The following is a 1,153,433-nucleotide window of genomic DNA, read 5'->3' as shown; positions in this document are numbered from 1 at the left end:
CCCAAAAACACGAAATTGGTATAAAACTTTGGGGTCAAATAACCGTGGAGGACGCCTTACCCCAAAACCTACTCATTCGTACATGTTTACCGATTGGGAAAATATTTACAAATAACCGTGGAGGACGCCCTACCTCCAAATCCACTTAAACGTACACGTTTAATGATTGGGACAATATTGGTATCAAATGAAGGGTATTTAAGAGAATAGTCAAAGTTGATATAAAAATTTTACCCAAGTGTGGGGGCGCCCGACCCACCGCCAAAAATACATGTTTACTGATTGGGGCAATTTGGGTATAAAATGAAAGGTAATTGGAAGTAGAATACGAGACTTATATAAAAGTTGGGTTAAGTCCCAGGGGGGCCGCCCAACCCCATAAAATACCTCTTCAGTTGAGTTGCCAACGAGCAAATTTGTTATAGAAATTTCCATTTCTGTATGGAATGGCATATTTTCTTACAATTTACTTAGTAGCTGAACGTTGAAAACACTGACATCGAATGAAACTGACAAAAAAAGTCCAACTTCATACTTCATATTTTGCAAATTGCAAATTTTGCCCATGAACATTCCACTAAGGAACAGGGGCAAACTTCTCACATATCAATGAGTGCAGTCCCAGTGCGACACCTCTTTGGAGAGAATTTTTACATGGCATAATACCTCACAAATGTTGCCAGCATTAGGAGGGGAAACCCACCGCGGAAATTTTTTTCTGATAGTCTCGCCAGGATTCGAACCCAGGCGTTCAGCGTCATAGGCGGACATGCTAACCTCTGCGCTACGGTGGCCTCCTATACTAATTTTTATTTCATGATTTTATCTTCTGGCAACGCAACCATAGTCGAATTGCCATCCACAATCGAGTTGCCATCTTAATCTACATGTGCGCACGATGATTGTCTATAAAGTCTCTCTTGCATTATAAAACACTAAAGGAAGACTGTTCTATAACTATGATGTTTTATTCAGATAAAAGTAAAATTAAATCAAATCCTCTAATAAATTGCACTTAAGAATTCAGACAAAAATTGATTACCTTCATTTGAAATGTTTTTCATTAAATTCTAATATTTTTGGTTTTGTGATGCAAATTTCTTGGTTTAAAATCAATTTTGTTTGTTATTCATTTCTTTCTTCTTCGGCTAGACAGTCATTTGTAAAAGGTTAAAATTTAACATAAAATTCCATGTGCCGATTGGTTTAAATATGTAGAAGAAGATTGATTCAATAGAGCAAAAACTGGTTGCCACTTTCGTTGAAAACAGAGATTTTGAATTATTCATACAATTTAAGATTACGTCTTGAAACCAAATAAAAAAAAAGAAAATGATGGCGATTCCATGCCCTACATTACTGCATAGTATATATAGCACAATCGGGTTATATGAGTAAAAATAAATCGATATCGATTCTGTAGAACGGAATCTCTATTTTTTTCTGCCCTTTTAGTATAATCGGTTGAATCACAAGCAATGTATACTTGATCACAACGAAATCAACTATGCAACCCTGTGGGTAACAACTCTGAAATTTGAATATTCCATCAGCTAGACTAGTGACTTTACCTTGCCTAGGCACCAATGTTCTAAGATTTATACAACATAGCATGATGGAATTAAGAAGGTTGGGACACTTGCCCAACAACAACGAAATCAACGATACAACCCTGTGGCCATGGTGGCGCAAATTCCCGCTTGGCTGTCAAATTTCTGGACACTTCCTCATTGACATTTTAGTTTTTATTTGCATTATCAAAAGATTTATGATTAAAATCGTGTAATTAATAAATTAAAACAATTAAAATGTGAAAAAATGTTAAAGTCCACACCAAGCATTTGACGTTCTAGTGGGATTTGGAAACAACTTTGGAGTTGAACAATTCCATCAGCTGGCCAAGTGACCTAACCTTCTTTAGTAAACCCCGCAATCATGACCAGTGTTGCCACTCAAGAAAATTATTTCCTACCAATATTTAAAAAAAAATCCTATCAAACCCGACCAAAACCTACTACCAAATGTTCTACAAGCCAAAAATGCGGTATATGTTTCTGTACACATCATCAAGGAGTTGGCTATTATACCCTACACCATAGGATGGGGGTATTGTAATTTCGTCATTCTGTTTGTAACACCTCGAAATATGCGTCTTAGACCATATATAGTATATATATTCTTGATCGTCATGACATTTTAAGTCGATCTAGCCATGTCCGTCTATCGAAAGCACGCTAACTTTCGAAGGTGAAAAGTTAGGCGCTTGAAATTTTGCGCAAATACTTTTTATTAGTGTAGGTTGGTTGGGATTGTAAATGGGGGTAAACAGCTGAGTAAAATTTTTCACGCGAAGTGCACTATCTGTCAACGAGTTTTGGTTGTGTGTGTTATATTGTAGTTAAGAACTATAACACAAGCAACGAAAAATGGCGAAAACTATTGTAGTAACACACTCATAATCAGAGATGCACTAGTCACAGATTTAGACAGATGGTGAACTCAATAATTTGTTGTTGGGCAACTGCCACTACCTGTAAATGAATATTTGTTGCCTGCAATATAGCGCTTAATGGGGAGTTTACATCGCACATCATTATGGTACTCATCGTTTGTACGTGTTGATTACAGCTTTTGCCAAAAACGGTACATTGACTTTTTTTATATTTTATTTTCCACACTTTTCTTCTATTTTTTAAACTTTGAACTTTTCTTGTTTAAAGGCCAATAACCGAAAAAATCAAATGATTTAAATTTTTTTAGCCATTTTTTAGTCACGCATCATGATGTGCCATGTAAACTTCCCATGAAGAAAACAAAAACCTACTCCGATGGCAGCATCTGCAAATATTTTTATAATGTCTGTCAATGTATGTTTCTAAAGTCCATCTTAATGTTTTTATTAACATCTATGCTTGCATAAAATTCTAATTTGAATTACCTTTTCCTCTGTTTGTATTGATTTAATCATTCAAAAGTTTAATTTCATTAAAAATCGGATATCAAGTTTTTATGGGAACAAAAACTATCACATTATATTCAAGTTTCCAGGGCTTACCAAATCTCCTAAAATCTTGATTTTAATTTTCTTTTATTTTTTGTGCAAAACTGGTGTGATTTTAAGAGCTTTATGTATGTCAACGTTTTGAACATGTGTTTTATAAATGAGATAAGTTAACACTAAAGCGTTTGACATTTATTGACTTTTTCCCATCACAACAAGTTTTCTGAGTTGTTCGGTCAATGGGTTTTTGGAATGAAATCATGAGATGTGTCATAAATATATTAAGCACTAAAATTTATAACTAAGTATAAGTTTAGATGTAGGAAGGTTTGTTCTAAAATGAAAAACATTTTTAAGTAAGATATTGTTGTTGTTGTGGCCACATACTTGCACGAGAGAGTAGCAATTCTTAGCAAGTTCCCTTTGGGGTAGAGCTGGCAAACTATCGATAATCGCAACATATATAGAAGCAATATCAATCCACAGACTAAATAAAAACAAGATTAAAAAAGTCAGTTGGATATCATGGAAGAAATCATTGTACAAAAGGTTTGCCTAATCTAATGAAAATTGCGCCCTCTATAGGCGCAATGCATCATAAAGGATACAGTTAGTGTCGCATCGCTTATTATTGTTTAATTTTGAAAAAATCAACTTTTCCGTTAGAAAAATATCAATCGATATTCAGTCAAAAAATGATCAGACTTGAACAAAAAAATATTCAGACTTGAACCAACATAGGGGTATGGACTGAAAGAGGCCTAGGCAATATGTGAAGAACACAGATTATATAATATAGAGTTTTAGGGATTTTCTTCTGAATTTTTAGGGTGCACAACATACAATCCGATTACTGTTTTAGGTGTAGGACCGAAAGATCCAGGGCAAAGGTATGCCTTATCCCGGACTCTTGTTCTTTTTATACCCTCCATCATAGGATGGGGGTATACTAACTTCCCCATTTCATTTGTAACACATCGAAATATTGGTCTAATGACATTTTATGTCAATCTAGCCATGTCCGTCCGTCCGTCTGTCTGGGGAAAGCACGCTTACTTTCGAAGTAGTAAAGCTGGTCGCTTCAAATTTTGCACAAAAATTTTCTATTAGTGTAGATCGGTTGGGATTGTAAATGGACCATATCGGTCCATGTTCTGATATAGATTCCATATAAATCGATCTCCCGATTTTACTTCTTGAGCCCCTAAGGATGGCAATTTATATCCGCTTTGGATTATCCAGATCGGTAGCCGCCACATAGACTGATCTCTCGATTTAAGGTTTTGGGTGCATAGAAGGTGCAATTATTGTCCGATTTCGCCGAAATTTGGGACATTGAGTTATGATAGGTTCTTCGCCATCCTTCTTCAATTTGGCTCAGATCGGTCCATATTTGGATATAGTTGCCATATAGACCGATCTCTCGATTTAAGGTTTTGAACCCTTAATAAGTGAATTTATTGTCCGATGTCGCCGAAATTTGGGACTGTGAGTTAAGTTAAGCCCCTCGACATATTTGTACAATTGGCCTAGATCGATCAATATTTGCATATAGCTGCCATATAGACCGATCTCTCGATTTAAGGTCTTGGGCCAATTTCGCAGTAATTTGGAACAGGGAGTTGTGTCAAGCCCTTCGACATACCTCTTCAATTTGGCCCAGATCTGTTCAGATATTGATATAGCTGCCATTTAGACTGATCTCTCGAATTAAAGTCTTGGCCCCATAAAAAGCGCATTTATCATCCGATTTCGCTGAAATTTTACACAGTGACTTATGTTAGTCTTTTCGACATCCGTGTCGTATATGCTTTAAATCGGTCTATATTTGGATAAAAGACTAATGTTTTGTTCTAAAAAGTGAACAATGACTTGACCGGTCCAAATCGGACCATATTTCGATATAGCTGCTTTGGGGGCATACATTATGCATTTTTTACAGGATTATGACAAAAGGTCGTTTACATATATGCCCAAGGTTGTGGGTCCCATGACCTCTTTTAGTATCGCTGCAAACTCTTGGTAAAAAAGGCACAGAAAAAGAAAAGATAACCCAACGCCTCGATCTTCCGTACTTCTTCTGCAAGTTTCGAGATATTTTTTTAAATTTAACTATTCACCTATGATATCTCCCTTCCATTGTCAAATATTGAAAATCCCCATGGCCTTGTTTTTCATTTTGCTATTCGAATCCCAAAAGAAAAAACAAATCATTTATTTTTTCTTACTACCACAATTGGTCATTAGGGTTATAAGCTTCTTTTGAAACGGAGTGTAGTTGTTTTTGCGATAATATTTTTTGCCATATTGCTTATTTTTTGTGATGGTATACCGTAGTTAAAAAAAAACAAACATTATTAACTAACAAACTTTGACTTGCACTTACTTATAATAAATTCACTCAAGAAAACATTATTTATTTATTTATTTGTGGCTTTATTTTGTTTTTGCTGACCCCAATGCAATTAACCTACTTGTCCAACTAACTTAAAAAAAACAACAAAATAACCATTATTTCTTAAAAACAAAAACAGCAACAAAACAAAAATATAAACACTTGACAAACTTCAATCAATTCTGTTTTTATTATTTTTGTACTCTTACGTAGTCTGTCTTATTGCATGCAATCCCTTCGTAGTGCCTGCCTTTAGAAAATATGCATCTATGCATCTTTTTTTGTAAGACCACCTTCATAAACCACAAATGTAAGATTTTGAATTATTGCGAATTGAGTAGTCTGTCTGCCTCCTCACAAATTTGTCCATGCACCCATCATGCATTGTGTCCTCAGCAGATTTTAAATGATTATTAAGCTCTGGTTCGATATGATGTGCTGTTGGTGAACAAAAACTTAGACATCGCCATTGGCTGTCATGATAATAAGTTTTTTTTTCTGTTTTTGTTTTATACCCTCGACTGCCGTGTCAAATACATGACCTCAAAGTAGCCGAAAATAAAGTGTTATTATCATGGGCTCTGCTGGGCCGTCAAACCCCTATTCCATGCATCCATATATGCACGTATGCCTGATGTCTGGATAATAATAGTTAATAAGCCATAGGACATTGTTGATGTGTGTTAAACGTGATGTCTATAGAAATCACGAATACTTGAAACAACAAATTGAAGAAGAAAAAAAATCAAAACTTTGTTACTTCCTTAATGTAAGAAATAAGTAAAAATGTGCTTAATTCGGACGGGTTGATACATAAATGCCATGGGTTTTGTTAGCGATTTACAGGCCGATTTTCATGGGAGCTATGTGTATCCAAATATGAACCCACATGGATCAATCTTCAATGGTCTATGGTCAATACTTCAATAAGAATCATCTTTGCAGTATTTAATTAGGCGGACGGACATGGCTAGGTTGTAGAGTTAGTTTGCAATTAGACGGAAGGACATTGCCATTTTTTCCTTTGTGATACCACAGGAGGCCAACGTGGTGCAAAGGTTAGCATGTCCACTGAGCGTCGGGGTTGGAATCCTTAAAGGAATGTTCATGGGCAAATTTGCCATACCAAAGTAACAAGAAAAGAATATACCCTCCGCCAGGTGAGACAAGCCCTTCCAAAAAATGAGAGCCTTAAGTGGAACTTCTTCTGCCAGGTAGTAAGAAAACCACACCCGTATATGTTTAACTAGCATATTCCCGGTCGCTTTGCTGCCCCCGATGGTATACCCAATATCAAGGTGTAACTGTATCGCAATTTTAAGAGCTTAAGCTCAATCCGTAAATAAAGTACCATTTTTGTACGTTTTAGTACCTAAATGTACAAATTTCAAAAAAATCTTCTAGTCATCCGGTACATGATGCCTGGATGTAACTGTTTTCCTAATTTCAGAGCTGAAGGTCAATTCCTAAAGAATGTAACATTTTGAACGTTTTAGTAACTAAATGTACAAATTTCATAAAAAAAAATCTTCCAATCTTCCCGGTGCATAGGGCCACGGATGTAACTGTATCCCAAACTTCAGCTATGTACAGTTTCGTATCAAAAAATCTTCTGCCAAGATGTACTTGCATCCCAAATTTCAGAACTGTACCTCAGTCTGAAAAGAAAGTACAATTTTGTACGGTTTAGTACCAAAATGTACAAATAACCAAAAAAAACTTGTAGTCGCCTGATACATACTGCCAAGATGTATCTGTGTCCCAAATTTCAGAGCTAAATGTATAAAGAAAGTACCTAATAGTACCAATTAAAGTACTTAAGAGCGTTTTCTTCTACTCCTGGTAAGTTTTCACCATTTCGTATTTGGTACAACTTATCGTACTTATGTCTACGATCTACGATCATACCAAATTACAACATTTAACCCGACTCCATTCACTGTAAAAGTAAATAAGCTATTTCGTACTATTTAGTACTTTTTGGTACCAAAATGTACGATTTGTGAAAAATTACATAGTCAGCCTTATTGAGCTCGTTGAACTAGAGCTCTGAAATTAAAAATGTAGGTTCAACAAGGCTGACTAAGTGATTTTTTCACAAATCGCACATTTGGTACGACAAAGTACTAAATAGTACGAAATAGCTTATTAAATTTTACAGTAACTCGAGCTCTGAAATTTAACATGTAGGTTCAACTAGGCTGATTGCTTTTTTCACAAATCGTACATTTTGGTACTAAACATACGCTTTTCCCGTTTCCAGTACCATTTCCCATAATTTTTCTATCTTTCCCCTTTATTTAGCAACAACAATCATTTATGCCAAATTTCAAAGTTCCAGCTCTACCCGTGTATTTCGGTACTTCTTGGTATTTTTAGTACCTAAATATCCAAAAACTCATTTTATCTCCCAATTTATGTTGCCTTAGTGTACCTAAGTACCAAAACTCAAATCTCTAGCTTAATTAACAAAAAAGGTACCAAAAACTATCAATTGTACCAATATTTCTCCCACTTCTGGTACGATTTTGGGAAATTTTTGTCACCAAGTCTTAGTTTTTCGAAAGGTTAATTAGAGCCCAAAATCTTGGCTTGGCAAGCATTCACCATTTCGTACTTTTGGTACTTTTTAGTACCTAAACGTACGAATATCATAAAATCCCGTCTTATCATGCACCTACGACCCAAGACCCACATTCGTTCCAAGTTTCATGATTCTAGATTTAGCTATTTGGACTGGGCGTGACTGATCAACAGTCTTTCAGCCATGCAACTCTTCTATAAAGAGTAATTTTTTAGCAATTATCTTCTTGCCAACACTGGTTTAAAAAGATTACGCACGTTACGTGTTTTGTTTCGCTGTCAAACATCTTCAATTTGGTCTATAATTTAACCATGAATCGTCTTGCAAACGAATTGAATTATTGAATTTTATTATCAAAATGCCTGCTCTGTTAAGAAAGTTCATCGCGCGCTTATTCCATAGAGCGACGAAGCTCATGTTTGGCTCAATGGGTTCTTAAATAAGAAGAATTATCGATTTTGGAGTGAAGATCAGCCAGAAGCATTGCAAGAGCTATCAATGCATTCAGAAAACGTCACAGTTTGGTGCGGTTTATGGGCTGGTGGCTTCATTGGACCGTACTTCTTCAAAGTTGATGCCCATCGTAACGTAACTGTGAATGGTGAGCGCTACCTTGAGACGATATCCTACTTTTTTTTTCCCAAAATACAAGAGCTTGACTGGCATGACATGTGGTTTCAACAAGACGGTTCCATGTCACACAGAACGCGGAGCAATGGACTTATTGAGAGGCGAGTTCGGTGGATATTTTATTTCACGCTCGAGAACGGTCAACTGGCCGCCTAGGTCGTGCAATTTAACGCCTTTAGACTGTTTCTTGTGGGGTTATGTTAAAGCTCGTGTCTATACAGACAAGCCCGCTTCAATTGACGCAATAGAAGACAACATGGAGGCATTTATTCGTGAGATACCGGAAAGAATATGCCAAAATTGAACTAAGCGGATGGATCATTTGAGGCGCAGTCACGGTCAACATTTACATGGAATAATTTTCAAGCAATAAATTATATGACTATCGATTTAAATAAAGATTTCGTGCATTTTTTTAAATTATATGTTTTTTGTTTGAAAAACTTTCCTATAGCCATTAAAAAATCACTCTTTATATATAGGTTTTCTCTTCATTGATAACTGTGAGACCTACTTCTGCAGAAATCAGACGACTTGTCATTATGAACGCAATGAGTATAATTCGGCTCTAGCCAATGATAGTAAAGCGACAGACCCCCTTAAATAGGAGCGTTCACAGCCCACAAATTTTGGGACCATCTGTCATCTTTGGCCCTTTAAGCCTTATGTCGAAGAATTCGTTTGCATGAGGCATACCCACAGTTCCCCTGGTATATGTCAGTACACCAGATGGTGTCATCCTCAGTATGGCTGTGATGAAGGGACAAGCCATATCTCTATATATGACTGACTGATTGCTGACTCACTTACTGGTTAACGCCTAGCCCAAACGGCTTAAGCCAGAATCATGAAATTTCGCATGAATGTTGGTCATAGGCACGGAATAACCCATATTTTTAAGAAATTCGTACAATTAGCTATTAAAACAATACAAAAAGAAAATGGCTAAATCCAGCAAATTATTGTTGCTTCTTACTTAATTAAGCACCAGTTATTTGTATGAATGAATGCAATGGCCTATTATGAGAGCAGTCAAAAGGTAAGAGTGTGAGAACAGTTAGATTGAGAGAGGGATTGAGTATGAGCAGATCATAATTACTGCAATGGTGTTGAATATGGAAGATGAGAGTAGGGGAGGTATTAAATATGCTAGAGATAGAATAGGCTTTGCCATGGCGGTGTTGTGGAAGAAGAAGGATTAAATCAAATTGTTGTTGCTTTGAATTTTTATGCTAATTTTTCCTAGAAATCTTCCATTTAAATGCAAGTCTCGTGTAACCTATAAAAACTGCTTATTTGTTAATCTGTTAGGCCTAAAGTGTATGCCCGTCCATGAACTTTTTTTTTAAGGAAGATTTATTCAGGGATAAACGTCGTTAAACGTCTTCCGCGGTCTATACATGCATACAGTTGGCGTCAAAATATAGTGTATAAAGAAATTGTTTCAATAGAGTTTTTATTTCAGCTTATTATTTCAGTTATTTTAGTTCTCTACTTTAAGCTAAAATTAACAACTTTGAACACTTGTTTACGCACACATAAATAAATGCTTTTGTTTACCTTATTTTAACGCTCACTGTATTCGTCGCACATGTGCAAAATCACTGCCAAAAGTTTGTTTTTTGGGCTTGTGTTTCAAATTTTTAATTACAACCATTTAAAAGGTGTTACTTGATATTTAAGATTACCAAGATGATAATGTTGGCTATCTATCGTTCATCTTCGTACCATGTATCAATTTGGGTTTTTTTTTTCATACGCCGAACTTGACTTCCTTGTGACTTAAACAACGTAGAAAAAAAACAAAACATGGTAAAACACATGAAACTCACAGGCACATACATCTACATATACATGTGTATGTACACTCAACTAAACACTTACTCTCTACAGCCGTCTATTGTCAGTAGGAGTCATGACAGTCATGCTATCGATGCCCAATGCAAAACAGAATTTATTGACACGAGTCATTGACTTTTAACCATGTTTAAAAGATTCCACAACTATACTATACAAGATAAAATCACGATTTTTCACAATTTTCATGTCTTTTTTAATGAAGACTGAAATTAAAAATTTGAAAATTGAAATTCTAGTTAATCGAAGCCCATTTTAGACTCTAATATGTATTTACAAAATTCACCTTGAAATTTAATTAGAGGACAATTTGCAACTTTATAAATAGAATGGCTTATGCCTTTTCTATTATTTAGAAATGTTTATTTTGTTTATTATTTATTTAAAAATGTTAATTTTGTTTTTTTAGGTATAGCTCTTGTTGTTGAGAGCATGCTCTTATATAAACTCATCGGGGAATTCCTTTAGAAATTATTCACTCAAAATTACGTCTTAATTAAATTGTTAAGATATTACTTTTTTGTTTGTTTAAGAATGTTATCGAATTTCTTATTGCAAAGCGATAAATATATTTGTTTTTACGAAATTAATTACATATCCAGTAGCAAAAATTTATTCATAAAAAGTTAAAAATATAATGGTGGTAATGTTTGTTTTTATACCCACTACCGTAGGATAGGGGGTATATTCATTTAGTCATTCCGTTTACAACACATCGAAATATCAATTTCCGACCCGACAAAGTATATCGTTGAAAAATTCTAAGACGATTTAACGCTGTCCCTGAGTCGGTCCGTCTGTCCGTCCGTCTGTTGCAATGACTCTAGAGCCTTCAAAAATTGAGATATTGAGCTGCAATTTGGCACAGATACGTCTTTTTGATGCACTCTGGTTAAGTTTTTGAACGGGCCAAATCGGACCATATTTGGATATAGCTGCTATATAGACCGATTTTCCGATAAAGGGTCTAATGCCCATAAAAACTTTATTTTTCATCCGATTTTGCTGAAATTTGAAACAGTGAGTAGTTTATGGTTCAGATCGGACTATATTAAGTTATAGCTACCATATAGACGGATCTCCCGATAAAGGGTCTGAAGACCATAAAAGCTGGGTTATTTTAAGCCTCCCGACATCTGACGTAAATATGGTTCAGATCGGACTATATTTAGATATAGATGTCATATAGACCGATCTCCCGATAAAGGGTCTGAAGGCCATAAAAGCTTTATTTATTACCCGATTTCCCTGAAATTTAAAACAGTGAGTAGTTTTAGGCCTTCTAACATAGGACCCAAGGGTCTGAAGACCATAAAAGCTGGGTTATTTTAAGCCTCCCGACATCTGACGTAAATATGGTTCAGATCGGACTATATTTAGATATAGCTGCCATATAGACCGATCTGCCGATAAAGGGTCTAAGGCCTCCTAACATAGGATCCAAAGCTTTATTTTTTAACCGATTTCGGTGAAATTTGGAACATTGAGTTATTTTTAGCCTCCTGACACCCGACCTAAATATGGTTCAGATCGGACTATATTGAGATATAGCTGCCGTATAACCAATCTGCCGATAAGGGGTCTGAAGCCAATAAATGCTTTATTTATTACCCGATTTCGCTGAAATTTAACACAGTGAGTTTTTCTGAACTCACGATATCCGACCTTAATATGGTTCAGATCGGTTTATAATTGGATATATCTGTCAAAAAGACCAATATTTTGTTCTACAAAATTGAATAGTGACATATATATTAGACCACTCAATGTCCGTGCCGTATTTGGGTGCTAAAGTTATCCAATTTTCACCAAATTGTGATAAGATAGTGTCTACATATATACCCGAGGTGGTGGGTATTCAAAGTTCGGCCCGGCCGAACTTAATGCCTTTTTACTTGTTTTTTTTTTTAGATGTTTAACATTAATCATATTGCTGCTTCATGGAAATTGTTTTCGTTTTTGAGAGATAAAAGCAGAAAAAAAAACTTTTTGGGAATTTTTACGTTATTGAAATTAGCTGTTTTGCAAGTTTGCAATATTGCCATGGGCATTGCACACATACCATATTTAATTATATTGTACAGCTGTAGTTGATATAAGTGCTTGGATCATCATTGAAAACCCGTGCCGTCTAATAGTCAAGTATCAAATCATATTTGTTATTGACTCATTCATTGTCATTGAAATGTTAGGTTATCGATAACGATAACGATTAAAGCCTAATGGCTAAGGCAATTTTGTAGTCTTAAAATTTAAATGTAGAATGTGAAAAGGCTTAAAAACGTAGTTAAATCTCGTGCATAAGTTTAAGTTTGTTTTACAAATATTCCATTAACCTTCGCAGGTCCAAAGATTTTTATGTACGTTGTAGTGCAAAACCCACATGGGTGGGTCAACTACATAATTTGAAGGAAACTGCCATATTAATCCCAACAATTGAAGAAAACCAAAAAAAAATCACATCTGCTCCAACAACTTCTCCCTTGAGCAGGCTCATGTAAAAGTTCGGCCGGCTGAATCTTGGGAACCCACCACCAAGGATTCTGCTAAATATTTATACAAAATAAATTTAGTTGAAGGGCATAATCTTATTCTACATACCAAACAAAGCAAAAATGTAAGCATCTAGGAACCAAACAATAATAATAGAGAGATTAGTTTACATGGGAGCTATATTGGGTTATAGACTGAATTGGGCCGTATTTGGCATATCAGGTTATAGACCGATTTAGACCGTACTAGGCCAGTTGTTGAACAGAACAGAACACAACAAAATAAAACAAAACACACCAATGCAAAATTTCAGCGAAATCGGACAAACATTGCGGCTTCCAGAGGCTCAAGAAGTCAAATCAGAGATCGGTTTATATGGGAGCTATATCAGGTTACAGACCGATTTGGACTTTACTTAATACAGTTGTTGGAAGTCATAACAGAACACCAAATGCAAATTGTCAGCCAAATCTGACAAAAATTGCGGCTTCCAGGGGCTCCGAAGATCGGTTTATATGGAAGCTTTAACAGGTTATAGACCGATTTGAACCTTACGTGGCACAGTTATTAAAAGTCATAACAGAACACTACATGCAAAATTTCAGCCAAATCGGACAAAAATTGCGGCTTGTAAGAGCTCAAGAAGTCAAGTCGGGAAATCGGTTTATATAGGAGCTATACCAGGTTATAGACCGATTTGTACCGTACTTGACACAGTTATTGGAGGTCATAACAGAACACCGCATACAAAATTTCAGCCAAATCGGATAATAATTGCGATCTCTATGGGCTCAAGAAGTCAAAATCTGAAATAGGTTTATTTGGCAACTATATCAGGCTATAGACCGATTTGAACCATACTTAACACAGTTAGTAGAAATCATAACAAAACACCTCGCGCAAAATTTCAGCCAAAGTCAAGTTTCAAAAAGTCAAGATCCTAGATCGGTTTATATGGCAGCTATATCAAAACATGGATCGATATGGCCCATTTACAATCCCAACCGATCTACACTAATAAGAAGAATTTATGAAAAATTGCAAGCAACCAACTTTACTCCCTCGAAAGTTGGCGTGCTTTCGACAGACGGACGGACGTTTCTAGATCGACTTAAAATGTCATGACGATCAAGAATATATATAATTTATGGGGTCTTAGATGCATATTTCGAGGTGTAACAAACGGAATGACGAAATTAGTATACCCCCTATTTATTTACTATTGTTTTATCTTTTATTAACTTTTTTAAAACTTATTTAACGCCCCTCGTACCTTTTTAATAGTCTTCTACATAATCTCATCAGTTTGTTATAATTTGTTTACGTTTTGGGGTTTTTCCTTATTTGGCTCTAAGAAATAGGACGACAAATTTGCCATATAAGAAATTAATATTTTCATCGATTAGCATGAATTCTAAACGAAGTAAAGAGTATTTATGTATATATGACCATGTTTATGGTTAGGTGGCAACAAAATTTTATTATTCTACTTGGATTTTCGGCTGAAAAAATAATTAATTCAATTTTTTTTTTTTCAAGAAATGAGCAAAAAATATTAAGTTCAGACAAACCGAACTTTGATTGCTTAACACCATAGATATTGCTAAAAATTAGTTGGGATAATATGTAGATTATTTTGAAGAGGTGGTATCGGAGAATTTATAAAGAAATCTTCTAGGCACTCAGGAAGTCAAATCAAGGATGGAGTTTTTATGGGGCCGTGTCTAGATATGAGCCTATCCCATCGTGCGTTGCTTAAAATTTTGCCAATTTTTATGTTTCTCAAAAAGTTTTAAGCCCAATTCCAAAATTTCAAAGAGTTATCTCTAACTCGAGACGGGCCATACTCTAGATGGGGCCTGGATCTACAGGAGCATGATTAGACCAATGGTTACTCACGTCTCATGTTGTATTGGCATAGACACACAGATTAAGTGTAAGGCAGCCACTGCGGCTATGAGACATGGATAGAGGATAGGATATTACCTCGCGGTATAATCGAGGGGACGATAGATAACCTGGAAGGAATGTAAGAGGTTTTCAATCGGATACCTAAGATAACACTTTTGGCCGAGTGCAAAGCACTGCTGCCAGCGGTACAGTCTTGGATTGACGGAACCCTGGTATTGCCGTCTGGAATATCATGTTACATAGATGGATTAAAGCTAGAGAACAAAGTGAGATCCCAGGGACTGAGATCTATTTTAGGCTGCAGGCGGAGATCCGGGCGCTCATGGAATGCTTGAGGAGATGTGGTGTTAACGCGAGGACGTCAAGTGTAAATATCTTTACGAACAGAAAGCTGGCTATAAGGGCAATAACAACCAGGACGGTAAGGTCACGAACAGTCTTGGAGTGTAAAAAGGAGATTAAGGCCTTTTTACGATCCGTATTATTTGAGTGCCGGGCCATAGTGCCGGAGTAAGGGGAATTGAAAAAGCAAACGAATTAACCCGAAGGCTTTAGGGTCGACGCAGTCCGAAGTAAGGACTTCGGCTACGAACGCGCATTTAACACTGTGGAACAGCGAAACGGTCTGAAGGACGACGAAAATCTTATGGAGAAACCCCGATTGTGAGAAGACGAGGCTATCACTGAAAGGAATTAAGCAGGAGGTCAGTATAGCTTTCGGTACAGGACACAAAGGATTACGGGCTGACTTATGCAAAATCGGACCGACAAGTGATAGCACCGATAACATTAAAGCATTTCCTTTGTCATTGCCGTGCTTTCGAGGCTAACAGACATCGACTCTTAGTTGGGGACACAATACCAGACATTAGCCAACTTAAGGCGTAGTATGGAAAATAATTAAGAATTCTATAAGTGGCACGGAATTCCTAACTAAATTTTATCGAGGTGACTTTTTAGTAATCAGAGCGCACAACAAGCCGATTACTGGCTTAGGTGTATGTCCATAGTGGCATGGGGGTGACTAATATCTGCACCCTTTTTTCAGCCTAACTTATCTCTAGCCGCTCTCAAACGGCAAATTGTTTACTAGTTTTTTTCAATTCTATCCCACTGTGTGTTGCCAACATTAAGAGGGAACAAGTAAGAGCGTGCTAAGTTCGACGGGACTGAATATTATATACCCTATACCATGGATTGCATTTGTCGAGTTCTTTGCGCGGTATCACTTTTAAGGCAAACAAAGAATTATGAATAAGAACTGTTATGCTATTGGAGCTATTTATATCAAGTTAGAATGCTGATCATTGTAGAAGACATTGTGTAATATTTTAGTTATTCGGATAAGAATTGCGCCTTGTAGGGTCTTAAGAAGCAAAATCGGTAGATCGGTTTATATGGGAGCTGTATGAAGCTATAGATCGTTTCAGACCATATTGGACACGTATGTTGAAGGTCATGGGAGATGCCGTTGTACAAAATGTCTGCCAAATCGGATACGAATTGCGCCCTCTAGAGGCTCAAGAAGTCAAAATCTCAGATCGGTTCATATGGCAGCTATATCAGGTTATGTACCGATTTGCGCCATATCTAGAACAAATATTGGATGTCATAACAAAACATCCCATGCAAAATTTCAGCCAAATCGGATGAGAATTGCGCCATCCAGAGGCTCAAGAAGTCAAGATCCAAGATCGGTTTATATGACACCTATACCAGGTTATGAACCGTTTTGAATCATACTTAGCACAGTTTTTTGAAGTGATACCAAAACACTGCGTGCAAAATTACAACCAAATCAGATAAGAATTGCGCCTCCTAGAAGCTGAAGAAGTCAAGACCCCAGATCGCCATAGTTTTACCCGTTCAAGCACAAGACAATCAAAATATATATATACAAATCGATATTTCGAGATGTTACAAACAAAACTACGAGTTTTATGTGCTCTCCATATGGTTGGGGGCAACACCAAACCTCTTGTCAGCCATGAAACACTTGTAATTGTCAAAGACTTAACAACTTGTGCTAGAATGCTGTTAATGAAATATCTTCTGCCAATGCAACTGCCAGCATTAAAGAACTAATAGACGCTTTTAATGACATAGTGGCAGAGGTCTATGAAAATTAAAACTAATAAATTAACCACAAATTTTGGGCCGCAAAAGTTCAGATGAACAAAATTATGAACGAAATGCATTAACTTATTGCAACTGCAAATAACGTTTGTTTTCATTTTCATTATTGGTGAACAGCAGTAGTGAAAATGATACTTTTTATAAGTTACTTATCAGAGACAAAGTATGGCGTTACTAAGTTTTATAATGGCCATGACAATTTAATACGTTAAGCAGCCATTAGACGATGAGACATGTCATATGTGAAGATCTTTAAACTTGGTTAAAAACAGCAACTATGAAAGTTGTACACATCGTGTGATACGTAAAAAAAAATTAATATGAAAAATAGATTTTGGAATAAATATCCATCTTTTTCGGTTAAATGGTGCTTTTATTTCATCGAACATACATGTATATAAAAAAATACAATACATATGAGAATACATGCCGATTATAGCACGCTCTATTCGTATTCGACGTACATATGACAAGTCTTATGAATACAGAAAGTGATAGCTCATATGACATGTCTTATCGTCTAAAGGCAGCTTTAGTTTACTTCTAAAATTGTTGCTTTATAATTACCAAGGTACATCTACTAGGTAGTGTGAGTAGTTCAACAATGAAAACCACATAAATTTTGCCTCATAAAACTACCTTGCAGAGTTGCGTAATATTCTTATGTTTTGTTAATATAAATTCTTAAGGTTTTCCAAAGGTTTTTTATGTTACGTTACATTTGGTTATTTTTTGTTACGTATGATGAGGTTTTCGTTTCTTTGCATTGCGTTATGTTACGTTACATTTTCGTTGCATTACATTTCGTAACGTTTCTTTCTTTTTGCATTTATTTTTACACTTTATCAAAGTCCCTACCAGAAATCACTAATAGAAGGTTAGGTCACTTGCGAAATCATAAAGTGAATAGGCCCCATTAAGGATGTCAAATCTACCATTTGAAAATGTCATCAAATAGGAGAAAATGTAAACAAAAAATGAATGTAAAAAATGAAATCCTCAATGCCAAATACTGCCAAAAATTAAAAAAAATTGTGAGTCAGCTGATTGCTTGACTTAACCCTATACAGTGAATCTCTAGCAAGGCGGATTTAAAAAGGTGGTCTCACGCGATCAGCTGTAAACATTCGGCCAGTTTTGACGGTATGAAGATGTCAGATTTTTGTTTGCATTCTTTTTGTTGTTATCTACTTTCTCGCATATTCTCTGCTCATATACGCAAACGTATACACACACAAATTTCTTAGTGTTTGTCGGCAAAACGTCGATCAGCTTGATGACAAGATGGCGGATTGCACCATATGATGTGTAGGTGTTGTACAAATTAGACCACCATTTATTGTTTTGCCATGAGCCTCTACTAACAATCCAACATTCTTAAAATTGTATTAAGTTTCAACTAAATATCTTTCTTTCTAAGTTCATTCCAAGCCGCTACGTGTTGTTATGTTTTATAACGTTTTCCACTGTCTTTTACTGAACATTTTTTTAAAATTCTTGCCAACATCCAATATTATAAAAATTCAATTTGAAATAAGCCATCTTCTCGTTTAAAACTCTATTACACGGCATGTAGTTGTCTTAGGACATGTCAAATTTAGCACATGTTGAGTTGTACATGTCGTGTGATACAAATAAAACTAACATACGAAAATTAAAATACGAAATTTCAAAATAGCACATGTAATTTTCTTCGATTAGTGAGTGCTCTAGTCCTTCTGACAAAAACATAAAGAAATCATCTGTTTTTATTGTAAGTCGAATGAAATCAACCCCAAATTAAATTGTTTTCACAAACTTATGATTTAACCAGCATTTGCCCAAATTTTTAGGTTATGTCAAATATGGTGTTATAGCAAAAATAATGAATCGCATGTAAATTGACAATTTTGACAAACATTTACATGTAAATACAAAAAGTGACATGTCATAAGACGTCTACATGCCGTGTAATGGCGCCTTTAGTAAATTCCTTTGTTTTACGTTTCGTTACGTTTTTTCCGTTTATAACTTTGCACTTTTTCAAAATCCCTGTTAACACGCCAATAGTCTATAAATTGAATTTAATTTGAATTAAGTCTCCTTCTCGTTTAGTTAATTAAAACAAAACACATCACCTTCACAAGAAATGACTCATTTGCCGATTCATTGATATGCCAATCTTTAAAAAATTCAGTTAGCAGTTCTGTCACCTTTCTAGATGGCTTATAGTAATAGCATTAACTTTTGTTTTGCGCAAAATAAAAACTGGTATGTACTTAAAATTTAAAACAATTCTGAGCAAATGATGTGCGATGAGAAGAAAAAAAAAACGCATAATAACAACTTATCTGAACAAGTGTGTTAATCAAACGCTTATTGTGACATTTCAAAGCCATGCCACATTGTTTATGAGAAAACGGAAAATATTAATCTGGGGAGGTAAGGTAATTTAAACAAATGCAAATCACAATATACTATATGTGGATGGATAAGTCATTTATTTTTTTTTTAATTACATTCTGTTTGTTCAATAAATTGCCATAAATATTTTAAGCATCTTATTTAGGAAGAGCGATAAGTGGATTTTAAATCGCTGCTAATGTTTGTATACGTTTTTTATGGATATTGTAAAATCATAAAAATGTAAATGAATACAAAAAAAAAAAAAAATAATGATGAGATGTGCCTTGTAAGCAAAAAACAGGTGGATTAGAGTTGGAAGAAAAAATACCAGAATATTATCGATATTTAAAAATATAATAAGGTTTGTTTCGTCACCACATTAAATTAGAATAAGATCTTAAAGAGGACATAACTGAAAGCTCATTTGTCAACGACAGATGTTACAGATATGAACATATGGTTAGTACCGTTAGTTTTAAATAAGAAATTTAGATCCACTCTTGGGCCGCCCTAATTCTTTTTCAGACTTCTTCAGTGAAGTGTCCTGAATCAAAAAAGATAAATATCAGCTGCACAAACTTGCACCAATTCAATATATTGGATTATTTTGTAAAAAAATTGATTTTCCGGCCCCTTTTGGAAAACATGTTTAAAAACTCCTTTAAATTGAGATTCTGGCATATCAAAATATTCTACAAAAATGTTCTTCTATAGTTCCCTGAAAAACTTACTTCATAAAAAATGCATTACGGCAGGCTTGGCATCTGTGGATCTAAAAAGACGGGTCAGCAGAGGAACACCTAAAGGAGGTGTAGGAGGTAGCCATTACCAATATAGTATTGTCTCTGAAATAAAAAGGCGTAAAAGTGGTCGCGTATGCTGATGACGTGGCAATTGCGGTTTGGGGAAAGTTTCCCAGCACTCTAAGAGATATACTTCAGGAAGCTCTACGTGCAACAGCAAAGTGGTCTAGGTATAAATCCGTGCAAGACAAAAGTAGTTCTTTTCAGCAGAAGATACAATTTGCCTACAGTGCAACCTGTCTCCTTGGGAGGAGAGAATTTTCCATTTACAGAAAGCGTAAAATACCTGGGTGTGTTGCTGGGCAGGAAATGGAACTTCAAATCCAACATTTTGGAAAGAGCAATAATGGCAACTCTTCTCTCCCTATACACCTGCAAGAGAGCCATTGGCAAAAGTTGGGTGTTGAGACCGCGTGTCATGCATTGGGTATATATTGCAGTTGTCATATCTATAATGCTATATGGTGTTGTGGTCTGGTAGACGGCGCTTCAAAACTACACCTACTGCTCAATGCATAACCGGCTCCAAAGGATGGCTTGTTGGTACATTGCAGCCGCATTGCGGACGACACTGAATTTAATGCTACATCTTATGCCTCTGGACATTGTGACTACCCAAATTTCAGCGATCACTGCCGTGAGGCTAAAGGAGCTTTCTCTTTGGTCATGTGGCGGCTACGGACACTGTGTTATCTTTGATACAATGTCCGATGTTCTAGGCAGAGTGAATTACACCCTACCTGAGCAGCTTTTTAATAAAAAGTACTGTACCACTATTCCTGGTAGAACCGATTGGAACTACGATATCCCTGGTAACAGAAGTTACACAGACTTCTATATGCATGGTTCCAAACTAAACGACCAGGTGGGCTTTGGGGTGTACTCTAAAGATCCACAACTGGTCATATTGAAAAGGTTACCCGACCACTGCAGTGTGTATCAAGCGGAGATCCTTGCAATTAAGAAAGTGGTGGAATGGCTTAGATATAATGTCATTACGACGATTGGCATAAATATCTTCTCAGACAGCCATTAAATCTCTGGAGAACGTATGTCTGAACACAAAAACCGCCCTCGACTGTCGCAGATCTCTCAACAAGATGGCTGTTCAAAATTCACCTGTTTTGGGTGCCGGGCCACAGAGATTTCCTAGGGAATTGTGAAGCGGACGAGCTTGCGAGACTAGGAACTACCCTACACATTCCAGGGATACTGAAATCTGTGGGTATGCCTCTAGCAATATGTAAGCTAAGTTTTCAGGACCAGGTCCGATGGACAACGAATGATAGATGCTCACAAATAGGGGGCTGTGAGCATTGCAAAAGCTATGTGACCTCTGGATGGTTCAACGGTAGGAACTAGAAGGAATCTCCCTTCTTCTGTTTCTGTGGTATAACAATGGACGAAAACGTCTAAGTGAGTTGGCAGACTGCCACTTAAACCTAACCCTAAATACACCAAAACCCAAACCTTAACATAAACACTGGAAATAAGTAAAACGGAAACAGAATTCATAGATAAAGTCTTGAGTTAAAGTAAACGCCTTCTATAGGCTTAAGAACTCATATAAAGAGATTGGCTTATATGGGAGCTATATCAGCTTATATACCAATTTGGACCATACTTCGCGGAGTTTTTGGGAATCATAGCAGAATGCATTGTGGAGTCTCAAGAAATTAAATCGGAAGATCGGTTTATGTGGGAGCTATATCAGGTTATATACTATTTTTGACCAACGAATACACTGAGAGGCAACACTGTGGGACATACATTCGCCGATTAGAGGGATGTTTCCCTAGCACTCTATAAGAAAGGGAAGTGGCTGGGGTAATGCGTCTACAACAGGCGGAAATGTGTCTAAAAAAAGTTCTTTTCAGCGGGATATGCAAGGTATCAACAGTGGCAGCTGTCTCCTTGAAAGTTGAAAATGTTTAATTCACTTAAGGCGCAAAATACCTGTTTGTGTAGCGCCACAGACACCAAGGAATGCATTTTTATATCAGCTTATTACTCTGCTTCTAAATACCTTTTATTTGATATCCATATCAAAAAAAGAGAAAAAAACGTTAGGCGATTGTTGATAATAGTATAAGCCGCAAACCTTGATGCGAATATCCGCAAGCATTTAGTGGAATTTTACTTTTATATAATTTTGTAATTAAATTTGTTTTTTATCCTCTGTTTCTTTATTTTGCTCCATTCCATTTTTGTTTTTATTTTTTGTATTTTTAAAATTTATTTTTTATTTATTTTATATTATTTTTTTATTGTAACTTCCTATCTTTTTCTCTCTATGTCCCTCTCCACCCCTTCTTTCCTGTCTCATCCTCACCAACCCACATCTCCCTATCCCCCTACTCACCCCCTCAAAATCACACCTTTGGCCGAGTTTAGGTGTGGGGAGGTCGTCAATACCCTTCCCCTGTTTCCTCATAGCCCTCCCTCTTTAATATGCGCCTCCTTATTATCTTTTTCAAGAACAAAAACAATTCGACAACACCTCCGTTTTTTTTTGTCGAGTAGAGTTGGGAGGTTTGTCTTCAATGTTAATTCGTGATTAATTAAAGATTTTTGTCATGCCTTTGAAGTTTATGCTAAATTGTTCTATACTGTTAAGCTTATATTTACTATGAGTTTTATAAATACCCAAATAAATTATTTATGAGAAAAGAAGGAATGCAACTGACAATACATTCGGAGAAGAAAAAGCTTTATTAACCCTATAAAGATCTGGCAAACTAAGACTAGCGCTCTCTTTATTTGTTCTCTGTATTTCTCCCCTAAATGTGTTAATATTTTGTCTCTAACAAACACTCTGTGATATCTCTCCTAATATCAGAAATACTCTCAGTCACAGGTTTAGCTCTTACTCTTTTGTGTGCGTGTATATGTGTGTTCTTCCGTAGCAAGCACATAATTTGTATCAACCACACCCACTCCATTCAATTTCAGACTCACTTGTAACAGCATTTCCCGTAGATTTACAGCCGCCCATCAATGAGGCAACAGTGGTGAGCGCCGATGATAAGAAAGCTCTCGATAGCTATGGCAATCCGATTGAATCATTGAAGCCCATTGAGACACCAGACGGCCGCAAAGTGATAAGTGCCCAAGGTCTGCAATTCGAAATACCCAATTACGCTTCGGGCATAACAGAATTAAAGAAGCCTTTCGATGATTTACTGCCACCATTTGTTGGTGAGTTTAGCAATGATTTAAAAAAAATAAAATCTAATTTAACTGAGGGACAAGACGACGACGACAAGGACAAGGACAAAGGTGACGCTGACGCTGTTACTGACGAAGACTTGAACAATAGCCAGGACAAAGATGAAGATGTCAAAGATCATGCCTCCACCAATTCAGCTATTTTTAAGAAACCACTCAATTGGGCAGCTGGACATAATGATCCCGTTGTTGTTGGTGTCTCCAGTGATTTGTTAAGGATTGAAAGACATCCCCGACCCATAACGAACACAAATATGCACGTTGCGCCTCAACTGAACACGAACTTAGACATTGGCACCTTCACAACAAATCTGCCCCCACAACATGTAACCCATGTACCATCAAAGGCAGCGTCTGGTCAACAAAGAAATACAATCATATCATCGGCACCATCAGCATCAACTTTACCTTTATTATCATCATCGTCATCCTCATTTGCATCTTTCGAAGAATCATCCTTTTCAGCCTCTTCTATACATAATCACTTAGCCCTTATTAATAAGCCCAGTCTCTCTAGTAAGTCTCTGCTTTCAGCCCACTTTACTCCTCCCCTAAGTAATGGTAATTTCAACTACCCCAATGTACCCACTGATGTTTCCATTATTAATCGTATAGCCTCTAAATATCAAAATCCCCTTCCCACCCTAGATCCCATTGCCGTTGCCGTTCCCAATGATAGTTCGGAATCGTTGACAACTGTAGAAGGACCCTCCGCCGCCTCCTCTTCGTCGAACACCGCCACAGAGGTGGACGTGGAGAATGTTCAGTTGGTGCAAATACCCACGGAAAGCTCCACAAATTCCATTAAAGGCTTGCCCCAATACATAGTCGACTTGAATGATCCAGATATTGGTGGTCCCGTCGAGTACATGCCTGCCGATGACAGGCGTTTGAGTGTTATTGCCTGGGATCTGCTGCCTCCTCTTGATGTCGATCCGGCCGACACGAATAATGAGGCGAACAAACGAAAATCCTTCGTGGCACTTTCAGCTAGTCAGCAGCATGTGGGCTCGGCCTCTGAGCATCACCACTTCCAAACTAGTCAAAATGCATTTGGACACAGTCATCATCAAACAGAGAGCGAGGGAAGTACGACTCCCAGAACGACTACGGTCAAGACTACAACAACACCGCGTACCACAACGACGACGACCCAGCGTACCACCACAACGCCACGTACCACTACGACCACTACTCAGCGCACCACCACGACTCCACGTACAACTACAACCAGGAGAACCACTACTACTACCATAAGAACCACCACTACACCAAAACCTGATCCCTCGACATTCTTTAAATTGGAAGGAGGTGATTCATATACCCTGCCTTCCTGGTTGGCTGATATCGATGACCCAGATCTAGATGTGGCAGTCACCTATGTGATACCCGAGGATATCAATCAATACAATCATTCAATAGCAACTGACATTCTACCCCCCCTGGAGCCATACACAGACCTTAATGTTTTAAATTTGACTCCTCCTACAGCCAATAAACCCAGTACGACGTCTACAACAACAACGACAACAACCACTGCTAGACCTACTACCACCACCACCACGACAACAAGAAGACCTACTACCACAAGATATACTACAGCAAGAACAACAACATTGCGACCAACTTCCCAGGCCCACTGGGTTAGGGCAAGGCCTACAACTGCAACATCTACTGCCCGACCCATTTCCAGTTCATTCAATAATCAAATCACCTCCTCCTTCTCAAGTCAGACATTTAATTCACCATCCACCTCCACCACCTACAGCACTACAACATCTCCGGGAAATTATAATGCACAACGCACTCGTACCACTCCCACCACTCCCACCACTAGCACAACGACGACAACGACAACAACAACAACTCAAAAGCCAAAAACCACTTTAAATCCCTATAATCGTCCTTCTACTTCCTCCGTCTCCAATACAGACAAAATCAGCAGCGAAGAGGTTACAGCAGCTGACATACAGAAATCGTCAAATCCTTTCCTAGGGTCCCATAATCCGCAACCATTCTCTAAGCCAGGTACCACAACCAGGAAAACTACAACTACCACAACGACCACCACAACAACTCCTTCACCCAAAGAAGTGAATCCATTTGAGCCCACCATTCCACCATGGTTGGCCCAGTTTGATTATGCCGATGTGGGCCCCGGCGTTCCCTTTGTCTATAATCCCGATGAAGATGAATTACCGGTGGAGGATGACATTCAACCTCCCTCAAAGATCAATGGCGATGCTGCGGATGCCACCAAAACCTCAGCAGCCACCTCGTCGTCCACCTCAAACTCCCCTTCTCACTCCCAGAATTCTGATCAAACAAGTTTCTCAAATAAATTCTCTTCTACTGCTACTTCTCTAACTTCTGCTTCTTCTATCCCATCCAAAGTAACAATTCCACTACCATCCATTGAAATTAGTCAGGACGATAACACGTTGACGCAACCGCAAAATGTGTTCGCATCACCACCGACTGCTTCAGCGGAGGCCATTGACGTTAGTAAAAAGACCTCATCAACTTTTAACGCCCATTTTCCAGCACGTTTTGAGCCCTCATCCGAGGCAGTGGAAAATACCAACAAAATTCCATTGGCAGCAGATCGTGAATCATTCCCTCCATTCAACACGGCCACAAGCAGCAGCAGCAGCAGCGGCAGCAACACTGGATCAGCTGGATCACTACCCACAAAGACGACTTTCAGCAAAAGTGAAGATGGCAAAGTTATAACGAATAATATTTTCCTAAGTGCCGGAGGTTCGACAACCCAGAGTTCAATAACAAAACCATTTGGAACAACGTCCTTTGGAAATTCGGCGGCAAAAGGTAAGATTTTAGTTCAATACGGCAATGAAAATTTTAAATTTTCAAAAAAAATTTCGCTCTCAAGCTGAGAAGACGAGTACTCTGTTTATAGTGAGAGAAATGATAAAAAAAATTAATATGGCAACACTTGAAATCATCGCCAGCGTCATTTTTGAATGTTTATTGGTTTAATTGGTTCGTTTTTCTTCATTTATTTGCGAAAAAATAAATTAAATGGAGAAAACAATAGGTGCAGATAAAAAACATCTTTTGGAATGGAAACAAAAACATTTGATTGCTGTTAAATTTCGCTCGCGGAACAATTAAAAATTTCAGCGACTATTCCGAAAGCAGAATAGAATACCAACCCTTATCCTGCTGCCTTTTGAATTAAGGGCAGTATGTAACCCTACCATAAGAAATGCATTGACATATCCTAAGCGAAATTTTCGTTACCGATACCATTACCGAAATTTTCGCAGGTACGCACCTCAAATTTTCGATATTTGTAATAATAAATATCGATGTTATTGATACTAACGTTGATTTCCCATCACCCATATTTCAAACGAAAATGAGAGATCGATTTTTATAGAAGCCATACCAATGCACAGACCGAATAAAACCAAAATTTTATAAAGTAAGTTGGAAGTCATGAGAGAGATCATTCTACAAAATTTTAGCCTAATCGGATGAAATGTTCGCCCTATTTGGGCGCAATGTATCTTATAGGATGTCGTATATCTTATTTTTGTTTGAAAAAAAAAATTACATTTATCGATAGGAAAAATATCAATCGATATTTAGAAAAAATATATGATATCGATAGTATCGATATTTTGGCAGCTCTAGCATATTGCTCTTAAAAAAAACACACACACACTACCTATACTGTTGCCAAATATTGGCTCAGACGTATTTTCGTTACCAACACTAACGAATAAAGCCATATGAATACTTAGCACAATTGTTGCAAAAGTGCTGCCAAATCGGATAAGAATTGAGCCCTCTAAAAGCTGACGAAGTCAAGACCCATGATCGGTTTATATGGCAGCTATATCAGGTTATGTACCGATTTGCGCCATACTAAGCACATTTTTTGGAAGACATAACAAAACACCTCGTGCAAATGTTCAGCCAAATCGGATGAGAGTTGCGCCCTCTAGCTGATCAATAAATCCAGATTCAAGATCGGTTTATATGGCAGCTATACCAGGTTTGCAGTCAACAGCAATTTTAAAATTTATACCAAGTTTATAGTATTTAAATTTTACTTTGTCAATTTTTTATTTTGTTTTAACTGCAAAAAAACACACACTGAGTCATAATTTTTGGTGATAAAACTACCCATTTCATAATTGATCACTTCTTCTCTTTTTTCAGATGGCTTTACTGGCATTGGTAGTACCACAACAAGTTTCACCAAAGCCGGAAATAGTTTCAATCAATTCACTACCTCCTCAGCGGCCTCTGGTTTTGTGACAGCCTCAACAGCAGCCAACAGTAGTGGAACTAAATATACCGGCAACTTTGGAGGACCCCCCGGTGTATTGGCGCCAAATGGTGTGCCCAAACCTTCGGGCTTTGTTGCAGCCTCTTCATCCACATCCACCAAGAGTTACAATACATCGCCCACCAGTCGACCAGGGTCTGGCAGTACCGCTGCCTTTGGCAACACCAAATTTACAGGCAGCTTTGGAGGACCACCGGGTGTCTTAAGGCCATATGACAATGTCAAAACTGTTTGAAAATAGAAAGACAAGCATCATTTACACACAATCCCCTCCCTGCTCCACTCACTTCCTAGTTTAAGTAAATTATTTATATAAAAAACAAAAATCGAAATTTAAAATGCTGTTACTTTGAAAACGATTTATAATTTCTTGGAAAAAAAAAACAAAATCATTGCTCAAAAATACTCTGAACAAAATATTCGAAATAATTAATAATTTATTTTCATTTCCTGCAATGCCGTGCATACTCGCTGTTCTTCGGCTGCTACCAATTATGCAAATGTGTGTCCTTCCCTGCTCAAGGAACAAGAAGGGAATAGTAATAAAATGGAAACACATACACCCACATCAATGTTACACTACACACACACCAACACTCACACACATTCAAATCATTTATTATTGTATAGATTGTATGTAAATGTTAATGGCTTTATTTTTTTTTTTTTTTGGTATATTATTAAATAAATTGATAGTGAACGAAAAGAAACACACACATACCCAACTGAATTTATATGCCTTTGGTGATGTCTCCAAGGCATGTCTGGAGGCTCAGTGGGCAAAACAGACATGCAGTTTATTGTTGACATTCATTATGACTTGATCACAGTTAAGTTAATTTTGGCCAACATGCAAACCCCAAACCCCTCTAAAATCGACAACACATACAGGCATTGTTACACTGTGCTACAAGGGGATATTGGGTAATAACATCCAACTCACCCTTGACATATACAAATCGAATGTGTAAATACATGTAAATACGAGTATAAGTAAGTATGCAGTATAAGATGTACAGCATAGTTATCGATATCAAGCGATTACAGCCTATTAACAATAACGGGACAATAACCTAGAATTGATAAAACAACATCAAAATCCATGTTGTCTATTGTGATAACTACAAAATTCGTGTCGTCAAAATTGCCAACATCGTAGTCAATGCTATGAAATCAAAAATCATTGTTCAAAGATTGTCTTTAAGAACTATTTGTATGCTACTGTTGTTAATATTTTGCCTTATTGACATGGTCTTGTTTCGAAATAAAAAACTTGTTGATTTGTTTAGTTGGCAATACAGTTTGTTCGCGTGACTTATAAAAAGTACACTCAAAAAATAAACTTTCAAAAAATAAATAAAAAAATAATTAAGAACAAAAAGGAATAAAATAAAAACCAGTAAAGAAGGGCAAAAGTCGGGCGGTGCCGACTGTACAATACCCTACACCTACCCTATAAGTACAATGTGGGAGCTATATCCAATTTTGAACCAATTTTGACGGCGGATGTTTTTAAATGGGTTATTAAACAATGCCTATCAAATTTCGAGCAAATACGTTCACACTGTAATAACTACGGTTGACAAATGACAACACTATTGCAAATTACCTAGAATCTGAGGAACACATATATGGGAGCTATATCGAATTCTGAACCGATTTCGAGCAAACTTCTCAGATAATGTGGTAGTGGTCGAGGAAAGCGTTGTGCAAATTTTTTGCAAGATCGGTCCAACAATGCGCTTGCAGTGGGTATTGTATTGAAAATCGGGCGAGTTTTAGCCGTGTTCGAACGTAGTGCCTCGTCTTCTAGAGAAGGTACGCATGGCTGGCAGCTCTTAATTTTTTTTTAAATCATAGCCATCATAGATTCATAGCCCACAAAATAAATTCTTAGTATTCGAAAGTTTTTTTTCGAGTGTATTTCTAATATACTTGTGTAAGTATGTTGACAATAGGAACATGCAATTTGCCAGACCTGCCTACCTTTAATTTGCGACTTAGTTGAGTTGAGTTGCAGGTCGTTCTCCGCCCGCCACAAATCAATTTCAATAAAATATTCCAAATTTGTTAAATTGGCGCAAAATTACGAAAATATGTTTTATTTGTATATTGTCAATACAACAAATTGGAAAATTGTGTTTATTATGGACATATTAATTTAACATACCACAGTTGTGGATGGAAGATACAGACTTGAGAACGCAGTAAGCACTAAAATGGGATTTCTCATTTAGTTTATGACTCCCATTAGAATGTCAAAGACAAAATTTTGACAAATTTTTATTACGATGGAAAATTTTGTTGAATATGGATTTTAATGGAAACAAGTAAAGGGGTGCTAAGTTCGGCCGGGCTGAATCTTATCCAACATGGATCGCATTTCAAATTCTCTAAATGACATTTTCAAATAGAAAAACACCAGTCATAGAAAAACACCACCTCCAAAATTTCAGCAAATCGAGTAATAACTGCGCCCTCCAGTGGCTCAAAAAAAAACTGGGAGAACGGTTTATATGGCAGCTATATCAGGTTATATATCGATTTAAATTATACTTGAAACAGTTGTTGGAAGTCATACCAAAAAACACCGTGCAAAATTTCAGCCAAATAGGATAAGAATTGCGCCCATTAGAAGCTGAAGAAGTCAAGACCCAAGATCGGTTTTATATAGCACCTATATCAAAACATGGACCGATTTGGCCCATTTACAATCCCAACCGACCTACACTAATAAGAAGTATTTGTGCAAAATTTCAAGCGCCTAGCTTTACTCCTTCGAAAGTAAGCGTGTTTTCGACAGACAGACGGACGGACAGACAGACGAACGGACATGGCTAGATTGACTTATGGGGTCTTAGACGATATAAGTATACCCCCATCCTATGGTGGAGGGTATAAAAATAATCGAGATAGGATAGATAACACTGTGAAACAATTTCAATGCATGATCTGGTGCTGAAAGTATCAGGTCAGTAGAGCCAAATACCAAAAGGTTTTTTAGTTCTCATGCCAAATTTTTCTGGGATCCAGGGCAAAAATACCAAAATCGCTGGTACGTTTGTATGGGACCTACACCTACAGTTGGACGGATGTGGACCATGTTCGGCACAGTTGCAGATGTGTCTAAAAAAACATGCACGTGCTACTGGGACCTCAAAGTTTTGAAAATCTCAATTTTTTGGTTGTTTGGCGACTTAAAGGACTTTGACGAACCATATCTGAAACGGCTTAAGCTATTTATTTGCCCGTGTCACACATCAAATTAAAGGTCAATCTCTTTTTAACATTTTATGTTATGTTTAATAACGAAGAATTTAAATAGTACTGAATTCGAGATAATCAAGCTGATAGTCAGTCTGTCGTTTTTATACCCTACACCACTACTGTGGTACAGGGTATTATAACTTAGTGCATTTGTTTGTAACACAAGAGAAATAGACCCATTGATAAGTATACCGAACGACTCAGAATCTCTTTCTGATTCGATTTTGCTACAACTGTCTGTCTGTCCGTCTGTCTATCCGTCTTTCTATGTTAATTTGTGTACAAAGTACAGGTCACAATTTTCATCCGATTGTCTTAAAATTTTGTACAGGCATGTTTTTTGGCCTACAGGCGAAGCCTATTGACCGATTTGCAGTAATAATGCAATAAAATGGTCATTTGTTAACCGAAACTCTCGAAATTTGGCAGGAAGGATTTAGGTCTGTGTGATGAAGGGTTGCCACCCTGCCAGGATTTAAACTGTAGCAGAAAAATTTCCAAACCACTATAACTTAAAAGCCAATAAATGGATTTAAAAACTCCTAAAGAGTTTTTTGTGTAAAATTTTCTAAATTTTCAAACTATGTATCACAAAGTTTTAGAAAAAAATTCCCATAAAATATATTTAAAAAAAAATTTTAACCTTCAACATTTTATGCCCACTTCTTTTCAATTATGCTTCAAAATGTTCTTTATTTCATCACCTTTGTACCCTACAAAGGAAATTTTGGGACAGCCATATTTGTAAGAGATACAAATTAATTAATCTGGTCACCCCAACTCTTTCAATGTTCGTTGGATTGTAATAACATCGTTATTTGCCTACCGATTCTCAGGAAATTTTGAACGAGGGATTTTCTTATGACTCCCCACATAGGTGGTAAATTTCATAAAAATCGGTTCAGATTTGGTCATTTTGGTCATTTTACAACTGATTCTCACGAAATTTTGCACTAGCGATTCTCTTATGACTCCCGTTTTTACTTGTGAATTTCAAAGAAATCGATCCAGATTTGGATATAGCTCCCACATGATAGAGTACATATAAGATTCGCTCAAGCCGAACTTCAAAAGCTTTTGCATTTAAAATCCATGTAGGATATTTTGTACATTGCCGTCACAATCTCCAGTTTAATGTACAAAACTTGTGATCACATCACTCCATCTCTTATAAAGTTCTCTACCACCTACAGAGACAATTACTTTTAGACAAAAATGTAAAATACCAGTACTGGTCCGTATTAGCCTTAAAAATAATTTTTGGATACAAAAAAATGACATCATTCAATTTGAATGCTTAATAATCGTTTGTTAGTTACTCATTGGCCGTTGTTAGCAATTTAAAAAATTTCGGGAATACTCACACATGTCCGCCCACTATAGAATTTATTGCTAAAACTACCATATGTAGGACGTTGCCAATGATTTTGTTAATCAAACAAATTGTCTGTCTACCTGCCATAATATCAATAAATAACGATTTTTGTTTGTTAAATATCAAATGCGAATTCTGCATGACATTTGTTTATAAGGTTAAACTTCATGAAACAACAATAACAAAAAAAAAAAACAACCAATAAAACTCAAACATGTTATCAACCAATTTATTTGAGCTCATAAAAATGATACCAAACAAATTAGTAACAATGCTACATGAACACAACAAAATTTGTATGTAATGTGTTTGCATACACATTATTTACATATAAAGCAAAAAAAAACACTATATGAGCACGCAAGTATTTTATGTGGTTAATTGTGGTGTTCGATGTGATGTCCTTAGAACAAAATTGGAAAACAAATGTTTCAAATTAAAAAATTGCTGAAAAATAAGACAATTAATACAAAAAAACTCAGTAAGGAAAGGCAAAAGTCGGGCGGCGCCGACTGTATAATACCCTACACCTACCCTATAGGCACTAAGTGGGAGCTATATCTAATTCTGAACCACTTCGATGGGGCTCAACGGATGTTTTCAGATGGGTTGTTAAACAATCCGTATCAAATTTCGAGAAAATATGTTCAAACTGTAATAACTATGGTTAACAAATGAGCACATATTTGCAATATTTCTCAAAATCGGACGGACATATATATGGCAGCTATATCCAAATCTGAACCGATTTCTATGAAATTCACCAATAGTACTAAGAATCATAAGGAAATACTTTGTTTTTGTGTTTTTGATGACCAATGTGAATATTTAATGTTTTTTTGTTTTGTTGATGGGCTTTTTTGGTCAGGTTGAGGATTTTTTAAATAAAACAAATCGTTTTCATTTTTTCTCTCGACGTTTCGTTGGTTATTTTTTCCAACTTCATCAGGACAGAGTTTATTGAAGTTCCTGTTTAAAGTATTCTTGTATAAAGTATATGTTTTGTATTGCTTAGTTTTTTCATTTAGACTTACGATTAATTTTACATCTTCGTTGAATTACTTATATTACTATAAAAACTGGACACCACGACACAGAAAATATAATAATATAAATAATTGCACTTTGAGGGAAGTATATAAAGTCTAAACTTATTACTAATATCACAGAACAGTCGTTTTCAAGTTATTGCAATGGAATACTGCAGCTTAGTGTTGTCTTTGTCTTCTTTGGTGTTTATCGACTCTTTAAGTCTTTGTTGAATCCGTAGGCTCTCTAATGTGTATCGCTTGTTCTCTATTTTCTCACTGTCAAGTACTCTTACTGTCTTAAAGTTTGCCGCATGTCCGCTCTCTTTTATATGTTGTGCTAGTGCTGTCGATTGTCTCCCTTTTCTTATGTCGGCTTCGTGCTCAGCCAACCTAGTGCCTAGTGTGCGTCTGGTGGTTCCCACATATTTTTTGTTGCATTTTTCTTGTTGATCTCCATCACACGTAATTTCGTATACGACGTTGCTTAGTTTGAGTTTGTCTGTTTTGGTTGTTGTTCCTTTTTTCTTGAATATTTGGTTTAGAGTTTTGTTTGATTTATATGCTGTTGTTGAGTTTTCGTCAAGTATGATATTTCCCAAAGATGCGCGGTCGGTAAGCTTAGGGATGTACGGTACACTGTAAAATTTTTTCGTCGTTGATGCTTTTTCTTCATGGGGTCGTTTGGATCCGTTGGTGACGTCGCGAATTAAATTATTTATTAATGCCATTGGATAATTGTTCTGTTTTAAAATTTGTTGTATTTTATTTATGTTGTCTGCTTTGAAACGTTCATCGCTTAACAGTAGAACTTTGTGGATGAAGTTCTTGGCCGTATTAATTTTCGTGCTGTGTGGTTGCGTAGAGTTATAATTAATCATTCTTCCCGATGCTGTTGGTTTCGCGTACCAGTTTGTTATTAACGTATTTCCATTTCTTATTATCTTCATATCCAGGAACGGTAACTCTGCACGAGTTTCCTTTTCTATCGTAAATTTTAATTTGTTGTGATACGCGTTCATTAATTTCATTATCGTTGTTTCATCTTTTTTGTTTATCACCGCGAACAGGTCGTCTACATACTTCACTATAAATTTTACCGTTATGTTCATACTCTGCAGTTCGTCCATTACGTCGTCCAAAAGGGTGTCAAGTACAATATCCGCAATCGTTGGTGAGAGTGGGTTCCCCATTGGCATACCATAAGTTTGTTGGTAAAGTTTTCCAGCATACGTGAAGTAATTGTTATCTTTCAGGCAGAAATTGAGAATTTTGAGGAATGTCTGTCTTGGAATGGTGGTATTAACCCGAAGTGTATCCCATTTATCCATAATTTTCTTAATGGCTAGATATATCGGTATGTTAGTAAATAACGATACCACGTCGAAGGAGACGATAATGTCATCTTTATCCAAAGTGATAGATCCGAGTTGTTGTTTCAGTTCTAGAGAGTTTTTAACATTGTATTCCGTCGAAATTATAGTTTTTAGTATGTTTCCAATGTGTTTCGAAAGAGCATAGCAGGGGACGTTCATTGACGAAGATATAGGCCGGAGGGGAGTGCCATCCTTATGAATTTTCGGCAGTCCGTATAGTTCTGGCGATTGCGGTGAAATGCTGTCTAATTTAGTTTTTTCCCATTTTGTTATATGTTTACTTTTGAATAGTTCCATGATAATTTTATTGTTAACTTTTTGGAGTTTCTCCGTAGGATCCACGTCGATTGGTCTATAGGTTGTTTTATCCGCAAGTAATTGGTTCATCTTCTGGTGATATTCCTTCTTTGACATGACTACTGTTTTGTTCCCCTTGTCTGCAGTTGTGACCATAATCGTGTCTCTGTTTGCATCAATTATCTCCTTTGTTTCTTCATAGATTCCTAATATGAATTTCTCTCTGTCATCATTTCTCATGCTTCGCTTAAAATTCGTAATTCTATTAGCTATTTTGGACCTAGCTGTTTCTTTCTCCCGGACGTCATCTATATTCTGCACCCACTGTTCAATGTCCGCGATAAGTGGAACTGGTGCAAAATTGTCTTTGTTGACTGGGAGTGCAAATTTTGACCCCATAGATAGTAGCCATTTACACTCTGTCGGAAATGTTACTTCTGTTTTATTGACAAACCAATTGTCATTGAACCGTAGATTATGTTTCGAGAATTTATCCGATCTTATTTTATTTAATTTCGCTGAGTGTATTTCCTTTGTCCTAGTTTTTATATTCTTATATCTATCCCATTGTAAATATCCCATTGGAAATACTTCCTGCCAAATTTCGAGAGAAGCGCTTAACAAATGAGCAATTATTTGCAATATTTCTCAAAATCGGACGAACATATATATGGGAGCTATATCTAAATCTGAACCGATTTTGAGCAAACTTCTGAAATATGTTGGTAGTCCTCAAGGAAAGCGTTGGGCAAAATTTTGGTAAGATTGGTGAATAAATACGCTTGCAATGGCTCTAGAAGTGAAAATCGGGCGATATACATATATGGCAGCTATATCTAAATCTGAACCGATTTCTATGAAATTCACCAGTACTACTAGGAGTCATAAGAAAAACCTTTCTACCAAATTTCGAGAGATTCGGTTAACAAATGAGCACTTTATTGCAATATTTCTCAAAAACGGACGAACATATATAGGGGGTCTATATCCAAATCTGAACCGATTTCTATAAAGTACACCAGTTATACTAGGAGTTAAGAGAAAAATCCTTCCTGCCAAATTTCGAAAGATTCGGTTTACAAATGAACACTTTATTACAATATTTCTCAAAATCGGACGAACATATATGTGGGAGCTACATTCAAATCTGAAACGATTTCGACCAAACTCTATAGATATTGTGATAGTCGTCGCGGAAAGCGTTGTGCACAATTTTGGCAAGATTGGTCCATAAATACGCTTGCAGGGGGTTTAGAAGTGAAAATCGGGAGATAAACATATATGGCAGCTATATCTAAATCTGAACCGATTTCTATGAAATTCACCAATAATACTAGGAGTCAAGAAAAAATCCTTGCCAAAAAATTCTTGCCAAATTTCGAGAGAATAGGTTAAGTTAGGTTGAAAAGAGGGTGCAGATATTAATCCGCCCCATGACACTATGGGCATACACCTAAGCCAGTAATGGGATGGTTGTGCGCCCTAAAAACTATAAAGTAACCTCTAAAAAGAAAATTTTAAGTAAGGAATTCCGTGCTACTTACAAAATCCTTAATTGTTTTCAATACTACTCCCCTAAGTTGGTTCATGTCTGGTATTGTGTCCCCACCTAAGTGCAGGTATCTGTTAGACGCGTAAGCCGGGCAATGACAAAGGAAATGCTCCAACGTCTCATCATCTTCCCCGCATGCCCTAGACATGCTATCACTTGTCGCTCCAATTTTACATAAGCTCGTAGTCCTATGTGTCCCATTATGATACCAATAGCTACACTGACCTCCTGACGAGTTCAACTTCTAAACTATGAAAATCTATCACAGATTTATAGCATTTGAATAGTAGACTAACGGCCGTAGGCCAATGTTATAAGAAATATCAATATGCTATTCTTATTTTTTTTATCTTTTTACTTAACTTTACTGACCTCCTTCTTGCTTACTTTCAGTAAGAGCCTCGTCTTCTCACGATAGGATTTTCGCCGTCCTACCGACCGTTTCGCTGTTCCACAATGTTGTATGCACATTCGTCGCCCACTTCCTTAACTCGGACTGCATCGACCCGAAAGGCTTCGGGTTAACCAAGTTTATTGAGGGCAGTCCTCTGGCCATCACCGCCAAATCGTCTGCCTTTACATTCCCCCTTACTCCGTTATGGCCCGGCAGCCAAACGATGCGGATTTTGCCATCCTCAGAGAAGGCGTTAATCTCCTTCTTACACTGCAAGACTGTTCGACTATACGACCGGAAACCTCTTCCCTTCCCTTCCAGGTTTCCTATCGTCGCCCCGAATAAACCCCTTTGGTATGAGCCGCTCCCATCCTCAATCCATTCTCCCATCGCTTTAAGTCTCACAGCCGCAGTGGCTGCCCCACACTTAATCTGTATGTCAATGGGTCAGATATCTAGAATAGTCTTCAGTGCCCTAGTGGGCGTGGTCCTCATCGCTCCGCCTATGCCAAGACAACATGTTCTCTGAACCTGTTATATGGTCCTTATGTTGCACTTTTTCTCCATAGCAGTCCACCAAACTACTGAGGCGTAAGTAAGTATTGGTCACATTCACATAATCACATTCCTCCGAGGACTATCCTCGGATTTAGACCCCATTTCGAGCCTACATAGTGTCCAACATCTGTGAGCCTTCTCAGTACGCTCCTGAATGTGACACTTCCAATTCAGTTTCTTGTCCAAGATCATACCTAAGTATTTGACCTTGTCAGATGTCGAAATCGTCTTATTGAGGAAACGTGATGCTTTAAATTGGTCCACCTTCGTCTTCCTCGTGAACAGGCATATTTCAGTCTTCTCTGGGTTAACATTGAGACCTCTGGGTCTAGCCCAGTCATATGCCATATTCAAGACCCTTTCGGACCTTCAGCATAGCTCGTTCGGATCCTTACCCCTTAGAAGTAGTACAACATCGCAGACGAGTTCAAACCCACCTCAGTCAGCATCCATGGCGATAAAATGCCCCCTTGTGGCGTGCCTTGTGCCACCTTCTTCCTTATAATGTAAGTTCTTAATACATTAAAAAAAAAGGAACCTTCGAACGCATTCCATTATAATGGAATCTTGCTAATATCTTATTCCTGCTTTATAATGCTTATGCGTTATGCTCTATTTAAAATTGCCTTCATATGTTTTCAGGTCATTATTTTAGCCTGGAAACTAATGATCCTGCCTATGTATTTATTTAATTATTTAACGTATGTACGCAAGGGGTTGTTTTGAAGTTGGATATTTGCTTAAATGGCATATTAATTAAGGTCTATTTACATTAATCAAAGCCACAAAACAAACCAACGTTCAAGGAAACCAACGAACAAACGACATTCTTAGGCGCTTTTTTAAATTGCATGTCGTCGTACTTAAACTCCCCCATACTTTTTCTTACTCCTTTGAATTTAGCCTACCTAAAGAAAAAACGCAAACATTTACGAAACTGTCGAATAATCGAAAACAACAAAAAAAAAAAACTTAAAAAGCTAGAACAACGTTTTAGTTGCACATTGAAAGGCAAACATGAAGGTTGTTGGTTTCTGTTTGTAACTGGTATGACAAACAACGGATACGGATACGTCTAAGGAAACGGAAACGGATACAAGTGAAAAATCTAGAAATATTTTACACATAATATTAAAAAAAAACTAACACACAATGCCGCGTAAAAAACCTAAAGAGGATACAATCGAAGAAATCGAACAAAACATCAAATTATTTTGTGACCAGTCAAAAAATCACATGAAATCTAGAGAATATGAAAAGGCATTGGTGGGCTACAATCAGGTAAAGCCAAATGTGAATATTTTCCAAAGAAAAAAATCTCAAAGCTGAAATTGAATATGTATGTAGAATGATTTAAGCTATAGAAAATTACGATTCGAAAGATGCCGAAGTTTAATTCACCAGTAAGTGTATCAGTGAGATGTATTCGGCATATAAAGAAAAGAATTATATTACAAAGAAAAAATAAAAAAAAATGTTATTTAATGACAGCTAAAATGTAAACTAAAAGAATAATTATGAACAAAAATTAAAAAAAAAAAACAGTAAGGAAAGGCAAAAGTCGGGCGGAGCCGACTATATAATACCCCACACCAACCCTACAATTATAAATTCGGGCAATAGATATATGTATATCAGAGCTATATCTAAATCTGACCGAATTTTTTCAAACAGATCGTTTGAAAATTGTTGTTACTACGGCCACATAAGTGCAAATCCGGCAATAAATATATATAGGAGCTTTATCCAAATCTTAACCGATATTGACGAAATCTTGCAGATAGGTTAAGCTTAGTAACAAAACCACCTGTGCCAAATTTTGTGCATATCGGTTGAAAATTGTAGTAACTATGGCCATTAAAGTGCAAATCGGGCGATACATATATATGACAGCTATATCCAAATCTGAGCCGATTTTGATGAAATCTTGCAGATATTTTAATATCGGTAACAAAATCATCCATGCCAAATTTTGTGCAGATCGGTTGAAAATTGTATCTACTACGGCCATTTAAGTGAAAATCGGGCGATACATATATATGGGAGCTATATCTAAATCTGAACCGATTTTTATGAAATCTTGCGTATGTATTAAGATCGGTAACAAAATCATCGATGTCAAAGTTTGTGCAGATCGGTTGAAAATTGTAGTTACTACGGCCATTAAAGTGCAAATCGGGCGATACATATATATGACAGCTATATCTAAAGCTGAACCGATTTTTATGAAATCTTGCAGATATTTTAACATCGGTAACAAAATCATCCATACCAAATTTTATGCAGATCGGTTGAAAATTGTAGTAACTACGGCTTTTAAAGTGCAAATCGGGCGATACATATATATGACAGCTGTATCTAAAACTGAACCGATTTTAATGAAATCCTGCAGATATGTTAAAATCAGTAACAAAACAGTCCGGGCCAAATTTTGTGCAGATCGGTTGAAAATTGTTGTTACTATGCCCATTAAAGTGCAAATCGGGCGATACATATATATGGGAGCTATATCTAAATCTGAACCGATTGATGAAACCCTCCACATATATTAAAATCAGCAAGAAAACAATCCGTGCCAAATTGTGTGCAGATCGGTTGCAAATTGTAGTTATTACAGCCATTTAAGCGCAAATCGGGCGATATATATGGGAGCTATATATAGCGAGCGTCCTTGGGCCACAAAAGTGATTTGTACAAAATTTCGTGATGATTGGACAAAAACGAAGTTCTTTGAAAGACTTTGTCAATATATATATGAGCAAGATTAAGTTATTGGAAGATGTGGACCGTACTTGTCATTGCTGTTAGAAGTCATAGAAAAGTACCACTTCCAAAATTTCAGACTAATCGAGTAAAAATTGAGTCCTCCAATTGCTCAGAGTGTCAAATTGGGGATAGGTTTATATGACAGCTATATCAGGTTAGCAACCGATTTAGACCATACTTGGCACAGTTGTTGGAAGTCATACCAAAATGACCTATGCAAAATTTCAAGATCGGTTTTTATAGGAGCTTTAGCAGGTTGTAGACCGATTTGGACCGTACTAAGCACAGTTGTTTAATAACATAACAAAACACTACATGCTCAATTTAAGCTAAATCGGACAAAAATTGCGGCTTGTAATGGCTCAAGAATGGCTCAATCGGGAGATCGGTTTATATGGGAGCTATCTCCGGTTATAGACCCATACTAGACACAAGTTGTTGAAAGTCATAACAGACTAACTATGTGCAAAATTTCAGCAAAATCGTACGAAAATTGCGGCTTGTAAGGTCTCATGAAGTCAAATCGGAAGATCGGTTTGTATTGGAGCTATATCTAAATCTGAACCGATATGATCCATTTGCAATTCCCAACGACCGACATCGATATTCAGTATCTGTGCAAAATTTCAAGCGGCTAGCTTTACGCGTTCGACCTCTGTCGTGATTTCGACAGAAAGACGGACGGACATGGCTCGATCGACTTAAAATATCATGACGATCAAGAATATATATACTTTATGGGGTCTTAGACAAATATTTCGATGTGCTACAAACGGAATGACTAGATTAGTATACCCCCATCCTATGGTGGTAGGTATAAAAATGATTGAAATTTTCAAGTAGTTTTTTAATTGATCTAATTTTTTTAGCTGAAGTTGGCAAAAATTTCTTTCAAGACTGCAATTGAATCAAACTCGTATTCAATTAAAATTAAAAAATTATTGAATTAATGAATTGTTTAATTGCAAACGATTTTATTTTCAAATAAATTTTTAATTGAACATTTTTTACGATTTTTTTATCTTTGTAGACCGTTACATACTGTCTGATAGCACTTTAAGTAATAATGTTGTACAAACTGTAGTGTTCGTGTTATCGCCTGTTATTGCATAAAATCGATACATTTTAGGGAGACTATATATCAACATAATTTAAGAACATTTTCTCCGTATCAGTTTATTTGAACGACAAATCTGTTTGTGCGAAACTCCTTTTATTTTGTTTAAAAAACGTTTAATGCAGCCTAGACATGAACCACAAAAATAGCAATAGATGTCACCACAGTCACTATTTGACTTGCATGAAAGGTAAATATATTCGCATGCAAATTAAATACAAATATTCCCATCAATATTTCATTAACGCCTGACCCGCGATTTCCCAGTCCGATTTTAATAAAGTTTCATTTATTCAATGTTTAAAGCATTTATATTGACGTAGTAATCTTAAATTATTTTTAACAAAAATTTTTAAAAAATAAGTAAAATTGTTTAAAAATTTGAAAAAAAAAATCGGTAAGAAATTTTCTTTTTATTTAATAAGCCACTGTATTTCAACAAAAACAAATGTTTCTCAATATTTTATGAGCATTTTGCGAGGAAAAGAGCATTTTAATGTATAGGCTTAGCGTCATAAATTTATTTTTTTTTTTTTTTATATAGAAGCCATCAAATGCAACATGACCCTTAAACGATTTCAAGAAATCGCACTCCTATGAATTTTGAGAAAATTGTTTGATTTTTTATACCTACCACCATAGGATGGGGGTATACTAATCTAGTCATTCCGTTTGTAACACATCGAAATATTGATCTAGGACCCCATAAAGTATATATATTCTTGATCGTCTCGAAATTCGAACTAGCCATGTCCGTGCGAACGCGTAGAGCTAGCCGCTTGAAATTTTGCACAGATTTCAGTAACAAATCGGTGGTTCAGTAACAAATCGGTGGCGTAAGATCAGGAACTGAAGGAAATGCCGCTCTACGAACTGAGTAAACACGTCTCCTCAGATAAAGAAACTCTGCCCTACGGGAATTGGGGAAGGTCCCAAACCTGTCACGGGATAGGTCCCCAGGTGATAGGGACCGGTCCCAGTTCTCGCCCCCCTACAAACCCTTTTATAAGGGTAAGAAAAATCACTCCTGCTAAATTTCGAGAGAATCGGTTAATATATGACCATTTTATTGCGTTATTACTGAAAATCGGACGAACATATATATGGGAGCTATATCCAAATCTGAACCGATTTTTTTCCAATTTCAATAGGCTTCGTCTCTAGGTCGAAAAACATGCCCGTACCAAATTTAAAGAAGATCGGATGAAAATTGCGACCTGTAGTTTGTACACAAGTTAACATGAACAGACAGACGGACTGTCTGTCTGTCCGTAAGACGCCAGGTCCATATTTACGCATTGCATTTTATAACAAAAGTTGTTTAGAGCGGTTTGCATTGCAGCTGCAATGAAATGGGCAGCTAATACATATGCAGGTGTCATGTGTTTTATTATTATCAATATCATCATCAATATAAACATTTGCGTAGCCAGGCAACCTTTGTAGTTCAATTTTTTTTCGCTATCATAGGATTCACCAATCAATTTTTTCTCCTGTGACGTGAAGCGAAAGGGCACAAAATGTCGAATGTGCTTAAAGATTTTCTGGACATTGATAAACAACAGGAACTTTTACAAAGTTTTACTCGTTTGGGAGCCACTGAAGATGAGCTCAACGATGAACAAGCCCCACAAAAAAAGGGCTCTCGCAGACATATACCATCTTCACCAAAGTCCAAATCTGCTGCTGGTGAACGTAGAAAATCTGTCAAGTTTGAAGACACTGATGCTCCAGTGGCAGGAAAAGGGCGAAATCGCATAAGTATAGAAGCTGAACTAAGAGCAGCACGTAAACGCATCGAAGAGCTTAGCAAAAAGAAGAAGGTCAAAGAAAATTTTGTGGACTTCTATACGGATAAGGATAGAGCTGCGGCCGTATCCGCTGGATTTTTCGACATAAAGCAAAGTTTGCAAATCAAGCAAAAGCAGGATCGCAATGAGGCCTTGTCGATACCTGAAGAAGGAGACATTAGTTCAATAATTGCATTGGGTTTGAAGGAAATTAAAAATGCCAATCCAGAAAATGCCATTATTTTCTTTACAAAGGTTGGGGGTTGAAACAAATTATATATGACATATTATTAAAACAATATGTTAATGTTAATGTGATATTAGTTTGTTTTTTGATTTTTGTTATTTAATTATTTATGAATTTTCTACTTCATTCTATCATTTCAGGCTTTGGAACTTAATAACACTGATATTAACGCTCTGGTTTCTCGTAGTAAATGCTATTTGCTTTTGGGAGAAGCCTCTAAGGCTTTGGTGGACGCAAATCTGGCCTTGACAGAAGATAAAAACAACATACGAGCCATCTATCAAAAGGCCGAATCTCTTTACTATTTAGGACAATTCGAGCAAAGCCTTATGTACTTCCATAGAGGCGCCAGGGCCAGACCGGAATTGAACTCATTTCGTTTGGGCGTGCAAAAAACACAAGAGGCTATTGAGAATACCATAGGAGTTAAAAATAAAACTGGCACTTCAACGGCTCCAACTAAAAACAAAGCGAAAAAGTCGGGCGACAATACACCCAAGTCACATCCAAACAGTTCTCGACCACATAGGTCAAGGCCGACGAAAAGTGAAATGGAGCGTAGAAATGCCCGTAAACTCTTGGGCGAATTGTGTGTGGACAAGGAATATTTGGAGAATTTACTAAAGCATCCCGATTTGATACGAGCCGATACAAACACTGAAAATATCTCAACCTTTGCCAAGGAGGCAGTGGAATTTCTTAATAAGCGACAGGAGTTCTGGCGACAACAACGTCCCTGCAATGCCTTACCAAATCACAAAAATCTTCCCATGGATGCAATGCCGCGCTGGTTTTAAAATGAACAATCAGGGGCAATTGCTCATTTATTCTGAGGATAACCAAGACCCAGCAATGACATCATTAAAATCTTTCTCTGGATATCAGAGTTATAGCATTTTTTTTATTGTTTTTATTCTTTTTTTTCTATTGTTTTATTTTTATTTAAATAGTAATAATAATTATTATTGTTGTTATATAATTTTTAAGTTGTACATATTGATAATTAGCATTAACATTCATTACATATGTATGTATGTATGTGTTTTATTATGTGTGGGTGTTTATGACTTGCCGTCATAGTATCTTTAGTTGTTTGCGGCTTAGCTGGCCGGCTCTATTATCTGTTACAACATATTCCTACCACTTTGTTCATTTTTATTATATATTTATATAGGCTCGTATAAGTTTCTTGTTATAATTCTTTTCACTTAATTTTATTTTGTTTAAATAAATAGTTTATGTGTGTGTGTGTGTATGTGTGAAGTTTTCTTTTTTTCTCTACATATAACAGACAACTTTGAAATTCAAAAATCAAACATTAACGATTTAGTTTCATTTTTAGTGTTTTTGTATTTGTTTTACTCGACAATCCGATATTAGATAATAGGTGTCTCTAGTTGATAGGTGTTTACACATTTATTACATACATATATATATTCAATATTTTAATATTGCAAACGTTACTCTTCATCTCTTTACTATTCGGGAAAGGAATTCACTTTGCAAAGACTACAAATCACAGAATTAGGACTTTTTTTGAATTATTGTTACTGTTGCCAACTCTAGGAAAAATAATTTTGCCAAATTATTTATAAATTATAAATTTTTATAAATTTATTATTTTTATTCTATAAAAAAAAACAAATTGGAATATTTGCAACAGGTTTGAACTTCCTGGGCAACATTTGAAAATGAAGCTGTTGGCAAACGCAGAATGAGAAGAAACTTCGGTATAAAGATCCAGTGGAGAAACAAAATTGCAAATTTTTTGCCCATGAACATTCCACTAACGAACAGGGGCAAACTTCTCCCATATCAATGTGTGCAGTCCGATTCAAGTTTAAGCTCAATGATAAGGGGCCTCCTTTTTATGGCCGAGTCCGAACGGCGTGCCGCAGTGCGACACCACTTTGGAGAGAAGTTTTACATGGCATAGTACCTCACAAATGTTGGAGAGGAAAACCACCGCTAAAAATTTTTTCTGATGGTCTCGCCAGGATTCGAACCCAGGCGTTCAGCGTCATAGGCGGACATGCTAACCTCTGCGCTACGGTGGCCTCCAATCCAGTGGAGAAACGCGTCTCAAAATAAGATTTCAAAAATTGAAGAAAGAGTGCAAAGAATCAAAACAATTGGAAATCTATCAAGTTCTGAGTTCGGCTATGGACTAGCAAAGTAACTATAGAGCCCTGAAGTCGCTAATTCAAGGGAACTCTCGCCGAGGAGTATCTGCCTTCAATCACATGGCAGCCGGTTGTACGTACCGGATTGACACGATGGAGTTCTTCATTGACAAAGGCTGCCGCCTCAGTGTATAATGCACTCCTACAACAACAACAACAACTTCCCTTACACTAGCCTTATTACATGACATAATTACCATTAACCATTTGACTATAAAGCCGCCTTCGATACTCCTTTACGTTCAAAGGTATTTCAAGCCATGCAAAATTAATAAGACTCTGCAGGATGACACTTGCCGATACGCGTTCCTCAGTAAGAAAAGGAAAGAATCTCTACGAACCATCTAATACCAAACGAGGTTTCAGACAAGGAGACAGCCTATCGAGTGATCTCTTTAATATGTGAATAGATATGGCACACTTATCACAAGAGAACACATGCTACTCGCCTTTGCCAACGACATCGAAGTAGTAACTACAGCCTTTGAAAGAATCGAAAGAGAGGCAGTGAAAATGGGTCTGGCAGTAAATGGAGATAAGACGAAATGGATGCTTTCAACTCCCAAAAAGCCTTGCAACCGAGAAGATAAAGACGATGGAGAAAGTTGGGAACCACAGCGTTGAGACAGTCAGAAACGAATGACACCAGTTACACTATACTAGACACTGATGCTATCCGTGCTGTTATATGGTTCTAAAGCATGGGTACTTGTGAAAGCAGATGAGGCAGTGCTTGGAGTATTTGAGAGAGAAATTCTTCGTAAAATATATGGACCAGTTTGCGATAATGGAGAATATAGGCGACTTATGAACCGCGAGCTGTATGACAACGATAGCATAGTTACACGCATCAAAATACCACAGCTGTGTTGGCTAGATTATGTTGTCAGAATGGATAAGGTAGCTCCAGTCTTTTGAAGGCAAACACGGTGGTACACGCAAACCGCAAACACGCAAAAGCCCGATGGAAAGATCAAGTGGTGGGAAACACCTCGAAACTTGGGGTCAGAGATTTTAGAATGAGCGCAGAAGATCTAGGCGCTTAGAACGCTATTCTATGTTCGGCTAGTGGAACAAATATTCTGTCATAGCCAATTAAAGTAAAGTAAAGTAATTACCATTAATTCTCGCGGAGTGCACTATCTGTCAACGAGTTTTGGTTGTGTGTGTGTGCGTTATAGTTAAGAACCATACCGCACACAAACAACGAAAAATGATGCGAATTAGCTGTGTTCGGGAGCTCAAAAATTATGCCATTTGTGCCAATTTGCACAAATTTTTACTGGAAGTCGTTTGCGTACTTTATTCGCCAGCAGAAGAGAGCGCGAGCGAGTGCAAATGTTGACAGTTAGAAAATAGAGAACCTGCAAAGTACTATTGGGAATTTTTTGCTAGCAGATATTTGCAACTTTGAAAAGCAGCCGTTACATGAGAATACAAAAGCTAACGGCAAAATGGATCAAAAATGCAGAGGTAAGTGAAAAATATAAAAATAGTTTATTGGTAATTATTAAATTTCATTAATTTTTATTTACTTTTAATGAAGATTCATGGCAGCAGCTACTGTTCAGGCACAGAAAACTCGACAAATGGTAGTTTTTAGTATGAAATAATTCATCTTTTCTAAATGAAGTAATTTTTTAAAATGAATTTTTACCTCAAGTCGGTTGTTCTAAATTAGAAAGTAAGTGCAAAATTTGCGGAATTATTTGGAAAATCTTAAAAAAAATTCTCATCGGAGAGCTACGATGAAACCAGCACCGTTCCTTTGAATTCGTTAAGGGGGGAAGATGCTGCCATGGTATTTATTGGGTCTAGCTGGGTTACGCACAGTGGGATAGGAAAAAATTAGTTCAAATTAGTCTGCCAGTTGCGAACGGATACAGATATCTTCACTGATAACATAGTGTCCGTAGCCGTCACATAACCAAATAGAAATCTCCCTTAGCCTCACATCAGTGGTCGCAGTAATTTGTCTAGCCACAATATCCAGAAGCATTAGGTGGTTAGTCCAAGGTTTCTTTATCAGCACACCAAGTGCTGCCGACAAGGGACTTGAGAATGTTGTTTCTACTTTTGTGTACGGTGATGGCATGTAAAGCAGTTGTAGTACTATGCAGCTTTCGAAATGCACGACGAATGGAAATTATCCAACGGATCGGAAGGAGTATTTTTTTGGATCTCTGATCAATATTTCGATGTGTTACAAACGTAATGAAGAAATTAGTAAACCCCCTATCCTATGGTGGAGGGTATAACACTCAAAAGAAACTGTAAATAATTCATTTTATTTCTTGTCGTTAAAGTAAACACCAAAAAATTTTTCGACGATTTTATATTTGTTATCGAAAACAGCTGAATGCCAAATTTGTTGACTTTTCTGTTATCAATTTTGAACTAAACGATTTTCGTTAAAACTGTTTAGAGAAATCCACTACAGGAATTGCTAACCCCCGTTTCACGCGCATGTATGGCTACAAAAAACAACAACAACAACATAACATGTTCTTTAACTAAACCTTACCCTAACGTAGAATGGAATGTGGAATCTTACTCTTTATGGAATGTTGCATTAAAAAAAATAAATAAAAGGATAAAAAAAGTTTTAGTACGTTTTAAAAGTAAGTAAAGTAACCATTGCATAGTAAAGTGAAATGACATTGTGGAACAGCGAAACTGCGGTAGGACGGCGAAAATCCTATGGGGGGATCCAGGTGGTGAGAAGACGAGGCTATTACAGAAAGAACTACGAGCTCACTTATGTGAAATCGGTGCCGCAAGTGATAGCGTGTTTAATAGCAATTTAAAAAAAAAGTGATAGCATGTGTGGGACATGCGGGGAAGATTATGAGACGTTGGGGCATTTCCTTTGTCATTGCCTGGCTTTCGCGACTAACAGATACCGAAACTTAGGTGGGGACACAATACCAGACATGAACCAACTTAGGGGAGTGGTATGGAAAACAATTAAGGATTTTGTAAGTCGCACGGAATTCCGAACTTAAAATTTTCTTTTAGAGGTTACTTTATAGTTTTTAGAGCGCACAACAGGCCGATTGCTGGCTTAGGTGTATGTCCATAGTGGCATGGGGTGGAGTAATATCTGCACCCTCTTTTCAGCCTAACCTAACCTATAGTGAACTGATGTGATATTTAGCTTTGCCTTTAGAATATCTAAAAGACCCCACATGGAATGACTGTGAGCAACACACGGGTTGGAACTCTGAAATCCGATTTGTGTGGTATTCATCGTCATCTCGAGCAGCTCAGCTGGTTCAAGTTTAAGCTCAATGATAAGGGGCCTCCTTTTTATAGCGGAGTTCGAACGGTGTGCCGCAGTGCGACACCTCTTTTGAGGAGAAGTTTTTACATGGCATAGTACCTCGCAAATGTCGCCAGCATAGGAGGGTATAACCACCGCTGAAAATTTGATGATGGTCTCGCTAGGATTCGAACCCAGGCGTTCAGCGTCATAGGCGGACATGTTCACCTTCAAAAAGTAGCACGAAACTTAAAATTTTCCTTTTGGAGGTTACTTTTAAGTTTTTAGAGAGCACAACAAGCCAATTACCAATAAATCATCTCACGTTAAATTTGGAAAGATGGGACCAAAATTGTGGCTTCTACAGCCTTAAAAGGCCATAATTTATACAAAATTTTATAACAACCGGACAACAAATGCGACCTTGAACACAAGTATACTTGGATAGACAGACAGATAGATGGACATAGGTAAATCGAATCAGGAAGTGATTCTAAGCCGATTGTTCTACTTATCTATGAAACTAATTCACAAAGTTATAATACCCTGTATCATACTGGGGGTGTAGGGTATAAAAATGTCGTTGATGTATTTTGAAATTATTATTCTTCGGAATTTTCTTAAGAAATTGTATGGTTTGTTTAGCCAATTTTGTTAAAATTTCGTTTCTTCATTTTCATTGTCATTTATTTTTGTTATGTCTACACAACAAGAAATACTCTTATAAATGACAAATGTTGGCTTTACAGTGCAACGACAATATACAATACTTCAATGCAATTCCTGCTTCACTTCCTATGAAAAAAGTTTTTGACTACAAAAGCCTCAATCATTAGTATATATTGGACTAAGGATGAAAACAAAATTTGCCTTTTCTACATTTTGCAACCTCAAATCACGTTGGCCTCACAAAAGCGCATTAAATGAGAAATTCTTACAATAAAATATACCAGTTGGCGTATACGTAACGCGTACTGTTATACCGAAAGTATACGTTACAGTGTACAATAACAATAGTAAGTAAAGTCGTTCGCAATTTTTGGACAATGCCACAATAGGTGGCCAACCGTATATAACTCATCCCCACAAATCAAATGTAAGTCCGTCATGTGTCCGTTTCTGATGTCAATGTCCTGGCATTGCAATAAGTGCGGTAGCTGGGAGAGATCCCCTGAACATGGTGAATAGCACAAACTTTTTCTTTCGGGGGACATCAAGCCCATTGGCCAATCTTGCCACTCACCATAATGACAAAGTCATACAAAACCCCTCTAGTTAAAATCTTCCTTTTTGAGCCCCTTGCTAGTTGTACGCTATTGGTTGCTATCTGCCGCTATAATAACCTTGTGAAAACTATGCCTTCTTGATGGTTTTGGGGGTTAGCCTTTAAAGCTAATGGAACTTATGTACATTTTTAAATTTGTTTTTTTTTTTGCTTGACACTTAAAAATTAATAAACTTCTTGCTCTGATTGGTCGAACCAAATTTGAAATGTCACGGCGAATAGAATTTTATTCGCCTTGCTTACAAATTTTGACATATCAATTTCCCAAAAAAGATGCTTTGTTGTAGCAATTCGCCGATGCGGCTACCTTATTGAATACGCCTTGTATTTAACAAACATTTTTGCATTAAATGTCATACCTTAATGTTGACTTTTTCTTTAATAAAACAAAAAAGATTTAAAATATTTCAGTAGGTCTTTGCAAAGCCAGCACCAAATTGTCATCTTGGTGCTGATAAAGTCAGTACGATTTTGATTGCACACATAGGCCGAATTACTAACTTGAGTTATCTCTTAGTTGGTGATTGCCCATTAAAAACGAACATTTTTGGGCAATTAGTTTAAGCTTTTGTTTTTATCCACAACAAAGGTAATTGATACTTTTTGATTAAACAATTGGGGTCCACATACATATGTACATAAGACATGCCATGTATATTGCTATATATGTATGTGATTTCTTTTTGTTTTCTTTTTGTTTTGCAACTTCATTAAAATCATCAAAATTTTTATTCCTCTTGGACATTTGACTAGTTAGTGTTATATTATGTTACGAGATATTTAATACTTTAGCATTTTCTTTTATGCATAAGTGTTTTTAATCTTGTTTTTGTTTTTATAATATGAAAACTTATGCTGATATATATGTATAAGTTACTGCATTTTTTCCATAGTTTTTGGAAATATGTTGTTTCAATATTACTGCAGCTATAACAAAAATGTGTGTGTGTGTTTCTGTGTGTAGTAGTGTGGCATCATGATGATTGCAATTATCGGTTGTGTCTTTTAAGCGTATTGAGTACGAGTTAGTATCCAGTATCTTTGCACTATAACGTTTTATTTTTGTGTTTCATAATGTTAATAACGCATAATAATAGTAATAATAAGTGGTTTTTGTTGTTGTTTTGTATGGTGATATTTAGGATATAATTAAATAAATAATTTAAGTATGAGGTATTGTGTGTGGAGATTTCTCCTTATGCTTGCGCCATTAAAAGAGGGGTGTATGTATGATTAACGTACACAATACCCAAATTAGACAAAGTTTTTTAGCAGTTTTATCAAAAGAAAATAGGGCTACACTAAATGTTTCAGCTCGTGCGGAATGTTGATTTTGGAGACCATTGTTTTAAATTTGTTCATCTTTATAAAGGGTGATTTTTTTGAGGTTAGGATTTTCATGCATTAGTATTTGACAGATCACGTGAGATTTCAGACATGGTGTCAAAGAGAAAGATGCTCAGTATGCTTTGACATTTCATCATGAATAGACTTACTAACGAGCAACGCTTGCAAATCATTGAATTTTATTACCAAAATCAGTGTTCGGTTCGAAATGTGTTCATTCACCGTTCAGCGATGAGGCTCATTTCTGGTTGAATGGCTACGTAAATAAGCAAAATTGCCGCATTTGGAGTGAAGAGCAACCAGAAGCCGTTCAAGAACTGCCCATGCATCCCGAAAAATGCACTGTTTGGTGTGGTTTGTACGCTGGTGGAATCATTGGACCGTATTTTTTCAAAGATGCTGTTGGACGCAACGTTACGGTGAATGAACACATTTCGAACCGAACACTGATTTTGGTAATAAAATTCAATGATTTGCAAGCGTTGCTTGTTAGTAAGTCTATTCATGATGAAATGTCAAAGCATACTGAGCATCTTTCTCTTTGACACCATGTCTGAAATCCCACGTGATCTGTCAAATACTAATGCATGAAAATCCTAACCTCAAAAAAATCACCCTTTATATATATGTGTGTATGTATATATAATATTTCAATAATATTTGACTACTTACTTAAGTTGTACTATTTGCTAAGTACAATCAATTCAATTGTTATTTGGTCTATTCGGCAAGGGAGGTGCACCACCGGTGCGATTTGGTATGGGTGGTGGGCCGCGCCTTATTGGTATTGGAGGCGGGCCCATGGGTGGCGCATTGGGGGGCAATGCAGGCGTTACCCGTCGTGCGGGACTTTCGTTAACACTATCATTGGGAACGGGTGGAAAAGGTGGTGGCGGATGTCTGGGAGCTGGTATGTCATCCTGTATTTCCTCATAGATGTTTGAGTCGTTGTAGGCAGAAGTGTCTTGCACATCCACCGATGACTGCTTGGACTGGCGTGATGGCGTAGAGGCTGGCGTCACGTTTTTACTTTGCGTTTGGCGTGGTGGTGTTGGAGGTAGCGAACTTGCTGCTGAACCCGAGCCCACTGGCGACACCTTGCCCGATGATGTGTGTAGCGGAGAGTTTTGTTCTGTGGGCGATTGAGATTTCGATGACGAGGGTGTATCAAAGCCACTGGCCGAATTGACGGGCACAGGTCGCAGCGGTGGCGGCAATTGGGCTGGCTGTGGGGGCATTGGTGGTTTTACCTTGGGCTGCAACATTTCCGGTACCACACTTATAACGCCAGCATGAGGTAAATGTCGTGGAGAGTTCTTTGGCGACATGGGAATTGGTGGCCTGGCGGGAGCAGGACGTGCAGGGGGTTGTTTGGGTCTTTGGGGTACTTCCGGTGTGGCGTTTAATAACTGGGCTTGCTCTTTTGGATTAGCACACAGCGGTATGGTGTTGGTTGTGCATAACTCTATTTCACTATTTACGTTTTTATTCCAATTGGGCGATTTTAATTCGAATTTTAATTGCAAGCCACATATATTGGTTTCGCCCATGGCCACAGCATTTAGAGCCGATTCTCCATCTCGGAAGGTAACCCACATGGTATCCTCTACATAACGCACCAAAGTTACTTCCCCCAGTTTGGATAGTTCTTGAATCAGTGATGACATCACATTTTCATCATAAATAGTAGGGCCATCTTCATCGGCCGAGGGTTCGTGTACATGTACAACAATGGTAGAGTCAGGTGGTCCCAGATCCTTGATAACCTGTTCAAATACATCCCGTCTACGTTGCTGATTAATGGAAATAACTTCGGCATCGATTATAGCAATAACTGGCCTATGATCACTTTGTTTTAGTTCAGATCGCCCATAATGAATTAACTTCCCTGGATTCCAATCGGCTGCCGTCTGATCACATTCCGCCAAGGCTTTGCGCCTACGCCACAGCACACGATCTGTCCAGGCGGGAGCCCTTTGTTTTTCGGACGTATCGTAATCATCACTAAATACATCATATTTGTATGTGGGATCAAATGTTATTTCTCCCTCAAGAAAATCGGTAAAAACATTTCCTGCTTCCTGCTCTTTGAGTAGTTGATCGTTTTCTAAGGCTAAAGCCAAATCACCATTACGTATGGCCTCCTTTAGTTCCTCCTTGTCCATGTCAATGCGATAGTTAAAGTCACCACACCAAAATACCCAATCGTGAGATTTTAGAGTACGTCCCATGGGAAACGATAATTTCCGTGTTATTTCGGCATAGTCAGCGTTACGTTCAGCGACCTAAAACCGAAACCGAAAATCTTAGGTTATGTAATAAGGACAATCGGCAAGTAATAAGGACAAGTGGCATAGAAAAGTACTCAAAAGAAAGAATTCTTTAACAGATAAATTATCTGATTCATGTATCTGTTATGCCATGCAACGACATTTGGAACTGTTGGAATGATTTTTTCGCGAACCATTCACAAAGAAAAGATTTCTTCATTGACTGAAGGCGACCCACACAGCCTTTACAAGTCTAATATACTTACAATAATCGTCAGTTTGAGTTAGGGGATATCCTTCTTCGTAGGCTTTAAGCTATTTTTTAATAAAAAAAAACAAAACTATTTTACTTACCTGCGATTGCCCGGCAGCAAAATGAGCGCATACGAAGCACATTGATGTTCCGTGGAATACAAAGCGAATCGCACATGCACCTTTATTGCCAGTTGCACCACCCAAACCGGTCTTTACACAATCAATAGCAACATCTCGTACAAAGGAAGCATGTTCAGGACGTATGTAAATGTATAGGCAAACACCAACTAATTGTTGATAGGTAAGGAGAACATAATCGTTATCTCTTGATATGGTCTTTTGCAGCTCATCAGCCCAAAGTTTCGAATTTTCCGTACTAGCGGCCATAATATTACTCGCATTTAGATCGACTATTTCTTCAAAGCCAATTGCAAAGATGTCTACCGGAGCATTCTCCGAAGGATTATTGACATCGACCAAATCCTTTGAACGAGCCAAAGCATGACAGTCCAACAACCAATCGGATAAAGTGTCTTTGAAGACAATACTGCGGAAATGTTTGCCACCATTTACATTGTATGTTCCAACCGCAACGCGCACTGTCATAGGTTTGACGTATTCATTGTATCTTTTACACATTTCTCGCAAGACAGTTGTTGGAGCATGCAGCATATTCGAAGGTAACAATATTCTTGCTCGATCAGCCAACTCCGAGTTGAGAGTTGAGCCCACCAGTAAAATATCAATGGCTTCCTGCAAATAAGATGCCAATTTTCGTTTATAAACTCAAAAGCTATGTTCAATGTGGTCTCACCTGTTTCGAACTATCAAGCAAATTGTTTTGTATAGTGCGAGAGACTGATCGGGCGCCATCCATCAATTTTGATCCACCTTGTATGGCCCCCGTTCCGGCATAGATTTTACTAACTTCATTGCCATTGTTAATCCACATCTGCTTGAATATTTCATCGAATCGAGTTAAATTTTGTTTTTTCTCTCCCAAACCCAAGGCCTCAATTTGTATATTTAACGTGTCTAGGCCAAGGAACGTTTGAACACAATTTGTACGATCCAAGCAATCTAAGCAGTTTGTACGTATAACGCCAAATTGCTCACGAAGCACTTGACCGGAAGAAGCATAGAAAATACCAAAGTTTATACCAGCTGCTGTGATGCGGTCTTTGAGCTTAGATAGGGCGCCAAAGTTACCCCCACGACATTCTTGATGATAGTCAAAAATGATGTGTGGCACATCCTTGTGTGCAGACATGCCATGGTGCCGCTGAAATTCATTGCTAAGCATAGCTTCGCCCTCCTTACTGCCCACCGTCGAAGTTCCCAAAAGATTGATAATTGCCTGATAACCGTATCTTTGTTTCATCATACTCATATGTCGATCAAAGGCAGCAGCAGAAGTTTCAAAACCTCTGGAAAATTTTACTTTGTGCGAACCAACTTGTACACCTGGCTGCTCCCAAAAAAGTGGAACAGAGCCACGTGTTTGGACGAAACTGGTTACATCATTGTCTACGTAAATCACTTGCTCCGTTTCGACAAAGTTCGCCACGTGACCTTCATCGTTTGTGCCTTAAATTATTATGGTATAATAGAAGGTAAAAGATTGTTAATTCAAAAAAGAAAAGTAAATAAAAAAACAGATAAGAATTTTGCAGTTCCGCCCCATGTGATTTAATCAGATTAGGTTAATTGGAATGCCAAGCTCGAAGCCAAGGGTTAATTTGAGGTTTTTGTTTTGTAATCAAATCGGCCCTTGGACTCGATTTTTAAGTCTGATCCAAAAAAATAAAAATTAATTTTGCCCATCCAACTGCCAATGAGGAGAAACTTCCGGCATTTCAGTGAGTGCAAGTTTGAGCTAAAGGAAAATACCCCTTCTTTTTAAAGCTATTTGTACAGTTACAAGTTCTAAAACTGCAAAAAGCTTGCGATATATCACCTCATTAGTGAATTTTGGTCCACTGTGATAAAACACTTAAATTTTTAGCGACCGACCATAATTTTCTTGTTATACTAACTTACCTCTTACATTAAAACGTGTTCCTGCTCGTTCACAGCTCAAACGCGATATTATAGCCGCCCTAGCTTGCTTAGCACCGATGTACACGGTTCTCACTTCCACCGATCCACACATAACTTTCAAAAGCCATGACTGACAATCAATGCCGAATCGTAGCATATGAATATGCATCATGCGATTCCAAAAGAAACGATTATCAGTTTCAGACGTCTGGAATCGCCTTTGAGCACACAGTGTTATATCGAATTTATTCATGCTTGTAGACGTCTGATTCGTGTGGGCAAAGTAAAATGTTCCCGAATTGAGCAGCTTTCGAACTTCAGAAATTTTATCCTCATTCGGTGCAGCATTTTGCAAAGACACAAACTGTGTCTGTTGTATGCGGAAGACCTCCACATCGCCTATCTTGCCCATCGAAACACAGCCAGTGACCAGCACCAGGAACAATACCGTACTTTCTCCAGCATTTAGTTGAAGAACACCCAAACAACCGTACGCATCGCATACTTTGGTATAATTTTTGCGAATTATCTCAGTTTCCTGTTGCGATAATAGTGCAACGGCATTTGACTCCAGGAGAATGCTGTCGTTTTTATGGCGACATTCCACCAGTACACTATGTGGGGATGGGGGCAAGGATTTTTCCAAAACCTTTATTATTTTTGACATAGCCATAGCCGGGCCGGTATGTGATTTTTACTTATGTGACAAAAAGCTTTCTCCTTCTATTCGTCTGCATTCAATCAAAAATACATCGTATGTGATCTATGCAATACGATTTATGATTGACATAACATTCAAGGCTTGCAAAAATCGATAACTTTTCGTTGCAGCTTCCAATGCCTGTGCCTACTTCTAATTTCTTTCTCTTGTTGCACCAATCTGCAAATGAATTGTGTATTATAGGTGTGAATAATTTACACGATATAATTGAGCTATTGACAAAAAGTTCAAAAAAATCCTTATTTTTTAAGACTGACTGACCTTTGCTGATAAAAACGCAGTTTGCAAATTTACAATATATACACCCACTTTATTCTGCAGATATTTTCCACAAACGATCTAAGACACGTTCTATTGCAGTTTAAATTCTTCTTATTCACAGTTCCTACAGCAATGTTTTTATCAATAAAAATTATTTTAATTCTTCTTATTCTTTGAATTTATCAATTTATCATCTGTATGTATTTATATCCTATAGCCGCAACAGAGTCTGAAGCCGAGGCCATTAAGTTGAGTAAGGCGTCATGGCCGAAATTATTAACGGCGTCGATTTTGCTCTTTCAAAATTTGCGAATTGATATTCTGCAAAACAACAACAAAAATCTAATTTGATTGGCATATAACGTAATTCCAAAGAAGAAGAAGAAGTAACATCGAAATACATTTGGATTTACAATATATCTCTTTGAAAATCGTTAATCAAAGTAATAAATTTGACTTGTGTTTGCATACGTTAACATTACGTTGAGCCGACCAAATCAGCGGCGGCTAATCAACTTCCGCTCGGATTATACTGTACCGTTGTATAAATGGTTTCCATCTACAGCTGTTCGGCTGCAGTAAGTGCAGCAATTTTTGCGACTTTTGGCTGTTAAAGATATGAAAGATAACCGCAAATTTCGCTTTGCTATCAAAAAAAGAATGCAAATCTTGTTTTTGGCAGCTAAATCAAAATTACTGTATAAAACATTGAAAATGTATAGACCAAGTGCCGAAATACCGCATGCGAGATCGAGTGCGCTTTCTCATCGAATGACATTTCTTCGAGTATTTCAGGGATGTAATAAAACTTTTATACACATTTTAACGTCATATTTTATACGTATGATGATCATTTTAAACATTCACGTTTTTGATTTCACAAATTCTCGTTCAACGGTTCAACTCGTTCACGTATGCGGTATTTCGTTCCCAATGGCTAACTCAATTTATCTAAAAAAGTTATATTTGAAGAAAATTCAAGTATTTGCAAGTGATGTACATAAGTTTTTATGTATGCATGAAAATTTCAAGAATATATGTAGACCATAGAAGATTATTTCAAACGAAATAGTTAATATAATGTATATGTGATTGATATATATATATATATTGAAAAATAAAATTAAATAGTGTTCCCACAAACCAATATTCATATGAAAAATAAATCAATATTCTAATTATTAAATGTCTTCATAACATAACAAAAAATTCTTTAGTTTTTATGGTAATCCATCAATCTTTTTGAAAAGGAGGACTGCCGTAGAGCCGACGTTTCTTAAGGGTAGATTTAAGTGGAGTTGCTGAAAATATAAAACACAATTTTTAATTTATATTTGCATTTATGATGCCACACAAGTCACTGTACCATATAGTGAATAGATTGAATCCTTATTGTTATGGTTTGGGGTCTCTTTGATGGTGGAACCCATATGTTTGTTTTCTTTGTTGTCGCCTTGAGCTACATACTGGGACCAGAATACATTTGGTATTTTGAGCAAATTCAACATTACTGTATATTGTGTGTAAACCTCAGTAAATATAGCGTGCTGATCTGGATCTGGGGAAGAGTATCCCACTATCGTTGGACCAAATACTCTAGCTATATTATCTAGGGGCATTAATACCTCCCTACATTCAGCAATACGTTGAAAGTGCATAACCAGAAAGGCAAGAGTATCGCGGTTTGGTTGTGGCATTGCATCTATTGCTTTATACAGGTCCTTTTGTATGTTCTCCTCTGATGGGTTTTGTACAGCGTTACAAAAATCTTTCCACAAATTTGTGGGTATTAACGGTTCTCTCAGAGAACGAAGAAAATCTTTTATGCAACCACATAAGACGTGAACATCTATATTAGCCAAATGGGGAGTCGACTTTCCTCGGAGGAAACGTTCTTTCAAGGCTTTCACTTCTCTTTCGGATCCTGAGACACGGTAAATACCCACTTCATTTAGGCCACGAGCTTCAATTTCATTGACGCAGTGTACAATTAAGGCAGGAATCATGGGAGACACGGACGGGGCGTAATCAGCAATATGTCCCATTAGCCCCTTAATGGTAGGAGTACCTGTGGATGGCACACATGTTACAGTAACAGAAGGTCGACAATCGGTGTGACATCTAATGGGACAGTCCCGACAACGTAGACCTACTGAACCAAAACGTATTCTAAAAGGAAAAAAATATCTGTTTGAGAAAATTCGATAAAGTGTATTCATAGACTTACTTTCTTTGGCAGTGCACACATGTTTCTCCTCTTATAAATGTTTTGCTTACAAAGTTATGGGCGCGCTTTAGTGTACCCGCCGATTTTAAATGTTGAGTCATTGGCGAATCTGTATTTAAACCACCAACGGTGTTCATTCCCTGCAAATTGTGTTGTTTTAATGGGGATTTACGGGGTGTTGATGATCCAATTTCAATATCCTCCTTGTGTACATCAACGGGAACTGTTTCAATAGTGGATTCAGCACGTATAGCTCCCACACCATCTTGAGGAATTGACACTTTTGTGGTTGCGCATATACGCTCATTGCCATTTATCAAATCAATGTTGTGGTGGTTTCGTTGGCTTCCAGTCTTACTACGTCTCGTGGAACGTCTAACTGGTTGTTGTGCGGCTGGAGGTGTATTCACATTTTCATCTGATAAAAGAGTTCTTTTATTGCCAAATGCAGCGCCGTTATTTGCATTGGACTGCCTGTTTTTGTGCCAACTACGTTGCGGACGGTCCTCCAGAAAATCATCCTCAGATTGGGTTATAGAAAGATCGGAGAGAAAACTACCAGTCGAATTGATTTCGTTACCATACTTGTCCTCCAAATTGCGGTTCACTGATTTCCTCTTTCTGGGCAAAGTGTGCAAGAAGCCCAATTTATCTCTTGTTTCATTCTTAAGATTGTTTTCATGCTGCAGAAGATCAGCCACAGCAACCAACTTTCTTTCCAACTGGTCTCTGTCATGCTCTGCTTCTTTACGAGCTTTACTCTCCATCTCAAGCAAGCGCCGGGCATGAAATAACTTTGTCTCCAAATCAGCCATTGACTGCAAAGAAGCATCTAGTTCTTTTTGTATCCTCTGTGCCTCCTGGGCTCTTGAAATACACTCGATTTGCATCTTCTTTTGCAACTGCAATACTTTAAGGAGCTCTTCTTCGGCTGAACCATCTGTCAAAACCTGTATGCAGCGACGCAGGTCATCAAATGTGGCCAGTAATGACAAATTTGATGCACTCATATTTAACTAAGAAGCAAAATAAATCAAAAATTTTAATCATAAAATACGAAGTAATAAGTATGACATATATGTCACAGAAATGCAAACATGGCAGTGATATGATATGAGGCCATTTATTTTAGGACACATGGGCACATATAAAATGTGTTTTTCTAGGACATCTAACTTACCACACAAATTGCTTTTATCTTTTAAAATATGATCTATCCTTTTGTTGTTTTGTATTATAGATTTGCAAAGGAAACTCCCTTTGAAGACTATTGCTTTTATTTTTAATATTTTTTTATAATTTTAAAACTTTCCCATCTGCAAAAGGACAAAAAACCAAGCGTACTCTCGTGTATATGGGCTTGTGCCGACAACATTCTTCTGTGTTGTTGCTACTTTCGGGGTTTTTTTCATAGACTCGCGCCTATAACGGTTTTCTTTGCGGTTTTTTTTTTCTGCAATAGAGATTTTTCTTTGCTACCTGGTGGAATTTTTCTTTTTTTTTTTTTTTTTGGATTTCATTGGTGGTTTTTTCCCACTGGTTTTTTTATCGCGCGTCTACCATTTTTGCTGTAGGCGAGGATGGGTGATCGTGAGGATCCGCCCGTGGTTCCGCCTGATAGGGGCAGAACGAAGATATCCCTGGGTACCAGGGATAGAAGTCGGAGCAACAGCAGGAATAAAAAGATTCGGATGGAGGAATCTTCATCGTTAGAAAACCAGGTGAAACAGAATGCGGTCATATCACAAAACCCTGTAAACTCCCAGAATGAGGCTTCTAATGCGGTCTTGATGTATGATGCTGATCATAAGGGCCCGTATGTGGTTTATGTGGACAAGATCAATGAAGGAGACAACAGAAGTCCGATGAACACGATTTCCTTATCTCGGTTGATGGATAAAATGAATATCGTTGGTTTGATTGAAGTAAATAAAATTGGTTTTGGTCGAGCTAAGTTAGTATGCAGAAATGCTTTTTCTGCGAACAGACTAGTGTCGGATGAGCGGCTCCCAAAAGCGGGTTATCAGCCAAGAATATTACCACATTTTGTGTCGAAGATAGGCATAATTTTTGGAGTACCAACGGATATATCAGAGGAAGAATTATGCAGAAAGATAACATCAGAGAAGACGATTCTGAAAATTAATAGAGTTATGCGAACTGAAAAAGGTGAGAAATTTCCAACAATGAGAATCAAGATATTGTTCAAGGGTGTTGAAATACCAAAATCAGTTAACTTCTATCAATATTCAAAACGAGAAGTCAAACACTACATTTCTTTTGGTCAATGCTACAGATGCTATAGATTCAATCATTTTGCTCAGCATTGCAAGCAAAAGGAGGAGAATTGTAAGAAATGTTTTCATCGTCATAATGAGGAGGAACAATGTGCGCAAGAGCTGAAGTGCAACAACTGTGCAGGTGAACATGTGCCTACTGAAAGATCATGCCCTGCAAGAGAAAAGGCGTATCAAATCAAAAGAACTATGACAATAGAAAATCTGTCATACAGTGAGGCCAGAGTGAAGTATGCAGCTGTATTCTCCAATCGTTTTAGTGTGCTCAGTGAGGATATGGACAGGGAATTTCCAGATGTCAACATGAACAGAAGAAAGAAGGCAGTAAGGAGTGAAGGGGTTATAAATAATACCGCTGAATCTGCGAGACACATACACTCAGTTAGTTCCTTTGCAAAGGTTGCAAAGGTTAATGAGAACAGAGTGCGTGAGGGGGCAAATGCCTTACGAACTCAGCAGGAGCATCAGCAGGCGCTAAATGGCGAGGCCAGTTATGTGGCGCCAAATGGAGTAGCTCTTTTGCCTACTTTCGGCAAGGTATCAGAATATGAGAAGGCGTTAAGCGATATGTCGTCACAACTGGCGAATTTTGCACGGATTGGTGTCAGTGGTATAAGTAATGATCAGCGACTAATTTTGGAGGACTTACGTCAGAAGATTAACAGTCAAATGGTTAACATGGATATATACAGATTAAGGGCAAATTCTGACAGAATTGTGCCTAGTGGTATTTAGAAGAGTAATTTTTTATGAAGATACTTCAGTACAATGTACAAAGCATTAATAATAAGGAGAATAAGGACGTAATGGAACTGTTTTTTGAGAGACACAACATTGATGTAGCACTATTATCCGAGACATGGGTCAAGGACAATTCGACGACCAATATTTGTAACTACAATTTCGTGTGCAGGAATAGGGCTGACGGCCACGGAGGAGTTGGAATATATTTGAGGCGGAACATCAAATTTTGTTTAATTGGCTTTGATGGCGATTGTGAGGTGGTGGGAGTTACAACTCTTAATTTACGGCAGAATATTAATCTAGTAACCGTCTACATTCCGCCAAACTGCGGAACGAGAGACTTCAAGCGAATTGTGACATCAGTTTTTGGTACTATAAGTGGGCTCAAGAATCCGACACTTTTAACGGGCGATTTCAATGCGAAAGCTGTTTTGTGGGGTAATTCCCATACGGATAGGAATGGTGAGACTTTAAAAGGTATCATGCATACAAATGATTTTATTTGCCTGAATAATGGGGAGCCGACCTTCATGCTAAATGAGTCGGTTTGTTCTGCGATCGATGTCAGCTTTATTAATATCAACGCGTATAACACTGTTTGGAGTACCAGGAAGGAAAAAATAACGGGTAGCAATCATATTCCAATAATAATTGAAGTATTTGATCGTCATAATGTTCCGAAGAAAACGCACCGAATATGTCGGAAAAAAATTTTAAGTGGTTTGGCACAAATGAAGGTTGGAAGCAATCTAAATGAATTTGAGCAAAACATTTCTGGTGTCATAAGTAACAGCACAATTATCATCAATGCGGATAATAGATTCAAACCCAAAAGCTGGTGGGACAGTGAAACGGAGAAACTCTACAGGCTAAGGACGGCAGCTAGACTTAAGTACTTCAACTCCAGATCATATGATGAATGTGTCGCTCTAGGGGAAATTGAGAGGAAGCTTCATAGTCACATTGGAAAACGGAAGAGGGCGTGCTTCGGCAAGTTTCTAGAGGAGGTCAACAATGAAAGTTCACCAAAGGAGATGTGGTCGAAAATCAGAAATGTAAAAAAATATGGCAGACCGAAATCTATTAACAACGTTTGGAGTGAGGAGCAGAAAGAGGAATATCTCAACATCATATCTCAAACATTGAATACAAGTAGCAATCAGCCAGTTGTGGTGTTGGGCAGAACATCTGATATAAGGCCAGAATTCAGGTTTGCTAATTTCATGGAATTTTTGAAAGGAAGGGACCCTCGGTCATCTGGAGGACCTGACAGAATAACATATGATATGATAATAAATTTAAACCCTGAGGAGAAGAAAAAGTTTTTTGATACTCTGTGTGATGCTTGGAAAAGTGGGATATTTCCTGATAGTTGGAGAAATGTACGGATTTGTCCAGTTCCCAAGAAAGACAAAGATCTAACAAATATTCGGAACTATAGGCCTATAGCGTTAATGTCAGTCCCTCAGAAAATTCTGGAAGGTTTGCTAAAGCCGATCGTACGGGACCATGTTGAAGGCAATGGCGTAATTCCATCGAGGTCATATGCCTATAGGTCTGGTCGATCTACATCGCACTGTATCAATGATTTGCTGAATTCGATAGACGCTCTAAAGAGATCTGGCAGGCATGTAATGGGAGCATGTATTGACATTGAAAAAGCATATGACAATATCAATTTGACGAAGCTCACATTTAAACTATATTCCATTGGACTAAATTCACAAATAGTGTTATGGATTCATGAGGGTCTGCGTGAGAGGAGACTTAAACTTGGGAGAAGCATAGTGACAATAAATAATGGTTTAGCGCAAGGCAGCAGCCTCAGCCCTACGCTGTTCAACGTTTATACTGCCCGGCTACACGACACTGCTTCTGACAATTGCCAAGTGTTTCAATTCGCAGACGATTTTTTTATTTTATGTTGTCATAGAGACTTTGCGACTGCGAGAAATATACTAGAGAATAAAATCTGTGAATTTCAATCGAGATGTGCAGAAATTGACCTCAACTTCAATAAATCAAAGGTGAATGTTTTTCATTTTAACCGGAGACCTAGGCAACTTACCATAAAAATTGAAGGCGAGACGCTGACAGAGTCAAACTCAATAAGATATCTTGGTGTGGTGATCTCTTCAAACAGTACATGCAAGGAACACATCGATAACACAATTGGAGCAATAGATCGAAATTGCAATTTCTTACGCATTTTAAGTGGATGTAAGTTTGGTGTCAGTCCTAAGAAAGCTTTGACGTTCTATAAGGCATTTGCAAGGTCCAAGGCTGAGTATGGTGCGGCTGCCTTGGCAAATTTGACGAAGAGATCTGAATTAAGGCTCAAAGGCTGTCTCAACTTATTCTTACGAAAATCGTTGGGGTTGATTCGTTCAACACCCTTGCCTATATTATACAGTCTGGCTGCTGAGCTGCCTCCTGCATATAGATTTCAACTGATAACAGCAAAAGAAATTGCGAAATCCTTTGCTTATAATTTACCTGTGGCTGAAACATTGTTGAACAATAATAATTTGAAGACAAGCTATTATAAAGTGTTCTCGAAGTTTAGAACGATTCTTTCGGACATTGAACCCACCAGAATCAGCAGGCTACATTCGGAAAAACTATTCCTTTTCCATGATTTTTTCAAGGGCGCAGCGAGGAAAAAATCGGAGGCTAGTGCTATCATCATCAAGCAACTCATGGCGGAAAAACTTCAACAGCTGAAATCAGAGAATTTTGAAGTCTTTTTTACTGATGGATCAGTAATAAATGGTCTAACTGGAGCAGCTTTTGTGCATATTGATTCGGACACAGTTCAGTCCTATAATGTAAACAAACAGCTAACGTCGATGTCGGCAGAAGTGCTTGCTTTTATTCAAGTGGCTCGTTTTGCTGGAAATAATAACATGAGTAAGGTGGCCATATTAACTGATAGCCAAAGTGGGATTATGGCACTGCAAAGTTCTAATCATAGGAATTTCCTGATAGATGAATTCATAAATCTGATTGTCTTTGCTACGAGAGTTGAAATTCATTTCATACCTGGCCATGCTGGAATTCGCCATAACGAAATAGTGGATCAAGCAGCAAGAGATGTTACAAATGGTGGCAAATTGAGAATACGATGGCCGATTAAGGATGCTGTAGCGAGGATAAGCGATATTTTATGGAGTGAATGGTCGGAGGAGTACAATGATTTGGCAAGTAGAAGCAGCTCTCACTATTTCCGTTTATTCCCTAACCCCAGTAAGAAGACGTGGTTCAATTCCTGTGAAGAGAGTCCTCAAGATCAGAAGACTATAAACAGAATTCTAAGTAATCATTGTTTCTGTAGCAGTACCTTGGCGAAAATGCATGTGACTCCAGAGGCCAACTGTGACGTTTGTGATTTGGAGGAAACAGCTTCTCATATACTCTTTCAATGTGGCAAATACGCACTAACGAGGGCAAGATATCCTTGTTTGCAGAATATGGACACGGTGGAGGAATTTGTAAATGTCCATGGACTTGACAAGGTGTTCGAGCTAACCAGGTTTCTTAGTGAAGTGGATGTACAGCTCTGAAAAATGGGATTATTGACATAGTAGGCTTTGCCTACACAATTGGTGGTGGCGTTTTGGTTCCCCGATTGAGAGTGAATCTGGCCAAATAATTCCACTCATAAGGGTGGCAACATAAAGAAATAAAAAAAAAAAAAAAAAAAAAACCAAGCGTACACAAGAACGCGGTTGAAAATTAAAACTTGAAGACAGAGATGTTCATTGAGCAGGGTTGTATTAGATATTAGCAAATGAAATTTAATTTCGTTCCACACTGCGTTTCTGCTATAGTTTGATTAGTGATGTAGTTCTCACGTAACGCAATAATCATGTTAATATATATTTTTGATAATAACTATATGAATTGAAGTTTATTGCTAATCTATTTTAACTTTAAAAAAAGTTAACCGAAGCAGGTATTTGCTTGTTGTAAAACAGCTTAATTATCTTTTTTTTTAGTTTCTCCACTTAAATTGAATTAATTGAGTTACGTTGGCCACTAATTGGTAGTTGAACCACTGCTTACAAAATCAATGTACTTTCTCAGTATTGGCTATGGCTTTAACAAAAACTTACCTTTGCAACATCCCAATAATGAAATTAAATTTATTTGTAGATTTGTCCTTTCCTCTGCTGGAAACTCGACCAACCTTCAAAAAGACTTTACGTATTGTATTGCCATACGTAGGATAGCCACCACTTATGCGATATTTATATTGCAATTACGTTTGACTTAACCAGAACCACACAGCTTAAGGTGCCATTAGACGATAAGACATTCGACATACATAAGACAAGTCTTATGAATGCTGAAAGTGACAGCTCAGATGACATGTCTTATCGTCTAATGGCAGCTTAAAATTGGAAAATAGGTAGATTTTTCGACTTTTCGTTATCTTTTGAATGTGATAAAGCTGACTTTATAGGCTGGTTGACTTCTTTGGCTCGTCCAAAAGTCGACCTTTCCTCTTTTATAGACCTAAAATAGACGAGTTTGTTTTTGATGGGAGAAGAAAGCTGTGGGGTGAATGGGGATGACATGTTTTTCCCGCTTTTCACCACACACCTTTCCACCTCTCATTAACAAACTGGAACAAGTAGAAGAAGAAGAAACCCAAACCGAACTACAAAGAATAAAAACCAAAATTAGAAAAAAAATTAAAACACAAAAAAAATAAACTGGCTCTACTGAACAGTGTCATCCACATAGTACTGAGCCGACCTCGATTGAAAAACATTTCAGTTTTCATCGGCTTTAACAAAATCATTCAGTTTTCATCGGCTTTGACAAAAACATTTAGTTTTCATCGGCTTTGACAAAAACTAACTTACTTTTGCAACATCCCAATAATAATAAAACCAATAGATATAATTTTTTAATTTTTATCGTATTAATAAAATATGGAATTTGTTCCTGTGGTCGAAGAGGAAGGGGATGAGCCAATTGAATTGCCCACGGAAAATGATAAAAATTTACTTTTATCTACTTTGCAAGCACAATTTCCTGGTGCATCTGGTCTAAAATACATAAACGAAGAAAACAAATGCTATCGTGGAATCCGTTTAAATGATGGAAAGTTATATCCACCCAGTGAAAATGGTTGGTCAGCACACATTTATCATTGTGTTTTTCCAAAAGGTAACCAAAGCGCACTTTAATATTTACTTATACGTATTAGGTAGATGAGCACATGATGATTTTTCTTTTTGTATTAGAGAACAAAAGGAAAAGTGATGACCAGTTGGAGAACTCCACAGCCAAAACCAAACGAATGGAGTCAAGGGCACGTTGCACAGATCTAATTGTATTGGGATTGCCATGGAAAACAACAGAGGAAAGTTTACGTGCTTATTTTGAAACTTTTGGAGAGGTACTGATGGCACAAATAAAGAAAGATGTACATTCCGGACAGTCAAAAGGATTTGGGTTTGTACGATTTGGATCTTACGATGTGCAAGCACGTGTTTTATCTAATCGTCACTCGATAGACGGCCGGTGGTGTGAAGTGAAAGTACCCAATTCGAAGGTATATACATAGAATAACATATTACCATTCCACTGTTCGTTGAGGCACGCTTATGTTTCATTTTAGGGAGCTCCCAATCAAATACCCTGTAAAGTATTTGTAGGAAGATGCACAGAGGACATAACTGCAGAAGATCTAAAGGATTATTTCTCAAGATTTGGTGAAGTTACTGATGTATTTATTCCTAGACCATTCAGAGCATTTAGTTTTGTAACTTTTCTTGATCCCGAAGTTGCTTCATCGTTGTGCGGGGAGGATCATATTGTTAAGGGTAATTAAGTGGTGAAAATTATTGCAATGACTTATTGTAATAAGTAAATAAATTTTTAGATTTATTTATATAAACAATATTAAATTTTTTCTCACTTTTCAGGAGTTTCTTTACACGTCTCAAGTGCAGCTCCCAAGTATGAACACCATCGTAGTTACCACAACACAAATCCGAGAAACACACACCACAATAACAGCAATGAAAATAGCCAAAGCGGCTTGTTTAAAACGAAGGGAGGACCACCCGCAAGCAATAGTGGAAATAACTTTTTCAGCAATCCGCCTGCCAACGATGGATCAGGTATGTTGGTAGGAAGCAGTACAGGTGGGCCTGTAAGTCGCGAAAACTCTTATCAGCGAGGAGGACATAGGGGAAATTATATGATGACACAAAGTCCCAGCAACAGTAGCAACACCAGCTGCCAAAATCGACCTCTGGACATGCCAAACTTGCAAACGCTGGGTATTAACCCTCAAGGTCCCTCACAAAATATGGGAATGGGACTTAATTTAAATTCCTTACCTATGAACACAGCCATATTAGCTGCTGCACTTAATCAATTCGGTCTATTGGGCAATCAACTTCAAAATCAGGAGCAGGTAAGATACACACAATAGGTTTAAATATTTAAAATATGCTTTGAAAATGTTCTTTTCTCTAGGGTGGCAACTTTCTTTCCTGGATGGCTCATTCAAGCAGTGCTAACAATATGCTCGCAAATAATCCAAACAGGGGGCCAACAAACACCAATGGTGGAAATACCACAAATCCAACAACAGAAGCAACTAATTGTAATAATTTTGTTCAAGTAAATTTCTAAAGCATTGTGTTTGAAACTATTTTCATTTTTTTCTTTCATTCAGAATCTTAATCCCCAGGCTAATAATCCGAAATACGGCATGTGGTCGCCTTCCAAATGACTCGAACAATGACATTTCATCATATTTCATAGCATAAAGCTTCCTGTGTCGATCTGATTAGCCACCTATGTATACAGCGTGAGGAACACATTTTGTGGAGCCAAAACTTAACTGAATAAACACTTAAATTTTAAGAGAAAATTCTAATCTTAATGTATCACACACAACCATATTTATAATCCTATTCGTAGCTGATTATAAAATCCATATAAGCTATACCCTTTTTCAAGCGATATTTGCACCCATTAAGGCAATTGATTTGTGCTATATTTTAAACAATATAACGTTAAATCTTAAAATACAATAAATATTTATAAACGTCTACTATAAGTATATGTTTTGCGATTTTATTCGGATAGGAAAAGTGTAACTTGTGACTTGCTGGGTAATTTTCACCACCACACAGTAAAGGCTTTAAGAGAGGGAACAGAAAAATCGTCTTGGTACAGTTTCATCCACAAAACATAACACTAAAAATTGTAGCAATATTTTATATGAAGATAGGTAGTCAACTCTAAACAGCACATAAGTTTTTGTTGTTGTTGTTGTTGTAACTACATTTTCATAAGGAGTTGACGATCCTCTTCAAGCTCCAGTAGGTGAGCAAGCTCGTTCCGGTCCAAAGGACCGATCGTCGCGGGAACAGAGTTGCCAATGGTTATTTAAAGGCGCCAATAACTCGCCTTGTCATATCGAGCATCACAGGCACTCAGTATTTGTGCAAGATCCCGTGCCACCCGACCTCTCACTGAGACTTTTCGCTCGATACCGCTGATTGTCCGCGACTGCCGTTGCAGCTACTCCGTATGGAGCATTCCACTATCCGCAACCTCGTAACAGCACTGGACACCACACAGATCGGAGCTCAAAGTTCCAGCTTGTGTGGTTCACCCAGTTATCCCGTGCCGGGCAGCAGCTTAGCCCCATCCATTGGCAGCCGGTTGTACGTACCGGATTGACCCGATGAATTCCTTCATCGGCAAGGGCTACCGCCTCAGTGTACAACAACATCAGCAGCTTAATTAAAAAACATTTGGCATACCACATGTATGTATCATAACCGGCCGAGGTAGGTGGAGGCAGCGATCCCCGTCCAGTTACATAGGTGAGCAAATTTGTTCCGGTCTTGGGAGCGATCACCGCAAGAACATTACGGCCATTGATGAGTTGGTGCCGCCCGGCAACCGACTCCCTACCCGATACCGCTGATTGTCCGCGACCGCATTCCCAGCTATTCTGTATGCGGAGCATTTTACTATCCACAACCTGTACATGAGCCCGCAACTCGCATTTGAGCTTCTCGTGATGGAGATCAACATCACACAAATCGGAGCTCAGATCCAACCCATGTGGTGCTCAAGTCGTTGTTGTAACAGTGTGTAGTACATTAAGGTGGCAGCCCTTGCCGATGAAGGATTCCATCGGGTCAATCCGCATTGTGGACACCGGAGTAAGCAAGACGCCGTGAGGCAAACTGCAGACCTTATGGAGAGGCAGCCTTCAGATGCCAAGCATAGACCAACTAAACGGAGTGCAAAGTTCTTAATGCTTAGGACCAACGTACCAATCATCTATAGCGTTTCCCCAGCGATCGGGTGCATGTACCAGAGCGGCCTTGCTCCACAAAAGGAAGCTTACCAAGGATTGCTCCCCACATGCAAGTATGTGGCTAAAACAACATCAATTATCTATTTACAAGCACGGGGAATTTTGAATATAACTCCAGAATCACTAAGGATTGCTCCTTTAGAGGGGAACTGTAGCTGGACGGGGTCAGAATATACAAAAAAACAAAACTCTGTATATTTACAGCGATCGTGGCTATAACAACATCAACAACTGTGAGGGTAATATAATTTTTTTTTACAGAGGGTTCGCTAATTGGTGGTCCATTCAAAATTGGTTATAAAAATAAATCGGTGAAGGGCTTAAACTAAAGTATGACTGCTGAAAAGAAGTCTTTCTGCTGTTTCTAAATCTGAAGAGGATAAATACGATAAGTCTCCATGTTGTTTTTTAATAGAATGTTTGTTTTACATATTTGATTTAGCGTATTTACAGTACGATCACATTTTAATGTACTTGGCCGTTCAGACAGCCGAGTTGGTATAATGCTCGGTTTATTAATGCGGTTTTGTGGCTTTGGTCTGCCACTACAGTATCAAAAAAACTGTTGTAATACACAGGACTAATGTCACACAAGCGTAGTGGATCCAGAAGACCGAATTATTGAGAAATCTTAAAATATTTTTCAATAGTGTTTAATGATAATACAATATTCACGTCATTGATGGAAGACTAATTTCATTCTTATGGGCTTGTTTATGGTTCCAATTTTCATTTTTCTTTCAAGCATAATTCGTTATCACGTAAACAAAGTAAATACTATACAACCTTTCGACGCAAGTAAACCCAAGCAGCTATGTACAACTTTAGAGTATTTATAACTATTTGAGTATTTTTGTCATATCGGCATTCAATTTGTGGAGAATGTTTAAAAATTATTTAGAGAAAGGGTGAACACATACAATCAGGTACGATTTTTTGTAAAATTTTATTTCCATTGTTTATATTACGAGGTGTTGTGTGCAATACAAACTAATTTACGGCTAAGAATATGTCACTTATTTCTTGCTGTTAAGAATGATACCATCGTATTTCTGTTGGAACCATTTCATGGCATCTTCTTTTGTCAAACGATGGGGAAAACCAACTGTGCCAGATTTGCGTTTTCTGTGGGCAACGTTGTATCCTAAAATGAGTAAAAGAGAAGATCAATGTAGAATGAAACTGAAACAAAGCGAGCACTGAGACTTTTATCTATTTTCTGTTGTGGAATAAGTACCGTGTGTTTCAAACATAATTTCATTTAACACATTAAGCACCTTTTCTTTAATATTTGCACATTGACTGAGCGCTTTCAAATTTAAAATTCCACAAAAATGTGCAATGCATTAAAAGCACCTAATTAAGTGCAATGTTTTTGGAATCTGCCTTTGATGCATCAATATTTACCTGGGCGGCCGAGGACAACGTAGAAATCCAAACCGTAAATACCGATTGATGGATCGTATTTGATGCCCAAATCGATGTGTTCTTGAATACCGAAACCAAAGTTTCCGGTTGCAGAGAAGTTCTCACGTCTCAACTCGTATTCACGAACTTTAAGACCCTTTTCTAAGATTTCTTCAGCTTTTGCACCGCGAACTGTGCAGTGCACGGCAATCTTTTCATTACGACGAATACCGAATGAACGCACGGTATAACGAGCCTTGGAGAAAACTGGTTGCTGGCCAGTCAATTGTTCAAGCACCTAAAATTTTATTTTATTAATAAACAACAATCAATTTACTTTCACTAATTATTACCTTTGCGGCACGGGTCAATCTATCACCAGATTCACCAACACAAATATTTAAGCACAACTTTCTGATGTGCAAATCCCGCATGGGGTTCTTGGCGGGATCTCTCTTGATCTTCTTTCCACTTTCTTTAGTAGCGGCCTATATAAATACAAGAATAAATTCACATTTATAAAATTATGCATTTTTAGAAGTATTCAATAAATAAAAGAATAACACGCACCGTCATATTGAACTCGGAAAAGGAAAAGAAAGAAAATCTTCAACACGCCAGTTACTGTTCAGTGTAGCTGTCAAAATACCAATTACTCTTCAGTGGATCTGTCATATTCTCTCAACGAGTTACCAGATTTTGTTATTCTTCGGTTCATTTCAAGAAGGATTTAAAAAGGTGGTCTCACGCGAACCGCTGTTAACAGCCGGCCAGGCTTGACGGTATAAAGATGACAGATTTTTGTTTGAATTCTGTTTTTTGTTATCTTCTCTCTCTTGCTCATGTACGCACACGTATACGAACAGGCACACAATTTTATTTGTGTGTGTTAGCAAAACTTCGATCAGCTTGATGGCGGATTGTACGATTTGTGGTTGTTTTATACATGAGACCACTTTTTGTTGTTTCGCCATGTTGAGTGACAAAGGAATTTGATTAAGATGCTATCACACGTATGCATTGTGACATGTATATTCAAAAATGGCCACTCTGAAAGTTGTACACATCGTGTGATACATAATAAGAGGTGGCGTTCCGGCACGCGATAATTATGAGCATTCACATAGGCTGGAACTTTGAGCTCCAATCTATGTGGTGTTCTTTGTTATCACGAGAAGTTTAGCTGGGAGCTCCGGGCGCGACCACAGGTCGCCGATAATGGAATGCTCCATACGGATTAGCTGCAATTGCAGTCGCAGACAATTAGCAGTATCGAATAGAGAGTCTCAGTGAGAGACCGGGTGTCACCGGCTCTTGATTAAATACTGAGTGCCAATAATGCTCAATACGACAAGGCGAATTATTGGGGCCTTTAAATAACCAATGGCTACCATTTTCCCGCGGCGATCGGGATGAGGATCGCCACCTTCATATAAATGCGTCAGTGTTGTGTGCGCGATTCCGACAGTGGGCAGACCCCTTAGGGTATTGTTTTACCTTATTGTGAATAACTTTGGCACACGATAATTACCAGGTAGTGTACCGTAAACAGCTGAGTACAATTTTTTTCCCCCAACTGCACTATGTGTCAACGAGTTTTGGTTGTGTGTGTGTATTATAGTTAAGAACCATAACACACACAAACAACGAAAAATTGCGCGAACTAGTAACATACACAAAATCAGAGTTTTACTATCACTGATTGTGACAGATAGTGTACTCATGGGCTGCCATTATTAATACACACCAAATGGTGTGTATTAATAATAATGTTGGGGTTCCAACCGGAATGTAAATTGCAAATCAACGTAGTTGGCGGCAATTTTCGATTGTGCATATATATTAATTGCCTATTGACCAAGCGTTGTAAAAGAAACAGGAAAGTGATTTCATTGCTTGTTGCACGGCAAATAATACAATACCTTTAAAATCAAATAACTTTTTTTTATCACTTTTTAATTGTACTTTTGTTCACTTTATTTTGTTTGTTTTGAATTGAATTTGTTGTTACTATTGACGATAAATATTACAATACAATCGATCGACAAATTTATTTATTTCGTGACACACTCAAACGAATACGTAACGTATTCACATAAACGATTGCGTAACGTAAAGTATTCACGTAAGCGTGCACTTTTTAAGAAAAAAATCATAATAAACGAATACGTAACGTAAAGTATTCACGTAAAGTACTCACCCTTGGAAGCAGATGGTTATTATTTTCTCACTTTGCAGTGAATACATAGGAAATAGAAAGAAGTGAGTAAAATCATCGCCATAAAATCCTATAGAATTTTTATTATTTTCTCATAGAAAAACAAACTTACCGAAAGAAACATCTAATGGCGGTCTATCTGCAATTTGCAATCAAAAAAGCTATGCTGGTGTCAACTCCATCCATTCAATAATTCTACTCGCTCCTGTCTCTGCTCTCATAAAGATAAATGTTTATCAAAAGAAAAGAAAAGTGAAGAGGTTAGAGAAAAAGTGAAATGAAATAAAAGAATTAGAATGAAATGCGCTAAATTAACGAATCAATCCCTCGTACGCATTTAGAAAAAATTAACAACATACATATATATGTATATCTATATGTATACATGCATATATATATATATATATATATTTAAATGAAGAAAAAAGACATCACAAGTTGTGTCTATTTTGTGTGTTTTGTGGTACGACGTTTTTTAACATTTTCCAAATTCCATCAAATGGTTTGGTTGTACATAAAAAAACAGAGACACCAGGAAGCTGCTGTTAGCAGAATTGGTTAACGATACATCCGAAAAATCAGCCATACGCAAATTTTTACACCCCTCGAATATGACAGTGTATAGAGTGTATGTATTTAGTATAAATACAAAACACAGGCGCGTAGGCAGAGAGATCAGTATTCGCGTATTCACAAATTTTATTTTTCCATTCCACACACTCTTTATGGAATTAATAATGAAGCTGTCCATCCATACACCATAATAATCATCGACAGAATTTGGAAAAGGAAAAAAATTCACTCGGAGAATGCTGACTCCCAAAGTTACCTGCCCATTGTTGGATTTGTGGGATTAAATATCTACAAGGCAACAATTTGCAGAGAGGGGGTGGTGCGGGTGAGGTGCTCTCTGTTACGAGCTAAGCAAAAGAAGTGTCTACAAGTATTTGAGTTTTTTTTTCTTCTAATTGATGAGCAACAAAGTTTGTTAAATTTGATGCACAAGAACAGTAGTAGTATATAAAGTTGGATCGAAAAAGTGTATGACATACAGCCTCGTTTAGCTATGCGACAACATACAGCGTGAATTTTTCATAATATGGTGCGAATTGAGCTACCATGGGTTGGTCGGTCGTTTGGTTCCCCGTTATTATGTTTATTGGGTCCTACATATACGTCCATATGTATGTATACATATCTTATATAGTATTTATGTATGTATGGGCGGTCGTCTATGGACGATTGAATGGATTGAATGGATGTATGTTCCCTAATGTTTTCTATTTTTGTTAGTCAGATTCGGCGAATAAGTCACCACTATGGCCGCCCAATAATATCGAAAATATTATCTTTTTATGAGCATTCTTTATTTATGATAATGCAAACGCACACACACACCAACACACAGGACTTATATGGTCAAGGGAATAATGAATTGAAGAAGACACACTAAGTGTAACAAATAGCAACCTGTTACAGCATCACAATGTCAATCGAGATTTATATATATATAGGTATAAGAAATCAGTTAATAATTTCTATAAAAATACGAAAAAGTGAAAATATTGAACTAGATAAATGGTAATTTAGCACAAGAAAATCCTCCCAACAGCGAAAAGGAGCAATTTGCAATAGAATGTAGTCCTTGGAGCATTAATCGATTTAGATTGTCCCATTATGCAAAGACGAAAGGTTCATTAAGGGAATCTAGTTCGTTGTAAATTCAGCCTGATTGCAGATTGCCACTATACAATAACTTAAGTTTCTAGTACACTGTGATAGGTACAATTTTGTTGTTCTTGTAGCAGTGTTTTTCACATTTAGTTACATTTATAGCGACACACCTGCGGATTTGGTGAGAACTATAAATTTCACAATTTCTGCAAATCAAATGACACAAATAGTAAATGGAAAATATCTTGTATATGGTCTATACTTTAAATTAATCCAACAAAACATATATTTCTGTAATCTCGACTTAAAAAGTTATTTGGGCCATCGTAGCGCAGAGGTCAGGACGTCCGCCTATGATGCTGAACGGCTGGATTCGATTCGGCGAGAACATCAGACAAATTTTCAGCGGTGTTTATTCCCACCTAAAGCTGGCGACATTTGTGATGAACTATACCATTTGAAAAGTGCCATGTAAAAACTTCTCCAGAAATAGGTGTCGCACTGCGGCACGCCGTTCGGACGGACATGCAGAGGTCAGCATGTCCGCCTATGATGCTGAACGTCTGGATTCGACTTCTGGCGAGAACACAATTTTGTGTCATAACGGGACACATAGGACAACAAGCTCACTTATGCAAAATCGGTGCGGCAAGTGATAGCATGTGTAGGGCATGTGGGAAAGATGATGAGACTTGAGCATTTCCTATGTCATTGCCCGGCTAACAGAGACTGGTACTTAGGTGGGGACACGATACCATAAATGAACCAACTTAGGGGAGTGGTATGATAAATAATTTTCAAAAATCTCTTTCGAGGTTACCTTTTAGTTTTTAGAGCGCACAACAAGGCTTAGGTGTATATCCATAGTTGCATGGGGGATAAATATCTATACCCTCTTTTCAACCTAACTTATACGTATCGTGATTCATATGAAACCCTGGATCAATGTAGAAATAGAACCATTCGCGTAACTAAACCTTGCATGGGAGTTGTATTTAAAAAATCGCATTTAAACCACAAACGACCAACGTTAATAAGAAGTATTCACAGAAAATTTCGAGCGTGCGGTACGGTGAACACACCTACATAGAGGTACAATGTAATGTCGATCAAGAATATTTATTCTTTATAGGGTCTTATTTCGAGATGTTACTAACGGAACAAGAAGTTAGTATGCTTTCATTCTATAGTAGAAGTTATAAAATTAATAAACTTCTATAAAACGTAATTTAAAAATGATAAATCATAAATTAAATTGAATTAAGGTCTATATTATACAAGCTAATCTTATTGATTTTTTTCGTAAAAGAAACCAGGAATTCACGCTGAAATAAGATGTTTATATAAACTTGTTTTGTAGCAATCCACAAAAATGGATCCATAAATTCGGTCTTAAGGAGTCACTCGATTCATTATTTTGATACAAATATCACAAAAATACTACATTTCCAAAAAAATTCATATCGTTTTTGTTTGCTTTTTTTCAGATATTATAACATAGCACAAATTCAATTGCACAAATCTAATCATCTGTACCTAAAGCTCTTGAAAGACATACCAAAAGGCGGAGAAAACGAGAGAAGAAGAAAACTACAAATAATATAATACAACTTCCCATCTTATATATACAATTATATGCCTATATAATTATACAACAAAGTTTTGAATGTTATAAGAGAAACACACAACATTTCCACGCTGGCTTATTAAAAGCAATATTTGAGAAAACAATCTAAGTCAGAGCTTATTTAGACTGGCTCAAAACGAAGAAAACGGGGGCGCTGAGTCTCCCGACGGCACACAAGAAGGACGGGAAGCGTGTTGGTGGATTCCTTGGTCTGCAATGGGCTGCTTTGGTTCACCCAGTTCGAAACAATCGGATATAAATTCTGAAGATACAAGAAGCCAAAAGCGTCGCAGTGATGCCATTTCCAAGCAACTTCAAAAGGACAAACAGCTCTATAGAGCAACCCATAGGCTTCTATTGCTAGGAGCTGGTGAATCCGGTAAATCAACTATTGTCAAGCAGATGCGTATATTGCATGTGGATGGATTTTCAGAGCAAGAGAAAAAACAGAAAATTGATGACATTAAAAAGAATATACGTGATGCAATATTGGTATGTATTTTTTTTTATTTATAACGTATATTTTAGAATAATTTGAAACAATACATTTTACATTCCCTTAATCGGCTTGGGTCGGAGGTAGTCGATCAAACTAAAAAAAATTTGGTTTAAATCTGCTCACTAATAATGGTCATATTGTGAGTAGTTAAGCTATATAAAACTACTCTATAAAAAGTTTCGATCTGCGGTGTGTTGTAGTATTCGGACTGAGTTTTTGAAAAAAAAAAGTTTTTTTTTTCATTGAGCTCAACTTGAATTGGCATTCATTCACTTTTCCTACAGCAGCCGGGGCTACGTATCGAATTTTCATCTGGATTTTAATGGATGTTACAAAAATGTAAAGTTCTAATCAGTTCTACACATGTTGTAAACAGTAAGCATAAATGGGCCTCCAAAAAGGCGCTCAAACTGAAAAGGAGTACTATTAAATACACGAATTCTCTGGTCCTGAAGGCACAGAAGACGTGGTTATACCTGGACAGTCAGGCGGACCTGGAGATTTCTGATTCGTACCAGGTGAGTTCAAGACTGGTTAGAGTTCAAGACTTGTTCCCCGCCACCAACTTGTGGCGGGGAACAAGGCGGAGCCAGGACGAGGTAGCCTGGAATAGATCACTGATAAGTTGTGGAATCAGTTAACCATCGCTTTGCTTTTTGGTAAGTGTACGCTTTCTACGATTACCTCACGAATGAGGCACTGGTTGGTACTGTGGCCTGCACATTGAAGAATGTCCTGTAGCCTAGTATTTCGCGAAACAAGACAACGCTTATCCTGTAGATGAAGAAGCATGACTTCGGACGGCTGATAGGAGTCCTAACCAATGACTCAAACAATTTACCTGCAAAGGTGGTACAAAAACTATAAAAAATGGTCAAGTTTTGTGCGAAAAGGAGTAAAAAGGCCTAGCATTGATTTTTTGAAAACTTTGTAAATAGGTGTACAAATTTAACGAACGAATCGTGGCTTAGCATTAGTAATATTTTTGAAATAAGTAAAATCCAAGAAGATCACAAATAGGGATCATATAATAGAGAATCACCATCAAATATTTTCGTGTTGATCGTCCAGATGTTGATTTTTTTGACGCGCCAGAACGCGTAGTTCAATAATCTCAGAAAAATGTTCAGCAGTGGTTTAAATCTCATTAGTAATGTATCCAGCCATTTAAGAAGTTTTCCGAAGAGGTATCGTTAAGTGGTCCCTGATCTTTGGGTTTAAACTTTAATCGGACTTTACTCATTGATATGAGTAAAGTCCTACACTTTAATGGAATGTTTGTGAGGAAATTTATGACAATGCTCCTGGCGAGAAAAAGCCACTGCAAACTAGAAATACAAAAAGCGTACACTTTTTCATAGGGTACAGTGTGTTACCTTTTCGGTTTTTTTCAATTGCAATTCACAAAATTGTGCTGTGTACTAGTTAAGCGTTCTTGGATGATTCAACATACCTAAAGAATTGTTGTTCACTGTTACATACTTACAACCTTGCACTGATTGGGATGGGGCTAGATTGTGGTAGCAGTAAGACCTTTAAACTCGGTTCTGAAAAGGGTCTTCAGATATAATATAGTTTCTAATATTAAGAATGCCTGTTTACAAAATAGGTTGCCTCTCTAACTAACCTAATCTACTATTATTGCAAATTTTAGTAGAAATTTGACTAGGAAGTTATACCTTATAATTGTGAGCAGAGGGACACCACAGGATTGTGGATGATGGCTATCGATGGAATTTCTAATAAAAAGGACTGCCTTAGCCAAATTATATGATGTGTGACTTTTGTAACACCAACACATAGTAATGCTATGCTATACCTAGACCAGCGATTACTACTGTATTTGATGGTCAAATAAATTGTTTAACTCACAAACGTTCGATCGTGACCAGTCTTAGCGTTTTTGGTAGGTTTCTACCAAAATTGGAAGGTTTTTTCTCTTGGTAGGTTTGTATGCTGAACTCAATGAACCCGTATAAGTTCAAAATGTTACATCGAGTGACGAGTCCATATGACAGCTACATTCAAACACCCTTCAATCTGGATCATACTCGACACGGATTTTGAAGGGTCTAATACAGTTTGGACGGATATATGAGGAGTTGCATGTAAATTTGCCCATGAACATTCCATTAAGGAACAGGGACAAACTTCTCACATATCCATGAGTACTATCCGATTCAAGTTTAAGCTCAATGATAAGGAGTTTCCCTTTTATAGCCGAGTTCGAACGGTGTACCGCAGTGCGTCTCCGACTCTTTGAAAAGAAGTTTTTATGTGGCATAGTAGCCCACAAAAGCTTTAGGAGGGGATAACTCCTGAACATTTTTCTGATGTTCTCGCCAAGATTCGAATCCAGAAGTTCCAGCGCCGCAGGCGGACATGCTTACCTCTGCGCTACGGTAGCCTCAAGGAGGAGAGGTATGATCCGACATTTACTGTAATTGGTTTGGGTGTCAAGGGTAAAACACAATTCACTGTTCCAAATTTCCTAAATTTTAGGTAAAAAAACAATAAGTATAAATACAAATACGGATCGATTTGGTGCATATTCGGTATGGTCAGGGATCCAATGAAAATTTTAGCGAAATGGGGTGGTAAATCTCCAATTTATGGGGCCAAGACAATAAATCGTGAGATAGCTTTATTAAAATTCTAAACTGTTGTCGACGGCTTTAATATGATTCACTCCATTATTTCAAGTGCAATAGGAGGCGGTCGTTCTCCAAGGACCACATTCACCCTGTCGATGTTCACTGCCTCTGCTACCGTGTCTGCATGAATATTGTCTAGACCCGCTTGATATGTGGAGTGGCAACACTGATCGTGACTTGTCTTAAAATCGAGTAAAGGAAAGCATACTTTCTATTGTTTTTTATGGTTATATTTTGATGCGGATAGTATCAACAAGTAAAACCGTGCTAAATTTAGCCATGGATTCCGATAAAAATTTACCATTGTTAACTCAGTTTGTATTTGAATTATTTTGTCATCAATCAAATCAGATATTGATTGTGGCTTATAGTGGCCCAAATCCGGGGATCAGTTTACATGGGGGCTATATCAATTTATGGACCGACTCGGACCATACTTGGTATATATGTTGTAACTCATAACAGAAGTCCTTGTGCCAAATTTCAGCCAAATCGGAATTAAAAGCTTCTACAAATGCAAATTTTGCTCATGAACATTTCACTAAGGAACAGGGGCAAACTTCTCACATATCAATGAGTGCAGTCTGATTCAACTTTAGAGGAGTCCGAACGGCGTGTCGCAGTGCGCCACCTCTGTGGAAAGAAGTTTTACATGGCATAGTACCTCAAAAATTTTGCCAGCATTACGAGGGAAAACCAGCACTGAAAATTTTGTCTGATGGTCTCGCCAGGATTTGAACCCAGGCGTTCAACCTTTGCGCTACGGTGGCCTACTGTATGTCTGATTTATTTCGTAATATTGTACCTGGAAGGAAAATCACAAAACTATCTTTGTTATGTAAAGATAAAGCTCTATCTCGGCAGTAGCGGACCAGACTGCTCCCCATGCACTCCTTGTTGAAGTCACTAGCCCCAGATGTCATTGTATTCATTGGAATAGTACCACTATTACAAAAAAAAGGTGTTCAATGATGCAAATCTACACTTTAAATATCGAATTTTAGGAAAATCGCTAAAAATCCTTGCCAACAATATGAAGCCTACAGTTATTGACCAACCACCGTGGTTGGTGGTGGGTCAATATTATTATGGAGTTCATTTTCTGTCTCTGGACTTGGTTATTCCATTCAAATGACGGTACTACGAATTACTTTACTTTACTTTGACAAAACATTTGTCCCATTAGTCGAACATCGGGTTTTTGGTCGTCCCGGTTTTCGTTTACCATAGTGATTGCCTTCAAGACTTTTTTTGCTGGAACTTCTTCAACCATTCTGATAACATGACCTAGCCAACGCAACCTTTGTATTTTGATACGTGTTACTATGCTATCGTCGTATTACAGCTCGTGATTCATACGACGCCGATATTCTCCATTATCATAAAATGGACCGTATATTTTAAGAAGAATCTTTCTCCCAAACAGTCCAAGCACTGACTTGTCTGCTTTCACAAGTACCCATGCATCGGAACCATATAACAACACGGGTAGTAGCAGTGTTGTTGTTGTAGCAGTGTGTTATACACTGAGGCCGCATCCCTTGCCCATAAAGAACTCCATCAGGGTCAATCCGGTACGTACAACCGGCTCCCATTGTATAGTGTCAGTGTCTTGTATAGTATAATCTTCGTTTGTCGAGAGGTGGCCTTGTTTTTAAACTGTCTACTTAATCCAAAGTAGGATCTGTTTGCCAGTATTATTTTTCGCTTTATTTTAAAACTGGTGTCAATCTTTTCGGTTACGGCGGTGCCTAGGTAGAAAAAGAAGCTGATTATCTCAAAGTTGTGGTTCCCAACTTTCTCCATTTCCTTTATCTGATCGGGTGTACAAAGCGTTTTGGAAGTTAATACCATCCATTTCGTCTTACGTCCATTTTCTGCCAGACCCATTTTCATTGATTCTGTTTCGATTCTTTCAACGGCTGCAGTTACTACTTCCGGTGACCGACCTATGATGTCGATGTCGTCGGCATAGACGAATAGCATGTCAAGCAAGCTTTATTTATTCACATCTGCATCTCGTATAATCTTCTCCAGCAGGATATTAAAGAGATCATAAGTGTCATCCTGCTGAGTCTTAGTAATTTTGCAGGGATACCAAACTCAGACATGGCTTGAAATACCTCTGAACATATAGGACTATCGATAGCGGCTTTGTAGTTATCAAGGAGATTGTAGGTGTTGATTTGTCCTTCTCGGGTTTTTTCCAGGAATTGGCTCAGATTGAATATCTGGTCTATGGTGGATTTACTAGGTCTGAAGCCGCATTGATAGGGTTCAATTATCTCATTGAATTTATATTTTAATCTTTCACACAGTGCGCTCGAGAGTATCTTGTATGAGAGAGAATGAGACTTATTCCTCTGTATGTTGCACATTCTCCTTTCATGTGTACGGGACATAGTATGCTGAGGTTCCAATCATCGGGTATGCATACTTCTAGCCAGATCGCGCAGACAAGCTGATGTATACGCCTTATCAGCGTGTCGCCTCCGGTATTAAATAGTTCATCGGGTATCCCGTCGGCTCCTGCTGCCTTGTTGTTATTCAGTCGGGTCTACATGGATCTCATTCTGTGTAGAGAGGTAAACATTCTATACCATCATCAGGGATTGGTTCTGCTGTATTCTTTTCGCCGCCATCGTCGGACACTAGCAGCTGGGTAAAATGTTCCTTCCATATCCTTAGCACACTATTTCGGCACTCTAGGTTGCACCATGGGTTTTTTTTGGGGAGACTTCTTGTACCCAAGTACAGATTTTGCGGCATTTTCCATGGAGTGGGCAATGGTTTGCCACTGTGCCGTTTTATCATCGGGACAAGGAGTGCTTTAATCAAGCAGTTGGGTCAGTTGAGAGGAGTATGCCGTTACCATCTGTTGTGTTTGCACATTTTCAATGTCCAACGGCACCACTAATCATTGAGATAAAACTTGAATCAAGCAGCACTCATTAATATGTGAGAATTTTACCACTGTCCCGTTAATGGAGTGTTCATGGCCAAACTTGCATTTGGATTATAAATCAGACTTAATCCTTAACATTTTGAAAGAAAGTTTGCTATTATGTAAAAAGAAGCTTCTTCTTGGTGAAGATTTTTTTTGTATCATGATTATGATCTGAAACATAAGGTCATGCTTGATATATAATTGTCCGCATGTTATGGATACACCAGCCGAAAGTCCAGACATAAATCCTATAGAGAATTGATGGAGCTATCTCGATAGAAAAATCCGGCATAACTTTATCTTTTTTAACTTTAATCGAATGAATATGTTGAGTTTGTATGCCTTTTAATTATGTGTATAGACACCAGTTTGCAAAAATACTGTATTTCTGTAATGATCAAGGATTAGTTTTCTTTCTATAAAATCCATAATAATTTCTGATACTTATAATGTAAGCCTGTGACACAAAGGGAATCGAAAATTTCGCTTAGCATATGTCAATGCATTTCTTAAGAAAACGAAAATTTCAATAGAGCTGTGTACTGAACTAATGGCAACTTTTGTCAATAGATGGCGATAATTGTGTTTAAGCAAAATGAAAACAAATAATAATAATGGCTGTAAGGAAAATTTCAAAAAAAAATTTTTCTTATTTCATAATATGTGGAAACATTTTCTTAGTGCTAAACATGTTTTTTTTATATTACTTGACGTGCAAAATGTTTGCTCCGAAACTTACTCACCTATCCTACTTTTCATTAGGTTTCATAGGCTGCTCCACGTCCCACATATGTATTGGGTTGCCCAAAAAGTAATTGCGGATTTTTTAAAAGAAAGTAAATGCATTTTTAACAAAACTTAGAATGAACTTTAATCAAATATACTTTTTTTACACTTTTTTTCTAAAGCAAGCTAAAAGTTACAGCTGATAACTGACAGAAGAAAGAATGCAATTATAGAGTCACAAGCTGTGAAACAATTTGTCAACGCCGACTATATGAAAAATCCGCAATTACTTTTTGGGCAACCCAATATATGCCTTTAACGCCAAAGAGACGCATACTGGACTTAAAGTCCAGAAGATTTGCAATAGTTCTGCCAGCGTCTGTGTCTCTGGGTATACACTTCTTGTGATCGCCCAACTTCAAAGTTGGCGAAATTTAACTTAGGCTGCCATATATCATATGTACCACACTGTTATCGATAAAAACGAGATATGTGGCAAATTTCATGTTAATCAGTTCAAATTTGTATACATATCATTTAAAAAGTATTCAAATATCATTTTTATACCCTCGTCATTCTGTTTGTAACTCCTCGAAATATTCGTCTAAGACCCCATAAAGTATACATATTCTTGATCCACATGACATTTTAAGTCGATTTAGCCAAGTCCGTCCGTCCGTCTGTCTGTCGAAAGCACGCAATCCAATTTGGCTGAAATTTTGAACAACGGCTTCTCCCATAACCTACAGAGTACGTGTGAAATGCGGTCCGAATCGGTCTATAGCCTGATACAGCACACATATAAACCGATCTCCCTATTTTACTTCTTGAGCCTTTAGAGGGCGCAATTCCTATCCGATTTGACTGAAATTTGGCATGAAGTGTTTTATTATGACTTCCAACATTTGTACTAAGTATGGTTCAAATCGGTCCATAACCTGATATAGCTGTCATATAAACCGATCTGGGATATTGACTTCTTGAGCCTCTAGAAGGCGCAATTATTATCCGATTTGGCTGAAATTTTGTACAACATACGTGTCAAATATGGTCTGAATCGGTCTATAGCCTTAAACAGCATCGACCTATAGCCTGAAACAGCACAACAGAGATACCGGGAAAAGATGTCGACAAATTTGATCCACGTTGGAGGGTATGTAAGATGCGGCGCGGCCGAGCTTAGCGCGATCCAAAATTCACCTGTTCTGAGTGCCGGCGACTGTGCTATCCCAGAGCAGATGAGCTTGCGAGACTAGGAACTATCTTGCACATTTCAGTGGAACTGGAATCTGTACCTCTAGCTACATATAAGCTTAAGTCTTCAGGACTTGCCTTTCGGCCGAAAGGCAACGAATGCCAGATGGTTACAAAGTGGGGGGTTTGAACACCTCAATCGCAATGTTCCAATTTTGCAAAAAAAATTAACCTTGCCAATAGTATCGATGGGAAAGATATCAATCATTATTCAGACAAAAATCGATATTTTGCCAGCTACTGCTTTTCAGTCGTTGTGATCGTAAAACATGTAGACAGACTGAAGATTGCAAGTACCGACTTCTGCAGAAGCTGTAAGGGCGTCGAGAAAGAAGAGACTATTGCTGTGTGGAGGCCACCGTAGGGCAAAGGTTAGAATGTTCGCCTATGACGCTGAGCACCTCGTTTCGAATCCGAGAACATCTGCTGTAGTTTTACCCTACTAATGCTGGCGACATTTACGAGGCACTATGCCACTTGAAAAAAAAAAATATTGGGTTGCCCCAAAAAGTAATTGGGGATTTTTCATATAGTCGGCGTTGACAAATTTTTTTAACAGCTTGTGACTCTGTAATTGCATTCTTTCTTCTGTCAGTTATCAGCTGTTACTTTTAGCTTGCTTTAGAAAAAAAGTGTAAAAAAAGTATATTTGATTAAAGTTCATTCTTTATTAAAAATGCATTTACTTTCTTTTAAAAAGTCCGCAATTACTTTGCGGGCAACCCAATAGTATGACAGCCATGTTAAAACTTTTCCCCAAAAGAGATTTCGCTTTTCGGCACGCCGTTCAGACTGCGCCTCCTTATCATTGAGCATAAACTTGAATAGGACAGCACTCATTCATATGTGAGAAGTTTGCCCGCGTTCCTTAATGGAATGTTCATGGCCAAAAATTTGCATTTTCTGTGTATGTGTGTCCCGCACTGGCAGTCAGAAGGAGTTCCTCTTAAAGTTCTCATTTCTTGGAGAACTTGTTTGGATTAGTCAGGGCAGCGGAGTCCAGCCCTCGATTCGGAGTACTAAGCCGGAGACGGGGCAAGCGTGCTTAACTCCGACTCCGGCTGAATGGTCCGTCTCCGACCTCAAAAACTCGACTCTGGTCGAATCCGCAGCCCTGTGTTTAACGGATGTGAACATTCGCAAGCGATCTGGATGGTTCAAAGGTAGAAACTAGACGAAAACGTCTAAGTGAGTCTGATACAAACTGCCACTTAAACCTAAACTAAGTATAACTTATATTCTTTTGCACCTTGGCGGGTTTTCTTGTCATGTTCTTGGCAAATTTTCAATTTTACTTTGTAGCGCATAAATAAATTTATCTTCGATGTCGTTTACACTATATATAGTTGTACAATATTAATTTATTAGTGACCATTTATATAATATAAATTTAGCTTATAACGCCATGTTTTATTTTGTTATTTATTTTTGCAGACTATTACTGGTGCAATGAGCACACTCAATCCACCTATACCTTTGGAGAAAAAGGAAAATGACATTAGAGTTGAATACATTCAGGACTATGCTTCAAGTGAGTAAAGCGTTTCAACGAAATACATTTAAATTATAAAAAAAATAGCTTACTTTAACCCCTTTTTTTGTATATGACAGGTCCTGATTTTAACTATCCTCCAGAATTTTACGAGCACACAGAAGAATTGTGGAAGGATAGGGGTGTATTGGCGACTTATGAGAGATCAAATGAATATCAATTAATTGATTGTGCAAAGTAGTGAGTATTGTTTTATTCATACCATTTTGATGTTGTCTTCCAACTAATATGTTATAATGTTTTTTGAAACGCAGCTTTTTGGATCGAGTAAGCATAATAAAACAACATAACTATACACCTAATGAACAAGACATTTTGCGGTGTCGTGTACTAACTTCTGGTATTTTTGAAACAAGATTTCAAGTTGACAAAGTCAATTTTCAGTAAGTTGAAAATGTTTAAACAATCGATACATATGAAATGAAATGAATTTTTAATTGACATACTTGCTTTGCAGCATGTTTGATGTGGGAGGCCAAAGGGACGAACGTCGAAAGTGGATACAATGCTTTAATGACGTTACTGCAATTATATTCGTAACCGCATGTTCTAGCTATAATATGGTTTTACGTGAGGATCCAACACAAAATCGATTACGCGAATCCTTGGAATTATTCAAAAGCATTTGGAACAATAGGTACGTTAGTGGTTATCTCCAGACATTGTCAGCTGTTTATTTATCGCATCTATTTCTGCAGATGGTTGCGTACAATATCTGTAATTCTATTTCTGAACAAACAAGATTTGTTAGCAGAAAAAATTAAAGCCGGTAAAAGTAAGCTTTCGGAATATTTTGCCGAGTTCAATAAATATCAAACACCAAGTAAGGAAGCATTGTGATTGCGTATGGGTCGTATATTCGTTAATGTGAAGTACGTTGTATTTTAGGTGATGCAATAATCGAGTCTGGAGACGATCCTGAAGTTATAAGGGCTAAGTATTTCATACGTGATGAGTTTTTGGTAATGAATTCAACTCATTTTATATCTAATCCATATTCTAATTGGTTTATGCATTTTAGCGTATATCTACTGCTAGTGGTGATGGGAAACATTATTGCTATCCCCATTTTACATGTGCTGTAGATACCGAAAATATCAAACGAGTATTTAATGATTGTCGAGATATAATTCAAAGAATGCACCTTCGTCAGTATGAATTGTTATAGGTTTATTCAACAAAAAATCACTTAATAAAGTAATGTGCAAATAATACAACTAACCAAAATCCATTACTACCTTTTATTCAATATAACCAACAGATGGACGGATCCATTGATGGATGATCAAAACTCTTGCATATGGAATGTGTAATTAGTTTATTTAAGTGAAAAAAAAAAATAATTTAAAATACTCTCGTATTTTGTTAATATAAAAAATAGATATATATAAATAAGAGATTCGCCGTAGACAACAGACTTGAGTAGTATTCCAAAAAAAAGTAAGGAATAGTTTAAGTGAGCCATCTAGCTCTAGATACTTTACTAAACAGACTTCTTCTTCTCATACACAATTATAAAATTATTTGCTCTTTTTTGGCTTAGTATATTGGAAGCACTGTAAATGTTCGTTAGATATTTGGTATAGCCCACAATTTTGCTGTTTTATCAGCCGATGTTGTTAGAATTGAGAAATCCCTTGGATGCCATCTAGCTGAAATAACTTTGTCATTATGTTCCCCCACTACAACTGAAGGCAGAGATAATGTTAAATTTCCTTGTAAATCGGTAAGAACAATTTTATTGTCGTAGCCGCAGGTCAGCAAATAATAGGCAGATGGTGAAAATCTTATAGACCTACAAAAAAAAAAAATTCAAAAATGTAATGTTTGTATAGCAATTTGCATAAATAATACATATATACCGTATATCCGCAGAATGCGGTTGGAAGCACTGGATTTGTCGATTACGCCGAATATCATGCAGAACGCAGGCATCTTCATGACCTGATACTAACAATCTTCCAGTGGGATCAACACAAACCGATGTAACTGGAGAACCGACAGGGTCATAATAACTAGATGGTAGGACAGTGCTTATAGACTCCTGAACACGTATATCCCAGAATCGTACAGATTTATCCTGAAGCAAGGGAAAAATGTATTATAAAATAAATAATTTGTCAATTTAAAATTTTTTTTTTTAGTTGGTATCAACTCCCCCAAATCCCCTTGCACTCTAGCAGATAAAGATAATAGAGATAGTTGAGAACTACAACTTTGAGATAGTCAGCATTTTTAATACACCTCGGCACCGCCGCGAACGAAACAAATGACAACAGTATTAAAATAAAACAAAGAAAAATATTAGCTACCAGATGCAACTTTGGATTAGTCAACAGTTCAGTAGCAGGTAGTACTTGGAGTGTTTGAGAGAAAATCCTTTGCAAAATATATTGAGCAGTCTGCCCTTGGCCCTTCCATTACGTTCGGCTAGTGGAAGGAATTTTTTGTAATAGTCATCAAAATTAAAGTAATTTCTATTATATTTGTTAGTGACCACTGTTGTTCTATAATCTCTTACGTGATTCTTGCGACTTGTTAGGGTCAATATATTTCAAAGTGCAAACAAAACAAGTCGAGAAAAGGATGAAATAAACTTGTTTTATTTGCATTTGGAAATATATTGACCCTTACAACCCGCAAGAATCACGTAAGAGATAAAAGTAATTAGACTGATAAGGCCTGGTTCTGCTCTCGTAAACATACCGTAAATGTAGGAAAACGTGTCAGCAGTTTTTGTTTTGCTTTATGAAAACACATGCAAACGATTTCCGAACGTCTGTCGACCGTAAACGGAAAGTAGAATTCAGTAAAACAGATTTTTACGTTCCGTTTCCGTGCCAGGTGATAAAACTTGAAGTTTGAAGAAAGACGAACGAGCTTAAAGAGAATCGCTACCTTCACATACAAATGTGGCTACAACATCATCATCAACAACTGATTTCGAAAACTGTAAATCCCTTTCCAGAATTTATTTTGCTTCTATCGTTATGCAATTTAGGGAGAGCAATGTGCTCTCCCTGAAATGTTGTGTGTGTCGCAGAATAGTCCCAATGCAGTCCCTGTCTAATGAAACCTTCTTCAGTCTGCCCATCGCATCCATAGTGTCCAGAAGGGAATCTTGGCCGTTTTCTGTCTCCCCGTGCGGCTCAGAGCGGTGACTGTCCCATCACCCATCTCCTCGTTGTTAAATGCCCTCTCAATATCCTAGAAGGCCTATATGGAACATAAATGCAATAATAAAATACCTTTACGGACCCCCGGCACGGGATTGCTGTGAGCACTACACAGGCGTGAGCATTAAGCTCCGATTTGTGTGGTGTTTATTGCTGTCACGAGAAGTTTAGCTGCGAGTTACCGCAGGTTGCGGATAGTCGAATGCTCAATACGAAGTAGCTGCAACGGCAGTCGCGGACACTCAGCGGTATCGAGCGGAGAGTCTCTGTGAGAGGCCTGGTGGCACCGGCTCTTGCAAAAATACTGAGTGCCTATGATGCTCGATATAACAAGGCGCTTTATTGGCTCCTTCAAATAACCAATGGCCACCAGGTTCCCACGGCGATCGGTCCTTTGGAGCGGAACGAGTTTGCCCACCTACAGAAACTTGACGAGGATCGCTACCTCTATATGATAAAGTGGCTACAACAACAAACACAAGGTTTACGGACCAATCCCGGTACGTGATAGCTGTAAGCACCACACAGGTTGAAACATTGAGGTCCGATCTGTGTGGTGTTCATTGCTGTCACGAGAAGCTTAGCTGCGAGCTACCGAGCGCGTCCACAGGTTGCGGATAACAGCAATCCCGGTACGTGATAGCTGTAAGCACCACACAGATTGGAACATTGAGTCCGATCTGTGTGGTGTTCATTGCTGCCACGAGAAGCTTAGCTGCGAGCTTCCGAGCGCGTCCACAGATTGCGGATAGTGGAATGCTCCATACGGAGTAGCTGCAACGGCAGTCGCGGACACTCAACGGTATCGAGCGGAGAGTCTCAATGAGAAGCCGGGCGGCACCGGCTTTTGCACAAATACTGAGTGCCTATGATGCTTGATATGACAAGTCGGGTTATTGGCACATTTAAATAATCAATGGCCACCGGGTTCCCGCGGCGATCGGTCCTTTGGACCGGAACGAGTTTGTTATCTACAGGAGCATGACTAGGATCGCCACTTTCACATGCAAATGTGGTTACAACAACATGACAGCCGGTTGTGCGTACCGGATTGACCCGTTGAATTCATTCATCGGCAAGGTTGTCGACTCAGTGTACAACATACTGCTACAACAACAACAACGTTTACGAACTACAAAGATATGAAAGTATCTCTTCGCTTTCAAAAAATCTGGATGGTATAGCTTTTGAAGATCTATTGGGTTGCCCAAAAAGTAATTGCGGATTATTTAAAAGAAAGTAAATGCATTTTTAATAAAACTTAGAATAAACTTTAATTAATTATACTTTTTTTACACTTTTTTTCTAAAGCAAGCTTAAAGTAACAGCTGATAACTGACAGAAGAAAGAATGCAATTACAGAGTCACAAGCTGTGAAAAAATTTGTCAACGCCGACTATATGAAAAATCCGCAATTACTTTTTGGGCAACCCAATACTTAATATTAAAACAATTTTAACGACACATAAACTAGTGTACAACAGAGCTCCCGAAAATCTCCACAATAATCTTACAGTTGGTAGATCTAGCCGAAGATTCGCAATCGTGCCCATACGCCAACATCTCCAGATATCTGAATGGTAATTTTTCTACAACGATATTCGTTGCCTCCCCATATTCAATTTATTGGCAGCGCAGATAATTTTAGAAAGCTTTTTATGATTACTAAAAATATTTTCCTTATGATTTTTATTTGAGGTATTATATTCAATATTAACAATTTTATTTAATTTTATTTGATTTCTATTAATGTTTACTGATTTAATTTTTTTTTTTCATTGATTTCTTTTTTTTTTTTTTCTTTATTATTTCTCTTTTTAATGTCCACATTTTAATTTTTACAAATTATTAGATTCCATTGCAGGATATTGTCCGGCTATAGATCATTTCGTTCAATGCCTTCTATTCCAAGAATTGCACAGCAAATAACTTTCAAAAGTTAGGCAAAATGTGTGATGCTGCTAAAAGTCATTTGACTGGCTACCCATATTGCGATTTCTGATTCGCCTAGAACCGTCATCAGCGGAATTTGTCAAATGGATCATGGTGCTTTATTTAACAACTCGACTAGAGTAGGTTGTAAAGCACACATCTGAATTTTGACAAGTTGTTACAAAGACGACTTGATTCACAAGCGCAATAGAAAACAAGTAAAATCTTACTTGAAATCCAACCTATCCAACAATGCCAATAGCATTAAACGAACACAATTTTGCCGAACTTATTTGTTCTCTGCACCGATGTCAGCCATCGGCTGATGCTGCCAGCGCTGTTTTGTGCGCACGACGTGTCTTTCGTTTGGTTTGTCTCAATTTTTAGATATTTTGTTTTTATAATTTTAATTTAATTTTTTTATAGCTTATTATTATTTTATTTTTATAATTTGTACCAAATACCATTAACATCCTATTACTACCACTAAAATCCATTTACTATAATTATAAGTTTTAATAAAAAAAATATTCTTCTTACTAATGTTTAATTTTTTTTGTATAAATCTATCGTCCGATTTAACTTTGCATAGCCATAATTCTCCTCTGATTTGGATAAAATTGCATGTGAGTTTGGTTTTGGAACGACCAATAACCTGTTATAGCTTTAGTCAAAAGGTATTGTGATTTGTTTTTTATGACATTGCTTTAATGTTTCTTCGACTAAAGATGAATCAATTTTCTTGAAATTTTAAAACAATGTACACGGAAATAAGAACATAATTTTTTGAGATCCTAGGCATATCCCATTATCTTAATTTTCAAAAAAAAGCATATCTCATAGACTGGTACACCGATTTATGCAAAATTGCAATCTTTTGAGTCAGTTGTAGATTGCAACCCATCTTCATCTGCGTTGCCAACGGTAAAATCTGTAGAAATGTAGAAATTTCCGTTTTTATATTGAATTGTAAACTTTTTACAATTTAGAAGAATAAACTGATAAATATTGTCGACTTGTACTGATTTCTATTTCATGGCATTACAACTATAGTTGAGTTGCAATTCATAATCGATCTATTTTGGTAACCCAAAAGCATGAATTTATTAATTAAGCTGGGGTTAGACCCCACCCAAACGGACATGTTGACTGATTGGAACAAAATGGGTATCAAATGATAGGTATTTGTGAATAGAGTATGTGAATATTGGACCTACAACAGGTGTCTGTGGAGCCGTCTTACCCCAAAAAAGGCCAAACGGACATATTTCAATCCCAATTTCCCTCAAGAAACCCCTAATGGCCCCTAAAGACCGATTGGTACAATAAAGGACCATAAAGGTATTTGAAAATTAATCGAAGTAATTTTGTTTGTTTTTTTTTCTGTCAGGAAAGCGAATATCATTTTTTCATAATTCGTCCGAGACGCACTTATAAATTTTTTTTTGCTACGGAAAAGTATAGCCAGAGTATACCGTACACCAACCATGGTGAGCGAAATTATTTTCTCAGCTTGTGTAATATATTAAACAAATGTTGGCGAATAAGTTATAATCTTGTATATTAAAATTTATTTGTGTTTGTCTGTTTGTGTGTTCCTTATAGACTCAAAAACGGCTGAACCGATTTTCTGCATTTACATTTTTTGATATCTGTGAGTAAAACACGAATGTGATATCAATTTTCAAGAAAGTGTCTATGGGACCACCCTACCCCCATAACACCACCCGAATAGGACGTATTTGTGGACCATAGCAATATGGTGCTCAAATAAGACTTATTTTTGAGATGAACACGAATCCCACATATATTTTCGAGGCCATGCCACTGAGTGGCCACCCCATCCCTAAAAACTCCCCCCAAACTGGACATGTTTGCCGTCTAGGGAAATATGGAGCTCAAATGAAAGGTATTTGGAAGTAGACCACGAATCTGATATCAACATTCGGGACCAACTGTCTAAAAGATGTCCCACCACCATAACAACCACCAAATAGGACGTATTTAAGTCTTCAATACATTGGAGATCGATATTGATAGTTTTTAGGGCCCATACCCCTAACCCGAAAGGTATTTGAGATTAGAAAACGAATTTGATATGCAATTTTGAGGTCAATGGCAATATTGGGACCAAAAAAAAATGATTTTTGAGAGTAGAGCAGGATGCTGATATATTTTCAGGGCTAAGTGCTTGGCGGACTACCCCAAAAAAACACCCTTAAATCGGACATATTTATCTAACATGTCAATGTAGGGCTCAAATAAAAGGTATTGGGGAAGTAGAGCACGAAATTGATACCCACTTTCGGTACCAATTATTTACTGACCATCGCAATATGGGACACTAATAAAGGTATTTAGGAGTAGAATACGAATCTGATATCCAAATATAGAATCATATATAAAGGGCACCTTTCCTTTCCCAAAACACCCCCCAAAGAGTACAAATTTACCAACTATGGCAATATGTGGCTCCAATGAAAAGTATTTTAGATTAGAAAACGAATTTGATGACCAAATTTGAGGTCAAGTGTTTAGGGAACGCCTCATCCCGTAAACCAATGACAATATAGGGTTTAAATAAATGGTATTTGAGGTTAGAGCACGATACTTTTTTTCAGGGCTAAGTATCTGGGGGACCATCATGAGAATATCGTGCGAAAATAAAGTCTTTCTAGAATGGCATTAAATCCTCCGAGCGAATTCGTGGTCCAATAAAGATCATATAGAATTCAGATAAAGGCACTTCTATTCTTATACTGTTAGTCAAGCGATATGCGAATACTATTTTCGTTATATGGTATTTCACTAAAAACTCTTTAATTGTCGAAAATAAATATTCAAAGGATAATTTTGTTCCATATAAAGTAAAAGAAGGCGCAGCAGAGCGGGCCCGGTTCAGCTAGTTCAATATAATATAATGCAAGGCTTCACTTTGATTTTGAATGCACCGAATTATGTTTACATACCTGTGAGCCCGTTACAAACATGTTATTTTCCCAGCTGTATACCGAAAATATGTGACCAGTGTGACCCGTATAAGCATGAACAGGAGTTGTGGAAATCCCACAGTCACTTACATACTAAAAAAACAAAACAATTATACTGCAAAAAATACTTTATATGCATACATTCTATTATACTTACTACTTTGCAATCCCCGGCACCTCCGCTGACAAGGAATTTCCTCTCTATGTCATTTAGAAAGCACAAGTCTCGGACAGTACCATCATGAAATTGTAGCTCTATTTCTCGACCCTCTAGTTGTTTTTCTTCGCTATTATACCTAATTATTTTAATGGTTTTATCATTAGAACCAGTTGCAATAAATTCTCCATCCTTGGACCACGATAGGCAGTAAATTGATCCCTTATGATGCTTTGTACGCTTAAAAATTACACTTGATTGGAATGACTGGGTTTTGCTGAGGAGAGTACAAACTTTAGGCATTATTTTTATCAGCATTAAAGTAAAATGATACCTTGTATTACTATTTTGCTGAGGGTACAAACATATCCTCAAAGTCTTTGAGTTAGAACCAACAGCATATAGGGTTCCATCTGGATGGAATTCTGCACAACGAATAGCCTGTACGTCATTTAGTGTGTTTATTGGAATAAAACACAATGATTTTTTATTATTTGTCTATAAATGGAAAAATTTTTGGCAAAGAAAACTAGTTATGGATATTTGTTGCAAATAGAACAAGATTTTAAAATAAAAAAAACCTACTTTAAGGTGGTATAAAAGTGGTATCTAAATATTATGTCAAACTCTAATTAATATATGTTCACTTAGTCCGAATCAAAGAGAGCTGTGTTCATAGCAACTGAAACATAATTACATAGATTCGGATGTTCTCGCCAGGATTCGAACCCAGACGTTCAGCGTCATAGGCGGACACGTCAACCTTCGCGCTACGTTGGCCTCCGTGAGAGTAAATAAGTTTAGTTTACATCAAAAATATTTTTAGAATATCACATTATTCGTATGTACCTCTTATCAAACAATGAAGTATGTTTATAACTGCAACAGGTTGTTTATACATTTAGACTTTGAATTATTTATTCATTTCTTCCAATTCTCATTATCAGAACTTTGAAATTACACCGTTGCGATATACTCTGAATTTAATTTTTATTTCAGCACATTAAGAACACTAGGATATTTACCTTTTGTTTCGCAACAAAACTTATTAATTATTGGTCAGAAATAATTGGTTATATATTATTAAGCACGAAAACAACATATATTTAAAAAAATACTAATGAATGAATTCAGAAAGTTATATTCAATAATAACCCAAACATGCATTTCCAAGTCCGTTCCCAATATATTGTAAAGGTACAAAAAAAACCTAATTACTTGAGTTATACATTTCACTGTGTCATGTGGCATGTTAGTGTTGATCCCATTGCCTATTGTGGCAAGCCATCAATATTTACCTCCATGTTTTCATACGAATATTTGTTAGAAAACATAACAAAATGTCTGCTAACGGTTTTTTATGGATTTAAATAATGTAATACTTTTTATAACGTGTTAACATGTTGTTATTAATCTTTACAGTTTTTGAAAGTTGCTATCTAGTATCTAGCTAACTCTAATATCCAGCTAGCTTTTCGATACAATTTGTAGAAAGTAGCTAGAGTTGCCTACATCTATGGCGGCCCATGGTACAATTAAAAGGTAAAGTCAGTTGCTTAACAAGAACTACATAAACCCCGTTTACACTGCCTTTAAAATTCGGATTTAATGAGCAGTGTAAACGGGGTTTTAGCTGTGCAACCTTGGTACAATTAGAAGCAAGGCGGATTTAGCAAGTTGCCCAACAACAACAAAATTCACTATCTGTCAAAATCAGTGATTTGTGCAACTCTGATTTTGAGTATGTTACTAGCCCGCGCCATTTTCGTTGTTTGTGTATGTCACGGTTCTTAACATTAATACACACACGCAACCAAAACTTGTTGACTGATAGAGCACTTCGCGAGAAAAATTGTACTCAGCTGGTTACGGTACACTACCATGGCGAAACAATTAAAGGGGATCTCATTTGTACAACAACCACAAATCATATGGATCAATCCGTCAAGTTGTCATCAAGCTGATCGACGTTTTGCTACACGCACAAAGAAATTCGTGTGCGTGTGTGTATACATGAGAAGAGAAAATACGAGAAAGAGGATAACAAAAAAGAGAATTTAAACAAAAATTTCTCATCTTAATACCGTTAAACCTGGCCGGCTGTTAACAGCTGTTCACGTGAGGCCATCTTTTTAAATACGCCCTGGTACACTACCTGGTAGTTATGTCATGCTATAAACGTGTATATTTCACAAACTTTTTCAACACAATTGAGCGTAATTTCGTAATAAATTGCAAATTAATTTTCTATTTACGAAGGAACAAAAAGGGGAATTTGTTAAAATGCTGCATTCGACAGGCAAACTTGCATGAATCCCACAAAAGTAATTCGGGGATGCAACAACCACAAATCATATGGTGCGATCCTCCATCTTGCCATCAAGCTGATCCACGTTTTGCCAACACACGCAAAGAAATGTGTGTACGTGCGTGTATACGTGTGTGTACATGAGCAGAGAATATGCGAGAAAGAAGATAACAACAACAAAAATGCAAACAAAAATCTGACATTTTAATACCGCCAAACCTGGCCAGCTGTTAACAGCTGTTTGCGTGAAACCACCTTTGCCGTTCAAGGTAGCTTCTTTGGGGGTACATTTTTGTTGTTGTGCTAATGACTCTACCGCCTAATTGTACCAAGGCCCCAAAATTTAAAAAATTTTCAACTTTGACGCTTAAAAATGAGTGTCATTCAGTGCTGCCACATGTAGATAGTGTTTTTAGTCGTCAAAGTTAAATATTGTTTAAATATTTGCGTGTTGATTTATTGGATTATGTTTGCAGAGTTGCATTTTTCAACACGACGCTGCTCAACGCGTTCATTCTGCTTTAGCCTTTATGTTTTGTTTTTGCTCTTTAAATCCGGATTTAATGGTCCTATTATCTGTTTCTCCTTTATAAAATCAGCTGACGTGAGCCTTAAATTCGGAATTAATGAGCAGTGTAAACAGGGTTTTATGGTTTTATTATTTTTTTTCGCAAATAAATAAAATGACAGAAGAAAAATAAAAACCATTAAAACCAAATAAAACTAAAAAGATGCCATGGTAAACTTTGCCACTAAAATTTCCTTTCGCCATATTCCTCATTATAAACAGAGTACTGCTTTTTTGCCTTTTTCTCCAGCTTTTTGCCGATGTGTTTTTAAGGAGTTTGACAGCATTCTGCCTAAAAAGCTGAACAGAATACTCAGCTTTAATGGAAGTTTTAAATTTGAAAATTGTGCGGGAAATGTTGAACATATTTCGGCCAATTACTTCATAAAAACGCTTGAAAGCGCAACTTTAAAATCAACTCTTATTTAAAGCTGATGTACTTGGTACTTTATTTCAATATGATGTTATCAATGAAAATGTAATGTTTTCTAAATTCTAAAAGCAACAATTGCAAATAATTGAGTTTTTTGTTTAAAAAAGACATATATTGAAGTAAAATCACTGCTAATAATATTCTGAAAAATAAGCAACTGTGAACAACAATGCAAAATATAGTACTAAATACGTCTGTAAATTCGACCCCATTTCTGCAAAAAGCGATGGGCGTTGCTCATGTGGTGAAATATCGGTGTGGTGAAATGTCGGTGAAAATCTAAGCCGATACTAAATTATCGCCGTCAGAAATTTCTTGCAGTACATAATGTTGTTTGTCCTTATAGCCGACAAATTATATTGCAGGTTTTTGGAATAACCCAAAAACAGAAATTAATGTTTACTTTCGTTAGCAAAGAAAAGGGCAGGCTAGTATTTCGATGAGTACAATTTAGAACGTATTACTTAAACAAGAAGGATTGCCAAATGGATTGCAAAAGATATTTTAAAAACTATAAAAGTTAATGGGACAAAGTTGGCACGGATCTGACTTGATCACCACCATCGCTATCACTAGAATCTGAGCTGAGAGCTACAGGAATCGTTCACAGGTTGCAGATTGTGGAATGCTTCGCACACGGAGCAGGCGCAATTGCAGCCGGGGACAATTAGCGATATCGAGTGGAAATTCTTTGAGAGGCCGGGCGGCACCGACTCTTGCTTACATGCTGAGTGCCTATGATAGTCGATATAATATGGCTAGTATCCAATCCTCAAAACGTCAGTTTCGCATTTCGATCGATTCTATGGACCGAAACGAGCTTGCTCACCAACATACCCCACACAAAAATGTGGCTAAAACAACAAAGCCATAAGGTCATTGAAAAATGTTTGAGATTTTTGCCTCTGGATTCAGGAGATATTTGTTAAAATTATTTTTTTTTTCGAAATCATTGGGTTTAAATACATTCTGGTGATAAAAAATTCATAAAATTGCTTCATATAGACGAAATTTTGTGCTTTAGCGCCTTTTGCACTAATGGAAAAGTAATATACGTGTTTACTATAAATTAATTTTGAGCCTATTTTATATAGTACTAAAATAAAAAGGGAGTTTTCTAACTATATTAGAAAAATGCGAAATTTTACAATTCGATGCATCGTTTCATTACCACTGGCGGCGTATTAGCCGCACCACTTTGCCAATGCCAAGTTTTGCACCCACGGCTTTGTTTTTCGTCATCACGAATGAAAAAGAGTATGGTGAAGATGGCGTGGTGTAAAATGAGATAGCTATACTTTTTATAATTTGTCGAAGGCGTTGCTGGGGTTATAAAAGCAAAACGCGTCGTGTTCTTTATTTCAGAAAGTGTTTGACAGTTCGCCATTGTGGTTGTTGTGCGTAAGAAAGTTTGCATTTTGTAATAAAGTAAATTAAACCAAATATTAAACATGAGGGAAATTGTACACATTCAAGCCGGTCAATGCGGAAACCAAATCGGAGCCAAGGTATGTACAACATGAACATAGAGAAAAGAAATTTTTTTTTTGCCAAAAGTGAAAGGCTTTATAATAGCCGGCCGCTAGATGATGATTTTCTCTTAATTTTCACGTAGTTTGTGGATAGCAAAGCATCTTGTCGCCATTTTGTATAACACTATCTGATTTTTTTTCTTTGCTAATGCCGCTATTTTTATATGAAGTGGTGACGCCGCTGTGCAAAACTTGTTTTTCTTTTTCATTTCTCCAAATTGGCCGGTATCTTAAAATATTTTCTAGTATTAAAGTTTTAAAGGTGGGGACCGTAGACAAGAAAAGAGAGAAAACAGAACACGTCTGCCAAGTACAGTTGTAGCGAAAACCAAATTCAATTCGCATTCTTTTAAAGAGCATTTTATGTATTTTATATTTTGCAAAAGGTCCTCAGTCTGTTAAGCGAATTAATATTCGACTATCATAGAAGTATGAATCATTCAAGTCTTCTTGATAAGAAGGGATTGAGGCAAAGAACTTTTGTGTGTGCTAATGTTTTTCCATATATTTTTGGTGTACATAAAGCTGCAAGAAAGTTTGTGTGTTTGTGCGTAGTAATAGGCCGACTTTGGGTGCGGTTTATTGATTACAACTGTAAATGGTGAGGGGTAGGTTATTGGGATAAGGCCGAACATCACATCTGCGCTGGAATGCGAAAATGTATACATAAGTATGCACTTAGTATAGAAAAATATATATAGTACATAGTCCGTCCCAACGATGTACATAGATACATGCACATCATGGATACCTATCTTTAAATTAGTGGCAAAAGAAGTTGATATCATTTTCGAAAAGCCACAATTAGTAATGGGGTAAAAATAGTTTTCTATGAATATTGTATTTAGGTCTACTAAAAACAGTCAGCTAAGCAGTCAAGTCCCAGTTTAAATGTGTTATTATTTGTTCTATTCTTTCTCTGCCTCTCCGCATTAAGTGATGACATCATTTTGCATAACATGGTTACTGATAATTTCGCAATTCGAGTGGTCTAAGTCAAAAAGACAATTACAGCTAGATTGAAGAAAATTTGATCTAATTGAATTGATTGATACAGAAACAGATAAATCTTTCGTAGTATTAAAATGTGGACGAGTCAATGGTTGTAGAGATAGACAAACATTTACATGAGACGGCCATATGGTGTGGTGATCTCAGACGACCTTTTTCAGCTCAGACTCTACCTCCGCAAAACAATTGTTAATTGCTTACGGTTGAATGAATAGCGCATCTAGATTTATTTGTTAAAGCTTTCATTATTTGGTATGTGTGACAGTGTGTGTAAGTCAGTTGATATTGGTGGTATGTCAAAAAAATTAATAAAAACTCCTACGTATGATGTCGTCGCGTACACATCTGTCGTGTTATGTTTTCATTGTTTGCTTATTGTTACCGTCTTAAATTGTTGTTGCTTTCAATGACTACACCAGCCAAACAACCAACCAACCAACCTACATAAATTGATTGGTTGGTTGACTGCATTGCGCTGTCTCTCCATATATGGTAGCAAAAAAGGTGATGTCAGCAGCCACACACAAAAGTTGTTTGTTGAAGTTGCTTTGCTTTTCGCATTGAATAATTCTTAGTAAGTGGGCATTTGGGAAAATTCATACTTCATACCGCTTATAACGGTGAGGGTATGTGTGTGTAGGCTGGGTTAAGTCTTTCAGTACACAAGAAAAATCGATAGAATACACGAAAAAGAAAAATCCTTGTGAGTTAGTGAGTCATTGTTGCGCGAATGACAACAGTTGCCATGTTGATGATGGGTTTCGGGCCACCCCTCCTTAAAGGACGAAAATTGATGACTCATCTTGTTGTATATACGAACGAATGAATAGGTGTGTACTGCCTTGTTTTAAATATAAACGTATATTTATATAGACATTAGGACCTAAATTTATATATATATATATGTATATAAGGACTAGTATATTTGTACTTTACCAAATATATAATTTAATTTTTCTCTCTTTTTTCTTTTTACAGTTTTGGGAAATTATCTCCGACGAACATGGTATTGATGCCACTGGTGCCTATCATGGCGACAGTGATTTGCAATTGGAACGCATCAATGTTTACTATAATGAGGCATCGGGTGGCAAATATGTTCCCCGTGCCGTTTTAGTCGATTTAGAACCCGGTACTATGGATTCAGTCCGTTCAGGACCTTTCGGACAAATTTTCAGACCAGATAACTTTGTATTTGGTCAATCGGGTGCCGGTAATAACTGGGCTAAAGGTCATTACACAGAAGGAGCAGAGTTGGTCGACTCTGTGTTAGATGTTGTAAGGAAAGAGGCCGAGTCATGCGATTGCTTACAAGGTTTCCAACTGACACATTCTTTGGGCGGTGGTACTGGCTCCGGCATGGGTACCTTGCTCATTTCAAAAATCCGCGAAGAATACCCCGACAGAATCATGAACACATACTCCGTTGTACCTTCCCCCAAAGTATCTGACACAGTTGTAGAACCCTACAATGCCACATTGTCTGTGCATCAGTTGGTTGAAAATACAGATGAAACATACTGCATTGACAATGAGGCCCTCTATGACATCTGTTTCCGCACCCTTAAACTCACCACACCCACATATGGCGATTTGAACCATTTGGTATCGCTGACCATGTCTGGCGTTACAACATGTCTGCGTTTCCCCGGCCAATTGAATGCTGATCTTCGTAAATTGGCTGTCAACATGGTTCCCTTCCCCCGTCTTCACTTTTTCATGCCTGGTTTTGCTCCTCTTACCTCCAGAGGATCGCAACAATACCGTGCTCTTACAGTCCCTGAACTCACACAACAAATGTTCGACGCCAAGAACATGATGGCTGCTTGTGATCCTCGCCATGGACGTTACTTGACAGTGGCCGCTATTTTCCGTGGTCGCATGTCAATGAAGGAAGTCGACGAACAAATGCTTAACATCCAAAACAAGAACAGCTCATACTTCGTTGAATGGATTCCCAACAATGTGAAGACAGCCGTATGTGACATCCCACCCAGAGGTTTGAAAATGTCTGCTACATTCATTGGTAACTCGACCGCCATCCAAGAACTGTTCAAGCGTATCTCGGAACAATTCACTGCTATGTTCCGCAGAAAAGCTTTCTTGCATTGGTACACTGGTGAGGGTATGGACGAAATGGAATTCACGGAAGCCGAAAGCAACATGAACGACTTGGTCTCTGAATACCAACAATACCAAGAAGCTACTGCTGACGAAGATGCAGAATTTGAAGAAGAACAAGAGGCTGAAGTTGAAGAAAACTAAATTAATAATTACAAAACCAATCAACAACCAACATCTAAGCAAGAAAAGTTTCGAAAAAAAGTAACAATAAAAAAAAATAATGTTCTAATCTAAATATTTCTTTTTTGTCGACTTTGGGTGTTGTTAAATTTTAGGTCATACTGTTTTTCAGAAAGATTGTTATTGAAAAAGAAAAAAATAAATATCTTGTTAATCTGGACCTGTGACGATAAAGGGGATTTTAAAATATTTTAACCTGACATTGATCCTTCGCCTACTGAATTGCAAATGTGTAATGGAAATCGCAAGCAAGCAATGAGTTGCCAACGGGCAAAATCGTTATAGAAATGTCAATTTCTGCATTGCTCAACTCAAAACACTGATATCGCATAAAACTGACGAACATTTTCAACTTCATACCAATTTTTATTTCTTCTGGTAACGCAGCTATAGTCGAGTTGTGAACCATAATCGACCCCCCAAATTTTGACAATTTCATTTATGATGTCATTAATTTATTTTTTGTTTGAAGTTCATGGATGTTGTCCTCTGAAATCAAACAACTATTATTCGCTTAGCTGTTAATTTCTAAAAAAAATTGAATTCGTATTTAATTTTTATTTGGTGCTATGTTTAAGATTTATGTAACATTAATCTCCAGGCAACCCAACAAGCACGTAAAACTCATGATCAATTGGTCGATTATGGATATGGAGCTGTGATTCGTCATATTCATTACATCTAAAATTTGAAATCAAAGTATGGGTTATTGAACTTCTTACGAACTTAACAAATTTAAAGTAAAAAAGGAAATGTAGCCTCCTGCAAAACAACAGTAAAGCCAATAGAACTTGATTGAATTTTATTTAGCAGCCATTTCCGCTACTAAATATGTTTAGCATCATCAAATGTTAATTTCGTCATTAATAATCTAGTTTTTTTATGGCATCATATTTCAACAAGATGTTTTGTTTTTATAAGCATTAAGAGGGTGAATCAAAACTTTTAAAGGTGAGATGTTTGTAAGCTTACATTTTTTGGCATACTATTTAAAGCAATGGCGGGCAAATACACCCACACTGTTGCACATATTTATATATGTGTACATACACAAGAACATAGCCTTGCTTGGAAACATTGCGCAACAATGATTTAAAGCCACATAGGTGCACTTCTTGATATCGTAGCAAAACAAGGTCACTATGGTCCAGTGTACAACAACAAGTATGTTGCCGCAGGTGTAGTTGCGACTGAATTTGGGGACAATTTGTAGCATCGAGTCGATCGGCTCTTGCTTAAATACTGGGTGCCTATGACGCTCGATATGAGGAGAATTATTGGGGACTTTAAATAACCAATGGCCATCACGTTCCCTCAGCAATCCCATGGCAGCCGGTTGTGCGTACCGGATTTGACCGATGGAGTCTTTCATTGGCAATGGCGGGCAACAACGTTCCCGGGGCAATCGGTCCTGTGGACCGTAACGAGCTTACTCACCTCTAGTATGCAAATATGTCGTTACTACAACAACACTATCTAGTTGTGGCTATTGACGCTAATGTCACAACAGTTCCGACATAACAATAAATTCCAAAGAGGACAATGATACATACACCCGCAATATGATATTATCTTGCTAAAATTAGTGAGGGGACAGAAAACAACAACAACGCTTCCAATGTTTTTAGGAAGGGTGTACTAGAAAAGGTTATGGATGAAAATGGGAATATGAATGTCATGAATTATGAGGCGACCTCTGCCAAAGTAATATTTATTGTGGTTATTGTCTTCGCTACATATATAGTCGAACGCCTACACCTATTCTACATATATTTTCACATAAAGGAATTTTTATTCGCTCTTCGCATTTTCTTAAGAAAAAATATTGACGAGCATCACATTCGCTTTTCGGTAATAGAATCTGATTTACGGAAAAAACGGCTCCAATGTGTTTGGAAGGGCTACGCAAAAGAAAACCCCCTTTAAAAAAAGGGTTTTTTTCTTTTGCTTTCTATTCTAAATAGAAGCACACCTCTCTAATTAATGGGACAGTTCATAAAGCTTTGGTCAGCTTTGAAATCACAATCTAGGTAGCCCGCCCAATGTGTTTGGAAGGGCTACGCAAAGAAAAACCCCTTTGAAAAAAGGGTTTTTTCTTTTGCTTTCTATTCTAAATAGAAGCAACATTAACGTCTATTGATTTCAGCTGGACAAAGTAATCCAACAATAAAATGAAACAACTAAAATAAAAAAATTAATACATGAATTTGAGTACGGTCCACACACTCACTTTTGTTTGTATACATGCACGTAAACAGCTGATAAATTGGTTAGTGCCATACTAATTTTTATATGTAAAGAATCCTAACCTTGTGAAACCACCAAAAGGACGATTTTCGGAAATTATTCCCCAAAAAAACGTTGTACCAGTCTTAAGAAACAACAAATATACCAAATTGGTAGAATATTTAAATAAATCTATTTGAAGAAATCAAATAAAAAAATAGAACTCGAAGTTCCTTGTAAACTCCCCATTACAATAACCACGCATAATGAGTTGCCATGTAAACTCCCCATTACAATGACCACGCTTCATGACGTGCCATGTAAACTCTCCATTACAATGACCACGCAACTTGATGTGCCATGTGAACTCTCCATCACTATTACCATGCATGATGATCTGGCATGTAAAGTCCCCATAGTATTCCCCAAACAGCTGTACTATCTACTTTCAATATTTATAATTTATTCCCTAATTTTCGTGTAAATTAATTAAATTAAATGTGGGTGATTCGGTTTTAAAGCTAATTAGTAATGAATTCAATCGATTGTGTCAGTGTATTGCCAGGTGAGAATCCCACGAACGAAATATATAATTGTATTGCCAATTACGTTCTAACAATGCATCGAATTTCTTTAATCTTACCTTAGCTTTACTATTTGATCAGATCAATTTGCAATTTGGCCATATTATTTCAAAGAACACTCACGCAGCACAAAACCGTAGTTGAATATACCTGAATGTAGTAAATTACATTTTTCCTTGTTAGTTGCTGGCTTGATGATCATTATGATCGTCAAAAAGAAAATATAATGATAATTTATATATTCTCCGTGTTCTACAAACACATAGTTATTTATATCTGTAGATTTAGTCGTAGTTTTGTTTGGTTAAACAAATATTTTTTTAATTGCTGCTGTTAAATGCCAATTGCAGATGACGGAGAAGGAAGAAAAGGGATCAAAGGGAACTGTCTTAACAATATTGTATATTGCCTTGAGAAATATCAAATAACAATATTAGCTTCAGAGTATGGTATAGGGAATCTTGACTTAATTCAGGTAACTTATGTTCTCCTTTATTTGATTTGAAATAAAAACACTACCGAATTCGATTGAATACGTTTCAAGTGCTAAAGCAAGTCATTATTATATTAATATACACATGTATGTGTGTATGCCTGCAGTGTAAATGTACGAACATACATACATACACACATTCCGCTTCATTGCTTTAATTGATTGAGGTCACCTTATTGAACATTGTCAAATGTATTGATAACTAGAGTTGGTAGAATTCTTTATTGCTCTATTTATTGGACTTTGTTTTTAAGATGTGTGAAATACTTCATCTTTATGGGAAATTTATTCATTTGCAATTGATAATGTTTTTTAATGTGTTTTCAATTAAGTGACTCAGGGCGCATTGCATGGTCATGTGTATGTTTCACTGTGCAAACAAACAAACAACAGATGGCACCGAATTAATAAGTCTCTAAAATACGAAAATCCTTCTTTGTTACAGATATCATCGCATATTGTGTGACTTTGTCATTTTTCAAAGGACACGTCTATTATACAAAAGAAAAATCGCCGCAATCTTAACTTGCTGTTTATCGTAGAACTAACTGTCTGTTGTCATCATGATTGGTCCCAGCAGTAAAATCAGTAAGATATTGGTAGGACTACTGATAGTCTTGATCATTTTCTACATATATATGGATGTCCAGTTGTACCTGCGTATACAGAATTACCCTCTAGAACGAAATTATCACTTTAACACAACCACCGATATACCTCAGCGTGAGACGTATGAATCACAAACATGGCTGGGGTGCGAACTTAATCCACTGTGCCATGTAACGGTGAAAGCGATTCTTTTAGATCACACGAATCATTACATCTTTGCACCATTAGCAACCGTCTTTGACAATGTTATTGGATTTTCGAGGTCCTCATTTATAACAGCCAATATGATATCATTTTTCCATGTGGGTGTGGCATGTGTAGCTGGTAAATTGGTGTCGTCAGACAGTTTGGGTTATAGACGTCTGGGTGTGGTTCTGTTCCAGTTTCGAACCTTCCTCGATGACTTGGATGGTCACGTAGCCCGGGTCAAAAAAAATATAAGAGGAGAACGTTCCGAAGTGGGAACGACGGGCTACTATGTGGACGGGCTTTGCGATGGCTTAGGGTGCATTGCATTGATACTGGGCATATTTTTCTACTTGAAAAACAATCCTCCACGCCGCGGCTATCTTCAATTGCCAATGGTCGATACACGGGTGACTGATGCCCCAGCGAAGACTAAGTTGAAGCCCACCACACGAAAAGTAGCAAAGAAAGTAATTAGTTTTACTGGTCAGCTGCTGCTTAGCTCCACAGCATGGAATCGTTACATAGCTGTCTATCAAAATATGTTGGAGCGCAATGACGTTACACCCGCCCAAATGTCCTACCAGCAAATCGTCTTCAAATCAACATGGTTCTTTTGTGTGGCGTGGCTGTGGCGCATTGTGAATGTACACTCACTAATTCATTGTGTCTTGTTGAGTATATTTTGCGACAAATTATGGGAATTCCTTAAAGCCATACAGTACAGTGGCTATGTTATACTGCTTGTATGTATTTGCATTACCGAAATGCATCTGCTAGAGGCGCATAATTTTATATATAATACGATGGGAAGCAGTAATATAACATCATTCTGATAATACCTTTTTTACTTCTTTTTTTTCTTTACTATTCATGTTTCTTATTAATTGATGTGTTATAAAAAATATATGTATGTGTAATATAAAATTATCTGGGGAAAAAAATAAGCTTCCAGAACAGTAAATTGGTCAAAATGTGTTCTTTTTTTCGGGAGGAATGAAAAAAACGTCGACCATTGTAGTGTATAGGTAAGAATATCAATCCTATCGCGTCACTAAAGTAAAAATGTAAAAGTATTTTAAATTTGAAACGTGCCACGTTTAAAATTTTACAAAAAGAACAAATTCTAGCCTAGCCATTTTAAACTATAATATCTATAATATATCATGTCTGCTTATCGTATCGAATAATGACTTAAAATTCCATCTAGAGTATATCATTAAATCATTGTTCTAGTTACCGTTACCGGCTTTTTCCACTCTTTTTTTATTGTTTCATCAAATGTCATTAACATTGAAGGGTCATTCGTCAATGCTTGTTAGCCTTGTTATTGTGCATCTATTTAATGATGCTGGAATTCGGTGGTGTTTTTGTTTGTTTTGTTTTCATTGAGATTGCATTTTTATATAAACCTGTATGTTTTAACTAGTATTTGGAAGAACTTGGTTGGAATTCCAAGGGAGTTATTGCTCTTGTAGAATCACATAATCATTCTTTTGCATCAGTTGCCGAAAAATACTGCTTTGGTAAAAATACAGTGGAAGGTAGCTTCAATGTTGTTGTAAGTTGTAATTTATGATCTTGTTTTTGCCGATTGTCACTTGTGTTTAATTTTTGCAGAGTTTGACGGAGGAGTATCTACTTAAAGATCTATTGAGCGACCCTTTACTTACAAACATCGGTATCATCATAATGAATGAGGCTCAGAAACGAAATGTACTGACGGATACCATATTAGCAGTGGTTAAAAAAATTGTCAAAAAAAGGTCTACGCTTAAATTGCTTCTGGTGTCAACCTCGAATGAAGCTCAATTTTTCGCTGATTATTTTGATAATCACAAGGAAAAGGGAAAAGGCGTTAAAAGTGTTATTGTGTCCTTTGAAGATAGCTTTGATTCGAAGAAAAATAACCAACAGGATGTTTTATATCTTGAAACACCTTGTGCCGATTACGTCAAGAAGACCATTCAGACAATAATAAGCATACATATGAAAAAACCCATTGATGGCGACATAATTGCGTATATGGCAGAGGAGGACGATATAAACGATGCAATGCAGTTGTTGAAGAATATCATAGCTACAGAAGACCTAACAAACTTGAATTATTTTAAGATATCTCAAATGAAAAACGATCGACAAACTGTCTTCATTCCAACTGCTAAAGGAAAGAGGAACGTAATCTTCACTATTGAATTATTACAAAAGTCTGTTACACAAGATCGCATCAACTATGGTAAATTTAGGGTATGTGTTTGAAGATGTCCGAATGTTAAATATCCCTTTTTTCAGTCATCGATTGCGGTTTTATGTGTATAAAATGGTATGACCCTGCCCTCAACAGAGACCTCCGACTACTTGTGCCAGCTTGCAAGTATACATCTACTTTACGCGCTAAATGGGGTAATAAGTTTCGCATGGCTAAAGTATTCCGCCTATATACCAAAGATAACTACCCTTCATTACCGGACAGAACGGTTGTAGAGATGCGTAGGACTCAGCTATGCTTCGTAGTCTTATATCTGAAGGCTCTAGCTGTGGAGAACATACTTCGCTTCGATTTTCCATCTCCTCCACCGGCAAAAAATATGTTTGCTTCTTTGGAAACATTATATGTTTTAGGTAGAAGTTATTTGCACTTGAAATTTGTTGGCCAAACATAAACAATTTTTCGTTTTTTTTTAAGGTGCCATTAACGAAAGTGGAAATCTTACAAACCCTTTGGGTTATTTCCTATCTGAGTCACCATTTTCGCCAAACTTAAGTAGATGTTTATTTAATTCCTCAGAATTCGCATGCTCCGGAGAAATGTTGACTATTGTCTGCATGCTGCAGGTTGAACCAGTTTTTATAGTTACCAACAATAACATGGCAGATCGTCATAAACAAATAGCCAAACGTTCTTTTGAAGCAGCGGAAGGAGATTTAATAACGCTGCTTAATATCTATAATGCATTTGTTGAAAACGCCAAAAGCAAAGATTTCTGTCGTAAATACTACTTAAACTACAACCATATCTTGCGAGCTCACAGGCTCAGGGAACATCTTGCCGCCAGTCTGTTAAATAAATATAATATAAGACTAAATTCAAATAAATCGACGACTGAAAATATCCTACGTTGTGTAACTTCGGGATATTTTATGAACATTGCTTATTTACATCATACCGGAAGTTATAGGACATTAAGATGTGGATCAGACGTGTACATTGATCGCGATTCTTCTGTATACACACTGCCACAACCAAAATATTTGACTTATTGTGAACTGTATGATAAGGCAAAAATATTTATGCGCAACATAAGTGTCATCAGTGAGGATTGGTTGGATGAGCTAGCCCCGCATTATTATAAAAGAACGTCTAAGTAAAATTTTATTTTATTTGCATTATGTAATTCGAAGCCTTATGATGCCGATATGAACAAATCACATGAAACTACTCTTATGTTTGAAAAATAAAATTTTAAAAATGAATAAACTAAAAATCAATACACTGAAAAAAACCTCGATCTTCTGTGGTCCTTGTATAATATATGACACCAAGTTTCGAGGTGTCTCCCACCACTTTCCATCGGGCTTTTGATCGTCCCGGTTTGCGTGCACCACCGCTATCGCCTTCAAAAGACTTCTTTGCTAGAGTTCCTTCATTCTTTCTGACAACATGACCTAGCCAACGCAACCGTTGTATTTTGATGTGATTCATACGACGCCTTTATTCTCAATTAACGCAAACTGGTCCATATATTTTACGAAAAACTTTCTCTCAAACACTCCAAGCACTACCTCGTCTGCTTTCACAATCCATGCGTCGGAACCATATAACAATACGGGCCTTATATAGTGTAATCTTCCTCTGTCGAGAGGTGGCCTTGATTTTAAACTGCCTACTTAATCCAAAGTAGCATGTGTTTGCTAGTATTATTCTCCGCTTTATTTCAAAACTGGTGTCATTCGTTTCGAGGTAGATCAAGTTGCTGCCTATCTCAAAGTTGTGGTTCCCAATTTTCTCCATTTTCTTTATCTGATCGGTTGTACAAGGCGTTTTGGGACTGATCACTGATTCTCTTTCGATTCATTTAAAGGCTGCAGTTACTATTTCCGGTGACCGATCTATTATGTCGTTGGCATAGGCGAGTAGCATGTATTTCTTGTGATTAGTGCGCCATATCTATTCGCATCTGCATCTCGTATAATCTTCTTCAGCAGAATATTAAAGAGATAAAACGATAAGCTGTCTCCTTGTCTGAAACACCCTTGGTATTGAATGGTCCGGAGAGATGTTTCCTATTCTTCCTGAGGAACGTGTATCAGCAAGTGTCATCATGCACAGTCTTATTAATTTGCAGGTATACCAAACTCAGACATGGCTTGAAATACCTTTGAACCTATAGGGCTGCCGAAAACGGCGTTGTAGTCAACAAATTGATTGTAGGTGTTGATTTGTACTTCTAAGGTCTTTTCCATTATTTGGCGCAAGGCGAATGTCTGGTCTATGGCGGATTTACCAGATCTAATGCCGCTTTGATAGGGCTCAATTATCTCATTGGTTTTAGGTGTTTTACTTTTTCACACAGTATGCGCGAAGGTATCTTTTTTACGCGATGGGGAGGAGACATTCCTCTGTATGTTGCACATTCCGTCTTGGCTGCTTTCTTGTGTACGGGACATAGTATGCTGAGATTCCAATCATCGGGTATGCGTTATTCTAGTCAGATCGCGCAGACAAGCTGATGCATACTCCTTATTAGCGTGCCGCCTCCGGTCTTAAAAAGTTCAGCGGGCAACCCGACGGCTCCTGCTGCATTGTTGTTTTTCAGTCGGCTCACAGCTACTTGAACCTCATTCTGACTAGGAGGTAAACATTCTATACCATCATCAGGGATTAGTTCTGCTGTCTTTGCTGCAACAATCTAAGTTTGCTCCACGGATCGTACATCTAACACGCTGCATGGATGCCTCCCATCTATTACAACATGATCAATTTGGTTTCTTATATTTTGATCGGGTGACAACCATGTGTCCGTGTGAATGTTTCGACGTTGAAATCTGGTGCTGCTAACTACCATGTTCTTTGCCGCGGTGAAATATATTTGCCTCAATCCATTATGGGAAGTTTCTTCGTGTAGGCAAGTTTTTCCGACTGTTCCCTTTCCTATTTTTGCATTAAAATCTCCCAGTACCATTTTAACATCATGAGCGGGGCAGCGGTCGTATTCTATCCTTGGTTTGCTCGCCCTTGCCTTCTGATGATGTTGAAGCATTTGGCTTTTATGCGAATTGTGGCTGCCTCTCATCCACCGGAGTAAAGCTGAAGACAAGGTGTTTCAGTTTTCGACTCACCACAACTCCACAGCCAAATTCATTATTCGTGTTATGACAGCTATATTATAGTTTGTCACCATTTGGTGTTGCTGTGACCCCATTCCCGGTCCATCGCACTTCCTGTAAGGTGGTAATTTCTGCCTTGTACTTCGCCAATACATCCGCCAGTGCGTATACTGCACATTCTCTATAAAGAGTCCGGACATTCCAGGTGCAGATCCTCAATTCATGTTTTTTTCCTTAGCGTGGGTCATCAACGTTAGAGGTCCGTTTTTTTCTATTCTTTTGTTTCTCAGAGAAATTGTAATTTCACGAAGGCGGGTAACTGGCCTTGTGCCCCGGATGGGTTTTGAGGGATCGCACATGTATCCCTGGATGTCACGAGCCGCTTGCTCCAAGATCCGAAGCTCGACTTCAGCCGCACCTAACCTGGGAACAGACGCTGATGTTGGCATTGATTATTTAAAGGCGCCAATAATTCACCTTGTCGTCTCGACCCGCATGACCCGCGGCCGCATTTGCAGTTACTCCGCATAAAAACGAAGTTTTCCACTATCCGCAATCTGATGTATTGTAGATCTACCTTAAGGCTTCTGTGCGGTGGATATCTATCCATAGGATGTTGATTTGGATGGTCTCAGAGATAACAGCCCAAAAGGTATTGCTTAGACAGCATGTAGTTATGTCTTCTCACTGGTAGGATCTTTGTCTCCTGATGGAGGTGGTCCACATGAGAACAGAGGAGAGAGCCCGTCGCAATTCGGAGGCATTCTGACAAATCTGAATAGTATTCCACTGCGTGTCACCAAGCTGACGAGACCACACTGGCGCTGCATAACTTACCACAGACCGGCCAATTGCTTTGTACGTGGAAAACAAGGTTTCTTTGTCTGTGCACCAAGCGCTGCCAGCAAGTGACTTAAGGACCTTGTTTCTACTTTTGACTTTATCGCAAATTGCTGTGGCATGTGGGGAGAATGTGTAAGAGCTGTCAAATTTGACGCCGAGTAATTTGGGACATTTGATGTGTAGAGCTGCAATAAATCCAGTTTTGAAACCTTTCACGGGATAGCTGTGAGCACCACACAGGCTGGAACTTTGAGGTTCGATCTGTGTGGTTTTCATTGCTGCCTCGAGAAGCTTAGCTGCGAGCTACCGGGCGCGTCCACGGCAAGGGGATAGTGGAATGCTCAATACGGGGTAGCTGCAACGGCAGTAACGGACAATCAGATGTATCGAGCGGAGAGTCCCAGTGAGAGTCACAACTACTGAGTGCCTATGATGCTCGATATTATGGGCGTTTTTAATAAACAATGGTCAACTTGTTCCTGCGGCGATCGGTCCTTTGGACCGGAAAATGTGGCTACAACACCGGTTTTGAAATTTAGACACACACTACCGGAATAATTTTCAATAAAATGTATGAGTTTTTGTTTTTAGAATTAATGGGTGTTTTATTAAATGCAATGGTAATGATTTTGTTTTATTAATTATACGGTGTTCTTTGTAGGTGTCAACTCGTTCAACTATTGAAAATGTACCGTACATTGTCGTATATTATGCAATAAATTGTGTGTTTAATAAAATTTGACAAATATTTTTTCTTCTTGCTGATGTTTCTCTTTTTTACTTTGAAAGCGTTTTTCTTTGTTATATTCTATATATGCCATATGTGCGCACTTTTAAAGTAAAAATGTTTATATACATAATATGTGATGTTCTATTAGTTAGGCGGATTCCGAGGATTTTCGCTGCTTGGTATATACATTGACATAGGTACTGCGGAATTATAAGCAGAAGGCCGTTGGTATGTTTCCTCTACACCGTTCATGGTGAATTCGTCCACCTAGAAATTGGAGAGGTAATGTATAAAGTTCAGAAAGTAGTTAGTGGACAGGATGTATTATAATAAAATACCATTTGTCGGAGCATTTGTGGATCTTGGCAAGATCTTTGTTGGGACTGGTGTGACTGTTGCGAATGTTGCTCATCTTTATTTCTGCCCGAATTAGTTGTGCCCCTCTGTATTGTTCGATCTTCATAGCGTGTTCGTCCTTGAGAAGCCATGGGTCGGTTCAATGTACTATTTGAATTGTTAGGGGAATGTGCAGAAGCACTATGCGAGTCGATAAATTTTGTAAGGAAATCCTGTTCCTTCCAACCATGTTTTTTGTAGACATCGCGCAGTTCATGGTGCTGCCACATTGTGAATAAAACCTGACTAGCAAATTTATTTACACAAGATGTGTATTTCTGCCGCTGATTTGTAATATTCATTAGACGTTCAACGCCGCCAGCATCTAAAAGCGACCTGGAGAATTCGGCGTTCTTTTTAATGACTTCATTAATTGTGGCCAGTACTGCTGTAATAGTGTCGTCGGAGGTATTTTGATCGTGGGGATTACCTGAAGGCAATTTTTGTACTAAGTCGCGCATAGCGTACTTTCCAATCAGCTCCTTATTCCGTTGATCGATGGCCAAATTCCTTAAGGCTGTGGCAACGGCACATACTACACGATCTACTTCCATTCGTAACAGCTCGACTAAAATAGGCAAACCCTTTTCCTTTCGAACAGCAGCCCTTATATCTATGCTAGGCTGCCAGTAGCAAGCCGAAAGATTTTGAATTGCACCTGCTGCCGCTTCAAGAGTTTCTGGGTTTGAGCAACTTTGCAATAAAGCTAAGTAATATTGCACTACTTCCGGTTGCCATAAATGTTCATAGCCCTTAAGGGGACCTCGGTTAGTTTGGTCGCTATTGCTCTTTGACGAGCCAGATTGAACTACACCATCTAATTGTTCACTCTGTGCTTGGGCTTTCTTCTTTTTACTTGTGCCAAAGCAACCCAGATTTTCACCTGAAACGTTATTCGTATTATCAAAACTATGAGATAATGTTCAATTAAACTGGTTTTATTTTCCCTTACCCTTACTCGAAGATAGCGCTCTGGTAGGGACTGATAATGGTTGTTTGTCGTAATTGGGATCTTCAACTTCTTGACAACGATATGACAGATTGCGTAAGATACAAACACAGTTTTCGACTGTCTTATTGCTAATGTTATTTTTTTCAATGGCATGGCGCACAACATACAACAGACATTCAACCAAATGGTCGCAATTCCGTAATTGAGTGCGTGCATATTCACCAGCAGAGCTAACGTTACGTAAAACTCCGGATGCGTTGCGGAATACTGTAGAAAAACATGTTTCACCGGGACAAGCAGGATCCCAGCCGGAATGTGGATGTATAATGTTACTGACGACCGCCGATAAGCATTCGTCTATGATAAAACGCTTAATATCTTCGCAGGAAGACATATTCCAAAGAACTCCGGTAACTGAGGAGAAAACAAAATATATGTGCTATTTAGACGAAAATCATGCAGTGTTTCAACTGAAATGCAAAAATGTGCAGAAGCACTCAAGCTCTTATTCAAACATTTGCGAATGAAAAGAAATACTTTTTAAATAATAATTTTCTCCCAAGCCTTACTACAAATTGGAATATATATATGTACCTAGTTCCCTAACTTCAGACTCTTGTGTGCGACACAATAAATTGACCAAAGCTGCCAAACCTCCAGCGTTTTTTATCTCTCGTTTATTTTCGTCGTTTTGTCTACCATAGGACAGATTTCGCAATGCACCGCATGCGTTCCTGCAAAACAACAAATCATCTTTATTAAGCTGCTTTTCATTAGGCACATTCACTCACTTATAGATTTCAGGTGCTTCATATGAAAGTAATCTTATCAGTGGAGGAATGCCGCCCAAGATACGGGTTCGTTGTTTGATTGGGTCATCCATATAGCACAAATGTTGCAAGTATGCTGCAGCATTCGCCTTTATTGCATTGTTTGGATTGTTTAAAAAGCTTATAACTTCAGAGAGATTCGGATCCCGCCATCGCATTGTCGAACATATGTCACTGCATGATCCATCAACTATTTCATCCTTTCCACCATTGCGCATATGCTGAGATACAATGCCAAATGAGCTAATTGTAAGCTGAGACATTTTGTTCTGAAAGTCATGTGCCTCATCAAAACCAGACTGAGGAAGTCCAATCCCGCCAGCAACTTCGGCCCCATTGCGATTATCGTCGAACATTGGTGGCCTTGTAACGTATGCATTTGTTTTGGCACTCACCGAAGGCATAACATAGTTAGCTTCGGAAACATAACCATAAGCAACGGGCGCATCTTCTCCATATTGGGATTCTGCAGGGAATGGCATAACAGGATTCATTCCATATTCTGCCATTTCTTCATACTGAGAGGGTTGTAGATAACGCAGATTCGGTGGCATAATTCCTCCCTGGTCAGCCTGCATCCCCGCAGAACTATTTAGTTCCTGTACAGAACTTGTCAAATTGCTCTGAGAGCCTATTATTTTTGCCGAACTGTGATCTGTCCTGTATGAGCATTGAGAACCCATTCGGCCTACACCTATCCCAGCTGCAGACTTTGTCGTTGCATATAGAGAAGCGTTGGGATATACTGTTGTATATTGGCCATATTCTTGTAGAGCTGCATTTTGAGCTTCAAAATCGGCTTCATCATTTAAGCATACTGAAGGCTCCATGCTATGTGGAAATATTTTCACAGATTTCTATTCCGGATTCTTCAGTACGATAAAGACGTTTTATCCTGTAATTGAGAAAGAAATACACATGCATTTGTATTTTAATTCCATTCCTAATTTTTATATGGATACGTACATGTAATTCACTAAATCTTTGCCATTAAACGTCGAAATTCTGAAAACATTTACAAAACAAATTACAATATTGAATGAATAAATTTTACATTTCTATCGCCATGTTTTTCACAAGCCAATACTAAAGCTATGGGATGTTCCAAAAAATTAAAGACCACTTGGTATTATTTTCTAAAAATTTCAAAATTTGGGTGTAAACCGTCAACGTTACGGGAAGATAGGAAACAAGGACCGTGAGCAAATTCGTGCATAGTATATACGCGTATTCGTTGTACATTATTGATTTTTTCAAAGGCCGAGCATTTCATACGTACATTCATACGTACATACATACTCGAATTCTTGTTATACATATGATGGATGCGGCGGCGGCTCTTATCTGAATTGCCGAGAAACAAAAAACCAAGTTAAAAAAATTATTACAATGCAATGACCCCGATTAAGCAATGTGGAGAAGACGGTTAAATTGTAAAACTAGCCAAATTATTTTTATTAATGTTATGGATTTACAACTTTCTCTAGCAAACTATTGTTTTGACCGCACCTGTATTTTTTTAGAATAACACATACATATTCGTTAAAGGGTAGATATCGAAACGAAGAATTTATTAAATGTCCAAGATAGGAATACCTCTGTCACTACTGTATGTATTTTTAAATGCGTATTTCGCCCATTTTATTCATGTTTAACTATGAGGCGATATTTCACTTTTTCCAATGCCTTTTCAATTTTATTTAATTTCAACTTTTAATACGAGCTGTAGAGAGAAAGAGAGAATCGAGAATAGAAATTAATCGATTGCATGTGATAACAACCAATAACCCTTATCGACTGATGGGATTTATCGACACTTTGTGACAAAGTTTGCCAACCGCAAAAATCATGAGAGCAGGTTTATGGCATTTGGCAACAGTCACAGTGTTTGACAAAAAATAGTTGCTGTTCAATTTTAATACATCACGATTTATAGTTCATTATGGCTCTTTTAGACGGAACATCTTGATCGTACTCACCGTGTCAATTAATGATTAAACATTTCTTTGTAAATGGTAATCGATAGACACTATTAAAAATAGAAAAAAATCAAATGATTTTGATTTTTCTGCCACGACTGAAGGTTATGTGTACATGTGACGCATACACCTTTGTTTTCACCAATACTATTACAATGACCATACATCAGATCCAAGGCGGATTGAAAAAGGTGGTTTCACGCAAACAGCTGTTAACAGCAAGCCAGGTTTGACGGTATTCAGATGACAGATTTTGTTTACATTCTCTTTGATGTTATCTTCTTTCTCGCATAGTTTCTGCTCATGTACGCACACGTATACACACAGGCACATAAATCTGTTTGCGTAGGTTGGCAAAACGACGTTCAGCTTGATGGCGGATTGCACCATTTGATTTGTGGTTGTTGAACAAATGAGACCACCTTTAATTGTTTTGTCATGGGATTGAGTAAGCAGTTTAGAAACAAAGCCACCTCGACAGACGAAGATCATACTATACAAGACACTGATACTACTCGTGTTTTTATATGGTTCCGAGGCATGCGTACTTGTGAAAGCAGATGAGGCAGGGTTTGAGAGAAATATTCATCGTAAAATTTATAAACCAGATTGCATTGATGAAGAGTATCGGTGTCATGTGAACCACGAACGGTATAAGCTGTATGACGACGTTAGCATAGTTAAATGTATCAAATTACAACTGTTGCGTTGGTTAGGTCATGCACAACAACAAGAAACTACCCCCAACGAAACTACCTTGAGTGGCAAATGCCGTATATTGAAATGTCAAAGTGGTTTTATATAATGCACTTATAAGGTGAAGTCATGCGAATAGCTGACTACAATGTTTTATGTTTGTTTTGATTTTGCAATAAATCTAAATGTCAAATGCTTGTTAATACAGATATGCTTTTTTCTAAGCAAATAAAACTTTGTTTTATTTGATCCAATATTCCACATATAAGCTACAAAACAGGTTTAAAATGATGAAAATACAACTTTAAAACACATTTGAATAAGATAAATTGTATTTATTCTCAAAACCACTTTGACATTTACATTCACGGCATTTGCCAATCAAGGTAGTTTCGTTAGGGGTAGATTTTTTGTGCTGATGACACTACCTCTTAATTGTACCATGGACAATACATCTTAATTATACCACGGTCTGTGCTCTATAGAAGCAACATTAATTAGTCGACTTTTTTTTACTTCAAAGTCGACTATTCGATTGTTTTATTCACTAAAAGTCGACTTCGACTCTGAGAAATTTATATTCTGAATAGAAAATAAAAATATAGTGGAGAACTCATTTTGCAATTAAGAGAGGATAAACTAAGAATTTTTATCTTCAATTGATATTTAAGTATGCATGGGTATGATATTTTGCTATTTTGATGAAAAGTGGTGCGTATAATTTTCATTACAATGTGATTAAATTTTAGGTATTAGCTTCGTGGATTGGCATTGGTGAATAGTGAATACAGCTGAAAATATAATGGATGTCAATGTGCAAGGTTTAGAAGATAACAACGTGAGGCAAACTCAAGACATTTCTAGTTTCCCCGAACAACAGGATTTACCACCCATAAACCAACATACAAAAACTGCCACCAACAGTCCGTGCGAGGAGGAGGCAGCATCATTTCCGAAAACAGAAAGTAGTCCCATGGCCCTGGAAGGAGATATTGAAAATTTGGGCAACTCTAACGGCCCATCCACAACAACCACATCTCCCAACTCAAAAATTCAACAGCAAGTCCCCATGAACAAAGTGAACACCAATGTATCCTTACCCAAATCTGTTAGAGATGAGAAAGACATTAAGAAAGAAGAAAATACAATGTCACCTCAAAATGTTTCCCCCATGAGCAAAAATGATGAAAATGGAAACGACGATGCACAGGAACGTTCCAAGAGTGTCGGTTCAGCACCAACAGGAGGCCCAACAAATATTACTCCGAACCTAGATGGAGTTAGCACCAATATGGGAATGAGTCCCAATTCAAATTCAGATGTTTTTAATTCTAATTCAAATATTCAAAACTTACCCAGAAATTTGAATCCTTTTAATGGAAACAACTCTAAATTTAATTTTCCTGTGCAAGGTGAGAGCCAAGGTCCAATGAATCCCGCTAATAGTGGTGGTGGCGGCGAATTTATGCAGCAACAAAATCACGTCTTCGTCTTTTCTACACAACTTGCCAACAAAAGTGCCGAGGCAGTAATTAGTGGTCAATTTCCGACTATCATAGCATATCATTGCATGCAACCATCTACCAAGTTGTTTTTGGAAGACTTTTTAAAAAATCCAACAAAAACGTCAAAGCAGCAAAGGCAATATTCAATGAATATAATGAATTTAATGCAATCAGGTGGGCTAAATCGTGGTGGAGCACAGCAATTCTGGTTAAATGATTGCAATAATTCGAACAAAATGGCACAAAGGCCCGCACTGCGAAATGCTGGTATAAATAAGAATGCAACGGGATGGGACCAATCAACTGGATTAGATAATAAGGTGACTGGGTCTGTAAATGCATTGGAAGGATTCGACACACATCAAATGTGTGGTATTAAGGATGATGATAAATCAAATGTTCCCTCTTTACAAGGAGTGAAAGTTCCAGATGAAAATCTTACTCCCCAACAACGTCAGCATCGAGAGGAGCAATTGGCTAAGCTGAAGAAAATGAATAAGTTTCTGTTTCCTGAAAATGAAGGCCATGATTTGCATCCATCACTGGCCAATAGCAGTTCAGTACCAAGCGAAGCCTCAACAAGTAGCTTGCCTGTCTCTGCGGATTCGCTACATACTGCAGGTCAGGAGAATAATGCTGCAGGAAATGCTGGAAAATATATAACGGCTAACCAAGGTGGTATTGACAGTGTACCGCATTTGGGCGATGACGCCAATACTGGCGAATCATCAAATATTGGTGTCATGCAGACCCATAAACAACAGGGATGTATTGGTAAAATTGATACAAATATTAAGTCAATAAACTCTAGAAGCCGAGGAGATGAGCAAATTAATACAAGTATTGAAGGTAACCAAGATATGACGTCTTCCTTTAACCTTAACAATTGTCCTCAAACAGAAGCGGATGCGCTAGCCCGTGGTTCATCGAATGTGACCATGCCCCAAGAGGAATGGGCTAAGTTTCAGAATAGCCCATTCGGAGATAATTTCAAATTCAAAGACACAAAATCTCTTAATAACCCTGGTATTTTGATGGATAATTCCATTCCTGGTCAACAGAACTCATCTTTATCTCGTTCACTTTCTATAGGTGTTTCTGGATTCGGAATGCAAACTTGTCCTAATTCTGGACCAAGTCCAACAAATCGCAATAACAACGGTCCCCCTCCTCCATACCATCAAACTCAGCGCTCTGCTTCAGTTCCGATATCAACACAATCACCAACTCACTCAAATGCTAATAACGTTAACACAGATATGGGTCTTTCTCCGCATGCATCCCGACCACCTTTCGGCATATCTTCTACACCTCCGAATGTTGAAGGCTCAAGTTCTGCTCCACCTGTGAATAATCCCTCGAATACATCTACAACGCCTTTTGGAGGAAACGTAAAAAACATTTATTCACGGGATGGTCCAAATCTTGCCAACCCGACTCAGATGTACAATTCTCACAATGCGGCGAATCTTGGTAATATGGCAGCAAATTCAGCATCACACTCTCTTGCACACATGTCGCACAATGAAATGGATTCAATGAATCCTTGCCACAAATTGAAAAGAAACAGCCCACAGAAAAGCAAGAGTCCTCTAATCAACGAAATGCAAGCTAATGCTGGCATGGAATCGAAGTATACAAATTTTGGATTAAACTATCCCAATTGCGGGATGCCCCCAGTGAACGCTCAAAATATGAGACAAAATATGCAAATGCCACCACAATTCTGTCGTAGAGTTGACAATATACCATTAAATCCCAACTGCAATCGTGTTAATCAAAGTAAAGCTGTTAGCAATTTTGATCCTATTGCTTCTTTAGCCCAAATGTCTCAGCAGTTGACGGGCAGTGCCATGGGGTTAAGTACAATAGGCGGAGGGGGTAATAACCCCTCACTTATGGACGTTAACACAGGGGAGATGATGGGAGGACCATCCTCTAGTAGAGCAAATGATCATCCCTTGGACCATTGCAACCAAATGCCTAACAATAATATGGGATTAGGCGGTTTAGGCGTTCGTCCAGGCCAATTTCCTTCGGAAATGAATGGTATGGATCCAATGGACCAACGCATGTTAAATGGAAAACTGGGATTACCGCCGGGACATTTTAATCACAATACATTAACAGGAGTCGGACTACGAGACTCAAGCATTAGCGGCAATGATATGATGTCTTCAAATCGAGCGATGATGGCTTCCAATCGCCGCATGCCCAATAACTTCGATAATTTTAATATGTCCTCCAATGTTCATATTAGGGCTAGCGCACCTAATACAATTCAATACATGCCGGCTAGATCACAAAATATGAATAATATGCGTGTACCGCCAAATATGGAATTTTTTCAGCGTTATCCGCACGGAAATATGGGACCAACAAATTCATCCGGTCATATCAATAGCGATTTAGCAAACCCCAATATGATGAATTTATTCGGAAATTGTGGACCCAATAGAGGTGGTGGAGGATTCGATCAAAATGATTTAGGTGTGGAAAACAATCTTATACCTAACGATGCATTCATGAATGTACCATAAGATCAAATTTCAGTACAATTTTATCATCACTAAAATGTCTGCTTGATGTGACTACTGGTAAAAACTGATGTGGTGCCATTAAAAAATGATTTGCCTTCTTCTTTACAAAAAAAAGGATCGTGGTCATGGCAATAGGTCAGAGGTTAGTGCGAAAATAATTGATTTGTCAAATTTTTAGATACTACGTTACGAATGATATTAATATATTGGTTTGAAACATAGTACATATATCTTTATTTGGATATATACCTACATATATGTGTTATAAATTTGCCTAAAATATATCGTTGCTGGCCTATCAAGCCCAAATACGTGTTAAAAGTCTAATTTTCGAACTCAATTTTCTTGTTTTATGTTATAAAACCATAAACAAAATCTGGATAGAATTTTTTCCAAAAGTACAACAAACATCGAAAAACAATTTTTTTTTTTGTTTTTAAAAAAATAATTTCCTTTGGTTACAAGCAATCTTCTACTAGATGAGTAAAAATTACCACTAACCGTACATTGAAACCACAAAACAATGGCGGTATATTTTTAATTTAAGATTATGCCCATATTTTTGCAAAATAATAAGAATACTAATTACATTAATTATAGATAGTCTAAAGAGAGATTTTGTATTCGTTTTTTTCTTTTTTTGGTACACAATGATTACAAAAAAATTAAAATTTATTGTTCATCGAAACCTTGAGTTGGAGTTTTAGAACAAATGATTACGTGGATATCTGAACATCCGAAGCCACGAAGTGAAGTGAGTGTGGAAATAAGAATTTTTCCCACGAGAACCAGCGTAGTGTATATTTATATTTATCTACATATATTTTTTGTCTGTTCAAAGGTTAAAAGAAAATATGACATAAAAAAATAGTTTATAATTATAATTAAGTTTTTTTTTCATTCGGCATTTATTTAATTCATGTATTGTCAGTTCTAGGCAGATCCATCTAACTATCTGACATCCATTTCTTGAAAAAAATTCCACATCTTTCACGATGTGTAAAATTTAGCCGAACTTCTGAAGTAATAGACAGCTAAAAGTTAGAGCAATAGGCATCTGCCGGAAACTTGATGATATTATAGATTGGTTATGTACATATATAATTATAAAATATTTATAATAATCGAAAAGAATACAGTTGTAATAATTCTAATAATATTGGTAATACTGTATATTATATATTGAGATCTATTCGAAATTGTATTACAATAAGTTTGTTTCAATTTATATATCAGTAATAAAAATAGAATAATAGTTTAAACACGTTTTTAAATATTGAGAACTAAGCTAAAAGGTTTGCGGCATATCAAGCAGGTCTAGACAACATTCATGCAGACATGGTAGCAGATGCAGTAAATGGTTACCGGGTAAATGTAGTCCTTGGAGAACGACCGCCTCCCATTTCACCTGAAGAAATTGACCTCCCCCGGCAAACCAGAGTAGTTCTGGTTCAATTACGTTCCGGCAGATGCAGCAGCCTCAACACCTACAGAGCAAGGATTGATGCCGACGTGCACGATGTATGTCCCTATTGTAACCAGGGACCGCACGATACACGTCACCTGTTTAACTGCCCAGCCAGACCTACTCGACTCAGACCCAGATCCCTGTGGACACACTTCATCTTAGTCGCAGAGTTCCTGGGTCTTGACACTCAACACAACACTCGACTCGACACAACAAACTGCTACAACAACAAACTAAATTTATTGTTGTTTGCAAACTTTTCACATATCCATGAGTGCTGTCCGATTCAAGTTTTTTTAAGATCAATGATAAGCGACCTCATTTTTATAGCCGAGCCCGAACAGCGTGCCGCAATGCGACACCTCTTTGGGGTGAAGTTTGTCCTGGTACAGGAGTAGTAAAAACAACCCATCGTCGCATACTTATCGACAGGATTAACGATATTTGGCGGTAAGTGCTATTCTGTATTCAAATTTTTTCAAAATTTGTCGGTATGAGTAACAACCGAAAATCATTGGTAAATATTGGGTGCCCAAAAAGTAATTGGGGATTTTTTAAAAGAAAGTAAATGCATTTTTAATAAAACTTAGAATGAACTTTAATCAAATATACTTTTTTTACACTTTTTTTTCTAAAGAATGCTAAAAGTTACAGCTGATAACTGACAGAAGAAAGAATGCAATTACAGAGTCACAAGCTGTGAAAAAATTTGTCAACGCCGACTATATGAAAAATCCGCAATTACTTTTTGGGCAACCCAATATTAGTTTTTTTTACATTTCTTATTTTTATTGAACTTTGAAATACAGAATAATAATAATAATAATTAACGATTAATTCAACGGATTTTTTTTGTTAATTAACAATGTCGGTTCGACAAAGAAAACATTAAGAGAATAGCACCACTGATATTATTCATTAAAATCCCATTTAATTTCATTCCAAATTTTTACCTTTAAAAGCTTCTTCAAATATTTTTTCAGAGTATACTTTAAAAAGTAATGGATGATGGAATGTTGTTTTTGTTGTTGTAGCCACATTTTCATATGGAGGTGGCGATCCTCGTAAAGCTCCTGTGGGTGAGCAAGCTCGTTACGGTCCAAAACACTGATCGCCGCGGAACAGGGTGGCCGGTGGTTATTTAAAGGCGCCAATAACTCACCTTGTCATATCGTGCATCATAGGAACTCAGTATTTGTGCAAGAGCCGGTGCCGCCCGACCTCTCACTGAGACTCTCCGCTCCATATCTCTGATTGTCCGCGACTGCCGTTGCAGCTACTCCGTATGGAGCATTCTACTATACGCAACCTGTGGACGTGCCCGGTTGCTCACAGCTAAGCTTCTCGTGACAACAATGAACGCCACACAGATCGGACCAGCCTGTGTGGTGCCCACAGCTATCACGCACGGAAAAGGAAAAAGGAATGATCAGCAGAAGAAGTATGCATTCTTCTTATTTTGTAAATGTGTACGATACACGTTACTATATATCAAGGCGTATTTATCAGGTGGCCGCATCAACCCAGTTCAATTAATTTTTGAATTTGCCTTACAAAATATAAACTTCAAAATAAATTTTTGTGGTTACTGCTGTTATGATCCTTAAACTCAGATTATATGATGGCACACGTCTAACAATCTTAATCGCTATAAGCTTAAGTCGCCCCAATATCCAAGAGCTTCAAAAAGTCATACAAAACTCCTCTAATTAAAATCATCCTTTTTGAGCCCTTTGCTAATTATTCTGCAGCATTCAACATCATCTTCACTTGGTAGCAGCTTTCTACCGCTACAATAACCTTGTGAAAATTATGCCTTCTTGATGGTCTTGTTCCTTTGGAGGTAATGGGAGTTTTGTAAATTTTTTTAAATTTGTTAGGCAAATTTTAAGTTAGGAATTCCGTGCTACTTACAAAATCCTTAATTGTTTTCAATACCACTCCCCCAAGTTGGTTCATGTCTGGTATTGTGTTTCCTCCTAAGTGCCGGTATCTGTTAGACGCGAAAGCCGGGCAATGACAAAGGAAATGCTCCAATCTCATAATCTTCTCCGCATGCCCTACACATGCTATCACTTGCCGCACCGATTTTACACAAGTGAGCTCGTAGTCCTATGTGTCCCGTTATGATACCAATAGCTATACTGACCTTCTTCTTACTTCCTTTCAGTAATAGCCTCATCTTCTCACGATCTGGATCCCCCATAGGATTTTCGCCGTCCTACCGATCGTTTTCCTGTTCCCCAATGTTGCATGCACTCCCTTAACTCGCCTACTCCCTTAACTCGGACTGCGTCGACCCGAAAGGCTTCGGGGTAACCAAGTTTATTGACGGCAGTCCTCTTGCCTTCACCGCCAAATCGTCTGCCCTACCATTTCCCCCTACTCCGTTATAGCCCGGCACCCAAACGATGCGGATTTTGCCATCCTCAGAGAAGGCGTTAATCTCCTTCTTACACTACAAGACTGTTCGTGACCTTACCGTCCTGGTTGTTATTGCCATTATGGCAATTTTACTGTCGGTAAAGATGTTCACACTAAACGTCCTCTCGTTAGCAAAAAATCCATCATATCAATCTGCCAAGCTATAAATTGCAGAGTAATACTTTTAAGATCCAGGAGATAAGAAGCAAAATGCATCGTAACTATTCACATGTTTTGGAGTAACTGAAACAGGCTGAATACTTCTATTTCAATATAAGCTATACAGGTGTCTGACTATATATGCCGTAGGAATAATCGCCTTGAACTTGGTGTGGCCTTGTATGTTTCCCCAAATATTATACATAAGGTTATTTGTAAAAGTAATACATTTTTGCCCCGGTTCCTTAGAGGAACGCTCATGGGTGACTTCAACAACTTGTTTGATGTATCTATGAGCTTTTTTGGTGTGGCCTTGTATGCTTCCCCAAATATTATACATAAGGTTATTTGTAAAAGTAATACATTTTTGCCCCGTATGGAGCATTCACACGCTCATGGGTGACTTCAACAACTTGTTTGATGTATCTATGAGCTTTAAAGTGAGAAAGATGGGTCAATCCCATGGCAGCCGGTTGTATGTACCGGATTGACCCGATGAATTCCTTCATCGGCAAGGGCTGCCGCCTCAGTGTACCACACACTGCTACTACAACAACAACAAAGATGAGTGATAGATTTAATCTTAGCATTGTACACCATTCTATTCCTACCCATTACGATGTTGCACACAGTTCGACTTCCCTGTTAGATTTATTTTTAATATTTTGTAAACATATGTTAAGAATTTACAACCAGTTCTCATATTCTGGTTTATCTGATCATGGATTTATTTTTCTGTCCTTGACTATAAAGGTGTTAGTCTTTCGTCCTTGGATGAAATTGTAAGCCAATGTTATTCAAATGGTTTATATTTTTTTATCTAATAATGATATTCAATTTCTTGTACTTAACTGTAATCTTCGTCAAAGACATTCCATTGTCGCTGTTAGAAGAATTGTTTTCATTTGTTGCGGTTGTCTATTATGGCTAATTGGTTTAAATCTCCAGAGATACTGTACTACGTTTCACTAAGAGATAGATATTGCCTTTAAGACGTATCTTCGGGAAGGAAAGGAATGTAACAGGAGAAAGTTGCAGGTTTCGAAAGCGACTAGTTCACAAAAATCTCTTTGTTGTGCGAAGTCTTCAAAGGAAAAAACAAGGAAATTGTTTTTTCCTTTTACGTTTCAGTTGTTTTTAATTTAAAATATTTTAGATGCAAACTATTATATGAAATGATTTGCATATTAAATTTTTTTTTGTACTGTAGATTCTTTTAAGTAATATCGTAATTATATAGGTCTTCTATGGGCCTGTTACTGAAATATTGAAATAAATAAAGCATAATTGAATTCTAGATTTACGAGAGAGAGAGTAAATTTGACGTGAAACATCTCATACAATTTCTTCGTGTTACTTTTCGATTTCAAACGACTACGATTTCGATTTTTACGAAAATCGAAAATCGACATTTAGTTTCCAACCACAATCTGTAGGAAGAGTGGTTTAATCGTAGCATTGTAAAATATGGTTAAAAAAATAAGGAGCCACCTGGGTTTTTATAGAACACAGAGGACAAGCAAATCTTAAAATGTTGGAGGCTAGATTTTGAAGAAGGAATTCCCATCATATTGGTCACGGCGGCGGCCTTATTAATGCGTTTCATAAAGTAAGATTGATTTTGCTTAAGTCATATCAATTATTATATCTAAATGGCGTGATGTATTACAATTGCAGTTGGAATTTGGTGTCATGGAATTAAATAGACAAGATTCTAGATGTAATTCACGGGGTCGACATGGGATGGACATGCCTAATAAATTTACGGACCAATTTGATGGATCTACAATTAAGTCTGCACATAGTCCTTGTGAAGATGAATCCATTCAAAATGTACAGAAAGCGGAATGTGCTGGCAATGTACGGGAAGTTGATACTGATAGCGCTCCTTCGGGAAGTCTTGCATCACCAAATTCGAAAAAAGCTTTATCAAAGCAGGTTTCTTTGGGTAAAATTAGGCCTAATGCATGTTCCATCAAATCTGAAAGGGATGAACAAGAGATTAAAAAAGAAGATGCATCACTATCACCGATATCACCGTCGGGATTTGTTTCTGGTTCTGGATCTATCATCAATCAATCTAACTGTGGCAATAATGACAATAGCGGCCACATAGCACCAAATAAAATAAACTCACCTCTGTCAAACGATAAGAACACTCAACTGGAGGAACGTCCCAAAAGCGCCAGTCAAGACAGCTGTGGTATATTGGCCAATGCAAGTATTAGTCCTAAGTCCCAGGATTCGTTTATTTCCAACATTGCAAAAAACTTAAACGCATTTAATGGAAACATAACAAAGTTTTCAAAACAAGGTGAGAATCATGGCATGTTTTCGAGTGGAAGCGGTGTAGCAACAGAATATTTGCAGCAACAAAATCATGTTTTCGTGTTTTCTACTCAACTTGCCAACAAAAGCGCCGAAGCAGTGATTACTGGACAGTACCCCACAATCATTGCGTATCATTGTATGCAACCTTCCACCAAGTTGTTTTTAGAGGACTTTTTGAAAAATCCGGCAAAGGCGTCTAAGATTCAGAAACAGTATTCCATGAATATAATGAATTTTATGCACTCGGGATCATCTAGCAGTTCTGTTGCTCAACAGTCATATTGGATTAACGACTCCAATAAATTATCTCACAGATCCGCTTTACGAAATGTGGTTAATAAAACGAACCAAGGCTGGGATGGAGCATTGGAACAAGGGTGTTCTACACAAAATCCAATGGAAAATTTGAACAACTCTGAAAATTATGATAACAAATCTGGACCTTGTGATATTAAAGTGGAAGATAAGACAAATGTACCATCATTGCAAGGAGTAAAGGTTCCCGATGAGAATCTTACTCCTCAACAACGCCAGCATCGGGAAGAGCAGTTAGCAAAACTTAAGAAAATGAACAAATTTCTTTTCCCAGAAAACGACGGCAGCGAATTCCAAACTGGTCAAGGTAGTAATCTAGTACATCATCCATCTGAATCTATTTCTGCAGCAAATTGCTCAGATCAAAGCAAAATGTTTCCACCGGCCATGCGCAATGCTTTGGGAAATTCGGGAAAGTGTCAAGGAAATTCAAGTATTGAGGGAGCGCCCGGTTTGGCTACTGATTTGATGGTGACAGGAGGAGGATGTATTCAAAAAATTAGTAATTCAAATATGACTAAGTCAAGAGGCTCAAGCGATATGAACAGCGAAACGATTAGCTCAATAATTGAAAATAATACTGAAATAGGCCAATCGTTTAATATGGATAACTGTTCATCGTCAGAAACAGAAAACGTTAGCAGAGCGATGAACATAAATATGACCCAAGAGGAATGGGTTAAATTTGAGAGTAACCCTTTTCAGGATAACTTCAAAAATAGACTGCTAAATTCAGGTCAACATCCTGGTACAGTAGGCAACAATTCAATGAATTGCCAACAAAATTCTCCCATATCCCGTTCCCTATCTATGGGAGGTTCAGGTTATAGTATGCCCCCAAAATCGAGCGCAGGGCCCAGCCCAAATAGCCGTAATAACAGTGGACCGCCACCACCGTACAACCAAACTCAACGTTCTGCTTCAGTTCCAATAGCTACAGAATCTCCCACAAATGTGAATACAAATACAGATATTTCACTGCCTTCACCACAAGGGCCACGGGTATCATTTGGTTCACTAACTCCACCTAATACGGAGGTTGTAAATTCATCGGCTACTATCACACATCCAACACACTCAACACCAACAGTTCTAAGTGGAATTTCAAGTGGTACGAATATAAACAGTTTAATGCATAACATGAACTCGAATACTTTACCACACTTGTCACCCAGAGAAATAGATTGCAAAACTTCTAGTCCTCATAAATATAAGGGTCCTCTAATAAATGATATGCCGGACAACATTTGCATGGATCAAAAATATAGCAACTTTGGTTTGAATTATTCTGCATGTGGCTTGCCGCCAATTGGTCGACAAAATATTCAACAAATGACTTCACAATTTTGTCGACGCATCGACAATATACCATTAAACCCAAACTGTAACCGCATTGGCCAAAATAAGAATACGAGTGGTTTTGATCCTATTTCATCTCTAGCTCAGATGTCTCAGCAGTTGACAGGTTGCGGCATGGGGTTAAACTCAATCGGAGGTGGAGGAGGTAGTCTTGTGGATAGCGGAGAGTTAATGTCGCATACAAGCCGAGCATCTGACCATTCAATTGATCATTGTAATCAAATGTCGAACGCAAATCATGTTGGAATGGTTGGGCCACCGGGAAGTCGATCAAATCAATTTCCATCAGATATAAACAATATGCTGTGTGGTGATTCTGGCCCAATTGATCAACGCATGTTAAATGGAGGGAAAATGTGCTTACCTAACATGCCGGGAAACTACAATGCTAATTCAATGGGAGGAGTAGGCTGTAATGACATTATTTCAGGAAATAGGCCGCTGAATCGTCGTATGTTGCCGTCTAACTTCGACAATTTCAACATATCTCCCAACATACATGTAAAAATGAATGCACCAAATACAATTCAGTACATGCCAGCGAGATCACAAAACATCAACAATATGCGAGTGCATCCTGGCATTGAGTTTTTCCAACGTTATTCTAATCCTCAAATTATGGGAAATATTAACACTGGTCATGGACTCAACGAAATGCCGAACTCTAACATGATAAATATGTTCGGAAATTGCAATCAAATTCCGCCAACAGGTATTGGTGGATTTGAAACACCAAACGATTTAGATTTAGAAGCAAATCTAATGCCTAACGACGATTACATGAACGCTCGCTGAGAAGAGCACATTTTAATATGGGTAAACCCAACAACGATTTTAAGTATTACTTTCCATTCTATAAGCATTTACAAATGTGAATAAACGACTTTTATAAAAAAATAGATGGAAAGCTTATTTCAAGATATACATAGTATATACATACATACATAAATATATATATCTCATGCAACAATAATGCCATTTAAGTATCGATTCATCGTATTCAGGGGATTGTGAGTTTTTATAAATCTACACTCAAGGCACCGCTTTCGATGAATCAAACATACAAAATTAACACATTTTTGATGAATAAATATATAAAATAAAAAAAAAAAACAAAAAGGCAAAGAGGAAAAAGTTTCATAAACCTCTCAAAACGTAATATAGGGAAATTTTTTAAATTATGTTCATATTTATTTAAAAATTATTTAAGATATAACAAAAACATTTTATGTATGTAAATGCATACAAATAACTCATTCTAAATGAAAGTAGTATTATTATTAATAAAATGATTTTTTTTATAAATCCTTTTCTGTTCTATTATGAATGATTAAAGTGTTTCATTTTATTTAGCTTCGATTTTAAGTCTTGTGTTAACAAGGGAATCGTAGTATATGGGTATGACCATATGAAATGAAGAAGTGGCGTAGAATCTATTCGACTCTGGTGACAATGGGTTTACTTTTTATTGCGTTTATTCATGATATGTAGAATACAAAATGAGACAACAGGTGGCTCACTCCTCACTGTGTTTTATACAAAATGTTGACTGCTGCGTGTTTAACAAAAATTATAAAAGTATACAAACCGTTTTTATTATTATATTTTATACATACATTAAATAATTACAATAGTACTTTTTTAGTCTGTAGCATCTGAATGTGATACATAGATTGGATTGCTTGGAGATGACTCCACATATGACCAAAAACATATTGGAAATAAAGAACTTAGGTTGGGTTAAGGTTTCCGTTGCTGCGATTGCTGTATTATTTCTTTCCCCTCCGAATCTTAGCGACTTTTATTCCATTTAGAACTCCCAAACGTAACCTAAGAGAAAATGCTCTTGGCAACAGCAGCAGCTCCCAAAAATATTGTTCATCTTTCATAGTAATGGATCGCTGTGTAAGGACATCTATTGAATTATACTTATATTCGATTAAAATTGAAAATGATTGTAGGCATGATTATGATAAATGCCTTTCCTCTTAATTCCGCATCCAGAACTGCTTAATACCACAATTTGCTCCTCATATCTTTTACATCCAGCGCAATAGGCAATGTCTTCGCAAGCCGTCACAGAATTTATGCCTGAACAAGCTGCCATCATCGAAAGTATGCCCTTTGTATTGGATCAATTGCATTGGCTGACGGATTGGCTCTGTCATATGGTTCCAAATTTCGTTAAACGACGGTCTTTTTTAACCCCTTATGGCACAACTTGTTTGCTTGTTACATCGGGATGCGTTATATATCATATTATTATATTATATATTGTATTATTATATTATATATTGTATTATTATATTATATTGTGTGTTTGCGCCTCACCTAAATAAAAGGTAAATTAATTCGTTTCATCAATTTTATCCGACTCATAAAAGTGGAAATAATTACATTTTCCCGATCCCAAAGTCGAAAAACCTAAAAACCATCTTCAAAAAAGTTCGAAAACTTGAAAAATTGACTATTTAAATAATTGTTAAATACCTACAGCAAGTGTGGAAGTGTATGTTTTACGAGGACAGAGATGTACACAGTAGTACTCACTAGAGATGTGCGAGTGAGTCGTGTCACGCCCGAGTCCACTGGTTCGCGACCGCGATTAAATACAAATTTTCCATGTGTGAACATAAATGAGATTATGCTCACGACATACGTGAGAAAATTACAGCTCACGAAAAACTCACTACATACGGTTGAAAAAACATTTTTCCGCTATTTATTTAAATAAAACAGATGCTTTTCACAAACCGAATCTGTTCGATGCTACAATTTACTGATGCTTACGACATCCAAAAATTTTTAGGTACACCACCATATTGCCAACAGCTCCAGAAAAAAGGAACAAACATATATGTGCTTATGCAAGGGTGATCATTCAAATTCGTTTTTTAAAAAAACCGAATGATTCAATTAAAAAAATGTTTTTTGCTTGCCTGAAAAATATTTTTTAGCCGTAATTCCCGATTATGTCGACTCGTAATTTTTTCGTAAGTCGTGATTTGCGTCGTAAGTTCTTACTCAAGATCACGCGATTGTATTTGGAACTCGCTGACGAAACACATGCCTCACGCGTGGCCTGACTCACGACTCATTTGCACACCCAAACAGCTGTGATACATACGACTTCGATTACCATCCGATTTTCAAAAATTATCTATCGATTATCTTTCTTAAACGATTTTTAAGAAGCAGCTGACAGTATTATAAATAAAAATAAATGGAAGTTCGGAAAGAGTTTTTAAATTTAGGTGTAGATTTATTGAAAAATGGAACATTCAGGGCCATCAGATTTTGAACGAAAATACGATATACTAGACGTTGCAACTCCAAGGCATACGATATTATCTGGACGTTATAAAAGGTTAGTTCATATGTATGATACCTCTATTTTTTTTGTTGAACCATACGTATATTAACGCCAGCATTGCACTATAATATTCCATATTTATATATATGTATGTACATATTTATTTCTTATTTTAAGGAGTTTTGCTTATTACACGTTGAGGGAACGCTTGCCGGTTATATTAACAAACATTATTGATAGCTTAACAAAAGAGAAGGATGAAATTGCTGAAAAATATGAAGGAGAGGTGGGTATTAAGCAAGTCAATTGGCCTATGAATGTTAATTAATTCTTATTTCTTTTTACTAAAAGAAAACTCGCGAAGAAATTAAGACTGTTGTGGGCCATATTTCAAAATTAAAATATCAACTGCAAACTGACAAACCATTCGAGAAATTCTTGGGAATTGGTAAATTTTGTTATGAGTTATGAGATAAACTTGAAAGTCACTGGTGTTTCTTTTATTAGAGCAAGACAAGGAGATGTGGAACATTTTCCTAGAAGCTTTGCCAGCTAAATGCGCTTCGTTTTTCCAATCGGCCTGGCTCTACTCAGAGTGCTACATGTACAGGAGGGTTTTTTCTTTTTTTGAAAATACAGAAACACTTAGACACCATGATTATTTTTTTAAACAAAAGTGCAAAGCGCTAGAAATAAATGCAGTTTTAAATTTAGGTAAAAGTTTGCGAAGCACTGAACGAGACTCGAAAACATTTTCAAGTCTTTTAAAGGTATGCAAGGAAACATTTTTGCTTAAGATCATTCAAAAAAATATATTTAATTGCAGGTTAATTTATGGGGAAATAAATGCGACCTCTCCATAATTATTCCTACTATCTGCGACCCGAATGACAATGTTTTTGAACATTGTAGCACATTAGACGATCACGTGTTGGTTGATGACTCAAGCAGGATTTGGAAATGTTTGGATTCGGCAGACCAATCAAAATGTATTACAGTGGACTTTGTATTGGACAATGCTGGATTCGAATTTTACACTGACCTCATTTTAGCCGATTATTTGTTGAGCAAGAAATTGGCACATAAAATCCGATTTCATACAAAGCCAATGCCTTGGTTTGTTTCAGATGTGACACCTGTGGACTTCCACCACACCTTTGAGTATTTAGAGAAACACAGTTCAAGTCACTTAAGTGTACAGGGACGCAAATGGAAGCAGTATTTGGCAGATGGATTCTTCGAAATGGCTGCTGTAAATTATTTTTGGTCAAGCCCATACGAATACTATAAGTAATATTTGTTATATTGCAATGAATAGGCTTACTTATTTTTGGCTGATGTCTTTTCCTTTTAGAATGCGTGAAGTGGATATGGACTTATATAATTATCTTGCTCAAGCTCAACTTGTTATATTCAAGGGAGATCTAAATTATCGAAAATTGTTAGGCGATAAGAATTGGGATCCCACAGAAGACTTCTTGATTTGTTTGAGAGGTTTTCAACCGACTAACATTTGTACATTGCGCACAGTTAAAGCTGATTTGATATGTGGCTTGGAACACGGTAAAGCTGAGGATCTATTCCGGCAGAACCCGAAATGGATGGAGACCGGAGAGTATGGTGTTATACAATTTATGGAAGGTTCTAAATGGAGGTTCTAAAAGACAGATAACAACAAAGCAATAGCTAACAGCAGTATCCACAATGAATTTTCACAACAGAATATTAAATTTTACCTTTTCACATTTTTTTTTTGTAAATAAACATGATGTCTAAGAATATCCAAAATTAAATGGAGCTGGTAAATTCTTGCTTGTATATGGAATAATCAAGTGTGGGAGACGACTGGAAACGTGGTGGCAGAAATGTTGGAGAGCTCTTCTACGTTCGGCTAGTGGAAAAATTGTTCTGCCATAGCCAATTAAGGTATGAAATATGTAAAAAATTAAAAACATGTATCTCAAAAATTTGATTCAATATGAATAACCACATTTATGGATGCCACGTAAATTCTCATAGTAATAACTTTTTGTAATGTTACTACGTAACAATTGTTGTTCGCAAACTTCAACTGTTCCTAAGAAATCCTTATTAGGAGACATTTAAACTAGTTTCTACTAAATTCTTCAAAAATTTATAATTTATTATACTTTTGTAGCTTCAATATAAAAACTTTTGGATGTATTTCTTAAATACTTGAATTTGGTAATAAAGTTAATAAATTTGTGCTTGTTTTCAATGATTTCTTTAAAAATTTATTTAAGGAATTTTAGGCTAGGTTAGATTAGTTTTAATTGGCAGTCACTTTGACGTGAATGTGAATTTATAAATAAAAAAAGCATGGTTACATTGCTTTTGTTGTGCTTATCGTCCTCTGATTCTGTAAAGGACAATAACTTTATGCTTATTCGCAAAGAAATGATAGATAAAAGTGGCCCAATGTCATTGTCGAATAAAGCGTAGATAAATAATATAAATAAAGCTTTTATATTATTAAAAACAAATGCATGTTATTAAGATTTACCGGATAGCTGACAAACGACCACATTTTTTATGTGAAAAAAAAGTCCGTTAGATTCGCATGTGGCAAATTGGACAGTCACTCTGTGGACCAAATGACATTCGGAACATGATTTTTTTTTGCCATTCTTGGCAAGGTAATTTTCAAGGTCGAAAACGCTGTAACACCCTAATTTTTTCGAATTTCGAACATCCAAAAGCATTCGGCAATTCGAAACACGTAGAGGAATAGTTAACAAAACAGCATTTCTAAAAATGTTCACTCTTTCACAGTTTTTTCTTTAAAAAACAAGCCCAAAATCGCATAATTGGTATCCTAAAAATCCCAAATAAAATCTATTGAGGTCGAAAGCGCTGTAACTCTTTAATTTTTTCGAATTTGGAAAATCCAAAACCATTTGGCGATTCGAAATTCGTAGAGGAATCGTTAACAAAACAGCATTTCTAAAAATTTTCACTTTTGATTTTTTTTTTTGCATTTTTTGAGCAAAAATTTTCAATTTTTGTATTTAGAAAACTGATAGCTCAATACTATGATTTTTTGTATTATTTTTAACAATTTTTTGTTGCTAAAAGAAGAAATTACAAGATTATCGTATACGGAAAACGAAATAAGCGCTATGTCGTCAGCCCGGAGTCTATTCTGAGATTTCAAACACTCCGCCACGCACTTCAATCTCACTGTGTTCAAACCCAATGTCTTGAGGGCCGCCACACCGTCCAAATAAATCCGGTGTAGCTGTAATCAGCTACCGTTATGAAACAGAACTCTGCCCGGAAGAACTTCCACTTGTTCGGCAGTCTCACCGACATACCGAAGTTTTAAGTTACGTGGTATACCCCGATCTGTTCCCTGGCGCCATCTTGGAGCCATATGTGAAGACCTTCCAAAGACGGGAGTCTAAAAACCTGTAACTTATATTTCCGAGTGAAAAGGATCATCTCTATCATTAATTTTGTTGTAGCCCATCTCGACAGCGACCTTTCCATTATGTCGATGGTCTTCCACAGAAATTTGTTCGTATCAGTAGTATGACGTCGTCCGCATATGCAATAATTCTCACGCCATCCCTGTTGAGATCCAGCAGGATTTCGTTTTCCACAGGATCGGCGAGAAAACACCTCCCTGAGGCGTTCCTATTATCGCCCGCTTTCACACGACACTATCTCCAAAGTCCACGTCGGTAGGGCTGAAGCATAGCATACAGTCAGTCCACAGGGAGAAACTAGGGTGGATCACCGTGCGGCTTAGGGCAGTGACTGTCGACCCATCTCCCCGTTATTAAATGCCCTCTCAATATTCAGGAAGGCCGCCATCGCGCACTCCTTCAGTTAGAGAGCTGTCTCGACTTTTCGCATCACTGCGTGGAAGGTCGTATTTTCGACCTACCCTTGAGGTTTGCGTGAAGTTCTCCGACGTCAGACCCTCCCTCAACTTCAAATTTTTTTTTTTTTTGCCGCTTAAGATTTAACAGAGAGAGCATAACCAGGCCTTTAGTTGAATGTTTACAAAAAGAAAATCCCCCTATCTTGGGGTTACTTTACAATGTAAACTTTTAAAAATGCCAACACAGGTTTCTTCTACTTTTGGCTCCTCCCTCAGTCATTTTCGAAAAAAAAATTATAATAATAATAATTTTGTTCCACAGTGCACTAAAATATTTTGCCTGTCTTCCAACAACATTTAGCGCTCATAATGTTTGGGCGGGAGAAAAATTCTCATTAAAACAAAAGTCATCGCACATAACATTGGACGCCACTATACACTAGTGTATGACCTACTTTAGGAAAATTCGCATGTGAGAGAGGGAAAATCGATGGTGTGCAATTTTTGCATTTCTCCTTCTCTTTATCATATCTTGACATTTATCTGGTCCCTTGTTGCCAATAACATTTGTGAATTTTCTTTAAGCATAAAAAATAAGTCTTCATACAAAAAATATAAATAAATAAAAATATTTAGTTTACATAGACAAGTATTGAAATTGTTTAAATTATAGATTTGCTGTGTAAAACTAACTACAGAAAAAACGAGCTCACTTAACCAAATATTGATATGGTATGAAAATTATGCAAAACAAAGATGGAAAATTTTTTTCTTCGTTTTTATTCTTTAATTACCACAGACCAAGGTTGTTGAAAAAACGACAGATGACAATAACTGCACTAAATATACGCCGCTACAGGCTATCGATGAGTTTGATCTAAAGCATGGAATTCTTGATTCAACAACTCCCAAAGAAACTTACTTGAGTGGCCGTTATAAGAGAAGTTTTGCCTATTACACATTTCGCTATCGTTTGCCTAATACCTTGAGTTCTCTGCTAAAATCTCTGCAACAGGAATTGAATGTCCACATTTATTCTAAGGTATGAATATATTCGATTTTTATGCCGCACATTGGGATGTGTTGGAAACTAAGATTTTACGTAACACAAAGTTTAAGACTGCCTGTGAGTTAAAGTGCTTTTTTATGTCCAATTAACCCAACAACGTCTGAACTGCGATTCCTTTGGCCGATTTAGAAACTATTTATTGAAGTGGCATTTATTTTAATAAAAAGAAATATTTTTGTTGGGGATACTTGTTTAATTTAAAAACATTAAGAATACTAAAAGCAATATTAATACTTTTTTTCGTAACCCATTAACGCCGGCCCTCCATTCCATAGCCCGATTTTTATGAAATTGTAGACGTAGAAGTTTATTTAAAATTTTTTTTTTAATTTTTTAATAAAAACTAAGAAATGACAAACAAATTTATAAAAAAGAAAATATTTTATGATTTCTTTTCTAATTTTTATACCCTCCACCATAGGATGGGGGTATACTTATTTCGTCATTCCGTTTGTAATACCTCGTAATATACGTCTAAGACCCCATAAATGGAGATGGGCGATGGGTTAATACCCAAAAGGTATTTACCCGGTAAATTGCGTAAATTGGGTAAATACCCGGGTAGTTACCCATTTATACCCAAAAGCTGGGTATTTATAATTTTGCAGATATCTTGGGTATTAAAACATTTTGCAAAAAAATGTTGATAATTTCGTATTCTTTGTATATAAACCTGATCTGATTTCATAAAATCGGATTTTAGTCATATAAAGCCGCTACATAGACCGATCTCCAGACTTTAAGTCTTAAGGCAATAAATTGGTAATTTTTCATCCAATTTCAATAAAATTTGGCACAGTGAGTTCTGGTAGACCCCTACCCATTTCAGTTCGGACTATATTTGCATATAGCTGCCTTATAGATCGAACGCCCGATCGCCCGGTATTGAGGTCATAAAAGATCCATTTACTACCGGAATTCGATGAAATTTGCCACAGTGTGTTCTGGTAGACCCCTACCCATTATTGTCAAATGTGGTCCAGATCGGACCATATTTGGATATAGCTTCCATATAGACCGATCTCCCGATATAGTGCAATGAGCCAATAAAAGGAGCATTTTTCATCCTATTTCGATGAAATTTGGCACAGCGAGTTTTGGTACCCCTCTTAACCTTTGTTGAATACCGTCCCGATCGGACCATATTTAAATATAACTGCCTTATAGACCCAAGGAGATTTTTTTAATGTTCTTATATAAAAAAAAAATTGTAGTCTCAATGGTATGTTGGAAATAAAAATATTTAATTACCTACTTATGCATTGAAAGTAATTTTTAAACATTCCTAAATAATTCGAAAACTTACCTTTACAAAATATACTTACAGGATGAAATTGTTCGTGTTTTGGAATGTGTAACCAAATTGAAGAATCAGCTGGAAAACGATGCTCAACTCGAAAAATTTCAACAGAATGGTATGAGGAATACCAAACAGCTATTTGAAATGTATTCTTCCTTGAATCTTTTTGTTTTTAGAATCCGACAGCGATTTATGGAATAATTTTCTATCCAGTTTGCCATCTGGTGCCTCATTCTTTAAGACATGTTGGATATATGCCGAGTGTTATTTGTATAGAAAGATTTATTCCTTCTTTGAAGCTTCCACGGATGACTTGAGGGACTATGATTATTTTGCTCCACAAAAGATAAATGCATTGCAAATTTCCGACAATGCTATGGAAGAAGTGCTGCTTAGCATAAAAAGTGTAAACAATTGCGATACCCTTTCACATATGCTGAAGGTAGGATCCTTAAATTTTTGCTTTTGTTTATTCACCTACAAAAAAACATTTGTATTATTATAAAAAGCTTAACCTTTGGGGTAATAAATGCGATTTATCCATTAGTTCCGGCCAGGAAATAAAACCCCTCGATAATCTGCATAAACAAATCGATTGTCTAAATGACAATATCTTAATAGACAACAGCGCACAAATATGGGATTGCCTGAATAAGCCTGGCGCAAGTAAATCAGTGGATTTTATATGTGACAATGCTGGCTTTGAATTATTTACCGACTTACTGTTGGCCCAGTATTTAATTGAAAATAAATTGGCCGATGAAGTTCGTTTTCATGTTAAGGCGATGCCTTGGTTTGTCTCCGACACAACTTACAACGATATAAAGTACACTTTAAAGTACTTGGAAGATCACAAATCTGAGGTGTTAAACAAATTTGGTAGGCAATGCTCAAAGAACTTCAACGAAAACAGATTTAAATTGTGCCCACCGCTGGAGAAGGAGTATTTTTGGACAACACCATTCGAATTTTATAGGTGAGGCAAACACACACATACAGAAAAGTATACATACCATACCCAAAGGGCGTATTAAAAACCAGTTAGGACTATATAATACCCTACACCCCACCTAGTCTACGTACTACATTTAATATATATATAAAATGATTTTTTGACGGTAGGCCAAAAATTGTGGATTTCTACAGACTTAAAAGATCATATCGGATAAAAAATATATATGGGAGCAATAGTTAAATCTGTGCCGATTTTGATGAAATTTTGCACAAGTTTTTATTGCAGTAGTTTTTATTGTGCTAGAGCTAGATATTTTCTAAGGCAGGTCTATTCTTGGGTATTTTTTTGTCGTTAATGCGAACCTGCATACACGGAGCAAAATTCAGCTCTGACTTTATGACCAAATGTCACCGCCGATGTGCCAGTTCCTGCACCCAACAACTACCACAATTTTCAAAAAAACTTTGGTTTCTTTACTAATTTCAAGTAACAAGAATTTTGGCAATTTTCAATTTTGAAAACATATGGAGTGGCTTATGAAATTCTGAGCACGTATTGAGACGTGAAATAAAACGTCTAATATAAAGATCGGGCCAAAATTGTGGCTGCTACTGCCTTAAAACTCCATTTTGGACAAGTGATATATATGGAAGCTATATATCTATATATCTAATTCTAGGACCATTTTGGGGAAATTTTGAACACATATTAAGACGTCAAAAAACACCTCATGCCAAATTTTGTAAGATTGAAACAAAAATTAGGCTTCTACAGCTTTAAAAGTCCATATCAGATGAAAGATATATAGGGGAGCTTGTTCGAAAGCTGAGTCGATTTTCACAAAATTTTGCTTACATATGGGAACGTCAAAAAAAAAAAACACCCCATGCTAAATTTTGTAAAGATCGGACCGAAATTGAGGCTTCTACAGCCTTAAAAGGTCTTATCGGATGAAAAATATATATGGGAGCTATATCTAAATCTGAACCGATTTTGTTCAGAATCAATAGCGTTCGTCCTTGGGTCAAAGAAGTGACATGTGCAAAATTGCATGACAATCGGACATTAAATGCGACCTGTACCTTGGATCACAAGAATACATGGACATACAGACAGACGGACATAGCTAAATTGAGTCAGGAAGTGATTCTAAGCCTATCGGTTTACTTATCAAAAGGTCTAGCTCTTCTCCTTCTGAGCTTTGCAAATAAAAACACAAATTTGTAATAGCCTGTACCATAGTGGTGGTGTAGGGTATAACAAACGAAATCGATGTATGTATATAAAGCTTTCTTCATATTTGACCAATGTGATTACATTTTTTTCATACTTTTTTTTTTGGTAAAATATTTTTGTAGCTCCAATTTTATCATTTACGCGGAGTATATAGACTTTTCTGTACCATAATTACCCTACCAATCATTACTTTCACTCTTTTTCTATGCCTTTGCTTTAGAATGCAAGAAGTAAGTCCATCCTTGTATGCTCAATTGTGCTCATCGTCGTTGATAATATTCAAAGGGGATTTGAACTATCGCAAGCTCTTAGGTGATTTTAATTGGGAAACAACAAATGATTTTTCTAGTTGTTTGCGAGGCTTTCAGCCATCCAACTTGTGCGCTCTACGCACTATCAAAGGTCCTGTAATATGTGGCCTGAAATCGGGTCAAGCGGAACAATTGTTTCTGAAAAAGATGGACTGGATGTTCACGGGAGACTATGCAGTTATACAATTTGCTGGCAAGAATTCAGAGCATAGCATTAGCTAAATTAAAGTAAATACTATATATTTTTTTTAATAAATGTATATTTTCTTGTTGTTGTTATATGTGTATTTTTGTATTTTTGTGTTTTTTTTTCTTATTTTCTTTTTGTATTGATTCTACCATAATTTGTTAACTTTCTAGAACAATTGTGTTATTGATTTTATCGATTTTTTTTTTTTTTTGTTATTTTATGGGTCGATTATGGATTGCAACCCAACTTCGGTTGAGTTGCCAACGGCCAAATTTTTTAAAGAAATTAGTAGCTATTAGTAGCTTCAAACTGATATTGAATGAAACTGAGAAAAATGTCAAAAAAATTTACTATTTTTATTTCATGGTTTTATCTCCTGGCAACTCAACTATAGTTGCGCGACAATCCATAATCGACCCCTTATTCTATTATAATTATGTTGTTTTAAAATAAGTGTTTGACGCTTAATAAATATGTGCGACTTATCCAAAAAATTTTTTTTTTAATTTATCGAGTGAAATTTCCCCACAATTATAAGTCTTTATAAGTATATATGAATGAGCCTGCCTCTTTATTGTTCAAAAAAACGAATATCAGAAGGAAAAACTCCTCCTCATAGAATGCGAATTTAGGTGAGTGTCAACTCTCACAAAAATCCATAAAAAACAAAGAAAACCAAACTGAGATACAGCGGAATAAAATAAATAAAAACATCGTTGTTGATGCTAAACATTTTAAACGTGAATTAATTAATAAAAACACAAATTAGTACTATTAACTGAAAAAAAAAACAATTGGGTTTTTATTAACCATTAAGTTCGGTCGGGCCGAACTTTGGATACCCACGTCACAATCCGGTGAAAATTGGATTACTTAAGCACCCAAATTCGGCACGGACATCTAATGTATTCAAGTCTCTCTTCAATTTTGTAGAACAAAATATTGGTCTTTTGGCAGCTATATCCAAATATAAACCGATCTGAACCATATTAAGGTCGGATATCAGGAGGCCCAGAACAACTCACTGTTTCAAATTTCAACGAAATCGGATAATAAATAAAGCTTTTATGGGCTTCAGTCTACTTATCGGCAGATCGGTCTATATGGCAGCTATATCCAAATATAAACCGATCTGAACCATATTAAGGTCGGATATCAGGAGGCTCAGAACAACTCACTGTTTCAAATTTCAGCGAAATCGGGTAATAAATAAAACTTTTACTGACTTAAGATCCCTTATCGTAAAATCGGCCTATATGACAGCTGTATCTAAATATGATCGGTCTATATCTAAATATATCGGGTATCGTCGGGAAGCCTTAAACTACTCACTGTTTCAAATTTCGGATAAAAAATAAAAATGAAATCGGATAACAAAAAAAACATTAGACACTTTATCGGCAGATCGGTCTATATAGCAGCTATATCCAAATATGGTCCGATTTGGCACGTTCAAGAACTTAACCAGCGTGCATCAAAAATACGTATCTGTGCCAAATTTCAGCTCTAAATCGTCTTAGAATTTTACGACTATCCGAAATATATATACTTTGTATGGTCGGAAATTGATATTTCGATGTGTTGCAAACGGAATGATTAAATAAATATACCCCCTATACTACGGTGGTGAGTATAAAATATGGACATCTATTGTAACTCGATTTGAAATTGGTAAGTATACAAGTATTTAAAATACCGTAAATAGTCAAGAAGAACAAGTGTTTTAAACAAAGGAAGGATTATAAATTATTTAGTGTAAAGATCGGAGAAACAGCTATGTAGAGTGTATGAAAAGAATATTGTTAATAACCATAGCTGAAAACTTTTTAAGTACCTTTTATAAAAACCCATTTAGCGGTTTCGCTTCTGGGATTTGGTAAGGCACTTATGTATAGCGTTTGATAAGTTCTGCGGATGATTGCTTTCTTATGAACTCAATTATACTGGACATGGATGTTGAAGTGAGAACGGGAGATCACTTTCCAAATTAAATCCAATTCTGTAAAGAATTTTCCTAATGTTTTCCAAGTCAAATAGAAAGATCGATTTGCATCATACTTGTCATCGCTGTTGAAGGTAATCACAAAACAATTCATGTAAAATTTCTAAAACTGTTAAGAATTGATCCTAGAAGGAGCTCTAGAAATCAAATAGGGAGTTCGGTTTATATGTCCCTACATAAGGCTATGAATTGATTTGGATCATACTTAGTACGAGTGTTGACAATTATAATATGCAACATTATAAGAAGTGTTTTTGCAAATCTTGGACCGGATAACTTTATACGTTCAAATGATAGTGCGCTTTTGTCATGGCGATCTATAAAATATATGCTTAATAGGAACTTAGATGCTGGCGTTATGTGTTACATTTCTGGCGTTATGCGTTCGATTACCAACAACGAATAACGAATTAAGTATCCCTCCTGCTATACAAATCGACAGCTACCAACCATTTGTGGATAAGCAATCCCATGACAGCCCGTTGTATGTACCGGATTGGCCCGATGGAGTATTTCATCGGTAAGGGCTGCCGCCTCAGTGTACAACACACAGCTACAACAACAACAACATTTATGGATCAGAATAGAGCTTAAGATAGCCTCACACTATCAAAGGTATTTCCAGCCATGGCTGCGTTGACGGATCATCTGTTAGTTAAGATTATATTTCGTGATATCCTGCTGCAAATAGAACAGTTAGTTTTTAAAAGAAATTGCATAATATACAACAAGGTTAGGTTGGGTTAAAGTGGCAGTCTTACATCAGATGGAGATGTTTTCATTCATTGCAATACCACAAGAACCTAAAGTGGAACTCCTTCTGCCTGCCAGTGCGGGACACACACATACACAGCAGATGCTCTATAATCTCCTCTTCGTCCTTGCAGCTTAAGTCTACCAGCATGTTTTCCTATCAGTTTCTGACCTGTCATGACGGACACAAGTGAAATTGAACGGAGTATGGGCAATATGGTACTCAAAGTAAAAATAGAATACGAATATGACAAAAAAGGACAAACTGCACCCCAAGTGCTGGAAAAGGGGTCTTTTATTTAATTTCGAGTTAACAAAACTTTTAAAAAGATGTTAAGTTTCTTTGGATACCCACCATCTCGGGTATATATCTAAACCACCTTTCGACATAATACGGTGAAAAATGCATAATTTATGCCCCCATAGCAGCTATATCGAAATATGGTTCCATTTGGACCAAATTCGGTACGGACATTGAACAATTTTTTGTAACAGAATATTGGTCTTTTTGTTAGCTATATCCAAATATAGACCGATCTGAACCATATACGACACGAATGTCGACAAGCCTAACATAAGTCACTGTGTCAAATTTCAGCGAACTCGGGTTATAAATAGACCCAAGATCTTATATCGGCGGATCGGTCTATGTGGCACCTATATCCAAATCTGGACCGATCTTGGCCAAATTGAAGAAGGAAGTCGGGTGGCCTAACTTAATTCACTGTCCCAAATTTCAGCAAAATCGGATAATAAATATGGATTTTATGGGCCTAAGACCTTAAATCGGCGGATCGGTCTATATGGCGGCTATATCAAGATATAGTCCGATACAGCCCATCTTCGAACTTAACCTGCTTATGGAAAAAAAAAAGATTCTGTGTAAAGTTTCAGCTCAATATCTCTATTTTTAAAGACTGTAGCGTGATTTCAACAGACAGACGGAATGACAAAATGAATACATCCCCATCCTTCGGTGATGGGTATAAAAAATCATTCGCCTACGGAGCTATTTAAACAAGAACAATTTTTCGCATGTGGTACTATTTTCAAAAAAAAAAAAAAAAAAAAATAAAATAAAAATCGCCTGCTGCGCTATTTTCAAAATCATCAATTTTTTCTAAAAAATCGAGCAAATATCACCTTCACGCCATAATCCCTTGGCAACGCCAACGACAGCAGGCACGCCGTTCGGACTCGGCATAAAAAAGTCCCCTTATCATTGAGCTTAAACTTTAATCGGACTGCACTCATTGGTATGAAAGAAACATCCTCTGTTCCTTAATGGAATGTTCATGGGAAATTTAGTAATAGTAGGGCAAAGACCCATTAGTGGGCCCTGGTCCGAACCCTAAAGAAAAATCGTATTCGTTATCCTGGGGTCATTTTAAGGTGGTGTGTAAAAAATTTGATTTTTTGCCAATTTCGCCGTAAATTGAACTTTTGCCAAATAAAGATATTAAAATTAAATTTGTAACCAAAATATATGTTATAGATCGATTATGGTTTGCAACCAACTTCAGTTGGGTTGCCAACGGGCAAATTTGTTATAGAAATGTTAATTTCTGCATTGAATTGTATAGTTTTTTACAATTTAATTAGTAGCTGAACGTTCAAAACAATGATATCGAATGAAACTGACACAAAGTTTCCACTTTATACTAATTTTTATTTCTTCTGGCAACGCAACTATGGTTGGGTTGCCATCCATAATCGACCCCTTACATTCATATAACGGTGAAAGAAATTTGTTTAGTTTGCTCTACTTTGGCATAGAATTCAAGTACCGATATGTGTACACACTTGCATCAATTATTGCATTCTACGCTGCTGCAACGTTGCTGACGTTTAACAGAGATATGTGTACTTTAGAACTACATTGTGTTTGTTCCTTTGATTCATTGGAATATTTGTATAGCGTGTACCAAATTACTGGACAAATTTACCGAATATATAAAAAATTATCGTCACAAAAAAATCCGAAATGATGGAACCAGTGAACTCATACCTTGCAACTTTATTGCCAAAATTGAATTTGTAAGAAGCGGCAGGATTGAATGTGCCTACGAAAAAAAAACAAAACAGAAAAAAGTATAAAAATAATTTTTACATAGTTGCCATCATTTAAAATTTTAATTGACGACATGTTGTACAATAAATCTTCTTCAAAATTTATTGCATTGTTACAACTACATAGAACGTATATTTACATAAATATTATTTGTTTGTTATATATAAAGATAAAAAATAAACCAAGACCACAACTTTGCACTTTGCTGCATTAATTTAGAAAGTTAAATATCTAAAAATCGTTTATAAAGATTTTAACTAATATCACTTGAATAAAAATATTTCATTATTTTATATGTGTGTGATTGATTGATTGATTGATATTGTTTTTGTTTTTATTTTTATTTTCTCTGCACAACATTCCCTAAATCTTAATTAATCTTCTAAAACTCGCAATATGAATATGTAAATTGGCTGGTATTGCTTCTGTATTGAGCGCAAATGAAGTGCATATTTTGAAATAGTTTTTATACTATATATATATATTTTTTTTTGTTGTTATTTTTTCACCAATAGTGTTTATTTATATACAATATATTTTATTGACACATACATACATACTTTGTATGCACATTCGTACGGGGATGATTGTTAATTGATTATTTGAATCGGCGCTATAGTTTGTCATAATACACATATATATATATTTTTTTTTTGTTTTGTTTTGTTATTGTAGTCAATGCTATTTTATGTTCAAAATTCTGGTCTCAATTTGTTCGTCGCTTGATTCTATCATCACACATTTTGACATTTAACAAAACGATATAAAAACGAAAAAAAACTATTATTCCACAGCAAATCCACATGTCTCCTCCACAGCTTGTGTGAGTTTATCGTATAACAATTGATAACTGTCATATGGTGGCAAATCGATGCGATTGAAACATGTGTGGGCTTTAGGAAGATTTTGTGTTGGTACATCTGCTGTTAGATGAATAGTAAACAGCCTTGGACCAACCGCTCCTGTTGATCCCTGTAGCGCACGGAAACCTTGTAGAGGCACTCTCGAAGAACCAGTGACAAATTGTAAAAGTCTAGCACGCATTTCAGATGAATAAGATTCGACAACCTTTTGGAAAGAAAATTTGAAAATAAAAAAAAAAAACATTTTATTATAAATATTGTATACATACTATGGTATAATATATAATTGACAATTGTAATGATATAGATTTATTTATGGTCTATTGATTTATAACACAAAATTTATTTAAACTTCCATTGTTATGGTAACAAATTTAAGGTCGTACGTAAATTCGTGTCTCATACAGCAGGCACTTATGGCTAAATGGTTTAATAGATCGAATTCCAAGTAAAAACCGAGCCTTGGCTAACCCTAACCTAGCCAACCCATGGTTAACCGCCACCTAAGATTCACTTACTTACACAAACCAGTCATAAAAATTGGTTCATAAGTAAAACAGTTTCATCAATTCGAGTTGGAGAATAAATAAAGCCTTTAGGAGTCCTAAAAAGTATAATTAAGCTATGGATCTTCTTTCTTGTTGGTTTATAAAGGTGATCAAGAAGTAAAATCGGAGGAGCTGTTACTTTCCGGGCTAAATGTTAGATGGATGTAGGAGGGCGTAAGTGTACTTGCCAAATTTCAGGCGAATTAGAATTGAAGCTTCTAGGGGTGTAGGAAGTAAAATCAGACCATATTTGGTGAGGGGGTTAAATCAAAAGAATGCTTCATATTCTTCGAACTCAAAAATTTAGGTCGTAGGCTCGATGTATAAGGGAATTGAGTCGTATTCGTATAGTTAGAGGAACGAGTGAACAAAGTCCAATAAGAAAAACTACAAAACAGTAGCAAAGCAGGCAACGCCTGTTGCAAACGGTCGCATTATTATAAATTTTTTGTTTGTGTTTTGTTTCCCATTTAGACTAGTAAGTTAAATAAAAAAAATAGAAAAACAGTGATGTCAATAGTTTAAAAATAAATTTAATTTGTTGTAGATCATATCTTGAAAATGCATTTTATTGAAATGCGAAATAGCGATGCATAAACAATAAAGAAAAGAGAAAAACCAGAAAGACCTCCAACTTGAATTAAAACCAACAATATTGAATAAATATGGTCGAGTTAAAAATAATCAACATGTTAAGAAGGTTATTTTAAATAATACAACTAATTTTCCTATAAACATTCCATTAAGGAATAGGGGATACTTCTCTCACATCAATGAGGGCAGTCCGATTAAAGTTAAGCTCAATGATAAGACACCTCTTTTTTTATTCCGAGTCCGAACGGCGTTCCGTATAGTGACACTACTTGGCAGAAAAGTTTTAACATGGCAGATTACCTCACAAATGTAGCCAGCATTACTATGGGGTAACTTTACTTTATTTTAATTGGCTATGACAGAACATTTTTATTCCACTAGCCGAATGTAGAATAGCGTTCCAAGCGCCTCGATCTCATTCTGCGCTCATTCCAAAATCTCTGACACCAAGTTTCGAGGTGTCTCCCACCACTTGATCTTTCCAACGGGCTTTTGTTTGCGTGTACAACCGTGTTTGCCTTCAAAAGACTTCTTTGCTGGAACTTCTGACAACATGACCTAGCTAACGCAGCCGTTGTATTTTGAAACATGTAACTATGCTATCGTCGTTATACAGCTCATACCGCTCGTGGTTCATACGACGCCCATATTCTCCATTAACGTAAACTGGTCCATATATTTTACGAAGAATCTTTCTCTTAAATACTCCAAGCACTGCCTCATCTGCTTTCATGCCTTAGAACCATATAACAACACGGGTAGTGCGAGTATCTTGTATAGTGTAATCTTCGTCTGTCGAGAGGTGGCCTTGTTTCTAAACTGCTTACTTAATCCAAAGTAGAATTTTTTTACCAGTATTATTTTTCGCTTTATCTAAAGTTTCTAAATATCTCAAAATTTAGGTTCCCAACTTTCTCCATTTTCTTTATCTGCTCGGTTGTACAAGGCGTTTTGGGAGTTGAAACCATCCATTTCGTCTTATCTCCATTTACTATCCCTGCGCCACGTTGGCCTCATAATACATTTCAGTTAAATCGGGCAAATTTCTATTCCTGGGACCAGGGGGCCTAATTGTTGTTAACGGCGCCGGAGATCGACTTTTCTAGTTATTATACCACCATAATATGGTGGTGGAAATTAAGTACAGTGGTTCATGGTTTAAATTAATTGACGGAATGTCTTTTTCAAGGAGTCATAATAGGGTGAAGTCTGTTATTCGCACACATAAAGTTATATATATTCCAGACATCTGTGCATGTAAGATTTTTATCTATGCCTGTAGGGTATCTGTAGGACCTACATTCACGTCCAATGTTAGCCCCTGAACCTTCTAGGGTCTCTAAATTTAGCATAATTATTAGAAACCATTTCCACATTCATTATGTCAAGTTTCGCGTAGATATTCATATCGGTTCAAATCTTATAGAATATCTGGTTTATGTTATATGTTAATGTCGTTGCGTTCAACACCATGACTTGGCAATTTTTGCTGATGATTTTCCGTTACTGACTACATTACTATACATTAATAGGAGATGCATCCCAAATTTTGATTATGACATTGATCGAATATGTAAGTAGGTTCGTTGCAATAACTGGACAATTAACATTGGCAAAACTAAATGTATTGTATTGGGTTGCCCAAAAAGTAATTGCGGATTTTGCATATAGTCAGCTTTGACAAATTTTTTCACAGCTTGTGACTCTGTAATTGCGTTCTTTCTTCTGTCAGTTATCAGCTGTTACTTTTAGCTTGCTTTAGAAAAAAAAGTGTAAAAAAAGTATATTTGATTGAATTTCATTCTAAGTTTTATTAAAAATGCATTTACTTTATTTTTAAAAATCCGCAATTACTTTTTGGCCAACCCAATACTTAATGATTCTCGACGTGCTAACTCGCCTCAAAATATTATAGTCCAGAATAAAGTTGTAACTTTAACAGATTGCATCTTTAGGCTTCGAAATTCATTCAAATGTCCTCTTAACATTGCCCATAGCGCATAACTGTTTCAAATGATTCCTTACCCTTATAAATCTATTCAGCCTAAACGTCATTTTACCAACCCAAATTAAATATACATTGGCTCATTAAAAGTTTTTGCCTCACATGCTATACAGTGTCGCAGTCTATACAGTACATGTTGTACATGGCAGTATGTTTTTTCCATAACCGTAAGGGATCAATAAATTTTTCATTCTAATGGCTATTATTTTTTCCATATATTTTATGAAGGAAGAAATTCGATTTTAAACAATTGTCAGGTCTTCATAAAATTTTGTTTTTGTTAAAAGTGACCAAAAATCCAAAGAAAATAAATAAATGTACTTGCATTCCAAAGAACTTGGTTAATACTAACCTGCCAAAACCAAATAACTTGTGTTGTTTCCGGCGTACAATGTTTCAGCCTGGTATTATTGCGCCAATCATTAACATCTATACTCGATATACCACCGATAACCAATTCCAGTTCGCGTTCATCAAATGGACGTAATAAATGACTGGGTATCAATTCGCAAAAGCCTAGAAATAAAAAAACAAAAAACCATAGGGTGAAAAAATGTTGCGGTACGCCATATGCCATTTCATTTTTCACCTTTCTGCAATGCCAAGAACTGCTGTTCAATGCCACGCATAAATCTATAGTTTACATAAAGTTTCACATATTCCCGTTTATTTTCCTCGGTGACAGCTATCGATGCTCCCGAGGGCTTAAGCTCGTGCACAACCAGTGCTCCGAAGCTGTTGTTTTCAACGCTAAATGTCGATTCGATGACATTGGTAATGTTGTTCTCACTGGAAGGAAAAAAAATTAACAATTTTTGAATGTTGTTACAAAGACGAACACTTTGTTCGATAATAACTTACAGCATCCACGTTAAACTTCGGTGCAATTCGGGGTCGACTCCTTCAATATCACTGAGTGTTATTGGCTTGTTTAGCAATTGCTTATAGAATGGTGTGGTAAAACCTCCATCTAAGCAGTGGCCATGAAACACTGCTATGCCTAATGTTCGACCAACAAAGTGAAAATATGACAAATGATCAGGATTAACGCCAGAGTCGGGGTTAATCTGCAGGGTGTAATGATCATCCCGGCTGTATTGAAACAAACCGTATTGCGGATTGAGCATTTCTCGTGACAATAAGTGTAGCCACTCGCGGGCAACACCGCCGTAATCGAGGCCTTCTTCGCCTTTGAATTTCACCATTAAACGCTTGCGCATATCCTTTGGGCGCATTTTCATGATCAGTCTGTAACTCTCTTCAAATATCTCGCTGCGAGATACTTCCAATCGGCAGTGACCTGATTGAGGTTGCAATGCCTGCAACTCAGTGCGCAGTGCTCTTAATTTTCCCACAAGGTCTCTACGATATTTTGGTAGCAAATCGGCACCTTCCAGCAAACCTTGTGGCAAGTCTGCTGGAACCGCCCGTCCCTCGGGAATTCGCAGTGGCGTTGTGCTATTCGTAGTGGTACTTCCCACAACGGTCGCGGCAAGCGGATGAGAAGATGCAGGTGATAAATGTTGTATAATACTGCCATTGCCGGCTCCTCCTCCGTTCATGTTCCCACTGATAGGAGATGAATTATTTCCTGAATTGCCAGAACTACTGTTGCCTGAAGTACTAGCGGAATTTCCCGCTGGGACTACCCCACGTCTTATTAGTTGCAAAATGTTGCCATTTAAACGAGGGTCCGTGAATTGTGTTGTACGGTTATTGTGATCTACAAAGTAAACACGACCGGACGCAGTCTTTCGCTGTTCCCAACCGCTTGGCAATGGTCCTATCGAATCTAGTGTCAAATTGTCTGCGTGGAAATCCCGAGGAATCCGAGGGTCATGCCACGTTGAAACGGCCGTGGGTATGTAGTAGAAATAAACTTGGCCTTGCTGTGTAATTCGCATTTCATAGCCGTGCGGTAAGTCCATAAACGGTCTAGCAGCTTGATTTGCACTAGCTGCAGCAACGCCAGAATATCTCAGTCCACCGTTGTTTGATCGTGTACTTCTTGAGCCGCGCCTACGAGAAGAATCCTCGGCATTCCGCGATGATCTCCTTTGTGAGCGTTGAGAGCCCACATTACTTGTAGACGTCGATGATGATGTTGTTGGTGTGTTTTGGGAACGAGAATCTCCTCCTCCTCCTCGGGGCGAGTCTGCACACACCCTTTCTCTATGATTGTTTATGAGATTTGTGGAGGCATTTGGTGGTGTTACAACCGTAGCTGTTGTTGTAGTATTGCTCGACGAACTATTGGCATTTGGACTTTGCACACTATTTGCAATTCCATTGCCGGCGTTGCCATTTGTAATTTGACTTGAGCGGGTCGGGTTTTGTTGTTGCTGGTCACCTTCATTTGCATTCCAACTTGTTGGTTGTGCATGTGACATTCCAGCTGATTGTGGTTGAGCAGCCTGCGGACTGCCGCCACATGATGAATTACCATTCGTTAGATTTTGGGCAGTTTGATTCTGTTGAACTCGCTGGGGCGTTGTTGTATTGGCAGACTCTACATTACCATGGCCATTTGTAAGTATGGTTGGAGCTGGAGTTCCATGCTTTGGTTGTTTTCCGTGACTATCTTTTAGAGATTGATTGTGGCGGGGCGTTTGAGGGCCAGAACTGGACGCTGATTGCTCTGTGCTTTGATCCATTGAGTTTGTGTTTGCCCCTGCCGCATTCGATGTTGCCGAACTAGAGATTTGGGGTTGGCGGTTAGTTTTCCTGTTGTTTGGTGTCATGGATGTGGAAGCAGGTGTGGCTTCTGGAGCATCATTTGGGGCGGGGCTGCAATTCTCTTTGCCAATATTTGTTATGGAATTCGCAACAGAAGGCATTGAAAGTATCTCCGTTGAATGACGTCGTTCGTCGTTTTCTCTCCCATTACGGTTATTATGACCATTTAGCAAATTGGTGCATGTAGTTGAGCGTGTTGGACCTGAAGGATGATGTGTCGCACCACCATTTTGAGTTGTCGAGCGATGGTGTGCGGGCATTTGTTGATGCGAAGTTGATTGTTTACCGGGACGATCCCACTGTGTGGTCTTTGTCGTATGGTTAACATAATAAACTCTACCATTCCCAGTTCTACGCTCTTCCCACCCATCTGGTAAACTATCCTCTGATGAGTCGTCCTCCGACGGACCACGAACGTCTCCACCAGGGCCAACTATAGCCAAGGGATTACCACTACATGGACCATCCTTCGAAAGAAAGGCAATAATTATTTGTCCGCGGACCATTTCATCGTCATCCGTTGAAAATTTGACTAAATCCAAACGTTGGACTATGGAAGAATAATAAATTAGAATCACAAAAAAAATATTAAGAACAACTTGAAACCTACATCCAGCTCCTTTTAAACGTTGTATTGCATCAGATGATATTCGCACACAGCCCAAAAATCCGCTACCTTTGTGGATTTTTCTTTGATTCCAAACCGTTATAGTAATGGAATCGTTTCGACCCAAAAACAAATCGTAGTGTGCATTCCATTTTGGATCCAATGTTGACTTACTTATATCCGTTGAATACACTTGCCCAGTACCATCAACTTGAACTTTTGCAAAGGGATCGGGATGGCCTAAAAATAAATGCATACAAACTTGCATTAACAAAAGTTTAGAAATCTAAAATTTCTATTTTCTCAATTTTCCAATTTAAAAGAGTCTTATTAACTACAATGTGATGATTTGTGACTTTATTGATTGGACGACAAAAGATTTATATATACCCAATAAACAAAAAGCTTTTCCATAAATCACATATGTAGTTTATTGTTGAGAGGTGACTCAAGCTGATTTCACCAAAAGAACCGATATTGCTGCTTAAATAAAGGATTGTTTCAATGGTAACACATTTGGTAAGGATCTTTTACTCGTACTGAGGTATTCTTCGCCCGCTGATTGTCTTGCGTACAGTTCAAGAATTATTAATTTGTGTTTTACGTTCTGAAGTCGAGGTTGTTTATTCCTGCAGCCTTGCGAAATATCCTTTTGTGTGTCTATTTTATTCTATTTTCAAAGATAATTCATGTATGAACCCTTCATTCTAACAGCAGTATTCATTTTCATGATAAAATCAGCTCCACTCCCTCCCTTAAGAGCGACAAAATAATTTAAAAGACATTCATTTATTGCCATGCGTTTGTAGGGTCTTTTACAACTAACTGTCACAAATTCTAAACTGATCGGTTTAAAAATACTCCCTATCAAGTCTTAAGATTAACATAAGGGAGATCGATTGGCACCGAAGATCGCTTAAAAATTGAGCCTTTTATAGTTAAGAAACTTAATTTGTTTGATCGATGTGATGTATTGAAGTAAATATAACAAGACTGAAGAGCGTAAAAAATTTTCCAACATCAATGAGAGGATAACCATCGTCGAAAATTGTTTTTGGATATTGGAAAGAATGGTCCTTCAAATACAAAATTTCAATAAAAAAATTTCTTATATTTTATTTTATATATGTTGGGAGGGAATTTGGTACATAGTATTATAACTTTGTAAATGTGTTTTATGTGCTCGCCAGGGTTCGAACCGAGAAGTTCAGCATCATGGCGGACGTGCTAAACTCTGTGTTACGGTACACAGTATAACGACCGTGTCCAAAAATTGCAAAAGTAATTATATTCAGGTCGCATTTTGACAAAGACCATTCCAATTACGGAAAATGTGAAATTAGGTTTCAATAGATCCAGTAGTTTTATCTAGGGGTTCAAATCCAATCATTTTTGGCAGTGGCTTTTTTCCTTGTTTAATGACGAAATTTAAAAGCTGCACCTGTTCTCATAAATTTCAATATTTAGAGTAACCGTCGGTATAAAAGCGAACCAGTTAGTTATTTGAGGATGTTAATAGTGTGGCAGTATGGGCGATTCATCATCCTTTTCATCCTTAGTAAGTATGGAAAAGTCAGTACTATAAGTCTTTTCTCAGTACTTTTTGGACCCTAGGAGTAGTGTAGAACGTAGTACGACCGTTTTATTGGGTTGCCCAAAAAGTAATTGCGGATTTTTTAAAAGAAAGTAAATGCATTTTTAATAAAACTTAGAATGAACTTTAAACAAATATATTTTTTTACACTTTTTTCTAAAGCAAGCTAAAAGTAACAGCTGACAACTGACAGAAGAAAGAATGCAATTACAGAGTCACAAGCTGTGAAAAAAATTTGTCAACGCCGACTATATGAAAAATCCGCAATTACTTTTTGGTCAACCCAATAGAATCTTTTTGAATATAAATATTGATGATATCGTATTTACCGTGACCCAAATCTGAAGTACTAAATAAGATGAACTCGTGGAAGTGAATCCCAATTTAAGCGAATCAGGAAAAAAATAATGTATATAAACCTGTAAAAGTATCGGACTGCATTTGCCTGCGACAACAAAAGTTACTAATCTTTTTAAGTCCACCACCAAAGGATGGGATTGGAAAACTGTCATACAAGGTGGTAATTAGAGCTGGCAAAATATCGATGGCACTATCGATACAATATATATTTAATTTTTTGACTGAATATCGATTGATATTTTTCCTGAATACTATCGCAAAAATTAAATTGTTATCAAAACTTAACAAAAATAAGAAATCTGACACTGATTGTATCCTTAAAGACACATTGTGCCTATAGAGGACAAAATTTTTATCCGATTAGACTAACTTTTTCCACAATGATTTTTCTCATGACTTCCAACTGACTTTATTAACCTTTGTTTTATTTGGTCTGTGCATTGATAATGCTTCTTCATAAATCGATCTCCTGATTTTTATAGGTGATTAGGAAATTAACGATAGTATCGATACTATCGATATTTATTATTAAAACTATCGAAAATATCGAATATTGCGATAATCGATAGTTTGCCAGCTCTAGTAGTAATTCGATTTGACTTCTTGATATTGCTTCTATAAAAATCGATCTTCTGATTTTAGCTTCTATTTTCGTTTGAAATATGTATGTATGTATGTATGTATGTGTTTATTTGAGGCTTATTCTTTTTCGATTACATTTGAATACATTTATCGATAACTTAACATATATTTAGAACTATTATTGTCTCGTTCTAACACACGATGAGTACAGGTACTTGGCTACATGCTTAACAATGTGAAGAGTATATGAATGGAATACAAAACAAAATGTCAAAAATAAAAAAAGGCTTGCTCACGGCCTTTACTATTGCTAACAGAGCTTAAGAGAGTCTGTTAAAAAAAAATAAATACTTAGAACTAAATAACATATAAATCGAGATAACAATTTCTGTTAAAGGCAATAACAAACAGAGGGTAATGGATGAACCAATTAATGAATGAATGTCAAAATGTAAATATCACAGATTTGTAGATGTATTGGTATAAACTAACGAACGTTCATACTATAGAAGGCAGAATGCTAACATGTTTTGATTTCTTATTTCTTTTGTTAACTTGATTTGTGCTATGCACGTTGTTATTTTTTTTTTGGAAAGCAATAGTATTGCTTGTTAAAAAAAGTGTTAATATTAAAAAAAATAAATAAATAAATTGGTAAAATTTTATACAAAACAAAAAAAAGGATAAAGTGTATAAGTGTATATCATCCTCTATGTGATCCAGGTGTGGATTTTTTGTAAAATTCTGGTGTACTGTGACGGGCTGATTCGTTGTCATCAACTTGGGTAATTATGGCAACAGGAGAAAGATAGGCTGAATCAGCCCATGATGAAGTTTCTTGCAATTCATATATTTCTTTTACTAGGTCATTTTCGTGGGTGGCCAGGCGTCCGACAAATAATTTCTGGAGCTTGAGCGCGTATGTGCATAAAGGTTCAATGCCGGATATATCATAAATGTAAGTATTAGAGTATTTTTTGGTGCGACTTTGGTAATGTCTGTTTACACATTTCCTTAGAATTCTACGTTCGTAAATTTCCAATTCTTTGGCTACTGTCGGGGAGATAGTGAACCATATTGGAAAACCGTAAGTCAACACGGGTCTGATAGCAACCTTATAAAGCAATAATTTCGTAGCCTGAGGTAAATGCTTGCTATTCAATATATAAGAAAATGAACCTAATATCTTTTTCGTTTTTTGTAATGTTGCTCGAGCGTGGGAATTAAACTTCAACATCTTGTCGAATGTGATGCCGAGGTACTTGACGCTTTGTTCTATCGGAATATTGACTCCATCCAATGTAAGTTCCAATGTCTTGCTTTGAGGTACAACAAATTTCGGGCATTTACCAGATGGATTCCTGATGCAGATGGCCCGGGATTTGGCTGCGTTAATCTTTATGCCCCATGTTTTGTAATAATCATTTATGACGCTGAGGTGTCGTGCAGCTTTAGCCAGGGCAATTTCTGGAGAAACATCATGGGCATAAATAAGGCAATCATCTGCGTATAGAATGGCCTGGGAGTATTGTGTTGTATGTGGAAAGTCGGAAAGGAAGATATTGAAGAGATGGGGCGCAAGGACGCTTCCTTGAGGCACCCCACTGTTGACGAAGCCAAAGGATGATGCTGTGCCCCGAATATCGACACAAAATCTACGGTTGGCGAAGAAATTTGACATCAATTTAATCAGGTAAGGGTCCATATCTACATCGATTAATTTATACAGTATTCCGAGGTGGCAAACGGAATCAAATGCCTTCTCGATGTCCAGGGATATTGCAACTGTACAAGTTTGATTCCGCAGATTTACAATAATGTCATTTTGGAATTTTAAGAGTGCATGTTGCGTGGAGTGCCCTCTCTTAAAACCAAACTGATAATTCGTAACGGGTTCAATGATAAATCCATTTTCAATTTTGTCTTTCAGAACATGTTCAAATATTTTTCCAATGTTTGACAACAATGAGATCGGACGAAAATCAGACGGGGTTTTTGCATCGGCTTTCTTTTTTATTGGGATAATTTTTGCAACTTTCCACTCAGATGGAAAGTACCCGTTGTTGATGCAGTGGTTGAATATAAAGGTGAGTAATTTCAAGGCAGAATTGGGAAACCTTTTTATTAAAAAATTGGATATACCATCCAGACCGCTAGATTTTTTGTTGTTTATAGATTCAATAATGGCCTTGATTTTTGCAGGGTTGGTAAAATGAAGATCGTCATGGTTATGAAGGGCGTTGAGATCGAGATCAAAGTTGAAGATATGGCGTGGAATGACATCGACACAGTTTGATACTTTTGGTAGTAAGTCATCAACAGGATTTGTAGGCAAACGTTGACAGAATGTATCAGAGTAGAACTCTTGGAATTGTTGGGCGATGTCTAAGCTATTGGTAATGGTGTTATTGTTGCGGACTAGTTGTTGGCAAAAAGGCGCCTTAGTTTTACCAGTAATTTGATAAATTTTTCTAAATGCGGAAGGACCAGGTTTAATATCTTGTAACTTCTTATTAAACCTTTGAGCCTCTTCAATGTTGACAGACTCCTTAATAATAATTTTCAGCAGTTGTATCTGTTTTGATAAAACGTTGTACTCACTGTTTGTTCTGTTTCCAATTCGATGGAAGATCTTTTTTAGCTCCTTTTGCCACAAATGTTTAATTTTGTAAAGCTTCTTGGTTTTTTCCGAGAGAGGGAACTTTTCGCCATTGACTGAGATCTGTTTACTATGAGAATTGTGGATTGTTGTAAATGATGTATTAAAATTGTTTATCAAATCATCTATTTCATAATTTTCTAGGTTTGATGGCGAAGATGGCAGTAGTCGGCATGAAGCATCGTTGATATCCTGGATGAACTCGGCCCAGTTCGTGTCTTTATAAGATGTATAGGTGCGTGGAATTCTCATTAGCAATTCCGGGTGATCTACACGAAGAGACAGTTTGATGGGGAAGTGGTCCGAGAAGGACGGCAAGGTTGATATTTCGAAATTTGGGACATTTCGATTTAAAAGATGTGGGCTAACGAGGAAATGGTCTAAATATGATAGACCATTCGGATATGATGGGGATGAGTCACAGATTCGGACAACATCTAGACTGTTATCCTCAAGCCAATTGCGCAATATTTTACCGTTTGAGTTTTCAAGGTGGTCACCCCAAACTGGGCTCTTTGAGTTTAAATCTCCACCAAGAATGAATCCATCGAAGCTCTTACAAAGTTGGATTAATTTGGAAAGGTCTGCCTCCAACTTTTGTGCCGGATAATTACATTGGACGTAGAGAGATCCAATTAAAAATTTGTTGTTGTTTGAAAACTCTATCTGGACAAGGGAAACATGTATGCCAACATCATTTAAAAAGACTCGATCATACCCAATCTGGTTCCTGATGACAACGGCGACTCCAAGAGGTGAGTTGTCACATATAAAGTTATATCGATCCAATTTAATCTTCTTATTTCTTTTTAGGTGGCATTCCTGTATGAAGCCGATATCAATTCTGTTGAGGTGCAGTGTGTCCTTAAGATCTATTTGACGACTGATGTCAGTGAGGGATCTTACGTTGAAGGTTAGAAATCTCAAGAACCTATGGTCCATAACTAACTCTTATTTTATTTAGGAGGCGCAAAAACTCTGCTTTGGCCTCGACCTTGGTCATGTTCGCATACTCAGAGAGAAATATATTCACCTCCTGTTCCAGTGTCAACTCTTCGGGCTCCAAAAAAAGGGAAGCCAGTTTCAAAAACTGGTCTATTGCTGGCGGCTTTTGTTGCTGTGCTCCAGGTTGCGCTGAATGCTGGTGAAAAAGGTTCGAGAAAGTCTGCCCTGGGGTTATTGCGGACATACCGACAGCTCTGTTAACATTGGCCTTTGCGAGAGATCTCTCCTCGATGGCCTTTGAAATCCTTTGCCTACGAGCAACAGCATATTTCTTAAATGTTGGACATCCACGCCAGTTTGCCGGATGACCTGCCTCACTACAATTATTACAATAGGGTTCTGAAGAATCCTCTTTTCTCCTTTGACACTCGCCTGGGCCATGATTCTGGTCACATTTAACGCATTTGTACGCAGAATTGCAGTTCCGCGAAACGTGACCCCACCGTTGACACCTATGGCACTGAATTTCCGAGTCCTTCTTCTTCGGCCTCTCCCATGTAATAATTTGGTTTTGTAGCCCTTTGATATTAGCAATATCAGAGAGTGCTTTTCCTGGCAGTAATGAAACTAAGAAAAGACCAGTGTTAGTATTTCTTTGTGTTCTAAACCTCGACACACTTGCCACCGTATCTGGGACAATTTCATCTAATTCAGCCTTTATCTCTTCAATTCCAGTGTCTGCAATGAGACCTCTCAGTACAAATGATGGTTGTTTAAGTTCTTTCGGTGTAAATGAATATGAATGAACTCCCTTTTCACGCAATATCGCCATCATTGAGGAGTGGACGGAAGAATCAGCAAAAAAAATCTTACTTTTATTTTTATTGATATTCTTTACCTTAAAAGAAAATGTCGGAATTGTTTTCCTTAAGGAGTCGACGAGAGTTTTAATATTTACATTAAAAAGGAAGATAGGTGGACACCATTTTGGCTTTTGTCCGCTGTTGTTGTCATTGTTGTTATTATTGCCCTTATCGGCTTGGGCGGGTTGAGTTGCAGTAGTAGAGGCGGCAGAAAAATCAACTTGGGTAAGAACCCCAAGAATGCCAAATGGGTTATCATCAGTTTGTTTATGTTTCTTAAGCCTCTCACTAAGATCCGGAATGTCTACATCATTTAAACCCAGGGCGGATTCATGACGGTGTCTTTTGTTGTTGTTTATTTGTGCACTCTCTTTATTGTTGGATTCGGCCATCAAATTTCTCTGGGAAGTTGATGCTTCTACCTCAGCGACATCGAAGTCCATGTCAGGTGGACTGAAGCCAGGCATCTTTATGCAAAAATTGCAGCTTAGATGCCTGTTTCAAAGTCAAAATTATAAGAATTCTATGAATTGCAATTATTTCTTTTTTTCCGCGATAAAAAAAACACTTCTAGTTGAGCTCAGTGTTGCCAGCCGTCCGTTTGAAATATAGGTGATTAGGAAATTAACGATAACATCGATCTATCGATACTTATTATAAAAACTATCGAAAATATCGAATGTCGCGATTATCGATAGTTTGGTAGCTCTAGTGGTAATTCCATTGGGTTGCCCAAAAAGTAATTGCGGATTTTTCACATAGTCGGCGTTGACAAATTTTTTCACAGCTTGTGACTCTGTAATTGCATTCTTTCTTCTGTCAGTTATCAGCTGTTACTTTTAGCTTGCTTTAGAAAAAAAGTGTAAAAAAAGTATATTTGATTAAAGTTCATTCTAAGTTTTATTAAAAATGCATTTACTTTCTTTTAAAAAATCCGCAATTACTTTTTGGGCAATCCAATATTTGACTTCTTGATTCACTAGAAGCCTCAACTTCTGTCCGATTTGGCAGAAATTTTGCACGAAGTGTTTTGTTATTTTCTGAATTAAATTGCCAGTAGAATAGAGCGGGAGAGTTTGTAGGAGTGGGCAACATTTTGAAAGTTTGGTAATTGAGAGCTTACAAATTTCTACTAGAGGTTTTTCCAAGCATAAATTTGCAGCACCGAACAGCTGTTTAATGAAAAACAGCTGTTTTATTAAAACAAATAGCAAAGGCTTTGCTTACTCTTCCGCAAATTTATACTGGAAAAGTCGACGAACCGACATTGTTTTTCAGTGTCCACATTATTGGAGATGGTTGGAAGTGAGAGATAGAAATAAGGCATATGCGACGTTAGCGCTTAAAGAAATCATTGAATATATAATAAAAAGAAATATGGGTAAAAGGGAAATGAAAAAACCCAACTCTTTTTATGTTAAATTACCCACAAATTTGAATGTACGATCGAGATATCGATTAGAAAAGTTTAAGCGAGCTCTAAAAGATATACGCAAGCACGACACGATAGTATTCATAAACCAAGATAACACTAATTATTAAATCCTGTTTTATTGGCCCAATCATCTGATTTCCCTTTGAAAAAACCGGCTGAACAGAGTCTTAAATCCGGTTTTATTGAGCAGTGTAAACGCTGTTAAAGATTAAAGACTATACGCAAGTATGAAACGTTTATATTCATATACCACGATTTCACTAATCATTAAAACTTATCTTATTGGCTCAATCATCTGATTTCCCTTTGAAAAATCGGCTGAAAAGAGCCTTAAAACCGGTTTTATTGAGCAGTGTAAACGCTGTTAAAGATTAAAGGCTTTACGCAATTATGACACGATTAGATTCATAAACCACGATTTCACTAATCATCTGATTTCGCATTGAAAAATAATCTGAAGAAAGACTTAAATCCGGTTTTATTGAGCAGTGTAAACGCTGTTAAAGATTAAAGGCTATACGCAAGTATGACACGATTGGATTCATGATCCACGATTACACTAATCACTAAAACCTGTTTTATTGGCTCAATCATACCATTTCCCTTTGAAAAATCGGCTGAAGGGAGCCTTAAATCCGGTTTTATTGAGCAGTGTAAACGCTGTTAAATATTGCATGGTAAGAGGAGTTTAAATAATTTCTGTTCCAAATTTCGGAGTGATTTTTCCCTCACGCTCACGAGAAAAAAAAGCACAACTTTTTTATATCGACTGTGATGCCTGACCATAATACGGTCCTGCAGGCGGAGATCCGGGCGATCACGGTCGAAGTGGTGTGGTGCTAACGCGAGGACGTCGAGTGTGAACATCTTTACCGACAGTAAAATTGCGATAAGGGCAATAACAACCAGGACGGTAGGGTCACGAACTGTCTTGCAGTGTAAGAATGAGAAAAACGCCTTATCTGAGGATGGCAAAATCCGCATCGTTTGGGAGTAAGGGGGAATGAAAGTGCAGACGATTTGGCGATGAAGTCCAGGGGAAGCAGTCCGAGTTAAGGGAGTGGGCGGAGAATGCGCATGCAACATTTTGGAACAGCGAAACGGTCGGTAGGACGGCGAAAAGCCTATGGAGAGATTCAGATCGTGAGTAGACGAGGCTATTATAGAAAGGAGGTAAGAAGCAGGTCAGTATAGCTATTGGTATCATAACGGGACATATAGAACTACGAGCTCAATTATGTAAAATCGGTGCGGTAAAGCAATTAAGGATTGTGTAAGTAGCACGGAATTCCGAACTTTAAATTTTCTTCTAAGAGTTTACTTTATAGTTTTTAGAGCGCACAACAAGCCGATTACTGGCTTAGGTGTATGTCCATAGTGGCATGGGGCGGATTTATAACTGCACCCTCTTTTCAACCTAACTTAACCATCTCGTGGTTCGTGATGTCTCACGAGTCGTGATTAGCGTTTTGAGTCGTGTTTCATGCTCACGCACGAAGAATTTTAATTCAATCACGATCGCGCGTGACACGACTATTCACGTACACACCTCTACTTTATGGTATTCACAAGTTTATGAAAAATAGCACGACATCTTCTAACTATTGCCTATGTTGTTTTCATTTCTACTTATGTAAAAAGAGTTCGCACGCACCAAAAGAGCGTAAGCTGTTGATCGAAAAAGAACGGAGCACAACTTTTGCCCATGCCTGGTATATGCCATGTTTACATGGCATAGCAGCCATGTAAAAACTTCTCACCAAAAATACATCGCACTGTGGCACATCATTCGCACTCGTTTATAAAAATAGGCCACATTTCAATGAGCTTGACTTGAATCAGACATTTGTTGTTGTTGTTGTAGCCACATTTTCATGTGGATGAGGCGATCCTCGTCAATCCCCGTAGGTGAGCAAGCTCGCTCTGGTCCAAAGAACCGACCGCCGCAGGAACAATGTGGCCATAGGGCCATTCACTGAAACATACATGCAAAGCTTGGTCTAAATCAGTTCCCGCTGGATTTGAATGTATCAAATGACAATATGTAATTGTTTCTTTGCAAATTACATTTGAATCTGTTTCTTTTCGATACACAAAGTAGTGAGTCAAGTAGTAAAAGGGTCGAATCGACCTGCTGCGAAACATTTGTTCTACCTGTTTTTTGGGATAATGGAACAATTTCATAAACAGATTACCGTTACCCTTAGAAATGCGAGTAAATGGAGCAATATGATCTCCGCTTATTACACTGTTATCTGTCAGCAATGGCTAACTTTAAAACTAGGGTTAGCATAGCTCGATTGGTGGCAGAATAGGTCAAATACCCAAACAACTAGTATTGTTCCACTACAAAAGCGGCCAACTCCATGTTAAATACGCCACTCAAACACATTGGAAGTAAACAGATGTGTAACTAGTACTGCTTACTTCATGATTTAAGCAATTCTAATACAAAAATTAGTTCCCTTCACCACCGGGTTTATAAGGGGATATTAACCTAACTTAGCAAAACCAATGATTTTTCAACTGTTAGCTACCGATGACATGACTTTTTTGGAATATACTACACTCACCTAAAGATTGATCTCTAGATTTTTTTTATTAATCACACTTCTTCTATTCAGAAATAAATCGCCCTTCATAAATTAACAATAGATTACCGCAATTACTCAAATCTAATTTAAGAAAAAAACGAAAATGTGATTTGTAACCGACAGCGTCACACAAAATAAAAATTAAACTTGCTAAATGCGTGTTGTGCTTTGCACTATTGATATGTAAAAGTAGAACAGTGCCGTTAATATATTTATACAAAAATATATTATAAAAATCGTATGAGTAATAAGCAGTGTGATGTTAAACCATGTCCTCGGTATATTGCAAATTTTCCCATCAACATTACATTTAGGGACAGGGGCAAACTTCTCACATATCAATATGTGCTGGCCGATTCAAATTTAAGCTCTGTGATAAGGGCCTCCTTTGTATAGCCGAGTCCAAACCGACTCCTTTCAATTGTTGTTTGACGCCCAGTTCGTTAGACATTTATATACATGTACAAATATTTTAAGCGCAGTGACTTTCGCTGCTATTTTGCTCATATAACTGAGTACTATTTCTGCGGTATTCTGAGTACTATTTCGAGGGAAACGACTACATATTGGGTTGCCCAAAAAGTAATTGCGGATTTTTTTTAAAAGAAAGTAAATGCATTTTTAATAAAACTTAGAATGAACTTTAATCAAATATACTTTTTTTACACTTTTTTTCTAAAGCAAGCTAAAAGTAACATCTGATAACTGACAGAAGAAAGAATGCAATTACAGAGTCACAAGCTGTGAAAAAATTTGTCAACGCCGGCTATATGAAAAATCCGCAATTACTTTTTGGGCAACCCAATAATATCTTGTCATATAGTCGGTGGCTTTTCAAGTTTGCCATATGCCATTTTTGACTATTCGAGTTATAGCTGCTTTTTAAGGTTTTCTATCATGTTCTACCAGAACTGTGGCTAGGGTTTCTACTAAAGTTCCTAAGACTTCCCATCACACATCGATTCCCTAGTCATTTTTTCTCAAAACAAATAAACAATCGACGTTACATGTATGTATCTTCCAAGAAATTCCTATTCGGTGGTAAAGTACCGTCTTAAAAATTTCCCCTTAGTGCAAAACAATGCTGCATCTTATCAGTAATCTCTGTCATGGGAATCCCAATCAACTGAACTTGATAAAGACATTCTATACATCTTTTACACTATAAAAAGCCTTAAGCACATAGGATGTGTATCAGTCGTCGTCTCACCATCCACATAGCCTAAATAATACTAAAATAATACACTCTTCACATCATCTACTGAAATGTTCGGAAAAAGTTTTATTATTCTCTTTGCCATTGTTATATATACATTAACAAATTTGGGCATATCGGAAGCTTATATTGATCGCAGACCAAATACTGGATATCAGAGGCCACTGCCCATACCAACAACGCCGCCATTTAATCCTCATGCTAGAACATGGTAGATTGAAAAACATCTTCCTGCTGCATATATTTAAGCTTTTCGATTTATTCAAAGTTTGCCTCAATAAATTTTATTAGTTAATTAATGTTTGCAATGGCTCATCTGGATAGATGAAAAATAATCAGAAGATTGCTCTACTGGCATAAATGGATGATTGTACATGAACTTAACAACAGTGTGACCCTTTTACAATTATTAAAACCAATAAAGAATTATTCTAATTTAAATCTGCGTTTGCGTAAAAAGTATTCGAAACGATATTTACTTAAAAATGTTTTTCGTTCGCATGAAAATAATGGGGGCATACAACAAGCGTCATTCGTTTTGTATGATTCAAAAAAATTGATCATATCCTATCCATAATTTGCTATACTCTATAAATACTTAGACAAAACACTTTGTATACAATTAGACACATACGAATATGTATGCAGGTAAGTGTTTAAATGAATATAAGTTCGTTTCCACTATTTAACTACTATTAACGATTTAATCCTACTTTTATCTTTAACAGTTCAGAATATAATACCAAATATAGTTGAAAATACCCAACAAAACAACAATAAAATGACAAAAAAAAACTAAAAGTACGGTCAGGCCGAAGTGTATATACACTTCACCGTGAATCGAATTTGACACGTTGTCAAATGACTTATTTAAATATATAGGAAGTACATCTACAGACACTTGTCATGACTATCAGAAGTCGTGGAAAGTAGAACGTTTTACATTTCACCCAAATAATTGTGCCCTCTAGAGGCTAAAGAAATCAAATCGGGCATTTGCTTTATATGGGCGCTATTTCAGTTTATAGAACTATACGGATCATGCTTGGCACGTTTGTTGGAAGCCATATCAAATATTTACGTTGAAAATTTCAGCCAAATCGGGTTGTAATTGGACCTTCTAGAGGTTCTAGAAGTCAATACATGCATAATAGGCTTGCAATGTAAATAAATAAAACAACCAGTAAAAGCGTGCTATGTTTGGCCGGGCCGAATCTGGGAACCCACCACCATGGATTCTGCTAAAAATTTATACAAAATAAATTTAGTTAAAGGGCATAATTTTATTCTACATACCATATTTCTGTCAAACCAGCAAAAATGAAAGCTTGTAGGAAACGAACAAGGATGACCGAGAGACCGGTTTGCATGGGAACAATATCAGGTTATTATTGGCACAGTTATTGAAAGTCATAACAGAACACCGCATGCAAAATTTCAGCCAAATCGCGGCTTGTAAGGGCTCAAGAAGTCAAATCGGGAGGCCGGTTTATATGGGAGCTATATCAGGTTATAGGCCGGTTCGAATCGTACTTGACAAAGTTGTTGAAAGTCATAACTGAACACCAAATGAAAAATTTCAGCCAACTCAGATGAAAATTGCGGCTTGTAAGGGCTCAAGAAGTCAATCGGGAGGCCGTTTTATATGGGAGCTATATCAGGTTATAGGCCGATTTGCACCGTATTTGGCACAGTCGTTGGAAGTCATAACAGGACACTACGTAATCAATTTCAGCCGAATCGGGCAAATATTGTGGCTTCCAAGGGCTTAAGAAGTCAAATTGATAGATCGGATTACATGGGAGCTATATCAGGTTATAGACCGATTCGGACCGTACATGCCGCAGTTGTTGGAAATCATAACAAAACACAAACTTCTCACATATCAATGAGTGCTGTCCGATTCAGGTTTAAGCTCAATGATAAGGGGCCTCCTTTTTATAGCCGAGTCAGAACGGCGTGCCGCAGCCTCTTTGGGTAGAAATGTTTACATGGAGGGGATAACCACCGCTGAAAATATTTTTCTGTTCTCGCCACGATTCGAACCCAACCGTTCATAGGCGGACATGCTAACCTCTTCGCTACGTTGGACTCCGGTGAGAAGTTTGCCCCTGTTCCTAAATGGAATGTTCATGGGCAAATTTGCATTTGACGTATTACGACGTGGCAAAAAAAATCGTAGGAAATACACAGAAAAAAATATAAATCGGATTAATCACGAAATTAATTAATGTTCATAATTATAATACCCTCCCCCATAGGATGACGGTATAATAATCTAGTCATTCCGTTTGTAACACCTCGAAATATTGATCTTGATCGTCTCGAGATTTTGAGTCGAGCTAGCCATGTCCGTTCATCCCTCTGTGACTCCGTCTGTGGTAACCACGACAGCGGTCGAACGGGTGAAGCTATTGTAGATACCTGAAATTTCGCACACATACTTCCTTTTGACGTAGGTCGGGGATGGTGAATGGGCCATATCGGTTCAGATTAGAATATATCGCCCATATAAACCCATCCATCCATATGAATGCAGTTCCCGTTTGATTTGGCTGGAATTTAGCCACATTGCATGTGGAGGTAGCGATCCTCGTCAAACTCCAAAAGATGAGTAAGCTCGTTTATAGGACCGTTCCCTGCAGAAACGTGATGACCATTGGTTATTTAAAGGCGCCAATAACTCGCCTTGGCATATAGAGCATATAGGCACTCAGAATTCAAGCAAGGGCCTGTACTTGCCAGCTTCTCACTGAGACGCTCTACTTGATACCGCTGATTGTCCGCGATTGCTGTTGCAGCTACTCCGTATACTAAGCATCCCACTATCTGCAACTTGTGGACGCGCCCGGTAGCTCTTAGCTGAACTTCACGTGTTAACTATGACCATCACACAGATCGGAGCTTAAAGTTCCAACCTGATATAGCTCCCATATAAACCGATGCCCTGAAAAAACTTCTCGAGCCCCTGGAATGCGCAAATCTTATTCGATTTGTTTGAAATTTTGCACTGACCTCCAATATGTGTGCCAAGTACGGTCTGAACCGGTTTTTAACCTGATATAACTTCAATATTAACCGGCATGGATAAGCAATACACAGACTGGAACATTGAGTTCCGAGGAGCTTAGCTGCAAGCTATCATGCGCGTCTACGCGTTGCGGACAGTGGAATGTTCCATAGGAAGTAGCTGCAACTGCAGTGAGAAACCGGGCGGCACGGGGTCTTGCATAAAAGTAGTAGTAGTTTTTGAGTAGTTTTTAATTCCTAATTTATTTTTTAAGAGAATTATATGTACTATAAATTATTTTTGGTAATATTAGTTAAGTTTATGAGATTAACTATTTTTGAGTCGTATTTAATTCCTGATTTATTTTTAAGAAAACTTTAATGAATTGTTAATTTTGTAGTGTTTTAGTCATATTTGGTCTAATGACTTGACTAATAAATGAGCAAATTAAATCAAAAATTAAATTAAAATTAAAAACTAAGTGCTTAGGATGCTTGATATGACAAGGCGGCTTATTGGAGCCTTTAAATAACCAATTGGCCACCCTGTTCCCGAGACGATCGGTCCGGAACGAGCTTGCTTACCTACAAGAGCTTGACGACGAAGGCCACTTCCTCATGCAAATGTGGCTACAACACCAACCATACCGGCGGCTGACACAATATAACTATGAGCACCACACAGGTTGGTACTTTAAGCTCCGAACTAAATGGTGTTCATAGTTATCATGAGAAGCTCAGCTAAGAGCGTCCACAGGTTGCGGATAGTGGAATGCTCCATTCGAAATAGCTGCAGCAGTATCAACCAAGTGGTGAATCTCAGTCCCGGCACGGTATGGCTTTGAGCACCACACGGGTTGGAACTCCAAGCTCCGATTTGTGTGGTCTCCATCTTCATCACGAGCTCAGCTTAAAGTTACCGGCCGCATCCACAGGTTGCGGATAATGGGATGCTACGTATAAGAAGTACATGCAATTGCAGGCAATCAGCGATATCAAGTTGAGGCTCAATGGGAGGACGGGCGGCACCGGTTCTTGCTTAAATACTGATTGCCTATGATACTCGAGATAACTACGCTAGTTATTGGCGGCTCTAAATAATCAATGGCCATAAAGTTCCCCCGGTGATCGATCCTATGGTCTGTAACAAGCTTTCCCACCTATGGAGCTTGGCGAGGATAGCTACATTCAAATACAAATATGTGGCTACAAAAACAACAATAACTATGGCCAGGGCCTACAGTTATGTTGTGTTTCAACAGTAATATAAATGTTGAGGCATTTCATTTATTGACAAATATTTATGCACATGCATATGTATGTGTTTTTCTAAACAATTAAGAACGTATCTTTTTCGTACACAAATCCTCATTGACATATATTGATTGAAGTAAACATACAAAAAATAATAATATATGTAACTATTTGCTTATACTTACGAAATAAATCCTTCCGAACCAAATTTCTTGCACACAATACTGCAAAATAAAGAAAATTATTTGGTTTAGATGTATGAAGTAACTAGATTGTTATAATTTTTAAAATATTCTTTTAACAATTCTTATTCAACTTACTTGTTATACGAATTTTGTGTGCTCCATTGCGACGTGGATATTCCAACTTATTCATAATTTAATAACGAAGAATAATACAATTATGCACAAAACTAATAAGATTTAATGTAGATGTAACTTAAAGCATATTTATAGACGTTGATGATCTTTATGTAGTTACAGACATTTTCATAGCTAATTTTTTTTTTGTTCTGATTTGTCGCCTCTATATTCTAGATACCCGTTCAGAAACTGGAATTAAAATTTCGCAAAAAAGATAGCCATATATAAAATGCAATAAAAACAATTTTTCCACAGCAGTAAGGCAAAATTACAAATCGCATATGGGTACATTACAAATAATTTAAATAACGTAAAATTCTGGAGAGGTTAGCAGGTCCGCCTAGGTTTTAATTCTGGCGAGTCGATCAGAAAAACATTTTCAGCGCTACTTTTCCCCTCTTAATGCTGGCAACATTTGCGAGGTACTATGCTATGTAAAAACTTCTCTCGTTCGGACTCGGCCATCAAAAGGAGGCCCATTATCATTGAGCTCAAAACTTGAATGGGGCTGCACTCATTGAATTGTGAGAAGTTTGCCCCTGGCGATCCTGCTAATCTCTGTCATACGGTGACCTCCCAGATTAAGGTCCTTAACCTGTCTGTTTACAATCTTATAGCTCCAGATGTCTGGAAATGGAAAAAAGTCTGAATTCATGAAAGCTTCAAGAATCCCTTCATGGCTCTTGACCTATCGCAGCTATTCGATACGGTGAGAAGCCACGCTTTTCGCCGAACATCGCCAGGACGTCTATTCATTTTTGTTTGAAACGTTGGATATAAAATAATTTTGTGTGGTCGCCAGCGGTAAGCGGTAATTTAAGGACAAGGCTACGTAGAGTGAAACTTGAAACTGGGAATTTCATAAGGTATGGTGATATCCTCGAAACTTTTGAACCTCAATCTATTCTTTATTCCACTCTCTCCAAACGCCAATCAAATTATTTTCTTGTCTGCATACGTTCCATGAAAAAGATGTGCTGAGTTTCCTTTTTTTCAAAAACACTGAAAACTTTACTTGGTATGCAAATGTTGACTGGTATAAATCTTTTTTAGAAGCTTCCTTTTTACCAAAAATAAAAGAGTAAACACCTCTAAAACTAAATTGTGCGTAAATAAATGTAAAAGTAAATTACCATATACCAAACGAAACAAGCCATTTTCAATGCAGACTATTAAAGCATGAGTAATTAATTGCATGAGTACCTGTATTAAAAATGGAAACTCCGCTCTATTCTGAACTAGCTGGATAATTTTTCAAAGGCAATATACATATATATATATATATGGAAGCATAAATCTAAACTACATATATTTTTGATCCTTTTTGTAGCTCAAAGCACAATACTTTATCAAATCCAGATGTCCACTACTATACTTTAGTTACCACCAATCTTCTGATTAGGGAAAATTGTTAGGGAATAATTTGCATTTTTCCAAAGTGAATAGTTTAGGCTGCTATGATCCTAATAATAGTTAAATTGCGAAACATAAAGCTTATACATTTTTGCCTTACGCTATTGTCGTACGCTGTACACAATTACACTTCTAGCTCTTCACTTGCAACACACACATTTATTTTTCAATTGCAAACAAATTCACGCCTTAATTTCCGAAATTCCACACCCTCTATTTTAATGCATGGGCAGTCAACATTTTTGGCTGTCTAAAATCTAAATGCCTAAGTAGAAACTTGACATAATTTTCTGGACGAAAATTCTAACAATTGAGTATGAAAAGGGGTTTTATTTTTATGTCTCGTTCCAGACCACCACCACGACGATTTTCGATTTTCTTTCTATACGTCTTGTCCCGAGAAACCGACAATATATAATATTGATCTATACGCATAAACGAGCTTTACACATGATATGTAATGTCTTGGTACGTCGGAAATATATTTTTCACAATCAAACTATCAATTTATTAAAACATTAAAACTATAAAAGTTAATAAATTTAATATGCGTTCAACACCAAAACTTCCGCCATATTGGAAAAAACTGACAACTTCAAATTGCGTTGCCAAACAGGGATGTTGACACAAGGTTCACTAATAGAAGGTTACATAAAATTGCGAAAAACAGAAAGTGGAAAAACGCCATAAACATTGAGGTAGTCAAAAAGTATAGGTTAATGCAGGATCAGGATACATTTATAAGGTGAGGTCATGCGAACAGCTGAGTACAATTTGGTTTATTTTTGTTTTGATTTTGCAGTAAATCTAAATGTCAAAGGTTTGCGGATGTTAACCGCTGTTCGTGTGAGACCACATTTATAAATTCGCCTTGGCAATTGTCACTCAAGGTAGTTAAGTTGGGGGTCGATGTCGGATTTACTAGTAGACGATGTCGGATTCACAAGTAGAAGGTTAGGTCACTGTTGTTGGAAAACCCTTTACAATCTAGACAAATTTATACAAGTTAAAGTTATGGAATTTTCCAATTCCACAGCTGTATTCAAATCCTACTAGAACATCAAATGCCTTGTTTGGATTTTAAACTTTTTTTTACATTTTGTATCCTTTTTTACATTTCAATTGGTTTAATTTATAATTAACTTGCTTATAAACATAAATCTTTTGATCCACAAATTTGACAGCCTAGTGGGAATTTGCTCCATTATCTTCACAGGGTTGTATAGTTGGTTTCGTTGTTGTTGGGCTAGTGACTTTACCTTCTTTATTCTACCAAGCATAGTTATTGTTCGCAGTTGGCAACGTTCTCGTATACGTATGCATGCGAACTTCCTTTCAACCTGCAGCTGTGATATTTGCGCCAAATAGGTAAATTTGGCATTCATCCAAAAAATATGCCTTCGATTATCATTGAAATCAATAGTAAACAAATATGTGGCGACGAAAAATCAAATCTTAATATGCACTTCTTGCCTGCACAAATAAAAGGTGATGGAGACGCTAATGTGGATTCATATTTCAACGTTTACACGCGTCAAGAACAAGGAGTCCTTACTAATTCCTTACGCGGATATCCGCTACAGGGTAAAACAAAAAGTGTGCCCACTAATTATAAAGGTAGGTAGTTAGACTCAACTCTGGAGTTTATTGCGAAATTGCTTAATATTCTATATTTGTAGCTTTAGTGTTGCAGGAAACGCAAAAGCCCTTAGATGAGGAAGCAGATCGTGTTCTCCGTATCAAAGGATCATTTAACGAATTTACGTATTGGAACTATGATAAAATTCCTTCTGCATCTGATGGATATAACCAGGCCATGCAATTGTTGGACATTGTTGGAGCCGTAAGATAACTGCATTTTGAATGTTTGCGCACTTGAATCACTGACCTTTTTTTTCAGTTATCAACAACAATTACCGAACAAGATGTTCTTAAGGAAATTGAGACCAAGAAGAGTTCTTCAAAATAGTATTATTTATATGTCGAATTTTATGAAATAAATTATATTAATTTTTAAAATTATAAGATGGTTATAATTAGCATGTGTGTTTTTTCGACACAATGTAAATAGTTACAGTCCGCATGCGTCTCGAGTTTAATAGAGATTGGAATCAGTGACAATTAGGCTTAGCGCATGTTCTATTACCCATAATGGACCATTCTCGTTAGATGTTGGATTTTAGATATTCGAATTCTAAAGTTATGGCTTGCTGAGATTTTACACTTAGAGTGCAGTCTAATAGTTACTCTTTGGTAGGTCACTGCTGTAGCTGTTGTTGCTAGTTTGCTCCTTTAAAATGTTGGAGAGGGAGCCGGTTGTTATTTGGTTTTGCGTTTTGCCTAAACGGAACAAAACTGTTTATGCGTAGTTGAGAAGTAAACCACCGGAAGCCTTATAATTTTTCTATCATTTGCTTTTGACCTGGTTATTTCCATATGTTTGCTAAATAACAACTCAATTACGGGTTAGCTTCCGTACTCGACCCTAGTTTCCTTCATTTTAGTTTTTCTAAATTCTCCGAGCTTAGCAACTTGCGTTTGGTGCTTCAAGAGTGAGTGATCTGGTTGTACTTAATTGCCTGGTTGTTGTTGTAGTAGTGTGTTGTGTTCTATCTTTCAGCTGCTTGATTCTGTTTAGTATCCAGATCCAGGAACTCTACGACTAAGATGGGGTGCGTCCAGAGGGATCTGGGTCTGAGAAGAGTGGGTCTGGCTGGGCAGTTAAACAGGTGTCGTGTAGTCCCTGGTCACAATCGGGACTAACATCCTGCACGTGAGCATCAATCATTGCTGTTAAAATTGAGGCGGCTGCATCACCCGAATCGTAATTGAACCAGCATTACTCTGGTTTGCACGTTGGCATTGAGACGGCTGCATTTGACGGATCGTAATTGAGCCAGAACTATTCTGGTTTGTCGGGGTGGGTCAATTTCTTCTGGTGCAAGGGGAGGCGGTCGTTCTCCACATTCACCCGGTAGCTATTCACCGCATCTACTACCGTGTCTGCTTGAATGTAGTCTAGGCCCGCCAGATATTCTGCTTGATCCAGAGTTTCTCTCTTGTAGCAATGGACCTCACGCTCTAGATCAGTGATGGGTACACTACCACTATTGAAAAGACAGACCAAACTGTGTTTGTGTGAGTACATCAAACATTAACTAAATGAAAAAGCTTTGAAATAGACTCAGCCGTACGAAGCATCACGCATCATCATTTGTTTGTTTTACCTATGTTCGCGAGCATAGGTATTTATGTGCGGTTGTGTTTTTGCCCACCTACGCCCTAAATCATGTATATGTATCTTAAGGCTTCGTGAACTGCCTGGTCAGACCAAAATGTGACTACAACTTCGGTATTGGTGGCGGTGGTTGTCCAAAAACTGAATTCACGAAAGGGCTTCAAAGTTCACCCCTGACCGGTGGGTGGGTCAAATTAGGGCCAAAAAACACAGCGAAGCCCATACCGAGAAGTTAGAAAAAGGGGTTCAGTCTGTACGATTTTTTTTGTACATCCAAGTTGTGTAACATAAGCGTAGAAATTTAGTCCTGGGCCCAATTCTCGCATCCACAATCGACTTATTATGATCGAAACTGAATTCACGCAGGGGCTTCATAGTTCACCCCTGACCCCTATGTTATTGGGACCGTGACTTAATCATTATGGCAATACCATGTGAGCAGGATTTCTAAAGTTTTTTTAAACCTGCTATAGATCAAGAGCAACGGTCAGTAGTGGGTGAATCAAATTGTTAGGGCCAAAAAACACAGCACTTTTGCGGAATCCATGCCAAGAGGATTAGAAAAAGAAGTTCTGCCCGTACGATTTTTTTTTGTACATCCAAGTTCTGTAACATCAGCGTAGAAATTTAGTATGGGGCCCAATTCTCGCTTCCACAATCGACTTTTACGATCGAGTTTCGCATTTTTTGGAGTATGGGATCCGTTATCAATTTTTTTGCCAGGGTCAATTTGCCTATGGTAAATAATAAAAAAATAGACCAAAAATAGAAGTATTAATTTTATTAAATAAAACAACAACTATAATATATTAACATTTTTGGTCCCTTAATTTGGACAAAATTAATTTTTTGCTTAAAAAAACACATTTTTTTAAGGATACGAACGAGCTTTGCAGAAGGGCCGAAAGGGCCTTGCAAGGCATACGACTGGGCTACACCCAGAGGTCTCAATGTTAACCCAGAGAAGACTGAAATATGCCTGTTCACGAGGAAGTCGAAGGTGGGCCAATTTAACGCACCAAGTTACCTCAATAAGACGATTTCTATATCTGACAAGGTCAAATACTTAGGTGTGATCTTGGACAGGAAACTGAATTGGAAGTGTCACATTCAGGAGCGTACTGAGAAGGCTCACAGATTTTGGGCACTATGTAGACGGGCCGTAGGCTCGAAATTGGGCCTGAATCCGAGGATAGTCCACTGGCTCTACAGGAGCGTGATTAGACCAATACTTACCTACGCCTCAGTAGTTTGGTGGACTGCTATGGAGAAAATGTGCAACATAAGGACCATACAACAGGTTCAGAGAACATTTTTTCTTGGCATAGGCGGAGCGATGAGGACCACGCCCACTAAGGCACTGGAGGCTATTCTGGAGGTCCGACCCATTGACATACAGATTAAGTATGAGGCAGCCACTGCAGCTATGAGATCAAGGCGATGGGAGAATGGATTCAGGATGGGAGCAGCTCATACCATCGCGGTATAATCGAGGCGACGATAGGAAACCTAGAATGAAGGGAAGAGGTTTCCGATCGGATACCTGAGATGAACCTTGAAGTGGAGTGCGAGGCACTGCTACCATTGCCATCTGAAAGATCATGTTACTCGGATGGATCAAAGCTAGAGGACTGAGTGGGCCTGGGGGTTTACATTGAGAACCGGATATCCAGACGGATATCCGGGCGGTCACGGAATGCGTGAAGTGGTGTGGTGCTAACGCGAGGACGTCGAGTGTGAACATCTTTACCGACAGTAAAATTGCCATAAGAGTAACAACAACCAGGACGGTAAGGTCACGAACAGTCTTGCAGTGTAAGAGGGAGATTAACGCCTTCTCTGAGGATGGCAAAATCAGCATCGTTTGGGTGCCGGGCCATAACGGAGTAGGGGACTGCCGTCAATAAGCTTGGTTAACCCGAAGCCTTTCGGGTCGACGCAGTCCGAGTTAAGGGTGTAGGCGACGAATGCGCATGCAACATTGTGGAACAGCAAAACGATCGGTAGGACGGCGAAAATATTATGGGGGGATACAGATCGTGAGAAGATGAGGCTATTACTGAAAGGAAGCTATTGGTATCATAACGGGACACATAGGACTACGAGCTCACTTATGTAAAATTGGGGCGGCAAGTGATAGCATGTGTAGGGCATGCGGGGAAGATGGTAAGACGTTGGAGCATTTCCTGTGTCATTGCCCGGCTTTCGCGTCTAACAGATACCGGCACTTAGATGGGGACACAATACCATACATGAACCATCTTAGGGGAGTGGTATTCAAAACAATTAAGGATTTTGTGAGTAGCACGGAATTCCTAACTTAAAATTTTCTTTTTAGAGGTTACTTTATAGTTTAGGTGTATGTCCATAGTGGCATGGGGCGGATTAATATCTGCACCCTCTTTTCAACCTAACCTAACTATCGTGATGTCAGGCGAATTCAGAACTGGGTGTTATTTTTGTATGCCATAATCTTCATTCATGGACAAATCTCTTCTGCACATTCCTTGATTTTTTTTTAGCAAAAACTTACCTTCCTCTAATAATAGATTTTTGTTGTTGATAAAAACACGATTAAATGCTGTGTTTTGTGTGTTTGTTTGTTTGTTTTGTTGCTTTCCTTTTATTTTGGGTTCTCTTGAAATAGAATGATTCGAAAACTATTTTGTGGAAATATGAAGGTAATAATAATCTCCAATATTGTTATTATTATTATTATATACTCATTATCCTTTTAGGTAGTCTATTTCCCTTAAGCCTTCCGTTTGGTTTTTGTTGCTATTAAGGTTTACAGTTATATAGTTGGGTTGGTTGTTGTGATAACATAGTACTCTTGTTTTTTTTTTCTTGTTATTTAGGCAAAAACTATTGTTGTTTTTCATTTCAGATATTTTACATTTTCAATGTAAAATATTTCATCTGTGTAGTAGTTGGGAGTCGGAATAACTCCTTTAGGGGAAATTGTGTTTGGTTTTTTCTTTTTCTTTCTTTTGTAAGTTTGTTTTATTAGTTTGTACTTAATTAATTTGCATTTTCATAGTGTATTTTATTGATTTGGTTTTTATATAATTTTGATACTTTTTATTTGTACTTAATTATGTATGATTTTTTTTTTTTTTGCTTGTTTTTGTTAGTTATTTGTGTCATAGCAACTCCTGCACAAAAATCATTTTGTCCTAAGAATTTTGTTGTTGTTGTTGTTCTTTTTATACATCGTATCATTATTTTTATTATTATTTTTGTTATTTACTTTTAAGTATTTTTCCCAATAGCTTTTAGAGTTCACAGTACATGTGTGTGTGTCTGTGTATGTGTGTGTACATATGCATTCATACATATATTTTCGAAAAAAAAATTATAGTATCTTCTTTCTTCTTTTTTTTTTTTGTTTTGTTTTGTTTTATTGTAACAACCTTTTTAACTTAGTTTTCTATAGATTTTTTAATATCCACAATTTAACAGAAATAGTAAATCAAATGTCTTTAACAATATAACAAACGCAAAATGAAACCAAAAAGAAATGTTGAATTAATTTGAAAATGTTTTTACATAGTGTAATAATAAAAATGTTCACTTTTTCCACATTTTGAATGGATATATTTCGTTTTGCTTTTATATTCCTTCTTTTTTTTCTTTTGTTCTTTAATATCCTTTAAATTTTGTTTTTAAACAAATGTTTTAAGCCTTTACTGCCTTTTGTTGTGTTAAATTATGAAATTATGATTTTGTTTTTTTTTGTTTTTTTTTTTGTTAAGATTTCATATATTAATAAATATTAGTTTGGTTTTGTTTTGTTTTGTTTTTATTCAATCCAAATAACTTACAATACATATCATTGTTTATGGTTTATATTTGATGTTGGTATTTGTTTACAATTAAAGTTTAGAGTGTGATTTGTTTGATTACCGTGAGATTTTCAAAGGTTTAGTATGGGTTGGTTGGTGGTTAGTTTACAGTTTTTCGAATTCACAAATGTCAGTAATTATTGTGTGGTACGTTCATTTTGATTTTGATTTCAGAATAATTTGTATACTTTGAGCCCTAAAGTAAACAAATTATTCGTATATAAAAAATAAGAGTTTTTTTTTTTACAAAAAAGAAGACAAAAATATTTTTTTTTAACAATTAGTGGACAAATGTGAATACTGTGAATGTTTTAAAGTTTAATTTGAAAATTGTCATGGCAATCATCTCACTTTAGGTTAGTTAATATCAATATTTTGTTGATTTTGTTTTTGTTTTGTTTTTAGCACATGTAACATGTATATATTTATGTATGTATATAAAAATATTTAGAGTAGAAATAAACAAATAATTAACTGTATAAAAAATCACATAATTATCTTTAATCGCAAGGGAAGAAAAACTATTGAAACATATGTGAAAGGGGGCTAGGGTGGGAGAGAGAGGCGAAAAAGTGCATCCAACATTTTATGCAAATTAGGGAATTAGTAGTAGTAGTAGTAGTGTGCACGAAACTTGTGCTGCATTTTGCCATTGCCAACTCAGCTGGTTGGTTGGGTGTTGGAAATTTGCTGCCGAGACACTGTTTTGAGTATTTTTCAAGGAAATTGAAATATTTGTTTTCTCATGCACAACCCGTGCAATATAAGCAATTCACTTCAAGCTTCACTTCATTGAAATGTCGCTCGTGGTGTTGGTAGGTTGTAGGTTTTGCTTTCAAACATGAATTATTATAGGAAATAAATTAAAATTAATAATACTGTTTTTATTCAGTTTTCCTTCTCTTCTTTTAGTTGTTTCTCTTCTGTGCTTGTGTGTGTGTGTGTGCGTGTTGCTGGCGTTTCAGATAAAACAATTTAAATCATATTTTAATGCTTCTGATTTTCTTTAGGACAAATTAAATTTGTTTGCAAAAAAATCGGCATTTTGTGTGCGTGTGTTTTTGTATGTTGGTTGATTTTTAATAGTAATACAGGTACTTCTTTGAAGTATTGTGTAAAAATAATATAGTTCATTATATGTACAAATAACTAAAAAAAAAGGATAACTAAAACATACATAACTTAAAACAATAAATACTACAAATGCTGTTCTGAATAAGACATGACGCATCAATTAACACAACTTGCTGAGAACTCAGTGAATATAGTTTCGAGCTGCTCAACCGCAAGTCTATATATATATCGACTAGTACATCTTAAGATATAACAAAGATTAAATGAACAAATAAGTAAGTATGTAGTATGTAGTATGTTGCTGGTTGGTTACCTTCTCATGACGTTTGATTATATCCGATTATGCACTATGTACGCTTGTCTATTATTCTTTTGAAAACTATGAATTTCACTTGCTTACGGTCAATAGTAAACTTTGCCATAATCATTTGTTTGTGCTTTAATATGTTGTTCTGTTGAAGGTTTATGATGATGCTTGATGCATTCGTAATGGTTTGTTTGCTGCTTTTGACGCTGCTGCCTACTGCTGTCAAAATTGTAATATGAAGTAGAGGAATATGGATCATCGTAGCTTTGCTTTTGTTGACTAAAAGTAAATTTATTGTTTTGTAATTCAGCCTCCCAATGTCAGACCTGCGGTTTATGTTTCCCACCGCAAATTCCACACGATATGCCAATTAGATGACATACTCTTAATGGTGGATAGCACCACAAGCAGGGCACTAATAGCGACAATAAGGTTAATCCGATCCACCTGAAAGCATATCACGATGAAAATTAATAACTTGCTCTTACAAAGATGACACATGGTCGATTGCAATTACCGTTTAGTGCAGCCATTCTCACCATTGCATTCACACGGATGCTGGGGCGTTTCTCCCTCGGAGTCCTTCATAAAATGGTAAAGCATACAACGCGCACAACCAATACCAGATATACACTCAAAGCCGGAACGGAAACAATCCGGTGCAAATTCACAAGCACCACGACGATTCCATTCATCACTGTAGAGTTCTTGGCAATAGCGACATCTCATTCTCATTTGATTATGTGATGATTTCTGCATCTTGTGTTTGAGAATATCAATGTCAGGATCCTTGATAAGAACATTTGAAATGGGCGAAGACTGAGATACGAGACAGTGCGAGGCTTCGATCGCGTTAAGTTTCTTCAGTGTTGTTATTGAGTCACAGCGCGTTAGAACTTGTGCTGCAACGGGTTGATCTACCACAGGATAATTGTAGTCATGAACCTTGAAAAAGAAAAATTTAGAAATGCAAAAATACGCTTTTAGTCGTTAAGATTCCGCATACCGCTGTTAATGTTACATAAGAGTAATTCTCGCTAGGAGCTATAGCTGGTGATGTCTCAACAGTTGCTGTTGTAGTTGTCGTTGTAGTAGCGGTGGTGGCCGAAACATTCTTTTGAGCTGTTGCAATAGAAGTGACTGGTTGTTGATTAGTTTGCAAACATGAGTTTTCACCCGATATGTAATGAATTTTGGCAATTTCTTTGTCATTCTTTTCTGGTGTTCCTTCGTTAAATCGTTCCCCGCGATCAGTAAAGCTGGCTGTAATCAAAACAATAGAAAAGTTATATCTTCTTTAGAACAACAGCAGCACTTACATTGGCTATTTTCACTCCCTTCTGGACTTGATTGCCCTTTCTGCTTATTGTCCAAAGATTCGCATGGTAAGTCCAAAGTCTGCAACATAAATATACAAATCGTGAGATTTTGCGCTTGCTTTTCTGTTAATTAAAAATAAAACTAACCATAAAAACATCATCTTCTCCAACAGAATCATATTTGGTCAATGGGGGACAAATAATGGAAGGATTTGATTTAGCCATGCCATCTATGAGTTCATTGTATGCACGTAGAACACCTTTGTCGAAAGCCCTGGCATCGGCCGCTGCCTGAAAAGTTAGACCGTTCCTCTGTTTACCAGCGCGCCAGTGATGAAAAGTTGGCATGACTTTGTAATATTTCAAGTCACGGTTTATAACACAGCTTAGAATGACCTATATGCCAAGTGAGATATCAACATAATAGAACATATGCAATATCACTACATGATTTGATATACTTACACTTTGATCCGAAATTCTCTGCCCGTAAATGATATATTCATGTCCAGTAGCCCCAGGGGATAGCCTGGCACGTTTACGAATTGAAACGTTGGCCAGACCACCCCCTGCCAATGGTAACCAACCTTCGGTACTTTCGTCTCTAGTCATTACCTGCGCTCTTACTGTTACTAGAAAATCGCTGTATTATTGAGGGAAAATAATTGCAATGACATTACTTATTTGAAATAGTTCCCACAAAAAAATAAAATATATATTGTTTTATAATACGGTTATAAAAAGAGAAAAATCTTAATCTATGCAATATTCGTTAAAAAATGCAGCTCATTTTATATTGAAACAAACCCAGTGGCTATTTGTTACAAATTTACTCTCAGGACCATCCTATTGCGTTTTTGGATAGCTCCCCAACGTTACTCATGTATGTATGACGGACTACAAGGACAATTGCCACAGCAAATACCAACTTATTCTTTTGGAACCCATATGATTTTTAAAAAATACTAATTGTTTTGATTTGTTTGGCCTGAAATAAGTAATGATGTCCATTCATTATTTCTCATTTAATATAATTTTTTATAACATTTATTTCCTTTCATTTATAACGAAGTACAATCAGCTGATTAGTGAGTTTTTTTTTGTCGAGCTCAATACCCTAGTTCCCCGAGTTATGAATGAATACAAATTGTTCTCTTTGTTGCCTCGCTCTCTTTGCCGCTTGCATTATTATCTTCGGCAAAGCGCATACACACAGATATACGAATACATGTATCTATCTATTCATGATGCTCCGTCTTCTTCGTTTTTGTTACAACAAAACTCTTAAAATATATATTTTAAATAAATGAATGACTGCCTTACTGACTTACCTTTCATGTCCTCCTTCTGTCATGATTTGTAATCAGGAAGCTAATATAGAAGCGTATGGTGTCGGTGGTCAATTTCACCATGTTTAACAAATTCAGACATGCAGAATAGCACAAACTTTGTTCGACACCACTGACCACTGTTGCTATTGTTGTATGTTTGGGGCTTTTATGGGTATCTCTGGTGTGAATAGATGTGTTAAGATAAATGTCTGCAAGTTTTTCCTTTCTGCTGGATAGTATTTATGTAATTTTCCGTATTTAATTTGATTCTGGATTTACAGCATCACCTAATGGTCCATACACATATATGTTAGTATTTTCTTATTTACATAATTATTGCGGTATATGATGTTATCTAGGAAACTAAAGGTGCTCAGTACTGCTTGAAATTAAAAATTATACGAATTTGGGCGATTTTCTTCATTTATTGCCGAACAGAGTTGCCAGAAATGTATATTTTTAACAAAATTGCAATTTACAAATTCCCAGATTTTGATTTATAATTTATAAGCAAACGAGACGATAAATTTTAACTCTTATTTTTTCGACGTAAATAATATTTGCACACATTACAAATGGTAAATTGCATTTTTTTTGAGCCAAGATTTTCAAAGAAAAACTTTAATTTTTTTTTTACTTCTTTGATGTAACTTTAATAACAATGACTTTCCGGTATTCCCGTTTTGTGAAAGCTCAATATGGCAACTCTGTAATTTTACTTTGCTTTTTCTATTTTATGTACATGCCAACTTTTCAATTTAACCAACTCCCATAGAAAAGAAAATATATATTTTTTATCATTTCTTTCGTATATTCTCTAGTTTCTTGTGCTTTTGTCAATGTTTTATTAATGCAACTATTTTTTCTCTTTCGCAAACCACAGACAACACTTTTAGATATTTGTGTATAACAATCAAGCATACACATACCACCACATGCATATGTTTCATTATCCACTTAGTATATTTACATTTCACTATTGCACTCTTTTTTGTCTATGCAAAATTTTTATAATTAATCAACTTCTGTATCATTTGTTCATTTCTTTTTCACATTAAACTATCAACAAACGTATATTTAATTATTTAATGTTCGTAACACAATTTTATTCGTAATTAAGGTGTGTATTTATTGACTTATCAATAAGAGTAAAAAAATGAATTGTGATGTGAAAAAACCAAAAAGCGTCTGTCGTCTGTCTCGCGCAATGAACGAAGGCGATATATCATCAGAAAATCGAAAACGCAAAAAATCGAACGTAGTACTAACCTTTAACTTAAAAATCCCCATAATTTTCTTACCTCAACGTGTGAACTACCCTTATCCCGAGAATAGACAAATCGCCAGGCTTATACTACGTGATTTAAATTTTGAGCGCATATAATTCATTAGATATTTCTAATATATCGATTTAATAATTATATTTATCGTTCATCTGAAATATCATAATCAAAATAAACAATAATAACAAGTAAGAAGTGTGCAAGTACAAGTTTAACAAATGGAATTAAAAATGGGCGCAAAATATATGGTATCGTTTGTAATCTTGCAAACAGTGAAAAATTTCCATTATTTAATATAAAAAAGCAATAGTGAGGTAATATATTGTACTCTAGAGCTTGACCAAATGATGATCCGCTATTTAGCCATCAAGCTGATCGACGTTTTGCCAGCACACACAAAGAAATGTGTGTGCGTGTGTGTATACGTGTGCGTACAGAGCAGAGAATATGCCGGAAAGAAGATAACAACAAAGAGAATGCAAACAAAAAGCTGACATCTTAATACCGTCAAACCTGGCCGGCTGTTGACAGCTGTTTGCGTGAGATCACCTTTTTAAATCCGCCTTGATAGTAAAAGTGCATTGATTTGCAACTTGCATTTCATAGAACATATGTGTAGAGTTGAGAAAAAGATTCCTACGGCAATTGCAAATTTACTTGTGGAAGGTTACACTCCAAACAGATAAATAATTAAAATTTACTCTTACTTACTTTTTTAAATAATACAATACAAATCAGCAAACAAATTTGCTGATTTCATTCAGTAGGACATTCCCTCAATACTTATTGTAAAATTTTAATTAAATTGTTATTTTATCATTGTTATTTTCGTAATGTTGTAAAAGAAAGTGGAATGCTACTCTTACATTCTTACATTCTTATTTTTTTCAAGAGTTTTTGCTGAGTTCGGGGCAAGTATATTCATTTACAGGTAGTGGCAGTTATCCAAAGGCTCAATTTTAACCGCACGAGCCGACGAAAACAACGGCGGCGCGGCTGAAATAAGAATTGCTCTGAGGGCGCTCCGTCGTCTGACGACTATAAGGCTTCAAATACTGGTTTCGCCGTTTTCAATTTATTTATAATAATCGATTTCAGATTAATCGATTAATTGAATTCTTATTATCGGGTTTGTTTCAGTTTCTACTTTTGCTTTGCAAAAATACATAATAAATAATATATATGTACTATAAAATTATTATCGTTTCATTGTACATAACGTCTGCATAGTTTTTTTTTGGTTAAATGTGATAGGCGTTGTTATGCCAGGCATCGACAACAAGTGTTGCTATTTAGGAAAAAGTTTTCTTGAGTTAAATCAGTGCTACCAATATACACATCAAATATATAAAAAATAACAGTTTATTCGTTTGAGAACTTGCAAATTTTTATAGAAAAAGGAAATAATAATTGTATAATAACGGATAATAGTGGTTGAATCATTATTTTTCTGTGGAGATCCTTGAGTAGCTTTAATAGTGTATGGATTGCAATGCTTTTGATGAATACATGGAAATTGTAAGTAGTGGAATATACATATGTAACTTTTCTTTTCATTGAATGATTTCTAATAAGTTCATGTATTTTTGATATTTTCTTTTTTTAACCGGCTTGTTGATTGGGAAGTATTATTGGGAAAAATTCACTTTATAGGGCGCACCCCCGATTTTTCTCATTTTTGTTAATTGTGGTACAACAGTGGCAACAGGCCAAAGACTGTTGGGATTTGAAACCATGACCCCTTATAAGTTTTATTGTTGTAGCGTAGTACGCGGAGGTAGCGATATCGTCAAGATCCATAGATGACCAAGCTTGCTTCAGACCGGTTACAACGGGAATATTATGGCCATTGGTTATTGAAAGGCGCCAATAACTCGCCTTATCGTATCGACTATCACAGGCAATAATTAAACAATAACAACCTGTTCCGGCCGGACTCTCACTGTCACTTTTAAGCTTTTCCGTATACGGAGCATTCCGGGTCTTCCGCATACGGAGCATTCCGGCTAATCCTATCGAATGTATATACATGATCGCCGTCTACAATTTTTTTGCGATAGCTTTCTTACTTTGGAGCAACTATTGTTGTTCACTTAAATATTTGCTTTCATACTTTCAAATGTTCCATGCGAAACGAGCTTACATAAGTGGTGAAAACGGTAAACTGTTTTTTTGTATGTAAGCTTGAAATTAAACTTTAAATGAGAATGCATCTTTCTATTTTACTTCTCAAATAACTTGTATAAACGAATAAATTATACCATTGTCAATCTACTGATGGATTAATTAATTTAAGCCTTTTTATACCCACCACCGTAGAATAGGGTTTATATTCATTTAGTCATTCCATTTGCAACAAATCTACTGCCCATAAATGCTTTATTTTTTATCCGATTTCGCTGAAATTTGAAACAGTGAGTAGTTTTAGGTCTTCCAACATAGGTACCCAATATGGGTCAGATTGGACTATTTTTAGATATAGCCGTCATATAGACCGATCTGCCGATAAAGGGTCTGAAGCCCATAAAAGCTTTATTTTTTATCCGATTTCGCTGAATTTTAAAACAATGAGTAGTTTTAGGCCTCCCGACATCTCAGCTAAAAAAGGATTAAATCGGACTATATTAAGATATAACTGCCATGTAGACCGATCTACCAATAAAGGGTCTGAAGCCCAAAAAATCATTATTTTTTAACCGATTTCTCTAAAATTTGCATTAGAGTATTTTCACGCCTCCCAACATAGGACCCAAATATGGTTCAGATCGGACTATATTCAGATATAGCTGCCGTATAAACCGATCTGCCGATAAAGGGTCTGAAGCCCATAAAATCTTTATTTATTATCTGATTTCGCTGATAGTTGAAACAGTGGGTTGTTTTGAACCTCCTGATATACGAGCTTAATATGGTTTAGATCGGACAGTATTTAGATATAGCTGTCATAAAGACCGATATGCCGACTAAGGGTCCGAAGCTGATAAATATTTAATTATTTATATTATATTTTGTTGAAATTTGAAATACAAAATTAAATAGTGACTTATATTTATTAGACCAATCAATGTCCCTGCCGAATTTGGGTGCATAAGTTATCCAATTTCACCGGATTGCGACGAAAGGGGGTTTACATATATACCCAAGGTGGTGGGCATCCAAAGTTCGTTGTTTTTACTCTTTCCGACATCTTTAGACCCTATGGTTAAATTTACTGCAAAGTTTCATATAAATATATATAGGCCACCATAGCGCAGAGGTTGGCATATGCCTCTATTACGCTGAACGCCTGGTTTCGAATCCTGGGGAGAATAGGGCTTTAAAATTACAAGATTTAGAAAATAAAATAAATAAAATTCGCGGTTGGGACTCGGCTTTAAAAAGGAAGTACCTTATCATTGATCTTAAACTTGAGTCGGACAGAACTAAGAATTTGAGAAGTTTGCCCCTGTTCCTTAAGGAATTTTCATGGGTAACATTTTTATATAAAATTGGCTTAATATGCTGTAAAAAGCTCGGTTTTGTAAATTTGCATTACTTGTATCGTTTCTTTGAGACTTTAGCGTTAAAATTTATAGCCTGTTTGTCGATGTCGAACGGTTGCTTTTCATTCGTCTGGGCTCATTTTTCTGATCTATATTCGTCTATACAGAGGGTTTTTAATATCTATTTTGAGAAGTTATTAGCTCCTGTGACTTTGATGAATCTCGTTATACATCGAAGTTCTTCCTTTTTGCGCGAAAAATTAGTTTCGAGATAGACAGGTTATAAGACTTAGATCTTTTTAAAAACCGTTCTTATTGGATTCGCTCCTATATCAAACAAAACTTTTGATCAAAAAATTTCCTAAATTTATACTATGGATTGCCTACGGTTGTTGTAGCACCATTTACATGTGGAGCTAGCGATCCTCGTCAAGCTTCTATGGTGAGCAAGTTCGTCCCGGTCCATATGACCGCTCGCCTCGGCAACGTAATGTTAAGGGACAAATAACTCGCGTTGTGAAATTGAGCATCATAGTCACTTAGTTTTTAAGCAAGAGCCCATGCCGCCCGGTCTCGCACTTAGACTCTTCAACCAATGTTTGTCGCTGTTCCACTATCCGTAACCTGTAGATGCGCCCGGTAGATGGTACCAACATATAGGCTACATTCCAATTGGTTAAATATATTAACATGGATGCTCGTTTTCTTAACAATTTTTTTTTTTTTTTTTTAAATTTCTGCCAAAAACTATTTCATTAAGTGTTTTGGATTCATCTTCTCTAATAACATTACACCAATTATTATTTATTTATAAAAGGATTTATTTTTCTAATTTTTAAGCCACTGAAAAATTGTGGAATGATTTTTTCATGGACTGCATGAAAATTGCAGATACAAATTCTTTAAAAAAGGATGGTTAACTTAATGAAAATAACTAAAGTACAGACGACAACGTACGGATTTCACGACAGAAGGTTGACAGTGGTAGCATCACTGATGATGACGTCGGCAAATAAATATTAATGAACATTTTTTGTCATTACGGGAAGGTTATCCGAACAATTGGATGAATGTGTAGTTAGAGTTAAGCTATGATTTAAGAGCGGTTGTATTTTCCCCAGATGTGTAGCATAAAAACGGAAGCAATGAACAAAAGAGACATCACCAAAACAGGAACGGGACCTCTGTGTGCGAAAAATAGAAATTAGTTCACGCCCTGGTAAATGATTCTTCTAAACTTACACTTTAATGCCAGGGGAGTCATCTGTGTAGAAGCGCCACATACCACCGGCTCCGGCACCACCAGCGGCTCGGCTTCTGGGAGCGGTAGTACTGCTACTTGCTGTTTTACGTTGTTTCAGATTGCTACCTCCAGCTCCACCACTTCGTGGTGCAGGTGATGATAATTTACTGGGTGAGCGGGTACCGCTTCCTACTGAAGTAGAACTAGCTGGAGCAGGCTGTAAAAATTGAACCTTTAATATCTTAATTCACAATTTAAAACAAATTCAAATATTACCATTGTATATTGATTTTACTTTAGAAGACCACGAGCGAAACAAGTGAAAATCTACTTTCGAAATGTACAAACAAAAATGAGATGTGGACGTATGAAATGTCAGCTCTCGTTATATCCGTTCGTTGCGACTTGCCACGTAGTGATGACACTCATTGTTGACACATGGCTCAGTGAAATTGAAAAATGACAGACACAAGCAGTAAGCTTGTTCCGTTCGCAAACGAGGATTTGTTGTACAACATGAACAAGTTTGAATTATAAGGCGTTCTGATCAAAGCTGTTCATCTATTGCTGTGTTTAATTTTAGTTCAAATCAAATCAAGCAAATAACAATCTATCGTTGCTTTTTATCTGTTGTCGTATGATATCGATATTTTGGCAAACGTGTCCTTTTGCCCTTACAAATTATAAAGGAAAAGCGAGTCGTTTTCAGAGCATTATAAAGGGAAAACGAGTCGTTTGCTCAAAACATCTGAACATGGTATAAAGGGGGAACAACTCGTTAACCCAAAACAGAGTTCAATAGCTGTCAAACTAGTGTTTGGTGCAACTTTGATTTTGAGTATGTTACTAGTTTCCATGATATAATTACCAGGTAGTGTACCGTAAACAGCTAAGTACAATTTTTTCTCACGAAGTGCAGTAACTGTCAACGACTTTTGGTTATGTGTCATGGTGAAACAATTAAAAGGTGGTCTCATTTGTACAACAACCACAAATCATATGGTGCAATCCGCCATCTTGTCATCAAGCTGATCGACGTGTTGCCAACACGGACAAAGAAAATTGTGTGCGTGTGTATACGTGTGCATAAATGAACAGATAAAGAAGATAAAAACAAAGAGAATGCAAACAAAAATCTGACATCATCCCCAACAATAAAATATTGAGTGCACTATCTGTCAAACTCAGTGATTAGTTCAACTCTGATTTTGTGTATGTTACCAGTTTCAAAAAACTCACAACCAAAACTCGTTGGCGGATAGAGCACTTCGTGAGAAAAAAATGTACTCAGCTGTTTACGGTACACTATCTGGTAATTATGACATGGTTTTCTCAAATATGATGACCATTGTACACTTATAGAATGCAGCGTCACTTACCCAACAACAATAAAATCAAAGATACATCCCTGTGGGGATGGGGGTAGAAATTTTCACTCTTCTGTACGCTGCCAAATTGACATTCTAGTTTTTATTTGCATTACTACGTGTAGTAACCAAAAAATTCAAAAATGCTTTTGTTTCATTTAAAAAAAAGTATAATACGTATGAGAATACATGCCGATTAGAGGTCGTTGTATGCGTTTTCGACGTACTTAAGACAAGTCTTATGAATACAGAAAGTGACAGCTCATATGACATGTCTTATCGTGTAATGGCAGCTTAAGTGAATACTGATGATGACATTTTCAAATTTGACATCATTTATGATGTTCATGGGGCCTATGCACTTTATGTTTTCGCATGTGACCTAAAACCCCGTTTACACAGCTTTTTAAATCCGGATTTAATGGCTCGATCATCTTATTCCTTTTATAATATCAGCTGACGAGAGCCTTAAATCCGAATTTAATTATGTTTGTATCGAGTGCGTTGAAGCCTAGTACTGAGTTCGAATTTTCGCCCAAAGTGGAGAAGATGTTTGAAATTTGGCGTCGAATCATAGACTAGTTGTCCATAGTCTCTTAAATATCTAAGTATGATTAGTTTAAAAAACTAAAACTAATTTCGTCATTCCGTTTGTAACACCACGAAATATGCGTCTAAGACCCCATAAAGTATATATATTCTTGATCGTTATGAAATTTTAAGTCGATCTAGCCATGTCCGTCCGTCTGTCGAAAGCACGCTTACTCTCGAAGGAGTAAAGCTAGGCGCTTGAAAGTTTGCACAAATACTTCTTATTATTGTAGGTCAGTTGGAATTGTAAATGGGTCAAATCGGTCCATGTTTTGATAAAACTGCCATATAAACCGGTTTTGCGTCTTGACTTCTTGAGCTTCTATAGATCGCAATTCTTATCCGATTTGACCGAAATTTTGCACATGGTATGTTGGTATCACTTCCGACAACTGTGCCAGGTATGGTTAAAATCAGTTCATAACCTGACGTAGCTGCCATATAAACCGACCTTGGATCTTGACTTCTAGAGGGCGCAATTCTTACCCGATTTGGCATCAAGTTTTCTGGTATGACTCCCAACAACTGTGCCAAGCATAGTCTAAATCAGTCCATAACCTGATATAGCCGCCATATAAACCGATTTCTCGATTAGACTTCTTGAGCCTCTTGAGGGCCCAGTTCCTCTCCGATTTGGCTGAAATTTTGCACGTGGTGTTTTGGTACCACTTTCGACAACTGTGCCAGGTTTGGTCTAAATCGGTCGATGGCCTGATATGGCTGCCGTACGACTTCTTGAGCTTCTAGAGGAGGCAAGTCTATTCCGATTTGGCCGAAATTTTGCATGAAGTGGTTTATTTTGATTTCCAACAACAGTGTCGAGTATTGTCTAAATCAGACCATATCAAGATATAGGCGCCATATAAATCGATCTCCCAATTAGACTTTTCGTAGTTTTAGGGTCCGCAATTCTTATGCAACATGGTTGAATTTTTGCATATGTCGCTCTGGTATGACTTCCAACAAGGGTTCAAAGTTTGATCTAAATCGGTATATAACCTGATATAACTGTCATATAAAACGATCTCCCAGTTTGACTTTTTGAGCCTCTGGGGCGCAATTATTACGCGATTTACCTGAGATTTTGGAGGTGGTGTATTTCCATGACTGGTGTTTTTCTATTTTAAAAATTCATTGAATGAACTTGTTCTTTTAAAAAGAAGTCATTCAAAGAACTTGACCATTGTATTTAATTCAATTTCCTCAAAAGTATAAAAAATCTCTGAAGACGTGTTTGAAAGAAAAACAAATTTTTTTGCTTAGATTTGTAGACTTGAAATAATTTTTTTTATTTACTACTGAATAAAACGCAATTAAATTGTTAAGACATTCTATATAAATTTCACAAAAGTAATGAGAAATCCAACATAAATTTATAATAAATACCCCGTTTTAAATGTTTAAATTTATATAGTAAGTATGTAATACGAATAAATGTTGCATATGTTGTTTGTTCATATGCTGGATATATAATTATTTTTTGTTTTGCATAATTTTGATTTAATATATAACTAAAAATATTTGCCAATGCGTATATTATAAATTATAAAGTTTTTTTTTTTTTGTTACGAAATAATATTTTTTTCCGCTTATAGGAAAATGCTGAAAATTTCTAAGGTAAGCAGTTTGGAGTAATAAGAGAAATAAGCAAAATTATTTTTGTTGTTGTTGCAATTGTAGTATAAGTTGCATAAATGTGGTTAAGAGAAAGAAATTATATACTAGTCTCATACTTGATAATCATATTATTAAGAAAGATTCGCTTGGTTTGCATTGCAAGGAGAACATTATATAAGTAAATAAAGTAGATGCTCGGAGTTTAGTTGGGAACTCCACATACGATTTAATCATTCTTTAATGGAGGCTTTTCTGATGTTTCAGTTGCTGCGGAGCATATGGGTTTTTTTTCATCAATTGATTGTCAATTTGTTGACATATTGCCAATGTCATCATTGATGGTCAAAACTTGTTGAATAAAGTCTTGATCCATTACAGCTTCGGCCAATGATATCAACAGCTTGGACAGTTCCTTAATGGGCATATTCAATTGGGGAGCCATGTTCTCCAAATGTTGGTAAACATTTTCTGGTATCTATAGGAGAGGGCAAGATATACTCAAATTAGTGCTAAAGCTTCATTGAGTAAAGGGAAATAGTCAGTCGACGATGACCACTTACCTTGTTCGGGTGCTTGAAGATATTGAACATAAACTTGGCTTTTACCCTTTGCTCAGAATTTGAACCTTCGTAGAATAGTGTGAAATGGGCTTCATTGGTGTTGGGGACCAACGGTAAATATATACCAGCATATACCCGTCCTTTGGCATCACGCGATAGCAAAGATCTAAAATTGTATACCAAGTTTCGACGCACTGTCACATCAATGGCTGTTACATAGGGCTGTTCAACATAGACCAATGAAGATTTGTAATTGGTTTCATCTCCTCGAATTTCGCGTTCCTTCCACTCCACATACTTGGGACTATATTTGCTGTAACTGTAGCAGTAATCGCGTTGGATATGTGCTTCTTTTGATTGTGTAAACCATCCTTAAAGTAAAAAAATAATTCCTTATTAAAGATACAATAATGGCTTATAAGGCATTTCCATTACCTGTGTTAGGATAGTTTTGGTCCTTCATTATGGTAACACAACGTCCAACATGATATCCCGGATCTAAAATCAGAAAGCCTTCCCGTCCACTAATGCTTATTTTCATGGCCACCATTGCGTGCTCTTTCTCTACGTTGGCATGGGGAGAATTGAGGCCTCCCACTTCTTCGGCAGTCTCAATGTATTCCGCTAGAGAAGCCACTTGTTCTTCGCACGATACTATGTATAGATAGTGTTGCAGCACTGGGAACAATTCCACTATGCGAGCCATTATCTCCATGGCCAGTGATACGCACATGTGATGGCGACGATTAATGGGTATGTCATAGAATTGGTAAAATGATTTTAGATCCGAGCGACGAGTTCGCTTGAAGGCTTCATAGAATGCATTAAATAGATGAATAGTGTCGTAGTGGGTCTCCTCTAACATGCGTTGCAGCTTCGTTTCGATAATAGCAATCAAATCTTCATACTGCCAAACGGAATCGAAGTGTAGGATACCTTTGGGGGAGTCGTCGTCCTGAGCACTAGCCCAATCCGGAAGGGGCAGCGGATGGCCCAGAGGCCAAACCCCATTGGTTTGATTGAAAGCTTCAAAATTATAGCCATCTCTGCCTTGCCACATCTCGGGCGAACCTGCGGAGGATGGTGGCCGCGACGATCCATTAGTTGCGGATGACGTCGTCTCTTTCTCATATGTGGTCCACCACCATTTGTGATGTTGCTCCTCCAACAGTTTGTTGATGCTAATGCATCGTTCCGACGATGGATTTGATGTCAAATTGCATGGTGGTTCATTTCCAATGCATGTATACTCATGGCCGTAGTCATCGTCATCATCATCATCATCGGTTGAGTCATTGTTTTGTCTATGACCGTTACTGCATGGTAGTGCAGTTCCATTTTTGTTGGGTTTATCTTGATCAGTATCGATGGCTGTAGTCAATCCAGTCCGTATCGATCCCGCCGATAACCCGGGGTTGCCGGCGGCGGCGCCGGCATGTCGAACCAAGGCTTCGGCGAGTCAACTAGGCCATTCGGCCCCCCAACGTCCAACCGTTGGCACATAGCCCCGTTCGCAATCATTAAGTGATGATGTGTCTAGATTAATTTTGCCTGTTAGCGTGTTAATTGATGTAATTGAATTGGTCGGAGCAGTGCCGTTGGCAGCTGCAGTGCCGTTAATAAAATGCAGACTATTCCGGCCCTGTGCTTTTTTCACCAGGCCCGGCTCGTCTCCAAAACTCGATGGTTGTTTAAAATTCTCTGCAATAAATACATTTCTCAATTAGTTAATGTGTAAATGCCAAAAGTTTTAAGTGAAAAGGTAGGATTGGCATGCTTAAGAAGTCAAACCTAAGCCAAACGAATTTTATGACAAAGTTTGTGGCTACTTTACTCAATAGTGTATGGCATAAATAAGGGTAATGTCCTTGAGTCTTTAAATTGGAAATAAAATTTTATGACAGAATGGTAATTTTTAATAATGCGTCTTTCTCATTTCATTCTAAGGAGTGACCTGGGAGAACATCAAATACCTGCCGTTGGACTCAAGTAAAAGAAGAGTCTATAATATAGACTGCAAAAAAGGTTATTGTTTACCTTTGCCGGTACAAAGTAAGAAGAGCAGGTTTGGTATTCACTTTCAACCACAAAAAGTTTGCGTTTTTTGACCTCAATGACTCATTCAGAAGATCTGGTTGGTAATTTAATTTCTAATCCACTTTTATTTCTTATACCTATCGCTCGCTCTCATATAAACTTTTAGAGCCTATAAATAAATCCATTATAAACTGTTTGAAGTGCTGTAAATTTTAAGCACAATCGATGGTGGTGGGTACCCAAGATTCTCGGCTACTGTGCGACACCAGCACTTGATCTTACTTCTTGAGGGTATTTATGTTGTATTTTTGTCATGTTTTAAAGGTGGTTCAAAAAAAGAAACAGCAAAATAAAATCCCCGATTTTTTTCGCATTATAGTAACTTGTTTTCTTTTCAAATATCAATGCTTGTCTTTTAAATCTAATAAACAAATATTAAATTTAAATTTAAGAAACGCTCTTATTTTTATGGAAAAACGAGTTTAAAGGAAAACTAGATGCCATTTTTATATAAGAAGAATCTTGCAAAAATGAACTGGCTTGGTTTTAATTAATTCATGTTATTGCGGGTGCACTGTTTATAGCAAACGGAAAACAATAAGGCCTAATGTGCAAAAAAAAAAAAAAAAAACAATGCGATCATGTATATCGTCTTTGTTTTGAATCTAGCCAGATATGATCAAGTGTTGGTAAAACCCACCCCCCTAATGCGAACGGGTGGCCAGTGGTTTTCACTCAAGAGCAAATGTTATCATTTGATACACTATTGAGACTTTTTGGCCGGATACATTAATTGCTATTGCAATTGCAAAAAGTTAAAACTCATAAAATCCAAATGAGCACAAAATACTGATAAGATTATAGTGTGTATGCGTTTGTGTGTGTATGTGTGTATTGCCATAGAAACAATAGTGGCTACATATTGCTTGTGTAACAACTGTGTACAAAAAAATAGACGGACCTCGATCTACGTATCTCTAGCCCTTGTCAAGATAGCGTACAGAAAAAAATTGAACCTTGTGACGCATTAAGAATTTTATGCCAATACAAAGGACGTAGCCAACGTGAAAGTCATACCTATTAATATGCATGCATGTACATATGTAGCTACGTACATATTTATTAATGTTTGTTTTAATTAATAACACTTACCCATACAACGGCGAAAGCCCCAATATCCAATTATCGTCTTTTCCTTGAATTGCTAAACACGAAAATTGTAATGTATTCTCTCCAATATTTGGTGATGAGTGTGTGCGTAACAAAGTTCCGAAATGATTCAACAATAGTCACTCGCTATTTTTTCTGAACTGTTGTTGTCTTTCTTTTAAGCAAGCAGCTGACTTGCTTCAATTGTTTTTTTGTATTTGTTTCTCTGGAAATTTTCGATGAGTTATCTCGAGGATGCTCTATACTTTTTGGGGAGGTTTTGTTTTGCCTGCTTATTTCAGGTCCGTTAGCCTTTGTATTGGCGAATTTATCGACATCGAAATGGTTATTTTTTAATCACTTGCACGATTTTCAGAAAAAAAGAGTACAATCGTATGATCGATCAAAGTGCACTAAGAGGGGGTTACACTTGTACCACTTTCTCTAATTCTAGTCGCAGCAGTTTTTGTTGTAGTTAAACCGTTGTAGTTTAAGCAAGAGCCAAACTAAGACTGAGGGTCTCGTTCACATGCAGAGGCCTTAAGATGCTTTTGTATATATAGGCAAAAATCCGCTCAAATCACTTGTGTTTTTGTTTTTTGGTTTTGAAAAAATTCTCCCAGCAAAGTGTTTTGTTTTGCTAATCTCTTTGCATGGAAACACGCGATAGAAAATTTTTACAATAATTTTTCTTTTATTTTTGATATTTTTGTTTACGTTGGAAGGTGAGCAAGAGAGAGAGAGAGAACGCGCGCGTGGTGCTGGGGAAATAGAGCGTTTGCGATCACTAATCACGTTTGCCGCCACGTCCGGTGAATGTTATGTTATTATTTTGAGCGCGGAAAGGGCAGACAAACACTGTTTAGCTGTTAGTTTAAGATTAGGATTGATGTGGGCAAGATAGTCTTTCAGTTGTTGTTGGTTTTCCCTTCTTTTAATATTTTTAATGCGTAATTAAATTTTAAATCACTCAATGTTTGTTTATTATCGCGAACAAAGGCTTGTGTGTTTTGGGATTTTATTAAACAAAAAATATATTTTTTTTGTCTATGTGTTGGGTAGGTGCCTAAGACTAGAGAATTAATTCACTTCACCACTAGATGTGTGTTGGAAAATTTCGATGGATTTTTTTATGTTTAAATAACCCACTTTGGGCTTTCTTTATTAAAAAAGGGCCTTCCTCTACAAACGCACTGTTCGCACTCGAACTCTGTAAATATAGTTAATAGGTAAAGAAAGTGAAAAAATTAGTATAACAGGAAATGATTCTTGTTATTTTCTACATTCACATTTCATGTACTATATAGAATATTTTTAATACAAATATGGGAAAATAATGTAGTCTATTTATTCAATTTTAAAACATTTTTGCGTCTTATTTTAAATGAAAGACGCTTTTGTAAAATGTTCTTAGGCCTATGCATAGGGCAAGGAACACGAAGGGTGTATGGATATTAGGCTGTATTGTTTTGGAACGCTAGAAAAACCATAGTACATTTTTGGAAACAAACAAGTAAATTCAACATATATATACCCTGGAAAAAATTTCTATCGTACGAGTCATTAAATCTGCACTTGGGGAAGTGGGAAAACCATTTCAGGCGATATAACTTTTTAGTCTAATTAGTATCTCGGTATGGGAGAAAACGTGTCACTTGGCGATATATCCCAACGAAAGACTAAAAAGGGACTACAAAAAGTTTAAAATTCGATTAAGTGGTTCATTAAAAAAAGAGTTATTCTCTTTTTTGCAAGTTTTTTCAGCTGTTAGGGCGAAGTTCATTTTTCATTTGTTTCTCTTTCGAGACGAGCTGAATGATCTTAAGCTGCCATTACACGATCAAACATATCATATGTAATATCATAGACACATGTCTATACAAAAAAGTACAATACATAAAAGAATACATGACGATTAGAAGGCGCTATATTCGTATATGATGTACATGAGACAAGTCTTATGAATACAGAAAATGACAGCTCATATGACATGTCTGATCGTATAGTAGAAGCTTTAATGATAGAATATTTTTTGCATAGATTCAAACCCGACTGGGATTTGAACAGCCAACCTCCCGATTGCGAGGCGTATGTTCTCCCTAAATACTACACGCCTTATTTGATTTCAGAAGTCTAAGTAAACATACATTCACTAATGTGTAGGGATTTTTGAGTTGAAGTCACAAGCAACAACAAAAAATCTATTTTTGGATTTGTACCAATAAAGGCTCTTTTACACGGCATGTAGTTGTCTTATGCAAAAATGCAAATTTTGCCCATGACCATTCCACTAAGGACCAGGGGCAAACTTCTCACATATCAATGAGTGCAGTCCGATTCAAGTTTAAGCTCAATGATAATGTGCTTCCTTTTTATAGCCGAGTCCGAACGGCGTGCCGCATTGCGACACCTCTTTGGAGAGCAGTTTTGAAGCGTTAGCAGTTAGCGTCCAAAACAGCAATAAAAAATCAATCTTTAAATTAATGCCAATAACAGTAGATTATGAGTTACTTTCCCATAGTAATGTATTTTGTTGTTTTAATTCATGAAATCTCTACAAACTATCATTGAAAGGACCCAAAAAGTGACAATTCTGTTTGGAGGGTATGTAGGTATATTAAGGAGCAGTGTAATTGTATATAAGCAAACAGTTGGTCCGTTTAGCTAACCTTGACCCCAAAGAGGAGATAAGGTGACCCAAGTCGTTACTTCCAGATAAGGTTAACAATGGGTTGGGAAGTGCGCCGAACACGGATCAAATTGGCATGTCAGATTCATATTCATATAAGTTTTATTCTGCACCGATCATTCTGCGTGTTGGCTCAACAGAGTTTTTGGGTTGGGATTTCCATGTCCTTGGCACCACGTTTTGTTTCAAAATGCATACTCTACTCACAAATATCTTTCTTTTGAGTCCCATGTGGTCATTATTGGTATATATATATTGCCAGCTCCTTCATAAACTTGAAGAGGTCTATAGCTTTGTATCCAGAAATGATGGATAATATTTAGTGCTAAAATTGGTACTAGTGAGTAAAATCGGTTTCAAGAAAAAAATTATTTAAACATAGATAAGTTGGTCCACCATTGTTGTTAAATGTTCCTTAGTTATTAAGCATTTGTTACTTAATTATTGTTATTACACCCTAATGAGTAGCCTTGAATGTGGCATACAAGTAAAGTACGTCATTATAAATTTGCTAAATTGAACTTTTAAAGTTTGTGCAGGCGTATTGGGTACTTTTTCCTACGTTCCTCGTGGAAGGCTTTGAGCACTAAGTTTAGCTACTTAGCTAAATGTTTAAATAACACACTTTTTATTTTCTACATCCACATTTCATGTACTATATGGAATATCTTAAATAACAAATATGGGAAAATAATGTAGTCTATTTATAACATTTCAAAACATGTTAGCGTCTTATTATACCCTCCACCATAGGATGGTGGGTATACTAATTTCGTCATTCCATTTGTAACACCTTGAAATATGCGTCTAAGACCCCATAAAGTCGATCTAGCCATGTCCATCCGTCCGTCCTTCTGTCGAAAGCACGCAAACTTTCGAAGGAGTAAAGCTAGACGCTTGAAATTTTGCACAAACATATCTTATTAGTGTAGTTCGGTTGGGATTGTATATGGACCAAATGGGTTCATGTTTTGATATAGCTACCATATAAACTGATCTTGGATCATGACTTCTTAAGCCACTAGAGGGCGCAATTTTTATCCGATTTGGCTGGAATTTCGCATCAAGTGTTGTGTTATGACTTCGAAAACGGCTGCTATATAAACCGATCTTAGGTCTTGACTTCTTGAGCATCTAGAAAGCGCAATTCTTATCCGATTAGGCTGAAAATCTCCACGTGATACTTTGGTGTCACTTCCAACAACTGTGCTACGTAAGGTTTAAATCGGTTCATAACCTGATATATCTGCCATATAATCCGATCCTGGATCTTGACTTCTTAAGCTGGATCTTGACTTCTTATCCGATTTGGCTGAAATTTTGCATTAAGTGTTTTGTTATGACTTCCAACCTGTGCTAAATAGGGTTCAAACCGGTCCATAACCTGACAAAGCTGCCATATAAATCGATCTCGGATCATGACTTCTTAAGCCACTAGATGGTACAATTTTTATGCCATTTGGCTGAAATTTTGCATGAAGTTTAGTGTTATGACTTCGAAAAACTGTGCTAAGTATGGTTTAAATCGGTACATAACCTGATATGGCTGCCATATAAACCGATCTGGGGTCTTGACTTCTTAAGCCTCTAGAGGTCGCAATTCTTATCCGATTTTGTTGAAATTTTGTATATCGGCTTTTCCCATGACCTTCAACAAACATGTTCAATATGGTCTTAATCGATCTGTAGCCTGATAAAGCTCCCAACCGATCTCTAGATTATGCTTCTTGAGCCCGTATAAGACGCAATTCTAATCCGAATGGACTGAAATATTACACATTGACTTCCAATATGGTCTTCAACATTCAATTCACTTATGGTCCGAATAGGCATTACAATTCTTATCCGTTTGGTTTTGGTTTGCCTAAAACGAAATACCGCGCAAAGAACTTGACAAATACGATCCATGGTGAAGGGTATATAAGTTTCGGTCCGGCCGAACATAGCACGCTCTTACTTGTTTTTCAATTAAAAACACTTTTGAAAAATGTTCTTAGGCTTATGCATAGGATAAGGTTCATGAAGGACAGTATTGAGTGTTTTCTAAGCAGTTCTACGGGTTCTGACCTTCGTCACTGACCTCGGGCCGGAATTTGAGACCGATTCGGATTCCGACTTCGACTTCGCAGCCATTTTATAACCCTGGACAATGATCCTTCGTCAGAACGAAAACGCGCGATGGCTATTATTATTGTAAACAAAATAACGATGGCTTTCCAGGGTTAAGGTCGCTGTATCTGGTATTTGTATGCGGCTTGAAACAATTTTTTATTCCTTTCTGTGTAAAGATGTTTGAATATATTTTTACTATCTCTAGTTTATTTTTATTAGCACTCACAACAAATATGTTCTAGTTATTTTGAAATCAATCATTATCAAAATGGGCCCGAAATAATTTTTAATCAGTTCTTATGTCATTATTAATGTCAAGATAATTTTTGTTTAGGTAAAAAAAAACCTAGGAAATTTGTTGTGACATAAATTGCAAAAAACGAAATCTATACTTTCCTGCCTGTAATGGCAAACATAAAGTTTTAATTTTACTATTTCGAGGTAGGCTATTGTGACAGCCAGAACATTTGCCAGCATGTTTCCAATCGAACAGTATGACAGATGAGATAATATTGATGATTCTGTTCTAGCCAACTATCAAAAATCGATTGACCGCTTCAAGCTTAGGTTGCGCCATGTAATTCTGAAATCTTCATATTTAATCGAAGTTTTAAAGGCCATCTGCCATAAGTTTACCTTCGGGCCTTATTTCCAAGCCTGCAGGTAACTAAAGCCATCTGTACATCTTCTCTTATAAAGGGTGATTTTTTTGAGGTTAGGATTTTCATGCATTAGTATTTGACAGATCACGTGGGATTTCAGACATGGTGTCAAAGAGAAAGATGCTCAGTATGCTTTGACATTTCATCATGAATAGACTTACTAACGAGCAACGCTTGCAAATCATTGAATTTTATTACCAAAATCAGTGTTCGGTTCGAAATGTGTTCAAATTTTGACAAATTTTGTTCAGCGATGAGGCTCATTTCTGGTTGAATGGCTACGTAAATAAGCAAAATTGCCGCATTTGGAGTGAAGAGCAACCAGAAGCCGTTCAAGAACTGCCCATGCATCCCGAAAAATGCACTGTTTGGTGTGGTTTGTACGCTGGTGGAATCATTGGACCGTATTTTTTCAAAGATGCTGTTGGACGCAACGTTACGGTGAATGAACACATTTCGAACCGAACACTGATTTTGGTAATAAAATTCAATGATTTGCAAGCGTTGCTCGTTAGTAAGTCTATTCATGATGAAATGTCAAAGCATACTGAGCATCTTTCTCTTTGACACCATGTCTGAAATCCCACGTGATCTGTCAAATACTAATGCATGAAAATCCTAACCTCAAAAAAATCACCCTTTACATCATGTTTATTATACAAGGTGTAGCGTACTAAGAATTCAGTCGACTAGTTTTCGACATTGAATTGTTATATTGACTCCATGTGCCATTACAATTAAATAATTGATAAACAAATGATCCTCGAAGTGAATAGTCGACTTTGGATTCAATGGCAATGTAATATTTTACTCACACATTCTCATATTTATTGGACTTAGATTTAGTCAAATAATCTAAAGTTGATTTTTCAAATATAAAGGAAATTGTAAAAAAACACAAAGAGGAAATGTATTGTTACACACAACAAAAAAATATATATGTATATATAATAAAATATATATCATGAGTTGTAAATAAATAGTCAATTTCAATTATTGGCTTAATTGCAATTTCAAATTAATGTACCCATAGCTAAGGCTGGCTTAAATCGTTTTAAACCCAAAAAACACCATGAATATAAATGCGCTTCGAATGTGTATGTGTGTGTGTGTGTTTGTGTGTACTAATGTATGCACACCATATGATATTGAAAACAAAGCAACGATCCTATTTCAAAGTGATTATTTTGCGGTTACAAAATTAACGGAAATAATTGATATTGGCTGGCTGCACAACGGTTGTCAATTATCTCTGAGGCATATTATTTAAATAATTTTCTTTGCTTGTGATCTAGAAATAGGTTTTTACGTCGTTTAAAATTTTTCATGTTTGTAAAACATTTGTCTCGTACCAACAGAGATGCACATACGAGTATGTATGTATATATGTATATGCCTACGTCGGAGTATGCACATACTTACACACTTGTATAAATATACATATAAATGTTTGCTGCAAATTTCTTGTCAGAAGCCAAAAATATTTTTACGTAGTTTGCTTATCTGTTTGTTGGCCAGTTTTCTCTTTTTCTTTTTAATAAACAATACCTACTATGTATTTATCTTTGCTGTTGAATGTTTTTGATAAAAACAAATAATATGAGCAACTTATCTAAGAATCGCTTAAGGAGTGCAGACATATCTGCACGCTATCTTAATGATATTTTTGCCATAAATGATTTCGAAGTTAAAGTTGAAAAGTTATTAGCATTATAAAAATGCTCTATATTGCTAAGATTTTCTTTCCATTTATTGAGAGAGGATAACAATATGTGGCCATCATTTGATTTGTAATGCAAGCAAACGAAAGTTAAGTTTGACCGTGGCGAATCTTGTTTAACCTGCGCCATAAATTGTTTTTGTTAAGTTTACTGGTCGAAATATGTCGCATCGCATATATTCACACCATGCTTAGCACAAATGTTTGAAGTCGTAAGAGGAAAACATCAGAAATTGTATCAGGAGAAGGATTTGTATGGTTGCTATAATAAGATATGGGCCAATTAAGACCATACTTGGTCCTGATGTTCGAAAGTTAGTGTGTTTTCGAGGGATAGATGGATGGCTAGATCGGGATTGAAAGTAAAGACTACAGATGATTTTCCATTTAGGTAACCTTCATGTCTATGAGACTTGATATGGTAGAAGAATGAATTGAAAATGTCGGTAGGCCACACCATCGTAAAACATCCGAGGCAACGTTTGGGAAATGGGCGGCAATAGGAATACAACGTTCATGTCGTGGACACAGAATGGAATTTAGGGGAAGCTAAGACAAATGTACAAAAGGAAAACATGCTGATTTTCTAAAGGTTAATAGGTGTTGATTTCTGCTAAACTAGTGAGATGTCGAGGAAGTAATAGAACATGCGTTTTGGGTTTGTTCCACTATAGCAAACAGAAGAAGTTTCACTTAATCTATAGGAAATAAATGACCAATGCCGCGACTCAACGGCAGTTGCGTTGCCAGTAGATAAAACCGTAATAAAAACACGTAAAAGCGTGCTAAGCTTGGCCGGGCCGAATCTTATATACCTTCCACCATGGATCGCATTTGTCGAGCTCTTTACCCGGTGTCTCTTTCTAGGCAAACAAAGGAAAGGAAAGGATAATCTTTGTTCAGTGCAGTCAATATCAGTGTTTTTTGGACATTAAGCTAATAAGTAAATCGTTAAAAAGTGTGCAATTCGAAACAGAAATGGAAATTTTTATTACAAATTTGCCCGGATGGAAGAATGAAAAGTGGGTATATCTATTGCCCAACAATCGTTTCAACGTTTTCCCCTTAGGTTAGGGTTAGGTTGAAAAGTGGGTGCGGATTTTAATCCGCCCCATGCCTTAAGACAGTAATCGGCTTGTTGCGCGCTATAAATACTAAAAAGGTAACCTCGAAGAAATAAAATGTTAGTCTAATCGGACAAAATTTGCGCCCTCTATAGGCGCTATGTATCTTAAAGGATACATTCAGTGTCGGATTACTTATTTTTGTTTAGTTTTGCAAAAAAAAGAACTTTTCCGATAGTATCCATTGGAAAAATATTAATTGATATTCAGTCAAAAAACTAAATATCGATAGTGCCATCTATATTTTGCCAGCTCTACTGTATGGATACTGTATTGAAAACAGTTGAAGTCAAGTTGTTAAAATGAAGTATTTTTCTCCACATAAACGAAGCTCGTAACAGAAAGATTTTTAATCGACACAATTTGATTGCAAGTGCTGCCAAAGCAAGCAGCAAACATCGAAACTTCAATGGAATTTTGGAGTTAGAAGGTTGAATGGAATTTACTTAACGCATTAAAGTTAATCAATAGTTAGATGATAGATATTTAACTATTGGGTTGCCCAAAAAGTAATTGCGGATTTTTTAAAAGAAAGTAAATGCATTTTTAATAAAGCTTAGAATGAACTTTAATCAAATATACTTTTTTTACACCTTTTTTCTAAAGCAAGCTAAAAGTAACAGCTAATAACTGCCAGAAGAAAGAATGCAATTACAGAGTCACAAGCTGTGAAAAAATTTGTCAACGCCGACTATATGAAAAATCCGCAATTACTTTTTGGGCAACCCAATAAATACTCTATGCATGAATTTAATATTCGCTTCATTTTTCTCAGTGTTCTTAGAAACATTTCAGTCAGTGGTCATACACGTGACTAGTATTATTTTGTGTTATAGTAAAGTATAACAAGAAAAAAAATGGAGAAAATAATAACATATGTTGGCAAAAATTGAGTTGAAATTGATGGGTGGTGATAAAAGCCTGGACTATTTAAAAGAGCGGAAGAGAAATTGCATTTGCGCATTACAGGACGCATTATACGACTCTCTAACCGCTTGTACACAAAGATTGATTTGTTCCATACTTCTTATTGTACTAACACCACAGTGTGTGAAAAATCGATATTTAGATAAATTGCAATTACCTTTCACTTCTTTGTTTGTTATTTTATTGTTTGATTTGTTCGGAGTTTTTATATGTTTTGGAAAATTACAGCTTGTTGTTCCAATTATAGGAACCGTTGTAATAAAATAAAATTAATATTAAATTTTTAACACACATATTTCTTAACAAGTCCATGGTCGCTGACTTAGAATTTTTCACTTTGTTGATGGTAGTAGACAATGGTCAGATATCTTCTCTTTTCCATCAAAATTTCCTTTATTACGAAACACCTTAGTTTTTATTTTTTGATTGTTGTTTGAAAATAACACTAAACACGCTAATAAACTTAATTAATTTGAAATAAAAGTTTTGCCGGAACACAAAAACGACACAAAAAATATTTATAAAGAGTTTTTGGAATTATTTTATTAATCAGAATTTTCATCCGTTGGTAGTCTTGTTTTGTTCTACTGTCGTCGGAGCTCAATGTAAAGTGAATTTTGGTTTCTCTGGTTCTAAGTATTGAACAAAGACAACACGTCCGCCAGACAACGGCGTTGGTCGTGTCGTCTGGGTGGTTGAAAGAAGGAAACTAATGAACAATGTTTTCTCCAAAATGATTTAAATTTTCACAAAGGGAAACCTTTAGAAGCCATTTCTCTCAAAAGGCAAATGAGAGAGAAGAGAGACTATAAAGTATGTTGCGACTGGGAATGCATGAGTAACATACATATCCATACCAACATTAAGTGACCAGTTTCATGTACCACGTTCGCGTTGGTACTAAATTTCAAATATTGTTGAAATAACTGCTAATTTGTACATTTTTGTAATTTGAATATCCTTTCATATACATGGAGCGGCCTATCTAGCCTTATGCAACTTTAAAATGGGTCTTTCAGATGTGGTCACTTGAACGCCTTGTGCGTTACGGATGTTCCGCTAGATTTGACCGAACATGATTATAAATAAGGGAGCATTGAAAAACGGTTGTTGTTTGCATTTCTTCGTTTGCATGCTCGAAAGTTCCATGCGACATTTCTTTGTTTCAAGAAAAGCAAATGAAATTTTGTTGTGCTATACTTAAAGTGGACAAATATGGTGAAAACTACAGAGCATAGACGAAGAAAATCAAGTTACAATACTGAAATATCATTTTGTAGATAAATTATATATACATAGATAAAGAATTTGAACTTCGCACATAGACTGGTTGGTGGCGCTTGTGTGCCGCAAGCAGAATTCTGCTCTCAATGGCATGCAGTTTGCATCGTTTGCAATTCTAATTATCCATTATTTCCTTTCCCGTGAAGGAAACTATGGCGTAATGCACGTATGTAGGCCTTCGGGAGTCTTCGCTTCCAATGTGTGTACATTTCTGTTATTTTGCTTTAAATTTGATTTTTTAATTTTTTCGGCAGATCTGCTTGCTTTGAAGTAAAATAAAATAATTACCGACTGCTATAAGCTTGACATTTGCTGTCACATTTTGAAAGCACAAAAATGTCTCTGTAATTTCAATCCTCTTTGATCATAGTATAGACAATCCCATGGCAGCTGCGTGTGCATACCGGATTGACTCGATGGAGACATTTATCGATAAGGGTTGGCAACTCAGTTTACAATACACTCCTACTTAAGCACATCATAGTATGGAACAGCATGGCAGACGGTTGTACGTACCGGATTGACCCAATGGAGCTCTCCCAAGATATATTCATTAACAGGTGGTGGCATTTGCCCAATAACAAAATATTAAGTGCACTATCTGTCAAAATCAGTGATTAGTGCAGCTCTGATTTTGTGTATGTTACTAGTTTGCGCTATTTTTCGTTGTTTGAGTATGGTTCTTAACTATAATACACACACACACACAACCAAAACTCGTTGACAGATAGTTCACTTCGCGAGAAAGAATTGTATTCAGCTGTTTACGGTACACTACCTGGTAGTTATGTCACGAGTTCTGCATCGGCAAGGGATGCCGCCCAGGGGTACAACACACTGCTACAACACCATAGAACAGCGATATTCAAAAACACACACTTTTTGCATAAATAATGTTGTTGTAGCCATTGGCATGTGGAGGTAGAGATTCTCGTCAAGCTCATACAGTTCCATAAGACCGATTGCTGCGGGAACGTTATGACCTTTGGCGATTTAAAGGCGCTGTAGGTAGCGATCCCCGTCAAGCTCACACAGTTCCATAAGACCGATTTCTGCGGGGACTTTATGACTATTGGCTATTTAAAGGCGCTAATAACTCGCCTTTTCATATCGAGTATCATCATGGAGCATTCCATGATGAGGATGAACTTTTCATCTTCAAGATAACTCAGTTTGATCCTGTCAGATTTCGCAAGTATCCATACAATTTTGTCTCTTAGCTTAGTTGGCTGCTATAGACATTTGGATCCTTCCGCCGAACTTAGAAATGTTTTCCAATAGCTTCTATCTTCACCAATTTCTAACCCTTCACTAATTTCTGACACCTGTGTGATACGATGCCGTTCTCCACTTTATCTATTATCGGAATTTTGCACCTCCTGTTCTGATGTTCATAATCGAATGACATTTGCAACTTTATTCATTCTAACAGCATGATATTGTTGTTGTTGCAGCAGTGTATTATACACTGAGGCGGCAGCGCTGCCGATAAAGAACTCCATCGGGTCAATCTGGTACGTACAACGGGCTGCCATGGAATTGGCATGATATAGTCCATGCAATCGTTGTATTTCGATAAATATGCCAGCGTTGTAATAGATAGACATACAACAACACGGTAGTATAGTGTCTTGTATGTAAATGTAAATTAGCCCTTGAACATTCCATTAGAGGGTAAACTTCACATATATCAATGAGTGCTGTCCGATCCAAGTTTAAGCTCAATTATAAGGGGACTCCTTTTATAGCCGAGTCCGAACGGCGTGCCGCAGTGCGACACCTCTTATGGGGAGAAGTTTTTACATGGCTACCATACCATGTTTTCAAATGGCATAGCATAAGAGGGGGAGCAATAACTTGTATAGGGTATTTCTTGTATATAGTAAAGTAGAATTTTTTGTTTCATATTGTTTTCGTTTACTGCATCGAAGAGCTAGATACAATTACTATCGTGTCATGGGCATAGCAGTCAGGTCCGGTACTGCCGAGAGAGAGCTATACAACGCGTACATGTACATACGTGTGTCCCAATTAATGGCCAAGGTTACAACCTCGCCAAAGTGAGTTACTATCTGGTTCTAGGAGACTATAATGTGCATCACATTTCATGGCATTCTCCTATAGGTAACGACCAGCGTGGCCTTGGCAGAGCAGATTGGAGGCTCAACGTTTTTCACGGTGGATGAGAATGCCCCACTAGGATTACGAAGAGGTACAGCAGCTCGCCAGACACTTCCATTGCATCCTCTGATCTCCTGAGTGATGTATCCTGGCAAGCCGTCATCTCTTTGGGGTCACACCATCTCCCCATAATTCTCACCATCGACCGACCACCCGACTTCATAACCTTTAATCGCCGGATGTTTATCAATCAGAAAAAGGCCGATTGGGCTGGCTTCAGAGAATATACCAATCGCCGCTTCAGCGAACTGGCCTCCGAGCCGACGGACAGCCATTACAATTTACTGTGGGCGAAGTTACGAATGTTATCCGTGGCGCCAAATGATTCAAGGCGTTGGGCCCCGACGGAATCTCTACATTGATGTTGAAGAATCTGGATTTACCTGGAGTTGAGTACCTTACAACTGTCCTCAACCCGTCTTTGAACACTTTTATAGTTTCCGATACCACATGAGAACTAAGGAGACAGCCCATCGCAGTTCGGAGGGCGGCATTCTGATAGATCTGAATATTATTCCACTGTATCACAAAGTTGACGAGACCACACAGGCGCTGCATAACTAACCACAGACCGGCCAATTTCTCCATCGACCATCACAGTCAGCTCAGTATTCACCTCACGCGTACTTGTAGTGAACAATGTGGCTGAAGATTTGGTGGCAGATATTGGTGACTTAGATTTTAAACTCTCACACAGTACGCTCGAAAATATAGCGTATGTGTTCGCAAGGAGACTTATTGCTCTGTTAGTTAGCACATAATATCCGAAGTTCCAATCTTTGGTTATTTCTCTTTCTATATAACGGCGACGAGTTAATGCAGATGATCTCATCAGCGTCTCGCCTCTGGTCTTAAATATTTCAATTGGCAATCCATCGTTCTCCGCGGTCTTGTTGTTTTTTAGCCGGGTAACTGCATACTCTGTCATTCTACAAAATCTGTAGGATAGAGAAGAAACCCTATCAAAACATTTAAATGATCATAGCCCAAAGCCTTTTGCAATACCTTTAACTCAAAAAGGGCATATTAAAAACCGAAGCGTGATGCAATCGTCAATTTGTTGACTATATTTTACACTTAATGCATTTAAGGACTATTTTTAATTTCTGGAATTTTGATTTTTAAATCAGATTAGGCAAGAGTGACATACAGCACTTCAAGCTTGCTTAGGTCACAAAACGTTGTTTAAAATATCATGAGAAACTTTTATCACATCAAAGGAGTGGTGATTGTTTTGTACTTGACATAGTGTTAAGAGTCATGACTTTTGTATCTGAAATCTAAATACTCACAAATGTCACTTGCCTTTGTGACAAGATAAGTACCGCTTGAAAATAATTGTGCTATTGACTCATGTAGGAACCTAAAAATGTCTTGGGGATCTAATGTTGTTGTTGTTGTGGATCTAATGTTGTTATATGGCTGCAATGCCATTTTTTTAATGGTATAGTACCTCACAAATGTTGCCAGAATTAAGAGGGGAAAACCATTGCTGAAAATTTTTTTTCTGATATTCTTGTCAGGATTCGAAGCTGGCGTTCAGCGTCATATGCGAACATGCTAACCTCTTTGCTAATGTGGCCTCCATAGCGCAGAGGTACGCGGTTAAATGCTTCAAAATAATTTTAAAATGTTGACATGTTTCTAAAAACTTTCTTTGTAGTGTTCGCCAAATTGTTAAATCGTCCATAGTTCAACTTGTTATGTGTTCATTACCCTAAATTATGGCACAGTGTATTAAAAGTTTTTGTTTGTAATGGCCAAGGAGAACAAAAGTTACATAGCCTTTCCGCCCATAACCTCTAGGTTTGAATCTCAACAAGAACATTAGAAACTCGTTTTAGTAGAGGTTATCCCCTCTAAAATGCAGTTGACATTTGTGAGGCCTTCAGCTATGTAAAATTTCTTTGCGAAGAGTTTGCGCTAAGTGACACGTCATTCAGTCTCAGCTATAAAAGAAGTATCCTATTACAAATCTTAATATAAACATATCTCCAGGTCCTCTCTATCCTCTAGCTTTGATCCATTTGAACTGAGTCCTTGGTTTTGTAAAACAGAACGTTGATGTAAAATAAACTAGATTTTAGAAATTTAATTTTCTGTTTCTTTTGTGTAAAATTAACCTGAAGATAAATGATAACACTATTCAATTTCTTTATTGTATATAATATCAAATAGTTTTATACTTTATATGGGTTAAAAACAAGAGCTAAGGATTTATAAATTCTTTTCTACTTAATTTAGCTTTGCTTAAACTATATAGGGACGATATCATTTTTTTTAATATAACACTTAAGAATAAAAAGAAAACAATTTTTGAACAATAAAAACACTAAAAAACAATTTTTAATCGCAATAACAAAAATAAACTTTATTCTCCAAAATTTAGGGATGCCAGTAAAACAGTCTATTGATAAGCCAAAAATTTATATGCACACCTAATAATTTTTCAAGTCAACGCCGCCTATCAGAAATAAAATCTCGATGTGGGCTACGCTTATACTTTCGTTATAAATAAAATAGGCATTACTTTTTATTAAAGAATATGATATGTGTAAAACATTATTAATTTGTATTTGTAACGATGAATGTTTAATATCTAAATTTGCTATATATGTATGTATGTTTAGAACCGTTGTTTGCGCCGTTACTTTATGGCCTGTACTGTCCCCCGCCACATAAATATTGTGACGGCGTTTGTAATGTCATTCTTATTCGACTGTGGAGTTGTTCTGGTGTCGTGGATTTTAATTGATAGTGGCATATCAGAATTTTATATTTCGAGCAACTTTTATTTGTCCAGCACTATTGGGATTCCCCTGAAAATATTTGTGTTTGCTTCTCTCAATTGTTCGTGTAATCTATAGAAAAAGTTGAAGATTTTTGTGTAAGTTGCATCTGCATTGTGAAAGTTACAATTGGCAATTTTTTTTTTTTGGGGAAAGTGGAATGGAATTTTGCTAAACACAGGCGTATATACATGCATTCTCCTACATACTATAGTAGGCCAACAACATTCATACATGTTTCATTTGTATTTGCAGTAAAGGCAGAATTAGATAAGTCTGGAGGCTGCAGCCAGTATTTTGTAAGTATAAATATTCAATTAATATGTAATAAGTTTTTGTTTAATATGAAATAATCTGCTGTTCAAATTGATTAAGTATTTGCATTCTTATTGGGATGAACAACGTACGTACACACGACCATCGGCCGAGGTTATCGGATGAAATCGATAACTGCATTGCTGCGGCTGATTTCATTTGTTTTCATTGGCGCAATAGCTTTGTTCACGTAAAGTTTTGCAGAAAATGAAAACAAACCTTTCTTTTTCTGCAATTTAGAAGTCGAGAGTTATTCATATAAGCATAATTTTCAAGAAGCATAAATATAAAATAAAATATAGTCTTAAATTATTGCTCGAATTTTCACATAATACATCATGCTTACAAGATAAAATATAAAAAGTAGCTGTGAAAATTTTTTTCCAAGAATATACCACCAAGGAAAATCGGTAAAGGTGGAGTTACATAGCTCGCGCAGCACTTATGCGTGCATGTCAGAAAAAATAAAATAGATTGGTTTTGTATTGTGTGAGTTACGTAACAACCAAAAAGATAAGATTTGAATATGCTTACTGTTCAAAATTGTTTTGCAGTCCGTAAATTAGAGAATTTTTTTTATTAAAATCGTATTAAACCACGTGATTGCCAATCAACGTTGGAAATGAAAAATAAGCTGGTGTTTATAAATTCGTGCACAGCAAAAGACGCATGGTATGTAACTCAACCTAAAGAGCGTATGAGGGCGCATCTGATTGCTTAAGCCCGCATAAGTGCTTCGTGGGGTATGTTATTCAACCTTAAGAATTCTCTTATGACAAGATTCTAGTTTTGGCTCAAGGAATCCATCAAGGAAAGCGTTCTAATCGTATTTAACGTAAATAAGGAAAGTCTTCTGGATGCAAAAAGTGACAAATCATATAAATCATATCTCTTGTAGGGGCATCTTAAAAATGCATCATTATTGAAACATATTTGGTTGTGGCCGGCCCACTTCAGGATGTAGTTAAAGGATGAGGTCATGCGAACAGTCGAGTACAATATTTTTATTTTTGATTTTGTAGTAAATATAAATATCAAATGCTGGCTTCATAACCTTTAAGAGTTAGATTTACTACATCTGTGACTTTTAGCAATATTTAAAAGAAAGGTAATGATAAGTACTATTGTTGCCCCGATGTACATCTTATATAAACCTATGTCAAAATATGAATTCCTTAGCCTCTATAGCGTAAATTTATTAAGATTTGAAGGAAAGCTTTCCACATGGTGTTTGTTATGACTTGCAATAACATATAGTCCCTAATCTGATAGAGCTCCATTATAAACCAACTTCCAATTAGTTTTTTTTTTTGCTTCTAGAAGGCGCAATTATTATCCGATTTCTCTGAAACTTTGCCCTTCGTCTAGTTTATGTTCCAGCACTCTTCATAAAATGTTCTAGCTCCAAATCAATCTCCTAAATAAACTTATTAATTCCATAGAGGGCGCAATTCTTCTTTAAATGGATCTGAAAACTGATATAACTCCTCATATACTTTCTGAATTCAGTTCCAATTTAAAACAAAATGTTCATTACACCATATCGCTGGATCAAATCCTACGGTTTTTTTTGCAATACTAGTACTCTGCACATAAAATATTCCAAGTGTAAATAAAGGACTCGTGTTCTTCTTTGCCCATATTCGGCACAATTTTTACAGGTTTGTTAAAAGGGGGTTTTGAGGCCCCGAGCCCTGCCGAAACCAACTTTTAGGTTTATGAATATGGGCAACTGAATGTTGTGGTTTAATGCAAATTTGCCTATGAACATTCCATTGAAGAACTGGGGCAAAGTTTTCACATACAGTGATATGTGCTGCCCGATTCTAATTTAAGTTTTATGATGAGGGACCTATTGTTGATAGGCGATGCCGAACGGCGTGCCGCAGCTATTCGGGGAGAAGATTTTTATCGTACCTCACAAATATCGCCTGCATTAGGAGGGCATAACCACCACTGAAAATTTCTTATCTCGTCATTATTTGAACTTAAGCGTTCAGCGTCATAGGCGGAGATGCAGATGTTCGCTGCGGTGGCCTCTTTGGTTGTTGCTTATTGTTGTTGAAATTCATTTATATTGCAATAATCCGAACTTCGCGTAACTGTAAACGTCGGATAACTGAAACAAATTTCCTGTATTTTGTTATTTTCAATTCAGAGGATTCTAATGTACTACTGTGGGAAAAATAAGTAGATCTTTTTAAAAGACAATGGATTGCTGCAACCCAACGTTATTTGAAGTAGTTTAAGTTCAACGTGAATTGCTATGCGTCTTGAAGGCTATTCCGGAAATTGACTTAAACAACTATTATTTACAATTTTTGTTTGTTTCTCTTTCGAGACGGCCTGAATGATCGGAGATTGCAAATTGGCCATTAATTGGCCACTACAGAAAATTTATTCCTCTATGTGAACGTAGAACAATTATTACCACAATTGGAAAAAACCTTGGCATAAATGTTTTGCGGCCTGGAGGGATTGCTTTGAGGGGAAAGAACTGAATTTGCTAGAATAAAGAATTTAAAAATATGAGTTACTATTTTTTGTCACAGTAGTATAGCAACATTAAACAGAACCTTTTCGTGAAACACACAAAAATATAGTCTATATGTGAGTTTTGGTGTAGAGGTGGCAATCCTCGTCAAGCTCTATAGGTAAGCAAGATCGTTGTGGTCCCATCGCTTCGGGAATGTTATGCCCTTTTGTTATTTAAAGGCACTAATAACACACCTTGTAATCCAGTATCATAGGTACTTAGTATTTATGTAAGAGCCGGTACCACCCCCCCTTTCATTAAAACTGTCCACTCCCTATCGGTGAGCAAGATCGTTATGGTCTCATCGCTTCGGGAAAGTGGTGGCCATTGGTTATTTAAAGGCACCAATGACACACCTTCTAATCCAGTATCATAGGCACTCAGTATTTATGTAAGAGCCGGTACCACCCAATAAAACTGTCCACTCCCTATAGGTGAGCAAGATCGTTATGGTTCCATCGCTTCGGGAAAGCACACCTTATAGTCCGGCTCTTACATAAATACTGAGTTCCATTGAGCACTCATTCCATAGAGCATTTCATTAAAACTTTCCACTCCCTACTACCGAATGTCCACGACTGCAATTGTCACAACCTGATATTTCTCAGTTGAGCTTCTTAAGATATCGATGAACACCACACAAATCGAAGTTCAGAATTCCATCCCATGTGGTTCTTATAGTTATTCCTTGCCGCGATACATGAGCTTGTCGTGTATACGATTTTTGGTTAAACATTTTTGTTGTATTGAGTTGCCGATGGAGAAATTATTGTATTTTTCCCGATATGCGAAAACTCGATAACTATCTGTATGAGACTATAACTTGCACCCTATAGACTAAAATAAAATAGGCCCACAGCAATTGCCTTTGAAGTTTTAAGTTACTTCCCTCAACATCTTCAGAAAGCAATGTTATGACTTAATTTTTTTCTGATTTTTTCCAGCTTCTATCACATTGGATTAAAAATGGTACTTAAGCTCAAAATATTTTATGGAGATTTCTTTAAGCGAAAACTTGGGTTCATTTGGTTGAAGGATTTCAAAAATTGTAAATTTTTATTGAAAGCCTTAAAAAAATTTTTGGTTTTCACTTCTTTTAATTATTTTTGTTTTGTTTTAATTTTCTTGTTACTTTTTAAATTAGTTGATGTATGCCTCTTCATTGGTGGCTAAAAAACAGTCTCCAGTTTTGCATAAATAATTTTTATTTGTTTTATTGCACCAAATTTTAGGTTTTAAGTTTTCTCATTAACCACCTTTTTTTTGTTTTTCTTTTGTTTACTTTCATTTAGTGCAATGTCTAGCAACTCCAATGCAAAGCAACAGGAATTGAAGCATATCGCTTCAATTGTTCGCGCATTAATCACATCCACCAAGCCACCGTGTTATCTAAGAAATATTTTACGCGAATATAATGAAGTAGAGAGCAAACAGCTGCCTTATAAGAGTCTCGGATATAAAACAGCACAAGAACTCTTAGAAGATACGGGAGAATTTCACTTTAACGGCAATCGCGGCGGAGGAGATGTAAGTTGTATTTGTTATTGTGGTTGTTTTATATTAGAGAAGAGGAGAATTCCAAAAAACGAACACATTCTCTCTGCGGCAATGATGAATGATTTCTTTAACGCATACCCACATCGCACACATTAAAAATAAAGAGGAGGGGTTGTTGAGCGCAGTTTGTCTCAGCATTCCATTCACGTCTTTTTTTTATTCGTCATATATAAAGATTTTAAAAATTTGTTCGTCTTTGTTCCCCCGTATCCAAATTGAGAATGCAATTTGTTTATGCCTTCATTTTCATCTTTCATTTTCGCCTTCATATAAATAGATTTTTAAATATGTATGTGGTATATGCATAGATATTTCTATACATACATACATACACACATATGTGTGTTTCAATGTTAATGTTTATTTTCATATCGTTGGGCAATTCGTGCGAGGAAGAAAATGTATGAGAAGTGTTTTTGTTTTCATTTTCGTTCAATCACTCAGTCATTCACTCAGTTGTTCGAGCATAGACTTTTCTTCTCTTCTCGTCAGTGATTATTAACTTTTTCCTTTTACTTTTATTTTTGTTGTTGCGGAAAACAAAGGTTATAATCGCCGCAAAACCCAGTGTAAAAACTGCTCATATCACTTCTATGGTAAGAGGCCAGAAAGCCAGCAAGTCTACACGAATTGCCCCAGTAAAAGCTGTAAAACAACCCCCTCGAATGCTATCGAATCGTACAAACGGTTTCGGATTTGGCAGTGGCGCTGGTGATCGCAACAATAACAGCAGTAACAATTTCAACAGCTACAATAATCGCAGCAACAATACTCCAACTGCACATCAGCATCAACAACAACAACAACAACAACTTCAACGTCAGCGATCAATGGGTAGTAATAGCCAGCAAATGGATTTGCGGGATATGCTCAATTCGAAGAAAAATCAAAGAATTCAGCAGCCCCAGTATCAGACGAATAGCGAGCAATCGAAATTACAATCGCGAATTGTTCAAAATGAAAATCAGGCACAACAACAACAACAAAGTGGTCCGAGAGCTATATTGGGCGCAGCTAAACCTTCCGGACCGAAAGAGGTTCAAAATCAAACAGCGGATATGGAAATAAAAAATAGAAACACACCTCCTAAGGCACAACAGCCGCTGTCGCAAAATTCTACAGCAACAACAACAACAAATACAACGAGGCGAACACTACAAGTTGTGATTGATTCAACAAACCAAAAACCAAATATAAACCAAAGTAACCACCAGCAGCAACAATCACAGGCAGCGCCAATGGCAAGATCAACAAAGCCCTTGGTTGTTTATCAACCAAATGCTACTGCTAATCACCATCCAACTAGTAATTTAGCTTCCAGGCTGCAACAGAACCAGCAACCAACATTGCCGCAGCCGCAGCAACAAGCGCAACATAAGCAACAACAACAACCAGTAAATGCTCACCAAGTAGTGCAGCCAGGTGATGCAATGAAATCCGGCACGACGGGCATTCAAAGTAGACTTAAAGTTGTTGCCCCGGAATTTACACCAAACCAGGTAGGATTAAACAAAAATTTTATTTCTATTAGCATTCTAGCAGAAAGCCGTAGAGATTACTAACGATTTGAGAAAACTCAGCGCGGGACTATTTGTCGCTTGGTTTTTTGCAGTTTTTTTTCTTTGCATTTCACATAAAGCCTAGTACTGAGTTCATTTCCACCAAAGTTGTTTATTAATTGCTATATATCCAGCATTCTATTGGAGCAACATAAAAAATGAAACAGCAACACACAATCAAGACAACAGAATTGAGGCAAAGTTGTTTGTAACCCAGTTCGTAAAGGCTCTATCACACTACATGTTCTTGTCTTTGGCATGCCACTTTTTAAGCCTAGTACTGACTTCATTCACGGCGAAAATGCCTATTAAATTATTGCGCAATCCGTCGGACCCTTTTTCTTTGTCAGAACACAAACAACAACACACAACAACGACAACAGCATTGATTCGGTCCATTTCGTGAGCATTTAATTACATTTGCAATTAAAATTGTGCGATGCAGCGACATGTCGCTACTGTTTTGCTCATAGAACTAAGTACCACTTCTGTGGAATGTCGCTGTGTTCCTTTCAGCCTAGTATTGACTTCAATCGCAGCGAAAATGCCTAATTAATTATAGCGAAATTCAACAGCCTCTGTTCTTCGCCAGAACACAAATAAAAATCAATCAGCATTGAAGCAGATTGGTGCCCATTTCCTGAACATTTATTTACATTTGCAATTAATTGAAGTGAAATTTATACTGACGCAGCGACATGACGCTACTATTGGGTTGCCCAAAAAGTAATTGCGGATTTTTTAAAAGAAAGTAAATGCATTTTTAATGAAACTTAGAATGAACTTTAATCAAATTTACTTTTTTTACACTTTTTTTTCTAAAGCAAGCTAAAAGTAACAGCTGATAACTGACAGAAGAAAGAATGCAATTACAGAGTCACAAGCTGCGAAAAAATTTGTCAACGCCGACTATATAAAAAATCCGCAATTACTTTTTGGGCAATCCAATATTTTGCTTAATCCCATGGCAGTCGGTTGTACGTACCGTATTGACCCGATGGAGTTCTTCGTCGGTAAGGGATGTCGCCACACTGCTATAACAACAACTATTTTGCTCAAGAACTCAGTACCATTTTAGCGAAATGTGTTGTTCGGGCGAAAAGTCAAAGTCAGTACTAGGATTCGGGCAAAATTGTCTATTAATTGATTGCGAAATATGCATAATTCTTTTGGACGAAATAACCAAAAAAAAAAAATTCAAACAACTACATACAACAGAATTCAAATTTGTAGTGGTGCAGCGACATTTCCTTCGCTTCAATTAATTGCCAATCTAGTTAAATGCCCACGAAATGGGCACCAATCAAAACTGTTTCAAAGATGTTGTCTTTGTTGTGTGTTGTTGTTCGATTTTTTTGTGCTCTGGCAAAGAATATAGTCCGTCGGATTTCGCAACAATTTAATAGGCATTTTCAATGCGAATGAAGTCCCTTTTGGATTTAATTATTTACATTTGCAATTAATAAAAACGAAATTTGTATTGACGCAGCGACATGTCGTTGCTATTTTGCTCATAGAACTCAGTACCACTTCTGCGGAATGTCGTTGTGTTCTTTTCAGCTTAGTATTGTGTTCATTCGAAAATGCCATTCAGCGAAAATGCCTTTTAAATGATTGCAAAATCCGACGGACTCTATTCTTTGCTAGAACATAAACCAAAATCAAAAACAACACAATAAAGACATCAACATTGAAGCAGAGTTTATTGATTCCCATTTCGTAAGCAATTAATTACAAATTAAATGAATCGAAATTTGTACGGAATGTGTTCACATTTTCTTTCTCACCATTTTTTTTAAAGCCTAGTACTGTATTTGCACCGAAAATGCCTATTAAACTATTGCGAAAGCGATGGACTCTTTTCAAACAACAAAGAAAACAGCATTGAACATACAACAGTTATTACATTGGCAATTAATTGAAGCGAAATTTGTATTGCCGCAGCGACATGTCGCTACCATTTTGCTCATAGAACTCTGTACCACTTCTACGGAGTGTGTTCGCATTTTCTTTATTACCATTTTTTTTATAATGCGTTTTGACAGTTGTTCAGGCGTAAAGTCAAAGTCAGTAATAGGCTTAATGCGTTTTGACAGTTATTCGGGCGAAAAGTCGAACTCAGTACTATGGTTTTCACGTAAAACAGTAAGGGGAATCCCAAGAAAGGTTTGTCATTTTCATTGTTCTAACATTTTTGTTCATTAGCTTAAAGTTCGAAAGTGTTACGTCATATTTTAATGGTGTTTTATAGCCATATAGCCGAATAATCGCAAAATAATACTGAACCTCTAGAGATAAAGATGTTCAAAAAGATGGACGGATAATTACGTAGAGTAGTTGTGTTTAATAAAGTTTTCAAAACCAGATTTATTTTAAGCTGCACCATGGCAAAACGTCAGGGATCGAGTTTCTATGAGGCTATATTTGTTTATGAATTTTTATGGATCATATTTGGTTTTGGCGTTAGAGAGCCAGAGCGCTAGACTTTTTCAAAAATGGACAGTCATTACAGTGTTAGGTCTAAAAAAGTTTCCGCTTCCATTAAAAATTAATTGAAACAACTCACTGCCTAGATTACTAACATTTGTTCTTTTTATACCCACCACAATAGGATGGGGGTAAACTAATCTAGTCATTCTGTTTGTAACACCTCGAAGTATTCGTCTAAAACTCCATAAAGTATATTTATTCTTGATCGTCACGACGTTCTGAGTCGATTTAGCCAATCCGTCCGTCTGACGAAATCACGAATTTTGCACAGGTACATAATATTGATGTAGGCCATTGGGGATTGCAAATGGGCCACATCGGTTCAGATTTAGATATAGCTCCCATATAAATCGATCTCCCTATTTGACTTCCTGAGCCCTTACAAGCCACAATTTTGTCTGATTTGGGTGAAATTTTGCATGTAGTGTTCTGTTATGACTTCTAACACCTGTGCCCAGTACGGTCCAAATCGGTCTATAACCTGATATAGCTTCCATATAAACTGATCTCCCGATTTGACTTCTTTAGCCCGATTGGGCTAAAATTTTGTGCAATGATTTCTCTCATGATTTACAAACTGACTATCAAATTTGGCTTTATTCGGCCCGCTAATTGATACTGCTTTTATATAAATCGATCTCCTGATTTTTTCTTCTCATTTTCCTTTGAAAAATAGGTGATAGGAAATTAGCGATAGTATCGATAGTATTTTCTGGCGTTGCATAATAACTGCTTAAATTTATTTTCTTTCAGCACAAACCCTCATTTCAGCATTATAACCCCAAACTCGATGCTATTTCTGCTCTCATTCAGTATTGCCGTTCTAAGAACTATTCTGCACCTCGTTTTAATAGCATGAAAGGTAAATTTTCAAATAGAACCTATTCATGCTGTGTCCATGTCAATGATGTCATATACTCAACGTATCCTCACGAATATGAGACTGAATATCAGGCCAAGGAGGCATGTGCTAATACAGCTTTGGCCAAACTCAAAATGCAAGAGAAGAAACGTCCTATGCCACCCTGCTCATTTTCTGGCACCAAATTATTGGATAAGCTGTACACAGAGTTGTTGAAACATCCCCATGGTATATTTGCCAAGAATCTGCCAGAATGGTTTGAAACAACATTTGAGCAGTCATTACCTGAAGATTGGTGGATCATGATACAAGAATCTAGCCTATTTACTACAGAGACTGGACTTAGTAAAGTCATAATATTTGCAAATAAGGATGCCGATAGAGGTAAGTGGTAATTTTTAATATTCATCTGTTCTTGTTTTACCTTAAATGTTTTTTTGTTTTGCATTGCATAGATCTCACACCTCTGGATGACAAGACAAAAGTCATACAAATCGATCCCATATGTCTGCCCTGGTCGGAAGATTATTGGTCTATTTTAGTGACGCATTGTGCCTCCACCGTTGAAATATGGGGACGCCTCTTCGGTGCTGAGTATTCAGTGCGCTTTACTGCCTTAATGAATGACATCAATGTCTATATGGCAAACAAAAAAGAGCGCCCCGTCTCCATAACACGCAAGAATATATATCTGGTCTTTCAAGACGATTGCTGGAACAGAGTTCGAGTGGAAGAACTGGATAAATCGAAAGGTTCTGCTTTGTGTTTCTTCATAGATTTCGGAGATGCCGATTGGCAGCCTGTTGATAAGTTAATGATTTGTGAAAGTCACTTTCTCAAATTGCCCGCCCAAGCTGTGCCATTTTGTTTGTATGGCCTAGAGGACTTTGAGGGCAATCCCAAAGCCCGCACATGTTTGGAAGACCTATTTGCCAACAAGTCCGTTGTTGGCAAGATATTTACCAAAGAATCTGAATTTTACGACACAAATTCAAAGTTTCATGGTAAAGTTCAGGTTGTTCTCTTTGATACATCCACCGCAGAGGATGTCAATCTTAACCAAGAGATTTCCAACATGATATGCCATCAATCATTGACGCCAGAAATCAATCCAACAACGGTTAACAACATTTTTGTGACACATATAGGTGACAATGGTGATATCTTTGTGCAAGTCAAGAGCGCTGAACTGAAGTATATACAAGTAAGTGGTTGTATTGTCTGTGTTCAAAGTGAAGCAGTAGCATGTGCACGAAATTTGTTTTTTTTTTTACTATTTACAGAGTTTGTTACAACAAACAGTGGAAACACGTTTTAAACGAGATCAGCACAAAGTTACTTTTGAAGATCTTAAACGTTCCACTATGTTTCTTATATGTGATGATGAAGATGCCAACGATGTTAAGTGGTATCGTGGTGCGTTGGCCGATGCCAAAAATCTCAAACCAGACAGTGATAAATTCCCCATGTATTTCGTTGACCAGGGCATAACGAAAACGACTGATATCTCAAAAATATTCCTCTTGGAAAGTTTAAGCTTGGCCTTAAGCAAATTTCCCGAGCAAGCCATAAAAGTTCGTATGCATAATATACCCGATATAACAAAAGACATAGTGGGACGCATACGTGGACTATTGCCTAAAGATTGTGAAGCTTTGGTAAGCTGTAAAGAAATGTCCATGTGGGCCTTCAATTAAACAAGAAGTGTTTTTGTTTTTTTAATTTTGTTTAGGCAAAAATGGTAGTGGCCGGACCTGTGCCACTTGTAACAATACACACACGTTTAGAGGGCCCTGGTATATTGGTTACCATTAACGATGTAATACGCAATGAACACGAACTTATGGGGTAAGGCCTTTGATGAAGTTGAATAACACATTTGATTTGAATAAGTGAATATCTCAATGTGTTTATTGCAGATGTTCAGATTTGTTACCAGGAGCCTCTGGTGGGGCAGACAATAACAGAGACTCTTCGAAATTCGCTTTAGATTTTTCGAAAACCACACAAAACAATGCCAACGCCATGGGCAATTTGTCTTCTCCATCTACTCCCACGTCGAATGCATTCATTGATATCACACAACCATTGTTGACCACAATGCCTGGATCACCACAGAAAGTAAGTGATTTGCCGAAATTGTGCAATTACAGCGCTATACCTGCCATAGGCGATTATTTCGAAGTGCGCATAACCATGTCGGCAAATCCTTCTAATTTCATTGTAAGTGCCCATTGAGGTGTTGCTGTTAAAATCCCTTTTTAATTGGTGTTGCTTTTTACTTGAATAGATTCAACCTTATAAGGATTATCCTAATCTAAGGACGCTAATGAAAGAGCTACAAGTTTTCTGTGAGAACAGTGATGAATTCATTCCAACCGATATGGTAGACATTGGAGAAGCCTATGCAGCTAAAAATGCCGATGGATTCTTTCACAGGTAAGACGTCATATGATTTTATTTATTTTAGCTAAACAGTCTTGGGCGGAAAATTTGGCTAATGTAACAAAAACAAACAGATTGCAACTTTAGATGAAAAAAACATTTAAAGCAATCCTGTACCACAATTTATGATAGAATATGATCGCGGTGCTTCAAAATAGGGTTATAAGATCCTCACAGGTGTCAAATCGTGGATGTATGCATGGAAGTCATAACAAAACACGTCAACTAAAATTTCAGCCAAATCGAATAAGAATTGCGCCACCTAGTGTCTAAAGAATTCAAGATCCAAGATCGGTTTATATGTCAGCTATATTAGATTATGAACCGATTTGAACTATACTTTTCACAGTTATTGGAAGTCATAACAAAATTCGTCATACAAAATTTCAGCCAAGAATTGCACCCTCTAGTGGCTCAAGAAGTCAAGACCCCAGTTGGGTTTTTATGACAGCTATATCAGTTTTTAAACCTATTTCAGTCATACTTAGAATAGTTGTTGAAAACCATGGAAAATTTCAGCCAAATCGGATAATAATTGCGCTCAAGAAGTCATGAGCCAACATCGGTTATTTTGGCAGCTATATCAAAGAATAAACCGATATGGTCCATTTACAATCCCACCCGACCTACTCTAATAAGAAGTATTTATGCAAAATCAGCCAAATCGGATAAGAATTACGCCCTCTAATGGTTCAAGAAGTTAACATCCAAGATCGGTTTATATGACAGCTATATCAGATTATGGACTGATTTGAACTATACTTTTCACATTTATTGGAAGTCATAACAAAACTCATCATGGAAATTTTCAGCCAAACCGGATAAGAATTGCACCCTCTAGAGGCCGAAGAAATAAAGATCTCAGATGCGTTTATATGACGCTATATTAGGTTATAAACCGATTTCAACCATACCTAGAACAGTTGTTGAAAACCATAACAAAACACCTCATGCAAATTTTTAGTCAAATCGGATAAGAATTGTGCCCTCTAGTGGCTTAAGAAGTCATGACCCAAGATAGCAGCTATATCAAAAAATGAACCGGGCCATATCGGTTAATTTTTTACAATCCCAACCGACCTACACTAATAAGAAGTATTTGTCCAAAATTTCAAGCGGCTTAATTTACTTCTTCGAAAGTTAGCGTGCTTTCGATAGACAGCCGGACGGACATGGCTAGATTGACTTAAAATGTCATGACGATCAAAACTATATACACTTTATGTGGTCTTAGACGAATATTTCCAGAAGTTGAAAACGGAATGACGAAATTAGTTTACCCCCATCATATGGTGGAGGTTATAAAAACGTACTGCCACATTATTTACATTCCAAACAAACCAACTGACTCACTTTTATACCCACCGTTACTCCAAATATTAAAATTTATGAAATCAAATGTAGCTTTCAATTTTCTTCATTAAACAAGAAAAAGGCATTGCAAAAGAAAAAAATGGATTTGAGCCGTTATATACACAAAACTACTTGACATATTCAAACCAAAACTCACATTTACAATAATTGAAATGTTCTCTATCAGATGGCATACACAATTTTTCATTCCGACTATGTTGAATTTAGCCATTTTTGTGTACGCTTGTGACACTGTGCACTGGCTCTTGCATAAATACTGCGTTTCTGCGTCTGCTTAGTAAGGTTCTGGCTTCTACACTAGAAAGTAAGAGCTTTTGGTCGTTCGTGAAAAGGGTAATGGGTAGTTATTCATCTATTCCAAATCTTGTTAAGGATGATCGAACGTTCACCGACCGGGTTGATAAGGCTAACCTGTTGGCTGATACTTTTGCAGGGAACTCTTACCTGCCGGATAGCAATCAACCACTCCCCTCAATGGCGTCATGCTCCAGGGTTCTTGAGAATCCCCGGGCCCGGATGGCATATCAACACTTGTCTTACGCAGGTGTTCTTCGGCGCCTGCTTGTCCATTATGCAATCTTTTCAACCTTGCCTACCGTGCGGGAGTCTTCCCGGCGCGTTGGAAGTGAGACAAACAATCCTGCGATTTATCGGCCAATTGCAATACCCTCCGCTCTCTCCTATCGCCAACGCAATGCACTGCATTCATAGGGGACATCCCCTGCGTGTTAGTTGTTAGAAAAGATAATGGCCACCCTGTTCCTTCGGCGATCGGTTCTTTTGACCGGAACAAGCTTGCTCATACACAGGAACTTGACTAGGATCGCCACCTCCACACGAAAATGTGGCTACAACAACAACATTAACAAATAGCAAATGCTTTTATTATGGTTTAGAAATTCAAATATATTTTTTTTTAGTTTGGTTCAATGGCAAAAATTCTTTCAACATTTAAACAGCGCCCAGGACAGAGACATACATATTTTCTATGCCTTATATTTTCCAATAATTTCGATTTTCAGAGTTACAGCCGTCAAAAAATACGGTGACATGATTCACGTACGTTTTTGCGACTTTGGTGATAGCGCCACTTTAGACAGCAGCCAATTAAAAATATTGCCCCTGAAATTCCGTCAATTACCCAAAATGGCTGTTCCAGCTAAGCTTTATGGTAAGTGCTTGTGTTACCCAAATGCTGTTTCTAGTATTTAACGACTCTCTCTCTCCCCTCTCTGTTCGTGTTTTTTTTTTTTTTTTTTGCGTTACTAAGGCATTAAAGCTGTCAACGCTGAATGGACATTGGATGACTGTTTATTCTTCCGTAAATTAACTGTTGGCCAAACATTTGTGTCGGTCATTAAGAACATTAAATACGACAAAGACAACTCGCTTCTCTCACCCATACTCGAACTGGAACTTATTGACGTCACCACCGACGAAGATGTATACGTTCATCAACTCCTGCTCGATGAGGAGCGAGCAATTAAAGAAAATTAATTTTAATTTCAATTTAATTCTACACTAACTGCTAGTTCACAAATGAACGCCATTTTTTATACGACGCCTTAGTCTATCGATTTACTATTACGTGTTGATCGCGTACCAGACGATTTTCTTAATTCTTCAATTTGGAAAACTTTACGAAAAATTTCATCACATTCCGAGTTAATGTTCATTTAAATTCTTTCATTTCAAAATGTTTATCATACAATTTGTTTTTGTTTTTTTTATAACACATAGGCATATAGGTTATTTAATTTTATTAAATTGTCTTGTTTTTATTTAAACGAAAAGAATTATATCGATACTATTTTAAATTAACTCCCAACTCAGTTTTTTTTCATTATTATTATTATTATAATAATAATCACCCATTTGTTAATAAAATATTTATGTACGAATACATAATTTCGCAAAAAAAAACAAAAAACAACAAAAAAAGAGAATTATAGACATGAATAGACACTAATGTTATTGGAAAAACATGTACTCTAAAATATGCAACAAATATAAACATAACATTTCATAATAAAACCAAAAACACCCTACTTAAAAAGTAAACTTATCAAAGTCTTTCAACCATTTTTTATTCCTGCCAAACAAGTCAGAGTCAAACCTAGCTCAAATCAAGTGGTCTACATAATGACAACTGGCACGGTCTTACTATGAGCACCACAAAGATTGGAACTTTGAGCTCTGACCCTTTGGTGTTTCTGAGAAACTCAGCATAAAGCTACCGGTCGTCCATAGGTTGCGGACAATGTCACAGACAATCATCGCTATTGAATGGAGAGTCTCAGTGAGAGGCCGGCTTGAATACTGAGTCCCTATGATACTCAATATGACAAGGCGACTTATTTGGCGCCTTTAAATAACCAATGGCCATAGCTTTCACGAGGCCATCGAGCCTATGGAACAAGCTTGAGAATCAGTAAATCGAATCTAGAAATCTCTGAGTTGGTCAACGAACATAAACGGAATTTATGGCCATAACAATTGAAGCATTGTTATTAAAGTGTCGGCCTTAGTAGGTTTCCATTGTACAATGCTACCCACCAACCGAACCCGATGACGACGAAACAAATGATCAATTCTATTCCCAACTTAACTCAGTGACACGCTCTCTAGCAAAAGGAGACAGTCAACTTGTTATGGGAGATTTTATTGCCAAGGTGGGCAATAACAACAATAGTCTACAATCAATCATGGGAATGCAGGGACTTGGCGATAACAGGAAAGACAATGGCGACAGATTGGTTAATTTCTGCGCAAGAAACCGGCTCTTTATTGGAGGCACAAATTCCCCCCCTAAAAATATGCACAAATATACACGGGAATCAGCAGATGGAAGCAACCGCAGCAATCAAATCGACCACGAACTTATCAACAAAATCTTTTTTGGTTCGCTGATGGATGTGAAAACTAGATGAGGAGCCGACATCGATATCGAATAGTCAATCCTTTGGAAGCCGGGTGTACGTACCGGATTGACCCGATGGATTCTTTCCGCCTCCGTGTACAACACACTGCTACAACAACAACAGCATGCTTTTAGGGGCCACTCTACGTCTACACCCAGCCGTAGTGAAAATGACTCAAACAAAAAGCACAAAGTCCAACCTCTTAAACCTAAAAGAACCCGAATACAAGGCGCATACGGAGAAGCTGCAAAATAACACCCATACATGGGCCGACATAACAGCAGCATGTACGGAGAAGGCCACCTCTATCATATCCATTGCTTGACGATCCCAACATAGCGCCTCCGCCTCGCTGGTCAAGCTCCTTGTTCGCGCGCTTCTTGCATTTTACGACGAGGCTCAATGACAAAGTCCCGCCCGTGATATTAAAATCGTTGTGGAAGATTTTAATGAGAAGATCTTTGGTCCAACAGTCGGAAAGTTTAGCCTCCACAAAATAACGTCCGGTAATGGGTTGAGGCTGATAGATTTCGCTGCGGCAAAAAACATGGTGGTTAGTTGCACCAGATTTCAACATCAAAACATTCACAAAGCCACATGGCTGCCACCCGATCAAAACACGAGGAATCCGGCACGGGATAGCTGTGACTCCGGATATTCTACCAAAGAATTAAACATCAAACCGATGGCTTTGGTGCAGAAGGAAATCTGGTAACTGACACAGATAGCATGCTGAGAATATGGAAAACACATTTTACTCAACTGCTAGTATCCGACGTTGGCGGCGAAGTGGATACCACAGAACCAATCCCAGATGATGGTATAGAATGTTTACCTCCTAGTCAGAATGAAGTCCAAGTAGCAGTGACCCGACTGAAGAACGACAAAGCAGCAGGCGCCGACGGGTTACCCGCTGAATATTTAAGACCGGAGGCGACACGCTGGTAAGGCGTATGCATCAGCTTGTCTGCGCGATCTGGCTAGAAGAATGCATACCCAATGATTGGAACCTCAGCATACTATGTCCCGTACGAAAGAAATTAGACAAGACGGAATGTGCCAACTACAGAGGAACAAGTCTCCTCCCCATCGCATACACGATACTCTCGAGCGTATTGTGTGAAAAATTAAAACCTAAACCCAATGAGATAATTGGGCCCTATCCATGCCGCTTTAGACCTGGTTAATCAATTCTAGACCAGACATTCACACAGCGCTAAATCCTGGAAGATCCTAGAAGGACAAATCAGCACCTACCATCTCTTTGTTGATTACAAAGCCGCTTTTGATACCTCTTTACGTTCAAAGGTACTTCGAGCCATGTCTGAGTTTGGTATCCCTGCTCAGAGTATTTGAGTGAAAGATTCTTCGTAAAATATATTGACCAGTTTGCGTTAATGGAGAATATAGGCAACGTAAGAACCACGAGCTGTATGACGACGATAGCATAGTTACGCGTTTCAAAATACAACGGCTGCGTTGGCTAGTTCATGTTGTCAGAATGGAAGTCGTTTTTAAGGCAAACACGGTGGTACACGCAAACCGGGACGACCAAAAGCCCGATGGAAAGATCAAGTGGTGCGAGACACCTCGAAATTTGGTGTCATATTGGGTTGCCCAAAAAGTAATTGCGGATTTTTTAAAAGAAAGTAAATGCATTTTTAATGAAACTTAAAATGAACTTTAATCGAATATACTTTTTTTACACTTTTTTTCTAAAGCAAGCTAAAAGTAACAGCTGATAACTGACAGAAGAAAGAATGCAATTACAGAGTCACAAGCTGTGAAAAATTTTGTCAACGTCGACTATATGAAAAATCCGCAATTACTTTTTGGGCAACCCAATAGTTTGTAGAAGCAGCGCAGAAGATCGAGGCGCTTGGAAGGCTATTTTGAGTTCGGCTAATGGGACAAACGTTCTGTCGTAGCTAATTAAAGTAAATGAAAAGTGATTGTTGTTGTAAAATTGCAAATTTTGCCCATGAACATTCCACTAGGGAACAGGGGCAAACTTCTCACATATCAATGAGTGCAGTACGATTCAAGTTTAAGCTCAATGATAGGGGACCTCCTTTTTATAGCCGAGTCCGAACGGGGTGCCGCATTGCGACACCTCTTTTACATGGCATAGTACCTCACAAATGTTGCCAGCATTAGGAGGGGAAACCATCGCTGAAAATTTTTTCTGATGGTCTCGCCGGGATTCTAACCCTGCGCTACGGTGGCCTCCTTGTTGTGGCAGTGTGTTTTGTGTGGCAATTAGGCGGCAGCCCTTGCCGATAAAGAACTCCATCGGGTCAATCCGACACGAACAACCGTCTGCCATGGTATTGATATATATTTTGCCATAAGGTTATGGCAAATGGCATTTACTATTGGTTTGCCCAAAAAGTAATTGCGGATTTTTTAAAAAAAATTAAATGCATTTTTAATAAAACTTAGAATGAACTTTAATCAAATATATAATTGTCATTTTGTTCGATAACCTTTTGCCATCTTCCTGGCAAATTTAATATTCCACGCTCATAGAACTTCTGGCCTTTATCTGCAAAAAACTGAACCAAGTGCGATTTTATAGCCTCATCATTGCCGAAAGTTTTACCATTTAAGGAGTTCTGCAAAGATCGAAATTAAAGGTAGTCTGATGGTGCAAGGTCAGGGCTATATGGTGGATGCATCAAAAGTTCCCAGCCAAGCTCACTCAGTTTTTGGCGAGTGACCAAAAATATGTGCGGTCTAGAGTTGTCCTGGTGGAATATGACACCTTTACAATTGACCAATTCTGGTCGCTTCTCCTTGATGGCTGTATTCAATTTGTCCAATTGTTGACAGTAAACATCCGAATTAATCGTTTGGTTCCTTGGAAGCAGCTCAAAATATACCACACCCTTCCAATCCCACCAAACAGACAGCATAACCTTCTTTTGGTGGATATCAGCCTTTGAAGTGGGTTGAGCTGGTTCACCATGCTTGGACCATGATCGTTTTCGACTAACGTTGTTGTAAAAAATCCATTTTTCATCTCCAGTTATGATTCGTTTTAAAAACGGATCGAATTCATTGCGTTTAAGGTGCATATCACAAGCGTTGATTCTCCGGTTTGTTAAATGAATTTCTTTCAATACATGTGGTACCCATATTAAAATTGACGCCAAACAAACAAATGTAAACAACATTTCGCGCAAAATTTTTTCTAAAGCAAGCTAAAAGTAACAGCTGATAACTGACAGAAGAAAGAATGCAATTACAGAGTCACAAGCTGTTGAAAAAATTTGTCAACGCCGACTATATTACCGACAATTACTTTTTGGGCAACCCATATATAGCAAGGTAATGCTTTAACATTCATTACCTTACATAAGTTATACTTACTTTATAAGTTTTAAGTGGGAAGAAAGATGAAACAAAGTGGTAATTTAAATATATTTCAAATATAGATATATATTTTTATTCTTTTCTTTCGTTTTGTTTGTTTGTTTTTGTTTTTGGGTTTGTTTTTTTTTTTTTTTTAATATAGACTCATCATATAATATGTATGTATATAATAATAATAATATTCTTGTTTATCTGCTTGTTCTTGTTTTTTATCTGCATGTTTCTTTTTATACAACTTACTTTGTATTTATAATAATTAATAAGTTGTTTTTGGGGTTTTTTTTGTTTTGTTTTTAGAAATGTCTTTGTTTTTTTTTTTTACTTTTTCATTTTAAGGAAATCTTTAAGGTTTTTTCTTCTGTTCTTTGGGGTTTTGTTTTATTTTTTTGTGAAAATTTATAGAGTTTTAAATTCTAGAGTAAATTTTAAATGTACCAGTTTTGTTTTGTTTTATAAATTGGAGTAATTTTTGTTTTTCTGTTATTTTTCTTTTATAGTTTAAATATAAAAACATTGTTATACTATAGAGTTCTAGTTCTATATATATATATATATGGGTGTATATATATATATAGATGCATATATATCGTTCTCTGTTCCATAATACCATCATTATTCCTTAATCTGTATCTTCCTGCTACTTTACACAAACCTTATCTGTTTTGTTGTTGTTTTTGTTTGTTGTTTTAAACGTGCACCATTTCAATTACAAATTACATTTAACATACATAAATTTTCAATATTTCATATGATGGGGGGCCTTGTGTTTAGACTAAATTTTTTTTAGTTTTAAACTCTAACAATCTCTTTATTTCTCTCTCACAACATTCAAAAAAAAAAATATATAAATATATATATAAAATAAATACAAATATGTCGTTCTGTTGGTTTTTGTTATACAAAATTGTTTACATGGCCAAAGAAAAACAAAAAAAAAAAAAAAACAACACAGACTGGCTATATGGCACCCATCGCCGATCGATAACAGCTTAAGTTATACCCGCAATGTCATGGGTGGGGTTTAAACCCATACCCACTTCTTCAAGCTAACCTCAACAATTTTATATATAACCACCGGTATTCACTAAACTTAATGTAGCTTTGAAATATTGGGTTGCCCAAAAAGTCATTGCGGATTTTTCATATATATTCGGCGTTGACTCTGTAATTGCATTCTTTCTTCTGTCAGTTATCAGCTGTTACTTTAAGCTTGCTTTAGAAATAAAGTGTAAAAAATATATCTGATTAAAGTTCATTCTAAGTTTTATTAAAAATGCATTTACTTTCTTTTAAAAAATCCGCAATTACTTTTTGGGCAACCCAATAGGTTTATTTCATAGATTTCCTTTATAGAACTGTGAAATAAACCTATTTTAAGGCTTCATTTAATTTTGTGAATACTACCGAACAAGTATATTAATTTTGAATTAGAGTCAAACCACATCTTGTATTCATTCGCCAAGGATCTGAGCAGCCGACGCCTTTGAAAAGTAGTAAAAGACTATGCCAAAATCGATCCGGCAATAAGCTTTGATAAAATCAAGTTTTTAGAATCAGTTATCGATACGCCAACAAAATTTCAACCAACGCTAAAGAACGAACCAAAACAAAACAGTGAGATTCGTGACGAGGAATCACTAAAGGACAAACTGAAGAACAAGCCGAAAAACACAGAACGACAAGCCCACACCCACCACAGTGGGTACCTTTTATCCGCTTCGCTTTCACTCCGGCAAAAATTTTTCCGCTTCGGCAATTTTTTTTCGCGCCGCTCCGCTCCCGCTCCTTTACAATTAAATTGACTATTTTTCACAGCTTCATAGATCAAGAGATATACATATCATTTTTGCCCTTACGATTACAACATCAAGCTATATTTAACTTCTTTTATATATATTCTTTGATCGCCGTCTATATCGGCCTATATCTTTATAAAGTCCCCATATAAACCAATCTCCCGAATTGACTTCTTGAGCCTCTAGAGGGCGCGATTATCATCCGATTTGGCTAAAATTTTGCAAATATGTTTCTTTCATGACCAATCGGTTCATAACCGTATACAGCTTCCATATAAACCGATCTCCCGATTGTATTGCCTGAGTCTCTTGAGGTCTCTTATACGTTTTGGCTGAAAATTTGGATAAGTTCTCCTACGACCTCCAATTGCAGTCCATAAACTGATAAAACTCACATACAATCCGTACTTAAGATTTTACTTCCTAAGCCTCTAGAGGGCGCAGTTGATTGATCCTTTTTAGTTTCTGCCTTTAAGAGAAACCGTGCAAGAACCTGATAAATGCAATCAATGGTGGATGGCATACAAAATTCGGCCCGACCCAACTTATCACGCTTTGACTTCTTTTGACTTTGAGATGAAACCTTTTAAAATTGGTAGAAATCGCTTTCGTTTTCGATAATGATTTAATGAAAGTTCACCCTAGAGTTATCTCGTCTTATTAATCTTATTTATACCCACCACCATAGGACGGGGGTTTACTAATATAGTTATTCCGTTTGCAAAACCTCGAAATATTGATCTACGATCCCATTAAGTATTGGGTTGCCCAAAAAGTAATTGCGGATTTTTCATATAGTCGGCGTTGACAAATTTTTTCACAGCTTGTGACTCTGTAATTGCATTCTTTCTTCTGTCAGTTATCAGATATTACTTTTAGCTTGCTTTAGAAAAAAGTGTAAAAAAAGTATATCTGATTAAAGTTCATTTTAAGTTTTATTAAAAATGCATTTACTTTCTTTTAAAAAATCCGCAATTACTTTTTGGGCAACCCAATATATATATTCTTGATCGTCTCGACATTCTGAGTCGATCTAGCCATGCCTGACCCTTTGTGTGTCGAAATCGCGATAGCGGTAGAACGCGTAAAGCTAGCCGCCTGAAATTTTGCAAAGATAATAAATAAAGATGTAGGTCTTTGGGGATTGCAAATGGTCCAAATCGGTTCAGATATGGATATAGCTCCCATATAAACCGATCTCCCGATTTGATTTCTACAGCTCCTGGAAGTCGCAACTGTTGTCCGATTTGGTTGAGATTTTTCATGTAGTGTTCTGTTTTGGCTTGCAACAACTGTGCAAAGTACGGTCCAAATCGGTCAAGAACCTGATATAGCTCCCATATAAATCGATCTTCCGATTTGACTTCTTGAGCCCCTGGAAGCCTCAGTTTTCATTCGATTTGGCTAAAATTTGGCATGTGGTGTTCTGTTATGACTTCAAACATATGTGCCAAGTAGGGTTCAAATCGGTCTATAATCTGATATAGCTCCCATTTGAACCGATCTCCAGATTTGACTTCTTGAGCCCTTAGAATCCGAAATTTTTGTCCGATTGGCCTCGGCCAATTTTTATTGAAATAGGTTCAGATTTGGATATAGTTCCCCCTATAGTTTTCAAACTACAGCTCAATAATTCAACTTCAGATAATATCTTTATATGGAAGCTATATCTAAATCTGATCCGATTTTAATAAAAATTGGCAGCGGCTTTCAGATGGGTAATACAAAATTCCATACCGAATTTAATGCATATCCGTCCAAAATTATTGTAAATACGTTGTTTTAAGTGTAAATCGGGCGAATTATATATATATATACATGGGAGCTATATCTAAATCCGAACCGATTTTTTCCAAAATTGATAACGTTAGTTTTTGGGCTTAGAAAGTGATATGTGCAAATTTTCTTGATAATTGGATAATAAATGTCATCCTTAATTACAAAAAACAACAGACTGACTATCACCACAAGGGTAACCTTGCACGTTTTTAGGGACATTCGTTTCATTATCTCGAATTCAGTACTACTAACGTTCTTCGATATTGAACATAATCACTCAAATCAACGGAATTTGATTTGGACAAAGTGCCGGTGCCCCCCTCCCAGCCTCAAAACTCCATCTAAACGGTTCATAAATACCAACCATGGCAGTATGGGGCTCAAATTAAAGGCCAATTCCATGGGCAAATGGCTTTAGCCGTTTCAGAGATATGGGTCACCGAATTCCCCAAAGTCGCCAAATAGCCAAAAAAATTGAGATTTTCAAAACTTTGAGGCCACAGTACCACGTGTTAACATCTTCCAATTGTGCTCAAATTTTGGGAATTTTAAAATCTAACAAAATGAAACATTGTAGGTGGGTGCCGCCAAAAAGAAAAATTAAAACCACCGTAGTGTACATGTGACGATACACCCTTATTTTCACCAATACTATTACAATGACCACGCATCATGATGTACCATGTAAACTGGCCATTACTTGTTTTTATTTTTTTTTTTTAGTTTTCTTCTCGGCAGAGCTGCTGGCTTTGAAAAACATAAAATAATGAACAATACATTAAACAATGACCTCGCATCATGATGTATCATGTAAACTGGCCATTACAAAGCTGCTTGCTTTGAAGAAAAATAAAATATTGAACGACATCTATAAGCTTAACATTGCTGTAAATTTTTGAGAGAATTATATTCCTCTTATAATTCTATCCTCTTTGGCTTAGCATTCTGAAATGATCCAAGATTTCTGACATTTTATAACTTTTTTTTGTATAAACCAATTTGTGTTGTTTTTCTTTTCAAATAGCCATGTATGGAATTGAAGCGCAGTTAATTTTACTGCAATTAAAAAATACTTTTTTTCTTACTAAGTAAAACTGAGCACCTTTCTTTTAGGTTCTTCTTATCATATATATCCTTGCCTTAGCCATATCTAACTTAACTAAAATTCTCATTCATAGGCTGTTTTTTTTTTATTAAATTTCATTCGTATCAAAATTTTTTGGGGTATCATTTCCTTTTTTATATGTTCATTTTTATTTTTTTGTTTTATAATAAGCATTTTTATTTCAGCATTGAATTATTTACATTGAAAAACTGAAAAAAGAAATTTGTATTTAAAAGAAAACTTTACAGTTAATATAAACTACTATATGTTGCTGGGCATTGTGATGTATGCCTTATAGTAGTTATATTACAACAAATATATAGCATATGTAGTTATTATTAGGGATTTTGTTTATAAGTAGACTCCCGAGGGGATCTCTGCCCAGAAGATTGGTTGGTTGGTTGCTTGCAGATAACTAACCATATTTGCCTGAAGACATGCGCAGAATTTTTGTTTTATTTATAACATTTCTTGATGGTTTTTTTTTGTTTCTTTTCATATTGCTATACGTGTTTTGCAAAGAGTTTCCGGTACATTTTTTGTTGTGGTTTAAATATTTTTTTTTGTTTGGTAATTATTTTTTTTTTGTTTGAACGTCCAATCAGGTATCGGTTATTTCTCAAAAGAAAACCTATTTGTGTTTTTCTTTAATTTTTGTAGGGATTTTTTTTTTATGAAGAAGAGAGCTTTAGCCTTTGGTTTTGCGTTTTCCTCTGCCTCTTATGTTACATTTGTTTTGTTTTTCATCATTGATAGCAGCCATTACATTAATGTCGTTATTATTATTCTTGTTATATATTTTATAATTTGTTTTTTTTTTCATTAAGTTTTAAACAAAGAAAAGTGAAAAAAGAATAACGTTTTCGCATTTAATGGCAGTGTTTATCCATATTTTTATAACCTTTTTCTTGTTTTTAATAAATATTTTAAAACTTTATTTGAAGTTTTCTTTTTTTTCTATTTTTGTTTTTTTTTTTCAAAGTTATTTCGTGTAAGATCGTATTTTGAGGTTTACTATTTTCCATTTTCTCGAGTTTTTTTAAATATTTTTGTATGTTTGTTATATGTAATTGGTAAAAGTTCTATTACGGATTGTTGTAAGTTCTCTACGTTACGTTAGATTTACACTGTTGTTATTCATAATTGTATATATTTTTTTGTATCAGAAAAAAAAGAGACAAAATTATTTCTATTTTATTTGTTTTTTAAAGTTTTGTGGTTTTTAAGTTCCCCTCAAGAAAAAAATTACGTATTTTTTTTATAGATTTACTTATGGATTCAACATTGTCTAATCTTGAAGCATACTTTACTGACAATGTGATTGTTTTTCCTTTGAAAAATAATTTTTCTATTGTTTGAAATAAAACGGAGGGTTTGAAAACAAAATGCTTTTTGTTAATATTTTTTTTTTTTTGGTTTACCAATTTTTATAGTCTGGTTTCCCAATAAAATAAGTGTGCGTTTTTCCTTCACCATTTTAAATAGAATTCTAACTAAAGATCGTTATTAAGTACGTGTTTCACAATGCAAATCAGTATTTTTTCACGATTACTTCTTTTTTGGATAATAAACTTTTAAACAAAAGTATGATAATTGAATTCAGTAGAACGTTTCCTCATTATTTGTGAAGCAATGTTATTAAAATAGTTATGTTGTAAACAAGAATCGATTTTCCTTATGAAACACGAACTTAGTACCAACCTTAACACAAAACAAAAATCCTCAATTTTTTATCTGTATGGAAAAATTTGTTTTCACTTTAATGTTAGTATGGATAATAATGCTTTATTGGCAGTGTAGTGAAGTGCATATGAAAATAAAGCCACAAAAAAGAAGAGAGAACTTGTGAGCCATGAATAAGCAGCAAAGGTGTGTGTCATTACTCTATCCTTAATATAAAAAATATATATCAATCACTTGCAACATTTTTATAAAAGTTCTGAAAATGTTTCTCCCTACATAACAGTTGATTTTTGATTTCAATAAAAAATAAAAAAAAATACAATATTTTTAAAGTAATCAATTGCAAGATTACTTTCAATAAACCGGATATTTCTTAAAAACGGGGTTTGTCCTTGCAAATGCAAATTTACCCATGAACATTCCATTTAGCGACAGCTCTGTGGGAAGAAGTTTTTACATGGCAAAGTGCCTCACAAATGTCGCCAGCATGACGATAGGGATAACCTCCGCTGAAAAATTTTCTGATGTTTCTGCCAGGATTCGAACCCAGGCGTTCAGCGTCATAGGCGGACATGTTAACCTCTGCGCTACGGTGGCCTAAATAAACCTTAGAGTTCATCTAAATAAATAAACCTTAGGATGAAAGTCGAACAGCATATCATTTTGATACCCTCCACCATAGGATGGGGGGTATACTAATTTCGTCATTCCGTTTGTAACACCTAGAAATATGCGTCTAAGACCCCTAAAGTATATATATTCTTGATCGTCATGACATTTTAAGTCAATCTAGTCATGTCTGTCCGTCCGTCTGTCGAAAGCATTCTAACTTTCGAAGGTGTAAAGCTAGGAGCTTCAAATTTTACACAAATACTTCTTATTAGTGTAGGTCAGTTGGGATAGTAAATGGGAAAAATCGGTTCATGTTTTTATATAGCTGCTATATAAACCGATTTTGGGTCATAATTTCTTGAGCCACTAGAGGGCGCAATTTGGTTGAAATTTTGCATGAAGTTTTCTGGTATGGCTCCCAACAACTATGCCAAGTATAGTCTAAATCAGTCCATAACGTGATATAGCCGCCATATAAACCGATCTCCCAATTAGACTTCTTAAGCTTCTAGAGGGCACAATTCTTATTCAATTTGGTTGAAATTTTGCATATGTCGTTTTGGCATGACCTCCAACAAAGAGCCAAGTATGGTTTAAATCTATTGATAATCTGATGTAGCTGCCATATAAGCCGATCTCCCGATTAAACTTCTTGAGCTTTTAGAGGGCGCAATTCTTATCCAATTTGGTTGAAATTTTGCATATGTCGCTTTGGTATGACCTCCAACAAAGTGCCAAGTATGGTCTAAATCGGTTGATAATCTGATGTAGCCCAGATTAGATTTCTTGAGCTTGTAGGGGGCGCAATTCTCATCCAATTTGGTGGAAATTTTCCATATGTTAATTTGGCATGACTTTTAAAAACAGTGCCAAGTATGGTCTAAATCAGTCTATAACCTGATATAGCTGCCATATAAACCGGTCTCCAGATTAGACTTACTGAGCTTCTAGAGGGCGCATTTCTTATCCAATTTGGTTGACATTTTGCCTATATAGTTAGGAATGACTTCCAACAACAGTTCCAAGTACGGTATAAATCGATTGATAATTTGATGCAGCTGCCATATAAACCGATCTCCCAATTTGACACTATGAGCCGCTGGAGGGCGCAGACATACTAATCTCTGCGCTACGGTTTGCATTGTATAGTACTTAAATAAAACATCAGTTATTGCTTAGAAAAATCTCGAAGACAGCTCATAAACACGGATGCCAACTTAGTGCTTTTCGCATTAGATTTGGTGCTTTTTAGGTCACCAAAACCCCGAAAAAGTAACACTTAGTGCAAAAAGAAAGAAAAGCACTAAGTGGACGCTTTTTGCGTTTTCAGCTAGTGCTTTTTACCCCATTTTGAAGATTTTAGTTTTTGTTGTCACGCTGAGAAGCTTTTCCATGTTGCTTAGAAAAATCTCGAAGACAGCTCATAAACACGGATGCCAACTTAGTGCTTTTCGCATTAGACTTGGTGTTTTTAGGTCACCAAAACCCCGAAAAAGTAACACTTAGAGCCACAAAAAACGTAGTAAGTGGACGCTTTTTGCGCTTTCAGTTAGTGCTTTTTACCATTTTTGAAAATTTTAGTTTTTGCTGTCATGGAAGTTTGAAGAAGTTTGTTCATATTCCTTAGAGAAATGTTCATGGGCAAAATTTGCAAATTTGCTGTCATGCTCTGAAACAGTTTCTTCCCTCTATAGGAATAGAGAAAAGTTTCTTATATTCCTTTATCAATGAATAATGTCCGATCAAAGTTATAGGCCAATGATCGGGGATCATTTCTTGCCGAATCCGAACGGCATGCTGCTTAACCACATCTCTCAGTCTTAAAATGCTGATAACACCACAAATGTGGCCAGCATTTCCCCGTAGAAATGTCTTATAATGCTATAACACCACAAATGTGGTCAGCATTTATGAGAGAAACACCATCACGGAAAACTTTTGCTGAGGCTCTACCCGTGATTTGAATATTGGCTTTTATGGGTTAACCAAATCAACATCAATTCGATGGCGACGCGCCATAATCGTGCATCATTTCGTATATCCGTTGTGATTTTGCAATTGCAAAGTTAAAATTAGGCACTTTTTTGTAAAATTTTCCAAAAAAACAAAAGTTAGTGCCATTTTTCTCTTTTTAAAATTTTTGTTACGCGTTTTGGTGGTAAATTGTTGGCATCACTGCTCAAAAGTCCACATTTTACTTCATGAAGGGTAAAGCAAAAAACAGGTAAAAAATATTTTAAACATTGTACTCACCTTAAAGCTGAATATTCTGTTCAGCTTTTCAGGAGGAATGCTGTCAAACTCCATATAAAAAAACGTCGGCGAAATTTTGGCTAAAAATAGGCGGAAAAGTAGTAATCTGCTTATAGCGGGGAAATGGCAAAAAAACTATCATAGTGGCAACACTTGAAACTATTGCGGGCATCATTGTTGCTTGTATTATTGGTTTCAGTGGTTTGATTTTCTTTATTTATTTGCGAAAAAGTATAAAAAATAGAGAAAATAATAAGGGCTGATAAAGAAACGTGTTTTGGTAGGAAACAAAAACATTTGATTACTGTCAAATTTCGCTCGCGAAACAATTAAAAATTTCAGCGGCTATTCCGAAAGCAGAATAGAATACCAACCCTAAGAGTTAAGGCTTGAATTGTTAAAAAGCTGCCTAACAAAGATGAGTTGTATACGAAATTCACAGAAGATCAGAAGATGTTTTTGAAGCGTACACAGAAATGATAAAATTTCTCAAGTACATAGCATTTTAAAATATTTAGCCAACTCTGTGAAAATTTATTTAAAACAAAACCCCATTTCTTCAGATTGATTGGAATAAGTTAAGGAGTAAAATAGCAAACAAGACCACACAGAACTTAAATATACATACTATTCTTTTAATTTATGTGCCATTCAACTGACTAACAAAAATTCCAAACAACTTAAAATATAAAGCAGGCATCTAATGTTGAAATGCATATGGTAGTGTTTTTTCGTGTAGTCGAGAATGGAGTAACAAACTTAGAAAACAAAAAAAAAAAGAAAAGAAAACACATGGATGGTAATTATTTTTTCATGTAATTATTTTTTTTACTTTGTATATTTGCATTCAGTTTTTCTTTAGGTAAAATAATATTCACACGAGTTTTGTTGCTTGTATTTTGTTTTTCTTTCTCTCTGATATTAAATTAAAAATAAAAGGGTAATAAAACAATAAAACGTAAATTCTAAATAATTAAATCGAAAATAAAAATCATATACATAATTTAGTTAATTATGTATAGTAAGTGGTATCATCGTTATAATCATAATAGTACAATAGTAATGATAATAGTAATCATAATAATATAATAAAACTTGAAAAACGGATCTTAAAAAAGCTGCTTATATAGGTTTCACTTTTGAGTTTTTGTTTTGTTTTTTTTTTTTTTCTATTTCATGTATACATAATTGTGTTTTTATTTCATGAGTTTTATAATTTTTACCAATTATATTTGCTCCATGTATAGTAACAACAAAATCATCATAATTGCATACACAAATGAAAATAATTACTATTGTATTTTTTTTTTATAAACTTAACAATGTTTATCGGAAAAAGACAAATAAGAAAAAACCAACTGTATTAAGTTTTTATCATACCCATTTTTATGCCATGTCAAAAAGCGTCGGATTTTTGGGGTGAAAAAGAAAATTTAGTTTTGTTACTTTTTTATTAAAAAAAATCCTTTGTTTTTTCAGTTTAAATTTATTGCATTTATTGGTATATTGTAATATGCCAAAATATTGATTAATTTTATAGAAATTATCGAATTGAATTATTAGCCATGTTTTATATTCGTTCTATCCCGTGCAAGTCAGACGTAATGAACAGATTTCCAGTGCAAAGTTGTAATCAATGTTGCCACTGAAGAAAATAATTTCCTACCAAAATTTAAGAAAAATCCTACCAAATCCAACCAAGACATAGCAAAAGTTCTACAAGCCAAAAATGCTGTATATGTTTCTATACACCCCACTGAAGATATGGTCATTTTGCCATTCTATTGGCAACACATTAAATTTTACATTTTCAAACATACAAAGTGTATATACTAGATCGTCGTTCTATTTATAGACGATATAGGCAAGTCCGTCCGTCCGTTTATTGAAAGTAGAAAGATGGCCTATATTTTGATAAAGTACCATTTATAACGAAGAAATCTTGAGATCATTTAAGTCGTATATATTTTTGCACCGATTAAAGGCTTTTTTCAAAAATACGCTTTTACTACCCATTTTAGCCGTTACCGTAAGTTGTATACGCCCCTCAACATCTGAGTATGTACCGGATCTGAACATATTTGTATGCAGCTGCCACTTGGCCCTACTTTCCAATTGAAGGCATTGAACAAATAAATTTTGAACGCACAAAAGCCGCATTTCTAAGCCAGAACTTACGAAACTTGAAAGAGATTCCTTAACAGTCGTACCTATTACTGTCATTATTAGAACTTACGCCTATTAGGAAATTTTGAAGCAGTGAGACGCGATGTAACAGTATTTGGCCCCTCAAAATCCATTTTTTTATTCTTCAATCTTATGGTATACACACACAGATATAAATAATTTTGGAAAACAACAACTTTTATCAAAAAACGACGACAAAATTTGTTAATTTTCCAGCAACAATTTATTTTAAATATCAACGACCCAAAGTAAAAATTTATTGTTGCAAAGCACTTTTGCAAGTCAACATATAAAAACAATAATATGTGCATAAGCAAGACAAAAACCGTTTAACCAGCCACTACATGTGCTTTCGGTGTGGTGGTGCTTTTATTTTCTTTGTTCGGCTAGCGCTGCTTGTCTCGTTCGTTTACTGCTTTACTCTCGGTCACTCTCTCTACTATTACTCGAAAATCCAATTTTATTAATTTTGCCACGGCGTGATTTGAGAACTCATGATTTCATGTTCGGTAGTTTTGCACGCATCCTCTAGCCTACCGACATTGCTTTATTCATGATAAAATAACTCATTAAGCATTATTACACAGTAATAAATGTCTCAATAAAATTCAATTTAAAAAAATATAAGAACCAATTTTAAAAAAATTTTCTAAAATTAGTCTAAAGAAAAAATAAATCATTTTTGACCGGCGGGTTTATTGCTCCGACTAGAACAAGTTTTTCCATTGTATGAGGGTTGCCTTTTATATTTCGGAATAGTACAACCCTTGTATTGCAATCTGCCTACTGACAGCTCTATCGTAAAGCTTGACATTTTTGAGGTTATACGTACTCTGAACGTTTTGACATAAGAGCGCTATTTTTGTTGTTTACAGTAACTTCAAAGATTCATCTCACTCAAAAAATTAAATTAAATCGTGAACATTTTCGTGAGATTGTTTTTTAAACTTTAGACGAGGCTTAACTCAACAACAGTGCATCGATGAATTCAATTCATTTTTTGGCGATGAAGCTTCAACAAGGACCAGTGTTTATCAATGGTATGGTGAATTCTACCGAGGTCGTAGTTCATTTCAAGACGAATTTCGTGATATTGCAAGATCGTCATGTGAACTATCGTGAGATTGAGACAACCTTAGGCATTAGTGTACGTTCATACGTTCAGTATAGCATGACCATTTGACCGTCAAAAAAATTTGTTCGGGTTGTTTGCTCAAAAAAAGGCTCATGTCGATTGGTCTAAAGAAATGCTCCAAAATTAGGAAATAACTGCATTTTTTAGCTCTCCAATTATCGATTTGATGAGTCATCCGCCTTATAGTCCTGACCAGTGTTGCCACTCAAGAGATTTATTATCTACCAAACCCGACCAAAACCTACCAAATTTTCTACTATATGTTATATGAATTTATACCCACCACCGAAGAATTGGTCTTTTGACATTCCATTTGGAATACAACACATTACACATTTTCAAGGCTACAGAGTACCAGATCGTCCTTATTCATAAAGGATATTGACATTTACGTCTGTCTGTTGGTTGAATTCATTCTACACCCTTCAATTTAAAGATGGCCGATAACTTGGTATAGCACCCTCTATGCCGATCTCCCTATAAGAAATCTTAAATTCATAAAGTCGTATTTTTGCCCAGATTTTAATGAGCAACAGTGCCGAGTTTGGATAAAGCGATCTACCGATTCAAGTGTTGGAATCCAGAAATGCGCTTTTACTTCCCATTTTCGTCGTTACAGCGAGATGCGTGCATCCCTCAACTTTTAAGTATAGATAAGATTTAACCATATTTGTATGAATCTGCCACATACCACTGTTTTCTGATTGAACGCACAAAAGCCGCATTTCCTCTCCAGGATTTTTGAAGTATGGAAGATATCCCTTAACACTCGTACCAGTGGTCAATAACAAAACTTACGCTCTTTTTCTTGAAATTTGAAGCAATGATACTTGTAAAACCCTTGGCCCCTCGTTATCCTTGGCTTAATTCTGCACTTTTAACGAATACATAGAAACGACACGAAGTGAATTAATTTTAAGTCATCCCCGGCGATTTTTTTGATAATTAACTTGGTATTTATATGTTGGAAAAACCTACTAAAAATTGAGGTCGGCCTACCAAACTACCAAGTGGATAAAAACCTACCAATTTTGGTAGGAACCTACTATAGACGGCAACACTGGTCCTGGCACCAAATGACTTCTTTTTATTCCCGTACGTAAAAAATAGAATCGAAGGTCAACGTTTTTCGACAACTGAAGAAGCGGTTGATACGTTCAGAATGCATGTTTTGGAGATACCTCAATCAGAGTCGGAAAACTGCTTCGGCAATTGGTTCAAGCGCATGCAAAAGTGGATAGATCTTAATGGGGAATATTGTAAAAAACAATAAAGCGATTTTCAATGATTAATATTTGTTTTTGTGTTCTCTAATTCTGAAATATAAAAGGCAACCCTCGTACATATTTTTTAAATGATATGCGTCTAACAACCTCAATCGCTATCAGCTTCACTCAGAGAACATAGGTTCATTGTGTTGTCCCCGAAGAAGATTCAAAAAAGCGAAGATAAGGAGCCAACATGCATGACAATAATGGCGGCCAGACGGGCTGGAGAAGTTCCCTGCAATCTGCCCACTGTAGTCAAGAATGGCGAAATGACTATGTGCCTGGAAATAATTTAGACAGGCAAAAAGTTGTTCTTTTAGCCAAAAACCTGCGCAATTTCAGAGCATTGCTAGGTGCTCAATCGTCTATTACTCCCCCACATCCCCAAAAATCAAAAAAAAAAATCAAAAATAAGTCCGCCAAGGCTTCAGCGCGACGTCAAAGTCCTGAAATTGCATTAGCTTGTAGTGAAAGCGGTAGCTCCACCATATCTAGAAGTGGTCCCTTGAACACACCTAGTTACCTCATAGTGGTGCATAGCACCATCTTTATCTTTCGGGGGTTTACGTTGAGCCCATAAGCCAATCTTGGCAGCACTCTGAACGGCCATACACCAAGTTTAAAACGTCTTCCTCGTAACCAACAAAATTTAACCCCTTCGTTTTCAAATGACCGAATAGTAATACAAATGTCAAAAAAAGAATCTGCGCAAAGTCTCAGCACAATATCTGCATTTTTAAAGACTGTACTGTCATCAGACTGATGCACGGACGGACATGGCTAGATCGTCTTAGATTTTTACGCTGATCCAGAATATATATACTTTATAGGGTCGGAAATAGATATTTCGGAATTAAAAAATGAATATACCCATGAATATATAAAAACGGCGCTTGCAAGTAAAGCCTATTACTGACTTCATTCGCACCGAAAATGCCAATTAAATTTTTCAAAAATTCGAAGGACAACGCACAACAACAGCATTGGAGCAGAGTTCTTTGGTGCCCATTTCAATTGAAGCGAAGTTTATACTGACGCAGCGACATGTGTTCGCACTCACTTCGTGACCATTTTTTAATGCTTTTTAAAAGTTGTTCGGCCGAAAAGTCGAAGTCAGTACTTGACTTATAGATCTTAGTACCACAGTTTTCACTGAAGTGAGTGGAGGCCCTTACAACATAGCTATAGAGAAATTTATCTGAAAAATTTCTGAAACTTATGAGTCTAAATCAAATACCCAATCAAACTGTCAAGAGTAAGCGTTCAGTCGTTTTACATTCATTTCATATGGAAATCTCATGCCACTGGCATGTTGTTTCACATATAATATGTATGTGAACAAATTGACGCCGACTCTTAACTCTTTGATTGGGTTTAGACTCTGAATATCAGATTTATTTCGTCGTTGTTCAATCAACTGTAAGTTGTCGCCGTATGTTTACGACAGCCATTTACACACACGACCTAGACCGCTAACTTTTTTCCCTTTTGGCTCTCCAACGTTCGCCAATTTTCTGAAAATCAGCTGTTTTCAATGAATTGGTGAACGAATCGAGTGACAAAAAAAGGAAGTAGTCTAAGCCGACAGTTATTATTATTGACCAAAAGTTGTACGTTTTATGTCTAATGTCGGGAGAATAAAGGCTGCAAGTTACTATCACTACAACGGCTGTCAGGACGTCAGAGAAGTAGAGGTGGCAAAATATCGTCTGCATATCGATTGATATTTGTCTGCATATCGATTGATATTTTTTCTATCGATACTACCGGAAAAGTTAAATGTTTTGCTAAATTGAAAAAATAAGCAATCCGACACTGAGTGTATGCTTTAAGAAATATTGCGTCTATAGAGGGCGCAATTTCATGAGTTGTACATTTCATTTTCGTTTGAAATATACGTAATGGAAAATTAACGATAGTATTTCGATACTATCGATACTTATTTTATTAGAAATTATTTTTTCGCTATACTATTCTTAGAATAGAAAGCATTCAACAATGGTCTAGAACCGGACAAAATCCTGCAATGGAATCTCATTAAGATTTTTAGACCGAAAAAAGAAAGCACAAACATACAAATATCGAATGTTGCGATTATCGATAGTTTGCCAGCTCTACAGAGAAGCGAAGACTATGGAGCATTTGTTGTCAACGCACTAACAAACCATTCACTCACTTTAGGTTCATGTCCGATTCAGATTATTCGGCATATAGAGTTAAGCATTTAAATGGAAATATTTGTTTAGATTAGGCAACACAACATTCAAGTTTTTGCTGTACTAAATTAAAAATGAATTAAAAAAAAATAATCCAAATGGAGTAATCATTTTCCCTAGTCTTTAAAATATATACAATTTTCAATTTTCACCCTAAAAATTGCTGGCATTAGTTAACACGGTCTGATTTCGGGGGCCAGGGTTGCTCTTGTTAGAAAAACTTCTGATCTTTGTTAAAAAAAGTAACCTTTTTATTTATTTTACAATAAACATATTTTTTCTGCATTGTTTGCATGTGTGTTTGTTGGTTGGTATGTTTTTGTGTATGTGTAGTATATTATATATGGTGTGTTTGTGTGTATTTTACTCTTCATGCTTAATATACAGTTGGGGGAGGGGGTTGGTTTGTTTAGTTTTTCTAAATCTTTAAAATATACGAGAAGGAGAAATCATTTTTTTTCGACTTAAATTATTAATATTCGTATGTTTTTTGCTGTTGTTATTGTTATTATTTCATAATAATAATAATTGTAATTAGTTATCAATAATTTGTTTAAAGGGATGTATTTTCAATTATTTTTTATACAATTTCATATTATTTATTTAAAAAAAAAAAACAATTGCACAATTTCGAAATCTTGAAATAATTTATTTCACTTATAAAAGAAAGCAAATTATTATAATAATAATATTAATTAGACTTAAAACGAAAAAATATGTATATATATATATGTATATATTAATAAAATTAGCAAAACAAAAGCTTACAGAGGGAAATTGTTCTAAACAATTTGTTTAAAATAAAATTATTTAGAAAAAAATATATAAATTTATGTTAAAAAATTTCGTGTAAATTATTTATAAAAAAAACTATGGATTTTTTGTAAAATTTTTATGCATTTTTTTATAAAAAATAAGGCCATGCTTGGAAAAAATGTTGTTTTTGAAAAAGTAAATTGCCAAAAGAAATGCCAAAATTATTTTGGTCTTATAGAGATATTATTGAAATAAAACAAAAATGTTGTATAACATAAACTAAATATACATGCTTATTTATATATATATATATATGTATGTATATATAAAAAAAAAATAATTTACATACTTAAAACAAAAGGTCAAAGTCTTTTCTTCCAAAAAATATAAATTTCAATGAATTTTTCGATTTGCTTTTGTGTTTTTTTATCTTCGTGTTGTTCCTCTCTCTTAATAGTATACAACTAATGAAAGCATAATGTGTTTTTGTTTGTTTTTAATTTAAAATCATAATCATTAAATATGTTTGTTGTATGTAACTTACTATCACTTTTTATTTAATTTTCTTTTCTTGTTTTTTACTTCCATATATAAAAAAAAAAATTACATGTTTTGAATTGCCGCCAAAAATATGTTTGAAGTTTGCTTTTGTTTTCTTTAGATTCTTTCTTTCCTGCATTCTTGCATTTATTCATTACGTTTTTTTGTATCTTTTTGCAAATATATATAAAATTTATAAAATTTTCAAGGGAGGGAATTCTAAAAAATGAATATACTTTTGTTGTTGTTTTGTTTTTGTCCATTTCATGGTTTCTTATTGTGTAACTCGTAGATCTAAAAATGTGAGAAATCAGTCCAAGTTGTTTTTTTCGTATTTATCAATAATAAAAAATAAAAAAATATTATTTATACATTTATATATATATATATTAATAATAATAATTATTAATCATATTTATAACATTATTGTAGTATATAATAGTAGTTGATGTTTAGTTATAATTTTTTGTTTTGTTTTTCTTTAGCTAAAAATCTTAAGAAACATAAAAAAGATAAGCCAAAAAAGTGAAAGAATGTGTATTTTATGCTTAATATTTTCTTTTTTTTTAATTTATTTTTCTTTTGTTTGTTTTCGCTTATTCATCAGTTAAATTTTCACTTTTTTATATATATAAATTTCTTTGTGTGTGTATGTGTGTGGGGGGATTTTTAACTGGATTTGTTTTTTCTTTTTTCAATATCTGTAGGGGTTTCTTTGTTCATTAAGGATTTTTTGGATTGGGAAGTTAGGGGGCTCTGTGCTCATCATCAGGTAGGACTAGGCGAGGTTGCTGTGTCAAGAGAGAGAGTTAGAGAGTGAGGGGGCGATTTTGTAAACAAAGTTTATTTGTTTGTCCAAGTGTATATATGCATGTTGTATGTATGTATGTATATATATATATACTGAAAGTATACATTTTGAATATTTTTTTGATTTTTTTCTTTTTTTGTTTGTTTGGTTTAAATACATTATTGAAGTTTTTAACATTATCATTTATCATTCCTCGTTCATCGTAAATACTATGGTACATACATATATTTGTAATAATAATAAACACATTTTGTTTAACAATCTTTACTCTCAGTTTGTTTTTTGTAAGGTGTTTTCTAGGTTTTCTTTGAAAAAAAATGTTTTTGTTTACTCCTTTTTTTTATTATATAAAATCGTCCTTTTCGGGTTAGGGTTTAAAAGTAATAGGAAAAAATTGAAAAAAAAAAGATTTATAGTTTAAACATCATCGCTTTGTCTTTAAAGGACATACAAGTGGCTTATAAGGTGATAACATGCAATGACATTGCATTTTATGTTGCACTGTTCATAAGATAAAGCAACAATTATTAAATTTACATTAAATCAGGGAAAATCAGGCAATTTATATATCGAATAAATCGATCGAATTTTTAAGGACATTGATAATGTGTTGTTATCGATAACATATTTGTCAATAATTATATAATTATCGGTAACATACCAATAAAATAACTAACGGTAACATACCAATAATATAATTATCGATAACACATCGATAATATAATTAACGGATTACATACCGATAGTATAAGGGTCGATAACGTACCGATATTATTTTCGATAACATATATATATATAAAATAATTAACTATAACATTCCGATAGTATAATAGTCAATAATATACCGGTAATATGATTTTCGATAACATATATATAATATAATTATCGATTGCATATCAATAATATTATTATCCATAGCATATTTATCGATTGCATATCAATAATATTATTATCCATAGAATATTTATCGATAACATTCGAAACAAAACATCGCCAATATATAGACTTTGTGGTAGAGCTGACAAAATATCGATGGCACTATCGATATTTTATTTTTTGTCTAAATATCGATTGAAATTTTTTTTCTATCGATACTATTGGCAAAATTAAACATTTTGCAGAATTAAACAGTCATGTATTTAGGTCTATATTATTGGCGTATAAAATCCATTGAATTTTTAAGGACATGGATAACGTGTTATCGATAATATATCGATACATAACGACAAAATAACTATCGGTAATATACCGATAGTATAATTATCGGTAACACACCCATAAAATAACTATCAATAATTATCTATAACACACCGATAGTATAATTATCCATAACATATCGATAATATGGTTTTCGATAACATATATATAAATCAATAATATTATTATCCATAACAAACTTTTTGTCAAACTATGGACTTTGTGATAGAGCTAACAAGATATTGATGACACCATCGATACTATCGATATTTTATTTTTTTTTTGTCTGAATATCGATTGATAATTTTTCTATCGATACTATTGGCAAAGTTAAATTTTTTGCAACATTAAACAAAAATTGCCGATCTGACACTGAATGTATCCTTTAAGATACATTACGCCTATAGAGGGCGCAATTTTCATCTGGTTAGGTTAAAAACTTTTACAATCCTGACTTCAACAGACTTTTTCAATTTTGTTTTATTCGGTTTGTGCATTGATATTGCTTCTATATAAATCGATCTGCTGAGTTTTACTTTTCATTTTCGTTTGGTTATTTGAAATATTTATTATAAGAAATATCGGAAATATCGAATGTTGCGATTATCGATAGTTTGCCAGCTCTCCTTTGTGGAATCGGAGATGAATATTCGAATAAATCTCCCGAAAAAATTACTATAACTCCCGTCCTGTAGTAGTGAGCGTGAACAATTTAAAATAATTTTCTATAAAATTTAGTTTTAAAAATTTTTTCTCTTAATTTTGAAACCTTAAAAAGTTTTTGCTCCAAATATATATTGGGGGCCACCGTAGTGCAGAGGTTAGCATGTCCACCTATGACGCTGAACGCCTGGATTCGAGACTATCAGAAAAAATATTCAGCGGTAGTTTTCCCCTCCTAATGCTGGAAACATTTGTGAGGTACTATGCCACGTCAAACATTTCTCCAAAGAAGTGTCGCACTGCGGCACGCCTTCTGACTCGGCTATGACATGATGACAGACGATAACATGTACAATTTACTATGAATATATATTGTTTAGCTATTGATTGATATCGATGTTATGATAACCATCAAAACTTTGTTTGAAAATCTATGACTTCCACTGGATAGTGCTTGCATAAAACAGTGTAATTGTAGATATTCGCAACATAAACATCCAAAAGTTGTCTTTAAAAATTATCAAATTATTAGAAAATTTGCCGCACTTGTATGACCCTTAAAATTCACCAAAGCGATCAGCAAAAGTTTTCAAAATAAAATGTTACCTTATCAAAATGAAAAGAACCCCTTAAACAAAGTGTATGTGTGGAACTGATGAACCAGAGACATGGTCAAAATCAATAAAAAAACAACAAAAAGAAAAAAAAACAACATTAGATGTTTAGAACATCTAGTGTTGCAATTCATGATCGGCAAATGCAACGGCTGCAGCGGTTTCCAGTAGTACAACACCCTCATCGTCATCCTCGATTATCAGCTATTGCTATGCGCTGCTATCGGTTTGACCCGTCAGCGTCAGACTCATGTCGGTGCCAAAGTCGCCGCCACCATTGGGCGTGCTGGAAGCTGCTGTGGTAGGTGATGTCGATGAGGTGGCCAGTGACGTATTGATGGAGGATGATGAGGTGGCGGCTACCTGTTGTATTGCTGTGGCTATGCCCGATGTGGAGGCCAACACTTCCTGGGCGGCCTTCTCCGCCTGTGTGGCCTGTATGTGCGACTGCACCGAGGGTGGAATGGCATGAACGTCCCAAATCTCTTCGAGGAATTTTGGCAGTTTGCGATTCTTCAGCTTGAGCGAGAAGCACATTTCTGCATTCTGATTGCCCAAGGTTCGCAGTTCGGTCAATATGGATAGCAGCTTGGCAAAGAATACGAGACTCATGGGATCGCCGCAATGGCGATTAAGTATGTAAATGCGGAGTGTATCGATGTAGTAACTTTGTATCGCTTCGACTAGTTCGGCTTCTTCGAGTCCCGGCCGATCGGAGAAGATCACAATGGCAGTGAGTAAAGCATATTCGACATTGTCCACCTTCATGGAGTACATTTGTCGACAGAAATGCAGCAAGTCCTCAATATTATCAGCCATGCCGGCCATTTTGTACGAGTCACGGGTGTACGATCGATTATTGGCAAAGAATATCGAGTCTGTATTGTGATCGTAGCGACGTGCCATTCGCAACATCATAACTTCGGATGAGCAGGCCTAAGGGACAAAAAATGAGATACAAATTTTATGTAAGCACTTACAGCTGCCAGTGATTTGCATGGGGCACAGAAACTTACCTTTAACAGAGTAATTTGATCTTCTTGTGGTATTTTGGTAAACGCTGGCAAACCCTTGGCAAATTCCACAATTAATTGTACTGTGAGTATAGTGATTTCAGTTATATGACGAAAACTCACATCCGTTTGGCTTTCATTTTCATCGGGTGAACTCTGTAAGTGAAGGAAATGAGTATGGCAAACCAACAAAAACCAAAGATATATAACAAAAACTTAATAAAATAAGTGATAACAATAAAATGGTATTAAGCAACCATGGACGCGACGCACACTATTGCACATTACTTTTGCATAGCGCGGGTTAAGTTCTTTAGCTTTTGGGAAATAATGTGTGCGTGTGTCCTTTGCTGATACAGACGCTAACATCGTTTAATGCAATTCGTCTTAGAACTTTTTACGATTTTTAACCGTTTTCGAATTTCCCCCATATTTTCTTCATTTTATTTTGGAGTTTTTTTTTCTTTCTTTAATGTAACTTTCAGCATTGCAACTCACCATTATACGTTTGAGATCTTCCTCGGATGGCTGCTCATAGCCATCTTGATACCATATTAATTTATAAATAACTGCCAATTGATTGTACGTTAGAGGAGGTATATTTCGAGCCTGACATTTTGTCAATATATCTTCAGGTAACAGCTGCAATTAACCAAGTAAACAAAATTAAAGGCATTATCACATTGAGGAGCAGCGATGGCCAAAACCTACCGGACATGTGGGATGTGTGGGAGGTTCACAAGACATCAGATCAAGAAGTATCTCCTTTTTGACACCATCCGTGGCACACACATTCGTCTGCAGTTTATCCTTTTGCTTTTGGGCCTTCTTCTCGAGCCTCTTCATTGCACACTGGTTCTCGGGGACAACACATTCGGGCCGCATGCCCACCGCCAGGCACTTCTTCAGCCGACACTCCTGACACTTGCGCCGCATGTACATGTCCATTTCGCACGCATGTCCAAATTTACAACAATAAACGGCATTTTTGGTAACACTCCGTCGAAAGAAGCCCTTGCAGCCTTCACAGGTAAGCGCGTTATAATGATAGCCTGACGCCCGATCGCCACACACCAGGCATAGTTCCTCTTGTAAACGGGGCGCAGGACCTTTTTTGATTTTCTTAACATCACTGGCATCGCTGGTGGAAAAGCCATTGAGACTACTCGAAGGTGACAAATCATCACGTCCTGCAAGAGTCAAATAGAGAAATACAACCAGGTAAGTACTATAAACAAAATATTTTTAAAGTTTATTCCTAATTTAAAAAATAGTTTTTGTTGGAAATTCATTTCATTTATAACAGCAAAAAAGAATCAACAAATATTTTTTACAACGAAACAACAATTGTTATTGGTATTTTTTATTTTTAACCCACCATTTTAATCTCAGACTATAACTACCCATAAATACCCATTGGCCTCAAATTTTTTTTCTAATCTCAAATACCTTTCATTTAAAGCCCTTATTGGAAAAGTCAGCAAATATGTCCCGTTTGGGGTATGGGCCCTAAAAACTATCAATATCGAACTCCACTCTCTGTAGGGCCCAAATTGTCATGGTGAGCCAATACGTCCTATTTGGGGGTTGTAATGGGGGTGGGTATAGGCGGCGGACACCGAAATAATATCATCATCGTGCTAGAACGCGATTTTGTTGAAGCCCCATAATGTCAAGCATTTTGAAGGTGGCTATCAAGATATTCAGGGCTATAAAATATAATCATACTTCAAAGCTACCATTTGGGAAACCACATTTTTAAAGATCCGCGGGTTCTCTTGTGTCTATTCCAATTTGAGTGTAAAAAGTGTACTCTATTACCAAAGACTTTTCATTGCTTTTCTATTCTGGGTACTCATGTATTGTTTGTAATTAGAGGGAGGGGGATTGCCCTCTGACAAATTTTTGAGTACAATACATTCTCTGTCGTCCTACATGACAGTTTGTTGTTGTTTTTACTGGGAGGAGAGGGTCGGACCCACTGACGCTAAGAACCAAAAAACAATTTATTTGAGTCCTTTTTTCTCGTGATCTACATGCCCTGCTGAACTGCAGGACATGACCGAGATACTTGAATCCTTATATCAATATTAGAATCAAACTCTACTGGCATAGACCTCTCATGATGGTCTAATATGCCCCCTTGGTAATTACGCCCAATTTTTAATATTCGATAACCATATTCGTACTCTACTCTCGAATATCTTTCATTGGAGTCCCATATGGTCCCGATCGGTCCACTTTTGTTTTTGGGCTGTACTTTTGATGCGGTTTTGGGCTTGGGGTGGCGCCTTATATATTTGGATTTTTGACATCATGCTCGTATTCTACTCTCAAATACTTTTCAGTAGAGTCCCATATTGTCCGATCGGTCCACCTAATTCGTACTCTACTCTTAAATACCTTTTATTTGATACCCATATTGTCCCAATCGGTAAACAAGTCCGTTCGGGTGGGTTTTGGGATGGGGCGTCCCCCCAGGTTATTTGACCCCAACATTTTTTACCAATTTTGTGTTTTTGGGGTACCATAAGGTGGTATGCAAAATTTCGCTTCAATCGGTGCACCCATCACCGAGATCTGGCGATTTTGAAAAATGTGGTAAGGGGAAGGGTCCGTTCCCCTTCAGATATCAAAATATGTAGTACCCTTTATTCACTGGGGGCTCAAACTCTACCATCTGTGAAAATTTCATGAAATTGGGTTCAGCCGTTTTTAGTCTATACAGAACAGACAAACAAACAAACAAAGCGCAACAATTTCCTTTTTATAAATAGATTTTGCCAAAAAAAAATTATTATGGACATTTTTTAAAAATTTTCTTTTTGTAGAAAATTTTATCAAAATATTTTTTACAGAATATTAACTTTGTTTTTTGCAAAATTTAGCAAAACAAAGATTTTTATGGAATATGTAGACAATTTTCATTGAAATTTGATTGTCGAAGACATTATTAATTACACAAAAAATTTATATTCCCTGAAAATTTTGTAGAAATTCTTATTTTTTAAGAAAAAATTTTAGTATTTTAAAAAGTTTTGAGAATAATTTTATTTTCGCAAATTGTATTTCCAAAGTTTGTTAGAATTTAGAGGGCAACAATATCGACTAAGATACAACATTTTTCTAAGATTTCTTTACATTGAGAGTGTATAAGGCAAATATGTATCTGCACTTCCTTTTCTCCAGCGTTTTGATTTAAATATTCGAAGGTTTTTTTTTAATGAAATTAGAATTTCAAATAATGTGGGATCTATATATTTCTTTATTTATTTGTTGTTGTTTTTTTTTTTTGCATCAACCTACAAAGGAAAATATACAACGAATGACGTCGAAATTATGCGATTGGATTTTAAACCCTGCCTGCCTACGATTTAAAGAATTTTTTTGAATAAATATTTTATCTAAAGTCTGTTTGTGGTTTTGTGTGTTTGCCACAAATATCTTCTATAGTCGTTAAAATATGCACATTAATTGATCATCGACAACGAAAAAAGACTCTGGTGTCTTATATTCTTCTGAAAACTTGAATATCGAATATAATAACAAAGAACTTTTGAAAAAGACTTAAAAAGTTGCCCCCTTTCTCTTGAGAAAATAATACTATTTTTGGAAATTTTGAAATACAATTTTAGGTAAAAATGTTAGCGAAATCGAAACAAAGTTTTTGCATTGAATATACATGCAGACACATTTCTTTAAAAAAATACAATTCATATAAGAACACATGGCGATTAGAGTGCGCTCTACTCGTATTAGACGTACATACAGTCACAGCACATATAGTGTAATATCACCTTTAAGTGTCATTTAGACGTTTTTACTTAGACCAAACAAACAACCAGTAAATTTCATGTTAAACACTTACTTATTGTACATACACACTATACTCTACATATTACAAAATAGAACGGAACACAAGGGCTCGGTCATGGATTGTGGCTGGTGTTGCCATATGGCAACACAAAAGCACATTCAGTTTTCTAACGGTAAAATGGCAACAGATCTCTCACTATGGTGTAAAGCTGTAGGCTTTTTGCATGCGTGAGAAATTGCATCGTGTTTACAAGTTGTTTGTTAATTTAAAAACTTTTATGTCAAAATAAAACAAAAAAAAAAACATGGTCTTAAAATGTTAAAAGGTGTCCCTCGAACAAAATTGAGTTAAATATATAAATTTTTTCAGCGATTTTACCTTTATTTAACACCTCGGTTAGTGATGGAATACTTTTTCAGTTAAATGATTGCCATGCCTGTCAAACAAGATGTTTATCAAAATTTTCTAAACTGCAATCATTTTCCCGATTTTTTGACATGCGTGACATGCGATTAAGAATTCCTTTAAGATGTCAATGCTCAAATAAGTCGAAGTAAAAACAAAACAATTGCTGGATAACCCACCCTGTAGTAGAAACGTACATAAATATTTTTTACTCTCATATTTGGGAAAATCATACTTTTCATTGAACTTCAGTATGTGAAATAATAAAAGTCGCACAAAAAACACCAGGGAATATACATTAATTTGTATGTAAATAAATATCTATGTATGTAAGTATGTATGTATGTATGTATTTAGCTCATTGACAAGTTGATGTAGCTACCATATGCACTTGAACTGCATTCACACCATCTCTTAATATATGTACATACATACCTATGTATGAATTAGTAGTTTTCTATACAGCATATGTTTGCTTGAAATTATGTACAGATCAGATATGAGCATGAGCATGAGCAAAAGCAAGAGCATTTAGTGTGTTTTCTATTGTGTGCGTGAGTGTGTGATGGAGAGTGTTTATCATCGGTGGTTGCAAATGTCAGTCAGTTAGTCATGTTGCCACCCTCTTAAAATTCTTAACAAAATTATAGCCACCCATAACCAACAACAAGATGTAAAGCAGTGTATTCTGTTTAGATGTCACGCGGAATTCTGTCAAAGTCGTCTTAAAGGGCCCTCTTCAAATTCAGATGTGTTCTTTGCAAACTACTCTAGTTGGGTTAGTATGCAAAGCACCGTAAAAAAATCCAAAAAGGGTTCCTATGGCTTATGGTCATATCAATTCGAATCATCTTCAAATAATAACAAAACGATCATGCAGCTTTACACTACAATGTCAAGCCGGTGCAATTTTTGTAGTTAAGGCTCTATTACACGGTATGTTGGTATCTTATGACATGTCAAAATTAGCACATGTCGTGCGAAACAAATGAAACTAACATATGAAAATCACTTTACAAAACAGCACATGTAATTTTTTGGTTTAGAGCGTGTTCTATTCCTTCTGACAAAACATAAAGAAATCAGCTGCTCTTGTCATTCGAATGATAGCAAATCCAAATTAAATTTGTGTCCACAAATTCTTGAATTAACCACCTTTCTAACAACTTTAACAATTTTTACGCATAAAAAACAAACAAAACAAATAAAAAAATCAAATTTGCTCACACTTTTAGGTTATGTCATACGAAAATAACATACAGGTGTGATAGTGAAATTGATGAATCGTGTGTTAATTGACAATTTTGACAAACATTTTAAATTACATTGTGAATTCAAAATGTGATATATCATAAGACAACTACATGCCTTGTAAAGCGGCTTTAGAAAACTCCAAATACTATAAAAGCTTTCTAGTTTACATATGGCAATTTCAGTTAGATTAGAAAAACATAAACAAACTCACACAATTTACAAGACCACATTTATTTCAGAAACCTAGAATGCATTTGCAAAAGTCCATTAGGGATAATTTTTGAACGCGTAGATGTCATTGTATTCATTGGGATGGAACCACTTTCACATAATCTATAAAAAGTACAATGTATAAGCGGATTAATTTAATCATAAAATATATATTTATTTAAGGGCTCACAGATGAAAAATTATATTTACATATCAATTTTAGGAAAATCGCTCAATAAGTTTGGGTCCATTTTGACCAACGACACCTGTTGACCACTACTTGTAACTGACATATAATTGAAAGATAGGGCCTATTTTTACGAACGACATCGGGCATCCAAAAGGCGCAATTGAAATACTTTATATTTACTTATTGTAGGTCTTTGTTTATTCGGAAAAAAAGTAAGATGGCAACTCCGATCCCTAAGCCAAAGCTCGTAGGGTCTTTGCTGTTTGGATTATATTCTTGTAAATTGTAAACCGTGATAATGCATATGAACATGGATATATGTGCATGCATACACATGTATGTCTATTTGTTATACACATATAACATATGTATATGCATATATGTAAGTTTGTTAGGTATATGTGCCATTTTGCTATTGCTCTAGCAGCCATATGCCCTTCACCTCTGTTGCACTTAGGTGTTTGTTATTCATTTTTTGTTTGCCCTCGCTCGCATGCTCGCTCTCTCTCTCTCTATTTCCCTTGGTCCCCCACGCCTCCCTTTTGTCTATCTCTGTATTTTATTTGCCCTTTGTGTATATTTTTTTATATTTCCTACTTAGCTGTTAAACTTTGTGCAAACAAGAGTATGCTGCATGTTTTGTTGTTGTGCGAAAATGCACGTGCAAGCTCAGAGTCAGTCAGTCAGTGTTGGCACTGGTTGGGTGCCATGAAAAGTTTATTGACGTACACTTTTGCCTCCAAAGTAGGTAGGTAGTATATGGCTATGTACATGAATGTCAGTCAGTCAGCCTGTTTGTAGCGATATGCTACTACATACCTATCTATCTTTCTGTGTACATATCTATGCATGAAAGTATGTATGTTGGTATGTATGTACATACAACAGACGACCGAAAGACCAACAAACCCACCGAACGAATGTCAGCAGCAGCTAACAGCAACAACCAAACACTTTTGAAAACGAACTCGCTCTGCATTTCCTCTCTCCGAAACCACTTCTACGTGCCTCTCTCTCTCTCCCTACCTCTCAAAAAATCCGTGTGGTGCATCCTATTGAAGAAGAAAAGTTCAGTTGCAAAAAAGCGAAAAAAATGAAAACGTGAAAAAGTGGAAAAACTTGGCTTAAGCACGTTTTCCATTTTCTTATATACAATAGGTGTATGTGTGCATGACTAGCAGCATGATTTGCCTGCTTGCTTGGTTAGTTAGTTGGATGGATGGATAGATGGCCATAATACCACTTTCCATTCCATGACTTACAATGCAGAAAATGAAAAACCCAAGCAACCGCCATTAAACAAAAAAAAAAAACTAAACACACCATACAACAAATGGGGAAAAAAGAAGAAAATTGCAGCTACAACTACAACAAGCAACTATAATGGAAAGCGCACAGTGAATGAGAAGGAGCATTGGCAAAACAACAGCGCCAACTGCAAATTGGTGGTGATGGCGTCGATGGCAATGACGATGCCATACAGCACAACTTTGCGCCACGTTGCATTATTTCACATTTTCATTTATGATAATGTGGTGGGTTAATGGAGCGGCGACCAAGGCGGTACCCCCAACCCTGGGGGCCAGCTATACAAAACAATAACAACAAGAACTAAAAATGGGCTGGTGTTGGGAATGCCATAGAAAAAGTAAGGAAGAGCGAGAGAGAGAGGGAGAACACACCAAATAAGCTGTTGGAACATTCATCTTCTAAACCACCACACAAAATCTCTTAGACCATGTGTCATGTATGCCAAGCGATTTCGCCGGTTTGGCCACATGGGCTCATAAATAATGCTTAAATGTAAGTACTGAGCTATTTTACCTTACAAGCTACCAACTGAAGTTTACAATACAACACACACACACACACACACACACACACACACAAAGACTCTGCTTACTCGCTTAGCATAGCATTTAAAGATTTTTCTCTCACCTTAACAATTTCACACTCGCTGCAATGAAGTTGGGTGGGTTTTAGTTTTCCTTTTCGCTCTGCTAGCGAGAAATCCCCAAGTCTAAGATGCGGTGGTGATTGGTGGTGGCAAGTCGAGTGTATATTCATGTGTGCAACATTATAGCCACAATGCACCACAACAACTTTCTCTTTGCAACACAAACCGATATTGTTTAACAAACAACAACAAGAACAACATCAGCACTAACAACTGTCTTGACTGCTTCAAATAAAAAAAACCACAACAAGGCAAAGCTGTTGGAAAGAAGAAATCAAGTTTTTCCTTTTTAAGTTTTCTTGCAAGCATTTGAGTTGTTGTTGCTGCTTCTGCCGCTGCCACAAATAACCAATAATCAGCAACAGTATATCACCTCTACGTCTAAAGATGGGCCCACAAAAAAAAAAACAAGCAATGGACATGTCTTGTGATGACTGTTAATATTGATGATCTTGACATTTTTCTCAGTGAATTGTCATTTGACAAGTTTTCAAATCCATCAACCTGGATTCTGCTGAATGTTAACACAAATTAGCTCAATTGATATGTGGATTATTTTGAATAAAGCAAATCGTCTTATTAAACTTTACAGAAAAATCCTTTAAATCAGTGTTGGGGACATGAGCTCCTGTACATGTACACAAATATGTGATATAGTGTGTGTGTATTTGTCCGCCAGTGCTTTAAATGAATAACGGAAAGAAGATGTATATGGATATCGATAACATATGATATCGATTTCAATAAAATAATTTTTTTTATTTATTAATCGGTGTTTTTTGTGGGAGAGTAAACTTGTGCTTCATATATGAAATTGCAGCAAAATCTGTTAAAAGTTGAGGTTTCTAGGGGTTTTAGAATTCAAATTAGAAGATCCGTTTATATGCATAGCTAGGTGTGTCTATTTATTTATCTCTCTAAACCGTTTTTGGTGCAGGGGTTGAATTTATATACCAACTTTGTGTGCCAAATTTCATCCCAAACAGAGAAATATTGAAGCTTCTTGGAAATTTAATAAGTCAAATTTGAGCACCGATTTTGGTTAGAACTTTAGAATAAGTCATTCACTTTGTAGCACCCCTTAATTTCGATCTGCGGCGTAATAAAATTTTTATATTTTAAATTGTTGTTGACGTTTCTTGTCGATGTCATGGATATATCTGCCCATGTTCTTTCCTTTTTTTATTACTATTGTTATTTATATTTCTTTTATAGCTGTTGCTTTTGTTGCTATTATTTTGTTCATGATTGTTTGGTATATTCTTTTGCCTGTTAGCTAAACCTGAAAAGAGTTTCACTTGTGAGTTGTTAAATTGCTTGCAACACGTTCGCAACTACTGATCTCATGCCCCCTTAAGTTCATAAAAACAACTCGACACATACTTGTTTATATGTATGTTCATACATACACACATATGTGTGTTTTCCCCTTTGAATAGACCCTTTTTATGTTGGCTTCCACAACATTTTTGCCAACATTCATGTTTTTTTTATCCAAAGGTGGCAATGTAAACCTCGTCCTAGTCTGCTATGGGGGACTGGTCTGCTGCGGCTTGCCTCCACATCATGCCTGCATAATTTCACAGAGTTACCTATTTTTCTTTGGTCTCTTGTATTAGATTTTCATTCGTGTTATTTTTTTAATGAATGTCAAATCAAGTCAATAACAAGGTTTTGAGAGAAACTTGAACAACGAGCAAACACAACATAAAGGCATGGACTTGGCATGGAATGGGAAGGGAGGTGGTGGTATGTATTATTTCTAGTAGGTAGGCATATAATGCAAAAGCTATAACACATATTTATTTAACTGCTGGTGGTATAGAAAAATATTTCCACATTTTTAATACAAAAGTCAAAGTGGGTTTATTGTTGGTTTTCTGTTCTTTTTTTGCTTCTTCTTTAGAATATGGGGTACTTGTTGTTCTATGTTAAAAGTAGATACAAGGCAATTTTATGTTTCCCAAAGAGTTGATTTTATTGTAGTTTTCTTGCCATGAGTTAGTTGAGTGTTGGCATATGCAAAAACTTGCATGTATCCCTCACGCCTTCCTCGTTACAAACAACGCATCAAAAGAGACAAAATTTGCATTCGCATTTTAGAGGAAAAGAATTAAAAACAAAATTTTTGGAATTTAAAATTGGTTTATTAAAGAAAAAAACAGTAAAGAAAAGCAAAAGTCGGACGGGGCCGACTGTACACCTGTCCTATAAATACAAAGTGGAAGATATATCTAATTCGGAAACAATTGCGACCTGTAGTTTTTACACAAGCTAACATAGACAGTCGGACAGATAAACGAACATAGCTAAATCGAATCAGAAAGTGATTCTGAGTCGAAGGGCATACTTTTCAATGGGTCTATATCTCTTCCTTCTTCCTATAGAAATGAAATTTTTACAAAATTTCCCACAAAAACGAAATTTTGACAAAATTTTCTATAGAAATGAAATTTTGGCAAAATTTCCTATATAAATGAAATTTTTACAAAAATCTTACATATAAAAATTAATTTGTGCTTATTTGTTGGTTTGTTTGTTTTGTTGTTCCGTATAGACTTAAAAACGGCTAAACCGATTTCCTCAGATGGTGCATAATGATCCCGTGGTGAAAATGGGGTACAAAATTTTTTGATATCTGAAGGGGGAGCGGACCCTCCCCCTATTATTAATTTTCAGAAACGCCTGATCTCGGATGAGGGTGGTGAGATTTAAGCGAAATTTTATATGCTTTTTTTTGTAATCTAAATTCAAAATTTTCTATTCCAATTTCGGTACCCCATGTACCTGGGGGGAACGCCCCACCCTAAAACTCACCAAATATATTCATAGACCAATCACGACAATATGGGACTCAAATGAAAGGTATTTGAGAGTGGAAAACGAATCTGATATTCAAATATGGAGTCAAGTGACCGCCTTACCTCCAAATTTCCCCTATATCGGACATATTTACTGACCATGGCAATACGGAGCTTAAATAAAGGTATTTGGGAGTAGAGCACGAAATTGATATCCACTTTCGGGACAAGGTTTCTGGGGGTCCTCCCCTTCCCCAAAACACCCCCCAAACAGGACTTATTTCCTGACCATGGCAAAATGGGGCTCAAATAAAAGGTATTTGAAAGTAAAAAACGAATCTTGTATCCAATTATGGGACTGTGTATTTCGTGGGTCACACCACCCCAAAAAAAACTTAAATCGGACATACGACCATGGCAATATGCAACTTAAATGCAAGGTCTTTGGGTGTAGAGCGCGAATGGAACTTTTACTGACCATTGCAATGTGGGGTTTACTAAGAGGTATTTGAGTCTAAAAAGATCCACAGGAATATTGGAATAGAAATTTCAAAATTTAGAGTACACCTCTCCAATATAGCATTATCGGTCACAGCGGAGCCGGCAGGGCTCAGCTAGTTTGCTATAAAAATGAAATTTTGACAAAATTTCCTATAGAAATGAAATGTAGACAAAACTTCTATCGAAATAAAAGTTTGATAAAATTTCCCATAAAAATGAAATTTTATAAAATTTTCCATTAATTAAAAAAAAAAAATTCCTATAGAAAAGATTTTGCCGAAATTTCCTACAGAAACGTAAAGCTAAAAATTAAATTTCACTCTATGCACCTTAAGAAAGATAATTTTTTACAATTTTTTAAAATTTTTCTTAAATGATTCTGTTTTGTATAACAATGCTTGTTTACAACTCAAATTTCCCTAAAAGTACACCATATATAAATAGCAACGACTAATTGTAGGTAATTTTTATTTTCACATATCAAGCTTAAAGAGCTCCCTAATATATGCTATAAATAAATTTGTTTCTAAACGCCTACATGTAGGCATTATTTGTTTAAAAACATTTTTCCAGGATTTGCCTGTAAGGCTCAATTTCACATATCAAAATAATGGGGTGATGCTAAAAATACTCCAAGTTCTTAAAGGATTTTTATTTTAAATTTAAGCTATAATCCTGCTATTTGTAATGGAATTCTTTATGCTATTTACTTTACTCGATGCAGTGGTGATGGTCGTAAAAAGAGGGTATGCATGTGTGGCTGTGTGCATGTGAGTGTGTATGTGTGTTTGAGTTTTTGTTCATGTGCTTGGCACTCGCCTTGAGTTGTCACTGAAATAAGCACCCCTTTTTCTGTTGTTTTCAGGCTTAAGATGAATGAATCTCAATAATGAATGGGCAAGGGTATGGACATGGGTGGTTGTGGTGTGACTGTGTGTGAGAGATTTGCATTCAAATGTCCTTTGCATATAGCTCGTTGGTGTTGGCATTGTTAGGCCTTAGCATGTATGTGTGGGGTTTTTAAATGTGCGAGTGAGCCTAGGTTAACATTTCCTACTTTTTGCATTGGAATAGAACGCATGCGCACTCTTGGCTTCTTGGCATACCCCAACAAATCAATATTTTTATTATTGCAAATACACCAACAATCATACAACGTCGCCGCCGCCGATGCCATGCTCTTTTCAGGCAGAGGAAAGAAATGCAAAAAAACCAAGCAAGCACACAAACAGAGCTACAAAAACAGCCATATAGGCGGCTTAAAAACTCCATTCCATTGCACATAAATATAGACATGGAGACAATAAATATGTAAATGCCTGCTTGCCTGCCTACATAGCAGCCATACATACTCGCATATGCATATGTACATATATGCAAAATAAAGACAACTAGCTGGTCACCAACAACAGACAAATAAATTATCCCCAAGTACATATGGGACCAAAGACATTGAATTTTTTAAAGTACACTCTACAACATTTGATGAAAACGTTAAAGGAAATTACATAAACCTTTTGGTTACTGTTTTCTGTTAATCCTTTGCTAGAAATCTTTTTTTTTTTTTGGTTATTGCTTTCTTTGGAAATTTTTGACATTTGCAGATTTTAATCAACTTTTGTTTCACCCCATAAAAGTTTTGCAAACTACCAAAACTAGTACATAAAGATTAAAATTTGAATTATGAAAGCAATTGATTTATCAACTTTCTCATTTACAGTCAAGTAAGCAAGGGAATGCGTGAGCGAGCAAGTGAATGGACAAGTGTCCCATCCATTCATTACATCCTCCACACCTACAACCCAGCTTAGACCCAAGAGACTTGCTTATGGTGTTGATAATGATGATGTTTACCTTCGAAAATCCCCCACCTTTGAATGGCATAACAAATTTCATTTCTAAGCGGCTGTCAAAATACTTTTTTTTTTCAATTTCATTCAAAAGTATGTCAAGAAGTGAATTTTGCAATGGCAAATTGAACATCTTATTTCGCTTAACAACAATTTATTAGGGTTGTAAATATTTTGATTTTTTTCACTAGAAAACCGTTAGACAATAAAATTTCATTTAAAGGTCAGCAGAGACTGAATGTTTTCGTTAAGGCCACAATAATCAAACAGAATTGATCGTATCTAAAATATCAGAAATTTAATTAGATAGATATGAAATTTAGACAAAGTTTCGTATAAAAATGATTTATTGAAAAAATTTATATAATAATGAAATTGAGACAAAATTTCCTTAAACAATGAAATTTTGGCAAATTTTCCTATAGAAATTTAGTTTTTAAAAAATTAAAATTTTCTATAAAAATTAAAACTTTGACAATATTTTCTATAAAATAAAATTTGCACTAGGTTAGGTTAGGTTGAAAAGAGTATAAGTTCACTAAATCGTATATATAATAATAAAAATGAGGTTGTGTTTGTTTGTTCCGTATAGACTCAAAAACGGCTGAACCAATTACACAGATTGTGTAGGTTGGTCTGGAAGGAAACATAGGGTATAAAATTTTTTGATTTCCGAAGGGGGGGCGGACCCTCCCCTTAGAGCCAAAAACACCACCCAAAATCAATAGGGGACCGATCGGAGCAATATGGGTATCAAATGCAAGGTATTGGAGATTAGAATACTACGTCCCAAATTCGCATACTAACCAATCATGACTATATGGGTTTGTTTGTTTGTACCGTAGAATCCAAAACGGCTGAACCGATTTCCTTAAAATGTTCACAGATTGTGAAGGTTTTTCTGGAAGGATCGACATCTAAAAATTATGTATTTAGATATCGAATGATGGCAGACCATCCCCCTATCCCAAAAACGCCACTCAAAACAAAAAGTGGGCCGATAGGCACAATATGGGTATCTAAACAGATGAACGTCCATGTGATTACAAATATGGCATAAAAAATTAGGTCCAAGTAATGGGAAGTCGTCCCACCCCTAAATACCTCAAAATAGGCATATTAGCCGACCACGGCTATATGGAACTCATATGAAAGGTATTTGGGGGTAGAATACGAATATGATATTATTACGAATATTCTATTATATGATATAAACTCAATGATAAGGGACCTTTTTTTAAAGCCGAGTTCGAACGGCGTCCCACAGTGCGACACCTCTTTGCGGAAAATTTTTTAAATGACCTTGCATGGCATTTTACCTCGCAAATGTCGCCTACATTAAGAGGGGATAAACACCGCTTTTTCGGATGTTCTCGCCAGGATTCGAACGCGTTCAGCGTCATAGGCTACAATGGCACGAATTCGATATCCGCATTCAGGGCGAAGTGTTCCCACCCTGAAAAGATTTTAGAGAGTTAATGAAGCCGCTGCGGAGCGGGCCCAGTTTCTTATAAAAATAAAATTTTCTCCACCATTGAAAGGCATGCCAAAATTTCCTCAAAAAAAAAATTCCTTTAAAAAAAATTTCCTATAAAAATTAAATTTTTAAAAAGTTTCCTATAGAAATGACATTTTGACAAAATTTCTTGAAGAATTGAAAGAAATTTTGACAAAATTTCCTATAAAAATTAAATTTTGACAAAATTTCCTATAAAAATTAAATTTTGACAAAATTTCCTATAAAAATTAAATTTTGACAAAATTTCCTATAAAAATTAAATTTTGACAAAATTTCCTATAAAAGTGAAATTTAGACTAAATTTCCTATAAAAATGAAAATTTTAAAAAGTTATCTATATATATGTTTATATTAGTATAACAATATCCTATAAAATCAAATCTTGCCAAAATTTCCTTTAAAAATTCAATTTTGAAAAAAATTTCTATAGAAATCACTTTTGACATAATTTCCTATAAAAATTAAGTATTGACAAAATTTCACATAAAAATTAAATTTTGACAAAATTTTATATAAAAATTAAATTTTCAAAAAATTTCCTAAAAAAATTAAATTTTAAAAAGTTTTATATTAAATTAATTTTTTCCTAAACAAATTAATTTTGACAAAATTTCCTATAAAAATGAAATTTTTACACAATTTCCTATAAATTTCGTCAAACTTTCCTATAAAAATAAAATTTTGACAAATTTTGGTATAAAAATGAAATTTCGACAAAATTTCCTATAAAAATGAAATTTTGACAAAATTTCCTATAGAAATGAAATTTTGACGAAATTTCCTATAAAAATTATTTTTTTTTTACAAAATTTCCAAAAGAAATGGAATTGTGACAAAATTGCTCCTACAGAAATTGAAATCAAATAAGGCTGAATTTATAATTCCAGCTCTCACACCATATATTGTCCATAAGACTTTAAAAAATGAAATTTGATATCGCCCATCAATTCTGTTGATTTCTTTTCATTGTAGCTTCTTGTTTATTTTTCAAACAATGTATTTTCTAGAATTAAAACATTAACCCATCATTTGTTTAGTGTAGTTTTTTTTTTTAATTTGCATCCAATGGAAAAAGTTTTTGAATAGAACTCCCCTATACACCAACTCTCTACTGTTTGTTTCAAATTAAATGCAAAAAGTTTAAGTTAAATTGAAGTATTATTCAATGTATTGTATTTGTATAATGGGATTGATTATACAATAACAGAAGAAGGAAAAAAAACAAAGAAGAAGATCAATACAACACAATTTGCATGTGGTAACCCCATGGATGTATATGAGTGTATGTGTGTGTTAGTCCCATTGTTCTTAAAAAGAATAAAATTTGTTTCTTCTCTCAATTCCATTTTGCAAGTCCATGTTTTCTCGTCTTTGGTTACACCACAAAGCGAGAATTTAAAACTTATTTTCAAGGTTTTAATCCAGTACGTGAGACAACAAAACCAACAAACACACGCAGAAATCTATATGAATGCGGACAAAGTAAAATGAAGAAAGTAAATGGGCCGCATATGATATATGGGCAAACGATTTTTTTTTCTAAAATAAATTAATGTTTATGCTAAAAAATGCAAAACTTTTCAAACACTCAACAACTACTGTAGCATAAGGTGTAGTACATAACTAAGCCCATTTGTTTGTAACCTGATTGAACAAAAAAAGAAAGCAAAGTTATAGTAGATTTTCTAAACTATTTTCAATAAACCTTAGCGGTTGAATTTACTAATCCTTTTTCGATTTTTTTTAAATAATACCTAATTTTTTAAATTTAAATTTAAATTTTTCTCAAATTTTTTTAACTGCCTCGCAATACTTTTACGGCGTCTGTTGTTTTTTTGTAATATTGTTAAGTTAATTTATGCACCAGCGAGATAGATGGACTGGCGGAAGTTTAATGTTTCCAGCGTATTAAAGTTCTCACATTTTTTTGCACTCAAGAAAAAAAGCTAATTGAAGGAGTATATCAAAGTAATGTCAGTAAGTTTGGGAATGTATTACAAATAACTTCTCGAAGTTAAAGAAAACCAAATTGCATTTGCAAATCTGTGAGTGTAAGACAAGATATTCATTAAAAATTCAATAAAACATTGCATACTTCTAGGGCTTAATAATCTAACTTCAATAAAATCATTAAATGTATACGGTATACTTTATATATATTTAAAATTAATATGGTATACTTTTAGGGGCTAACTTTTTTTGATAAAATTTTATTGCATACTTAGGTAGTCGATAAAATTAGTAAATCCACAACATTTAAAAACACGTAAAAACGTGCTAAGATCGACCGGACCGAATCTTTGAAACCCACCCATCATGGATTTTTTAAAAATTAATACAAAATAATTTTTTTATTTACTATTTTTTTATTTTTATATTAATAAAGGCATAATTTTACTCTACATAACAAATTTCAGCCAGACCCGAATAAAATAAAGCATTCAAAAGCCAAACAAGAATAATCGAGAGATCGGTTTATAACTGAGCTTTATTAGGTTATTGGCCGGTCTGGATAGCACTTGACACAGTTGTTGAAAGTGGTAACAGAACACTACGTGCAAAATTAAAGTCAAATCGGTTAACTAATTTTTTAGGGGGCTGAAGACATGAAATCGGCAGAGGGGTTAATATATGAGTTCTATCAGATCATAGCCCGATTTGCACTACGCTCAAATTTTAGCTCAATCGGCTAACAATTGCGGCTTGTAGGCGCTCTAGAAGCAAAAAACCAATTTATATGGGAGCTTTATCCAAATCTCAATCGATTTGGTCCATTTCGACCTACATCAATGAGTAGTATCTGTGAAAAAAAATCCTAAGCAAGCGAGACCATTTTTGTACCCACCACCGAAGTATGGGGATATATTCATTTTCTCATTCTCTTTGCATTTTTCGAGTTTTTTCAAAGTTTTAGTGAACTTAAACAAAAAAAAAAGTTTTAAAAGAAAACACAAACGAAAGCCAACCATAATAATCACAAAGGTTGACGGCCTTATTCACAAAACTTTGAAATATGTTTATTTGGCGGATTTCCTTTATAGAACTGTTAAGTAATATTTTTTCAAACCTACCCTAAGTTTTGTGAAAAAGGCCGTTAGTCTCTTTAAACAAAATTTCCTTAAAAGAGCCTAAAAGTATGCACCAACATTACCATACAGCTTAATTTTGCTTAAATCGCAAATTTGCCCATGAACATATTCCATTAAGGAAAAGGGGGGGATACTTCTCTCATATCATTAGGGACCTCCTTTTTATTGCTCAGTACGAACTACTTTCCATAGAGCGACACCTCTTAGTAGAGAATTTTACTCTGGTGATTACCTAAGGTAAATATCTCACAACTGTTGCCAACACTTGCAGGGTTTAACCGCTGAAAATTTTGTCTAATGTTCTCGCCGGGATTTAAACCAAGGCGTTCAGCCTCAAGGGGGACATGCTAGCCTCTGAATTACGTTGCCTTGTGTTAAAGAATTCTCCATTACTATTTTTCGAGTGTTTATCGAGTCTTAGCCTCAACTTAGAAGAAAAAAAAAGAGTTCTAAAAGAAAACACAAACGAAAGTCAACCATAATAGCCACAAAGGTTAAGTCTCTCATACAACAAGTCCACACATATGTTGTCGCCAACGTCACCATCGCTGATGTCTTATTGCCTTTTTGGGCTGGTGCGGAACGACTATAACGCTCACTGGGCGTTCTTGTGATGTTTGCTATTGTTGTTGCTAAAGTTTATCTTGTTGGAAATCATTTGCTGTAGTTGTATTGTACGTATTGTTATTATTATGTTATATTCTCATGTTTTCTTTTTTGTTGTGTGTTTTCTTATGATATTCTGCTTCCTGGTAGTTATTGTAGTTAGTAAAGGCTGATAGGTAGGTAGATAGGTTTGGTAATAAATACTATCTTTTGAGACTGACGACTACAGCTGGGGAAAGAGCAACTCGGATGAATGGAAGCCGGCAGACAGACAGACAGGCTGCCATATCAGTAGGTCTGTCTGTCAGACAACGCATGTACGGCGACTACAACTATCAAACTGAGTTACGTAGTCGTTTTTGGTTTTTTTTTTAACTTGGAACTTGCCAAACTTTATAATGGCCCAGAGAATGGTGGTGTGATGATGGTGTTTGGGCTCGGAGCCTAAAAATATTAGCATTTGTTTTGCCCAATAGTTTTGTTTAGCTGTGCTCTACCACTGCGAGTACCACCATCATCATCATCAGTTTTCTTCGACTTATTTAATTGGCCTACCTATTCTGATATTTCAACTTGGCTTTATCATGTTTTCCTTTATGATTATCATCAATACAGCTGTTTGTATATTGTCAGACTTTTTTTCGGTGTTTGCAAAATTTTCAATTCTGCTTGTTAGCTGGCAGTTCTTAAAGTACCCAATAGCCAACAACTACTAGTGAGTTAAGTTGAAGGGCTCACACGGCCACCCAATCAAGATTAGTACCAATTCTGGGTTTAATGATCCTAAGTGAGACCTGGTTACTTCCAAAACCCATTGAAATTGCCATTTAATTACTCTGGGAGATATATTCTCCTATCAATAAAAAATCGACTTTACAAGTCTAGACCGATTAGGACCATACCTTTGGTAGTTGTTGAGACTCTTAACAGATGTCATCATGCATAATTTCGTTCAAATCAGGTAATAATTGCGACCTCTGGAGGTACGAGTAGTTAAATCAGGAGATCGTTTTATATGGGAGCTATATAAAGTTATAGATCGGTTTATATGGGAGCTATATCAAGTATAGACCGATTTGGACCATACTCTATGTTAACTTTAGCCATTTGTATCCAACGAATACACCAAGAGGCAACATTGTGCGCCGTTCGGTCTCGACTGTTAGGCTTCAACTTGAACCGGACAGCGACATGTGAAAAGATTGCCTCTGTTCCTTTATGGTATGAATAAAATATCGCAGCTGTATCGGCCAGTGTTAATGATCAATTATGGATTCGTCGCCGTTCGCAGCAATTGGGCCTCTGTTATTCTACAACGTGGACAATTTTGCGGAAGGATTTAAGTGTGAAGTTTCTCAAAATACAGCTGGTGCAAGAATTGAAGACGAACGACCTGCCGCAATGCAAAATTTTCGGTGAATGGGCTCTTGGAAGTTGAAGATCCACTTTTTTATCGAAAAATTTTGTTCAGCGACGAAGCTCATTTATGGCTCAATGGGTATGTAAATAAACAGAATTGTCAAATTTGTAGTGAATATCAGCCAGAAGCATTGCAAGAGCCATGCATCCAGAAAAAGTCATAGTTTAGTAAGGTTTATGGGCTAGTGTCATCATTGGACCGTACTTCTTCAAAGATGATCCGAATGATGAGCGCTACCGTGAGATAATATCCAACTTTTTTTGCCCAAAATGCAAGAGCTTAATTTGCATAACATGTGGTTTCAACAAGTTGGTGCCACATGCCACACAGCATCCGTAACAATGGACTTATTGAGAGGCGAGTTCGGTGAATATTTTATTTCACATTCGGGACCAGTCAATTGGCCGCCTAGGCGCCTTTAGACTATTTTCTGTGGGTCTATGTTAAAGCTCATGTCTGCGCAAATAAGCCCGCTTCAAATGGCGCATTGGAAGACAACAATGAAGGATTTATTCTTTAGATACCGAAATGTTGGAAAGAGTATGCCAAAATTGGACTAAGGAAATGGACCATTTGAGGCGCAGTCTGATTAACATTTGCTTCAAACATTATATAATATGGACAGTACTATCGATTCAAATAAAAATTTCATGACTTTTTTTTTTGAATTTTATGCGTTTTTTGTTGGAAAACTTTCCTATAGCTCTTAAAAATCACCGTTTATTATTTTATTTTAAAATGAGTAGTTTTGCAAATAAATACTGCACTGGTCCCAAGTAATGCAAAAGGTAGTCAATTAGTTACCTTTCAGTCCATTATAAATTTTTCCTTTTATTGGACATATTTTTAGGTTTCATTAACCTTTGGGATACTGGGATATTAGGATATTTCATTCGCTATTGCTGTTCTAAACCAGTCTGACTTCTTAAGAGTCGATCATCTAATCAAGACTAGTACCAATACTTGTACTGAAGGCCTGTCTAGTCATGCATAAGCGATACTGAAAGTCTGTATTAGAGTGCTAAAAAGTGTCTATTAAGCCTTGAAGTTGTTAAGCAAGCATTGTATCAAGTCTGAACATCAAGCAGAGGTTACCTGCCTTTTACCTTTAAACTGAGAAAATTTGCAAATCTAGATATGGCTAAAGCTCTGGCCCCAAGTAATGCTAAAGGGCATCAATTGGTTACCTGTCAGTCTTTAACAATTATGGCAATTTCTATGGCTAGGGCCATAATCCAAATAATGAAATATGGTTACAATCGAATTATTGTTAGTAAAAATCTAGAATTATCGTTCATTTCCTTGGGGGTGTTTTGTCCCAAAAAAAAGTGTGTTGTTCTATGTCTTCACCTTATGGCCAAGTGGGTAGAGAAGCAACCCCTTAAAACCCAGCTCCAACTACTATTTTGAAAGTCTGTGTTCTTTGGTGGGGAGGGGAGATCTTCATTGTGCCATCACTTTTTAGCCCAGTCATGGTAATTAAACTTCTTCTTTCTTATTTTCGTTGGCCTCACAAATATAATCTCGACTTGATGGTGGTTCTTTGGGGGATCTTATGGTGGGTTATATGGTGGCATTGCTTTGCGAGTGGTGTTCAAGTGTTAGTGTTTGTTGAAGCCTTATTAAATGTTATGATTAATTATGGAGTTTTGTTGTTTTTTTTGTTTTAATTTTTTTCTTGTTCATGTTTATTTTTTCTCCTCTATTCTGTGAGATTGCTCGAAAGTACCTACCATACCTTTCTGGCTTAGCTTTGGCTCGTCGAGTAAGTTGTTTTGTAAGATTTGAAGAATGAAAAATTAAATTAATGTTTTGTTTTCCCCACTCACAGTTCTTGTGATGTATGTTTTCGGATTATGGCTTTGTTATAATGATGAACATAATAATTTAGAATTTTTTTTTGGTGGTAGCTTTGCCAGGCCAAAGTTAACGCTTAAGCCAAAGAAGCTAAATAATGTCATGCCTAATTAAGGTGATGTCATCAAATTTAAGCATTACACGAAATTCTCTTTATTATTATTAACAAAAAAAAAAAAACACCAAGTTATACGGGCCTTATTATCATTTTTTTTTTTAGTTTTTGAATTAAAATTCAATGAGATCATATTTAATAAAGTTTAATTCAAGCGTAATGCTATGGGTGAAATGTGTGATGGGCATTAATTCTGAGAAATTGTAAAATTTGGATTTAAAAACTTTTTTGAAATTGTTCGAATTATTTTTATTTTGCTTTAAATTTACCAAATTAATTTTATTTTTATTTATTAAATTTTTATTTTTACTATATTTTATTTTAATTTTATATTTGACTAGCTGGCCCGGTGTGCTTTTCATGGCATGGTCCAAATTTGAAAATTGCACATGTCATGCAAGGTAAGCTCTTGCATTTTGGGCAAAAAAAAAGTTGGATATCATCTTACGGTAGCATCATCTTACGCATCATCTTTGAAGAAGTACGGTCCAATGATGCCTCCAGCCCATAAACCGGACCCAACTGTGACTTTTTCTAGATGCATTGGTAGCTCTCGCAATGCAAAATCGACAATTTTGCTTATTTACGTACCCGTTGAGCCAAAAATGAGCTTTGTCGTAAAATGGAAAAAGCGCGCAATGAACTTTCTTAAAAGAGCACGCATTTTGATAATGCAATTCAATCATTTGCAAGCGTTATTCGTTCGTAAGACGATAAACTGTAGACCAAACTGAAGATCTTTGACAGGGAAATAAAACAGTTAAGTGTTTTAGTTACGTTAAGGTACGTGAGCTGTTTAAACTAGTGTTGCCAAAAAGATTATACAATAGTTAAAAAATCACCCTTTATTTTATAACCATTTAGCGCAGGAAAATGGATTTGAATGCTTTTAACATAAAATCCTACCTTTTGTCAAAATGAGTAGGCTTATCGGCTTAGATTTATTTTTTATATAGAGAAACCATAAAATGCAACAAGACCTTGAAACGTTTTCTAGAAATCTAACTCCTAAGAATTTTAAATATAGCTGCGCTTTTTTTTAATTCTTGTGCACTTTGTTGGACCACTTTCTATTTATCGCTCTCTTCCATTTGGATTTCTTTTATATTCTTTATTTTTAATGGCTGGGGAGCCAAATATTAGGTAAATATAATAAAGTACCTCATTATGTTAAGAAATGAATTTAATTATCTGTTATACTCAGGTTACTGAAATGTTTGTATGTAATTATTTTATGGGCCTTATTGGCTTTATATTACATATTTGGTTAATAAATGAAAATGAAATGAAAATGAAATGAATTATTAAAAAAAAAAATTTTTTTCACTTTTTGGGATATAAAAAATTCTCGACTTTCGTCAAGTCAATTTTCCCCTAAAACAAGACCTTATATGAAGGAGAAACATGTTTTTAACAAGTTTCATTCGTCTACTTTACGCCAATCCAAATTTCATTAGAGCTAGAATTTCCTTCCTCGAGCTAGAATATTTCTAAGACAGCTCTCTTCTGTGGTGTTTTTCTAACCTTTCGTCGTTAATGGGTTAATGTTTTTTTTGGTTGTTTTTATTATTTTTATACCCTCCACCATAGGATGGACGTATACTAATTTCGTCTTTCCGTTTGTAAATCATCGAAATATTGATCTGAGGCCCAACGAAGAACGATTGAGCATAAACTTGAATCGGACTGCACTCATTGATATGAGAAATTTGCGCCTGTTCTTTAGTGGAATGTTCATAGGCAAAATTTGCATTTACTTCTTATAAGTGCAGGTTGATTGGGATTGTAAATGGGCGAGATCGGTCCATGTTTTGGTATAGCTGCTATGTAGACCGATATCGGTTCTTGACTTCTTGAGCCTCTAGAGGGCGCAAATCTTATCCGATTTGGCTGACATTTTGCACCAAGTGTTTTATTTTGAGTTTCAACAACTCTGCCAAGTATAGTCCAAATCGGTTCATAACCTGTTATAGCTCCTATATAAACTGATCTCGGATCTTGATTTCTTGAGCCGCTGAAGGCTCAATTTTTATACGATTTGGCTGAATTTTTTTTTTTTAATTTTTTGATTTGACCATCAACAATTGTGTCAAGTATGGTGTAAATCGGTTCATAACCTTATGTATTGGGTTGCCCAAAAAGGAATTGCGGATTTTTTAAAAGAAAGTAAATGCATTTTTAATAAAACTTAGAATGAACTTTAATCAAATATACTTTTTTTCCAAAGCAAGCTAAAAGTAAGAGCAGATAACTGACAGAAGAAAGAATGCAATTACAGAGTCACAAGCTGTGAAAAAATTTGTCAACGCCGACTATATGAAACTGGACTGGACAATTGGTTTATAGCTTGGTATAGCTGAAATACCATAGCAAATCTTATCCATTAATCTTTTGTATGTCTGTAAAGAGATATGGGCCAAAGAACTGGACATATGCGATCCATGGAGGGTATATAAGATTTGGCCCGGCCGAATTTAGAAACTTTTACTTTTAGTTGTTTATATTAATCTAATTAATTTTACTTGTTTATATTAATTTGGCTTACTTTAATCTTTTTGTTCCGTTTTGTTCAGCTTTTTGTTATTCTTTTTAATATTTTATATTTATTTTATTTTATTAAATTTTGTTTTATTTAATTTTAATTTAATTAGTTCTTTTTTTATTTTATTTTAATAAAGGCCATCGTAGTGCAGAGGTTAGCATGTCCGCCTGTAACGTTGAATGCCTGTGTGCAAATCCTGCCGGGAACATAAGAAACAAATTTTCAACGTTGGTTAGCCCCTTCTAATGCTGGCGTCATTTGCGAGGTACTATGTCATCAAAAACCTCTCCTCAAAAAGGCCTTGCACTGCGGTAAGCCGTTCGGACTCGGCTATAAATAGGAAGTCTCTTATCAATGAGCTTAAAAAATCTTAAATCTATTACCTGTTTCTTAATAGAATGTGCCTGGGAAAATATGCAATTTGCAATTCTTATATTTTTTTTATTTTATATATGTTTTGTTTTGTTTTTTTTTGTCTTGTCTTGTTTTGTTTTGTTTTGTTTTGTTTTGTTTTGTTTTGTTTTGTTTTGTTTTGTTTTGTTTTGTTTTGTTTTGTTTTGTTTTGTTTTGTTTTGTTTTGTTTTGTTTTGTTTTGTTTTGTTTTGTTTTGTTTTGTTTCGTTTTGTTTTGTTTTGTTTTGTTTTGTTTTGTTTTGTTTTGTTTTGTTTTGTTTTGTTTTGTTTTGTTTTGTTTTGTTTTGTTTTGTTTTGTTTTGTTTTGTTTTGTTTTGTTTTGTTTTGTTTTGTTTTGTTTTGTTTTGTTTTGTTTTGTTTTGTTTTGTTTTGTTTTGTTTTGTTTTGTTTTGTTTTGTTTTGTTTTGTTTTGTTTTGTTTTGTTTTGTTTTGTTTTGTTTTGTTTTGTTTTGTTTTGTTTTGTTTTGTTTTGTTTTGTTTTGTTTTGTTTTGTTTTGTTTTGTTTTGTTTTGTTTTGTTTTGTTTTGTTTTGTTTTGTTTTGTTTTGTTTTGTTTTGTTTTGTTTTGTTTTGTTTTGTTTTGTTTTGTTTTGTTTTGTTTTGTTTTGTTTTGTTTTGTTTTGTTTTATTTTATTTTATTTTACTTTATTTTATTTTATTTTACTTTATTTTACTTTATTTTATATTATTTTATTTTATTATATTGTATCTTACTTTTATTTTATTTATGTTAATTTATTGTATTTTGTTTTATCTCTCGTTTTTCATAAATTTTTATTATAATCCATCTAGCATCACCCGTTTGTTTCAAATAAACGTCATTTTATCTCCTTTTTATTGATATACAGCGGTCAAAAAAAGCATTCATCATTAGCAAAATTGATAATAAATTCACTTATTTTGGGTAATTGAAGAAAATTTAAAGTAAACAAATAATGCAGTTTTATGCAATAGTTTATTTTTCGTAATATGTTTTAAAATAAATTCAAAAAATAAATTTAATTAGCGCAAAAAATGCAATTTTATATAATAACACCAAAAACAGAACAAAAAAAGTATTCATCATTGATGTGCTATCATCAAAGTCAAATTCAAATATTATTTGGGAATCCCCCTTTTCTGTTTTATTTAGTAAAGGAGGCTTTGCCCTTGACAGCAAATATTTAATTTCATTGAAAATATAGTTTTTGTCAAAATGGGTCGTAAGCAAAACGAGGTTTCTGATGAGGTAAAAGTTTTGATAAAAAAACACCACAGGAATGGTTTAACTCAAAAAACTATCAGTGAAATATTAAATAGACCACGATCTACTATACAATCCATCATCAGAAAGTGGACAGAAACGAAAACTGTTGACAATAAACCAAGATCTGGTCGACCAAATGCACTTTCAGCTGGAGATGTGCGTTGGCTAGTGCGGCAAGTTCAGAAAACTCCGAAGACAAATGCGACCATTCTTCGTAAAAACACTATGGAATATTTAGGGAAGGAAGTTACTACACAAACAATTCGAAATACACTCAAAAGGCATAGTTACAGAGGAAGAACTGCACGTAAGAAGCCCTTTATAAATAAAATAAACCGAGTGAAAAGGCTAAACTTCGCAAAAATGTATGTAAAACAGCCCGAATCATTTTGGAAAACAGTCATTTTTGCAGACGAGAGCAAGTTTAATCTTTTTGGGTGCGATGGAAAGGTCATAGTGTACAGAAAACCAAATACAGAGCTTGAAGAACGAAACACAGTTGCTACTGTAAAACATGGTGTAGGTGGTTTAATGGTTTGGGGGTGTATGGCGGCTTCAGGAGCGGGAAATCTTGAAATTATTAATGGAGTAATGGATCATAAGTATTACATTGACATTTTAAAGAGGAATTTAAAAGATAGTGCTGTAAAACTTGGGCTTGGTAATAACTTTCAATATTATCAAGATAATGACCCCAAACATTCTGCTTTAAATACCAAGATGTGGATGCTGTATAACTGCCCCAAAGTCATTAAAACTCCTCCTCAAAGTCCCGACTTGAACCCAATTGAACATCTTTGGGAACATCTCGAACGCAAATTGAGAACGCGCAATTTTTCGAGCAAGAGTCAAATGCAACAGGTGATAATGGAGGAATGGACTAATATAGACCAAAATATAACCGCTAAATTAGTCCAATCGATGTCAAACCGTTTAAAAGAAGTTATAAGACGCGGTGGTCGAATAACAAAGTATTAATTTTTTTAAATTATGTTATTTATTTTTTTGTTTTTTTGCAATGATGAATACTTTTTTTGTTTAATTTTTTGTGTTCAGCTGTAAAATGGCCCTTTTTGTTCCAATAAATACTATTTTTTTCTTTAAAAACAATGAAATTCTGTACATATATATCACACAAGCACTACTGCATCATTAGTTTAATATGTTTTTATTCCAATTGTCTTTTGTAGACTTATTAAAAAAAAACATTGAATGATGAATACTTTTTTTGACCGCTGTACCTTTTTTGGATCCACTCCATATAAGAAAAATACAGTATCACCCTTAATCCAGTTGAAACCGTTATATATTTATGGATTTTAACATAAAATCATAGTATTTCCTGGTTCCGGTTCCAAATCAATAAACAAAAAAACAAAAAATGTGCATAAATAAAGTCATCACATATTTGCAAATGATTTTCAAAATATTCATTGATGATTTACTGACAAAACGCATTGACAAGCGAGCAAGCGAGAGTAAGAGAGAGCGAGAGAGATAGAGAATAAGAGAATGATTTATTTGTCACTTCTTAATAAGCTCAGCATAGGCAAAACAAATCCTTCAAAACTCAAGTCATAGGTAATATTTCATTCACAACATTGCCCGAAAAACATCTTTAAAAGGAAGTTGTTAACCTTGAGTCAATGCCATGGTGGCGGCGTCGTAGTGACGTAGTGACGCAGTAAGTTTGCCGTTTTGCATTCAAAGATGCTTGTCTGCCCACATAAGTAGGTCGAGTAGTAGTAGTAGTCTCCAACTAAGCAACAACAATATTGTAACACAGACCTGAACAACATGTTGTTGTTGGTGTTTGTTAAGACTAAAAGTTTAGTGGGTCCTCCTCCCTGCTCGTTTTTTTTTGTTTTTGCATAAAATCAGTTCTAGATAAATAATTTATTGCATTAAACCAATTTAGATGTGTGGTTTTTGTATTTTTTCTAAATTTATGTTAATATATGCATATATGCAAACATATATAGATAGCCATCATTATTCATAGGCGACTACAAAAACAAGAGACATTATTTGATTCTTGCCAATTTTGCTAGCCAAACAGGTTGATATTTTGGTTTTTCTTATATTGTTTCTGTTTCTTAATTTTTATTACTGTTTTTTCTTTCTTGTTTTGTTTTTTTTTCTCTGTTGAAGTTTTGGTTCTGGTTTTTTAATTTCCGCAAATTTTACATAATTTTGCATGTTTCTCTGACCAGTTAGTTTTAGTTAAGCAAAGTCTAAAGCAATTCCATCTTCTTTGTCTTGGCTAACCTTCGTGCAATTTTGCGAAAACGCAAAAGCAGTACAAAAAATACCCCAAAACAAAGTTCATGAACTCGAGAGATTTCTTTAACGATTTTGAAGCTTTTTTGATTTGGAAACAAAGTGGAAAAAGATGAGAAAAATTAACAGAATACTGGTTACCAAGTTTGGCATAGAACAGATGTAAAGATAGCGGGTTTCATCACACATCTCAGCTCAATTTACCAATTGGGCTATGTATGGTAACTTCGTTTCGGCATATTTCATGGCTGTTGATAAATGAAATGGAAATAAAAGTAGCCAAACAGAATTTTCAAGTTCAGGGATATTTGGGGTTGTTGCATTTATGTGCATGTGCAAACAAAAACTTGATAACGAACACAATGGGGGGAATTCTATGTGACCTAAATTGTGTATCGGTTTTTTGTGATTTGAGGAATGCTATTCCATAAAATCGCTGCCATATATGAATAATTTATATATTCTTAATTTTATTTTCTAAATTAAGAGTTTGACGTTGAAGCCATAAAAGTAAGAGACTCTTGTTTCTTTTCAACTAAAGCTATGGGATCATTAAACAAAAAAAAAAAACACAGAAGACACAATTTTCTCTTAAAAAATTTATATATTTTTTTTATTACAAAATTTTAATTGAATTATTTTTTTACCGAAGATAAAATGTGAATAAAATTTTTTTGGAAACTAAATTTTAATGAAATTTTCTCTGAAGACAAAAAAATATAAAAAATAAAAAAAATATGATTTCTAAAGACAAAATTTCCATGAAATTTTCTCTAAAGACAAAATTTCCATGAAATTTTCTCTAAAGAGAAAATTGCCATGAAATTTTCTCTAAAGACAAAATTTCCATGAAATTTTCTCTAAAGACAAAATTTCCATGAAATTTTCTCTAAAGACAAAATTTCCATGAAATTTTCTCTAAAGACAAAATTTCCATGAAATTTTCTCTAAAGACAAAATTTCCATGAAATTTTCTCTAAAGACAAAATTTCCATGAAATTTTCTCTAAAGACAAAATTTCCATAAAATGTTCTCTAAAGACAAAATTTCCATGAAATTTTCTCCAAAGACAAAATTTCCATGAAATTTTCTCCAAAGACAAAATTTCCATGAAATTTTTTCTAAAGACAAAATTTCCATGAAATTTTTTCTAAAGACAAAATTTCCATAAAATGTTCTCTAAAGACAAAATTTCCATGAAATTTTCTCTAAAGACAAAATTTCCATGAAATTTTCTCCAAAGACAAAATTTTCATGAAATTTTCTCTAAAGAGAAAATTGCCATGAAATTTTCTCTAAAGACAAAATTGCCATGAAATTTTCTCTAAAGACATAATTTCCATGAAATTGTCTCTAAAGACAAAATTTCCATGAAATTTTCTCTAAAGACAAAATTTCCATGAAATTTTCTCTAAAGACAAAATTTCCATGAGATTTTCTCTAAAGACAAAATTTCCATGAAATTTTCTCTAAAGACAAAATTTCCATGAAATTGTCTCTAAAGACAAAATTGTCGTAAAATTTTCTCTAATAACAAAATATCCATGCAATTTTGTCTTTAAAACCAATTTTGCCTCTTTTTAGGGACTTTTGTAAATATTTAGCATAAGGTTATTTGTAATGATTTTTGTATGTCGTGTTCTATTGTGAAAAAACAAACTTCAAATCGTTCATATAACAATGTTGTCTTTAAGTTTTGGCCAAAACAACAGTACATATTCCTTAGTCATCGCCCTTTAAACTAAGCTTTTTTTGTATATTCACATTTTTTTCCGTTTTTATTTGTTAACAATTTTTTATTGTCAAATTTCATTGACAAATGAATAATTTGAAGAAAAGACACACGGACATGGGCAAATACTCGCACATACTGATATAAAAAAAAGTAAATAAAAAATATTGCCTCTTGTCTCGGCTAAAAACGCCCAACCTATGTTTAAACAAATAGTTGTCTGTTTTTTCGATTTTTTTCTTAATTTAAGAAACCACTACGTACGATCTGCCATGAATACAGAAACAAAAATTAAAAAAAGGCAAAAACAATAACAATAACAACGCACTTTTAAACAATGCAAAATGAATTGATTTTTTCCGTTTATTTCTTGTCTGTTGATAGTTTTTTTCTCTCCTTTTTTTTGCAAGTACATACTTGAAAAACCGACACAAGAGGCTGGCTCAGTGGCATATTGGCGTACAAGTAGAAAGACCTAGACCTACCTTTTCAGAGTGCTGTTTTATTTCGTTTGGTGGTTTTTTGTTTTTGATTTTTTTTTCGGGTATGGTAACCTTGTAAAAATAAAATAAACAAGTACCTACAACAGCAAATGGCATGACTTATAAATTTTTATTTAAATTCAGTTAAAGGCAAACTTGCCCCAGGCCAAACACATAAAATTTAGGTGTTTTACGATAACTATCAGTGTTGCTGTGCTCGTCCCTGAGGATCTGTTATTAAATCAAATTTTATTATTCCTATATTAAAATTTTGTAAAACCGATAACCATTCTTATACTCATATGTGTGACAAAATATGCCTTGCTCGTGCCTTCGCCCACTCGGGCGTATGCTTAATGGATTGTGTTTTCATAAATCACTCATACTCCAGGAGGTCCCATTAAAAGGAAACAACATCTAATCTATCAAAATTGCGTATATTTTTGTGCTTGCACAGCATGACCCCATAGCTTATTTAGCAATCACTCGCTCGCTCCCTCCTCCTCCTCCTCCTTCTCCTCTACATCATCACCCCAATGACAACAATAAAAGAAGAATAGTTTTTGGCCGGAAATTGAAAAATCTTTGTCCTTAAAAACATTAAAGCTTTAGCCGCTTGCCTATTGCTGGCTTATGATTAATGTTTGGCGTTAATTAGCAAAAATGCTACTTAAAAGTAATTTGGTGGTAAACAGTAAACCGAAGATGATTGAAGGCTAGGCTAGCTGAATGAATGGAATTTTTGAGGGAAAATGAAAACAAAATTTCCTTTCAGTACCAAATACAATTAAAAAAAAATAAATAAAAAAAATAAATTAAAATAAAAAAATATGGGACTCAAATGAAAGGTATTCGGCTGTAGATTACGAATATGGTCAGTAAGTTCGAATAGGCTTTACAATTTATTGATAACGGAGGGGGGCCTACCCTCCACCGTTACCCCAAAACACCACTCAAAATCAAAAGTGGGCCGATAAGGACAATATGGGTGTCAAACGAAACGTATGCGGGAGTAGATAACGAATCTGGCATACAAATTCAAGTCGAAGTATAGCCATACATTAGCCAATCACGGATATATGGGACTCGGTTTGTTTGTTCCGTATGGACTGAAAAGGGGCAGAACCGATTTTCTCGAAATTTTCGCATATTGTGTAGGTTGGTCTGGTAGCAAACATAGGCTATATAATTTTTCGGTATGGGAACGGGGACGGACCCTCCCCCTTATGCCAAAAACACAACCGAAAATCAAAAGTGAACCAATCGGGACAATATGGGTATCAAATGAAAGGTCTTGGAGAGTAGAATACGAATATGGTATTAAAATTTGAGTCTAAGTACCCGTTTGGACGCCTCAACCCCAAAACTCCCCCAAATAGGCTAATAGGACGTTCGTTTCAATATGGGGCTTAAATGAAATGTATTCGGGATTAGATTTCGAATCTGGCATACAAAATCATTTTGAAGTATAGGGGGTGACACCAACCCTCAAAAACGCCATTAGACCCATTATGACTACATGATACTTGGCTGAACCGCTTTTCTTTGTTGTTTGTCTGGAAGAAAAAAATATCGGGTGGAGGCGGACCCTCCTCCTTACCCCAAAAACGCCACCCCTATCCGAAAGTGGTCCGAGGGGCACAATTAGGGTATCAAATGAAAGGTATTGGAGACCAGAAAACGAATATGGTATTAAAATTTGGGTCAAGTACCCAGGGGGCCCGCCCCAAAACTTCTCTAAACAGATATATTCGAAATTCGAATAATGCTATTTTGAGCTTGTTTTTCTAAAGGAAAAACATAGGAGTTGCACTAAACCGAATTTTTTGCCATAATCTTCAACACTGTATACTCAACTCGAAAAATTTTTTCGCATCAAAAATTGAAAATTTTCATAAGGGGTTAGTTAGCCTTGCCAAAAAAATGGAAAAAAATATAAAATGTGAAATTTCAAGTAATTCTGTTTACATTACGAATCATCTTCGAATTTCGAACTGCGGAATGCTAGAAAATGATCGAAAATCGAAAAAATGAAGGAGTTACAGCGTTTTTGACCTTAAAAACGACCTTGAATTTTTACACCCAAAAAAATTTGGTTTTTGGGATGGTTTTCATAGCAACCTTTACAGTATAGATATATGCAGCACCTCCGCGGAAAGGGATTTTTGTCACAAATCTAACGGTGTCTGAAAGATAATGAAGTTCGCAAAACTGAAGAAGTTAGAGCAGTAGCAAACTCATGTTGGTTTTTTTGAATTTTTGGATATCATTAAAGCAATACTCTTAGAGTTTTTAAGGAAAAAGAAGATAGTATTGCTTCAAATAGCACCATTGCGGAAAGAGACTTCCTTCAAGAATAGAACGGTGTGCTCAGAATTTTGAAATTCGCAAAACTAAGGATGTTACAGCAATTTCAAACTCAAGTTGATTTTTGTAGCATTTTTCAAATATCAATTATGTGATTTTGAGCTTGTTTCTTGAAGAAAAAAACATAGGAGTTGCATTTAACCGAATTTCTTGCCATAATCTTCAATACTGTATACTCAACTCGAAAAATTTTTTCGCATCAAAAATTGAAAATTTTCATAAGGGGTTAGCCTTGCCAAAAAAATGCAAAAAAAAATAAAATGTGAAATTTCAACTAGTTCTGTTTACTTTACAAATCGACTTCGAATTTCGAACTGCGGAATGCTGGAAAATTTACGAAAATCGAAAAAATGAAGGAGTTACAGCGTTTTTGGTCTTGAAAACGACCTTGAATTTTTACACCCAAAAAATTTGGTTTTTGCGATGGTTTTCATAGCAACCTTTACAGTATAGATATATGCAGCACCTCCGCGGAAAGGGATTTTTGTCACAAATCTAACGGTGTCTGAAAGATAATGAAGTTCGCAAAACTGAAGAAGTTAGAGCAGTAGCAAACTCATGTTGGTTTTTTTGAATTTTTGGACATCAAATTTGCGATTTTAAAGCAAAACTCTTAAAGTTTTTAAGGAAAAGGAAGAGAGTATTGCTTCATCCAGCACCATTACGGAAAGAGATTTTCTTCACGAATCCAAAAGTGTCCTCAGAATTTTGAAGTTCGCAAAACTAAGGATGTTACAGCAATTTCAAACTCATGTTGACTTTTTTTTTGATTTTTCGGAAAATTATTATGCGATTTTGAGCTTGTTTCTTGAAGGAAAAACATAGGAGTTTCACAAAACCGATTTTTTTGCCATAATCTTCAATACTGTATACTCAACTCGAAAAATTTTTTTCCATCAAAAATTTAAAATTTTCATAAGGGGTTAGCCTTGCCAAAAAAATGCAAAAAAAAAAATAAAATGTGAAATTTCAACTAGTTCTGTTTACTTTACAAATCGACTTCGAATTTCGAACTGCGGAATGCTAGAAAATTTATGAAATTCGAAAAAATGAAGGAGTTACAGCGTTTTTGGGCTTGAAAACGACCTTGAATTTTTACACCCTAAAAAAATTGGTTTTTGCAATGTTTTTCATAGAAAACTTTAAGGTATTGCTTCATCTAGCATCATTAAGAAAAGAGATTTTCTTCACGAATCCAACGGCGTACGAAAAATTGTAAAGTTCACAAAACTGGGGAAGTTACAGCTATTGCAAACTCATGTTGGTTTTTTTGAATTTTTTGGGTATGAATTATGCGATATTGAAGCAATACTCGTAAAGTTTTCAAGGAAATAGAAGAGAGTATTGCTTCGTCCAGCACCATTACGAAAGAAATTTTCTTCACGAATACAACGGTTTGCTCAGAATTTTGAAGTTCGCAAATTTAAGGATGTTACAGCAATTTCAAACTCACGTTGACTTTTTTTTGATTTTTCGGAAAATAATTATGCGATTTTGAGCTTGTTCCTTGAAAGAAAAACGTAGGAGTTGTACTAATGTACGATTTTAAAGCAATATTCTTCACGTTTACAAGGAAAAAGAAGAGAGTATTGCATCATCCAGCACCATTAGGAAAAGAGATTTTCTTCACGAATCCAACGGTGTGCTCAGAATTTTGAAGCTCGCAAAACTAAGGATGTTACAGCAATTCCAAACGCACCTTGAGTTTTTTTGCGTTTTCGGATATTGATTAACCGATTTTGAACTTGTTTCTTGAAGGAAAAACATAGGAGTTGCACTAAACCGAATTTTTTGCCATAATCTTCAACACTGTATACTCAACTCGAAAAATTTTTTCGCATCAAAAATTGAAAATTTTCATAAGGGGTTAGCCTTGCCAAAAAAAAATGCAAAAAAATAAAATGTGAAATTTCAAGTAATTCAGTTTACTTTACGAATCGTCTTCGAATTTCGAACTGCGGAATACTCAAAAATTTTCGAAATTCGAAAAAATAAAGGAGTTACATCGTATTTCACTTTGAAAACGACCTTGAATTTTTACGCCCAAAATAAATTGGTTTTTGCTATATTTTTCACAGCAACCTTTACAGTATCGCTTGATGCAGCACCATTACGGAAACGGATTTTCTTCATGAATCCAATGGTGTCTGAAAAATTGTAAAGTTTGCAAAACTAAGGAAGTTACAGCAATTGCAAACTCACATTGGTATATTTGAATTTTTGTATATCAATTATGCGATTTTGAAGCAATACTCTAAAGTTTTCAAGGAAATAGGAATGAGTATTGCTTCGTCCGGCACCATTACGGAAAGGGATTTTCTTGACGAATCCAACGGTGTCCTCAGAATTTTGAAATTCGCAAAACTAAAGATGTTACAGCAATTTCAAACTCACCTTGATTTTTTTAACCATTTTTCGGATATTGATTATGCGATTTTGAGCTTGTTTCTTGAAGGAAAAACATAGGAGTTGCACTAAACCGAATTTTTTGCCATAATCTTCAATACTGTATACTCAACTCGAAAAATTTTTTCGCATCAAAAATTGAAAATTTTCATAAGGGGTTAGCCTTGCCAAAAAAAATGCAAAAAAAATAAAATGTGAAATTTCAAGTAATTCTGTTTATTGTGCGAATCGTCTTAGAATTTTGAACTGCGGAATGCTTAAAAATTTTCGAAATACTAAAAAATGAAGGAGTTACAGCGTTTTTGGGCTTGAAAACGACCTTGAATTTTTACACCCAAAAAAAAATTGGTTTTTGCGATGGTTTTCACAGAAAACTTCAAGGTATTGCTTCATCTAGCACCATTGCGGAAAGAGATTTTCTTCATGAATCCAATGGTGTCTGAAAAATTGTAAAGTTCGCAAAACTGGGGAATTTACAGCTATTGCACTCATGTTGGTTTTTTTTGAATTTTTGGATATCAATTGTGCGATTTTAAAGCAATATTCTTCACGTTTACAAGGAAAAAGAAGAGAGTATTGCATCATCCAGCACCATTAGGAAAAGAGATTTTCTTCACGAATCCAACGGTGTGCTCAGAATTTTGAAGCTCGCAAAACTAAGGATGTTACAGCAATTCCAAACGCACCTTGAGTTTTTTTGCGTTTTCGGATATTGATTCTGCGATTTTGAACTTGTTTCTTGAAGGAAAAACATAGGAGTTGCACTAAACCGATTTTTTGCCATAATCTTCAACACTGCATACTCAACTCGAAAAATTTTTTCGCATCAAAAATTGAAAATTTTCATAAGGGGTTAGCCTTGCCAAAAAAATGGAAAAAAAATAAAATGTGAAATTTCAAGTAATTCTGTTTACATTACGAATCATCTTCGAATTTCGAACTGCGGAATGCTAGAAAATGATCGAAAATCGAAAAAATGAAGGAGTTACAGCGTTTTTGGGCTTGAAAACTACCTTGAATTTTTACACCCAAAAAAATTTGGTTTTTGGGATGTTTTTCATAGCAACCTTTACAGTATCGCTATATGCAGCAGCTGTGCGGAAAGGGATTTTTGTCACAAATCCAACGGTGTCTGAAAAATAATGAAGTTCGCAAAACTGAAGAACTTAGAGCAGTAGCAAACTCATGTTGGTTTTTGTTGAATTTTTGGATATCATTAAAGCAATACTCTTAGAGTTTTTAAGGAAAAAGAAGATAGTATTGCTTCATATATGCTTCACACCATTGCGGAAAGAGATTTCCTTCAAGAATCCAACGGTGTGCTCAGAATTTTGAAATTCGCAAAACTTAGGATGTTACAGCAATTTCAAACTCAAGTTGATTTTTGTAGCATTTTTCAAATATCAATTATGTGATTTTGAGCTTGTTTCTTAAAGAAAAAAACATAGGGGTTGCACTAAACCGAATTTCTAGCCATAATCTTTAATACTGTATACTCAACTCGAAAAATTTTTTCGCATCAAAAATTGAAAATTTTCATAAGGGGTTAGCCTTGCCAAAAAAAATGCAAAAAAAATAAAATGTGAAATTTCAAGTAATTCAGTTTACTTTACGAATCGTCTTCGAATTTCGAACTGCGGAATGCTTAAAAATTTTCGAAATTCAAAAAAATGAAGGAGTTACAGCGTTTTTGGGCTTGAAAACGACCTTGAATTTTTACACCCAAAAAAATTTGGTTTTAGGGATATTTTTCACAGAAAACTTTAAGGTATTTCTATATGCAGCACCTCTTCGGAAAGGGATTTTTGTCACGAATCCAACGGTGTCTGAAAAATTGTAAAGTTCGCAAAACTAGGGAATTTACAGCTATTGCACTCATGTTGGTTTTTTTGAATTTTTTGGGTATGAATTATGCCATATTGAAGCAATACTCTAAAGTTTTCAAAGAAATAAAAGAGAGTATTGCTTCGTCCAGCACCATTACGGAAAGAGATTTTCTTCACGAATACAACGGTGTGCTCAGTTCTTTTGAAGTTCGCAAATCTAAGGATGTTACAGCAATTTCAAACTCACATTGACTTTTTTTGGATTTTTCGGATAATAATTATGCGATTTTGAGCTAGTTTCTTGAAGGGAAAGCATAGGAGTTGCATCAAATCGAATTTCTAGCAATAATCTTCAATACTGTATACTCAACTCGAAAAATTTTTTCGCATCAAAAATTGAAAATTTTCATAAGGGGTTAGCCTTTGCTAAAAAATGCAAAAAAAATAAAATGTGAAATTTCAAGTAATTCTGTTTATTGTGCGAATCGTCTTCGAATTTCGAACTGCGGAATGCTTAAAATTTTTCGAAATACTAAAAAATGAAGGAGTTACAGCGTTTTTGGGCTTGAAAGCGACCTTGAAATTTAACACCTAAAAAAATTGGTTTTTGCGAAAACTTTACAGAATTGCTTCATCTAGCACCATACGGAAAGGGATTTTCTTCTTCACGAATCCAACGGTGTCCGAAAATTGTCAAGTTCGCAAAGCTGAGGAAGTTACAGCAATTGACGAGGAAGCATACTGTCACTTAATTTCTGACATTGATTTTTAATCTTACGATAGACGAGTCTAATTTTCCGATGTACTTAAGCTGCACAAGATAACGCCTATTCCGAAATGTTCAAATATGCAGTTAATTCAGAGCTATAGGCCTATAACTGCACTTTTCACCGTTAGTAAGGTTATTGAAAGAATAATCTTTTGGCAGCTGACTGATTATCTTGAGGAAAATGGTATACTATTTGAGCGTCAGTTTGGTTTTAAAAATGGATCTGGGACGAACGAATGTGTAGTCAATCTTATTGATAGCATATATGATGGATTGGATAGAGGCTATAGGGGGTTAGCGGGTGTGTTCTTTGATCGTACTAAGGCATTTGATTTAGCTGATCATGATGTCCTTCTGCGGAAACTTAAGGTCATTGGACTCACAGCCAACACGCTTTTATTGTTTAAAGGCTAATTGGCGAATAGAAGGCAATTTGTTCAAGTTGAAGATGATATTAGCGACAGATGTCCGGTTTTATGCGGTGTGCCACAGGGTAGAGTACTAGGGCCATTGTTGTTTAAGATTTATATAAATGACTTAAAGGATATTAAGTTTTTTGCCAAATTATTTTTATTTGCAGATGACATTTGTCTCATATACAATTACGATTACACAAGGATATTGCAAACTCAAATAGAGTATGACGCATCTATTCTCTGTGAATACTTAAGGCTCAATAAACTTGAAGAAAACTAGGCTTGTGCGATTAAGACCCCATGCTTCAAGGAATGATGAAGTTATTACTGTATATATACAATAGATGGCCATCATATGACTGAGTCAGCGGGAGTAAAATATCTTGGAATGCATTTGAGCCAGAACTTATTGTGGGAAGAACACATTTTTAAATTCGGTCCAGGATTGCATCTGGAATAGGAGTTTTATATAAATTCAAGAACAAGCTCAGCTCTGATCTAAAAATGATGCTTTATCAGTTGATATATGCAGCAAAAGATGCAACAGCCCTTAGATATTTACAATCGGCTCAAAATACAGCATAGAAAATTCTTTTTAACCTACCGCGAAAATATTGTACTTCTGATATTTTTAAAAATTATGCTATTAATGTACTTCCAATTAAACTTTAGAATAATTATATTAAGTTACCATTGTAAATTTTTATGTATAAATTGGAGATATAATTTGTTTTTAACCAGCTTGCCTCTATAAAGCCTTTTAGGCGATGAAGTAAAATTTAATTAATGTATATATATTTTAAATGAAAATAAAGGAAAAAATAAAAAAAATAAAAATCTTGGTTTTCTTGTTTCTTGATGGAAAAACATAGGAGTTGCACTAAACCGAATTTTTTACCATAATCTTCAATACTGTATACTCAACTCGAAAAATTTTTTCGCATCAAAAACTGAAAATTTTCATAAGGGGTTAGCCTTGCCAAAAAAATGCAAAAAAAAATAAAATGTGAAATTTCAACTAGTTCTGTTTACTTTACAAATCGACTTCGAATTTCGAACTGCGGAATGCTAGAAAATTTATGAAATTCGAAAAAATGAAGGAGTTACAGCGTTTTTGGGCTTGAAAACGACCTTGAATTTTTACACCCAAAAAAATTTGGTTTTTGCAGTGTTTTGCACAGCAACCTTGTCAGTATCGCTTGATGCAGCACCATTATGGAAAGGGATTTTCGTCACGAATCCAACGGTGTCCTAGAAATTGTGAAGTTCGCAAAACTGAAGAATTCACAGTAAATGCAAACTCACATTGGTTATTTTGAATTTTTTGGATAGGAATAATGCGATTTTGAAGCAATACTCAAACGTTTTACGGAAAGAAATTTTCTTCACGAATCCAATGGTGTGCTCAGAATTTTGAAGTTCGCAAAACTAAAGATGTTACAGCAATTTCAAACTCACGTTGACTTTTTTTTGGATCTTCCGGATATTGATTAGACGATTTTGAGCTTGTTTTTTGAAGGAAAAACATAGGAGTTGCACTATACCGAATCTCTTGCCATAATCTTCAATACTGTATACTCAACTCGAAAAATTTTTTCGCATCAATAATTGAAAATTTTCATAAGGGGTTAGCCTTTGCTAAAAAATGCAAAAAAAAATAAAATGTGAAATTTCAAGTAATTCTGTTTATTGTGCGAATCGTTTTCGAACTGCGGAATGCTTAAAAATTTTCGAAATTCAAAAAAATGAAGGAGTTACAGCGTTTTTGACCTTAAAAACGACCTTGAATTTTTACACCCAAAAAATTTGGTTATTGCGATGATTTTCATAGCAACCTTTACAGTATCGCTATATGCAGCACCTTCACGGAAAGGGATTTTTGTCACAAATCCAACGGTGTCCGAAAGATAATGAAGTTAGCAATGCTGAAGAAGTTAGAGCAGTAACAAACTCATGTTGATTTTTTAGAATTTTTGGACATCGAATTTGCGATTTTAAAGCAAAACTCCTAAAGTTTTTAAGGAAAAAGAAGAGAGTATTTCTTCATCCAGCACCATTACGGAAAGAGATTTTCTTCACGAATCCAACGGTGTCTTCAGAATTTTGAAATTCGCAAAACTAAAGATGTTACAGCAATTTCAAACTCACCTTGATTTTTTTAACCATTTTTCGGATATTAACTATGCGATTTTGAGCTTGTTTCTTGAAGGAAAAACATAGGAGTTGTACTAAACCGATTTTTTTGCCACAATCTTCAATACTGTATACTCAACTCGAAAAATTTTTTCGCATCAAAAATTGAAAATTTTCATAAGGGGTTAGCCTTGCCAAAAAAAAATGCAAAAAAAATAAAATGTGAAATTTCAAGTAATTCGGTTTATTGTGCGAATCGTCTTCGAATTTCGAACTGCGGAATGCTTAGAAATTTTCGAAATTCAAAAAAATGAAGGAGTTACAGCGTTTTTGGGCTTGAAAACGACCTTGAATTTTTACACCCAAAAAAAAAATTGGTTTTTGCAATGTTTTTTACAGAAAACTTTAAGGTATTGTTTCATCTAGCACCATTGCGGAAAGAGATTTTCTTCATGAATCCAATGGTGTCTGAAAATTGTGAAGTTCGCAAAACTGAGGAAGTTACAGCAGTTTCAAACTCACGTTGATTTTTTTTTAATTTTCCGGATATTGATTAGGCGATTTTGAACTTGTTTCTTGAAGGAAAAACATAGGAGTTGCACTAAACCGAATTTTTTGCCGTAATCTTCAATACTGTATACTCAACTCGAAAAATTTTTTCGCATCAAAAATTGAAAATTTTCATAAGGGGTTAGCCTTGCCAAAAAAATGCAAAAAAAAATAAAATGTGAAATTTCAAGTAATTCTGTATACTGTGCGAATCGTCTTAGAATTTTGAACTGCGGAATACTTAAAAATTTTCGAAATACTAAAAAATGAAGGAGTTACAGCGTTTTTGGGCTTGGAAACGACCTTGAATTTTTACACCCAAAAAAAATTGGTTTTTGCGATGGTTTTCACAGAAAACTTCATGGTATTGCTTCATCTAGCACCATTGCGGAAAGAGATTTTCTTCATGAATCCAATGGTGTCTGAAAAATTGTAAAGTTCGCAAAACTGAGAAATTTACAGCCATTGCACTCATGTTGGTTTTTTTTTGAATTTTTGGATATCAATTATGCAATTTTAAAGCAATATTCTTCAAGTTTACAAGGAAAAAGAAGAGAGTATTGCATCATCCAGCACCATTAGGAAAAGAGATTTTCTTCACGAATCCAACGGTGTGCTCAGAATTTTGAAGCTCGCAAAACTAAGGATGTTACAGCAATTTCAAACGCACCTTGAGTTTTTTTGCGTTTTCGGATATTGATTATGCGATTTTGAACTTGTTTCTTGAAGGAAAAACATAGGAGTTGCACTATACCGAATCTCTTGCCATAATCTTCAATACTGTATACTCAACTCGAAAAATTTTTTCGCATCAAAAATTGAAAATTTTCATAAGGGGTTAGCCTTGCCAAAAAAAAATGCAAAAAAAATAAAATGTGAAATTTCAAGTAATTCGGTTTATTGTGCGAATCGTCTTCGAATTTCGAACTGCGGAATGCTGGAAAATTTTCGAAATTCGAGATAATAAAGGAGTTACAGGGTTATTGGGCTTGAAAGGATTTTGGATTTTTCGCCCAAAATAAATTGGATTTTTCTATGTTTTTCACAGAAAACTTTACAGTATTGCTTCATCTATCACCACTACGGAAAGAGATTTTCCTCATGAATCCAACGGTGTCTGAAAAATTGTAAAGTTCGCAAAACTGAGGAAGTTACAGCTATTGCAAGCTCACGTTGGTTATTTTGAATTTTGGATAGGAATAATGCGATTTTGAACCAATACTCAAACGTTTTCATAGAAATAGAAGAGAGTATTGCTTCGTCCAGCACCATTACGGAAAGAGATTTTCTTCACGAATCCAATGGTGTCCTCAGAATTTTGAAATTCGCAAAACTAACGATGTTACAGAAATTTCAAACGCACCTCCATTTTTATAGCATTTTCCGGATATTAATTATGCGATTTTGAGCTTATTTTTTGAAGGAAAAACATAGGAGTTGCACTAAACCGAATTTTTTGCCATAATCTTCAACACTGTATACTCAACTCGAAAAATTTTTTCGCATCAAAAATTGAAAATTTTCATAAGGGGTTAGTTAGCCTTGCCAAAAAAATGCAAAAAAAAATAAAATGTGAAATTTCAACTAGTTCTGTTTACTTTACAAATCGACTTCGAATTTCGAACTGCGGAATGCTAGAAAATTTATGAAATTTGAAAAAATGAAGGAGTTACAGCGTTTTTGGGCTTGAAAACGACCTTGAATTTTTACACCCAAAAAAAATTAGTTTTTGCAGTGTTGCACAGCAACCTTGTCAGTATCGCTTGATGCAGCACCATTATGGAAAGGGATTTTCGTCACGAATCCAACGGTGTCCGAGAAATTGTGAAGTTCGCAAAACTGATGAATTCACAGTAAATGCAAACTCACATTGGTTATTTTGAATTTTTTGGATAGGAATAATGCGATTTTGAAGCAATACTCAAACGTTTTACTGAAAGAAATTTTCTTTACGAATCCAATGGTGTGCTCAGAATTTTGAAGCTCGCAAAACTAAGGATGTTACAGCAATTTCAAACTCACGTTGACTTTTTTTTTAATTTTCCGGATATTGATTAAGTGATTTTGAGATTGTTTTTTGAAGGAAAAACATAGGAGTTGCACTAAACCGAATTTTTTGCCATAATCTTCAACACTGTATACTCTACTCGAAAAATTTTTTCGCATCAAAAATTGACAATTTTCATAAGGGGTTAGCCTTGCCAAAAAAATGCAAAAAAAATAAAATGTGAAATTTCAAGTAATTCTGTTTATTGTGCGAATCGTCTTCGAATTTCGAATTTCGAACTGCGGAATGCTTAAAAATTTTCGTAATTCGAAAAAATAAAGGAGTTACATCGTATTTGACCTTGAAAACGACCTTGAATTTTTACGCCCAAAATAAATTGGTTTTTGCTATATTTTTCACAGCAACCTTTACAGTATCGCTTGATGCAGCACCATTACGGAAACGGATTTTCGTCACGAATCCAACGGTGTCCGAAAGATAATGAAGTTAGCAAAACTGAGGAATTCACAGTAAATGCAAACTCACTTTGGTTTATTTGAATTTTTGTATATCAATTATGCGATTTTGAAGCAATACTCGTAGAGTTTTGAAGGAAATAGAAGAGAGTATTGCTTAATACAGCACCATCACGGAAAGAGATTTTCTTCACGAATACAACGGTGTGCTCAGAATTTTGAAGTTCGCAAATCTAAGGATGTTACAGCAATTTCAAACTCACGTTGACTTTTTTTTTGGATTGTTCGGATAATAATTATGCGATTTTGAGCTCGTTTCTTGAAGTAAAAACATAGAAGTTGTACTAAACCGAGTTTTTTTTGCCATAATCTTCAATACTGTATACTCAACTCGAAAAATTTTTTCGCATCAAAAATTGAAAATTTTCATAAAATCATAAAATCCTTGCCAAAAAAAATGCAAAAAAAATAAAATGTGAAATTTCAAGTAATTCTGTTTACATTACGAATCGTCTTCGAATTTCGAACTGCGGAATGCTAGAAAATTTATGAAATTCGAAAAAATGAAGGAGTTACAGCGTTTTTGGGCTTGAAAACGACCTTGAATTTTTACACCCAAAAAAATTTGGTTTTTGCAGTGTTTTGCACAGCAACCTTGTCAGTATCGCTTGATGCAGCACCATTATGGAAAGGGATTTTCGTCACGAATCCAACGGTGTCCTAGAAATTGTGAAGTTCGCAAAACTGAAGAATTCACAGTAAATGCAAACTCACATTGGTTATTTTGAATTTTTTGGATAGGAATAATGCGATTTTGAAGCAATACTCAAACGTTTTACGGAAAGAAATTTTCTTCACGAATCCAATGGTGTGCTCAGAATTTTGAAGTTCGCAAAACTAAAGATGTTACAGCAATTTCAAACTCACGTTGACTTTTTTTTGGATCTTCCGGATATTGATTAGACGATTTTGAGCTTGTTTTTTGAAGGAAAAACATAGGAGTTGCACTATACCGAATCTCTTGCCATAATCTTCAATACTGTATACTCAACTCGAAAAATTTTTTCGCATCAATAATTGAAAATTTTCATAAGGGGTTAGCCTTTGCTAAAAAATGCAAAAAAAAATAAAATGTGAAATTTCAAGTAATTCTGTTTATTGTGCGAATCGTTTTCGAACTGCGGAATGCTTAAAAATTTTCGAAATTCAAAAAAATGAAGGAGTTACAGCGTTTTTGACCTTAAAAACGACCTTGAATTTTTACACCCAAAAAATTTGGTTATTGCGATGATTTTCATAGCAACCTTTACAGTATCGCTATATGCAGCACCTTCACGGAAAGGGATTTTTGTCACAAATCCAACGGTGTCCGAAAGATAATGAAGTTAGCAATGCTGAAGAAGTTAGAGCAGTAACAAACTCATGTTGATTTTTTAGAATTTTTGGACATCGAATTTGCGATTTTAAAGCAAAACTCCTAAAGTTTTTAAGGAAAAAGAAGAGAGTATTTCTTCATCCAGCACCATTACGGAAAGAGATTTTCTTCATGAATCCAACGGTGTCTTCAGAATTTTGAAATTCGCAAAACTAAAGATGTTACAGCAATTTCAAACTCACCTTGATTTTTTTAACCATTTTTCGGATATTAACTATGCGATTTTGAGCTTGTTTCTTGAAGGAAAAACATAGGAGTTGTACTAAACCGATTTTTTTGCCACAATCTTCAATACTGTATACTCAACTCGAAAAATTTTTTCGCATCAAAAATTGAAAATTTTCATAAGGGGTTAGCCTTGCCAAAAAAAAATGCAAAAAAAATAAAATGTGAAATTTCAAGTAATTCGGTTTATTGTGCGAATCGTCTTCGAATTTCGAACTGCGGAATACTTAAAAATTTTCGAAATACTAAAAAATGAAGGAGTTACAGCGTTTTTGGGCTTGGAAACGACCTTGAATTTTTACACCCAAAAAAAATTGGTTTTTGCGATGGTTTTCACAGAAAACTTCATGGTATTGCTTCATCTAGCACCATTGCGGAAAGAGATTTTCTTCATGAATCCAATGGTGTCTGAAAAATTGTAAAGTTCGCAAAACTGAGAAATTTACAGCCATTGCACTCATGTTGGTTTTTTTTTTGAATTTTTGGATATCAATTATGCAATTTTAAAGCAATATTCTTCAAGTTTACAAGGAAAAAGAAGAGAGTATTGCATCATCCAGCACCATTAGGAAAAGAGATTTTCTTCACGAATCCAACGGTGTGCTCAGAATTTTGAAGCTCGCAAAACTAAGGATGTTACAGCAATTTCAAACGCACCTTGAGTTTTTTTGCGTTTTCGGATATTGATTATGCGATTTTGAACTTGTTTCTTGAAGGAAAAACATAGGAGTTGCACTATACCGAATCTCTTGCCATAATCTTCAATACTGTATACTCAACTCGAAAAATTTTTTCGCATCAAAAATTGAAAATTTTCATAAGGGGTTAGCCTTGCCAAAAAAAAATGCAAAAAAAATAAAATGTGAAATTTCAAGTAATTCGGTTTATTGTGCGAATCGTCTTCGAATTTCGAACTGCGGAATGCTGGAAAATTTTCGAAATTCGAGATAATAAAGGAGTTACAGGGTTATTGGGCTTGAAAGGATTTTGGATTTTTCGCCCAAAATAAATTGGATTTTTCTATGTTTTTCACAGAAAACTTTACAGTATTGCTTCATCTATCACCACTACGGAAAGAGATTTTCCTCATGAATCCAACGGTGTCTGAAAAATTGTAAAGTTCGCAAAACTGAGGAAGTTACAGCTATTGCAAGCTCACGTTGGTTATTTTGAATTTTGGATAGGAATAATGCGATTTTGAACCAATACTCAAACGTTTTCATAGAAATAGAAGAGAGTATTGCTTCGTCCAGCACCATTACGGAAAGAGATTTTTTTCTCGAATCCAATGGTGTCCTCAGAATTGTGAAATTCGCAAAACTAACGATGTTACAGAAATTTCAAACGCACCTCCATTTTTATAGCATTTTCCGGATATTAATTATGCGATTTTGAGCTTATTTTTTGAAGGAAAAACATAGGAGTTGGACTAAACCGAATTTTTTGCCATAATCTTCAACACTGTATACTCAACTCGAAAAATTTTTTCGCATCAAAAATTGAAAATTTTCATAAGGGGTTAGTAGCCTTGCCAAAAAAATGCAAAAAAAAATAAAATGTGAAATTTCAACTAGTTCTGTTTACTTTACAAATCGACTTCGAATTTCGAACTGCGGAAAGCTAGAAAATTTATGAAATTCGAAAAAATGAAGGAGTTACAGCGTTTTTGGGCTTGAAAACGACCTTGAATTTTTACGCCAAAAAAGATTTGGTTTTTGCGATGTTTTTCATAGAAAACTTTACATTATTGGTTCATCTAGCACCACTACGGAAAGAGATTTTTCTCACGAATCCAACGGTGTCTGCAAAATTGTAAAGTTTGCAAAACTAAGGAAGTTACAGCAATTGCAAACTCACGTTGGTTATTTTGAATTTTGGATAGGAATAATGCGATTTTGAAGCAATACTCAAACGTTTTCGTAGAAATAGAAGGGAGTATTGCTTCGTCCAGCACCATTACGGAAAGAGATTTTTTTCACGAATCCAATGGTGTCCTCAGAATTTTGAAATTCGCAAAACTAACGATGTTACAGAAATTTCAAACTAACCTTGATTTTTTTAACCATTTTTCGGATATTAATTATGCGAATTTGAGCTTATTTTTTGAAGGAAAAACATAGGAGTTGCACTTAACCGAATTTTTTGCCGTAATCTTCAATACTGTATACTCAACTCGAAAAATTTTTTCGCACCAAAAATTGAAAATTTTCATAAGGGGTTAGCCTTGCCAAAAAAATGCAAAAAAAATAAAATGTGAAATTTCAAGTATTTCTGTTTACTTTACGAATCATCTTCGGATTTCAAACTGCGGAATGCTTAAAAATTTTCGAAATTCAAAAAAATGAAGGAGTTACAGCGTTTTTGGGCTTGAAAACGACCTTGAATTTTTACACCCAAAAAAATTGATTTTTGCGATGTTTTTCATAGCAACCTTTACAATATCGCTATATGTAGCACCTCTTCGGAAAGGGATTTTTGTCACGAATCCAACGGTGTCTGAAAAATTATGAAGTTCGCAAAACTGAGGTTCGAAAACTGATTTAGATGTAGCTCCCATATAACTGTTCGTTAGATTTTTGGTAATTTGCATGTTGACATATATCAACCGTATTTATCACAGTTTGAACATATTTGCTCGAAATTTGGATTGTTTAATAACTTATGCGAAAAGATCCGCCGAGATCCATTAAAATTGGTTCAGAATTAGATACAGCTCCCACTTTGTACCTAAAGTGTAGGTGTAGGGTATTATAAAGTCGGCACCGCCCGACGTTTGCCTTTCTCTACTAGTTTTAAATAAAACTAAGATTTTATAATTTTATAATTTTTTTATGTTTTTATTTTTATAATTCTTCTTTTTAATTTGTTTATTTTTATATTTTGTAAAATTGATTTCTATATAATAGTTTTTATTGCTAAATTTTCTAAATACTATGTATATGATATTTCATCAAAATCGGATAATGAAATCGCGAACAGACTCAATAATAATCGATCTGCTCCACCTCCACCTCTTCCTCTTTCTGTTTTATTTTACTGCAATAACTCCGACATAGCCAATAGTGCAATAATCTAGCTCTCTTTTCTTCTCCCTCTCACTCTCTCTCTCTTTCTTCGTTTTATTTTACTGCAATAACTCTGACATTGCCAATAGTGCAATTATCCAGCTCTTTTTCCTTCTCACTCTCTCTCTCTCTCTCTCTATTTTAGTTTATTCCAATAAAACACAAAATATGTGCATTGGCAATATTTTAAAATCGTATCATAATAGGCATATTGGTAGCATTGGTAAACCCCACATTTTCTCCATTTTATTTCGCCCTTATAACCTTTAAAATTCGCCAGCTTCAAGTAATAAAAACAAAAGGGCCTAGAACGTCATTCTCCACCGTTCACCACATTTTCCTCCACAGTACTCAATACTGAATCTCTCACACATCTAATGGTTGTCTCTCATACTCTCAGTTATATACTACTGCAAAGAGTATAGAAATAACAGAGGAATTTAATTTCTCTCAAAATTTCATAGCAAATGTAAAGCTTTTAGGGGTCGTTAATTACTTTATTTTTCTTCAAAGCAAGCAGCTCTGACGAAAAAAATCAAATTTACAACAAAAAGAAAGAAAGATACTTATATTGGAAGCTAAGACTGCCGAAATCCTATATACGTGCATTAAGCCATATTGACTGACTGATTGCTGACTGACTGACTGATTATCGACCAGCCCAAACGGCTGAAGCTAGAATCATGAAATTTTGCACGAAGGGCTAAGGTTGGATTTGGTGATATTCGTACGTTTAGGTACTAAAAAGTACCAAAAAGTACGAAATGGTACATATTTACCCTGCGCGAACGGAACGGGCTAGAATTATGTTCTTGGGCTCAAATGAAAGAGCGTCTTGAAAAAATTTTGGAAAATCGTACTGGAAGTGGGAGATTCAATACTTTAATACCACAATTGGCACTATTTGCTACTTTCTTTGTTAATTGAACTAGAGCTCTGAATTTTGGAACTTCTCTACACTATGGCAGACTTTCTTGGGTAATTATAAGAGTTTTTAGAAATTTTTACATTTAGGTACTAAAAAAAGTACCAAAAAGGTACGAAATGGGTGAACTTTGCACAGAGCGGATGGATAGAGATGGAATTTTTATATTTGCCTTAAACAACTGGTGCAAAAGGATGAGGGTGAAAGGAAAAAAATGGAATGTAGTTACAACTAAGAAATAAATGATGGATGACTATATGATCTATTCAAAATTTGTACTATTTTGTAGTATTTGTTGAGGTGGATCTTGAGGTCTGAAATTTGGCATGTGGGTACAACTAAGAAGGAAATATTGGGTGTCTAAATGATCTATTCACCATTCGCACTTTTTTTTACGAAAATTGGTACCATTTGGTACTTTCTGTTCAGATGGAGCTAGAGGTCCGAAATTTGGGATTTAGGTACAACTAAGAAATAAATGATGGAACCAGTACCAAAATTGGTACCATTTTGTACCTTCTGTTCAGATGGATCTTGAGGTCGGAAATTTGCAAATGAGTACAACTAAAAAATAAATATTGGGTGGCTGAATGAATTATTCACCATTTGCACATTTTTACCAAAATTGGTACCATGTTCTTAGATAAATCTCGTGTATCTATATTCACAAGCGCCATCAATCAGTCTATGTGCGAACTTCAAATTCCTTATTTACATATAATTTCAGTGCTATTCACAAAACTTAATGTGGATTTGAGAAAGGTTTGTTTGACAGATTTCGTTCATAGAACTGTCAAATAAACCTATTTTAAGGCTTAATTCACAAAACTTAATTTGTGAATACGGCCTTTTATCTATAACTATTATTCTAATATGACATTGCCTACACACAGGATTCACTAATAGAAGGTTAGGTCACATGTAAAAACATAAAGTGGATAGGCCCCATAAACATCATTAAGGATGTCAAATCCGACGATTGAAAATGTCATCATATAGGAGAAAACGTAAACAAAGAATGAATGTAAAAAGAGAACAAGTTGACATCCTCAATGCCAAGTACTGTCAAATATTAAAAAAAAAGTATATCGGCTGATCGCTTGGCTTAACCTTATTCAGTGAATCCTGGCCTACACACAAATAACTGAACAACACATGGGTCCTTTCCACTTAAGAAATGGTTTGTTTGAAATAAACATTTCAGTAAAAAATTATTAAACTTGTTGATTTAGTTGCAAGAGTTTTTTGTGGTTTGTTAGGGTTAGTTATACTTTTATTATAATTTTTAAATTTTTTTAATTTATAGTTCTGTATATATAAACTATTGTTTATTAACGCATCTATGCGATACAATAAATAATAAATTTTTATTCTGTCTTAATTACCTTGTAAAATGTTGCTGACTTTTTGTAGACATTTATATAAGATGAACTTTTTTATGGATTTTTCAATATTTTACTTTAATGAACTTATTACAGAGGTGTTAACTGTTATGGTAAACAATGTTCACAAAAAATTAATAAGTAATTAAAATATCTGTATTTTGTTTGTTTGACCTAGATGTTTATTTTGCAAGTGCTAATGACGAGATCATACAAAAAGTCTACATTTATGATTTAATACCTTTGGATTAATTTCACGAATTTTAATCTATTTGTTAGATGAATCAATGACAATACTTAAGAATTTTGAATATTATTTTATAGAAGTAATCAAAATATAGATACGACTAACAGGGTGGTCAATGCAAAATTTAAGCCACCATTGGGTGAGTTAGAAACATTGCCTCTAAATAGTCAAGTTGAGGCAAATTTTGCGCAATATCTATAGCACACAAGGAGTAAGAGTCTAAACCCAACCAAAGAGTCAAGAGTCAAAGTCGCTAGCGGTGAAACCAAATAAGAAAGTCAGAATCTGGAGTCAAATTTGAGGGATGAAAGAGAAATAACGAGACTGGTGGTAAAGATGTTATTTAATTATTAAAGTTTTTAAGCTCTTGAATAACTTCGAAGCACACGAAAATGCATTTAAACTATATTGCAATTTTATCAATTAAAAAAATTTGCATATTTTTTTTATAAATTTAACACAAATAAACAGTTTGCTCCAGTTTATTAATGGAATGTTCATGGGCAAATTTGCATTTGCACAAAACATCTGCAATTTTGTAAACATGTTAATGTAAGGTTACCATATTTGAAATTCTCCGAAAATTGTTGGCAACGTAACTAATTTTCATGAAAATGTGGCAACATTTTCAGAGAGAGAAATGTGCTGAGAGAAGAGAACTTTGAGAGCAATGCTGCCAAAATAGAATAGATTGTATTTCAGCATCATGAAGCTAAACTCTCACTCCAGCCGCGGCGGTTTTTTGCTTTCCCATATAAGAAAAACATGTAAAAACAACTTGACGCTGCCTCTTGACTCTTTGATTGGGTTTAGACTCTAACAATGATCGCGCTCGGACAATTCACTAAACGCTTTATGGGTTACAAATAGGGTTGCCTATTAAAAGTTGATACATGGACCACACTTTACAAAAGTAGTATGGTTGCTATGGAATTATTCGCAAAATATTTTTCAAAAATATGAAAAAAAAAAACATTAAGCAAACTTAGAAATAGTAATTAATGAATGTGGGCTTAATTATTGACAATGATTTTTATTGAGAAAATAATGTTATTTAATTTTTTACAAATAAAAACTCTTTCATGTTGATTTCCTTAAGACTTCATTAAAAATAAATTTTCTCTAGACAACGAAGACATTTTAATCCAGCCATTCAAAAATAAGTCCTTTTCATTAGACTAACTTAGATACATGGGAAAGCCAGCTGGCATTTACATAAGCTGGTGGCAATGGTCCCTTTAGGCATATTGAAGAAAAACAAGTCTTTGCACAAAAACACGTGTTGTTTGAAATCCCTATTTCAATTAGAGCCTTTTAAAATTTAATTTATTTTTCTTTCTTTTAGGCTGCCCCTTATCCCTCCATATTCCCCCAGTGCTGTTCGATGTATATTTCATTCTCATTTTCTATGACTAGTGTGGATAGTTCGAGTAGGGTAAAATATTGTAAAAACAAACAAATGTCCCATGTCCGAGCAGAAAGTATAAAAAATTACTTTCATTTATGCTTTTGCTTTGCGTCTCCATAAATATGCATGAATTCATTTTATTTTGTTTTTTGGTATATTTTTCTTTCTTTCTTTCTTTGCAAACAAATTTGGACTTGAAATAATACCACCAACCATCCACCTAGAAGGGAGCCTTCCCGCTATTGCTGTTGCCATTCCATTTCCCTCGCCACCAAACACACAAAGCACGCACATTAACCCAATGAGGGTCATAGAAATAAGTGTCAACTGTTGTATTATGCCTGTCTAATTGAATTCACCGCGGGGGGTGTGGGTATTGAACGACAATCATTAACTTTCGCTAAGCAAAGGCAAAGGCAAAAAAAAAAAAAAAAACAAAATAATTGTACTTTACGATTCGGGACTTGTGGCATTATTTGGTTGGGCTTTTTCTTGGTATATACCAAAGTGGTTAACATAGCATGAGGTCCAATTGCCAAATAGTAAAGGGGGGCTTCTACGAAAATAATTTTGTAACACTGAACGAAAAAGTAAGTAAGAACAAGTAACAGCTTGCAAAGTTCGGCCGAGCCGAATCTTGGGAACCCACCAACCATGGATTCAGCTAAAAATGTATACAAAATAAATTTAGTTGAAGGGCATAATTTTATACTGCATACAAAACCAATATTTTTGCCAAAAACAAAATTTTTTGTCAAAATTCGATTTCTATAAAAAATTTCGTCTATATTTTATTTCCATAGAAGTCTTGTCACAATTTTATTTGTTTAGAAAAGTTTGTCAAAATTTTAGTTCTTAGAAAATGTTGTTAATACAAATTTTTTTTTCTATAGATAATTATCATATTTTTCATCTGTTTGAGTTATTAACAGCCGGTCGTCCATGCGAATCAATTTCTGGTTCATTGTTTTCAAGTCAAGCTTAATGACCAAGCGAATGCAACACCCAAATGAGAGATTGTTAAATGAGTCTTGAAGAAAAGAAATTGCCAGTTCCTCAGACAAAGCAGGACACATGTCACCCCACATGGACGCGTTTCGATAATTGGGTTTCTTTATCTCGTCGGCACCATTGTGAACTATGTCCGTCCGTCCGACTGATCTACAGTTCACAGCCTGTGGTTTGCAGTACATATAGTTGAGATTATAAGCACAAATCCTATGTGAAATCTCAACTACTACTACCAGACTGTTCACTGTAAGCTATTTTACTGAGCAATATCGCTTCAAATAAACTTCAACTCCCTTCTAGGGCCTTTGCATTCATTTTATTCCTTTTTCAACATGGCAAGCGCCGCCTGTCGACGTCAACATGACACATGTGGTGGATTATGGACACATGTGGTGGATTTTGTTTTGGAGACGAGCTTTTCGTCTTCCATTTAGAAACAACAACATTTAAAGCTGTTTTCTAAGTTCCCCGTGCTTAGGGTGTTTAATCATCTTTTTCATCTGTTTCCGCTCATGCGAATCAATTTCTGTTTTATTGTTTTTCAAGTCGAGCTTAATGACCAAGCGAATGCAACACCATCTCTAACTATCTGTCCATTGGGTGTTGCATTCGCTAAGTCATTAGGCTCGACTTGAAAAAATGTCAAAATTGTCAAAATTCTATTTCCATACCACATGTTGGCAAAAATTTATTTGTGTAGAAAATTTTGTCAAATTTCCAGAAAATTTCTTCAAAATTGATGATGATGATTGATTGATTTTCTTTTATTTTTTTCAATTTTCCTTTGAGTGTATTTGGCTACATTTCGTCAGAGAAATTTTGTAAAAAATAGACCGCCTGTTACATTTTATTCATATTATTTTGAATAATTCAAACCAACGGCATTTTTAGATGGCCTTCGCTAAACAAAACGCACAAAAAATGATCGCAAAAAAACTGTTTTGAATATAGAAATTGTGAACAATTTTTCTTATGGTTATTGGATGTTGTTGTTCTTTTTTTTATTTGCTTTAACTTAAAATTTCAATATGCTTTTCAAAAAACACATTATGGACTGGTATTGAATGATGATCATTTTGTTGGGTGTCGGTAATGATGGTGGTGGGCCTAAATGCCAAAAAAAAGCACATAGAAGAAGGCAACGAAAAAAAATCAACTCAATACAAATTGTTGGAATACGATATTTTTAGCATTGAAATATGATTATTTGGAGGTTTCAATTGTTTAGCGAGTCGGTATGGATTATTTCAAACAAAAAGACATAAAAGAAACAAAAAGAGCATGGCTGTTGGTGGTCTATGCTAGGCATTGCTTTGGAAAAAACCAAAAAAAAAAAACAACTTAACAAAAAATCAAATCAAATATTATTGTGTCGTACTTAAATAAATGATAGGTGGTCGTGGTGTTTTTTTGGCGGTCTGTATGAAACACCAATGACCATAATAACAACCACTAGGTATGCCATAGTCACTACTATCACCATCATCATCATCATCATCATCCTTATAGCCGGCATTGTCATTATGACAACAACAAAAAAATAATGAAATATAATAATGCATTAATTATTGAAAATTATTTCAAGTACACTTTGTTGTTTTTTTGCCTGTTTTTTTGACAATAAATTCGTATATTTTCAAGTACACCATACATTGATTGTAGTTAGACAATACCTTCCCTGTGGTACTATAGAGCCGCCACTGCCGCCGTTTTTTACATTTTTCGTGCAAAAATAACAATGAAAAATAATACAAAACAAAATAAACACACAAATACAAAATTAACAAAAAACGAGACAAAAAAAAAGCAATACTAAGTACTTGAATTTGAAACAAAAACAAGACAACAAATAACAACAATAATGACAATAAAACAACAATTTTTAAATCCCCTACCATCACCACCACCACCACCATGGGCAACAAGAACAACAACCAACATTGTTAAAGCCACCACCTTGAATACTAAATAGACAAAAAAGTCTCACAAAAAAAAATCAAGACACGATACGCTTTATGTTTTGAAGTTCAGCTCAGACATTTAATTAGTTTTTAATACTTTTTTCTACTTTTGGAAACTCTAAGGGGTCTACATTTTGATTATTTTTGTTTCATTAAGCCACTTGATATCTGGAGTATTCAAGAGATTTTTTGCATGGGTTCTTTACCCATTAAAAAAAAATAAATAAAATTTAAATACTAAAAACAAAAAAAAAAACGATACAAAATATTACAAATATAGAACAGATATTAAATTAAAAAAAAAAACAAAATAAAATATCAAAAAAAAAATTAAGAAATTTAATATTAAAAAAAAATTTAGTTAAATTCAATTGAAATGAATAAATAATTAATTATAAGAAGTAAATAATTGAATAACAAATAAATAATATTCGTTAAAAATTATCATTCAGTTTATAAATATAATTCAAACCTATAAAAACAAAAAAAAAATTAGAAGCATGCTAAGTTTTGCCGGGCCGAATCTTGGGAACCCACCACCATGGATTCTGCAAAAATATTATACAAAATAGATTTAGTTGTAGGGCATAATTTTATTCTACATACCAAACTTCTAGCAACAATTAAGGCTTCTAGGAACTGAACAAGGATGATCGAGAGACTGGTTAACATGGGAGCTATATCAGGTTACAGACTGATTTTTGCGGTATTTGGCACAGTTGTTGCAAGTCGCAACAGAACACCACAGGCATTTCAGCCCAATCGGACAAAAATTGTGGCTTCCAGGGGCTTAAGAAGTCAAATTGGGAGATCGGTTTATATGGGAGCTATATCGCCCTTTAGCGGCTAAAGAAGTCAATATCCGGGATCGGTTTATACGGAAGCTACATCAGATTTTTAACCGATTTAGACTATACTTAGCACAGTTTTTAGAAGTTATAACAAAACACCACATGCAAAATTTCAGACAAATTGGATAATAATTGCGCCCTCTAGCGGCTAAAGAAGTCAAGATCCGGGATCGTTTTATACGGAAGCTATATCCACACGTGAACAGATTTGGGCCATTTACAATCCCAACCGACCTAAATCAATAAGCAGTATTGATGCAAAACTTCAGGCGCCTAGCTTTATTGCTTCGAAAGTTAGCGGTCTTTCGACAGACGAACGGACGGATGATCAAGAATATACACTTAATGGGGTTATATTTTTTATTAATCGATAAAACGATTAATCGTTTAATATGTCTAATACCGTACTTTTTTTGAGATTTCATCCTTTAAATATTTCTCTTATAGGTATGTCGATTTGAATTGGAAATAGCTAAATTGTAAATAGCTAAGCTAAAAATTCTCATCCCAATCGAATGACATTTTGCCCAATAAGGGCCCAAATGATCGAAAAAATTCTGACAAATACATACGTTTTAAATCTTTTTTTATTTTCAAAACGATTAGTCGATTTACCATTCTAAATTATTCGATTATTTTTTTATTTAAAAATATTTCATTTTCAATTGTTCGATTATTTAAAAAGTCACGATTAAACGAATAACTATTTATAGAGTGTACACCTTAGTAAATACCGCACAAGTTTCGCCAACACTACAAGGGGATCAACACCACTGGAAATTTTTTCTGATGTTTTCGCCAGGATTTGAACTCAGACGTTTAGCGTCTAAGACGGCCATGCTAGCCTCTGACCGTCGATGACCCCGGTCTCGATATTAAATGCTAAAAAACGCCAACTTGTGAAGTGGAAAAACTAGCATTTTCTAAGCAACTTGTTATTAAAAATCCCAAAAGGTAGAAAACTGCTCTGCAAGGCTAAACTCACCTCGACTTCGTTTGCTTCGACTTAAACATACCTTACTATAATGTCACCTTATCTATGTTCAATCTCACCCCAGCTTGAAGTTTGCGTAGGCTATAAACCTTGTTTGGTAAACAAAAAACAACCCACATGTTGAATGAGAGAATTAATATGAGATAAATCCTCAAAAGGTAGAAAATTGCTCTGCAAGTCAAGCCAAATTCACCTCGACTTCGTTTTCTGGGACTTAAACATACCAATCTCACCTTATCTATGTTCAATCTCACCTCAGCATGCAGTTTGCGTAGGCTATGAGCCTTGTTAGGCAAACAAAACACAAGCCACACGTTGAATACCCACTCATGCAAAGAGCATCCTCTCAATAGAGTTCTTATGCAAGATTCTATGTTTTTCTCAAGTATGGGGAGAGAAATTCTGAAACCGCTGGTATGAAGAGCAAACGGTAATATTTAGCGTTTCTCTTTCTCTGCTTATACTCTAAATATTGAGAGACTTTATGTGACATATTGTGAGTCTCTCTAAAGTAGGAAGAATGTAGTTTTTGACTGGGTGAATGGAAAAGCTTTCGATAACCGATTAAAATTAATAATAGCAAAAACTCGTTCTCAATTATATTGAGAGGCTTGACCTCAAAGCGACCGATTCTGAGTGATCAAACAAAAGAATAATAACCAGTGATGACAACAATTTACCAACAAAAGGCGTAATGAAATATGCAAAAAAGGTAAAAAAGAGTAAAATTTTATGTAAAAAAGAGTAAAAAAGCACTAACTTCGTTTTTTTGGCAAATTTTTCAAATTGGTGCATAATATTAAGGAAAATCTGCTATTGTGGCTTAATGCTAAGCTTTTTTATTATTCATGGCATAAGTAAAAAATCAGAAAATCAGTACGAGTGAACCAATTGACAAAAAATAATGGGATGTTTGTTTTTTAATGGTCCAGCTGTTGATTTGGTTGACCCATCAGAACGTCGAGGTTCAAATCAAGGGTGGAATCCCAAAAAAAAAGTTCAGAGGAAATTTCCCCCCTTTTAATTTTGGCGTCATTTGCGATGCATTCAGCCATATGAGACTTTTCTTCGAAGAGGTGCCTTTATGCGCGCTTCGTTCGGACTCGGTAAAAAGTCGTTGCTGATTCTTAAGCTAAAACTTTAATCGGACTTCACTCATTGATTTCAGTGAAGTACATACTCCTTATTAGAATGTGGGAAAATTTATGTTAAATGAATTAGGATAGTAAATGCTCTCCGTGACAAAAAGCGACAGCAATAAACTAAAACTTAAAAAAAAATTAAAAAGCAATAATTAGAAATGCAAAAAGCTTCCGCCTAGTGGTTTTTCTCTTTTGGCACTAGATGGTACCTTTTTGCGTTTTTGGTAATCTAAAAAGCAGCAAATCTTTTACGAAAAGCTCTAAGTTGGCATCCCTGATAATAACATGTGATTCTGTCGATCTTTAGTTTAGCCAGGGTACCGAACAATTTATTTTTGGTCATTTAAGTTTGAATTTGATTTCTAAACCGTCTAACATAGAATGGGGAGTAAAGCTTCATCATTTCATTTATAACATCCCAAGATATGTACGACAATTGAAAGTACCCAAACTTGTAAAGTTCCTTACTACTGCAACCTCTTGCTGGTGAGTATAAAAAATCGGCATCTAATTGTTAGCTTCTAGAAACCCCTTAATTCGTTATAATACAAATTTGATTGGACTGTGTGCAACAAAAAAGGTTTTGAATAGTTTATTAATGTGGGTGTTAAATTTTGTTCAAGGATTTTTTCAAAGGCTACAATATGGTGGCAATTTAATTTTAATCACTAATGGCATGTTTTTTGGAGCTCCCTTATTTGTTTTTTTTTTTTGAAATTGTGTTGGTGACTAGAGGTGTTGGTTTCGGTTTTATATATAAAATGGAATTTTATTTTTCGTTGGCATTTATTTACGTTTATGGGCATTTATTTTTGCAAACTCATACAATTTCGTTAGACTTTCGAAAAACGAAAAAAAATACATTATCCAATTTTTGCTGGCTCTCGGCCGTTGTGTGGTATGGTGTTGAGTTTTGTTTTATTTCTGTTCTGTTTCTTTGTTTGGTGTATAATTTTTGCCTGGCTTTAATTTCAAATGCGGGCAGCAAAATGTTGTATTTTTGTTAATTTATTCCCCCCCCATTTTTTTTCATGTGTTACAATTTTGTTGTGTGCTTTTTTTCTCTATTGCAGTTAAGTTGTCCGTCTTGCTTAGAATTCTTTTGGTTTTCATGTTCTTGGCACATGTGTTGATAACCTTGACTTAACTTTAGGAGCAATGAACGTTTTGGCAAAAATGTTTTTATTATTAAAATTAGTTGAGGAAACAAAACAGCCTAACGAGTGAAGAGTGAAAAAACTCACACACACACACGCAAAGAGCCTCAACACTAGCTAACTACGAATGCGAAATACGTAAAGTGTGTATGTGGCCAACTAACAATTGGCCAAAATACACAAACGCTCAAATTGTTGTGGTACGTGTTGGACTTTGTTTTTTTTTTTTGTTTTTTCTTTTTGGCGGTCTCCGTAGAAAATGATAATCACCGCCGAATTATATTCCCAAGTAAAAACCAAAAAAAAAAAAAAAATAAAATAAAAATAAAAAATTGTGCGTATTTTATTTTTGTAAGCCCGCTTTTAGCCGGCAATGTCATGCCGTCATTCGACGGACCGGAAAGCGAAAAACACAATGGAAATGACGGCGGCTATAATGATGATCATCATCATGATGTGATGCCCCTCTTTCTCATATGGTCTAGCAGTTTTGTTGTTGTTGTTGCTGATGGTGTTGTTATGGTTCAACAGTAACAACACCACGTGAGGGTTTAAAACAAGATAAATGCCACCATCACCACCACTACAACAACAAGAAGCAAAGAAAAAACAACACTAAAGAAAAAATTATAATTAACCCGTGGTACTTGGTGCGTATAAAGACAACACATGCAAACACACACATACACACATGCGTTGTCTGTTCTCTTTATTGCGTTGTGAATGATATCAAAATAAAGTTTGTTTCTTGAATCTTTCGTTTTTTTTTGCTTTCATTCGTATCATAGGCTTACAATTTAAAGCTACCCTGCCATCTTTAATGGTTGGCAGGGAATGGAAAATAGTAGAGTTCAACTTTAATGTAATGTCCAAAGTCTTTGTTGGATTGGGGGGAAAATGAGATGAGAAAAGCACTTTAATAAAGTTAAGCGTTTAAGTTAGAAAAGCATGCAAACTAAGAAATTAACCTAACTGTTTGCCATTTTCTGATTATAGTGATTTCAATTAGATAGCTGTCAGAAGGCTAATAGAAATATTTCGTTTATATACAATTATTTTTTTAAATTATAAGATTGTGAATTTAATAAATTAAATCATGTAATACAGGCAAGTCGGCAAACAAGTAACACAGTTGGGGACTGAAGAGGAAATGAGATGAATGGTTTATATGGAGGCCATCTGTGCTTATGGTCCCACCCACCTGGGTCGTATTAAATCTGACTAATGGAATTCGTGGTGACGGCATCGGGTATTAATATATCATCTGCAAATTAAACCTCATCTTACCAACAGTCTAGCTGGTAAGACCATAAGTTCTTACTGGTAAAAAAAAAACAAACATTAATGCAGTGAGAGCATTAATAAAAGGCGACCGAGTTACTCTAGATTTATGAGAGACTTGGAGCAACAGATTACGAGTCTCTCATAAAAAAGCAGTGTAACTGTTAGGAGAACTATCGGGCTATCGATTAAATTTTTATTAGGAGCCTAAAGTGAGAGTAGGCTTATATAAACTCCAAAGAGACTTGGTGTGTTGGAAGGCCTGGTGTGATCTATTGTGAGTCTCTTGCAAATAAGGAGAAATTTATTCTTAACAGGCAAAGAAAAACGCAACTATTCATCGATCAAAATAAATAAAGGGTGTTTCTCCCGATCTCTTGCTAATCTCTCACTTGATTTCCCAGCCCATAAGTTTCTACTGACAAAAACACTTACACATGCATTGGGATGAATGTGAGATGATGATGTTTCGCCTTAAGGGCGGTATGCACCTCAAACAAAATTTTCGTTGCCATAAGAAATGCATTGATATATCCCAAGTGAAATTTTTGGTTTGCTTTTAGTTATCAAGTGACATTGAAAACATAGAAAATTATTTTTTCTTTTGGTTTCATTGCAAGAAAACTATTGCTTTGATCATTTTTTGAGCCACGTATTGATTTTTTTTTTGCAAAATAACGTTTATTTTTGTTAAATAGATACTTTATCGGCAAAAAGTGTGGCAGATTGGCCAAACATGCATAGTTTTTTTGCACCATGTGTTTACTGCCGAAAATTTCACTTGAGGCGATCCGAATATCCGAATTTTACATGTTATGACGGAATGTCCTACTGAATGAAATCAGCGATTTTTTTGCTTTAAAATCTTTTACCAACAAAAGGTAATCGGCGAAAAATATCGCAAAAGGCTAACGTAGTACCACCCTTTACAGCAAAATCGGGTAAAAAATGAGGGTGCTATAGGCTTAAGACCCTAAATTGGCAGATCGTTCTATTTGACAGCTATATCCAAATATACCATATTAAGGTCGGTTGTCGGGAGGCTCAAAAGAAACTCACTGTTTCAAATTTTAGCGAAATCGGGTAATAAATAAAGCTTTTTTGGGCTTCAGACCCTTTATCGGAATAACGGCCTATATGACAGCTATATCTAAATATAATCCGATCTTAACCATATGTGGGTGGGATGTTGGGAAGCCTAAAACAACTAACTTTATTGGCAGATCGGTCTATATGACAGCTATATCTAAATATAGTCCGATCTGAACCATATTTATGCCATATTTCGGGAGGTCTAGAACTACTCACTGTTTCAAATTCCAGCGAAATTGGATAAAAAATAAATCTTTTAAGGGCTCCAGACTCTTTATCGGCAGATCGATCTATATAGCAGCTACATTCAAATATGGTCCCGTTCAAGAACTTAACCAGCGTGCATCAAAAAGACGCATCTGTGCGAAATTTCAGCTCAATATCTCAATTTTTGAAGGCTGTAGAGTGATTACAACTGACGGACAGACAGACACACGAACATCGTTAAATGTTATTGTGCTATTTTATAGGGTCGGAAAATGACGATCCGAAATATTTATACTTCTTGGGGTTGGAAATTGATATTTCGATGTGTTGCAAACAGAGTGACTAAATGAATATACCCCCAAAATAATATATATACCTTTTTCCAAAGATTTTTTTTTTTAATGAGACTTATTCTATGTCATTCAATTATATTCTGTTTTCCATTTAGAAAAACAGTTGATTTGGGATGAACATTAATTATGTATTTTCTTATTGAAGAAGAATATTTGCAGTTTAAGAACGCTAATTTCAAAGCGATCATAATTTATAAAAATACGTGTTCAAATTTCATTTGATACAAAAGAGCACTCCATCACGTATGCGGTAATTTCGCCCCAAGCTGTTAGCGGTCATAAGGACATTTAGGCGTATGATATATCCACACTTATACTCTAAACGAAATATGTTTCACATTTTAGAACATTTCTAACACTGTGAGTAACAACAACAAAATTTAAAGTAGATACATGACTCACTCTTACAATGCAAGCATTTCTTTATTTTAGGCGATCTATCGTCTGTTCTTGATTTCGCCAGATCTAAAAACAGTCAAGTCCTCTCTCAGTCCAGCACTCCCTGTTGTCAGCCCATAAGTTTTACGTGTTTGGAATTGAATTTCATATTGGCATGAATTTGCATCAAAAAAGAAAAAAAAAGTAATACTGAAATTGGGTCGTGTCGTTGCGAGAAAATGTGAAAAATATTACACGAATACCAATTGTTAATTGTTGTGGTGTATTTAGAAGAAGAAAAAAAAACCAAACAACAAACGCAGAAGCAAGAAATGGAAATCACCTAAGATATTGGGAGGATATAAGTGAATAAACACAAGCCTTAATACAAGACTGCCACCGCCAACGCCACCTACAAGAAGCACACAAACACAAATACCCCTTATGTATGTATGTTGTTTGAGTAACGGTCTTGAAATTATGAAAGTTTTTTTTTAGCCTAGCCTTCTGCTTCCCCATCTCTTTAAATTAAGTGAAATACAATTCACAGTAGTTTGGCCATGGAGTAGTAATGCCGCTACTGTGCCTTTTGTTGTTGTTGTTGTTGTTGTCGAATTTGTATATTTTTTCTCTTATTTCGTTGTTGTTTTTTTTGTATTTTTTTTTCTGTGGCAGTATTGATTGCACAATGACCCCATTTCTTTTTGGGCACGAGTTAATGTAAATGTTTACTTTGACTACACATCTAGATATATGTACATGTGAGTGTGTTTGTATGTCCACATCATGTATGTGAGCTTATGTGATTCTGTGCACGAGTGCGGTTAAAAAGCCTACATCTAGAGACTTTGTGCATTATCTTTTCTCTTCTCTCACCCCCATAAACAAAATAAACAAAAGACCTTAAGAAAGCCCCCTCAACAATTAGTGGGGAATTGTGTTGTGCGTTCTACATCTAGAAGATCAGGGTGAAGATGAATTTAACTTTCATGAGAGAAACCAGTGGTGTGTTGAGTGAGAAAGACCAGTGTTGCCATAAACAAATAATGATTTTAGATTAAAATAAGATGTGTTTAAGCAAATAAGTAACTTTAGAGGTTCAAGAAACTATATTGCGAAAGCTTGAGAACTATGTGAAGGTCTTAGATAAACTCTAAAAAATAAATAAAAAAAAGTATATAAAATTAAAATAATAAATAATAAAAAAATTCCCTGAGGAGTTTATTGGGTTTCATTTAAACAAAAAGAAATTTATAAAAACATTGTTTTATGGGTTTTCTCATTTGACGACCGATTGACCGCAGTAGTACCACAAAGCTCTGTCCTTTCTCCCTCTCTTTTTCTTAATTACATTGACGATCTACTGGGTCTGATTTCGAATCCGATCTACTCGTTCGCGGATGACAGCAACCTCTGTCATTCATAGGCCGAGTCTTTGAGAGATTGAAGGCAGGGAGCGGATTATGGATGCAACACTCTGTCAGGATTTGCTGGCCATTTCTGAGTGGGGTCGAATGAACAGAGAAGATTTTAATATCTATCGACGGTGTAGATATCAAACAGCCAGAGACTCTTAATGTTCTGGGCATGAAGATGCAATGTGATTTCCGTTGGTCAAAACATGTATTGGAAGTGTCGATGGAAGCATTTAAGTGCTTGGACTTTCTTAAGTAATATTTCACTCCCTCTGATCTTAATATCTACACTACGTACATCAGGCCGAAGATGCAATATAACTCGCATAAAATCATCCTTGGAGCTGCTTGACCATGTCCAGATAAGAGTTGGCAAACTATCGATAATCGCAACATTCGATATTTTCAGTAGTTTTAATAATAAATATCGATAGTATCGGTACTATCGTTAATTTTCCATCACCTATATTTCAAACCAAAATCAGGAGATCGATTTATATAGTAGCAATATCATTGCACAGACCAAATAAAACCAAGATTAATAAATTCAGTTGGAAGTCATGCGAGAAATCATTGTACAAAATGTTAGCCTCATCGGATGAAAATTGCGCCCTCTATTGGCGCAATGTATCATAAAATACATTTAGTGTCGAATGGATTATTTTTGTTAAATTTTGCAAAAAAAATTAACTTTCCCATAGTATCCATCGGAAAAATATCAATCGATATCTATAGTATCGATAGTGCTATCGATATTTTGTCAGCTCTAGTCCAGAGGCGGGCGTTGGTGTTGATTGGAGATGGTAGGGTATCCACCACTATTGTTTCCCTTGAACATCGTCGAAATGTGGGTTGTGTATTCCATGGTGTATCAGAAATCAGTCGGAAATCAGTCTTCTGATTCCTGAGTTAAGGTTGTTTGTCAGAAATTGTAATCGATCGGACCATGCACTAACGAGAGAATTCTTTTTTTCCGAGGACGTTTGGTATATGGAATCGATTTCCGGCAAATGTCTTTCCCGCTACTTACAACATCCAGAAATTCAAAGCAAATGTCAATAAACACTACTCCCCCTTTCACCCATCCTATCCTTAACTATCCTGTTCAACGCAATGCACTGCATATATCGGGGAAATCCCCTGCGTGTTGGCCGATTCGAAAAAAAAATATTCGCTTGAGTATTCCATTATTGTCTCTTCCAGCATAGGAAAAGGTATACTAATCTCCCTAGAGGCTGGTTGGGAATCGCAATTCCCCTTCCACAAGCATCTTTAGGCCACAGCAAGAAGGTGTAAAGCCAGCTGCTCGAAATTTTGCATTGCAAATTTTGTCCATGAATATTCCACTAATAAACAGGGCCAAACTTTTCACTTATCAATGAGTGCAGTCCTATTCAAGTTTAAGCTCAATGATAAGGGGCCTCCTAGCCCCTAGTCCGAACGGCGTGCCGCAGCGTCACCCCTTTGGATAGAAGTTTTTACATGGCATAGTACCTCACAAATTTTGCCAGCATTAGGAGGGGAAAACCCAGCTGAAAATTTTTTTCGATTCGAACCCAGGCGTTCAGCGTCAAAGGCGAACATGCTAACCTCTGCGCTATCGTGCCCTCCTTGAAATTTTGCATAGATACTTCTAATTAATGTAGGTCATTGGGAATTGAAAATGGGCCCTATCGATTGGTCCTAAGACTAGACTTCGTGGACCCCTAGCAGTCACAATAATTATTCGATTTGCTTAAAATTTTGGATTTTGTGTTTTTTCATGACTTCCAACATCTGCGGTTGGAATGGTAAAAATTGTTCTATAACCTGATACAGCTCCTATATAAAGCTATATCCTCATTTTGACACCCTGGAAACCAAAGAATTGTTTAGCACCTAGTGTTCTAATGCGACTTCCAACTACCGTGGTACGTATGATCCAAATCGATCAATAACCTGATATAGCTCCCATATAAACTTCTCTCTCGACTATTCTTCAAGAAGCTTAAATTTTTGGCTGATTTGGTGTTGGGTCATCAAATTTCGGCCAGGCCGAACTAAGCATGTTTTTAATTGTTTATTTTTTTTAATTTATTATATTTTTTTATATTTTATGTGTTTTTTTTATTATATGTTTTTTAATTTATTTTATTTTTTCTCGCATAACTTGTAAATTTTTATAATAGTTTGGCCTAAAAAGAATATAAACAACAGAACCAACAACCTACAAATACTAATAATAAACAAAAACCAAACCGCTGCAACCCATTTTGATAGCCTCTTTTAAGCAGCCATAGCCTCGTCATCGAGAAATCATCGTAGTATTGAGTACACCGCCCACCCCATTCTCACTACCACTATCGTTTTCATATTTCTCCCTCCCACCCACGTTGCTGAGTATAACAGAGAGCCCCCCGCCCAAAATACTAGCATTTTAAATTTCAATGCCCTCATTTACCTATCGACCGAAAAAGACTGATTGACATACATTGCCGTGCACCCCAACCATTTAATGAAGAGTTATACGGGGCAGAGTTCTTTCTACCTTTCTACTACGTAATAAAGCCCATACATAGCAAACGGTCGCTCACAAATTGCTAGCTAACCTCTGCTCTCCCCCGTTACTGATAGTTCACAAACTCACATAATGAGTACACACGATCTCTCACCGTTGCCTTTTTGATATTTTTAGAACATTTGTGACGTTTGTTTAGATAACAGCGTGGCACACTCTAACCTAAATACGACCGGGCAACAGCGCTTGAAATTAGAACATTTCCAATTTGATTGTGGATCACATCAATAGCAACAATAACAATAAAAGGTGCATTCTAGCAACCTCTGCTGGCTGCGCTGTTACTCTGACACTCTGTTATCAGTTCAAATACTAGTTGACTTTGTATATACATTGTTTGGAATTATTTGAAGAAAGGCAACAAAAAAAAAAATATTCCAAAACGAAAATGAAAACTTAGCAATAACAATTGGCCCTGGATTACAGCCAAGCAAAAATGTCAATACAAATGGGGTTCGAAAAGAGAACTTAAAATAAACTCAAGTAAAAAAATGGTATGTTTGGCAGGGCCAAATCTTGGGAACCACCATCAACCCTGTAAAATATGTACTCAATTTAATTGAAGAGTATAGTTGTACTTTACGTATCAAATTTCTGCCAAACCAGATACAAATTCAGGTTACCGGTTTATATGGGACATATATCAGGATATACACCGATTTGCAAAAAAAAAACTAACCATGGATTTTGGATTGGTCATAAACTGCAAAATGTGCAAAATTTCAATCATAGCGGATTATGATTGCGACTTTCAGGGGCTCACGATGACAAATCGGGAGATAGGTTTGACAAGAACTTGGCATGGTTATTGGAAGCCATATCAAAACCCTAAGTGCAAAATTTCAACCAAATTGAATTACAATTGCAGCTTCCGGGGCCTCAAGATGTCAAATGGGGAGTTTGGTTTATACTGGAGTTATATCAGGTTATACACCGATTTGGACCGTACTTTGCAAGTACTTGGCTAGGTTATTGGAAGCCATATCAAAACCCTAGTTGCAAATTTTAAAAAATCGGATTACAATTGCGGCTTCCAGGGGCTCAAAATGTCAAATCGGGAGATCGGTTTATACAGTAGTCATAGAGATATAGGAGATCGTTTAATATGGGAGCTTATATATTGATTATAGTGATTTTGACTATATTTACAACAATAGTATGAAGTCGTTGCTGAACACTATGTTCAGTCGGACAATAAATGCAGCTTCTAGAGGCTCAAGAAGTCAAGTCGAAGAACCATTTTAAACTAAATTTCCCATGAACATTCTATTAAGTAACAGGGAATACAGGGAAAAGGGGCCTACACACACAATTTCTGCTTATTCCTATTGGTTTTTATTTGCGAAAACCCCACCAGGTGTACTGAAAACATCGTGTCCCTCAAAATCGAACGTTGTTTCTTCAGTAAACAATACCTTTTCCAGTTTTCTCCAAAATCCTTTGTTTTTTAGTATTTTATGTAAGTTAAAGCTGCTTTTTTTTTTTTTTTGAGGACTAATAAATGCAGCGAAAGCCAATCTCTTCGTAAAAACTGTGATCCAAAGACTTTAAAACTGATTCAAAGCATCTGTTAGTGATTGGAAGGGTAGACGGGTTTTTTATGTGTGATGCAGACACATTTTCCAGCAATCTCTCAGTATAATTATCGATTTTTGACGTTGTGAAAGTTTCGATGTTCACCCAGGACTATCTTGTACTATAATTTAAAACCCGCATTAAAAATTTTCAAAAACATTTACGGATTTCCCTATTTTTTTGCAATCATTATATCTCAAAGCCATTTGATATTGTAAAAGCTTGGTAAAAATTCATATTTTACCAATTATCACATTTATTGATCGTAAACGAATCAAAAATAATGTGTTTCTTTTTGTCTATGTTCACAAAAATTGCATGCCCCATTTCTAAAATGAACCAAACTCGTTTTCCAGAAATTAAAAATATTTTAGTTATTTTTATTGAAAAACGTGAAAATTTTAAATTAAAATTTGGTAAATAATTAAATGTCTATAAATAATAAAAAATATTAAATTAATTCCTAAAATTTTTACTTTTTTCGTTATGTGTTTGAGTGAACCTATATTTATTTCGCGCACTGTAACTTTATTCGTTCGACCGCTATTGTGATTTTGACAAACGGATGGTAAAGAAAATCAAAAAAAAAAAATAAAAATTACTGTATACCATCGCAGATCAATTATACTTATACGCTAATTAAGTATATGCCCTATCCCATGGTGGGGGGTATAATAAAAGAAAAACTGAGAAGGCATATTGTAACAGCTGTTTAGAGATTAATGTGTATTCACAATAGAGTGTTATCAATCACAAAGGATTAGTGGTTGGAATGTTTAAACACTGCATTTTAGGTGAAACTCTATTTTTATATCATTTGGCTTTCATTATGTTTTTTTTTTAATTTGTCATTTTTTTAATGTCAACTAAGCCTTTTCCTTGAGTGCTGCCAATACGTGAGGAAGATCATTTCTTAAATATTTCACTATAGATGAGTGAATGTTTGATTCACTGCTCACTTTTTTGTATATTTCATATATTGTTGTTATTATTAATAATAAAGTCTACATTCGCTCTCTCTCTCTCTCTCACACACTGCAGCATGCAGACTCTCACTCTCCTTCCAAGTGTAGAATTCAAATAAGAGAGTTCATTTAGTATGAGATTACCCAATAGAAACTCTCCAAAACATCCACCCCCCCTTAACCTCACCTACCAAAACACACAAACAATAAAATACCGCTAAATCACCCCCACCTAACCCCCCCATTGAATTGCTCATTCAAACATATCTACGATAACATGGTGTCCTACTTTTTGTTTTTGTATAAAACAAATGTGAAAAAATTGTTTCGTTTTTAGAATTAGAAAAAATAGAAGAAAAAAAAATAATAATCTCTAATTTGAATTGGAGAAGTATGTGCGTATAGACAAACATTTCGTTTTTTTTCAATTATGTAAATATTTTTTTTTTCTAATGAGAAAAGAAATGGTCTGCACACACCTTCTGTCTTTGAAGTTAAATATTTTGGCTGCAGGGGTGTTGAAGCACTGTAGACAAGTTTTTTCATAGATTTTGCCAAGCAAGATTTTTCTATGTGTTTTGAAAATACAAAAATTTGATTATTGCTTGACTTTTCACATGTGGACAGGAACTAAGATTAAGAGGGGTAGAGTATTTTCATGGCTAATTTAATGGATTTTTCCCAATGATATAAACTAAATGAGGGTATACCATCGGATTGGATTTTTTATGACTCAAAATCATTGATGTAGAACGGCATGATATAAGCGATTACAGGTGTTTGACCTAAATAAAATATAAAATGCGAGAGTTTAACTATCTTTTTAGGTTATGACATTGGACTTTCAAATTTGAAAATAAATCTTAGACCTCTTATCTTATAAATTATTGAGGAGAGTTTTTTTTTTGTGGGGGGGGGGGGGCTTTTACTAAAGGAGAGTGTTGTGACATACATTAAATAAAACACTCTTAACGTTTAACCACTGGTATATTAGGGGTAGTTTAGGTCAGGTTGAAAGGAGGGTCGGGATATTAATCCGTCCCATGCCACTATGGACATACACCTAAGCCAGTTATCGGCCTATAGTGCGCTCTAAAAACTAAAAAGTAACCTCGAAATAGATTTAACCGTTGAGTGGAGAGGATGTGTTTCATTTCGCTCCTAGGATAAAAAAAATCTATCTCGTAATAAGAACCTATTACGAAAAATTTTAAAGCCTTTCAGGAGTAGGATCAAAATGGACTCCAAAGACCCAACAGCTACGGTAGTGGCATCAGACCGTAGCATGTTACGAAAAATTTTAAAGCCTTTCAGGAGTAGGATCAAAATGGACTCCAAAGACCCAACAGCTACGGTAGTGGCATCAGACCGTAGCATGTTGTTCTCTCCTCCTATAGGTGTGGATGCCTTGGCACCTGTAGTAGAGGGTGATGCTTCAAGCGCACAGCCAATCGTCAGGCTAACAAAAGAGGAAGAGACGGATAAAGCAGAGGGATGTAGAGTTCGTCCCCAGCTATTAAGTAAAGATGGTGTTTCCGATTCAGATTCATACAGCGACAGTGCCTACGAAATAGTCATCGCAGCCGAATCGAGAGATGAGGATAGCGAGATGACGGCAGAAGTGAGCGATGGCTTAGCTAAGCTTACAAGCAAGCCGAGAATGCGATCCTGTGCACGACGAAAGAGACAGAGGAGTGTGTACCGGCAGCGCAATCGAGCGAAAGCGCAGGATGCTGGAAGGGATAGAACTGCCATTCCAGGCACTTGTACGGAAGCTGTAAAGATAATCAGATCTAACGAAGGCATAACACTGCCAAAACGCTGAAGTAGAAAAAGAGCTCCCCGCTTTCAAGTACTCTGGGAAGACTAAGCCAGCCTCCCCGCAATGAAGACTTCAAAATAAAATTTTAAATTAGGAATTCCGTGCTGCTTACAAAATCCTTAATTGTTTCTCATAAAACTCCCCTAAGTTGGTTTATGCCTGGTATTGGGTCACCGCCTAAGTACCGGTATCTTTAAGCCGCGAAAGCCGGCCAGTGACATTAGAATTAGGGGTATACAAACTGAAAATATCGCTTTCGGAGTACTTTTGGAATACTCCAGTCTATTTAAAATTCTTTCAAGAGATCTCGAAATACATATTTAATTAAATTAAAGCTGCCTACATCCATACATGACTAAATTATGTATTCAATAATAGAGAGAGAGAGAGAGAAAGTCTCTCAGCTGGAGTTGTCAATACAGAGGCATTGTTGCTAACGGTATAACGGCATTTCTTGCAATATGTCATCGTGTGGTTTTCGCAAATTAGTGTGACCAATCAAAGAAATACATCTATTGTGAATGGCAGAAAAAAATCAAAACAGTTATTTATCTTTCTTTATAAATTAAAGTTATTTTTTAGACTCTTTACCATAATATTAATTTCGGATCCGTGCATACCAATTTCGTCATTACGTTTGTAAAACATCCAAATATTGTTCTTAGACCCAACAATGTCGATTTAGCCATGTCCACCCCTCTGTCTGTCGAAAGCACGCCAGCTTTCGAAGAAGTTAGGCTAGGCGCTTAACTGTTTGCACAACTAATTTCTATTTGTGAAGGTCGGTTGGGATTTAAAATGGGCCATATCGATTTGATATGTCTGCCATATAAATCGTTTTCGGATCTTGACTTCTTCAGCCTCTAGAAGACCCAAATACCACCCAATTTGACTGAAATTTTGCACCTATAGTTCTGCTATGACTTCTGCTATTAACAATCATAACCGACCTACACTAAAAGAAGTATTTCTAGGCTTACTCACTCGAAAGTTTGCATGCTATCGACAGATGGACGGACGGACAGATGGACTGACATGGCCAAATCGACTTTGTAGGGTCTCAACTCAATATTTTGATTTACAAAGGGAATGACGAAATTTGTATCCCATCTTGTTCCCAAAATCTATCTATATATCCATAGTTCAAGGGATAAAAAAACCTTATAATCACCAATGGATGTAGGCAAAAGCAGCAGCAGTGCACAAGTACCCCAAGTTATACCAAGTACCAATGTAGATACCCACTCGTTCACTTGTATCCTCGTTTTTTTGTATAACTATATAGTATATATACAAGTTGAATTGCTGGGTATGAACATGCATACATATGTATAAATGTGAGTACAAACGCACGAGAGTGTATTTAAGCGAGAAAACTAGGTCTAGGTCTAGCTATTCCCTGGCAATTTAGTGAGTGTTGGTCACCCACCATTATCGTTGTTGTGCTTGTTGTTGTTGTTTTTATCGATAAGTCATTAAACAACTTTCAATGTCTATATAACATGTGAATGTGTGCTTGAGAGTGTGGGTATATACTACATACACCTTGGTTTTATTGTTTAAACAATAAAATGAAAGTGTCAAAAATATGTAAAATAAATAAAACAAAAAAAAATTTAAACGAAACCCCCAAAACACACAAATTTTTATTTACTTATTGAGTTGTTTTCGCGTTGGTGTTTTTTTCGTTTTTAATTTTTGTTTTATGAGGGACATTGTTCTTTTTTTTTGTTTTGCTTACCATCAAATTTTGTACTATATTGCGGTTTTAATTCATTTTTGCTTATTGTACCTTTTTAGTATTATCCATTGTTTTTTTTCGATTTATTTGTTTATAAGAAAAAAACGTAGATTGCCACACATACCTGTAAAGACAAGACAAGAGAAGAGAGACGTTTAAAATGGGGAGAGTAAATAAATGATATGATAATGAAATTATCTACAAAGTAAAATTTTTCTACACAAAGTAGGGCGATTGATTTACTGCATTATGAAGTAATTAAATACATTTTGTTTTCATTTCATGGCGTCGTATGCAGTTTTTCAAAATATACACATAAAAGGTATACCATTATTTAGAGGCCATTTAGTATTTCACCTAATGCTCTATTGTGAATTGTGACTGAACAGCTGTTCTGGCATTGTGACCATTGTATGGCCTAATAATTATTGATAGTCTCAAGAGAATGCAGCTTGTGAGTTAAAATTGTCAAATAACATAGAAAATAGAACACTACACTTAAGCAATTTTATATAAGGAGGTGGTGAATCTATAAAATTCATAATTGTAAGTCCAAAATACCTTGATTTAAGCGACATTAATTTTAACAGTTGTTAAGCACATCATGAAATTATCTATTGTGAATTGCTGTGGGTGAGCTGTTTTACCATTGTGACCTGTGACAGCCTTAAGAGAGAATAGTTTGAGATTTAGCATTTTGAATTAAAACACAAAACGGGAGCACTACGTTTCACCAATTTGAAACAACTGTAGTGGTGACTATAAACAAGGCCTATATTTCAATTATTACCCACAACTCTTTTTCTTAAGCGTCATGACGCGTCATTTGCTAGCCATACTTATAATACATAAATGTCTCATTGTGAATTGTTTCCGAGCAGCTATTGTACTTGTGGTCATTCCTTTGATTTAGCAAAGCACTTAAAAACGTGCTAAGTTGGGCCGGGCCGAGTCTTGGCAACCCATCACCATGGATTTTGCTAAAAATTTAAACAAATGAACTTAGTTGAAGGCCATAAGTGTACTTTACGAAAAAAATGTTAAATCAGCCAAAAATTTAAGCTTCATGTGGCCGTAGAAGACTAACCGGAAGATTTGTTGATATGAAAGCTATATCAGGCTATAGCCCTATGGCTGTTGGAAGTCATAACAAAACACTGTGTGCAAAATTTCAAGCAAATCGGACAAAAATTGAGGCTTTCAGGTAATCAAGTTGTCAAACCGGGAGAATGGTTTTTATGGGTGCTATATCAGGTTATACACCGATTTGGATCGTAATGACACAGAGCCTCAAGAAATCAAATCGGGAGATCGGATTATATGGGTGCTATATCAGGTTCTTGACCGAATTTGGACCGTACTTGTCACAATTGTTGGAAGTCATAACGAAACACTACATGCAAAACTTCAGCCACAGTGGATGAAAATTGAGGCTTCCTAGAGCTCAAGAAGTCAAATCGGGAGATCGGTCTATATGAGAGCTATTTCTAAATCTGAACCGATATGGCCCATTTGCAATCCCCAACGACCTACATCAATATTAAGTATCTGTGCAAAATTTCAAGCGGCGTTCGATTGATATCGTGATTTCGACAAACGGACGGACATGGCTAGATCGACTCAGGATGTCGAGATGATCAAGAGTATATAAACTTTATGGGGTCTCAGATCAATATTTCGAGGTGTTACAAACGGAATGACTAGATTAGTATACCCCCATTCTATGGTGGTGGGTATACAAATTTGTAGTGATTAAAAAAAGGTTAATTTAACATTAATAACACTCAAACATTCACTTAACCAGCATAAGAGCTTATAATCCAGCTGTTCAAAATATCACAAAATGTAATATTGTGAATTGTGTCTTGATGGTGGTGAGTGTAAAAATTCATAATGTCACAACATATTCCATTGTGAATTGTTTCGGCAAAACTGTTGTGCCATAATGACCACTACATGAAATTACAATAATATACAGTCAAAAGAAATATCAGTTTGATAATGGGAATTGTCAATTTGAACAAAAAATGAAAGCATTACACTTTATCAATGTGGTGGTGAGTATTAAAATGCCTAAGTACATTGAATTTCCAACAACACTTTAGCTTATGCGACATTCGCTTAAACATCATCTGCTTTATCTAAAATGCAGGGGCCGAATTACCGCATACGTGATCAAGTGTGCCTCGAATCATTTATAGACATTTTCATGTAAAAATTTTTACAAATTATGATCGATTTAAACATTTGCAATCTGAAATTTCAAAAATCATCGTTCCAGAAGAAATGCATAATTCACAATAGAGTTTTTCAAGGATTTTTCTTTTACGTATGTGGTAATTCGACCCCCTGCTGTTCAAAATAGCACGTAATCCTCTATTGTGAATTGTTTCTAAGCAGTTGTTATACTTGTGTAGTAACAAAAAAGCAAGCAAACACATAGTTGGTAGAATTAATTGATAAACAAGTAAGAATAGGTTAAAGTAGAGCAAAGCCGACCTTTTAGGAAAATTCACTTTATAGGACGCACCCCCAATTTTTTCATTCCTTGCACCATCATATAACAACATATGCACTAAGTTATGAAATTAATTTTTAAAGTTAGTGAATTTCCTAGTGGAAAAACTCAATGACTACAACATTTTCCTCTGTCGTTAACACTTTTTAAAACAAATCTATTGACAACAGTTTTCCTTATATGTAGAGCTAAGAACTACAACAGACATGTTGTAATTAGTGTGAGATTATCTCTATCAATCGGCTAGGCCGATTTGATATGGGTGTAGTCATAGTATCGTCACCATAATCATCAACTGCATTACAAATGCAAAGCATGTCTCTCTAATGGCTATACATTTAAGTGTATATGTATATCTATATACATATATGGTAAATTGTGTTTGTTTATAAAAGGGAGTGGAAATAACCTAGAACGAAAGAGAAATGTACAATAAAACCCTATTAATCCAAGAAAACAGGCATGTGCTTGTCACCAAGGCATTAAAAAGGATTTCTAGCAAACAATGATGATGACGCTAAATATTGTCAATAAAAAATTCTATAACAATCTGCAACACAGGCAAAGCTTACAAAATTTCCTTTGACCCTCCATATAACACTGCCTGAGAGTTTGGGTGATAGTCTCTTCCCCTAAACAAACAACTGGGAAAATATTGAGTAAATTCCCTAAATCCCATACCACCCACATTTACAATTTACACTTTGTAACAACTGGCCACGATGCTATGGCGTAATTCAAGAGTAAAAATGCGCGAGAGTGATTGCCGCAGTGGGTTGGAGAGAGAGAGGGAGAGTGTTTGCTTTGGCACTTTGTACATGCACTTGCATTGTTTTTATTCATCTAATACTTAGTGGGTATTTGTTTTTGTTTGTAGGTGAGTGAATGGTGCTAGGTGATGATGATTCAAGCATTTACTTTGTCAGAACGGGGCAAATACAAAAACAAATAAATACCAGCAAAAAAATCAGCGGGCAGCACAAATCAACAATAGTGCAGCGCACCACTATTAGCACACGTTTTATGGGTTAATGACACAAACAAAAGCAAATTAAATAATAATAACAACAAATCTCTTTTAGAATTGTAAACTAACTAAAAGAAAATAAAAATTTTAGAATATAATAGAAGAAAAAACAAAGCAAACACATTACATGTTGTTGTGGTACACTTTGTAAATGCTAGCATGAAATAAAATAGTTTTTCACCTCACACCTCCTATATTGCCCGCCCAGCACAAAATGCATTTGTTGTTGTTTTCTAGCTGCGTTCTGTTAACGGTTAGTGTATGAGTTTTTTCTTTTTCCTCTCGCCTTATTACTATTCCACAAATTCTCAGAATGTATGATGACATATGCATTCACATATACCCACCCATACGGCTTCATATAAAGCTCACACCAATAAATGACCATGCACACGAGACAAGCTAAAAAATATCGGCAAAGCCATGGGCTGAGGCAGTAGCTGCTTAGTTTGCGTGTGTTGTTGTAGCTGTAATTTATTTATAAGACGAGCGGCCGCATTTAGTTCAAGTGCACGTGTGGATTTTAATTGGTAGCAGAAGAAAATAAGTTAAACAATTTCTATAAATAATTTTATCCATAGGGGGAAAAAACGCAGCAGCACCACTACAGCAGCATGGTATTCATTTTATTCATTCACAATAACAACACTGCTGCAGCAGATGACAAATAACGATTTAATTGAAATTTCGATGACAGTGCTGTGCTCTGCTCAGCTCTGCTGTACCCATTCGTTGCTGTGAGCAAAAACAAACAAGAAATGCATGGGAATTCATGTGTTGTGCCACTAAAGGTCAGTAAACTTATAGTAAGGGTAAATAAATAAGACGAAATGAGAGAGAAAAAACAAAAAAGCAAAATAAAACAAACAAAACAAACAAAACACAAAACAATTGCAAATTAAAGCAAATTTAATTTAAATGTTAATAATGTAAATGAACTAAAAAAATTAATTATTTAAGTTTAATTAAAACACAATGACATGCTGGAAAGTAAAAACTAAATTAAAAACCTTTCGAACTAAAATAAACAAATTGAAAACAATACAACATTCAGAGGTCTAGGTAAATTTTAATATAGTCATCGCCATGAACAAGCGTTTAAAAAAAAACTTTGTTGGACATGTGGCAAATAAAAACAAAACAAAAGAAAAAACAAATGTTTTAAAAAAACCAAATATGTACACTTTAACACTTATCACAATAGCAGAAAAGGAAAAAAAATTAAAAAGACAAAAAAGAAAGGTGTAAATCTTAGCGCTTAAAATTTTGCATAAATACATGCTATTAGAGTGAGTTGGGATTACAAATGAGTCATATCGGTCCATGTTTTGATGTAGCTGCCATATTAACCAATCTCGGATCTTGACTTATTGAACCTTTAGAGAGCGCAATTCTCATAAGATTTTGCTGAAACTTTGCATGAGGTGTTTTATTTTGACTTCCAGTAACTGGGCCAAGAATGGTTCAAATCGCTTCATAATCTGTTATAGCTGCCACAAAAAACCATCTCGGACCTTGACTCCTTGAGCCTCTAGAGGGCGCAATTCTTACTGATTTGGCTGAAATTTTGCACAAGGTATTTTGAATTGGCTCTCAATAACTGTGCCAAGTATATTCCATATCGGTTAATAACCTGATATAGCTGCCACAAAAACCCATCTCGAACGTTGACTTCTTGAGGCTCTAGAGGACGCAATTCTTACCTGATTTGGCTAAAATTTTGCATGAGGTGCTTTGTTTTGACTTCCAACAACTGTGCCAAGAATGGCTCAAATCGGTTCATAACCTGATATAGCTGCCATATAAACCCATATTTGTTCTTGAGCCTCTAGAGGCCACAGTTTTTATCCGATTTGGCTCAAATTTTTCACAAGTGTGTTTTGATTGACTTTCAACAAATGTGCCTATTATGTTCCAAATCAATTTATAAACTCATATGGCCGCCATATAAAACAATCTTTTGATTTGACTTCTTGAACCTCTAGAATACCCAACTACCATCCGATTTAGTTGAAATTTTGGACGTAAAGTGTTGCTATGCGTTCTGACAGCCATGCCAAGTATGGTCACAATAGGTTTCTAGCCTGATATAGCTCCCATATAAACCCATTGCCCGATTTGACTGCTTGAGCCTATAGGGGCGCAATTATTTGTTTGAAATTTTAAACGTGGTAATTTTCTATGACTACTAATATTCATGACAATTACGTTCCATTTGTATAAGTAGATGAATCTCCTAGTTATTTGAAAAAGTCATTCGAAGAACGTGGCAAATGCGATTCATGGTGGAGTATACAGCGGTCAAAAAAAGTATTCATCATTAGCAAAATTGATAATAAATTCACTTATTTTGGGTAATTGAAGAAAATTTAAAGTAAACAAATAATGCAGTTTTATGCAATAGTTTATTTTTCGTAATATGTTTTAAAATAAATTCAAAAAATAATTTTAATTAGCGCAAAAAATGCAATTTTATATAATAACACCAAAAACAGAACAAAAAAAGTATTCATCATTGATGTGCTATCATCAAAGTCAAATTCAAATATTATTTGGGAATCCCCCTTTTCTGTTTTATTTAGTAAAGGAGGCTTTGCCCTTGACAGCAAATATTTAATTTCATTGAAAATATAGTTTTTGTCAAAATGGGTCGTAAGCAAAACGAGGTTTCTGATGAGGTAAAAGTTTTGATAATAAAACACCACAGGAATGGTTTAACTCAAAAAACTATCAGTGAAATATTAAATAGACCACGATCTACTATACAATCCATCATCAGAAAGTGGACAGAAACGAAAACTGTTGACAATAAACCAAGATCTGGTCGACCAAAAGCACTTTCAGTTGGAGATGTGCGTTGGCTAGTGCGGCAAGTTCAGAAAACTCCGAAGACAAATGCGACCATTCTTCGTAAAAACACTATGGAATATTTAGGGAAGGAAGTTACTACAAAAACAATTCGAAATACACTCAAAAGGCATAGTTACAGAGGAAGAACTGCACGTAAGAAGCCCTTTATAAATAAAATAAACCGAGTGAAAAGGCTAAACTTCGCAAAAATGTATGTAAAACAGCCCGAATCATTTTGGAAAACAGTCATTTTTTCAGACGAGAGCAAGTTTAATCTTTTTGGGTGCGATGGAAAGGTCATAGTGTACAGAAAACCAAATACAGAGCTTGAAGAACGAAACACAGTTGCTACTGTAAAACATGGTGGAGGTGGTTTAATGGTTTGGGGGTGTATGGCGGCTTCAGGAGCGGGAAATCTTGAAATTATTAATTGAGTAATGGATCATAAGTATTACATTGACATTTTAAAGAGGAATTTAAAAGATAGTGCTGTAAAACTTGGGCTTGGTAATAACTTTCAATATTATCAAGATAATGACCCCAAACATTCTGCTTTAAATACCAAGATGTGGATGCTGTATAACTGCCCCAAAGTCATTAAAACTCCTCCTCAAAGTCCCGACTTGAACCCAATTGAACATCTTTGGGAACATCTCGAACGCAAATTGAGAACGCGCAATTTTTCGAGCAAGAGTCAAATGCAACAGGTGATAATGGAGGAATGGACTAATATAGACCAAAATATAACCGCTAAATTAGTCCAATCGATGTCAACCCGTTTAAAAGAAGTTATAAGACGCGGTGGTCGAATAACAAAGTATTAATTTTTTTAAATTATGTTATTTATTTTTTTGTTTTTTTGCAATGATGAATACTTTTTTTGTTTAATTTTTTGTGTTCAGCTGTAAAATGGCCCTTTTTGTTCCAATAAATACTATTTTTTTCTTTAAAAACAATGAAATTGTGTACATATATATCACACAAGCACTACTGCATCATTAGTTTAATATGTTTTTATTCCAATTGTCTTTTGTAGACTTATTAAAAAAAAAACATTGAATGATGAATACTTTTTTTGACCGCTGTATAAGAATGGGTCAGGCCGAACATAACGCGTTTTTAATTGTTTCTCTTCAAATTTTACACCAGGAGTCGTATTAACGCATACTTGAACGAGTAAAATCGTTCGAAATCTCTCTATTGTGAATTATGTATCTTTCAATTGAATGGGAATTTTTGAATTTTAAGAACGCAAATGTTTAAATCGGTCTTATCTATAAGGAGTATATACAATTGGGCCCGGCCGAACTTAACGCGCTTTTAATTGTTTCTCTTCAAATTTCACACCAGGGGCCAAATTACCGCTCCAAATTTATCTATTGTGAATTATGTATCTTTTTATTGAATGGGAATTTTAAGCACGCGAATGCTTAAATCGATCATTATTTATAAGAAGTTTGACAAAAAATTATATACAGGTGGCATAACATCCATGAAATACGAGTTGAAATTACGATACGAAAGCGCACTCGATCACGTATGCCGTAATTCGGCCCCAGTATTACAATCCGTTTTGATTTTAAACTGTATGGGAGCTTTTCAATAACATAACATATTCAATTGAGTTAACAAAAGATGTGAAAGTTCATTTTCACCCTTGCTCCCCATTAAATCCTAACTCACCACTAAGTTTTCTTAATAAACACCACCACAAGCATAGTTTTTATGGGTTCATAATCTTTATAGCCTTCATATAATGCGATCTCACATTTGAACTTACTAAGATTATTGAAGACCCATCCTTAAAAATCCAATCAGATCCTAAAAAGGACTGTGTATCCGACACTCATTGGCGTACACGATCAACAAAGTTCAATATTCTTGTGTAGTCTCCTTGAAAACTTATCACTAAATTAACTACCACATACATACTCGTAAATGTATGAACTAGGGCCGAATTATCGCATGCGTAATCGAGTGTGATTTCGTATGGAATGAAACTTCATCTAGTATTTAATGGATGTTACAACACTTTTATAAACATTTTAATGTAAAATTTTTTACGAATTATGATCGATTTAAACATTTGCTATCTTCAATTTGGAAAATGTTCGTTCAAGAAATTCATAATTCACAATAGAGAGATTTCGACCGATATTTCTCGTTCATGTATGTGGTAATCCGGCTCCTGTTCTTTTTCATATTGCCGCTGTCGTATAAAAAATTGTTTGCAGTTTAAAATTGCAATAAGTTTGGACCATACTTATAGCAATTTTAAAATGTGTCTGATATAGCTCTCATATACACCAATTTGATATCTTGAGCCCCTGGAAGCCCAAATTGTTAAACGATTTAGTTGAAATTTTGTACATAGTGTTTTGTAATAAATTCCAGCAACCGTGCTAAGTATTGACGTAATCGGTCTATAACCGATTGCCGGATTTGGCAGAAATTGGATATGTAGAAATTTTTAGCAGAATCCATGATGGTGGGTTCCTAAAATTCGGTCCGGCCCAACTTGGCATGTTTTTACTTTTTTATTTATTCATTATTATTTTTTTATTTCAGTACCTATAAACTTCTTCACAAAGAGGAGTAGCATTCCGGCATGTCGTCCGAACTCCCTCATAAAAAGGAGACACCTTATCATAGAGCTGAAATTTGATTCGGACAGCACTCATTGATATGTAAGAAGTTTGCTCCTGTTTCTGAACAAATATGCATTTTAATAATTTCTAAACAATTAAAATTTATTTACTAACCACTTGGATCATATTTTTTTCAGATGCACACTTTTTCTTTTATTTTGTTCCACAAATTCTAACTTCTTGACATATTTCTTACATCGAAGTAGCTAACGGCATTTTTCACCGTAATATATTAAATGCCTCACTCTCTCTCTCTCTCTGTTGCTCTCTTACGCTTCACCATCTGCAGAGATACCCTCAAAAACACTCTCCCAACACTTTCACCTTAAACGTGATTTCTTTGCAAGACAAAATTCTGGCTTCTTGTAAAACAAAAACAACAATAATAATTACAAAGTCAACATTTAACATACAGACAACATCATACCTACAAATGAAAAAGAAACGGGTTTCCCGATTAAACAGTCAAAGAAAGAAACAACTACAGCTGAGAGATAGTTGTTGGTTGGCATTTTTGTAGAAATTCTTAAAATCAGCCTCCTCTTCCAGACTCACCACATACAACCTACTCAACATCGATATGGTTTGCCGGTATATATTTATTGTTGTTGTTGCTATAGCTTTTCTGTGGCTATATGTACATACATATACCACAATTGGAAGGGGGAGGGGGCTCAGCCAACAACTTTCATTCACATTTCTTTTGCGCATTACTCTCACTAGGCTGTGTTTGCGCACACAACTCATATTTCACGCGTTGTTGGCTTAAAAAGCAGCAACAACAAAAACAAAAACCAAAACACATTCTTGTCTAATGCCTAGTAAAGCCTTATAATGAGAAAGAAAGAGAGAGCGAGAGGTAGGGGAGCTAGGCTGCCTCACCTATTGAGCTGGGGCTGGTGGTGTTTACAAGTTTGATTTGCTATTGTAAACTCACTTTCTTCTCCTTTTACTGCTTCTTCTAGTTAAACTGTGACCATGACCATTTTTTTTACTTGCTCTTACTTTATGGTGTTGTGTTTAAACTTAAAAAAAATGTTTATAGATAGGCAGCAAGTAGGCAGGGTAACTGCTTGGTTGCATGTTGTTGCATGTTCATAGTAGATGTGTATACTTTCCTTCTTAGATTCATTTCACTAGGCCTTATAAGAGTAAAAGGAGTTAAACCTGAACAACAACGATAATAGCCAGCATTGCCATTTAAGTAACTGAGATCTTGGTGGAGTCTGCGTTTATGCACATACCTACATACATATGTCATATTGGGTTTCATTTAAATGGCCAACATTCTCTTTTTTTAACCAAAACCTCAAGCAAGAGCCCCACCATTCGCCACTATTCAATAGCACAAAGTAAGCGAGACGAACTTCTCTAGCAACAGAGCGACCGACCACACATATCAGTTCATTTCTTTTTGATTGTTTATGCGGTCTGTAGACCAATCTGTCTGTCCGTTCATACGTCAGCCCCTCTGACACTACCTTTTCTCAATGCGGTTGCTGTAACTGTGTTTTTGTGTTGCCATTATTGTTGTTGTTGCTGCTTGTGTTTACTACCACTAGTTTCTTTTTCTTCTTCTGAGTATTGTGGGTTAAACGTGTTGGATTTTGTTTTGTTTTTTCCCATCTTTTTTTGTTAAACACACGGAGAAAGTTAATAATTTCTTTAACTTCTCTTTGCTGGCTTTAGCCTCGGTGTAAAGCAGGGGAATGTCCATAGTGCCATACAACAAAACACCCAAACAAACAAAAGCAAAAACTAATTTGAAATATTCTTGCGTGTCTGAACTTGCGTTACTTTATGGTGACAAAATTCACAAAAATAAATTGAACTATCATGCCTTGAATGAGCAGAATGCTTGATGTAATCCCAAAACCTCGTCAAATAAATGTTAAACCTGATTATAAATAACTAAAGCGTGCTAAGTCGAATCTTGTATACCCTCCACCGAGGATCGCATTTCCTAGCACGGTATCTCTTTTTTGACATACAAACCATAATGGATAAGAATTGCTATGCTATTGGAGTTATGGATCGATTCGGGATCGATAGGGGCTCAAGAAATAAAATCGGGAAATCGGTTTATTTTGGAGCTATATTAGGCTATGGAGAATGTATGAACAATGTCTAGTGAGGAAACACTAAAACTACTCTTAGATACACATTACCCGGGAAAATCTCCAACGGACAATGTGGCGCCAGGAAACGTTGTCACTGGTATGCATTCGTCGGAGGTTATTAGGGAAACTGTGTGAATCCTTTGGGCGATAAGAAATTTCGACTCTTTTAAGTCGCCAGGCCCTCAGGATGTATCACCGGTTGAATTACAAGCTGTAGGAGGCCACCGTAGCGCAGAGGTTAGCATGTCCGCCTATGACGCTGAACGCCAAATCCTGGCGAGACCATCATAAAATTTTCAGCGGTGGTTATCCCCTCCTAATACTGGCGACATTTGTGAGGTACTATGCCATGTAAAAACTTCTCCTCAAAAGAAGTGTCGCACTGCGACACGCCGTTCGGTCTAAAGAAGTTACCGCTAATGCTAACTCACGTTAGTTTTTTTTGAATTTTTCGGATATGAATAATGCGATTTTGAAGCAATACTCTAAAGTTTTCAAGGAAACAGGAAAGAGCATTGTTTCGTCCTGCACCATTACGGAAAGAGATTTTCTTCACGAATCCAATGGTGTGCTCAGAATTGAGAAGTTCGCAAAACTAAGCATGTTGCAGCAATTTCAAACTCACGTTGATTTTTTTGCCTTATTCGGATATTGATAATGCGATTTTGAGCTTGTTTTTTGTAGGAAAAACATAGGAATTGCAATAAACCGAATTTTTTTCCATAATCTTCAATACTGTACGCTTAACTCAAAAAAATTTTTTGCGTTAAAAATTGAACATTTTCATAAGGTATAAAAAATGCAAAAAAATATAATGTGAAATTTCAAGTAATTCTGTTTACTTTACGAATCGCCTTCGAATATCGAACTGCGGAATGCTAGAAAATTTTCCAAATTCGAAAAAATGAAGGAGTTACAGTGTTGTTGGCCTTGAAAACGACTTTGAATTTTTACGCCCAAAAAAAATTGGTTTTTGATTTGTATTGCTAGATGTAGCACCTCTACGGAAAGGGACTTTTGTCACGAATCCAATGGTATCTGAGAAATTGTAATGTTCGTTGTGAACTGACGAAGTTACAGCAAGTTCACTTGCTAACTCACGTTTTCAAGTCTAATCTAGACTTGAAGAGGTCTACCGCTTTGCTGCCATTGGTTAGAACAAACGTCTCAGTAATTGTGTCCGTCATTACAGGTCACTGTCTAATCGGAAAACATGCTGACAGACTGTAGGTTGCCAGCAACGACTTTTGCAGAAGCTGTGAGGACATCGAAGAAGAAGAGACTACGGGATACACACACATCCCGTACTGACAGTCGGAAGGAGTTACACTTTAGGTTCTCATTTCTTTAAGAACCTGTCTTTTCGCAAGTTGTTGTGCTTTTTAAAGCGATCTGGATGGTTCAACGGCAAGAACTAGAAGGCATCTTCCTTCTTCTGTTCCTGTGATATCATAATGGACGAAAACGTCTAAGTGAGTCTGATGGGAGATTGCCACTTAAACCTAACCTAGCCATGACACGCGGTCTAAACGCCCAACTTTTGCCAATGGCTCTCTTGCAGGTGTATCTTGTTGAAATTAGTCGTTAGGGATTGCCTTATCGGCTCAGATTTGGGCCTTTACCGTTTCGATTTGGATATAAACCGATCCTCCGATTTGACTTCTGCAGCCTCTAGAAGCAGGCGTTGTTTTCCGATATGGGTCAAATTTTCCAACATTCATGATAAGTATTTTATGAATCGGCCTATAATCTAATATAGATTTCACATCCCGATTTGCCTTCTACGGCCCCTAGAAGCCTTCTACGGCACCAAAAATAAAATTTCAAGAAAAATCTTAATACTTCTTTTTGCTACGCTTGACCACGTTGAATTGCTCTCAAACATATGCAAAGCCTTATTTATAATCTCTCAATCGTTTAGTTTTCTATACATTTTGTTTACTCTTCTCTATGAAACTCCCCCACCCCCAATTAATTCTACATTATAGCTTTAGCTATTTTATTGTTGTTCTTTAAGTATTTAAATATGCACCCCTATGAAATTCATGAACAATAAATAAAGACAGCGAACAAAAGCCGGTCATAGTTAGGCCACCCTGCCGCCCCTCCCCCCAACTCATTCTAGAAATTTGTAAAGCTAGGCTGGGCTGCTAGCTGCAGCTTTTAGTTTGCAGTCTTTAGTATTTAGTTTAAATTCCATTTATAAATGTTTGTTTGAGTATGTATGTATGTATGAGTACTATTATAGTGTACACATAGAATGATGAGGCCAGTGGTGGTTGTGTGGTGGTGGTGGTTTATAATTTATCACTCCACCCGTATGCAATGGCAACCAAGACCACATTGATGCAGAACAGTGGCAGATTGTCTTGCATGCCTGCATGCATGCATACATACATACACATGCAAGTATAATGACATAATAATAACAATAATAAAATGCAAAAAAATTTAAAATAAAATGCAAAGAAGAAAAAATACTGCAACTGCAACTAAAAAAGTTCTTGGGGTAGGTTTGGTGTTTTCCACACAAACACACACACAACAACTCACGTGGCTGCTCTTTGTGATAGCACTGTTGCTAGTGGTGGTGCGGACAACGGCAACGATGCAATTGTTTTGTAATTGCATTGTAGTAACATCATCTTGACAAACATGACAACAACCAGCAACTGCAGCAACAGCAAAGAGTAAGAGAGAGAGAGAGAGAGCGAGAGAGAACTAGAGCCAGCATGAAAAAAACACAACTTAGTGAACCGTAACGACATCAAGACAACACTACAAGGAGAAGAAAAATGAAAAATAAAAACAAAAAACAACAACTAAACTACAAACCATCCTCAACATTAAATTCAATTGTAAATGTTGTAGTTGTGCTTGCTTTTCTTGGTCTCTGGCATCCGATATTTTTGCAAGTTCATGTGTGCTCGGTTTAAAATGCAATTTACCCGCATACATTCACAACTATTTAAGTTGTCATGCATGTGCAAGTTTATACAAATGCATGAGAGTGCAATGACTACAACAACAACAAAGCCAAACAGCCATCTACTGCGTTGCACTTCCCCACCAAAGGGGTTGTTAATGCGGCATGAGGAGTTTGGTGGGGGGCGGAGGAGATCTCTCACGAGTGTGCTTATAGAGTAAAATAGTTCGTCCACCCCTGGCCATGTGTATTTGGCAGCTTTTGCTAAATATTTGTTGTAAGGTGGCCTGCTGGCTGGCTGGCTACTCATCATGTTGCTGAACATGGTGATGATGATATTGCAGCACAACTAAACCAATGCGAACATTTTTGCCTTGGTCAACAAGACTTGGGTTCAATTTTGTTTTTTTTACACATTTAGTGCACGATTTGCCTTGTGTGCTGTTGACATTTGAATTTCTTTTCATTTCGGGTCTTTAGCTGCAGCACACTTTTGCCTTTGTGGCCTAAAAGTTTCAACTATTTGTGGCTATTTAGACCTGTGGTGAAAATAGGATTGCCGTTAAATGCTTTCTCAACCTGGATGTCTTAAATATTAGAAAAATTATATAAATTAAAAAAAAAATATATAAAATAAAATGAAATTGAAATAAAATAAAATAAAAAAAAATTAATAAAACGAAATTATATAAAATAAAATAATATTAAGTAAAACAAAATAAAATAAAACAGAATAAAATAAAATAAAACAAATTAAAATAAAATAATCAAAAATAAAATTAAAAAAATATAAAAAAAAATAAAATAAAAAAAAAATAAAATAGTCTAAAATAAAATAAAATAAAATATAACAAAATAAAATAAAATAAAAAAATTATTATTTTATTAAAATTAAAATATTCGACCATTTACAAAGAGTCGTTCATTCGTTTATAGTTATTCAAAGCAAACAGCTCTGCCGAAAAAATTAAAAAAAAAATCAAATATATAGCATAAAAAAACAAAAAAAGAAAGTTAAGACTGTCGAAGCCCTATATAAGCCTTAGTTTCCTTCACAGGAAAGGAAATAACGGCGCAAACAGCATGACATTGAGAGCAGAATTCTGCATGCGGCATGTTCTAAGGTTAGGTTGAAAAAAGGGTGCGGATATTAAACCGCCCCATGCCACTATGGATTTACATCTAAGCCAATAATCGGCTTGTTATTCGCTCTAAATAATAAAAAGTAACCCCCAAAAGAAAAATTTTACGTTAGGAATTCCGTGCTACTTACAAAATCCTAAATTGTTTTCCATACCACTTTCCAAAGTTGGTTCATGCCTGGTTTTATGTAACGACCAAAGTACCCTCGTCTGTTAGCCGCGAAAGCCGACATCGGAAATGACATTGGAAATGCTCCAACGTCTTATAATCTTTTCCACATGCTGCACCGATTTTGCATAAGTGAGCCCGTAGTCCTATGTGTCACGTTATGATACCAAAAGCTAACTTGCTTCACTAATAGCCTCGTCCTCTCACGATCCGGATCACCCCATAGGATTTTCGCCGTCCTACCGACTGTTTCTCTTTTCCACAGTATTACATGTCCACGCCCTTAAATCGAACTCCGTCGACCCGAAAGGCTTCGGGTTAACCAAGTTTTTTTTGACTGCAGTCCTCTGGCCTTCACTGCCAAATCGTCTGCCCTTTCATTCCCCCTTACTCCACTATATCCCGGCAGCTAAACAATGCGGATTGTGCCATTCTCAAAGAAAGCGTTAGTCTCCTTCTTACACTCCAAGACTGTTCGTGGCCTTACTTTCCTGGTTGCTATTGTCATTATGGCCATTTTACTATCCGTAAAGATGATCACACTCGACGTCCTCGCGATACTACCATACCACCTTACGCATTCCGTGATCGCCCAGATCTCCGTCTGCAGGGCCCCCAGGTCCACTCTGATCTCTGGCTTTGATCCATTCATGTAACATATTCTTACAGATGGCAATACTGAGGTCCGTCAGTCCAAGACTGTGCCGCTAGCAGCAGTGCCTCGCACTCGACCTCAAGTATCGTCTCAGGTATCCGACATGTTTTTAGATAACTTTCATTTAGCAATATACACTAGCGCCACCATTCAGTCTATGTGCAAAATGCAAATTTTGCCCATGAACATTCCACTAAGGAACAGGGGCAAACATCTCACATATCAATGAGTGCAGCCCGCTTCAAGTTTTAAGCTCAATGATAAGGGGCCTCCTTTTTATAGCCGTGGAGAGAAGTTTTACATGGCATAGTACCTCACAAATGTTGCCAGCATTAGGAGGGGAAAGCCACCGCTGAAAATTTTTTCTGATGGTCTCGCCAGGATTCGAACCTAGGCGTTCAGCGTCATAAGCGGACATGCTAACCTCTGCGCTACGGTGACCTCCAATCAGTCTATGTGAGAAATTCAAATTCTTTATCTATATATAATTTATCTATGCATTTGCACTGCGTAGTATATCTTTTCTTAATTTTTTTGTTTTTATTTTAGGAATAAAAAAAAATAACAAATTATTAAAAAAAAATAATTTAATTTGAATATCCATGACATAAATTTATACCTTAAGTTTCAAATAGTGGACCTATAGCTAAGGCTTTTGTATTTAAACGTACACATCAGCAAATGCAATAATACGCCAAAACGGTTTCCAAAAATCTCAATTCCATGAATTTTTAGACAAATTTTTGTTTGCTTTTCAGCTCTATTTTTGGGTGTTTTCTACCGATAGCTGCAAACAAATTTTGTTCAGCCTTAAAGAAAAACCTCAGGGTTGCTTATGGAAATATATGGCAACTCTAGCTATAAGTGTCTGTGCCAAGTGCGAAAAAGTGTCCTTCATGCAATGCTGCTTGCAAAAAAAAAACCAAACCATGCAATGACTTTGACCGCTTGAATCGTTTGTACGCAGAGGACAACAGAGTTTTGTGTGCATGGTTTCTTTTTTTGGTGGCTCTTCTTTCGATTTGTTGTTTTTTTTTTTGTAAGCACCAACGAATGCACTTCGTGACAAAGCTATTTTTTCGGCTGATGCATTTCATTTTTATTAATATCGGCAGCAACAGCAGGAGCAGCATAACAGTGCACACACAAACACACACACACACACACTAAAAACAGCATTTTATTGATGGCTGCATTGGCATTTAACTGATGGCAGACAAACGACCAACCGCCACAGCACTCTAGTTGTGTGTTGCTTTCTCTCACTAATGGGGCCGGGTGTTATGGTCTCTCTCTCTCTCTCTCTTACAATTTTCTGCAGAAGAAGAGGCCCAGAGAGCGTAAAAGAGCGAGAATATCATTGAATTTTGAATTTAGGTTACGAGTGTAATATTTGACCTAACGTAACGTAAGTGCATCATTGTGCAGAGGACAAGGTGAAACAACAGCACCAACAACACAAAAAAAACACACGAAAAAGTGTCAAAAAATACCGCCATAATAATAATAATAAAAATTGAATTGAAACTACACAGGGCAGTTGAGTTGTATTTTTGTTTTCTTAATGCTCTTCATGAAGTGATAAACATGTGAACATTATTTAAACGAGAAATTATTCCGAAAAATTCGAGAAGAAAAATAAACAATGCTTGGGGGCTGCTGCTGCAGCAGTGCAACAAACTGAGAACTAAAACCCAACAATAACTGCTACGAATCATGTTTGACCCTGTCCTAAATTTTACATACAAATACTCGTAAGTACTCAATAAGTATGTACATATGTATGTGCGTTTGTATGACGATGAAAAGTAGTTACTTGCGTAGCTGCTGCATTCATGTGACATAGAATGTCTGATTGCTGGCGATGTCAGTAGATATGTAGTATGTATGTTAATAGCTTTTTTTCTCACTCTCTCACAGTTTCAGAATCTGGGTAAAGTGCATTTGTGCATCAGGCCAAGGACTAGCTCAAGGTTAGCTGTTAAAATAAAATACTAGACAAAGTCTGGGTAAAGGTTATTAAAATACCAACATAACCTTGGAAGCTGGGTTTTTAAGGCATCGTTTGGTGAATTCTCTCAACGAGAGTTATAAAATATGGGTTGGAGGTTACAAATAAAATATAGATATTGTTCTCTCAAAGTAAAAGTTGCATTTGGGATCATGACCATAAGGAAAAGGTGTGGGGACAAACATAATATGCAAAATTTCAGCCAAACCGAATAACAATTGTGCCCCGTAGAGCTATAAAAAGTCAAATCGGGAGATTGCTTTATATTTCTATATAATAATTTATTAAATTTTTTTAATAAACCACCTACCAATTGGCTCTGCTTCATTGGAATATCTCTTATTGCCATAATTTATTTTTATTTACTTTTAAATATTTTTTCCACTCCCTCTGTTTGGATGCTTTCGCTCACACTTACCTGACGATATTGAATTCACCGATTCCGAACGTGGTGCATGATGCATCATATTATTGCCATTGTTGATATGATGATGCTGCAGGCCATTACTTAGGCTATGAATGCCATTGTGATTCATTTGCATGGTATGACCATTCTGCAGCGACTGGTGGATAGCTGCCGACAGCTGATGTTGTGTTAAACCTGTAGCTCCCACTGGACCAACACCGCCTCCTCCCCCGCCACCGCCGCCACCACCTCCCCCACCACCACCATTACCATTCATAAGGTGATTGGGATTACTGTGATGGCTGGCATGATTGTGACCATTCAAATTTGTCATGCCCGGCACCACACCACCATTTGCGGAGACCATATTTGAATTGTGACCATTCGTATAATTCTGCGTTGAACTATTCGAATTGGAATTGGGTAAAGCGGGTAGGGGTATTATAGTGGTTTGGGCTGGCAATGTGGAGCAACCCTGCAAGGAGGTTATAACACTGTGCTGATTATAATTGGGGGCTGAATCGTTGCACATCCATAACTCTGCATCGTTATAGACAGGCGAGTCCAGTGATGAGGGTGACATATTGAGTTCTGTTGATAAAACCAGGCCGTTGGATGATGATGTTACTTCGGAGGAGGATTCTTCGAGCATTCTTAGGGCGGTGAAACCACCATTATTAGACCAACGTCGTTTCATCATTTGGAAGGCGAAATTGTGTAAAATTTCTGGCAACGCGTTCTGAAGCGATAACGCAGCAGGACGTTGTTGTTTATTAAAGCTGGAGAAGTAGGGAAATTTAAATAATATAAAAAAAATCCAAAGAGATATACAACTCTAGGCAAACAGATACACATACATACGTTGAAAGCTCAATGATTTAAGAAAACTGCATCATAATTTATACACCAATGAAAGTAGAATGTTTTTACTATTGTGAATATTTTGTAAAGCGCCATCTTGCGACCGGTGGAATATAAAATTAGCAAAACACGTGCGGGCATAGAAGCCAAATAATTTTTATTAGGATTTGTCCACATAATTTTCTAAATTATTGGTTTAAAGATAATTTTTCCATTCACAATAGATGTACTTCTGCAGGTGGCCACACTAATTGTGAAAAATATATATTGGCAATCCTGAAGACAGATGTTTTACACTTGCCAGGGGTAGAATTACCGCATACGTGAATGAACAAAAATCGCTCGAAATATCTCTATTGTGAATTATGTATCCCTTAATTGAACGGGAATTTTTAAAATTAAAACACGCGAATGTTTAAATAGAGCATTGTTTTTGAAAACTTGGACATAAAATTTGATATGCAAGTGGTATAAATACGGGATGATCGAAAGCTCACTCGATCACGATGTCATTTCCATACTACTTTTGCTGCACTACACTATATGGTACTAAAAAAAACAGGGCTAATATACTCATTGCTCATTAAGACTACAATATAGCCTTCAGTCAATATGAGCGATATCAATCGTTAGTAAAAATATCAATCGATATTCAGAAAAAAATATCGATAATATCGATAGTGCCATGGATATTTTGCCAGCTCTATTGAGGACTGACAGCTAAGTTCTTGTGTTGCAGTCAAAGTGTATGATATCGCTCATGCTCTCATACAGTTTGACTGCAACACAAGAACTTAGCTGTCAGTCCTCAATAGAGCTGGCAAAATATCGATGGCACTATCGATATTATCGATATTTTTTTTTTAATATCGATTGATACTTTTCCTAACGATGTTATCGTCAAAGTTAAATTTTTTGCAAAATTTGGACAAAAATAAGCGATTCGACACTGTATATATCCTATTCAGTGTCGAATCGCGCCCATAGATGGCGCAATTTTCATCCCATTGGATTAAAATTTTGCTCAATGATTTGTCTTATGAATTCCAACCGACTTTATTTAATTTGGTTTTTTCGGTCTGTGCATTCATATTGCTTCTATAAAAATCCATCACCGATTATCGATAGTTTATTTTTGTTATGATTTATTTTATATTTTGTTTTTGTCTGTTAAATTGTGCAAGCTCTCGAACGAATAGAGTTAGCCGCTCGAAATTTTGCACAAATACTTCTCATTGGCGTAGGTCGATTGGGACTGCAAATGGGCTGAATCGGTTCATGTTTAGATACAGCTCCCATATAAACCGTTCACCGGACTATATTTTTTTGCCTCTAGAGGGCGCTTTTCTTATCCGATTGAGCTGAAGTTTTCCACGACAACTTCTCTTATAACCGCCACCATCCGTACCACCTATGATTCGAATCAGTCCACAACCTTGTGTAGCTGCCGTATAAACCGATGTCGCGATTTGACTTCTTGAACTAATAGAGGGCGCAATTCTTAACCTATTAAGCTGAAATTTTGCACGACTTTTTTAGGACCGCCACCATCTGTGCCAGCTATGATAAGAATCAGTCCATAACCTTATGTAGCTGCCATATAAACCGCGCAATTCTTAAACCTCTATGTCAAGTATGATTCGAATCGGTCCATAGCCTGATATAGCTCCCATACATATCGAAGTCGCGACTTGGTTTCTTGAGCCTCTAGAGGGCGCAATTCTTATCTGATTGAGCTAAAATTTTGCACGACGTCTTCTTTTATGACCGCCTTTATCATGAAACAAATCGGTCCATAAACTGACATAGCTCCCACATAAGCCGAACTCCTAAATGTACTACTTGGGCCTCTAGAGGTCATAATTCTGGTCAGATTGGTGTGACATTTTGCACGATAAGTTCTTTTATGGCCTCCAATATCTATTTTAAGTACGATCCCAAACGGCGCATAACAGAAAATGGAGATCCCATAGAAACTGTTCTCCCGATTTAAGATCTTGAGCACCTACAGAAAGTAATTTTTATCCAAATATATTTAGTTTTTAATTTTTGATTTTTTTTTAATTATTGAATATATTTTAATCATTTGATATATTTAAATATTGTACTGGGGTCGGCCCGCTTCAAATGCCAAGGAATACATTTTTATGTCAGATTTGTACTCTACTTTTAAATATCTTTTATTTGATACCCATATAGACCAAAGCCGTAAAAGTGTCCGATTGGGTGGTGTTTTTGGGGGTGGGGAATCCCCCTGTTACTTAGGGTGACATTTTAATGCCATTTGATACCCATATTGTCGCAATCGATTATTATTTTTTAACTTTATTTTTAATTTTTTTTTATCAGTTTTTTTGAATTGTTTTTATATTTATTAATTTTTTATATTTAAAATAAATATGTAAACCAGTGTTTTCTTCATCACATCTTCTGTTCTTTCTTTTATTTCATTTTTTTTTTATTTTATTTTGTTTTTAGTTTATAAGGAAATAAGCCATATTTCAAACGAATTGTTTTTTGCTGCTTTTCGTAAATCAAGCCAACGTTTTAAAAATAAAATCTCAAAAAAAATTCCACTTTGTCTTGGCTCAATCGATTTTGTTTTTTTGTTTTGTGTCTTCAAAATGATGATTAAGCTAAACTTTTTCTAAACGACAAAAAAAAATCGAAATAAAAAAACTGCGACAAAACAGAATATCAGAATGTTGGGGTTTTTTCGCTCGTTTCAGTGTATAGAAATGGTTGGGGACGAACAGCAACAACAACAACAAAAATAAGTTAGTAATACGCCAATGGTGGTAATAAAAAAAAAAGAATATGAGAAGAATATGGGGAGAATATGAGAAACCGGTCCTAAAAGTCAAACAGGTTGAGTGGCGATCGGCTGATTGGAAGACTGAAAGACGGTGTTTTTATTTTGGCCATAACCAACACACACACACGTGAAATAACCCATACATACTAGTGTTGTCGCCGCCAGGGGTCGCACAAATTGTTTAAAGCGCGATTTCTTGGTCTCGAATTCTTTTGTGTATAACTTGAAGTAGAAGCAATAAAAAAGGAAGGGGGGAAAACAAGAAATCAAAGCTCAAATATCAACAGAAATTCAAGTACAAAATAAAAACACACAACAAGTTGTTAAAAAAAACGATCACACAAACACAGACACACAATAACTTTGATACACCTGAAGCTCTTGAGAAAGAAATTCATATGAAAATGAAAAAAAAAAAACACCAAACAAGCTAGGCATACCAACAGTCAGTCAGTCACTCAGTCAGTTATGCCTTCAACTAATCACCCCAACATACACTGACAGAAACTAAGTCACGCACCTAATGAAAGAGAAATTTCCTAAGACAAGAAATGATAAGAGAGAGAGAGAGAGAACGAGAGAAAGAAAGGCAAAAAAATCGAAAACATTCTAAGCATCTTTTTTTTGCAAATATCCAAAACACCAATACCACAACCACCATCATCAACATATCACCAACAACAACGTAATATTGTCAAATCAAATTATGGCTTAAATTGACTTGACTAATAATCAACAACAATGTTGTTAGCTAGATTGGCTATGAAATGATGAAATACTCCGATATGTAAGACAGTATGTAAATGTGATTACCCAAATAGCAATGTGTAGTGAGACTTATTGAAGCAGAGCAGAGCAGACAAGCACATTTTTTTGTTTTATTGTCAGACAATGACAAAGGGGGGAGAGGGCTAAGCAATGACAGAGATGAGATGATGGGAGATGATTGGCAAAGCCATGTTATTGTCATTCAAGAGGCAATCATGTCAGCAGCAGCAGAGCAGTATCTGTCTACCAAACTTCTAATGAAACAAAAAATCAAAGATTTTGTCAATATTGTAGGGAGATGTAATTGTGATAGCATATGTTTGTGTCAAGAATACTTAAGTTTGTTTTTTTTTTTTTTGTAAAAAGGTAAACCTTTTCACAAAGGCTTTGTATAGAGATTTATATGATATTAAAAAAAGAAGATAATAAAAAAAAATCATAATTAAAATTTGGAAATAAAAATGGTATAATAAATGGTATACAAAGGAAGAAACAGTCTGGTATGCTGAGATTATAGAAATTAGTCTAATGGCAATATATTACAGGTACAAGAGGTCATATTTGGATATCATATGAGAAGTCCTTATGAAAAATTAGGTTATATTGAGAAAATAATTGAATCCAGCATTTGTTAAAGAAGTCCGAAAGGAAGATCGGTTTACCGGCACGATGGGAAAGCATTACAGAACTTAAAATTAAATATTTCAGGCTTCAAAAAGAATTTTTCTGTCAGGTTATAGACTGTTGGAGACCATATTTAGCAAAGATGGTGGAACTCAATATGAAAAAATTTTAGAATTATATACTCCAGAGTATCAAGAATACAAAATGGAAATGGGTTTCTATAAAAGCTACATCAGGTTGCGAACTGCAAGTGAACAAATCATGCAAAACTTCAGCAAATGCTGAACTCTCTAGATTCTCAAAAACTCAAATCGGAAGATGGGTTTGAGAGTCATATCTGGTTATAGACCGATTCGCACCATATTTCCCACAGATATTGGAAGCCATCATAGTATTCAATGTGCAAAATGTTAGAAAAAACGGATACTATTTAGGGCTATCAGATGCTCAAGAAGCCTAGTCGGGATATCGGTTACTATGGGAGCTATACCGGTTTCATCTTTGCTCGCGGCTCTGCTCTGCGTTCACTATGTTATACACAAGCTTATTTGCATTGACTTATATGTGACCATCTTTATCGCAATGAGAATCTTCATCGCACTGACAATCTCAACTCGGCTTTTTGCGCTTACTCTGTTCGCACCCCTATTCAGACCATTCTAGGCATCGTTCACTATGTTATACACAAGCATATTGGCATTTACTTGTATGTGACCAGTTTTATCACACTGACAATCTCGGCTCGGCTTTTAGCGCGCACTCTGCTAGGCCTAGCTTTTGGAACTGTTTTCTAGCACTCAATCGCCTTTGCTCTCTGCTCTATTCGGCGTTCACTATGTTATACACAAACACATTGGCATTTACTTGTATGAGACCAGTTTTATCGCACTGACAATCTCGGCTCGGCTTTTAGCGCGCACTCTGCTCGCACCTCTATTCAGACCATGCTAGGCATATATTTTGGAATCTAAAACAGCATAGCAAATGCAAAATTTCAGCCAATATTTGAGTTTTTCCAAATTCTCTGGAAACCAATTCTGGAGTTCGGTCTAGAGGGAGCTAGATCAGGTATATGGGCCATACTTGGCACATGTTGGATGTCACAACGGAACATCACAAGTAAAATTTCAGCCAAATACGATTACGCGTACATTGGGATATGAACCCATGCGTACCATACTTTGATGTTGAATATCAGAACAAAACAACATATGGAAAATTTCAACCAAATCCTTTAAAAATGTAGTACTCTAGAAGCTAAATTGGGAGATGGTTTACATGGGAGCTACATTAGGATATAGGCCTATGCGGGCCATACTTGGCTTAGATGTTAAAAGTCATAATAGAATACCACATATAAAATTTCCGAATCCGTTAATATAGGGTTTTTTTCAGGGACTCTACAAAAGCAGACCTGTAGGCACAGAAAACGAAGCCAGATTTTTTGCAGCTCTTTTGACATTTTTCTTCAGTAAGACTTGCAAAGGTCAGTATAGCTTTTGGTATCATAGAAGACACATAGGACTGCAAGCTCACTTCTGCAAAATCGGTGCGGCAAGTGATAGCATGAGACATGGCTGGCATACCAAATGTTATAGTACCTCACAAATGTCGCCAGCATTAGAAGGGGGCAACCACCGCTAATAATCTTTTTCTGATGTTCTCGTCAGGATTCGAACCCAGGCTTTCAGCGTGACCTCCGAATTGGTGGCTGAAAATTGGAATCAGCATCGAACGTACTTTTACAGAACTAAAGAATTTCATTGATATCCACAATCTTTTTTGTTTTATTTAAAAAAAAAAAAACTTTCCTAGCGCACTTATTAACAACTCTAGAGGCTCAAGAAGTCAATTCGAGATATCGGTATAAAGGTTAGATCAGGGTATTGGACGGTTGAGGCCATAATTTTGAAACAGATGTTGGATGTCTTTGCAGAACACCATATGCAAAATTTCAGTCAAATCGTTTAAAAAGTGCTACCTCTAGCCTGTTTAAAAAGTCAATATGAATGAAAAATTGATATGGCAACTATGGCAACATATGGAATAATTTGGTCCATTCACAATCACAATTGAGCTACACTAATTGCAAGTATTTGCGCTATGTTTGAGACCACCGGTGCCTTTTCTCGTTTGAAACTTAGAGTGCCTTTGAGAATTGGAACTTTTATTGATGTTACATTTCACATAAATTAACCCTTAGACCTATAGTCATAAACCATAATCCTTACCCATATTCAAAAATTCCAGAATGTTTTCATACGTCATTGTGACAAAACCAGCGTAAGGCAGCGATTCGGCCACAAAAGCCCAAGAGAGATATATAAAATTTAAACAAGTTTTTTATTTCAGCTTGTTGTCTTTCAAATCACGTCAAGTCAGTCAGGTTGTGTTCATTTTGTTCTGCTACATAGCCCTCTCAGACTCAGAACTCACACGCACAAAGCTTAGCATTTGTATTTAGACCTGTTTAGTTGAAGAAAAGTAAAGAATAGCCACAGCAACAACAACAATACAACAACAACAACAACAAAAAACCAAACACACAATAGCAAGTCTGGCAGTAAAATCCAAAGGTAGCAATAAATAAATTCAATTGTACCAGCAGCAACAGCAGCAGTAATAGAAATCTCAGCCCCAGTCTCTCAACTCAGTCAGCCTGGCTGTCAAGGCAGCTCTGGTATAACAACTTTAGAAATAATAACACACACATATGCACATTGGCTGTTTTCATGGAGTGTGTGTGTGTGTTGTGTGCTGTTCATCCATAATGAGCATGAGTGAGACTGGGTTAAACGACGATGAAATGATGTTCAAGACAAAGATTCAGAACATTTCAAGCCCTAACAACAAGACGGAAAGCTATTGAGGAAAAAACAGGAATTTCTGTTAACCTTCAATCATTTGAGAAAACAAATGCATAATCAATCAAGTTGGTATCCTGGCCCTTTTGTATCCACCTCTTGTTTTTTTTTTTCAGAAATTTCAAAACAAATTGTGAAAACCTACATATACCTAATAAATTCCGAGAATCAATTTATTCTAACAACAAGAGTAATAATTACTCCCAAGCTGCAAATATTTATGTTAAATATCGTCTCCTTGACTGGTGGTGTTATGGTGGTTAAATGTTATTTTTGTATAGAAAGAAGTTCCTTTGAGTTTTGATCGAAGGAAATCAATCATATCGCATCAAGGTCAACAAAATAACAATACACGTATGTGGATAATTGATTCAATATGATTTCATAAATACTTTATGTTAAAAGTAAGCTGATCATATTAATCAAATCTAATCAATTAAGGCATTAGATTACCTTCATTTTTTGAAATGAAGATTTCGCAACACTTTTTTTCGATGAAGATGATTGGGGTCCCAAGATATTTGCCAATTTAGTTTGCTAATAAGCTTGTCTGTGAAAGGTCTTAACATACAGAAGACTAGGAGAAATATTTTCAGCTTACAAGTATGGAAAATGGGGAAGAATTTTATCTCTAGACAGTTAAAAAATCATATACATAGAAAATCAAGCAAGGTGTAGGGGTTCTTCCTTATTTCCATGCTGTTGACAACAGTATTTTACAGCAAAAATGTCTGTTCAAATAACCAAACAGCAGAATATAAGTTTCAGATGTATGTGTCTTCGATAAGCAAAGTGTTCAACCCATTAAAGCCTGCACCCTGATTCATTTGTCTGTTTTTGATAAAAGTTTAAAAAATATTAAGCATTTAAAATATTTATTTACACGTAAAATATATTTTAATTTAATTTGCTTGTATTTTCTTTAATTCATTTCTCAAGATTTTTGAAAAAAAAAAATTTTAAGAAATTTTCTTTTGAAAAATTTTTTTTTGGCAAATTTTTTTTGTCAAAACTTTTGTTTTATTGTTTTCTTTATTTTTTTTTTTTTGTTTAATTTTCCTTATGGAATGGCGTTCAGCTGGGACCAATGGTTTTTGATTTTATTTTTATTTGAAATAAAAAAGCAAATTAAAATCTCTTTAAAATGTTTAGGCAAAATGTGGTGTCGTAAAATGTATTGAGCAGGCTACAGTGATGGCGGTTTCCACCTTGCCAGTGGCCCCTTCGGACTGCTTTGATTTAAAGAGTTTACATGCTTCCATATGAAGGCCACCGTAATGCAGGGATTTAGCCTATGGCGCTGAAACAGTGCGACACCTCTTTGGAAAGACGTTTTACATGGCATTGTACCTCACAAATGTTAGGAGGGGAAAACCACCTCTGAAAGTCTTTTCTGATGGTCTCGCCAGGTTTCGAACCCAGGCGTTCAGCGTCATAGGCGGACATGCTAGCCTCTGAGCTACGGTGGCCTCATTTTTTTTGCATTTGAAATGCTGGCAACATTTGTGAGGTACTATTCCATGTAAAACTTCTCTCCAAAGAGGTGTAGCTATAAAAGGGAAGTACCTTATCATTGAGCTTAAACTTGAATCGAACTGCGCTCATCGATATGTGAGAAGTTTGCCCCTGTTGGAATCTTCATGGGCAAAATTTATATGCCAGCTATATCATGTTATAAACCGATTTAAAACAGTTGTTGAAAGCCATAACAACCAACTTCATGCAAAATTTCAGCCAAATCAGATGAAAATTGCGCTCTCTATTGGCTCAAGATGTCAAGATCCAAGATTGGTACATATGGCAGCTATAACAGGTTATTAACCGATTCAAACCATATTTTGCACAGCTGTTGAAGGTCATAACAAAACACTTCAAGCAAAATTTCAGCCAAATCGGATGAGCATTGCGCCCTCTAGTGGCTCAAAAAGTCAAGACCCAAGTTCGTTTTATATGGCAGCTATATCAGATTATGAACCGATTTGAACCATACTTAGCACAGTTGTTGGAAATGATACCAAAACACTACATGCTAAATTTCAGCCAAATCGGGTTAGAATTGCGCTCAAGAAGTAAAGACCCAAAATCGGTTTATGTGACAGCTATATCAAAACAAGGATCGATTTGGCTAATTTTATGCTACAATATTTTATTATACCCTCCAACATAGGATAGGGGAAGACTAATTTCGTAACTCGGTAAAAAACTCATCGACATAGTGTTGCGAAACCCAACAAAGTATATAAAATCTTGATCATCTTAACATTCCAAAATTCGATTAGCCAAATCCGTCCGTCTATCCATCCACTTGCCTTTCCATTTCTTTGTCTGTCTGTTGGAAGCACGCTAACTTTCGAAAGAGCAGATTGGTTGGGAATATAAATGGACCAAATCCGATCTCCCGGTTTGACTTTTTGAGCCCCTAATTATTATTCGATTTGGCTGACATTTTACGCCCGACATTTTTCAATGACTCACAATTGTGAAAAGTGTGGTTCAAATCGGTCTATAAACTGATGTACTCGTACGTATTGCTGCCATATAAACCGAACTATCGATGTGATAGCCCTAAATTGTCTTATGGAAATAACAAATATTCAAATTTAGCTTTAAACATCGGTGTTGGACGATATATAAGATTCGCCCAGGTGAACCTTTAATCCCCTTACTTGTTATTCTTTAATTGGCTATTTTAATAGTTTTTTTTTTAAATTATTTAGCTTAGTTCATTTTATTTTGTTTTAGTTTAATAGTGGGTTGCCCAAAAAGTAATTGCGGATTTTTCATATAGTCGGCGTTGACATATTTTTTCACAGCTTGTGATTCTGTAATTGCATTCTTTCTTCTGTCAGTTATCAGCTGTTACTTTTAGCTTGCTTTAGAAAAAAAGTATAAAAAAAGTATATTTGATTAAAGTTCATTCTAAGTTTTATTGAAAATGCATTTACTTTCTTTTAAAAAATCCGCAATTACTTTTTGGGCAACCTAATATATTAAATTTTGTTTAATTTAAATATATTGTTTCCTGTTTTTTTTGTTCTTGCTTTTAAAGCTCCATATTGTCTCCATGATTCTATATTTTTTTCTGTTGAAGAAGGATAACTGATATCTAAAATCAAAGGCCTTTGACTCGCAAAACCGCAAAGCACCGTCAATAACAAGAACAATAATAATAATTCACATTACAAATTCATAAATTCACATTAAATATCAATGAAGAGGATCATATTTTCAGCAACTTATCCTAAAACAAGGTATATACGAATGAACAACGGTAATATCTTGTGATTGCCAACGCTATTGTAAATGCCAACACCATTGTAAATAGAGTTGTGATTGCCAACACTATTGTAAATGCCAACACTATTGTAAATGCCAACACTATTGTGAATGGCATATATCATTGCAATACCAGCTGTTAGCAGAGATGACATTCTTTCGCTGTTTTTTTTCTCTTTTTTTACATTGTACAGAATAAAGACAAAAAGTTAGAGTTTTATTTTCTCTCTGGGGCAGAGATCAAAAAAGTAGAAGCAGACTTTGTACATAAAAGTCTATGGAAACTTTAATTGAATCTTTGGCATCTGAAGTTGCTGGTGACAGTGTCGCGACATTTCTACTTCAACTGATTTTTTTCGAAAAAAATACAAGAAAAAACTGAATGGATTATGAAAGAGAGGAAAAAAAAGATAAAGATAGTACGGGTCGAATCGATATACATTCTGGTACATATATGACTCCCATAGACATACATATTTACATCAATATTCCGATTCGAATCCTAGACCAAATATAGGTTATAATACTTAAAGCCTCCCTTTTTACAACTTTTGTCTTTGAATCGTTTTCATGTTTTTAAATAGACTTTTAGAGCAACATTTTTGTGTTTCATTTTTGTTATTTTGTTACTTAAATTCCCCCCAGTGGCTTCTAACAAAGCTATCAACGATAAAGTTAACAAAAGAAATAAAAAAAGAAACATGACACAATTTCCATTTCTCCTTAACCATAGGAAGTTTTTCTATCCAATGTGTAAATTTTCGTTTTTGTTATTTGACAAATAATTCTTTTGGGAATTGTTAATATGACTTTGTGTTTTCCATGTCATACTACTGCTGTTCCTGAATGAATTGGTGCTAATGCAAATTTCAAAGCTCGTCAATGCCTACCCACATCACAGAGTCATTAGTCTTTGTCAAAGAAGGCGTTTAAAATAATCTTTCATTTTTTTTTTGATGAAATACAACAATGGCAAATCGTTAAAAAAAGGCATTTTGTGTACAAAAGTACATAAAAATATGTACAAATTGGAACTAACTAGAGTGTATTAAACATGTGTGAAGGTTAAGTATTATATTTGTATTTTACAAAAAACAAAATAAAATATATATGAACATACAATCGCCATATGGAGGTATGTATCTTATTCCGTCTTATCATTTCTAGAAACTTGAAATATCTGATAAGCCTGAAAGCCATGATTGTTCTTCCTTCTATCGAATTACCATAGTGTTCGTAGGACCATAGTGAATTGAATTTTGCAGAAACTATTTTCGTGAGTCTCTGCAAAATTCTTAACTTCGTGAGCTTCCTGAAAGCCTTACTTTTGGACCTTCAACTCTCACACCAAAAACTGTTTATATCAGTTTCATAATTCCGTTTGCAACACATCGAAATATTGCCTTAAGACCCTATAGATCGAGCCTTGTCCGTCGTCCGTCTGCGATATATGCAACATATGACCAATAGGTCAGACAGTGATCTACACGTACTCATTAGTAATCATTGCATTCCGAAAAAATTACGGTTTGATGCGGTTTATGGGCCGTCCGCATCATTGGATCGTACTTCTTCTGTGATAATCAGGAACGGTACTTTATAGGAAACCAAGTTGAAGAACGTGTTATCTCACGATATGGTCCAGTCAATTGGATGCCTCGGTCGTGCGAAAATTGAAATATTTACAGCTGAGATGTTAATGAGATAGTGTGCAAATTTTCAAGGCTCTAGGTTATCCGGGCGCCTTTTGGCAGGCCCCTAAACGTGGTCACGGTTTGATGCGGTTTATGGGCCGTCCGCATCATTGGATCGTACTTCTTCTGTGATAATCAGGAACGGTACTTTATAGGAAACCAAGTTGTAGAACGTGTTATCTCACGATATGGTCCACTCAATTAGACGCCTCGGTCGTGCGATTTGACGCCTCAAAGTGGGAGAAAATCGAAAAAAAATTAAATAAATATTAGGCCGTTTGAGAAAGGGTAGAGATATGTCTTCGAAATTTGAAATGTTTAGAGATGAGGTGTTAATGAGATAGTGTGCAAATTTTCAAGGCACTAGATTATCCGGGCGCCTTTTGGCAGGCCCCTAAACGTGGTCACGGTTTGATGCGGTTTATGGGCCGGCGGCATCATTGGGCCGTACTTCTTTCGTGATAATCAAGAGCGGTACTTTACTCTGAATGGGAATCGCTATCGTTTAATGACTTTTTTGGTCCCAATTGGATGATATGGACTTGGAGAATATGTAGTTCCAACAGGACAGCATCGCAAGCCACACAGCGAATGTCACAATCAATTTTTGGGAAACCAAGTTTGGAGAACGTGTTATCTCAAGATATGGTCCAGTCAATTGGCAGCCTCGGTCGTGCGATTTGACGCCTCAAAGTGGGAGAAAATCGAAAAAAAAAAATTAATATTAGGCCGTGTGAGAAAGGGTAGAGATATCTCTTCGAAATTTAAAATGTCTAGAGCTGAGGTGTTAACGAGATTGTGTGCAAAATGTGCTAGGTTTTCCGTGCGCCCTTTGACAGGTCTCCAAATTTGGTCACCTCTTTATTTCGAAAAATTGTTTGGGCTGCAAAATCTTATTTATGGTCTGGTTTTCAAAATTTATTTTACTGGATAGTGCTCGAAAATATCTGCAAAAAAGTTCGCTTGAGGTCTACAATATATCCACTGTTTTCGGAGATATATGACTTAAATTTTTTTCTGTTTTCTTGTAGATTTTATTTCTTGAATTTCAAAAAAAAATTTTATTTTTGTTCTTCAACACTTTTATTTTTTTGTTTCTTTTTTTATAGTTTTTAATTCTTGAATTTTAATATTTTCAAAATTGTTTTTTTTTTTTTAATTTTTTGAGATTCCATTGCAGTATTAACCATTGTTTAATGCTATCTATCCAAAGACAATCATAGCAAAAAAAAACATTTAAAAGTCAGCAAAAGTGTGGTCTTGCTAGAGGGATTTGACTAGCTTCCGTATCGCGATTTCAAATTCAACCAAGAACTATCATCGGCGGACGTTGTCGAATGGATCTTGTTGCTTTACACACCTACCCAACTAGAGTAGGTTGCAAGATTAAAAGTTTTTATTTTTATTTTATTTTTTATTTTATATTTATTTTTTATCATAAAAAAAATTTATGTATTTTTTTAAATTTATTTTTATATACCTATTATTTTTTTTTTTTTATTGTTTTCATTTTATCTGCTATACCCCACCCTAGTGTAAAACTCATTAATATGCATATGTATATTGCCACAACACATCTCTTTTGGCAGCTATATATCGCACAGCATCATTTGAAAATAACAACAACAGCAAAAAAACAGTTAGAAAAAGACTTGTCATTAAAATGGGGATCGTCTCTTTCTCATTAGAAATACCTACATAAGACCAAAGATCTGGTTTTCAATTTCTCTTAAAACAAAAGTTGTATCCATAAAAATTTATCTTTGTTTGAAAATCATCAAAAAAAAAAACAACACCAACACAAAAATTGCATGTTAAACAAATTCAAAGAACGAAGTAAAAAAATCCATACATACATATGTATATCCCAACAACGATTTATTTCAGAAACGGAATGGAACGGAAAAAATGGCGTTTGGCGCTGTTGTTCAAAGAGCGTCATCAAATTCAAGAACCCTTTACACCCCCAAAAATTGCCCCAAAATCTAAAGAATTCACAACGAACGCATCCCACCGCCAAGCTGACATGCATACGCACGCACACACATACAAAACCTAAGAGCGCACACAGTTGAATGACATTTTTAATTTTATTTTAATGTGTGTTTGTTGTTGCTGTTATTGCTTGGTGTGTTTCAAATTTGTGGGTTATAATAATTCACAATTCAATTAGGCTAAGCGAGATGCGGCATGGGGGGGATGGTAGGGGAGAAACGTCATTTGCATGAAATGTCTAAGTGTGTGCAGCAGATAATTTTTTGTGTTTCTTGGCCAATTAATTAAAAGAAATTCAAAAGTGTCTGCTGCAGAACTATGTATAATGAGAGGCAGCAAGCGAGAGAGACAGATTGAGAGAGAAGTATGAAGAGATATGCCTTTTACTTGCCAAATGGTTTATGGAATATTTGCACAACTTTTTTTAGAAAAATTTTCAAAAAAAAAAATTAAATATTTTATTTTTTATATTCGAGCTTTTTAGATTTTTGTGGGCTAGGTTGCAGCTGTTGCTTCACTGCTGCTGGCGTTCGTTGTTCGAGTGACTTTATCTATAACACCAATACCACCCAAGCAAAGCCATGCAAGTAAGCGACTACACACCGGCCAAGTGACCTTGATTTACTGGAAATTAAAAGTGCAAAAAATAAAATTAACAACACCTTATGAATTTATCAGCGGCATTCCAGAAAATAACAGAGAGAGCATTGACAGCAATTAAGTATGTATAAACAAAAGTCACAGTGGCAACGAAAAAACAGTTATAGAGGCCATAGAGTGATATGAAGTCGTTGGAATATGGGAGCTTGAAACGAGGTGGTTATTTTCTATGTTTTACTATTACAGGCATGGGATAACTTTTAGCACCACACAGGCTGGAACTTGAGACTGTGTAGTGTTCATCGTTGTAAGGAGAAGCTTAGCTGTGAGCTACCTGGAGTGTCCACAGGTTGCGGATAGTGGAGTGCTCCACACGGAGTAGATGTGACTACAGGCGCGTACAATCATTGTTATCGAGTGGAGAGTCTCCGGGAGCAGCCGGTCGGCACCGGCGCTCTTGCATAAATGGTGAGTGCTTATGATGCTCGATATGACAAGGCGAGTTATTGGCGCCTTTAAATAACCTATGATCATCATGTTGCCGGAGCGATCGGTCCTTTGGACCGAAACGAGCTTGCTCATATATGGAGCTTGACGAGGATTGCCATCTCCACATAAAGACATGTGACAACAACAAGCGGAATGTTTAGACATTTCTTTGTTAATGTTTTTTCCTAAATTCTATACTTGAGTTATATGAGTCATTTCAAAATCAAAGTCTATTTTCTCCAGAGGTCAGTCGTCGTTCTACAAACCACCTTAATCTACATGTCTTTATTGTTTTTTAATGTATATTGTTTTTTCTTAAAAAATGTCATTTAGGCAATTTCAAGACATGAATTATTTTTTAATTGAACTTGTTTTATGGCCAATTAAACCAGGTAATTACCAACGGTCCAGCCTAGTATAATGAAATGAAAAAAAAAAAAAAACAATAACTCCAGCATGACGACTGACAGAAAATGTATTGTAAAGAATTGCTTTAGTTGTTGCTTATTGTCAATTTAGTCATTTTTAGCCAGGCGAGAGTTGCTCGATGGCTGCCCTTGGTAAAATGGATGTGGTGGTTTTGTCATTGTTGTTGTAGTTGTTGTTAATGATGACAAATCGCAATTTCAAGCTAAACTAAGCCGCCTGCGACACGACCAAAACCAACCCAGCGAATGAATATAAGAGAGAGAGGTCATTGTCACCTGCATATGTGATATCTCTCATATATGTATGCATGTATGTATGTAGATATTTCAAGTGTAGATACATGTACACATGTTTGTGTGTTCAAGTGTTTTCATTGCATTGAGGTGTGCTGCACCAAAAGGCTGGGCTACATTATCTCTCCAACGTAATCTGGGCATAATTTTTTTTTTGTGTCTGATATAAAAAAAAAACAAAAACCTTTCTAGTCCACCACACCAACCAGACATGGTGGGTAAACCATTTTTATGGCCTTAGCCTTTGTTATAGCCTGTATTTTGACAGGGAGGATATCTTTTTAGTCTTTAGTGTGATAAGGAGAAAGGCCAAAACCGATCGTTTTTTGTCTTCTTTAAAAGCAACCAACAAATGGGTGTGGTGTTCCACATGTCGTATCATAAGAAAACAATTATTTCATTGCTTTGGTGAACAGCAGCATGGAGGGGGGTGGTGATTTTTTTCCCTTGTAAGCATTTATGAATTTATGTTTGCATGGCCAAATCTTTGCAACCTTTTTGTGATTTATGTGGAATTTTTCGTTGTAGAAGGTGGGGAGGGATGGAGGCGTCTAAAGTCGCCATGGGGAAGGTATAATTCTTAGGAATTTTTTAAAAGGAAGTTTACCCAAGGTGTGATTTTGCGGTGTAAAAATGACATTTATGTTGTTTAAAGATTTATTGAGCAGAGTTTACATGCGATTTGAAAATGTTTTATTTTTTTTATAAAAAAAATGATAAAATGGGAAAAGAAAGTAAATTTTGAATAAAGTAAATAAATTAAAATAAAATAAAAAATTAAAAAAAAACCAAATTAAATATATTAAATAAAACATAGAATAAAATAAAATAAAAAAGAATAGAACAAAATAAAATGAAATAAAATAAAATACAACCAAATAAAATAAAAAACTAACATTCAATTAAATTAAATAATATAATTAAATAAAATTAATATAAGTTATATTCCGATTCGGTCCATAAATGAAATGAATGCTGAACATTGTAGAGGTCATTGTGCAATATTTCAGTCCATTCGGATAAGCCCCTACGCCTTGTAGGGGCTCAAGAACCACAATCGGGAGATCGGTTTATATGGGAGCTATATCAGGTTATAGACCGATTTAAACCGTACTCGGTGCAGTTATCAAAAATCAAAACAAAATAACTAATGGAAAATTTCAGGCAAATCGGATAAGAATTGCGTCCTCCAGAGACTCATTAAGTTAAAACGGGACATCGATTTATACGGGAGCTATACCAGGTTACGGACAGATTCAGACCATAGTTGGCACGCATGTTGAAGGTCATAGAGAAGTCGTTGTACAAAGCTCTATCATCTGATATCAAACAAAACGCATCACTTTCGTCTATAAAAGATATAAAAGAGTTGCGTGACTGACTGATCATTGCCCAGCCCAAACGGCTAAAGCTAGAATCATGAAATTTTGCACGAATGTGGGACTTGGGTCAAAGGCACGGGATAAGGCTGGATTTGGTGATATTCGTATCTTTAGGTACTAAAAATACGAAATGGTACATATTTGACCAGCGCTAACGGAAAGTGCAAGAATTATGTTCTTGGGCTCAAATTAAAAAGCGTCTTAAAAAAATTATGTTTGGTAAAAAAATTTGGAAAATCCTACCGGAGGTGAGAGTAATAGTACGTTTAGTACCGTAATTCGTACTATTTGGTACTTTTTTTGTAAATTGAACTAGAGCTCTGAGTTTCGAAAATTAAGTACACTTTGGCAACCTTAATTGGGTGACTATAAGAGTTTTTTTTTGAAGCTTGTACATTAAAATACTAAAAAAAGTAACAAAAAAGTACGAAATTTGTGAACTTTGTACAGGGCGGATGGATAGAGCTAGAATTTTGAAATTTGGCTTAAAAGAAAGAAAAATGAAAAACTAATACTGATAACGGACGAGAACGTACGTTTAGTACCGCAATTTGTACAATTTGGTACTTTTTTTACAGATGGAACTAGAGGTCTGAAATTTGGCATGTAGACACAACTAGGAAATATATGATTAGTGAATTAATGATATGTTCAAAATTCGTACATTTTGGTACCAAAATTGGTACCATTTGGTACTTTCTTTACAGATGGAGAAATTTGCTATGCAGGTACAACTATGAACAATATTATGGGTGACTATGATCAATTTCGTACATTTTTATACCAATATTGGTACCATTTGGTACTTTCTGTGCAGATGGAGCTAGAGGTCTGAAATTTGGAATGTAGGTAAAACCTTGAAATATATAATGGACGAATCTATGACCTTTTCGCAATTCAAACATTTTGGTGCCAAAATTGGTACTATTTGGTACTTGCTTTATAAATGCAGTTTGAGGTCCGAAATTTGGCATGTAGGTACAACTTAGAAATAAATGATGAATTACAAAAAGGTTTATTCAAAACTCGTGAATATTTGTACCAAAATTTGTACCATTTTGTACTTTCTCTTCAGATGGAGCTTGATGTCTGAAATTCGGCATTTAGGTAAAACTAAGATATATAATATGGGTAGCTAAATAATCTGTTCACCATTCGCACATTTTGGTACTAAAATTGGTACCATTTTGTACTTTCTTCATAGATGGAGCTAGAGGTCTGAAATTTGGCATGTAGGTAGCAAGTAGCAAATATTTGTATGATGGGTGACTAAATGATCTATTCAAATTTCCTACATTGTGGTACCATTTGATACTTTCTTCTCATGTGGAGCCAGAGGTCTGAAATGCAGGTACAACTAGGAAAGATGGTTGACTAAATGTTCTATTAAAAATTCGTACCACTTGGAGCTTTCTGTTCAGATGGAGTTAGAGATCTGGATTTGGCATGTAGGCACAACTATGGACCAATATGATGGGTGTCTAAATAACCCATGCACAACTCGTACATTTTGGTACCATTTGGTACCTTCTTTATGGAAGAAGTAAGAGATCTGAAATTTGGCATGTAGGTACAAGAAAGAAATATACAAGGGGACAATCTTTACGAATTGGGCTAAAGCACTTAAGATTAGGAGACGGTTACTACTTGACCGTAAATATTGGGCGATTAGAAGATTTGTTTTAATTATCATTAAAACATATAAAATGCTACTTTCTTTACAGAGTGATCTTGAGATCTCAAAATTGGTATACAGTACACCTTGACTATAAATTTTGAGCAACCACAAGATTTTTTTTCAAAATCGTTCATTTAGATACTAACACTTTCTACTACACTTTCTTAACGAATTGTGCTAAAGCTCTCAAATTTGGGATTCATTTATACCTTGACAATATATACTGGGCGACTTAATGATTTTTCCAATATACTGTAAGTCTGTGTAGATGGAAACAGATTTCTGAAATTTTATACGCAATTATTACAAAACTTCATTATTTTAAAAACTGAGTAACTAACTAGGTTTTTGAATTTCTACACTTAAAATGCGGTATCAAAAACGGAGGTAGCAAAGCGGACCACCGGAATGCTAGTTTTTATATAAAAACTAATTAGGACGCTGCAATTTGTAAGATTTCTAACCTTTTGTGTTTTTTTGTTTTAGACCTTAGTTAAGTTTTGTCTTGTAAAAAGACGCAAGGTTAAGGATCGGTGATACTACCTACAAATAAAGTTAAAAATTCCTTTTATCCAGTTTAACCACAAACATTCCATAAAGGGACAGGGGACAATTCTTTCATGTTAATGAGTTTCTGTTGCAATTTAAGTTTTACCTCAATTAAAGGGAACTCCCTTTTATAGCAAAGTGCAAATGACGTGCCACTTAGTGCAACTCTCCGTAAAGAAGTTTTACGTGGCAGAATACCTCTCATATCAAGTAAAAATACCTTAATGAAAGTAAATTCTTTCTTAAAAGTTGGGACATTGTGAATGTTTTTATATAAATCTTCAAAGTTAAGAGAAAAAAACTACAAATAATGTGGTTGCAAAAAATAGCCTTTAACACTATGCCAAAATGTAAATTGATTTTTAAAATTTATTTTCTTTTTTTTAAGATTCTTACAATTTTTTTCTGTTTTTTGTATTTTTATACCAAATTTTTTTATTTTTATTTTTGTATTATTTTTTTTAAGAAACTTTAATTTTTTTCTTTTTTTTGTATTTTTATTTTATTTTTGTTTTATCTTATCTTATAGAATTTCTATTTTCCTAATTTTCTTTATTTGTTTTTTCGTCGAATTTAGGTTTAAACATCATCTTGTATGTATGTGTATATCTTGCCTTGAGTTTATTTAAAATTAATAATAAATTATATATTTACCTTTACAAAAAATTAATTTTTCCTTTTTATAATTTCAACTTTAACTATTTTGAAAAATATTCCCTTCTAAGCATTAATCCATTTGCTGTGTAGTTTTTTGTTCCGTTATATGGGTTGTGGGGGTATTGGGGAGAGATTGTTTGTTCTCTTCGGGAGGTTTGAGGTTGCTTTCTAATTGTTGTTGTTGTAGTTGTTGAGGTTATTCCGTTGACTAAAGATGAGGTTTTATTGAACCCGTTCCATTGAAATAAATCCAATTTGCAGGTTGTTGTTCTATATAATATTAATTATATGTGTATGTATATTTTATATACATATATGTGTGTATGTATTTTAATATATCACAATATTTTTTTTATTAAATTTTTTATTATAATTTAATTTAATTTATGCAGGTCATTTCATTGCGATCAACAGGTTATCTTTGAATTTTTTTAACGGTAACGAAGAGTGAGGTGTATGGTTTTTTGTTGTTGTTTTCTTCTAAGAGAGTAGGAGAGCGAGTAATTAAAACAAGTTTGCTGGCAAAGCGTTTATGGGATGAGTAGGAATTAGGAAATTTGTGGTGAGATTTTGTTTGTTTGTTTTTTTTTTTTTGCTGTTAAGAATTTCCTTTAAGAATTTCACTAAATGATTTGTATTTGTTTTTGTTCTTGTTATTGTTGTTCTAAGTCAGTTGCTGTTGCTTTTGTAATTTATTATGTGCTCCATTAAAGTAATTGTAAGCCAGACGGCGCTATCAACACCAACTTCACGTTGAGGACGAAGACAATGTGGGCTGCGTAAAGCAAATTCCCATAAAAAGACCTTGACTAGGGGGCGCTTAGGGGTGTTGGGGATTGCTGTTGTTGTTGTGTGTGCTTTTTTTTAAGGAGGCGAAGGACGAATGATGAGTGTCATAAAAACGACAGTAGCAGCAGACACATAAAATTATAATCACCCAAGCAGCCAGACAGACAGAGTTTGTGGTCTACACTGAATATTCCTTAAGGATTTTTACGCACGCACGCACTTAGCCAGTCAGTCGGCAGTAGCAGCAGCAACACTCACGTACCCACGCACCATATGCAATGACACTAGCACGCACGCACTTTCTCGTTCACTTACGTACTCGCTCTCTTTATGCCTTTGTTGTTAGGAGTAGTATTGGCTTTGTTGGTTTGCTTTCTTTAAGAAATCAACGAAGGTGAGTGAGGTTGGCGAGGATGATGACGATGACGACGACGACTACGACTAATGGCATAAGGCATGGAACAAAGAACAGAAAAATCTTGTTCACTCAACTACCCAAGGTGGGCAAATCTCCAGTTTCAATTATATTAGGGGTGATGTCTTGCACTCTCTCTCTCTCTCGCTCTCTCTCGTTTTCTAACACTCAATCACCACAACACTTTAGACAAAGTAAAGGCAAGGCTAAGAGTTGCACTGGCAGCTACTCTAAAGGATTTCTAAGTTATTGTTGTTAATTTTTTTAGTTTAGATTCAAATTATTTTTTTTTAATTTTCTTTTAATCAGTTTGTTTTTTGGTTTTTAAAAATTTTTATTTTCTTATCATTCACTTTTTGTTTTGTTAGTTTTTTTGTTGTTGTTCACACATTTTTTCCATAGCCTTTGGGGAACACCAATAAAAATTTGCCATTGAACTTTTTTTTTTGTTAAATAATTAACAGCATTTTGATAATTATGCTATGAGGGTTATTAGAAAACAAAAACACCAAGACACTCAAACATTCAAACAGAGATCTTTATAAATTTTTTCTTTTTTTTTTGTAAAAAAAATGTGTTTCCAAAAAATTGCACTTGATTTTTTAAATTTCCCAAGAGTCGCCTCTGACCTTGTGGATATTCAACGTATCTCAACGTAACGTAAGACGTATCACCACACTCGAACTTTGATAATTAAAAGTGCACGTTTTATTATTGCTGCTGCTGGTGTTGTTGTTTTTGTATTTTATTTCAATTCAATTTCCATTTCTTGCAAGCGGTGTGTGTTTTTTTGGCGGCGGCGATCTTTCTTCGTTTCATGCCGTTTTGCTGGGGGTTTGATTTCGATCGGAAATAATGGAGAGCCCCAGCAGAAGACTGACGACGACGAATAATGAAAGAAAGAAATGATTTTGTTCTGTTTTGTTGCTGGTTTGTTTACTTGCTTGCACCGATGCGAGAGAGTAGAGTTTGTTGTGTGTGCTGCGCGCACTTATGCATGTGCATAAGGGGTGTTGGGGGCCACAAACGCGCCTGAGTTTGTCTGTCTATCTGCCTGTCTGTCTGTATGTATGTGTATCCGTGTGTTATTGAAAACGTAGAACGAGAAGATACACGAATTATTATTTACTTTGTGTTCACTGCACGTTTAAAAACAACAGCCGAAATAAATGAAGACAACAATGTCTACTACATGGTTGTTGTATTTTTAAATATTCCATGCCAAAATCAACAACAACAACAACCTCAACATCAAAATCAAAACTAATAATGTGGCTTTATTATTGTAGGTAGGTACATTTGTTTGTAGGTTTCTTTTTCTGCTTCTTCTTTTCTTCTAGACATACATACATACATACACATAAATATTCTATGTTGTTATGAATTCTTATAATTTTTGCTTTCTTTCAACTTTTTGTTTTCTTTCTTCTATCTCGACAAAACAAAAACAACACCAATCCAACACAATACGAGTATGAAAAAAACTGTTTTTTTTTCTTCTTTTATTTTCTTGTTTTGAACATAGCGCGTTTCTTGTTTAGAATGTTAAAAAGACAGCGACGACGCGCTACTCCGTTTTTTTATTTTCTTTATTTTTTGTTGATGACGACGGACAAGACGAGCCGCGAACGACGACGACGACAACTAATTCGGTGTGTGTGTTACGACGAGCGACAACAATGCGTTTAAAACCCTCCGCTAACAACGATGTCCAAACAAATACTAAATCAATGAATGCCAGTCATTGCCAGAGTCATGAACTCACTTTGACGCTCGCGAAGGCAACGGCAACCACGACGACGACGACGATGACGACGACGTCTACGAGCATAGACGAGTGAGCAGCTAGCGACCTAAAGATATACAACTAACTCTGCTCTCGCATACACACACTCTAGCATGCATCTCAGCCACTCTCATTTTTTGCTGGTTGAGTTGAGTTTCTGTGGGTTATCATATCTCACCGTAGAAAATGCATAAACAAATACACACGCAAACACACATTGCCCTGTAGGACTTATTGCCGCAATCTGACTAGCGATTTCACCGGTTTTCAGTGACCGGAGATTTTTATATGGGTATGTCATATCTAAGGACCAATAATTTTGAAACGATCATTGCATCGTTTTGGTCATTTCACTGGTTTAAAAAATCACTTATTTCACTGTTATGAAAAAATTGGTAATTTTCCAATTTTTAAAACCCCACCAATTCAACGGTTTGAAAAAACCACCATTTGCCAGGTTTAGACAAAAACATCACTTCATCTGTTTCAAAATTTTTTAAAAATTAAGTTTATTTAATTTTTTTTAGAACTATTGTTTTATACAAAGAGAAAACAATGAATAACTCAAGGTAAAAATAAAAGAAAAATGAAGTACTTCATTACACAAACAAACGAAGTAATTCAGTATTATTTCAAAACAAAAACAGCAACTTAATTATATCCTACACCAACACTATGGTACAGGGTATTACAACTTAGTGCATTTGGTTGTAACAAAGAGGGATAGATCCATTGATAAGTATACCGATCGACTTAGAAGCACTTTCTGGTAGCTATGTCCATGCGGGTCAGGCATGTTTTTCGGCCTAGAGACAAAGCCTATTGAAATTGGAAAAAATCGGTTCAGATTTGGATGTCCATGCGGGTCAGGCATGTTTTTCGGCCTAGAGACAAAGCCTATTGAAATTGGAAAAAATCGGTTCAGATTTGGATATAGCTCCCATTTATATCATCGTTCGATTTGGACCACTATCGCAATAACGTGGTCATTTGTAATCGATTCTATCGAAATTTGGAGTTTGTCTTGATGCTAGACATTATTGGTGATTTTCATAGAAATCGGTTCAGATTTAGATATAGCTGTCATATATGTATATCGCCCGATTTTTACTTTTAGTCACTGCAAGCGCATTTATTGACCAATCTTGCCAAAGTTTTCTACAACGCTTTCCCCAACGGGCACCAAAATGTCTAAAAAGTTTGTTCGAAATCGGTTCAGATTTTGATATGTTCGTCCGATTTTGAGAAATACTGCAATAAAGTCCTCATTTGTTACCCGATTTTTTCGAAATTTGACATGAGGGATTTTCAAACATCCTGCAGGGACAATTGTTTACAGACACTTAAACAGTGTTACTCTTGAAGCGTTTTGTACTTCGTGGGCAACATATTATTATTTCTTATTGGAAATTGACATTTTTGGAAGTCTTAAGTCTAATGGGTTTCCCATTTCTGGAAAAAGATTATTGTAAATATTAAAGTCCTTAGGACTAAGGAAAAATAAATAATCAGACAGGCAACAGGTATAACAGTGGTACAAAGAAAAAATTAAAAAAAAAATTGCAAACAAAGAGTTTAAAAAAAAATTACTAATCCTAAAAATGTTAAATCATACAATCGATGTGTTCGGCTGCAGACCATAGAATAACAAAAACACTATTTTTTAAAGTTAATCAGAAATTGTGTTTTTGCTTTGTAATGTCATTTGACTGGTTTCGAAGTCAGGTGTTTAGCGTCATAGGCGGAGGTGTTTAGCGTCATCGTGTAATAGCAGCATAAGTAGAGGTGATGTAAACAATCGTCGTTAAAAATTTTGGATGATTATGCGAAGCCTTGAAAGCAAAGACACTAATCAGATCCATATATTGTATAAGATCATGCACATGGAGAAACCTGATCCCACGAGGATCGCTAAGAACTGTAACTACACTGTAACAAACCTGTCAGTAATAAAGAAGAACTTTAATTTACGTCTAACCTTAGTTTGGAGCCTTAAAAGCATTTGGCATCATTCTCTCATCTGTTTGTTTCGCCAACACTTTATAATAACTTTTTAGGTTATTTACCATCAGCCCTGGGGGTACAACTCAATTCTGTCGGCTTTAAACGCAAGCTATTGGCAACACTGATTATTTCTAATAAAAAAGGCATCGTTGCATTGTAAATATTTAGCTTAATTTTTACTTTGTTGTATTTTGTTTCATACCAATTTGGTGAGCTATCTCCAACGTCATTCAAGTGTTTGATTCTCATAAGGTTTAACGACCAAAAAGCTAAAAACAAGAAAAATAACAAATCTCTCTCTTTCTCCATGTCTCTTTTTGCCGAGCAATAGAGAGAGAGAGATTCTTATAATAATTTCTGATTTCTGTTCTTATGGATAAGTCAAGAGTGGTGGCTGAGTTGGGGTATAAGGCAAGAGACACAAGAACAACGACATTTACACTTAGGGAATGATGATGGTCACCACACGCAAAACAAATGTCCGTCTTACCATACAATACGTTCATGTATCTCATAAATAAATTTTCGTGTTTTGTTACGCGCCGCTGCTACTGCTGCTGCTGCTACTACTGTTGCTGTCGCTGCTCTTGTTTAGCATGACTAACCCACATACACACAAACACTAGGGCAAAAACAAAAAAAGAAAACGATGACGCCTGGGCTGAGTTAGAAAAACAAACATGTTCACCTTCTTCAGTTCTCACATAAATGTTTTGGTAGTGGTGTGAATTAAAGACGAGAGAGAGTATGAGAGAGAGAGTAAACAAGAACTTATAAATAAGAGTGCAGTAATTTGCCGGTGGTGAGAGAATCATCATGACATTGCCCATGCACCATACTGTGTGCGTTTTTTTATCTAACAGATACAGAATTTTTTCAAATGAAATTTTCATTTACGTACTGCCACAAACACACTCATACTTGTTCGTATGTAGTATGGGTGACTGCCGCCGTATGCCGATGAATGAAAATGCCGATGCATTTTTAGCATTTTTGTGTGGTGTCGTTGTTCGTTGCTCGTGCTTACCCCCACACACATGAGGAGGGCCAGCCAACGAACGAATGACACACTGAGTGAGTGAGTGAGTGAATGCTTGAGCGAGTGTGAGAGTACAAGGTCCGGTAACTAGTATTACCACTCTCCCTCTCAGTTTATCACCACCCATATTTTATATTCCCACCATAAAATACATAGTATGGTGGTGGTATTCAGAGAATGCAAGTGCAAATAAAAAAAGAGATACCTTCATCGTTTATCATACTACTTGCATCTGCAAATATTGACGTTTGTATGGATGTATGTTGGTGTGTTGATAGCCAAATGAAAATTGATTTGATTGTGTCAAGGGAAGAGTTGCAGCTCTACCACCACATAAAGTGAAATTAAAAAAAGGGAAGGGGGTTGGAAAATCCAAACTTGTTCAAATTTAAGCCATTAGAACGAAACATAGCCTAACACAATTAGAAGCAAAAAATTGCTTTTTTCTATGGCCATTGACTTTTAGCTTTTGGGTTATGGCAATTCTAGGCACGGACGAAGAAAAGGTTGTTAGGCAAGTACTTATGTAGAGAATACTGCGGCAATTGAAAATGAAAATGATGCATACCATTAACTTTATTTTACTTAAATAAAAAAATGGTTCGGTTTTGATAAAAATACATTATCTGTGGTGTTTAACAAAAAAATAAAGGTTTTATATATAATATTATAAAACTCCACCATAGGATGGGGGATATACTAATTTCGTCGTTCCGCTTGTAACACATCGAAATATTGTCCGTCCCTCTATCTGTCGAAAGCACGCTACCTTTCGAACGAATAATGCTAAGCGCTTGAAATTATGCACCAATACTTCCTAATAGCATAGGTCGGTTAGGACTGTAATTGGGTCATATCGGTCCAAGTTTTGATAAAGCTGCCATATAAACCGATCTTCAGATTTAACTTGAGCCTCTAGAGGCCACAATTCTTATCCGATTTGCCTGAATGTTTGTAAAAGGTGTTTTGTTATGACTTCCAACAACTGTGCTTAGTATGGTCCAAATATGCTCATAACCTGATAATGCTGCCATAATAAACGATCTCGGATCTTGACTTCTTGAGTCCCTAGAGGCCCCAATATTATCCGATTTGGCTGAAATTTGGCATAAAGTGTGTTGTGTTGACTTGTAACAACTATACCAAGTATGGTATAATTTGGTTCATAACCTGATATAGCTTCCATCTCCCGATTTTACTTCTTGAGCCTCTAGAGGGCACAATTCTTGTCTGATTTGGCTGAAATTTTGAACAAGGTGTTTTGTTATGACTTTCAACAACTGTGCTATGTATGGTTCAAATCGGGTCATAAGCTGATGTAGGTGCCATATAAATCGATCTCGAATCTTGACTTCCTAAGCTTCTAGAGGGCGTAATTATTATCAATTTTGGCTGAAATTTAGCATGAATTGTGTTGCTTTGACTTGCAACTACTATGCCAAGTATGGTCTGCATCGGTCCCTAACCTGATATAGCTTCCATATACACCGATATCCCGATTTTACTTCTTCAGCCTCTAGAGGGCGCAGTTCTTAACCGATTTGGCTGAAATTCCGCACATCGACTTCTCCTATGACCATTAACAAACTTGCCAAATATGGTCTGAACCGGTTCATAATCTGATATAGCTCCCATTTAAACCGATCTTCCAATTTTACTTCTTCAGCCTCTAGAGGGCGCAATTTTAGTCTGATTTGGCTGAAATTTTGCATGACCATTAACATACATGACAAATATGGTCTGAATCGGTTCATAATCTGATATAGCTTCCACTTAAACCGATCTTCCGATTTCACTTCTTGAGCCTCTAGAGGGTGCAATTCTTATCCGTTGTGGCTAAAATTTTTTACAGCGACTTCTCCTATGACCGTCTACAAATGCCAAATATGGTCTAAATCAGTCTATAATATGATTTGATTTTGGACTAACCACCCTTTGAGATCTTTTCCTGGAATACCAGTAGCAACGAATGGTTCAGGGAGTAGAGAGTCGGTAAAGGTCGAAACTAGTAAACGGTTTAACTTCATGCCATATCAACTGAAAATTCCATCCTAAATCGGTCTCGCCAGTAAGTCTTAGAGCTTTCCCTATTCATCATGCCGAAATTCCCTCCTTTTTTAGATTTACTCAAATCTCTCTATACTTCGTGCGATGTGCACCATATAGAATATATTGCAAATTGCAAATTTTGCCCATGAACATTCCACTAAGGAACAGGGGCAAACTTCTCACATATCAATGAGTGCAGTCCGATTCAAGTTTAAGCTCAATGATAAGGGACCTCCTTTTTATGGCCGAGTCCGAATGGCGTGCCGCAGTGCGACACCTCTTTGGAGAAAAGTTTTACATGGCATAGTACCTCACAAATGTTGCCCGCATTAGGAGGGGAAAACCACCGCTGAAAATTTTTTCTGATGGTTCGATTCGATGGATAATTCGAACCCAGGCGTTTAGCGTCATAGGCGACATGCTTACCTCTGCGCTACGGTGGCCTCCATATAGAATATATTAAATTATAAAAATAGTACTTCTCCAAGATATGGGAGAACAAAAGCAGTCTCGAAATTTAATTTTTTTTTAAGCTTTTGTCAAAAATGTTAACCTTGGTCTGTCTGCTGAGGAAAGTCGTCATAAGAACCTTTGAATATTTGAGCTTAAATTGAAATTTATAGTCCTACACTGCCAATAATGCATTTACGCCAGAAGTTTTGCTCTTTTCTTCAGGTCTTCTTGAATGAGAATGAGAGTGGTGATAAGACGAACCCAACAATTGATTAACAATGAGACAGCATGCAGACAGACATAGTTGATTAACATAAAATCAAGAAAAAAACGATAATAAATGAATAAATAAATATATAAAAATGATAAAAAAAAGCTACTTGCATAAAAGCCAATGCTCAATGCCCAAGACATGCTTTTTGGTGCAAAGAAATTGAGGGTAAAGGCAACGAGAATCGTCAACAACAATGACGACTACGATAAAGACGACGACAGCAATTATTTTCCTCAAATTGCAAGGAGGAGTAGTAGTAGGCAAGATGTAGAGCTTTAACTGAGAATAAGAACTAAAAGTAAGAGGAAGACGACGACGACGACGACAACAAGCAGATAAACTTCATTGTCATTCAAAGTGCGCTTAGATGAACAAGTTCAAGTGTATGAAAATACCTACAAAGCAATCATGAGCAGGCCTTGCTCTTCTTCAACGCAGCCACGCATACATATAAATGGACGCCCTTGCACTCACATCGACTGAGCTACATTAAAAGCTTCAAGGCAAAAAGTGCACACACACAGATAAATTACCGGCTTTTTGTGGGGTTTTATTGAGACAGAGTGAGAGAGAGAGAGAGAGAGTAAAAGATAAAAACCATTGAGTAGTGTTTTATTTCTATGCAGAAGAGAGCAAATGTTGGGTGATGAAAATGTGCACCACAAGTGCAAGTGCATTGGTGTATGAAACAAAGAAAAATAAACAAAATTTTTTGTAAACATTTGAGAACTGCAAGGAAAATCCCAACAAAAAGATGAGTCCAGGAGAGTAGCAACAAGACAAATTTAGAAACAGAGAGAGAGAGAGAGAGAGAGAAAGTATGAGACCAACAGCATATGCAATGACTTTAAACAGAACCCCCACATCTAGATGAGTCAAAGTCAAGAGAAAATGTGTACACATACGCCACGCCGCTGGTCTCCTCACACCATGTGTTTTCATCCAACGAGTCGACTGTGTAAAGGGGACGTGTGATATCACTTAGCAATGCCCTCATACAGCAAAACAGATTGGCTACCGTCACTATAGTGTCGGTGACTGATGTGTTGTTGTTGGGTTGTTGGTGTGACTCCATGTAGTTAGTGGATATATACATGGTGGTATAGCTCACAGACCGACTGGCTGACTGACTCACTGACTAAATGACTGAGAAGAGACAGGCAGGCAGGCAGGCAAGCAGGCTGGCTGCATAACTTTGTGTAAATAAATACAAAGTATTAAATTGTTGTGTAAAAAAGGAAAAAAAAAAATACAGACCCACACACACACACATAGAATAGAACAGCAAATAAAAACAACAACAAAAAAGAGTAAAGTGTATGAATAGCTAAGTAAGTGATTGGCGAGTGGTGCATCCATCCACAAGAACCCATAGACAGACAGTACGACAATAAGACAAAATTCATAAAAAATTCTTGTTTAAATTCAACACAACCAAAATGCTGCTAACATTACAAACCAACCTATGCGCCAATGGGTGGTGTAAGAGCGTTTGGGGAATTATGTACATCTGTATAATGTTGTCACTGGAAATTCTTGATGTTGCTATTGTTGCTGTTGTTTATTTGTAGCAACTACAGTGAACGATTATACTTTGCCTTCATTTCCCTCTCTCTCTCTCTCCCGGCCTCTTTTTGAAGCGACTTGTGGGTAATAGGCGAAAATTTTCCTCTGCGACTTTATTGTAGTGGGTGATGAGTGGATGGATGTTTGAATATGGGTGACGTCTGGTTGTTGCATAGTTTTGGGGGATGCCAACTTGACCCAGCATTGTAAATAATGACCCTTGATTGATTATTTTCTAGGTTTTGTTGTGCAAAAATGGTTTTCATTATTGAAAACAAAGAACGAAGAAAGGAATTCCAGGAATCTCTGAGTAGGGGAAATTGATTGTGGGATAAATGGATATGAATGGAAAGTTTTCATAAAAATTGAAAAAGTAAGGACTTAATGTTCAAGGGTGATGTGAATCCATAGAAACCTAAAGAAACTTTTTAGAATGACAAATTTTGCAGACTCTAAACAATAGCTATGGAAAGTTGATTGGGAACATACTTGATAGAGATATTGCAGGTCATAGCAGAACTCATTCTGCAAAATTTCAGCTAAATTGTATAATCATTGCGTCCTCTACAGGCTGAAGAAATAAAATGAGGATATCTGTTTATATGGGAGCTATAGCAGGTTATAGGCCGATTTAAAGCATATTTGGCGTAGTTAGTGGAGGTCCTAGTAGAAGTTTTCTTGTAAAATTTCAGAAAAATTGGATAAGAAAGCGATATCTAGGTGCTCAAGAAGTCAAATCTGGAGATCGGTTCATATAGGAGCTACATGAGGTTATGGTCCAATTCCGATCATAGTTACCATGCATGTTGGAAGTCATAGCAGAAATCTTTGTGTGATGTTGTAGGTTATAGCAGAAATCATTATGCAATTTTGCAGCCAAAATGGGATAACCGATCTCTAGCGGTTCAAGAAGATCCGAGATCGGTTTATAAGGAAGCTATATAAGATGATTATCCGATTCGGTCTATTCTAACACAGTTGTTGCAAGTTAAAGCAAGACAAGGTGCGCCCTCTATTGGACGAAAAATTGAGGAGATTGTCGCCCTCTAGGGGACGAAAAAGTAAATTGAGAAGATCGGCTTATATGGGAGCCATATGACACTATTGGCCGATTTGGACCATAATTGGCATCGATGTTGGAAGCCAAAACAGAAGTCATTGTGACAAATCGGGAAAGAAATTAAATTAGGAAATTGAGGTATGTGGTAGTTATATTAAGTTACAAACCAATTTGAACCATACTTGGTTTCGATGTTGGAGGTCATAGTAAAAATCATTATGCAAATTTTCAGCCAAATTGAAGAAGATTGCGTTCTCCAAAGGCTCAAGAAGTAAAATGAGAAGATCTGGAGCTATATAGGGCTATGGACAATTCCCGATCATAATTGGCATTCACTTCAAATACGGCACAGATAGTTTCATATACATGAACGAAGTACTCATAGGGCATATAACATGAAAAAAAGATTTTTGGCGAAAGTCTTTGTTTTCTTCCGTAGAGCCATAATTACCAGGTGACTGCAAACTTTTGGGGTACTTTTAAAAAGTTTTCCTATCAGTGACCTAAAATTTATTTCCTAACAGCTATCTTCAGAAAAAAAAAATTATACAAAATTTGTATTCATTTTTGAAATTCCTCTCAAGGTTATTAGAGGCTATTATTGAGTGTATATGCTATAGAGATATGACCCATATGAAGCTTCCTCTACCCACTTCTGTCATATTAGATGTCCATGTTAGATTCTGGACAATGCCTTGGCAAACAAATACGGACATTTATAAATGGGCCACATTGTGGAACAAACCATTAGCAATTTGCCAGCCAATCTCTATAGTTCCATACCCTACTTTTTGTGAAATTCAAAACAAAACAAAACCAAAAAAAAAAAGATCTTAGGAAAGTATTTCAATGTTCTTCAACAATACACACACAGATAATGATAATAGCATGCCAAGCAGACATTTAAAGCAAAAATAAAAATGGTCAGAGTGCAGAAACGACAATGAAGGAAGGAAGACATCCCAAAGAAGAAATACTGACCGGCTAAATAGTATGTGGGGAAATAAAACAGCGGCGATATATAAAAAAAATCCTAAAAAAAAGAATAAAACAACGACAGCAACAACAACAAAACAGAGCACCAGTATTGCTTGAATTTGTGTATCTATGTTTTGTCTCAAAACAACGAAAAAAAATGCACATATGAGCATGTTGAAGTGTATGAGTGTAATATGTCTCACAGCAATAACAACAACAACGACACTAAAAAATAGACGTCGTCTCTGGGCTATTAATAAAAACAACCACAACAACAACGACAAAAAAGCAAACAAAATAAAAAAAAACATTGCGCATAATATATACATACTTAGACAAGCCTTACACACGCACACATACACACACACCTGCAAGGGGCTTACTAACATTCATTCTCGCCCCATTAAGCGTAGAGATCCACAAACACATACACAGAGAGTAAATGTAGAAAAATGCAATCAGCCAAACAAAGACACAGTACTACGACTCTCCCCAAAAATGCGATGACTGGAGGGATCATCAGGGTTGAAAAGAATTAAAATGAAATAAAATAAAACAAAAAAAAATTAAATTAAATAAAATGAAATAGAACAAAATAAAAAAAAAAAACAAAAATTAATAAAAAACTAAATAAAATAAAAAAATTAGAATAAAACAAAATAAAAAATAAAATAAAACAAAATAAAAACAAATAAAAGCGTGCTAAGTTCGGCCTGGCCGAATCGTATACAGCCTTCAACATGGATCGCATTTGGCAATTTCTTAGACCGGTTTCTCTTTATAGACAAACAAAGGATAATGGGTATAAATGACTATGCTATTGGAGCTATACCATGTTATAAACTGATTGCGGCCATACTTGTTTAGGCTGTTGGAGTGGAAATCAATGTGCAAAATTTCAGCCAAATCGGATAATAATAGCGGCCTCTAGAGGTTCAAGAAGTATAATCGGGAGATCGGTTTATATAGGAGGTATATCAGGTTATGAACCGATTTTGACAATACTTGGCATAATTTTTGGATGTCAAAAGAAACTACTTTACGCAAAATTTCAGCCAAATCGGGCAGTAATTGCGCCCTATAAAGGCTCAAGAAGTCAAGATCCGAGATCGGTATATATGGGAGCTATATCAGGCAAGGGGCCGATTTAAACCATAATTTGCACGGTTGGTGGAAGCCAAAGCAAGGTACTTCAAGCAAAATTTCAGCCAAATTTGATTTTAAAAAAATTGCGCCCTCTAGCGGTGAAAGAAGTCAAGATCCGAGATCGGTTTATATGGAAGCTATAATAGGTAACGGACCGATTTAGACCATACTTAGTACAGTTGTTGGAAGTTAAAACATACCACCTCATGCAAAATTTCAGCAAATTGGGTAATAATTTCGCCTTATATTGGTTCAAAAAGTCAAGATCCGAGATCGATTGGTATGGCAGCTATATCTGATTATGAACCGATTCGAACAATACTTTGTACAGTTGATGGAAATCATGGCAAGACACTTCATGGTAAAATTTGAGCCAAATCGGATAAATATTGCGCCCCCTAGAGGTTCAAGAAGTCAAATTCCGAAATCGGTTTATATGGCAGCTATATAAGATTATTAAACGATTTTGACTATTCTCGGCACAGTTGTTGAAAGTCAACGCAAGACAGTTCATGTTGAATTTCAGCCAAATCGGATAATAATTGCGCCCCCTAGAGGATCAAGAAGTCAAAATCCGAAATCGGTTTATATGGCAACTATATCAGGTTATGTTTCGCATGTATGTTGATGGTCATTAGAGAAGTCGTTATACAAAATTTCAGCTAAATCGGTTACGAATTGAGCCCTATAGAGGCTCAAGAAGTAATATCGGAAGATCTGTTTATATGGGAGCTATAGCAGGTTATTAACCGATTTAGACTATACTCAGTATAGTTTTTGGAAGTAAAAATAAAACACTTCATGCAGAATTTCGGCCAGATCGGAAAAGAATTGCGCCCTCTAGAGGTCAAAATCCAGGATCGGTTTATATGACAGCTATATCAAAACATGGACCAATTTGGCCCATTTACAATCCCAACCCACCTACACTAATGGGAAGTATTCGTGCAAAATTACAAGCGCATAGCTTTATTCCTTCGAAAGTTAGCGTGGATTCGACAGTTAGCGTGGATTGTTTCTTAAGCCCTGGTAGAGCATAATCCTAACATAATGTGGCTGAAAATAATAGTGGGTTTTTTATTTACTTTCAAAATTTCCATTTTAAAATTTTTCCAACTTTTCATCTGCACTCACTCATCTGAATTCGCAAGAAAAGCACTGTGTTTTGATTAATGGACTCACAATGAATGTCATGCACGATGGTAACGAAGGAATGAATAAAAAAAAAAACATATGTACAACATGTTGTTATTATTATTAGCGAATGTCTATCTACCATAGCCATGTGTGTGTGTGTGTGTGACGAAAACAAAGAGGAGTAGTATGTGCGTATGGTTGTGTTTTTTGCACTCATGCAGTATGGTATGGGCATGCATGAGATCCCTTAGATCCGACACATTAGATACCCAGATACCAGATATCTCCCTGCTCCCCAACACCCACCATCGTCTGCCTCTTGGTATCAACAACAGTCAACAGCCAACACACAATAAACAACAACTCGCCCAACCAGGTCTGTGTGCAAAATAACTACAAACAGCAACAACAACAACAACAGCAATTTCTATCCAGTGCAAATGTATCCCCCCGCAATGATATCCACCCCACCACTGCCCCCAGTTTGTATGGCATAGCCATCATTGTTGGCATTAAACCATTGCCACTGCCACTGCCATCTTTGTCAGTCAACTCTTCGTCCTCGCCAACCATGACAGTCTATGGTGGCCCACCGCCTTCGCTGTTGTCCATTGTAATCGTTGTCGTCGTCATTGCTTTTTGTTGTCTTGCTTGCTAAGCCCCACTATGGCAGCAACAACTGCAACACCAGCAACAACAACAACTGGTAGTTGTTATCCACATTGCCTGCCTGACTGAGTGGCTGACTGACTGACTGACTAACTGAGGGACGACATGCAGACAATTTATGCGAAGGCACACAAATCCACTGAACGAGTCTGGAGTAGTGGTGTACCAGGCAAAACCATATCACTCGTTCACCCCCCCTCTCTCTCTCTCTCTCTTTCTCACGCTCTTCATCTCTCTGTCTCTTTAGGCTGGCCCCCTTAGGATGATGGCAGCCAAACGACCATGTAGTCGCACAGCCAAGTGTATCTATCCCACCATGCATGTAGGTTTATGGGCATACAGCAAGAAACGACCATTTGAAAAATAAGAAGAAGAAAGACAACAACAACAAAACAGCAAAAATAATAAAAAGAAAAATTAAAACAAAAACTTGTTTCTTTTCTCCAGTTTTAATGTTGACAAACATCAGCATAATAGACACACACATACACAGGCACATTGGCCATGGACATGGACTATCCTTTCCTTTGTATAGCCAGCCACATTATAAAAGGTTTTCTGAAGCTGAAGGCAGCAGGGCAAGGGGACCTAAACTATTCAGGTGAATTATCAAAGGATTTTGGCAAAAAAGAATCTTCAAACATATTTGCGCGTAGGGGCGAAATAAAAGGATAGCATCAATGGAAATATGTTGGAAGGATTTATGGTGGTCAGGTTATTAGAAACTGAAGAGAAAAACTTAAAGTTAAAAAAAAACACATTTTGCCACAAAAAAAAAGTTTTTGAAACTGCTGCCCGCATCTTGGTCTATAATTGGTGTAGGGCGTGTTTAGGTTAGCAGGAAATTTTGCATGTAGTTTTCTGTTATAACTTCCAACAACTATGCCAAGCAAGGTCCAAATCGGTCGGATATAGCTCCCATATAAACCGATCTCCCGATTTGACTTCTTGAGCCCTTACAAGACTCCAGTCTAAAGTGGAGGATCCCAAGTGATTAACTAGCAGATCTTGATGCAAGATAAGAACCCTGGAAGGGGGCTTCTTATGAGCCGCTGGCGTAGTGGGAACAGCTGGAAGCTGCAATTGGCCACATCAGGAAGTTTTGATACCCTTACGAAGCAACCACGGAGGACGCAAAGCTCAAATTAGTGTAGGAGAGGGACATTCTCCAGTTCATAAATGCGACTTATTTAAAAAATGTGGCCTAGAAATTCGCAATGGAACGTAAGCTGAATGTCGTAGGAAATGGTAGGCCTTTCACAAGAAAGAAAAAGACGACAAAATCTTCCTTTGGCAAGCCTTGACCAAAAGCCAAGCTGGCTTCTTAAAGATTGTTGGTACAAGGGTCGGCGAAGACTTAAGGCTATGGGAGAGTAGATAGAAGTCTAAAACAGGTCAGGCTATGGCGGTATAATTGAGGTTCTCAAATAGGAAACCAAAGATGGCAAGCACTCTAATTGTTAAGTTGGTACCTAGCTCGCATTACCAGTGCAGGGGGCCAACAGAGGCGTAGGTCTATAGCTACTGTCATCACAAGGCACATAATTTTTGCATAGGTAAGTCCGATTTCAGGATTTCACTATAATTTTTTTTACCTGGTGGTCACAGCGATGCAGAGGTTAGTATGTCCGCCTATGACGCCGAAATCCTGCGTTCAATACCTGGCGTGAACATCAGAACAATTTTTTAACGGTGGTTATCCCTTTACTAATGCTGGCTATAATTGTGAGGTATCCTCCCATGTTAAAGCTTCTCTACCAAGTGGTGTCGCTATGCGGCACGCCGTTCGGACTCGGCATAAAAATGGAAGTCCATTATCGTTGAGCTTAACATCAGAAAAAATTTCCAGCGATGTTTATCCCCTTACTAATGCTGGCTACATTTGTGAGATATCCTGCCATACTAAAACTTCTCTACCAAATGGTGTTGCTATGGGGCACGCAGTTCGTGCTAGGCATAAAAGTGAAGGTCCCCTTATTAAAACTTCTCTACCAAATGGTGTCGGTACGCCGTTCGGAATCGGCATAAAAATGGAGGCCCCTTTTCATTGAGCTTTAACTTCAATCAGACTACATTAATTGTTATGAGAGAAGTATCCGCCTTTCTGTAATGAAATGTTCATGGGAAATTTAGTACTATTGGGTTGCCCAAAAAGTAATTGCGGATTTTTCATATAGTCGGCGTTGACAAATTTTTAGCTTGCTTTAGAAAAAAAGTGTAAAAAAGTATATTTTATTAAAGTTCATTCTAAGTTTTATTAAAAATGCATTTACTTTCTTTTAAAAAATCCGCAATTACTTTTTGGGCAACCCAATATTAGTATAATTTCACCTAATCTACGACGTATGAAGTCAAGTGCGAGACAAAGTCACCATCGACATAGTCATGGCTTAACAGAACTCTGGTGTTGCCATACAGCATTTCATGTGCACAAATGGTTCGAAACTAGGGTAGAGATATTCCCCTCATTGATATGAGATAAGTATCCCATCCCAATGTTCGGGAAATATTCGTGGGAAAATTTGTATTTATATGGACAAATTGCTTTCAAATTTTTTACTTTCGTTAATTATTTCGTTTTTTTTTTCAAATGAAGATTCCAGTTTTTAATCATTCACCAAAATGACAATGTAAAAATTCTCCTCTCACCCAGTTGAAATGGTCATGTGATTCGGGTCATTGCTAATACAAAAAATGTGTATTAAAAAATAAAACAATGACTAAAGTCATAACAAGAAAAAATTGTTTAAATTGTTTTTTGTTTGCAGGTACAATAAACCAGCTTCTAAAAAAAAACATTTAAAAACTCTGTGCATTATTGTAAGTACCGAAAACGAAAAAAAAAAACAAAATCCAGTTTATTTTGTGGCACCTAAACCAATAAAATCAAGTCGAGTAGCCGTATGTAAATGGCTGTGTTAAGACAATTGTTTTAAAAGTTTACTAAATTTAGAAGTTAGGAAATTTTGTTTTATAAGTTCATCAACCAACGCAAAAGATGTGTGTGTGTGTGTGCTAGGAATTTCATCAAAATATGACAAGCAATCGAGGCAGGCGTTAAGGGGCTAAGGAACTGTATAACAGTTTAAGCTCAATGATATGAGAGACCTAAAGATGAGACCTAATGGCGAGTCGACACCACTTAGCAGGGATGGAAAGTACAAATTATAAAATGGTACTAAAAAGATAATTTTTGTACCGAGAAAGTACTTTTTGCATAAAATTTTCAAGAATATTGGAGTGCAGGTATACAAAATACATCTCTGGAAAATCTTTGTCCTACAGATTACAGATTTCACAATGTGTGATGGAAATTTAAGTAAAGAAAATCGGTTTTGGTTCTCAGACCAAACTTTTTTAGTTTCATTTCTATATAACCCTAAACAAAAACAAAGACGGCCACTGTTCCGCAGAGGTAAGCATATTTGTGAGCTATCTAACCAAGTATCTCTACGAAGTGGTGTCACTATGCGACTCGCCATACGAACTCGGCACATCGTTGAGCTAAAGCTTTAATCAGACAGCAGTAAATGGAAGACAAAGACGAAGGGTTTGCAATATATCCAAGATAGACATATATCTAAGATAATTGGATAAATTTGTGATTGCGCAATGACACAAATCAGATATTCAAATTTCCAGTCAAGTAACTAGGGGAATGCCCCACGCTTCCTTCCAGACAAACGAACACGATCTATGAAAATTTCAAGAAAATCGGTTTAGCCGAGTATCATATAGCCATAATGGGTCTAATGGCGATTTTGAGGGGTGGCGTGACCCCCTATACTTCGATCTGATTTTGTTTGCCAGATTCGAAATATATTCCCGAATACCTTGTATTTGAGCCCCATATTGAAATGAACGTCCAATATGTCTGTTTGGGAGAGTTTGGGGTTGGGGCGGCCCCATGAATAGACTCAAATTTTAGTACCATATTCGTATTCTACTCTCCAATACCTTTCATTTGATACCCGATATATTGTCTCGATCGATCCACTTTTGATTTTCGGTTGTGTTCCCGGACCGTTCCCCTTCCGATACCCAAAAATTATATAACCTATGTTTCCTTCCATACCAACCTACACAATCTGTGAAAATTTTAAGGTAATCGGTTCAGCAGTTTTTTAAGTCTATACGGAACAAACAAACAAACCGACAAACAAACAAACACAAATTGAATTTTATATATAAGATTCGGAGACCAAGTATCAGGGGTCCGAGTCTCTGCCAAAACTTTCTAGAGGCTCATCAAGTCAAATAAGGCGACTTATCATGCATAAGTCGGCATCCGTTTATAAATATGAACTATGATATGCCCCCTTACAATCTCCAAGCGATTTGCATAACGCAAATTCGACAGTTGTATGGACTTGATTCGATAGGCTAACAATTGAATTGACTCCTATTTTATAGTGGCAAATTTCGATAAGTGAGACATTCTCGCCTCTTTAGACAAAAAAAGTTGGAAAACATATAAATTGTTTGAAAAATTCTTGTGCTTGAAAAGGTACTAAATCCGTCGCGGGGGTGCTACGGTACTCCTCGGATGGAAAAAGTACTAAAGTACTGAATTTTCCATCCCTGCCACTTAGTAGAGAAGTTTTACACAGTTGTATACCTGACAAATGTCACCAGCCTTAGTGCAAGAATAACCACCGTGAAAAATTTCAGATTTTATCGTCAGGTTCTGAACCCAGACGTTCAGCGTCATAAGTGAACATGTTAGTCTATCAGTGGGTGCTGTTTTCAACTTCAATATTGGTATAACCAACAACTGTTTCTCTATCTCCCCCCTCTCTCTCCCTCTCTTTATTTGTCTCTTTTTCTAATTTATAATGGGACACATTGAAAAAATACCCCAGATAAGATTGATGTTACCTTCCTTGCTATACCTCCCTTCCTTCCACTCCCCTTACTACAACTTATGTATGGCTCTCTTGTCTACATTGTAGCTTGGTTACAATTAAATGAATTTATTTACAATTACTTGAGTGCTACTTTGTTTCATGTTATCTATCTACCATGTCCGCCGAGACATGGCGTGCAAGCGAAATGCGTTTTAGAAGCTTTTTCACGCTTACGCCTCAAACAAACTGGGTAAAGAATGACCAATGGTCGCCAGTTGCATGGTTGATGGTTGAGGGTTTGTTTGATTGTCATGTAGGAAAAGAAAAGAAAATAAAAAAACAACGTTCCATTAAGGGTCCGTTAGTCTGTTAGCACAATATGGGCGTATTATCGCAACGTATGTACGTTCCATTGTATACAGACGGCGAGTCAATGGCGAGTGTTTATGTATTTTGCATTCACTTGAATGAGTCTCATTTGATTTTGTAGTTTGAAATTATTACATTGTTGTTGTAATACCCACTTGTATACAAGTGTTTGTTGTGCTTTTCTGTGTTTCGAATGCCTTGGCTGATAGTGCTTTGCTGCTGCTGCTGTTGTTGTTGTTATTTTTATTGTTGGCCTTTTAATATTTTATTGAATCAAATTATACTAATAAAACAAAATTGTGCAGCAGCACCACCAGTGCATGGAAAGGGGAGGGGAGGGAAGCAAGCAGACTTGCCATTACACCGGCAACGAATGCTTTAACGATTCACATGCAAAACCAACGAGTCCCCGATTAGTTGTACGAACAAAAGTGCATTGAACCATTTTGTATATGGCAACGCGAAACAAATGAACGGCCAAAATAAATGAATGAAATCAGAATTCAATTGAATTTGCAGGCATTAAATTAGAAAGATTAACCGTAAGAGAGCGAGAGAAAGAGTGTGAGAGAGAGAGAGGGAGAGCTAAATCCACAAATCATGCACATGATTGTTTTGTCACCGGGGGACATTGACCACTAGGTGTAAATGCAGATATGGTAACCCACTCTCCCACTCTCCCCCTCTCTCCGCTCTTTCTCTTACCTCTTATCAATTGTAATTTAATCAATTTTACAAAGCGCACACTATTTATTACATTGTTAGACGAGGGTGACCCAATGCATTGGAATTAAATCAGAAACAAAAAACTTTAAATAAATTAAACAAATTCCTGGTTTGTTTATTAGCCAAAGTAATTGGTCATAAAAGCTTTCTGGTTACAAATTTAATTGCATTTTAAGTTCTTTGTAGCTATGGGGACAAAAAAAAAACGATAAATGATATAAAAATATGAAAATAATGGAAAAAAAGCAAATACAGTGATGCAGTGAACGGGGTACAGACACTGTAGGCCAACGTGGCGCAGAGGTAAGCATGTCCTCCTATAAAGCTAAATACTCCGGTTCAAATTCCGGCAAGAATATCAAGAAAAAATTTTCAGCTGTGGTTATTTTCTACCAATGCAGGCGACATTTGTGAGGCATTAAGCATTTAAGTCTCATCCTAAGATGACGATTACGATGAAACATGTAAAAGCGTGCACGTCCGGTTGGGCCAAATAGCATAGCGTTTGTTAAGTTCTTTGAAAAGTTTCTCTTTGTAGGCAGAAACTAAGTAAGGAAAAATCTAATTACTATAGGAATAGATGTTAGAGGTCAAAACCGAAACCATCATTTAAGACAAATCGAATAAGAATTGCACCCTTTAGAGACTCTTATGATCAGTGTTGCCGTTTTTGGTAGGTTCCTACCAAAATTGGTAGGTTTTAAATCCCTTGCTAAGTTGGTAGGCTGACCTCAATTTTTGGTAGGTTTCTTCAACATATTAATATCAAATTAATTACCGGAAAAATCGTCGAGGATGATTAAAAATAAAAATAAATTCACTTCGTGTCGCTTCTGTATATTCGTTAAGAGTGCAGTGTTAATCAAAAGAAAGCGAGGGGCCAGGGGGTTATAAAGGGTCTCATAGCTTCAAATGTCTAGAAAAAGGGCGTAAGTTCTGATATTGACCGTAACTGCTGGTACGAGTGTTAAGGGATAGCTTCCAAACCTCTTAAGTTCTGTATGAAAAATTCGCCTTTTGTGCGTTTTTATCAAAATTTTACTGAAATCGTGGCAAAAATACCACTTTATGAACTCAAGATTTCTTAACGGGCCTATATTTTGATAAAGGGAGCTTTATCAAATTATAGGCCATTTTTGAAGTTAAGGCTGTAGAACGATTTCAACCAATATAGAGACGGACATGTCCAGATCCTATATAAATAACGACGATCTAGTACTTTGTAGCCTTGACAATTAAAATCGTACTAAGTTCGGCCGGGCCGCATCCATGGATAACGGTAAAAATTACCATTATTAACTGAGTTTACATTTGAATTATTTTGGTCTTCAGAAGTCAAATCGGGATATCGGTACTTAGGGGCCGTTATCACCTTATTGGCTGATTCGGATAAAACTTGGCACTAATGTTGTTAGATAGGATTTTGGGCCAAATTTCAGCCAAATCAGGTGAAAATTTAGGCTTCCAAAAATTTTGCCCTTCAATTAAATTTGGCTGGTTCCCAAGAATCAGCCCGGCCGAACTTAGCATGCATTTGCTTGTTTTATTAAATTTATTTTTCAAGTTACACAAACAACACAAATTATGATCGTACGTCAACGATTATACTAGAAAAAGTCAAATTTTTCAATAAAAATGTCAGATTGGACCTGGCAAAACTTGCTGTGGCCTAGGCCAGAAACTTAGAAAGCAGCCCTCGTGCAATAATCTTGGAATAGGCAGTGATTGGAGGCCACCATAGTACAGAGGTTATCATGTCTGCCCCAAAAGCTGAACGCCTGGGTTCAAATCCCGGTGAGAACATCAGAAAAATTTTTCAGCAGTGGTTATGCCCTCCTAGTGTTAGCAAAATTTGTGAGACTAAATCTTGAATCAGACAATAGACATTTTAATGAGAGAGGTATCCTTGATTATCCTTTGTGGAATGTTCATGGTCAAAATTGCAATTTGGAGCGATTTTATCTTCGTGATATCACCATAAACAAAACAAAACAAAATAAAACAGTTTTGACTTCATATTCAAGCGTAAGACACTTCTAATCCTTCGGACGAAAATGTTCACAAGTAAATTAAATTCTGTTTTTGCCAAATTAATTTTTTCAAGTCACAGTAAACAACACCAAAGAACTTCGATTATGATAGAAAATATCAAACTTTCCAATGGAAATGTCAGCTTGCACCTGGCAACACTAAATTTTGCTAGGCTGGAAACTTATATAGAAACCCTCGTACTTCTTGTACAAAATCCATATATCAAAAAAAAAAACCTTAGGCAAAAGTGGGAATAATTCGCTCATATCAATGAAAGGTTTCCGATTCAAGTTATAGCTCCATAATAAGGAAGGCGCTTTTTATAGCTTACTCCGAATGGCGTGCAGATGAGGCATGCCTACTTGAAAAGAAGTTTCGCATGATCAAAAGCCTGAAATTAGTCGCCAGCATTAGTGAGGGGACAAAAACCTCTAACAAACTAACTGATTATCTCTCCAGAATTCAAGCCTAGACCTATATGCTAACATTGTAATTAAAAAAAGAATTTTGTTGTACAGTGTTATTTATTAGAATATTTTAGTACAATCAATTCTTGCGAATTTTTTCAGATTTTAAAATTTATCACAGCCCTTCTCATTCTACAGCATAGTTTTTTTTTTCATTTTACTACGAAAAACATCATGGAACCTTTTTTTCGTATGAGATAATTTCTTCTATATATAAGTCCTTGCCTGGAATTTTAAATCTATCTTATATATGATATATACACTCTAGCTATGAATTATTACCGTCATCACTCATTGAAGAATAATATAAAAAAAATTCTCCGCCCTGCCCAAAGCAAAATTTTCCGAGTAATACTTGTGCCAAAGAAAAGACACTGACACAAATATCTACGCCAAACATGCGTCAGGGAGAAAAGAACAACAACAATAACAGCAGCAGCAGCCATGGCAGACTAAATAAGATAGACCAGCAAACAGCCTCATTACCCCATCGACACTACTAACAAACGAATATATTCAGCCAGTCACCAAACAACAACAACAACATGAACAACAACACCCACCAAAGTCTTGGTTGTCGTCTGATGTACGTACGGCAAACGACAGCAATCAACGTTGAACTACTTTAGTAATTCTATTCTCTTTTTTGAGTGGCGTGGGGTGCATGTGTTTGTTAGTTAGTCAGTTTGTGTGAGAGTTGTAGGGAACCCTGACCCCAATACGTTTTGTGTTGTCGTTGTCGTTGTCTCCTCTCCCATGTTGATTTTTGGCTGGTGCTGCTGCTACGCTAGGTGTTTGTTCTGATTCTGTTTGCGCTAAATTTTCATTTCGATAAACGTCAACGACTTATTAGCGTCAGCATTATACTCGCTTTAAATAGTTTTCACCTATGCAACAACAAATGCCAAGTGTAAGAGAGAGAGAGAGAGAGAGAGGCAGAGAGCGAGAGTTTGCACTAATGAAAGCCATCAGCCATCATAATGTAAGGTAATGACAACACAATAGCACATGTTAGTGTAATACTTGTAGTTGGGGGCAGACAGACAGACAGACTTATAGAACGATAGCAACTAGACACCCGATTGCATTGTGATGGGCTGTGAATGATGGTTACGATCGATTTACTTGTCTGGTCTCTCAGACTGGCAGCAGAATGACGGCACTGCTGCTACTAGCTGCCGCAGCCATAGTAGAGGCCATAGTTTGGGGACTTTTGTTTATCATTAGATAAGAATTGTATGGGTATTTCAAGAACTAGTAATAGGGTGTACTGAAATATGAAAGCTTAAACACACATTTTTTTATAAATGTTTTTTGTTAAAACTTAGATCAGCTTATATGGGAGCTATAACATGTGAAAGAACGATTTAAATCATTCTTACCATGGACTTTGAAAGTCATCACAGAACATTAGGTGTGTTCTGCCCAAACGAATAACAATTGACGCTTCTAGGGCTCAAGATGTCAAATCGGGAGTTTGGTTTATATGAAAGCTATATCAGGATAAATAAATAAATCAGGAGGCCACCATAGCGCAGAGGTTAGCATGTCCGCCTATGATGCTGAATGCCTGGGTTCGAATCCTGGCGAGATCATCATTAAAATTTTCAGCGACGGTTATGCCTTCCCAATGCTGGCGATATTTGGGAAGTACTGTACTATATTTAGATATAGGTGCCATATAGACCGATCTCTCGATTTAAGGTCTTGAGCCCATAAGAGGCGTATTTATAATCCGATTTCTCTGAAATTTGACATGGTGATCCATGTTAGGCTTTTCGACATCCGTGTCATATATGTTTCAGGACGGTCTAAATTTTGAATATAGCAGCCATATATACCGATCTCCTTTAAGATCTTGGGCCCATAAAAGGGCATTTATTACCCGATTTCGCTGAAATTTGACACAGTGAGGTGTGTTAGGCTCTTCGATATCCGTATTCGCCTTGAGCGCATTTTTTATCCGATTTCGCTGAAATTTGGCATAGTGATCTATGTTAGTCTTTCCGACCATGCCATATATTGTTTAGATCGATCTACATGTGGAAAAAGAAGACCAATATTCTGTTTTACAAACTTGAACAGTGGATTGTATTTATTAGACCATTACAAACTTGAACAGTGGGTTGTATTTATTAGACCATTCGACGTCCGTGCGGAGTTTTGTCCACGTCGGACTTCGTGAGCTCTTAGAAGACCCAATTTTCAAGTATGATCTGAATCGCCAAGTATGATCTGAATCGGTATATAAACAGATATAGCCCCATATAAACATATCCACCGATTTGACATATTGAGCCTTTAGAGGCCTAAATTTTTTTTCCGATTTGGCTAATATTTGGAACAAAGACTTATTCCAAAATACACAACAAGTATGACCCAAATCGGTTTATAAACAGATATATTTGGATATAAACCGGTCCCCGGATTTGACTTCTTCGGCTTACTTACTTATGAAAAAAGACGAAGAAGATTTTACCACAAAGAAATAGGACAAAGAAAAGTGCCCTTAGTTGTATACAGATAATTAAATAAATTATCCGCAATGTCACTAAAAATTCATGGAAACGTCTTTTCCTCTACATTGTTTAAAAATTAAATTAAAAAAATTACGCTCCAACAAATTAAAAATATATTTTACGCTTGATGATTATCTTGGCAAAAATTTCTTTGAATCATTTATTGGCCACATGACAACAGTGACATTTTTAGACAGCAAAGCATGTTTCTCAAAAAAGAAACAAAATAACGAGCGAAACATTCACTCATGCAATTTAGACATGCATCTTAATGAATCAATTTAAACAAAAGAAAAATATGGGGAAGTTGTCAACATAAGACACGCATGAGGAATTACACATGAATGTTTTTTATGAAAAACAAAAAAATTAAAATAAAAACAATTTAAAAAAATAAAAAAATTGTAGAAAAAAATAATAAATAATAAATAAAAAAATTTAACAAAAAGTGGTAAAATGTAAAAACAAATATTAAAAAAATGTTCATTTCGTTTTTTTAGGAAATATCGTTACAGCATATGAAAAAAATTATATAAAACAGCTGTAAAAAATTAAAAAAAAAAATTAAAAACTTTTAAAATTAAATAGTTCACAAAATTTAAAAAAAAAATGTATTTAAAGTATACAGATTTCGTTCTTTAGGGAAATAAGGTTACAACCGTGTTGCAAAGTTAAACAAAATCCGAGGACATCGGAAAAATTACAGCAGTGGTTATCCTTTCTTTAGTAAGTGGTATCGCTCAGCGATATCGTCCAAAGAACACATTCTATGGTGGAGAGTACATATGTAAGTACATATATAAGGTTCGACGGCTGGAGGTATGGCGTTCTTACTATTGTTTAACTTTTCAAATTCACATTTTGTTGTATTAAAATAAATTAAATTTATATATTTTCAATTTTTTTTTAATTTCTATCTTATTTTTTAATTTTTTTCTTTGTACTTTTTATTAATTTCATAGGTATTTCTTGTATTGTGTTAAAATTTTTTTTATTCCCCATTATTTTTTCTATAGCTCTGCTTAGAAAATCATAATTTCAAATCCTTAAAAATCCCATTGTCACCAGCAAATCTCATTATCGAATGACAACTCTAATTTTGCGTCTATTCAATCACTCTTAATTACTATTGGGTGTTTTGGTGAGTGTTTGTATGTGTGCGTTTATGGCTGCGTATGTGCATATCAACAAGGTTGGTGTGTGCGTTTATGTCGTTTGCAGTGTGCGGTTCATTCGTTTTAGAAATATTTACCCCCCACTTAGTCACCAAGCCTAGACGCAACTAACAATAAACGAAAAACAACAACAACAACAACAAAAAGTAAACAAAGAGCAAAAAATATAAGAAAAAAGAATAACCACCCTGACCCACCACAATACGTTTTTTATTTTAGCAAAATTAGTTCGATTTTGTTGTTGCTTCATGGTTTTTTTCCATACATACGGTCATAGATTTCTTTCTGCAGCATTTGTTGTTGTTGTTGTGTTTACTATTGAAATGTTCTAATACAGTAGTAGCAGGTGGGGGAACAAACAGCAAGAAAAAAAGGGGGGAGCAGTACATAGAAGAGACATTAGTCCGTCTGGTTGTTATGACTTGCTGTGTGCTAGCAGCATACGAGTACGTACACACATGCATAGTAGGTGTTTGCTGGTGCGTACACCATGCCGTTGTGGCCTGTGTGCGTAGCTGTTAGAGAATGTTTTTATGGGGGGTTTTCACTGGCTGTTGGTATTTTTTGATTTTTTCTAGTTGTTGCTAAATCAATATTAATAATATTGTAGTCAGTCAGCGCCATCCACTATGCTTTCATTTCACAATTATAGTACTTACGTACACACAAACAATTGCACACACTGCAGACTATATACATATGAATGTAGTTGTAGCTACATTGGCACGCATTTTGCGTTAGATTTTGTTGGTTTTTAGTTGAGAGTGATAACGAACATATGTATGTAGAAAAAGTCCAGTATTGCCACAAGTGAAAATTTGTTCACTAGCTACAGTGTTTGAAATAAATAAAATTATAAACTGCTGAAATCCTTCTTGATCTTGAGCAGCTAGCGGGCGCAATTATTATCAGATTTGGCTCAAATTTTGCAGGCAGTGTTTTTTATTTGTTTTTAATTCATATATTTCCGAAAAATGTTGTATAAGTTGGATTTGAATATGGGAAGTAAAGGATTGCCAATTTTACCTAACCTAACCAATATTGATGTAGGTCATTGGGAATAGGAAATGGGCCAAATGGGTTCAGATTTGGCCATAGCTCTTTTATAAAGTGGTACTTCGATTTGACTTCTTGAGCCTCAAGAGGGCCCAATTCTAACTCGATTTGTGTAAATGACTTTTGCACGATGACTTACCCAATGATCTCTAATATCTGTGTCAAGTATGATTGGAATATGTTTATAACCTGATATGGTTCCCATATTAACCGATCTTTCGATAATACTTTTTGAGGCCCTAGAGGAAGCAATTGTTATCCGATTTAGCTATTGTAAAAATTTGCACACCGATTTCTCTTGTGACCTCCAATATACGCGCAAAGTATGATTGGAATTGGTTCTCAACCTGCTATAGCGACGATCTCACTATCACAGTTCGTAAGCCTAAAAAAAAACGATCTCACGATCATTCTTTACTTCTTGGACCATCCATGCCGAGTTTGATCCGAATCGGTCTATAAACAAATGTAGCCCCCATATGAACCGATTCCTGGATTTGACTACTTGAGCCCTTAGAAGCCCCAATTGTCATCGGATTAGGCTGAAATCCGGAACAAAGTCTTGACTGACGACTTGCAACATCCATGCCAAGTATGATTCGAATAGGTCTATAAACAGATATAGCCCCCATATAAACCGATCCCCGGATTTGACTTCTTAAGCCCTTACAAGCCTCAATTTTCCACCGATTTGGCTGAAATTTAGCCCAAAACCCTTTTTTACGACTTACAACTTCACAGCCAAGTTTAATACAATCGGTCAATCCATGGTGGTGTGTACACAAGATTCGGCGCGACCGAACTTAGCGCAATTTTACTTCTTTTTATTTTCGATTATTTTGTTTTTATCAACCCTATTTTTTACACAAAATTTTGCTTAAATAGATTTCGACACAATTTTAATTTATTTATTTTTACTCAATTTTATTTAAAATATTAATTTTTTAATTATATTTTTTTTAAGACTATTTTGTAATATTTGATGTTAGAATATTTAACATGATTAATAAATTATTTTAATTAATGTTTTTTATTTATTTAACTGTTTTTCTATGAAACAGATTCCCATTAAATGTGTATCCTACACAACAATATTGAAAAATACTCAAGGTGGCAACTCTGCATTGAATGCTCTTCTTAAGTTGTATACCTGCACAACTAACCATGGTGAATTTACGAAATTTCACCCCCACCACCAGCAGTCATGATTTGCTTTCTAGTTCATGGACATATGTACATATGAAGTCTAGCCGAGAAGTATAAAACGTTGCAGAGAAAAGGGTATCTAGCACCCCTTACCCCCTTCTCATCTTCGGTTTGCCAAAAACTGAACACCCCACCCCCCCAACATTAAAACCACCACAGCGCGGGGGACAAGCAAACAGTTTTTATAGGATTTTTGTTTTTTTTTTTTCTTGTTTGTTGGTTTTATTTTCTTTTATAAAGACGACAACAATGACTACAATGACATTAAGTGAGTCATGCGACGACTACAGCAAGCCACCTCAGCCACTCTTAACATCATCACACTCTATGCGCCCAGACATAGAGTCGTCTAGAATACTAGGCACTAAAAGCAACAACAACAACACCATCAGTAGTAGATACAGCACCAACAACAACATCAATGAAATAGTATTGCCTTAATGAAATGAACCATAAATAGTGGAATGTTCACTGATATCATATAAAAAATGCTATAATTATAATTATTGTTACTATTACGTTGCGTTACGTTTATACATTTGCATTGCAATTATATGGCCATCAACAACAAAAGCCTCTGACTCAGAGAGCTCTACAGATTTACGGTTTCTCTCAGTGGTCATTAACTTTGCGCTTAGGTTTTGTTTTTGTTTTTTTTTCTTAGCTGCCTAGCCTTGCCACCTACACGAAGTAATGCAAAATCCCAAAACGCGAAAAAACCAATTTCTTGCTATGATTGACAGCTGTCAGTTTTCTGTGAAAAATGTTCTAGATTTATTATTGTTCACCGTAGAGTTTATTACATACAAGCTGCGACGCAAACACACCTATAGATACATATATGTATTATATCTGTATATGTATGTATGTATATTATTGGAATGGTTTTTTGAATTAACACAATTCGTTTAAGGTGTGAATTGAAAAGATAGAAGGAGAATATTCAAAATGGGGTTAAAACATTACTGGTGCTGCGTCATTTGTGTGCCATTTTGTGTTGGCCAAGAATGAGAATGATGAGATATTGAAAATGTTGAGTAGGAGAACATTAGTTGATGATTGATTGATTATGTCTGAAATAGGGTGGGTAATACATCGAAAACAAAGTCTGATATAGAGACACCCTTTTTGCTAAGAGATTTTTGCCAACTTTTTTGGGAGTTATAGCAAAAGTGAGAGTGTTTCCATTGGGGTAGAATTACAGTAAAGTAAAGTCAAAAATAAGGAAAAAACGCTTAAAGTTAGGAAGGGAGGAAAACTGAATTTGAAATGTTAACTTATATCAAATTATGAACAGATTTCGAGCATAGTTTGTATATTCAAAATCATAGCGGAACTCTATATGCAAAATTGAGGGCAAAACAGAAAAAAAAAACGCTCTCTAGGAGCTCAAGAATTCAAACGGTTTGGCTGACATTTTGCATGTAGTGTTTTGTTATGACTTCCAACAACTATGCCAAGTACGGTCCAAATCGGACTATAACCTGATATAGCTTCCTTATAAACTGATCTCCCGATTTGACTTCTTGAGCCACTAGAAGCCGCAATTTTTGTCCGATTTCGTAGAAATTTTGCACGTAGTATACTGTTTTGACTTCCAATTTTTGTGCCAAGTGCGGTCCACATCGGTCTATAACCTGATATAGCTCCCATATAAACCGATCTCCCAATTTGACTTCTTGAGCCCTTACAAGCCGCAAATTATGTCCGATTTGGCTGAAATTTGGCATGTAGTGTTTTGTAATGGCTTTCAACTACTGTGACAAGTACGATCCAAATCGGTCTATAACCTGATATAGCTCCCTTGTAAGCCGGTCTCTCGACGATCGTTGTTCTGTTCCTAGAAACTTTAATTTTTCTGGTTTTGCAGAAGTTTGGTCACATTGGTCACACTTAACTCCCCAAACACTTGAACAGGAATTTGGATGACAGATTCTTACTCTACTCGCAAGTTCTATTCATTCGAGTCGCACTAGACTGGACTAGACTGGACTGGAGTTGAAAAATCGTAATTTGAATGGCAGATTTTAAATCTTTTCAAAAATTCCATTCATATGAGCCCTTATAGTTGATCTGGGTTTAATTTAAATAGCCGCTAGAGGGGCTACCAAAGACACTCGTTCCCATTTTTGAATGACAGATTTTCACTGTACTCCCAAATTACTTTCATATAAGCCCCATATTGCCATGATCGGGTATATATATATGCGTTAAGGGGGTTTTGGGTGGGGCGATTGATTTGGGCCGCACCTAGACACTTGCATTTAATTTGCTACGATAGATTCATATTTGATTTGCAAATATCTTTCATTTGAGTGACATATATTCATCATAGTTGAATATGTCGGTTTTTAAAGGGTGGCTGGTCACCGGCACACTTAACCGTCAAACACTTGGCCCAAAATTTGGATAGCAGATTTTTACTCCACTCGAAACTTCATTAATTTCAGACCCATATTGTCAAGATCGATTCAAATGTCCACTTGGACAGTGTTTCTGGGGGTTGACATGACGTTCAAGACTCATGGCAGATTTTTACTCTACTCCCAAACATCGTTCATATGAGCCTTACATTGTCATGATCGGTCTATATATATATTCGTTAAGGGGGTTTTGGGTGGGACGCTCCCCCTTACTAACAAACCAATTTTTTTTGCCAAAGTTAGGTTAGGTTGGGTTAGGTTGAAAAGAGTTGATAAATTGCCAGAGTTAGTGTATTTAGATTATCAAAAGTCTTCAAACAAAATTTCGCTTAAATCGGTGCAACCATCTACGAGATGTAGCCTATTTTGCAAATTAGCGTATGGAAAGGTATTTGAAATCTTCAAAAATATCGCAACAGCCGTTTATTTTGTATGTTCGTATTAATTTCTTTTCTTTTTTCTTACACCGATCCATCTATTTTGCTTAATTTAATCTCAAAGAACTATTTCAAGGTCTCTCCTGCTCTCTCTCGCAATCTCTTTTCTTTTCAAAATTTCTAAAATTTCCAATTCTCTTGGTCTTGGGCCAGATAATTAAAGTGTCATATACACTCAAGCTAATCAAATCTAGTTGTTCTACAAATTTATAAATATTCCCTACATGCATGATATGTATGTATGAATGGCATAGACGCATCATTGAAACCTATTTACACACATTCAATGCTAGCGATAGTAGCAATGTGTCACTTGTCTAAAAGTGAGTTTGCCAGTTGTTTATTGTTTATTTATAATTTCTGAATATGAACCTCTACCTCAGTCAGTCAGTCAGTTAGTCAGCTACAATAGCCACAGTCTCCCTAACAGAATGCATGTTGATATGTGTGTATGTATGTATGTGTGCATGATGAAATGTTGGGATTTCATTGTGGCGATGTGTCTACGTTTTCAATTTCATTTTTATTGTGTTAATGGGTCTCTGACCTGATTTGATAAATAAGAATAAAAATACAAAAAAAAACAACAACAATATATAAAATAAAATATTTTTGTGGCTGCTACTGCTGCCGCCGTCATTCTCGCTGCTCGCCAACCGGCGGTTCTTAGTTATTTAGTTCATAAACACATGAGTAGCTACAAACACAGCCGTGTGGTTTATTGCTCTGTGGGGAATTTACTCAACCCCACTCTCTCTCTCTCTCTCCTTCTCGCTCATAACTGAGAGCCTCATCATATCACTTTCCCATATCATCGTTAATTTTCGTCAAAGTGTTGTCATTGTTGTCGATTGTCTTTTTTTTTTTTTTTTGAAAGGGATGGTGGGGGGTTAGCTGCAGGAAAAAGCTCAACTTCAATTGAAAGTTGCAATCAAAAAGAATTAGTCTAATGTAGACTGGCCCGTTGTGTTCTGTTCGTTTGTATGTACACTTGCATTGGTATTTGAGTTCTTTGTTCGCTGTGTACTTGTTATGCACATACAAGTGAGTTGTAAGTGAGTGTGTTGTGCAGTGCACTGTCACATGAGGGATGATGGCACCTCAGTGACTATGGCCAAAAAAACACACATTTTTAAGAGCTTATAATTGGTTTAAATTGATCATAAATTGTTATAGAAATACAACATTGTTTCATTATTAATGACGGCAGGTCGCCTGAGGAAAGAGTAGAGGGGAGTGTAAAGAGTTTTGTGGTGTTAGAGTAGAGCGGGGGAATAAAAGGGAATTTGAAATATTTTTTATAGTCCATACATAAATTGTAATGAATGTAAAACATGTCAGGGTTGTTAAAACGTTTTTTCTTTCTTTCCATTGCTTTAAGGGAGTGTTTTTTTTTTGGGTCAAGGTTGTTTGTTTGTTTGCCATGTGCCATTAACGAAAGCATTTCTATTTCCCTTATTAGCAGAGTAAGGGAATATCTTGATAATGTCAATTACCACTCGATATGAAGGAAGAGTGAATTTTTTAAATTAATTGATGACAGAACAAACAGAGCTGGGGCAATTCAAGGGCTTTGCTTAATGAAATACAATTATTGACCTAGATTTAGTATTCAAAATGAACGAAGAAAAACTATGCAAATTTGGTTATAAAAAAAATATGTTTGTAGGCATAACCCTTTTAAAAACCCATATTATTTATACTTTTCTTGTAAATAAATTTAAATTAACAAAAATGTAACGTAAAGACTCCTAATTGACCTGAGAACCCATGTAGGATATATGTATGTAAGACGTATTGACATTGTAAGTCGATATAGCCATGTCCGTCAGTCATTCTGTGGAAATAACGGTCGAACGAGTAAAGCTAGCCGCACCAAATTTCGCACAAATACATTTTATCGTTGTAGGCCATGGGGGATATAGCTATCATGGTACGATCCGAATCGGTCTATAAACAGATATAGTTCCCATATATATGATCCCCCTATTTGACTTCTTCAGGCCTTAGAAATCCCAATTTTTAAATATTTTACAAAGATTTGACTTTTGATTTCCAACATCCAAGGTAAGTACGATCCGAATCAGTCTATAAACAGATATAGCCCCCATATAAACCGATCCCCGGATTTGAATTCTTCAGCCCTTACAAATCCCAATTTTCATCCGATTTGGCTAAAATTTGGAACAAAGACTTGACTGATGTCTTCTAACATCCATGCCAATTATGATCCGAATCGGTCAATAAACAGATATAGCCCCCATATAAACCGATCCCCGCCAAGTATGATCCGAATCGGTCAATAAACCGATCCCCGGATTTCAATCGTGAGCCCTTCGAAGCCTCAATTTTTATGCGATTTGGCTGAAATTTGAAACAAAGACTTGAGTTTTGATTTCCAACATCCATGCCAAGTATGATCTGAATTGGTCTATAAACAGATATAGCTCCTATATAAATCGATCCCCGGATTTGACTACTTCAGCCCTTAGAAGCCTAAATTTTTACCTGATTTAGCTGAAATTTGACCCAAAAACCTGTTTTATGACTTACAACATCAGCGCCAAGTTTTATTTGAATCGGCCAATACCGACATCCTTCTATGATTTCTTAAGACCAAAATAATTCAGATAAAAAATTCAGTTATTAAGGGCACGCTAACTTTCGAAGGAAAAAAGCTAAGTGCTTGAAATTTTGCACGAATACTTCCTATTAGTGAAGGTCAGTTGGGCTTGTAAATGGGCTATATCGGCCCATGTTTTCATATAACTGCCATGGATTTCACCTTAGCGCAGAGGTTAGCATGTCCGCCTATAATGCTGAACGCTTGTGTTCGAATCTTGGCAGGAACATCAGAACAATTTTCAGCGGTGATTACCCCCTTCCCCTTTCGGCGGTGATTATCCCCTTCCTGACATTTGTTAGATAGTTAGCCATGTAAAAACTTCTCTTCGGTTATCAAAAAGGAGGCCCCTTATCGTCGAGCTTAAACTTGAATTGGACAGCACTCATAGATTTGTGAAAAGTTTGCCCCAGTTCCTCAATGGAATGTTCATGGACAAATTTACATTTGCCATACAAACCGCTCCTGGTTCTTGACTTCGTAAGCCTCTAGAGGGCGCAATTTTTATCCTTTTTGTCTAAAATTTTGCATGAAGTGTTTTGTTCTAATTTTCAACAACTATGCCAAGTATGGTCTAAATCGGTTCATAACCTGATAAAGCTCCCATATAAACCGATCTCGGATCTTGAGATCTTGAACCGCTAGAGGGCGCAATTATCATCCGATTTGGCTGAAAATTCACACGAAGTGTTTTGTTTTAACTTCCAACAACTGTACTAAGATAAATCCCACATAAACCGATCCAGGAGCTTGACTTCTTCAGCCGATAGAGGGCGCAATTCGTATCCGTGGTTTGTGGTTTGGTTTTGATTTCCAACCACTGTGCCAAGTATGGCCTAAATCGGTTCATAACCTGATATAGCTCCCACACAAACCGATCTCGGATCTTGAGATCTTGAACCGCTAGAGGGCGCAATTATCATCCGATTTGGCTGAAAAATCACACGAAGTGTTTTATTTCAACTTCCAACAACTGTACTAGGTATGGTCCAAATCGATCTCGATCGATCGATCTCTCTTTTATTTTTACTTTATTTTATTTTTTTTATTTTATTTTATTTTATTTTTTTAATGAATTTTATTTTATTTTATTTTAATTTATTTTATTTTATTTTAATTTATTTTAATCTATTTTATTTTATTTTATTTTATTTTATTTTATTTTATTTTATTTTATTTTATTTTATTTTATTTTATTTTATTTTATTTTATTTTATTTTATTTTATTTTATTTTATTTTATTTTATTTTATTTTATTTTATTTTATTTTATTTTATTTTATTTTATTTTATTTTATTTTATTTTATTTTATTTTATTTTATTTTATTTTATTTTATTTTATTTTATTTTATTTTATTTTATTTTATTTTATTTTATTTTATTTTATTTTATTTTATTTTATTTTATTTTATTTTATTTTATTTTATTTTGTTTTATTTTATTTTATTTTATTTTATTTTATTTTATTTTATTTTATTTTATTTTATTTTATTTTATTTTATTTTATTTTATTGTTTTTATTTTACTTATTTTTTTTTATTTCCGTCTTCTGTATTACAAGTTTCTATTGCGTACATGGTGTTGTATGAGTATTACAAATAAATAATGCGTATACCACCGGTAGCATAAGATATGCCTCAGATACGTATACTTTATATTGATAGTAATTATCATACCACCCTTATATTTAGTATACCAAAGGGTTACATTTCTAACAAGAAATTACTATGCCAGCCCGAAAACAAGACAAAGATTGAAAAAACAAAAAACGAATTACAGGTTAAAACCAGTATTTATGACAGTCCTAACTAGAGATAGTGGGAGATAAGGCCAACATATTCCCCAAAGTTTATGAGTGATGCCGATGATACATGCTTTACCAACCAAAAACAGCATGCATCATAAGTAATACTCATAAAAACACAAAAAAATTAGACAAAAGTAGTTCAAGGCAAGATTCTAAATAAATTATAACACTTCTCCAACAAAGTGTCATAATAGCCATATATAATTAAAAAAATAAATACAATTTTCTTAAATAGATAAGTTTTCTTATGTTTTTAGGTATTCAAGTTCAAATAACTTTTTATCATGCCATGCAAAAATTTATATTTACTTATACTTCCCTATGTGATGTTTCAAATAACGTTGCGTTTATTTAAACAAAAACTCATTTTTATAGTGAGTACTGAATTTAAATTTTTTCTTCACTGGTTTATGACCAGTTTTTTTTTTGCGAGGTCAACGAAATTGGCACAATCATTTTTGTTGCTTTATTTTATTTATTTATTTATTTCAGTAAATTGCATTTCTAAAAGGTTTGCATGACCGATTATTTGAAACAGACAGAAATGTTAGACAGTATGATCGATAACAAAGCTGCTATCAATTGCTGTGGCATATGAGAGCCTTATAAAACACAGAATTTATGACAATTTTTTTTTATTTTGGCGAAGCAAAAAAAATCTTTTGTTTGCCCGATATGGCTGATTTAAATCTCCCCCAACTGGTGCAAAAGAAAAAAAAAGAAAAAAAAACGCAAATAATTTATTATTAAAGATCTTAACACAAAAACTCGTTAACAAGAATCAGCAAACAAGTAAAAAAAAACAACAACAACAGAAATAAATAAAACGAACAAGATCCCGAAAATCGACAAAGTGTTTAATTAAAAAAAAAAAAATTGTATGGTACTCTTTATTATTATTACAAAAAGTATTTTGCGTGACTTGAAGTGTGATGTCTGTGTTTGTGATACACCAACACTTGCCAACAATATCAACAATAAACGAGTATAGGATTTTATGGTTTTCTTTTTTTTGCCAATTTTTTTTCTGTTTTTCTTTGCATTATCTCTCAAATGCCATGAAGACAAAACCAAAATAAAAGCAAAAATAATGAAAAACAAAATCGGTACCCGAAATTGTAGGCAATCATGTGTACAACAATCATACGTATGTATGTATGTATGTACATACATACGTACTTGTCATACGTATCAGCCAACGTAAGAGTTGGACGGACAGTGGTATGGCTGGCTGGCTGACCGACTGACTGAGTGGCTGACTAACTGACTGGTTGGCTGAATATATGAATGTTGCTGTTGCTGTTGCTTTTTTTTGTATAAATGTGCATATAGATTATGGTTGTGGTTGTTGTTGTTTCGGTTTTGTGTTGTACTGAGATTTGTTGTTTTTGCATGGCTGGCCTTGAATGCAAGCAGTGACCTTTAACTTTGAAATGAAAAACAACAACAAACCGAATGCAAAGTTTATCGTACAAAATTCGCATGAAAATAAAACAAATGACGGCAAACGCAGCGATAATGGCAGCCGCCAACAACAACTCTGCACCATCACCATCATCACAGGCATATAAGCCCAAGCAAACACCAGCTCCAGCGTCAACAGTATCAACACCAACAATTCAATGCACAACAATTTTCGCATAATAATAAAGAAAAACACGCCATCATCACAAAGCTGGGATACACTTTCTTTTTTAGCTTTTCATTGTTAGCTGCAGCCACCAATGGTGGCTCACAATGGGGCAAACAATTTTCATTATACTATGGGAAATTTTCATAGGTAATTTAAATTTTTGATATTTAGTTGTATGTTATTGAAATTGGTAAAAAAAAACTTTCAAAATTAAAGATTGTTTAGAAATAAAAACTATAATTATTAAACCCACCACCGAAGGAAGGCGATATATTTCAGATGTCATTCCCTTAGCAACACATCAAAATATTGGGTTGCCCAAAAAGTAATTGCGGATTTTTCATATAGTCGGCGTTGACAAATTTTTTCACAGCTTGTGACTCTGTAATTGCATTCTTTCTTCTGTCAGTTATCAGCTGTTACTTTTAGCTTGCTTTAGAAAAAAAGTGTAAAAAAAGTATATTTGATTAAAGTTCATTCTAAGTTTTTTTAAAAATGGCCTATTTCCAATCTCCAAAGACCACCATCAATTAAAAGTATCTGTGCAAAACTCAAGCGGCTAGCTTTACGCTTTCGATCCCTGTCGTGATTTCGACAGGCGTAGGGACGGGCAGGGTTGGATCGACCCAGAATGTCGAGACGATCACGAATATACTTTATGTGGTCTTAGATCAATATTTCGAGTTGTTACAAACGGAAGAACTAGATGTATATACTCCCATCCTATGGGGGTGGGTTTAAACTGATGTCCGTCATATAGAGTTATATTTTGGGGGAAAATTTATGGTCGAAATTCGACAATTTTTCAAAGCTCAAAAAATTAAAAAAAAAAAAATTTTTCAAAATTCTTTGGAGTGAAATTTTTAAAAACAGTTTTTGAGTTTTGTTGCTTAGGGTGATTTTTTAGGTATCATCTTTTTGGCAACATTGGTTTAAACAGCTCACGCACACTTCGTGTTTTGTTTCACTGTCAAACATCTTCAGTTTGGTCTGTAATTTAACCCTGAATCATCTTACCAGCAAACAACTCTTGCAAATTTATAATTTTTTTTTGTCAAAATGCGTGCTCTTTTAAAAATGTTCATCACGCGCTTTTTCCATTCAGCGACGAAACTCATTTTTGGCTCAATGGGTACGGAAATAAGCTGAATTGTCGATTTTGAAGTGAAGATCAGGCGGAAGCATTGCAAGAGCTACCAATGCATACGGAAAAAGTTACAGTTTGGTGCGGTTTATGGGCTGGTGGCATCATTGGACCGTACTTCTTCACAGATGTTGCCAATCGTAAAGTAACTGTGAATGGTGAGCGCTAACGTGAGATGAAATCCAACTTTTTTTTGGGGTTTCAACAAGACGGTGCCCCGGGCACGGGATTGCTGTGAGCACCACACAGGCTGGCACAATGAGACCCGATCTGTGTGGTGTTTATTGCTGTCACGAGAAGCTTAGCTGCGAGCTACGCGTCCACAGGTTGCGGATAAAGGAATGCTCCATACGCAGTAGTTGAAACGGCAGTCGCGGACAACCAGCACAAATACTGAGTGGCTATGATGCTCGATATGACAAGGCGAGTTATTGGCGCCTTTAAATAACCGGAAAGAGCTTGCTCACCTGCAGGAGCTTGACGAGGATCGCCACCTCCACGTAAAAATGTGGCTACAACAACAACAAGACGGTGCAACATAGCACGCGTAACAATGGACTTATTGAGAGGCGAGTTCGGTGAATATTCTATTTCACGTTCGGGACCGGTCAATTGACCGCCTAGATCGTACGATTTAACACCATTAGACTATTTTTTGTGGAGCTATGTTAAAGCTCATGTCTCGTACATACAAGCCCGCTTCAATTGACGTATTGACAGACAACATTGAAGCATTTATATCTGGAATTTCGGATAAAGTGTATGAAAAAATTGGACTAAGCGGATAGACCATTTGAGGCACAGTCACGGTCAACATTTGCATGAAATAATCTTCAAACATTAAAAAAATAATGATTTAAAATAAAGATTTCATGCATTTTTCTCACTTTTAGCTTTTTTTTTGAAAAACTTTTCTATAGCTCTTAAACAATCACCCTTAATGATGGTTTTTATATTGGAAAAATGCTTTTAAAGCGATAATCCTACTACTTTTAATATGGTAATAAAAAATAGCCAATAGTCACAAAAAATTGAGAAAATGATTTTTTTTGTTTGTTGTAAGAACATAGTGGCTTAAGAAATAAAGATTTCTTTACATTTTTCAAAAGTTTTTTTTCAAATTAATTTTTTTTTTTTTAAATATATGAAATCGGACAAAGGAATCGGGCATCAGGCTTTAATGGGTTAATGAAATGTTCATGGGCAAATTTTTAATGTGCTTTATTGCATTGTTAGGTATCACCATATTCACCACGACATACTTACAACAACACTATCCAAAATCTCTTTTTGATCTGTTATTCTCTCTCCCTGAATAAGCTGTTATCCCTTAGCATACTTTAACTCAACTATTGTTATTGTGTACACAGCAAGGTTTGTAATGCTCTAGCTCTAACGGGTCATACAAAACCACAATCTACTAGAGAGAGTGTGTGAAAGAGAGAGAGACTGAGATGTTGGAGCTTTGGTTGCTCACTCTGACATTTAACCATATCTTATAACCATGCCATAAGCATATTTGGACATACACCAAATCCACCACTAACATACAATACATAAGAGGCCCAAATGTAAACAAAATTTTTTTTTGTTTTTTCTTCATGCGAGTTGATAGGAATATATTTTAAACAAGTTTCTTTGGTTAAATATTATCAAAATTATATTAAATATCTTTCGAATTAATTTATCGTAATCGGTAGCACAGTTAAGCACCCCTAAAAAAACATTTGCCATTAGGCAAAATGTTGGTGAAAATAGAAAAAACCCCAAGTTCAATCTCTTCAAATTTAAGTGGGTATTAAATACACATTATTATCACAGTTTAAAGATGTTTAAAGTGACTTAAAAAATATAAAAAAAAAAATCAGTACGACTTTGCTGATATACCAGCTTTAAAACTTATGAAAAATTCTTTCAACAAGAAAATTATATTTTAATTCCATTATTGTTACTTACGAATTTATTTAAATGATAACTGTCAGCACTTCTTACCTGTAATAAGAAAAGATAAAACAGCGTTAGTAAAAGCGAAGATATAAATATAATAAAAATTAAGTAGATAAAATACATTTTAGCTAAATATATATTTCATTGAAAAAAAAATATAAGACAAAATTTGTTATTAAAAAATATACAAAATTAAGCTAAAGTCTTTCTATTTATTATGCTTGCTTATTATGTCAATCGAGATCTTCTACAAATCAACAAAAACCATTTTTATACCCACCAGCATGGGATAGGGGTATACTAATCTATTAAATCTGTTTGTAACACCTCAAAATATTCGTCTAAGGACCCATATTTGTGTCCGATTTGGCTGAAATTTTGCAAGTAGTGTTCTGTTATGACTTCCAACAACTGTGTCTAGTACGGTCAAATCGGTCTATAAATTTTTAACAGAATCCATGTTGGTAGGTTCGCAAAATTCGGCCCGACGGAACTTAGCACGCTTTTACTTGTTTTTAAATTAAATTTATTAAAATGAAATAAAAAAATATTAAAACATGTAAAAAATAAAAAAAAAACATATAATTTCTAATTAAAATTTTATAAAATTTGATTTGTGTGCTCCATGTAGACCGAGATTCACCACGATGTACTATCCAAAATCTATTTTTGATCTGCTACTCTCTCTCTCTCTCTCTCTGAATAAGCTTTTATCTCTTAGCACTCTAAGCATACTTTAACTCACCTACTGTTAAGGTGTACATATCTATGTTTGTAATGCTCTAGCTCTAACGGGTCACATAAAGTGAGAGAGTGAGAGACAGACAGAGAGAAAGATGTTAGAGCTTTGGTTACTCACTCTGACTTTTGACCATATATCTTAATAACCCGTTATTTCTAAACATATTTGCATACACACCAAACCCACCACTAACATATATAAGAGGCCCAAATGTAAACAAAGACAATTTGTTTTTTCTTGATGCGAGTTGATAGTTGATAGGAATATTTTGTATGCTGATAAACGATTTTTTTAACAAGTTGTGTAGAATATTCCTGAGATGAAAATAGGAGAGCTCATTTGTTATTATCACAAGATGGAGAGGACTTCTCACCATACCTCAAAAAAATTTACAAAATTAAAGTTCAAAAGGATTTCAGAAAAATTATACTTATGTTTTTAGATTCCAAACAAAATTAAAAAAATAAATAATTTTTCAATATTTTCTATCCAAATAATTTTTTAACATTTATAAAATATATAAGTTCTATATTCTATAAAAAATTCCTTGAAATTTTCTAAATTTTGTTTCCTTTTTTTTAAAGTTATGGCCCAAACACATTTCTAACCCACTGTTTTAACTCCACCATTTTTCTTTCTTTCTTATTTTGTTATGGGTACATAAAGTCTATCAAGGCGATAAAAATCCCATGCACGCATTTGTATATGGTATAGGTAAGTCGGCCTCGATGCACTCGTTTTGAAATGGGGGGTATTAAGGAGGTTTCTGTGTTTTTAAGGTGTTCCTATCTGAAACCACTTTCAGAGTCAAATATTTGCTTTCATATAAACAGAAAGTTGGCTGAGGGGAGCGGTGGAGGGCCTAGCTGACGGTTAGCTCCCTCTCTCTGCCTGCAGAACTTTGCTATTGCTATTAAGCTGTTGTGTTTTGCCAACGACTGTGACAGAGTCTGGTGATGATAATAATGGGTGATGGTGTTGGCTTTGTCATAGTCAGAGAGAAGCTTTTATTTATTTTACAAAAGAAAGGCAGGGCGAAACATTTTGCATGTCTTTTTTTTAAATGGGGTGTCACATTTTTTTTTAACTTAATTATCTGTGTTTGTGTCTTTGCTTTTCATTTCAATTTAATGTGATGTTGACTTAAAACCCATCTATCATCTCTTCAATCCGTGGTGATGGAGCTGTTGCTGATGATATGGCTGTGGATGCAGCTCCTCCATTTTACAGCCTGAAGATTGTGTTTTATTTTTTTTTTTGCTCTTTTTTCCGTATTCTTTGTCCCCTCGCAAATAATTGGTTTTAAGCTCTTTGCTGCTTTGGAAATGCTACTGAGCGATTAAAAAATTTTGATGATTCGCTAGCTAATTATTATTGTTGTGGTTGCTGCTACCGCTTTCTTGCCTTCTTGGCTTTCTATGGCTGATTTAAAACAACAACAACACCAACAAAATACGATGAGAATACATTGTCGGAGCATTTGTGGTGTTGAACTTTTTGTTTTTGCAAAAAATATTCCCTCAAACGATATTTTCTACTTATTACTCCCCCCCCCCCCTCTGAATGCAGGTTCTCATCATCAATTCACCCCACCATTAACAAACAACAAATGTTTTGTTTTAGTAAAGCCTCTGCCACATCTCTTCTCAGTTACTCGTCGGAGGGAATGAATGGAATGAGAGCCCAAACTCGGGCAAGCGAGTGCAGGGATTGGGTATGAGTGTGAGTGTACGTATGAAAATAAAAAAAAAAGTGAAATAAAAATAAAGAATTAATAAAGTGAAGCAACCGCATTCAAGGTCATGCGATAATTTCGCTTTTTTGCAATATTTGCTCAGCAGCAAAGGAAAAATGTAGCAATCATTTTTATTTCATTTTTTGTTGGTTTTTTTGTTTTTTGCTGCAAGAATTCATATTTTTGAGTAGATTTGTTATGGCTTTTATTTTTTGCACATTTTCCTCTTACACATGCATATACATACTGATTTTATATATTTTTTTGTTATTGTAAACAAAAACGGCAGTGCCATTTAAAACAACCATCGATTGAGAGCTGGCTAGGAAATAGGAGTAGCAGACAGTACTCACATTTCGATAATGCAATCATCAAAATTTGTGCTATTCTTTGTGCAATGACCGTAAAACATTTCAGACAACAATAACAACGTTTGACAGTAATTAAATTTTTGGTAGATTTTGATGATTAGACATGAAAGGAAGGCATTGTTTTAGAAATATGCCAAGGTTTTTTTTCTTCTCGCCGAAAATGAGATATTAAAAGTCATATGGTAGAATAAAAACTTTAAAATCGTTCGATAAGCAATGCCTAAGAAACGTAAATGTTTCTATAATAATTTTTCCAGAAATAAGGTTAGGAATAGATTGTTGTCTACATCTTTAGAAGGGAATACTCCACTAAGCGCAAGCTTTTAAGTAAGCTTTTATTTTTCAATTCATTAATAATTTATTTTATGTTTTAAATTTGAATATTGAGTTTTTAATTTTTTAATTGATTATTTTTTCAAAACAGATTATAATAGAAATTGATTTTTATCGAAATTGATTTTTACAGAAATTGATTTTTACCGAAAAAGATTTTTATGAAAATCGATTTTTATCGAAATTGATTTTTATGAAAATCGATTTTTATTGATATCGATATTTGTTGAAATCGATTTTTATTAATCATTATGGCAATCAAACAGTTTATAATTGAAACTGATTTTTATCCAAATTGATTTTTTCGAAATCGATTTTCATTGATATCGATTTTAATTGAAATCGGTTTTTGCTAAAAATTATCTTAATCGAAATCGATTTTTGTCGAAAATGATTTTTATCGAAATTTATTTTTATGGACAAAGTTTTTTATCGAAATTTATTTTGATCAAAATCGATTTTATCACAATAACGTTTTTATTGCAATTGATTTAGTGGTACTAATACGTATCGATATTCATTTTGATTGAAATCGACTTTATAGAAATAGATTCTAATCTAGATTTTTATCGAAATCGAATTTTATTCAAAATGATTTCTATCGAGATCGATTTTATATGATTGCGAAAACACTTTTATTTTTCTATCTACTTTGTTTTATGTTTTAAATGTCAATATTGAGATTTAAATTGAAATAGATTTTTTCAAAACAGATTAAAATTGTAATTTCTATCGAAATCGATTTTGATTGAAATCGATTTTTATTAAACATTATGGTAATCAAAATCGAATTTTGTTCAAAATTATGTTAATTGAAATCGATTTTTGTCGAAAATGACTTTTATCGAAATTTATTTTTATTGACAATAACTTTTATCGAAATCGATTTTATCACAATTACGTTTTTATTGAAATTGATTTGGGTAGTACTATTATGTTCCGATATCTATTTCGATCAAAGTCGACTTTAAATGCTAATCAAGATCGAGTAAATGAAAATGAGTTTTGTCGAGTCGATTTTATATGATTGCGAAAACGCCATTGTTTTCCAGATTATAATTGAAGTGGATTTTTATTGTAATCGATTTTCATCGATATCGACTTTAATTGAAATCTTTTTTTATTGAAATCGATTTTCATCGATATTGAAATTTATTGGAATCGATTTTCATCGATGTCGATTTTTATTGAAATCGATTTTCATTAATATCGATTTTTTTTGCAATCGACTTTTATTAAACATTATGGTAATCGAAATCGATTTATGTCGAAAATGATTTTTATTGAAATTTATTTTTATTTTATGATTTTTATCGAAATGGATTTTATTACAATCACGTTTTTTTTATTAAAATCTAGTTTAATCTCTTTTAAATGATTCCAAAAACGCCTTTATTTTTGCACTTTATTAATATTTTGTTTCATGTTTAAAATTTTAAAATTGAGTTTTTAACTTTGAAATAGATTTTTTTCAAAACAGATTATAATTGAAATTGATTTTTAGCAAAATCGATTTTCGTTGATATCGATTCTTATTGACATCGATTTCGATAATATCGAATATCGTTATCGCATTTAATTGAAATCGATTTTTTTAAATATGTTAAGTGATTTTTATCGAAATTTATTTTAATTGACAATGATTTTTATTGAAATACAAACGGATTTTTACCGAAATAGATTTTTATTGAAATCGAGTTTTGTCGAAATTGTTTTATAATGATACCAATTAAGTTTTATCGAAACCATTTTTGACATCGAACTCTCCAAATCTATTTTTATCGAAATCGATTTCCATGGATTTTTATAAAAATTAATCTATTTTTGAATTAGTTTTCTTCGAAACTAATATTGTCACAATAATTTTTTATTGAAATAGTTTGTTTTTTATTGATTTCTAATTGCAGAAATTAATTTTTATCTATATAAATATGTATGGAAATCGATTGTTATCGATACGAATTTTTAATTTAAAAAATTCGGTTGGAAAAAAACTCCATCAAAAATTTGCAACCTCTCATTTACAAAACTCTCCCAATGTTTTGCACTCTCACACTCTGTCTCTTATTGGAAAAAGGAACGACTTTCAGTTGTTTGTGCAAATTTTTTAATACGCGAACCCTCTAATTGTTGATTGATGCATAATGTTGACATATCTTCTAAACTACCTTAAAAGTGTACGAGAAAACCAAGGTTTATCCCCAAGACAAATTAGTGTTTCGGTTAGCTCACACGAACTTGATTTTCCCAACAAGAAACCCGCCTTAAGAATAGGGCGGTTTTTGCTACTTAATTGAATAAAACAGTTGTTTTTTCTAATAAAACAACTTTTCGATGCCTTAAATTTCTGCTGGGGAAAAACTTTTAGTAGAAATTTCCAAAATCTCAATTAGCAAACTTTCGAAATTTTGTTCGCTATCCCACACTCCCTCGCTCTCTTCTGCTGGCAATTAAAGTACGCGAACGACTTCAGTAACAATTTGTGCAGATTTGCAAACATTTTTGAGTACACGAACACACTTATTAACACAATAATTTTTTTATCGAATATGTTTTTAATATCGTTTTTTATCTTAATCAATTTGTTCGAAATCGATATTTTTATCGAAATCGATTGTTATCGATATTTATCGAAATTGATTTTTATAGAAATATCGCAGATTTTTTAACAAAATTGATTACCAGTTCAACATTCATGGCAGCTTATATTGATTTCGATGCTATCTAAATACTTTTTTCGAAATCGATATTTTTATCTAAATCGATTATTATCGATATCTATCGAAATCAATTATTATCCATATTTATCGAAATTGATTTCTTATAGAAATTTTTCAGATCTTTTAACGAAATGGATAACCAGTTCAACATTCATGGCACTTTATATTGGTTTCGATGGTATCTACATATTTTTTTCGAAATCGATATTTTTAGCGAAATCGATATTTTTATCGAAATCGATATTTCTATCGAAATCGATATTTTTATCGAAATCGATATTTTTATCGAAACCGATTATTATCGATATTTATCGAAATGGATTTTTTTATAGAAATTTCTCAGATCTTTTAACGAAATGGCTAACAAGTTCAACATTAACCTATTATGGGTAGCTGGCAACGCAAATATACCAGGTCATTGCAGAGTAGACAATCTTGCACAACTGAAACTTGAAATTTCAGAAGAACTGAAGTTTGGGTACATGCCTCTAGTGATATGTTAGCTAATTACTCCGGATAATGTCAAAGGACAATGCATGGCCCATAGTAACAAGTTGGAGACTGTGGACGCCTCTAGATTATTTGTCCCAGTCTATTAACGTTGGCCAGAACTAAAGTCAATGGTAGAAACTTCCGTCATGGAAGTTTACATTGGTTTCAGTGGAAAACTATGTTGATAAACTAAAGATTGCAGATAAACATTTGTAGAGTGTTATCATAGCGACAAGAAAAACCAATTGCCAACGAAAACGAGCCTTTAAATTTTTTATTCCGCAATTTTTTGTCCTTTATAAAAAAATGTGTATTTTCAAAAAATCATTGGTCATGAAAAGAATTTAATAGACACGTTTTCGTTGCCAAGCAATATTTTCTTTTCGCTATGATAATTCGCTGGAACAAATTTAAATTTTTTTTACTGCAGTTTTAACATTTCCAATTACCTAACCAAATTGTAAATTTACAAAAAAAAAAAACATCTCACACTAATTGGCACGTTTTTTTTCGTAGGCGAAAGTGCGATTACCAAGCGGACAATTTTTTAAAGAACTCAAGCCAAGCAAATGTTTTGAAATGATTTAATATGGCTTTAAATTCAGCAGGCAATGTAAAAAGGCACTTTACGCTTAATTGAGACTATTGAAGCTAAGCTTTTATTTGTAAATCTTTTAACTAAGCAGAAAAAAGATTTTAGTGTAAATTTAGGTAAAAAAAATCCTTTGGCCCAAAAATTTTTCAAAAAAAAATATTAAATATCATGAACATGTCTGGTTCCTCATAAATATTATGTTCCGATTCTCTCTGCCCAGTTGCAAGGCACTTTCGTTTCAAGGATCAGACAAGCCAAGAAAATCTAAAGTTTCATTTACATATTGGCAAAAGGTAGGAGAACGAAGCGATTGCGTGTCTCTAGAGTGTTAAAGAGCTTCAAAGGCAGTTATTTAAAAAAAAAACAACAACAAAAACAGATAATTAGATACTTTGGTCAAAGCCACACCGTCTAGACAGACCGGAGGAGTAGTTTTTATACGAAACAACGCACGCACTAAGCGTTTGCGTATGACTGAGGGACAGAGAGACAGACGCACGGAGAGACAGACAAGGATATATTAAAACACCAGAATATCCCCAGCCATCATCATGCCAACCTTAGATTAAACTAAATTGCTTATTTTTTGTGTTTTTTTTCGTTTAACGACTATCTTTGCTTGTGGTTAATTGAGGTTTGCTTGTCTTGCCTGAAAGAAACTAAAAAATACGAGGCAATTTATTAAAATTTCCATATTTGCAGAGAGTTTGGGTTGAAAAAAGTAATGAATGCAATCATTTATAATCTTGCCTAGCCGCCTGTTTTTGCAAAATGTTTGACTGTTTTTTGCGTTTTCGTACCACAGAAGTACAGAAATGACCAAAACTAATACAAACACTAGCTGGCATGGTTTTTGAGCAGAATAGATACCGAATGAAAAGGGAAAACTGGAAGACAAGTGTACTGGAGTTTCGAAATATAACCTCGGGAGATAACCTGAACAGGAGTTTTGTCAACATTTTGATAATTTGGCAATCGTTTGAGAAATATATGAAAATATGGGCATTATTTGGGTATTTTTGACAAAATTCTGGGAATTTGGTAAACGGATGAAAAATATCAGAATTACTTAAAAAAATTCTATTATCATTTTGGGAAGTTATCAAGTGTCTGAGAAATATCGAAATTTTTGCGAAATTCTCTATTCAAACTTATTTTAGGGAATTTTGAGAATTTTTGGGCGATTTTGTCAAAAATTTGGGAATTCAACAAATTCTGAGAAATATATGAAAATTACTAAAAAATTTACTTTTCTATGGGAATAGATCAAAAATCTAAGAGTTGTCTCACTGTTCCGAACTTTTTTCCCCAATTAAGGGATAACTGTGGGATTTTGGGATTTTTGCCAACATTTTTGGGAATTCTCCAAAGACCTGAGAAATATCAAATTTACTAAAAAATTACACTTTTCAATACTTTCCAAATACATTCCTTAAGCTAAAGGCTTTTTGTTAAAATTTGGGAGCTCACTCAAGCTCAAAATTTTGGGAATTCAGTAACCGCTTGAAAAAACCGAAATTACTGAAAATATAAAATCCTTTTTTTAACTTACTTCCTTATTTTAGGGAATTTTGGGTATTTCTGTCAAAATTTTGGGTATTCGGCAAACGTCTGAAAAATATCGAATTTACTACAACTTATTTCCCCATTTAAGATGATTTTGGGGATTTTTGTTAACATTTTGGGAATTCGGTTAAAATCAGAGTAATTTTGAAACTACTGAAAAATTCCAATTTTTTAACATTTTTCCCCATTTAACATTTTCCCCTTTGAGAAATTTTTGTCAACATTTTTGCAAATCGGTACACGTCTGATAAATATTGAAATTACTGAAAAATTCCATTTCCCCAGTTTGGAGAATTTGAGGGATTTTTGTACTATTTTTGAAAATTCGACTTTTGCAGCTCTTTTATGGAGGTTTGCCTACTTAGCTTAGAAAATTTAGCCATTCATTTAATATGTCAGCGATATAAATTCCAGTTTTTAAAACATATTTCCTCAATCAAGGGAATTTTGGGAATTTTCTCAAATTTTTGGGAATTCGGTAACTGTTTCAAATGTTAAAAATACTAAAACACAGAACTTTTTAATCTCATATCCCCAAGGGAATTTAGGAGATTTTTGTCAACATTTTGGGAATTCAGCTAAAGCCTGAAAAATATCGAATTTACTACAAAATTCCACTTTTCCAAACATATTTCCCGATTTACGGTAATTTTTGGGATTTTTATAAAATTTTTGGGAATTCGGTAACCGTTTGAGAGATGTCAAAAATACTAAAAAAACACACACACTTTTTTAAGCTCATATCCCCAAGGAAAATTCAGGGTATTTTTGGGATTTTCCTCAACATTTCGGGAATTAGGCAGAGTTCTTAAGAAATATCAAAATTGCCGACAATTTATTTTGTTTTTCCAAATTATTTTCCCTATCAAGTACATTTTGGGGGATTTTTTTTCCAAATTTTGGCAAATCGGTAAAGGTCTGAAAATGTCGAAATAACTTATTTCCCCAGTTTAGAGAATTTGAGGGGTTTTTTGTAAAATTTTTGGGAATTCGACTTTTGCAGCTCTTATATGGAGGTTCCCTATATAAGCTATATATAAGATTTCACCATATATATATATAAGATTTCACCATTCATTAAATATGCCAGAGAAATATATAAACTACTGAAAATGCCAGTTTTTAAAAATTTTTTCCCATTAAAGGGAATTTCGGGATTTTTCTCAAATTTTTGGGAATTCCGTGAGCGTTTCAGAGATGTTACAAATGCTAAAAAACATACTTTTTTAAATCATATCCCTAGGGGAATTTCGGGTTTTTTTGGGTATTTTTGTCAACATTTTGGGAATTCGGCAAAAGTCTTAAAAAATAACCAAATTACAGAAAAAATAGATTTTTTCAAACTCATTTCCCCATTTAGTAACATTTTGAGGGATTTTCGTCAAATCGGCGAATCGGTTAAGGTCTGAAAAATGTCCAAATTACTTATTTCCCCAGTTTTGAGAATTTTGGTTATTTTTTGTAAAATTTTTGGGAATTCGAATTTTACAGCTCATAAATAGGGGTTTTCCCACTTAGTGTAGAAGATTTCACCATTCATTAAATATGTCAAAGAAGTGTAGGGAAATGAAAACTACTGACAAATTCCAGTTTTTTTTCCAGTTACTACCCACATTTCTAAGAAAAATACCTAACATTTGAATTGAAATGAGAACTGAAAAAATATCTCTATTCACATTCTCAGAGCTTTTTTGAGTGTTTTTCGAATTTAAAGCGATTGGCTTTCGATCTCTAATAACTAAAATGGCAAGCCATCGGCTTCTGCTGCTTCAATGTTTTTTAGCCGGAATACAGATATTTTACCCATATAATGATTTGGAAGATACTCAGATAGCGTAACTAACATGACGCGACTTAAGAAACATGACAACATGACATAAGAAGTTCAAGCTGAAATATTAGTCCCCATCAAAATAAGATCATCGCATTCAAATTGACTATAACATTTAAACTATAGCTGACATTCTAACAGCATGGGGATGCTGCAATCCCTAACCCCCTGCAGCATATTTGAACTTCGAATTATACCACACATAATTTTATGGCTAGGTTCCTTTTTTTCTAAAATCATTTTTCAACAAAATTTGGGTCATGTTTCTTTTGTTTGTAAAATTCGTTACCCCCTTTGTCCACCATGACTTAATCGCTTCTGTAGGGTACAACAACGGGGTGCAAGAGTAGGGCCCAGAAAACAATGCCTGCAATGCATTTGAAAGATCCCATAAGAAAAAAAACAACAAAAACGACAGCTACAAAAAAAGGTTAAGATACAAATTCGCATGGATAATATGGCAGTCTAACTTCTTTTGTTGTTGTTGTTATTGGCTTCTTTTGCTTGCTTGGCTGTTATTTATTGAACCGAATGGTCATTCGTTTGGGCTTTGTTCTCGTCACAGCAAACGAAGACGATGACTACGAAGAAGAAGCATCATCGTCATCATCATTTGCAGCAAAAAAAAAACAACAGCAAATGCAACAAAACCAACAAGAACAACACAACTTGTTTGTGCACTTTTGGATATAACTTGTTGGTGGTGGTGTTGTTGTTGTTGTTTCTTTAATGAAAGCACAACATGTGCGAGTCGGTGTTGACCTTGATCTTGAAAAAAAACAGCACACATAGATGTAGTATATACACTCATACACATACATAGCCATATTAAAACAACTCAAAAACAACCACATTTGACGCCATATAAAAGGAGCTGGAAAAAGTTTTTTCCTTTGTGCATTTTTTTTTTGGCGGAGAGGGGGTCTCGTAAACACGAGCACGCACACCAACGATCTGAAGCAGGGTGTTTTTAGGGTAGACAAGCAGAGTTGCCACAAGCATACTTTTTTGGCTCAAAGAAGCAGATTTTTGTAGTTGGTTCAAGCTGCTGGATGCCAAAAAACAAATTTTGAAGTTGTAATAATTTGGTAACTTTTAAACGGCTGAACATAGCTTAAACATATTTTTTAGGACAATGCTGCGTGTCTTCTTTTGAGTTTACTGTGTTGTGGGTTCCTTGTGGATACAAAATATGTTCTATAGGTTCACTAAAACTGCAAACGTAAATATTTAACGGAAGAAGATATCGCAAAATAAAAAAAAACTTCAAAAGAAGAATTCCCAAATTTATAACAAAAATTCTCAATATTGTCTTAAAAAGGGAAATATTTTTTTGTTTTTTCGATATTTCTCGGACGTTTACAGAATTCTCAAAATTGAGTCAACAATTCCCAAAATTCCCTTAGATGGGGAAATTGAGGCAATAACCCCAAAATTCCCTAAGTAAGTATAAGTACACGTTTCCAAGAAGGGATAACAGTGCCTGGAGGAATACTTGGATGGCCTCTAAGAGCACTGGCCATATTCCTGTCCCGAATGTCAAAATTTTGGGAATTCTTCATTTTAAGCAAATATTTTTTTTAGTATTTTCGATACTTCTTAAAAGTTTGCTATACGCCTAAACCTACTTCGGACATACAATCCCACATTTGAAAATATATATCCCCACTTAGCAAATTTTAGGTATTTTCATAATAAACAACAATACTACAAAATACCGCTTTTCAACATATTTTCGATATTTCCCCTTCTTAAAATATTTCGGGGATTTTTTACAGTTTTGGGAATTCGACAAAGCTTCGGGAAATATCATAAATAAGAAAAATACCACTTTTTTAAATTATTTCCCCATTAAAGGGAATTTTGGGATTTTTGTACAAATTTTGGGAATTCTTCGTTAAAAGTTTTTTCAACTTGACGAAGTATTGAAGTAGTACGTTTTAGTATTTTCGGTATTTTTGATAAGATTTCTAGATTCCTTAACCTTCTAAAAATCCACAACCTCACTTTTACAAAAATATTCCAGTTTTTAGTTATTTTTGGGGCACTTTGAAACGTCTGACAAACGTCTGAGATATAGCGAAAATGCCGAAAAATACCAAATACCAAATTTCCAACATATTTTCGAAATTTTCCCATCTTAGGAGATTTTGGGGATTTTTCTCACAGTTTTTGGAATTCGGCAAAAATGCCAGAAATATAAAAATACCACTTCTTTTGAGAATTTTGAGATTTTTATAAAAGTTTAGGAATTCTTGTTTTTAAGTATTTTTCTAGGCAGCGAAAACTTCTATAGTATTTCCGATATTTTATTAAAAGTTTGCTAGATTCTGTTTGGGGACCTACAATCCCACTTTTACAAAAATATTTCCTCATTTAGCAAATTTCGGGGTTTTTTTTGCCAAATTTTTGGAAATTCTGTCTGAAAATTTGGAAATTCCTAAAAATTCCACTTTTGAAACAAATTTCCCCATTATAGGGAATTTTGGGGATTTTTGCCACAATTTTGGGAATGCGGCAAACGTCTGAGATAAATCGATGATACCGAAAAATACCACTTTCCAACATATTTTCGATATTTCCCCATCTTAGGATATCTTGGGGATTTTTCTCACAGTTTTAGAAATTCGGCAAACATGCCACAAATATAAAAATACTCGAAATATCATATTTTTATAATATTTTCCACCCAAAGGGAATTTTGATATTTTTGTAAAAACTTTGAGAATTCCTCATTGAAAGTTTTTTCTACGTAGCATATTGTGTTGCCATATTCATATACCTTAAAGAAACCTACAATCCCACTTTTGCAACAATATTTCCTCATTAAGCGAATTTCGGCGATATTTGTCAAAATTTGGGGAATTCTATCTAAAAAATATCGAAAATACTATGATAGGGAATTTTGGGGATTTTTTTCACAATTTTGGGAATGCGCCAAACGAGCCAGAATAATCAAAAATACTAAAAATACAATGTTTTTATAATATTTTTTCCAATTAAAGGGAATTTTGGGATTTTTTTTAAATTTTTTGGAATTTTAAATTTAATTTTTTTTCTACGTAACAAAGTTTTTATTATTTATTTTCGGTATATCTCAAATTCCAATTTCCAAAATATTTTGTATATTCCCCCATCTTGAAAATTTTGGGGATTTTTGATAAAATATTGGGAATATGGCAAAAAAAACCGAGGAATATCTAAAATGCTAAAAATACATTTTCGCGCTCAGATACCCCAATTATCGATAAACGTTTCTGCTGAGTCTAAATAGAACATACGCATAAATTTTTTTTTTTTACAAAATTAACTTGACAAATGGCAACCCTGCCGCAAAGCCACTGTCACACACACTCTCGCTGCCATATTCAAGGCTATGGTTATGTGTATAATTATGTTGCATGCCACTTCTGTTGTTGTTCGAGGCCATAAGAAACAAATTTGCCATGGCAAAAAAAAAAACATCTTCCTTCAATCGAATGAAAGGTTTATGTGACTCTGCCTCCGGTGCGACGTGCATTGGACAACAGCTGCTTGCGAGAGACATAATTTATTAAGGGTTAAACCCTGCACAGAAAAAAAAACATTAAACCATCGACGACTCTAAATCTAACTCCATCTTTGACTACGGCCACTGCCTAATTGTGTGCAATATATGAGCAAACAAAGCCACATTTTGTCCAGCCACGAGAACACAATTTGTGTGCCTTGGTATGTGTGAACCTTTTTTTTTGCAAAAACAAAAAAGCTCATATAAATTTACCTGGAATCATATGTAGGCCAAATGCCATTATTCTAAAAAATTTGTTCTTATTTTTTTTTTTTTTTTGTTGTTATTTCCCAAGAGGTGTCTTGTGTCGAGTAGAGGAGTTTTTTTTGTCGGTCAACCAAAACTGGTTCCCTACAAACAAACTGCAAAAAAAAAGGATGGCCACAAATAAATTTGTTGTCCTTGAAATTACATGCACTTCACACACACACACACACACGCAAACTCTCTTTTTCACATAAACAAGCATATTGTATACTTTTTTTTTAATACTTCAACTTTGTCGTCTCTGTCTGTCCAGCTATTTGTACGCCTGTCATTCGTCTTCTTTGAAATGTCTGTCAGAGAGCGACCATAGAGCTAGCCTGCCCTGAGAAATGATCCATTTCCTGTTGATAATCATTATTAGAATTGCTTTGCCAAAGCTACCAAGACAAAAAACAGCACTCAAATATTATCTAATTTGGCACATCTCTACGCTGGGTCATCTTCTGCTCGAAACCCTGTCTGTAAATTTCTTTCAAGTACCCACTGACCTTAGTAGCCATAATTGGCAATTGCAAGTGCAACATTGTCGTCGTAAAGAGGCGTTTTTTTTTTGGTACATAACATGAACACCAATTAGGCAAAAAACTTTTTGGAGCAAAAGCGAAACGAAAGCAATTAAGATTGATGGCATTGTTAAGGTGTTAACATCTATCCTTTTTGTAGGCGAGCCTTAAAGTGGAATTCATGCGATGATGTGAGCATGGCAGCCATCAAATAGCAATTCATGCAGTTTTACAAAGTAAGGAGTTTTTGGGTTTCATCAGCACCAAAGACTCAAAAACAAGTTAAAATTGGTATTCAATCGAAACGGGGTGAATTTTGTGTGTCGTATAAAATCGAAATATTCTGGAAACAATTTTACAACTCTTGAAAGGAAAAATCTGATAAAATACTGCAAAAGTCGAGTTTCCAAAATTAAAACTCCTTAAATTCCGTTAATGGGGAAATATTTTTTAAAAAGTGTGATTTTTATACCCTCCACCATAGGATGGGGGTATACTAATTTCGTCATTCTGTTTGTAACTACTCGGAATATTCGTCTGAGACCCCATCATAAAGTCTATATGTTCTTGATCGTCGTGACATCCCGTCTGTCTGTCCGTCCGTCTGTCCGCCCGTCCGTCTGCCAGTCGCTCCTTCGCTTGAAATTTTGAACAAATACTTCGTATTAGTGTAGGTCGATTGGGATTGTAAAGGGGCCATATCGGTCCACGTTTTGATATAGCTGCCATATAAATCGATCTTGGGTCTTGACTTCTTAAGCCTCTAGAGGGCACAATTCTTATCCGATTGGAATGAAATTTTGCTCGATGTGTTTTGTCATGATATCCAATAACTGTATCAAGTATGGTTTAACCTGATATAGCTGTCACATAAACCGATCTGGGGACTTGACTTCTGGAGCCAACTTATTAGAATTTTCATTATAGACATTTGCCGAATTCCCAAATTTTTTTGCAAAAATCTCCAAAATTCCATAACTGGGGAAATAAATTTAAAAAATTGGGAAAACTTGGAATTCCCGAATTTCAAACATTTAGCCAAAATTAAAAAAAAAAAATAAGAATGGGGAAATATATTTTTGATAAAAGTGCATTTTAAGGAATTTTCGATAATTCTCAGACGTTTACCAAAATTCAAAATGTTTACGAAAATGCCAACAAATACCCCAAATGGGAAAATATAATTGAATAAGTGGGATTTCTGCACATTTGCCGAATTCCCAAATTTTTTAATAAAATCCCCAAAATTACCTTAAAGGGTAAAAATTGAAAAAAAAGAATTTTCCAACTTATTTGAATTTTCATTATAGCCAAAATTGCCAAATTCCCAAACTTTATGCAAAAATCTCCAAAATTCCCTTACTGGCGAAATTTCCAAAGATTAGCCAATAAAAAAAAATTAAAAATTGGGAAATATATTCTTGACATAATTGGATTTTTAGTATTTTCGATAATTCTCAGACGTTTGCCAAATTCCCAAAATGTTGATGATAAATGCCAACAAAAACCCCAAATAGGGATATATCTTTAAGTAAATGGGAATTCTGAATATTTATGAAATTGGTTACACATTTGCCGAATTGCCAAATTTTTGGATAAAATCCCCAAAATTACCTAAATGGGGAAAATTCGAAAAAGGGAATTTTCCAACTTACAAGAATTTCGGTTATAGACATTTGCCGAATTCCCAAAATTTTTGTACAAATCTCCAAAATTCCCCAAAAAGGAAATAAATTTAAACAAGTAAGAGCGTGCTAAGTTCGGACCTGGCCTCCATCATGGATAGCATTTGTCGAGTTCTTTGCATTTGTCGAGAACAAGTTATAGTCCCATTCGGTTCATGAATTAATTAAATGCTGAACATTGTAGAAGTCATTGAGTAATATTTCAGTCCGTTCGGATAAGAATTGCGCCCTGTAGTTAGCCCCTACAGGGCAAAATCGGGAGATCCGATTATATGGGAGCTATATCAGGTTATAGACCGATTTGGACGGTTTGTGGCTTCCAGGGGCCGCAATGCGACACCGCTTTGGGGAGAAATTTTAGCATGACATAGTACCTAACAAATGTTGGCAGCATTAGGAGGGGAAAACCACCGCTGAAAATTTTTTCTGATGGTCTCGCCAGGATTCGAACACCGGCTTTCAGCGCCATAGGCGGACATGCTTACGTCTCTGCTACGATGGCATCGATGTTGGCGATTTCTGAAATACCCAAGGCCGGATAACACCTGGGTTGGCCAGAAGCTCACGTTCCCGTGCCTCCTGTCTCCTCACGTCTGTATATTAGGCATAAGTCGCTGTGTCCACCTACTCCGTGTCTCGCTCCACACCCTTTGTTCTTCTTCTATACCTCGTGCGAGGTTAGTTTTATACACACCCTCGTGTTTGGCTATACAGATTTTGTGTCGCTCTCCGCGAGGAGAAAAATGGGAATTAGGCCTGCGAAAACAAGGATGGCTTGATGTCCTTGTTGTAACCAAATTTTCATGTGGAGGTGGCGATCCTCTTCAAGCTCCTGTAGGTGAGCAAGCGGTCCAAAGAACCGATCGCCGCGGGAACTGGGTGGCCATTGTTTATTAAAAGGCACCAATAACTCGAGCATCGTAGACCCTCAGTATTTGTGCAAGAGCCGGTGCCAACCAACCTCTCACTGAAACTCTCCGCTCGATACCGCCGATTGTCCGCAACTGCAGTTACAGCTACTCCGGATGGAGCATTCCACTATCCGCAACCTGTGGACGCGCCCGGTAGCTCGCAGCTAAGCTTCTTGTGACAGCAATGAACACCACACAGATCGGAACTCAATGTTCGGGCTTGTGTGGTGCTCACAGCTATCCCGTGCCGGCTTGATACCGTGCGATAAGCTGATGTGACACGTAGCGCTGCTAATTTTGGGCACCCATAGTATTCTCCTAGATCTCGTCTGCGGCTCTAGGGTTTGCGCCCATATTTCAGAGCCATACAGCAAGATACTGTCAGTGGCCCCCATTATCTATCTTCCTCTTGCTGCAAGAGGTTCACCTATATTGGCGATTAGCCTGAGTACGTTAATTTGGAATCCAATCTTATCCCTAGGTATTTGGCAGACGTCGTTGTGGGGATGATAATGTCGTCTATTTGTATCTCTATCTATCTATACCAGAGCTAAGGATCGCCTTGTCAGTAGCAGCAGCTTTTTTTATGCATGGCCAGTTGTAATTCATGTGAGTCCAGCCAGCTCTTCGCGCAGATCATAGTTTGGCGTATTTTGCGTTGGGTGTTTTCTGTGTTTCTCGCCTTTACCATTGATGCGATAACGTCTACGTAGCCCAAGAGGTAGGTGTCTTTAGGCATGTCTATTTTCAAAATCTCGTCGTTGGTTGCATTCCAAAAGTCTGGCCCCAATATGGGAAAATTTTGTCAAAATTTTGTCAAAATTTCATTTCTATTGGAAATTTTGCCAAAAATTCATTTCTATAGGAAATTTTGTCAAAATTTCATTTCTATGGGAAATTTTGTCAAAATTTCATTTCTATAGGAAATTTTGTCAAAATTCCATTTCTATAGGAAATTTTGTCAAAATTCCATTTCTATAGGAAAATTTTCAAAATTTCATTTCTTTAGGAAATTTTGTCAAAATTTCGTTTCTTTAGAAAATTTTGTCAAAATTTCATTTCTATGGGAAATTTTGTCAAAATTTCATTTCAATAGGAAATTTTGTCAAAATTTCATTTCTTTAGGAAATTTTGTCAAAATTTCATTTCTATAGGAAATTTTGTCAAAATTTTATTTCTATAGGAAATTTTGTAAAAATTTCATTTTAATAGGAAATTTTGTCTATAGAAAGTTTTTCCAAAAAATATTTCACTCTCAAGAAAAGTTTGTCAACATTTTATTGCTTTTTATTAAGTTTTTCCCAATCATAGGGTTTACCACCAAACAACTCTAAGGAAAAAACTTCCTTCATTTTGCTACTCAAATTTCTTTACATACTGCCATGGGTGATAGATGGTCCTCCCTAAGAAACCTCAGAGCTGGCAAAATAAAAAAATGTTGCCCAAACACAAAAAATGTCAAAGGCCTTACAATGTAAGCAGCACATTTTATAGCCGCACAAACTTTTTTGTGCCACTAAAGTCAAAGTTTGAAAGCAGCATCTTTTTTAAATTATAAACTTAATATCTTTTTCCTAGCAAACGGTGACCTTTCATAAAAAACAAAAATCCCCTCCACCTACTCTAACGCTAGATTGCATTATTTTCTGCGCAAAGCCTTGGACTACATGAAAAGTTTCTGCAAGGCTTTAAAAGGGAAAATTTTCCCATTAAACCATCGGTAAACTTAAGAAGACATAAACCTAAAAACAGGCAACAATCTATAACAATGTAAGCTGTCCATTTCCAGACGTAAATATGTATTGGGGTATATATATAAACAAATATATATGTGTGTACATATATAATGTGGTATTATATATATATTATGTATGGATGATATCCTGCGCGTGTTCTGAGAGCACAGGCACAAGCACACCCAAAACCTATTAATTTGTCAAATACCAATAAAGCAGCCAGAGCCAGCCAGGCAAGAAGGCAGCAGGCAGGCAGTCAGGAGATCTCTGTTTTATATATACAAACCAACAGACATACATTCTGTTTTTGGTATACTTTCCACAGCATTTCACTGACTGAACCAAAGTCTGACTGACTGACTGAATGACATTCAGCTGGTAGTCTGGCTGACTGCCTCAATTCTGACGAAAATAACCTCGAAAGTTGCAAAAACAAGCACCAAACCCGCGTTGCAAAATGTGGGCGATTGCTGCTAACAACAATGTATGCCCCCATGAGCCAAAGACGGCGGCAGCCGCACATCTAACACAGATTCGAGTTGGGTTCGAGGGTATATATAAAGAAGCCCAAAGAAAACAAATGGCTTCAAATTCCCGGCGTCGACCTGCGAAAAAGAAACCCTCATTGCAATGGTTTGGGCCAGGCAGCAGTTTACAGTTTGTGCCAGTCCTTAACAGCCACACTCACAGACGCTATCAAACAGACCCCAACCCACAAACCTACTTTGACGAAGTTCAAGCACATTGTTGTTGTCTGGGTTAATTTTTTTTTGAGGATTCCTTTTCATGAAGACAACACAAACGTGATGACATAGACGTCTGTCTGGTGACCTTCAAATTTTTCACATACAAATATATGTTTGTATGTGGGTATACATGCTTAGCATTTGTGTGTATGTCAGCATCTACCATATACAGATAACACACAGCCAGCCTTTGAAGTTCTAGCATATCGGGTATACCCACACACACACACACACTTACTCACTTACTGAAATCCACTTTCACACAAGTGGCAGGAGTTACCTCCTGGTGTATTCATTTTGTGGGAGCCAGACTTTCTTTGTTCCACAACGTCCTTGAAGCCGTTATTTTCATACCAACGAAATTTTGCTCTAAAAAAGGTCTTTATCCTGTGGGTGTTGTTGTGCCTTTTCTTTGTTTGCATATGGCTAAAATTGTTTTTGGGGGTTAGAGATATACACGTTCACTCTTCAAACCTCCCAAAAATAAAAGCAACTACCACAAAATCCTCTGCAATAAGAATTTTTTGTATTAACTGCTTAACTATACTAAAACATTTTTCTCTAGATGGTGCTTAGCTCTGCCAGAAGTTTTCTGATTCAACAATAAACTTTGGTAAAAGCTTTTTAAAATAAGCTTTTATTCGCAAAAGGGCGCCATCTATTGCATACAGTAGAATACCATGAAAAGCTTTTGTAATGTGTTTAGCGGAGCATAACACTGTATATGAGATATGAATAGACTTTGCTGCTGTGTTTACTGTTCAAGTATCGATTGTAACACAACGCATTTAACATCCTCGATAGTATAGTGGTTAGTATCCCCGCCTGTCACGCGGGAGACCGGGGTTCAATTCCCCGTCGGGGAGAAGCTTCTTTTTTTGGTTTTTTAATTAAATTTAATAATATTAAAAAGAATCTAAATAGTTTAAACATAAGTATGCTATTAAAAAAATACAAGCAGAAATAAAAAAAAAATGTCATAAAAAAACATATAAAAAAAATATATAATAAAAAATATATAATAAAAAATATATAATAAAAAATATATAATAAAAAAATATATATTAAAAAATATATATTAAAAAATATATAATAAAAAATATATAATAAAAAATATATAATAAAAAATATATAATAAAAAATATATAATAAAAAATATATAAGAAAAAATATATAATAAAAAATATATAATAAAAAATATATAATAAAAAATATATAATAAAAAATATATAATAAAAAATATATAATAAAAATATATAATAAAAAATATATAATAAAAAATATATAATAAAAAATATCTAACAAAAAATGTATAATAAAAAATATATAATAAAAAATATATAATAAAAAATGTATAATAAAATATATATAATGAAAAATATATAATAAAAAATATATAACAAAAAATATATAATAAAAAATATATAATAAAAAATATATAATAAAAAATATATAATAAAAAATGTATAATAAAAAATATATAATAAAAAATATATAATAAAAAATATATAATAAAAAATATATAATAAAAAATATATAATAAAAAATATATAATAAAAAATATATAATAAAAAAATATATAATAAAAAATATATAATAAAAAAATAAATAATAAAATTATATATAATAATAAAATATATAATAGTAATATATATTAATAATAAAATAAATAATAAAAAATATATACATATAATAAATATATATATAATAAAAAATATATATAATAAAAATAAATAATGAAAACATATAAAAAACATATAATAAAAAACTATAAAAAACATATAAAGAAAATATAAAAAATATATAAAAAAATACAAAATTAAAATATTATAAAAAAATATAATTACAAAAAAAAATATATAATAAAAAGAATATAATAAAAAAGTAAAAGCGTGCTAAGTTCGGCCGGGCCGAATCTTATATACCCTCTACCATGGATCGCATTTGTCGTGTTCTTTTCCCGGCATCTCTTTTTAGGCAAACATATGATAAAAGGAAAGAATTGCTATAATATTGGAGCGATAATATCAAGTTATCGTCCGAATCGGACCATAATTGAACTGAATGTTGGAGACCATAGTGGAAGTCTTTGTGTAAAATTTCAGCCATTTCGAATAAAAATTGCGCCCTAAGGGGCTGAAGAAGTAAAATAGGGAAATTGGTTTATATGGGAGCTGTATCAGGCCATAGACCAATTGACATGTAAGTTGAAGTTCTTGAGAGAAGTCGTTATACAAAATTGCAGCCAAATCGAATAATAAATGCGACCTCTAGATGCTCAAAAAGGCAAGATTCCAGATCGGTTTATAAGGCAGCTATATCAGGTTATAGACCAATTTGAATCATACTAAGCACAGTACTTGGAAGTCATAACAAAATAGTTCTTGCAAAATTTCAGCAAACTCGGATAAGAATTGCGCTCTCTAGTGGCTCAAAAATTCAAGATCGGTTTATATGGCAGCTATATCAGGTTATGGGCCGATTTAAACCATACATAGCACAGTTGTTAGAAGTCATAACGAAACACGACGCGCAGCCATATCGGATAGAAATTGCGCCCTCTAGAGGCTCAAGAAGTCAAGACCCCAGATCGATTTAAATGACAGCTATATCAGGTTATGAACCGAACTCAGCACAGTTATTGGAGCTCATAACAAAACACCTCGTGCAAAATTTCAGCCAAATCCAATAAAAATTGCGTCCTGTAGTGGCATAAGAAGTCAAGATCCAAGATCGGTTTATATGGCAGCTATATGAAAACATGGACCGATATGGCCTATTTACAATCCCAACCGACCTACACCTATAAGAACTATTTATGCTAGTTTTACTCCTTCGAAAGTTAGCGTGCTTTCGATAGACAGGTGGACGGACATTATCAAGAACGATCAAGAATATATATACTTTATACGAATATGTGCTTTGGACAGACATACGAAAGAACAGGGCTAGATTGACTTGAAAAGTAATATCGATAAAAAATTAACAAATGTGCTTTATAGGGTCTTAGAACAATATTTTGAGGTGGTACAAAAGGAATGATAAGATTAATATTCCCTCATTTTATGGTGAAGGGTATAAAAAGGAATTCATTTTAAGTTTCTTATCATAATGGACTAAATTTTCCACAAGTCTATTTTTTAAAATACAACAAATTATTAGTTGGGTCTTTAATAATTCGCTCTATTTATCTCAAGAAATAATAATAATAATAAATCTAATATTTTTCATATCGAAAGAGCTCTCATCAGAAAACATGCTCTCTTCGCAGACTGGTCTTTAACAGAAATGCTAGTTAACTCTCATCGATAGCATAATGATTTTTCGATAATAATGAAGAAGCTTTTATCGATAACATATTAATGCAATGTCTCAATTATCTAAAACTGTTTATTTTTTTGTAACTCACCTTGTTTGCCATTGGGACTAAATGGATCATAACTGCCTGCTGACATGGGTGAGGAATATCCGTTGGATAAATTGGCGCCATACATGTGATTTTGAGAAGCCGAAGATGGACTAAGGGGAGCAGTGCTAGGCACACTGCCCGGACTAGGTGTGGAAATCCATTCTTCTCTCCTGCAAGAAAAAGCCAAACAAAAACACAACAGAAAGCAAATTAAAACCAAAATTCATGCTCACATAGCAAAAACATGGTACTTACAATTCAAGACGGGCTCTTTTTGAGGGTACAAAGGAGGCCATACTTCCGTTGGCAGCTGCAGCATCGACTACACTGGTATTGCCATTGCCACTACTACTACCGCTACTGCCACTAGCGGCTGTTATGGTCACTTGAGATGTTGCTGTTGGATTGCTGATTGCATTTGCCACAATGCCCGCTGGCGTTTTCAATGCCAAACTATTGCCTTTGATTGCCGATGTTAATGAGGATGCTGATGCAGATGATGATGTTGCTGAGGCGACAGGCGCTATGTTCGCCAAAGCCGAACATGCTGCCAAGCTAATCAACTCTTCTTTGCAGTGGTTATTTAGGACAGCAACACTGCTCAAATTGCTGCCCTGACTGGAAATGTCGTGCACGGGTTCCGATTTAATGGCAGTCTTTAAAAGCTTTAATTTCTCTTCGACGGAAGCACTGGCGAGTGAATCGACCGAACTAATGACAATATTGCTTAGATTATTGTTCAGTTGGCGTGCCCCAACATGCTGTTGTTGTTGCTGCTGCAGATGTATAAGATTGCGTGCGGGTGTGCTATGGACAACATTGCTGCTGTTGCTGCTGCTGGCATTGTCCGTTTCCGCTGACGAGTTTCCAGCAAAATTAGCCAGGAAAACATTGTTGTCGCCTGCCGTCGAATTGGCAGCAACAGCAGCAGAAGTGGCCGCAGCATCCAGTTGCTGTTGCAGCAATATATGACTGGGTATTGCCTGTTGTTGATGTGCCTGCTGCTGATGCGGGTGTGAGGTTGGTTGTTGTTGTTGTTGCTGCTGCTGTTGTTCGCTAGGCAACGACAGCTTTTGTCCTTGCGCATGATTTAGCCGGTACATCATCGAGGACAAATTCATCCTAAATGTTGTATGGACTGACGTCGTCGGCGTCGGTGTCGTTTGTTATTGTTATTGTTGTTGTTGCGTTTTAACATATGAGGCTTGGGCTTGTTGTTTACATTTTTCTAACGGTGCCTGTATTTTCGGCACCGTCTCTTCTTTGTTTCGCCAATCTCAGCGGCCTTGGCTTTTGATGTTTTAACCCAAATTTATTTGGAGAACACTTCTATGTGAGGCAGAGTTGTAGAGAGAAATAGAGTGAGAGAGAGAGAGAACACATTCGTTGCTGTTGCACTTGACTACAAATCAATTCCAGAAGAGTTGATGACTGAAAAGGTATAAGAGGAAAAAATAGAACCCTTTAAATTCAAACAACAAATTGAAGGCATACAAGATTTTTTTGCAAATGGTGAGACCATCCTACGGAAACCTTCCCCTTACCTCCAATAACATGCAAAGCATTTCTAAGAATTCTAGTTTTTTGTTCTATGACATCCAGCTGCACTGCCACCTTGCAATAATCTCCGAGTAGACCATGTTTTGTGGAGCTCATTCAATGTGGCGATTGTACCTGCCGTCCATATCCATATATTATACTTGGGCATGCATTGACCTACTTTTGAGGCTACTAAGGGTTGAATGTCATCATTGTCGTGCTAAAGTATTCATCGTGGCCATACACCCAGCCCTCTGTACAAAAAAAACAAAAATGCGCTAGTAATCATAGTCATAGTTAAGCTGCAAGGCAAGACAAGGGTGTTTTTCTTTTGAAATTATTTAATAATTCATAAGAACTTTACACATTGTTTTAATTGAGCTTGAATTTTTTCTTTTTTTTTTTGGAAAATACTCGCATGCATAAGATAATAGTTACATCGCCTCCGTGGCGCAATCGGTTAGCGCGTTCGGCTGTTAACCGAAAGGTTGGTGGTTCGAGTCCACCCGGGGGCGAATTTTAACCTTTTTCAGGGATATTACCATATTAAGCAAAACGTGTAAATTCGGCAAAAACATAAAATATGGCAACGCGGATATTGATGACATTGATGCTAAATTAAAAACGGCGGATGACATTGATGCTAAATTAAAAACGGCGGTAGTGTGTAAAAACCCATGATTAAAGAAAAGAACACGCATAAAGAACTTTAAAATGTTCTTATGCGCAACTTTAATTGCATTTTAAGGTTTTCTTGAAGTTTGCAAACCTTTTCCAGATAATTCAAAATTCTCTTCGAAGACCCGATACATGACCTCTGTGGCGCAATTGGCTTGCGCGTTCGGCTGTTAACCGAAATTTTTGCTAATACAGCAGCCCTATGTTTGCTGAAACAGCAATAATGTCTGTTTTCCCATTTTCAGCAGAAAAAACTTCTGTTTAAGCAAACATTTTAGTGTTCTGAATAACAAATTTGGTTGAGTGTAAATATCTAGTGGCGTTCAGTTACGTTACGCTAAGTAACGTAACGTAAAATAAATGCATGTACCTAATGTTTAGTTATTTGAAGAGCCTTAACGTAAATTTACGTTAGGATATGATATGTTACGTTGTCTAACGAATCCATATGTCAAGTTCGTTACACTAAATCATTTTGTGTTAGTTAAGATAGAAAGAAAATCTTTTGAAAAAATTCAAGAATCATATAAATTTAGTTAAAACTTCTTTACTACTTCAATTAATAATGGTCTATAAAACCGGTATTAGCAAACGCAATAAACATATCCGCCTCCGTGGCGCAATCGGTTAGCGCGTTCGGCTGTTAACCGAAAGGTTGGTGGTTCGAGTCCACCCGGGGGCGACAGTTTTTTTTTCAGTGAAATAGTAGATATATATATGTATATAACCAGGATTTAAAGCAGAAACTTGGAAATGCTTGAGTTAGAGGAGACAGGGAAGTTTCTTATCAGATTAGTAAATAACTCCCCATAGTCGACTTGTTTCAGGAAAACTTTCTTACTAATATTTATTAAGATTTTAAACGTTATCTGAATTTTCAAAAATATTTCCATATCTTGAAGTAGTATATACGTAGCCTCCGTGGCGCAATCGGTTAGCGCGTTCGGCTGTTAACCGAAAGGTTGGTGGTTCGAGTCCACCCGGGGGCGAAGTTTTTTTAGGCCCGGATTTTTAGAACTTGCCTTAAACATAGTCTAGATTTGAAGAATCAATTCAAAATTGGAAGATGGTACCTCACCTCGCCTCCGTGGCGCAATCGGTTAGCGCGTTCGGCTGTTAACCGAAAGGTTGGTGGTTCGAGTCCACCCGGGGGCGCATGTTTTTAGGTTCAAATTTGTAGAACTTGTCATAACAGTGGTAGAGAAAATGAAAGGCACGAAAAATAAAAGACTAAAACAAAATGTATACTTCAGTGAAAGGCCTGAACCAGATTATTTGTAGACCTGTAGATTTCAGTATAGTAATATCTCCGGTAAATTCAGTTGGAAACATTAATTGAACCGTACTTGGCACATTTGTGTTGAAGTCGTAGCACAACATCATGTGCAAAATTTTAGCTATATCGGTCAAAAAATTGTGCCTTTCCCGAAATCCAGACGTGAAATCGAGAGATCGGTTTATATGGGAGCTATATGAAGTTAATTACCAATTTCAACCGTACTTGGCACAGTTGTTGGAGGTCGTTACTTTACACCACATGCAAAATTTTAGCCAAATTGGACAAAAATTGTGGCTTCCAGGTTATTTAGACGTAAATCCGGGACGCCGGGTTATACGTTGGCTATATCAGGTTATCGGTTTATATCAGGGGATCGGGTTATGAGGGAGCTATATCAGGTTATGGACCGATTTCAACCGTACTAGGGACGGTTATAGGACGTCGCAACGTCCGATATTTCAGTCCGATCGCTTAACAATTGCGGCTTCTAGGGGCTAAATATGTCAAATCGGGAGATCGGTTTATATGGGAGCTATATCTAAATCTGAATCGATATGGACCATTTGCAATCCCCAATGACCAACATAAATTTCAAGCGGGTAGCTTTACGCAATCGACCACTATCGTGATTTCAACGGACGGACATGGCTAGATCGACTCACAACGTCGAGACGATCAAGGATATATATACTTTATGGGGTCTTAGACGTATATTTCGAGGTGTTACAAAAGGAATGCCTACATTAGTGTACCCCCATCCTATGGTGGTGGGAATAAAAATGTACTTAATGTTTGCCATCCAACACCTAACCGTTCTAATTTTTTATATTATTGGTACTAGTACCCATAGGATTTTACCTTGTTTTGTCCAATGAAGCTCAAAACGTTTCTTTTTTTAATTTAAATAGCATTAGTAGCGAAATATTGAGGAAAAGCAAAAATTAAACAAAATATCTATATTAAAAAACGATATGTTCCTATTATTTTTATCAACACTGTATATGCATTTGAAGAATCAGCATGAGATTGTAAATGGAATTTCCAAGTCGCCTCCGTGGCGCAATCGGTTAGCGCGTTCGGCTGTTAACCGAAAGGTTGGTGGTTCGAGTCCACCCGGGGGCGCAACTTTTTTAGGTCTGGATTTTTAGAAGTTGCCTCAAAAATACTTTCTGGATTTAAAGAATCAGTTCAAAATTGGAAAATGGTGCCACACATCGCCTCCGTGGCGCAATCGGTTAGCGCGTTCGGCTGTTAACCGAAAGGTTGGTGGTTCGAGTCCACCCGGGGGCGCAGTTTTTTAGGTCCGGATTTTTAGAACTAGCCTTAAACACAGACCAGATTTAAAGAATTAATTCAAAATTGGAAAATGGTACCTCACGTCGCCTCCGTGGCGCAATCGGTTAGCGCGTTCGGCTGTTAACCGAAAGGTTGGTGGTTCGAGTCCACCCGGGGGCGCAGTTTTTTAGAACCCGATATTTAGAACTTGCCTTTAACACGGACTAAATTTGACGAATAAATTCAAATTTGGAAACAGGTTTCACACATCGCCTCCGTGGCGCAATCGGTTAGCGCGTTCGGCTGTTAACCGAAAGGTTGGTGGTTCGAGTCCACCCGGGGGCGCATTTTTTTATGCCCTGATTTTTAGAACTTGCCTTAAACACGCACTTGATTTGAAGAATCAATTCAAATTTGGAAAAATATGGCACATCGCCTCCGTGGCGCAATCGGTTAGCGCGTTCGGCTGTTAACCGAAAGGTTGGTGGTTCGAGTCCACCCGGGGGCGCATTTTTTAAGCCCTGATTTTTAGAACATGCCTTAAACACGCACTTGATTTGAAGAATCAATTAAAATTTGGAAAAGGTATGTCACATCGCCTCCGTGGCGCAATCGGTTAGCGCGTTCGGCTGTTAACCGAAAGGTTGGTGGTTCGAGTCCACCCGGGGGCGCAATAACTTTTTTCTAATACGATTAGGAAAGAAAATATATGTTAGACCTTGGTAAATAAAAATGAAGTACATAAAGCCCTTAAGAGGTTCATCATAGTTAAGGCAGACCACCCCACCATATCTTAGAGGAAGAAAACTGTTCACAATGATGTGATGTTAGGCGAAAAGGTTTAAATATGTGTATATAGCTGCATTTATATTCTTACTGTGTATTTAGTTCATTCTATTAATATTTTTATTATTTACAAAAACTAATGTTAACTCTTTATTTAAGCTTGACTTGTAATTAAGTATTCTTTAGAGATCAGCTAAACAACGCGGAACATTGCCTCCGTGGCGCAATTGGCTAGCGCGTTCGGCTGTTAACCGAAAGGTTGGTGGTTCGAGTCCACCCGGGGGCGCAATAACTTTTTTCTAATACGATTAGGAAAGAAAATTTATGTTATTGTGAACCATTGTGGACCTATATGCAATTGTGAACCATTATGGTCCATTTGCAATAACCAAAGACCTACATAAATACTAAGTATCGGTGCAAAATTTTAAGCGGCTAGCTTTACGCGTTCGACCGCTATGGTAATTCCGAGAGACGGACGGACATGGCTAGATCGACTCAGGATGTGGAGACGATCAATAACATTTATAGACTTTATGGGACCCTAGATCAATATTTCAAGGTGTTATAAACGGAATGTCTAGAATAGTATACCCCCATCCTATGTTGGTGGGTATAAAAAATTTCGGTTTAATTCAAAAAATTATTGTATCAATTAACAAAAATTTCAAAAAAAAAAATCATGATCGTAATTGAAAAAATTTTTTACATTCAATTCAAAAAAAATTTGAATCAATTAAGTTTTTAACTGAAAATTGCCTAAATTTCAATCACGATCGTAATTGAAAAATAAATTATTGATTCAATTAATTTTTTAATTGAAAACATTTTTATTTTTAATTGAACAAATTTTCATGATATTTTTTCTGTGTATTACTCACTCTATCTGTACAACGCATTGATTGAAATTCTAGGGAAATCGACTAAAAAAATTAGCCTTTTATAGCTCAAAACCTTAAATTGGGAGATCGATTTACGCTACAGCTTTATCGAAATATGGTACCATCTATACCATTTTCGAATAAAAGGAGATCTAATATAACACATTTTTGGAACTTCCGAACATATTGTTTAAAAGTATTCCTACTATGAGCTGAAGATGGAAAACCGAGTGATCGGTTATAAAATTGCTGGGGTAAGATGTAGTTCCAAAATGGGCCCCTATAACCGAAATGAAACTGACTGTGGAGAAAAAAATTATCTATACTACAGCGTTATTATATTAGTTAGGGGACTTTTTTGGATTTTCTCGCCATTCAAAAGCAGGTTAATTTCGATAATAGGCTAAAACCGACAATAGGTGTGTTCGGGAACTCCAAATTTTGTGCAAATTTGCACAAATTTTACTGGAAGTCGTTCGCGTACTTTATTTCCCCGCAGAAGTGAGCACGAGAGAGAGCAAAATTTTGACAGATCGAAAATAGAACAGATGTTTTGTGGAGATGTTTTGTAAAGGTCAGCTGTTTTATGAAAACCGTTGCTACATGAAAATACAAAAGGGCAAAGGTAAGTAAAAAATATTGCGTATACATAACTAAATGCTGTCTAAGCAATACCTTTTGGGCTGTTATCGCAGAGACCATCCAAATCATCATCTTGTGGATAGATATCTACCGCCCAGAAGCCTTAAAGTAGACCTACATGATCTAGAGGGTGAGGTTCAGCGCTACAAAAGAGCACCTTTAGATCAAGTGGGTCTAGACGACACTGTAGCAGATGCGGTAAATGGCTACCGGGTGAATGTAGTCCTTGAAGAACGACCGTCTCCCATTGGACCTGAAGAAATTGACCTTCCCCGGCAAACCCGATTTGTTCTGGCTTAATTATTGGGTTGCCCAAAAAGTAATTGCGGATTTTTTAAAAGAAAGTAAATGCATTTTTAATAAAACTTAGAATGAACTTTAATCAAATATACTTTTTTACATTTTTTTCTAAAGCAAGCTAAAAGTTACAGCTGATAACTGACAGAAGAAAGAATGCAATTACAGAGTCACAAGCTGTGTAAAATTTGTCAACGCCGACTATATGAAAAATCCGCTATTACTTTTTGGGCAACCAATACGTTCCGTCAGATGGAGCAGCCTCAATACCTCGCAAATATCCCCAGAATTTTTTATTTTAAAATAATTGGTTTCCAACCAAAGTACTAGAAGTGCTTTTGCTTGCAAATTATTTAAAGAGAGCCAAAGGGCTCTTACTCTCCTGCAAATATTTACTGGAAATGTACGCGAACAAACCTAATATATTGATATATTTCCCTGATAAACCGATCTGCCTATTCGATTTCTGAAGGGAGCAGAAGAAACATTTTGCACCCGGCTCTTAAATGCCGACTACTTGAAAATTAAATTTTTTATGGTCGCTAAAGGCGGCTTCGAAAAAAAAAATACAAAACAATATTTTTCAAACAGTTTTTATTACTAAAATGATGTTTTTATTGCCCTTTTCCATTAAAATGTATTTGTCATTAAAATCATTAAGAATAAGCACATTCGCACTTGTTGATGGATACCCTCTCAATAAAAGTGAAATTCTGACTTAATTTGTAATCTCAGCTCAAATATTTTTATTCACATGGGGAGCCAAGAATGTTATTGACAATAATAGACCATCTTTTTAATAGAAAGTTTTACAGATGCTTAGTTATTTGAGTTTAAAAAATAAAAGTGCCGACTACTGATACATGCCGAACTTCGAAGCACTTAACCCTTCTAATGTATTTCCTATATTCATTTAATTTTAACCCATATCAAATAAAAGATACAATGAGTATGCGGCCATTTGTTGTGCCTAATCGACATTCTAAATGAGGGTGGTTTTGTTTTTAAGTTCTCAATCATACCAAAGGGATGAAAGTATCGCCAATTTGAAGTAGCATATTTATTTTCGCAAATTCTCATCGGCCTCCGTGGCGCAATCGGTTAGCGCGTTCGGCTGTTAACCGAAAGGTTGGTGGTTCGAGTCCACCCGGGGGCGCAAATATTTTTTCTTTTTATATTTATTTAATATAAAGAAAATAAAATAATCTTCTTTAAATAGGTAGTAGGTATAAGCGGAAAATAAAAAGAAAGTTGACTTATTGTTATTGTGTATAAAAGTTAGATTTTTGTTGTGCTATTCTTATATTGTCAACAAAAGAACTTATCGTTATGCCCAGTCACATGTGTGTTTCACTTATAAATTCTATTAGGTTTTGTATCTTTGATTGTGTGAGTGCTTGCTTGCTGATAGCACTTAGCCCATGTACTTTACATGGCCTCCGTGGCGCAATCGGTTAGCGCGTTCGGCTGTTAACCGAAAGGTTGGTGGTTCGAGTCCACCCGGGGGCGCAGTTTTTTTGAAGCTAATTTTTTTTCTTATTTAAATTAATATTTCATTGTTTAAAATTTTTTTAAATTAATTATATTATTAATTATATTAATCCGACTGCATTCATTGATATGAAAGACGCCCTTAATGGAATGTTCATGGGAAATTTAGTAGTAGTTGTATTTAATTTAGTATAATTTTCTATTTCCTTGTCTTTATTATTGTTATTTTGCATCGATTTTTTATTTATTATTTGAATTCTTTTCATTTTGTTTTTTTTTATTAGTTTTTACAATTTTTACAAATTTTTCAACTTTCAACGAAACAAATGGCAGAGTTTATCTCTAAGCTGATTGTCGCCTTGGTTTCGTTGCACTGATTGCATTTTTTTACTTTTACGTATTTTTTTATACTTTTTAAATTATTCATTTCAATTCTCATTTCTGTGTGTTTTTTCTTTGTTAAAATTTATGTTTTTATTTCTTTGTTTCTTATTTTGAAATTTATGATTTTTTTATTACTTTAATTTTTTTCTTTTTTAAATATAATTTTATTTTATATTTTTTCATTTTCACATTTTTGCTTGTTAGGGCGAAGATCATAAAATTTTCAATTTTTGTTTGTTTCTCTTTCGAGACGAGCTCAATGATCGAGCTCAGAGATCGCAACAAACACCAACCACTATGGGACGCGTTTCGTAATTTGGTTCGGAATTACTCCTTATTTTATTTTCTTTTATTTATTAATATATTTTTTCTTTTGTTGACATTCTTCTATTTTTTAATTTTTCATGTTTTTTATCTTTGATTTTATTATGCTCTTATTTACACTGTTTTTTTATTATTTTTTCGTTTTATTTTATTTTTTTATTTTATTTTTATTTTCGTTTTACATATATTTTTTTGTTTCTAGTTTTAATTAATTTTTTTTTATTTTAAGAATTATTTTATATTATATTTTTTATATCTCATTTTTATATATATATTTTGTTATTTTTTTGTTTCTTATTTTTCAATTAGTTATTATTTAATTTGCTTCTTATATTTATTTCTTTTTTAATGTTTCCTTCTAGTTTGTTTTTAAGTTTCTATTCTATTCTATTTTTTATTTTTTTTTTTATTTTAAATTTTATTTTATATTATATCTTTTTTATATCTTATTTTTATAAATATTTTTTTTTTTGCTTTTTATTTTTAAATTTTATATTTTTTCTTTGTTTCTAATATTTATTTACTTAATTTTTCCTTCTAGTTTGATTTCTTCAATATTTACAAATTCAATTTTTGTTTCTATTTTTTATTTTATTTTATATTATATTTTTTTACATCTTATTACTTTTTTATTTTGTTTATTTATCTTTACTACTTTCATATTTTACTTATTTTTTTAATTTTTTTTATGTGAATTTTTTTTAGTTTTTTTCTTATTACTAATTTTATTATTCTGTTCTTCATTTATTAATATATTTGTGTTTTGTTAAAGATTTTTTCCTTGTTTCAATTTTTTAACTTTTCATGGTTTTCTTATTTTTGTTGTTGTAATGCTTTATATTTTTTAATTTTGTAGTTTATTATTTTTATTTTTCATTATTTTTATTTGTTTTTTTTTTGTCGTTTTCTAATTTTAATTTTTTTTTTCTGTTTCCTATTTCATAAAATTTTGTATTTTTTCTTTGCTCCTAATATTTTTTATTTTTTTATATTTAATTTTTGTTTCTTTTTTATTTAATTTTTATATTGTCAGAATTTAGTTATGTTTCCAAGTTTTAATTGCGTTTTTCTTATTTTTAATTAAATATTTAATTTTTCATATTTTTTTAATTATTAAATTTTTTACTAGTTTCTTATTTATATTTTTTGTAATTTCAAACTATCCAATCTATTTTTTAATTTTTATTTAATTATGTATAGATATTTTCTAATATGAAAGTTAATTCTAATATTAAAAAATTAAATTTTTCCCACTGAACAGAAAATGTAGATTTTCAAATATTAAGTTGAGATATGTTTACAAATGGATTTCTTTAGCTCTTTCTTAGAAAATCGATTATTGCTCAGTTGACATTTTGAGGCTCTTGCAAGGTAGTCAATGCCAAACATTATGTGTTAATTTTTTTTAATAAGTTCTTGACCTACAACAAAACATTTACTTATAAGCAATGAACTTGAGCCAATTAAGTTAGTAGCCAACAACCACTAAACCGCAAAAAATCACAACATTTTTAATTTTCATCCTGAGTAAAATTCTTTTTTTTTGTGCTGATTTCACATCAAATTAAAAATCTCCTATATTTTTTTTTTTTGCTAAGAATATTCTTTTTTTTGCGGGGGAAGCCTTTGAGGGCCCAAACATACGAGAAGCTCAACATAAATCTCACCATCACCTCTCTCTTTCAACACTCACAGGGGTTGGGGGATATTCAGCTGTCAAATTGCACATCTCAGGATCTGAGAGGCAGATTTTGTAGCAGCAATAGCATTAATGCAAAGAAATGCAGCATACTCACTCAATTAAATAAAATGAACAAACACATTTTTTGTAACGTTTTGTACAATAAGAAAATAATTATTAAACACTTTCACTTATTAATTAAATGCTTTTAAAATTGTTAACAAAATGCTATTTTGTGGGCTGCAGAAAACACGAGAATTGTTGACGCTTGAGATGATGTACTTTGTAAGTGTGTGTTTGTGTGTGTGGCTGTCAACCAGATGCAATGCTAGGCGCAGGCGTTATCTAGAAACAATGTGGCCACATTTTCATTACAAATACTGGGCAAAGCATTTTTGACATATTGCGTAGAGCAACAGCACAACACAACAATGAAGTTGGAAGTTTTTTCCCTGATTGGTTAAACAGGAACAAAATATTGCATTATTGTCAATCTTATAATAATAATGGAAAACAATGTTAGCAACTATTAATGATGATGATGATTTTGTCAAGTTGGTGATGATGATTTAGAATATTTAATTAATTATAGTTGCTATTGACTGTCAAACTACATTCTCAGTTACTTAGAGAGCGTACTATCTGCCAAGAAGGGTGGGACGATACACCTTAACTAGCCAAATAAAAAAACAAAACAAATATTTCAGGGCTGAAACAATTAAAGAAGCGCTATGTTAAAGATGATAAAACGGGGTAGAATTTGTTATGGAGATTTTTCTTATTTTGTTGAACATTATATGGGCTACACTAAAACCATTTTCTCCTTTAGCTGAGGCCACCCTTATAAATAATACATCGTAATTGATGTGCATTTATTTTCACAGGTATTGTGTAAAGAAAACATCATTTGTCTATGTTCTTTTTTATACCTACTTTTGTTTGTTTTTTATCGAATTGGTATACGTAATTAAAAATTTTATTTAGAAATGGAAATGTGACAAAATAGCGCCCGACTGTATTGTTCTATTGGTTGGGGTTTTATTTATTGTTTTTGTTTTTTTGCAAAAAACTTACAGTCCACAACTATGACCGCACCTCATTTTGCATTTTATGTCGTAAACAGCTTACGGCGCGCGCGGTTCGATCAATGAAAAAAAAAATGACAGTGACAACGACGGCAACAACAAGAGCCACTCACTATATACCTAACAACAACGCAGCTATGAGTATTTTATCACACTAATACTGGTAAGTGAAAAAAATACAAGGAAGTAGGCAAAAATAGTGGAAAATGGAAATGAAGAAAACGAAAAGAAACGAACTTTAAATTTGTTAAACTTAAGATGTAGGGAAGGTGAAAGATTTAGATCAATATATAGTATGCAGACTTAAAATGTGGTCGTTGAGACACTGATGATGCAGTAAAATGGGACATCCAAATGATAGAATTTGTATAATACATATAGACAAAGGAAAGTTTGGGCGGTAGATAAAATGTTTTAGGATGAGGAAGGAAAATTTGGCGGCGGATATTGCATTTAAGGACAATGAGTCAACGTTCGTTACAGGTGGCTACAAGATGTAGGGAAAACAGTACTGGGGGAGAGAGAGGGTCTGCTCCTATGCACTTGATATCAATATATCGTTAAGACCGTTTGACATACAGTGGTGGAAAAAATTATAGGGACAACAGTTACTAAGAACAATATTGAAGAAAAAGAGTAAACACAAGTAAGAGCGTGCTAAGTTCGGCCAGGCGAAACCTTATATACCCTCCACCATGGTCGCATCTGTCGAGTTCTTTGCGCAGTATCTGTTTTTAGGTAAATAAAGTATAATGAATAAGGACGGATGAGCAGCTATATCAAGTTATAGTCCGATTCGGGGCTCAAGAAGCGAAATGGGGAGATCGGTTTATATGGAGCTGTATCAAGCTATAGATCGATTCTGACCATATTGCACACGTATGTTGAAGGCCATGGGAGGAGCCGTTGTACAAAATTTTTGGCAAATCGGATGAGAATTGCGCTCTCTATAGGCTCAAGAAGTCAAGACCCAAGATCGGTTTATATGGCAGCTATATCAAAACATGGACCAATTTGGCCCATTTACAATCCCAACCGAGCTACACAAATAAAAAGTATCCGTGCAAAATTTCAAGCGGCTAGCTTTACTTCTTCGAAAGTTAGCGTGCTGTCGACAGACCGACGGACGGGCGGACAGACGGACGGATATGACTAGATCGACTTAAAATGACATGACGATCAAGAATATATATACTTTACGGGGTCTCGGCGTACTAAGTTCAGCCGGGCCGAATACTGGAAACCCACCATATGGCCCATTTGCAATCGCCAATGACCTACCTCAAAGTAAAAATCTGTGAAAAATTTCAAGCGGCCAACTTGACGCGTTCGACCGCTATGGTGATGTCGACAGCCAGACGGGCGGACATGGCCAGATGTACACAGAATGTCGAGACGATCAAGAATATATATACTTTATGGGGCCTTAGATCAATATTTCGAGGTGTTACAAACGGAATGACTAGATTAGTAAAAAACCATCCTGTGGTGGTGGGTAAAAAAAATTGCATACCTACGTACTGAGCATGTACATATGTATGTAGGTATAACATTCTGACGAATAGCAACAACAATTTATAAATATTGTTATTGTTTTTGTTGTTGTTATAACACATTTTCTCTTATGTTTTCACTTATTTTTGCACTCCATCGATGACAAATAAACGGACCGAATGAATGAAAAACCAACGAACTAACGATTGGGCTGAATGATTCGTTTGGTTGGTTTTTGTCTTGTCTTTGTAACACTATTTCTCAGACTTATATATTTACGTTGTAATGTAACACTGCTATATAGCATATACACACATGTTTATACCTACACACATATTTCATTGCATGAGTATAATGTAAGAGAGAGATCTGGCTGGTCATAGTTGTTGTCTTCGTTGCTGGCGTTGTAATTGTCGGCTGTTGGCTGCCAAAAGAAAGACTAAAATCGTAGCCGTTCATCGTCTCTGTCGGCGCCGTCGCTGTTTTGTAAACACAATAAACGACGCCGAGAGACCCCCACACTTCCCATGTATAAAACGAGTGCAACACGAGAGTAAGACGATGTAAGCAGCCTGCATTTGCACTAAAACCAAAAGAAAACAACAATTCACCGAGAAACTACAGCAACTGCACTCAAGCAAATAACAGCAACAACAACAACAAACTAAGACAAGTTGAATGACATAAAACATCTACTGACCTTCAACTTTAAGATTGAACTTATGGCAGCACAACAGCGGCGGTTCAAAATGCACTAAGGCCTGTGCAATGCTAATTAACTGAACTGAATAACTTTTAAGATAGTCAAATGGACAAGTGTTCGGTATTTTAAAGCTTAAAAAATAAAATGTTGATCAAATTGTTATATAGAAAGAAAGTTCGAAGAAAATATTTATTTTCAATACAACTAAATTTTGGAAAATTTTTTCGCAAACAAATTTTTGACCAAAATTTCTATTTTTATAGATATAAAAATTTATAAATGGAATCCCAGAAATTGCATTCCATTAAATTATTAAAAAATTATTTTATAGAAATAAAATCCTGACATAATTTTCTATAGAAATAAAAATATGAACAAATTTCCTATAAAAATTAATTTCTGAAAAAATTTCCTATAGAAATAAAACTGTGACAACATTTTTTAGGGGAACACAATTTTGATTAACATTTTCTAATAAAATAGTATAACCAAAAAAATTTCCTATTGAAATAAAATCTTAGCAAACATTTTTATAAAAATAAAATTTCTTTCGGTGAAATACAGTTTTTTGGTTAGAAATAAAATTTTGATTAAATTTTTCGGTACAAATAAAATTTTTACAAAATTTTCCATAAAACTAAAATTTTGAAAAACATTTATAGAAACAAAATGTTGATAACTTCTTATCAAATTTAAAAAAATCTATAGTTATAAAATTTTTAAACAAATTTTCTATAGAAATAAAGTTTTAACAAAATTTTCTAGAGACATAAAATGTTGATAAAATATTCTATGGAAATTTCAATTCATGAACGCAATTTTACACCTATAGTCAACTGTCACTATCAGTTTATTCAGTAAACTCAACATTTTCATCATAGTAAAGTACACGAACGAAGAGCGTTATAAAAATTTACTACCGAAATTCGGAGTCAGTGACGGGTACTTCAAGCAAAATCATATTTTGGGTTGGTCAATAAACAAGGTATGCGTTATTGGTCAGATGAAAATCCACATGTGCTTCACGAATCAACACTTCATCCGGAAAACATAGCTGTTTGGCGTGGTTTGCATGCCGGCGGCGTCATAGGCCCATACTTCTTCGTCACGTTACCGTGAATGGACGTCGCTACCGCACCATGCTCACTGATTATTTTCGGCTTGAATTGGAAGATATGGACCCGGACAACATGTGGTTTCAACAGGACGGTGCAACACAGCACACGTTAAATCGATTTAATAAAGAGTAAGTTTGAAAACCGCGTTATCTCAAGAAACGACTCTGTCGATTGGCCGCCTTGTTCGTGCGATTTGACGCCTCTAAACTATTTTCTTTGGGGCTACGTCAACTCATTGTTCTGTACCAACAAACCGCCGACATTGAAAGAGCTTAGCGTCAACACTGAACGGGAAGTAGCGACCATTTCGCCTGAAATGTTTGCTCCTTGTTCAGACAGCAACGAATGAACATGCGCTTGGGTTTGCGCATCATTTTTGCGAAAACACTCGAAGTAATAACCTGTTTTATCAACTTAAAGTCTTATTGTAAGGAATTTTTTGAAGTTTTTCGAATTGAAAAATCAATGTTTGTCGTGATTACTTTTTGAACATAACAAAAATGTTAGTGACAACAGGATTATTTCAAAAAATTTTAATTTCATGATAAATTCTCCCAAGTTTTTTTCTTTAAAATCTATTATATTAAAAAAGTAGTGGGAAAATATAGATTCTTATTTAAATTTTGTGAAATCAAGCTCGAGGTCTTCAGATTTCCTTGGTGAGTATTTTCAACAATCTTAAAGAGCGTGAGAAAACAACACACGCCATACGTGTTTACAGGTCGCTTTCTATTTGACCACTGAATGCTGGCACAGAATTTTTTACAATTTTAGTTTTTCTCACACACACTATCTCATTATCATTTTGTGCACCTCTGCTATAAGTGAACTTACCTTTACATGGAGCAATCCATTCAACCTAACCTAGCCGATCCCCATGGCAACTTTAATTGAGATACAGTTTGCCGACATAAAAAAGGTTTATAAAAATACAAATTCGCAGAAATTGGGTTTTCATGAAATTTTTTTAATTTTATGATTTTTTATTTGCTGGTTTATATTTTAAAATATATATTTTTTATAAATTTAAACTATTTTTCTGTTTTTTTCTTTCTACCAAATGGGAAAGTCCAGATAGATATTTAAAAAATATTTGTTATCTAGGAACTTATTTGTTTTTTTTTTTTTCAAGTGACCTTAGGCCCTTGCAACCCCTTTTGCCATCCCTGTTTATTTGCTTACTTCAACACAATCGCACAATATAATGCATATAAAAAAACAACAACAATAAGAAACCATCATCACAACTCACTCATCATGGTCATACTAAAAAAATTGCAAAACAATTTTTAAAGACATTTACTTGCGTAGGTACCTATTTATTTTATTATTTATGAATCTTTAAGAGCACCCTAGAGTGTAGTTTTGCTTAAGGCAACAAAAACAAATACCTGAAGTTATCAATTATCCCCCCTCCTCCTACGAAACGAAAAAAGAACTGTTGATTTGTTTGCCTTAATTACATGGGAATTATCAATGGTGCTTTCTTGGGAGCAGAAATACGGTCACTCACCGCTGTATGAATATTTTATGACAAACACCATGATTATTTTTAAGTTTTGTTTTCTTTTTCCTTCTGTTTGCCTGACTTAGCTAACAAATACAAATATTGGCAGCGCAAGCAGCATGGCCTCCGTGGCGCAATTGGCTAGCGCGTTCGGCTGTTAACCGAAAGGTTGGTGGTTCGAGCCCACCCGGGGGCGCAAGTATTTTTTTAAAAGTTTTTTTATATTATTAAAATTTTTTTATATGTAAATTCATATATACATTCTTTTAATTAAAAAAAAATGAATAAAGAAGTTCTAATTCGATCCTGCCAGGAGTCGAACCTGGAATCTTCTGATCCGTAGTCAGACGCGTTATCCATTGCGCCACAGGACCACTTGCTGCTTGGCAAGCCAAAGGTACATTTGGAGTTTTCTATAGGTAATCAAATTGATGCGGTGATCTCAATTCCACCTATATGAAAATTAAAGCCAGAGGGCAATAAAAATAGTGAATTTATATTTAAAATGTTCTCGTATGTTTTTTCTGTGTAGGTGTAAATAAAAGCGGTTATATGTACAATACAAAGAGTTTTGGGTTTTTGTTGGTGGTTTTTGAAATATACATATATAATGTGCTATTATAATGAGGAAATATTGTCGAAGAACCTATAAGGGTCAATTTAAAAGTTCTGGTAATTAGAATTACAAGAACATGCAAGTTTTTGAAAATTTTAGAAGCCGAAAATGTGAAGATGGATTTAAATTAAAAAAAATAAATTTAAAGTTTAAAGCAGAGCGATGTGCCCACACACCCACTATTGCACATGATTTTCCTCTGGGTTATGTTCTTGAAATTCATAATTTTGTTTAGATATTTATTTTTCTTTTAAAAAAAATTAATTATTTGGATAAAACTGATTTTTAATAAAAATTTGTTTTTCCGATCCTGCCAGGAGTCGAACCTGGAATCTTCTGATCCGTAGTCAGACGCGTTATCCATTGCGCCACAGGACCACTTGTGCAACGTGGCAATGTAACGCAACAGAAAACTTAGTAAATGCAGCAGTAGGTGGCAAATACATAGCAAAGAGACATAGGGTGTCTTATAATTGTTGGATGTAATATTGATATTCGCCATGCATGGTGATTTTATTCAATGCCTCACAAAGAGAATATTATACAGATGGAGTGAGAGTGAGAGACCATAGGCTGAGATTGTTGTTAGGCAGGAATGATAAATGAGGTTGGCGAAATGGTATTAAAATCAAGATAAAAAGGTATTTTTTTGTAACCAAAAGCCATTTTTTCCATACGATGTATCGCACGATTTTCACTTATATGGCTGCAATAAACATAATTTGTAACCAATCTGCGCAAAATTTGGCACTTATTGGTTTGTTACTGATCTTAACATATTTGCGAGATTTCATCAAAATCAGTTAAAATTTGGATGTAGCACCCATACATATAGATCGCCGGATTTGCACTTATATGACCGTAGTAACAACAATTTTCAAACCACCTGTTTGAAAGTCGGTTCAGATTTAGATATAGCTCGCATATATATATATATATTTTTATATATATTTTAAATTGTAGGGTAGGTGTAGGTATTATATAGTCGGCTCCGGCCGACTTTTGCCTTTCCTTACTGGTTTCTCTATGCGGCCATAACTTCCTCTCATAACATTAAAAAATGTCGTTTTGTCTATGATTGCAATCGGATGCAAGTTTTTAGCACATTGATAAGACACCTCCTTATTATAGCAGAGTTTGAAACCGGACTATGTTTTGAGAAAGCTCCTGTATAGACCAATCTCCTACTTAAGCTCTGGGGGGCACATATAACTTATTTTGCTTAAATTGTGTTAAAATTAAATAAGGATTATTGTGCTGCATTAAACCCTTCTTTATCTCTTAGACGTAGCCTCCATATAGACAGATTTTACTACTTGGGGGAAATATTTTATCCAATTTCGATATAGTAATGATTTATGTAAGCCCTTCCTATGCCTCTTCCAAGTATTTTTATAGACTCACATTTCGATAAAGCCGCCTATAGGTCAACTTCTTAATTTGCCATTTGTGCTCACGATCAGAGATGGGTCTGTATGTCGGTTTTTTAGGTTTTCGACTGTCAAAAAGTTGTAAACTTCGAAAATGCCATATACATATTTTAAACGTAGTAAACGTCATAAACCTCGAAATTGATCCGCTACTTGTTTAATTTCGACAACATATCGTCCCCTTACCGCCAAAAGAAAGTAAGTTACAAATTTTGAGACTCGGATCGGTTGTTTAAAAGTAGGGACAAGTATTTGAGTGGCGCCCCATCTTCGAGCAAACTGCCAAAGGGAAATTTTGGCCTACCGGGACAATATTGGACTCAAATTTGAATTCTTTGGAAATACAGTGGTGACCAATAAAGCCATATTGGTTTTCCGGGACAATATGGGACACAAATAAAAGGTGTTTGGAATTAAAGTACTAAGGTCATATCCAAATTTTTGGGGACAGCCAAAGAAACTCCCTAAGAGGAAATTATGGGTCGATTGGAAAATATAGGATATAAATTAAACAACTTTGGAATAATATTACGGATTATATATGTATATATATATGGGGTGAAATGAGCGCAGCGACCCAGTTTCGGCCACTTCAGTCCGGTCGTTAAGATCGGCCAGTAATAAATTCGATAAAAAAAGCAAGAAGAAGCAAGAATTTTAATCGAGAAATCTTTATACATCAATACCATATTAGGTTCCCATCTACACTATATCGGCCAAGAGTTTGAGGTGTAACAAATAACTCACAGTTTCAAATTTCGTTGATATCGGGTATTAAGTACATTTTGGACCCATTCTTTCTACCCTTTGATCCGGTATATACGGCAGCTATATAAATGGATCATATTTAGAAATTGAGGACCCTCTATTCTAAATTTCAGCGAAATCGGATAACAAATGCGCCCATTATGGGCCCATGACCATATATTGGCAGATCGGATGATTTTTGGCACTTACATCTTTTTGGCGATTAGGGGAGGATATCATTGTTTTAGATTTGTTATTTTTCTTATATTTATAAAAAATTTTCAAAATTTTAAATTTGAAAAAAATTTTCAAAATTTTAAATTTGAAAAAAATTTTCAAAATTTTAAATTTGAAAAAAAGTTTTTATTTTAAATCCATTTATAATCTGCGCTCTACCTTCCGGAGCAGTTTGACCACGTTAAGATATTAACAAATGCCGCCAGTATATATTTTTGAGGAAGAATAACTGTAAATAAAGGTTGTTGATGTTCTCGCCAGGATTGGAAGTCAGACGTTTTCTGTTATAGCAGCATGTTCTGACCTTTACACCAGTGTTGCCATATTCATAAATTCAAAAAAGTTTAAACTAATTGTACGATTTAGTAATTATTTGTCAATTTTGTCAAAAACTATTTTTTTGACTAGGTTTATGACGTACTTGATGTATGTATTATACGTCGGAAATGTATATACGTCAGAGTTTCCGACAGTCCATCTCACGTTGCGTTAATTCAAAATATAAGTATTTATGCAGTGCACCGCAAATGTGATACATCGCTGCTGATATCTGATACAGAAGAAAGAAGCCTTTTGGCTTCTTTACCTTTTGCCGAAAGGTTGTTACCAAGGGGTGGATAGTTTTTTACTTGATGTTCACAGCTATGAAATATCATTGCTGAAATATGAAGCAATGGTATGGTAGATGACAGTGGATAAGATGACACCGCTGCAGTCAACACCGTAGATGACTTGAAGGCGATCCTGAATATAAAGCCTTTAGACCGGTGTGGCGAAAGGTTGTGTATAAGTAGACTTGTTTTCGAAATATATGTATGTAAGAACTGGTTTGCACTAGCGTCGCCAAAGTCTACACCGCAGGTTAAAAGAGGTGCTGAATATGATGCCTATTGTGGAACTGTGCCGCTAAGGTTGCGCTTAGGCTGAGCGAACTCACAGCATAGTTTTGGATACAAAAGACGTTCAAGGAAAGCGAGGCGAAGATACACCCCGTATCTTCGGGACACAGATGTACAGGAAAGTCTGGGGAAGATCTCAGAATACTTGTCATCGATACCATTTGAGAATATTACGCATTTCTAAACATTGGGCGGTAGATACTGTGTTTGAGGACGATAAGACATCTATCTTCACGAAGTCGAGAATGGGATTGGGGGTCTAACCCCTTGAAATTGATATTATCATTGTGTTGAGACTGATGTATACGCCTAGGATCGTTAAAGGACCTTAAAAGAACTAAGTTGCTTAGATAACATTCCCAATACCTACAACTTATGTTAGATCGCATGTTTATGGCATGCTTAATAAGAAGTAAGTATGCAGGCTCATTCTACTACGGGTATATATTCTGCTCCGGCTTCTTTCATCTACTTATTTATGATCTGAGGATTTATCCATTTCTTCTTCTATACTTCTTAACAAGTTGTGCGTTACTTTAAGAATGGAAAGAGTTGAAAATGAGATCCGAACCCCCTTTATGGGGGCATACATGTATTTCACCATATGAATTTCTGTGAAAATCAAAGACACAAACACATTCACCTTCACATCCTGTACAGTTCCAGATTATTTTGTTATTCACAATAACAATAAACACAAGAAAATTTAAGATGAAATCCAATAATCATCAACCCTGAAAACCCCCTATGTCGTATAATGCAAATATTAGAGAGGAGGATTGTTTTCGCAATCATCTCTTCTAAATCGATTGTGATCGCTTTATACGGCTGCTCTATTTGGCTCATCATTAATGGTAGCAGGACTATGGGCAACGTATCTGTAGCAAATTTCAAGTCATTAGATTGTGTAATGATTGCCACTAATAGATGGACGGATATGGACAGATAGATCAGTTTAGAATTTTATGTTGATAAGTCGTAGATGTTATTTTTCGTATTGGAAATAAATACTTCCATGCTTTTGAAATACAATAACCAAAATGCTAAACTGTGGAGAGACAGTTTTTTTAAGACAATATTTGCTTACTCATTTTAATATTGAACATTTCCATAGAAAATCCAAAATAAAAAAAAAATTCTTCGATCCTGCCAGGAGTCGAACCTGGAATCTTCTGATCCGTAGTCAGACGCGTTATCCATTGCGCCACAGGACCACCTACATCTACAGCTAGCATGTAGGCCTTCATTTGAATGTGTTAGAGTGGTTTCTTATTAACAACTCATAAATATTTAAGCCATTTTAAGAACATTAACAATATAATTCGATCATCTTTAGGAAAACAAGTTCTCGCAATTATCTAGTCAAAAGTGTGCTACCGACAAGCACAAACATAATGAAGTGTAAATGACTGGCTGGCTGGCTGCCTGCTATAGATTTTGGTATAAGTGTGTGCTGCCTGTCTGTCTGTCTTCCATAGTCAATGAAATATTTGTTAAAAAAAAAAATTGGTGTATTTTGCCAAGCAATGTTACGCATCAGCAGAAGCATTTTTAAGTTAACTTTTTGGGCTGTTTGTTATTGGTGTTAAAAATAAAATTAAGTAATATAGCATAAAATAAAACAAAATTATAATAAAAGAACAATAAATAAATAAAATAAAATATATTACAATGAAATGAAACAAAATAATATTATAAAAAACATGACAATAAAAAACTTTAAAGAACAATAAATCTCAATGAAAAATACATAAAACAATTATATGAAAAAACAGAAACATAATAATATTAAAAAATTAAACATAAAATGATATAAGATAGCATACAAAAATATGAAAAAGGAAAGAATATAAAATAACATAAATAATAATAAAATATATTTATATAAATACTTAATAAGCCTTATTTAACTTAATTTTTACAAAATTAAAATTTTAATTGAACTATTGAATTAACACTTTGACAAAATTTTCTTAAGAAAACCAGGCAAAAGTCGGGCGGAGCCGTCTATATAATACTCTACACCTACTCTACAATTATAAATTCGGGCAATAGATATATGTATATGAGAGCTATATCTAAAGATCGTTTGAAAATTTTAGTTCTACGGCCATTAAAGTGCAAATCGGGCGATACATATATACGGGAGCTATATCTAAATTTAAACCAATTTTGACGAAATCTTGCAGATATGTTAAGATCAGTAACAAAACAATCCTTGCCAAATTAAGGACAGATCGGTTGAAAATTGTAGTTACTATAGCCATTGAAGAGCAATTCGGGCCATACATATATATGGGAGCTATATCTAAATCTGAACCGTTTTTAACAAAATCAATAGCGTTCGTCCCTGATCCAAAAAAGTGACATGTGCAAAAATTCGTGACGATTTGACAACAAATACGACCTGTACCTTGATTACAAGAATACATTGTTTGGAGATGCAGTGACATCTCACATAATACAAAAGTCAGGATCTTCAACAGTAGTGTGAAATCTATTTTATGATATGCTTGTACAACAGAGAATAGCAGCAAGCCACTTAAAATAAGTGCACACAAAAGATATGAAGTGAATGACATACTCACACCTTATACCAGCAAATAAATAAATTTGTAGATGGCAATCCACAATCTATTCCCAGTAATAGTGGCAAAGAAAAATTAACGGAAAAAACAATTCTCCTGGTCAATAGCACATACGTCACTAATGAAAACAACCAATAACAGCAGAAAAAGAAAAAACCTGAAAAACGATGCGTATAGCTGCGCACTGTTCATTCGTAGCTGTCTCAACAACGACTGAAGCCAAGAGAATAATAATAAGTGCAGTGTTGCCACAACAGAAAATAATTTGCGACCAAAATGTTCGAAATACCTACCAAATCTTCAACCGACCAGAATTTAAAATTTCTTAAAAACTTACTCTAAAGACAAGATTTTGGTATTTTCTCCAAAAACGACAAAATTTTGGTAACAATTTCCCAAAGTCAAAAGTTTTGATCAAATTTATTCCAAATCAAAAAATTTTACGCTATGCTATTAATTGAAAAAAATTGTCGATTACATTGAAAATCTACCAAAATCGCTTTGGACCGTCCATCCGACCAAATCCCAAAATTTACAAATCCATCCGAGCAAATATAGTAGAACATGCTCAAAACGGCAACACTTAATGCGTGTGACTTGATATCAACGCTATCCTGAAGGGCTAACCATTGACGACCTATGTGTCTTTGCCGTTCGTTTCTCTGTTGTGATATTCCTCTGCTTGCTTTGGCTTCACATGACACTCATCTGAGTAGTGCTCATTCCCAAACAACATACGATTTCCGATATTTCAATTGAAAAGCACATCCACTGAACTATTGCTGAAATGTTCCATCAACTCTTGCTCTATTGTCATATGAAGAGCGTTTGTAGCGTACATTGTTTTGATGTGGCACTTGTTTTGGCACAAGTACCATTTGAGTGCCAAATTAAGGGTCTCATGCAGTTCCCTGTTGTACAACTTGGAGTTTGACACAAGCGACACCCGTAAAGTCCAAGTTTTCTTAAATCGCTGCCTACGACAAATACTTAAAATTTTCTGGCCAACCCGTATTTCAAATGAAGAATCGCAAATAAGAACAAACACTTCTCCTGTTGATGTAGAAATGCTAAAGAGAAATCGTACATGGTTGGATCATATCCTACGCCGAACGCGCGATGATAAAGCGAAAAATGTCCTAGACTAGAACCCGCAAGGACAGCGAGGGAGGGGACACCCAAAACTAAAAGAGAGTTGGAATCAACCCATATATCGCGAAATCAAGCCAAGGCTTTGGCCAACGAATGTGGCCATTGGTTATAAAAAGGCGCCAATAAGTCGCCTTGTCATATCGAGCATCATAGGCATTAAGTAGTTGTGCAATAGCTGGTGCCGCCCGGCCTCTCACTGAGACACTTCGCTCGATACAGCTGATTGTCCGCTACTGCCTTTGCAGCTACTCCGTAACTAAGCTTTTCGTAACAGCAATGAACACCACACAGATCGGAACTCAATGTTCCAGCCTGTGTGGTGCTCACAGCTATCCTGTGGCGGGAAATTCTATGTTGCGATTATTGTTTGTTTTACATTACATCTCTACAATCATCCGTCGTTCGTAATTTTATTTCGAAGTGGATTTTCAAATATCATATTTTTTATTAGAAAATCATCTAAGCCACCATAATTTTTTTTTTAAAATTAAAATTCTATTTTGTTATTTTTGTTTTGTTTTTTTTTTTTCAAATCATCCATTTACCCCTTGATAATTATATTTCTTAATGGACTAGCAATTATTAATTGATATTACAAATCAACTACAAAATAACCATATTTGTAGTAAACATTTTAAAATGCTGTTGTAACATTTTTCTTTTAATCTAAGCTCGCAGTATACAAGCTTCCTCTTCAAAAGTGTACTTTGATTATCAAAGCTAAAACATTATAAAAAAAAAAATAAAATAATAAATGCAAAAAACTGCATACGATTCAAGATTTTTTTAATTTTTTGTATTAAACAATACCGTGATCAGACAGACAGATCCCAGCCGTCGACGCAAAAAAAAAAACAACAGCCAAACACGTAAATATAGATAGAGACAATGAAAAAACAACAACTATAACTAAAACAACCACAACAAGAAAATAAGAGTCAATAAACTCTAAGAGGAAATAAATAATTAATTAATTTTGTAGCTTTAACAACAAACGACAAGCCCTTTTCAATTATCATTGCAAAAAAAAACATTGCAAAAATTAGCTGCAGTAACATACAAACAGATAGCCACACAATGACAAGAATAAATAATTAGTACAATTACATGCGGCTGAATGAGTGACTGACTGACACAGACCAAGTACGATAAGTATTTTAATTACGATTTAATATATGCCCTTTTATAGCCAACTGCAAAGAGAGGCATAATTAGATTTCCAAGATATTATAGACAAGCATTAGGTTTATTAAAAACAAAATATTACATAAGGCCGGCTTGAATTTCAAGAGTTTTAAAGTAGAAACATTTGACAGATTCGTAGTAATGCCAATTGTTAATAAGTTATAGTTCTTGTTGTAGCTTCACTCTCACTTGTTGGTTTTATTTATTTGATATAACTGTATATGTACTTCTTTTTTTTACTGCTCCATAAGTTAAGGGATCTCTCATTTATAATAAGGCTTTACTCGATATATGTTGGCTCTAGTTCTCTCTCTCTCTTCCTCTCCCATTGTTATTCAATAATTATGTGATTGGCAACTCTAACATAAAATCAATGTTTAAAGTTTAAACTCTTCTGTCTCATGTTTAAAATGGTCATAGCAATTGTAACACAAAATATTCTCCCTCCCTCTCTTCCTTCCCTTTACAAAATCTTTATTGTAATGTTCAATTGTTGTTGTAGTACCTTTGTGTTAACGTGAGTGTAGTGGCTTTTTGAGAGAAATTAAATTTCTATATCTCCTCTTTAGTTTAAAAATTATAAAAAAGCAAAAAAAAAATCTAAAGAATAGTTTCTATTAATTAAAAAACAAAATTGTTGCATTTTTTAAGTTTATTTTCAATATAAATTCTCTGCCTAAAAAATAAAGTCCTTTTTTCATAAACTTAGCTGTTCTAGCCTTGTTTACAGTGGAGAACAAAGAAACAGCAAACCAACCTCCATTCACCCCTTGAATAAAAAGAAAGTTGTTGAGGCCACTTGATTAGAAGATTTACACGTTTGCCATTAGATGGATGGGTTTCTTATCAAATGAATCATTTTGTTTGGGTTTTTGATTAGCTTTGCTCTCGCAAAAACGAAATATTTTATCAATGAAAATAAGCAAGGAATGCAACTATTGGACTTAATTAAAGAACAACAATAACTTCTGTCAATCAGTTTGTGCTTGACAATTAGTAAGAGAAAATTTATTGCAATTTCAACAGACAGGATTTAAGATGATGATAAAAACAATGATTCATTAGAAGCTCAAATAGATTTTCAAGGATACATATATTAAAAACAAAACAATTTCTGATTAAAAAAGAATTTTCGTTAAAATTTAAGTATTATAGAAAATTTGATTTTCACAAATTATTGGCAAAACTTTCTATGAAATAAAACTTTGTTTTGGACAACCATTGGTTTGGTAAATGTCAGCCAAAAATAATTGATCTTGAACGCATATAGACGACGAAAAGAACTATGAAAAAAGAGATCAACAAAAAATAAAAATGAAACGTGTCGTACGACGATGTTAGCTTGCATATGCAACGACTACAAAAAATATACAGTCTATCCGCGAATAGTTGAGCTGTATGAAAATCAAAAGGTTTTTAAAATTATTTCTAAATGATTTTTTCTAATTTATGAGCAATAGTGTTTTCTCAATTAGACTATTTTTGTTTAAGCTAATAACATTTATAATTGACTGAGTAATTTGTCGTAGAATTCCACTGAAGAAGAGATAGAATCCCAGAAACTGCAGTCCAGTTAGCCTTTCAACCAAATTTTTTAAAAAACATTTTGATTTAAAACTAAATGGTAATTTTATTAATAAATAAATAAATAAAATCACCCAAGTTGTCAACTAGTTAATAAGTTGGACAGTTATTGGTTTGGTAGTTACCCCCGTGGTAAATGGCAGTCAAAACTAACTGATCTTGAACGTATATAGACAACAAAAAGAACTACGAAATAAGTTTTTTCCTACGAAAATAAAATGTTGACAATTAAGAGAGGAAAGCTTATATATTAAAATTTTGTCCAAAGTTTTTATGGAAACAAAGTTTGGACCAAATTCCTTGGGAATTATATCAAAAAAAAAAAATTCTATATAAATTTCAAGAAACTAATCCAAAATCCCAAGAAATAAGATATAATCCGAAATATCGGAAATATATCGAAAAAATAAAAGAAAATTTTCTAAAAAAAAATAAAAATTGTACTAAATTTTCTAACCCTTTTAACAGTTTTGCATAATTTTTCTATAGAAATAAAATTTGGCAAAATTTTCCATAGCAAAGGATGAAAAATTTTTCTGTAGATTAAATGTTAAAAAATAAAATTTTTACAAAGTCAACAAGGTTAACCCGAAGCCTTTCTGGTCAACACAGTCAGAGTTAAGGGCGTGAGAGAAGAATGCGCATGCAACGAAAATCCTATGGGGGGATCCAGATAGTGAGAAGACGAGGCTAATACTGAAAGAAAGTAAGAAGGAGGTCCGTATAGCTATTGGTATCATAAAGGGACACATAGGACTACGAGCTCCTTTATGTAAAATCGGTGCGGCAAGTGATAGCATGTGTAGGACTTGCAAAGAAGATGATGATATGTTGGAGCATTTCCTTTGTCATTGCCCGGCGTTCAGACAGTTCCTGTTTCTAAACAGTTTGAATCCCGAAAGAAGTCCTAGATCTCTGGAAAAGTTTTGAGAATTTTTCCACAAACATAAAGATATAACACTATGATGACAAACTGTTATAAATACATACAATTTTATATTGAAGGGAATTTTTCTCAAAAACTGTAGTGATCTTTTTGCTTTAATTTTTCTAAGCTTTCTTTGACTTATTCTGTTTTAAGCTTTCTCAAAAGTATTCATATAACCTTGCAGATATACTTAGGATTTTTTAACCCTAATCAAGTTTGTGTTTCGTTATGTAATAACAATGTAAATTCAAATCACTTGTCTTGTACCTTCTTCTTCATAAATACATATTTTTGTATTTTATTTTTAAGCCACGAAAAAAACTACTATATTGCGTTATAACAGTACATTGAACGAAAATTGTGATAATCAATTAATACCCGAACAATACCGCATGGTATTTATGATGTAAAGCTTTATAGAAACTACACGGTATTGTTTTGGTATTAATTCACACTGTTGCTTTACTATCAACACCATTGGTACCAAAGCGTATCAATTTCTCTCTCGGCGTATAAGACTTTACGTAAGGTTTGTTGAACGCACTTACGTTCTGTTCGCAATATTTTCTCTTCCTTGAACATATATTTAAAAATCTTAATTTTAAATAAATTTTTTCAGAAAATTTCCCAGTTTTTCCTTCTTCTCCTGTTTCTATTTAAACAAATCCACAACACATTTCCCACATTAAGCAATTAGTTAAAAATGCAAGTGTCATTCTATGGCATAATTTTCTAAACGTCCCTCTTAAACTTCCGCTGGCAAATGGGATGAAATGTAAAAATCATTTCCCTTTGTTTCATACAATAAATATGCTGAGAGTTATGTTGTGTGTGTACAAATTGGAGGGGTTCTCATTATAGGGGTCCCACAATTACACACATACACCACATTAAGGGGGGTAGGTAGGCTGAGGCAGTAAGAACGGCGGTAGCAGCACCATGAATGGAATTTGAAACGAAGCACCGAGACACCACCACCACCATCACCACCAAACAACCAATGGTGAGGGCCAGCCCAAGAACCATGAGAAAATGTAGAAAATGAAAAGAGAAGCAAGAAAAGAGGACTGTAACAACAGACATTGGCATGGCTCTGCTGTGCTGTGCCCGAACCTAACCCAATGTAGACAATATTGTCGGCAAAGTTTGTTATTTTTTCTCAGAAGGCTAAGCCAAGTGAGAGGGGGATGAGAAGGAAAGGAAGGAATGCTCAACGACGACAGCCAAAGGGCTGCTTCGCTGTCTGTCTGCCTGCCAGCCGCCGCCAGTTGTAAGAATTACAAGTATAAGTATTCTATGTCCTCCCTCCTTTTGCCCGTCTCACAAAGGCTGATTGTGGTGTTGGAGTTGTAGCCTTTATGCGCGTTAGTGTGTTGGTAATCAATGTCTGCGCATATTTTACTCCTTAAGTAAATATAAGTTGTATGAGAGTTTGTGGGAGACATGTGTGTGTGTGTTGTAGCCAGTACTAAGCTCCAGCTATAATTCCCTGTCAGGCTGAACCATACCCTACATCACACCAATTCCAGTTGCTATAGCGTTTTATTCGCCTTCTTTGGATGAGCAAATCGGGATTTTATGTGTCTGTCTTTTGTCTGTCTGCCTTGTTTTATTTTTTTATTTCTCTTTAATTATTTATTTACTTACTCTGATGTGTTAGTTTAGTGTTTACTAAAAAGTCTACCAAGCATACGCATGTGTGGGGGTATGAGGGATTAAAAAACGAAAGGCTAAAATAAGTCTAGTCTTAGTCTGTCTGTGTTGTCTGTCAAGTACAATTTGCCATTTCCCCCCTTACGTAGTCTCATCTATTCCCTAATCCCTTATAGGATTCATGGGATTGTTCATATGTACATATCTCATTCCATCAAAAGTGAATTAAAAATTTCGCAAAACTAAGTTTGACATTTATATGTGTGTGTAGACAGACTCATACATCAAATAGGGGATTGAGTCATACATCATAAGTAAGGTATAGAAGGATTTTAAATCATGCCAAGTCAAAGTTCTTAAATTTATTTATACGAAAAACAGAGTCGCCTTGGTAGCTCTCAGCAAAGCTTTTCACGATAACGATGAACGCCACACAGGTCGGAGCTCAAAATTGCAATCTGTGCGAAGCTCATGTTATCCCGTTCCGTGGTGAGATTCTTTGTCTCTAGAAACTTTTTGACGGTTAAGGCTCTAATAATCGTTTACCTGGCAAAGTCGCTTTATATTAAGCTATAAAGAGAAATAAAATTTGTCATTGGTATTTGATTTGCCAATCTTGGATTGAGAATATTTGTCCTATGATCTGAATTGAATTACCGAATAAATTGAATTGTGTGTGTGTGTGAGAGAGAGAGAGAGGGAGAAAATCAGTATGTTATTGTTCTCAACTGACATTATAACGGCAATACTCTCAAAATAACGATGGTGCCCGAGCAATGTCTTTGTTATGCTCAAACATTTTTTTTATAATTATTATATACATATTTATAAACCCAAATTGTTCACTATATTTTATTAATATATTTAATAGCTAAAAATTTATTTTTTTCGGTGTCCCCCAGTGAAATTCGGTGAAGTATATTTCTACCATTGACACCATCATTCTTAAATTACATCTTTCTAAGGTATGCTATGAAAACCGTACCAAATTAATTGAAAATAAAGTTCAAGGACAAATCAACATCTACCACCTCTTTGTTGACTACAAAGTCGCCTTCGATAATCCTTTACGTTCAAAGGTATTTCAAGCCATGTCTGAGTTTGGTATCCCTGCAAAATTAATAAGACTCTGCAGGATGACACTTGCTGATACGCGTTCCTCAGTAAGAATTCGAAAGAATCTCTCCGAACCATTTAATACCAAACGAGGTTTCAGACAAGGAGACAGCCTATCGTGTGATCTCTTTAATATCTTGCTGGAGAAGATTATACGAGATACGGCACACTAATCACAAGAGAGCACATGCTACTCGCCTATGCCGACAATATCGATATCATAGGTCGGTCACCGGAAGTAGTAACTGCAGCCTTTTGAATTTACTTTTTGTATTTTAATTTTTTTTTTATATTTAGATTTAATTTTGTATTCTTTTACCTATTTTTATTTATTTTTTTATATGTCTTGTAAGCAATTTTTTGTGTGTTATCTAATCTTGGTCTATTCCTTTCAATTCCAGCATTAGCTGGTATCTGCAAACAACATCAATTCCCACCATATCAACTTATTGTAGTTTTAAATTATAAACATCATTATTATTAAGCACCCCTTCGACTGGCCACCATAATTATCATCATCGTGATTGTAAAATTAGCGACTGTCTTTAATGCAATAGTTCGTATGTCATTGCAATATTGATTCTTGTCTGGGCTGGAAGTGAGTAAGAACAACAGGGAGAGTGAAATTCATTAAAACTCTAGGTTTCGGTCTGTGAGACAAACAACAATAACTTCGTAACGCCATCACAACGTAGTCATTGTTAAGAGAGACGGCATGGCTTTCCCTGAACCCACCACCCCACCTAGGAACTGGTATGTATTTAATTTAAAATGATTTGTTTGTTTATAGACATTGAGCCTTTAAAACATACAAGGAAAAAAAGTATACCTATGTATCTATATATTTTTTTGATGAAGACTGCTCTCTCATTAACGCCCTATAAAATGCCAACCATCAATGCTTAAATTAAAGCAAAGAAGCTTAAAAGAGACTAAGCATGCAAAAGAGAGAGAGCGAGAAAGTGGGGAGACAACGCAATATTATTCATGTGGTGTAGGTTAGGAATGTTGCAAAGAGCACAACGCAATATGCAATGCAATAATAAAATAACAAGTCACCCCCTCACACTCAAGAACCACAAAACCGCCGACCTACCTACCATTCTTTCACTTACCCTACCACAGCATTGCATTAGTCAAGGCACCAGCCCCTCTCTTTTGAGAAAGAAGAAGGACAAAACCACAACCACTACATTGCCGAACGACATACAAGTGCACATTTTCACCAACCGTCCAACATGATCTTTCTGCCCGAACAATAATGCAGCACCAATCCATATATGTGCATACACATATACACCAGGCATGCATTCATGCACCGCACTCGTTACAATTCTCAGCTCTACTATGCAAAGGGGGAATAATGGAAGAGACAACAAGGCAGCAAGATAAAGTTCACTCATTATGCAGTGCTTTAATTCTTCTCGCTGTGTTGTTTTTATTATTGTTGTTGTTGCCATTGGTGGCGGCAGACAGAAATAAACACGAACGAACAGCATTAAAAAAAACGATACATGCATGCATACATACTGATATACATATTTGCATGCACTTTGAATTTATGTGTGCATTTACACACGTATACCAGAGCTCTTCTCTTAGCCCATGCAAATTGCACTTGAGTTGTGTGTAACCATTTCAGAATAAAAACATTCGCACAAATGCTTTGGCCACACTTCGTTCGGCCCTCAGTGCAGCAGGGTGAGTAACGATGGCAAGAACAACAACCACTATAGAGAAACTGCATATTGAGCTGCTGCACAGTGATTTAGCCTTAGGGGTGGTATGTAATTGAACAGCTGATACAATAAAAAATGTGTGGGTGACACGAAAAAATTGTGGTGAGACGCAAGTTAAATTTGTTGAATAAAACAAAAGTAAATTTATTGATTTGTAGAATAACAATCATTTAAATCAGTAGAAACCAAAATAAAGCATAGTCTTAGAAAATATAAGGCTATTTTATTTTAGTACCTAGTCTGCAATGCAAGAGTTGGTGATCATTTTATGAAAAAAGACTATACAGTACAACAAATTTCTGGGTAGATTTTATAAGTGGGCTTGAATCTACGATTGTCAAGTTATGTTTTTCACAAAAAAAAATATTGTAAATGAAAGAGTGAAGTGCGAATAAATTTTGTATACCTAATAAATGTTAATACAATGGAAAATCAAAAAAAAATCGAAAAAATATGCCGTGTGAGAACGTATATAGATACCTCTTTGAAATTGGAAATGGTTAGAGCTGAGAGAGAGGTTAATTTTCGATTTTTTTTATAGCTTTTCGATTTTGTTCAACAGCGGTTTTGTTTTTTAATTTTCCATGTCCTTCTTTACCCTTAAATTCTTGTTAATTTTTTTATTTTATTGAATTTGTGTATGGTATGGTTTGTTTCGAACTAAAAAATAAAATACCTTAAAAAATGGGTCGGCTTTAAGAATTTTTATGAATTGCATGTGTTCATTGTACCCAAAAAATAGCTTTATTTTATAGACGATTCCTTAAATCCCACTTTTCCAATTTCCCCCAAAAATCTCCAATACCATCCATCAACAAACGGTGAATGATGAGTACACCTTTGCCATTCATTGCTATCGTAACGAGTCATTAAGAAGAGAGTCAAGGTAACGCAATGCATCACAGACTCCGTTCAGCTCACTATGAAGCGCCAACAAACTCTGAGAATAGGCCCTGGGGAACAAAAAGAATGACGCAAAACTAGCGAAATTGCATAGCCAAACATGGGCAAACTGAGCAAGCACGGAGATAGCAAGAGAGAGAGAGAGAGTGAGGCCATATGCAGAATTTGAAAAGAGCTAAAACTATGCAGGGCGCAGAGTCCGATGTCAAGAACAGGAGTCACAATTAAATTGCTTTAAAGGCTATAAAAAGAATTAAACAAACAAAGGCAAAAAATTGGCAAATGTAAGTGCAAATATCAAAATAACACAGTCCAGCCATACAAAACAGACATAAATAAATAAATGTACGTATGAAATGAACAAAAATAGCTAGAGAAACAATAAAAAAACAGCAAACTCCAATTACCCCTTCTCTCCTTATCCTCTACCAACAGTTGTTGTTCGCTTTGCCGACGCCATTAATCTCTATGAAAAGCCCAAGAATGATATGAAATCCTCACATTCCTACCAACACACACTCACACTGGAAATAGAAAGAAATAAAGGAAAATGCATAAATGAAAATGGATTCGACAACTGCTGCTGCTGATGCTGCTGCATCATCATCTGCTGAACAGAGAGGCCCTGCAAAAGCTTTTAATGATTCCTAATGATGTTTTCCCTTTCAACGAATGAAAACAAACGACATAACATAGTAGAAAAGCAAGAGAGCGGCAAATAAGCCAAAATGTGAACTTGCAACAATGAAATAAAAATCTCTCTTGCTCTCTCTTTCCCATTGTCTCCATTCTACTACTATCGTATGGTTGAAATGCATTCTTCTCTATTTCACTAAATAGATGTGCAAAGGCGTAGCTACGAGGAAACAGATGCAGATACAAATGCAGATTGCGACGGAGTATACAAAACATAAATCTGTGAACGACATTTGATAATACAGTGGTGTGCAAAATTATGAAAGGCAAGTTGAAATTAAACAAAAAAACAAAAACCAAAACAATTTTCAAATAAAAAAAAGCAAAAAACAAAAAAAAAAAGAAAAATGAGAAGGTAAAAAGTAAAAAACAAACAATTTAAATGGAATCTCATTAAGAATGCAATGAAATCTCATTAAGAAAAATAATGTTAACAATAATTTCTTAGAATAAAATATTGACAAACTTTTAGATAGAAATAAAGTTTTGGCAAAATTGCCTATAGGAATTGAATTTTTATAAAAGTTTCTAAGTAAATAAAATTTTCCCTTTTTTGGAAATATCTACAATTTTGACAAAATTTTCCATAGAAATAAAAATTTAATTGTCTATAGAAAAAAATTTTTTAAGGGAGGCCACCATGGGCAACCTTTGCGCAGAGATTAGCAAGTCCGCCTATAACGCTGAAAGTCTGAGTTAGAATCCTGGCGAGAACATCAGCGGTTCTTTAGGCCTCCAAATGCTGGCGACATTTGTGATAGCATTTGATATAACAGCCATATAAAAACTTCTCCACGAATCAAATTTGATGAATTTTTTCAGAGCCAATTCAATCAGTGACTGCCCAACCCCCTAAAACCGGATATGTTTGCCGCCTATGGACATATAAGGTGTGAAAAAAAAAAAAATATTTAGGAGTAAAAAACGAATTCGATTCGGGGGTCAAAATACCACCCAAACAGGACTTGTTTACTGGCCATGGCTATATGGGGCTCAAATAAAAGGTATTTGGGAGTAGAATACGAACCGGTTATTCAAATGTGGGACTAAGAATTTGGGGACCGCCACCCCCGAAAAACACCCACCTTCCAAAGAGGACAAGTTTTGCGACCATGGCAATATGGGCCTCAAATGAAAAGTATTTGAGATTAGAAAACGAATTTGATATCCAATTTTAGGGCTATGTGTTTTGGGGACGCCTCATCCCATAAACTCTTCGTAAACCAATGGCAATACGGGGTTTAAATAAACGGTAATTGAGCGTAGAGCACGATGCTAATACTTTTTCAGGGCTAAGTATCGGGGGGACTGCCCTACTGCCCAAAACACCCCTAAATCGGACATTCATATATAACGACCAAGGCATTATGGGGCCCGAATGAAAGGAAGTAGAGCAATTGACACACATTCGGGACCACGTTTCTGGGGTTCCGCTTCCAAAATCCCCATGAGAACATTGGGTTCTAATAAAGTCCTTACATCTAACATCTAAACTTAAAAGACCCTAAGCCCTCCGAGCAAATTCATAGACCAATAAAGATCATATAGAGACCAATAGTTCTTTGATCGTCAAAAATAAATATTAAAGGTATAATTTGGTTCCATATATTGAAAAGAAGGCGCAGCGGAGCGAGCCCGGTCCAGATAGTTTCCAATAAAAATAAAATTTTGAAACAATTTTTTTTAGATATAGGTATATTTTCATAACATTTTCCATAGAAACAAAATTTTGACAAAATTTTCTATATTTCTAAAGACATATACAAAAATTTAAAAACATTTAAAAAAAATATAGTAAATTTTGACAAAATTTTCCACAGATAAAAAAATATTGTAATAATTTTTATTTTTAGCCATATTTTACTTCTTTTGTTTATCCATTCGCCGTTAATCGCTTAAATTGAAAAGTTGCTTACATTTTGCACTTCTCTGTAATTTATAGACACATTGAAACCAACGAGTGTATACGTATTCTGATATGTTGCAACTATAAAAATTGGAATAGGGGCTATTGTGAAGACACCCCATGCAGTTTTAGCAACATTTTGGATTGACTGTTTCCTCTGCCTAGTTGGCTATGGCTGCACCTTCTATAAATCTTTGCAAAATTCACATGAATATAAAAACTCTGCCTTTGCTTGGTCGTCTTCTGCCACTTTGTTCTTACTGTGCTACTTTAGTTTGTTGTTGCCTGCCTCTTCTTTTGCTTCAATGTATTCTCAGTGTTCTGTTTCCTTGGCATTTTACAACAGCAAATTTTTCGACAAAAGGCCAGCCTTCCTCAACTTTAACTAAGAAGAGCCCCACAGAATACCAAATGATGCAGATTGCTGACTGCAGCTGGTGCTGCTCCTACACTGCAGCACATTGCAAACTTGCATTGTCAAAGTCAAAGTCTCAAGTGTTTAGGAGTCGATTTCGAGGTATTTTCTTTGCAATTTTGTTCCTCTTTTTTTCATGCAACCAAGACAATTCAGTGAAAAGAAGCCAGAAGAGAGAGAGAGAAAAACAAATCAGCATGGTTGAGATGCAGCAGCATAAACGGCACTGAGCCCAATGTGACTACATTAAAAATTCATTGAAATCTGATGAAGATGTGGGGAAACGGTATCATTGAAGTGATGGAGGGTAGAGAGTGAGTCAGAGAGAGCGGAAAAAACAACACCGATGATATTGACCCATAATAGTTAAATAATGCAAATGGAATAAATATGCCAAGGAATGGAATGTGTTATTAGCCCAAACAGATGGCAGTTGGTAAAGTGTTTGGAGAGAGAGAGAGAAAGATAGATAAATTGATAAAAAAAATCCATAATAAGAAGAGGGGATTGAAGACAGTCACTTTGGTCACAGTTATTATTATTTTCTCGTATTCAACAAGGTTATTCTAAAGTGTTATAATGTTATACAGTGATGTTGTATTTTTTCACATGAAAAATTAAAAAATGCATTAGAAAAAATTACAAAAAATTTACAGCTAGTCACAGTCAAAAGTATTTACTTGATTTTTTACCACAAAAATGCGATTAATGATACACCCATAGAAAAATCAAGTTGAACAACTACAAAATTTGTATGTGAAATTTAAAATTTTCAAAAATGTGAACTTCGTATTCAGAAAAAAAATTTTAGAGTGATTTTTACCTTTTTTTTTAATTTAATTAATTGAACTACTAATTACAGTGCAGCTGTATCATAAAGAAGATGATGTCAGTTGGCTAGTGGATGCGTGCAAGACTACCAAACATGAGATCATGAGTTGTTCAATCCTCTGCGGCACCAAAATTATTAAAATTTGTTTTTAAGAGTAATAGTAGAGAGAGTGACAGAAAAAACCCAGAGAGCAGCAGTAAAACGAACGAAAAAAAAGCAGCGAATGCCGGACAAAAAAAAAAAAAAAATAAAAATATCACCAGCCGAAGCAAAGCACATGCGGCGGACAGGTAGATGATTTTTTGTCTTGCTAATGGATATATTGTTGTTACATGTTGGCTTGCAAAGAGTGCTTTTCAACATCAATTCTGTACTATGGCTCGTTGAGATTCAAAATAAAATGTTGCAGGAAAATTAACAAATTCTGTAGTGGTATTTTCAACCAAAGGTTTGGTTTAGTGCTACTAATTGTACTTATGTGCAACGATTTAAGAGTTTATTATAGTTAAGGCCCGTATACATACATATTTTAAAGGGATACGAATCGTAAAATACACAAAATTTAAATTGCTCGATTTTTTTTCCAACAACGCCTGTGTGTAGAAGGCTATTGTTGCGCAGGAGTTAGAATGACCGCCTATGACATTGAACGCAAGGTTTCGAATCATGACGAGAACATCAGAAAAAAATTCAGCGGTAGTTATCCCCTTCTAATGCTGGCGACATTTGTAGGTACTGTCCATTTTGTATGGCAGCCATGTAACAACTTCTCCCCAAAGAGGTGTCGCGCTGCGGTACGCCGTTCGAACTTAGCTATAAAAAGGAGGCACCTTATCATTGTGCTTACACTTGAAGCGGACAGCACTCATTGATATGTGAGAAGTTTGCCCCGGTTCCTTATTGGAATGTTCATGGTCAAATTTGCATTTGCCTGTTTATGACAATTACACCATTAGTGCATGAATTTAATGAAATTTTAACTAACGTTGTTCAGGTTTTGTTTAGTTTCAAACCTATCTTTTCCAGAATGTAATCATAGGTGTCGATTTTAATTCTTGAAATTTAGCTGGATATATTCTTAAATCATTACAGATATAAATGATGAAATTCGAAAAATTCGTTCCTGTTTAGTGAAATTGGATGTTTTCTTAATAATTCAACTTATCACACTACGAGAAGCAAAATACTATTCATCAAATGAGAAGATCAGCGCTGATTCTCGCATTCAGTGTGTTATAGACAGATTTTCGAATCGCATGAAAATAAGCGCCAATAACCTGGCCTCGGCACCCAGCGCGCACTCTGTTCGGAGCAGAGAACAGCAGCAAGCCACATTAAAAATAAGTGCACATGGTAGACATAAAGCGAATGGCAAACTCATACCTTATACCAGCAATCTTTGTTGACGCTTACGACTCTCAACGACCAAAACATAATATACTCCTTATATAAAAGAATCCTTTAAATGCGTTAAGCTATTGTAAGTGTTTTTGCTGATGAGCAAAAAATGGTTGGTGGCAGCTACGGTTAAAAGTTATGAGAGCTGAAATTAATTTGCGTGCTTTGTTATGGCTTGGGCAACAACAAAAATGGAAGTAAGCCTGTCACTTTTGAACACACGGAGACAGACGTGCTGTACGTCTCTGATAAAAGCAATTCTGATCCAAATATAAAAAAACAAATGCAAAAAAAAACAACGGAGTATATGCCGCTCAACAAAACTTGATGTCTCATTCCTCTGCTTGCTTTGGCTTCATGTGGCACCCATGTGAGTGGTTTTCATTTGCAACCAACACACGATGCCCCTCTACCATATTGCAAATTACATCCACTGGACGATTACTAAACCTTTGCGCATCTCTCACTCTATTGTGCGTGTGTTTGTAGATAATTTTGTTTTTATGTGGCATGCGATACAGACAATTGCTTTGGCCATAGTGGCCATTGAGTGTCAAATTTTGGGCTCATGCAGTTCTCTGATTCTTATGTGGTTAATACTTTGTATGATATTCTTTGTTATCCTTTACAGCTTTGAACCTTTTTGGCATAGACTTAACCAAGATTTTTATGTAAGAAGTCTCATTTTTTCTTTATTATTCTTGTAAAACATTTTCAGAGATGATATGCTTGCGATGTTATAGTTTCCAATATTTTTCCCAACAAATAAAAGCTCCATACATTTTCTATGGGTTTCAGACAGGGCTGCGAAGTCTAGCCCTCGACTCCGAACCAGGATCGGAATCTAAGCCAGAGTCGGCGTCGGGGAAAGCGTGATAAACTCCGACCCAACTTCTGGCTCCAGCTCAATAGTCAACATTGTATTAAGAAATAAAAAAATTGATTTTTTTCTCTTTGTATTCCCTGAATTTGAATGCAGCACTATATAATATAGGAAGATACAAATTCGAAATGTGAAGCCCAGAAAATTCAAAACAACACAAAACCAAACGAAACCTTAGCGACTATGTCAATAACAAAAACAACAAGAAAAATACAAAGGCGACTGAAAAACTAATCAAAGCAAGGCAGTGTTAGGAATATACCCCCTAGGCAGCTATGCATGCAAAAACTTCCATTTATCATTCGAACAGAACATCGATGACAACCACAATAACGATAGAGTCGCGACATAGGCGCTGCCACTGCAAAAATTATGGAAGTTTTACTAATCGCTGCTGCTGCTGTTGCTGCTGATGCTATTGCTGTCGTTGTGGTTAACTTCGCAACGCTTTTTTGAATCTCTCATTGGTTTCATGTTGCCTCGTTTCATGGGCTTCAACCTAAGCCGACTTCTTCCAACTACTCAAGTAAGTCAATCTGTTTTGTCTCTGTGCCCCACTAACCGGTTCCTGGTTCCCTCTTGACAGATATGCGGCTATTATGAGAAGGCTTACTTGCGACTTGTTTTTGTTATTCTTTTTTTTTTTAATTGCATTGCATAGAACGAGTGTTGAATGGATTTGAGTTCTAAGCGTATATTCATTTGATCGAATCGTTGGACACCTAAAGGCAACATTTAGGATAAGATAGAAAACGTACCAATGGATAAGTTATGGCTTTTGGCCATCACACAGACTAGAGCTGGCAAACTATCGATATTCACAACACTCGATAATTTCGACATTTCTAGTAATAAATGTCGATAGTATAGATACTATCGCTAATTTCTCATCAGCTATATTTCATACGAAAATGAGAAGTAAACCTCAGAAAATCGATTTATATAGAAGCAATATCAATGCACAGACCGAATAGAACCAAATTTAACAAATGAAAGCGTACAAAGTTTGGCCTGGCCGAATCTTATTTAAATACCCTCCTGATGGATTGCATTTGTCAAGTTCTTTGAATGACCTGAACTTGACCGATATGGACAGTCATTGTCATGGCTTCAAAATTTCAGGCAAATCGAGTAAAAATTGCGCCCACCAGGGGCTCAGATAGTATATGGCAGCTATATCAGTTTATCAACCGATGTAGACCATACTTGGCACAGTTGTTACCAAAACGTCTCGTGCTAAATTTCAGCTTAATTGGATAAGAACTGCGCCCTCTAGAGGCTCAAGAAGTCTAATCGGAAGATCGGTTTATACGGCAGCTATTAACAAAGTGGTTGGAAGTCATACCAAAACGACTCGTGCAATATTTCAGTTAAGTCGGATAAGAATTAACTTCACACCATGAAAAGTATAAGTTAATACTCTTGCACCTCTTGGTTACTCCGAATTTATCGTACTGCTTCCTCCCCAGTCCCGAAGAGGTCAATATTTATGCAGGAAAAAGCTCGTTGGACTGAGCATCAATGGAGAGGAGTTTTACATGGCATAGCACCTCACAAATTTCGCCAGAATTACGAGGGGAAAACCACCGCTACCGAACTCAGGCGTTCTTCGTCATAGGCGGACATACTAACCTCTGCGCTACGATGACCTCCTGGATGGGTAAAGGGTGGTTCTTCATCTATTTCAACTCTTGTTAAGGATGATCAAACGTTCACTGACCCGATTGGTAAGGCTAACCTGTTCGCTGATATATTTGCAGGGAACTCTTCCCTGCCGGATAGCAATCAACCACTCCCCTCAATCGAAAATGTATCTGGCCCCAAATATTTGCTCGAACTCGTGGAGTTAAAAGGGTTCTTGAGAATCTACACGTAAATAAATCCCCAGGCCCGGACGGCACATCAAGACTTGTCTCACGCAGGTGTTCTTCGACGCTCGCTCGTCCATAACGCAACCTTTTCAACCTTGCCTACCGTGCCGGAGTCTTCCTGGCGCGTTGGAAGGTTGCGAACGTTCAGCCAATACCCAAGAAGGGTAAGGCAAACAACCCTGCGAATTACCGGCCAATTGCGATAAGCTTCGCTCTCTCCAAGGTCATGGAGAGCGTTGTTAATCACCATCTTGCTAGGTATTTAGAGCCCAATGGCCTTCTTAGCGACCAACAGTATGGGTTCCGCAGAAATCGTTCTACGGGCGACCTAATGGTACTTCTGTTGGAACGTTGGGGACGCTAAATCCACCAGTTTGATGCGAGTAAGGTTGTGGCACTGGATATCTCCAAGGCATTTGATAGAGTCTGGCACGGTGCACTACTATCAAAGCTTGTCCCATTCGGTGTCGGTAAAGACTTCGTTGGATTTTTTTCGAGCTTTCTCAGAGGTCACACTATTCGAGTCTTTATAGATGGGTTCTCATACAATGAGCATAAATTGATCGCAGGTGTACCCCAGGGCTTTCTCCTTCTCTTTTTCTTATTTTTGGGTTGGGTCAGAGATCAAATCCGATTTTGAGTTGGGTCAGAGATCAAATCCGATTTACTCATTTGCGGATGACAGTCTTTCTCTGTCATTCGTACTCATTCGACCATAGGTCGATTCTTCGAGAGGTTGAGGACAAGAGGCAGGTTATGGATGATACACACTGTGCAAGGATTTGCTGGCCATTTCTAGGTGGGGTCGAATGAATCGAGTAGATTTTAATGCACGGAAAGTTCAGTGCTGCCTGCTGTCACTCAAACGATTCGCCGACCCATTACGATCATCTTTGTCTATTAACGGTATAAATGTTGAGCAATCAGAAGCTCTTGATGTTTTGGGCATGAAAATACTAAGTGATGTCCGTAGGGCTAAACAGGTATTTGAAGTGTCGAAAGAAGCATTGCAGTGTGAAGGCTTCCTTAAACGGTGTAAGAATTACTTCACTCCCTCTGATCTTCTTAACATCTACACCTCTTTCATAAGGACGAAAATAGAGTACAACTCACATGTATGCGCTGGAGCTTCAAAATCATCCCTGGAGCTACTGAACCGTGTACAGAGGAGAGCGATGGCGTTGATGGGTGACAGTGGGGTATCTATTGTCTCCCTTGATCATCGTCGCAATGTTGGTTCTTTGGCGCTGTTCTATCGGTACTTTCATGGGTCGTGTTCGTCTGATATTCGTCTTCTTATTCCTGATGTAAGGATGTATGTCAGGGATACTAGACATTCCAGAAACTCACACCCGTTTGTAATTGATTGGCCAGTGGACCGCACAATGCATAATAGAGCAAATTCTTATTTCGCCCGAAACGTTCGTATGTGGAATCGACTTCCGGCTAATGTCTTTCCCATTCACTTTGACATCCAAAGATTTAAGACATACAGGGTGGCTGATGAAAGCCGCTACCAAAAAAAAATGTAATAACTTTTTTTCTATTTAATAATAATAATTTAATAATTAATTTAATTAATTAATTTATTAATTTAATTAATAATAATTTAATAATTAATTTAATAATTTAATTTAACATGAATAAAAGAAAAATGTATTCCATACACCGAAAAAAAAATGTAGCAATATTCATCATTGTAGCAATATTCATCAGCCACCCTGTATGTCATTAAACACTACATCCTAGTGAAAATTGCGCCCTCTATAGGCGCAATGTATTTTATAGGATAATTTCAGTGTCTTGTCGCTTTTTTTTGCCGATAGTATCGGTAGGAAATATATCAATCGATATTCAGACAATAAATGAAATATCGATAGTGCCATCGATATTTTGCCAGCTCTAGATGAAAGCCCTAACCAGGCTCCGACGAGTCCCCTTATGGTGGGTTGTCTGTGTTCCGATTTATTTTCTGTATTTAATTAAAAAACCACCATTCTAGTGATATTCATTCTCAGGGTCAAACATCCCGAAGAATTTGCAGGCAATTTTCTTTAAATTTTTGGAAATTGGGAGCTTTTTAAAATTGACGACTTTTGACACGACAATTTCCCTCCAAAAGATAACCTTATACGAGAGAAAAATTGTGTTAACCTTATTTCATTTCTCAATTTTATGCAAATGAAAACCCTGAGGTATACCAATCTCACCTAACTCAAGTTGGAATTGTTTTAACAGTTTTTTTTTGACGATCTTATAACCATTCGTTGTTAATGGATTCATGATCGTAAAGTGTGCATAGGCTTCAGCTCTGCCGTTTAGATATACAACTCAGCATACTAGCTAGTCAGACTTCTCTCTATATCTCTCCGTCTGTTTCTCTTGTCGACCGAACAACCTAGCGACCGGCTATTCCATATTACCAAAGCAAGCCAATCAAGCAGCCAACAAGCTTCTCCGCCAACTATAATAGCAACAACAACTAAGACATCTACTATCCATCTTTTCAACCAAGCGGGAAACAGCATTACGACCATCTTAAGAGTCAGTCAGTGGCGCAAGAGTGTATGGGCTGGTTAAGAGTCAGTCGGTCGGTCGTTTGGAGAAACAGGCAAAAATACAAGTCGAAAGAAAACAAAAGCAACAGCAGCAGCAGCAGCACCTCCAACTACAACAAAAATTTAATTTTATTTTCAATTGAATGACTGACTTAGTTGTTGGACAAGTTGCAATGTGTGCCTGTGCCTGCTCTAAACCAAGCCATGATGCCATGCTAAGGCAAACCAAGTCAAGCCAGGCCATTGTGTGTTTTTGTTTTTTATGCACTTTGCTATGTAGGGTCTGGTCTGTTGGTTGGTCGCATAGTTGCTCAGTCGGTACTTGATGTTAATGTTGGCCTTATATTCTCCTCTGCTGTGTTGTGCTTCTTAGTATCCATTTACTTTTATTGTGATTTGTCGTGCGTTTGTCTGTCAGTCCGTCAGTCAGTCGATCTTTTTGTTTCTTGTTTGATATTTATTTTTATGCCTCTTTTTCCATCGACTATAGAAAAGAAGAACTACATGCAGAAATACAAAAGCATGACAGTATTCCAAGGAAAAAACGCTTAAATGTGCAACTTGACTTTTGTTTTGTTCAACGAAATACAAAGTAAAAAAAAACAACAATCCTTTCAAGGACTGGTAAACTTGATTTTATGGCCTAATATACAATGTTTACTGAGTTAGGGGAATATATGTTACTTTTTCTAAATAAAGAATGGGGGCTCAAAATGAAGAAGCATCAAAATGTTGGGGGCTAATGTTACCTGAAAAAATATGGAATAAGACTCACTTAACCAATTGACACCAATAGAAAGATGATTGCCACCAATGAATAGGAATGAAGCAAAATATTAAAATACAGCCGAATCGTTGAGAAACATGGCTAGTACTTCCAAAATACCTAAAATTAGGCGGTCCCCTTGTGTGAACAAAATTGAAAACTTTCTAGAAACACGTCAAGATTCTTAACCAGATGTTCAGGGCCATAGCACAAAGTAGTACAAAAGTACATTGCACAAAGGAAGTGCAAAAATTTTGACACTATTTATCATACAGTTCCTGGCGATCAACTAGATTTTAAAGGTACTTCAATAACAATCAGGCTTGGTTATATTTCAAAGCGACAAAACATCGAAATCTCCCGAATTTCTAATTAAAATCCCGCAGGCTCGAAATTTTTTCCTTTCCTCTTCATAGATGATTAATTTGCATAACTAGCACCAACTGGGATATATTTTCTCCCAAACTCACTAATGTATCATATTGGCCATTGGCATAAATATTGGCGATATTTTCCCTCGATCAGAAAACCCTCTCCTTTAAGTAAAAATCCATTGTTTCCATCTTCATCTAAAGTGTTATTGTTAAGTACAGTATTTTCTTTAAATATTTAGTTTTTGAAATTCACAATAACATATTTACCATTCACAATAATTATATGACAACAATATTTTTGCCATTCACAATATAAATAAAAGGAAATATTTTCGTTATTATTTTTCCCAAAGGGGGAAACAGTCGAGCTAATTTGACCAAGGGAATGAATATCACAAGAAATGAAAGACTTCTATCGATTACTAAAAAGAAATTTCCAGACAACAGATGGGATTTGTTCACGTGAACGCCAATGTTTCTTAGGTGACTTGTCTAATCTTCAGTACAATAGTGCTGCTCTCTATCCCCGTCGGACCTACAATTCATAGCATGTTGATTTGTAGCCTTGAAATTATATCTTCATCCCAATTTGTAATATGGAGACTTTAATTTCTGCTACCAGAAGCTAATCCCTTCAGCCGTTGTACAACATCTTTTCATGTGTCAACTTTTTTCAATGCTTAGAAAAAATTTACTAAACTATGTTTACGTATAACAGTATTCGGAAAAATGTGTTAACTGTTATATTAAAAATGCATTTTTAATAAAACTTAGAATGAACTTTAATCAAATGTACTTTTTTACACTTTTTTTCTAAAGCAAGCTAAAAGTAGCAGCTGATACCTGACAGCAGAAAGAATGCAATTACAGAGTCACAAGCTGTGAAAAAATTTGTCAACGCCGACTATATGAAAAATCCGCAATTACTTTTTGGGCAACCCATAGAATGCCTAATTCTTTATCATATCTAAACTATAAGATAACAAATTTCAATTGTATCATAATTAAAAAAAACACACACACAAAAATTTTTCAAGTCTGACCGTATAACAGTTTTTGGCTTATTGTGTTAAATGTTACAATGATATTCTCGGCCCTATTTTCATTATAGCAATAACAATTTTCAATTGTAATTAAAAAATTGAAAATTGTTACCGCACAGGTTAACATGACCGCCTTAGACGTTGAACGGCTCGGTTCGAATCCCGATGTGAAAATCAGGAAAAATTTTCTGCGGTGGTTATCCCCTCCTAATTCTGATGACATTTGTGAGAAACTATGCTATTTGAAAAAATGGTATGACAGCCATGTAAAAACTTCTCCCCAAAGCGGTGTCACACTGCGGCACGCGTTCGGACACTAATGCTTGATTCTGTCTTTACTACACTGAAGAAGAAAACATTTGATAGTAAGATAATTTATAATATGTCAGTTTAAAGACCTTATTCACAGAACTTTGTGAAGCCTAAAAGTAGATTTATTTAACAGTTCTATAAAAGAAATCTGACGTAAATATTATTGTAAATATATTAACTGTTATAAAAAAAACATTGTTTTATTGGTATATATTAAATGATGTTTTTAAAACTTCCAGTCAAAAACTGTTATCCGTTCGCTTTAAATTCTTTCAATTATGAGATCATTGTCAAGGTGCCAACAGCAAAGGAGCCGGCAGCAAACTGTATTAATTCGTACCACAGTAAGAAATTGCATGGTGTATATTCAAGGTAGTTATATGTACATACCCTAGCAAAGAGCATTTGCTAAAAAAACTATCATAAAACTCTAGGCGTGCGGAAGGAAAAAGAAAAAAAACTACGAAAATATATAAATGTATAACATTATAACAGTTTTCATACATTTGCGTTAACTGTTATTAAATGAGTATCTTCACTAACCTGTTTATTGGAATATATTAGGTTCTAAGAACAATTAAAATATGTTTACAAAAAATTTAGTGTAAGTATGACAGTATAACAGTTTTCCGACAGTTACATTAACTGTTATAAAATGATTTTTTTTTTATACATTAAGAGATGTTTTTAAAATTTCCAGACAAAAACTGTAATCTTTCGGTTATCTAAAGGTGCCAACAACAAAGGAGCCGTCAGCAAACTGTATTAATTCGTACCACCGAAAGAAATTGCATGGTGCATATTCAAGGTACATATATGTACGTACCCTAGCAAAGAGCATTTGGTAAAAAACAAACTGTCATAAAACTCTAGGGGTGCGGGAGGTAATATCCAAAATTATTTTAGACTAAAGGGTGGAGGCAAAATACATCAAAAGTGGCTCCAAGATTTATTCAAAACCTTAAGTGGAAGAATACTTTTTAAACCCAACATTTAGATATAACAGCGACTTGGATGTACACCACAGGCACCAGTTTACATGCAAATAGAAACATTTTCATAGACAGTCTTATTCCCAAGGATTTGCGGTAGATGCTAATAATCTGGAGAAATTTGTTGGATGTCCCACAGAATGATTTTGAATGATCATAAAATGACTGAAATTTCTTTAAATCCGCTAAGCGACTGGATCCGAACTAAGAATTTGGAGTTCATAAAGTTTAAGCTATTTGAAAGTTCTGAACACAAGGTTTAAATCATTAAATAATTAGACAAAAATGCATGCATTCGCAAGATTCTCGTCCATATTTCTATTCAACTTAGTTATTCTCAGCTTTTTCTTTCAAATTAAGCTCTTAAACTTTTTTTACAAATCTATTTTTTAAGCCGCTCAGCTGATGGTCTTCTTAGTAAATCGAAGACAAGGTAAAATGCCCTTGCCGAAATGTTTTACATTCTTTCTATTTATAGCTTGAGACTACTTAAAACAGTATTAAGACTCCTAATAGATTTGTTAACTACCGCTTAAGACAACAATACAACATAAGCCGATTGAAATTGAAAATGACCCTTTTTCAGCGAACTGAAGTGAACTGAACCTAAGGCAACAAACAATAATCCAAATAAATGAATGATAGCCAACCTAAACGCCATAGGCATTCATCACCTCAACCAACTACCTTCTACCACCCACAAGCCACAAATTGCACCTTCCTCCCCCAACATTCCCTCGTCCACGAACTAAAAAAACCACAATGATGACAACAGTGTTTTCTCTACGACTGACTACCTTGACCGATTATCATGTTTGTCGTAGTCGTCGTCATCGTCTTTATTGCTCTGCTTGTCCAGCCCAGCTAGGGATAAACATTTATATGCATACCCCAAACAACAAAATAGGAGAGAGGGTTATTGGTTTGACCACTTTCAAGCAGTGTTGCCATTTTTTTGGGAATTTCTACAAAAAACTCATAAAATACTGTGGTAGTTAGTTGAATTCTTAGTTTTGTATATTGTGACAAAAAAGCTTTGTTAAGAAGTTGAATGCTAAACAAATGACTTATGATCACAAATTACAAAAACTTTGGACCAATTTTATTTTAAATAAGAATATGGTCTAAGTTTTCTATAAAAATCAAGAACAGCAGAAATTTTTTATGAAAATAACAGCCAGGCAGCCATTAAATCCCAAAAACCGACCTCGACTGTCGCAGATCTCTCAACGAGATGGCTGAACAGTTCAACATTCACCTGTTCTGGGTGCCGGGCCACAGAGATATCCCAGGGAATTGTAAAGCGGTTGAGCTTGCGAGGCTCGAAGGACAACGAATGATAGATGTTCACAAAGAGGGGGCTGTGAGCATTTCAAAACTATGTGGACTAATCTAGACTTGAAGAGGTCTACTGCTTTGCTGTCATTGGCATTGGAGTTCCACTTTAGGTTGTCATTTCTTTGAGAACCTGTCAGATTTAGCGGATGTGAACATTCGCAAGTTATTAGGCTTTTTAAAGCGATCTGGATGGTTCAACGGTAGGAAGGCATCTTCCTTCTTCTGTTCATGTGGTATCACAATGGACTAAAACGTCTAAGTGAGTCTGATGGCAGACTGCCACTTAAACCTAACCTAACTAAATTATGGGGTACTTCATTTTTTGATATCCGGAGGGGCGGACTCTCCCCCTCACCATGAAAAATTAAAAAAAACCCCAGATTTCGGATATTGTTGTGGAAATTCAAGCGTTAATTTGCTTCTAATCTAAAAGTAACATAAAAACAAAAATGTTGTACCCAAATATGGCGTAGGGTATCTGGAGGACCCGACCCACCCCCCAGACACGTCAAATCCATATAAAGACCAGTCATGACAATATGTGACTTAAACGAAAGGTATTTGAGAGTAGAAAGCAAATCAGATATACAATTATTGGACCAAGTGTATGGAAGTCCACCAACCAACCATGGCAATATCGGGCTCACATGAAATGTATTTGAAAGTAGAGTACAAATCTTATTTTCAATTACGGGACTAAGCGTCTGCTGGTCTACCCCACTCCAAAAACATACTCCAAACTGGTCTTATTTATTGACCATGATTATATACGTTTCTATTAAAATGGATTTGAGAGTACAACACGAATCGTAAATCTACTTCCAGGGCCAAATGTCTGGGTGAACACCCACCCCAAAATAAGACCCAAAATACCCCCAAACCGTACAAAATCACCTGCCACAAAACTATGGGACTCAAAACAAAGGTATTTGGGAGTAAAGTAAGAGTTTGATATAAACATTTGGGGCCAAGTGACTAATGGCCCTTTACAACCCCAAAACTCACCCCAAACAGGGCTTTTTTTTTACCGACTATGGCAATCATGGGCAAAAAAAAATATAAATTGCAGAGCGAAACTAAGCCCCGTTCATTTTCTAAAGAGTGATTTTTTAGCTATTATATTTATATATTTGAGGCAATAATAGTTTAAACAGCCCACGCACGTTTCGTGTTTTCTTTCACTGTCAAACATCTTCAGTTTGGTCTGTAATTTAACCATGATTCGTTTTAAAAAGGATAACTCTTGCAAATTATTGAATTTTATTATCAAAATGCGTTCTCTGTTAAGAAAGTTCGTCACGAGCTTCTTCCATTTTATGGACAAAGTTCATTTATGGCTCAATGCGTACTTAATAAGCAGAATTGTAGAATTTGGAGTCCAGATCAGCCAGAAGCATTGTAGAGCTACCAATGCATCCAGAAAAAGTCACAGTTTGTCGCGGTTTATGGGCTGGTGGCATCATTGGACCGTACTTCTTCAAAGATGATGTGCATCGTAACCAAAATGCAAGAGTTTGACTTGCATGACAGGTGGTTTCAACACATTTTATTTCACGTTCGGGACCGTTCAATTGGCAGCCTACATTGCGCGATTTAACGCCTTTAAAAATTTCGGTATAAATTTCAACAAAATTATTATAAAATCAATGAATTTTCCTGAGAAACAAAATCGACAATATTTTCTGTAAATGTATGTGATTTGGACAAAAGTTTCTAGTTTGACAATATTGTCACGGATATAACTTAGAGAAAATTTTCGAAATATTCAACAAGAATTTAATTTCGGCAAAAATTTGTATAAAAAGAAAACTGCGACAAAGGCCCTGTAAAATAGATTACTTTTGCCAAAAAATTCAAAGTAGATAGCATTTTCTGTAAATTTAAATTCCGACCAAATTTTTTATAAATTTAAATACAGGCGAAATTTCTTATGAAAACAAAATTTCCAATTTATCTTTTTAGAAAATCAATTTTTGATAAATGTTCCAAATTTTCAATTTTTGATAAAACTTCAACAAAATCTTAAAAATAAAGTTTTTTTTATTAAAATAAAATCAAATTTTTATTATTATCGATCCATTTTTACGATATAAACTAAACATTGTCATAATTTTCCATAAAAATTTAATTTCGACAACATTCTCTATAAAAAAACTTTGAAAAATATTTAATAAAACTGAAATCTTCCCATTTTTTAAATCTAAATATATAAATTAATAAAAAAATTGACTGTTGAATAATTTTTGAATTTTCTATAAAAGAACACGTAAATATGTGCTAAGTTCAGCCGGGTCGAATTTTGGGAACCCACATCCATGAATTCTGCTAAAAATTTCCACAAATAAACTTAGCGTAAGGGCACATGAGTACTTTACGCAACGAATTACAGCCAAATCAGGCAAATATTGAATCTTTTAGCGTCCGTAGCAGACTAATCAATAGATCGGTTGAACTGTGAGCTTTGTCAGGTTGTCGTTCGATTTGCAGAGTACTTCCTATGGATGTTGGAAATCAGAATAAAACACTACGTGCAAAATTTCAGCTAAATAGCTAAATCGGGAGATCATCTGCTTATATAGGTGCTGTATCAGATTATACGCTGATTCACTACACGGGTGTTGGAAGTCATTGCCGAAGTTTTTGTGGCAAATTTCATCCAAATCAGATGAAAACTATGGTTTCTTGAGGCTTAAGAAGTCAAATTCGGGGATCGGGGATATGGTAAATTTTCAACCCCCAGCGACAACTTGAAAAGAAACTACCAGCGCGACCTTGCGAACCCACCACCAGTGCACCAGTGCAAGTGCAAAATTTTAGCCAAATCGGATAAAAACTTGAGGCTTGTAAGGACTCAAGGATTCAAACCAGGAGATTGGTTTATATGGGAGCTACGTCAGGTTATAGACCGACACTCTATGGGAATTTTCACACAAATCGGACAAAAATTCGCGTCCCCCAGGAGCACAAGAAGTCAAATCGGGAGATCGGTTTTGTATGGGAGCTATATCAGGTTATGGACTGATTTGAACCGTACTCCACACAGTTGTTGGAAATCACAACATTCTGACAAACATTGCGTCTTCCAGGGACTCAAGAAGTCAAATCGGGAGATTGGTTTATATGGGAGCTATATCCAAATCTGAACCTATATGGCCCATTTGCCGTTCTCAACGACCTACATCAATAAGAAGTATCTGTGCAGAATTTCAAGCGGCTAACTTTACGCGTTCGACCGCTATCATGATTTCGACAGACGAACGGACGGACATGGCTAGATCGATTCAGAATGTCGAGACGACCAACAATATATATACTTTATAAGGTCCTAGATAGAGGTGTTTAAAAGGGAGTGACTAGATTAGTTTACCCCCTCCCTATAAAAAATTCTTATGGCTATTAAATCTCATCCGAGTTTTGTCAAAACTGCTAAGAATTGAAAAGTAGTTTATGCCTATTAACTTTATTTTAAAATGTTAGAGAATGGCTGCCTTTGTACCTATTCTATTAATTGTTTTTTAGCGGCAACACTGTTTTTGACTCTCATTTGCGATTTTAGAATTCTTTCCATGGTTTCGAAGAACTTTTTTTTCATATTCTCTCCATTTATTTTTCTTCTATCAATGTTGTTGTTTATATTTTATTTTTCCTATCCTTTGCAGCCTTCTATATACCTACTTCGTTGAAGAAGTTATTTTGTTGTTGTCTGTTGTCTACCAGCCAGCAGCCCCCAATACCGAATGCTTGCACTGAAAGACTTTGCCGTTGTGCAAAATTCAACTTTGTGCCTGTGTATGTGTGTGAGTATAAGTGAAGTGAATGCAAGAGTTATTCTTGCTTTGCCTATTCTCCAATTGCAGCCATCGCCGACGCCGCGGCAACAGCAGCAGCAGCTCCAAAGCAGAAGATTTCGAAGCCTATGCTGCTGTTTTTGTTAACCAAGTCCTAAAACAAATAACTTAGCAAGGGATAGGCTAGGGGAAAAGTTTTCAGGTGGGGTTTCTATTTCTGCTTCTTATGACATTGTTGGGGGGCAAGCAAAGGCCATAGAGTAAAGAGCATGAATGGTAATGAGTTTTTTTTTTCTCAAACTTTTGGCTGAACTTACCTTTCAAAACACGAAGAAGAAGATGAACTCGTTCAAAATCACATGTGAGTGTTTTCTTTTGTAAGGGGAGTGGGTTGATAGGCAGGTAGGTATAAAACTGGGGTAAACACAATTTCGCAAATTTTTTCCTTTGTTTTTCACATAAAAAATATTGACTACTTTGCTTTGTACAACAAACACACCTTGCCTTTTGCCTTTTGTATCTCCTGCTTCTTCTTATTCGCCGTTGTTGTTGTTCTTTTGCTGCTGCTGCTGCCAGTTGTTTGTATAAATAAATAGTTGTTGTTTTTGGTTGTGTGTTTTAGTGGCCGTAATTATTGCACTTTTTGCTGTTGGTTTGTTTTGTTTTATTTCTTTTATTTTTCACTGTTGTCGTTTGTTTTGTTTTATAGAGAATTTATGTTGCATTTCTTCCAACATTCAATCGTCACTCACTCACTCGCGCGCACTCGGTCTCGAGTCTCATTCATACAATTTTATTTCATTACAAATTATTTTTTGCATTTTTTTTGTTTGTTTTCCTCAACTTTGCTGCGGTTCGGTCGGCCGATGTTATCGTTGTTTTTGTTTTCCTCTGTGTTGTTTTTTTTTGTTAAACTTTGTATGCACATCCACGCTCGTTGTCATCAATAATATATGAAGCGTTGTTAGTATTGTGGCTACCGCTGCTGGTCTTTGTTTTTGTTATGATGTTTTTATTGTTTTTGTTTTTATTTCTTTGCGTATATCGAGTTTGCATGTAAAACGACGAACACACATTCAACATGAAATCAAAGCAAAAACTCTAAATCACCCCCGCACCGCACCGAAGCTTAGCGATGACGCTGCTCTCTGTACCCATCTTAAACACAACACACACAAAAAAACAACAAAACACAAAAGAATTGTGCAAATTTTTTTTACGTTATTTTTTATTCATGCATTCACATTTTCATTTTTTTTCTTTACTTGTTTTCTATTTTTACTTCGCTATTTCTTCCTTTGGACACTTCTTTTGTAGTTAAACCGAATCACTGTCGTCCCCGTCGCCGCCATCAACCAGCCACACAGTCAGTCAGCCTGCCAGCCAGCCAACCACCACCGCGAACCGAACGACCGACCAACGACAAATTGCACAGAGATATTGAGATATTTTCTTTTTTGCTATTTTATTTCGTTAAAACATGTATTTAATTCTTCTTTTTTTCCTGCTGCACACTCTCGCGCACACACAAACACACGCACGCACTCGAAAAACGAATTCACAAAACATTCACTGCCCTTTATGTATTGAAGCTGGCTAACAATTATTTCCAATTTATGCACTTTAAATTTTAGCAAACATTTGTTTTATTACGGTTGCTACATTTCTTTTTTTTTTAATTTTTTTAGCACAGAATTGCAGAAAGATAGAGAAAACGCCCGCGATTTCGGCTGCCACTGCCACTTGCCGCTGTTGTAATGAAAATGTACTGTAATTTCAAGAAGGAGGCGAGCTTTATTCTGCCGCTGCTGCTGCGCTGCTGCATTATTCTCTTCTTGGCGTCATGGTTGCCAAACCACTAAGACAAGGCAAAACGACAGTTGCCATTTGCCAAGTGGTGGTAACTTAGCGATTTTCATTGAAATGGGGAATAATAAAAACATTGTATATGTATTTACATTAAAACAAACACTCTTGCTTAGTTAATTTATAGATAGAGAATAATGTAGTATTGCTAGTGACTTTAATTATAGCTTAGTATTTATTTGTTTTATTATTCAGTTTACTTAAAATTGCCTTAATAAATATTAATGCAAACACTTTTAATGTAGGTGTTACATGTTGCCAAATGCACGATTTTATTTTAGGTATTACACTTGTGGGGAGTAGCTTTCATGAGATAAGCTTTTACTTGCAGTGTTGCCATTTGCTTTAGAGTTTGCCTGAAATCAAATTTAAACTAGCCAGGGTATTATAATAACGGATATAAAGAGCTTTTATTAAAGCTAAAAGCTGTTTTGTGTTTGGGTAGCAAAATGCTAATCTTAATCACGGGTTTGTTAATAGAGATTTTTCGTACGATATGTTTGCCTTAAATGGAAAGTGTGGCTGAAAACAGAATAAATGCTGTTCCAATTTTCCATTGCATATATAAAGCCAAGGCGGATTTAAAAAGGTGGTCTCACGCGAACAGCCGCCTGTGTTTGACGGTTTCCCTTTTGCTAGGCAAAGGCTACCAAAAATACCCCTTTTCAAGAAATAGGGTAATGAAAATATCCTTCCACTGAAGAAAGGGTTATTAAACGACTCTTCCGCTTGGGAATGTGTACTAAAACTACCCTTACGCTTAGGAAAGCGTACTAAAACTACCCTTTTTTTGGTAAAGGGTACTAAACCTAACCTTTTTCTTGGGAAAGGTTACTAAAACTACACTTTTCCAAGAGAAAGGGTACTAAAGCTAGACTTTTCCAAGAGAAAGGGCATTAAAACTACGCTTTCTAGGGGTAAGAGTACTAAAACAATAATTTTGGAAGGGAAAGGATACTTAAACTCTCCTTTTGATAAGGAAAGTGTACTAAAACTATCATTTCGCTATGGAAAGGGTATTAAAACTACCTTTTGTTTTAAGGGAAAGGGGAATACGTACATTCTTCCACTAGGAAAAAGGTTCTAAAACTAACCCTTCCGCTTGGGAATGGGTACTAAAACTACCCTTCCGCTTGGGAAGCGTACTAAAACTACCGTTATTCTTGGAAAATGGTACTAAACTTGACTTTTTTTTCTAGGGAAAGGGTACTAAAACTATCCTTTTCAAGGAAAACGGTACTAAAGCTAGCCGTTTATTTTAGGGATAGGGTACTAAAACTTGGCGTTTTTTAAGGAAAGGGTACTAAAACTACCCTGATTTTTGGAAAGCTTGCAAAAACCACCCTTTTCAAGGGAAAGGGGAATCTGAAAATACCATTTTCAAGGAAAAGCTTACTGAAATTGGCCCCTTTAAGAAATGGTACTAAAACGATCCTCTTTTCTATGGAAAGGGTACTAAAACTACACTTTTTCTAGGGAAACGGTGCTAAAACTATCCATTTTCTAGGGAACGGGTATTAAAATTACCCTTTTTCTAAGGAAGGGGTACTAAAACTACCCTTTTTCTAGGGAACGGGTGTTAAAACTACCCTTTTTCCAAGGAAATGGTACTAAAACTACCCTTCTTCTAGGGAAAGGGCTCTAATATTACCCTTTTTTTTAGGTAAAGGGTACTGAAACTACCCTTTTTCATGGGAAAAAGGGTAATAAAACTATATTTTGCAAAGGGAAGGGGTACCAAAATTGGAATTTTTCAAGCAAAAGGGCACCAAAACTACCCTTTTGCCTAGGAAAGGGTACTAAAGTACACTTTTCAAAGGGAATTAGTACCAAAAGTGTAATTTTTAAGGAAAAGGTTAATAAAACTACCCTTTTGGCAAGGAAATGGTACTTAAACTTCTCTTTTTCTAGGAAAAGGGTACCAAAAAAACCTTTTTCTAAGGAAAGAGTTCTGAAACTACCCTTTTCACGGGAAAAGTACTGAAACTGCCCTTTTTCAAGGGAAAGGGTACTAGAACTACACCTTGCAAAGGGAAAGTTACCAAAAGTGTAATTTTTCAAGGCAAAGGGTACTAAAACTACCTTTTTGCTAAGGAAAAGATACTAAAACTTGCCTTTCTTTGGGAAAGGGTATTATAACTATCCTTTTCAAGGGAAAGGGTACGAAAACTAAATTGTTTTAAGGGAAAGGGTACTGAAACTAACCTTTTTAAAGGGAAAGGGTACTGAAACCACCTGAAACGGGTAACCTTTTCGATATGACCAGTTCTAGATCTTTAGAGTACACCCCAAAGCCCACGTGGTCGTTTAGTTTGGAACCATTCGTATATATAACATGAACTTATAAGACGGAGAAAAAAATATTTTACAGTTTTATTAGTCCACTTTACCGCAATCCAAACTTCATTGTCATACTTCTTTCTTTACTCAAGCTAGAATTTTTCTTTTCTTGTTTGTTTTTCTACACATTCTATGTTATAAGGTTAAATGAGTCGGTTGAGGGTTAAACGTTTCCACAAAACCATTTTTCGAAGTGTTATCTTTAATTTTGTTAAAAACGCTTTATTCCCAAAATGTGAGGATAAGAAATCTTAAGCAGAGTGTTTACAAAAATCATGCATGCAGGAAAAAATAGCTCCATCCCACATTTTTTTGATTACTTTCCGATGCAAACTTTCAAATTACCATTAAACTAGTTTCCTTTTTTAACTAATTTTAAGTAATCATTTGAACTCATTATAAGAAACTGACCTTCATTGGAAGTTTTGCCTCATTAACAAACTTGGCATAGATGCCAAACAAAGTGTAACTACTATGTATTTAAAAGCTACTTAGGATAATTTTATGAGCCATAATAGCGAAAAAAACACTTACCCCAAACCTTTACTTTGCCATTAAGACGCATTACTAGTAACAAGGACAGAAAAATGTACGGAAAGACGACATAACCAAGAACAACTGACTTTGAACTAATGTCATGGCAGTGAGTGCATAAACCACCAACCCAGTAACCACAGTTTATATGAAACATTATTTTCCTTTGCTTTTAGGGTGCAGTAGAAGCTTTTTAGCGCTGCACGTACCAATTACAATTAAATTGCAAGTAATTTGTCATTCATTTGTCAAATGCATCCTGGCAAGATAAACTTTGGATGGTACGACTTACTATACCATTGCCATGTTCTCCTTGCACTTGGCCAAATAAATCTTTTGCATGTCCTCATTCAAGCTAACCTTTTATCCCTGCCATAGCGCCAAGATATCAAAGTGTCAAAGTGTCCGCTATAGCTATGACCATCACTAGTTTGCCACAATAGCGAATAGAGGGGGAAGCGATAACCATAAGCAAACCCCATGTTATTTAGCAGAGATTTATATATTGGCCATAAATTAAAGCAAATGAAATGAAAGCAATAGTTAAAAACTCTTGAAAAAGTTTCCTTCAATTCCACCAAGGGGAAACTTGAAGGGACTAGGGGACTTGCAATTGCTTGCATGCGTTTCCCTTTAAGTGTCATGCATGATGCTTGGCTACTTGTTTCCTTCCAATTGCCATTTACCTTGATAGCTTTTAATCAACTCTTTAAGCCACTTGTTACCAATAAACGTTGTAAAGTTAGCCCAGTCAGTCAATGTATTCGATGAAAATTGAAGGCAACCGCTAAACCCGTGGCTTACCTACCACCTGCTGTGTCATAAAGTGAGAGAGCACGTCAGCAGTGCCATCATGCTCTGCATGCTGCCATATTTGCCTTGTTTGACACAATGTATTGCCTTCATTGCCAACAATGAGCATAGCATCCTTGTTATGTTGCAACTGCTGCTGGCATGCATGAGTGAGTGGTTGGTGGCATGTTACTCATGCTGGCAGGGCGTGAATATTTGCTGCATAGAATGAAGGTGGACTTAGTTTTACAATGGCTTGGTAACCTCTTTTATTGAAAAACAAGTAAAAAGGCATTATGTTCGTCTAGGGCCGAACTTTGGATACCCACCACCTCGGGTATATATGTAAACCCCATTTCGTTACAATCCGATGCAAATTGGATAACTTAAGCACCCGAATTCGGCATGGACATTGAGTGGTCTAATATATATGTCACTATTCAATTTTGTAGAACAAAATATTGGTCTTTTGGGCAGATATATCCAATTATAAACCGATCTGAACCATATTAAGGCCGGATATCGTGAGGCTCAGAAAAACTCACTGTTTCAAATTTCAGCGAAATCGGGTAATACATAAAGCTTTTATTGCCTTCGGTTCCCTTATCGGCAGATCGGTCTATATCACAGCTATATATCGATTAGAACCATATTTAGGTCGGATGTTGGGAGGTCTTAACCTACTCACTGTTTCAAATTTTAGCGAAAACGGTTTAAAAATAAAGCTTTTATGGGCTTCAGACCCTTTATCGGCAGATCGGTCTATATGACAGCTATATCTAAATATGGACCGATCTAATCCATATTTAGGTCAAATATCGGGATGCTTAAAATAACTCTGCGAAATCGGGTAATAAATAAAGCTTTTATGGCCTTCAGACCCTTTATCGGCAGATCGGTCTATATGACAGCTATATCTAAATATGGACCGATCTAATCCATATTTAGGTCAAATGTCGGGAGGCTTAAAATAACTCATCGAAATCGGGTAATAAATAAAGCTTTTATGGTCTTTAGACCCTTTATCGGGAGATCGGTCTATATGGTAGCTATATCTAAATATAGTCCGATCTGAACCATATTTGAGTCAGTTGTCGGGAAGCCTTAAATATGAGAGAAATCGGTTGAAAAATAAAGTTTTAATAGGCTTTAGACCCTTTATCGGAAAATCGGTCTATATAGCAGCTATATCCAAATATGGTCCGATTTGGCCCGCTCAAGAACTTAACCAGCGTGCATCAAAAAGACGTATCTGTGTTAAATTTCAGCTCAATATCTCAATTTTTGAAGGTTCTAGAGTGATTACAACAGACGGACGGACAGACGGGCAGACACACGGACATCTTTAAATCGAAATATATATACTTTGTAGGGTCGGAAATTGATATTTCGATGTGTTGCAAACGGAATGACTAAATGAATATACCCCCTGGTTGGTATAAAAAATATATTGGGTTGCCCAAAAAGTAATTGCGGATTTTGCATATAGTCTGCGTTGAAAAATTTTTTCACAGCTTGTGACTCTGTAATTGCATTCTTTCTTCTGTCAGTTATCAGCTGTTACTTTTAGCTTGCTTTAGAAAAAAAGTGTAAAAAAAAGTATATTTGATTAAAGTTCATTCTAAGTTTTATTAAAAATGCAATTTTAAAAATGCTTTTTGGGCAACCCAATATATAGTGCGGAATAAAATTCAATTTGATTTGCAAATCATCAGTAAAAGTAAGTAAATTATGGAAGGAATGTAGAAAAGAGAAGATACGCCTGTTACAATCTAGCTTCAAACACTTTTTTGATAAAGCAACCAAAAGTTCAAGCAGTCGCTTAAGGATTGAACTGTTTCACAAAAATGTCTCCCGAATCTTTATGGGGTTAATAGGCGATAAAATATTAAGCAGGTTTATTTTATTATCGTCCAACAGGGTTCACCCATAGAAGTTTACCGCACTTGCCGAAACAAAACGTGGAAAGGTCCCATGAATATTTAAGATATCAAAATACAATAAAAATATGCCCATAAAAGTTGCATAACATTCTCACATATTATTGAGTACTGTCCGCTACATAGAGCTCTAAAATTTTGTAAAGATGTATATTTGAGTGTAATATAGTAAAAAGTGAAGTATGGTCCAAATCGGTCTATATTGGTCTATACTGATGTAGCTCCCCTATAAACCGATCTCCCGTTGTGGCTTCTTGAGCTCCTGTAGGTCACAATTATAATCCGATTTGATGACCTCTGTTATGAACCTCAATAACTATCACAAGTATGGGCCAAATCGATTTATAACCCTTCTATAGCTCCCATATAAACTGATCTCCAGATTTAACATCTTGAGCCTCCAGAGGGTACAATTGTTATCCGATTTGACTGAAAATTTGCACAATGACATCTATGACTCTCGAAAACTGTGCCAAGTATGGTCTCAATTGGTAAGTAATCTGATATAATGGGTTGCCCAAAAAGTAATTGCGGATTTTTTAAAAGAAAGTAAATGCATTTTTAATAAAACTTAGAATGAGCTTTAATCAAATATACTTTTTTACACTTTTTTTCTAAAGCAAGCTAAAAGTAACAGCTGATAACTGACAGAAGAAAGAATGCAATTACAGAGACACAAGCTGTGAAAAAATTTGTCAACGCCGACTATATGAAAAATCCGCAATTACTTTTTGGGCTACTCTAGCTCCCATCTAATCCAATCTCTTGATTTGAGTTCTTAAGCCTATAGAACCCGTTTACCTTAAGGTACGACTTTTTCCTTGAATTGTGTTCTTTGTTTTACTGATTTCGGGCGTTTATGTTAACTTTAGGGTTTTGGTGTACTGAAGGGACTTTAGCAAAATTTTCTGGCGAACATTTTTTTAGAATATTTTGGTATTTAAAAAACACATTTAAAAGTAGTATTTAGCCCCCTTTCTTAAAAAATTAACCGAAAAAGGGCGTTTTTTTAATATAACACAACTAGCTGGCTCGGTGTGATTCGCTAAACCCATGAGTGTTTGCACCCCCCTCTTGACATTTATTGTCCTATTTTACTCTTAAATGACTTTTATTGAAATCCCGTTGTTCCGTATAATTTTGAGGTAGGTCGACTCCCCGGAAATTGACCCAAATTTTTATTTAATTTTCGTATTTTACTCACAAACACATTTTGTTTGAGTCTTATCTTGTTCCGTTTGGTGTACATATCCATTTGTTACATAATTTTGGGGTTTAGGTTCCGCCTGGGAATAGAACCCCAACTGTCCCGATCAGCCTTTATGTCGGTTTGGGGGTGATTTTTGGGGTGGGTCGGAATTTTTATATGAGTTTCATATTCTTTCTTCCTTCTTCCAAATACCTTTCATTTAATACTCATATTGCCCCAATAAGTAAACATGTAATTTTTGGGGCGTTTTTTGGGGGTGGGACAGACTCACCGATACATGGGGTCAAATTGTTAGATCAAGTTCATACTCTACCCTCAAATGACTTTCATTTGATACCCATATTGTCCCAATCGATAAACACGTCCGTTAGGGTGAGTTTTGGGGTATGGCGGTCTCCACGGTTATTTGACCCCAAAGTTTTATACCTATTTTACCGTAATAGGTAAAATGGTTATACTCTCCTTACCAAACTTTTGTCTAGGAATCGAAAAAGGTTTACATGGCAGCCGGTTTACACGGTTTACCAAACTTTTGTCTAGGAATCGGAAAAGGTTTACATGGCAGCCGGTTTACATGGCAGCTATATCAGGTTATAGACTGATGTAGACTGTATTTGGCACAGTTGTTGGAAGTCATAACGGAACACTGCATCCAAAATTTCAGCCAAATCAGATAACAATTGCAGCTTCCAGGGGCTCATGAAGTCAAATCGGGTGATCGGTTTATATGGGAGCTATATCAGGTTATAGACCGATTTGGCCCATACTTGGCACAGTTGTTGGAAGACGTAACTGAACACCGCATGCGATTTGATTTGTCAAAATTGGACAAAAATTGCGGCTTAAAAAGAAGAAGTCAAATCGGGAGATGGGTTTATATGGGGGCTATATCTAAATCTGAACCATTGTGGCCCATTTGCAATTCCGAACGACCTACATCAATAAGAAGTATCTGTGCAAAATTTCAAGCGGCTAGCTTTACGCTTTCGATCGCTATCGTGATTTCGACAGACGGACGGACGGACGGTAATGACTAGGCTTAAAATGTCGAGACAATCCAGAATATATATACTATATGGGGTTGCAGATAAATATTTCGGGGTGTTACAAACGGAATGACTAGATTCGTATAACCCCATCCTATGGTGGTGGGTATAAAAATGTTTGTTGGCTGCTCACTCTCCGCCACCAAATTTAGTGAATCTTCCACTTTAACATATTGGGTTGCCCAAAAAGTAATTGCGGATTTTTTAAAAAAAAGTAAGTGCATTTTTAATCAAACTTAGAATGAACTTTAATCAAATATACTTTTTTTACACTTTTTTTCTAAAGCAAGCTAAAAGTAACAGCTGATAACTGACAGAAGAAAGAATGCAATTACAGAGTCACAAGCTGTAAAAAAATTTGTCAACGCCGACTATATGAAAAATCCGCAATTACTTTTTGGGCAACCCAATAGTCATGATCAATGGATACGTTTTCGACAACTTAATTAAATGATTATTTTCTTGTAAGGATGGAATTTAAGTTTTAATTTTTATACAAACATAAAAAACCAATTAAAATCTCATAGATTTATTAGGTGGCAACATCACACCTTACTTCTATAATTTTTTCCCTTTTTTTTGCCCCTTATGGAACACTGTGTACACTATGACGTATGATAAACAAGTTTTTACGCATTTTTCAAATTCCTGTTACTCATACAACCACGTTGTCGCTTTCTTTCCTTCAACAAAATCAACATTGTTAGCAAAAACCATAAGAACAGCAAGGATTCTGAAAGGAAAAGAGCTAGAAAGCCATGACGTGACATTCAAGTTAAGGCAGCAGGTGTGGGTGTTGGCTAAAGGACTTGCATTGGAATGCAATAGAAATGCACAACACAAGCAAACTCTAAGAAAGTCATAGTCAGAGCATTGTAATTCAATAACTGAAGGGTGTAAGTAAAGAAATGAGGAGGTGAGTTTGTGTGCGGATCTTCTCCCCCAAGCAAACAAAAAAATTTTGTCCTTGCAAAAAAAAAACCAGCAACGAAGTATCGAAAAGAACAGAATTGCACTCAACCACCACACTGGGTGTTGATAGAGTCAAAACTAAATTAGCTTATGTTTCATAATACAAAGCGAACAAGGTCGTTTCAATGTCAATTCTAGCACAACGCCAAAGTGTAATTTCTCACGAACCAATATTCAAGGGTTTGAGTTGTTGGTATTATCTCATTGCTTGTTGTTGTTAGGGGTGCTGCTGATGTTGGTTATGTTTGTTGTAGTGGTGTTATGATAGGTCAGTATTTGCTATTACGTAGCTTTGTTTTTATTGGTGCGTGCGTGTGTACTTTGTAGGGGAGTATGCCAGATATTGCCATCATGCAGTTTAACGTAGTGATCATAAATTTTGATATGCTTGCTAACAGAAATCCCAGCGTTAAATTTTAAACTCAAAAATCATAAAGAATTGGTAAGGGGGAGCTAAAGCATTCAGCATTTAAGGAAAACTGCCATGGGCAATGGAATTGAGATGTCAGAGATTTATTGTGCACTACTACTACTATATTTCCCATGAACATTTCATTAATGAACAGGGGATACTTCTGTCATATCAATGAGTGATGCTCGATTAATGTTAAAGCCTCCTTTTTTTATGCCGAGAAGTTTAACATAACAGGATAACTTACAAATGTAGCCGGCATGAGTAAGGGGATAGGTTAGGTTTAAGTGACAGTCTGCCATCAGAATTACTCAGACGTTTTCGTCCACTGTGATACCACAGGAACAGAAGATGGAAGATGCCTTCTAGTTCCTACCTTTGAACCATGCAGATCGCTTTAAAAAAGCCCAATAACTTGCGAATGTTCACATCCGCTAAATCTGACAAGTTTACAAAGAAATGAGAACCTCAAGTGGAACTCCTTCTGACTGCTAGTGCGGGACACACACACAGAAGGTGTTCTATAGTCTCTTTTTCTTCGACGCCCTCACAGCTTCTGCAAAAGTCGGTGCTGGCAAACTTCAGTCTGTCAGCATGTTTTCCGATAAGACAGTGGCCTGTCATGACGGACACCACGATTGAGATGTCTGTTCTAGCCAATGACTGCAAAGCAGTACACCTCTTCAAGTCTAGAGTAGGCCACATAGTTTTGGAATGCTCACAGTCCCCTCTTTGTGACCATCTATCATTCTTTGTCCTTCGGGCCTGGTCCTGAAAACTTAGTTTACATGTCGCTGGAGGCATACCCACAGATTCCAGTTGCCCTGGAATGTGTAGGGTAGTTCCTAGTCTAGCAAGCTCACCCACTTTACAATTTCCTGGGATATCTCTGTGGCTCGGCATCCAGTACAGGTGAATTTTGAACTGTTCAGCCATCTCGTTGAGAGATCTGTGACAGTCGAGGGCGGTTTTTGTGTTCAGAAATAGTTCTCCGGGGAATAATGGCTGTCTGAGAAGATATTTATGCCAATGGTCGCAATGACATTATATCTTAGCCATTCCACCACTTTCTTAATTGCAAGGATCTCTGCTTGATACACACTGCAGTGGTTGGGTAACCTTTTCGATATGACCAGTTCTAGATCTTAAGAGTACTCCTCAAAGTCCACCTGGTCGTTTAGTTTGGAACCATCCGTATAGATGTCTATGTAACTTCTGTTACCAGGCATATCGTAGTTCCAATCGGTTCCGTCAGGAATAGTGGTACAGTGATTTTTATCAAAAAGCGGCTCAGGTAGGGTGCAATCCACACTGCCTGCCTGAACTTCGGATATTGTATCAAGGATAACACAGTGTCCGTAGCCGCCAAATGACCCAGCTCCCTTAACCTCTCGGCAGTGTACGCTGCAATTTGGGTAGCCACAAAGTCCAGAGGCATAAGATGTAGCATTAAATTCAGTGCATCAGATGGTGTCGTCCTCAATGCTGCTGTGATGCACAAACAAGCCATCCCTTGGATACGGTTAAAAATTGAGCAGTAAGGGGATAACCAACGCTGAAAAATTTTCGTTCTTCACGCCGGGATTTCGGCGTCATAGACAGACATGCCAACCTCGCCACGGCCTCCGTGCACACTAGAAACTTTTGTATAAATCATTAAAGATGACGGAATATGCTACGAAAGCGAAATGGCGTAAAGCAGTTCAGGATAACAGAAACAAATTAAAGCGTGCAAAGTTTGGCCGGACCGAATCTTGGGAACTCACCACCATGGATTCTGCAAAAATATGGGAGTTATATCTAGTTATAGACCGAATTGAACCGTACTCAAAGCAGTTTTTGAGAGTCATAAGAGAACACTAAATGCAAAGTTTCAGCCAAATCGAAAAAAAACCCGCGGCTTGTAAGGGCTCAAGTAGTCAAATCGGGAGATCGGTTTATATGGGAGCTATATCAGGTTATACACCGATTTGAACCGTACTAAGTTCAGTTGTTGGGAGTCATAACAGAACACCATGTACAAGATGTCAGCCAAATCGGTTGAAAATTGCGGCTTCCAGGTGGTCAAGAAGTCAAATCGGGAGATCGGTTTATATGGGATCTATATCAGGTTATATACAGATTCAAACCGTTCTTGGCACGGATGTTGGAAGTCATGACGGAACACTGCATGCAAAATTTCAGCCAAATCGGACACAAATTGCGGCTTCCAGGGGCTCAGGAAATCAAATCGGGCGATCGGTTTATATGGGAGCTATATCAGGTTCTTGATCGATTTGGACCGTACTTAACACGTTTGTTGGAAGTCGTAAGAGAACACTGCATGCAAAATTTCAGCCAAATCGGACACAAATTGCGGCTTCCAGGGGCTCAGGAAATCAAATCGGGCGAACGGTTTATATGGGAGCTATATCAGGTTCTTCATCGGTTTGGACCGTACTTAACACAGTTGTTGGAAGTCATAAGAGAATACTATGTGCAAAATTTCAGCCAAATCGGACAAAAATTGCGGCTTGTAAGGGCTCAAGAAGTCAAATCGGGAGATCGGTTTATATGGGAGCTAAATCAGGTTATAGACCGATTTGGACCGTACTTGTTACAGTTATTGGAAGTCATAAACAGAACACCACATGCTCAGTTTCAGCCAAATCGGACAAAAATTGCGATTTTCAGGGCTCAAGAAGTCAAATCGAGATATCGGTTTATATGGGAGCTATTTCCAAATCTAAACCGATATAGCCCATTTGCAATCCCCAATGACCTACATCAACATTAAGTAGCTGTGCAAAATTTCAAGTGACTAGCTTTACGCGTACGATCGCTATCATGATTTCGACAGATGGACGAACGGACACGGCTAGTTCGACTCAGAATGTCGAGACGATCAAGAATATATGGAGTCCTAGATCAATATTTCGGGTTATTACAAACGGAATGACTAGGTTAATATACCCCCATGCTATGGTGGTGGGTATAAAAAACTTCATTTGGCATAGTTATTATAATACAGTCACCGAATGCTATCTGTTTTGCTGAGTAAGCATTTTTTCACTAAACACTCCCTCTCTATATGCATATTCGATATTTGTATAAAATACAACTGCTTCTTTATCTTTGTTCCCTTGTTCGTTTAACTGTAAACTGAAATTATTTTCCCCTAATTTTTTTTCTCTTTATAAATCCCTTTCAATGTTACCAATAGATGTCCTTTTCTAGGAAGCGTTTATTATTTTCCTTTGATTTATTTTAGCAACTGAATGATAAGGGGTCAAGGATTTGTTTTACATTGCATAACATTTTACACCCTCTTGTTGGGTATTAAGACATTCAGTTATTGGTGGTCTGCACTGATGGTCACCCGTGAAGAATCTTTTGGAAGAATAAACCTTACCGCTACCCTTTTTCCCTAGATATCTTTTCATATTGTTGCTGCTATTGTGATTTTGTTAAAGTGCAAATATTTGAAGGGGATTTGAATGATCCTTTTTATGATTTGGTTTTTTTTTTGAAGGGGAATGTTAACCATAAAAATGCATATACATGATTTCATTAAAATAAATTTGAGTTTCTTGAAGATAGCTGCGCATAAAAAGAAATGCAATCACGAAAAAAAAACTCTTAAAATATAGCAATTGTATTAAAACCTTGGTAATGGGGGATTCTTGGATTTGTTAAAGCAATTCGCCATAAAGTTTTCTAAAAACTTGACAACACAAAATTCAATTTCCTTTTTAGCTCGAATGTAGTTTTTGTATAACTGTCTCTTTGTTAAATAAATGAAATGTCAACATATAGAACCGAGTACAACTTGAAATCTCATTGTCATCAGGGATAATCATATCCTTGAGAGATAAAATTGTCACCCTGAAGTATGTACATCTAACATGCCGCCCAACAGTTGTCAAACTCAAACGGAACAAGGTCATTTGGTGATCCCCATCATCTAGTCAGTAAAAAGGCTCCCTTTGTTTTGCTTTGTTTTTTTTTTAATGCATATTCTTTGCCTTGTGGCAAGTAATATCAAATGCAATTGAGTTGCAAATACTAACAGAACTAGCGGATAAATGACAAGCAGTTGAAACATTAGCTAAACTTTTGCAGGGGGTTGCCTTTTATAGGAAAACAAGCTGTGCTGCTTAGCGTAAAGTTTTTGTTTAGTAACTATCATCACCATTTGTGCTTAATTTACTTTAATTTGCTGCTGCAACCTCAACATTGGCATTACTGTCATTGCAATCACTAAACTAATGTAGTATACTTTCAGGGACATTATTATAACTGCACTCTCAACACCCACACAACCATGAGATAATGAAATTCTCAATTCTCTTGCTCATGTAATTAGTGTATTCTTTTTGTAGTAATAAAACAAAAACAAAACTAAGTTTAAATATAATTGTATGCTTTAATTATTTAAAATAGCTCTTACCCAAGATGGCAAGTTCAATTCCATCTTTAGGGATTTCAGTTACTTCTTCTATTTAAAAAGCGGTGTATTATAGCTGTTCAAGGGACAACGATTTTCGCACACAACAAAATTTATTTTTCCACAGTCCACATCATCCCATCTGCCATCCGAATACATCTCCAAACAGTGTTCAATACCTAGATAGTTGTTAGGCTGTCCCTTAGCCCAGTTGGCATTGGTTATGGGGCGTCCATTGCTTAGCCAGACCCATCTTCCATGGTGTGCCAAATCGGAGCCGCTCAGCCAATAAGAGATGCCACCATAAACAAGACCTTTGAATGTAAAAAAAGAAATAAACAAAAACATTTACAAATCAAAATATTGCATAAAATTAGAAATTTAAGTATTAAACAATAAAAAACAAGTAAAAGCGTGCTAAGTTCGGCCGGGCCGAACCTTAAATACCCTCCACCATGGAACTTAAGTGTCGAGTTGTTTTTCCGGTATCTCTTTTTAGGCAAACGAAGGATAACAAAAGAAGTTATATGCTATTGGAGCAATATCAAGTTAAGGTCCGATTCGGACTATAATTAAATTAAATGTTGGACTATAATTAAATTAAATGTGGTCGAAACTCGAAGATTTGAGTGAGTTACAGCAATTTTGTCTCTAGCGGGTTTTTCGAAATTTTCAATGGGCTATACCCTTTACACAAAAAATGCTAAAAAAATCAAAACTCTTATTTCTTGAAAACTTTTTTCCAATTTGATTTCCTGTGGCATTCTGAACGTAGTGATGCCCTACAGCGGTCGAAACTCTAAGATTTGTGTGAGTTACAGCAATTTTGTCTCTAGCGGGATTTTCGAAATTTTCAATGGGCTATACCCTTTACACAAAAAATGCTAAAAAATAAATTGCGCCCTCTAGAGGCTAAAGAAGTCAAGACCCAGATCGGTTTATATGGCAGCTATATCAGATTATGAACTGATTTGAATCATACTTGGCTCAGTAATTGAAAGTCCTAACAAAACATGCCATGCAAAATTTCAACCCATTCGAATAAGAATTGTGCCCTCTAGAGGATCAAGAAGATTGCTTTATATGGCAGCTATATTAGATTATGAACTGATTTCAATCATACTTGGTGAATATATTCGAAGTCTTAACGGAACACGTCGTGCAAACAGGATGTAGTGTTTATTGACATTTGTCTTAAATCTTTGAATGTTAAAGTGGGTGGGAAAAACATTAGCCGGAAGTCGATTCCGCATACGAACGGTTCTGGCGAAATAAGAATTATCCCTATGATGCATTGTGCGGTCCGCTGGCCAATCAATTACAAATGGGTGTGAGTTCACACACCATGAAAGTACCGATAGAACAGCGCCAAACAGCCCACATTGCGACGATGATCAAGGGAGGCAATAGAGTTGGATACCCTACTGTACCCAATCAACGCCATCGCTCTCCTCTGTACATGGTCCAATAGCTCCAGGGATGATTTTGAAGCTCCAGGCCATACATGTGAGTTGTACTCCATTTTCGGCCTTATGAAAGTGGTGTAGATGTTAAGATCAGACTTGAATGCTTCTTTCGACACTTCAAATACATGTTTAGCCCAACGGACATCACTTTGTATTTCCATGCCCAGAACATCAAGAGCTTCTGATTGCTCAACATTTATACCGTTAATAGACAAAGATAATCGTAGTGGGTCAGCCAATCGTTTGTATGACAAACCTTACCATACTTGGCACAGTTATTGCAAGTCATAACGAAACACGTCATGCAAAATTTTAGCCAAATCGGATAAGAATTGCGCCCTCTAGAGGCTCAAGAAATTAAGACCAAAGATCGGTTTATATGGAAGCTATATCAAAACATAGACCGATATGGCCCATTTACAATCACAACCGACCTACACGAATATGAAGTATTTGTGCAAATTTCAAGCAGCTAGCTTTTCTCCTTCAAAACTTATCGTGCTTTCGACAGACAGACGGACGGACAGGAAGACGGACAGACGGACGGATATGGCTAGATCGACTTAAAATGTATAAAAACTTATACGAATTCGGTGGCCCGAGTTTTATATCCCCCTGGGTTTCCTATGTAAAATCTTTCTGTCTATATATATATAAACTAAAAGGTCATATTTGAAGGTCATTGGTGCCAATTTGCCAATCTGAACCATGTTTTCCCCTCCCTAATGCTGGTAACATTTGTGAGGTACTATGCCATGTAAAACTTCTCTTTAGAGGTGTCGCATTGCGGCACGCTTTAAGCTTAAACTTGAATCGGACTGCCCTCATTGAAATGTGAGAGGTTTGCCCCTGTTCCTTAGTGGAATGTTTATGGGCAAAATTTACAATTTTGCATTTGAACCATGCTTGACATAGGTATTAGAAGTCAAAAGAAAACAATCGGATAAGAATTTTATCCAATAGAAACTCAATTATTCAGTGGAGGCCACTGTGATGCAGAGATTAGCATGTCCGCCCATGACGCCGAACGCCTGGCTTCAAATCTCGGCGTGTATATCAGAAAATTTTTCAGGGGTGGTTATCCTCTTACTAGTGCTGGCTAAGGTACTTTGCCAAGTAAAAACTTCTCCCAAAAGAGATGTCGCACTGGGGCACGTCTTACGGTCTCAGCATAAAAAAGGAGATCCCTTATTATTAAACTTAAACTTCAATAGAACTGCACTCATTGACACGAAAGAAGTATCCTTTGTTGATTAATGGAATGATCATGGGAAATTAAGTATTTAGTAAGTTCAATTATTTAAATGGGTTGTCTGATTTATAAATGAGGGTTATGGACTATTACTTAATTTCCAATTTAAAATGGACTTTTGCTATTTTTTTATTGGGAATGATTTATACTTACCTTTGTCCCGCAGAACTTGCACTAATTTTTGATTCTCAACAGTTGAGGTGATGCTTGCCAAAGTTAAACCTTGAGAGCTGCAATATTCGGCAGCTGAAAGCCAATTGGCCTGCAAAGAAATTTTTGGAAATATTTTTAAAGGTGCCCTACATAACCAAAGACATACTCAATAGTCTTTGGATATGTAGGGCATCTTAATCAATTTGGCAAAGGTGCTGATGAAGTTACATGGCGAAACGGAAATCATGATACACTAGTTAGTCAAAGTGTTTTGAGTAACAACACACACTTGCTCAACTTTTGTAAGTTCTTTGCTATGCAATTTTTTGAATCGAAAGCATTGAATATGATCTTGAGCTGGAAGATGTTTGATAAATAACGAAAAGTTTTTAAAGATCAAAATAAAAGATCGCAAATAGATAAAAATAAAATTTATTATAATAAAATAAATTGCAGATAAAATTAAAAATAGTAATTGAAAAATAAAATAAAATAAATTCAAAAACAAAAAAAAAATCAGCGAAATTGGAATAAATATGCATGTTATGGTGTCAGGACTTCGAGAGATCGTTCTATGACAGCTATATCCAAATCTGGACCGATCTGGACCAAAATAAAAAAGGATGTCGAAAGGCCAAACCCTACACACTGTCCCGAATTTCGGTGAAATCGCACAATAAATGTGCCTTTTATGGGAGCAAGACCTTAAATCGAGAAATCGGTCTATATAGCAGCTTTATTCAAATCTGGACCAATCTGAACCAAATTGAAATCTGATCCAATTGAAAAATAGAAAGGCCTAACACAACTTATTGTCCTAAATTTTGGCGAAATCGGTCAATAAATGCGGCTTTTTATGGACCCAAGACAAGATCCAAATCTGGACCGAGCTGCGCCAAATTGAAAGAGGATGTCGAAGGGCCTAACACAACTCACTGTCCCAAATTTCGGTGAAATCGAACAATAAATGTGCCCTTTATGGGACAAAGACCTTATATCGAGAGATCGGTCTATATAGCAGTTTTAATCAAATCTGGACCGATCTAGGCCAAATTGAAGAAGGATGTCGAGTGACCTAACATAACTCACTGTTCCAAATTTAAGCAAATCGGATAATAAAGGTGATTTGTATGGGCCTAAGACCTTAAATCGGCAGATCAGTTTATATGGGTGCTATATCAAGATAAAGTCCGATAAAGCCCATCTTCGAACTTAACCTGCCTATAGACAAAAAAAGAATCTGTGCAAAGTTTCAGCTCAATATTTGTATTTTTTAAGACTGTAGCGTGATTTCAACAGACAGACGGACGGACATAGCTAGATCGTTTTAGATTTTTTAAGACTATATATACTTAATAATGTCGGAAATAGATATTTCGATGTGTTGCAAACGGAATGACAACATGAATATACCCCCATCCTTCTGTGGTGGGTATAATAAATATAAAGATAAAAAAATCTTAATAAAATTATATAGACTAAAATAAAATAAATAAAAAAAGATAAATTTTTTCAGTTTTGTCATTTGATTATTGATTATTAGTTGTATCAGCTTTTGGATTCACTCCCAACGGTATTCATAAAACTTGAAGTAGATTTGAAACAGGTTTATTTAGCAGATTTCCTGTATAGAATGTCAAATAAACCTAGTTTAAGGCTTCATTAAGTTTTGTGAATACAGACATTAAAGTTTTCCATTAAAAATTTGTTTTTATACCCTCCACCATAGGATGGGGGTATACTAATTTCGTCATTTTGTTTGTAACACCTCGAAATATGCTTCTCAGACCCCATAAAGTATATATATTCTTGATCGTCATTTTAAGTCGATCAAGCCATGTCCGTCCGTCTGTCCGTCCATCTGTCTGTCAAAAGCACGCTTACTTTCGAAGGAGTAAAGCCAGCCGCTTGAAACTTTGCAGAAATACTTTTTATTAGTGTAAGTCGGTTGGGATTGTAAATGGGCCAAATCGGTCCATGTTTTGATATAGCTGCCATATAAACCGATCTTGGGTCTTGACTTCTTGAGCCTCTAGACGGCGCATTTCTCGTCCGATTTGACTGAAATTGTGCACATGGTGTTTTGGTATCGCTTCCAACAACTGCGCTAAATATGATTCAAATCGGTCCATGTTTTGATATAGCTGCCATATAAACCGATCTTGGATCTTGACTTCTTGAGCCTCTAGAGGGCTCAATTCACATCCGATTTGACTGAAATTTTGCACGTAGTGTTTTGGTATCACTTTCAACAACTGTTCTAGGTATGATTCAAATCGGTTCATAATCTGGTATAGCTGTCATATAAACCGAACTTGGATGTTGACTCTTGAGCCTATAGAGGGCGCAATTCTCATCCGATTTGGCCGAAATTTTACATGAGGTGTTTTGATATGACTTTCAATAACTGTGCTAAGTATGGCGCAAATCGGTATATAACCTAAAATAGCTGCCATATAAATCGATCTGGGATCTTGAGATTTTAAGCCTCTAGAGGGCGCTCTTGTGACTTTCAATATACGTGTCTAATATGGTCTGAATCGATCAATAGCTTGATACAACTCCCATATAAACCTATCTCCCGATTTTGCTGCTTGAGTGTTCTGCTTGACTGTTCTGCTGAGCAATGTTCTGCATTCATTTATGGCCCGATTCGGACTATAACTTGTTTTTTTTTTTTTTACATTTCCACTCACCTGAATAAAAGTCACATAGAAAACTTTATCATTTAAATAGACTTTTTCATAACGTGGTTGTTGCACAATTTTATCCAGTGTAAAATTGAAATTCTGTACAGTTTTTGGTACTTCATCCTTTTTAGCTGGTTTCGAACCCTCCAAGCCTAGGGCCATAAAGACCAAGTAAGCAAAGGTTATATTTAATAATAACAACTTGAACATAATTCCGCAAACAAAGTACTGTTCTCATGGACAAGAAGAACTAGTTCAGTTTTTATACATTTTTGGGAGTAGGTAAACGATAATTACACTCGTTTGTGACATTAATCAATGTCAGGGCTTTTGTCAGTTATTTTTGAAAGAATTCAAATATGGCTGATAACATTGACAGGAGGAGGTAATTACTAACTTGCCTAGGTTGGTATATATAAAGCTGCATTTTCTGTTAACAGTTGTCATAACTGTAAGCTAACAATGTCCTCGATCTTAAAACTCTTGACCTTATTCGGTCTCATAGCCCTGCTTAATGGGAATATCTTGGGGGCCAGTAAAGAAAACATGGCTGTAACTAAAGATAAAATAATACCTAGAACTGTTAGTACATCCATAGTAATGGGGGAAAAACAATACTACATTGGAACATTTCAAAAGGTATGTAAAGTGATATTAGAAAAAATACTATTTTTAGCGGTTCGCAATGTAACCTCATCAAGGCAGCTCATGTCGCAACCATTATGCAGGATTTCCATCTGTGCCCCCAAAGGGAACATCGCTTAAGTAGTTCGTCCACAATTTTTCGGTTGACTTCAGGCCAGAAGTTGGGCGAGACTGACAAACAGTCCGCTTACCTTGTTCGAGCAATTTCTAGCATATTTGCCAGGTTTCTCGTCACTTACTTTGAATTCACCATCTTTGAAATCAAAGTCTTGAGCGCCTTCAAACTATGCACATAAATCCTAAGTTTCGTGGGTGACATATCCCTTCTATGAATTTCGATTGCGTCTATAGCGTCATTAGACCAATACTTACGTGTCAGCAGTTTGGTGGACTGCGATGAAGAAAAAGTGCGATATAAGGATAATACAACAGGTTTAGAGAAATGTTGTCTTGGCATAGTTGGAGCGATGAGGACCACGCCCACCACACTGCTGCCAGAGGCACAGTCTTGGTTTGACGGAACACTGGCATTGCCATCTGGGAGAACATGCTACACAGATGGATCAAGGCTAGAAGACAGATTGGGACTGGGGGTCTACATTGAGATTCCAGGGACTGAGATTTGTTTTCGACTGTCTGATCATAATACGGTCTTGCGGGGGGAGTTCCGTCCGATCACGAAATGCGTGAGGTGGTGATGCGAGGGCGTCGAGTGTGAACATCTTTACGGACAGTAAACTGGTCATCACGGCAATAACAACCAAGACGGTAAAGTCACAAACATTCTTGGAGTGTCAGAAGGAGTGAACGCCTCGGGGAAAATTGTCATATGCAAAAACCTCAGTATTTCAAGAACCTTTTCTGTTTGAAAGCGAATCCTGAAAATCGTATATTGAATAATAACTGCCCGGAGTACATCTTAGAGCCATCACAGACAACACACCATCCTCGACAGAATCCAGCGCCCAATCTTCCCTGGAGGGAAAGTGGGTCGCTAAAGTTCTATCTCGAATGGGTAGTACGAGACTTTTCTCAGCTTCTTTAAGGACTATCGGCAGTTTCATCAACATGGCGATATCCCGACTTCATGCACTTTTAGAAAACAGTTTACTGAAAATAGCAAACACTGTCTGCTGAATATTAGTAGTTAATTTTGCTGCTTTTCAGAGTAGCATGCTTACTGCTAAAAAGTCTGTTTTGCAGATATTGTTAGTTGAAATAGCAGTAAGAAATGTTAGCAAATACAACAACCCTATGGTTGCTGAAATAGCAGTAATGTCTGCTTTCCCATTTTCAGCAGACAAAAACTGGTGTTTTAGCAAACATTTTTGGTGTTTTGAATAACGAATTTGGTTGAGTGTGTTGGGGGGATTCACCCAGTGAATCCGGAAAATTCCTATATCGAATAGATAGTTTGAGACCTTTCTTAGCTTTTCCTGGGAGTAGATCGACAATCACGTAAACACAGTATCCACTACCCAATGGTTGGCAATGTGTATCGTGACGATCCTATCACGAATCGATCTCGGTGTTTAAACTTTCAAAGTCAATTTGGAATTGAGGACCAGTCCTAGACGGCGAAATATTGCCGTCAGATCTAATCGAAGCGCTCCATCCAAAGATGATTAGACTAGTGTCTCTGGTATAGAGCTGACAAACTATCGATAATCGCAACATTTCATATTTTCAATATTTCTTATAATAAACATCGATACTATCGTAAATATCCCATTAGCTATATTTCAAACGAAAATGAGAAGGAAAAATCCGGAGATCTATTTATACAGAAGCAATATCAATGCACAGACCGAATATTGCAATTGGAAGTCATGAGAGAAATTATGTTTAAAATGTAGCCCAATCGGATGAAAATTTTACCCTCTATAGGTGCAATGTATCTTACAGGATACATTCAGTGTCGGATCGCTTATTTTTGTTCAATTTCGCAAAAATTTAGGATACATTCAGTGTCGGATCGCTTATTTCCAATCGCAAAAAAATTAACATTTCCGATGGTAAAATTGTCAATCGATATTCAGACAAAAAATAAAATATCGATAGTGCCATCGATATTTTACCAGCTCTACTCTAGTACGGTACCTTTTATCTTGTAGGAAAAAACCCCAGTTCTGGTCACACTTGGCATGACTGGGGAAGGTCAAAAAGGCACACCACATAAAATAGATATAAACTTGCGCCATCTTAAGGCCCATGGAGTCAAATCGGGATATCGGTTTTTAAGGAAGCTGTATCAAGCGATTGACGAATTTTTACAGTCATTAAATATTGAAAGTTATAACAAAACACTAATAAAAATTTTTTGGAAAATGTTCTTTTTAATTTGTTTTTAAGTATAATAACCAAATACTCTTTTCTTTTTCTTCTTTAGCTGAACTGGTACGAAGCCTCTCTTGCATGTGCTAAGCGTGGCATGACTTTGACCGCAATTGAGTCAATGGAAGAGAACGACAATTTGAGAAAGTTCTTGTACAATCAATGTAAGTAAGCACATTTTTAAACTTTGGTTTGAAGATTCAATTTAGTTCTTCTGCACTTCGGCCAAAGGACTATAGAAAATACTAGTATTGATAAAGAGGGAAAGTGGTCTTATCAAAATGCCATGAAGGTCCTTTTTGTATAGTAGTTCATTCATAATGGATTTCCTATTTGTAGTCCTATTTCCTATTTGAAGTTGTAGGCTTCGCCATATGCCATATGCCGAACTGGCATATATATACTATTGCACATATTTGTGTACGTCTACTAGAGCATAACCCCATGGGCTTGGAAATATTACGCACTCTTGCACATGTGCCCAATGCTGCTTTAAATCCGTAAAGCATTCACTATGCTCAGATCATTTTTAACGGTTTTCCATTCTAGTTTTATAAACTGGTTCAAGTCTGATACTGCCTTGAAAGTAGGTAGAAGGCAGATATATATTGCCGTTAGTTTTCTTTGCAATTCGTTAGTTACTTACTTAGTTGTTACTTTCTTGCTGTAGCTTGGAACCAAGCTACTCACACTGTCAAATTTGGAAATACATTAAAAGTGTTCGCGTACTCAAAAATTTGCTCAAATTGTTAATGGAAGTCGTTCGCGTACATTATTTGCTAGCAGAAGTAAGCGGGATAGTGCGTGAGAGCAAGCAACATTTAGAGAGTTTGGTAATAGGGAGCTTGCAAATTTCTACTAGACCTTTCTTCCCAGCAGAAATTTGTAGCATCGAACAGCTGTTTTTTGAAAACCAGCTGTTTAATTCAAATGAATAGCAAAAGAGAATAAAGGCTGATAAGATCTCTCCTGCGAATGTTTACTGGAAAAGTTCGCGAATAGATCTATTGTCACCTACTTCTAGGATTGCCAGGATAACTTTTTTACAAATTAAATATAAAAATATGGCCATCTGAAGTAATATTAATAAAACATAGTCCAATTCAAGAGTAAGAAGGGAGAGAAATTTTGGTCAAATTATTTTTTCAATATTTATCACTTTTATTCATTTGTAGTAGTTTTACTAAATGACAAAATTAAATTTTTTCAAGTTTTATTTACAAATAGTATACCTACATACATAGATACTCTCAGATGATCTCTTAAACAACTATGAAAAATTTCTGAGAAAATTAGGTGACCTTGGTTACAAATCGGTCCAAAAAATCTTATTTAAACTAGGTAATGTTTATTTTTAATTGGTTCGCTTTATTTTTTACACCATTTCAGCGCTTATGGAGAAAGGCTACTGGACGTCTGGTTCGAATTTAGCTGATGTCAACCAATATACATGGATGGCGACGGGTAGTACTCCCATCTACACTAACTGGGTTGCTGCCGAGCCGGAAATTGTTGAATCCAAATGTGTCTGCACGAACGAATTATTTAAATGGAAGACGGAAGTATGCGCAGATACCAAACAATATTACATTTGTTCCAGACCTTTGTTGCCACCTTGCGGTGTCAAGGGTGCCTGTCGGTTTTCTTATTATCCATTTTAAATACAGAATTATGTAACAGAAGGAATCTAATGAAGAAATACGCAATCGATTAATTAATTGAAAATAAAATCTTAAAAATATGTTAAACAACATTTTTGAACTTTTTTTTCGAAATTTTGAAGTTATGAGGTTTGGGAACGTGTTAGGTTTTGAAAATAAATAACCTGATTATGTCCTATTGACCATAATTCTTTTAAGGTGGGCATAAAGTTCAGTTTTCACAGTGAAACTCCATATAAAAAATACTGAAAAAATGTTGTGAGGAGATTTTCATTAGAGGTTATACAAAGTTATACAGTGGATGGAAATTAGATATTCATTAACCCTGCGACGGTTGAGTCATTGCCCTTATACGAAGTACAAGGTCCACCTTGTACTTTTTTATGTAATTTTATACGAAAATTCATTTTTTTATTTTTTTGTTTTGATTCATTATTATTTACCAATTGTACATGTATAATGAATGTTAGAAAAAAAAATGTTTTTATATATGACATTATTTACAAACAAACAACAACAAACTATTGTTGTGTAGATTGTCCCTCGTCCAACATATTATGTGTGCAGGTGTAGCATCGATGCATTAGTGTTGAAAGCTCTGCACAAACTGGAATGTTACAGGAATGGCAATAGGCCCTTGTTTCGGAACGGCATAGGCGACATGACGGTCTGTTCGTTCTATAAGCAAACGACGGTGCAACTCCTTCTGCCGGTCTTGATAATATCTAAAAACAAAATTATGTAGTTATTCTGCTTTTGAACATTAGAATTGTTTGTTCTTACCTTTACATCAAATGCTTCCATTGCGTGCCGTATCCTTGGATATGTGGTTATGCGGTTGTTCAGCGCTCGTTCCTTTATGTTTGGTAATGCCAATAATTTTGTCAGCATCAGTAGGAATGATCGTTGTCTGTCACTTCTTTTTATTGGCTTCATCTCGTTGTATGAAATAAATGCAGCTACTGCATCAATGTCCACCATATTATAAAACATGGCGAATAGACAGCGATTTGTTGAGCGCTAGCATGTATATAAGCCAAGCATCTGGTCCATTGTATCAAAGCCCGATTTGTTGGGATTGTAATCCCAAATAGCAAACGACTTCTTCTTTTCAGTTTGCATGTCCACACCGCAAGTATAATGTTGGGTCGAATGCAAAATTACCGCTTTGTTCCTCTTGGGCACATATGAACAATAGTGCTATATCGCCTGCGTTGAAGCCGAACCATGTGATGTTGACAGGACGCGTATGATTTTTTCGGAATTCCCGAGGCAAACATGTCTTATTCCAACGCATTGTTCCAACATATGCGGTTTTTTCCAAATCCAAAGTTGTGAAAAAATTGTCAAATTCAAATATTTCTACGAAAGTTTAATGTTGAGTATAAGACCGTCCTAGACTACCCCCTGCAACCTTGGCGTGTATAAAGCAGTGGGCATGTAAGCCTTCTCTCAACATGCCAAGTTCCCTCAGCCTAAGCGTAAACTTAGCGAAAAAACACTGCACTCCGTCGTCGAAGTCGGTGTCACGATTTTCAGAGCGACTTGGCAGAGGGTGAGTAGAGTGCTGTGACTATTGAACTGAATATAATTTTTATTAAAATGCGTTTGGTGAATTTTTGGAATTTGTTTTGACCAATTGAGACCGCTGAGACGGAGGAGCCTTGGATTCTGGGGAGTTGATTTGTCAGTGACATGGTGACGAGGACGAAGTGAGCCGTTCTGGACGGGCGCCTGCTGGTAGGATTAGCAATGGAGTGAAGTCGAAGATTTTTCTGTCGAGTGGCAGTGTTGCTGAGGATGGGAAGCGCCTCAAGTTAGGCTCTCCCGTTGTTGGTGTCGCTTTGGCGAAGGAGAAAGTGCGAGATGCTGATTGCTTACCATCTGGCAGTAGCTTTGGTTTTGAACGTAGCGTTGCAAAAATACAACTATGCACACAAATCCCACAAAACAAACATGGAAATTTAAAAGATTTTCAACTTTGACGCTTGAAAGCTAGCGGCTTTCTGTGCTGCCGCACGTAAGTTGCGTTTTTATTCGTCAAAGTTAAAAATTATTTAAGTTTTGGGAGTTAATATTTTGACGCTCCAAGCTCGAAGTTTAAAATTTTGTAACTTTTCCCCGTTACTTTTGGGGAATTTGTGTGCATAGTTGTATTTTTGAAATGCTATGCTTCTAACCAAACCCAACGGGCTCATTCTGTGACCTTAAGGCTTGGTTGAACACCTGGTGGCAGAGCTGCTGATGGGAAGTCAACTGAAGGTGAGAGGAGTTTAGCAGTCGTTGATAAATAAAGTAGATGATTGGTTGATGGTGCTGCTGGTAGTGGCAGTGGAGTTGTTGGTGGCACTGCAGCTGTTAGTGGCATTGTCAGGGGTGAGAGTAGGGCCAGGAGGAGAGTGTTCGCATCCTAAGAAACGGAAGTAGTGAGGATGCCGTTACTGTGGGGAAGATGGAGGAGGTAACTGATGGTTCAATTGACATAATGTATAATACTGGTCTTGCTGGGGTCAAGAGGGTTATAGAACGTGATGAAATGTATGAAGATCTCCTCGTGCGCCTCATGCTGGAGAACGAGCGATTGAAGAGGAAATTTGTTGTCTTTGAGGCGATGGCTGCTCGCGGCTCGTTGGTGCGTGCCGGCAGTGTGGTTGAGCATCCAGCTGTTGCTTAGTCAGTTCCTGGTGACCCCACTGTCAATGCAAGAACTGGCACGTTTGTTGCACCCCCCGCCCCGTTTGTGCAGGTTGCGAAGCTAGTGGAGACGTTGTCGGTGATCGTGAAGGGGAAGGCGTTAACGACTTCCGCTGAGTTAATCAGAAAGGAAGTTGAGGAGATGGGCCCCACATTTGGTGTGTGGCTTCATGGGGTCCGTATGACTACTGATGGCAGGCCAGTTATCCGCACTCCATCGGTAGCTGGGAGAAACCGCATTAAGGCAAACGGGAAGTTTGTGCAGATTGCCGTTACTTCTTTATAATCCACTTCGTCAGGTATTAAATTGATACCAAATGGCATTAAAAATATTTGCCAATAAAGCGAATAAAATAATACCAGCCGATATTGGCAAATGACCGTCCTTCCCTACCTTTCAGTGTATTTTTCCCCCTTTTTTCATAATCGATTCAAAAGTAAAATTTTTCCCTAAACCAAGACAGGTTAAGCAAAAATTAAAAGTTTCAGGCAATTTTACCATTGATGAATATCTATGGGCTCATCCATCAACGCCATAGTACAGATAATTTTTGCTAATATCTGATGGGCTAATTACTTTTCCCTTAATGGCTTTAAGTTCAAGGTATATAAAAACTTGTCTCTAATAAACCATTTCACTGCTTACAACCCATTTGATTTACCATAAGTGACAACTATGCAAAAATAAAATGTCCTCAGGTTTAAAACTTTTTACCTTGTTCGGTCTTATGGCTTTGCTCAATGGCAAAGTTTTGGATGCCAATAATGTAAAAGATGAGGAGGCTGTTGTTGCCGGTGTCAAAAATCCACGTTCTCTAGGCTTATTGAAGATAAGTGGAGACAAGGAGTATTTTATTGGAAATTTTTTGAAGGTAAGTGGAAACAACTATTGCTGCTTTTTAAAGTGTGCATAAAAAGGCAAAGTGGCAGCTCTGTTAATTTGTTTTTAAACTTCTGTCTGCTATTTTTAAAGCTTAATTGGTTCCAAGCCGTACAAATGTGTGCCCTTAATGATATGTCCCTTACCGCTATCGAAACGGAGGATGAGCAGAATGACCTTAAGAAGTTGCTCGAAGACAATTGTAAGTGATTAAGCTAAATGGCAATTTAAAACTTAGTTTATATACAACAGGATTCTATTTGATTTGATTTTTAATTTGAATTTCCTATAAAAATGTTGCCACTCCCAAATTCCCCGTAGACATGACTAGATAAGGTTATAGTGATAGTCTGTAAACGAACTCACTAAGACACTTTATGTCCATTGTGATACAACCGCAGCGGAAAACCAAAACATTTGTTGGAAATCAAACTCGCTACCACGACTCTCTTCCTAAGGACTAATTACAAAAATTTCCTGCCATTCATTTGAAATGTTCTTTTTTAGCTCTTTTAGATATGGAATACTGGCTATCCGGTACAAATTTGGCTGATCGCAGTCAATATATGTGGATGAACACTGGAAAAGCTGTCACGTATGTGAAATGGGAAGACGGCGAAGCGCCACGTGCTGCAAGCAACCGTTGTATCCGCACTACCAACAAGTTAGATTGGACCGCGGAAGATTGTGGACAAGTGAAAAGTTATTTCATCTGTTCAAGACCTTTAGAGCCAGCTTGTGGTGCCCAGGGTAAATGCGTTTATACTATCAGACCATATTTTTAAATGATTAGTATGAGTGATATATGTGAATGTTTAATTAAAACATAAAACAATTGCAATAAATAAGAATATTGAATAAAGGCTTGTAGTTTCATTTTTTATATTGTGACACCGATTGACGGCTAGTTATAATAATAATAGAAATTTACGCTGTTAAAAAATTTTATATCAAACGTGTTTATTTTGATACCATACGGTATTTATATTAAAGTAATCCCGTATGGTATTCAAACATTACTGTTTGGTATGTATAAAATATAAAATGATAAGTACCGTTTGGTATTGGATATATTACCATACAAGTATTGCTTTCAATACCAAACTGTTATGGCTTTAATACCAAACCGCGTTTGTTTTAACACCATTCTCATTGTCAGTTAAAACAATTACCATTCAAGATAATTTTAAGAGACTTTTATTTTTGGTTTGTGTAAGTTAAAGCTTTACAAAAAAAACAATGTTACATCTTGAGCAACCTCTACATTGATAGAAAAAGGACGGTACTCTGCCAATACTTTATTCGCGTTATTGGCTAATGTTTTTAATAATACCATAGGTGTAAAGACGTGATAGACGCCCACAAAGGAACGATTAAATACCAGGGTACCTTTTAAGAATAATCAAAGGTACCTTAGAGATAGAACTTTTGTCTACGACACGAGTTCTGGAACGAAGAGATTACCCATAACGTTAGGAGCAGGTAAGTTTGCGGCAGTTATACCGAAGCTGGTCATTGTCCGCTCGAGGAATTGTCTACACGAACGCGGACTAGAGGTGGCCACATACAAGACTGAATTAGTTCTGCTAACCATATCGAGAATCCCGCTGAAAATAGACATGCGATTCGACAATGTGGTCATCATACTCGGATATTTTAGGAAATATTTGCACTCCACCACGAAGAAGAACAACAACTCGATGACGTTGAACATACTTTCTTCCACTGCACACGATGGAAGGACCCACTCGCGTCCTTTGAAGACCAGATGGGATCAATAACTGCAGAAAATGTTGCATACAAAATGATCAGAAGTATTGACAACTGGACCGCAGTGGCAAAATACTGCAAAGACAGCATAAGACGAAAGAAGATTGAACTCGTCGAGGCAAAAGTGGCCCCAAGGATAAGAGCTTGGAAGCAAGCGATGAAATGGACGAAGGTATAAGGAGCGATTTGAGAGCCACCTCGAAGTTATGCGAAACCGGTGCCGAGGCGGATTTAACTCTCAGCGGCTATAAGGTGGGTTTTTAATCGGTAAAGCAGATTGTAAGGACGACATAACACATTAGTGACGACCTACGTACATGCAGCAATACATTTTCCCATCTTAACCCAAAATAAAGTCAATACCATTGATACCATAGGGTGACAATTTTTTTTCGGTATAAAAACGTGTTCTAATATTGGAAATCGGTGACAATGGAAACAATACAAACACTTATGAAGTTATCTATACCAAAAACTGGAAAAAGTCTCTGGTGTGATGAACGTTGCTGCATTGATGTATTCATATGAAATCACTTCTGCAAATCAATGGCTATGGAATCAATTGCTGAATACAAAGAATCGAGGTTGGTCACGATGTGATATATCTCTTTTTTTTTTGTAATTTTTAACATGCATAATCGAAATAAAATAAAATTAAAATTATTTTCAATGGTTTTTCATTTTGGTTAATTTGGGGATGAAATATTCAAGTGATAACGAGATTGATATTAAAACAATAACGGTTTTGTACTAAAACCAACAACAGCTTGGTATTAACAGCAATAACTGTGCGGTACTAAGGCTAGTACCAAACGGTACTAATCATTTTTTATTTCATTCATATCATGCGGTATTGCTTTGATATCAAAGCAATACTATGTAAGGCCTACAAATGAATTTTAAATAGTTATACAAAACATGTATTATGTCTTATATTTATAAACGTCCATTTAAAACTTTTTAGGGATTCTTTTTTTGTGGAATTTTTATCTGACTTTGGTGATTTTTGGGGACAAAGGCTGCGAAATTTAGGGACGAGGGATGAAGAGAGAAGATTATAGAATAAAAAAATTATAATAATAATAAAATTTAACAAAGATTTCAACATCAAATCGAAGACATTGATACTAACACAGTCTCCTGCAGAGCCAAAGAAAGAAATCTGATAACTGATACAGTGGTAGTGGTTTATATTTTTCTGCATTATTACTTAGCCTTGAGCTTTTTTCTCATGAACATACCTACATGCATTTGTATATATCACTTACAGTTGAAATTTTATTCACTCATCTTTTCGTTTATATAAAATAAAATTTTAAGAATCTAATCATACGGGGACCAATAGAAAAGGAAAATCTGTGGGAGTGGGTAGTCTATCTAACTCCATTTTCTTTGGGCATTGTCGGTATTTCGATTGCTTGCTCGGTTATCCATTGTCTTTTTTCTGAAGTGAGAATGCTTGACAGAAATACAGATTTTTTTCCTGTATTCGATTGATTCGATTTTCCGACCATCCGTGAAATTGATTTCCAGCAAATATCTTTCGCACACTTGAAAAATTGAGAGAATGTCAAAAAACACTACTAATCCCAGAGAAAAGTTGATACCAAACGTGCTCATTTCAGCTCCATACGGTATTGATAGTAAAGCAACACCGTATGGTACAAAAACAATACCGGATGGTATGGATGAAACATAAAATGATAAGTACCGTTTGGTACTAGTCTTATTATCGAACTGGTATTGGTTTTAATACCAATCTGTATTTGGTTTTAGTACCAGACCGTTATTGGTTTTAGTACCAAACAGTTATTTATTATACCACCCCCTAATGAACCAAAAAGAAAACCATTGAAAATAATTTTAACCTAATTTTATTACGATTATTTATGTTAATAATAACTAAAAGTAATGTTACACCGTGACCAACCTCAATTGTATTCAGTAATTGATTTCATATCCATTGATTCCCAGAAGTGGTTTTCATATGAATACACCAATACAGCATCGTTTTCCACACAAGAGACTATCATGTTGTATTAAAACATTTTATATATGTGGCGACAATATTTTAAGTACAAAGCTCAACAACACTTCTGACGCGATAGCAAGAATACAAATATGATGCCGTCAATTCTTAATAGCCTCCTTTGTCTGGTATTGAATTGATACCAAATGGTATTAAAAATCTTTGCCAATGACGCAAACAAAATAATACCAGGTGGTATTTTTAAAGTACCGTCATATTTCTAACAGTGTAGCCCTTACATTTTTCTACTTTCACCAACATTTTGTACTCTGCATGTATCTATAAGGAAGATCCCCTGCATGTGATTTAAGAAAAATCAAAGAAACCTCAAAATTCCCTTTGCTAAAGTTTCAAAGCTTTGGCTATTAATCATTGTCATAGTTATCTTTATTTCTTTTCAAAACCAATTCTAATGAGCTTGATAAGTTTCCTGACATCATCAAAAGGGAACGACTTCTAAGGTAATTGTCAATAGACTGTGAAATTTTCAGACTTTAAATATAAGGCCCCCTTAGTAGGCAATATCATTACAGATAGTTTAGAGTATCAATTCAGTTTCCAGTTCCAATAACTGAAGGGAAATAGAATGTCACGACATTTTAAAATTTTAATTTTGTTTGCTGCATTTGCTTTATTGAATGGCCATGGAGTTAAAGCTAACGACGATGTGGATGTGGATGCGGATACAGCTGTGACTGCTGACCAGATATCCGCTCGTTTTTTTAATCAACCTGTACTATTGGGCGATAAGGAGTATTTCATAGGCGCTTACCAAAAGGTATGGATAGTGGCAACGCAACCAGGCTCTGTAACTCAAACCAACAGGTTTAGTTTGCCTGATTTAAAAGATCTTATTTCAGCTGATCTTTTAGATCTTAACGTTCGCTTGAGAGCCCCGTTTTGCTTCTATCCCTATTGAAATGTACCTTTACCGGCACCCATTAACCACACAAATCGTATCTTTTTATGAAAATATTTTTCTATCTTTACCTTAGCTTAATTGGCATCGCGCCAACCAACTATGCGCTCTTGGAAATATGTCTTTGACTGCCATCGAATCAAGTACAGAACGAGATCTCTTATCAACTTATTTGTATAGTAAAAGTATGTAAAATAACGAAATTAAAAAAAAAAACAATATTTCCTTTCTTCTCTATTATGAGTTTTCACACTCTCCAATTTACAGAAATGTTAGGTAAAGGCTACTGGATTTCTGGATCAAATTTGGCTGACCCTAATACATATACATGGTCGCAGACTGGACGGAATTTCTTCTATACTGCCTGGCAATATAGGCAACCACCTGCAGGACCCACCAGATATTGTGTTCAGACCAATGGCCAATTTTATTGGACAACATCAAATTGTTTGATTGAACGTTATTTCATTTGTTCTCGGCCGTTGGAGCCAGCTTGTGGTGCCAATGGTAATTGTTATTACGCTGGGCCTTAAAATTAAAAGTAAAAAACTTGAATAAAATTGATGGACATTTCACAAAACCATAAACTTTTTATTACTTTGAAACGGACAAGACCAGACCAGACCACACATTTAATTTTTTTTGCATTTTTTAGCAAAGGCTAACCCCTTTATGAAAATTTAAAATTTTTGATGCGAAAAAATTTTTCGTGTTGAATATACAGTTTTGAAAATTATGGCGAAAAATTCGGTTTAGTGCAACTCCTATGTTTTTTTCTTTCTTATCCAAAACTTAAAACAAAAAACCAACATGAGTTTGCAATTGCTGTAACATTTTTAGTTTTACGAACTTCTCAATTTTTCAGACACCGTTGGATTTGTGAAGAAAATCCCTTTCCGTAATGGTGCGGGACGAATCAATTCTCTTTCCTATTTCCTTGAAAACTTTAGAGTTTTTCTTCAAAATCGCATAATTAATATCCAAAAAATTCAAAAAAACTAACGTGAGTTTGCAATTGCTATTAAAGGGTGATTTTTTTGAGGTTAGGATTTTCATGCATTAGTATTTGACAGATCACGTGGGATTTCAGACATGGTGTCAAAGAGAAAGATGCTCAGTATGCTTTGACATTTCATCATGAATAGACTTACTAACGAGCAACGCTTGCTTTTTTTTAGCATTTTTTAGCAAAGGCTAACCTCTTATGAAAATTTTCAATTTTTGATGCGAAAAAATTTTTTGAGTTGAGTATACAGAATTGAAGATTACGGCAACTCATATGTCTTTTCTTCAAAAAACAAGCTCAAAATCGCATAATTGGTTTCCAAAAAATGCTAAAAAATCGAGGTGAGTTTGAAATTGCTGTAACTCCCTTAATTTTGGGATATTTAAAATTCTGAGGACACGTTGGATTTGTGAAGAAAATCTCTTTCCGTAATGGTGCTGGACAATACTCTTTTCTATTACCTTGAGTATAACTCAGGAATTCGAAAACGATTCGTACAATAAACAGAATTACATAAAAATTCACATTTTATTTTTTAGCATTTTTTTTAGCGAAGGCTAAAAAATTTAAATTTTTGGTGCGAAAAAAATTTTTCGAGTTGAGTATACAGTATTGAAGATTATGGCAAAAAAATCGGTTTAGCTCAAGTCCTATGTTTTTCTTTTCAAAAACAAGTTCAAAATCGCATAATTGGTATGCAAAAATGCACAAAATCTAGGTGAGGTTAAAATTGCTTTAATTTAGCGAACTCCAAAAATTTTGGATTAAAATTCCGTTGGATTCGTGAAGAAAATCTGTTTTCATAACGGTGCTGGAATCTGTAGAGTATAACTTCAAAATCGCATGATTGATAATCTAAATTTCAAAAAAAAAAAACTTCTATGAAACAAACATTACATATATGGTCTTAGACGATAAATATATTTACAGTTAGACATTAATATGGTTCAGACCATACTTGCCAAGAATGTCCAAAATCATAACAGTGCCCATCATGCATAAGAATGCTGCTCACCCGAGGTGAAGATATACAAGGTTATGACCAATTTGAACCATACTTGAGGGGTGAAATTTTAAAATCATAACATCAAAACTCAACATACAAAATTTTACTCAAATCGTTAGAGACTTAAGATGTCAAATCGATTTATAAGGAAACTAGTACATGTATACATGGACCGAATTGCATTGATTACCTCAACACACGAGTATAATAAGCTGAATTTTTCGTAATTTTGTTTTCATATAACTGTTTTTTGCGTTTATTAGAGTTTTCATTGTATGTTTAGTTAGTACCCCTAATAAGACTGTGTTCACTAAAATGGGAGCAAATTCAAAACAAATCGCTAAAATACCAGGCTTCCAGAATTGGGTAGCAAGTATACTTTAATTTACCTCCTGAAAATATGTTTAAAATTTTGTGTCACAATTACGTGGTGTATTGCTGATATATTTCAACAGGTGATTATCACCGCAAAAAGCGTTGCATGATTTTAGGCCGTTAAAAATAATACTCTAAGCAACACATGATGATTTCTTATTTTTTTTCCATGATTGTTTTTTGTATCTTCCATTGTTGGGCAATCGGTATGGTAACTACGTCATTCTGTTAGTAAGAACTCGAAATATTGGTTTAAGAACTCTAAGGCATTCCAGATCGCCATGATACTTTCCACATACGTCCGTCCGTATGTGGAAAGCAACTTATCTCTCAGAACAAATAATTGGTGTATCGTATAGCATCTTTTCGACAGTGTAAGTGTAAAGGCGATCATGACACTTTGCTATTATGGAGGATTAGACCAATATTTCATGTTGGTAGGTGTTCACTGAATATACAAATTATATATGAAAAACCATTTAAGATTTCACTGAAATTTTACCGAGAGATTAGTATATATGACAGATACATCCAATCTTTTCCATACTCGGTACTAACGTCCTTGTGCCAAATTTCAGCAAGATGGGATAATAACTAAGATTTTTATGTGTCCAAGACCTTAAATCTGGAGATCGGTATATACGGCAGCAGTATCCATATATGTACCGATCTAGGCCATATTGAACAGGGATATTGAAGACCCTAATACAGCTCACTGTGCTGAATTTCAGCGAAATCGGTTAGCCAAAAACTTACATTGGGAGACCGATCTATATGGGGGCTATATAAAGATAAAATCTGATATAATCCATCTTCGACCTTAACATGCCTTAAGGCAAGAAAAGAATCAGCTCAATATCTCTATTTTTAAAGTCTGCAGCGTGATTTCAATAGATGGACGGATGAGTATGGCTAGATCGTCTTACATTTTTACTACTACCAAGTATATATATAATCTGTAGTGTCGGAAATGGATATTTCGTTGTTTTATAAACGGAATGACAAAATGAATATGCCCCCCATTCTTCGGTACTGGGTATAACATAACTTCGAACAACAAGGTATCTTATGTTGCTCGAACTATTAATTTGTTAAATCCTAAAAGTATGCCACACTTTTCCAATAACAGCTTTGTATAATTTATAATAATATTTTTTGAGGCACCCTGTGCTAGTGTCACAAAATTCAAAGCATACTTTCAGGGGCTTACATATAAAGTATACCTGCTACTCAATTCTGGGCGCCTGATATTTTAGTGAGTTTTTTCCAATTTGTTATCTCGTTAAAAAGTCTACCATTAGGGGTATTCACTTAAAACACATTAAATACAAAAAAATGCAAAAGAGAGGAAAAAGAGAAAAAAGAACTTCTTATGATGAATGTTCCAAAAATTTTCCCTATTACCTAATTTTATTAATGGTAACAGTTAGGAGGATTTACGGCATACACATTGAAAATGCCTAAAACTTCCAGAAACAAAATTCAAACAAAATTGAGAAAAGAAGATCAATATGTTATGTGCCCATAACCTTAAATCGGGAGATCGGTATAAACGGCAGCTGTATCCAAATATTTGCCAATCTAGACCGTATTGAATATTGAAGACCCTAACACAGCTCACTGTGCTGAATTTCAGAGATATTGGTTAACCAAAAACTTACATCGGGAGTTCGGTCTATACGGGGGTTATATAAAGATAAAATCCGATATAATCCATCTTCGACCTTAACCTGCGTATGGACAAGAAAAGAATCAGCGCAATATCTCCATTTTTAATGACTATATCGTGATTTCAATAGACGTACGGACGGATATAGCTAGTTCGTGTTACATTTTTACGCCGACCAAGAATATACATACTTTGCAGAGTAAAAAATGGATATTTCGATGTGTTGTGAACGGAATGGCAAAATGAATATACCCCCATCCTTCGGTAGTGGGTAAAAAATAACTTCGAATCATATAGCAATCTTAAGTTGCTCCAACTACTATTTTGTTTAAGCCTAAAAATATGCCACACTTTCTAACAATATTTTTCATATTTTTTAAATAATGTTTTTTATGAGACACCCTGTGCTAGTGTCACAAAATTCGAAGCATATTTTCAGGGGCTAACATATAAAGTATACTTGCTACTCAATTCTGAGCGCCTGTTATTTTAGTGATTTTTCTGAATTTATTCTCATTTCGCTAAAAAGTCTACCATTAGGGGTATTCACTTAAAACAAAAAATACGAAAAAAATGCATAAAGCAAAACGAAAGGGGCAAAAGAGAGAGAAAAAAGAACTTTAATGGGGACATTTTTGAATGTACCAAAAATCATTTTATTAATGGTAATAGTTAAGAGTATTTACGGCATACTTATAGAAAATGCCAAAACTTCTAGAACCAAAATTCAAATAAAATTGTGAAGAAAATCAACAAAATTTCAAATTTATTCTTCTTTTTCTTCTCTTTAAATTATTAAAGGCGCACCGTGGCACAGAGGTTATTAGCATGTCCGCCTATGACACCGAACGCCTGGGATCAAATCCCAGCGTAAACATCAAACAAATTCCAGTCTTGGTTAGTTATCCCCTTACTAATGCTGCATACATTTCTAAGGTATCCTGCCATGTTAATACTTCTCTACCAACTGGTGTTGCTATACGACATGCCATTCGGACTCGGCATAAAAAAGGAGGCCCCCAATCATTTAGCTTAAACTTTAATCGCACTGCACTCATTGATATTAGAGCAGTATCCTCTATTCCTTAATGGAATGTACATGTGTTATGAAGTAGAATTTACTTGGAGGTTTGAACCTTTTTGTTCATAGCAGTAATAGGGGTGTTCGCTGAATACACAAATAAAATATGAAAAATCATCAGCAATAAAAGAATCAGCTCGATATCTCTATTTTTAAAGACTGTTGCGGATATGGTTAGTTCGTCTAACATTTTGACGACTACCAAGAAAATATATACTTTGCAGAGTATTAAACAGATATTTGGATGTGTTGTAAATGGAATGACAAAATGAATATACCCCCATCCTTCGGTAGTGGGTAAAAAATAACTTCGAATCATATAGCAATCTTAAGTTGCTCCAACTACTATTTTGTTTAAGCCTAAAAATATGCCACACTTTCTAACAATATTTTTCATATTTTTTAAATAATGTTTTTATGAGACACCCTGTGCTAGTGTCACAAAATTCGAAGCATATTTTCAGGGGCTTACATATAAAGTATACGTGCTACTCAATTCTGAGCGCCTGTTATTTTAGTGATTTTTCTGAATTTAATCTCATTTCGCTAAAAAGTCTACCATTAGGGGTATTCACTTAAAACAAAAAATACGAAAAAAATGCATAAAGCAAAACGAAAGGGGCAAAAGAGAGAGAAAAAAGAACTTTAATGGGGACATTTTTGAATGTACTAAAAATCATTTTATTAATGGTAATAGTTAGGAGAATTTACGGCATACTTATAAAAAATGCCCAAAACTTCTAGAACCAAAATTCAAATAAAATTGTGACAAAAATCAACAAAATTACGAAATTATTCTTCTTTTTCTTCTCTTTAAATTATTAAAGGCGCACCGTGGCACAGAGGTTATTAGCATGTCCGCCTATGACACCGAACGCCTGGGATCAAATCTCAGCGTAAACATCAAACAAATTCCAGTGTTGGTTAGTTATCCCCTTACTAATGCTGCATACATTTCTGAGGTATTCTGCCATGTTAATACTTCTCTACCAAGTGGTGTTGCTATACGACATGCCATTCGGACTCGGCATAAAAAAGGAGGCCCCCAATCATTTAGCTTAAACTTTAATCGCACTGCACTCATTGATATTAGAGCAGTATCCTCTATTCCTTAATGGAATGTCCATGGGTTATGAAGTAGAAGTAACTTGGAGGTTTGAACCTTTTTGTTCATAGCAGTAATAGGGGTGTTCGCTGAATACACAAATAAAATATGAAAAATCATCAGCAATAAAAGAATCAGCTCGATATCTCTATTTTTAAAGACTGTTGCGGATATGGTTAGTTCGTCTTACATTTTGACGACTACCAAGAAAATATATACTTTGCAGAGTATTAAACGGATATTTGGATGTGTTGTAAATGGAATGACAAAATGAATATACCCCCATCCTTCGGTAGTGGGTAAAAAATAACTTCGAATCATATAGCAATCTTATGTTGCTCCAACTACTATTTTATTAAAGCCTAAAAATATGCCACACTTTCTAACAATATTTTTCATATTTTTAAAGAATGTTTTTATGAGACACCCTGTGCTAGTGTCACAAAATTCGAAGCATATTTTCAGGGGCTAACATATAAAGTATACGTGCTACTCAATTCTGAGCGCCTGGTATTTTAGTGATTTTTCTGAATTTATTCTCATTTCGCTAAAAAGTCTACCATTAGGGGCATTCACTTAAAACACAAAAAATACGAAAAAAATGCAAAAGGAAAGGGGAAAAAGAGAGAAAAAATAACTTCTTATGTATTGAATGGGGACATTTTTGAATGTACCAAAAATAATTTTATTAATGGTAATAGTTAGGAGTATTTACGGCATACTTATAAAAAATGCCCAAAACTTCTAGAACCAAAATTCAAATAAAATTGTGACAAAAATCAACAAAATTACGAAATTATTCTTCTTTTTTTTCTCTTTAAATTATTAAAGGCGCACCGTAGCACAGAGGTTATTAGTATGTCTGCCTATGACACCAAACGCCTGGGATCAAATCCCAGCGTAAACATCAAACAAATTTCAGCGTTGGTTAGTTATCCCCTTACTAATGCTGCATACATTTCTGAGGTATTCTGCCATGTTAATACTTCTCTACCAAGTGGTGTTGCTATACGACATGCCATTCGGACTCGGCATAAAAAAGGAGGCCCCCAATCATTTAGCTTAAACTTTAATCGCACTGCACTCATTGATATTAGAACAGTATCCTCTATTCCTTAATGGAATGTCCATGGGATATTAAGGAGAAGTAACTTGCAAGTCTAGACCATTTTGTCCATAGCAGTATTAGGGGTGTTCACTGAATACACAAATAATATATGAAAAACCATCTGGTACATTAAAAAATGGCAAGATCGAAGGGGTAATCGAAAAATCAATTGAATTACTAAGTACTCTACATCATGAAATAGAGGTTACGGATAGTGAAATGCGGCAAGATGAATTAATTTACGCCTTTCAATAACGAATGGGCATCACGTTCCCGGGGCTACGTTAGGAGCTTGACGAGCATCGCTACCTCCCCATGCAAATGTCCCTACAACAACAGCAACATGGAATGTCCTTAAATATCTTGAAAATATTTTACACTTTGACTATGATAATTATTAGGGATATTCACTGCATTTACAGAAGAAATGTGAAAAATACCTTAAAACCAAACAAAATTAAAACACTCCCGAAGGGAATCATTAAAATTACAATGAAATTCTCTGTAATAACTGCGAATTTCTCAAGATATAGTTTTAGTTAATATTTTTTACATAGGAGACTATAGCCTGTTTTAATGATTTCAAATGATCGAATAGTTGATGGCTCTCAGGTTAGATTAACTGCCTGTCCCACTGACTTTTTGCCACGGAAAATGAGCGGGTTTCGTTTGCTTTTATATCAAAACCAGCTGATTTCATAAAGGAACAACAGATGTTTGTTTGAGTGACGCAAAGTTAGTGAGACAGGCAGTTAGTAATATTGACCTCAGTTAAATACATGCATAAACTAAAATTAACTCAAATTTTCCCAAAAAAAAAGAATAACACAAAAGAATAAAAAAAAGTTTCTAAAAGATGTATTCGTTGTTTTTATTTTTCTATGGTTTCTAAAAGGAAAAATTATATAAAAAACATATTTTTGTAATTTTATCTAAATATAAATTTATTTGGATTTGTTTTTTACAAAATCTTAATAATTTGTTTTTTTTTTTAATAAAAAAAGTTAAATTAACCACATTTCCTACATATGGAGAATTAATCAAACAAAAATTATACACAAAAAGAGAAGCGCAATGATCATTGTCTCTGAACTTTTCCTTTTATCATCCACTGGGTTTTGAATGGCTCTGATTGTTCTTGTTTTCGTTTATCCATGTTGAGTGGATTTTTCTTTACTAACAGTGAAATTTATATTTAATTAAATTAAAATTAATGACTATGTTCGCATTAAAAATATACATTTATTAAATTAAAAGAAACTTAAGGAAACAAAAAAAAAAAAATAATTAATGAAATTTGTTGGGGTTGTATGCTTAAATATTTAGAAAAATGTATGCATGAGTATTTAATTTTTTTTCCAATTTTTTTGTTTTGTTTAATTTCTTAATTTATTTAATATTAATAATTTTAATTAGGAAAGCTATTACTAATAGATCACATAATATTTTTATTTTGACAAAAAACATTATAGAACAAAAAATAGATGTTTATAATAAAAAAAAAACTATTTTTTATATGCCAATTAAATTGTTTAGAGGCCCTATTTTCACAATTTTTGGGAAAAAAAATTTTTATTTTATATATATTTTATAAATTTTAGCCAAAAGTTATTTCTTCTACTTTTGTTATTTAAAGAAAACAATATTTGGAATCAAATTTTTAAAAGATTATGGATTGAAACCCAACCTCAGTTGAATTGCCAACGGGAAAATTTCTTAAAGAAGTGTCCATTTCTTCGTTAAATTGAATAATTTTTTATAAATTTTGTAGTAGTTGAACGTTCAAAACACTGATATCGAATGAAACTGACAAAAAAGGTTCAACTTCATACTATTTTTTATTTCATGATTTTATCTTCTGGCAACGCATTGTAGTTGAGTTGCCATCCATAATCGACACCTAAAATTGATGATTTTTTAAAGCCGCCTACATAACATTTCTCGTAATCTTTTCAATTCAGCTATATAGTGTTTGGGACAGTATTACTGATGGATAAACCGGCAAGGAATAGTTTTGTAAAACATTTTAACCCTTTAGCAACTCATTGAAAGGGTCTGTTTGGTCCCTTTTTGAAACAAGCGTAGCTTATCAAATTGTTTTGCAAAAATGTTCGCCATAAAATTTCACTATGGATCTCTGAATACATCAAAACTTAAAACTTAATTTAAATACCAAATATGAACAAAAAGTGAAAAATGTTAGGGTTAAAGTCATACTTTTTCTCAAATTGAATAATTGATATTGAAAAATGCTGAAAAAAGGTTAAGGTGAGTTTAAAACCTTCTCAATTTTGGGAACTTAAAATTTCTGAGTACACCGTTGAATTCATAAAGAAAATCTCTTACCGTATTGATGCTGTATGAAGCAATACTGTAAAGTTTTCTATGAAAAACATCGCAAAATCAACTTTTTTGGACCTAAAAAATCAAAATCGTCTTTAAGGCCTAAAACGCTTAAACTCCTTAATTTTTTTTGAATTTCGAAAATTTTTTAAGCATTTCGTAATTCGAAATTCGAAGACGATTCGTAAAATAAAAAGAATTACTTAAAATTTCACATTTTATTTTTTTTGCATTTTTTTTAGTTAAGGGGTTAGTTAGCCTTATGAAAATTTAAATTTTTGATGCGAAAAAATTTTTCGAGTTGAGTATACAGTTTTGAAGATTATGGCAAAAAATTCGGTTTAGTAAAACTCCGATGTTTTTTTCTTCACAAAACAAGGTCAAAATCGCATAATTGGTATCCAAAACAATGCTACAAAAATCAGGTTGAGTTTGAAATTGCTGTCACTTCTTTAATTTTGTGAACTTTAAAATTCTGAGGACATCGTTGGATTGGATTGGTCCCATTTATAATTCTAAGATATTGTGTCAAATATTTACATTGTTATCGATAACCGATTTTGTTTTTTTTTCGAAAATTCTTGTGAAAATGTAAATTTCTTAAAACAAATATAACAAAATTGGCATATAAAACATTGATTTCATTTGATAACCATCTGTCTATTGTTAAAAGAAAAATTCCAAATTAATTTCTTTTACTTGAAAAAACAAAATTAATTTTTGAATTGCATATGAAACATATTTGTTATTAAACGAAAACAATTTGTCATTTCCTAAAAGAAAAACTTTATATACACACATAGCTAATGTAAAGGGACCTTACCACAACGATATAGGTAAACAAAAAAAATAATAATAATTAAATTAAATAAAAAATAATATAATAAGCGAAATATAAGGGTAAATAGTTGGTGAGACTTTATACAGGCAGGCAGACATATTTAGTTCTGGGTATAAAGAGTTATAAAAATAATGTCAAATATTAAAGGCTGTTCACATTGCAGTTTTTAATTGGTGAATTCAAGGCGGATTTAAAAAGGTGGTCTCAAGCGAATAGCTGTTAACAGCCGGCCAGGTTTGACGGTATTAAGATGAAAGATATTTTTTGCATTCTCTTTGTTGTTATCTTCTTTCTCACATATTCTCTGCTCATGTACGCACACGTATACGCACACTCAGACAAATTTCTTTGTATGTGTTGGCAAAACGTCGATTAGCTTAATGACAATATGGCGGATTTCACCGTATGATTTGTGGTTGTTGTACAAATGAGACCACCTTTAATTGTTTCACCATGAGGTGAATTAAATATTTAACAAATTTTTCCAGGATATTCAGATAACATCAATAGAAGGCACTGGAAAGCATTCAGTTGACTTAAATTTTTTTGAATTTTTGACAGTATTCGCCCCTAAGGCTGTCAACTTTATCTTAGTTTACGTGTATTTTGCTAATTATGACATATTTTGTCAATTTGCGTAGTTTGACAATTGTAATGTCATAGTTGCCTTCTGTGAGATATGCTTAAATCATCATATCCAAAATTCCCGATAAATTCAAACGAACTTGCAAAAGTTCTCAAATTGAGTTGAAGGTTTTGTTTTCGTGAACAACCTCATAACTAAACATGTCTTGAACATTTGCAATATGGCAAGCGAAAAAATGTTTGGTGTACCAATAAAAAGTCCACTTTCCTCTCTCCACTGCCTATGCAATTGCCCACTTTGTTTGGCCTTTATCGTTTAACATTTGCGAAAGGATCTTCCTTAAATTTAACTTAAACTTAAATTACTTAATTCTACGCTAACTTTGTGTATTTTCTTCCATTTTCCTGTTGTAATTGATAATAAAAAAGGACTAAAAAACTAATTAATTAAACAATTAATTAATTAATTATTTGATATATATATATATAAAAAAAAATTAAAATAGTTGCAATTCCTAATGCCACATTATATGCGTCATAAATTTGTGTGTGTGTGTTTGTGTTTTCACTCTTTTTTTGGCCCTGAACCGCCTACAACTATGGCTCATAGGGCCTACAACCTTCATCAATGGTGATAGCCAAATTGATATTTGGGAGGTTGTGGTTTCGTTTGATTTGGATAGTAGAGATTATGATGGGAGGATGAACGCCTGGGTGGCTCTGGACGATAGGCAGGATAGTCCCCATCTTCGTGACTGTAATGTCGCGAGGGTGACTGGCGGCGCATAAATCTCTCCTCGATATTGGACGTGGGCCAGCGTGGATTGTGGCGTGTGGACTCATCGGAGGAACGTCTACGCTGATAACGTTTCGCCGAAGAGATGGCAAGAGCACTTAATTCTCGTGTAGGTTGCTGATTATAGCTACTTTCGTCGCCGCTGCCAGCAACATTTGTGGCATTGGCTGATGCGGTGGTGGCCCTAGGCAGAGCCGATCTATACTTACGCCTTGAACGTTCATCCAATGAGGAGGTGGGTGTGAAATTGCGTCGTCTTTCTACTTCGTCATCTATGAATTCGCCATGGCTGTCACGGCGGCGCTGTAGATCAGCTCCATAGTTGTCATAGGCATAGTGTTCACTCTTGGCCACTGGGCCCAAACTCATTCTCTTGCGTTCGTGATGCTCCTCCAAACGGGCTCTCCACTCATGAGCCGAGACTTTTTGATTATACAAGGCTGGATGATTTTGAAATTGGGTCTGGGCATTGTTGGCAAACAAATCGTGATATGAAGACTTTCGCCATCCCTCCTCATAACGCCTCTGCGTATTCTCATCTTCCATGGCCTGGCGTCGTTGCGAGCGTGAGGAGCTGCTTTCTGAAGAATCCTCACCCGAGGTGCCAATACCCAAATCTTTCTCATCGCCATAGGCTTTGTATGGTGCCCCCAAAAAGCCCTTGGAGGTGAAACCATTCACTCCATTCACATTGGAGGCATAGGGCAAGTAGAAGGTATTTGCAAAGTTCTTATCCATTTTGGCCAATTTTATTTTGCCATCAATATCATCTATCTCCTCCTCATTGTCCTTGTCACGGCCAGTCCATGTTTGCCAAGAACCCGGGCCAAAGAGCGATAGCAAGACAGGCAACAAGAACAAGCCATGCATGGCTCCAAAGAATATCACCAAGAAAACCATTTTGAAGAACACCAAGAAGATGTAACTCTGGGCCAAAAGCAGGGCCACAATACCCAAAATGGTTGAACTAGATCCTTGAACTATAGGCAAGCCCAATGAATGGAAGGCTTCACGTACACGAGCCTTGGGACTCTTCTTTTTGGACGACATGTAGGTATAACAGATATGGGCTGTAAAGTCCACCGAAAAGCCAATGCACATGATCAAATTAATCATGGAAATGGAGTCCAAATTAACATCCCACAGGGCCATGTAACCGGCCACACCCATTTCAATGGATATCACAGAGAAAGCTACCCACAGGGAGCATAATATGTTGGGAATAAATATAAATGAGATGATCATCATGATAATGGCCCCTATGATCATGGACTGCACCGAAGTGGGACGCACCAATTCGAATTGGTCGAAGAACACAAAGTAAGGATGGAATATGGTGGCATTGAGGGGAGAGTCCTTGCAGATCTGACGTAAATCCCGCACCATTTCCTTTTCATGATTGGTGTCGGTGATGTTGACAGCCTGAATCAACATTCGGGAGGCTAAAATCTTGGTGCCGTTCTCATTGAACTTAACATCTAGGGAGAAGGGATTGCCAGGGAACAGCCAATGCTCTTTGACAGCATCAATGAATTCTTGTTCAGTGTCCAGGGTTAAATTCAAATAGTCGTTGTTGCGATCGACAAAAGATATAAAAGAACGCAGCCAGGACTCGGTGTACAGCGAGGAGGTGACATATGAGGTATTTTCCAGATTGCGAGTAAGCTCTTCGATTTGATCTTGAACCATGGGATCAGAGTAATTCAAATCACCAGTTATAATGAGCTGTAAAGAAAAGAACCCCCAATAAGTAACCCTATGTTTGAGTATGTATTAAATGCCTACCTGCATGCGATAGGGGAACTCTCTATAAAATTCGTCTTCACGATCGAAAAATTCAACAGAATAAGAATCAGCTCTTGACAACTTGCGCCTTTCCAAACCCTCTTTAATTTGAGTAATGCCATAGCAGGCTCCAGCCAGATAAGTGCCGAAGATAAGTATAATCAAAAGTTTGCACCAATTATTATTGATAATGGCCGATAGATTGGTTCTGAAGAATTTCATCAAGACATGGTCCTTATTGTCAATGGGATTATCGGGATCATCACGATTTATGCCGCCGGACATAATGGCTCGGTAGAAAATATTTCGCTTTTCTGAAAATAAAATGAGATTTCTCTCTCTCACTCTTTACGAATTTCAATATTGTTTGCTTACCTTTAATGGCCACCGACAAAGCCTGCACCTTACAACCAAAAACTGCATGGCGATTCTGTTCTTCCCTATAACCAGAAATGGCCATGCAAGCAGCAAAGAAGGTAACATGCCACAAAAACGTAAAGCAAACGGCCAAGACTGAGTACTTGCAAAAGATCTGAACCGATCTGAAGGGACTTATAACACCTATCCAAAAGGAAATCAAATCTGTCAAAGATGTTATGGTAATGGAGACAGCAGCCTCGGACATCATATGGGCCATACGATCGGGAACGGATAATTTCAAAGAGGTTCTACGCCACGCAGCCAACATAACAAAAGTATCATCTATGCCAATACCTGTGGCGAAGGGGAGATGCCAAAGTAAAATTGAATGTAAGAAAAAAGGGATTTGAATATATTACCAATCATAAGAAATGGAGCAGCCAAATTAATGCCTATGAATTCTATGCCCATATACATGGCCAAACCAAAGGCAGCACAGGTGGCCATTACTGCTGATATGTTGCCCATTAAACCCAGCCAAGGCTTAGAACGCACCGCATCACCCATCATGCAGGTCACCACACTGAATAGAGCCATTAATATGAACGTCGAACTGAAATAGGGCACTACGGTCTGCGTATTTTTTTCCAGTTCATGATCCAGCGTACGCGAAGCAAAATATGCCACTGAGATGTGTTTGAACATGCCAGAGTTTTCGGCCTCACCCACAACTCTTAGAAATGTTTCTTCCCATTCGGCACCTCTGAAAATGTAAGAAAAACAAATAAAAAAAATTAGAGGAAAAAATTAAATAAATCAAAAAAAAATAATTCTTTTAAGTATTCTTAAGTCGACATCGATTGGCAATTGAAAATGTAAATTGTTTCTTTACCCAGACACATGGTACAATTAAGAGGTAGCGTCATTTGCACAACAACAACATCTACCCCCAACGAAACTACCTTGATATCCAAATGAGGTAAATGCAAATATCAAAGCCTATTCCAATGCCTTAAGTTTTTCGAGGTTACTTAGAGCGGAAAACAAGCTGATGACTGGGTGTTGGGTGTATGTCTATAGTGACATGGGGCGGATTAATATCTGCAGCCTCTTTTCCCTAACCTAATCTAAGGACACGTTTATACGGGTTTTGTTTTTCCTTGCGATAAATTATGGTTTATCTTTTTTTTTATTTCGTTCATTTTGTTTTGGGCAGAACAGCTGTTTTCAAAAGAACATTTAACTTGATCTCAAACGTTGACAATGGTTCTATATCTCTCTCTGAGACTCTAACATACACTCTTTGCATAACGACTCTTTGCAGTTTATACGAAGGAGGGTTGTGAGCGTTGCCAACACTAATAAAAAAAATTGGAAACAAGGCAAAACTTACTTTGCATCTTGCCGTTTGGTATCTGCGGTAACAAAATACACCAATTGTATGGCCGGAACTGTGATAATGATATTGTCCTCTGTCACTTTGGTGCCCCCAAAGAAGACAGGAAAAGCATGGGCATCCCACGTTACCGGATTAAACATCAAAGGGAAAGTTAAATTCAATTCGCCAGATTCAATCTGCAAATAAATTAGGTAAATGAGTTGTAAAAACACACAATAAATTATCAATCATCATACATCATCCATTATATAATCCAAATTCAAGACATCATTCTCAAAGCATTCGTTTTCCCAACGGGCGCAGGCATCCTTATATGTGAACGTTTCTCCATCATAGGTGACTGTTGAGTTTTGTATGATGTCGTCCAGTTGACGTAGCTCTTTGAATATTTCGCGCCTTATCATATTGTCATCGCCATCTTTTGGTATAACAATTACGCGACCAAAGCGTCCTAAACGGCGGCAAAAAAGTGAACAATTAAAAAATAACACAAATTATGAATAGGAAAATAATAAGAAAACAATTTATTTAAAAGATTTATGCACGCAGCTAAAATGATCGTTAACACTTGACTACAAAATAAATGGTTTTCTATTATGACAATGGTGTGGCTAAGGCGTGCCAAAAAAAAAACCTTTAGGCTAATATAACATAAAGGAAGGGAATTATCGCATTAGAACTAAGATGTCATTAGATCTATATAAGATGTGACAATGGCTTACACACAAAAGAATAATCGAAAATTTTTAAAAAATGTTGTTCTTGTATAGACATGATTGAAACTCAATTATGGTTAAAATCAATAATAAAACAAAAACCAGTAAGGAAAGGCAAAAGTCGGGCGGAGTCGACTATATAATACCTTCCACCACCTAGTCTACGTACTATTTTTAATAAATACTAAACCATGTAAAGACCGGGCTAAAATTTTGGCTCTTCCGACTTAAAAGGTCATGTCGGATGAAAAATATGTATATATATATGGGAGCTATATCTAAATCTGGGCCGATTTTGACGAAATTTTACACACACACTTGGAAATCAAGTTAAACACGTCACGCTAAATTATGTAAAGAGCGGATTAGAAGTGTTGGCTTCTACAGTCTTAAAATGCCATATCGGATGAAAGAGTTTTATGGGTATTATATCTAAATCTACAGGGTGACAAAGAAAGCATTGTATGTTTTTATTTCCTCCACCATAGGATGGGGGTATACTTAGTTCGTCATACCCCATAAAGTATATATATTCTTGATCGTAATGTCATTTTAAGTCGATCTAGCAATGTCCGTCCGTCGGAAGCTCGCTAACATTCGAAAGAGTAAAGCTAGGCGCTTGAAATTTTGTACAAATATTTTTCATTGGTGTAGGTCGGTTGGGAATGTAAATGGGCCAATTCGGTCCATGTTTTGATATAGCTGCCATATAAACCGATCTTGGGCCTTGACTTCTTGAGCCTCCAGACGGCGCATTTCTTGTCCGATTTGACTGCAAAATTGCTCGTGGTGCTTTGGTATCACTTCCAACAACTGTGCTAAGTATGGTTTAAATCGGTCCATGTTTTGATATAGATGCCATATAAATCAATCTTGGTTCTTGACTTCTTGAGCCTCTAGAGGGCACAATTCTTATTTGATTTGGCGATCAATAGCTTGATACTGCTCCCATAAAAACCGATCTCACGATTTTGCTTCTTGAGCCCCTACAAGGCGCAATTCTTATGGTGGAGGATATATAAGATTCGGCCTGACCGAACTTAGCACCGTTTTAGTTGTTTTATTTGTTTTTGCTTTGATCATTTTTTGCAACACGTAATGGATTTATTTTTACAAAAAAAGCTTAATACATATTATTAAATGGCCAAGGGATTTATAAAGTCGATTTTGTTGTACATTTTACGTCTGAATGGATTTTAATGAAATTGGTATCAATCGAAAAATATTTTTCAAGGGAAGCGACGAATGAAAATTATATATTACGAATATGAAAATTAATTTTCCTTAAAGAAAAGCCATGAAAATGAGGAATTAATTTTCAACAACACCTGAAGTACCATAAGCAAAGTAAATTGTTTTTGGTATTTTTCTGAAGCATTCGTTGTGCGTATAAATGCAAAGCCATATTTAGAAGTATTAGTGGCGAGAGTAGAAGAAAATAAACAAATTTGGTCTTTTATGCCCACCATCATGGTATTTGATTTCTTAAGTTCCTAGAGGGCTCAAATCTTATTGCATTTAGCTGAAATTATTCAACATTCAATATTTAAATATTTTATTTTGTAATTTTATAATTTTTATAATTTGAATTTAATTGAATTTTTCATTTTAGACATGCTACCATGGTTAACAAATGCCCACAATTGGCAATAAAAATAATTATTTGATTTTCTTTACTTTTATTTTTTTATGCGTATACTTCAATTTTCTCCCACCCTTTTATGACTTCAAAAACTTTGTTAAATTGTGTAAATTGGCGGTTGCTGTCATTTGGTAGTTAGCTTTCATTTACTCATGTTTGTCTGTATGTGTTTGAAGCTCTGTTAAGTCTTTTATGTGACAACCTCTACGTGATCATTTATCGAAAATGTCCTCATTGTGCACTCTCTCCTTCCCCCACCCACCATGCAATGAGTTAGTTGCATGCTTTTTTGTTCAATTATTTGAGGAAATCATAAAAATATATTGCGCTTTTTTTGCCTGCTTGCATGTGTGTGTATTAAGTTACGTTTTGGCAATAAAACAAAAAGTAGGTACAAAACAATTGAATTGCTGCTGGTGATATATGACAGCGATAACTGTTGGGGGAGTGAAAAAGAGCACATTATGTTTCATATTTTACAATAGGACAAAAATGGTTGTAAAACCCATTGTTGACAGTGGCAGTAAATGTGCATTTATTACAGAGAAAGGGAAAGAGAGCAAACAACTTTAATGAGTATAATAAATTTAAGGGGAAGCAAAGGAAAATGCGGGTTTTTATGCCCACCACCATAGGATGGGGGATATACTTGTCTAGACATTGTGCTGCGATCCCACGTATATTCTTGATCGTCTTGACATTCTAAGTCGATATAGCCATGTCTATCCGTCCGTCTGTGGAAATCACTATAGCGGTCAAACGAATAAAGACAGTCTGCTTATTGATATAGGTCGTTGGAATGTAGCTTCCATATAAAGTGGTTTTCGATTAGACTACTTGAGCCCCTGAAAGCCGCAATTGTTTTCCGAATAGACTGAAGTTTTGCAAGTAGTGTTCCGCTTTAACTTCCAACAACGTACCGATTGTTATCCGATTTGGCAACATTTTTTCACATTTATTATGTGTTCCAACATCCATGATAAGTATTGTCCAACTGGTGTATAACCAGATACAGCTCTTATACTTACCAATCTCCAGGTTAGTTTTTTACGGCCCCTAGAAGTTTTAATTTTTGCCTGATTTGGCAGAAATTTTTTACGTAAAGTACTCATATGCCCTTCAATTATGTTCATTTGTTTCACATTTTAGCAGAATCCATGGTGGTGGTTTTCCAAAAATGGGCCTGGCCGAACTAAGCACTTGGTTTTGATGGTTATTGATTGTTTAATACATTTTTTTTATGAAAACAAGTAAAAGCATGCTAAGTTCGGCCGTGCCGAATCTTATACACCCTCCACCACGATTTGTCAAGTTCTTAACCGGCATCTTATTATGGGTAAAACAAGTTCTCTTTATAGGCAAACAGGATAATGATAAGAATTGCGTCCTATATATAGGCTCAAGAAGTCAAATCAATGGAAGAGTTTATATGGGAGTTATATCAGTTAATGGTACGATTCGGAGCTATATCAGTTAATGGCACTCATGGTGAAGGTCATAGGAGAAGTTGTTGTATAAAATTTCAGCCAAATCGGATAAGAATTGCGCCCTCCAGAGGTTCAAGAAGTATAATCCGGAGGTAAGTTTATATGGGAGCTGTATCAAGTTATGAACCGATTTGAACCATACTAGCACAGTTGTTGAAAGTCATAACAAAACACCTAATACAAAAATTAAGCCAAATCGGATAAGAATTGCGTCGTTTAGAGGCTCAAGAAGTCAAGATCCGGGATCGGTTAATATGGCAAACAAAATATCTGCAAAATCGGATAAGAATTGCAATGTCTAGAGGCTCAAGAAGTGAAGACCGGTTTATATGGCAGCCATATCAAGTTATGAACCGATTTGGACCATACTTAGCACAGTTGTTGAAAGTCATAACAAAACACCTAATACAAAAATCGGATAAAAATTGCGCTCTCTAGGGGCTTAAGAAGTCAAGATCCGAGATCGGTTTATATGGCAGCTATGTCATGTGATGAACCGATTTGGACCATAATAAGCACAGCTGTTGGAAGTCATAACAAATCATACAAAATTTCAGCCAAATCGGATAAGAATTGCGCCCTCTGGACGCTTAAGAAGTCTAATGGGGAGATCAGTTTATACGGCGGCTATATAGATATGAACCGATTTGAATCATACTTAGTACTGTAATTGGAAGTCATAACAAAAAATCTCATACAAAAATTTCAGCAAAATCGGATGAGAATTGCGTTGTCTAGAGGCTGAGGAAGTCAAGATCCAAGAACGGTTTATATGGCAGCTATATCAAAACATGGACCGAATTGGTCCATTTACAATCACAACCGACCTACCCTAATAGGAAGTACTTGTGCACAATTTTAAGCGACTAGCTTAATTCCTTCGAAAGTTAGCGTGCTTTCCACAGACAGATAGACGGACATGGCCATTTTAACTTAAAATGTCATGGCAATTGAGAATATATGTACTTTATAGGGACTTAGGCCAATATTTCAAGGTGTTACAAACGAAATGGCAATATAAGTATGCCCCCATCCTAACACCTCGAAATATTGATCTAGGACCCCTTAAAGTATATATATTTTTGATCGTCTCGAAATTCTGATTCGAACTAGCCATGTCCGTCCGTCTGTCGCAATCACGATAGCGGTCGAACGCTTAGAGCTAGCCGCTTGAAATTTTGCACAGATACTTTATATTGATGTAGGTCCTTGGGGATTGCAAATATCGGTTCAGATTTGGACATAGCTCCCATATAAACCGTTCTCCCAATTTGACTTCTTGAGCCCATAGAAGCCACAATGGGCTGAAATTTTCACATAGTGTTCTGTTATGACTTCCTGTGCCAAGTAAGGTTCAAATCGGTCTAGAAACTGCTATAGCTCCCATATAAACCGATCTCCCGATTTGACTTCCTGAGCCCCTGGAAGCCGCAATTTTCATACGATTTGGCTGAAATTTTGTACATGGTGTTCTGTTATGACTCCCAACAACGGTTCAAATCGGTCAAGATATAGCTCCCATATAAACCGATTTTCCGATTTGACTTTTTGAGCCCCTGGAAGCCTCAATTTTCATCCGATTTGGCTGAAATTTTGCACATAGTATTCTGTTATTATTCCCAACAAGGGAGCCAAGTACGGTTCAAATCGGTCAAGGACCTGATATAGCTCCCATATAAACCAATCTTCCGTTTTGACTTCCTGAGCCCTTGGAAGCCGCAATTTTCATCCGATTTGGCTGAAATTTTGTACATGGTGTTCTGTTATGACTTCCAACAACTGTGCCAGGTATGGTTGAAATCGGTTTAAAACATGATATAGCTCTCATATAAACCGATATCCCTTTTTGACTTTTTGAGCCCTTACAATCCGCTATTTTTATCCGATTTGGCCGAAATTTTGCATAAAGTGTTCTGTTATGACTCTCAACAACTGTGCCAAGTATGGTCAATTTGGTCCATAACTAGATATAGCTGCCATATTTTACCAGAATCAATGGTGGTGGGTTCCCAAGATTCGGCCTGACCGATCTTAGCACGCTTTTACTTGATTTACTTTATTTTATAAAATAATTAAATTAAATAATTTTCCTAAAAAAATCATAATTTTAGCAACGAAATATTCGATATAAATCAGATTTTATAAAATTTTTATGAAAACGAAAAAGTGAAAAAAATTAAAGTAAATATCGAATTTCTACAAAATATTCCATAAAATTTAATTTCGATTAATTTTTCGGAAACTTAATTTTTTAAGCAAATTTTCCATTAACCAATTATTTTGACAACTACTAAAGTTTTTATTTTATTTAAAAAACAGTTTCTTCTAAAACACTCATCAACATTTTCATTATGATTTTCCACTTCATTTAACATCACGATTTCCTTCTTAAAAAAAGAAATAAAAACAAAACAACAATGCCGAGGTTATGTTTATTTAGGCCACATGGTGAACTCCACATGTAACCTCTCTTACAACTAGACCAATTAAAATAGGTTAAGGTTATCAAAGTCTATGGGAGGGGGTTAAGGCAGTTATGGCCCTCAAGCCACCGGCAAGAATAAAAGAAACCCCAAAGATTTACATGAGTCATTCACTCTCGTTTAATTACACATCTACGAGGCGGGCACATTTTCATGCATTCATCCCTATGTCTGTTCATTCTACCTTCATTCGTTGGGCCATTTATTCATCCATTTATTTATTATTCATTTAATAGATATAATTCCAAATGCTTCAATTGAAAACAATTCGAAAATGCGCTGCGGTAAACGCTAAATCGTCATATGAAACCGCAATGCATAGCCCCCAAAATAGATGGGTGTGGGAATGGATAAAGAAGACAGGTCAGGCGATGGCATCAACAAACAAGCCAAACCCCCATGCCTCTACAAAAAAAGAAATCAAGTCACAACAACACACGGCAACAATGAAATAAAATGGCCTTAAAAAATGACGAAGAAAAACAAAGTGAAAATTTCTAAGAAATTTCAAAAAATGCCAAGACGCAGTCTTTAGGGGAGGCTTTGTTTAAGTCCAAAATTTAAAGACATGTGACTAAAGATTCAAGCCGACATACATAGGTTAGCTTGTAAATTATTTTTATTTATTTATTTTTATTTTTTGAGAATTAGTTCATCATCCTCACTTTTGCTTTGTCCCTTTTTTCTTAATGCTTGCCTTTACTTGCGGTGGGCCGCTTCCCCAGGAGGAGATTATGAATATCTTCTTTGTAGTTGTTGTGTTGTTGTTGTGAATCTTCACAACGCCTCAATTCGGTTCTTTTTAATTCAAAATTTCTTTTTGCGCCGCCACTTAAGAATGTGAGAGAAGCTGTGTATTGGTGATGATGATCATTTTATGCATCTGCAAAATAAATTTCGCATCTGTACTACGTCCGTCCTTAAGTCTGAGGTATATTCGTTTCGTCCAAGTTACGATTAAGTGACGTACAATGGAGAGGAAAACGAAAGCCAAAGAAAACAACTAAAGTGAACTACAATGGATGGATGTATGGATGCTTCCAGACGATTCATGAAAATTTCTATAGATTTCCAGTGACTTGCTCTCATATAAATGAACGACAAAATATAACAACAATATCTCATAAAGTAGGTACTATGGATTAGCATTAGAAAGAGAAGAAAAAGAACAAGGCCTTATATTTTGAGGGTATTTATAGAAAATTAGAATGGGAAAATGAATAAAAACATCATTTATGCAAAACATAAATGTAGTGCTTAACAGTCACCTGTTGATGGGTTTAACAGAGCAATGTTAATAACATTGTTAAGCAAAACAAGTAGAAGCCGGGCCGAGCCGAATCTTGGGAACCCACCACCAAGGATTCTGTTAAAAATACAAAATAAATTGAGATGTAGGGCATAATTTTATTCTACATACCAAACTTCTGTCAAACCAGCAAAAAGTAAAGCTTCTAGGAACCGAACAAGGATGAGAGACCGGTTTACATGGGAGCTATATCAGGTTATAGACTGATTTTGGTCGTACTTGGCACAGGTGTTGGAAGTCATAACAGAACACTACATGTTCAATTTCAGCCTAATCGGATAAAAATTGCAGCTTGTAAGGGCTCAAAAAGTCAAGTCGGGAGATCGGTTTATATGGGAGGTATACCAGGTTATAGACCGATTTCGACTTTACCTCGTACAGTTGTTGAAAGTCACAACAAAACACCACATGCAAAATTTTAGCAAAATCGGACGAAAATTGCGGCTTTCAAGGGCTCAAGAAGTCAAATCGGGAGATCGGTTTTTATGGGAGCTATATCAGTTTATAGACCGATTTGGACCGTACTTAACACAGTAGTTGGAAGTCATAACAAAGCACCACATGCAAAATTTCAGCCAAATCGTACAAAAATTGCGGCTTGTAAATGCTCAGGAAGTCATATCGGGAGATCGGTTTATATGGAAGGTATACCAGGTTATAGACCGATTTGGACCGTACTTGGCACAGTTGTTGGAAGTCATAACAGAACACCAAGTGCAAAATTTCAGCCAAAGCAGATAAGAATTGCGCCTCTAGGGGCTCAAAAAGTCAAATCGGAAGATCGGTTTATATGGGAGCTATGTCAGGTTATACACCGATTTGCACCGTACTGAAGACAGTTGTTGAAACACAACAAAAAACTATATGCAAAATTTCAGCCAAATTGAATGGAAATTGCGGCTTTCAGGGGCTCAAGAAGTTAAATCTGAAAATCGGTTTATATGGGAGCTATATCTAAATCTGAACCGATATGGCCCATATGCAATCCCCATTGATGTACATTGATATTAACTATCTGTGCAAAATTTCAAGCGGCGAGCTTTACGTGTTCGACCTCTATCGTGATTTCGACAGACTGATATGGCAGGATCGATTCAGAATGTCGAGACGATCAGGAATGAATATACCTTATGGTGTCTTAGACGATTATTTCCAGGTGTTACAAACGGAATGACTAGATTAGTATAACCCCATCCTATGGTGAATGAATAATATTAAATAAATAAATAAAAAATAAAGAAAAACAGTAGACAAAACTAGAAGACACGGTTATCGGCTTTTTAAAAAGTTCCCATCTTGAACAAAAAATAGCTGGATGCATGTGACCATCTGTTATAACGTCTAATGTACAATCCAAGTAAAATCGGATTCGGTACATAATTTGATACAGGTTAGGTAAGGTAAGAGTGGCATTCAATTTTCTAAACATACTCATTTAGATTATATTAGTCCACTGTGATAACACAGTAGCGACAGACCAGGCCTCTAGTGGGAAACGAACCCACAAGCCCTGCGCAGGTAATCCGAACACGCTACCAACTCGGCTACCGGGGCGACCTAACGTGATAAAACTCCCATATAAACCTATTTCTGAATAAACATTTTGAGGACCTCACCACACATTTTGTTTCCCAAATTTGGTTACAATTTTAGGCGATCCGATAGCCTGCTCGGATTGCCAAAGCGGAGATCGTTGGTTCGTTCCCACCAGAGGCTTTCGTCGTCGCTACTGTGGTATCATAATGAACTTACAATTGTCTAAGTGAATCTGTAAAGGACTGCCACTCTTACCTTACCTAACCTTGGCTGCGATTTTGCATCTCAGGTTTCCTAATGACTCCCAAAACTCATGCTAAGAATAGTCCAATTCCGTCCACAACTTGATATAGCTTTCATATAAACCAATTAAACATCTTGAGCACTCAGAAGGTGCAATTTATATCCTTATAACACCCAAACCGGGTTGTAATCCTTATGAGCCCATAATTCATTATTTAATGCTCGAGCAGCCAAAGGGCACAATTGTTATGTCATATGGCTTAAATTTTACACCTACACCTAAAGAAATCAATCCGCTGATATCAGCAAACACAACATATCAGCAAACACCGCTTTCTTTTTTAGCGAAGAATTACTGCTGCCCTATGTTCAGCAGACTTTCTGCTGTTAAGCAAACATTTTTCTGTTTTTACTAACAAATGCTAACCACAGCGCTACGGTGGCCTCTGTTTCAAAGTTACCCCCATAAATCTTCCTCATTTATTAAGGCCAAAACAAAACAAGCGCGTTGATGAGCGACGCGTTTAAAAATGCAACTCTGCAAAAAAAATATCACAAAACAACAAGCAAAAACTTAGGAATTTTCAACTTTGACGACTGAAATGGAGTGTCATTTCGTGTTATTTTAGGTGTCAAACTTAAAAATTGTTTAACTTTTGCGTAATGCTTTATTGACATTTATTTGCAGAGTTGCATTTCTGTCGCTCCTGAACGCACTCATTCTGTTTTGGCCTTTAGGCTTTACAAGTTTCACTTTCATACTTGTCCCATTAATAGCCTTTGTATGTCATGGCCTTGCTGAGTCAGTCCACCAAAGGCAATTGCATTTGGTTATGCTATTATGGTTATCATGATGTAGATGATGATCAACATCATTATCGACTCAACTGACACCAGTAGCCATTGCCAGTGGGCATAAACAAAACTATTACTACATACGCCAATAAAGATTCTTCTCCGTATAGATTCATATTTAAATTTACAGTTAAGCTCTGTAGTAAATTGAATTAAATCGCGCTCTTATTATGGAAAAGAAAACAGACACATTCCCACTTCAATCTACAATATAAGCAGTAAAAATAAAGAGGAGAGTTAGCGTGAGAGATAGTAAGAGAGAAAGAAAGGGGGTGGTCAGGCGGCTGTTGGCAATGCTGTTTATTGCCCCAAAGCCGGCAACAACATAAACATTCTTTGAATAAGAGAGAGGGAGAGAGAGAGATAATGTGAAGAGTCAACTTCTCACACATCGAAGACCGTTTCTTCCACTTGACTGTGATTTAATTGAAATTAGCTTTAAATGAAATTAAAAAAAACAACTACTTTCAGCCTAAGTTTTAGTGGTATTTTCCTACATATACATATTTCGACTAGAACACCTTTGCACACATATGAACATATATCGTTTTAAATGTATTGATCCTGTTTTTTTGTTGAGTAAACTTACCTGGTCTAGTGATACGTCCCACATTGAATCGATGCGTGTAGTTGACCTTAAAATATTGTTCGACGATTGCTCGTTCAGCCTTTCCCTCTCCATTGACTGGTGAAAATAAATATTCAGGATCTATTTGATATTTTAACTGTTGATAACTGTAACAAAAAAAGAAAATAAAAAGCAAATAAGAAAATAAATCAATTAAGTAAAAACATAAAATAAAGAAGTTTTTATTTCACTAAATTAAGTTGGAAGTTGTAATAGAATACCGCATGCAAAATTTCAGCCAAATCGGGCCAAAATTGCGGCTTGTATGGACTCAAGAAGACAAATCGGCAGATCGGTTTACATGGCAGCTATACCAGGATATAGACCAATTTAGACTTTACTAAGAACAGTTGTTGAAAGTCATAACAAAACACTACATGCAAAATTTAAGCCAAATCGGACAAAAATCGTGGGTTGTTTGGGCTAAAGAAGTCAAATCGGGAGATCGGTTTATATGGGAGCAACATCATGTTTTAGACCGATTTGGACCGTACTTGGTTCACTTGTTAAAAGTCATAACAGAACACCATGTGCAAAATTTTAGGAAAATTGCGGCCTCCAGGGGCTTAAGAAGTCAAATCGGAAGACCGGTTTATATGGGAGATATATCATTTTATAGACCGATTTGGACCGTACGTGGCACAGTTGTTAGAAACATTTTTAAGTCTATCTAGCCATGTCCGTCCGTCTGTCTGTTTGCCGAAAGCACGCAAACGAGCAAAGCTAGACGTTTGAAATTTTGCACAAATGCTTCCTTTGGCGTATGTCATTTGGGATTGTAAGTGGGCTATATCAGTCCATGTTTTGGTATAGCTGATCGGTTTATAGCCATAAAAACCGATTTTGGATCTTGACTTCTTGAAATTCTTATCCGATTTGGCTGAAATTTTACATGACGTGTTTCATTATGACTTCCAACAACTGTGCTAATAATGGTCTAAATCGGTTCATAACCTGATATAGCTGCCATATAAACCGATCTCGGATCTTGACTTCTTGAGCCTCTAGAGTGCGTAATTGTTATCTGATTTGACTGATGTTTTCACAACGACTTCTCCTAAGACCTTCAACATACGTGCCAAATACGTTCTGAATAGGTTCATAACCTTATATAACTCCCATATAAACCGATTTTATTTCATGAAACCCTATGGGACGGAACTCTTATCCGATTTGGCTTAAATTTTGCACAATGAGTTCTTTTATGACCTCTAAAATACGTGCTAAGTATGTTCTGACTAGGTCTAAAACCTGACATAGTTCTCATATAAACTGATCTCCTGATAGCACTTCTTGAGCCCCTAGAGGTCGCAGTTCTTGTCTGATTTGGCTAACATTTTGCACAATGACTTCTCCTACGACCTTCATCACGCGTGCTAAATATGGTCTGAATCGGTTTGTAATCTTATATCAGCTACTATCAGGGCGGTAGCCAGGATTTTATATTGCGGGGGCCCACCCGAACATTTTTTCAAAATCGAAAATTGCCAAAACTCTTCTGTTACATGAAATACTATATATTGGATGAACTAACACATCGGCGGTGACATTTGGTAACAAAGTCAGACCTGAATTTTGTTCTAATTGTCAAATCAATAGTATTTATAGGCCGAGCCGAATATTTCAAAGCCTTCAAAGTTGGTTGTGTTTGCGAATATCTTAGTTGTATTGAAAATTTCGAATCAGCTTCAGTATTTTGATGAAATTATTTCATTTGCGCTCATTTTTGCTCTAGTTTTATGATTTCAACATATCTTCTTCTCGGCCCGAGAACAATCCCTTCCTCACTACGTCCCTGGCTCCTATATAAACCATTTTCTTCAGCCATTATAAGGCATAATTCTTATCCGATTTGGGTGACATTTTGCACAATGACTTTTTGGGGGTGAGGTGGACCCCCACAAATCAGATTCGTGCTCTAGTCCCAAATACCTTTCATTTGAGACCCATATTGCTATTATTGGTTTATATTTCCATTTGGCAGGCTTTAGGGTTTGCGCGGTCCCCCCTAGATATCCACCCTAAATAAGGATACCGAATTTCTGTTTTTGAGTTAATATAAACAAACTACAATTGGCTTAAATCGCCCCACAAATTTCGAGATGTGGCGTTTTTGATTAAAGTTGGGATGTTTTATCTACTTCATACTCTTGGTTTTGGTGGTGGATAGGAGTAGCCCAACCCTCTGCCCTGAAAGTGGATATCAGATTCATACTCTACTCCCAAAAACCACATTTGAGCCACATAAATATGTGTGCTTAAGGAGGGAGTTAATGAGGTGAGGCGTCCCTAAAAAACACTTGGCCATAAGACAGATATCAGATTTGAGTCCCTTTTTCCCATAGTCCACAATTATGACCACTTTGAGGGGTGTGTAGGGTGGGGCGGCCACCCACGCAAAAATATCACCATCGTGCTCTACTCTCAAATTCCTTTTATTTGAGCCCCAACTGCCATTGGTTTAGGTTAATAACCATTTGTCTTGGTTTTAAATTTATTTATTATCGTAAAACATAAAATAAAAAACAAAATATTTGTAACTTAAGTCTATATCTCCAATCCCTTATATGGTCTAATCAATGGTCTGTTTAGCCATAAAAATGCTCTCATTTCCTCCCATCATTTACAACTATTTCACAAAGTCAAACACACATAAATACATTTTTATAATTAGGACATTTCCCATCGCATTGTTTGCAATGGATTGGTAGCAAAAAAAATCCCATAAAAGCAAAATGAATTTTTAAAAATTTCAAATTATCTGCAAACATCTCTTGACAACTTACCCCGTTATACATAGTAGAGTTAATAATGTTGGCACGATTATAAAATAACCCGGATGCTTGGCAATGAATTTACCCAAATGGAAAAATGTTTTATTCAGAGTTTTGTCCACACAAGAAATGCCACAAGTCATCTGCAAAGAAAAACAAAAAAAAAAAACAATGCAACAACAATTAATAACACAGTAAAATGTAAAGAAAAGATATAAAAAACATAAAATTATAAAATATTTTATATACAAGTAGTATAGGGAGTCTGAAGGCTAAGCCATGTCATTAATGACTTGTTACATTAAGATTAAGAGATTTCGCATTTAGCCAAAGTTTTTGCAAACGTATGTTGTAGCTGTAGTAGGTTTTGACATTTTCCCTCTCTTTATGACATTGCTTTACATTCATTACATGGCTGTCAAGTGGGCTCAGTGATTAAGGGTTCCATTAATGTTTTCAGCAAATGTTTAAGCTTTTGACATGTGCACAATCATTTTCATGTTTTATCAAAGGGAATGGGAAAAACGCAAACGCAAATTGTAACACCAAAGTGTTGCACAAAAACTTATGTTTGCAAAAAAAAAAAAAAAACTGAAATCATGGCGAATGTGAGTTAAATTAATGTTAACAAATTGTTGTCTTCTTAGTCAAGGGTGATGAAGAGATTAAAAACAATTATTTTTTTTTTAACGGGGATTTGTTTTTTTTTTTTAACTTATTATGGCAAAAACAATCTCACTAAAAAACCCATACCACAAAATATGTCAATATGTGCAATTTTTATAATTTTGTAACAAACATAAGATAAAGAAGAAGTATGAATGACGCACGCAAAGCTGAAGACTCAACTAGAATTCACTTATTAAGATATACGTCAGGACACACTTACTATTTGTCATTTCAAATGAAATGATGATAGGTGAGGCATTTGGACTTTTGCCTGATTCTCAACACACACCATTGGATCAGCAAAAAGAAAGTTGATTTAAAGACGGATACTTTTGCATATATCTACACAAAATAGTAGAATGCAGCTCACCGTTCTGTATCTACGAGTAAAATATGACGCACATTACACTCTAATGTGTTCGACAGAGAAAGCGACTACCGAAAACGTTAGGCGGTATAGAAGCGGAAAATTGAACAGTGCACATGAACAGCAGCCGAGAATAGCTAGAAGGTCAGAGAAGAGAGATCTTGACGAGGATTTGACAAGGTAACAACTGTTCTATAAAGAGAGCACTATGAAGTATGACGAAAGTGTAGACGTGTTGTGGACACACCTAGAGAAGGAGATACGAGAGAAAAGAGCGGAACAACACAAATTAGCAGCGGGGGGGATAGCTGGAGAGCCATGGTTGATGTTGAGAGACCTAAACGCGTCATTCGTAATGTAGCGACTGCTGTGTAGAGAGAACAACTGGACTCAGGCACATGGTGTAAACGGCGCATACACCTACATACGAAGTAATGAGTAATCGGTGCAGAGGTGGTTTACATGTCGCGAGATATTAAGAGGGATTTAAGCCCGCGGAGTCCTGCATCGGCAATCATTTAAATAATTGAGAAAATCACGCATTCAAATTTTGAATTTTTTTATTTCAATGAAGATTAAAATTGACAAAATTATCTACATATTAAAATAAATAAAAACAAAAATATAGAAAAAAAAATTAAAAAATAAAAATCACAAAAAATTAAAATTAAAAAAATAGCAAAGAAATATTGGGTTGCCCAAAAAGTAATTGCGGATTTTTTAAAGAAAGTAAATGCATTTTTAATAAAAATTAGAATGAACTTTAATCAAATATACTTTTTTTACATTTTTTTTTCTAAAGCAAGCTAAAAGTAACAGCTGATAACTGACAAAAGAAAGAATGCAATTACAGAGTCACAAGCTGTGAAAAAATTTGTCAACGCCGACTATATGAAAAATCCGCAATTACTTTTTGGGCAACCCAAAAAAAAACTAAAATTAAAAAAAAAATCTTTTAAAATATAAGTAGAGAAAAATTTTAAAAATTAAAGAAATAAAAATTGAAAAATAAAACTAACAAAAAAATAAAAATTAAAAACAAGTAAAAGCGTGCTTAGTTTTGCGGGCCGAATCTTATATACCCTCCACCATGGATCGCATCCCTTTTTAGGTAAACAAAGGATAAAGGAAAAGAATTGCTGTGCTATTGGAGCTATATCAAGTTACGGTCCAATTCGGACCACAAATGAATTGAATATTGGAGACCATAGTAGAAGTCATTGTGTAAAATTTCAGCAAGTCGAATAAGAATTGGGCCCTTTATGGGCTCAAGAAGTAAAAAAGAGAGATCGGTTTAAAAGGGAGCTGTATCAGGCTTTAGATCGATTCAGACCATATTTGACACATATATTGAAGGTCTTGGGAGAAGCCGTTGTATAAAATTTCAGCCAAATCGGATAATAAGAGGCTCAAGAAGTCAAGATTCAAGATCGGATTATATGGCAGCTATATCAGGTTATGGACCGATTTGAATCATATTTGGCATAGTTATTGGAAGTCGTAACACAACACCTAATGCAAAATTTCATCCAAATCGGATTATAATTGGGCCTTCTAGAGGCTCAAAAAGTCAAGATCCCAGAATGGTTAATGTGGCAGCTATTGGGTTGCCCAAAAAGTAATTGCGGATTTTTCATATAGTCGGCGTTGGCAAATTTTTTCACAGCTTGTGACTCTGTAATTGCATTCTTTCTTCTGTCAGTTATCAGCTTTTAGCTTGCTTTAGAAAAAAAGTGTAAAAAAAGTATATTTGATTAAAGTTCATTCTAAGTTTTAATAAAAATGCATTTACTTTCTTCTAAAAAATCCGCAATTACTTTTTGGGCAACCCAATATATCAAGTTCTGAGCCTATTTGAACCATATTTGACACAGTTATTGGAATTAATATCAAAACACGTCATGCCAAATTTCAGCCAAAACGGATAAAAATTGCGCCCTATAGTGGCTCAAGAAATCAAGATTCAAGATCGGTTTATATGACAGCTATGTCTGGTTATGGAACGATTTGAACTATATTTGACACAGTTATTGTGTCAAATCACCTCATACAAATTTTCAGCCAAATTGGATAAAAATTGCACCCTCTGGTTGCTCAAGAAGTCAAGATCCAAGATCGGTTTATATGGCGGCTATATCAAAACATGGACTGATATGGCCCATTTACAATCCCAACCGATCAAATAAGACCTATTTGCGCAAAATTTCAAGCGGCTAGCTTTATTCCTTCGAAAGTTAGCGGGCTTTCGACAGACAGACGGACAGGCGGTCATGGCTAGATCGACTTAAATATCATGACAATCAAGAATATAGATACTTTATGGGGTCTTAGACGAATATTTCGATGAGTTACAAACAGAATGAAGAAATTAGTATACACCCATCCTATGGTGGAGGGTATAAAAAAGCAATTTCGAAGAAACTTTTAAAAAAACATTGTTGGACATTTTTAGAATTTTAATTTTTGCTTAGGAAATTTTTGCAAAAATATTTTAAAAATCTATATACTCGCAATACACCATACTAAGGGCTAAACTGTTTTATCCATTGCATTCATACAATTGGACACCATATTCTTTAAAGAATCTTTAAGGTCATTTATAACCTATCATTAGCCACTTTATTTGTTTTGAATAAGAAACATGCCTTAATCCTATTATTTTTGTGGTTATTAGAACCAGTTTTTCTATTGTTGTTGAAGATAAATCGATGAGTTTTATGGCGGCATAACTTTAGTTTAGGCTTAATTTAATATTATCACAGTCATTAACCTTGCTTTGTGGTTGTGATGGTTTTCGAAGAGCTGGGCCCTACCTACCTTAACAATAATTGACTTTAAATCCCAATTGATATATTTAATAAAGCATATAGCAAATAAAAACAAAACAATCATCTCATCAGCGACACTGACTGACAGTCAAGCAAATTCGCCAATGAACTGAAATGGATTTCATGCGAGGGGAGTAGCATAGCCATCGCCATCATCACCATCATCATCATCATAGTCATGGTGCATGCGGCAGCATTTTTGTTTTTTTTTTCATATTAATCCCATTGTACTCAAACGTAGCACAAACATGACTTTAAATATATATGGGCAAATAAATATCTTTAAATATGATGAGCTACATATTTCCAAAGGTCTATGTACCATAGAGTGGGTCACGCTTCACACAAAATTTAAATCCCTATGACTTGATAATCATATTTGTTGTAGTTCATTTGATAAAATGTTGGAACACTAACCTTGGCTTATTTTATGGCATGCGCCAATTGGGGAAGACCTAGTTAACGTTTTGTGTGATTTGATGTTTTATAGGAAGTAGGTTAGAAATGTTATATTAAATTTTTAGATGGTAACAGAACAAACAATTTTCATTCAATCCATTTGAAAAAATCCTATGGGAACGTACCGGTAATCCAAAGGGGGGGATGCATCACAAACGGTCGATCATAACACACACTTTTGCAAAACTGTTGAATGGAAGCGTTGAAGTAAGTGATCTAAAGCTAAACAACATCTCATTAAAACGCAAAAAAAATAAATTATATTTATTTTTTACATTTTTATACCCACCACCATAGGATAGGGGGTATATTCAATTAGTCATTCCATTTGCAACACTTAGAAATATAAATTTTCGACTTTACAAAGTGTATATATTTCGGATCGTCGTAAAATTCTTAGACGATTTAACGATGTCCATCTGTCTGTCCGTTCGTCTGTTGTAATCACTCTACAGCCTTCAAAAATTGAGATATTGAGCTGAAATTTGGTACAGATACCTTTTTTGCTGCACGCAGGTTAAGTTCTTGAACGGGCCAAATCGGAACCCTATTCGGATATAGCTGCTATATAGACCGATCTGAAATTTGAAACAGTGAGTTGTTTTAAGCCTACCGACATCCGACCTAAATATGGTTCAGGTCGGACTATATTTGGATATAGCTGCCGACATCAGACCCAAATATGAATCAGAACAGACTATATAGATATAGCTGTCATATAGACCGATCTTCCAAATTAGGGTCTTAATCTTATAAAAAGCGGATTCCTTGCCTGATTTTGTTTAAACTGTTACTTGTATACGAGTTCTCGAGACCTGATTAAAATATGATCGAGTCCATCCCCTATTTAGATACAACTGTGGATGTAGTAGTGGGGTTATAATCAAATAGGATGATTATTTAATTCTTGGTGGTGGGTATCCCAACTTCAGTAAGCCCGAACTTAACACGTTTTTACTTGTTTTTATTTTTGTATTTTTTTTTTTAATTTTATACCCTACACCATAGGAGGGTGATATACTAATTTCGTCATTCTGTTTCTAACTACTCGAAATATTCGTCTAAGACCCCATAAAGTATATATGTATTCTTGATCGTCATGACATTTTAGGTCGATCTAGCTGCCATGTAAATCGATCTTGGATCTTAACTTCTTGAGCCACTAGAGGGCGCAATTCTTATCCGATTTTGTTGAAATTTTGCATGCCGTGTTTTGTTCTGCCGTGTTTCGGTCCATAAACTGGTATAGCTGCCATATAAACCCATCTTGAATCTAGACTTCTTGAGCCACTAGAGGGCTCAATTATTATCCGATTTTGATGAAGTTTTGCATTACGTGTTTAGTTATGACTTCCAATTACTTTGCTTAGTATAGTTCAAATCTGTCCATAACTTGATATAGCTGCTATACAAACCGATCTTGAATTTTGACTTCTTGAGCCACCAGAGGGCGCAATTATTATCCGATTTGGCTGAAATTTTGCAAGACATGATTTGTTATGACTTTCAACCACTGTGCTAAATGTGGTTTAAATCGGTCCATAACCTGATACAGCTATCGTATAAACCGATCTGGGGTCTTGACTTCTTGAGCCGCCAGGGGGCGCAATTTTTACCCGATTTGCCTGACATTTTGCATGACGTGTTTCGTCATGACGTTATGACTGGAGGCCACCGTAGCGCAGAGGTTAGCATGTCCACCTATGTAGCTGAACGCCTGGGTTCGAATCCTGGTGAAACCATCAGAAAAAAATTTTCAGCGGTGGTTTTCCCCTCCTAATGCTGGCAACATTTGTGAGGTACTATGCCATGTAAAACTTCTCACCAAAGAGGTGTCGCACTGTGGCACGCCGTTCGGACTCGGCAATAAAGAGGAGGCCCCTTATCATTGAGCTTAAGCTTGAATCGGACTGCACTCATTGATATGTGAGAAGTTTGCCCCTGTTCCTTAGTGGAATGTTAATGGGCAAAATTTGCAATTTTTGTTTCGTTATGACTTCCAACGAATGTGCCAAGTATTGTTTAAATAGGTCCATAACCGCATATAGCTGCCATATAAACCGATCTCGGATCTTGACTTCTTGAGCAACCAGAGGGTGCAATTTTAATCCGATTTGGCTGACATTTTGCATGAAGTATTTTGTTTTAACTTTCAACAACTGTACCAAGTATGGTCCAAATCAGTTCTTTACCTGATATAGCTCCCATGTAAGCTGATCTCAGATCTTGATTTCTTGCGCCGCTAGAGGGCGCAATTATTTCCCGATGTAGATGAAATTTTGCACGAAGTGTTTTGTTATGACTTCCAACAACTGTGCCAACTATGGTCTAAATCGGTTTCTAACCTAATATAACTCCCATATAAACCGATCTTTCGATTATACTTCCTGGGCCTATCGAGGGCATAATTCTTGTCCGATTTTGCTGAAAATTTGAATAATGACTTCCAGTTTGGTCTTCAACAGTTAAGGCAAATATCGGTTTATAACTTGGTATAGCTCCAATAGCATAGAAATTCTTATCCATTATCATTGGTTTCCCTATAAAGAGATATCGGGCAAAGAACTTGACAAATGCGATCCATGGTGGGTATATAAGATTCGGCCCGTACGAACTTTGCACTACTTGTTTCAAATTTGTTTTTTTTCTGATTATTTTTTTGTATTTTATTTTTTTTTTAATTTTTTTTATTTTTATTTTTTTTTTATTTTTTTTTTAATTATTTATGTTTTTATTTATTTTTCTTTTTTTGAAATTTCACTAACAGTTCTTCTATGAATTTCTTAAATTTGATTTCTTCAACTTTTTTATGGTTTTCTACAAAATAATGTTTCATGTCCCTAATAAAATAGATCGAGGTCATTTAATTTGTAGAAGGCTGCAATAACAATGATTTATTTTTTGTTAGTTGGTAAGCTGGTCTAATGTACATCACACTTTGTCTGTATGCCCTTTTTCGTATAACTCGAACTTTGCGTTTTAAGTTTAAACACATTTTAATTTAAGCACGTCATCTCCCTGAACTCAAAACTAATGTCGGCAATAGCAAAAAAGCAAAACGCACTAAAATATTTGTAAATCTATGGCAGCCCCTCTGAAAGTACGTCTGTCTGTCTGTCAGTCAGCTAGTCAGTTAAACTGACTAAATTGTTATATATCAACAAATGTGGTTAAGTAGTAAAACCGAGACTAGAGTAAGACAGCGTTTTTCAAATAAATAAAAATCTAAAAAAAAAAAACGAAATTATTAAATTCAAACATGAACTACAGTCAGTCAAGAGGCAAATGCTACAATACCAATGGAAATTGTGAATTGTGACAAAGGCAAAGATGAATGCAGCGGAGCGGTTTTACACACAAAAAAGGCCCCCTAAAGAGCTAAACATCAAAACTCAATTACACGAGTACACTTTTGAACACAATTGCCCATGATGCTGCTCCTCATAATGGTGGAATAATGGAATGATACAAGTGATATTGCATTGCTATTTGGTTGGCGAGGCAGGAGGAGCATTCGACTACCCTACAGGGTAGAAGGTTATAGAGAGATGTCAATTGTGTTGACCATCTTTACAATTTGAGCCGTTTGAGCCATGATCGTTCGTCCGATTGTCGATAGCAGGGTGATGCTCGAAGAAATACAGCTATGCGCTTGAAAATTTGCATTGATATCTTTTATAGGGGTGGTGGTTGAATTTTGTATCAATCACAGAATCCATGGTAGTGCATACCCAAGATGTTGATATGTTTTTACTTATTTTTAGTTAATTTTGTACTAATTTTGAATTTTTTTTGTCAAGCTATCTTTGAGGGTGGGTGTACTTCAAGTCGGCTCAACTAGCTGGCACTTGCTAACTTTTTCCATTAGCAGTTATGCCACCAACTAGCAGCAGGCAGACAGACAATCAGCCAGCCAGCCATCTAAATCAATCACCCAGCCACAAGTCGGCCATTCATTCATTTTATGCATCTAGGTAGACGTCACTAATTCTGCCCCCCCCCCCCATCGGGCAATCTAAGTGTTTAGTTGACTTGGCAGAGCAACAAGCGAGCGAGCATTTAAGCATCCCGTGTCTTGCGTCCACAATTTATTTCATTACCACCAGCTGCACAAGTCTACCTTTATTTTGATAATGAACTTTGTTTTGGCATTTGCGACACTTTTTTTTTTCTTGGGTTTCATATCTCACAAACGTCTGAATTTCTGCTGTTGTAGAGCTTAAAATAGGCGAATTGAAGTGTTTGCTGGCACGACTTGGTCTCTGGTCTGCTTTAATGATTTTGAAAATAAGCAAATTAAGTGGAAAAAGTTTCGTCATTAGCCCATTCATGGCAAATGATAATTATTTGTACGCAACTTTAGAGGCTCAACGTCATCTTCGAAACAGCTATGACAAAAAGTGGGGATGCTAATTAAAACAACACACTAGCAAACACCTAATCATGGTGATAACGATACAAACTACCATGTTGTTACACCACCACCATACATGGGTAATAAATTAAGGGAGTTTATTAAAAATTTGTTATTCATTGATGGTTTATGATTTAAACTAGTTTATGATAAGTAGTTGACACTCAATTTTTTCCCCCAGAAAAATCCCCCACCTCCCTCACAATATATTTGCAGTATTTTGAACTTTGAATCCAAAAAGATTTTTTGTTTTGTTTTCAATTGCTTTCGGTGTTATTTTTGGTTATTTTTGGTTATATTTGGTTATTTTTGGTTATTTTGGAAATTTTGCCATATCATTTATCCATGACGCAATGGTGATCCACTCATAGTTTGTGACCTTTGTTAGGCCTGCAGCATGACATTTTGTTTAAGTACCTTAGATTGTCATTTCTTTGATGCAACTTTGACTCTTTGGCTTTGAACTAGCCGGAGTTTCTTGACCCACATTTCTGTGTCAGTTCCAAGAAATTTCATTTTTAACCTTTGAGGGATAAAGAGAATTTCATTTAGAACAATATGTTTTTATTTTATGATTAAGTTGTAAAACATTAACAATTAAAAAAAATAATAAAAGAAGTAAAGTGACAAAAAAAGTCAAAATTAAAACGAATTAACCAAAACATGAATTGAACAAAAACGTTAAATAAACAGAAAAAAGCCTATAACAAAATTAAATTATAGAATTAAAAAACCCAAAGCAATAAAAAATATGAAATAAAAAAATAAAAAAAAAAAAAAACAAAAAATAAAAAACAAGTAAAAAGTTATAAAGTTCGGCCGTGCCGAACTTTGGATACCCACCACCTCGGTTATACATGTAATCCATCCATCCATACCTTATGACCCATAGCAGCTGTATCGACGAAATATGTTCCGATTTGGACCAAACACTAATAAGTACAAGTCATTGTTCAATTGTGTTTAACACAATATTGGTCTTTTTAGTTGCTATATCTAAAAATAAACCGACCTGAACCATATACGACACGGATGTCGTAAAGCCTAACATAAGACACTGTGTCAATCGGATTAGAAATGCGCCTTTTATGGGGCCAGGACTTTAAATCGAGATATTGGTATATATGGCAGCTATATCCAAATCTGGACCGCTTTGGGCCAAGTTTAGTTTCAGAAAAATTTTCGAAGAGCCTAACACAACTCACTGTCCCAAATTTCGGCGACATCGGACAATAAATGCGCCTTTTATGGCCCCAAAACCATAAATTGAGATATAGGTCTATATGACAGCTATATCCAAATCTGAACCGATCTGAGCCAAATTTCAGAAATATGTGGAGTGGCCTTACTTAACTCACTGTCCCAAATTTCGGCGACATCGGACAAAAGCCTTACATCGAGAGATCGGTCAATATGGCAGCTATATTAAAATCTGGACCGATCTGGGCTAAATTGAAGAAGGATTTCACAACTCACTGTCCCAAATTTCGGCGATATCAGACAATAAATGCGCCTTTTATGGGCCCAAAAGCTTAAATCGAGAGATCGGTCTATATGGCAGCTATATCCAAATCTGGACCGATCTGGGCCAAATTGAAGAAGGATGTCGAAGGGCCTTACATAACTCAGGGTCCCAAATTTCACAAAATCGGATAATAAATGTGGCTTTTATGGACCTAAGACTCTAAATCGGCAAATCGAAATTTGTAACAAAACATATATCGATTTATATGGGAGCTGTATCGGGCTATAGACCGATTCAGATCATAATAAACACGTATGTTGATGGTCATGAGAGGATCCGTAGTACATAATTTCAGGCAAATCGGATAATAATTGCGACCTCTAGAGGCTCAAGAAGACAAGATTCCAGATCGGTTTATATGGCAGCTATATCAAGTTATGGACCGATTTGAACCATACTTGGCACAGTTATTGGATATCATAACAAAACACGACGTGCAAAATTTCATTCCAATCGGATAAGAATTCCGCACTCTAGAGGCTCAAGAAATCAAGACCCAAGATCGGTTTATATGGCAGCTATATCAGGTAAAGAACCGATTTGAACCATACTTGGCACAGGTATTGGATACCATAACAAAACACGTCGTGCAAAATTTCATTCCAATCGGATAATAATTGCGCCTTCTAGAGGCTCAAGAAGTCAAGACCGAAGATCGGTTTATATGGCATCTATATCAGGTTATGGACCGATTTGAACAATACTTGGCACAGTTGTTGGATATCATAACAAAACACGTCGTGCAAAATTTCATTCCAATCGGATAAGAATTGCGCACTCTAGAGGCTCAAGAAGTCAAGACCCAAGATCGGTTTATATAGCAGCTATATCAAAACATGGACCGATATGGCCCATTTACAATACCAACCGACCTACACTAATAAGTAGTATTTGTGCAAAAGTTCAAGCGGCTAGCTTTACTTCTTCAAAAGTTAGCGTGCTTTCGACAGACAGAAGGATGGACGGACATGTCTAGTTCTACTTAAAATGTCACGACTATCAAGAATATATATGCTTTATGGGATCTTAGACGCATATTTTGAGGTGTTACAAACAGAATGACGAAATTAGTATACCCCCATCCTATGGTGGAGGGTATAATAAAAATTGTACGGACTTTAGACCCTTTATCGTGAAATCGGTCTATATGGCACCTATATCTTAATATAGTCCGATCTGAAACATATATTTGTCCTATGTTGGGAGGCCAAAAACTACTCACTGCTTAAAATTTCAGCGAAATCAGTTAAAAAAATAAAGCTTTATGGGCTTCAGACCCTTTTTCGACAAATTGGTCTATATGGCAGCTATATCTTAATATAGTCCGATCTGAACCATATATTGGTCCCATGTTGGGAGGCCTAAAACTACTCAATGTTTAAAATTTTACCGAAATCGGAAAAAATTAAAGCTTTTATGGGTTTCAGACCCTTTATCGGCGGATCGGTCTATATGACAGCTATATCTAAATATAGTCTAATCTGAACCATATTTAGCTTTTATGGGCTTCAGACACTTTATAATAACTCAGTGTTTCGAATTTCAGCGAAATCGGATAAAAATCAAATGTTTTATGGGCTTCAGACCCTTTATCGGCAAATCGGTCTATATAGCAGCTATATCTATCTATAGTCCGATCTGACCATATTTGAGTCGGATGTTGGAAGGCCTAAAACTACTCACTGTTTCAAATTGCAGCAAAATCGGGTCATAAATAAAGCTTCTATGGGCTTCAGACACTATATCGACAGATCGGTCTATATGGCAGCTATTTTTAAATATAGTCCGATCTGAACCAATTTTGGGTCAGATGTCGGGAGGCCTTAAACTACTCACTGTTTCAAATTTCAGCGAAATCGGATAAAAAATATAGCATTTGTGGGCATTAGATCCTTTATCGGCAGATCGGTCTACATAGCAGCTATATTCAAATATGGTCCGATTTGGCCCGTTCAAGAACTTAATCTGGGTACATTAAAAAGACGTATCTGTGCCAAATTTCAGCTCAATGTCTAAATTTTTGAAGGCTGTAGAATGACGGACGGACGGACATGGCTATATAGCTGGTTTCGATTCCTGACGAGAACATCAGAAAACATTTTTCTAAGGTGGTTGCCCCCTCCTGTGAGGCGCCCCTTTAACCGAGTTGGTAGCGTGGGTTCGATTCCCACCAGAGGCCTTTGCTTGTCGCTACTGTGGTATGGACTAAAATTGTATAAGTGAGTCTGAAAGAACTGCTATACTTACCTAACCTAACCTACCCCCTCCAGTGCTGGTGACATTTGTGAGGTATTATGCCATGTAAATACTTCTCCCCAAAGAGATGTCACACTTCAACCGCTCGGAGTGTTTGGACAGCATTCATTTATGTGTGAAAAGTTTGCCCCTGTTCCTTAATGAAATAGGGGCAAAATTGCAATTTGCAATATAAATATGGTCTGATGTGGACCATACTCGGTTAGGATATCCTGAGACCTATTGCAACTCACTCTACCAAATTTCAGCGAAATCGGATTATAAATGCCCCTGTTATGGGCTTAAGAAACTTAATCGGTAGATCGGTCTTTATGGCAGATATAACCATTTTCAATTTTGAGAGGCTTTGTGTAACTCACTATTCTAAATTTTAGCGAAATCTGATTAGATTTTTAAATTCTTTTGTTAAGTATTCGGGTTTTTTAATTATTAAGTAATTACTTCTTCTTGGTTGCATGTCAACTTTTTTGCTCCATCAAGTTTCATTAAATCAAAATTTATTTTTAAACAATATAAATCTCCTTAATATTATTGATAAATTGCTCTTTAATTTTTTTTTTGTTTGCTTTTCTTCCATTTGGTGCGACAATTGTGCGTTTTCTTGTGTGACCTTAATGATTCATGGCAATGCTTTTAAGGGTAAGGTTAACAAAAGAAAGAAAAAAATGTGCAATGATCATGTGAATTTTGTTTTGTTGTTGTTTACTTTAACTGAAATAAAAAAAAAAAATTATGCAAGTTTTGTTGATTAATTTGCTGAAACCCCCCAAAAAAACCGAAACTTTAATACCTTCACAATGGGTAGTAGGTTTTCTGTGGAACTGAGGAGATATTAATGTAAAATAAACAAAAGACTTAAGAAACAAGCGTGAAGGGAGATAAGTAAGCTAACAAATGAGAAAAAAATTGATAAAAAAAACCTAGTGATATATATTCAAGTTGTGAGCGGATGGAAGAATAATAAAAAATGGGATCTAAATAACCCCAGAGATGCCAGAGAAAAATGTTCTAGCAATAGCTAACAACAATATATACATTAGGTCGGGTTGATTTTTATACCCTTTACACCATCACTGTGGTACAGGGTATCATAATTTTGTGAATTAGTTTTTAACACCCAGAAGGCAGAGAAATAGACCCATTGATAAGTAAACCGATCGACTTAGAATCACTTTATGATTCGATTTAGCTATGTCCGTCTGTTCCTCCGTCTATCTGTCTGTCCGTCTGTCCATGTTAATTTGTGTGCAAACAACAGGTCGCAATTTTCATACTATCGTCTTCAAATTTGGCACATACATTTTCTTTGGAGTAGAGACGAAGCCTATTGAAATTGGAACAAATCGGTTTGGATATAGCTCCCACATATATGTTCTTTCGATTTGGACTTATATTGCAATATGGTGGTAATTTGTTAACCGATTCTATCGAAATTTGGCAGGAAGGATTTTATTATGACTCTTGGCACCACTGGTGAATTTCATAGAAATCGGTTCATATTTAGGTATAGCTGCCATATATGTATATAGCCGATTTTCACTTCTTAAGCCACTGCAAGAGAATTTTTTGACCAATCTTGCCAAAAATTTTTACAACGCTTTCATCCACGTCTACACCGAAAGAATAAACAATAACATCTTCTTATATATAAAAATCAATTTGTGTTTGTTTGTTTGTTTTTGTGTTCCTTATAGACTCGAAAACGGCTGAACCTATTTTCACTGTTAGTGCATAATGATGCCGTGGTGAACATAGGGTACTAAATTTTTTAATATCTAAAGGGGGCGGACCCACCCCGTTACCCTAATTTTCAGAAACGCGAGATCTCGTTGATGGGTGGTACGAATAAAGCGAAATTTTGTGTGCTCTCTTATAGTAACCTTAAAATACAAATTTGTTATCCAAATTTCAGATGGGGTACCTAGAGGGGCCGGCCCACCCCGAAAACCAACCAAATATATATTAAGACCAATCACGACCATATGGAACTCAAATGAAAGGTATTAAGGATAAGAAAAAGTATCTGGTATCCAATTGTCGGATCAAGTGTTAGAGGGCCCACCCCAACCCCCAAACACTCCTAAATCGGACATATTTACCGACCATGTCAATATGGGACCCAAACGAAAAGTATATTAGAGAAAAAAAAGAATTTCATATCCAATTTTGAGGCCAATGGCAATATGGGCTTCATATTAATGATATTTGAGCGTACAGCACTATGCTGATATATTTTCAGTACTAGAATACGAATCTGATATTAAAATTTGGGACTAAGTTTCTGGCGGTCCACCCCGAAAGTAAATGCATTTTTAATAAAACTTAGAATGAACTTTAATCAAATATACTTTTTTTGTCAACGCCGACTATATGAAAAATCCGCAATTACTTTTTGGGCAACCCAAATTTTGATGTTTTAGTAATTTAAACCCCCTTTTTTGTACCATTGAAGCTGGATTTGTAATTTGGCTGGCTGCGCATCATCAATTTGCTAATTTTCAATTAAACTTTTATATCTTTTTAAACTTTTAAGAAAACGTTCCACACTTCATTAAGAGTAGCCATAAAACAAACAAAAAACAATGAAATGCTTATTTGCAAAATTTGCTTCACCACATGCGTAATGAGCAGATCAGGTTGTCATAAAGTTGCCATAACCAACATTTTACACAACACTGTCGCCACTTATTGTAGGTGAGGTGATAACAAAAGAAGCAAGAAACCAAAGAGTTAGTCAAATTTTTGATTAAGCTTTTGCCATATGATGTTTCAGCAAAATTTTAGGATTTTTTTAAGTAAACTAGGTGTTAAAAAACCCACTGCAACAAAAATGTTTCTTGGAATTTCTAATCTACATACCACTACGCATTGCTATGAATCATTTAAGTGGCCAAAAGCCAAAACTTATCATCATTGGATTTTGGCCAAATTTCATTGTTACTTGACCGTCTTAAGCTAAGGTTAACAATCCAATGCAATATCAACTACGTTGTTTATGTGTGAATCTCTTGTTCCTTGCCATTTTTATTACCAGAAAAAATATGATTGATTTACCAATGGGGCAAAATAAAATCAAGCTATTCACATATATATGTGAATGAAATTTTTTGGCAATAACTTAATCAATTTACCTTAAAAGAGACAGTCACATTGCCTTAGACCATAACAACAATGCCATAAGGCAGTGCAAGAAATTTTATACATAAAAAAATTGGCTTCAAAAGACCCAGTACGTATACAATCAAGCTGGGGGTTAAATCATTTAAATTTGCTACAATTGAATTTTAATAAACAAAAACAGAACAACATACACACCTACTGTTTAGAGTGCTTATGTAATGGTAAATAATTGTGTTATTATTGTTTTTTATCTTCTATATATAAATATATCTGTAATCACGTTTTGTCTTAAGTTTGTCGTTGGCTTTAATAAGTTGGGTCGAGGCTAAACAGCTGACACTCAATGTCTTTATGGCTTTAAAATGCTCTAGAGCTTGGCTAAATTATTGTTGAGTTGGCTTCGCTTGTTCATGTTGGCTAATAGATTCTATCTACATCTACTTATTAGCCAATAACGTTTAGCTGAACTTAAAATTACACTTGGCCATGTATTTGCGATGGTGCTCAGCCTCGAATGGGTGTTGTTCTCCTAAGGCTAGCTGTGTTGGCTATAAGAGACAAGAAGCTGTTGTCTTCTTGCCATTGTTATTTTTTTTTTTTCAATTTTTGTTTTGTTTCTATTTTAAGCTAAAAGCTATGCTTTAGCTGTTTTTTTCTATTGTAAAACTATAACCCACAAGTCCACTTTCTATCCATGTTAGATCGCCCATCATGCTTTGAAATGGCTAATGAGAACGTTAACGTGCCATTTTTCTTTTATTTTCTATCAAACTTTTCTACTTTCTTAATCAAAATAAAAGCAAAATTAATGACTGCAGCGAAACATAAAACGAAAATCGAAAATCTTAGTCAGTCTAAGCCTTAGCCTGAGTGGCTGGCTCATAAAGTTGTCTAAGACCGGGCGGGTATCTCTATCTATGTGTGTTGTTTTTAATATGCAAGTATCTTTGTTTAGCTAAAAGAGAAATAGGAAATTGGGTCAACGAGAAAGAAAACTATTTACGCACACTTGAGCAGATTTAAAATGACACGCAAGGCGGCACACACAGTTATGCCGGAATAAACAAGTTTGGTTACATGCATATTTAATCAATTGCCAAGCTAGTAAAAAATACTAAAACACAACAAACCAAAAAAAGAAAAAGACCAAACCCGACAACGGCATAAGCATCTTAAAAAGGAATTTCAATTTTACAAAAAATATAAATGGGTGAAACTTTTATTGATATTCACAAAAGCAAGCAAGCACTCACACACACACACATACACATCAACACAACCATTTCAAGGTAAAGAACCTAAAAAAAACCAAAGCAATTTGCAAGAGTCAACGAACACACAAATTAATTTCACTCTCTTTTGCCATAATCTCCCCCACCACAATGCTGGAATATACTCTCGCACACACACACAAACACACAATAGTTTAGCCCCATTCATTTGCCTAATGAGTAACGGTGACAATAATACTGCACTCACACTCACAACATATGCTCACCTCAAGTACAGAGAGAACTCAGCACATAAGGCAAGCACAATTAGACTTTAAAAGACTTAAGACACAAACCTACAAAACCCAAGGTTTGCCTATTAGTCAAAGAACTTTTAGGGATGTCGTTTTGTTGTTGTCATAGACCTTAAAAATTAACTCCCTCTGCCATTAACTTGATGAAAAGTAAACAAAAATTAAATTAAAAAACAAAATTGCCAACCGTAAAATGTGTAAATAATTTGATTAAGTTAGTCAATTGTCCTCCCCAAATGTTTTTTTTTTATAAATGAAGTACCATTTGTGGGTAACCGAAAATTTAAAGCTTGTTAATTGTTCTGTCTGCAGACCATGTAATCAAGATGACCATGAAAAAAGTTCCTACTTAAGTAATTTATCGCTATTGCATTCTAAAGTTATATGGCATGTGGAAACTGAAAAAAAAAAAACGTTTTGAGGGACAGATTGTGGTTATGGTTACCTAATGAAGCCAAGAATCCACAAATTTTTGAAATTTTGAAGTTGGTACATCGAAAAAAATCGATAAAATATTTTTAATGGAAAATAAAATTTTTTTAGTTAAAAAATTAATTGATTCAACGATTTTTTTTAATTGGATATGTTTTTTTTTAACTTTGCTATTTTCAATTAAAAAATTTATTGATTCAATTAAATTCAATTAAATATCGATGTAGATCGTTGCGGATTGGAAATGGACCACATTGGTTCAGATTTAGATATAGCTCCCATATAAACCGATCTCCAGATTTGATTTCTTAAGCCCCTGGAAGCCTCAATTTTCATTCGATTTGGCTGAAATTTTGCAAGTAGTGTACCGTTATGACTTCCAATAACTGTGTCAACTACGGGCCAAATAGGTCAAGAATCTGATATAGCTCCCATATAAACCGATCTCCCGATTTGACTTCTTGAACCTCTTGAAGCCGCAATTTTTGTCCGATCTGGCTGAAATTTTGCATGTGGTGTTCTGTTATGACTTCCAAAAACTGTGTTAAGTACGTTTCAAATCGGTCCATAACCTGATATAGGTCCCCTAGAAACCGATCTCCCGATTTGACTTCTTGAGCCCCTGGAAGCCGCAATTTTTGTCCGATTTGGCTGAAATTTTGCATGTAATGTTCTGCTATGACTTCCAACAATTGTGTTAAGTACGGTCCATAACCTAGTATAGCTCCCATATAAACCGATCGCCCGATTTGACTTCCTAAGCCCCTGGAAGCCTTAGGAGCCATTTGGCTGACACTTTGAACGTAGTGTTTTGTTACGACTAGCAACAACAGCGCCAAGTACGGTCAAAATCGGTCTAGAACCTGATATAGCTCCGATATAAACCGGATTCCCGATTTGACTTCTTGAGCCCTTACAATCCGCAATTTTTGATCGATTTGGCTGAAACTTTACATGTAGTTCCCAAGATTCAGCCCGGCCGAACTTATCGCGCTTTTACTTAATTTAATTGAAGCAATTAAAAAATTAATTGGAAATTTCGAAAAATATCAATCATTTTTAAATTGGATCAATTGATCAATTGGAAATTTCAACATTTCAATAATTTTTTTAATTGAATATGCATTTTTTTAAATAGATTTTTTGATCACTTTTTCAAAAACGGTAATTAATATTATCATCTTCGTGATTGAAGCAGTTTCAATTAAAAAATTAATTGGATCAACTAATTTTGTTGATTCAAATATTTTTTTATTTTTTTCGCTGGCGAAAACAAGTAAAATTTGGTTAACGCATTAATGTCGTGTAGGTAGACCAGCGACTATAGAAAATTTCTTGCTCGAGGTAAAATGTATACCAATTCGGTGATTGATAACAGTAAAATAAATTTATTTTAGTTATTTTTTCTCAAAGATAATCGAGCTAATAACCAAGAGAAGATTTAAGTTTTGAAATATTACAGAAAATAAATTGCCCGATCAACAGAACTTTGGGCATATAGACATCGCAGCTATTGTTATAAGTTTCGAAAGATGACTAAACTTTCATGTTCACAGTACTATTGCTCTGCTAATGTCCGTATGACTGTTGTGACTCCTGGTTTTATAGATCGCTAGCCAAACCGGGCCCGCTCCGCCGCGCCTTCTTTAACTCTCTAATATCTTTTTAGTGTGGGGACCACTGTAGCCTATATCCGATTATTATGCTGAACGCCTGCGATCGAATCCTGGCGAGAACATCGGACAAATTTTAAAGCGATGGTTATCCCCTCTTCATTCTCCCCAAAAAGGTGTCACACTGCGACACGGCACCATTTGGACTCGGCTTAAAAAATAGTCCCTTATCGTTGAGTTTAAACTTGAATCGGAAAGTTTGAGTGATGTGTGAGAAGTTAGTCCATTCTCGGTTCCTGGGGCTTACTCCCTCCACTCCCAAATCTCTTTCTGTTGAGTTGGTAAATAAGTTATGTTTGAGGGTGGGGTGGACCCCAGAGTCTTTGTCCCGAAAATGAGTATCAATTTCCTGAAAATCAATCAATTTCCACATCAAATAGCTTTTATATAATAGGGAGTTTTTTTCGGATGGGACAGTTCCCCAAACATATGGCTCTTCAATTGGATATAAAATTCGTCTTTTTCTCTCAAGCACCTTTTGTTTGAGCTTTAAATTGTCGTGATTGGTCTATATACCCATTTGGCGAGTTTTGGACGGTCCCCGAGGTACACGACCCCAACAATAGAAACCATATTTTCTTTTTGACTGTGAGAGTGCAAAAAAATGTCGATCGAATCTCACTTCCAATCTCCGAGATCTGGATGTCATATTCTTAATCTACACCTAAATACCTTTCATTTGATTTCCATATAGACATGGTCGGCTAATATGCCCTTTTGGGGGTATTTGGGGGTGGGGGGATCTCCCATTACTTGGACCTAATTTTTTATGTCGTATTTGTAATCTACTGTAGAATACTTTTCATTTGAGACCCATATTTTGGCCCCATATTAACATGAACGTCCAAAATGTCTATTTGGGGGAATTTTGGGGTTGGTCCGATAGGTACTTAGACCCAAATTTGTATACCATATTCGCATTCCACTCTCCAATGCCTTTCGTTTGATATCCATATTGTCCCGATCGGTCCACTTTTCATATTGGGTGGTGTTTTTGGGTAACGGGGAAGGGTCCGCCCCCTTCCGCTATCAACAAATGATAAAACTTATTTCTCTTTCCTGACCATATTCGCAATCTACTCCCGTATACCTCTTATTTGAGCCAATATTGTCATGATTGTCCAATAAACCTATTTTAGGGGTTTTTGGGGTTGGCGATAGCGATGCGATGCGATGTCTATGTCCAAGGATTTTTTGTAGTAAGATTTCTGGAAACAATTTTGTTGGCTGAAAACCAAAGTTAGCTAAGACGTATTGGGGCTCCATGAATCAAAAAGTTTTATGAAATCCCATAAAATATTCAAACAGGGAATAGTTTCACTTTTTTTACTTAACCAACTCATATATTTTTCTGTTATTTTTTATTTATTCACGAGTATTTTTATTCCCTTTGGTAATATCAACAATAAAATAGAAAACTTAAAATGCGGCTGCTATAAAACGAAGAATGATTTAAGCTACAAACATGCCATTCACTTTCATTTACAATTACAGTAACACACCAACGACGACGAATAACATTCGAATGATTTCTTATAATTTTCTAAATTAAATTATTCATTACCGTATGGCTACCAATAAGGCAATTGCCAGACATGTAAGCGGGTCTATTGAAAATTGATTTTTAGAAATTACTTACACCAAACTCTCGAGCGTTTAAATGTGTTTACATTTGTTATAAAACGTCCATAAAATACCAAATGAACAGGGTTTTCACAACAAACGTGAATGAATCGACAATCAATGCAGTTGTAATGGAATTGAAATGTAACAGAAACGGATGGGAATGAACTAGGTATTTGGGTCATACAGGTATTGTAAATGTTATTGTAATGTGTTTTATCCAAAAAAAATTGTAAATCAATAAAAAGAAACAAAAGTTTTTACCTAATATAATAAAAAAAATAGATTTCAGACAAAATGTTTAGCGAACTTTTCACTTTTGGTACAGAGAAAGGCGGATCTAAGGGTAATATTGGGTTGCCCAAAAAAGTAATTGCGGATGGAATATTGTCTTCACCCAAGGAGACAGGTTCCACTGTAGGGAACTTGTTAAATTGTCTAATATTTCGTTCAATGGTGAAGATTTGTTTATGCATGTCGATCACACAATAAATGGGGGACAAACAAACATGAAATTGGCTAAAAGGAATCAGGAAGTGTTGACGTGTTTAGCTTACGGAAAAATGTATATGATACAATGCACCTTAGTGGTGGTCTAGGATTGGTATCAAATTGTACAGAATTTGATCGCTTCAACCGTATTATATTTCATTTAACAGTAGGCAGGTTAAAATAGACCCTTCTAAATAGAATTTCAACTAAATCCAATAGCCATTTAAAACTCAAGGTAAGTTGTCTTTTGTGATTTTTTTTCGCATATTTAAAAATTTAGACATGGTATAATTTTCAATTTCAATGAACCTCGAATAATATTATTCCTATATATTCTATAATTGTACAATTTATAACAATAAATTTTGCCTAATGACACAAATATAACATCAACATAAACAAAAACAACAACAACAATTCAATAGCAAATTCTGACTGCTAGCATGAATGGAGGCATTGTTGGAATTATTTCTTTAAAATTTTAACCGTTTAATTAAACGGCATAGATACATCGAAATTAACACACACACACACACATATATCTATATGTATAGTATATGTGATAGAGATTTGTGTAAGTATGCGAGCATGCGTTTTGTTTTGTTTTTGAGAAATATATAAACGTCATTGATCCATTAGGTGTACGGGCAAATATACCTGATCGAAATATTAAACTGTTACGTCCACTTGACATCACCTTGGCGATCAAGCAGCGTTTGCCTGCTCGACTCTGTTTTGTTTGTGTACATGTGTATGTGTGTGTGTATATGTGCGTATATATTATGCTGATGATGCGTGTGCGCTGCCATGCCACCTTCAGCTGTTTAGTTTTTTTACTGCTGAAATATATTTAAATTAAATGATTCCCCCCCTCCCATCCAACAAATATACCCCTTCTCCTTTTTAAACTGTAGCTATGAATCATAAAATAAACCACGAAAAAAACCTACAAACACAGAATAAATAAAAGAAACTTAGTTACATTGACTTTAAGGTTTCGGTGTTTTTTGAGCGCCAACCAGTCAAGCAGCCAAAAATATAAGCCATTATGACCTGCCCAGACTGTTGGTGCTCAATTTCAAGTTTATGTCTTGGCTCTTTTGTTTTTTGGGAGTGTTGGTGTTGGCGGTGGCGGCATTTATCGTTTATTAACCGCCGCTTTCCAGTTTACGGCTTCGCTTTGGTATTCAAAAGAAAGTGAAAACGAAGCATTCAACGCTACTTGTTTTAAACGACCTTTGTTGAGATTTTGTTTTTCTTTTTTTTTCTTGAATAATATCAACGAAGAAGAAATTAAATGTTGTGTAAAGAATTTGGCAAGGGAAAATATAACCCTGTTTATTTTGGTTAGACAAAAAATTAAAGAAAATTTTGTTTTCCCCCCAGGCGTTTATATTATGGATATTCCCTTTGTTATTTAAAGTTTTTTGTCTTAAGTCTTTTGTTTTTTTTTTGGGGTATGTATTTGCTAAAATTTATCTATGCTAACCCTTAACAACTTTTGATTTATTTTTCTCTTGAATTTTAGCTTTTCAATCAAAAACAAAACAACTACCAATACTGTTTCTCACAAATTTTAACTTTTTTCTTTTTTATACTTTTTTTGTTTTCTTGGTTTTCTTTGGTATTCACGACCTATCTTCGCTTTCACGTTTGTTGCTTAAGTCTTTTGTTAAATGAATTGCGTGATTTCCCCTTTGGCCTAACGCTTGTTGTCGTTTATAAAGAAAATACACTCATTAGACATGTGGTTGTTAATTGTTTTTCCAATATTTACCGAAAAGCATTCAATTTAAATGTTGCAATTTTTCAAAATGAAAAAAAAATGAAGTGAATTACTTGCAAATTATTTATTGTCAATACGAAAGAAAAATTGCAAAAATGTCAAATGAAAGTTGACACATGAAAAATGTCGTTGGTTTATGATAGCTACATGGGGGCTTTACAATAAAATTGATAAAAAAAAATAATTTTCATAGAAATTTTTGTTAATACTTTTATTTCAGAAAGAAGTATATATTGATCCTTCTAGAGGCTAAATCAATCCAAACGGGGACTAGTTTAATTAGAGGTTTTTTTCTATTTCTGAATCTATCAGGGCAGCATATATATAGGGTTTTAGAGGCCATAAATGAACTTTACACACATGTTTCAGCCAAGTTGGTGGATAAATGTGATTTCTTGATGCTCAAAAAATCCATCCAGAGAATCGGTTTATATGGGACCTTTACTATTGGATCTTTCACATTTTAAGGCTTCAATATATCTTGACGAAAAAAAAAAAAATTTGTTTTACTCTTTTGAGACGCGCAATGATCGGAGATTTTTCTTTGCAAATGGAAAAGGAAAGCCAGAGATAGCAACACACACCAACCTCCTATCCATCTATCTCTGGCTTTCCTTTTCCATTTGCAAAGAAAATCTCCGATCATTGAGCTCGTTTTGAAAGAGAAACAAACAAAGAATTATAAGATTTAAGATCTTTGCCCTAACAGACAAGAAAATTTGAAAATTAAAAATATTTGTGCAAAATTCGTCGAAATTGTTGTTTCGGAAAATAAATTAAAATATTTTATTTTAAAAAAATCGTCAAATAAAAAGTTTGATAAATCGCTAACAATTGATTTTTATTGCAAATTTCTTCATAAAATAATTTTTATAGAAAAATTTTATTTTTATAAAAAAATTTGTTGAATAGGTTAAGTTGAAAAAAAGAGCGCAGATATTAATCCGTCCCATGCCTCTTTATACATACACCTAAGCCAGTAATCGGCTTGTTGTGCGCTCTAAAAACTATAAAGCAACCTCGAAAAAGAAAATTTTAAATTCCTTAATGGTTTTCCATACCACTCCCCTAAATTGGTTCATGTCTGGTATTATGTCCCCACCTAAGTACCGGTGTCTTTTAGCCACGAAAGCCGAGCAATGACAATGGAAATGCTCCAACGTCTCATCATCTTCCCCACATGCCCTACAAATGCTATCACTTGACTCAGCGATTTTACATAAGTAAGCTCGTAGTCCTATGTGGCCCGTTATGATACCACCAAAAGTTATACTGATCTCCTTCTTACTTCCTTTCAGTAATTGCTTCGTCCTCACTTGATTGCCGTCCTACCGACTGTTTTGTTTCATTAGATTCCCATATTGTCCAGTTTAATATACATATCAATTTGAAGCCTAATTTTGGGGTGGAACAACTCTACGGGAATTGACCCAAATTTTTATATAATTTTCGTATTCTACTCTCAAATACCTTTCGTTTAAGTATCATCTTTCCCTTTCGATGTACAATTCCATTTGTTGTATAATTTTAGGTTGGGGCGACACCCCTGAGAATAGATCCCAAACTTTTATTTAAGTATCGTATTCTACTCGCAGTTACTTTTCATTTGAATACAATACTGTCCCGATCGTCCTACATGTCAGTTTGGGGGTTATTTTTGGAGTGGGGAGAACCGACTGGGACTTCACCCCAAATGTTTGTATAAGTTTCGTATTCTACTTTCAATTACCCGCCACTTCCGGTCGAATTTTCATATCAAGTTCGTACTCTGCTCTTTAATACCTTTCATTTGACACCCTTATTGTCCCAATCGGTAAACATGTCCGTATGGGTAAGTTTTGAGTTAGGGCGCCTCTTTCGGTAATTTGGCCCCAAAGTTTTATACAAATTTTGTGTTTTTGGGTTACCATATGCTGGCATACAAAATTTCACTTAAATCGATGCAGCAATCTCCGAGGTCTCGCGTTTTTTAGAATAGAGGGAGGGTCCGCCCCCCTCCCGCGGATATCACACATTTTTCCGATTCACCTACATGTCTATTTAGGGGTTATTTTTGGGGTGTGGCGGCCCCCCTGGGACCCGTCCCTACATATTAATATAAGTTTCGTAAACTACTCCCAATCACCTTTTATTTGATACCAAATTGCCCCGATCGGAAAACATGAAATTTTTCGTTGGTTTTAGGGGTCGGCGGGCCCTCAGGTCGCATTGTCTTATCACCCTTATTGTCCCAATCGGTAAACATGTCGGTTTGGGTGGGTTTTGGGATAGGGCGTCCCCCAAGGTTATTTGGCCCCAAAGTTTTATACAAATTTTGTGTTTTTGTTTTCTTCGAGCCCTGGCGTTTTTGAGGTTTAGGGGAGGGTCCGCCGCCCCCTCCCGCGGATATCGCATATTGTCCTGATCGGCCAACATGTCAGTTTGGGGGCTATTTTTGTGATGGGGCGTCCCGAGTGGGATTTGACCCCCAATTTTCTTTCATTTCATACCCATATTGTCCCAATCGGTAAACATGTAGTTTTTGGGGGTTTTTGGAGGTGGGGCGGGCCCCCCGACACATCAGGCCGAATTGTCGTATCAAGTTCGTTCTCTACTCTTAAATACCGTTCATTTGATACCCATATTGTACCAATCGGTAAACATGTCGGTTTTAGTGAAAGGGGGGGGGGGGGTGTCCGCCCCCCTCCCGAAGTACGGTTTTTCATCGGGAGGCTAAACTCACATTTTCACATCTGTGAAAATTTCATGAAAATCGGTTCAGCTGTTTTTGAGTCTATTCGAAACAAACAAACAAAGCGCAACACTTTCATTCTACCCCCCTACATAGGATGGAGTGACTTGATTAGCCGTTTGTAACATCTCGAAATATTGATCTAAGAACCCATATAGTGTACATTCTTGATCGACACTCTGAGTCGATCTAGCCATGTCCGTCCATCCGTCGTCTATTCAGACGACTTCTTAAGGCGTTACAAGCCGTAATTTGGCGATTTGGCTTCTTGAGGCTTTACAAGCCGTAATTTGGCTGAAATTTTGCATGTAGTGTTCTGTTATGACTTCAAACAACTGTGCCTAGTACGGTCCAAATCGGTCTATAACGTGACTTTTTGTTGCCCAAAAAGTAATTGCGGATTTTTCATATAGTCGGCGTTGACAAATTTTTTCACAGCTTGTGACTCTGTAATTGCATTCTTTCTTCTGTCAGTTATCAGCTGTTACTTTTAGCTTGCTTTAGAAAAAAAGTGTAAAAAAAAGTATATTTGATTAAAACTCATTCTAAGTTTTATAAAAAATGTATTTACTTTCTTTTAAAAAATCCGCAATTACTTTTTGGGCAACCCAATAGCTCCCATATAAACCGATCTCCCGATTTGACTTTTTGAGCCCTTACAAGTGCAATTGTTGCAATTTTGCATGTAGTGTTCTGTTATGACTTCCAACAACTATGCCAAATAGGGTCCGAACCAGTTAATAATCTGATATAGCTCTCATGTAAACCAGTCTCTCGATCATCCTTGTTCGGTTGCCTAGATTCTTAAATTTTTGCTATTTTGACAGAAGTTTGGTGTGTAGAATAAAATTGCACCCTTCTACTAAATTTATATTGTATACATTTTTAACAGAATCCATGGTGGTGGGTTCCCAAGATTCGGCCCAGTCAAACTTAGCACGCTTTTGCTTGTTTTTTTTTTTAAAAAATGTTGAAGAAAATTTTGTCAATATTAAATTTTCATATATGTAAATTCAGTAGAATTATGTATTCTTATTTATTTATTTTTAGCTTTGTATTTATAGTAATTTTTTACTAACATTATTTTTTAATTTTATTTTTTAGAAAATTTTCCATATATATTAGATTTTTAAAATTTTATAAAAGAAATCCTAATATTATTATTATTAATTAATTAAAAATCAATATCTAATTGACAATGAATTATTAATCTATAATAGAACTAAATAAGATGTTGTAAGGCAAACAAGCAACAAACCTTTGCTAACATTCAAAGAAAGGTGCTAATTTTAACGTTTACACCCAAATTACGGCTGGCTACTAAGCCCTTACTGTGTTGATTTTTTTCTATCAACAACAAACAAGGTGTTAATTATATATGAAAACTATAAGTGTTTGCTTTTATTTTGTTTTTTTTTTAGTTTAATAAAATATTTCAAATTTGAAGCAACAAGAAACATAATTTTGTTGCCATTATGTTACCTTAATAATGCATTTCAATATGAAATTTCTTTGACTAAGGGGGAAACGAGAGAAGAGAAAAAGAAACCGAAAATGTCATTCATTCATTAACGCTTTAAAATTTGATAAATGATGGCGATTTTTGCCAACAAAAAACAAAATGTAAAAAATAAATCCTCAACAGACGAAAAAAAACCTCAATCAAATTAAATGGTGGCCAAACAAGCCAAGAAAAATATATATACATAAATAAATACCAAAAGAAATATAAAAATCAAAAAAGTGAAAGTTGTGCACCGTACACCAACACCAATAGCACCTCAAAAAGCAAAGCATGGTAGAGTCGGGCTTTTGCTTGATTTCGGTTGTATTTTGTTTTTTCAAGATTGCCTTAAATACATGGCCAAAATATATGCAATGCAAACAGCAGACGTAAGGACAGACTTGCAGACAGACACACTGCCACTCTTGCACTTTACCAATGGGGGGAGATGCTTCAGTTTAATGTACGCGGATGTTAGTTACAACCACCAGCACCAACACCATCAGCGCCAACCACAACAACAATTCTCCGATGTTAATGTTAATTACAATAATGCCAGTTACTCTGCCAGCCATCGATTGCAGAGAGATCAACAGGGAGAAAGAGAGGAAAAAAAAATGTCTGCATAATCAATTGAAGAGGGTCAAGGACGTAGTTGAAACGTAGCATTTCGATTTAACATATTCATATGAAAGTGCACACGCATATGTTTGTGTGTGAACGCATTAAAAAAAACTCACCCATCTCCATGTGCTGTTTTTTGCAGTTCTCTTGCACTCTTTAAACATGAGCACTATTCAAGTTAGTCTCACGATGCATGGTGCACACAGAGTATGATAGAGAGATATTGAAAAATTAAAGTATTTATTAAGTAACTTTTTGAAAAATTCGCTAAAAATTTTGCAATAATTAGATTTTTATAGAAAGTTTTTTTATTTTAAAGAATATGTTCGAAATTTTAAAGAACATACAGAAAGTTTTGCTAAAATTTAATTTGATTTTTTAAAACTAAATTTTATTTTTGTAGAAAATTTTATAAAATGTTAATTTTTTTTAAACATTTTTCGACAAGTTTGTCAAAATATCATAGTTGAAGGAAAACAGAACACTTTGTGGAAAATATTTTTTAAGAGAATTATGGAATATTTTATTTAAAAAAATTTTTTGAAAATTGACTTTTTAACAAATTTTAAAAACTAGATTTTTTTAACAAATCTTCAAAACTTGATGTTTGTAAAAATTTTCATTTTGATTGTTGCAAAAAGGTTAGCCGAAATATGATTTTTATAGAAAATTTTGTCAAAATTTTCCACCCACCAGCATAGGATGGGGGTATGCTAATCTAGTCATTCCGTTTGTAACACCTCGAAATATTCGTCTAAGACCCCATAAAGTATATATATTCTTGATCGTCTCGACGTTCTAAGTCGATCGAGCCATGTCCGTCCGTCATTCCGTCTTCTGAAATCACTTTAGAGGTCGAACGCGTAAAGCTAGCCGCTTGAAATTTTGCACATATACTTCATATTAATGTAGGTCGTTGGGGATTGCAAATGGGCCATATAGGTTCGGATTTTGATAAAGCTCCCATATAAACCGATCTCCCGATATGACTTCTTGAGCCCTTACAAGCCGCAATTTTTGTCCAATTTGGCTGAAATGTGTTAAGTACGGCCCAAATCGATCTAGAACCTGATATAGCTCCCATATAAACCGATCTCCCGATTTAATTCTTGAGCCCCTGGAAGCAGCAATTTTTATCGGATTTGGCTGAAATTTTGTACGCGGTGTTTTGTTATGACTTCCAACAACTGTTTTAAGTACGGTCCGAATCGGTCTATAACCTGGTATAGCTCCCATATAAACCGATCTTCTGAATTGACTTCTTGAGCCCTTACAAGCCGCAACTTGTTTATCCAATAACTGTGCCAGGTACGGTTCAAATCGGTCTGAAAACTGATCGCAATTTGTGTCCAATTTGGCTGAAATTTTGTATGTGGTGTTATGTTCCAAGTACGGTCTAAATCGGTCTATAACCTGACATAGCTACCATTTAAACCGGTATCTCAATCATCCTTGTTGGATTCCTAGAAGTATGTAGAATAAAATAAAATTATGCAAAATTTCGTCGTAATTTGATTTCTTTATGAGAATTTTGTCAAAATTTGATTTCTCTAGAAATTTTTTCCAAAATTAAATTTTTATAGGAAATATGATCAAAATTAGATTTTTATAGAAAATTCCATTTAAATTCAATTTTTATAGAAAATTTCATGGTAATAGATTTTTATGGACAATTGGTGAAACAATATGTTTTCTTTTGAAAAGCTGGGCAACATTTTTCATTTTTTTATAGAAAATTTCGCAGACATTTTATTTTCAATGGATGGTAGCAAAACTACCGATCATCCGGTTTTTTATCAACCTACAACCAACGACATACATACATATAATCGTTGCGGACACTTGTTGTTGGTAAATTTCGTCTTCTATTATATGGGTTTTTGTTTTTACAGTTACCATGTTAACTAACGTGTAGCTAAAAATGTTTATGAATGCCTAAGAGTGTGTGTGTGCTGTGATGTGTCTTGTGTGGAGGGGATATGCATAAATGCATGCAAATTGCAAACTCATACTCACTCATTAAACGATGGACACGGACACATCACTGCAATGTGATGATGACAGACAGACAGGCAAACAGTGTTGCAATCAATTTTATTTGATTTTCTGGTTTGGGCTGGTTGTTGGGTGTTTGGTTTAATAAAACAGCCCCTGGTTAAACTAAGAAACACCTTTTCGAATGAATTTATCAAATAAAGACTTGAACCATAACCGCACCAAGGGGATATTAATCAATATTTCATAGTTTTCTTATTTGATTTTCTATATGACTCTTTGCAAGGGGAGAAAAAAAGAATGTGGAAAAAATACAATTTGGCTTAAGCATGGAATTATAAAAAAATTAACTTTTTAACACGCAAGAGAAAGTTGAGTTAATCTTTAAATAACCAACTAAAAAAATGTTAATTTATTTCTAAGCTTAAGAAGCCAAAATATGGGAAGATAAAACTCCAAAAAAAAATTGTTAAAAAAAAGAAACACCAGAAGATTTCAAGTTAGTTTCCAGTATTTCTTATAAAGAGCAAGTGAGTGAAGGTTTACTTGGCCACTCTTTATGACTAAATTAATGATTTATGGCATTTTTTTTTAATAGGAAAAAATCCCATAAAAATTAACACTTGCAGATGAAGAATGGTGATAAACAGTTAAGCAATTAAGATGTTAATTTGACCAAAAAAATTTATTTGACAGGTTGGCAAAGTGGTGTTGTTAAAAAAAGAAATAGCCCACAACTCCTCAAAATTCCTCAAAATAAATTTTAAACTAAATTACATTTTTTAAAATTTCATCAGCTTGACAGCTGTGGGGATGATTTCCTAAGATATGCAAAACCATGTTTTGAATAACTCTAAAATCTAACAAATATATCTTACTCCAACTCATTTGTAAGCAATAACTAACAGTTGAAAACAAAAAATTCTCAAATAACACCATAACACAAATTTTAGCTTGATAAAACGGAATAAACCCAAAAAATCGTAAAAACTAACATATTTACATTTTCTTTCAGTTCTTTTACTATTTAAAAAATTTTGATGTCAATGCCTTTTTATGCAAAATCAAATTATAAAATTCAAATGATGATAAAGAAATGACAGAATTTTTCACTTTCATATAAATTCTTATAAATCACTTTTGCTAAATTAGGTACAAAAAAAGTTGTCTTGTTTAGATGACTGAGACGGTCAGGCAGACAAGCAAAATCTCTCCTTTTCATTTGTTTCATTTATCAACTATCTCAACAGGAAATGTCATTTCCATTATATAAAAAAAATTTAACACATATCATTTTCATAATGTAGACGTACACAACTAATTAGGGAAGTATTTTATTTAAACAATAAACTCTGAACCTTAAAAAATAGTAAAAAAATGAGGAATTAAAACAAATATTTGCAGTTGCACATAATTTTTTTAGTAAATATTTGAATAGCAGCTCGACAGAAATTTAATGAATTTTGACAAACAACAACAAAGAAAGCAAAATTGTCATTTTTAACTCACGAGATACTACAAACTTACTGAAAACAAAATTGTTTCGTTAAATTTTATAAGATGTATTTTAGTTTTTTTTCACTATAAATAATATTGAATTAAATTATTCGATTTGGATGGTATTCAGAAGAGAACGCAGTTTTTTGGTGGAAATGTGGTGTAAAAATCGGATTGTATAAAATATACTGCGTAAAAAATTTATAAAATATACTGTATAAAATATACTATACAAAATATAATATACAAAATATAGTGTGAAAAATATACTGTACAAAACATACTGTAGAAAATATACTACACAAAATGTACTGTATAAATGTACTCCACAAAATGTACTGTATAAATGCACTACACAAAATGTACTGTATAAATGTACTACACAAAATGTACTAACAAAATCTGGCAAAAGTTGAAAGTATTACAATAAACTGAATAAACTTTGCTATATGAACTGTATAAACAAATTAAGTTTCTGTCAAATCGATTAAAAATCTAAGCAATTAGCAGCTCATCGATAGATTTATAGTTGGGGCTATAACAGCTTATGAACATATCTAGGTCCATATACGCTGCGGTCTGTCGCTACCGTACACAGGAAAAAATTAAAATCGGTTTCATTAATTAATCCAATTATTTTTATACACTCTACACCTGCCGTCTGTTGCTACTGTACACAGAATAAACAATAAAATCGTTTTCATTAATTGATCCAATCATTTTTATACCCTTTACCATAGGATGAGGGTATTCTAATTTTGTCATTATGTTTGTAACACCTCGAAATATGCGTCTAAGACCCCATAAAGTATATAAATTCTTGATCGTCATGACATTTTAAATTGATCTAGTCATGTCCGTGCGCCTATCCGCCCGTCCGTCTGTACCAAATCGGCCCATGTTTTTATATAGCTGCCATATAAATCGATCTAGGGTCTTGACTTCTTTAGCCTCTAGAGGGCGCACTTGTTATCCAATTTGGCTGAGGTGTTTTGTTTCAACTTCCAACAACTGTGCTTGTTATGGTCCAAATCGGTATATAACCTAATATAGCTCCCATAAAAACCGATCTCAGATCTTGATTTCTTGAGCCGCTAGCAAGCGCATTATCCGATTAGGTGAAATTTTGCACGTGGTGTTTTGTTTTAACTTCCAACAACTGTGCCGAGTATGGTCTAAATCAGTCCATAACCTGATATAGCCGTAGATTTCTTGAGCTTCTAGAGGATGCAATTCTTATCCTATTTGGCTGAAACGTTGCAGATGTCGTGAAGGAATGACTTCCAATAAACTGTGCCGAGTATGGTCTAAATCAGTCATTAATCTGATATAGGCGCCATATAAACCCATCTCCTGATTATACTTCTTAAACTTCTAGAGGGCGCAATTCTTATCCTATTTGGCTGAAATGTTGCAGATGTCATGAAGGAATGACTTCCAACAACTGTGTCAAATATGGTCTAAATCGGTTGATAACCTGATATAGCTGCCATATATATCGATCTCCCATTTTAACACTCTGAGCCACTGGAGGGTGTACGTTTTACTAGATTTGCTTGAAATTTAGGAGGTGGAATTTTTCTATGACTTGTAATAGCCATGACAAGAACTGAAATAAATTTGACAAATGCATTCTATGGTGGAGGATACGTAAGATTCAGCTTTTATTGTATTGAATAATGTATTGAATTTAATAAGGTATACAAAAAATGTACGGTACAAAAGTGCTACATCTCAGGCTAGGACTACACTGCAGATTAAATTATGGGATAGTAGAGTGCTTGACATAATTTATAAATACTAATTTTGAATGGACTGTATAAAATGTAAATGCAAAATTTTGCCCATGAACATTCCACTAGGGAACAGGGGCAAACTTCTCACATATCAATGAGTGCAGTCCGATTCAAGTTTAAGCTCAATGATAAGGGTACTCCTTTTTATAGCCGAGTCCGAATGGCGTGCCGCAGTGCGACACCTCATTGGAGAGAAGTTTTACATGGCATAGTACCTCACAAATGTTCCCAGCATTAGGAGGGGAAAACCACAGCTGAAAAATTTTTCTGATGGTCTCGTCAGGATTTGAACCCAGGCTTTCAGCGTCATAAGCGGACATGCTAACCTCTGCGCTACGGTGGCCTCCCTGTATAAAATGTACTGTAATTAAATTAATTTGTTTGCATGTTTTAGGTATGCAAACGACACATTCGCATACAGGTGAAACTACACATTCGTTTAATGAAAAATAAAATAATTAAGTACATAAATGGACTGTATAAATGGCTTAGCGAATTTTACAGACTAATATTTTATTGTTTAACACAAAACAAAAATAATATACCAAAAATTGAGAGTACAGATTGGACTGTATAAATAAATAAAACAAAAATAATAATATATATACCAAAAACTGAGAGTACAAATTGGACTGTATGAATGGACAAAACAAAAATAATATAATTGGACTGTATGAATGGACAAAACAAAAATAGTATACCAAAAATTGAGAGTACAAATTGGACTGTATAAATGAACCAGCGAATTTCAAAATTGTAACAGCTACAGCACCGTGGATAAGTTTAATAGAATAGCTTGCAATAAAATATTTATATAATGTATACAGTGTAAATTGTACTGTACAAATTGTAATACATAATTTGTACTGATAATTGAACGTTAAAACAATAGGGTTAAGAATAATTGTCTTTCAAATAGCCCATTTAAAACTAGACAACACTAAACATATATTTACAGGGACTTGGAAAGTTTAAAATGTCTAAAAAAAAGTTTTATGTACACTAGACTGTGCAAAATAGTTTTCGATTAGTAATCTAAAGGCATACAAGTTCAACAGGTTACCCCATTTTAAGCATTAATTAACAAGACCTTACTTAAAAAATGTACTGTACTGTAGGAAAATTAAAAGAAAATTCGATAAAAGTTTTTCATAATCAGAATAAAAGTACAAATTTGCCAAAAATATAATGAGTGAAACTTACTGCATGAGCAGAAAAAACAAAGAATTTCAAAGAAAGATGTTTCAAGTGTCAAATTATCATACAACTCAATTTTTGGAACAAAATACTTACAAAAATATTTGTACAGATAACAAAAAATATGTACTGTATAAAGTTTTCTGTATTTAATTAACTTGTAAAATGGAATGTATTGACGCAAAATAAAACTCCCTTGCAGCAGTATTTAATTAAATCACTCAAATTAACTTCAATACATGCTTTGGGCAAATTTGTTCACATTTTTATCGGGTTATGATGTAAATACAACTCAATGCGGAAATGACTGTGACCTTTTCTGGCCTTCTGAAGAGATAAATATTAGGTTTTTTGTTAAGGCCTAATAGCAAAATGCCAATCACATATGTTAATCGCTCATGGACCAACATAGTTTGAAGACCATCTTGATATTAGAAAGGATTTTTTTCTTTTTCTCTCTCTCGCAGTCCATCAATCATTCATGAGGCTCATTTTTCTTTTTTCCAAAGCGTGCTGATGTGGCAAGAGATATTTCTCAAAGAAAAACATAACATCAAGACCCATATCAAAGTCTAATGATCTGCTACAACTTGACGAAAAAAAAACATTCAACTGCATTCAAAATAATAGTTATAACAATCATATCGTTAAGTAGTTTGCCATAATCATATATACCATGTGATTTGGTGGTTTTTGTTATGTTTTCTTGGACTTTTTGCTTAGTTTCGATTCGTTTCGTTTTGTTAGTGTGGACAAAAAGTATTGGGACGGTTTTTTATTTTTCTTGACGTTGTTTGTACTACGCACACTTTGGCCTCCGATTTTATGTAATCATGGTGAATTTGAGCAGATCGTTACGATGCAATAACTTGAATTGGTTGGTCCGGTTTCTCTGTTTGTGTGTGTTTTTTTTTTTGCTTCTTTAATTTCGACGAGTTATTTTCGAAATAAACTAAAAACCCCATGCAAATCTTTTTGGACTACATGTCGGACGAATGGAGTTTGCTTGAATATCTGAGTTTTGTTTTTATTTTTTTTTTTTCTTACGGAATGGGTGAGTGAATGAATGATATATGTTAATAATAGCATACAACACTAGCAAAAAACAGCAATAACAACAACAACATTTAATGATAAATAATAATTGGTCGATTTGGTTGGTTTTCTTTGCTAAGAAGTCTGTATGGAAAAACATTTTTAATGGAATAATTACTGAAAGCATGCCAAAAAAGATGGTCATCATGAAAACAGTGGAACCTACTCGGACTCCTTGAACAAAGGAGTGAAGTGAATTAGTAAAAAAATATCCAAAATAGTGCTGTCTGCTTTAGGTGGGGACACTATACCAGACATCAACCACCTTAGAGGCATGGCGTGGAAAACAATTAAGGATTTTGTAAGTAGCACGGAATTCCGAGTTTAAAATTTTATTTTTCGAGGTTACTTTTTAGTTTTAAGAGGGCACAACAAGCCGATTACTGGCTTAGGTGTATGTCTATAGTGGCATGGGACAGATTAATATCTGCACCTACCTGAGCTAACCTAACTCTAGCTCGAAAATTGTTCTAATGCAGGTTTTTTATGGCATGATGTGAGTGAATACCCAAAAAAGTGTTGTCTTAACTTTAGCTCGAATTAGGAAAAAATTGTTCTAATTGTTAAATAAAATTTTTCTCGTCAGGAATATCATGTTTTAGGCATAACTTGGCTTCTCAAAAGTCAGCAATTTAAGAAGTCTTTCAAAATTTCTGATGAAAGTTGTTCTGAACATGTTTGGTAGAGAAATTTGCAAACCGTTTTAATATTCTGAAGTAATTGATGTCTTATATATTAAAAAATAATAATTCGTATAATTCACTTTTTTTTTAAATAATAATTCATTTTATTGGACGGTGGGCTGCCGTAGCTCAGAGTTTTTGATGCCAAAACCGCTGGTTTCGAGTCCTAGAGAGAACATCAGAAAATATTTTCAACGGGGGTTATCCCCTCCCAATTCTGGCGACATTTGTGAGGTACTATGCCATGTAAAAACTTCTCCCCAAAGTGGTGTCGCACTGCGGCACGACGTTCGGACTCGGCTTTAAAAAGGGGTTCCCTTATGATTGGGCTAAAACTTGAAGATGTAAGATGTAAGATGAGATGGAATTTTCAGGGCAAATTTGCATTTGCACTTTTTGAATTTCCGAAATTATGTTCAAACCTAATTTTTTGCTTTAAATGCCTAAAAAAAATACTAAGACAATAATTTTTGGCAGTTAACAAAAAAAAAATCATCATAATATTTTTTTTGTGTTGTTGGGAAATTAGTTTATATTATTAAATTATCATTAAAAAAAATGTTAAAAAATGCATTTTTTATATTTTATGTTATTATGACTTAAAAAAGTAAAGTAAATTAAAAATATTTTAAAACGCACTGTATGCAATGTATGCAAATGAAAATATTTAAATTTGGACTGTAGATAATTTTGGACTGTACAAAAGTCGCAGTGTGTTTTTTGTCAACATTTCCTTTATATAAAAATTTACAAAATTGGACTGTATGCAACGTTGGGCTGTGTAGTTGTTGTAATATCTGTTAATCTTGAACTAAAAACGTCTTTTATCTGTTTATAATTTTGGACTGTATAAACTTAGGATTAGCTTATATTCTGCTGAAACCTGAACTTTTGGTAAAATTTTCTAAACGTAGTAAAAAATTTGAAAAATATTCTACAAAAATATTAAAAATTGGACTGTATATAATGTTGGACTGTATAAATGTTGCAATATTTAACGTAAACATTACTTTTTTAAATAAATTTTACTAAGTTGGACTGTATTCAGCATTAGACTGTGTAGGTGTAGTTATTGTCGGCATAGTTTTCTAATATTTTTTTCAATTTGGGCTGTATATATTGTTGGACTGTAATAAAGTTGCAATGTTTTATATAAACATTTATTTTATATAAATCTTTACATAGATGGACTGTATACAACGTTGGACTTTGTAGGTGTAGTTATATCTGTCAATCGTGTGATGTATATTTTACAAATGGACTGCATGCATTTTTACGGTTTAAAACTTTGGACTGTATAAACATAGGAATAGCGTGTATTCTGCTGAGACTTTTGATCAAATGTTCTATACATAGAAAACAATTTGAAAAATATTTAAAAAAAATATTTAAAACTGGACTGTATAAAATGTTTTACTATATATAAAGTTGGACTGTATAAAAGTTTTATTTAATGTAAACATTGCTTTTTTAAAAATTACAAAGTTGGACTGTACACAACTGTGGACTGGGTAGGTGTAGTTGAATGCCTACACTCTGTACTGTATATTTTACACATTGACTGTATAAACTTTAGATTACTTTCTATTATGCTGAAACTTGTACTTTTGAGAAAATTTCTATGCATAAAAAATATTCGGAAAATTTTGATAAAATGTCGGCATTATTTTTTTAATAATTTTGTCAATTCGGACTTTTCCCTTACCACAATTTTCAAAAAAGCCGTATCTGGGTGCATATGATGGGTGCACAAAATTGGTTTAAAAAATTTGGGGTCAAATAACTTGGGCGAACGCCCCATGTCAAAACCTACCCAAACGGACATTTTTGCCCAATGGGACAATATGGGTATCAAAATAAAGATATTTTAGAGTAGAATATAATTGTGCTGTTCGCTTCAAGTTTAAGCTCAATAATAAGGGGCCTTCTTTTTATAGCCTAGACCGAACGGCGTTCCGCTGCTCGAAACATATTTAGGGAAAAGTTTTTACATGGCAAAGTAACTCACAAATGTCACCAGCGTTAGGAGAGGATAACCACCGCTAAACCTTTTTTTCTGATGTTCTCGCCAGGATTCGAACCCAGGCGCACCACTTTCAAAAAAACCAACCAAAAATTAAGTGCATGCATATTGGCGCAATATGGGTATCAAATGAAAAGCAATTGAAAGTAGAGTACGAAACTGAGGTATCTGGAGGCCATTTCATCCCTAAAAACTCCCAACCGACAAAGTTGACAAATTAGGAGAAAATTTTCTATAGAAATAAAATTTTGACACATTTCCTTTAAAAATAAAATTTTGACAAAATTTTCTATAAAAATGAAATGTTGACAAAATTTTTAATAAAATTAAAAAAAATTTAGAAAATTTTTTTATATAAATAAAAATTTGCCAAATTTTAAAAAAAAAAAAATAAAATTTTGACAAAGTTTTCTATAGAAATAAAATAGAAAAAAAAATTTGATAAAATTTTCTATAGAAATAAAATTTTGACAAATTTTTCTATAAGAATAAAATTTTGAGAAAACAATTTACAGAATTTGAAAAAGGCGTACAAAAAGTATTCAACCTTCCAAAAGGTAAGTTAGCTCTTCATTCGGCCAGCGGTAACACTTATACGCAACAATTAAATCGTCCTATGACTACATAAAGGGTGATTTTTTAGCTATTATCTTTTTGGCAACACTGGTTTAAACAGCTTATGCACGTTTCGTGTTTTGTTTCATTGTCAAACCAGCTTGGTCTATAATTTAATCATGAAACGTCTTACAAACGAACAACGCCTGCAAATTATTGAATTTTATTGTCAATATGCGTGCTTTGTAAGAAAGTTCATCGCGCGCTTCTTCCATTGAGCAAAGCCCATTTTCGGCTCAATGGATACGTAGTTCACCGTAGCGCTGAGGTTTGCATGTCCGCCTATGACGCTGAACGCCTGGGTTCGAACTTGGCAGGACTATGAGAAAATTTTTCAACGGTGGTTATCCCCTTCTAATGCTGCCCACATTTGTGAGGTACTTTGCCATGTAAAAACTTCTCCCCAAAGAGGTGTCGCTCTGCGGCAAGACGTTCGGACTCGGCTATAACAATGAGGTCCCTTATCATTGAACTTAAAATTGAATCGGACAGCACTCATCGATTTGTGAAAATTATGCCCCAGTTCCCTAATGGGCAAATTTGCATTTGGGTACGTAAATAAGCAGAATTGTCAATTTAGGAGTGAAGATCAGCCAGAAGCATTGCAAAAGCTACCAATGCATCCAGAAAAAGTTACAGTTTGGTGTGGCTTATGATCTGGTGGCATCATTGGACCGTTTTTACTTTAAAGATGATACGAATCGTAACGAAACTGTGAATGGTGCGCGCTACCATGAGATGATATAGAACTTTTTTTGGTCCAAAATGCAAGAGTTTGACCTTAATGACATGTGGTTTCAACAAGATGGTGCCACATGCCACACAGCACGCGTTACAATGGACTTATTGAGAGGTGAGTTCGGTGAACATTTTATTTCACGTTGGGAACCGGTCATTTTGCCGCCTAGATCGTGCGATTTAACGCCTTTCGACTATTTTTTGTGGGGCTATGTTAACGCTCATGTCTATACAGACAAGTCCGCTTGACGCTCATGTCTGATACAGACGCATTGGAAGAAAACATTGAAACATTTATTGGTGAAATACCGGCCGAAGTGTTGCAAAGAGTATGCCAAAATTGGATTAAGCGGATGGACCATTTGAGGTGCCGTCACGGTCAACATTAGCATGAAATAATCTACAAACATTAAATTATATGGAATACATGCATTTTTTTTTAATTTTATGTGTTTTTTTAATTTTTCATATAGCTCTTAAAAAATCACCCTTTACTATGATATTTTGATGCCATAGATTTTCTTCATTTGTCATGATATTTAATCATCACAGCATTGATTGATTTTTTTTTCACTTCCTGTGAAAGAGAGATCTTTTCAAAACCAGGAAAATAAACAATTGAAAGGTTTCACTGTGTCCATTCCACATGTATGTATGTTTGAAACTTATTAAATTCATAAGTAATTGTAGTATTTGTTATTATTTTTCTTTAGTTTTTTGTCTTGGATTTATGTGCAAAGAAAAAAAACTACATGGAATGATTTAAACCGATTGACGGCAAAAAAAAAAATCAAGAAACCAGTTGGTGTGGCAGTTGCAATTTTATATGTACAACGAAAAACAAATAAAATTTAAATATAAACAACAAGTATTCAATTCATCCTTGCTAAAAACCATATACACTCAGAAAAAAATAGTTTTCTATAAATAGCAAACAATTTTTGTTGAATAGTTTTTAAAAAAAAAATTAATTTTCCCACGACTATTTTGTGAATAAACGCCCGTCCCCACGCAAGCACGGATCTACCTATGCCGGAGCTTGTGGCACCCCTGTTCCCTCAACAACTCTCAGAAGACATACCAAAGGTACGTTCGCAAGTTCACCCAGATCAAAGAAGAAATGGCTCCCCAAAAAGCAGACCCGGATGGAAACACAGGAAGTGCTCAATAGTCTCCTCCTCATCGCAGCAACTCCTACAGAAGTCATTGTACCGTATCCCCATGCGCGCCACTATGCGGCCTATGGCACCTGTCAAGATACTCATCGACCTCTTATCGAACGCTAGCAACTCCCTCGTCCTCCTCTGGTCGATGACTGGCCATAGCTCCTTCATTCGCCGCCCTGGCCATCCCATCTGATGTGTTCAGTAGTAGCTCGACAAATGGCACGTAGACAAGACCGATGACTGGTCCGCCTGGCGCCGGGCTTTTACATACTCAAAACCAGTAAGGAAAAGCAAAAGTCGGGCGGAGCCGACTATATAATACCCTAAACCACTGAGTCTTCGTAATACTTGTAGTACATAACACTTATATCCAAATTTAGTCAGACTTTAATTTGGCATACCTATTGAAATATCGAATAGAACCTTCTACGATTTTCTTACGATGGTACGAAAATGGTGGCTTCTACAGCCTTAAAAGTCGAAAAGCATAAAAGATATATATGGGAGTTTTATCTAAATCTGATTCGATTTTGATGACATTTTTTGCATGTAGTGCGACGTCAAGTAAAACATCTGCAAAATTTTGTAAGGATGGGACCAAAATTGTGGCTACCAAAGCTTTAAAAGGGCATATTGGATAAAAGATATATACGGGAGCTATATATAAATCTAATCCGATTATGCTGAAATTTTGCACGGACGTCAAAAAAAGCACTTCGTGCCAAATTTGATAAAGATCGGACCAAAATTGTGCCTTCTACAGCCTTAATAGGTCAAATCGGATGAAAGTTATATATGGGAGCTATATATAAATCTGAACCGATTTAGATGAAATTTTGCACACGTATTAAGACGTCACACGAAACATATAATGCTAAATTTTATAAAGATCGGACCAACATTGTGGCTCCTATAGCTTTAAAAGGGCACATCGGATGAAAGATATATATGGGAGCGTCAAAAAAAACACAAAAAATCGGACCAAAATTGTGAAATTTCCAAGACCCCGACTCCCAAATTATTTCACAGCGTTATCATTTCTATTTCAGTATAAATAAACTCTTCCCCTTATTTGTTTAATGTGCTTTACCAAATTTCTCTGAGTGCATAGATTCATAGCCAAAAATGGTTGTGCACTTGTATGTAACAATGGGAAATTCCATATCATTTACAATACAAATAATCTGTTAAAGGAGAATTGTAGACATCCGATCTGCAGTCCGTCTTCGCTGGGGATGGCTAAAATAAACCAAAGTTAATTTTGTACCTGCGTTCAACACACACACACACATACAGAAATCTTCATGGCTATCATCAGGTATCGATTTGGAAATATGATATACGATTTGTTTTTATTTATGTTTTTCTGTTGCTATCTTTGGCCAGGTGCAAAAGAAAGTGCCACAAACACTCTAACACCATATAAGGTAGTTTTAATGGTTTGGGGGGAGATTTTTTGTTTGACATCACTTACCTTGAGGCAGTTGTGTTAAATCACTGCTAATCCCAACACAGAAAGCTGACGAGTTGATATTCACTTGTCTTAACGATCAGGTCCCCCAACTGCTGATGGGGTTGAGATATGCAAAAAACACAAATTATTTCCAAATCTCCAACGAATGCTGTATTGTGGTTGTTTCGCAAATATTAATTGATGTTGAAATCTTTTTCTTTTTGCTAGGTTCGCTATTGCTCAATATATCACTGGACAGGCATTATCTTTTTTTGGAAGAAAATATTTTTTGCAAATTTTTTTGTAGTATTATTTTTTTTATAGAGCACTTATTCTTTTTTCTCTTTGCTATATAAATTAATTCTTTTAAATTGCAATTTTTACACCGTTTTGTTTTTTTTTTCTACTTTTGCTGCTTAAATACTAGTTTCGTTGTGATTTTCCTTTCTTGGGCGTTTTTAATTTCGTTGACCGCACGCCAAAGCGTACTACTATAAACTGATGTTTGCTGGAGCTCTCCCAAGATCCGCAAGCGAGCTCACTATTGAAATGAGCTTTTTGTTGTTGTTGCTGCTGGTTTTGCTTTGTGATTTTTCGCGGAGAAACTGGCAAAAAACTAAAGTGTGCAAACGAAAATTGATATGAATGGGCTTAAGGTTGGACGTTTATAAGAGTTCAAAAAACATTTGAACCTCCCACAGAGAGCGCGTGAGAAGAGAGTAAAAATATTCAACTCAGCAGTGACAAAATTTTGGATGCTGATCATAAAGAAGGTTCCAGCATGCTGAAAATATATGTTTAATTTGTTGATTGGTGTCTTCAATCTCTTTTTCTACACTTCTAAATCCTTTGTTCAATTTTTTTTTAATTATAATAATATATATTCGTGTTTTCTATTACACCTTGCATACACTTCTAGTCGCTTTGTTCACCAGTACCGGCTTTAACCGGGGAAAGACTGCAGACACACACAAACACTTTATTGAACACAGCCAACTTAACTCATTCAACGGCAACAATGCGCACACAAGCCTCACCGCTAGAAATGAAAACCATCATCAACTCTTCATTAAAGAAGAAAGTAGGTTTAAAGAAATAAATTTCTTAGTAAGGTAGGTCGGTCGCACTTTGAAATTGTTGTTGTTTTTCTTTTATTTTGATTTCTTTATCAGCCGCCGTTTATTTCAAGCAAGTCTTTACTGACGGACGTTCACGGTTTTAATAACAGAGGAAATGCGCTCGCCTCAATAGTTTAGCTATAATTTTTTGACTGTGCCTCCCCGAACGAGTATAGAGTGCGCGCTGCACACACATGTGTTTGACAGGCCGTAAAACAACATTCTCTTTAACTCTCTGCATAAGTCACAGCAGCATGCATAATAAGCGAATTGTGTGGATCGCCGGTGCGCAGGGTTGCCATAATAGAACCAAAACAAAAACACATTAGGGAAACCAAACGAAATGACAATTAATCATGAAAATATTCAACATTGGTTTGGTTATTTTTATAGAGGAATTGTAATATCTTTTAATGTTGATGTAAGACTCAACAAAAAATAGGTATAAATTCTTGATCGCCCTGATATTCAATGCGTACAATCTTTCGAACCAATAAAGCTCCCAAAGTTTTGCTCGAATCCTATTTATTTATATATTTATTTACATACTATATGCGTGATGAGATACAGATCCTGCGATTGGATTTTTAAGCTGAGTATTCTGTTCTGCTTTTCAGGCGGAATGCTGTCAAACTCCATAAAAGTGTGCGAAACGCCGGAGGAAAACAGGCGAAAAAGTAGTACTCTGTTTATAGTGAGGAAAAAGGCAAAAGAAATTTTAGTGGCAACGCTTGACATCATTGACGCCATCATTTTTATTTTATTGGTTTCGATTGTGCGACTAAACCATATTCCGAAACCAGAATAGAATACCAACATTTAGAGAGTATAGCATAGGTTCGAATTAACGGAAATTATGGATGTATACTTTTCAGGATTTCCATAGTCAATACCTATCATGTTCATGCCGCAAATAAATAAAAAAAAAAATAAAATTGCTCTCAAATATTTATATAGAATTTACAACGCAGCGATAAATCCGATAAATCTGAACAAATTCTCAAGTCTTTCGACAAGATCTTACAGAGTTTACTCCGAATTCTGTTCGAAATTCTAAGTTGTTCCAACAATTTTGAAAGAATTCTAAGAAAATTTTCCCAATTAAAAATTTAATTGAAAAGAAATATGTATTCAATCAAAAAATTAATTGAATCAATCATTTTTTAATTATATCTGGTATCTTTTCAATCACGATCGTGATTGATATATAGGCAATTTTCAATTAAATGATGATGCAGTAATTTTTTTAGTTGCATCTGAACTTTTTCAATCGGAATTGTGATTGAAATATTCATTTAAAAAATTAATTTGTTAAATAATTTTTCATGTGTTTTTTTAATTTTTCTTCCGATATTTCTGCACTGTTTATCTGTAGGAATTTTTGTTCCGACAGTTCTGAAAGAATTCTAAACAATGTCTGAATTCCATGACAGATGTTTGTGTATTTTTTTTTGTGCTTGCTTTTTCATTTTTTGAACCGTTAGGGCAGTTCTGATGGAATTCGAGACTCTGTGTCGGATTTCTTTTGTCTTCTTTCTCAAGCTTTTGTGGAACATTTTTTTATCGGTAAAAATTTTTTCCCGACAGTTCGGAAGAAATTCTGATCGATATCTGAATTCGATATCCAACGTTTTTGTTTTTTTGTGCTTGTTTTTTGCGAATTTTTGTTGGAGACCACAGTGGCTCATATTCGCCTATGACGCTGAGTGCGTCAGTTCGAATTCTGAAGAGAACATCAGAAAAACTTAACAGCGCTATTTTGTGGCGACATTTGTGAGGTGCTATGCCATAGAAAAACTTTTCCGCAAAGAGATTTTTTTAGTAGAATATTTTGAGAGCAAATTAGCACTTCGAACAGTCCGAAAACACATTCAAATTCTTTCAAAATTCGGTTGGAATTCGATAAAACAATTCGAAATGTACATAGAAATTCTAAAAAATTTTATTCCAGAATTAGTTCAGAAATCGATAAGACAAGTCGGAAAACTCATCCGTATTCATTAAGACTGAACATCAAAATTCCGTTAAAAGTTTTAACGAAAACTCTAAATTTCCCATAATTTTGGTTCAGAATTCTATAAGCATTCTATCAGAAACATCGGCAGAAACGTCAAATTTCCCCCTGACATTTCGTACAGAATTCAGACCGAATTCTGAAAGTTTGATTCACTGGGAATCTACGTGTTACATCATTGAGACATAATCGTACTGTACTCTCAAATACCACTAACTAAATCATTTTGTCGCTATACTTTTTGTACAGACTAAGACTTTAAAAATAAATTTATATGAAGGATCCGTACTTTTTTTTACATATACCCTTAAATTAAAACCCATTATTTCTATGTGTGTTGGGGTTTTTCGTCATCTGAACTTCAATTTGGATGTTTGATCAGTCCATAACCTGATAGAGCTGCCATATAAACCGATCTCCCATATAAACTTTTTGAAGGGTTTTAATTGTTTTGCTTTTCTAATCTAAATAGAAACAAAAGCTGAACGCAATTCCAACAACAAAATGAAAAAAAAATAAATTTTTATTTATTTTATTTGTCTAATTTTTACTGATTTTATTTTTTTATTATTTTTAAGTTTTTTTCCGAAATGGCATCCCTACCTGTCAATCTCGGATTATCTCTCACACTTGTAGTTTGTAAAATTGATTTAGTTGCTCTCTTCCTCGCCCCTGTCTCACTCTCTCTCTCTCTCTTTCACTGACATAATTTGAGAAAATGCATAAACATACAGGTGCTTTGTTGCACAGGTGCCAAATGATCATGAAAATGTGTGATGGAATTTTATGGTAGTTTTCAATTTTTCTCTGGTGTTTTTATTCGTTCGTGGAATTTTACCCTTGCCATGTAGAGGGATAAGTCGTTAAAATATCAATATTTTGCCTAATATTCTCTGTTAAACAATGGCTCTTGTAAATGTTTCTATTTTCTGGTTACTAAGAACAAACAAATAACTTCAAATGCATATAAAGAGGTGTTATGTGTCTTTGTGTCTTCAGTAGCTGCAAGATTTTTATAAAAACAGCTGCTACAGTGAAGTCTTAAATATTTCTACATTACATTGCAATATTTTAAACGTAGTACCTAGGTAGTTCTTTTAAAACGAAAAATATGAGGTTGGCATATGGCTTTAAGTTCTATAAGTTAAATAACCAAATTAAAAAAAAAAAATTAAGTTTTTTTTTAAGTTTAATAACCTGAATACAAATTTAAAAAAAATAAGTTTTTCTTTTTTAAATTATGTGTAATGTGTCATGGGTACTTATTTAAAAATTATTTTCTGTATTCATCATTTTGTGTTACATTTTGTATAGGCCCCATTGTTCAAATATTTGCACTGAAACCATTCATATACGGTTTATTTGCAAATTGCCTAACAACTAACTTTGAAAAATACTAACAACATTATAACCGATTACAGATCTTTTAATAACATTCATATTTAAAAACGAGCAAATATGTTCAAACTGTAATAACTACGGTTGACAAATGATAACATTTTTCCAAATTACCCAAAATCTGAGGAACACATACATGGGAGCTATATGTAAATCTGAACAGTTTTCGAGCAAACTTCTCAGATATTGTTGTATTCGTTGAGGAAAGGGTTCTGCAAAATTTTGAAAAGATTGGTCACTAAATGCGCTTGCAGTAGCTGTAGAAGTGACAATCGGCCAATATACATATGTGACAGCTATATCTAAATCTGGACCGATTTCGAGTCTTAAGAAAATCCTTCCTGTCAAATTTCGAGAGAATGGGTTAACAAATGAGCACTTTATTATAAGTCGTAAGGAATTCCTTCCCGTCAAATTTCGAGAGAATGGGCTAACAAATTAGCACTTTATTTCAATATTTCTCAAAATCGGTCGAACATATATATGGGATTGATATCTAAATCTATACCGATTTCGAGCAAACTTCTCAAATATTGTAATTGTTGACGAGGAAATCTTTGTACAAAATTTTGCCAAGATTGGTCAATAAATGTGCTTGAAGTGGCTCTAGAAGTGAAAGTATATGACAGCTTTATCTAAATCTGAACCAATTTCTATGAAATTCACCATTAATGTCGGAAGTGATAAGAAAATGCCTTCTGCCAAATTACGAGAGAATCGGTTAACAAATGAGCACTTCATTGCAATTTTTCTCAAAATCGGACAAACATATATAAGTTAACAGTTACTACATTTCTGTTTTTATTAATTTGAGTGCTTTTACAGAACTCAATCAAAAATCTTAAACTTAGGTTGAAGTTGGTTGGTGCTGCTGTTGGCGCTGCTGCTGTTGGTTGGTGCTGTTGCTGGTGCTGCTATTGGTTTCTTGCTGATTGACGATTTTGTTATTGTTGTCGTCATGAGGTGTCAGGTTACCCGCTTTGCTGTGTTTGCTGTTGATCTGCGGTACTGGTGGATACGGATTGTTGACCCTTGCGTTAGCTGTAGAAATGCTTACATTTCATTACCATTACCATTTCATATTGTTGCTTACAAATCATGATGGTTCACTGTTTGTTGTTGCAGGCGGACAATGTTGACTGACAGCGGTCAATGAATTAATCAATAGAATCAGCAATTTTTTGGTATCGAAATCCAATATAAAGAATTTTTTGTTTGGCTGACATCCCAGCAAACATCTTTGATGTTAACACCTCCCCTCTTAGTTACGAGCGTCCTCGATCGTAATACCGTTAGAAGTAAGGTATCTGAGATAATCTTGGTACGTCTCTTGGAAAGTTTGTTGAATTCGATGTCGGAACTGATAGTTGATTGGGAGGTGCTAGATTAACGGTTTCAATCAATGGGCGCTGCTTTCTTCTTATCAAGAACAATACCAGAATGAGAGCTGCAGCTATTGTGAGTAAATGCACGGCCGCACTCCATTTGTTTTTAATGTTCAACAGTTCTATCGCTTTTGTATTGTTTAGATGGATCCTTTTTACAAATTCCAAAGTGGTTACTTCTTCTATTTTTGATCCAGGAGATCTAGGTTGTAGGATTGCAGGTAATGGTTCGGCATACGTTGTTTGGAAATAGTTGTATGTCTCGTTGTCAATTGTTATGGAAGCGTTTTGAAACTTGATTATGAAGGTTCCCGTAAGATTGTACTGCTCGTCGTTGATGAGAATGGTACCATCGAATTGATTTAGTAGAATCATCCCAGGCAAGACTTCCTCTACTGTAGGGGTGGTGCTATGTCTCAATAAAGTACAGTTTGCTTCTACGCTTTTTAAAAGATTTAACAAACAATTTTCTTTTTCTATTCTTTTGACATTATTTAAATTACAAACAGTCAGATTATTGAAAGATTTACATGGTTTAAGGATCCCATAGGATTCATTTTTACAAACTAGTATTTCATTATAATCAATTTTATTAATAAGATCCCCACTCTTAGTGGGTTTAATCAAGAGTTTACTGCAGGAATCTAAATTCGTAGTCGGTACATTGACGATATAAATAAGTGATTTTTCATTTGATGCAATTTTTACTTCAGAGAATTCGAATATTTCTTCTATGTTTACAAAGGGAATTGAATCTTTCTCGAAAAGCTCTTTTGCAATATTCACTTCAGTGTTCGACAATACAAATGAATTTATTATGCCGGACTTTGCCCAGTGAATGGCATAATTTACATTAACAATTTCTTCCTTTAAAAGGTCAATTTTCATTTTGAGCATGGTTATAAAATTTTCATTGGTTTTTACAATTTTTATAATTTTGTTGGTATTTTCTGTGAGTTCATCTATTTTTTTTAGAGACAGATTATTTATTACAACCTGCCTATTATTGCTTGACAAAACATTGTTAATTTTTTGCTCTATTATCTCGAAATCGTCGTGATCTGGATTTCCGGCGATCCATTTCCAACTTTTCTTAATTCTATTGATTTTTCTATTTCCTGAAGTTACAATTTTTAAATTCTTTAATTATTCACCAAAATTTTTTTTCTCTACCAGAGTTTTCACATTTTTTTCACTTTCGTACTTAAATTCTTCTTAATTATTAAATCTAACTTTTTCCAACTTTTCTTAATTCTATTGATTTTTCTATTTCCTGAAGTTACAATTTTTAAATTCTTTAATTATTCACCAAAATTTTTTTCTCTACCAGAGTTTTCACATTTTTTTCACTTTTGTACTTAAATTCTTCTTAATTATTAAATCTACGATTCACAAATTTTTTTTTGTGTTCACTGCCTACTTACAAATGTATCCCTATAAAGATTTTCCATACGTCCATGGAGGCGATTTCGTTGTCCTTTCGTTAAATCTACTTGGAGAATCGTCCGCTTACTTGTTGACGTGTGTTGAGCCGGTAGTTGTAGCTACAGCCTCTGTGGTCTTCTAGGGTGTTTTTTTGGTCCTTGGTCACAGCCTCCGGGTGCGTTGATGGATTGTTGGGCGCCAGTTAACAGTTACTACATTTCTGTTTTTATTAATTTGAGTGCTTTTACAGAACTCAATCAAAAATCTTAAACTTAGGTTGAAGTTGGTTGGTGCTGCTGTTGGCGCTGCTGCTGTTGGTTGGTGCTGTTGCTGGTGCTGCTATTGGTTTCTTGCTGATTGACGATTTTGTTATTGTTGTCGTCATGAGGTGTCAGGTTACCCGCTTTGCTGTGTTTGCTGTTGATCTGCGGTACTGGTGGATACGGATTGTTGACCCTTGCGTTAGCTGTAGAAATGCTTACATTTCATTACCATTACCATTTCATATTGTTGCTTACAAATCATGATGGTTCACTGTTTGTTGTTGCAGGCGGACAATGTTGACTGACAGCGGTCAATGAATTAATCAATAGAATCAGCAATTTTTTGGTATCGAAATCCAATATAAAGAATTTTTTGTTTGGCTGACATCCCAGCAAACATCTTTGATGTTAACATATATAAGGGAGCTATATCTAAATCTGAACCGATTTTGAGCAAACTTCTCTACCATATTGTGGTAGTCGTCATGGAAAACGTTGTGCAAAATTTTGGGAAGATTGGTCAATAGATGCGCTTACTGTGACTCTAGAAGTCAAAATCGGGCGACATATATATATGAGCTATATCTAAATCTGAACCAATTTCTATGAATCAATTTCGAGAAAAGTCAAGAGTCAAGAGAAAATCTTTCCTGCCAAAATTCGTGGGAATCGGTTAAAAATAACCATTTTATTGCATTATTACTGCAAATCGGACGAACATATATATGGGAGCTATATCTAATTTCTATAGGCTTCGTCTCTAAGCCCAAGAAAATGCTTGGGCCAAACTTGAAGACGATCGGATGAAAATTGCGACCTGTAACTTGTACACAAATTAACATGGACAGACGGACAGACAGACGGACATGGCTTAATCGAATCAGAAAGTGATTCTGAGTCGATCGGTATATTTATCGATGGGTCTTTCTCTCTTCCTTTTGGGTGTTACAAACAAATGCACTAAGTTATAGTACCCTGTGCCTGTGTGTGTAGTGGTGTAGGGTATAAAAAAATAAAAACAATTGCTGGAATAGTATTAGCAACTATTAACGAAAATATGTATAACAGCAATAAATGTAACAGACCAACAACAAAACCCAAGTATTTTAACTAATATGGTCTACGGTCTATTTAGCAAAACAAATTGTGAGCGAAACAACCACCACTATAAACACCGCCACCAGCAACGAAGTTGGCAAGCTAAGCACAGCAAGTAGGTATATAAATTATTTATTTTTAAGAATAATTAATATTTAAATATTTTTGTTTTTTATAAAATGACAATTTTTGGGTAAGTAGGCATTAAAATAATTTAACAATAAAATGTTTCCTCTTTTTCATAGACTAACCTCTAACTATATAAATTTTTGCAAAAATCCAACAACCAACTTGAGGCCTCTTCCTCACCTACACACACACACCCACCCAACACCCACTAAAACGTATGGAGCAACAAATGAATGATTTAAATGCGAAGCGGCTTTTCTATTTCCCCATACAAGCTCTCCACACACTTTTGCAAATAAATTCCCTAAAGGCCTAGTAAAATTGTTCTCCGCCTTCTGCTTTCTCAGAGTGCACAGAGTGAAAAAACCGCGATTTGACTTTTACATGAGCTTTGGTCGTTTTGTGTTTTAGCGGAAATTTTAATAAAAATCATTTGGTTTATATTTCATCAAATAAACCAAGGAACGAACGAACAATATTTATTAGATACAAGTGAATGTTCAACGAGACCAATGATCAACGAAAATACTCGCAGTGCACAAACGCACACAAACACAATACGAAAGTGTAAATGGCATTATCTCCGATTATCCGATATGTGATACGCGATAGCACATTTTAATTTAATTTAATAGCAGCGATACTTTTTATGTTGAGACCAACATTACACCTCTCCTTTCCCCTCTTTAACACTATTTGCTGCCTCACACACATGATGGCTCTTTTAATTGACTCTCAGTGTGGCTGTGTATTTTTTGTTCTCATCTGTTTGATTTGCGGTGGCTGTGAGGCACACACACAGACAGTGAGAATCAAATTGACATAATTTGTTATTCTTTTTTCCGTAAAAATTCCAGGCAATTTCATAAATCCCCTAAAAATAACGAGCATGCGTAGAAATATCAAAATATGATCTTGCTTAGAAGTGCTTTACTCTTTTTTGAAAAGAAACGTGCAAATGTTCGGCTTATTCATTTAGAAATGCCTTTGAGACTATGCTGAAAACCTCCAACCAGTTGTAAACTGAGATAAAGAGAGAACAAAGAGGTAGGTATGAGAAATTTCAAAGTTAAATTTTTATAGAATTTAGTTAAAATTTGATTTTTATAGAAATTTTCATTTCAACTTAGTTTAAAAAAAATTCAAAAATAATTTATTTTTATATCAAGGTTGATGTAGAAAAATTCATCATCAAAAATTGGGGGTTATTTGGCTGATTTGTGAAACAATCCGATCCATAATTATTCATCTTAAAAGCAAAACATGCATACACTCAAAAAAAAAATTGTTTCAAAATTACAAATTTTGCCCTTGATCTAAAGATTTTGGTAATGATTGAGGACTCGGTAATGTTCGAAGGATATGAACCTTCAAAATAAAGAAGCCATCTTTAAAGTTGAGTAGCCATAATATACCAGTGGCCATATCCTTCCGATTCAAATTTCGATCGCTGACTGTTTCTAGATATAGCCTACACCGCTACTGTGGTACAGGGTATTATAAGTTAGTGAATTTGTTTGTAACATACAGAAGGAAGAGAGATAGACCCATTGACAAATATACCGATCGACACTGAATCACGTTCTGGTTCGATTTAGCTGTGTCCGTCCGTCTGTCCATGTTAATTTATATACAAACTACAGGTCGCAATTTTCATCCGATCTTCTTCAAATTTGGTACAGAGATGTTTTCAGGCCTAGAGACAAAGCCTATTGAAATTGGAAAAAATCGGTTCAGATTTGGATATAGCTCTTATATGTATGTTGGTCCGATTTGCAGTAATAATGCATTAACATAGTCATTTGTTAACCGATTCACTCTAAATTCGGTCAGGAAGCAGTTAATCTTGACTCTTGACATTGTTGGTGAATTTCATAGAAATCGGTTCAGCTTTAGATATAGCTCTCATATATATATATCGCCCGATTTTTACTCCTAGAGCCACTATAAGCGCATTTATTCACCAAACTTGCCAATATTTAGAACAACGCTTTCCTCGATGACATCCACAATATCTACGAAGTTTAGTCAAAATCAGTTCAGATTCAGATATAGCTCCCATATATATGTTTATCCGTTTTGCAGTAATAATGCAATAAAATAGTCATTTGTTAACCGATTCTATCGATTTGGCAGGAAGGAGTCTATTTTGACTCTTGACATTATTGGTGAATTTCTTAGAAATCGGTTCAGATTTAGATTTAGGTATATATCGCCCGATTTTTACTCCTAGAGCCACTGTAAGCGCACTTATTCACCAATCTTGCCAAAATTTTGCACAACGCTTTCCTCGACGACTTCCACAATATCTATAAGGTTTAGTCCAAATCGGTTCACATTTAGATATAGCTCCCATGTATATGTTAGTCCGATTTGCAGTAATAATGCACTAAAATAGTCATTTGTTAACCGATTCTCTCGAAATTTGGTTGGAAGAGGTTCATCTTGACTCTTGACATTATTGGTGAATTTCATAGAAATCGCTTCAGATTTAGATATAGCTCTCATATATATATCGCCCGATTTTTACTCCTTAGAGTCACTGTAAGCGCATTTATTCACCAATCTTGCCAACATTTTGCACAACGCTTTCCTCGACGACTACCACAATATATGAGAAGTTTGCTCGATATCGATTCAGATTAAGATATAGCTCTTTTGAGAAATATTGCAATAAAGTGCTCATTTGTCAAACGATTCTCTCGAAATTTAGAAGGGGGGATTTTCTTCGCGCTTTTGAAATTACTGGTGAATTTCATGGAAATCGGTTCAGTTTTAGACATAGCTCCCATATATATGTTCGTCAGATTTTGGGTAATTTGCAATAATGTTGTCATTTCTCAACCGTAGTTATTACAAATTCAACATATTTGCTCCAAATTTGATACGGATTGTTTAATAATTCATCTGAAAACATCCGCCGAGGTACATCAAAATTCGTTAAGAATTGGATGTAGCTCCCACATTGTACTTATAGGGAAGGAGTAGGGTATTATACAGTCGGCACCGCCCGTCTTTTGCCCTTCCTTACTGGTTTTAACGTACACATGACTCTCAATTTCTTACGTTTTGAGAAATCCAATTAATGAACTCTTTATCAGATGTCTTTCTCCCTCCAAAGGAATTATTGCCTTAAAATCTTAAAAATTGGACATCTTTGTATAAAGTTCAGCATCTTTAACTCGAATCTTTAGTTGAGACAAACATTTTTTTTCAGTGTACTTCATTCAACCGTAACCTCCGTGCAAAAGGTATATAACACCCAACACCAATTATTACTGAATCACATTCTGTATGCGTACGTGATTACACGATTTCTTCATCTGAGCTGCATTGGAATGTTTCACATGAAATGAAACAATAAACTCAGGAAGAACTATTCGGCGTGTTATGAGTTTTCATGACTGGTTGCTCCTTATTTGTTAAACAAAAACAAATGCATCCATTGCAAAACCTTCCCAAGCCGATGGATGATTGGGTCTACGATAATAAAGAAACAAAGAGTAACAACAATGACAACCAGCCAATGAAATGGGATACAACCAATTCCGATATATGATCAGTGTGAAGGCAGCCTTAATCCCTTTGCTAAAAAAGAAATTGCGTACGCGTACACTGAATATACATAACCATGTACTCATCATAAAGAAAGATTGCATGACCTTCAATAGGAAAACTAAAGTTAAAGCGATGATTAATGCGTATGGTGAGTGAGTCCCATTATTTCAAGGACTTTGCAATACTGCTGAAAATATTTTGTAGTTACATACATTTCGTTTGCCCTCCTCGACAGTATGCTATATTTACTTAGGTTAGGTTAAGTAAAAGTGGCAGTCCTTTACAGACTCATTTAGACAATTTTAAGTCCATTTTGATACCACAGTAGCGAACCCACGACCCCTATAGTGGTAATCCAAGCACCCTACCAACTCGGCTACCGGGGCGCCCATATATATTTACTCGGCTACCGGGCGCCCGGCGCTATATTTACTTCCTCTTTTTATTTTTTTGGAACACCTTCAAATACTGCCCTAGTTCCTGTCCTTCTCTTGTCTCTGGGTACCTGGACGAGAGTAGGAGTGCAAACGACTATCCGGTAGAGCTGGAAAGATATCGATACCAACACTGAATGTATCCCATAAAATACATTTCGCCTATAGAGGGCGCAATTTTCTTCCCATTTTGTACAATGATTTTCTCATGACTTCCAACTGAGTTTACTAATTTAATTTTATTCGGTCTGTGCATTGACATAGCTTCTAAATAAATCGATCTCCCGATTATTTTTTCTCATTTTCGTTTGAAATATAGGTGATGAGAAATTAGCGATAGTATCGATACTATCGATATTTTGTATTAGAAATATCGAATGTTTCTACTATCGATAGTTGCCAGCTTTACTATCCGGAACTCCCACATTTATTTTTTCCTTTTTCAGGAGTTGTTCAAATCGAGGACTACAACCAGACAATTGCAGGGCGAATCCTCTCGGTACTGGTATCTCCGAGTAAAAAGCACCAGCTCCGTCAACCAATGATTTGTCGTCAACCAACTACTCGTCGCTTTTGTCGACAGGGCCGCCAGGCAACTTTCTAAAGTAAGTGAGTTCATATAGAATGAAATTGACTGATGAATAATGGGGGTATTCTGGGGGTACTTTGTTTGTTGCTTAGTGTGCTAACATTGTCTCTGCATTTCCCCTAAACTTTAATGGTTTGAACTCTCTAAAGCGTCGAAAGTGAACATGTTTAACAAAGTTTTAGCTACAACTTATGAATAATATATTTTCAAAATTTTGTTTTTTAGAAAATTTTGTCAAAAAAATTTTTTATTGGAAATATTGTCAAAAAACAATTTTAGGAAAATTTGTCAAAATTTTTTTTTTTATAGAAAATTATGTAAAAATTTCATTTTTATAGGAAAAGTTGTCAAAATTTCATTTCTTTAGGAAATTTTGTCAAATTTCATTTCTAATTTTGTAAAAATTTAATTTTTATAAGAAATTTTGTTAAAATTTCATTTCTATGGGAAATTTTGTCAAAATTCTATTTCTATAGGAAATCTTGTCAAAATTCTATTTCAATAGGAAATTTTGTCAAAATTTCATTTCTTTAGAAAATTTTGTTAAAATTTAATTTCTATAGGAAATTTTATCAAAATTCTATTTCTATAGGAAATTTTGTCAAAATTTCATTTCTATAGAAATTTTCTACACAAATAAAATTTTGACTAAAATAAAATTTTGACAAATTTTCCTGTAAAATTGAAATTTCCTACAGAAATGAAATTTCCTATAGAAATGAAATTTCCTATAGAAATGAAATTTCCTATAGAAATGAAATTTCCTATAGAAATGAAATTTCCTATAGAAATGAAATTTTGACAAAATTTCCTATAGAAATGAATTTTTGACAAAATTTCCTATAGAAATGAAATTTTGACAAAATTTCCTATAGAAATGAATTTTTGACAAAATTTCCTACAGAAATGAATTTTTGACAAAATTTCCTATAGAAATGAATTTTTGACAAAATTTCCTATAGAAATGAAATTTTGACAAAATTTCCTATAGAAATGAAGTTTTGACAAAATTTCCTATAGAAATGAAATTTTGACAAAATTTCCTATAGAAATGAAATTTTGACAAAATTTCCTATAAAAATGAAATTTTGACAAAATTTCCTATAGAAATGAATTTTTGACAAAATTTCCTATAGAAATGAAATTTTGACAATACAATACAATACAAATGAAATTTTGACAAAATTTCCAATACAAATGAAAATTTGACAAAATTTCCTATAGAAATGAAATTTTGACAAGATTTCCTATAGAAATGAAATTTTGACAAAATTTCCTATAGAAATGAAATTTTGACAAAATTTCCTATAGAAATGAAATTTTGACAAAATTTCCTATAGAAATGAATTTTTGCCAATATATCCTATAGAAATGAAATTTTTACAAAATTTCCTATAGAAATGACAACATTTTTTGTTGAAATGAAATTTTGACAAAATTTTTGGTTGAAATGGAATTTTGACAAAATTTCTTATAGAAATGAAATAGAAATGACAAAATTTTTTGTTGAAATGAAATTTTGACAAAATTTTTGGTTGAAATGGAATTTTGACAAAATTTCTTATAGAAATGAAATTTTGACAAAATTTCCTATTAAAATTTCCTATAAAATTTTGGCAAAATAAAATTTTAACAAATTGTAAATTTTGTACAAGTTTTAATTCTATTGGAAATTTTGTCAAATTTTATTTCTATAAAAAAATTTTATCATAGTTTAATTTTTAAAGAAAATTTTCTTAAAAAAAGTTTTTACAATTTTTTTGTGGAACATTTCGTTGAATTTTGATTTCAAACTCAAATTTTCGTACTCTAAAATTTGGTAGATTTTTTTAATGAAAATCTTTTAATTGGAATGACAAGGAACTGTTAATTTTGATTTATAGATAGATTTTTATGAGTTAATTGTTTTTTCAGAGCTCCACTGTTAAGTATATGTAGTTAAAAACAATGTTTTTTTATGCAAACCAATTCCAAGACAATTGCAAGAACAAACACATTTCAATTGACTTTATATGATTAACAAAAACCGACTAAAAACCGATATAAAAACAATGATCTTAAACGCAGATTTCATATTTCATAGCTAAATATTACTTCCTTATGTCAGCTGGTCAGCCTATCATGCATAATAGCAAGATTTCTTTCTTTTAAGTAGAAAAGATGGCTTTATAGTTTAGATGAGAACATGGAAGATGTTGATTAGAGTGTCCATTGCGCACATAGAGGACTGAAATAAATTAGAAATTTTTGTGTCCAACATTTTACAGCAAATGTCAAGCTTATAGTTGTCGGCAATTATTTTATTTTTCTTCAAAGCAAGAAGCTCTGCCAAAAAATTAAAGAAATTAAATTTACAGCAAAAAGAAAAGAAAGAAAGATACACATACTGGAAGCAACGACTGCCAAAACCCTATATACGCGCATTACGCCACAGTTTCCAAAACGCAAACGGCGCAAACAGCATGCCGTTGAGAGCAGATTCTACCTGCGGCATATTCTTAGATAATTCTCATGTATGTATATTAATAAGTGCCACCGGCCACTCTGTGCGAAGTTCAAATTCTCTATCTATATATATTTTATCTATGCAGCACATAGGAAAGAAAAGTTTGCTGCTGACAACTGCAAGAAACTGTGGGGTAATGCGCGTATATAAGAATTTGACAATTAGCTTCCAATATGTTTCTTTCTTTTCTTTTTGCTATAATTCTGCTTGAGGCATGTCCTTAGATAAATCTCATTTGTCTACTATATTCACAAGCGCCACCAACAGTCTAGGTACGAACCTTGTCATATGACATGTCACTTCTGTATCCGTATGACTTTCATTGTGTATGGCAGATACGATTAGAGCGCCCTCCTATCGGCATGTATTTGCCATATGTATTGTAGTTTTTTGATCGAATGTGTCTGCATGTATGTTCGATGAAAATAGAGCTAGCTTAAATCAATTAAATTACATATGTATTTGTTCCATTTCATTTCATTGAAATCAGCTGATTTTGCTTCATAAAATCACATCTTTTAGATGAATTAGCAAACGAATCGAAAAACACGATTTTGGCAGAGTTACAATTTTACCACTAACATCAACACTTAACATATTATCTTATACGGTATACTCTAATACACATTCAATCTACAGTTATATGAGTAATGAAATCGTTAATAATAATCTACTTAATTAGATTTAATGCAGAGCAACTGCTTGTTTTTTGGTATTCTCCATGGTCTGCGCAGCGGTCATTTATAAAAATGCACATGTTTATCTATTACTGGATATAAAACCAAGTAAAAGCGTGCCAAGTTCGGTCGGGCCGAATCTTGAGAACCCACCACCATGAATTCTGCTAAAAATTTATACAAAATAAATTGAGTTGAAGTGCATAATTTTATTCAACATATCGAACTTCTGTCAAACCTGCAAAAATTAATGCCTTTAGGAACCGAATAAGGATAATCGAGAGACCGGTTTATATGGGAGCAGTTTTTGGTCATAACAGAACACAGTGTAAAAAAATTTAACTAAATCGGACGAAAATTGAGTGCTATATCAGGTTATGGACCAATTTGAACCGTACTTTGCGCAGTTGTTGGATGTCGTAACAAAACGTTAGCAAAGCCTACAATTCCTTGAACTGTGAACTAGCAAATCAGCAAAAACTAAAGCTTCTAGAAACAGAACAAGGAGAAACGAGAAACCGGTTTATATGGGACCTATATCAGGTAATAGACTGATTTGGACCGTACTTGGCACAATTGTTGGACGTCGTTACAAAACACTATGTGCAAATTTTTAGCCAAATCGGACAAAACTGGGCCTTCCATTGGTTCAAGAAATCAAATCGGGAGATCGGTTTATATGGGAGTCATATCAGGTTATAGACCAATTTAGACCGTACTAGTCCTATTTGTTGGAAGTCATAACAGAACACTTCATGCAAAATTTTAGTCAAATCGGACAAAAAATTCCAGCTTCCAGGGACTTAAGAAGTCAAATCGAGAGATCAAGTTATATGGGAGCTATATCCAAATTTGAACCGATATAGCATACCATTTGCAATCTCCAACGACCTACATCAATATTCAGTATCTCTGCAAAATTTCAAGCGGCTAGCTTTATGCGATCGACCGCTATCGTGATTTCGACAGACGGTCGGACGGACATTGCTAGTTTGACTCAGAATTTCGAGACGATCAAGAATATATAAACTTTATGGGGTCTTAGATCAATATCTCGAGGTGTTACAAACGGAATGACTAGATTAGTATACCCCCATCCTATGTTGGTGGGTATAAAAATATGTATGTACGTATATGCATGTAAGTATATGGAAAACAAACAAAGTTTAAATAAATGAACACCATAACATGTTAGCTTTGACTTTGAGAGATTCTTAGTTCATTTAGAGACACTTTTTTGTAATCTCGGAAATGTTTCTTAGCTTTATTAGTTCCTTGACTCAGTTTGTTGTATGACAATCAAGAAACAAATTATAAGTACAGAACATCCAAAGAAAAACAAACAAAAAAACAGGATAAACCGTCAGTTAACGGTCTTAAAAAAAAGCGCCATAAAGGTCAAAATGGGGCTTGCAAACGGACCGGCAATTCTACCGGACTTGCAACCCGATCACTCTGGACGCTCTCCAACCGCAGAATTTCAGAACTAAGCAAACAAAGAAAAAGCCACAACAGAATTTAAGGACATTCATACATTAAGCTCAATATGGCCTAAAAGATATTGTTATATATTTATCATATTTCTCACAAGCCTGCAGTTCCATTTTTTTTTTTTTTTTTTTTGGACTTTAATTTAAATGGCAGAGTACGACTCTATATGCCAGGTTGTACTTCCGAAGTTGGTGTCCCCACCAACTGTATATAAAAACACGTGTAATAAAATTACAGAATTAAAAACAATGTACAGTTATAACTGTACTGAGTATAACGATGACTATGCACCGAATCCCGAAGCGTCCACTTCAGACGAATTCTAAATGCAAAGTGGCAGTTCCATTAGTTTGCTCAAAATACAACAAAAATTTGCTTTCCATAGCAACGATAACACTTGGCGCTATCGCCTAAAAGATATCGTTTTTTTGCAGCTCTAGAATTGGCGGAAAATTGTGAATTTCGACAAGATGCTACGCAACCCAAGTACCGTTAAGTGTCCGAGCTAATCTATGTAGAAAAGGAGCTACTTACCCGATGTCTTTATGTCCATTTTAAGTACACGAAATAAAATCCTTACAATTTGCCACAACCACTGCAAAAAAAGTTGCGCGAACTGATAAATGCTTGGTAAAATTAAGAAGGTAAAATCACTAGCTAAACAACGACGAAATCAACAACTCTGTGCTTGATAGAAATAAGAAGGTAAAGTCAGTAACCCAATAACAATGAAATCATTATAAACGTCTTGGTACGGGATAACAAGGGGCACCACACGTGCGGAAACTTTGATGTCCGATCTGTGTGGTGTCGTCGTTATCACGAGAAGCTTAGCTGGGAGTGCATCCACAGCTTGCAGATAATGGAATGCTTCGTACGGAGTAACTGTAATTGCAGACGCGGACTATTAGCGGTATCGAGTAGAGAGTCTCAAGGCCAAAAAAAGAATGAGCCCGAGGAGCTTTATTTTTGAGTGTCACGTTGCATAAGTTCAGCATTCCACACAAATCACACAAAAGGAACGCGGAAGAGTTATAAAATTTTCCACTTTGACGTGCTGCCACACGTAAATAGTGTTTTTAATCGTCAAAGTTAAAAAATTTTCACCTTTTGGGAGTCGATTTTTTGACATTTTTTGTAGAGTTGAGAGGTCGAGCAGCACCGGCTCCTGCTTAAATAATGAGTGCCTATGATGCTGTATATGACAAGGCGAGATATTGGCGCCTTTAATTAACCAATGGTCGTAATGTTCCCACAGCGATCGGTCCTATGGACCGTAACGTGCTTGCTTATTTATAGGAGCTGGGCGAGGATCGTCATGTCCACATGCAAATGTGGCTACAATAACGTTTAAACTGTAATTTAAAGCGATAAATATGTGAACAAACAAAATGTAAAAAAGCTTCAAAACCCAAACAAAGCATTAAATGTTCTAGTGAGATTTGGATACATTTCTGAAATTTAAAAATTCCACCGGCTGGGCTGGAGACTTTACATTGTATAAATTTGCCTAGCTTTACCTTGTATATATTTGCCTAGCATAAATACTTCGATACAAAAAATATCGATAACAATCCAAAAACAAAATCGATTAGCTGATTTAGACTTTAGCTTTTGGCACTCTGATTCTGCAGAAAAAAAATAAAACTTAAAATGTTCCATATTTATCATACTTCTTACAAGCTTGCAATTTCATTATTTGCTCAAAATACAACATAAATTTGCTTTCCATAGCAACAATAACACTTGGCGTTAAATAAAACACACCATTGTTTAATGTTTTGCTCAGCTGTTGCCATATCAGTTGCATCAGCTGTGCAGGTAGAAAAATCTTTCATCTAAAAATTACGACTACATTTTAATCGTAAAACTTTAACTAGTAAAAATTGCTAAAAATACTACTATGATCATTTGAAACCGGAGGTTTAAGGCCAAAGGTTTGCAAAAGGGAGTACATAACATTATTTAAAGGCTGCTGTGTAAAGCAAAGGTCCCATGCTATGGATGCCTCCGATTTTGTTCTGGGAGGTTTGGCTTCAGTGGGTGCTACACTCTTCACCAATCCCATAGGTGAGTAACTCATTTGCGAATAAACTCAGATTGTTTGGCTTATTTTACGTCTTCTTCCATTAAGAGGTTGTAAAGACACGTATTCAACTTCAGGGTGAATTAGCAGCTCGTGGTACCTATGTTGAACCCTATAAAGGAATCTTAAATGCATTTGCTGCAGTAGCTAAAAACGATGGATGGTCGGGACTCCAAAAGGGTTTAGTGCCAGCCTTGTACTTCCAATTTATTATTAACTCCTTTCGGTAATTAATTTAAAGTTTTTATTTGCTTGAGTACTTCAACTCTTAATTCCATTTCTAGTCTAAGCATATACAATATGGCTTTGAACAAGGGTTGGATGCATAAAAAGAACGGTGAAGTGTCCTTCGGTCTGGGGCTCGTGTGGGGTGCCACTGGGGGCGCCATAGGTTCCTATTTCTCTAGTCCATTTTTTATGGTAAGACGTTTTTTTTTGGTTAAGAGGCTGTAAAACATGATGAGTTTTTCTTATCAAAATGCTTAACGGCATTGATAGCTTGATTACTTTATGTATAATTATTACAGATAAGGAGGGTAATTACCCATCATCCCTACTCTTCACATTAGTTTTAAGGTGTAAACAAACAATTTTTCTTCTTCATGATTTCCTATGAAAAAAGAGATCAGCAACTTTTATAAATTTATCTCATATAATATACGCATCTTTTATGTGCAAGCTAGCATTTTTGGCACGAGGCAAAAATTAATATGCCCCTTACACAATATGCTTACTGTACTAGCTTGTGAACTAAAGAGAAACGTATAGTATATTTGAATCATCATCTTTTCAATAGAAATATGCATGCACACACAACTACGAGTGCATTACCTTCTAGTCACTCGCTAAAAATAAGTGTGCCTAGCATTTAACTATTGAAACTATTCGTTTAAGGAGACAAATATTGTTTATATTTTAAGCATTAATTTGAATATTTGTTATATGCCTTTATTCGTTTTTCAGATTAAGACACAATTACAGTCACAGGCAGCCAAACAAATCGCTGTTGGTTACCAGCATAAGCATACCGGCATGATATCTGCTTTAGTACAAATTTACAATAAACGTGGGGTGTTTGGATTGTGGCGTGGCTCCATGGCTGCTATACCACGTGCAGCAATTGGTTCGGGAGCACAAATAGCCACATTCGGCAAAACAAAATTTCTGCTCAAGGAATATGATCTGGTCACGCATGCAACGGCGAATTCGTTTTGCGCTGGCCTCATTGCCGGCAGTATTATGTCCGTTGCTATTACACCGCCCGATGTCATATCTACTCGCCTCTATAATCAAGGCTGGGACGAATCTGGTCGTTATAAAGGATGGTTAGATTGTTGTGTCAAAATTCTTAAATCTGAAGGTATTTATGGCTTGTACAAAGGATTCTGGGCGAATTATTTAAGAATTGCACCACACTCGACATTAGTTTTACTATTTTTCGATGAGTTACTGTTAGTACGAGACAAATATATTTTAAAACATAAAAGCTAAATGCCAACTGTGCTCAAGTTTCAAAAACGCAAGCCAATTATCATTTTCAAAGCGTGCAATACACAAAACGTAGATCTACTTTTATTTCAATTAAAAATAGAAAATGCTCCTCCAATTTATTGCTTTTCAGTACAAACATTTTTTTAGCCATAAGTTGTTTTTTTTATTTTAATTAGCTTCATTTAAGAAAATTCTCAAAGTGCCTTCCCACAGAGCATTGTAGCTAGTTGTGCAGCGAATCGCTAACCATAGACATAAGATTGTTGATTGATATTGTATGATCTAAATAAAGTTTTATTTTTTTAATGTTGAAACTGTGTGGTTTTTTACTAAAAACAAGACTTGAATAACTAATTAGAACAATACCATGGTAGCCGGTTGTAAGCACCGGCTTGACCCGATTGAGTCTTTCATCGGCAAGGGCTGCAGCCTCAGTGTACTACAAACTGCTACAACAACAATAACCTAACTAAAATTGCTGTGGATTTAATTTCATTAGAGCTATGGAGGCCACCGTAGCGCAGAGGTTAGCATGTCCGCCTATGATGCTGTACGCCCGGCGAGACCATCAGAAAAAATTTTCAACGGTGGTTTTCCCAAAGGAACGATGTTGGATGCAGCTCTCCAATGAGGATGATTTCATCAAAACACTAAAGAAACCGATAGTTGCTCTCTCCTAATTCTTCAAATTTTGCACTTACCTTCTAATGTAGAGCACCCGACTTGAGGTAAAATTACAACTTAATTTCTCGAGTTTTCTGTACCTGAACACTAACTGCTGCCATGAATCTTCATTAAAAGTAAATAAAAATTAAACAAATTTAATAATTACCAATAAACAATATTTATATTTCTTACTTACCTCTGCCTTTTTGATCCATTTTGGCGATAGCTTTTGTATTTTTCTGAAACGGCTGACCTTTACTAAACATTTGTTCAAAGTTGCAAATTTCTGCTGGCAAAAAAAGTCTCAGTAGAAATTCACAGGTTCTCTATTTTCCAACTCTCAAAATTTGAGCGCGAGAGAGCTCTCTTCTGCTGCCAAATAAAGTACGCGAACGGCATCCAGTAAAAATTTGTGCAAATTTGCACAAAAGTTCCCAACACAGCGAAAGTTGATTGCTCAGACCGCTAGTCTGTCAACGAATATCATCAATAACTCTATTAATGAGTATTCAATGCAGGCTCTAATGTACTAGCACTTCGGGCTCTGTGCTAGAACTGGAAAACTATCGATAATGGCAACATCGGAGATGGATTTATATAAAACCAATATCAATGCACAGACCAAATAAAACCAAGATTAATAAAGTCAGTTGGAAGACATGAGAGAAATCATTGTACAAAATGTAAGTCTAATCAGATGAAAGTTTAACTCTCTGTAGGCGCAATGTATCTTAAAGGATAAATTCAGTGTCGGATTACTTATATATGTTTAGTTTTGCAAAGCATTTAACTTTTGCGCTAGTATCTGGCAAAATATCGATGGCACTATCGATACATAATTTTTTGACTGAGTATCGATTGATATTTTTCCGATGGATAATATCGGAAAGTTAATTTTTTTGTAAAATATTAAACAAAAGTAAGCGACCCGACACCGAACGTATCCTTTAAGATACTTTGCGCACATAAATTCATGACATCCAACTGACTTTATTTTGGTCTGTGCATTGATATTGCTTATATATAAATCGATCTACAGATCTTTACTTCTCATTTTCGTTTGAAAGAATGATGATGGGAAATATCGATACTTATTATTAGAACTATCGAAAATATCGAATGTTGCGATTATCGATAGTTTGCCAGCTCTAATGCAAAATGCAAAATTTTGCTCATACAACTCAATAAATATTGCCTTTTTCACTGTGTGACGGATCGGTGTAGAGTCCTCGTTGTTACTGCATTTGTTATTCATTTAGTTTTGTTATAGTTACACATAACTGTATTTTCGTTTTACTGGCCATGAGGCTATAGTTTATATTAATACCGTACAGTTACACATAACAGTGTATTCGTGTGGTTTTATTTGTTTTATTCGTGGATAGTACTCAATTGATGACTTGATAACCTGGAAATTAAATTTATACGTGAACATTCACCAATTACTTGGATACCCTTTTGGGAAAAGCGTGGAAGTCGATCTATTAAACGCCGTACAGTTGCACATAACAGTGTATTCGCGTGTTTTTATTTGTTTTATTCATGGATATTATTCAATCGGTGACATGATACCCTGGAATTTTTAATTATACGTGAACATTGACCAATTAATTGGATACTCTAGTTTATGAATTTCAATTTGTTATCTGGATACCCTGGCAGTATGGAGTCCGACTCTGCCAACTAATCGATAGCACAAAAAAAATTGCCTTTTTTCTTTTACATATAATTTTAGTGTTTATTTTCTTTATGTATATATATATATATAAATATATGCAACATTATACATTATTTTTATCTTACATTGTTTGAAAGATTGATGGTTTGTTAAAAAATGCATAAACACATCAAATGTTAAGTTTGTTTGCTTTCTATAATAATTGCCTAGAAAACAAGGTTCCTTAAAACACAAGATAACAATTAATGGGATAAGGGGGACGAGGTGGATTACCGAAAAATTGCTCCTTAGGCAACTGGAGTATATACCGAATATATGTATTTAATAATAAAATTTAAACGGCAAAGAAACACCTTGTAAAAAGCTGGCTGCGTCTTTTTCGCTTAATTAGTTTCATATATGCTTTTAAGTAGAAATCAGAGAGAGAGAGAGAGAGAAAAAACACTTCAATTCTCTCATCCTTGAGCAATTAAATTGACATTGATTACAAGAAAAATGTTACATACACACATATACATAATAATAATAATGATAGTTATCGATATATAAGTTAATTGGAATTGTTTACAAAAATACTGTTAACTTTTCTTTTTACTAAACGTAACTTAATAAAAATTAACTTTTAGAATTAATATCTTAAGTAATAAGCAGCTAAAGAGTTTAAATATAATGGCTAATGGCACTACAAAAATCGTATAAAAAATATGGTTATTTTGTCTTTTTGTTCTAATTCTAGCCTGTATGTATATATTTACATATACGTATTGGTATCTATGTATGTATATTCGAATGTATGCGTGTGTTTGTTTGTAAATGGATGTATGTGTGTGTATGTTTGTTTGCTTGTTAAGTATTAGTGTATATTTATTACTAGTCGTTCATTATCGTTCTATCGCTAAATATATACCTTAATATATTATTATTATCAGGCACTTGGAAACGTAGTTTCTCTCTTTTTTTTTCTTTAATTTACTTACACATATCCTTCGTTATACTTGCTTATTGTTTTTGTTGTTTTTTCTTATTTGAGCAACATCTATTTAATTTCGTTTCGTTTATTTGTCGTTCGTATTGCATAATGGTCCTTTCAATCGAGTATTTTAACTTCGCGTAGAGATTCTTTGTAATCTTGAGTTTCTTTCGCACTGGCCCTTTACTAACAACGCGTGAAGAATTGAGATCTAGAGACGGGATTTCGTTTTTGTTTATCATGATGCTCGCTATTGGAATTTCGATTTGTTTGGGCTGCTGGTGGACTGATGATTGTCGCTGATACAGGTGTTGGTGATGAAGGGCTTGTGCATGTCACCACTAGTGGCTTGGAATCAAACACTTTACTGTTGTTGTTGTTATTATTTGTCTTGGATGATTTTTTCTGATCACTTAATTTGGCATTCAAACGATGCACTTTCTCAGGACTTAAAATAGTAAGGCGATTGGTTGTTGCTTTTGTGGGGGCTGACAGTGTGAAGCTACGTTGGCTTCTTGATGCTAAGAGAAAGTAAAAAAAAAATATTATCTTATATTTTTAATACATAAATTTAGTTCATATAGTATATTTGAATTGCTTTTTGATGAATAATTAAGCTTGAAGTTAATGTGGTTTGTCTTCTATTTTATTTACTCCAACAATATTTCGCTTTCCTTCGATTGGCAAGGCGAAATATTGTTGGAATAAATAAATAGAAGACAAACAACATTGACCTCGAGCTTAATTATTCACCAAAAAGATAACAGTAAACTTCTCCCCAAAGAGGTATCGCATTGCAGCACGCCGTTCGGATTCGGCTAAACACTTGTTGATATGTAAGAAGAATGAGATGTCCTTAATGGCATGTTCATGTAAAAATTTACAATTTGAAAAATGTGATTTCATTATTCTTTTTATACCCACCACCATAGACCTCGAAATATTGCTCGACGACCCCATAAAGTATATATATTCTTGATCGTCTCGACAATCTGAGTCGAACTAGCCATGTCCGTCCGCTCGTCTGTCGAAATCACAGTAGCGGTCTAACGAGTAAAGCTAGCCGCTTGAAATTGTGCACAGATACTTAATATTAATGTAGGCCGTTGGGGATTGCAAATGGCCCATATCGGTTCAGATTTTGATACAGCTCCCAAACCGGTCTATAACCTGATATAGCTCCCATATAAACCAATCTCCCTCTTCAATTTCCTGAATCCCTGGAAGCCGCAATTTTTGTCTGATTTCGCTGAAATTTTACGCGTAGTGTTCTGTTATCACTTCCAACAACTTTGCCAAGTACGGCAAATCGTCCTATAAGCTGATATAGCTCCCATATAAACCGATCTTGATTTTTTGAGCCCCTGGAAGCCTCAATTTTCATTCGATTTGGCTGAAATTTTGCACATAGTGTTCTGCTATGACTTCCAATAACTGTCCCAAGCACGGTCTGAATCGGTATATAACCTGATATAGCTCCCATATTTTAGCAGAATCCATGGTGGTGGGTTCCCAAGATTCGGCCCGTCCGAACTTAGCACGTTTTTACTTGTTTTAACGTAATACGCGAATACGCATCGATCCCGACCACACGGTACTGAATTGCTTGCAACCTAAAACTTGTTTTAGACAGCATTAATACGGGCACTATAGCGCAGGTGGTAGAGAACTTGCGAGAGAACACCGTTCTGCGAGATCTTCCTGCGCCCAAACCAGACGGGCTCCACTGTGTTCAATTTCTATAGACCTCGGGAAAGCGTTTGCGTCATTTTGACCCTGTTTAGAAACTTTAAGCCTTTTTATCAATACTATTTTTTTGATTTTCCTTTACTTTTTCTTTGTTTACATTTTGTATGTCTTTTAAAGACATAATATTGTCTGTAACGTTTTACCGTCAAATCCACTAAAGTGTTCGCCGATTCGTTTGCCAATTTATTGATATTGAAGTCTCAAAAATTCAACTCTGTTCGTTGTTGTAGCCACATTGCATGTAAAGGTAGCGATCCTCGTCAAGCTTCTGTAGATGAGGAAGCTCGTTTCGGTCCAAAAGACCGACTGCCGCGGGAACAGGGTGGCCATTGGTTATTTAAAGGCGCCAATAACTCAGTATTTGTGCAAGAGTCGGTGCCGCCCGACCTCTCACTGAGACTCTTCGCTCGATACCGCTGATTGTCCGCGACTGCCGTTGGAGCTACTCAGTATGGAGCATTCCACTATCCGCAACCTGTGGATACGCGCGGTAGCTCGCAGCTAAGCTTCTCGTGACAGCAATAAACACCTTTGGTGTGGTGCTCAAATCTAAATCGGCCCGGGCTCTGTTCGTGACAGCTAAGGCCATGAGTAAGCCTTTTTTTATTTACTACTGTATGTTATTCATACATCATCTTTTAAGCATGTACCTAATAACTACCTCATCGTGTATTCTTCTAAATTTATTTAAGAATAATCGATAAGTACATTTAAATGTCATCGGAAAAGAAGACTAAATAAAAAAAAATCTTGAAACCTCGCAGTCTTAGTTGTTTTGTTTTCCAAAGTAAATTCGAGCTTATGTCCACCTATGAAGGTGAATGCCTATGTTCAAATCCTGAACATCGGAAATGTCGCCAGCATTTATCCCCTCTTAATGCTGCCGACATTTGGGAGGTGCCATGCCTTGCATTGGGTTTAAACTTGAATCGGAAAGCACTTCATTGATGTGTGAGAAGTTTTCCCCTGCTCGGTTCCTAGGCCAATTTTTACTCTACTCCCAAATGCCTTTCTTTTTTGAGTCCTATATTACCGTATTTGTAAATATTTCCGGTTAAGGCGGTATTTCAGAAGTGGGATGGCCCCCCAGACACTTGGGTTCTGTTTGAGGGTGGGGTGGACCCCAAGGTCTTTGTCCCGAAAATGGGTATCAATTTCCTACTCTTCTCACAAATAGCTTTTACATAAGGCACATATTGCCATGGTCGATAAATACGTCCGATAAGGGATGTAGTTTGGGGTGCGGCAGTTCCCCAAACACATGGCTCTTCAAATGGATATCAAATTCGTTTTTTTCGCTCAAGCTCTTTTCGTTTGAGCTTTATATTGTCGTGATTGGTCTATATATCCATTTTGCCGGTTTTGGGCGGCTCCCCAAGCACATGGCTCTTCAGTTGAATATCAAATTCGTTTTTTTTTCTTTCAAGCACCTTTCGTTTGAGCTCTATATTGTTGTGATTGGCATATATATCCATTTTGCGGGTGTGGGGCGGCCCCCGACCCCAACAATCGAAACGATGTTTTGTTTTTCGTGACCGTAAGGGTGCAAAAAAATTTCGAACGAATCGCATAACTAATCCCCGAGATCTGATATTTTTGGAAAATTAGGGTAATGAGAAGTACTTTTTAGAGGAGGGATGGCATCTCAGACATTTCGACTGAAATATAGATATCGAGTTCATGCTCCACTCCCAATTCCCTTTAATTTGAGCCCTATATTGCCATGGTCGGTAAATATGAACCGTTTGGAAGGTGTTTTGGGGATGGGACGTTGCCCTGTAAACAGATACCATATTAGTTCTTCACTCCTAAATACCGTTGACTTGAGCACCATATTGTCATAGTTAAAAAGGGGGTGCTGAAGGGCGTACTCCCAAACAATTGGTTCCAAAATTGGATATAAAAAACGCGTAAAAGCCTTTTTACATTATTACCAACAAAAAAAACTTTTCGTTGCGGTGCTATTTTCGATATAACAAAAATGTTCAACAAAAATCGCGGGTTTTTGAAAACGTTTTTCGCCTGCGTCACAATTTTCAAAAAGAAAAAAGAAAAAAAAAAATCACGCGATTAAGGGTAATAATGATAATGTCGGGTACAGTTTCCAAATTTGTGTCCTCCATACCAATGAAAAGTGGTAACTCATACAAAAACAGTCAGTTCCGGGGATTAAAATCTGACTATCACCCTCCCCACGGTAATTCCTGGGTATCGCCAATGATAGCATTTAAACATTTCTTTCACATATACATATTTTTTTAAAAAATTTTCAAAAGGAGTTCAAAATTTTCAAGGCCCTGGAGCAACGGGATTGACTTATATGACTTTTTTATGTCATATTCATTCTCTACGTAAAATTTCCATTAATTTGAGTACTATATTGCCTATATTACGTACACTTTCACTTAATGATGGGGAAGGCCCGAGCCCCAAAAACGAACTTCATATTCGTGGTCCTAGGGGTCAATTTAGGAGGTGTGAAAAAAATGAATTTTCTTCCATTTTCCCCGTAAACTGCATTTTTGAAAAGGGTTACAGTTTTCTAAACAAATACCCTTATTTGACTATTTTGAAAATTCTCAACGGTAACCCCGCCTGGGATTGTTGTTGTTGTAGCAGTGTGTTGTACACTGAGGCAGCGGCTCTTGCCGATGAAGCTCTCCACCGGGCTCAACCCGATACGTATAACCAGCTGCCTGGGCATGATGTCGACGTATTCGAAGTGTGTCCTGCTTCTAACCTGGAACCAAACATTTTGCACTATTCATATCGGAATCGAAAAATTCGTAATTCTTGTCCAAGGCTTCTTTGCCTCCGGAAATTGGCTGCTACAAAAACAAAGCCCCATTTTATTTGAATTTTCGTGTATATAATTTTATCACTGCAATGAGTATCTCTCTTTGATTAACATTTAAAGTTCTAAAAAACTAAGTACTGATTAATCAGGGGAATTTAAACACATCGTTACACATGGATAGCTCGCAGAGCATGGCAATCATTACAATAATAAAAAAAAATGTGGTTAATCAATCACCTATGCTTACCAGTTGATGTAATGGATGAAGTAAAGGATAATTTAAAAAAAGTTTACATTTATATTTAACACTTACTTGTTGGAATATCTGGTTTTGCATTTGTCACCCGCTTGGCTTCACTTGATTTTGTTGGTGACAGAGTTCGATGACTAAAACTTTTTGTTTCTTGGTTTCTCGAAGGGGTGGGAGATAAATTCAAGGTTTTTCTTATACTGAGTAGATTGCTGGAGACTCTTAACCTATCCTTTTTGGGCGGTAGACTTTCCGTTGTAGTGGGTGTAACCTCTAAAGAGGTGATGTAACTTTTAAACGTTCCCTCTTTTGGCAGTTTTGGCCTCTTTGGCGGACTTGTTTCCTTCTTTTCGTTTGTATTATTGTCGGCGCATATTTTGTCCAAATTCTCCAAGGAATCTGATCGTGGTTTATACATTTCGGTGGGTTTTGACTGTAGTAACTTGCGTCCAAACACTGGAGTTTGATTCACTCGGTAAGCATTCTTAACCTCTGTAACATGCCCATCGCTCGCCTCAAGGCGCTGAAACATTTTCAATGAATCCGGCGGAGATTTAAAGACATCTCTATTGCTTTTAACATTGAAGAAGGATCTCATTGAGTTTTGGGAACTGTTGTAGTTTTTTCGATTGGCCTCTTCGATGGCATCGATTCTCTTTTTGCATAAATTCAGTTTGGTGCGAAAATCTTCTAAGGCTACTTTGTAGGATTTGTCGGCAAGATTGCGTTTAATGTTATTCAAAGAGTCAATACTTGTTTGTTCTTGTTCTGCAATAGCTGCTACATTTGAGGTTGAGGGGCTGGTATGTCTTTCAATGATGTTCTCGTTGTTCTCCATTTGAGGCGATGAAATGGTTTTGGACATGTCTGGGGGGGATTTTTCAATTTCTTGTATTGTGTTTAGAGTAATGTCTCTTGTAGTTATGGGCCTAGGTTCTTCTTTCGTTGCTGTTATATTTGTTGTTGTCATTGTCGTTGACGTTGGCACTTCTTCAATGGCATTCACCTCATGATAGTTTAGGCTGGTATCACAGCTTGAATCAAAATCGGAGAGATTGTTTAGGTCGCGTACATTATTAATATGCAGTATGCCACTGCGGTTTATGTCCAGAATGAATCCTCGATCTAAATTGCGTTTGTTTGGCTTTAGCCTTTGATCATCACTTTGCAAAGAATCTTTTACCGCCTGCAAGACTCTATCGGTGCTTTGTTCTTCGCCTTGGTTGCCAGCATTTTGAGCTTGTAAGTAACGTTGCCTACGTCTGGCTCGCATACTATTGTGTATACGTTCACCAGAGGGTGAAAAATCCTTGCCCAAATGCGGCGACTTTGGTATGCCGTCTGGCAGCAATTTGCTTTCCACTATTTCCTCCTCCACTTTATCGACCAAATTTTCTTTGGGACTGTCTGCGGGAATATTTTGTACTGAGGTTATGCCTATTTGACCCACTTCGTCTAGATTATCACGGCTCAGGTTGGATTTTGGGGTCAAAATATCTACGGGCGTTGAACTTATACTACCTCCCTGATAGCTGTCTATGTCATACATAAGCTCCTGTGGTATAGGCTGATTTGAGGCTATGTACTTCTGCAAGTTTTCCAACCATACTTCCAATATTTCAAACGAAGGTCTGAAAGTGCAGATATTTGTAGTAAAATACCTTGTTGCTAAAGTTAGGAGCTTACCTTCTGTCGGGATTTAAATCGCAGCATAGAAAGGCTATCTTATAAAAGGTCTCGGGGCATTGATTGCAGAAAGTCTCACGGAAAACTTTTTGATTTAAACCAAAATCAGAGGTACGCGGCAAAAAATCTGGATCTGCTTGAACTCGGCCAATTATCTGAAAATTAAAAGAGAACTTAGGTATTTAATTCCGTTTCCCTCGCGTAGTATTTGTTTAAAAACTCACCTCACACAAAACTATGCCAAAGGAAAATACATCGACCTTTTCATCATAGATAAGGCCTTTCATCATTTCCGGCGCCATCCAGTACGGATTTCCCACCACTGTGTATCTCTGGCGTCGCTGACGACTCTTACTACGGCCCCAGGTACCCACATTTTCAACATTGGCATCCACCACATTCTCACTGCCGCCACTTTGGCTGGAGACCTTGCATTTTGTACTTAGTGATGTATTGATTATGCGTGCCAAACCAAAATCGGCCACAATTATGGTTCGATCATCCTTAACAAGACAATTCAGCGAATTCAAATCCCTGTGAATGATGTCTTTCGAATGCAGATAGCACATGCCACAAGCTATGTCCTTGGCAAAGGAAATGCGTTCTGGCCAGGTCAAAGGTAAGCCGGAGTCATGCAGCAATTCCTTTAGCGATCCTCCAGCAATGTATTCGGTGACCAAATGTAAACGTTTGTCCTTGTACAAAACCCCTATGAACTTCAGCACATTCTTGTGCTTCAGAGACTTAAGAACGGCCACTTCTTTGAGGAAATTATTCTGGGCATTTTCATCGACACGATAGAGCTCCTTCAGCACCATCACCTCCTTGGTGTTGCGGTGTGTGACTTTAAATACTTGACCAAAAAATCCTTTGCCCAACATTTCACCAACTACCAGATCGGAAGGCCGGAAGACGCGCGAAGGTTGTTGCTCCACGCGAAACGATTTTGTACGGGAAAGATCATTGTTGGGTAACGTTTCATCGGCATGTGTATCGGCACCCATCAGTTTGGACATGCTGGAACATCTTTCCTTGCCTCGAAAAGAAATCGAAGTACAACTGTTGGTTTCACTGTTGCAGGAACCCACCAGCTCACTGGCCGCCATGTTATTCAAGTTCTTGCACTTGCGAAGTTGCCGCGTCTTGGTGCCACTAATATAACCCTCATCCTTTCGTTTGTATATGCGTTCCTTATCCTGCTTTGTCAAACGTGTGGGCGATGCATCGTTTTGCGTTACAGTAGTCACTGTACTGCCGCCACTGCTGCCATAGGTGCGCCCAAACACCTCAACACTGGACGCAGAGGTTGTCAGAGGCAACGACACCTCGCTCGTAACCTTCTTAATATCCACATGACTGCAGCTACGACACACCTGTATGGGATCGTGTTCAACGGTCAATTGCAACACCTCCGTGCTGCGAATCATTTTGTCTATCTGCTCAATGGAGTTGTCACTAACCGGAGTACCATTGACTTCCAAAATACGATCTCCCACATGCAGGTTGGTGAGATTTACATCAATTCTACACAGCGAACAAAAGAACAAAATTTTCCATGGATTAGTCAAGAGGTTGCAGCGGGGCCCCACGTAGCACAAGTTACAAGTTAAAATGTTTGATGTTTTGGTTCATTACCTATAAGCCCCACAACACTGATCTATTACCGAGGTAATAAGGGAGAAAACGTATTTGCCAACACGTCCGTAAACCTTACAAATGAATCTGGATGTTTAGTTTAGTATTGTGTTTGCAAGAAAGCGAGGAGGAGCGTATGCGTTCAAAAGAGAAAAATGATCGAGTGACTTATTAATGTGAATTGTTTGGTATTAGTAATGCGGCAGCTAGCTACAAAGTATGATGTTATTAAATAGAATAAAACTCTTGCTTTGGTTAAAGTTAAAAATACCTCCTAGTGATCGTCATTGAATTATTTATACATTTCGCTACAAGCGGTATGGAAGGGTCGTCGTCGAAGTCAAAGATATCTTCTCTCTTACTTTGACATATTGATACAAACCAACGGCGATTTGCCACCATTACTGCTGATAACGGAATGCAAAATAAACATACGAAGAGTATGACCACACAAAGGTATGAACATAGATGGATAATATTGCATATAAAATATTATTTTTTGTTTTTTGTTTTTATAAATGTATGTACAAGGTGATATCGGGACAAAAGGATTTGCACATTAAAGATAAGCCATGTATGATAAATTAGCGAAATTGCAAACATTTTTCTGATTTTCAAATTTATGTCGTTAACATTTTCAATATTAGGAAGACGTGACTTTATTTGAGACACATGTATGTAAGTTTTTAACTGTGCTAAAACATGCCAATTGTGCTATTTTATTTTCTTTATTTTTTAACTTTATTTTTTAGTTCCCTATGTGATGCGTCACAATTGGCACATACATACATGGCTTACTCACGTTCAAGGTCATATTTGTTTCTACTCACTCAGAAATCCGCACAGCTGGACACAATTCCGACGAACTTCCTGTCAGCAGACCAGCTTTGCCGTCTATCGTTGAGGCTGAAGGTGAATTATATACTCGGGCATACCAGCTGTCACCACTACTGAGATGATGTCGCTGCGTAACATTTATATTGTCAACCGATAAGCGTAGACTGGATGTAATGTCCTTTGGTATTTCCACCAAACGTATGGAATGTGGTTTAATGGCATCCAAGGCGGCACCTTCACTTTTCATATTTTTCTTATAGCAGCTATCGCAAAAAAGCTTAGAGCGCTCCAGCAAAGCAAATGCTTCGCCATAGCCAATGAAGGTGTGACAAATGGAACAGCAAAAACACTCTGGATGAAACTTATGATCACCAGCCACCATAACAGGACCGGATATGAAATCGGTGCACTGTTGGCAAGCCTCGCCAAAACGTTGATAATAATCATCTCGGCAGAACAGCAGACCTTCTTTCTCGAAATACCAATTGTGCAGATGATTATCACATACTGAACAACGAAAGCAGTCAGTATGCCATTCTTGGCCCAAAGCTTCTATACTTTCCTCCTCATCGTTGGATGGATTCAATTCATTTAAGCAGCCAGCACAATTCGTTGTTAAACGGGGCAAACTTTGGGAATTATTATTGGAATGGTTTTTTTGTAAATGAGATTTTGATGTTGCAGACATATTCGAGACCCAGGGAATGTAAAAAATAAATATCTAAAAAAAAGAAGAAAAAGATAGTAACTAAAGAAAGAGACAAAACAGCATCTCAATTGAAGCTACAGTCGTTAGAAGGCAGTGGAACGTTATGGTCATTGCTTATTTAAAGGCGCCAATTACTCGCGCTTGTCATATCGAGTCACATAGGCACTCAGTATTTGTGCAAGAGCCGGTGCCGCCTAGCCTCCCAGTGAGACTCTACGCTCAATGCACCTCACAAAAAGGGAAAAGTCTTTCTCGAACCCCGGTAGAGGGGATGACAGGAACTCAGTCACTTTTGGCGACGTAACTGTGACCGATCCGAAAAGATGCGCCTGGTGTCAATTTATTGTGCATCCCGAGACTGACAGTGCTAGGACAGCCATCACTATTTACCATGGGCTAAGTTACGAATTTCATCCGTTGCGCCATCTCATCCAAGGCGTTGGGCCCCGACGGAATCTCTACACTGATGCTAAAGAATCTGGATCTAACTGAAGTTGAGTACCTTACAACTGTCCTCAACCTCTCTTTGGACACTCTGATCCCGCTACTAAAGCCAAGAAAGGACCAGAGTTTGGAGAAGTCGTAAAGACCGATTTCACCAGTAGCCAAAATGCTTGAGGCACTACTCTTCCCGAGCCTTGTTGGAGAATCTCCATTCGCCAGGCATCAGCATAGATTTCGAAGACTGCATAGCACAACAACTGTTGTGCATGCCATCACCGCACACATTTGCCGTGGCTTCAATCAGCCCAGGCCATGTGATAGGACTGTCCGCGTGGCACTGGACCTATCAAAGGCATTCGACACGTCATCGCCAATACGTCTCCAAGGCCGGGCCTGAAATGCGGGTCGCGTATTATCTGTGTGGCTGCCAGTCATTTGTGGAATTTAGGGATAAGAAGTCAAAGCACCTTAGAGTGAAACAGGGAGTTCCCCAAGGCGGGGTGATATCTCCGACACTGTTTAACCTCTACCTATACTCTTCCTCAACGAACTTGCCTCATATTTCGCTGCAAGAGATCTGAAGATATCTGCCAACAAATCTTTGGCCACATTGTTTACTACAAATACGCGTGAGGTGAATACTGAGCTAAAAGTGAGGGTCAATAGAGAAATGATTCCGACCATCAAATGTTCCAAAATACTTGGCGTCACACTTGACAGCTATTACACATTCTCCCCACCTGCCACAGCAATCTTTGATAAGGTCAAAAGTAGAAACAAGGTCCTAAAGTCACTTGCCGGTAGCAATTGACTGACAAAGGAACTTTGTTGACCACGTACAAAGCAATTAGCCGGTCAGCTCTGTGACACGCAGTTAAATAATATTCAGATCTGTCAGAATGCTGCCCTTCGAACTGCGAAGACATAACTACATGATGTCTAAGCAATACCTTTTGGGCTCTTATAGCAGAGACCATCCAAGTCATCATCTTGTGGATAGGTATCCACCACCCAGAAGCCTTAAGGTAGATCTGCATGATCTAGAGCGTGAGCTTCAGCGCTACAAGAGAGAATCTCTAGATCAAACGGCATATCAACAAACGAATCACTGACACTTTACAATCGTCAATATCTATCAACGGAGTAGATATCAAGCAGTCAGGGGATCTTGATGTTCTGGGAATGAAGATTCAATGTGATGTTCGTTGGTCAAAGCATGTATTCGAAGAGTCGAAGGAAGCATTCAAGTGCTTGGACTTTCTTAAGTGGTGTAACAAATATTTCACTCCTTCCGATCTTCTTAAATCTACACTACGTACATCAGGCCGAAGATGGAATATAACTCGCATACATGGGCCGGAGCTCCAACATCATCTTTGGAGCTGCTTGACCGTGTCCAGAGCCGAGCGTTGGTGTTGATTGGATATGGTAGAGTATCCACCAATATTGTTTCCCTTGAACATCGTCGAAATGTGGGTTGTGTGGCGCTGTTCTATCGATTCTTCCATGGTGTGTGTTCTTCGGAAATCAGTCTTCTGTACCTGATTTGAGGTGGTTTGTCAGAAATACAAGATTTTCTAGAAGCGCGCACCGATTTGTAATAATAGATTGGCCAGCTGATCGGATCATGCACTACCAAGTGAATTCTTTTTTCGCAAGGACGGTTCTTATGTGGAATCGACTTGCCTTGTGTCTTTCCCGCTTCTTACGACATCCAGAAATTCAAAGCAAATGTCAATAAACACTACTCCCTCTTTCTCCTCCTATCCTTAACTATCCTCTCCAATGCAATGCACTGCATATATAGGGGACATAGTGGGTCTAGACAACATTCATGCAGACACCGCCTCCCATTGCACTTGAAGAATTTTACCTCCCCCAGCAAACCAGAGGTGTTCTGGCTCAATTACTATACGGCCTCAACTCTTACAGAGCAAGGATTAATGCCGACGCGAAGGATGTATGTCCCAATAGTGAGTAGGGACCACTCGACTCAGACCCAGATCCCTCTGTACGCAACCAATCTTAGTAGTAGAGTTAGTTCCTGGATCTGGATACTCAACAGAATCAAGCAGACGAAAGATAGAACACAACAAAATGCTACACCAACAACATCAACTTGCCAGTTTTATATAATCCAGATGTCCCTGTCTCCACGCGTTTCGTTGCCGTTCAGTATGGTATCATAATTAGCCATTTTCAAAGTCTTGATTAAATTTTGAAAGAAAACATCACTTCTCCCCCTTTTCGTCAGCAGAATCATACTACAGCATTTAAAAGTGCTTTGCTTCGTTTTATCCCAACAGCAATACGCTCGTTGTCATTGAAATAAGCCAAATAAACAAACATTCCTCACTCTGGCTTACTGCCAGTGATTCATAAGTCGTCTCTACTCACAAACACACAAACTCATAACAAGCTACTAATAAGCCAAGGTACAAACAACCGTCCCAAACTCCATTTGGAGGAGTGGAGAAATACATAAAAATATATAATAGAAATTCTATAATGGGGAAATTATTATAATTACACTTCTCGAGACTCACCTTCTTATGGAAAAACAAAATAATACTTAATAAATGCTCTCCAAGACTTAGAAAGTTGAATGTTGCAACCCACGCATACTTTGCTGCATACTTCTTGATTTGTTCAATTTTTTCTGTTTACAAATGATTTCTTCCTGTTCAATATATTGTTGTCCATTTGGTTTTAATACACTTAATTTAATATAATCGCGATAATTTGTTTGAGTTTAAACATAATAAATATATATTGAAGATAAAGAATCCCTCGTTTGTCTTGTCGAAAATAGTAATTAAACTAAGTCTGAGGGCTAATCAGTGGACGGAAACGTATTGTAAAGTCGAACATAATATCACGAAAATAAATTAGTGGTGGTACAACAACAATAATCAATCTTTCTACGATACGTATATTCGTAGAGGGATTGGTTGTTGTTGTTGTAGCCACATACTACATTTAACGAAGAACAGCACAGACTGGAGCTCATCCAATGCCGGAGATTGTATTCTTTTCTGCTTTCTGAATAGTCGCTGAAATTTGTAATTTTTCTTGAGCGAAATTTAAAAGTCATCAAATGTTTTTGTTTCCTTACTAAAAGACGTTTTTTTTCTCTGCACTGATTGTTTCATATTTTCAAGGGGCTGACAAAATGGCATATGTTTGACTGATTCTCTCTTCTTTTCGGAATGGATATGAGTGAAAAGAAACACAATATAATCTTGATCAGTGCACAATTTATACTGTTAGATAACAAATTAATTCTTATAATTAAAAATATGCCTTGTCATGATACAAAAGAAAATCGAATTTCCATGTCAAAAATTATTAAAGCAATTAACACCTTTTTTTTATAAGTCAATTCCATATATAATCGGTCATATATAGGTCTAAATTTTTTCTGTGCGTTTGCTCGAAATCTCTTGTTCGAATAATTGAACAAAACTGAACACCCTAATATTTTCCATTTTCTTTGTGGGCGATAAATCTACAGTTGTGAACTTCTATTTGTTTATTTATTTACACTACAGCTGACAGCTGTTGTTTTGCTAAAGATATTGAGGGGTATTGTTTTTTTTTTTTTGTTTGGAATAAAAATATCTTGAAATAGATAAGATTTTAGATTTAGGAAGAAATGAGCTCCTTGTTTCGTTCGTTCTCTTCCTCTAAGCGTGAAGTTGCAGTTAAAGAGGCTATTTTAGAAGCATTGCAAGAAAACGTACGGGAAATTGAATACGATGTGAAGGACAACAAAGGTAATCACACTATACGGAATGAAAATATTTAAATATTTTCATAAATTCCCAACATTTGTATTATCCAACTATAGGGAAGAAAAAAATAGTTTTAAAATTGTTTAAAATCAAATTTTATGATACATTCGGATATTCGGATGCATTTCTCAGAAGATACATTGCACATCTATTACATTTATATCTTATTGTTAATACTCATCAATTATATAGAAATTTTAGAGCTTTGTGAAAGTAGCAGTGCTTTGGCCACGACTATGGAAGCAATTTTTCTTCATGGACTCAAAGATTCATTTTTGTGGCAGACCTTAAACGTTATTACTGAACTTGAACGTCGACCTGATCCGAGCTTTTGGTCTCCTATAATGGTTTTTCTACACAAGGAAGTTATTGAACAGGTATTTAGATGGTGGATAAACAAACACACTTTCATTTCATTACTATGCTATAATGCTTTGCAGATAACGACACTATCGCAATTGACTTCAGAAATAGGTCAATGCCGCGCCTGGATTCGACTATCTCTCAACGATGGTCTACTTTCTTCATACCTCATTAATATGAGCAAAAATTCATCTTCACTAAGTCCATATTACAAAAAGAATGCCCTATTAAAGGATACAGCGCGGCTGGAGAGAGCCGCAGTTCTTCTGAATACAATAGAGAACACAGTGCAATTTAAACTTCCCTTTAACTCAAGTCTTTTGAACCAATGGCCAGACTATTCGCTGCAGCTGTCTGGGTTATGGACTCCAACTTTGAAATCATGTCCGGTATCAAGTGGTTTAGATATAGCAGGCTCTTTAGTGGAGGAGACCATGGCAATTCCCATGCCGCAGCCGTTATGCACCAATGAGCTGTTTTCAGAATCAATTTCGAATAGTCCATTCCAGAGAAGTAACAACTTCCCAGTTGAAGAATTAAATACTCGCATAAATATTGATTTGTTCTTGCAAAAAGTCGATGAAATGGAAGAAGATGACGATTGTGCGACAGAGATTCAAGAAGAGGCACAAACATCAAATACGTGCAAAATAAACCCTGATATCCAAGAAAGTCGCACAGAGTCCACAGCTGTTGGTAGTAACTCCTTAAGTAATCTTATGCAAAAATCCTGGTGCTCCGAGGTTAATTCGGTCGAAAGCGCTGCTTCGCCCAACGATGATAACTCATTTAATTTCCATCGTTCGCTTAGCTTGACCAGTTCAGTTAGCTCCTTGCGTTCTCCTGCTACTGATAGATACAGCTATAATGCATTGTTAAGAAAACATGAACGACAATGCCAAGTGGATTGGACCGAAGTATGGGAGACATTTCTATTACAAAATTCAGCTGGACAAAGTATATCACAATCTACTCTCAACTGTGATGACGAATGTGAATCGAATAAATCGGATTTTGAAGTGGTTTCTGGAGGATCTCTGGAAAAATTTGACATACAAGATCTTCAAGATATGGTGGAGCAGCTGTGTAAACTGGCACGAGAACCAGGTCTTGATGCACAAGGATTTCTATGTAAATCCTGTCAACATCCTTTAGGCATTGGCTACTCAAATTTAAGGTGACATCGCATGAGAAATATATTTGAAAAAATATAGTTTTGAAAAATCTATATTTTCTTTAGTGTATGTGCCTTTAGTGGCTACTACTTTTGCGATAGTTGTATGGATATCGAACCAGTAATAATACCGGCGAAAATTATATACAACTGGGACTTTCGTAAGTACATAGTGTCCAAAAAAGCGGCTTCATTTCTGGCAGAATTTCGAACGCAGCCATTTATTGACCTCAAAGTAAGAATATTTTGAATTAATCTAAACGTAAATTACCAAATTTTAACATATTGAAATTTTTATTGTAGCATCTTAATCCAGACATTTACAATGCTTCAGAAGCAATGGCTGAACTGCAAGCTCTTCGTATTCGTCTTAACTTTATAAGAGCCTATTTATGTACATGCGATCCCAAGAGTTTTGAACAATTGCAATGTCTATTCTTCGGCAAAGAATATTTATACGAACATATACATCAGTATTCGATAGGGGATCTATCGCTTATACAACGCGGAACATTATTTCAGCAATTGCAAAAGGCCTTTAAAATTGGCGAAGCACACATATTGAAATGTCCTTTATGTAGTCTGAAGGGTTTTATATGTGAGATTTGTAATGGTCCAAGAATTCTATACCCATTTCACATTGAAACAACTTTTCGGGTAAGATAACATGTCAACTATACAAATGCAAAAAAATACCAGTTCGATAACTTTACAGTGCTCAACGTGTGGGGCCGTGTTTCACTCAGATTGCTTGAACGAAAAACAGCCTTGTCCCAAGTGTGAAAGACAACGTAAACGTGTAGCTGCAAATTCACTTAATCAAGAAATGAGCGATAATGTAGGATCTGAACAATAAATTAATTTTGTGCAAATTATTACGGCTTAGAAACGTTATGTACTAGTATTTATTTACACTGGAATTGTTATATATGTATTAGCATTAAGAGCAAAGCTTACAACCCATAAATTTAAGGCTTAACCCATATTTTCAAATAAAACAGCATACCTTTGCAAATGCAAATTTGTTCCATTACGGAACTGGGGCAAACAGTTAACCTGTATTCAGATAAAAAGTCAAAAAAAAAAATAAATTTTAATTTAAAAAACGTCTAATATACATCTTTTAATCCTTTAAAGAAATCATTATTGCTTACTTGAGCTTTGACAATTAAGTGCCTCGAGAAATGTTTGCTGTGTTTTAGAACTATAAGTGCAAATTCCGATTTATTGCAGTTATCGATAACTATCTAAGGCAACGTTGCACTCAACATATATTCATTTACAGGTTGTGGCAGTTGCCCAACAACAAACTATTGTTGCAACGAATAGAAATCTGACGTTTTCTTTTTCATTCTTTCTTTGGAGAAAAGAAAAAGAGGAAACGAGAGAAAACAACAAAAATGAAAACACACAAGTAAATTAACAAAAAAAATGTAACAACAAATCGTTAACATGTTTTGTAGAAATAGTTTGTAATTCAGAAGCAAAAATACTTACAAAATAGGTTTAGCTATTGTAGCTAAAACATCTTTTTTCTTCATTCACAACAACTTCTTTGTCAATTCACAATTACCCTCTTACTCAAATTTTCTCGTTTATTTCTATTCGTTGCAACTTCAAGAGGTTATGCATCTACTCTCTTCCACTATCTTTGGAAGAGCGAGCAAAATTTTGGTAATTGAGAGTTTCTAAATTTCTACTGGAGGTTTTTCCCTGCAGAAATTTGAAACAGCGATTCACATCAATTACAATAAATAGCAAAAGAGAGTAAAGTCTGTGTTTACTGTCCTGCAATTTTTTACCAGAAAAGTTCGCGAACAGACCTATTGTCTTCATATTTATCGATGTAATCGATTGCCATATGTTTTCATCGTCCGTGTCGTGGACTTTAACCGAAGATCATTCAACAGTGTGCAGTCAAGGTAAGGGTAGATTTCCTTAATTTGGTTATTGTGTCTTAGTTCAATTGTAGTATTTCTGAAATTAATATACAATTACTTTGTTATAGCCGTGTCTGAATTGTGTGCCAAGTTTTATAGATATGTTTGCTACTAATACAACTACTCGTGGACTATTGCGTACCAACCTTGTAAGTGTTGCTATGTGTATTTATGCCACAGATTTGAGGGAGAATATGTATATTAATTTTTCCATTTCGTCTATTTAGTTCCACCGTTGTAAGAGTACATTGGTGGTAGCTGAACACAATAATGAGGCTCTTAATCCAGTTACATTGAACACTATAACTGCTGCAAAGAAGATCGGTGGTGACGTCACAGTGCTAGTGGCAGGCACTAAATGCGGTCCCGTAAGTAGCTAGCTAGATGTTTGCATAACACCCATTCGTTATCTTTTAATATTTTTACAGGCTTCCGAAGCTGTTTCCAAAGTCGAAGGTGTTGCAAAAGTGTTGGTGGCTGAGAATGCTGCTTTCAAAGGCTTTACAGCTGAATCCCTTACACCTCTAGTTTTGGCAGCACAAAATCAATTTAAATTTACACACATTTTGGCTGGTGCCACAGCTTTTGGCAAAAATGTATTGCCTCGCGTTGCAGCCAAATTGGATGTTTCTCCCATATCTGAAATCATCGATGTTAAGAGTGAGGACACATTTGTGCGCACCATTTACGCTGGTAATGCTATCTTGACATTGCGTTCTAAGGATCCTGTAAAAGTTATCACTGTACGAGGCACAAACTTTGCACCAGCTGCAGCAACGGGCGGCAGTGGAGCTGTTGAACCAGCACCCGCCGGTGAATACGCTCAGAATCTAACTGAATTTGTTAGCCAAGAATTGACAAAATCAGATCGTCCTGAGTTGACTGGAGCCAAAGTTATTGTATCTGGAGGTCGCGGTTTGAAATCTGGTGACAATTTTAAATTGTTGTATGATCTTGCTGATAAATTCGGAGCTGCTGTAGGCGCTTCTCGTGCTGCCGTCGATGCTGGTTATGTGCCCAATGATTTGCAAATTGGCCAAACTGGCAAAATTGTTGCACCCGACCTATATATTGCAGTGGGTATCTCTGGGGCTATTCAACATTTAGCCGGTATGAAGGATTCCAAAACTATTGTAGCCATCAATAAAGATCCCGAAGCTCCCATATTCCAAGTTGCTGATATTGGTTTGGTAGCAGATTTATTCAAAGCTGTACCTGAAATGACCGGAAAGTTGTAAACATATGCCTACCAGTATATGCAAAAACAAATTAAACTTGTGGTCGATTGATTGGAGTAGATTCTATGCGAATAGTGAGATTGGTCAAGTGCATTTATTATTGAAATAGTTAAATAAATAATATTAGGATGAACGATTTTTAAAAATCATGGATATAATAAGTAACAAATATTAAATTTGTGTTATATTTTCGAAAATAAATGCATTGATGATTTTTTATATAGAACGGAAGTGGGTGATCGACCAAATTTGTGCGTTAGATTGACTTTAAAGGTAAAATGATATGGTCGTGGGTATAAGAAGTATAATAAAATTGTTAGGAATTTATTTCGGATATGCATCGAGCAACATTTAAATGGCTGTTGCGGCTGGCCTTGTGGCATTCAATTCTGTTGAACCAATTTTCGTACGGGGCAAATCTCGCATTTACACATCGGGAGTATTTCAGAATTACTTTCAAAAAATTGCAAATGATGTCTCCCCTTTGTTTCTACAGGGTTTTCTCAATTATGTTGTGGGAAAATTTTCAGTTTGCCTATGGTGGTGTGCTATATTGCTGTTCAATGCTGTAAACTAATTATGCAAAAGCTTTCTCTCTTCTCCAAGTAACAAGTTTATATGACTATAGTAAATGCGAGCTCACTCGAAGGCTTGTCTTACATTTCGATTGATATACTTTTCGAATGGAACAAAAAGAGGTTATGAAATGGGTGTTTTGTTGTTTTTTCCACAAATTTGCAGATATCATTTACTTGCTATTTTGAGACAACGTTGTTGTGTGCAACGAAAAAAAAGTGTCTCATCTTATAATAAGTTTACAATCGTTAGTAAGCTGATAACAAAAATCCCTACTTTATAACCGCCATATTGTACGGCGAAACACCGTGAATTCGCTGCATTTTCCTAATTACTTCCGCTTGATGAGGGGCTTTGCTTTCTTACCTAAAAAAACACACACAAAAAACTAGTAACCCAGGACCTGAAGGCGACAAGATGACTGCTTTTTAACGATCATTTAGCACTATCTCTTTATGTGCGTGTGTGTGTGTGGAGGGTTTTTATCGGTAGAGAGTTTACGCTAGCTATAATGTATGTACATTTATCAATAAATCTTTTTGAATGATACCCATCGTATACAGTATGTTTTTAAACTCCTGCATGAACGGTTGGCTTCTTAAGACGTAATGAAAAACATTAGCGTGTGCGTGATAGGAGCAGGTACTGCGGGCCTTGCTGCATTGAAAAACTCTCTGGAGCATCAATTGAATGTGGTGTGCTATGAACAGAGCAAGCAAATAGGTGGCACATGGGTATATGAGGATCTTTCACCCAATATAGAAGATGAATGCGAAATTCATAGTAGCATGTATCAAGGATTGCGGTACTGTGAATAATGAATAAAAGCTTTAAGATCAAATATGACTACTTTTTTTCTGTTTGCAGAACCAATCTTCCCAAAGAAGTAATGGGCTACCTTGACTTTCCATACCCAGAATCCATGGCCGACTCGTTTGTAAGTTCTCATGACGTCTTGAGTTTCTTGTACTTGTATGCAGAACACTTTGATCTTCAAAAGCATATCAAGTTTCAACATGAAGTAATTCGTGTCCTTCCACGTACCAATGGCAGATGGGAGGTATGGCAGACCATAAGTCATAAATCGTATAAAGATGCGGAAATACATACAAATTAATTTGAGTTACAGGTACATGTTAAAAATCGTTTGATCGGTAAATGCTTTGTGGAAATGTTCGATCGAATCTTTGTATGTAATGGTCATTATACAAAACCGCAGTATCCACGCATAGAGGGCATGGAGATTTATCAGGGGTGTTCAATACACAGTCATCTGTATCGTGAACCATACAAATTTGAAGGTATGTTATGTCATTTTATTAAAAAACAATAACAAAAACTCGGGGTTAGAGTAAACAAATTGAGGTGTACAGCTTAACAATGCATTGAACGTTTTCTACCAGAGGCTTTAGTCTGTTGCAACAATAAAAAAACGGTGTTATGAAAGTAAGTATGGCATTGACGTTGTGGGAGCTGGCAGACTTATCCAAGAACAATATCAGGAGAAGGAGGAAACGATGATTAGCTGCGTTCCTAAGGGCATAGAATGGAATGACTTGAAGTTAGGGGAAGAACTGGCATGAGTGTTGACATTGTGAATCATGAAACCGTGTTCTTCTATCGCCTGCCTGGTCGGGTATTGGAAACGGAACACGTAGTCATGGCGAAATTTATAAGCTGGCAAGAAGGAACGAAATGGATATTTGGCAGTAAAGGGCTGGATTTTGCCGAAGAGAATGCAAAGATATTCGTGGCGCTTCCAGTTGAAAACATGAACGAGAGACGGGTACATAATACGGTTGTTGTTGTTGTAACCACATTTTTACGTGGAGATGGCGATCCTCGACAAGCTCCATATGTGAGTAAGCTTGTTTCGGTCCATAGGAACGACTGCCGCGGGAACGTTATGGCCATTGGTTATTTAAAGGCGCCAATAACTCGCCTTGTCATATCAAGTATCATAGGCAATCAGTATTTAAGTAAGAGACGGTGCCATCCGGACCCTCTCTGAGACACTGTCCGCGACTGCAGTTGTAGTTACTCCGTATGTCAGATCATCCCACTATCCGCAACCTGTGAACGCGCCCGGTAGCACTCAGCTGAGATTCTCGTCAAGATGATGAACACCAAACAAATCGGAAGTGAGAGTTCCAATCCGTGTGGTGCTCGTAGTCATCCCGTGCCGCGACGGTTGTTTTTCTAGAGATGTGGCAGGATACACCACATACCTAGTGGACTTTTATGGTAAACCACCATGTATGTCAAAGTCTGTGAAGACTTTGGACTGGACTTTTATGGTAAACCCTCATGTATGTCAAAGTCCACAAAGACGCTGGCAACCTGAAGTCAATGTATTTGTGCTTATTGTTCGCCTGTTGCTATATTTTATCGCGATTACTTTTTTATACCCACCATCATAGGATGGGGGTATACTAATCTAGTCATTCCGTTTGTAACACCTCGAAATATTGATCTGCGATTCCATAAAGAATATATATTCTGGATCCTTTCGACATTCTGATTCGATCTAGCCATGACAGTCTGCCGAAATCACGATAGCGGTCGAACGCGTAAAGCTGCCCGCTTGAAATTTTGCACATATACTTAACATTGATGTAGGTCGTTGGGGATTGCAAATGGGTCATATCGGTTCAGATTTGGATATAGCTCCCATTTAAACCGATCTCCCGATTTGAATTTTTGAGCCCCTGGAAGCCGTAAATTTTGTCCGATTTGGCTGAAAGTTTATGGCTTCCAGCATCTTTGTCAAGTACGACCCAAATCGATCTATAAATTGGTATAGCTCCCATATAAACCGATCTCCCGATTTGATTTCTTGAGCCCCTGGAAACCAAAATTTCTTTCCGATTTGTCTGTCGATGTCAACAACTCTGCCAGGTACGGTCCAAATCGGTCTTTAACCTGATATCGCTCCCATATAAACCAATCTCATCCGATTTGGCCTAAATTTGGCACTGGTGTTCTCTTATGACTTTTAACAACTGTGCCATGTTGGGTCCGAATTGGTCTATAATCTGCTATAGCTCCCATATAAACCGGTCTATCGATTATCCCTGTTCGTTTTCTAGAAGCTTTATTTTTGCTGGTTTGACAGAAGTTTGGTACTTAGAATAAAATTATACCCTTCAACTAAATTTAGTTTGTACGCCCGAACTTAGCACCCTTTTCTTGTTTGATAATAGATTTGAAAGCAAAAAAACTTGCTGATTTCTTTCATAAGCACTTTTTCTCTTATTACTTATGAAAAATATTTAATAAATTTATTTTTTTTATTATTGAGATTACCATGATTGCGAAAAACATGTGTGAAAAACGCCACAGCATCCGCTTTATGTTCGACAATTCTGTTCGAATTAATTAAGGCGACCATAAAATGAACCATCGGAAACGCCGGAAATGGATGGTACACGCAGACCATGATTTTAGAAATTGAAAATACAATGCAAAGCCATCTTCTCGAAATTCCTAAGGTTGACCTTGCGTTTATCTTGTTTTATAATGACAACCAAACATCAATTAAAAGTGCGACATATTCTCAAAATGCGTTGTTTTCCGCTTCTTAGAGAAATTCAAATGTCTAGATTATCTATGATAGAAATTATAAGTGTTAACATGTCCAAACTATGATGTATCTCAATTCAATTTTTACTCATGTATTTGGGTTTTAAAAAATTACAGGCGAAGATGTACTTATTATTGGCGCTGGGCCATCAGGCATGGACTTGACAAATCAAATTAGCAAAACTGCTAAAAGAGTTTTTCTCAGTCATCACTTGAAGGAAGCACCTCGTACAGATTTCATGCCCCGTGTCACCCAAAAACCCGATGTACAACGTTTCACAGAATCAGGAGCCATTTTTAAAGACGGAAGCCAAGAAACGTTCTCCTTTGTAATATTTTGCACTGGCTATCAATATTCGTTTCCCTTTTTAAGCACTGACTGCGGCATATTTGTGGCAAACAATCATGTTCAGCCGTTATATAAGCACACTATCAACATAAATTTTCCCACAATGGCAATTATCGGCCTGCCTTTCATGGTATTGCCTACCCAATGCTTTGACTTACAGGTGAGGTTTGTTTTGAAATTTTTTAGCAACGAACAAAAGCTGCCTACCCAGGAAGAAATGATGGATGCATTACATGAAGATATGCAGGAGCGAAAAGAAAGGGGTCTGACTGAAAGAGATGCACACAAAATGGGTGAAAAACAGGTCTGTATTGAATTAATCGATATTGTCTTCTATCGCCACATTGATGCCTAATATAGTGGTTTGTGTTGTTCCAGTTTGTCTACTACCAAGAGCTATCCAAAATCGCGGGGCACAACGTTAAGCCGGTTATAGCCAAAATTATGAAAGATTGTAGCAAGAAGTATATCTTTGAGTTAGAGACCTACCGCCAGTACCAGTTTAAAGTTTTGGATGATGAAAATTTCCTTAAAATACATGTGAAATGATCAAAGTTGTTGATAATTTCTTTACATAAATGTTCTTAAGACAATTAAAATGTTTTTTTTAAATAACACCTTTATATTTTGGGATGCCTCTATATTGTACGTTAGGCCTGCCCTAAATTTGCTTATCTCTTATCATTGTAAAAGGTAAGAGTAAATAGATGATAATGTTAAATATGACACTACTACGGCAATAATGCCACACTAGCCTACATTTAAAAAATAAATAGTATTTCAAAAATATATTTGAAACTTAATTGTTGCTAACAGTAAAAAAATGCTTAAATATCAGTAAACACAAAAAGGCTTAGGGTGTATATGTGTATTCGAGTGTTAATCTATATTTGTGAATAAAGAGAAATACTTTCGATGTGTATAAAATCACCTTAAAAACTCGTGTCCAAATTTTATATTCAGGTTTATTGCTCTGGTCTCTAACAATGCGGATTTAAAAGCGAACAGCTGTTAACAGCCGGTCAGGTTTGACGGTATTCAAATAGGTCTGTTCGCGTACTTTTCCCTTAAAAATTTGTAAAAATCTGCAAGAGAGTATGAGCCATTTTACTCTCTTTAAAAAATTTGAAAGCAAAAGTAAGCGAACGATTTCCAGTGAAAATATGCAGGAAAACAGCTAACTTTTTTTTGTTGGTTTTATTTGCTTGCTTGGGAGAAACAATTGTTTAAAAAAATATGCAGGCAATACTTCTGAGGTATTTTCCTTAGATAAACGTCTGTTTATTGATCCGAGAGTGACAAGGATAGAAGGGGGCCATTCGTCGTATCCGTAATCACCGTGCCGCTGAACATCTATCACAAATTACCGTACAATCCCATGGCAGCCGGTTGTACGTACCGCATTGGCCCGATGGAGTCTTTCATTGGTCTGACGAAGTCTTTCAGTATACAACAGACTGCTACAACAACAACCGTGCACGAAGCTACGAATGTTATCCGTAGCGCCAAGTCGCGCAAAGATGCTGAAGAGTTTGGATCTGCCTGGAATCGATTACCTTACAACTAACTGTCCTCAGCCTATTTTGAACAATATTATAGTACCCGATGTTTGAAAGATGGATAGTCTGTTCCCACTACTGAAACCTGACACGAGCAAGAAGGATTCGTACAGACCGATATCCCTTCTCTCATCAGTAGCCAAGACGCATGAGGGACTACTCCTCCCGCTCCTCTCGTTGTACAATTTGCATTCGCTGAGCATTGGCATTCGCTGAGCATACCTTTCGAATGTTGCATAGGACTACAACAGTTTTACATGCCATCACAGTATACAAAAGTACACTTGCTGTGCTGACAAAGATACCTTGGACTTACCATCAACATAAATTGCTACGACCACTGATGTGAGGCTAAGGGAGCATTCTATTTGGTTTTGTGGCGGCTATGAACACTTTGTAATCATTGAATATATCTGTATCCGTTCACAATTGCCAGACTAATTTGCACTAATTTTTTTAAATCACTTGTTTAACTGCCCAGCTAGACCCACACAATCCCATGGCAGTCTCTTCCTTCCTTAACAAATGTAAAGGAACCATATTGGTTTCATCGTAGTTCTCCGTTGAGGATGATTCCATCAAAACACTTAATCGATAATGTTTAATTGTTTAATCGATAAAATGTTTTAATTTTTTAAAAATTTCGTAATTATTCCGAAAATTTTGCACTTACCTTCTAATGTAGAACAACCGACTAGAAGTAAAATTACAAATATGGTTCTCTTATAACTTTCATTTAAGCTCCATGCCCGGTGTACATGCCCGTTTGAAAGGTTTTGAGCATCGGCCCCTGTCAACTTACACAACAATTTTTTGGTAGGCCTATTCTTTGTCCAGAGCCTATTCTTTGTCCAGCTGAATAGGCTTTGAGTTTACTTCCTTTTATATTTAACTAAACTTCCCATGAAAATTCCACTAAGGAACAGGGGATACTTTTATCATATCAATGAGTGCAGTCCGATTAATGATAAGGAATATGAAAAAATATTATAATCAGCAGATATACACAGCAAGGTGTATGTATATCGTGATTTTAAAAGCTTTATCTCAATCCGTAAAGAAAGTACCATATTGTACGTTTTAATACCTAAAAGTATGAATTAAACAAATCTTCTAATCGCCAAATATATGCTTCCAAGATGTAACTGTATCGCAAATTTCAAAGCCCTAGCTCAATCTATAAAGAAAGTTCCAAATACTACCAATTTCAGCACATGATTACGTTTTCTTCCATTCCTGGTACGATTACACCATTTCGTTTTTGGTACAACTCCCCGTATTTTTGTCAAGAGTACAATAATTTTTGCAAAATTATTTAATTTTACCTGTCTCCCTTCACTGTAAAAGTAAATAAGCTATTTCCTATTATTTAGGACTATTTGGTACCTAAATGAAGGATTTTTAAATTATTTATTTATTGTACCTTTACGCCACATTTCAGAGATCTAGCTGAATCCATAAAGAAAATATCCAGTACAATTTTTATACTATTTCTATCTACCCCTGTATTTTGTAACAACAATCATTTAAGCCATATTTCGAAGTTGTAGCTCTACCCGTTCGTCCTATGCAAAGCTTACATATTTCGTACCTTTTTGGTATTTTTAGTACCTAAATGAAGGAATGTCCAAAACTCATTACGATTCCCAACTAAGGTTGCTATAGTGCACTTGCAAATTACTAATTTTGGCCATGAACATTCCACTAAGGAACAGGGGCAAACTTCAAAACCACCTCCAGGATTCGAACCCATGCATTCAGCGTCATAAGCAGACATGCTATCCTCTGCGCTACAGTGGCCTCCAAGCCATAGTGTACTTATGTACCAACATCCACAGCTCTAACTCAAATAGTGCCAATTGCGGTACAATTTCTCCAATTTTCGGTACTATTTTGAGAGAGTATTTCACCAAATCTTTTTTTTTTCAAGATTCCCTTTGATTCCAAATTCATTCTCCTAGCCCTGCACAAAAATTCGCCATTTTGTACTTTTAAGTATCTTTACGTACGAATATTACCAAATCCCTCCTTATATAGCGCAAGCGACCCAAGACCAGCATTCGTTCAAAATTTCAAGTTTCTAGCTTTAGCCGTTTGGGCTTGGTCGTAATCAGTCTATCGGTCAACCACGTGCCTCTTTTATATATAGAGAGATCAATCCCATGGCAGCCGGTTGTACGTACCGAATTGACCCGATGGATTCCTTCATCGGCAAGAACTGCCGCTTCAGTGTACAACACACTGCTACAACAGCAACATATATAGAGATAACACAAGCTTACCCAGTGTAACCCGACCTAATCGTTCCCGGTCCGCCTATATATGAGTTTGGAGGGTTTGTTGGAACTGGGTTTCTTTCAAGTTGAATTTAAATCCGTCTTGGGTTTCTTTTTTTTATCACAAAACTATCTTCGTTTGCTTTGTTTACGACTGCGTTGAGTTGGACAAAGTCTTTGAGTTTATCATTCAGCGTTCTCATGGAATTAACTGAAGTCTCGAGTGTTGACATTAATAAATCTATTATATATCCTTTAATTGCATGGTTCACTTAAGGAAATTCTCGCTTCTCTTATTTCGCTCCATAGCACCGATCGCCACGGGAATGGAATGACCACCAATGATTATTTAAAGGCGCCAATATGACAAGGCTAGTTGTCATATCGAGCACCATAGCATGTCATTGTACCATGATGAAACTATACAGAAAACTTTTTGGTTTGTCTTTTATTTTAAGAATAAAATCTTCTCTTTAGCATTAGATCGCTATTATATGAAGAGAATTTACTCGCAAAATCAAAGATCTAACTTATACATGTTCTCCCAACATACACTTGCTACCAACTTAATGGAACTTTCGTCCACTCCCACTTAGTATGGCTCGCAACAAAATCCCTGTCTTTCATATTACATCCCTTTTCGGCAAAAAGAAATAATAAAACAAATAGTGTTTTTTGTTGGAAATTAGAAATTACAATTTTATTACATTCTCTTTTGCTTATTATTTGCTGATCTTATTAGCAATATAGGGTATTATTTTTCGCTCTTAAAATACCTCAATAAAGGATGGAAGATTGGCTTTTTGTTTTGTTCTTACCGAATAAAGGAAATGAGGAACAATAAACATTTGGAATTTCCAATGAATGCAATAGAAGAGGGTCTCGCCAAAAAGAAGACATAAAACTCCCTTTGGCAGCTTGAACACCTCCACATTTTCAGCATCACAAATGTCTTGGCGAACAAGGGCCCAGAAGTTCAGTCGAAATTTTTTGGGGGGACCATCGTCCATTGGCGACATTGAAAGAGGGAAATGTTTAAGGTCATCATTTCTCTGGCGCGAATACAAATAATTTCTAATTCATATTTGAGTGTGTGTGTGTGTGTTGCGGGGGTATTTTACGATTTTTTTGTAAAGGATTTTCTCGTTTTTCTTTTGTTTGTTGTTTCTTTTTCTCTCTTTTCTTCACATTCTTCTCTCGCTACATAAAATTTTTCTTTAGTTTTGCTTTATATAATTTGCTACTACAATTTGTTGTTACTTTTGTTTGTTATGAATTGTACATTACATTATACATAATACATATACATATATAATTTTATTATATCTTTTAGTTTTGTTGCATATCTATACATAACAAAGAAAATCAATGGGGGTATTGAGGGTGGCAAAAAAACATCGAAAGAGAAGAGAAAAAGTTAACGTCACCTGGTTGCGGCAACACAACGTGTTCGCAAACGCGATCGCAATCGCCGCCGTTTAATGACAACAAGTGTGTAGTAATTAATTATAGTAGTAGTAGTCTTCTTCTTTGTATACGCCGCATCAACAGCGACAATCTGATCGATCAGTTGTTGTTTGTTTGAGTGGGTTGGTTTGTGTGATTTTCCTTCTCTTTGAGATGGATGGATGCGTTAACTTTCACCACTCTCTTTCGTTCGTTATTGTATGCATATGTTTATAATATGTATTGTGAATATATATAATATAAATACCATAAGTTTGTTTGTTTTTAGCTTATCACAAAATGAAAATAATCATATAATTATTCATTATTATTATTATTATAGTCAATATATTATTCTTAGAATTGAACAATAATTAAACATAAAAATATATAGGACTTATTTTTAGTATATAAATGGTTGTTGGTTGTGTGTGTGTTTCGCAGGAATGATTAGCACAGTTTGTCTTCAATTTTAAAAATAAAAATATCCCAACAAACTGGTAATCACATATATCAACGTTGTTTGCAAGGTTTCAATTAAATATTTTTGTTTCAAAATAAAAATCTATTTTTTCTTACTTTTTTCTTTTTTCGCATAAACCTACTTCTGTCGATGTTGCTACAGTTGGTTGGTCTGGCGCGTATGAGTTTTTGAGTGTGTATGTATGTATATACTAGATGTATGTGTGTGTGTGTGTATAAGTTTCTTAAAATAAGAACCCATTTTGTAACAGTCTAAATTTTTATTTCTTTAAAATATTTAACTAAAACCTAAATAAATGGCTTCATTAAACCTTTTTCTAATGCGCACATCAGCGGACACTTATCACAAAAAACCCATCCAACTGCAACACCACAGCCTTCTCTCTTATTTTCAAGAAGGCCATGGTATTTGATAGATGTTGGTTGTTCCGGTTGGATGGATGCATGCTTGGATGTTCATTTGCTTAAGGGTGGGATGTTCGTTTGCCCTTAACATAAGTGTCATCTGGATAACTCCCTGTTGCGGTGTCTTTGTTTTTGGTTTCTCTCTTAGTCGTTTTCTGTTTTTCTTGTTGTTGTTGTTATTGTGATTGGTTGTTCTTTAAGTATATATTATTGTATAAGTTGTTGTTGTTGATTTATACTGGTGGTTTTTCTCACTAAACTTCTTTAACATTAAGTATTTTATTTATATGATGAAATGGTTTGTATTTGTTGTAGTTGTTTCGGTTTAAATTACAGTATTTGTATATTATATTAAATATTATTATGTTGTTGTGGTGTGTGAGTGAATTAGAATTTTGTTGCTGTTGTCTCAAAAATATGAGAAACGGGGCGGGGGAGGTTCAAAATATTCTCACAAATTTTGATCTCTACATTTTCTAGATAATAGATAATTAACAAACCAGGTTGTGTCTTGTTTCCATTTTTGTTTAAATTAAAATTAAGATTTATGACGAAAAAAAACAATAACATAAGAAGATAACGCAAAAACTAAATGTAACTAATAATTAAAAAAAAAAATATTTTACCAAATAAGAAAAAGGCCAATGCAAAAGAAAAAAACAACAATCTATCTACTATTCCCTATTGAAAACTGCAACAACACATCGAATGGCCAAATGCCCAAGAACAAGAGCAGTCTTCAGGCATACAACACAACATCCACAGACAAGTAAACGTACGCCCGTTATAGTTCGTCTTCAGAAGATTCGGTGTCTCTCATACAATGTTAGTACTCTGTGCTTACTTCCAACTCGAATCAATCAATCTATTCTATATATACAAATTGTATTGATTGATTAACCGAGAGATGAATTGGATGATGTTTGCTTAAATAAAACATTTGGGGTTGGTTGAACGTTTCTTTTCGCTATAATTTGTACAAATACTTTTTTGTGGTTTCACTCGACTAACACTGTGTCACATCTAATAGTAAATCTTTTTCCAATTATGTGTGTGATTTCCAAACGAATAACGATTAATGAATACCTTCTTAGACAATATAACGACATAAACGTTCTACGCTTACTTTGGGAGAATGACATAGGAGTTGAAGCGATGTCAATTGTTATTGTAGAACATCGACTCTGTGGTTGGCGGCGGTGTAGACTCTACCAATATGAATGTTGTTAATGTCGGCGCTGCAGCTGCTGTTACTTTAACGTTGTTATTGTTGTTTGTCGCTTTAACAGGTTGTTGCGTTTTGTTTTATCAGAATATTGACATTGAAGAAGATGATTGTTTTCTTGATGGTTGTTTTTTGTTATTGTTGTGGTTGTTTTTCTTATTGTTATTGTTGCTGTGTTGATTAATTTATTTGGTGTACAAGTAAATGGCAACAATGAGACCGTACAGACCCAATACTTCAGCGAAAATAAGAATCAAAATCATACCGACGAAGAGACGAGGTTGTTGAGCTGTACCTCTGACACCGGCATCACCAACAATACCGATCGCAAAACCTGCCGCTAAGCCTGAGAAACCTACAGCCAAACCGGCACCCAAATGGATGAAACCCCTATTTTAAATGAGAAGAGAAGTAAAGTGTCATTAGTTTATAATTTTTGTAAGTTCATCTAGATATTGTGGTTATGTTGTTCGTACTTACTTGTAAAGGGTGTATTTTGAGGGTTCTTCCAGAGCACCAGCAATGAGGACAGCTACGACCAAACCGTAAATGGCAATAATACCAGCCATGACAACGGGAATGATGGATTTCATAATCAATTCTGGTCTCATGACGGACATAGCCGCGATACCAGTACCTGATTTAGCTGTTCCATAGGCTGCTCCCAAAGCTATTAGGAATGTAAAAAAGGGAATTTTAGTTAAAAATGGAAAACATATCTATTGCATTTGGAAAAAAACCCAAGTTAATCTTACAAATCGACAACTAGACTTAAAAACCCACGATAGAAATAGATATACATATCATCATTTAAGAAGAACTTGTATACAAGCGAATCTAACTTCCGTGGGCCACAGATATCGTTATCAGTTTATTATTACAAAGTTTTATCTGCAGTCTTGACAGCAGGTTGAAATGGAGTCCTTTGCTGCCTAATTATCTAAGTTTTTGGCCTGAATGTTTGGTATTAGGTGGTAATACCGTTTACAATGTGATGAAAAAAGTCAAAACAATTCTAAAATTCATAAATAAAATTTGCAAAATATGTGCGGACATAAGTCAAATAAAATGTATTAATATTTGTGCAGGTAAATATTTTATAAATATTTTTTTAAATATTATCATTTTATTCTGCCATTCACAATAGAGGTATTTCTAAAGATGACCACACTTAATTGTGAAAAATATAATACGGTAATCCAAAGATTTTAGGAACTGTAAAAGGTGGTCAAACTGCTGGTCTTCTTCTCTAACAAATCTCACAATTTAGGGTCAAACATGTGTGAAACTGCTGTTTTTTGCTGTTCACATTTTGCAATTTTTCCGTTATATAAAAAATAGTCATTTAATATTGCTATAAATATATATATACATATATATACATATACATATATATATATATATATATATATATATATATATATATATATATATATATATATATATATATATATATATATATATATATATATATATAGGTAAATGCTGCATTCGACATGTTAACTTGTATAAATCTAAACTGTGCCACTTTTACGATATTAGGAAGTCCAAGCAGACCGTACGTCTTGGTCGTATGCGATCTTTGTGGCAATCATTAAGACAAATTATCTACACAAGCCTACACTGGTTATTTATCTAGAACTCCGTTGTGTGGAATGTCATATCCATAACATTTTCGCTGCATTGAAATGTATAGTGCTAAGATAAAATAGGGCTATTTTTGCAGAAATGTTGACATTACTGCAAAGATTTTTAGAAAATTTTGCACTTAAGATTTAGATGTAGCTTTCACCATTAGGTTGTGCAGCAGTTTGTTGTGTTCTATCTTTCGTCTGCTTGATTCCGTTGAGTGTCAAGACTCAGGAACTCTCCGACTAAAATGGGGTGCGTCCTCACGGATCTGGGTCTGGCTGGGCAGTTAAACAGGTGATATCGTGCGGTCCCTAGTTATAATCGGGACATACATCTTGCACGTCGGCATCAAACCTTGCTTTGTAGGAGTTGAGGCGGCTGCATCTGCCGGAACGTAATTGGGCCAGAACTACTCAACCATTAGGTCAACAGAATGGACCAACCTCGACAGAGTGAAGCTGTCGTATCCACATTTTCATGTGGAGGTGGCGATCCTCCTAGGGTTTAAATCCGCATTTTTCTCGGCATTGAATACACTTTCAGCGCAGTTCTTAAAACTCCCAGGGAATAGCTTTTGTTTTATTTTAGTACCATACAGTACAGTGCAAGGAAATTTGTATGAAAATGACATTCTATTCCGGACAACGAAGTTCGGAATAAATTACCAGTTCAGGCTTATGTAGAACATCTGTTGTCAGGATTGCCATGATATATTTTTCACAAATAAGTGTGGCCACTTGCAAAAAAACCCTCTATTGTGAATGGCAAAATAAAATAAAATCTAATTTTTCATACAATTGCGTGCATAAATCTCAACAAATTTTATTTTACTGCTATGCCCACACATGTTTTGTAAATTTTGATAAGAAATATTACAAATATTTGCATTTTTTCCTCGTATTGTTGCGCTGGTAACTTTTTACGTTTTGTTGTTGTTGTAGTAGCAGTGTGTGGTACACTGAGGCGGCAGCCCTTGCCGATGAAGGAATTCATCGGGTCAATCCGATACATACAACCGGCTGCCATGAGATTGCGTTTTGATTGGTTGAAGAGAGGAACAATTTTGGGGGAGGGAATTTCGAATTTTCGATAACAGCTATTTTATTTTGGCTAAACATTTGACTATTGTTTTTTGAAAAAAAAAAAAAAAACAAAATGGAACAATAAGAAAAAGAAGTTATAAACGTTGTTTGTTGTTGTTTTACTTTTGGAATAGTGCACAATTATGGCCGGCATCTTGTTACGATATTTTTGTGTTGTGATAACAACTTTCTGTCTTCCAGCATTCCAGAGTGGTCTAGTGGACAGATAAATAGATTGTGTTGTGTTGTCCCTGGTTTCATGCGGCGCATAGAAACTGCAAGTTGGAGTTTTCCTTTGGCAAAAAGAGTTTAAGTGGCTCAATCTAACGTATCGTTCTTCGCCAGAACTACTTTAATGAGTAGAATACAGGCTTGCTTCTTCTTTGTCGTCATGAATGCTGTGGTGGTCTGCCTGATACGCTGCTTTATCTTAAGGCCTAGTTCTAGGAGCTAGAATTTGCCCACGATCATTCTATCCGTTTTTTAAAGTTAGACAGAAATTTTTTTTTTTGTTTTGTAATAGCATTTGGTTTCATAGATCGCGATTTCGATCTGCAGCCGGACAATATCAGATTGTATGAATTATTTCAAGACCAAATAAATTTAGCGCAAAACATGTGAAATCTAAGAATATTAAACTATGTACCACATAATGTGATAACTATGTATATTCATATACTAATTCAATAAAGCTGAAAAACTTTTGCAAATCTTCTTAAGTGGATACATGAAGTATTGAAACCGGGAGAAACTTCGAAGTTTGTTAGAATAAGGAAAAGGAAGTAGGGAAAAACAAACTCCCAGGAAATTGTTATTCAGATTAGGGCTGTTTATGATTTAACAGCTATCACATGACATTAAAAGATAAATCCAACAGCAAACGATAAGACAAACACTTATTTACTTTCATAAATGCATTTGGATGGTATATTTGTGTTCCTATTTAAGAAATTTATGCCTTAATCCTTTTGTAATTGTGGGGGCAAATTCTTCGAATCTTCCAAATTACCACTACAATTTACTAATGGATTTTCTAGTAATGTGTGTATTGCGTTCGAAATGTTTGGTATTGGTTCTACACATCAAAATTAAAAAAGCTTGGAATATCTCTTTACTATAGTTAAAATGTACCACGTGGTAAGGTAAGCTGACAGGCAGCAAATTCAAAACGAAATAACATACATGTTTGTTTATCTGTGTCCCTAATTTCAAATAAAAACACATTGAAATTTGTCAACAAAAATGTTTTAGTTTTCTTTGTCAAAGTTTCCATAAAATAACTTGTTTGGCAACATTAATTTAACACAAGTTATTGGTAATGAAGGTCAATGGAACTGATGAACGCAAACAAATTACAGTCAATGTTATTGTGGTTTCTAAAATACATTGCAATTCAAAGATTGATATCGATAATTTGCTATATAGGGAAGTCCCTATTGATTTTGTTTTCGAAGACAGATACATTTCCTAAGTTTTGGAATTTTGGCGTATAATTTGTCAATTTCTTATTCTTAAAAACTGGTCATGTGATACATGAAAAGCTTGATTGATATCCATATGTATTTAAACAAAAAAATAAAAAGCTTTTCATAGCTGACGTTCAGATTAAGTTAACAGATGATAAGGTGAAATTAACCAAGTTTTTAGCAAACAAATGTATGGCATAAGAGAGTGAGAGATGGGTTAAAAATGAAAAAGATTGGGAGAAACTAAACAAATAAGTTATCAACTAAAACACATGACCACCATTAAACTAACATGCCAAGTTATGATGAAGAAACAAAAAATAGCAAAAAAAAAACAAATATTAGAAAACCCGTTAAAAAATACAATTGTATGACGTAAAGAAATGAGAGGAAATATTTTTTGTTTTAACGATACTTAAAACAAGAGAAGAAACCAGTTTAAATTGCAATGAATTGAACAAATTTTGCAGCTTGAGTTTGTGTGCGTGTACGAGTGAATCAATTCAATAAATTCAAATCGTTCAATGCTACGTGCTGCTCAATTGATGAGAGCAAAATGTTTCAAAGTTAATGATTGCAAAACAACTCTCAATTTCAACTCTCATCGATTAAGAGTCAGAAAAGAACCAGGTTTGTGTTTTCTGTTCAGAAGGTTATAATAAGCAAAAAAAAAAAAAAGAATACACCAATACAAACCGACCAGTCATGTGATTACGCGTATTGTCGCTTATTGCTCATAACTGGGATTTATAAAAGCTTAATAAATAATTAAAAATAATTCACATCAAACGTTTATAATACGAATATTGTTGGTATACCTACTCTACTAAAAACAATAACCCCAGAAATAACTGAACGATCGTCAGCTAACAGAAACTCTTGTATAACAAACTCTCTTTTCTTCAACTGCCTTCCTATGTATAATTGATAACACCACTGATGCTGGCTACTGGTGGGTGGTGTGGGCTTTACAATGACCTTTTTTTCTTATTTTCCCCTCTTATAACAAAGTTCATTTCATTACATTGGACAAATATAACCATCGCACTACATATACGAGCCACTATGTATACATATGAGAACATGGTAGTCAACCTTCTTTTCTTTCTCATATTCGCTTACTACAATAAGAAGGGAAAAAAGGAGTTTGCGCACTTCAGAAAAAATAAAAACCAAAAGCAACAACATGGAACATAGATGATGGGTATTTGTTGAATAAATCAATTATTAAGGCATTACATTTTAATATAATTCAATTTTCCGCTAAAAACGCCCCACGATTTAAAAGCAAGGCAAACAAAGACGAGAATAGAATAACGATGACTCAAGTCATGGAATGTCGTCAACAATAAAAAAAATGCATTTTAAAACGAAATAGAATTGTGAAAAAAGTATGATATGAAGAATAGCTTTCAGATGATGAGAGAGGGCAAATACTGCCTACTGTGCTACCCCGATTTCTTATCTTATCAGTGGAAATAATTAAGCATGTGATAGTAAGACGTTCTACCATTAAGGGAGGTGTGTATAGGTGGGGAAGGCATGTGATTGATTTCTAATTTCCTTGAGCTCTACTCACATGAAACTCCTTAGCTGTTAACTTTTGTGGGCACCTGATAAACACCCCATCAAACTATATTTTTACCAACTGGCAACACTGCTCTGTAAGCCAAGTCTTGTGACTTGTAAAAAAAAATCCCCCAAGATGAAGGTTAAACTTAACCTACAAATGGAAACACGTAAACGCTCTCCCCTTTACATATATTCTCTTTGGTATATTTCGTATTTAACGCGCAAGAGAATTGGCCCTAAGAGAATTTTTTACATTTTCTTTGAGCAATTCCTAATTACTAAAGAATTTTCTTTTGTTTTTTATCTGGATGAATGTTCTTTTTGATATATGGCACTCTGTTGTAGTATTCGCGAGCATTTTTTCCATTTCATTTATTATTCTTTTCGTGGTGGCCGTAATTCGTAAATATGCGTGTGTATTGAATTTTTTCACTTTTCCCTCTCCCATTCTCATTGTCATAAAAATCTTCTATATTCAGTATTTAGTGGCTATTCGATTTCCTCTTTCTCCTTTTCACCTATAATTTGTGTGTTTTTTCAATGTGGCGTACGTATCCCAGGAATTTTCTTCTATAAAACATTTTTTCCAATCAGATTTGGTCGATTCCAAGCAACTTGGGTTTTTTTATGTAGATTTTCTTTGTCCCTTTTAAATAATTGATTACTCACCACTGAAAATGATGGCTGAGGCGGCTCCCATAACACCGAAGAAGGGTCCATAGATAGGATTATCGCTTCCTGAATCTGCCATTTTTGTTGATGTGTTTTAAATTAAGAGGTTTTCTACAAATAAAAATTTGTTTGTTTTAAACTCGAAGTTACTACTTGTGTAATTAGTTTTGTACGATTCTTCTTTTTTATTAGCAGCTTAAGAGCTTTCTTTTACTTTTATTAGCAGCTAAAAACACAATTGCCTTGCTGCCTGCTAGTGTTCTCTTTGACGGTTGCTTGCGAACTGAAAGCGAGGAGCACGAGAAAATGTGACGTTGTCATTCACACACTAACACAATAAAATAAGGGGGCGAGCAATTTTGCGTCTTTGATAAGATACGGTTGTCTTACTGTCCAAAATCTTTTAAAACAAAAATAGTTTCAAGATAATTTTATATGAGGAATTGGAGTTATTACTTGAAGAAGAATAAAAACGAATCCAATAGTATTTTTAACAAATATTTGTTCTTGCAAGTCTGGCAATAAGCAAACTTTTTGAGGAGAGAGAGTGCCAAGTGAGAATTGTAAACTCATTCAGTGGCATAGGGTGTTGCCATTTTTTCGATTTTTCTTGCTTTAGAAACTGTGGCAGTATTACATTTTAATGTGTGTTACCATCTTTTTTAGACTTGGTCATATGACAATTGGTACTCGAGATTATTTCTGGTGAAGTTGGTAGACAACTTTACTTTTATGGAACAATCAGATATATTTATTATATGGATTGAATTTTCGCAAATTGCAATTATGATTTCTAGTGAAAACAGAAAAGTTACTAATGTATGATTTTAAAAAAATCGCAGACCACTATCCTTAAAGGTCAAGCAGTTCTGGGTAAAGTTTGTTCCAGATGCGGCAACACCTTGAAATCCGGAATACATAGCAACTTTTTAATAAAATTTCAACTTGCAAAATATTTTCCATTTTGTATAGAGTTTTTAAGAGTACATGTTTTAAAAATTTGTAATATAGTCATGTGGCGACTTTATTTCAATTTTGCAAGAATATTTTTTTAAAAACTCACAGGTGGCTTTTTTATCGTCTTTATTTTATTTACTGTGTGCAATTTAGGTTTTTGTTAAGTTTTTATTATTAGCTCAATATTCAACCGTGTTTTAATTTATAGCTTTCACACTCACAATTACTAATGCTTAATGTTGTCAAAAACCCAAAAAATTTTTGGCCTTCCTTCTTCGGTTTATTTTGGAACGGGGAGTTGCTGGTTTGCTTTGCGACTGACTTTCAAGTCGAAATTATTTTCAACGTAATTTTTGTTCTCAGAGAGGGGTATATGGTCATATGACTTTCATGTGGCCGTGTTACCATGTCACCGTGTTTACACAGTCTTACCATATTGTTTTGGGCCAAAATGTAATTAGTAATAACGTATAGTAATGACGATTGGCGATGCAAAGGCTAGGCCCTGGATGTTATATCCGCATAGAGCAATTTCGCATTGCTTTGTATTAAATCTACACATAAACAAGGGAATCAATATAAAAAACAAGAGAAAGTGATAAAGGCCGGGACGCAATTTTGGCGAAATTTTCGATTTGTTGAAGATGTTATTACGCGACATGTGCACGTGCTCAATCTATCTTGTTCCATACGCCATTTTTTTGGTTTTGAGATAAAACCCCTTTACACTGCTCTTTAAATTCGGATTTTAGGCTCGATCATCTATTTTCACTTTACAAAATCAGCTGATGAGAGCCTTAAATCCGGATTTACTGAGCAGGGTAAACGGGGTTAAACGTAATTGAAGTTTGCAGTATGCATTGAAATTGCGATATTTACATCTCAATATCTTGAAAATTATAATATCATGAAAATTCTAAGTCACAAAATCTGATATTTACTCAAAAAACTCGAAAATGGCGTATGGAACAAGATAGCATGAAATAAGAGCTAGTTTTAATCGAATGAATTGCATATTTATTTAAAAATTCATTTTTCATATGAAATGCTTAGTACGTATCACACGATGTGCACAACTTTCAGTGTACCACACTGGAAAATACATATCGTATAAAAGTACCTTAAAACAAAATTACAAGCAAAGAACAACCAGCAGTACACCACAAGTAGTGTTCATGCTATCCTATTATTGCGAAAACTATTATGCGTAAGAAGAATCTCTGATGGCTGAATTATTATAATTATTATTATCGTTTGATTTTTTTGTCCACCTAAAACCAATTGCCTTTGATCTTGCTTCTTTTTAGAATGAAAAGCAAAATAAAAACATTTTTAAAAAGTTAGGTGTGCTACAAATGTATTGGACAGGCTACGAAGATTGCGATTTTATCTCCTGTGCGCTAAGCCCCCAAAAGATTACATCCACCTACTCAAATTTTAATCAAATTATTAATTCCAAAGTGTCCCTACATGCTTATTTAATTTTGTAATGTATTATTTTCGCAATAAGCCTGTTAGAACTCTATCAAGTTTCGATTTAAATGCTCTTCGAATTACAAACTTTACAACCATCTCCATTAATAAAAATTTTCATATCATTAGGGAAACTTCGGATGCATTTGGTTTTATAATAGGTAGTTTTTTTTATTACTTTTGATATAGGTTCCAAGAAAGTTTTTCAATTAAATTCATTTTGTAAACCATTAATCCCATTGATTTAAGGCAATATGTCACGTGCTTCGCGGTTCATGCCCTACGAAACTTCAAACTACAATTTAAACCATTAAGCCATTGTAAACAACAACGATATCCATTTGTTTTTGTTATTAACACAATCACGTGTATGTGCAAACATTCATACATACATTTATGTATGATTATCATGTTATCTGATTTTCTTTCACAGCAATGATTATTTTAATATCTTATCAAAACATATACGCATGTACATTACCACTGTCATGTGGTGGAATCATATGGTGATTTAGTATAAATCATATGTTCTTATATCGGCATACCGCATTTACTCACACAGCACTGGAGCTGATGCACAGATAAAGAAATCAGTATCATATCAATGCTATTGGAAAAACAATGAACTACAATAATAGAAAGGAACTGATGGACATCCTTTATACGTAAATAAGTACTGAGTCGACTGGAGTTTCCCATAGGTGGATTGAGAAAAAGTAGCGCTAACCATATTTTAGCAATAAATGGCCATAAAAATACATTGGTAGTAAAAAGTAACAAGTTTACAGAAGCTAGATTTCTTTAAATTCGATGCAAGGACTTCAATTTATCTTTTTATTAAAGGAACAAATTTACCAACAATATAAAAAGTTCCCCTCCTACAAAAAATAACTGTAATTGTTTTCCATTGTTCAATGTTATACGTAATCGAATTAATCACAGAAAAAAAGTAATGTAATATATAAAAACTACATAAAATAATTTTTTGTTTTTTTTTCTTAAAAATAATTTTATTAGTTTAACTTTAATGGCATCTTAACACTTCTCTAAAGCTTTCGTTAATAGGGCATTCATGGTTGTCAGCAATGTGCGTGGATCTTCAGCGAGTCCTGCACCGACCATTGCATTGATAAACAGCTGTTGAACTAATAGATCAGCCAATTCCTGATCGCTTGATTTAAGTGCAAACAACTTCTTAATAATCCCATGCCTAAAAAAAAATATTAAATACATTTTACATTCTCTTACAGGTACATAAATAATGCTTAGTCTTACTTGGGATTTATTTCTAGTTGTGGCTGCAAAAGGGCATAACGATTTTCTTCAGGTAGTTGATGGCTTTGTGTTTTTATAAAGTGACGAGCTGCCGCCATTTCCTCAACTGTCACCACACAGGGATGACTGTCTAGTCTGGTAGTGACCTTTACATTTGCCACTTTTCCATTTAGTTTCTCCTTCATCCATGGCAACAGTTCGTCTATTTGTGATCTTAACAGGCTGCCTTCGCCATAATCTACCGTTGCATCTGAGCTGCTATCACGCCGCATTTCCTTCTCAACCGAAACCAGGTTTTTACTTTTGAACATTCCCAACTGCATTAACACCAGTTCATCGTATGGTTCATAGCAAAATAGTACCTCAACGTCACGTTTTTTCAAACTTTCATAGTAGGGAGACGATTCGGCCAGAACACGATTGGGAGCGGCCAAATAATAGATGTCTTTTTGTTCCCCCACATTTTTTGCGTAATCCTCCAGAGATATACGGTTTCCCTCTTTGTTCTTCGATGATTCAAAACGTAGCAGCTTGGCAATATCCTCTTTTTCATTTTGGTCGTGTGATGTCACGATGCCCTCTTTAAGAAAGAGCCCATAATCCTTGTAGAATGCTTCATACTCTGCAGGTTCCTTTTTAGACTTGTCAATTAAGAAGCGTAAAATTCTGCTGGTCAACACTGTGCACAGCTTTCTATAAGAACAGAAGTTGGGAAAGTTGGAGATTGATTAACAGGCCCTAAAATTCGATTGGTTTGAGTCACCTAATGAGTGCACTATTTTGCAAAAGTTCTCTGCTCAGATTAAGTGGTATATCCTCAGAATCGACCACTCCTTTTACGAAACGCAACCACTTGGGAACTAAATTTGCCGTTTTCGACTGTATTAGAACTTTTCGTGTATATAAAGCTACCCCCACATCGCCATCCCGTGTCATTTCAAACAGACCCGGTTTGCCTTCCGGAAAGTATAGTAAAGCTCGAATGCTAAGTGGCACGTCCGTCTAAAAATCAACAAATTAATAACAGAAAAACATTTATCAATTCAACTCACCTTGTAGTGCAATACAAATCTAGGTGTATCGAATGTATTGCCTATAAAACGATAGAACTCATCATGCTGCTCCTTGCTGACATCTTTGGGTTCCATCAGCCACACAGGTTGGATGTCATTCGCCTTTTGACCATTCAAGTATATGGGGGAACCAACAAAATTGCTGTATTTTTTTATTACTGCCATTATGCGATCCTCGTCAGCATATTCACGGCAATCCGGCTTAAGATGAATAACAATTTTAGTGCCTAGTTCCACACCTTCTGCCTCCTGAATTTCGTAACTACCAGAGCCATCAGTGGACCAGCATAAACCAGGAGAATTCACCTTAGATGAGCGTGTATAAACTTCCACTTTGTCTGCAACCATAAATGCCGAATAGAAACCAACACCAAATTGACCAATGATGTTGGAAGAATTTTCAGTAGCCGAACTTTGCTCGCGTATTTGTTCAATGAATTTCTTAGACCCACTACGGGCAATTGTACCCAAATTGTTAATAAGCTCATCGCGGGTCATGCCAATGCCGGTATCCTGTATTATTAATTGCATATTTGGTTTGTCGGTTGCTATGCGAATTTCCAAAGGCCGGTCGGAACCTTCATATTCCTTTTCGTTTTCACCGGCTGTGTGTATGGTGTAGCGAAATTTTTCCAAAGCATCACTAGCATTGGAAATTAGCTCACGTACAAACACCTCGCTTTCGGAGTACAACGAACGGGCCACAATGTCCAACAACATTCTTGTTTCAGCCTGGAATTCATGCTTATCTGGGGTACCTATAATTTTCTCCGTTTGACGAATTTTTTGAGATCCGGATGATGTTTCTGCACTTAGATGACGTGCATTTATAGCAGCTACATAAACAAATGATAAGATAGTTTATATTTTATGTAACAAAGGCGATGGGTACAACCCTACATCTAGCGATTAAACATGGAAGAGCGGCTACACAACCACCCCACCGGTTCCTACTATAAAATGTTGTGGATATTCACCTGAAAATCTCCATGGTAAGTTGTTGCGAAGGAGTATAGGAGGATGATTGCGTAATAAATGCAATTTATGACCGCTTGATGCGGTAAATCTTAAAATGCGGGCAGCCAACGACATTTTTACATGTAATTTCGACTTTTAATTTATATGTATAATCTTTTACCGATAAGCTACACAACTAGACAAACTGGACAATAGCTGTAAATTGATTTAAACGTGGCGACTGATAACGTGTGCCTTAAACGCATGTAAATGTCTTCAGATTCTAAAAAATAGCAACAAATATTATGAGACAATTTTCCAAAGTTAAAAAAGTTCTTACAAAAAATTATGATTGGATGCTGTTATGGGCATTATGGTGAGGATTATGGTAGGGATCTCAAAGTCGACTCGACTTTCGACTTATCGACTTTTTGTGCAAAAATATCGAAAAGTCAAAGTCGACTTTCAGTAACTAAAAAGCCGAACAATCGATTTTGAAGTCAAACAACTTCTCAGTGATGGCTGGTACTACGTTTGTTTTTCGCGATTACTTTTTTGAAACACTACGCAAATAACAATGATAAAATAAAATTTGTATTTAAATTTTGGCATAGGATAAAAAATTCCAAAATCTATTTTATAAAAAAGGAATCGGCGAAAAATACCGCGAAAAGCAAATTAAGTACCAGCCTAAATGGCTGGTACTATGTTCGTTTTTCACCGTTGAAAACCAATTTTTTCGCGATTACTTTTTTGAAATACACGAACAACAATGATAAAATAACAATTTTATTGTGTTTGCAGAGGTTAGCATGTCCGCCTATAACGTTGAACGTCTGGGTTCGAATCCTGGCGAGAACATCAGAAAAAATTTTCAGCGGTGGTTTTCCCCTCCTTATGCTGGCAACATTTGTGGTGTAATATGCCATGTAAAACTTCTCTCCAAAAAGGTGTCGCACTGCGGCACGCCGTTCGGACTCGGCCATAAAAAGGTGGCCCCTTATCATTGAGCTTAAACTTGAATCGGACTGCACTCATTGATATGTGAGAAGATTGCCCCAATTCCTTGGTGGAATGTTCATGGGCAAAATTTGCAATTGAGGGAATGTCCTACGGAATGAAATCAGCAAGTTTTTTTTTTGCTTTAAAATCTATTATCTAAAAAAGTAATCGGAGAAAAATTTCGCGAAAAGCGAATATAGTACGCGCCTTAAGAGGGGAATAAAGGCTGATATTAAATTCGCTTTTCGCTACATTTTTTTTATCACTGCTATTTGTGTAGTGTTTCAAAAAAGTAATTGCGAAAACCAAAGGTTTCAACGGTGAACAACAAACAACGATTTTCATTTTGATGATTTGGATAAGTAACAACATTTACAATGACTTTGCCTCTGAATATTTCCATATCCAATTATCCAGTCATGGTACAAGTAAGAGATAGGGTCATTAGCACAACAACAAAACTCTACCCCCAAAGAAACTCCTTGAGTGGCAAATGCGGTAAATTGAAATGTTAACTTGGTTTTGGAAATAAACATTATTTTATCTTCTTCAAATGTGATTTATTTTTGTATTATCATCATTATAACACTGTTTTGTGGCTTATGTGTGTAATCTCGGATCAAATAGAACATTCCGACGAGATTTTAGAAAAAATCACGGCTGTGTTATCAAGCCTTTGACATTTAGATTTACTGTAAAATCAAAACAAAAATAAAGAAAATTGTACTAAACTGTTCGCATGACCTCACCTTATAAGTACATCCTGTTATCCAGTTGAAAGTTATGCAGTTAAAAGTTATAGGGATTGGCCGTTCATTAAGGTTTAATCAGTCTATATGTGCTTGTCTTATGACATGTCACTTATCGTCACTGTATCACTGGTATTTCATTATGTATTTCAAAATTGCCTATTTACATACGATTCATCATTTTTGCTATCACACTAGTACGTTGTTTTTGTATGACATAACCTCAAAATGTGAGCAAAAGCTGAATTTTTATGGCTACAAATTGTTTCAGTTGTGAGAAAGCTCTATTAATCATAAAGAAAAACAGCAGATTTCTGTATGTTTTTGTCAGTCACCAATATAATTGAAAAAATAACAGTGCTATTTTGAATACCAATGTTCATTTATTCATACAGAACGGCGTATTGCGTACAGCGTAAGCGATGAGATTTTGATTTGCTCAATACGTTATTAAGTAACTATTCACTTTTGACGTTTGCCTGAGACAATTGCGATTTATATCATATGTCTGCATTGTCTATTGTGAATGCGAAAAACCGACCCGACAACGCGGACTGAGCTGTTGGAGTATTTTAATTAATAAAACCATACATTAAGCCCGAAAATCCGATTAAAATGTAAATAAGAGTGAACAAATATAAGTTAATTATAGTATTTAAAGTGTTCGATACTTGCGGTCAAACATGAATTTTAGATTTAACAGAATTATGTAACAAACATACAAACATGCCTCTGTGTTTAACGAGAGTTGTGAGGTTCTATGGGGGAAATGTCGTAGTTATAATTTCTATGCTCTATACATAATTTTTTAGCAAAAGATTGTAAATATTTGGCAGCATTACGTTAAAAATAGACCTGATAATTACAAGCTTTTGTTAGAAAATGATGAAATAATAGATTGAATGACGATAATTGATCAGTATGGTGCTTCCTATATTTGTATGTAAGGATGTGCGTATTTGAGCATGCTGTTTGTAATTTGCATATATGGCGATGGGTTGAAGGTAGATTCAACTCGAGATAAGAAGTGTCATGCTGTCCTTAATGCTCAACTGATTTTTATATTACAAACTGGGAAACTTGTAAATGTTTCCCTAGCAACATGAAATGTTTAACTTCTGGTAGTTAAAATCAACAAAGCTGCTTTCGAAATCTGCTACAGATAAATGTTTATGTATGCGTTAAACCGGACCGCTTAGTGTTACTGAAATTACTTTTACTTTAGTTGATGTCTTGTAGAAATTAAAAAAAAATAATAATTTTATTATCTTTGTTTCAGATTACATACATAAACAATGGAAGAATATGCCAGAGAACCCTGCCCTTTCCGGATAGTCGACGATTGTGGCGGTGCATTTGCCATGGGTTGCATAGGTGGTGGTGTATTTCAAGCGATAAAGGGTTTCCGCAATGCTCCTTCTGGCATGAGTCGCAGAATGTTGGGAAGTTTATCCGCCATTAAGACCAGATCACCAGTAATTGCTGGCAATTTCGCTGTGTGGGGTGGTATGTTTAGCACAATCGATTGTACACTGGTACATTTTCGCAAGAAAGAGGATCCCTGGAATTCAATTATAAGTGGATTTGCTACTGGAGGTATATTAGCAGCAAGAAATGGAGTCCCCGCCATGGCAGGCAGCGCAATAATTGGCGGTGTCCTATTGGCATTGATTGAAGGTGTAGGTATTCTATTCACGAGACTTTCGTCCGAACAATTCCGTAATCCCCTACCTCCGACTGAAGATCCCAGCGTGCTAGGCGCTGCCGGGTTTGGTCAAGCACAGCCTAATCAGGGGCAGTATCAATAAGCTTAGCATTCAAAAATATCCCTAATTAAATTAACCGTACGTGTATTTATAATGAAAAAACTGTTCACCAAATTAACCTAACATAATTAGCATAAGAATGTTAAGGATGTAGAAATATAATACAAATTAAAATATTGACATTAATTTTTTTGAGCACAAGCCATTTTATTTTTTGTTATTCTGTCCGTTAGAGGTGATAAATTGTTATTTTAGTTATTTGCTTAAGGTCCTAATGGGTGGACGAGAAATGCTGGCAAAAAAGTTTATTATTCCCAAAAATAATACAATTACTTTAGAATCCGTTCTAAACATTTTTCCCATAACTTTTGCGTCAGGCATTTTTATATATATAAAGGATGGTAATATGTTAGCTTTTCCTTTGTTTAAACTAAAAATCATAAATAAGAATTGTAGTTTTGGAAAAGCATTGTAGGTCTCGCTTAGAGGATGTGTGCAAAAGAGAATGCCTTAAATAAGAACTTTAAAATGGAGTCGTTACAATAAATAACGCTAATTTACTAACGACGACTAATCGTATGTTTTGAATACGTTCTTTTTTGGGATTGAAATCAAGTTGCAAAATAATAATGAAATCAAATGTAAAATGTTTCTTTAATCTATTGTAATAGTATATTTTAATGTATTGAAACTATTTGGTGATATTGCTTAAAACCAGCAAATATCTTTAAATATTATTACATACCAAAGACACAATACATAACAAGTGTGTTATGGCAACCCGTTGTACGTACCAAATTGACCCGTTGAAGTCCTTCATCGGCGAGGACTGCGGCCTCAGTGTACAACACACTGCTACAACAACAACAATACATAACGACATTGGATGTCAATTGAGATTTTTTCATGTTAGATGTCTTTAACAAATCTTTTAGTTATATTTCAGTTACATGTAATGTTCCACGGGTGTCTTTAGTCAAAATTAACCCAAACTTTTTAACGATTTCCCTAAAATTGGATCTTTCAAGTGTAATTCTGCATAAGTGAGCACTTAAATAAATATATTTTTGTTTAAATTAATCCACACATGCATTGAAGTAGTATATATCTACTTGTTATAGAATATGTGATAGTGGTTCCATCCCAATAAATACAATGCCATCTATGCGTTTAAATTGATCCCAAGGATCTATCATATAATGATTCTATTTCCCTTGCAACTGGCTACCTACCAGGGATGGAAAATTCAGTACTAGACACAACTCCATGGCAGCCGATTGTGCCTAACGGATTGACCCGATGATCAGTTGTTTTTAATGACAACGAATCGAGTGACAACAAATAAGAAAAAACTTCGATCATTGAATGTGGAAGGGTACAACTAATTTCATCATTCCGTTTGTAACACCTGAAGGTCTTGTTCCAAAGTTGATTTAGCCATGTCTGTCCGTCTGGTGAAAGCACGCTATCTTCCTAAAGAATAAAGCTAACGGTAAAATTTTCCAAAAATACTTGCTATTATTTCAGATCGATTGCGATTGTAAATGGGCCCAATCGGTCCACGTTTGTTATAGTTGATTTCCCAATTAAACTTTCTGTACTCTTAAAGGATGCAATTTTTTAAGCTCTGTAGTCTTTTGTTCTGGAGTTTTGCCAACACACACACCAAAATATATTCGTTTACAGGTAGTGGCAGTTGCTCAACAACAAAATATTAAGTTCATTATCTGTCAAAATCAGTGATTCATTATCTGTCAAAATCAGTGATAACTCGTTGACATATAGTTCACTTCGCGAGAAAAAAACTTTCTCAGCTGTTTACGGTACACTACCTGGTAGTTATGTCATGGCACACACAAAGAAATTTGTGTGTGTATACGTGTGCGTACATTAGCAGAGAATATGCGAGAAAGAAGATAACAACAAGAGAACGCAAACAAAAATCTAACATCGTAATACCGTCAAACCTGGCAGGTTGCTTACAGCTGTTCGCGCCATACCACCTTTTTAAATCCGCCTTGGGTCCAAACTATTGGGTTGCCCAAAAAGTAATTGCGGATTTTTCATATAGTCGGCGTTGACAAATTTTTTCACAGCTTGTGACTCTGTAATTGCATTCTTTCTTCTGTCAGTTATCAGCTGTTACTTTTAGTTTGCTTTAGAAAACAAGTGTAAAAAAGTATATTTGATTAAAGTTCATTCTAATTTTTATTAAAAATACATTTACTTTCTTTTAAAAAATCCGGAATTACTTTTTGGGCAACCCAATATAACTTAATATACAATCTATAACTTTATACACTGATATACATAGCTACCGTATATATCGACCTTCCGGTTTGTCTTCTCAAGTCCTTACAAGGGCGCATTTATATGTTTTGATATGATTTCCATACAATTGGGATTTTAGTACAATTTATAAAAGTGTTACAACTGTAGTATACTTTCCCCCACTGTTAATTGTCAACGATGAATTGACAACCAAGATTGCAATTGCAACTCATTTAGGTCGTGGCCTTTCCAAAGCATGATAGCTGATTTAATAGCAGCAACGGTATAAGAAAAAGTATGAACAAATGGCGGTTTATATCAAATTTTGTTTTGTATCAAATTTATATGATGTATAAAGTTTTTTATTAGTGTAGATAATTGGTGCAATTTATAAGAATTATGAATTAAAATTATTTGGCTTTGAAGGTAAGTACATATAAAAATTTTTGTATCTTGCATGCCAAACTGTTTCTTGTTTTGCAAACTTTTGACAAGTCTATTATAAAAAAAAAATTTTCCAAGTAGGCAATGGTTAAAATTGTTGTTTTATAACGAATGGCAGGATTGTTAAAAAATGTTTACCATTGGCATTGGAAATGGTAAGACAAGTTTTGTTTCTTTGCATTGTAAATATAAATTATTGAAAGGTATTATCTGCAACCCTATTTAACACATTTGACAAGATCTTGGTTAGGTGAGCTTTGAATATCTCCTTAATATACTCTTCACCCAAGATGCTAAGCTCCAACTCCTTAAAATTCTTACAAACCTCCCTCCAGCTTTCCCTGCGTCCAGCGCGACATCAACGACCTGACATTGCAGCGTCAAATGAAAAACCCTATCAGCGGCAAAGTTATACAACAACATCATCAACAGAGCCACCCTAGAACACATAGCCTCATCGAATGCCTCATTCACGTTGTCATATAAAAAACGTACACTCTTATCTAAACGGCAACTCCGGTTCACCCTTTTCTATGATTCAGTGATGGTTCTTGCGTCTCTCAACAAACCTCCAGTCGAGGTCAAATATATTGCGACTATCTTATCCATCCGTATTTAGAAACTGTAAGAGCCAAAACCTCCGCCAAAAAAACTTATTTCCACCCAAGAGTGATGATCCCCTAATTATTTAAAACTTATTAAGGACCTCGCTTCGGTGCTCCCGCTCATATATGTCGAGGGTTAAGAAAAAAAAAAAGAATTGTCATTACTAAATTTATCATAAATAGAACCACAAATACCCCGGCCGTTACCCTGCTCATAACCCACACCTGTGGCGCAGTTGATCTGAAAGGCTTCTTATGGCAGGTTTCTAATTTTCTCAGTCCAAGGGCATTCATAAGAATAATGGGGAGTATTCGTAAGACGTAAGGTTAATAAGAACCAATATCTTTAATAAAGATATTATCCGAAGAATATAACAGTTTTAAGGCATCGTATTCATCATATTTGTCTCCTTGCGATTTTTTTTCTGTTTCCACATTTAAAGAGGCTTATGAAAGGACGGCTTGTTGAGAGAGGTAAATGCCATACAAAAAGTGTGAACTGCTAGTAGGATTGAACAAATACTGGCAGAAATGTAGATCTCGTGTACAACTCTTTCTTTCTCTATCTAGATTTAAATTTATGGAGGTGAGCGTGCGCTGTGTGATAAAGCGAAAATTTGACTCTTTTAACCGGTTTTTCCCTTTCTACGCCTGTGACGTGAATGCCTGGTTTCGAATCCTGGCGACATCAGAAAAAATTTTCAGTAGTGGTTATCTCCTCCCGATGCTGGCGACATTTGTGAGGTACTTTTCCATGTAAAAACTTCTCCTAAAGAGGTATCGCTCTGCGGCACCCCGTTCGGACTCGGCTATAAAAAGGAGGTTCCTTATCATTGAGCTTAAAATTGAATCAGACAGCACTTATTGATTTGTGACAAGTTTGCCCCAGTTCATGGGCAAATTTGAATTACCATCATGGCAATCCCTTCTACTGCGCCTCTTGAATTTAGGAATAGAATGTGGTAAATAAATGTTCTCAAAAATCTTTTTTTCACATTTCCGTAATTTTTTCAGCAAGGGCGATATATAGCCCGTTGAAATGTTTAAATATCGAAAATTAAAAAAAGGAATTTACGATCTGAAAGAGAAGTCATTTCATAATAATGCTAGTAAAAGCAAAAATAAGGAAAGTTGCGGAAAACTGAAAATTAAAAAAAAAAATACATTTTTAACAAAGGCTATAGTCCAAGAAATTTTCAAATTTTGACAATTCAAAAAATGTTAAATTTTGCAGCCAGAAAAAAAATCATGTCATGATAATGCTAGTAAAAGCAATAAAAAACTTTTTTCTTACATAAAACGATAAAATTAAAGAGGAAAAAAATTAATTGTCGAAACCTCAAAAGTGCTAAATTCGTTTCAAATCATCCAATTTTTAGAATCGAATAGCAGTTTTAGGTTCGATATACCACGAAGAACTATTTGGTAAATAAATTTTCTCAAAGGTCAATTTTTAATATTTTGGTCACTTTTTTAGCAAAGGCTATGAGCTGTATCCATTGAAATTAAAAAAAAAACAAGAATTTCCCAATATCACGATCAGAAAACGAATTCATATAATGAATAGCAGTACAAAAGTGATAGAATGAATTTTAGCCAAATCTAATGAAAATCCAGGCTTTTGGGGCTCAATTAGTCAAATCAGGCAATTGGAAACTGATAGGGAGGCTACATCAAAATCTGAATGGATTTGTCACATTTGGCATCCCCAACGACTTACCTCAATTTGGAATTTCTTCGCAAAATGTCAAGACAATATCTCAGTGTACAACACACTGCTACAACAAGAAATTTTGCATATTTTGCCCATTTCTTACATATCAATTAGTACTGCCCGATTCAAGTTTAAGTTCTATGATAAGGGGCTTTTCCTTTATAGCCGAGTCCGAACGGCGTGCCGCAATGCGACACCTCTTTGTAGAGAAGTTTATACATGGCTGCCATACCGAATAATACAGTATCTCACAAACTTTGCCAGTATTAGGAGGCGATAGCCACCGCTGAACATTTTTTCTGATGTTCTCGCCAGGATTCGAACATATGTATATGCACAAATAAGGCAATTGAAATAGAAAACTTTCGAATATTTTGAGAAGTTATAAGCTAAACGACCAAATAAGTCTACCCATAAAAAATCTTTTCTCGTTTTTTTCTTAATATTTTATCTTTTAAGACCAGTTTTATTACAACGATAATAGATATTATAAAATTCTTGTAAATATTTACCCATCTATTTATGTTTTGCTTATTTTCAGAAGTAGTAAACGTTTAGAAAACAACCAGGCGAAAAATCAGAATAAGAGTTACAATAAATTCAATGGCTAAAATTATGCAAATTCTGTTGAAGACAGGGCGCAGAAATCAAGTATTCCAATCTTATAAGAACATTTTTGACATGTTAATGGCTTAATTTTTAAGTAATATATAGGTCTTCTATTAATTTAAGATATTTTTTATGTAAATCCTTTATCAAAATCAATAAAAATTAGTTAAAACCCATTTGAAATTGTTTTACTGAGGTTGGTTTTATACATCTAAGTTCTCTTTGAGCTAAAAACCAATAGCGCCTAAAAGTATGCTAAAATTTTTGATGAACAACTTTTGCATATGGGTCACCCTGTGTTCATATATTTTTTCGAAGCATACTTTTGGGGGTCAACTTGTTACAGTTTACTTGCTACTGAATTCTGGGCGCCTGGTATTTTAGTGAATTTTGAGATTTTCGTAAGTTCGTCAAAAAAAATTAGGGGTACTCACTAAAAACGAAAAATATTCAAAATTAGCGGAAAATCGCCCCAATTTAAAATAAATCGAAAAATTAAAATAAATCGAGTAGGAAATTAATCAAAATTGTGATTTTTAACAGAATCTAAGCATAAAAAAACCAGGGCATTCCGCCAAAAAGTGTACCCAATGCGTATTGGGTGATTTTTAGAGTGTTACGCACTGCAAAAACTAAAAATATTAAAAACAACCGGAAAATCTCCCGGAATATAATTTAAACGAAAAATTAAAACAAACCTAATAGAAAAATAATCAAAATTACCAGAATCTGACCAGAAAACCAAGGCATACCGCCAAAAAGTGTACTACCCAATGCGATTTTGAGTGATTTTAAGATTTTTTTCGCATTGTACCTAAACCGGCATTAGGGGTACTCACTGAATTAACGAAAACTTGCGCAGAATACAGTGATCGCGATTTCGGCCTAATTAGGAGACTCATCTAATTGTTATGCCACAAAGGATTACATGCTACCGCCTAATTCAGCAGTGGTAGAAGTACTCACTAATTCAGCAGTGGTAGAAGTAGACCTTTAGAATGAGACGTGGGATCTTATTGGCAGCAAGAAAAAAAATAAAATCCAACAGCCAACATCTCCTAAAAAAGAGGTCCCCTAGACAAACTCTGTCCTTTAGCTTTGATTCATCTTTATAGCATGATCTCCCAGATGGCAATTAGATTGACTCAAATGAAAGGTATTAGGGAATAGATTGCGAATAGGGTCTGGAAGCAGCTATAGGTTATATAATCTGTTGATATCGGAAAGGGGTGGACTCTCCCCCTTACCCCAAAAGCACTTCACAAAAATAAAAGTGCACCGATCGAAACAATATGGGACTCAAATGAAAGTTATTAGAGAGTCAGTTACGAATATGGTCTGGAAGGAGCAGTAGGCTATAGAATTTGTTGATATCGTAAGGAAGGGGACTCTCCCCCTTACCCCAAAAGCACCTCACAAAAATTAAAGTGCACCGATCGGAACAATATGGGACTCAAATGAAAGTTATTAGAGAGTCGGTTACGAATATGGTCTGGAAGGAGCAGTAGGCTATATAATTTGTTGATATCGTAAGGGAGTGGACTCTCCTCCTTACCCCAAAAAAAAAATGGTCTGATGGGAATATTAAAAATCTGGTACAAGTCACACCGACCCAAACACCCACTCAAAAAGGCATTTTGGAGGATCATGACAATATGTGACTTCAAAACCCCTCTCTAAATGGGAATATTTGCCAATCAAGGTTTCATGGGGTGCAAATAAAGGGTATAATATTTGGGAGTAGAGACACTTATGGTATTAGGCAAGGCAGATTTATAAGGTGGTCTCACGCGAACAGCTGTTAACAGCCGCTCAGGTTTGACGGTGTTATGATGACAGATTTTTGTTAGCATTCTCTTTGTTGTTATCTTCTTTCTCGCATATTCTCTGCTCATGTGCGCACACGCGCACAAATTTCTTTGAGTGTGTTGGCAAAACGTCTATCAGCTATTAATAAGATAAATTTGAGTTCAATTTTGTCCCGAATTTTCAATTATTTATTAGGTTGATTTCTTTAGGCTAAGCTCTCTTATTTGAAGTTGTTTTTTTTACTCTTTACTATATCCGTTATAGAAGTTCGGTTTTAACAAAAACTGTTCTTTCAAACTGAAATAGAAACAAATGTTCGTTTTTTTTTTTAAATATTGTTTATTAATGGGGGTTTGATGTGGTTGGTTTTGATGGTGGAGTGGGATGATGATGATTACTACATACACATATTTATTTATTATTAAATTAATGTTGTTGGTTTTTTTTTATATAATTTTATAAGAATATGTTACGTTATGTTATTATTATTATTAATAAATACATTTATTGCTAAAATTAATACACATTCTACAGACGTTGGTTTTTTTTTGTTTTTAATTTATGAAATATTGAATGAAGGTCTTAAGGGATTGATCTTGGGCAGGAGTGGTAGGAAGGGGTACAAAGGAAGTGGATAATATGAATGAATTTTTCTTTTTGTTGTCTGGTTTATTTGCCTTTGTTCGCTATGAATAAGTTCTAGTAAAAATGTTATATTCCCGTGTTGTTTTTAGTTTTTTTTTGAATTCTTGATTTCGGCTTCTTAACTTGGATTGGATATTTTTTTATTTATTTATTTGCTTGTTTGCTGTCGTGTTGTTGCAAAATTTATTTGTTGAGGTAGTTCTGAGAATTTTCTTTTCTTTTTATTATAACTCTTATAAAATGTCCTTTTTGTTTCAATATAAACTTGGTTCATATTGGTATTAGGTTTGGGCTTGGTAAGGGGCTAGTTGGTAGTTAGTTTGTAATTCTATACTTAAAAAGTGGTTTACTTGTGCATTACAATATGATGGAATTATTTTTTAGTCGTTTGGGAAAAGGAGAAAACGGAAAATCAAGCAAACGGAAATATTCCGTAGAAAACGTTTTGATTTCGTATGGTTCTTTTTTTGCATAGTATAGCTAAAATTATAATTTTTATATATATTTTTTTGGTTTTGTAACATTCATCGATCAAAAATTGTAATTGTAATTGTACATTTAATTTTCCTTTTATATATATGTATGTATATATAAAAGTAATACGAAATTGCAATTACTATACTGGTTTTATATAAGTGGAAAAATTGCTTGAATCGATTGTATGCTGGCTTTTTGTTTATTCGAAGGACTGATTGAATGAAAACAAAGGCAGGAGGCCTTGGGCTCCTATTTTGGTTTTGGTGTGTGCGCATCTTGTTTTACCAATCATCACTTTTTGTTGTTGTTGTTGTTAAGAGTTCCTTAAGTAAAATATCGATTGGATTTGTCCTTTACAATCTCTGGCTTTCCTTTGAGTTTGGTTTTGTCTTCTAATGCCTATTATGATGATTATTGCTACTACACAAACATATATGTATAATTAAATGGTTGTTGTTGTTTTTTTTCGGTTTTCTGTTTAGTTTATGCTCTCTATTTTAGTATGTTGTTTCTCTAATATGCATATTTATTTATAGAGTATTTATGTACGTACATTTACATTTCTGTGTAACTTTTTGCAATTCTCTTTAAGAATACTCAGTCGAAATTGTGTGCATGTATGTATGTGTGTGTGTGTGTTTTTTAACAATCAATTTTGAGGCTTTTTTCCCTTTGGCAGTGTTGATATTGTTTGCTCCTCATCGGTTTGATGTTACATACATATGTTTGTTGGTATGCATTGTAAGTTCTTTAGTAGGAGTCTGGATAACGGCGTTTTTGTTTTTAAGTTTCATTAGTCGAAAATGATTTCCCTTAATAATGTAAGAGACGCTATCCTGAATGCAATTGTTTTTTTTTGTATGAGTAGTTCATGGGGCAGGGATATTAGCACTTACAAAATGTTGTAAGTAAAAGCACTGGCAGAACATGATAATGTATTTTTTTTTGTAAAGGCAAGGCACCTAACTAAAAAACATAAAAAGCAAAATAAAATACAAATTTATAGTTTTTTTTTTTATAAATATGTATATGTATTTATTGGATTTTTGTGGAATCATAAAAAATGTGTGTTTTAACTAAAAGCGAAAAATATTTTAAAATACTATTAAAAATATTAAAAAAAAAACGTTGATTCATTATTGAATCTTTTGACTAACATTGTCAAGCAAACTAGCAAAGAAAAGCGTTTAAATCATACATAAATTTCTCATTTTGTTTCTTTGTTTCCAATGGTGGGTATTAATTCTATATATAGTTTTTTTTTAAGATATTCAAAACAATAAAGGAAACCCAGCCTTTTGTTCAAAAAGAGACTTAAATAAATTTCAAATATTCTTATTATGTATAGGCTGTTTATATATTTTAAATATTTGGGCAATACATTAATTTACTTGCATTGTTTGGGCTGGATTGTTTTAGGTTATATACAAAAAATTATTACCTCATATTAAAAAAAAAACTATAGAATAAATTAAAACTATAAATTTAAATATATTTTGCATATACATTTACTAAAAAAAATATTTTTATACAATTTCTCTATGTAAGAGATCAAAATGTGTGTGTTTTTGTTTTGCTAAATAAAATATTTGAATTCAGACACATGTTCAGGAGTTTCACTAGTAATGGCAGGAAAGGAAGAAATAAAACGAATGTTTAAAGCATAAAAATAGTAAAAATGTTGATTATTTTTACCTCGACTTTATTTATTCACTATTGTTGTTTTTAATTAAAGCTCGAGGTCTTTCTGGGTTTTCTCTTCATTTTATTATATATGTATCGATATTTCGCATTTCAATGAAATTCATTTTCAAGATTCGATCTACAACAAATTAAATTTACTTTTAAACTATTGACATCACTGTTTCTATTTTTTAATTTAACTTACATATTTAAATGAGAAACAAAACACAAACCAAAACTTTATGCGACCGTGTTCAACAGTCGTAGTCTGCTTTGCTACTGTTTTGTAGTTTTTCTTATTGGACTTTGTTAACTCGTTCTACCAACAGTCTATAGTTGCTTGCGCATCCCTCAGTGTCTGCTTTGTAATTCATGCGTTTTGTTGTTGTTGTGTTGATGAGTTGTAGCGTATGTAAGTTAAATAAAAAATAGAAACAGTGATGTCAATTATTTAAAAATAAATTTAATTTGTTGTAGATCATATCTTGAAAATGCATTTCATTGAAATGCGAAATATCGATACATATATAATAAAATGAAGAGAAAACCCAGAAAGACCTCGAGCTTGAATTAAAAACAACAATATTGAAATATTAAAAATTTACAAGAAAATTCAAAAATAGGAAAAAAAGAAAGGAAGATAATCTTCCTATAAAACAATATACAGAAATAAAACAAATTTTTATAAAACAAAACTTTAAGGGAAAATACAAAAATCAAATAAATTTTAAAAACCAAATACTAAAAAAAAAAAAAAATAACAAAATATGAAATGGCGGGCAAACACAATTTAAAGGGCAATCTGATATATTGTATTCAGAAGAGTGAACTATGTTTCTTTAGTTTTAATGAACAAATACAAACACAAAAATCGACAAAATCTAGTATGGCGGGGAGAAGCAAAATCGAGCCTATTAAGTATTGAAGAAGAATAAGATATCTTCTCAGCGTCCAACCAGTTATGTGGTGTTGCCAAATGTCTATAGAAATAAAATTTGGGAAAAATCCGGTGTGACCTTGTTTTCGCCAAAAATAGTTTTCCCTTTTCGCATTCGTTTCTCCAAATAAATATTTAGGTGACCGCTAATTAACGCGAAATCATTTTTTCGAAGTCAAGTCAAGGTCTACAAATTCATACAATTTGCAGAAACAAAGGTAAACAAAAGATAGAAAGAGGAAGAAAACCTTGGACTTATAATTTGTTTTAAAATTTTGGGAAATTTCGAAATACCTGCGGCTTTCTGAAGTGATTTTTTAACCCAAAAACTAATGACACAAATAAAACCAGTAAGGAAAGGCAAAAGTCGAGCGGAGTCCCTATACCCTATACCACCTAGTCTACATACTAATTTTAATATATAGAACTCATCTCCAAGTCTAGTCAGTCTTTAGTTTTGCACAACTCTTGAAATATCGAATAGAACCTTGTGCGACATTCTTAAAAAGTCGTATCGGATAAAAGACATATATATGACAGATCGGACCAACATGTAGAGATCGGAACAATATGTGGCTTCTACAGCCTTAAAAGGCCATATCGGACGAAAGATATATATAGGAGCTATATCAATTATTAAATCTGATATGATTTTCATGAAATTTCGCACAGATATTAGGACGCCACATAAACCACCTTGTGCTTTATTTTGCAGAGATAGGACCAAAATTAAGGCAATTAGAGCCCTAAAATTCCATATCGGATGAAAAATATATATGAGAGCTATATCTAAATTTAAACCGATTTTCATTAAATTTTGCACACATATTAGGAAGCCAAAACGAAATCGAGTTCACCATTCGAGTGTTATAATTTAGTAGTTAGTTTAGGATTTCACTTCATGACAAAGCCATACATTTTGTCATATATGAAAAAAAAAACCTAATGAAAGAGTAGGATTTATGTGTAGGAAAGAAAAAATATTCATAATCGAAGTATTTTAAGCCTAAAAAGAATAGAATTTTAATTTAAATATAGTAACAAATTTCAAATAATTTAATTAAAGAGTAGGATAGAATATGATATTAGTAACTCAATTTGCCAGATGTCTAAAGCAAGGCGTATTTAATAAGGTGGACGCATCGGCGAATTGCTACAACAAAGTATCTTTTTTGGGATCTTGATATGTCAACATTTTTCTAAACAGAGCGAAGAAAATTCTATTCGCCCTATTCACCGACACAAGTACTGAGTACTTATGATGCTCGATATGACAAGGGGAGTTATTGGCGCCTTTTAATAACCAATGGCCTCCCTCCCTTTGGAACAGAGCAAGCTTGCTCACCTATAGGAGCCTGACGAGTATCGCCTACTCCACATGAAAATGTGGCTACTACAACAACCCACAAAACCACCAAGATGGAAGGTTTAAATAAGGTTATTGTAGCCTTAAATAGCTACCAAGTGAATGCTAACAAATTGATTAAATAGAAAGATTGTGATTACAGCGCAATCACCACAAGGAGGGGTTGTGTACCCCTTATTAGCTCTTGGATATCAGTCGAATTTTCAGGTCATTTGAAAAGGACAGTTAAAGTTTGTTTGCTACAGGGATGACGTTGTTATCATGGTGTGTAGCTGTTCGGGGTATGTGTAGTATGCTCCCAAAATACTAGGTAACTTGGTATGTTCAGGGCACCTCTGCTAGATGTGTTGGAACCACTGAATGTCCTGAAAAGCCATTGCTTTTCTTTGACATTGCGCTGGTCACATGGCGGACTTAAGCTTGATTTGTGGGGATGTAGAGGTGTCATAGACGGTTAAGCAACTATTGTGCGACACAATAGCCCCAAGTTGACTGAGTGAAAGTGATAGTGAATGAGGTTACTAAACGCCTGCCATTATATACACTAAGTTTATAAATCATAATAGCAGCAAACACAATTTATAAATTATTGGATTGCCCAAAAAGTAATTGCGGATTTTTCATATAGTCGGCGTTGACAAATTTTTTCACAGCTTTTGACTCTGTAATTGCATTCTTTCTTCTGTCAGTTATCAGCTGTTACTTTTAGCTTGCTTTAGAAAAAAAGTGTAAAAAAAGTATATTTGATTAAAGTTCATTCTAAGTATTATTAAAAATGCATTTACTTTCTTTTAAAAAATCCGCAATTACTTTTTGGGCAACCCAATATTTATTTTGAAGTTTATATTTTTGTACGGCGAATTCAAAAATGAGTTGACATATCAAATTCTCTCAGCTGGGATGATGCGGTCGGAGGCCACCTTAGCGTAGAGGTTAGAATGTCCGCCTATAATGCTGAACGCCTGAGTTCGAATCCTGGCGAGGCCATCGGAGAAAATTTCAGCAGTGGTTTTCCCTCCTAATGCTGGCAACATTTGTGAGGTACTATGCCATGTAAAAACTTCTCCCCAAAGAGGTGTCGCACTGCGGCACGCCGTTCGGACTCGGCTATAAAAAGTATGGCTCCTTATCATTGAGCTTAAAACTTGAGTCGGACTGCGCTCATTGATATGTGAGAAGTTTGCCCCTGTTCCGGAGTGGAATGTTCATGGGCAAAATTTGCAAATTTTTCGGTTGATGCGGCCAACTGATAAATACGCCTTGGTCTAAAGTATACCAAAAGGAAACGTAACGTGCTTAATGATGTATGCATAAAAATTTATCAATTCTCATTTTATTTATATAACAAATAAATGTGAAAATCTTGACTTTTTTGTTCAGAAAAAAAAAAAAATTATAAAAATTTTCCATTTAATTAGTTTTTTGTTGTTGTTGTTTTTCATTGGACAATATTCTTTGTTCTTTAATGGTAGTGTAGTAGTAGTATTTGTGTTTTTAATTAGGCTAAACTAAAAACTAAAACATTAAAACAAGTCTTCTTATGGTTGGATTTTGTTTGTGGGACGTTGGCGACCTGATTTCTTACAAAAAAAAAAAAAAAATAGGCTTTTTCGGTTACAAATAAAATGAACAACAAAATAATAAAAATAAGACATACAATATACAACTTATTTGGGGAAAACCAAAACTTTGTTCATTACGCGTGTTATGATGGATGACACATTGGGTTTCTTTGTCAAATAAAAATAATAAAAAAATAGAGCGTTTAATTTTGCCTTGTCAACGAGACATCATTCTACGTTTTGTACATAACTATACAAATTAAAACAAAGAAGCTTTGTATTCTCTGAATTGCCTAAAATGCAATTCTTGCACTTTTTTTGTTTTCTCTCGAAAAGAAAATTTTTCGGTTTTTTTCCTCGCTTTTTTTCCTACAAACTAAATGCTAAGGGTTGATTATCGTATCATAAGTTTCTATCTTTTTTTGTTTTTGTTTTTTATATTTATATATATACTATTATGTAAATATATTACGTTGTGTATAAATTATGTAAATTAGATTGTTACTATTACTAGTTGTTATTAGTTTTTATGTTTGTTTTGTTTATCATGTTATTTTTGTTTTTTTTTTTTATTTTTTTAATAAATATTTTTCTTCCATATGGCAGTGATATGCCTATTGAGTTATGCACACATAAAACTTAAAAAAAAAATATTAAATTTAAATATCATCTTATCGCCTTAAGCGCTTAACCTTGTCACTGTTGCTCGTTTGTCTTTCACTTTGAAAATGGTACATGGGGAACTAGGGGGTTGGTAGGTAGTGGGTAGTGGGTAGGCTATTAGAAACTTAACTAAAATGCAGTACAATTCTTTTATGAAAATATTTACAAAAACCTTTTTTTTGTTTTTAAATTAGAAAACTTAAGAGGAAATACTTTTTACAGCACCACAGGGTAAATGAAGATTTCTCCGTCTGCCTGGAGTTGTTTAGTGATGAAGTAGGCTTTGGGTAGGATAACGAGGCCGTAGCAGTCTTGAATTTATCGTGTAATAATTATACGATTCTGCGGTTTTCTGGGGTGTTTCCGATGTTGTTGCATATGGGTGATGGTCAGCACATGTTGATAGCTGGACACAGTGGTTGCCGTTGAGGTGGCAGTGGTGGTGGCATCATCATCGTCTTCATCCTCCTCATCGTCCTGCTCTTCTTGTTCATTGCCTTCTGAATCGGCGGCATTTTTGTCCGCCGCCGCCGTTGTCGCCGTATCCGCATTGGCTTTTGTTTCGGTATTTTCAACGTTCTTCAAACGTTGATGTTGTTGACTTAAAGCGTAATCGTTTTCAAATATCGTCGGTGAGTATGGCAGTTTGTAGGTAGTCATCAATAGTCCTTCCACCTTGTTCTTTTCGGCAGGTTTCATTTGTTTGATATTAACCGTTTTCAAATAAGACTCTTCATTACTCTCGGGCAGCCATTCATCGGAAATACTGCAAATAGAAGAGGTTTTTAGTAAACAGCAAAAAAAAAAAAAAAACCCAAACTAAATTTAAACCAGTAAGGAAGGACAAAAGTCGGGCGATGCCGACTGTATAATACCCTACACCTAACCTATAAGTACAAAGTGGGAGCTATATCCAATTCTGATGGACCTCGGCGAGCAAATATGTTCAAACTGTCATAACTACGGTTGACAAATGACAACATTATTGCGAATTGCCCAAAATCTGACCAACATATATATAGGAGCTATATCTAATTCTGAACCGATTTCGAGCAAACTTCTCTGATAATGTGGTAGTCGTCGAGGAATTCGAGCAAACTTCTCACATACTGTGACAGTCGTCGAGGAAAGCGTTGCCCATAGTTTTGGAAAGATTGGTCAATAAATGTGCTTGCAGTGGCTCTAGGAGGGAAAACCGGGCGATATATATATTTAAAGCGATTTCCATAAAATTTACCAGTCATGTCGAGAGTCATGAAAAAATCCTTCCTGCCAAATTTCGAGAGAATCGGTTAACAAATGACCATTTTATTGCAGAGTTACTGAAAATCGGACGAACTTATATATATGGGAGCTATATCCAAATCTGAATTGATTTTTTCCAATTTCAATAGAGTGGGTAAATATCCAAAAAAATACCTTTTTTGGGTATTTATAATTTTGCAGATATCTGGGTTTAAAAACATTTTGGAAAAAAATTTTGATGATTTCGTATTATTTGTATATAATCCTGATCTTCTGAATTCATAAAATCGGATTTTAGTTATATATAGACCGATCTCCAGACTTAAAGTTTTGAGGCAATAAATTGGTAATTTTTCATCCGATTTCGACGAATTTTAACACAGTGAGTTCTGGTAGACTCATACCCATTTCTGTGAAGTGTGGTTCAGATCGGACTATATTTGGATATAGTTGCCCTATAGACCGACCGACTGATCTCCCGATATAGGGTATTAAGGCCATAAAAGATACATTTTTTACCCGAATTCGATGAAATTTGGCACAGTGTGTTCCTGGCAAATGTGGTCCAGATTGGACTATATTTGGATATAGCTGCCGTATACATCGATTCCCCCGATATAGTGTAATGAGCCAATAAAGGGATTATTTTTCATCCTATTTCAATGAAATTTGAAACATTGGATAGGGTATTTACCCATTTTACCGGGTAAATACCTTTGGGGTATTTACCCATCTCTAGGAATACGAAATCGAAACACTGACACCGTTTAACCTCTACCTCTACGGCATAAAGATCATTTCATATTCGGATCATTGCCACCAAATCATCTTTCACTACACACACGAATGAAATGGGTACGGAGCTAGAAGTGATGGTCGATGGAGTGAAAATTCCACCCATCAAGTGTCCCAAAATACTTGGTGACACATTTGACAGCTCTTACAAATTCTCTTCATATGTCACAGCAAAGTAGAAATAAGGCTCTTAAGTAATTTGCCGGCAGCACTTGGGGTGCTGCCAAAGAAACCTTGTTGACCACGTACAAAGCAATTGGCCGGTCTGTGGTATGTTATGCAGTGCCAGTGTGATCTCGTCAGTTCTGTGATACGCAGAGGAATAATATTCAGATTTGTTGCTCTTCGAACTGCGACGGGCTGTCTACACAGTACCCACGTGGGCCACCTTCATCAGGAGACAAAGATCCTACCCGAAGACATAACTATTGGGTTGCCCAAAAAGTAATTGCGGATTTTTTAAAAGAAAGTAAATGCATTTTTAATAAAACTTAGAATGAACTTTAATCAAATATACTTTTTTTACACTTTTTTTCTGAAGCAAGCTAAAAGTAACAGCTGATAACTGAGAGAAGAAAGAATGCAATTGCAGATTCACAAGCTATGAAAAAATTTGTCAACGCCGACTATATGAAAAATCCGCAATTACTTTTTGGGCAACCCTATACATCGCGTCTAAGCAGTTACTTCTGGGCTGTTATCGTCAGAGACCATCCTCGTGGATAGGTATCCACTGCCCATGAAATAGCGTTAAAGCATGAGGTACAGCGGTTCAAGAGAGAACCTCTAGATCAGGCTGCATATCAAGCGGGTCTAGACAACATTCATGCAGACACGGTAACAGATGCGCTGAATAGCTACCGCGTGAATGTGGTCATTGGGGAACGACCGCCTCTCATTGCACCTGATGAAATTCACCTCTGCCCAGCCAGACCGACTCGGCTCAGACCAAGATCCCTCTGGACGCACCCCATCTTAGTATCAGAATTCCTAGATCTGGATGCTAAAAAGAATCAAGCAGCCGAAAGATGGAGCACAACACATGACTACAACAATAACAACAAAGGTTCAGATCCCGGCACGGTATAACATTGAACGTCACACAGGCTGGTATATTGAGCTCCTATGTGGTGTTTGTTGTTGTTGTAGCCCCATGTCAATATGTGGAGGTGGCGATCCTCGTATAGCTCTTAAAGGCGAGCAAAACTCCTTCCGTTTCAAAATACAGACCGCCGCGGGAACATGATATCCATTGGTTATTTAAAGGCACCAATAACTCGCCTTGTCATATATGACATCATAAGAGCCGGTGCCGCCGGGTCTCTCACTGAGACTTTCCGTTTGATACCGCTAATTGTCCGCGACTACAATTGCAGCTACTCGTAGATCATTTCACTATTCGCAACCTGTGGATGCCCCTCGGTAGCTCGCAGTTTAGCTTCTCGTGATAACAATGAACACCACAGATATCGAAGCTCAAAGTAATAGCCTCTGTGGTGCTTGCATATCCTGTGCCGGGATGTTCTTTGTAGTGTTCTTCGGTTGCGGATAGTGGAATGCTCCTTAAGGAGGAGGAATGCTCCTTGCTGACAATCAGCGGTACGGAGAGCAGAGTCTCAGGCCGGCCGGCTCGGTCTTTTCCTTGCGAGTTATTGGCGCCTTTAAAAAACAAATGGCCATCATGTCCCCGCGGCGATTGGTTGTATAGACCGGAGCGAGCTTGCTCACCTATAAGAGCTTGACGAGGATCGCAACTTCTACATTCTAATGTGACTACAACAACAATAACCACAACATGGTCTCGATAGGTAGCTATTCATGGACAGCTTGTATAAAACGATCCTGCTATTTGTGTTCGGGAGTCCTAGAAGTTTAAATTTTAGCCCTATTGTGAAGAAATTTGGTATGTCAGGTACACACATGACCATTAATACTCAAAGCAAATATTGACCAGGTAGTTCCATAGCTATATATAGCCGATAATACGATTCTTGAGCCATCAAAAGATAAATTTTTTCTGCTGTACTGGAAAGACTACTGTCTCGGGTTAAGAGTGACAGGGAATGAGGCGGCAGACTAGGAATGGATAGCTAATAAGTGCTGGCCATGCTACTGAATCAGTGAGCCTTCCTCATTGCTCGCTTCTCAGTAAAATAGCTGCTTCTAAAGGTTTCAGGATGGCCAAGGTCCCGAGTTCGAATTTTTTTCGGAATTAAATCGCACTTTTATTATGGCATAGAAAAGAAGCTCGCGATACTGATAGGATTCCCGACTGGTCATAGTAATGTCAGGTCTTGGATGTCGCTTTGGACACAGGGAGCAATAGACTACTGCAGCGTTTATAATGATGCGTTTGATTGACAAGGCGAGTTATTGGCGCCTTAAAATAATCAATGGACACCATGTTCCCGCGGCAATTCAATGGCAGCCGTTTGTATAGGGTGATTTTTTTGAGGTTAGGATTTTCATGCATTAGTATTTGACAGATCACGTGGGATTTCAGACATGGTGTCAAAGAGAAAGATGCTCAGTATGCTTTGACATTTCATCATGAATAGACTTACTAACGAGCAACGCTTGCAAATCATTGAATTTTATTACCAAAATCAGTGTTCGGTTCGAAATGTGTTCAAATTTTGACAAATTTTGTTCAGCGATGAGGCTCATTTCTGGTTGAATGGCTACGTAAATAAGCAAAATTGCCGCATTTGGAGTGAAGAGCAACCAGAAGCAGTTCAAGAACTGCCCATGCATCCCGAAAAATGCACTGTTTGGTGTGGTTTGTACGCTGGTGGAATCATTGGACCGTATTTTTTCAAAGATGCTGTTGGACGCAACGTTACGGTGAATGAACACATTTCGAACCGAACACTGATTTTGGTAATAAAATTCAATGATTTGCAAGCGTTGCTCGTTAGTAAGTCTATTCATGATGAAATGTCAAAGCATACTGAGCATCTTTCTCTTTGACACCATGTCTGAAATCCCACGTGATCTGTCAAATACTAATGCATGAAAATCCTAACCTCAAAAAAATCACCCTTTATGTACCAGATTGACCCGATGGAGTCCTCTATCGGCAAGGGCTGCCGCCTCAGTGTACAACACACTGCTACAACAACATGTTCCCGCGGCGATCGGTCCTTTGGACCGGAACGAGCTTGCTTATCCACACAAGCTTGATGAGGGTCGCCACCTCCACATGCAAATGTGGCTACAATAACAACATGAGATTGATTTGGGTACGTTAGAGCACCTTCTGTGTCACTGCCCCGCAATTGCGGGTAGAAGGCACAGCATTATGGATAAACAACTTTGTTCGTAACAGGACTACCTGCCTATAGTCATTCATAGGGGGACGAAATGGCTAGATGGAGGATAATTTCACGATTAGAATTCTTTCACAATCATACTTTGATTCTATTGTTACCATTATATGCGTAGGGGTCTGTTTCCTCTCTCTATCATTGTACTGCGGTGGAACTCTATTCGTACTGTTCTTATTTTTCTTCTCTGCCAGGGCAAACACAGTAGAGCTAAGGTCTCCAAGTTAAGCGGTTATTGATTAAGCTCCCAACCTAACCTAATCTTAGATGTTCCATAAAAAATGATTCACAGGTTTTACTTCTTCCTTTATAAAACTAAAAATTTGCCTATTTGTTTCTACAACACAATTCACATTGTAAACTGGGCTACTTTGGTGTAAAATGTTGATGCAAGGCTAGATACCCAACAAAATTGGCAAAAAATATGGAAATTGTTGCGACCTTCGCCATACCAAATTTGCTAAGAAATTTGAAATTTGTTAAGAAACAGGGGATACTTTTCTCATATCAATGAGTGCAGTCCGATTAAAGTTTAAGCTCAACAATAAGGGACCTGCGTTTTTATGCCGAGTCTGAACGGCGTGCCGCATAGCGACATCACTTGGTAGAAGTAACATGATAGGATACCTCACAAATGTAGCCAGCATTTGTAAGGGGATGACCACAGCTGAAAAAATTGTCTAATACTCACGCCGGGATTTGAACCCAGGCGTTCGGAGTCATAGGCGGATATGGTAGCCTCTGCGCCACGGTGGCTTTCATCTTCCCCACAGCACGAAAAATTTATCTTATTTGGCTATCCATAAATGGGCTTATGTAGGGATATGTTGGGATTGTAGACTGGTTGAAATCGGATACAAATCGGGTCATATTTAGATTTTATTTCTTAAATCCTTGCAGGCTTATAACATCCATACAAAGTGTGTTACGCATTTGAACATCATCTAGAGAAGTTGCCATAGAAAGCGAACGCTTCAATTTTTAAATGTTTTTTTTTTTTTTGAAATTTCTAACAATGAACTGTTGTATCAGTTGGGTGTCAAAAGCAGTTTTGGCAAACAAAAAATCTTTAAAAATGCAGTTGGATACACTGCTAGTAACTTTTCCTGTGTATTTTATAAAACAACTTACATTTCTCTCGGCGACCATTGTATGTAGCACTCAGTTTTGCCACTGGGTGTTTTGCGCCTCATCATACACTGTCCTTGGAAGGTTATTGAGTTGCAGCCATTTGTCAATGTAGAAATTTGACGCAGACGATGTTGCAAACCTTCCATGATGCCAGTGTCAAAGAAATCAAACATGCGAGCTAAAAAGGGGAAAAGAAATACAAGTCATGTAGTCGGCGGCGGTATAAATTTATTCCAAAATCGCAATCTCTACCTGAAAATGGTTGCCTTCGATAACGTAACTTTTTGCCATTCTTGCGCAGTTGCTTTGGAACAGGGGGATCTGAGGTTCTCTTATTTGTACTATCCTTACTCTCGGAGGCAGTGAAGTGATTGTTAATGTGTTTTTGCAAGGCCAGCTGCAATGTAAGTGTAATTTGAAGAGCATTAGAAATTGGATAAAAAAAAGTAGTCAGATTGCATTTCATACCTGTGATCCATAACGTAGACCACATCCCTCGACAATACATTTGAATTGTTTGGAGCCACCATGCGAAAGTACATGCCGTTCGAGCCATCGGCGAGAACACGACTCTTTGTTGTACACCTTACAGCCCACCCAGAGGCAAGAGAAGGGCCCAGTCTGTGAGTTGACATGGTGCTGTTGCATATGATCCAAAAGTTTGGAATTACTGTCGTGCTTCTTATTGCATTGGTCCCAGTAGCAAACGCCGTCAAGCCGTTTATTGCCCTTGCCCAGAACGGGAAAACGTATGGTCTTCGGTTGTGACAATATCGGTGATAAAGCGCACTTAGGTAGATCTGGCGAAGGCGCTTCTGCCAGCTTGGTGTCTATGGTGGTGGTGGTGGTGGTGGTGAGGAAACCAAATGATGACTTTTCAGAAGAATCTTCGGATTGCTGTGTTGACAGGGTCATGGAGGAATTATTTTGGGGATCCTCCATACTGCTATTGCTGGTATCGATATTCATTGGAGTAGCTGGTGGTGTTTGTGTATCAGCTGAAGTCGGCGAAGGTGCCTGCTCCGAAGAGGCAGAAGACGTGGCTGCATCCGAGGAAGATGACTTCGAAGAAGAATCCATACTCTCTGTATTACTCAGACTACCACCAATGCCAGATTCCGGTGTGGGCAAATCACGTTGTTTGTCTTCCCGTTCCTCACTGGACTTGCAACCATCCATTGCTTGTTTGCCCTCCTCATTTTCCGGCAATGAAACACTGATACTAGCCTCCGATGAAGTATCAGAAGATATGCATGATGAGGTCACCATTTCGCTGAGCATGTCCCTGGACGATGCACCACCAGTCTCGCACGAATTTGACGAATTGCTATCGCCCGCTGAATTGGAATTCGAACAGGCATTTGGTGTTGCAAATTCATTGATGCTTGTATTAAGAGGAGACAATATCGAGCATCCTGGAGATGGAGCTTCCGAACTGCTAGTAACGGAGGCTGGAGTAGAGGCCTCTAATGACAAATCAGCTGCCGAAGATATTGAATTTGAATTGGAACTAAAGGAAGAGGAGGAACATTCATTATTCAAGTTACTGGGTTGTGGAGGCAGCGTGGAATTCTCTGAGGTTGCTTCCTCCTCCGGCGTCGGTGAATTCATAAGCTCTTCTTTGATTTGAACATTATTTGAGGGTATTTGGCCACTGAAACTTGTAGGTGTCTCGTTTTGCGCGACGTCTTTGTCGGTTTCTGTAGCGGCTGGAGACAATGCTGGGGCGGGCACATTCGAAGTGTTGGCGTTGTTGTTGGTCACAGAAACATCATCAATGGGTTCATCCTTAATTTTTCCAAAGTTCTCCAACGGCTGTGCCGGCTTAAATGTATTTATGGAGGCAGAAAAGTTAAGAGGCGCACTAAAGCTAGTGGTGGAAGTGAATGGCGCTGACGCCGATGGCGTTGACACGGGAGGAGCTGGTGTTATGCTGATGGCCCCATTCGAATTTTTGACCAAATCAAAGAGATCAGAAGCCGTCGTCTTGGCCGGTGTTATTGTTTTCGTTTTTCCTATGGTGCTGCTACCTGTACTGGTGCTGGTCACACTTGACATGTAGGTATTTGTGGTTTTGCCGTTGTATTTAAATGTCGGCGTGGTAGATGATGCGGCGACTTTTGGAGCAATGTTGACCAGATTCTTAACCGTAGATGAGGGGTTAGTCGGGGTTATGGTCACACTGCCACAAGTTATGCTTTGTGCGGGTTTAGGGGCAATCGGTGTGACATTTGTGGGAGCTATACTCACTAAAGCGGGCGTCGGAAGTTGAGAAGTCTTTGTCAAATTCGTAGCGGTAGCCGCTCTTATGCCGGGAGCAGGAATTGTGGTTAATGCCACCGGCGGTTGCACTGTTGGCGTCATTGTGGGCACCAAAGGAGGTGGTGTCGTCGGCGTGGCAATTATCTTCCCGCTGGCTGTGGTAATTTTACCGGCATTAGGTTTATTATTCGAGGCAGCGACAACGGAGCCTATGGAGGATTTCAATTGTTGACCTTGAGCTTTGGAGGATCGCTTCTGGTATGGTTTAGCCATTATTGATGGCTTCTGAGTGGCAGCACTTACCATAGAATTGGTTGAAGCTAAATGTGTGCGTGTTTTAGCGTTTGATATGGTCACCAGTGGCGGTGGTTGCGAACTTAATGTGGTAAATGCCACCGGCGTAGCATTGGCTTTGACAATAGCCAATTTGGCAGTGTTGGAGGTGTTTGGTTGAGATACAATGGATGTCGACGTCGCCTGCGCTGCTAGACTATTCGAAATGTTGATGTTGTTACCTGAACTAGAACTATGGTTGTTGTTGTTGTGCGTAAGATTAGAAGCGCTAGTGGTCAGAGCAACTGAAGATAATGGAGGTGGCTGAGCGGCAGTGATGAATTGTTGCTGCTGCTGCTGTGCTAAGGCCAGCTGTGCTGCGAGTTGTTGCTGTTGCTGCTGCATATCATGTTGATCATTGGTTTGGCTTTGCTGATGTGGAGCTGGTGGCGGAGCAAATATGGAGCTCAAAGCTGGCAGTGGGGTCTGCTGAATGGGCTGAAGAGCTGGCAATGCAATTGCTTTTTGCTGTTGCTGCTGTTGTTGACTGTTGACGGCTAAAGCTGCTGCTGCCTGCGCCAGCATAGCCGGTATAGATGCAGCATTCAAGAGAAGCCCAGCCGGTGTGGCCATAAAAACGGGTTGTTGTTGCATATTCGCTGCAGCTCCCAATCGTTGCAATTGTTGCAGTTGTTGCTGCTGTTGATTGGCCGCAATTGCTGCAGCTATTTGCTGCTGAAATATCTCTTGAAAGCTGGTGGCTGTAGCAGCAGCAGTCATTGCTGACTTTTGCTGCTGTTGTTGTTGCTGCTGCTGCTGTTGTTGTTGTTGTTGCAGTTGTTGCAGATGTTGCTGTTGCTGCTGTTGTTTTATCAAAAGATCTTGCAAGTCGCTGGCACTCAACAAATTAAATGGATTGACATTTCCAGTGGAGGCTGTGGTGGCAGTTGTTGTTGTGGCCGTCGTAAATTGTTGCAACTTAAAGACGGTGCCATTGAGAAAATACTGAGCTGCTGCCGCTTGAGCAGCCTGAGCTGATGTAGCCGATGATGCAGCCGAAGTCGTTGGCGGCGGTGGCGCTGTTGTTGAAGCTGTGTTTGAGGCAACATTTTTGGCTATGGCAGCCGCCGCTGCCATATTATTCAGTTGCATTAAATTGGCCCCATTGGCGGCCAACAGCTGTGGTAGCTGGACTAGATTTGGTAATTGGACAGCTGGCAGTTGATATAATGTGGGTGGGGCTGGTGTTGGTGCTGTAGTGGCCTGTGCAGCGGGTGCGATGTTTGCAACAGCCACAGTGTTATTTGCTGTAGTGTTGTTGGACACGATAGATGAGGTTGCAGTCATCTTACTTGTGGTCATTGCCTGTTTCGATTGTGTGCTGGTGCTTTGCTGATTAGCCTGTCCTTGCGGCAAGCGTATAGCCGTTAGAAGAACAGCCGGTTGTTGCTGCTGTTGTTGTTGGGGGGAGGAGGAGTTGGCGGACGACGTGGAACATTGTGTTGTCGTTGCTTGAGCATTGACCACAGGTGACTGTTTGGAATTTTCTTGCTTATTTGATAATAATTGCTGTTGCTGGTGTTGTTGTTGTTGTTGCTGCTGCTGTTTCATTTCTGGTGTTCTGGGAGCAATAGCAACATGCTTTTTGGCAGGCGATTTGCCCGTACCGGCTGACAAGTTCGAGTAGCCGTTGTTAGCGGAAGGCGTTTTCCTAAGATTTGGAGCTACTTGGGCTATTTTCGTAGGTTTCGGCCTTTCGATTTTCTTCAGTGCTGGCATTGCCATGGGCGCCACAGCCAGATTTTGAGCTTTGTTAGCAGTTATTGTAACGCTCGTATTGCCGAAGCTTGATGTAGCCACAGCAGCAGCAGGCATTGGAATAGTTGGCGCTGCAGTGGTTACCGTTGCAATAGTGGGCGGCAGGGGAGGTGGTGGCGGTGCAGTTGTTGTAGCCTGTGTAGCAGCTGCACTATTGCCACTATTGTGTATTGCCGAAGCTCCAGTTCCAGGTCCAGCATTATTTATTGTTTTGCTGTTCTCCTTCAGCTGCGCCAATATATTGAAATTGAAATATTTGTTAAGGGAGGCCGTTGTGGCCGGAGCACTCATAGTTAACGCATTTGTAGTCAAAGTGCTGTTGTGGTTAGCACTTGTTACAGTGGTAGTAGTCATCATAGCATTGTTGTTTGATATGGAGTGAATTGCAGCAGATGACTTGTTGTTGGCCGCATGCATTTGTGCCTTCATTTGCGACTTAAAATAGCCGGTTATTTTAGTTTGTGACTCCTCCAGAGCAGCAGCTTTCAGTCTTTTAGCTCCGGCAGCCGTTATCAAATGATGCGCATCTTGTTGTGTCATATTCGCATTGTTGGAACGAGCCTTTTTGGCAATGCTGGCCGATGTGTCCATGGCTGCACCATTTCCATGCTGGGCTATGCGCTTTTTGGCCTGATGATTTGAAGCATTTGTGGCTGCCGCTAAGCTATGAGTTATATGTGTATTTGTACCTGTTGTCGAGGTGGATGCTGGTGATGAATATGATAATGTTGATGCTGATGCTGATGATGACGGTGGTGTATTTGTTGATGTTGCCGAGGTACTCCAAGGCCACTGTAGAGTAGGTAAATTTGAACATCGACTTGAGTTGGCAGTGTTGATACTCTTTGTGATTTGTGTCAAAGGCAGTTTTGATTTGTTGTTACCACCACCTCCACTATTACTGTTGCCATTTGTGGGGGTTATGGTCAGAGAGGCAGGTAGATTACTCGATCTAATGGCAGCATTTATGGAAGCCGCAGTGGTTGTCGCCTGTGAAGAGGGCACGGATGAGGATGAGGTCCCCGGTTTTTGTGTTGTGCCATTGCTAGCAACGAGTATTGTTTGTGGTGACATTTTCTTGTTGTTCTGTATTGTTAAGGTTTGTTTCTGTTGTTGTTGTTGTTGCTGCTGCTGCTGCTGATGGGGATCCTCGTTCAGACTTGAATGTGGACTAAATGGAGAGCCTGGTTCCGAGGCATCTTCGCTTGAACCAGTACTAGAATCCGTGCTCAAAGATGTTGCAACACCACTGTAAAAAGAAAAGAAAAATACAAAATCGCAATTAAAAAACTATACAGCAAAGAAGCTTTTTTGATGAATTCAAAGTCATGTATTGTTACTTTATAAGTGAGCTATGGAACTCTTGGAAAATTAGCCTTCCAAATTTCCGTTTCGAAACTGGAGGGCAGGATATAAAATCCAGTCTGGAGACCTAAATGGACTCCAGTCTGGAGACCTAAATGGACAATACCCCTAATTAATTATATCGCACATACCCCAGAAATGTTTTTTGTTGAACAAATCTTCGAGATTTCCGTTTCGAAACTGGAGGGCAGTATACAAAATCCAGTCTGAAGGCCGTAAGTGAACTTGTTTAAAAAAAATGCACATACCAACTAAATACTATACTAAAACATAAGATAGGGCGTATGGTATGCCTGTGTCTTGCCAAATTGTTTATAAAACATTCTAGGGGTATACTAAACATAACAATTATGTTAAATTTCGTACATGTCCATTTATCCAGTCGTTATAATTCACCGCCTGGTCTCGATGCATTGCATATACCGCGTTTTATTCAAGAATTAAAGGATCATCTCTATCATTACGATAACATAGATTATTGGTTTGACTATCTTTGAGAAGTTTACCCCAGTTCCTTCGTGCACTTGCATCTTTCACCACATTTTCATATACCTAACATCCAAAGCAAAATTGAAGACAATTTCTAAGGAAATGTTCACTTAAAACAGACAAACAAATAAACCAACCTTTAAATTAAAACAGCCATTAATAAAAACTACATATTTTTATTTGTAAAGAGGAAGGGCGATTTTTTGTTTACGAATGTTGGGGTAGAGCAAAATTATAAAAGTACTCGGTACAAGCCAATGTTGATGCGAGTAGTTATTTAACTCAAACGATGTTTTGAAATGCAACCATGCGATCATACTGCTGTACGTTCATTTGACTCAATGCCAATGTCGGATTTGTTGTACAATTTGTGAACATTTTCCTTTTTTGTTGTTGGTATTTATAACCGTACAATTTATTATATCAATAAACACATTAATAAGAACCAATTTTTTCGCGGAAATTAATGCTATAAATTTAATCAAATAAAAACGTAAATATTAATATATATTTGGTCAATGTTTTAATTATCTCATAGACAAAACTTTTGTATATTGAGTGGTAGAAATACCAGAAAAATGTTACTAGACATTAAATAATCTATTTAGAGGCCTTTTAAAGGAGTATTTTCATCAAAATATTACCGTTTATGCTTTTGCTGTGTGCATTTATAAAAGTAAAGCATTTTCAATGTCGCTGTGGTGCAGAGGTTGTAATTTTTGCCTACGAGGCTGAACGCCTGGACTTGAATCCTGTCAAAAACTGAAAAATATATGTTCAGAGGTGGCAAGTCCCGATTAATGCTACCGACATTTGTGAGATGTCGCTAAAGCTGCTATCACACTACATGTTTTTGTCTTATGACGTCACTTTTTTTTTCGTATGTAATTTATTTTGTTATCATACTTGTGTATGTTATTTTCTTATGACATAAGCTTAAAACTTAAACAAATGCTTTTTTTTTACCGCCTACAAATTGTCAAAGTTGTGAGAAAGCTGGTTATATAAAAAAGTTTTAAAAAAATTAAATTTGGGGTTGCTTTCATCCAACTGACAATAAAAACAGCTGATTTCATTATGTTTTGCCAGAATAGAGCTCGCTCAAATCGAAAAAAAAAAATAAATAAATAAATGTGATAGCAGCTTTAGCGGCACGCGTTTAGATTCTTCTTTCAAAAGGAGGTCCATTGTCATTGAACTAAAACTTGCGTTAACAAGTACTCATGGATATGTAAGACGGCGAAAATCCTTTGGGGTGATCCGGATCGTCAGAGGACGAGGCTATTACTGAAAGGAAGGATGTGCGTATAGCTATTGGTTTCATAATGGGACACATAGGACTACGAGCTCACTTATGTAAAATCGGTGCGGCAAGTGATAGCATGTGTATGTCATGTGGGGAAGATGATGATACCGGCACATAGGTGGGGACACAATACCAGACATGAACCAACTTAGGGGAATGGCATCGAAAGCAATTAAGGATTTTGTAAGAAGCACCGAATTCGTAACTTTGATTTTGTTTTTCGTGGTTTCTAACTTTAGCATGTTACCGATGATATTTTATTTAAGCTAAATTAAATAGGCCTTGCGTTGTGTTCTGGGTGCCGTATGAGCAACATGATTTTGAAGCTTTGTATAATATAACTCATACGCCCTAAAGGTCCACATGATTTTGTTTACTTTGCTTTGCCTTTGGTATAGCTAACGCGTTTTAGGTATAGATAACGATCCATAAGGTAAGTTATTTACTAACTACCACGATAAAAATAAAAAGTAAAGCGCAGAAGAGTTTAAAGAGGTGATTTGGCTAGTTTTCAATCGCTTGTGGACATTTTATGCTTTTTAAACTTTAACGGCTTTATTCACAAAACTTAATGGAGCCTTAAAATGTGTTTATTTGACATACACATACTAGGACGTCAAAAAAAGCACTTCGTGCCAAATTTGGCAAAGATTGGACCACAATTGTGGCTTCTACAGCCTTAAAAGACCACATCGGAGGAAAGATATATATGGGAGCTATATATAAATCTGATCCGATTCTGATGAAAATTTTCACACATATTGGGACGTCACAAAAAGCACATCGTGCCAAATTTGGTAAAGATTGGACAAAAATTGTGCCTTCTACTGCCTTAATAGGTCAAATCGGATGAAAGTTATATATGGGAGCTATATCTAAATCCAAACCAATTTAGACGACATTTTGTACACGTCTTAAGACGTCACACGAAACATATTATGCTAAATCTGGTAAAGATCGGACCACAATTGTGGCTTCTAAAGCCTTAAAAGACCACATCGGATGAAAGATATATATGGGAGCTATATCTAAATCTGAACCCATTTTTATGAAATTTTGCACACATATTGGGACGTCAAAAGAAACACGTTGTGCAAAATTTTGTAAGGATCGGATCAGAATTGTGGCTTCTACAGCTTTAAAAGGGCACATCGGATGAAACATATATATGGGAGCTATATCTAAATCTGGACCGAAATCAATTACGTTCGTCCTTGGACCAAAAAAGAGACTTATGCAAAATTTTATGAAAATCGAACAACAAATGCGACCTGTACCTTGATTACAAGAAAACATGGACAGACAGACAGACGGACATAGCTAAATGAAATCAGGAAGTGATTCTAAGCCGATCGGTATACTTATCAAGGGGTCTACCTCGTCTCCTTCTTAGCGTTGCAAACAAATGCACAAATCGATAATACGCTGTACCTCAGTGGTGGTGTAGGGTATAAAAAGCAAAATTTCTTTGTCTACCCTCATTATACCCTCCACCATAGGATGGGGGTATACTAATTTCGTCATTCTGTTTGTAACACCTCGAAATATGCGTCCGAGACCCCATAAAGTATATATATTCTTGATCGTCATGTCATTCTAAGTCGATCTAACCTTGTCCGTCTGTCCGTCCGTTAAGAATAGTTCAAATCGGTCCATAACCTGATATAGCCGCCATATAAACCGATCTGGGGACTTGACTTCTTGAGCCAATAGAGGGCGCAATTATTATCCGATTTAGCTGAAATGTTGCATGAGGTGTTTTGTTATAACTTTCAACATCGATCAATAATCTGATATAGCTGCCATATAAACCGATATGGGATCTTGACTTCTTGAGCCTCTAAAGGGCGCAAGTATTATCTGATTTGGCTGAAATTTTGTTCAACGGCTTCTCTCATGACCTTTAACATACGTGTCGAATATGACATGAATCGGTTTACAGCCTAATACAGCTCCCCTATAAACCGATCTCCCTATTTTACTTCTTTAGCCCCTAAAGTGCGTAATTCTTACTAGATTTGGCTGAAATGGTCTCCAATATTCAGTTCCATTACGGTCCGAAATGAACCATAACTTGTTTTTTGTTTTTTGTTTAAGTTGGTTTTGGCAATTTGTTTAGTGATTTTTAGATTGGAAAACTTGATCATTTCTGGTGTACACTTCGTTTTTGGCAGTGGAAGAAAACACGCCATCTATCTTAAATTTTTACAATTACAACGGCCGGTGCGTTTACATGCCAAATGATTGTAGTGCTTTTGCTTGTGCATATGTGTTTTTTTTGAGCAGAACATTTTTCTGCAAACAATCACAAATGAAGCTTCATCTAAAACAGCGATGGGTACACCAACACAAATTGCCAAACTCTGTTTGTGTGAGTAACATAAAATATCAACTAAATGAAATAGCTTTCAAGGAGAGGCAGCCGCACGAAGCCATCTATGATCTAAAATGTTGACTGTTGCTCTTTTCTTATGCGAGAGTCGAGTTTGGTGACACCTTTGGCCATTTCAGGGCAGTCTGAAAATATATTCCTGTGCGCTAAAACCCACCGTCCTGCGTGCCAAATGTTTTTTTCAGTTGGCAACACTTTGTCATTTGTCAACATTTAAGGTTGGTACTACGTTCGTTTTTCACCGTTGAAAACCCTTTTTTTGCGATTACTTTTTTGAAAAATTACGAAAATAACAATTTTATTAAAATTTTACCATACGTGATGAGGGAATGTCCTACTGAACGAAATCAACAAATTGTTTTGCCTTAACATCTATTCTCTCAAAAAAGTAATCGGTGAAAAATATCGCGAAAAACGAATATAGTACCAGCCTTAAATGTTGACAAATGACAAAGTGTTGCCAACTGAAAAAAACATTTGGCAAACCAAAACTTATTTTGAATAGCAGTATAAATAAAAGGCATGGGTGTTGATAACACCCGAACAGCAATTAGAGCGATGGCGCGGTTTCTTCCTGTGCGCTAAAACCCACCGTCCTGTGTGGTGGGTCCCTGTGGGTGCGCCCTGAAAATATATCTGCTGAACTGTTGCGGTATGGGGCATACCCCATAGCTCAAGCGATCACCCCAGTAAACAGAGAGGCCTGGGATTCAAACGTTGTCCCCACGGAATGGAAGAAGGGAATTATGGTCACAATCCCAAAGAAGGGTAACCCCACCCAGTGAAAGAACTAGATGTGGATTACATTGCTAAACGCGATAAATAAAGTGATGGCAAGTCTTCTTCTGCAGCGTATTTCGCCTGCACTTGACAGGATTTTGAGGAAAGAACTGACAAATTTTCGGCCAGGACGTTCTTGTGCCGTGCACATTAACTCCCTGCGCATAATCATTGTGGGAATGCAAATTTGCCCATGAACATCCAAACGGCGTGCCACAGAGCGACACCTCTTTGGGGAGAAGTTTTTACATGGCAAAGTACCTCACAAATGTCGCCAACATCAGGAGGGGATAACGACCGCTGAAAATTTTTCTGATGCTATTGCCAGGATTCGAACCCAGGCGTTCAGTGTTATAAGCGGACACGCTAACCTATGCGCTACGGGGGCCTCCAATTGAACAGTGTGCAGAACTTAATACACACCTATAACTTTTATTCATCGTCTTCGAGCGTGCTTTTGAAACAGTTTCGCAAAGTTCAATGTGGAGCACGCTGTTGAATAAGGGCATGCCCGAAAAAACCGTGACACTAATTAGGGAGATGTATAGGAATGCTGAAGTTTCAGTTCGATTCAATGGAAAAGAGAACGGCCTTTTGTGTTCGACAAAGGAGTGAAGCAGAAGAGGTGGCATCCTGTCATCGATGATATTTTTAATTTTATTAGACTCCATATTAGAAGCAACTAAGGCTGAGCATACTTCCTCGGAGATATTGACTACGCGGATGATATATGCCTCTTTGGGGATCGCTTTGAGCACATAAAGGCAAAACTGGAACTACTGAATGAAAATGCTGTCAAAGTAGGCCTGAGGAACATCATCAGGAGACATCGCTCCCTATAGACGACCATATCATTGAAGACGTTGGCAACTTCTCTTATCTTGGCAGCAAAAAAACAAAGGACGGAGGATCAGAGGCAGACATACGCGAACGTATCAACAAGGCTTGAAGCGCCTTTCCTAAACTCAACAAAGTTTGAAGATGGAGTGACATCTCAACAGTAGTGTGAAATCTATATTATATGGTTGTACAACTTGGAGCTTGACACAAGCGACTACCCGTAAAGTTCAAGTTTTCATAAATCGCTGCCTGCGACAAATACTTTAAATTTTCTGGCCAAACCGTGAATGAAGAATTGCTTAAAAGTATGTATGTATGGGAAGATTATTATTCGATAAAAGCCACATTTAGCCTATAGGTTGTGTAGGTGCAAATGAAAATTTTCTCATAAATATCATTTTAAGCAACACACATATCGATGAGTGATGTCCGATTCAAGTGTAAGCTAAATAATGGCTAGACTTATGAACGGCGACAATAACTGCTCTATTAAAGTTCAATAACATTTTTAATGTACTTTGAACATCTTTTCTGTCTGAGTATTCACATAAAGTAACAGTTGCTTTAAAATCGCCGCCGGCAAAATGCATACTTGCCGTTAAACACCAAACACAATTCTGCTCTCTTTTAATATTGACAGCCTCTTGAGTAATTCTTATCTCAAGATTAAAGTTAATGCAATGCTCTGGGTTCAGATTTAAGAGCACTATTTGTCGCTGCTACTTCTTATTTTGTTAGCCTTTGAAATAATCCATTAAGTTTGTTTAGAATTTCAATCAGAAATGAAGATATGGCTTATCATTGCACTCACTCTCACTTGTAAAAACACATTCATGCAATAGCACTCACTGTAACTGTAATCGAACACACAAACAATGCGAACGCGGGAAAATTATTACTCAATAAAGTGTTTGCTTTGTTTTTTCATTGCTTTTGATTATTTATGACTTTCTTTCTAACAACAACAACAACAGCAGCAGCAGCAAAAAAGGTTTCGACGAATGCATTTCACAGTTGTAGTTGTCTCGATAACCATCACAAATCACACGCCACACGAAAGTTTAGCTGCTGCACAGCAGTTTGGAAAAAGCGGTAAATACTGGGCTGAGAATATTTCTGAGTTATTTTTTTTTATAAAGATTTAAATTGTTTGGGTGTGTGTGTGTATTTTTTTTTTCAAATTTTACAGCTGGCGGCTCCTCTTTGCTCGTTTGTGGTTATTATTATTGTAGGTGCAAGTTGCAACGTGATTTGGACAGCTATATATTTTTGTTGTTGTTGTTGCTTAGTTATGACTTTAGGTAAATTATTAAATATCTCGAGGAGGGAGGGGGGGAGCACGAAACACTAGATACCAGTGAATTTGTTGTATGCGTGCATTTAGACGTGCATACATATTTATTTTTTGTGTATTCCTTTTTGTAGTGTTATTCTGCCACCAGTACACATAATATATAGAGATACAAGCGCGCACGCACACACACACACACACTGTTCATGTACACCTATACATTCATTTCCACTTAAATGTATTACATTTTGTTTTCCTAACGAATTCGTTGTTATTGTTGTTGTTGTTGCATTAGGGGTTTTTGCTGTAGAGTAAGTATTTTTAGAAACTACACAAAAAAAGGGAGAATGATAGCCAGAGAGCAAAGGATTTATAACAAGTCAAGTTCCAGCTGTATTTGAGAGCCTTTGAGCGGGACGATTATGTGACAAGCGAGAGAAGTGTTTTTGCAGAATTGTGAGAGTGGGAAATGTTTTTTTGTCGTTGGTTATTTCACACACATTTAAACAGGAAGACTCGTTTTATTTTATAACAGGATTTAATATCCTTAGTATAGATTTTTTCGGGACATTATCTAAAAATGTTCCCCTTTCAACAACATGGGGAGGCAGAAGCATGGAAGAAACGAAAACTCTTCCCTTTCTGTATAAAAATAATTTTTTCTTTTCACTTTTACCATTTTCGTTAGAATTGAGAGTGGGAGGGGATGTGTATTTTAGTTTTAGTTTTTTTTCTTTTAAAGCTACTCACTTTATTGATTTTAAACTGTGAATATTTGTAGGAATTTTCCTTCAAAGCTTTTTTCAACATTACATCAAATTCTTGTTTAATTTTTTTTGTTTTGATTTAGTTGTTGTGGTTTTCTCTATAATATTTGAGAAGATTGTGTTTTCTAATAATCACTGTGATATATTCCATTTATGATGGCAGCAGCAGACATTTCTACCCATTAACTCCAGGCGGGCGGTGAAAGAAATGAAGCAAGCATATAATCCAACACAACATATACACGAACACATGTGTACTACTACTCTATTGCTTAAATAAACCGTCCGCAGTGTATACAAAAAAAGAACCAAGAACGAAGAAGAACAACTCTCAAATGCCGTGAACTTTCATTTTTTCCGCATCCAGCGTCCGTACACAATAAGGGAAAATTTTCGACTGTTTGTATGTTATGTTTTTGGGCTCTTCATTAATGGCACGGCACGGCACCGCACCATCATACAACAGCATAAATGCAACCAACAGCCAGACGACAGACAGTCACAACATGCTCTATGGCCAGCAATAAAAGCAGCAGCAGCAAAGGCAGAACCATACAATGCCATGCTACAACAGGAGAACAACCATGCATAATACAACTCACGGGACAACAACAAAAAAAATCCCTGCTTTCTACAAGAGTCGATTGGTGTGAGCGCTCTAAAGGAGAGAAGAGAAGAGGACGAGAGAAAAGAGAGCACCACCACAAAATACATACACTATTTACACTCTCAACTCACAGCACAACTCCAGAACTCATACAAAGAATTGAGACCAACAACAGCAACAATAACAATGAAAAAGAGAGAGACAACCACGACGGCAACGAACTAAAAGTGCGTGAGTTTAGAAAATAACAACAACAACAGCATGAATGGAGGCTATGTGCGCCAGCCTTATTATCACAACAATAAGAATAACAACGGGATTCGGGAAAGCGCAACGGGATGATAATGATTTCCCCGTATTTGAGTATGCACGCGAGAGTTTTTTTTTTATAGTGTGTGTGTGTATGCATGTGTTAAACCACATTCATGTTGTATGAGTATAAGTGCAAGTGTGCGCTAATGTCCAAAGTGTTTACAAATGATGACTGACTGGGTGCATGGTGCTAATGCTTCTTTTATTTGAAGTTACAACAACAAAAAAATGCACCATCCGTATAAAAATATACCCATAGACAAACACATGTACACATAGATCTACCATGTATGTAAGTATGTTTGTCTTTTAGTGGAACTATAAAATAAAACTACATTCACAATGTTGAAAATAAATGAACCCACATGTAAGGAAATAAGAAACAACAGCATATTGTGTGCCAAGGAAGAGAGCGAGGTGTGTAGAAGGAGGCGCGACCTGTGTGTGGATGGAGTGTATATGAGGGGAGTGGGGCCCCCCAGCATAAACGAAAACGACAACGAGACGACATCTCAACAACGATGAGTGAACTTCTTCTCGTTTGAAGAAATCAACAACAACTCGGGGCAGACAGACAGCATTTTTTATGTTTATAACATTATGTTCCCTTATCAAGTTGTATGTATTTTTAAGACCAACGTGCCGATGTTCTTGTTGTTGCTGTTGTTATTGTAGATATGTTGCAGGCCATATTTGTCATAGCGTAGTGTAGTGTGGTAAAGCTGCCACTCGGTCTTCAACTGCCTGCGTTGCCTTCATCCCTCAAACGGTGTTTCTTGTTATAAAAGTGAATTAGATTGTAGGTACTTTTATGTTGGCTGAGTTGATGGTCGTTGTTGTTGTTGACTCGCCTTCAGTATTTTAGATGTTTGTCCAAGTAAGGTATATCTATCGACTGACTACGTTTTTTTTGTAGTATTATGTGCATATCTTGGAGTTCTTTTCCATTTTTGTCTTATACACTTTCGTTTGCCACTGCTTTTCTATGCCTGGTCCCTTCGTTCGTTTAGCGTTGGGCTTTCTACATGCCATGAAAAATTCCCCATATTTTTTCCACTTTACTGTGCGTATTTACATTTACAAATGTTTTTTCCCTTGTCTGTTTCAATATGGATTTTCTCCCTAGCACATTGTCGTTGTTGTTGTTTTTGTTGCTTTTGAGAATCTCAAATCAGTCACGTAGCCAAGAACGGCAAAGAGCCAAAAAAAAAAAATTAAAATGAATTGAAATCATAAAAGGCGACTTTGATACACTTAAATGTCTTATTTCAATATTACCAACAATTAAGGGAACGCACTACAAAAATGTGTGCTTTTGAAATAAACACCCAATGAAACTCATTGTTTGAGATAAATTCAATATTTCGATTAAAAACCAAACTGAACTGTTTTGAATTATACTTAGCAAAGCTGTTGGAAGTCATAACAAAACACCTCATACAAATGTTCGGCCAAATCGGATAAGAATTGCGCTATTTAGAGGCTCAGAAAGTCAAGAGCCAAGATCGGTTCATATGGCAGCTATTTCTGTGTCTAGATTAATGTTATTTGTTATTTGATGTCTTCGGCACATCTATGATGTTTCAATAAGATCCTGGCATCTCTTTACAGGGTTATTCTGGGATAGCTTTAAAAATATTTTGTGCCTTCGAAAATTGTACCAATTTCAGTCAGATTAAGTCCCCCTTGAATCTGTTTTGCAGACGCAGTAGGATTCCCTTTGCTATATCATAAAAATAACGTTCATCGATATATATATATATATATATATATATATATATATATATATATATATATATATATATATATATATATATATATATATATATAAGTATAAGTTTTTAATGCCTTTGACTGTTTTCTCGTATGAATCGCCTCATTCAACAAAAATAAGAGTGTGCATGATTTGTTATAAAATTAATTAAAAAAGTGAAAACCAAATCTGAACCGATATGGATTGCAATCCCCAACGATATAGACTTTGAAACTCAAAATGTTTATAAAATAACTACAAATTTCTTCGTTCCATGTCGCTCGGGTTCCTTGCGCACTCACATATAAACGACTGAGACATTTGGCATTTTTCCCATCTGTTACAGCTTTCTTGAACATATTATTATGGGTCTATAGATTTCCTTTGTCTATCATATCACCTAATTTGGATGTTGATATACCCACAAATTTTTCTTATGAAAATTTAAGGTGGTAGCACTCCTATTATTTTGAATACAGCTGTACGTATAGAGTCAACATTCAAGATGTCAGCCTAATCCTAGCAAAAGCTGTAAGTCGAGTACCAGCGAACACTGAATTTTGATAACTATAACTTTGAGGTAGTCAATGAAGTTATGTACCTCTGTATCAACAATTTTGAGAGCATTGCTCTTTAAATAGGGATTTAATGGCTCGATCATCTATTTTACCTTCATAAAAAAGAGCCTTAAATCTGGATGTGTAAGCGGGGTTTCATAAACGCTAGTTTAGGATATTTTTCCTATTTTAATGCTTGAAGAAAGAAATACGTTGGCAAACTTTTAATGAAATTGCTACTTTTAAACGATTTTAACACCTATCCAGTTATTTATTTTCCTCAGACTTATTTTCACATGCTTGTTCTATGTATGCTCAAACATCTCTGTAACAAGATATTTACCCTTCTTTGCTCTCCTGTTTAGGCCTATTGATTGTCTTTAGTTTTTACATTGTTCTTGCTGCCTTGTTTCGTTTTGCCATTAAGCTCATTTATAATTCCTGCCCATTTGTGCTGGAGTTAAATTTTTTCAATACAAAGCAACAACAAATGCTAAACGCAACAACAAGAACAAAATACTTTAACGTGTCCAGAATATTTTATAACCCAGGATTTTTTTCGTTTTGTTTTTTGTAATTAGTAAACATAGCACAACAACAGCAACATCAACGCCAACGCCAACAACAATAGCAATAGCAACAACAATGAGCCATAAACATTAACTAAGCCTACCCCACCTCTTTATGATGTGGTGGGTTGTGGACTGTCTGTCTGCCTGTGGTGGGTGAGTACAGGTGAGTTCGCACGGACATACACGAATGCGGTCGTTTTGTTTTTTTACAGTAATGATGATGTCTCGGCTCTCATTGTTGTTGTAGCCGCCGTCTTCTCCTTCCTCTTTTTGTTTCGCATTTAATAAACAACAAAAGTCATAAAATAAAATACTAACTTTATATACATATTGACAATGTTGAAAGCGTCACGTAAAGGAAGCGCTTGACAATAAATACCGTAAATAATACCCGGGTGGATAATTAGAAATAACAACAGCAACAACAAGCTGATGATAATTTCATGAGTAATTAACGGGATTTAATCGAATATCCATTAAGGCGCGCGCCTTTGTGTATAGTGACATAATGTGGGCTTAAAAACATAAAAAAATGCACAAGAGCGTGAGATATCTAGTACAGCAATGATCAATGGATGATTTCCATAGGAATATTCACAAATGTTTGTTTCAATTTTAGTGCTGGTACTCGTTTAGTTGGTAGCAGCTCTACAGGATCCTCAAATCTTCCTGAGTTATCGATTTATGTTCCGGTACAAGCGTAGATCTGGTAAACTATCGATAATCGCATCCTTCGATATTTCTTATAATAAACAGTATAGTAATAGTATATAATAGCGCCTCAAATTGTTCATCCGCTCTGTCCAATTTTGGCATACTCTTTCAAACATTTAGGCCGATATCTCACGAATACGATCTGAATAGGACGAAAATCGCGCCCTCTATAGGCGCAATGTATGTATCTTATAAGATACATTCAGGGTCGGATCGCTAAATTTTGTTCAAAAAGTTGAACTTTGGCCAAAGTATCGATCAATCGATATTCAGACAAAAAATAGAATATCGATAGTGCCATAAATAATTTGCCAGCTTAATGCAACCGTCAAATTCGGCCGATTACTAAAATCGATAAATCGATTTTGAAGGAGAGTATTTTACTTTTATTGACTAGAGTTTTACCACCGACTTTAAGGCATACTTTTATTTGCAGCATTGCAACATATTATAATCGCTTAGAGTTTAGTAGGGGAAGCCCGAAAAACGCATGGATCCGCTATACGGATCGGACCCGTCTTGTTTCTTGACTTCTTGATCCATTAGAGAGCACAATTCTTATTTGATTTAGCTGAAATTTTCCACGTTTTGGTATCACTTCCAACAACTGTGCTAAATATGGTTCAAATCGGTTCATAACCGGATATAGCTGCCATATAAACCTATTTCCCGATTAGACTTCTTGTGCTTTTAGAGAATGCAATTCTTATCCGATTTGGCTGAAATTTTGCACACATTGTTGAGGAATGACTTCCAGCAACTATGCTGGAAGTCATAATCTGATCCATAATCTGATATAGCGGCCATGTAAACCGATCTCCCGATTAGACTTCTAGAGGGCGAAATTCTTATATAATTAGGCTGCAATTTTTCATATGTCGTTTTGGTATGAATTCCAACAACTGTGCCAAGTACGGCATAATTTGGTTGATAACCAGTAATGCCAACTTAGTGCTTTTAGCACTAATTTTGGTGCTTTTTAGGTTACCAAAAATCCGAAAAAGTACCACCTAGTGCCAAACTAAAAAAAGGACTAAGTGGACGCTTTTTGCGAATACTGTCAGTCCTTTTAAGCCTTTTTGAAAATTTTAGTTTTCTGCTGTCACTATTTTTATAGGTTAGGCTGAAAAGGGGGTGCGGATGTTAATCCGCCCCATGACACAATGGAGATACACCTAAGCCAGTAATCGGCTTGTTGTACGCTCTAATAAAAGTCCGGTTAAAGTTAGAGGATCACTGATCAGGTGCCCCAGAATCACTAATCAGGGGCCGAGTCCGAACGGCGTACTGCTTAACCACATCTTTGAAATTTTGGAGGTGGTATATTTTATGACTTTTAAAAACCATGACAAGTGCAGTCCATATCGGTCAACAACTTGATGTAGCTAAAATAATATATTGAAAAAGTCATTCAAGGAACTTGGCAAATGCGCCCCATGGTGGAGGGTATATAAGATTCAAATAAGTTACGCTCGCTCTAATAAACCAATCCTAAGATCTTAATTTAAATAGGTGCCACATAGATTTCAAATTTGACTTAAATCATCCAAATACAATGTCAATTGTTTAAAGTTTTGATCTTTATCACCGAAAAAAGAAAGATAAAGAGTATTGAATCAAGTTTCTCATTCAAAAAGAATTAGATTTTTAGAATAAACAAAAAATGTCAGCCTCTGAATATTGTTGTTACATTTTCTAATCGAAGTAAATACACGCCCATTTTTCCCAAGCAAACTTTTTCTTTGACAAGCCCTCATAAAGTATGAGATAAGTAGAAAATGCATAGAAATCACAATAGCTTTGAATACAGCTGACTGCATGCATACACACACCACAAACATACATAAATAATAAAAAAAAACGAAAACGACAAGAGCGCCTTACAAAACTTCCAAACAGAAAGTGGAGTGAGAGAGAGAAAGAGGGGAAGGGGGGGAACACGCATCGTTTCAAAGAATGGCTAATGACAGTCGGGCACAATACTCAGGGACCAAAACAAACAAGAGTGTATGTGTGTTGGTTGCTCTGGCTAAAGCAAGTGTTAGTGTGCGTATTAGAAACACACGAACTATAATTCATATACGCACTGAATACGACGAGTATTCGGATAAAAAGGAATGTAGTATTCTCATTCTCGTAGAACATAACGCTATAGTCATTGTTAGTGTAATTCTGCGGCATGGCAGGCTATGTGAGAAATGAAATGTGAATTATAACAATTAACACCGTAAAAATAATGGCATTGAAAGAAAAAAAAAAACAAAAATAAAAGAAACAAAATCATATGAAAAGCAAAGAACAAAACAAAAAATAAGAAAAAAAATACAACAATTCTAAATGGATGACGACATTATTGATGATGATGATAATAATGACGACGTTGGTGACGATGGCAATGCTTGACCAGACCGATAGCCAACACTAATGATTAACCTTTGGGGAGATGTAGTAATGGCAAATAAGGTCATGTTATTATATCAGGATTTCCAAGGAAATGAAATGTGGCAAAGCACAATGACATGAGAGTGAAGTAAAATGTATGGTGGCCCAACAAACATTACAGCATCGCACAGAGTATAGCGACGCGTTGACACAGCAGGGGGGGACATTAACAAAAATTAATCAATTCCCTGTGAGAAGTCATAGAAGTGGAACGAACAACCAATCGAGACAATGACGAGGTTTTCAAACACAAGATAATGAAAAAAGGATAGTCTTTAGGCTGCCTTAATATCTATTACACACACAGCAAGAAATAAAAACAAAAACAACAAGAACCTGTATATTGATTTCTATACAAAGCCCATGGTTTGTTTTGGCTTTCTTCCTCTCACTCTCTTTCCCCCTCCCCCCTTCTCTCTCTCTCTCTCTCTCTATGTCTTCTTAGTTTTCTGTGTATAAACGCTATGGATGCGGCAAACACAACACGACTTTAAACACTCTGTTTGTCTGTATGTCTTGTAAAGGGCTAGAGTATAAGGAAGCTGGTAAAGAGGGTGTAAGTAAGCAGGCAGGGGGACATTAAATGTTTTCAACGTTTGAAAACGTGAAAGAATGAAAACTGGGGTGGTGGCCACTGCTGGCCGGGAGAAAAATGTCTCAAGTCTATACGTGACTGAAGCCTTGTTATATGTATGTATGTAGTATTGAATGTTTGATGTTACCATGATTGGTAATGGTGGAACTGGTTGATGCCTGCGATGCTGCTGATGATGATGATACTGCCCCAACTATTGTAAACGTTGCCGCGTTGTTGGGTGTTGTTGTTACTCTGTGTTTGCTTATCTTATTTAATTGCTTGAGGCAACACTTAATAATACTCTAAATTTCTTTTACTCTACGGGTGTGTGTGTGTGTCTGTGCATATATGTTTGGAATACTATCCATTTATTATGGCTCTATAGATCCACCCATCATCCACCCACTATCCCTCAACTTAGAAGAAATGTATGGTACGATTTGCATGCCTAACCAATTTGTACAGTGGTAGTAAACGTTTAGAGTACGGGAGTTAAATCTTAAACAAACAATTCTCTCAAACAACTGTTTTTCACAAGGCAAGTAGCTGAATGGGATGACTCAAGGGAAAGCAATGCATTGTCAATCAATCAGTGTTTTCTCTAAAAATCAAATATATATGCCAAAATGTGAATTACAAAAAGATTTAAGCAACATTTTATACAAAATCCTATGAAAAATGATAGACAATTACATTTTTAGTTGAAAAAATGTTCGTGATATTTTTTTTCGGTGTAGGAATATTAAAACTTTTTGAAATATTTATGACATTTTTGAGCTTTATCAATGATTCAAGAAAAGCTGAAAATGTTTCTTTTAACAAAAAAAATAACTGTTGTCCCATTTTCAGCAGACTTTCTGCTGTTACAGCAAACCTTTTTGCTGTTTTTACTAACAAATTTCTCTGAGTGTTGGAAAATAATAAATTTATACAACATGTTCTTGGGAAATCAAACACTGTGCATTGCTTATTCTATGCTTGAATAGAATTGGAGTAAGAGAACATGCTGACGATGACAATGATGAAGATAATGATGATGGCGACGCACATTGAAAAGCAAAACAGCCATCAGCATTTTAACACACAAATATCGGCAACTTAAACATTTACTTAAACTGTTAAAATATTAACATTCCACCAGCATCCCTAGCGTCTGCTGCTGTAGCCTTATCCATAACGGCATCCTTGTTGTTTGCCCAAAAGCCAGTCGTCTATACCAAGAAGTCCTTCGATAATTTTAATAGGTTTTTCACAAGTCTTTTGTGTGTTGTAAAATAACAACAACAACAACAACAATAAAGTAAACAGGCAAAGAGCAACACCGTGAAATAAGGGCAGCCATGCCATCCAGCAGGGGTAGTCTCAGGCATTTAGGCATACATTTAAAATTTCTAAGAATTTCTGAAATTAATCCTCATACCATAGCAGAGAGAAAGAGAAAAAAAAAACAAAATTAATCACCTGATTAACAGCCCAACAATGTACCATGATGTTTCACTGGACATTATTAAATTTGATGCCCTCACAAACAGAAGAGTAGAGGAATTGAGGAGTGTCATCCTTGAAAAACTTTAATCTTAAATCCCAGAAAGGAAATATGGCAAGCCTAAGCCACATTCGATCACAATGGTCTTTACAGAGTCAAAGGTTTTCTTGGCAATTCAGTTGGCCGTCTTTACAGAAATTATCACAATCACCATTAATTTTATAATTAACGGCCCTCAATGAAAGCCAGTCTGCAGACAACGGAAGTCTGGCCATACATATAAGTAAATATGTAAATGGCAATCCCTTGTGACGTGTTCAAATTGATATGAATTCTAGGCATGTTATGGAGAAAATAAGCGAAAATGGCTGAAGCTGTGTAAAAATGACTTTTGACACTGAAAAAAGTGATATAAAACACTTTTGAAAAATAAAATAACATAAATTTAAATAAAATAAAATTAAAATAAAAGCAACCCCCCCCCCCCCCCCCCCCTCCATAACCCAATTTTCAAAAACGCCAGATCTCGGAGATGTGTGTCCCGTTTTAAGCGAAATGTTGTTTGCCAACTTATGGTACCCCAAAAAGACGAAATTGGTATAAAACTTTGGGGTCAAATAACCTGGGGGGACGCCCCATCCCAAAATCCACCCGGACGGACATGTTTACCGATTGGGACGATATGGGTATCAAATAAAAGGTATTTAAGAGTATAGTATGAACTTGGTATACAAATTTCGTCCAAAGTGTTAGGGGTCCCCCAACCCCAAAAAACCCCCCAGAATTTAAAAGTAGAGTACAAATCTGACATAAAAATTATTCCTTGGTGTCTGATATAAAAAATGTATTCCTTTGATATCTGAGGCGAATGAAAGGTTTTTGGAAGTTGAGTACACATCTGTTATAAGAATTTGGTCCAAGGTGTCTACGCGACCTCCACAGCCCCAAAACCCCTAAACGGGCATTGAATGTAGATAATCAAAACTAAAAAAAAACTTAATAAGTGTAGATCTGAACGGGACCCGTTGCCCTGAATATCTTGATAGCCACCTTCAAAATGCTTGACATGCTGATATCATTTCAGGGTCCGCCCTCTAAACTCCCTTCAAACCGGCCATGTTTACCTACTATGGCAATAATAATAGTTATTTTATGGTAGAAAACGAATTTGATATCCAATTTTGCGGCCAAGTGTTTGGGACATATTAGACGTTCATGTCAATATGGGGATCAAATGAAAGGTATTCGGGAGTAGATTTCGAATTTGGCATACAAACTCGGATAGAAGTTTAGTGGGTCAGCCGACCCCCCAAAAACGCCCCAAATGGGCATAAAACCCAGTATGACTACATAAGACTCGGCTGAACCAATTTTCTTAAAATTTTCACAGATTGTTTAGGTTTGTCGGGAAGGAAACATAGGCTATATAATTTTTTGACATCACTATATAGCCAAAACGCCACCCAAAACCAAAAGTGGACCAATGGGCACAATATAGTTATAAAATGAATGATATTGGAGAATATAAAACTAATATCGTATTAAAATTTGGGTTCAAGTACCCAGCGGGCCCCAAAACTCCTCTAAACAGATATATTCGAAGTTCATGTCAATATGGGACTCAAATGACATTAAAATTTGCGTTCAAGTCTAGGTGGTGCTTTTCCTCCTAAAGATACGTGAAATGGGTTATTTGACCCATTATAACAATATGGGACTCAAATGAAAAGTATTTGAGAGTAGAAATCCAATTTTGGAACCAAGTGTTTTGGGATACGCACTAAATCACCCCCTAAACTGAACTTCATTTCCGTTGGAAATAAAGAACGAATTTGATATCTATTTGCAGTACAAAGTGCAGGGGGCCGCCCCAGCCCCAAAACACCCTCCAAACGGTTCATATTTACCGGCCATGGCAATATGGGGTTCAAATTAAAGGGATTTGAAAATACAGCACGAATTTGATATCCATATTTGAGTCGAAATGTCTGAGGTGCCATCCCCCCCCCCCCCTTAAAAGCACTTCTCATTACCCTAATTTTTAAAAACACCAGGAGCCGAACAAGGGCAATCTTCTCGACAGGATTCGAACGCGTTCAGCGTCATGTATACAATGGCACGACTTCAATATCCGCATTCAGGGCGGAGAGTTAAAGAAGGCACAGCGGAGCGGGCCCAATTGGGCTAGTAATGAAAAAGAAAACAGGGCTATTATCTTTACTTCACGCACAGCATCTTGCTTTCATTCATTCACGCATTAGCAACGTCACCACTCTCATTGTCATGATGATGAATGATGATCATCATCAGGGCCACCATTTTTGTAGTCATTGAAATGATTGCCACAAATGCATAAACGTTGTAAATGGAAACGTTGAACAAAGTTAAAGGAAACATACAGGCGAAAAATTCAATGCGATTGAATGCTGAATTCAAAGGTAGGTTTTGTTTCATTTCTCAATTCCTGCTATGCCAAAAAGAAGGTAAAATGTATTCAATATTCTTTGGAATTCTTTGAATTATTGTAAATAAGACTGGGCTTGAATGGTTGGTATTCAGACAGACGGCAAAAACTGGCTGATACATGCTGCGAGGGGGAATGTTTAACTGGAGGATGGATGATGGCGGCATGGCTTTGGCAGGAAGATTGCCTGCTGAAAGGAATTTTATAAGCATTGAATGAGTCATCGTTGATTTACCAAGGCAGCCAGCCAGCCAGTCAGCCATCCAGCCAAGTGGTTAACACTTTAATTGATTAAACCAAAATACGAAAAACGAATGAAAATCAATTTAAAAAGTCAATGTGATAACCATAATAACCATAAAGAAGTTAATTAATGTAACGCCAGTGTGGAGCTTTGAACGAAGAAGAAGATGGTGAATCTATTTGAAACCCACAAACATCTCTTCACCATAGCAACCAACCTCTGCTCTGGCTACTCCTCCTCCTCGCTTTGGAGTAACTTGAAATGTGATATTTCCATCGAAAGCCGAAAGGTTACACCTTTGTATTTTATGTTAATTCAATTAGGCAAATGTCCGCTGCTTAACTACTCACAGAAAAAAGCGCGGAAAACTGAAAATGTGTAACTTCTGATTGTTGTTCTTCTTCTTCGTTTGCTTCTTGACTGACTAGCCTTGTAACCTGGCCCATTGGTGTTTACCCATAAAATGAGAGCTTAATGAATGAAATTTGATCTATGCCATGATAATTAAACCCCCAAAGATTATCTGCTCACTGCAGCACACCAAGCATGTTAAGCTGGCAAAGTGTAGATGGAGCCAGCATTTAGCGAGCCCACACTACCATTTCGACTTCTTTTTTGTTTTGATGAAAACAGCTGATACAGCTTGAGAGGTGTAGCAACAAATAAACATATTAACATTAGTGTTGTTGGTGTTATTAAATCTGGGTATTAATAGTTGTGCACCGTATACCAAGTATTTAGAGATACATTAGCAAAGGTATTAATGTGGTATTAATAAAATCGATTTTGTAAGATTAAGATTTGAAACAGAGATAAACAATGTTGTGTATGGTTTTTAAAGACTGAATGGATTGGTTAGAAACCAGGCTTGAGGTTTTTGGGGCGAAAGAACAGTTTTTTATGAATTTTCTCCAAAGATTTAATGTCCATTAAATGTTCTCAACATTTTAGGGAATTCCTCTAGAGACATAACATGGATGAAATTTTCATTAAACACCAATTTTGAGTGAAATTGTTTCTAAAAACCAAATACAGCGATTTTTTTCTATGAAAAAAAATTCTGACAAATTTTAATGAATGAAAAAAAATTTCTATTAAACTGGTAAATTACAAAATTTCTATAAAATTTTTCCAAAATTTCCCTAAAATTTTCTTACATACATAAAAATACATACAAATTTTTCATGATTAAGGACAAAACATTAAGACAATTTTTTTTAAATTTTTTTTTCAAATACAAAATTTCAAATAACTTTTGTTAAAAACTAAGTTTCCAAGGAATTTTCTCAATAGGAGGGGGGTATACGGTTGCCCAAAAAGTAATTGCGGATTTTTCATATAGTCGGCGTTGACAAATTTTTTCACAGCTTGTGACTCTGTAATTGCATTCTTTCTTCTGTCAGTTATCAGCTGTTACTTTTAGCTTGCTTTAGAAAAAAAGTGTAAAAAAAGTATATTTGTTTAAAGTTCATTCAAAGTTTTACTAAAAATGCATTTACTTTTTTTTCAAAAAAAATCCGCAATTACTTTTTGGGCAACCCAATAATTTCGTCATTCTGTTTGTAACTCCTCGAAATATTCCTCTGAGACCTCAAAAAGTATATATATGGTCTTGATCGTCATGAAATTTTAAGACGATATAGCCATGTCCATCCGTGTGTCCGTCCGTCCGTCCGTCTGTCTGTCGAAAGCACGCTCATATTCGAAGGAATTAAGCTAGCCGCTTGAAATTTTTCTCAAATAATTTTTATTGGGATTGTAAATGGGCCAAAATCGGTCCATATTTTGATATAGCTGCCATATAAAGCGATATTGGATCTTGACTTCTTAAGTCACTAGAGGGCGCAATTCCTTACCAATTTGGCTGAAATTTTGCATGAGGTCTTTTGTTATGATTTCCAAGTGTGTGATTCAAATCAGTCCATAACCTGATATAGCTGCCATATAAACCGATATGGGATCTTGACTTCTTGAGCATCTAGGGGGCCAATTTCTATAACATTTGGTTGGAATTTTGCATGAGGTGTTTTGTTATTACTTGCAAAATCTATGCTAAGTGTGGTTCAAATCGGTCCATAACCTGATATAACTACCATATAAATCGATCTTGGGTCTTGACTTCTTGCCCTCACTAGAGGGCGCAATTCTTATCCGATTTGACCGAAATTTTCCATGAAGTGTTTCATTTTGGTTTCCAACAACTGTGTTAAGTATGGCTTAAATCAGCCCATAACCTGATATAGCTGCCATATAAACCGATATGGGATCTTGACTTCTTGAGCATCTAGGGGGCCAATTTCTATAACATTTGGTTGGAATTTTGCATGAGGTGTTTTGTTATTACTTGCAAAATCTATGCTAAGTGTGGTTCAAATCGGTCCATAACCTGATATAACTACCATATAAATCGATCTTGGGTCTTGACTTCTTGCCCTCACTAGAGGGCGCAATTCTTATCCGATTTGACCGAAATTTTCCATGAAGTGTTTCATTTTGGTTTCCAACAACTGTGTTAAGTATGGCTTAAATCAGCCCATAACCTGATATAGCTGCCATATAAACCGATCTAGGATCTTGATTTCTTGATCCTCTAGAGGGCGCAATTTTTATTCGATTTGTCTGAAATTTTGCTTGAGATGTTTTGTCATTACTTCCAACAACTGTGCTATGTATGGTTCAAATCGGTCCATAACCTAATATAGCTGTCATATAAACCGATCTTGGATCTTGACTTCTTTAGTCACTAGAGGGCGCAATTCTTATCCGATTTGGCTGAAATTTTGCGTGAGGTGTTTTATTATTAATTTCAAAAACTTTGCCAAATATGGCTTTAATTGGCCCATAACCTGATATAGCTGTCATATAAACCGATCTGGGATCTTGACTTCTTGAGCCACTAGAGGGCGCAATTTTTATTCGATTTGTCGGAAATTTTGCATGAGATGTTTTGTTTTTACTTTCAAAAACTGTGCTGAGTACGGTTTAAATTCGTCCATTATCTGACATAGCTGCCATATAAACCGATCTTGGATTTGGACTGCTACAACCACAAGAGGGGGCTAAACTTATCCAATTTGGCTGAAATTTAGCATGACGTTTTTTGTTATGATTTTCAATAACTGTGCCACATATGGTTCAAATCGGTCTATAACCTCATATGGGTGCCATATAAATTGATCTGGGTTCTTGATTTTTTGAACCTCTAGAGGGCGTAATTAATATTCGATTTGGCCAAAACGGCTTCTCCACATGACCTTCAACTTACGTGTCTAATATGATCTGAATCGGTCTATAACCTAGTACAGCTTCCATATAAACCGATTTCCCAATTTTACTTCTTGAGCCCCTAAGGGGCGCAATTCTTATTCGAATTGGCTGACATTTTGGACAATGACTTCCACTATGGTGTCCAACATTCAATTCAATTGTATTCCGATTCGGACCATAACTTGATATAGCTCCAATAGCATAGCAATTCTTTTTGTATCCTTTGTTTGACTAAAAACAGATACCGGGAAAATAACCCCACAAATGCGATCCATAGTTGAGGGTATATTAGATTCGGTCCGGCCGCTTAACGCTTCTAATTGTCTCTAGATAAAATTTTTCCTTCAAATATTTTTTCCGAAGATAAATTTTTAAGAAAAAAATTTAGAAAAAGTTCTCTTTAGGCAATATTTTTATTTATTTTATTTTTCTATTGTTGTTGTTTCTGAATGGAAGACGAAAAGCTCGACTCCAACACAAAATCCACCACATGTGTGGTGGGTGGTCATGTTGACGTCGGCAGAGGGCGCTTGCCACGTTGACAAAGGAATAAAATGAATGCAAAGGCCCTAGAGGGGAGTTGGAGTTTGCTTAAAGAGATATTGCTCAGTGAAAAAGCTTACAGCGAACAGTCTGGTAGCAGTAGTTGAGATTTCACATAGGATTTGTGCTTATGATCTCAACTATACGTACTACGAACAACAGGCTGTGAACTGTAGGCCGATCAGACGGACGGACATAGTTCACGAAGGTGCCGATGAGATAATGAAACCCAATTATCGAAACGCGTCCCCCAATGGGGTGACATGTGTCCTGTCTTGTCTGAGGAACTGGCAATTTCTTTTCTTCAAGACTCATTTAACAATCTCTCCTTTGGATGTTGCAATCGCTTAGTCATTAAGCTCGACTTGAAAAACAATGAAACAAAAATTTTTTCCAAAGACTGAAAATTTTGTCAAAATTTTTTTCAATAACAAAAAGTTCATAAATTTTTTCAAAAGACAAATTTTCAAGTAATTTTCTGTAAAAACTAATTTTTTTACAAAATTTTTCCTAAACCATAGACCATAGTTTTTGGAAAATTTTCCTTTAATTCTTTCAAAAGTCAAAAATTGCAAGAAATTTTCTCCAAAATTTTGACCAAATTTTTCTCTAATTTTCTTAAAACAAAATTTCCATAAAATTTTCCCTAAATACAAAATTTTCATAAAATATTCTCTACATACAAAATGTTCATAAAATTTTACCCGACAACTTTTTAATTGTTGTAAATTTTTAAGTTTTTTGGGGCTAACTGTTGCAACATCAGTGACTCTGCGACCAGCAGGCCAATTCGACATCAAAATATGGAGCCTTTTTATGAAGCAGGGTATTCTTTATTTGAATATTTCAAGAAACTTTAAAACAAATCATTTTTCTTTGAACATTTTTCTTAAATTTCAAAGCAATTCAATGCATTGAGTTCTATGAGTTTTACTACTTTTAAAGAACTTTATGCATTGGTTATGTTTTGTTTCGACTATTTGCCACGGCCAACCACAGCGGATGTAGTTTCATTCTAAGCACCTTTTTTGTTGTTTTTCGTTTTTTTTGCCATCACACCGAAAGGCATTCAAACGATAAGGAAAATAGCACCAATATTGGAAAAATAAACAATGGAAGTTGTTTATATGAAATCCGCTTTACCACCCCCCCAACCCCCACTCTCCCTGCTCTCCACTGCAATTTTTTCCTTTGCATTCATTCATCTCGCAATGAAATAAAACATTTGTAATATTTTTTGATGATAGAATGGTGGCCTCGTGCTTCGTTCCTTCCTCATTTGTGGCAGACTTTCAACATGACGACCGACAGACAGCCATAGTTTTGTGCAGTATGGCAAAAGAAGGAGGAAAAGGCAAACGTCAAAACAAGCATAACCAACTCAGCTCTTCTATGGTATGGGTAGAAGAGGCCTACAACAGCGTTGGGCATACTTAACCGGATGGACATAAAGTAACATGTGTACACATGCTTGCATGTTAGCTCCCCGTACCCCGCCCGTCCCTCTGTTCTCAGCCAACCTATTTGGCTTGCCTGGCCGACATAGTGGCAGTGACTATGTGCATTCGCGAACAACACAAGCGGCACTAATTGAATTTAAACGCAACATAAAGTGGGTGACGATGAATGAATGAATGCATGAGGGGCCAAAGAGGTTGGAAGGGGGAACAGAGAGAAATATTATTAGGGCCATTTCGGGAGCCAGTATAGGCAAAAAAACATAAAAGGGGGGAAGTTTGGGAAAAATGACAGGGAATCATTGTGGCACCAAATTTGAAATTAGCACCTCTCTTCAAGTTCTTCAACTGGAATATGAATACTAAAGCATTTTGTTTATGCATTCTCTTCATCTATGCTGTTGCTGCTGCTGCTGCTGCTGGTTTCAGATGCTGTTTTCCTTTTAGGGGAGATAAATGCAAAAACCATTTTTTTTTGCAAAATGACCTGCTTTCGCATTGGGGTGGTGATTAGTTTCACAATGCTACAAAAGCACTGCATGAAGGAAGCACCAACATTTTGGCAAGGACATCATTGCAACAACCAACACCACCACCACCACCACTACCTTTGTCGCTTGGCAGTTCGCTGAATAACAATGCCAGTGTAAGAGCTGAAAACAACCACCACGACCATCGTCATTACCATGTGTCACCCTTCCGTAGCAAATATGATTTTGACTTTGATGGACGGAAAGGTAATGCCCTAATATGAAATTATCAATTTAACCCCGTTTTGTTACGAGCCAAAGCATTGGGCGCCACACACTGGGTTCGTGAGAGTGAAATAAAATAAATGTTTGGTTTTTTTTCTAAAGACAAAATTTTATTACAATTTGCTTTAACCCCAACATTTTATTAAAATTTCTTCTGAACAAAATTTAATTTTAAAATTCAATTCAATTCAATAAATTTTATTTTATGTTTTTTTTTTATCTTATCTTGTTTTATATTTTTGTGTTTTTTTATTTAATTTTTTTGTGTTTCATTTTATGTTGTTTGTTTTATTTGTTTTTTTTTTTTTCATTTTAATTTATTTTATCTTTTTATATGTTTTGTTTTGTTTTGTTTTGTTTTGTTTTGTTTTGTTTTGTTTTGTTTTGTTTTGTTTTGTTTTGTTTTGTTTTGTTTTGTTTTGTTTTGTTTTGTTTTGTTTTGTTTTGTTTTGTTTTGTTTTGTTTTGTTTTGTTTTGTTTTGTTTTGTTTTGTTTTGTTTTGTTTTGTTTTGTTTTGTTTTGTTTTGTTTTGTTTTGTTTTGTTTTGTTTTGTTTTGTTTTGTTTTGTTTTGTTTTGTTTTGTTTTGTTTTGTTTTGTTTTGTTTTGTTTTGTTTTGTTTTGTTTTGTTTTGTTTTGTTTTGTTTTGTTTTGTTTTGTTTTGTTTTGTTTTGTTTTGTTTTGTTTTGTTTTGTTTTGTTTTGTTTTGTTTTGTTTTGTTTTGTTTTGTTTTGTTTTGTTTTGTTTTGTTTTGTTTTGTTTTGTTTTGTTTTGTTTTGTTTTGTTTTGTTTTGTTTTGTTTTGTTTTGTTTTGTTTTGTTTTGTTTTGTTTTGTTTTGTTTTGTTTTGTTTTGTTTTGTTTTGTCTGATATTTCGTTTATTTCCTAATTCATAGCGTTTTTCCAAAAATTGTTCCTCCTCGAAGTCACTCCCCTCTATCATTAGTATGCATCGAGGGAGGATTCTTAAAAGCAACACAAACATCCCAAAAAAAAATCTAAATCACTGATTTCTATGTCACCAAACGACGATGGCTGGCCAAATGCACCAAAGCCGTTTCTGACATACAAACATACATATCTAACATGGGGTTGTGCACGAATGCTTCCCTGCAATTCAGGCTGAATGTGAGTGTGTGTGTGTGTGTGAGTATCTGCGTTAGTTTCCCTGTTCGTTTTGTTAGTATTGTTTACACTGGGCATCATATCGTGGGAGAATGCAACACATGTTCCTTGTAGGCGTACCATGTTCTGTTTGTTGTGATTGTTGATGGCGTGGATGGAGATGGAGTCTTAATTCTGCTTTCACTGACCGTGGAATGAAGTTTTTATTGGACTTAGGGTTAATCCACTTCACATTCTCAACCCTGCTGCACAAGAGTAGAGGTGGTCGGTCGGCCAAGCCTTAGTGTTGTGCCACCACCAATGATGGTGCAGCATGCAGCACTTAGTTATTTAACTATGCATGCGCCAGGCGTAAGGTGAAGTTTTGCTTGAATCGGTGGTAGTGGTACTCATGGTGGTGAGGTTGATGGTTCTGACAGTTCCTGTCTGCCGATAACATCTGTTTAATTTCGGGCATTTTTTACTTTAATTAGATCAGCAGCATAGCAATCATTTGGGATTTAGATAAGAAAAAAAATGCTTGAGATTTTATTTATTGCTGATGTTAGGAAAGGGTCTTTCTAACACAAGGTCCTTGCACAATACAACTTTAATTCTATGGTAATGGCAAATCTTTATTAAAAAATTAAAAAAAAAAATGGCAAAAAATTGAAAATGAGCAAAATTTTTATACTTTTTATGAAAATCTTTTTTTACTTAATAAAATTAAAAAAAAAAATAGGTAAACATTTTAAATAAATTAAATAAGGAGTCAAGAAGTCAAATCGGGAGATAGGTTTGTTTGGGAGTCTTATCAGGTTATGAACCGATTTGGACCATACTTAGCACAGTTTTTGGTCATATCGGAAGACCAAATGCAAAATTTTAGCCAAATGCGGTTTCCAGGGGCTCAAGAAGTCAAATCTGGAGATCGGTTTATATCGGAGCTATATCTAAATCTGAACCGATATGGCCCATTTGCCATCCCCAACGGGTTACATCAATATTGAGCATCTGTGTAAATTTCAAGCGGCTAGCTTTACGCGTTCAATCGCTATCATGATTTCGACAGACGGACGGACGGACATGGCTAGATCGACTCAGAGGTCTAAGACGAATATTTCTCGGTGTTACAAAACGGAATGACCTGATTAGTATACCCCCATCCTATGGTGGTGGGTATAAAAAAAATAAAAAGGAAGCAGGAACCGATGGTTTGCTCATGGAATATACAAATGTTGACTGAAGCCATGCTCATGGATAGCGAGGCAGCAAGAACCGATAAGTTCTCAGGCTATTTGGAATATGAAATTTGAAATTTCTAACAGATAAGAAGAATAACAGCATGATATACCCAGTGAAGAGGTATAAAATAAAAATGAAAATTAAGGCAGCAGGAACCAATGGTTTGTCAGGTTGTTTATAAAATTTGTTCACAGTCACTTATTACCGATGAATATAATCTCAGCTTGCTATAACCAAAGTTAAAATTCAAAATTTTCATAAAAATTAAGAATTGCCGGCTATTTTTAATTCCATTCTAGGAGTCACTAAAAACTTCCTCTTCTATGCAACTTAAGATCCTTTGGCTTTCATTTAACATTCTTCGAAGGCATGCGCCTAATCCCTTAACTATAACAAAAAAGTATGGTGCTATGAGTTTCCCACTAAAACCCCAAACAATAGCAGACAATGATGTTCAGAGAATGACACGTGGTCTGCGGCATTTCGACAACATGCATGTCGCTTTAATAAAAAAACCTCTCTTTTGAAGAGCTTAAAAAGAAGTTATGTAGCATAAAACAAACAAAATCCCAAAAAGTGGAGACAATAACAAAGAAACTGCGAAACTACACACGCTCTCTCACCCTCTCTCTCTCACCCTAAACAAAGGAGTGGAAAGAGCTGAAGACGAAGAGACATGGCGATTTTTGTTTTTTGAAAACTGAAAATTGTGGCACGCGTTTCATTTATTACAACACCATTAAAGGCCGGCCAACCATGCATCCATTACTTAGGCCACGACAGCAAAAACAAATTGTAGGCAAACATTGGCGATAAAGTTTTGGGTGCCATGGAAATCGCGCTTCACTGACTGCATTATCAGCATCAGTTTAGTTAAGGCGATTTTTTTTTAAGTTTTTTTTTGTAAAGTAAAAAAGTATTGGAATATTTGTTATGTGGCTCAATATCCATATCAACACATACTTAGTTGGAAATGAAGACGGACTGAGGAACTGGTCCTCAGTCTGGGTGAGGTGTGTGTGTGTGTGTGTGTGCCAGGCAGCATCATCATCCACACAAAATGTTTTTCAGATTTTGTTTTAGGGGAAAGAGAGACGTAAGGCGAGGCGGTAAGGCGCTCGCCTTTTGCTCATACAATAAAGAGTCATTAACATAATGCAAGAATAACAATGCCAGCAACAACAATAACAACAACAAGAGTATGCCATAACAACAATAACAACAAAGCGCAATTATTTACTTAAAATCCCAAATGCGCTCTTATGAACAAAATCCCAAGCAAGCAAGCAACCAATCATCATCCCTGCTCAAAAGAAGAAATAAAGAATACAAAAGAAACAGTCGCGCGTGCGCATTCACATTTATCACATCACATCACCCAACCCATTTGGCACACAACCTCCAACAACAATGAACATTGAGAAGAGACATAATAATCACCATCAGCACTTGCGCTGTGCCCACCAAGCTTCCTCCATCACTGTGGCCAATTCGCATTTCAATCTAATCCACCCGTCAACCACTTCAGATCATTCATATTCAGATTTAACTGGAAAAAAGGTCTCTGATCCTAACACATCACAGCCAGCGAAAGCATTTGAATGATTGAAAAGGGATGCGTCTGAAAGGTTGGCGATTTTTTATGTCTTTTTTTTTTTGAATTTAATTATGAAGACTTTAAATCGGCGCGTGTCATGGTTGATCAATAATAATTTTGCATAACTGGGAAGATTTCAAAACTCAAGCCTGGTTAATAGGTAGAAGAAGAATAATATTGGTTGCCCAAAAAGTAATTGCGGATTTTTCATATAGTCGGCGTTGACAAATTTTTTCACAGCTTGTGACTCCGTAATTGCCTTCTTTCTTCTGTCAGTTGTCAGCTGTTACTTTTAGCTTGCTTTAGAAAAAAAGTGTAAAAAAAAGTATATTTGATTAAAGTTCATTCTAAGTTTTATTAAAAATGCATTTACCTTCTTTTAAAAAATCCGCAATTACTTTTTGGGCAACCCAATAGAACTGGGGAAAAAATTTCCAATATGATAATACATGCAGAAAAAGCTCTGAGAAAGAATGAAAAGAATATTTTTCAGAATTTTTGGTAACCGATAGTAGCGGTAACCCTTTGACGGTATTTAGTGTGTACCACTTGCTGAACTGAGCTCAAAATAGCAGTAACAAGGCAGCTGGAACCGATAGGTTGTCCGCTTGTTTATAAAATTTGTCAAGAGGAACTCGTACTCGAAGAATGGAGCCTGGACATACTATACCCAGTGAATAGGGATAAAACAAAACTATTGGCGGCAATCCTGTTACGGAAAAATAAGGCAGCAGGAACCGATGGATTATCAGCTTCTCTATAAAATTTGTTTAGAGTAGCTTATAACAGATGAGTGCAGCCTCAGCATGCTAAGGCCAGTGAAGGGAGATAAAGAACAAAAATGTTGGCTGTAGTCCGGCTAAAAAATAACAGGGCTGCAGGAATCGATGGGTTGTCAGCTTCGCTATGAAATTTGTCTAGAGGAACTTATTCACAATGAATGAAGGGAGATAAAACAAAAATATTGGTAGCAGCCTGGCACAGATGTAACTAGGCAGCAGGAGCTGATGGACTGCTTGGTGGTTTAGAAAATTTGTCTAGAACAACTTATACCCGATGAGTGGAACCTCAACATATTATCATCAGCGAAAGAAGATAAAACAAAGATGTTCGAATTAGCCTGACTGAAATATATCTAGGCAGCAGCAACCGATGGGTTTTTTGAATGTTTATAAAACTTGAATGTAGCAATTTTGCAAATTTTGCCCATGAACATTCCACTAAAGAACAGGGGCAAACTTCTCACCTATCAATGTGTGCAGTCCGATTCAAGTTTAAGCTCAATGATAAGGGGCCTCCTTTTTATAGCCGAGTCCGAAAGGCGCGCCGCAGTGCGACACCTCTTTGGAGAGAAGTTTAACATGGCATATTACCTCACAAATGTTGCCAACATTAGGAGGGGAAAGCCACCGCTGAAATGTTTTTTCTAATGGTCCCGCCAGGATTCGAACCCAGGCGTTCAGGGTCATAGTCGGACATGCTAACGCCTGCGCTACGGTGGCCTCTTGAATGTAGCAATGCATATCTTATAATGGAGCCACAGCAAATCAGACTGTTGATAGTTGCCCGGCTTAAAATAACAAGACAGCAGGAACCGATGGACTGTCGACTGTCTTTATAAAATTCAGCTAAAGGAACTCAGTAAAAGAAGAGTATTTTTCTTGCAATGGTCTGTGAGGCAAGATCGGAGACAGGAGACAAAGCTGACCAACACCTGCAGCCTGCACAGTTGTCATGGACGCAATGTGCTGCGTAAGGATCGCATAAGGAGTGGAGGTGCAGGATTGGCCTTCATGATACATCATTCCGTGCTGTGTACACCAATCTCTCCTGCGCCTGAGGCTAGTGACCTCTACATGGAATAGGGGGGATAGCAAGGATGATGAGCAGTCAAGTCCGGTACTGCCGAGATAGAGCTATGCAACGTGTACGTACCGCCGGTTGGTAATTGTGACCCAGTTAATGACCAAGTGTACAGGCAGGACCTTAGTGGCCTAATGTCTGGTCATAATTGTCTTGAATCAGCGAGTTGACTCTGCAAATAAAGAGGGTGGTCCAAGATCATAAGCGGAATAAGTGGCTGGAGCACTTGAAGCAAAGCAACTTAGATACCGGTTTGGGCAAGCTATGGTCTATTTTAAAGTCACTTTGGAATCCTAAAAGACAGGATGGCAGGACCTTAGTCCATTTTAGTGATGTAACTGTGATTGATCCGAAGAGTGTGACAAGGCTAGAAGGAGAGCCATTCGTCGTATTTGTGACCACCGAGCCGATGGACAGCCATTATAATTTACTGTGAACGAGGTACGTTTGTCATCCGTGGCGACAAGTCATTTAAAGCTTTGGGCCCCGAAGGAATCTCTACACTGCTGCTGTAGAATCTGAATATACCTAGAGCCCAGTACCTTACAACTGTCCTCAATCTGTCTGTGAACACTCTTATAAAGGGTGATTTTTTAAGGCCACCGTAACTCAGAGGTAAGCATTTCCGAGTATGACGGTGAACGCCTGGGTTCGAATCCTGGCACGACCATTAGAAAATTTTTTCAGAATCTGGATATACCTAGAACCCAGTACCTTTCAACTGTCGTCCTCAACCTGTCTTTGAACACTCTTATAAAGGGTGATTTTTTAAAAGCTATAGGAAGGCCACCGTGGCGCAGAGTTTAGCAGGTCCCCCTATGACCCTGAACGTCTGGGTTCGTATCCTGGCACGACCATCATCAGACATTTGTGAGGCACTTTGGCATGTAAAAACTTCTCCCCAAAGAGGTATCGATCTGCGGCACGCCTTTCGAACTCGGCTATAAAAAGGAGGTGCCTTATCATTCAGCTTAAAATGGAAGAGGACAGCACTCATTGATTTGTGAGAAGTTTGTATCCAGTTTCTTAATGGAATGTTAACGGGGAAAACTGCATAGGAATGTTTTTCACAAAAAAAAAAATGACATAAAATTCAGAAAAAAGCATGAAATCTTCATTTGAGTCGATAGTACGGTCCATTTGATTCAATATTTGGGGATTATTTCATGCCAATGTTGACAGTAACTGCGCCTCAAATGGTCCATCCGCTTAGTACAACTTTGGCATACTCTTTTCAACATTTCGGCCGGTATCTTACGAATAAATGCTTCAATGTTGTCCTGCCTTTGGGTCAATTGAAGCGGGCTTGTCGGTATAGACGAGAGCTTCAATATAGCCCCTCAAAAAATAGTCTGAGGGCTTTACATCGCACGATCTAGGCGGCCAATTGACCGCTTCCGAAAGTGAAATAAAATGTTCACCGAACTTGCCTCTCAATAAGTCTATTGTTAAACGTGCTGTGTGGCATGTGGCACCATATTGTTGAAACCACATGTCATGCAAGTCCAGCTCTTGCATTTTGGGCAAAAAAAAAGTTGGATATCATCTCACGATAGAATTCACCACTCACAGTTACGTTACGATTCGCGTTGTCTTTGAAGAAGTACGGTCCAATGATGCCACCAGCCCATAAACCGTGACACATAAACTCATACTTTTTCTGAATGCATTGGCAGCTCTTGCAATGCTTTTGTCTAATCTTCAGTCCAAAATCGACTCCTCTGCTTATTTAGGTAGCCAATGAGCCAAAAATGAGCTTCGTCACTGAAGAATAAGAAGCGCGCGAGGTATTTTCTTAACAGAGCACAAAGTTTGATAATAAAATTTAGCAATTTGCCAGCGTTGTTCGTTTGTAAGACGTTTCAGGGTAAAATTAGAGACCAAAGTGAAGATGTTTGACAGTGAAACAAAACACGAAACGTGCGTGAGCTGTTTAAACCAGTGCTGCCCTTTATTTTCGTCCCTTTCAAGGAGGTAAAAGACCCAGTCTCTGTTTGGGCTTGCTAATCTACGAAAGTCCCTGTTACAGTATTCCTTTATCATCAACTTTTGCCTGCGTTTTCTTGTTACTTTCAATACTTCAAAATTTCCCAAGTTTCCTTGAGTATGTGGCCGGCTTCAAGGACTAGATTTCGGTTACAATTTAGCTGCCAGGCAAACTTTGCACCATGAGAATATTTTTTTTTACCTTTTTGTTGTTATTTCATTTAATTTGTAAGAAAACCAAACAAAAGGTGTGAGTGTAAAGAATCTGCGTTTGAAGTTTCGCCATCCTAAACGAATTGTAGTCACCATTTATCCCTTTTTAATTTCTGAAGTATCGCTTTAATTGTGGGAAAAATTGTGTGTGACAAAAGATTGTTGTGGACAAAAAAAAAGAAAAAAGCTCAATTCAAGTGCTGCGACGATTGCTGTTCCATTTCAAGAACCTATAGAAGGAATTCTAAAGGCTATTGTTGTTGCTGCGTTGACTATGAACTTGAACATGGCTAGGGAATATTTACGGAATGCAAGTGCCTGAATATGTTCACAAAAGAATGACTCCAAATGGAAAAGTAATTGAAATGCCATAGCATATCATCATCATCGTCATCGTCATCGTCCTCATAACATGTGCGATTGAAAGAAATGAATGAATGAATGACTGACTGACTGACTGACTGACTGACTGACTGACTGAAGCAAGGCCTCACGCATAGCCGACGCATTGACAGAGCAAAGAAAGTCTGAGGGATGGTAGGCTGACTGGCAAAACCTCAACATCCAAGGCATACATGCCGAGGGTAAGCATTAGGCAAAACTCAACTCACATGGTGTTATGTGGCACCATACTTCTGCTGCTGTTGCCGCTTCTTCCAATACCAAGCAATGGAAATTATGCCTCTGGCCCTTGGTGTTGATACTTTTGCCATTAGTTAATAAAATTACAGACATTCGAGTTATTTTTTCCCATTCCCCCAGCCAGCCAGCCAGCCAGCTATCCGTTGAATGGGTCAAACCACCCTTAAAGGCATACGCTGCTCTAAATAATCTTTTACATGGAGTTGTTATCACAACCACGGTTTGCCATGGCTTTTGTTGGGTTATGGATTGGAGTTACGCTTTGCTTTAATGTTGTATGGGAAATGTTAACAGGGAACCCCAAAGCGATATTTGTAAAGAACTTGGTTAAATCAATGAAAATGGTTAGGTTTTGGGGGGAAAATGGAAGAAGGTATTGGGGAAAAATTGGGAGTAGAAAACGTTTACAATATGACCAACAATTAGGTGGTCAATACAGAATCTAAGAGTCCAAAGCCGAATACGGAAAATATCTTCAAGAGCTTCAATCGACAATTGCCATACAAGAGAGGGATAGTTGAAGCTGAACACAGCTTTGGAATCGTAAAAAATTGCCATACAACAGAGGGATTGATGTCAGACAACATGTCATTAGCAGACGTTTCAATGACTGACTTGGGTCCCTCATCAATGCTAGTGGGATCCCTCCATCAAAGCCTGGCTTGAGCCCCTCATCAGTGCTAGTGATAAGGATAAATCCCATTAGCACTGATGAGGAGCTCAAGCCAGTCCTTAAAGGAGGAATGCCACTAGCACTGATGAGGGGCCCAAGCCAGGCATTGGAACGTCGATCGAAGCCCTTGGAGATATTCATTGGAAACGTATGCTAATGGCATGTTGGCTGAGATCAATTCCTCTGCTAATTCCTCTGCTCAAGCCAGGCTTTGAAGCTCTTGGAGATATTCTCTGTGTTCAGCATTGGAATCATAGAGGGGCTAGTGGCATTCCTCCTTCAAAGCCTGACTTGAGCCCCTCATCAGTGCTAGTGCGATTTATCCTTATCACTAGCACTGATGAGGGGCTCAAGCCAGGCTTTGAAGGAGGAATGCCACTAGCCCCTCTATGATTCCAATGCTAAACACAGAAAATATCTCCAAGAGCTTCAAAGCCTGGCTTGAGCAGAGGAATTAGCAGAGGAATTGATCTCAGACAACATGCCATTAGCATACGTTTCAATGCCTGGCTTGGGCACCTCATCTGTGCTAGTGGCAGAGGAATTGTTCTCAGACAACATGTCATTGGCAGACGTTTCAATGCCTGGCTTGGGCCCCTCATCTGTGCTAGTGGCATTCCTCCTTCAAAGCCTGGCTTGAGCTCCTCATCAGAGCTAATGGGATTTATCCTTCTCACTAGCACTGATGAGGGGCTCAAGCCAGGCTTTGAAGGAGGAATGCCACTAGCACAGATGAGGGGCCCAAGCCAGGCATTGAAACGTCTGCTAATGACATGTTGTCTGAGATCAATTCCTCTGTTGTATGGCAATTGTCGATTAAAGCTCTTGGAGATATTTTCTATGTTCAGCTTTGAAATCATAGAGGGGCCCAATCCCTTTGTTTTATGGCAATTGCCGATTGAAGGGCTTGAAGATATTTTCCGTGCTCGGCTTTGGAATCATAGTTTCTGTATTGGCCCCCTACTTGTTTTTTATATTGTAAGCCTTCTCTACGCCCCATATTCCCGCAGTGCTAGTGCGATTTATCCTTCTAACTAACACTAATGAGGGAAACTAGCCAGGCCTTGAAACGTCTGTTAAACATGTGTTGTCTGTAACCAACCCGTATGTTGTGTGGCATCTTGAAATTTCAAGTCCTGTCTAGGTTCCCTCATCAGTGCTAGAGGTAAGGATAAATCCCCCTAGCACTGATGAGGGTCTCAAGCCAGGCTTTGAAGGAGGAATGCCATTAGCATTGATGAGAGGCCCAAGCCAGACATTGAAACGTCTGCAAATATTTTTCGAATTTTAGCCTCATAAGATAAAAGTGTCCTTTGAGAATTATAATCAGCTCTATTCCCCTTTTCAGCCATCTGTTGAGAATAAGATTAACCTTTAGCTTTATGACAATCATTGAGAATTACTTGAGCATTGGTCAAGTCAGTAAAGAAAAATCACTTAATAGCCCCACTCACATCAATCTCCGTCTGCAGGGATTTACCTTAGGATCCCTCACCCACTGAGTCACTGCTGTAAACATAACATTTTACCTTTATGGGTAGAAACATATGTATGTAGTAAATGCATATGGTTGTGCAATTCAAATTAACGCCTCATCAATTGTTAATCTTTCAATCTTCAGAGCGAATTAAAGCCATTCACCATGCACTCAAGGATTGCCGACTCCTATGGGTCTCCAAAAGATACCAAGCAGCCTCTGACGAAACCCATCCATACATGTGTGTTTATAATTGTACATGGATAAAGGAAGTGGCAAAAAGAAATATTTTATTGGTTCTCTTTCTTTTTTGGCTGTCAATATCACATATCACTTTTACGCTTTCAGATCATGTTCGTGTATGTGTCTGTGTGGCTAGCAAAAGTAACAAATTTGCTTTACGCAACGCAACGCATTGCATCGTATCGTATCGTTCAATTTTAGCACTTTTTTAGTATGATTGAAATGTGAAATGTAGAGACAACTTTTATTGTCACAAGAACGTCAAATACACTGTCATATCCCCCCGACCCCCCCCCCCCCCCCCTACACACACACACAAGCTCTAAACCACCCGCCACTTCTTATCCCACTCCATACAATTGTGATGATTAACATTGACATATGAGTTACTATGTGTGTGTGTGAGTGTGTGTGCTGACTTAAGCTCTCATGGCTGATATATAGGTACGTACACACCCAAGCTGTCTAAATCTCACACTTGCCAACTGTAGCTGATGTGGGATGAGAAAAAAGGCGCTCTTTCGAAACCTATAAAACAGCTGTAGGACGTTTACTTTATTTTATTTCTTTGGCTTCATTGATAAATCTAATGTTGGTTTATTGCAGATACACAAAGAAAAATTGAACTGCAAAAGGTACAAAACTTTGAAACCTTGAAGAAATTAGCTGAAATTGGCGTATGAAAAAAAAAAATCAAATAAAGAAATCAGTTTAAATGAGGGCTATACCTAGTATTAGTTCAAGCAACCTTTACTTTAGGGGAGGGTAGTTGTAGCAACCTTTCTTTAAAGAAATGGTAGTTGTGGTAATCCCTCTCTTAAGGAAGGCTAGTTTTAGTGCCCCCCTCTTTAAGGAAGGCTAGTTTTAGTACCCTCTCCTGTAAGGAAAGGTAGTTTTAGTACCCTCTCCTGTAAGGAAGGGTAGTTTTAGTACCCTCTCCTGTAAGGAAGGGTAGTTTTTATACTCTCTCCTCTAAGGAAGGGTAGTTTTAGTAGCCTCTCCTTAAAGAAAGGGTAGTTTTAGTACCCTTTCCTTTAAGGAAGGGTAGTTTTAGTACCCTCTCATCTAAGAAAGTGTAGTTTTTGAACCCTTTCCTTTAAGGAAGGGTAGTTTTGGTACCCTTTCCTTTAAGGAGGGGTAGTTTTAGTACCCTCTCATCTAAGAAAGTGTAGTTTTAGTACCCTCTCCTCTAGGGAAGGCTAGTTTTAGTACCCTCTCCTCTAAGAAAGGGTAGTTTTAGTACCCTCTCCTCTGAGGAAGGAAAGTTTAAGTAACCACAAAGTTTTAGTAACCACTCCTCTACCATAAGGAGGGGTAGTTTAGTACCTTCTACCTTAAGAAAGGGTGGTTTAAGTACCCTCTACCATAAGAAAGGGTAGTTGAAGTACCCTCTACCGTAAAAAAGGGTAGTTAAATACCCTCTATCGCTAGAAAGAGTAGTTGAATTGCTCTCTACCTTAAGAACGGGTAGTTGAATTGCGCTCTACCTTAAGGAGAATAGTTTAACTCCTTTAGGAAGGGTAGTTTAGTACCTTCTCCCTTAAATAAAGGTAGCTTTAATATTCCCTTCCTTAATAATGTTGTAGTTTTAGTACACTCTACTAGTACTAGATTCAGTACACTCTTTCTTCGGGAAGGTGAATCTCTTCCTTGAGAAAGTGTAGTTTTAGTACTTCCTCCCTTGAGAAAGGGAATTTTTAGTACTCTCTCCTTTGAGAAAGAGTAGTTTTAGTACTCTCTACCTTCAGAAAGGGATATTTTAGTACTCTTTCACTAAGGAAAGGCTGGCATTATTATTATCTCCCTTGAGAAGAGGTAGTTTGAGTACTTTCGCCCTTGGGAGAGGGTAGTTTTAGTGCTCTCTTTTTTGGGGAAGGTTACTACTTCTACCATTTCCCTTGTGGAAGGGTATTTAGTACTCTCTCTCATTTGGAAGGGTAGATTTAGTACTTTCTCCCCTCTCTAAGGGTAGCCTTAGTACTCTCTCCCCTCGAGAAGGGTAGACTTTGCAACTCTCCCTTGGGGAAATGAATTTCCCCTCGGGAAGGATAGATTTAGTACTCTCTCCCTAGAGGAAAGGTAATTTTAACACCCTCTTCCTTGGAGAAGGATAGTTTTAGTACTCTCTCCCTTGGGGATGGGTAGTTTTAGTACTCCTCTTTTGGGGAAGGTCAGTTTGAGTGCTCTCTCCCTTGGAGAAGGATATTATTAGTACTCTCTCCTTTGAGAAATGGTATTTTTAGTACTCTCCCCTTTGAGAAAGGGTAGTTTTAGTACTCTCTCCCTTGAAGAAAGGTAGTTTTAGTACTCTCTCCCTTGGGGAATGGTAGTTTTAGAACTCTCTTCCTTGGGGAAAGATATTTTTAGTACTCTCTCCTTTAATAAAGGGTAGATGTAGTAATTTCTCCCCTCGGGAAAGGTAGTTTTAGAACTCTCTCCCTTGAGGAAGGATATTTTTAGTACTCTCTCCCTTGGGGGAAGGTAGATTAAGTACTCTCTCCCCTCGGAAAGGGTCGATTTACTACTCTCTTCACTCGGGAAGGGTCGATTTAGTACTCTCTTCCCTCAGGAAGTGTAGATTTAGTACTCTCTCCCCTCAGGAAATGTAGTTTAAGTACTCTCTCCCTTGGGGAATGGTAGCATTAGTACCCTCTACCTCCCTTAAAGAAGGGTAGTTCAAGTACTCCCTGTCTCCGGGAAGGATAGACTTAATACGCTCTTTTTTGGGGAAGGATAGATTTAGCACCATCTCCTCTGAGATAGGGTAGTTTTAGTACTCTCTCCCCTCAGCAAAGGTAGATTTAGTACTCTTTCCCCTCGTTAAGGGTAGATTTAGTTATCTCTCCATTGGGGAAAGGTGATTTTAGTACACTCTCCCTGGGGAAAGGTAGTTTTAGTACTCTCACCCTTGCTGAAAGGTAGTCTTTGTGCTCTCTCCCTTGAGGCAGGTAGTTTTAGTACTCTCTCCCTCGGGGAGAGTACCCTCTCACTTGGAGAAGGGTAGTATGTGTACCCCCTTCCTTTGAGGAAAGGAAGTATTAGTATACTCTCCTTTGAGGAAGGGTAGTTTTAGAACTCCCTTCCCTCGGAATCGTTAGTTCTTGTACTCTATCTCTCTTTGGACGGGTAAATTTTATTTTGTACACTCTCCCTTGGGGAAAGATAGTTTTCGTACTATCTCTCTTAGGGCAAGGTAGTTTTAGTAATCTTTCCATTGAGGAGTAGTAGTATTCGTACCCTTGGCCTAGCTAATGGCAAATGTTTATTATTTCTAAATATTTTTCCTCTTTTCAATGCTATTTTCTACGTGTACATCATATAAGCTAGAAATTCCGTAAGTGTTTTTCTAGGAATACCGAGTATGGGTTTCCCGCAAAGGAACACACACACACCAATCCATATGTATGTTATGTAGTAGATATGTTTGTGTATAGACTTAATAAAATATATTATTATGGCTCATACAAAACATAAAACAAAACAAAAACAACCGCAATGGAATTGCCAAATAACTTTTCACCGCTTTGACTACTGCCAAGCAAATTCAGAGGAAAATATTGCCAGACCAATTCTAAAGTGGCACAATGGCATGGTATGGGGAATAATGGTAGTTGTCAACACTTATATTGGGTCGTCGTTCACTAACTTGTACATAAGTTAGTGTGTGTGTGTGTGTGTGTATCTATCTGCTTGTGTGTTGGGTGGAACGTGATAAATTGTCCAATTGCCAAGTTTTATGCTAGACTAAGGGGCATTCATCCATACACATTAAACTTCTTGATTGCCCCCCCGACCCCCCTTCCGCACCCCTCTCTCCAGCACTCACAACTATTAATGGCAATTCAAACATCTAAACACTCCTGTGCATGGGGCTACTACACCATGTGACAGCCTTATCATAAACATGTATCTTGGGATACCAGGAACTTTTGCCCAGGCACAAACTAAAATTACTTAAGAGTTGGTGATACTTGGCAATGTTGATATCATGAGAGGGAGCTATGGGTTAGTCCTCCACACTCTAGGGGTCGTAAAGGAAACGCTTGACAAAACTCCCATCTTAATGTGATGTTAACATTCTTCTCAGCTTGGCAAATTTCATAGATGGAGTTGCTAAACAATTTTGGCCCTTGATTTGGTTTTGTGGCTATTGTCTGGTTGATTAGATTACTGCTGGTTAATCTGTTAGCCTGCCCTCCTAAAAGAAGCAGGGACTGGGGTTTGTTGGCACCAAAAATTTTGTTTTGCAGAATATTCCATTGAAATTGGACAACATTTCGTAGAAATTATCATTGCGAGAACCAAACGTCATGGTTTACTAGACTACGAGTAAACGCGGCATGCTGTGATAGTTCTATTTGGGATAGCCTAAATACTCAGGAACAACCGAGAAGAAAGTGGGACAGTTAGGCAACTACAGCAAATTCATGATGGGATTCACAGTAATCGCTCCCTTCAGGAAGTAGTAGTTTCAGTAGTAATACTCTTGTGAATGAGTAGTCTTACTACACCTACCCTTAGGAAACGTTAGTTTTAGTACTCCCAACCTTGGGAAATGGTATTCTTTCCCTGAGAATGCGTCGTTTTAGTAAACTTTGTCTTCGTTTTAGTAGCCTTTCCCTGGGATAAGGGTCGTTTAAGTACCCTTTTCCTTGGGAAATGTTCGTTTAAGTACGCTTTCCTTGTGGCAAGGATCGTTTTAGTACGCTTTCCCTGGATGAAGGGTAGTTTTAGTACCTTTTCACTGGGGAAGGGGTCCATTTAGTATCCTTTCCATACGGGAAGGGTAGTTTTAGTATCCTTTCCCTGGGAGAAGGGTCGTTTTAGTATCCTTTCCCTGGCGGAAGGTCGTTTTAGTATCCTTTCTATAGAGGAAGGGTCGTTTTAGTACACTTTCCCTGGGAGAAGGGTCGTTTTAGTACCTTTTCTCTGGCGGAAGGTCGTTTTAGTGTCTTTTCCCTGGGGGAAGGGTCGTTATGGTATCCTTTTCCTGGGGGAAGGGCGTTTTAGTACACTTTCCCTATGAGAAGGATCGTTTTAGTATCCTTTCCTGAGGGCTGGTTCGTTATCGTATCCTTTTTCCTGGGGGAAGGGTCGTTTAAGTACTTTTTCCATAGAGGTAGGGCCCTTTTGGTATCCTTTCCCTGGGGGAAGGTAGTTTTAGTACCTTTTCCCTGGGGGAAGGTCTTTTTTGTAACCTTTCCTGGGGGATGGGAAGTTTTAGTACATTTTCTATAGGAGAAGGGTCGTTTTAGTACCATTTTTCAATGGGAAGGATCGTTTTAGTACTTTTTCCCTAGGAAAAGATTCGTTTAAGTACCCTTTACCGAGGGGAAGGGTGATTTTAGTACCCTTTCTCTAGGGGAAGGGACGTTTTAGTACCCTTTCCTTAGGGGAAGGGACTTTTAGTACCCTTTTCGTTGCGGAAGGGTCGTTTTAGTACCCTTACCCCTAAGGAAAGGGACGTTTTAGTACCTTTTCCCTAGGGGAAGGGTCATTTCAGTACACTTTCTCTTGTGAGAAGGGTCGTTTTAGTACCCTTTCTCCAACGGAAGGGTCGTTTTAGTAACTTTTCCTAGGGGAAGGGTCGCTTTAGTACTCTTCCCCTAGGGGAAGAGTCGTTTTAGTATCCTTTTCCTAGGGGAAGAGTCGTTTTATTACCCTTTCCCTGGGGGAAGGGTCGTTTTAGTACCCTTTTCCTAGAGTAGGGGTCGTTATCGTATCTTTTTCCAGGGAGAAGATTCATTTTAGTACCCTTTCCCTAGGGGAAGGGTTGTTTTAGTACCCTTTACCTAGGGGTAGGGTCGTTTTAGTACCCTTTTCCTAGAGTAGGGGTCGTTATCGTATCTTTTTCCTGGGAGAAGATTCGTTTTAGTACCCTTTCCCTAGGGGAAGGGCCGTTTTAGTACCCTTTCCCTAGAGGAGGTGTCGTTTTAGCACCCTTTCCCTAGAGGAGGGGCCATTATCGTATCTTTTTCCTGGGGGAAGATTCGTCTTAGTACACTTTCCCTAGGGGAAGGGTCGTTTTAGTACCCTTTCCCTAAAAGACGGGTCGTTTTAGTACCTTTTCCCTAGGGTAAGGGTCATTTTAGTACCCTTTCCCTAGGGAAAGGGTCGTTTTAGTACCATTTGCCTGGGAGATGGATCATTTTAGTACCCTTTCCTCATAGGAGGGGTCGTTTTAGTACCCTTTCCCAGGGGAAAGGGTAGTTTTAGTATTCTTTCCCTGGGGGAAGTGTCGTTTTTGTAGATTTTTTTCCTATCGCAATTGATACTGGTCTCCGATTGAAGTCGCCTTGTTGGAGGGCTACCCATTGAATTCGAAGATTCAATTTTGGCCATATATAACTTTGAGTAGTCCTGTCCTTGTTGAAAAACCAACATTTAAATAATATATTGTGATAATTATTGTTATTAGCGTCTTGACCTTAAAACCATTACCATTTCCTGCAGGACATACTGTCAGCCATGGAGTGGAGCAAAACAAAACAACAAAGTCTTGCATGTCCAGGACCCATAAATTGTTACGTCTTAATAATCATTATATTAATTTCTGCCAAGGGTAGTTATTGTCGTCACCCTTAACAGGGAGAGGGGCACCACAGGGGGATGGGAAGTGTAGTATGGTGGCCTAGTACATGAATAACTTTTAAGCAACATTTAGCAAATTTTGTTGACCAACCAACCAACCAACCAACTAACTATGCATGCATGTGTTAAATGCTTAATTATAGCTTCGGATGGCTAGTTTTCCTGCGTGGGAGTTGCCACCATTAGCAACATACAAGGGCTGCCAGTAGAAATGGCCTACTTTGGCTTAAGGCTATGGGGCACCATGAAAGACACAGACATACAAAAGGTGATTTAGAAAATTATTTGTGGCATACAAGAGCAAGAAGACAAAGACCCCTCAACCCTCAATGGAAGAAGTTGGTTGGAGAGTATCTCCCACCCAAGCTGACAGTTGTTAGAGGATTTGGGCTAAAAGATATCTCATGGGGTAAACCTGAAATTGAAATTATTTGCAACTAATACTCTGGCTCAACAGGATGTCGTCGTCAGATATTCGGCGTGGTGTATTGGCAAAAGGACACCCCATATTGGGAATATCTACCACGGAGGCACAAGGACTCAATTACAGATTAATGGCCGCTGATGTTAATGTACACGTGCTGCACTTTGTTGCCGCTCTCCGATCATGTTTCCATACAAATCCGACCACCACCATCATGCCACCATACGCTAAGGCATTGTCTCATCTCGTACACCACATCAGCGCACCCTCCTCATAAAAGACTGCCTGCTGTCTAAGGATTTTTCATTCTGTGCTGTTTTAATTTCTATGACTACGTGAAATTGCATTGAATTTTATTTCTAGGATTTAACACTTGAATAGTTGTTTTCTTTGGGTTCACATACATACGAGCACTTGGGTGTGTTGGTTGTGTGTGTGTGAGTAAGTGTTGTCTATCTTCTTGTTTGTTGGTTGGCTAATGTTTGTGTTTGTTTATACTCAACTCACAAGATTAAATTTAATTTTTGTTTATTTTTTGATTACCAAACAAATGCTGAAAGCAAAAATGTGTGTGTGTGTGTGTATGTGTATGTGTGAACTAAAGGACAGTTTAAGGAAGATCAAAGGTCTGGGAGCAGCAAACGTTACAAATAGGGATAGAAACTAAGCAACAGCAAACAAAACTCATTTAGGCTTAGCAGCTCATTTATCTCTCTCTCTCTCACTCTCTCTATTTTCTCCTTGTGTTTTTTTTTTCGAAACACTCTATAATTTGGCCATAAGTAGTCTATTGTTTTCTGGCATGATTTGTATTTTTTCCAGTTTTTGTTTTTTTTTTCATTTTATGAGGAACACCCTTGCCAAGTCATGCCATGCCACCAAAGGTAAGGGATGACATGGAAGTTTAATGACGATTACATTGAATAGACCACAGGTACAGGTTTTATTAACAACTGTGATCATTTGCCCAGAAGAAGGAGACCCAAGTAGCAGCTTACAAGTCCGTAACTGGGTAATGAATTTGAGATTTTATCCCTTTGGGATGGTTTATGATTTTTTGATAGGCATTTAAAAGTGCACAAAGACCTAAACCCTTAGAATTGTTGAAAAAAACGAAAGATCTAGGCACTGTGCACATTTGGAAGCAGCATTAATTTTTTCATTAGTTGTCTCTAGAGGCACATCTTCTATCCCCAAGGGCTGGAAAAACGAAAATAATTATTGGAGCGTAGGAAATCAGTAGCTGGCTTTAAAACCATCTGGGATAACTACAGAGTGATTTCAATTAAAAATTGGTAGCCAGCTGATCCTCAGCAACAGCTGAAGGCAACAACTCAAAAGTTTTGATCAAATGCACACATTACCCAACACAACTCACTGTCCCATATATATCCAAATCTGGACCGATCTGGCCAAATTGCAGAAAGATATCGAGGGGCCTAACACAACTCACTGTCCCAAATTTTACCAAAATCGAATAATAAATGTGGTTTTTATGGGCCTTAGACCTTAAATCGGCGGATCGGTCTATATGGCAGCTATATCGAAAACTGGACCGATCGGAGCCAAATTTGAAGAAAGATGTCGAAGGGCCGAACACAACTCACTGTACCAAATTTTGGTAAAATCAGAAAATAAATGCGCCTTTTATGGGCCCAAGACCTTAAATCGAGAAATCGGTCTATATGGCAGCTATATCCAAATCTGAACCGATCGGAGCCAAATTTGAAGAAGGATGTCGAGTGACCTTACACAGCCCATTGTACTAAATGTCAGCAAAATCGGACAATAAATGCGTCTTTCATGGGCCCAAGGCCTTAAATCGAGAGGTCGGTCTATATGGCAGCTATATCCAAATCTGGACCGATCTGCGCCAAATTGAAGAAGGGTTTTGAAGGACCTAACATAACTCACTGTCCCAAATTTCGGCAAAATCGGACAATAAATGCGCCTTTTATGGGCCAAAGACTTTAAATCGAGAGATCAGTCTATATGGCAGCTATATCAAAATCTGGTCCAATCGGAGCCAAATTGAATAAGGATGCCGAGTGGACTAACACAACTCACTGTCCCAAATTTCGGCGAAATCGGACAATAAATGCGTCTTTTATGGACCCAAAACCTTAAATCAAGAGATCAAAATCTGAAACGATCTGGGCCAAATTAAAGAAGGATATCGAAGAGCCTAACACTGCCCATTGCACGAAATTTCAGCAAAATCGTATAATAAATGTGGCTTTTATGGGCCCAAGACCTTAAATCGGCGGATCGGTCTATATAGGGGCTATATCAAGATATAGTCCGATATAGCTCAACTTAACCTACCTATGGACAAAAAAAGAATCTGTGAAAAGTTTCAGCTCAATATCTGAAATATCGCTGTGTTGCAAACGGAATGACAAAATGAACATACCCCCATCCTGTTATCATGCGACAGTATGACAGGAATAGCTGTGAGCACCACACAGGCTGAAACATTGAGGTCCGATCTGTGTGGTGTTCATTGCTGTCACGAACAGCTTAGCTGCGAGCTACCGGGTGCGTCTAAAGGTTGCGGATAGTGGAATGCTCCATACGGACTAGCTGCAACGGCAGTCGCGGACAATATCAGTGAGAGGCCGGGCGGCACCGGCTCCCGCACAAATACTGAGTGCCTATGATGCTCGGTATGACAAGGCCAGTTGGCGCCTTTAAATAACCAATGGTCATCCTTTGCTCACGGCGATCGGTCCTTTGAACCGGAACGAGCTTGCTCACCTACAGGCGCTTGACGAGGATCGCCATCTCCATCTAAAAATGTGGCTACAATAATAACCCCCATTCTTCGTTGGTGGGTACAAAAAAAAAATCTGTATATATTTTAGGAGGCCACAGTATCGCGGGGTAAACTTGTCCGCCTTTGACGCTAAACGCCTGGGTTCCAATTTTGGCGTGAACATAAGAAAAAATTTTCAGAAGTGGTTATCCCCTCCTAATGATGGCGACATTTGTGAGGTACTTTGCATGTAAAAACTTCTCTTCAAAAAAGTGTCGCACCACATCTTTTGGGCTCGTAAGGAATAGGACAGAACTCAGAAGTTTGCCCCTGTTCCCTTTCATGGGCAAATTTGTTATTTGCATATATTTTAAGCAATTACTATGGCATGGTCAACAAAGAGTAGTAACAAACCAAATGTAAGGAACCATTACAAAATTCTTTTTAATAATTTTTTTAATTTAAACTCTTCTCCCTTCTTCAATCAAAATTAGTTAAACAATTTGTTATGGCTCATTGAATACAGCATGTCTTTCTTCCAAATTTAATTCCATATAAAATTTCTTTGCCTAGTACAAAAATATACAACCAAGGGATTGATGTGACAAATGTTGAAATCTTTTACACGAGAGAAAATAGCGGTTCTTTACATTCTCTATGTGTGTGTTTGTTGTTGTTGTTTTCAGTCTATGCATGCATATGTATGTTATGTTCTATGAAATTCCCAACAAAAAAAAATTAAATCCCTTGCTCCTTTAACAAATTTTCTTGTGTTCATTCGTATGACATGATTGTAAAGGGCGGGGGGTGTCACATGCCTGACTGGGGAAATAAATAATTTTTTTGATAATTCCTTAATATAGCCCAACTGATTAAAACGATGTTATGAATACTTAAAAACACAATGAGCACAGATGTTATCATGCGACAGTGTGACTGACAGAGTGATGGGACTAAGGCAAAGGAGGCAAGCATGGGGTGGAAGTGGGAGAGAGAGAGAGAAAGAGGGAGTGTGAGATAGGCATACGCTTAAATTTGTAGTAGAATACTCAGGGAGTATGGCCTCAACTGATAAAGGCCTTGTTTGAGTTAAAAGGAAAGGAGAGTGTGAGATGGACATACGTACATAAAGGGGGCTTAAAATGTTAGCAACGATAACATAGTAGATTTTTCTAATAAATCATGATATATACGCACGAGCATTAAAAGAGCATAATGTTTAAATTGCATGAGGGGTGAGTCTTCTGTGAGATAATCAATAAATTAGAAAAAAACTGCCTATATTGCATGTACAGGTATAATAAAACGCTATGTAGACTTATATCGGATGAAATATATATATGGGAGCTATATTTAAATCTGGATTTAGTTTGATGAAAGTATTGTTCACTTTCTGCAACCTATTCCTTAGCATATAGGTTATCAAAACTCTAAGGACCTGGTCCACCCGTTATTGGTCTAAGGATTGGATTAATGTGCCGGTCCGCACATTGTTAAACGCCCCCCGATGTTAAAGCAAACCCCAAATGTGTGCATCTTGGCATTGAAGGGTTCTTCTATTTATATCTCGTACAGGGTAGTCTCCACCGACCTTCCCTTTGCTGGATGTCCTACTTTTTGCCATGGTATCCACAAAACATTCTATGATTTTTAGTAGAAAGGACCTAAGTTTTATAGGTCTGTTGGCCTTCGGTGTCCCATAACTTTCCTTGGAGAGCTTGGGTAAAAATACCACCCTTGTCTCTTGTCAGGCTTTTGGCACAACTTCGTGCAGGGCAGTCTCCACCGACCTTCCCTTGGCTGGATGTCCTACTCATTGCCATGGTATCCACAAAACGTTCCATGATTTTGAGTAGAAAGGACCTAAGTTTTATAGGTCTGTTGGCCTTCGGTGTCGCATAACTTGCCTTGGAGAGCTTGGGTAAAAATACCACCCTTGTCAGGCTTTCGGCACAAACTCGTGCAGTGCAGTCACCACCGACTTTTCCTTGGCTGAATGTCCTACTCATTGCCATGGTATCCACAAAACGTTCCATGATTTTGATTAGAAAGGACCTAAGTTTTATAGGTCTGTAGGCCTTCGGTGTCGCATAACTTGCCTTGGAGGGCTTGGGTAGAAATACCACCCTTGCCAGGCTTTTGGCACAACCTCGTACAGGGTAGTGTCCACCAACCTTCCTTTGGCTGGATGTCATACTCTTTGCCATGGTATCCACAAAACGTTCCATGATTTTGAGTAGAAAGGACCTAAGTTTTATAGGTCTGTTGGCCTTCGGTGTCGCATAACTTGCCTTGGAGGGCTTGGGTAGAAATACCACCCACAAAACGTTCCATGATTTTGAGTAGAAAGGACCTAAGTTTTATATGTCTGTTGGCCTTCACTGTCGCATAACTTGCCTTGGAGAGCTTGAGTAAAAATATCACCCTTGCCAGGCTTTTGGCACAACCTCGTGCAGGGCAGTCTCCACCGACCTTTCCTTGGCTGGATGTCCTACTCATTTTAATGGTATCCACAAAACTTTCCATGATTTTGAGTAGAAAGGACCTAAGTTTTATAGGTCTGTAGGCAATCGGTGTCGCATAACTTGCCTTGGAGGGCTTGGGTAGAAATACCACCCTTGCCAGGCTTTCGGAGTATATGCAAGTCCCAGGCAAGGTAAAGATAAAGTAACATAAACTAAACTTTACGTAAATAAACGTTACGTAAACAAAACGTTACGTATAGAAAACGTTATGTAAACAAAACGTAACGTCAACAGAACGTTACTTAAATAAAACGTTACGTAAACAAAAGGTTACGTAAATAAAACGTTACGTAAACAAAATGTTACGTAAATAAAGGGTGATTTTTTTGAGGTTAGGATTTTCATGCATTAGTATTTGACAGATCACGTGGGATTTCAGACATGGTGTCAAAGAGAAAGATGCTCAGTATGCTTTGACATTTCATCATGAATAGACTTACTAACGAGCAACGCTTGCAAATCATTGAATTTTATTACCAAAATCAGTGTTCGGTTCGAAATGTGTTCATTCACCGTAACGTTGCGTCCAACAGCATCTTTGAAAAAATACGGTCCAATGATTCCACCAGCGTACAAACCACACCAAACAGTGCATTTTTCGGGATGCATGGGCAGTTCTTGAACGGCTTCTGGTTGCTCTTCACTCCAAATGCGGCAATTTTGCTTATTTACGTAGCCATTCAACCAGAAATGAGCCTCATCGCTGAACGGTGAATGAACACATTTCGAACCGAACACTGATTTTGGTAATAAAATTCAATGATTTGCAAGTGTTTCTCGTTAGTAAGTCTATTCATGATGAAATGTCAAAGCATACTGAGCATCTTTCTCTTTGACACCATGTCTGAAATCCCACGTGATCTGTCAAATACTAAAGCATGAAAATCCTAACCTCAAAAAAATCACCCTTTAAAACGTTAGGTAAAAAAGACGTTACATAAACAAAGGTTACGTAAACAAAACGTAACGTAAACAAAACGTAACGTAAACAAAACGTAACGTAAACAAAACTTTATGTAACCAAACGTTACGTAAACAACACTTAACGTAAACAAAACGTTACGTACACAAAATGCTACGTAAACAAAACGTTACGTAAACAAAACTTTATGTTACCAATCGCTACGTAAACAAAACTTTATGTTACCAAACGTTACGTAAACAAAACTTAACGTAAACAAAATGTTATGTACACAAAATGTTACATAAACAAGCATCGTTAGGCCATCGCAACGTAGCATAATGAAAACGTAAAAACTAACAAACATTTTGTTAAGTTGCAATTGTCCTTATTGACATCAGCCTCATTTGTAAAGAATTCCTAATGTCAAAACATAACATAATGAAATAATCTTTTATAGAAAAAGAAGCCTTTACGTTACAAGTATAACGTAATGGCTTTTAAAGAAGTTTCCTCTGCACAGCTTTCAGCTTTATTAGTTTGAATGACGAATAGTTCCCTCAAAAAGGCTTTCAAAAAGGCCTTTCCCTTAGGCCTTCTTAACGCAAACCCTACCTCAGCGTATCTTTGGATTGTTTTAAACCACCTTTTCCTCTTTTTTTTTGTCATGGTACAAAGGATGGCTGTTATTGTTGTTGTTGTTGCTGTTTCGGTATTCCTTAATTGTATTGTCGACGAAACAGTGAAACGTGCAACACGCGTCACACCGTTTTTGGCACGCATCACAAGGCCCAGCCATCCATACAGCCAGCCAGTGGAAACAATAATAATAACAACAACAACAACGACGACGACAACAACAAGATGTTAGTTATGCCTCATATGGAAATTGTACAACTACTACACCCCTTGCTCAGTTTCTTTGCCTTTTCGGGGAAGCACAGGAACCCAAAACTAAGGGGTAACCGAAGAAGGACAAGAAGAACTGGTCAAGCGGCCTTGTGCCGCTCTGGCTGGACATTGAATGACTAAAGCTGGAAACCAGTTTGAACTTGGCTACTTTTTTTTTTGAAATTTCTTTTGTAAATCCTTAAGGACTAAAATACAGGGCTGTGAAACGAGTTCTGCCGCATTCGTTTAAATAAAAACTGGAATTTATGTAAATTTGGCATCATCAAAAAACACCCAGCAGCATGGGGGATGAAATGTCCTGTGTTTTGTTTCCTAGCTAACAATGAAGGGTCCTGGTTATTTTAAAAGGGCAGTGTGTATTGAAGTTAGGCAGAAGGGGGAATTGGTGGTTTTTTTAAGCCGATTCCATTCATGGCAACTTGTTACTCCAACAAATGAATTGAGGCCTTGCCTTCTTGGCAATTGGCTGTAATGTTATCATATGGAAAAAAATAACCAAAAATGTGCCAGTTTTGTATTAACTTTTGTTGCCATCAATAATCCTGGTAGGTTACTCTGAGACCTAAGGATAACACACAGCATTGTTTATAAAAAAAATTCTTGGATCCTTTGTTTTTTCGCTTGAATGGAAATTGGTGAAATATGTAAATTTTCTTATGTTCATAGTAGGGGCTTATCATTGTGTGTTTGCTTTGCTTGTGTGACTCCAACACATTCAAGAAAAAGTCAATTAAAAGTTGTTAAGAAACGACAACAATAACAAAAAACACTCAAGAATCATCAGGAAATAATACCGAAAACAGAAACCAATAAAACTTTTGTGTTGTGCTTCTTATCCCCTTGCCCTTACTCAGGAATCAGCCCTAGACACTTACGATGTGGTGTGACTCAAAGGCTATTCATAAACGCATTATTTACTAACTGTTCTTCTGTCTTCTGAAAAGTGTGTGTCCTAATAAAGTCCTTAAATTATTGTCATCCTTTAAGAAAGGGACTTAGAATGGAATGGTTGAATGAGTTTTTAAATCCCAGGGTGATTTGTGTTTGAAGTAGAAAAGGCTGTTTCTATGCTAAATGAATGAAAACCCAGAAAGGAAAAGAAAATTCGAGCGGTGCCTACTGTATAATACCCTACACCTACCCTAAAAGTACAAAGTGGGAGCCATAGCTAACTCTGAACCATTTTTGATGGACCTTGGCGGATGTTTTCAGATGGATTATTAAACAATCCGTATCAATTTTCAAGCAAATATGTTCAAATTTTGTCAACTACTTTTGACAAATGACAACATTATAGCAAATTACCCTAAATCTGACGAACATATATATGGGAGCTATACCTAAATCTGAACCGATTTCGAGCAAACTTCTTAGATATTGTGTTAGTCGTCGGGGAAAGCGTTATGCAAAATTTTAGAAAGATTAGTCAAAAAATGCGCTTGCAGTGGCTTTACGAGTGAAAATCGGACGATAACTTATATGGCAGCTATATCTAAATCTGAACCGATTTCCATGAAATTCACTAGTCATGCCGAGAGTCAAGAGAAAATTGTTTCTGCCGAATTTCGACAGAATCGGTTAACAAATAATCACTTTATTGCAATATTTCTTCAAATCGGACTAACATATATATGGGAGCTATATCTAAATCTGAACCGATTTCAATCAAACTTCCTAGATATTGTAGTAGTTGTCGAGGAAAGCGTTGTACAAAATTTTGGCAAGATCGATCAATAAATGCGCTTGCTGTGACTCTACAAGTTAAAATCGGGGGCGATATACCTATATGGCAGCAATATCTAAATCTGAACCGATTTCTATGAAATTAACCAGTAATGTCGAGAGTCAAGAGAAAATCCTTCCTGCCAAATTTCGAGAGAATCGGTTAACAAATAAGCACTTTATTGCAATATTAGTCCAAATCGGACGAACATATATATGGGAGTTATATCCAAACCTGAACCGATTTTTTCCAATTTCAATAGGCTTCGTCTCTATGTCGAAAAACATGTCTGCACCAAATTTTATAACGATCGGACGAAAATTGCCTTTTATAATTTGTACACAAATTAAAACCTGGTTAACACTGCTCAAAAAAATCCGGATAAAAGGCTCTCATCAGCTGATTTTATAAAGGGAAAAGAGATGATCGAGCCATAAAATCCGGATGTAAAAAACAGTGCTACTGTAAGTTAGGAATTCCGTGCTTCTTACAAAATCCCTAATTGTTTTCCATATGTTCATGTCTGTTATTGTGTCCCCACCTAAGTGCCGGTATCTGTTAGACTCGAAAACCGGGCAATGACATAGGAAATGCTCCAACGTCTCATCATTTTCGCCACATGCCCTACACATTCTATCACTTGTCGCACCGATTTTGCATAAGTCTTAGTCCTATGTGTCCCGTTATGATACCAATAGCTTTACTGACCTCCTCCTTATTTCCTTTCAGTAATAGCCTCGTCTTCTCACGATCTGGATCCCCCCATAGGATTTTCGCCGTCCTACCGACCGTTTTGCTGTTCCACAGGGTTGCATTCGCATTCTTCATCCCAGCCCTTAAAACGAACTGCGTCGACCCGAAAGGTTTCGGGTTAACCAAGTTTATTGATGGCAGTCCTCTGGCCTTCAACAGCATTCCCCCTTACTCCGTATGACCCGGCACCTAAACGATGCGGATTTTACCAACCTCAGAGAAGGTGTTAATCTCCTTTTTACATTGCAAGACTGTTTGTAACCTTACCGTCCTGCTTGTAATTTCACTTATGGCAATTTTACTGACGTAATGAGGTTCACACTCGATTTCGTCGCGGTAGCAACACACCACCTCACGCATTCCCTGATCGCCTTGATCTCCGCCTGTAGGACCGTATTATGGACTGCCTGATCTGAGGTGGTGTGGCGCTAACGCGAGGACTTAGAGTGTGAACATCTTCGACGTCCTCGCGTTAGCCCCACACGCAACGAATCGCAAACTTCACGCAACGTATCACAAACAGTTGTTACCAACAGTGATTTTAGCAACATTACATTTTGCCTTACTTTTCAAAACAGTTCTTCTGCTTTGCTATTTTCCCCAAGAGAGATGCAAACAACCAATAGTCTAAGGCAGTACACTATTCAGTTGAAATTATTGTACAAAGTTTTCTTATAAAACTCCCCTCACTTGACACTTGTTACCCCTTCCATAACAAGTGTCACACTTTATTTGCTAGAATTTCCCCGCCTAAAATTCTCTCACTAAATATACATGGGGAGTCAGTCTGCTAATATGTAAGCAGTAAACAAATACCGGTTGCAGTATTTCAAAGGCAACAACATATCGAAAGTGTTTGGATACAACACATACACCTATGCAAACACATACTCACATAGGCAAGTGTACAAATGTAAATATATGGTCGGTCACAGGTTCCTGTGGAGTAAGTAGGGTCAAAGCGGTATAATCCAAAATGTTTGCTTGTAGTTCACTTTTCAACGCTGCCGTTAGTTGGGTTCGGGTGGAGGAGCAGCATAGCCGAAGAGTAGCAGAAATGCCTCCAAACGGAAGCCCAAAAGTATTTCATTTTGGTCTTGGTACACGATGACGATGACGATGAGGACAACGACAACGACGACCACGATGATGGTGATGATGGCGGCAACCAAAACGAAAACTCTGTTGCTGGTTAATGGAGGTTGCCCTTCTGTTTATGTTTCTCCATTGGGTTTTGCTAGAAGGCGGCGGCGGTGTGAGATGGTGTGCAGTTCCATAGGTTCCTGTGTAAAAATGTTTGCTTGCTTGGCCTGGCCCCTGGTGGCTTGTACAATAAACCGACCTACCTAACATGCGAACCATGATGCCATGAAATGATGGCATTCAAGGCAAAGGAGCACAAACATACACTCACCCTCACACTTACACACACACACACACACAGCCCAAAATACACATAAAATACTATCAAGCAAACAAATAAATGAAAGCGACCATACGAATGGTGCACGAACCTACACAGCATAGCCGACCAAACGACCGGCTGTTTGTTGTGTGTAATCGCTTTGCAAGGATGGCATTGCAGAGAATGGGGTCGCACGACTCTCGAACTGTGTGGCAGGATATTAAACTCAAACAGCAGCCAGTAGCAGCAGCAGCAGCAGCCAAAGGGTTGCCACCTGTTGTTTTAAACAAAAAAGTGCAGACCGACACATTGGTCCAAACCTTAGACCAGTACCGGGTGGACTGGGTCCTTAGAGACTGGATAAACCATATGCTAAGGAACAGGTGAATAAATTACGGGTCCTATGACATAAATATAAGGGAGAAAGTGGCACCGGGCACGCCACTACTTTAGGATAAGGGCAATAACAACCAGGAAGATAATGTCACGAACAGTATTGCCAGTCGGGTCATAACGCAGTAAGAGGCGTCGACGCAGTCTGAGTTAAGGGAGTGGGCGACGAACGCACAGTGGTACTTGCCACTGTGGAATAGCGAAACAGTCGGTAGGACGGCGAAAATCCCATAGGGTGATCTGGATCGTGAGAGAACGAAGCTATTACTGAAAGGAAGTAAGAAGGAGGTGAGTATAGTTTTTGGTACCATAACGGGACACACAGGACTACAAGCACACTTATGCAAAATCGGTGCGGTAAGTGATAGCATGTGTAGGGCATGTGAGGCAGATGATGTTGTTGTTGTAGCAGCCACATTTCCATATGGAGATGGCGTCACCTTCACACTTCCTTCGTCAAGTCCCTGTAGGTGAGCAAGCTCGTTCCGGTCCAAAAGACTGATCGCAGCGGGAACAGGGTGGCCATTGGTTATTTAAAGGTGACAATAACGCGCCACCGTAGCGCAGAAGTTAGCATGTCCGTCTATGATGCTGAACGCCTGGGTTTGAATCCTGGCGAGACTATCTGAAAATAATTTCAACGATGGTTTTCCCCTCCTAATGCAGGCAACGTTTGTGAGGTACTATGCCATGTAAAATTTCTCTCCCAAAAAGGTGTCGCATTGCGGCACGCCGTTTGGACTCAGCTATAAAAAGGAGGCCCTTTATCATTGAGCTTAAGACTTGAATCGGACTGCACTCATTGATATGTGAGAAGTTTGCCCCTGTACCTTAGTAGAATGTTCATGGGCAAAATTTGCAATTTGCAATAACCCGCCTTGTCAAATCGATCGATCATAGTCACTCAGTATTTGTGCAAGAACCGTTGCCGGCGGTTTCGCACTGAGAATCTCCGCTTGATGCCGCTGATTTTCCGCGACTGCCGTTGCAGCTACTCCGTATGGAGCATTCCACTATCCCCAATCTGTGGACGCGCCCGGCAAGTCGCAGCTAACCTTCTAGTGTTAACAATGAATGCCACACAGATTGGACCTCAATGTTCCAGCCTGTGTTGTGCTCACAGCTATCCAGTGCCGGGCGGGGAAGATAATGAGACGTTGAAGCTAAAATAGACCGGTACTTAGGTGGGGACACAATACCAGACATGAACTAATTAAGGGGAGTGGTATGGAGGACAATTAAGGATTTTGTAAGTAGCACGGAATTCCTAACTTAAAATTTTCTCTTTCGAGGCTATTTTTTTAGTTTTTAGAGCGCACAACAAGCCGATTACTGGCTTGCTTGAGAGGCTTACTGGCCTCTTTTCAAACTAACCTAATCTAACCTTCCCGGGTCTTCATTTATGCATTTTTATACTCTACGCGTTAATAACTTTCGTTTCATATTAACATTGCATAGGTTGAAGCACTTTTCCTCTCTAGTGCCGACTTCGATTCGCATTCGTTTCGCTTTTTTTTTGTTCCCTTATGGCAACTCTGAAAGCCAGCAGGAAGAAGAGTAGTTAAATGCATTGTTGTTGTTGCTGTTGTAGTATTTGTTCCTGCTGCTGTTGCTACTGCTCTTTCATTCGTATTATATCGCATTGTTTTGTTGATGGCTCTGTTGTTCTTGTTGTTGTTGTTTGTCGTTCCCTTTTTCTGGTCTGTTTCATGAGTGCAAAAATGTCAAGTTCAGTTCAATAACATTAAACGGGCCAGGGAAGAGAGAGAAGGGCCAAGGCAGAGGTAAGCAAAGCTGGCCAACATTCTCCCCCTATACCTACATACCATACACATTGAAGGCAGCCCTTAAACCCAACGCTACACTACACTACACAAAGCGAGAAGCGCTAAGTGTAGCTATCACTGCATGTGTATGTGCGCGCGAATTCATGTATGTGAGTCTGTGTCACGGTGCGGTTAAGAGTGTGGGAAAAAAAATAAAACAGCTAAACGGCAATGCCGTTATTTTTTTTTTAGTTGGCGGCCTGTTGTTGTTTTGTGATAAGAATAACATGCTAAGGACTCCCCCACCTCCTTTACCCCTCCCCAATGAACATAACATGCTGGAGACAATTCAATTTCCAACATAATTAGTTTTCATATTAAACCATGGCATGTTGATCAAGCTCCATCTTTTTAGATTTCTAAAATGTATAGAGAGAATCCTTTGTGGCTTCTGCAAATTCCCTATCTCAAATTCATAAGGGATTTTCTTTACTCATTCTCGTTTCGAAAAATGTAATACCTACTTCAAAAGCTTGCCATTTTTTACGGAATTTCATATATTCTGTGAAAAACCTAAGGAACATGGTTTTCTGCTGAATTTTTACTTAAATTTGTCTATTAAAGCAGCATTGAAAACCAGGAAGTCCTCTATTATCTGGCAGCCAAGCTGAAATAGAGAGTGTGAGACAGAGAGAGAGAGAGGGAGAACATATTGCCTCTCTGTAAGTGAGTGAGTATTTACTCTAAGCACGCAGGTGCTAAACCAACATGAGAGTAAAGTCATATTCCCTCACATCTTCAAACAGATTTGAAGTGATGTTCCAAAATACTGGGAAATTTCTTTTATGGGTTTGAGAGAGATTGGTTACATGTGACTTGAATTACCAACATGCTGGTAGGACCACAATAGTCTGCATACATGGATGGCATCAGGGTGTGTTCTCCCCTTAAAAACTCAAATTGTAAATGCGCCAACTCATCTTTTAGTAAATGAGAGAGGGAGTTAAGAGAGAGAGAGCAAGGATATTCTCTTTTTTATTTTTCTTTTATATATCTGTCAATCTACTATTAAGAAAACATAATTTTATAGTTTTTAGTTGTTGTTGTTGTTATATTTGGTTATTTTGATGACCTCTTCAAAAGCAAAACAAAGTCTTTGATTTAATCCTCGCATATCTGTTAAATAAATAAAACAAACAGTGATTTTTTTTATGTATGCCCTACCGACTAAATTCTCTAAAAGCCCCTATATCTCTGCCTCTTCCACTTTTTGCTCTTCCCCTCATTAAAGGATTCTCCTGCTTTGACAAAGTGGCCGTGGCAGTTTATATGTGCAAACGTTTGTTTTTCTTCCTTCTATAATGCCTTTTACATATTGCGCGCGCAATTTTTCTCCCGGAAAAAATGGAATTCCACTTAAAGTTGCCAGGAATATTATGTAAAATGTATCCCTCATCCTTACTTCCGCCCTCTCACCACCATATATGCCTATTCTGCATCTAGCCATAACCGCTGGCAAAATATAATTTTAATATGCGGCATGTGAAAACACGTGTAAGGGGAGGTGTCACAAGTTTGATGAACTTCGTGGTCTTTTAGTGTACGTGTGTGTGTGTGTGTATGGGGTTTTTATGCAGCAGCATCAAATATGTGAATGTTTGATGTAATCACTCTTTTTAAAGAGTTTGTTTTCTTGTTTGCCTATCTACTAGTGTTGGTGCTGTAGTAATGGCTCGTGGATACATACGATTTAGCAACATTTGAAAAAAAGTACCCTTGAAGAAAGTTAGTAATTTTAACCCATTAATGCCCTGAACACCTATTGCTTTAGAAGCTCAAACTAAAACCCAAAAAATAAAATATATAGTAAAAACCGGTGGTGAAATTAAAAATAAAAAAAAATAATTTAATTGCAGAAATTATAACTAATTGAAAAAATAACAACTTATAAAAATAATAATAAAAAACTTTAAACTATTTATTGTTTTCGTTTGTATGTAGTATTTTAATGTATTTTTATTGTTTTTTTTAATATATTATTGATTTTTAAATCAATTTTTTTATTATTTTTTGTAGTTTAAAAACGAATTTTTTTAATATTTTTTTATAAACTTTTTGCATTTTTTCAATCAAATTAAATGTAAAATTAATGAATTTATATTTATACATTTTCAATAGGTATTTTTTAAATTATATATATTTATATATTTGTAAATATTTAAATTTTTCTTAACTATGTTTTTTTTTTTTAAATTCAAAATTAATTTAAAAACAAAAAAAAAAATTTTACATCCAATAATTATTTACTAATAATTTTTACTAATTTTTATTTATTTTAAAAATATTTTTTTTTAATTTTTTTTATATATTTTTTTATAAACTTTGTGCATTTCTTTAAAAAAAATTAATTTAAAATTAATGAATTTATGTTTACTTTTTGCTGAGTACCTTTTTTTATTTTTTAAATTCTTTTGATTTTTTGTTCTTATTTAATTTTTTTTATAAAAAATAAAATTAAAAATAATTCAATATTTTTTAATAAAAAATAAATACAAAAGAAAAATCCCCGCATATAAAAATAAAATATTAAATAATTAAAAGAAAAATATTATTAAATTTATATTATTTACTTTGCTCGTAAAATAAATTTTTAAAATGTTTTTCATTAAATTTTTTTTTTGTTTTTTTATATTTTTTTCATTTATTTTAATTTTTTTATAAACTAAAAATTTTTTTAATAAAAAAATTAAATTAAATGTAAAATTATCGATTTTTTTTTGCTCATTTAATATTATTTATATAATTAAATTTCTTATGTTTATAAATATTTTAATGTTTTTAATTATTTTTATTTTTTATTATTTTTTAAATTTAAAATAAAATTTGTTAACAAATTGTTAATTTTCAAATCAGCTATTTTTTAGTATTATCTTTGTTTTATTTCAAAAAAGTTTTTTTTAATGTTTAATAAACCTTGTGTATTTCTTATTGAAAATATTAAGTCTAAAATGAATGAATTTATTTTTATTTTTTGCTCAGTAATTTTTTTATTATTAATATTATATGTAATTTTTTTTATTCTTTTAAATTTTGTCAATATTTTTTGTTTTTATTAAACAATAAAATCCAAAATAATTAATTTAACAAGATTTCGTTAAATAAAAAAAAATATGCAATAAATTATTAATTAATTATTTTTTTAAATTAATAAGTGCAACAAAAAAATCTAATAATTTTTTTTTATAAAAAATTATCACAAACAAGTAAAAAGAGTGCTAAGTTCGACCGGGCCGAATCTTAGGAACCCACCACCATGGATTCTGCTAAAAAGTTGTGCAAAATAAATTTAGTTGAAGGGCATAATTTTATCCTACATACCAAACTTGTGTCAAACCAGCAAAAATTAAAACTTCTTGGAGCCGAACAAGGATGATCGGGAGACCTGTTTACATGGGAGCTATATCAGGTTATAGACCGGTTAAGACCGTACTTGGCACATTTGAAGGAAGTCATAACAGAACACAACATTCAAAATTTCAGCCAAATCGGACAAAAATTGCGGCTTTCAGAGACTCAAGAAGTCAAATCGGGAGATCGGTTTACATGGGAGCTATATCAGGTTATATACCGATTTGGACCGTACTGGACACAGTTGTTGGAAGTCGTAACAGAACATTACATGCAAAATTTCAGCCAAACCGGACCAGATAACCAGATGTAACTACCATATTTTAGCAGAAAAAATTCGGCCCGCCCGAACTTTGCACGCTTTTACTTGTTTTTAGCTTAAAAGGCGAATAAATGAGCTTCATTATTATTATTGCCCCCCTCAAAAAACATTAATATGCTAATTGTCATTTTTGGCGGCTGATGAGATGTTTATGTTAAGACAGGGCTATCTTTAAGCCAATTTGTTTCCCAAAAGTTTAATAAATTTATTTTAACCTTTGCTTAACTTAAGAAACCTTTCTTGGCTAAGCTGCATGGTTTATTAATTGACAATTTGTCTTACTTTTCCTCTCTCCATCTTCAATGTTCAATGAGTAGACTCTAAATTATCCTTTTGTTCCCAAAGGGCATTTAAAAATGTCACAGGTTTGCTAGCAACAATCTAAACGTACGTATAGCCAGTTAACTGGCTACATAACATCAACATCAACATCTGTCTCCATAAATTTTGAGCAGGAAAATCTAATCATTAATCACCGGTTTGTTTAGTTTGGTTGTGTGCATGTAGTGTTGTTTTTTACAACATTTTAGAATTCTCCATACAAGGATGAATAGACACACCAAACCGTTTTTTTCACTATTTCCCTCAACAGCTCAACATTTGGTGGTTATTTGAGTTTCCCGAGAAGAAGTCTTTAAATTTTTTTTTTCATTTGTAGATAATTTTTATTGCTGCCCATGTTTATTGAGAAACAAACGTGTGGTTTTTCTGCAGCTCTCTGTTCGTTGCTGTTGTTAATCAGGTTATGCCTGATGCACTCAAATTGGAATACCTGCTGTTATTATTATTGCCGCACTTTTTTCCTATACCTTGCATAGTTGTCAGTCAGGCAATGCGTTAAACTAAAAACAGCTGTTTAGGGTATTTTAGCAGCATTCTCCTCTTCTTTTCACGGCGGTTGCTGGATGTTGTTGTTTAGAGAGTGTTTTTTTTCGGTGTTTGGTAACCGGTTCGTTCAAATGGAATTTCTTGAACTCATCTGCCCGAAGACACGCACACATACACACTCAGTTACAGACATACCTGGACAATGCATTTTTAATGGGATTTCGTTGTAATCTTTAAGAAAACACAAACACACACACGCACACATATCATAATGGAAGATCTTAAGACCAAAATAAATAATAGAGGCCTTAGTGAAATAAAACTGCACTCTGTTTAGTAAAACACCACAGAGCGGCAGAATGTAAGAGAGAGAGAGAGAGAGAGAGAGGGAGAGCCAAAGAGAGAAAGACAGAGGCAGCGCTGCCAACCATGAGATATAAACATTTGTCTAATTATTATGAATTTTATGAGGGGATTAATGAATGCTTGATCGTTTGAAGCGATATGCTTTGGCAGTGTTATTGTTATCGTTTTTGTTGTTGTTGTTTTTACTTTCGTACAAGAACATATGGACGTTTTAAGGGAATTTCTCTTAGGGGATTAAAATCGTAAATCTTGGGAATATTGTTAACATCGTTTACATAAATCCTAGATTTTATCGCCAGATTTCCCTACAATGTGGCTCTTCATAAATTTATGTACCCACATGAGGGTGGTTATGGATTTGTCACTCTTAATGAGGTGTGCAATACAATACCTAATTTTGCCATATAGGTAATTTTGCCATATAGGGAGAAAAAGAAAAGCAGTTGGAAAGTGAGAAGGGAACTTGGGAGTTCAGGTTAAGTTGTAAATTTTACAGTTTATGTTAATTGCATTTGGGTTCGCTTTGCTTTTCTCCTTGAATTAAATGAGAGAACATTAACATTAACATTAGAACTGTTTAACGTTAAAAAATGAAACAAAAAATTTTGGTATTGAAAGTTGAGGATTAAATTTCATACCTATATACATTAATGAGATGTCAATACTAATATGTTCTACACCAATTACACTACGCCGAAGATCGACAAGACCATTGGACCATTCGCAATAAAAATCGTATAAACACTAATATCACTGATGTTGCCTTATGGTATCACAAAAGCACATAAAATCGCAATGGTTTGATAAGCAAAAGCTTAAATTTTTCGACACTTGAGGAGTACATTTCCTTAAAAAGGGCTCATTTGCTATTTAAAAAATCGTTTATGACTAACAAGTCTTAACAAATTTTGTAAATACAGAGTTGGGGATTGCAAATGGGCCATATCGGTTCAGATTTAGATATAGTTCCCATAAAAACTGATCTTCCGATTTGAGTTCTAGAGCTCTTATAGGCCGCAATTTTTGTCCGATTTGTCTGAAAGTTTGCATAAAACGATCTGTTATGACTTCTAACAACTGTGCCAACTACGGTCCAAATCGGTCTATAACCTGATATAGCTCCCATATAAACCGATCTTCCGATTTGACTTCTTGAGTCCTTGCAAACCGCAATTTTTGTCCGATTTGGCTGAAATTTTGCATGCAGTGTTCTGTTACGACTTCCAACAACTGTGCTATCCTGATATAGCTCCCATATAAACCGATCTACCGCTTTGACTTCTTGAGTCCTTGCAAACCGAAATTTTTGTCCGATTTGGCTGATATTTTGCATGCAGTGTTCTGTTACGACTTCCAACAACTGTGCCAAATACGGTCCAAATCAGTCTATAACCTGATATTGCTTCAGATAATGATTGGGAATCTCATCGAAAAATCATCTTTAGCGATGAGGCTCATTACTGGCTGAATGGCTGCGTCAATAAGCAAAATATGCGTTATTACTCAAATTGCAATCCACAAGTCAGAGTCCCGTCATTAATCCCGAAAAAACTTGCATGCAGTGCTCTGCTACGACATCCAATAACTGTGCCAAATACGGTCCAAATCAGTCTATAACCTGATATTGCTCCCATGTAAACTAGAAAATGATTCGGAATTTCATCGAAAAATCATCTTCAGCGATGAGGCTCATTACTGGCTGAACGGCTTCGTGAATAAGCAAAATATGCGTTATTCCTCAAATAGCAATCCACACGTCCCGTCCCGTCATTCAATCCCGAAAACATTACGGTTTGGTGCGGTTTATGGGGCGGCGGCGTCATTGGGCCGTACTTCTTCCATGATGATCAAGGCCGGCACGTTATTGTGAATGGGAATCGCTGCCGTGTAATGATAACCGGATATTTTTGGCCCCAATTGGATGATATGGACTTGGAGCACATGTGGCTACAACAGGACGGCGCCACAAGCAACACGTCGAATATCACAATCAATGTATTGGAAACCAAGTTCGGAGAACGTGGTATATCACGAAATGGTCCAGTCGATTGGCCGCCTTGGTCATGCGATTTGACGCTGTAATACCATTTCCTGTGGGACTACGTTATGCCAATGATCTACTCCAATAAGCCTGCGACGATTGATGAACTTTGTACGAATTTTGAACGAGAAATTGCAGCAGTATCGGAATTGGATGACATGGACTTGGAGGACATGTGGCTCCAACAGACATGTGGCTCCAACAAGCCACACAGCGTCACAGCATTACAATCAATTTATGGGAAACCAAATTTGGAAAACGACAATTGGTCGCCTCGGTCGTGCGCTTTGACGCCGTTAGACTGTTTCCTGTGGGGCTACGACAAGTCTATGGTCTATGCCAATAAGCCAGCGACGACTGATAAACTTCGAAAGCGAAATTGCAACATTATAGGCCGATTTTTGCTTGAAAACTGTCGAAAAGTAGGTTCAGCGTCTGGACTTCGGCAAGCGTGTCCTTGTTGGCCATGCAAAATGAAACGAGTTCCATACTAAATGGCATCGAACGTACTTTCACAGGAATAAAGAATTTCATTGATACATTTCATTGCAACGCTCTTAATGAAAAAAACCGAATATTCACCCAAAAATGAAGGCGACCGTTGCGCAGAGGTTAGCATGTCCGCCTATGAAGCTGAATGCCGGAGTTCAAATCCTGAAAAAATATTTTCAGCTTTGGTTTTCCTCTCCTAATGCTGGCAACATTTGTGAGGTACTATGCGATGTAAAACTTCTCTCCAAAGAGGTGTGACACTGCGGCACGTCTTTCGGACTCGGCTATAAAAAGGAGGTCCCTTATCAAAGTTGCTGACCTATGTCCTCGAAAGCGATGACGAATTCTATCTTAGAGAAGTTGAGTCGACGCTGGGCTGTTGGCGTTCACCTTATCACTCACGTGGCCCCACAGCAAGAAGTCACAAATCTCAAGATCTCGGTAACCAGTTGTGATCACCTGGAAACTCTACAGTAAAAAATCAATTGTTTCGTTGCTTGTGTGGCACTCAGCGAGGTCTTGTTGAAAATAGACGTTGTCCAGTTCAATACCATCCAAATCCGATCATCAAAAGCGCTGCTGAAGCCTGTATCGTGCCATTTTTAACAATGGCGTAGTTTCTACTTGCCAAATGTCAAAGAATAAATGCTTCAAAAGTGACATCTACCGAAATACCATGTCATTCAAAATATCACCTCTTGGTGTAAAACCCACCTCATGTTAAGTATGAGAAAAATATATTTGAGTGTTGCCAGATTGATGTTACCGATCCCAACAATATGTATGACAAGCCGTATTAGGCTATGAGGAGGAGGAACAGCACAACAGGTTGCAGACTGACCAGGTCTCCTTAGGGAATACAATGTCGCTTTCCTTTCCAACTAAAATATACCGTTATAAAATATATATGCCATAGGTTTAAGAGAGTTTAACTCACTTGGGTGTACACAACTAAAAAATTTGGGTATTGAGCAATGTCTTACCTGCAAAGAAAAGAACAAAGAGAAATATTAATATTTACTTTAAGGAAATTATATAAAATTAATATAGAATTTAAAGAACGATATAGAGGAAGTGTGCTGACGAGATGGGCTATTTCACAAGGCCCAAAATAAGATGGAAAGTATAAACATGGCATAAGTATCAGGATTTTCAGTGGTAGCCAGAAATAAGAGAGCCGAAGCATTTAAAAGAAGAGTAGGTAGTCTTTAGATTTGAAAAATCTGGAACATTTTGGTATAATCAGACATAAATTGTGGAACAGGGCGCGAGCAACGAGCAGTTGGTTCGGCAGCAAGGCCATATGAACGATTAATATTTTCTGGGGATACTCTGAAGGGAAAAGTACACGGGATTTGCTTAAAATTAGCTTAGAAGAATCAGGGGAATAGGAGGCGTTCTTGTTGATCTCTTAGGTCTTAAAGCGCAACGCGGGCTTTGGAAAACAGAACAAGCTGGGCTTGTTAAGAAGAAGATGCAACTCGGAAACATGCGCAATTTTTGGGAGACTCTTTGATGACAGAAAACGATTTTAAAGTTATGTCCGATATTTACAAACAAACCCGTTCTTCAGTTACCTATAGTAAAGTTTGTTGTAAATATTTTTGTCTTTAACATCATTCTCCAAAAACCTTCTTAATCTTGGGTTTACCTTTCTTGTTTTTCAATTCCCATAGGTATGATCATTATTTACGACCCATTAATAATACACATTTTCTTTATTAAAATTGTGATCCCCTACCTGTATAGCATGTGTCCTCAAGGACATAATTTACGTTTTTCTTGTACGTGTGTGTGGTTATCATAATTGCTTTGACTAGTGTCGACATTATCATAATCATACTCACGAAATACAATCATTAAATTGTTCACCCCATGCAGCAACGGCAACGGCAGCAGCGGCAGCAGCATGTTGATCATATTTCCCTATAAAGGTTTTCTACTTTCCCAACAAAAAGTAGACTTTCAATAAAAGAAAAAAAAAAATGCATCAAAAGAAGAAGGGCGCATCAGCAGCGTCTGGTAGTAGATCTACAGGTTGGCAGTAGCTCTGGTCTGTCCGTCTGTCTTCCCCCTAAAATGGTATTGAGTTATCTTGCACCTTGCAACGGTCTACAATTACTAGTGGCTGACATTGCCATTTCAGATATTGAATATTTATGTCCTTGTTCCATCCAAGGTGTGTGTATATGTATCCTTAAGAGCCTATGGCCCATATCCTTCCTTGTGCTGTTGTGTATTACCTAGCTTCTGGTATTGTTGTTTGTTGTCTTGTCTGCTTGACAGCTGTTTCGGCATAATTGCAATTCTGGTCTGGTTTGGTTCGCTTGGCTGTTATTTTCATTGTTCCTGTCTAAATGCCAGAGAAGATCAATCGATCAGTTTTGTTCCGTTTTTTTTTTGTTTTGTTGAACCCTCCTTTTCTTCTCTTTTTGTTTTTTGTATTCCTGCATGACTAACTGTGTATGGTGCCAGCAATTGGGTACATTGCATGTGTAGAAGAAACACTGATGGTTGTGGAGTTTTTGTTTCTGATTCCTGGAGGTGGTTCTTCAAGATGTTGATGATGATGATGATGATGATGACGATTGCTAGCTGTGCATTCATCTTGAAAGGTTTCAATCATCTGTCATCTGTTTACATGCATGCACAAAGACCGCAAAGACCGATCTGTTTTCCTAGGCTGTGGTTGCCACACTAATTTGTTCTCTTTGTCATACCTCATTTCATGTAAATCATCTGTTTTCGGTGCGCCTTGTAGCTGAACGCGCTTAAATATTTTGTGCGTGTGGTTAATTTGGGAATGTCAAAAAAGAACAACTGTAAGATTAAATAATTGCCATTGGAGTATTTGGGAAGCAGTTTCAAGGATTTCATTTTTTTAAAGAGAATCACAATTTTCGACAAAACGAAATTTAGATAAAAACAAGTAAAAAGGCATAAGTTCAGAACTTTGGGCTGGGCCCAACTTTGTATACTTTACTTGATGCAAATATAAACCCATCTGAACCATTAAGGGCAGGGATGTCCAAAAGCCTTATATAGCTTATTGCCCCAAATCTCAGCGAAATCGGAATAAATGCGCTTTTTGTGGCTGCTATATCCAAGTATAAACTGACCTGAGTCATATTAAAAATCAAGAGACCGGCTGATTTGGACCTATAACCTGATTTTTGGCACAGTTGTTGGAAGTCGTAGCGGAACACCGCATGCTCAATTTCAGACAATTCGGACAAAAATTGCGGCTTGTAAGGACTCAAGAAGTCAAATCGGGAGATCGGTTTATATGGGAGCTATATCAGGTTATAGGCCGCTTTAGACCGTACTTGACACACTTGTTGGAAGTCATAACAGAACACTACTACATGCAAAATTTCAGACAAATCGGACAAAAATTACGGATGGTAAGGGCTCAAGAAGTCAAATCGGAAGGTCAGTTAATATGGGAGCTACATCAGGTTATAGACCGATTTGGACTATACTAGGCACAATCGTTGGAAGTCATAATAGAACACCGTATGCAAAATTTCAGACAAATCGGACAAACATTGCGGCTTGCAACTGCTCAAGAAGTCAAATCGGTGGATCGGTTTATATGGGAGCTATATCAGGTAATAGACCAATTTTGACCGTACTTGACTACTTGAAGACTACGTGCAAAATTTCAAACAAATCGAATAAAAATTGCGTCTTCCAGGGGCTGAAGAAGTCAAATCGGGAGATCGGTTTATATGGGAGTTATATCAAAATCTGAACCGATATGGCCCATTTGCAATCCCCAATGACCTACAATGATTTGTGCAAAATTTCAAGCGGATAGCTTTATGCGTTCGACCGCTATCGTGATTTCGACAGACGGACGGACGGACATGTTAGCCATGTCGACTCAGAACGTCGAGACGATCAAGAACAAATATAATTTATGAGGTCTTAGACGAATATTTCAAGGTGTTACAAACGGTATGACTAGCTTAGTATACCTTCATCCTATGGTGGTGGGTATAAAAAGTAACTTTGAAAAAGAAAATTTAATTTAAGAAAATTTAACAAAAATGTTAAGTCCATTGTGATACCACAGTGGCGACAGATCAAGGCCTCTGACGGAAATCGAACCCACGAATGACAAAATGAATATACCCTCATCTTTTGGTGGAGGGTGTAATTAGTCAAATCGTGTTAAGTTTGGCCGCACTGAATCTTATATACCCTCCGCCATGGATCGCATAGGATAAGTTCTCTGAAGGACTTTTTCAAATATATAGGAGCTCTATCAAGTTATGAAAAAAATACTACGCCAAATCAGATAATAATTGCGCCCTCTAGAGGCTCAAGAAGTTAAAAGAAAGAAAGACAAAAAAGAAGCATAAACACAGCAAGTTGTTGTTGGTTTTTTGTAAAGCATTCGTTATGAGTGTGAATGCAAAGCCATTGGTGGGTGTATTAGTGGTGAGAGTAAGAGAAACAAATGGTGAGAGAGAAAGAGAATCACTATTTAGGTGAGGAGGGTGTTGTGGGGGTATAATGTGCGTGGCCCTGCTCGGCATGTTGGTCAGCCAATTTCTAAAGACTCGGCTCTGTGTGGCAATTTTGTTGTTGTTTGTATTGTATATCTATTGGGAGCCTACACAACAAAGGAAAAAATGTTGTAACTACAGTACAGGTCGTATGTAGTGGGTGGGTGGGAGGTTGTCTTATATATATTATTAAACGGCCAAGGGTTTTATAAAGGCGATTTTGTGGTACATATTACGGCCAAACGACTGAATGGATTTTAATGAAATTGCCATCAATCGAAAGATAGTTTTCCAGAAAAGCGACGAATTTAAATGCATGAATGAAAAGCCAGGAATTAAATTTCAATAAAAGAAGAAGAAGCATAAACACAGACAATTGTTGTTGGTTTTTTTTTTGTAAAGCTTTTGTTATGGGTGTGAATGAAAAGCCATAGGTGGGAGTATTAGTGGTGAGAGTAAGAGAAACAAATGGTGAGAGAGAAAGAGTATCACTATTGAGGTGAGGAGGGTGTTGTGGGGGTGTAATGTGCGAGGCCCTACTTGGCATATTGTTCAGCCAATTTCTAAAGACACGGCTTTAAGTGGCAATTTTGTTGTTGTTTGTATTATAATCTATTGGGAGCCTACACTACAAGACAAAACATTTTTTAACTACATTACAGGTCGTATGTAGTGGGTGGGAGGGTGGGTGCCACTTATATATATTATTAAACGGCCAAGGGTTTTATAGAGGCGATTTTGTTGTACATATTATGGTTAAACGGCTGAATGGATTTTAATGAATTGGCCATCAATCGAAAGATATTTTTCCAGAGAAGCGATAAATATATATGAAAATTAATTTTCCTTAAAGAAATGCCATGAAAATGAGGAAATAATTTTCAATGAAAGAAGAAGAAGCATAAACTCAACAAAAACTTGTTGAGTTTATTCTTGAGTTTATGCCATAGATGGGAGTATTAGTGGTGAGAGTAAGAGAAACAAATGGTGCGAGAGAAAGAGTGTCACTATTTAGGTGAGTGTGTTGTGGGAGTGTGATGTGCGTGGCCTTATTCGGCATGCCAATTTCTAAAGACTCGGCTTTGTTAGGGATTTGCAATTTTATTGTTGTTCGAGTGTATATCTATTGAAAACCAACACTAGAAGACAAAAAATTTTGCAACTACAATGGATGTCGTATGCAGTAGGTGAGTGGGTGTCACTTGTTGTATTTACAGAACAGAAGTGACAATTAAAAAGATAGCCGTTTATGAATGATTCTGCTCAGTCAAAGTAATTAATTGTGTGGCTATACAATGCACTCAATGAACGAACAAATTGGGGGACACTTTAAAGAAGTAGGGAGGGAGAATGCAGTATTTTGCAATATGTGATGGGCTCACATCTTTATTATGTAAAAAAAAATATATTTATTTTTCTTTGTATGTTCATATAGATGACGTAATCTTTTTTCTTGAATTCTCGCAATGAAAAATGGTTCTGTTATGGAAAAACAGGATAGGCTTTTCCATTTCCAGCAGACTATCTTTTGTAACTCCAAAATTTTTTTGTTGATTATACCAACATATTTCTCTGTAACTTTTGTTACATTCTTAGAAGCCAAGAAGCAACCACGAACGCTAGGAGTTTAGATTACAAATTTAAGGAAATTTTTGTTTTGTGTATTGTAAAAGAGTGCACAGCGGAGCGTGATTGGGTGGGCTAGTATTTCCCTTAAAAAATAGATGTTTATTGATTTTCTCATTCAAACATCTCGACTCCATACTTCTAGCACTTTATCCATGTCTTTGGCAATTTTTGTTATTTATACAACAAAAATTAATCCTTCCTGACCTAAGTGAAAAGCCAATGACATGACTTGTCGTCTACTAAAGGTTGAGGTGTGTTTCCGAGACAACTCAAACAAATTTCAAATTGCCAATTAACTAAAACAAATTACCATTACAACACGCTACCAAAAATCACGACGAACCAAACACCACAGAAAGCACCACGGCCAAGGCTATGAGAATGGCGATGACGACGATGACTAGGACGATGGCTGTTAGGCCAAAAAGTTTTGGTAAACTTTAAACATGAAATATCCTCTTAGAGAATACAACTCTTGCCGTTTGCTTGCTGTAACGTAAGTGAGTGAAAATTATAGTCGATTTTGGAAACTACTCCCATGACACCATGTAGTAACCACCAAAGTGAAACTTTAGTCAAAAGTTTATGCAGAACTGAAAATCTCCTTAAATTCTAAAGTGGATGAGCGGATGACTGGATGATATTTTGAAAATATTTGAGAGCACATTTTGAGAATTTTTTTTTCAATTGTCCTTGGCAATTTTATCAAAAGCGGATTTTTTTTTATGGATTAAAGAAGATTTGCTGGAGAGCAAGTTGTGTTTGATTTAGTTTTAAGTTTAAGAATATTAAGCTTGGCGCCCCTGTAGCCGAGTTGGTACCGTGCTTGGATTAACAGTGCAGGGGTCGTGGGTTCGATTCCTGCCAGAAGCCTTGGTCTATCGCTACTGTGGTATCACAATAGACTTAAAATTGTCTAAGTGAGTCTGTGAAGGACTACCACTCTTACCTAACCTAACCTAAGCTCTCACCAGAGAAATTGGTTAAGTGAGGTTAGGCAGGTTAGGTTATGCATATGCATACAAAACAAAGCTTGGATATATCTAACATACGAGCTATGTTTGATATGCATACGAGCTATTGTGAATGAAGATGTTCTGGTGTTTTGTGTGAGCTGAACATAGCATGTATGCTTCGCATATGCCAATCCTTACATAACTTTGCGTATTTAGTTGTTGTTGTTTTTTGGAGCACCAAAGCTTCCTTTGCTTGAAGAGCCTTTACTCTTTTACTTTCAATGACCATTGCACTATGCCATGTAAAAACTTCTTTCCAAAGAGGTGTCGCACTGTGGCACGCCGTTCGGACTTGGCAATTAAAAGTAGACCACTTATCATTGATATGCGAGAAGTTTGCCCCTGTTCCTTAATAGAATGTTCATGGGCAAATTTGAATTTCGATTGGTTTAAACAGCTCACACACGTTTCGTGTTTTGTTTCACTGCCAAACATCTTCAGCTTGTTCTATAATTTAACCAATCGTCTTACAAACGAACAATGCTTGCGAAGGGGGGTCGGACCCTCCCCCTTACCAACATATTGAAAAACACCAGATTTTGGAGATGGGTGCACCGATTTAAACGAAATTTTGTATGCCACCTTTTGGTACCCCAAAAACACGAAATCGGTATAAAATGTTGGTCAAATAAGCAGGGGGGATGCCCCATCCTAAAACCCACCCGAACGGACATGTTTACCGAATGGGACAATATGGGTATCAAATGAAAGGTATTTAATAGTAGATTACGAACTTGGCATACAAATTTCATCCTAAGTGTTAGGGAGGTCCCCCACCCCCCAAAAAGCCCCACAAAAGGACACTTTTACCGCTTTGGGCAATATGGGTGTTAAATGAAAGGTATTTAAAAGTAGAGTACAAATCTGACATAAAAATTTATTCCTTGGCGTCTGATTTGTTCCTTGTTGATTCGGACCATAATTGAATTGAATGCTAATGTAGAAGTCATTGTTTAATATTTCAGTCCATTCAGATAATTGCGCCTTGTAGCAGCTCAAGAAGCAAATTCGGGAGATCGGTTTATATGGGAGCTGTATCAAGCTATTGATCGATTAAGACTATGTTGGACACGTATATTGAAAGTCATATTAAAAACCATTTCTGCCAAATCAGATGAGAATGAGAAGTCATTGTTACGTCTTCCAACAACTCTTCCAGATACGATCCAAATCGGTCTATAACCTGATATAGCTCCCATATAAACCGATCTCCCGATTTTAAGTCTGGAGGCCACAATTCTTGTTCGATTTGTCTAAAATTTTGCAGGTAGTGTTCTGTTACGACTTCCAATATCTGTGCGAAGTATGGTTCAAATCGTTATATAACCTGATATAACTCCCATATAAACCGATGTCCCGATTTCACGTCTGTAACCCCTGGAAGCCGATATTTTTGTCCAATTTGTCTAAAATTTTGCAGGTAGTGTTCTGTTACGTTTTCCAACAAACTCTACCAAGTACGGTCTAAATTTGTTTATAACCTTATATAGCTCCGATACCAACCGATCTCTCGATTATCCTTGTTCGGTTCCTAGAAGCTTTAATTTTAGACTGTTTTGGCAAAAATTTGGTAAGTTGAGTAAAATTTAACTCCAACTAAACTAAATTCATTTTGTATAATTATTTAGCAGAATCCATGGTGGTGGGTTCCCTAGATTCGTTCCAGCCGAACTTAACATGTTTTGACTTGTTACATGTTGATATACCCTAGAAGACGTAATTTTTCTCTTTCATGTTCATTCATTGTTTTCTGTCTTAAATTAGAGGTTCGGTTACTCCAGAGTGAACAGATGATGCGGGAACCTGCCTCATTCCCTTACATCCAAGGTAAGGGTTTTCGCTTAGCTCCTGGGGTATAATTTTCTCTTGCTTTATTACTTATCCCACCCTAATCAAAGGTTTATGTGAATCAGACCCAAAAAGCAGATTTGCACTATTTCTGACATGCTATTAAATAGGCTTTTCAATTTATGCAACCTAGTTCAAGTGTGTGTGTTTGTATGTGTGTGTGCAAGTGTGGCTACTTGAAATGAAAGCAAGAAAAAAAATGTTGAAAAAGAACAAAATGACAATGACACTAACAAGTTGTTTCATTTCACAAGCATATGAAAACTTAGACCTATACTTATTCGTACACACACACACACCCAACCACCCATAGCATTGGCTTAAGAGAACACTTAAGCCCAAAAACCCATGTGAATTTTTGGTCTTTTCTTTATAGGCTTACGCAGTCTATGGAGAAAAAAAAACAGATGAGAACAATGATGATGATGATGTTGGTAATGACGTTAAGCCTTTTTTGCTATTTTGCTGTTTCTGAACTGTGTCAAACTGTCGTTCGAGCGGAAGAAATTTCTGTCACTTTGCTACATATTTTGACAGTAACATAAATGTCTGCTACTCCCACACACATACACCCACAAAGTTATTTTAGTATGCATTGTTTTAGAGCATAGAGAAAGGGATATTGGCCAATATGTTGTGTTGAGTTCAAAAAAAAATATTCTTTTAATAGCACAAATCCTTCGGGAGGATAAAAATTGACTTTTTAAGGAAAAATGAAATCTTTGCCAACTCTATAAGAGAGTCCTTGCCCATTTCAAAAGCATGTCTATCTTATTGATTGGCATCAAGTAAGCACAAAGGATTTGTTTTGGCATTTATTTTTGTTTAAAACATGTCTATGATTGACAAGATTGGATTAGAGATTTTTTTTTTTTTGAAGAAAATGAAATTTTAACTATTTTCTTCTTTAGGGGCCAAAGGCCTAAAAGGCCTTCCTTGTTAAAAACAAGGAAGACTGTATCAATTTTAAATTCCAACAAATGTCATGATTATGAGTTGATTGTATAGGGTGGCCCTTGAAAAGCCGGCTATTCTGCTTACGCATTTTTCTAATAAAATGTGGTAAAGCGCTCACCATAGTCGGGAGTATATAGAATTCCTTAAGAAAAATCCATTCTATTGTGTAGCAATAACTGAGTCAAATACGGTCCAAATCGGTTCATAACCGGTTATAGCTCCCATATAAGCCGATTTCTCGTCTGTAGCCCCTGGAAGCCACCACGCCGAATTTAAAGCGTTACCCTCCCCCATAGGAGGGGGAGGGGATAAGGGGGAGGTATACCGTGCGGGGGGGAGGTATACCGTGCGTAACATCACGAAATACTGGTATAAGATCCCATAAAGCATACACATTAGGGTGGGCTATGTTAAAAGAGCTAAAAAATACTTACCATGCAGTTGTCAAAATCGTAAACTACGAAAAATTCGAAGAAATTTTGCACGAGAAACCATGATTCCAGAATAAAAATTGAACTTCCGGTTTTTAGCAACAACATTGTCTTTGCTCCCAATGAAACAAAAATTCCCCTTTTATCGTTTAATATCGGAATATTGTTTTCATAACCTATACCACTACTGTGGTACAGGGTATTATAACTTGGCGAATTTGTTTGTAACACCCAAAAGGAAAAGAGATAGACCCATGGATTAGTATACCGATCGACTCAGAATCACTTTCTGATTCGATTTAGCTATGTCCGTCCGTCTGTCTGTCTGTCCGTCTGTCCATGTTAATTTGTGTACCAAGTACAGGTCGCAATTTTCTTCCGATTGTCTTCAAATTTGGTACAAGCATTTTCTTGGGCCTAGGGACGAAGCCTATTGAAATTGAAAAAAATCGGTTCAGATTTGGATATAGCTCCCATATATATGTTCATCCGATTTGCAGTAATATTGCAATAAAGTGCTCATTTGTTAACCGATTCACTCGAAATTTGGAAGGAGCGATTCTTTTATAAGTCTTGACACTATTGAAGAATTTCATAGAAATCGGCTCAGATTTCGATATAGCTCCCATATATATGCTCGTCCGATTTGCCGTATTATGGCAATAAAATGGTCATTTGTTAACTGATTCTCTCGAAATTCGGTAGGAAGGATTTTCTTCTGACTCTCGACATTAGTGGTGTATTTCATAGAAATCGGTCCAGATTTAGATATAGCTGCCATATATGCATATCCCCCGATTTTCACTCCTAGAGCCACAGCAATTGCATTTATTGACCCATCTGGCCAAAATTTTGCACAACGCTTTCCTTGACAACTTTCACAATATCAGAGAAGTTTACTTGAAATTACAGAGTCACAAGCTGTGAAAAAATTTGTCAACGCCGACTATATGAAAAATCCGCAATTACTTTTTGGGCAACCAAATATATGTTCCTCCGATTTTGAGAAATATTGCAATAAAGTGGTCATATGTTAACCGATTCTCTCGAAATTTGGCAAGAGGGATTTCCTTATAACTCTTTATGTTACTGGTGAATTTCATAGAAATCGGTTCAGATTTAGATATAGCTGTCATATATGTATATCGCCCGATTTTGACTCCAAGAGCCACTGCAAGCGTATTTTTTGACCTATCCTGCCAAAATTTTGCACAATGCTTTCCTCGGCGACTACCACAATATCTGAATAGTTTGCTCGAAATCGGTTCAGATTTGGATATAGCTCCCATATATATGTTCCTCTGATTTTGAGAAATATTGCAATAAATTGCTCATTTGTTAACCGATTTTCTTAAAATTTGGCAGGAGGGATTTCCTTATGACTCTTTATGTTATTGGTGAATTTCATAGAAATCGGTTCAGATTTAGATATAGCTGTCATATATGTATATGGCCCGATTTTCACTCCAAGAGCCACTGCAAGCGTATTTTTTGACCTATCCTGCCAAAATTTTGCACAATGCTTTCCTCGGCGACTACCACAATATCTGAGTAGTTTGCTCGAAATCGGTTCAGATTTACATATAGCTCCTATATATATGTTTGACCAATTTTGAGAAATATTGCAATAAAGTGCTCATTTGTAAACGGATTCTTTCAAAATTCGGCAGGAAAGACTTTCTTATAAGTCTCGACCTTACTGGTGAATTTCATAGAAATCGGTTCAGATTTAGATATAGCTGTCACATATGTATTGGGTTGCCCAAAAAGTAATTGCGGATTTTTCATATAGTCGGCGTTGACAAATTTTTTCACAGCTTGTGACTCTGTAATTGCTTTCTTTCTTCTGTCAGTTATCAGCTGTGACTTTTAGCTTGCTTTAGAAAAAAGTGTAAAAAAAGTTTATTTGATTAAAGTTCATTCTTTATTTTTATTAAAATGCATTTAAAATCCGCAATTACTTTTTGGGCAACCCAATATATCGTCCGATTTTCACTCCGAGAGCCACTGTAAGCTCACTTTTTGAACAATATCTGAGAAATTTGCTCGAAATCGTTTCAGATTTAGATATAGCTCCCATATATATGTTCCTCCGATTTTGAGAAATATTGCAATAAAGTGCTCATTTGTTAACCGATTCTTTCGAAATTTATCAGGAGGGATTTTCTTATGACTCTTTATATTACTGGTGGATTTCATAGAAATCGGTCCAGATTTAGATATAGCTCCCATATATATGATCGCCCGATTTTGGTTAATTTGCAATAATATTGTCATTTGTCCTCTGAAAACATCCGCCAAGGTCCATCAGAATTGGTTCAAATTAGGATATAGCTCTTACATTGTTCTTATAGGGTAGGTGTAGGGTATAATACAGTCGGCACCGCCCGACTTTTGCCTTTCCTTACTGGGTTTTAATTGAAATGTTTTGTTTAAATTTTAATTACAATTGCCAACCTTTCTCTTTTCTAATTTTCACTATTTACATTAATTACATGATTACTCTTCAATATTATTTAATCTTAAAAATAAAATTCCCCCTACTCCCGGAAACAAAATCCTATTTAAGAAAACATTTCCAAGTAAACATCCATAAAAACCCTTGAAAGTTCTCAATCTTGCGCCCAATGCACAAAAAAAAAAATGTATCGCACCAGAGGGTGAGAAAGCATACGAATGCCTGAACGTACGCACGCACGCACGAATGCATGCATGTACGTAGACTTAATGCCAACAACATTTTTCAATCTTCACGCTCAATGCGTCGCTACATTCAACAAAGATTTAATTTCGATCTTTTGTAGTACTCAAATAAAGCACACACACACATAGATATAGAAACAAGCAAAACTGAAACAAACATATACACACACACACACATGAACCCACATGTGGAGAAAGAAGAAGGACTCACGTAGTCGTATTTGTCTAAAGCTCTTAGCAACATTTCACAGGATATTTATTATACTCTACTACCGTGGCATATTCTGTGTTTTTATGTATGGGTGTGTATGTGTATGTGCCCTGGTGTTGGAGGCAGGTTTCTATAGTAGTCTCAATGTCTGTCTTCCAAATGGCACGAGACTTTTCAAAACTTCGACACTCAAGCAAACGACTGCCGGCAGTTCAAGCAGGAATCCTAGGAAGTTGCAGTCAGTTTGAAAACGGAAACTACCAACGTCTAGCGAAACGTAACGTAGCGCCATGCTAAAGGTTAAGCGTAAGCGTGTGTGTTTAAATATGGTTAGAAAATGTGTATGCCAGAGGGAATGCATGGATATTTAACCAATATAGCCGTACCATGCTGCCACCCTACCTACCTGTATGGTGCGGAGGTTATTTTTGTTTTTTCGTGCCGCTCTGCAGCTTAGAAAGGATGTATGTTTTGATTATTTCTCTTCGTTTTTTTCATATCTATTTTGCTCGTTGTCATCATATGTGTGACTGGAAAAAAGTTCTCCACATTTTATACTGCCTTTATTTCTACTTTTGTGTGGATGGGAGAGGACGGACAACAATGTGTGTGAGCTCACACCTTTATGTCGGTGTTTTTTGTTGTTGTTTTTTTTTTGTTTTCAACTTTCACATGTGGTGAAAAATATTGTCAAAGGCCGTAGGGGGTGTTAAAGTGGTTGAGAGAGAGAGTGGAGCTCAATCGGTTTACATGTGAGAGTCATGGGTGTATGTAAGAAAGTTTTGTGTATGTGTGAGTATGAGTTGTTTGTTCTTTTTGCCCCCCTACATTGGCGGTAATTTGTTCTAACTCCTATGCTGGCATTTTGTTTGTTCTTTTCCTTGTGTAAATGAAACGATATGGAATTCTCTCATACACATACAAAGCTTTCTTCCACATTTTCTGTGTAAGTGCGTGAGAGAGGGAGCGAGAGTGTTTCAGATGGATGTGCGGTTTGGTGCTATATCCACGTGCGTTTTATATGCAAAAATATTAGGCCAGGGAGGTAATTATAAATTTTTTTGAAATAAAGAAAATACAAAAGAAAAGGCGACAAAAAAGGCTTCTTCATTCAGTTGATTGAGGGTTCAAAAATGCACATTTTACAAGAAATCTGAAATAGAATATTTGCAAAAAAAAAATTAGGTTTTCTTACAAATTTTTTCACCGTCTAGAAGGTTTTTGTAAATAATTTGTACAAGCATAAAATATAAATTTTCCCACATTTTTGGCGGCCCACCCTATTGTAGTGTATAGGCAGTAGATGATGCTTGGCATTCGTTATTATTATTTATATACAAAAAATATGACTGCACATAACTCACATTTGTTGGTTTGATTTTTATTATTTATTTATTTTTTAATATATTTTGGGTTTAAAATTCCATTTCTGGTGTTTGTGGGTGTTTTTGTGTGACAGACAGACAGAGAGAGAGTAAGAGAGAGAAGTGCATGGGATAAAGGGTATTATGGCCAATAAAAGTTGAATTGCCACAATCACAGAGGATTTCGAACAAAAGTCTTTTGCATTTGGCAATATTTGATGCACCATTTTAATAAAAAAAAAAACAAGTTCCCATGAAAGTCCCCAGAAAGGAGCTAATGGGAAAGGGTATACGTTTAACTTGTGGTGGGATTTGAAGCTAGTTGTCTGCAGAGCCTCTTGTGACAGATATCAAATTTATTGAAAACCCAAGAATGAGCCTTTTCAATGACATGTTAATTAAGTTATTAAAAACAGACGTTAAATAAATGAAGAAAAATATAAGAAAATTAAAAATAAAATAAAAAATAGAGTGAAATAAATTAAAAAAATAATATAAATTAGAAAAAAAAATAAATAAATAAAAAAACGATCCGTATAAAATTTCGAGCAAAAATGTTAGAACTGTAATAACTTCAGTTGACAAATGACAATAATATTGAAAATTACCCAAAATCTAACTAACATATAAATGGGAGCTATATCTACGTCTGGACCGAATTCTATGAAATTCACTAGCAATACTAAGAGTCGTAAGAAAATCCTTCCTCCCAAATTTCGAGAGAATCCGTTAACAAATGAGCACTTTATTGTAATATTTCGCAAAATCGGACGAATGTATATATGGGAGCTATATACAAATGTGAACCGATTTCGATCAAACTTTTTAGATATTGTGGTAGTTGTCAAGGAAAGCATTGTGCAAAATTTTGGCAAGATTTTTCGAAAAATGCGCCTGCAGTGGCTCGAGAAGTGAAAATCGGGTGATATACATATATGGCAGCTATATCTAAATCTGAACCGATTTTGACCAAACTTCTCAGATATTGTGGTATTTCCATGAAATTCCCCAGTAATTTCGAGAGTCATAAGAAAATCTTTCCTCCCAAATTTCGAGAGAATCCGTTTACAAATGAGCACTTTATTGCAATACTTCTGAAAATCGGACGAAGGTGTATATGTGGGAGCTATATATAAATCTGAACCGATTTCGACCAAACTTCTTGGATATTGTGGTAGTTGTCGAGGAAAGCATTGTGCAAAATTTTGGCAAGATTGCTCGAAAAATGGGCCTGCAGTGGCTCGAAAAGTGAAAATCGGGCGATATACATATATGGCAGCTATATCTAAATCAGAACCGATTTCTATGAAATTCACCAGTAATGTCGAGAGTCATAAGAAAATCCTTCCTACCAAATTTCGAGAGAATCGGTTAACAAATGAGCAATTTATTGCAATATTTCTCAAAATCGGATGAACATATATATGGGAGCTATATATAAATCTGAACCGATTGCGACCAAACTTCTAAGGTATTGTGGTAATTGTCGAGGAAAGCATTGTGCAAAATTTTGGCAAGATTGTTCGAAAAATGCGGTCGCAGTGGCTCGAGAAGTGAAAATCGGTTGATATAAATATATGGCAGCTATATCTAAATCTGAACCGATTTCGACCAAACTTCTCAGCTATTGTGGTAGTTGTCGAGGAAAGCATTGTGCAAAATTTTGGCAATTTTGGTCAATAAAAACACTTGCAGTGGCTCGAGAAGTGAAAATCGGGCGATATACATATATGGCAGCTATATCTAAATCCGAACCGATTTCTATGAAATTTACTTGTATTATTAAGAGTAATAAGAAAATCCTTCCTACCAAATTTCGAGAGAATCGTTTAACAAATGAGCACTTCATTGCAATATTTCTGAAAATCTGACGAACATATATATGGGAGCTATATCTAAATCTGAACCGATTTTGACCAAACTCGACGTATATTGTGGTAGTCTTCAAGAAAAACGTTGTGCAAAATTTTAGCAAGATCGATCAATAAATGCGCTTGCAGTGGCTCGAGAAGTGAAAATCGGGTGATATACATATATGGGAGCTATATCTAAATCTGAACCGATTTCTATGGAATTCACCAGTAACATAGAGAGTCATAAGAAAATCCTTCCTGCCAAATTTAGAGAGAATCAGTTTACAAACGAGTACTTTAATGCAATATTTCTAAAAATCGGATGAACATATATATGGGAGCTATATATAAATCTGAACCGATTTCGAGCAAACTCCTCAGATATTATATTAGTCATCGAGAAAATCGTTGTGCAAAATTTTGGCAAGATTGGTTAATAAATGCGCTTGCAGTGGCTCGAGAAGTGAAAATCGGGCGATATACATATATAGCAGCTATATATAAATCTGAACCGATTTCCATGAAATAGTGTCGAGAGTCAAGAGAAAATCCCTCCTGCCAAAATTCGAGAGAATCAGTTGACAAATAACCGCTTTATTACAATATTACTGCAAATCGGACGAACATATATATGGGAGCTATATCCAAATCTGGACCGATTTTTTCCAATTTCCAAAAGGCTTCGTCTCTAGGCCGAAAAAACAGGTCTGGACCAAATTTGAAGTCGATCGGATGTAAATTGCGACCTGTAGTTTGTACACAAATTAACATGGACAGACAGACGGACATGGCTAAATCGAATCAGAAAGTGATTCTGAGTCGAACGGCGTATTTATCAATGGGTCTATCTCTCTTCCTTCGGTGTTACAAACAATCTCACTAAGTTATAATACCCTATACCACAGTAGTGGTGCAGGGTTTAATTAAAATATTTGACAGAGTGGGCGAACAAACCGATCGATTGATAGACAGACTGGAAACATATATACCTCCTCAAAACTTGCCCCCCTTCTCTGAGGAGTTTTCCTTTTTTCTCTTTAAAATAAATGAGGCATTTAACAAAAGTTAAATCCATGAAAAATATGTGTCCTTCTTTTTGTGCAACAACATTCTAATGCCAATATTCCTTCCCCGTGGCTACCGTGGCGCAGAGGTTAGCATGTCCGCCTATGATGCCGAACGCCAGGGTTTGAAGCCCGGCGTGAACATCAACAGAAAATGGGTGGTTATCCTTCTTCTTCTTCTCTACCTTGTGGTGTCGCACACCGTTCACACTCGGCATAAAATAGTAGGCCCCCTATCATTGAATTTAAGCATTAATCGGACTGAGATGTATGAGAGAAGTATCCCCTTAATGGAATGTTCATGGAAAAAAATTTTGTATTTAGCCACAATTCCTCGCCCATCCTTTAGCACAAAAACCATTTTCTCCACTTAAACCCACAATTTTTCATTCTTTGAATCTAATGCCCTTCCTAAATATCCCAGAGGCGAAGTGATGAAAACAACATTTCACTCTTCATTACCTACACCATTACATTTTGGGAAAGAGTTCTTCGGCCAATGGGCCATGCAATTTGTGTAATTTCATTTGAATAGTGGCTGAAAGCAAAATTCACAACACATCTACGAATGTTGCTGACTATGGCACACAGGGGGTGCTGTGTAGTTGTGTGTGTGTGTGTGAGAGTAATGCTGGCTGATGCTGTTATTTTGTTATTCGTTTTTCATTTTTGGTGTTTTTTTTTTTTTTTTGGGTGCGGTTATAAATTCCGTTTCCGTGTTGACATTTATTTTGATTTATGGCAACACTTATGAACACTAACTTGCAACACCAACGATACTATTATTGGGCCACAGAGACCACGTAGACTGATACGGAGCTTCGCTGCTCCCCGCCCAAATAGACCAAACAACAGAAAATTATGACCAAAAAGGCCATGGCTAACAATTAGACTAAAAGTGCGTAGATTTGCTGTTGAACACACAACGACATCGCAACTGAAAATATTGCGGTCTGGCTTGGTTTTTAGTTGACTCTTGGTCTAGCTGGAGCATTAGAACCACAAAAAGCCAATAAATGCAAAGGACTTTCAGACTAATGGCGGCATTAGTTGAGCTTAAAAATAAAAACTACTCTCGCAAAGTTTCGCAAGCAGTTTTTGGGGGGAGGTTTGTTTCATGGTAGTGTAAATTGTTGTGCTTATAAATATTATGAGTGGTAAAGTATTTCAGCAAGAATTTGTAATCAACAAATTACTAAAGAGCAACAGACTAGCGCAAGGCAAACACAAACAAAAGATTCAGAATTCTAATGATGGTAACAGCAAGGAAAACTACAATAAGTACCATAAGTATGAAAGAATGGCCATGAATGCTAACCTTTTCAATTCCACCTCGTTTTTTCCTTTTTCATAAATTGCAACATTAGAAAAACTATTCCGTATCCAAGCATCTACTTAGGGTACACACAGCGCGGTATGCAGTGCATGACCATCTAACTGTCTACTATGGGAAACGACCCCCTCCTCCTCTACCCATATTTAGTTTTGTGGTTTCTGTGGTACAATGGGGCGCGTCGGCAAGGAGTGTTTGTTGCAGGACATGTCGGAGATGAGGTTGTTGGTTAATAAAATTGCAACCTCAGACTATTTTGTAATTTAAATGTGTGCAGTTATGTGTGGAGGGAGCACTACCCTGGACCATGTGTTGAGTTCAGACTTGCAAAGACGTCGTTGGTGTTGTTGCCATGTTCATTTATTTAGTGTGTTGGTCTCTCTCTCTCTCTCTCTCTCGCTCTCTGTCTGTCCTTGCCCTTCTTTGCCTCATTTATGCCATCAACCACAAAGTACTTCCATCGAAATGAAGGCAATAAATATTACAAAAGGTCTGTTGCCTAGGAGGTGATAAAAACTTTGCAATATGGCAAATATGTTAAAACATTTGTAAGTTATTACAATATTTCAAAAGAATTTCTTCCAACAATAACAAATAAAATATGTTTATTGCCAAAAAAAAAAAAAACAAAAATATTAAAGGGTAAGGTTTGTTGGTATTTTTGGCCAACTGGAGTTAAAAGTTCCCCTTGTGTGAAGAAAATTTTTATTGAAACATTAACGTGTGTAAGGATATTTGATGGTATAACGTGGACTTGGTTAATTAAAAAATTTTTTTTTAATAAAACTAAAAAGGAGGAAAAAGTTAAAAAATTAAAAAAAAAATTAAAAACCAAATTGAGTAAAAAATATTTTCAGAATTAACAAGTAAAAAGGCGTTAAGTTCGGCCGGGCCGAACTTTGGATACCCGCCACCTCGGGTATATATGTAAACCATCTTTCATCAAAATTCGGTGAAAATTTCATACCTTATGTCCCATATCAGTTATTGTGTATCAAAATAAGTTCCGATTTGGACCATATACTAATAAGTACACTAGCTATATCTAAAAATAAACCGATCTGAACTATATACGACACGGATGTCGAAAAGCCTAACATAAGTTACTGTGTCAAATTTCAGTGAAATCGGATTATAAATGCGCCTTTTATGGGGCCAAGACTTTAAATCGAGATATCGGTCTACATGGCAGCTATATCCAAATCTGGACCGATTTGGGCCAAGTTGCATAAAAATGTCAAAGAGCCTAACACATAGCAATGTCCCAAATTTCGGCGAAATCGGACAATAAATGCCTCTTTTATGGTCCCAAAACCTTAAATCGAGAGATCGGTCTATATGGCAGCTATATTCAAATCTGGACCGATCTGGGCAAAGTTGAAGAAGGACGTCGAAGAGCCTAACTAAACTCGCTGTTTCAAATTTCAGCGACATCGGACAATAAATGCGTATTTTATGGTCCCAAAACCTAAAACCGAGAGATCGGTCTATATGGCAGCAATATCCAAACCTGGACCGATCTGTGCGACATTGCAGAAGTATGTCAAGGAGCTTAACTTAACTCGCTGTCCCAAATTTCGGCGACATCGGACAATAAATGAGCATTTTATGGGTCCAAAACCTTAAATCAAGAAATCGGTCGGTATATGGCAGCTATATCCAAATCTGAACCGATCTGCACCAAATTGAAGAAAGATGTCGAAGGGCCTAACACAATTCACTGTCCCAAATTTCAGTAAAATCGGACAATAAGTGTGGCTTTTATGGGCCTAACACCATAAATCGGAGGATCGGTCTATATGGCAGCTATATCCAAAACTGAACCGATCTGAGCCAAATTGGCAAAGGATGTCGATGGGCTTTACACAATTCACTGTCCTGAATTTCATCAAAATCGGATAATAAATGTGGCTTTTGTGGGCCTAGGACCCTTAACCGGGGGATCGCTCTATATGGCAGCTATATCCAAATCTGAACCGATATGGGTCAAATTAACGAAGGAAGTCGAAAGACCTTACACAACTCACAGTCCCAAATTTCAGCGAAATCGTATAGTAAATGTGGCTTTTATGGGCCTTAGACCCTAAATCGGGGGATCGGTCTATATGGCAGCTATATCCAAATCTGAACCGATCTGAGCCAAATTGACGAAGGATATCGAAGGGCCTAACACAACTCACGGTCCCAAATTTCAGCAAAATCGGATAATAAATGTGGCCTTTATTGGCCTAAGACCCTGAATCGGCGGATCGGTCTATATGGGGGCTATATCAAGAGATATAGTCCGATATAGCCCATCTTCGAACTTAACCTGCTTATGGACAAAAAAAGAATCTGTGCAAAATTTCAGCTCAATATCTCTATTTTTGAAGACTGTATCGTGATTTCAACAGACAGACGGACGGACATGTCTAGATCGTCTTAGATTTTTACGCTGATCAAGAATATATATACTTTATAGGGTCGGAAATGGATATTTCGATGTGTTGCAAACGGAATGACAAAATGAATATACCCCCATCCGTCGGTGGTGGGTATAAAAATGGAAAAATTATCATAAAATTTATGTGAAAAAAATGTTAACGTTATTTCTGCCCAAAGGGGAGTATGTCCAGCTAATGGGATGACAATTGCGCCCTCTAGTGGCTCAAAAAGTCAAAAGTCCGGTTTATATGGTAGCTATATCAGGTTATGAACCAATATGAATCATACAAGGCACAGTTGTTTAAAGTCATAATAAAACACCTTATGCAATAGCGCCCTCTAGTGGCCTAAGAAGTCAAGATCCAATATCGGTTTATATGGCAGCTATATCAGGTTATGAACCGGTTTGCACCATACTTAGCACAGTTGTTCAAAGTCATAACTAAACACCTCATGCAAAATTTCGGACAAATCAAAATAAAAAAATCCGCCCTCTGGTGGCCTAAGAAATCAAAATCCCAGATCGGCAGCTGTATCAAGCTATGTTCCAATTTGAACTATACTAAGCGCAGTTGTTTAAGTTGGACAAGAATTGCGCCCTCTAGAGGCCTAAGAAGTCAAGATCCCAGATCGGTTTATATGGCAGCTATATCAGGTTATGTGCCGATTTGAATCATACTTTGCACAATTGTTGGAAGTCATAACAAAACATCTCATGCTAAATTTCAGACAAATCGGATGAGAATTGCGCCCTCTAGTGGCTCAAGAAGTCAAGATCGGTTTCTATGACAGCTATATCAGATTATGCACCGATTTGAACCATACTTAGCACAGTTGTTCAAAGACATAACAAAACACCTCATGCAAAATTTCGGACAAATCGGCTGAGAATTGCGCTCTCTAACGGCTCAAGAAGTCAAGATCCCATATAGGTTTATATGGCAGCTACATCAGGTTATGGATCGATTTAAACCATGTTTAGCACAGTTCTGTTAAGCGGCATTGAGTTCTCTGTCACTACACTGCCTAATGTTTCAGCATTTGGATCTTTATCCATCGTAGTCTTCATAATCTCGAGGAAGTCTTTGATGGATCCGTCCCTGTTCCTTAGGCGGTGTTGGGTCTCTCGCTTTTGTACTGTCTGATGTTTTACTATTGGGATCTTTGCTTATCCTAGTCTTCCCCATATTGATAGAGTCGGTGATTGTCTCATTGTCGGCCCCCTGTCAGTTAGGCTTTATAGAGTATCCTAGCACTGCGCCGCCTGATGGCTCAATATGAGGCTATTTGCCTATCCTTGTCTTCCCAATCTTGAAAAAGGCGGTCATGGCCCCGTTGTACGCCATGCCTTTAGTCTTAGCCAAACTTGTCACGCAGAGTTGATCGATGCCCACCACAAGGAGGATATTTGCTTATCCTTGTCTTCCCAATCTTGAAAAAGACGGTCATGGCCTCGTAGTACGCCATGCCTTTAGTCTTAGCCAAACTTGTCACGGAGAGTTGATCGATGACCACCACAAGGAGAGTTCCTTCTTCCTTCTCCTCCCTGTGGAAAATTGCTCAATATCCTGCTCAATATGAGGATATTTACTTATCCTTGTCTTCCCAATCTTGAAAAAGACGGTCATCGCCTCGTAGTACGCCAAGTCTTTAGTCTTAGCCATACTTGTCCTTCTTCCTTCTCCTCCCTGTAGAAAACCACCCATTTCTCCACGACCAACTCTTGGTTTTACTTGTTAAGGTCTTCCATCATGCGTTCCGTCGCGATTTCGCCGTCGCTTTTGTGAGCTGTGGGATGTCCACCTTTCTCACAAGGTCGAGCTTTGCGCCCCAGGAAGTGCGGATAATTCCATAGAGCTTTTTGATGGTATCAATACTGACACAAAGCGCAGCATTAAGATGTTCCCTCTATACTGACAGCTCATAATTCGTATGGGTGGACCCCCCTTCAGAGTTTAATACATGTTCGAAAACCCGACCAAATACCAAATACACAGCCGATATCGATGACCGCATGAGTCATCTCATCTCTGTTGTGCTTCCTTGTCACTCCGGCGTAAGAGGGCTGCTCCTTACCTTTTTCAGCGACCATCTTCCCATTCCGTAATGGCTGTGGCATCCTTTTGAAAGTCACAATCCTCCATGACGACTTAGGGGCCGTGATCGATTCCTTCGTTGCTGTTCCGACTTTGTCTACCTCCGCAGGACACTGTCTGGTGTCTCCAAAGGGAGGGTGGTATCTGGTGTCTTGAAAGCAGGGAGCTCTTTTTCTTCTTCAGTATTTTAGCAGTGTTATGGTCTTTGGGAGATCTGATTCTCTTTCCAGCTTCCGTAGAAGTGCCTAAAATGTCAGTTTTATTCCTTCCAGCATCCTGCACTTTCAACCGATTGCGCTGCTGCTACATGCTTCCCTGTCTCCTTCGTCCCGCCCCGCATCGTTTTCTCGGTCTGCTTGTTACCTTAGCAAAGCTCACCTCTGCCTTTCTCCTACTGCCCTTATCTCTCGATTCGGCTGCGATGACTGTTTCATGGACACTGTCGCTGCCTGAATCCGAGTCGGGCACGCCAACTTTACTTCATGACAGGGGACGAACTGTGCATCCCTCTGATTTATCCATCTCTTCCTCAATAATTAGTCTGAGGACTGATTGTGCGCTTGAGGCATTACTCTTGATTGCAGGTGCCAAAGCACCCACACCTATAGGAGGGGAGGACAGCATGTTGCGGTCTGACACCGCCACCGCAGCTGTTGGGTCTTTGGAATTCATTTTGAGCCTCCTGCAAAAAGGCTTTAAAATTTTTTCGAAATAGGTAGTACCTATTCCGAGATCCCACCTAAAAAAAATTCATGAATATCGGTTTAGCCCTTTTGAGTCCATAGGAATCAACAAATCTTTCATTTTTATACCCTCCACCATAGGCCGGAGGTATACTAATTTCATCACCTGTTGTAAAGTATATAAAAGGTGATTTTTCAAGAGCTACAGGAAAGTTTAAAAAAAATTCAGAAAAATGCATGAAATCTTTATTTGAATGGATAGTACGGTCCATAGAATTTAATGTTTGAAGATTCTTTCAGGCAAATGTTGGTCGTGACTGCGCCTTAAATGGTCCATCCGCTTAGTCCAATTTTGGCATATTCTTTCCAACATTTCGGCCGATATTCCACGAATAAATGCTTCAATGTTGTCTTCTAAGGTGTCAATTGAAGCGTTTTAACTTAGTCCCACAATCTAGGCGGCCAATTGACCGGCCCCGAACATGAAATAAAATGTTCACCGAACTCGCCCATAGTTACGCGTGCTGTGTGGCATGTGGCACCGTCTTGTTGAAACCACATGTCTTGCATTTTGGGTAAAAAAAAGTTGGATATCATCCCACGATAGCGCTCACCATTCACAGTTACGTTACGATCATCGCATTGTCTTTGAAGAAGTACAGTCCAATGATGCCACCAACCCATAAACCGCACCAAACTGTGACTTGATTGGTAGCTCTGGCTATGCTTCCGGCTGATCTTGAATCCAAAATTGGTAGTTCTGTTTATTTACATACCCATTGAGCCAAAAATGAGCCTCGTGGCTGAATAAATAAAAGCGTGCGCGGAACTTTCTTAACAGACCACGCATTTTGATAATAAAATTCAATAATTTGCTAGTGTTGTTCGTTTGTAAAACGATTCATGGTTAAATTATAGACCAAACTGAAGATGTTTGAGAGTAAAACAAAATACGAAACGCAATGCTGCCAAAAAGATAGTAGCTAAAAAATCACCCTTTACTTCTTATAAGTATGGGTCGGTTTGTAATTGGACTAAATAGGTCCACGAATAGATATTGCTTCCATATATACCAATCTCCGGATTATATTCTGCTTTGATAGCCAACATTCAAACTGAGTATGGTCTGAATAAGTCCATAACCCGGTACAGCTCCCAGTGTAAATTTTTAGCCAGAATCCATGGGGTTCCCCAAGACTCGGTCCACCTGAACTTAGAACTGTTTTACTAGTTTCTGCCGCCTCTAAAGAGAATGGAGATTTCTTGATATGATCTTCCATAACTTTTTTTAATTTTTGTCTATAAAGAGAAAGAACTTAACAAATGCTATCCACTATGAAGGGTATATAAGATTCGGCCAGGCCGAACTTATCTCTATTTTGCTAGTTTTAGTTTCATTTAAATTTTTCTTAAACAACACAAATTTTTACCGAATCCTACATTTTGCCTTCTTCAGTGTTTACAGTGGTTAGTTGATAACTTTAAAGGCCAAGAAAAAAAAAAACAAACAAATACTTTAAAGTATTATTTAGACGGGGCCTCTTCTGGTTCCCCATTCTGTAATCCCTCTGATACCCCTTGTCACTTTTAATGCCCGGCTTTTCTTTCCTGCCTAGACACTTCTGTAGTATTTATCTTGAACAAATAACAACAGCAGTGCAAAACAACAACAACAACCAAAATGGAGGGGAAACTTGCAATGACTTTTTATGCTCTTGACTTGAGGCCTGAGATGGGAGATGGGAGATGGGGGGAGGGCTTCCTCTAGTAGTCCTTTCTAGGCAGAGAAAATCATTTGTATTTGTTTAGTACGCGGCATTTACATTGGCATTGTTGAAATATTCTTTAAATTTATTCATCTTTTGTATTGTTTCTCTACTACTGGTGTGTTATTGTTGTTGGATATTTCTCTTCACTCTTCACTCGGCTGGCCTGTTGTGGCACTCCTCTATCCCGTATCACTCACTCCTCTAGCACTTGTCTTTTGTTTATGCAGTTATTGTTGTTGTTGTTGTTTTAGTATTTCGCTAAAGAATAAAAGGAATTTTTTTTTTGCCTATTGTTAATTTACTCTGTTTAACTAAAGAGGGAATGAGAGAGAGGGAGAGAGAGAGAAAGTGAGAACTAACTGGGAGTAAGGCTATGACTACAAATTCTTCTTCTTGTTACTATCTAAAGAAGAACTTTTTTAAGGCTTTGTGAAAGCTTAACTGAATAATTCTTGTTAGTATAGGTGAAAGGTAAGCGCACCGATAGCAAAAAGACTTCTTATTAGTGTAGGTCGGTTGGGATTGTAAATGGGCCAAATTGGTCCATGTTTTGATATCGCTGTCATATAAACCGATCTTGGGTCTTGACTTCTAGAGCTTCTAGAAGGCGCAATTCTTATCCGATTTGGCTGAAATTTTGCACGTGGTGTTTTGGTATCATTTCCAACAACTGTGGCAAGTATGGCCTAAGTCGATTGATAACCTCATATAGCTGCCATATAAACCAACCTTGGGTCTTGACTTCTAGAGCTTCTAGAGGTCGCAATTCTTATCCGATTTGGCTGAAATTTTTCATGATGTATTGTGGTATGACTACCAACAACTGTATCGAGTATAATCTAAATCAGTCCATAACCTGATATAGCCGCCATATAAACCGATCTCCCGATTAGACTTCTTGAGCCTCTAGAGGGCGCAATTCTTATCCGATTTGGCTGAAATTTTGCAAGAAGTGTTGTGGTATGACTGCCAACAACTGTGTCAAGTATAGTCTAAATCAGTCCATAAACTGATATATCCGCCATATAAACCGATCTCCCGATTAGACTTCTTGAGCCTCTAGAGGGCACAATTCCAATCCGATTTGGCTGAAATCTTACATATGTTGGTTTGGTATGAGTTCCAACAATTGTGCTAAGTATGGTCAAAATCGGTTGATAACCTGATATAGCTGTCATGCAAACAGTTCTAGGGTCTTGACTTCTAGAGCTTCTAGAGGGCGCAATTCTTATCCGATTTGGCTGAAATTTAGCATGAAGTGTTGTGGTAGGGCTTCCAACAACTGTGTCAAGTATGGTCTAAATCAGTCCATTATCTGATATAGCCGCCACATCAACCGATCTCCCAATTAGGCTTCTTAAGCTTCTAGAGGGCGCAATTCTTATACGATTTGGCAGAAATTTTGCATGAAGTATTGTGGTATGAGTTTAAAAACCTATGCGAAGTACGGTTCAAATCGGTTTATAATCTGATATAGCTGCCTTGCAAACCGACCTTGGGTCTTGACTTTTTGAGCTTCTAGAGGGCGCAATTCTTATCCGATTTGGCTGAAATTTAGCATGAAGTATTGTGGTATGACTCCCAACAACTGTGTCAAGTATAGTCTAAATCAGTCTATAACCTGATATAGTCGCCATATAAACCGACCTCCCGATTAGACTTCTTGAGCCTCTAGAGGGCGCAATTCCTATCCAATATGGTTAAATTTTGCATATGTCGTTTTGGTATGACTTCCAATAACTGTTCCAAGTATGGTCTTAATCGGTATATAACCGGATATAGCTCCCATATCAACCGATCTCCCAGTTTGACTTTTTGAGTCTCTGAAGGGCCCAATTATTACTCGATTTGCCTGAAAATTTGGAGGTGATGTTTTTTTATGACTGGTGTCTTTCTATTTGAAAAATCCATTCAAAGAACTTGACAAATGCGATCCATGGTGGAGGTGCCGAATTTGGCACGCTTTTACTTGTTTTAACTTTTGCGTGTTGCTTTGGTGGTGTCCGTTTGCAGAGTTGCATTTTTCTACGCGAGCCTCAAAAACAAAGCACAACGCCCTCTGTTTGTTTTGGCCTTAACTAAGCTCATCGAGCATATTTTCGTCTTCAAATTATTGCACTGCCATATATTCATAGCATTGCAAATGATTTTTTTTCTTGTTCCTTAAAAGAAAGCGAAAATGAAAATAACTGTCAAACGTTAAAAAACAAAACTTTAAGAACATGACGGACACTATCGTCATAAATACTAACAGGGTAGAAAAGGGCAACTCCCGCCACTCATCTTATAGACAATACCTATAAACTAAACCAAACCACTTGAAACACGGCTTGTTAAGTTGCTGGTCTTCTTTCACAACCTCATCATATGGTTTTCGATAGTATGACACAATGTTTCATTTCATTTGGGTCTTTTAGTCTTCCTCCTACGTCTGGGTTTGCCTTCAAACAACAACATGGACCACTTGAAGGTAGTTCTTCTTTAGCTTCTGCTACTACTTCAGGTGATCTGTATCATGTCATGGAGAACAAGAACCAGAACAAGTTGCACTAAGCCATACTTCACAAACACACAGGCAAAAACAGTCGTCTATTTTCCCTTTTTGGGGGCAAAGTGAGAGCGAGAGAGAGAGCAAGAGAGAGACCATGCCACAGACAGATGGCAAAGGAGGCAACAGAAACACAAAGCCAAGACAAACAAACAGATGAATGTTAGGTCGAAAAGACCGCAGGACAGACAGACAGACGTGCGTATATTTGTATTAGGTAAGGCAAGAGCACCTTCAGCAGTAACTTAACCTGTATTTCAACTCATCACGAGTTCTATAACAACAAGAACTACTACTACACCAAATACAACAGGGAGAGGCTTGAAATGCGAGTAAAATACTTTTATTTTCTTTTTGTCTCCTTTTGCCTTTGTTTTTGTTTAAATGGACCCAGACATATCGACAGACAGACTTGAAGATATAGTAGGCAGTAGTTTAGTTGTATGTATGCACTATACTTTTGTCTGTCAGTGTAACAGCATCTCGGCTCCTTCTGCGGGTTAAATATCTATGCAGGTGTGTGAATTATGTTAGCGAATGTGTTTTGTGTGCAAGTATGTTATCTATGTAAGCATGTGCGTGTGTGTGCGAGTAATTCCTGAAATGAATTTGGTTGCTGTTTTTTGTTGTTGCCTTTTTTCCTCTTTTTTATGATTTTCTTGTTTGTTTTGATCTAGAGTTTCCTTAATTCGCTGTTGAGGAATTTAAAACTGGATTTTTTTCCTTCCTTTCCTCCCTTTGCTTTCCGCTACTTTTATTTTCTTAAGGCAAATAAAAAAAGTTGCATTACCAGTTGTAGTTGTAGTAGAATTTGGACAAGTTATAAAACCATGAGAAGGAGGGGGTATGTAAAGGCAAGTTGATAACACTTTGGAACAAAATTACAATGAAAACTGAGTAGGGTACATGTAAAGGCTGATTTGTTAGCTATTATCTTTTTGATAACACTGGTTTAAACAGCTCACGCACGTTTCGTTTTTTGTTTCATTGTCAAACATCTTCTGTTTGGTCTATAATTTAACCATGAATCGTCTTACAAACGATCAACGCTTGAACATTATTGAATTTTATTAACAAAATGCGTGCTCTGTAAAGAAAGTTCATTCGCGCGCTTCTTCCATCGCTTCCTTGGAGCGACGAAGCTCATTTTTGACTCATTGGGTACGTAAATAAGCAAAATTGTCGATTTTGGAATAAAGATCTGTCAGAAGCATTGCAAGAGCTACCATGGTATCCAGGAAAAGTCACAGTTTAGTGCGGTTTATGGGCTGGTGGCATCATTGGGCCGTACTTCTTCAAAGATGATGCGATGATCTAACGTAACTGTAAGTGGTAAGCGCTATCGTGGGATGATATCCAACTTTTTTTTTCAAAAATGCTAGAGCTTGTCTTGCATTACATATGGTTTCAACAAGATGGTGCCACATGCCTCACAGCATACGTCACAAGGGACTAATTGAGAGGCAAGTTTGGTAAACATTTTATTTCACGTTCGGGATTCCATGCATTTTTCGGAATTTTATGTGTTTTTTTAACTTTCCTATATCTCCCAAACAATTACCTTTACAAAGGCTAAGTTTCTGGCCGATGCAGCACAAAACCTTTCCATTGGAAAGTTTGACATGTTTAGTCGTGGCCGAAGCTTGCTCAAAGCCGAATTCCATGTAGGTCGTCCAAAAACGGTCGTTGTACCACAAAAAGTTGATCGCGGATCGGTTTACATGGAGATCGATTTATATGGGAGCTGTGTAAGGTTATAGACCGATTTAAACCATACTTGGCACGAGTGTTGGAAGCCATAACAAAACACTCCATACAAAGTTTCAGCCAAATCGGACAAAAATTGAAGCTTCTAGGGGCTCGAGAAGTCAAATTTGCGGATCCGGTTATATGGGGGCTATATCGGGTTATAGACCGTTTTGGACCATACTTAACACGAGTGTTGGAAATCATAACGAAACACTGCATGCAAAATTTGAAAAAATTTCAGATAAAAATTGGGGCTTCCATGGACTTAAGAAGTAAAATCGGGAGATCGTTTTATATGGGGGCTATATCAGGTTATAGACCGATTTTGACAATACTTGGCACAAGGGTTGAAAGTCAGAACAAAACTCTGTGCAAAATTTCAGGCAAAGCGGAAAAAAATTGAAGCTTCTAGGGGCTTGAACAGTCAAATCTGGGAATCGGTTTATATGAGGGCTATGTCAAGTTAAAAACCGATTTGAACCATACTTGGCACGAGAGTTGGAAATCATAGCACAATACTCAGTGCCAATTTTCAGCCAAATCGGATAAAAATTTAAGCTTCTAGGGGCTCGAGAAGTCAAATCTGGTTAATCGGTTGATATGTAGGTTATATCAGGTTATAGACCGATACTTGGCACGAGTAATGCAAATCATAACAAAAAACTCCGTGCACAATTTTAGCCAAATCGGACAAAAATTGAAGCTTCTAAAGACTAGATGAGTCAAATCTGGGGATCGGTTTATATAGGAGCTATATCAGGTTAAATACCGATTTGGTATTGAAAGTCATAACAAAACTCTCCGTGCAAAATTTCAGCCAAAGCGGACAAAAATGTAAGCTTCTAGGGGCTCGAGAAGTCAAATCTGGGGATCGGTTTTTATATGGGAGCTTTATCAGGTTAAAGAACGATATGGACCATACTTGGCACGAGTGTTGAAAGTCATAACAAAACTCTCCGTGCAAAATTTTAGCCAAATCGAGGTTCTAGCGAGAACATTAGAAAATTTTGCAACGGTGGTTATCCTTTCCTAATGCTGGCGACACTTTTGGGGTACCATGTCATGAAAAAACTTCTCCCCAAAGAGGAGTCTCTCTGCGGCACGCTGTTCGTAAAGGGCTATAAAAACAGGTCCTTTAAATTTTAATCGGACAGCACTCATTGATATGTGAGAAGTTTACCCCGATTCTCTAACGGAATGTTTATGGGCAAATTTTCATTTGCAATGCTGGCGACATTTGTGAGGTTCCATGCCATGTAAAAACTTCTCTCCAAAGAGGTGTCGCTCTGCGGCACGCTGTTGGTACTCCGCTATAGAAAGCAGCTCGCCTTATCATTGAGCTTTAACTTGAATTGTGAGAAGTTTGGGCCTGTTGCTTAATGGAATGTTCAGCCAGGACTTAAGCTAGTTGGACCTTGAGAAGGAATATCTCTAGAGCGAAGGATTTTTTAATTAATCTCCCAAAAGAAATGGTCAGTCAATCAATGGATTGGGCACCGATGCTTCATTAGAAGTTATTTTGAGATATGGCTAGTGCACCAGTGCTAATGGTGAGTACAAAAAAACACACTAGCATTGATGGGGGGTCATGCCTTGAAATGTCTGTAAATGGTGTGTTATCTGCGATCAATCCGGAGTCTGACAATTACTTTCCATTGTCACCACTAGTTTTTCTCAAGTAAATTTTTGTACTAAATTCTTTAAATTTATGACTTTGTCAGCTCGATGTGAGTAAGACCTTAAATCAACAAGATGTAAAATGAAGCACAGGCGAGAGACCACTGCAGGCCAGGTGATTCATGGCACATACAGGGTGGCTGATGAATATTGCTACAATGATGAATATTGCTACATTTTTTTTTCGGTGTATGGAATACATTTTTCTTTTATTCATGTTAAATTAAATTATTAAATTAATTATTAAATTATTATTAATTAAATTAATTAATTAATTAATTAAATTAATTATTAAATTATTATTATTAAATAGAAAAAAAGTTATTACATTTTTTTTTGGTAGCGGCTTTCATCAGCCACCCTGTACTATCATAACAAAATTCGTTTCATTTAACCACTATATTCCATCAGTTCGATGGCCAGACAAAACCAGTTCTATTTTATGACCATTGACGCCCGGTATGGGACAGACGGTCTAAAGGAAGAGGCTGACAATGCCCATAGCGGTCGTTCTTACCTTTTGGTGTTTATTTACTGCCATGTTTTGTTTTCTTAGTTTTATTGCGTTTTTTTTTGTGAAGAATTTAATAGATACGGCTTTTAGGTTTAGGTTCTACAACTCAAAGGATTGAGAGAAAGGTCCTTTGTTGCATTTGCACACATAGAGCAAGGTATTAAACTTGAATGTTGAAGTGAAGCAGCAGAAGCAAACACAAATCCCTAAATATGAGTGCCAACAAGACTCGTTGTGGTTTTTATATGAGTTTTTCAATCCTTAAACTACCAGGCAAATGACGAGCAAAGTATGATAGTCATACTCTTTTTTCCACAAATCCTCCCAAAGGAGCAGGAGCAGCTTTCATCGCCCAAGTCCCAGAAAAGTATTTAGATTTTCATTAAATCCCCTTTTGCTCCTTTCTGGCCAAGTATTTTCATTTTCCCTGAGTAGTTGTAGTTTTGTATTTATGGCATTGTTTAGTTGTGCCTTCTATTCTCATGCATGCTATGCGAATTCGAATGAGTGCATAAATGAAAAAAGTTTCGAGTACCACTACAAGTACTAGAAAACTTTACTTTTGAATAGAAAAATTCAGTCTATGAATTGACAAAACTTGCCTGTGCTGCAAGGCAATGTGAAAAATAAAGTATTTCCAAAGGACTTTGAAATCGAAAAGGACCATTGGCTGTATGGTGAAACAAAAAGTGTATCACATTCTGGCAGAAACAATGGAGGAATATTTGCTTTTAGGCAAGTATGGGCATTGAATTTCATTTGGCCAAAAATAAAAAAAACAGGCAAAAATAATATTTAACCGAAATTTAAATTTAAATTTTTAATTTTTTTTTTTAAATTTAAATTTTTTTTTTTTAAATTTTTTTTTTTTTTTTTAAATTTAAATTTTTAACCGAAATTTAATTTATTAACGAATATTTGACCATAAGCAAAATTGTGGAGATTTGTAGTACCAGAAAATCTTTTTTTTATAAAAAAATTTGTAGCCCAAACTTGGTCTTCTAATCAAGAAAAATGTGTACGTAGAAACTTTCCTTCTACCGAAAAATTTTCCAATAAAGAAAAATATTTTAATTACGAAATATTTGTCATTTAGAAACAGATCAGTGAAACCTTTGGAGATAGTAGTTAAACTGATTCTTTACGGCAAACAATTATTTTTTTTATAACAGAAAGTGATTTTTTACTAAAAACCCTCATTCAGAGGAGCGGCGATAACCTTTCCCTTTGTCTGGCGTTCGAAGCTATTCACACAACTTTCGAAAGATGCACAAAGACATGTGTATGCCATGGCAGTCATTGTAGTTGCGTGGACAAAAAAATCCATCACTACAACTGCAGCTAGCAGACAGCGTATCGAGCTTGGTTAGTGTCGGAATAAGTACGACCTACCAATGTGCGGCCCTTAAGCCTTTACCCCAAATGCCTGCGGAAGACCTTCCATTTCTGCTTTCAAGACACACTAACAATTATAGAGTATTTGAAGAACTGAACTCTTTGGTTTGAAGTACAACATTGTATGAGATAATTGAGAACTGAGTAAAACAGATATCAAGACACCAAGACAACGAGTTGAGTGAATGCAAAAAAAAGAGCCATTTAGCTAAAAGAAAGATTATTTCAGATTTCAATTGGAGCACGTTGTACAATGCATGTATTCGGGTAAATTTTTTTTCTCTATCGACCAAAACGCAGGGGATGTCCCCTATGGAATTGAAGAGGGGGAAAAGGATGTAGTGTTTATTGACATTTGGCTAAAATCTCTGGATGTCAAGGTGGGTGGAAAAAACATTAGCCGAAAGTCGATTCCACATACGAACGTTGCGGGCGAAATAAGAATTCTCTCTGTAATGCATTGTGTAGTCCTCTGGCCCATCAATTACAAACGGGTGTGAGTTCCTGGAATGTCTAGTATCCCTGACAATCATCCTTACATCAGGAATAAGAAGACGAATATCAGACGAATACACCCCACGAAAGTATCGATAGAACAGTGCCAAACAAACCACATTGCGACGATGTTCAAGGGGGACAATATAGTTGAATAACCTACTGTCCCCAATCAACGCCATCGCTCTCCTCTGTATACGGTCCAGTAGCTCCAGGAATGATTTTGAAGCTCCAGCCCATACATGTGAATTGTACTTAATTTTCGGCCTTATGAAAGTGGTGTAGATGTTAAGAAGATCAGAGGGAGAGAAGTAATTGTTACACCGTTTAAGGAAGCCTAAACACTTGAATGCTTCTTTCAACACTTCAGATACACGTTTAGCCCAACGAACTTTACATTGGGTTGCCCAAAAAGTAATTGCGGATTTTTTAAAAGAAAGTAAATGCATTTTTAATAAAACTGAATGAATGAACTTTAATCAAATATACTTTTTTTACACTTTTTTTCTAAAGCAAGCTAAAAGTAACAGCTGATAACTGACAGAAGAAAGAATGCAATTACAGAGTCACAAGCTGTAAAAAAATTTGTCGACGCCGCAATTACTTTTTGGGCAACCAATATTTTCATGTCCAGAACATCAAGAGCTTCTGATTGCTCAACATCTATACCGTTAATAGACAAAGATGATGGTAATGGGTCAGCGAATCGTTTGTGTGATAACAGCACTAGGTCTTCAGTGCATTAAAATCTACTCGATTCATTCGATCCCACTCAGAAATGGCCAGCAAATCCTGGCAGAGTGTATCATCCATCACCCGCCTCTTGTCCTCAATCTCTCTCGAAGACTCGGCCTATGGTCGAATGAGTACGAATGACAGAGATTACTGTCATCCGCAAATGAGTAGATCGGATTCAATGTCTGACTCATCAGATCGTTGATGAAAATAAGAAAAAGAGAAGGAGAAGGAGAAAGAACCGACCCCTGGGATACACCTGCGGTCAATTTATGCTCATTGGATGAGAACCCATCTATAACGACTCGAATAACGCGATCTCTAAGTAAGCTAGAAATAAATCGAACGAAGCCATTACCGCACCGTGCCAGACCCTATCAAATGCCTTGGAGATATCCAGAGCCAAAATCTTACTCTCACCAAAATGGTGGTTTCCGAAGACTCCAACGTTTCGACAGAAGTGCCATGAGGTCGCCCGTATAGCGATTTCTGCGGAATCCATACTGTTGCTCACTAAGAAGGCCATTAGACTCTAAATACCTCACAAGATGGTGAATAATAACCATGCTCTCCATAACCTTGGAGAAAGCGGAGCATATCACAATTGGCCCAGGGTTGTTTGTCTCACCTTTCTTCTAAACGTTCGCAACCTTCCAACGCGCCGGGAAGACTCCCGCACGGTAGGCAAGGTTGTAAAGGTTGCGTAATGGACGAGCAGGCGTCGAAAAACACCTGAGCAAGACAAGTGTTGATAAGCCATACGGGCCCGGGGACTTATTAACATCTAGATTCTAAAGAACCCATTCGAGTTCGAAAAAATATCTGACGCTAGATACATTTTCGATTGAGGCGAGTGGTTCATTGCTATCCTCCAAATATATTAGCCAACAGGTTAGCCTTATCAACCGGGTCAGTGAACGTTTGATCATCCTTAACAAGAGTTGGTAAAGATGGTTAACCACGGGTCAACCAAGTTTATTGACGGCAGTCTCTGGCTTTCACCGCCTTTCATTTACCCTTACTGCGTTATGGCCTGCCTCAGAAAAGGCATTCATATCCTTCGTACACTGTAAGACTGTTCGTGATCTTACCGTCTTGGTTGTTATTGCCCTTATGGCTGTTTTACTGTCGGTAAAGATGTTCACACTCGACGTTCTCGCATTAACACCACACCACTTCACGCATTCCGTGACCGCCCGGATCTCCGCCTGCAGGACCGTATTATGATCAGGCAGTCTAAAACAGATTTCAGGCCCACCCTGTCCTCTAGCTTTGATGCATCCGTGTAATATGATCTTCCAGATGGCAATACTAGGGTTCCGCCAATCCAAGACTATGCCGATGGCAGCAGTGGCTCGTACTCGACTTTAAGGTTAATCTCAGGTATCCGATCGGAAACCTCTTCCCTTCCTTCCAGGTTTCCTATCGTCGCCTCGATAATACTGCGATGGTATGAGCAGCTACCGTCCTCAATCCATTCTCCCATCGCCTTAAGTCTCATAGCCGCAGAGGCTGCCTCACACTTAATCCATATGTCAATGGGTCGGATATCTAGTATTCGATCCAGTGCCCTAGTGGGCGTGGTCCTCATCGCTCCGTCAATGCCCAGACAACATGTTCTCTGAACCTGTTGTATGGTCCTTATGTTGCACTTTTACTCCATAGCTAGCAGTCCACCAAACTACTGAGGCGTAAGGCGGTCTAATCACGCTCCTGTAGAGCTGGTGGGCTATCCTCGGATTCGAGCCTACAGCCTGTCTACATAGCAACTAACATCTGTGAGCCTTCTCAGTACGCTCCTGAATGTGACACTTTCAATTCAGTTTCCTGTCTAAGATCACCCCTAAGTATTTGACCTTACCAGATATATTTTTTACAGTAAAAAATAATTGTTTTACAGTAAGAAATGATTCTTTTACAGTAAGAAATGATTCTTTTACAGTAAAAAATAATTATTTTACTATAAAATATGACTCGTAGACAAAATATGTCTTCTCACTGCTATCGATTTAAAAATAGCATCTTCAAGATCTGCTTTCACGACTGAAAAGAGTTAAAGTGTTTAATAACGATGAGGAGATATTGATCGTCGTGAGCGGTAAATGCGAATGTGCCCTTGAACATTCCATTAAGGTACTGAAGCAAACTGTTCACATATCAATGAGTGCTGTCCTATTCAAGTTTTAAGCTCAATGATAAGGAGCCTAATTTTTAAAGCCGAGTCCAAACGGCGTGCCGCAGTGCGACATCTCTTTTGGGGAGAAGTTTTTACATGACTGCCGTACCAGTTTTCCAAATGGCATAGCAAATTTTGCTCATGAACATTCCACTTAGGAACAGGGGTAAACTTCTCACATATCAATGATTGCAGTCCGATTTGAATTTAAAGATCAATGATAAGGGACCTCCTTTTTATAGCTGAGTCCGAACGGCGTGCCGGAGTGCGACACCTCTTTGGAGAGAAGTCTTACATGGCATAATACCTCATAAATGTTGCCAATGTTAGGAGGGGAAAACCACCGCTGAAAAAATAAATTTTTTTCTGATGGTCTCGCCAGGATTCGAACCCAGGCGTTCAGCGTCATAGGCGGACATGCTAACCTCTGCGCTACGGTGGCCTCCAAATGGCATAGTGCCTCACAAATATCGCCAGAAGTAGGAGGGAAAATCCACCGCTGAAAATGTTTTTTTTTTTTTAATCTTCTCGCCAGGATTTAAACCCAGGTGTTCGGCGTCATAGACGGGCATGCTAATTTTAGAGCTACGGTGGCCTGCTGGAGTAGGGTACTAAACCTTTATATTCACTAAGTTGATATCGCCAGGTCATTGTAACTGACAGGTAAAACTGATTCTTACACAGTACAAAAATATTTTACAGTAAAAAACTGAGTTTTTACTGTAAAAACTGCATTTTTACTGTAAAAAACTGCATTTTTACTTTAAAAAACTGCGTTTTTGCTGTATGCATTTTTACTGTAAAAAACTGCTTTTTTACTGTAAAAAAACTGCGTTTTTACTGATAAAAAAACTGCGTTTTTACTGTAAAAAACTGCGTTTTTACTGTAAAAAACTGCGTTTTTACTGTAAAAAACTGCGTTTTTACTGTAAAAAAACTGAGTTTTTAATGTAAAAAACTGCTTTTTTACTGTAAAAAACTGCGTTTTTACTGTAAAAAACTGCGTTTTTACTGTAAAAAAAACTGCGTTTTTACTGTAAAAAACTGCGTTTTTACTGTAAAAAACTGCGTTTTTACTGTAAAAAACTGCATTTTTACTTTAAAAAACTGCGTTTTTGCTGTATGCGTTTTTACTGTAAAAAACTGCTTTTTTACTGTAAAAAAAAAACTGCGTTTTTACTGTAAAAAACTGCGTTTTTACTGTAAAAAAAACTGCGTTTTTACTGTAAAAAACTCCTTTTTTACTGTAAAAAAACTCCTTTTTTACTGTAAAAAAACTGAGTTTTTACTGTAAAAAACTGCGTTTTTATTGTAAAAAACTGCTTTTTTACTGTTAAATATGTCTCTAACTTCTGGATGAGTCTATCTGGCAGGGTTTTACGGCATTATCATAGCCGCAATCATCATCGCAACATACATTTGTCAGCTAGCGAAAATTTTCTCGTAAAGACAAATTTATAAGCATAAATTTTACACATTTTGCCCCCTGTTTCCTAGTGAAATGTTCATAACCAAATTTGCATTTGCAGATTTTACACACAGGAAAAAAATTTCGCATCAGGAAAGTTTGTCTCAATTCTCAAATTGAAAGAAAAATCTACTCTCGAAACATACTTTTTTGTGTCCAAATCCATATAAAATTTATTCTCTTGCCTTTAATGGTAAAATTTTAACAAAAAATATATTCAATTTGTAACGCCGAACCTTTATCATTCCCAAAATGTCTGATTTGATGTTATTGATATGGCAACTGTTACCAAATGGCTCTTTTAGTCCCCAGCGCAGCAAAACAAAATCAAATACAAAATACAGCCAACACCGAAAAAAACAAAAAAAAAACCATGTAAGGATTCCCAGTAAATAAACAAGGATATGTTGTGAAGCAAGTTAGTTTTGGGGACAAATGGTGTGTGAATACACACACCCATACAAACACACAAGCAAAAATCCCCATTCATTTCATTTATACCCACATACATATATAAATAAATAAATAAACAATATTTACTTTTATCGTTTGGCCTTTGTCGGTCGGTCGGTCGGTCGGTCGGTCGGTCTGTCGGTTGAACTGTCCTCTTGGTATTATTTGCAGAGTGCAATACTCTGAGCTGGGCAAACAGCATGAAACAAGGAGGGGAAAAGAGGGAAGGAAGGGGTGGGAGTGAGCCATCCAGTCAGTCAATCATTCAATTATGTGGTACTACGTAACTGGTACTACTATGTTCTGTTGGTACTGGCATTCACAAAATACACTCTCCCTCCCTCTCTGCTCCGTTATGAATTGCAAGTCATAGCACACACACACACACACACACAGTTGTACACAATTTTTGTGTATATTTCTGTTGCTTTTGTGCAATTTGATGATGTTATTGAGAATCACTTCAATTGCTAACAGTGCCAATTTGGCAGGGTGTTGATTTCCTCCTGTTTTTCGCTTTTTTTTCCTCTCTCTTTTTGCTGAGCAGAGTATTTAAATGTTTGTTAGAAATGTTATATGGTATCTTTGTGGTTTTTTTGGTTATGCCTTATAGACTTAAACATAGATATACCTAGTTAAGAGTTACTTAAGGGCAAAGAAATTGGAATAAATTTTAATTTGATCTTTTTTTTTCCTCCAAGGATCAATTTTAGTGTAGAATATGCATACACAAATAAGGATATACAATAAAATAGAATTTCTAGAATTTATCAGATAAAAAATAATTGATTTACTATGTCTATTGCTAATATTTTGGGAACATTCCTATTGCAAGCTAAAAGGATATAGAACTTAAGTTCGAAGACAATATAAACGCTGCTTCTGCTGTTTGGGGTAACAAACCCCGGCAAAGCATCAGTAAAATCCATGAATTTCGCCATGTGAATCTGCTCAGAAAAAAGAAAAAAAAATCATAGAAAATAGTTGTTTACCAGGGAAACTAAAAACAGCATTGCAAATGCAAATTGGCCCATGAACATTCCATTAAGGAACAGGGACAAACTCCTTACATATCAATGGGTGATGTCCCATTCAAGTTTAAGCTCTATGATAAGTGGCCACCTATTTATAGCCGAGTCTGAACTACGTGTCGCAGTGCGACACCTTTTTGTGGAGAAGTACTGTTTGTGGAGAAGTACTTTTTGTGGAGAGTGCCTCACAAATGTCGCACAGCATTAGAAGGGAAAACCGAAAGAAAAAACAAGTAAAAGCATGCTAAGTTCGGCCGTGCCGAATCTTATATACCCTCCACCATGGATCGCATTTGTCGAGTTCTTTCTCCGGCATCTCTCCTTAGGCAAAAAAGGGTGTAAGAAAAGATTTGCTCTGCTATTAGAGCGATATCAAGATATGGTCCGGTTTGGACCACAATTAAATTATATGTTGGAGACCTGTGTAAAATGTCAGCCAATTCGAATAAGAATTGCGCCCTTTAGGGGCTCAAGAAGTAAAATAGAGAGATCGATTTATATGGGAGCTGTATCGGGCTATAGACCGATTCAGACCATAATAAATACGTATGTTGATGGTCATGAGAGGATCCGTCGTACCTCTAGAGGCTCAAAAAGTCAAGATCCCAGATCGGTTTATATGGCAGCTATATCAGGTTACAAACCAATTTGAACCATACTTGGCACAGTTATTGGATATCATAAAATACGTTGTGCAAAATCTCATTGAAATCGGATAGGAATTGCGCGCTCTAGAAGCTCAAGAAGTCAAGACCCAAGATCGGTTTATATGACAGCTATATCAGGTTATAGACCGATTTGAACCATACTTGGCAAATTTATTGGATATCGTAACAAAATATTTCGTGCAAAAATTCATTCATATTGGATAAGAATTGCGCCCTCTAGAGGCTTAAGAAGTCAAGACCCCAGATCGGTTTATATGGCAACTACATCAGGTTATATGCCGATTTGAACCATACTTAGCACAGTTGATGGAAGTCATAATAAAACACTTCGTGCAAAATTTCATTCAATTCGGTAAAGAATTATGCCCTCTAGAGGCTTAAGAAGTCAAGACCCTAGATCGGTTTATATGACAGCTATATCAGGTTATGGACCGATTTGAACCATACTTGGCACAGTTGTTGGATATCATAACAAAACACGTCGTGCAAAATCTCATTCCAATCGGATAGGAATTGCGCCCTCTAGAAGCTCAAGAAGTCAAGACCCAAGATCGGTTTATATGACAGCTATATCAGGTTATAGACCGATTTGAACCATACTTAGTACAGTTGTTGGATATCACAACAAAATACTTCGTGCAAAAATTCATTCAAATCGGATAAGAATTGCGCCCTCTAGAGGTTTAAGAAGTCAAGACCCCAGATCAGTTTATATGGCAGCTATATCAGTTTATATAACGATTTGAACCATACTTAGCGCAGTTGATGAAAATCATAATAAAACACTTCATGCAAAATTTCATTCAATTCGGTTAAGAATTATGCCCTCTAGAGGCTTGAGAAGTCAAGACCCCTGATCGGTTTATATGGCAGCTATATCATGTTATGAACCGATTTGAACCATACTTAGCACAGTTGTTGGATATCATAACAAAATACTTCGTGCAAAATTTCATTCAAATCGGATAAGAATTGCGCCCTTTAGAGGCTCAAGAAGTCAAGACCCCAGATCGGTTTATATGACAGCTATATCAGGTTATTGACTGATTTAAACCATACTTAGCACAGTTTATGGAAGCCATAATAAAACACTTCATGCTAATTTTCAACCAAATCGGTTAAGAATTGCGCTCTCTAGAGGCTTAAGAAGTCAAGACCCCAGATCGGTTTATATGGCAACTCTATCAGGTTATATGCCGATTTGAACCATGCTTAGCACAGTTGTTGGGAATCATAACAAAACACCTCATGTAAAATTTCATCTAAATCGGATGGGAATTATGCCTTCTAGTGGCTCAAGAAGTCAAGACCCAAGATCGGTTTATATTGCAGCTATATCAGATTATAGACAGATTTGAACCATACTTAGTACAGTTGTTGGAAGTCATAACAAAACACTTAACGCAAAATTTCAACCAAATCGGTTAAGAATTGCACTCTCTAGTGGCTCAAGAAGTCAAGACCCCAGATCGGTTTATATGGCAGCTATATCAGGTTACACACCAATTTGAACCATACTTGGCACAGTTATTGGATTTCATAACAAAACACCTCATGCAAAATTTCATCTAAATCGGATGAGAATTTCGCCCTCTAGAGGCTTAGGAAGTCAAGACCCAAGATCGGTTTATATGGCAGCTGTATCAGGTTATAGACCGATTTGAACCATACTAAGCACAGTTATTGAAAGTCATAATAAAACACTTCATGCAAAATTTCATTCAATTCGGTTAAGAATTATGCCCTCTAGAGGCTTGAGAAGTCAAGATCCCTGATCGGTTTATATGCCAGCTATATCAGGTTATATAACGATTTGAACCATACTTAGCACAGTTGTTTGATCTCTTACCAAAACCATATGTGCAAAATTTCAGCCAAATCGGATAAGAATTGCGCCATCTAGAAGCTCAAGAAGTCAAGACCCAAGATCGGCTAATATGGCAGCTATATCAAAACATGGTCCGATATGGGCCATTTACAATCCCAACTAACCTACACTAATATAAAGTATTTGTGCAAAATTTCTAACGCCTAGCTTTACTCCTTCAAAGTTAGCGTGTTTTCGACAGACGGACAGACAGGCGGACGGACTGACTGACAGACGGACGGACGGACGGACGGATAGACAGACAGACTGACTGACGGACGGACGGACGGACGGACGGACGGACAGACAGACAGACGGACGGACAGACGAACGGACAGACGGACAGCCAGAGGATGGACAGACGGACGGACGGACGGACGGACGGACGGATGGACAGATGGACGGACGGACGGACGGACAGACGGACGGACGGACAGACGGACGGACGGACAGACGGACAGACGGACAGACGGACGGACGGACAGACAGACAGACAGACGGACAGACAAACGGACTAACGGACAGACGGATGGACAGACAGACGGACGGACTGACTGACGGACGGACGGACGGACGGACGGACGGACAGACGGACAGACGGACGGACAGACGGACAGCCAGAGGATGGACAGACGGACGGACGGACGGACGGACGGACAGACGGACAGACGGACGGACGGACGGACGGACAGACAGACAGACAGACAGACAGACAGACAGACGGACAGACAAACGGACAGACGGATGGACAGACAGACTGACAGACATGGCTAGATCGTCTTAAAATGTCATGGCAATCAAGAATATATATACTTTATTGAGCCTTAGACGAAAATTTCGCTTTCCCCACAAGGTAGATTAAACGGCGGATACAGTGGCTAAGAATGATGAGACCTTGGACTTCAATGATCACTGTGAAAAGATGGGAACGAGATTGGTGATCTAATCCTCTCATACATTTACAATCGGTATGTCGTTGGGTTTTTAGATGTGTTTAAGATCTTTCCGGCAGAAATATGTGGCAATACACAAGCCCAACTCGAAATTCCCTGAAATTCAGAATTTATGTTTTCAGTAAATGGCCCTCCATGCCAAAGTTCCAAAGAAGCCTTACTTCTGCTTTATTTTACACTTGGCAGGAAAATTAGGTAGAAATATATTCACCATTGCCCTGCACACACACGTTTCCCCAATTGTTATACACCCATCCCATAGGCAGGAGGTCTATGAACTTTGAATAGAAAGTAAATTAAATTGCCTTGGCTTTTAAATTTGATTTGAAGTGATAAGTCAGCTATGTAAAGCAGGAATAGCCTCAAAAAAGAAAAACTATTACAACAAATGCAAGGTTTTATGCAAACGTGTAGCTTGCCTCCCCTCTCGCTATGGCAGTCGAACGCCCTTTAACTTCGTTTGATTGTAGACCGTCAAAAAGGACCTTCATGTTCCCCCCTCCCTGTGGTTGTTGCCGTTCACAAACATGTCCTTGTTATTGTTGTTGTTCTCCTTTTTCCTGCTTTTACAATAATTATTATGGCAATTGTTTTTCCAATAACAATTACAAAACCGGGACAATAGTTGAGGGGTGAGAGAGAGAGAGAGAGAGAGGAAGAGCGTTGCGCTTTCACTTGGTGAAATGAATTCATTCATACTCTGCAGCACTGCCATCACAAAACCTTCAGTCAACTGCCATGGCGTGTCATCGTGTGAGCCTTACAACCCTGCTGCTGCTGCTGTCCTGTGGGAGATTGAATTGCGCACAGCCCATTTTGTACATTCGATAAAATATCAGTAATTTAATGCTATGAGAAATTAAGGCAGGCCAATGTTGGAACAAAAGAGAGAAGGGTGGTAGCAGTGGTGGTGGTGGTAGTGGTGGTGCGACTGAAAACAGTCAGTCAGAAGTTGATATTGTGGTTTTGTGTGACAGACGCGTGTTAATAGTTGGTGTTTATGCATACAAACGCTCAACCATACTCCATAGAAATTGAAAGGAATGGTAAGGGTGGGGGGGGGTGGTTGCAAAGGATTCTCCAACAGGGTGAGAATTTCTATCTTTCATGAGCAGCAGAAAAACTATAGCTGCGGAAGTCATTACAAGAAAAAAAAGGGTTACTCAACAAAAAAAAAAAAAAAAAGGAAAAACGTGCCAGCAACAGCCTTTACACATGAAAATAACGCAGTAACCCTTCACTATTAATGCCATGAAGCTGCTTGATGATGGCAAATCATTTAAGTGCTGCTCATAATTTTGTCGAGTTGTTGAGTGAATAGACACTACTGTTTTTTATGTATCTGACTACCTCCCCCCCCCCCCCACATAAGTGTGTTTTAAATAAAACTTCTTGGGCTTTCTGCATGCTGTGCCATCTTAGGTTTTATTATCCATTCACTGCTCATACCACATCAAGTCTAGTACCAGTCCTCAAGAGATTTCCACTCAATTGCCAAGTTTGGTAGAGCATTCATTGCCTTCGCTTGTTCCCTTTTTAGGTTGATTTGGGATAAAAAAGGATTTTTAAAGGGGTTTCTTTTTATTTTTTTTGCTTTTGTTAGAATCTAAAGTGCCATCTCGGGTGGGCGGAGTGTGAGGGTGAGTGTTTAATCGCTGATATGACAAAAATAGTGTACTATGTGAAGGAAATGTTTGGTGATATTACGAATTTTAGAAATTTTTAATCCAATAATGCCTGACCTATGAACCTATCTCAACCGATTTTGATTTTTGCAAATCGCTTGAACATTGTAGTTACTATGGCCATTAAAGTGAAAATCGGGCGATATATATGGATATGGGAGCTATATCTAAATCTGAATCGATTTGATGAACTCTTGCAGATAGGTTAGGACCAGTAACAAAACAATCCGCGCCAAATTTTGTGCATATCGGTTGAAAATTTTAGTTGCTACAGCCATTTAAGTGGAAATCGGGCGATGCATATATATGAGAGCTATATATGAATCTGAACCGATTTTAATTAAATCTTGCAGATATGTTAAGATCAGTTACAAACCAATCCGTGTCAAATTTTGTACAGATCGGTTGAAAATTGTAGTCACTACAGCCATTTAAGTGGCAATCGGGGGATGCATACATATGGGAGCTATAACTAAATATGAACCGATTTTGATGAAATCTTGCGGATATTTTAAGATCAGCAACAAAACATTCCGTGCCAAATTTTGAGCAGATCGGTGTAAAATTGTACTTACTACGGTCATTTTAGTGCAAATCGGGCGATACATATATATGGGAGCTATATCTAAATCTGAACCGATTTTGATGAAATCTTGCGGATAGATTAAGATCAATATCAAAACAATCCGCCCCAAATTTTCTGCAGATCGGTTGAAAATTGTAGTTACTACGGCCATTAAAATGCAAATCGGGCGATATATATATATGGGAGCTATATCCAAATCTGAGCCGATTTTGATGAAATCTTTCAGATATGTTAAGATCAGTTACAAACCAATCCGTGTCAAATTTTGAGCAGATCGGTTGAAAATTGTAGTAACTACAGCCATTAAAGTGCAAATCGGTCGATACATATATATGGGAGCTATATCTAAATCTGAACCGATTCTGATTAAATCTTGCAGATAGGTTAAGATCAGTACCCAAACAATCCTTGCCAAATTTTGTATAGATCGGTTGAAAATTGTAGTTACTACAGCCATTTAAGTGCAAATCGGGCGATACATATATATGGGAGCTATATCTAAATCTGAACCGATTTTGATGAAATCTTGTAGATAGGTTAAGATCAGCAACAAAACATTCCATGCCAAATTTTGAGCAGATCGGTTGAAAATTGTAGCTACTACAGCCATTAAAGTGCAAATCGGGCGATACATATATATGGGAGCTATATCTAAACCTGAACCGATTTTGATGAAATCATGCAGACATGTTAAGATCGGTAACAAAACCACCCGCGCCAAATTTTTTGCAAATCCGTTGCAAATTGTAGCTACTACAGCCATTAAAGTGCAAATCTGGCGATACATATATATGGGAGCTATATCTAAATCTGAACCGATTTTGATGAAATCTTGCAGGTAGGTTAAGATCAGCAACAAAACATTCTGTGCCAAATTTTGAGCAGATCGGTTGAAAATTGTAGTTACTACAGCCATTTTAGTGCAAATCGGGCGATACATATATATGGGAGCTATATCTAAATCTGAATCGATTTCGATGAAATCTTGCAGATAGATTAAGATCAGTATCAAAACAATCCATGCCAAATTTTATACAGATCGGTTGAAAATTGTAGTTTCTACTGCCATTAAAGTGCAAATCGGGCGATGCATATATATGGGAGCTATATCCAAATCTGAACCGATTTCGAAGAACCCTTGCAGATAGGTTAGGATCAGCAATAAAACAATCCGCGCCAAATTTTGGGCAGATCGCTTGAAAATTGCACTTACTACGGTCATTTAGTGCAAATCGCGCGACACATTTATATGGGAGCTATATCCAAATCTGAACCGATTTTGATGAAATCTTGCAGATAGATTAGGACCAGTAATAAAACAATCCCCGCCAAATTTTCTCCAGATCGGTTGAAAATTGTAGTAACTACAGCCATTAAAGTGCAAATCGGGCGATACATATATATGGGAGCTATATCTAAATCTGAACCGATTTTGATGAAATTTTGCGGATAGATTAAGATCGGTATGAAAACGATCCATGCCAAATTTTGTATAGATCGGTTGAAAATTGTAGTTACTACAGCCATTTAAGTGCAAATCGGGCGATACCTATATATGGGAGCTATATCTAAATCTGTACCGATTTTTACCAAAATGTACAGCGATCGTCCTTAAGCCAAAAAAGAGGCATGTGCAAAATTTTGCAACGATTGGACAACAAATACGACCTGTACCTTGATTACAAGAATACATGGACTCACAGAGGGACATGGCTAAATCGAATCAGGAAGTGGTTCTGAGTCGATCGGTATACTTATCAATGGGTCTAGCTCTTCTCCTTCATGGCGTTGCAAACAAATACACATACTTATAATACCCTGTACCACAGTGGTGGTGTAAGGTATAAAAAGGATATCGAAGGTCCTAATACAACTCAATGTCCCAAATTTCGCGGAAATCGGACAATAAATGCGCTTTTTATGGGCCCAAGACTTTAAATCGGGAAGTCGGTCTATATGGCAGCTATATCCAAATCTAGACTGATCTAAGCCGAATTGAAGTAGGATGTCGAAGGGCCTAACACAGCTCACTGTCCCAAATTTCGCTCAAGACCTTAAATCGAGAGATCGGTCTATATGGCAGCTATATCCAAATCTAAACCGATCTAAGCCGAATTGAAGAAGGATGTCGAAGATCCTTACACAACTCATTGTCCCAAATTTCGTCGAAAACGGACACTAAATGCGTCCCAAAACCTTAAATCGAGAGATTACTCTATATGGGAGCTATATTCAGATCTGGACCGATCGGAACCAAATTGAAAAAATATATATATTGAAGGTCCTAAATCTGTCGCAAACTCTGTCCCAAATGTGTATACCAGATTTGTAGTCAACTTTCATTTGATACCCATTTTGCCAAGTTGGACATTCATGTCCGTTTAGGGGTTTTTTAAGGTTGGGGGTAGACACCTTGGACCAAATTCTTATAACAGATGTGTACTCAACTTCCAAATATCTTTTATTTAATACCTATATTGTCCCAATCGGCAAATATGCCCTGTTAAGGAGTTTTGTAATGTGGGGAGGCACCTCAGACATCAAGGATTAAATGTTTATATCAGATTCTTGCTCTACTTTTAAATACCTTTCATTTGATACCCATATTGTGCCAATCGGTAAATATGTCCTTTTGAGGAGTTTTGGGAGGACCCTCCGACACCAAGGAATACATTTCAATGTCAGATTTTTACTGTACTTTTAAATGCCTTTCTTTTGATATCCATATTTCCCAAAGCGGTAAAAGTATCCTGTTGGTCGGTTTTTTGGGGGTGAGGGACCCCCCGAACACTTTGAGTGAAATTTGTATAGCAAGTTCGTACTCTACTCTTAAATACATTTCATTTGATACCCATATTGTCCCAATTGGTAGACAAGTCCGTTCGGGTGGGTTTTGGGATGGGGCGTCCCCCCCAGGTTATTTGACCCCAAAATTGTATACCAATTTCGTCTTTTTGGGGTAAAATAAGGCGGTATACAAAATTTAGCTTAAAACGGTGCACCCATCTCCGAAATCTGGCGTTTTTGGAAATTTAGGGAAGGGGGAGGGTCCGCCCCCCCTTCGGATATCAAAAAAAGTAGTACCCTATTTCACCGGGGGCTCCTTCGCATCTCCAATTGAACTTCTTGAGACACTAACAGCTTATATTTTTACCATATTTTTAAGAAATTTGCTATTTAAAATAAATTTATCATAACTAGAATCTAAAGTGCGGGTTCTATCATTGCCTTAGAAGCCCTATTTCAGGTTTAAGAAATCTAAAGTTCATCCCAAACGAATTAATGCCTAAATGCAAATTTTGCCCACGAACATTCCACTAAGGAACAGAGGGAAAACATCGCACATATCTATAAGTGCAGTCCGATTCAACTTTAAGCTCAGTGATAAGGGGCCTCCTTTTTATAGCCGAGTTCGACCGGCATGCCGCAGTGCGACACTTCTTTGGTAGAGAAGTTTTTACATGGTAATGTATCTCATAAATGTTGCCAGCATTAGAAGAGCAAAATCATAGCTGAAAATATTTTTCCGATGATCCTGCCAGAATTCGAACCCAGGCGTTCAGCGTCTTAGGCGGACATGCTACCCCCTGCGCTACGGTGGTCTCCTCCACGAGTTAATGCCATTCCTTTTATAATTCTCTAATATCAGGACCACAAAAAGGCTTGAATTGAAACTCTCTTATTTTGTTTTGTTTTTAAGTCACCTAAATTTGCTTGAGTTGTCAACAAATATCATCCATCATGTCAAATGTCATGACATGCTAAATGATTCTATTTACAAATGAAATTTATTTAACCCCTACAGCATCAACAGACAACAATAACCACAACAACAGAAGACAAAAACAGAAAACTTTATGAACTTCCCCCCTAATAGGGACATAATAAATTGACACAGCTGAAGTAGATGATGAAGACAAAGAGAACAAAAACGAAAAATATTGAAAAATAAAAAGAAAACAAAAGAAAAATTATTTGAGAATTGTATTCAAATTGAGGATGGTTGGACGGATGGATGGATGGATGGATGGAAAGCCCCGGGTGATATATTGAAAATCATTCGAACGCTCTGCAGCACAACCACACTAAAATGGCTCTTTCCGCAATCGATAGATACCACCCACAGAGAGGAGTGAATAGAGCAAGCCAAGGGTTTTATGACACAATTGTAGAAGTAACTCTATGTGTGTGTGTGTGTGAGTGCGCTAATGGTGGTGATAGGGAGGGATACACAACTCGGTGTGTGGTAGTTTGAACAATACACTTAAAAAAAATTAAAACTCTTTAGAGTTAAAAAAGAGGGAAAACAAGAAAAATTGCATGAACTTAAAATAAGTAAACAAATTTACTAAAATTAAATACGTTTTGTGAACTTAAAATAAGTAAACAAATTTACTAAAATTAAATAAGTTTTGTGAACTTAAAATAAGTAAACAAATTTACTAAAATAAAATAAAATTTTCATTTATTTCGCCGCAACATTAGGTCGATAATTTTAAGTATTTTATAATTTGATTAGATTTACATGGAGTTTAGTTATTGAAAGAGTATATGAGTGCGCTAATGGTGGTGATGGAGGGATACACATTTCGGTGTGTGGTAGTTTGAACAATACACTTGAAAAAATTAAAACTCTTTAGAGTTAAAAAAGAGGGAAACAAGAAAAATTGCATGAACTTAAAATACGTAAACAAATTTACTAAAATTAAATACGTTTCATGAACTTAAAATGAGTAAACAAATTTACTAAAATTAAATAAAATGTTCATTAGTTTCGCCGCAACATTAGGTCGATAATTTGAAGTAATTTATAATTGGATTACATTTACATGGGGTGGATGTTATTAAAAAAGAGGGTGATTGGCTTTTTAGCTGGAAAAAGAAATTTTCCAGTGTTTTATGAAAGAGTTGAACTAATCATGCAATGAAAAGTGTTTGCCAAAAGGGTACTACGTGTCCAAATTGTCTAAAAAGCTGCCAATAACTTTTCTCAGCTAAAAAAAAAACAAATCACTTTTCCTTCCAAATGGACTCTTTAGAGTTAAAAAAGAGGGCAAACAATAAAAATTTCATGAACTTAAAATAAGTAAACAAATTTACTAAAATTAAATACGTTTTGTGAACTTAAAATAAGTACACAAATTTACTAAAATCAAATACAAATTTTATTAGTTTCGCCGCAACATTAGGTCGATAATTTGAAGTAATTTATAATTTGATTACATTTACAGGGGTGTATGTTATTAAAAAAGAGGGTGATTGGCTTTTTAGCTGGAAAAAGAAATTTTCCAGTGTTTTATCAAAGAGTTGAACTAATCATGCAATGAAAAGTGTTTGTCAAAAGGCTACTACGTGTCCTTATTGTCTCAAAAGCTTCCAATAACTTTTCTCAGCTAAAAAAACAAATCACTTTCCCTTCCAAATGGACTCTTTAGAGTTAAAAAAGAGGGAAAACAAGAAAAATTGCATGAACTTAAAATAAGTAAACAAATTTACTTAAATTAAATACGTTTTGTGAACTTAAAATAAGTACACAAATTTACTAAAATCAAATACAAATTTTATTAGTTTCGCCGCAACATTAGGTCGATAATTTGAAGTAATTTATAATTTGATTACATTTACATGGGGTGTATGTTATTAAAAAAGAGAGTGAATGGTTTTTTAGTTGAAAAAAAGAAATTTTCCAGTGTTTTATCAAAGAGTTGAACTAATCATGCAATGAAAAGTGTTTGTCAAAAGGCTACTACGTGTCCAAATTGTCTAAAAAGCTGCCAATAACTTTTCTTAGCTAAAAAAAAAAACAAATCACTTTTCCTTCCAAATGGACTCTTTAGAGTTAGAAAAGAGGGAAACAAGAAAAATTTCATGAACTTAAAATAAGTAAACAAATTTACTAAAATTAAATACGTTTTGTGAACTTAAAATAAGTACACAAATTTACTAAAATCAAATACAAATTTTCATTAGTTTCGCCGCAACATTAGGTCGATAATTTGAAGTAATTTATAATTTGATTACATTTACAGGGGTGTATGTAATTAAAAAAGAGGGTGATTGGCTTTTTAGCTGGAAAAAGAAATTTTCCAGTGTTTTATCAAAGAGTTGAACTAATCATGCAATGAAAAGTGTTTGTCAAAAGACTACTACGTGTCCAAATTGTCTAAAAGCTGCCAATAACTTTTCTCAGCTAAAAAAAACCAAATCACTTTTCCTTCCAAATGGACTCTTTAGAGTTGAAAAGAGGGAAATCAAGAAAAATTTCATGAACTTAAAATAAGTAAACAAATTTACTAAAATTAAATACGTTTTGTGAACTTAAAATAAGTACACAAATTTACTAAAATCAAATACAAATTTTATTAGTTTCGCCGCAACATTAGGTCGATAATTTGAAGTAATTTATAATTTGATTACATTTACATGGGGTGTATGTTATTAAAAAAGAGGGTGATTGGCTTTTTAGCTGGAAAAAGAAATTTTTCAGTGTTTTATCAAAGAGTTGAACTAATCATGCAATGAAAAGTGTTTGCCAAAAGGGTACTACGTGTCCAAATTGTCTAAAAAGCTGCCAATAACTTTTCTTAGCTAAAAAAAAAAACAAATCACTTTTCCTTCCAAATGGACTCTTTAGAGTTAGAAAAGAGGGAAACAAGAAAAATTTCATGAACTTAAAATAAGTAAACAAATTTACTAAAATTAAATACGTTTTGTGAACTTAAAATAAGTACACAAATTTACTAAAATCAAATACAAATTTTCATTAGTTTCGCCGCAACATTAGGTCGATAATTTGAAGTAATTTATAATTTGATTACATTTACATGGGGTGTATGTTATTAAAAAAGAGGGTGATTGGCTTTTTAGCTGGAAAAAGAAATTTTCCAGTGTTTTATCAAACAGGTCATAGAATATCAATCCATTGGCAGATGGGTTTCATCGGTACCATTGTGGCGCATATTATTTTCAATGGTTAGCAAGAGTTGAACTAATTATTCAATAAAAAATTGCTTGGCAAAAGGCTACTACGTGTCCTTTTTGTCCAAAAAGCTGGCAATAACTTTTCTCAGCAAAAAAAAAAACAAATCACTTTCCCTTCCAAATGCCAAAAGACATTGTCCTGCCCATTATCTTGGTTTCCCTTAGATTTCCTTCATAAATTTCACCTTCGTTTTGTAAAAGATAGTCAGATTTTTTTCACTGCATAACTTTTTAAACGGACAATACAAAGGCGACAATGAATTATTGTTGGCAAGCAATGGATATGGCGATATTGGTGGCGTTGGAGTTGGCATTACTGTAAGTGGTGGCGTTTACTCAAGTGCCTTGAAAAAAGCAACAACAACAACAAAAAAACTTCTTTAGTTTCTTCGTTGTCTATACACAAGCGTCATGTAGAGAGCTGTCCATGGTTGTCACTTTATCTGTATTTTATGTTTCTATGAAAGATGAGGATGGATGCGGATGCTTATGCTGATGCTGTCCCTCCAAGGATGATGAGGATAAGAGAGTAATGTGCGAGAACATGATGCGATGACTATGATGTTTATTTACATTGAGTAGGATTTCTTATGTTAATTTTTCTTTTCTTTTTTCCTGCTATAATTCCATCAGACATTTGTATTCAAGGCTTTGGAATTCAACATTGGCTGCTACATAAGGTTGACTAAAGCGAAAACCACTTGAAATCTGTCTGTCACATAATGATAATGAGAATCAAAAGATCATCATCAACATCATCATCATCATCATCATTCTTATTGTCATTGTTTCCTAAATATCCAGTTCAGCTTAGAGAACAAACAAATTCTGTTGACCATTTTTAATAAATTGTCCTTTGCTACGGCTGTTTTTGTCATTTTTGACAAATTACCAAGCTTTTCTGCCACTATATTATGTTCAGTTTTCTTTGGGGGGGGGGGGAATATAAAAAACGGTTTATATTTTTGTGGAAAATGGGGATTAAGAAACTAAAGTTCCCTTCTGTTGGCGATGTTTACACAAGAATATTTCAAATTTGGAAAATACGCCCCCAACTTGGCATGGGGTGAATTACAAAGTGTTTTGCTTAATTGGTTGTGGGGGATTCATAGGCATCCCAAGTTATTTTAATAAATTAATTGTCAAAATCTTGAGGTCCGAAGCTATACTATCTTGGCCAATGAGTGACAAATGTCCAGGAGGGATTAAAAAGGGAGGATATGTGGTTTTTGGACGGAAAAAGGTCAGATGTGGTAAAAAATTAAGAGGAGAACTTTATAAAAAAATACTAAAAGATTTTTTATACCTCCACCATAGGAAGGGGGTATACTAATTTCGTCATTCCGTTTGTACCACCTCGAAATATGCGTCTTAGATCCCATAAAGTATATATATTCCTTATCGTCATGACATTTTAAGTTGATCCAGCTATGTCCGTCTGTCCGTCCGTATGTCGAAAGCACGCTAACTTTCGAAAGAGTATGGCTAGGTGCTTGAAATTTGTCACTAATATTGAGTTGCCCAAAAAGTAATTGCGGATTTTTCATATAGTCTGCGTTGACAAATTTTTTCACAGCTTGTGACTCTGTAATTGCATTTTTTCTCTGTCAGTTATCAGCTGTTACTTTTAGCTTGCTTTAGAAAAAAAGTGTAAAAAAAGTATATTTGATTAAAGTTCATTCCAAGTTTTATTAAAAATGCATTTACTTTCTTTTAAAAAATCCGCAATTACTTTTTGGGCAGCCCAATACTTCTTAGGTCGTAGGTGGGTCGGTTGGGATATTAAACGGGCCAAATCAGTCCATGTTTTTACATAGCTGCCATATAAACCGATCTTGGGTCTTGACATCTAGAGGGCGCAATGACTTCTAGAGGGCGCAAAGACTTCTAGAGCTTTCAGAGGGCGCAATTCTTATCCGATGTGGCTAAAATTTAGCATGAACTGTTCTGGTATGACTCCCAACAACAGTGCCAAGTATAGTCTAAATCACTCCATAACCTGATATAACCGCCATATAAACTGATCTCCCGATTAGACTTCTTGAGCCTCTAGAGGGCGCTATTCCTATCCAATTTGGCTAAAATTTTGCATGAAGTGTTTCGTTATGACTTTCTACAACTGTGCAAAGTATGGTTCAAATCGGTACCTAACCTGATATAGCTGCCATATAAACCGATCTTGGGTCTTGATTTCTTAGGCCTCTAGAGGGCGCAATTCTTAACCGATTTGAATGAAATTTCGCATGAAGAGATTTGTTTTGCACATATCGTTTTAGTATGACATCAAACAACTGGGCTAAGTATTGTTCAAATCGCTTCATAACCTGATATAGCTGTCATGTAAACCGATCTTAGATCTTGATTCTTGAGCCACTAGAGGGCGTAATTCTCATCCGATTTAGATGATATTCCACATGAGGTGTTTTGTTATAATTCCCAACAACTGTGCTAAGTATGGTTCAAATCTGTCTATAATATGATATAGCTGTCATAAAAACCGATCTTGGGTCTTGACTTCTTCAGTCTCTAGAGGGCGTAATTCCTATCCGATTTGGCCGAAATTTGCATGAAGTGTTTCGTTATGACTTTCAACAAACTGTGTTAAGTATGGTTTAAATCGGTGCCTAACCTGATATAGCTGCCACATAAACCGATTTGGGTCTTGACTTCTTAGGCCTCTAGAGGGCGCTATTCCTATACAATTTGGCTGAAATTTCGCATGACGTGTTCTGGTATGACTTTTTTTAGTTTTTTACTTAAATGGGCCACTGTGGTCAACTGTGAAATAGTGGACTCAAACGGTTCACAGGAAAAATAAAGTGGAGAACACTCTTTCCGAATCCATCCAATTTGGAGCCCTAAGTATTGAAGAAACCAAGATATTTGCCATTTTTGGCATAATTTGGTAATTTTTCCATATGATGCCCCATTTTTCAGAGTAAATGGCCCACTGTGGTCAACCGCTCACAGGAAATGTTAAATGAATAACACTCTTTCCGAATCTGTCAAATTTGGAGCCCTAAGTATTAAAGAAACCAAGATATTGGCAATTTTTGGTAAAAATTTTTAATTTTTCCTTATGATGCCCCATTTTTCACAGTAAATGGCCCAATGTGGTCAACTGGGAAATAGTGGGTTAAAGCCGTTTACAGCAAATATAATATGGATCTCGCTCTTACCGAATCTATTTAATTTGAAGCCCTAAGTATTGAAGAAACCAAGATATTGGCAATTTTTGGTAAAAATTTTTAATTTTTCCTTATGATGCCCCATTTTTCAGAGTAAATGGCCCAATGTGGTCAACTGGGAAATAGTGGGTTAAAACCGTTTGCAGCAAATATAATATGGATCACACTCTTTCCGAATCTATTCAATTTGGAGCCCTAAATATTAAAGAAACCAAGATATTGGCCATTTTTGAAAAAATTTGGTAATTTTTGCTTATGATGCCCCATTTTTCAGAGTAAATGGCCCACTGTGGTCAACTGAGAAATAGTGGGTTAAAACCGTTTACAGGAAATATAATATGGACCTCGCTCTTGCCGAATCTATCCAATTTAGAGCCTTTAGTATTAAAGAAACCAAGATATTGGCCATTTTTGGCAAAATTTGGTAATTTTTCCATATGATGCCCCATTTTTCAGAGTAAATGGCCCACTGTGGTCAACTGGGAAATAGTGGGCTAAAACCGTTCGTAGCAAATATAATATGGATCACACTCTTTCCGAATCTATTCAATTTGGAGCCCTAAATATTAAAGAAACCAAGATGTTGCCCATTTATGGCAAAATTTGCTAATTTTTCCTTATGATGTCCCATTTTTCAGAGTAAATGGCCCACTGTGGTTAACTGGGAAATAGTGGGCTAAAACCGTTCACAGCAAATATAAAGTGGATCACACTCTTTCCGAATCTATCAAATTTGGAGCGCTAAGTATTAAAGAAACCAAGATGTTGCCCATTTATGGCAAAATTTGCTAATTTTTCCTTATGATGCCCCATTTTTCAGAGTAAATGGCCCACTGTGGTCAACTGGGAAATAGTGGACTAAAACCGTTCGTAGCAAATATAATATGGATCACACTCTTTCCGAATCTATCAAATTTGGAGCGCTAAGTATTAAAGAATCCAAGATATTGGCAATTTTTGGTAAACATTTTTAATTTTTCCTTATGATGGCCATTTTTCAGAGTAAATGGCCCAATGTGGTCAACTGGGAAATAGTGGGTTAAAGCCGTTTACAGCAAATATAATATGGACCTCGCTCTTACCGAATCTATCCAATTTAGAGCCCTTAGTATTAAAGAAACCAAAATGTTGGCCATTTATGGCAAAATTTGGTATTTTTTTCCTACGATGCCTTATTTTTCAGAGTAAATGACCCACTGTGGTCAACTGGGAAATAGTGGGCTAAAACCGTTCGTAGCAAATATAATATGGATCACACTCTTTCCGAATCTATTCAATTTGGAGCCCTAAATATTAAAGAAACCAAGATGTTGCCCATTTATGGCAAAATTTGCTAATTTTTCCTTATGATGTCCCATTTTTCAGAGTAAATGGCCCACTGTGGTTAACTGGGAAATAGTGGGCTAAAACCGTTCACAGCAAATATAAAGTGGAGAACACTCTTTCCGAATCCATCCAATTTGGAGCCCTAAGTATTGAAGAAACCAAGATATTTGCCATTTTTGGCATAATTTGGTAATTTTTCCATATGATGCCCCATTTTTCAGAGTAAATGGCCCACTGTGGTCAACCGCTCACAGGAAATGTTAAATGAATAACACTCTTTCCGAATCTGTCAAATTTGGAGCCCTAAGTATTAAAGAAACCAAGATATTGGCAATTTTTGGTAAAAATTTTTAATTTTTCCTTATGATGCCCCATTTTTCACAGTAAATGGCCCAATGTGGTCAACTGGGAAATAGTGGGTTAAAGCCGTTTACAGCAAATATAATATGGATCTCGCTCTTACCGAATCTATTTAATTTGAAGCCCTAAGTATTGAAGAAACCAAGATATTGGCAATTTTTGGTAAAAATTTTTAATTTTTCCTTATGATGCCCCATTTTTCACAGTAAATGGCCCAATGTGGTCAACTGGGAAATAGTGGGTTAAAGCCGTTTACAGCAAATATAATATGGATCTCGCTCTTACCGAATCTATTTAATTTGAAGCCCTAAGTATTGAAGAAACCAAGATATTGGCAATTTTTGGTAAAAATTTTTAATTTTTCCTTATGATGCCCCATTTTTCAGAGCAAATGGCCCACTGTGGTCAACTGGGAAATAGTGGACTAAAACCGTTCACAGGAAATGTAATATGAATAACACTCTTTCCGAATCTATCAAATTTGGAGCGCTAAGTATTAAAGAATCCAAGATATTGGCAATTTTTGGTAAACATTTTTAATTTTTCCTTATGATGGCCATTTTTCAGAGTAAATGGCCCAATGTGGTCAACTGGGAAATAGTGGGCTAAAACCGTTTGCAGCAAATATAATATGGATCTCGCTCTTACCGAATCTATCCAATTTGGAGCCCTAAGTATTAAAGAAACCAAAATGTTGGCCATTTATGGCAAAATTTGGTAATTTTTCCCTACGATGCCTTATTTTTCAGAGTAAATGGCCCACTGTGGTCAGCTGGGAAATAGTGGGTTAAAACCGTTTACATGAAATATAATATGGGCCATGCTCTTTGTGAATCTATCCAATTTGGAGCCCTTAGTTTTAAAGGAACCAAGATATTGGCTATTTTTGGCAAAAATTGGTCATTTTTGCGATAGTTTGGTGATATAATTCAAATACTTAAAGACAATAACAAAAAGAAAAATCCAAAATCAAAGATTTTGCATTATCCTGCTTGTTGTCCTCGCCCCTTCTCCCAAAATATTTTCATATCTTTCTTCATTAACCATTCGAAACTTTCCGGGAAACTTCAGCAGGACATTTTTGGGACCAACAATGCCATTGGATTGGATATTCGTTTTGTAACACATTAACCGTTCCATGCCATTGAAAAGTGAACAAGAAGTGATTGTGTGTAAAGTCTTAAAAAATTTCATTGGCAATAACACTAAAAGAACTCTTGCTGCGACAAAGAAGATGAGAGTATATCCTGCAGCTCATGGCTCTTTTACATTTTCCATTTTTTTTTGTTAGTTGGTTAGATTGGGTGAGCACAGCACAGCACAGCGCAGCACTAACAACGTTATCTCGTAATTTTACACCTCAGTACACAGGCGTACGATGTTTGATTCGATTGTCTCCCCGAGGAATATTCCTCAAACACTTTGTGCTGATGTATAAAAAAACAAACAGCATTCCACTAAAAGGATACACATGTAAAGGAGTAGAGAGGACCAAATAACAAGAAAGAGGACCAAAAAAAAAAACAGATTGGCAGGATTCGCAATACCCTTTCAACATTTTGAAATGTCAGTGCTGTTGTTGTTGTTGTTGTTGTTGTCGTTGTGGAAGAAGGATGACTCTGAAGGCTGATAGCTTTACGTGACATCGGTCACAAAACCAATACCAAACAGCCCACAACGCCATACGCCAACCATCAGCCACCCAGCCAGCTGACAGAGTTAACGTCTTGCGTTTTTGAAAAATGTGTGTATAGAGCATTTGAAATTCTTGAAAAAAGTAAGGCAATATTAGCTTGTTCAAGTTATTGAAGAAATAATCCAAGTAAAAAGGACCCAATGGCCCCATGAGTTTTAGACCCAGCATTTTGGGCTTTGCGAAATATGGCCCCAATAAAAACGTAACGATTCCAAAATATGGTGAGGAAATTGTCCCCAAATTTGGGCTCTGCATAACATTTTCAATCTCATTTTACATTGCGCAAACGCCGTAACTCCTTCATTTTTACGAATTTAGACAATTTTGTAGCATTCCGCAGTTCGAAATTCGAAGACGAATCGCAAAAAAAAAAACAAAATGCGAAAAAATTTTTTCAGTTAAGTATGCAGAATTTCCAATTTCTGAGTGTTTTCTTCAAAAAAAAGGAAATATGGCAAAATGGCACTAACTTTGGGGGGATATGCACTTTCTTTGGGGTAATTTCAAATTGCACTGAAATGCAATTCCACCCAAATTTTGTTTTGGGCAAAATTATGCGGTTTTGGGCTTTGAGAGAAATTGGCCCCAAATTTTGGGGTTCAAATATCTTCAATATACAGTATGCACTTTTGTACTGGGTTAATTTTCAATCTACCCTGTTTTTTTGGTACCACCAATTTTAATGCATCAAAATGGATCTCGTTGACTTTTCTGAAGGAAATTCTTTTTAAACTCAAATCCTAAACCTCTAGGCGCGCCGAAAGCCGATTTGCACCATAGGCCTTGGTCTGTCGCTACTGTGGTATCACAATGGACTTAAAATTGTCTTAGTGAGTCTATAAAAGACTCTCACTCTTACTTCATCTAGAACCTCTAAAACTTCTTTTATCCAGAATCATAGTTTGGATTGTAACATTTTTTCTGTATATTATTGCGGCAACTCTGTTTACAAACCCCTCCCCCCCCCACTTTAAGTGTTCGGGCATTTGAGACAAAATGCAATAAATTCCGCTTTGGCTCGTTTTTCTGGCAACAAAGATGTCTCCCCACCGATGAAAAAAGGGTTAAGTTAAGTTTTTATCCCCACTGGTAGAGCATTTCCTTTTTTCGATGACTTCTCATTTTGTATGCGAAGCAATGTTTGCATATCCCCAAGGATAAGGCCAAAAACTCTGCTGCTTAATGATGGCTTATTAATGGCCAGCGAGAGGGAAGGAAAGCAACGGCAAACAGGGAAAAGGGAATAACTCAGCCACTTCAATAGGGAAATGGCAAGGAAGAGAAGAGCCCAACAACAACATCGACAACAACAAGGAAAAAAGAGAAATAACCAATTTCGAAAATTATTTCATGATGCCTTGATTTGATTTTCAAATAATTTTCCATGTCCTTGACTACAGCCACCAGCGAACGGAAGAAGCAAAAAACCAACAAGGAAACCCACAGCACCACACAAATGTAGCTGCCGTGTAAATGCTATGGCGGGAGCAGGAAGAGGCAGCGTTAGTGAAATCAAATAAAAATCAATGGCACAGAAAATTTAAATCTAAGAAAGTTTACGAGATTTGTTTGTCATCGTTATTCGAGGCAGCAGCAGCAGCATCATCATCATCATCAGCAGGACAATAAAAGAAGTTCACAATGTGTTGCTCGTTTGTTCATCCATTTAACAAGTTTGGCGTCTTCTTTTCCCTTTCCCCTCTCCCATTCTGAGCATAGCTACGAAAATGTAATAATTGTCTATTCTGTAGCTGTTTTGAACAACATAACAATTATTGACAATTGGGGTTTTAAGAACTTTCAATGGCGTCAAACTCAATGAGAGTTATAACAACATGTTGACACTAAATACCAAATATCCGAATGAAATTTATGAAGTATACTTTTAGGGGTCACTTCACTAAAGCATTTAGCATATGGATATATACGAGTATGTTGTTGTACTATTCTTGCAAGGGAATGGGGGGAGGTATAGGGGAAAAAAGAGAAATGTAGAATGGAAGGGGGTGAGAGAAATTTTTGTCAAACTAGCAAAATTAAACCTTTAAGCAACCGAACAAGGATAATAGAGACACCGGTTTATATGGGAGCTATATCAGGTTATTGACTGATTAGGACCGTACTCAGCGCAAGTGTTGGAAGTCGTCACAGAACACTGCATGCAAAACTTCAGCCAAATCGGACAAAAATTGCGGCTTGTAAGGGCTGAATAAGTCAAATCGGGAGATCGGATTATATGGGAGCTATATCAGGTTGTAGACTGATTTGAACCGTACTAGGTACAGTTGTTGGAAGTCATCAGAGAACACTATGTGCAAAATTGTAGCTAAACTGGACAAAAATTGCGGCTTCCTGGGGATCAAGAAGTCAAATCGGGATATCGGTTTATATGGGAGCTATAACAGGTTATAGACCGATTTGGACCGTACTTGGCATTGTTGTTGAAAGTCATAACGGAACACCATGTGCAAAATGTCAGCCAATTCGGACTAAAACTGCGGCTTCCAGGGGCTCAAGAATTCAAAATCGGGAGATCGGTTTATATGGGAGCTATATCAGGTTATACACCGATTTGGGCTCTACTTGGCACCTTTGTTGGAAGTCATAACAGAACACTATGTGCAGAATTTCAGCCATATCGGACAAAAATTACGGCTTCCAGGGGCTCAAGAAGTCAAAATCGGGAGATCGGTTAATATGGGAGCTATATGAGGTACTAGACCGATTTGAATCGTACATTGCACCGTTGTTGGAAGTCATAACAAAACACTATGTGCAGAATTTCAGCCAAATAGGACTAAAATTGCTGCTTCCAGGGGTCAAAAAGTCAAATCGGGAGATCGGTTTATATGGGAGCTACATCAAGTTATAGACCGATTTGGACCGTACTTGGCATTGTTGTTGGAAGTCATAACCAAACCTTATTTGCAAAATTTCAGCCAAATCGGACTAAAACTGCGGCTTCCAGGACTCAAGAAGTCAAAATCGGGAGATCGGTTTATACGGGAGCTATATCAGGCTATAGACCGATTTGGACCGTACTTGGCATTGTTGTTGGAAGTCATAACCAAACTTTATTTGCAAAATTTCAGCCAAATCGGACTAAAATTGATGCTTCCAGGGGTCAAGAAGTAAAATCGGGAGATCGGTTTATATAGAAGCTATATCAGGTTATAGACCGATTTGGACCGTACTTGGCACAGTTGTTGAAAGTCATAACAGAACATCACATACGAAATTTCAGCGAAATCGGATGAAAATTGTGGCTTCCAGGGGCTCAAGAATATCCAAGCTATATCCAATGGCCCATTTGCAATCCCCAACGACCTACATCAAATTATATCGGAGGCCACCGTAGCGCAGAGGTTAGCATGTACGCCCATGACACTGAACGCCTGGGTTCGAATCCTAGCAAGACCATCAGAAAAAATATTCAGCGGAGGTTTTCTCCTCTTAATTCTGGCAACATTTGTGATGTATAATCCCATGGAAAACTTCTCTCCAAAGAGGTGTCACACTATGGCACGTCGTTCGGACTTGGCTATAAATTGGAGGCCCCTTATCATTGAGCTTAAACTTGAATCGGTCATTGATATGTGAAAAGTTTGCCCCTGTTCCTTAGTGAAATGTTCATAGACAAAATTTGCAATTTGCAATATTTCAAGCAGCTAGCTTTACGTGTTCGTGATCTCGACAGACAGATTCGAAAGAACTCGATTTCATTTGCATGGCCACCTTGGGCACGCTTGCAGAAGTCCAGACGCAGAACCCGATTTTCGACAGTTTTCAAGCATAAATCGGCCGATACTGGGGCAATTTCGCATTCGATATACGTGCGAAGATCATGCATCGTCTCTGGCTTGTTAGCATAGACCATAGACTTGACGTAGCCCCACAGAAAAAAAACTAACGGCGCCAAATCGCACGACCCAGGCGGCCAATCGACTGGACCATTTCGTGAGATAAAACGTTCCACAAACTGGGTTTTCAATAAATTGATTGTGACATTCGCTATGTGGCTTGTGGCGCCGTCCTGTTGAAACCACATGTCCTCCAAGCCCATATCATCCAGTTGGGGGAAAAAATATTCTGTTATCATTGAACGATAGCGATTTCCAATCACAGCAACATGCTGGTCTTGATCATCACGGAAGAAGTACGGCCCAATGACACCGCCGGCTTATAAACCGCACTAAATCGTTTTTTTTTTTTTTGGGATGTAATTATTACGCTTGGAGTGCGTATGGATTGCTGTCTGACCAATAACGCATATTTTGTTTATTGACGAAGCCATCCAGCCAGAAATGAGTCTCGTAGCTGAAGACGATTTTTCGATGAAAACAACGATGCCACTGACTCCGAATTTCGGTTGTTATAGAGCCGACTCGTTGTTGGCTCGTCCTATCTTTCCATTATGAAATGGCAAACCATACTGAAGACAAAAGTCAAAAAGGCGGCAAAAAATATTTCGTCGTTTGCTGTCCCTATCGGTCTAATTTTGTAGCGTCTCTGGAAAAAAAACCCCTGTAGCTACTCTTATTGAAAGAAGCAAGAGGCTACAGTTCACAATTTCACTATCATCAAAATCCTACAAATCAATAATGAAACGCATTGTTAATATCTCTAAGTTTGTCTCCTCACTCTGTTCAAAAAAATGTTTCCAAGTACAAAAGCTTTTATAATTATAATAAATTAATCTCATAATGTAGTGCTTAATAAATTAAGCTATTCATTGCGTATTTATGCAAACATTTTAACAACGTCTAGCAGAAAAAAAAAACCAGAAGACATACTTCAAAACTTTGCGGCCATACCCTCTTCTGGGGGGCTTAGAAAGGCATTTGTACAAAAAAAAAGTAAAAAACAAAATAGAACAACCCTTCAAACACTCTCTCTCTCTCTGCCTTTTAACCAAGCAAGTGAATGTAATTGGTTGTTGTTGCTGTTTGTCATAATGGGAAAACTTGAAAAGTTTACATGGCGTTATAGCGACGCGCCATCGAAGGATGAATGCCAAATTTTCACTTGACTTTTAATTATGCTCACAGACATACAGACAAAAATGATATGTACCCAGCAAACCAATCGTTACGAAATAGTAACGATATCTGTACGAACTTTGAATGATTCTTCGGACTTCGGATGATCACCGACATCGGATTCGAAATCGTAACGAAATCTTTAGGAATGTTATATGGAGTAGTTGACATAACTTCGAAACGAAACGTCGAAGTTTCGGAGAAAAATCGGAACAAATTCGTTACAGTTTCGGAACGAAATCTTAAAAAAAACCTTGGGAAATTCGGAAAGGAAAATTTCTTCCCGAAACTTTGTAAAGATTTCTGAACGATTTCGGAAGTAATTTCGTATAGAAATCGGATGTTCCTTCCCAAATCTCGTAAAGAATTCTGAACAATTTCGGAAGTAAATTCGTAATGAAATCGAATAATACTTCCAAAATTTTGTAAAGAATTCTGAACAATTTCGGAAGTAATTTCGTATAGAAATCGGATGTTTCTTCCGAAACTTCGTGAAGAATTCTGAACGATTTCGGAAGTAATTTCGTATAGAAATCGGATGTTCATTCCAAAACTTCGTAAAGAATTATGAAGGAATTCAGAAGTAATTTCGTAATGAAATCGGATGTTCCTTCCAAGACTTCGTAAAGAATTCTGAAAGATTTCGGAAGTAATTTAGTATAGAAATCGGATGTTCTATCCGAAACTTCGTAAAGAGTTTTGAAAGATTTCGGAACTAATTTCGTAATCAAATCGGATGTTCCTTCCAGGACTTCGTAAAGAGTTTTGAAAGATTTCGGAACTAATTTCGTAATCAAATCGGATGTTCCTTCCAGGACTTCGTAAAGAATTCTGAATGATTTCGGAGTAATTTCGTACAGAAATCGGATGTTCCTTTTAAAACTTCGTAAAGAATTCTGAGCGATTTTGGAAGTAATTTCATATGGAAATCGGATGTTCCTTCCAAAACTTCCTAAAGAATTCTGGACGATTTCGGAAGTAATTTCGTATAGAAATCGGATGTTCCCTCTGAAACTTCGTAAAGAATTTTGAACGATTTTTGAAGTAATTTCGTATAGAAATCGGATGTTCCCTCTGAAACTTCGTAAAGAATTTTGAACGATTTTTGAAGTAATTTCGTATAGAAATCGGATGTTCCTTCCGAAACTTCGTAAAGAATTCTGAATGATTTCGGAAGTAATTTCGTATAGAAATCGGATGTTCCCTCTGAAACTTCGTAAAGAGTTTTGAAAGATTTCGGAACTAATTTCGTAATCAAATCGGATGTTCCTTCCAGGACTTCGTAAAGAATTCTGAATGATTTCGGAGTAATTTCGTACAGAAGTCGGATGTTCCCTCTGAAACTTCGTAAAGAATTCTGAACGATTTTGGAAGTAATTTCGTACAGAAATCGGATGTTCCTTCTGAAACTTCATAAAGAATTCCGAAAAATGTCGGAAGTAATTTCGTATAGAAATCGGATGTTCCTTCCGAAACTTCCTAAAGAATTCCGAACAATTCCAGAAGTAATTTCGTATTGAAATCGGACGTACCTTCCGAAACTTCGTAAAGAATTCTGAATGATATCGGAAGTAATTTCGTATAGATCCGATTTCTATACGAAATTACTTCCGATATCATTCCTTCCGAAACTTCGTAAAGAATTCTGAATGATTTCGGAAGTAATTTCGGATAGAAATCAGATGTTCCCTCTGAAACATCGTAAAGAATTCTGAAAGATTTCGGAAGTCATTTCGTATTGAAATCGGAAGTTACTTCCGAAACTTCGAAAACAATTCCGAACAATTTCGGAAGTATTTTCGTAATGAAATCGGACGTACCTTCCGAAACTTCATAAAGAATTCTGAACGATTTCGGAAGTAATTTCGAAATAAAAACTTCATGAGGAATTCTGAACGATTTCGGAAGTAATTTCGTATAGAAATTGGATGTTCCCTCTGAAACTTCTTAAAGAATTCCGAAAAATTTTGGAAGTATTTTCGTATTGAAATCGGGCGTTCTTTCCGAAACTTTGTAAAAAATTCACAACGATTTCGCAAGAAATTTCGTATTGAAATTGGACGTACCTTCCGAAACTTCGTAAAGATTTCTGAAGTAATTTCGTATGAAATCGGATGTTCCTTCCGAAACTTCGTACAGAGATCAATCAACAAACTGAATTGATTTTTTTCATTGACTCACATAATGGTAAACAAATGAAGATACAGCGGTCAAAAAAAGTATTCATCATTCAATGTTTTTTTTTTAATAAGTCTACAAAAGACAATTGGAATAAAAACATATTAAACTAATGATGCAGTAGTGCTTGTGTGATATATATGTACACAATTTCATTGTTTTTAAAGAAAAAAATAGTATTTATTGGAACAAAAAGGGCCATTTTACAGCTGAACACAAAAAATTAAACAAAAAAAGTATTCATCATTGCAAAAAAACAAAAAAATAAATAACATAATTTAAAAAAATTAATACTTTGTTATTCGACCACCGCGTCTTATAACTTCTTTTAAACGGTTTGACATCGATTGGACTAATTTAGCGGTTATATTTTGGTCTATATTAGTCCATTCCTCCATTATCACCTGTTGCATTTGACTCTTGCTCGAAAAATTGCGCGTTCTCAATTTGCGTTCGAGATGTTCCCAAAGATGTTCAATTGGGTTCAAGTCGGGACTTTGAGGAGGAGTTTTAATGACTTTGGGGCAGTTATACAGCATCCACATCTTGGTATTTAAAGCAGAATGTTTGGGGTCATTATCTTGATAATATTGAAAGTTATTACCAAGCCCAAGTTTTACAGCACTATCTTTTAAATTCCTCTTTAAAATGTCAATGTAATACTTATGATCCATTACTACATTAATAATTTCAAGATTTCCCGCTCCTGAAGCCGCCATACACCCCCAAACCATTAAACCACCTCCACCATGTTTTACAGTAGCAACTGTGTTTCGTTCTTCAAGCTCTGTATTTGGTTTTCTGTACACTATGACCTTTCCATCGAACCCAAAAAGATTAAACTTGCTCTCGTCTGCAAAAATGACTGTTTTCCAAAATGATTCGGGCTGTTTTACATACATTTTTGCGAAGTTTAGCCTTTTCACTCGGTTTATTTTATTTATAAAGGGCTTCTTACGTGCAGTTCTTCCTCTGTAACTATGCCTTTTGAGTGTATTTCGAATTGTTTGTGTAGTAACTTCCTTCCCTAAATATTCCATAGTGTTTTTACGAAGAATGGTCGCATTTGTCTTCGGAGTTTTCTGAACTTGCCGCACTAGCCAACGCACATCTCCAACTGAAAGTGCTTTTGGTCGACCAGATCTTGGTTTATTGTCAACAGTTTTCGTTTCTGTCCACTTTCTGATGATGGATTGTATAGTAGATCGTGGTCTATTTAATATTTCACTGATAGTTTTTTGAGTTAAACCATTCCTGTGGTGTTTTATTATCAAAACTTTTACCTCATCAGAAACCTCGTTTTGCTTACGACCCATTTTGACAAAAACTATATTTTCAATGAAATTAAATATTTGCTGTCAAGGGCAAAGCCTCCTTTACTAAATAAAACAGAAAAGGGGGATTCCCAAATAATATTTGAATTTGACTTTGATGATAGCACATCAATGATGAATACTTTTTTTGTTCTGTTTTTGGTGTTATTATATAAAATTGCATTTTTTGCGCTAATTAAATTTATTTTTTGAATTTATTTTAAAACATATTACGAAAAATAAACTATTGCATAAAACTGCATTATTTGTTTACTTTAAATTTTCTTCAATTACCCAAAATAAGTGAATTTATTATCAATTTTGCTAATGATGAATACTTTTTTTGACCGCTGTATGTTACAGTTGAGCAGAGAAAAATATCCGTAACTCGTAATAGGTACTACCTACTACGTAAAAATTTTCAAGTCTTTCAGGAATAGGCTCAAAATGGACTTCAAAGATCCAACAGCTGTGGTGATAATATTGGACCTTAGCATGTTGTCCATCCTTCCTATAGGTCTTGGTGCTCTGGTATCTGTAGTCGAGAGAAATGCTTCAAGCTCTGGCGTTACTATAGAAGAACAACAACCATCTGGAGCCCCATCTGGTCACTATTTTCATAGCGTGCCTAGGATTTGCATATACTTCAAAAGGTGGCACGCCGTAGGGGGGCATTTTATCGCCACTGCTATGGATGACCACCGTAAATGACCTATTACGGATGTAAAATGGAGAGGGATTTGACCTGTCTGCTTCGAAGAAGATTCTATAATACTTTTGAGGGGTAAGGATCCGAACCAGCTAGGTGTTTGTCTAAAGCGGCATGGGGCGTATTAATATCCACACCCATTTTCAACCTAACCTAATCTAATGAAGACACAACAACAAAATCTCTCTTCTTCTTTCTCCTCTCTAAAATTAATTTTTTTTGAGCACTTGGTTCAACCTTCGTTTAGAATTCATTCCGAACTGTCGGAAGGAAAACTAAAAAAAAAACATTCGACAAGACGCTCAGGCATCGTTCAGATTTCTTTCGGAATTGGAACAAAAATTCCTTCAGACAAACAGTCCAGAAATCCTTCCGAACAGTCGGAAGAAAAATTAAAAAAAAAAAACATTCGACAATACGTTTGGGCATCGTTCAGAATTCTTTCAGAGCTGTCGGAACAAAAATTCCTTTAGACAAACAGTGCAGAAATCGTTCAGAATTTCTTCCGAAGTGTTGGAAGAAAAATTAAAAAAAAAATCCATACGAAAAGACGATCAGAAATCGTTCAGAATTCGTTGAGAACTGTCGGATCAAAAATTCCTTCAGACAAACAATCCATAAATCCTTCCGAAATGTCGAAAGAAAAATTCAAAAAAATCCTATACGAAAATACGGTCAGAAATCGCTTAGAATTCTTTCAGAACATTCAAAAAAAATTCCTTCCGACAAACAGTGCAGGAATCGTTTAGAATTCTTTCCGAACTGTCGAAAAAAATTTAAAAAAACCCATACGAAACGATGGTCATAATCGTTTCGATTTCTTTCAGAACTGTCGGAACAAAAATTCCTTCAGACAAACAGTGCAGAAATCGTTCGGAATTCCTTCCGAAGTGTTGGAAGAAAAATTAAAAAAAAACCCATACGAAAAGGCGGTCAGAAATTGTTCAGAATTCTTTCAGAACTATCGGAACAAATATTCCTTCAGACAAACAGTCCAGAAATCCTTCCGAACTGTCGAAAGAAAAATTCAAAAAAATCCCATACGAAAAGACGGTCAGAAATCGTTTAGAATTCTGTCAGATCATTCAAAAAAATTCCTTCCGACAAACAGTGCAGGAATCGTTCAGAATTCTTTTCGAACTGTCGAAAAAAAATTTAAAAAGACCTATACGAAAACATGGTCATAATCGTTTCGAATTCTTTCAGAACTGTCGGAACAAAAATTCCTTCAGACAAACAGTGCAGAAATCGTTCAGAATTTCTTTCGAAGAGTCGGACGAAAAATTCAAAAAAACCTCATACAAAAAGATGGTCAGAAATCGTTCAGAATTCTTTCAGAACTATCGGAACAAATATTCCTTCAGACAAACAGTCCAGAAATCCTTCCGAACTGTCGAAAGAAAAATTCAAAAAAATCCCATACGAAAAGACGGTCAGAAATAGTTTAGAATTCTTTCAGAACTGTCGGAACAAAATTTCCTTCAGACACAGAGTGCAGAAATCGTTCAAAATTCCTTCCGAACTGTCGGAAAAATTAAAAAAAAAAAAAAACCTTATACGAAAAGACGGTCAGAAATCGTTCAAAATTCTTTCAGAACTGTCGGCACAAAAATTCCTTCAGACAAATAGTGCTGAAATCATTCAGAATTCCTTCCGAACTGTCGGAAGAAAAATTAAAAAAACACTCGACAAGACGGTCAGAAATCGTTCAGAATTCTTTCAGAACTGTCGGCACAAAAATTCCTTCAGACAAACAGTGCTGAAATCGTTCAGAATTCTTTCCGAACTATCGGAATAAAAACTAAGAAAAAACCCCATATGAAAAGACGGTCAGAAATCGTTCAGAATTCCTTCAGAACAGTCGGATCAAAAATTCCTTCAGACAACCAGTTCAGAATTCCTTCCGAACTCTCGGAAGAAAAATTAAAAAAAAAAAATCCATGCGAAAAGATTCTTTAGACAGACAGTGCAGAAAATCAAAAACTCCTTCAGACAACCAGTCCGGAAATCGTTCAGAATTCCTTCCGACCTCTCGGAAGAAAAATTAAAAAAAAAATCCCATACGAAAAGACGGTCAGCAAACGTTCCGAATTCTGTCAGAACTGTCGGAAAAAAAAATACCTCAGAATGTGGAACAGAATTCGGAACAATTCTTATTGGAATTCTTCAGAATTTGTTCAGATTTGTCTGACATCAGACATTTGGTTTGCTGGGTAGAAAGATGGAAATAAGCTCTGTAATGTGAATGTGTAGGGAAAAATACCAGAAACTTTTTCCAAACGAGTTTTAACTGGGGAACCGGCATCTATTTGAAAGCATTTAAGGCTTCTTTAATATTGAAATTAATTGAAAGATAGAACAAAGACAAGGGAAATGGGGTTTAAAAAAGAATCAACAAAGAAGTTTAGAAGTTAGAGAGAGGGAGCGAGACAAAAGAGATTTGTTTTTGCCAGCAGTTTGTTGTTAAAGTACAAAATGCAGTGAACTAAAGCAACAAACACACTTTCAATCTTTGTAGTTAGTAGAGAGAGAGAGAGAGAGAGTGAGAGACAAGACAATTTATACTCTCAAAAAAAAATACAAAAACAAAAAAACTAACTGCTTGTTGACATTTTCTCACATTGTGATGCTTTTGCCACCCATTTCGCTTAATCAAAGAGAGGTAGGGCGAAAAAAAACGGCAAATGTCAAATTTACAAAAATCAAGGCGCCTTTTACCATTGTTAAGTTTTTTGTTACGTTTTTCTTTTCCTCTGTTATGCTCCTTCCATGCATATTCATCATCAAGCCTCATAAATATTTCATGGCGCTGAAATCCTCAACGATGAAAAAAATATCAAAATCGACTATGAAACCATGTAAACTGTCAAGCCATGTCAGAGGAGAGGAAATCAAGCAATCACAGGCCCTGTTCCGTCTGTTTGTGTGGCTGTCATTTCTTCCTTGCCAGCACTTATCTGTGACTCTACTCACTTGTCATTTAAAAGCATGTTGTTGTTGTTGTTGTTTTTGCTGCTTACTTCGCTCGAGATATAATTTTAAATAATCGATAAGTACGACGCCGCCTCCTTCAAGGTGTCACATTAAATAAGTACTCCAGCAAATGACACTAAAAATGACTTAAATCGCTGTCAACACCGTCACAGTTTAACATACATATGCTTGCTTATTATGTCTAGGGTGGGTACTCCTACAACAACAACAACTACAACCCTGCTCTCCTCTGGCTGTTTTTTTTTTGTCCGTCCTAGGCATTTTGGTCTTTGTTTAAGCCGTCATTTTGCTGCAATTCGTGTCAGTTGGACAGACAAGCGAACAAATCTCGGTGACATAAACTACAACAAAAGAAAAACCTGTATTCACTGCTACGTTAAGCTGCTCGTAACACCAGACGGTGGCTTTTTGTTGTAAGATCGCACTATAGGACGAAAAGAGGACAACGAGAAGAGGCAAGGCGAGGTGAGGTGAGTTCTTCAAAACGATAAATATGTGTTCTGCTCTTCTGAAAACTGAAGTCTTTTTTTCCCCCCATTTAGTTAAGAAATTTTTAAATGAATTGCTATGACATCGAAAATAAATGCCAGAAATTATAAGCACCGGCACAGTGGGTTCAGGAAGAGACAAGGCCTAGAAAAATTGAAAAAGTCAAACATTTTTTTAAGCCATTAACGACGAATGGGAAGGAAAATACCCAAGAATAGAGCTGTTTTAGAAAAATTCTGGCTTGAGGGGTATCTTAATGATACGGATTAACTTAATTAAAAAAAACTCCATCACAAAAGTTCATGTTTTAGGGGAAAATGGTCGAAATTCGGCAATTTTTTATTGCGCAATCAAAAACTTTTCTCAAAATATTTAGGAATGAGATTTAGGGAAACCTTTTTATTGTCTTTTTGTATTAGATTGCTTCTATATTAAACAAGAAAAAGCGTTTCAAGTTTGGCCGGACCGAATATGGGTACCCACCATCATGGGCTCCGCTAAAAATGTACCCTTATTAACTGAGTTTGTATTTGAATTATTTTGGTCTCACGAAGTCATATCGGGTTATCGGTATAAAGCTTGGCACTGATGTTGTTAGTCATAATATAGGGATTTGGGCCAATTTCCAGCCAAATCAGGTGAAAATTTAGATTTCTAAGGGCTGAAGAAGTCAAATCCGGGGATCGGTTTATATGGGAGCTTTGACAGGTTGTAGACCGATTTGGACCGCATTGAGCACAGTTGTTGAAAGTCATAACAAAAGACTACATACAAAGTTTCAGCCAAATCGGACAAAAATTTCGGCTTGTAAGGGCTCAAGAAGTCAAATCGGGAGATCAGTTTATATGAGAACTTTATTAGGTTATACACCGATTTGGACCGTACTTGGCACAGTTATTGGAAATCATAACAGAACACTACGTGCAAAATTTCAGCCAAATCGGACAAAAATTGCGGCTTCCAGGGGCTCAAGAAATCAAATCGGGAGATCAGTTTACATGGGAGCTATATCAGGTTATAGACCGATTTGGACCGTTCTAGGCAAAGTTGTTGGAAGTCATAACAGAATTCTTCATGCAAAATATCAGCCAAATTGGACAAAAATTGCCGCTTCCAGGGGCTCAAGAAGTATAATCGGGAGATCGGTTTATATGGTAGCTATATCAGGTTATAGACCGATTTGGACCGTACTTGGTAAAGTTGTTGGAAGTCATAACAGAACTCTTCATGCAAAATTTCAGCCAAATCGGACAATAATTGCGGCTTCCAGGGGCTCAAGAAGTCAAATCGAGAGATTGGTTTATATGGAGGCTGTATCCAAATGTGAACCGATATGGCCCATTTGCATTCCCCAACGGCCTACAACAATATCTAGTATCTGTGCAAAATTTCAAGCGGCTAGCTTTACGCGTTCCGCGACCGCTATCGTAATTTCGGCCGACGGACATGGTTAGTTGGACTCAGATATCAAGACGATCCAGTATATACGCTTCATGGGATCGCTGATCAATATTTTGATTTGATTAAAGAAAAAAAATTGGAACCCCGGTTTTTCACCAAAACCCCGTTTTTTTGTAAACCGAAAACCGGTTTTTATACCAAACCCCCATTGTTTGTTAACCAGAAAACCGGTTTTTACACCAAAAACCGGCTTTTATAAACAAAAAACCCGATTGCTACATTCATTCCAAAAACCCGAATCCCCGATTTTCATACCAAAAAAACCGATTTTTATAATCCGAAAACGAAAAAATATCCTTGAAGACAAAATTTCAAATAATATTTTGTTTAAAGACAAATTTTGAATAAAATTTTTTACACAGAAAAATATAATTTTTTATTCTATCAAGAATATGAAATTTTTAATTTTAAATAAAAAAAAATAAAACCCGGTTTTACACCTTAACTCCGGGTTTTGGTAAATCGAAAACCCGGTTCTCATTCCAAAAACCGGGTTTAATAAACCGAAACCCCGATTGCTACATTTATACTAAAAACTCAAGTTTTGTACCAAAAACCCGATTTTTATGCCAAAAAACCGTTTCTTATAAACCGAAAACGAAACAAATTCTATGAAGACAAAATTTCAAATTATTTTTTTGTAAAGACAAAATTTGCATAATTTTTTTCCAAAGAAAATATTTTCATTATTTCACAAATTTTAAGAAACCCGATTGAATATAGGTTTTACACCAAAAAACCCGAAATCCGGGTTTTATACAAAAAACCGGTTTTTATAAACCGAAAACCCAGTCTACAAAAATCTATAAATCGGTATTTAAAAATTTAACCGATCGCCCCAACTTTATCAAAATTTGCTAATTTGCCCATGAACATTTCATTAAGGAATAGGGGAAAACTTCTCACATATCAATGAGTGCTGTCTCATTCAAGTTTAAGCTCAATGATATGGGGCCTCCTTCCGAGTCCGAACGACGTGCCGCAGAGCGACACCTCTTTGTGGAGAAGTTGTTATATGGCTGCCATACCAAATGGCACAGTACTTCCCAAGTGTCGCCAGCATTAGGAGGGGAAACCCACCGCTGAAAATTTGCATAAAGTTCTCACCAGGATTAGAACCCACGCATTCAGCATCATAGGTGGACATAGTAACCTCTGCACTACGGTGGCCTCCAACTTGCACAGTTCATAAAAATTTCTCTAAAAAAAATGTTCGTAAAAATTTCGCTGAAGAAAACGTTCATGAAAATTGCTCTAAAGAAAAAAATTTTCACCCAATTTTTTTAAACGAAACTTGGGTGACAGTTTTTCCAAAAAAGATTTCCATAAAGTTTTTTATGGAGATAAAATTTTCTTAGATACAAAATTTTCATTTCTGAGGAAACCGATTACGTTATTTATACCAAAATCCAGGTTTTAATTAAAAAAAAAATGATTTTTGTAAACCATGAACCCGTTTTTTATACCTAAAACCGGTTTTCATACCAAAAACTGGATTTCAACCGGTTTTTAAATTGAAAACCGGTTTATATAAACCAAAAACCGGTTTTTATATCAAAACACTGGTTTTTATAAACCGATTACGATATTTATAACAAAATCCAGGTTTTAATTAAAAAAAATTTTGTAAACCGTAAACCCGTTTTTTATACCTAAAACCGGTTTTCATAAACCCAAAACCCGGTTTTCATACCAAAAACTGGTTTTCAACCGGGTTTTAAATTGAAAACCGGTTTATATAAACCAAAAACCGGTTTATATACCACAACACTGGTTTTTATAAACCAAAATTCGGATTTCATACCAAAAAATAGCGGGTTTTTAATCCAAAAACCCAGTTTTCATAGCCGAAAATCAGGTATAAACCTAAATCTGGGTTTCATACCAAAACAGCCGGAGTTTCAATCCGAAAACTCCGTTTTCATAAACCGAAAATCAGGGGTCAACAATCGATGAATCGGTTTTTCAAAACAGAACTGATTCAACAACTTGAACTGAAATCGCGGTCAAAGTGTGCAAATCATTTGGGCTCAGCGGATGCGAAATTTCAGGTTTATTTTTGCTGTTTTTCCATTTTTCAAAAGTCTTTATACACTGTGCAGGTATTCACAGCTTATTCAGCAATAAATGCAATAAAAAGTGCCAACTCCATGGCCAAAACCTATGCAGTCATAACTCAAACTTCTCATCCCTCTGCCCCACGCCAAGAGCTCATGTTGATGCTGCGACGAGTGAGTGTGTTTGGAATTATCATTCGCAATAACACGATAATAAACGTAAATGGGAAAAAATGCAAAGGATGATGAGAAGGAGAAGGCGTTACAGTAGGAGGGCAAGATGGCCATTCCATTTAGTGCTCTTCGTCTGGCTGTACAATTCGCATGTGGTTGCTGTTATCGCTTCCACCGCCGGCCCATCAAGCAGTCAGTCAAGTCAGCCAGCCAGTGAGCTATACAGCCAGCCTGCGGGTGTGTTCATTCAACTGCAATAAATTGCAACCACAGTTTCGCTACGTTTTGCCGGAAATAAGGTTGGCAAATGCTCCAAGAGGAGGACTATAACAATGGTGATGATGATTATGTTGATGATGTTCCTGCTTGCCAAGGCTGGATGCTGGAAAGCCATGGCTGATGATGTATGGCATAAATGAAGAACGAATGAAGGAAGGCATTGAATGATTACATGGAGCATACAGAGCCTGTATAAATAATACTACAGCGTGAACATTCTCCCCCCTCAAAATCCCAGCATTTGGCTTAGCAGGGAGACCATGAGTTTGGGCTCTTGCTTGGCAATTTATGATTTTGTGGCATGCAGCTGAGACCATGGCGCAAGCGCTCCAGAGTAGGAGGGTATCGTTGTATGAAAATTATTACAACAAATCCCCTACAACTTGACTTGGCTCAGTCACTCGTCTGTCTGGCTGAGAGTTAGTCATGCGTGGCTTATTTTTTTTTTCTGCAAGCAAGAAAGTCAAAAACAAGTTTGAGCACGCGCATTAATGATTGCAACATGTTGATCGCGATATTTAGCTGCAGTAATTGACATGTTGTTGAATTGTGGCTACCGTTTAAAAGGAGGCTGTTGCTGTTACTACTCCACACTGCAAGTGTTTAAAACCGAATTAAAAAAAAAAAAACGAAAAGAAGACGGAAAGGTCTTTAAAACCAGAAGGGGGGAAAAAGGAAGCCCGTCAGGCTAAGGTGGTTAAAAATTATGATAACTTAAATCATGTTTACAACACATGACAAACGTCTGGTGAATGAATGGCACCAGTCGAGTAATGGACAGACAGACAAAGCCAGGAGAAGACTCAAAAGCAAGTCTTAGTCTTTTTGTAATCATCTACCAACTTGCCATTGACACAATGAACGAGCAGGAAAAAAAGACTCTGTCATGGCAGCAATCACATCATGATGTGGACAGTATTGAAGCTGAAGCCGATCATCATCATCATCAAGTTTTGACCTTAAATTGAAAACTAGGTAAACAAATGAATCAATTTTCATGGAAAAAAAAAACAACATCAGCTTCTCACTCATATTGCCGTTGCTGCCTGCTTTGGCTGTCATTTGACAGACATTTCCTATGGCGGCGGCGGCTGTAAATGAAATCGAAATACTCGCTCGCTCATATAGTTATTGAACTTGAATGTGAAGCCAAAGCTGACAATATGACTACAAAGTGGTTGATTGGATGAAAACTTGCTCCAAGTGACAACTTAATCCACTTGTTCCGTTATCACACCATTTCCCCCTGAGAGATCACACATGCAAGTCTATTTTTCATATGTGAAGCGATATGAGCCACTTAACGCCTGAAAAGAAAAAAAGTTAACAACGTTCTTAACATCACAGATAACTCTATGTTGGAATCTTTAAGTGGATTGAATTATAAAACATGGCACCGCATATCAAAGTATTGGAAAATCTTGTTCAACTAAGTAATGAGAAAGTGAAACAAAGCCAAAGAATGTGGAAATCCATGTGGCGAGTCCCGTAGATCTGTAAATTGCAGTCAAAGAAACGTACAGAAAGAAGGCAGACAAGACAGGTCTACAGTAAGAGCACTGAGATATGGTAGAGCAACAGAGAAATCATTTGAGCAGATTTCTGATATAGCCAACTTTGCCAGATTTAAGGTCGAATCTAAGCGGCGTGCAGCACCTTTTCGTACCTCTTACAACTCTGGAAAACGATTTTGAGGATCTCTCCATGATAAGATATGATATGATATGATATGATATGATATGATATGATATGATATGATATGATATCATATGATATGATATGATATGATATGATATGATATGATATGATATGATATGATATGATATGATATGATATGATATGATATGATATGATATGATATGATATGATATGATATGATATGATATGATATGATATGATATGATATGATATGATATGATATGATATGATATGATATGATATGATATGATATGATATGATATGATATGATATGATATGATATGATATGATATGATATGATATGATATGATATGATATGATATGATATGATATGATATGATATGATATGATATGATATGATATGATATGATATGATATGATATGATATGATATGATATGATATGATATGATATGATATGATATGATATGATATGATATGATATGATATGATATGATATGATATGATATGATATGATATGATATGATATGATATGATATGATATGATATGATATGATATGATATGATATGATATGATATGATATGATATGATATGATATGATATGATATGATATGATATGATATGATATGATATGATATGATATGATATGATATGATATGATATGATATGATATGATATGATATGATATGATATGATATGATATGATATGATATGATATGATATGATATGATATGATATGATATGATATGATATGATATGATATGATATGATATGATATGATATGATATGATATGATATGATATGATATGATATGATATGATATGATATGATATGATATGATATGATATGATATGATATGATATGATATGATATGATATGATATGATATGATATGATATGATATGATATGATATGATATGATATGATATGATATGATATGATATGATATGATATGATATGATATGATATGATATGATATGATATGATATGATATGATATGATATGATATGATATGATATGATATGATATGATATGATATGATATGATATGATATGATATGATATGATATGATATGATATGATATGATATGATATGATATGATATGATATGATATGATATGATATGATATGATATGATATGATATGATATGATATGATATGATATGATATGATATGATATGATATGATATGATATGATATGATATGATATGATATGATATGATATGATATGATATGATATGATATGATATGATATGATATGATATGATATGATATGATATGATATGATATGATATGATATGATATGATATGATATGATATGATATGATATGATATGATATGATATGATATGATATGATATGATATGATATGATATGATATGATATGATATGATATGATATGATATGATATGATATGATATGATATGATATGATATGATATGATATGATATGATATGATATGATATGATATGATATGATATGATATGATATGATATGATATGATATGATATGATATGATATGATATGATATGATATGATATGATATGATATGATATGATATGATATGATATGATATGATATGATATGATATGATATGATATGATATGATATGATATGATATGATATGATATGATATGATATGATATGATATGATATGATATGATATGATATGATATGATATGATATGATATGATATGATATGATATGATATGATATGATATGATATGATATGATATGATATGATATGATATGATATGATATGATATGATATGATATGATATGATATGATATGATATGATATGATATGATATGATATGATATGATATGATATGATATGATATGATATGATATGATATGATATGATATGATATGATATGATATGATATGATATGATATGATATGATATGATATGATATGATATGATATGATATGATATGATATGATATGATATGATATGATATGATATGATATGATATGATATGATATGATATGATATGATATGATATGATATGATATGATATGATATGATATGATATGATATGATATGATATGATATGATATGATATGATATGATATGATATGATATGATATGATATGATATGATATGATATGATATGATATGATATGATATGATATGATATGATATGATATGATATGATATGATATGATATGATATGATATGATATGATATGATATGATATGATATGATATGATATGATATGATATGATATGATATGATATGATATGATATGATATGATATGATATGATATGATATGATATGATATGATATGATATGATATGATATGATATGATATGATATGATATGATATGATATGATATGATATGATATGATATGATATGATATGATATGATATGATATGATATGATATGATATGATATGATATGATATGATATGATATGATATGATATGATATGATATGATATGATATGATATGATATGATATGATATGATATGATATGATATGATATGATATGATATGATATGATATGATATGATATGATATGATATGATATGATATGATATGATATGATATGATATGATATGATATGATATGATATGATATGATATGATATGATATGATATGATATGATATGATATGATATGATATGATATGATATGATATGATATGATATGATATGATATGATATGATATGATATGATATGATATGATATGATATGATATGATATGATATGATATGATATGATATGATATGATATGATATGATATGATATGATATGATATGATATGATATGATATGATATGATATGATATGATATGATGATATATGATATGATATGGTATGATATGATATGATATGATATGATATGATATGATATGATATGATATGATATGATATGATATGATATGATATGATATGATATGATATGATATGATATGATATGATATGATATGATATGATATGATATGATATGATATGATATGATATGATATGATATGATATGATATGATATGATATGATATGATATGATATGATATGATATGATATGATATGATATGATATGATATGATATGATATGATATGATATGATATGATATGATATGATATGATATGATATGATATGATATGATATGATATGATATGATATGATATGATATGATATGATATGATATGATATGATATGATATGATATGATATGATATGATATGATATGATATGATATGATATGATATGATATGATATGATATGATATGATATGATATGATATGATATGATATGATATGATATGATATGATATGATATGATATGATATGATATGATATGATATGATATGATATGATATGATATGATATGATATGATATGATATGATATGATATGATATGATATGATATGATATGATATGATATGATATGATATGATATGATATGATATGATATGATATGATATGATATGATATGATATGATATGATATGATATGATATGATATGATATGATATGATATGATATGATATGATATGATATGATATGATATGATATGATATGATATGATATGATATGATATGATATGATATGATATGATATGATATGATATGATATGATATGATATGATATGATATGATATGATATGATATGATATGATATGATATGATATGATATGATATGATATGATATGATATGATATGATATGATATGATATGATATGATATGATATGATATGATATGATATGATATGATATGATATGATATGATATGATATGATATGATATGATATGATATGATATGATATGATATGATATGATATGATATGATATGATATGATATGATATGATATGATATGATATGATATGATATGATATGATATGATATGATATGATATGATATGATATGATATGATATGATATGATATGATATGATATGATATGATATGATATGATATGATATGATATGATATGATATGATATGATATGATATGATATGATATGATATGATATGATATGATATGATATGATATGATATGATATGATATGATATGATATGATATGATATGATATGATATGATATGATATGATATGATATGATATGATATGATATGATATGATATGATATGATATGATATGATATGATATGATATGATATGATATGATATGATATGATATGATATGATATGATATGATATGATATGATATGATATGATATGATATGATATGATATGATATGATATGATATGATATGATATGATATGATATGATATGATATGATATGATATGATATGATATGATATGATATGATATGATATGATATGATATGATATGATATGATATGATATGATATGATATGATATGATATGATATGATATGATATGATATGATATGATATGATATGATATGATATGATATGATATGATATGATATGATATGATATGATATGATATGATATGATATGATATGATATGATATGATATGATATGATATGATATGATATGATATGATATGATATGATATGATATGATATGATATGATATGATATGATATGATATGATATGATATGATATGATATGATATGATATGATATGATATGATATGATATGATATGATATGATATGATATGATATGATATGATATGATATGATATGATATGATATGATATGATATGATATGATATGATATGATATGATATGATATGATATGATATGATATGATATGATATGATATGATATGATATGATATGATATGATATGATATGATATGATATGATATGATATGATATGATATGATATGATATGATATGATATGATATGATATGATATGATATGATATGATATGATATGATATGATATGATATGATATGATATGATATGATATGATATGATATGATATGATATGATATGATATGATATGATATGATATGATATGATATGATATGATATGATATGATATGATATGATATGATATGATATGATATGATATGATATGATATGATATGATATGATATGATATGATATGATATGATATGATATGATATGATATGATATGATATGATATGATATGATATGATATGATATGATATGATATGATATGATATGATATGATATGATATGATATGATATGATATGATATGATATGATATGATATGATATGATATGATATGATATGATATGATATGATATGATATGATATGATATGATATGATATGATATGATATGATATGATATGATATATGATATGATATGATATGATATGATATGATATGATATGATATGATATGATATGATATGATATGATATGATATGATATGATATGATATGATATGATATGATATGATATGATATGATATGATATGATATGATATGATATGATATGATATGATATGATATGATATGATATGATATGATATGATATGATATGATATGATATGATATGATATGATATGATATGATATGATATGATATGATATGATATGATATGATATGATATGATATGATATGATATGATATGATATGATATGATATGATATGATATGATATGATATGATATGATATGATATGATATGATATGATATGATATGATATGATATGATATGATATGATATGATATGATATGATATGATATGATATGATATGATATATGATATGATATGATATGATATGATATGATATGATATGATATATGATATGATATGATATGATATGATATGATATGATATGATATGATATGATATGATATGATATGATATGATATGATATGATATGATATGATATGATATGATATGATATGATATGATATGATATGATATGATATGATATGATATGATATGATATGATATGATATGATATGATATGATATGATATGATATGATATGATATGATATGATATGATATGATATGATATGATATGATATGATATGATATGATATGATATGATATGATATGATATGATATGATATGATATGATATGATATGATATGATATGATATGATATGATATGATATGATATGATATGATATGATATGATATGATATGATATGATATGATATGATATGATATGATATGATATGATATGATATGATATGATATGATATGATATGATATGATATGATATGATATGATATGATATGATATGATATGATATGATATGATATGATATGATATGATATGATATGATATGATATGATATGATATGATATGATATGATATGATATGATATGATATGATATGATATGATATGATATGATATGATATGATATGATATGATATGATATGATATGATATGATATGATATGATATGATATGATATGATATGATATGATATGATATGATATGATATGATATGATATGATATGATATGATATGATATGATATGATATGATATGATATGATATGATATGATATGATATGATATGATATGATATGATATGATATGATATGATATGATATGATATGATATGATATGATATGATATGATATGATATGATATGATATGATATGATATGATATGATATGATATGATATGATATGATATGATATGATATGATATGATATGATATGATATGATATGATATGATATGATATGATATGATATGATATGATATGATATGATATGATATGATATGATATGATATGATATGATATGATATGATATGATATGATATGATATGATATGATATGATATGATATGATATGATATGATATGATATGATATGATATGATATGATATGATATGATATGATATGATATGATATGATATGATATGATATGATATGATATGATATGATATGATATGATGTGATATGATATGATATGATATGATATGATATGATATGATATGATATGATATGATATATGATATATGATATGGTATGGTATGATATAATATGATATGATATGATATGATATGGTATGATATGATATGATATGATATGATATGATATGATATGATATAATATGATATGATATGATATGATATGATATGATATGATATGATATGATATGATATGATATGATATGATATGATATGATATGATATGATATGATATGATATGATATGATATGATATGATATGATATGATATGATATGATATGATATGATATGATATGATGTGATGTGATGTGATGTGATGTGATGTGATATGATATGATATGATATGATATGATATGATATGATATGATATGATATGATATGATGTGATATGATATGATATGATATGATATGATATGATATGATATGAAATGATATGATATGATATGATATGATATGATATCATATGATATGATATGATATGATATGAAATAATATAATATGATATGATATGATATATGATATGGTATGATATGATATATGATATGATATGTTAACCTTTTGTCCACGGTGACGCCCAAAACTCAACCCTTCAATAGTTGTTTCCAAACACAAATGCCTGGCAATTGTTCCACATCAAAAGATTCTGCAAATAATTCTCTACATTTGCAAAAGATATCTTCATATTTGTTTTGTTACATGCAGAGATGATCATGGGTCTTTTGTGGGTCCAGGGGCTCAAGTGGCCAACATTTTTAATATAGACCGATTCTTAACAAAATTTTGGATCGGTAAATCATTCAGAACCAAAAACAAGTAAAAAGTAAAAGTGTGCTAAGTTTGGCCGGGCCAAATCTTGTATACCCGCCACCATGGATCGCATTTTCCAATTTCTTTGCCCGGTATCTCTTTATAGGCGAAAAAAGAATAATGGATATGAATTGTTATGTTATTAGAGCTGTATCAGGTTGTGGACCGATTGTGGGCTTGGAAGTTGGAGACCACAGTAGATGTCAAAAGTATTTGTTGTGACACCTTGAACACCCAACCCTACGGGCTAACAACAGCTTGCTGAAAGTCTTTGTTCTCCCCCACAAATGTTTAGAAAATTGTTTACCGCTAAGATAAGGAAATCAAAAGTTGTGGACTTAATTTCTAATTTTTGGCTCTTGGATCACTGTGCGCGGTATGAATAATATTTCTCTTGATGGGAAATATGTTAGCTTCCATTAAAATGACCACTCACGTTGGCTCATTTTGATTTAATAAACTAGTTCGTCCATTTAGTTCACTAGTTTAGGTTTTTCAGTGAGCTTTTGAACAAAAAAGGGCCTTAACGAGTTCGTTCATTTAGTTCACTAGTTTACTTTTGAACAAAAAAGGGCCTTAACGAGTTCGTTCATTTAGTTCACTAGTTTAAGTCTTTTAGTGAACTGTTGTTGTTTATTTTAGTCATTTTGTTATAATTGAGCTTAAATGAGCTGATTGAGCTGTTGAACCATAATAGACCTAAACTAGTTCGTTCATTTAGTTCCGTAGTTTTGATCTTCAATGAGCTGTTGTTGTTTATTGCTGACATAGCTGTTGAACAAAAAAGGACCTAAACTAGTTCGTTCATTTAGTTCGCTCAATGTTTATTGCTGACATAACTGTTGAACAAAACGGGACCTAAACTAGTTCGTTCATTTAGTTCAGTTAGTTCACTCAATGTTTATTGCTGACATAACTGTTGAACATTAAGGGACCTAAACTAGTTCGTTCATCTAGGTCAGTTAGTTCCAAAATTTCGGTTGTTCATTTTTGGACAGTTTGCCATAATTGAGCTTAAATGAGCTGATTGAGCTGTTGAACCATAATAGACCTAAACTAGTTAGTTCATTTATTTCCGTAGTTTTGATCTTCAATGAGCTGTTGTTGTTCATTGCTGACATAGCTGTTGAACAAAAAAGGACCTAAACTAGTTCGTTCATTTAGTTCGCTCAATGTTTATTGCTGACATAACTGTTGAACAAAACGGGACCCAAACTAGTTCGTTCATTTAGTTCAGTTAGTTCACTCACTGTTTATTGCTGACATAGCTTCTGAGCAAAAAGGAACTTAAACTAGTTCGTTCATCTAGTTCAGTTAGTTCGCAAATTTCGGTTGTTCATTTTTGGACAGTTTGCCATAATTGAGCTAAAAATTACCGACTGATGGGCAATAGTTCAGCTTGTTCATTTCAATGAGCAATTCATTTAAACTCGTTTCATAGCGAACTAAACAACTCCATTATATGAACGATTAAAGCAAAATTTAAAGAAAAAAGGGGGTTTTGCCTGTTGGACCCGGAATACATTCTGTAGAATGTTTAAGTAATTTTTCAAAGATTAGTTTATGTTTCTTCTTCAATTCTTAGGTGATGAATGTCACTATTTTTCCTTATGAAGCATAAAGCGCCAATTTTTCAGTTATATTCCCATGTCTTTGGGAAATGGTGTAACAAATGTGGCAAATTGCACACATTTAGAATAGAATTGTAAACAAGGCTGTATACTAAACTAGTTTAACACTTGAGTAAATACTTACTATGCTATAGTTCGACTTGTGGCAGAGTAACATTCCAACCATCACCAAAGAATGGGGCATAATTTCAATAAGACATGACACAAACAGACATACACTCGGTGTATGAGTACTCACCTGCAAAGAGAAGAAAGAAAAAAATATGGAAATAATAAATAATCAATTTTGATTGGTTTCAATTCATTAGACATGTGGACATTTTACACATTTTACAAAGCCCAGGGAAAACAGTAAAAGGTGGAAAAATAAATCGCCATAAAAACAAACCATAAAGCCACCATTCACCATAAAAATCTATGAGAAAACACCAAAATGCATTCCCAGGCACAAGCACATGGGCCTACATAAATGATAACTGGCTAGCTATGCTTTACTCAGCCTCAGCCAGCCGATGTTGTATACCTGAAGTTTTTGACATCAGCGTGAAATATCTACTTGGAGTCTTCTATTGATCGTTCGTTCGCCATGTGTGAGCGATGGTGCGTGTTACACGCATCATTGCTAATGTCACACAAATGGCAACACTGCACAAGACATGGTTTGTGGTTGTTTACACTCAAAACTGATGCGAGTAGCCAACTACTGGCTGGCCAAACGTGTTTGTGTTTTTTTCTGTGATTTTGTATGCATGTATGATAATTTATATGGCTATGGATTTACTATCGCCTAAATTTTGTAATGGGTAATTGGTAATCGGTTAATTACAAATAAAATAACTGTGTAACTCACAGATTATGGGGTGTAGCTTTATACCAACTTAAAGAGAGTTAGATGATAAGATAGCAAAAATTAATCTTAATGCTAAAAATTTCATAGGAAGTTGTGATGTTTCTGCAAAGAAATATTTATATTGAGAGTATAAGGTGATGAGTTTGCTCATTTTGTAAGGTAATGGTGTTTACCTTAAAATTGGCGCCCAACTTGGAGCCTCAACTGTATAGAGAATTTTCCTTGAGAAGACCATGTAAAACACAAGCCATGGTTACATGTTACTGTAAAGGTGATAAGTTCTCTGTGCTTTTTAGGGAAACCAATAGCTTATAAATGGCGCCCAACGTGGAGCCCCAAGTGTGTAAAATTGAAAAAAAAGTTGATATATTTGTATATGCTGCTCCAAAGGAAAACATCACATTGCAATTGGCATCCAGTTGTAAGATGATTACAACCACCTAATAAGAGACATGCTGGCATATGATTTTCCTCCATTTGGCGTCCAACGTGGGGCTCCGATTGTAAAGAGACATTCCCTTAACAAGCTGAGAGGCCTAAACACCTAAAAAAAAGACATATTTGTATATTTAATTTTTTAAAAATTTAACTCTGCATGTTGCAGAGTGCAGTGCTAAGGGCGGTATGCACCTCAAACAAAATTTTCGTTGCCATAAGAAATGTTTGCCATATTCTAGACGAAATATTGGTTTGTGTTACAAGGTGACGTAAGGGATTTATTTCTACAAAAAAAGCTTAATTTTGATAAATTTTTATTTGAGCAGCAAAAAAGTGTTACGAGTGCATTATGTGATTGCTACCGAAAATTTCGCTTGAGGTGCATACAGGTTCTAAGCCTTAACTTCTTGCATTGATAAGAATTTATCCTTTTTCTCTGCCGATAAGAAGTTATCCCTTTTCCTGCCGATAAAAAGTTATCCCTTTCCCTTTTTGCTGCCGGTGTAGCAAGTTTTTCTATTTTTGTTTCTCATATATTTTATACTCTATTTGAGACTATTACACCCTCTCACATGAGGTTGCCTTTGACTTATTGTGTCTGGGAAAATTGGTGGGAAAATGTCAGTTTCATTCTACACCTGAAAGACTGAAAATTATAATCCGCAAACGCACACACTTGGTAAGCGGTGCTGCTTTGAATTTTCCGTTGCCGTTTTCCTTAAGACTCTTAAGAACTTGTTCCAACAGAAACATGTTTGGATTGGAAAAAAAAACAGACCCAGCAAACGAACGAACAAAAATGTCCCAAAGTTTTACACAGCCATTTCATGTTTAGCTGATATCGTTGGTATGCAAGCAACGGGCACGCATGCGCACCAAATGGAAGTTAGATATACCATGACACCACAGACATAGACAGCCGGATGGAGAGGTTCGCTTAGACAATTTGACATATAGACAAGCCGGCCTGGTGGCTCATGTTGACAGTTTGTCGGCTTGGCAGAAAAAAAAACAACGAACGACGGTAATTATGACAATTAGAGAGGAGGGAGAGGACAAAAAATGGGAAAATAAGTTGCTGCAAGATTTTTGATATGTTGTCATGTGTTACCGATATAAAGTGGAATTTTAACGCCTAAAAATTCAATTTGGATCCTTAAGAAAAATAATATGACAAATTGCTAACATCCGTTAAATGATTCTATGAGTGAAGAGATCACAATTAGCAAAAATATACGTTCTCTTTTATGAGGCATAATTCCTTTTTTGAACTTGAACTTTGAGGAGATACAGACATTTCAAGTTAGTTATGGCGACCTCTTTTAAAAATGTTAAATTTTCTATTAGGAGATACAGGGAGGCCACCGTAGTGCAGAGAATAGCATGACCGTCTTTGACGCTGAACGCAACAGTTCGAATACTGGCGAGAACATTCAAAAAACATTTCAGCGGTTGTCCCCTTCTAATGTTGGCGACATTTGTGAGGTACTAAGCCATGTAAAAACATGTCGGACTGTGGCATGTCATTCGAACTAGGCTACAAAAAGGAGGTTTTTTATTATTGAGCTTAAAACTTAAATCGGACAGCACTCAATGATATGTGAAAATGTTCCCCCCTTTTTTCTTAATGGCATGTTCATGGGCAAACTTGCATTAAGGTGATACAGACATTTTAAGTTACTCATTTGAGCCATCAAAGTTACAAATTGTCAATAAATGCCCAGATTCAACTCTCTTTAAGAATTTTAGGAAGAATCATAGGCACTGGTACCGAAATCTCTAGCAAATCATTGCCTTAATTTTTCATAGAAATACAACTCCTGTAAAAATCTTTCATAAAATAATAAAAAAAAATAAATCATTCATAAAATTTTCTGTAAAAATAGACAAAAATGTTTCCTATGAAAATCATTTATCCAATCTCTTGACCCTATCGCTTAAACATGAACGGTACTTCATGTACTGACTGACAAATTATCGTATTTTCCCCCACACCTTACCACCACACAAAAAAAAATCTTCCTTTACAACACTTCAAATGTACTCAACAACAAACCATTGTAATGGGTTAAATGCAAGTTAATCTCTTAAACATGTCACGAACATTGGCAAAAATGATGGTTAAATAAGAGAATGTGAATAGCTGGAAATGCGGTAACAAAAAAAACTCAAACATGGGAACAAAATAACTGCCAGCGGATGTAAAACAATCCGGAAGGAAGATGATGAAGCATCAGACGACATCATACCAGAGTCAAACATACCGACACCCACGCAAGCAACACGATTAAAGCCGAAGTTTTGACTGTAGGCTATAAGCGAAGACTAGGAAAAACCGTTCGGCTGTTAAAGTGTTCGTCGATGTCATTTCTTTGAAACGAGAACTAACGAAAAAAAAAATACCGGTGGATAGCTTTTTTATGTAGAACTGGGGGGAGAACATATAATCGCAAACTCTTTCCCCCTGGCATATCCTCTTGCCAAAGTTTAAAGGCGAATGAGTACAAGGACCAGAGAAAAAAAACCGAATATGAGCCTTTGTTCAAATGGCCGTTTGCCATACTGACAAACTGCCGCTTTGTTGCTATACGCCTGTTGTTGGTCTACTTAAGGCCCCCCACAACACCCACGCCCAACCATGCTCAGCATTGTTAACTTCCATTTTATTTTATGGAGTGCTGTTGATGATGGCTGAATTTCCAGCTTTCCATGTTCCTCCCCCTTTTTGCACTGAGTTGGCTACGGTTATTGGGCTCTTTGGCTCAACAAATAGCCCGTTTGTCTGACTTACTCTCGCTACACCGCCGCTTTTACGCTATCACTTGATGTGCGGTGTGTTGTTGAAGTAATTTTCAAAATGATAAGAATCACCTACAGACTGCCATACAGGCAGTCAGCCATTCAGCCCATCCGTTGTTACGTTGATCTACCCCAGCCGCACCACTACAGCAACTAAGGACAAACTTTCTTTGACAGTGGATATGGGTGGGTGGGTGTGTGTGAGCCACAATACTGATATGAATGGTAGCAATGAAACAAAGTCCTGGCAAAAAAAAAACTCGGAGGTTTGTTTTATACGAATTCCTTATTTTTATTTGTTTTCTGTGTGTATTCTTTCTTTTATTCTTTACATTTTGTGGGGGAATTTTTTCCCTAGGACCATAAGGATTGTTGCTTGACAAGGGAGTGTGGTAAGGGGGAATAAATCCTTGTCCTGAAAGGAGTTTTTTTTTTGAAGGAGGGCTGTGCTCAAAGAAGGTCGTGTGAAGCCAAAAGGGATATAAAATGTTAGTGTTAAAGTAAAAGATCTTTAAGAAAGATAACGAGTATAAACTTTGGGGTTTGTTTTTGCATGAAAAAGCAGAAAAACGTCTTAAATGCAAAGTTTTGTTTTAAAGATGGGCTAAATTTATATAACACAACTGGGCCTATTTCAGTAAGGGGTAGGCGGAAAAAGAAAATATTTTAAAAATGTCATAAGAAAATTACAAACATTTTAATGGGAATTTAAAATGTAGTCAAGTTGTAAGAATTGAGCAGAGTTGGTAGTTTTTTCAAAAATAAAATGGCAAGCATTTAAAAATTCTATTATTAAAGTTGAATATTGTGTTTAAACAGTAGTGGTCATCCCATGGGATGCCTTCTAGCCCTCAACCCCTAAAGCCGAAACCTGTTATCTTAGCTTGTTCATATGAGTGCGGATTGAGAAATTTGCTACAAATCCTGTCTTTAAACGAATATCAAACTCCTCAGAGAATTTAGGAATCTTTATTCCGCCATTCATAGGTTTCTAGACTGGTCAGACGCAATTAAAAACCTAGAATCTTAGTCAGTACTCAGAGATCCCAAAGTGTGGTTTGAGAAATCCTCCATAAATCTGTCTCTATCTGGCCAGTGTGAGGCACATACTTTATGGGGTAGGCGTTGAAAATATTGATAACTTAATTGTATATAACCCCATGGTTGGGGGTTAAAAAGTAAAATTCTGCTGGAATAACTTAAAATGTTTGTTTCTCCTTGGGTTTGGTTCCGGTAAGGATGCTTGAGCATTACTCCATTCAAAGGCACTAGCGTCCATTATGATTGCTCCGTTGAAAATATAGCCATTCATACGCCGGTTATTTTATAGCCTTCAGGTCTCATGGGACTTCGCACTGAAATCAAATGCTTTATCCAATTGGTATAAGTTAAGATTGAAGACGGGTTTCTCATAGCCTTCAGGTTTCAAGGGATTTCGGACCGTAATCGATTCTTTTATCCAATTCGAATGATTGAGAAATCTTTCGAAAATAGGTGTCTTTATCTAGCAAGTGCCGGTAATATACCTTGTGGGGTCGATTCTGAATACTGCAAAGAAATAATTAAATTACATATAGCCTTTATGGTTGTGTATTTAAAAGCCATATTTTGCTTCAATAACTTAAAATGTTTGTATCTCCTAAGGTAAGCTTAGCTTGATGACACGGGATACCCACACTTGGCTATGTATTACGCCATTGGACAACCCAACCGTCAGTTATTCTACAAGTTGTCCCTAGACAAGTGATCCTTAGATACTTCTGAACTAGCTTGATATCTATTGGGTTGCCCAAAAAGTAATTGCGGATTTTTTAAAAGAAAGTAAATGCATTTTTAATAAAACTTAGAATGAACTTTAATCAAATATACTTTTTTTACACTTTTTTTCTAAAGCAAGCTAAAAGTAACAGCTGATAACTGACAGAAGAAAGAATGCAATTACAGAGTCACAAGCTGTGAAAAAATTTGTCAACGCCGACTATATGAAAAATCCGCAATTACTTGTTGGGCAACTCAATAGAAAAAACAGTTTCACATGTACGGATACAAGGATATCCCAGAGTTTGTATTAACTAATCTCCCATAAAATATAATTCGGCAATAATCTGTCACCTGCATATCATTGGTAACCTATCGCTTTATACCTTCAAAATGGCCACTTAGATTCTCAAAAGTTTATTTGACAGATTTAAGAGTATCTCCGTTCTCCAGGTGATAACTACCGGGCAGAGGGCGGTCTGCAAGAGTTTATTTGGCAGATTAAAGAGTATTTCCGTCCTCCTGGCGACACCTACCGGACAGGGCGCGACCTGAAAACCTTAGAACCTCTCCTGTATGATGGTTTTGTTGAAATAAGGGCTCATGTGACATGGTATCGTGACAATTTAAGGGCCCTGAAGAGCAAAAAACCTGGGTCTTCAGGGACTGAGAATTTATTCGAAATTTAATTTTTCTACAAAGTTACTACGACATTCTATTTGAAACGAAAATTTCCTCAAAACTATTTTAATATAAATTTTCTCAAGATTTTATTTTTATACAAAATTCAGTAAAAACTTAATTTTTTGATTCCTTGAAATTTAATTTTTTTGAAATTTAATTTTACTTTTACAACAAATATGTCTACATTTTATTTATTTTCTGCATTTTTGGAAAATTTCCTTTAATTAAATAAAATTCAATCTTTATTTTTACCCCTTAAAATGTTGTCTATGTGGTAGCCAACACATATCCATCCCTTTTCTATTTTTTTAAAAATTATAAACAACATCGCAAACATTTGGTGTCGCTTTCTTAATCGCTACCATTTCCGTTTGGGGCAGGAAACGGATGTTTATACAGGAAAGAAGTGTGTACAAGAAAAAGTCGTCAATAACGAGTTCAATATTTTAGCAACGTTTTCTACATTTTCCATTCTCTGGTTGCCCGCTACTCTATTCTCTTTCAATCTCAGGGATAGATTTAAGGATAATAATTATGTTTTGGGGTTCAGCAAATGGGGTTTGTGCCTTCCCCTCAAGGAAAAAAAAGGTCACCACTTTTTGACTTTTGTTTCTCAGGCTACAGCTTTCAGCGTTAAGACTTTATTTGTTGCCATAATGGTAAAAAAACTGATAAAGTCATCATTATCGCTTTTTTTGGCCATTTACTCTCGTAAACAATTCGTACATAATTTATGTCAAGGTCTTTTTTGGATTTTGTTGCCACTAGACTTCCAATGGCAGCAGACCAGGCCCCCAGAGCCAACAGTATACCAAATATAAGTGGCAGCTAGCTATTATATGAAACGACTTGTTTGTCTATAGACCATTATAAAGTCTTTCTAAGATGTTTAACTAAAACTCCTATGGCACGGCACCCACATTGCAGGCAATGTTCGATGGCATGAGGAGACCATGAGCACCACATCACCAACCATTGACTAAATAGGAAATAAAGATTTTTTTTCCGATTATCCCAATCGTTGTTTAGTGTTTTCTTGCCACATGCCAATAAGAATTGCAAAGCACAACATCACCACCATGTCGATTTAGGTTGCAAGTACTTTGCCTTCTCATGCATTCAAACTTTAAGAACTCCTAAATCCCCTCTCTCTTCAAGCGAGAAAAAAAAATTATTTCATAGGAAAATTGTTTACATCGACATTGCCAGCAACCATAAAAGTTTAATTTGTCTGTCCGTCCTTCCATTTATCCATGGATGAATGGCCAATATGCAGCTGCATTCTGTGCCATAAAAACCTCAAAAACAAGTTATGACCAAATTCAGAATTATTTTGTGGTAATGTAAACACTCATAGAGCCGTCGTCACATTAAACAAACATCAGAGTATACGAAACTGGATTTTGGATAGTTGATGGTAAATTGAAGAACTAAAGCGACTGGGGAAGGACCTACACCCCAAAAAATGGATCTTAAAAAACACCTTGCCGGATAACATGCAAAATTGAGGAAACAAACTTTTTATAGAAAAATTAGTGGAGACAAATTTTTTATAGAAAAATTTGTGGAGACAAATTTATATAGAAAAATTTGTGGAGACAAATTTTTTATAGAAAAATTTGTGGAGACAAATTTTTTATAGAAAAATTTGTGGAGACTAATTTTTTATAGAAAAATTTGTGGAGACAAATTTTTTATAGAAAAATTTGTGGAGACTAATTTTTTATAGAAAAATTTGTGGAGACAAATTTTTTATAGAAAAATTTGTGGAGACAAATTTTTATAGAAAAATTTGTGGAGACAAATTTTTATAGAAAAATTTGTGGAGACAAATTCGTATAGAAAAATTTGTGGAGACAAATTCGTATAGAAAAATTTGTGGAGACAAATTTTTTATAGCAAAATTTGTGGAGACAAATTTGTATAGAAAAATTTGTGGAGACAAATTTTTATAGAAAAATTTGTGGAGACAAATTTTTATAGAAAAATTTGTGGAGACAAATTTTTATAGAAAAATTTGTGGAGACAAATTTTTATAGAAAAATTTGTGGAGACAAATTTTTATAGAAAAATTTGTGGAGACAAATTTTTATAGAAAAATTTGTGGAGACAAATTTTTATAGAAAAATTTGTGGAGACAAATTTTTATAGAAAAATTTGTGGAGACAAATTTTTATAGAAAAATTTGTGGAGACAAATTTTTATAGAAAAATTTGTGGAGACAAATTTTTATAGAAAAATTTTTGGAGACAAATTTTTTATAGAAAAATTTGTAGAGACAAAATTTGTGGAGACAAATTTTTTATAGAAAAATTTCTAGAGACAAATTTTTTATAAAAAAATTTGTGGAGAAAAATTTTTTATAGAAAAATTTGTGGAAAAAAATTTTTTATAGAAAAATTTGTGGAGAAAAATTTTTATAGAAAAATTTGTGGAGACAAATTTTTTATAGAAAAATTTGTGGAGACAAATTTTTTTTAGAAAAATTTGTGGAGACAAATTTTTTATAGAAAAATTTGTGGAGACAAACTTTTATAGAAAAATTTTTGGAGCCAAATTTTTATAGAAAAATTTTTGGAGACAAATATTTATAGAAAAATTTGTGGAGACAAATTTTTATAGAAAAATTTGTGGAGACAAATTTTTATAGAAAAATTTGTGGAGACAAATTTTTTATAGAAAAATTTGTGGAGACAAATTTTTATAGAAAAATTTTTGGAGACAAATTTTTATAGAAAAAAATTTTGGGGACAAATTTTTATAGAAAAATTTTTGGAGACAAATTTTATAGAAAAATTTTTGGAGACAATTTTATATAGAAAAATTTTTGGAGACAAATTTTTATAGAAAAATTTTTGGAGACACATTTTTATAGAAAAATTTGTGGAGATAAATTTTTTATAGAAAAATTTGTGGAGACTAATTTTTTATAGAAAAATTAGTGAAGAAAAATTTTTTATAGAAAAATTTGAGGAGACAAATTTTTTATAAAAAAATTTGTGGAGACAAATTTTTATGGAAAAATTTGTGGAGATAAATTTTTATGGAAAAATTTGTGGAGACAAATTTTTATATAAAAAAAAATTTGGAAACAAATTTGTATGAAAAAAAATTTGTGGAGACAAATTTTTATAAAAAAAATTTGGGGAGATAAATTTTAATAAAATAAAATTTGTGGAGACATATTTTTATAAAAAAAAATTGTGGAGACAAATTTTTTATAGAAAAATTTGTGGAGGCAAATTTTTATAGAGGACTTTGTGAAGGCTTATTCTTATAGAAAAATTTTGTGGAGACTAATTTTTTCTTACACCATGTCTTGTCTTGTTGTAGGGTGGCCTTCTCCGTTAAAACCAAAAGTGTTTCCTTTAGTCAAAAGAACCAAACGATCAAAAAAAAACCCATAAAATCAACATCATTTGTAACTACTGCTAAACGTGTTCCAAGATTTATATCGGTTCCCAGTTTGTTTTGCCATGTAATGTATGTGTTTTGTTGTTTTTTTTTTTTATTTCTTGCTTGATTGCAGTTTTCAAGAACCTCAAGATATGGAGTATGAAGTAGAATGGATTTTTGTTAAAAATCAAATCAAATGCTGAAGGTCATTTTCTGACCAACTGTGGTGAACAATGAATGAAAAACAAACAAAAAAAAAAAACAAAGCCAACAAGCCCCCTCAAAAAATGAAAGGAAAGGAAATTAAAAATTGAGGCTTTCAAGAAAATAGCAAAAAACAGCACACGAAAGCCAAACATGTTTTCAAATAGTTCGCGCAATCACTAAAAACCATTCCGTCTGCATGCCTGGCGTTTAATTTACGCTTTAATGTCAAAACATGCGAAACTATGATTTTTATGGGGTCCCATACCAACACAGTGACAACTGCACCGGTTGGCCAGGCATTGCACGAAAGAAAAAAAATGGGGTCATGTGTGCATGCGGCTTGGACAAATGTGACATTTCCGCTCAAAAGGTGTTGGTAAGTCAGTAACCGAGAAAATTGCCACGGATATTTGCTGTTCTAGTCCAAATGACTTGGCTGACATTTGCCAACGAGTTACTTTTCTAAGCATGTAAGGCAGGCAGTCCATTCATTTCTGAAGCATTCTCATGCAGAATGGGGTAAAATCATATCCTTTGCCAACAGTTACTTTGTTGAGGCAATGCAACAAAAAGGGAAATACCCCTTGGAATGAAAAAAAAAACTGAATTTAAAAACTGCAACAAATCTTGTTGTTGATGGCTTCGTAAGGTGTGGGGTAGTGGGGCCGACACAGCAGTCATTAAAATAGTTGGTTGAGGCAAATGGTCGGTCATTCATATGTTCAACCATTTATTTACACAAACATTCACACGCACTTCTTAGCCATGGGACATGGGGTTAAGTTGGTGAGGTTCTGTATGGTCTATGTTCTATACGACATGCAGTCAGGCAAGCAACTAAACGCTAGAGTTGATCTAGGCAAAACCAGTGGAAACTATTCCCGCATTGTGGGATAAAACCGTTTAGATATGCGCCAAAAAATCGTTTTTTTTATTACAAAAAAAAAAAAACTATGAATACAATTTTCTTTTCAAGTTTTTGTATAAAAGTTGCTTTTCAAAATTTTTTCTGTATAAATTTTACTATGCAAATTTTTCTATAAATTTTTTTTATAAAAAATTTGTCTCCACAAATTTTTTTATAAATAATTTGTTTCCACAAATTTCTCTATTAAAAATTTGCCTCCACAAATTTTTCTATAAAAAATTTTTCTCCACAAATTTTTCTATAGAAAATTTGTCTCCACAAATTTTTCTATAAAAAAATTTTCCTCCACAAATTTTTCTATAAAAAAATTTTCCTCCACAAATTTTTCTATAAAAATTTGTCTCCACAAATTTTTCTAAAAAAATTTGTCTCCAAAATTCTAAAATTTTTGTTTTCTTTTTTTAAACAAAAATTTCTCACTTTTTTTATTTTCAGAATACTATAAAAATTTTTCTCCACAAATTTTTCTATAAAAAATTTGTCTCCACAAATTTTTCTACAAAAAAATTTGTCTCCACAAATTTTTCTACAAAAAAATTTGTCTCCACAAATTTTTCTACAAAAAAATTTGTCTCCACAAATTTTTCTACAAAAAATTTGTCTCCACAAATTTTTCTGTAAAAAATTTGTCTCCACAAATTTTCCTATAAAAATTTGTCTCCACAAATTTTGATATAAAAAACTTCTTTTCCACAAATTTTTCTATAAAAAATTTGTCTCCACAAATTTTTCTATAAAAAATTCGTCTCCACAAATTTTTCTTTAAAAAATTTGTCTCCACAAATTTTTCTATAAAAAATTTGTCTCCACAAATTTTCTATAAAAAATTTGTCTCCACAAATTTTTCTATAAAAAATTTGTCTCCACAAATTTTTCTATAAAAAATTTGTCTCCACAAATTTTTCTATAAAAAATTTTTCTCCACAAATTTTTCTATAAAAAATTTGTCTCCACAAGTTTTTCTATAAAAAATTTGTCTCCACAAATTTTTCTATAAAAAATTTTTCTCCACAAATTTTTCTATAAAAAATTTGTCTCCACATATTTTTCTATGAAAAATTTGTCTCCATAAATTTTTCTATAAAAAATTTGTCTTCGTAAATTGTTCTATAAAAAATTTGTCTCCACAAATTTTTCTATAAAAAGTTAGTCTCCACAAATTTTTCTATAAAAAATTAGTCTCCCCAAATTTTTCTTTAAAAAATTTGTCTCCACAAATTTTTCTATGAAAAATTTGTCTCCACAAATTTTTCTATGAAAAATTTGTCTCCACAAATTTTTCTATAAACAATTTGTCTCCACAATTTTTTTCTATAAAAAATTTGTCTCCACAATTTTTTCTATAAAAAATTTGTCTCCACAATTTTTTCTATGAAAAATTTGTCTCCACAATTTTTTCTATAAAAAATTTGTCTCCACAAATGTTTCTATAAAAAATTTGTCTTCTCAAATTTTTCTATAAAAAATTTGTCTCCACAATTTTTTTCTATAAAAAATTTGTCTCCACAATTTTTTCTATAAAAAATTTGTCTCCACAAAATTTTCTATAAGAAATTAGTCTCCACAAATTTTTCTATAAAAAATGTGTCTCCACAAATTTTTCTTTAAAAAATTTGTCTCCACAAATTTTTCTATAAAAAATTTTTCTCCACAAATTTTGCTATAAAAAAATTGTCTTCACAAATTTTTCTATAAACAAAAATCTCTCACTTTTTTTAATTTTCAGAATACTGTGCAAATGCATACAAATCGTCTATCTATCCATCCGTGCAGGCATCCATCTATTTTGTCCGTCCTTCCCCACACTGGCCGTGGTTTGGTGGACTGGTTGGTTAGCTGGTGGCTGATGGCTGGCTGGCTGTTAGGTTATGCGTTCCTTGTCGTTTTTTCCTTTGCTTTCTGATTTTTTTTTTTTGTGTGTGCTCATGGTTTCTGAGCTCCATGCCTGTTGGGGGGCAAAGCAAAAAAAGCAAAGAGTGTTTGCTGTACGAACACATGTATCGGTATGTGTGAATGTGTGTGAATATGAATTGCAGTTTTTTTTTTAAAGCTGATGTGAACGACGCCGCCATCGCCTGCATTGCCACAGTGCCACAGTGGACTGTTAACACAAGTCACGCAGCTGTATTAAGCATACGTCCGTCTATCCCTCAAACCAACTGACTGACTGACTGGCTGACAGACAAGCGTGCGAATCCAATGACGAAAAACATACGAACAAATGAATGGCCATTGCAAACAGCAACAATGCTGATGATGATGAACAGCAATGGCAAAAACAACAACAATTGCCCACACATTGTTTGTTAATGCCACCGTTGGTTTTGTGTGTTTTTGCTGCTGCCATCGCCACCGCCACCGTCACAACCATTGCTGCTGCTATTGTTGCAAATTTGTTGGCAGTTTTTGTTGCTGCTCCTCTGGCTCTGGTTCTGACTGTGGCTATGGCCCGTTGTCGTGTTTTTTCTCTGCTTACATTTTGCATAAATTAATGTTGCAACCACAGCAACAAACAAACAAACTATCCGTGGCACGAACAAGCAACTGCCTATTAAACATCCACCAAGAGCAGGAGGCAACAAAAAAACAGAAAACCTCTGGATAGCCCATCCAGTAAGCAGGGGAGAGAGAAAAATGCCTAGGGATATACATGCATGCGTGTGTATGTGTGTGTGTGTGTGTGTGTGCCCCCAACAGTTTGTTATTGGCGTTGTCGTTGTCGTTGCCGTTGCCATTGCATGATGCTAGCAGGCAATAGAGGTGCCCACGTTAATGATATTTAAATTAATTAAAAACTCAGTCACAAACCAGGAAAGCACAAACACACACAAAACACAGCCCAAAGAGCCTCCATACACAAACACACATACACTGCAATGCTGCAAGTCTCTCTGTATCCTGTGGCCTTTGGCTTTGGCCGCATTATGTGGGTTGGGGGAATGGTTTGAATCCATATTTATTTAATTGATATGTTCTGTGTACTTCTTTGGGTCCCTACACTGCAAGCGCCAGCATGCTGGCGATGACTGGCGAGGGGAGTTGGCTTTCCATATTTCCTTGACATGCCATCGCATCGTTAGTCATTGCTGAATGAGAATAATTATTTGAAGTGTAATTAGTGGAGTAATGCATGCGATAATGCAGCCACAAAATGATTTGGTAATGGCAGATTTTAGCAATTCAAATAATCCATTCATGTAGGAGAGAACAATGTGGCCAGGGTGGAAAGAGTGGATGGGTGGATATCAATCATCAACAATGGGACTGACTGTAGGTTATGAAAGACTAAATGGGGACATTGTTAGGGGAATTGATTTGGGTAAATGTTGAACCATAATGAGAGAGCATTTTTTGGGGCCTAGGGAAAACTTTTTTAGATGCATACTTAAGGCAAATGTCAACATATGACGCTCTATTTTTGCTTAGCGTTTTTATACCCTCCACCATAGGATGGGGGTATACTTATTTCGTCATTCTGTTTGTAACTCCTCGAAATATTCATCTAAGATCCCATAGAGTATATATATTCTTGATCGTCATGACATTTTAAGTCGAACCAGCCATGTCCGTCCGTCCGTCAGTCTGTCTGCCGAAAGCATGCTAACTTTCAAAGGATTAAAGCTAGCCGTTTGAAATTTTCCACAAATACTTGATATTAGTGTAAGTCGGTTGGGATTGTAGATGGGCTATATCGGTCCACGTTTTGATATAGCTGTCATATAAACCGATCTGGCATCTTGACTTCTTGAGCCGCTAGACGGCAAAATTATTATCCGATTTGGCTGATATGTTGCATGAGGTGTTTTATTATGACTTCCAACAACTGTGCTGAGTATGGTTAAAATCGGTCCATAATCTGATATAGCTGCCATGTAAACCGATCTGGTATCTTGACTTCTTGAACCGCTAGACGGCAAAATTATTATCCGATTTGGCTGATATGTTGCATGAGGTGTTTTATTATCAATTTCAACAACTGTGCTGAGTATGGTTAAAATCGGTCCATAACCTGATATAGCTGTCATATAAACCGATCTGGGGTCTTGACTTTTTGAGCTTCTACAGGTAGCAATTATTATCCGATTTGGCTGAAATTTTGCATGAGGTGTTTTGTTACGACTTCCAATAATTGTATAAAGAATGGTTCAAATCGGTCCATAACCTGATATAGCTGCCATGTAAACCGATTTGAATATAGCTGCCATATATACCGATCTCTCGATTTAAGATCTTGGACCTATGAAAGGCGCATTTATTATCCTATTTCGCCGAAATTTGGGACAGTGAGTTGTGTTAGGCCCTTCGACATCCTTCTTCAATTTGGCTCCGATCGGTCGAGATTTGGATAGAGCTACCATATAGACCAACCTCTCGATTTAAGGTCTTAGACCCATAAAAGGCGTATTTATTGTATGATTATGCTGAAATTTGGGACAGTGAGTTATGTTAAAGCCTTCGACATATTTCTGCAATTTGGCCCCGATCGGTCTAGATTTGGATATAGCTGCCATATAGACCGATCTCTCGATTTAAGGTCTTAGGCTCATAAAAGGCGCATTTATTGTCCGATTTTACCAAAATTTGGGACAGTGAGTTGTGTTAGGCCCTTCGATATCCCTCTTTAATTTAGCCCCGATCGGTTTAGATGTGGATATAGCTGTCATATAGACCGATCTCTCGTTTTAAAGTTTTGGATCCCTAAAAGGCGCATTTACAAACCGATTTCGCCGAAATTCGGGACAGTGATTTGTTTCAGCCCACCCGATATCCCTCTTTAATTTGGCCAAATAGGTCCAGATTTGGATATAGCTGCCATATAGACCGATCTCTCGATTTAAGGTCTTGGGCCCATAATAGGCCCATTTATAATCCGATTTTGCCGAAATTTGGGACAGTGAGTTGTGTTAGGCCCTTCGACATCCCTCTTCAATTTGGCCCAAATAGGTCCAAATTTAAATATAGCTGCCATATATACCGATCTCTCAATTTAAGGTCTTGGGCCCATAAAACACGCATTTATTGTCTGATTTCGCCGAAATTTGGGACAGTGAGTTGTGTTAAGCCCTTCGACATATTTCTGCAATTTGGCCCCGATCGGTCTAGATTTGGATATAGCTGCCATATAGACCGATCTCCCGATTTAAGGTCTTGGGCCCATAAAACACGCATTTATTATACGATTTCGTCGAAATTTGGGACAGTGAGTTATGTTAGAGCCTTCGAGGTCCTTTTTCAATTTGGCTTGGATCGGCCCAAATTTGGATATAGCTGCCATATAGACCGATCTCTTGATTCAAGGTCTTGGGCTCATAAAACACGCATTTATTGTCCGATTTTGCCAAAATTTGTTTCGTTGCACATGAAAATTTGCCCATGAACTTTCTATTAGGGAACAGGGCACATATCAATGAATTATGTCCAATTCAAGTTTTAGCTCAATGATAAAGGACCTCCTTTTTATAACCGAGTCTGACATATGCGGACGCTTTTATTTGAAAAGAAATTTTTACCTGGCATAGTATCTCACAAATGTTGCCAGCATTAGAAGTGGATAACCGCAACTGAAAAAATTTGTTTGATGTTCTCGCCAGGATTCGAACCCTGGTATTTTGAGTCATGGGCGGACATGCTGACCTCTGCGCTGCATTGGCCTCTTTAAAAACTGCCTTATTACCCTTAGTGGCTGTTACTAATTATGTTGTCACAAACCTTACTCTCTTTCGCTCTTAATTTCTCAATGGGGGGGGGGTCTTTAGAAACGGGAAGAATTTTAATTAAATATTTAAAAAAAATCAGAATAAACCTTAATAACGACCCCATAATAATTTTGTGGATTTTGTCTTGTTTATGTCAAAACCTTGACTTGAGTGCAACGATTTTTGTGATATCAACTTAAAATGCTGTTCTTTTTTTCCATTTGCAAAATCTTTAACATAAATTAGCAAAAAAAAAAAAAAAATACAGCAAACAGAATGACTAACAAAATCGAAAAACACAAAGCTGGCAAAAAGTGATTGTTGCCTGCAAAAACCAAAAAAAAAACACAGAATACAGCAAAAGAACCTTGAGTTTGGCTAAATGGTTGTTGCAGTGCTGTTTATTTGACTTTTTGTAAGAGCGGTAGCAGCAGCAGCAGCAACAGCACTAAAATGGCCAACAACTGTTTAAAGTTGGTTGCATTGTTAGCCAAAGTTTGATGGGATGAAAAAAAAAAAAAACGCAGCGGCAATAACCACCAGAAACTGCCATTAAGCTCAGTCACCGTTTGTTAGTTTTTGAGAAGTTATTAGAAGATGAAAGATTGCAAACAAGAAACCTAAAGTGATCGACGACAAAAAACACACACACACACACACACACAAGTTTTATTAGCCAAGTCAAAAGGCGGCAAAAATTGCAGTAACCCAAACACACTTAAAAAACAACAAAAGCAAAGGAGACGGATGGACAGACGGATGGACAGACAGACGGACAACAGACGGTAGGACAGACAGCCAGTTTATGGAAGAAAACTTCTGACAAATGGACAGAGCGAGTATTGAACGCAAAGACAGATGGAGTCAGCCTTATATGTGAAGTCATTGATTAACCCATTCATATGTGCCAGATCTTCGCTGGCAGTTGTAGTCATCAAAACTCATACCCCTGGTTGCCTTCCCTTACCAAAAACAAAAAAAAAATAAAAACGAATACAATAATGATTATGCATCATATAACACTTAAATTTGCTGTTGTGATGTTTTTTTTTTTTCTTCATTATTTGTCTGTTATAATGACTTTGGCGTTTCGTTTTGTTGTTGTTTTTTTTTTCAAGTATTTTTGTGCATTAAGCATAAGACGAGAACACCAACCAACTCAGTTGTATAGATGGATGGTTTTGAGGGGCTTGAGCTTTGATTTAATGAAAGATTAAATTTTTGCATTCTGATACTCATTCGCACAGTCAGAGTCAGAGTTAATGTTAACTTTAAAACATAAAATTTGCTTAATTTGTTTTTTTTTGTTATTTGAAATAATGGCCCCGAACAGAACTTCTTTATAATTTTGTGATTTCAAATAATTATCACCAGTTGTAGTTTTTAATCGAATTGTGTTTTTTTCTTGATTTAGTTTGTGTTTAACAACATCAATTATCGAAACACATTGTTTGCATGATGTGCAAGCTCTTTTTGGGTTTGTTTTAATGTCAAAGGGATCACAGAAATACATTAAGTCAAATTAATGACATTGGTTTGGGGTGATTATATTTAATGTATAGGAAGAGTTGCTAGTAGTTTTGTTGGTAGAAAAAAGTTTGGGTGAGTTAAAAAAAAAAAAACAAAAATTATAGTAGGATTTTTTTAAAAAATATTGAAAACTTTTGAATTTTATAGAAAATTTGGTGAACCGGGCCCTCTCCGCTGCGCCTTCTTTAATGAAAAGTGCTTTTTAGGGTAGGCATTTCGCCATTTCGACTCAAATATGTATTTCCAATTCGTACTCCACTCTCAAAACCCTTTAATTTGAGCCCCATATTGCCATGGTCGGTGAATATGAACCGTTAGGAGGGGGTTTTGGGGCTGGGGCGGCCACCCACACCTTGCCCAGAAAAAAGATATCAAAGCTTGTTCTTAACTCCCAAATACCGTTGATTTGAGCTTCATATTGCCATAGTCGGAAATCAAGTTCCAAAATTGGATATCAGATTTTTTACTCTCAAATACCTTTCATTTGAGTCCCATATTGCCATAATGGGTCAATTAACCATTTTGACGTATTTTTAGGAGGGAAAGCGACACCTTCACTTGAAAGCAAATTTTAATGTCATATTTGTAATCTACTCCGAAACACCATTCATTTGAGTCCCATATAGCCATAGTCGGCTAATATGACCATTTGGGGATATTTGGGGTGGGACGACTTCCCATTACTTGGACTGAATTTTTTATGCCATATTTGTAATCAACTACCGAATACTTTTCATTTGAGTCCCATATTGCTTTAGGGCGTACCCCCCAAACACTTGACTCCAAAATTGGATATCAGATTCGTTTTCTACTCTCAAATACCTTTCATTTGAGTCCCATATTGCCATAATGGGTCAATTAACCATTTTGACGTATTTTTAGGAGGGAAAGCGCCACCTTCACTTGAAAGCAAATTTTAATGTCATATTTGTAATCTACTCCGAAACACCTTTCATTTGAGCCCTATATAGCCATGGTCGGCTAATATGCCCATTTGGGGGTATTTGGGTTGGGACGACCTCCCATTACTTGGACTGAATTTTTTTTATGCCATATTTGTAATCAACTACCGAATACTTTTCATTTGAGTCCCCCCAAACACTTGACTCCAAAATTGGATATCAGATTCGTTTTCTACTCTACCAAATACCTTTCATTTGAGTCCCATATTGCCATAATGGGTCAATTAACCTATTTGACGTCTTTTTAGGAGGAAAAGCGCCACCTTCACTTGAAAGCAAATTTTAATGTCATATTTGTAATCTACTCCGAAACACCTTTCATTTGAGTCCCATATAGCCATGGTCGGCTAATATGCCCATTTGGGGGTATTTGGGGTGGGGCGACCTCCCCTTACTTGGACCTAATTTTTTTATGACATATTTGTAATCTACTGCCGAATACTTTTCATTTGAGTCCCATATTGACATGAATGTCCAACATATTTGTTTAGAGGAGTTTTGGGGTTGGGGCGCCCCGCTGGGTACTTGGACCCAAATTCGAATATCATTCGATATCTTAAAATTATATACCCTATGTCTCCATACAGACTAACCTACACAATGTGTGAAAATTTTAAGAAAATCGGTTCAGCCAAGTCCCATATAGTCATAATGGGTCTTATGACCATTTGGGCCGTTTTTGGGGGCTGGGGTGACCCCTATACTTCGATCTGATTTTGTATGCTAGATTCAAAATCTACTCCCTAATACCATTCATTTGAGTCCCATATTGACATGAACGTTCAATATGTCTGTTTGGGGGAGTTTTGAGGTTGGGACGGCCCGATGGGTACTTAGACTCAAATTATACCATATTCGTATTCTACTCTCCAATACCTTTCAGTTGATACCCATAATGCCCGATCGGTCCTGTTTCGGTTTACGGTGGCGTTTCTGGGGTAAAAGGGAGGGTTCGCCCTCATCCGATATCTAAAAATTATATAGCCTATGTTACCTTACACAGACAGACCTACACAATCTGTGAAAATTTTTAGAAAATCGGTTCAGCCGAGTCCCATATAGTCATAAAAGGTCTTATGCCCATTTGGGGGGTGGGGTGACCCCTATACTTCGATCTGATTTTGTATACCAGATTCAAAATCTACTCCCGAATACCTTTCATTTGAGCCCCATATTGACATGAACGTTCAATAAGTCTGTTTTGGTGGAGTTTTTGGGTTGGGATGGCCTTAGACTCAAAATTAATACCATATTCGTATTCTACTCTCCAATACCTTTCATTTGATACCCATATCGTCCCCATCAAACCTGTTTCCTGCTTTGGTTTTGGTTGGCGTTTTTTGGGTAAGGGGGAGGGAGGGTCCACCCCCTTCCGATAACACAACCAACCTACACAATATGCGAAAATTTCGGGAAAATCGATTCTGCCGTATTTGATCTATACGGAACAAACAAACAAACCGATTCACATATAGCCATGATTGGCTAATGTGCCTATTTTGGGCATTTTTTTGGGGGGTGGGTGAATTTGTATGACACATTCGTTATCTACTCCCTCATACTTTTCATTTGATCCCATATTGTTCCGATCACCCCGCTTTTATTTTTGGGTAGTACTTTTGGGGTAAGGGGGAGGGTCCGCCCCCCTCCCGATATCAACTTATATAGCCTATGATAGCCTAGCCAGACCAACCTACACAATCTGTGAAAATTTCAAGGTAATCGGTTCGGCCGTTTCTGTAGCAAAGTCCGTCCGTGAAAATCGCGATAACGGTCGAACGAATAAAGATATCCGCCAGAAATTTTGCACGGCGAGTTCTTTTTGATGCAGGTCATTGGGGATTGCAAATGGGCCATATCGGTTTAAATTTGGCTATAGCCCCTATATAGACCTATTCCAAGTTTTGATTTCTTGAGCCCCTAGAGAACTCAATTTTTGTTCGGTTTGGCTGAAATTTGTCACAAAGTCTTCTGTTCTGACTTCCACCATCGGAGTATGATCCGAATCGGTCTATTACCTGATATAGCCCCCATATAAACCGATACCCGGATTTGACTTCTTGAGCCCCTGTAGGCCTCAGTTTCCATGCGATTTCGCTGAAATATGGCCGAAGGACTTCTGTTTTGACTTCCAACATCTGTCCAGAGTATGGTGCGAATCGGTCTATAAACTGATATAACCCCCATATAAACCGATACACAGTTTCGATTTCTTAAGACCATATCCCCGGAATTGACTTCTTGAGCCCCTAAAGACCTAAATTTTCGTCCGATTTGGATAAAATTTGGCAAAAAAGACCGCTGTTCGTACTTCCAATATCCGTGCAGAGTATGATCTGAATCGGTTAAATGAACTGAAAATTTTTTTGTGAGAGAAAATTTTTTACAAATAATATCATGAGAGAAAATTATGTCTAAAAAAAAATTAGAAACTTAGCGTTGAGATAAATTTTTTTTGAAATTATGTCTTGAAAGAACAATTTCTTAAGAAACTATATCATGGAAGAAATTTTCATAGAAATTTTGTCTTGGAAGAAAGTATATATGTAAGTGAGAGTATCATGAGAGAAAACTTCGTAGAGATTATATCATGAAAAACAATTTATTCGACATTTTGCCTTGAGAGAAAATTTTTTAGAAATTATGTCTTGAAAAAATGAATTTCTTGAGAGAAATTTTTTTTGAAATTATATCATGGGAGAATTTTCAAAGAAATTTTGGCTTGGAAGAAAGTATATATGTAAGTGAATATACCATGAGAGAAAACTTTGTAGAGATTATATAAGGAGAATAGATTTCTATACATTTTGCCTTGAGAGAAATTTTTTAGAAATTATGTCTTGAAAGAACAAATTTCTTAAGAAAACACCTTTTAGAAATTATATCATGGGAGAAATTTTCAGAGAAATTTTGTCATGGAAGAAAGTATATATATAAGTGAGAGTATCAGGAGAGAACATTTCGTAAATATGATATCAGGTGGAAAGATTTCTATACATTTTGCCTTGAGAGAAAATTTTTTTGAAATTATGTCTTGAAAAAAAAAAATTCTTGAAAGAAATCTTTTAGAAATTATATCATGGGAGAAATTTTCATAGAAATTTTGTATTGGAAGAATGTATATACGTAAGTGAATATATAATGAGAGAAAACTTGGTAGAGATTATATTATGAGAAAAAAGTATTTATGTAAATGAGAGTATTATGAGAGAAAACTTCGTAGATATTATATAAGGAGAATAGATTTATATACATTTTGCCTTGAGAGAAAATTTTTTAGAAATTATGTCTTGAAAGACCAAATTTCTTAAGGGAACATTTTTTAGAAATTATATCATGGGAGAAATTTTCATAGGAATTTTGTCTTGGAAGAAAGTGCATATGTAAGTGAAAATATCATGAGAGAAAACTTCGTAGAGATTATATCAGGAGAAAAAATTTATTATACATTTTGCCTTGAGAGAAATTTTTTAGAAATAATGCCTTGCAAGAACAAATTTCTTGAGAGAAAACCTTTTAGAAATTATATCATGGGAGAAATTTTGTTTTGGAAGAAAGTATATACGTAAGTGAGAGAAAACTTCGTAGAAATTTGTTTAGAAATTATGTCTTGAAAGAACAAATTTCTTAAGGGAAGACTTTTAAGAAATTATATCATGGGGGTAATTTTCAGAGAAATTTTGTCATGGAAGAAAGTATATATATAAGTGAGAGTATCAGGAGAGAACATTTCGTAAATATGATATCAGGTGGAAAGATTTCTATACATTTTGCCTTGAGAGAAAATTTTTTTGAAATTATGTCTTGAAAAAAAAAATTCTTGAAAGAAATCTTTTAGAAATTTTCATAGAAATTTTGTATTGGAAGAATGTATATATGTAAGTGAAAATATAATGAGAGAAAACTTGGTAGAGATTATATCATGAGAAAAAAGTATTTATGTAAGTGAGAGTATTATGAGAGAAAACTTCGTAGATATTATATAAGGAGAATAGATTTATATAAATTTTGCCTTGAGAGAAAATTTTTTAGAAATTATGTCTTGAAAGACCAAATTTCTTAAGAGAACATTTTTTAGAAATTAAATCATGGGAGAAATTTTCATAGGAATTTTGTCTTGGAAGAAAGTGCATAAGTAAGTGAAAATATCATGAGAGAAAATTTCGTAGATATTATATAAGGAGAATAGATTTCTATACATTTGGCCTTGAGAGAAATTTTTTAGAAATTATGCCTTGAAAGAACAAATTTCTTGAGAGAAAACCTTTTAGAAATTATGTCATGGGAGAAATTTTGTTTTGGAAGAAAGTATGTATGTAAGTGAGAGAAAACTTCGTAGAAATTTGTTTAGAAATTATGTCTTGAAAGAATAAATTTCTTACGAGAAAACTTTTTAGAAATTATATCATGGGAGAAATTTTCAGAGAAATTTTGTCTTGAAAGAAAGCATATATATAAGTGAGAGTATCAGGAGAGAAAATTTCGTAGATATGATATCAGAAGGAAAGATTTCTATACATTTTGCCTTGAGAAAAAATTTTTTTGAAATTATGTCTTGAAAAAAAAAATTCTTGAAAGAAATCTTTTAGAAATTTTCATAGAAATTTTGTATTGGAAGAATGTATATATGTAAGTGAAAATATAATGAGAGAAAACTTGGTAGAGATTATATCATGAGAAAAAAGTATTTATGTAAGTGAGAGTATTATGAGAGAAAACTTCGTAGATATTATATAAGGAGAATAGATTTATATAAATTTTGCCTTGAGAGAAAATTTTTTAGAAATTATGTCTTGAAAGACCAAATTTCTTAAGAGAACATTTTTTAGAAATTAAATCATGGGAGAAATTTTCATAGGAATTTTGTCTTGGAAGAAAGTGCATAAGTAAGTGAAAATATCATGAGAGAAAATTTCGTAGATATTATATAAGGAGAATAGATTTCTATACATTTGGCCTTGAGAGAAATTTTTTAGAAATTATGCCTTGAAAGAACAAATTTCTTGAGAGAAAACCTTTTAGAAATTATGTCATGGGAGAAATTTTGTTTTGGAAGAAAGTATGTATGTAAGTGAGAGAAAACTTCGTAGAAATTTGTTTAGAAATTATGTCTTGAAAGAATAAATTTCTTAAGAGAAAACTTTTTAGAAATTATATCATGGGGGTAATTTTCAGAGAAATTTTGTCATGGAAGAAAGTATATATATAAGTGAGAGTATCAGGAGCGAAAATTTCGTAGATATGATATCAGGAGGAAAGATTTCTATACATATTACCTTGACAGAATTTTTTTTAGAAATTATGTCTTGAAAGAAATCTTTAAGAAATTATATCATGGGAGAAATTTTCATAGAAATTTTGTATTGGAAGAAAGTATATGTGTAAGTGAGAGTATCATGAGAGAAAACTTGGTAGAGATTTTATAGTGAGAAAAAATTTCATGAAAGAAAACTTCGTAGAGTTTATATCATGAGAAAAATTTCTTAGACATTTTGCCTTGAAAGAAAATTTATTACAAATGTTGTCTTAAAATATCTACAAAATTTTCTCTTGAGAGAATTTTAAGAGAACATTTATTTTGTGTTAAGAGAACATTTATTGAATATTTGTTTTGTTTTGAGAGAAAATTACTTAAAAATGTTGCTTGAGAGAAAATCATTTTTCGTAGTTTTTTTTTAAATTTAACTTCCACAAAATAATCCTCCCAAAAGATGGTCATTCACATTGGTGAAATGACAAATTTATTGGTTTTTCACCATTTTTAAAACCCAACACTAAATATGAAATGAAGGCAATTTCATTGTTTCCCCATCCTGTTGTTCTAAAGTCATTTCCTCTTGGTATTGTCAATGGACATGAGTATCTGTCAGGCCACTCCTAAACCAAATTCCAACAATAAAAATGACACTAAATTTTGAGTTATTGTTTTAATAAACAAATTTTATGGCATTTTCGCATTGCCTCAGTCACAGTCACAGTCTTTGCACTGCCATTGGCTAATGTGAACGTGAATGTTTTCGTTTTTTTTTTTTGTTGCCACAACACAAACAAAAAAATTATTAACAACAAATACAAAGCATGAAAAAAAAGAGAGAATAAACAAGAACAAAACAATCATCATTCCTGTAGTCTTAATGTGCAGTTTATAATGACCTTTATGGTCTCGTTATAACAATAAAAGCGAATAACAAAAACAAATGGCAGCTAATTAATCATTGCAATTTGACGAAATGGAAACACAACAAATAATTTTAATGCATCTTTTGAAGGTTCTGAAAGTTCACAACCTTTTAAGTTAAACTGTTTTTTTTTTTGTCAAAAATTGTTTAAATAAAAAATTTGCAAATAAAGTTTATGGCCATCAATGACTATGCATAATAATAAAAAATGTCTGTTCCCTCACCATAGTACTACTAACAACAAAAAAAAATGGAAAGGAAATAATTTCCAGAAAAATTAGTCTTTTTTCTATCACAACTATTTTAGCACCCACAGTTTTTTTACTGCCTCATATAATAACAAGACTGCCTGGACAATCTCTCACTTTGTCATCGCACCCCTCTGAACATAAACATGTTACTTGTTCATATTACATTGTTCTGTGGACAATTTCATTGTCCCCTTATCGAGATCCCATTATGCGGGTGTAATTTTACAATTATTAGTCTAGAGTTTTTTTTCTTCCTCGTTATTTTTTATGCCATATGGGATAGTGCGAAAAATAAATTCTAGAAAGAATGAAAAAAATAAACAACAACAACAACTGAATCATAACGGAATTTTATTTCCTTTTATTATTATTATTATGGACATAATTTTTTCCTTTTCATCGCCCTTTGTTCGTATGACCAACTACCATCCTAACAAGGCCTCACAATTTCTTGGGAAAATATGCCCGTAAGCCACCGACCGACCGACCCACCACCAGATATCAGAGGCTAAACGATGGCCAGGCAGACTGTATGGACTGAAAGTAGTTAAAGATTCTTGCAAGCTGAGTTTATGCCATACTCGGGGGTATGGTTTAAAGGTCAAATCAATGTTTGCACATAGTCATTTGGGGGGTTGGTAGGTAGGTATAAAATAAAATATAAAATCATCCAAATATTAAACGTCTTTGGGGTTTCTTGTGTAAAATAATCTGGTTGTAAATGACAAAAAACGGAAAGGTAGAAAGTATTAAAAGAAAAACATCCTTAAAGAAGCAAAGGGTACTTAAATTACCCTTTCCATTGAAAAATGTTGCCAAAACTAGCTTTCTGTTGGCAAAGGGTACTAACTGTAAACTTTTATTTGGCAAAGGGAGCTAAAAGTAAAATTTTCCATTAGGTACTAAAATTAATATTCTTATATTGGGTTGCCCAAAAAGTAATTGCGGATTTTTTAAAAGAAAGTAAATTGCATTTTTATTAAAACTTAGAATGAACTTTAATCAAATATACTTTTTTACACTTTTTTCTAAAGCAAGCTAAAAGTAACAGCTGATAACTGCCAGAAAGAATGCAATTACAGAGTCACAAGCTGTGAAAAAATTTATCTACGCCGATTATATGAAAAATCCGCAATTACTTTGTGGGCAACCCAATAGAAAAGAGCGCAAAAACCACCCTATCCAATAGAGAATGGCGCTAAAACCACCCTTTCCATTAGGAAAGCGTGCATAAACCACCCCTTCCTTACCTAAATGGTTCTAAAACTACCCTTTCCGTACGAAACTGGTACTAAAACTAACCTTTCCCTACAAAAATGGTACTAAAACTAACCATTCCTTACGAAAGATGCACTAAAACTTCCTTTCCTTAGGAAAAGGGTACTACAGCTACACTTTCGTTACGAAAACTGTACTAAAACTACCCTTTCCTTACGAAGACGGTGCTAAAACTACCCTTTTCACAAGGAAAGTGTACTAAAACTACCCTCTCCATATGAAAAGGGTACTAAAATTACCCTTTCGTTACGAAAAGGGTACTAAAACTACCCTTTACGTAAGGAAAGGGTACTAAAACTAACCTCTCCTTACGAAAAGGGTACTAAGACTAACCTTTCCATACGAAAAGGGTACTAAAACTACCCTTTCCTTAGGCAAAGGGTACTTTAACTACCCTTTTCTTATGAAAAGGGTACTTTAAGTACCCTTTCTTTATGAAAAGAAAACTTGAACTACCCTTTCGTTGCGAAAAGGGGTACTAAAACTACACTTTCCTTACGAAAGGGGTACTAAAACTACCATTTCTTAAAAATTGACACTAAAACTATCCTTTCCTTATGAAAAATGTACTAAAACTACACTTTCCTTATGAAAAGGTTTCTAAAACTACACTTTCCTTACGAAAAGGGTACTACAACTACCCTTTCGTTACGAAAATGAAACTAAAACTACACTTTCCTAACGAAAAAGGTACTAAAACTACACTTTCCTTACGAAAATGGTACTAAAACTAACCTCTCATTACAAAAATGGTACTAAAACTAAATTACGAAAAGTGTACTAAAACTACCTTTCCTTAAGAAAAGAGTAATACAACTATACTTTCCTTATGAAAACGGTATTTAAATTACCCTTTCGTTACGAAAAGTTAGTACCCTTTTCGTAAGGAAATGGTACTAAAACTACCCCCTACTTAAGAAAAGGGTACTCAGACTAGCCTTTCCATATGAAAAGGATACTAAAACTACCCTTTCCTTATGAAAAGGGTTCTAAAACAACTTTTTCTTAAGTTAAGGGTACTAAAACTACCCTTTTCTTACGAAAAACTACCCTTTTTTGAAAATGGACACTTAAACTACCCTTTCCTTATGAAAAATGTACTAAAACTAACCTATCCTTATGAAACGGTTTCTAAAACTACACTTTTCTTACGAAAAGGGTACTAAAACTACCCTTTATTTACGAAAAGGGCATTAAAATTATACTTTCCTTTCGAAAAGGTACTAAAACTACGCCCTCCTTACAAAAATGGTATTAAAACTACCCTTTTCTTACGATAAGGGTTCTAAAAGTACCCTTCCCTTATTAAAAGAGTACTAAAACTACCCTTTACTTATTAAAAGAGTACAAAAACTACCCTTTCCTTACGAAAAGTGTACTAAAACTACCCCTTCCTTACGCAAACAGTATTTATCTACCCTTTCCTGCCGTAAAGGAAACTAGCCTTTTCTTACGGAAATAGTTCTAAAACTACCCTCAACTTATGAAAAGGGTATTAAAACTACAATTTCCTTACGAAAAGAGTACTAAAACTACCAATTCCTAACGCAAAGGGTACTAAAACTGCTCTTTCCTTACGAAAAGAGTACTAAAACTAACCTTTACATACGAAAAGGGTACTAAAACTACCCTCTCCTGACGGAAAGTGTACTAAAACTACCCTTAAGAAAAGAGTACTAAAATTATCCTTTTCTTAAGAAAAGCGTACTAAAACTACCCTTTTGTTAAGATAAGGGTACTAAAATTACTATTTCCTTACGAAAGGGTGAAACTACCCTTTTCTTAAGATAAGGGTACTAAAATTACCATTTCCTTACGAAAGGGTACTAAAACCACCTTTTCTTTACGAAAGGGTACTAAAACTACACTTTCCTTACGAAAAGGGTACTAAAACTACCCTTTCCTTACGAAAAGGGTACTAAAACTACCCTTTCCTAGGGATATAGTACTAAATCTACTTTTCTTAGGAAAAAGGTACTAAAACTAACCTTTACTTACGAAAAGGGTACTAAAATTGCAATTTCCTTACAAAAAGGACACTAAAACTGCCCTTTCATTACAAAAAGGGTACTAAAACTACTCTCTCCTTATGGAAAGTGTACTAAAACTACCCTTTCCTTACAAAAAGGGAACTAAAACTAACCTTTTCTTAAGAAAAGGATACCTTTTTCTTACGAACAGGGTACTAAAATCGTCTTTTCCTTACGAAAAGGGTACTAAAATAACCCTTTCCTTACGAAAACTGTACTAAAACGACCCTAAAGAAAGGCGCTCTAAAATTACCATTTATTTACGAAAAGGGTACTAAAACTACCATTTCCCTATGAAAATGGTACTAAAACTACCCTTTCCTTAAGAAAAGCGCTCTAAAATTACCCTTTCTTTACGAAAAGGGTTTCTAAACCTACTCTTTCCTGACGAGAAGATTACTTAATCTACCCCTTCCTTACTACAAGGGTACTGAACCTACATTTCCTTATGAAAAGGGTACTAAAACTAGTGTACTAAACCTACTCTTTCCTTACGAAAACGGTTCTAAAACTACCAGTTCCTTACGAAAAGTGTACTAAAACTACCCTTTCTTTACGAGAAGAGTACTAAAGCTACCCTTTTCTTTGGAAAGGGTAAATAAAACCATATTTTCTTTTAAAAATGGTACTAAAACTAACATTGCCTTTGGAAAAGGTACTAAAACTACCTTTACTTTTAGGAAAATGGACTTAAACTACATTTTCTATTAGAAAAGGGTACCAAAGCTACCCTTTTTCCTTTAGGAAAGGATACTAAAACAACCATTTCCTCACGTTAAGGGTACTACAACTACCCTTTCCTTGCATTAAGGGTATTAAAACTACTCTTTCCTTACATAAAGTATACTATATTTAGCCTTTCCTTTAGAAAAGGGTACCAAAAGTACCCTTTCCTAAGAAAAGGTTGCCAAAACTATCATTTCCTTATGAAAAGGGTAATAAAACCAGCCTTTCCATAAATTTAGAATTTTTTTTATCTTATTTTGTTCCACCCACAATTTTTTTAGAATCTAAATCACTGTTGCCCTTGTATTTTTATTTAAATGCCATTACACTTTCTCCCATTAGTTGTTTCACATTTCGAACATCTTTCCCCTGGTGCTCTTGGGTTTGTTCATGCTGAACAGCCTGTCACTGGGTAAACACAATGACAAATATTAAAAGCAAACAATCATCATTCGCATACAAATGCGAATTTTAAATTCTCCAGCTCAATTACAATCGCCTTCAGAAGAAATCATCATCAGAACAGCAACACCATCATCATCATTCTCATCATCTGCTGTCAAGGGCTCATCACAACATTCATCAACTTGCGATGGTGGCTCTTGGAAACCAAACCTAACCAATGGTTAATCCCTTACCCCACCCCCTTCTCGATTTTGACACCACAAACCAAGGCAACCCACTCATGACCAAAGACCTTGTCATCGCTGGCAAATCCATTTCTGGGATTCGACAGCATTTGCCGTCTCAATGGCCACTTCAATTGAAATGTAAAATATAATAAGGGAACATTATTTTGTATTTATTATTCGCAACTAACTGAAGGAGGACCAAACGACCAGCCAGGCAACCCATAAGAGTAGCTAAAATATGGACTCGACGGTTTGTGGCTTATTTGCCAGCATAACAAGTCATACTCAATGGTCTCAGCATCCGCTGCACAAGACCCCTTCCTTATTACCATTCCCAGTTTGAGTTTGAGTACGGGTAACATAATTATAAAGCCACAATGGCTGCAATGGTTCACTCGCTTTGGTCCTCACCACCGCCACCCCACTTCCCCGGCTTTGGCCTCCTTCAAGGGAATGTAAAGTGAAACAAATCGCTGCTCGTTGATTTCCACAAAAACACACATTTAAATGGCTTTTGAGCATCGTTGCCTTCAATTGCGAAATTTGTTGTTACTTCTTTTAATGTTTTACGCTTCGACTTCCCATCATTTACGCACCCCACCACTTCGCATCTCATCGCGTAGCCTGTAGACCCGGGCGACAAGGCAAACGGATTTGAGATGGGGGGAAAAAAAGAGGGTTAAAAGTAAGCCATGCATAAAACACAGTGCATGGGCATATTATGAGAGTAGCATTTGACAAATTTAGCAATAACAAAATTTTTCTTACGAAAAATTAAAAAAAAAATTTTAAGAAAAAATAATAAAAATTTATTGTAAACCAATGGTTTTCGTTTTTGACCAACATTTTAAAAAATCTTAAAATTTTCCAAATATTAAAAATCTTTTAAAAAATAAAATTATTTATGGCACCATCACCATTCTGTACCCTCACTTTCTACACATTTCTAATACCCTGACCTGAGACTGTAGTTGTTTTGTCATATATATGTAGTAGGTATTTTGCAAACGTTCTGCAAGTTGTTAAATATTACAGTTACTTAAGGACTATTTAATTATGTGCCAAACAATTTCCGTTTTTCCACTTCCCATTTCTCTTACGGTCTGGTCTGCCTTGTTTCTTATTTGCCCCCAGGCATTATCGTTTCTTTTTTTTGCTTTGGAATGAGCTACCAATTCTTAATTGACACACATTCGAAGAGAGTGTGTTTGCTTGTTTGTCTCTCTGTCTGTCCGTCCGTTCGTTCGTTCTTTTGTCTATCCGTTCCGTGTTTGAGTCACTTTGTCTGTTTTTGTCAATTGAACGGAAGCGATTCCTTAAATGGGCATATCAATGCCACATAATAAAGAGGGGTGCCCTGCGACATGAAGAAGGAGATTGTGTAATGGCAATACTATTCCACCAATTGTGGTGGAAATGAAGAAGAAAAAAAATGTAGTTTTATTTAAGAAAACTTAATAGCCTTAATAGCGGGAATGTAATGGGCTAAGGTTTGAATAAGTGAACCAAAAGTAAACAATAATTTCTATTATTGAATTTCTTTAGCAAAGAGTACTACATTTACCTTATACTTAAGGAAAGGGTACTAAAGCTAACATTTCTCTAAAGGAAGGGTACTAAAACTTCCCCATCACTAAGTAAAAGGTACTAAAACTAAACTTTTCCCATGGAAAGGGTGCTTAAACTAAGTTTTTCCTAAGGAAAGTTTAGGGCTACCTTTCTCTAAGGAAACGGTACTAAAATTACCCTTTAATTTCGAAGAAGGTACTAAAACTAAACTTTCCCCAAGATAAGGGTACTAAAACTTCCCTTTCCCTAAGAAAGAGTACTAAAACTACCCTTTCCCTAATGAAAAGGTACTAAAAATATTTTTCACTAAGGAAAAGGTACTAAAACTAACCTTTCTCTAAGGAAAGGGTACTGAAACTACCCTTTCTCTAAGTGAAGGGTACTAAAACTTCCCCATTCCTAAGAAAGAGTACTAAAACTACCCTTTCCCTAATGAAAGGGTACTAAAAATATCTTTCTTTAAGGAAAAGGTACTAAAACTACCCTTTCCTTGAGAAAAGGTTACTAAAACTTCCCTATTCCTAAGAAAGAGTACTAAAACTACCCTTTCCCTAATGAAAGGGTACTAAACATATCTTTCTTTAAGGAAAATGTACTAAATACTACCTTTCGCTACTTAAACTATCCTTTCGCTAAGGAAAGGGTACTTAAACTACCCTTTCTCTAAGGAAAGGGCACTAAAACTACGCTTTCCCAAAGGAAAAGATACTAAAATCACCCTTTCGCTAAGGAAAGGGTACTAAAACTAATTTTTCCCAAAGGAAATGATACTAAAACTAAACTTTTCCTAAATAAAGGGTACTAAAACTACGCTTTCACTAGGAAAAGGTACTAAAAATATCTTTCTCTGAGGAGAAGGTACTCACACTACCTTCTCTAAGGAAAATGTTCTTAAACTCCAATTTAATGAAGGTAAAGTTACCACAACCAATCTTTCCCAACGAAAAGGGTACTAAGAACCTACAATATTCCTGAGGAATGGGTACTTAACTAACCTTTTCCTAAGGAAAGGGTACTACAACAACACCCTCTCCCTAAGGAGAGGGTACTTATACTACATTTTCGCTATGAAAACTACCCTTTTCCTAAAAAAGGTACTAAAACTACCCTTTACCTGAAGAAAGGATACTAAAACTACCCTTACCCTAAGGAAAAATTACTTAAACAATCCTTTCCCTGAAGAAGGGCTGATAAAACCACACTTTCCTCAAGGAAATGGTACTAGAACTATCTTTCTCTAAGGAAAAAGTACTGTTTCTATAAGGAAAAGGTACTACAACTACCCTTTCCGTAAGGAAAGGGTACTAAAATCACCCTTTCCCTAAGGAAAGGGTACTAAAGCCACCCTTTCCTTAAGGAAAGGGTTCTAAAACTAACGTTTCCATAAGGAAAGGGTTCTAAAGCCACCTTTTCGCTAAGGAAATGGTACTAAAACTAACCTTTCCCTAAGGCAAAGGTACTAAAACTACCCTTTTCCTAAGGAAAGAGTACTAAAACTGCCTGACTTTCCTAAAAAAAGGTACTAAAACTACCCTTTATCTGAGGAAAGGGTACTAAAACTACCCTTTCGATAAGGAAAGTGTACCTTTTCGTAAGGAAAGGGTACTAAAACTATCCTTTCTCTAAGAAAAGGGTACTAAAACAAACCTTTCTCTAAGAAACGGTTACTAAAACTACCCGTTGGCTAAGGAAAGGTTACTAAAACTACCCATTGGCTAAGGAAAAGGTACTAAAACTACCGTTTACTTAGGAAAAGGGTACTAAAACTATCCTTTCCCACAAGAAAGGGTACTAGAACGACCCTTTTCTACAGAAAAAGGTACTCAAAAGGTTCTTTCTCCCAGGCAAATGTACTAAAACTACCCTTTCTCTAAGAAAAGGGTACTAGTCTATCTTTTACTTAAGGAAATGGTACTAAAACTGCCCTTTTCCTAACGAAAGGGTTCTAAAACCACCTTTTCCCAAAGGAAAGGGTACACAAACCACCCTTTTCCTAAGGAAAGGGTACTAGACTACCCTTTACTTAAGGAAATGGTACTAAAATTGCCCTTTTCCTAAGGAAAGGGTACTAAAACCACTTTTTCCCTAAGGCAAAAAAAGGGTACTAAAACTACTTTTCCCTAAAGCTAGGGTACTAAAACTACCCTTTCCCTAAGAAAAGGGTACTAAAACTAACCTTTTCTTAAGGAAATGATACTAAAACTGTCCTTTTCTCATGGAAATTATACTAAAACTGCCTTATTCTTAAGGAAATGGTATTGAAATTACCCTTTCCATAAGGAAAGGGGCCTATCACTACCCTTTTCCTAAGGGAATGAAACAAAAACTACCCTTTCAATAATTGAAGGGTACTAAAACTATCCCTTTCCTATGGAAGGGGTACTTAAACTACCATTACCCTGAGAAAAGGTTAATGAAACTACCCTTTCCCTGAGAAAAGGGTAATGAAATTACCCTTTCCTTGAGAAAGGGGTACAACAACTAACCTATTCCTGAGAATAGGGTACTTCAACTACCCCTTTACTCAGGAAGGGGTTCTAAAACTACCCTGTCCCTAGGGAAAAGTGTACTTAAAATAACCTTTTCATAAGGAAATGGTACTATAACTACCCTTTCCCTAAGGGAATGGTGCAAAAACTAACCTTCCCTAAAGGAATGGTACAAAAACTAACCTTTCCCCAAGGAAAGCGAACTAAAACCTTTGCCTAAGGAAAGGATACAACAACTATCCTCCCATAAGAAAAGGGTAACACAAATACCCTTTCAAGGGTAAAATTACCCTTTCTCAAAAGAAAGGGAACTAAAACTATCCTTTTTCATAAGGAAAGGGTACTTAAACTACCCTTTCACTAAGGACAGGGTACCAAAAACACCCTTTCCCGAAGGAAAGGGTACTAAAACCACCTTTTCTAAGGAAAGGGTACTAAAACTACCCTTTTCCAAAGGATAGGGTACTAAAACTACCATTTCCCTAAGGAAGGGGTACTAAAAATACCCTTTCCACAAAGAAAGGGTACTAAAACTAACCTTTGTCTAAGGAAAGGGTACTATAACTATCCTTTCCATAAGGAAAAGGTAACACAACTACCCTTACCCTAAGGAAAGGGTACTACAATAACTCTTTCCTCTAAGAAAATGGGTACTACAACTACCTTTTCCCTATGGAAAGGGTACTACAACCTAACTTTCTCTAAGGAAGGGATTCTAAAACTACCCTTTCCCTAAGGAAAGAGTACTAAAACTCCACTTTCGCTAAGTAAAGGGTTTAGTACCCTTTCCCTAAAGAAAGGGTACTAAAACTACTTTTTTCTTAAGGAGAGGGTACTAAAACTACCTTTTTTCTAAGAAAAGAGTACCCTAAGGAAAGGGTACTAAAACTATCCCTTCCATAAGGAAAGGCTTCTAAATCTACACTTTTCGTAAGGAAAGGATACTAAAACTACACTTTTCATAAGGAAAAGATACTCAAACTCCACTTTCGCTGAGGAAAGAGAACTAAAACTACCCTTTCCCTAAATAGGGTACTAAAACTACCCTTTCCCTAAATAGGGTACTAAAACTGCTCTTTCCCTAAGGATAGGGTACTAAAACTACCCTTTTCCTTAGGAAAGGTTACTAAAGCTACCCTTTCTCTAAGAAAAAGGTACTCAAACTACCATTTCCTTAGGGAAAGGGTACTAAAACTACACTTTTCATAAGGAATGGGTACCAAAAGATACTAAAACTACCCTTGGTCTAAGGGCTTTCTTAGTTTTTATAATTTAAAATTGAGTAAAAAGCACAGACTTTTGATTTTAACATCCCTTTTCTTAAGAATTGTGGTTTTTTCATAGATAACATTGTCAAAATGTAATCTTAATACAAAAAAATTTACCTTTTTTTTTCATTGGAATTTAATTTTTTATTAGAATTTTGACGAAAACTTTCTCTAATTTTGTTTTAAAAAATAATTTTTTTTGCTTTAATTTTCTCAAAGTTTCTTTTCTTTAAACTTTAAGAAGTTCAATCCCTTTAAATTTTACACAGCTATAAAAATCAAACTATCCCCAACAGCGGCTAAAGTAAATAAGTACGACAAGGCGTCTGAAAAAAAGAGCCCAAGGTAATCTTTATGTGTCTGTTTCACACAAAACGTGAAATAGATAAAGAAAAAAGTTAAGCCAGGCGGCAGCAAGCAGGCAAGCAACTAAATACACCTTCAAAGGCAACCAAAGTTGCGCAGAACAGTGCTCATGGTGCCCTAGAAGAAGGAAACCTAAGATTGTGTAGCACCTCCACCAATGGCAAGACTACGGTGGACTAGGCAAACAATAGCTGTAATCATCATCATCATCATAGTCACCACCACCATGGTTTGAATAGAAGACTTTATCGTTGTAGTCTTCATCGTATTGGGAAAGGTAGTCTGTCTTACTTCCTTAGCCTATGCATACCCAGTCCTCCTTTTCTATTCATGATTACTTTTTTTTTCTGCTTTACTTTGCCATGCCAAATACCATGACTTTGTAGTCATACTCTTGCCTGGCGGAGGATTGGAAAATATACAATGACTTTCCTTCACTGGCTGTGTTCTTATTTTTTTTTTCTATTACAAAATATTTTATGTGAAATGGCAATCAGAGCACAGTGTGAGGAAGTTAGAAAAAAAAAACATATTTTCAAGAGGACTCTTTAAAAGATTATGGTGGAATTATTCTGAAAGGTCTAAATATCATCCTATTAGAATTTATCTCTCTGTTCATTCTTATTTCTCATATTTCTATTCGAAAATTTGTGGTACCACTTGCACTCAAGTCGCTTACATCTTGCTGATGTTTAAGGCTCAATTTGTGCTCATTGCTTTTCAAAAGAATGTGGTACTATTTCTGCCCACAAAAAATAATTCATGATTGACCAGTTACTAACCAAGTAAGCTCTCTCTCTTTTTCTCTCACCCCCACAAAGGGATCAGTCGTTGTTCACTTTCCACCTTTCTTTGGGCTTTAATAGTTGAATCTGCTTTCACTGTAGTTAATTGAATAACGGGATTTCTCTCTCTCTCTCTGACCAATAGTTATTAAAATGTATGCTCAGACTCTCAGTTTTGTAATTTCTCTCTCACTCTCTCTCTTCTTTCCTATCTTACCTATAGGTATTGTCCTCAGAGCATTGAATTCATTTCTGCTACTCTACATCGAAATACTGTGGCTGCCTTACCCACCAATAGGATAAATACCCATTCAACTAAGCAGCAGCAGCAGCAGAGCATGAGGAGGGGGGAGTTTTTTCTAACCATCAGGGGGTGCCGTAACGTGCCATGAAAGAATATAAAAATACCTTATCAAATGTAAATAATAACAAGTGATTACCGGCGTTTCAATTTCTTTTTTTTTTTTCTTGCACCCTCTCCCCCCAACTTTCAATTGTTCGTTCGTTCATATGTTTTCTGAAACTTTGGTGTTGTTTGATTTAATTTTTGTTTTCTTAGGAAAGAGGAAGAAGAAAAAACGAAGACGAAAAAGAAAAATAAAGCCATAAAATTTTTCTTTAAGAACTTGGTAAATATTTAATAATAAAACAAATATTTTATACCCCTTGTGTGAGCAAGTATTTAAAGCAATAAATAAACATTTGTGTAAATGTGTTTAGATGTCAATGCAAGTAAATCGCTTGAGTGTGCATGTGTGTGTGTGTGTGTGTATGATATGTAGCAAGAGTTGCCACCCATGTGGCCTATGTATGTCGTCTGCCAACGACAGCAATGACAAAACTGTCAACACCTTCAGCGACAGTGAAATGCCACAGGGTTAAAACCATTGAAGGCGCCGTTGCCTTTGTCGCCACCAACATACCATTCAATCAACATCATTTCGATGGCTGTTTCTGTTACATTCAAGAGAGGGGAACTGGTTTTCGAAAGCCATAATCGCTAATAATCGTTGTGGACGATGTTGTTGATTATGGTCATGATTAAGATGATGATATTTTTATTACCATCATTTGAATATCTCTTAAAAACAGAAAAAAATCAAATTAAATTAATTTCATACGCTCTAGCATTTTATAAAAGGGGGGCAGAGAGAGAGAGCGCAAACTATCAACACTTTAAACTCCATAGATCAGGGGGCAACTTGAATAAATGGATCATGAATGTGATAAAGAGAATTGCAGTGAAAACTTGTTGTAACTGCAGGAGCCAATAGCAATGTTCAGCATTAAAAGCATTGGCGTAGAAAAAGGGGTGTCTTTTTCTACGCAAACAGAAAAATCCATAAAAATTAAATACCATAAAGAAATCAATACAATTTTAATGAAATTCTCTTTAAATTTCAAAATTTTCCCTAGAAACAATTTTTTTCGACAAAAATTTTAGCAAAATCGGATAAAAAGTGTGGCTTTTATGGGCCTAAGACCTTAAATTGGCGTTAGGTCTATGTGGGGGCTATATCAACGCCGATATAGGCCATCCTCGGTCAAGTTCGGCTTCAATCATGTGAGAATGATTCTGCCCGCCGAAGAAGACGACGCCACCCAGCCACAGATAAGCTTCCGATTTTTACTTCTCATTTTCGTTTGAAATATAGGTGATGAGAAATAAACGATAATATCGATACTATCGATATTTATTATGGGAAATATCGAAAATATCGAATGTTGTGTATATCGATAGTTTGTCAGCTCTAGTGCAGAAATATTTTTATTAAGGCCAAGAGAGAGAGAGAGAACACTGCAGAGGGGTGAGACGAGTATCGGGACGCCCTTAGCATGTTCAAGAAGGAGACGAGAAAGGCGAAGAGGAGTTCCTGGGAGAAATTTTGTGGGGAATTGGAAAGCATTAGTGAGGCATCTGACAGGGTTGTCGAGCGTGGGTAATGTGGTATTTATATCATGGATACAATAAATAAAAACAATAAAAACGATACAAATACAACATACCAATGTACGGCTCTTAAAGCCTTTACTCCTAATATGATTGAAAAATCTTCTAACCAAAGACGAAACGCATCCCATCTCTGGCTTTGCTTTTCCATTGCAGAAAAAAATCTCCGATCATTGAGCTCGTCTCAAAAGAGAAACAAACGAAAGAAGGCAACATTTTCCAACAAAAATTTTCTTTAAAATTTTGTCAAAATTTTCTATAAAATTTTTGGGTTAAAAAATTTTCTATAAAAATTCAAAATTTTTTAACAAAAAATTGTTTTCTACAGAAAAAAAATTTAAGATTTAACTCGGCCCCCTACAAAAACTTCATTTCTACGCTATTGAATGCCAGATCATTTCTTTAAAGAGTTTAGTGATATAATGACAATGTTGCCCGATAATGATTACCTAACTTAAAAGCCAGTAAACAAAAGCAACTACAAAAAGTATCTTGTGGTTGTCCTCCAGGAGCCTATGGATTCCCCCTAACAACAAGTTGCAGTTTACACTTGCATCAACAAAGTGCTTGGCAATAAAAACCACGAGGAGAAAAAGAAGGCGACAGCTATGGAGACAACAAAACCAACGGAAAGACCAGGAACCAGGCACTAAATGTATTCTGAACATGCAACATGCCAATACCCATAAGCCGCCTGATGCACCAGCTTACGACTACCACAAAACAGCAGTAGCAGTAGCAGCAGCAAGGACAGACGGATAGACAGACAGACAACCAAACAAATAAACGGATTGCTGGACAGACAAACACAATTAACCGGGTCGTGAGGAAACTACAAAGGGAGAGAGCGAAGGATGGAGCGAGGGCAACAAACACATCATGTCAGGAAGAACCGGGCTCTGTATGTACGTGTGTGCGCATGCAAGGACAGACAAACGGATGGACGTATGTACATGTCTAGTATCCAAAACCGGCAATGAGTTAGTCAATCCGTCAGCATTCTGTTGAATTAGCAGTCAGCGTAACAATAACGGCGTATATGTGGAGAATTTTTAAAATACACTTGGCTTGCATTGTTCTATGGGTTTGAGGGATACCCTACAGGGAAGAATGGTAATAAAGTCATACATTCCCAAAAAATTAAAATAAAAATAAAAAAATAAAAGGAAATAAAATAAGAAAAAAATAAAATAAAATAAAATAAAACAAAATAAAATAAAAAAAATAAAATGAAACAAACTAAAATAAAATAAAAAAATTAAAATGAAATAAAATAAAATAAAAAATAAAATAATATTAAATAAAATAAAAAAAAAATAAAATAAAAATAAAATAATGCAAAATAAAATAAAATGAAATGAAATAAAAAAAAAATAAAATAAAATAATATAAAAAATTAAATAAAGTAAAAAAACTAAAAAAATAAGCAAAGAAACAAAAACAAAAAATAAATAATTAAAATAGTATAAAATCAATTCAAATACAAAAATATTAAAAAAAATTAAAAATAAAAAAAAAATTTGAAAAAGTTTAAAAATAAAATCTAAGAACATTTCTAATTCTTCTACAGCGCCATCTACTGGGGACGAGCGATGAATTACCCAACTCCAAAAAAAAGGAAAAATGACAAAAAAAACCCAGCAAGCGAGTGCGCAACACTCCCCCATTCAGAGTCTAAACCCAACCAAAGAGTCAAACATCGCTAGCGGTGAAACCGAATAAGAGACCCGGAGTCTGAAGTCAAATTTGAGGGATGCAAGAGAAACAGTGAGATTGGTGGTAAAGATGTTATTTAATTATTATAGTTTTTACACTTTTGAATAACTTCGAAGTACACGAAAATCCGTTAAAACTATATTTCAATTTTATCACTTAAAAGTTTTTGTATATTTTTTATAAATTTAACACAATCATCTGTAATTTCGTAAACAAGTAAATTTTTTCATATAAGGTTGCCATATTTTGAGTAAAATTCTCCGAAAATTGTTGGCAACGTAACGAATTTTTATGAAAATATGGCAACATTTTCAGAGAGAAATGTGCTGTGAGAAGGGAACTTTGAGAGCGACGCTACCAAAATAGAATAGATTCTATTCTAGACTCTAGACTCCGACTCTGGCCGCGGCGGTTTTTTGCTTTCCCATATAAAATGCATGTAAAACAACTTGACGCTGACTCTTTGATTGGGTTTAGACTCTCACCTATCTTTACAAATAAGAGCGAAGAATTAATCTACCCTCCCCTGTCAATTATGTATAGCCTTAACCACTAAAAAAAAGGTCAGTGGTGAAATTCCCGTTTTTCATTGAAATCGATAATATTTGACCACATCCGCTTTCTCTTATAATTTTTCACCAATACGGCAAGCATATGATTTTGTACTGTAAATGAAAATTTTGCATTCCCATGACCTTTAAGGTAGAGGTGAATAAATTAAAAGGCTTCTCCTGTAAAAGTGGGGTAAGGGGATGACATTTTATCTGAAACTTCTTATTTACCCTATTCCAATCTTTTTAAAAGACCAATCGTGGTGGCAACTTACTTTCATTCTCTAAAGTCGAATCTCTTGCTGTTGCTTTATAACTGCAGAGAACAGAGGTGAGAAATGGCCAGCGAGTAGAACGACTTACCATGAAATTAACATTCAAGCACACAACAGCTCGTAAAGTAGCCGAGGTGAATATCGGCGACGAGATTATTTGTCTATTCCGATCTCTTTAAAAGACCAATCATAAATGGTAACTCACCTTTGTTCTCCAAAGTCGAATCTGTTGCTTTATAACTGAAGAGAACTGAGGTGAACAAGAGTCAGGGTAGAAGGACTTACCATGAAATTAACATTCGAGCACTTAGCAGCTCATAAACTAACCGAGGTGAATATAGACGACCAGATATTATCTGAAACTTCTTGTTTAGTTTATCCCGATCTCTTTAAAAGACCAATCATGAATGGTAACTCACTTTCCTTCCCCAAAGTCGAATCTCTTGCTGTTGCTTTATAGCTCAAGAGAACCGAGGTGAGAAAGGTGAAGTTAACATTCGAGCACACAACGGCTTATAAACCACCCGAGGTGAATATCGATTGACTTGGGAGAGAAGAGAGCAGCCCAGTCCGTCAAACTAAAAATTTTTAATAACGGTATTATAATTGACAAAATATGATTTAAAATTCCTCCTTTTTGTCAGTGAAATTATAGCACACTTCTTCATATATCTTGCCCTCTTTGTGTAGGGTAACATTGTGACTGAGTTTAATTCAATGTTTAGCCATTTGTCCTCAACATTTTGTAATTGAACAGAAAACAAAAACAACAATAATAACATTTTATTCTTGGGGGGAGAATTATGGCAGCAGGGGATTTCAAAAGAAGGGAGGTGGGGGCCTTAGCAAGTCAAAGAGATCATGGCACACCAGCCCCACTCAACACTACACCACACTATAGAGGATGAGAAAATGGACAAAACAGGACAGACACATTGAGGGACAGACAGATGTATATGGATACACGAACATGTGCATGGGGAGGTCTGTTGCATGCATGCATGCCTTCATTCTGTGTATTGCAAACTGCGACCATGCCTTACTTCAACTGTGAGGTCAATGACAAGAGTTGTTGTTGGCTTTGGTATTAGCTTAGCTGCATTGTGCTGCGCTGCTGCTCTCAGCTGCCGAATTGTATGGTTGAGTGACCGTTCTCCACTCTTCTTCTTCTCTTCTTGTTTCAACAGCTGAATGGCATTCGGCTGCCCTGCATGTTTATAGGCTTTCGGTAACTGCCTGATTACCTAAACAGAAGTAACAGCAACAGTAAATAACTCGGTGTTTACCACCAACAACAACAGCAACAACAACATAAATGGATAAATGTAAAAATGGTTAAGTATGTTTTTTGGGGTGGAGTGTAACATATATTGGTACACTGAAAAAACTAAAGAGAGAAGTGAAAAAAACACTTGTTGAGTTGGACACTTTGACAAAATGAAAGATATTGGCGAATAGATTACGAAAAAAAGAAAATTGTGGCCCCAAAGGAATGAAGGAGGTCACAGTGGCGCAGAGGTTGGTCCGTCTATGGCGCTGAACACCTGGTTTCAAATCCCGGCATGAACATCGGAAAAAAATTTTAGCGGTAAGTTGGCTCAACATGGCTTTTATCTATGATATGCTTATCATGAGGCTTAAAACTTGAATAGCACAGCATTTATTGATATGAGAGAAGTATCCTCGCTGTTCCTTAAATTAATAATTCCATAAATACCCTGTTCCCATTAACTCAAATTCATATATAAACTACTTTATCGTATCCCCATATTGGACTTGTTCTTTTCAGAATTTTTATAAAAATGTGTTCACATTTTTACCTTAGAATTTCTCTAACAAAAAAGCTCTCCATTTCTCTCAGTGCATGTAAAACTCTTTGAATATCTTTAACCTGAACGAACTCGTGCCAGTACATCGCTGGCATTGTCCTGTTCGTTTAAACCATTCAACTTGCACGTCCACCATGCATCATCATATCATACCCTCGTACGCTATACGTGCAGAGAGGGAGAGAGAGAGAGAGAGGGAGGGGGGGGGGGGTGTTGTCTGTCTGTCTGTCGTCTTGTGGTATCCCAAGCATTTGTATACAAAATCATAAAAACCATATCATCAAAGACATCAAAGAACCACAACGTATAAGGTACCCCCAAACATCTCACTCTCCTCACGCAAGCATCATAACCCCCATCAGGCAAAACTCCAACAGTGAATAGAGCCAGTGATGATCAATGTGGCCAAAAAGCTAAAGCAAACGAGAGACGACAAAGAATGTTTTATTGTTTTTATGTAAGGGGGACAGCGAAAGAGGAGGAGCAGGAGAAAAGCCCCTCCTGCATTGATGGTTTGGTTTACTTGGTGTTTGCACCACAACCTAACAGGCAAAACAATGCAGACAGACGATGAGGACTGCGACGGATGGATTGCTGGACAGACAGCATTTACCAATGCTTGTTGATCGCACACATAGCTAGCGCAACAATGCCAAGTAGCTGCAATGGATTTCTTATCGATGAAGCAAAGAATGATGACCAACGCATTGCTTTATGAAAAAGATACACATGTTTGATAACCACACCAGCAATAGCACCGGCACCAGCACCAGCACCGGCTCCAGCCACACTAACAGGCCCGCAGCCAGACTTCACATGCCATTGCATTGCTGCATTGCAGCAACAATGCAGCCAGCACCTAAACTTAATAGTGTGTGAGTTTGTGTGTTTATGACAACACAAGTTCTCACTAACCTCTCTCTCCCCATCTCTGTCCTATCTGCTTAGGCAATGCATGTTGTTAACGACCCACAGACCCATAGGAGGGTGTCGCATGCACATGCACTGCCGTGTATGCGTGTGCACTGTTGTAAGACTCTTTGGGTAGTAAAAAATACATTTGGATGATATTTTACAAAAAAGGGGGCTACTGAAAGCCCGTAGGAGCTAAGACAATAAGGGTGTGAAAGCATAAAGCTTGTAATTAACACCGACAGACGGACGGACGTACAAACACAAGAACGGACGGACAGATATTTTTTAGTAATTTTTTGCTGTTTCTTTTTTTTTTGCAGTAATGAGTGAATTTTTGTAACTCCAAGGTTCTCTATTAGAATAAGACTTTAAAAGCAAACATAATTTTATATAGATGTTGTCTTATTTTCATGTAGGAAATGGGTAAAAGCATAAATGTTGATAATATATCAAACAAGAGGAAAAATTTGTCCTTAAGTTTTTGAAATTCTTCAAAAACCAAAAAAAAAGTCAAAGCATTTCTACCTATCCCCTTAGAAAAGGGTACTAAAACTACCCTTTCCCTTAGAAAAGTGTACTAAAACTTCCCTTCCCTTAGAAAAGGGTACTAAAACTACCCTTTCCCTTGGAAAAGGGTACTAAAACTACTCTTTCTTTAGAAAAGGGTACTAAAACTACCCTTTCCCTTAGAAAAGGGTACTAAAAGTACCCTTCCCCTTAGAAAAGGGTTATGAAACTCCGATTTTCTTTAGAAAAGGTTACTAAAACTACCCAATCCCTTAGAAAAAGTTATTAAAACTACCATTTCCCTTAGAAAACGGTACTTAAACTACCCTTTCCTTTAGAAAAGGGTACTAAAACTACCCTTACTTTTAGAAAATGGTACTATAACTTCAATTTTCTTTAAAAAGGGATACTTAAACTAGCGTTGCCTTAGAAAAGGGTACTAAAACTACCATTTGCTTCATGGAAGGGTACTAAAATACCTTTTCATTTAAAAAATGGTACTAAAGATATAATTTCCTTTAGAAAAGGGTACTAAAACTACCCTTTCCATTAGGAAAGGGCACTAAAACTACCCTTTTCCTTAGCTAGGGGTACTAAAACTACCCTTTCGCTTAGAAAAGGGTACTAAAACTTTCCTTTCCCTTAGAAAAGGCCACTAAAACTATCCTTTCCTTTAGAAAGGGTACTAAAACTACCCTTCCCCTTAGAAAGGGGTACTTAAACTACCTTTTCCCTACGAAAAGGGTACTAAAACTACCCTTTCGCTTAGAAAAGGGTACTTAAACTACATTTTTCCTTAGAAAAATGTAGTTTAAAAGGGTACTTAAACTAGCCTTTCTTTGAGAAAGGGGTAGTAAACCCACCCTTTTCTTTTGAAAAGGGAACTAAAACTGCACTTTCCCTTCGAAAAGGGTACTAAAACTACCCTTTCTTTTAGAAAGGGGTAGTAAACCCACCCTTTCCTTTAGAAAAGGGAACTAAAACTACACTTTCCCTTCGAAAAGGGTAATAAAACTAACCTTTTTCCAAGAAAAGGGTACTAAAACTACCATTTCCCTAAGAAAAGGGTACTAAAACTACCCTTTCCCTAAGAAAGGGGTACTTAAACTACCCTTTCCCTAGGAAAAGGGTGCTATAACTACCCTTTCTTTTACAAAAGAGTACTTAAACTACTCTTTCCTTTAGAAAAGAGTACTAAAACTAACCTTTCCCTTAGAAAAGGGTACTAAAACTACCATCTCTTAGAAAATGGTATTTAAACTACCCTTTCCCTTAGAAAAGGGACTAAAACTACCGTTTTCCTTAGAAAAGGGTACTAAAATTTCACTTTCCCTTAGAAAAGGGTACTAAAACTACCCTTTCCCTAAGAAAAGAGTACTAAAACTACCCTTTCCTTAAGAAACGGGTACCAAAACTACCCTTTCACTTAGAAAAGGGTGCTATAACTACCCTTTCCCTTAGAAAAGTGTACTCAAACTACCCTTTTCCTTAAAAAGGGCACTAAAACTACCTTTCCCTTAGAAAAGGGAAAGGTAGTTTTAGTGCCCTAAAACTATCCTTCTCCTTAGAAAAGGGTACTAAAACTACCCTTTCCCTTAGAAAAGGGTACTAAAATTACCCTTTCGCTTAGAAAAGGGTACTAAAACTACCCTTTCCCTTAGAAAAGGGACTAAAACTACCGTTTTCCTTAGAAAAGGGTACTAAAGTTTCACTTTCCCTTAGAAAAGGGTACTAAAACTATCCTTTCCCTTAGAAAAGGCCACTAAAACTTCACTTTCCCTAAGAAAAGGGTCCTAAAACTAGCCTTTACCTAAGATAAGGGTACTAAAACTTCCCTTTCCCTTAAAAAAGTGTACTAAAACTACCCTTTCTCTTAGATAGGAGTACTAAAACTACCCTTTCACTTAAAAAATGGTACTTAAACTACCTTTTCCCTTAGAAAAGGGTACTTAAACTACCCTTTCCCTTAGAGAAGGGTACTTAAACTACCCTTTCCCTTAGACAAGGGTACTTAAACAACATTTTCCCTTAGAAAAGGGTACTCAAGCTATCCTTTCCCTAAGAAAGGGTACTTAAACTACCCTTTCATTTAGAAAAGGGTACTTAAACTACCTTTTCCCTTAGAAAAGGGTACTTAAACTACCCTTTCCCTTAGAAAAGGGTATCCTTGAAAAAATGGTACATCCTTGAAAAAGAACACTTTCCTTTGGAAAAGGGTACTAAAACCACCCCATGCTTGGAATACTTTCCTGGTATTGATGTACAGTCTATCTGGCAATATACGATGTTGTGGTCGGGTGGAAGGCACTTCAAAAATCTACTCAGTCGATTCAGTCGGTACATGACTGTGTAAACTCGAATGACTGAATGAAAATGCTGCCAAATTAGGCCTGAGGATAAACATAGCAAAGACCAAATTGATGAGAATAAGAACATCAAATCTGTCTCCCCTCACTATAAACGACCATACCATTGAATACGTTGGCGATTTCTCCTATCTTCGCAGCAAAAACAAGGGACAAGGGACAAAGGACGGAGGATTAGAGGCAGTCATACGCGTATGTATCAACCAGGCTAGAAGCGCCTTTCTTAAACTCTACAAAGTTTGGAGATGCTGTGACATCTCACATAGTACAAAAGTCCGAATCTTCAATAGTAGTGTGAAATCTATTTTATTATATGGTTGTACAACTTGGAGCTTGACACAAGCGCCTACCCATAAAGTTCAAGTTTACATAAATCGCTACCTACGACAAATATTGGGTTGCCCAAAAAGTAATTGCGGATTTTTTAAAAGAAAGTAAATGCATTTTTAATAAAACTTAGAATGAACTTTAATCAAATATACTTTTTTACACTTTTTTTCTAAAGCAAGCTAAAAGTAACAGCTGATAACTGACAGAAGAAAGAATGCAATTACAGAGTCACAAGCTGTGAAAAATTTTGTCAACGCCGACTATATGAAAAAATCCGCAATTACTTTTTGGGCAACCCAATACTTCGAATTTTCTGGCCTAACTGTATTTGAAATGAAGAATTGCAAATAAGAACAAACACTTCCCCTGTCAATGTAGAGACATGGACTTGGTAGGATCATATCCTATGCTGACGGCGCGATGCAAATGCAAATTTTGCTCATGAAGATTCCACTAAGGAACAGGGGCAAACTTCCCCTGTCGATGTAGAAACTTGGACTTGGTAGGGTCATATCCTACGCTGACCGCGCGATGCAAATGCAAATTTTGCTCATGAAGATTCCACTAAGGAACAGAGGCAAACTTCTCACTTATCAATGAGTGCAGTCCGATTAAAGATTAGGCTCAATGGTAGCCGAGTACGAACGGCGTGCCGCAGTGCGACACCTCTTTGGAGAGAAGTTTTACAGGGCATAGCACCTCACAAATGTTGCCAGCATTAGAAGGGGAAAACCACCTCTCAAAACTTTTTCAGATGGTTTCGCCAGCATAAGAAACCAGGCATTCAGCATCATAGGCGGACTTGCTAACCTCTGCGCTACGGTGTTGTCAGCGCGATCATATAGCAAGAAATGTCTCCTAGACTGGAAACCGCAAGGACAGCGAGGAAGGGGAAGCCCGAAAAACAAATGAATCCTCTGTACGAAAAGAGAGTTGGAATCAAGCCAAGGCTTTGGCGAACGATAGAGCTCGATGGAGAGAGTTTGTGAATGCCCTATTTTCACACTGAACAGATTGACGCGGACGAATTGCACCTAAGGTAACTTCAATACCCGATTCCTTTAACCCTAAAAGAGTCAACTTCTTACTCAAGATGGCTATAATTTAAGCAATTAAACTAAATTTGGCTGAGGAAAAAATCATTCTCCAAAGGATGTGACTTATACCAGCATTGGTGAAGTTACAAAATTCAAATAAATGTGATACAATCATCTCATTATGTTCTCTTTAAGTATCATGCCACTTATTTTTGCTATTTTTTCGCATGCCACTAATTTTTTGGAGATAATTAGTAAAGCCAAAGAAAAATTCAACTTGAAACCAAAAATTTTTTTTACTTAATCTTACCAGTGGAGGAGTTTCATATCACTTTTCATCAAACTCACCTGAAAGAGAGAAAAAAAAAATGTTCAAACAAACAAACGCATTGAAAACAATTTAAATATAGGGTGTCCCAAAAAGTAATTGCGGATTTTTTAAAAGAAAGTAAATGCATTTTTAATAAAACTTAGAATGAACTTTAATCAAATATACTTTTTTACACTTTTTTTCTAAAGCAAACTAAAAGTAACGGCTGATAACTGACAGAAGAAAGAATGCTATTACAGAGTCACAAGCTGTGAAAAAATTTGTCAACGCCGACTATATGAAAAATCCGCAATTACTTTTTGGGCAACCCAAAGCAACCCAAAAATTAATAAATTTTATACACAAAGCGAAAAAAAAATCACTTTAACCAACCTCTTGGCCCCCCTGCAGTAGCTACTGACAATGGCTTATTGATTGTTTCGGATTGTTGGCTTTGGGTTACCAGGACATACAACAGGAAAATGAAATCTTTGCCACACATTTCCAGGAACTTATGGCCCACTCTCAGTCACACTCTCACAAAAAGCAACATTTCCGCTTTTATAATCTAAAACTGATATCCTGTTATGTGTTCGTTGCCTGGGTTTTAGAGGAATGTCTGTTTAAGTAACGAAAAATTTCAATATCTTGCTAAGATGTTCTCCTTAGTCAAAACCAGCATTGAAACAAGAAAAAGAAGAGCAAGAAAAACACAATTTATGTCCTCATCCTTAAACGACCCAGTTTGATCAAATGGAGTGGTAAGGGTGCAGAGCGGTGTTTTTTTGCATATCCTTTGTCGATGATAGATGGCAAAGGCAAGGCATTGCTGTCAAAAGCAAAGGAAAAATCAAACAAAAAAGAGAAGAAGAGCTGCTCTTCACCCAAAAGAAAATCAGACTTTTATTATTGTTGATGACAACAACAACGACAAACAGCAACAAGAACATGCATAATGCTCCAAGGAAAACGGAAATTGATTTCTTCGTTTCTACGTCCATCCTTCCCCCACCCATTCCACATCGACTGGCTGGCTTTGCCTTCGATTGATTTGAAAAGATTGCCAACAAAAGCTCTTTGCCGGTAAAAGGATATGCCCAAGTCCATAACAATAACATCGATTGGAGCAGCATACACCCTCTCTCCCCCTTCCCCAAACAAGTGTTATGCTTCAATGGGTGGTCGTGATGAATATGATGCTTGAATGCTTATTTCAAAGCCCAAGATCTTGATGTATTTGTGCTCCACTAAAAACCATTCCATTTTCAATGTAACGTCCAGTCTTTGGGAGAAAAACATCAGCCAAACAGGTTCAGCAAAGGCGCACGCAAGGGGCCGGGTGGGGGGTCTCAACAACAATGTATGAAAAGTAAAACAAAAACGGAAATCGTTCATTAGCGGCTTTATGATGAGCCAGCATACAAACATTTATCCAAGAATTTCTTGGTGTTTCTTTGCATTGCGGCTTTGTTGATTTTTTTTTTTTTTGCTTTCCTAAAAGCTAAACAAAAAAAAAATACTTTAATTCCTCTTTTGTAAGATGGTTACAGCCGAAAGAGATTTTGGCGCCTTTCAGACTGAATGCATGACAAATTATGTAACAACATAACGCCTCCAGTAGTTTTACAAATGACCTAAGAGCGCGTTGGAGAAAATGAATGGAACTCAATTTTGGAGGCATGGGATGAATGCTACACTAGAAACAAAAATCAAAATGGCAGACATCAGGCTGGAAAAGGAAGACCAGGAAATGACAAAAAAAAATTTTAAAATTTTTTAAATTTTGCAAGATGGACTTTGGCAGCCTTGTATCGAATACATCTTGAGGGCTTAAGATTGTAATACTGTAACAAGACATTACCTACTAGTCTAAGATTTGGGTTTATGAGCAAATTTCGCTAAATAAACCCAATGCCAATATTTTAAGAAATTTTGCCTAGAGCCGTAGTATCCAAGAAATTATTTATAAATTATCCTTATTATCCTTTTCTAAGTTTCTTTGTTTGAGTATAACAGTTTGCCTAACATTTAAAGAAAGCCTCATATTCCAGTTTGTTCAACTGTCTATTAAGCATCCCGAAAGTGACAGGGCTAGGAGGAGAACCATTCGTCATAACCGTGGTCTCCGAGCCGATGGATGCAAATGCAAATTTGCCCCTGAACATTCCATTAAGGAACAGAGGCAAACTTCTCACATATCAATGAGAAATGTTCGATTCAAGTTTAAGCTCAATGATAAGGGGCCTCCTTTTTATAGCCAAGTACGAACGGCGTGCCGCAGTGCGACAACTCTTTGGAGAGAAGATTTTGCATGGCTGCCATACCAAATGGTACAGTACCTCCCAAATGTCGCCAGCACTAGAATGGGATACCCACAGCTGAAAATTTTCATGATGGTCTCGCCAGGATTTCAACCCAGGCGTTCAGCATCATAGGCAGTTTTGCTAACCTGTGCGCTACGGTGGGGTTCCCGAACCGGTGGGGTTCCCGAACCGAGCCATAACTGTAAACGAAGTTACGAATGTCATCCAAGTCATTGGGCACCGATGAAATCTCTACACTGATGAAATCTCTACACTGATGAAATCTCTACACTGATGAAATCTCTACACTGATGAAATCTCTACACTGATGAAATCTCTACACTGAGAATCCGAAACTATCTGGAGCCTAGTACCTCTGCCCTCCACTTATCTTTGAATACTCTCATAGTACCCAATGTCTGGAAGATGAACAGAGTGATCCCGCTAATGAAGCCTGAAAAGGACCCGAGTAAGGGGAAAACGTACAGACAGATCTCCCTTCGCTCACCAGTAGCCCAGATGCTTCAGGGACTACTCCTACCGAGCCTCATTGGAAATTTTCTATTCGCCGAGCATCAGCATGGATTTCGTAGACTGCATAGCACAACAACTGCTTTGCAGGCCATCACCTCACACATTTGCCGTGGCTTCAATTAGCCCAGGGCATGTTATAGGACGGTCCTCGTGGCACTGGACCTATTGAAGGCATTCGACACAGTCAGACATGCCAAACTGTTTGAGGACATCGGCAATACGTCCCTCCAGCCAAGCCTGAAACGGTGGGTCCCGAATTATCTGTGTGGTCGCCAGTCATTTGTGGAATTTAGGGATAAGAAATCGAAGCACCGTAGAGTGAAATAGGGAGTTGCCCAAGACGGGGTGATATCCCCGACAGTATTTAACCTCTACCTATCCTACCACCGGCACGGGATAGCTGTGAGCACCACACAGGCTGAAACAATGAGCTCCAATTTATGTGGTGTGCATTGCTATCACGAGAAGCTTAGCTGGGAGCTACCGGACACAGGTTGCGGATAGTGGAATGCTCCATACGGAGTAGCTGCCACGGCAGTTGCGGACAATCAGCGGTATCTAGTGGAGAATCTCAGTGAGAGGCCGGGCGGCACCGGCTCTTGCACAAATAGTGAGTGCCCATGATGTGTCATATCGAGCATCATGGACACTCAGTATTTGTTATTAGCGTGTTATTGGCGCCTTTAAATAACCAATGGCCACACTGGCGATCAGTCCTTTGTACCGGAACGAGCATTCTTACCTACAGTCTTCACACCAATATGGCTGATGAGTAATTTTGAAGCAAATTACGAGACGCTCTCCTTAGTGGTTGGTGTGCGTTGCTATCTCTGGCTTTCCTTTTCCATTTGCATTTATTGGGTTGCCCAAAAAGTAATTGCGGATTTTTTAAAAGAAAGTAAATGCATTTTTAATAATACTTAGAATGAGCTTTAATCCAATATATTTTTTTTACACTTTTTTTCTAAAGCAAGCTAAAAGTAACAGCTGATAACTGACAGAAGAAAGAATGCAATTACAGAGTCACAAGCTGTGAAAAAATTTGTCAACGCCGACTATATGAAACATCCACAATTACTTTTTGGGCAACCCAATATATATGAAAAGTAACAACTAAATCGGTATTATTATAATATTCCAAAACAACAGTTATTATTATCGTTTTTATAACCGTTATACTACTCTTAAAATACTTTTAAAATTTCTTTCTGAAGATTTAAATTGAAATAACTGCTTCCAAGCGATCCTCAGTGTTGTTTGCAACTTTCTAAGCTTTTTTTCCCCGAATATAACAGTTTTTAGAACAGTTTCCAAAACTGTTATCGATGCTTGCAAGCAATCCCAATTGTTGTTTGTAACTTTTTAAGCTCTTTTTCTCGTATATAACAGTTTGTATAACAGTTTGTATAACAGTTTTCAAAACTGTTATACTACTTCTAACGTGCTTGCACAAATTTTAATGAAGTTAGTTTTTTAAATTTCTCCCTTAAAAAGTATAATATAATATTTTGTAATTTTGAAAATACTTTTACTCGAGTATAACACTTTGTATAACAGTTTCCAAAACTGTTATATCGAAGTCATAATTGTGTTTTAAGATCAGAAAATGGAAAAGCTCAAAGTTTCAACATCGGAAACTATCTTGTATTATAGTCTTTGTAACAGTTATTATAGTATTTATAACTGTTATACTAATATTGTTATTATGATATAATAAGTGTATATTAATCCAAAATTCTAATTTTAATATTTCAAGAAATTTTAATTTAAATTACTGCTTATAAGAGAGCTAAATAACTTTTCGCGATTTTTAGTTCTTTCCCTTGAGTATAACAGTTTCCAAAACTATTATACTGAAGCCGAAGTTGTGTATTATAATCAGAAAATCAAAAGTTCAATGTATCAGCATCCGAAATTATATTGTATTATAGTCTTTGTAACTGTTATTATGGTATTTTTAACAGTTATACTACGATACTATTGTTATTATGATATTTATAGCTGTTATACTACTAATGTTGTTATGCTATTTATGAGTGCATACTACTCCAAAAGTCTAGTTTTAATTTTTCCAGAAATTTAAATTTAAATTACTGCTTATAAGAGAACTAAATTACTTTTTGAAATTTGAAGTTTGAAGTTGAAGTATAACAGTTTCCAAAACTATAATACTAAAGCCGAAGTTGTGTATTATAATCAGAAAATCGAAAGTTCAATGTTTTAGCATTCGAAATTATCTTGTATTATAGTCTTTGTAACTATTATTATAGTATTTGTAACAGATATACTACTATTGTTATTATGATATTTATAACTGTTATACTACTACTGTTATTATGATGTTTATGAGTGCATACTACTCCAAAATTCTAGTTTTAATTTTTCCAGAAATATAATTTACTACTTATAAGAGAGCTAAATAACTTTTCCCGATTTTTAGTTCTTTCTCTTGGAGTATAACAGTTTCGAAAACTGTTATACTTACGGTAAGGTAGTGTATCATCATCAGCAAATACAAATTAAAATTTTCAGCATTCAGCTAACCTTTACAGTTTTTAATCCTTTCTTATTTCCTTTGCTTTGTTTTTTTTAACTCAATAATTTTATTACTACTTTAGTTTTTACAACTGTTATACTAATCCAAAAATGCTTGTTTTAAGTTTTCTGGAGTTAAAAAATTTTAATTGCTGCTTAAAAGAAGATTGCAGCATATTCTGCAAATTTCTTAGTCATGATAGAAGAGTATAACAGTTTGTATAACACTTCCTAAAAGTGTTATACTGAGGTGAAAGAGGCTTATAATGCTCAGTATATAGAAATATAGTTTTTCAGCATTAAAAATAATCCCTTATAAGAGTTTTATAACTGTTTTATTAATCCATAATCTTTATTTTAAAATTTTTTAATTTTTTTTATTGCTGTATAACAGTTTTCTAACTGTAACGAATTTTAGTAATAAATATTTACATTTTACAGTATTAGGCACAGCAATATGAAAATTTCTGCTTTGTTGTAGTTTTTGATTGGGATTTTCTAATCGTACGAATTTTATTAACACATTTCTCTGGTACAACATTTCTGATAAAATTTCGGTAAAGAAATAGAGAAAAATTTTTCTAAAAATTTTTATAAAGTCAATATTTTGAAGCAAATTTATCCAAAGAGAAACTTTTCCAAAAAAATTTTGTAAAAACAAAATTTCTAAATATTTAACTTTAAAAAATTAATTTTCTAAAGAAAATTTCCAAGAAATTTTCTCTAAAAACAAAATGTTTAAGCAATTTCCTCTAAACACAAATCTGCAACCATTTTCCATAACATCATATATCCACCAAAATGACCATGGTTTATATGAGTTGGAGAATGTTGTCCAATGACTGTATCACATTGGCTACTCCACTCAAACCCTAATGGTGCTGGCTCAATATGGCCCCGGGGGTGCAATAGCCACAGCCAGCAATAGCGGATGATCATATATTTCAAAGTTATTTATGGATGAATGAATTGGATGGATGATGACCACATGAGGCGACAGACTAACTGGCCAAAAGAGCTTTACACACAGCGCCCAAAGGTTAAAATCAAATGAGAAAAGTCACTCAGCAGACCAAAGCTGCTGTTGCTCAACGTCTGTGTTTGCTTGGCTGAATCGTCGTTTAAACTTCGACATACCAAAAACTCAATAAATTAACTTAATTTCTAACAAAGTGGCTATTAACGAAGGAGAACCTGTTTTTCCCTACCGCACTCTCATAAGAATAATACATATTCATATATATATACATAGTGGAAAAAAAATAAAGCCACAAAATAATCTAATAAACCATAACGAAACCAAAAACCAGAATGAAAAAAAAAGATTGATCATCATTTGTAGTCAAATATGTACATAATAAATAAGGTCTCTTTTACTTTATTGAATTGATTTCAATCGTATTATGAAAATTAAAATCATTAAAGAAAACTTGGGAGGCCATCATCATCATGCAATGCACCTCCCTCCAAGCAGATATTTATCATTAAAAAAAATAAACTTTCATGATTTTTATAGCTGCAGCAATAGGAATTTCCATTTTTTTTCTTCTTCTTTTTGGTTTTTTTCATTTCTCAAGATTTTCATATTCACACATTCTCACGTTCACGCACCACAATGGCATCAAGTAAACGCGCACCAGGATTTATGGGGACGTATACAAATGCACAAGATCGGCCTTAATGCATGTGATTTTACGTGTGCGTGTGTGTTTGTGTGTCTGTGTACACAATTCCATAAATCTTGAACATCATAAAATGTCAACAGTTTTTTAATGCTTTGTCATATAAAAATGCCAGAGTTATAAACAGAATACTGAAAACAACCAAGAAAAACATAAAAAAAACAAAATTTAAAGGCTTACGGTAATAAAAAAAAAATTACAAAACTTTGTTGAACTTCAGTGGGGATAATTTCATTTAAATTCAACATGCTGAGCCATAAAAACAATCCCCTATACCAAACCATAAAAATACAGAGGGAGAGCTATTTTAAATAGATTTTCACTGAATAACAAAAGTCAAAACAGAATGATATTTTTATGGGAAAAACTGGTATTTGCTGAAGTATAACAGTTAAGAAAAACTTCACTTACTTAAAAGTGTTGTCAACTGAATAGCAACATAAGATTTATTATGTTTCTAGCATTTTTTATTAAATTAAGTTACGTATAACAGTTGGTGAAACTGTTATACTCGTATCAAAGAATTTAAAAAAGTCCTGAAAGCATTTTACATAGTCGTCACTTCAAACTAATTCATCAAAAGGGCTCAGTATTTAGAAAAAAATATAAGAAAATTCAAAAATATATATAAAACCCTATTTCTAATGCGTATAACAGTTAAAACATTTTGCAATATAATGTATTGCAGTATTAACAACTCTTGTTAATAAATTGAAATGTGAAAAAAAAGACTTTGCGACATTAGCATACCATTTAAAACTGTTAAAAAACAGTTGTATAACAGTTTTGAGTGGTATAACAGTTAGATAAACTGTAATATATAACAGTGTTGAATGCCGAAAACTGAAATTTTGTAATAGCTGATCATGATACAATACTTCAGCTTTAGTATGACAGTTTTTGAAACTGTTATACAAACTGTTATACTCAAGTAATATAACTTAAAAACTTGCAAAAAATTATTTGGGTGCCAAGCAAGCAGCAATTTGACTATAAGTCTTCAGAAAAATGAATTCAACGATGTTTGAAGTAGCATAACATTTGTAATAATAATAGTTTGGATAATTATTATGAAAAACGAGAATAAGAATGTTTCAATTAATATAACCTCTATAAAAACAATAATTCGTGATAGTTTGAACACTGAACAAAGAATTCGGTGTACACCCGTCATTACTTACTACTTAGACATAAGTACACCAATTTTAGAAACTTTTTTACAAACTGTTATACTCCAGATAAATAACATAAAAAGATGGAAAAAATAAATTTACTAGTTTGCAATCCGAACCATATTTTTATTTTTTATTTTAAATCATAATTTAACTTTCCCATAAACTTGTACTTTAAAAGTTTAAAAATATATATCATCTACTCATAATCATATAATTTAACATACTAATTAATACTTAATTGTCATTTATGCTGTTATTGACTTAATTGCCAATTTCTTCATCACGATTTGATGAATTTACCTTGCCGTTACCTTACCGTTTAGAGACCATCATCCAAATCCAATTATATATATGACATATCAAAATCACTTTATTACCCAAAGGCTTTAATTTATGGCCAATTATTTATAGACCAATTCAAACTTGAGTGAAACTTAAAAAAAAAATCTACTCAATTAAACCAACACAGACATTTTGTATACTGCTTAATTATTTATAAACATTCTCTACAAATTCCCCCCCCCCCAAAAAAAAAAACATAAGCAAATTTGGCATATTTGTGCTTGAAATAATTGAAACTACTTTATATGCAAACGAAGTTTCAAATTTTAAGTACTTTTTAAGTTTTTCGACCGACATTATTTGTGTTTCAGGAATTTCTTATTTCACTTGACTTTGTTGCTGTGGAAGAGGAAAAAACAAATCATGTAGGAGGGGGGGGAAAATAAATAAAAAAAAAATTTAATTTCACTTTGCCAGCCTGAGAGAGAGAGAGAGGTAGGAAGAGTAGAAGCAGGAAACATTTAACAAACTAAAGAAAAGAGGCAAAAGTATGGTATGGGCAAAAGAACAACTGTAATTTGTTGCAATCCCACCAGGCATTCACCTCGTCTGTCTGCCAGGCCAGGCAGCCACATGTTGGTATATTCTTTAGGGGGCTTGAATAGAAGGATGGATTCGCCTGCTTCTTGCTGCAGTTGTCACTTTGAAATTTTCTTTTACCACAAAATTGTTTTTGTTTTTCTTTATTTTCAAAAGCCCAGAGTTGAGGAATGAATTGAATGTTGAATGCTGCCAACAGACATTATTTAAACATTACAAAATGCAAAAAACCATAAAAAAACAGAAACTGTAAACTGCAAATAATGACAACCACAACAACAGGCGAGGCATCGCCCAGGAAACTTGCACTGGCAAAATGTGCGTGTTGCATTTGTAAAATAGTTTTTGTTTTTTTTTTTTTTTTTTTGTGGCTATAACCCCTTGCAACGAATACTCGCCATCAGCTAAGAGCCATGCAATTACCAAAGCAAAGAGCCGAAGGTTGCAGAGAGGGTGGTAGAGGAGCCCATAAAAAGTTGCATAAATTATGACCATAATACCGAGTCATGTTTACAGCCTATAATCAGATAGCAGTGCTAGGCAGTGAGTAGTCTCCCATAGGAATTAATGGCCAGCGAGAACTTTACGAGTCACAAAAACTGTGATGAAGAGGAAAAAGGGGGGGTCAACAAGTTGCCATAAAATTAAGAAAATTAAAATGCAAATAGTGAACAGTGAGACCAAAACGAAATTGAAAATAATCACCCGAGCATAGGGATTGTATTAATAAGATTTTAGATGAAATTTATTCAAAACAAATGAACAATATCCTAAAAACTGTTATACAAGTGAAAATAAATGACTTTCATGTACAAAAGTTCCAGGCAGGAAATCAAATCTCTAATGCTGAAAGTTTCAAAAAGTTTTTTTTTTAACGCTGGAGAATTTAATTTGCAATATCCATTAGTATAACAGTTAACAAAACTGGTATACAAACTGTTATACTCATACAGAAAGATTTTTACGATTGCAGAATATAATAGATGTGCATAGAAAAGCTGGAGAATTTCATGTCCATTATCTATTAGTAAAGCAGCTAGCAAAACTGGTATACAAACTGTTATACTCATATAAAAAGATTTTTAAGATTGCAGAATATAATAGACGTGCATAGAAAACACTTAATTTCTGGTGTAATTTGTAGTATATCCATTAGTATAACAGTTAGCAAAACTGGTATACAAACTGTTATACTCATATAGAAAGTTTTTTACGATTACAGAATATAATAGACGGGGTAATATGTAGTATATCCATTGGTATAACAGTTACCAAAACTAGTATCCAAACTGTTATACTCATATAGAAATACTTTTACGATTGCAGAATATAATAGACGTACATAGAAAAGCTGGAGAATTTCATTTCCATTATCTATTAGTATAACGGTTAGCAAAACTGGTATACAAACTGTTATACTCATATAAAAAGATTTTTAAAATTGCAGAATATAATAAACGTGCATAGAATACACTAAATTTCTGTGGTAATTTCTAGTATAGCCATTAGTATAACAGTTAGCAAAACTTGTATACAAACTGTTATACTCATATAGAAAGATTTTTACGATTGCAGAATATAATAGACGTACATAGAAAAGCTGGAGAAATTCATTTCCATTGTCTATTAGTATAACAGCAAATCTGGTGTACAAACTGTTATACATATATAGAAAGATTTTTAAAATTGCAGAATATAATAGACGTACATAGAAAACACTACATTTCTGTGGTAATTTGTAGTATACCAGTTAAAAGACATAAATTGACATTTATTTTAAAGCTTGCCCTTAACACTTCTCTTGTCTATTAATTTTATAAACATTATCTATAGGTATAACAGTTCAGAAAACTGTTATACTTTACTATACTCTACAGAAACGATAACAACATAACATGTTATTTTTGATACAGAAGAAAAATCTGTGCTTCATTAATAGTAATCATTATCTATTGGTATAACAGTTACGAAAACAGTTAGTATAGTAGTACAACATATCAGAAACATAACATGACATTTATATTAAGGCTACCAAATAATATTTCTCTTAGGAATATTAATTTTATAAACATTATCCATTGCTATAACAATTCAGAAAACTGGTATACAAACAGTTATAATCATACAGAAGGGATTATAGCATAAAAAAACAACATAACATGTCATTTTTAATGAAGAAGAAAAATCTGTGTTTCATTAATAGTAATCATTATCTATTTGTATAACAGTTTGGGAAACAATATAGTAGTATAACAGTTAAAAAATATAACATGACATTTACATCAAAGCTAGCAAATAACATATGTCTTTGGTATATTAATTTTTTTAAACAGTATCCATTGCTATAACTTTCAGAAAACTGGTATACAAACTGTTATACTCATATAAAAGGGATCAAAGCTGGAAAAAAACAACATAACTTTTTCAAAGTACTATACCATATAAAAACTTCTTTTCAAAGAGTTGTCGTTCTGCGTCTCACCGTTTAGACTCGGCTAAAAAAAGAGGTGCCTTATCATTGAGCTCATATTTAAATGGAACAGCACTAATTGATATGTGATAAGTTTTCCCGTATTCCTTAGTGGAATGTTCATGGCCAATCTTGCATTTGCAATGATAATTATCTATTTTAAAGCTTCAAAAATATGACTTTTTTTAACTGTTATATTGCAAATTTTGCTTAAGAACTAGTTGTTTCCTTTTATTAAGCGACTTTTCGAGAGAAACACGTGACACGTATGAGGCATGCCCTTTGGATTCGGCGTAAAAAAAGAGGTCATTTATCATTGAGCTTAAACTTTAATCGGACTGCACTCATTGATATAAGAGAAGTATCCCCTGTTCCTTAATGGAATGTTCATGGGAAATTTAGTATAAGTATACGTTCTGTATGAGTATATCAGTATATAAACAAGTTTTCTAAACTGTTATACTAATAAAATTATTACAGAAATTATATAGAATAGTTCTATTCGTCCGCAACTTCATGTCCCAATTTCGAAATCATTCTATATGAGGATAGCAGATTGTACACCAGTTTTGTTTTACAAACTGTTATACTGTTGTACACTAGTTTAACAAACTAGTATACTGTTGTACACCAGTTTAACAAACTGTTATACTGTTGTACACCAGTTTTACAAACTGTTATGCAGTTGTACACCAGTTTTACAAACTGTTATACTGTTTTACACCAGTTTTACGAACTGTTATACTGTTGTACACCAGTTTTACAAACAGTTATGCAGTTCTACACCACTTTTACAGGCTGTTATACTGTGGTACATCAGTTTTACATACTGTTGTACACTACACCAGTTTACCAAACTGTTATACTGTTGTACGCCAGTTTACCAAACTGTTATACTGTTGTACACCAGCTTTATCAAACTGTTATACTGTTGTACACTAGCTTTACAAACTGTTATACTGTTGTACACCAGTTTTACAAACTGTTATACTCATATAGAATGGTGTTGAAATTTGTAGAATATAAGAAAGGCTTTCATATAAAAATTTGTCATGTGTTTTCCTGGAAAATCGTTTAAATAAGGAGTAACTTGTTCTTCAATGAAAATTAGTAGTAGGAAAAAAAATAACATTATATTTTTGAAGTCGCGAAAGAAAAGTTCTAACCTATATAACAATTTGGAAAACTGGTTTATAAACCGATGTTCTCATACAAAAGGTATAACAGTAGAAAAAAACAACCTAAGTGGTATTTTTATTTTAAAGAACATTATTTTTAATACATTTCAGTTGTATTAATCATTATCTATAAATATAACAGTTTGGAAAACTGATATACAAACTGTTATACTCATATATAAAGATCGAACGAAATTTTCAGAATATAACAAATGCCTTCATATTAACGTTTTCCCCACGAAAAGTCCCCTTATATAGATGGAACACCTAGTTCTTATGCGAACATTTGAAGTATAACAGTTTAATAAACAACTAGATATTATATTATTGAAGCTAAGAAATAAAAATTCTTTCACTAAGATATGAAAAAATAATAATTTCTAACTTTATCAATTTTATGATCATTTCTTTTAGTATAACAGTTTGGAAAATTGTTATAAAAACTGTTATATTTATTTAAAACAATTTTAAAAATTGCAGAATACAGCAAAGGCTGTTATATGATATGTGTTTCCCTCGAAAAGACTTTCATATAAGAGGGAACAGCTAGTTTCGAAGCAAACATTAGTAGTATAACAGTATAATACATAGAGTATAACAGTTATAGTATAAAACAACATTATATACTTTGAAGCTAGCGATTACTAATTGTATGACACATTAATTTTATAATCATTATCGCTTAGTATAACAGTTTAGAAAACTGGTATACAAACTGTTATACTCATACAAAACGATTTTTTATCCATATACATCTAGAATACTGGAATTTCATACATGTATGTTGCCCCAGAAAATTCCATTAAATAAGAGATGGAACTTTTCAAATTAAGGAGTGCCCTCTACACCTTTTCCTCAGAATTTTACCTACCACAGAAACCTTTTTATAGCAGAAATACTTTCAAATACCGCTAGCATGTATTTTATTTGCAAATTTTCTTTTAGAATTGCATTGGATTAAAGGTTACCTAATTTTCTTTTCTAATTTTATGCAATAATTAGGTAATTCTTCAATGAATTCCATTTGTATACAAAACACTGTCTCACATGGCACAGGTTTTTTTTTTTTGTAGAAAAGGTGAAAACGTGTTCCCAAACAAAAGAACATACAGACAGGCAACGCATTAAAAATTCATACACACCAGTCAGCGGCAGCAGCAGCAGCAGCTTGAGGTTGTTTCTAACAACTTTGCCTTGTTATTGTTTTTGTTGTTATTGTTAGTGGCGTCATTGTGAGAGTTGATAGTGGTGGAGGCCCAATGCTGATGATGTTGCGCTAATGTTGTTGGCTGTCAATGGGGCGTTGTTTAGACTCTGTCGGTTGGTTGCCAACAAACAACAACCTGTTGCTGTTGGTAGGCAATTGCAGAAAAATTTTTTGCCTGCCGGTGGTGAAATGGCATAAAAAACTCAGCTGCAAAATCATTGGGGTTGTTGAAGATCCTCAGAATATCTAAAACATCATCACTGAAGTTGTTTTGAGAAAACTGAAAACCCCCTGGGGGTGTTATCTTGGAAAACAACAAAAAACAATTTGTGAAAATGTTTTGCTTTCAGACCATTGGAATTCAAATGGTTTTTTATGTGTCTATCTATTTTTGTCTTTCCGTCTCCCTTGTGGGCCCACGATCAACTTGTTCTAGCCATAATTTGTTTTTAATATAAGCCATAGCAACTTTACAGATTTACAACAACTTTATGGCCATATCATTTTTCGGTATTACAAAACTAATTCGACTTTGTGTGTTGGCCATACTTTACATACATTTAACAACAATGGCCAATGTGAAATAGCCTAAAGCCCCCAACCCCCTTCCCCTAGGGTACAGATGCTATCTATGTGCTTAAGCTTCACATTTTTTGGCCTGACTTTTGTTGAGCGTAAAACTTTGGTGGACTGGTTTTGGTAACGAAATTTGCTTTTACCTTTGTTGCCCACTTGCGGACATGTAAACACTGAAAAAAAAGTTATTAAAATTCAAATCTCCTATAACAAAGAATAATGGACCAGTTAAATACCCTCTGGAATTATTTATTTATGACTCCAAATTGGTGGATAAATATTTCAGTAGCTTAAATCTGGTGTGATAATGAGAATCGGAGAAGACTGGTAGTTTAGGTAAGTAAAGTTGAACAGTGAATACTTTGGACAATTTTCACGCATTTGTTAGAAAACTCCAAAAATTTCTGATAATGTTCCAAAAAAAAAGTTTACCTTTTTTACTTTTATTTGCCTAGCACTAATTCACACTGGGCACTTTTGCTAACGGCAGTTCTCAGTTTGAAAGAGAGAGCGAAAGAGAGGTGAGAAATGGCAAGACAATTTTTAACTCACCTCTCTTTCCTTCAAACTGAGAATTATGGTTGACACTTAAACTCAACTTATATAGACTTACCACGCCGTGGTGAAAACTAGTTCAGGGTGGTCAATTACATAAGGCTTGAAATTAACTCAAAATAAGACAAACTCAGATTTAAATTGAAACAATGCAGCTTTTTATTAATTTAAAGGGTTTCACCTTAATATTCCCCTAAGACCTGTTGTGTTTTTCCTTTTTATCTTAAAGCAAACTCAACACAATTTTGGTGTCATCTGCTACCGTTTTTCATTGCGTTGGCGTCTTCTTTCTCTTCCACCTGTGCATTTGATGTAATATTTTGTTATTAATGATCCATATCAGGCATGCCTAAATGCCATAATTTAATTACTTTCAGTTCTAAATCGGAGCCATAAATTACGTGGCCAGGAGCTACTGCTGCTGTTGCTCAGGAAACTCAATTCACATCTATAAAGACAACAGCGACTAATTCCATTTCCCATTTCGTGCGTGGCCAACATAAGAAGCGTTGGCTGTTAGTCTTCCAAACAGCCACAATAACCACAAATACGAACAGGCCAGAATGTCGTAATGAATTCATAGACGTCGTCGTCGTAGTCGCAGTCATAGTCTTGGTCGTTGTCTTTGCCTACCCTGTGCTCTATAAAATAGGAAAAGGCAATCAGATAAAGAACTCAAACTTCAAGTCAAGCGGCGACCAAGATTGGCTATTTTACAACTTAACCGCTAGCTAGCTAGCTCGCTTGCTTTCAATGTGATGAAGATAATTAGATTGTTTTTTTTTTGTCTTTTTTTAAAGCAAAGCCACTAGTACCAAGCATTAGCAATGAGGCGGAGAAGGGAGGGAGGGTATATAGAGGGGCCCCCACTCTGACCGACTGTTATAGAAACATGTTAAACTGTCAGGTTACATTAGCAGGGGGCCCAGCTGCAGACAGCTTTGCCTAGACCATTACAACACCAAAGAAGTCTAAAATGCTGGCAAGGGGGCATCAAATAAACAAAAGCCAAAACGAAAAAAAAAAGAAATGATAACAAGTCATAAAACTACAACAACATGGGAAAACCTGTTACAAAAACACAACGACCAAAACGAATCGTTAGATGGTCTTTAAGATTAAAAAGCCATTCGATGTTAATGTCTTCAACTTTTTTTCCTACCCCTCTAGCCTTGTTTCAGAGCTCACACATGATGATGATCATCATGATGACAAGAATGGCAAATAGTGTAAAGAAGAAAAACAACAACAACAACTATATGTTTAGGCAAGTGGAGTAGGGGAAAACAACAATAACAACAGCAAACATTTCCAATTCACTTCCTGATTGCGGAGAGAAAGAAAAAAAGGAAAATTCTTACAGGCATATATAAAACGAGCACATCACTAAACGTTGCTAAGTGTTAGGTCCAGCAAACATTTTGCAAAGATTATATTAAAACAATTTAATAAAAAACAAAGAAACTTGAACAAGTAATAAGAATAAGTGAGTATAGGTTAAGCAACAACAACAACCATTTTGTTGTGATTACAACTCAATGTCAGACGATTCACCCACACAGGCCGAGCAATAGAAACGAGCATTAATACGAACAGGAATCATATGGAGAGTAAGAGAGCAAATGACTCGACAAAAGAGAGCGTATGCTGTTGCTGCTGCCTAAGTACAAAGCAGAAGCCCTTTTTTGAACGACGACGTCGACGTTTTGAGCAAAATCTTTAAAGGCAGAGCGTCGGCAGCGAAAATATACCTTTAATAAAAGTAGCCTCTTCACCTCTTTGGTACGGTTATTGAAAGTCTTTTGGTGTTGTTCTCCACATGCAACATTTCAGCCAAATTGGATAATAATTCGTTGTTCTAGAGGCTCATGAAATAAAATCGGGAGTTTGGTTTATATGGGATATATGTCAGGTTATGAACTGATTCAGACCATGCTTGGTATAGATGTATGTACACGACCCCCTAACCTAGAGAGATTTCTCCATTAATTGAGATTTTTTTGAACATTTACAAGTTATATGCAATGCCCCCTACCCTATGAGAGATTTCTCTGTAACTAACACTGGCTGCAAAAGTAGTGATGGTTCACTCCCACTCTCTGACTCGTTCTTCTCCTCATAGCAAAGATTTTCTAAAACTATTTGTCTTCGAAATTAACCACTAACAAGTTTTATGCAAATCTCTCCTTGCTACTTTAGACTTCTGCAGTAGTACTAGCACTACTTTTGCTGGGTTTCTTAGAGACTTTCCTTCGTTGTTCTCCTTTTTTGTCCCTCCGCTCTTCATTGTTGTTTTTTTATGGCCAGTCATTAAAGCTAACACCAGGATGGAAAGGCAAGAATACAAAAAATTAACCAACGAATGAATCTTGTTAAGACAACAGCAACTGTTAATTTACTGTAATTTTAATTACTTTCATAAAACAACTCATCTGGCGGAAGTAGGCAGCATAACTTCACAGTCACTCTTTTTTTTTGCACTCTAGGCAAAAGTCGAAAACAACGGTTCAAGAGAGGAAATGCAAAAAAAAGAGCGCTAAACTTAAATTGAATCAAATCAAAACTTTTTGTTGGTGCCAAAGCACCGAGACAACGTTGTGATGTCAAGTCAAGACTACCTCAATACGAGTTCAGTTTGGCTATGAATGGTTGGTTGGCTGGTTGGTTTGCCTGTCTATTTGTCAGTCTACATAAGTGGCTGATGGTCGGTCGTTGGGTTGCTGACTGCCTGGTTTAGCGGTGGTGTTCTACAACGTTTGGCTGTGGCTTTTTTTTATATTCAATTGTTTGTTTTTTGTTATGATGTGTGGGCGGGGGAGAGAGGTAAATGAAGAGGAATAGCTTTAGGGAATTGGGTGATAAAAGCGAAAATACACACCACACAAAAAAAAAGACCTGAAATATTTTGTAGAATTTGCATAATTTTAGCATATTTTTTATTTATAAAGCTGTAGTTTGTTTGTTGTTCGTCTAAATGTCTGACTGTCGGCCTCTACGTTCTTTTAGTCTCGCAGTTTGCTTAGTTCTTCAAATTTTTCTTGTGATGCCGTAGAGCAAACAGCAGGGTACCTACAATCAAAGCAAGATGATTCGAGTGCGCACTCTCTTCCTAAACATTCACACAAAATTGGGCACAATGGCCAGTCATTTCCTATAGAATTTTAACTAATTTTGGTTAATGGCAAAAATTATTTTCTTTAAATCCCTCATGTGTGGTTTTATAAAAAGTTTGGAAAGAAATTACATTGGGGTGCACAAAAGGTCGAAAGAGGAAAGCCTTTTCACTATATGAAGGCGATAATGGTACTTTGGGGAGGTATACAACATCGATTTCTTCCTTGAAGCTGATGGTGGTAGAGAAGAGCAAAAAACATTAAATACAAGTAAAGTAAAAGTGTGCTAAGTTCGGCCGAGCCCAATCTTATATACGCTCGACCAGAGATCGTATTTTCTCTGCCCGCTATCTCTTTATAGGCAAAACATGTAAAGGCGTGCTGAGTTCGGCCGGGTCGAATCTTCAGAACCCACCACCATAGATTCTGCTAAAATAGGGGATCTATATTAGGTTATAGACCGATTTGAATCGTACTTGGCACAGTTGTTGGAAGTCATAACAGAACACTAAGTGCAAAATTTCAGCCAAATCGGACAAAAATTGTGGCTTCCAGGGGCTTAAGAATTCAAATCGGGATATCGGTTTATATGGGAGCTATATCAGGTTCTTGACGGATTCGAACCGTAGTTAGCACAGTTGTTGCAAGTCATAACAGAACACTTACTGCAAAATTTCAGCCAAATCGGACAAAAATTGTGGCTTCCAGGGGCTTAAGAATTCAAATCGGGATATCGGTTTATATGGGAGCTATATCAGGTTCTTGACGGATTTGAACCGTACTTAGCACAGTTGTTGGAAGTCATAACAGAACATTATGTGCAACATTTTAGCCAAATCGGATGACAATTGCAGCTTCCAGGGGCTTAAGAATTCAAATCGAGATATCGGTTTATATGGGAGCTATATCAGGTTCTTGACCGATTTGAACCTTACTTAGCACAGTTGTTGGAAGTCATACCAGAACACCGTGCGCAAAATTTTAGCAATACTAGATTACTAGATTAGTATACCCCCATCCTATGGTGGTGGGTATACAAAGCATTATGAATAAGAATTGCTATGCTATTGAAGCTATAACAGGTTATGGACCCATGGACATTCACCTATGCCAGCAATCGGCTTATTGTGCGCTCTAAATACTAAAAAAAGTAACCTCGAAACAGAAAATCCAAGTTAGATATTCCATACTACTTGCAAAATCCTTAATTGTCTTCCATGCCACTGCCCTATATTGCTTCATGTCTGGTATAGTGTCCCCACCCAAGTGTCGGTATCTGTTAGACGCGAAAGCCGGGCAATGACAAAGGATATGCTCCAATGTCTCATCATCTTCCCCGCATGCCTTACACATGCTATCACTTGCCGCACCAATTTTACAGCAGTGAGCTCGTTGATCTATGTGTCCCATTATGATACCAATAGCTATACTGACCTCCTTCTTACTTCCTTTCAGTAATAGCCTCGTCTTCTCACGATCTGGCTACCCCCATAGGATTTTCGCCGCCCTACCGACCGTTTCGCTGTTCCACAATGTTGCATGCGCATTCGTTGCCCACTCCCTTAACTCGGACTGCGTCGACCCGATAGGCTTCGGGTTAACCAAGTTTATTGACGGCAGTCTTCTGGCCTTCATCATCTGCCCTTTCATTCCCCCTTACTCTGTTATGGCCCGGCTCACAAACAATGCAGATTTTGCCATCCTCAGCGAAGGCTTTAATCTCCTTTTTACACTGCAAGACTGTTCGTGACCTTACCGTCCTGGTTGTTATTGCCCTTATAGCCATTTTACTGTCGGTAAAGATGTTCACACTCGACGTCCTCGCGTTAGCAGCACACCACTTCATGCATTCCGTGATCGCCCGCATCTACGCCTGCAGGACCGTATTATGGTCAGGCAATCTAAAACAGACCACAGTCCCTGGGTTCTCAATGTAGACACGCAGACACACTCTGTCCTCTAGCTTTGAGCCATCCGTGTAATATGATCTTCCAGATGGCAATACTAAGGTTCCGTCAATCCAAGACTGTGCCGATGGCAGCAGTGCCTCGCACTCAACCTCAAGGTTCATATCAGGTAACCTATCGGAAACCTCTTCCCTGCCTTCCTCGATTAAAACGAAATGGTATGAGCAGCTCCCATCCTCAATTCATTCTCTCATCGCCTTAAGTCTCATAGCCTCAGTGGTTGCCTCACACTTAATCTGTATGTCAATGGGTCGGATATCTAGAATAGTCTTTTTTTTCCTCGCGAACAGGCATATTTGACTCTTCTCTGGGTTAACAATGAGACCTCTGAGTCTAGCCCTGTCATATGCCATATGCAAGACCCTTTCGGTCCTTCTACATAGCTGGTTGGGATCCTTACCCCTTAGAAGTATTATAAAATCGTCTGCGTTCAAATCCCTCCTCATATATTGTCCTTGTCTGCGTTCAAATCCCTCCTCAGTCAGCATCCGTAATAGGTCACCCATTAGGGTGACGATAAAATGCCCCGCTGTGCCGTGCCTTGTGACACCTTCCCCTTATATTGATGCCATGGAACACACAATTTATCCACCTGTTCCTTAGCATATAGTTTATCCAGTCTATAAGGACCGGGTCCACCCTGTACTGGTCTAAGGATTGGATCAGTGTATCGGTCCGCACAAAGTTAAAAGCCACCTCGATGTCAATGCCTACCATCAGGGTGTACGTTTTGCCATCGATGGATTCTTCTATTTTATGCACAACCTCTTGCATACATTTTCTTCCACTGTGCTTTATCAGTTAAATGTCCATTGAGTTTGTCTGCTAAGTGCCAACCCCTCTGAACTATCTAAGCTGAATGGTCTTAATCTGACTCTTAAACTGCCAAGTCTAGTTAACACTTCAACTAAGCCTTTAACCCTCCTCCCGCTTTTCTTTTAGGTCAACCCTTTTCTGATCCATTCCCTTTTCAAACTATCGATATTCATCTGCTTGTTCCTTTGTTCTTCGTAACTTTGTTCTTTTTTTCATGCTTTTGTCAGTCAGTGTTTAAATAATGATTTTCAATTTCGATGTTGGATAATGGAAAACAGTTCATTAGCACCTTCTGTTATTTACCCCATAGTCATTGTTGTTGTAAAAGTTGTTAGTGGTGCCACCACTCTTGTTTGACAGGCCAGCTAGTGCTGGCAGGCTGTTAAACGAATTTGGGTGCCTTTCTTAGTTCCAACGGTAGGGTTTATAAACTATTTTATTTATCAGTGTTTGTTTGTGCGTCCCTCCCTCCTATGGTTTATCAGTCTGTCTGTCTGTTTGTCGGCCTGTAAGCCTGCTTACTTACTTACCCACCTTTCGTTTAGTTTATCTCAGTGTCTATATTTACCCGAATGCTTAACATTCGTTTTGTTGTTGCTATTGCCCACCAAGTTGGTTCGTGTGCCTTTGGTAAATCTAGCAACAATGTCTAGTTGTTTGTCTATCTGTCTGTATGTGTGTTTGTGTAGATGAGTGTTTGCGGAAAGATTCCTGTCTGGGCTCTTACAATTCCTATTCAAATTTGAACTCAGACTCAGATTCACATCATTATGCAAATTTAATTTATTGAAAGTGAAGAGGGCAAATTTGAGGAATACCAAATACCTACTACACAAAAAACAAATATGTATCAGTCAGCATCTCATCTCTCTGCTTCATTATCATCACCTGTCTTCTCATACTCACACTCACATTCACATCTACATACGTCATTTTTAGCTGCTTAATAAATTCGCATAAATCACAAGTAGGGATGCCAAGACGGACATCATTGTACGTTAAGAAAAAAAAATTAATAAAATAAACTAATTTAAACCATTAAGGCCTGACCCTCGATTCCCTTGTTGGCTGTAGGTTCAGGCAGCAACATCCTATATCATCCAAAGAAGACAACATTTTGTTATCCCCGATGACCTACATCAATAACAGGTATCTGTGAAAAGTCTCCAGCTTATACCATGTTTCATTCGTTCTTTACTCACCATTGAGATCTTTTAATTGTGGGTTTTTAAGAAAATATTTACTATTCTAGAGTGCTCTTAAAATTCCCTCTCTCTTTTTCTCTCGCAATTGGCATTCCTGTTTCTGAATTGTCTCCCTAAGAGCTGGCATGAATGAATGTAAGCGCCAATAGACTTATTTATGTATGCTATGCAAATACGGTGTTTCTTTCTCTCTGTTGTCATTATTTATTTACAGTTTAGTTGTTGTTGTTCTTGCAGTCGTTGTAGTTGTATTCAATAAATAATTTCTTAATAAGTTTGCCAGACATTGAACGTGTGTGGCGGCTACAATTTCAGGGTAATGCACCTTGGCGAAGAACAAACAAACCATGAGCCATTTAAATTGATACTCGCAATGCATTTAAGCACAAGGTAGGGCGAATGCAATAGGGTGGATAGGAAATGAGGCAATTTAGACAATTTAAGGCCGACACGGGTTAACTATGAGGAGCACACAGGCTGGAACTTTGAGCTCCGACTTTTGTGGTGTGTATTGCTATCACGGGAAGCTTAGCTGAAAACTACCGGGCGCGTCTACAGGTTGCGGAAAGCTTGAGATTTGTATCCGAGCACACTAGTAACAAGCTTACCAAGCCACTTTACTTAGTTATAAATTGCCTAATATTTAAACCCAAGTCTTGAGAGCCTACCGCAGCCTTCTTGGGTTTTCTTAAGAGGGAAATGTTCAGCATTTGTTGAACATCATAATCATAAATTAAATTGTTGCCATATATATGTGCCTATGTAGCTGTTAAAAGCTTGATTCATATTACCCTTTTCTATATTCCCAGAATAGACCACAAACCAGCCATTAAAAAAATCGTTAATAAATTCTTCCTTAGAATTACACTTTTATAAGTGTTAAAAAAGACCACAACATAAAAAAGTTGAAATAAATGTAGCTTTTTTTTGTAATCTTCTAAATCACTTACAATGTAAAACAAAAAATTCTTCTGAATTACAAAAATGTTTCATATTTTTTGAGTGCCACTTTGGGCCAAGTTCTAGGAAAATGTCTCCAACTAAAGCTGTTCGCTGATGTTTTATTAAAAGGGACTCAACGTCTTAAGACTTAATTATAATCACCGCATCAGCCAGCATTGAAAACAACAAAAAAGCCCATAATCATCATTATCAACATCATGTTCATCAACTTTATGGGTGTAGTAGCAACAACAAAGAGAGGGAGAGGGATAGAGAGAGAGAGAGAGAGTCTAAGGCTGTTAACCAAAGAGAAGTTTTTTTCAGGCTGTTAACCAAAGAGAAGTTTTTTTCAGTTTCTTTGAAATAAGAAGCCACCATAAGAGGACAGCAGCATTACAGCATAATTTAAATAGACATAGAAATGTTTATTATAAACATACCAAAACAAACAACTAAGAAAATAACAACATCAACGGCAACAAGACAAAGTTGTAAGTAGTTTCCTGCCAGAGTTGCCGTCTTTTGAATTTTTAACAAAAGACGAAAAGTTATTGAAAATAGAGACACAAATTTAAAAGTAAATAAAATAAAATATTAGATATACATAAAAAATTAAAGGAATGAAAAGAAATTAAATTGGAAACAATGAAATAAAATAAAACTGATGTAATAAAAAAATTTATAAAATAAAATAAAATGGAATGGAATAAAAAAAATTTAAAAATAAAACAAGCAAATAATGAAAAAAATTTAATAAAATTATAAAAATTACATTGTTCGTTTTGGATAGCCTTTGCCAGAGCTCAAAACTATGACATAATATCAGGGTAAGTGTACCAGTAGTCGGCTGTTTAATATGGATGCCTTTTTCCATCCATCCTCATTTTGGGTACAAATGTTCAATTGCATTGAAATTTGGTTTTTAAAATTCGAAATTTTATGTTGTTTAAGATGTAATCATAAAAAATTTTAATTTCTTTACATAAATTCTTAAAAATTTTTAATTTTATGGTCTCGCATAACTTGCCTTCCCGGGCTTGGGTATAAACACCACCCTTGCCTCCTGCCAGGCTTTCGGAGTTTGGTTTTTAAAATTCGAAATTTTGTTTTGTCTTAGATGTAATCATAAAAAATTTTGATTTCTTTAAATAAATTCTTAAAATTTTTAATTTTATGGTGTCGCAAGGCAAGCTGTGAAAATTTTGGCCAGTCGAGGCGCCAGTTTGTTTTTTTCTGTAGTAACGCCGGAAATATTCAATTAGTTGGGGGTGACTTAAATGGATGAAGGAATTCTTGAGAAACTTCAAACCGTTTAAGTCACCGGATCTGATGAATATTGCCAGGCTTTCGGAGTATATGCAAGTCCTAGGCACGCTGTGAAAATTTTGGCCTGACGAGGCGCCAGATTGTCTGCCTCTTTCTGTAGTAACGCCGGAAATATTCAATCAGGTCCGGGTGTCTTAAATGGGTGAAGGAATCCTTAAGGAGCTTCAAACCATTTAAGTCACCCGGACCTGATTGAATATTTCCGGCTTTACTACAGAAAGAGGCAGACTATCTGGCGCCTCATCTGGCCAAAAAATTTTTTTTAAATTATAATTTTGTCAAAATTTTCTTTTATTTGATGCCTTAAGCATTTATAAGGCAACTCTTTTTTTCCCATAGATTTGTGGTTGTTGCCACTCGATTGTCTCGCTAAAAGAAAAGTTTTTGGCCATAGACATACTTTGGCGATGATGCGGTGGTGGCAACAGAAAAAAAATCAACCAAAAGCCGACAAGCAAAATAAAAATCTTTCTAAAAGCACTTCATGAAGTTTATTTTTTGAGCAAAAACCCAAAAACAACCCGAAGAAGAAAACAAAGCCCTCAAAACAGACAGCCAGCATAGTCATGATGCTGAAGGAGGTCGAGAGGAGGAGGGTACTCAAGGGAATCACAAACAAACAAAGTAGGGAGGCTGTAAAAGTAAACCAAAGGTTAGCAATATTTTCCAAGCCATCAAAAACCAAAACAAAAAACTAAGAGAATGAAATGAATGAAAAAAAAAACAAAAACAAAATCCCAAAACTTCCCTCGGTTGGTCTGGGGCGTCCTTCTCGTGGTCCTATGGAACGATGACTCTCCATAGTCATGCCCTGACAAGGCCTTGGCAAATAAAATACAATTTAATAAATCTTCACATGTATTTAAGACGTGTCTCGACCACAGTTGCCCTCTTACAAATGGACAGCAGTGCAGCAACAACAAAGCGGCCGAACAAAAGTGGCTAAAAACACTTTGAGGTTTCAAAAGAAAATCCATTTAAGCAGATTCTACTCCTCTTCATTTTTTTGAAGAGTGTCTGTGTGTCTGTGAGTTTTTTCATTCGATTCTTAATAATAACGTTTTTTTGCTTTGGTTTTTGTTTTAACAGAATCGGCTTTGCAGTCTCAGTTTACTGTCATGCCGCTCTAAGCCTAAAGGATGGTTAACTCAGGACAGACAGACAGACGGACAGGCCAGTGTGTTGATGGTAGCCAATGGTAGATGCAGATCTTTGACATTCGTCATATAATAATCGTATTTTATTGGCTTTTTGTACAACAACAAAAAACTGACACTAAAAGATTAAAGCGGACAAACTTGCGAGAAAAGCTACAAAAAGAGCTAAAAATGGCTTCAAGCTGAAGAGGCTACTGTTTGTTGCCTTTGGCATAGTTACTAAGGAGTCAGTCATAGGACTCTATGTATGATTCAAAGGATAGAAAGAGAGAGAGAGGGAATGCCAGGTGGAGCTAACCTACTCCTAGTCCTTTTCGCTTGTCGGCTAATTCTCTAAAGCGATTGCTAAAATTTTTGTTCTAGGAACCGAAAAGAAAAGTATTGAGTTTTTGGGGGTGAAATTCTAGACTTCTTGCTAGTAAGCCTTGACTAGCCAATATTTCTCTTCTCTCGATATATTATCATACAAATTTCGTATTTTTCCTTTGGGAGTATTCGAACATCATCTACAAAGGAAAATTTAACCCAATATTCGTTTTTTTATTCTATTTTTGCAAACAATGCCAATTTGTCCATGAACATTCCATTAAGAAACGGGGGCTATAAAACCATTTTCAGGTGTATTTAATACTTCGACTAATGGAAAACCTTTTTATTAGTGTCCAATCGGAATTTTTGACCATTTTCCATATGAAAGGATATTAGGCAATTTAATTTCACAAAAAAAATTAAAAAAAAAAAAAAAAACATTTTGGTCGGTTGTTTATGAGTTAAGTTGGAAATTTGGGGAGCAGGTTTCTGTTTAAGTTCATTGAGGAATTTTAGTTGACAGAGACTCTGGTCATAAAAGAATCATACATAGCAGCAGCATTACTCATGGAAACGTATAGGAATTTTGTCAAGTCAAGATTGCCACCTCAAGTTTTGTTAGACCTTTAAAGAAGAATTTTCCCGTTTAGTTCGTTTATCAAAAGTAACACAAACTTAGATACCTAGATCCTAAAGAAATGACATGGCAGACACAGTAGTTACCATTGCTAATGTTCGTCAGATGGCCCATTAGGGTCATTGAAAGGAATATCCTGTGTTATTAGCTACAGTAGAACACTGGTAAAAATGAACTAAATTTGAAGAAATTTGAACTAAATGTTGGTCCAAGGCAGCAAACACTTCTAATTGCCAACAGAAGGTATATGGGGGCCTTTAAAATAATGTCTATGGTTAAAAGCTTTTAACCTACACATTAGTTCAAATTGACTGAACTTGAAAAAATTTGAACTTCATACTGAGCCTAAGAATTATTTTCTCATTTTGATTTTTAGCAGCTACAAAAATATTTTACTCAGCTTTAGTTAATTTTTACTTATTATATGCTAACCATATATGCTATGGTTATTAGCTGTACTCAAATAAATTTTAACTTTCAAGTTAGTTAAAATTAACTAAAGTTGAAAAAATTTGAACTTCATATTGTGCCCAAGAATTATCTGCTCATTTTAATTTCTTAGTAGCTAAAAAAATATTTTACTCAACTTTAGTTAATTTTTACTAAACACAAGTAAAATTAAAACTTTAATGTTAAATCATGGAAAAATTTGGTGATTTTTTGATACAGCATAAAAAAATTTGGGTAATTTCCCTGCCTTTAGAAATATTTACTAAACATAAGTAAAAATCAAATACTAATCTGAATTATGAAATAAAGCTATTGGGTTGCCCAAAAAGTAATTGCGGATTTTTTAAAAGAATGTAAATGCTTTTTTAATAAGACTTAGAATGAACTTTTATCAAATATACTTTTTTCCACTTTTTTTCTAAAGCAAGCTAAAAGTAACAGCTGATAACTGACAGAAGAAAGAATGCAATTACACAGTCACAAGCTGTGAAAAAATTTATCAAAGACGACTATATGAAAAATCCGCAATTACTTTTTGGGCAACCCAATATATTGGAACTCACAAAAATACTTTTTTGTAATAATGAATTTCCAACTTCCTAATACCTACATGATGGTTTTACTTCATTTTAACTCATGTTTACTTGCCACAACTTGACTTAAAGCATAAAATTTTTGAAACTCCGCATTGGTTAAAATGACCTAAATTTGAAGAAATTTAACTTCATGCTGCTCCGCAATTACTTTTTGGGCAACCCAATATATTGGAACTCAGAAAAATACTTTTTTGTAATAATGAATTTCCAACTTTCTAACACCTACGTGAATGGTTTTACTTAGTTTAAACTCACTTTTTACTTGCCACAACTTAAGTTAAAGCATAACATTCTTGAAACTCCGCACTGGTAAAAATGAACTAAATTTGAAGAAAACTTCTAATTGACACCAGAAGGTCTATGGTTGTCTTTAAAATAATGTCTATGGTTATTAGCTGTACTCAAATAAATTTTAACCTTCACATTAGTTAAAATCAACTAAACTGAAAAAATTTTAACTTCATTTTCTGCATAATAATAATCTGCTCATTTTGGTTTCTTAGCAGCTACAAAAATATTTTACTCAGCTTTAGTTAATTTTTACTTAACACAAGTAAAGTTTGAACTTCTAAGTTAAATCATACTATGGTTATTAATCTGCACTCAAATAAATTTTAACCTTCACATTAGTTAAAATTAACTAAAGTTGAAAAAATTTAAACTTCATACTGTGCCTAAGAATTATCTGCTCATTTTGATTTCTTAGCAGCTACAGAAACGTTTTACTCAGCTTAAGTTAATTTTTACTTAACACAAGTAAAATTTGAACTTTAATGTTAAATCATGAAAAATTTTGTTTTTTTTTTGATAGAACATAGTTTGGGTTATTTCCCTGCCTTTAAAAACATTTACTAAAATTAAGTAAAAATCATTAACTAACCAGTATTATGAAATAAAGCTATATTAGAATTTTCTAAGTGTAGACCAAGCAGAAAAATATATTTGTGAAATATTGAATTTACTAACACCTACGTGAATGGTTTTACTCAGTTTTAAATCAATTTTTACTAAGCACAACTTAACTTAAAGCATTAAGTTCGGCCGGGTCAAAACTTATATACCCCCCACCATGTATCGCATTTGACAGGTTCTTTGAATGACTTTTTCAAACATATAGGAGATTAGTCTGCAGATACAGATGACCGTATTTGTCATGACTATAAGAAGTCACAAAAAAATGCCACGTTAAAAGTTTCAAATAATTGCGACTTCTAGAGGCGCAAGAAGACAAATCGGAAGGTTTATATGGGAGCTATATTAGGTTATAAACATATTTGGAATACACTTGGCACGACTGTTGGACCATATAAGCTAAACTTGAAATTTTAGCCATATCGGGTGGTAATTGCACCTTCTAGAGCCGCAAGACAACTCTGAAGATTAGTTTACATGGTAGCTATATTAGGTTATGAACCGATTTGGACCATACTTGGCACAGTTATTGTATATCAAAGAACACCACCAGCAGTCAAATCGTATTAGAATTGCGACATCTAGTGACTCGAGAAGTCAAGATCCGAGATCGTTTAATATGGTAGCTATAAGAAAATATGGACCGATATGGCCCATTTACAATCCCAACCGACCTACACAAATTGAAAGTATTTGTGCAAAAATGCATGCTCCAAGCTTTACTCCTAAGAAAGTTGGCGTGCTTTTGACAGACGCACGGACATGTTTAAATCAACTTAGGATGTCAAGAGGATTGTTGGTTCTCAGAACAATATTTCGATGTGATACAAACGTAATGATGAAATTAGTATAGCCCCATAAGCGTAGAAAGGCCACTGGGGGGGGGGTACGCTATGCACCCCTAGGAAAAGTTTAAGCCTCTGCAGGCCCCACTGCTACTGAGTAGTTTACCAATGATTGGCCTATTGTTAGCAAGGTTACTCTATACGTTCCCCCTAAGAACCTTTGCCAAAGAACTTGAAGGCATTTCCTCTACACTTAAAGGAATATCCCACACCCTATGCCTGCAAGCAACTTCCATGGCAACATTGTTTGGAAATTAAAATTTGATGTTGCTCCAACATCATAACCATCATCATGGGGATCTAATTTTGTCTGTCTGTCTGTCTGTTTGCCTGCCCCAAAGAACACCACCATGACATTGGAAAGTTCAAAAACTTTTTAAGTGAATAAATACCAACAAAAACCATCTTCTCTAGACTCTGCCTTCTCTTCCTTTTGGTTCTTTTTTTATTGTTTTTGTGCGAAAAACGGCCTAAACGCCAACAATAACCACAATTCACAATTCCGGGAATTTCACACATTTTGGTTAAGATGATTAAAACAAATGGTTGGCCAAGCAGCACAGACAAAGCCACAGCGGCAGTCAAGCACACTGAGACAAAGGCCAAGGGAATCTTTAGCAAGAACTTGTTATTTTTTATGTGGTTTCGCAAGGAGACCCTAGGATCTAATTGCAAGTATTGTGGTGTCATTTGGCGTTCTACCTTGGCAGCTTCTTTGCTTAATGGTGAGTTGACCTTAATGAAAGTCAATGTTTTGCAAGAAAGGCAGCAAAAAAACACAAAAGACAGGGAATATCAAGTGAAATTATATCACTTTCCCTGTATCATTTACAAGAAGGCGCAGAAACCACAGAAATTTAAATTCCTTAAGAAAAAGTATCAAAGGCCTCCATGGTATAAGCAAGAAGGGTTTCTAAGACTTAGACTGCCATCTAGTGTTTTCTTTGAGCGGCATTTATACACCATTAGAGCCCATCCGTAAAAAAAAGAGGCGAATTTTAAAGCATAAAGTATCAAGGAAAAGGAAAGCAAATAAAAACATGCACACCACACACCACTCACCAAATAACAGAAACCCCCAAATGGCAAAAAGGAATCTGCAAAACAAAAACTTCTCTATCACCACCAACACCACTCACACCAACACAACCACTATCATCACCATAAGCAACCTCCTCATCATCATAACGAAAGCGACAACGAAAATGTTATGAAGATTGGAGAACAGAAAATAAGAACATGACAACAAAAAAAGGGTGTGCTCTCGTTTTATTCACACACACACACACACACATACAATGACAGCCAGGCATTCAGTTGTAGGGACAGACATTTAGTCAAGAGATGCATTAATTTAAGCAACCTTCTGATGGTACAAAAGTAACACACACAACCATTTTAGCGCACACACTCACACACACACTTAGAGTGTGTGTCTACCGGCCCAAAAGTAAAGCATGGAGACCTTAACAGACAGTTAACAGCTAAAACCTGCCAGCCAGTTAACGGCAGACAGATAAATGTCCACAAAGGACAATAAACCGTGTGTGCCAACAAAACTGGAGAAAAGGCAGAGATTTTTGAGTAGGTGAGTGGGAGAGAGAGAGTGAGAGAAAGAGATTGAATTTTTGCACAAAGTGTGAGAGCCATGCGAACAGGCTTTCATAAATGCTAAGAACATACACAAAAATTACTTTTAGTCTTTGAATTAGGCAAACTAAAAAAGTCACAGTCGGGAGAAGCCAACTTTATATAGAACCCTATAACACTGTGTGTACTTAGCTCAATTTTAAAACAAGTACAAAAAGCCAAAAGTAGGGCGATTCCGACTATTAATCGTAGCAACGATACATAAATGTTGAAATTTCTACCAATTTTAATTTAATTTTACAGATATTTTCCAATAGATAACAAAACAAAACAATCCATGCCAAATTGTGCACAGACAGGATGCAAATTGAAGATAAAGGGTGATTTTTTAAGAACTATAGGAAAGTTTTCAAGAAAAAAAAAACATTTAAAATTCAGAAAAAAATGATATTTTAATTTGAATCGATAGTACGGTCCATAATGTTTGAAGTTTTTACGAATGGTCCATCGATGTGAACAGACAGGATGCAAATTGAAGATAAAGGGTGATTTTTTAACAGCCATAGGAAAGTTTTCAAAAAAAAAACACTTAAAATTCTGAAAAAAATCATGAAATCTTTATTTGAATCGATAGTACGGTCCATATAACTTAATATTTGAAGTTTTGACTAATGGTCCATCCGCTTAGTCCAATTTTGACATACTCTATCCAACATTTCGGCCGGTATCTCACGAATGACTGCTTCAATGTTGTCTTCCAATGCGTCAATTGAAGCTGACTTGTCTGTATAGACATGAGCTTTAACAAAGTCCCACAAAAAAGTCTAAGGCATTAAATCGCACGATCTAGGCGGCCAATTGACCAGTTCCGAACGTGAAATAAAATGTTTACCGAACTCGTCTCTCAATAAGTCCATTGTTACGCGAGCAGTATAGCATGTGGCACCGTCTTGTTGAAACCACATATCATGCAAGTCCAGTTCTTGATTTTTTGGCAAAAAAAAGTTGGATATGATCTCACAGTAGCGCTCCTCGTTCACGGTTACGTTACGATTCGCATTATCTTTAAAGAAGTACGGTCCAATGATGCCACCAGCCCATAAACCGCACCAAACTGTGACTTTTTTTGCATGTATTGGTAGCTCTTGCAATGCTTTTGGCTGATCTTCCCTCTTAAATCGACAATTCTGTTTATTTACGTACCCATTGAGCCAAAAATAAGCTTCGTCCATAAAATGGAAGAAGCCCGCGCGCGAATTTTCTAAACAGAGCACACATTTTGATAATAAAATTCAATAATTTGCAAGCGTTGTTCGTTTATAAGACGGTTCATGGTTAAACTGAAGATGTGAAACAAAACACAAAACGTGCGTTAGCTGTTTAAACAAGTGTTGCCAAAAAGAATACAGCTAAAACAAGTAAAAGCGTGCTAAGTTCGGCCGGGCCGAATCTTATATACCGTCCACCATGGATCGCATTTGTCGAGTTCTTTGCTATATTCTATATATCTAGTTATGGTCCAATTCGAACCATAATCAAATTGAATGTTGGAGACCATTCGAATAAGAATTACGTCCTTTAAGGGCTCAAGAAGTAAAATAGAGAGATCGGTTTACATGGGAGCTGTATCAGGTTATAGACCGATTCAGACCGCCAACCGTCAAACGCTCAATCGCTTGACGCTTAATGGCTATTCGATAAGCAATCCAACGCCTGATGCTAAGCCCCTAGATGCTTAACCATTAGATTTTAATATGCCCGACACTCGACGCCCTACCCCCAAAGGTTCAATTGCTTCATGGTAAACGTTTATCCTTAAATCAAGCCCGTTACCAGACGCCCAACCGCCAAACGCTGTTCGTGATGATACTTGAAATTTTAGATTTTTTTCTTTAATATCCGAAACAGGCCTACTAAACTTCTTTTGCAATCGAAAAAAAAAATCCAACAGATGCCAAGCCGGCAAATATCTAACGCACAACCACCAGACGTTTAACAATCAGCTGATTAACGGCCACATGAACATCCGCCGAATGTTTGTTCGCTAGACGCTTATTTTTTATCCTCTAAGCCATCCTACAGAAGATGCTTAGCTACCAATTGATAAGCCAATAATCCTCAAATCCCTAATCGTTAAGCACTTCGACGCAGAACCGCCAAACGCTTGACCATTAGCTTTTAGCAAATGCAGAATTTGGAAGCTCAGACGCTTAACGCTTTTCAGTCAAACGCTGAGTCGCTTAATCGCTTGACGCTTAAGCGTTTTATGCACAATATGAGACGATAAGACGTCGAACGCTATACCATCTGACGGAAAACCTAAGTTTGTTCTGCTTTTCATATGAATTGCAGGCAAATATTTTTTTTTATAGAAAATTTGATGAACGCAGCACGCTACGTCTCTTTTACAATACACGGAGTACGTTTCACTAGATGCTAAGCTGGTAGACGACAAACTACAAATCACTAGACTTAACCACCAGACGATCGACCGTTAAACGCTCAACCGATAACGCTCATCCCCTTGATGCTAAGTGGTTATTCTCTAAGCAACCACAGCAAGATGACATATCTTCGAACTTTATTCTTAACCATTGGGTGTTAAACTCGACACCAGATTCCACAGCAACAGACCTCTGGTTTTATCTGATCTTCATTGTCAACTTTAGGCAAATTCGCCAATAAATTCTACCAATTTTTGAGAGGCTCCTTAATATATTTCAAAAAATGTCAATGCCAGATTCATACTCAGCTCCCAAATACCTTTCATTTAAGTGAGTTATAGTGCAATTTATGATAAATCGGTTATTATTATCTGTTGTCGTACGATTTCGATGGCCACCGTAGAGCAGAGGTAAGCATAACCGTCTTGGACGATGAACGCCTTGGTTCAAATACAGGCGGGAAGATCAGAAAAAATAGTCATTTGTGAACCAATTACCCATAGTAATCAGTCATGTAAACTTCTCTATTAAATGGTGTCGCTCTGCGGCACGCCGTTTAAACTCTAAAGTGTTGGATGTCATGCTTGATGGGTAATTTAGTGAAAACTCAATGGCTAAACACACAAAAATTAAATATTCCATTTTTTTTCATTAATCCCCACTAAAGCTCCAAGGCCTTTCCTTAAAATCAAAGGTCTTCCCTATAACTAGAAAAACAAACCCCTCTTCTCTTTAAAGTCATGCAAAAAACACCGACGGATAATCATGAATATTTCAAACAAAAATCTCACCCTCCCCACTTCCTAATCCTTTTGTACGACCTTTTTGGTAAAGGAAAGCCAAAAAACAGCAAACAAATCACTGACTTTTAACCCTTTTTGTTTTTTTTCTCCTTTTTCTATCAAGATGACATATTTTCCCTTCATGAATTTTTAATTGGAAACTTTTCATTTCGTTTAAGACGGATTCATCATCATAAAGTACTCGGTGAAGTTAACACAATGTCCCCCACAAATAAAAAAACAAAAAGAAAAAACTAAATTTCTAAAGATTTTTGTTTGTTGTTGTTGTTTTTGTTGGTGTTGTTGCATTTTATCTAAACTCCGCCCAGAATTTTTTTAGTTGGTTTTCAAACTCCACCCACCAGAGGAAGCACACACCAGGCGACATCACCACATAAACAAATAAACATAGATACTCAACACCAACACAGTCATAGCATAAGGCCATACCAACAAACGTTGCTTGATCTGATATATGGAGGAGGAAAACACAGGCAAATACCAATGTGTTGGCTACAACAACATTTTGTGGCTGCTTGCAACTTTGGACCCTCCCATAAACAATGTTTGCCGTCGGCATACGACATTTGGTCACAGTAGCCGGCGGTTATGTTGCAACAGTAAGTTGTGGTTTGTTCTTGGAAAGTAAGGGAAACGGCGACGCGAGCACAGAAGAAACGGCAATACATGGACACAATGGTGTCTTTATGTTCATTGCGAATGCTGTTAAGAATGAAATAATGGAGCTAGATTTTATCTCATTTTTCGATATTTTTATACCCTACACCACAGTGGTATATATCGGAAAAATATCCCGTTATTATAACTTAGTGCATTTGTTTGTAAGTATACCCATCGACTCAGAATCACTTTCTGATTCGATTTAGCTATGTCCGTCCTTCTGTCTTTCTATCCGTCTATCCATGTTTATTTGTGTACAAATTACAGGTCATAATTTTCATCCGATCGTCTTAAAATTTGGTACGAGCATGTTTTTCAGACTAGAGATGAAGCCCATTAAAATTGGAAAAAATCGGTTCAGATTTGGATATAGCTCGCATATATATGTTCGACCGATTTGCAGTAATACTGCAATAAAATGGCCATTTGTTAACCGATTTTCTCCAAATTTGGCAGGAAGGATTTTCTTATGACTTTGGATATTGCTGGTGAATTTCATAGAAATCGGTTCAAATTTGGATATAGGTCTCATATATATGTTTGTCCGATTTGCAGTACTAATGCAATAAAATGGCCAGTTTTATGTTATGACGAGCTTTATTTGATCTTGTTTTTCGATATGTAATATTCGATATTTTCCAATTTTCGATATTTTATAATATTTTGATATTTTATCATTTTACGATATTTCTGATATTTCCGATCCACTATTCTGAATTTTCGACATTTCTTAAATTTTCTATATTTTCTTAATTGTTTTTTGATGTTGTGTCAGTATTTGTTAATTTCGAAATTTTCTATATTCTAAATTATCAGAATTTTTCAATTATCGACATTTTCTCATATTTAATATTGTCTCAATTTTCGATTTTTTTACAGTTTCGTTATTTTTAAAATTTTCTATATTTTCTCCATTTCCAATGTTTTACTAGTTTTCGATATTTTTCCACATATTAATGCTTTATTTTATCTCAACTTTCAATATATCCCCAATTCTGTATTATCTCAAATTTCGATAATATTCCAATTTTCGATATTTTTCTACAATTCTTTTCAACCATATTAGGTGTGATGGCTTCAAGGGCCGTACGTTGGTGTGTTGTATTTGAATCGTATTAATAGCGCAAACGCATCTATGATACAATTACCACATTAACCAAGCTCGATAACCCTGCTTATTAGCTGTACTTTTCCCAATGCATGTATTTTTGTGTAATGACAGACATTCTCTTTCTGTGACAAATTACACTTTTTCCGTACTACACATGAATTTGTGCGTCTATTGGAAGTTGTATTGATGGTTTCGAACGCTAAGACAACGGCAATGGCTCTCGCTTTTGTTCCGTGTGCCCAGGTTCGATTCCTGAAATTCGGCAGAGCCCGGCCAGGATTCGAACCTGGGCACACGGAACAAAAGCGAAAGACATTGCCGTTGTCTTAGCGTTCAAAGCCATCAATACAACTATTTATAAAGAAAGTTTGTCAAATAAAACTATTTCAAGTTTTGTAAATACCGGTGTTAATGTATTGATCTTCCAAAAACATTAGAACATCTTCAATTATACATTTATTCATCCTAAAACAGACACAATTACAATAACTGTATTGTTTTAGTACTGAACATAAAGTCGTATGATATCGATAACTATGCATTACAACTTTTTATGAGAAACTATGCGGCATACAGACAGCACTTTTAATAAGAGAGAACCAATTATCGATAACACTAAACACTATAGATAACGATCAAAATCTAAATAGTCCTTGTGAGAATGGTACAACCCTTTATTTAGAAAAAGTAAATATGTCTCAATAACCGAGATCAATATGTCTCAATAATCAATCAATAATCGAGAAATTCTATAACCCTTTTATCGAAACAAAAAAAGGCTTATTCCTAACAATCCTTATTTTTCTGGCAGTAGAATATTAAAACCACCAGCCTTACATTGCCCATTGTAAAACGAGTTGAATAAGAAACCCAAATCGAAAATCAATTTTACAGATGTTTTCCTCACACACACACACACACATGCACATCTCATGAATATTTAGTAGCAGCCCTATTTGCTAAACCACCCCATGTTTATGAAATAATCAAACAGTTGTTGGCATTTCGAACAAAACGAATTAAAAAGGGGCGACCGTCCTTCTTTACCACTCACTAACACGCCACACATATAATACACGCGATTCTTTGCTGGAATGATGAACAAGGACCAAGGTTCGAAGTTAGCGGGGGGAAACAAATAATCATAATAATGGTGCCAAAAATTATATTCGACCGACGTCGTTACACTGTAATTTCGTTAAATGTTTATCAAGATAAGCAAAGTCACACACTTTGAAACAGCCACAAAAAAAAAATACATACCAAAAACAACTAAAGGGCAAAATCCAACAGTCGCATTTCGGCCAGCATAAAGAAGAAGTATCCTAAAGCAGCCTAAGCAGAAGGACAGACGGTTTGGAAAAAGGAATTAACCACACGAACCTTTAGTAGAGTGGTGTGGTATGAAAGAAAAAAGATGGTCACTACAATTTTATGCACCCCTTGTTGCAGTCTGCTTTTGGTTGGTATTTATTGTTGCGTTTTTTTTACTTCCTTATCAAAAAGGGGGAAATTATGAACTTTAATCACAGAGCAAAAACGCAAGAAATTCTTGATTAACCCATGTAGGTAAAATGTAATTTTTTTAAGTTTCGTCATTTTTTCAATTTTCGATATTTTTTAAATTTTCGATATTTTCTTATATATCGATATTTTGTTATATATCGATATTTCCTTAAATATCGATGTGAGTATTATTACAAAATATGGTTAGAAATGGACCATTAGTAAGAAACCGATTACTTTTGGCAAGAAACCGATCTATCAAAAAACCGAAAAATCTCAATCTTCAGCAAACCGTTTAGTATAATGAGCTTTATCTGAAAACCCGGTTTTTAGATGAACTGATCACCCAAAAAAACCCTAATCAAAGTGTGTGGAAAATAAAACTTAGCAAAACTTACATCCATAGATAGTCCATTTCAATAAAGAATGTCTTACCTGTAAAGAAAAAATTATAAAAAATTTAGTAAAATTATAAAATATGAAGTAAAATTGTATTAAAATCAATGAAATCAAGAACTAAAACAAAAAATATGTTTAAGATTGAAAAGTTGGGAATAGAAGAAAGCTCTTCGTTTAAAAATTAGGCGAAATTTTTTTTTTCTGAAAAAAAAAAAAATATTTTTGCAAAAAAATTATAAAAAATTACTACCCAAAAAGTTGCCTAATTTTTGTACCCACCACCTTAGGATGGGCGCATACTAATCTAGACATTCCGTTTGTAACACCTCGTAATATTCGTCTTAAGCCCCATAAAGTATATATATTCTTGAAAGTCTCTACATTCTGAGTCGATCTAGCCTTGTCCATTGGTCCGTCTGTCAAAATCACGATAGCGGTCAAACGCGTCAAGCTAGCTGCTTTAAATTTTTGCACACATACTTAATATTGAAGTAGGTTATTAGGGATTGGAAATGGGCCACATCGGTTTAGATTTTGATATAGCTCCCATATAAACCGATCTTCTGATTAGACTTCTTGAGCCCCTAGAAGCCGCAATTTTTGTACGATTTGGCTGAAATTTTGCATGTAGTGTTCCGTTATGACTTCCAACAACTGTGCCAAATACGGTCCAAATCGGTCTATAACCTGATATAGCTCCCATATATACCGATCTCCCGATTTGGCTTCTTTAGCCCTTGGAAGACGCAATTTCTGTCCGATTTGGCTGAAATTTTGCATGTGGTGTTCTTTTATAACTTCCAACAACTGTGTCAGGTACGGTCCAAATCGATCTATAGCCTGATATAGCTCCCATGTAAACCGATCTCCCGATTTGGCTTCTTGAGCCCCTGGAAGACGCAATTTCTGTCCAATTTGGCTGAAATTTTGCATATAGTGTTCTCTTATTACTCTCAACAACTGTGCTTAGTACGGTCCAAATCGGTCTATAACCTGATATAGCTCCCATATAAACCGATCTCCCGATTTGACTTTTTGAGCCCCTGGAAACCGCAATTTTTGTCCGATTTGGCTTAAATTTTGCATGTGGTGTTCTTTTATAACTTCCAACAACTGTTTCAGGTACGGTCCAAATCGGACTATAACCTGATATAGCTCCCATATAAACTTATCTCCCGATTTGACTTCTTGAGCCCCTGGAAGACGCAATTTTTGTCCAATTTGGCTGAAATTTTCCATGTGGTGTTCTTTAATAACTTCCAACAACTGTGTCAGGTACTGTCCAAATCGGACTATAACCTAATATAGCTCCCATGTAAACCGATCTCCCGATGTGACTTCTTCAGCCCCTGGAAGACACAATTTCTATCCGATTTCGCTGAAATTTTGCATATAGTGTTCTTTTACTACTCTCAACAACTGTGTTAAGTACGGTCCAAATCGGTCTATAGCCTGATATAGCTCCCATATAAACCGATCTCCTGATTTGATTTCTTGAGCCCCTAGAAGACACAATTTCTGTCCGATTTGGCTGAAATTTTGCATGTAGTGTTCTTTTATAACTTCCAATAACTGTGTCAGGTACGGTTCAAATCGGACTATAACCTGATATAGCTCCCATGTAAACCGATCTCCCGATTTGACTTCTTGAGCCCTTGGAAGACGCAATTTCTGTCCAATTTGGCTGAAATTTTGCATGTGGTGTTCTTTTGTAACTTCCAACAACTGTGTCAGGTACGGTCCAAATCGTTCTATAACCTGATATAGCTCCCATGTAAACCGATTTCCCGATTTGGCTTCTTGAGCCCCTGGATGCCAATACTTTCCTCCGATTTGGCTGAAATTTCGCATGTAGTGTTCTTTTATAACTTCCAACAACTGTGTCAGGTACGGTCCAAATCGGTCTATAACCTCATATAGCTCCCATATAAACCGATCTCCCGATTTGACTTCTTGAGCCCTTGGAAGACGCAATTTCTGTCCGATTTGGCTGAAATTGTGCATGTGGTGTTTTTTTTATAACTTCCAACAACTGTGTCAGGTACGGTCCAAATCGGTCTATAACCTCATATAGCTCCCATATAAACCGATCTCCCGATTTGATTTCTCGAGCCCCTGGAAGACACAATTTCTGTCCGATTTGGCTGAAATTTTGCATGTAGTGTTCCGTTATGACTTCCAACAACTGTGCCAAATACGGTCCAAATCGGTCTATAACCTGATATAGCTCCCATATAGACCGATCTCCCGATTTGACTTCTTAAGCCCCTGGAAGACGCAATTTCTGTCCGATTTAGCTGAAATTTTGCATGTGGTGTTCTTTTATAACTTCCAACAACTGTGTCAGGTACGGTCCAAATCGGTCTATAACCTGATATAGCTCCCATATAAATCGATCTCCCGATTTGATTTCTCGAGCCCCTGGAAGACACAATTTCTGTCCGATTTGGCTGAAATTTTGCATGTGGTGTTCTTTTATAACTTTCAATAACTGTGTCAAGTACGGTCCAAATCGATCTATAACCTGATATAGCTCCCATGTAAACCGATCTCCCGATTTGACTTCTTAAGCCCCTGGAAGACGCAATTTCTGTCCGATTTGGCTAAAAAAAATGCTAAAAATTTACTACCCAAAAACTTGCCTCAATTTTATACCAACCACCTTAGGATGGGGACATACTAATCTAGTCATTTCATTTATAACACCTCGTAATATTCGTCTAAGACCCCATAAAGTTTATATATTCTTGATCGTCTCCATGTTCTGTGTCGATTTAGCCATGTCCGTCCCTCCGTCTGTCAAAATCACGATAGCGTTCGAACAAGTAAAGCTAGCCGCTTGAAATTTTACACAGATATTTAATATTGAAGTAGGACGTTAGGGATTGCAAATGGGCCATATGGGTTCAGATTTGGATATAGCTTCCATATAAATTGATCTCTTGATTTGATCTCTTCAGCCCCTGGAAGACACAATTTCTATCCGATTTCGCTGAAATTTTGCATAAAGTGTTCTTTTACTACTCTCAACAACTGTGTTAAGTACGGTCCAAATCGGTCTATAACCTGATATAGCTCCCATATATACCGATCTCCCGATTTGGCTTCTTTAGCCCTTGGAAGACGCAATTTCTGTCCGATTTGGCTGAAATTTTGCATGTGGTGTTCTTTTATAACTTCCAACAACTGTGTCAGGTACGGTCCAAATCGATCTATAGCCTGATATAGCTCCCATGTAAACCGATCTCCCGATGTGACTTCTTCAGCCCCTGGAAGACACAATTTCTATCCGATTTCGCTGAAATTTTGCATATAGTGTTCTTTTACTACTCTCAACAACTGTGTTAAGTACGGTCCAAATCGGTCTATAGCCTGATATAGCTCCCATATAAACCGATCTCCTGATTTGATTTCTTGAGCCCCTAGAAGACACAATTTCTGTCCGATTTGGCTGAAATTTTGCATGTAGTGTTCTTTTATAACTTCCAATAACTGTGTCAGGTACGGTCCAAATCGGTTTACAACCTGATATAGCTCCCATGTAAACCGATCTCCCAATTTGACTTCTTGAGCCCTTGGAAGACGCAATTTCTGTCCGATTTGGCTGAAATTTTGCATGTGATGTTCTTTTATAACTTCCAACAACTGTTTCAGGTACGGTCCAAATCGGACTATAACCTGATATAGCTCCCATATAAACCTATCTCCCGATTTGGCTTCTTGAGCCCCTGGAACACGCAATTTCTGTCCGATTTGGCTGAAATTTTGCATGTGGTGTTCTTTTATAACTTCCAACAACTGTGTCAGGTACGGTCCAAATCGGTCTATAACCCGATGTGGCTCCCATATAAACCGTTCTCCCGATTTGACTTCTTGAGCCCCTGGAAGACGCATTTTCTGTCCGATTTGGCTGAAATTTTGCATGTGGTGTTCTTTTATAACTTTAAACAACTATGTCAGGTACGGTTCAAATCGGACTATAACCTGATATAGCTCCCATGTAAACCGATCTCCCGATTTGACTTCTTGAGCCCTTGGAAGACGCAATTTCTGTCCAATTTGGCTGAAATTTTGCATGTGGTGTTCTTTTGTAACTTCCAACAACTGTGTCAGGTACGGTCCAAATCGTTCTATAACCTGATATAGCTCCCATGTAAACCGATTTCCCGATTTGGCTTCTTGAGCCCCTGGATGCCAATACTTTCCTCCGATTTGGCTGAAATTTCGCATGTAGTGTTCTTTTATAACTTCCAACAACTGTGTCAGGTACGGTCCAAATCGGTCTATAACCTCATATAGCTCCCATATAAACCGATCTCCCGATTTGACTTCTTGAGCCCTTGGAAGACGCAATTTCTGTCCGATTTGGCTGAAATTGTGCATGTGGTGTTTTTTTTATAACTTCCAACAACTGTGTCAGGTACGGTCCAAATCGGTCTATAACCTCATATAGCTCCCATATAAACCGATCTCCCGATTTGATTTCTCGAGCCCCTGGAAGACACAATTTCTGTCCGATTTGGCTGAAATTTTGCATGTAGTGTTCCGTTATGACTTCCAACAACTGTGCCAAATACGGTCCAAATCGGTCTATAACCTGATATAGCTCCCATATAGACCGATCTCCCGATTTGACTTCTTAAGCCCCTGGAAGACGCAATTTCTGTCCGATTTAGCTGAAATTTTGCATGTGGTGTTCTTTTATAACTTCCAACAACTGTGTCAGGTACGGTCCAAATCGGTCTATAACCTGATATAGCTCCCATATAAATCGATCTCCCGATTTGATTTCTCGAGCCCCTGGAAGACACAATTTCTGTCCGATTTGGCTGAAATTTTGCATGTGGTGTTCTTTTATAACTTTCAATAACTGTGTCAAGTACGGTCCAAATCGATCTATAACCTGATATAGCTCCCATGTAAACCGATCTCCCGATTTGACTTCTTAAGCCCCTGGAAGACGCAATTTCTGTCCGATTTAGCTGAAATTTTGCATGTGGTGTTCTTTTATAACTTCCAACAACTGTGTCAGGTACGGTCCAAATCGGTCTATAACCTGATATAGCTCCCATATAAATCGATCTCCCGATTTGATTTCTCGAGCCCCTGGAAGACACAATTTCTGTCCGATTTGGCTGAAATTTTGCATGTGGTGTTCTTTTATAACTTCGAACAACTGTGTCAGGTACGGTCCAAATCGGACTATAACCTGATGTGGCTCCCATATAAACCTATCTCCCAATTTGACTTCTTGAGCCCTTGGAAGACGCAATTTCTGTCCGATTTGGCTGAAATTTTGCATGTGGTGTTCTTTTATAACTTCGAACAACTGTGTCAGGTACGGTCCAAATCGGACTATAACCTGATATAGCTCCCATATAAACCTATCTCCCGATTTGACTTTTTGAGCCCCTAGATGCCAATATTTTCCTCCGATTTGGCTGAAATTTCGCATGTGGTGTTCTTTTATAACTTCCAACAACTGTGTCAGGTATGGTCGAAATCGGTCTATAACCTGATATAGCTCCCATATAAACCTATCTCCCGATTTGACTTCTTGAGCCCCTGAAAGACGCAATTTCTGTCCGATTTGACTGAAATTTTGCATGTGGTGTTCTTTTATAACTTCCAATAACTGTGTCAGGTACGGTCCAAATCGGTCTATAACCTGATGTGGCTCCCATATAAACCTATCTCCCAATTTGACTTCTTGAGCCCTTGGAAGACGCAATTTCTGTCCGATTTGGCTGAAATTTTGCATGTGGTGTTCTTTTATAACTTCCAATAACTGTTTCAGGTAAGGTCCAAATCGGACTATAACCTGATATAGCTCCCATGTAAACCGATCTCCCGATTTGGCTTCTTGAGCCCCTGGATGCCAATACTTTCCTCCGATTTGGCTGAAATTTCGCATGTGGTGTTCTTTTATAACTTCCAACAACTGTGTCAGGTACGGTCCAAATCGGTCTATAACCTCATATAGCTCCCATATAAACCGATCTCCCGATTTGATTTCTTGAGCCCCTACAAGACGCAATTTTTGTCCGATTTGACTGAAATTTTGCACGTAGTGTTCTGTTATGATTTCCAACAACTGAGCCTAGTACGGTCCAAATCGGTCTATAACCTGATATAGCTCCCATGACTACCGATCTACCGATGTGACTTTTTGAGTCCTTACAAGTCGCAATTTTTGTCTGATTTGGCTGAAATTATCATTGAAAATTTCCTCAAATTATATGAAAATTCATTCAAATTTGATTTTCTATAGTAAAAATGTGATTTGTTGTAAAATTTTGAACAATTGGACAATTATTTTTTTTTTTAGTAATTTTTCTCAGATTAAGATCTCACCCCAAAACTATAGGCTCCCCATGGGTTAACGTTCCTATACCAGTGAAATGAGTAGAAGTTATGCATGTGCGTTATGGAGCATTGCATATTAACTGTGTTAACAACAATTACCACTGGCCCGAACAACAAGTGACAATTTATCTTCGATATTCATCAAGGCAACAAGAAGTTGAACGGCAACACACCACAACACTTCAAAATAGGAAGTTGTTGGCAGGAAGACAAAACAACAACAACAACAACAAAAACACGACCACCTCAGGCCAAGAAAAAAAGCAACGCAAACACGATCGATCGGTCAAAGAAGAAAGGCTATGGATGGCTGACGCCAGTGCCATGCAAACTTTACCACCAAATGTGTGCTCAGGTGGTGGTTGGGTTGAATGAAAGCGTGATTGGTCTGAGGGGGAAAACCCAGAGTCCTTCCTGTATGGCTGCCCGTCTGTTTGGCCACAAATGCATGGTTGACAAGACTGAGTGAGTGAGTGAGTTAGTGAGTGGAATGAAGGCTCAAGAACAAAGTGTATGTTAATTGTTTGGTATTGTTGTTACATGCAGCCAGGGTAAGTCGGCTGAACGCTCGTTGCGGGTGCGGCGGTAAGTGAAGTGTCGTTGCGTGCCTTGACTTGTTAAATTGATACTATTTAGTTATGTTGTGTTTAAATCAAGTGTCAAAACAATTTTCCTAGAGATATACATGTCACCCAGGCCACAAGAATGAAAAAAAACCCCCCACCCCACAACATTGCCACAATCCCACAGCAAAAAAGCCCAAAGTAAACAACTTTATGACTATTTTCCAATACGAGTTGAGAGGAAACTTAATTTACCATGTTTTTGTCATGTGGGGGTGGGTGCCAGCAAAGTAAAGAGAAGTTCAAAACCCAGACGTTGCTAGGGAACTTAAAAAAATACACAATGTAGTTGTTGGTTTTGGCCCTGGCAGCACTTCTTTGCTCTCCATAGAGTTTTTTTGCATGCCGCCAATAACAAAGTCAACAAAAAAGGGCAACTTTAAAAACCGGAATTTCTCTAGACTAAAATTGTTATGGTGTTTTTACTTCTTCCTTGTTTGTTGTTGGACATAGAATTCATAGTCGTTCCATCTCTCCTTGTGTCCGTACCTTCCACCTTCGGTTTAGACATCTCGGTAAATAAGCTAACATTGAAGCATAGCCCAGCAGAAACGACAGACAATCCGAAGGATACACAAGTTGTTCTAGCTAAGAGCAGACAACTATGAGTATGTGTGTGTGTGTGTGTATTTTTTCCGTATCATCTGCCTCATCTAGAGATGAGCAACATCTTCTTCCCTAGTGCGTCCTAGTGCATAGTTTTTTTAGATTGTCTTTCTCTTGGAAATTGTAACCAGACACTCTAGTGGCCGTTTTGGCAATATAAACAAAAAAAGCTGAACATTTTGTTCGCATTTTTCGTTTTTTTAGCTTAGAGTTTCTTTTTATTGGCCTTATAGTGCTGCCGTTGTTTTGTGTTTGGCGCTGATTTCTACGAACTAAAGGTATATGAGTCTGAGAATGATAAATAAATGGAGCAGCCATTATATTGGCTACTGCGAATGAATAACAAAACACTGAAAACAAATTTCGAAAAATTTGATTTTTAAAAAAATTAAAGGAAATTCATTTCATAAAAATTTTCTACGATTTTTATAGAAAATTTTTCGAAACAGAAAAAATTTAGAAAAAATTATTTAAAAAAAAAAAATAGGGGATATTCATTTCATAAAAAATTTCTATGATTTTTATAGAAAATTTTTCGAAACAGAAAAACATTAGAAAAAATTGATTTTTAAAAAAATTTTGGGGAAATTTATTTCATCAAAATTTTCGACGATTTTTGCAGAAAACTTTTCGAAACAGAAAAAAATTTGGAAAAAATTGATTTTTAAATTAATTATGGAAAATTTATGTTCATAAATTTTTTTTTTACGATTTTTTTAGAAAATTGTTCGAAACAGAAAAAATCTACAAAAAAATTGATTTTCAAATTAATTATGGAAAATTTATGTTCATAAATTTTTTTTTACGATTTTTTTTCGAAAATTTTTCGAAACAGAAAAAAATTTCATTATTTTATTTATTAAGATTCCATTGCAGGATATTGTCCGGCTTTAGACCATTGTTTAATGTTTTCTATTCAAAGAATAGTACAGCAAAAAAACATTTAAGAATCATCAAAAAGTGTGTTGTTGCTAGAAGCATTTGACTGGTTTCCTGTATCGCCATTTCATTTTCGACCAAGAAAAATCATCAGCAGGAGATGTCAAACTAGACTAAATTGTAAACCACACATCTGAGTTTGAATCAATTCGTCTTAAAGAGCCCTGTTCAAATTCAGATGTGTGCTTTACAACGTACTCTAGTTGGAATGGTTGTAAAGCACCATGATCCATTTGACATCTCCTGCTGATGATTTTGCTTGGTCGAAAATGAAATCGCGATACAGGAAACCAGTTAAATGGTTCTAGCAACAACACACTTTATGCGCCTTCTTTTACAATATTTATTTTCGACGATTAAAGAGCTTTTAGTGAAATACCATGCTACGAAACTGGTATATGCATGTCGCTGGACTTAGAGTATAAAAACTCAAATGCCTTTATGTGAATCGCATATGATTTTAATTGGTCTATGAATTCGCTCAGAGGGTTTAGGGTCATTTAAGTTTGGATGTTGGATGTACTCCATTCTTAAAGGACTTTATTAGAACCCGGTATTCTCAAAGGGATTTTGGGAGCGAGAATGGCCTCAGGTAAGGGGGTGGTATGGTCCCCCAGAAACGTGGTCCCGAAAGTGGGCATCATTTTCGTTCTCTACTTCCTTATACCTTTAATTTGAGACCCATTTTGCCTTGGTCGGTAAATAAGTCCTTTTTGCTGTAGATTTGCTGTAGGGGTGGACCCCAGAAACTTGGTCCCGAATGTGGGTACCAATTTTGTGCTCTACTCAAAATTACCTTTTATTTGAGCCCCATATTGCCTTGGTCGGTAAATATATCCGATTTAGTGGTGTTTTGGGGAGTGGGTTCGTCCCCCAAACACTTAGCTCCGAAAAATATCAGCATAGTGCTCTACATAAGGGAAGTTTATGGGATGAGGCGTTCCTCAAATACTTAGGACCAAAATTGGTTATCTAATTCGTTATCTAATCACAAATACCGTTAATTTCAGCACCTTATTGCAATAGTCAGCAAATATGTCCGGTATGGCGGGTGGGGCCTAAAAACTGTCAACATCGTGCTTCACTCTCTTCGAGCCCAAAATGGTCATGGTGAGCAAATAGTCTTATTTGGGGGTTGTTATGGAGGTGGAACGTCCCCCAGGCAATAGGTCCCGAGTGTTGATATCAGATTCTTGATCTACTTCCAAATATCTTCTATTTGAGCACCCTGTATCCATATTCGGCAAACATGTCCAGTTGGGGGGGGGGGGAGGATTTGGGCATGGGATAATTGGTCCCGAAAATTGATATCAGATTCGTGCCCTACTCCCAAATATCATTTATTAGAGCACCCTATTTCCATATTCGGCAAACCCATCCAGTTTTGAGGGAGGGACGGTTTGGGGGGTGGTTACTGAGTGACTTGGCCCTGAAAATATATGTCAGATTCGTATTCTACTCTAAAATACCTTTCATTTGAGCCCCATATTGCAATGGTCAGCAAGTACGTCCTATTTGTCCAGTTTTGGGGGTTTTGGGGGATGGAGCGGTAACTGCATGACTTGACCCAGAAAATATCACATTTGTATTCTACTCTAAAATGCCTTTCATTTGAGCCCCATATTGCAATGGTCAGCAAGTACGTATTAATTGGGGGATGCTATGGGGGTCGGGAGGCCTCATAGACACTTTTACGGAACTGTTTTTTTTATCAGATTCGTGCTCTACTCCCAAAGACCTTTTATTTGAGCCCCATATTGTTATGGTTGGTAAATTGGTCCTCTTTGTGGGGGTGTTAAGGTGAAGGGGCGGCCCCCCAAAAACTTGGTTCCAAATTTGGATATCAGATTCATTTTCTACTCTAACATACCATTTATTTGCGCCCCATATTGCCATGGTCGATAAATTTAGGGAAGTTTTGGGGTTAGAATAATCCCCTTAATACTTGGTTTTGGATATCGGATACGTTTCCTGCTCTTAAACACCTTTCATTTAAACCCTTTTTGTCGAGATTGGACTATATATCTATTTGGGGTGTTTGTGGATGAGACGGCCCGGTGACCGGTCACAATGCCCAAATTTTTCAGGGCATTATTTCCGCTGTAAGTAAGTGGCCATAAAGCCCAAAGGTAGGTCATAAGGCTCAAATTTGGGTTGGGGGTTATTTCCCCTGGGCGTTATGACTTGTCACCGGGAGGCCCCCCTGGGCATCTCATCCGAAATTTGGAAACCAAATTTTGGTTTTTTGGTTACTATGTACTTAGGTTACTAAGTTAATGTTTTTTGAGCCCTCTACAAAACATTAACTTAAATCGCATCTCCCACCTCCGAGATAAGGCGTTTCCGAAAATTTATGTAAGGGGGAGAGTCCTTTCCCCCTTCCGATATCAAAAATCATTATGCGTCATATGTGAAAATTTTAAGAAAATCTGTTCTGTCGTTTTTTAGTCTGTACGGAACAAACAAACTATCCAACAAACAAACACAAATTAATTTTTATATATAAAATTTTTTTAAAAATTTTCTCTATAGAAAATTTTATAAAAATTTGATTTTCATAGAATTTTCAAAGATTGGACCCTCTCCAATACCACCATTTTCAAAAACACCAGATCTCGGAGATAGGTGCACTGATTTAAGCGAAATTTCGCATGCCACCTTATGGTACCCCGAAAACACGATATTGGTCTAAAATTTTGGGGTCAAATAACTTGGGGGGACGCCCCATCCCAAAACCCACCCGAACGGACATGTTTACCGATTGGGACAATATGGGTATCAAATGAAAGGTATTAAGGAGTAGAGTACGAAATTGACATTAAAAGGTCACCCTAAGTGTCGGGAGGTCCCCCAACAGGACACTTTAACCGCTTTGGGCATTATGGGTATCAAATGAGAGGTATTTAAAAGTAGAACACAAATCTGACATAAAAAAATATTCTTTGGTGTCTGAGGGGCCTCCCAAACCCCCAGCAGCACATATTTACCAATTGGGACAATATGGTTATCAAATGAAGGATATTTAAGAGTAGAGTACAATGCTGATATAAAAATGTATTCCTTGGAGTCTGAGGCGCCCACCCCACCCCCCAAAACCCCTCAACAGAACATATTTACCGATTGGGACACTATGGGTATTAAATGAAAGGTGTTTGGAGTACACATCTGTTATAAGAATTTGGTGCAAAGTGTGTAAGGGGCCTCCACAACCCCAAAAACCCCTACAACGGGCATGAATCGGCAACGTCACAAAATGGGTATCGAATGAAAGGTCTTTGAGAGTTGACTACGAATCTGGTATACACATTTGGCAGGGTCTGGGACTGGCCCACCCACTAAATACCCTTCAATAGGACATGCAATTCGATCAGAATAATATGTCTATTAAAATAAAGGTCTATGACAGTAGAGTTCGAATCTAATGTTGATATATGGATTCAAGTATCTGGGTCAAGCCCTACCGTTCGGCAAGTCATATAAATCGGGACAATAAAGGACTCAAATAAATTGTCTTTTGGGTGTTAGCTTCGGAGGGACCGACCCTCTCCTTCCAATAAAAACAACGCCAAACCGTCATGTAGAATGGCCAGGAATATATTATACTCAAATGAAGGGACGTGTCAGAAGGCAATCCCCCTCATCGGTCCTACCCAAAAAAAAAGGAATTAAAAATTATAAATGAAGGCCAATCAGGATAAAATAGGACACAAATAAAAGGTATTTGGGAGTAAAGTACAATGTTTACCCTCAAATTGGGATGGACACAGGAGGACCTGCGGATCTTTAGAAATGTGGTATCCCAAGTGGTAGCTTCGAAATATGATTTGGAATGCAGGTAACCAATACAAAAAATAATAAGTGTGGATCTTAACGAGACTCGTAGCCCTGAATATCTTGATGGCCACCTTCAAAATGCTTGACATTATGGGGCTCAAACAAAATCGTGCTCTAGCATGATACTAATATTACTTCAGGGTCCGCCCCCTAAACTCCTTCTTTCAAACCGGCCACGAGTGCCCACAATATTTTTGATTTTTTTTTTTTGTATTAAAAGGGAATCAAAAATTTTTTTAATATTTATTTCTATATTTTTAATTTATTTTTTAAATTATATATATTTTTTTTAATTTTATATATTTTTTTTTTTATTTTTAAATAATTTTAAATAATAATTATTAAATTTGTTTTTATTTTTTTAATTGTTAATTTGTTTGTTTTGTTTTTATATTTTTTTATTTCGTTTTTAAATTTTTTTTAAATTTTCGTTTTTTATTTTTTTTTAATTTTTTTTCTCAGTGTAAACCAGCACAATGCAGAATTTTACATTGGAAATCTCTTTCTTTTATATTGCGATCATATGTTGATGTTTGTTGCATGTGTAAGACACAAAGCTTCTAATGTTTTTCTTGTATTTAATGGATGGTAAGCTAAGGCAAAGACATATGGACGGATGGTCAGACGGTAGAACGGCTCGGAAACAAATAACCAGATGGACATGATGTCTTTTTTATTGTCTTTTATTCTGGTAAAGTGTCGAGTTTAGGATGTTCATCTTGTTAAACAAAATCTATAGAGGTGTATGTGTGTGTGTGTGGTTTTTATGTTTGTAAAGCAGCTTTTTAAGGCATTCATTCAAGTTTGTGGTAATGGTGGTACTTTGATGGGATTTGATTTTGAACACCGTTTGTTGTGGCATTTAAGTTCTAAATATAAAAGTTTAAAGTTTTAAATTTCGGAAAAAGATTTTTAATTTACCTTTGGAATAGGAGTATTTTCTTAAATTTAATGAAAAACTCAATTTTAGTGATATTAAAAAACCGATACATGTTGGTATTTAATTTGGAAATTTTGCTGAGGCAAATTTGCCCATGAACATTGAATTAGGGAACAGGGCCAAACTTCTCACATATCAATAAGTGCTATCCGATTCAAGTTGAAGCTCAGTGATAAGGAACCTACTTTTTGTAGCCGCATCCAAACAGCGTGCCGCAGTGCGACACCTCTTTGGGGTGAAGGTTAAACATGGCATAGTAGCTCACAAATGTCGCCAGCCTTGAGAGGGGATAAATTTTTCATGATATTCTCACCAGGATTCGAATGCAGGCGTTCAGCGTCATAGGCGGACATGCTAACCTCTATGAGTCAAGTTGAATGCAAGCTCAGATTATCAATGCGGTGTTCGTGGGTTCGATTCCCACCCGAAGCCTTGGTCTATCGCTACTGTGATATCACAAAGGACTTCAAATTGTCTTAGTGGGTGTATAAAAGACTCCCACTCTTACCTAACTTATCACGATAGAGGTCAATGGCGTAAAGCAAGCCGCTTGAAATTTTGCAGAGATACTAACTATTGATGTAGATCGTTGGGGATTACAAATGGGCGATTAAAGGTTCAGGTTTAGATATAGCTCCCATATCAACCGATCTCCCGATTTGACTTCTTGAGCCCTCACAAGTCGCAATTTTTGTCCGATTTATCTGAAATTTTTCATGTAGTGTTCTGTTCCAACAACTGTGCTAAGTACGGTCCAAATCGCTCTATAACCTCTAATAGCTCCCATATAAACCGATCTCCCGATTTGATTTCTTGAGACCCTAAAAGTCGCAATTTTTGACCAATTTGGCTGAAATTTTGCACATAGTGTTCTGTTATGACTTTCGGTAACTGTGCCAAGTACGGTCTAAATCGGTCTATAACCTGATATTGCTCCCATATAAACCGATCTCCCGATTTGAATTCTTGAGCCCCTGGAAGGCTTAATTTTTGTCCGATTTAGCTTAAATTTTGCACGTGGTGTTCTGTTATGACTTCAAACAACTGTGCTAAGTACGGTCCAACTCTGTCTATAACCTGATATAGCTCTCATGTAAACCGGTTCCTCGATCATCCTTTTTCGGTTCCTAGAAGCTTTAAGTTTTGCTGGTTTGACAGAAGTTTGGTATGTAGAATAAAAATATGCCCTACAACTTATTTATTTTGTATAAAAATCTATGGTGGTGGGTTTGCATGGTGGTGGGTTCCCATGGTGGTGGATTCACATGGTGGTGGGTTCCCATGGTGGTGGGTTCCCATAGTGGTGGGTTCTCGTAGTGGTGGGTTTTTATTGTGGTGGGTTCCCTTAGTGGTGGGTTTGCTTAGTGGTGGGTTCTCATTGTAATGGGTTACCATGGTGGTGGGTTCCAATGTTGGCGGGTTTCCAAGATTCAGCCCAACTAAACATACCACGCTTTTACTTGTTTTTTTATACCCACCACCATAGAATAGAGGGTATATTAATTTAGTCAAAAATTGAGATATTAAGCTGATATTTTGCACAGACTCGTATTTCTTCCATACGCAGGCTAAGTTCTTGTATGGGCCAAAGCGGACTGTATTTAAATATAGCTCCCATATCGACCGATCTGGCGATTAAGGGTCTTAAGCCCATAAAAGTCGCAGTTTTTGTCCGATTTTGGTAAAATTTGAAAAAGAAAGTTCTACTAAGGGCCCCCATATTCAAACCGAATCTGGCCCATATCGAATCATATTTACATATAGCTGCCATATAGACCCATATGCCAGTTTAGGGTCTTCAGCCCGTAACTGGGGCATTTATTATCCCATTTCATTGAAATTTGAAATAATGAGTTGTTGAAAGCCTCCCAACATCCTACTCAAATATGGTTCAGATCGGGCTATATTTCGATATAGCTACCATACAGACCGATCTGCCGATTTAGGGTCTTGAGCCCATAAAAGCTGCAATTATTACCCGATTTCCCTGCAATTTGAAATATCAAATTTTTTTAAGCCTCCCAACATCCTACTCAAATATGGTTCAGATCGGGCTATATTTTGATATAGCTACCATATAGACCGATCTGCCGATTTAGGGTCTTAAGTCCATAAAAGCCGCAATTATTATCCGATTTCCCTGCAATTTGAAATAGGAAATTGTTTTAAGCCTCCCAACTTCCTACTCAAATATGGTTCAGATCGGACTATATTTCGATATAGCTACCATACAGACCGATCTGCCGATTTAGGGTCTTGAGCCCATAAAAGCCGCAATTATTATCCGATTTCCCTGCAATTTGAAATATCAAATTTTTTTAAGCCTCCCAACATCCTACTCAAATATGGTTCAGATCGGGCTATATTTTGATATAGCTACCATATAGACCGATCTGCCGATTTAGGGTCTTGAGCCCATAAAAGCCACAATTATTACCAGATTTCGCTGAAATTTGAAATAGCGAGTTGTTTTTAGCCTCCCAACATCCGATTCAAATATGGTTCTGATTGAACTATATGTAGATAAAGCTGTCATATGGACCGATATGACGATTAAGGGTCTTAAGCCCATAAAAGCCGCAGTTATTACCGGATTTCGTTGAAATTTTAAATGATGAGTTCCTCTAACCGCTCCGACATTTGACCTAAATATGGTTCAGATCAGACTATATTTAGATATAGCTACCATATAGACCGATCTTCCCATTAAGGATCTTAATCCCATAAAAAGCGGAGTTGTTGCCCGATTTCGTTGAAACTGTGACTTGTGAAAGAGTTCTCAGGACCTCAATCAAATATGATCCACCAGCCCCGATTTGCATATCACAATGGATATGGTAGTGAAGTTGTTATAAAAGAGGATGGTTTATTAATTCATGGTTGTGGGTATTCAAAGAACTTAACACGGTTTTACTTGTTCACTTATATTCAACTCAAAACCATTTGCGTTCCTATTTCCTTTAATAAACAAAATTATCTACAGTAAAAACCCAGTTTTTTTGATAAACTACCAAAAAGAAATATCAAATTTTATAAGTGACTATAAAATGCATGCAGGGTTTTCAAGTAGTTTCATAGTAAGTGGTTTTCCTAGAATAGTTATCGTGTTCATCAGCCTATTCTCGAAAACAAAGAAGTCTTTTATGCAGTTTAAAAATTAATCACCCACCTGTTTTTCCCCATTACTAGGCTAAAGATAACCAACCTTTGCTTCGTTGCTAAACAAAAAGTCCCAGCCATTTTCTACTCCCATATTCATTTTAATGCAAAGTTAAAATCTAGTTACCAGTTACCTAGTAAATTATATATTCAACTTAAAACAATTTCAATAATTCATTAGTTTTTATTTTACAGCCATTATTATTAAACACATCAACACAGTGTATAAATTATTATTATCGCTGCGAGCCCCAACTCCCTGTCAGTTACAGCAGCGGCAGCAGCAAAACTTTGGCGATAACAAATCACACAGTTACACCAATGGAAAATGAAAACGGAAATGATTACCATGCCATTTAAGTTGACACAACTTTGAAACAAGCCCCAACTAAACCAAACAAGCGGCAGTGACTCAATAGTAGTGCACACAAAAAAAAACCCGTTGACGTCTAATAGCATTGTAATAAATGTGCCATTGCTCAATCATCGATTACTTTGAGATTGGCAAAAGGTAAAAAATTTGCTCACTCATTCTTTTTGATTTGTGGGAACTTTTCCAATTGAATACTCTTTTCAATCTCATTGACATCTGGCAGCAGTGGTTTGAGTTTCTAATTATTAATAATTATAATAATGCAAAAATAATTGCAAAAACAAGCACAACTATTTGCATAATTAAACACTGTTGTCATTGCCCATGTAATGCTAGTTTTCATTTGCCCTCCAGCTTCTCTCTCTCTGCCTCTCTCTCTCTCACTCTCTCTCTTTGTCTGTCATTTTCAATTAAACTATCAATCAATTCTAACACAATCAGTTCCCATTGACTGCAAAAATGTAGTTGAGAATAGGTTTCATAACTCCACACAAGTGTAAATGTTTATGTAAACAAATACACAGACATATGTCAGTAGAAATAAATTTACATAATTGTTGACACCCACCTTCAGTATATGAGTGAGTACAACAAACATATTGGTGTCATTAAATATTTAATCATTTGTGGATGCCATATTAAATGTAAACAGACACTGATAAAATAAAGAAAAATAATATATAATTTAAAAAGAATTAGGAAAATATTAAATAATGTTAAATAAAATAAAATAATTTAAAAAAAATTTATAAAATTCGCTTTGAAAGGAAAATCATGCAATTAAGCAAATATTTAACATCGTCAATTTCAAATGCTAATATTAACCGTTTTATTAAAAACTATGAACAAATTTTAGAGAGTTCCACACCAAAAATATTTTTCAGAAATGTGATAAAATCAAAAAAATATTCGATACAAAAAATTAAAAAAAAAATCTTTATAATTTTATGAGATAATTAATTTTAAAACTCAAATAAAAATAAATATTAAATGAATATTTTAAAAATTGTTTCTTAAAAAGAATATAAAAACTGCAAAATATTGTTTAATTTTTTTTTCCTTTGGGAAAGTGTACTAAGACTAACCTTTCCCTTGAAAAAAAAACTTAATCTAACCTTTCACTTTGGAAAGGTCACTAAAACTACTATTCATTTGCGACAGTGTACTTAAATACCCTTTTCTTTGGGAAAGAGTTCTAAAACTACCCTATCCTTTGGAAAAGAGTACTTAAACTACACTTTCCTTTGGAAAGGGTACTAAAACTAACCTTTCCTTTGGGGAAGTGTTCTAAAACTACCCTTTGCCTAGGGAAAGGGTACTAAAACTACACTTTCCGTTGGGAATGGTAATGTAATCTAGACTTTCCTTTGGAAAATGGTACAAAAACTACACTTCTCTTTGGGAAATGTACTAAAACTACCCTTCCTTTGGGAAAGGGTACTAACACTACTCTTTCTTCTGGGAAAGGGTACTAAACTACCCTTTTCTTTCGGAACTATACTTGCCTTTCGGAAAGGGTACTAAGACTGCCATATCCTTGGGAAAAGGGTACTAAAACCACCCTATCCTTTGGAAAAGAGTACTTAAACTACCCTTTCCTTTGGTAAACTGTACTAAAACTACCCTTTCCATTGGGAAATTTTCTATAAAAACTAAATTTCGGCATTATTTTAAAAAAAATTTTGAATTTTAAAAAAATTTCAATAAAATTTTGCTGACGAAATTTTCTATAAAATTTTAAATATTGTTTCTTCAATTATAAAATGTTGACCAATTGTGTGCTAAATTTGTGACTCTCGGATGTCCTTACAATTTGGAATTTTTCTCAGTGTATAATTAAAACCGCATGCTTCCTATATTTTATAAACCTAATTTGCCATCATAATGTTGACCTCTATTTTGTTAATTTAATCAGCCATGACAAAGCTGATACGTATGCATTTAATTACATTGTTAGCTTACACCTTCCGTAATTCTAAATTTAGGCAAAAAAATAATACAAGCTTCAGCATAATTAATGGCAATTAAAACATATGCCATAACACTTAGGGAGTTTGTTTATTGAAAACGATAATGGGAGGAATGGCATTAGAAAGACAATATGGGTCAGAATAAAAAAAAAACGGAATTTCAATACTAAAAAGCGCTAAAAATGGGAATTTCGAAATGATCGATTCTCTACGGACTGGAAGTAGTATCAGGAACTTTTGACTACAATCTTAAGAAATTAAAGCGAACCATGAATATGGTGGTTAGATTTGTGTATAATGTTCGTCTTCGCGATCATATTTCGAGGTACCTGAAAGACTTTTTAGGCACTTACTTTCGCAGTTATATTGATCTACGATGAAATTTTGCACATTCCAACAACTGTGTCGATTATAACCTGATATAGCTCCCTATGTTATGACTTTCAACAAATGTGCCAAGTACGGCCCAAATCGGTCTATAACCTGATAAAGCTCCCATATAAACCGGTCTCTCGATCTTCCTTGTTCGCCCATGTTAGCATGTCCGCCTATGACGCAGAGGTTAGCATGCCCACCTATGACCCCGAACGCCTGGGTTCAAACCCCGGCGTGAACATCAGAAAATATTTTCGGCGGTGGTTTTCCCCTTAACAATTTTTGCTACATTTGTGAGGTATCCTACCATCTTAAAACTTCTCTACCAAGTGGTGTCGCTATGCGGCACGCCGTTCGGACTAGGCATAAAAAAGGAGGCCCCCTATCATTGAGCTTCAACATTAATCGGACTGCACTCATTGATATGAGAGAAGTATTCCCTGTTCCTTCATGGAATATTCATGGGAACTTTAGTTCAGTACTCTAGCCTAGTTTGTACCCTATTTCGATTTTGCTTTTCTCCAGTACCCACACTGCCTGATTCTGTATGTCTCTTACAAAGCTTTGGCCAATAATAACACATACGTATATAAAACACAAAGCATTTCCGTCCCCTTAGGAAATACCTTTTTTAAATTCCGACTTCATAATCCCTTTGGAGGCAGCAGCAAATTTCCCATCAAATGGACTAAGCAGAAAAAACAACAAAAACCCAGCAGAGGCCCATAAGGTCGGTCGAAAGAACCTGTTTCGTTTTAACGACGACTACAATCGTCGTTCCTCAGTCGCAGACAAATGTTCGCTGATTGTTTTGTTTGATTTTTTGTTATTGTTGTTGTTGGGGCAATGTTAATACCATTTATTATGGGTATGTGCATACATACTAACATGGTAGGGTAAGTATGTTTGTACTCATTTGCTCGCTGGCTCATGTAATTGTGATTCAATACTCGTATTAAAATCACAGCTGTCAAGATACTTCCATAACATACTCTCAGAGAATTGTTGTTGTAGCAGCTTACAGTTAATTTTTTGCCATATCGTTGACATTTGTCAGAAAAATCTGTCAGTGGCCATAAAATGCTGCCACTTTTATGGTGACTGGGAAAGGCAAAAAACAAAAAAAAGGCGAAAGAAAAAACACAAATCTTGCACGTGGTCTTTGCTTTGGCTAGGGTTTCGGTTTTCTGACTGTTGCTGTCATTTAATCCAAAAAATTGTTTATTTTTGTTTTGATGTTTATTTTTATTTGGTTATTTTTTGATTGAGTCTTTGAATTGATTTGCAATTATTATTTGGTTTGTTATTTTACACTAACGTGTTTTGGAGCCAAACAAAAATAAAAACGAAACAACAAAGAGAAGGAATAAAGCGCCAAAAATAAAAAAAAAATCAACGACAACGACCACTTCGACACCCACCAGCCATAAAAACTCGCGTGCTCCACTGCTCCAATGCCATTCATCCATCCATGCACAGTAAAGAGAAAAAAAAAATAAAACACAAACACCCATACCCCCATACACTCACTCATCGAACAATCAAACAAAACAAAATAAAAACCCATAAATTCAAAAGGCGGACTGTTGGCAACACAGCCACATACTCTCAACATCTAAACCCCAACATATCGTGGCAGATACATTCAAACAACATTCAAGCATTCAATCTGTCAGTCAGTCATTCTGTTAGTGCTTCACATACAAAACGACACAGAGAAGGACTGATACCAAGATTCAGAGTCACAGCTTCAGACACAGATACCCCAGGCTCAGTTGCATGCAATAAAAACAAAAACACAGCGTAGCGAAGTCATCGCATTGCAACCACACAAACCAGTGAACGAGCAAGCACGCCCTCTTTGTACGACGAGTAAGGCTGCTATCATGCGACCGTATAGTATTTAGATTGCTCCCTTCATTCATTCGTCCCCTTATCTGACACGAACGGCTGAACGACTTAATGGAAGACCATGCGTTATGTTGGATATTTCCTCTACACCCTACCCCCTTCACCTTGTACTGCTGTGCTGTTCAATCTATCAATGGTTAAAAGTGTCGTTTATCTTTTATTAACATTTTCGGCAGGCACATCGTCTTCATCGTTGTCGGTCTATAGACCTCTGTCGTCGTTCATACACGAAAACATTCATACAAACTTACACTGATCCCAACAAACATTTTTGTTGTCTACATGGTCAGTATACAATTTTTTGTTAGCTTTAGATTTTTTTTTTTAATTTTGACTTCAATCTTTGTGCGATACCCATAAATATATAAACATATACCATACAAGTCGTTTGTTGTACATGTACGGGGTATCATTCTCTTTGATAGGGACTGACACAGTGGGATTTAACTCTCAATTGAATACTGCTAGGTCGCGAATAACATCATTTTCTATTTTTTCATAACAATAGTAATAGACTTTAGTCTATTACCACCGTAGCGCAGAGGTTAGCATGTCCGCCGCATGTTCGCTGAACGCCAGGGTTCGAATCCTGGCGAGACAAACAGAAAAAAATTTTCAGTGGTGGTTTTCCCCTCCTAACGCTGGCAACATTTGTGAGGTACTATGCTATGTAAAACTTCTCTCCAAAGAGGTGTCGCACTGCGGCACGCCGTTCGGACTCGGCTTATCATTGAGCCTAAACTTGAATCGGACTGCACTCATTGATATGTGAGAAGTTTGCCCCTGTTCCTTAGTGGAATGTTCATGGGCAAAATTTGCAATTTGCAATAGAGTTTAGTAAATCAATGTCGAGAGAAAATTAAAAGTTTTTGTTAAATAAAAAAAAAACAATTAAAAGCGTGCTAAGTTCGGCCGGGCCGGGAGCTATATCTAGTTATAAAACGAATTGGACCGTACTTGGCGCAGTTGTTGAGAGTCATAACAGACCACTATATGCAAAATTTCAGCCAAGTCGGAAGGGCTCAAGAAGTCAAATCGGGAGATCGGTTTAAATGGGAGCTATATCATGTTCTTGACCGATTTGAACCGTACTAGGCACAGTTACAAGCAGAATTCTGCTCTCAATGGCAGGCAGTTTGCGTTTTCGAAATATGCATTATTTCCTTTCCCGTGAAGGAAACTTTGGCGTAATGCACGTATTCTTTTCTTTTTGCTGTAAATTTGATTATTTTAATTTTTTTCGGCATACATAGCTGCTTGCTGTGAAGAAAAATAAAATAATTAACGATACCTATAAGCTTGACATTTGCTGTAAAATTTTGTGAGACATTAAATTCCTCTGTTTCTTCTATCCCTGTTTGACTAAACTATATAAGTGACGGTATTTTATTTGATAATCTTTAAAAAAAAGTTATTTTGTAATTCCGCCCCACAGTGCTGTGTTTCGTGTTTTATTTCACATCATTTTCAATGTACCTACAATGTTCTTATAAAAGTATGGGGTCGCCCCGTATCATATCGTATATGCCATCTCCTCCTATGCATGGCTGTGGTTGATTATTGTTATTACTATTATGACGAGTTTTATTATTGTTATTACTGTTCTTCTCCTCGTTGTCGTTGTTGTTGGCTTTGTTAACATTGTTGTTGTAGTTGTTGCTGCTATAATACATTCAATATTCCTTCATATGGTGGACTATAAAATAATCTTATTCATTTATTTATTTATGTACATACATAATTTTTTTCTTGTATTGTTAGTTCATTTTGTAGTTTGTTTGTTGTTTTTGTCTTTTCTACTGTTTTTTCTGCTTTATGATACTACTATGATGGTTGCTTTTGTTGTAGATTTTATTAAATGTGAGAACAGTCATCACTGAGTTGAGATACATAGTAAAACAGCAAAAATAAAATGTAGACGTTGTTGTTATTGTTGCTAGTACTATCGATGGTGATGATGTTCTTGTTGTTATGTTGTTGATGTAGTAGTGGTGCCAGTGACAGTTAATAGCGTAAAGTTGAGAATTATCCCCACCACCATATTTACTCTCTTTCTCTAGCGCTCGAATTAGATAACCTGATTAATTATGTTTATTAAAAAAAAAAACAATTGTTTTTTTTTTTTCTTTCTTTTATTTATTTATTCGTCGACTTGCGACTAAGAGGATGGAACTAAGACTAACTTTTACATTTTTAATTTACTTATTCTACAGGTATTATTTGTTAATTAATTATTGCAGTGTTAGCATAAGTTTATTTTAAATGAAATTTGATTAACACACTTTTGTAAATAATTGTATACTCAGCTCCAGACAGTTTTAACTGGAAAAATAAAATAAAGTCAAACTAAAGAATGTCAAATTCACTTATGCTTACAGTGCAATAATTGTACACGTTTTATTGGCTAATTGTTTCCAAGAACTTATCAATTTTATCAGGGGTAGTATGATTATACGTAACTACTCCCCCCTTTAGACTAGAATTCTCCTGAATTCTTTTATTTAATTTTACAGTTATATATTTATGTTTTGTTATGATTATGAAAATTAAAATAATTATTACAATTACTATAGAAATATTACATACATATGTTATTTTAGTGTGGTATTTTAATTTTCCGATATTTCTTACATTGTATTGATGTTCTTTTTCAATTTGTTCGAACGATATCTTATGTTTAAAATTTTGAGTTTTGTTTGTATTTTCAATTATTTGTCTTTCTTTTGTAATTTCTGCAATATTTGAAAAATAATAATCTTTTATCCTAACTGAACAATTATTAAAATTAATTAAATAATTTCCATTTAACAAAATTTTTTCAAAGTTACAAGTTTGATTTACAGTCGTGTTTATTGCATTTTTAATTATAATTGTGTCTATATCTAACTGTATAATTTCAAAGTCTTTATTTTTTATCAATTGACAATTATTCTTTATTAAACAATGATGACTTAACTTTAAATCTTTTAAATGTTTATTCTCTTCAAATTTATAAGTTTTATTTTGAAATTCAAAAAATCTTTCCATATTAGATTCTATTTCATTATTTTCATTATCTGGTATTGGTACAATAAATCTTAATTTTACTGTTATAAATTGTTTAGGTATTTTTATTCCAAACACAAGATAAGAGTTGTTAAGAAATGTTGTTCCAAACTGAATATATTTAAGTTTGTTATAATCTATTTCATATTTTCTTATTTCTCTACTTGTTAAAATACTTGGGTGTACAATCCCGTATTTTGCAGAAATTACATTGTCTTGCAAATGCTCTATCTTATTCTTAATTAATTGTATATTAGTCAATTGTTCTAAGTATAAACTTTTATTATTTTCTTCCTCTAAAAATTTGTTTATAGAGTTTAATTCTTGTTCTATTTTCTTTCTATCATTCTTAATTACCATCTTTAAATGACTTAAAGTTATATTGAAATAATCATTAATTACAATCTGTTGATTATTATTTTCCTTAATTTCATTAATATTAAGAAGATGTTCTTGTATGTTCCGTCTGTCTTCATCGTCCATCGTCCCAAATAACCATTTGGTCATACTTCCTATACCGTTAATTAGTCCACGTCTTTTTCTATTTTGTTTGGGTATCAACGTCATTAATTTATTTCTGGCATCTAATAGTTCTAACTCAAGTAATTCTTTGTTTTCGATTTTCATTAGAATAATGTTATCTGTTATGTCATCTAAAATTGTTTCAATTTCGTGAAGATTGATTATATGTAAAATTATGTCCGATTCATTAACAATTTTCTGATTTCCCATGCAAATGTCCATATATCCTCTTTGTTCTGTCAGAAATTTTGTAGTAATTATCCCTCTAGTCTGTGGTATCCATATTAGTATCATCAGTATTGTCCAAATCTGCAAATTTCAAAGGTCTTTTAATATTGCACGGATGTATTCGCTCCAGTTTTGTCTTTTTATATTTCGGTTGTTCCTTATGTCGGACGGCCTTATAATTTTTTATAAACCCTTCTTTTCTATTTTCCTTATAATCTTCTCTAGAGTTATTTATTTTATCTATTATTTTTCTTTTACTGTCCTCTAAATACTTTCTAACTTTATTTTCATCCATTTTTCCTTGTTGAACCTCTTTAGGAGTACATTTAATAGTTGAGTGATATCGTTCGTTGTAATTTCTAATTGATCTCTGAATTAATTGTTTCACCGGTATTTCCTTATTTGCTTTATACATTATCCTAAACTTTTCCGCAATTGTGTTGTGAAATCGTTCTATGTCGGCGTTTCCCGTGTGACTATTAGGTTTGGTCAGATGCAATTCTATATTTTCATTGTCTAAGAATTCCTTTAGTCTAGTGGCTTTAAATTCATTATCGGCTATTATTTTCCTTGGCTTCCCTACCTTTGTAAAATGATCATCTAATTGCTCCATTATTGTTAAATGATTTCTATCATTCAATGGATACGCTGCACCGAATTTAGAAAATTTATCAATTATTGTCAAAAAATGAAATCTTTTAATCACATATGTGTCAATATGTATTATTTCGTTTTTCGTCGACGGTGTTTCTGTGTATGAGAATTTCAATTTAATTGGATTTCTATCATATTTTATCTCCTGACAAACTTCACATTGATTTATAACTAATTGAATTAGTTCCATTAATCTTGGGTAATAAATTTTATTTTTTATTTGGTTATAGGTTTCCTGTATGCCCGAGTGCATACTTTCTTTTACATGATATAATGATATCTGTTTCACCGCCTCCACTTCTGTTTCTATATCTTGAGCCCTGATAGTGCATTTAATAAATTCCACTTGTTTCTCATTAGAGTACATTTCTATTAGTTTTTCCTGAACAGTATTATAGCTTCTCTCCGATACTTCCGAAAATATACCTATTTTTCCTTTGGTAATATACTTTCTAAATATTTCCCCCATTTCGTGAAAATCACTTTCCGCTATGAAAATTATCCTTTTATTATGTAAATGTTTTATTTCCTGAACTTTATCATTTGTAAGTATAATCTGTGTCCTGTACTTATTCACTATTTCTTCTTTTATAAAGAAATGATCTTGTAAATTTTCATCAGCTGAATGAATTGTAATCATTGATACATCATCATCATCCTCAATATTATTTATTATTCTCAATTCTGAATTATTCTCCGAATTTTGTACCTTATCTGAAATGGTATCATCTTCATTATCTTTCTCAATTCTACTTAGAAAATCTGCCACCTTGTTTTCCTTGCCTTTTATGTATTCTATATTAAAATCGTATTCTCCTAATTTCAAAAACCATCGCTGGTGCCTGGGTGACATGTCTTTCCCTCTATATTTTGTGTGTAAAAATCTGATGGGTTGGTGATCCGTAAATATTTTAAATTTTCGACCATAGAGGTATGGTCTCAAATAATTAACGCTCCATAATATTGCTAGAAATTCTTTGTCCGTTGCCGAATAATTTCTTTCGTGATTGTTAAGCGTTCTTGATGCAAAACAAATTGGATGTCCCTCCTGTGACAGGACAGCACCGATTGCGTAATTCGACGCATCTGTAGTTAATGTAAATTGTCTTTCATAATTTGGGTATCTTAAAATTGGATGAGAGCTAATTAAAGATTTTAATTTTTCAAAAGCTTCTATGTATGTAGGGTCCCTTAAATTTATTTTTACACCTTTCTTTAAGTATTTTGTTATTGGCTGTGCGACTTTAGCATAATCTCTCACAAATTTTCTATAATATCCCGTTAATCCCAGGAAACTTTTGATTTGTTTTTCTGTTTTAGGTAAATCTAATTCTTGAATAACCTTAATTTTATTGGGGTTTGGTTTTAGTCCTTCCTTTGTCAGAATATGCCCCAAAAATTCCGTCTCTCTTTTCATGAAATTACATTTGTCGATTTGTATTTTTAAATTTGCCCGTTCCAATACCGTGAAAATGTCCGTTATGGCTTTAACGTGTTCCTTAAGAGAAGTACTAAAAATAAGTATATCGTCCAGATAATCTACACATGTTTTATTAATGAAATCTCTTAGTGTTTCATTCATTAATCGTTGGAATGTCGCTGGGGCATTTTTTAACCCAAACGGCATTCTTATGAATTCATATAATCCGTGAGGTGTCACAAAAGCTGTTTTCTCTCTGTCCTGTTCTCTTATTAGAATTTGATGGTATCCCTTGGCTAGATCCAAGGTAGTAAAATATTGTGCTCGTCCTAGTTTATCTAAAATTGAATCTATGTTCGGTAGTGGATATTTATCATCGATCGTCACTTCATTAAGCTTCCTATAATCTACCACTAATCTATATTTACGCTCTCCAGAATTATCTATTTTCTTGGGTACTACTATTAATGGGCTTGAATATCTTGAACAACTTTTCCTAATTATGCCCTGTTCCTCCATTTCCCTGATCTGTCGTCGTACTTCTTCTTCATGTTGTGGCGGATATCTGTATAATTTGGAATTTATCTGTTCATTTGTTGTCGTTCTTATTTCATGTTTTATTGTCATTGTACTTGTCAATTGGTCCCCTTCTTTAAAAAATATTTTGTCGAATCTTCTTAAAATTCTCGTAACTTCTAAATGCTCCTCTGCATTTAAATGATTCAACTGAATTCTGTCCAAGTCAACTTCCAGTTTTTCCAATGAACATATTTCCAAATCCCTATATGGATTAATTAAAAATTTTGTAATCTCGTTATTAAATGTTATGTGTCCGTCTATTAAATTTATCATCGTGTTAAAATGGTTTAGTAAATCAACTCCTATAATAAAATTGTACTTTCTTCCTTTTAACTCTTGCATTTTCCACTTAATTTTTGTATAATTTGGTAAGTTAAATTCCATAGGTGCGTCAGTTATAACTTCAAATTTAATTATGTCCTTCCTAGTTATGGTGCTAAATTCTATAGGTTGTTTTAGTAAAACTCGTTCAAAATCTTTTACCTTACTGTCAATCAGGCTTAAGTTTGCGCCTGTATCAATCAAAGCTTTATATTTCCTTTTATTAATCGTAATGGTTATGGTAGGTAAACAATCGGAGGTTGTTTCCGAAAAAAATTATTTTGTCTTTGGTCTTGTCCGTTATCCTGATGTAAATTTGGTTCAGAGTTTCCTACTACTCGATAATTATCTACTTCTATATTGTCTATTTCCATAGGTTCCTGCTGGTCTTGCCTAGGTTGATTCAAGCGATTTTGGCTGAAATTTGGCCTAGGGTTTCCTACCTGTTGCTGAAACCTTCTGAAATTTCCCGACATATTATTATAGTTACTTTGTTGGACTCTATACTGTCCTGAATGATTAAAATTTCCATTTTGATTCCTATTATTATAGTTATTATTATAACTGTTATTTTGTTGGACTCTATACTGTCCTGAATGATTAAAGTTTCTATTCCTATTATAGTTATCGTTATTATTATTATTATAGGTTTTATTATTATCATTATTATTTCGTTCTTGTCTAATATCCGACCTAAAATTATTTTGTCCTAACCAATTCCGTTGATTATATCCCTGGTTATTACTGTTAATCTGCGGATTAAAATTATTCCTATTTTGCGACCGATTTTGTCTAAATGTTACGTCGTCTTTAGTCCTAAACTTCCTATATTCTGGCCTAATGCATGTGTCTTCAAATCTCCTTCTTGTCAATATTTTTAATATATCATTAATGTTTCTTTCTTCGTAAATTTTGTCTAACAGTGTACCTTGTGTCATTTCCTTAACTGTATTTACTAAAAGACTGTCCACGTTTGATAAGTCAATATAGTGGTCATTTCGGTAATAAACTATTAACTCATCTGCCTTATATTTTAGATTCTGCAACTCTATTATTAATTCACTTACCGAATTTACTTTTAAGTTGGCTATCATCCTATATATATTGTGTGGTTCCACGTTCGGTCTATACCTTAGTTTTAAAGTCTCCTTGATTAGTTGCCAGTTGTCCGGTGTGGGTATGTTTATTATGACGTCTTTAGCTTGTCCCTGGATTATTTTATAGAATATTGTTCTTATGGCCTCTTTCTTAATATTTTCATCTTGTATAGTTGACAGCAAGTACTCAGTGCTACTAAAAAAGCTGTTCACCGTTACTTCTCCGGTGCCGGTGAAAATGGGTAGATGATTTATCGTTTTTAAAATGTTGTCTTTTGCATTATTTGATTGTGTATCATATAACACCGGGTTACGCTGTTGTTGTTGTAGTTCTTGTGTTTGCTGTTGCAATTCTAGATATGCTTGGCGTAACCGTTCCAATTGTTGATCCTTTCTGGCTAGTTCTTCTGCCACATTTACGGATGCGATGTGAGCTTGTTCCTCCATTCTTCTTCGTTTGTCGAAGACTTTTTGCCTTTGCGAATACACTTTTAAAAGAAAAAAAAAGGATTGACTTCCTTTATCTAGTGGTGTCCACTTAACTTAAATGTTCACTGCACTATTGTTTATTTTAGTGGTGTTCAATTTTTTGAATTATTCACTGCACTATTGTTTATTTTAGTGGTGTTCAATTTTTTGAATTATTCACTGCACTATTGTTTATTTTATAATCCTGGAGGGTCCCGTAGGATTCGCAGAATTTATTTAATTATTTATAATTTAGGTACGTTTCACTGGATCCTTTTTAATTCCTAAAGGATCCTACCGACTGCGCCAATTAGATAACCTGATTAATTATGTTTATTAAAAAAAAAAACAATTGTTTTTTTTTTTTCTTTCTTTTATTTATTTATTCGTCGACTTGCGACTAAGAGGATGGAACTAAGACTAACTTTTACATTTTTAATTTACTTATTCTACAGGTATTATTTGTTAATTAATTATTGCAGTGTTAGCATAAGTTTATTTTAAATGAAATTTGATTAACACACTTTTGTAAATAATTGTATACTCAGCTCCAGACAGTTTTAACTGGAAAAATAAAATAAAGTCAAACTAAAGAATGTCAAATTCACTTATGCTTACAGTGCAATAATTGTACACGTTTTATTGGCTAATTGTTTCCAAGAACTTATCAATTTTATCAGGGGTAGTATGATTATACGTAACTCTCGCGTTGTGTTACTGTAATCTACACCATTAATATATGGCAACTACAGTAAGCGAGAATTCAAGTGTGGGGTTTGTTTATAGTGGGGGGATTTGTGGTGTGGTGGTGTTAGCTTGTGTGTGTGTGTGTGTGTGTAAATTATTATATTGTGTAATCGCCCACATGATGATTTATATCATTTTTCAAATTGTTATGGCATAATGTAATATAACAGGAATTGTTACTTGTTTTGCTTGTTTAGATTTTGTTGTGAGCTTGTTGTTCATTCTTCATCACTATTTTTTTCTCTTGGTAAAAGTTTCTACGAGTAGTTATTTCTTGTTGGCAACTGTTGCCATTGTTTTTTGTTGTTATCGCATCAACTTAGTTTATCGGATATCGCACATGAATGCAATTCTCACTGCACTTAAGGGGGAGGGTTTGTAGTAAAAATAAAGGAGTGCGCTGCAAAGTGCATAAACATTACACAAAAGTGAGATGTGATGTCAGTTGAGTATGAGAATATACGTGGAAATGAAGATGGTGATGATGCTGATGATGTTATTGTTTAGGTGTTTCTTTTCCTTTTGGCGTGAACATGTTCGTACAGATTTATTATATTGAGAGTGTCAGAGTGCAAACTTTTTGGTTTAACTTTAAAATAGAGCCAAAGTTTTCTCTTTTGAGTTCGAGTTTTTTTGTATAATGAAAAATTAATTCTTTTGCTATTTCCTGTCATTGTTATTTTTACGCAATAATGTTTAAACAAGCACATTGCATTGCATTATGTGAATGTTTTTTTTTATATTTTATGTTCCCCAAAGGATTCATTGAACATAATGTCCAAGTATGGCAATTGAAGTTTTTAAAATACCAATACCAGTTCGGTAATAAGGCTAGTACCAAACGGTATTAATCATTTTATTTTTCATCCAAATTTCATTGGGATACCTTTTTTCTAGCTCGAGCAGAATTTTTCTAACATAGCTCCATTCATGGATATTTTTCTACCCATCTGTCGTTAACGGGTTAAGATACCAACTCCGTTGTACATTTAATTAGTCTGTTGCAATTTCTAATGCATAAGTGAATTTCCATGTAAAGCCAATATACATAGAAAGCCACAGTTTATGAACTTCTATTGCAACTACTTTGTTATTCTTCTCGTGTTGAAGATAATTTCATGTCAAGAGTAATAACGCTTACAACAACCACAACCGCCCTCTAGAACAGTACGGTAGCATAATAATTTTCTAAACACACACCAGATAATTCTAATAAGACTAGAAGTAACACAAAATAAGGTTGCCAATACCAAACTACTATAAATAGGGTTGCCAACACATGTTATTCTCTAGTTTTCAAATTTTATCTATCATAAATATTAGAAGATATCGTACCGGCTGTATTAACAAAAGTTAATGAACCCTGAAAAAATGGTTTATTTGACAGTTCTATAAAGGAAATCTGTCAAATAAGACTCTTTTCAAAGCTACATTAAGTTTTGTGAATACCGGTGTAAGAGTATATGTATTTTAATATTAAATTTTAAGAAATGTTCATGAACATTAGCCTGCTAAGGATTTTCATTGCTAAATTTGCTTCTCTCATATTTTCCTTTCAGTATAATTCATCCTTAATGTTTCACTTGTTTCATAAATCTACCCGAGCATTTTTTCCATTTTATACCTTACTTTACCATGATGTGCAAACTTAAACTAAAAGTCCTTTACAACCAGACAGACAAACAGCAAGCAAACACTGCTCTTATAAAAGTTCCCCCTCAAACAGAGTTGTTATAATCTGGAGGTCTGTATATATGTATGTACATGCGAATGTATGTGGTGTGTCTTGCGTGTCTGATGTTGCATTGCTGTAATTGCTACGAAGAGGTCTGACTGAACCTCACACAAGAGAACCTCAGGCATTTTGTATGTAATTAAAATTTAAAATGTTATTACAGAGGTGGGAGTTGTTGGGGTTGGCAAATGGGCATGGGTTAGTTAAGTTGTTTCACTAGCGGGTATGAGTTTAATTAGTAAAAGGAAAGGAGGATTTTAAATTTCATTAAAAAAGAGGAAATATATTTCAATGGATTTAATAGAAATGTAAAGTTTTGATTTTTTAGGTATTTAAATGAAGTCCATGCAAATGGTTTTACTAAAGGGAAAATATCTCAACAGCATTTAAGCACTTATTAATGGACTTATATAATAAAAGTAAATGGGAGGCCATAGAGGCTTAAGGCCTATTACGCCAAAGGCATGGGGTCAAATCCGGGCGTGAACACAGAAAAATTTTTAGCGGTGGAATGTTTATGGAGAATTTAAAATTTTATAAAGTAGGTTACGAATATCTATATTTAGAAAAACCTATAGATGATTATAAGGAAAAGGAAAATCGACGATCCGACTAGCTCACGTATATAACGTGATAAAGCTTGGCCACCATGGCGCAGAGATTGGAATGTCCGCCTATGGAAAATCGACGATTCGACAAGCTCAAGTTTAAAACATGATAAATCGTGTCCACCATGGCGCAGAGGTTGCCATGTCCGCCTATGAAGTCGAACGCCTGGGTTCAAATCCCGGCGTGAACATCTAAAATATTTCAGCGGTGGTTTTCCCCTTACTAATCCTGGATACCTTACAAGTAAACTGCTTTGTTAAAACTTCTCTGTCAAGTGGTGTCGCTATGAGGCACTCAGTTCGGACTCGACAATAAAAATGAAGCCCCTAATCATTGAGCTCAAACATTAATCCGGCACACTCATTGATATGAGAGAAGTATCGTCTGTACCCTAATTGAATATTCATGGGAAATTTAGTATTTAGTAAATCGAAACTTATATTGAGGGGAAGAAGAAAAACTTCAGATGATTTTTTTTCCCCTGCGGTTCCAAAGTAGAAAATTTCGGCAAAATTAGCTGGAGCATATGACTTTAAACTGTGAAATATCTAAAATCGCCCGGTACCTATAAAAAGACGCTGTACAAAAAACGTGGGCCGCTCTAGAAAATTTTTCGGCAAGGAGGGTTTCTTCTCCTCGGAACTCAAAACGTAAAATCACAGTAAAATCTGTTAGTAAATGGGAATAATACCTTATAACTACTTCAAATTACGCGGTATGGGTCTACACAAAAACGTAGTTCAATTTGTTCCATTTTTAATGCCAAAAATCTTAGATGAAATAAAAATATTGTTGTTTAATTTGAAAGAAGTCTAGCATCAATATTGCCGATCAGTTAGCTTCGTGGAAAGTTCTATAAAACAGAGCCAAAAAAATGTGAGTCCTAAAAGTTTAATCAGCTGACTTAGTACTTTCACCCTAATTTGAATTTCTCACTTTCCATACCATAGCCAATAATGTTTCAAAGTTTTTTCACTATATTTTTAGAGGGAATGTTCACAATCACCTAACCAAATTAGCAAAATCAATCCACCAAGGAAAACATTTTATTTTGTAGTTTTTTTACAGTAAACATAGCATGTGCTTTACTGTGGTGTGTTCGCCCCAGGTTAATGTGGGGCTCACCACAATGCGGATGGTGAGCGAGATGTTGTGCTGATTTCACCCCATATATTGTAGAACACTCTCCTAGCCACCCATAAACAAACAGAGAATAAAACAAAACGATGACATTTTATTGCAATTGTTGTTGTATTATTATTCTATCTTTGATATTCAAATGGTTCAATGGCCTTCAAGTTTTACACTCTCGCACTACTGAGTACTAGTGGACGAGTGTGACATTTTTGAGAGTTATGTGACATGTTTGCCGTTAGAAGACCGACAAGTGTCATTTTCTTGTAAATGGCGTTTGGGTAACCTACTTTATCTAGCAATAGATCCATATAAGGTTAGTTTTCATTATATTTCATACTATTGTTAGCAACAAAAATTCTTGCTTTTGAAACTTAGAATTTCTTTTTCTACATCCACAAAGCTCCGTATAACGGTCTTTACCGCCACCATTAAGAACTTCCTCTTTTCGGCATTTCTTTTTTTAAACTTCAGTAAATACCTTTAACATTTCCTGGAAACATTGTTAATAAATAAAAATTTATATCTGTGCATATACCAACTCATGCATTTTTTGTTATCACCATTGCCTTGTGCTTATTAGGAAATCGTTGATAAGGTTTTATTGCATGTTACTCGTACAGCAAAAGCGTGAAATGAATATATAATGAAGGTGTGAAAACTTGGCCACACAGAGGCTTCCTTCTTAGGTCGGTAAACATGTATCACCAACTGATCATATTCACTGCAATGGTGGGTCTCTGCCCATTGTATGGCTGAAGATCAACATAAGTCTTATGATGTTCGCCGATTGAAAGATGATTCAAACGTGACACATGGAAAATAGTGGGAAAATTATAACAAGTATTTTAATAATATGAGTGACTTTGGTAAAAGGGTGACCATGGTAGTTTATTTGCCAAAAGCATTATGCGACAAATGTTTACAGTTGAGTCAGTCCGAACATTATGGGACAAATTTTCACAGTTTAGCCTGTTCAAGTCATTCCTGATTCCTACATTCACTTATCCACATATTACCTAGTTGTTCTAACTCTCTAAAGTTTCAAATATATTTTCAAATCAGCTTGAAATCACTTGAATCAATGTGGCGAATAAAAAAAATACTTATCGCATGCGACAAAATGGGTCCTTTGTTACACTTGAAAGCAATCCTTCCAGAGCAGCCACTAACCACATGCAGTGCAAGCTGGATAATTGCAACTGTAATCAAGACCATAGTTTCAAATATTTTTCAATATAGAGGTCTTTTATAAGTGCAACTTTGGTATGGGGGATACTGCCCTTAATTGGTAACTAACATCAAGTTTGCATTGCAGTTATTTTGTTTTAGCTAATATTTGTTTAGCTATATATATTGCTCTAATAATTATCATTTACTCGTTCCACACTAATAAACACATAGCAACGTTGATGTACATGCTAAGATTATAATTAGCAATGAATGACACTTTAAAATGCCGCACATGGTAGCTTGTAGACTCGTAATGAATAACATCGTAGCCTTAATGAAGTGTAACAATACACAAACACACTCACACGTTAGTGTGTTTGCAATAACATTCACACATGTGTAGTATGTAAATGATTCTAAATGAAATTTACGAATTAGACGAAGACAAGATACAAACGTCTCAACAAAGCAAACAATCAGCCATCATCCATTTATCTTTCCTTCCGTCGTAGTCGTGTGCTTGTCGCGCATTATTCGTCATTATTATATGGTAAAACATCATATTGCTCCACTACACAATAGTAGCAGCAGCAGCAAACACAGCCTCTAATCTACACTCTGCCCCGACTGCTTGCCTTCTTACCCAAGAGTTTCTTATGGTATGTTAGCCCCGTGTCTTATATGGTTTGTGGGGAAACAATTACAGTGGAGTGCGAGGTGTTATGCTAATTTCACCCCATATCGGATACCTTCCCTCGACGCCCCCCCTCCCCCATAAACAAACAGAGAATGAAGCGAAACAATGACGTTTTATTGCTTTTGTTGTTGTATTATTATTATTCCCCATCATAATATTCAAATGGTTCAATGACCTTCAATAAGATTTACACTCTCACACATTCTGAGTGTGAGTGGGTGAGAGTATGTATGGTGAGAGAGCAAGTGAGTGACATGGTGTAGTGTAGTGTGGTGTGGTGTGGTGAATGAAAGTGCTAACAACAGCCCCAAGAAGATATGCCAACTAAAACAAAGCGGCAAAAACAATTAACATGGCAAATGAAAGCTAAGGAAGAAAATAAATATAAACACTTGAACAAACACACACAGCCACACAAACGTACATCAATAGATTTGTTATAAGCAGCCCACACCTCCCACCGCACACACACATCATCAACTCTGCCAACAACATTAAGCCGAAAGTGTAAAACACGGAAGACACACGCTCGCTATTCGGTTTTTGTTTCTTTATTTTCGTTTTTTTGGATTTAATTTTATTCAACGAAGTAAGCAGTGTTGCCATATATAAACAACTGATGTTAGATGCTCCTTTTCAAAAAGGAGCATAGCAAAAAAATTGGGGATATGTTTGTAGTTTTTAAAACATTTGACAAGTTTCTCGAATCTTATATATTATTGAAAATTACAGATAGGAAATATATAAATACCTGATTAAATGGGCAAGTAAATACCCAAAAACAGGGACTATAAAAACTGTTAAACTGATTTTCTAAAAATGTTCAGGGAATGCCCAATTTGAAATTATCAAAACTTAAAGAAAACAAGTAAAGACATGTTAAGAACTTTGGTTCCTCACCATCATAGATATTTGAATATAATTCCTCTACCATAACCATAGTTACATCCAAATATGGGCTGGTCTGGATCGTATTTGATTCAGGTCCTGAGAACTCTCATACAAGTCCCACTTCAGGATAATGGGGCAATAAATCCGCTTTTTTTTAAACTAAATACGATCTGATCTGAACCATATTCGGGTCGGATGAGGGGAGGCTTAAAACAACTCACTAATTAAAAATTTCAAAAAATTGCAAATTTGCCCATAAACATTTCTTTAAGGAACTGGGGGAATGGCTTCGGGTTAACCAAGTTTTTTGACGGCAGTCCTCTGGGCTTCGCTGCTAAATCGTGTGATCTTTCATTCTCCCTAAGTCCGCTATGACCCGGCATCCAAATGATGTGGATTATGCCAATCTCAGAAAAGGCGTTAATCTACTCCTTACACTCCACGTTTTTACTTGTTCTATCATGCCCGTTCCGGGTTTTGAATTCGCAAAATGTAAAAAAATAGCTTTGCGTACATTTTCCAAACGTTACACTTGTAAGATTTGAAATCAATTAAGGTGCCTCTTACTGGTTAGAATTTTGATAAAAGTAAGCTTGGAAACTTAAATGCGCCAAGGTTTGCAAAAAATAACGCAAACAAAATCTTTCGTTATGCGTTTTCGTAAACCAGAACAGGCCTGTATTATTATTTTTAATTTAAATTTTGTATTGTTTGTTTAGCATATTTTATTTTACTTCAGTTAATTATTGAGTTAATTATATTTTATTTTACCTTATCTTATTTTTTCATTAATATCTCTTAATTCAATTATTTTATTTAATTTTACTTGGAAATATTTAATTTTATGTTAAAATATTTTATTATAATTTTTTAACTTCGTTTTATTTAAAAATATTTTTACTTTTTTTTCTTCCAATTGATTTTTTTTTATTATTTTGTTTAAAATGTTTATTTTATTCATATTGTTTTATTAATATTTTTACATTATTTTATTTCATTATTTTATTTTATTTACGCAACGCGTCCCATAATGGTCGGTGTGTGTTGCGACTATGGCTTTCTTTTTCTACTTGCAAAAAAAAAATCTCCAATCATTGAGCTCGTCTCGAAAAAGAAACAAAAATAATTGTAAAATTTAATAATCTTTGCCCCAACAGGCAAAAAACTTGAGAGCGAGCCCGGCCGGAATTCGAACTTGGGCACACGGAGCAACAGCGATTGATTTTTTTTATTTATTTTATATTATTAAAATTTTTTTTATTTTTTTTTTATTTTTTTTTTTTACTTTATATTATTTATTTTTTTTTTTTTTATTTCATTATTTATCTTTATTTGACTTTATTTTATTCATTTTTTTTTATTTTATTTTATTATATTATTTTTTTATTTATTTATTCCTTGAATTTACTTAAATTTCCAAATTTGCTTCATTGCTTAATTTTTAAAAGATGGCAACACTGTATACGACTCTCTCAATTTAGTCGTTTATTCGGATACATTTAGAATTTGGCGCAAACATGCATAAGGATGGTCATGACAAAAGGAGAGCAGGCAGGCAGGCAAGCGTAGAGATATAAACATGACGTCTACGCCATGTATGCCAAAATTAATGACTTGCCACTTTGAGTGCAATGAATTTACGATTTGTGGGAATCAAAGGCATTTGCAATTATTATGGATTCCACGAACACGGGCAATACACAAACACACACATATGTATGTAGAAAGAGACACACATTTCACAAATTATTCGAAAACCTCGTCCATAATCGACACTTCCAATAGCCATAAACTGTCATCATTGAGTTATTGAGAGCTAAGCTATTAATTAATTTAATCAAGTCGAAGAAGCGATAGCCCTCTCCTCCCTAGTTGCTCCCAATCTGATCTCACACACTGCGGACGCAGCAGCGACAGCAGCAGCCGCAGCTTAATCAAAATAAAGTCAAACAGAAACAAATAACAAACACAAAACCAAATCAATGATGGCAATAGCTGTGACCGCGACTGTGGCAGCCAGCAGCAATAGCGTATGATTATAAACAATGCACAAATTAATTTGCATACAATTAATTAAACAACAAAAAGGCATTTACAAAAATAAACACAGTTTCGTTTTGATTTAACTTTGTGTTACCTCTATAAATTATTTGGTGCAAAATGCGCAAAGCTAAGAGCGACAGAAATAAGCATTACTTGATTAAAGGGAAAAATGGCAATGTGTAGCTGTATAATTTGTTAAATGTTACTACATATATACCTACATAGGTATTTAAAATATAACGTTTTCAATATTAATACAACGATGATAGACCATAGTTCTTTTTAGAGAGAGAATATCTGCCCAATAAATTCCCACACATTTTATCGGGAATTTTCCGGGTAAATGCCCTACAAATACCCAATGTGTGATAATTTATTGGGTAGATGCCCATCTCAACTTTGATGTTAATTGACAAAAATTACCCCACCTTTAATCATTGATGTTTTAATAGTTAACAACCAAGTGCAAACCTGTGCACTTCCCTCCAGAATGTGGTTGGTAGATTTTTGGCAAATTAGTTTTGCCCAAAAACAAATCCAGCAACTTTGATAACTATTAAAGTGTCTTGTCTTCTACTTTTGGTATTCCAGTAGGTATTATTTGCTCTACAGCATTTGTCCGTCTGTCCGGTGGGAAGTAAGCATGTGTGTAAGTATGGTTACTTTACACGAGCTTTATTCACATGCACACAGACAACTTACAAAAAACATTTCAATTTATCTAAAAAGCCTTCTGAGCCAAAGTAAGAAACAAATTGTAAAGAGAGGACTGGGCGGGTGGGGTGTTCCCATTTTTTTTTGTTCTGCCTTTTATGCTGTGTACACTGTGCATGCAGTGCTTTCTAAGTGCTGCCAACGGCACGACCAACAAGGAGCTGTTGCAAATTTTCTCATTGAAAATGTTTATATGAGAAAATGTTTCACAGGGGAGAAATGAAGTGAGAAGCAAAACTCAGGAAGGCCTTTGCATGGATGTACAAAAGGAACGGAATATATAATAATATGTGTGTTCGTGTGTTTGTGCAAAATTGCACAAATTGTTATTGGAAGTCTTTGGCGTACTTTATTTGCCCGCAGAAGAGAGCGGCAGAGTGCGTGAGAGCGAGCAAAATTTTGAGAGTTTTGCAATTGGAAAATTTGCAATTTCTACTGAATTATTTTTCCCAGCAGATATTTGCAGCATCGAACAGCTGTTTTATGGAGACCAGCTGTTTAATTCAAATGCATAGCATAAGAGAGTAAGGGCTGTTCTTACTCTTCTGCAAATTTTTACTGGAAAAATAAGCGAACAGAACAAAAAAATTTTTCAATCAACTTGTTTGCTGAACCAATCAGCTGTTAGTTTTGTTCCCATAATAAAAATGCGATTGTGACACTTCTTTCACTACAAGTGGGTACCCCCATCCCTCTTAGTTTTTGCACAGTGGACCATTCTGTTAATTCTAAATTCATCTTTAAATGCAAAATATTTCAAATACTGTTTTCCTTTTGAACAGAGCGCTGCTAGATGAATGGGTTCTTGTCTCTGCTAGTTAAAGTTAGCATTATCTTCACAAACATAGGGCGATTCGGGTCAAGTGACAGAATTCGACACTAGGGATTATATATGACAGCAGATTGTAAAGAGCTCAGCGCATGGAATGGAAATTTAAAATATTTTGTTACAATATTTTGCTTCTTTTAGATCGCTTGCACACCTTGTTCATTAGTTTAATTAGTTCATTACGTTGAAATGTTTATTTAGTTCCCTAATTCATTTAGTTTATTTAGTTCACTAGTTCAATTGGTTCACTAGTTTATTTAGTTCATGTAGTTCATTCAGATCACTGGTTGATTCAGTTTTATACTTCACCAGTTTTTCCTTTAACCTCGCTTGCATATTGAAATCTTTAGTTCAATTACTTCATTCAATTCACTATTTCATTAAGTTCACTAGCTTTTAAGTTCTTTAGTTCGCTAGTTAATTTAGTTCACTACTTTAGTTCACATTGAGTTCGCTAGTTCATTTAGTTAACTAGTTCACTCACTTTACTAGATCATTTAGTTCACTAGTTCATTGAGTTTACTAGTTCGTTTAGTTCACTAGTTAATTTAGTTAAATTGTTCATTTAGTTCACTAATTCATTTAGTTCACTAGTTACTAGTTACATTGAGTTCTTTAGTTTATTACTTCATGCAGTTCACTGTTACATGCAGTTCACAAATACTTCATGCAGTTCACTGTTTTATTTAGTCTAGTTCCCTAGCTTTGTAGTTCTTTAGTTCGCTAGTTCATTTAGTTCATGTGGTTCATATACTTCACTAGTTCATTGAGTTCGCTAGTTCATGTAGTTCATTTAGTTAACTAGTTCACTCACTTCACTAGATCACTAGTTTATTTAGTTCATTTAGTTCACTAGTTCCTTTCAATCCCATGGCAGCCGGTTGTACGTACCGGATTGACCCGATGAAGTCCTTCATCGGCAAGGGCTGCCGCCTCAGTGTACAAACACTGCTACAACAACAACTAGTTTCTTTAGTTCACTAGTTCATTTACTTCACTAGTTCATTTAGTTCACTAGTTCATTTAGTTCATTTAGTTCACTAGTTCATTAAGTTCACTAGTTCATTAAGTTCACTAGTTCATTTAGTTCACTAGTTCATTTAGTTTACTAGTTCGTTTAGTTCACTAGTTCATTTGATTAATTTTAATCAGTACATTTAGTTCATAAGTTAATTTCAAGTTCAACTAACTCACTAGTTTGTTTAGTTCAGTGAAATGTTTGGAGAGATTATTTTGTGCTCAAAAAGCCCATAACAAGCTTCGTTGTAGAAGTGTCGTGAGAAAAAGGCCTCATTTGTGCAGATTCCTTCCCTGGATTTTCCTTTTGCCTAATGGCTTTTACAGTTTTTCTAGTTTATAGCAGGCTTTTTTGTTGTTGTTTCTTTTCAATTTTTCTTGTTTTCTTATAAGCATAGTAGAATACTTTTTTTCCTTCATTCTGTTTAGGCATGGCTTTCATTTAAAGTACCCCGTTTTTTTCAACAATTTTCTTTGTTTCGTTCTATGTTGCAGTCAGCTTTGTGGCATTGTATGGCAGTTTTCTATTTTTCCCATTTCCATGAAACAAACAAGGCTGTCTTTTGCCTAACGATGTATGTATGTCTCTAAGTCATCTCATGTATTGCAATGATTGTGGCGCAATAACTAAATTCTACTTAGCCTACAACTCCTTCTCCTCTTATCACTTGTCTTTGCCTGTCTCTGTCACCTGGAATGCCTACAAGTGTTCCCAAAGAGCAAAAAAATAGGAGAAGTCATTAAAGTGGCTTAGAAATTGTTTCGCAGCAACATAAACCGAGTGACTTAGGCCCGACGTTTAGGCTGAACTATGGACATTTCCATCACAGAGACTATATGATGGTAGGAAAACAGGAAAGAAGACAAAAAAAAAACTAACGCACATCCAAGGAACCAAAGCTGTTAGTTGTTTAATGAAACTGTGGCTGGTTTGCACTTGCCTACTCTTAGACGGAGAAGACTCTTCTCCAGAGGAAACAAAAGACACCGGCATACCCTCTGTCTATTGCATAGCTCTACTCTAATCTGTTTAGAATAGGTCATTTTGTGTGTGAAAATTGTTGGGAATTTTCACACGGAAGCCAAACACGGAATAGCTACTTAAGTTGAACGGTTTTTTGTGTTGCTTGCAACTTAACAAGTTTTTCTTGGGAATCGGTTGACAAGCTTTATCAAATAAAGAGAAAAAATGGCTTTCAAAGAAAAATTTTTTCATGTGGTATGTGCATAGCAGTAAATGACACAATGAATATGCTGTGGTGCATAGGTTACCATATACAGCTAATGCCTGGGATCGAATCTGCTTAAAGGCAACATAAAAAGAAGAAATGTATTCCCTGATACCAAACTCATGGACTTTTAACTGAAAAATTATACAATTATAACAAGCAAAAAATTATACAAATTTTTAAAGAAATCAAATCGGTAGATTATTTTATATGGAAGCTATATCAGGTTATAGACCGATTTGGACCGTACCTGGCGCAGTTATTGGAAGTCATAAAAGAACACTACATGCAAAATTTCAGCCAAATCGGACAAAAATTGCGGTCTATAATGGTTCAAGAAGTCAAAGCGGGAGATCGATTTATACGGGAGCTATGTCCAAATCTGAACTGATATAGCCCATTTGCAATCCTCAATGACCTACATAAATAAGAAGTATCTGTGCAAAATTTCAAGCGACTAGCTTTACGCGTTAGATCGCTATCGTGATTTCGACAGACGGACGGATGGACATGCCTAGATCGACTCAGAATGTCGGGACGATCAAGAATATTTATACTTTGAGGGGTCTTAGATCAATATTTCAAGGTGTTACAAACGGAATGAATAGATTAGTATAACCCCATCCTGTGGGGTAAAAATTACAAAATACTACTTCAATATAAATGCTGGAAATAAGGAATACATGAAATTTTATCAAAACCAAGCCAGGGAATCAAGGGTCATGCGTTTATGATTAATCCGTCATCGTAGAATCATTTATGGAATTTTTTTATTACTTTTCCAGAGAAACTGTTTGAAATTCAGAAATTTCCTTAAATAAGAACTTCGCACATTTATTGTGTGTGTGTGTGTGTGTGTTTAAACAAACCGCGTTAGACGCTATTTAAATATTTGCACTCACTTTGTTTCATCGCCAACAAAGATCAGGGGGAAGGTAATCACAAAAGTCTAAGCAAAAAATAAATAATCGTATAATAAGAATACACACTTTTCTTTAAATAAATGCCACATGCTATAGAATGCACATATATATGCATACATGTGAACATACCCAGCTGTCCAAACGTCTATCATGACAATATCTTCAAAGACTTCTTTAAGACAATTTGAATTTTGTCACCGATATGGTATTTTTCCAGACATATCTTGCATATTATCTGTTATAAAATTTTATAGTGGACAAATTCACTAACCGTGTCCACAAAAAAGTCAGCAAAGCTTTTTTGTTATTTTATATTACCAAAGTGAAAACGAAACAAATGGAGAATCCAAACTAAATAATGTCATATAAAAATTTAATTAATTTTGGTATCGAAGTTAAACATGCAGAAGTTTTGGAATATTGTCATTAACGTATATTGTCTATATATTCATTGACGACATGTTCGTTCAATATGTCCCTTAAAATGTCATGCATGATTTTCGTGACAACTATATGAAAAGGTCATCAACGATTTTTTGGTCTGTCGACTGTATAACTTCAACGGTTTAACAAGATCATGCACCCTTCTTGTAAGACGTCTTGACGATACGGCCTGCTGGGTATGTACACATATGTGTATGTATATCCTCATACATTTGTGTATGTGCATAGAAGTGTTCAACATATTTAGCTATTTTTGAAAAAAGAAAAATCACTGATTGTTCTCTGTACATTGAGAAAAACGAACAATAAAACAATTTAATAAAGCTCCAATAAGTTCTGCATTTTTTGCTATATACTAAATACATATCGAATACCAAATTTGTAAAAAACCAAATATCCCCCTGGAACGCAAATGTGGATATAGGATTTGTGCCTTTTCTATGAACCATTCATATGAGTCGCTTACAGTCCATGTAGGCCGATGTATGTAAGTTTTTTGATGTTTTTTTGGGGGCCTGCTCTTCACACCCTTGATCACACATATTATTATCATATTCGTACGTACTCTACTCCCAAAGATCTTTCATTGAAGTCTCATATTATGACTATCGGCATAATTCTCAATTTTTTGATGTTTTTTTGGCGGTCTCTCACACAATTGACCTCAAATTTGGTACATAATTCCTATGAATTCATTTAATACCCATATTATTATACCCACCACCATAGGACGGGTGTGTCATTCCTTTTGTAACACTTCGAAATATTGATTTGCGATCCCATAAAGTATATATATATATTCTGGATCGTCTCGACATTCTGATTCGATCTAGCCATATCCGTCCGTCCGTTTGTCGAAATCATGATAGTGGACGAACGCGTAAAACTAGTCGCTTGCAATTTTGCACAGATATTTATTATTTATGTATGTAGGTCGTTGGGGATTGCAAAAAAGCCAAATCGGTTTAGATTTAGATATAGTTCCCACATAAACCGATCTCCCGATTTGACTTCTTGAGCCCCTGGAAGCCACAAATTTCGTTCGATGAATTTTACATGTAGTGTTTTCCTATGACTTCCAACAACTGTGTCAAATACGGTCCAAATAGGTCTATAACTTGATATAGCTCCCATATAAACCCATCTCCCGATTTGACTTCTAGAGCCCCTGGAAACCACAAATTTCGTGCGATCATATTACTTCCAACAACTATGTCAAATACGGTCCGAATCGGTCTATAACCTGATATAGCTCCCTTATAAACCCATTTCCCGACTTGACTTCTTGAGCCCCTGGAAACCACAAACTTCGTCCATTTTTTGCACATAGTGTTCTCTTATGACTTTTAACACCTGTTTTATGTACGGTTCAAATCGGTCGATAACCTGACATAGCTTCCATATAAGCCCATCTCCCGGTTTTACTTCTTGAGCTCTTACTAGCCGCAATTTTTTTCCGATTTGGCTGAAATTTTGCAGGCGGTGTTCAGTGCCGACTTCCAATAACTTTGCCAAGTGCGGTCCAAATTAGTCTATAACTTATATATAACTCATATAACCATATGAACCGATCTATCGATTATCCTTGTTCGGTTCCTAGAAGTTTTAATTTTTGCAGGTTTGACAGAAGTTTGGTATGTGAAATAAAATTATAAATAGGCATGGAAGGCCCTTTGTTCTTTCATTTTTGATTTATGAATGCCTATACCGGCCCCTTTCCACCGCCAAAAAACAAAACTTAACAGGAAAATCATTTTAGTGGATTCACCTCAACTCTAAGTCAAAGAACATGCATTCAGTATAAAATCATAACGGTTTGGGTATGGTGAAATATTATCGACTTCAATTCACAACAAGAAATCCACCTCTTTGTCATTTACATCATTTTGGCGGTAAGAGTTGCTCTTCTCTATTGTTGTTGTAGTAGTGCATTGTACACAGAGGCTGCCGCCCTTGCCGATGAAGGACTCTATCGAGTCAATTCGGTACGTACAACCGGCTGCCATGGGATTGGTTGTTGTGTTGCTTTCCTCTCTATGTATGTTTTGACTTTGCCTCTTCTCTCTTTATTTTTGCAGTGTATACCAGTATATCTGTGTGATTTATTGTGTATTTACACTTAAATCATTTGTAAACAGTGTGGTGTGTTGCGGTCTGCTGTGGTGTGATGTGATAAGTGTGCTTTATTTTTGAAATCACATTGAGGAAGCATTTTTTTTTAAGATTCTACTTCATCATCGTCAATTTTTCTATTTTTGCAAGTATTCGGCAAAGCCAAAAAGCCGTCGCAAATGCAAAATGCAGTCACATGAAATACATACATATATGTATGAAATAATGAAAATAATAACAATAATAACTCTTAAGTTGTAATAACATGTCGTAGCCTAAGGAACTAAGACATCCCTGCTGCAATGCCGCTCCCCAACTACCTCCCACATCATTCAATATTCAAATGTAATGATATAGCAATTTTTTTTGGTTGGCAGTTTACCGGCTATGCAGTCTACGCCTACACTCTGAAGTGCCGCTTCAATGTCTGCGACATTTGCCAAAATTCGCTTTGTCATACAAATGCCGTAGTAGTGGCGGTGGGTTGGAAGTGTGAATGCGTACGAGCGAACGAACATTTTTATTCCAAATGCGACTAAATTATACACATGACTACTCCTGTGTGTGTGTGAGTGTGTTTTTTTGTAGATTTACAGGGTTAAGCAATGAACAATTGCTGAAATATGTATATTGGCAGCATTGGATGCACTGAAGATTTTTTCGTAATTATTATTGCTGTCAAACTGAAAAATTTCTTTATATACAAGACATAAAAAATCGCAAATTGTTTTAAAACAAGGAAGCTATATTTAAATAAATCAAGGCAATACAATTAGCCATTGAATGTGGGTTATTTGATGCAATATTCGCATGGCAACAACGTTTTCCAAACTATCAAAATTTCACTTCAATCGCCGATATATGGCGTTTTGAAAAATTAGGGCAAGAGGGGACCCTCTCCTACGGATATCAAAAAATTAACAACGCTTTTTTAACCACCATAGCACAGATGTTTGCATGATCGCCGATGACGGTGAACGAATCATGGCAGTAACATCAGAAAAATTTGCAGCGGTGGTTATAGCCTCCTAATGCTGGCGACATTTGTGGGGTACTTTGCCATGTAAAAACTTCTCCCCAACGAGGTGTCGCTCTGTGGCACGTCGTTCGAACTCGGCTATAAAAAGGAGGTCCCTTATCATTGAGCTTAAAATTGAATCGGAAAGCACTCATTGTTCATGTCTCGAGTTTGTCCCTGGTCCCTAATGGAATGTTCATGGGCAAATTTGAAATTTTCACCACGGGACCGTTCATCACCACCTTTGAAAAAATCAAGAAAAGCTGTTCAGCCGTTTTTGTTCTATAGGAAACACACAAACAAACAAAGAAACCGTTAATCACAAATAGATTTTAATGTATAAGATTGGTATACCCATCCATTCACAATAGATGTATTTGTTGTGTTGGCCACACCGATGGTAAAACAAATTACCATACTGGACCACACGGTGATTCACCCCATTATCTCGCAGTGTGCTAATAATATGTTTGTGGCAGGATTAGTAATGCAAACCTGGGAAATAGTGTGGTCAGAAGGCGGGGGACATAAGGAATGCCTCAGGGAGGAGTGTTCTCGCCTTTTCTGTTAATCCTCTTAATATCGGCGGAGATGATATATATACAATCACTTATGCGGGAGAAATCGTGTTACTGGTTCGGTTTCTATCGACGATAAGCGAGATCATGGAAGGATCACTGAAGATGAAAATAAGCCGTTGGGCACAGTGCGCTTTTTGCTCTTGCAGGAGGATGTTCGGTAGGAAGTAGGGGGTAACCCCCAATATGACTTATTGGGTGTATACGTCCATTGTGAGATCAGTACTGAACTATGGGGCACTGGTATGGTGGAGGGCCGGGGAATAAGAGAACTCGTACAAGCGAATCCGAGAAGGTCCGGTGAGTGGCCTGCGTCGGAGTCAGAGGGGCACTGAGAACTGCAGCGCAGGCATATCTGAAAGATTGCTGGCTGGATATGCAGCTCATTGGCAGCTTGGCATGCTGAAGAAGGACAGGTGCGGCCACAGTCTCATTCTGGATGTTATGGATGCGGAGGGTAGAAAGGGGAGAAGGATCTCCAACTACCTGTAACTGGTAACGATTGGGATAAGGGCATTCAAATTTTGTTTTCCCGGGAAGGATGAATGGATGGCTGTGTTTGAGGAAGATGAGACCTCGATATTCACTGATGGCTCCGAGATGGAGTCAGGGACTGGATAAGGGGTCTACTCCAACGCACTCAATATCGGTATATCTCTGAGACTGCCGGCAAGGGTCTGTGCCTTACAGTAGCCGCAAGAGAAATTCTGGTAAGGGATTTACCACCCTCATATCTTATTTTTCAGGAGAACTTCTGCCTTACAGATTACACAGTACAAGAGCCAGTCAGATGTATGGGATATTCCAAGTTATGGTGATGGCCATGGTCATCCCCCATCGATATATCCGAGATTACATCAGCGATGAAATTTTTGATTGTACATTGACAGTAAAAAACCTCTACCCAAAGAGGTCATTCGGACTCGGCGATAAAATGGACATCCTTATCATTGAGCTTAAACTTGAATCGAACAGCACTCATTGATATGTGAGAAATTTCCTCTTAATAAAATGTTTATTGGCAAACATATAGACCGATCGGTACTATATGATATCTAAATTTCGGGAGGAAATCACGAATCTCATATAGAAACTGGGAGACAAGTGTCAGGGCCCCCGCTACGCTCCTAAAGTTTTCTAGTGGCGCAATTAGTCAATTAAGGCGACTGAATATAAACTGATATTGCCCCTTTCAATCCCCAAATGATCCGCATAAGGGCAGATATGATTCGAACGACTAGCAAGTGAATATCCTTATTTTATTGTGGCTTGTTGCATAAAGTGATAAACAAGGCTCGAAGATATCCGAATTTTTCGAAAAATTCGTAGTGCTTGAAAAGGTACTAAATCGGTTGCGGAGGTACCACGGTACTCCTCGAGTGGAAACAGTATTGAAAATGTCCTAAAGTACTGACTTTTCCATCCCTTGTCCGAGGTCTCACATGTACCACAATTTGCCAAATTGGCCTCCGAGTTAACTCACCTATGATGGGCAACCCATTTAATTACAATTTACACATTACCTCAAAGTTAGCTCATAAAGGGTGATTTTTTTGACGTTAGGATTTTCATGCATTAGTATTTGACAGAACACGTGGGATTTCAGACATGGTGTCAAAGAGAAAGATGCTCAGTATGCTTTGACATTTCATCATGAATAGACTTACTAACGAGCAACGCTTGCAAATCATTGAATTTTATTACCAAAATCAGTGTTCGGTTCGAAATGTGTTCAAATTTTGACAAATTTTGTTCAGCGATGAGGCTCATTTCTGGTTGAATGGCTACGTAAATAAGCAAAATTGCCGCATTTGGAGTGAAGAGCAACCAGAAGCCGTTCAAGAACTGCCCATGCATCCCGAAAAATGCACTGTTTGGTGTGGTTTGTACGCTGGTGGAATCATTGGACCGTATTTTTTCAAAGATGCTGTTGGACGCAACGTTACGGTGAATGAACACATTTCGAACCGAACACTGATTTTGGTAATAAAATTCAATGATTTGCAAGCGTTGCTCGTTAGTAAGTCTATTCATGATGAAATGTCAAAGCATACTGAGCATCTTTCTCTTTGACACCATGTCTGAAATCCCACGTGATCTGTCAAATACTAATGCATGAAAATCCTAACCTCAAAAAAATCACCCTTTAGTTGTTATTAGTATATAAATATATTAAATTAAAGCATATGGACGAATCTTATCTACCGATATCGAATTGGGCCGTCCATGCGACCAAATTCCTTATATTTAAGTTCCATCCGACTAATTTCGGCAACACTGCAGTTTTCTGAATACATCACAGAATAAAACAAAACTCTTCTCTCTCTCTCTCTTATATCCAACTTATTCTCTCAGATCAAAACGGAGTGTGTAATCTTTGCATTCTGAGTGCTTATTATCAAAAGTGTTGTCTCTCAATAAAAAATGATTATTCACCACCCTGGTTATTTTACACATTTATCCTGCTTAAATTCACCTTTCCCTCCTAAAACCATACTGTGAAAAAGGTGAATAACCTCCAACAATAAACACCACTTAAGTTGAAATTCAAGGAAGAGAGCAAAAGAGATATCTAAGCCTTGTAGAACAAAGATTTAATTGTGTTTCGTTTTATCTTTTTTTTTTTGCTTGCAATAAAAAACCACTTACCTGTCAGAAGATTCCGATGAATCATAGCGATCGGTGCAACGCTTCTTTTTGGCATTGTGATTGATGGATGATGTTGTATGGGCGACGGCGGCAGCATCCGCTGCTGACGTTGACCCTGATGTATGCCTTACAGCGGCGGCATTAACTGCAGGTGATGATAATGAGGCAGAGGCGTTGGCCACTGCTGCTGTTGCGGATGAAGAAACAGTCTTTTGTGTTGCTAATATTGCTGATGGTGATGGCGGTGGTGGTAGTGGTAGCGGTGGAGGAGGCGGTGGTGGTTGAGATCTTTTCAGTGATCTTAGAGTGGCTGTTAAGTCCTTATTGGGTGGTTTCAGGGGAAATTTGGGACTGGCATTAACCACACTTTGCAAGCGTTTGTTGGTAGCATTAGAATTTGAAACCGACGATGTTGCGGAGGGTGGTGGTGGGGCATGAAATTCTGGTTTAGAGACCGCTGTTATATCCCCGGATTTGGGGTCTGTTTTTTCAATCTTTGACTGTTTGTTTAACGCCGTTTTGGTTACATTATTATGATCTGCACTGTTTTTCAATTGATCGAAGAGGGAGAGGCCTTGGCTGGGTGTAGCATTTGTAGGGGTTTCCACCAAAGGTTTAGTCACTTTTAGATCTACCGCAGCAGCAGGTGAATTGTTGTTATTGTTGCAATTGGACATTTTTCCGTTTTGCCGTGCTTCTTTTCCGTATCAAATGCAAGGCGGGGGAACGCGTTTACACAAAATTTGTTTGTAGGAGGAATTTTCAAGATATGCTTAGGGCTTACATTTTATTTTTGGGGTGGGTGGTTAGGGAGTGGCAATATGGAATTTAAGGGCTTCTTTTATGTATGAGTGCTTGTCTGGGAATTTGTTGAAGTTTAATGGGAATGGCTTTATTTAGTTCTGTTTTCTTTTTTTATAGAAATTGAATTCTGCAAGTTTTTAACACTTTGTATTTAACTAAGCTGTTCTTTTGAATATCATCAAATTTCCAGTGGATCACCAAGTGTTCTCAAATGAATATCAAAATCCTTTATGATTCTCATATTTATCTCTAAGGCCTTTTTCTCTTCCTCGATTTTTGCAATAAAATAACTAATAGCCTATTGCAAAATTTTAGCGATTTTTTTTCCTATGTGATTTTATTTTAATTTTTTTTTTTTGTTAAATGCCAAGAAAAGTTCCCAGCTTGCAAATTTTTGTGTGCCAAATTACTCTCTCTGGGTTACAATAAAAAAAACGCCTATTACTTGAATTTGTTTTGTTTTTCTCTTTTTCGTTCAATTCAACTTGAAAATTCTTGAGTTTTTATGTTTGTATGTGTAGTTAGGCACCTCAAATTTCTTGTATTTTTTTTGTAAAGTTTTCGTTTTTTAGATTTTTAGCCTAATTTTCGAATTGGTTTCGTTTTACAAAAAAAAAATGTTTTTTCTTGGCGGAAAATTTTTGGGTGTGTTTGCACTTTTTCGCTTTGGTGGAATAGGTCCAATTCGCTTTTTGCCAAACCAGAACCAAATGACCGACGTCAGCTTTATTTCCGGCGGGCAACCAGTAATTTGCCAAGAGTTTCGGGTTTTGTATGCCAATGAAGTTAATTTAAGGTTGCGGTTTAATGCCTTATCGCTCAGAGCCTGGCATATGTGCTATGTTAAGTTGTTTTGAGGTGAGGTGAGATGAGGTGAAATGCGCTGTGGTGCATATAATGACTCGCCGCCTTTGCTTTGCTTTACTTGACGATTGCTTGCTCTAGGTTGAGTTTTTGTTATAGAAAATTATGCGTTTGTTTTCTTTATTCTTTTTTCTCTTGGCTTTTCCTTGTTGTTGTTATTTTTTTTTTTCAGTTTTTAGACAAAAACAATGCTGATCGACGTTCGACAAAGTTTCGTAACCGGTTTCAAATGCTTGCAATGTCGTTTTGGATGTTTAGTTAAGCGTTGCAAATATCGCTTTGAAAAATATTTTTTAAAAAGATTTTAACAATTGCTTGCATGTTTCTGCTATGTATGGTAGTTGTTATTATTATTTTTAGCTCAGACTTTGTGGTGGTTAAAACATTTTTTTTTTGATTTCCTTTCTTCTTTTTGATTTCCACTGAACACCACATAAAAGTGGTTTTATTTATTTTTGTTTTCACTTGTTTTGGCCTTTTTCTGGTTTTCTTTCTTGCCTTCTTTCTTTCGCACAAATTTAACACAATTCACATTCTATTTTTGTTTTGTTGTTATGATTTTTGTTGTATTGATTTGTAAGCTTTGCTGTTGCCGATGCTTCTGCTTCTGCCTCCTCTGCCACCTTGTTCTCTTGCAACCAAAAAAATATAACAGTAGTTTTGAACTTTCAAGTGTTTTAATCACTTTAAATTATCAGGAATTTAAATAAATTTCTCACGCTTTTACACTCCAACATACATAAAAGCCTACAAAACATACACTCGCACATTCGACAATTTAATACACGGCGCGAAAATCACATTTTTTTGTGGGGGGAGGGGGGTTTGTTTTTGATTATTTTTCACTTCTTTTTCTTTCTCTCTCTCTCTCTCCTCTATGAAGCTCTTGCGCAAGATTCCTGTTTTGTTTTCTTCTGCTTATACTTCTTATTCTTCTTCTTTTTGTTTTAAATGCTTTCAGTCATTCACAATCATTGATCGATAATCTGTAAAGAAAATCCATAAGAAATCACATTTAATTCAATATTTTCCATAGAGCAAAACAAAACGAAACAAATTCACACTTAAAATATTTTACAACATACAACAACATTACATCCAATGAAATCGAATTTACTTTATTGTCCATCTATCTTTTTTCTCTTATTCGTTTTGTTGTATAGCATAGCACACACGACGGCGGGCGGGCACGTTTTTCAACAGACCGACGGACATTCACTTCACACATGAACGACAATGGTGGCGGCTTTGTGGGGGCCCCCTATTCAAAAAGTTATGAAGCTACGAGTGCTCAACAAAGACTGAAATCGTTGTTCATATAAAACATTAACGATGGTTGGTTGGTTGAATGGAGCTCTGGGAGCATATCACTTGGCGTTCGTTCGGCTGAGCCACACGAATGTATGCTACGCTCGTCTTTTTTCCCCCAACACGATTGTCGTCGTTGGATTCTCATCAAAACAAAACGAAAGAAAACAAATACTACCTACCTATAAACGAAACGAATTGAAGTATTTGAAGAGTAGTCGTGTTGCATATTTCTTCAAGTGTTCACCACACACACGCAGAGATGGAAGGCGGTGAGGCGTTCGAAAGCTTAGGAAATACTTAGGGAATTAATTTTAAATAAATAAAATAAAAAAAAATTATTTTTTAAAAGTGAAAAGTATCTTAATTTTTTCTTTTTTTTTCTTATAAATTAAATCAAAGGCCGTTCAAAACTCTCAAGCTTTCGACTTCCGAGGCTTTCAATTTTTATTTTTTTTTTATAGAAAAAAAGATAACAATGCATTTAAAGATTTTTTGTATAAACAAAATCTGCTACTGCATTGGGGAGGGAATCTAAGGACCGCTTTATATGGGAGCTATATCCAAATCCGAACTGATATGGTCCATTTTAGAATGTCAAGACCATGAAGACTATTAAATTTATGCGGTCGTAGAGCCAAAGGGATAAAAATTGCAACCTATTAATGCTTAAGAAAACAAATTGTAAACTTGGTTTTATGGTTGCCTATCTATTGGTTTGCCCAAAAAGTAATTGTGGATTTTTCATATAGTCGGCGTTGACAAATTTTTTCACAGCTTGTGACTCTGTAATTGCATTCTTTCTTCTGTCAGTTATCTGCTGTTACTTTTAGCTTGCTTTAGAAAAAAGTGTAAAAAAAGTATATTTGATTAAAGTTCATTCTAAGTTTTATTAAAAATGCATTTACTTTCTATTAAAAAATCCGCAATTACTTTTTGGGCAACCCAATATATCAGATTATACCTCGAATGTAACCAGGGCTGCGGAGGCGAGTAAAAATTGCTCGACTCCGCAGCCCTGGTTACATCGTGAAGATTGCTCCACTCCGACTCAGACTCCGGAGACGACTACGAGCACTTATTTTTTAATTGTTTTTTTAATAATATTCAAAAATTTATAAAAAAAAGGGTTTCCAGAAATCTTACTTCTAAGAATTTTGAGAACATTTTTGTTAGATTTTTTGAGCCATAAAAAATTGAAAAAACATGACCTTATATGACGGGAAATCCAAATTTCATTACACTACCTCTTTCCTATCACGAGCTGTAACTTTGCTAAGACAGTTCTATTCTTAAGTATTTTTCTACACATTCGTCGTTAATGGGTTAAGTCAGTCTACCCATATTCGTCCAAATTATTACAGGCCTCTTTTTTAACCTAAAGACGAAGCCATGAAATGGGAAGAAATCTGTTCGGATTTAGATATAGCTCCGATTCGTCGTTCGATTTGAACTAATACTGCAATAATATCGTCATTTGTCTACGATCGGTAGACGCGAAATTAGGCACAAATATTTTTCTTGTTACTAATAGATTTAGTTCCCATGTATATGTGTCGCCCAATTTTCACTTCAAGTTTGAATTTTACTTTAGAAAAATTGAATACAACAGTCTTTTATGAAAACAATTTTTTCTTTTGATGAAACATGAATTTTTGTACATAATTGTAATTTTGTAATTTTCACAAAGGAAATTGTTTTTGAAATTTGTATACAATAAAAAACTACTGCGAACCAGCGATCAAGCTCCCATTTTACACGCTTTAGAATACCTTGTATGTCTGTTTATCTGCTGTCCTATTCCGCAAATTACTGTAGCTACTATCAATAGATTCCTCAATGTCAAAAGAACTTCAACACATCGGAAGTAAATACAAAAATAAAAAAAGAAACAATTTACCTATATAGACGAATCTGAATCAGGGTGTTTGTCTTCGCCAGGGCTCTATTTTCGACAACGAAACACAATATTTTGCTTCAGAATCTATTCCCAAATTTTATGTATGCCTACAATATTTCCAAAAAGTTCACTTATCCAACCCTGCAATAAATGCTTCGTGCCGATATATACATACATACATACATATATATTTTTTCATTCATTCAGTTCGTATTTTAGATTTGATTTGGCAATTTTCGTTTACATTCCCTTGCACACCTTGCTAACAATAACCACATTCAATGAACCAGTGGGGTGAGTGATACCGCAATCGTGTGATTATCGGCAATCGTGCCTTCGTGCTAGAATCGTACGAAATTTTCTGCTAATGTAGCCGAATGTATTCGCTAGAAATGTTACAATAAATTGCACTTAAATGCACTCAGAGTAACATTGGCATAGATCTTTTTTGTTACTCTCCTAGAGTAAGTTTTTGCATTTGAGATTCTCTTCTATTGAACTCAGATTTTATGGGTATACTCACCCATACAAACATTTGTTGGACCATATTTTCATCATTGCTATAGCATTTGGAGCATTATATTGACTCAGTACACTCAATACTTTCCCATTCTTGGATTATCGCTGAATGAACTTTATATGTATGGACATATAGTCCGATGGAGAGGCATTGAATGCTTTGGTCTTTATTGGAAAATGGAAGCATGAATAAATTGTTGTTAGTTTATTCGTTTGCTAGCATACACAGTATGCTGCTTCGCTTAATCATGATTGAAATGATCATCGTGGTATCACCACTATACGACAGCAACAATTTTCCCGATCATGATTCAAACGTAAATCGTCAATCTACTGCTGGGAATTGTGACAGCTGATGTCACATTGTGCAATGTGCTATCTGACAAATGCTAATTGCAATCTTTTAAACGCTTTTAATGAATTTTAATCTCTTCTGATTAGTTGGCTTGTTCTGTTTTTTTTTTTTTTGCTATAAGCGGAAATTGATTTCCTGCTGGATATGGAATGCTAGAGTTTATGATCCTGGTAAAATATTTTCTCCGTTGCTTATACATATCTGCTTGCTGGTGGTGTAAAGGAAATTCCAATTATGTTTGCTCTAAATGCATAATGTATAAGAGTCTAAGGTGGTTCATTAACATCGCCAATTTGCAACACTGAGTTGCTAATATCTGACAATTGATAATTACAGATTTTTTTTTGTCATTTGTGCAATTTCCCTCAAGAAAACCCCTTTAAGGAACAGCGGGGAGACTTGTCATATCAACGAGTAGGGTACACTTTATGTTTGAGCTCAATGATAAGGGAAATCTTTTTTATAGGCGGACCCCCTTCCATATACGTAACTCCTTTTTGTGAGCGAATCCTCTTTTCATAGCCGGACTTCCTTTTTACTTAAATGCCGCCTGACTAAGTGAGGAATATATATGTTAATAGTGGCAGACTCACTGAAAAACCACCGTAGCGACAGACCAAACCCTCTCAATCCCATGTCAGCAGGTTGTACGTACCGGATTGACCCGATGAAGTCCTTCATCGACAAGGGATGCCACCTCAGTGTACAACACACTGCTACAACAACAACAGCAACCAAAGTCTCTGGTGGGAATCGACCCCACAACCCAGGGACTGGTAATCCGAACTCGGTTACTGGGTTGCTCCTCGTGAGCGGATAACGGAAGCTGTGTTCTGATAATGCCAAGCATAACCAATCTTCGAATTGACTTCATAAGAAACTGTACTAAGGTACAATTTGTATTCCTTATGGAAAGGTTTTTATTTTTGGCTCATATATGGAAACGTCCAAAGAACTGGTCAAATGTGGTCTATGATTCGACCCAGGCTCACTAACGCGCTTTTTTGTTGTATATTAAATTTGTTTATAAACTTAGTTTTTCTATTCCCTTCCTTGAGAAAAAAAACTATAATTTTTCTGTCAACCAAAAACTAGTTTTTTCTTGGTTGCTTATTCAATGTAATATGAAGATGTGGGGTACTACCAGAGTGCATCACAAGTGGTCAACACGTGCTTTTATTACAACATCATTAATACCTACCTACAACATTGCCTCGCTGCTGCTTTAGCAGTTATGGACAGATATAGTGTCAAGATAAGACACTGCCTAAGGGGAGGAATTCAATGAAAGATATGCAGTTAGCAGTAAAGTTTAATGAGATTTTTTCCCATTTAGTTTTTTCCTCGATCTGAGAGTTGTAATGTTTGCTTATTTGGTAAATAAACTCATAAAAACAAACAAGCAAGAATTCCGTAATTGTTTTTGCATTTGCGTGATTCGCACGATTAAGCTTTTGAAAATGCACTAACAACAGAGGAGATCGCAGAAAACCAATCCAACAAGAAGAACAGCGCATTTATATTCACACTGCATTCGCACACGAAATCCCCACACAAACTGAGAACACATACACACTAGGTATAAATTCAAGCTATGAGAAACAAACAAAAAGTTAGCCATAGTAATGCTCCTCTCCTCGCCCCTCCCTCAACACAACACACACACACTTTAGCTAGAACAACAACATACCAATACCTGCGAGCATATCAGCCAAAGAGAGCAATGACATGCATTTGAGTTTATTTTTATTTTTGTACTGTTGTCTAAGCTCTTTTGCTTTGTTTTGTTTTGGGAGTAATTGCAATAGCAACAACAATGTGTATCTTTTCGTTTAACATTCAAAGCGGTATCTGTAGGAACATACGAACGCACCTATGTTGATGTTATTACAGTAATAAAATTTATTTAATACATTGCTGCACTCTGAATATTTGCTCGACTCTCTCTTTCTCTCTCTCTCTCGGAGGAGACTACACTCAATGTGCATGTGTTTAAACGATGTTATCCCCATGCCACAGTTAAGGGCATAATTTTACAACTAATATTTAATGAATATTTAAAAACAACCATTTATTATAGATGGCAAATAAAAAAAGTTTGGTTAACAGGTATAAACAGTTATATACTAAAATAACTATAGAAAAACAATATTTAACTGATTTAATTCTTCCTTGCAAGAAACATGGACAATAAAAGGGGTATAACAAAAGTATAAAGGGTAAAAACTAGATGTGATGGATAGGTACAAGATACCTACTTGTCGTTGGGGCTGCCAGACGTGAAGATTTTACAATTTGGCAATTTGACAATTTTAAATTAACAATTTTTTCCCGAATTTATTTGACCTCAAATTAAAGAAAAAATTTCAGAATTAAGGTTGACTTTGCACGAAAAATACGCATGATTGCATGCATTTCAATACAAAGCGTGGTTAAATCTTAAGGGCCTATGTTGATTTTTAATAACTTTAACGCGTGGCTCAATTGCGTATCTTGAGAAATATTTTTGAAGTAAAGGTTAGATAATTATTCTAGTGGACTTCCACACTTCGAATCCGCACCATTTAATTGATTTAGACTTATTTAAGAGAGTGACGATTTTGTGACGATTTTTTCGAAAAATGTTGGCGATTTTTTCTCCCCAATTTTGATTTTTTGTGAAGAAGACCTTGTGATATAAATATTAATGGGAACCTACTGGTTAGTAACCAGTGATGTGGTAGGCATTCAAACTTTTATGCAACAGAAACTTATTCCTAAATGCAATTTCCCTTTTTTCTGCAAGTTTGTTTTACACTGTTGGGGGTATATACATGAGACATTTCCTTTCTATTACTCTCATGTTCACAAATTGTGGTTTACTCTCTCTCTCTCTTAATTTGTTGATGTAGTTCTTCTTTGGCTTAACCGGTGCAATAAAAAAATTCTTGTTTTTCCACCTCCTTGCCATATTTTGTTTCGAGTTATTATAAGTATTTCTTATGTTGCCAGTTTGCTTTCAACAAAGTTAGACAAGGTTGGTATGAAAAGTTTGGTTGCCAGCCAAGTTGTAATATGTAAATAGTTGTTTGAAAGAATTGCAACTTCATAAATTCATTCATTAAATAATGAGATTTAAAAATTTCTTTAAATACACGTTGACCCACCCAGAGGTTAGAACCTATGATGCCGAACACCTGGGTTTGAATCCTGCCGATAACATCAGAAAAAATTGCTATAATGATGCTCTCACTAGTGCTGTCGACATTTGTGTGGTATTCATCGGTGTAGAACTGCTCTACTAAGTAGTGTCGCTCTGCGGCACGCCCTTTGGATTCGGCAAAAAAGCGAGGACTCTTATAATTGGGCCCAAATTGAAACGTACAGCACTCATAGGCTCATGATTGGCATTGTCATATTAGTAAAAAAAGTGGAAAACGGCAAAACAAACCTACGGGAAATGTGTAGTCAATTGCCCAAAATATACCGGTCATAAACTGGAGAATTAGTTACCTTTCACAGTAAATATACTATATGGAATGTTTCAATTGTCATAACTTATGATTTTTTTAGTTATTTTCGAAAATGGCTTTTCCGTTAAATATATTAGCTAATTTATATTATCTCCCTTAAAAACTTCCAAAGTATTCTCATCCTTTTCGAACTGTCCCAGGATTTATCCTACGGTGTTAGAATGGTGGTAATTCGTCACCTCGAGCGACAAACCCTTGAAAAAGTGGTAGGTTTTTTCCATGTAAGGGAACGAGAACTGGGACCGGTCCCTATCAATAGAGGACCTATCCCGTGACAGGTTTGGGATGTTATGTAATGTGGTTGACTAGTTGTGGCTTTAAATCAGGGGTGCAGCACAAAACTAACAATTTCTTAACGCTAGCTTTTTCAATTCAAAAACAAGTAAAAAGCGTTAAGTTCAGCCGGGCTGAACTTTGGATACCCTCCACTTCGGGTATATATATAAACCATCTTTCGTCAGAATAGGGTGAAAAGTGCATAATTTATGCCCCAAAGCAGCTTTATCGAAATATAGACCGATTTGGACCAAATCCGACATAGATATTGAGTGGTCTAATAAGTACAAGTCATTGCCCAATTTTGCAGAACAAAATATTAGTCTTTTTGGTAGCCATATCCAAATATCGAAGGATCTGAATCATATACGACACAGATGTCGAAAAGCCTAACATAAGTCACAGTGTCAAATTTGAGCGAATTCGGATTATAAATGTGCCTTTTATGGGGCCAAGACCTTAAATCGAGATATCGGTCTATATGGCAGCTATATCCAAATCCAGACCGATCTGGGCCAAAATGCAGAAAGTTATCGAAGAGCCTAACACAACTCACTGTCCCAAATTTTGGCAAAATCGGACAATAAATGCGCTTTTTGTGGGCCCAAGACCAAATCTAAACCGATCTGGGCCAAACTGAAGATCTTTTGTTTTTGCTTCTTCTTTGCACATTCGTTTTCACACAACATATTGTAGGACCCTTTGGCCGTAATTTTTTAACACAACTAACATAGGCAATATTAAAAATGACAATCACCACTTTGCGTATATCCCGGTCCCGATGAAAATTGGATAACTTATGCACAAAAATTCGGCACGGGCATTGAGTGGTCTAATAAATATAAGTCACTGTAGAATTTTGTATTTCAAATTTCAAGAAAATCGGGTAATAAATAAAGCTTTTATCAGCTTCAGACCTTTAACCGGCATATCGGTCTATATGACAGCTTTATCTAAATACAGTCCGATCTGAACCATATTTGGGTCCTATGGTGCTAGGCGTAAAACTACTCACTGTTTCAAATTTCAGTAAAATCGGGTGAAAAATAAAGCTTTTATGGGCTTCAGACCCTTTATCGGCAGATCGGTCTATATGACAGCTATTTCTAAATATAGTCCGATCTGAACCATATTTGGGTCCTATGGTGCTAGGCGTAAAACTACTCACTGTTTCAAATTTCGGCGAAATCAGAAGAAAAAAATAAAGCATTTAAGGGCATTAAGGCAGATCGGTCTATATTGCAGCTATATCTAAATATGGTCTGATTTGACCCGTTCAAGAACTTAACCAGCGTGCATCAAAAAGACGTATCTGTGCAAAATTTCAGCTTTATATCTCAATTTTTGAAGGGTATAGAGTGATAACAACAGACGGACGAACAGACACACGGACATCGTTAAGTGGTCTTTGAATTTTACGACGATATGAAATATATATACTTTGTATGGTCGGAAATTGATATATCGATGTGTTGCAAACGGAATGACTAAATGAATATATCCCCTATCCGTAAAATCGCTGCAAGTTTTAATTCGCGATTCTGAGCTTTTGTTTCATCGTGTCGAGAAACTCACCATTTTTGGTGATTTTATTAGCATTACAGCATATACTGAGAGATTCCTTTGGTTGGGTTATTAAATTCTGCTAAACTTTTATGTGTCTACAAAGTTGAAAAACTTTAAATATTGCCGAATATTCAAACATACCACCGCTATACTTATTTTTTGCTCGTTTTCCCTGTGGTTTAAAACTCTCCCAGCATCAGGAGACTTCAACAGAATGTTATGTATCCCCATTGCCGCCACATTTATCCTGTAAACATTTCTTTGTTTCCGTTTTTTTATTAAGATTGTTCTCTCGCTCGGGCTATCTATTCTCTTTGGTAGTATAGCTGTCTTGCTGCACGACGTCGTGTCATGCCAAAGTCTGTCTGTTGTCGGTCTGCATAAAAATTATCGCCAAAGACCAAACAACAACAACAACAACAGTAACAAGGAAATGAAGAAACAAACCATGCAGCGAACGCTGACACGCTAAGCTGTGTGTATACTACCAAAGAAAAGTGAACACACACATGCACCAACAAAAAAAGGAGACCAAAACAAAAAAGCAACATTTAAGCCGCTGCATGTTTTTGCTCTTCATGTTGTTGTTGGTTCTGCAGACGGCCTCAGCTTCCACTTCTCCCCCCCAAACAAAGTTTGCCGCACTTCCTACACACTCTTAAACATCAGTTAATGTTGTTGTATCCCTTCATTGCAAAAAACAAAAACAAAAACCTGGCCAGACAACAATGTAGCCAGCCAAACAAACACACAAAAGTAGTGTTGCCCAAAGCAGAATCGACAAAAAGGAAAACAAATTTTGCGAAAACATTTGTCTTCTTCTTCTTACCTTGTCTGTTCTCCAGAATTTCTTGATAATTAATTGGATCCTTTTTTCCCAACTCAATGCTCTGATAACAAAGTATTAGCCCAGGAAAGTCTCTAAGGCAGGGGAAAGAACTTGACGATATGATTCTTGATGGAAAATGTAGTCCTTTGGCGTTGTATTCCAGGAGGTAAGCAATCAATGCGCTAGCTACTTCACTTCTTTTCTATTTCACTTTCACGGATACTTTTCATTACAATAACAGGCAGACAGACTTCATTCATTGCCCTTTGCCACTTTTTCACTTGTTTGGTTTTTCATTACTCTTTTGTTTTCGCTTCTTCTTTGCACACTCGTTTTCACACAACATATTTTCGCATCACAATTCATGATTCTTTTTGTAATTTTGTTTCTATTGCATTGTGGTGGGAGGGGGACCTCTTGCGCTTTTTGATAACACTCACTTGAAGCACTACATAAATGTATGTATGTATGTATGTAGGTATGTAATTCTGTTGCTCTTAACAAATCTGCGGCCTCTTCTTTAAATTCACAGCATACACAATATTATTTAATTGCAATTTTCATTTTACACTAAGAACACTTGTTAACTTCTTTTTTTCTCTCTATAAATTTGTTGTTTTGTGATTGATTGCTTGTTTTTCCTTTTTAGTTTTTAAGTACCAAACACTTTACATCAATTGAATTGAAAGGCTGGCGACAATGCATGACACTGGGGAAATAAAGACGCAACAGCACACACTCCGAACGCAATGAAACGACGTACGACAATGAAGTGTAGAATTTAACCGATAACAAGAAGACGTCCACTAGACCGTTCGTGTTGGGGTAGAGCAAAAATGCATTTTTTTGTTTTTGCATTACTACGCTGCGGGAGAGGCAAAACAAAAAGCTAAGCAGCAACTACAAGAACAGTTTGTTTATTTTGTTTTGCCTTTGCTTTGGGGTTTTGTGCATTTGCTGTTGCTCTTTCCGGTATCCAACAAGAAGAGCTTTTCTCTCAAACTCATGGCTGCTCTCTCAGTGCTTAAATTCATATGTCAAAATAAATGTTGCCACCCGAAAATATTTGTTAACAGTAATTTCGATTGAAAATATTCAAAAACACCAGGAAAATAAGAAATAGGCCTATATAAAAAAAAAACAAATTATGAAATGAATGAAGTTTGGTGCACATATGTGGTTTGACTCCAGGTCAATGATTTTGACTCCGGTTTTAAGGAAAAATGAACTGGACACCTCTGACAGCCTAAAAGTGCAACTCGGTTGGTAGTGCCAACCATGGCAATATGGGTTTTAAATGAAAGGTATTAATGAAGATTCTGAATAGGCGGCAGACAGTGATGTGAAAGTAGAAGAATTTTCACGGCGATTTCCTGGTGATCGGGGAAAAATTTTCTCATTTTGGGGATTTTGATGGGGAAAAAGTGAATATTGTGAAAGGAAGGGGAAATTTCATTGGTACAGCTTTAAAATAAATGTTCTTGCGTATGCGAATATTCCTTAGTTTAACGATGGCCGTTGCTCTTGGACTAGGTGTGATTTAATGGGCAGCATATTCACCTACACTAGTATTTACTGCAGAAACTCATCTCAATTTTTTGGGGAGTTGTGAAATTGTACATTTTAGGTATTCAATGATACGAATGTACAGGGTGGCTGATGAAAGCCGCTACCAAAAAAAAATGTAATAACTTTTTTTCTATTTAATAATAATAATTTAATAATTAATTTAATTAATTAATTAATTAATTAAATTAATAATAATTTAATAATTAATTTAATAATTTAATTTAACATGAATAAAAGAAAAATGTATTCCATACACCGAAAAAAAAATGTAGCAATATTCATCATTGTAGCAATATTCATCAGCCACCCTGTAGAAAGGCAAGTAAGTCCATAACTTATGCCTATTGATCTGAGCACAAAAAAATATTTCAGACATTTTAGGAGGAAGCATAGGCTTTAATCAATCAAACCAAATACTAAAAGAACTTTATTTTCAATTTGGATTATTTTTATGGTCGAAGACCAAAAACGAAGCTCTATATATTGAAGCACTGCATGAAATTTCCTCCGTTCGGTCGTGAAATCGTTGATTCTGTCTTCCTTAGAGAAAGATCCACTAACTACAGCACAATAAAAAGTAAATTTTGCATTTAGATTTACAAACCAAAGTAATACTTATTTTTATTCACAGCCGCCGAGTAAATTTTCCTATTTGTTTTGATTCCAATTCGCTTTTTGATGTTGGCAATGCTGTACAAAATGGTAGCAAATTTCGATCGAGTGCGGTGATCGAAATATGTTTTCGTATCGACGTTTAAGAAAGTACGATTTCTGTATGGCGTGTTTGGTTAATTTTTATTTTTGCACACATTTTGTTACCTCGTTTGTGGAATGTATACAAGTGGGGTGAGGAGGTGGGGTTATTTTGTTTATTTTTTTGGAATTGCGTGTGGTGCCGTTAACTATTGCCTTGTCATTTTTGTTTGGTTTGATCAGTTGTAAGAAATTCGCCAAGAAATCGGTCCGAAATCTTCTATGAATTCGGCCCCAATTCGATACGATGCAAAATTTTCCCATTCGAATTTCCCTGGATTTTTGCGCCGGCATCGGTACGATATGGCGCTAAATATATCAGATTTCCCTCAGCTGTGTCGTTCCGCTTAACTCGTTTTTAGAAACGATGTCAGTAACATGCAATCCGCCTTCTTGTCATCAAGCTGATCGACTTTTACAAAGAAATTTGTGTGCGTGTGTGTATACGTGTGCGTACATGAGCAGAGAATATGGGAGAAAGATGATAACAACAAAGATAATGCAAACAAACATCTGTCATCTTAATACCGTCAAAGCTTTTCGCGTGAGACCACCTTTTTAAATCGGCCTTGATTACATCCGAGTGCGACACCTCTTTTGGAAAGCAGTTTTAATATGGTATAGTATCTCACAAAAGTCGCCAGCATTAGGAGGGGATAACCATCGCTGAAAATAGTTTTTCTGATGCTCTCGAACCCAGACGTTCAGCGCCATAGGCGGACATGCTACGGCGGCCTTTGTAGCCACTAAATTGCCAAGTAGTTCGACAACTTCTTTCTAAAACTCGAAACCAAACAAACCACAATGTGCTATATGTGTGATATAGAATAATTTTGTATATCTTTTGCTTTCCTTATATATTTTCTGAAATATTTGCATTTCTTTTGATAAAATTTATTACAAACATTGGTTTTTGTATAAATAAAATAATCATAATAAATTAATTACATATTGATAAAATATACAAATAAATTTGTATATGTGTATGTGTGTATATATATATATAAATGTATGTATATATGTAGTTGGATTTCACTAAAAAATACTGCATTTAAACATTTGTGCATTCATGCTGAACACATTGGAATGATACTCTCCTTATCTTGACTAACTGATTGACTGTGTGAAGACTGATAACAACTTAAATTATAGACCTAATTTAGATATGCCTACAACAAATACATCTAATAGTATTTACAAAAATAACAAACAAAAAAAAAAATAACCATTTAATAAATATTAAAACAGTGAAAGATAATGATATATCTTTATGTGAACTAAGTCCAAACCGAGGTAGGTATTAAACCTTCTTTACTGGTGCCAGGCGGTGTCAACACCTCTTTGTTAAGAAAATCCAAAGGCAGATCCACTATGGAGCCCTGTATAATAATAAAAAGAAAAACAACAAAAAAAATTATAAACTTTCTCCACCATTTCATTGATACTTGCCTGAATATTCATTATCCTCTTGAAGGCCACATCAGGATCTGTTTTACATAGGGGAGGACTTTCTTCTTGATATTTACGTAAATTGGCAAATGTTTTGATATTATCGTTGGGTATGCATTTGAATACCTCATCATAGATTTCGGTATTGCGTGTCGAAATACGCTTCCAGGTGGCATTCCAAAATTTATCAGCCACAGGATCGGTAACATCTATTTGCATGCGATCGGCATCGGGATCCAATAAACCTAGGCAACAAAAAATAAGTAAATTATAAACCAGTGGATCGATCGGGACAATATGAGTATCTAATAAAAGGTATCGAAGAGTAGAATGCGATTATGGTTCTAAAAATCGGTCCAAGTACCCAGGAAGTCACCCTAACCCCAAAAATCTTCCAAGCAGACAAATTGAATGTTTATATCAATATGGGACTCAAATGAAAGGCATTCGGGAGTAGATTACGAATCTGGCATACAGTATCAGGTCGAAGTATAGGGTCATCCCACCCTCCCAAAATGCCCCAAATTGGCTTATTTGGCAATCATGACTATATGGGACACGGTTTTTGTTTGTTCGGCATAGACTCAAAAACGGCAGAACCGAGTTTTTCGAAGTTTTAACAGATTGTGTTGGTTGGCATTGATATCGGAGGGGGCGGACCCTCCCCTTCATCCCCAAAAAACCACCCAAAATCAAAAGTGGACTGATCGGAACAATGTGAGTATCAAATGAAAGTTATTGGAAAGTAGAATTCGAATATGATATTAAAATGTGATTTTAAGTACCTAGCGGGCCGCGCTAACTTCAAAACTCCCCCAAAAAGACATATTGAACGTTCATGTCAATATGGCATTCAAATGAAAGGTATTCGGGAGTAGATTACGAATATGGCAAAAAAATGAAGTCCATGTAATAAGAGGATTCTCCACCCCCAAATGGGCATATGGGACTCAAATGAAAGTAATTTGGGAGTAGATTAGAAAAATTATGTAAAAGTAACTTTAACCGTAACTTCTTTAAAACACCTCAAATAGGTTATTTGACCCATCATGACTATACGGGACTCAAATGAAATGTATTTCAGAGTAAAAAAGGAGTCCAGATTTGGGACCAAGTGTTTATGGGTAAGCCGCAAAGCAACCCCTAAACTGAACTTATTTCCCGAAAATATCAATATGGGGCTCAAATGTAAAGATTTTTAGGAGTAAAGCCCCAAAACGACCTCCAAACCGTACATATTTATCGACCATGGCAATTTCGGACTTAAATGAAAGGTATTTGGAAGCAGAGCACGAATTTGACATCGATATTTGGCTGAAATGTCTGAGGTACCATCCCACACACATGCACCACAGATCAGTGCAACTGAGCCATCAATTGGAGTACTGCCATAGCAAGGATGGCACAAGTGAAGAAAACTGAATTCGCTCTGTAAGAGGTAAGATACCCTTACTTTGAATATTTGTTAGGCGAATTCTCGATTAGAACCCATTGTGTGATACCAATCTCCATTTTAACCTCTAAGTTTTTTTTTTATCAAAAATTTATCGATTTTGACGATCGCAAAATTTTACCCACCCTACTGTACTTGTATTGAAGTACGAAGTCTTCGGGATATGGTCGGACATTAACACTAACATTGATTGAATTATGCAATCCTAGCATTAAATTGTGGACAACGTGTAGGTTAATCAATCGAGGAGAAATTCTAAGTTGTTCTGTACACTCAACATCCTCTTCTTCTTAGTGTTGCACGTAACGGATTGACCGGATGGAGTCCTTCATCGACAACACACTACTACTAAAACAACTACAGGGGTGGTGTAGGGTGTAAATACGTGACGTCTGAGGTATTGTAGGCTTAACTCACCCAAATGCTCTTTGAACAAATATTTCCTAAGACGTCCAGCAAATACTCCGCTAGGATATTTTCTGCCATTCATGCGACCATCCTCAAATTCATTGTCCGTTATAATGGCAGCTATCTCAGAATCCCGTTTGCCTATCATTGCTAAAATTTGAAATAAAAAAAATATATATAATAAAGTAATCGCCTAAAATACAAAAAAATAATGCCATACATCTATCATTGATATTGGCCGAACCACAGATGACCACACGATCATCCGCTATAAGGAGTTTAGAATGTACATAAATCAATTCGGTTATGGGTGTATTATTCAGCTCCGAAATTGTACGCAACGAATGAAATGATATATACTGCTCAGGGTTTTTAATGCCAACCTCTTTGAGACGCACCAGAATAGCCGATTTGCCTCTGAAATTTGAAGGAGTTTTACATTAGGAAAAAAATTAATCTCTTCGTACTATGCACGCATACCGTGATATAGAGGCATAATTCCAATGTGTTATGGCTCGAACGGCATTGCCACTGCTGCCGCCGACATCTCCTTCAAAGCCAGGCAGCAATGGCATAATCACATAGACACGGAATACTTTGCGTTCCCTGAAAAGGAAAAATTGAAATTAAATTCTTGGATCCAACCCACTTTGAACGAAAGTTATTCGTTTGCCAACCAAGAAATAAAAACCAGTACGCCTTTACTTACTTGTGTGCCCTCAGTATCCTATTGAACAATGCCTCTCCAATCTGATTGCGCACATTACTCCATCCCGGGGTGGCACTCAATTGCATCGTTATAAAGAACTGATTCTCTATGTAAATATAATGTTGTGCCTTTGTTATTGTCTGTATGTAGGCATCGTGTATACTCTGCTCCACCAGATCCTGTTCGATGAAACCACAACTCCATGAGGCAACACTGCGCAGCAGCTGACACGACACTCGATGCGTTCTTTTGAGGTTAATATTTGGATTTAATTTGATTTGTTTATAACTCTTTGGTATTAGATAGGGAAATGAGTGGGCGTCACGCATCTTCTCCAGCTTCATGGCATTCCAACGTTGTATAAAGTGACGCGCCACATCACGTGCTGATGCTCCCACCACACAAATGCCCACATCATGCCAAGGCATGCGTGGCGTGGTGGTGCGATCTATCATATCGGCAAAAGGAGCATCCAGATTCATCCAATCCTTCATAATGAAATTGGAATAATCCTTGCCAAACCAATACTTGGCCTGACCATAGAAATCTTGCAGTATGTCAGTTTGAAAGGGTGTGGCATCCTCGAGACAGGCTTTGCGTGACTCCTCCAGTTCTTGGACGGTGAAAACCAATTGCTTGGGATCTTTGATGATATCGGGAGTTTTGTCACCCTCGGTCATGGTCAGACGATTAACCAAGACCTTGCCCTTTTTCATGGCATTATCTTTAAGATTTTGCAGCACATTTTTACGCTCCATTTCGGGAGTGTTAAGCTTCATACCCTCCAGGGGAACGGAATCAGCCAAAGGTATGGGTATCATACTGGGTATCACAAGTTTGTCGCCCGGCATCAATGAGGGCAGATCAAGGCGATCCTCACTCATTTCACTTTGCACCTGCTGCTGTTCGGCTGTCTGTACCTCGGTGTTGGTATTACGCGAAGACTTTTGTGAGCCAAAGGCCGAGTCCACCTCTTCCCTATTGAAAAATCCTCCCTGCCTGCGAGTGCTGCCCGAAGCTGAGGCTGTGGATATACTACCCAAATCCGTAAGACGGTGTCGATAGTTATCCCAACGACCATAGCATAGGTCAATGCCACCAAGAAAGGCATAGGTCTGATCTACCACCACGATTTTCTCATGATGGGCCCAGAAAAATACCCCAGCTCTGGCATGATCAGGATGACGCATTACCTGGGAAACCAAAGAAATCATTGATAAGTTGGGAATTTGATTTTTTTTGTCAATTTGCCTTGACTTACCTTCACATTCTCATGCAAACTGACCAATTTCTGCTTGCTATAGTAACTATTTATGCCCAAGGCCATTTCCACCTCCTTGTAGAGCATTACAAATACTTTGACTCCTTCCTGGGCTTTGCGCAATAGAATCTTATCTAAACGCCAGTAGTCACCATCAATCACAGGCCTTTTCATATAGATTTCCGGACTTAGCCACCAATCGGCTATATAGATTTCCTCGGTGGCAGCTTCCAAGGCATCGGCCACCATGGACATGTAGGAACAGCCGTCCACAAACCATTGAGCCTCTATGTTGGATCTTTCGGGAGCATAGGAGTTGTGTGGATTGGGGGCAGTAAAATCACGGGCTGTGGTATTGGCGGTTTGTTTGAGGTATTCGTTCCACTCTTTGCATTTTCTGCGAGTCCAACATTTTAAGATGATATGCCTATTGTTGGTCAACACCTGCAGACCTTTGCGCATGCCCGTTTGATAAATGCCCGTGGAGACATCGAAACCCATGTCAAACAATATCACAGCTCTAATGACACCATCCGAGGGACGCACATAACCGAAGCAGGTTTCCTTGACAAAGAACCAACGGCTACGCCACTTTCCGCAGACAACATCGGAACAAAAATAGTTGCAGCGCACACAGCACTTTTGTTGGAAGCAACCAAAAAAGTTGCAGCCAGCTTGGCCGGGGCGCGTAGAGCCAGTGCGTTTAAGAATGGCACCTTCCTTGCCCTTAATGCCCAGGCCATCAACGAAGGAGACATTTGAGACTTCCACAAAGTTTAGCTGTGCGAAAAAGAAAACACTGAATGAAAATTCTGTTCCAAAAAAGCCAAAGCAATACCTCTACTCACCGTTTCGTGATGATTTCTATACAGACTTATATTCAATAGATTATACAGATAATCTTGTAATTGGTCCATACGCAGATGCATGGATTCAGCGGTGACCAGTGACTCCGGTCTCTGTGGAAAACGTGGCAGTTTACGTTTTTTCCTTTTCTTGCGGCGTGTGCTGCCACGTCCCATACTTGAGGATAGGGTAAGTTTATTATTTTGTATGGGAGTCATGGGCAGGGATTGAGGTTGGCTGGTCATTGAGGTGCCATGTCCATTGTTGGCCGTATGCTTAAAACTGGAAGACTTCTGCAGTTCCATAATGCGACATTCGTCAGCCATTTGTATGGCAGCATTTTTAATGGTGGCTCGTTTCTCTTTGTGGCTACGCATGGGAAAGGGAATATTGAGGGAGGTGCGAAATATGCTCAGCTGTTGATGAAGGCTGCTAAAGTGTTTGTAACGTCTTTTAATGGTCCAGGAAAAGGGGCCATGTGATAACTCAATAGTGTATCTGAAAAAAAAACAACATAAATGGAATGTATGAACATATTTTGTTGAGAATGTGTATGTGAGTGTGTGTGTGTGTGATTAAAACTTACAGGTTAGGATTGAGCAAATGAGTGGTCACACTGCGTTCCACATTGATAATTTGCACTTTTATCTCTATGCCCGGCATAAACACCTTACGCTGAAATGAGGTAAATTTGACACCAGGAGCATAGATTCTGGTAAAAGGTATTTCCGTGAGACGTCTCAGCTGCACTTCATCCTCATCGTATTCATCATCATCGGTGCAGTCCTTGCGTTCCACCAACACCGGCTTATCACCTCCAGCCGAAATTATGGTCACCGAATCGGGTATATTCAAGGCCTCATCGTACTCCGACTCCAATATAGAAAATTGCAAATCCGGCAGACATCGTATATCTCTTTCCATACTCAGATCCGCATCTCTTTGCTCCTCCTGATCGGCTAAACTATCCTCATAGGAATTGTGATGTGAGTTAGTCATGGTGTAATCGATGTCACCATCAAACTGGTCGTAGATGTAAGGGTGATCTATATCATCGTAGTGAAATCCATTATTTATAAAGCCCTCGTTCAGTTGGTGGTCAGGTGGGCTATGTCGATCTCCTGAAATGAGAATGAGTACAACTGATAAGTTAAATCTGGTTTTTAGTAGAAAATTAACAAGATTCTGAGGAAATTTTCCACTTTGACAAACAAGAGATAACTAACAAGTTAACATTAAATGGCTAGTGCTTGCAGCTACTGTCTGAGTGGAATAATTTGTTGGTGGCATCAGCAGAGCAGAATTTACACAGTTTCCTAAATAACAAAACGACTTCAAGCTACCTGGTGACTGAGTTGATATGGAACTCGGCTTTTCAGTGTAAAGGTCTTGAATTCAATTCCCATCAGAGATCTTGGTATGTGCTATCACAATGGCCAACAACTCGTCTTGCCTAGTCTGGCTGTCACAATCTTACCTAACCTAATCTAAGAGCAACTTTGCTCTCGTTTGTCATTTATAGAGATGGCCATCCACTCAATACATAACCAATAAATTCGCACACATTGGGTATTTACCCGATAAATATCCATTGATGCCCGTTTCTAATCATTTACTTGAATTAAACGGCTGGTTTTCATAAAACCTCTGTTCAGGTGGCAAATTCTTGCTGGCAAAACAAAACTGTTGAAACTAGCTCTCTATTTTTTCTCTCACACACACATTCTCTTCTACCCGCAAATAAAATGCGCAACTGACTTTCAGAAGAAGATTATGCAAATTACAACAAAGGCTGTTGGATACCAAATAACGGTACTCATGGGCAGAGTTGCCATAGAGAAATTGTTACAGGGGTGAATAAAAGTTAATTATAATGAAAAAGAGGTCACAGTTCATATCAAGCCCTTCCCGCGAAAATGATATTAGCGACATTTTATCGATTTTCGTTTTTTGATAGATATCGATAGATGATATCGAATTACATATACTCAGAGCCGTAATGAAATTGGAGAGAGAGAGAGAGAAAATGATTTTGGTGTAAGCGGCATTAATGGTTTCTTTACATTGTTGCATGGCCGAGATATGTCGCTTACATCAAAATTGTATATTAACATAGTATGAAAGAAGTTGTCTTTTTTAGCAAGAAATTGGCTTTTACTTAAGAAGTTGTCTAACAAAGTGCTGCTAATATCGTAATTTGTGCCGTTTATGCTTATATTTGTAAAAGTAAAGCTAGGGAAAGTATGGGATAGTAAGGGAAATAATACCCTATACCTTACAGCCTAAGGTTTAAATTAGGCCATACCATAATATGATGGTTTTATCTAAATCTACACCAATTTTGATGAACTTTGGCGGAGGTGTTCAGAAGGGTGCTGCAGTTATTACGGCCTTATAAGTGAAAATCGAGCAAGCGAGCATATATAATGGGAGTAACATCTTGATCTGAACCGATTTTATATGTCAGAGATATGCTGATAAGTAGAAAATCAATTTTCACCAAATTTCGTGCAGATCAGTCGTAAATTGTACGACCTTATAAGTGAAGACCGGACGATAAATATATTGAGAGTTTCAATCTAGTCCGATCCGATTTATCAAAAAATAGTGACAGTGGTACAAGCAAATATTGTACAATATTTTAGTATCGGTTAATAACGACACTGTGTTATCCTTGATACAATATACGATGTTCCAGGCAGTGTGGATTACACCCTTCCTGGGCCGCTTTTTGATAAAAAGTACTGTACCACTATTCTTGATAGAACCGATTGGAACTACGATATCCCTGGTAACAGAAGTTACATAGACTTCTATACGGATGGTTCCAAACAAGACGACCAGATGGACTTTGGGGTGTTCTCTAAAGATCTAGAACTGGCCATATCGAAAAGGTTACCCGACCACTCAAGTGTGTATTAGGCGAAGATCCTTGCAATTAAGGAAGTGGTGGTATGGCTTAGATATAATGTCATAACGACGATTGGTATAAATACTTCCATGCACCCATTAAATCCCTGGAGAACGTATTTCTGAACACAAAAACATTTTTGGTTGCCGGACCACAGAGATAACCCAGGCAATTGTAAGGCGGGCGAGCTTGCGAGACTAGGAACTACCTTACACATTCCAGGGATACTGGAATCTGTGGGTATGGCTCTAGCGGCATGTAAGCTTAGTTTTCCGGACCGGGCCCGAAGGACAACGAATGATATATGGTCACAAAGAGGAGGGTGTGAGCACTCCAAAACTATGTGGCCTAATCTAGGCTTGAAGAGATCTACCGCTTTGCTGTCACTGGCTAGAGCAGACGACTCAGTCATTGTGTCCGTCATGAAACAAAATATTAAATGTTGTCTTTTTAATTTTACTATACTTAACAACTCATTGAAATCCGTTAATTTTATAGTAAGAAAACATCTGATATCGATGACGAATGCATTGAGGAACAACATTTTAGTGATTCTGGCAGTTAATCTCTGAATCTAGTAGCTGGAATGGCCGGATTATTAGCTGATAGTTGTACAAGACTGATATCACGACGTTGTCAATAGTCAAAGACCTGTATTTAACCTGATATGTAATTTTTTTTTGATTTTGCACTCAGTTTCTATAGCTCATATCCACTCTCTCCACTTTTTTCTGTAGGAAACGGTGCTGCATTTTCATCAACACATTTTTTTTAATTGGCAATATTAAATTGGGGTTACTTGTGGTTAAAAATATTGTATATAGAAGTTATAAATTTGATGCATAGAATGTGAATCAATTTATTCCACCATTCACAGACAACACAACCTTCAACTTTCCCATTAACAAACATTTAAAGATAAAAATTGGCGGGGGGTTACACGAAGTAATGAATACTTTTGGGGCGGCTGCAATCTAGAAATGTATGCAGAGCACATATTTTGAAATTGATTGAAATGTACAGGCCATAGTGTTGTGTAACATCAGCAATTCATAAACATTTAAATGTGGCAAAAAAAATGTATATTAAGCACAGCTTCAACCAGACATTTAACATGCACTTGAACTTGCTTGGTGGCCGATTTTTTCTCCCCTCCACATTAAGAGCATGACAGCTACTGAAGCTGTTGAGATAGATCAACTAAGAGGGCAGCAGTATTTAACAAAGCTTGTTTCTCGTTGCCAAAGTCGGTCTATCAGAGCTCACCCATTTGTTTAAATAAAGCCTTTAGTTTTTGGATATGGATGTTTAGCTCACCATAACAAAATAGATGTCTTTTTTGAATTTGTTTTCGTTGTTAATTTCGTTTTCTGTTTCACATACTACTCGTGTTCAAAAAAAAAATTAGATTTTTTAAAGATAAACAAACGAAGTGCCATTCATTTCCCATTTGTTTGCTGTTGTTGCTCTAATTTTGTCGCCCAAACATATGATTTCAATCTTAATTGTAACCGTATTGAGTTATTAAACTGAGAAAACATGAGGTAGTGAGAGAGTAAGAGAGTGTGCTGCCATGTGAGAGAAGAGCAACAAACAACCTCTAATCGCATTGTAACTTTCTGGGTCAAAATTGACGTATTAAGCCTACCTAAATTGAGAAGAAGAAAAAAAAACAAGCTAACAATGATTTATAATGATATAGCAAAATACAGAGAATAAAACCATTGAAATATAATATAGTTGCTATCAATGTCAACCTCAGGGGGTAAATGAACATTTAAATGATAAAAGCCATAGGCTTATATATTTAAAAAACAAGTTATAGTCCGATTCGGGCCATAAATGAATTGAATGCTGAAGTCCAAAGTAGAAGTCATTGGGAAATATTTCAGTCCATTCGGATAAGAATTGCGCCTTGTAGGTGCTCAAGAAGCAAAGTCGGGAGATCGGTTTCTATGGGAGCTGTATCAAGCTATAGAACGTACGTTGAACGTCATGGGCATAACAGTTCTAATTTAATATTCTTTGTTTGCCTAAAAAGAGATACTGCGCGTACAACTGGAGGGTACATAAGATTCGGCCCGGCCGAACTTAGCCCACTCTTACTTGTTTAATGCTGAAGCGTGAATACAATATACGGACGGATAGGCACACGGACATCGTTAAATCGTCTTAGATTCTTACGACCATCAAGAATATATATTCTTAGAAAATAAATATACATATATACTTTTTAGGGTCGAAAATGGATATTTCAATGTGTTCCAAAGGGATTGACAAAATGCTTATAACCCCTAGCCTATGATAAGGGGTATAAAATATATGTATTTTATATGGCCTGTTTCACAAAACTTTATGAAACCTTAAGGTGGAGTTACATACTATGCACGCATTAAAAATGCAATCCCGCAAACAAATCCCACAAAAGCGATGAAAAAGATTTTTTAACTTTGACGCCTAAAAACACTACTTCACGTTTGGCAACACAGAATGACGCACAAGTTCAACCGTCAAAGTTGAAAATTCTTAACTTTTGCGCGTTGGTTTTGTGGAATTTGTTTTTTGCAGAGGAGGCACCGTAGCGCAGAGGTTAGCATTTCCGCCTATGACGCTGAACGCCTGGGTTCGAATCCTGGCGAGACCATCAAAAAAAATGTTCAGCGGTGGTTTTCCCCTCCTAATGCTGGCAACATTTGTGAGGTACTGTGCCATGTAAAACTTCTCCCTAAAGAGGTGTCGCACTGCAGCGCGCCGTTCGGACTCGGCTATAAAAAGGAGGCCGCTTATCATTGAACTTAAATTTGAATCGGACTGCACTCATTGATATGTGAGAAGTTTGCCCCTGTTCCCTAGTGGAATGTTCATGGGCAAAATTTGCAATTTGTAGAGTTGCATTTTTAATGCGTGTTTAGTGCGCGCGCATGGTATGTTAAGGTGGACTTACATACTTCGTGCAGCATTTATGCGTGCTTATGCAGTCAGAGAACCCATGTATTCTTTGAGCTGAGTTACATACCATGAGCCTTTTGCTTCACACGGATTACTAAAAATCAATTTTTTTGTATGTCATTTCCAAAGTTATTTTCAATGGAAATGGTTAATAATGTGGTTTAATATTAAAATGATCTAATTTACAGGCTGCATAACATTTTTTTAATAGAAACATATTCAACGCATATGTTTTGCTTCCTGCAACGCATTCAAAGTTAAGTGTTGGTTAACTTATTTCGTCAGATGCATGCATTTGTTGTGTAATCCACACAATACATACCAACCTATTTCAATTTTTTTGAACATGCAAGCATGAGTACGCAATAGCGCTGCGCGAAGTATGTTGCTCCACCTTTAAAATAGGTTTATTTGACAGTTCTATAAGGGTTATATGTCAAATAAACCTATTTCAAATCTAAATTAAGTTTTGTGATATTCTATAGAGCTTAAAGTAAATATGTCGATATGTTGGCCTTAACAATCGTAAATGGTTCTTTTATTTCTATTGTTTTTTAGTATTGGCGCTTTATATGAAGGAAATATTTAATAACGACATCTATAACATTTGCTCTATTTTGAAAAGAGGCACCAAAGCACCCAAGTTGTTTGAAAACTTGGTTTTTTGTTTAAGTTCTCGCGCTCTTTCTAATGGCATGTCTGTGGATAGATTTACATTTGCATTAATAAAATCTCCACTGACATTTTTTATTTTTTGTCTCACCTACCTATCTATGTACATTGTTAATAAGGTAAAGCAAAAATTAAATCACCAACTGCTGCTGCAAATATGCCAAAACTTTTGTTGTTGTGTTTTATCAATTTATTTGGTGTTGCTCTGCTTGCACGTACAAAGCTTTATTAATTGTTGTTGCTGCAAACAACAACATACGTAAGTAACAAGTGTGCACAACAACTGCCAATGAACTTGTGCGATGTCGTCCATTGTTGTGTCAACCAACACCTATGTATGTGTTATGTATGAATATTGTTATGACAGTGAGTGATAGAAATGGGTAAGCATATCGGGAAATTCTCATATGGAGAGTTTTTCGAATGTAATTAAATATCTCAGTATTTACAGAATAATTGAGAACAGAAGATGCTAGAAGAAATGGTGAAAACATTGTTGTGTCAACCAACACCTATATATGAACGATCTTTTGACAGTGAGTGGTACAAATGGGTAGACATATCTCAAAGTTCTCATATAAGGAATATAGAATAAATGAGAGCAGCAGATGTAAGAAGAAATTACAAGTAAAAATTAAAAGCGTGTTAAGTTCGGCCGGACTGAATGTAACATACCCTCCACCATGGACCGCATGTGACAAGTTTTTTGAAAGATTTTTTCAAATATATATGATCTATATGAAGTTATAGACCGATATGCACCGTACTTGCCATGGCTTTTAAATGCCATAGAAAAATACCAATTTCAGGCAATTCGAGTAATAATTGCGCCTTCCAGAGGCTCAGAAAGTCAAATTGGGAGATCGGTTTATATGGCAGCTATATCAGGTTATGGGCTGATTTAGACCATACTTGGCACAGTGGCTGGAAGTTAATCCAAAACAACAAATGCAAAATTTCAGCCAAATTGGATAGGATTTGCACCGTCCAGAGGCCCAAAAAGTTATATCAGGAGATCGATTTAATGGCGACAATATGAGGTTGTGGACTGATGTAGACCATACTAGCCACAGTTGTTGGAAGCCATACCAAACCGATATGTAAAAACTTTTTATCAAATTGGAGAACAATGGCGCCCTCTAGAGTTTCAAGAAATCTTATTGGAAAATCCGCTTACATGACAGCTATATTAGGTTTTGGATCGATTTTAACAATGCTTGGCATAGTTGGAAGTCATACCAAAATGTCACGTGCAAAATTTCAGCCAAACCGGATAAAAGTTGCGCCCTCTAGAAGTTCAAGAAGTCATGACCCAAGATCGGTTTATATGTCAGCTATATCAGAATATGGAAACAAAATTTCAGCCTAATCGGACAACAATTACGGCTTCCAGGGGACACAAAATAGTAAAATCGCGATATAGATTTACTTGGCAGCTATATCAGGTTATTGACTAATTTGAACCAAAATTTCAAAATTTAAGCGTAACCGGACAACAATTGCGGCTCCCAGGGGCTTATGGTGTCAAATCGGGAAAAGGGTTGTATGGAAGCTATATCAGTTTACGCACTGATTTGGACCGTACTTGGCGTGGTAGTTGGGAGTCATAACAAAACACTGCGTGCAAAATTTCAGCCCAATCGGACAACAATTACGGCTTTCAAGGGACCGATTTGAACCGTACTTAGCACGGTTGTTGGAAGTCATAACAAAACACTGCGTGCAAAATTTCAGCCTAATCGGATAACAATTGTGGCATCCAGGGGCCAAAAAAGTCAACACAGGACATCGGTTTATATGGGAGCTATATGGGATAGTAATCCCCAACGACCTACATCAATAAGAAGTCTCTATGCAAAATTTCATGCGGCTATCGTTATTTGTTCGACCGCTATAGCGATTTCGAAAGAGGGAGGTACGGACGCAAATGGTTAAAATGTCAAAACGATTCTGAATATATATACTTTATGGGGCGATAAGTGTATTCGTGATTCGTAAGTAGTCGTGTCACGCGTGAGTCACGTGATCCTTGAGTGAGATCCAAATCTAATCCCGTGATCGTGCGTTAGCGTGATTGAATTAAAATTCTTCGCGCTACTCACAACGCTAATCCCGACTCACGAAAAAATCACGAACCACAAGGTATCCCGACTCATAAGAAAATCACGACTTAGGGTTGGTATTCTATTCTACTTTCGGAAAAGTCGTTAATTTCCAATTATTTCGCGAGCGAAATTTGACAGCTATCAATCGTTTTTGTGTCTATACAAAAACAGGTTTTTAATCTGCAGTTATTGTTTTCTTATTGTATATTTTTTCGGAAATAATAAAAAAAAACATTTAAACCAATAAAACAAAGCAAAAGTATGCCGACAATGGTAGCCATAATGGTTTCAAGGGTTACTTATATGGTTTTTTTTTTCATTCTTCTCACAATAAGCAGAATACTTCCTGTTCGCCTATTTTTCACCCACTTTTCGCCGATGTTTCCAAAAACATATTTTTCGCTTCATGGGAAAAAAACGGTTGAAAAATTTTTTCAACCGTGATTCGCAAGTTTTTTGTGATTTGTGCGTGACGAAAATTTTTTGTCACGTGGGCATGCGTGAACCTGAGTCGACAAAAACAAGTCGTGCGTGAGCCTGGGTGAAACATTTTTATATCTCGTAAGCGTGAGTGAAAAATCACTCACATGCACATCTCTAGTTCTTGTTCAATATGCAAACTTGATTGATTATCCATGGCGTGTAACTAATACAACCTTAGCAAATTGCATCGATCATACGCAACGTGCAATAATTAAGGGTATGATAACTATTGTATAATAAAGTGAGCCATTTGTTCTTTTAAAAACGTTTTGATCTATAACTTCATGGTGATTTTTTTTTTTGTTTTTAATAAATACATAAAATCGGCCACGGCCTGATATATATACGAGGACTGCTATTTATATTTCTGGCCTAGTAATGGAAGTACAAATATTTATCATTCAAAATGTTTTTTTTTTCATTTTTCAAAGTATTCTCAGCATGATTTACATTTTTTTTGTATAAAAGTGCTCAAACCAATTTTCGAATCACTTTTTCCACTTTCATTGTGGAATCTGATTATGAAACGCTTCAACAGCATCTTCTGGCGACGAAAATCGTTGACCACACATTTTTTCTTAATGTACAGGAATAAAAAGAAGACATTATTTGCTTCGAAGTGCTTCTTCCCCGCACAACTTTCGTTGCAAATCAACTCTCTACATAACCATGCAACCAACATATCAGGTGAAGTTGATTACTATGCTCACTAGGTGTTAAGAAATTCAAAAGGGGAGATACATCAATACAAGAGCACACTAGATTATACCGGAATTATGGTGATAATATATATACTTTATCTTTAAGTGCTGCAAACGAAATGGTGTAACAAACATAATGGACATACAAATTTTAAACTACTCGAAAGAACTACAAAACGTTTTTATATGCCTTTCTTTCATAAAAAGTGACGTTACTCGTTGAAGGGTTAAACTGTTAATTTCGTTCAAAGTCAAAAAGGGTCAAAGTGTTCATTTCGTTCAGTAGGACATTCCCACATTACTTATGGTAAAATTTTAATAAAAATATTTTTTTATCGTAATATTTCAACAAAGTAATCGCGAATGAAAAACGAACATAGTACCAGCCACAACTCACGAACTTACGAAATAACGGTAATTTTTCGATCACAAATTACGAGTAATCGAAAAGTGAATATTTACAACAATTTCCACAAGGGTATAAAAACCTTCTCATGAATGATGTGATTATTGAAACGAAAAATCGAACGATATATAAACCCCTTCCAGGTTTTTTCACTCTCTACAGAAAATAACGGTAAATCAAACTCATCAATAACGGCATTGACTTGTACAATAAATGATTTGCTACAGGCAACAGCTGTAACAAACATCTAACCGCTCTCTTTCTCTCTCACACACACACACGCACACAAGACGAATAGAGAAGTCACATTCTTTGTACGTGAACAATGAGAATAGAGTTAGAATTTGGCCAAAGACCTTATCGATATCACCAAATGTTAACAATTTCTGTTTTTGGTGTGTTTATTGTATGTGGTGATAAGGCAAATACCAATGTTAGTATGCAAAAGCAAATGTATTATCAACAAATTATTAATTAATATATGGGACAGCGATATAAAAACATTTTAACTATAATAAACATAATTAGGCTTCAACCCTCTCGCTCTTTTATCATTTACTCTCTTTTTCGCCCAGGGGATAATTTCTTTTTTTTTATAATTGTAGATATTCAAATGGTTTAACTTGGGGTGAATCATAAACTTTGGTAGCGTTGATTTCTAAAATAATTTCTTAACTAATGAGACAACACAAGAGGGAATGACAGATTTGATGAGGAATTCATAAAAGTAGTATAAAGCTTAGATATAAGGTTGATTTACCCATAGAGGCCATTAACCTTTTAGCCCACATAGATATTAATTTAGTTAAACAGGTACTAACGGTTTAACGAAATTTGTAATAAAGTAGCAAGTCCTTCTTTCATTCGTTAATGTGAGAACTTTAATATTAATTCGTGAAAAAAATCTGCGATGGTTGACCACAAGTGTTTGTAGCAAATTAAATAAAAAAAATGACATCATTATCACAAAATTAACGTAATCAGTCAATATGTCAATTGCCATAATGTTTTCCCAGATATAAATAGTTTCTTATCCAGGTAAAAGATTTTTGGAATGTTATAGGGCAAAATAGAAGACTCGTACAAGGGCGTTTTGAGAGCGTACATTGAGAAGTAACCTAAAAAGAGGGTCGGTATTCAACTTTTTGGAAATATTTGTAAATTTTGGACTAAGATTGCCTGCAGTTTTTGGCAATATTCTTTATGACGAGAAATTCTCACCGTTAAAATATTTTGAACTCCTTTAAAAGAGTTATACCAAACTATTTTAATATCAGAAATCACTCAATCCCAAGGCAGCCGATTGTAAAGGGTGATTTTTTTGAGGTTAGGATTTTCATGCATTAGTATTTGACAGATCACGTGGGATTTCAGACATGGTGTCAAAGAGAAAGGTGCTCAGTATGCTTTGACATTTCATCATGAATAGACTTACTAACGAGCAACGCTTGCAAATCATTGAATTTTATTACCAAAATCAGTGTTCGGTTCGAAATGTGTTCATTCACCGTAACGTTGCGTCCAACAGCATCTTTGAAAAAATACGGTCCAATGATTCCACCAGAGTACAAACCACACCAAACAGTGCATTTTTCGGGATGCATGGGCAGTTATTGAACGGCTTCTGGTTGCTCTTCACTCCAAATGCGGCAATTTTGCTTATTTACGTAGCCATTCAACCAGAAATGAGCCTCATCGCTGAACAAAATTTGTCAAAATTTGAACACATTTCGAACCGAACACTGATTTTGGTAATAAAATTCAATGATTTGCAAGCGTTGCTCGTTAGTAAGTCTATTCATGATGAAATGTCAAAGCATACTGAGCATCTTTCTCTTTGACACCATGTCTGAAATCCCACGTGATCTGTCAAATACTAATGCATGAAAATCCTAACCTCAAAAAAATCACCCTTTACATACACGATTGACCCGATGAAGTTCTTCATCGCCTCATAATAATAAGAATAAGATCTACAAAACAATAATAATTGTTTATACGCGCTAACATTCGCAAAATAGGAACTAAAGGGGAGGGGGGTTTGGGTTCAATACTCTTTATGTGTTCAATACTCTTTATCGGAGGATCGGTCTATATGGCAGCTATATCGAAATATGGTCCGATCTGGACCACATTCACCAAATAGGTGTAGGGGTCTAACAGAACTCAATTTGTCAAATTTTATTGAAGTCTGAGAAAAAATGCTCCTTTTATAGGCACAATACTCTATACGAGGAGGTCGTTCTGTATGGAAGTTATATCCACATTTTTATATATTCCTAGACGGTATTCAACAAAAAGGTGTAGAGGTCTATTAAAACTCACTGTTTCCAATTTCATCAAAATCGGTTGAAAAATACTGAAAAATGGACTAAAGTAATGACTTTTCCATCACTGCTATAGACCAATAGTCTCCTAGTGCAGAGGCTGGCAAATACAGTAGCCAGGCGCGTATCTCTTAACCTAACCTAACCTAGGGAATTTTTCTCAAAATGTTAGGACTTGGACTTTTGCAGGTTTTATCAGACTTTTTTTCTAGCAAAGCTTACAAAATTTGGAGCGAAACAAAAGGAATGGCACTAGAGGTTTGAGATTTGGAACCCTATAGATACAATCTGTGGGATTTCCCTACCGAAGTGCCTATCTGCAAAAGACCCCACTTTCCATCTAGAGTAAATATTAACAACTCTGAACAAATAAAACTGTATCTATCACATGGTCGTTTTCTTGTTTAATGAGTTTTGTTTTAATTTTAGCCAAATAACAACAAAAAAAAACAATTAACATTTCCTCTGATGATTATCACTTTTCTTTTCTTTCATCGCCAGACAAAGACAAGTGATAAAATTTTAGCAAACAAACAAAGCAAAAAATTTTTATTTTAAACAATGATTTCATTGTTACTTCTAATCTCAGTTCTTTTCAGTTTATCTGTTGCAGATAATTTTTGTTATTAACTGAATTATTCGTATAATTCAACGTATAATGAATGCGTCTTTAAACCCACCTTAAAAGATAAAACATGTGATAGTAAATAAACGCAAGTGTAACCAAAACGTCCAACTATTTGTTGCAAAATAAAAGCAAAAAACGCCAAGAAATTGCGCTAACGTGACTATTGTTATCAGCCAAGTCAGTCGCTTAAGTAGAAAATTGCTCATACTACAATCTTCACACTACATTTACAATGAATTACATTATGGTTAAGAAGTTTAATAGGCCTTCTTGTGCGTGTGGTGGAAAAAAATTAAGAATTTTTTTTTTGGTTACCAAAGTCACCTTCAAGGTTACCACCTTATCGCTAGAGTATCAGTGACACTCAATAAGGCCAAAATGGTATTAAAATTGTAAATTTGTATTTAAGAAATTCCACAAAATAATGTCTGCCAAGTGGTTGTTATCAGCAATTTGAGAATGTTGACTTGGCTAGCCCAAAGGGTGCAGCATTGCAATAAAATTTTATATTGCCAATTAGTTAGAACGGCAAAAGGGTGACCAACTTTAGTTGATATTAAAAAATAATTCTCAATGGCATTTTCAGCAAATTATGTAAAAATTTCACTTCCTTGGAATATGTATTAAGAATTGAAAAATGAGAAAAACATGTGACAAAAGTACTGACAGCTTCTTCAAAGTTATGAGCAATAGTGTTTTCTCATTCAGACTATTTTTGTCTAAGCTCATAACATTGATGATTGACTAAGTAATTTGTCAAAGAATTCCATTGAAGAAGGGATGGAATCCTAGAAACCGCATTCCGGTTAACCTTTCGAACAAAAAAAATGTTTGATTTAAAAGCAGATGGTGATCTATATATATAAAAGAGTTGTGTGACTGATCATCGTCAGACTGGACTGACTGACTGATCATCGCCCAGCCCAAACGGCTGAAGCTAGTATCATGAAATTTTTACACGAATGTTGGTCTTGGGTCATAGGCAGGGGGTAAGGCTGGATTTGATGATATTCGTACTAGAAATTACCAAAAAGTACGAAATGGTACATATTTGCATAGCGCGAACGGAAAGGGCTAGAATTATGTACTTAGGCTCAAATTAACGAGCGTCTCGAAAAATTAAGGTTTGGTAAAAAATTTGGAAAATCGCACCGGAAGTGTAAGAAATAGTATGTTAAGTACAACTATTGGTACAATTTGGTACTTTCTTTGTAAATTCTACTATAACTCTGAATTTTAGAATTTAGGTACACTATGACAACCTTAATTGGATGACTATAAGAGTTTTTGGTAACTTGCACATTTAGGTACGAAAAAAAGTATAAAAAAGCTACGAAGTGGGTGAACTTTGTACAGGGCGGATGGATAGAGGCATAATTCTGACTTAAAATGACATCTGGTGTAAAATGATGAGGGTGAAAAGAAAAAATGGAAAACTAGTACTGGTTACGAGAGAAAACGTACGTTTAGTACCACAATTGGTGCCATTTAGTGCTTTCTTTACAGATGGAGCTAGAGGTCTGAAATTTGGCATGCATGTACAACTAGATGATCTATTAACAATTCGGACATTTCGGTACCAAAAAGTGCAAATAATGCGAAATGCCTTATCTTCGCTTTGCTAGAATTAAGCAATTTGAGAAACATAATCGCAGTCATGACAAAAATAAGACATGTAGAAGAAAACGTACTAATTGTGGTGTAATTGGCACCTTGAAAGAATATATTGGTCAATTAGAAGATATTTTTTATTCGTTCATTTAGGTACTCAAACGTACAACATATAAATTTTTGGGCGTTTAGAAAATCAAAATCGTATACGAGGGTTGCCATTTATATTTCGGAATTGGAGAATCCTTGTGTTGCAATCTGCCAACTCATAGCTCTATCGTAAAGCTTGACATTTTGGAGGTTATACGTACTCAGAACATTTTTACATGCGAGCGCTATTTGTGTTGTTTATAGTAAATTAAAAGATTCATCTTGACCAAAAAATGGAACAAAATCGTGAACATATTCGTGCGATTATTCTTTACAACTTTCGACGTGGATTAACTCAACAATAGTGCATCGATGAATCTAATTCAATTTTTGGCAGTGAAGCTCCATCAAGGACCAGTGTTTATCGATGTTATGGTGAATTCATCCGAGATCGTAGTTCACTCCAAGACGAATTTCGTGAAGATCGTTGTTGTTCCAAAAACCATTGATGATGTCGCCAACTGATATTTGTTAGATTGTCATGTGACCTATCATGAGATTGAGGTAACCTTAGGCATTAGCGGGACCAGCCTACATTCAATATTGCATGAACATTTGACCGTCAAAAAAACTTGTTCGCTCAAAAAAAGGCTGGTGTCTAATGGTCGTATGCTCCAAAAATACGAAACAACTGCATTTTTGAGCACTCAAAACATCGATTTGATGAGTCTTCCGCCGTGTACAAAATGTTAGCCTAATCGGATGAAAATTACGCCATCTATAGGCGCTATGCTTTTTAAAGAATACATTTAGTGTCGCATCGCAGACCATATAAAACCAAGAATAATAAAGTCAGTTGGATGTTATGAGAGAAATCATTGTACAAAATATTAGCCTAATCGGATGAAAATTGTGCCATCTATAGGCGCAATGCTTCTTAAAGAATACATTTAGTGTCGCATCGCTTATTTTTGTTTAATTTTGGAAAAAATTTAACTTTTCCGATAGTATCCATCGGAAAAATATCAATCGATATTTAGCAAAAAGATAAAATATCGATTTTACCAGCGCTAAGCAGACCACCGGGATGCTAGTTTTATTAATAAATAAAATCACCCACGGTTGTCAGCTAACAAAAAAGTTGAACAACCATTGTTTTAGTATCTACCCCTGTGGTAAATGCCAGCCAAAAATAACTGATCTTGAGCGTACATAGACGACAAAATGACCGACAAAATTAATCCCCATAGAAAGCTCAGAGGAAATTTTATTTTCGTTGAAAATTTTTATATTCTGGCCAGCGAGCAAAGATCAGCACAAATCCCTATGCCGACTCTTTGGCTTTCAGCTGATTGATCAGTTAATATGTCTAAATCTAATGTTATGACACTTGACATCTCTTTTATTACCATACTCTTATTCACTACACAATAAAAAAAAGTTTACCCAACTTGCTCTCTGTTGTAGTGGTAGGTATAAAAATTTTTAATTTTAAAATTCCTCATAAAAACCAGGCGTCGTAAAGATAATGGGAAAAGGCAAAGCATTTTGTGCGTCAGTTTTGCAGAAACTGGAATTATTTGCACAACAAAAATAAAGAAAAAAAATGACAATTGAAGAAACCACAATTGTTTCGACTTCAAAGAATATTTTTTTTTTGCTAAATATGGAACAAAGAACAACAACATAAGGTAAATAAAGGTGTAGAAACCAATTTGATAAAGAAATTTCAGAACATTAAAAAATAGTAAAACAACCGTAAAAATACTCTGACTAGAGACAAGGTGATTTTGTTGCTTTCTAGCTTGTCATTATTTTGTTTTATGGACTAACGGCATTGCAGCATTTTTTTGTTTATTACTCTACCTATAGTGGCTATGAGTTGAGAAATACTGCGGCGATGACGCTGAGGGAATTCGCGCAGGCGGCCATGGTTATTATCATCATCACCAGCATTATCCATGACGTTATTATGATTGTTGGTATCCATTCTCGTTCAACGGCGACAATAATTTCTTGGATATTTTTTTATTTTTGTTTTTTTCTTTCTTTCTTTCTTCTTCACCGTGGAATACGGCTGTTACCACGATAGTTGTGTTGGAAGAAAAAGAAAGGGTTTTTACTTTTCTTTTGTTTTAACAACAGAAATTTCACTTTTTTTTGCATAAATATTTGTGAAAGGTTTTCATGCAATCGATTTTAGGCAAATATCTATTGCCACGATAAATGTATGCCAAATAGGGAAGCAAAACATAACATAATTACACACACACACACACACATTTTCAAAGAATATTTTTAATACATTTTTAACACTGGCAATAACACATTTTTGCTTGAAATTCTTTGACATCGACAACTCATCAACCATCACATTTCGCGTTAGCATTGACGTTAGAGTGAGTGCTAGAGGGTATTTGTTTTAAAACATGTTGGAAACAACCCGTCACAACTCCACCACGCGGCCTCAATGTCGATGTTCTACTTTTTCATTATTATTATTTTTTTTTTGGTATTATTTTATTTTATACATTTTTTTTAAACAAAACACCGTTTCACATATACGTTCAGATCAGTCACGTCAGTCGCGCACGTACTCATGGCTGGTCTAGCTCATGGGTATTGTTCAAAAGCGTACAAAGTAACTTTTCTCTGGGTAACGGCGGATACCACCAAACGAAATGAGTAACAACAACGACGACGACGACGACTATAAAATACTAACAACCGATCTCAAACGGAGGCGCTTGCTCGTCTTTCAGCAACTGACAACTGCCAAGCACTCCAAACAAAACTAAAAACCAAAACCAGTGCTCACAAAAAGAACTTCGATTTGTTAATAATATTAACTAAAAAAGAAATAACAATAAAATGTGGCTAAAAAGAGTCAAGAGCATACTGAACGGCACGCACACACTGAGACAAGACAACGGCGACGATGAACAGCAACAACGACCATCAAAGGTAAATAACAATAATGGCAAAAAAACAACAGACATCGTGGTAAGATAACAAGAAATGAGCAAAATAAAACCAACTGTCAAACCAACACACACTCATGTACTCTCACCACAATGGGCTTACTCATTTCGGAGTTCGTTTCTGTTTGTTTTGATTTTTTTTTATCATTTAAGAATTGGTTAAAGTAGAGCCATAACACTACCCAACAAAACGGAAATATGCAAAATTTTGTTTCAGGGTTGCCAGATTGATTCAACCATTAACGAAAAGGAAAATTATGGTTAATTAAAATCCCAAAAAAGTGTTGTAAAGGCTCTATTAAATGGTATGTTGGTGTCTTATGACATGTCAAATTAAGTTGTACGTGTAGAGTGATACAAATAATACTAACATATAAATAACATATAAAACCACTTTCCAAAATAGCACATGTAATTTTTTGGTTTAGAGCGTGCTCTATTCCTTCCGAAAAAAACATAAACAAATCAGCTGTTTTTGTTGCCAGTAGAATGCAACCAACTCCAAATTAAACTGTTTTTACAAATTTATGATTGAACCAACTTTTTTAAAGTTGTAAAACAATTTCTACGCATAAAAAAAATCAGATGTAATTGTTTGGTTTAGAGAGTGCTCTATTCCTTCTGAAAAAAACAAAGAAATCAGCTGTTTTTGTTGTCAATCAAATATAACCAACCTCAAATTAAGTTGTTTTTAAAAATTTATGACTGAACCACCTTTCTCACAACTTTAACAATTTCTATGGAAAAAAAATTAATCTTGCCTAAATTTTTGATTATGTCATACGAAAACAAAAACATACAGTTGTGATAGCAAAAATGATGAATCCTTTGTAAATTAACAATTTTTTCAAATATTTTAAATTACATGTGAAATCAAAAAGTTATATGTCATTAGACAACTACATGTCGTCAAAAAGCGGCTTAAGTGCGGCCGCATCTTATATACCCTGTACCCCCCAACCGATTTAGCACATTATAAAAAAACAAGTAAACGGGTGCTAAGTTCGGCCGGGCCGAATCTTGGAAACCCACCACCATGGATTCTTCTAGAAATTTATACAAAAAAAATTTAGTTGAAGGGCATAATTTTATTCTACATACCAAACTTCTGCCAAACCAGCAAAAATTAAAGCTTCTAGGAACCGAACAAGGATTATCTAGGATCATACTTGGCGCAGTTGTTGAAAGTCGTAACAGAACACCGCATGCAAAATTTCAGCCAAATCAGACAAAAATTGCAGGTTGTAAGGACTCAAGAAGTCAAATCGGCAAATCGGTTTATATGGGAGCTACATCTAAATCTGAAACGATATAGCCCAGTTTCAACCCCAATGACCTACATCAACCGCTAGCTTTACGCGTTCGACTGCTATCGTGATTTTGACGGACGGACATGGCTAGATAGACTCAAAACATCGAAACGATCAAGAATATATATACTTGTTGGAGTCTTAGCCGAAATTGACAAAATGACTTAGAATTTTTTTTTACCCATTTGGATCGGGTACTACTAACTTCGCATTCCGTTTGTAACGCCAAAGGCACTCATCTTCCTAAATACAGCTAGCAGCATCAAAATGTCCACAAATACTTGTTATTCAACTTGAGCGGTTGGGATTTTAAATCGAACTAATCGGCCAATTTTAGGCATAGCTTTCATAAATCTCTCAAATTGACCTACCTAAAAAATGCAATTGTTTGAGCTTCTAAGGCAGTGTTTTGTTCTGCCTTGAAAATATTTTCCGTAGGTGCTCAAGAACTTAAGTTGGGAGTAAAATTTCAACCAAATTGAATAAGAATTGCGAATTATGTCAACCTTGATTTTTTATGGAATATCTATTTCGTCAAAATTTAATTTTTCAAAATTGTATATTTATGAAAAATTTTTTTAAGTTTTATTTATATAGATTTTTTTTCTTCAGATATTTACAGCAAAATCTGAAAATGAAAAGGTTTATCCATTTTCTCTATTTTCCCTGCAAATTTAAAAAGTAATAAAATCTGGCAGCCCATAACCATGTTGGTTTTCATAAAATCTCTCTCTTGTGAATTCTCTTCTTCGGCTTACTCACTACTGCTCGCACTCTGTCTTTATAAGTTAGTATTTTACTTTGAAAGGTAAATAAATCCAAATGTACACGCAAGCATGCATCCACATATGCATGTATGAATATGTGATTACCTCGCAATGGAACCACACACACTCACACATAAATTATCGGAAATTACCAACAAATATAACAACAACACAACAATTGATTGATTGTTGGCCAACAGATTCGTATTAAAACGCCATAAATATAACGGTTAAATAGTAAAGAATATAGCCGCCATTGCCTTCAGTGTGTGCAAGGAGGGAGTGGGTGTAAGCTCAATTGTTAACTGCACAAGTTACGGCGTGGTGGGTAAGGGTTTAAGCGGATATGGTGAATTTGGTAGAGTGCAGAGGAATTTAGGTAAAGGAGTGAATATAAAATGTAAAACAGAATAATAATTTCAAAAACTTTAATTTATGTGATACAAAGAGTTACATTTTTCTATATATACGGTTATAGGTATGCACGTAAGATTAGATGTGTTGTAATTGTATGGTGCATTTAATTAATTTGCAGTTAATACCTATAGGTATAATTTGTTTAATAAATTCAAACTCTTTGGTTAGCAATAAAAAATGTTTTCAACATTTGCGCAAAATATATTGTAATAAAAATATGATTTTTACTATTAGAAAAATTAGCAAAAAAATCGATCTTTAACAGTTGTTGTGATTTGTGAAGAACCCTTTGAATTGAATTTGCCTAAATACCTACAAATAGTTGTCAGATTTTGAATCTGCTATGGACCCCACTGGACACAAGTGAACTAGAAAGATCGAGTTGCCTCTCTCAACAGCAATTTCCATATTTCTTATTCGTTAGTTGACATTTGTTTTTCAACAATAAAGAACACTGTAGTTAAACTAATCCAATGTTGTTATTGTAACCATTCAAGAGACTCTGTACGATTATCTACAATTTGTTCTGTGTCGTGACCCAGATAATCGTAGTTCAACATGTGTTTAGTAGTCGTACAATCGCATATTCTCGCAGTGTGTTTGTGTCCAAGTGTATGCTAATAATAAATGTCCATAAATTCGTTAACAAAATATAAACAAACTTTGCGTGTAGTGATCACCTTCACCTTGCCGATTTCTTATGAACTTGGGTAAATTATTTTAACCTGTAGTTTAATTGATGGTTACGAATAGTTACTGGGTACGCGCTAAGTAAATATTAAAGTGTCATTTACACAATTAAAACAAACAACAAACAAAAGAAAAAAATTTGAAACAGATATACCAACCTACATACATATTTGTATTAAGGGGTGATTTTTTTGAGGTTAGGATTTTCATGCATTAGTATTTGACAGATCACGTGGGATTTCAGACATGGTGTCAAAGAGAAAGATGCTCAGTATGCTTTGACATTTCATCATGAATAGACTTACTAACGAGCAACGCTTGCAAATCATTGAATTTTATTACCAAAATCAGTGTTCGGTTCGAAATGTGTTCATTCACCGTAACGTTGCGTCCAACAGCATCTTTAAAAAAAAAAACGGTCCAATGATTCCACCAGCGTACAAACCACACCAAACAGTGCATTTTTCGGGATGCATGGGCAGTTCTTGAACGGCTTCTGGTTGCTCTTCACTCCAAATGCGGCAATTTTGCTTATTTACGTAGCCATTCAACCAGAAATGAGCCTCATCGCTGAACAAAATTTGTCAAAATTTGAACACATTTCGAACCGAACACTGATTTTGGTAATAAAATTCAATGATTTGCAAGCGTTGCTCGTTAGTAAGTCTATTCATGATGAAATGTTAAAGCATACTGAGCATCTTTCTCTTTGACACCATGTCTGAAATCCCACGTGATCTGTCAAATACTAATGCATGAAAATCCTAACCTCAAAAAAATCACCCTTTATTAACATTAGGCTGTTTCGTTTTGGTTATAAAATTTAAAAACATTAAAAAGCCTGTCTTATTAGTTAAGTTTCCTTTTTTAAACGTTTTTTTTATAAAATTCTTAGCCTAAACAAACAAGAACTAGGCTCCCAAAACAAACAAGAACTAAAGTAGGAATTTCCATATAACCGTTGGCTTGTATTACAATCCCAAGGCAGCCGGTTGCACGTACCGGATTGACCCGTTGAGATCCTTCATCGGTAAGGGCTGCCACAGGATTCACTGAATAAGGTTAACCCAAGCGATCAGCCGACATACAATTTTTTTTAATTTTTGACAGTACTTAGCAAGGAGGTAGTCAATTTGTTCTCTTTTTACATTACTTCTTTGTTTGAGTTTTCTCCTATTTGATGACATTTTCAATCAGCAGATTTGACATCCTTAATGATGTTCATGGGGTCTATTCACTTTATGTTTTCGCAAGTGACCTAACCTTCTAATAGTGAATCCTGGGGCTGCCGCCTCAATGTACAACACACTGCTACGTCATCAAATTGTCGTAACGCCCTATTATTAAATAGCAGCTGGAAGGGTTTCACAAAGGTAGTAGGAACGATGAGTAACACTGGTCACACTTTAAATCACCACCAACAGATAATCCCAGATTTGAGGGATTAACACATTTTACAGCATTTACTTAAACAAGCCAAAAGCCATTAGATTCAGCAAAACCTCATCGTTATAAGAAAATAGCAGGCAAGAGAGAAATTAGTTTTAGATAAGAGAGGATTTACAAAAAAAAAAATTAAGAGTAAATGCTCTTTAAATGTTCCCTCATGTTTCTTCAATTGTTAAGCAAAATAAATTTTTATAACTTTTGACAGATGTTTATTAAGCAACACGGGTAATGGGCTCTTGAAAACCAGTAGGGGGTATAATCCTATCCTATCTTACTAACATTTACTAGGATAAGGCTTCAGAGTAGAAAAACCCAAGCAGAAATTTTGAAAAAAGAAGAAAAGGGATATGTACACCTAGAGTTCCAGATGGGACAAAGAAAGAGAGAACGGAAAGCAATTGACAGCAATGCGTTTCCTCAGCTATCGAGTCTATGCCCCACAAAAACTTTGAGCATGGCAAGGATCCCTACCCAAAATGCAAATACGTGGCCACGACAACAACTACGGGACGTCTGACATATACAATAGTCCAGAATGACGGAAGGGATATTTGTCGTGTTAAATGCCTGGGAATTTAACTCGAATACCGAGGGATCTGGAGGTATGGCTCAAGCCTCATATAAACTAATTATTCGAGATAAGGCTGGAAGAGCTGCGAATGACAGCTTGTCACAAATCCAAACGTGATGAGGACTTCAGCTTTATTCTCGTGGCCTAGAACAGAAAACTCGTCGTAACAGGTCACAGGTCCAATAATTCTGATAAGTATGGTCCAAATCGATTAATAACCTGGTATAGCTCCCATATAAACCGATCTCAAATCTTGACTTCTTTAGCCGCTATAGGGCGCAATTATTATCCGATTTGGCTGAAATTCAGCATGAAGTGTTTTGGTTTGACTTCAACAAATGTGCCAATTATTGCCAAAATCGGTTAATAACCTGATATAGCCGCCCATATAAACCGATCTCCTGTTTATACTTTTTTAGCCTCCGGAGGGCGCAATTCATATGCGTATTCGCCTGTAAAGGCGAAGATAATTTTTAATCGAAAAATTTCTTGCAATGGAAAATATACCACAACACCAACCATAGTATGACGCATTTCGACTTCTTGGTTAAGGAAGTCTCATCGGATAATTTTAGGTGTGCAGGCTTTAAGGGCCGTACTTTGGTAGGTTGTACCTATAACGAGTTTATAGCGAAAATTATGTAATTATGACACTAACCAAACTTGACACTTTGTCTGCTAGCTGTTCTCTTTCCAATGTATGTGTAGGTGAGCAAGCTTGTTCCGATCCAAAGCTCCGATCGCCGTGAGAACAAGGTGGCCATTGGTTATTTAAAGGCGCCAATGACTGCCTTGTCATATCGAACATCGTAGGTACACAGTATTTGTCCAAAAGACGGTGCCGCCCGTCCTCTTACTTAGACTCTCCGCTAGATATCGCTGATTGTCCGCGACTGCCGTTGCAGCTACTCCGTATGGAGCATTCCACTATCCGCAACCTATGAACGCCCGGTAGCTCACAGCTAAACTTCTCGTGACAGCATAGAACACCACACAGATCGGACCTCAATGTCTCAGCTAAACCATGCTTGTGTTTGTGTGTTGAAGTGATCGATTTTTTTGTCCACACAACTACAATGACTTCCATGATGTACACGCTTCAGTGCATCTTTCGGAAGTTGTGTCAATAGTGATTTTATTTCTTTGTTTTAGTTTTGTATTCTTTGGTATTTTTAAACGTATTGATTTAAAAATGTTTCGTTTTAGTTTTTATAATTTTTCAAATGCTCTTTTTTGTTGTAACGCCAACGCCGGCTTATCATAATTATTGAGTTTGAGTGTACACATACATGCATAAACATTTGTATTGACTTCTCTGTTTTACTCTGCAAATGTAAACAAAGCTTTAAACAGCTGATTTGGATGTCAATGCCTTTATCTGATGGAAATATTTAGACAATACAAAAATTATCTAGTATCATATTCAGTTGAACATAAATTGTTTACATATTCCGGTAAGTAAGTGCTATAAATTCTATTTAGGTCAAATTTAGAGACACAGCTTATAAAAATGTTTACGTATAAACATATTTGTACCTCATTTAATAATTAAAATTTATTTATGTTTTTGCTATATTTTCGATGACATCATTTAGCCAAGGATAAATGAACATAACCATGTGAAATATTCTCCACGATATGTGAATAGCTCTCTCACAGCAGAAACTCGTTTTTTTCTAAACACAAATAATCTCAAATTCTTTTCCATGTAAATACCTATGATTTTGCACCGAAACATTTTCGGGGGGCTCATGTTTACGCCAAAGCTTCCAGTTTGAACTTGACCGACATGAATTTCTTAAACCATTCAACACCTGAGACGTGTTTTATTATCATTGAATTGTGAGTAGTTTGAAAAACAAGCTTTCAAAACTGGCTTTGTAACCGTCATTTGATCGTTTGATAAAACGAATGTTCGTTGGAAAGTGCACTTGCTCAATTATTTGAATTATGGCTTCAAAATTAAATAAAATTTCGCACCGTTCACCATGTGACGCTTGTTTCCCATGTGGGTTAGTGATTTTGTGATTTACCAACAATGCGTCGTAGGTACTACACCGATATAAGAGAGAAGGCAATTTCAAAACTAAATATCTTTTTTCTTCTTTCTTTATGTTTTTTTCTGCTTGAATAAGTCGTTGCAACACATGGCAGATGTACATAAATAAATTAATAAAAATAAGTAACTGTGGACTGCACTGTCACCGTAGCCTGCCGCAGCCGCTGTGGTGGCGTTCGCACTTTATACGAACATACATACAAAAATATATACTGGTACCAACAAGTGTGTCGCCGATCGCAATGTGTAATGGTGCTCCTTTTGTCTATTGTTATCAACACTGAATGTCCGTCCATTCGAGTCTCCATTCACAGCCACTGTTTGCTTTGTCAAAATCGATGATTAACGTCACAATGTCAATTGAAGGCATAAAAAACCAAAGCAGAGCAAACATCATGATTTGTTTTTGGTTATTCATTTAATATATTAATATTTTTTCTTTTTGGTCATGTGTTTGTGTAAATTACTTAACAATTTAAAAATTGCTGTTTTATAAGTGTATACCCAAGTGCCGCACACAATTGCTTATTAATGGGCACAGAAGTAGACTTCATTTTATTATTTTAAAGCCTCTGTCTGTTCAACCCAACGCTTAAGATCTTCTCAACGTTAGCTTATTTTTTTTTAGATTTATTTTAGTTTCTTTTTACTCACAAATGGAAATGCCGACGCCACCACCACTGCAGGGTACACACAGTTATTTATAATTTATTTTTTTAATGTTTTTATTATTTCTATTGATATTTTCTGCTTAATCACACACCCAATCACAATCACCTTTTTGGAAAGTTCAAAAGATCTTCCTTCGCACTTGCCGATAATAATATCGATAACTGTCGATTTTTGCGCTGTATTCTTTTTGTTTTGTATCTTTTTCGTTGTCTGTTTTGTGACTGAAAGATCCAAGTTAATGGGGGGATATTGTTGGCCTAACATAATAAACACGTTTTGCTTATAACTTTGGCTGGCATTTTGTTCTGCTCCCTCTATCTCTATCTCTCATAAATACGACGCTCTCTTTGTTTTATAATTTGCTCGATACACAGAGCAAGACTTGCCGTGTTTGAGAAAAGCTTTTAATCTCGTTTTACAGCATTGTCAGCTTTAAATATTTTCGTTAATATTTTATTATGTTTCTGCGTCGTACCGATTGATTGCGTCTCATTCACGTTTAACTAAACCACAACTGACAATCACAATGAGTGCTTTATCTAATATTTATTGAAATAAATGGCAACAATGTGATTTGAAGAAGCTGAGATAATTTGCAACGTCATTAGTTTATAAGGGTGGAAGAAAAAGCTCGTCTCGAAAGAGAAACCAACAAAAATTGGAAGACAGTTTTGTTGGTGTGTTTTTCTTTATGTAACTACTTACGAGGTCTGATTAAAAAATAACCGTTATTCTCAAATTTCGTGAGCTACGCATGTTCGATTTCGCATTTTTCTGCTATGTACGTACACAATGTGTATTAATAAGTAATTAGCAACATATGTATATAACATACAGGGTGGCTGATGAATATTGCTACAATGATGAATATTGCTACATTTTTTTTTCGGTGTATGGAATACATTTTTCTTTTATTCATGTTAAATTAAATTATTAAATTAATTATTAAATTATTATTAATTAAATTAATTAATTAATTAATTAAATTAATTATTAAATTATTATTATTAAATAGAAAAAAAGTTATTACATTTTTTTTTGGTAGCGGCCTGTACATGTGTGCTACACATGTTTGTTATATACATATGTCGCTAATATCAGCCATTGTTTTTGACATATAAAAAGTTTAGTCGTGTTTTGGTGTGCTCTTCGATTTTTTCCTATTCGAAAAAATGGATCAAAGAAACTGTATAAAGTGTTTCGAGGATTGGAAAAACGGAAAAAGTTGGAAAAAAATATCTGAGGGGGATTACTTTGAAGGAGACAAGATAGTTATTGAAATACTAAAAAATAACGGTTACTTTTTTGATCATACTTGGCAACCGGTTCTAAACACCGATATTTTGTGTTGGAAATGTACATCTTGTAGTGCCTGCTCCGTATGTTTATGGTCCTTGCTGGTATTGTTCGGTTGACTAGAACCGAATTCAACATCTGTTAATTTCCGTATAGTGTAACTAACGGTCTCTGAGGCTAAGCTTTTTAAAGGTCATCGGCAATACGTACCTCCAACATTGAAATAAAGTGTTAAATGTTGGACAGTATGTGAAAACGACTCAAATACATTGTTTCTCAATTGCTATTGGGAAAGATTTGATGGCTACGTGCAGAGCATTTTGGACGCAACCCACTCAAGTTAAAAATTTCCTAATCTTGATTTTTAACAGAGTTTACATAACAAAATAACACACTGTTACAACTACTGGAACTTCGATGAAAAAGGCAAGACATCTCGATACTTGATGTTAACTAGGAAGCGCATAAGACAGAAGAGCTTATAGAAAGCTAATTGAAACTAATTGATGTAGTGGTAGCGATTATCGTCAAGCTACAAAGGTGAGTAAGCTTTTTCCGGTCCATAGGACAGATCGCCGCAGGAAAGTTTAAATTTAAGCAAGAGCCGGTACCGCCCGGCCTTTCTCTGTTGTCCGCGGCTGCAGTTGCAGCTACTCCGTATACGGATCATTCCGCTATCCGCAACCTGTGGAAGCGCCCGGTAGATCTCAGCTGAGATTCTGGTTATGTTTTAATTCTGTTGTTGTTTTAGCTCTTATCAGAGAGCAAGCTCGTTCCGGTCTATACGACCAATCGCCACGGGAACATTATGGCCATTGGTTATTTAAGGCGCCAACAACTTGCCTTGTCGTATCGTATTTACGCAAGAGCTGGTGTCACCAGGCCTCTCCGCTGATTGTCCGCGACTGCCGTTGCAGCTACTTCGTATGGAGCTTTCCACTATCCGCAACCTGTGGACGCGCCACTGGTAGCTCACAGCTAAGCTTCTTATGACAGCGATGAATAACGCACAGATCGAACCTCAAAGTTTCAGCCTGTGTGGTGGTCACAGCTATCCGGGATCTGAATTTTGTTGTTATTTAGTTTCAGCCAGCTAATCAAACTTAACCCCACATTTCCTCTCATATCTAAATAAAACCCTAGCCCTTGAGCATAGTATAACCCGAACACTTACCGTCTTTTTATTTTCCCCCTTCTCGTTTGTGTCACCTCTACTCTCGCTGAACTTATTACTTCTCTGTACATGAGGAATAAGAAGCGATAAACTACGATTACATACAGTCCACTTATTGCACAGAGGAAATTCCAATTGTGACGTCACAGGCTGCAAGTTCAATCATTCTACTCATCCCCGTGCGTTTACTTAGAAATCCCCCAATCTTTTGCATAGTGATGATTACGGTAAACATCAAACAAATTCGCCAGTTCTTCGAAATCAGCTGATTTTCTTTAGCGAACGAGTCTTGTGATAAAAAGTTTATGGTTTTGGCATTTAGATTTTGTCTTTGGCTCCCTGAATAGGCATAAACCCAAGGGGGTTTTAAAAAGGTGGTCTCACGCGAACAGCTGTAAACAGCCGGCCTGGTTTGACGGTATTAAGATGTCAGATTTTTCTTTGCATTCTCTTTGCTGTTATCTTCTCGCATATTCTCTGCTCATGTACGCACAAGTATACACACACGCATACAAATGTCTTTGTGTGGCTTGGCAAACTGTCGATCAGCTTGATGGGAAGTTGGCGGATTGCACCATGTGATTTGTTTCGCCTTGGCATAAACCCAAATGTGATCCATCCGTAAGTTGTACAACTTTTGCATGGACCATCTTATTTCAATATCTTCCGATTTGAAATTATGGCCCCTATAAATCAATCTACCATTTTGACTTCTGCATCCTGTTGGTCACATTTTTCTATTACATAGCATACATAGACTTACCTTTACTTTCCTTTTTTGGATTTTTGATTTGATTTCTCTGAGCTAGAGATCCTTTTACCTTGTTATTTTTGTTGATGATGGTAAATTGATCGAGGAATTTCAATGTTAAGTTCATTTGATGAATGGTTAGTTGTGTCCGTCCACAGGGTTATTTACAAATTAAAAAAAAAAAAAAAATAATTGAAAAATGATTAATTAAAAAATTATAATTAAAAAAAAATAAAAACAAAAAAAATAATAAAAAAACATAATTAAAAAAAGATTTAACAAAAGAAGTAAAACAATAAATGAATTATAACAAAAAATATAAAAAGTAAATAAATATTAAATTTAATTAAATTGATTGAGAATAAAAGAAGCAGCATCGCATAAAATCCTTGATAACGGTTAGACGAAGTCAACCGAAATTTTGAAAAACTATAGTTGCGTTTCCATGAAATAAAATGAGTATAAAGTTGAAAAATTTTGTCAATTGCATTCAATATCAGTGTTTGGAGCGTTCAACCACTATGTAAATTGGCAACGCAACAGAAGTTGGATTGCAATCCATAATCGACGCATTAGTTAATTATGGATTGGATGGATTAATACACAGAAAAAAATAAAAATCGGTTTTAATTACGAAATTAATTGATCTAATTAAATTTTTTATTGAAACTGACATGTTATTAACATCACAACGAAAATGATATTAACAATTAAAGTTTTTGAAGAAGTAATTGAAAAAAATTTCAATTAAAAAAATGATTGAAAATTTTGAAATTCTCAGTTAGTTTAACGATGATATGTTATATGGTGCTTAAGTAAAATCAATTGAAGGTTGCATTGCATTAGGGGTATAGGGTTTAACACCAATTTGTAATTTAAAATTTTTTCGATTAATTAATTAAAAAAAAATAAAAAAAAATTGGACCGTGGCTTACAATTGTGATTTGTCAAAGAGTTATGGATTTCGGGGAAGAAAAAATCGATACGCTGAGCATATTTTGCCATCTCAAATGTAAAAAAAGCAAATGGTGGTTGTAAAAAAATTTTATTCCTACTAAAAAAATAAATAAAATACGTTCTAAACGATATGAAATTGTTTTATAACGATATGTTACTTTTTTTACACTATAAATTGCAGTTTTATGTGGAAGAGGCCAAAAAAAAGTATGTGGATTCCCTCGCCTCTAGGACAGCCAACGGTTCTTGTTTGATATTTCGGGCAGGCACAAGAACAACAGCCAAAGTACAATTGGATAAAGTCAAAACCTTTTTCTTGAAAAAAATCCTGCTGCCTTAAATTTAGTAGTTCAATGATACAACTTTTGGTATGGTCATGTTTGTAGATAATTTGATAATTTACTTTGCCAAATTTGGCTTAAGCAGAAAGTTGGTTTTTGTCGAATTTAAGGGACCAAAAATGTGAATATATTATAATTATTGTTTTGTTTTATGAAATAAATACTTCGATGCCCTATGTTTAGCCTAGTTTCTTGAAAATAGCGAAAATTTGATAACGGAAAATCGATAACGGATGCCATTATCGAAAAATGCAATACTCGATCGTGATAAGTCGATTGCGGATACGTGAATTAGGCCCCAGGATTGACGGCGTTAAGATGTCAGATTTTTGTTTGCATTCTCTTTGTTGTCATCTTCTTTCTCGCATATTCTCTGCTCATGTATGCACACAAATTTCTTTGTATGTGTTGGCAAACCGTCCATCAGCTTAATGGCAAAATAGCGGATTGTAACGTATGATTTGATATTGTTGTACAATTGAGACCACCTTTAACTGTTTTGCCATGGCACGAATCAAGGCGGATTTAATAAGGTGGTCGCACGCGAACAGCCGGTCATGTTTGACAGTATTAAAATGTCAGATTTTTGTTTGCATTCTCTTTGTTGTTATCTGCTTTCGCGCATATTCTCTGCTCATTTTCGCACACGTATACACACACGCACACAAATTTCTGTGCACGTGTTGTCAAACCATCGTTCAGCTTGATGGCAAAATAGCGGATTGCACCATATGATTTGTGATTTTTGTACAATTGAGACCACCTTTAATTGTTTCGTCATGGTACGAACGATGAAAAAAACAACAAAATAAAACTGTGAGATTTCTTTTGGCATATGGTGAATATACTTACTTTCATCAGTCTAATTATGGTAAATCAATTTTTCTTGGAGGCCACCGCAGAGCAGATGTAAGCATGTCCCGTTATGACACTGAACGCACGGGTTCGAAAGCTGGCGAGACCATCAGAAAAAATTTTCAGTTGTGGTGTTCCCCTCCTAATGCTGGCGATATTTGTAAGGTATCCTGCCATTTGAAAACGTCTCTCCAAAGCGGTGCCGCACTGGGACACGCTATAAAAGACGCAGACGCTGCTATAAAAAGGAGGCCCCTTATCATTGAGCTTAAACTTGAATCGGACTGCACTTATTGATATGTGAGAAGTTTGCCCCCGTTCCTTAATGGAATGTTCATGGACAAATTTGCATTTTGCATTTTTTTCTTGTAATAACGTTAACTTTTCAACTGGCTGCTTCTTGTCCACTTATGTTGTTGCGATTTTTGTTTTCGATACCGTTTTTTTTTTTTAGATTTTATGTTGTACCTTTATAGAGTTAGTGCATGAACGTGACGTAAAACTTCATTTTAGATGGATGATAGTAAAGGTAGATATAACAAGCTTTAAGAACATATTTTTATATACTACTTAAAAGTCAAAATTTTATGTATGTATATGAAATCTTTTTTACTGCATTTTGCAAGTTACCGAATTAGACTAAAATTTAACACAATATTCCATTTATGGAGCATTGTGACAAAGGAAGAAATATTCTACACCAAATTTCATTATGGGCCTACGTAGAAAAGGAGTCTTTAGAGTTCATAATACGTATTAGAAAAATGTCGCTAACAATTTGAGTAAAAATAGGAATTTTTTACCTTTAGGCTTTTTATACGGGTAGTAGACTTCTTCGTCATTTGCTGTGTAATACCGTTAAATATTGTTTAAGGCTCTGCAAAATCGTCTGTCCTATTGACTCATCATCGTTTATAATCACTTCTTTAGACCTTTTATTTTCTTTTATAATTAACTTTATAACTTTATTTCATATTATGATTTGTTTTTATGCTTTTCGTAATTCATTTGGATAATTAATAATAATAATAATAATGATGATAATAATAATTGTTAGAAAACAGAGTGTTTTTTTAAAGAGTCTCTAGAAGAAAAATGAAAAACAATTCAGGGTTTTAGTAAAAAATTAAAAACAATCAAAGGTGGAGTTTGGTAACGTAATGTTATGTAAAGTACACCAAGTTTATGAAACTTATAGTGAGCGCCTAAGATATAAATTCTAAGAAAAAATTATCATTGTAGAATAAAAGCCAAAAAAGAGCAACACTAAAGAGCTAGAATTTGGTGTTCATAGATACAGTTGGCCATTTATAATTGGGGTTCATTTCATGGAAATCACTGGTGGCTGTTGCCAATAAATATATTACACGACTCAACTGTTGGCCATGATGCTTTCTTCACAAGAGTGCTTTTTTCTGTTTTTCAAAAATATAAAACAAGTTGGGCTGGTGGTTAGTACTCTTTTTCGAACATTGCATGAGAGCTTATTAAGGTTGGGGTGGGGGTGGGGGTGCTGGCGGTGGAAATATACACAAAATAATTATTCAATTTTGAAAGTTGATCCGAAAAGTTTGTGTGTATGTTGTTGTTTTTTTTTAAATCTTTCGATTATGTATGCTCATCCATATTACAAATATATATGTCTGTATATATATATATTTTAAATATGTATAGCCTTAAGGAGGTAATTATATCTATATATATATATATATGTGTGTGTGTATAATATATATATCTCGAAAACAAATAAATATATGTTTATATAAAATATGTAACCCCGGCTTACAAAAATAAAATCATACAAAATAATAATAATAATGTAATAATTATCTCTAAGCTTATACGGTTTCTTTAGTTACTTTTTTTTACATAAAATTCAATACCATATATGTATATATATATGTATATGCTTGTGTATGTATGTACGTAATATTTTTGTATGTGTATAAAGTTGGTAATATTTTTTCTCAAATACAAAAATATTAATAAGCGTTTTCAACTTTTTATATATCTTTCTTTTTCACACATTCTCGTTTTGTCATTGCTTTGTAATTGGTGTCACATTGAGAATGTTGTCTTCTTTTGATCAAAACTCTGTGAGAACATACTGGGAGGGGAGGTAAGTAAGGCCGAACATCGGCCACATCCCTTTAGTGATATCGGCCACCATCGCTTTACTAATATTAAGCTTCGTTTAAATCACAACAATTTGTCCGACTCTCCTCGTCCATAATGAGACTTTCGTCGACATTTTCCGTATCGCTTGGATTCAAGTTGTGTGGGTGCGGCGAGGATGAACTTTCACAGTTGGTGGCATAAACATGCGGCCTTTGTTGATTGGAATCGTCGGTGTCTGGATCACGTATGGAATTGAAAGCATTTCCCGAGTTAGCATTGGGCGATGAGATCTCATCGTTGGGCGGATAGACATGCCGATGGTAATTGCCTCCAGGCATGGCATTGCCGTCTCCTTCCAATTCGGCATCCCTTACACTACCAAATACGGGGGTGTGTGATGAACTCTTGCGCATGCTTGTGGGTGGCGACCACACCGTTTGGTATAATGGCGAGGCAAACACATACATGTGATTCAAGTACTCCATATCATAGGAAGGCTGATACGAATCAGACTCCAAGGGATTGTAGTATTGGGATGTGGAGGGCTGATGCATGGGTGTCTGACGACAACTGTATGGTCCCGAACCACCGCCCGCATATTGCGGTGTGTCATAGTTTTGTGATCGAGATGAAGATATCAAAGGATATGACGACTGCATGCCCGTAGGTCGAGGAGGCATGGTGGCATAGATGCCACGATATGCCTCAAACGGCGTTTGCGGATAATAGGCATCTGACCAGCGCACATGGTTGGGAGTGTAATCACCTTTGGCATAAAGCTAAAAAGGAAACTTATTTTAGTGCATTTTTCTCTCTTAAAAAAAGTCAAACTTACCTGTATAGGCCTGCTAAAACCCTTACTTAGATGTTTGGGTATACCCAAGGTATAGCTGTGGCTAAAACCCACCTCGGAACTCAACAAGTACTCATGAAATTTGTTGGGGAAAAATTCAATGTTGTTATAATTGTTGTAGACTTCTTCCTGCAAAAAAGGAAAAAAGTGGAACACATTGTTTAGATAAAAAATGTTCCTATTGGACTCTATTTGGTCACTTACCGTCAAATTCTTCTTTTTCTTATAACTAGCCCAATTCTGTGCTTCGAGTATGAGTTTGCCACCGGGTCTTAACTGGTTGAACATTCGCTTGAAGGCCGACTTCAGCCCGGTATCGCCAAAATTCAAATGGATCCATTTGGTGACCGATAGGCATAATATGAGATCATATTGCTGTGTGTCATTGGCCAAAAGATTTTCATCTTTGAGCACATAATTCGTCTGACGAAAGAAAACATTCAGAGGGAAATCATTTTTACTCTTCCCTGTAGGTAGCTTAACTGTGCCCGCAGAGCTATTGGCATTGGCCTTGTTAGCAGCCCCACTAGAGGTACCCGGATGGCCTGGTGTACTTCGTGTGGTTGTACTGCTGGAGGCAGGGGATTGAGATTCTAGATTTTGGGGACTAGTCAATTTTGCTGCTGTTGGCTGGGTGATGCCGCCATAGCTCAATGGAAATGATATGGGAAAGAATTCGGATGCATCAATGTTGGTGGCTTTTGGTTCTGCTGCTGGCACCACTTCACCATGATGGCCATGATGGTGGTGGTGATGCTGATGCGGATGATGATGATGGTGGTGATGATGGTGATGGTGATGCGGTAGATGATGGTGGTAATGTAGATAATGGTGATGGTGGAATTGTTGCCAATTGGTTAAGTTATTCGCTTGTTGATTGCCACCCTCCACATGGTTCTTTTTCTTCTTACGCCTTCGCCTACCACTCTTAATCTTCACATTTTTGTTATCTTTTGATTCTTCCGACTCGACATTCTCCTTTTTCCATACTTCAGCCGGTATGCGCACATACATGGCCAAATTGCGTCGAGCTCTCGATATCAATTCTTTGTCTATGTCTATGCCCAAAATAGATTTTGGCGCCAGTTTTCTGGCCACAGATATGGTCATATGACCCACATTACAACCGATGTCCAAGATGTCTTTGTTTTTGAACAGCTCTGGATACTGCAAGAATACCTGCAGGCGTATATCCATGAATTCATTCAAATGCCTTAAACCTGCGTATCTGTCGTAGTTTCCATACCGATATTTTTTGCCATCTACACTGAACTTGGGTTTGGGAGTTCTCTTGCCAGCCATTACTGTGGGCATTTCCTTCTTTACAGTTTCTGCCAATTGCAGTGCATTGGTAGTGTCTGCAGTTTCATTTGTAATATCACCCATGGCCTCGGCTTCGCCTGCATTAATTGAGGTTGCCCCCGATGCTGTACTCAATGGGCTGCCAATTCCTCCAATTTCAGATGTGGAGTCAACCCTCATCGGATCGGGGGTATCATCTCGGGGTATATCTGTAAAATGTAAAAAAGAAAATCGACTGTAGCAGAGGAAATTTGAATATTCTTTGCGGCTTCCGACAATTACCTTCTACTAAACCCTTAACCATTTCATCTATGGGACTTAGATCGGTAATCGCATTTTCACTTATCGAAGTGGAACGTCTATTTGATTTCCTTGCTCCGGTGGCTGTGGTTCTAGGAGGTCTCTTCCAGGCACCCGGCTGGGGCACCACTGGGCTAACAATTTTGTCCATGGAATCATTGCGGAAATATTTCTGTTTGCGGCGGGAAACAATGTTAGGAAATGTCCAACACCCTAAGAGTTTTGCTAATATTAACTTACCTTGGACTTTTGAGAGTTGCTGCTTTCGCTTATTTTGCGTTTTCGTCCACCAGAAGCACCACCTGTGCTGCTAACTACGGAATTTCCACACGATGAATTGCTGGCTGTGGTGGAAACCAAGTCCAAACGTAAATCCCGACATGCGCGCTCTCTTAGCTCTCCCACACTCACTAAACCACCACAACTGGTGCTGGTTGTGACAGTGCTATCAACAGTTAAGGGCTCCTGAGATGGCAGCGGTGGCGATATAACATCCACATTAATAGCAGCGACCTTTGTATCAATGTTGTGTGAAAGTGAGAGCAGCTGCTGCTGTGGTAGAGGAGGTGAAGTTGCATTACTCGCGTGCATATCATCTTCTTCGGCATCCTCAATTCCACCACCAACAACACCACTACTACTAATGTAACCATCGTTGATGTCGTGACATTTGTTTTCCCCATCCATAGAAACAGAAAGCATGGCCATCGACGACAAACCTTTTTCAGTTGAGGTCGAGGCATTGATCAAAGCACTCGGTGTTAAGTCATCGAGCGCATCGCCCACAGTGCTGGTGGTGGAGTTGCACGAGTCGTAGCGTTTCCGCTTAGGCTTCCGGTTCTTGCGATGCCTATGCTTGTGCACCTTAAGATTTTGACCGCCTCGTAGGCCCAGTATTATGGCTCCACCTATCCCACTGGTGGAGAGGCCCAAAATGCCACCTCTCTTCATGGGCGAGGTCAGTTGCTTCTCATACTCCATGGAGTCAACGGGATCCAGCAGATGTAGGGGATCATGGATATTGGGCGGTATAATCACTTCCACCTTGGGCGGAGTAGTTATGGGGGATTGCCTTGGCGTAGTGGCTGGCGTAATGTTGGCCGACACACTGGACGCCTCGTTTTGCAAAGAGCTTAGATTAAGCGGATCCGAAATATTGCCTCCCAATAGAAATTTTGTGGGCGGAATAAAGTTACCCTTGCGAGGCCTCTTATCCGGCAAAAAGAATTTCGAGCGTATGCAGCAATAGTGCAAAGTGGCAGTGGGATTTCCAGCGGTCGAGTTATTACCCAATGACTGACCATCCTTGACCGAATGGCTGCCGCAACCGTTGATGTGACAACATGACATATTATTCGAGTTAATGTTGCTGCCTCCTGCGCCAGGACCAACGCCGACATTGTTGTTGCCACCAGAGCCCATCATATTGTGAGCCGAACCCGCACATAGGATATGATGATGGTGATGGTTGTTGTGGCCTCCGCGATGCGAGGGTAAAGGCTTTTTATGCAATTGCTGTTGTTGGGGCTTCAAATGTCCATGACCATAACCCAATTTATCCGAGGAAATGGCCAAACTTAAGCGACTTTCATTGGGAGGATTGGCGGATCCTCCGCTTCCCCCGCTATTATAATGCGGAGCATGCTGCTGATAATTGTGATAATAGCTGTGTCCACCAACTTGATTTTTTAAGTTTTGTATGTTCTCCACATCGGCTTTGGATAGGACCTGACTTTCCTCGGCCGATGAGTTGTGAGTGTTTGCGGGTGGAGATGAATTGCTGGCAGCATTTGTATTGTTGTTGTTGTTGGAGCCAACGCCTGCACCGCCGCCACCACCTCCGCCTGTATTTTGTTTGGCAGTTCTGTTTTGGCGTTTGTTCCAGCATTTGTTCTTTTTATTATTGTTGTTGTTGTTGTTATTGAAACTTGAGGCATTTGCTGTGGCAGTTGTCGTTGGTGCTGACGCCGAGCAGGAGGAGGAGGAGGAGGAGGTGGTGGAAGAGCAAGCTTTCTTGTGTTTAACAAATTGTTGTGGTGCACGAAATTGATGGTGCTGTTGTGTCTGCTGCGATTTTAATTTATTTGTGGCCAAAGGCATTGAAGCAGATGACTGCCTTTCCTCACTCCCACCGCCGCCAGTTGTATCGATTGCGGCTCCTTTGTTATGTGTCGCCGTCACCTCCTGACCACCTTGCATCAACGTAGGACTGTTGTTTTCATTGCCCACCACCACCACCACCTTGGGTGAGGGATTCCTTGGCTGACAATCACCAGGATTGTCAAAATTATTCACTGAAGAATCCATAGTTGTTTTTCTTTCTAATTTACACTTGCTGCTTTCGTTTTTCAAGACAAATACACATCTTCCAAGCACCCAACAATTGACTGCCGACTTTAAAGCATCAATGCTCCAGGCTTTTAAGTTATTTGCATGCGGGGAGACCGTGTGTGTGCGTGTTTTGCTACTTACACAAATGCCAGTGATTGCTTCCTTGGGGCGGCTTTTCTTCAAAACATTTCCCTCGCCAGCACTTTTGACTTTCAATTATAATCCTTTTGCAAGTTCGCCCCGCTCGCTCGCTCGCACGCTCACTCACTCACTTCACTGCACAAGAGAGTGGGCGTATGTGTGTCGTGGGTGATACACTTTTCGTATGTGTGTCTGAGGCAGGGGATATAGTTTCTCGCTTGCATTTATTTCAAAGAAATCCCAAAACTGAATCTGTAAGAGAACACACAAGAGGAAGGAGAAGGAAACATGATATATTATTTATAAAGCATTATCGTTGGCAGGATTTAAGTCTGGAGAGACGGTCTTTTTTTGTTCAAAATAAATAATATAAGTGTATTATAACACTTCCTTGAGACATTTACGAAAAGAAAATGCAAGCATGACAGCAGAAGGATCAGTTTGTTAACTTGGGTAGGAAAACGCACACAGAAAAATTACACGTTTTCCCGACACGAATATGCCAAAGTGGGTGTCTGCAACACCAAAAAGTGCAAACACACATTCATGTGGGCAAAAATTGGGAATACTTCAAGAACAAAAAAAGACAACCCAAGTGTTTGGATAAAAACACTGAACATTTTTTTAGTAATTATGGAATATCGTTGCTTATGCTCAAGCATGTAGGTAAGAATAACTGACTTTGGCATGCCTGTGATAAGGAAAATAGGTCGTGTGTTCTTAAGCCAGGTAGTGAAGACACTTGAGCGCGCTGCTCCCGCCTGGCTTGAGTTCATCCCTAATTCCAGCTGATCATTAACACGGATTCCGTAAGATGCACAGTACAACAACAACACTCACCGCACACATCGGTCACGGTTTAAATTAGAAAAACATCCCATGAAAGAACCATCTTTGTGGCCCTTGACCCGTAAAGGCATTCGATATGGTCAATCACTCCACACTTTTCAATGACGTCATCGAATCCGGGAGATCGATGCGGGAGATCACTCGAAGAGTTGGAGATATCGAAGCCATGTACTGAAACAGCGAATTCCCCAGGGAAGTGTTCTCTCCCAGATTCTGTTTAACCTCTCCATCTCTAAGCTCCAAAGAGACGAATCGCCGCAACTTATAAATGACGGAGCTGGAACCGCTTCTCAGGTTAAGAAGAATAATTAATTATTAAGAATGCAATTCGTCAACACCTCGCCGAGCCAATAACAACAGCCTCATTCAAAGCAGCCTCTGTTCGAAAACTCAAATGTGCAAATTTGCACAAATTAGTACTGGAAATTGTTCGCGTACTTTATTTCCCAGCAGAAGAGAGCGCGAAAGAGACCAATTTTGGACCGTTTGAAAATAGAGAGCCTGCAAATTTCAACAGGGATTTTTTTTGCCAGCAGAAATTTGCAACTTTGAACAGATGTTTTGTAAAGGTCAGCTGTTTTATAAAAAGCAATCGTTAAATGAAAATACAAAAGCTAACACCACAATGGTTAAAAAAGGCAGAGGTAAGTAAAAAACAAGTAAAATCGTGCTAAGTTCGGCCGGGCCGAATCTTATATACCCTCCAGCATGGATTGCATGTGTCTAGTTCTATTCCCGGTATCTCTTTTTAGGCAAACAAAGGATAAAAGATAAGAAATAATATGCTATTGAAGCTATATCAAGTTATGGTCCGATTCGGACCATAATTGAATTTTTTGTTGGAGACCATAGTAGAAGTCATTGTGTAAAATTTCAGCTAATTCGAATCAGAATTGCGCCCTTTAGGGGCTCAAGATGTAAAATAGAGAGATCGGTTTATATGGGTGCTGTTTCAGGCCATACAGCGATTCAGACCACATTTCACACGTATATTGAAGGTCATGGGAGAAACCGCTTCACAAAATGCCATCCAAATCGGATAATAATTGCGCCCCATAGAGGCTCAAGAATTCAAGATCCCAGATAGGTTTATATGACAGCTATATCAGGTTATGAACCGATTTGAACCATACTTAGTACAGTTGTTGGAAGTCATAACGAATCTCGTCATGACAAATTTCAGCCAAATCGGATAGGAATTGCGCCCTCTAGAGGCTCAAGAAGTAAAATAGGGAGATCGGTTCACATGGGAGCTGTATCAGGCTATAGACCGATTCGGACTATATTTGTCACGAATGTTGAAGGTTATGGGAAAAGCTGTTGTTCAAAATTTCAGCCAAATTGGGCAATAATTACGCCCTCTAGAGGCTCAAGAAGTCAAGATTCCAGATCGGTTTATATGACAGGTATATCAGGTTATGAACCGATTTGAACCATATTTAGCACAGTTGTTGGAAGTTATAACAAAACTCGTCATGCCAAATTTCAGCCAAACTGAATAAGAATTGCGCCCTCTAAAGGCTTAAGAAGACAAGACCCCAGATCGGTTTATATGACAGCTATATCAGGTTATGGACGGATTTCCACCATACTAAGCACAGTTGTTGGAAGTCATAACGCAACAAGCCGTGCTAAAATTCATTTCAAATCGGATAAGAATTGCGCCCTCTAGAGGCTCAAGAAGTCAAGATCCATGATCGGTTTATATGGCAGCTATATCAAAACATGGGCCGATATGGCCCACTTACAACACCCAACTTACCTACACTAATAAAAAGTATTTGTACAAAATTTCAAGTGGCTAGCTTTACTCCTTCGAAAGTAAGCATGCTTTCGACAGACAGACGGACGGACAGATAGACAGACGGACATGGCTAGATCGACTTCAAATGTCATGTCGACCAAGCATATATTGGGTTGCCCAAAAAGTAATTGCGGATTTTTTAAAAGAAAGTAAATGCATTTTTCATAAAACTTAGAATTAACTTTAATCAAATATACTTTTTTTACACTTTTTTTCTAAAGCAAGCTAAAAGTAACAGCTGATAACTGACAGAAGAAAGAATGCAATTACGGAGTCGCAAGCTGTGAAAAAATTTGTCAACGCCGACTATATGAAAAATCCGCAATTACTTTTTGCGCAACCCAATATATACCTTAAGGGGCCTTAGACGAATATTTCGAGGAGTTACAAACAGAATGACGAAATTATTATACTCCCATCCTATGGTGGAGGGTATAATAAAAATATTGTTTTTGATAATTATTAAATTTGTTTCATTTTTATTTACTTTCAATGAAGATTCAAGGCAGCAGCTAGTGTTCAGGTAAAAAACTCCCCAAATGAAGTTGTAATTTTACCTCAAGTCGGTCAAATTCGGTTGCATTTGCAGACGCCTGTCACCCATTGAAGATAACGAGAAAGATTTTTCCAAGAAGACTAGAACTGCTCTGTTCAAGTTAAAACCCGGATGACAAATGTTAAACATTACTATCCATAATATCTGTCATGACAGACTTACCTACGGCAATAGTCTGATTCGAAACTGCCTCCATGGCCTGGCCAAATCTTCATATAAACTAACAGACATTATTTTCTGATCGACATAGAATATCAAGATACACACACATGCACTTCATAGGGCCACAGGTCGATATTTTTAGAGGTTACAAACGGAGGAGATTTGTGAATACCTTTCCTATGGTAATGGGATATAAAAACAAGGAATAGAATTTAGAAAATTCCTCAAGAGGTGAATTTTATAACTTTTAAGTGAATTATTATCAATAATTGTAATGTTAAACTGAAATATGTGCTTATCTATGTATCATGTATCTGTAGATTAATTTTTCCACATCCATCCATTGTTTGCTTCGACTACATAATCTTATAAACGATATGGACTTTTTATCTTTACTACAGGACAAAGCTCCTCATCGGCACAATATGGTTTAAGGGGGCGGGGATGACGAAGACATGGCGATGAACGGTCGGTCATGCGGTTAATGGCTTCTCCGTTTCCTAGTTGTGGTAAATGTTTATTATCTTTATTGTTGTTGGGTTTTTTATGAGGTGTCATTGCCATGTGCAATCCATGTAATTTTTATGTTAAGAACATATGAAACCACCAGACATGCAAACACATTGTGAAGTGCCAGGACAACAGTATGCCAGTACCACCCAATATTTGTGGCAAAGCTTGTGGAGTAAGCTAAGGTAAATCCTTATTTAATGTGCAACATACACAAACTTGACTACTCAACGAACACAAAACGATAAAAACATATGACACTTTGTCGAATGGTTTCGGTAGCAAGTTTTGTATTCCATTTCAAGTAAATATTGGATACATTACACCATACTTGTGCCAGTACCTCATACATACATATCCTCTCATCCAGTCTCTATGGCTAACAACAGAACCAAATATAAAAAATAATATATGTTTTAATTTATAGAGGATGACAATTTTAGATCGAAGGCACTTTATTTCATGTACAAACAGATTCATTATTTTCACAAAAAAGACCCTGCTTTTATTAGCTTGGTTCTAGATGACATATATTCCTAATCACTATACTCAAAGGAATTTTTGTCAGTTTAGCACTGCATTGGTCGCTTTAAAAATGACAATGTTTTGACAAACACTTGATCTCCCACAGAGAGTATAATACAAGAAAAAATTTCTTTAGAAAATATTTCGTAAAAAAAAAATTTTTTTAGAAAATTTTTCGTCAAGAAAAAATTTCCTTAGAAAATTTTTCGTCAAGAAAAAATTTCTTTAGAAAATTTTTCGTCAAGAAAAAATTTCTTTAGAAAATTTTTCGTCAAACAAAGATGACATATATTCCTAATCACTATACTCAAAGGAATTATTGTCAGTTTAGCACTGCATTGGTCGCTTTAAAAATGACAATGTTTTGACAAACACTTGATCTCCCACAGAGAGTATAATACAAGAAAAAATTTCTTTAGAAAATATTTCGTAAAGAAAAGATTTCAAGAAAAAATTTCTTTAGAAAATTTTTCGTCAAGAAAAAATTTCTTTAGAAAATTTTTCGTCAAGAAAAAATTTCTTTAGAAAATTTTTCGTCAAGAAAAAATTTCTTTAGAAAATTTTTCGTCAAGAAAAAATTTCTTTAGAAAATTTTTCGTCAAGAAAAAATTTCTTTAGAAAATTTTTCGTCAAGAAAAAATTTCTTTAGAAAATTTTTCGTCAAGAAAAAATTTCTTTAGAAAATTTTTCGTCAAGAAAAAATTTCTTTAGAAAATTTTTCGTCAAGAAAAAATTTCTTTAGAAAATTTTTCGTCAAGAAAAAATTTCTTTAGAAAATTTTTCGTCAAGAAAAAATTTCTTTAGAAAATTTTTCGTCAAGAAAAAATTTCTTTAGAAAATTTTTCGTCAAGAAAAAATTTCTTTAGAAAAATTTTCGTCAAGAAAAAATTTCTTTAGAAAATTTTTCGTCAAGAAAAAATTTCTTTAGAAAATTTTTCGTCAAGAAAAAATTTCTTTAGAAAATTTTTCGTCAAGAAAAAATTTCTTTAGAAAATTTTTCGTCAAGAAAAAATTTCTTTAGAAAATTTTTCGTCAAGAAAAAATTTCTTTAGAAAATTTTTCGTCAAGAAAAAATTTCTTTGGAAAATTTTTCGTCAAGAAAAAATTTCTTTAGAAAATTTTTCGTCAAGAAAAAATTTCTTTAGAAAATTTTTCGTCAAGAAAAAATTTCTTTAGAAAATTTTTCGTCAAGAAAAAATTTCTTTAGAAAATTTTTCGTCAAGAAAAAATTTCTTTAGAAAATTTTTCGTCAAGAAAAAATTTCTTTAGAAAATTTTTCGTCAAGAAAAAATTTCTTTAGAAAATTTTTCGTCAAGAAAAAATTTCTTTAGAAAATTTTTCGTCAAGAAAAAATTTCTTTAGAAAATTTTTCGTCAAGAGAAAATTTCTTTAGAAAATTTAAACAATTTTTATAGTTAAAGTTCTTATTGTCTTTTAACATTTGCAGTTTTCAAAATTGCTTAATTATAACATTTGAATACATCTCTTACCGTTTAAAAACATAGTGAACTTTTAAATTCAGAAATCTCTATAAACAAAAGTTGTAAACTTTCATTTCGATGATGGACTTTGTTCATCCAAATAAAATAGCAAAAACAATGATTTATCTCGATACTGGCTGGCGGCGCATCAATATTCTCTTGCATACCCTGCTTCCTACATCATCGTCAGGCTTGGGAGACAAAACGAAAACACATTTTGCACCTTTCACAAAAAATACGGAAAATTGCATTTGCTATTATGAAAAATAGCGAGATTGGGCGAACATAGCCAAAGAACAACCATTTTATTGAAAGTTGAAAGAAGAAAGCAACGCTTCGTTAACCCTGTTAGTCAGTCAATCAGTTATTCGTCTGTGGCATCAACAGTAGCAGTAGCAGCAAAATATTTACAAACTACAAAACAAAGAGGTAACTACAGTCATTCAGCCATTCCGCCATCCATCCAGCGACATCTTAAATTCAGTAGAAATTTAAAGCTTTGTGGCAAGAACAACATTAAAGTAAGAGTTTTGGTACAAATTTTCTTCCTTTTTCCTTTCTGGATTTTCTTCCCATTTCGTTGTGAACACTTGAAACCCCAATTATTTTGTTTTGAATAAGTTAACAACTTGTTAAGCAACTCAAGCGCCAGAACTGTACAAGTGGTAGATGCGGGAAAACTACATCTAAGCATTACCAAAGCAATTGCTGCAATATCCCTTTCTTTGGCTCAAATATACCATACATTATTAAGCAGCAAGAAGTTTGTAGCCAAATTTATACCTCAATCGAAATAGAAACCCCCGCTTAAACGACTCTCAAGCATGCTGAATTATTTACTGAATTCAATCATCAAATAGTTGAATAAATACAATATGTTGGAAGGGATTGTGAAGGGAAAAAGTACTATTGTCATGCATAAGAGAGGGACATAGGGCTTGGGATGTTTACAAATATTCAATTCAAACTCCATTGAAGTGTAAATGGAAGTTTTCAAACAATACAAATTAATTATAGGATGAATTTCATTAGGACTTAAAATTCACCAATTAAGGTAAGCGCCACTTGACGAAATCAGACAGTGGAAATTGTATCTAATTGTTATTTTGTAGCCCATTGCCTAAAAAAGCAATTAAAATGTTCACACTTTTTTCATTTCTATTTTTTTAATTTGGAGTTTGACAGTTGTTCACGTGAGAATACGAACAGAGTACCAACCCCATCGCGAAATGTAAAGTATAGAGGTTTCATGTGTTATCAGTGTATTAAGTTGTTGTCATCATAATAAATGATTTTTAGATATTTCTCAGCATTAAGCAAAAATTGGCTTGGTTGAATAACTAAAAAATTACTTTTTTTAGTGGATAACTTTTAAATCGGTTTTGTTGACGTAGTGAATAAGTAACTTTTGTTGATTGTGCCTACATGACTATTTAATGAGAAAACTTTGTTAAATCAATGACGTGTGATATCCCTATTGATATACTTCATGTATATGGATAAAAAGATAAAGGCAAACAAATACGTTGCAGATTACGATTACACCATGGAGGTGTTAATACAGTGTAGGGCAAAACTGAGAAGAATTCACTGAATAATGTTAAGCCAAGCAATGAGCCGACATACATATTTTTTTAATTTTTGGCAGTACTTGGCATTGAGGATGTTAATTTGTTCTCTTTTTACATTCTTTCTTTGTTTACGTTTTCTTCTATATGATGAAATTTTCAATCGGGAGATTTGACAGCCTTAATGATGTTCATGGGGCCTATCCACTTTGTGTTTTCGCCGGTGACCTAACCTTCTATTAGTGAATCCTGTTTTAAGCCCAGGTCGTTTTATTATTAAATTAATAATGTAGAAAAATGTCCTGTCGCAAGAAAAGACACTGTAAAAACTGTATCGTTATCTATTGATTTCATGTATGTATCTCATTGGCAATTTTAATGATAAACTAAGAAAAACAAGTAAAAGCGTGATAAGTTCGCCCGGGCCGACCTGGGAAATCACCACCATGGATTGTGCTAAAAATTTATACAAAATAAATTTAGCTGTAGGGCATAATTTTATTCTACATAACAAACTTCTGTCAAACCAGCAAAAATTAAATTAAAACCGAACAAAGATGATGATTTACATGGGAACTGTATCAGTTGTTGAAAGTTGTAACAGAACATCGCATGCAAAATTTCACCCTAATTCGACAAAAATTTCGGCTTGTAAGTCAAATCGGGAGATCGGTTTATATGGGAGCTATATCAAGTTATACACCGGATCGTACTTTACACAGTTGCTGAAAGTCACAACGGAACAACACATGCAAAATTTCAGCCAAATCGGACAAAATTGTAGCTTCCAGGAACTCAAGAAGTCAAATCGAGAGATCGGTTTATAAAGGAGCTATACCTAAATCTGAACCGATATGGCCTATTTGCAAACCCTAATGATCTACATCGATATTAAGTATCTGTGCAAAATTTCTAGCGGCTAGCGTTCGGCGTTCGACCTTTATCGGGATTTCGAAAGACGGACGAACATGGCTAGATCGACTCAGAACGTCGAGACGATCAAGAATATATACATACTTTATGGGGTCTTAGACGAATATTTCGAGGTGTTACAAACGGAATGACTAGATTAGTATACCCCATTCTATGGTGGTGGGTATAAAAATTACTGAAAAAATAGTTTATGAAAGAGGTGGCTATGATATAAGATAAGTATTTCGCTACCCATTAATTTTAGATTTAGGTATTATCATTAAAGCAATTTCAATTTAATGACAAACTAAAATTGTACAAATTATACCTACCCAAGATGAAAAAATACTAATTAGGCGGTTTTTGGGGCCAACTTTCAAAGCGCTAATGCGCTTTGTATTTTTTTTTTGTATTTTTTTTATGATCTGACAACTAGCGAATAGCAAAAAAAAAATACCTACATCAGCTGATTATTTGTACAATATATTGCTAACTTATAAGAGTTGTTGTCTTATCTACGAGTAAACCCCCATTTAATTGCAATAAGTTTTGACAGGCAGTGTGCGCTTGCATGTGGACGACCGACGACACGCATTCTTTAGCCCAAAAGCTCTTTTTCATATTTTTAAACTGGCATGTGCTGTATACACTGACATTCTTATCAAAATATTAGCTTTAATTTCTTTTCCCGCATTGTATGAAACAAAAACACAAAACAATTATTATCCCCTCGGACATATTTGTGTAAACACAGCAAAAGTTATAAACGCACACACACACATACACAATAAATGTATGCAAATATAAACATATATCCTCATGTAAGTACAAATGGACCAAGGGAGTCTACAGATATTCCATAAAGTGTGAAGTGGTGGCGTTGATTACACCCATCGTCATAATGACTCCTAGTCTACAATGACCGTGAGTAGGAGGGGGGAGTATTGCCTTCTACTAAACGCTACAGTGGAAAAGAGATACATATATTCGGGGGTATACGCACATGCAATATATACATAGGCAGTTATCACCTCAACATATATTTTCTAAAATCATTGCATTGTAAATGTCATTAACTTAAAAAACCAGAAGCCAGAATGTAATGCAAAGACACAACAATAAAAATTTCATACAAAAATAATGAACAAAATAAAAGCGACAATTCCTATACAGAGAGCCAGACAAGCCAACCAGGCAAAACGTTTATCAACGTGGAGCTGTTTTCTGATGTTGTTGTATGTAGTTGTTGGTGTTACTTTTCGGAAAGCAGTCATTTGTGGTATTGTGGATACAGCTTTTTATGTTAGTAGTACAAACAATCGGTCTTTCGTTGAAATATACCAAGCAACCGACTGCTAGCCTGACAGTCATACCGACCGATCGACCGACGGATGGATAAAACAAACGGGCGGGCGAGCAGCCAAAACGAGATTGCCGTTTTTCGCTTTTAATACTCCATGTTTGGCTCCTCTACTATGCATGCACACACTACACTTGTTCTATAAAGACCCCTCCACTACTGCTGTTGCCGCTGCCACTGCCACTGCTCCACAACAGCTCACACAAGACGGTGGAGAAAAAGAGAGCGCCTAAATGGCAAGTGAGAGAGACGCGTGTGTTTTTTTTTTAAACAAGGGGGGATAGCAGAGAACTATGCAACAACCCAACAAGAAGGGTCGACGACCAGTGCGCGCGATTGCAAAACTCTACTTCGCCTCCTCTACCGCCTCCCGAACTAAATGAAATAAAGCTGAAAATGAAAAAGCTTTAGCTTTGGCAAGCACTTTAATGTGGGGCCACTAGAGTTTCTTCTTTTTCTTTCGTTTCAACGTAAAATAAATGCTAATTGTTTAATTTATGACTTCGTCGGGATTGTGAAGCGCGAGTGTGTGAGTTTTTTGTTTTTGCCTAGCCGACACTAAACATTTGACCTTCACTGATTTAATTGATTTGTTGGTGGTTGGTTTCCCCAAGAGGCGGAAAGAGAGTCGAAGAAATAAACTACAAAACTTCCCAAAAGACCGACCTCCTCAAACCGTTTTAGAAATACTGCTAACATACATTTGTGATGTCTTGCGTACCTCATGAGCTCCCATTTGTGTGCATACATTTGTATGTATGAATATAAATGTATGTAGGTATGTCACAATGTTGTGTTGGCTGCTTAAAGAAAATTTGTCCGTTGAATAAATCGTAAATATAATCAGCATAGCATAGCTGAACTTAGTCATACACTGAACAAAATAAGAAGTAATGACGTATAATTAGAATGATGTCATGGCAAAAAAAATATTAACCCATTAACGCCAAATAGTTAGAAAAATGCGTCTGGACATATGTTTTGACAACAACTCCATAGAAGAAAAAAAACACATACATATGCACTCCAAAAAGTGCGTTGTCATGTGGATATTCGTAGAGCAGTGATGGAACTTTCACACATTTGCACCTCACTTCGAACACTGCGGACTTACGTTGTGTACACTACTAATATAAGAAAAACATTCTTATATCTGTATGTATCTGTATAAGAAACTATAGTTTCTTACATGTAACAACTCTGTATAGGGAAAATTCATATAAGAAAAGAAAAAAATTATTTTGTTAATATAAAGTCTTGATTTGGCGGAAAATTGGCTTATCGAAAGTCAAAGTCTGGCAAAAAAAAATTTTTGAGCATTTGCATGGCAATAAGTCTACAACTTTGGGAGGCGAGTGCGATTTTATTTCAAAGTCATTTAAATTTAAATTCACTTTTCTTCTCTAAATGGATATGAACGATTAAAATCAATTTTTATTTATATTGTAAAAACATTGTGGATTACGAAATAAAAAGACGAAAATTTGTTTTAAAATAAAAAACAAATATTTGTGATGTATTTGAAAAAATACAACGCTAATATAAATGCCCTTTATAAAATATTAATGAAATTTTATCAATATTGGAAAAGAAAATCGATCCTCAGGCGTTAATGGGTTAAGAGATAGGTATGACCCAAGATACGTCATACGATATTCGTAAAGTTGGGATTCCTTATCATAAAATTCATAATTTTTTTTCTTTGGAATGATAAATTTTTGAATCGTTGTGACACGAGGGCTGTCCAAGATTTTTCTTACTGTGTAATACGTATTTTAGGCCAATAAGGTTTATTATTATTGAAATTGAAATATGTAAATAAAGAAAATAATAATTGCCTATGATTCTGAATGACAGGGTGAGTTATTGGCGTCTTTAATTTACCAATAGCGACCTCGGTCCCGCGGCGATCGGTCCTATAGACCGGAACGAGCTTTGTCACCCATAGGAGTTGGACGAGGATTGGTACCTCCATATGAAAATGTGGCTACAATGTGCCCTTGTTTAAAATTAGCCATTTAATATTTTTGCCCGGTTTTTGTATTGGATAGAATGAGACCTTTCAAATGAAAGTATTGTGTAACATATCGGTGGCCAAATATTTTCGTATTTACAAACTCACTGAGATCTTTTATTTTCAGTGCTCCAATAAAAATAGCTATACACCACGGCGGCTTGAAATTTAAATAAAACATATGTTTTAGAAGGTTACCGCTTTCCACGTAAGTATTTTTTTTGTACTACTAACGCCATCTACATACATGTCACGTCGGCTACTTTTGAGAACGCCCTCATAGTATACTGCCTTCTTATCTGGCAACAAAATCCACTCACCAAAAAAACAGGTGTTAGCCGAACTGAAGTTGAGAAAATAATATTTTGTCCCTCCTCACCATAATGCAATCATATTTTCTACTATGTTGCTGTTATCACTCAGTGCAGTCGTGCAGTGTACGATTGTTATTCGTCCACAATTCATTTCGTATTTTTTTGTTTTTTTTTTTTTTTGTATTCTTTGGCTATTGGCCAAAATTATTTTTGGTTGTAAATGTTGTTTGTTGCAGTGTGAATTCTTCTTGTGACATCCACTCACTTGCAATTTCATTTTGTGGCTTCTTATTTTCCTGAGTGTTTTAGTGGATTTTCTTTTTTCCTTTGACTTTCACAAAACCGTTTATTGTTTTTGTTGTTTTTTCTTTTTACAGCACTTTTTTTTTTGTTTTGCCATCGTAGGTCGGTTATTGTGGTTTTGTTTTCGTTTTAGATTTGTTTATGCCTTTCCTGTGCTCCCTACCCATCCCCTTCCGACCATATTGCTTGGTGCCTGGTGGGGTTTTCTAAAATTCAGTAAAAATTGCCGTCGAGTTGTATACAAACAAAACAAATTAGTTTACTTTTTACTTGAGTTGAGGTTTTGGCCTTTTTTTTGAAATTTTTGTTTTTGTCCTTCTCTTGGAAGGAGGGCATAAAACCAAACATATTTTTTATTTACGTGTGTCCTCAATGTCGCTCCATCCAATGACTATTCATACATTTCCGACCCTTCCCCCTACCAAGCCCACATCATCATTAGCATCTCCCAGATAGGTATATCGTTGTAGTTGAGAATCTAAAAATATGGCGGCTTTGTGTGAGATAAACTATAAAATCAAATAACATGTCATAACTAAAGCATATGTATCGAAATAAAAATATATATTTTTTTTATATTTCAATATAAAAACATGGTAATGGTAAAACAAATATATTTATTATTATTAATATACCCTAATTTAAGATATTTTACTGTCACAAAGAAGATGCATATGAAGAGTTAATTTTGTTCTCTCAAAATGTGAGAGCTAATGATATTTTGTGGTATCTTTATTTAGTGAAGTTATTCAAAGCAAACAGCTCTGACAAAAAAATACGATAGCAACTACATTTCTCACATCCAATGATAGTAAAAAAAGGATTAGGAAATAATTGCATATTTCAAATAACAATCGACACACACGGCACAAAATTGGAGAAAGTAAACGAAGCAGTTCGTAGTGTTGAACAAGATAAGAAAAACACATAGACTATAGGAATTATCGGAGAACCGGTTAAGATGTGCACACATTTTTGGATTATTGTTCTAATTAAGTGCTGGTACTGTCAAACTCTATTAAAAAATTATAAATGAATAATTTATAAACTAATAAATGTATGCTCAGAACTTTATAAGAACAGTTAGAACAATAAATCTTGATGCAAAACGTTTTCTGTAAATAAGATTTTTGTAACTACGTACTTCGAAAACAAAACAGATTTAAATTTTTGTCTTTCTATTACCAGATAACGTTAGAATGTATGGTCATATAAAACTAAGCTCAATATCACTATAGAGTGATCTCTCGGCGTTACAGATGAATTGACATATCATTACATGACAGCAAGAGCGGAACAAAATTTTTCATCCATAAAGCTATTTTAGACGGGCAGGCAAGCAAGAAAATAATTTTTATATATCTGAGCCCGGATTTATAAATACAGTACCTATCCCTGTAATACTTGCATATACAGTATAATAATTGCGTACAACTAAATGTACTACTAATTAAATGCACATCGTCTAAGACATCGTTCTCAGAATGTAACCTAATAAGTTAATTTCTGTGGTTATTTAAACTTTTTGCCTTCAATATCTACCCCCTACCCTATGTGAAAATTTACTCATCCAATCTCTTTCATACATTTTCTTTATCTCACGTCTCTCTCAAAGTATTGCCTGTGCGTATTGAAATCAGGGATGGAAATATTAATTTTGGTACCAAAAAGGTACTTTTTGGATCGAAAGAATACTTTTTTTTACAGATTACACGGTACAACAGTCAGAGGTGTGGGATATTCCAAGTTATGGCGATGGCAATTTTGAAGCAAACATCAGGAAAAACATTTGTGGACCCTTTATTTATAACCCTAACCGAAGACAAGCATCCCCATCTTTTGCGATGTATCCGAAAATACAGCAGAGATGAAATTTTTTATTGTACATTGATGGTAGGGTGTACACTCGATTATTCGTGACCTTTCAAATAAACAAACGATTGAAAGAGATATTTTCAAATAAACAAATAATCGAATAATTTAGATCGGCTAATCGATTAACCGTTTTTAGGTTAAAACCCTTAAAAGCATATTAATTGCGTAATTTTTCTGCATTTTTCATCATTTGTGCCCTACTTGGGAAAAATTTCATTCGAGTGGACGCCAAAAGCCTGAGTTCGAATCCTGGCAGGAACATCAATTTTCAGCGCTATTTCTGAGGTACTTTCCAAGTAAAAACTTCTCCCCAAAAAGGTGTCGCTCTGCGGCACGCTGTTCGGACTCGGCTATAAAAAGGAGGTCCCTTATCATTGAGCTTAAAATTGAATCGGACAGAACTCATTGATTTGTGAGAAGTTTGTCCCATTTCCTTAATGGAATGTTCATGAGCAAATTTGCATTTTGGATTGAAAAATGTTCGCTTTAGTTTAAGGATCAAATTAACTGGACCCGTGTGCCCTATTTACAAATCAAATCCACATACGTATATGAGAAATACTTAAGGAATAAAATCACGCAAGATATGCCGTTTTATTTTATGAGACACATAAATCGATAAATCGGTTAATCGACAACCCTTTTCGGTTTTGATCGATTAATCGTTGAACTTCAATTTTCAAATAAACGATTAATCGAATAATTTAAAAATACAATTAGATGTATACCCTAATTGATAGTAAAAACTTCCTAAATTTTGGGAGTTGATCATGAGTCTCATATAAAAATTAGAAGTCAAGTGTCAAGGCCGCCGCTACTCACCCAAAGCTTTATAGAGGAGCAATTAGTAAATTAAGGTCACGTAATATAATTAGTGACCTTACGCACTAAAGAACAGACTTTTCCATCCCTGATTGAAATTACCGATGATGACGACGGCGATAAGACTTTGTTTTATATTTAAATTTGCAATTCATTTTAATTGCTTTGGTAGTTTTTCGCGTTTGCATATGAAATCACTTCACATTGTTGTTGTGGTAGTGTCTTTAGTAGCGTTGTGTGTCATCTTTATTGGTCTCTAGTCTGCATGTTTGTGTGCTTTATTACAAATTCATTGAAGTGATTAAATTTAATCGTAAACAATCATCATCGATATGATCGGAGTCATTAAAATTGTCATCATATATATTCGGTCGTATTCACAAAACCTAAGGAAGACGTGAAATAGGTTTGTTTGACAGTTCTATAAAGGAAATCTGTCAAATAATCCTATTTGAAAGCTACATTAAGTTTTGTGAATGCCGGTGATGACTTCGACTAAGAACCTACCCAAAAACAAGCTGGCCAGCTGCTTTCTACATAAGGGTGGGCCAATTTTTATAAATACTCAACAAGAATTAAATTTCCGTTACGTATGAATAATTCTAAAAAGTTATGCTCAAAAATAATGACCCCCTAAACAGCGATGGACACAATTATATATGCATATGTACATTATTAGGCTTATCTTCTTATGCATGTGACCATTGATGTCCAATAGTGTGTGTGGAGGGTAAATTTTTCACTTGATCCCATATAAACCGTTTTGTATAATCTGTGTCTATACCCCAACCGAAGTCAAGAACGAGCAAGCGAAAAATATTTTTAACAATTGCATAGAAAGGACTTCTCGACCATGACGGTTTAAAAAGTGTTGAACGACATTACTGACATAAAGAAAGCCTGATGGATTGATAAGGGAGACTAGGACGAGCAGACCAAAGAGTATCTAGCAGATCGAATGATCAGTGTTCCGATCATGGTATTCAAATTGTGGTAGATTTTTTGAGAAAAGAAAGGTGTCTTTGGTTCGACCGTCGATAAGTTTATGCTCCATGACAAAAAAATCGATAATGGATTTCTCCGGGGTAAAGTAGTATCAGCATCAAATTTCGCCATCTTGTCCTTATAAGGCCACGTGGCGTACACTTGAAAGAAGCTATACATCGACAAACTGCAGGTATAATACATAGCAAAGACACCTTTTACCTAATGGACTATTAGGTCAGAGGAACGCACTCCTTATTTCGATAACATACATCCCTATGTTCATACTAACACCTACTACGCATTGAAAAAAATTAAAGGTAAATTACAAAATTACCTTTCTTTTGGATACAAAATATTATCGAGCTTATTATGTAAAGCCAATTAGACAATTGGGAACTATCAGATATTCACGCTTCGCCAGATGGGCGTTTCATCGTTTGCCTACAGACCCATATGTCAATCAACACCCGAATTTCTTCCATAACCCATAATGGTCAGTCAAAAATTCCTTTTTTAACCTTGCCCCTGTCACGATAAAAAAAAATTAAGTTATATTTTTTTAATAACCTACAATTGGATAGTATAAGTCATCATCATTGGCCCTCTAAAGAGAGGGAAAGGAACAACGAAAAATATTTAACAATTCGTTTTGGTTATCAATAATATTACGTAGCAGAATCAACAACAACAAAAACAATGGCAGAGATTCTCTCCCCAAAATAAAAAAAGTGCTGCTACACGTAGAGCACAATCAAGCATACAATCATACAACACACATCTCTTCAAACAAACATACATACCAACCATATTAGACCATCGTACCGATGACGATGACGACGATAGGTGAATTTGTTATTTGTGGGGTGAGTGCGTATGTGTTCTCACTTTTGGGCATATTTATCTCCAAACAAGACTGGCAGACTAACTAACTGAGCTATGCAGGTACATTAGTGGCATACGCAATATAGTATGTATAAGTGGATACGCAGAGATATGAAGGAAAATAGATATGTTTGTATATATGTATGTGCATATAGTATATGCCTACTCGAATATCAACATCTACGTTTATATATGTATGTTTGTATCAATAGTGTATGTAACATATGTGCCTGTACAGAAAGCTGTATTGCATCTAACCAAAAATGTTTTTTTTTTTTAAAGAAGTGTAAGTAAAGTTTGCTTTTTATTGCTCTGTTGCGTTCGTATCAATGTTTATTTGCTCAATTCATTCTTTAAAGAGCATCGCTATTTTACCTACATTTTATATACCTTGACAGACGGACCCCAAATATGAGGCAGGCACGCTATGTGGTTTGAGTATTTGTGCGTATTGCATAGTGATGTTAATTTATAAAAAAAATAACGGGTTTTGGTTCAAACAGCTGCTACAATTTGTGATTACTATCTAGAAACGGGGGCTTGTACCACCTTATGGATTTACAATATGTTCGTGTGGGCAAACGTTATTGTCACGATAAGCTTAGCTGCGATCTACCGGGCGGGTCCACAGGTTGCGGATAGTGAAATGCTCCATACGGAGTAGTTGCTACGGCAGTCGCGGACAATCAGCGGTATATAGCGGAGAGTCTCAGTGAGAGGCCGGGCGTCACCGGCTCTTGCACAAATACTGAGTGCCCATGATGCTCGATATAACAAGGCATGTTATTGGCGCCTTTAAATAACCAATCATTTTTGCTTGAAATATAGGAGATGGGAAATTAACGATATTATCAATACTATAGCTATTTATTATTAAAACTATAGAAAACATCGAATGTTGCTATCATCGATAGTTTGCCAGCTCTAGTTGTAGACTGGGCGACAGCGAAGAATCCATCGGGTCAATCCTTTACGTACAATCGGCTAGAATGTAGAACATACGGCGATTGGTGGAAATCGCCCTGTATAAGATTGTGCATAGTACAGAAAAATCCTTTAACTCCAAGATGAACATCGTAGAGGTTTTTATCGACATTGAAGGTGCTTTAAAAAGCGTGAAGACCAACGCACTGATCCAATCTTTAGACATGTGCATGATGGACCGAGTCCATAGAAAATGGATGAACCATACACTACGAAACAGGTGGATAAATTGTGGGCCCCTTGACATGACGTTGTTGTTGTTGTAGCAGTGTGTTATACACTGATGTGGCAGTCCTTGCCGATGAAGAACTTCATCGGTTTAATCCGGTACGTACAACCGGCTGCCATGGGATTGATGGAATGAAGTGACAAGGGACAGGCACTGTTTGGTGTTTTGCGAGTAATTTAATACCTGTTGCAGATTATCCCAGGTCGAGAACACTTGAACTGAAACTCGGTTAGCACGAAACACTAGCGTAATCAAGCCGAGTATCATTGATTGTTTGGACAATAATACAAATGGTGCATACATACTATGTTTGTTTAACAGCCATATAATGTTTGCCTAATATTTATTATTATTAAAACAAAACAACAAAAGTAAACAATACTCGTATACATATGACGGGTATACATGTACCCATCTATGTATGTATGTATGGTTTGTATTTACTATTTGATATTTATTAATATGAACAACATACCTACATATCGTGGTTTCTAATGCCCTCAAAGCAACAGCACTGGAGCACAACGCATTCCCTCCATTGATTCAATGCGAGCACGAGACCCTTACAGAGAGACAAACAGAAACAGTGGTAATAGCAGCAACAGCAGCACATAAGCACCATTTAAGTGATAACATTTTTTTTTTTACTTTCATGCAAAATCTTTCGTCCCGTCAACCCAATCCAACCACCCAATTGCCCATCATTCACCCCAACTGAAGTAGTCTGTCCATGAGGTCGGACCATTCATTCAGTCAGCCATTCAAAAACCATGCTTTCCTTCTTCTTCTACTACTACTGCGTCGCTTTGAGTTTGAGATTTCCCCTTCGTTGTGTTGCGCTGCTTACAAGTTTGGTTTTGGCAGTACAAACGTTTCATATGGCGATGGCGCGAGGTTGTTGCTATTGTTCATTTCATCCAAAATGTGAAATAACCCAAACAGCCATAGAAGGCTACAACAACAACAACGATGATGACAACAACAAATATAGCCCAGAACTTGTTTTATTTTCGTTCTAAACGTGAGCATTTTTTCAATGTTAAATTTATGGAAATTATGCAAATTTTAACACTTTAATGGAGGGAAAACAAATCCAAAGCGCAAAATGTGTTTCAATTACAAGCACAAATTAATTAGAAACCACAACAAAAGCGCGGGAGAAATCTTATTAACAATTTTCCCATGGCATCGCAATAGGATTTATGTGCTCTCGCATTTTTGGCTTAGCACTGCATTCCTGATGAATCGGGAATTAAGTCTTTAAAAGCTTTTGTACAAAATAATCAGATAATATAAAGAAAAAACAAAGTGTTTTTAACCAACACATGCCTTTGCTTTAAATTGTTTATGGAGGATAAATACAACAGTCATTTATAGGTGAGGATATTATGATTCCCTTTTCTTTTTATAAACAGATGTCCCAGAACTGAGACAATTATAATACTGGTTGCTACTAAGTAGACTTTCCATACAGTTTATGTAGTGGAGTAGTGTATTCTAATAACAATGACTAGTAATACAAATGTATTCTGCTTCTACTCTCTGGTGTGACTACTCATAACAACCAGTATTGTAATTTCACTGTGCGGATTTACTTGCGAGCGGCGCTTTGTAAAATTGCACACACTCTTTTGTTAACTCAGTTTAGCTAAATTCCAAGCTTAATAATGGATTCAAATGAGTAGGAAAAAGTTTTGGTTTCTATTCGTTAATATTATAAAAAATCTAACAAGTAAAAGCGTGCTAAGTTCGGCAGGGCCGAACCTTATATACCCTCCACCATGGATAGCATCTGTCGAGTTCTTTGCGCAGTATCTCTTTTAAGGCAAACAAAGAGAAATGAATAAGGACGGAGGAGAAGGAGCTATATCAAGTTATAGTCCGATTCGGGGCTCAAGAACCAAAATCGGAAGATCGGTTTATATGGGAGCTGTATCAAGCTATAGATCGCCTCAGACCATATTGCACACATATGTTGAAGGCCATGGAAGAAGCCGTTATACAAAATTTGTGCCAAATAGGATGAGAATTGCGCTCTCTAGAGACTCAAGAAGTAAAGATCCCAGATCAAATTATATGGTAGCAATGTCGGGTTATGTACCTATTTGCGCCATACTCATCACAGTTTTTGGAAGTCATATCAAAACACTTCATGCAAAATTTTAGCCAAATCGAATTAGAATTGTTCCCTATAGCGGCTCAATAAGTTAAGATACACCTATATCAGGTTATGGACCGATTTGGACCACACTTGGCACAAATGTTGGAAATGATACCAAAACACCGCGTGAATTACGCGTAAAATTAAGTCAAATCGGATAAGAATTGTGCCTTCTAAAAGCCCAAGAAGTCAAGAACTAAGATCGGTTTATATGGCAACTATATCAGGTTATGAACCGTACTTGGCACAGTTGTTGGAAGTGATATCAAAACAGTACGTGCAAAATTTCAGTCAAATCGGACGAGAATGGCGCCCTCTAGAGGCTTAAGAAGTCAAAACCCAAGATCGGTTTATATTAGCACAGTTATTGGAAGTCATAACAAAACATCTCATGCAAAATTTCAGCCAAATCGGAAGAAAATTGCGCGCTCTATTGGCTCAAGAAGTCAAGATCCAAGATTATATGCCAATACCAGATCAATATCTTGATACAGCTCCCATATAAACATATCTCCCGATTTTGCTTCTTGAACCCCTACAAGGCGCAATTCTTATCCGAATATACTAAAATATTACACAATGATTTCTATAATGTTCAGCAATCATTTATGGTCCGAATCGGACTATAACTTAATTTCGATTAATTTTTGTTAATTGATAATTTAAAGTTTTTTTCCATCTTCTTGGCATTTTAGTTGCACAAATTTACTTCTCTCAGGTACAAATTGCTAGCGATCAAATTTATACCGTCATGATGGCAGTTCTTTCACTGCATTGAAAAGAAATAGATTTTCTCTCATGGCTGTTTTGTTTTGGATCTCTGCTAAAGAATAAATTTGACAGGACCGGATATATTATATCCTCCACCATTGTCAAGCTCTTGTTATTTACAGGGACTGAACATCTTAACTAAACTGTATTAGGGCTATGCCTTCCAGGTGAGCAAAAGGGAAAATCGTTATATAATAAGGGCGGTCTTAAAAGCAGTCGAAATGATATATAGATGACGATAGTGAAAAGTGGCAACTCTCTAAGTATACATATGCATATATGCTCTAAGTTTATTGAATCGCTTAAAAATAAAAGATGCAAATATTAAGAAAAACTTGGCCACGATATGTTATATAATATGTACTTTAATTTGAAAGGTCTATGTGGTGTTCATTGCTGTCACGAGAAGCTTAACTGCGAGCTACCCGACGCGTTCCCAAGTTGCGGATAGTGGAATGCTCCATACGGAGTAGCTGCAACGGGTGGCACCGGCTCTTGTATAAATACTGAGTGTCTATGATGCTGGATACGACAAGGCGACTTATTGGCGCCTTTCAATAACCAATGGCCACCTTGTTCATCGGGCGATCGGTTCTTTGGACCGGAACGAGCCTGCTTGATGAAGATCGCCACCTCCACATGAAAATTGTGGCTACAACCACAGGCATTTTAAAATGTGATATATATGTAGCAGTGTCTCGTACACCGATGCGGCTGCCGCTTGAAGGATTCCATTGGGTCAATCCGGTACGTACAACCGACTGCCATGGGATTATTTTCTTTCTTATGTTACTGCTATATAAAGTAAGTTGTAGGTAAAAAATCGTGAAAAATTTTGGACAAATCGGCAAAGAATACCTTGGATCGCCTCAGACCATGTTAAGCATGCAAGTTTGAAAAAAAAAATCAAAATGTAAAACAAATCGGATAACTACAGCACCTTCTAGGTGCACAAGAATTCAAATCAGGGAATCGGTCTATACGGGAATAATATATGCTATTGAAACGGTTTGACCTATATTTGAAATGGATAGTAGTAGTCATTTTGCAATATTGCAGTTAAATCGAATACGAATATCGCTACCTATGTGTTAGCGAAGCCATTTCGGGAGATCGATAAAGAAAGATTTACCTTTCGATATGACGATGATAGTCATATCCCTATGCAATGGAGAAGGATAAAAACACATATCGAAACAAAACCCAAATAGGTATAGATAATTTTTCGCCGACATAAATTTTTCGAAAAATTCTACCTGTCAACTTCCCCACATTTTCTCACGATTACTTTTTTAGACAATACCTAGATTTAAAGCAAAAAAACTTGCCAATTTCATTCATCCCTCATTACTTATGGTAACATAATAATTTATTTATTATTTTATCATTGGAATATTTGAAATTGTGAACAACGAACATATGTAAAATAAAACTTTGGTCAGAAAAAACAACCGGAGTATACTTTTTTGATGTTTGCGTCAGGGTTCGAACGATGCATTTAGTGAAAGACGTATATTATTATATCGTTCAATTAATATATTGAAATTATCGTACCCCAACTTGGATTACTTTGTTTTTTTTACTTATAGAATTCGAAAAAAATCGTACCGCTGGTTTTAACTTTTTGTGAAGTTTTACATTTATGTATTTGATTTATAATGAGCTCATCATTTCCTTTTACTTCTCAGAGCTTAAGCTTAAAAGTTTAACGAGCCATTAAAAAACAAAATTATTTCACCATTAATAATACGTTTATGATTTCATTCTTTCTATTCCCTCACTTACTAATGCATTAAAAACGTTGGCAACTCTGTACTATAATAATAAATAAAAACAAAAAAATAAATAACTGTCTTCAGGTCAGTGATGGGTAAATTTCATTTTCTTCAAAAGTGATCACAAATAAAGTACATAGTACCAAAGCAAAATTGCTCAAAAAGCAAGTTAAATTTTAAAACAAAATGAAATTCTATTGGCCAATTCAATTTAATACTAAAGCAAGTACAAAGATGTTTGCTTTTTTTACAGGAAAAATAAACCTCTTAGTAAAACATATAAATTTTGTTTCTTTTAGTACTCAATTTCTTTAAGTACTTAATTTAATAAAAATGCAAGTTTGTCTATTAAGGAACAGGGGCAAATTTCTCACATACCAATGAGTGCGGACCTTCTTTTTATAGTCGGCATGCTGCAGTGTGAAACCTCTTTGAAGAGAGGTTTTTCATAGTAGTGCCTTACAAATGTCGCCAGCATTATAACGGGATAGGGAAAACTGCACTTTTAGGCCGTACCTCCGATTTTTATCATTTTTTGCTCTAAAAGAAATATTAAAAAATAAAAAATCGCGCGATTCGTATTCGTAATCTACACAACAATATCTTTCATTTGATACCCATATTGCCTGGGTTGGACCACTTGCCCCCCAAGGGAAAGTTTTGGACCAAGGGGCCAAGCCACATCCCAAATTTCAGTGAAATCGGAGGTGCGCCGTATAGTGCAATTTTGCCTTGACTTTGAAAAAACTGGTAGATTTCCTTCAGTAGGACATTTTCCCATAACTTACGAAACAATTTTGATAAAAGTTTTCTGTAATCCTTAAGATTTTCGTAGTATGCTTAACCTCTTCGCTACGATGGCCTAAATTTATTACAAGAATATATATATATTTGGTACTTTTGTACTTTCACTGGTATTTCCATCTCTTGTCTCTCGTCAGACTCGTAGAAAGAGACAACTACATAGGAACTTACCTCTAATGTTAATAGCTTCAGCTCACTTTCTCTTAAGTAAATTTTAAGCACGACCAAGGTTTACACACACATAGACAGCAAACATCAACGATTTTGAAAAAATAAGAAAATGTTGCGAAAAATAATCGAAAAATTATCTTTCTCCTTTCTTTGCCACAAAGCAATTTACTTTTTTTAGACGCCTATCGATTTTCTTATTTCCTTTTATTTTTATTAAATAACACCTTCGGTATTCACCAACACATTTCTGCCCCTTTTTTAATTTAGTATTTGTACTTTTTTACAATCACAATCACACAATCAATTTTGCTCTCATTGTTGAAGGGGGCTGCTTGTCGCAATTATCAGAAAAATTTAAAAATTGGGGAAAAATTGAAAAAATTTCCGCGACGGTGTGATTCTACGAGATGATGTTTCACAAATGAAACGATTTTTGGTTGAGGAGCCAAAACAAAAAAAAATTAAAATAATTGTCATCTCGCTCTCCAACTCTCCCGCTGTCTCTGTTTTACAAATGGTCGTTCTCGAGGAAAGTAGAATGAAGGAATGGAAATTCTAGCTGAAATACCAGAGATGGAAAAAGTATGGCGTGCTCTAAAAAAGTACCAACGAACAATTGACAATATTTTTATAATATGAACATAGTATATTTTTATATAAAGTAACATTTGATGCGCGCAATAAGATTCTTTAAAATAAGTTTTTTTAGTACCTTAATTGTAATGGGACTATATTTTATTTATTGAATTCCAGTTGAAATACAGAAAAACATACCAGAAGTAAAAATTAAGTATTAAACGTGATTTGCTTTTATAGCTGGTACTAATATAAAGCATATCAAAGCTTTTAATAGCTATTCATTGCAAAGTGGAACACCGATATGATGTGATGTGATATAATGTGATTGGATATAAATTTGTCAAATTATATTTGTAAACTTTAAGAACTATGTATTAGGATATGTTATTACGGATATGCTGTTTCTTTCAAAATAATTTTGAAAAAGTTAAATTCTATTTCACAGTGTTATTTGCGATGTTACATACGCCAACACATCGATAAATAATAAGACTAATCGATAACAAGAATTGTAACGGTACAGTGGCAACGGGTTTTTCATAGAAGAAATAACCTTAAAAATTTTAAGTTTGAAAAGCGATTCGTAGTTTTCACCAGTTATTGTATGCCAGATAACAATCCACAGCAAAATGATTCATACGGAGCAGCTGCAATTGCAGTTGCGGACAATTAGCGGTATCGAGTGGAGAGTGTCGCCGCGGGGCCGGGTTGACTATAAGGCGAATTATTGGAGCCTTTAAACAACCAATGGCCATCACGTTCCCACAGCGATCGGTTTTATGCACCGAAAGAGGATTGTTATCTCCACATGTAAAATAGTGACTGCAACAAAAACCTTAACCAAGCGACACACTCCCAACCAGAAATTCAACGCACCCCCAAGCTAGAACAATGAGGCTAAGCCTAAAACCACCCACTCCAATCTAGTATGAAAAACAAGCTTAAAGCGGAAGAAGCGCCTCGCCCTTTGTGAATCTATTCCAAAACAAAAGTAAACTGACTAAAGAGCTCCCTAAGAAAAGAGCAGGAGCAGAAGGGACGCCGCACTAGCATTAGCATCCCCCTAGTGATCTATGCACCAGAGCGACATTCCTCTCCAAGGGGAGCTTGCCAAGCATCACTACCTCACATGTTAGTATGTAGCTACAACAACAACGTGACAATAGATGAGATGTCGTTTTCAATTGCGGCATCGGCCGTTTGGCCATCCTATTTGTAAGCCAACGCAGGGCTATGCAAGGATACCAAAGTAAAGGAGCCAACGAAAGCCAAAAAGACATCTGATCTAATCTGGTATTGTTGTTGTAGTAGATCTAAGTAATTTACTACATGTACCGACGACTCAATTGAACGTTAATTAATGTGGATATCAAAGCACTTAATGAATATGAATATATCATAATTATATGTATAGGAATTATAGCCAAATAAGGACAGTTTCATATATCGTCACATATTCTTTCAAATTGTCGACAACATAATTGGAAACAGATGAATGACAATTTTTTTACTAAAATATAGAACTAACTCCAGCCTTATTTTCAGGAGTGTTTTCTGAAAAAAAAAAACAATACGTTTATGGTTAAAATTCAATTGGCTACTGAACGCCCTTACAATGAACAACAACAAAATTAATCTTGAGTATATATGTATTTTGAGATATTTATTTTAAAAAAGCCTATGATCAATCTTTATTATGTGGTATGTATAATAAATATATGAATGTACTTGTTGGTATATTTAATTGCTAGCTTAAAATGTATCTTAATTTACATCACTTGTTACAACCGCTCACTTGGTGTTGTGATTTTATTCTGCGTTTTTTTTTTGTCTATACTTCGTTCACTCGTTGAATACACTTCGTTGTTCCACAAAGCCTCTGCATGGGATTTCGTTACTTCCGATGGGCTGCCGCTGTAGCCTTGTGCGTTATTTTGGCCATATTCGAATGTTGATTTACAATTCGTTCCATGTCCCTTATTTCCATTATATCAGTCTTGAGTTTTTGTTTGACAATTTCACGCCAAATGGCTTCGCGGTCTCGATTGTTGGTGACTCCCATTCTTTGCAGAGATGAATCGTTGATTCGTAGCAAAGCTCGTCCGGTAATTTCATTCTGGAAAACAAAAACAACGGACCGGAAACAATATATCAATAGTGTTAATTGCTATTTGTGAGTGGGCTCTTTTTGCTTACCTTTGAAAATAGTTCTAGATAATGAAGATATTCACTATTTACACGGCGAAACCATTTTAGAACATCTATTACCGTCCATAGATAAACAGGTTTGGGTTTGGCCATTTTAGATCGCGACCTATTTGTCTGTGTTGTTTCTTCTACCATTGTAATTTATATGATTCTACAATTGCAATTGAAATTCCTAGTGATTTTTCCTTTTTCGAGGTCTAAACTTGAAGTAATAATCAGTCAGCTGTTTGTGTGTGTGCGACCAGGCGATATTCAGGTCCGATATCGGTTCTACAATTATCGATTTTGGGAATTCTAATCGATTTTTTAAATCAAATCCATAATTAGGCGTTCACACTTACAGATGTATGCTCCAACTTTGGAAATGTTGTTAAGTTCGCAACGATGTGAAACCACCATCCGCAATCTCGTCATCAAGATGTCATTTCAAAAATAACATTGTTCTCAACCCAACCAACACGTGTGAAGGTAAACTAGCCGGCTACAGACCGGTTGTTTTCAGCTGATGACGTGAGACCACCTGTTTTCCGCCTTGGTACGTGGCACGCTAACGCCACTTTCGAGTCGCTTTTGTGGGATTTGTGTGCAGAGTTGCATTTTTACAACGCAACGTTCAAAAACAAAGATCAAAGCGGTCATTCTGTTTCGCTTATGGGGTCTTTACATGGCACATCGTTATGGGTGGTCATTATAATAGTATTGGTGAAAATAAGGGTGTGCGGGTAACATGTTCACATAGCCATCAGTCATGTCTGAAAAATCAAAAACTTCAAATTTTTTCAATGATTGGCGACTATCGATTACCGTTTACACGGAAATGAGTATTCATTACTTGACAGATGTAGAAAAACATGGTATGTCAAAATAAAGTTATGAAAAGAGAAGAAAAGTATGCAAAATAAAATCAAATAATAGAAAAAATCGAAGAACCATTTTTGGCAAAATCTGTAATCAATACGTACACACGGTGAGTATGATCATGATGTGCCTATTAAACGTGTATGGTCACCAGTATTCATTGAAATCGATAACACCTTTTCGCATTGTGAATGATTTCTTTAGACACTTGGCGTTGATATGTTGGCAGCATTGCCTGGCATGACTTTACACAACAAAACTGACAGAAGACTAAACGACTTAAAGCAAAATCATCGCAAAATTCTAGTTCTATAAAGAAAATTAAAGGTAACAAGCTCTCTACAGAATATATGTATATATAACGGAAACTTGATTAATACATTTCCAATATTATAACATATAGTAAAAGAAATATGGCCGGAGCTACTTTGTTTGAAAGAGCCCAAGCTTTGTCAAATGTCAACCGTGAAGAGGGCATTTCACTCTTGAATAAAATCATACGCGAACAGGAAGTAGCCGAAAATGATGAAGAACTCATACGCATCAAGGAACAGGGCATTCTGCAATTGGGCGAGCTCTACAAACAGGAGGGCAAAGCCAAGGAATTGGCCGATTTGATAAAAGTAACCCGCCCATTCTTAAGTCTGATTAGTAAAGCTAAGGCAGCCAAGTTGGTGCGTTCTTTGGTGGATATGTTCCTGGATATGGATGCAGGAACTGGCATTGAGGTGAGTCATTAGTTTCATGCTATTGCTAAACAAAGGAATGAAATGTCTATGATTTTGTCATATAAACAAAGAAGTTAGAAGGTCAGGTCATTGGACAAATGACATGGCACACATTAAACAATGGTTATCAATGGGTAATACTGCTCCACGAAATGCATAATCCATAATCCATAAATTTATTCAGTCACAAAACAATATGTAGTACATACATATATTTGACATACAATCATTGCAGATGGCAAGGTGCAGGGGGAACATTTGTTTATTAAATTTGCTTTCTACGCAGAATTAGAAAAAATCTTCCCTTACTTTTGATCTGCATATAGTTTGCTTCAGCCCCTATTTTACATACCTTAAGGCTTTTGATTTTCATCGACCATCTGTAGGCATTATCAAATTTTTATTGCCTAAGGTCATAGAGCCACAATAAAAAATTTTCATTTTGCGTTTTTGATTTTCTATAAACTTTTCCAACTAGCCAAAGTTCAATGATGAAACAATTCGCATTAGGTTGTTGCAGCAGTTTTTTCACTCATTTTCATTGTATAAAATCGTCTAATAAATGTCGTATCCCGACATTTCGATGGATTTAGACTGACCACTCCAACGAACTGTGTATAATTCAAAAGTAAGCCGATTAGAATGGCTTCAGAATATGCACCAATCCCCATCTCCCACTGCTCTCAGATATCGAATACTCTAGGTGAAGCCCCAATTTCTTGCCACATTCAATAAAAATTGCCGTTAGAATTATAGTGATGTTAGGATAATAGAACCGAAAAGTCAATAAGTTGGTCAACGAACATAAGCTGAATTTATGACTTAAACACATAAATCGTTGCTTAATTGCCGATATTGGTTAGTTGTGATCTACTGTCAAGCCTTTTTCGAACGCCTGCAGAAGGGATGATAGTACTGCAGGAACTTCTGGCAACGTTTGAGTGACTAATACAGGCGCCCCGGTAGCCGAGTTGGTAGCGTACTTGGATTACCAGTGAAGGGTTCGTGGGTTCGATTCCCGCCAGAAGCCTTGGTCTGTCGCTACTGTGGTATCACAATGGACATAAAATTGTCTAAGTGAGTCTGTAAACGACTGCCACTCTTACCTAACCTAACATAGTGACTAATACGAAGGTATTCCCCAATATTTCAGATATTACCAAAGAATGGTAGAGCGAGCAGAAGAGCCGTTCGTCGCATTTGAGGTCTCCGAAGTCAGCCTTTATAATAGATTTGATTGGATTTCCATACGGTCCCAACCCTTTGGCAGATCCCTTGGGCCTGAAACCTATTCTAACCACTTATTGTCCCTATAGGAGTACATGTCTGCTTAACGTATTAGGATCTATGATCCGAACACCACGCCAAAATTTCATTTTATATGGAAGCGGATTGGTCTATTTGATAACTTGAGTGTTTCTTGGTGTCATGTGGCCTGCCAGGCAATTGGTTCAATATGTTGAGGCCTAAATTTGTACCCCACCCGAACGTACCTTCCAATTGTGTCCCATATCGTCTATATGTCCGTTTGAATGGTTTTTAAGGAGTTGCGCTTCCACAAGTTACTTGATCGGAAATTTGGGTAACAGAATTGTACTCTACTCACTAATACCCCCGGCACGGGATAGGTATGAGGTCCGATCTGTGTGGTGTTCATGGCTGTCACGAGAAGCTTAGATAGTGGAATGTTCCATACGAAGTAGCTGCAACGTCAGTGTCGGACAATCAGCGGTATCGAGCGGAGAGTCTCAGTGGGACTGGCTCATGCACAAATACTGAGTGCCTATTATGCTCGATATGACAAGACGGGTTATTGGCGCTTTTAAATAATCAGAGGCCACACGGTTCCCGTGGTGATCGGTCCTTTGGATCGGAATGAGCTTGGAGGAGCTTGACGATCGCCACCGAATTTATTAATGAATTAATGCTAGGTGAAGTCTCTGCCTCATTTCAGACGTCGAACTATTATAAATAGGGTGGTTTTTTTCAATTGTGTTTAGATTTCTTTAACAGACTCGACTGTAGTTTTATTTTTCCACAAAAAATTTTTAACAACTTTCCTCTTCTTCATTGTAGGTACAACTGTGTAAGGATTGCATTGAATGGGCCAAACAGGAAAAACGTACCTTCTTGCGTCAAAGCTTGGAGGCCAGATTAATTGCTCTATACTTTGACACTGGCATGTACACAGATGCTTTACAATTGGGCTCACAGCTTTTGAAAGAATTGAAAAAACTCGATGACAAAAATCTGCTTGTGGAGGTTCAGTTATTGGAAAGCAAAACCTATCATGCTCTAAGTAATTTGCCAAAAGCTCGCGCCGCTCTAACATCGGCCCGTACCACAGCCAACGCCATTTATTGTCCACCTAAAGTGCAGGCCTCGTTAGATCTACAGTCTGGTATACTGCATGCAGCCGATGAAAGAGATTTTAAGACCGCCTTTTCCTATTTCTATGAGGCCTTTGAGGGTTTCGATAGTGTGGACAATGGAAAGGCTCTGACTGCTCTCAAATATATGTTGTTGTGTAAAATTATGTTGGGCAAATCGGATGATGTCAATCAAATTGTTAGCGGTAAATTGGTGAGTGGGACAAATATTTTTTAAATAGAAAGTTATTAATGTTTCTATTCCTTTTTCAAGGCTATTACATATTCCGGTCGCCACATCGATGCCATGAAATCCGTTGCCGAGGCTTCACACAAACGCTCTTTGGCTGACTTCCAACAGGCCTTAAAAGATTACCACAAAGAATTGGCCGAAGATGTTATTGTTCAGGCCCATTTGGGTACACTCTACGATACAATGTTAGAACAAAATCTTTGTCGTATCATTGAGCCCTATTCCCGAGTGCAAGTAAGTTTGAAAAAACTAAAAATAACGTTAGAGATTTTTTTTATTTTTACTTTTCCTCGTTTTTTTTTGGTTAGGTTTCCCATGTCGCTGAATGCATTAAACTACCCATGCCACAGGTGGAAAAGAAATTATCACAAATGATTTTGGATAAGAAATTCCTGGGTATATTGGATCAAGGTGAAGGAGTTCTAATCGTTTTTGAAGAGACCCCCACCGACAAAACCTACGAACGTGTTTTAGAAACAATTCAGAATATGGGCAAAGTTGTTGATACTCTCTATCAGAAGGCTAAGAAATTGTCATAGACATTAATCACTGTCCCCCCATTCCTAAAATATTTAATCAATCACAAACAAAATTAAGTTTTTTCTAAACGGAAGGAAATATGTAACATTTATTACAACATTTTCAAACCATTCAAAAAGCAGGCTTTTAGATACTCTCATATTACTTTATTATATTTTTTTTTTGTTTTCCAATATCTAAGTTTTTTTTTTGTTTCAAGTAGAAGTGAACGGTATTCAAATGTTTTTATATCAAGCAAGCCACCACGAAACCCCAACCAACCCAAAAACAACAAAATAAAATCAATTTATCCCACTTGATTGGCTTCAAATATAATAATAAATTAACAAAAAAAACAATAAATAAATAAAAAATAACAAAAAATGGTTGAAAACTTTTTGACTTTAAGGGTCGTGACAGCCATGTAGCACCATGAAGATTTTTTTTGTTATCTAGAAAACTGTGCCGGTCTGAGGTAAGTTATGCTGCGCCAGTGAGGTCCCCTCAGCTTTGTGACACGCAATAATATACGGATCTGTCAGAATGCCGTCCTTCGAGCTGTCTCCTCAGTTCTCATGTAGACCACCTCCATCAGGAGACAAAGATCCTACCCGTGCAAAGACATAACTACATGCTGTCTAAACACTTCCTTCTGGGCTGTTATCGCAGAGAGAGGTATTCACCGCCCAGAAGCCTTATGGTAGATCTACATGATCTAGAGCGTGAGGTCCATCGCTACAGAGAGAACCTTTAGATAAAGCGGCGTATCAAGCGGGCCTAGACAATATTCATGCAGACATGGTAGCAGATGCGGTGAATAGCTACCGGGTAAACCTCTAGATCAAGCGGCGTATTAAGCGGGCCTAGACAACATTCACGCAGACACAGTAGCAAATGCGGTGAAGAGCTACCGGGTGAATGTTGTCCTTGGAAAACGACCGCCTCCCATTGCAACTGAAGAAGTTGACCTCCCCCGGCAAACCAGAGTGATTCAGGCTCAATTACGATCCGATAGATGCAGCCGCCTCAATTCCTACAGAGCAAGGATTGATGCCGACGTGCAGAATGTATGTCCCGATTGTGACCAGGGACCACACGACTCACGTCACCTGTTTAGCTGCCCAGCCAAACCCACTCGTCTCAGGCCGAGATCCCTCTGGACGCACCCCATCTTAGTAGCAGAGTTCCTGGATCTAGACACTCAACAGAATCAAGCAGACGAAAGATAGAAAACAACACACTAGCCAAAGTGAATCATTCAAAGGTGAGGTTTTTATCCAAGTGTAGTTGGGAATAAAAAGCTATAATCCAAAAAATGTTAGTAGACATTTTTTCAACATTTTTCTTAGGAAATTTTGTAAAATTTTTAATTTTTATACCCTACACCACTACTGTGGTACAGGGTATTACAACTTGGTGAATTAGTTTGTAACACCTAAAGGGAAGAGAGGTAGGCCCATTGATAAGTATACTGATCGACTCAGAATCACTTTTTGATTCGATTTAGCTATGTCCGTCTGTCTGTCCGTCTGTCCATGTTAATTTGTGTACAAACTACAGGTCGCAATTTTCATCCGATCGTCTTCAAATTTGGTATGGGCATGTCGTTCGGCCTAGAGATGAAGCCTATTGAAATTGTAACAAATCGGTTCAGATTTGGATATAGCTCCCATGAATATGTTTGTCCGATTTGCAGTAACAATGCAATAAAATTGTCATTTGTTAACCGATTCTCTTGAAATTTTGCAGAATAGAAATCGGTTAAAATTTGGATATAGCTCCCATATATATTTTCTTCCGAATTGCAGTAATAATGCAATAAAATGGTCATTTGTTAACCGATTCTCTTGAAATTTATTAGGAAGGATTTTTTCTTGACTCTCGACATTTCTGGTGAATTTCATGGAAATCGGTTCAGATTTATATATATAGCTCTCATATATATATCGCCCGATTTTAACTTCTAGAGACACAGCAAACGCATTTATTGACCAATCTCGCCAATCTCGCTTTCTTTGCCGACTACCACAATATCTTAGAAGTTTGCTCGAAATCGGTTCAGATTTAGATATAGCTCCCATATATATGTTCGTCCGATTTTGAGAAATATTGCAAAAAAGTGCTGATATGTTAACCGATGCTTTCGAAATTTGGCAGGAATGATTTACTTGTGGCTCCCAATATTACATGTTAATTTCATAGAAATCGGTTCAGATTTGAATATAGCTCCCATATATATGTTTGTTCGATTTACAGTAATAATGCATTAAAATGGTCATTTATTAACCGATTCTCTTGAAATTTGGCAGGAATGATTTTCTTATGCCTCCCGATATTTCATGTATATTTCATAGAAATCGGTGTAGATTTGGATATAGTTCCCATATATATGTTCGTCCGATTTTGAGAAATATTGCAATAATGTGCTCATTTGTTAACCAATGCTCTCGTTATTTGGCAGGAGGGATTTTCTTATGACTTTCGACATTACTGGTGAATTTCATAGAAATCGGTACAGATTTAGATATAATTCGAAATTTGATAGGGATTGTTTAATAACCCATCTGAAAACATCCGCCAAGGTCCATCAAAATTGGTTCAGAATTGGATATAGCTCCCACGTTGTACTTTAGGGTAGGTCTAGGGTATTATATAGTCGGCACCGCCCGACTTTTGCCCTTCTTTACTTGTTTTAATCTCCAATAGTTTTCATTTGAGCTCCATGTTGCCATGGTCGGTAAATTTGGGAGGTGTTTGAAATTTATTAATCAAATTTTTAATTTTTTTTGTAATGTTAACATTTTTTTTATTTACTTTTAAACCCATGTGGAAAACTTTAGCTTTTGGGGGATTACATTTCTCAAACTCGTATGGTTTTGGTTCGCGTTGGTTTTGGATGTGGTCGGCGGTATACCAAATTCCGATAACGAACAGGTTGTGGATTGCCTTCAGCTAAGGCTCCAAGGAGAGCGAAAACCGCAAAAATTACAAAAACGCTTAATTTCATGTTGAGACTTTTATGCAAGAAAGTTGGCAACTGATACAAGGCTGATGGACTTATGGTAGCTTCATACAAATGCCATCTATTTTTTATAGATACTGAATTGTTCAGACATTTTGTTTTTGCTTCATATGAGAATGGTGACAATTTATTATTATTAAAAGCGGTTTTTATGTGCTTCCCCCAATCGATATTGAACATTACTTTCTTATTAACAGGGGATTTCTTTGCCAATGTAAATCCCTTGTGGTTTTAATTTGATATTCTCTGTATGCTTTTACATTTAAAACAAATGCCTTATTTATGCTTTTGAGCAGCCAAACGTTTTGGCAGCACATGACATACATGCTTAATGATTGTTTGCTTTCTTCCCTTTGTCTTTCAAAGGATATGGTACACTTGTTGCTTCATCCTCCCCCAAGTACTCTTCGTTTATGTCGTTAGACATGATTAACTATTTGATGCTCTTCAGCGATTGTCAGTTGACAGACTGCAATTGCTCTTTGGACTGACATACTTGCGTTCGCGTTGTGTCTTTTGTTTGTTTAAAGGACCTCTTGCATTTTGGATATTATAATGTGCACAGACAATCTAATGCGGAAATGCTATAGGCCAATGCTCGCGGATAATGTGCTTCAAGATTCCTTTTTAGAACATTCTTATAATAATAGGCAGACACAATGTCTGTCCTTGTTGTTGTTCCTAAGAATTTCCTTAATTTGGCGACATACATACTGCCGTCAATTTTGTAGCTACGTTGGCGCATGTCTGTGCATAGGTATGTGGGTAGAAAGAACTGTTAAAGGACTTTAAAGAGAATATGAAACTGTATAAAGGTAGAATGCCATTAACAGTGGCATATGCTGTTAACATTGTAACAGGATAACGAAATTTGTGGAAGAGCTTTCTGTAACAGTTCCTGATTTTCAAAAAATTAGTTAAAAATCTTTGATTTTTAATCAGTATATGTTTTTGGCTAAATTTTATTTTATTTTTATACCCTCCCCCATAGGATGGCGGTATACTAATTTAGTCATTCTGTTTGTAACTATGCGTCTAAGACCCCATACAGTATATATATTTTTGATCGTCATGATATTTTAAGTCGATCTAGCCATGTCCGTCCGTCTGTCTGTCTTGAAATTTTGCCCAAATACTTTTTATAAGGATAGGTCGGTTGGGATTGTAAATGGGCCATATCGGTTTATATGGGAGCTATTTCAGGTTATAGACCGATTTGAACCGGACTTAATGCAATTGTTGGAAGTCCTAACAGAACACTATGTTCAAAATTTTAGCTAGATAGGACAACAATTGCGTTTTCTAGGGGCTAAAGATGTCAAATCGGGAGATCGGTTTATATGGGAGCTATAACAGGTTATAGACCGATTTGAACCGTATTTGGCACAGTTATTGAAAGTCATAACGCAACATTATGTGCAAAATTGTAGCTAAATCGGACAAAAATAGCGGCTTGCAGAGGCTCAAAAGTCAAATCCGTAGAAGTCAGATCAGGTTTATATGATAGCTATATTGAAATCTTAACCGATATGGCCCATTTGCAGATAAGTATCTGTGCAAAATTTCAAGCGGCTAGTATTACGCGTTCGCCCGCTATCGTGATTTAGACAGACGCATGGACATAGCTAGATCGACTCGAGACGATCCAGAATATATATACTTTATGGGGTAGCAGATCAATATTTCGAGGTGTTACAAACGCCCCATAATATGGGGTAACAGATTAATATTTCGAAGTGTTATAAACGAAATTACTAAAAATGCTAGTTTCTCAGATATATATCACACCACTGGTAGACGTGTTTCGATGCGTGGATAGGTCATTATCAAGCACTTTCATAATACATATCTGCCCGTCTGACTGGTCTACAGTTGTAGCACAACCACTAGCTATCAACATTCCGTTCACTGTAAGTTAGTTTTTTCCTGAACAACATCTCTTCAAACAAACTCCAATGCCCCTTTCTGGGGTTGTAAAAAAATGCAAATTTTTGCCCATGAACATTCCACTAAGGAACAGGGGCAAACTTCTCACATATCAATGAGGGCATATCCGATTCAAGTTAAAGCTCAATAATAAGGGGCCACCTTTTTATAGCCGAGTCCAAACGGCGTGCCGCAGTGCGACATCTCTTTGGAGAGAAGTTTTACAAATGTTGCCAGCATTAGGAGGGGAAACCACTGCTGAAAATTTTTTCCTGATGGTCTCGCCAGGTTTTGCCCCTGTTCCTTAGTGGAATGTTCATGGGCAAAATTTGCAATTTTTAGTAGCTATCTACATTCCGTTCACTGTAAGCTAGTTTTTCCTGAGCAATATTTTTTCAAACAAACTCCAAAACCCCTTTCTGGGGTTGCAAGTTTTGCCCATGAACATTCCACTAAGGTACAGGGGCAAACTTCTCACATATCAATGAGTGCAGTCCGATTCTAGTTAAAGCTCAATGATAAGGGGCCTCCTTTTTATGGCCGAGTTCGAACGGCATAGTAGTTTACACAAGTTGCCAGCATTAGGAGGGGAAAACCACCGCTGAAAATTTTTTCTGATGGTTTCGCCCAGGCGTTTAGCGTCATATGCTGACATGGTAACCTCTGCGCTACGATGGCCTGGGATTATACGTTCTTGTTGTTCTTCTGTCATCGTTAGAAAATTTTTTTTTTAAAAATTTTTTTCTTTATAGTTTCATTATTAAAAAATTTTTGTAATTTTTTTTTTAATTTTTAAATAAAAAATTCATTCGTCAGTTATTTTGTGTTCCTTGTGTGTATATTTTCACACTCAGCAAAATTTTTGTCCAACTTGATATTTTCAAGCAATTAAGTTTTAATAAAACGTAGAAATTTGCTTGAAAGCAACATTTTGCCCTAAGACTTCCGTTTTATACATAAATCTTAATTTTTCTCGTGATATTTAAACTCAAAAGTCTATTTCCGTTTCCCTTTCGTTGTTCTTCTGTTAATAAACATTTCAATTTACACTCTTTCGCTCTCTCTCTCTCTCTGTTGCTGCCTTCTCCTAACATCCTCTCTGTTGTGCTTCAATGGCAACATAACAGTACCATAGCACGCGCGCCATTTGACAGGTAATTAAGGGTATATTTGATAGCTGCTTTAACGAATGCCACTAAGGAAATGAAGAAAATGAGAGAATTGAGGAAAAGCTTTTGTTTTGGGGAAATCTCATTGTAAAAGGAAAAGCTGCCAGAGCAGCACAGCCATCAGTCTGGTGTTACAGTTACGGACCTTGCTAGTGAAAACACACAAAAGACAGAACAGAACGGTAAAATCAATAGCAACGCATTAAAATTTTCACAAAAATCATTTCAAAAGAGAAACTTAAAACCAAAATAAGGACTTGAATTGTGAAAAAATACCAAATTTCACTTGAACAACTCAATGACTAAGAAAGCAAAGAATTTAGAGTTAAACCATTGAAAGGTAATGTGGAATCCAAAGAAAATTGTTACCTTGGCAAAGTGTACAGAAAATTACAGCATGTTACTACTCGGTGGTTGAGTGAAGAAATTTGTCTTGAAATTTCGCCCCTAAAGTGTATGCCATTGTTGGCGAAAATATATAAATTAAATAGCATTAAATGCAGATTTTATTTGAGAATTGTTAATTATTCACACAGCTTTTTAAATGTTAAGAAAAAATTGTTTTTAACCTTGAATTTTTGTGAAAAAAAACGAATATAAAAATAAGTGAGTATACCTACAAAAAATCTACATACATATATAAAAATTTTGACAGCTTGACTGAGCCAGCATTATTTTATGTGCGTTTGACAAGTGCCTGAAGAAGACACTGAAGGCTAAGGGAGACGACGGCGAAGAAAAGAAACCAAAAATAACAGATTGTGGCATGGGTCTCAGTAGGATTATATAAAATAAAGCTTAATTGCAAATTAAATGCTAATAACAATAATTCGTTGGGGATTTTGCATCGGCATAAGGCTTGGGGAAATATGTTGGAGATGTCCATAGTAAGGATTGGAAACAAAAAGAAAAATGTGAAACATTTGAGATACTAAGGCTTGTGATAATAAGAATTTACACAGCTAGAACTTAAAACATTCCTACAAATTTCCTGTAGGTTGTTTTTTTGGGAAATTTTGTTTTTTATTTAAGAAAAAATATATTTCCTAATTCTTTTGTTGTCCTTCAATATTAAGGTTTTCTGTTACCAATGATCTCAGACTTATTGATAAATGAAGTGCAAGCATGTGTAAAAGCATGATGTATAAGCATGTGTACTACTTCAATGTTGTAATGTGGGACTTTTGCACAAGTGACCGAATACTGTGTAGGTCAGGATTGTGGGGGAGGCGTAACTATATTTCAATTGTGCTTTGCTGCTGCAAATATAATCTTTGCGAAAAAAATTATTTTACTCGCCATTTTAGGAGGGGGATATACGAATCTCGTCATTCCTTTTGTAACACATCGAAATATATATTTTTGGCTTTACTTGATGAAAACATGTCCATCGGCCTGTTTAAATTACGATTTCGATATAGGACTGCTTGAATCCTGTGCACAATTCTTAACCAATTTAGCTAAAATTTTGCAAGTGATGTTCTGTTATGACTTCCAACATCTGTGCCAAGTATATTTTTAATCGATCTACAGCCCAATACAACTTGTATACAAACGTGCCGCTTATATCACCGTAACACCGGAGGTCACCCTAGCGCAGAGGTTTGCATGTCCGCCTATGACGCTGAACGCCTGCTTTCGAATCCTGTCGAGACATCAGAAAAAACATTTTTGTGATGGTTTACGCCTTCTAATGCTGCCAACATTTGTGAGGCAAGAGGGTTGCCTTTTATATTTCGGAATTGGAGAATCCTTGTGTTGCAATCTGCCTACCGACAGCTCTATCCTAAAGCTTGACATTTTTGAGGTTATACGTACTCAGAACGTTTTGACACACGAGCGCTATTTTTGTTGTTTACAGTAACTTAAAAGATTCATCTCGCCCAAAAAAATGGAATTAAATCGTGAACATTTTAGTGCGATTAATTTTTACAACTTTCGACGTGCATTAACTCAACAACATCGAAGAACTTAATATAATTTTTGGCGATGAAGCCCCATCAAGGACCAGTGTTTATTGATGGTATGGTGAATTCCACCGTGATCGTAGTTCACTCCAAGACGAATTCCGCGAATGTCGTACAAAATCAGTTGTTGTTCCAAAAACCATTGCTACTGTGCGCCAACTGATATTGCAAGATCGTCATGTAACCTATCGTGATGATAACCCGAAAGGCTTCGGGTTAACCAAGTTTATTGACGACAGTTCTCTGGTCTTCACTGCCAAATCGTCTGCTTCTCATTCCCAGTTACTCCGCTATGGCCCGGCACCGAAAGGATGCTTATCGTGCAATCCTCAGAGAAGGCGTTAATTTCTTTCCAACACTATTCGTGACCTAACCGTCCTGGTTGTTATTGCCCTTATAGCAATTTTACTGCCCGTAAAGTTGTTCATACTGGACGTCCTCGCGTTAACACCACAACACCTCACGCATTCCGTGATCGCCCGGATCTCCGCCTGTAGGATCGTATTATGGTCAGGCAGTCGAAAACAGATCTCAGTCCCTGGGATCTCAATGTAGACCCCCATGCCCACTAGCTTTCATCCATCCGTGTTACATAATCTCCCAGGTGACAATACTAGGGTTCCGTCAATCCAAGACTGTGCAGCTGTCAGCAGTGCCTTGCATTGTAGCAGGTGCAGGTTTAGTTTGAAAGTGAGGTGAGTTCATTTGGAGCCCAATTCGACTTATTGCGATACTTCAGTGACCAAGTATGGGCGAAATGTGATGCAGTTTAGACTAAGAGACGCGAAAAAAGGGTATGAGGTAAACGCTTTTACGATATATACGAGGGCGGTTCCCCATTTGGCAAAACACGGTGTTTACCATGGCATTTTGTAAAATTGCAAGTTTTCCCATGAATATTCCATTGAGCAACAGGGGCAATGATTTATGTCCGGTTCAATTTTGAGCTCAATGATAAGGGGCCTCCGTTTTACAGTCGAGTTCGAACGCCGTGCCGTAGTGCGACACCTCTTTGGGGAGAAGTTTTGATATGGATGCCATACTTTTTTTTAAAATGGCCAGCATTGGGAGGGAACAACCACCGCTGAAAACGTTTTCTGATGTTCTCGCCAGGATTCGAGCCTAGCCGTTTAGCTCCATAGGCGGACATGCTAACTTCTGCGCTACGATGGCATTTTGTATGGCCTCGTATCGCCAATTTCACGAAGCGGACACTTTTAGGACCACCCTCGTATGTGACTCCCATGTAAGAACACTGGTCAGCACTCATTTAAAACTCCACCCCTAAGTCTTTCAGTAAAACTGCGCCTTCCTCTTTGGAAACTTTCTAACCTTTCGATGTATATGACGTAACCTCTCAGTAAAACTTCTCTTAGTTAGTACAGTAATTCCTATGCGGGATACCCATTCGCCATAGGACATACCGTGCAGTACCATGCTATGAATCCCTTTATAGTACACAGTGACCTCTTGCCAAAAGCAAGAAGTTTATCCGCCTTTTTTTTGGCAAGCTAACGAGTCTTGGCAATCTTACCCTCGCCTCCCCCTTGGTTTTTCTTTGAACTAGGTTTGGTAGTTCGAAAACTGGCATCTATGCGAAATATCGTCCTGCTTGGGTACCCAAGTTAGCTATATATCATAAGCTTGATCAACTTTACTGTCCTCGAAATCAAGGTCTGGAATCACTCCACAGAATACCTCGTCTGTTTTTTGATTGGGAATATAATAGTGGCATACATATCATCTTGAAATACTGTCTATTAGACTTGCAGTCTTCATCGAGTATTTCATAGTATACCAACAGTCTCGCCTTCGTCTCTAACAAATTATGCGCCGCCCAATCGTCTCCGTTGGGAGTGCTAATCCTAAAGAACTTATCCTGAATCCTACTCTTTTCTACGCTACTCTACCTTACGTTACTCTATTCCACTTTAGTCTACTATACTGTACTGAACTCTACATCAACTCTGCTCTGGTCTACTCTACTCTGGTCTACTACCGTACGTTTCTCTACTACTTTCAATACTACCAATCGTTTCCCTACTACCCAATCGTCTCCGTTAGAAAAGCGAATCCTGAAGAATGTGTCTCGTATCCTACTACGCTCTTATCTTCTCTATTTTATTCTACTCTACTCTACACTCTAATCTACTCTACACTCTAATCTACTCTACACTCTACTCTACACCCTAGTCTACTCTACACTCTAGTCTACTCTACACTCTAGTCTACTCTACACTCTAGTCTACTCTACACTCTAGTCTACTCTACACTCTAGTTTACTCTACACTCTAGTCTACTCTAAACTCTAGTCTACTCTACACTCTAGTCTACTCTACACTCTAGTCTACTCTACACTATAGTCTACTCTGCACTCAACTCTACTCTACACTCTACTCTACTCTACACTCTACTCTACTCTACACTCTACTCTACTCTACACTCTACACTATACTCTACTGTACACTCTACCCTACTCTACACTCTTCTCTACTCTACTCTCCTCTACTATACACTCTACTCTACTCTACACTCTACTCTACTCTACTCTACTCTACCTTACCCTACTCTACACTCTACTCTACTCTACACTCTACTCTACACTCTACTCTACACTCTACTCTATTAAAAACTTGGCCTCATATCTACAGAGATCCTCCAGGACCCAAAACAACAGGAAACTTCACTCTTATGAAACCATCTCATTAGTGCCCTAAATGATTTCCAAATCCTTTGCTGGCATCCCAGAAAACCTATCACCATTTATTAAAATTAAATTTCTTCTTATCTTCTCTTTTGTCCTTACAGAGTTGTGAAGATACTCTGCGTATCTTGTGCTTGTAAACTTGGGTAAATTGCTTTGCGGTACACAGACAGAACCTTTCCATAATGGCTCAATACGGTGGTGGTGCTCCAAATCCCTTTGGTGCTCCATCGGGCATGGGTGGCTATGAGCAGCAACAGTCACAATTTGGTGACTATGGTGGTGGCGGTGGTGGTTATGATCAATCGGGTGGCTATGGTCAAGATGCGGGATATGGCCAAGGTATGGGCGCAACTGGTGTACCCCAGCAGCCTTATGGGGTAGCAGCAAGGCCACGTGTAGATGTTGAGGCGGAGGGAGAAGTAGATCCTACGCTGTAAGTTTTGGCGTTTGTTCAAAACACATTCTAGAGTTAAATTGTTTGCCTAACATTTCAGTTATCCAGAACCCAAGGAGGCCACTAATAAGATTCGAGGCCATGCTGATGTTGTTGAGATGTTATTTGGTCCTACAGAACATGAGCTGATACCGGTGAAAAGTTTTTACTTTTTCTTCTATGCTGCTTTTGGTTCACTCTTCCCTTTGATGGGTGTGTATTTCAAACAAATGGGCATGAATCCAGGACAATGCGGTATGTGAAATAGTCTTAGCCAGAAGAGAAGTTGTAGTACGATTAACTATGTTGCCCTGCTTTTGCTTTTAGGTATCTTAATTGGCATGAGACCTTTTGTGGAGTTTTTATCGGCACCTTTCTGGGGTTCCTATGCGGATAGGTGAGTGCAGAGTTCGTAGTTGATTACATGCTGTTTTTTCCTTAATTTTTTTTTAATTTGGTTATTCTCCATAGATGTCGCCAGGGAAAAAAGCTGTTGTTGGGCTCCTTAGCCTGCTGGATTTTGTTTACCATTCCCTTGAGTTTCATCAAACCAGAACCGGTCAAGTGCATAGAACATAATGCCACTGGCTATGTATTAACCTATACCCGTAGTAAACGTGACCTATCAGCTTTCAATATAGCCGATAATTTGGGCAACAGTGTGGAGAGTTTTGATAGTGAGGCAGCCATTAAGGGAACGCAAACCAAGCCTCCAACAGAAGCTTTGGAAGAAAGTCATTCCAGGTGAGAAAGGCAAAGCTACCAGAGTTTCTTATATAATATTTGTAAATTTTTATTGAACAGACGCAAACGTTCCATATTTCCACGAATTGATGCCGGCATTTCACCCGTCCATATACGTTTCGTTAGCAACTATGACGCCAAGGAGCATAATGATTATGTTACTCCCATATTCTCCAGCATGGTTTATAGAACACCGGTAGGTTAAAGGCTCAAACATTTGTTGGTGTTTTTTTATTGTTTTACTTTTCTTCGCATAGGATATCCAAAAAGCCTTCTTCTTGCTGCTGTTGGTTATTCTGATAGGCGAGTTCTTTAGTGCCCCCGCCATTACTTTGGCCGATTCTGCTGTTATAACCCTGCTGGGCGAGGACTCTGACAAATATGGCCATCAACGCATGTTTGGCTCTCTGGGTTGGGGTATTTCCATGTTTGTGGTGGGCATTGTTTTGGATCACTCCACTTCGTTCTCCCACCATCCCTGTGGTGCAGGCCACATGGAGAAGAACTACAATGTGTGCTTTGCTATTTTCACTGTACTCATGACATGTGCCATTATATCGGCCACCAAGATTACCTTTAAGTATGAACCCTTGGATCTGGAAGTGCAGCAGCAACAAAATGTTATTGATCCCAATAAGAAGGCGGAAGATGAGTCCATGAATCAATTGGCGGCTCAGCTGAATCTACCCTCTTTGGCTGTGGCTGGCTCTAGTGGTGCTGAGACGGGAGCCGCTTCCGGCATGGGAGGTCCCACACCGAATATAGGGGCCGAGTCGAAAATGTTTGCCCAAACCAACAAAGAAATGCCCGAATGGATGACGGTGTTGACCCACATAAAGGATTTGAAGACAGCCTCATTTTTGTTTGTGGCCTGGTTCATGGGTTTCGGCATTGGCCTGATATTCACTTTCCTGTTCTGGCATTTGCAGGACTTTGGAGGCACACCCACTCTCTTTGGTGTGGCCTCGGTCATTAATCATGTATCGGAAATTTTCGCCTACTTCTTTAGCTTCCGTTTGATCACCAAGATAGGCCATGTCAAGGTATTGTGTCTGGGCCTGATGGGCAATGTGGTGCGTTTCTTGTACATCTCCTACATCTCGAATCCCTGGATGGTCTTGCCCTTCGAATTGATGCAGGGTATAACGCATGCCGCTGTGTGGGCTGCCTCGTGTTCGTACATTGCTCATAATACACCAAAACATTTGAGAAGTTCTTCGCAGGGTGTGCTACAGGGCATACATCATGGTCTGGGGCGTGGTTGTGGTGCCATCATTGGAGGTATGTTTGTGACGTACTATGGCACAACGGTGACATTCCGTTGGTATGGCATTTGCTGTCTGTTCGTATTGGGTCTGTTTATCTTTGTGAATTTCTATCGCAAGGAGCAAGGTTTCATATCGGAGATTCCAGTAACAGAAGATCCTCATCAGGTGAGTTGAAGGCTTAGAAATTAGGCAGAACATGGTTATAAAGTTTCTTTTCTCTTCTTTGCTTCTTAAGGTGGCCGAGGAGACTTCACATTTGGCACCTCATGGTGTTCCCAGTAATCCCATACCTCGCGCTCTATCCAATACCCGTCTAAATGAAATGAATCCCAATGGCACTGCCTATGGCACTTATCAAACCAGTGGCGGTAATTTGGATATACCCGGTGGCAATCCCTTCGGCACACAATAAGCACAGCATTGATTCATATTACAATTCATCGAATCATTTCATCCAAAATTTTGTTGTTTCCTAGTATCACAATTAGTTGGCTTTGTTTTCTTCTTCTAGATAATTTTCTTAGTTAATCTTAGATAAAATGAAAAACAAAACGGATTTAAATAATGAGGAGAATAGTTGCAGAAGTTTACTTCCATTTCGGCGACATTAGAAAATTAAAACTCGATTTAATATAGTCTACTAGCATTTATTTCATATACACAGAATTAATCACGAAATTAATTGAGCGTAATTAAAATGTTAATAGAAATTTTATACAATCTTCGAAATAATGGAAAGTTTGGTAATACTGCTAACTGCTATTCCGTTGAAGAATTAGGCGGTAGTAATGCATAAACGACAGCAGGAGCCAATGGCTTGCCAGTTGAAATGACATTTAGTTCCGAAACCAGACGAAAGAGTACTTGGAGTATTTGAAAAAAACTTCTTCATAAATCGATGAATCTATCTGCATAGAGGCAGAAAGCCTGTGTCGTATAGGTCATTGAAGAAGCATTAGGCAGCACTAATGAATAAAAGGCAGCAGGAGCCAATGGCTTGCCGGTTAGTAAAATGACTAAAACTAAATTTCGCATGAAATTCCATTTAGGAATAGGTGATACTTCTCTCATATCAATGAGTGCAGCTCGATTAATTTTTAATCTCAATTGTAAGCGGCCTGTTTTTTTATCCCGAGTCCGAACGGCGTACCGGATAGCGACATCATTTGGTAGATAAGTTTTAACCTGGCAGAATACCTCACAAATTAAGCCAACATTAGTAAGGGTATAACCATCGCTGAATATTTTTCTGATGTTCGGTCTGGGATTTGAACCCAGGCGTTCGGCGTCATTGGCGGATATGCTAACCTCTACGAAACGGATGAAATAACATTTAGTTGCAAAACCAGACGAAAGAGTACTTGGAGTATTTGAAAAAAAAAAATTCTTCATAAAATCTATGCATCTATCTGCTTAGATCCAGAAAGTCCGTGCGGTATAGGTATTTATAAAATTATACGAAAGAGTACTTGGAGTATTTGAGAACAAGAACATTTGAGTGGCTGGAGATAAGTATTGTATGGACCACGTTGTATTATGATCTGTTTCTACAAATGCTGTAAAATGGTACCAAATTCCTACTTGTAGAGCATACGAATGAGTACTTGGAATATTCGAGAGAACAGGTCTTCGTAAAACTATAAACCAATCAGCATTGATGGATTAAGTAAGTGCCATAAGAACAGCCATGAACAGTTATATGATACCAACAGCATATGAGGCAGTACTTTAAGTATTTGAGAGAAAAATACTTTAAAATTTCTTCAAATTAAACTTTGCAGACAGTAAAAACAGTGCAGTACGAACCTCCATAAAACATAGCCATGCTGTTATGTGCCTCTAAAACTGTGGTGGGCATATAAACACATGTGGAAATTATTTCAAAGCTCTTGGGCTCATGTTCTTGTTCATGTAAACATTAATGTGCAGTAATTAGCGAGGGCTTGCCCATTGCTAATCTAAACCTCAAGAACTTGCAAAGCATACGAAACAGTACTTGGAGTGATTAAGAGAAATTTTCTTCTTAACAGACCAAGCTGGTGGTTGGAGGAGACAATTTATGCTGTGTGCATGATTTTTTATAAAAACCATTTTATCGAAATTAATTTCATGCCATTTTTTCTGTGTATTTCTTTTTATGAACATATAAACACTTTAAGATTTAGTACAAACTTATTAAATTTATTAAATACAGCTTAGTTAAATTAATATTTTGTTTTTGAAAAGCAACTGGCTGGCGCTTTCTATATAAAGCAAAACCACAGAAGTATAAAACAAAAACAAAACAAGAATATCTAGATGGGCAGGTAGTTAGGATAAATTCTCCCCAAAAATTCCCAAAACATTCATTCGCCAGTAAACATCCAACTCCTGATATCCTTTAGAGACAACAAACAGCTTTGTTATATAGCAGCAAGTGTTCAATCGTTTGATAAGCCCTCTAGATAATATCTCTAAACATTGCAATACGACAGCTACACTACACACATACATACATATATACGGCGACATTACTACCACATATGACAAATCAATCACATATATACCTTATGTACAGACAGAGTAGAAAGAAACCAAAAACAAAGAAAAAGAGTATTAGAAAATGCTTAAGCATTATTCTTTTGGCAAGGAGACAAAGCAAAATAACTAAAAAAATTATCAAAACATATCGTAAAAATTGGCCTGAATTCACAAAAAAGAGAATAGCAAATATTTTTTGTTAATTGTTTTATTAAAAATTTAGTTGCAGAGAGGGAGAGAATGAGAGAGAGAAAGTACTTTTTTGTATGTACTGCAAAAGTTTTATATTAAGCAATCCTGTTTCTGTTTTTTTTTCTTTATTTTTTTGATAATATATATTGTAAACTTTTTGGATTATGTTTTTTCTTACACAAAACAAAAACAGAATAACAACACTACATACACTTTGTTATATTTACACTCACTTGAAATATGAACGAAATATTAATTATTAACTAACCAAACCAACCGTCAAGTGGTACCAAATCCTATAAAGAAAACGAATCCATGATTGAAAACCTATTTTATAAATGTATAAAAACTATTTTTAATATAAAAAAATGTATTTTTTTAAAGCAAGCAAAATGGTCCATACTTTTACAGTTAAAATTTATCGAAATGCAAATAAACCAACCAAACACCACCACAACTAGACACTGAACACCAATACTGGGCATTTAAAAAGGGTTTGCGATGGCCTACTAGGAAAAATTTAGAAAAATAACCAACTTTAAGTTAAAATTGTTTTAGTAGTAGAGTAGAGAAAAGTAAATGTGAGATGTTGGAAATTAATACTTAACTCTAAAATTTAAATTTTTTATTTGTTTCTCTTTCGAGACGAGTTCAATGATCGGAGATTTTCTTTGCAAATGGAAAAGGAAGACCAGAGATCGCAACACACACCAACCACTATGGGGCGCGTTCCGTAATTTGCTTACAATTACTCATCAGCCATATTAGGTGTGAAGGCTTCAAGGGCCGTACATTGGTATGTTGTGTTGTATTTATATTTTTATTTTACAAAAATTTATTTTGGCCGGAATTTTTTTTTGAAAATATTTTAAAAAAATTATCTTAAATTTAGTTTTATATAAAAAGTTCTCGAAATCCTAGTTTCATGCAAAATAGGTAAAATTTTTGATTTTGTTTTATTTTCTTTAAATATAATTCAAATTTCATATTTTTTAAACATTGCGTCAACATTTTTATTTAAAATATTCTGGCCAGACCATCAGAAAAAAATGTTCACCAATGGTTTTTCCCTCCTAATGCTGGCATAAAAAGAAGGCTCCTTATCATTGAGCTTAAAACTGGGGCGTCCCCCAGTTTCAAATTTTTTGTTTTTAGGATACTATAAAAGATCACACAAAATTTCGCTTAAATCGCAATACCCATCTCCGAGATCTGGCGTTTCTGAAAATTTGGGTAATAGGGAAAAAAATTTTAATTTTTTTATAGAAATTTTATGAACTGTTTAATTTTCATAGAAATTTTGTCATTATTAGTTTTCATGGAGAATTTTGTCAAAATTAAGATGTGTGCAGCGATTTAAGCGAAATTTTCTATGCTACCTTATGGTACCCCAAAAAAAACGAAATAGGTAGAAAATGTTGAGGTGAAATAACCTAGGGGGATGCCCCATCCCAAAACCCACCCGAACGGACATGTTTACTGATTGGTATAATATGGGTATCAAATGAAAGGTATTTAAGAGTAGAGTACGAAAACAAATTTCAACCTCAAGTGTTCGAGGTGAGGATTTACGTATATGATATAAAAATGTATTCCTTGGTGTCCGAGGCGCCAAACCCCCCAGTAGGGCATATTTACCAATTTGGACAATATGGATATCAAATGAAAGGTATTGGAAAGTAGAGTAAGAATCAGACATAAAAATATATTCCTTGATGTCTGAGGCGCATCCTCACCCCCAAAAACAAAACCCTTCATCAGGACATATTTACCGATTGTGACAATATGGGTATCAAATGAAAGGTATTTAGAATTTGAGTACACCTGTTCTGTTATAAGAGTTTTGTCGAAGGTATCTACTGGGTCTCCCCAACATTAAAACCCCCCAAAATGGGTTGGGTTGGGGTCTTAGGTCCAAAAAAGCCACATTTATTATCCGATTTTGCTGAAATTCGGGACAGTGAGTTGTGTTAGGTCCTTCAACATCTTTATACAATTTGGCCTAGATCGGTCCAGACTTGAATATAGCTGCCATATAGACCGATCCGCCGATTTGGGGTCTTAGGCCCATAAAAACCCCATTTATTATCCGATTTTGCCAAAATTTGGGATTGTAAGTTGTGTTAGGCTCTTCGACATCCCTCTTTAATTTGGCTCAGATGAGTCCAGATTTGGATATAGCTGCCATATAGACCGATCTCTCGATTTAAGGTTTTGGGGCCATAAAAGGCGCATTTATTATCCGATTTTGCCAAAATTTGGAACAGTAAGTTGTGTTAGGCTCTTCGACATCCCTCTTTAATTTGGCTCAGATCGGTCCAGATTTGGATATAGCTGCCATATAGACCGATCTCTCGATTTAAGGTTTTGGCGCCATAAAAGGCGCATTTATTGTCCGATTTTGCCAAAATTTGGGACAGTAAGTTGTGTTTGGCTCTTCGACATATTACTGCAATTTGACACAGATCGGTTCTGATTTGGATATAGCTACCATATAGACCGATCTCTCGATTTATGGTTTTGGACCCATAAATAGCGCCTTTATTGTCCGATTGAGTCGAAATTCGGGACAATGAGTTGTGTTAGGACCTTCGAAATCCCTCTTCAATCGGTCCAGGTATGGATAAAGCTGCTATATAGACCGATATATCGATTTATAGTCTTGGCCCCATAAAAGGCGCATTTTTAATTCGATTTGCTGAAACTTTACACAATGACTTATGTTAGGCTTTTCAACATCCGTATATGGTTCAGATCGATCTATATTTGGATATAGCTACAAAAAAGACCAATATTTTGTTCTACAAAATTGAACAATGACTTGTACTTAGTAGACCACTCAATGTCCATGCCGAATTTGGTCCAAATTGGACCATATTTCGATATAGCTGCTATGGGGACATAAATTATTCATTTTTTTTTATCGGATAATGACGAAAGGTGGTTTACATATATACCCCAGGTGGTGGGTATCTAAAGTTCAGCTCGACCTTTTCACTCTTTTTTGACTTATTTTGTACATAAAGTTCCCATATACCTTTCAACTAAGTTCATTTATGGTGATGAGTTTCCTATATTCTGTCCGGCCTTAACATGTTTAATATGTCCAAAATTGTTCCTTCCCTTTCACTTCATCGCAAACCCTTGTTGCCAACACAGTGAGTTTTATATACACAGAATTAGAGAAAAATAATAGACGATGCACTTTTTTTATTGAATATATTTTACTCAAATACGAATATGTTGCTTGAAATTCTAGCTCTGGCCACATATAAAGGGCTTAGCAAAGGCCTTGGCAAAAGATATTTTGTTTTTGAAAGACAACAAACATACAACAACAGTAGCATTGTAACTCACATAATATCACTGCAAATCATACAAATCACCAGACATTTATATAAACACACACACAAACAATATCATGCACATTACAGGCATATACAAATACATCAAGGCATAGCATACAAATATACATATATATATATACAACAAACAAAAGGCATGCATATATAAATACAAACATACCTTAGTATTGTACCTTCTAAGATATTCTATTTACATAAATTAATCTAAAAAAAAATAGAAAAAGAGAAGGAAAGAAAAACCGGAAAATAGCATATAGTATAAATATAACATATACATCAGCATCTACATACATATACCTATATATATATACATACATACACATATTAAAACAGAGAAGAGATATTTAATATGCCACTCATAGACGGAAACCAAAGATAACTTACCTTAAAGTTAATATATAAAGATAGTATTGTAACTAAACTTCTCTGAAACAAAGAAAAGAAAACAAAACAATACTCAATCATCATACACATAAAAGTCTAAACCCTATCAAAGAGTCAAGAGTCAGCATCAATTTGTTTACATACATTTTATATGGAAAAAAAAAACACTGACGCTAGCGTCAAAGGCCATATAAAATGCCTGTAAAACAATTCGACGCTGACTTATGACTCTTTGATTGGGTTTAGACTCTAGCGCTCCCTTGCTCACTCACAATTCTCAGTTCTCTCACAAAAGAGAAAATGCATGAAGTTTCACACACAGTAAGTGTTCTAAGAGAATGATCGAGAGGGAGAGAAGATACAAACCACAGATTGAGAGTGCTTGAGGAAGTGCGTTGTGTACTCAAACATGTTGTAACGAAATGTAACGCGCAATGCATGCAAAGAGCATAGCGGTGGACATAAAAAGTAAACAAATTGATATTATGAAAATCCGCCTCATAGTAATCAAATATTTTAAATGTTTAAATTAAACTTAAATTAACACAAAAGTAAAATAAAAGAATATTAAAAAAAACAAAGATAACAACCCATACTGATTAACTACTATATATTATTATAAAAAGAAAGAAAGAAAGAAATTATATGTTTTGACAAAAGGACGAAGAAACGAAGAACAAAAAAAAATTAACACAGAATGGTTTAAAAATTTAATACATACCTACTATTTAACAATTTTGAAGAACAACAACCTTAAAAAAAACAAAAAACTAATCTATTGTAATTAATGAAAAGAAAACAACAACAACAAAAATATTCTTTCAGGGTTTCTTATGTTTGTTATGTTGTATCGCATGGCAGACATTAGACAGCAGACATTTAGAGCAGACTATTTTAGTTAAACAAATTTCGTTACCTTAGTCTAATTCTTATTATTACTATTATCATTATAACTGTTCTTTCTGGAATTTTCAAGTTCTGCGAAAGCTTTAAAGCAAAAAACAAAAAACATGGATGAGTATAACCAAATAGATCATTGATAAAAAATAGCAACAAATTGATATTATTTACATTTAATTACATATTAACGAGACAACCAAGAAAAAACTAAAATAATATACAACAAATGATATATATATATACATATATTTAAAACAAACTGAAGAGAAAGAAAGAAAAACAAAAACAAAAGAACAAAACTTTAAATGTTTATTAAACAACAAAAATATAGTTATTAATAACAAACAATATGATTAACAAGTACATTAGAAAATTGTTTTATTTATAGATTTGGAAAAAAGTGGGAGTATGAAGAGCAATTTTAGTTGAAATTTTGTTTTTGGAGAAAATTTCATCGAAATTTTTTTATTTGATAAAATTTCATTAAAATTTTGTGTTCAGCCAAAAAATTTTAGTTTAATTTTCAAGTTTTTTGCCTGTTAGGACAAAGGTCATTTCACATTTTTTTTTGTTTCTCTTTCGAGACAAGCTCAATTATCGAAGATTTTCTTTGCAAATGGAAAGCCAGAGATCGCAACACACCAACCACTATGGAACGCGTTTCGTCTTTGGTTAGAAGACTTTTCAACCATATTAGGTGTGATGGCTTCAAGGGCCGTGAGTTAGTATGTTGTATTTGAATCGTATTTATTGCGAAAAGGCCTCTATGATACAGATACCACATTAACCACGCTCTACAACCCTATTAGCTGTACATTTCCCAATGAATATGTTTGATCGATGTATTTTTGATCTCATTCCAAAGATCGATTTAATTTCCTCTGCTGGTTGGTTTCTCCAGCTTGATTGGGTCCCAATTTAGAGCCGTTATCTGTGTCCGAAAATGTAGTCTCTCTTGATGTTGACACCGAGGGTTCCTTTGCAAGCAGTGAGATCCTCGCAGGGGTTGACGCAACTCCTTATGAGTACTTGTGTTTAGAGCCAGGTCGGGTATTAATTTGGATATCGCCTCAACAGAACCTACGTTACCAACTTAATTGTTACGAGGCACAGAGAGTTCTCTAAGCCCCCCAAGGGGTTTAGCGGGACGGAGGCAGCTGTGGCATTAGCCTGAAAGGCATTTCGTGAGGAATGTCACTCCCTCCTACTCAGGTAACAGAATACCACAACCGCCAGCTCGTAGCATCAATCCAAATCCGTTATCAAAATCATATTTCAGTGTACGCGCCAAGATCAAGGTCTCTTTGATTAGGGAATCCACGGGGGCATCACTCCCCAGACTGCATCTGTCTGTATTCGTTCGCCATGTAGCGAAGACGTCGTCGAGTATAAATGCCTTTTTGTAGCATGTCCTCGGACTTTGCCCACTTGTGGTCGGGGGCTGCTTATTTTTCACAGCTGGTCTTTAGGTCGTTCAGCTATCCGCCACTTGCTGACCGCGATAGTGGAATGAGCTCGGCCATACCTTACATTGCGCCAATAGAGGGCGCGATTTTCATACGATTGGGCTTAAATTTTGTACAATGATTTCTCCCATGGCTTTTAACTGACTTTATAAAATTTCGTTTTATTCGGTCTGTGCACTGATGTTGCTCCTACAAAAATCGATCTCCCGATTTTTACTTCTCATTTTCGTTTGTAATGTAGGGAGTTGGAAATTAACGATTGTATCGATACTTTCGATATTTATTATTAGAAATATCGAAAATATCGAATTTTGCGACTGTCAATAGTTTGCAGCTCTGTTGTATAGACAATTTTCTTAGAGAAAAATTTTGAATCTTTGGGAGAAAATATTTCTGCAAATTGCTTTTTACGTAAAAGTTCAGATGTATTTCTCTTAAGAATAAAATACATTTTGCCAATGGAAAATATTTCATTAAAATTTTGTTTTTGAAGCAGTTTTATTAATTTGTATGCAAAAATTTTAATATTAAATGTGGAGCATCTGCTGGGTTTGATTTGATTTTTTGGTTTTGATAAGAGAAGATCTCTCAGAGGTAAGTGAAAGCATCTTTCAATACACTTAGATGCGAGCAACAATCTTCCAAAAGATTACATTTCTTATCAGCATATTCATGTGATTTACCGTCAACCAGCATTTTAAAGACTTGCTAGCGTGAATGCCAATAACAAAGTGGGAAAAACACATCTTAATAAGGAATCCCCAAGACGGCTGGTAACGAAACCAGGGCTTACTCATGAATTTGGGTGAATCCCAATGATAAGAATTGCTAAAAAATTTGTATAAAAATCCATGCCACCTACCATTTCAATAACAAACAATCATCAGTGATCTTACGAATAAGTTCTTTAAGCAAAATGCAATTTTTCAAGTGTTTCGTTTTGGCAGTTTTTGCTTTGTTGGCGGTGACTTTGCCCATGGCCCAAGCTTCATCACCATTTGGTTCACAAGGCATGCCGAGACCTAGCAGACCTCAAACTTTGCCACCAAACAGGCCAATTCAACCGGATTTCAATGGACCCAGACAACGTTTTTAAATTAAAGTTTACATTGTAAAGAGATAATGATGTTAATACATGAATGAGAGAGAGAAAAGAAGAGAGAAAGAGAAAATAAATATTGTGTTTTAGTTTATATAATATTTCATAGTTTGGGGAATGATGTTTGCATAGATAAATTTTATATAGATAGACTGGTTGGCAGGGATGAAAAATACAAATTTTAAAATGGTACTAAAAAGGTACTTTTATGACCGAAAGAGTACATTTAAGTTTTGCATAAAGGTTTCAAGAATATTGAAGTACAGATACATAAAATATATATTTGGGAAACTTCTGCCATACCGATTACAGACTTGAAGATGGATGATGGAAATTTAGGTAAAGAAAGAGTTTTGGTTCTCAGACCAAACTTTTTTTAGTGTCATTTATATATAACCCTAAATGCAGACAAAGCCGGTCACCGTTGCGCAGAGGGTAGCATATTTGTGAGTTATCTAGCCAAGTGTCTCTAGGAAGTGGTGTCTCTATGCGACTCGTCATTCAAACTCGGCACATCGTTAAGCTAAAACTTTAATCGGACTGCACTCTGTAATAAGGGAGAAGTCTCTCTTGCACCTTAATGGAAGCCGAAGACGAAGGGTTCGCGATATATCCGAGATATACATATATCGGATGTGGTTGGATGTGGTTGGAAGATATTCAAATTTCGAGACAAGTAACTAGGGCAAACGCCCCACCCTAAAACCCCCTAAACGGGCATATAGACCGATTGGTACAATATGGGAGTTAAATGAAAGATATATGGGACTAGAGCATGAATCTCATTGAGCCTGAAGGCACTTGTGAGAAAAAAGTAGTTGTTATCCTGTTTAAAAGTAGTTTTAAATCCATATTAGATGAAAGGACCAAAAACACCCCTCTGTTAAATTCATTGAGGATTAAAATGGATTTTAATCCTCTCCGTGTAATCAGTCCTCTTACTAAGGACACTATGTACCTAAAAAGCAAGCATTAACAGAAAAAAAAATTTACAAAAGTATCCAAAGTGAGGAAATCCTTTCCCTTTTAATGTTACCTATGCAAGCTTTTAAATATTTCTATTTTTATCGCCTGTTTGTGTTTAAAAATATTTTGTCTGCCATTTGCCACTCTTTGAAAATAAAATCTAACTGATGACGCAAACAACCTCAAGTTCATCCAAAGCTCACACTGCCTTAAGATTAATTCACAACTAAATTGATTTTGTAAAGCAGGCAATAAAATATATCCCCAAACACTTATAAGAAAAGCTCAAAACAAATTGTTCGTTAACTCTGTTTTGTCGCAATTGCAAACACACACACACACACACCCATACATACACCCATATACAAACACCTCTTAACAGGAGGGCACAAGTCACAAGTAGGTACTTGCATTTCAAGAAATTTTCCATTTGTTATATCTCATTTCCTTTGAGGATAACTAAGAACGGGGGAATATGTGATAAGAAATGCATAAGCACACACCCACATACACACACGCACACATAAGTACATACATGCAATCAAAGGAAATTTCATTTTAAATGTTTTCAACACAGTCAAGTTATATGAAAGCAAAGATATGTGTGCATAAATGTAATATACTTGCATTTACACACACATACTCACACACACACGCACAGAAGCAAAGCAAAACTCATTAGTGATGATAGTCATCATCCTTTGCTTACACATATCCCAAAACACTTTCTTACTCAGCAATAAAGCAGCAACAGCTTCCATTGTGTTAAATTTCAATGTAAGCTTGCAATCATCCTAAAAATTCCCTTATATGGGTGTTTTTTTTCTATCGTACGTTACAAGACATGTTTTTGGCCAAAGTCATGGTAAACTTATTTCGTTTAAAATTTAATTTCCATTTCAAAAAAAGTTAAGATTTTAAATTTAGAAAAATTTAAATATAAGGGAAACGTGTTACAAAAATAAAAGCATTAGTGTAAAATTCGGAGAATATAATTTCATTCTTGAGCTGTTTGTCGAGATCTTCTTTACCAGAAATCAGCTACGAAAGCGAGCGCAAAAGGGAACTTACTTATTGTTGGGTATGGCAATAGCGGATAAAATTTCCCTTTGAGGCTCTAAAGGACAGGCTTGGCAACATTTGTGTTGTGAAAGTGGTGAGGAAGGCTCCCTGGCCTCATTGGTTTGTAGTTCAAAGTTAAGAAATGCAACAGGTCTCTGCAGAGGTCCTTCTCTAAGGGGTTAATTTCATTTTATCATTTATCCTAGAATGATAAAATGTCTGTCTGCCTATATGTCTGTCCATCTGTTTGACCGTCCGTCCGTCCGTATGCATGCCTGTCTGTCCGTTGTTGAAACGTTAGACCAAGTCTTGCTCTATTGTCATCTGAAGGGCGTTTCTAGCTGACATTGTTTTGATGTGGCATGCATAACAGTCACTTGCTTTGGCACAAGTGGCATTTGAGTTCCAAATTTAGGCTGATCTTCCGATTTAAGATCTTGAATATTGCTGACATATATACCAGTCTAAGGATTTAAAGTATTTGGTCCAAAAAGACCCATTTATTATTCGATATCGATTAAATTTTGTTTAGTAAGTAGTTTTGAACCCCTTGGGGTTTGGGTTAAATCGGACTATATTTTGACGTAGTTGTATATGAATCAATTAGAGGTCACCGTGGCGTAGAGGTCAGCATGTCCGCCTAAGACGCCGAGTGCCTAGGTTCAAAACCCGGCGTGTACATAAAAAAATGTTCAGCGGTGGTTAAAACTTCTCTTCCCAGAGGTGTCGCTACACAAAAAAGAACCAAATTCAATTTCAATCACGAAATTAATTTATACAATTAATTTTTTAATTGACACTGCTTCAATCACGAAAATGATAATATCAATTATCGTTTTTAAAAAAAATCATTGAAAATTTTTCCAATTAAAAAAATATCTATATTTAAAAAAAAAAAATTAAATTTAAATTTAAAAAAAAATGATTGAAATTTTGGAAATTTTCAATTAACTTTTTAATTGATCCAATTAAGAAAATAAATGAAATTTTTAATGAATTTTTTATTTGATCCAATTAAAAAATGATTGAATTTTTTTAAAATTCCAATTTATTTCTGTTTTTGGTACACAGACGTCTACCTCCTGGAACATGAACTTGAGGTGCGTTGGTTGGGGCAAAAGTCCGTCGGCATCCGTATAAAAAACTCCCCCTATAGACTTGTTGTTGTTGTCGTGGCAAAGTGTTGTGCACCGAGGCGGCAACCCTTGGCCGATGAGGGACTGCATCGGGTTAATCCGGCACGTAAAACCGGCTGCCATGGTACAGCTTCAGATTTGTCGAAATGTGGGACGTATGGGTTTTTGAAAACTTCTTTTCTTTATATTGTAGGGGATAATATAGCATTTAGTTGAATTAACTTAATTAAAAAATTATTGAATCAATTAATTTTTTAATTGAAAATTACAACTTTTTTAGATTCAATTAAAAATTTAATTGAATCAATTAATTATTTTTGCTTGTTTATATTTTAACTTAAAGCGTTTTTACTTGTTTATATTCAAATTTAAAATATGTAGTCATTATCCACCGTAGCGCAGAGGTAAGCATGTGCGCCTATGACGCTGAACGCCAGGGTTTGAATCCCGGCGAGACCATCAGAAAAAAATTTTCAGCGGTGGTTTTCCCCTCCTAATGCTGGAAACATTTGTGAGGTGCTATGCCATGTAAAACTTCTCTCCAAAGAGGTGTCGCACTGCAACACGCCGTTCGGACTCGGCAATAAAGAGAAGGCCCCTTACCATTAAGCTTAAATTTGAATCAGACTGCACCTATTGATATGTGAGAAGTTTGCCCCTGTTGCTTGGTGTAATGTTCATGGGCAAAATTTGAATTTTCAGTCATTATTCGTTAGGGAAGGTTAGTTGGAAAAAAGGGTGCAGATATTAATTCGCCCTATATCACTATGGACACACACCTAAGCCAGTAAACGACTTGTTGTGTGCTCTGATTACTAAGTACGCTCTGATTACTAGTAACCTCGAAAAAGAGAATCAAAGTCAGGATTATTCGTTAACATTCCGCTAAATTGGTAGAAATCCTTCACATCCCAATCCCATCGTACCCAAAACCACACATATATAAAACCACTTACGTTTTCTTTGTTGAAGCTATAAAGGCAGATCAAGCAATTAACAGAGAATGTTGAGAGACAATTTAGTCTGACTTTATATGCAAAAAAAAAAAAACAAAAACGCACACAAAAGTACTTTTCAGTCATCACTGCAATAAACAAAGACTTTGTTTTGCATACAACTTTAATGAGTGTTATGCCTTAAGTCTCATAAGAGGCTTTTAACATCAATGGTTGGTATATGCAAATTAAACATACATACACATGCTTGCATACACTTCCCCTTTCATACGTTTAGTATACAATACATATTAACTTCAATGTAGTTTCCTTAAAAGTCATGGCAGGGATTGTGGAAAAATATTTTCAAGTCTTATCATTGATCTTGAAAATATTCCTGCTATTGTGCTGCCATCAATCAAACAAACCAAACGCCCCTTGTCATGACACTTTACATGAGGCTTTCCACCTACTCTCTGGATTTGTGTATGTGCGAGTGTGTGTGTGTGTGTGATTTATGTGTGTAAATGCTATGCTGTATTTTAATATTGTCTATCTCTTTTTCAAACAAAACATCAATCATTTATAACTGAAAAATGCAAATCTGGCCTTGTGCCTCAATCATTCTTTGTTGTCGTTGCTGTTGCTGCCGCTGATGCTGATACTGCTTGTTTCGTTGCTTGCTTTATTGTTGTGCAAGTCATTCGAGTAATGTATGAGTATTTTGCAGTAGTATTGGTGGCCCTAATGGTAGTGTAACACATTCTCTCATGTATGACTTTGTGCCTTGTTGTTGTTGCAGTGTATTGTTGTTGCGAATATTCATTGAAATCCATCAGAGCGACTTGCTGGCTATTCATTCTCAAAATACACTCCGCTTGTTACTAGCAGAGTATTTGCATTTGGAGATAGTTGTATGTGTGTGTGTGCATTGGTTTACACCAGTGAGGGGCACACTAACACTATTGCAAATATCAAACTGTGTGAGTATAAACTAAATAAAACAGCTTTGAAATTGAGGCAGTCGAACGAAGCCACACAAGGTTGTTTACATTGTCCGTGCGCTACTATTTGTTTTTTCTTATGCCCGCGGGCATAGGAATTTATGTGAGAATGTGTGTGATGCCCATCTATGGTTACCACTCTTTTTTTTCTTCCTTTGACTTTTTTTGCTGGAAGTGTATCGCTACACGTACTCTTTCACTTACAATGTTTACACATGGTTTCAACGGTAGTTATTTTACCACGAGCCACTGTTTAGAGATGAGCTTGAGCTGGAGCTTGTGTTTTTAGTGTGTTTTACATGGGTGGGCTTCAGTGCGTTTGGGCATACACTACTTGTGCAATTACGAAAAATGTTTCAGGCCCCTTGGGTGCTTTTTTTTTGTAAATTTTTGTTGTATTGTGGCAATGTTAGTACATATGTAGTGGTATTTGTGTAGAGCAGGGATGTAGTTGATCAGGCTACAATGCTGGGGGAAGATGAATATATATGGTGTATGGATTCAAAGGAAATAATTCATAGAAAAAAGGTCTGTTGGACTAGTTGAGCGTATTAGAAATTTAACATTCAAGAGGAAAGAAAAAAAAGGTTGAGTTTATTGAAAGAGGAAGAGTTTAGGAAAATTTACAAATAATGTCACACGCTAATCACAAGAGAACACATGCTACTCGCCTATACCGACGACATCGACATCAAAGGTCGGTCACCGGAAGTAGTAACTGCAGCCTTTGAAAGAATCGAAAGAGAGTCAGTGAAAATCAACTCCCAAAACGCCTTGTACAACCGAGCAGACAAAGAAAATGTAGAAAGTTGGGAACCACAACTTTGAGATAGTCAGCAACTTTATTTACCTCCGCACCGGCGAAGAATAATACTGGCAAACAGATACTACTTTGGATTAAGTAAGCAGTTTAGAAACAAGGCCACCTTTCGACAGACGAAGATAAAACTATACAAGACACAGAGATTTTAGAATGAGCGCTTGGAAAGCTATTCTACATTCGGCTAGTGGAACAAATGTTCTGCCATAGCCAATTAAAGTAGAGTAAAGTAAGGGGCTTAAGAAGTCAAATAGGGTAGATATGGCAGTTTTATTAGGTTATGTGTTGATGTCGACCATACCTGGCACGATTCTTAGAAGTCATAACAAAACGCTACTTGGAAAATTTCAGCTTAAACGGATAAGAATTGCGCCCTCTAGAGGCTCAGTAAGTGAAGATCTGACAAAGGTTTATATGGCAGCTATATCAAAACATGGACCGATATGGTCTATTTACAATCCCAACCGACCTACACTAATAAGTTAGTGTGCTTTCGATAGACAGACGGGCGGACTGAAAGACAGACGGACATGGCTAAGTCGACTTAGAATGTCAAAAAAATCATTCCAGGTTGATTTTAGATTTCAGATCGATAATTCGATGTGTTACAAATGATATGGCGAAATTAGTATACCCTCATCCTATGGTGGAGGGTATAATACAAAATGTGGAGGGTATAATACAAAATGCAGGCTAGGTTAGGTAATAGTGGCAGTCCTTTACAGACTCACTTAGACAATTTGAAGTCCATTGTGATATTAGAGAAGCGACAGACCATAGCCTTTGGTGGGAATCGAACATACGACCGCCACTCTGCTAAACCGAGCAATAATTTTTTCTCTAACCAAAATTTTTATAAAATTTTCAGAGCTCATATTTTCACAAATTTTTAAATATTTTAAATTTAATTTTTAATAATGAATGACATGAACCAACTAAGCGGCGTGGCAGGGAAACAATTAGGCATTTTGTAAGTAGCATGGAAGTCCTGACCAACATTTTCGTTTCCGATGTTACTTTTTATTTTACTTTCCATGTTTAGGTTAGGTTAGGTTAAGCGGCAGTCTGCCATCGGACTCACTTAGACGTTTTCGCCTATTGTGATACCACAGGAACAGAAGATGCCTCTACCGTTGAACCATCCAGACCGCTTTAAAAAGGCCAATAACTTGCGAATGTTCACATCCGCTAAATCAGACAGGTTCTCAAAGAAATGAGAACCTAAAGTGAAACTCCTTGTGACTGCTAGTGCGGGACATACACACATAAGTGTTCTCGTATCTTCTTCTTCGATGTCCTCACAAAAATGAAAATTTTTGCCCATGAACATTCCACTAAGGAACAGAGGCAAACTTCTCACATATCAATGTGTGTAATCCGATTCAAGTTTAAGCGCAATGATTATGGGCCTTCTTTTTATAGCCGAGTCCGAACGGCGTGCCGCAGTGCGACATCTCTTTGGAGAGAAGTTTTACATGGCATAGTACCTCACAAATGTTGCCAGCATTATAAGGGGAAAACCACGGCTGAAAGTTTTTTCTGATGGTCTCGCCAGAATTCGAACCCAGGTGTCATAGGCGGACATGCTTACCTCTGCGCTACGGTGGCCTCCAAATCGATGTCCTCACAGATTCTACAAAAGTCGTGGCTGACAACCTTTAGTCTGTCAGCATCCTTCGGGCCTGGTCCAGAAAACTTAACTAACATGTCGCTAGAGGCATACCCACAGCTTCCAGTATCCCTGGAATGTGTATGGTAGTTCCTAGTGTCGCAAGGTGATCCGCTTTACAATTCCCTGGGATATCTCTGTGGCCGGCACCCAGAAAGGTAAGTTTGAACTACTCAGCCATCTCGTAGAGAGATCTGCGACATTCGAGGGAGGTTTTTATGTTCAGAAATACGTTCTCCAGGGATTTAATGGCTGTCTGAGATGATATTTTTGACAATCGTCGTTATAACATTATATCTTAGCTATTCCATCACTTTCTTAATTGCAAGGATTTCCGCTTGATACACACTGCAGTGGTCGGCTAACCTTCTCGATATGACTAGTCCAAGATCTTTAGAGTACACCCAAAGCTCACCTGATCGTTTAGTTTGGAACCATCCATATAGAAGTCTATGTAACTTCTGTTACCAGGAACAGAAGTTAACATCGTACTTCCAATCGGTTCTATCAGGAATAGTTGTAAAGTACTATTCATCAAACAGCGGCTCAGGTAGGGTGTAATCCACACTGCCTGGAACATCGGATATTGTATTAAGGATAACACAGTGTCCGTAGCCGCCAAATGACCAATGAAAAAGCTGCCTTATCCTCACGGCAATGGTCGCTGCAATTTAGGTAACTACAATGTCCAGAGGCATAAGATGCAGTGCATCAGATGGTTTCGTCCTCAGTGCGGCTGTGATGCACAAACAAACCATTCTTTGGATCCAGTTAAGTTTTGAGCAGAAGGTGGACTTTTTTAACGCCGTCCAGCAGACCACAACACCATATAGCATTATAGGTCTGACAACTGCAGTATAAACCCAATGCCAATGGCTCTCTTGCAGATGTATAGGGAAGGATATGTATTTCTTGCTCTTTCCAAAATGTTGGATTTGAAGTTCAATTTCCTGTCCGGCAAAACCCCAGGTATTTTGCGTTTTCTGTAATTGAAACATTTTCTCCACCCAAGGAGACAGGTTCCACTGTAAGAATCTTGTATCTGGTGCTGAAAAGAACTACTTCTGTCTTGCGCGGATTCATACCTAGACCACTTTCGGTAGCCCACTTCGCTGTTGCACTAAGAGCTTCCTGAAGTATATCTCTTAGAGTGCTGGGAAACGTTACCCTATCCGCAATTGCCACGTCATCAGCATACGCGACCACTTTAATACCTTTTTCTTTCAGAGACAATAATAAATTGTTAATGGCTAAATTCCAAAGTAGAGGAGACTTTCCGAGTTTACTTTTTAGCATTTAAAGCGCACAATAAGCCGATGATTGGCATAGGTGCATGTCCGTAATGCCATGGGACAGATTAATATCCGCATCCTCTTTTCAACTTAACCTAATAAAAATTTCACTGAACTTTAGCTCTAAGATATAATATTACTTACATTTCATAGATAGTGCTCATTTGTACAATTACCTTTGCCCCGCTTGTACCTACTTAAACCATGGTTAATGACTTCAAAACACTTAGCAAAAATACCCCAAAGACATTGAATAAGTTATGTTTTCTATAATGTAACCAACAAAAGGAAATTCTATCTATCTCTACATCTATTACCTGTGCCATTGGTATTACATGCTTCGTAATATAATGGAAAGAAGGCATGTAATTATAAAAACCAATTTAATTTTTGTTTTGTTAGAAATTGCTAATTTCTCTAATGAAAATGGTCTAAGGCACCCCCCTGTCCTATAAGGCCAAAAATGCCTTCAGCAATACGCCAACCATGAATTTAAAATCAACAACTTTCTTTACCATTCATTCTAATTTTTTGGTGTTTCATTCTCCGTATACAGAGTCTGTAAGGCAATAAACGTCCAACAGTTTGTTTGCAGATATTTTGGGGGATTTTTTCTTGATCCCAATGCATAACAAAGCGCAAACTCTGAGAGTGTGATAGAGGGAAATTATCGGGGATGAGATTTGTTGTGATATAAAGGCAACATTTTCCTAATGTTTATAAACAATGTTGGGCAACATTGTTGACTAAGGGCAAAACATATCTTATTAAAGATTTAAATCTTTAAGTGAAATGGTAGAAAGCATGCTAGGGGCAGCTGGCTGCTGCACTTTCTTGGCTTTTATTAAACCATTATGCGGCCTACCACCGGTGTGCCTGACTTTTGCAGTTTTGGCATAGTTTCAATGGCATAGCCCAAAATGCTGCTGGATAGTCAAGCATGGTGCCAACAAAAGATTAATTACAGACGAAATATGGCTCTACCTCAAAAACTGCATCAGTGTCAGTAGTTGGTTTGAAAGCAATTAAGCTTGCATTAAGCTTTCTAGGCTGTGGGTACAACTTTTCCTCTTTAGTGTAGCCCAAAAGAGGCTTGTTCAAGTTGTTGGCAAAAGTGCAAAGTTTTGCTTTAAAATTAATTCGCAAAATAGCAACACACTCCTTTGGCCACAGTGTTCTTCAGTGTTGCTAGGGGTTTTAGTCTTCAGTTCGGCGCAAGTTGATAGGCCTTTTCATTAAGTTTTAATTAGTTTCTTTGGGTAATAAATTTGTTATAAAGCGAAAACTTGTAGCAAAGTTTGTTTTTTATTTTTTTTTCTGCTGTCGTCTTGTGGCCACCTAAAGGAGTACTGGATGGATGGCGTGTCGCTTAGTTAAAGGTGGCGGTTAATAGGTTTTACAGCTAGAGTTGGATTAGTTATTGGATTTATATTAAATATTGTTAACGTTAATGAGCTTGTTTCCAAGTAAATATACCTTTAGGATTTAATTAAGTCTGCTCGGATGGCCAAGAGGTGAATTAAGCGCAAGACTTTTGCCAGTGTAATGTAATATTTATTTGAATGACTGGCAAAACTTGTTGTGGGTCAATTATTTATTGCTCTTTGTAGTTGTAAACATTTATTGGCAACAACATTTTACCAAATATTGTGGCAAGAAAGTTGTTTTTTTTATTCATATAAAGTTGAGTTTACATGTGAATTTCTTATCTTTGTTGCCACTTGATTTAATATCAAATAATATTTGAAATGGTAGAAAAGGCAGACTGAAATAGCATGATATAAAAGAAAAATGCCACCGTTTAGACTACCCACCAACATCAATCTATTTCTATACCAAATTATTGTGAGATACCTAATAAAACCTCATGGTTGTACAACTTTTGGGAAAATCGAATGGGAATTAAGTTATGATACCTTAAATAGGAAGATAGGTTTATATGTTAGCATTATATAACCAGGCCATACTTGCGGTGAATCTAGACAGTTAATTGGATAAGAATTGTATCCCCAAGGGCACACATACAATCCCAAAAGGCCCACATTCATGCAAATTGTCAAGTGGAAAGTTTAATCCATTAGAAAAAAGGGATTTTTTATGGAAAACACGAATAATTTTTTGTCTGAAATTTTATGTTTTTATACCCACCACCGAAAGATGGCAGTATATTCATTTTGTCATTCTGTTTGCAATACATCGAAATATCTATTTCCGACCCTTTAAAGTATATATATTCTTGATCAGCGTAAAAATCTAAGACGATCTAGCCATGTCCGTCTGTCCGTCTGTCTGTTGAAATCACGCTACAGTCTTTAAAAATAGAGATATTGAGCTGAAACTTCGCCCAGATTCTTTTCCTGTCCATAAGCAGGTTAAATTCGAAGATGGGCTATATCGGACTATATCTTGAAATAGCCCCCATATAGACCGATTCGCCGATTTAGAGTCTTAGGCCCATAAAAGCCACATATATTATTCGATTTTGCTGAAATTTGGGACAGTAAGTTGTGTTAGGCCCTTTGACATCTTTCTTCAATTTGACCCAGACCGGTTCAGATTTGGATATAGCTGCCATATAGACCGATCTGTTCATTTAAGATTTTGAGGCCATAAAAAGCGCTATTATTGTCCGATGTCGCCGAAATTTGGGACAGTGAGTTGTTCTAAGGCCTTCAACATCCATTTTCAATTTTCCCCAGATCGGTTCAGATTTGGATATAGCTGCCATATAAACAGATCTCCCGATTTAAGGTCTTGGCCTCATAAAAGGCGCTTTTATTGTCCAATGTCGCCGAAATTTGGGACGTGAGTCGTGTTAGGCCCTTCGAAATCCCCCTTCAATTTGGATCAGATTTGGATATAGCTGCCATAAAAGGCGCTTATTGCACTATGTAGCCGAAATTTGAGAAAGTGGGTTATGCTAGGCCCCTCGACATCTATCTGCAGTTTGGCCTAGATCGGACCAGATTTGGATATAGCTACCATATGGACCGATCTCTCGATTTAAGGTCTTGATCCCATAAAAGTTACATTTATTATCCGATTTCGCCGAAATTCGGAACAGATTTGATGAAGATCGGTCCAGACTTGGATATAGCTGCCATATAGACCGATCACTAGAATTATCTTTTTGGGGCCATAAAAAGGGCAGTTATTGTCAGTGCGAAACCACTTTGGGGAGAAGTTTTTTACATGGCTGCCATATCATTTCGAGTGTCATAGTTCCTCACAAATGTATCCAGCGTTAGATGGAAACTTTTCATAAATTTTTTTCTGATGTTTTAGCCAGGATTCGAACACATGCATTCAGTGTCATAGGTGGACATGCTAAACTCTGCGCTATGGTGGCCTTAAAGACATAAATGTCGGGGATACCGTGCTGCTGGCAAAATCCTTGATCGTATTCCATTCTATGCCCCTAAGTTGGTTCCAGTCTGGCTGCGAAAGCCGGACATTGGCAAAGGAAATCGAACGTCTCATTACCTTTCCCACATGCCCCACACTGGAGCTGGCAATGTCGATATTCATTCCATTCGATAGTTTCGATATTTATACCATTACTGTGGTACAGGGTATTATAACTTAGTGAATTTGTTTATAACACCCAGAAGGAAGAGAGATAGACCCATTGATGAGTATACCGATCGACTCAAATCACTTACTGATTCGATTTAGCTATGTCCGTCTGTCTGTCCGTCTGTGCGTATGTGACCGCTAAGGTTACTGAAACCTTTTTTGACTTCCTAGGCTGCGTCGCCCCGAAAGGTTTCGCACTCACCAATTTTACTGATGGCAGCCTTCTGACCCCTAACTCCGTAATTAAAAGATACGGATCGTGCCATTCTCAGACAAGGAGTTAATCTTCTCCTTACACTCCAAGACCGTTGAACCATATATAAAACCAAAATAGTTTTAATCTCTCATTCTGACATTTCGAAAACAAAGTTTTCATTAAAAATTCTACCAATTTGTCGAGTATGCTTTTCTGTTGTTTTATTGCTCTGTTAACATCCTTCTAGCATGATGCTGTGCTAATACATACAATGTGCTATACTTTATGAGTAGTTTAACACACAAATATGGCTACAATCAAAAGTGAATTGAAAGAAAGAAAGAAAAAAAAGCAAAAATCATACCCACTACAGTTGAAGCCAATGCTAAGTAAGCAAGCAAAATAGATAAAACCAAATAAGAGAAAAAGGAAAAGTAGCAAAAAGAGAATAATTTTGCGCAACAAATTGCAATTTCCATTTGGAAAGTAATTTTGCTCTATTACAACTGCAGCTAAGTTTGCTTGCTTACTCATGCCATCTTGTTAAGCATTATTATTATTTTTTGCACCTTGTGTTCTATTGTGGCCGTCTATTCACCAAGCTCACCCCATCTCTCTCCCTGTCATTGGTGCAGATCTGAAACTAAGGCACTTGGTCTTCGGTCTTCGTTGCAATGCAGCGTGAGTAGTATTTTTAGTTTCACATAAAATTGCATGTTGAGTTGATTTCTGTTGGCAGAGCTATAACAAGGGAGTAAGTGAATGCAATTGAATTGCATGAAGGTTTAAATAAATGGGAAATAGTATAAAGGCGAAGGTGAATTATATGCCAAGTACCAACCATGAAACTAGTTTCAAGTGAAACCTTTGCGTTTCTCTGGAAGCAGAAAACAAAAATTTTCCATAATATTTAAGACATGAGTTGTATTTCTTTTCTCTCAGATGGAGCATAATAATAATAATAATATGCCTAAATTATTATAGTATTACTTCAGTTTATTATTATTGTTATTGTATTTTGTATACGATTGTCATCCTTGAATATTCCAGCTATTAGCATTCGTTTAAACATGACCTTTAATGGCATGTACATAACATAACATACAATACTTGTTGAGTTAGCTCATTACAAGCTGTAATTTAATGTACCCGGTGGCGTGTGATTAATTTTCATTCATTTTGCAGCATAAAATATTAAACATACGCACGGGGTCCAGCCTTGTTGATTTCAACGAATTTGCACGACAACATACCGTATGAATGTGAACAGAAATTCATTGCATTTAGTTTGAAAAACAAAATGAACATGGAAATATTTTGTATGTGATACGTAGAGGTAAATTGCGTAGTATTTTTTTTTTGCGAATGTATAGGACAGACTAATTGAAAATTTTCCCACCATTCGATTAGAACTTTAAATTGAAATCTTTATAAATCTAAAATGAATTTTAAGAAATTAAACATATTTAATAGAAAAATTAAAGAGGAATACGTTGAATTATATACCACCGTAGCGCAGAGGTTACCATGTCCGCCTATGGCGCTGAACGTCTGAATTCGAATCCTGACGAGAATATCAGAAAAAAAAAATTCCGCGGTGGTTATCCCCTCCTAATGCTGGTGACATTTATGAGGAACTATGCCCTTTGAAAAACTGCTGCCCAAAGCGGTGTCACACTGCAGCACGCCGTTCGGACTCAGCTATAAAAACGAAGACCCTTATCATCGAGATTAAACTTGACTGGGACAGCACTCATTGATATGTTCGAAGTTTGCTCCTGTTCCTTAATGGAATATTCATGGACAAATTTGCATATACCGAACATCGAGAACAGACTGAAATTGCTTTCATTAAGAAACAAGAATTGGTTATGATACCATATAAAGCTTCCCAGCTATTCCGTATCAATGCACTATATGTAGGTTAAAGATTTACGATGATAAAGGCCCTTCCTTTAAAAGCAGAGCCCGAATGGTATCTATGTTGCAAAGATAATCACATTTCGATTTCCATCATGAACGTCTGGGTTCGAATGCTAAAAAACTAGAAAACCGAAACATTTCTCAGCGGGGATCAGATTCTAAAAGAACTAATAAAGAAACGGGGGTTTCCAATTCAGTTCTTGATTAACTACAATGCGTAATTCATAAAAGAATATTAAAAAATAATAAGCCTTTGGTTTCTGTCTACAAAAACTATGACACATTAAATTCTTCCTGCCCATTTTTGCCTCTTTCTTTTTTATATAAACTTGTTTGAAATAAATTTAAATATAATTTAAATAAATCCTTTCGTTGAAGATTGCAATCTTTTCCCCAAAACATTTATCTTCCGTCACCATGGTGGGCCAAATTAGCTGGACAAATGAGGCAACATAAATTTGATCAGATTACAGTGGCAATTTGAAGGGTAACATACATACAACTAAGTGGCTGTTGAAAAATTTGAAAAATTGTGGCCAGAATTCGGTCATTATTCAAAGATGACATTTACTAACACATGCTGAATTTTTTTTTCCTAAAAAGGCTGCAATTTATGGCAACAATGAATGAGGGTGGGAATAAGAAACTTGCTTATAGAGTGAAATAAAATTTAATTGAATAAAAAAAAAAAATAAAAAAACAAAACAAAACAAAATAAAATAAAATAAAATGAAATAAAATAAAAAAATTAAATAAAATAAATAAAATAAAATAAAATAAAATAAAATAAAATAAAATAAAATAAAATAAAATAAAATAAAATAAAATAAAATAAAATAAAATAAAAAAATAAAATAAAATGAAATAAAAATTAAATAGATTAAAAATTAAATAAAATAAAATATTAAATAAGACAAAATTTAATAAAATATTATCTAATAAAACCAGTAAGGAAAGGCAAAAGTCGGGCGGTGGCGACTTTATAATACCCTACACCTACACTATAGGTACAAATTGGGAGCTATATCTAATTCTGAACCAAATTTGATGGACCTCGACGAATGTTTTCAGATGGTTTATTGAACAGTCCGTATCAAATTTCGTCAAATAAGTTCATACGGTTGACAAATGGCAACATTCTTGCAAATTATCCAAAATCTGAAGAACTTATATATAGGAGCTAAATTTAAATCTGAACCGATTTTGACCAATCTTTTTAGCTATTGTGGTAGGCGTCGAGGAAAGATTTGTGTACAATTTTGCCAATATTGGTCAATAATGCGCTTGCAGTGACCCTGCTAGTGGAAATCGGGCGAAATACATATATGGCAGCTATATCTAAATCTGAACCGATTTTAAGCAAACTTTTTAGAATTGTGGTAGCTGTCGAGGAGAGCGCTGTTCAAAATTTTGGGAAGATTAGTCAATAAATGCGCTTGCAGTCACCATAGAAGTGAAAATCGTTTGATATATATATGGCAGCAATACATAAATCTGGACCGATTTCTTTGACATTCACCAGCAATGGCGAAAATCATAAGAAAATCCTTCCCGCCAAATTTTGAGAGAATCAGTTTACAAATGGTCACTTTATTGCAATATTTCTCAAAATCTGATAAACACATATATGGGAGCTATATCTAAATCTGAACCGATTTCAAGCAAACTTCAAATATATTGTGGATGTCGTCGCAGAAAGCGTTGTACAAAGTTTCGTGCAGATTGGTCAGTAAATGAGCTTGCAGTGGCTCTAGGAGCAAAAATCGGGCGAAATGTATATATGAGAGCTATATCTAAATCTGAACCGATGTCCATGAAATTCACAAGTAATGTTCAGAGTCATTAGAAAATCTTTCTTGCCAAATTTCGAGAGAATCGGTTAACAAATGACCATTTTATATGCATTATTGCTGCAATTGGGAAGAACTTATATATGGGAGCTATATTCAAATCTGAACCGATTTCTATGAAATTCACCTGTAATGTTGGGAGTCATACGTTTCGTGAAAATTGGTCAGAACATGAGCTTGCAGTGGCTCTAGGAGTGAAAATCGGGCGATATATATATATATATATATATATATATATATATATATATATATATATATATATATATATATATATATATATATATATATATATATATGAGAGCTATATCTAAACCTGAACCGATTTCTATGAAATTCACCAGTAATGTTGAGAGTCATTAGAATATCCTTCCTGCCAAATTCCGAGAAAATCGATTAACAAATGACCATTTTATTGCAGTATTACTGCAAATCGGACCAACATATATATGGGAGCTATATCTAAATCTGAACCGGTTTTTATCCAATTTCAGTAGGCTTTGTCTCCAGGCCGAAAAACATGCCCATACCAAATTTGAAGACGATCGGATAAAAATTGCGACCTGTAGTTTGTACACAACTTAATATGGACAGACGGACATAGCTAATTTGAATCAGAAAGTGATACTGAGTCGATCGGTATCAATGGATCTATCTCTCTTCCTTCTGAGTGTTACAAACAAATGCACTAAGTTATAATACCCTGTACCACATTAGTGGTGTAGGGTATAACAAGTAACAGCTCGAAGTTTGAAAATTTGAACGAAATCGGGTAATAAGTGCACCTTTCATGTAATTAAGCCCTTATTCGAATAATCGATCTATATGACACCTATATCTAAATATGGTCTGATTTGGACCAAATTTGGGTTGGATATCGGGAGTCTTAAAGCAGCCCACTGTCTTTTATGGTGTTTAGGGCCTAAAGCTGAAGATTGGCCTCTATAGCCGCTATATCTAAATATATCCAGGTCTGGCCCATTTTCGGGACAGATGTTGGGAGTTTAAATACAATTCACTGTTCCAAATTTCAACGAAGTCGGGTAATAAATGCGCCTGTTATAGGCATAAGACCAAAAACGGTAGATCGGTCTATATGGCAGCTATATCCAAATATGTTTCGATGTGGACCATTTTTGGTTTTATTGACGGGCCTAATAAAACTTACTATGCCAACTTCAGCGAAATCGGGTTATAATTGCGCCTGTTATAGGCTTAAGACCCTAAATCGGCATATCGGTCTATATGGCAGCTATGTGTTAATATGGTCCGATATGTACCATATTCGGGTCGGATGTCGAGGTCCCCAGTACAGATCACTGTTTCAATTTTCAGCGAAATCGGAGAACAAATGTAGCTTTTATGGTATTTAGACCCTAAAGCTGAAGATCGGTCTCTGTGGCAGCTATATCTAAATATAGCTCGATTTGGACCATATTCGGGACAGATGTTTGGAGTCATGATACAACTCACTGTTCGAAATTTTTGCCTAAATCAGGTAATAAATGCGCCTGTTATAAGCTTAAGAGCCTAAATCACCAAATCGGTCTATATGCCAGCTATATCCAAATAAAGTCCGATGTGGCCCATTCAAGAACGCAACCTGTGTATAGAATAGAAATACGAGTTTGTGCAGAAATTCAACTCAATATCTTAATTTTTAAAGTCTGCAGTGTGATTATAACTGACGGACGGGCACAGGGATATCGTTAAATCATCTTAGAATTTTACAACGATTCGAAATGTGTACTTTGAAATGTACCCCCTCCTATCCTGTGGTGGTCGGTATAAAAGGTATGTGATAAAATGTATTTAACGAAAATTGAATTATTTTTCATGTTTAATAAAATGAAATCAGATTTAGATTTTAATCAGTTTCCTAATGCCAATTGCTTGGCAGGAATGTTAAGCACTAGATATACAGGGTGGCTGATGAAAGCCGCTACCAAAAAAAAATGTAATAACTTTTTTTCTATTTAATAATAATAATTTAATAATTAATTTAATTAATTAATTAATTAATTTAATTAATAATAATTTAATAATTAATTTAATAATTTAATTTAACATGAATAAAAGAAAAATGTATTCCATACACCGAAAAAAAAATGTAGCAATATTCATCATTGTAGCAATATTCATCAGCCACCCTGTATGTATTTTTTTTAAACATTACCTGAATTTGCACATTCATGTGTGGTATTACTATTCTCTAACCATACAACCCCTTTTAAACTTCTCCTATTTTGGCTGCACAGTTTACCAAACCTTTGAAAAGCCACTGCGTCTGCCATAAAGTGGACCTAAAAATTGATGAAATCTAACTTACTTTTAACTATTCCATCATATTCAATCATTTCCGTTCGTGGCAACGAAATGCGAAAAAGTCATCATAATTCATACTATTTTATTAATACATACCAAATTGTCCTTCATCACTAACCAGTTGACAGGGAAAATTTCCATGATGTATGAATCGCATTGAAAATGAATGGCAAAATGTTTATTGGTGTGTATGTGTGTATGCGTGCAAATAAAAGGAAAACTTACCTTTAGCATAAATAACAACTTAATTTCCTGCTGATTATTTGCCACCCTAGCGCATATTGCTGTTCATACACAGCCCAGCATATAAAGTCATAAATTTGCGCACTTTGCCGAGGCAGCAGAGGGTTTGCGTAGCAAATAATAAGCAAAGATACAAACAGCAGCCACGAAGGAAACCTCCGAAAAGCCATAAACATTCAGGGGCCAAGTCATATTTCCTTACACCAAAGATAATTCACAGAGCACATTGCTGTGTGCTGTTGTTGGGCTATGTGTGGGTGGGTGAGTTCGTTTTTAAGGCTATAAAAGTGAACTGCTGCCGAAAGGATATGAAATATAAAAGTATAATTTATATGTCTACAACTAGATGAGCACATTATAAAATTTCTCTAGGGCTTGACATTTTCAACTTTAAGTTCCTCTACTTATTCTTGGAAGACTCTTTTGTTGTTGTTTTGTCCCAGGTTACCAACAAAACATATTGGCTGGATGTGTGTGTGTGTCGCGGTTTTGCCAAGGGATATGAATTTTTTATATTTGCATAAGCCTTAGATGGCAGGCAGCAGCCATAAAATATTTAATCGTAAAAATGTTGAGCCCAGCCAACACCTTCCAATAAGTCATGGTCAGTATTTTTTTGATCTGCTACTAATTTTGTCTTGAGGGCCTGGGTGTTGTTCTTTTTTTTTGCCCATTCGTCTCTTTTAATTTGATACTTTTTAAAAAGCACTTAAAAAGTTTTGTTTCATTTCCTCCCACTATCTATCAACCAAGCAACCGCCTTCTAAGCCCCCTTAGCCAACTTTGAGAATAACACTTATTCTTGACCTTTTAAATGAATCGCTTTATTTGCCCTTAATGAACAAACCTCGTTTGTCATAAACATTTTCCACCACAACGCGTCTCAATCGACTTGACTCATCTCAGAGAGGAGTTCCAACCTCCATTCAGTCATTCGTTCATTCATTCATCTTGGCAAGCCCCAAACATAAATATAAAATTTTAATTTGACTCATACTTTTTTTTTATGTACTCTAGTGAATGTCTTGCAAGAGAAAAAAAAATGGAGAAGGAAGATAAGAAAGGAAACCCAAAAACACATTGGGGCATTAGATCTTAAGAGACAGCAAAAGCTATGTAGGCACCTTAGACTTCACATTCACATTCGCCCCTTGAAGTGTGTCAACAATTAGTGCCAAGATGTGTGCAAGCTGTTCACACTTTTGCCGAAGCCAAAGAGGCAACTTTGAGGTTGGTTGTCCCTTTCTGCTTCTTGTAGATATACGAGAAGGAAAAAATTAATTAAGATCTTTGTAGCATGTGTGGGAATGTTTGTCGTATCTCCACTTTTATCCAACTAATACCAAACGGTCTTAATCGAAAGGGAAATGGAAGTTTTCCTTGGTAGCTAACTCCCTGACATGTTGGAACATAGTCGTATATGTAACCAGTGATGCCGCTGTAGACTTTTTTTTATAAAACGGCAGCTATATCAGGTTATAAACCGCTTTGCACTATTCTTGGCACATTTGTTGGACGTCACAACAGCCAAATCGGATAAGCATTGTGCCCTCTAGAGGCTTAAGAAGTCAAGACCCTAGATCGGTTTATATGACAGCTATATCAGGTTATAAACCGATTTGAACCATACTTGGCCCAATTGTTGGAAACAATAGGGCCAAGTATGGCCCTCAACTCATGCAAAATTTCAGCCAAATCGAATAAGAATTGCGCCCTATAGGGGCCCAAGAAGTCAAGATCCATGATCGGTTTATATGGCAGCTATATCATGTTATAAACCGATGTGAACCATCATAATGAAACACGTCATGCAAAATGTCGGCCAAATGGAATGAGAATAGCGCCCTCTAGTGGCTTAAGAAGTCAAGATCCATGATCGGTTTATATGGCTGTTAAATCAGTTTATGAACCGATTTAAACATTTGTTGGAAGTCATAACCAAACACCTTATGCAAAATTTTAGCCAAATCGGATCTGAAATGCGCCCACTAGGGGCTCAATAAGTCAAGATCCAAGATAGATTTTTATTGCAGCTATATTAAAACATGGACCGATATGGCCCATTTACAATCCCAACTGACCTACACTGATAAGAAGTACATTCATACGGAATGTATACCCCCATCCTATGTTGGAGGGAATTAAAATCTTTTATAAAAAATAAATTTGTGTTGGTTTGTTTGTTTGTCTGTTCGGCTAAACCGATTTTCTCAAATGGTGCATGAGGTGAAAATAGGTTACTAAATTTTTTCATATCTGAAGGGGAGGCGGACACTCCCCCTTACCCTTATTTTCAGAAACACCAGATCTCGAAGATGGGTGGTGCGATTTAAGCGAAATTTTGTGCGTTCTCTTATAGTAACCTAAAAAAATTGATATCAAAATTTAGGATGGGTTATCTAGGGGGGCCGCCCCACCCCCAAAACCCACCAAATATATGTATAGACAAATGACGACAATATTGGACTCAAATGAAAGGTATTTGAGAGTAGAATATGAACCCGACATCAAAATGTGGGATCAAATATTTGGGGGACCATTTTAGCCTCCAAAACAACCCTAAATCCGACATATATTGGGTTGCCCAAAAAGTAATTGCGGATTTTTCATATAGTCGGCGTTGACAATTTTTTTCACAGGTTGTGACTCTGTAATTGCATTCTTTCTTCTGTCAGTTATCAGCTGTTACTTTTAGCTTGCTTTAGAAAAAAAGTGTAAAAAAGTATATTTGATTAAAGTTAATTTTAAGTTTTATTAAAAATGCATTTACTTTCTTTTAAAAAATCCGCAATTACTTTTTGGGCAACCCAATATATCGAAAAGTTATTTGAGAGAAGAACACGAATCTGATATCAAAATGTGGGACCAAGTGTTTGGTGGGCCGCCTCTCCACCAAAACACCTCCTTACTGACCACAGCAATATAGCTCTCAAATGAAAGGTCTTTGAGAGTAGAGCCCAAATCTGATATCAACATTCTCCATAATACCCCCCAAATAGGACATTTTTGCTGACCATTGCAATGTGAGGCTTAAATTAAACGTATTTTAGAGTTGAGCACGACGTTGATAGTTTTTAGGACCCTTCCCCCAAACCCGACATATTTGCTGCCGGTTGCAAAAGGTAAAGGTTTTAGTGATTAGAAAACGAATTTAATATAAAATTAGGCCAATTGTTTGGCCTCTTAAATCAATGACAATATAGCGTTCCTATTAATAATATTTGAAAGTAGAGCACTATGCTGATATTGTTTCAGGGATAAGGGTTTGGGGGTCCACCCCATGCACCAAAACTGCCCTTAATCGGACATATTTACCGGCAATGGCAATTTGGGGCTCAAATAAAAGGTATAGTAGAGCACGAAATTGTTACCCACATTCTGGACCATGTTTCTGGGACTCCACACCTCAACCTAAGCCCACCAACCACCCATTTGTTTGTTACTTTGACCGCCATCGTGATTTCAACAGACGGACGGACGGACATGGCTAGATCGACTCAAAATGCTTTATGGGGTCGTAGATCAATATTTCGAGGTGTTACAAACGGAATGACTAGATTACTATACCTTCATCCTATATTGGTGGGTATAACAAATTCAGAATGCTTAACAAAATGGACTAAAGTAAAATACAATAATATGAAAATTTGGTCAGGACAATTAGAATATAATCGATATTTAACACTACAACCGTAGAAATGAAGATGTGGTGAGGATAATTAGCACTTAAACCGAAGATATTTGCTACGATAATAATATTTTCCGGTGGCAACTCTGTACTTAACCACCTTTCGTTAGAGAGATAACGAATGATGTTTACATGACTTTAGTTGGTAATTATCAATGCAGCGCCACCAACAGTGACAGCAAGCAGACGAAGTACGAGTATTTTGAGTATTTAGTGGAATTGTATATTGTGCTGTGGGGATGCATGTGAGTGTGTGTGTGTGAGTGTATACGTGTGCAATTGCATGTTATGTCTCTATTTGCTTGGTTGCTTCGCTAATATAACGTTGCGTGAGTGCATATCAGCGCGTACGTGTTAAAGATAGTTTGCCAGATAATTGAATAAGACACAGTGCATCATTTTACGCGTGTGCGCATAAGCATATACACCTATGCGGAAGTTTGCATGGCTTGGTATCCCGAGTACTATGTGCAAAGTATTAGTTGTTACATTAGCAGTTGGTTTCTAAAGCCACTGCTGCTGCTCATTTATTGTAATTTTTGCTTTCTTTGGCTTGCGTGTGTTGTCATCCGTTGCCATGTTATCTCCATCTCTAACTGTGCAGTGTATTTGTTTATGGCTGTGTGTGCGTTCGTTTTGTGTAAATTGTTTTGAAAATTCATTTAATTGAATTGCAAATTAGTTTATTACACTTGGAAAACATAACGGACAGACTTTTACACGCCATTCCGTTCACACAAAACCATCAACAATATCACAAAATGTGGTTTACATTCGCAGCGAATTTAAATGAGAATTACTTGCTAAAGCATACTATGTATAAATGTTTACAAGAAAAACCAAAATTTAAAATGACAAACATGCCATGGAATCGTTTAACAGCATGCAATTTAAAGCAACAATTTTAAATCTTTAACAAAAGTTTTGAGTAAATAGTCGTAAATAGCTGAAAAATGGGGTACAAGTTATTTATTTAGCTAGCATATGTCATATGTCGTAAAGTGTTAGAAACGAATAGCCTGATTAAAATGTTTTCAACTCAAAATGCCTAATCAGCTAAAACCAACTTTTGGCAAAGTAATAAAGTTCATAACTTTTACTATTTTGGCTTAGCCTTGCCAAAGTAAACTTCATCAAATCAGGTTCCAAAAGCCATGACTACATTTATGAAGGCTGTCAACATAGAGAAAACCTTACCATACCTGAAGCCCCATGTAAGAGCATAAATTGTGTGATGGCAATATGTAATTACATGTCATGCCATTTGTCAACTATCTACTGCCACGAGCATAAATACACACATTCTCTGCTACACTCTCTTTACCCACCAGCAATTGGCATGAGTAGGAGAACAAACAAGTGCAGCAGCCCTTCTCCCCTCGAACAGTGGAAAAAATCTCGTTTTAATTAAAACTACTCGCAGTGCTTTCAGTTTTGCAAAAAAAAAAAAGGAAATACTCGTAATAACACAAACAACAATGGCGGAAAATAAAACAAAGCCAAATAAACAATGAGAAAAGCTAGCAAGGAAACTCTATTAAAAAAAGATTAAAACTATTCGCCACTTGCCGACCAGCGACCAGTGATATGTGGCAATGAGTGAGTGGGGCGGGGGTTTGCACAATGGTTTGGTATTTATATTGAAAACAGTAAAGGAAGCCATTAAATGCAGACGGTTCTTACAATCAGATATTGTGTAGGGAAAATATTTCAGGCTCCATTTCAAGTCATTTCAACTGGAAAAGGAATAAACTAAGGTTGCAAATAGCAAATGCTGTAAAAAATACAATATTGCCTTATAATTTCACATTTTCAAATTTAAAATATTTCTTGTAAACGCCTCCAAAGACATCAGCTTTTCAATTAATTTCCTTTAAATATTAAAAACGCTTAGATTTTTTATGACATATTCTGCGCTGCAAGATTCCAAAGGGAAATGATGAATTTTTGTTAAATTCCAGCCTAAACCTTAGCTATGAATTTTTCATTGAGAAATTTATGGGCCATAAAACATGGCCATGCTATGAATTTACGAATATGTCTTTCTTTCATACCAAATCTTCCACAAACATATGTTGAGTCCTTGGCATATGTGTTTTTGTTGCTTCCCATATACACATATGAAAATATGTATGTGCGAAATTTATGATGTCGGCTTTAAATTTTCCCCAAATTATTTATGATGATCAATAAAAATCGTTAACACCTGCACCGATACCCTAGCTAACACCTACACAAAAAAAAACCCAGCAACCAACCCAGTTATCATCTTTATTTCCTTTCGCAGATCCTTATGACTGCGTCTGTGTCGAAATATTCGTGTGAAATTTATTGGCCTAACGTTAATGGGAAACTATTTAACACAATTTAAAGTGATGTGCAAGTAGCTCCCAGCATTTTCTGGTCCCATAAAATTAGAATGCTAACAAATGCCACTATGCCACCAACAGACATTTATTCAAGATTTATGGCGTTCAATTGCGTTGGCGGCCAGAAATGAAAAAATTGTTAAATTGCAAAAAAGGCAGCAAAAATTCGCCTTTGTGTATCCAGACAGACATTGTTTGCTATCGTTTGTCATTTGTTCCGCTCTGGCATGACCTGAAATCACTGGCTGAAGTAGGTTTTTTTTTTACGAGTATTCGGTTTCAGCAACTAATGTTCTTGGTTTGACCACTTAGACACGTGCCGTGTCAGTGTGCCTGTGTAGTTGATATTCAGCCTCTCTCAGTAGGCTGATTGCAGGTTTGTTTTTTTGTATTATTTGCCACAGTTCTTTTTGTTCATATACAACAGAAATTTGTTTTCGATTTGTTTTAAATGACGTATAATTTTGCAGCAATTTAATGTTAATTTATTTAATTGTTGGCATAGGTTTCCGTAAAGCAAATAACAAAACGGTATCTTTTGTTTTGCAAGGATGTGTGGGCATAGAAATAGTTTTTGGTTTTGTTTTTGGAGAAATGTTTAAGCAAAAGCCACGGATAAATGGTAAAAAATGAATAAAAAAAATGTTAAAGGGCCTTACAGAAGTCCCTGTCCCAAATTTCAGCGGAATCGGGCAATAAATGCCTTTTACAGGCCCAAGACCTTATATCGAGAGACCGATCTATATGGCAGCTATATTCAAATCTGAACCGATCTAAGAAGGGCCTAACACAATTAACCAGCCCAAATTTCGGCTACATCGGACATTAAATACGCCTTTAATGGGCCCAAGAAATCGGTCTATATGCCAGCTACAATATATCCAAATCTGGACCAAATTGAAGGAGGATGTCGAAGGGCCTTATAGAACATACTGTCCCAAATTTTGGCAAAATCGGACAATAAATGCGTCTTTTATGGGCCCAAGACCTTAAACCGAGAAATCGGTCTATATGGCAGCTGTATCCAAATCGGTACCGATCGGGGTCAAATTGAAGGAGGATGTCGATTGGCCTAACACAACTCACTGTCCCAAATTTTGGCAAAATCGGACAATAAATCAGTGGTGGGTATAATAAAATAAAATATATTATAAAAAAATAAAACACCACGTGCAAAATTTCAGCCAAATCGGATAAGAATTGCGCCCTCTAGAAGCTAAGAATTATTTGTACAAAATTTCATGTGCCTACCCCTTCGAAAGTTAGCGGAAGGATAGACGGACTGTCATGGCTAGATCGATTTAAAATGTCATGACAATCAAGAATATATACACTTTATGGGGTCTTAGACGCATATTTTGAGGTTTTGCAAACGGAATGACGAAATTAATATACCCCCATCCTATGGTGGAGGGTATAATTCCATAAAACAAATAAAATCAAGTAAGATAAAATAAAACAATCTATAATCAAATAATAAAATATAAAAAAATAAAATAAAAGAAAAACGAACTATAAAACAAAACCAAAAAAAAACAATACATAAAAAAAATCAAAAAATTAATTAATATAGGATAACATAAGATATAACAATTTATAAATTAATTTAAATATTAATAAATTAAAACAAAACATAATATAAATAAATAATATGAAAAATAATATGAAAAATAAAATAATGTAAAGTAACACACAATATATAATAAACTCAATTTTAACCTTCATTACCAATATTGTTTTGACTAGTTAATTTTCGATTTAAATTCTAATTGGCCTTCTCCTGTGTATCGTATCTTTGCCATAACGGTACTATGGTGCGTATGTGGAATTTTAGTTGTGTTCAATAATTATTCCCCATGTTATCATGGCATGTATGTAGTTGTAGTATGTTAATCATGCTGGACGGTATGATGAGCAGCAATCACTGCATACAGTGGCAACTTAATTAAAAGAGACTGACTGAGTGAGAGCGATGGAGTGAGAATGAGACACATACGATAATGCAATAAAATACTAAGCTACACCTAGGCTCACCTGTTTCACCTCTATTTAGTCTATAGGCATGTGTTGCTCAATATTGTTTGTTGACTTTTAGTTGTTGTTGTTATTGCTGCTGTTGATTTAACCCTTTAAACCCCTTGATGTTGCTAGAGGGGGAGAGAGAAACAGTATGAGCGCGTAACAAAAGTACGGGTAAATATAAAAAATGTCATTTGATTCTATTTTCGTGTGTCCTTCACTCGCTCAAAGTGTTGAGAATAAACTAATTAAGCTACATGTTCACGCAGGCTATGAATAAAATTCACATAAAACACAATAATATAACTCGAACAAGGCATGTACTACAACAAAATGTGTGGGCATGCATATGTAAACATGGTAAATGTCAATATTAGGATGTAGAAGAATTATACATGTGAAGAAAAATTTATTGAAATCCTAACTGTAAGGAGAAGTCAACAACATTTATAATTAAAGGGGGGGTTAACATTTTTGTCATATTTTGCCTATTCAAAACAAGCACAGGTCAGATAGGTTTATATATATATATATATGTATATGTATATATAGCCCCCTTTGAGACCGCTCTCCGATCTTATGATTTCACTTCTTACGTCCTTACATGCCTTAATTTTTGTGTGATTTGGCTGAAATTTTGTATGGGGTGATCTGTTATGACTTCCACCACCGGTCCAATTCGGTCCATAACCTGACGTAGCTCCCATATAAACCGACATCTCGATTATCGGTCTATAAAATTAAAGCTTTCATTTAAGTTTTGAATTATTTTGTATACATTTTGAGCAAAATGCATGGAGGTGGGTTCCCAAAATTCGGCCCGGCCGAACTTTGCATATTTTACTTGTTTTTTTGTGTACCCTCCACCATAGGATGGGGTTATACTAATTTCGTCATTTTGTTTGTAACTTCTCGAAATATTCGTCTAAGACCCCAAAAATTATATATATTTTTGATAGTCAAGATGTTTTAGGTCGATCTAGCCAAGTCCGTCCGTCTGTCCGTCCACCTGTCCGTCGAAATCATGCTAACTTTAGAAGAAGTAAAGCTAGCCACTTTAAATTTTGCACAAATACTTCTTATAAGTGTAGGTCAGTTGGGATTGTAAATGGGCTATATCGGTCCACGTTTTGATATAGCTGCCATATGAACCGATCTGGGATCTTAACTTCTTGAGTCGCTAGAGGGCAAAATTATTATCTGATTTGGCTGAAATTTAGCATGAGGTGTTTTATTTTAACTTCCAACAACTGTGCTGAGTATGGTTGAAATCGGTCCATAACCTGATGTAGCTATCATATAAATCTATCTGGGGTCTTGACTTCTTGAGCGTCTAGAGTGCGCAATTCCTATCCGATTTGGCTGAAATTTTGCATGAAATGTTTTATTATGACTTTCAACAGATGTGCTAAGTATGGTCCAAATCGTCTATATTCTGGTATAGCTGTCATATAAACCGATCTGGGGTCTTGACTTCTTGAGGCTTTACAGGGAGCAAATCCTATGCGATTTGTCTGACATTTTGCATGACGTGTTTTGTTATGACTTCAAACGACTGTTTTAAGAATGGTTCAAATTGGTCCATAACCTGATATAGCTGCCATATAAACCGATTTGGAGTCTTGACTTCTAGAGGGCGCAATTATTAACCGATTGGGCTGAAATTTTGTATGAGGTGTTTTGTTATGACTTTCAATAACTGTGCTAAGAATAGTTTAAATCGGTTCATTACCTAATATAGCTACCATATAAACTGATATGGGATCTTGACTTCTTGAGCCTCTAAATGACGCAAGTAATTCTTACTAGATTTGACTGAAATTTTACACAATGACTTCTACTATGGTCTCCAATATTCAATTCAATTATGGTCCGAAATGAACCATAACTTGATATTGTTCCAATAACATAGAAATTCTTCTCTTTTATGCTTTGTTTGCCTAAAAAGATATACCGTGAAAAGAACTCGACAAACGCGATCCATGGTGGAGGGTATCTAAGATTCGGCCCGACCGAACTTAGCAAACTTTTACTTGTTTTCTTTTTTTTAATTTTCGACAAATTTTTCGTGAAAAGTAGTTTTATAAATATCCCTTCCCAATTTCAAAAAAAAAAATTAATTTTTTTTTGGTTTTTAGTGTTGTTTGTACTTATTGCCCACCCTAATATACCAACCAACCAGCCTATTATGCCTGCTTACCTACCTTTTCACCGTGCAAATGAGAGTCTATGTCAGTTTATAAATTGTTTTTGCTCTATGTGTTTTGTCATTTATTAAAGCAGACACAGGCTTTAGTTATTTTCTTGTTGTTTTTTTTTTTCGTTGGCATAATGGATGCCTGACAAACTGTAAAGGTTTGTTTATAGCCATGTGACAGCAATTAACTTTTTTTTTTGAAAACATTTCACAATGAGCTAGTGTAGAATTTTTGCTATTTACACTCTAAATTAGTTTTTAAGTTGTATAAATAGTTTTAATTGCTGATTTTTAAAAACTCGGATATAAATATTGACATTTTGGCAAATGAAACAGAATAAATGACCTTAATGGCTGTCATTTTGTTTGCATGGTGATTGTGATAGTAGCGGTGAGTTGCTATGGATAGTTCAAAAATGTTAATGTATATTTCATTTGTTATTAAGCGTCGTAGTTTTCTGTGACCAAGAGAGAGGAGCGGAATTAGCCCATTATTGCTTGACTCAGTTAGTTTATTAATTTTTTTTTAAATTATTTTCTTTAAAAAATTGAAAGAAAATTTTCCAAATTTTTGAAAAAATTAAAAAAAAATCTTTTTATTTTCAATTCCAAAAAGAGAACAAAATACCACAAGTTAGGCAGAAAATGTGTTTTTTCTATGTAACAGCATTTGACTGGTTTTCGAGATCGCGATTTCGGCTGGTACCACCAAACTCATTAATAGGATCTGCCAAATATACATGTCTTCTAGGTTGAAACTATGCTCTTAGGCGTATTTTTTGTAGCTCAGCAAGAAAGAAAATTATTTTTTATATATATTTTTATACCATACACCACCACTGTTATGCACTGTATCATAACTGTGTGCATTTGTTTGCAACGCTAAGAAGGAGAAGACCTAGACCCATTGACAAGTATACCGATCGGCTTAGAATCACTTTCGGATTCGATTGCACAAGTCATTTTTTCCGCGATTTTTTACTGGGAGTTGCACTTTTTTTAACCATATATTCTTTGGAGATTTTATACTGTAAGTTAAACTTTTCTGTTATCAATGAAGTGAAATTTTATTAAAATGTTTCTTTTAATGTTAACCTTTAGGACTTTAAATTCAAAAGCTGAGTTTTTGCTCGAATATTTTGCCTTTTCAGAGAAATGATATCCCATTAATCACTTATAGGTCTCAATTCTATATCAAATGTTTGAAAATATTTTAAAATTCTAATTAAATTACACTTCTATTTTCTTTCAACTTATATAATTTATTCATTCTCTCACTCACACCCACACTCGCACTCTCCCCATCCTACCTCATGTAGACTAACATTTTTCTACATATTCATTAAAATTTTTTATATGAAACACTGTTATGGTTGCTCATTATGTAAATTTTAATTAAAAAACATTTCTCATGATTTTGTTTTTATAGCCAGCCCGCCAGCGTTAACCACATAATAGGACTTAACAACTCTGGCTTTGTGGCTTTGTCAAATGCATTGCGCGCAAGAAAGCTTAACATATGATTCAATGAGATTTCAGTTGTTGTTGTTCTTGTTTTTTGCGTTTTTAATTCGTACAATGAATATGCTCGTTTATAATTTATTTGAAAATAATTAAAATGTACTTAATCCTGAAATGAAAAGTAACACCAGCATCAACGCAATGCGACAGCAATTAATTGCCACTTTTTCAACTTTATTAAGGTAAAGTTAGCAAACTCATTTACATGTAAACGTGTGCAGCTAAACTCCAGCAAACCCACAAGCATGCACAAGCTTCACACCCATATGTAAAATGAGCCAGAGAGACTGAGAGAGAGAGAGAAAGAGAGAACTGAAAGCAAACATTTAAATATCATAGTAGAATAAAAATGGCATAGACAGTGTATGAAGGGTGTTTATAGAGAAATTTTTTAATGATGGTAGTTAAGAGTTTTAAGAAGGGATTTTGAATAAGGGAACTGGGTACTATAATGAAATACATTAATTTAAATAAATTTTTTCCAAAGTTTAAGGTTAAATGAAATATTTAAACCAAAGTTTAATAAAATTTCTCTAAAGACAAAATTTAAAAAAAAAATTAAAAAAAAATATCAAAAAAAAAATTTTTCTCAAAATACAAAATTCATTAAAATTTTTTTCTAAAGGCAACATTTCTATGAAATTTCCTCCAAAGACAACATTTCAAGGATTTTTTTTTTTAAAAACAGATATTTTAATTTCAATCAAACTTTCTTCAAAGAGAAAATTAATCTCAAAAGCCAATACATAAACCAAATTTTCCCTAAAGACACATTTTTTTATGAAATTTTAATAAAATTGTTTCTAAAATGAATTTCTGCCAAATAAAGAAGAATTTTTGGAACATCAGTTGACATGGGAGCTGTGTATATAAGGTTATCCACCGATTTGGACAATATTTTACATGGATGTAAAAAGTCTAAATATCTCTATATCAGTGCACAGACCAAATAAAATCAAGGCTTATAAAATCAGTTGGAAGTCGCGAGAGAAATCATTGTACAAAATGCTAGCCGGATGGAAATAGCGCCCTCTATAGGCGCAATGTATCTTAAAGGATACATTCAGTTTCGGATTGCTTACTTTCGTTTAGTTTTGCAAAACATTTCTACTGAAGATTTTTTTCCTAGCAGAAAATCGCAGCATCGAACAGCTGTTTTTTGAAAAGCAACTGTTTTGTTCAAATGAATAGCAAAAGAGTAAAGAGTGTTCTTACTCTCCTGCATATTTTTACTGGTTTTCAAAAAACATTTGTTCGATGCTGTGAATTTCTGCTAGAAAAAAAACCTTCAGTAGAAATTTGCAAGCTCTCAATTACCAAACTCTAAAAAATTTGCTTGCGCTCTCGCACACTCTCCTGTTCTCTTTTCATTTTTATTATTTTTTTTTGCGACATTTATGCCTAGCTTACTTTAAGTAGTTGGCAGTGATCATTCACAATAGCTCGCATGCCAAGTCTTTGATATCGATGAGTAGTCTTTTGTATGTATATGCATATCACGCACTCTCCTGCTCTCTATTTATTTTTATTTTTTTTGCAACATTTATGCCCAGCTTACTTTAATAAGTAGTTGGCAGTGATCATTCACAATAGCTCGCATGCCAAGTGTTTGATATCTATGAGTAGTGTTTTGTATGTCTATGCATATCAACTGTTGTTTATGTTAAACTCATTGAAACAATTGAATTTATGGGTGTTTTGCTTCACAGCCCTATAAGGCATCCAATGTTTTTCTAACCTCTCTCTCTCTCTCTCTAAAGCGGAAAAACATTAAAATTCCCATAAATCTGCACACATTCCTTTAAAAGACAATTTGCCTTTATTTACAAAATGTGCATTTTGTTACGAGTATTTTCTTCTAAAAATATTATCATTTGAATTTATTTCCCTTAACTCTACACTTATTTATTCACATTTATTAACATAACATACTAGACTTCACTGCATTTCCGTCAAAATTTAGAAATTCAGTGTTATTCTGGGGCAATGGGAAAACAGGGGTGAGGCAAGGACATTTTCTACAACTACCAAAATTTATGACTACAAAGAAATAGTTTAGCGCAAGGCTAAGCATCTGCATAAGTGCATATTATCTGTATGCAAAATGGATTCCCGTCCACTGTATGATGATAATAATAATGAGACTTCACATAGTACTGACTCGTATTACGTGCATTTCCCGTTTATATTGTAATGCAGCCCTAAAGGCTTCTTGCATATTTAAGCTAGAGTTTATGTGTGGTGTGTGTGTGTGTGTGTTCATATGTGTGGTTAGATGAAACTTTCTCTGGCTTATATGTCGTTACACTGTTTCCCTTCTCTCGTTTGTTGCAGTCATCGTTTGCCATACACATGGGCGCTTGCTGGCATGCATGCATAACCATTAACATCAACAGTGGCAGTTTTATAATGACAGATTAAATTGTGTTGATGTAAAACTATTCTCACTCACCAGCTGATACTAAGGGGAGTAATGCAGAGACCAAAAGAACAGCGAGAGCAAGAGACTGAGATACCATGAACATTTTGCGATGCTTCAGCGACTTCTGTTGTTGTTGTTGTCGTAGTTTTTTTTTTTACCGAAGCCAATAAGAGGAGCTTATTTGATTTGTCGTTATGCCAAGTCCCATACATTTTAACGAAAACCACCAAAGCCGTCGTTGTTGCTCTTTAAAAAATGTGTTTGTGGCTTCCGCTTGTTCTGCATCTGTATCAACCTCAAAAGGCACATGCCGCCTCAGTGGATTTGTGGTGCCATAATTAATTTCCATTGTATCCTAGCCAAAATGAAATCAGTTGCATGAGTGAGTTTTCACTTGGGTGGGCTTGACAAAAAGATCATAAATTAGCTTTTTAATAGTTTTTAAGTGATTTTACATAGCTATGGGCTGTGGTAAGGTTTCAGAGTATTAAGAGGATTTTTGTTATTAAGGAATCTTTAATTCATGGGGTTAAATAGGTAGGTAGTCATAACTCCAAAATAACTATAGCAAGGAGGTAAACCTGGCCTCCTATACGCTGAGTACCTGGGTTGGAGTCAAAATATTTTAAAATAGCACGATTTATAGTGGTCGAGCGACCTTCCTGATACTTAACCCAAAACTTTCATTAAGGTCTCATATAATTATGATTGGCCTACATATGAGTTTGATGGGCTTTTGAGTTACGGCGTTCCCTTAGGTTGCAGGACTCCAAACTTGACCAGACCAAACAATATATTGCTCATCTGCGACATTTAGCGATGCTCTGGAAATTTCAGTGAGGTGAAGGTTGAGGCCCCTCCACTTGCCTTCAACTCCCCCCTTCACTCCCCCTCCACTCTTCCTCCAGTCCCCCTCCAGCCCCCCTCCAGTCCCCCTCCAGTCCCCCTCCAGTCCCCCTCCAGTCCCCCTCCACGTCACGAAAAGTCTCGGAGTGTATGGAGGGGATTAACGCCTTTTCTGAGGATGGCAAAATCCGCATCGTTTAGGTGCCGGGTCATAGCGGAGTGAGGGGAAATAAAAGTGCAGGCGATTTGGCGGTGAAGGCCAGAGGTCTGCCGGGACTGAGATCTGTTTTAGACTGCCTGACCATAATACGGCTCTGCAGGCGAAGATCTGGGCGATCACGCAATGCGTGAGATGTTGTGGTGCTAACTCGAGGACGTCGACATAAACATCTAAACGGACAGTAAAATTGCCATAAGGGCATTAACAATCCGGACGGTAAAGTCACGAACAGTCGTGCCGTGTAAGAAGGAGATTAACGGCTTCTCTGCAAATGCAGATTTTGCCCAAGAACCTTCTACTAAGGAACAGTCCGATTCAAGTTTAAGCTCAATGATAAGTGGCTTCCTTTTTATAGCCGAGTCCGAACGGCTTGCCGCAGTGCGACACTTCTTTAGAGAGAAGTTTTACATGGCATAGTACCTCAACAATTTTGTCAGCATTAGGAGGGGAAAAACGCCTTCTTACGCCTTCTCTGAAGAGGGCAAAATACGCATCGTTTGGGTCCAGGGTCAAAGCGGAGTGAGAGGGAATGAAGGGCAGACGATTTGGCGGTCGGACTGCTATCAATAAACTTGGTTAACCCCAAGCCTTTCGGGTCGACGCAGTCCGAGTTAAGGGCGTTGGCGACGAATGCTTACGCAACCCGGTGGAACAGCGAAACGGTCGGTAGGACAGCGAAAATCCTATGGGGGAAAATCCTTCGTGAGAAGACGAGGCTATTACTGAAAGGGAGTAAGAATTAGGTCAGTATTGCTATTGGTATAATGACTGGACAAATAGGACTACGTGCTCACTTGTGTAAAATCGGTGCGGCAAGTAATAGCATGTGTAGGGCATGCAGGGAAGATGATGAGACGATGGAGCATTTGCTTTGTCATCGCCCAGCTTTCGCGTGTAACAGATACCAGCACTAAGGTGGGGACACTATACCAGACATGAACCATCTTAGGGGAGTGGCATTGAAAACAAATAGGGATTTTGTAAGTAGCACGGAATTCCTTACTTAAAATTTTCCATTTTGAGATTACTTTTTTAAGTATTTAGAGCGCACAATAAGCCGATTACTGGCTTAGGTGTATGTCCATAGCGACATGGGGTGGATTAATATCTGAATCCTCTTTTTCAACCTAACCTAACACCTTGACTTTTATACATAGGAAAAAAGAAGATAATAACCAGCAATGGACGATTCCTAAGTTCCATGTTATTTAAATAACCAATGTTTTGATGCCTATATAAATATTCCAAATGATTGATAGCAGCTGCTGTGGTTTCGGCAATGTTCACCCTTAAACAGCATATCCTACAACTTCTTTTATTTTTATTTCGCAATTTAAATGCCTAATTATGCCTCTTTTTCTTTGTATTCTCCCATTTTTGCAGCTCTTTAGCTGTAGTTGATTGATTTTTTTTATAGCAAATACTAATATTGATTGATTGCCATTAATTATAGAAATGCTAATCTACTCAAATGATAATATTGCTCATTAACAAAACATTTGGCCATTGGTCATTTCCTATAACCAACTGAGGTTTCCAACTCTCATCCTCTCTAATTCCCCCAATTTTCGTTCCCAACTTTGCTAGTTATGTTATCTATTGGTATTTAAGACCAAAATGACAGCAAAGTACATCCTAAACTCTTTGCAGTATATCTCTCTCGCATCGTACATACATTCACTTTTGGCTTCGTGACTCATGTTGTAGTAACTACACTAATCCTACCATTGAAACACATTCTCACTGACACTGAGAGCATAATCCAATGTATACATTTCACAAGAAATCGAGAAGTAGCAGCAGCAGCAGCAGAGCAGAGCAGAACAGCAATTCCCCAAGATATCAATATCTCTAAGTTGGGCAGCCCCATAATAAGAAGTTTGTATTGGTTTAGCCCAAGGTATAGAAACCTTTAATTTCGTACAAATTGCTGGAATTCCCCAAAATAATCTCTGTAAAGTATTTGCAATAAAAACGAACGGACTTTTCAACCGAGATGGGGCCCAGCCGCAACAGCATGCGAGCCAAGCAGCTCGTTTGCTTAGCATTAGGGGCTATAGCATTGATGTCATGACCAAACTAATTGAACAACAATTTCACTCCTTTGCTTCACTTTCTTATGTGAAGTTTCCTTCATATGTGGGTGTAAAAAATCCATTTTGGTTTAGGCACTTGCCCACTCACTCGCCTACTCCAAGGGGGTTTTAAAACGAGACTATTGGGAAAATGTTTTGGTCAAGTCGTAGAAAATGTTCTTCGCCTTTTTGTTGGGCAAACAATTTAAAATGTTGGTGGGCTAAGGTATTGGAACATTAAAAAAAAATATTTAAAAAAATTATGCTAATTTCCATCAAACCTTGGGTGAAACCATATTTGAGGGACATTTTTTATGGAAATAGAATTGTGATGAAATTTTCCATGAAACCTAAGTTTTGGCGAAATTTTCACTGAAACCCAAGTTTTCATGAATTAGACCTTTTCGCTTACGCCAGTTTTCAAAAAACTCTATACTCGTATCTCGGTAATGTGAGCATCGATTTTTATGCGAAATTTTGTTTTGAGCCTTATGGTTACCCCACCAACATTGACATGTAACACAAGGTATTTTAGAGTGTGAGTATAAGTCACATATAACACGTAAAAGCGCGATAAAGTCGGCCGGGCCGAATCTTGGGAACACACAATCATGGATTCTGCCACCAGCAAACAGCAAAGTTAAATCTTCTAGGAACCGAATAAGGATAACCGAGAGACCGGTTTTTATGGGAGCTATTCAGGTTACAGACAAATTTGCACCGTACTTGGTACAGTTTTTAGAAGTCGTAACTGCCAAATAGGTCAAAAATCGCGGCTTATAAGGGCTGAAGAAGTCAAATCGGGAGATAGGTTTATATGGGAGCTATATCAGGTTATAGAACGATTTGGATCGTACTTGGTACAGTTGTTGGAAGTCATTACAAAACACTATGTTTAAAATTTCAGCCAAATCGGCTTGTAAGGGCTCGAGAAGTCAAATCGGGAGATCGGTTCATATGGGAGCTATATGAGGTTATAGACCGATTTGGATCGTACTTGGCACAGTTGTTGGAAGTCTTAAACAAAACTCTATGTACAAATTGTAGTCAAATCGGACAAAATTTGAGGCTTGTAAGGGTTCAAGATGTCAAATCGGGGGATCGGTTTATATGGGAGCTATATCAGGTTCTTGACCGATTTGGATTGTACTTCGCACATTTATTGGAAGTCATAATAGAGCACCACATGCAAAATTTAGCGAAGTTGGACGAAAATTGTGGCTTCCAGGGGTTCAAGAAGTCAAATCGGTAGACCGGTTTATATGGGAGCAATATCTGGTTATAGGCCGATTCGAAACGTACTTCGCGCATTTATTGAGAGTCATAACTGAACCCTATATGCAAAATTTCAGCTAAATCGGATAAAAATCGCGGCTTTTAGGGGCTCAAATCGGGAGATCGGTTTATATAGGAGCTATATCAAGTTCTTGACCGATTTAGACGATACTTGGCATAGTTTTTGAAAGTCATAACAGAACGTTATATGCAAAATTTCAGCAAAATCGGACAAAAATTGCGGCTCTACAGGCCCAAGAAGTAAAATCGGGCGATCCGTTTATATGGAAGCTATATCTAAATCTGAAATTTTAAGTCTCTGTGCAAAATTTCAAGCGGCAAGCCTTACGCCTTCGACCGCTACGGACGGCGGGACGGACGGACATAGCTAGATCGACTTAGAACATCGAGACGATCAAGAATATATGTACTTTGTTAGGTCCCAGATCAAGAGTTCGATGTGTTATAAACGGAATGACGAAATTAGTATGCTCACCATTCTATGGTGTAGGGTATACAAATTGGTCTCCAAATGTCTGAGGTCAGCCCCACTTTCAAACGATGCTGTAGGCCCACCTGGACCATTTGGTCTTTCGAAACAGAGTACGAATAGGATATCATTATTTGGGAAGAAGTCCCTGAATGGATTCCCCATACCCCCATTAGGGATATATACACCCAATATGAACTCAAATTAATGATCTTTGGGAGCTAGCTTACATATCGGTCATTAATATTTCGAACCAATTGTTTGGGGGCCAAATTTTGGGAACAAGTAAAAGGCGAAAGTCGCGCGGTGTCGACTATTTAATACCCCTACAGTAAGCGTAAATTGGGTGATAGCAATGTATTGGGTTGCCCAAAAAGAAATTGCGGATTTTTCATATAGTCGGCGTGACTCTGTAATTGCATTCTTTCTTCTGTCAGTTATTAGCTGTTACTTTTAGCTTGCTTTAGAAAAAAACTGTAAAAATGTATATTTGATTAAAGTTCATTCTAAGCTTTATTAAAAATGCATTTACTTTCTTTTAAAAAATCCGCAATTACTTTTTGGGCAACTCAATATTAACGCTACATCTACGTTAGGTAAGGTTTAAGTGGCAGCCTGCCCTCAGACAAAGTGGAACTCTATCTGGCTACTAGTGCGGGATACACACACAGAAGATGTTTTATAGTCTCTTCTTCTTCGATGCCCTTACTGCTTCTGCAAAATTCGTTGCTGGCAATCTTCAGTCTGTCAGCATGTTTTCCGATTAGACAGTGACCGGTCATGACGGACACAATGGCTGAAACGTCTGTTCTAGCCAATGACAGCAAAGTGGTAGACCTCTTCAAGTCTAGATTAGGCCACATAGTTTTGGAATGCTTACAGCCCCCCCTTTGTGACCATCTATCATTCGTTGTCCTTCGGGCCTGGTCCGGAAAACTAAGCTTACATGTCACTAGAGGCATACCCACAGATTCCAGTATACCTGGAATGTGTATGGTAGTTCCTAGTCTCGCAAGGAAAGAATTCCCTGGGATATCTATTTGGCACCCAAAACAGGTGAATTTTGAGCTGTTCAGCCATCTCCTTGAGAGATCTGCGACAGTCGAGGGCGGTTTTTGTGTTCAGAAATACGTTCTCCAGGGATTTAATGGCGGCCTGAGAAGATATTTATGGCAATCGTCGTTATGACATTATATCTAAGCCATTCCATCACTTCCTTAATTGCAAGGATCTCCGTTTGATACACACTGCAGTGGACGGGTAACCTTTTCGATATGACCAGTTCTAAATCTTTAGCGTACACCCCAAAGCCCACCTGGACGTTTAGTTTGGAGGCATCCGTATAAAAATCTATGTAACTTCGGTTGCCAGGGATATCGTAGTTCCAATTGGTTCTATCGGAAATAGTGGTACAGTACTTTTATCAAAAAGCGGCTTAGGTAGGGTGTAATCCACACTGCCTGGAACATCGGATATTGTATCAAGGATAACACAGTGTCCGTAGCCGCCACATGCTTAAAGAGAAAACTCCTTTAACCTCACGGCAGTGATCGCTGCAATTTGTCTAGCCACAATGTCCAGAGACATAACATGTAGCTTAAAATTCAGTGCATCAGATGGTGTCGTCCTCAGTGCGGCTGTGATGCACAAACAAGCCATCCTTTGGATCCGGTTAAGTATTGAGCAGTAGGTGGACTTTTGAAGCGCCGTCCACCAGACCACTACACCATATAGCATTATAGGTCTGACTACTGCAGTATATATCCAATGCATGACACTCGGTCTAAGCCCCAACTTTTGCCACTGGCTTTCTTTTAGGTGTATAGGGCAATGGTTGCCTTTCTTGCCCTTTCCAAAATGTTGGATTTGAAGTTTAATTTCCTGTCCAGCAAAACACCCAGGTATTTTGCGCTTTCTGTAAATGGAACAGTCTCTCCTCCAAAGGAGACAGGTTCCAATTTAGGCGACTTGTATCTCCTGCTGTAAAGAACTACTTCTGTCTTGCACGTATTTATACCCAGACCACTTTTGGTAGCCCACTTTGCTGATGCACTTAGAGCTTTCTGAAGTATATCTCTTAGAGTGTTGGGAAATTTTCCCCTAACCGCAATTGCCACGTCATCAGCATACGGGATCACTTTTACACCTTTCTCTTCCAGAGACAATAATATATTGTTAATGGCTATATTCCAAAGTAGAGGAGACAGTACACCTCCTGGAGGTGTTCATCTGCTGACCCATCTTTTTAGATCCAAAGATCCCAACGCTACGGCTAAATCTTTAACAATGTTTATGGTCTTTGGCAGGGATTGTTATTGCCTTGTGAAAATCGGGTGATATATGTGTATGAGTCCTCTATCCAACCCTTCATGGGATAACTATGAGCACCACACAAGCAGGAAATTTGAGATCCAATCTGTGTGGTGTTCTTCATTATCACGAGAACCTTAGCTGGGAGCTATCGGGCGCGTTCACAGGTTGCGGATAGTGGAATGCTCCAAACGGAGGAGCAACTTATTGCAGTCGTAGACAATAAGAGGTGTCGAATGGAAAGTCTCAGGAATAGGCCGGGCGACACCGGCTCTTGCTTAAATACTGAGTGCCTGTGATATGACAAGGCGAGTTATTGGCGTCTTTAAATAACCAATGATAATCATATTTCCTCGGCCATCGGCCGCATAGACCGAAACGAGCTTGCTCTCCTATTGAAGCTTGACGTGGATAGCCACCTCCCCATGAAAATGTGGTTACAACAACAAAAGCTATATCAAAACCCGAACCGATTTCTGTGAAATTCATCAGTAATCTCAACACTCATAAGGTAATCCTTCGCGTCAAATTTCGTTAGGATCTGTTGACAAATGTTCACATTATTGCAACAGACAGACGGACATGGTTAGATCCCGAACCAGAAAGTAATTCTGAGCCGATCGTTATATTTATCAATAACACCCGGAAGGAAGAGATATATTTCTCTTCCTTCCGGGTATTATAATCATATTCACTAACCATATCGCGATTTCAATTTCGGCCAAGAAATATCATGAGCAGACTGTGTCAAATGGATCATGGTGCTTTACATACCATCCCAACTAGAGCAAGTTGTAAAGCACCATCTGAATTTGACTAAGTTTTAATACCTGGTAGATCAGTAGAGAGACCACTGTAGCTCAGAGGTTAGCTCCGCCTTTTGTAATAAACGCAGGGGTTCAAATTCCGGCGAGAACATCAAAAAAAATTTTCGCCGGTGGTTATCTCCTCGAAATGGTGGCGACATTTGTGAGGTACTATGCCATGGGAAAACTTTTCACCAAAGAGGTGTCGCTCTGCGGCACACCGTTTGGATTCGGCTATGAGTAGAAGGTCCCTTATAGTTGAGCTTAAACATGCCCCTGTTCCTTAATGACATATTCAGAAGTGAAGGGTATAAAAACTCTTCATTGACCGTTTACTGTAGTAAAAGCTATTTTGGCAATTTTTCCAAAGCTTCCACCACAGTTTCCTTTTACTTCCCATTCAATGTTTGATCTCACATTCCCCTAGATATTCGCAAATACATAGAAAGAACTATTTCACTAATGTGGTTTTTTAATGGTGGTGGTTTAGTGGGATAGAGAAAGTTTGTAGCCAACAAGAAGCTGTAGTAGACATGTGTAGCCGCCTTGTATACAGAAGTTGTCCAACTCATGCTAAGTACACTTGTGTTAGATGTTCTCGTTTTATGGGTGTTTTTGCCCAAAAACTCTTGTCTAAGAGTCATCTACCGTACATCCTGTTTTTAGGTGTGCTTTTCCCCTTCCAGAATAAACGATGTGGTTTCTGTTTAAATTCAATTAAGTTTTAAAGTACATTTCGAATGGAATTTATTTTTAACAGCAACAATTCTACATTTTTGCTTTACTAGCAGCTAGGAGGGGAGTATGGCCTTACCTGAAAAATATTCCCTGTGTCACACATTTTTGGTTAGACCACAGCGAAAAGGGGACCGCAGCTGAAATGTGCAAAACGAATTCCTGGCCACATGGTGCGACACATTTATTGAAAATTTTCACAGCAAATGTTCACTCGTTTGGAAATATCTTCGCATTGCTGTTTGTGGTCTTCCTATTCTTACCCTTAGCAAAGCCAGCCATTTCGCGTTGGTTGCTATTCCCTTTATCCACCACCATCGCTAAGGTGGCTATGCATTCGTTTTAAAATCCCTTATGCCACGCCATGACATTGCCAAGCCTTGGCATTCTATTTGCCATTCTAGCCTTGCAATGTTTACTTTTATTGACAACATCAGAGAGCCAACTTTATATTGATGCTGCAGCAACAGCAGTGGCATTGCCAAGGAAGCCATTTGGATTGCTAGCCTGCTTTGGTTTTTTTTGCAATTTTTTCTAGCGTTTTTTTCCCCTTGCTGTTGTGTGAAGTTTCACTGCATTATTGCTGATACTGATGTTAATGCTGCTGCTGTAGTACACTCGAGAGAGAGTTTTGATCAAATTATGGCAGATTATTTGAGTTGCTCAGGCTCTCAAAGGTGCTGTACTCACTAAGTAGAGTTAATGAGGGAAAAACACCGAGATAATAATAACGAAATATAAGATTTTTGTAGTTCAAGCGAGGCAACTGCAAATCAAGGGAAATATACAAAAAAATCTAGAAAGCTTTATAAAAAAATTTTTAAAGATTTTGAAAAAAAAATAATTAAACCCAAAAATTAAGTTTTGACCAAGTTCTTTTTTACCTAAAGTTGGCTAACGCATACCGTTAGCTTCATTAGCCGAATCCTGATTAGATTTCCAAGGCGTTAGGTCTTCGTCCAACTTATTTTTGTGATTTCAGGTCTTTCTCCACTTGGTCTTTCTATCGAAGCTTAGTTTTGACAATTAGTTCTATTTTCCACATACTTCTTGCCAGCAGGGGCTTCTTCATTCATTGTGACAGCAGAAAATAGTCAATGTAGTCTTTGTTGATTATGCCAATGTCGTACAGCTCGTAGTTCATTCGACGCCGCACTGTGGGATAGAACCGAAAAAACTAGTAAAATATATGCCATGTGAGAACGGATAGAGACACCTCTTTGACATTTGAAATGGTTAGAGCTGAGGTGTAAGTGAGATCGTGCACAAGACCCTAGGTGGCCCGGGCGTCCTTTGGCAGGACCCTAAAGTTGGTCTCCTTGGTATTTCGAAAATTTGTAAGGGCTGCCAAATCTTCGTTTGTGGTCCGATTTCCAATATTTTTTTGCTGGATAGTGTCCAAAAGTCCCTACAAAAAGTCAGCTTCAGGTCTACAATATATCGTCTTTTCTAGGGGATATTCAACTTTTTTTTTGAAATTTTGACCAGCTTCGTATTTTACAATTTACGAAAGCATTTGTTTTTCGTTTTTCATATTTATGCTTGATTTGGATTTGTGACAACGACTTTGCCGCAAAAAGTGTCTTTTTGCTTTTGATGAAAACGAATTTTCCACAGGATACGATGGAAATCACGAAGACACCGGAATCTTGGAATAATGAGGTTAATCGAAGGTTTATCATAACAGAATTTATGGTCAAGGAAGCCTTGAGGAGCTTCAAACCATTTAAGTCATCCGGACCTGATGGAATATTTGCGGCGTTACAACAAAAGGAGGCAGACTATCTGTTGCCCCATCTGGCCAATACTTGCACATCATGCCTGGGACTTGCATATGCTCCGAAAGCCTGGCAGGAGGCAAGGGTAGTATTTATACCCAAGCCTGGTAAGGTAAGTTATGCGACATCAAAGGCTGTGCTGCCAGCCTTTGGAAGATTATGTTACACGGATGGTCTACATTGAGAACCCAGGGACTAAGATCTGTTTTAGACTCCCTGACCATAATACGGTGCTGCAGGCGGAGATCCGGGCGATCACGGAATGCATGAAGTGGTGTGGTGCTAACGCAAGGACGTCAAGTGTGAACATCTTTACGGACAGTAAAATGGCCGCAAGGGCAATAGCAACCGGGACTGTAAAGCCACGAAGTTACTTTTTAGTCTTTTAGTTTTTAGAGCGCACAACAAGCCGATTACTGGCTTAGGTCTATGCCCATAGTGGGATGGGGCGGATTAATATCTGCACCCTCTTTTCACCCTAACTTAACCTATACCGTTTGGAAGTCAAAAAATGTGAAAAAGTGTATTTTTTGGAGAGATATCTCTTCCTGTTCTCACACGGCATATTTCATCCTATTTTTTTTTTGGTTCTATCCCACTACGCACCGTTCACAAATTGTACGAATAATTTTCCTCTCAAACACTCCAAGTACTCCTTAGTTGAAAACTGGTGCTGCTAACTGGATTTTTTTGTGCCACGGTGATGTTATATTAGATTGAATGGATTGCCCACTATAGATGAGCTCACTCGGAGGACAGTTTGGCTCATTATATTACCCTAGAAAGAAAGATAAGAGAAAGAGAATGTGAGACTTCGCACCACATACAGAGGCTTTATACGAATAAAAGAAACAGAAGGAAAGGAGAACCAGAGCGGGGGGTGCGCCACATCGTGTACTCGGAGCCTATCCACGGACTCAGTGTGCCCCGGTAGCTTAGTTGGTAGTGTGCTTGGATCACCAGTGCAGGGGTCGTGGGTTCGATTCGGTATCACAATGGACCTAAAATTGTCTAAGTGAGTCTGTAAAGGACTGCCACTCTTACCTAACTTAACCTAAACATCCATGGACTCCAAAAGTCTGTCACGCATCTAGACCTTATCGTTCTAGAACCCAAGGTCTTGAGCTCCGCCATATTGTCCACATAAATACTGAGTTTTGAGAACGGTAAATCTTTACCAGTATTTCTCTTGCGGCTTCTCTTATGGTATAGACCTCTGCCTGAAAGACCACACTCTCGTCCGACAGTTCCGGAGATATACCGATATTGAGTGCTTCGGAGTAGACTCTCAATTCAGCCCCTGACTCCATCTTGGAACCATCAGTGAAGATGGAGGTCTCATTCTCCTCAAACACAGCATTCGCTCTTCATTCATCCCTCCCAGAAAATGAATTCTGACTGCTTTTGTAGCAGTCGATACCGGTGACAGGTAGTCGGAGATCCTCCTCAGTCTACCCTCCGCATACATAACAGGCAGAATCGAACTATGGCCGTAACTGTCCTCCTTCAGCATGGCGAGCTCCCTCAGCCTAATCTCAAGTATTGCTTCCAGACCTGCCTGCTGTTTTAATTTCAATCCATTATCGGACGTTCCGTGGTGAAGGATAACATTTCATTACGTTGTACCAAAGATATTCTTCCTGCTCATCTCTTAAACAAACCTCAAAGTAGACCGACCGGAACAATATGGGGCTCAAGTGAAAGGTATTCGAGAGTAGACTACTAACTTGACATTACAAATTAGGTCGAGGTACCAAGCGGGCCGCTTTGGAGTGTTCGAGAGAAAGATTCTTCATAAAATAAATGTATCAGTTTGCGTTAATGTAGAATATAGGCGTCGTATGAACCACGAGCTGTATGACGACGATAGCATAGTTACACGTATCAAAATACAACGGCTGCGTTGGTTAGGTCATGTCGTCAGAATGAATGAAGAAGCACCAGCAAATAAGTTTTTTGAACACGGCGGTACACGCAACCCGTGACGACCTAAGAGCGGACCCTCCCCTTACTTCAAAAGTTAAAACATATTTTTGGCGTGGTGTTAATGAAGGTGCAACGGAGCGGGCCGGGTTTAGCTAATGTTGGGAATAAAATCTCGTATCATCATTTTAATTTTATGTGGGGCAGCGTTCATACGTTTTATCTTTGTAACTTGTAAAATATTTTCTTACCATGTTTATTCTTGTCTTCTGTTGAGGTATAGAGACTGACATAAAAGAAATTGGCTTTAAAGTGGTTTATAGATAGCCTTTCATTCTTCGGAGTAAAACTGGGGCCAAGGGGTTTTACGAATCATTGTAGTGCTATAGTACAAACTGTCACCTTTTGGTGTGGATGCGATGCCTCTCTCAGTCCTTCTAACTTCCAGTAAGGCGGTTAGTCGGCCTTGTATTTCTTCCGCCATTGCTTATGCTACAACTTTCCTGTATAGAGTTCGGACATTACAAAACCTTTTCTGTTAAAATCTTACAAAACTTGATCCCCATTCCTAGCAATTGTTTGAAAATGTATTGCAAAACAGAATCAACAAATAACAAAAGTCCAAATCAAACGAAGAATTAACAAAACTCTTAACTCCCTAAGGCCAATTTTGGTCATTAGTCAGTCGTTCACCCTACTATTGAGCTTTTTTGGTTATGTAAATTCCCTTTACCCCCTGCAGTTATATTGAACTTTAAATAAGATTTGTTTTCTGAGTGTGGCTTTTCTCATTTTTGCAATTTGCTGTATAGCCGTCGTCGTTGTCGTTTTGTTTTCCTATGAAAACATTTATGAATCTGTGATTTTCACAAAATTGCCAATAATAAACATTTCAACATGTTCCTCTGAACAAGTCTGCGAAAGTCGATTCAGTTTGTCGGGTGTTAATGTGTATCATTCAATTTTATTGAATTTTCGATACTTCAACACAATATGCCAACCATAAGTGCAGATGATTTGCTGCTGCAAAAAAAAAGTGTAAAGAGAGAAAAGGCGAGAAATGGAGAGTAAAAGCAAACTCCAGCAATATTGGTTTAAGCAAAATCAATTTTCCATACAAATACACCATTAATTGAAATGGCCAAAAGGCAATTTCAATTTGGAAATGTTGTATGTATGGCTGGCGTTTAAAGCTTGCCACAGATTTTTACATTTTAAATTAACAAAGGCACAATGGCGGGACCTTTGTTTGTTTAACTTTTGTTAAGCCATCACTAAAGACCTCTCCAAGAGGAATCAAAATCAGAGTCAGAGTAAAGAAGGAAGTTTTGCCAGACATGATTGCCTTTGCTTTGTGGCATTTGGGGCAACAATAGGTGGCTCGTTATCACATGACAAAGAATCGAATCAACAAAATCACAAAACTTTTCCATTTTAACTTTGCCATTAGGGCAATATCTGTCGTGTTATCCTTTTAGGCTGTTTGGTGTTATGCTGAGCGGTTGGTGTAAAAAGGTAAAGAGGAAAGGAAATTTGCCCCTACTTCTCATCCAGACTCCTTATGGTTTAATGAACCAAAAAATCCCCAATATCGTATCCTTTTCATCTTTGGTAATTTTTTGATCTTTTGATTTTTTCATATAACAATGAAGCTATTGCTTAATTTTTAACATATTCGTATACACACATATACACCCTTCTAACATGTTTGCTCCTAAGGCTTAATGTAAATACAACACCCACATACGTACATATATGGGGTAAAGGTAAATTCAAAACAAAATTTAAATGTGGGTGGCTGGCTGTGACTGGGTTATGGCTTTTGGTGTGTGTATGTGTGTGTGGTATGTTGTTGGGGGCAACATCTCATTATTACTGAAATGAAATTAACCTTTGGCTCTTTTCTATTCATCACAAAAAAAAAGTTATTTGTGTTGAAAAACGAGGGTCTTCGATAAAGTTTGGTGAGAGTGGGAGAGAGATTTAACGAAGAGTACTCTTGCTTTAACAAGAAATTATTATGTGCTTCCATTGATGATATAGTAAAAAAATCTTTCAGGAGAGAAAGTGAGAGAGAGAGATGCTTTCAAAAGACAAGGAGAAATATTTTTAAAAATTTAAGAATTTAATTCATTTTTTTGAAAATTATAACTTGGAAAAATAGGTTTTGCACTAATGGGTTGTTTTTTTACCCTATTTTTGTACATGCTGATATAAACAACATATGCCAACTAATATGTGCTATAAAATAGGTGTTTTTTTTATAAAAAAAATGGAAAAAGTCCAATTCAATTCTGGAATCCTTATATCAACATAGATTTGAACTGTACAGGAGGCCACCGTAGCGCAGATTTTTGGCATGCCTGCCTATGACACTGAACGCCTGGGTTCGAACCCCTGGCGGAAACATCAGAAAAATTTTCAGCGGTGGTTATAATGCTGGCGACATTTGTGAGGTACTTTGCCATGTAAAAACTTCGCTCCAAAGAGGTGTCGTTCTGCGGCACGCCGTTCGAACTCGACTATAAAAAGGAGGTCCCTTATCATTAAGATTAAAATTTATTCGGACAGCACTCATTGATATGTAAGAAGTTTGCCCCAGTTCCTTAATGGAATGTTCATGGGCAAATTTGTATTTGCATACCCTCCTCCATCCTATGGTGGTCCCGATTTGACTTTATAAGCCTATAGAGGGCGCTATTCTTATCGGATTTGGTTGAATTTTTTGCATGATGACTTTTCCTGTGACCTCCATCAGATGCTCTAAATATGGTTTTAATCGGTTCATAAACTGATATAGCTGCCATATAAACCGATCTCCCGATTTGATTTCTTGAGCCCCTAGGGGGCGCAATTCTTATCCAATTTGGTTTAAATTTTGTAAGAGGTGTTTCGTTAAGACTTTTTATAACTGTGTTACGACTTTTTACACACCTGTTTTGATCGTTTCATAACCTATAAACCGATCTCCTGATTTTAGTTCGTGAACCTCTAGAGGGCAACTACGCCCTCTAGGAGGTAATTACGCCCTCTAGAGCCTCAAGATTAGATTTGATTGCAATTTTGCAGATAGTCTTTTGTTATGATTTCCAATGTTAGTATGGCCCAAATCTTTCTATAACCTTGTATAGCTCCCATATAAGCCGATCGCCCAATTTGACTTCCTGGGCCTGTAGAGGTCGCAATTACTACCCGATTTGGCTGTAGTTATAAACATTGTGTTTTTGTATGACTTCTAATCCCTACAGCTCCTACATATTCGAAAAATTCTTCTCACTTTCCATCCTTTGTGGAGGGTAGTTTATGTTCGGCCGGCCGAACTTAACGCCCTTTTCTCATTTTCTATATTTTTATTTATACCCACCACCATAGGATGGGGGTATACTAATCTAGTCATTTCGTTTGTAAAATCTCGAAATATTGACCTAGGACCCTAAAAAGTATAAATATTTTTGATCGTTTCGACGTCCTAAGTCGATCTAGTCATCAATATTAGGTATCAGTGCAAAATTTCAAGCAGCCAGCTTTTTAGGTTTTACCGCTATCGTGATTTTGACAGACGGCCGGACGTCGGTCAAAATCACGATAGCGGTCGAATCCAAAAAGCTGGCTGCTTGAAATTTTGCACAGATACCTAATATTGATGAAGGTCGTTGGGAATTTGAAATAGATCATATCGGTTCAGATTTGGATACAGCTCCCATATAAATCGATCTTTGATTTGACTTCTTGAGCCCTTGGAAACCTTAATTTTCACCGCATTGGGCTGAATTTTTGCACGTAGTGTTCTGTTATGACTTCCAATAACTGTGCCAAGTACGGTCCAAATCGGTCAAGAATCTGATACAGCTCCCATATCAACCGGTTTCCCGATATGACTTCTTGAGCCCCTTGAAGCTGCAATTTTTATCCGATTTGACTGAAATTTTGCATATATTGTTCTTTTATGACTTAAAACAGCTGTGCTAAGTACGGTCCGAATCGGTCTATAACCTGATATAGCTCCCATATAAACTGATCACCCGATTTGACTTCTTGAGCCCTTACAACTTGCAATTTTTTCCGAATTGGTCGAAATTTAGCATGTAGTGTTTTGCTACGACTTTCAACAGTCAATCGGTCTATAACCTGATATAGCTCCCATATAAACCGATCACCCGATTTGACTTATTGAGCCCCTGGATGCCTTAATTTTCATCCGATTTGGCTGAAATTTTGAATGCGGTGTTCTGTTACGACTTCCTACTGTGCCAAATATGGTCTTAATCAGTTTATAACTATATCTCCCATGTAAATCGGTCGTCCTTGTTGGGTTCCGAGAAGCTTTCATTTTTGCTGGTTTGTATACATTTTTAGCAGAATCCATGGTGGTGGGTTCCCAAGATTCGGCCCGGCTAAACTTAACACGCTTTTACTTGTTTTTTGTTATTTTTACAAACCAAAAATATTTTTTAAAAAATTTTTATAACCGACCTCATTATGTAAAAGTTTGCCAAGGATAGCCGTCAACTGCAACTTTGGAACTACCAAACTTGTTTTGTGTGTTAAATTATCGAGGGGTTTTAAACAAATGTTACATTTTATCCAATTGCAAAGAGAACTTTTCATCCAACAACAATTAAATCCCTAAACACAAATTGAAAAAATATTTATGCAAAATGATTTTTGCATAGAAGTTGCGTTGGCGTTTGGAAATATAAACCCTTTGGATGGTCTCTGATCACCAAAAAAACGGAAACACATCCATACATATACTTTTGTATAATTCCCAAGTTTTTCATTAAACATTCGAGCACAAGTAGAAGAGAAGATGCAAAAGTTTTTATTAATATTTCGGGAAACTGGCCTTTCCTTCTCCCAATACCATGCAGAAAAGGCTTGCGATAAAGTGGCAAATACTAGGCTATGCATAACTCACAAGCTACGCTGGCATTTGTATGGCAAGCTCTCAAAAGCGACTTTGTAAACTCATATGACTTTGCTGCTCTTGCAAATGGCAATGAGGTTAATGAAGTGCCTCGAAAATAGTTGGCTTCTTAGTGTGATTGTGAATGATTGTTTCTTATATTGGTTGTGTGTTGAAAGTGTTGCCAAGTTGATTCAAAAAAAACAACAACTTTTGGCGGTTTTACAATGATGGAAGTTGCTCTGAGTGTATGTGAATCTTACGACTGTATAAAAAATTCACATTGGCATACACATTCCATGGCCATGGTGAACAATTTAGCAACTTTGTAACACCATTGCAATACGCTAACCTTGTGAGATCTCTATCTCTCTCTCTCTTACACTCTTCTCATTTATCTGTGGGTTATATGTAAGGCATGGCATTGAATTTTGTATGTGATGCGGCCAAGGCAACAACGCCCACAGCCACTGAAGTTTGTGGCCGCACTAGTGACACAAAATAAACAAAGAAAGATGTGTTAAAATTTTGCAGTAGAGATTATGTCTCTAAAAACCACCAAATGGAAATAAAACCAAAAATTGGTTTGTTAACAGCCAAATGAAAACGAAACACTGCTCCATTTCCCTCTCATCCTTTGGCAGTCTTAACAATTCTATTTCTGGCTTAACGTTGAGACTTGTTTGTGAGATTTCCTTTAGAGTCTTTTGTATATAAAAATATGTTTTGCAGATGAAATCAGAAGTCTATCGCCGCACCTGGGCTTGGTGATGGCAGCAGCAGCAAAAAGATTTTCACACGTCAGCCTCAAATTAATGTCTGTTTCCATTTTATTTTCTTGGCAATTATTTTAATTAAAGCTTAAATCCCCTTGTCAGATACAGGATTCTTGCTAACAGATTCTTAAGGGCTGGCTGTTGTTGAGAAAGGGAGGAAGGAGGCTTCCTTCCGTAGGTTTTGGTGTTGCTTGTAATGCTGCCTTAGCGACATTGTAGGAATTCAAGCTTTTGTTTCCAATTAAATTAGCCTTAACGAACGTGACACGGACGCAGTTACTGCCACTGTGGTGGCTTTTCTACCAAGCAGCTGAGACTAAATACTCACTGGTTGTTAAAAGAATTCCTTAGAAGTAATGGACCATTTTTCTTAGTTGAGATCAAAAAGAATAAAACAGTGGGACAGAATCGAAAATCGGGGAATAAAAAACCAAAACTAAGGTGATAGTGGCAGTTGTTTAACGCCTGGTGGGTAGAAAAAAATATTACAAATTTTACAAAGCTCCAAAGCTCAAAGTTGGAGGCCACCGTTGCGCAGAGATTAGCATAGCCTGGGTTCGAATCCTGACAAGAACATCATAAAAAAGCGGCGGTTAATCCCTCCCAATGTTGTCGACATTTGGGAGGTACTGTACCATTTGGTAAGGCAGCCATGTAAAAACTTCCCTACAAAGAGGTGACGCACTACGGCTCTCCTTTCGGACTCGGCTATAAAAAAGAGGTCCCTTATCATAGAGCTTAAATTTGAATCGGATAGCACTCATTGATATGTGAGAAGTTTGCTCCTGATCCTTAATAGAATGTTCATGGGAAAATTTGCATTTTGCAAAGTTCAATTCAACAACAATGATCAATAAACGATAAAAAAACTATCATTCTTTTCGATGTTTTGTTATTGTACACATTACCATAGGAGGGGGATATGTTCATTTTGCCGCAGGAATGTATGTTATTTTTTTTTGTTTTTCGCAATGGATATCCCTTTCTCTCACACAACCCCCACTGTAAACGAGCAAAGATGATATAGGTTGGCAATACCAAGAATCATGCTGCTCTTGGTGGACTTGTTGATAATTTAACGTTTGAATACTTATACACCCACACACACACACGCAGCTGCAGGTTTATATAGAAACATGTGTATTTATATAAAACAAATAACAAAAAACAAATTAAGAGAAGTCAAAGTCACAGATAACATCTCGAGCAGACTTCACTTGCAAGACGGCATAAGTCTTGGGAAATTAAAAAAAGATGCATAACGGAAAATATTGAATGAGTTTTCTTATAACCGTCTATGATTTACAGAGAAAGCCCTTGAAGGTGAATTCCGTAAATTAGGAAAAACAAAGATATATCATATTCCTACTAAACTGGGAAAAGTTATTTGCTTTTGGAATGAGATTTAATAAGAATGGGCTAGAAATTAAAAACAAAAATATCTAAACAAAACAAATTAAAATTAATAATAAAAAAGGAAAAAAACAATGGAATGGGAGCCATTTAGGAACTGTGTAAACTATCCCAAACAAAGGAATCCGCGAAAAGGGCTGACCCCCCCCCCCCAAAAAAAAACAACATACGAATCCAAACGGAGATGTTTACCGATTGGGAAAATATGAATTTCATATTGTAATGCCATTTCTTTGTGAAAGGGTATTAAAACAATATATTCCTTGGCAAAGGGTATTAATACTTTTTTTCTTTTTAGCGAAAGGGTACTAAAACTGCAAATTCCTTTGGGTCAGGGTGCTTCAATTGCAATTTCATTTGAGGCAGGGTAAAGGGTTTCCTTAAGGAATGGGTACAAAATCCACCATTTCATTTCCTTTAGATGATGGTACAAAAACTTCCCTTTCCTTCGAGAAGAGGTAATAAAACAACAATTCCTTTCGGAAAAGGTACTAAAACTAGCCTTTCCTTTAGAAAAAAAGTACGAAAACAAGCCTTTCCTTTCGAAAACGATACTAACACTTGTCTTTCCTTTGGCAAATGTACTAAAACTAGCTTTTCTTGGGAAGAGTACTAAAAGCTGTCTTTCCTTTGGGAAAGGGTACTTAAACTACCCACCCCTTTGAGAATGGGGACTAAACCTAACTTTTCCTTAGCGAAAGGGTACTAAAACTACCCTTACGTTTAGGAAAGGGTACTAAACTCAGCCTTTTCTTTGGGAAAGTGTACTGAAACTAGCCTTTCCTTTGGAAAAGTGCATTAAAACTACACTTTCTTTTGGGAAAGGGTACTAAAACAACACTTTCCTTTGGAATTTGGTATTATGACTACCGTTTCCTTCGAGAAAATGTACTAAAACTACCCTCTCCTGTGGGAAAGCGAATGAAAACTACCCTTTCCTTTGGGAAAGGGTAATAAAACTAGCCTTTGCTTTGGGCAAGGGTAATAAAATTACCCCTTCCTTTGGGGAAGGGTACTAAACATACCCTTTGCTTTGGGAAAGTGTTATTAAACTAACCTTTGCTTTGGGAAAGGGTAATAAAATTACCTTTTTTTGGGAATGGTTACTAAAACAACCGTTTTCCTAGGAAAAGGGTACTAAAACAATAATTTCGTTTGAGAAAAGGTACTTAAACTACCCTTTCCTTTGGAAAAGGGTAATGAAAATACCCTTTCCTTTTGGAAAAGGGTACTTGAACAACCCTTTCGTTTGAGAAAGGGTACTAAAACTACCCATCCTTTGGGAAATGCTACTAAAACTACCATTTCCTTTGGGAAGGAATACTAAACCTACCCTATGCTTTGGGAAAGGGTAATAAAACTACCCCTTCCTTTGGGGAAGGATACTAAACATACCCTTCGCTTTGAGAAAGTGTTATTAAACTAACCTTTGCTTTGGGAAAGGGTAATAAAATTACCCTTTTCTTTGGAAATGGATACTAAAACTACCGTTTCCCTAGGGAAAGGGTACTAAAACAATAATTTCGTTTGGGAAAAGGTACTTAAACTACCCTTTCCTTTGGAAAAGGGTAATAAAAATACACTTTTCTTTGGGAAAGGGTACCAAAACTACCTTCTCCTTTGGGAAAGGGTACCATAACTACCATTTCCTTTGAGAAAGTGTACTAAAAATACGCTTTCCTTTGGGAAGGGGTACTAATACTCCCCTTTTCTATTTGAAAGGGTACTAAAACAACCTTTTTCTTTGAGAAAGTGTACTAAAACTCCCCTTTCTCATTTGAAAGGGTACAAAAACTACGCTTTTCTTTGGGAACGGGTAGTTAACTCCCCATTCCAATTTGAAAGGGTACTAAAACTACGCTTTCGTTTGGGAAAGGGTACTAAAACTACGCTTTCGTTTGGGAAAGGGTACTAAAACTACGCTTTCCTATTTGAAAGGGTACTAAAACGAGGCTTTTATTTGGGAAAGGGTACTAAAACTACGCTTTCCTTTGGGAGAGGGTACTAAAACTACCCTTTTCTTTGGAAAAGTGTACTAAAACTCCCCTATCCTATTTAAAGGGTACTAAAACTTCCCTTTTGTATTTGAAAGGGTAGTAAAACTACCCTTTCCTTTGGGAAAGGGTACTAAACCTATTCTTTCCTGTGGAAAAGGGTACTAAAGCTACTCTTACCTTTGGAAAGGGGTACTAAAGCTACTTTTTATTTTCGGGAATGTTACTTAAACTACTCTTTCGTTTGCGAAAGGGTACTTAAACTACCTTTCCTTTGAGAATGGATACTTAAACTACCCTTTTCTTTGGAAAAGTGTACTAAAACTCCCCTATCCTATTTAAAGGGTACTAAAACTTCCCTTTTGTATTTGAAAGGGTAGTAAAACTACCCTTTCCTTTGGGAAAGGGTACTAAACCTATTCTTTCCTGTGGAAAAGGGTACTAAAGCTACTCTTACCTTTGGAAAGGGGTACTAAAGCTACTTTTTATTTTCGGGAATGTTACTTAAACTACTCTTTCGTTTGCGAAAGGGTACTTAAACTACCTTTCCTTTGAGAATGGATACTAAAATTACCCTTTCTTTTGGAAAAGAGGTGCTAAATCTAACTTTTCCTTTGAGAAAGGGTACTAGAGTTACACTTTTCTTTGGGAAAGAGTACTAAAACTACGCTTTCCTTTAGGAAAGGGTACTAAAACTTTTCTATTTGAAAGGGTAGTTAAACTACGCTTTCGTTTGGGAAAGGGTACTAAAACTACGCCTTCCTTTGTACTGTGTACTAAAACTACCCTTACCTTTGGGAATAGGTACTAAATCTACATTTTTCTTTTGGAAAGTGTACTAAAACTACCCTTTCCTTTGGGAAAGGATCTTAAACTAAGTTTTCGTTTGGGAAAGGATTCTAAAACTTCGCTTTCTTTTGGAAAGGGGTACTAAAACTATATATTTTTTTTTGAAAGTGTACTAAAACTATCCTTTCCTTTGGAAAAAGATCTTAAACTACGTTTTCTTTTGGAAAAAGATACTAAAACTTTGCTTTCCTTTGGAAAGGGGTTATAAAACTACCCTATTCTTTGGGAAAGTGTACTAAAATTACACTTTCCTTTGGGTAAGGATAGTTTATGTATCCTTAAACAACGCTTTCGATTTGAAAAGGGTACTAAAACAACGCTATCCTTTGGGAATCGGTACTAAAATTACACTCTCCTTTGGGAAAGGGTACTAAAGCTACCCTTTGCTTTGGGAAAGTGTACTAAAACTACCCTTTTTTTCTGGGAAAAAGTACTTAAACTACACTTTCTTTTGGGTAAGTGTACTAAAGCTATTTAAGCTGCTCTTTCTTTCTTGGAAAAGGTTACTAAATCTACCCTTTCCTTTGGAAAGGGTACTAAAAATACCCATTCGTTTTGGAGAAGGTATTAAAACTACCATGTCCTTTACCCTGCTAAAACTACCCTACCCATTTCTTGGGGAGAAAAAGGTATCAAAACTACCTTTGGGAAGTAGTATTAAATCTACCCTTTCCCTTATTTTATTTAATTGCATTTTCATTTCAACTTATATTCCTAAAACATTAAGCCATTTCTTCAAGCTTATTCTCCATTTCCCTGTTGATTATTTTCCTTTCATAGGTCTTTGATTAATTAGTCAAGGCTGTTGTGACATAATTTTGTGTTCCCTTTTCGGTTTCTCCTTTTGTGGGTTTTAAGCAAAACTTTAATACCATCATTGAGTGTTAACAAAGTTTGTCTTTTTTTTCGGGTAAACTTCCCAAGGTTGCGGTTTTGTTGATTTGATTTGCTGCATAGAATGTTTATCATTAACCTCCTATTAGCAAGGAAAGCTGCAAATCTAAAAAGTTACAATGTCTTCTTGTTGCGGTACTGTAAAAGTTGGGAAGAGTGTTACCTTTTTTTCTGCATGGGGGTGTTGAAAAATGGGCATTTTGGAGTATGAAATAATTTTACCCAGTGTGAAGAGTATTTCATTTTGCTTTTCGTCATTTTAATGCCAATTAAAGAGTAACCTTATTAAAAAGTATGACACGATTTTGCCATATTTTGTCTCAAGATATTTGCAGCATGTGTTTTTTCTAACTTTGCTGACAAAGGTCAGATTTTGATATCTAATTATTAAAGATATGCTGCAGAAACTTTTTGATGCTTTGCTGTAAGACATGTTTTTTCTGTCCATGCTGACCAAGAAATTTTCGAAACTTTCTTAAGCCTGGACGTTTTTTGGGGTAATGAGATAAACTTATGAAATGTTTGTACTGACGATTTTAGGCAATGAAACATGTTTTTTTTTAATAATAGATATGATTTAACTAAGGAATGGTTTGAAATATAATTTTTGGTAATATGGTATATCATAAATTTTATAAAAATTCATTTTTCATACACAATTTCATCAAAAAAGTTGTATTCCTATTTCGATTTTATAGAAACTTCGACTTGATTCAATAAAACGTAATAGGGATTTTCCTACAAAGTAATCAATGTTACAAAACGATTCTAGTCTATCCCTTATTTGTTTCCAAAAACCTTTTAAATGCGATGCTCAACAATCTTCAATCAACAAAATTTTTATCAATTTTGCTTGTTTATTACTTATGGTGCTTTTAATACGCAAACTTTTTTCCTCCCACCCACTCCCCGATGGATATAAAATTCGTTTTTAGTTTATTGCTGTGATATCTCTTTGTTTTGGAAAAGTTTTTTTTCTCTCTTTGTGTAGCAGAAATCATCTAAAAGCCAGAGTGAATATTTGCCAATTCTTAACCTTCACAGCTACACAAATGTATATTCACCTGTATGTGATGATGATGGTATTGGTGGATGAATGTTATCATCGTTAAAAATTGGGCAAGGCTTTTAGAAAGCAGATTGCAAAAAGTTTACCATTGGGAAAAAATCAATACAAATGGTTCGGGGAAGCTGTGTGGAAGGGAGTATATAAATGTAATTGCCCATTGTTGACAGACAAATAAACAACCGAAAAATGCAAATACATGCGAACATATTTTTCAAAGTGTATGCAAATATGGGTATTCAGTTTGTTGTGGAGTGGTGTAACTTTTGTATGTCGTAATCAATTCTGGGATCTTTTTCATTGCAAGTTGAAGAATTATTTCAAAGGCAAAAAATTTTCCAAACGAGTGCACTAAATCTCTTGGCAGTCAATGCTATTTAAGGTATGTATATGTATTGGTTTCTATATATGTATACAAAAACAAGTTTTCTTATGAGATTTGATTATAAAGCAGGCTGCAATCAGACTCAGTTAGATAATAACTTGCAAAAGCCCATATTCTATGGATGCAAATGAAAAATTTGCAATGAATATTGCATTTAGAAACTGCTCATATCAATCAGCTGCATTCTAATTGTCGAGTCTAAATGGACTAGGCTACTGAGCCAAATCTCTTCGTGTTGTAGTTTGCATGGCTAAAGGTCTCAAAAATATACCCAGCATTAGTAGTATAACATACGCCATATAACATCTGCTGTTAAAGCTAAACATCTGCTGTTAAAGCTTATTGTTTACAATTTCAAAACAGAAAGCTGGCTACTAAAAACTCTGTTTTTTTGCAGAGTAACTAAATGAAAGGCAAGATTTAATTTTCGGAAAGAAAATTATAAGAAATTGCCTGATCGAAGCCAGAAAAAACACTTACAATAATCAAAACACATGACCGGCAGTAACAGGCAAACATAAATAATAGCATAAAATAAGACAAGAAGCAAACATTTTCAATTTAGTTCAGCAGTCTGCTTTCCCATTTTCAGCTGAAAAAACTGTTGTTTTAGCAAATATTTTTGCTTTTTTGAAAATAAAAAATTTCGTTGAGTGTATTCTTTCGATTAAAGTACTTTAAACGCATTTGACGAACATACGGAAAGTCTTGTGGATACAAAAAGTTACAGTACAAATGGTGTAATAACATCATAAGTTAGGAGATAACCACAGTTTAACATTTTTTTGATGTTCTCACCGTTCTCTGTTCTCCCGCAATATACAAATTTTAATGTTGTGTTTGTAGGTATTTCAATTTATAACTCCTTTACGGAATATTCTCGGTAAAGATAACCTAATAATTGCTATTTGTGTGAAAAATTTCTTGTTAGTTTCTTTGGTATCACATATTTAAAATCGAGTTCAAAAAAGCGCCTTTGCAACTTTCAATGCAATTGTGCATGAAATTGAATTTTCAACACTTTATTATTGTGCTATGATACCTGTATGCTATTGTGAATTGTTTATGTAAACAAAGCCAGCGCCCCCACACTGATCAACGACAGCTGTTTTTTGTTGTGCTTAGTTTTTGTTTATTCATCGCCGCGGTCGGTTGGATTGTAATTGTAGTGCAAATTAAAAGTGAAAAATGTGAAATTATAATCAATTGAAGTGAATTATAGATCGTGATCTTCGATATTTATCGCATAAAGATGTGTTTAATGATGTTCGAAAGTTCTAAATTCATATATGTAATGGAAGAAAAGATTTTGTTCAAAAAAGCATTCGACGGTGGCCAACAGGTACATTTAGTAAAAAATTAAATAATAGTGGAGAAAAATGTAAAAGGCATAAAATCCAAGTTGTATTAGTTGAGAAAAAAGTGTTATTTAATAGTTTGCAATGTAACAAGTGTCAATAGAAAGTAAAGACAGATGGGTCAGAATCTGCGCTAAAGTAAAAACTCCTTGGAGAATTTGTTGGAGAGTAAAGGTATGTATGTATTATTTATTGTCAATTAATTATACAATCACACATCTGTTGTTTATTGGTGAAAAAATTTTAATTCTAAGTTATGGTTGGGTGTTAATGGATGGCTGATGGAAGAAAATGGGACCATTAATGCTACAATTTTACATGTATATTAGGTGTGTTCACATACATTTGCAGGAAGAAAAAAATTTCAATAAACATTGGAGGAGAGTAAGAGAAACTTTACTTTCTCTTTATACAAAAAATTATGAGAAACATAGGTTAAGTCCACACATAAAAAATTTGTTGCAGTTGTATTTGTAGCAGTGTGTTATACAGTGAGGCGGCAGCCCTTGACGATGAAGAACTCGATCGGGTCAATCTGGTACGTACAACCGGCTGCCATGAGATTGAGTAAAAAAACAAAAATAGGGGGTATACTCATCTAGTCATTCCGTTTGTATCACCTCAAAATATTGATCTATGACCCCATAAAGTATGTATATTCCTGATCGTCTCGACATTCTGAGACGATCTACCCATGTCCGTCCGTTTGTCGTAATCACGATGACGGTGGAATGTGTAAAACTAAACGCTTCAAATTTTGCACGGATACTAACCATTGATGTCGGTCGTTGGGGATCAGTTCAAATTTGGATATAGTACCGACTTTCGATTTGACTTCTTGAGCCCATGGAAGGTACACTTTTTGTTTGATTTGACTAAAATTTTGCACATAGTGTTTTGTTATGACTTTCAATGACCGTACTTAGAAAAGTCCAAATCGGTCTATAACCTGGTATATCTCCCATCTCTCAAATATTCTTGTTTGGTTCATGGAAGCTTTAATTTTTGCTGGTTTTACAGAAGTTTGGTAGGTAGAATCAAATTATGCAGTTCAACTAAATTTATCTTGTAAAAATTTGTAGCAGAATATTCTAGGCAAAGATAACCTAATGTGAAACATTTCTTCTTAGTTCCTTTGGTATCCCAAACAAACGTAAAATTTAGTTCAAATAGCGCCTTTCCAACTTTCAATGTCATTGTGAATGAACTTGAATTCTCAACACTTTATTATTGTGTTATGATACTTGTATGCTATTGTGAATTGTTTATGTAAACAAAGCCAGCGCCCCCACACTGATCAACGACAGCTGTTTTGTGTTGTGCTTAGTTTTTATTTATTCATCACCGCGGCCGGTTGGATTGTAATTGTAGTGCAAATTAAAAGTGAAAAATGTGAAATTATAATCAATTGGAGTGAATTATGGATAGTGATCTTCGATATTTATCGTATAAAGATGTGTTTAATGTTGTTCAAAAGTTCAAAATTCATATACGTAATGGAAGAAAGGATTTTGTGCAAAAGAGCGTTCGACGGTGGCCAACGGGTGCATCCATAAAAAAATGACATAATAGCAGAAAAGAATGCAAAAGGAACAAAATCCTTGTTGTGTTAGTTGCGAATAAAGTTATTTAATAGATTGCAATGAAACAAGTGTCAATAGAAAGTAAAGATAAATGGGTCTGAGCCTGCACTAAAGTAAAACGCCTTGCAGAATTTGTTGGAGAGTTAATGTAAGTATGTAAAACTTATTGTCAATTATTTATACAATCACACATCTCGCTTTATTCTTGGGATTTTTCTTGAAAAACTTTTAATTCTAAGTCATGATTGTGTGTTTATGGGTGGCTGATGAAAGAAAATGCGAAAGGTCTGCGGCTGATCATTAATGCTACAATTTTGCCTGTATGTTAGGTGTGTTCACATACATTTGCAGGTAAAAATGTCAATAAAAATTGCAAGAGAGTAAGAGAGTTTATTTTTTTTTTGTGCACAAAATTATAAGAGAAGTACGTTAAGGCCATACAGTAGCAGTGTGTAATACACTGCGGTGGCAACCCACATCGATAAAGAACTCCATCGGGTCAATCCGGCACGTACAACCGGCTGCCATGGGATTGATTAAAAACATCAATAGGGGGTATACTAATTTAGTCATTCCGTTTGTAACACCTCGAAATATCGATCTAATACCCCATAAATTATGTATATCTTTGATCGTCTCGACACTGTGAGTCGATCTAGCCATGCCCGTCCGTTTGTCGTAATCACGATAACAGTGGAATGTGTAAAACTAACAGCTTGAAATTTTGCACGGATACTTACTATTGATGTAAGTCTTTGGGGATTGCAAATGGGCCATATCAGTTTAAATTTTGAAATTGCTCCCATATAAACTGATCTCCCTATTTGATTCCTTGAGCCCCTGGAAGGCGCACTTTTTGTTAGATTTGGCTAAAATTTTGCAAATAGGTTCATGTTGTGGCTTCCTACAAATGTGCCAAGTACGGTCCAAATCGGTCTATAACCTCAAACATAATTTGATCTTCAGATTTGACATCCCTGGAAGCTGCAATTTTTGTCCGATTTAGCTAAAATCTTGCATAAAGTGTTTTGTTATGACTTCAATAACTGTACTTAGTAAAGTCTAATTCGGTCTATAACCTGCTATATTTCTCATATAAACCGGTCTTTCGAATATCCTTGTTTGGTTCCTGGAATTTTTAATTTTTGCTGGTTTGGTATGTAGAATCAAATTATGCATTTCGACTAAATGTACCTTGCATATTTTTGTAGCAGAATTTTTTAGACAAAGATAACTTAATGTGAAACATTTCTTCTTAGTTCCTTTGGTATCCCAAACAAACGTAAAATTTAGTTCAAAGTAGCGCCTTTCCAACTTTCAATGACATTGTGAATGAACATTAATTCTCAACACTTTATTAATGTTTAATTTGATACCTGTACCCTATTGTGAATTGTTTGTGTAAACAAAGCCAGGGCCCCCACACTGATCAATGACAGCTGTTTTTTGTTGTGCTTAGTTTTTGTTTATTTTTCGCCGCGGCCGGTTGGATTGCAATTGTAGTGTAAAATAAAAGAGTAAAATATGAAATTATAAGCAATTGGAGTGAATTGTAGATAGTGATCTTCGATATTTATCGTATAATGATGTATTTAATAATGTTCGAAAGTTCTAAATTCATATATATAATGGAAGAAAAGATTTTGTGCAAAAGAGCTTTCGACGGTGGCCAAATAGTACATTCATTAAAATATCAAATAATAGTGGAAAAAATGTAAAAGGCACAATATCCAAGTTATATTAGTTAAGAAAAAAGTGTTATTTAATAGTTTGCAATGTAACAAGTGTCAATAGAAAGTAAAGACAGATGGGTCAGAATCTGCACTAAAGTAAAGTAAAAAAAAAGTAAAAACTCCTTGGAGAATTTGTTGGAGAGTTAAGGTATGTATGTAATACTTTATGTCAATTACTTATACAATCACACACATCTTCCTTTTTTCTTGGGATTTTCTTATTTATATAATTTTGCCTGTATATTAGGTGTGTTCACATACATTCACCGACAAAAAATTGAAATAAAAATTGCAGGAGAGTAAGATGGAGTTTGATTTACTCTGTTTGCAAAAAAATAAAAAGAAAATTCTGCAAAGTCCACACATTGATTATTTAGTGAATTGATCAAAAGCTGAGTATTGTTTACGAAATAATTTTAGTGTACCAAGGCAATTGCCTTAAGTGAAATGATTTTACTTTTTCTACCCACCATCGAAGGATGGGGAATATTCATTTTGTCATTCCGAATATTTGAAAGTAGAGCACGAATCTGATATCAAAATTCGGGACCAACGGTCTAGGGGACACCCAACCGCCATAACAACCCCCCAATAGGACGTATTTGCTCACCATGACAATTTGGGGCTCAAAGAGAGTGAAGCACGATCTTGATAGCTTTCAGGACCCACCCCCAAACTGGATATATTTGCTGGCCATTGCAATGAGGTATTTTTGATTTGAATACGAATTTTATATCCAATTTTTGGTCCAAATGTATGGCCGCTTAAACCAATGGCAATGTTGGGCTCAAAAAGATGTTATCTGAAAGGATCACGATGCCGATATATTTCACGGCTAAGCATTTGGGAGATCACCCCACTCCACAAAACACCCCTAAATCGGACATATTTACCGCCCTTGGCAATATGGGGTTCAAATGAAAGGTATTGGAAGGCAGAGTACGAAATTGATACCCACTTTCAGGACCAAGTTTTTAGGGTCCACGCCTTTCAAAAAAAAAAAACCCCAAATAGTACATCTAACATCCAAACTTAAATGACCCTAAACCATACGAGCGAA

General features: G+C 36.0%; 42 protein-coding genes, 8 long non-coding RNA genes and 18 other non-coding genes across 108 annotated transcripts in view; 41 read left to right on the top strand and 27 right to left on the bottom strand.

Annotated features, from left to right (window-relative positions):
• Window positions 1–28,464, top strand: part of LOC106094723 (mucin-2) — a 30,524-nt gene extending 2,060 nt beyond the window's left edge. Inside the window, exons 2-4 of one of the 3 annotated variants that reach the window (XM_013261967.2) lie at window positions 23,175–23,393; window positions 24,072–26,252; window positions 27,615–28,464. In XM_013261967.2, the coding sequence (XP_013117421.2) occupies window positions 23,175–23,393; window positions 24,072–26,252; window positions 27,615–27,979 (2,765 nt within the window). In that variant the 3' untranslated portion in view covers window positions 27,980–28,464. Of the gene's footprint in view, window positions 1–23,147; window positions 23,394–24,071; window positions 26,253–27,614 lie in introns of all 3 variants that reach the window. The other 2 variants (XM_013261963.2, XM_013261975.2) reach the window with 2 other exon arrangements.
• Window positions 1–57,364, bottom strand: part of LOC106094686 (synaptojanin-1) — a 78,500-nt gene extending 21,136 nt beyond the window's left edge. The window contains exons 1-5 of the mRNA XM_013261930.2: window positions 57,136–57,364; window positions 56,154–57,033; window positions 54,928–55,700; window positions 54,213–54,866; window positions 52,261–53,873 (exon numbers count right to left, since the gene is read on the bottom strand). Coding sequence (XP_013117384.2) covers window positions 52,293–53,873; window positions 54,213–54,866; window positions 54,928–55,700; window positions 56,154–56,826 — 3,681 coding nt within the window. The 5' untranslated portion in view covers window positions 56,827–57,033; window positions 57,136–57,364 and the 3' untranslated portion in view covers window positions 52,261–52,292. The remainder of the gene's footprint in view (window positions 1–52,260; window positions 53,874–54,212; window positions 54,867–54,927; window positions 55,701–56,153; window positions 57,034–57,135) is intronic.
• On the bottom strand, window positions 33,284–35,624 carry LOC131997718 (uncharacterized). Its single transcript, XM_059369112.1, has one exon. The coding sequence runs from the start codon at window positions 35,484–35,486 to the stop codon at window positions 33,567–33,569; it is 1,920 nt and encodes a 639-aa protein (XP_059225095.1). The 5' UTR covers window positions 35,487–35,624; the 3' UTR covers window positions 33,284–33,566.
• Window positions 38,684–44,761, top strand: LOC106094785 (outer dynein arm-docking complex subunit 4). 2 transcript variants are annotated; one of them, XM_013262034.2, is made up of 2 exons: window positions 38,684–38,872; window positions 43,652–44,761. In XM_013262034.2, exons 1-2 carry the CDS (start codon window positions 38,744–38,746, stop codon window positions 44,306–44,308), a joined length of 786 nt encoding a protein of 261 aa, XP_013117488.1. In that variant the 5' UTR covers window positions 38,684–38,743; the 3' UTR covers window positions 44,309–44,761. The 2 variants fall into 2 exon arrangements, with proteins under 2 accessions (XP_013117488.1, XP_013117482.2); XM_013262028.2 differs by lacking the exon at window positions 38,684–38,872 and adding an exon at window positions 42,955–43,519.
• A 717-nt stretch (window positions 57,365–58,081) lies between the features above and the next one.
• LOC106094745 (rac GTPase-activating protein 1) lies at window positions 58,082–60,700 on the bottom strand. The gene is made up of 4 exons (XM_013261986.2): window positions 60,543–60,700; window positions 59,363–60,378; window positions 58,502–59,304; window positions 58,082–58,436 (listed from the first exon to the last, which is right to left on the bottom strand). The coding sequence occupies exons 2-4, from the start codon at window positions 60,370–60,372 to the stop codon at window positions 58,369–58,371; spliced, it is 1,881 nt and encodes a 626-aa protein (XP_013117440.1). The 5' UTR covers window positions 60,373–60,378; window positions 60,543–60,700; the 3' UTR covers window positions 58,082–58,368.
• Window positions 60,701–60,723: 23 nt separating this feature from the next.
• LOC131997717 (uncharacterized) lies at window positions 60,724–62,396 on the top strand. The gene has a single exon (XM_059369111.1). The coding sequence runs from the start codon at window positions 60,943–60,945 to the stop codon at window positions 62,392–62,394; it is 1,452 nt and encodes a 483-aa protein (XP_059225094.1). The 5' UTR covers window positions 60,724–60,942; the 3' UTR covers window positions 62,395–62,396.
• Window positions 62,397–67,244: 4,848 nt separating this feature from the next.
• Window positions 67,245–69,493, top strand: LOC106094597 (TAR DNA-binding protein 43). 2 transcript variants are annotated; one of them, XM_013261828.2, is made up of 6 exons: window positions 67,245–67,581; window positions 67,659–67,969; window positions 68,036–68,240; window positions 68,343–68,839; window positions 68,902–69,031; window positions 69,104–69,493. In XM_013261828.2, coding segments are annotated over exons 1-6 (1,383 nt in total). In that variant the 5' UTR covers window positions 67,245–67,343; the 3' UTR covers window positions 69,106–69,493. The 2 variants fall into 2 exon arrangements, with proteins under 2 accessions (XP_013117282.1, XP_013117277.1); XM_013261823.2 differs by having other exon boundaries at window positions 68,902–69,048.
• A 2,202-nt stretch (window positions 69,494–71,695) lies between these two features.
• On the bottom strand, window positions 71,696–72,769 carry LOC106094924 (large ribosomal subunit protein uL5). Its single transcript, XM_013262169.2, has 4 exons — window positions 72,746–72,769; window positions 72,529–72,663; window positions 72,176–72,473; window positions 71,696–71,912 (listed from the first exon to the last, which is right to left on the bottom strand). The coding sequence occupies exons 1-4, from the start codon at window positions 72,749–72,751 to the stop codon at window positions 71,785–71,787; spliced, it is 567 nt and encodes a 188-aa protein (XP_013117623.1). The 5' UTR covers window positions 72,752–72,769; the 3' UTR covers window positions 71,696–71,784.
• Window positions 72,770–74,349: 1,580 nt separating this feature from the next.
• LOC106094879 (guanine nucleotide-binding protein G(s) subunit alpha) lies at window positions 74,350–88,557 on the top strand. Of its 3 annotated transcripts, none has more exons than XM_013262125.2 (9): window positions 74,350–74,437; window positions 77,555–78,186; window positions 87,209–87,305; window positions 87,386–87,506; window positions 87,581–87,709; window positions 87,784–87,963; window positions 88,025–88,149; window positions 88,215–88,288; window positions 88,348–88,557. In XM_013262125.2, the coding sequence occupies exons 2-9, from the start codon at window positions 77,911–77,913 to the stop codon at window positions 88,492–88,494; spliced, it is 1,149 nt and encodes a 382-aa protein (XP_013117579.1). In that variant the 5' UTR covers window positions 74,350–74,437; window positions 77,555–77,910; the 3' UTR covers window positions 88,495–88,557. The 3 variants fall into 3 exon arrangements, with proteins under 3 accessions (XP_013117579.1, XP_013117571.1, XP_013117587.1); XM_013262117.2 differs by lacking the exon at window positions 74,350–74,437 and adding an exon at window positions 74,459–74,653; XM_013262133.2 differs by lacking the exon at window positions 74,350–74,437 and adding an exon at window positions 75,086–75,291.
• A 220-nt stretch (window positions 88,558–88,777) lies between these two features.
• On the bottom strand, window positions 88,778–97,053 carry LOC106094903 (WD repeat-containing protein 47). Of its 3 annotated transcripts, none has more exons than XM_013262144.2 (6): window positions 96,880–97,053; window positions 95,916–96,079; window positions 95,582–95,858; window positions 95,404–95,517; window positions 89,189–89,406; window positions 88,778–89,121 (listed from the first exon to the last, which is right to left on the bottom strand). In XM_013262144.2, exons 1-6 carry the CDS (start codon window positions 96,913–96,915, stop codon window positions 88,896–88,898), a joined length of 1,035 nt encoding a protein of 344 aa, XP_013117598.1. In that variant the 5' UTR covers window positions 96,916–97,053; the 3' UTR covers window positions 88,778–88,895. The 3 variants fall into 3 exon arrangements, with proteins under 3 accessions (XP_013117598.1, XP_013117612.1, XP_013117603.1); XM_013262158.1 differs by lacking the exon at window positions 96,880–97,053 and adding an exon at window positions 96,800–96,860 and having other exon boundaries at window positions 95,916–96,022; XM_013262149.2 differs by lacking the exon at window positions 96,880–97,053 and adding an exon at window positions 96,800–96,855.
• Window positions 97,054–100,240: 3,187 nt separating this feature from the next.
• Window positions 100,241–103,792, top strand: LOC106094867 (tubulin beta-1 chain). Its single transcript, XM_013262108.2, has 2 exons — window positions 100,241–100,398; window positions 102,412–103,792. The coding sequence occupies exons 1-2, from the start codon at window positions 100,342–100,344 to the stop codon at window positions 103,696–103,698; spliced, it is 1,344 nt and encodes a 447-aa protein (XP_013117562.1). The 5' UTR covers window positions 100,241–100,341; the 3' UTR covers window positions 103,699–103,792.
• Window positions 103,793–106,373: 2,581 nt separating this feature from the next.
• On the top strand, window positions 106,374–111,338 carry LOC106094832 (ceramide phosphoethanolamine synthase). 5 transcript variants are annotated; one of them, XM_013262070.2, is made up of 6 exons: window positions 106,374–106,528; window positions 106,898–107,022; window positions 109,265–109,396; window positions 109,456–110,071; window positions 110,128–110,457; window positions 110,522–111,338. In XM_013262070.2, the coding sequence occupies exons 1-6, from the start codon at window positions 106,495–106,497 to the stop codon at window positions 111,202–111,204; spliced, it is 1,920 nt and encodes a 639-aa protein (XP_013117524.2). In that variant the 5' UTR covers window positions 106,374–106,494; the 3' UTR covers window positions 111,205–111,338. The 5 variants fall into 5 exon arrangements, with proteins under 5 accessions (XP_013117524.2, XP_013117553.1, XP_013117545.1 ...); XM_013262079.2 differs by lacking the exons at window positions 106,374–106,528; window positions 106,898–107,022 and adding an exon at window positions 108,671–108,863; XM_013262086.2 differs by lacking the exons at window positions 106,374–106,528; window positions 106,898–107,022; window positions 109,265–109,396 and adding an exon at window positions 108,671–108,863.
• Window positions 111,339–114,584: 3,246 nt separating this feature from the next.
• LOC106095419 (catenin delta-2) lies at window positions 114,585–118,685 on the bottom strand. 2 transcript variants are annotated; one of them, XM_013262669.2, is made up of 7 exons: window positions 118,424–118,685; window positions 117,881–117,919; window positions 116,876–117,809; window positions 116,679–116,818; window positions 116,085–116,498; window positions 115,075–116,015; window positions 114,585–115,003 (listed from the first exon to the last, which is right to left on the bottom strand). In XM_013262669.2, exons 3-7 carry the CDS (start codon window positions 117,742–117,744, stop codon window positions 114,881–114,883), a joined length of 2,487 nt encoding a protein of 828 aa, XP_013118123.1. In that variant the 5' UTR covers window positions 117,745–117,809; window positions 117,881–117,919; window positions 118,424–118,685; the 3' UTR covers window positions 114,585–114,880. The 2 variants fall into 2 exon arrangements, with proteins under 2 accessions (XP_013118123.1, XP_013118115.1); XM_013262661.2 differs by having other exon boundaries at window positions 118,511–118,685.
• Window positions 118,686–120,124: 1,439 nt separating this feature from the next.
• Window positions 120,125–132,815, top strand: LOC106095385 (protein BCL9 homolog). Its single transcript, XM_013262625.2, has 3 exons — window positions 120,125–120,269; window positions 120,339–123,631; window positions 129,363–132,815. The coding sequence occupies exons 2-3, from the start codon at window positions 120,392–120,394 to the stop codon at window positions 132,483–132,485; spliced, it is 6,363 nt and encodes a 2,120-aa protein (XP_013118079.2). The 5' UTR covers window positions 120,125–120,269; window positions 120,339–120,391; the 3' UTR covers window positions 132,486–132,815.
• Window positions 132,816–133,249: 434 nt separating this feature from the next.
• LOC131998112 (uncharacterized) lies at window positions 133,250–134,440 on the bottom strand. Of its 2 annotated transcripts, XR_009398569.1 has the most exons (3): window positions 134,185–134,440; window positions 134,088–134,125; window positions 133,250–134,021 (listed from the first exon to the last, which is right to left on the bottom strand). It is a non-coding gene; the product is annotated as an uncharacterized LOC131998112 (long non-coding RNA). The 2 variants fall into 2 exon arrangements; XR_009398568.1 differs by having other exon boundaries at window positions 134,088–134,440.
• A 448-nt stretch (window positions 134,441–134,888) lies between these two features.
• Window positions 134,889–136,796, top strand: LOC106094617 (damage-control phosphatase ARMT1). Its single transcript, XM_013261849.2, has 6 exons — window positions 134,889–135,057; window positions 135,181–135,289; window positions 135,355–135,451; window positions 135,511–135,773; window positions 135,830–136,293; window positions 136,358–136,796. The coding sequence occupies exons 1-6, from the start codon at window positions 134,963–134,965 to the stop codon at window positions 136,662–136,664; spliced, it is 1,335 nt and encodes a 444-aa protein (XP_013117303.2). The 5' UTR covers window positions 134,889–134,962; the 3' UTR covers window positions 136,665–136,796.
• Window positions 136,797–139,402: 2,606 nt separating this feature from the next.
• Window positions 139,403–144,696, top strand: LOC106095550 (damage-control phosphatase ARMT1). Its single transcript, XM_013262784.2, has 6 exons — window positions 139,403–139,582; window positions 139,650–139,892; window positions 141,247–141,334; window positions 141,396–141,661; window positions 141,729–142,195; window positions 143,631–144,696. The coding sequence occupies exons 1-6, from the start codon at window positions 139,580–139,582 to the stop codon at window positions 143,941–143,943; spliced, it is 1,380 nt and encodes a 459-aa protein (XP_013118238.1). The 5' UTR covers window positions 139,403–139,579; the 3' UTR covers window positions 143,944–144,696.
• Window positions 144,697–149,197: 4,501 nt separating this feature from the next.
• Window positions 149,198–174,962, bottom strand: LOC106096298 (E3 ubiquitin-protein ligase Smurf1). 3 transcript variants are annotated; one of them, XM_059370472.1, is made up of 8 exons: window positions 174,685–174,962; window positions 172,922–173,152; window positions 172,787–172,825; window positions 156,094–156,330; window positions 153,609–156,033; window positions 153,337–153,536; window positions 153,100–153,263; window positions 149,198–149,805 (listed from the first exon to the last, which is right to left on the bottom strand). In XM_059370472.1, the coding sequence occupies exons 2-8, from the start codon at window positions 172,974–172,976 to the stop codon at window positions 149,521–149,523; spliced, it is 3,405 nt and encodes a 1,134-aa protein (XP_059226455.1). In that variant the 5' UTR covers window positions 172,977–173,152; window positions 174,685–174,962; the 3' UTR covers window positions 149,198–149,520. The 3 variants fall into 3 exon arrangements, with proteins under 3 accessions (XP_059226455.1, XP_059226456.1, XP_059226454.1); XM_059370473.1 differs by having other exon boundaries at window positions 174,730–174,962; XM_059370471.1 differs by having other exon boundaries at window positions 174,825–174,962.
• A 723-nt stretch (window positions 174,963–175,685) lies between these two features.
• On the top strand, window positions 175,686–176,361 carry LOC106096299 (ribonuclease H2 subunit C). Its single transcript, XM_013263976.2, has 3 exons — window positions 175,686–175,993; window positions 176,056–176,219; window positions 176,277–176,361. The coding sequence occupies exons 1-3, from the start codon at window positions 175,771–175,773 to the stop codon at window positions 176,343–176,345; spliced, it is 456 nt and encodes a 151-aa protein (XP_013119430.2). The 5' UTR covers window positions 175,686–175,770; the 3' UTR covers window positions 176,346–176,361.
• Window positions 176,362–180,193: 3,832 nt separating this feature from the next.
• On the bottom strand, window positions 180,194–186,684 carry LOC106096302 (sprouty-related, EVH1 domain-containing protein 2). The gene is made up of 8 exons (XM_013263982.2): window positions 186,420–186,684; window positions 185,491–185,777; window positions 184,625–184,802; window positions 184,307–184,555; window positions 184,160–184,238; window positions 183,847–184,103; window positions 183,358–183,785; window positions 180,194–183,287 (listed from the first exon to the last, which is right to left on the bottom strand). Exons 2-8 carry the CDS (start codon window positions 185,511–185,513, stop codon window positions 183,161–183,163), a joined length of 1,341 nt encoding a protein of 446 aa, XP_013119436.1. The 5' UTR covers window positions 185,514–185,777; window positions 186,420–186,684; the 3' UTR covers window positions 180,194–183,160.
• Window positions 186,685–191,052: 4,368 nt separating this feature from the next.
• On the bottom strand, window positions 191,053–191,924 carry LOC106096300 (protein transport protein Sec61 subunit beta). The gene is made up of 3 exons (XM_013263977.2): window positions 191,775–191,924; window positions 191,498–191,715; window positions 191,053–191,439 (listed from the first exon to the last, which is right to left on the bottom strand). The coding sequence occupies exons 1-3, from the start codon at window positions 191,775–191,777 to the stop codon at window positions 191,352–191,354; spliced, it is 309 nt and encodes a 102-aa protein (XP_013119431.1). The 5' UTR covers window positions 191,778–191,924; the 3' UTR covers window positions 191,053–191,351.
• A 3,350-nt stretch (window positions 191,925–195,274) lies between these two features.
• Window positions 195,275–208,737, bottom strand: LOC106096267 (uncharacterized). The gene is given in 5 exon segments (XM_059369335.1): window positions 195,275–195,548; window positions 195,634–196,004; window positions 196,069–197,334; window positions 198,823–200,029; window positions 208,211–208,737. Coding segments are annotated over 4 exon segments (1,812 nt in total). The 5' UTR covers window positions 198,827–200,029; window positions 208,211–208,737; the 3' UTR covers window positions 195,275–195,377.
• Window positions 197,522–198,046, top strand: LOC131997770 (uncharacterized). The gene is made up of 2 exons (XR_009398408.1): window positions 197,522–197,771; window positions 197,837–198,046. It is a non-coding gene; the product is annotated as an uncharacterized LOC131997770 (long non-coding RNA).
• A 5,490-nt stretch (window positions 208,738–214,227) lies between the features above and the next one.
• Window positions 214,228–229,506, top strand: LOC106096301 (tudor domain-containing protein 7). 3 transcript variants are annotated; one of them, XM_013263979.2, is made up of 13 exons: window positions 214,228–214,405; window positions 214,563–214,606; window positions 218,103–218,127; window positions 218,451–218,685; window positions 219,261–220,214; window positions 223,518–224,010; window positions 224,082–224,830; window positions 224,910–225,284; window positions 225,359–225,474; window positions 225,546–225,849; window positions 225,917–226,065; window positions 228,468–228,616; window positions 228,716–229,506. In XM_013263979.2, exons 4-13 carry the CDS (start codon window positions 218,455–218,457, stop codon window positions 228,940–228,942), a joined length of 3,747 nt encoding a protein of 1,248 aa, XP_013119433.2. In that variant the 5' UTR covers window positions 214,228–214,405; window positions 214,563–214,606; window positions 218,103–218,127; window positions 218,451–218,454; the 3' UTR covers window positions 228,943–229,506. The 3 variants fall into 3 exon arrangements, with proteins under 3 accessions (XP_013119433.2, XP_013119432.2, XP_013119435.2); XM_013263978.2 differs by lacking the exon at window positions 218,103–218,127; XM_013263981.2 differs by lacking the exons at window positions 214,228–214,405; window positions 214,563–214,606 and having other exon boundaries at window positions 218,116–218,206.
• A 20,498-nt stretch (window positions 229,507–250,004) lies between these two features.
• Window positions 250,005–487,073, bottom strand: LOC106096274 (ecdysone receptor). Of its 4 annotated transcripts, none has more exons than XM_013263927.2 (7): window positions 485,616–487,073; window positions 432,441–433,616; window positions 432,186–432,355; window positions 256,081–256,559; window positions 255,868–256,011; window positions 255,373–255,525; window positions 250,005–255,292 (listed from the first exon to the last, which is right to left on the bottom strand). In XM_013263927.2, exons 2-7 carry the CDS (start codon window positions 433,304–433,306, stop codon window positions 254,567–254,569), a joined length of 2,538 nt encoding a protein of 845 aa, XP_013119381.2. In that variant the 5' UTR covers window positions 433,307–433,616; window positions 485,616–487,073; the 3' UTR covers window positions 250,005–254,566. The 4 variants fall into 4 exon arrangements, with proteins under 4 accessions (XP_013119381.2, XP_059225211.1, XP_059225212.1 ...); XM_059369228.1 differs by having other exon boundaries at window positions 485,798–487,072; XM_059369229.1 differs by lacking the exon at window positions 485,616–487,073 and adding an exon at window positions 466,534–466,601.
• On the top strand, window positions 429,571–429,642 carry Trnad-guc (transfer RNA aspartic acid (anticodon GUC)). The gene has a single exon. It is a non-coding gene; the product is annotated as a tRNA-Asp (tRNA).
• Window positions 434,166–434,239, top strand: Trnan-guu (transfer RNA asparagine (anticodon GUU)). The gene has a single exon. It is a non-coding gene; the product is annotated as a tRNA-Asn (tRNA).
• Trnan-guu (transfer RNA asparagine (anticodon GUU)) lies at window positions 435,011–435,084 on the top strand. Its single transcript has one exon. It is a non-coding gene; the product is annotated as a tRNA-Asn (tRNA).
• On the top strand, window positions 435,318–435,391 carry Trnan-guu (transfer RNA asparagine (anticodon GUU)). The gene has a single exon. It is a non-coding gene; the product is annotated as a tRNA-Asn (tRNA).
• On the top strand, window positions 435,484–435,557 carry Trnan-guu (transfer RNA asparagine (anticodon GUU)). The gene has a single exon. It is a non-coding gene; the product is annotated as a tRNA-Asn (tRNA).
• On the top strand, window positions 436,730–436,803 carry Trnan-guu (transfer RNA asparagine (anticodon GUU)). Its single transcript has one exon. It is a non-coding gene; the product is annotated as a tRNA-Asn (tRNA).
• Trnan-guu (transfer RNA asparagine (anticodon GUU)) lies at window positions 436,898–436,971 on the top strand. The gene has a single exon. It is a non-coding gene; the product is annotated as a tRNA-Asn (tRNA).
• Trnan-guu (transfer RNA asparagine (anticodon GUU)) lies at window positions 437,063–437,136 on the top strand. Its single transcript has one exon. It is a non-coding gene; the product is annotated as a tRNA-Asn (tRNA).
• Trnan-guu (transfer RNA asparagine (anticodon GUU)) lies at window positions 437,228–437,301 on the top strand. Its single transcript has one exon. It is a non-coding gene; the product is annotated as a tRNA-Asn (tRNA).
• Trnan-guu (transfer RNA asparagine (anticodon GUU)) lies at window positions 437,391–437,464 on the top strand. Its single transcript has one exon. It is a non-coding gene; the product is annotated as a tRNA-Asn (tRNA).
• Window positions 437,554–437,627, top strand: Trnan-guu (transfer RNA asparagine (anticodon GUU)). The gene has a single exon. It is a non-coding gene; the product is annotated as a tRNA-Asn (tRNA).
• Window positions 437,955–438,028, top strand: Trnan-guu (transfer RNA asparagine (anticodon GUU)). The gene has a single exon. It is a non-coding gene; the product is annotated as a tRNA-Asn (tRNA).
• Trnan-guu (transfer RNA asparagine (anticodon GUU)) lies at window positions 440,645–440,718 on the top strand. Its single transcript has one exon. It is a non-coding gene; the product is annotated as a tRNA-Asn (tRNA).
• On the top strand, window positions 440,998–441,071 carry Trnan-guu (transfer RNA asparagine (anticodon GUU)). The gene has a single exon. It is a non-coding gene; the product is annotated as a tRNA-Asn (tRNA).
• Window positions 449,472–449,545, top strand: Trnan-guu (transfer RNA asparagine (anticodon GUU)). Its single transcript has one exon. It is a non-coding gene; the product is annotated as a tRNA-Asn (tRNA).
• Trnar-acg (transfer RNA arginine (anticodon ACG)) lies at window positions 449,651–449,723 on the bottom strand. The gene has a single exon. It is a non-coding gene; the product is annotated as a tRNA-Arg (tRNA).
• Window positions 450,271–450,343, bottom strand: Trnar-acg (transfer RNA arginine (anticodon ACG)). The gene has a single exon. It is a non-coding gene; the product is annotated as a tRNA-Arg (tRNA).
• Trnar-acg (transfer RNA arginine (anticodon ACG)) lies at window positions 454,420–454,492 on the bottom strand. The gene has a single exon. It is a non-coding gene; the product is annotated as a tRNA-Arg (tRNA).
• Window positions 487,074–500,791: 13,718 nt separating the features above from the next.
• LOC106096273 (perlucin) lies at window positions 500,792–506,620 on the bottom strand. Its single transcript, XM_013263926.2, has 3 exons — window positions 506,404–506,620; window positions 503,708–503,816; window positions 500,792–501,150 (listed from the first exon to the last, which is right to left on the bottom strand). Exons 1-3 carry the CDS (start codon window positions 506,605–506,607, stop codon window positions 500,888–500,890), a joined length of 576 nt encoding a protein of 191 aa, XP_013119380.2. The 5' UTR covers window positions 506,608–506,620; the 3' UTR covers window positions 500,792–500,887.
• A 225-nt stretch (window positions 506,621–506,845) lies between these two features.
• Window positions 506,846–511,129, top strand: LOC106096277 (perlucin-like protein). The gene is made up of 3 exons (XM_013263930.2): window positions 506,846–507,036; window positions 509,432–509,540; window positions 510,766–511,129. The coding sequence occupies exons 1-3, from the start codon at window positions 506,860–506,862 to the stop codon at window positions 511,035–511,037; spliced, it is 558 nt and encodes a 185-aa protein (XP_013119384.1). The 5' UTR covers window positions 506,846–506,859; the 3' UTR covers window positions 511,038–511,129.
• Window positions 511,130–514,420: 3,291 nt separating this feature from the next.
• Window positions 514,421–515,473, top strand: LOC106096278 (uncharacterized). Its single transcript, XM_059368876.1, has 3 exons — window positions 514,421–514,578; window positions 514,650–514,813; window positions 515,119–515,473. Exons 1-3 carry the CDS (start codon window positions 514,421–514,423, stop codon window positions 515,394–515,396), a joined length of 600 nt encoding a protein of 199 aa, XP_059224859.1. The 3' UTR covers window positions 515,397–515,473.
• Window positions 515,474–518,935: 3,462 nt separating this feature from the next.
• On the top strand, window positions 518,936–519,909 carry LOC106096276 (C-type lectin lectoxin-Lio2). Its single transcript, XM_013263929.2, has 3 exons — window positions 518,936–519,188; window positions 519,406–519,514; window positions 519,597–519,909. Exons 1-3 carry the CDS (start codon window positions 518,997–518,999, stop codon window positions 519,860–519,862), a joined length of 567 nt encoding a protein of 188 aa, XP_013119383.2. The 5' UTR covers window positions 518,936–518,996; the 3' UTR covers window positions 519,863–519,909.
• Window positions 519,910–528,498: 8,589 nt separating this feature from the next.
• LOC106096303 (patched domain-containing protein 3) lies at window positions 528,499–609,404 on the bottom strand. 2 transcript variants are annotated; one of them, XM_059369231.1, is made up of 9 exons: window positions 609,367–609,404; window positions 548,474–548,604; window positions 545,649–545,794; window positions 535,025–535,239; window positions 534,783–534,964; window positions 533,809–534,152; window positions 533,405–533,743; window positions 533,030–533,343; window positions 528,499–532,969 (listed from the first exon to the last, which is right to left on the bottom strand). In XM_059369231.1, the coding sequence occupies exons 2-9, from the start codon at window positions 548,602–548,604 to the stop codon at window positions 531,074–531,076; spliced, it is 3,567 nt and encodes a 1,188-aa protein (XP_059225214.1). In that variant the 5' UTR covers window positions 609,367–609,404; the 3' UTR covers window positions 528,499–531,073. The 2 variants fall into 2 exon arrangements, with proteins under 2 accessions (XP_059225214.1, XP_013119437.1); XM_013263983.2 differs by lacking the exon at window positions 609,367–609,404 and adding an exon at window positions 590,769–591,946.
• Window positions 609,405–610,507: 1,103 nt separating this feature from the next.
• Window positions 610,508–612,723, top strand: LOC106096286 (solute carrier family 25 member 35). The gene is made up of 4 exons (XM_013263948.2): window positions 610,508–610,902; window positions 610,967–611,144; window positions 611,203–611,338; window positions 611,882–612,723. The coding sequence occupies exons 1-4, from the start codon at window positions 610,833–610,835 to the stop codon at window positions 612,407–612,409; spliced, it is 912 nt and encodes a 303-aa protein (XP_013119402.1). The 5' UTR covers window positions 610,508–610,832; the 3' UTR covers window positions 612,410–612,723.
• A 2,776-nt stretch (window positions 612,724–615,499) lies between these two features.
• On the bottom strand, window positions 615,500–628,489 carry LOC106096282 (LIM domain kinase 1). 2 transcript variants are annotated; one of them, XM_013263940.2, is made up of 7 exons: window positions 628,377–628,489; window positions 624,671–625,398; window positions 623,841–623,927; window positions 622,430–623,729; window positions 622,206–622,360; window positions 620,583–622,150; window positions 615,500–616,244 (listed from the first exon to the last, which is right to left on the bottom strand). In XM_013263940.2, exons 2-7 carry the CDS (start codon window positions 625,363–625,365, stop codon window positions 615,910–615,912), a joined length of 4,140 nt encoding a protein of 1,379 aa, XP_013119394.2. In that variant the 5' UTR covers window positions 625,366–625,398; window positions 628,377–628,489; the 3' UTR covers window positions 615,500–615,909. The 2 variants fall into 2 exon arrangements, with proteins under 2 accessions (XP_013119394.2, XP_059225105.1); XM_059369122.1 differs by lacking the exons at window positions 623,841–623,927; window positions 628,377–628,489.
• Window positions 623,681–625,318, top strand: LOC131997720 (uncharacterized). 2 transcript variants are annotated; one of them, XR_009398362.1, is made up of 4 exons: window positions 623,681–624,296; window positions 624,372–624,414; window positions 624,488–624,518; window positions 624,593–625,318. It is a non-coding gene; the product is annotated as an uncharacterized LOC131997720 (long non-coding RNA). The 2 variants fall into 2 exon arrangements; XR_009398361.1 differs by having other exon boundaries at window positions 624,372–624,518.
• A 906-nt stretch (window positions 628,490–629,395) lies between the features above and the next one.
• Window positions 629,396–632,211, top strand: LOC106096283 (uncharacterized). The gene is made up of 6 exons (XM_013263942.2): window positions 629,396–629,606; window positions 629,817–630,001; window positions 630,065–631,164; window positions 631,228–631,396; window positions 631,465–631,818; window positions 631,877–632,211. Exons 1-6 carry the CDS (start codon window positions 629,486–629,488, stop codon window positions 632,015–632,017), a joined length of 2,070 nt encoding a protein of 689 aa, XP_013119396.2. The 5' UTR covers window positions 629,396–629,485; the 3' UTR covers window positions 632,018–632,211.
• Window positions 632,212–632,992: 781 nt separating this feature from the next.
• Window positions 632,993–634,540, top strand: LOC106096285 (electron transfer flavoprotein subunit alpha, mitochondrial). The gene is made up of 4 exons (XM_013263947.2): window positions 632,993–633,083; window positions 633,170–633,250; window positions 633,329–633,469; window positions 633,530–634,540. Exons 2-4 carry the CDS (start codon window positions 633,203–633,205, stop codon window positions 634,337–634,339), a joined length of 999 nt encoding a protein of 332 aa, XP_013119401.1. The 5' UTR covers window positions 632,993–633,083; window positions 633,170–633,202; the 3' UTR covers window positions 634,340–634,540.
• A 307-nt stretch (window positions 634,541–634,847) lies between these two features.
• On the top strand, window positions 634,848–639,533 carry LOC106096284 (flavin-containing monooxygenase 5). 3 transcript variants are annotated; one of them, XM_013263944.2, is made up of 6 exons: window positions 634,848–635,428; window positions 635,519–635,720; window positions 635,783–635,975; window positions 636,045–636,216; window positions 638,615–639,150; window positions 639,207–639,533. In XM_013263944.2, exons 2-6 carry the CDS (start codon window positions 635,524–635,526, stop codon window positions 639,393–639,395), a joined length of 1,287 nt encoding a protein of 428 aa, XP_013119398.2. In that variant the 5' UTR covers window positions 634,848–635,428; window positions 635,519–635,523; the 3' UTR covers window positions 639,396–639,533. The 3 variants fall into 3 exon arrangements, with proteins under 3 accessions (XP_013119398.2, XP_013119397.2, XP_013119400.2); XM_013263943.2 differs by having other exon boundaries at window positions 635,479–635,720; XM_013263946.2 differs by having other exon boundaries at window positions 635,479–635,720; window positions 639,225–639,531.
• A 6,428-nt stretch (window positions 639,534–645,961) lies between these two features.
• Window positions 645,962–653,958, bottom strand: LOC106096287 (V-type proton ATPase 16 kDa proteolipid subunit c). 5 transcript variants are annotated; one of them, XM_013263949.2, is made up of 4 exons: window positions 653,843–653,958; window positions 652,662–652,775; window positions 646,721–646,910; window positions 645,962–646,630 (listed from the first exon to the last, which is right to left on the bottom strand). In XM_013263949.2, the coding sequence occupies exons 2-4, from the start codon at window positions 652,741–652,743 to the stop codon at window positions 646,426–646,428; spliced, it is 477 nt and encodes a 158-aa protein (XP_013119403.1). In that variant the 5' UTR covers window positions 652,744–652,775; window positions 653,843–653,958; the 3' UTR covers window positions 645,962–646,425. The 5 variants fall into 5 exon arrangements, with proteins under 5 accessions (XP_013119403.1, XP_013119407.1, XP_013119406.1 ...); XM_013263953.2 differs by lacking the exon at window positions 653,843–653,958 and adding an exon at window positions 653,728–653,827; XM_013263952.2 differs by lacking the exon at window positions 653,843–653,958 and adding an exon at window positions 653,121–653,216.
• On the bottom strand, window positions 648,670–652,649 carry LOC131997666 (uncharacterized). The gene is made up of 2 exons (XR_009398332.1): window positions 649,078–652,649; window positions 648,670–648,994 (listed from the first exon to the last, which is right to left on the bottom strand). It is a non-coding gene; the product is annotated as an uncharacterized LOC131997666 (long non-coding RNA).
• On the top strand, window positions 652,423–652,832 carry LOC106096288 (uncharacterized). The gene is made up of 2 exons (XR_001222881.2): window positions 652,423–652,539; window positions 652,626–652,832. It is a non-coding gene; the product is annotated as an uncharacterized LOC106096288 (long non-coding RNA).
• A 2,037-nt stretch (window positions 653,959–655,995) lies between the features above and the next one.
• LOC106096307 (heat shock protein 75 kDa, mitochondrial) lies at window positions 655,996–658,827 on the bottom strand. The gene is made up of 6 exons (XM_013263989.2): window positions 658,740–658,827; window positions 658,420–658,682; window positions 657,422–658,278; window positions 657,133–657,371; window positions 656,370–657,062; window positions 655,996–656,304 (listed from the first exon to the last, which is right to left on the bottom strand). The coding sequence occupies exons 2-6, from the start codon at window positions 658,532–658,534 to the stop codon at window positions 656,130–656,132; spliced, it is 2,079 nt and encodes a 692-aa protein (XP_013119443.1). The 5' UTR covers window positions 658,535–658,682; window positions 658,740–658,827; the 3' UTR covers window positions 655,996–656,129.
• A 1,828-nt stretch (window positions 658,828–660,655) lies between these two features.
• On the top strand, window positions 660,656–662,102 carry LOC106096270 (mitochondrial import inner membrane translocase subunit Tim17-B-like). Of its 2 annotated transcripts, none has more exons than XM_013263923.2 (2): window positions 660,656–660,767; window positions 661,430–662,102. In XM_013263923.2, exon 2 carries the CDS (start codon window positions 661,446–661,448, stop codon window positions 661,956–661,958), a length of 513 nt encoding a protein of 170 aa, XP_013119377.1. In that variant the 5' UTR covers window positions 660,656–660,767; window positions 661,430–661,445; the 3' UTR covers window positions 661,959–662,102. The 2 variants fall into 2 exon arrangements, with proteins under 2 accessions (XP_013119377.1, XP_013119378.1); XM_013263924.2 differs by lacking the exon at window positions 660,656–660,767 and adding an exon at window positions 661,306–661,324.
• Window positions 662,103–664,435: 2,333 nt separating this feature from the next.
• On the top strand, window positions 664,436–667,735 carry LOC106096275 (uncharacterized). 2 transcript variants are annotated; one of them, XR_009398506.1, is made up of 2 exons: window positions 664,436–664,613; window positions 667,492–667,735. It is a non-coding gene; the product is annotated as an uncharacterized LOC106096275 (long non-coding RNA). The 2 variants fall into 2 exon arrangements; XR_001222879.2 differs by lacking the exon at window positions 664,436–664,613 and adding an exon at window positions 666,368–666,661.
• A 1,962-nt stretch (window positions 667,736–669,697) lies between these two features.
• LOC131998176 (uncharacterized) lies at window positions 669,698–672,582 on the bottom strand. Its single transcript, XR_009398633.1, has 3 exons — window positions 672,379–672,582; window positions 672,186–672,312; window positions 669,698–672,109 (listed from the first exon to the last, which is right to left on the bottom strand). It is a non-coding gene; the product is annotated as an uncharacterized LOC131998176 (long non-coding RNA).
• Window positions 672,583–676,068: 3,486 nt separating this feature from the next.
• On the bottom strand, window positions 676,069–989,230 carry LOC106096266 (zinc finger protein jing). Of its 3 annotated transcripts, none has more exons than XM_059369041.1 (6): window positions 988,588–989,230; window positions 976,655–979,308; window positions 683,667–688,800; window positions 683,451–683,595; window positions 683,199–683,376; window positions 676,069–677,467 (listed from the first exon to the last, which is right to left on the bottom strand). In XM_059369041.1, exons 2-6 carry the CDS (start codon window positions 977,329–977,331, stop codon window positions 677,020–677,022), a joined length of 6,582 nt encoding a protein of 2,193 aa, XP_059225024.1. In that variant the 5' UTR covers window positions 977,332–979,308; window positions 988,588–989,230; the 3' UTR covers window positions 676,069–677,019. The 3 variants fall into 3 exon arrangements, with proteins under 3 accessions (XP_059225024.1, XP_059225026.1, XP_059225025.1); XM_059369043.1 differs by lacking the exon at window positions 988,588–989,230 and adding an exon at window positions 979,813–979,895; XM_059369042.1 differs by lacking the exon at window positions 988,588–989,230 and adding an exon at window positions 979,440–979,638.
• Window positions 989,231–991,853: 2,623 nt separating this feature from the next.
• Window positions 991,854–1,023,290, bottom strand: LOC106096297 (phospholipase D2). 5 transcript variants are annotated; one of them, XM_059369044.1, is made up of 11 exons: window positions 1,014,224–1,014,537; window positions 1,013,785–1,013,995; window positions 997,622–998,156; window positions 997,038–997,533; window positions 996,190–996,969; window positions 994,929–996,121; window positions 994,700–994,825; window positions 994,440–994,636; window positions 994,229–994,369; window positions 992,359–992,603; window positions 991,856–992,288 (listed from the first exon to the last, which is right to left on the bottom strand). In XM_059369044.1, exons 2-11 carry the CDS (start codon window positions 1,013,906–1,013,908, stop codon window positions 992,187–992,189), a joined length of 3,939 nt encoding a protein of 1,312 aa, XP_059225027.1. In that variant the 5' UTR covers window positions 1,013,909–1,013,995; window positions 1,014,224–1,014,537; the 3' UTR covers window positions 991,856–992,186. The 5 variants fall into 5 exon arrangements, with proteins under 5 accessions (XP_013119424.2, XP_013119422.2, XP_013119423.2 ...); XM_013263970.2 differs by lacking the exons at window positions 1,013,785–1,013,995; window positions 1,014,224–1,014,537 and adding an exon at window positions 1,022,926–1,023,290 and having other exon boundaries at window positions 991,854–992,288; XM_013263968.2 differs by lacking the exons at window positions 1,013,785–1,013,995; window positions 1,014,224–1,014,537 and adding an exon at window positions 1,022,940–1,023,290 and having other exon boundaries at window positions 991,854–992,288.
• A 3,791-nt stretch (window positions 1,023,291–1,027,081) lies between these two features.
• On the bottom strand, window positions 1,027,082–1,028,756 carry LOC131997705 (uncharacterized). The gene is made up of 2 exons (XR_009398346.1): window positions 1,028,206–1,028,756; window positions 1,027,082–1,028,116 (listed from the first exon to the last, which is right to left on the bottom strand). It is a non-coding gene; the product is annotated as an uncharacterized LOC131997705 (long non-coding RNA).
• A 1,438-nt stretch (window positions 1,028,757–1,030,194) lies between these two features.
• LOC106096294 (7SK snRNA methylphosphate capping enzyme bin3) lies at window positions 1,030,195–1,059,516 on the bottom strand. Its single transcript, XM_013263963.2, has 6 exons — window positions 1,059,073–1,059,516; window positions 1,033,022–1,035,505; window positions 1,032,764–1,032,953; window positions 1,031,384–1,032,690; window positions 1,031,162–1,031,308; window positions 1,030,195–1,031,105 (listed from the first exon to the last, which is right to left on the bottom strand). Exons 2-6 carry the CDS (start codon window positions 1,035,086–1,035,088, stop codon window positions 1,030,392–1,030,394), a joined length of 4,425 nt encoding a protein of 1,474 aa, XP_013119417.2. The 5' UTR covers window positions 1,035,089–1,035,505; window positions 1,059,073–1,059,516; the 3' UTR covers window positions 1,030,195–1,030,391.
• Window positions 1,059,517–1,061,282: 1,766 nt separating this feature from the next.
• On the bottom strand, window positions 1,061,283–1,062,072 carry LOC106096296 (protein aveugle). The gene is made up of 2 exons (XM_013263965.2): window positions 1,061,848–1,062,072; window positions 1,061,283–1,061,767 (listed from the first exon to the last, which is right to left on the bottom strand). Exons 1-2 carry the CDS (start codon window positions 1,061,992–1,061,994, stop codon window positions 1,061,546–1,061,548), a joined length of 369 nt encoding a protein of 122 aa, XP_013119419.1. The 5' UTR covers window positions 1,061,995–1,062,072; the 3' UTR covers window positions 1,061,283–1,061,545.
• An 865-nt stretch (window positions 1,062,073–1,062,937) lies between these two features.
• LOC106096295 (26S proteasome non-ATPase regulatory subunit 11) lies at window positions 1,062,938–1,066,901 on the top strand. The gene is made up of 5 exons (XM_013263964.2): window positions 1,062,938–1,063,044; window positions 1,063,121–1,063,445; window positions 1,065,522–1,066,028; window positions 1,066,089–1,066,301; window positions 1,066,376–1,066,901. The coding sequence occupies exons 2-5, from the start codon at window positions 1,063,131–1,063,133 to the stop codon at window positions 1,066,604–1,066,606; spliced, it is 1,266 nt and encodes a 421-aa protein (XP_013119418.1). The 5' UTR covers window positions 1,062,938–1,063,044; window positions 1,063,121–1,063,130; the 3' UTR covers window positions 1,066,607–1,066,901.
• Window positions 1,066,902–1,072,800: 5,899 nt separating this feature from the next.
• LOC106096308 (major facilitator superfamily domain-containing protein 6) lies at window positions 1,072,801–1,080,948 on the top strand. 3 transcript variants are annotated; one of them, XM_013263992.2, is made up of 8 exons: window positions 1,072,801–1,072,885; window positions 1,077,479–1,077,810; window positions 1,077,872–1,078,065; window positions 1,078,138–1,078,207; window positions 1,078,282–1,078,554; window positions 1,078,615–1,078,750; window positions 1,078,812–1,079,987; window positions 1,080,058–1,080,948. In XM_013263992.2, exons 2-8 carry the CDS (start codon window positions 1,077,560–1,077,562, stop codon window positions 1,080,232–1,080,234), a joined length of 2,277 nt encoding a protein of 758 aa, XP_013119446.2. In that variant the 5' UTR covers window positions 1,072,801–1,072,885; window positions 1,077,479–1,077,559; the 3' UTR covers window positions 1,080,235–1,080,948. The 3 variants fall into 3 exon arrangements, with proteins under 3 accessions (XP_013119446.2, XP_013119445.2, XP_013119448.2); XM_013263991.2 differs by having other exon boundaries at window positions 1,072,810–1,073,043; XM_013263994.2 differs by lacking the exon at window positions 1,072,801–1,072,885 and adding an exon at window positions 1,073,244–1,073,309.
• The last annotated feature ends 72,485 nt before the right edge of the window (window positions 1,080,949–1,153,433 follow it).

The sequence above is a fragment of the Stomoxys calcitrans genome, chromosome 5 (assembly GCF_963082655.1).
Source record: "Stomoxys calcitrans chromosome 5, idStoCalc2.1, whole genome shotgun sequence".
Taxonomy (NCBI): Eukaryota; Metazoa; Arthropoda; class Insecta; order Diptera; family Muscidae; genus Stomoxys; species Stomoxys calcitrans.
Note: the sequence above shows the minus strand (reverse complement) of the source record. Positions and strands in the feature narration are given on the sequence as shown.

Excerpts from the sequence above, each read along its gene's own strand:
- LOC131997718 (XM_059369112.1), bottom strand. The coding sequence starts at position 35,486 with ATGGGGTCAAAATTTGCACTCCCAGTCAACAAAGACAATTTTGCACCA.
- LOC106094785 (XM_013262028.2), top strand. The coding sequence starts at position 42,995 with ATGTCGAATGTGCTTAAAGATTTTCTGGACATTGATAAACAACAGGAA. Across the intron at positions 43,520-43,651 it reads CCATTATTTTCTTTACAAAG|GCTTTGGAACTTAATAACAC; the intron begins GTTGGGGGTTGA and ends CTATCATTTCAG.
- LOC106094745 (XM_013261986.2), bottom strand. The coding sequence starts at position 60,372 with ATGAGTGCATCAAATTTGTCATTACTGGCCACATTTGATGACCTGCGT. Across the intron at positions 59,305-59,362 it reads TGTGTGCACTGCCAAAGAAA|AATACGTTTTGGTTCAGTAG; the intron begins GTAAGTCTATGA and ends TTTTCCTTTTAG. Across the intron at positions 58,437-58,501 it reads TTCAATCTATTCACTATATG|CAACTCCACTTAAATCTACC; the intron begins GTACAGTGACTT and ends TTATATTTTCAG.
- LOC131997717 (XM_059369111.1), top strand. The coding sequence starts at position 60,943 with ATGGGTGATCGTGAGGATCCGCCCGTGGTTCCGCCTGATAGGGGCAGA.
- LOC106094597 (XM_013261823.2), top strand. The coding sequence starts at position 67,344 with ATGGAATTTGTTCCTGTGGTCGAAGAGGAAGGGGATGAGCCAATTGAA. Across the intron at positions 67,582-67,658 it reads TCATTGTGTTTTTCCAAAAG|AGAACAAAAGGAAAAGTGAT; the intron begins GTAACCAAAGCG and ends TTTTTGTATTAG. Across the intron at positions 67,970-68,035 it reads TGAAAGTACCCAATTCGAAG|GGAGCTCCCAATCAAATACC; the intron begins GTATATACATAG and ends GTTTCATTTTAG.
- LOC106094924 (XM_013262169.2), bottom strand. Across the intron at positions 72,474-72,528 it reads GATTGACCCGTGCCGCAAAG|GTGCTTGAACAATTGACTGG; the intron begins GTAATAATTAGT and ends ATAAAATTTTAG. Across the intron at positions 71,913-72,175 it reads CGTTGTCCTCGGCCGCCCAG|GATACAACGTTGCCCACAGA; the intron begins GTAAATATTGAT and ends TACTCATTTTAG.
- LOC106094879 (XM_013262125.2), top strand. The coding sequence starts at position 77,911 with ATGGGCTGCTTTGGTTCACCCAGTTCGAAACAATCGGATATAAATTCT. Across the intron at positions 87,964-88,024 it reads AAAAGCATTTGGAACAATAG|ATGGTTGCGTACAATATCTG; the intron begins GTACGTTAGTGG and ends CTATTTCTGCAG. Across the intron at positions 88,150-88,214 it reads CAATAAATATCAAACACCAA|GTGATGCAATAATCGAGTCT; the intron begins GTAAGGAAGCAT and ends GTTGTATTTTAG.
- LOC106094903 (XM_013262144.2), bottom strand. The coding sequence starts at position 96,915 with ATGTTTTCTAACAAATATTCGTATGAAAACATGGAG. Across the intron at positions 95,518-95,581 it reads GTGCCGGGGATTGCAAAGTA|TATGTAAGTGACTGTGGGAT; the intron begins GTAAGTATAATA and ends TTGTTTTTTTAG. Across the intron at positions 89,122-89,188 it reads CCGCATTCTGCGGATATACG|GTCTATAAGATTTTCACCAT; the intron begins GTATATATGTAT and ends TTTTTTTTGTAG.
- LOC106094867 (XM_013262108.2), top strand. The coding sequence starts at position 100,342 with ATGAGGGAAATTGTACACATTCAAGCCGGTCAATGCGGAAACCAAATC. Across the intron at positions 100,399-102,411 it reads GAAACCAAATCGGAGCCAAG|TTTTGGGAAATTATCTCCGA; the intron begins GTATGTACAACA and ends TTCTTTTTACAG.
- LOC106094832 (XM_013262070.2), top strand. The coding sequence starts at position 106,495 with ATGAATTCAATCGATTGTGTCAGTGTATTGCCAG. Across the intron at positions 106,529-106,897 it reads TTGTGTCAGTGTATTGCCAG|ATGACGGAGAAGGAAGAAAA; the intron begins GTGAGAATCCCA and ends TGCCAATTGCAG. Across the intron at positions 107,023-109,264 it reads GGAATCTTGACTTAATTCAG|TATTTGGAAGAACTTGGTTG; the intron begins GTAACTTATGTT and ends TGTTTTAACTAG.
- LOC106095419 (XM_013262669.2), bottom strand. The coding sequence starts at position 117,744 with ATGGAGCCTTCAGTATGCTTAAATGATGAAGCCGATTTTGAAGCTCAA. Across the intron at positions 116,819-116,875 it reads GAAGCACCTGAAATCTATAA|GAACGCATGCGGTGCATTGC; the intron begins GTGAGTGAATGT and ends GTTGTTTTGCAG. Across the intron at positions 115,004-115,074 it reads CACAAATGCTCCGACAAATG|GTGGACGAATTCACCATGAA; the intron begins GTATTTTATTAT and ends TCCAATTTCTAG.
- LOC106095385 (XM_013262625.2), top strand. The coding sequence starts at position 120,392 with ATGGATGTCAATGTGCAAGGTTTAGAAGATAACAACGTGAGGCAAACT. Across the intron at positions 123,632-129,362 it reads ATGCATTCATGAATGTACCA|TTGGAATTTGGTGTCATGGA; the intron begins TAAGATCAAATT and ends TTACAATTGCAG.
- LOC106094617 (XM_013261849.2), top strand. The coding sequence starts at position 134,963 with ATGGAACATTCAGGGCCATCAGATTTTGAACGAAAATACGATATACTA. Across the intron at positions 135,452-135,510 it reads CGAGAAATTCTTGGGAATTG|AGCAAGACAAGGAGATGTGG; the intron begins GTAAATTTTGTT and ends TTCTTTTATTAG. Across the intron at positions 135,774-135,829 it reads CATTTTCAAGTCTTTTAAAG|GTTAATTTATGGGGAAATAA; the intron begins GTATGCAAGGAA and ends ATTTAATTGCAG.
- LOC106095550 (XM_013262784.2), top strand. Across the intron at positions 141,335-141,395 it reads CGAAAAATTTCAACAGAATG|AATCCGACAGCGATTTATGG; the intron begins GTATGAGGAATA and ends TTTTGTTTTTAG. Across the intron at positions 141,662-141,728 it reads CCCTTTCACATATGCTGAAG|CTTAACCTTTGGGGTAATAA; the intron begins GTAGGATCCTTA and ends TATTATAAAAAG.
- LOC106096298 (XM_059370472.1), bottom strand. The coding sequence starts at position 172,976 with ATGAATAAGTTGGAATATCCACGTCGCAATGGAGCACACAAAATTCGT. Across the intron at positions 172,826-172,921 it reads ACACAAAATTCGTATAACAA|TATTGTGTGCAAGAAATTTG; the intron begins GTAAGTTGAATA and ends TTTATTTTGCAG. Across the intron at positions 149,806-153,099 it reads AAGTTATTTGGTTTTGGCAG|GTTGTCGAATCTTATTCATC; the intron begins GTTAGTATTAAC and ends TCTTTCCAAAAG.
- LOC106096299 (XM_013263976.2), top strand. The coding sequence starts at position 175,771 with ATGCCTTCGATTATCATTGAAATCAATAGTAAACAAATATGTGGCGAC. Across the intron at positions 175,994-176,055 it reads TGTGCCCACTAATTATAAAG|CTTTAGTGTTGCAGGAAACG; the intron begins GTAGGTAGTTAG and ends CTATATTTGTAG. Across the intron at positions 176,220-176,276 it reads TGTTGGACATTGTTGGAGCC|TTATCAACAACAATTACCGA; the intron begins GTAAGATAACTG and ends CTTTTTTTTCAG.
- LOC106096302 (XM_013263982.2), bottom strand. The coding sequence starts at position 185,513 with ATGACAGAAGGAGGACATGAAAG. Across the intron at positions 184,104-184,159 it reads AGGGAGTGAAAATAGCCAAT|CCAGCTTTACTGATCGCGGG; the intron begins GTAAGTGCTGCT and ends TTTTGATTACAG. Across the intron at positions 183,288-183,357 it reads GAGAATGGCTGCACTAAACG|GTGGATCGGATTAACCTTAT; the intron begins GTAATTGCAATC and ends ATATGCTTTCAG.
- LOC106096300 (XM_013263977.2), bottom strand. Across the intron at positions 191,440-191,497 it reads GACTCCCCTGGCATTAAAGT|AGGTCCCGTTCCTGTTTTGG; the intron begins GTAAGTTTAGAA and ends TTTCGCACACAG.
- LOC106096301 (XM_013263978.2), top strand. The coding sequence starts at position 218,455 with ATGTCTAGCAACTCCAATGCAAAGCAACAGGAATTGAAGCATATCGCT. Across the intron at positions 218,686-219,260 it reads GCAATCGCGGCGGAGGAGAT|GTTATAATCGCCGCAAAACC; the intron begins GTAAGTTGTATT and ends CGGAAAACAAAG. Across the intron at positions 220,215-223,517 it reads CGGAATTTACACCAAACCAG|CACAAACCCTCATTTCAGCA; the intron begins GTAGGATTAAAC and ends ATTTTCTTTCAG.
- LOC106096274 (XM_013263927.2), bottom strand. The coding sequence starts at position 433,306 with ATGAATTTGTCCTCGATGATGTACCGGCTAAATCATGCGCAAGGACAA. Across the intron at positions 256,012-256,080 it reads CCACACATCCCACATGTCCG|CTGTTACCTGAAGATATATT; the intron begins GTAGGTTTTGGC and ends GGTTAATTGCAG. Across the intron at positions 255,526-255,867 it reads AAGATCTCAAACGTATAATG|AGTTCACCCGATGAAAATGA; the intron begins GTGAGTTGCAAT and ends CTTCACTTACAG.
- LOC106096273 (XM_013263926.2), bottom strand. The coding sequence starts at position 506,607 with ATGTTCAAGTTGTTATTATTAAATATAACCTTTGCTTACTTGGTCTTT. Across the intron at positions 503,817-506,403 it reads TCTATGTGACTTTTATTCAG|GCCAATTGGCTTTCAGCTGC; the intron begins GTGAGTGGAAAT and ends ATTTCTTTGCAG. Across the intron at positions 501,151-503,707 it reads GCAAGTTCTGCGGGACAAAG|GTCTTGTTTATGGTGGCATC; the intron begins GTAAGTATAAAT and ends TTACATTCAAAG.
- LOC106096277 (XM_013263930.2), top strand. The coding sequence starts at position 506,860 with ATGTCCTCGATCTTAAAACTCTTGACCTTATTCGGTCTCATAGCCCTG. Across the intron at positions 507,037-509,431 it reads ACATTGGAACATTTCAAAAG|CTGAACTGGTACGAAGCCTC; the intron begins GTATGTAAAGTG and ends TTTCTTCTTTAG. Across the intron at positions 509,541-510,765 it reads AAAGTTCTTGTACAATCAAT|CGCTTATGGAGAAAGGCTAC; the intron begins GTAAGTAAGCAC and ends ACACCATTTCAG.
- LOC106096278 (XM_059368876.1), top strand. The coding sequence starts at position 514,421 with ATGTCCTCAGGTTTAAAACTTTTTACCTTGTTCGGTCTTATGGCTTTG. Across the intron at positions 514,579-514,649 it reads AAGATAAGTGGAGACAAGGA|GCAAAGTGGCAGCTCTGTTA; the intron begins GTATTTTATTGG and ends GTGCATAAAAAG. Across the intron at positions 514,814-515,118 it reads GAAGTTGCTCGAAGACAATT|CTCTTTTAGATATGGAATAC; the intron begins GTAAGTGATTAA and ends GTTCTTTTTTAG.
- LOC106096276 (XM_013263929.2), top strand. The coding sequence starts at position 518,997 with ATGTCACGACATTTTAAAATTTTAATTTTGTTTGCTGCATTTGCTTTA. Across the intron at positions 519,189-519,405 it reads TCATAGGCGCTTACCAAAAG|CTTAATTGGCATCGCGCCAA; the intron begins GTATGGATAGTG and ends TCTTTACCTTAG. Across the intron at positions 519,515-519,596 it reads AACTTATTTGTATAGTAAAA|AAATGTTAGGTAAAGGCTAC; the intron begins GTATGTAAAATA and ends TCCAATTTACAG.
- LOC106096303 (XM_059369231.1), bottom strand. The coding sequence starts at position 548,604 with ATGACTTGTGGCATTTCTTGTGTGGACAAAACTCTGAATAAAACATTT. Across the intron at positions 535,240-545,648 it reads GGGACGTATCACTAGACCAG|GACGCTTTGGTCGCGTAATT; the intron begins GTAAGTTTACTC and ends GCCGCCGTTTAG. Across the intron at positions 534,153-534,782 it reads ACCAAACGGCAAGATGCAAA|AGGTGCCGAATGGGAAGAAA; the intron begins GTAAGTTTTGCC and ends TTACATTTTCAG.
- LOC106096286 (XM_013263948.2), top strand. The coding sequence starts at position 610,833 with ATGGATGCCTCCGATTTTGTTCTGGGAGGTTTGGCTTCAGTGGGTGCT. Across the intron at positions 610,903-610,966 it reads ACTCTTCACCAATCCCATAG|AGGTTGTAAAGACACGTATT; the intron begins GTGAGTAACTCA and ends TCTTCCATTAAG. Across the intron at positions 611,339-611,881 it reads TCTCTAGTCCATTTTTTATG|ATTAAGACACAATTACAGTC; the intron begins GTAAGACGTTTT and ends TTCGTTTTTCAG.
- LOC106096282 (XM_013263940.2), bottom strand. The coding sequence starts at position 625,365 with ATGTCTGCAACATCAAAATCTCATTTACAAAAAAACCATTCCAATAAT. Across the intron at positions 623,928-624,670 it reads CCAGCTGTGCGGATTTCTGA|ATTCATTTGTAAGGTTTACG; the intron begins GTGAGTAGAAAC and ends CTAAACATCCAG. Across the intron at positions 623,730-623,840 it reads CAGTGTTGTGGGGCTTATAG|AATTGATGTAAATCTCACCA; the intron begins GTAATGAACCAA and ends TTCGCTGTGTAG.
- LOC106096283 (XM_013263942.2), top strand. The coding sequence starts at position 629,486 with ATGAGCTCCTTGTTTCGTTCGTTCTCTTCCTCTAAGCGTGAAGTTGCA. Across the intron at positions 630,002-630,064 it reads ACAAGGAAGTTATTGAACAG|ATAACGACACTATCGCAATT; the intron begins GTATTTAGATGG and ends AATGCTTTGCAG. Across the intron at positions 631,819-631,876 it reads ACATTGAAACAACTTTTCGG|TGCTCAACGTGTGGGGCCGT; the intron begins GTAAGATAACAT and ends ATAACTTTACAG.
- LOC106096285 (XM_013263947.2), top strand. The coding sequence starts at position 633,203 with ATGTTTGCTACTAATACAACTACTCGTGGACTATTGCGTACCAACCTT. Across the intron at positions 633,251-633,328 it reads GACTATTGCGTACCAACCTT|TTCCACCGTTGTAAGAGTAC; the intron begins GTAAGTGTTGCT and ends TCGTCTATTTAG. Across the intron at positions 633,470-633,529 it reads CAGGCACTAAATGCGGTCCC|GCTTCCGAAGCTGTTTCCAA; the intron begins GTAAGTAGCTAG and ends ATATTTTTACAG.
- LOC106096284 (XM_013263944.2), top strand. The coding sequence starts at position 635,524 with ATGAAAAACATTAGCGTGTGCGTGATAGGAGCAGGTACTGCGGGCCTT. Across the intron at positions 636,217-638,614 it reads TGAACCATACAAATTTGAAG|GCGAAGATGTACTTATTATT; the intron begins GTATGTTATGTC and ends AAAAAATTACAG. Across the intron at positions 639,151-639,206 it reads ACAAAATGGGTGAAAAACAG|TGGTTTGTGTTGTTCCAGTT; the intron begins GTCTGTATTGAA and ends TGCCTAATATAG.
- LOC106096287 (XM_013263949.2), bottom strand. The coding sequence starts at position 652,743 with ATGGCAGATTCAGGAAGCGATAATCCTATCTATGGACCCTTCTTCGGT. Across the intron at positions 646,911-652,661 it reads CTCAGCCATCATTTTCAGTG|CTTTGGGAGCAGCCTATGGA; the intron begins GTGAGTAATCAA and ends CATTCCTAATAG. Across the intron at positions 646,631-646,720 it reads TCAAAATACACCCTTTACAA|GGGTTTCATCCATTTGGGTG; the intron begins GTAAGTACGAAC and ends CATTTAAAATAG.
- LOC106096307 (XM_013263989.2), bottom strand. The coding sequence starts at position 658,534 with ATGTCGTTGGCTGCCCGCATTTTAAGATTTACCGCATCAAGCGGTCAT. Across the intron at positions 657,372-657,421 it reads GATTTGTATTGCACTACAAG|ACGGACGTGCCACTTAGCAT; the intron begins GTGAGTTGAATT and ends GTTGATTTTTAG. Across the intron at positions 656,305-656,369 it reads CAACTAGAAATAAATCCCAA|GCATGGGATTATTAAGAAGT; the intron begins GTAAGACTAAGC and ends ATTTTTTTTTAG.
- LOC106096270 (XM_013263923.2), top strand. The coding sequence starts at position 661,446 with ATGGAAGAATATGCCAGAGAACCCTGCCCTTTCCGGATAGTCGACGAT.
- LOC106096266 (XM_059369041.1), bottom strand. The coding sequence starts at position 977,331 with ATGTCCAATTGCAACAATAACAACAATTCACCTGCTGCTGCGGTAGAT. Across the intron at positions 688,801-976,654 it reads TCATCGGAATCTTCTGACAG|TGGTGTTGCAACATCTTTGA; the intron begins GTAAGTGGTTTT and ends TTCTTTTTACAG. Across the intron at positions 683,377-683,450 it reads TCGAAGGCAACCATTTTCAG|CTCGCATGTTTGATTTCTTT; the intron begins GTAGAGATTGCG and ends TCCCCTTTTTAG.
- LOC106096297 (XM_059369044.1), bottom strand. The coding sequence starts at position 1,013,908 with ATGGATACCAACAATCATAATAACGTCATGGATAATGCTGGTGATGAT. Across the intron at positions 997,534-997,621 it reads CATTTGCTCAATCCTAACCT|ATACACTATTGAGTTATCAC; the intron begins GTAAGTTTTAAT and ends TTTTTTTTTCAG. Across the intron at positions 994,826-994,928 it reads AGGATACTGAGGGCACACAA|GGAACGCAAAGTATTCCGTG; the intron begins GTAAGTAAAGGC and ends TTTCCTTTTCAG.
- LOC106096294 (XM_013263963.2), bottom strand. The coding sequence starts at position 1,035,088 with ATGGATTCTTCAGTGAATAATTTTGACAATCCTGGTGATTGTCAGCCA. Across the intron at positions 1,031,309-1,031,383 it reads AGAAAAAGAAGAATTTGACG|GAAGAAGTCTACAACAATTA; the intron begins GTAAGTGACCAA and ends CCTTTTTTGCAG. Across the intron at positions 1,031,106-1,031,161 it reads GTTTTAGCAGGCCTATACAG|CTTTATGCCAAAGGTGATTA; the intron begins GTAAGTTTGACT and ends TTTCCTTTTTAG.
- LOC106096296 (XM_013263965.2), bottom strand. The coding sequence starts at position 1,061,994 with ATGGTAGAAGAAACAACACAGACAAATAGGTCGCGATCTAAAATGGCC. Across the intron at positions 1,061,768-1,061,847 it reads ATCTAGAACTATTTTCAAAG|AATGAAATTACCGGACGAGC; the intron begins GTAAGCAAAAAG and ends TTTGTTTTCCAG.
- LOC106096295 (XM_013263964.2), top strand. The coding sequence starts at position 1,063,131 with ATGGCCGGAGCTACTTTGTTTGAAAGAGCCCAAGCTTTGTCAAATGTC. Across the intron at positions 1,066,029-1,066,088 it reads AAATTGTTAGCGGTAAATTG|GCTATTACATATTCCGGTCG; the intron begins GTGAGTGGGACA and ends TCCTTTTTCAAG. Across the intron at positions 1,066,302-1,066,375 it reads AGCCCTATTCCCGAGTGCAA|GTTTCCCATGTCGCTGAATG; the intron begins GTAAGTTTGAAA and ends TTTTTTGGTTAG.
- LOC106096308 (XM_013263992.2), top strand. The coding sequence starts at position 1,077,560 with ATGGCTCAATACGGTGGTGGTGCTCCAAATCCCTTTGGTGCTCCATCG. Across the intron at positions 1,077,811-1,077,871 it reads GGAGAAGTAGATCCTACGCT|TTATCCAGAACCCAAGGAGG; the intron begins GTAAGTTTTGGC and ends CTAACATTTCAG. Across the intron at positions 1,078,208-1,078,281 it reads TGGGGTTCCTATGCGGATAG|ATGTCGCCAGGGAAAAAAGC; the intron begins GTGAGTGCAGAG and ends TATTCTCCATAG.